General features: G+C 47.3%; 6 protein-coding genes and 1 non-coding gene across 10 annotated transcripts in view; 3 read left to right on the forward strand and 4 right to left on the reverse strand.

The window, feature by feature from the left end:
• Positions 1–33,508, forward strand: part of RBM10 (RNA binding motif protein 10) — a 212,854-nt gene extending 179,346 nt beyond the window's left edge. The window contains exons 25-26 of the mRNA XM_078664667.1: positions 6,060–6,189; positions 32,181–33,508. Of these exons, the coding sequence (XP_078520793.1) occupies positions 6,060–6,189; positions 32,181–32,306 (256 nt within the window). The 3' untranslated portion in view covers positions 32,307–33,508. The remainder of the gene's footprint in view (positions 1–6,059; positions 6,190–32,180) is intronic.
• A 146,215-nt stretch (positions 33,509–179,723) lies between these two features.
• On the reverse strand, positions 179,724–506,172 carry LOC144785825 (rho guanine nucleotide exchange factor 3-like). 4 transcript variants are annotated; one of them, XM_078664669.1, is made up of 12 exons: positions 506,051–506,172; positions 303,942–303,999; positions 295,017–295,079; positions 240,236–240,343; positions 239,590–239,748; positions 234,615–234,677; positions 232,066–232,162; positions 230,930–231,006; positions 227,710–227,967; positions 225,560–225,730; positions 208,164–208,353; positions 179,724–182,317 (listed from the first exon to the last, which is right to left on the reverse strand). In XM_078664669.1, the coding sequence occupies exons 1-12, from the start codon at positions 506,098–506,100 to the stop codon at positions 182,088–182,090; spliced, it is 1,524 nt and encodes a 507-aa protein (XP_078520795.1). In that variant the 5' UTR covers positions 506,101–506,172; the 3' UTR covers positions 179,724–182,087. The 4 variants fall into 4 exon arrangements, with proteins under 4 accessions (XP_078520795.1, XP_078520794.1, XP_078520797.1 ...); XM_078664668.1 differs by lacking the exon at positions 506,051–506,172 and adding an exon at positions 357,054–357,339; XM_078664671.1 differs by lacking the exons at positions 225,560–225,730; positions 506,051–506,172 and adding an exon at positions 357,054–357,294.
• Positions 485,502–853,891, reverse strand: LOC144785826 (adiponectin receptor protein 2-like). Its single transcript, XM_078664672.1, has 7 exons — positions 852,556–853,891; positions 753,670–753,841; positions 680,801–680,972; positions 619,470–619,656; positions 552,894–553,081; positions 506,051–506,247; positions 485,502–485,771 (listed from the first exon to the last, which is right to left on the reverse strand). Exons 2-7 carry the CDS (start codon positions 753,766–753,768, stop codon positions 485,622–485,624), a joined length of 993 nt encoding a protein of 330 aa, XP_078520798.1. The 5' UTR covers positions 753,769–753,841; positions 852,556–853,891; the 3' UTR covers positions 485,502–485,621.
• A 72,796-nt stretch (positions 853,892–926,687) lies between these two features.
• Positions 926,688–926,759, forward strand: TRNAE-UUC (transfer RNA glutamic acid (anticodon UUC)). Its single transcript has one exon. It is a non-coding gene; the product is annotated as a tRNA-Glu (tRNA).
• Positions 926,760–932,109: 5,350 nt separating this feature from the next.
• Positions 932,110–946,962, reverse strand: VMA22 (vacuolar ATPase assembly factor VMA22). The gene is made up of 6 exons (XM_078664673.1): positions 946,844–946,962; positions 942,871–943,077; positions 941,601–941,704; positions 940,653–940,768; positions 936,761–936,967; positions 932,110–935,921 (listed from the first exon to the last, which is right to left on the reverse strand). Exons 2-6 carry the CDS (start codon positions 942,994–942,996, stop codon positions 935,809–935,811), a joined length of 666 nt encoding a protein of 221 aa, XP_078520799.1. The 5' UTR covers positions 942,997–943,077; positions 946,844–946,962; the 3' UTR covers positions 932,110–935,808.
• Positions 946,963–947,254: 292 nt separating this feature from the next.
• On the forward strand, positions 947,255–997,309 carry IMP4 (IMP U3 small nucleolar ribonucleoprotein 4). Its single transcript, XM_078664674.1, has 9 exons — positions 947,255–947,383; positions 953,744–953,852; positions 953,948–954,031; positions 964,192–964,301; positions 973,961–974,093; positions 976,475–976,629; positions 977,274–977,368; positions 989,526–989,599; positions 996,782–997,309. Exons 1-9 carry the CDS (start codon positions 947,381–947,383, stop codon positions 996,892–996,894), a joined length of 876 nt encoding a protein of 291 aa, XP_078520800.1. The 5' UTR covers positions 947,255–947,380; the 3' UTR covers positions 996,895–997,309.
• Positions 997,310–1,013,281: 15,972 nt separating this feature from the next.
• On the reverse strand, positions 1,013,282–1,020,230 carry TUBA3E (tubulin alpha 3e). The gene is made up of 5 exons (XM_078664675.1): positions 1,020,070–1,020,230; positions 1,018,984–1,019,206; positions 1,018,457–1,018,605; positions 1,016,043–1,016,723; positions 1,013,282–1,013,751 (listed from the first exon to the last, which is right to left on the reverse strand). The coding sequence occupies exons 1-5, from the start codon at positions 1,020,070–1,020,072 to the stop codon at positions 1,013,455–1,013,457; spliced, it is 1,353 nt and encodes a 450-aa protein (XP_078520801.1). The 5' UTR covers positions 1,020,073–1,020,230; the 3' UTR covers positions 1,013,282–1,013,454.
• Between the last annotated feature and the right edge of the window lie 126,849 nt (positions 1,020,231–1,147,079).

Raw genomic sequence — 1,147,079 nt, forward strand, 5'->3', positions numbered from 1 at the left:
CCCGCGTCCGGTTGCGCCTCCACCCCCGATCCCACCGAGGGAGGTGTCGATGCCTAAGTTCCCGACGCCTCCGAAGAAGACTCCTAAGAAGCCTGGAGCTCCTGACCCTGGGAGGCCGAAGGAGCGTCCGAGGCCCAAGAGGTCGAGGTCTCGCTCGGGGAGACGGGACAAATCGAGGAGTGGCCGCGGATCTTCATCACGATCCAGGCATCATCACAAGAGACGTCGGTCCAGGTCACGTTCTCCATCTGGGACCCGTTCCTACTCGCCCACGCTGTCCGATTCACCGGAGACTAGGGTGTCTCCGATAGACGATATTAGCACATTTCAGGAGGTTCTCCTGCGTGGTGCGGCGAAGTTGGGCATTGAGGTTGAAGCGCCTACGGCTTCTACCTCGGTAATCTTTGAGACTTTACACAAAAGGCACTTGTCTCGCCCCCTGTTACCTCTGGTGCCGGGGCTCCTTGAGCCCGCCGAACAGCTATTCCTGACGCCGGCAACGGTGAAATCTGTACCTTCCAGGATACTGAAAAAGTACAGGGCTCCGGACTCAGACCCAGCCTTCTTGAGGAAGGACCCGGTACCGGATTCAGTCATCGTGACTGCTGCTCGGAAGCTTCATGCCACCTCCCCTGCGTCCACGGTGCCTCCGGACAAGGAGAGCCGGTGGATCGATTCTGCTGGTCGCAAGGCGTGTGGGACATCCGCCTCGTCCATGAAGGCAGCCAGTGACTCGGCTTTGCTGGGACGTTACGACCGGTCCCTTTGGGACTCGATGGAGCAGTTCGCAGACCTCGTCCCTCGAGACCGCAAGGAGGACTTCGTGGAGATCGTCAAGGAGGGGATGTTGGTCTCTAATCAGGCCATCGGCGCCGCAGCAGACATATCGTTGCTGTCCGCGCACGGATATTGCCACGGGATTCACCAGAGACGCCATGCTTGGCTCAGGTTGACATCGTTGAAACCGGAGGCACAGCAACGCGTGGCGAATCTCCCGTTTTCCGGAGATACCCTCTTCGGGAAGCACGCGGATGATGAAATGGCCAGGATGAAGGCCGAAGCGGAGACCCTGACGGCAGTGGGCTTGGAAAAGCCCAAGGAAAAGAAACCCTTCCGACAGTACCAACGTCGGTTTGGGGCGCAGGGTCGTGGAAGGGGGCAGTCTGCTGGTCAACATCAACAGCGGCAGCAGCAGCAGCAGTACAGGCAGCCCTTCCAGAAGCGACAGGGTGGTAGAGGTCGTCAACAGTCCTCTACCGCGACCAAGGGCCCGGCCGGGTCCCGTCCCTGAGCTGTTACTTCCCCCTCGTCCGTTACCCGCTCCGGTGGGGGGAAGCGTTCAATTTTTTCTGGCAGAGTGGAGAAAAATTACTCAGGACAAGTGGGTGCTGAATATTGTTTGCAATGGATACAGTCTACGTTTCACCAGCCCTCCTCCATCGATTCCTCCCGTCAGCTCGCAGTATCAACTGCGCGAGCTTCAGACGGAGGCGGACGTTCTGCTAAGGAAAAGGGCGATCGAAGACGTACCTCTGTCTCAAAGAGGAAGAGGTCTGTACTCTCGGTTCTTTCTTGTCCGCAAGAAGGACAAAAACGAGTTCAGGCCCATTCTGGATTTGCGGCAGGCAAACCAGTGGATTCGCAGAGAAAAGTTTCGCATGCTGTCGTTGCATCAGATCTACCCTCAGCTGCAACGGGGAGACTGGATGTGTGCCATAGATCTACAGGACGCATACTTCCACGTGCCCATTGCATGCAAACACAGAAAATTTCTGCGCTTTCAAGTCGGCACCAATCACTATCAGTACACGGTGCTACCCTTCGGACTGAAGTCTGCACCCAGGACATTCTCAAAATGTGTGGTAGCGGCACACCTGAGGAAGAACAAGGTGTTTGTCTACCCGTACCTGGACGATTGGTTGATCAAAGCCTCCTCCTTCTCGGAAGCTCGAGCACACTTCCAGAAGACGTGCGTTCTCTTGAACAAGCTGGGGTTGCACATCAACATGTCCAAGTCGGTCCCGATTCCGGTGCAGTGCATCCAGTACTTGGGGGCCTCCATCAATACGCTGTCAGCAAGCGTGTCTCCTTCGGAAGAGCGACGTTTATCACTCGTTCGGAAGGCTCAGGCTCTCATGAAAACTCCGTCTACGACTGTGAGGACCGTGTCTTCTCTACTGGGATCGATGGCCTCTTGCATCTTTCTCACTCCTCACACACGGCTACAGATGAGACCTCTGCAGGAGTGCTTGGAGGATCAGTGGGACCAGAGGAGAGGTTCTTGGGACGACAGGATACGACTGTCTCTACATGCTCTTCAGTCTCTGAAGTGGTGGTGCTCGAAGGAGAATCTCCTCAGAGGCGTTCCCTTCCACAAGGACATTCCCGCACAGACCATCGTGACGGATGCGTCTCTCCAAGGTTGGGGGGCGCATTCCGGAGACCTGCAAATTCAAGGGACGTGGTCCCCGACGGAGTCCACGTACCACATCAATTTCCTGGAACTGAGAGCTGTTCACTTGGCACTGAAGGCCTTTCATCCGTCCTTTCAGACCAACTCTCTGCTTGTTCAGACGGACAACACGACAACGATGTATTACCTCAACAAGCAGGGGGGCTCGAGATCGCGCACTCTGTCGCAGGAGGCGCAGGCGATCTGGCACTGGCTTCTGGCTCGAGGACTGTCGATAACGGCCACCCATCTGCCAGGTGTGCAGAATGTTCAGGCAGACGAACTGAGCAGAATCGTGCAGGAAAACCACGAATGGGTCATAAACGACGAAGTACTAGGAGAAGTCTTCGCAAGGTGGGGAACTCCAGACGTAGATCTGTTTGCCACCGCCGAAAACAGCAAATGCCGAGGCTTCGCCTCCAGGTACTACCAACCAGGGACGCTGGGGAACGCGTTATGGATCAACTGGTCGAACAGCTTTCTGTACGCTTTTCCACCAATTCCCCTGATTCCGGCGGTTCTCATCAAGCTGTCTCAATCCAGGGCGAGAATGATTCTGATTGCCCCGGAATGGCCCAGACAGTGGTGGTTCACGGACCTGCTTCACCGTTCTCTCCTTCCTCACATGAAGCTGCCGTGCAGGCCGGACCTTCTCACGAAGTTCGGGGGGCGGATGGTGCACCCCAACCTCTCGTCTTTGAGTTTGGCGGCATGGCTCCTGAAATAGTGCAATATGGCCATCTGAATCTCCCAGAGGATTGTATGGGCATACTGAAGGAGGCTAAGCGACCTTCCACTAGGACTTCCTATGCTTACAAGTGGAAGAGGTTTTGCATCTGGTGCAAGTCTAAGAACTATGACCCTACGTCATGCAAGGAAGATGTCATCCTTCCATATCTGCTTCATCTGGCGCAGTCGGGCCTTAATGTCCATTCCATTAAGGTTCATCTGGCTGCTTTGACTGCCTACAGGAAAGGCCCTTCACAGACTTCCTTTTTCCAGATCCCTGTGATCAAAGATTTTTTGGAAGGCTTGAAGAAAGTGTTCCCTCCTGTCAGGCTTCCTTCGCCTTCATGGGACTTGAATGTGGTGCTGTCCAGATTGATGAAGGAGCCTTTTGAACCCATTCATAAGGCTTCGTTGCAGCACCTGTCCTGGAAGGCGGCGTTCCTCGTGGCCATTACATCGGCCCGCAGGGTGAGTGAGATTCAGGCATTGTGTTGCCAGGAACCTTATACTGTATTTCATAATGCTAAAGTTGTTATGCGTACTCACCCTAAGTTTCTTCCCAAGGTTGTTTCTGATTTTCATATCAATCAGACTATCACTTTGCCTACGTTCTTTCAGAATCCTTCATCTCCGGCGGAAAGGTCTTTACATTCCCTGGATGTGCGGAGGGTGCTGAAGTTTTATCTTGATAAGACTAAAGATGTTCGTAGGTCAGACCAATTGTTCATCAATTATGGTTCAGTCAGGACGGGTCTTGCTACCTCTAAACAGTCCATCTCTAGGTGGATTGTGTCCTGCATTCAGTTGTGTTACTGCAAAGCTAATAAGACCTTAGGGGGCAAACCTAAGGCTCATTCCACCAGGGGCAAGGCTGCTACGACAGCTATGCTCCGTAATGTTCCCATTGCAGAGATCTGCAAGGCGGCCACTTGGAAGTCGGTCCATACCTTTGCTAAGCATTACTGCCTGGATTCTGATGCCAGGACAGACGCTCAGGTTGGGCAGGCTTCGCTGCGGAATCTGTTCGCACAGTAGTGGCGTTATTTTACTCTCCACCGCCGCTTGGTGTGGGGATGGGCTTGCCATTCTATTCACTAGATTATGACTATACACAGAGATCCCCTACTACAGAAGGAGTAGTTTCTGTCCTGTAACTCCAGTTCTGTAGTAGGGGTATCTCTGTTATAGTCATAAGCGCCCTCCCGCCTCCCCGGTGGAGTGTTGTTCATGATCATAATGCTACAGGTCTGGCGTTTTCTACGCCTTCGAAAAGAACTGAGGCTAAGTTGGACCTGCTATGCATTCTGGGATACTGAGAGAAGGTTCTGGAAGGTTCCTTAAAGGCACAGTATCCTAATTAAGCCACATAATGGCAGCCTATGGGGCTTGTCTGTCCAGGTTCTTCTCTCTATCATTCCTGAGGGATTTTGCTGTTAAGCAAGGGAAATCTGTACAGGCTTTGCTGTTTTGTGGATTTTATGGTGGAATTTCTAGTTGAAGTACTGGACAGTGTAGCCTTTTTGGCTGCATTATCTGTCTTTAAATTCTCTCTTAAGTGTCTATGCATTTTCTGCATTTTTTGACACTGTAAGAGATTATTTTTGATTGCTCCGGGGTCCACGCACATGGGCGGGACTATTCACTAGATTATGACTATAACAGAGATACCCCTACTACAGAACTGGAGTTACAGGACAGAAACTACTCCTTATTAGTCATCCTGCTTGGAGGAGGTGACAACACCTCCTGCCAGAGCAGGCTTTGTTTCCAACCTCAGAGAACATGGGCTGTCAGCTGCAGGGGGCCCGAAACATGCCTGTGGTGGTTGGCTGGACAGGAACAGTAGAGGTTGGTAGGTTTTCAGGCTACCTTCAAGGTTACCTCTGGGTGCATGCATTAATAAATCTAACATTGGAATCGTGTGGGTTTAATATTAGAAGTTGTTTGATACAAATCACCATAGGTTTTAGTGAAGCCAGTTTATAGCTCAAACTCGTTTTGACCAGTGCCCAGTACATACCTTAAGATAGCATCCCTGTTTACTTGTACTGTCAGTAATTGAACTGGCCAGGGCAGGAGCAGATCTGCTCATGGATAACATAATGCACTCTGCCTTAGGGCTGTGAGGCCTGCTGTCTGGGTGACTTATAGATATTGCATGCAGTGTTAGGGGACAAGGCACACAAGGTGCGTGACATGTTGTGTTTATGCTTTTTAGGGCCTCGTCACACAGCCTGCAGTGGCAGTCTGCATGTGTTTGGTGCTGGGTCCGTTAGAGTGGCATTATAGATGCTGCATCTCATAGGGACTCTTTTTGATACTTATGCCCTAGCTACCAGGGGTACCACTTACTAGGGACTTAAAGAGGTGCTAATGGCCTGGTGAATTGGGGATAAAATGACCAGTTAACTTGTTTTGGGGAAAGAACAGAGGCACTGGGGACCAGGGTAGCAGAAACCCAGTGCACTTCAGTCAAAGTTGCATCAAATACCAGTTAAACGTGGGATGACTTCTGCAACAAAAACCCAGTTTCCTACAGTTAAATTGCCTAATCGAATAATTCAAGTCTGTACATCTATGAAAGATATCAGTCCTAAAGAACTGTAGTTACAGGTAAGTAACTTTTTTGCTCCTGGTGATGCCACTCTAAATAGGCACCAAACCACGCAACAAAGCGGCTTTGTTTCTTGGGTAATATTCCACAAAATAAAATTAAATCGTAAGATATTTTAATCACACAGACTTGAGAAAAACTGAGCAACAGTGATAACCTGGTATATGTCTATGAAAAGTCATCACAGTGAGATGTACAGATGAATAAAGGTCTAAACTATCACATCCTTGGTCCTATTTTCTACCTTCTTGCTTCCTCATGCAGGGACTTTGAGCAGCCAACGCGAGACGGGCTCGGTGGTGATAACATTGGCAACCGCATGTTACAGGCCATGGGTTGGAAGGAAGGCAGTGGCCTAGGCAAAAAGAAGCAGGGCATTGTGAACCCCATTGAGGTGAGATTCAAGGCGTCCGCTAAGGAAGGCCTTTAGCATCCAAGTGAGTTTGCGAATTGTCAGTTGTCTTCCTGTGGGGTCTAAGCTGCTGTGCTTTCAAGTGTTCCTTGTAGATTTCTCCACCACAAGGGATGCATCCGGTTTGGCTGCACACAGTTGGTGTGGCAAATAGCTGAATACTCTTACAAAAAGTTACACCCCCCTCCCCCCCCAATAAAAAAAAATTATGACATGACTTGGTACCTACTCACACTGCACAATTGTGTTTATAGACCCCCGAATAGTAGTTGTTGTTGCCCAGTGGAACTTCTAATTGTATTGCCTTTGGAGGGGGAAAGGCCATTAGGTGATCTAGGATTCCAACCTGCAATCTGTTTGATCTCTGAATGACAGCTTCCTGCTTCTTACACTTGTTTTTAAATTTAGATTGTGCTAGGCAAACAATGTAAGAAACTGTTAGGCCTCTGGTGAGGCTTTGATTTGCCGTAATGGATTTCTCCACTGTGATCCTGGGTAGAACACTTAGTGTGCAGTGGAAGTATGTCCTCTGACCAGGGATATCAGGAACATCAAACAAACACTACCATCACAGTTCAAAGAAGTTCTTTCATGCACCAAACTTTGATGGACACTGGGCATATCCTTTTTTTTCAGTTTCTACTTTTTCTGATTATCTACAAATAATCCGATATTGAAAACTGAGCACTTAAAAACACATTGCTGCCTTTTAATTTTGAATTATAAGTCATAAGATGACACATCAATTGTTTTCTTGCAGTGCAATCCATATGTCTCTTTAAATGTAATATCTTGTCACTGCAAAACACGTTTGAGGAAATTCTATAACCCCAGTGTGTTTCAGGCCGGGATTGGCCCTTCATCAGTGGGATAGTTCAATCATTTAGGGTCTGTCAAATCAAAAACATATTTGACTTCAATAGAAAGGTTGATAGCATGCTGTGCACATAACCGGAGTCACAGTGCGCATATTGAGTTGCAAGTAGAACAGGCTCGTGATTAAGGGGGGCGTGAATTGAGTGAAAGAAGACTGGGTTAAATAACTTCTAAAAAGCAAGAAATCGGGTGGCTTCAGAGCATAGCCCTGCCTCCTGTTAGCTCCACTTACTGCCCCTTTCCACATCTAATTATTTAACTTGACAGTTTTCATTAAAACACAACTTTCTTGTTTTCTGCCCTGTCTTCCTCGTCTCCAGGCTCCCGATGACAAGAGGAGGCCTGAGGCACGATCTGGCTGCAGAGTGCTCTTTAAAAGCATAGCACTCTGTGGGGTAGAGTCTAGATTGGCAGTGAGTGATTGGAGATTGAGTGGAAGTGAGTCGGGTGAAGCAATCAGTGGTGCAGCATGTGCAGTTGTAGGGTTAGTGTAAATGAGTGTTCGAGGCATGTGGGCTGCTGAATTCATATCTGTGCATAGATCGCCGCCTAGTTTTGGTTTTGCAGCGTGAATCTTTCTGGATTCACTATGCTGTGCATTATTCCGCGGTCTTGTGGTTGGGTCCGGACTCGTAGTCTTTTCTTTGTTTTTTTTTTTTTTTTTTTCTCTTTGCCCAGGTGGGCGTCGGCGTCACACCCCCTTTGGGTGTATTTCCGGTGACGTCGGCATGCTTCCTGCGGAAGCTCCCACTCTTGGGCGCCATCTTCAGATTCTTTTTTTCCGCGGTCGGGTCTGGATCGTTCCCGTTTGGGCTCCAGACATTTTTGGAGAAAGAAGAAAGAAAATACAGAAAAGACGAGGAGAAGTCATCTGAAGACTCCAGGGGACTTCACCGACGAAAGACAAGCAAAGATAAGGCGTTTTCCATCCAGATCTTCGACGACCGTCGACGAACACGCGACCAGAGAGGCCCTGGACGCTCGAGGATGGACAACACGCCGTTCAAGTTCTGCCGTAACTGCCACCACAAGTACGCGCAGAAGGACCAGCACCCGGTATGCAACCTTTGCCTACCGGTGGACCACGAAAGCGGAGACTGCAACGCCTGTTCCGCCTTCACCCCGAAGACCCTTCGTGTGAGAGAGAGGCAGAGGGTAGCACACGCCGCCCTGCAGGGGAAGGCCCCGACCCCGTCGCTCTACGAGCTGGGGATGTCCTCCGAGGAAGAAGACAACGCTGCCGCCGAAGACGACAGCTACACGGTCGTAGAGACCGATTACACGAAGACTTCTGACAAGGTAGGAGACTCTTCGGCCCCCAAGAACCCGAGAGACTCTGAGTCTCGAAAAATCGAGGGCAAGACCCCGAAAGCGCCGACGCCAAAAAAGGCGGCGTCCGCGACTACTCCCAGGCCCAGCGGATCCTCAGAGAAGGAGTCCCCGGCGCCGAGAGCTGCTGATCAGCAGAAGACGTCGAAAATCGTCCCCGAAAAGGATCGATCGACGAGGGAGAAAGACCCGAAACTGTCGACGACGACCAGAGACCCGATATCCGGTTCGACGTCGAAAACTTCGACTCCGAGAGGCACGGCGACGAGCCATCCGTCGAAGAGAGCGGCGGAACCATCCGACGCGGAACACGCGGCCGAGATGGAAAAGAAAAGAAGGCGCCTCGAGGCAGAAATGGAGAACTTCATGCAGCGGAAAAAAGATTTCGACGCAAGGATGAAGGCCTTCACGATCCCTCACAAGACCAAGCCACCAGTGCTGGAGGCGGTCGAGGAGGAAGAAGAAGAGGTCGCCGAAGTCACCGAGCAAGACCAGGACGTCGAGGTGTTCGACGACCAGGAGGAGTACGAGAATCCCCACGAGAGCTACAGCTATGGGGAGGAAGATGAGGGCAGGACAGACACAGAGTCGGCGCCCTATGACCTTCAGGAGGTAGATTACATCGATGTCGACACCGACAGCCCGGAGGAGGTGGTCGACACCTACCCCTCGAGGCCCTCGCCGCCGGACGACATCGGGGCCTACAACGCGGTGATACAATCTGCCGCAGCAGCTTTCAAGCTCAAGCTCGACGAAGAGAAGCAGAAAGCAGACTTCCTTCTGGAAACATTGCTCCCAACACAAACGAGGAGCCAGTTCCTCCCGATGCTCGAGAGCGTCTTGGCTCAGGGGAAGGAAGCTTTCAGGGAGCCCGCAACATGCAAGGCAGTAACTCCCAGAACTGAGAAGAAGTACAAGCATGCCGCAAAGGACCCGGCCTACATTCAGGGCACGGTCTCCGCAGACTCCATTATCACGGCCACAGCAAGGAGGAGGGCTAACGTACCCACTACCTCGGGCCCGCCACCGGATAAAGAGAGCAAAAGGATGGATCTGGTGGGCAGAAGGATCGAACGGAATGCCGCGACCCACTGGCGCATGGCTAATTCCAACGCCCTGGTAAACAGACACATGTACCAAATCATGGAGGGACTGGGGCAGTTGGTGAAGGACTTGCCCCAGGATGCCAAGCAGAAAGCCGAAAAGCTAATTGAAGAGGGGAAGAATGCTGCAAATTCTTGCCTTAAGACGGCCCTGGATGGGGCAGACACCGCCAGCAGGCTCATGATGATGGGCGTCACGGAAAGGAGACACGCCTGGCTCAGGATATCCGGTTTCAAACCGGAGGTGCAACACAGCATCCTGAACACACCATTCAACGGCAGTACGCTTTTCGGACAAACAGTTGATGAGCAACTCAGCCAACTTAAGAAGGATAACGAAACAGCAAGATCCATGGGAGCATTGCAGTTCAGAGGGAACAAGAGGGGCACCCCGTCACGGAGGCCCGGCGGGAGAGGCGGAAACCAGCCAGGTACATCACACCAGGCTTTCCAGCAAACGCACCAGGCAGACTCGCAGGGTCAGCAGGGCCATCAGAAACAGCCCTGGCAGTACCAACAAAGAGGCCAGTCCTTTCGAGGGAGAAATGGACGGGGACAAAATAGAAGAGGGGGCCAGCAGCCCACCTCCAAGTGACTTCAAAAAAATCCGTGTGCCCACCCACAAAAAAGATCCCAGGGGGCAGCACGTACAGATGGGTCAAGACAAACTAGACACCTACGACCACAGGACACCAGTGGGAGGAAGATTAAGATTCCACCTCCAGGAGTGGAGAGGAATCACATCAGACAAATGGATCCTCAACATTATCCAATTCGGATACTGCATAGAGTTGGAGGCGAGGCCAACAAACAGAAAACCAAGAAGAAAGCCGCTAGCAAGCAAGCAGCTGCAGTGCCTTCAGGAAGAAGCAAAAGAACTCCTGCAGAAGCAGGCCATAGAAAGGGTACCCTTCAAGGAAAGAAACACAGGAGTATACTCAACATACTTCCTGGTACCAAAAGTAGACGAGACAATGAGGCCCATTCTCGATTTACGGTTCGTGAACAAATTCATAAGAACGCAAAAATTCAAAATGACCTCCCTGCAAGAGGTGCTCCCACAGTTGCAGACCGGGGACTTCATGGTCACTATAGACCTCAAAGACGCATACCTGCACATCCCAATGAACAGGAAGCACAAGCACATGCTCAGGTTCACCGTCGGAGAAAGCCACTACCAGTTCACGACACTGGCCTTCGGTCTAAAATCGGCACCAAGAGTTTTCACAAAGTGCCTCGCAGCAGTCGCAGCGCACCTAAGAAGGCAGGGAATACATGTATACCCTTACCTGGACGACTGGCTGGTGAAAGCAAACTCATACCAGAAATGCAAGCTGCACGCACATACAGTGACCAGCACGCTCATAAACCTGGGGTTCTCCATCCATTGGAAGAAATCATCAATGGAGCCGGAACAAGTGAAGATCTTCCTGGGAGCACAGATCAACACCTTACAGGGCAAGGTGTTCCCCAGCGAGAAGAGGGCGAGGGCGCTGGTGAAGGAAACTCGCCTCTACCGGAAGGGACAAGCTCGGACAGTGAGGACGGCGAGCAAGATCATGGGGATGATGGCATCATGCATCCACCTGGTACCGAATGTACGACTCCACATGAGACCCATTCAAGAATGGCTACAGGAGCAATGGTCACAAGCTACAGGCAGTTGGGAGGATCTAGTGGTTGTAACGCACGCAGTGCAGAAGGAGATGACATGGTGGACCATGGAGAACATAGCAAGGGGAAAGCCTCTAACGCCCCCAACGCCAACAGTGACCATCACCACAGACGCATCCCTGAAGGGATGGGGCGCTCACATGGAGGAGCTCAAGGTGAGGGGACTGTGGACACCGACGGATGCCACAAAGCACATCAATTACTTAGAATTGAAGACAATCTTCCTTGCACTGAAGGCCTTTCAAACAAGACTGTACAAGCACAGGGTATTGATACAAACAGACAACACCACTGCGATGTTCTACATCAACAAGCAGGGGGGCACACAGTCCGCACCGCTTTCAACGCTGGCGCAGGAGATATGGAGATGGGCCATCCCTCTCAAGATAGACCTGCTAGCCATACACCTACCAGGGAAGGACAACATACAAGCCGATTGGCTCAGCAGGCAGACATCGGCATCCCACGAGTGGGAGCTCAATGCTCAGGAGACAAGATACCTGTTCGACAGGTGGGGGACACCATCGGTGGACCTGTTTGCCACACGCCAGAATGCAAAATGCCAAAACTTCGCATCCAGGCAGCCCGAGGAGGGGACACTGGGGAATGCCCTATGGATAGATTGGTCAAGGACATTTGCCTACGCCTTTCCCCCGATACCACTGATGCACAGAGTACTGAGCAAGTGCAGAGCGAGCAACATGACACTGATACTGGTCGCACCGCAGTGGGCGAGGCAGACCTGGTACTCGCAGATCATGGAGATGACACAGTGTGCACCCCACAGATTCAGCAGGAGGAAAGATCTACTGTCCATGCAGAACGGAGAGGTACTGCATCCAGAGCCAGAGAGCATGAGCCTAGTAGCGTGGCTCCTGAGGACATAGAGTTCGCACATTTGAGACTACCAGAAAGCACCCTGAGGGTACTTCGGGAGGCACGAAGGCCCAGCACTCGAAAGTGCTACGTTGCGAAATGGAAAAGATTCACAATATGGTGCAGACAGGAAAGACTCCACAATAAGATGAAGAGGGACTCCACAGTGCTAAGGTACCTGACGCACTTACTGGAGAAGAACCTTAGCTCATCCTCGTTAAGAGTTCACTTGGCAGCGATAGTAGCCTACACAAGGGGAGAAACGTGCAGGAGCTTCTTCACATCACAGGTGGTGAAGAGATTCCTAGAAGGAGCGAAAAGGATCGCACCACCCAAGCGGGTGCCGCCACCTGCATGGAACTTGAACACAGTCCTAACGGAACTCATGAAAGAGCCCTTTGAACCACTTCACAAGGCCTCCCTAAAGATGCTAACTATGAAAACAGCCTTCCTGGTTGCGATAACGTCCTTACGCAGAGTAAGCGAGCTTCAAGCGCTGACGCTACAAGAACCATACATACAAATACACAACGATAGAGTTGTGATGAGGACTGACCCACACTTCATGCCGAAGGTGGTATCCAATTTTCACATGAACCAGTCTATACAGATACCGAGTTTTTTCCAAAAACCCACAACCAGCGCAGAGAGAGCTCTGCACACCCTGGACGCCAGAAGGGCAGTCATGCACTACATTGAAAGGACAAAGGGGCACAGGAAAACGAAACAGTTTTTTGTGTCCTTCGCAAACAGCTTCATGGGCAAAGCAGTAACCAAAAGGACCATTGCACGATGGATCGCACAAACAATCCAACTCTGCCACAAACGGGCAGGACAGGAACTGGCTGAGGGGACACGTGCCCACTCCACCAGGAAGAAGGGCGCTACAATAGCCTTCCTGGCTAACACACCCATAGAGGACATATGCCTGGCGGCAACATGGGCTTCGGTGCACACGTTCACGAAGCACTACTGTGTGGACATACAAATGAACAAGGAAGCTCAAGTGGGACAGAAGGTGCTACAGCACATATTCAACACCCAACGCTCATCTTCCACCCAGCCGCCACAGAGATGAGAAACCGCTACAAAATCTATGCACAGCATAGTGAATCCAGAAAGATTCACGCTGCAAAACGAATAGTTTTCTTACCTGTCGGTGTAGTTTTGCAGCTTGAAGATCTTTCTGGATTCACTAGCGAACCCACCCACCTCCGCCAGAAAGATGAGGCTGGAGAGAGAAGAGGTGGTTAACTAAAGAATAGACTTTGAAAATACAAAGCGGTAAATACAAACTAAGAAGAACATTGCCATTACTTCGGAAACGAAAGAAACACGGAAAAAAAGAACCCGAAGATGGCGCCCAAGAGTGGGAGCTTCCGCAGGAAGCATGCCGACGTCACCGGAAATACACCCAAAGGGGGTGTGACGCCGACGCCCACCTGGGCAAAGAGAAAAAAAAAAAAAAAAAAACAAAGAAAAGACTACGAGTCCGGACCCAACCACAAGACCGCGGAATAATGCACAGCATAGTGAATCCAGAAAGATCTTCAAGCTGCAAAACTACACCGACAGGTAAGAAAACTATTCGGTCCGGATGATTGCACTTTGTTGTCCTGGAAGAGACCAAACTTTCCATCTCGATCCGGTCGTCGACGCGGGCCATTGGGCCTTTTCGACGCCACATGGGATTGCTTTCAATGGAAAGGAGTCCGTTCAAAAGGTGCCCACAATCCCACGCCAAATTCCCACATTCTGACAAACATACAGTATGCAACAGGTGTTTATCACCAGACCATAACGAACAAACTTGCTCAGCGTGTGCCCAATTCCGTTCGAAGAAAACCATCCGGAATCGACGGGCCGCTAGGCAAGAGATGCAGCGGCAAGCACTGGAACCGGAGAACATCTTCGATGATGAACAAGACCTCTGAAGCGGTAGACTCGGATCTAGAAATCGTCACCGTTGAGGATCAGTCTGACTCCGATGACCAGATTACGCCTGGGCAAAAAATGAGTTTTCAGCCCCCAACCCCGCTCATTCCAAAAGAAAAGGCTCTGGTCGACGCATCGCCTAAAGGCCTTAGCCGAGATCGACAAACTCCTTCAGAGACCCCGCCTTCCGGCTCGGCTCCGAAGCCCAAGACTAAGCCTTTCGATACACCCGGCCCGAGTAACACTCTCCCCAAAAAGGTCACCGACCCGAGGAAGGTTGTCGAACCGAAGGGCATCGAACTAAAGAAGGGTGTCGATCCTAAAATCGTCGAACCGAAAAAGGTTCTCGAACGAAAGAAGGTCGGCCAACTCAAAAAAGCGATTGAACCGAAACCTTTAGAACCGAAGAAGAGTTTTAAGCCACAGAAGGTCGTTGATCCAAAGAAGATACTCGACCGGAAGAAAACACCCGTCGACATGGGAAAAGCCGTCGACTCGAACAAAAACATCGAGTCGAAAAAGGGCGTCAAGCACAAAAAACAAGACAAACGTATCGAACCAAAGACTCCGGTCGATCCGAAACAGGTTGTCGATCCAAAAAAGGTCGCTGAACCAAAAAAGACTGTTAAGAACGTAGACAGTCGTCAAACCGAAAAAAGCCTACGACCCTAAGGCAACAGTCGAACCAAACACAGCTCCTTGACCTAAGGCTCTCGAGCCAAAAAGTCACGGACTAGTTACCAAGCCAAAAACATCGGCACCAAGGACAGTTGATTGAGGAAGAACTCTTCCATCCTGATCCAGTGAGTGAGGAACAATCTAAACTGTACATAGACCCTGAAACAGGAAAGATTACAGTTTATCATCGGAAAAAGAGACCATTGGACACGGACACTCCTTCCCCTGTTCCTCCAAAGAAAAAAGACTTTGGGACATCTCCCTCTAGACCTTTCACTCCTCCTCCTCTCTATCCTAATATGCCTTTTGTGCCTTACTCTCCAACACATTCACAGTATAATGAGGAAGAGAACATGGGGGTAGATCCTCATAATGATTTTGATGAGCCACTGGAACCAGATGCACAAGATCCTGATACACAAAATAACCCATGGGATGACCAAAACGATCCATATGATCCACAGCCCATCCCAGACACCTCCACATACCCTACAAAACTTTCGCCTACTGACGAGACCATTCTTTTCAACCAATTGCTGGATAGGGCAGAAAAATATCACAAGGTGGACATGCACACTGACCCCATAGAGGACTTTTTATTTGACACCTTTCCTACTTCTGAGAAAAATGTCAGGACACTACCTATGCTAAAAGGGGTACTCCAACATGCGCCAGACATATTCAAAGATCCAGCCAGAGCGCGTGTACTCAATCCCAGAATAGAGAAGAAATATAAGGCGGCTCTATCCGACCCAGTCTATATCAAATCCCAGTTGCCTTTAGACTCACTAGTAGTGGCAAACGCCCGAAAGAGAGCCAACTCACAAACAACAGGAGATGCTCCCCCTCCTGACAAGGAGTCTAAGATCCTAGAAGCTTCAGGCAAAAGGGTGGCCTCACAAGCTGCAAATTCATGAAGGATTGCAAACACACAGGCTTTATTAGCACGCTATTATAGAGCGCACTACGACGAACTTGAAGGTCTGCTGCAACACTTACCAGAGCCTTTTAAAGCTAAAGCTAACGACCTCATTCAGGAAGGCAAATTTATAACTAATGCTTCCATTAAATGTGCGCTTGACGCAGCTGATACAGCATCAAGATCCATTAATACTAGTGTATTACTACGCCGGCATGCGTGGTTACGCATCTCTCGTTTTAAGAACGAGGTGCAATCCACAATCCTCAACCAACCAGTTAACCCAGATTTCCTGTTTGGTCCAGCAGTAGACTCAATCTTGGACAGAATTAAAAAAGATTCTGAAACTGCTAAGTCTATGGGCGCACTTCAGTTTCAACTACACAGAGGTTCCTTTCGTCGCTCCTCCTACAGAGGCTCCGCAAGAGGCAACACATCACAGGCTTCCTCTTCATTCAAAAGTAACACCCAGAGTACCTTTATTAAAGGCTCCAACAGAGGGGGTTATAGGGGAAACAATAACAAGGGCAGGGGACGTGGAGGCAATAACACCAGAGCCTCCACTGCCACCAAACAGTGACTTTATCACACTCCCTCCGGACCACCCAACACCGGTTGGAGGCAGAATAAAACAATTCCTAACAGTCTGGAATGCCATTACCACAGACAGGTGAGTGAGACAAATTATCCAGTATGGTTATTGCCTGGAACTCACTTCTACTCCACCCAACATACCACCCAAACATCGTCCTATGTCCAAAGAACACATCACACTGTTACAACAAGAGGTCGCGTCCATGCTAGAAAAGGGAGCCATAGAGCCAGTCCCTTTTCAACATCAAGGGACGGGAGTATACTCTCTATACTTCCTAATTCCCAAAAAGGATGGGTCCCTCAGACCCATTCTAGACCTCAAACTGCTAAATTAATACATACTCTCAGAGCATTTCCATATGATCACTCTACAGCAAGTACTCCCGTTACTCCAGCGAAATGACTTCCTTGCTACGTTAGACCTCAAAGACGCATACTTTCACATATTTATACATCCAGCTCACAGAAAATACCTCAGGTTCACAATAGAAGGGCAACATTATCAATTCAAAGTTCTCCCCTTCGGGGTAACTACGGCCCCAAGAGTTTTCACAAAATGCCTAGCAGTTGTAGCAGCACACCTCAGAAGGCAACACATCCAAGTGTTCCCATACCTCGATGACTGGCTAATAAAGGCGAAGTCGTAAGCACAGTGTGCAAGCTATACGTCTCAAACACTCCAGCTGCTGCACAGTCTGGGATTTTCCATAAATTACCCAAAATCACATCTACAACCCTCCCACATACAGCAATATCTGGGAGCCACAATAGATACCTCAGTAGCAAAAGCATATCCAAATCTAACCAGGATAGCCAATATGCAGACTCTCATTCAAAAGTTTCAGCCACAACACTCCTTACCAGCTCGAGTGTTCATGCAGCTCATAGGCATGATGGCCTCCTGTATATTCATTGTCCCTCATTCCCGCCTTCAAATGCGTCCACTGCAAGAATGCCTGGCAAGGCAGTGGAACCAAGCTCAAGGACAATTAAAAGACCTAGTGTTGGTGGACAGTCGCGCTTACAACTCTCTGCAGTGGTGGAACCCACAAAACCTTTCCAAGGGGCGACTGTTCCAAGAGCCGGTTCCACAAGTAGTACTAACAGCGGACGCATCACTGACAGGTTGGGGAGCCCACCTACTTCAATTCACAGTTCAAGGGCTCTGGACAGTCAAGCAAAAAACACTGCACATCAACCACTTAGAGTTGGTCGCAGTATTTCTAGCACTGAAAGCTTTTCAGAAGTACTTGTAGAACAAGACTGTGTTGATCCGGATGGACAACATGGCTGCCATGTATTACATATAAAAGCAGAGAGGGACACACTCTCCACAGATATCTTACCTAGCACAGAGCATATGGAGATGGGCAACTCCAAAAAACATCTTTCTCCTAGTAAAACACCTACCAGGGAAAGACAATCAAGTAGCAGATCTGCTAAGCAGGCATAGCTAACAGCTACACGAATGGGAGATTCACCCTCAGGTTCTCAAACCATTCTTTCAGCAATGGGGGCATTCAGAGATAGACCTGTTTGCCACAAACGAAAACTCAAAATGCCAGTACTTTGCCGCCAGGTTCCCACATCCGTTGTCACAGGGCAATGCGATATGGATGAACTGGTCAGGCAGATTTGCGTACGCTTTTCCATCAGCCCCACTGATTCCGCTGGTGGCACGCAAACTACGACAGTAGTCACTCACAATGATCCTGGTTGCTCCCACATGGGCAAGACAACCATGGTACACAACGTTCCTAGAACTTTCAGTAGTTCCCCACCAAAGACTGCGCCTCTCGCCACATCTTTTAACTCAGAACCATGGAGAAATCAGGCACCCAGATCCCAATCAGATGAACCTAGCGATCTGGCTCCTGAAGTCTTAGAGTTTGGGTACCTTAATTTGCCTCCTGATTGCATGAACATTATCAAGGAAGCAAGACGTCCTACTACTACTAGAGCATGCTATGCAGCTAAATGGAAGAGATTTGTAATTTATTGCAAAAATAACCAAATCAACCCATTAGATGCTCCCATCCAAAACATTATCTGTTACTGTGAGAAGTTGGCCTGATGTGCAGTGTTCACTATTCTAGTGATCACTATATATCAGTCCAAACAACCCTTATTGATGATTGGTTGTAAGTCAACCTTATAGACCAGCTATCCTAGTAGCATGGATACGAGCAGTCTAAGGCTAAGACTCTAGAGGGCGTGTTAAGCCAGCTGTTTTACCATCACATTACCCCTTGAACACCCAGTGAAAGGACACCACACAAGTGTTATGAAAATAAACAATGTATTTATTAGAATCACAACAACCCTGTACTCTTTATGAGGACAGGGTGCTAAGCACACAACAAAACTCTTATGAAAATACTTAAGTTAGCACGTTATACACAAATGCCCGAGGGGCACGAAAAACCATATACTCTAAAAGTGGAATGCGAAATTACTAGCAGGTAAGTACAGTACTAATAGGCTTTGGAATCGCTAGGACTTGACTATAGAATCGTTAGATTACTTCTAGGAGGCCTAGGGGACTCGGGTGCAGAGTGTGCACTCTCACGCGGGATGCGGGACAAAGTCTATGGAAGCTAGTAAAGGCAAAGTTAGTGTTCACGGGCAAACCCGACCTGGTAGGGAGAAAACGACAGTGGATCCTGACCCTTGGATAGTGAGGCTATGCTGGGACACCGAAGTGCCGAAGTTACCTAGCCCAGGGGCTGCAGCTGCATAGGTCTGAAAAGACGTCGGGGATCTCGTTGCCGGACCAGGAGCCTGGAAGAAGGAAGTTGCTGGCAGGCGACCAGTGAAGAAAAGTTCGATGGATCCAAGCCTGGATCAAGGAAGAAGAAAACCTGAAAGCAGAGGGGACCAAGTTCTTGAATCACTAGCCAGTGATTAAGTGGGCACCAGGATGGCACCGGGCGAAGTCACCGCAGTCAGGTGAGTGGGCGCTGCTGGGCTCTGCAGTCTCTCGGACCAGGAGGCGTTGTCGGCGACCAGGATGGAGGTGCGAGCTGTCCCACGAAGGTTCTTGCTGTCGACGTCGCTGGACCCAGGATTGGGCAACAAGTCTTGGCAAATGCAAGGCCCACGCGGTGGACCTAAAATGGCGTCTTAGCCGGACCAGGAGGGTCCAGGGTACTTCTCCGATGGAGGGAAGCAAGGGCCAGTCTGGAGCAACCAGACTAGCAGCAGTGATGTCGTCGGGCGTCGTTCAGAAGGCCACAAGCCAGCGGGCTAGTAGCCAAACAACGCGGTGAGCAGCAAAAAGCAGAAGGGCCCCACGCAGATCGTGGAGATGCTGGGAGGCTGCACTTCGGTGTTGGAGCTGCTCAGAGTCGGGGCTTCTCGGACCCCAAAGCACTCACCAGGAAATTACTCGGCGGGCTTGCTGTGCAGAAGTCGTGCAGTCTTGAAGATGGCCGGTCCCTCGAGGTCTCGTCACACCCACGAATCTCAGCGTGACTGATGATGTAGGTAGAGGTCAGAGGTGCCAGGGAAGTCGGTTCTCGTCGAGCTGGGCAGTCTTGATCCGGAGGAGAGACTTGCAGCAGACCGCAGTGTTCTTAAGATGGTGCCTGCGGATGCAGGGTGACTACTCCTTAGTCACAAGGGAGAAATCTTAGGAAGAAGTCTTGAGTTCCTTTCGTGGAAAGTAGTTTCAGGATTCAAAGATGATCTGATTTGGAAGGGGGCCAGTCTCTACCTTTATCTGGGAAAAGGGGGCTGGCACGCGACTAAGTCCTGCCCTAGGGGTGGGACCAGGAGGGGGGTGGTTAGACCCACTTCCTTGGCGGGCTTTTCCCCAGCACAGGGTCTGGAGTGTCCCTGGAACTGGTTCCAGCCAGCCTATGCACAGTGAGCACCGGGGTGCCACGTGCAGTCACCTTCCTCTAAAGCCCTGCCTACCTACAATACACAAAACCCTGTCTGGGACGGTGCTGGCACCGCCCCTGGCAGGAAACCCTTTGTCCTTATCTCCTGCTCTGGGAGGACTCCCAGCAGCAGGAGGGCAGACTTGTGTCTCGGTGGCAGCATCCATTTTGTGGATGCTAAGGCTCTGTCTGACTTTTAACCGGGTTATAGGTTACATGCATGTCGTGTCCCTCTAGAAGGGTGGAATGCTAACCCCGTCGCCAGAATTGGCGAGGGGTTAGTATTCCAATTCGTATGACACCTTACTCGACATGTTTTGATAAAGCGATACCAGAGTTGGCATATAACCGCGAGGATTATAATGCACTTAAGAGTATATGGTATGCGATATCATGGAAACGGCTAAGGGATGGATCCCGAAAGCCGCAGACAGGCTCAGCTCATGCCAGAGCACCATCTCACACGATTCCAAGCACTCTGCCTTCAGGATTGTTAAGGCCTGCCATAGGAGTGACTGATAGGAGATCTGTGTGTCCATTTTAGGGTTAGATATAGGTATACTATATCTAAAGCAAGGGGTGAGTACACCACCTTGCCCCAGCTGTCGTGCAGCCAGTTGTGTCAGTTTAGTTAGTCAGCCCAGGGGTGGCATAATACATGCTTCAGCCCCTGGGAGACTTCTGGGTACACCTCAGCCCTGGGTACAGGGACTTGGAGAGGGCCCAGTGCCAATTCAGTACCGGAGTACAATTTGGATAGAGAGAACAGCTAGGCTGTGGGTCTGATTAGCAGGCCCACAGCCAGGGAAAGTCGTAAACCAGTGCAGCAAAAAGCAACAAGCATTGGAAATGCAATAGGTCTCGCAGCATTAGAGTTTGTGCTTTTAGAATTGTTTATGGGTTTTTTTTTTTATCTTTAGCATTTTTGTTTCCTGTAGGCAATGCTAAAGAATTACAAAGAAAAAAAGCCATAAACAAATCTAAAAGCTCTAACTCAAATGCTCCGAGACCTATTGCATGCACCCATTCAGTTGTTGGCCTCTCAGCTGAGTCTGCCAACTAGACAACAAAGTGGAGGTGGGGCGGTTAACTAATGAGGCAGTAAAAAAAAAATGCGTTCTGAATTAGTGAGACCGTGGCAGAAGTGCAGGCTACCTGACTCTGAACTATCCCACAAAGTGGGTCATCACACTGCCCTCCAAAAACTAACAAAGGGAGCTAAGCGGCCCTCCTGTCCTTTACAAGTGACCCCTGGGTAACAGCAGCATTGGGCTGATGTGTCTCAACTCAACACCAAGAGATATGTTAAATAAGGGGGCATATAAATAAACTGTACTTGCATGTGTTCTGTCAGGCCCCTAGCCAGAAGTAAGTGTTTTGGGGGGATCATCAACAAACAACAGTGGTTGCGTGTGTGTGTGTGGGAGGGGGTCTCACATCAGAATAGTTTTTTGAAAAACCTTTCAAAATGGTGTGGCTTTGAAGAATGAAGTGCGGATGTGCTGCTGCAACCGCAGATTGGAATCCGGCCCAACTTGCCATCCAGCGGTGGCCCACGAAGCACCAACGTGCTTTAATGTTAACTTCCGCTCTCGGCGCCTTAAGATACCATTCTGTAGGTACTCTATAAATTGTTTTAACGTAGGTGGTCGCCTGCTACAAGATTCAATTCTAACCTGGAAGTTGTGGAAAGTGCCGCAGGGCAGTGGTTTCTCTGCTCTTTCTAGCTAAGATGATGGATGGTGCCGGTGGGGGAGGGTGGCACTGAAGATCTCTCCGGCCCCTGGAGTCATCAGGTAGCTTGCTGCAGGAGAGATAAGAAAAGGGGCGGCGTCCGCCCAGCGCACAAAGGCGGTGGATGAAGGCTCTCCACCAATAACCCCGGCAGGAGGCGGGTGAGGAGAGGGAGGGTTAGTCGATGGTGAGGGGGTGCAGTGGCTGCTCTGGGAGGTCCGGGCACAGCAGCACCCCTCCCGGCCAAGCTCCGGAGACAGTAGCTTCTCTTGGACCGGCTGCTGGTAATGGATTAATGGGCAGAGGGGAGGCGGTGTGGGAGGGGAAGATGAAAGAGGCTGGGCATGGGCGGGGAAGGCAGTCGAGACACAGAGCACACAGTGAAATAGAGGAGAGGCAGGGGCGAGAGAGCTGAGAAGAGGAGGAGGAATGCAGGAAGAAGTGTGTGTGTGGGGGGTTGTTAAAATAGAGGTGGCGTTGAGAGAGGAGGAAAACCCAAAGAAATCTCAAATTAAAAAAAAAGAGGCTGGGCATGGGCGGGGAAGGCAGTCGAGACACAGAGCACACAGTGAAATAGAGGAGAGGCAGGGGCGAGAGAGCTGAGAAGAGGAGGAGGAATGCAGGAAGAAGTGTGTGTGTGGGGGGTTGTTAAAATAGAGGTGGCGTTGAGAGAGGAGGAAAACCCAAAGAAATCTCAAATTAAAAAAGAGAAATAGGCTTCTTCCGGCTGGATATGAAATTACAAGTCTGATGTTGAGGGTTTCTGCTGGTAGAAATCTGTTTTCAGATAGTCGGACAAATCTGACGGATGCTAAAAGTGACTAACTCGAACCAGGAGGCAGAGCCTATTTAGCTGCATCTCCGCGTATGTCCGCCCCGCTTAAGCAGCACTACAAAGAAAGACTGAATATTTATTTTAATATATTTAAAAATATATATGTACAAAACATGGCTGTGTAAGTAACAAGCTCTCGGCATTGCGTGGCGGGAGGGGGCGGGGGGAACGTCGAGGGCAGGCAGGATGACTCAGGGGAGGGGGCGGAGCGGGGCAGAGCGGCATGAGGGTGTGAACAAGCCGGGCCTTTGAAGTGAAGCTAAGCTTCACTTCAAAGGTGTCGGAGGAATGCGGGCGGCTGTGCACGCGCTTTTAAGCTCAATGCACATGCGCATTGAGCTTAAAAGTCACGGGCACTGCAAGGAATCGCCACGATTCCTTGCAAGTTGGATAAAGAGTGGATGAGCCCCTATAGTCTCGCTTGCTCGATGCGCATGCGCATCGACAGGCGAGACCTAAAAATCTGGGTGATCATAGGATTGCAGACCCTACTCTCCTACAGTTACTTATTGCATCTTCAAAGATGCAATTTGGCATACTCTTCTATAAGATTACATCTTGCTGCTATTGCAGCGTACCTCCAACATAGACAACACATGTCTTTGTTTAAAGTACCCCCAATCAAAGCTTTTATGGAAGGACTTAAAATAATAATCCCTCCAAAGTACCCACCTTCACCAGTCTGGAACTTAAATATAGTACTTCTGTAGTAGGGGATCTCTGTGTATAGTCATAATCTAGTGAATAGTCCCGCCCATGTGCGAGGACCCCGGCAATCAAAAATAATCTCTTAAATTGTCAAAAAATTGCAGAACTGCAAAGACACTTAAGAGAAAATTTAAAGACAAATAATGCAGCCTATATTCACAGGCTACACTGTCCAGTACTTCAACTAGAAATTCCACCAAAAATCCACAAACAGCAAAGCCTGTCCAGATTTCCCTTGCTTTTACTGCAAAACCCCTCAGAATGATAGAGAGGAAGGCCTGGACAGACAAGCCCCATAGGCTGCCATTATGTGGTTTAAATAGGATACTGTGCCTTTAAGAGAATCTTCCAGAACTTTCTCCCAGTATCCCAGAATGCACAGCAGGTCCAACTTACTTCAGTTCTTTTTTCCGGCTCCTGCAAGCAGGACCCTATGCATTGAGCTCCCCCTTTGTCAAGGGTTTATTGGATTTTTTTGACACTTTTTGGTTTTTAAAGTGTTCTCATTTGATTCTTGGTGTTGCCTTTCACTTCTGTGTGTGTTTGTTCAGGCTTTTAGGGATCTAAAATGCCTGCTTTGTTCAACAAGTGCCCAGCATGTGGAAGAATGAAGGCCAAGACTGATCCACACGACGTCTGCATTATTTGCCTCCCTGCTGAACATGTCCCTGAGGATTGTGACATCTGCCAGGCCTTTTCTACAAGGACCCTGAGGGAAAGACAGAAGATTAGGCTCCAAGGCCTAGAAGAGAGGCGTCTGCAGGCTGCAGGTGGGTCTGGGCAGGCTGGGAAGGCTCCCTCTGCTCCTGCTGAGGCCTCTGGGGGGCTCCCCAGAGGCAGGAAGACCAGCAAAAGGTCCCGGTCTCCGTCGACGTCAATAGCATCGACGACGACGTCGAGAGGGATGACGACGGTGTGTTCCCCTTCTCCCCGGGGCTCCGGGTCGAGACAGCGTGGAAGATCGACGTCGAGAGGCCTGGCCAGGCCGCCGTCGAAGTCACCGGCGACGTCGAGGCATCGCCGTCGACGCAGACACCGGCGCTCGCCGTCGAGGCGACACCGCCGGTCGCCGTCGACCAGTTCGACGTCGAGGGGCTCCTCGGCGTCGAGGACCGCGAGAAAGCGGTCATCAAGGAAGAAGGGTCGACGCTCGCCGTCGAGATCTGACCGCTCGTCGTCGAGTGGGGCGACGATCGACATCGAGAAAGAGACACTCGACGTCGAGGAGACGGCGTTCGACGCCGGAGTCAAGGGATCGCCGTTCCACGCCTGAAAAACGACGCTCGACGTCGAGCAGGAAGAGATCGGCGTCGCCTAGGATCTCAACTTCCTCTAAGAGGCGCAGGAGGGATTCTGGCGCCAAAAGTCACGCTGGATCTGATGGAGGACGTAAGAGGCGTCGTTCACGCTCTGGAGGGTCTGGATCAAAGGCCCCTTCCTCCAAGAAGTCATCGGGCACGAGGTACTTGGTGGTATATACGCCTACCAGGCCTGTGACCCCTCCTCCTCTACCGAAGGAGGCTCCTCCGGCTAAGCCGCCGCTCCCCTCCATGCCTCCGCCTTCTCCGGCGGGGCAGCCTCTGCCGCCTATCCCTCCTCATAGACCACCGAGGTCGGTGTCCCTGCCTCTGCTTCCGACACCTCCTAAGGGTACGCCTACCCCGAAACCCCAGGAGAGGCCGCGGAAGACTCCTCCGCGGAAACCCGTGGAGCGCCCACGCGATGGGAGATCGCGCTCCCGCTCCGGGAGAAGGGACCGTTCGCGTCACAGGTCTTCGACCCGATCTAGACGGCGCCACAGGAGACACAGGTCTCGGTCACGGACCAGGTCATCTGGGACCAGGGACTACTCCCCGACCTTGTCGGATTCACCGGACACGAGGGTTTCACCGATCGACGATCTGGTGTCCTTCCAGGACGTGCTGCTACGGGGTGCGGCGAAATTGGGCATTACTCTGACGGTGCCCACTCCGAAGACTTCGGTCATCTTCGAGACGCTCCACCAGAAGCATTTGTCTCGGCCGTTACTACCACTGGTGCCGGGTCTGGAAGAACCGGCCCTGGACCTCTTCCTCACGCCAGCAGTGACTAAGGCAGCACCTTCCAGGCTACAGAAGAAATACCGGGCTCCTGACTCGGACCCGGCCTTTCTGAGGCTGGAGCCTCCTCCAGACTCGGTGATTGTGACAGCGGCGCGCAAACAACATGCCACCACGCCTTCCTCCACAGTTCCGCCAGACAAGGAATCAAGGTGGTTGGATTCCTCTGGTAGAAGAGTTTGTGGGACCTCAGCGACCTCAATGAAGGCAGCTAGTGCCACTGCCTTGTTGGGTCGGTATGACAGAGCCCTCTGGGAATCGCTTCAACAATTTGTGGAACTTCTTCCGCGGGACAAGCGGGAAGACTTCCAGGAGGTGCTTAACGAAGGGTTGTTGGTGTCGAACCAAATCATCAGCGCTGCAGCTGACTCTTCTCTTCTGGCTGCGCATGGTTTCTGCCACGGAATAAACCAGCGACAACATGCATGGCTCCGCCTTACGTCTTTGAAACCGGACGCTCAGCAGAGGGTTGCTAATCTGCCATTCTCTGGCGAAACCCTGTTCGGGAAGCACGCGGACGATGAGATGGCCCGCATGAAGGCGGAAGCTGAAACGCTCACGGCGGTGGGTTTGGAGAAGCCCAAGGAGACCAAGAAGACGTACCGCCCGTTCCAACGGCGGTTCGGTGTTCAAGGCAGAGGGCGTGGCCAATCTTCCGGACAACAGCAGCAGCAACATCAGCAGCAGTTCAGAAGACCATTCCAGAAACGCCACAAGGGCAGAGGAGGCCATCAGTCGGCACCAGCGACTAAGGGCCAGGCCGGGTCTAGGCCCTGAGCACTTACTTCCCCGTCAACTGTTACCCGCTCCGGTGGGGGGAAGCATTCAATCTTTTCTGGCAGAGTGGAGAAAAATTACTCAGGACAAGTGGGTGCTGAATATTGTTTGCAATGGATACAGTCTTCGGTTCATCAGCCCTCCCCCATCGATCCCTCCGGCCGGCTCACAGTATCAGCTGCGAGTGCTCCAGGCGGAGGCCGATATCCTGTTAAGGAAAAGGGCGATCGAAGTCGTACCTCTGTCTCAAAGAGGAAGAGGTCTGTACTCCCGGTTCTTTCTGGTTCGAAAAAAGGACAAGAACGAGTTCAGGCCCATTCTGGATTTGCGACAAGCAAACAAGTGGATTCGCAGAGAAAAGTTTCGCATGCTGTCGTTGCATCAAATTTATCCTCAGCTGCAACGGGGAGACTGGCTGTGTGCCATCGACCTCCAGGATGCTTACTTCCATGCTCCCATTGCACACAAACACAGGAAGTTCCTGCGGTTCCACGTCGGCGCCAATCACTATCAATACACAGTACTGCCATTCGGACTGAAGTCTGCGCCGAGAACATTCTCAAAGTGCATGGCTGTGGTAGCAGCACACCTAAGGAAGAACAAGCTGTTTGTCTACCCGTACCTGGACGACTGGTTGATCAAGGCCTCCTCCTTCACGGAAGCGCAAGCACACTTCCAGAAGACGTGCGTTCTATTGAACAGGCTGGGGTTGCACATCAACATGACCAAGTCGGTTCCGACTCCAGTCCAGTGCATTCAGTACTTGGGAGCCTCCATCGATACGCTGTCAGCAAGCGTGTCTCCTTCGGAGGAGCGACGATTATCACTGCTTCGGAAGGCTCAGGCTCTCATGGCCGCTCCATCCACGACAGTGAGGACGGTGTCTTCTCTACTGGGATCGATGGCCTCTTGCATCTTCCTGACGCCACATGCGCGGCTGCACATGAGACCGTTGCAAGAGTGCTTGGAAGATCAGTGGGACCAGAGGAGAGGATCTTGGGACGACAAGATACGACTGTCTCTACATGCTCTTCAGTCTCTGAAGTGGTGGTGCTCAGCGGAGAATCTCCTCAGAGGGGTTCCCTTCCACAAGGACATTCCCATTCAGGTTGTCGTGACGGATACTTCTCTCCAGGGCTGGGGAGCGCATTCCGGAGACCTACAGATTCAAGGGACGTGGTCACCGATGGAGTCCACGTACCACATCAATTTCCTGGAACTCAGAGCTGTTCACTTGGCACTGAAGGCTTTTCATCCGTCCTTCCGGACCGACTCTCTCCTTGTGCAAACGGACAATACGACCACAATGTATTACCTCAACAAGCAGGGAGGATCGAGGTCACGCACCCTGTCGCAGGAGGCACAGGCGATCTGGCGCTGGCTTCTGGCTCGAGGACTGACGATAACGGCTACCCATCTGCCAGGTGTGCAGAATGTTCAGGCGGACGCACCGAGCAGACTGATTCAGGAAAACCACGAATGGGTCATAAACGACGAAGTACTAGGAGAAGTCTTCGCAAGGTGGGGAACTCCAGACGTAGATCTGTTCGCCACCGCCGAAAACAGCAAATGCTGAGACTTCGCCTCCAGGTACTACCAGCCAGGGACGCTGGGGAACGCGTTATGGATCGACTGGTCGAACAGCTTTCTGTACGCTTTTCCACCCATTCCCCTGATTCCAGCGGTTCTCATCAAGTTGTCCCAGTCCAGGGCTCGGTTGATACTGATTGCCCCGGAATGGCCCAGACAGTGGTGGTTCACGGACCTGCTTCACCGGTCTCTACTTCCTCATATTCGGCTGCCGTGCAGGCCGGACCTTCTCACGAAGTTCGGGGGGCTGATGTTGCACCCCAACCTCTCGTCGTTGAGTTTGGCAGCATGGCTCCTGAGTTAGTACAGTATGGTCATCTGAATCTTCCTGCAGATTGTATGGACATACTGAAGGAGTCTAAGAGACCTTCCACTAGGACTTCCTATGCTTACAAGTGGAAGAGATTTTGTATCTGGTGTCAGTCTAAGAACTATGATCCGACGACTTGTAAGGAAGATGTCATCCTTCCTTATCTTCTACAGTTGGCGCAGTCTGGCCTTAATGTCCACTCTATTAAGGTTCATCTTGCTGCTTTGACTGCCTACAGGAAATGCCCTTCACAGACTTCCTTCTTCCAGATCCCTGTGATCAAAGATTTTTTGGAAGGCTTGAAGAAAGTGTTCCCTCCTGTCAGGCTTCCTTCGCCTTCCTGGGAATTGAACGTGGTGCTGTCCAGATTGATGAAGGAGCCTTTTGAACCTATTCATAAGGCTTCGTTGCAGCACCTGTCCTGGAAGGCGGCGTTCCTCGTGGCCATTACATCGGCCCGTAGGGTGAGTGAAATTCAGGCGCTGTGTTGCCAAGAACCTTATACTGTATTTCATGCTGCTAAGGTTGTTATGCGTACTCACCCTAAATTTCTTCCCAAGGTTATTTCTGATTTTCATGTTAACCAGACCATAACTTTGACTACGTTTTTTCAGAATCCTTCATCTCCAGCGGAGAGGTCCTTACATTCCCTGGATGTTAGGAGGGTGTTGAAATTTTATCTTGATAAGACCAAAGATATTCGTAGGTCTGACCAATTGTTTGTCAATTATGGATCAGTCAGGACGGGTCTTGCGACCTCTAAGCAGTCTATCTCTAGGTGGATTGTGTCCTGCATACAGCTATGTTACCAAAAAGCTAATAAGACCTTAGGGGGTAAGCCTAAGGCTCATTCCACCAGGGGCAAAGCTGCCACGACAGCCTTGCTCCGTAATGTTCCGATTGCAGAAATATGCAAGGCGGCCACTTGGAAGTCGGTTCATACCTTTGCTAAGCATTACTGCCTGGACACTGATGCCAGGGCAGATGCTCAAGTTGGACAGGCTTCGCTGCGAAATCTGTTCGCACAATAGTGGTGTTAATTCTCTCTTATCCACCGCCGCTTTGGTGTGGGGATGGGCTTGCCATTCTATTCACTAGATTATGACTATACACAGAGATCCCCTACTACAGAAGGAGTAGTTTCTGTCCTGTAACTCCAGTTCTTTAGTAGGGGTATCTCTGTTATAGTCATAAGAGCCCTCCCGCCTCCCCGGTGGAGAGAGAGAGAGAAAATGTTCCTTTACGGAATGCGACAGGTCTGGGCGTGTTACGCCTTCAAAAAGAACTGAAGTAAGTTGGACCTGCTGTGCATTCTGGGATACTGGGAGAAAGTTCTGGAAGATTCTCTTAAAGGCACAGTATCCTATTTAAACCACATAATGGCAGCCTATGGGGCTTGTCTGTCCAGGCCTTCCTCTCTATCATTCTGAGGGGTTTTGCAGTAAAAGCAAGGGAAATCTGGACAGGCTTTGCTGTTTGTGGATTTTTGGTGGAATTTCTAGTTGAAGTACTGGACAGTGTAGCCTGTGAATATAGGCTGCATTATTTGTCTTTAAATTTTCTCTTAAGTGTCTTTGCAGTTCTGCAATTTTTTGACAATTTAAGAGATTATTTTTGATTGCCGGGGTCCTCGCACATGGGCGGGACTATTCACTAGATTATGACTATAACAGAGATACCCCTACTACAGAACTGGAGTTACAGGACAGAAACTACTCCTTACCAGACTTATGGGACATCCGTTTGAATCTCTACATTCATGTAACTTGGAAGGTGGCATTTTTGATTGCCATTACCTCCCTTAGAAGAGTAAGTGAGCTACAAGCATTAACCATTCAAGAACCTTTCATGCAAACACATAACAATAAGGTAGTGCTTCGTACTAACTCTAAATTTATGCCAAAGGTAATATCCACTTTCCATATCAATCAGTCCATAGAATTGCCAATTTTCGTCCAAAACCCGCAGTCAGTGGCTGAGAGAGCACTACACACACTAGATGTAAAAAGGGCTCTGCTATATTACGTCGACAGAACCAAATCATTCAGAAAAACAAAGCAACTATTCGTTGCTTTTGCACCACAACATAAAGGTAATCCCATCTCAAAATCAGGAATAGCCAGATGGATAGTTAAATGCATTCAGATATGCTACCAAAAAGCTAAACGCACTCTAACAGTTCCCCCAAAAGCACATTCAACGCGCAAAATAGGGGCATCCATAGCATTCCTGGGAAACATTCCCCTAGAAGAGATATGTAAAGCAGCTACATGGTCCACCATACACACTTTCACTAAACACTACTGTGTAGATGTGCAATCAAAGCAGCAAGCTGCTGTAGGCCAGGCTGTCCTTAAAACTCTTTTCCAAACTGCTGCAGCTGGTACAGGTGACCACCGCTATAGGAGATACTGCTATACAGTCTATGCACAGATATGAATTCAGCAGCCCACATGCCTCGAGCGGAATATGCTACTTACCAGTATGCATCTTTTCTAGAGAACCAACCATTGTCAGAGACGATAAGGACCTAAGTTTTGGTTTAAAATTTTCACGACCATACGTGTTCTCCCGTTTTCCTGCTAAAAATTCTCTTCACAGGTCCTGGTGATTTCTTCATGCGACATGGCCTAGGTTATATGGTGTTTATTTTATGACGTCATGTTCACAGCATACCTGGCTTATAATGTGTATTTTTTTTCCTACAAAAAGATAGAGAATGATTCTTTCACAGGTACTCACCTCACATCACTCACTATTGTTGCCTGCATACTTTTTATTCTCCTATATTCCTCCACAGGTACGATACGACTCAACTGTGAGAAATGTGTAACTTTCATTTCTATGTTGTTTCCTTCCTCCCAGCCTTGTACACTTCATTCTTCCTTTTCAAGTTTCTTCTATGCTCAACCTACTCCTAAGGCTTACGCTCTCAAACCTGTCTACTAGGCTTGTAACATTATTGGAGTAGTTAATGTTTTTAATCCACACACACTTTGGTCTTTCACTCTGTGTATTAGAATATAAGTCATTTTTACATGTTCCTTTTCACCAATCCCAATGGTTTCCACTAGCACTAGGTGTCCTTTTCACCCACCTATGCGAACATTTGGAAATGTGTTCTTTCGCATCATTACTGTACTATTCCCTTTTATATCACCCCCCAGCCCTGAAGAGTCACGGGTTAACACCCGATCTGACGAAACACGTGTCGGCTGGTTTCATGCTCCTTGTGTCTCCCTTGATAGGAAGACCATTTTTTCACCTATAAAAAGCAACAGAAGGAACCCTTTGTGTGCGATCTTATCTTTATCAACATACTGTGATTACCCTTACAAAAAGATTTCTTGTGTGCTCTGGACTTTGTTCGCTTAAATTAAAAGGGCGGGCTCCCCCCACTCTTTTTTCAGAGGTTTTGGGTTTCCTATGACCAAGAAGCACCAACCACGATTGTCATTTCTTTTACCCTACGCCGTAACATTTCTGAACACTCAAAACCCCTCGCTGAACTTTCATGTATGCTGTTTTCTAGGGTTATATGTTCTTACAACGAATTCCGTTGCAACGCATGCCCTTACCACGCATGCGTTACAACGGAATGGTTTATCAACGCATAACTATTTCCTCTAATTCATGCGTGGTGACGTCGTACGTCCTTAAGAAGAAACGGAAGTTTCTTTCCGTTTCCTCTTAAACGACGACGATTTCAGGTGAGGTTTTTATTTGGGGGGAGAGCCCCCCATGTTTATTTTGAACCTTTACCACATATGCCTTTACTACACACCTCGTAGTAAAGGTATGCGTGGTAAAGGCTTTCGTGTTAACCACGCATGCGTTGTAATGCATGTGTGGTTAATGTATTCGTGGAAACGGCCGCGTTGTAATGGCCGTTTCCCGTTTTCTAGCCTTTAGTGATCCCGTTTTGTTTCATTTCTGCATTTTCTGTTTGAAAGTTCTTGCTTTTCATGTCTGATTCACTGTTCATGTTCTCTTCTATGTTCTTCTTGCCCCCTTTGCCTGTGACCTGATTTTCTAATTTATTTTCCTCTCAGGCTCAATCAAGAGTGCGGGGGTCAGGTCTTGGGGCCCGTGGAAGTACATACGGTGGAACACCAGCAGAGTCATTCAAGGAAGCCTTGCACAAAACGATGGTGACGAGATTCAATGAAACTGACTAACATGATACTACGATGCATGCAATCACTTCGAAGCAACGTTTGGGTGAAGGATTGAGATGGGGAGTAAACACCTTGAGTTATACTACATTTTAGGATTTGGCTTCATGTAGTAGGTAGTGGAGTGAACATGAGCCTCTGATCGACTACTCCCCATCAGCTTTCAGCTTTCCTCCCAATAGTATTAATTCTGTTTCAAGTGTAGAGTCTCAAAGGCGTTTGGGATTGAGATTTCAAGGGCTGCGGGTACAGATTGCTGAATGAATTGTAGGACAGCAAAACTGCCTCCAGGCCAGTGATTTATTGGGGGGCACTTTCTGCAGCTTTGAGTCCTGACTCTGTGTCTTCTGAAAATCATTTATGACTACCATCTTGGGACCTTGAACCGCTCAGTTTTGGATCCTCTATAGTGATTTTGTGTGGCTTTGAAACAAGGAAATTGAATTATTATCTTCAATTTCAAGTCCCAGTTGTCAAAAAGGCAGCTTCACGCCTTCCAGAGCATGGCGTTTTTGAAGATGAACAACAAACTATTTCTTCCCTCAGTTTGCAGCACTTTCATTTGTTGATTTTGTATTTAGAGTCCTCTTGTTTTCGTTTTTGCAAAAAATCTTTTTTGCATCTGGATTTCTGAAGCATTTGCTCTACCTGGTTGTTTTCCATACTTTCACAGACACTTATTATATGAAAGCCTTATTTTACAGCGCCTTTGCAAGGGAGATATTGTGCTACACTGGAGGACTCTGAACATTCTGTACTTTGTTAGTTATGTATGAACTTGGAGCCACACGCTGATCGATGGACAAGTAAAAGCCATTGAGAAAGGCTGATGTTTTGGATTTCTCTCATGTCTTTAATCTTCTTGAGTTTTCTAAACCTGCAACTGCCAAAGTCGCAGCAAACATCTGAGATACCACAATGCATACAATCATCATTGTTTTTGCACTGTCTAGAAATAGATAGGCTTCATCAAAGAATACAAATGACTTGTAGTGTTCACAATAGGACACTTATTAGCCATTCTCCAATTGATAGACGATGCTTACTAGTTGTTGTAGTATCAATTTTGGTGATCACAAGAGTGTCATGGGATCTTCATCATATTTCCTACCCTTATAAACACATCTGCGTTTAAGCAGATCATGGAACAACGTCAATATGTAAATATATATATATATATTTTTAAATAAAGCTACATTCTTAAATCATTGTTTTACTGTCTTTGATTGTTTGAGTGGAACCCTAAACTGAGTAATGACTTATTCTTACATCCTGACTCCTTAATTTCTACTGGTCCTCTGATGTTGGTACACAAGCAGGTGCCCTGTCACAATAAGCACTTTGAAGCTAAACACTGGAAGGTAAATAGTTGCCCCATCTCCCTCTGAGCCTGTGTTCTGTCCTTCGTTTCTCTTCTGTAGTGTGTAGTTGCTACTCTCTTCAGGAGCCCTGGACATTTTGTTTTAAGCTGTTGAGAAATCGTTTTGAATGATTTCTTGCTCGTGTGGTACCAAAACGATGTACACTGTGTAGAAAGTCCATATGACCCTTATTGCCTTACAGGGCTTAAATTATTAATCCCAAATGCTCTCTTTTGTGGTAGTGTGGGCAAGCATTTTAGGCTTATCAGAGGGTAGTGTTAAGCACACCGATACATTTAAGGAAGGAGCAAGATGCTCATCAGGGTATTAGGAAACGGGCACGGTGATACCTTGGGAAATCCCTAATCTACCAGCACACACAGCTGGAATAAGGATATTGAGTTCTTTGTTGAGATTGTACTTACTAACGCAAATGATTAAGCCCTGGTGAAGTTCCTACTGTTTGGAACAAAATGCGTTGGCTGAGCAGTATGTGTAAATAAGGAATTACAATCCATGAAATAAGTATGAATAAAGGTTTTGAAAAACAAAATTGACTGGACTTCCTTACCTGGTGCACCTCAGTTTGCTTTATTGACTAAAGATCTGGAACACAGGGCACCACGCAGCGGCAGAAGCTGGAGCTATTGAGCTCAGGACTCTCGGATAGACGAAACTAGCGTGAGGTTCAGATTGGAAGGTCCGCCGTTGTGTTCTTTTAATTTTACATTGAGTGTTAAGCATTTGTTGAACACACACTCAATAAGTGAGACACACACTCAAGAATAAACGTTAGATCAATTCAGAAAAATAACAGATATATATATATATATATATATATATATATAAAACACCAAGAACTATTCGGGATTTCAATTTTGACTGGTGAGTAATGTAGCACAAAGCGTTTTTATGCAGTAACGCTTTCCTATGGACAAAAATATTTACTGCATACAGGTGCTTGCGATCGGATTCCGGGGGTTTCCTGTAGGAATTTAGGTGCTAGGGGCCCGAGGTCCATAGTATTACCAGCAGTTCGAGTTTACCTGCCCTGGACTGTTTGGTGGCTGGAAGGGTTGGTAGCCTTGCATGCTACAATGTGGGCAAAGAGGGGGGGCACCTGGAAATAGGCTGTAGTGGGGGACTTGGGGGGAAAAACCAAGAGGCTCAGTTAATGAGGTTCCTGGGAGCAGGTGAGCATTTAGTTGTCATAGACCCAGGAGCTCAGGTGCAGAGGGTTTTGGGTGGCTGGACCTGTGCATCGAAGGCATGTGCGGTTTGAGAGATGAGGGTTCGAGGCATGTGGGCTGCTGAATTCATATCTATAGCATAGATAGCCGCCTAGTGTTGGGTCCGGATGATTGCACATTGTTGTCCTGGAAGAGTCTTCGAAGTATCAGGAGATAGGTGGCTCCTCCCCTGGACTACAGTGCGCATGGGCATCGACTCCATCCCCAGATTGTTTTTTTCCGCCATTGGGTTCGGATGCATGTTTGATCACTCAAGATCGGAATCGAAAGAAACTTTTCTTTAGGCCCGAAGGCCTTTTCCTATATCGTCGGTATTGTTTGCGTTCGGTGCCCAGCTCTGTTCCGGCTCAGTCCCGAGTCGGACATCCGGAGGAGCCGCGTGGCTCTTCGGTGCTCGAGGCCCTGTCAACGCAGCCAGACATCGACGACGCATCATGGAACGGAGCCCGTTCAAGAGATGCCCCGTGTGCAACTCGAAGTATCCCCACATCGATGTCCACCCGGTGTGCAACAAGTGCCTGTCGCCGGATCACGATGAAGCAAACTGTATGGCTTGTTCCCGTTTTCGCTCCAAGAAGACGATTCGACTTCGGCGCGCCAGGAGGCCCAGCAGACGGCCCCTGACCCGGTGAACATTTTCGAGGGGGAAGTAGCAGACGAGCAGGAGGATCAAGAGCCGATTTCAACTCCAGCGGCGGAGATAGACTACGACGCAGACGTCGAAATGCTCAATACAGAAGAAGTCGTCGACGAGGTAGGAGACGACAATGAGGCCTATGGGGCCACGGAAGATAGCTCAGGGGAAGAGCTATGCCCCGTTCGAACAATCACTAAGGCTCAGGTCGAGGGATCGCCACATGGCCTTACCCAAGATCTTACACCTGGATCCACGGTCTCGCCTACGGGCCCGACTACGGACCCTTCTACGGAGCCGCCATTGGTGAAATCGAAACCGAAAGTGGAAGCTTCGGTCTCCTCAAAACCGAAAGTAATACAGACCCCGTCGACACAGAAGACGCCTGTCGCTTTGGTCGCCTCCACGTCTTCAGACATGTCGGGCCAACCGAAGCCGAAGAAGGTGGTCGATACGGTGAAGTCGCTCAAAAGCGTAGAACCGAAGTCGCTCAAGGGCGTCGAGCCGAGGTCGCTCAAGGGCGTCGAGCCGAAGACTGGGGCACCGAAGAAGGTTGTCCAGGCCGCCGACCCGAAACCGTCGGCGCCGACGGCCGTCGACGCCGACAAAGGACTTGAAGCTCCAAAAGCTGTCGATCCTGCACGTCGGCCGGAAAAGGCCAAAAGTACTGTCACCCTCGAGTCTGCACAGGCTGGTGGATCGAGAACGCCTGTAAGGTCGACGAAACCGTCCGCATCCTTCACAAAGCAGGTGTTGGACTCATTGCAACGCATCAGTGTGAGAAGTTGGCCTGATATATGATGCTCACTAGTTCTAGTGATCACCTTGTATCAGTCCAAACAACCCTTATGGTGATTGGTTGTAAGTCAACCTTATAGACCAGCTATCCTAATGGTAGCATGGACAAAGCAGTCTTAGGCTAAACTCTTTTGGCATGTGAAGCCAGCTGTTTTACCACAATATAACCCCTTGAATACCAGATGAAAGGACACCACACAGATTGTTATGAAAATAAACAGTATATTTATTAATAACAAACACCTCTGAACTCTTTGAGGTCAGAGGGCTAAGCACATGACAATCTCTTAGGAAAAATACTACAAGTTGCACAAAATTACAATAGTGCCCTAGGGGCACGACAAACCATATACTAAGTGGAATGTGAGAGTCGATAAAAGGAATGGAGCTGTCCAGAAGGCTGTAGGATCGATGGGACCACGCTATACTAACTTCAGGTAAGTAATAGGAGGCCCACGGAACGCGTGTGTAGGAGAGTAGGGTCTGCAATCCTATGATCACCCAGATTTTTTGCTTTTTGCTGCACTGGTTTACGACTTTCCCTGGCTGTGGGCCTGCTAATCAGACCCACAGCCTAGCTGTTCTCTCTATCCAAATTGTACTCAGGTACTGAATTGGCACTGGGCCCTCTCCAAGTCCCTGTACCCAGGGCTGAGGTGCACCCAGAAGTCTCCCAGGGGCTGAAGCATGTATTGTGCCACCCCTGGATTGACTAACTAAAACTGACACAACTGGCTGCACGACAGCTGGGGCAAGGTGGTGTACTCACCCTTTGCTTTAGATATAGTATACCTATATCTAACCCTAAAATGGACACACAGATCTCCTGTCAGTCACTCCTATGGCAGGCCTTAACAATCCTGAAGGCAGAGTGCTTGGAATCGTGTGAGATGGTGCTCTGGCATGAGCTGAGCCTGTCTGCGACTTTCGGGATCTATCCCTTAGCCGTTTCCATGATATCGCATACCATATACTCTTAAGTGCATTATAATCCTCGCGGTTATGTGCCAACTCTGGTATCGCTTTATCAAAACATGTCGAGTAAGGTGTCATACGAATTGGAATACTAACCCCTCGCCAATTCTGGCGACGGGGTTAGCATTCCACCCTTCTAGAGGGACACGACATGTATGTAACCCCTAACCCCGGTTAAAGTCAGACAGAGCCTTAGCATCCACAAAATGGATGCTGCCACCGAGACACAAGTCTGCCCTCCTGCTGCTGGGAGTCCTCCCAGAGCAGGAGATAAGGACAAAGGGTTTCCTGCCAGGGGCGGTGCCAGCACCGTCCCAGACAGGGTTTTGTGTATTGTAGGTAGGCAGGGCTTTAGAGGAAGGTGACTGCACGTGGCACCCCGGTGCTCACTGTGCATAGGCTGGCTGGAACCAGTTCCAGGGGCACTCCAGCCCCTGGCCTGGGGAAAGCCCGCCAAGGAAGTGGGTGTAACCACCCCCCTCCTGGTCCCACCCATAGGGCAGGACCTAGTCGCGTGCCAGCCCCCTTTTCCAGGATAAAGGTAGGAACTGGCCCCCTTCCAAATCAGATCATCTTTGAATCCTGAAACTACTTTCCACGAAAGGAACTCAAGACTTCTTCCTAAGATTTCTCCCTTGTGACTAAGGAGTAGTCACCCTGCATCCGCAGGCACCATCTTAAGAACACTGCGGTCTGCTGCAAGTCTCTCCTCCGGATCAAGACTGCCCAGCTCGACGAGAACCGGCTTCCCTGGCACCTCTGACCTCTACCTGCATCATCAGTCACGCTGAGATTCGTGGGTGTGACGAGACCTCGAGGGACCGGCCATCTCCAAGACTGCACGACTTCTTTCCAGCAAGCCCGCCGAGTGAATTCCTGGTGAGTGCTTTGGGGTCCGAGAAGCCCCGACCCTGAGCAGCTCCAGCACCGAAGTGCAGCCCCCCAGCATCTCCACGATCTGCGTGGGACCCTTCTGCTTTTGGCTGCTCACCGCGTTGTTTGGCTACTAGCCCGCTGGCTTGTGGCCTTCCCGACGACGCCCGACGACATTTCTGCTGCTGGTCTGGTTGCTCCAGACTGGCCCTTGCTTCCCTCCATCGGAGAAGTACCCTGGACCCTCCTGGTCCACCCAAGACGCCATTTTAGGTCCACCGCGTGGGCCTTGCATTTGCCAAGACTTGTTGCCCAATCCTGGGTCCAGCGACGTCGACAGCAAGAACCTTCGTGGGACAGCTCGCACCTCCATCCTGGTCGCCGACAACGCCTCCTGGTCCGAGAGACTGCAGAGCCCAGCAGCGCCCACTCACCTGACTGCGGTGACTTCGCCCGGTGCCATCCTGGTGCCCACTTAATCACTGGCTAGTGATTCAAGAACTTGGTCCCCTCTGCTTTCAGGTTTTCTTCTTCCTTGATCCAGGCTTGGATCCATCGAACTTTTCTTCACTGGTCGCCTGCCAGCAACTTCCTTCTTCCAGGCTCCTGGTCCGGCAACGAGATCCCCGACGTATTTTCAGACCTATGCAGCTGCAGCCCCTGGGCTAGGTAACTTCGGCACTTCGGTGTCCCAGCATAGCCTCACTATCCTAGGGTCAGGATCCACTGTCGTTTTCTTCCTACCAGGTCGGGTTCGCCCGTGAACACTAACTTTGCCTTTACTAGCCTCCATAGACTTTGTCCCGCATCCCGCGTGAGAGTGCACACTCTGCACCCGAGTCCCCTAGGTCTCCTAGAAGTAATCTAACGATTCCCTAGTCAAGTCCTAGCGATTCCAAAGCCTATTAGAACTGTTACTTACCTGCTAGTAATTCGCATTCCACTTTTAAAGTATATGGTTTTTCGTGCCCCTCGGGCATTTGTGTATAACGTGCTAACTTAAGTATTTTCGTAAGAGTTTTGTCGTGTGCCTAGCACCCTGTCCTCATAAAGAGTACAGGGTTGTTGTGATTCTAATAAATACACTGTTTATTTTCATAACACTTGTGTGGTGTCCTTTCACTGGGTGTTCAAGGGGTAATGTGATGGTAAAACAGCTGGCTTAACACGCCCTCTAGAGTCTTAGCCTTAGACTGCTCGTATCCATGCTACTAGGATAGCTGGTCTATAAGGTTGACTTACAACCAATCATCAATAAGGGTTGTTTGGACTGATATATAGTGATCACTAGAATAGTGAACACTGCACATCAGGCCAACTTCTCACAGCGTGTGTAGAGTGAACTCACACGCGAGATGCGTAACAACGTCTATGGACAGTACAGTTCAAGAAAAAGGTAAGTACGGACAATCCTGACTAGTTAGGACAACAACGACTGGAATTGGACACTAGGACAGTTAGACTACCCTTGAGCACCGAAATGTTCTCGTTACCTCACCCACGGGCTGCGGGTGCATAGGTGCCAAAGTGGGTCGGGTTCTCGCGTTGAAGTCAATGGAGCCTGAAAGAAAAGATGCTGCAGGCGACCAGGAGGAAGATGTCCGGTGCGATCCAAGGGTGGATCGGTGAAGAAGAGGACCTGAAAGCAGAGGGGACAGTGTTCAAAGTCACTAGCCAGTGACCGGTGTGGAACCAGGAAGGAACCAGGTGCTGTCGTCGCGATCAGGTGAAGAGTGGACCAGGAGGCGTCTTCGACGACCAGGATGGAGGCACAAGCTGTCCCACGCAGGCTCTCGCTGTCGGTGGTGTCGTATCCGGGATTGGAGTCAACAGGCCTTGGCAAAGGCAACCCACGCGGTGAAGGGAAAAGACGTCTGGTGCGAACTAGGAGAGTCCGGGGTGCCCCTCTTTTGGAAGGGAGCAAGGGCCAGTCTGGAGCAACCAGACCAGCAGCAAAGATGCAAAGGTTCGTCGTCTAGGAGGTCACTAGCCAGCCGGCAAGTGACCAGACAACGCGTCGAGCAGCAAACAAGCAGAAGGGCCCCACGCAGATCTCGTGGATGCTGGAGGGCTGATCTTCGGTGCAGGGGCTGCTCGGGGCTGGGGCTTCTCAATCCCCAAAGCACTTGGTCGAGTTTACCTCGGTAGTCGTGCTGGAAGCGAAGTGCAGGTTCGTTCAAGATGGCCGGTCCCACGTGTCTCATCGCACCCACGGGTCTCAGCTTTGCTGCAGATGTGAGTTGAGGTCGGAGAGGTCTGAGAATCCGGGTCTCGTCGGGCTCTGAAGTCTGGATCCTCGAGGGAAGACGACAAAGTGAAGCTGCTGGACGCTTGATGGTGCTTGCAGTTGCAGGGTGGACACTCCTTGTCCACAAGGGAGATTCTTCAGTCTTCTGTGGAGCAGAACGTCGAAGGCCAGAGTTTCTTCTTGTTGAATAGTTCAGGATAATCTAATTTGGAATGGGACCAGCTCCTACCTTTATTCTCCTAAAGGGCGCTGCACTACTGACTAGGGTCCCTCCCCTGGGTGGGACCAGGAAGGGGGGTGGTTACTTGTCTGGTTTCCCGCCAGAGCTGGGGCTGGGATGCCCCAGCAACTGGTTGGAACCGGTGTATGCACAGGGCACCTTGTGTGCCCCAGGCATGTCTCATTCCTTTCAGGCCTATCCTCCCCAATACACAAAATCCTGTCTGGGGTGGTGCTAGCACCTCCCAAGGCAGGAAACCCTTTGTCCAAGCCATCCTCGCTGGAAGGACTCCCAGCAGCAGGAGGTCAGACTTGTGTCTGTGGTGGCAGCATCCATTTTGTGATGCTGAGGCTCGAGTTAACTTTAACCGGGGTTCACAGTTACATACATGTCGTGTCCCTTTAGAAGGGTGGAATGCTACCCCCGTCGCCAGAATTGGCGAGGGGGTAGTATTCCAAATCCTATGACACCTTACTCGACATGTTTTGATAATGTTATACCAGAGTTAGCATTTAACCGCGAGGTTGATAATGCACTTAAGAGTATATGGTATAGCGTTATCATGGAACAGCTATTAGGACTTGGTTCCGCAAGCTGCAAACGGGCTCAGCTCATGCCAGAGCACCATCTCACATAATTCCAGGCACTCTGCCTTCAGGATTGATAAGGCCTTCCATAGGAGTGACTGATAGGAGTATATGTGTCCATTTTAGGGTTAGATATAGGTATACTATATCTACAGCAAAGGGTGTTTACACCACCTTGCCCCAACTGTCATACAGCCAGTTGTCAGATTTAGATGGCCAGCCAGGGGTGGCATAATACATGCTTCAGCCCCTGGTAGGCCCTGGGTACAGGGACTGATAAGGTGGCCCAGTACCAATTGGTAAATGCACCTAAAGTACATTGTTGTCAATTTAGAGAGAGAGCAGCTAAGCTGTGGGTCTGATTAGCAGGCCCACAGCCAGGGAAAGTCGTAAACCAGTGAAGCAAAAATCTGGGGTGACCATAGGATTGCAGACCCCACTCTCCTACAATCAGGAACAAGGCTTCCGCGGTCGATCCGAAGGACACTTCCGCCCCGAAGCCCTCTGCCAAACCGCCAAAGTCTACGGTGCCGATCCAGTTCACGCTGCCGCCGAAAGTGGCGCCGAAGGCGTTCGCAACCAAGACGGTCGACGTCGCGCCCAAGGTGTCCACGGGGCCGAAGCCAACCCCTGCAGTTGTAGGCCCTAAACATCGACAACCTCTGATGGAGGAGCAGTCGGAGCAATTTATCGACGCCGACACCGGTAAACTTTCCATCTACAAGCGTAAGATCACGCCGGCACAGCCTATGGAGTCATACACAATTCCTTTGAAGAGGAAAAAAGGCTTCTACGGATTCCCCAGTTCTAATTGAACCTGTTTATCCACGGCCTCAGGACACTGCTCCAACCTCACCCACTTACTCTGATGTGGAGGCAGGAGAAGGGGAGGATGAAGAGTACAACTTCCCTGCGGACACTGACCCTGAAGTTCACCATGACTCCTGGGCAGATGCTGGAGACCCAGGGGATCCTTAAGCTGCCCGAGACACTCAAGTTTATACTGTAAAAACCTCGCCTACTGAGGATTCTGTGGCATTTAATGCTCTAATTGAGAGGGCAGCTAACAATCACGACGTCCAGCTGCATGCTGACCCTGTTGAAGTGGACTTTCTGTTTGATACCTTTTCCACCTCTGAAAAGACTGTCAAAACTCTGCCAATGTTGAAGGGTGTTCTAAAACATGCTGCAGACATTTTTAAAGAACCCACACGTGCCAGGGTTATAAACCCCAGAATTGAAAAAAAGTATAGGCCGTGCCCTGACGACCCTACCTACATCAGGGGCCAGTTGCCGTTGGACTCTCTAGTTGTTTCTAATGCCCGGAAGAGGGCTAATTCACAAACTACTGGTGATGCTCCTCCCCCTGACAAGGAATCTAAAGTGCTAGAAGCATCAGGGAAGAGGGTGGCGTCTCAGGCGGCCAATATCTGGCGTATTTCAAATACTCAGGCGCTCTTGGCCAGATATGACAGGGCACACTATGATACACTTGAGTTGAGTCCCTGTTACAACACTTGCCAGATGAGTATAAAGAGGCAGCGGAGATGCTCATTCAAGAAGGGAAGCTCATCTCAAATGCTTCTATTAAATGTGCACTGGACGCAGCGGACACCGCGGCCAGGGCCATTAACACGAGTGTAATGTTGAGACGTCAGGCCTGGCTCAGAATCTCCGGATTCAAACCAGAGATACAAACCACCATCCTCAATCAGCCTGTAAACCCTGATCACTTATTTGGACCTGAGGTGGATACCACCCTGGAAAAAATAAAGAAGGACACCGAGACTGCAAAGTCCATGGGGGCTCTCCAGTCCCAGCAGTTCAGGGGTAGTACTTTTTGTCGCTCAAGCAATAGAGGTGTTTCCAGAGGCCAGATGTCCCAGCAAACGCAATACACGAAAGGTGGTCACAAACCTCTTACAACAAGCAGAGTAGAGGCGGATATCGCGGAAACAGCACCAAGGGCAGAGGTCGTGGAAACAACAACTCCCGGTCCTCCGCCACCAACAAACAGTGACGCCTTGTCACTGCCCCCCGACCATACCACACCTGTCGAGGGGAGACCCCAACAGTTCCTGCCAGTCTGGAAATCCATCACCACAGACAGGTGGGTCAGAAAACGTATCCAGTACGGTTATTGTCTGGAGTGAACATCCACTCCACCCAACATACCCCCAAAACGCCGTCCTATGTCCACAGAGCATTTGCACTTATTGCAGCAAGAGGTACTCGTCATGCTGCAAAAAGGGGCAATCGAGCTCGTGCCAGTGGAACAAAGAGGCTCGGGAGTGTACTCCCTGTACTTCTTGATCCCAAATAAAGACTGGTCCCTGCGACCCATACTGGACCTCAGGCCCCTAAACCAGTACATTCTTTCAGAACACTTTCATATGCTCACGCTGCAGCAGGTTCTTCTGTTGCTCAATCAAGGGGATTTCCTCGCAACATTAGATCTAAAAGATGCATATTTTCACATTCCACTACATCCGTCACACAGAAAATACCTCAGATTCACCATTCAGAATCAGCATTACCAATTCAAGATCCTCCCCTTCGGAGAGACCACAGCGCCCAGGGTGTTCACAAAATGCCTGGCGACAGTGGCTGCGCACCTCCGGAGACACAACGTTCACGTCTACCCTTATCTGGACAACTGGCTTGTCCAAGCAAAGTCAGCCCAGCAGTGCGCTGCCAACATGTCCCATACCATTCACCTTCTTCACGATCTGGGTTTCTCGCTAAATTATCCAAAGTCGCACCTTCAGCCGGCCCATGTGCGGCAGTATCTGAGCGCGACAATACATACTCTGGCAGTCACAGCTCAGCCAAGTTCTGTGAGGATCAACAGCATTCAGTCGCTGATCCAGAAATTCAGACCGCAACACTCGCTTCCGGCACGAGTGTTCCTGCAGTTGATAGGCATGATGGCCTCCTGCATCTTCATAGTCCCGCACGCGAGACTACATATGTGTCCGCTTCAAGAGTGCTTGGCGCGTCAGTGGACTCAGGCTCACGGACAGTTGAACGACCTAGTGTTGGTGACCGGTCGGGCATACAACTCTCTGCATTGGTGAAATCCACACAACCTTTGCAAGGGCCGACCGTTCCAGGAGCCTGTTCCACAGATCATCCTCACGACTGACGCTTCTCTACAGGGTTGGGGAGCTCATGTGCTCGACTACACTGTGCAGGGACTATGGACAACACAGCAAAGGAAGATGCACATCAACCACCTAGCGCTGATGGCAATCTTCATGGCGATGAAGGCATTCAAGGTACATCTGTGCAACAAAGTCGTGTTGATCCGGACGGACAACATGACGGCCATGTACTACAAAGGAACATCTTCCTCATGGCGGAACACCTCCCAGGCAAGGACAATCAGATGGCGGATCTGCTCAGCAGGTACAGCCACCAAATGCACGAGTGGGAGATACATCCATCAGTACTCCACCCGTACTTCCAGCAGTGGGGTCATCCAGAGATAGACCTGTTCGCCACAAGGGAAAACGCCAAATGCCAAAGCTTTGCCGCCAGGTTCCCGCACCCACAGTCGCAGGGAAATGCGATATGGATGAACTGGTCAGGCAAATTTGCGTACGCTTTTCCCCCAGCACCTCTAATACCGCTGGTGGCACGAAAGCTAAAGCAACACTCGATGACGCTCATCCTGGTTGCTCCAACGTGGGCCCGCCAACCATGGTACACCACGTTTCTAGAACTTTCCGTGGTACCGCATCAAAGGCTGCACCTCACACCCAGACTTTTGACGCAGAGCCATGGCGACATTCAGCACCCAGATCCGCAACAGCTCAACCTGGCGATCTGGCTCCTGAGGTCTTAGAGTTTGGCTACCTCAACTTACCTCCTGACTGCATGGATATCATACGGGAGGCAAGAAAGCCCACCACCAGAGCATGCTACGCAGCAAAATGGAAGCGGTTTGTCATTTATTGCGTGGACAACAACATTGACACGCTTGACGCGTCCACGCACAACATCATTTGTTATCTGTTGCATCTTTACAAAAGCAATCTGGCATATGCTTCCATTCGGATACATTTATCCGCCATAGTGGCTTATCTCCAAAACAGGCAGCATCTCTCCCTTTTCCGAGTGCCTGCCATTAAAGCTTTTCTAGAGGGGCTCAAACGAGTCATTCCTCCCAGGACCCCACCTGCTCCTGAATGGAATCTTAATGTGGTCCTCACCCGACTGATGGGTCCACCTTTTGAGCCTCTACATTCATGAGAGATTCAGTTCTTAACATGGAAAGTGGCTTTCCTTATAGCCATTACGTCACTGCGACGTGTTAGTGAGCTCCAGGCGCTCACTGTACAAGAACCATTCATACAGATTCACTCCAACCGGGTGGTGCTGCGCACTAACCCTAAATTTCTTCCTAAGGTGGTTTCACAGTTCCATGTCAATCAAACTATTGAACTGCCCGTGTTCTTCCAAAATCCAGAGACAGTGGCTGAAAGAATGCTCCACACTCTGGACGTCAAACGAGCTTTGATGTACTACATTGATAGGACCAAAGATTTTAGGAAGACAAAACAACTCTTTGTCGCCTTTTCTGCCCAACACAAAGGCAACCCCATTTCCAAAGCAGAAATAGCCAGATGGATCGTTAAGTGTATTCAAATATGTTATCACAAGGCTAAGCGCACTTTAACGGTCCCCCCCTAGAGCCCACTCCACCCGCAAGTTGGGGGCCTCCATGGCTTTCCTCGGAAATATCCCTTTGGAAGACATTTGTAGAGCAGCCACATGGTCTACCCCACACACATTTACTAAACACTACTGTGTAGATGTGCACTCCAAGCAGCTGTAGGGCAGGCTGTTCTAAAAACACTTTTTCAGACATCTGCAGCTGGCACAGGCGGCCGCCGCTAATGGAGGGACAAAATGATTCAGAAAAGGGGGTGGTGATGAACAGAGTGCCTGAATTAAGCATACCACTCTTACCCAGTCCAAAGATCAGGGCTTGATCCATCACCGTTTTTTAGCTCACTGCACCATCCCAGCTCAGAACTTGGCTATATGCAAAATAGTCTGTTCCTGTCCCAGTGCATGATGGGAACAGGGCAAACCAAACTACCAAGCCAATTCTTATACTGGGAAGGAAACAAGCTTCCGGGGACCGGTTTCTGCCATTTCAGGCGTCGCCGGCCCGGCTTGCTTGAATCCTGATGGTGCAATGAGCAAGGGACTCACATCTGAGTATACCCTTCCACGCTTATGGTGGACAAAATGATTCAGAAAAGGGGGTGGTGATGAACAGAGTGCCTGAATTAAGCATACCACTCTTAACCAGTCCAAAGATCAGGGCTTGATCCATCACCGTTTTTTAGCTCACTGCACCGTCCCAGCTCAGAACTTGGCTATATGCAAAATAGTCTGTTCCTGTCCCAGTGCATGATGGGAACAGGGCAAACCAAACTACCAAGCCAATTCTTATACTGGGAAGGAAACAAGCTTCCGGGGACCGGTTTCTGCCATTTCAGGCGTCGTCGGCCCGGCTTGCTTGAATCCTGATGGTGCAATGAGCAAGGGACTCACATCTGAGTATACCCTTCCACGCTTATGGTGGACAAAATGATTCAGAAAAGGGGGTGGTGATGAACAGAGTGCCTGAATTAAGCATACCACTCTTACCCAGTCCAAAGATCAGGGCTTGATCCATCACCGTTTTTTAGCTCACTGCACCATCCCAGCTCAGAACTTGGCTATATGCAAAATAGTCTGTTCCTGTCCCAGTGCATGATGGGAACAGGGCAAACCAAACTACCAAGCCAATTCTTATACTGGGAAGGAAACAAGCTTCCGGGGACCGGTTTCTGCCATTTCAGGCGTCGTCGGCCCGGCTTGCTTGAATCCTGATGGTGCAATGAGCAAGGGACTCACATCTGAGTATACCCTTCCACGCTTATGGTGGACAAAATGATTCAGAAAAGGGGGTGGTGATGAACAGAGTGCCTGAATTAAGCATACCACTCTTACCCAGTCCAAAGATCAGGGCTTGATCCATCACCGTTTTTTAGCTCACTGCACCATCCCAGCTCAGAACTTGGCTATATGCAAAATAGTCTGTTCCTGTCCCAGTGCATGATGGGAACAGGGCAAACCAAACTACCAAGCCAATTCTTATACTGGGAAGGAAACAAGCTTCCGGGGACCGGTTTCTGCCATTTCAGGCGTCGTCGGCCCGGCTTGCTTGAATCCTGATGGTGCAATGAGCAAGTAGTTTGGTCTGCCCTGTTCCCATGATGCACTGGGCCAGGGACAGACTAATTTGCATACAGCCAGGTTCTGAGCTGGGATGGGGCAGTGAGATAAATAACGGTGATGGATCAAGCCCTGATCTTTGGACTGGGTAAGAGTGGTCTGCTTAATTCAGACACTCTGTTCATCACCACCCCCTTTTCTGTATCGTTTTTGGCCACTATAGGTGTGGCAGGGTATACTCAGACATGAGTCCCTTTCTCACTGCTCCATCAGGATTCAAGCAAGCCGGGCCGAAGAGGCTGAAATGCCAGAAACCGGTCCCCGGTAGCTTGTCTCCTTTCTGGTGAAGAATTGGCTTTGTAGTTTGGTCTGCCCTGTTCCCATGATGCACTGGGCCAGGGACAGACTAATTTGCATACAGCCAGGTTCTGAGCTGGGATGGGGCAGTGAGATAAATAACGGTGATGGATCAAGCCCTGATCTTTGGACTGGGTAAGAGTGGTCTGCTTAATTCAGACACTCTGTTCATCACCACCCCCTTTTCTGTATCGTTTTTGGCCACTATAGGTGTGGCAGGGTATACTCAGACATGAGTCCCTTTCTCACTGCTCCATCAGGATTCAAGCAAGCCGGGCCGAAGAGGCTGAAATGCCAGAAACCGGTCCCCGGTAGCTTGTCTCCTTTCTGGTGAAGAATTGGCTTTGTAGTTTGGTCTGCCCTGTTCCCATGATGCACTGGGCCAGGGACAGACTAATTTGCATACAGCCAGGTTCTGAGCTGGGATGGGGCAGTGAGATAAATAACGGTGATGGATCAAGCCCTGATCTTTGGACTGGGTAAGAGTGGTCTGCTTAATTCAGACACTCTGTTCATCACCACCCCCTTTTCTGTATCGTTTTTGGCCACTATAGGTGTGGCAGGGTATACTCAGACATGAGTCCCTTTCTCACTGCTCCATCAGGATTCAAGCAAGCCGGGCCGAAGAGGCTGAAATGCCAGAAACCGGTCCCCGGTAGCTTGTCTCCTTTCTGGTGAAGAATTGGCTTTGTAGTTTGGTCTGCCTTGTTCCCATGATGCACTGGGCCAGGGACAGACTAATTTGCATACAGCCAGTGTAGGAGAGTAGGGTCTGCAATCCTATGATCACCCAGATTTTTGCTTTTTGCTGCACTGGTTTACGACTTTCCCTGGCTGTGGGCCTGCTAATCAGACCCACAGCCTAGCTGTTCTCTCTATCCAAATTGTACTCAGGTACTGAATTGGCACTGGGCCCTCTCCAAGTCCCTGTACCCAGGGCTGAGGTGCACCCAGAAGTCTCCCAGGGGCTGAAGCATGTATTGTGCCACCCCTGGATTGACTAACTAAAACTGACACAACTGGCTGCACGACAGCCGGGGCAAGGTGGTGTACTCACCCTTTGCTTTAGATATAGTATACCTATATCTAACCCTAAAATGGACACACAGATCTCCTATCAGTCACTCCTATGGCAGGCCTTAACAATCCTGAAGGCAGAGTGCTTGGAATCGTGTGAGATGGTGCTCTGGCATGAGCTGAGCCTGTCTGCGGCTTTCGGGATCTATCCCTTAGCCGTTTCCATGATATCGCATACCATATACTCTTAAGTGCATTATAATCCTCGCGGTTATGTGCCAACTCTGGTATCGCTTTATCAAAACATGTCGAGTAAGGTGTCATACGAATTGGAATACTAACCCCTCGCCAATTCTGGCGACGGGGTTAGCATTCCACCCTTCTAGAGGGACACGACATGTATGTAACCCCTAACCCCGGTTAAAGTCGAACAGAGCCTCAGCTCCACAAAATGGATGCTGCCACCGAGACACAAGTCTGCCCTCCTGCTGCTGGGAGTCCTCCCAGAGCAGGAGATAAGGACAAAGGGTTTCCTGCCAGGGGCGGTGCCAGCACCGTCCCAGACAGGGTTTTGTGTATTGTAGGTAGGCAGGGCTTTAGAGGAAGGTGACTGCACGTGGCACCCCGGTGCTCACTGTGCATAGGCTGGCTGGAACCAGTTCCAGGGTCACTCCAGACCCTGTGCTGGGGAAAAGCCCGCCAAGGAAGTGGGTGTAACCACCCCCCTCCTAGTCCCACCCATAGGGCAGGACTTAGTCGCGTGCCAGCCCCTTTTTACAGGATAAAGGTAGAGACTGGCCCCCTTCCAAATCAGATCATCTTTGAATCCTGAAACTACTTTCTGCGAAAGGAACTCAAGACTTCTTCCTAAGATTTCTCCCTTGTGACTAAGGAGTAGTCACCCTGCATCCGCAGGCACCATCTAAGAACACTGCGGTCTGCTGCAAGTCCTTCCTCCGGAATCCGACTGCCCAGCTCGACGAGAACCGACTTCCCTGGCACCTCTGACCTCTACCTGCATCATCAGTCACGCTGAGATTCGTGGGTGTGACGAGACCTCGAGGGACCGGCCATCTTCAAGACTGCACGACTTCTTTCCAGCAAGCCCGCCGAGTGAATTCCTGGTGAGTGCTTTGGGGTCCGAGAAGCCCCCACCCTGAGCAGCTCCAGCACCGAAGTGCAGCCCCCCAGCATCTCCACGATCTGCGTGGGGCCCTTCTGCTTTTTGCTGCTCACCGCGTTGTTTGGCTACTAGCCCGCTGGCTTGTGGCCTTCCTGACGACGCCCGACGACATTTCTGTTGCTGGTCTGGTTGCTCCAGACTGGCCCTTGCTTCCCTCCATCGGAGAAGTACCCTGGACCCTCCTGGTCCACTCAAGACGCCATTTTAGGTCCACCGCGTGGGCCTTGCATTTGCCAAGACTTGTTGCCCAATCCTGGGTCCAGCGACGTCGACAGCAAGAACCTTCGTGGGACAGCTCGCACCTCCATCCTGGTCGCCGACAACGCCTCCTGGTCCGAGAGACTGCAGAGCCCAGCAGCGCCCACTCACCTGACTGCGGTGACTTCACCCGGTGCCATCCTGGTGCCCACTTAATCACTGGCTAGTGATTCAAGAACTTGGTCCCCTCTGCTTTCAGGTTTTCTTCTTCCTTGATCCAGGCTTGGATCCATCGAACTTTCCTTCACTGGTCGCCTGCCAGCAACTTCTTCCTTCCAGGCTCCTGGTCCGGCAACGAGATCCCCGACGTCTTTTCAGACCTATGCAGCTGCAGCCCCTGGGCTAGGTAACTTCGGCACTTCGGTGTCCCAGCATAGCCTCACTATCCTAGGGTCAGGATCCACTGTCGTTTTCTTCCTACCAGGTCGGGTTCGCCCGTGAACACTAACTTTGCCTTTACTAGCCTCCATAGACTTTGTCCCGCATCCCGCGTGAGAGTGCACACTCTGCACCCGAGTCCCCTAGGTCTCCTAGAAGTAATCTAACGATTCCCTAGTCAAGTCCTAGCGATTCCAAAGCCTATTAGTACTGTACTTACCTGCTAGTAATTTCGCATTCCACTTTTAGAATATATGGTTTTTCGTGCCCCTCGGGCATTTGTGTATAACGTGCTAACTTAAGTATTTTCGTAAGAGTTTTTGTTGTGTGCTTAGCTCCCTGTCTCATAAATAGCCAGGGTAGTCTTGTTATAAATAAATACACTGTTTATTTTCATAACAACTTGTGTGGTGTCCTTTCACTGGGTGTTCAAGGGGTAATGTGATGGTGAAACAGCTGGCTTAACACGCCCTCTAGAGTCTTAGCCTTAGACTGCTCGTATCCATGCTACTAGGATAGCTGGTCTATAAGGTTGACTTACAACCAATCATCAATAAGGGTTGTTTGGACTGATATATAGTGATCACTAGAATAGTGAGCACTGCACATCAGGCCAACTTCTCACATTGGTGAGCAGCGGTTGGGATTTGAGCTTGCTGTTGTTTTACCACACATGCCCTAAGAATATCTTGTGAAAGATCACATAAGTACTAAAGGTACATATAACTTAGCTTAGAATACTCTGAGTTCTACTGAACCAGCTGTTGTAGCTCCTAGGGCCTAGCACACCCTAAACTACAACTCTAGCAAGGGATCAGTAGGCAAACATATAGTGTAGGTAAGTGCACCACTTACACCTCACTAGAAAAGCATGTCTACCCAGGGAGATTCTACTGAGACTCCCCTGGTCAGTGTTGACCCTCCACAGGTCACTTCAAGATATGCAGCTCTCAGTTTCCAGGAGATGAGACAGATCTGTGTCTCCAGAAAACTGAAGCAGGGGTCTAACCCCACCACTCCCTTTCTGATAGGTCTCTTAGAGACATATGATGCCAGAAAGCTTTCTCAGTTACATGAGAACATGCCAGCCTTAGAGGGAACCTCTGGGGATCCAGATCTCCCCAACACTGATTCAGCAGTTGAGGAGGAGGATCAGGAGGTACTCTCTGGGGATGAGGTAGACAAAGGTCTTGAGGTAGTCAGAAGGCTAACTAGGACCAACTTATACTTACTTGGGCTAGGATCTGGGGGCCCCCCAGTACTAACCCGAAGTGGGCCTAACCTTGGAGTTAGGAGAGATAGATCTCTTTCTAGGGACTCCAATAGATCTCTGCACTCTAATGCCTCTTCTCAGGGGAGAAGGAATCCTGGACAGAGGAGATTTACTTCCCCTCAGAGAAGGGAGCATGAAGCTAGGATGAGACAAGCTGAACTGAGGATTGAAAGGGAAGAAATTGCCCTGGCCAAAGAGAAGCTTGCCCTGGCAAGAGAGCAGCAGATGAGTGGGCTAGCTCCCACTGGTGGCAGCAATCTCCCAAGAGATAGAGAGAAGGGTTTAGATACTAAACACCTGACTAAAATAGTGCCCCCCTTTAAGCAAGGGGATGATATCCAGAAATGGATGGCTGCTCTGGAGAGGGCCTGCACTGTGCAGGGCATTCCCCAGAGTCAGTGGGCAGCTATACTGTGGCTCTCCTTTGATGGTAAAGGTAGAGATAAGCTCCTCACTACAAGAGTGGAGGATGCTAACAATTACCAGGTCCTGAAGAATACACTGGTTGATGGGTTTGGTTTAACCACTGAGCAGTACAGGTTGCTGTTCAGAGACACCCAGAAAACTCAGTCTCAGGACTGGTCTGATTTTGTGGATTGTGCCACTAAGGCTTTGGAGGGCTGGTTAGCAAGGTTACAGATTACACAGGATTGTATAATCTAATGATGAGAGAACAAATTTTGAACAATTGTCAGAACCAGTTGCTGCACCAGCACCTTGTTGATTCAGATCTGACCTCTCCCCAAGAATTGGGAAAGAAGGCAGACAAATGGGTCAGGACAAGGATCAAGCAGAACCAGAACCAGAACCAGGGAGGTCAGAAGAAAGCAGACCAGAAGGGTAATGTTAAGAATGAGCAAAATGACCAGAAGTCTTCACCAGGTCCCCAACAAACCAAAGAGGGTGGGGGTCAGGCTTCCCAGAAGAAGAAGACTCAAGAAGGCCAGTCAAAAAGGTGGTGCCAGTACTGCAAAAGTAAATCTCACTGGTTTAGTGAGTGCACCAAAAGAGGAGGACAAACTCCTGCCACTACAGCGCCTAAAGCAACTGCACCCCCTAGTACAGTCAGTAGTGGTAGTGTCACTCCCAAGGCATTAGTTGGGTTAACCTTGGGTACTGAGGGGTCTGACAACTTAGTTGGCACACTCACTCAGGCTGTCCTTGTCTGTACAGGGGATATGGATATGTCCCCTGAAATAAGTCCCAATACTTTGGGCAAATACAGGCAGACACCTTTGATTAATGGCAAGATGGCTCAGGCCTATAGGGACACTTGTGCCAGTGTCACCATGGTGACACCTAACTTTGTGGACCCTGGACAGATCATGCCAGGTACTGATTTCCTGGTGACCAATGCCAGCAATGTCACTACTAGTCATAGTGTGGCAATTGTGGCTTTCTCCTGGGGTGGAGTGAAGGGACAAAAGAAAGTTGTAGTCAGTTCAGACCTCCCAGTTGATTGTTTGTTGGGCAATGATTTGGAGTCATCACAATGGTCAGAAGTGGAGCAGAGGACTCACATGGAGATGTTAGGCTTGCCAGCACATGTGCTTGCTGTGACTAGGTCACAGGCCAGAAGATGCCCCACTGAACAGGTGCTGGATCCTGAAAGTATGGACCAGACACCTTCCAAGAAGAAGAGCAGTAAGGGTAAGGCTTTGCCTTCCCCCTTGCCCCAGGTTGAGGATCAAGTCTCTGAGGAGGCTGATCTAGAAGAGCTGAAGGAAACTGAGCCTAAAGAGCTTGAACTTGATCAAGTTGAGTTTCTGGGCTCAGGGGGACCCTCCAGAGCAGACCTGGGGAAGGAACAGTTGAGCTGCCCTTCCCTTGAACCCCTCAGACAGCAGGCTGCTGCTGAGGCTGCAGGGAATGCCACAGGTGCCCACAGGGTATACTGGGAAGATGGACTCCTGTACTCTGAGTCAAGAGACCCCAAGCCTGGTGCAACCAGGAGGCTGGTCATCCCCTTGTCTCTGAGAGGTTTCCTTCTCACCTTGGCCCATGAGATTCCCCTTGCAGGTCATTTAGGTCAGACAAAGACTTGGGACAGGCTTGTCTCACACTTTCACTGGCCCCATATGAATGAGAATACCAAGGAGTTTTGTCGCTCATGTGTCACTTGCCAAGCCAGTGGTAAGTCAGGGGGCACAACAAAGGCCCCCCTCATACCACTACCTGTGGTGGGGGTTCCCTTTGAAAGAGTGGGGATTGACATTGTTGGTCCAATGGAACCCCAGACAGCATCAGGACACAAGTTTATACTGGTGGTGGTGGACCATGCCACCAGGTATCCTGAGGCTATTCCCCTTAGGACCACTACAGCCCCTGTAGTGGCAAGAGCCCTAGTTGGAGTGTTCTCCAGAGTGGGTTTCCCTAAGGAGGTCGTTTCTGACAGAGGTACAAACTTCATGTCAGGATATCTGACTGCCATGTGGAAAGAGTGTGGTGTGAACTACAAGTTCACCACACCCTATCATCCACAATGCAATGGGCTTGTTGAGAGATTCAACAGGACCCTGAAAGGGATGATTCATGGACTACCTGAACCTCTTAGGAGAAGATGGGATGTCCTGATCCCCTGCCTCTTGTTTGCTTACAGAGAGGTCCCACAGAAGGGGGTTGGCTACAGCCCTTTAAGCTTCTGTATGGGCATCCTGTAAGAGGACCCCTGTGTTTGGTGAAGGAAGGATGGGAGAGACCTCTCAAAAAGCCTGCAACCAACATAGTGGACTATGTACTTGGTCTCCGCTCCAGGATGGCTGAGTATATGGAAAAGGCATCCAAAAACCTTGAGGCCAGCCAGGAACTTCAAAAAGCTTGGCATGACCAAAAGGCTGTACTGACTGTGTACCAGCCAGGACAGAAGGTGTGGGTGCTGGAGCCAGTGGCCCCAGCAGCTCTGAAAGACAAATGGTCTGGGCCCCACACCATCATTGAGCAAAAGGGAGAGGTTACCTACTTGGTGGACCTTGGAACTCCCAGGAGCCCTCTCAGAGTGCTCCATGTTAACAGGCTCAAGGCATATGTTGACAGGAAGGACATGAGCTTGCTCATGGCCACAGATGAGGGACAGGAGGAAGAGAGTGACCCTCTCCCAGACCTGCTCACTCAGAATCCTGATGATGGGTCAGTTGATGGTGTTGTCTTTTGTGGCAGCCTCACTGAACATCAGCAACAGGATTGCAGGCAAGTTCTGCAATCCTTTCGACATATGTTCTCTCTGACACCCAGCCAAACTGATTGGTGTACCCATGATGTTGACACTGGAGACAGTCTGCCTGTCAAGAGTAAAATCTACAGACAGCCTGATCATGTTAGAGACTGCATCAAAACTGAAGTGCAGAAAATGTTGGAACTGGGAGTCATTGAGCCCTCAGATAGCCCTTGGGCTAGCCCAGTAGTTCTAGTGCCAAAGCCTCACACCCAAGGTGGTAAGAGAGAGATGAGGTTTTGCGTAGACTACAGAGGCCTCAATGCAGTCACTAAGACTGATGCCCACTGTAGGAGAGTAGGGTCTGCAATCCTATGATCACCCAGATTTTTGCTTTTTGCTGCACTGGTTTACGACTTTCCCTGGCTGTGGGCCTGCTAATCAGACCCACAGCCTAGCTGTTCTCTCTATCCAAATTGTACTTAGGTACTGAATTGGCACTGGGCCCTCTCCAAGTCCCTGTACCCAGGGCTGAGGTGCACCCAGAAGTCTCCCAGGGGCTGAAGCATGTATTGTGCCACCCCTGGATTGACTAACTAAAACTGACACAACTGGCTGCACGACCGCTGGGGCAAGGTGGTGTACTCACCCTTTGCTGTAGATATAGTATACCTATATCTAACCCTAAAATGGACACACAGATCTCCTATCAGTCACTCCTATAGCAGGCCTTAACAATCCTGAAGGCAGAGTGCTTGGAATCGTGTGAGACGGTGCTCTAGCATGAGCTGAGCCTGTCTGCGGCTTTCGGGATCCATCCCTTAGCCGTTTCCATGATATCGCATACCATATACTCTTAAGTGCATTATAATCCTCGCGGTTATGTGCCAACTTTGGTATCGCTTTATCAAAACATGTCGAGTAAGGTGTCATACGAATTGGAATACTAACCCCTCGCCAATTCTGGCGACGGGGTTAGCATTCCACCCTTCTAGAGGGACACGACATGCCTGTAACCTATAACCCGGTTAAAAGTCAGACAGAGCCTTAGCATCCACAAAATGGATGCTGCCACCGAGACACAAGTCTGCCCTCCTGCTGCTGGGAGTCCTCCCAGAGCAGGAGATAAGGACAAAGGGTTTCCTGCCAGGGGCGGTGCCAGCACCGTCCCAGACAGGGTTTTGTGTATTGTAGGTAGGCAGGGCTTTAGAGGAAGGTGACTGCACGTGGCACCCCGGTGCTCACTGTGCATAGGCTGGCTGGAACCAGTTCCAGGGTCACTCCAGACCCTGTGCTGGGGAAAAGCCCGCCAAGGAAGTGGGTGTAACCACCCCCCTCCTAGTCCCACCCATAGGGCAGGACTTAGTCGCGTGCCAGCCCCTTTTTACAGGATAAAGGTAGAGACTGGCCCCCTTCCAAATCAGATCATCTTTGAATCCTGAAACTACTTTCTGCGAAAGGAACTCAAGACTTCTTCCTAAGATTTCTCCCTTGTGACTAAGGAGTAGTCACCCTGCATCCGCAGGCACCATCTAAAGAACACTGCGGTCTGCTGTAAGTCCTTCCTCCGGAATCCGACTGCCCAGCTCGACGAGAACCGGCTTCCCTGGCACCTCTGACCTCTACCCACCTCTACAGCCCAGCTGAGAACCGTGGGTGCGACGAGACCTCAAGGGACCGGCCATCTGCAAGACTGCACGACTTCTTTCCAGCAAGCCCGCCGAGTAACCTACTGGTGAGTGCTTTGGGGTCCGAGAAGCCCCGACTCTGAGCAGCTCCAGCTCCGAAGTTCAGCCCCCCAGCATCTCCACGATCTGCGTGGGGCCCTTCTGCTTTCCGCTGCTCACCGCGTTGTTTGGCTACTAGCCCGTTGGCTTGTGGCCTTCCCGACGACGCCCGACGACATTTCTGCTGCTGGTCTGGTTGCTCCAGACTGGCCCTTGCTCCCTTCCAGAAGAGGAGCACCCCGGACCCTCCTGGTCCACTCAAGACGCCATTTTGAGTCCACCGCGTGGGCTTGAATTAGCCAAGGCTTGTTGCCCAATCCTGGGTAACTTCGACGCCAACGACTTCATCCTTCGTGGGACAGCTCGCACCTCCATCCTGGTCGCCGACAACGCCTCCTGGTCCGAGAGACTGCAGAGCCCAGCAGCGCCCACTCACCTGACTGCGGTGACTTCGCCCGGTGCCATCCTGGTGCCCACTTAATCACTGGCTAGTGATTCAAGAACTTGGTCCCCTCTGCTTTCAGGTTTTCTTCTTCCTTGATCCAGGCTTGGATCCATCGAACTTTCCTTCACTGGTCGCCTGCCAGCAACTTCTTCCTTCCAGGCTCCTGGTCCGGCAACGAGATCCCCGACGTCTTTTCAGACCTATGCAGCTGCAGCCCCTGGGCTAGGTAACTTCGGCACTCCGGTGTCCCAGCATAGCCTCACTATCCAAGGGTCAGGATCCACTGTCGTTTTCTTCCTACCAGGTCGGGTTCGCCCGTGAACACTAACTTTGTGAATTCTAGCTTCCATAGACTTTGTCCCGCATCCCGCGTGAGAGTGCACACTCTGCACCCGAGTCCCCTGGGCCTCCTAGTAGTAATCTAACGATTCCCTAGTCCAGTCCTAGCGATTCCAAAGCCTATTAGAACTGTTACTTACCTGCTAGTAATTCGCATTCCACTTTTAGCGTATATGGTTTTTCGTGCCCCTCGGGCATTTGTGTAACGTGCTAACTTAACAGTATTTTCGTAAGAGTTTTGTTGTGTGCCTAGCACCCTGTCCTCATAAAGAGTACAGGGTTGTTGTGATTCTAATAAATACACTGTTTATTTTCATAACACTTGTGTGGTGTCCTTTCACTGGGTGTTCAAGGGGTAATGTGATGGTAAAACAGCTGGCTTAACACGCCCTCTAGAGTCTTAGCCTTAGACTGCTCGTATCCATGCTACTAGGATAGCTGGTCTATAAGGTTGACTTACAACCAATCATCAATAAGGGTTGTTTGGACTGATATATAGTGATCACTAGAATAGTGAGCACTGCACATCAGGCCAACTTCTCACATTGGTGAGCAGCGGTTGGGATTTGAGCTTGCTGTTGTTTTACCACACATGCCCTAAGAATATCTTGTGAAAGATCACATAAGTACTAAAGGTACATATAACTTAGCTTAGAATACTCTGAGTTCTACTGAACCAGCTGTTGTAGCTCCTAGGGCCTAGCACACCCTAAACTACAACTCTAGCAAGGGATCAGTAGGCAAACATATAGTGTAGGTAAGTGCACCACTTACACCTCACTAGAAAAGCATGTCGACTCAGGGGGACTCTACTGAGACTCCCCTGGTCAGTGTTGACCCTCCACAGGTCACTTCAAGATATGCAGCTCTCAATTTTCAGGAGATGAGGCAACTCTGTGTCTCCAGGAAACTGAAGCAGGGGTCTAACCCCACCATTCCCTTTCTGATAGGTCTCTTAGAGACATATGATGCCAGAAAGCTCTCTCAGTTACATGAGAGCATGCCAGCCTTAGAGGGAACCTCTGGGGATCCAGACCTCCCCAACACTGATTCAGCAGTTGAGGAGGAGGATCAGGAGGTACTCTCTGGGGATGAGGTAGACAAAGGTCTTGAGGTAGTCAGAAGGCTAACTAGGACCAACTTAGACTTACTTGGGCTAGGATCTGGGGGCCCCCCAGTACTAACCCGAAGTGGGCCTAACCTTGGAGTTAGGAGAGATAGATCTCTTTCTAGGGACTCCAATAGATCTCTGCACTCTAATGCCTCTTCTCAGGGGAGAAGGAATCCTCCACAGAGGAGATTTACTTCCCCTCAGAGAAAGGAGCATGAAGCTAGGATGAGACAAGCTGAACTGAGGATTGAAAGGGAAGAAATTGCCCTGGCCAAAGAGAAGCTTGCCCTGGCAAGAGAGCAGCAGATGAGTGGGCTAGCTCCCACTGGTGGCAGCAATCTCCCAAGAGATAGAGAGAAGGGTTTAGATACTAAACACCTGACTAAAATAGTGCCCCCCTTTAAGCAAGGGGATGACATCCAGAAATGGATGGCTGCTCTGGAGAGGGCCTGCACTGTGCAGAACATTCCCCAGAGTCAGTGGGCAGCTATACTGTGGCTCTCCTTTGATGGTAAAGGTAGAGATAAGCTCCTCACTACAAGAGTGGAGGATGCTAACAATTACCAGGTCCTGAAGAATACACTGGTTGATGGGTTTGGTTTAACCACTGAGCAGTACAGGTTGCTGTTCAGAGACACCCAGAAAACTCAGTCTCAGGACTGGTCTGATTTTGTGGATTGTGCCACTAAGGCTTTGGAGGGCTGGTTGCTGGGTAGCAAGGTTACAGATTACACAGGATTGTATAATCTAATGATGAGAGAACAAATTTTGAACAATTGTCAGAACCAGTTGCTGCACCAGCACCTTGTTGATTCAGATCTGACCTCTCCCCAAGAATTGGGAAAGAAGGCAGACAAATGGGTCAGGACAAGGATCAAGCAGAACCAGAACCAGAACCAGGGTGGTCAGAAGAAAGCAGACCAGAAGGGTAATGTTAAGAATGAGCAAAATGACCAGAAGTCTTCACCAGGTCCCCAACAAACCAAAGAGGGTGGGGGTCAGGCTTCCCAGAAGAAGAAGACTCAAGAAGGCCAGTCAAAAAGGTGGTGCCAGTACTGCAAAAGTAAATCTCACTGGTTTAGTGAGTGCACCAAAAGAGGAGGAGGACAAACTCCTGCCACTACAGCTCCTAAAGCAACTGCACCCCCTAGTACAGTCAGTAGTGGTAGTGTCACTCCCAAGGCATTAGTTGGGTTAACCTTGGGTACTGAGGGGTCTGACAACTTAGTTGGCACACTCACTCAGGCTGTCCTTGTCTGTACAGGGGATATGGATATGTCCCCTGAAATAAGTCCCAATACCTTGGGCAAATACAGGCAGACACCTTTGATTAATGGCAAAATGGCTCAGGCCTATAGGGACACTTGTGCCAGTGTCACCATGGTGACACCTAACTTTGTGGACCCTGGACAGATCATGCCAGGTACTGATTTCCTGGTGACCAATGCCAGCAATGTCACTACTAGTCATAGTGTGGCAATTGTAGCTTTCTCCTGGGGTGGAGTGAAGGGACAAAAGAAAGTTGTAGTCAGTTCAGACCTCCCAGTTGATTGTTTGTTGGGCAATGATTTGGAGTCATCACAATGGTCAGAAGTGGAGCAGAGGACTCACATGGAGATGTTAGGCTTGCCAGCACATGTGCTTGCTGTGACTAGGTCACAGGCCAGAAGATGCCCCACTGAACAGGTGCTGGATCCTGAAATTAGGGACCAGACACCTCCCAAGAAGAAGAGCAGTAAGGGTAAGGCTTTGCCTTCCCCCTTGCCCCAGGTTGAGGATCAAGTCTCTGAGGAGGCTGATCTAGAGGAGCTGAGGGAAACTGAGCCTAAAGAGCTTGAACTTGATCAAGTTGAGTTTCTGGGCTCAGGGGGACCCTCCAGAGCAGACCTGGGGAAGGAACAGTTGAGCTGCCCTTCCCTTGAACCCCTCAGACAGCAGGCTGCTGCTGAGGCTGCAGGGAATGCCACAGGTGCCCACAGGGTATACTGGGAAGATGGACTCCTGTACTCTGAGTCAAGAGACCCCAAGCCTGGTGCAACCAGGAGGCTGGTCATCCCCTTGTCTCTGAGAGGTTTCCTTCTCACCTTGGCCCATGAGATTCCCCTTGCAGGTCATTTAGGTCAGACAAAGACTTGGGACAGGCTTGTCTCACACTTTCACTGGCCCCATATGAATGAGAATACCAAGGAGTTTTGTCGCTCATGTGTCACTTGCCAAGCCAGTGGTAAGTCAGGTGGCACAACAAAGGCCCCCCTCATACCACTACCTGTGGTGGGGGTTCCCTTTGAAAGAGTGGGGATTGACATTGTTGGTCCAATGGAACCCCAGACAGCATCAGGACACAAGTTTATACTGGTGGTGGTGGACCATGCCACCAGGTATCCTGAGGCTATTCCCCTTAGGACCACTACAGCCCCTGTAGTGGCAAGAGCCCTAGTTGGAGTGTTCTCCAGAGTGGGTTTCCCTAAGGAGGTCGTTTCTGACAGAGGTACAAACTTCATGTCAGGATATCTGACTGCCATGTGGAAAGAGTGTGGTGTGAACTACAAGTTCACCACACCCTATCATCCACAATGCAATGGGCTTGTTGAGAGATTCAACAGGACCCTGAAAGGGATGATTCATGGACTACCTGAACCTCTTAGGAGAAGATGGGATGTCCTGATCCCCTGCCTCTTGTTTGCTTACAGAGAGGTCCCACAGAAGGGGGTTGGCTACAGCCCTTTTGAGCTTCTGTATGGGCATCCTGTAAGGGGACCCCTGTGTTTGGTGAAGGAAGGATGGGAGAGACCTCTCAAAAAGCCTGCAACCAACATAGTGGACTATGTACTTGGTCTCCGCTCCAGGATGGCTGAGTATATGGAAAAGGCATCTAAAAACCTTGAGGCCAGCCAGGAACTTCAAAAAGCTTGGCATGACCAAAAGGCTGTACTGACTGTGTATCAGCCAGGACAGAAGGTGTGGGTGCTGGAGCCAGTGGCCCCAGCAGCTCTGAAAGACAAATGGTCTGGGCCCCACACCATCATTGAGCAAAAGGGAGAGGTTACCTACTTGGTGGACCTTGGAACTCCCAGGAGCCCTCTCAGAGTGCTCCATGTTAACAGGCTCAAGGCATATGTTGACAGGAAGGACATGAGCTTGCTCATGGCCACAGATGAGGGACAGGAGGAAGAGAGTGACCCTCTCCCAGACCTGCTCACTCAGAATCCTGATGATGGGTCAGTTGATGGTGTTGTCTTTTGTGGCAGCCTTACTGAACATCAGCAACAGGATTGCAGGCAAGTTCTGCAATCCTTTCGACATATGTTCTCTCTGACACCCAGCCAAACTGATTGGTGTACCCATGATGTTGACACTGGAGACAGTCTGCCTGTCAAGAGTAAAATCTACAGGCAGCCTGATCATGTTAGAGACTGCATCAAAACTGAAGTGCAGAAAATGTTGGAACTGGGAGTCATTGAGCCCTCAGATAGCCCTTGGGCTAGCCCAGTAGTTCTAGTGCCAAAGCCTCACACCCAGGGTGGTAAGAGAGAGATGAGGTTTTGCGTAGACTACAGAGGCCTCAATGCAGTCACTAAGACTGATGCCCACCCAATACCAAGAGCAGATGAGCTTATAGATAGATTGGCTTCTGCCAACTTCTTAAGCACATTTGATTTGACAGCTGGGTATTGGCAAATCAGGTTAGCTGAGGAAGCCAAACCCAAGACAGCATTTTCTACCCCTGGAGGGCATTATCAATTTGTGGTAATGCCCTTTGGACTGAAAAATGCACCTGCCACCTTCCAAAGGTTGGTGAATCAAGTCCTCACTGGGCTGGATGACTTCTGTGCAGCTTATCTTGACGATATTGCTGTCTTTAGCTCCACCTGGGAGGATCACCTGGTCCACCTGAGGAAAGTGTTAGAGGCCCTGCAAAAGGCAGGCCTCACTATCAAGGCCACAAAGTGCCAGATAGGGCAGTCACAGGTTGTATACCTGGGCCACCTTGTAGGTGGAGGCCAGGTTCAGCCACTGGAGAGTAAGATACAGGCCATCAAGGACTGGACTCCTCCAATCACCCAGACTCAGGTTCGAGCTTTCTTGGGCCTGACTGGGTACTATAGGAAGTTTGTCAGAAATTATGGGTCCATAGTGACCCCCCTTAATGACCTGACAAGCAAGAAGATGCCAAAGAAAGTTCAGTGGACAGCAAGCTGTCAGAAAGCATTCAATGACCTAAAGCAGGCCATGTGCACAGCACCTATCCTCAAGAGTCCAGATTACTCCAAGCCATTCATTGTCCAAACAGATGCTTCTGAGTTGGGTGTGGGAGCTGTTCTGTCTCAACTGAATTTTGATGGTAATGATCAGCCTATTGCTTTCATTAGTAGGAGGTTGACACCCAGAGAGAAAAATTGGTCAGCTATTGAGAGGGAGGCCTTTGCTGTGGTCTGGGCCCTGAAGAAGCTGAGGGCCTACTTGTTTGGCACTCACTTCACCATTCAGACAGACCATAAGCCCCTCTTGTGGCTAAATCAGATGAAGGGTGAAAACCCCAAACTGCTTAGGTGGTCCATTTCCCTACAGGGGATGGATTTTACAGTGGAGCATAGACCTGGGACTGATCACAGCAATGCTGATGGGCTCTCCAGGTATTTCCACTTAGAGCAAGAAGACTCACCTGGTCAAGGTTAGCTTATTGTCCCAAAGTTTGGGGGGGGGGTCATGTAGGAGAGTAGGGTCTGCAATCCTATGATCACCCAGATTTTTGCTTTTTGCTGCACTGGTTTACGACTTTCCCTGGCTGTGGGCCTGCTAATCAGACCCACAGCCTAGCTGTTCTCTCTATCCAAATTGTACTTAGGTACTGAATTGGCACTGGGCCCTCTCCAAGTCCCTGTACCCAGGGCTGAGGTGCACCCAGAAGTCTCCCAGGGGCTGAAGCATGTATTGTGCCACCCCTGGATTGACTAACTAAAACTGACACAACTGGCTGCACGACCGCTGGGGCAAGGTGGTGTACTCACCCTTTGCTGTAGATATAGTATACCTATATCTAACCCTAAAATGGACACACAGATCTCCTATCAGTCACTCCTATAGCAGGCCTTAACAATCCTGAAGGCAGAGTGCTTGGAATCGTGTGAGACGGTGCTCTAGCATGAGCTGAGCCTGTCTGCGGCTTTCGGGATCCATCCCTTAGCCGTTTCCATGATATCGCATACCATATACTCTTAAGTGCATTATAATCCTCGCGGTTATGTGCCAACTCTGGTATCGCTTTATCAAAACATGTCGAGTAAGGTGTCATACGAATTGGAATACTAACCCCTCGCCAATTCTGGCGACGGGGTTAGCATTCCACCCTTCTAGAGGGACACGACATGCCTGTAACCTATAACCCGGTTAAAAGTCAGACAGAGCCTTAGCATCCACAAAATGGATGCTGCCACCGAGACACAAGTCTGCCCTCCTGCTGCTGGGAGTCCTCCCAGAGCAGGAGATAAGGACAAAGGGTTTCCTGCCAGGGGCGGTGCCAGCACCGTCCCAGACAGGGTTTTGTGTATTGTAGGTAGGCAGGGCTTTAGAGGAAGGTGACTGCACGTGGCACCCCGGTGCTCACTGTGCATAGGCTGGCTGGAACCAGTTCCAGGGTCACTCCAGACCCTGTGCTGGGGAAAAGCCCGCCAAGGAAGTGGGTGTAACCACCCCCCTCCTAGTCCCACCCATAGGGCAGGACTTAGTCGCGTGCCAGCCCCTTTTTACAGGATAAAGGTAGAGACTGGCCCCCTTCCAAATCAGATCATCTTTGAATCCTGAAACTACTTTCTGCGAAAGGAACTCAAGACTTCTTCCTAAGATTTCTCCCTTGTGACTAAGGAGTAGTCACCCTGCATCCGCAGGCACCATCTAAAGAACACTGCGGTCTGCTGTAAGTCCTTCCTCCGGAATCCGACTGCCCAGCTCGACGAGAACCGGCTTCCCTGGCACCTCTGACCTCTACCCACCTCTACAGCCCAGCTGAGAACCGTGGGTGCGACGAGACCTCAAGGGACCGGCCATCTGCAAGACTGCACGACTTCTTTCCAGCAAGCCCGCCGAGTAACCTACTGGTGAGTGCTTTGGGGTCCGAGAAGCCCCGACTCTGAGCAGCTCCAGCTCCGAAGTTCAGCCCCCCAGCATCTCCACGATCTGCGTGGGGCCCTTCTGCTTTCCGCTGCTCACCGCGTTGTTTGGCTACTAGCCCGTTGGCTTGTGGCCTTCCCGACGACGCCCGACGACATTTCTGCTGCTGGTCTGGTTGCTCCAGACTGGCCCTTGCTCCCTTCCAGAAGAGGAGCACCCCGGACCCTCCTGGTCCACTCAAGACGCCATTTTGAGTCCACCGCGTGGGCTTGAATTAGCCAAGGCTTGTTGCCCAATCCTGGGTAACTTCGACGCCAACGACTTCATCCTTCGTGGGACAGCTCGCACCTCCATCCTGGTCGCCGACAACGCCTCCTGGTCCGAGAGACTGCAGAGCCCAGCAGCGCCCACTCACCTGACTGCGGTGACTTCGCCCGGTGCCATCCTGGTGCCCACTTAATCACTGGCTAGTGATTCAAGAACTTGGTCCCCTCTGCTTTCAGGTTTTCTTCTTCCTTGATCCAGGCTTGGATCCATCGAACTTTCCTTCACTGGTCGCCTGCCAGCAACTTCTTCCTTCCAGGCTCCTGGTCCGGCAACGAGATCCCCGACGTCTTTTCAGACCTATGCAGCTGCAGCCCCTGGGCTAGGTAACTTCGGCACTCCGGTGTCCCAGCATAGCCTCACTATCCAAGGGTCAGGATCCACTGTCGTTTTCTTCCTACCAGGTCGGGTTCGCCCGTGAACACTAACTTTGTGAATTCTAGCTTCCATAGACTTTGTCCCGCATCCCGCGTGAGAGTGCACACTCTGCACCCGAGTCCCCTGGGCCTCCTAGTAGTAATCTAACGATTCCCTAGTCCAGTCCTAGCGATTCCAAAGCCTATTAGAACTGTTACTTACCTGCTAGTAATTCGCATTCCACTTTTAGCGTATATGGTTTTTCGTGCCCCTCGGGCATTTGTGTAACGTGCTAACTTAACAGTATTTTCGTAAGAGTTTTGTTGTGTGCCTAGCACCCTGTCCTCATAAAGAGTACAGGGTTGTTGTGATTCTAATAAATACACTGTTTATTTTCATAACACTTGTGTGGTGTCCTTTCACTGGGTGTTCAAGGGGTAATGTGATGGTAAAACAGCTGGCTTAACACGCCCTCTAGAGTCTTAGCCTTAGACTGCTCGTATCCATGCTACTAGGATAGCTGGTCTATAAGGTTGACTTACAACCAATCATCAATAAGGGTTGTTTGGACTGATATATAGTGATCACTAGAATAGTGAGCACTGCACATCAGGCCAACTTCTCACACCCACCCAATACCAAGAGCAGATGAGCTTATAGATAGATTGGCTTCTGCCAACTTCTTAAGCACATTTGATTTGACAGCTGGGTATTGGCAAATCAGGTTAGCTGAGGAAGCCAAACCTAAAACAGCATTTTCTACCCCTGGAGGGCATTATCAATTTGTGGTAATGCCCTTTGGACTGAAAAATGCACCTGCCACCTTCCAAAGGTTGGTGAATCAAGTCCTCACTGGGCTGGATGACTTATGTGCAGCTTATCTTGACGATATTGCTGTCTTTAGCTCCACCTGGGAGGATCACCTGGTCCACCTGAGGAAAGTGTTAGAGGCCCTGCAAAAGGCAGGCCTCACTATCAAGGCCACAAAGTGCCAGATAGGGCAGTCACAGGTTGTATACCTGGGCCACCTTGTAGGTGGAGGCCAGGTTCAGCCACTGGAGAGTAAGATACAGGCCATCAAGGACTGGACTCCTCCAATCACCCAGACTCAGGTTCGAGCTTTCTTGGGCCTGACTGGGTACTATAGGAAGTTTGTCAGAAATTATGGGTCCATAGTGACCCCCCTTAATGACCTGACAAGCAAGAAGATGCCAAAGAAAGTTCAGTGGACAGCAAGCTGTCAGAAAGCATTCAATGACCTAAAGCAGGCCATGTGCACAGCACCTATCCTCAAGAGTCCAGATTACTCCAAGCCATTCATTGTCCAAACAGATGCTTCTGAGTTGGGTGTGGGAGCTGTTCTGTCTCAACTGAATTTTGATGGTAATGATCAGCCTATTGCTTTCATTAGTAGAAGGTTGACACCCAGAGAGAAAAATTGGTCAGCTATTGAGAGGGAGGCCTTTGCTGTGGTCTGGGCCCTGAAGAAGCTGAGGGCCTACTTGTTTGGCACTCACTTCACCATTCAGACAGACCATAAGCCCCTCTTGTGGCTAAATCAGATGAAGGGTGAAAACCCCAAACTGCTTAGGTGGTCCATTTCCCTACAGGGGATGGATTTTACAGTGGAGCATAGACCTGGGACTGATCACAGCAATGCTGATGGGCTCTCCAGGTATTTCCACTTAGAGCAAGAAGACTCACCTGGTCAAGGTTAGTTTATTGTCCCAAAGTTTGGGGGGGGGGGGGTCATGTAGGAGAGTAGGGTCTGCAATCCTATGATCACCCAGATTTTTGCTTTTTGCTGCACTGGTTTACGACTTTCCCTGGCTGTGGGCCTGCTAATCAGACCCACAGCCTAGCTGTTCTCTCTATCCAAATTGTACTCAGGTACTGAATTGGCACTGGGCCCTCTCCAAGTCCCTGTACCCAGGGCTGAGGTGCACCCAGAAGTCTCCCAGGGGCTGAAGCATGTATTGTGCCACCCCTGGATTGACTAACTAAAACTGACACAACTGGCTGCACGACAGCTGGGGCAAGGTGGTGTACTCACCCTTTGCTTTAGATATAGTATACCTATATCTAACCCTAAAATGGACACACAGATCTCCTATCAGTCACTCCTATGGCAGGCCTTAACAATCCTGAAGGCAGAGTGCTTGGAATCGTGTGAGATGGTGCTCTGGCATGAGCTGAGCCTGTCTGCGGCTTTCGGGATCTATCCCTTAGCCGTTTCCATGATATCGCATACCATATACTCTTAAGTGCATTATAATCCTCGCGGTTATGTGCCAACTCTGGTATCGCTTTATCAAAACATGTCGAGTAAGGTGTCATACGAATTGGAATACTAACCCATCGCCAATTCTGGCGACGGGGTTAGCATTCCACCCTTCTAGAGGGACACGACATGTATGTAACCCCTAACCCCGGTTAAAGTCGAACAGAGCCTCAGCTCCACAAAATGGATGCTGCCACCGAGACACAAGTCTGCCCTCCTGCTGGGAGTCCTCCCAGAGCAGGAGATAAGGACAAAGGGTTTCCTGCCAGGGGCGGTGCCAGCACCGTCCCAGACAGGGTTTTGTGTATTGTAGGTAGGCAGGGCTTTAGAGGAAGGTGACTGCACGTGGCACCCCGGTGCTCACTGTGCATAGGCTGGCTGGAACCAGTTCCAGGGTCACTCCAGACCCTGTGCTGGGGAAAAGCCCGCCAAGGAAGTGGGTGTAACCACCCCCCTCCTAGTCCCACCCATAGGGCAGGACTTAGTCGCGTGCCAGCCCCTTTTTACAGGATAAAGGTAGAGACTGGCCTCCTTCCAAATCAGATCATCTTTGAATCCTGAAACTACTTTCTGCGAAAGGAACTCAAGACTTCTTCCTAAGATTTCTCCCTTGTGACTAAGGAGTAGTCACCCTGCATCCGCAGGCACCATCTAAGAACACTGCGGTCTGCTGCAAGTCCTTCCTCCGGAATCCGACTGCCCAGCTCGACGAGAACCGACTTCCCTGGCACCTCTGACCTCTACCTGCATCATCAGTCACGCTGAGATTCGTGGGTGTGACGAGACCTCGAGGGACCGGCCATCTTCAAGACTGCACGACTTCTTTCCAGCAAGCCCGCCGAGTGAACTCCTGGTGAGTGCTTTGGGGTCCGAGAAGCCCCCACCCTGAGCAGCTCCAGCACCGAAGTGCAGCCCCCCAGCATCTCCACGATCTGCGTGGGGCCCTTCTGCTTTTTGCTGCTCACCGCATTGTTTGGCTACTAGCCCGCTGGCTTGTGGCCTTCCTGACGACGCCCGACGACATTTCTGTTGCTGGTCTGGTTGCTCCAGACTGGCCCTTGCTTCCCTCCATCGGAGAAGTACCCTGGACCCTCCTGGTCCACTCAAGACGCCATTTTAGGTCCACCGCGTGGGCCTTGCATTTGCCAAGACTTGTTGCCCAATCCTGGGTCCAGCGACGTCGACAGCAAGAACCTTCGTGGGACAGCTCGCACCTCCATCCTGGTCGCCGACAACGCCTCCTGGTCCGAGAGACTGCAGAGCCCAGCAGCGCCCACTCACCTGACTGCGGTGACTTCGCCCGGTGCCATCCTGGTGCCCACTTAATCACTGGCTAGTGATTCAAGAACTTGGTCCCCTCTGCTTTCAGGTTTTCTTCTTCCTTGATCCAGGCTTGGATCCATCGAACTTTCCTTCACTGGTCGCCTGCCAGCAACTTCTTCCTTCCAGGCTCCTGGTCCGGCAACGAGATCCCCGACGTCTTTTCAGACCTATGCAGCTGCAGCCCCTGGGCTAGGTAACTTCGGCACTTCGGTGTCCCAGCATAGCCTCACTATCCTAGGGTCAGGATCCACTGTCGTTTTCTTCCTACCAGGTCGGGTTCGCCCGTGAACACTAACTTTGCCTTTACTAGCCTCCATAGACTTTGTCCCGCATCCCGCGTGAGAGTGCACACTCTGCACCCGAGTCCCCTAGGTCTCCTAGAAGTAATCTAACGATTCCCTAGTCAAGTCCTAGCGATTCCAAAGCCTATTAGTACTGTACTTACCTGCTAGTAATTTCGCATTCCACTTTTAGAATATATGGTTTTTCGTGCCCCTCGGGCATTTGTGTATAACGTGCTAACTTAAGTATTTTCGTAAGAGTTTTTGTTGTGTGCTTAGCTCCCTGTCTCATAAAGAGCCAGGGTAGTCTTGTTATAAATAAATACACTGTTTATTTTCATAACAACTTGTGTGGTGTCCTTTCACTGGGTGTTCAAGGGGTAATGTGATGGTGAAACAGCTGGCTTAACACGCCCTCTAGAGTCTTAGCCTTAGACTGCTCGTATCCATGCTACTAGGATAGCTGGTCTATAAGGTTGACTTACAACCAATCATCAATAAGGGTTGTTTGGACTGATATATAGTGATCACTAGAATAGTGAGCACTGCACATCAGGCCAACTTCTCACAGCCAGGTTCTGAGCTGGGATGGGGCAGTGAGATAAATAACGGTGATGGATCAAGCCCTGATCTTTGGACTGGGTAAGAGTGGTCTGCTTAATTCAGACACTCTGTTCATCACCACCCCCTTTTCTGTATCGTTTTTGGCCACTATAGGTGTGGCAGGGTATACTCAGACATGAGTCCCTTTCTCACTGCTCCATCAGGATTCAAGCAAGCCGGGCCGAAGAGGCTGAAATGCCAGAAACCGGTCCCCGGTAGCTTGTCTCCTTTCTGGTGAAGAATTGGCTTTGTAGTTTGGTCTGCCCTGTTCCCATGATGCACTGGGCCAGGGACAGACTAATTTGCATACAGCCAGGTTCTGAGCTGGGATGGGGCAGTGAGATAAATAACGGTGATGGATCAAGCCCTGATCTTTGGACTGGGTAAGAGTGGTCTGCTTAATTCAGACACTCTGTTCATCACCACCCCCTTTTCTGTATCGTTTTTGGCCACTATAGGTGTGGCAGGGTATACTCAGACATGAGTCCCTTTCTCACTGCTCCATCAGGATTCAAGCAAGCCGGGCCGAAGAGGCTGAAATGCCAGAAACCGGTCCCCGGTAGCTTGTCTCCTTTCTGGTGAAGAATTGGCTTTGTAGTTTGGTCTGCCCTGTTCCCATGATGCACTGGGCCAGGGACAGACTAATTTGCATACAGCCAGGTTCTGAGCTGGGATGGGGCAGTGAGATAAATAACGGTGATGGATCAAGCCCTGATCTTTGGACTGGGTAAGAGTGGTCTGCTTAATTCAGACACTCTGTTCATCACCACCCCCTTTTCTGTATCGTTTTTGGCCACTATAGGTGTGGCAGGGTATACTCAGACATGAGTCCCTTTCTCACTGCTCCATCAGGATTCAAGCAAGCCGGGCCGAAGAGGCTGAAATGCCAGAAACCGGTCCCCGGTAGCTTGTCTCCTTTCTGGTGAAGAATTGGCTTTGTAGTTTGGTCTGCCCTGTTCCCATGATGCACTGGGCCAGGGACAGACTAATTTGCATACAGCCAGGTTCTGAGCTGGGATGGGGCAGTGAGATAAATAACGGTGATGGATCAAGCCCTGATCTTTGGACTGGGTAAGAGTGGTCTGCTTAATTCAGACACTCTGTTCATCACCACCCCCTTTTCTGTATCGTTTTTGGCCACTATAGGTGTGGCAGGGTATACTCAGACTTGAGTCCCTTTCTCACTGCTCCATCAGGATTCAAGCAAGCCGGGCCGAAGAGGCTGAAATGCCAGAAACCGGTCCCCGGTAGCTTGTCTCCTTTCTGGTGAAGAATTGGCTTTGTAGTTTGGTCTGCCCTGTTCCCATGATGCACTGGGCCAGGGACAGACTAATTTGCATACAGCCAGGTTCTGAGCTGGGATGGGGCAGTGAGATAAATAACGGTGATGGATCAAGCCCTGATCTTTGGACTGGGTAAGAGTGGTCTGCTTAATTCAGACACTCTGTTCATCACCACCCCCTTTTCTGTATCGTTTTGGCCACTATAGGTGTGGCAGGGTATACTCAGACATGAGTCCCTTTCTCACTGCTCCATCAGGATTCAAGCAAGCCGGGCCGAAGAGGCTGAAATGCCAGAAACCGGTCCCCGGTAGCTTGTCTCCTTTCTGGTGAAGAATTGGCTTTGTAGTTTGGTCTGCCCTGTTCCCATGATGCACTGGGCCAGGGACAGACTAATTTGCATACAGCCAGGTTCTGAGCTGGGATGGGGCAGTGAGATAAATAACGGTGATGGATCAAGCCCTGATCTTTGGACTGGGTAAGAGTGGTCTGCTTAATTCAGACACTCTGTTCATCACCACCCCCTTTTCTGTATTGTTTTTGGCCACTATAGGTGTGGCAGGGTATACTCAGACATGAGTCCCTTTCTCACTGCTCCATCAGGATTCAAGCAAGCCGGGCCGAAGAGGCTGAAATGCCAGAAACCGGTCCCCGGTAGCTTGTCTCCTTTCTGGTGAAGAATTGGCTTTGTAGTTTGGTCTGCCCTGTTCCCATGATGCACTGGGCCAGGGACAGACTAATTTGCATACAGCCAGGTTCTGAGCTGGGATGGGGCAGTGAGATAAATAACGGTGATGGATCAAGCCCTGATCTTTGGACTGGGTAAGAGTGGTCTGCTTAATTCAGACACTCTGTTCATCACCACCCCCTTTTCTGTATCGTTTTTGGCCACTATAGGTGTGGCAGGGTATACTCAGACATGAGTCCCTTTCTCACTGCTCCATCAGGATTCAAGCAAGCCGGGCCGAAGAGGCTGAAATGCCAGAAACCGGTCCCCGGTAGCTTGTCTCCTTTCTGGTGAAGAATTGGCTTTGTAGTTTGGTCTGCCCTGTTCCCATGATGCACTGGGCCAGGGACAGACTAATTTGCATACAGCCAGGTTCTGAGCTGGGATGGGGCAGTGAGATAAATAACGGTGATGGATCAAGCCCTGATCTTTGGACTGGGTAAGAGTGGTCTGCTTAATTCAGACACTCTGTTCATCACCACCCCCTTTTCTGTATCGTTTTTGGCCACTATAGGTGTGGCAGGGTATACTCAGACATGAGTCCCTTTCTCACTGCTCCATCAGGATTCAAGCAAGCCGGGCCGAAGAGGCTGAAATGCCAGAAACCGGTCCCCGGTAGCTTGTCTCCTTTCTGGTGAAGAATTGGCTTTGTAGTTTGGTCTGCCCTGTTCCCATGATGCACTGGGCCAGGGACAGACTAATTTGCATACAGCCAGGTTCTGAGCTGGGATGGGGCAGTGAGATAAATAACGGTGATGGATCAAGCCCTGATCTTTGGACTGGGTAAGAGTGGTCTGCTTAATTCAGACACTCTGTTCATCACCACCCCCTTTTCTGTATCGCTAATGGAGGGACTGCTGTATATTCTATGCTATAGATATGAATTCAGCAGCCCACATGCCTCGAACTGAATATGCTACTTACCAGTATGCATCTGTTCTTGGCATGTAGGGCTGCTGACATTCATATCGCCCACCTTCCTCCCCAGCGCCTGTAGCGGCTGCAGAATTTACACTTACTCTTAGCATGGCCATCGCTCACACTGTTACACTCCATCTTTGCCACAATGGCTAAAAACAATCTGGGGATGGAGTCGATGCCCATGCGCACTGTAGTCCAGGGGAGGAGCAACCTATCTCGTGATACTTCGAAGACTCTTCCAGGACAACAATGTGCAATCATCCGGACCCAACACTAGGCGGCGATCTATGCTATAGATATGAATGTCAGCAGCCCTACATGCCAAGAACAGATGCATACTGGTAAGTAGCATATTCACTATTATTGGGACTACAGAAACCTAAATCTGTCACTTCTGATGTGGACAGTGAGGATCCCTATTCAACCCTGACACTACCTCAGGGAAATCCTCATAACCTGACAATGAGGTGTCTATAACAAAACTCCATTCCAACTATTACTGCCTCACCAATAATGGCCTCGTCTATGATGGCATCGTGTACGACGGTTGTAAGATTGCCTCATCTATGCCGGTCTCGTCTACGACAGCCTCATCTACGATGGTCGTCTATGGCGGTCGTCCATGACTGTCATCTAGGAGGGCCTCATCTACGATGGTAGTCTACGACGGCCTCCTCTACGGGGGTCGTCCACGACATCCTCATCTACGACGGTCGTTGACAACGGACAGCCTCATCTATGGCAGTCGTCTAGGACTGCCTCTTCTACGCCAGTCGTCTAGAACAGCCTCTACTACGCCGGTCGTCTATGACAGCCTCTTCTACCCCGGTCTACGACAGCCTCTTCTACGATGGTCTGTGACAGCCTAGTCGACGATGGTCATCTATGACAGTTACATCTATGATGGATGTCTATGACTGTCGTCGACGACGGTCTCATCTATGACGGTTGTCTATGACTGCCTCATCTATGACGGTTGTCTATGACTGCCTCATCTATGACGGTTGTCTGTGACTGCCTCATCTATGACGGTTGTCTGTGACTGCCTCATCTATGACGGTTGTCTGTGACTGCCTCATCTATGACGGTTGTCTATGACGGCCTCATCTACGATGGTGGTCTATGACAGCCTCATCTACCATGGTTGTCTATGACAGCCTCATCTACCATGGTTGTCTATGACAGCCTCATCTACCATGGTTGTCTATGACAGCCTCATCTACCATGGTTGTCTATGACAGCCTCATCTACCATGGTTGTCTATGACAGCCTCATCTATGATGGTTGTCTACAACCGCCTCATCTGCAATGGTCCTCTACGACAAGCTCATCTACGGATGGCCTCATCTACGATAGCCTCACCTATAATGGCATTGTCTATGACGGCCTCATCTACGATGGTCTCGCCTGCGATGGCCTCATCTACAATGGCATAGTCTGACAGCCTCATCTCAACAACAGCCTCATCTACAATGGTGATCTACAACGGTTTTCTATGACAGCATTATCAATGATGGCCTCATCTACGATTGCATTGTCTATGGCAGTTGTCAACGACCGCCTAATTTATGACTGTTGTCTATGACGACAGCTTTGTCTGCGATAACCTCGCCTACGATAACCATGTCTACGATGGCTTAGTCTACGATGACATCGTCTACGATAACCATTTCTACGATGGCTTAGTTTATGATGACATCATCTACGATGGCCTTCTCTACAGTGGCCTCGTCTATGACTACACCCTGTACAACGGCCTCACTGATGACAAAAAATGATCAACGTCAGCCTATTTGTCTACGTCCACCTAGTAGACTACGATCTCGATAACCATACAAGCGACGAAAGCACTATAGTCCTCAACAAGAACAAAAAAACACATAGACCAGAATAACTTAGTGTCATAAATTAAGGGGACTAATATGAGTAAGTCAACAACCCTCACCAATATATGGAGAGGCAATATGTGGGGTAAATTCACCACTTCCCTCCGCCTCCAACTTCAGAGCCTAGGTCAGATCTATGTAGCTCTAATACTGTTACATGATTACTACCATCACTTTCCCGAGACTGGAAGGTCACATTTTGCCCGATATGTCCGCATCCTCCGATGATCCCAGTGTCAAAAATGACCTTTCTTCCCGGGAACGACCCATTCATATCTGGTGATAAAAGAAAGAAAGCCCACAACTGCTGGGTTCTCCAAGAGATGATTTTTTATGGTTTCCAGATCCTTCAGAAGCCTATTACAATTGTTGATTTATCCGGGAGGAATTGCAATCATTGAAAACCCTGTCACTAATAACCCCGCCTAACCAGCAAGGAGACGTTCTCAACTATGCCCGGTGTTACTGTATGGGCTGCCAATTCACTGGCAATATGGACTGGTATAACCACAAGATGTAGTCAGACATTGCCACATACATAGAATTTCTGCCGGAAGACAGATAGGGCAGAAATGAATTTGTTTTTAAATAATTATGTAGGGGTTGAAACTTCCTCATCAGTAAACATAGATTGCGCTATAGATATAGCTTCAATAGGTATCTCACAACTGGCAGGGCCAGTGGTCCTTAGACGCCAATGTTGGTCAAGGTCACTGCATATAGAACCTGAGGTGCAAATATATCTAATATTTTTCTCATACCATGGCGATGCTCTGTTTGGCAAGCACATTGATGACGCCTTGCAAGCAGTCGAGGCTGATTCTGACACCACAAGATCTTTTGGCACATTCAATTTCAAAAGAAGCACCCTTTAGAGGCACTTGTGATAGAGATACTCATCAGTATCGAGGAGGAGGCCAAAGGTATCAGACTTAACGCTATCAGTAGCACTTAGGCTAGCTTACCAACAATGATAACGTTATAGTGCTGCTTACTCAATCCTGTGCGAGAAACAGTTCGAAAATGTTGTCATCTATGTCGGAAAATAGTTTCAGACAAATAAGTACTGGCTCTCAAAACATATGGTCAGACGTCAGAGTTCACCAAAGATTCCGCCCACTACTCCCCCAAAATGAGGGCCCCCCTTATCTGCTTCGAAAGGGACCGATAGCTACGCTAACCAAAGGTTCCATAAAGAAAGGAGTACATTTTCCGCAAAGTACTTTCACTTGGCTTCAGATCAACTTCCTGCATTTTACCTACTGCATAACCCTGTGGCAGTTTTTTTCAAGACAGAGGGTCATCCGGTTTTCCCCTACTTCAGCAAGTGGTTGATAAAAGTACCAAAGGCATTTTAATAGTCCACGGCCACAGAAGCTTGCCTAAAGTTGTTTCAGAAACCAGGTCTCCTTGTGAATTATCAAAGATCATCAACTCCTCCATCTAAGAAGATTCTGTTCCTAGGACGCAACACTCGATACTGTCCAAGACAAAGACTTTCTATCCCTAAGCCGAACAGCTAACACTGTAGGAATAGGCTCTCATACTTAATAAATAATGTTGATATATATATATATATATATATATATATATATATATATATATATACATACATACATACATACATACATACATACATACATACATACATACATACATACATACATACATATATATATATATATATATATATATATATATATATATATATATATATATATATATATATATATATATATATATATATATATATATATATATATATATATATATATATATATATATATATATATATATATATATATATATATATATATATATATATATATATATATATATATATATATATATATATATATATATATATATATATATATATATATATATATATATATATATATATATATATATTGGAGTGGTGTGGCTCACTGGTTAGAGGCGGCAGACCCGGAAGCAGGAGTCGGCCCGGGACCAGGGTTCAATTCCCGACGCGGCAGGGTCGTGGACCAGGGTCAGCGGACTTGATCATTCTCGCCTCGGTGCCTACTCTAACCAGGGGTCCCACTCGGCAACTCTGGGCATTAGCTTGCCTAATCTCCACAACGGACCCACCAACGCTGGGGATGCCTGGTTTCACCTTGGGAACTCCCAGTAGGGACCATCCCACAGGGAAAGCCAGGACGGGTTCCCCAGCGGTATACCGCGCCAGGATACTCCGGTAGTAATTGAGCGCGTTACAAAACAGTTTATAACATAACCATAACATATATATAGATAGATAGATAGATATATAATATCAGTGCGTCGGTTCAATTAGCTTCTGGACATCATGTCCTCAGTGATCAATATGAGTCCGCTTGTGCACCTGAAAATCAGACTCTTACAGGAACAGCTACAAAACGTTAGGAATTTTTTCAAGGGCCTGGTGACCTTTGCATATGTATGATAAACTCTAGGCTGTTAGTCCCAGATCTCCCACTTATCCGAGGACCTCACGCTCTTACCCTAAACACCTCACTTCGTAAGGGCTATGGATGCCTCCCTGGAGAGCTGGGGTGGTCATCAACAGACCCTAAAAATTAAAGGAAAGTGGTCTTCGCTCCAAAAGAGCATGCATATCAGTCGCCTGGCGCTCAAACCAATCTAACTCAGTCTCCTAGCTTTCCTGCCACTGATAGCAGAGTCTTCGGTGCTAGTTCGCTCGGGCAATTCCACCAGCATGCAATGAAGCAGCCTCCACGAATAGAAGTTTGATTGTTCGGCGACAAATATGATCTTTTCATTCTGGGGCAAACTGGCTCTAGATTTCTTTGCAACAAAAGAAAGCCGCAAATGCCAATTCTATGGAACTTGTCATCCATATCCAGGATCGTGGAGGAATACCTTTCGACACATGGGCCAGGATCTATGCTTAACTTTTCCCCTGATACCTTGAGGATTTAACTATTACATAGGAGTATAAAGACATTATCGCCAGGTCTCGTGCGGATAGCGCTAACAAGACTTAGACTGAAATGGAAGCGATTCGGTCTCTGGTGTCGTCAAAACAACGTGCATCTGTGTCTCTCTGCTCCAGAGGAAATCCTAGCGTACCTTCTGTCCTTGGCAAAATCAGGACAGGTATATTCTTCAATTGGAGTTCATCTAGCAGCTATATCTCGATATAGACGCTCCCCAAAACGTCTGTCTCCCTGTTCTACCTGAATTGTACTGCAATTCACGAAAGTCTTATTTCGCACCTATCCACCTGTTGAGGCTCCACCTCCAAAGTGGCACTTAAATAAAGTCCTGTTGCAATTGATGAAGCAACCCTTTGAACCCCTCCGTAGGGCTGACCTCATACACCTGACATGGAAAGTGGCTCTTCTACTCACCCTAACATCAACCAGAAGGGTTAGTGAAATACAAGCACTTGTTGTTGTCACTGAGGGAGAAGACCACGGTACAGGAAAATTGGGATGGGTGATTTTTGCCTAGTCAGGAAAAACCTACGCTTGGGCAATGTTAATAGGTAGATCTTCAGGCACCAGGTCCAGAGATTTCGAGGCGGGTAACTGGGAGAAGGTACATACAGGTTCGGGTGGACATTTCCAGTTTAACAAAAAGAGCACACCATCGTGTGCAGCGCACATAAGTATGTTCTATATGGGACCCACATTTATTAGTCTACCCAGAAATTGCACATCGATCTTACTTAATTTATAGATATGTCACCTCAAAATGACTGAATTTCCCCGTGTACCAGGCTGGGCCTGGAAATCTTTTGAGAGCAATTTCATAGTGCGTCAGATCCGCCCCGCCCCGGATATGTGGAGTCTACAATATGTGCTACACCTCCATGCACGCATCACGCTCCAGGCACCTAGGCCATAGAGTCATTCCTAGATGTCAGAACTGGTTCCTACCCAGGTCTCTGCTCCCGTAGGAAGCTGGCTCTTTGTACGATATACCTCTTTTTTTCATATAATATATAAACAGTCCAGGTATTCCTTTACTAGTGGACAGGGGCTTTGCTCTAGCAATCCTAAGGTGCTCTTCTAGGGGGTATTGTGGTGTTGCAGCCTTAGGCTTATCAGAGGGGACTGTTGGACATCTGCAAATACACACAACAATCATAAAATGATTCACACGACTCAATAAAAAGATCCACACCAACACACTTATCTTTATATATATATATATATATATTTAGGTACCAGAATCCATACGATCAGTCAAGAACTTTACCAGTAGAAATTCTTATGCATTCAAAAAGTCAACACTTTCAGTAAATTTTTCAGAAGCTGCAATGTTATCCTTTTGTAGGAAGTACAAGTACGGCATTCAGGATACAGGACAGTGACTTACAGGACCCATCTCCTGGACTTAAGGCAAGTGGTGGGCAATATCCAAGGCCGCACTAGCAATACACCACCATCGGCACTAGGGAGGCCAGGTGCAGGGTGGCAAAACAGTGTTAGGTGCCTAATGTTAGACTATAGGGATCGGTCTTCATGTAAAGAGGCTGCAGGCTTGGACTGGGAGGCCAGTCGGACTGAACCAACAGGGGATGCTCGGGACGTGGGGGGACACCTCTTCTCCACAGGCCAGGGGTGACGAGTGTAGAGGTATCCTTTGGTGTCAGGTTCTTCTTACCAGGAGCAGTAGCGGTGGAGGGGGCCTACGAATAGAGACTGCAGGTGATGACGGAGAGTTCATGAGGGGTGAAACTACAGTGGACTCTGTCTCTGGAGGACTGGGGGGGGCACATTTGTATCATTGGCCCACTTCAACTCTGGCTTTGAGTGATTTTGAGTGATGTCCTTAGGCTTCTGGTTACGATTCCTCACAGGTCTCTTTGGATACCTGCAGGATGCAGGGCAGCAGCTTCACAGGAGTTCTCGGTTCCTCGGTGAAGTGCTGCTTGGTCTCCCAGGCTTTGGAGACACAGCAGCTATAGGAAAAGTTGGCTTTTGATGCAATTGTCGAAGTTAGCAGACATGGTTGGTGTCAAGTCAGTTGCTGGATCTCCTGTTCTTGCTCTTTGCAACTCTTCATGTCTATCTTCTTTTATGTCTGCAGGATCTGATGTTCTGGTGCCAGGGGGTTTCCCAAAATACTGAATTTAGGGGAGAGTATGGTAGTAGCCAATGAGCTACCTACCCCTGGGGTCACTATGCCCCTATGACCATTTCTTGTGGGAAGTGGGCTTAACCCTGTCTCAGAGTTCCTAAGTTTGCCATTACCAAGATGGCCAACTCTGAAAAGTGGTGTTGACTTCAGATTAGGCCATCTTTGGGGTGGTACTAGCTTGGGGGTGGCGCACCTACCCGACTAATTTTCCCACCTGTTCAATTGCCATGGGGCTCTGGACGAAGGGGGTCGGCTTCCTCTTCTGTTAGGGGTGCCAGACTTGGTTTTCAAAGGCGGTGGCTACTTTGAGGCTCCCCTGCCTTGGAATGCTAATCAGCAGGTCATCCTGTGGGCGGTCGTGTGAACACCCTCTTCCCAAACAGGCTTTGTTTCTGACCTGAGAGCAAAGGCCCTCACCCTTTGGGGTCGGTAACTCTTCTCTTGCGGCCGGCTGGCAAGAACCAGTCAGTCTACACACCAGAGGCTAGTAGGTTTTCAGGACTTCACCTCTAAGGTGCCCTCTGTGTGCCTGTATTAATAAATCCAATACTGGCTTCAGTGTGGGTTCATTAATACGAGATATTTGATACCAAACTTCTGTAGTAGGGTGTAGGAAGGTAGATCCCTGACTATGGTTGCCCCCAACTTTTTGCCTGGTGTTTTGCTGGTTTTCTGACTTAGTTGACCTGGGGCCCTGCTATTCAGGACCCCAGGCCTACTGCTCTCTCTGTAAAATGGATTCCATGTACCTTAGGTACATATCTAAATTGGATACTGAGTCACCTTACCAGTCCCTGTACAGTGTACCTTAGGTACCCAGGGCATAGGTGTACCCAGGGCCTACCAGGGGCTGCAGCATGTATTATGCCACCCCTGGCTGGCCATCCAAATCTGACACAACTGGCTGCTTGACAGCTGGGGCAAGGTGGTGTAATCACCCTTTGCTTTAGATATAGTATACCTATATCTAACCCTAAAATGGACACACAGATCTCCTATCAGTCACTCCTATGGCAGGCCTTAACAATCCTGAAGGCAGAGTGCTTGGAATCGTGTGAGATGGTGCTCTGGCATGAGCTGAGCCTGTCTGCGGCTTTCGGGATCCATCCCTTAGCCGTTTCCATGATATCGCATACCATATACTCTTAAGTGCATTATAATCCTCGCGGTTATATGCCAACTCTGGTATCGCTTTATCAAAACATGTCGAGTAAGGTGTCATACGAATTGGAATACTAACCCCTCGCCAATTCTGGCGACGGGGTTAGCATTCCACCCTTCTAGAGGGACACAACATGTATGTAACCCCTAACCCCGGTTAAAGTCAAACAGAGCCTCAGCTCCACAAAATGGATGCTGCCACCGAGACACAAGTCTGCCCTCCTGCTGCTGGGAGTCCCCCCAGAGCAGGAGATAAGGACAAAGGGTTTCCTGCCAGGGGCGGTGCCAGCACCGTCCCAGACAGGGTTTTGTGTATTGTAGGTAGGCAGGGCTTTAGAGGAAGGTGACTGCACGTGGCACCCCGGTGCTCACTGTGCATAGGCTGGCTGGAACCAGTTCCAGGGTCACTCCAGACCCTGTGCTGGGGAAAAGCCCGCCAAGGAAGTGGGTGTAACCACCCCCCTCCTAGTCCCACCCATAGGGCAGGACTTAGTCGCGTGCCAGCCCCTTTTTACAGGATAAAGGTAGAGACTGGCCCCCTTCCAAATCAGATCATCTTTGAATCCTGAAACTACTTTCTGCGAAAGGAACTCAAGACTTCTTCCTAAGATTTCTCCCTTGTGACTAAGGAGTAGTCACCCTGCATCCGCAGGCACCATCTAAGAACACTGCGGTCTGCTGCAAGTCCTTCCTCCGGAATCCGACTGCCCAGCTCGACGAGAACCGGCTTCCCTGGCACCTCTGACCTCTACCCACCTCTACAGCCCAGCTGAGAACCGTGGGTGCGACGAGACCTCAAGGGACCGGCCATCTGCAAGACTGCACGACTTCTTTCCAGCAAGCCCGCCGAGTGAATTCCTGGTGAGTGCTTTGGGGTCCGAGAAGCCCCCACCCTGAGCAGCTCCAGCACCGAAGAGCAGCCCCCCAGCATCTCCACGATCTGCGTGGGGCCCTTCTGCTTTTTACTGCTCACCGCGTTGTTTGGCTACTAGCCCGCTGGCTTGTGGCCTTCCTGACGACGCCCGACGACATTTCTGCTGCTGGTCTGGTTGCTCCAGACTGGCCCTTGCTTCCCTCCATCGGAGAAGTACCCTGGACCCTCCTGGTCCACTCAAGACGCCATTTTAGGTCCACCGCGTGGGCCTTGCATTTGCCAAGACTTGTTGCCCAATCCTGGGTCCAGCGACGTCGACAGCAAGAACCTTCGTGGGACAGCTCGCACCTCCATCCTGGTCGCCGACAACGCCTCCTGGTCCGAGAGACTGCAGAGCCCAGCAGCGCCCACTCACCTGACTGCGGTGACTTCGCGCGGTGCCATCCTGGTGCCCACTTAATCACTGGCTAGTGATTCAAGAACTTGGTCCCCTCTGCTTTCAGGTTTTCTTCTTCCTTGATCCAGGCTTGGATCCACCGAACTTTTCTTCACTGGTCGCCTGCCAGCAACTTCTTCCTTCCAGGCTCCTGGTCCGGCAACGAGATCCCCGACGTCTTTTCAGACCTATGCAGCTGCAGCCCCTGGGCTAGGTAACTTCGGCACTTCGGTGTCCCAGCATAGCCTCACTATCCTAGGGTCAGGATCCACTGTCGTTTTCTTCCTACCAGGTCGGGTTCGCCCGTGAACACTAACTTTGCATTTACTAGCTCCCATAGACTTTGTCCAGCATCCCGCGTGAGAGTGCACACTCTGCACCCGAGTCCCCTGGGCCTCCTAGCAGTAATCTAACGATTCCCTAGTCAAGTCCTAGCGATTCCAAAGCCTATTAGAACTGTTACTTACCTGCTAGTAATTCGCATTCCACTTTTTAAGTATATGGTTTTTCGTGCCCCTCGGGCATTTGTGTATAACGTGCTAACTTAAGTATTTTCGTAAGAGTTTTGTTGTGTGCCTAGCACCCTGTCCTCATAAAGAGTACAGGGTTGTTGTGATTCTAATAAATACATTGTTTATTTTCATAACACTTGTGTGGTGTCCTTTCACTGGGTGTTCAAGGGGTAATGTGATGGTAAAACAGCTGGCTTAACACGCCCTCTAGAGTCTTAGCCTTAGACTGCTCGTATCCATGCTACTAGGATAGCTGGTCTATAAGGTTGACTTACAACCAATCATCAATAAGGGTTGTTTGGACTGATATATAGTGATCACTAGAATAGTGAACACTGCACATCAGGCCAACTTCTCACATAGGGGATCTCTGTGTATAGTCATAATCTAGTGAATAGTCCCGCCCATGTGCGTGGACCCCGGAGCAATCAAAAATAATCTCTTACAGTGTCAAAAAATGCAGAAATGCATAGACACTTAAGAGAGAATTTAAAGACAGATAATGCAGCCTAAAAGGCTACACTGTCCAGTACTTCAACTAGAAATTCCACCATAAAATCCACAAACAGCAAAAGCCTGTACAGATTTCCATTGCTTTAACAGCAAACTCCCTCAGGAATGATAGAGAGAAAAACCTGGACAGACAAGCCCCATAGGCTGCCATTATGTGGCTCAGAACAGGATACTGTGCCTTTAAGAGAATCTTCCAGAACCTTCTCCCAGTATCCCAGAATGCATAGGAGGTCCAACTTTCTTTCAGTTCTTTTTTCCGGCTCCTGCAAGCAGGACCCTGGAGCATTGAGCTCTCCCTTTTTTAGGGTTTAATTAGTGTTTTTTCACTGTTTATTCAATTTGAAGTACTTTCAAAGTACTTTGTGACTTTTCTTCTTGGTGTTGCACTCTTTTAAGTCGAATATGCCTTCTTTATTCGACAAATGCCCTGAGTGCTCCAGGAAGATGGCTAAGTCAGACCCTCATGAGGTGTGTATCCTCTGCCTACCCTCTTCTCATGTTCCAGAGGAGTGTGAAATCTGTAAAGGCTTCTCTGGAAGGACCCTGAAGGACAGGATGAAAATCAGACTTCAGGGCCTCGAGAAAAGGAGGCTGAAGGCTCAAGGTGGGTCTGGTGGGGCTTCTGCCCATGCTGAGGCCTCTGGGGGGCTCCCCAGGGGCAGGAAATCCAGCAAACATCCTAAATCTCCGTCTGGGTCGGTGGCTCCGACCACGACGTCAAGAGGAAGGTCCACGGCCAGTTCCCGGTCTCCCCAGGGCTCTGGGTCGAGAAAACGTCGCCCGTCGACGTCGAGGAGCTTGCACAGGCCGCCGTCGAACCCAGTGACGATTTCATCGTCGTCGGCGTCGAGTGGACGGCATCGAAGGACCCGGCGTCGGCGCTCGCCGTCGAGGCGACACCGCCGTTCGCCGTCAAGGGCGAGGACATCGTCGTCGTCGAGGGGATCCTCGTCGTCGAGGCCGCCGTCGAAGCGGAAAAGTTTGCCGTTGAGGCAGAAGAGGTCTCCGGCGAAGAAGAAGTCGACGTCGAGGCGATCGAGGTCGCTGTCGAGGCAGTCGAAGAGGAGGCGGTCGAGGTCGCCGTCGAGGTGTAAGCGCTCGCCGTCGAGGTATAGAGGATCGTCCATCTGGTCAGGATCGACGTCGAGGCATAGAAGCCGGTCGACGCCGAGGCGTGTGAAAGGGTCGACGCCGAAGGGCCGCCCGACGTCGAGGGGACCACGTTCGACGTCTGGACACCGGTCTTCGACATCGGGGGGTCGTAAGGACAGGCCGAGGACTGTGGGGGGCTCCCCTCAGTCCGGAAAGGATGGTGGGTCGCCGGGATCGGTGTACTCAGAGGTGTATACCCCGAAGAAGTCTATTACACCTCCTCCTCCTCCTCCTTTGCCTAGAGGTCCTCCTCCGAGGGCTCCAACCCCTCCTCCATTGCCTCCTCTACCTGCTCTTCCGTCGGGACCACAGGCCCCTGTGCCTGGTGCTCCTCCTCCGGTTCCACCGAGATCGGTGTCATTGCCCAGACTTCTGACACCTCCGAAGAAGACTCCTAAGTCGAAGGTTCCTCCTAAGCCCAAGACGTCCGTCCCGGGGAAGCCGGCAGAACGTCCCAGACCCAGGAGATCGAGGTCGCGCTCAGGGAAGAGAGATAGATCTAGGAGTAGACACAGATCCTCCACTAGATCCAGACATCGCCATAGGAGGCATAGGTCCAGGTCCCGTTCGACCTCTAGGACCCGTTCATATTCACCTACATTGTCGGATTCACCGGAGACGAGGGTGTCTCCGATAGATGACATTGGCACGTTCCAGGAGGTTCTCCTGAGGGGGGCGGCGAAGTTGGGGATCAAGGTGACGGCCCCTACACCGACGACTTCCGTGATCTTCGAGACTTTGCACAAGAAGCACCTGTCTCGCCCCCTACTGCCTTTGGTGCTAGGACTGGTTGAGCCTGCTGAACAGCTCTTCCTTACGCCGGCGGTGGTGAAAGCCGCTCCCTCAAGGCTTATCAAGAAGTACAGGGCGCCAGAGTCGGACCCGGCCTTCTTACGGATGGATCCAGTGCCTGATTCGGTGATTGTGACGGCAGCTAGGAAACTACATGCTACCTCCCCGTCCTCCACTGTGCCTCCGGATAAGGAGAGCCGCTGGATTGACTCAGCTGGAAGGAAGGCGTGTGGGACGTCTTCCACGACGATGAAGGCCTCCAGCGACTCGGCGTTGCTGGGGCGGTACGACCGTGCGCTGTGGGATTCCATGGAACAGTTTGCGGACCTTGTCCCGCGTGACAGGAAAGAGGACTTCATGGAGATCGTCCAGGAAGGGATGCTGGTTTCGAACCAAGCCATCAGCGCCGCGGCGGATATCTCCCTGTTGGCCGCACATGGATACTGCCACGGTATCAATCAGAGACGCCATGCTTGGCTCCGGCTGACGTCGCTCAAGCCTGAAGCGCAACAGCGAGTGGCGAATCTGCCGTTTTCCGGCGACACCCTCTTCGGGAAACATGCAGATGACGAAATGGCCAGGATGAAGGCCGAGGCTGAAACCCTGACGGCTGTGGGCTTGGAGAAGCCCAAAGACAAGAAACCCTACCGCCAGTTCCAACGACGGTTCGGGTCGCAGGGTAGAGGAAGGGGACAGTCTTCTGGGCAACAACAGCAGCAGCAACAACAGCAGCAATACAGAAGACCCTTCCAGAAACGTCAGAGGGGTAGAGGTGGCCAGCAGTCCTCTACCGCGAACAAGGGCCCGGCTGGGTCTCGACCCTGAGCGGTTACTTCCCCTTCGTCCGTTACCCGCTCCGGTGGGGGGAAGCGTTCAATTTTTTCTGGCAGAGTGGAGAAAAATTACTCAGGACAAGTGGGTGCTGAATATTGTTTGCAATGGATACAGTCTGCGGTTCACCAGCCCTCCTCCATCGATTCCTCTGGTCAGCTCGCAGTATCAACTGCGCGAGCTCCAGGCGGAGGCCGACATCCTTTTAAGGAAAAGGGCTATAGAAGATGTACTTCTGTCTCAAAGAGGAAGAGGTCTGTACTCTTGGTTCTTTCTGGTCCGCAAGAAGGACAAGAACGAGTTCAGGCCCATTCTGGACTTGCGACAGGCAAACAAGTGGATTCGCAGAGAAAAGTTTCGCATGCTGTCGTTGCATCCGATTTATCCTCAGCTGCAACAGGGGGACTGGCTTTGCGCCATCGACCTACAGGATGCATACTTCCATGTGCCCATTGCACACAAACACAGGAAGTTCCTGCGATTTCAAGTCTGCACCAATCACTATCAGTACACGGTACTTCCGTTCGGGCTGAAGTCTGCGCCCAGGACGTTCTCGAAGTGCATGGCAGTGGTAGCGGCACACCTGAGGAAGAACAAGGTGTTTGTCTACCCATACCTGGACGATTGGTTGATCAAGGCCTCCTCCTTCTCGGAAGCTCAAGCACACTTCCAGAAGATGTGCGTTCTCTTGAACAAGCTGGGGTTGCACATCAACATGTCCAAGTCTGTCCCGACTCCGGTCCAGTGCATCCAGTACTTGGGAGCCTCCATCGATACGCTGTCGGCAAGCGTGTCTCCTTCGGAAGAGCGACGTTTATCACTCCTTCGGAAGGCTCAGGCTCTCATGTCCACTCCATCCACGACAGTGAGGACGGTGTCTTCTCTGCTGGGATCGATGGCCTCTTGCATCTTCCTGACACCACATGCGCGGCTGTACATGAGACCGCTGCAGGAGTGCTTGGAAGACCAGTGGGACCAGAGGAGAGGCTCTTGGGACGACAAGATACGACTGTCTCTACATGCTCTTCAGTCTCTGAAGTGGTGGTGTTCCGCGGAGAATCTCCTCAGAGGGGTTCCCTTCCACAAGGACATTACCACTCAGACTATCGTGACGGATGCTTCTCTCCTGGGATGGGGAGCGCACTCCGGAGACCTGCAGATTCAAGGGACGTGATCCCCGACGGAGTCCACGTACCACATCAATTTCCTGGAACTCAGGGCTGTTCACTTGGCGCTGAAGGCCTTTCAACCGTCCTTCCGGACCAACTCTCTGCTTGTACAGACGGACAATACGACCACGATGTATTACCTCAACAAGCAGGGGGGCTCGAGATCACGCACTCTGTCTCAGGAGGCGCAGGCGATCTGGCATTGGCTTCTGGCTCGAGGACTCTCGATAACGGCCACTCATCTGCCAGGTGTGCAGAATGTTCAGGCAGACGAGCTGAGCAGACTGATTCAGGAAAACCACGAATGGGTCATAAACGACGGAGTACTAGGAGAATTCTTCGCAAGGTGGGGAACTCCAGACGTAGATCTGTTCGCCACCGCCGAAAACAGCAAATGCCGAGACTTCGCCTCCAGGTACTACCAGCCGGGGACGCTGGGGAACGCGTTATGGATCAACTGGTCGAACAGCTTTCTGTACGCTTTTCCACCCATTCCCCTGATTCCAGCGGTTCTCATCAAGCTCTCCCAATCCAGGGCGAAGATGATTCTGATTGCCCCGGAATGGCCCAGACAGTGGTGGTTCACGGACCTGCTTCACCGGTCTCTCCTTCCTCACATGAAGCTGCCGTGCAGGCCGGACCTTCTCACGAAGTTCGGGGGGCGGATGGTGCACCCCAACCTCTCGTCTTTGAGTTTGGCGGCATGGCTCCTGAAATAATGCAATATGGCCATTTGAATCTCCCAGAGGATTGTATGGACATACCGAAGGAGGCTAAGCGACCTTCCACTAGGACTTCTTATGCTTACAAGTGGAAGAGGTTTTGCATCTGGTGCAAGTCTAAGAACTATGACCCGACGACATGTAAGGAAGATGTCATCCTTCCATATTTGCTACATCTGGCACAGTCTGGCCTTAATGTCCATTCCATTAAGGTTCATCTGGCTGCTTTGACTGCCTACAGGAAATGCCCTTCACAGACTTCCTTCTTCCAGATCCCTGTGATCAAGGATTTTCTAGAAGGCTTGAAGAAAGTATTCCCTCCTGTCAGGCTTCCTTCGCCTTCATGGGACTTGAATGTGGTGCTGTCCAGGTTGATGAAGTAGCCTTTTGAACCTATTCATAAGGCTTCGTTGCAGCACCTGTCCTGGAAGGCGGCGTTCCTCGTGGCCATTACATCGGCCCGCAAGGTGAGTGAAATTCAGGCGTTGTGTTGCCAAGAACCTTATACTGTATTTCATGCTGCTAAGGTTGTTATGCGTACTCACCCTAAGTTTCTTCCCAAGGTTGTTTCTGATTTTCATATCAACCAGACTATAACTTTGCCTACGTTCTTTCAGAATCCTTCATCTCCAGCGGAAAGGTCTTTGCATTCCCTGGATGTTAGGAGGGTGCTGAAATTTTATCTGGATAAAACCAGTGATATTCGTAGGTCAGACCAATTGTTCATCAATTATGGATCAGTCAGGACGGGTCTTGCGACCTCTAAGCAGTCTATCTCTAGGTGGATTGTGTCCTGCATACAGCTGTGTTACCAAAAAGCTAATAAGACCTTAGGAGGTAAGCCTAAGGCTCATTCCACCAGGGGCAAGGCTGCCACGACAGCATTGCTCCGTAATGTTCCGATTGCAGAAATCTGCAAGGCGGCCACTTGGAAGTCGGTTCATACCTTTGCTAAGCATTACTGCCTGGACACTGATGCTAGGGCAGATGCTCAGGTTGGACAGGCTTCACTGCGAAATCTGTTCGCACAATAGTGGTGTTGATTCTCTTTTCTCCACCGCCGCTTTGGTGTGGGGATGGGCTTGCCATTCTATTCACTAGATTATGACTATACACAGAGATCCCCTACTACAGAAGGAGTAGTGTCTGTCCTGTAACTCCAGTTCTGTAGTAGGGGTATCTCTGTTATAGTCATAAGCGCCCTCCCTCCTCCCCGGTGGAGAGAGACATATTCCTTTAAGGAATGCTACAGGTCTGGCGTGTTACGCCTTCAAAAAGAACTGAAAGTAAGTTGGACCTGCTATGCATTCTGGGATGCTGGGAGAAGGTTCTGGAAGATTCTCTTAAAGGCACAGTATCCTGTTCTGAGCCACATAATGGCAGCCTATGGGGCTTGTCTGTCCAGGTTTTTCTCTCTATCATTCCTGAGGGAGTTTGCTGTTAAAGCAATGGAAATCTGTACATGCTTTTGCTGTTTGTGGATTTTATGGTGGAATTTCTAGTTGAAGTACTGGACAGTGTAGCCTTTTAGGCTGCATTATCTGTCTTTAAATTCTCTCTTAAGTGTCTATGCATTTCTGCATTTTTTGACACTGTAAGAGATTATTTTTGATTGCTCCGGGGTCCACGCACATGGGCGGGGCTATTCACTAGATTATGACTATAACAGAGATACCCCTACTACAGAACTGGAGTTACAGGACAGAAACTACTCCTTCCCTATTTTCAGTGAAGCCATCATATAGCGGGTGAACTTGTTTTCATCAGTGTCCAGCACCTGTACTTAAAATGGCTTCCATGTTCACTTGTACTGGCAGTAATTAGGCTGACCAGCACATGGACTTATCTGCTCATATAGTTATGCCCTCACATAATGTATATTGCACCATGCCTTAGGGCAGTAGGGGGTGACTTACCTATACTCCATGCAGTGTCCGTGGACATGGCACACAGTACTATGTGCATACAAACATTAACAAAAGAGGGTCCCAGGGAAACAATATTTAAAGACCAGGCAGTATCCTATCCCCAATCCACAACTGAAACTTCCGGGACTCTTCTGCCAAACTACGGTTGTTGCAGATTACCAGTCCGGCCCCCGGACGGGGTGAACAGGTGACGCTTTAACCTCTATTCACTATCAATTAGTGGGCGTAGTTAATGGGACCACACCTGCCTGTCGGGTTACCGCCCCTTCGGCTCCGTTCCTGCCAGGGGTACCGACAGACAGGTGAGGCGGCAGGGGTTGTCATCTGTGCTTTCGGGGATCTGTGAAGTTATTTTGCTAGCACTGGTGGTGTGGTTTGCTAGCTTTTATAGTCTGGTGGCATGCCTTGGTAGGGTGTTCGCTTCTTGAATCAAACTTTGTAACACTGACAACACCAGTAATAAGAATGTAGGACAGTCATGTAGTTTCTCTTTGTGAGCATAATAAGAGGAATTTATTTGAGAAACCACTGTTTCCTCTTTTACCTTTTCATCTGTGTGGGCTCTTGAGGTATGACCTTGGTCAGGGGGTTACTTGAGCCACAAGGTTCATTTTCATTTTTGTATGTATTTAAGATGGGAGACGGGCACACAAGGATTTTACTCTTGTGGGATTGTTGTGTTTACCCACGTTACAGAGCGGGGCCTCATCCACTGAGCAGTTGCCAGGTGAGGTGAGGAGTACTCCCACATAAAGCTGGGTAAGTTCTAACAAATATTTTAAAATAGTTGTTATAAATGCACTATTTCATTTTGCCACCAATTGGGCATGATATTGTCTACTTTTTTCAACAGTATTATTGTTGAGACAATGATTGACAGGATTATCGTGTGTCAGGGATTGATGCTAATCACCTTTACATTTATTTTGTAGGAAAGAAATTGCACGTCCTCTCAGAATCACAGGCACTGGTAGGGTGTATTGTACCAATTATTCAGTGTTTATCATTTTTTGCACAGTTCTTTATAATATTTGCAGTAGCGTAATCACCAATTGGTCCTGACGAAAGCCTGGTTAGTGACACCTGTATGGCTGAAACATGTAGACCTATTGCTCTAGATAGATATTTTTTCAAACTATCAGCACCTGGTTTTAATCTTGACACTAAGATAGCGCCTATTAAAGTTATTTGTGTCTTAGTAGTCAATTTTAACTTTTTTGCACATTTCTTTACACTTTTTTGCACTGCAAATCATCAGCACCACTGATTGAAATATAACTGTGGCCGGATCGATTACTGGTTATGATTGAAGTGTAGCTTTCCCCCTGGATAGGTGTGGGCTGCACCAGTCATACAATGTACAACTATTCCCAGATGACGATGCTCTGCCACTGTGGTGGGCTGATGGGATTCATTTCGACTCAGTGACTGTGGGTTTGCATTGATACTAATGTCACGAATTCCTAGCCTTTTTGTCTCACCGTCTGCAGCCCGGTAGTTCCCTTTTTGTTGTATCAACACAGGACTATGTGCCATGTTGTGTTTTCACTTTTGTCTGCACCAAAACATGCATCCTGAGGTGGCAGTCTTGCATGTGCTGGGATGGGGGCTCAGGGTGGCACAATTTGTGCTGCCGCCCTTAGGGATCCTCTTTTGTGCCTCAGGCCCTAAGTGCCATTTACTATAGAGTGCTAAAGGTATTGCCAATCAGGGGAAACAATTGTGCAGTTTTGGGAAAGAGATCTGGCACTGGTGACCTGGTTAGCAGGAACCCAGTGTACTTCCAGTCGAAATCACATAAAATACTAGGCAAAAGGGGCTTTTTCCTCCCACCTCACCCCGTCCCTCCCCAAGCTATCGACGACACCACTGTGGTCAATATCTTTGGTGCTCTACTTATACCCTCTGTAGCCCTTTGGGGCTCTAGGGAAGAGGTGGCCTTCAGTCAGGCTACTGTTGGCAGATCCCTTCCCGTCACTGACATCCACATTCAACCTTGTCCCGAGGCCAACACCCTCCATGAACTCTGCTTCACCAACTTCAACTACGGCGCAATGTCAGATAGTCTTTGGTGCTGCTACTCTGAGCCTCGATTCCAGCACCGACATCGGTCACCGAAAGAGGAGTAGATTGCTTGGTTGGACTTCGAGACCCATCTACCACTCCAATAGGGCACAGTTACCACACCCCTGAGCCCATTCGGACCAAGCCTGATGATCATTGTGATGACGCCCCTTAATATGATGACAATATTTTTGGAGACTTAAAAGATGTTCTGATAGGGACTTATAAGAAAATAAGTTACTTACTGTAACTGCGGTTATCCAGTATTGGTATCTTTGATATATTCACATGCTTGAATCATTCCCTGTCGTCATAATCAAGCAATAATAGAAGAAACTTATAATAGGTGGGAGAAAGTGCCTCTTTTGCATGGTTAGCCCCCCACTTTTTGCCTGGTTTTGATGTGGTTTCAAATGTAGTGCATAGGGTCCCTGCCAACCAGGTCACCGGTGCCAGTGCTCCTTCCCTAAAGCAAACCCCCAATTGGTACTTCTGCCTCCTGTAAGTCCCTAGTAAATGGTACCCTGGGCACCTAGGGCCTGGAAGATGAAGAGTGTATTTTGGGACCCCCCATCTCTGGGACAATGCCATGGCCCTTGCAGCTTGAATGCCCCTGTGAGGGAGAAAACGACAAAGTCGGCATGGCACCTGGGTGCCATGCTAGCTAACACTGCCTGATAGCATAGATAAGGCACCATCTAGCAGGCTTCACAGCCCCAAGACCGGGTGCACTGTGCTACAGGTGAGGGCATATCTGCATGAGCAGATATGCCCCTGCAATATTGGACACATTTCCCAGCTATTGTAAAAGCCAGTGAAGCCATAGAGAGCACATGGGCTGGGAACTCGACATCTTTAGTTCCACAGCACCGTGATGGCTTTACTGAATATAGGAGTGTTTGGTACCAAACTACTTTCAATAAATCTACATTGATGTCAGTGTATTGTAGCAGGGTTTCTGTTCTCCCACAGAACTGTGCACAGAGGATTGGAACCTCAGCGAATTAGGGTGACCCAAAACTCACCTTAGTACCCAACAAACCCCTTACCGAGCTAGCTACAGTGTCTCATTGGTCATAACCAACTCCCAATGTTTAGACAAACCAGAACATGAACTCACCAACCTCAGGTTACGTGGAACACATGAGCACTCTTTCGTTATACAATCATTACAAACCAGAACATGGAGTAAAGAAGAACACGTGAGCATTTGAAATGTTTATTTACTAATGCCGTCTTCTCAGGCGCAGTATCTTAGATAATACAAGTAAACATATTATCAGCAACAAAGCTACAAGCATGGTTACTAGTCCATAGAAAGCGAATGGTGACAGCATGTTACCATGCTGTAAATTAATAAGGGTTAACAACACTTATTTCTCACCCACCCTAACTCGCATATTATATTAATAGCTAAGAAGGTCTTTTTGGGTTGAATTAGGGCGGGCCCATACCTCAGTGTCCTAGAATGAAGGGATCACATCAGCATACACCAGCTCTCTCTGCATGCGAACAGCATCAAGTGTGTTTGTGTGCCTAAAGCAAAGCAATATAAAAACCCGCCTCAAGCCCAAAGTTGGCAGAAGTGGCACTTATGTTATGTCTATGAAGTCGCGAAGATCAGTCCTCATAACAAATCTGTATCGTGTTGTTCCTGAAGCTTCAGCACTCTCTGTACAGACATAGTTTATTAAGCAAAGCTGATATCAGAGTAATAACATATTATTCTCATGTAAACCACAACGGACTACTGGGTTGAAAGCTAAATCAACAATTAAGTGTCGTGTGCAGAAGCAGCAAAAGGAAAAATGGCGTTTAAACATTTAATGAGCCTATGCTAACTTAACACAATATAAATATATATAGTAGCTATATGACACCCCCCTTGATCCGAGGACGGATAAGATAAGATAAGGGCAACTTCATGAAAGCAGAGTTCAAGAACCACGAGACTTGAAATATCCTTTCAAAAATTTAAAATATTGCTCAAGGCAATAGGTCTGGGAAATCAATCAATGGTACTGAAACTCGCAAAAAAGGTGTGAGTTGAAAGTCAAATGGTTTGACTGAAACCATGGAAAAGTTTTTAGGACAAGACCGTATAAGCAAAATATGCAGCAACAGCCTCCAGCCTGAAATCACCGTCTTCATCCGAAAACAGTTCAGCCATCCAATTCAAAAGTGGAAAAGAACATACGTGTTCCCCAAGTATGGGAGCCTCTATTACCATCAGAGGACAACTCGGTGGGTTCTCCAGAAAGCTCAGTTCCAAGAAATCCTGCGCTGCCGTGAATAAATCCCAGGGACCCATTAGTCCATGCACCGCTGCTATGGCCATAATCCTTTCGTCAGAACAAACCAACTTGTGAGTATTGATAGGACTTATCAGCTGATTAAAATCGACGTCAGGAGAAACCGGTCCGCAGAGACACAAATCAATGGCCCAATCAAAATCACAGCTCAGGCAGTGAAACACAGGTTGGACACAGGTGAAGTAGGAAAATCGAAACGATAATCCATATGCCGTGCTCAAAATTGCAAGCGGCAGTGTGCCAAAATATTCAAGCATTCGGTTGCGAAACAGCGGCAGCAGGGGCTGGGCCGCTTCTTCCACATGTGGGGCATCCATATTTAAGGAAGCAAAGCACAACTAGGACGCCTGCCGCTAGTGCCAGTAAAACCGGGAATCCACCAAACAGACTCGAGAAAATGGAATGAAAGAAACTAGGGATTACTCCAAATATTTTTTCAAATGAAGTCACAAGGCCGCTGCTAACTGTTTTAAAAAAATGCGCTAGCCCAGATGTCGAGGACGCGTTAAAGATAGAATGTATCATTTCGCCAAAATGCAACGGTAAATCAGTATTTAAAAGGGCCTGAACCTCAGTGCTATGTGAAGCACGAAAGTTTCCCGAGCCAAACTCAAGGCCACTTCTTTCTGGGACAATAGAGCCCTCAGTCTAGTCATGCCGTTGAACTCTGCCTTCAAGGTTGGTATGTGTGGCCAAATGGAAACCTCCCTATTCTCATGTGTGGGTGGGTACAGGACATTTCACTTACTGTTACCACATAAGCTACACCTTTAATTAACCCGCAACAATCTTCATTATTCAAAAGTAAATAACTCCCATTCCCCAACAAGGTAAAAGTCGGGGTAATTGCTGGTACAGGAGTGCCTTTTAAAACACAGGCCAAGTTTGGTCGGTCCTGGTTGCAAGAACCATGTAATTGTATGTGTCTACACATTAACGAACGATCTGGAGTTTCTGTACATTCCTCCCCATTTAGATAAACTTCCTGGCCGTCCTTCAAACATCTATAAGTGAAAGGAAGGGACCATACTTCATGGAGAAAACCACTACCTAAAGGCTCATAGCGACCTATGGCAACATATTTCACACAGTTAGTAAATTTATACAAAGCAAAAGGTAATGTTATCAGACCGTGGATAAGCCACGTTGCAGCTGAAGCTTCTGCCACAGAAAAAGGCAAGGACTCCAATTTCTCAATATGTAACATAGAAAAAGAAGCATCTCGCATAGAAAGCAAGCGTTGTTTGTCAGTCAAATTAAAGGGTGCAAAGAGAGAGGAAACGTTCATGTATCCCCATGGCACCTTGCCAGATTTAAGTGTTTGCAGGGTCCATGCAAATTGCATGATAGAACGTAATTGATTCTGACCATGGTACAAAACAGATACCTCATCATGCACAATATCCACTACAGAAGACACAATGTTATCTAAAGTGTAAATGCGTGAAGAAAGCTTGTTAATACTATTGTCTACCACTGCAAGGACTTTCTCTAGATTTGCTTGATCTATAGCCCTAAGTCGTGTTGCTGCCTCAATCTGTGATGTTTTCCAGATTTCATTGTAGACAGCATATATCCATCTTTTTGACCTACCACTAGCCGGGCCTTTTATGAAATCATTTAAATCTACATCATCATTTAGTTTTGCCAGATGTAATTTAACTGCAGATAATTTAGAATGTTTCAGCCAAGTTTGACATAATTTACCCACAGAGTAAGTTGTGACAGAATGCTCAGTTTCAAAACGTGAATCTGGTTTAACCTGAGCAAAACCGCCAGACAACCCCAGAAAACGGCGCTGGCAAGAATCAGCACTCTTGTGCCACACTAGCCAACCTTTAGGGTCTATACTGGATATGTTAAAGGAAGAATCCAGCAATAGGGTCTGTAAGTCCCTAATCGAAAATTGAGTATGATTACTCCAGCCTGAATACTCCTCTAACTCTGGGATAGAAGGAAAATTTAGTTTTTTAGCAGTAGCCAATCCAAAGCATGTCGTTTGTGAAATAGTAGAATTCAAAAACAAAATCTGATTCGGGATGAGACATGCACGGTGCAAAGCCTCAGCGCCTTGTACCTGCCACAGTTTAGAACCCCAAACTGATTTCAGGTCAATTGTTTCCTTCCATAATTCATAACCGCCAATAGTCAGCTGATCAAGAAAGGACTTCGAATACAATAATTTGGTATCGGTAAGTCTAACCTTGGACATTGGCTTCTGTGTCATTTTGAAATAAAAGGACTCGGGATTAGACTGATTGAAGTCAGTAAAATATGTGTACTTTTTCAAAAAAGTACTTGAACTGCCCTGTATAGGAGCCGGACAATGCTCCCATTGTGTATAATTCACAGCATTCCTTCTGGATGTTGTTTTATGTAAGAAGTGATTGCCAAAATGTTGAAAGCAAAACAAATCACCATAATTAGCAGATTCCAAATATAAATCTTCAGCATCAAAGGCAGCATAGTATTTCAAATCAGAAAATAAAGCCTCTACGGCCTGAACATCCCAATCATCAGAACGTATGTTTTGTTTCACCACATCCCCCATATTAACTCTAAGCACGTTAGGGACATTAACAACTTCCGTAGGGCCATGAATTTGAAATCGAACGGCATCCCACACGATCCCATCAAGGACAGGCCAAGCAGTGATGTTAACCAATGTTAAGTCTCTTCTCAGTCTATGTGCAGAATGCGATGAGGAAAGGGTGGCCAAAGTTCCATTGAGATGGCGAATGCATGTTCTTTCCTCGACATAGTGTCCATTTACCAACCGGAAAAAATAAAATACAAAACCAATTGACATAAAAAGATATATCGAAAAAAGCACCAGCCAAATATATGTCCAAGGGGGAATCAAAAAATTATTTTTAAACAAGGTAGCATAAACGGCAAAACGTGAAGGTTTCTTCGAGGCATTGGAAACAGAGTCAAAGGAAAATCTGGATTCTGTGGCCAAACGTGCTTGCAGGTCAGGCATGGATAAATCAGTGGGATATGTATAGTCTATTTCATTTTGAGCAGCACCGGGTAAAGTACTTAATAAAGGACTGGAAATCGCAGGCAACTCGATGGCCACTTCTGATTCATGATTAAAAGCAGTGGGTACAACTGAATTTCTCACAATGGAAGGACAGGAAACTGCTGGTGTCATACTAAGAAGAATCGGCCACTCTGTGTATCTTGACATTGTCAATTGAAATAAACCTGTTTTCCTTACGACCAGGAAGTGGTGGTAAAATGACTGTTCTTGTGCCCTTCACTCCAAGGACTGGAACCGGAGCCCGATAGGAAGGACCAAATTCTTTCTTGTTTTCGATCTTCTCTCGAACCAGTTCTCCAACTTGGGGTAGCCAGCCGACTACCGGGATCTGCAACGCAACATCCGACGTGGAGGGCAAATGTTCCTTTGCAAGACTGTCTCTGGTCTTTTGTAGATTCTGTAAAACATTGCAATGTTCATCTGTGTCAAAGGAAGTGGCGCGAACCACACAGTCTAGACCGTCAAGGTCAGGGACGTACATCTTGATGCCAAAGAGCATTTCGTATGGGGTCCGCCCACCCAGAGACCTTCTAGGGAGATTATTAAGCGCACGCTGCTCGCCATTGAGATGGGTCAGCCAGTTTCTGCCAGTGCCTATAACTCGAGCTGTCAAAGACTGCTTTAAATCACGGTTCATTCGCTCCACTACACTGTTACCCTCAGGTCTGTAGGGAGACGAAAACTTGACTTGGACCCCCAACGAAGTCATGGCATCCTTATACGCCTTAGAGGCGAAAGCCGGACCCTGATCCGAATGGAAGGTACCACAGGCAAAAATCCCTACAAAGATGCGCAAATCTCTAATGACAGTCCGTGAATCAGCGCTGCGATGGGGCCAGACCCACACAAAGCGTGTGCATGAATCAACTGCAACTAAGATGTACTTATACGCAGTATCAGAGGAAAAAGGACCGCAGTGATCTAAATAAACACAACCTAGTGGTTTATTAGAAATATACAACTGAGTCTGTGAGGAAAATGAAATTTTGCCTGACCAAGATGCCCCCTACGTGTACCCTATGTTACATGTGTGTTACATATATGTACATGTCACCCATGCTTCCCTTAAGTGGCCTGAACAAAGAGGCCTCTGCATTTACGTCCTGTTTTAGGATGCCAGTAATTAAGTCTCCCATGCAAGAAATATTAAGCTAACATGAAGGCCCATGTATTTACATTGTACACTTTTAAATAAATCACGATGAAACCTTTTTTGTGGTTCAGCTGAGCCACTTTCTGAAATAAGGGTTTTTCTTAACTCCTGACACACTGAAAGCTGCAATTACGTATCTCTGACCTCACATGCTTCTAGCTCAGCCGAAAGAAACCCAGCGAGGTCTGCCAAGACAGTATATTTTGCTTAACAGTTATCTGCATGCCCGGTGAAAAGGGTAAACAGAACCCGTCTGCTGAGATAGGGCCCAGCTTTTCTCTGTTTAAATGTCTCTGTTTAAATGAAATTACAGTACTTGCATCTGTAAAAAGCTCACAGCCCCATGTAATGAACGAAGAAATATATGCTTTTTCTGATTCCTTGCGATGAATAACCTTTTCTTCAGATAATACATCCCCGACTCAAGATATCAAGGTATCAGATAGTACCAGATGTGCTGGTCGCCCTGACACTGAAGGCTTCTCTACTAGACTTAAAGTCAGCTCTCCTCCCAGTTACACGTCAATTGCACGTCATTCTCAAATTGCGTGCACAAGTAGGGCAAAGTTCCAGCCTGCCATGTAACTCCTCCTCTATTTAGCCAGCCACCTATCACCCACCTGTGACTCATCAAGTGTACACCCTCATGCACGCCCACATGCTCTTATCTCTTTTTGTCATGCTCTGCCTCGAGCCTTCCTTCCTGCGCCCTATGTACAAGACAAAATGTATATATGTTGTTCATTGTTATGAAATGTTAGAAGACCCTTCCTGAACCTCAGTGGTGATGGAACAGATTCTCCCTTAAACTCGAGTTATTGGAATAAAGCCCTTTTAACTTGGACACCACGGACTCTCTGCCTCTCATTTGATACATGCTAATTGTTAATGCCTAGAAATTATGCCAGGGTAATTATTTTATTTACCACATTAATTTGGCGCCCGATCAGGACTATCCCTTTCCCCACGCGCTGGCGACGTAGGTCCAGCCTTTTGCCCCCCTTCCACAGCCGTGACGGACTTTAAAGTGTACACGCCATCGGGATTTCCCGCTACTCCCTCAGGCCCAGGAGGAGGACGGACTGCGACCAGGCGTCCACGCGAGGCGGTGAGGATCGCGGATCATCCCATCCAGAGCCCAACCCGTGAGAGAGCAAGGTCCGAGGTCTCCAGAGGTCCACCTGTTCCGAGGCGCATGCGTAGAAGTCCGAGGCCTTCAAGTTTCAAGTCCTGCTTCCCGGTGAGTACCACTATGGGGAATGCATAAAGTTTCAAGACGGGTTCATTTTATATGAAAACGGTCAAGACGGATCCACGGTTAAACGTGGAAACGGTAAAGACGGGTTCACGTTATTCGTGAAAACGGTCAAGACGTGTCTCATTTTTGAGACCGGTATGGTTGTACTGTATTCCAGTGCATAAAGTTTTTCAAGTACATGTTTAGCTCTCTGTATCAGTTTAGGTTGTAACTGTTTTAGTGTTTAATATTTGTTTGTGTGTGAATGATTGTTGATTGTTTCAGTCTATTTTGTGAATATTGGTTTCAAACATGCCACTGTTTTCAAAATTGCGTCAGATAGGGACCAGAAAAGGCATACTAGAAGAGCCAGTTAACATCCCGCCTAGAGACACACCTGGTCATTATATGTATAATAAGCATGGATTAGACGCCATTTTGTTTTTAGATTTATGGGTAAACTATACAAAGGACCTGGAGGAAAAGTATAGATGGCCTGTCTCGGGAACATGGGATCCTGAATGCATTATGAGGGTGGAAGAAGCCCTATGGAAAAAGAAGTCAAGACCCTCTCAGAAAGATGCCATTGAATTATGGCGCAAAGAGTCACATAGAAGAACAGAGAAAGAATTGAATAAAGCAGATAGAACTAGACAAGCAGGGGAAAAAGCCAAAGAAAAAGAACTACAGGAGGAGGGGGAACTGGTCAAAACAGAACAGACTGATAGGGAAAGAAATGCCGTCGTTAATGGTATTTATCCCGTCCTGGCTGAAGAACTAGCTAGAGTGACCACCTCAGAGAGACCCAGTAGGTCGCGAACGCCACCACCTGTACCATTTAGAGTATGTAGAAAGATGCCGACAGCATCAGAGGCTTTTATTTCCTCCTATCTAGAAGAGCCCGCACCGGACTACGTTAATGCAGGTTTCCCTCCGCCCCCATCAGCAGATCAGCTCCAGCAACTTCAGCAGCAGCTAGTAAAAGATGACGTAGGTCCCGGGGCAGTGGGAGGGGTGCCTACTGTAGATGTAGCAATTCCACAGTGTATATATGATCCAGAACCAGGAAAGGGTTCAATGCTTGTGATTTCAATGAGACTAAGACAAGCCGTTGCATATCTAGAGACATTACCAGACATGAAAGAACACCTAGATAAAATGTACCGTTTTATTAGAACGGGGGAGGGATCAGATAGTATAGCACAAGCCATGGCACAAAGAAAGGTAGGGGTTAGGAACCATATCCTACGTTTTATTATTAACTGCCTGATCAGGGAACAAGACGAAGGAGACGGAGATGTAAAACAAGGCTTGATAGAATGGAGCGAGCACATAGATGCCGGTAGACATGATAAACAGGGACAGATAGATGCCATGTGCAAGAAAATACGTAAGGAAATAATAGAGAGAAACAGAAAAGAGTCTGATGAGAATGGTGAGTTAACAACAGAAGAAGTAGATGAGCCAAAAGACAAAATGAATTATGTAGGAAAAGCGCGACGATTTTACAGACCCAAATGTCTTGACTACCATAAACAAGGGCCAGCTATAAAAGAAAGATATTCCCTTGAAAATCTGTTCCAAGCTACTGAACAAGCCCTGAGAAAACGGATAGGGAGTGAGAGACCTCCCACGAAATTGAATTGGCCCGGTCAGCCACCCAGTGGGTGTCTAATTCTTATATATATAACAGTGATATAGTGGCTCAGACTTTCTTAAGCCTTCCACCGAACGAACAACGTTTGGCTGGTATTTACATGGTCCAACACTTGATAACGTTGTATGAAAGTCAATATTCTGATCCTGGTCAATTGCATAAATTACTAGACGACATTTTACTAGACAGATGGTCAGGTTTAGGTACCGAATTAATTAATGTTATTCTGGATCAACGACATAAGTACATAGATTCTCTGACTACATGCATGCCTCCAGTCTCACACCACGGCAGAAATAACTTACACATAGACAGACAGAACCCCCTACGAGAGGTACATCCCGTCAAAGACGCGGACAATGTGTTGCAACGGGTGTATGTTTACACCCCCTTAACAAAAATAGAAATCTTAGAAATGAAAAAGATGCTGCCTTGTCATGATAAAGACCCAGGGGGGTTTCACCGAGAATTAAAAGACATCCTCCGCATAGGAGATTATACGTACGATGACATTCTGAAGTTATTGAAAGTACTGTTACCTGCAGGGATTTATGAAAAGCTAAAGGAAAAAGACTGGGAAGTAGGCGAGAAAAAGTTAAGCTGGGATGCACTGGAAACGGAAGAAAAAGGTAGGCTCCCAGGGGTTGGTCTTGGGGAAAAAGCTAGAGAACTGCCTGAACTCCTGATACAAGTTTTACCGAGATTATTGATTACGAAAAAGGAAGACTGGGATGCTATTTCAGCATGTAAACAAAAGCAAGAAGAGGACACAAGTGATTTCTATTCTAGATTTGAGAAATGCTTTACTATTAATAGTGGCCTTAAGCCAGGTAGTGAATCATATCCACACCTTTTTGTGAGCAAATTAGTAGAGAATTCCTTACCCCAGATCAAGAATAGAGTACTGAAGGTTGAGAGTACTTGGCAAGCAAACAGCCCTTCACAAATGTTACAGATGTTACAATATCATCAGAACAGAATTAGAGAAGAGCAGGATCAGGAAAAGAAACGCATGAAAGAGACAAAAATGAAGGTGCTGGTTGCCCAGACGGTACCAGCAAATAAGAACAGAAATAACACAACACCTGTCAAAGGGAACTGTAATTATTGCAAACAACCAGGTCACTATGTAAATGAATGTACTGTCCTGAAACACAATATAGCTACAGGCAAGACAAAAGAACGACAATACACTCCTAGACAGAATAGCACGCCACAGAACACGCAACAGACAGTAGCGAATTATCCTCCACCACCGCCTGTTAATGCCACACCACAAATGTATCAGTACACACAGTCTGACTATCCAGAATATCAACAGTTCTCATGAAACAGCCTTGAGAGGGAAGTAGGCTTGCCCCTTATTGAGGTTCCTGTAGATCAAGAGGGTCCTTATGTACATAGTCGTGTATTAGGACAAGACCGAATATTTCTGATTGACACAGGGGCGAGCAGAACTACCATCAGTCATGACGAGGTTCCAGGGGCACCTCTCTCAGGCTCACAGAATGTTTCCCTGGGATTTTCAGGAAAGCCTATTGTTAATGAGGTATCAAAACCAGTTTCCCTAGGGGTTGGTCCACTGTCACGTACCACTGACTTGCTACTTACTAAGTCATGTCCAGAAAACATACTTGGTATGAAGACATTAAAAGACCTAGGAGCAGTTATCTGCAGCTCTCCAGAAGGAGTACGCCTGTTCTTACGTGATTTTAAAGGACATTATGTACTGACTGATTTTGACCACAGACTCAAGAATGTACCACAGACTCTATGGGCACAAGGACCGACTGACGTGGGTTACATGGACATTACGCCACACCATGTCACACTCAAAGCAGGAGTAGTACTTCCACGTATTAGACAATACAAGTTACCACCTGACGCCGAAACAACCTTATTGAAACTAGTTGACGAACTTATTGCACGAGGAGTAGTGGTAGAGACTGACTCGAATGTATGTAACTCGCCTGTCATCCCTATCCTTAAACGATCTGACCCTAGTGTACTGCCAGTGTACCGACTAATTATTGACCTACGAGAATTGAATAAATGTGTAGTACCACAATATCCAGTGGTTCCAGACATTTCTTCATTACTGACTGCCATTGATTCTGAGGCCACGTTCTTCACTGTCATAGACTTAAAGAACGCTTTCTTTAGTGTTCCCATTCATCCAGATAGCCAATATCTGTTTGCATTTAGTTTAAAAGGGCGTAGCTTTGTGTTTACAAGAGCTCCTCAAGGTTTTACAGAAAGCCCTAGCATTTACAGTCAAGCATTAAAAAGACAGCTAGACAGTGTTCACATGCCTCCCAACACTGCCCTACTCCAGTACGTACACGACATCCTGATTACTGCACGTTCAGAAAAAGAATGTGAAAATGCATCACAGACAGTCTTACATTTTCTGGCTGACAAGGGGCACAAGGTGTCCCCTTCCAAGCTGCAATTCTTTGAAAAGCAAGTGGTGTACCTTGGACACTTACTTTCCAATGAGGGTAGACAACTAACACGAGAACGCATACAGTTAATTTCTAACCTTTCACAGCCCAAGACACAGAAAGAAGTACGTGCATTTATTGGCCTCACTTCATACTGTAGGCAATGGATTCCCCAGTATGCATATCTAGCCAAACCACTCATACAGTTAACTACACAGGAGGCAGCCACTTCGACTATCCTCCCTTGGACACAAGAACACACCTTGGCATTTGAGGAATTAAAAAGAGCATTATGTCAAGCGCCAGTTTTAGCGACTCCAAGCTACAGTAAACCTTTTATGCTTTTCGTAACTGAACGAGATGGAACAGCGTTATCTGTCCTCACACAAGATCAAGCAGGAAAACACAAGCCTTGCGCTTATTTTTCTAGTACCCTAGATCCAGTGGCACAGGCTCTGCCTGCGTGCCTGAAATCAGTTGCAGCAACAGCCCTAGCCATAAGACAAAGTGACTCTATAGTGCTGGGACACCCTCTGACAGTACAGGTTCCACATGCAGTGGAGGTTCTCTTAAACAGGACACAGACACAACATTTGACTGTAGCAAGACTGACAGGATATGAACTGACATTATTTCAACCACACATAGAGATCAGACGTTGTAATATTCTGAATCCTGCAACACTTTTGCCCTCAAGTACAGTAAATGCACCACCACATGACTGTGTGGAAGTAATGAATATAGTGACGAAACCAAGACAAGACCTGACAGATATTGCACTCCCAGACCCAGACTTAACGCTCTATGTAGATGGATCATGCATGAGAACAAGTGCAGGAGAATTAGTAGCAGCCTATGCTGTGACCACTGCTACTAAAGTCATAGAGACACAGAAAATAGACACACTATCAGCACAAGCACCAGAGCTCATCGCTCTGACACAAGCCTGCATAAGAGCTAAGCACTTGAAAGTAAACATTTATACTGACTCACAATATGCCTTTGGCGCGTAGTTCATGATTTCGGGGTACTTTGGAGGGAAAGAGGTTTCTTGACCTCCCATGGGTCCAAGATCCAGCACGGCCAGCTCATCCAAGCCCTGTTGGAAGCAATACATTTACCAACAGCCATTTCTATCCTGAAGTGCAAAGCTCACACCAAAGTTACAGACACCATTTCCCAGGGTAATGACCTGGCAGACCGAACAGCTAAACTTACAGCCCAGACACCAACAGAAACGACAAGGACAGAGGTACCATTACTGACAACATGTATGACAGCCAGGGATCCCACTCAAGATGTACTCGACATACAGACACATGCCACTGCAGATGAGATAAAGAAATGGACTGAACAAGGAGGGGTCCAGACTGACCAAGGTTGGATGACTAAGGGAAAAGGCACATGGTTTCTCCCAGATTCTATGGTACAAGTAATCATAAATACAGCCCATAGTCCAGCACACTTAGGAGAAAAAGCAATGTTAGACAGCTTACAGAACATCTGGTTTAACAAGCACATGCGTGCAGCAGCGAAGCAGAAAGTACGAACATGTATGATCTGTTGTCAGTTCACTCCAGGTAAAGGCATTCCAGTGGAACAAGGCGGATTTCATCCTCCTGACCACCCTTTTGAGGTCCTCCGGATGGATTATATCCAAATGACCAGATGTAGAGGTTACAAATATGTCTTGGTAATTGTGTGTGCACTATCTAGATGGACAGAAGCATATCCAGTTCCAGATTATACTGCTGTGATAACAGCCAGACAATTAGTGCGCGAGTACTTCCCCAGGTATGGATTACCTCGGGTCGTATATTCTGATAACGGTCAGCCATTCTCCTCTGAATTAATGAAACAAGTGTCTCTTCTGTTAGGATATACTTGGAAATTCCATTGTGTAAGACATCCTGAAGCAGCAGGCCTTGTAGAAAGACATAATCAGACAATTAAGACAAAACTCGCAAAGATTTGTGCAGAAAAAGGCGTGGATTGGATGGTAGCTTTACCGGTTGCCCTCTTTTACATGCGTATGGTAGCCCATTCCAGAACAGGCCTATCCCCGTATGAAGTAGTCTTCGGTAGACCGCCAAATATGTGGGGTACGCCTATACCAAAAAAGATAACTGATGTTGACAGTAACATGCTGACAGATTACCTGGCTTCCTTGATGTCTGCACTACTCTCTTGACGTTCACAGGTTGCTGCCGCCTTCCCTGACAACACCCAGGTCAAGGAACACGCCATTGTCCCTGGGGATTTTATATGTGTCCGGAACTTTGATCGATCAAGCCCCCTTGAGCCACGTTGGAAGACGCCGAAGTTGGTGCTACTAACCACGAGGACCGCAGTGAAGGTGGAGGGACGCAAGGGGTGGATACACGCCCAGCATTGCAGGAAGTTCTTTGGACAATCTGGAACTTTGATAAACGATAAGGACAATACAAACTTTGCGCCGCCTTTGCTAGAAAAGACTCCACAGCAGGAGTATAAATCTAAGTTAAGATCTAGTAAGTCAGACGTAGTTTAATTGTCTAAGTCCACTCGGTGGTGAATCGGTTAGACTAAGATTTCTGACATGTATAAGATCACATACGAGAATAGTAAGAAAAGAAACATGAGAGAAAAATACTGCAAGTTATTACGCAGTAGATGTATAGTTAATTTGATCATTCTTTTTATTCTGTGCATTGATATAATCTGTGTCAGTTTATTACTACATGTTTTCTTTCCTATTTCCCCACATATACACTCTTCCAGTAACAGCACCATAGAGCATACATTTAGCCAACTGCCACCTTATCAAAAGGTAAAGGGAGTGCTGCCCTTCTATCCTCTACCGTTCTCACACAATGGTTCATGTGGAGCATGGTTTGCCTTAATGACCTCAATAGATAGAAAGTACATAGCTTATCCAGGTGGCTGGATATATGGAAACCTGAATAAAGTAATGAATGAAGCATGTTTTACAGACAAAGACGGATTCCCCCAAAGGAAGGGAACCGATCTAGAGAATGAAGAGTACGAGCAGGGAAATGCATCCGTTAATTTTATAATGTCAAATGTGCAGCCCAAGCAAAATACAGGTCCACCGTTTATTTCAGTTCTACCAGCAAAAGGTGATTTATGTGTTAATAAGAAAGGCTCAGTACATATGGGACACAGCGAGTGTAAAGTTGTAGTAGTGTTTAATGATGAAGGACTTTCTTCTTTCAAAACATCACGCCATACCTATTTAATTTGCGGTCAGACAGCCTATGTACATCTGCCCTTAGACTGGGGTGGGACTTGTTATATAGCATTCTTATTGCCACCTGTATTCTTGGCCCCATCCCATTATCATAGAGATTCACGACTGGAACATGTTAGAGTGAAGAGAGAGACAGATGCCTCAGGGATTGATCAGACTGAAACGGCTTGGGAGCAATATACAGATTTTAACAAAGGATTCCTTTTTTTCATAGGTCCCGTTCAAAACAGTAAACTGATACGCAAATTAACAAGAACTCTTGAAGCAGTAGTGAATGTGACTGCGTCTGCCCTGGCGAACTTGACCCAGGAGCAGTCTGCCATTAGACCTACTCATGATATTTGGTTGCTGTCTCTGTCTGCAGTGTGGCCCGGCCATTTGCGGCCTTTGTGCAACTGCATGTGTTCCACATCCAAGTATACAAAGGGTGAAGGACGAACAAATGATGCTGTATGATCAACTATACGGTCTCATGAATATAGATGTATCCTGAAGGGTTACGTAGGGGACAAGGAGGGAATGAGGAAAATGAAATTTTGCCTGACCAAGATGCCCCCTACGTGTACCCTATGTTACATGTGTGTTACATATATGTGCATGTCACCCATGCTTCCCTTAAGTGGCCTGAACAAAGAGGCCTCTGCATTTACGTCCTGTTTTAGGATGCCAGTAATTAAGTCTCCCATGCAAGAAATATTAAGCTAACATGAAGGCCCATGTATTTACATTGTACACTTTTAAATAAATCACGATGAAACCTTTTTTGTGGTTCAGCTGAGCCACTTTCTGAAATAAGGGTTTTTCTTAACTCCTGACACACTGAAAGCTGCAATTACGTATCTCTGACCTCGCATGCTTCTAGCTCAGCCGAAAGAAACCCAGCGAGGTCTGCCAAGACAGTATATTTTGCTTAACAGTTATCTGCATGCCCGGTGAAAAGGGTAAACAGAACCCGTCTGCTGAGATAGGGCCCAGCTTTTCTCTGTTTAAATGTCTGTTTAAATGAAATTACAGTACTTGCATCTGTAAAAAGCTCACAGCCCCATGTAATGAACGAATAAATATATGCTTTTTCTGATTCCTTGCGATGAATAACCTTTTCTTCAGATAATACATCCCCGACTCAAGATATCAAGATATCAGATAGTACCAGATGTGCTGGTCGCCCTGACACTGAAGGCTTCTCTACTAGACTTAAAGTCAGCTCTCCTCCCAGTTACACGTCAATTGCACGTCATTCTCAAATTGCGTGCACAAGTAGGGCAAAGTTCCAGCCTGCCATGTAACTCCTCCTCTATTTAGCCAGCCACCTATCACCCACCTGTGGCTCATCAAGTGTACACCCTCATGCACGCCCACATGCTCTTATCTCTTTTTGTCATGCTCTGCCTCGAGCCTTCCTTCCTGCGCCCTATGTACAAGACAAAATGTATATATGTTGTTCATTGTTATGAAATGTTAGAAGACCCTTCCTGAACCTCAATGGTGATGGAACAGATTCTCCCTTAAACTCGAGTTATTGGAATAAAGCCCTTTTAACTTGGACACCACGGACTCTCTGCCTCTCATTTGATACATGCTAATTGTTAATGCCTAGAAATTATGCCAGGGTAATTATTTTATCTGCTGACATATGTCACAAAGAAGGACATAATCACGCGTCTGTTTGTACAGTCCCCGCCACCAGAAGCGTTGTTGTAATTGACTTACAGTGGCCGAGACGCCCGCATGCGCAGACGCCACACCTTCATGTGCCGCTGTAATCAAGTCAGTCCTGCGGTCCGAGTTGGGAATCAAACGTTCTCCAACATCAGGAATTTTCACAAAAGGAACCTTTTCGGGACTTAAGTGGTATGTATACTTCGAAGGGAACCCCGCAGGATGTTTACCTCCCTTCTCAGTGGCAGCAACAGCCGCCAAGATGTCACTATCAATCTTATTTCTGGACCTAGTAACTGCTGCAACCAAGTATGTAGATACTGCTGATTTCGCCGCTTCATCAGCAAGCGAGTTACCGACAGCGTGAACCCCAACACGCTGGTGGCCGAGAGTATGAATCACATAAACGAGCGGCAACTTAGCCTTAAGTTCTGCCACTCGAACCCAGATCAACTTGTGTTTTATTGTGCTACCCTTGGAATCACGAAATTCATTCTGAATCCAAAAGAACAAGTTTTCATTGTAAGACTGGACACAGTAATAAGAATCACTTACAATAAGAGTAGTAACACTAGGATCAGCGTACTCCAACGCTAGTAAGAGAGCACGAAGCTCTGCCAATTGTGTGGTGCAATCGCCCAGTGGTATCGTGTGCACTTCCCTGGAAATGAACTCATCGTCCAACATAGCACCGACCACAATGGCGCAAGCGGAAACGTAGGCATGTTTAGAGCCATGCGCAACCTGCGCCGAGCCATCAGTGTAAATGATGCAATGGAAGTCCTCCAAAGGTCGCATAGCCAGAGGAGCAGGATGAACGAACTCATACTGCAAGTACTCCTGCGACCGTAATGAGGCGTCAAAAATAAACGTGACATCCGTGGACGTCAAGGACGCAGCCCATTGAATCCACCGAGGGTGCAAAGCTTTTGAATTTGGTACACTGGCTTTCGTGACTGCCTCCAAATGAGGACAGGGTGTTACAACCAACATGCGTTTCCCCTGTGACAGAGCGCGTTCCTTAAGAATCGCCATCTGCACAGCTGTTAAAACCTTTTCCACAGTGGGAAACCGCATTTCAGCCGAAGTGTACAAGTGTGACTTGTAAGCAATAGGTATTGTGTCTCCTTCATTAAAAGTGAGGTACGTGAAACCCACTGTCCCCGGGACAATTCTTATCACGAGGTTTGTGTGGTTATCACGAGTCAGTAAGAATTTAGAAGCGAGCAGATCAGCCTGCATGGTCTGCAAGATGGCTGAATGCTCAGGCAGCCAGCATGATTTTGAAAAAGTAGGTTGTATCAGAGCATACAAAGGCTTGATACGCTGGGCATATTCCGGAATGTAAGTCCTTCCGAAATTTAAAAAGCCCAGTAAAGACTGTAATTTTTTCAGTGTTGTAGGAGCGCGCAACTGAGCGCATTTCTCCAAGAAGTGAGGAGCTAATCCTCTACCTTCATTGTTGAGCTCATAGCCCAGGAACAACACTGTGTACTCAGCAATGTGCGATTTTGCAAAGTTAAATTTGTAACCCATATCTGCAAAGTTACAAATTATTGAATTTACTCGACACAGATGCATCCAAATTTCGTCGTCTGTGAGATAGATGTCATCCACATACGAACAAGCATCTGTGTCGATACTCTCCAAAAGGGAGACTATGCGTGCGGTAAAAATACCTGGACTATTCTTATAGCCCATTGGGAGACGCCGGAATTGTTTTTGGACTCCAGCGCATGTAAAACTGGTCCATTGGGAGCTTAAGCTATCCAATCTGTGGGCATAGAAACCGTTGGAAATGTCAAGCGTTGTTTTAAAACGCTTACGCACTAGACTATCCACTAGGGCAGTGCCGTGAGTATTCTGTACTGCACAGTTACGGCAATGCGAGTTTAAATGCCGGTAATCCAATACCAAACGATATGATCCGTCAGGCTTGGTCACAGTAAAAAGAGGGTTATTCATCGGTGACACACATGTTTCAATAACTCCCTGATATTCCAATTGTTCAAGGATTTCCGCGACGGAAGATTTTGCTTCACGCCGAAGGGGATATTGAGGTTGAGGCTGCGGCTGAGACCGCAACGGAATTTCGTGGCAAGGAGATAATTTATCCCAACCACATTGGTTACGATACAGAGCCGGTGCGAGAGCCCGAGCCCACTCTTCTGCAAAATGCTGCGCATGCTCTTTCGAGACAGTGTTCGCGAAACTGGGGAGGATTACCTCCTCCCCTCGCGGCGCCGCGAGCACAAAAGGTGGGGGCCAGTCAGCCTCCGAAAGCAAAATATCATATGTAGACGAAAGATTTTCCCAAAACACCCCTTTCACAGTACGCTGTATGTCACCTTCAATTAACAGGACAATTTCATAAAGTCGCTCAGGGGGAGCAAGTCTCGTGTCTGCTGTTTCAATTACAACGTAGACATCAGTCGCTGTCACCCTCAGTAGTGGACGCAGCGCCTCTCTGACTATGGTAATCTCCGCCGCGCTGTCCAGCAAGGTCAGAGCCCACGTCAGATTCCGAAGCCGCGTTCTCACTATCTGTGGCATATCGATGCGCTGTTAAGGCCGCGACTTTCTTTTTCGCAAACTGCGGTCTCTTTGGCGTAGAATCCTCCTGCTTCGCTGCGCCGTCAGTCTGGCGGGGCTGGCCACGTCCCTGTTGGCCACCACGTTCCCGTCCGCCTCCTCCTCCACCGGTCTTCGGGGCCGATGAGTCCTGAAAAGAACGAGGAGAGCGTTGATCAGAAACCTGAAATCGATCAGGTGATTTAATCATCGCGCGATCGCGCAAATCATAAACTTTTTCTGTCGGCGCAGAAACTTGTGGTGCAGGATAAGAATCCTGAGTCTGCTTTTGTTGCTTCCCCTGTGTCTGTTTTTTAGGCCAATTTTGTTTTTTGGACTTGGGTTGGACATCCGCCGCAGCAGTCTGTCCTTGTGGTTGTTTTTTCTCCTTGACTGGAAAATATTTCAGACCTCTACTTGTGCGGCCAATAGTTTTATATGCAGCCACAACTATCTTCGCTAACTGTCGGGGTTTATCGGCATCGGGCAGAGCAGCCAAAGCATTCGACACCTGAAAGTTCACTGCATCTCCTTTAATATTGGAGAGTATGAGATCACTTACTATCTCAAAAGAACCACACAGGCGCATACCCAATTCAACCGCTGCCTCCGGTCCGTGATCATCCTGAACACGCTTAACGATCTCAGGCAGTGCGGACATGGACGGGGTGCCGAAACACCTCGTATAAACGGCCGCAAAAGTTTATCCCCAGCTTTCACAGTCAACGAGCTCAGGAGTTAAATCCTTTGGCAAAGTGATCGTCAACATTCTATGTTTATCAGCAGGAGTAGAATTCGGAAACACAGCCTCCAGTTGGTCAAACTTCTCTGCAAGCCAGAAAGGGAAGTTATCGTTATCAACGGGACGCTGACCAAAAACCGAATTTACCATAACCGGATTGAGGCGTAAACCGCCACGGTCCGTTTGAACGGCCGCACCCCCCTGGGGACCTCCCGGGAGATGACGACCTATGTATTGCACTAATGCACGAATCACAGCAATCGAGACAACGTGTAGCCTGCGAATATCCGCAAGGGGACAAGCGCCGTGATTCGGGTGCGGGGTAAAGCCACACAAAGCAGGCCAATTCGTTCCTGGAATGGAAAGGGGACCTAACCTCGCAGCTGACAAAGAGTGGGGGAGGGCGCCATCAAACAAAACGCAATGCTGCCAATGATCAATAGGTATCTCCAGTGCCCTGTACGGAGTATATTCAGCCGGTACAGGGGAGGGTGTGTAGACGTGGAACAAACCAGAAGTGGCGTCCACTGCCGGAAACGTTACCCATGTGTAAAACAGTTCGAATGGGTACGCCGGATCTGCACACACCACTAAAATCACAGCCATGCCCTCCAACGGGACCTGGTATGTCTGTAGATGGGTGCGCACCGCAATGCGACTATGCTGCGCAATGGCCACAGCCACAGCCATGATTTCACCGGAACTACTGAAAAACAAAGCTAACTTTGTTGCAAAACTGGGTAGTAATTCAAGGAAACCGTTTTAGAAAGATTCAAGCTTGAAAAGACCTATTTCAAAAAATAGGTAGGTATCACCGACACCACCGTTTTCCTGAAACGACAGTGAAGGGGTTAAGGTTTGAATGATAAACTACACGAGTGCCATGATATAAGACCACCAACGTACGGGCGCCATGTAGCAGGGTTTCTGTTCTCCCACAGAACTGTGCACAGAGGATTGGAACCTCAGCGAATTAGGGTGACCCAAAACTCACCTTAGTACCCAACAAACCCCTTACCGAGCTAGCTACAGTGTCTCATTGGTCATAACCAACTCCCAATGTTTAGACAAACCAGAACATGAACTCACCAACCTCAGGTTACGTGGAACACATGAGCACTCTTTCGTTATACAATCATTACAAACCAGAACATGGAGTAAAGAAGAACACGTGAGCATTTGAAATGTTTATTTACTAATGCCGTCTTCTCAGGCGCAGTATCTTAGATAATACAAGTAAACATATTATCAGCAACAAAGCTACAAGCATAGTTGCTAGTCCATAGAAAGCGAATGGTGACAGCATGTTACCATGCTGTAAATTAATAAGGGTTAACAACACTTATTTCTCACCCTCCCTAACTCGCATATTATATTAATAGCTAAGAAGGTCTCTTTGGGTTGAATTAGGGCGGGCCCATACCTCAGTGTCCTAGAATGAAGGGATCACATCAGCATACACCAGCTCTCTCTGCATGCGAACAGCGTCAAGTGTGTTTGTGTGCCTAAAGCAAAGCAATATAAAAACCCGCCTCAAGCCCAAAGTTGGCAGAAGTGGCACTTATGTTATGTCTATGAAGTCGCGAAGATCAGTCCTCATAACAAATCTGTATCGTGTTGTTCCTGAAGCTTCAGCACTCTCTGTACAGACATAGTTTATTAAGCAAAGCTGATATCAGAGTAATAACATATTATTCTCATGTAAACCACAACGGACTACTGGGTTGAAAGCTAAATCAACAATTAAGTGTCGTGTGCAGAAGCAGCAAAAGGAAAAATGGCATTTAAACATTTAATGAGCCTATGCTAACTTAACACAATATAAAGATATATAGTAGCTATATGACAGTATGATTTATTGTACCATGTACCCAGAGGGCACCTCAGAGGTGCCCTGTGAATCCCTACTAACCTTTGTGTTGTCTCTGACCAGCTGTAGGCAGCCAGCCACCACCAGACATGTTTCTGGAGCCCTTGGTAGATAACCCTTGCTCTCTGGGACCAGAAACAATGCATATCCTGGGAAGAGTGGGCATGCTTCCCCCCCATTATGGGCCAGGGCTCGAAGAGGGAAGTTTCAAAGGCCTGCTGCCTTTGTAACGCGACCCCCAGCCTCCACCCCTAATGTGGGAGGAAGCGAGGTGAAGCACAACTTTCAGTCCTGCCATTTTGAAGTTCGGGGGGACTCCAATCAGAGCTAGGTCTATGCCCACTCTCACAGGAGGTTGTCAAAAAAGTGTTGTCACCCCAGGTAAGGTGCCAATTGGACCTACCTGCTACTCCCCTAAAACTCCTCCTAAATTTAGTATTTAGGTGACTCCCCCAGACCTGACTGTCAGATATGCGACAACCTTCTTGTGCCTCGGTCTACCGAGCACAAGATGGCTGCCAACACTTCCTGGTTTGAAGTGTTGAAAGCCAATGAGCATGCAGCTTGTGCTCGAGAAGTTTTAGAACTCAAAAAGGGGGCAGGGTAGAAGCACCCTGACCCCCTAGGCCTGCTCAGGAATTCCCACAAGGACCCGCAAGGCAAAAAAAAAAAAAAATTCTTTTTGGGGAACATCATGGGGTGCGCGCACCGTGCGATTTTTATTTAATTTATTTTTTTCGCCTTGGGGGTCCTTGTGGGACCCCCTGAGCAGGCCTAGGGGGTCAGGGTGCTTCTTACCCTGCCCCCTTTTTAAGTTCTACACTTTTTTTTCTGCTTTCTTGTGCCTCAGTCTACTGAGGCACAAGATGGCTGCCATCCATTTCTGTTTTAGAGTGTTGACAGACAGTGGCAGCCAATCAGCATGAAGCTCGTGCACGGCAAGGTGCGCGCTTATAGATATATAATTGATTTCAACTTTAATTTTCTCCGGCACTACTGGAGGGATTTAAACTATTTAACCAAAAGCGTGATCTGCGTACCAGACTCTACCATTTTGCCAAGTTTGGTGTAATTCCGTTCAGCGGTTCGGGCTGTAGCCATGTCTAAAGGTCCTATGGAAATTAACATGGGGAAAACACGTTTTGGGACCCCCCTTTTTTCTCGGCCCCCGCTTGACGAATCTACCCGAGACTTTCAGGGAAGGAGCGGAGCGGAGGTGGCCAAAATTTTGGAAAATTACACACAAATTCCTCAACAGGCGCCAGAGTTATTCCCAATAGAATGTTGCGGATTTCCTATGGAAACTAGGTCCTAACTATAACTACCTACTGGCGACCGCCAGTAGGTTATATATATATATATATATGTATTTATTTGCACACACAGTGTAAAAATATTTAACCTTAGAATAGAAAGACACCTGTACTTAAACAGACTCACATTATTGGAATAAATGACGTAATAATGCCTGTCCCACAGCTGCATCGGTACGCTGCGCTGATTCCAGGCAGTGGTGCTGCATGAACGTGTGAGTGCTTTTCCACGTGGCAGTGGGTAAAACTTGAATCTGCTTGTGTAAAAAGTCCAAACAGCCCTGTGTCATGCTATCACGGGTTTCTCATGATGTGATGATCTGACTGTCGTCCGTCCGGTTTCACGAATGGGTCCCAATCTGTACGAAAGCTTCCTCAAAGGAGAAATAAAACACTCTGGATATAACTCTTTAGATATATAAAACAAGAAATAGATAACAACAAAGTTGTTGGAACAAGAGAAGGAAAATAAACCGCTTATGGCCCTTACCTTCTCTATCCCTTATGAAGAGTCCCACCCTCCCAGTAGGAAAGTCCAGGACCTACAAGATACTCCATTTGTTGATCTACCAGCTCGGAGTCATCATCTTAGGTGGTCCTGAAGAAGGTTGATTTTTAATATATTTGCCACCGAAACATTCGTAGACTGGAGTGTAAAAGATCTCAGCCTACAACACAACGACGGCTGGAAAAAGTAGTAGTTTTCCCATTGTCCACGGACAGCGATTGTGACTCGTGGTGGGGATGGGTATGAATGCAAAAAGTGAGTGAATGAATGCATATGTTTGAAGGAGATAGTGGAGTTGAATGCATGAGGGTATGAAACTGGTATGCGGTATCTTTTTTTTGAAGAGTTATCTTTCTATTATTTCCTTGTGTTTTCAAGTCTAAAGATTCTAGCGATTATTTTTTAACTTGAAATTAAAATAATTGATCAAAGAACCAGCGTCATATACTGGATCTCAGTGTGCAATATTGTGTATATATTGTATGTATTCACATCATGTCTTATGTACACTTTTGTGATGTATTCCTATAGGTTCTGTATCGATTCCCCTATTCCTGACCCGGTTCTGGTTAATACTTAACTAGCAGCCGACCCACGGTGCAAAAAAACGTTATCTGATTAAGCCACACCACGGCACAGAAACGTGTTATCTGATTAGGTAATAACGCATGCCATCTAATTAGACAAGCACTATTCCTCCAGCCCCTGATAAGGCATACGGAGTTCTCAAAACAAATCAAACCTATGACAACCTGGGAAAATCCCTGCGGCCATTGTTTTGATTTCACCGAGAACTTCAGCAAAAGAATGTGCGAACAAGCCCGTTCGTATGACATCCTTATTGACGTATCCATGTCCATCCTTACGTCAATCTCGACACCTTACAGGTATAAATATTACCGACATTGCCTTAAGCAAACACACGAGGTGGTGACGAGATCGGAGCAGCGAGACGTGCTGAGGAGCCCAGCAGAGAGCGAAGCCCACACGCGCTGCCCCGCCTTCCTGACGCGCTGAGAACGAGACGCTGTTTTCTCCTGCCGAGAAATCCAGCTCCGGCGCTTCCAAGCAGCCCTCGCAGGCAGCTGGAATATCAAGACCAGAGACGAGAGATACCAGCCCTCAACCATTCTAGATCTCAGGTACAGAACTGAACAACCCCTTGCAGAGAATTCTTGAGTCAGTCACTTGGCAAAACAAACTTAACTTAAACTGCTACTTATCTACTCCCGCCCAAGTATTAGGCTTAGGTCAGGTACACTGGGGTAGGCGTGGTTAGAAGCACCAGTTGAGTACGATTAGTCAATGTATATATGTATATATCTATTTTATCGATTTTAAATATCATATGGCTTAGAAACCATATCAATGCTTCTGCAGTATTATTTTATACTTCTGCTTTTATTGTATGCACTTTACTTAACCATAAGTATCACAATAATATCGATTCATTTCTCTTGTACGAGAAAAGAGACTGATCAATAAATACCATCTTTTATTGAACACGCCCGTCTCTTCCTTTTCTCTACAAACTGGTGAAACTAAGAATGCACGTACTGACTGAGCAAAATAAGTTGTCTTTTGTTTTCACACGACTCTAGAGATACACTCTTGATTGGGGGAGAGCAAAGTTGTCATGTTCTATGGTTGTCAGAAACTAAATCCCTTCTTGTCTATCCAGGGAAGTTAAACTCCTCCTTGTCTATTCGAGAAAGTTTCTAGTGAACTCTGAGCTAGCTGGCAAAACCAAAAACTTTAAGTCTAATATCGTCAGTAGAAGACCTAGTTAACCTCTGCCCTAGGTCTATACTATTGAAGATATTATTCCAATGCGCAGAGCCTATTGGGATAATAGGAACTACACTACATGGCGCCCAAACGTTTGGATAGGCGATAAAACTAACGCAAGACATTAGAGTAACTCAGTCGTGCTTTTTCACACAGAACCCCTTTTTTTCCCATAATACTCCAAAGACGTCTGGAGTGGGTGAAAGGTCATATCCGCCAAACCTCGCAGGAGGAGACTCCTATGTATGGTTCTTGGTTTAGTCAACGTTGAAGGATACACTGTTCCAAAATATTGTGCATCTAATCTTTGTTTCCCTAGAAACCTGATCTGCAAACAAACAGAATAACCTTCCTGTCGGTAAAATGGTAGACAGTGATGATGAAAGGGAGACAGCTAGACTAGCAGCTGAACTCCTAGCAGCTGATAATACTCTGCTACAAAATGACCCGGATATAAAACTCATCCCGGTCAACATAAGAAAATCTATAACTTTAAAGCTTATAGAAAATGGACTGACATCGAGAGGTGGTACAGTCATATTCGTAATTGAGGCACACGAATATCGGCAGACAGAGGTATTCTATTCATGGATGAACTTTCCAGCAGCGAACGCTGTAACAAAAGAGTTCCACTATTATAAAATAGAGGAACCACCGGATACCTACACTCCTTTCGAGGAGGTAGAAGTACCACTCAAATTCCAAGAGCACCTGCTCTTGTTTGATGGCGCCCTAAAACATAATAATCACATCACCAGGCTCGGTCCACTAGCTAGACCAGGAGCAACGTGGCCGGTCCTAGCCGGATATACACCACATCCAGACATTGAAGAAATGTCTGCAGCAGAGCTTCTAATACAGCTAAAACAACTAATCAAAATACATAGACAATTAGTCCAATATGTAATGCGGACTTCAACAATCCAACCAGCAAGTAAAATTCCACAGCTGACCCCTCATCAGGGTAACACAAATAAAATTACACCACAGAACATACAGTCCTGTCTAGGTAAAGTACCCGCAAAACGGGAACAAATACCTTTCTGGCTAGCACAAAAAATCACTCAAATAGAGGCGGTGTTTCCAGACACCACCCCTGTAGATAAACACAGGATTCTGACCATCTGTCTTCCAATGGGAATCGCACCACACGTGGAGGACTGTGACACTTGGGGTACAGTCTTTGCTTCCATATACACGAAAACACATGGTGTACCATCCATGTCAGTAATACCAGATGTGCTAAAACAAATTCAAGATGAATATGGTCCAGAACCCTCTTTAACTCTTGGTATGAAATTACTGAAAGACTTCAAGCAGGTCTCGGCTATATTATTAGCCAACATAAAGGGAGAAGCAGCAAACGTGGCGATCCGCCAAAGGTTAAAAGAGACAGACATAGCGGACCAACCAACAGAAATTGCCAGAATCATAGAGAAATCCTATGAAGAACTAGGAAGGGATAGTCTGGGTGGAATACCGGTAAAACCTCAACTGATTGAAAGTCCTGAAAAGATAATTATTAAAAATAATTTAAACACTCAAAAAAAGAGCTGGGATGGAAACAAACAAACCAATCCTAAAGAAAAAAGATTCCAGTCCAGAGGAAGGTCTCCTCGGCGGAGAGAAAGATCTCCGAACCAAGGACGCAGGTCTCCCCAAAGTGAGCCCTCTGGGAAAAAATACAACCTTAGAAATAGGGATAATATAAAGAAACCTGATAGATATCAAGATATTGATACACGTCCCTCTCAATCTTTTCAGACTTCCTCGCAGAAATCGGAAAGAAGAGGACGATCAGAACACAGGGAAGAGCACGTCAAGTCCAAAGACAAGGAACCTGCTCATCCAAATAAAAAGTTACAATTTCCAAAAAAGAAGGTAGCCAGTATTAAAGTAGTCAAAGATGCCGAGAATACTGAGGACACAGCTGAAAAACGGAGAATGGGCTCAGACAATGCTAGACAGCGCAGCAGAAGTGAGCATAGCTCGCAAAGTCCTTATGAATCATCTGGAGACAGTGGACACGAATGAATATATTCAAGTGGAAACTGCAGACACCAGAGTTAGCAAACCTCACAAAATATATGAAATAACATTACGTATAGAGGGGGATAAGACTAGAAAAATAAGGGGTCTCTTTTGGGATAATCTCTCCCAGGGCTATGACATCCTTCTAGCTGAACGAGACTGGCCACCCGAGTTTGTCAGAGAGTGCCCTCATGGCGAAGAAATAATTATGCCTGCCTTCTCAAATCATATTCCAATTCATAAAAAATATACACTTGCTAGAAAGTGGGCAGTAGCTCAAGCTCCTGCGTTATATAAAAATCATGTAGGATGGGATGAGGACTCTCCTCCTCACAAAATCCAGTTAAAATCACAACCTACTGCACAGAGGCAGTACCCAATTAAGCAAGAAGCTAAAAAACAGGTAAAAGAGATCCTAGATCAACTTGAATACCAGGGGGTGATTGAAACTTGCACCTCACAAATGAACAATCCTTTGTTTCCTGTCTCCAAACCAGATAACTCATATCGTCTAGTTTTGGATTACAGACACCTTAACTCATGTTGCAAAACCTTTGCAGTGCAAAACTCACACAGTGCTGCACTAATGAATAACATAGTACGCAAAAAATACAAAACAACATTAGACATCTCTAATGGCTTCTTTTGTCAAAATATAGCACAAGAGAGCAGATATTTGACTGCATTCTCGGTAAATGGCTCGCAAAAAAGTTTCTGCCGTTTACCCCAGGGGCACAAGAATAGCCCAGGATTATTCTCAAAGAGAGTAACAGAATTACTACAAACATACGATGACGAGGCATTATCATATGTCGACGACATTTACCTAACAGATGATGACTTGGATACTCACTTGAAGAGAGTGAACACCATAATACTTGGGTTCGCAGCAGAGGGTTACAAATTCAACTTTAAAAAATCAAGAATTGCCCATCTAACAGTCCTGTTTTTAGGATATGAATTATCAAGTGAAGGCAAAAGCCTGGCTGACAATCTCCTAGAGAAATGTGCTGTACTCCAAGCTCCTAGAACACTAAAAAACTTACAATCAATTCTAGGCTTCCTAAATTTCGGAAGAACATACATTGCAAATTATGCAGAAAGGGTAAAACCCCTTTATGATCTAATAAAACCAGATTTTAAAAGAATCAATTGGACTCAAAAACACACAGAAATTTTGAGATCTTTACAAACAGACATGCTAATTAAAACAAAATTAGAAACACGTGATAACACACGTAATCTTGTGATTCGAGTCATCCCAGGAAGATGCAGATTCACATACCTGACCTCTAATGAGGGAGAAAAGGTACCAATTGCATACAAATCACACTTGTACACAAAGGCTGAAATGAAATTTAGTCCAACGGAAAAAATTCTGACCGCGGTACAGACTGCTGTAGCAAAGGAAAGGGCCCTAGCACAAGGTAAACGAATAATCATCGTGACACCGATACCAGCCCTGGAGGCGGTAACAAAGGCAAGCATTCCGAATGCTAAAGCACTCCATCCAAGGTGGATACAGTGGGCTAATTCTCTTGCTGCAACAGACGTGGTATACGAATTTGATCCCAACTTAAAAACACAAGAATTTCTCCAATACGAATTTGAATGTCCTCCGCCAATCGAAATTCTGCCTCTAGAACACTACGGCTGTATAATATATACAGACGGGTCAGCACAACCCGCAGTAGGGGGTAAACAAGCTTACAGTGCTGCGTGCGCGATTGTTAAAGGTCGCTGGCACGAAGGGAAATTTAAACCAGCGGTCACTAAAACACAATCTCTAGGAGATTGTACAGCTCAGCGAGCTGAACTACTAGCATTCAAGATGGTGCTTGAAAATACCGATCGAGAATTCCCCACACTCATAGTGTGCGATTCGTATTATTGTGTTTAGTCTTACAATGAATACTTGCAGATCTGGCTTCAGAATGGTTTTAAGGATGCAAAAGGAGGCACAATCAAGCATAAAATGCTTTGGGAACAAGTAGTTCATTTGCAAAAAGAACTACCAAAGACTCACGTGATACATACACTGAGTCATCAGCGTGATGGCGTTCACGTTGCAGGGAATTCATTGGCTGAGAAAGCCACAACGGCAGCAACTAAATCGGCTTCCGTAGTCAAGAAAAAGCGTACAGTAAAACACATTGATGGTGAAACTATGCTGGCGGTGAAAACGTCATCAAAAGGCGACTGCTCAGCACTACCGATCAATTATCCACTCAATTATACATACATAATCGATGCAAACTCCGTTCCTTTTGCTCGAATCCCTGGAGTGGGGGATAGAGTGATTCCAAACACAGACAGGAGAGGCTTGTTAATAGCTGACGCACATATGGGTGAGGGTCTCAGACACCTTAAACAAAAAGATTCTCTGGAAGAATTACAATCAGTGTACTGGTGGCCAGGCATGAGCCTGCATCATCAGATTTATTTAAAAAACTGCCCAGACTGCAATAGAGATCGCAGTGGCGAGCGAGGAGGACTATTACCATGGCACTTCGCTCCAGAAACACAACAAGAATAAAAATACCCATCACAAAAAAAGCGTTATATTAACACATAAAGACTAATTTACACTCATGATGTAGGACCCCAGCGCTCGGCTGACGTCTGGACTGTTATAAAAAGATTTGCGAGTCTATAATGGCATATACGCTAGGAGCATGCTACGTTTTGACTAATGTATTCCCTTTAGCCTTCAAGCTTATGGGAAAGCAAGGCCAGATGAGCATAGCATAGCGGGACTCTTCTCACTTCCTTCCTGAGGGATACGGGATGGTGTAAAGAAAAAACCAAGGGCATAAAGCAATCTATAACAGCGAAGGTATTAGGTTCGGGTGCTGGGTGGTCAAACATCTAATAAGTGTCCAACGTAGTGTAAATAAACTGCCAAGAAATTCTCTGAGGGGATTCAGTCCGTACGAACTATTGTTTGGAACTAGAATGATGGTCTTAGATCTTGACAGACTTCAGTGGTTAAAGAAAAAAGCTTTGATATCAAAGATCGTTTGGCTATTTTACAGGACTTAAACGAAACAAGGAAAGACCTGAGCAACATAAAGTTGAAACAACAGCCAACGACCACTGAAGAAAAACCACCTGTCCCAGCAAGACCTGTCTGGATTCCAAAAGTCAGGGATCTAGTCAGAGAAAAGATCGCGGTAAAGAAGGAATTTGGGCCTTCTTGCAGAAAAGCAGTTCCTGTCTTGTCTGTCAACGGGACAAGATCAGTAGTACTACCGCCCCTTGCTGGTAAAAAGGAGAACCGAGTTGTATCCATCGACCTGGTTAAACCACAATCATGTGGCCGATAACAAACAGTAGGCCAAGTGGACTCCCGATAAGTAGCAGAACACCAAGGTTTGCTACAAACACAGAGGTTCAATCAAAGAGGCTACTCACATTTGAAATGCCAAAAGAACAACAACAAGGACTATGCAACAATGCTATGGAACTTAAACCTCTAAAAACCCAAATAAAAACATTTAGCAGAGACACACCAATCTACAATGAAGTAATAAATGACTATGCTGCTGCAACAAAACACACGGATAAAGCAAATATCAATCCTGAAGCTATTGGAACAATAGACAGAACGGCATCCGGTTACTTCATCAACTTCAGCGATTCATCTGAAAACCTGAGTGAATCAAAGGAACAAAAATCAACAAAAACCTTTAAAAATAAAGCTAAGGAACTTTTTCAACATCTGAAAGAAACCTATCTGATTTCTCCATGGATTGAATTCTGGGTGGCCTTAGGTGCACTTATCCTCATACTTTGGCTCATCATGGTACTATGTTTGGGACACTTCATTGAGGGAAAATATGCTAAAATGGACACAGCAAGCCAGAAAATCAACTTGGTCCTCAAACCACACACGTCTTCACACATCGAGAAAAGGGAACTTTCTTCAGTCAACTTCACAGCCAATCCTATACCCGGTGGGGTAGCATGGGACAATACTGATTATGAAATCTATGGTCCGGTTGAAATCCTGAAGTATCCACATCAAATCAAGATCTCATTGAGTGACTTTGTAAAACCAAGCTCAGTTGCTGATGATTGGGACGTTGAAAGCATTAATAATATGATGTCTGACCTAGTGATGTCTGCTAAATTTACAAAACATGATTATTTGCAGGGTTCGTCTAATTATGATAAAATGTTCTGCTATAATCACTATAGTAATCATTATCTGCATAAATCTGCACAACCTAGAAATGTTTTAAATTATAATCAATGGGAACACTGTGCAACCCCTCCAAAAGGTAGCTCAAGAACTTTTTATGACAAATATTCATATTTTTCAGGGTTCAACACTAGTAATGCAGAAACATTTTATTTCAAATTATCAAATAAGACAGGTACAAAGACCATGCTTACAAACACTAAATTGATATATTCAGACTCGTTTTTTGAACAAATGAGTGCATTTGGTTTTGATTACTGGGACAAAAATGTTGAAGTAAAAAGTGTTTGGGGTACAAAGGAATGGCAAGTACAAGGTATAGAATCATTGTTTAGAGCCTGCATGATCCCAGAACAAATGATATTTTTGAATGACACTATTCAACAAACTACCTGTCTTGGCCTAGCCAAAATCAAAGAGTTAAACAAACCGTCTATTCCAAAGCCAACAATGAACAGTAATAGCTCTACAGATGAGGAGATAGACGTAAACCATATATTAAGCCAAAACAGAACACATCCAGATTGGAAAAAGTGGTTGATCTGGCCCACAGATACTAATAACTGTCAAGACAGATTCCTGAACAAAATCCAGGGGTTCAAATTGACCAGGCCAGACCCTAGATATTCCCAAAGACAACACCCAGGGATAATTACCACGTACAGTGTGGGCAAGCTCTGCCTTCAATGGCTACAAACATCCACACTGGCAGAAATTAAGCAACACCTAACTTTACTTACTGATGGTGCTGACTTGCGTGATTTCATTATGGGACCACGCAAACAGCGTCAAAAACGCTTCATAGCAGCCTCTGTATATGCAGCTTAAAACGAAGCCTGGAAAATAACTCAAATTGAAACATCAGAGAGAATACGGGAAATTGACCGTATTAATTTGGAAAAATCACTTTCTGTGGTGGACAATGGGTTAATGACTCTGTCCTCCAGAATATACTCTTTGGACAGCATTGTGTCTTCAGCAATCGACATAATATCGCAAGACTTACTGTTATTACAACACGGTCAGTCCCAATTGCGTTCTATTGTACAACTTGGCTGGACGTTACAAAATCTGCGTTCAGGCTATGTGCCTTGGCGTTTAATCAAGACAACGTCACTGTTCAATATCTTTAACCTTACTGATAAACAAATCAGTATGGCACAGAAGGGTGCTGATTATACAATCCTGAGCATTGAGAAACTCGAGAGATTACCATTGACAATGTCAGAACGACCTGTCAGTGAGTGGATAATACATGGAATAATTAATATTCCAATATCTACTTTCAGGTTTCAATACTGCCAAAAATATATACAGGCTGGCATGTACGAAAAATTGGGTAAAGGGTACATTAAGTCAACATGGAACTTGCCCTATTCACATGCATGTGTCAGTAATAAAGGCCGGAAAGTGTTTCTTAGTGGCGATAATTGTGCCATGTCACTAAGCGGTACACTTCTGTGTAATGGTATTAGTTTACACGGAGCCTTTGAAGGGTCCTCAAATAACCTTTCATGTCACCAGCTAGGCACACCTGCGACACAAATAGAACCATTCTTTAGGAGACTATCGAACGGGAGTTACATTATAATTGTAGACCGCAGATGTTGTAGCTTGGTGCCCGGAATAGCTTATCTCATAACTACGACTGCGAAGGTCATGTGCTGTGAACGAGTATTGTTCCCCAGCGCAATGCCAGACAGGGAGGCAAGGTTATGGCCGAATTTGAAAATTTCTTCCATTAGAGTTGATACTTTAAGCAGAATGAAAACTGTGCTCCTTCAGACGCCGACCAGGCTAACGTCATCAAAAGAAACGTATGATCTCCAAGTTGCAAGGACAACGGCAGAGATTCATTCATTGTTATCGACTAATTCCCCCATACATTTCGCAGAAATCCTGAACGAAATCTTAAATATTTCTGATACCAGTGGAGTCTCAAATGTATTTAAGAAAGTGTTTTCAGGGGCTCTAACACCATTTAAAGCCATTCTGGGTATTTTTCCAGACTTTGTCCATTCCGTCTTTGGTGGACTTCCTCTCCTTTTGGGACTAGTGGCAGGAATCCTATTTTTGATCCTGTTATTTCGCTATGGCAAACCGTGTCACAGACAAAACACCTGCGACAAGGGAAGAAACAATCCTAGCCATTGGATACCGGGACCGGATATCTAAAATCCTTGGACTGTCCCGGCTTAGAGACCTAAACATGACTTGGTTTCTTTCATTTAGACCTATGTGGCAAAGCTGTGTTTTACCTGTATTAAGGTGCTTGCTATGCGGAGAAGAATGCGTGTTAGACACCTGTCTGACGCTACAATCGGACGCGCCAATGGATGCAGAAACTTTGTTGGGTCCGGTTACAGCTCATGCATTGTGCTGTCCCCAGCGGCTACCAATCCTGATGACGGCATTCGTGGAGACTTCACCACTACGATTAAGGGGTAGTGAGGTTCAAGATGAAAGCAGCATCGATCAGGTACGACCTTCTGTCAGCTATGCTGATCCAAACATCAATGAAGGCAATCATGCTCACGAATGCATGGTAACATCTTTTTCCGAGTTAATGGAACTTTCACAGGAAGCTGTTGACAGCTTTTTCGAGAGTCTAAATGATATGATGTTCTCACCAGAGCAGAAATAATGACTTTTGAACAAGCTAGCACAAGGCGTTCCCAACACCCTGAATTTGGCCTTCAACTTTGATAATAAAGTATCATGAACAATTTTCTCCAGTTTACGGACAGCGGAACATTATTTTTCAGCGGCCCCAAAAATATTTTACAATTTTTCGGGACACTTATCTTCTGCTTAAAGTAGAAACTATTCTTAGAGAACTATATTTCTATTTTAGGAACTTTAGAGTCATTAGCTGCCCTCTGGCCTGTTCATAAATATTTTATTTTGTGATGAAATGGTCTCGCATTTTTTTTTCTGTATTAAGAGCCATTTCATGTGTAATTTTCTTATTTTATTAATAATGATGTGTGAATATGCGTGATTTATTTAGCATTAATATACTGCTTGAGTGCATATAATGTATATATATATCTTTTCGTATATTTCATGTTTCAAAATGCATATGGATGTATTTTGGGGTGGTACGGTATACACATGCTCTACTAGTATATTTACTATGCCTAGATCTTGTAAATATGGACATAGTCAGCGTGGAGTGGGTGTGATGTATTCCTATAGGTTCTGTATCGATTCCCCTATTCCTGACCCGGTTCTGGTTAATACTTAACTAGCAGCCGACCCACGGTGCAAAAAAAACGTTATCTGATTAAGCCACACCACGGCACAGAAACGTGTTATCTGATTAGGTAATAACGCATGCCATCTAATTAGACGAGCACTATTCCTCCAGCCCCTGATAAGGCATACGGAGTTCTCAAAACAAATCAAACCTATGACAACCTGGGAAAATCCCTGCGGCCATTGTTTTGATTTCACCGAGAACTTCAGCAAAAGAATGTGCGAACAAGCCCGTTCGTATGACATCCTTATTGACGTATCCATGTCCATCCTTACGTCAATCTCGACACCTTACAGGTATAAATATTACCGACATTGCCTTAAGCAAACACACGAGGTGGTGACGAGATCGGAGCAGCGAGACGTGCTGAGGAGCCCAGCAGAGAGCGAAGCCCACACGCGCTGCCCCGCCTTCCTGACGCGCTGAGAACGAGACGCTGTTTTCTCCTGCCGAGAAATCCAGCTCCGGCGCTTCCAAGCAGCCCTCGCAGGCAGCTGGAATATCAAGACCAGAGACGAGAGATACCAGCCCTCAACCATTCTAGATCTCAGGTACAGAACTGAACAACCCCTTGCAGAGAATTCTTGAGTCAGTCACTTGGCAAAACAAACTTAACTTAAACTGCTACTTATCTACTTCCGCCCAAGTATTAGGCTTAGGTCAGGTACACTGGGGTAGGCGTGGTTAGAAGCACCAGTTGAGTACGATTAGTCAATGTATATATGTATATATCTATTTTATCGATTTTAAATATCATATGGCTTAGAAACCATATCAATGCTTCTGCAGTATTATTTTATACTTCTGCTTTTATTGTATGCACTTTACTTAACCATAAGTATCACAATAATATCGATTCATTTCTCTTGTACGAGAAAAGAGACTGATCAATAAATACCATCTTTTATTGAACACGCCCGTCTCTTCCTTTTCTCTACAAACTGGTGAAACTAAGAATGCACGTACTGACTGAGCAAAATAAGTTGTCTTTTGTTTTCACACGACTCTAGAGATACACTCTTGATTGGGGGAGAGCAAAGTTGTCATGTTCTATGGTTGTCAGAAACTAAATCCCTTCTTGTCTATCCAGGGAAGTTAAACTCCTCCTTGTCTATTCGAGAAAGTTTCTAGTGAACTCTGAGCTAGCTGGCAAAACCAAAAACTTTAAGTCTAATATCGTCAGTAGAAGACCTAGTTAACCTCTGCCCTACGTCTATACTATTGAAGATATTATTCCAATGCGCAGAGCCTATTGGGATAATAGGAACTACACTACACTTTAGCTGAGATATGTAAAATGTATAAAGAAACAAAAAGTCAAGGAATGAGAATTATAATAGAGAAATGAGTTTGACACAAGAACTAAATGGTTTAATTCAATAGTATTTTAATTATGGCCAGCTTGGTGAGCTACTTGTAGCCCCTTGGGAAGCAATACAGGTCTAGTGGGACTTTGTATTGCAATTCATTGTTGGTACACTACATACTGGTTGTGTTGTCAGCACAAACCTGTACAAAGGAGTTCATGAATCTTGGGAGGAAAGCTTGCAAGGTGAGAAAGATGGCTTTGGGTTCTAAGCTGTTAATGGGACCTCTGATTTGTGGACCATGTTTCCTAGATCTGGTGGCCCTTCATGTGGCCTACCCTGCCCTCCATGGAGACGTCTGTCGTGATTATAAAATCCAGGAGTAGAAACGTGAGGCCTAGAGAGAGGTGTGGTAGATGAGATCCCCATGCCAGTGTGGACAACATTCGAGGAGAGAGATCAAGTCCTCAAAGGACCCTTTTGACTGGATCCACTGGAGTTGTAACTCCTCATGCAACAGCCTCATGTTGAGGCGTGCCAAGGGAACCAAGCTTATTGTTAGTGAGATAATGCCCAGGAGCGACTTGAACAGTCTCACAGAAACACACTGTCTTCTTGCAATGCTTTGAGCTAAACAAGCCAACCTCATTTGCCTTTCTTAGGAGAGGAAGGCTTTGTTTTGAACAGTGTCGAGACAGGCTCCCAGGAGTGAAATGGTCTGACTGGGTGTGGTGTAAGTCTTTTTCCACTTGACAGATGCTTAGCTTGCAAAAAAGAAGCAAGTTTCTGTTACTTTGGCTGTTTGTCCTGGTGTTAGGGCTTGTAGCAGCCAGTCCTCTAGGTAAGGGAATACTTGACGAACTTGCTTCCTGAGAGTTGCTGGTACAGGTGCCATGCACTTGGTGAAAAGGTGCGTTGCACTTTAGGCCCAAGGGTATGACTTTGAATTGGTAATGGGTACCAGCCACTGTGAAGATAAGATATTTGCAGAATAGGAGGCTGGCTTAGTGTTTGGTGCACACTTAAAGTGAAGCACCTTGCACTAATTCAGACAACCCTTATGGTAATTTTTGTGGTCTTAGACAACCTTAGAAAGCCCTCTAAGTGGTAGCTGTGGAGAGCAGCCTCCGGCTTAGTGCAGGAGTGTTAAGCAGCTTGTTTTACCAGAACTAATCATATAGTGTAGGTTAAACGAAAAAGTACCACACTTTACCTATAAAAAATAGATATATTTATTATAAACACTAACACATTGGTAAATCTTCTACTCTGAGATATCAATACAATACACACTATACTTCAAATGCAAAATGGTAAGTAAGCGCAAATAAACAGTGATCCAGGGGAGACCAAACCATATACTAAAGATGTGGAGTGCGAACTGCGACCGAAGTCGGGACTTTGACCAGAAGACTCAGAAGAGCTCGGGACACAAGGAACCACCTGAGATAAGTACCCAGGAACCCCACAGAGGCTGTGTGCAGAGTGGAAACATAGCTGCGTACTCAATGCAAGTCAATAGGAAAGTCGTGGTTGCAATTTTCAAGTAGGACCCCTCACAGGGGACCCTGAAGAAACCCAGTGGAAGACAGAAGGTTGGAGAGTAACCCCACCCGTGGATACCCCAGGAACCAGGATACCTATATTAGAGAAGCTGAGTGCATAGGTGCCAAGTGACGTCGAAAACCGCTGTAGACCACAATGGAGGACCTCAGGAAAGATGCTGCTGGCGAGGAAGGTGGAAGAGTCCGATGGAATTCAAGGATGGATTCTGGAAGAGAAGAACCTGCAAGCAGAGGGGACAGAATCTATGCCACTCGGAGGTGACCAGGAGGCACAGAAGAACAATGACTACCAATGATGGAAGATGCAGGAGTGATGACATGTGACCTTGTCGCTGCAGTTGTGAGGACCAGGCGAGGCTGTGAAAGACGAGGAGCTGTTCACGAGCTGTCCCACGTCGGGAGTCGAAAACCAGGGGGGGTCAGTGTCCAGCGGTAGCACCAACAAGCCTTGGCTGCAGCAACAGACATGGTGTGAGAAGTTGGCCTGATGTGCAGTGCTCACTATTCTAGTGATCACTATATATCAGTCCAAACAACCCTTATTGATGATTGGTTGTAAGTCAACCTTATAGACCAGCTATCCTAGTAGCATGGATACGAGCAGTCTAAGGCTAAGACTCTAGAGGGCGTGTTAAGCCAGCTGTTTTACCATCACATTACCCCTTGAACACCCAGTGAAAGGACACCACACAAGTGTTATGAAAATAAACAGTGTATTTATTAGAATCACAACAACCCTGTACTCTTTATGAGGACAGGGTGCTAGGCACACAACAAAACTCTTACGAAAATACTTAAGTTAGCATGTTATACACAAATGCCCGAGGGGCACGAAAAACCATATACTTTAAAAGTGGAATGCGAAATTACTAGCAGGTAAGTACAGTACTAATAGGCTTTGGAATCGCTAGGACTTGACTAGGGAATCGTTAGATTACTACTAGGAGACCCAGGGGACTCGGGTGCAGAGTGTGCACTCTCACGCGGGATGCGGGACAAAGTCTATGGAGGCTAGTAAAGGCAAAGTTAGTGTTCACGGGCGAACCCGACCTGGTAGGAAGAAAACGACAGTGGACCCTGACCCTAGGATAGTGAGGCTATGCTGGGACACCGAAGTGCCGAAGTTACCTAGCCCAGGGGCTGCAGCTGCATAGGTCTGAAAAGACGTCGGGGATCTCGTTGCCGGACCAGGAGCCTGGAAGGAAGAAGTTGCTGGCAGGCGACCAGTGAAGAAAAGTTCGATGGATCCAAGCCTGGATCAAGGAAGAAGAAAACCTGAAAGCAGAGGGGACCAAGTTCTTGAATCACTAGCCAGTGATTAAGTGGGCACCAGGATGGCACCGGGCGAAGTCACCGCAGTCAGGTGAGTGGGCGCTGCTGGGCTCTGCAGTCTCTCGGACCAGGAGGCGTTGTCGGCGACCAGGATGGAGGTGCGAGCTGTCCCACGAAGGTTCTTGCTGTCGACGTCGCTGGACCCAGGATTGGGCAACAAGTCTTGGCAAATGCAAGGCCCACGCGGTGGACCTAAAATGGCGTCTTGAGTGGACCAGGAGGGTCCAGGGTACTTCTCCGATGGAGGGAAGCAAGGGCCAGTCTGGAGCAACCAGACCAGCAGCAGAAATGTCGTCGGGCGTCGTCAGGAAGGCCACAAGCCAGCGGGCTAGTAGCCAAACAACGCGGTGAGCAGTTAAAAGCAGAAGGGCCCCACGCAGATCGTGGAGATTCTGGGGGGCTGCTCTTCGGTGCTGGAGCTGCTCAGGGTGGGGGCTTCTCGGACCCCAAAGCACTCACCAGGAATTCACTCGGCGGGCTTGCTGGAAAGAAGTCGTGCAGTCTTGCAGATGGCCGGTCCCTTGAGGTCTCGTCGCACCCACGGTTCTCAGCTGGGCTGTAGAGGTGGGTAGAGGTCAGAGGTGCCAGGGAAGCCGGTTCTCGTCGAGCTGGGCAGTCGGATTCCGGAGGAAGGACTTGCAGCAGACCGCAGTGTTCTTAGATGGTGCCTGCGGATGCAGGGTGACTACTCCTTAGTCACAAGGGAGAAATCTTAGGAAGAAGTCTTGAGTTCCTTTCGCAGAAAGTAGTTTCAGGATTCAAAGATGATCTGATTTGGAAGGGGGCCAGTCTCTACCTTTATCCTGTAAAAAGGGGCTGGCACGCGACTAAGTCCTGCCCTATGGGTGGGACTAGGAGGGGGGTGGTTACACCCACTTCCTTGGCGGGCTTTTCCCCAGCACAGGGTCTGGAGTGACCCTGGAACTGGTTCCAGCCAGCCTATGCACAGTGAGCACCGGGGTGCCACGTGCAGTCACCTTCCTCTAAAGCCCTGCCTACCTACAATACACAAAACCCTGTCTGGGACGGTGCTGGCACCGCCCCTGGCAGGAAACCCTTTGTCCTTATCTCCTGCTCTGGGAGGACTCCCAGCAGCAGGAGGGCAGACTTGTGTCTCGGTGGCAGCATCCATTTTGTGGATGCTAAGGCTCTGTCTGACTTTAACCGGAGTTAGGGGTTACATACATGTCGTGTCCCTCTAGAAGGGTGGAATGCTAACCCCGTCGCCAGAATTGGCGAGGGGTTAGTATTCCAATTCGTATGACACCTTACTCGACATGTTTTGATAAAGCGATACCAGAGTTGGCACAGAACCGCGAGGATTATAATGCACTTAAGAGTATATGGTATGCGATATCATGGAAACGGCTAAGGGATAGATCCCGAAAGCCGCAGACAGGCTCAGCTCATGCCAGAGCACCATCTCACACGATTCCAAGCACTCTGCCTTCAGGATTGTTAAGGCCTGCCATAGGAGTGACTGATAGGAGATCTGTGTGTCCATTTTAGGGTTAGATATAGGTATACTATATCTAAAGCAAAGGGTGAGTACACCACCTTGCCCCAGCTGTCGTGCAGCCAGTTGTGTCAGTTTTAGTTAGTCAATCCAGGGGTGGCACAATACATGCTTCAGCCCCTGGGAGACTTCTGGGTGCACCTCAGCCCTGGGTACAGGGACTTGGAGAGGGCCCAGGGCCAATTCAGTACCTGAGTACAATTTGGATAGAGAGAACAGCTAGGCTGTGGGTCTGATTAGCAGGCCCACAGCCAGGGAAAGTCGTAAACCAGTGCAGCAAAAAGCAAAAATCTGGGTGATCATAGGATTGCAGACCCTACTCTCCTACATGACCCCCCCCCAAACTTTGGGACAATAAACTAACCTTGACCAGGTGAGTCTTCTTGCTCTAAGTGGAAATACCTGGAGAGCCCATCAGCATTGCTGTGATCAGTCCCAGGTCTATGCTCCACTGTAAAATCCATCCCCTGTAGGGAAATGGACCACCTAAGCAGTTTGGGGTTTTCACCCTTCATCTGATTTAGCCACAAGAGGGGCTTATGGTCTGTCTGAATGGTGAAGTGAGTGCCAAACAAGTAGGCCCTCAGCTTCTTCAGGGCCCAGACCACAGCAAAGGCCTCCCTCTCAATAGCTGACCAATTTTTCTCTCTGGGTGTCAACCTTCTACTAATGAAAGCAATAGGCTGATCATTACCATCAAAATTCAGTTGAGACAGAACAGCTCCCACACCCAACTCAGAAGCATCTGTTTGGACAATGAATGGCTTGGAGTAATCTGGACTCTTGAGGATAGGTGCTGTGCACATGGCCTGTTTTAGGTCATTGAATGCTTTCTGACAGCTTGCTGTCCACTGAACTTTCTTTGGCATCTTTTTGCTTGTCAGGTCATTAAGGGGGGTCACTATGGACCCATAATTTCTGACAAACTTCCTATAGTACCCAGTCAGGCCCAAGAAAGCTCGAACCTGAGTCTGGGTGATTGGAGGAGTCCAGTCCTTGATGGCCTGTATCTTACTCTCCAGTGGCTGAACCTGGCCTCCACCTACAAGGTGGCCCAGGTATACAACCTGTGACTGCCCTATCTGGCACTTTGTGGCCTTGATAGTGAGGCCTGCCTTTTGCAGGGCCTCTAACACTTTCCTCAGGTGGACCAGGTGATCCTCCCAGGTGGAGCTAAAGACAGCAATATCGTCAAGATAAGCTGCACAGAAGTCATCCAGCCCAGTGAGGACTTGATTCACCAACCTTTGGAAGGTGGCAGGTGCATTTTTCAGTCCAAAGGGCATTACCACAAATTGATAATGCCCTCCAGGGGTAGAAAATGCTGTCTTGGGTTTGGCTTCCTCAGCTAACCTGATTTGCCAATACCCAGCTGTCAAATCAAATGTGCTTAAGAAGTTGGCAGAAGCCAATCTATCTATAAGCTCATCTGCTCTTGGTATTGGGTGGGCATCAGTCTTAGTGACTGCATTGAGGCCTCTGTAGTCTACGCAAACCTCATCTCTCTCTTACCACCCTGGGTGTGAGGCTTTGGCACTAGAACTACTGGGCTAGCCCAAGGGCTATCTGAGGGCTCAATGACTCCCAGCTCCAACATTTTCTGCACTTCAGTTTTGATGCAGTCTCTAACATGATCAGGCTGTCTGTAGATTTTACTCTTGACAGGCAGACTGTCTCCAGTGTCAACATCATGGGTACACCAATCAGTTTGGCTGGGTGTCAGAGAGAACATATGTCGAAAGGATTGCAGAACTTGCCTGCAATCCTGTTGCTGATGTTCAGTGAGGCTGCCACAAAAGACAACACCATCAACTGACCCATCATCAGGATTCTGAGTGAGCAGGTCTGGGAGAGGGTCACTCTCTTCCTCCTGTCCCTCATCTGTGGCCATGAGCAAGCTCATGTCCTTCCTGTCAACATATGCCTTGAGCCTGTTAACATGGAGCACTCTGAGAGGGCTCCTGGGAGTCCCAAGGTCCACCAAGTAGGTAACCTCTCCCTTTTGCTCAATGATGGTGTGGGGCCCAGACCATTTGTCTTTCAGAGCTGCTGGGGCCACTGGCTCCAGCACCCACACCTTCTGTCCTGGCTGGTACACAGTCAGTACAGCCTTTTGGTCATGCCAAGCTTTTTGAAGTTCCTGGCTGGCCTCAAGGTTTTTAGATGCCTTCTCCATATACTCAGCCATCCTGGAGCGGAGACCAAGTACATAGTCCACTATGTTGGTTGCAGGCTTTTTGAGAGGTCTCTCCCATCCTTCCTTCACCAAACACAGGGGTCCTCTTACAGGATGCCCATACAGAAGCTCAAAAGGGCTGTAGCCAACCCCCTTCTGTGGGACCTCTCTGTAAGCAAACAAGAGGCAGGGGATCAGGACATCCCATCTTCTCCTAAGAGTTTCAGGTAGTCCATGAATCATCCCTTTCAGGGTCCTGTTGAATCTCTCAACAAGCCCATTGCATTGTGGATGATAGGGTGTGGTGAACTTGTAGTTCACACCACACTCTTTCCACATGGCAGTCAGATATCCTGACATGAAGTTTGTACCTCTGTCAGAAACGACCTCCTTAGGGAAACCCACTCTGGAGAACACTCCAACTAGGGCTCTTGCCACTACAGGGGCTGTAGTGGTCCTAAGGGGAATAGCCTCAGGATACCTGGTGGCATGGTCCACCACCACCAGTATAAACTTGTGTCCTGATGCTGTCTGGGGTTCCATTGGACCAACAATGTCAATCCCCACTCTTTCAAAGGGAACCCCCACCACAGGTAGTGGTATGAGGGGGGCCTTTGTTGTGCCACCTGACTTACCACTGGCTTGGCAAGTGACACATGAGCGACAAAACTCCTTGGTATTCTCATTCATATGTGGCCAGTGAAAGTGTGAGACAAGCCTGTCCCAAGTCTTTGTCTGACCTAAATGACCTGCAAGGGGAATCTCATGGGCCAAGGTGAGAAGGAAACCTCTCAGAGACAAGGGGATGACCAGCCTCCTGGTTGCACCAGGCTTGGGGTCTCTTGACTCAGAGTACAGGAGTCCATCTTCCCAGTATACCCTGTGGGCACCTGTGGCATTCCCTGCAGCCTCAGCAGCAGCCTGCTGTCTGAGGGGTTCAAGGGAAGGGCAGCTCAACTGTTCCTTCCCCAGGTCTGCTCTGGAGGGTCCCCCTGAGCCCAGAAACTCAACTTGATCAAGTTCAAGCTCTTTAGGCTCAGTTTCCCTCAGCTCTTCTAGATCAGCCTCCTCAGAGACTTGATCCTCAACCTGGGGCAAGGGGGAAGGCAAAGCCTTACCCTTACTGCTCTTCTTCTTGGGAGGTGTCTGGTCCATAATTTCAGGATCCAGCACCTGTTCAGTGGGGCATCTTCTGGCCTGTGACCTAGTCACAGCAAGCACATGTGCTGGCAAGCCTAACATCTCCATGTGAGTCCTCTGCTCCACTTCTGACCATTGTGATGACTCCAAATCATTGCCCAACAAACAATCAACTGGGAGGTCTGAACTGACTACAACTTTCTTTTGTCCCTTCACTCCACCCCAGGAGAAAGCCACAATTGCCACACTATGACTAGTAGTGACATTGCTGGCATTGGTCACCAGGAAATCAGTACCTGGCATGATCTGTCCAGGGTCCACAAAGTTAGGTGTCACCATGGTGACACTGGCACAAGTGTCCCTATAGGCCTGAGCCATTTTGCCATTTATCAAAGGTGTCTGCCTGTATTTGCCCAAAGTATTGGGACTTATTTCAGGGGACATATCCATATCCCCTGTACAGACAAGGACAGCCTGAGTGAGTGTGCCAACTAAGTTGTCAGACCCCTCAGTACCCAAGGTTAACCCAACTAATGCCTTGGGAGTGACACTACCACTACTGACTGTACTGGGGGTGCAGTTGCTTTAGGAGCTGTAGTGGCAGGAGTTTGTCCTCCTCTTTTGGTGCACTCACTAAACCAGTGAGATTTACTTTTGCAGTACTGGCACCACCTTTTTGACTGGCCTTCTTGAGTCTTCTTCTTCTGGGAAGCCTGACCCCCACCCTCTTTGGTTTGTTGGGGACCTGGTGAAGACTTCTGGTCATTTTGCTCATTCTTAACATTACCCTTCTGGTCTGCTTTCTTCTGACCACCCTGGTTCTGGTTCTGGTTCTGCTTGATCCTTGTCCTGACCCATTTGTCTGCCTTCTTTCCCAATTCTTGGGGAGAGGTCAGATCTGAATCAACAAGGTGCTGGTGCAGCAACTGGTTCTGACAATTGTTCAAAATTTGTTCTCTCATCATTAGATTATACAATCCTGTGTAATCTGTAACCTCGCTACCCAGCAACCAGCCCTCCAAAGCCTTAGTGGCACAATCCACAAAATCAGACCAGTCCTGAGACTGAGTTTTCTGGGTGTCTCTGAACAGCAACCTGTACTGCTCAGTGGTTAAACCAAACCCATCAACCAGTGTGTTCTTCAGGACCTGGTAATCGTTAGCATCCTCCACTCTTGTAGTGAGGAGCTTATCTCTACCTTTACCATCAAAGGAGAGCCACAGTATAGCTGCCCACTGACTCTGGGGAATGCCCTGCACAGTGCAGGCCCTCTCCAGAGCACCCATCCATTTCTGGATATCATACCCTTGCTTAAAGGGGGGCACTATTTTAGTCAGGTGTTTAGTATCTAAACCCTTCTCTCTATCTCTTGGGAGATTGCTGCCACCAGTGGGAGCTAGCCCACTCATCTGCTGCTCTCTTGCCAGGGCAAGCTTCTCTTTGGCCAGGGCAATTTCTTCCCTTTCAATCCTCAGTTCAGCTTGTCTCATCCTAGCCTCATGCTCCCTTCTCTGAGGGGAAGTAAATCTCCTCTGTGGAGGATTCCTTCTCCCCTGAGAAGAGGCATTAGAGTGCAGAGATCTATTGGAGTCCCTAGAAAGAGATCTATCTCTCCTAACTCCAAGGTTAGGCCCACTTCGGGTTAGTACTGGGGGTCCCCCAGATCCTAGCCCAAGTAAGTCTAAGTTGGTCCTAGTTAGCCTTCTGACTACCTCAAGACCCTTGTCTACCTCATCCCCAGAGAGTACCTCCTGATCCTCCTCCTCAACTGCTGAATCAGTGTTGTGGAGATCTGGATCCCCAGAGGTTCCCTCTAAGGCTGGCATGTTCTCATGTAACTGAGAAAGCTTTCTGGCATCATATGTCTCTAAGAGACCTATCAGAAAGGGAGTGGTGGGGTTAGACCCCTGCTTCAGTTTCCTGGAGACACAGATTTGTCTCATCTCCTGGAAACTGAGAGCTGCATATCTTGAAGTGACCTGTGGAGGGTCAACACTGACCAGGGGAGTCTCAGTAGAGTCCCCCTGAGTCGACATGCTTTTCTAGTGAGGTGTAAGTGGTGCACTTACCTACACTATATGTTTGCCTACTGATCCCTTGCTAGAGTTGTAGTTTAGGGTGTACTAGGCCCTAGGAGCTACAACAGCTGGTTCAGTAGAACTCAGAGTATTCTAAGCTAAGTTATATGTACCTTTAGTACTTATGTGATCTTTCACAAGATATTCTTAGGGCATGTGTGGTAAAACAACAGCAAGCTCAAATCCCAACCGCTGCTCACCAATGTGAGAAGTTGGCCTGATGTGCAGTGCTCACTATTCTAGTGATCACTATATATCAGTCCAAACAACCCTTATTGATGATTGGTTGTAAGTCAACCTTATAGACCAGCTATCCTAGTAGCATGGATACGAGCAGTCTAAGGCTAAGACTCTAGAGGGCGTGTTAAGCCAGCTGTTTTACCATCACATTACCCCTTGAACACCCAGTGAAAGGACACCACACAAGTGTTATGAAAATAAACAGTGTATTTATTAGAATCACAACAACCCTGTACTCTTTATGAGGACAGGGTGCTAGGCACACAACAAAACTCTTACGAAAATACTTAAGTTAGCACGTTATACACAAATGCCCGAGGGGCACGAAAAACCATATACTTTAAAAGTGGAATGCGAAATTACTAGCAGGTAAGTACAGTACTAATAGGCTTTGGAATCGCTAGGACTTGACTAGGGAATCGTTAGATTACTACTAGGAGACCCAGGGGACTCGGGTGCAGAGTGTGCACTCTCATGCGGGACAAAGTCTATGGAGGCTAGTAAAGGCAAAGTTAGTGTTCACGGGCGAACCCGACCTGGTAGGAAGAAAACGACAGTGGACCCTGACCCTAGGATAGTGAGGCTATGCTGGGACACCGAAGTGCCGAAATTACCTAGCCCAGGGGCTGCAGCTGCATAGGTCTGAAAAGACGTCGGGGATCTCGTTGCCGGACCAGGAGCCTGGAAGGAAGAAGTTGCTGGCAGGCGACCAGTGAAGAAAAGTTCGATGGATCCAAGCCTGGATCAAGGAAGAAGAAAACCTGAAAGCAGAGGGGACCAAGTTCTTGAATCACTAGCCAGTGATTAAGTGGGCACCAGGATGGCACCGGGCGAAGTCACCGCAGTCAGGTGAGTGGGCGCTGCTGGGCTCTGCAGTCTCTCGGACCAGGAGGCGTTGTCGGCGACCAGGATGGAGGTGCGAGCTGTCCCACGAAGGTTCTTGCTGTCGACGTCGCTGGACCCAGGATTGGGCAACAAGTCTTGGCAAATGCAAGGCCCACGCGGTGGACCTAAAATGGCGTCTTGAGTGGACCAGGAGGGTCCAGGGTACTTCTCCGACGGAGGGAAGCAAGGGCCAGTCTGGAGCAACCAGACCAGCAGCAGAAATGTCGTCGGGCGTCGTCAGGAAGGCCACAAGCCAGCGGGCTAGTAGCCAAACAACGCGGTGAGCAGTTAAAAGCAGAAGGGCCCCACGCAGATCGTGGAGATGCTGGGGGGCTGCTCTTCGGTGCTGGAGCTGCTCAGGGTGGGGGCTTCTCGGACCCCAAAGCACTCACCAGGAATTCACTCGGCGGGCTTGCTGGAAAGAAGTCGTGCAGTCTTGCAGATGGCCGGTCCCTTGAGGTCTCGTCGCACCCACGGTTCTCAGCTGGGCTGTAGAGGTGGGTAGAGGTCAGAGGTGCCAGGGAAGCCGGTTCTCGTCGAGCTGGGCAGTCGGATTCCGGAGGAAGGACTTGCAGCAGACCGCAGTGTTCTTAGATGGTGCCTGCGGATGCAGGGTGACTACTCCTTAGTCACAAGGGAGAAATCTTAGGAAGAAGTCTTGAGTTCCTTTCGCAGAAAGTAGTTTCAGGATTCAAAGATGATCTGATTTGGAAGGGGGCCAGTCTCTACCTTTATCCTGTAAAAAGGGGCTGGCACGCGACTAAGTCCTGCCCTATGGGTGGGACTAGGAGGGGGGTGGTTACACCCACTTCCTTGGCGGGCTTTTCCCCAGCACAGGGTCTGGAGTGACCCTGGAACTGGTTCCAGCCAGCCTATGCACAGTGAGCACCGGGGTGCCACGTGCAGTCACCTTCCTCTAAAGCCCTGCCTACCTACAATACACAAAACCCTGTCTGGGACGGTGCTGGCACCGCCCCTGGCAGGAAACCCTTTGTCCTTATCTCCTGCTCTGGGAGGACTCCCAGCAGCAGGAGGGCAGACTTGTGTCTCGGTGGCAGCATCCATTTTGTGGATGCTAAGGCTCTGTCTGACTTTAACCGGGGTTAGGGGTTACATACATGTCGTGTCCCTCTAGAAGGGTGGAATGCTAACCCCGTCGCCAGAATTGGCGAGGGGTTAGTATTCCAATTCGTATGACACCTTACTCGACATGTTTTGATAAAGCGATACCAGAGTTGGCACATAACCGCGAGGATTATAATGCACTTAAGAGTATATGGTATGCGATATCATGGGAACGGCTAAGGGATAGATCCCGAAAGCCGCAGACAGGCTCAGCTCATGCCAGAGCACCATCTCACACGATTCCAAGCACTCTGCCTTCAGGATTGTTAAGGCCTGCCATAGGAGTGACTGATAGGAGATCTGTGTGTCCATTTTAGGGTTAGATATAGGTATACTATATCTAAAGCAAAGGGTGAGTAACACCACCTTGCCCCAGCTGTCGTGCAGCCAGTTGTGTCAGTTTAGTTAGTCAATCCAGGGGTGGCACAATACATGCTTCAGCCCCTGGGAGATTTCTGGGTGCACCTCAGCCCTGGGTACAGGGACTTGGAGAGGGCCCAGGGCCAATTCAGTACCTGAGTACAATTTGGATAGAGAGAACAGCTAGGCTGTGGGTCTGATTAGCAGGCCCACAGCCAGGGAAAGTCGTAAACCAGTGCAGCAAAAAGCAAAAATCTGGGTGATCATAGGATTGCAGACCCTACTCTCCTACACATGGTAAACAAAAAAGGTGCAACATTGAGACCAGCAAGGTCCAAGGGACTTACCAAATGCAGGAGAGTCAGAGCAGGCCCGAGCAAGCAGGGGAGCCCACTGAAGCCAAAGAACACCCTCAAGAGGACCCGCTAGCTGAAGGCACAGGAGTCACAAGAGGACCTCGAGCAGCACACCAAAGATGCAGGCCCACGGTACAGAGGATGCCGTGAGGACGAAGACCTTGGCAGGAAGACATACTGGAGCTTCTTGTAGCCTGAAGAGCTCTGGAGGACAGAGCCAGCAAGCCTTGGCAACGGCAAGCAGACACTGTGCACAGGGGTTGTTCCTGCCGTTCTGATGAGGGATACTGACCTCAAACTTGCTGAGAGGCTAGGCCAGGCCTCGAGGGAATTGTAGAAACACCACCTGTGTTGCTGAACCTTTCGGAGTCTGTGGGACATCAGGAGCAGCAGAACAGTCCGCTTCACTGCGGTGCCTGCAGATGCAGGGGAGTGACTCCTTCACTCCAAGGGAGATTCCTTTGGGAGACTTTGTTGCCCACAGGTTTGGAGAGGCCCCTGGATGAAGCACAGACTATGAAAGAGACTTGCAGAACAGCGAGACCAGGAGCAGCAGGAGTCTTCCTTGGTGCAGTCTCAGTTCCAGGCGAAGTCCAAGGTACCCAGACGGTTGAAGTTGAAGTGGTTTCGAGTTTGACTCTTGTCCCATGATGAATCTGAAGAGCCACCCACAGGTAAGCCTTTAAGTACCCTAGGGAAAGGTTCAAGGACCCCTCCTAGAGGAGGGGCTTGACAGAGGGGAGGATACTCCCATGTCCTTTGTGGAGTTTCTCATCAGAGCGGGAGCCAAGGGCTCACTGAACTGGCTCAAACTGGCAAGCACCCCAGCCCAGCCCAATACACTAAGTCCTGTCTGGGAGGTGGTCACCCCTCCCTGTGGCAGGAAGCCTGTTGTTCTGCCTTCCCCTGTTCGAGCTCAGCAGCAGAAGGGCAGAAACATGTCTGTGGTCAGCAGCAGCTTGCTGTTAGACCCTGAAAGGCTGATACCAGGAATACAGGGGTCACACTAGGGGAGCCCCCCCAGTACATGGGATCCTACTTCCAGCACTGGAATCTGTATTGGGGTAGTATTCCAACATATTTCATACTAAACATGACTGGTTTCGGTGCATCCGGTATATAGTTAGACATCTCGTAATTTACTTGATGTCCACCATATGTATTAAATGGCTGACTGCACTTACAAAGCCTGGAGAATCGACTCGGAGGTTTGTAGGAGTGCCCTGCTCATGCAGGGGCACCCTCACACTTGTAACTAAGCACCCTACCCTCAGGAGTGAAGAGCCTGCCATAGGACTGACTTAAAGGTTTTAAGCGCAGTGACCACAGATATAAGGAAACGTATATCTGTTGTGAGGGGGGCAAGTACCAACTCACACAGGCAGCAATTGTGGGACTGCAGTCACAGTTTAATAGGGCTCCCATGGGTGGCACAATACATGCTGCAGCCCAGGGGATACCCCCCTGGTATATCTATACCCTGGGTATCTCAGTACCATATACAAAGGACTTATAAGGGTTCACCAGTGGCCAAAAGACTTACCAGAGCCAATATAGGGGAGAGAGTAAAGAAGCTGGGGTCCTGATTAGCAGGAACCAAGCAAACGCATACTGACACCAAGCAAAAAGTGGGGGTAACCATGAATGCATATCCTACAGGAAGTAAGCATCTTCCAGATCTAGAGATGTCGTGAAATCTCCACTGTTGAGGCGATGAAGGATGTCGCAGAGAGGTATCATGTGAAAGGTTTGCTTGTGGAGTAATGTGTTGCGTTTCCTGAGATCTAAGATGTGACCCCACTCCCCTGATTTCTTGCTTATGAGGAAAAACAGGAGTAGAATCCTTCTTCTTTCTGTGCTGTTGGGATCTTCTCTATTGACCCTCTATTGACCCTTTTGTGAGCATTAAGAAAGCTTCTTTTCACAGTAAGTGAAGACAAGGAGGAGGGGGCTCCCTTTGGCAGAATGGGTGGTGGCCTTTGTATAAACTCCAGGGTATGGCCATAGGTGACAAGGTCCAATACCCACTTGTCTGAGGTGATGGTTTGCCATTGAAGGAGGTTATGGGATATCTTCATGCCAATGTGATGAGGGGGGATGTCGCAGCTGGTACCTGGAGAAGGTCATGGTCTGCAATGGGCGTCATTTAGAAGGTCATTTACGAAGCCCCTGTTTGGAGAAAACAGCTGTAGAAGATTGTTTATACGATTTTTGCTGCTATCCTGTTCTGTATTGTGGCTGGTACTGTTTTGAGCGTTGGTATCCACCCTTGTATGATGAGAACCCATGGCCACACGCTCCCCTGAAAGGCACTGTGCGTTACTGCAGCATTCCGAAGTACTTTGCAGTGTCGGCATCTGTCTTAATGGCAAGGAGAGCGTCGTCTATGTGCTTGCCAAATAGTGTGTCACCATCGAAAGCCGTATCTAGTATCTTCGACAGGCCCTCCGGTCGAAATCAGGTTGCCTTTACCCACCCATGGCAACTTGGGACAGCTGCGTCAGCTAGCTGACGAAAGCCTGTAGATGCAATGTCCTTAGCACAGTCTATGATTAGGATGATTTCTGCTCACCTTCTGATAAAATCTTGTATGCTTCCTTTTGATTATCCTTCAGAAGGAGGTTGATGATATCTCCAGTATCAGACCACATTTGGCTGTCATAGCAGCCTTGGATGGCTAGGGAGTTGGCTGCGTGCACTGTGATTGAGGCAAGACCGAAAACCTTTTCCATATAGTATCCAGGCAACGTCCCTCGTTATCAGGTGGTGTGGAAATAGGATCAACAGGATTGTCGGGGCAAGATTCGTTTGAGTCCTTATTGGAAAAAATTCCAATCACACACTGTTTGTTTTGTAATTTTGTTTATGATAGTACTGTCACTCTATCCGTAAGAGTGAGTGAAGATACAGCCAACACTTGTTTCACCCCTTTACACGGCCATCCGTTCTTTGGCTTCCTCAGGTCGGTTGTGAACTAAAAGTATCGGTCCAGTCATCTAGGTCCAAAGGTCTTAGGATTCTCTAAATCAGGGCATAATGCTGGTCCGGTTCGTTGCAGTATGTCGTAGTCGTGTGGAAATGAGTCGCTGGATTTTTTGATCTCCGCTGCGCTGCCTGCAAGATCACTGAGTCAGGCTTGGGGTGTCCTGTCAAGCAGGCCGGGGAGTCCTCCGGTGCCCTGTACTTCTTGTCAATACGCAGAAGGGCACCAAGGACAGTGGCTGGGTTTTTCATCCTCTTGCCAAAGGTAGTCAACTATTGGTATAGAGTGAATCAATCATCTGGCCTGCTCTTTGAAATCATAGAGGAAGCAGTCAGACTGGTTCACTGACATGGGAAGGTGAAACCTTGTTGTAGCTATCTCCATTAGGTTATGAAAACCTCCAATATCTTCGGGCGGCAAGTTGGTCTGCCGAGGTGGGGATGAAGTTGGGACTGCATAGTTATTCCATTCATCAGAAGGTCCGAGGAAGGGTGCTACATTGGTGGTAATGCGACATGGGATGCTGGCATCATCTTAGGTGTAGCTGGCAGAGGAAGGTGTGGCGGAACCAGAGGGGTATCAAGTGGTGGCGGAATATGTTGCTCTTCAGGAGGCTATAGGAAACGCTTACTATAGTCCGGCCTCAACAGATAATATTCATAGACAATTATGTAAATCATGTGCAATAATCGCAAAAAGGGCGACATCTATGATTATTTGAAATTGTAAATTGCAGTCTGTATTTAAGGGGAATGAGCACAAAAAACATCAGCACTATTTACATTGAATGTGGGTGTAACCCATAGAATCTTGTGCACAACAGTGCTTATGCCAATGTGTGAACAGCACAAGTGAGATAAGAAAAAACAGGAAAATCAGCGAAAGGAAAGAAATATATAATATACAATCACTTAGATGGTTGCTAATTTACAAAAGTTCTGATGCAATTGTTATGGACATTCAGAGTCGTCAACCAGTAAAAGAACTAAAAATGTGCCAAAGGTTGTGCTGAGTGGTCAACAGCATTTCAACCCGTGATCAATACAGGTCATCTTCAGGACCGAGTTACAACAAAATTTGTTGTTGCTGTACAAGGGGGAAACAAAGGGGATAGAATAAGAGTAGTATTGGTTGCTGACAAAGCTCAATTAGAAGGTGCAAAGAGTGGGCCTAATGCCTGTTTAGAGGCGGGACAAGGTGCCAAGAGATGGTAGTTCCAGGTATGCACTCAATGTATGGTAAGTGAATTGTCCAGGAAGACACAACCAGAATAGTGTGTCAAGGGAATCCTGAAATGGGATAAGGAGAACGGGGTGGGGGTTTATTAAAAAGGTATCCGTCTATTCAAGGCCTCTCACAACCCGTAACCCATTCTAATCCCATTTCAGGATTCCCTTGACACACCATTCTGGTTGTGTCTTCCTAGACAATTCACTTACCATACCTTTGGTGCACACCTGGAATTACAACCATCGCCTGGCACCTTGTTCCTTTGACGAGTTCTGCAGAGGAACCCCTTACTGGCAAACACTACAGCATCAGCAAGGTGTTCAGCCATTTAACGGTTGTCGCAACCATTGAACCTACAGTCAGGGTCACAGAGCCAGTCTAACCACCACCCCCCCAAATCCCACGGCCACACCTGCCAAACTCCTTTAGCGTGAGCCTTTAGTCTGGCAGGCCATAACATCGGGCGGAGGGTCCTGCAGATCATCCAGAAGGGGTATGTCCTACCCTTCCTGGCCTCTCCACTGCACGTTCTACTGTCCCCAGAATGACGGATGGATGGCCATCTGCCCATCTTACAGCAGGAGGTTGTTGGATTTGACCCTCTATGCGGGGTCATCCCCAAACCTTATTCCTCCTGTTTTTTTAAAACTTTTTTTGGCGTGTAGGACTGCGGAATTTGGCAGTGCTAAAGTGTTTGTGCTCTCTCCTTTAAACATGGTCAAACTGGCTTACACCCAATGGGTAAGTTTAATTAACTTACAAGTCTCTAATAAAGTGATACTACAGGTACCGAGGACTGTAAATAAACTACTACTAGTGGGCCTGCAGCACTTATTGCACCACCCACTTAATTAGCCCTTGTAAGCATGCCCCACGCCTGCCATTGCAGCCTGTGTGCAGTTTTATGTTGGCATTTCGACCTAGCAAAATAACCCTTTTGCAAGGACTAAACGTTCCTTTTTAATACATACAAGTCACCACTGGGGTAGGCCCTCAACAACACGAGGTAGGGTGCATCGTATTTAAAAAGTTTAACATGTCCTAGTAGTGGACACTCCTAAATTAGTTTTTACTATTGCAAGGCCTACCTCTCCCATAGGAGAACATTGGGTAACCTTATTACTTTTAATAAGTGATAACCTTTGATTGGGAGCAGGTAAGAAAGTCCTGTTTGGTCCATATCATAATTTGGGGTGAGAACACATTTTTTGCCCAGCACCGCCACCTACAGGACCAAAACCCCTCTGGTGTAATTCATTATTTTATATATACTTCAAAGGTCGATTTTTTTTTTACAAATTTCTTATCAAAGTTCATTTATATAAATACACTCAGTTAAAAAAAAAATCAATTGCAGTTCTCTATTCTTAATCTTCATCATTGTAGGAAGCTGGCTCTGTATATACTATACCAAAATGAGTTATAGTATGCACAGAGTCCAGCGCAACCCCTAAGGTAGGCAGAGGTAAAAGTGGATAGCACCTTACTCTCTATTTGTGATAGTGTGGGAGAGCAGTAAGGCTTTATCAGAAGATAGTTTTAAGCATTTATTGTACACACTCAGGCAAGAAATGATGTCACACCCTCAAAGACTGAACTAAGACCAATTTGTATCAAAAATATTATTTAGTTATTTTATTTCTAGAACCACGCCAAGCCTGGTGCAGGTAAGTGAAATAATACTTGCAAAATCTTATGCATTGATTTACAGTTGAAAGCAGGTTCAAAAGCAGTTGGTTGAGTTACAGGTAAGTCAACAGTTCAAATTACTTTTTAGTTACTTTGTAAGTTACACTACACATTACTTATTGGATTACTTTTGCTAATCAGCGTGATATGCCTAAATATCACACCAAAACATTCCCTAGACAAAAGGTAAGTAATTCAGTTTTTACAGATATGCAGTTTTTCAATGTTTCATGCAAACCAACTCTACACGTAGAAGAATTTTCAAGGAAAAGCAGTCAATGCAATCCTATGGGAGGAAATGAAGTTAATGGTTTGCAGGTCACTACTTATTTGTGGGAGTTGGTATTCTGGGGTTAGAATCAGGGTTCCCCCAGGGTCAAGAATGCACTCTCAGAACACCATCAGTGGCACTAGTGTGGCTGTGTGCAGGTTTCTGAGGCCCACTGTTATCCAATGGTGGATAGGGGGCATCACGAGCAGGCCACAAGGTTGTGGGAGCAAAGCTCCTGGACTTAAGTTCAGGGCAAAGGGGGATACAGTTTAGCACACAAGGTGCACCCACAGTGGCAGCTCGGTTCAGAGTGCTGACTTGGCATCAGTTTTCAATCAGATTTCCCTTTTTAATATTTTTGCTGCAGGCTCGGTCCAGGAAAATGTCCGGGAGGAACTAACAGCTGGGCAGGTAAGTTGGAGGGCTCGGGGACATAGGTGCACCTCGGGTTCTTTTCTCCAAGGCGGCTGGATGCAGGGGTGTTTTTGGAGGTTGGATTTCACCTTACCAGGCCATTCGTGGTCGAGGGGGAGGGTCTCTGTGCCAATGCCATGTCGGGAAGTCCTGGAGGGGTCAACCCCACGGTGGACTCAGACTCTGGAGCGCTGGGGGACCTCAATGGGACCAGTGGGCCACCGAGATTTGGGGCCGTGGGCATAGGGTGCAGTGGTGGTTCCAGGCGTCAGGGTTCTTTGTCCTCAGCAAACTCTGAGTCTTTCTTTGCTGTTTCTTTTGAACAGAGCTGCTGTTCACAAGAGATCCGGTCTTTGTTGAAGGTAGTCAGTCCTCCCAGGGGTTCTGGAAGTCGCTGACTTCAGGACCAGGCGACTTTTGGCGCAGGATCTCTGGAAACTGCAGAAGGGCCAGTAGGGCTGGGGCCAAGTCAGTTGTTCTCTGTAGTCTACTTTGCTGGGCGTCTTCTTTTGTCCTTCTTCATAGGTTGCGGGAATCTGTCTTCTTCGTTCAGGGCTTCCCACTAAATACTGTATTTAGGGGGCATTTTAGGGGTCTTGGGGTCAGTAGCCAATGGGCTACTTACCTTAGGGTGACTACACTCTTGGTGTGTTCACCCGATGTGGGGGAGTGGTCACAATCCCTAATCCTGATTGGAGTGTGCCTGCCATCTGCAAGATGGTGGGCACTAAAGAGTGGGCTTCACCTCACCTCATCCATCTGAGGTGGGCACACCTTTGGGCTGTGCTCATTTTTCCCACCTGTCTTCCCGACGAAAAGAAGGGGAGACAGGAAGGGGGCCTGCTTGTGATAGCAGGAGAGGCTGGGGGTCGAGTTACAAAGGCAGCAAGGACTTTGAAGCTCCCCTGCCACAGATGGCTCTTCCTGGCCTGGGGGAGGTGGGACCACCTCCGCCCAGGAAAGGCTTTGTTTCTGGGCTCAGAGAGCGAAGACTCCCACCCCAGGGGTCCAGAAACATGTCTCGTGGTGGCAGGCTGGTGTGTACCAGCCAGGGAACTCACCAGAGGCAGGTCGTTTTTCAGGAGGCATCTCTAAGATGACTTCTGAGTGCCTTTTTCGTTACATCGCACACTGGCATCAGTGTGGGTTTAATGTGCTGAGAAGTTTGATACCAAACTTTTCTGTTTTCAGTAAAGCCATCATGTTGCTGTGGAGTTTGTAATGACAAACTCCCAGCACCATATACTCTTAATGGCATTACTGCACTTACAATGTCTATGAATTGGTCCACCCCTCCCTAAAGGCTACAGACAAATATAAGCATACATGTTGTGAAAGTCAATGCCAAAACCTATTTACAATACATTACATACAATTTCATACAAAGGATACTCCTTCGAAAGAATTAAGAATTCACAAAAAATTATTGATAATCTACTTCGAATCAAAATAATGTATCAACATTTCAACACAATTATATAATCCAATATCTATTCAAATGTCTCTTATCACGCCAACAAGTTCATATAAATAATACATCAATATTCCATTGGCCTTCAAAATCTCACCAACTGGAATTGAAATCATCATGTTTAGATTTCCTAATTTCACTTATTTTCCCTCAAATGTAATTCTTCATTTTTTTACCATATAGGATCCAATGACCGAATCCCAACTCCTTTTTCTATTACCCTTGCATATCGCCACACATGCGATCACATAGCTCCAAATTTTATTATTGGTTGCCTTCGCTAGTTGTCACGTGTATTATTTTTTTTATATATCTTTTCTACACTGATAAGCTAGTTCAAAATGAATCAAAACTCACCCTGTCCTTCAATTGCATCCCAGTTTTGAAGTCAACTTCAAAATCATATTTGTTTCAGTAGTCCTAAATTTGGTAAAGTCCACATTCTAATACCTAAAAGACACATTACATACAAAACAAGACCACTTATAACTGTTCCTCGATCAAAATGTATTCACAAAAATAATAACGGTTCGAGGCTTCTCCGAAGTTACGCTGCCGGACCCATGGTTGTCTGGTGAAGGGCTGTGTATTTGTTTCCAATCCTTGATTGTTTTATTTTGTCGCAGCCGGCCTCAGGGTTGTAGGCTCACTGCTGTGTATTGCTACAAACGGTCAATAAAGATCTTACGACAAAAAAAAAGAAAAAAATAAGAATAACGGCACATATGACAAAATCACGTACCTCCACATTGCATCATCTGTCATTAATCCCCAGAAAAAAGTATTCATTATTGGGAAATCATTACCCTGGTAAATGGGATCTCCGAACAAATATATGAAATAATCCACTCAGGGCAAAGTCGAAGCAAATTGAAGCAGCAATAACAAGTAAAGACAAATCGATCCATACATGAAAGCTTACCAGGTCCAGTGTGTAGGAGAGTGGGGTCTGCAATCCTATGGTCACCCCAGATTTTTGCTTTTTGCTTCACTGGTTTACGACTTTCCCTGGCTGTGGGCATGCTAATCAGACCCACAGCCTAGCTGTTCTCTCATCTAAAACCGACACAACTGGCTGCATGACAGCTGGGGCAAGGTGGTGTAATCACCCTTTGCTATAGATATAGTATGCCTATATCTAACCCTAAAATGGACACATATATTCCTATCAGTCACTCCTATGGCAGGCCTTATCAATCCTGAAGGCAGAGTGCTTGGAATTATGTGAGATGGTGCTCTGGCATGAGCTGAGCCTGTTTGCAGCTTGCGGAACCAAGTCCTAATAGCTGTTCCATGATAACGCTATACCATATACTCTTAAGTGCATTATGAACCTCGCGGTTAAATGATAACTCTGGTATAACATTATCAAAACATGTCGAGTAAGGTGTCATACGAATTGGAATACTACCCCCTCGCCAATTCTGGCGACGGGGGTAGCATTCCACCCTTCTAGAGGGACACGACACGTATATAACTGTGAACCCCGGTTAAAGTAAACTCGAGCCTTGGCATCACAAAATGGATGCTGCCACCACAGACACAAGTCTGACCTCCTGCTGCTGGGAGTCCTTCCAGCGAGGGAGGCTTGGACAAAGGGTTTCCTGCCTTGGGAGGTGCTAGCACCACCCCAGACAGGATTTTGTGTATTGGGTAGGATAGGCCTGAAAGGAATGAGACATGCCTGGGGCACACAAGGTGCCCTGTGCACTCCAGCCCCAGCTCTGGCGGGAAACCGGACAAAGGATAGGGGGTGTAACCACCCCCCTTCCTGGTCCCACCCAGGGGAGGGACCTAGTCAGTAGTGCAGCCCCCTTTAGCAGGATAAAGGTAGGAGCTGGTCCCATTCCAAGTTAGATTAATCCTGAACTACTCTACAAGAAGAAACTCTGGACTTCGACGTTCTGCTCCACAGAAGACTAAAGAAATCTCCCTTGAGGGCAAGGAGTGTCCACCCTGCAACTGCAGGCACCATCAAGCATCCAGCGGCTTCACTTTGTCGTCTTCCCTCGAGGATCCAGACTTCAGAGCCCGACGAGACCCGGATTCCCAGACCTCTCCGACCTCAACTCACCTCTGCAGCAAAGCTGAGATCCGTGGGTGCGACGAGACACGTGGGACCGGCCATCTTGAAAGAACCTGCACTTTGCTTCCAGCACGACTCCCGAGGTAAACTCGACCAAGTGCTTTGGGGACTGAGAAGCCCCCGCCCAAGCCCCGAGCAGCCCCTGCACCGAAGATCAGCCCTCCAGCATCCAACGAAACGCTTACTATAGTCCGGCCTCAACAGAAAATATTCATAGACAATTATGTAAATCATGTGCAATAATCGCAAAAAGGGCGACATCTATGATTATTTGAAATTGTAAATTGCAGTCTGTATTTAAGGGGAATGAGCACAAAAAACATCAGCACTATTTACATTGAATGTGGGTGTAACCCATAGAATCTTGTGCACAACAGTGCTTATGCCAATGTGTGAACAGCACAAGTGAGATAAGAAAAAACAGGAAAATCAGCGAAAGGAAAGAAATATATAATATACAATCACTTAGATGGTTGCTAATTTACAAAAGTTCTGATGCAATTGTTATGGACATTCAGAGTAGTCAACAAGTAAAAGAAATAAAAATGTGCCAAAGGTTGTGCTGAGTGGTCAACAGCATTTCAACCCGTGATCAATACAGGTCATCTTCAGGACCGAGTTACAACAAAATTTGTTGTTGCTGTACAAGGGGGAAACAAAGGGGATAGAATAAGAGTAGTATTGGTTGCTGACAAAGCTCAATTAGAAGGTGCAAAGAGTGGGCCTAATGCCTGTTTAGAGGCGGGACAAGGTGCCAAGAGATGGTAGTTCCAGGTATCCACCCAATGTATGGTAAGTGAATTGTCCAGGAAGACACAACCAGAATAGTGTGTCAAGGGAATCCTGAAATGGGATAAGGAGAACGGGGTGGGGGTTTATTAAAAAGGTATCCGTCTATTCAAGGCCTCTCACAACCCGTAACCCATTCTAATCCCATTTCAGGATTCCCTTGACACACCATTCTGGTTGTGTCTTCCTAGACAATTCACTTACCATACCTTTGGTGCACACCTGGAATTACAACCATCGCCTGGCACCTTGTTCCTTTGACGAGTTCTGCAGAGGAACCCCTTACTGGCAAACACTACAGCATCAGCAAGGTGTTCAGCCATTTAACGGTTGTCGCAACCATTGAACCTACAGTCAGGGTCACAGAGCCAGTCTAACCACCACCCCCCCCAATCCCACGGCCACACCTGCCAAACTCCTTTAGCGTGAGCCTTTAGTCTGGCAGGCCATAACATCGGGCGGAGGGTCCTGCAGATCATCCAGAAGGGATATGTCCTACCCTTCCTAGCCTCTCCACTGCACGTTCTACTGTCCCCAGAATGACGGATTGATAGCCATCTGCCCATCTTACAGCAGGAGGTTGTTGGATTTGACCCTCTATGCGGGGTCATCCCCAAACCTTATTCCTCCTGTTTTTTAAAAACTTTTTTTGGCGTGTAGGACTGCGGAATTTGGCAGTGCTAAAGTGTTTGTGCTCTCTCCTTTAAACATGGTAAAACTGGCTTACACCCAATGGGTAAGTTTAATTAACCTCCAAGTCTCTAATAAAGTGATACTACAGGTACCGAGGACTGTAAATAAACTACTACTAGTGGGCCTGCAGCACTTATTGCACCACCCACTTAAATAGCCCTTGTAAGCATGCCCCACGCCTGCCATTGCAGCCTGTGTGCAGTTTTATGTTGGCATTTCGACCTAGCAAAATAACCTTTTGCAAGGACTAAACGTTCCTTTTTAATACATACAAGTCACCACTGGGGTAGGCCCTCAACAACACGAGGTAGGGTGCATCGTATTTAAAAAGTTTAACATGTCCTAGTAGTGGACACTCCTAAATTAGTTTTTACTATTGCAAGGCCTACCTCTCCCATAGGAGAACATTGGGTAACCTTATTACTTTTAATAAGTGATAACCTTTGATTGGGAGCAGGTAAGAAAGTCCTGTTTGGTCCATATCATAATTTGGGGTGAGAACACATTTTTTGCCCAGCACCGCCACCTACAGGACCAAAACCCCTCTGGTGTAATTCATTATTTTATATATACTTCAAAGGTCGATTTTATTTTACAAATTTCTTATCAAAGTTCATTTATATAAATACATTCAGTTTAAAAAAAAATCAATTGCAGTTCTCTATTCTTAATCTTCATCATTGTAGGAAGCTGGCTCTGTATATACTATACCAAAATGAGTTATAGTATGCACAGAGTCCAGCGCAACCCCTAAGGTAGGCAGAGGTAAAAGTGGATAGCACCTTACTCTCTATTTGTGATAGTGTGGGAGAGCAGTAAGGCTTTATCAGAAGATAGTTTTAAGCATTTATTGTACACACTCAGGCAAGAAATGTCACACCCTCAAAGACTGAACTAAGACCAATTTGTATCAAAAATATTATTTAGTTATTTTATTTCTAGAACCACGCCAAGCCTGGTGCAGGTAAGTGAAATAATACTTGCAAAATCTTATGCATTGATTTACAGTTGAAAGCAGGTTCAAAAGCAGTTGGTTGAGTTACAGGTAAGTCAACAGTTCAAATTACTTTTTAGTTACTTTGTAAGTTACACTACACATTACTTATTGGATTACTTTTGCTAATCAGCGTGATATGCCTAAATATCACACCGAAACATTCCCTAGACAAAAGGTAAGTAATTCAGTTTTTACAGATATGCAGTTTTTCAATGTTTCATGCAAACCAACTCTACACGTAGAAGAATTTTCAAGGAAAAGCAGTCAATGCAATCCTATGGGAGGAAATGAAGTTAATGGTTTGCAGGTCACTACTTATTTGTGGGAGTTGGTATTCTGGGGTTAGAATCAGGGTTCCCCCAGGGTCAAGAATGCACTCTCAGAACACCATCAGTGGCACTAGTGTGGCTGTGTGCAGGTTTCTGAGGCCCATTGTTATCCAATGGTGGATAGGGGGCATCACGAGCAGGCCACAAGGTTGTGGGAGCAAAGCTCCTGGACTTAAGTTCAGGGCAAAGGGGGATACAGTTTAGCACACAAGGTGCACCCACAGTGGCAGCTCGGTTCAGAGTGCTGACTTGGCATCAGTTTTCAATCAGATTTCCCTTTTTAATATTTTTGCTGCAGGCTCGGTCCAGGAAAATGTCCGGGAGGAACTAACAGCTGGGCAGGTAAGTTGGAGGGCTCGGGGACATAGGTGCACCTCGGGTTCTTTTCTCCAAGGCGGCTGGATGCAGGGGTGTTTTTGGAGGTTGGATTTCACCTTACCAGGCCATTCATGGTCGAGGGGGAGGGTCTCTGTGCCAATGCCATGTCGGGAAGTCCTGGAGGGGTCAACCCCACGGTGGACTCAGACTCTGGAGCGCTGGGGGACCTCAATGGGACCAGTGGGTCACCGAGATTTGGGGCCGTGGGCATAGGGTGCAGTGGTGGTTCCAGGCGTCAGGGTTCTTTGTCCTCAGCAAACTCTGAGTCTTTCTTTGCTGTTTCTTTTGAACAGAGCTGCTGTTCACAAGAGATCCGGTCTTTGTTGAAGGTAGTCAGTCCTCCCAGGGGTTCTGGAAGTCGCTGACTTCAGGACCAGGCGACTTTTGGCGCAGGATCTCTGGAGTAGGGCTGGGGCCAAGTCAGTTGTTCTCTGTAGTCTACTTTGCTGGGCGTCTTCTTTTGTCCTTCTTCATAGGTTGCGGGAATCTGTCTTCTTCGTTCAGGGCTTCCCACTAAATACTGTATTTAGGGGGCATTTTAGGGGTCTTGGGGTCAGTAGCCAATGGGCTACTTACCTTAGGGTGACTACACTCTTGGTGTGTTCACCCGATGTGGGGGAGTGGTCACAATCCCTAATCCTGATTGGAGTGTGCCTGCCATCTGCAAGATGGTGGGCACTAAAGAGTGGGCTCCACCTCACCTCATCCATCTGAGGTGGGCACACCTTTGGGCTGTGCTCATTTTTCCCACCTGTCTTCCCGACGAAAAGAAGGGGAGACAGGAAGGGGGCCTGCATGTGATAGCAGAAGAGGCTGGGGGTCGAGTTACAAAGGCAGCAAGGACTTTGAAGCTCCCCTGCCACAGATGGCTTTTCCTGGCCTGGGGGAGGTGGGACCACCTCCGCCCAGGAAAGGCTTTGTTTCTGGGCTCAGAGAGCGAAGACTCCCACCCCAGGGGTCCAGAAACATGTCTCGTGGTGGCAGGCTGGTGTGCACCAGCCAGGGAACTCACCAGAGGCAGGTCGTTTTTCAGGGGGCATCTCTAAGATGACTTCTGAGTGCCTTTTTCATTACATCGCACACTGGCATCAGTGTGGGTTTAATGTGCTGAGAAGTTTGATACCAAACTTTTCTGTTTTCAGTAAAGCCATCATGTTGCTGTGGAGTTTGTAATGACAAACTCCCAGCACCATATACTCTTAATGGCATTACTGCACTTACAATGTCTATGAATTGGTCCACCCCTCCCTAAAGGCTACAGACAAATATAAGCATACATGTTGTGAAAGTCAATGCCAAAACCTATTTACAATACATTACATACAATTTCATACAAAGGATACTCCTTCGAAAGAATTAAGAATTCACAAAAAATTATTGATAATCTACTTCGAATCAAAATAATGTATCAACATTTCAACACAATTATATAATCCAATATCTATTCAAATGTCTCTTATCACGCCAACAAGTTCATATAAATAATACATCAATATTCCATTGGCCTTCAAAATCTCACCAACTGGAATTGAAATCATCATGTTTAGATTTCCTAATTTCACTTATTTTCCCTCAAATGTAATTCTTCATTTTTTTACCATATAGGATCCAATGACCGAATCCCAACTCCTTTTTCTATTACCCTTGCATATCGCCACACATGCGATCACATAGCTCCAAATTTTATTATTGGTTGCCTTCGCTAGTTGTCACGTGTATTTTTTTATTTTTATATATCTTTTCTACACTGATAAGCTAGTTCAAAATGAATCAAAACTCACCCTGTCCTTCAATTGCATCCCAGTTTTGAAGTCAACTTCAAAATCATATTTGTTTCAGTAGTCCTAAATTTGGTAAAGTCCACATTCTAATACCTAAAAGACACATTACATACAAAACAAGACCACTTATAACTGTTCCTCGATCAAAATGTATTCACAAAAATAATAACGGTTCGAGGCTTCTCCGAAGTTACGCTGCCGGACCCATGGTTGTCTGGTGAAGGGCTGTGTATTTGTTTCCAATCCTTGATTGTTTTATTTTGTCGCAGCCGGCCTCAGGGTTGTAGGCTCACTGCTGTGTATTGCTACAAACGGTCAATAAAGATCTTACGACAATAAAAAATAAGAATAACGGCACATATGACAAAATCACGTACCTCCACATTGCATCATCTGTCATTAATCCCCAGAAAAAAGTATTCATTATTGGGAAATCATTACCCTGGTAAATGGGATCTCCGAACAAATATATGAAATAATCCACTCAGGGCAAAGTCGAAGCAAATTGAAGCAGCAATAACAAGTAAAGACAAATCGATCCATACATGAAAGCTTACCAGGTCCAGTGTGTAGGAGAGTGGGGTCTGCAATCCTATGGTCACCCCAGATTTTTGCTTTTTGCTTCACTGGTTTACGACTTTCCCTGGCTGTGGGCCTGCTAATCAGACCCACAGCCTAGCTGTTCTCTCATCTAAAACCGACACAACTGGCTGCATGACAGCTGGGGCAAGGTGGTGTAATCACCCTTTGCTATAGATATAGTATGCCTATATCTAACCCTAAAATGGACACATATATTCCTATCAGTCACTCCTATGGCAGGCCTTATCAATCCTGAAGGCAGAGTGCTTGGAATTATGTGAGATGGTGCTCTGGCATGAGCTGAGCCTGTTTGCAGCTTGCGGAACCAAGTCCTAATAGCTGTTCCATGATAACGCTATACCATATACTCTTAAGTGCATTATGAACCTCGCGGTTAAATGATAACTCTGGTATAACATTATCAAAACATGTCGAGTAAGGTGTCATACGAATTGGAATACTACCCCCTCGCCAATTCTGGCGACGGGGGTAGCATTCCACCCTTCTAGAGGGACACGACACGTATATAACTGTGAACCCCGGTTAAAGTAAACTCGAGCCTTGGCATCACAAAATGGATGCTGCCACCACAGACACAAGTCTGACCTCCTGCTGCTGGGAGTCCTTCCAGCGAGGGAGTCTTGGACAAAGGGTTTCCTGCCTTGGGAGGTGCTAGCACCACCCCAGACAGGATTTTGTGTATTGGGTAGGATAGGCCTGAAAGGAATGAGACATGCCTGGGGCACACAAGGTGCCCTGTGCACTCCAGCCCCAGCTCTGGCGGGAAACCGGACAAAGGATAGGGGGTGTAACCACCCCCCTTCCTGGTCCCACCCAGGGGAGGGACCTAGTCAGTAGTGCAGCCCCCTTTAGCAGGATAAAGGTAGGAGCTGGTCCAATTCCAAGTTAGATTAATCCTGAACTACTCTACAAGAAGAAACTCTGGACTTCGACGTTCTGCTCCACAGAAGACTGAAGAAATCTCCCTTGTGGGCAAGGAGTGTCCACCCTGCAACTGCAGGCACCATCAAGCATCCAGCGGCTTCACTTTGTCGTCTTCCCTCGAGGATCCAGACTTCAGAGCCCGACGAGACCCGGATTCCCAGACCTCTCCGACCTCAACTCACCTCTGCAGCAAAGCTGAGATCCGTGGGTGTGACGAGACACGTGGGACCGGCCATCTTGAAAGAACCTGCACTTTGCTTCCAGCACGACTCCCGAGGTAAACTCGACCAAGTGCTTTGGGGACTGAGAAGCCCCCACCCCAGCCCCGAGCAGCCCCTGCACCGAAGATCAGCCCTCCAGCATCCACGAGATCTGTGTGGGGCCCTTCTGCTTGTCTGCTGCTCGACGCGTTGTCTGGTCACTTGCCGGCTGGCTCTTGGCTTCCTAGACGACGAACTTTGAAATCTTTGCTGCTGGTCTGGTTGCTCCAGACTGGCCCTTGCTCCCTTCCAAAAGAGGGGCACCCCGACTCTCCTAGTCCGCACCAGACGTCTTTTCCACTCACCGCGTGGGTTGCCTTTGCTGGTGATCCTCCCAGGTGGAGCTAAAGACAGCAATATCATCTAGATATGCTGCACAAAAGTCATCCAACCCAGTGAGAACTTGGTTCACCAACCTTTGAAAAGTGGCAGGTGCATTTTTCAAACCAAAGGGCATCAGCACAAATTGGTAATGACCTCCTGGGGTAGAAAATGCTGTTTTGGCCTTGGCATCCTCAGCTAACCTGATCTGCCAATAACCAGCTGTTAGGTCAAATGTACTTAAGAAAGTTGCAGAAGCCAACTTGTCTATCAGTTCATCTGCCCTAGGTATTGGATGGGCATCTGTCTTAGTGACAGCATTGAGACCCCTGTAGTCTACACAAAACCTCATCTCTCTCTTACCATCCTGGGTGTGAGGTTTAGGCACTAGAACTACAGGACTAGCCCAAGGGCTCTCTGAGGGTTCAATGACTCCCAATTCCAACATCTTTTGAACTTCTTTCTTAATGCAGTCCCTGACGTGGTCAGGTTGCCTGTAGTTTTTACTCTTGGCAGGCAGACTGTCACCAGTGTCCACCTCATGGGTGCACCAGCTTGTCTGACTTGGGGTCAGGGAAAACAGATGTCTGAAGGACTGAAGAACTTGCCTGCAGTCCTGTTGCTGATGTTCAGAGAGGCTGTCAGAAAAGACTACACCATCTACTGACCCATCATCAGGGTTCTGAGTGAGCAGGTCTGGGAGAGGGTCACTCTCTTCCTCCTGCCCCTCATCTGTGGCCATGAGCAAGCCCATGTCCTCCCTGTTGACAAATGCCTTGAGCCTGTTTACATGTACCACCCTGTGGGGGCTCCTGGGAGTTCCCATGTCCACCAAGTAGGTGACTGCTCCCTTTTGCTCAATGATGGTATGGGGTCCAGACCATTTGTCTTGGAGAGCTGCTGGGGCCACTGGCTCCAACACTCACACCTTCTGTCCTGCATGGTAAACAGTTAGGACAGCCTTTTGGTCATGCCAAGCTTTTTGAAGTTCTTGGCTGGCCTCAAGGTTTTTAGATGCCTTCTCCATGTACTCTGCCATCCTGGGGCGGAGACCAAGTACATAGTCCACTATGTCAAGCTTAGGCTTTTTGAGAGGTAACTCCCATCCTTCCTTCACAAGACATAGGGGTCCTCTAACAGGATGCCCAAACAGACGCTCAAAAGGGCTGGAACCAACCCCCTTCTGTGGGACCTCTCTGTAAGCAAACAGGAGGCAGGGTAAAAGGATGTCGCATCTTCGCCTAAGCTTTTCAGGTAACCCTTTTATCATCCCTTTGAGGGTCTTGTGGAATCTCTCAACAAGCCCATTGCATTGTGGGTGATAGGGTGTGGTGAATTTATAATTGACACCACACTCCTTCCACATTGCAGTCAAGTATCCTGACATGAAGTTTGCACCTCTGTCAGAGACAACCTCCTTAGGAAACCCCACTCTGGAGAAAACTCCAAGCAGGGCCCTGGCCACAACAGTAGCTGTAGTGGTCCTAAGGGGAATAGCTTCTGGATACCTGGTGGCATGATCCACTACCACCAGTATAAATCTGTGCCCAGATGCTGTTGGGGGGTCCTCTGGTCGAACAATGTCTATCCCCACTCTTTCAAAGGGTACCCCCACCACAGGTAGTGGTATAAGGGGGGCCTTTGTTGTGCCACCTGATTTGCCACTGGCTTGGCAGGTGACACATGAGCGACAAAACTCTTTGGTGTCTTCAGACATATGAGGCCAGTGAAAGTGTGGGGCAAGCCTGTCCCAAGTCTTGTTCTGGCCTAAGTGACCTGCAAGGGGAATCTCATGGGCTAAGGTGAGAAGGAAACCTCTAAGAGACATGGGGATGACCAGCCTCCTGGTACCACCAGGCTTGGGGTCTCTTGCCTCAGAGTATAGGAGTCCATCTTCCCAATATACCTTATGGGCACCTGTAGCATTCCCTGCAGCCTGCTGTCTGAGGGGTTCAAGAGAGGAACAGTCTAATTGGGCCTGTCAAGTCTGCCCTGGAAGGTCCCCCTGTCCCAAGAAACTCAACCTGATCAGGTTCAAGCTCTTCTAGGACAGTTCCTTCTGGGGTCTCTGGGTAAGCCTCCTGAGAGGGCTGATCCTCAACCTGAGGCAGGGGGGAAGGCTCTGCCTTAACCCTACCATTCCTTCTCTTGGGTAGTATGGGTAGTATCTGGGCCATTCTTCCAAGATCCAGCACTTGTTCAGCTGGGCATTTCTTGGTCTGTGACCTAGTCACAGCAAGGACATGTGAGGAGAGACCTAGCATTTCTACATGGGTCCTGTACTCCACATCTGACCACAGTGAGGATTCCAAATCATTGCCCAAAATACAATCTACTGGGAGGTCTGAACTAACTACAACCCTTTTGAGGCCAGTTACCCCTCCCCAGGAGAAATTAACAACTGCCATACTGTGATTGGTAGTGACATTGCTAGCATTGGTCACTAGGTAGTCTGAACCTAGCATGATCTGGTCAGGGTCCACAAATGTTGGTGTCACCATAGTGACACTGGCACATGTGTCCCTGTAGGCCTGAGACATTTTTCCATTAATTAAAGGTGTTTGCCTGTATTTGCCCAGAGTACTAGGACTTACAGTAGGGGTCATATCCATGTCCCCAGTACAAACAAGAACTGCCTGAGTAGGAATTCTGACTAAGTCAGAACCCACCTCAGTTCCCAGGGTTAACCCAACTATAGCCTTGGAAGGTGCACTACCACTACTAACTGTACTAGGGGGTGCAGGTGTCTTAGGGACAGTAGTGGTAGGAGTTTGGCCTTTCTTGGTGCACTCACTAAACCAGTGAGTCTTACTTTTACAGTATTGGCACCATGGTTTCTTAGGACCATCATTCTTCTTCTTTTGGGAATTTTGGGACCCACCCTCCTTAGGTTGTTGGGGCCCTGTTGAAGACTTCTGGTCATTTTGTTTATTTTCATTACCCTTCTGGTCTGCTTTCTTCTGGCCACCACCCTGGTTCTGCTGCTTGACCCTTGTCCTGACCCATCTGTCTGCTTTCCCAATTCTTGGGGAGAGGTCAGATCTGAGTCAATCAAGTGCTGATGCAACAACTGGTTCTGACAATTATTTAAGATTTGCTCTCTCATAATTAGATTATACAATCCTGTGTAATCAGTAACTTTACTTCCCAGTAACCAGCCCTCCAGAGCCTTAGTGGCACAATCAACAAAGTCAGTCCAATCTTGAGCCTGAGTTTTCTGGGTGTCTCTGAACATTAACCTGTACTGTTCAGTGGTTAAGCCAAACCCATCAATCAGTGCATTTTTCAAGACTTGGTAATCATTAGCATCCTCATCTCTAACAGTGAGGAGCTTATGTCTACCTTTACCTTCAAAGGAGAGCCACAATATAGCTGCCCACTGAATCTGGGGTACCTGCTGTACTTTGCAGGCTCTCTCCAAAGCAGTTATCCACTTGTGGATATCATCTCCTGTCTTATAGGAGGGCACTATTTTACTCAGGTTTCTAGTATCAAAACCCCTTTCTCTATCCCTAGGGATATTGCTGCCACCAGTGGGGACTACCCCACTCAACTGTTGCTCTCTAGCAAAGGCAAGCTTCTCTTTGGCAAGGGCAAGTTCTTCCCTTTGGATCCTCAGATTAGCTTCCTTCATTTTTGCATCATGCTCTCTCCTCTGAGGGGAAGTCATTCTCCTCTGAGCAGATGCATGAGAGTGCATAGATCTATTGGAGTCCCTAGAAGGAGATCTATCTCTCCTAACCCCAAAATTAGGCCTGCTAAGGGTCAGTACTGGGGGTCCCCCAGTTCCTTCCCTATGCATGTCTAAGTTGGCCCTGGTTAGTCTGCTGACTACTACAGGACCTTTGTCTGCCTCATCCCCAGAGGTTTCCTCATCTTCCTCCTCCTCCTCTACATCTTCTGTTTCAGGGAGATCTGGATCACCACGAGTACCTTCTAAGGGGGGCATGCTCCTATCTGGATTATAGGGGTCTGTGTCAGCAGCCCTTCTGGCATCATATGTCTCTAAGAGACCTAACAGAAAAGGAGTGGTAGGGTTAGAAACCTGTTTCAATTTCCTGGAAAGTTCACCGATCCACCCTTGGATCGCACCGGACATCTTCCTCCTGGTCGCCTGCAGCATCTTTTCTTTCAGGCGCCATTGACTTCAACGCGAGAACCCGACACACTTTGGCACCTATGCACCCGCAGCCCGTGGGTGAGGTAACGAGAGCATTTCGGTGCTCAAGGGTAGTTTAACTGTCCTAGTGTCCAGTTTCACAGTCGTTTTTGTCCTAACTAGTCAGGATTGTCCGTACTCAACTTGAACTGTACTGTCCATAGACGTTGTTACGCATCTCGCGTGTGAGTTCACACTCTGCACACGCGTTCCGTGGGCCTCCTATTACTTACCTAGAGTTAGTGTAGCGTGGTCCCATCGATCCTACAGCCTCTGGACAGCTCCATTCCTTTTATCGACTTTCACATTCCACTTACTTAGTATATGGTTTGTCGTGCCCCTAGGGCACCATTGTAATTCTGTGCAACTTGTCGTATTTTTCTTAAGAGATTGTCATGTGCTTAGCCCTCTGACCTCATAAAGAGTTCAGAGGTGTTATTAATAAATATACTGTTTATTTTCATAACAACCTGTGTGGTGTCCCTTCTTCTGGTATTTAAGGATATTGTGGTAAAACAGCTGGCTTCACATGCCAAAAGAGTATAGCCTAAGACTACTTTGTCCATGCTACCATTAGGATAGCTGGTCTATAAGGTTGACTTACAACCAATCACCATAAGGGTTGTTTGGACTGATACAAGGTGATCACTAGAACTAGTGAGCATCATATATCAGGCCAACTTCTCACACAGTGAGTGTCCTAATTTTGTGCGAAGTGGATACTCTGCAAGCAAAAGAGACTGCCACAGACGAGGCTCCAATTTATACCTAACTGTAAAAAAGAACACCTAAACTTTACCCTGGTGGCCCGACACAGAAGCTATACATATCGAACTTAAAAAAAAGACTTCGAGAGAACTCCACAGTGGATATCAAAATGGGTCAAATTTCAGACCCTAAAGCAGATCTATAATGAAAGACGTATACCAGAGGTAAAACACTGCTCGTTAAATTGTTTGGGACCAGCTACATTAATCCAGAAATGAGACACTAAGCATCTAAAAAAAAAAAAAGTGATTATTAACTAACCTACATATACTACAATCAGTGGTCTATATACTACTGGATTAATTGGGAGTAATCAAACTCTCCTTGTAGAGTCTGGAACCCTACTTCAACAAATTAAAGGTACGAGTGGACTCCATTATACCACAGTAAATTTCACAGCAGGTCTGACTGTTAGACCCTAAATTAGATCCACACAAAGAGACAGGAGATTTAATCAGCAGCTAAAACATAAAAAAAAAATACTTATAATATCCTAGAAATTACTCTGTTCATGTTCAGATTCCATACATTTCTTAGTCGCAATCAATATAAATTTGCAACCTCCCCATTTGTAACATCCATTTGGTAGAGAGGGCAGCCATTGTAGGCCCTGCTTCCTTTCTTTGCAATGTAGGTAGCTGGCTCTTTATATAGTATGCCAAAAAAGGGGTACACTGTGCAAAGAGTCTGGGTATTCCATTACTAGTGAACACAGGCTTGCTCTGGCGATCCCAAAGTGCTCTTCTAGGGGGTACAATGGTTGAGTAGGCTTATCAGAGAGGTGTGTTAGACATCTGCAATATACACAGTCAATAAATGGTACACACAACTCAATAAAGAGATCAACACCAATTTATAAAAAATAAAAAAAACATTTTTATACATGTTTAGGCACCAGAATCAATAAGAGCAGGTAAGTATGTTTTGAGATACAAATACTTTTAGGTTTAAAATAAAAAAAAAAGGGGGGGGGGCCACGCGCGTGACCAAGCGTGACGCGCGCTCCGCCGATCTCCGATCCCTGCCTAACCATCCTGCGTTGATCCTGTCCCTTAAACCCACTCCCTGTGCAGACCTGGAGAAGCGACGACTCCCGAGGTTCTCCCGGACCGCCTACGGCGTCGGGGAGTGAAGACACACCGTGTCACGTCCTGCAGCCTGCGAGTGATCCGGCCGCCTCCGAGTTTCAAAACATTGGGCCGTAAACCGGAAGTTGCCGGTCCGGCCCCATGAGATACCCCCGATCGAGACACAGCGCTGTGGTGGACTGGCTGTGACTGGGGGACAGCATGGCGGCCTCTGTGGAGCACTTGTGCAGTGTTTTTCTCTCCGAATTGGTCCCGTGTGGTGCAGAGGGAGAAATGCCGGCTGCAACGTGCGGGTAAACACTTTGAGGCAGCGAGACGGTGTTGGAGGCGCCCCGAGGTGCTGGAGCCCACTGCTGGGAATGTCGGGGGTCTGAATGGCCCGACGCTCGTGACAGGGCTCACACTGACTGCACAGAGGTGCCTATAGATCCGCTTCGGGGGCTGCGGTGGTGATCTGCAGGCTGCCGCACACTGCTTCTCAGCACCTAACCTGGGTGAAAACAAGCCACAGACAGAGGTCCCGGAGGACGGCGGTCCCGTCGGACGGTGAGAGGGGACCCAGTGCTATCTCCCTGAGGCCGCAGAGGTGGCCAAACGCTCGCAGGGGGGCCCCGGATGTGATATCCTACTCCCTCCAAGATCGGCACAGCTGCTCCAGTGGAGGAGACGAGGAGGTGTCGGTCCCAGCAGTGGTGGTCGGGGACGTCCTGTCCCACGAGACGTAGGGTGCAGGGAACCTCCTATATTGCTTAGTATCCATGTGGGCGCACGCAGAGAATCAGTTGGGGCAGGATCTGGTCAGTATTCCCCCTTGGCCATTTGCGGGCTGGATTGTGGCGCCCGGGGGCCCCAGCCCGGCTGCCCGATGTTGCATTGACTCCTGTTGGGGCCCTCCATGATGCACGTGGACAGGTGGTGAGGTTGCTGACGACAATTACCGGGGACCCACGAAGCATATAGGAGGAGCAGGGGTCACGGCCGCCGGGTGGGCCGCCTATTCTGGAGCTATGTGCGCAGCCCCGTGGTGCCTGTGTGTTGTGACTTGAGCAGCTTGGTCAAGGGTGTTGCTCACAGACTTGGCAGTGTGGTAGGCTTTGATGGCTAGGGTGGTGCACGGCTGAATAACATTGCGGACTGTGAAAGGCGGTGACGCCGGGGGCCTCCGTGCTGGTGACGCCCTGTCTCGCTGTGGTTGATCTGCCTGCCTGGAATTGTTGTACGGTGGGCTGAGCCGCCAATCGGAGAGGCGGGTGGCACTCTGAGCCCAGTGGGCCCCCCTCCGCTATTACACCACATGCTAGCGATTGCAGGGGACGCGCAACCAGTGAAAAGATGGCTACCAAGCCGGAGACTGACAAATCCTCCTCTAGGTCCTCCAAGGGATCTAAGGCCGTCCAAGCCAATAAACTTGACCGCTATACCTTGCCCAGGGGGTCCCCTACAGAACTGAGGAAGACTCAGCCAGCGGGAGGCAATGCTGCATGCCATCCTACCGAGCCCACCCTGACGGATGTCATGGCTGCCATAAACGGGGTTCAGGCGTCCCTGGGGCAGAAAATGGAGACCCTTGACGACAAGCTGGACGCGGTCACAATTGAGGTGAATCTGATACGGGTGGACTTGTCCAAGGCAAGTGAGAAAGTCAAATCGCTCGAGCTCAAGACTAACAGCCTGATTGATGATGTGTCATTGCAACAAGAAGTGATAGATCTGAAGACCTCGAGAACCCTGATGGATCGTAAGCTTGACGAATTTGAGGGGAAAGCCAGGCGTAACAACATTCGCCTTCTTGGCGGCCCGAGTGTGTGGCTCCTGACCTGTTTGTCGAAGATCTTATCCTCAATCACCTTAAGCCCAAGGGACTGAGTAATTTGTTCACATTTGAACGCGCGCACAGAGTGCCGAGGGGCAGACCCAGAGCCCCTCCCCGCCCGATGATTGCGAGGGTCCTGAACTTCTGAGACAGGGATGTGATTCTCCAAGCAGCTCGAACTGGACCCCCCTCCGATATGAAAACGTGACAATTTCCCTTTTTCCAGACTTTACACAAATGGCTCAGGAACGACAGAATTTCCTGCCGGTAAAGAAGAAACTCGGGGACAAGGGATTGAAATATGCGATGATATTCCCGGCCCGCTTGCGGGTGGAACTCAACGGAAAGGTCTGGTTCTTCGATAGCCCGAAGGTGGCATCGGACTGGTTGGATTGCATTCACCCGGGCGAATCGGAGGATCAAGATCATGGAGGAGATTACGAGCTACGGGAACGCGAATAGATAAGACTTGGCTGTTAACGTGTAGTATGTTAACCAGGGGGAGGGGGCGATTCCACTGCTATTTTTCTGGCGTTGCTTTGTTTATTGGGATTTAGTGTGGAACGATGGGGAGTTGAAAGATTGTCTTTAGAGGCTGGGGAGTGGGGGGGCTCTTTTGGCCCTTTTCCAACTTCTACCTTTAGTTAATTGTAGGTTAGTGTTTGGGCGACGGGCACACTGCTAGTTGGGGATGGGCGACAGCCTAATGCAGGGGTGGGGGAGGGAGGCTGAATGTGAAGGGGTTCATTGCCACAGTGATGGAATTGTTTGCAGTCGTATTTGTTTTAAAAAAAATCCCTTTTCACGCATCAGGTGAAAATTACATTGTTGGAAGTTTACTGTGTGGGCTAGATTAGTCGTGGATCGGGGATGAAAGTGCTGAGCTGGAATCAAGACAAGATCAAGAGAGGGATGGTTAGCCTGCTCATTAGAAGACATTCCCCAGATGTGGTCTTGCTGCAGGAGACGCACCTGGTGGCAATAGATGCATGGCCCTCCACAAAGGGGGATACAAGTTGGTGGCACACGCTGGGTTTACCACCGGTTCCAGGGAGGTTGGGATCTTGGTTAAGAACTCCTTTCCCCTGTCGGTCCAGGCTACGTGGCTGGATCAGAGGGGCAGGTATGTGGGAGTGTCAGGGTTGGTGGAGGGTAAGACGGTCACCGTCCTATCTATATATGTGCCACCGGGCCTTCAGGCTGATACCTTTCGAGATTTGAGCTCTATCTTTCTTGCGTTGCCCCTTGGTGGCTTGGATTTGGGGGGCGACTTTAATGCCGTACTAGATGGAGAGATTGGCTGTAGCCCACCTCGGGTGCTTTGGCAATCGCAGCGATGGATTTCGTAGTTCTTGGAGACGCTAGGGTTGATTGATAGCTGGCGGGTCCGCAACCCAACGCTGACACATTTCACTCACATAGCAGCACACAGTAGCTTGTCCAGGTTGGACTACGTATTGCTGCCGGCGGCGATGACTCCAATGATCCAAGATGTGAGGTACCTTGGCAGAGGTATATCTGACCATTCTCCAATGTGGTTACAGCTTACTCTCGGTCGACCGGCGGTTGGTAGGGTAGCTCCTATCAGCGCCAGGCAGTTAAAGGACCCGACCATTAAAAAAGAGGTACTCCGGATGTCGGACCATTACTTCCTAGAAAATGTGGGGACGGTTTCTTCAGCGCAGTCCCTCTGGGAAGCGTATAAAACGGTGGCGATAGGTGAGGTCCTATCTCTTGTAGCAGGGAAAAAGAAGAAAAGTCAGGCTGAGGTAGCTCAGAAGGAGGCAGAGGTCATACGTTTGGAGGAGAGAGTTGCTAGGTCATGTGCACCTGCGGAACTCCATTTACTGAGACTCCGACAGGAGGAATACAAAGGCCTTGTGAGAGATAGAGCGATTATACAAAATAATGCTGTACAAAGCCGCATATACGAGCATGGCGATAGAGCCGGTAAATTGATCGCGTGGCTCGAGCATGGGGAGCGGGAATCAAGGCTGGTGCCTGAATTGGAAGGATCTGACTCACAGAATTACGGATCCGCAGGCGGTGGCTGATGCATTTTCGGAGTACTATAAGAAGGTTTATACTGCTGGTAGTGAGTTTACCGAGGCTGAAAATAGCGAACTGATCAGGGACATTGTCATGCCGGGATTATCGGATGAAGTGGCGCAGGCTATAAAACAGATAAAATCTGGTAAGGCGACTGGTCCTAACGGGATACCGATTGAGCTGTACAAATTGAACGCCAACAGACTCGCCCCTCATGTCCGAGCCATGTTTCTGGAAAGTAAAGAGGAGGGTCGGCTTCCGTATGACCAGCGGGTGGCCAACATAGTAGTCATACATAAAGTGGGTCAGCCCAAGACGCAATGCTCCTCCTATAGACCTATTTTGCTCCTTAATGCGGAGCCCAAAATCCTAACGAAATTACTCGCCATTCGGCTGGTCAAGGTGATCACGACTCTGATCCATCCAAACTAGTCCGGCTTCATGCCGCGTCGCAATACGGCGCTGAATTTGCAGAGGTTGCATGGAGTCCTTGGTGGCTCTTCGAGGATACATGAACCGACTGTCTTGGTGTCCTTCGACGCCATGATGGTGTTTGATAGGATGGAATGGAAATATCTGTTTGCTCCGTTGGCAAAGCTGGGCTTCGGAGGGGACTTCTTTGGGTGGGTGGGATTGCTGTATGCGAAACCCCTGGCTAGGGTAGTTGTCAATAATTGCAAATCTAATGATTTTCCGTTGGAGAGGGGCACGAGGCAGGGATGCCCGTTGTCCCCATTGCTCTTTACGCTTGCAGTGGAGCCACTGGCGGCTTGGGTTAGATCGATACCGGGCTTAAGATGGCTGCCTGACTGGGAAGATAAAGTGAACATAAAATCTCGCTATACGCGGATGACATTCTGCTTTACCTCACCAATCCCAGGGAGTCCCAGAGTAATTTTCTTGATGTGCTTGCCATTTTCGGTAGGTACTCGGGATTGGCGATAAATTGGTCAAAGTCAGTGCTCTTTACTCTCGTGGGTGACCCGCCGGTGATCCCGCAATTGTGCCCAATTCAGATTGAGACTGTAGGATTTAAGTATTTGGGCATCTATATCACGCTTGATTCACAGTTGCGGTATGCTAATAATCTGGCTTCCCAGTTGAATAGATGTAGTAAAGATGTGGAGCGTTGGAAAGCTCTTCCGCTATCTTTGCTTGGAAGAGCCGCTCTCTTCAAGTTGATAGCTTTGCCCCGGTTTTTGTATGCCTTACAGAATGCGATGGACCCGGTACCTGCCTCCTATTTCCGGGAGGTTGAGACTCCAGAGACTCTCTCACACCCCGTATAGCGTTTGTCAAATTAACGCTTCCATGGTACGGCGGTGGAATCGGACTCCCGGATTTAAGGAAGTTCTATTGGGCTTCGCAACTGGCTGCTGTGAACCATACTGTCTACGGACCCCCGGGTGATCCGGGGTATGCCATGGACCGGGGGCTGGCTCCGGGTGGAATGATAGAGCTCTAGACTCTAAGCCGGGGAAGTTTGCATTGTTTGGCCCAACCGCACACGCGGTACATGTGTGGCACACGGCTAATAGGTATCTAGGCTGGGAAGGCAGATTGACATTTTCCACTCCCCTGTTCAATTCAGAGAAATTAGGTAGCTTATGGAAAACTAAAGGGTTTGATAAATGGAACATTATCGGAATCACCCAGATAAAGGATGTTTGGGAAAAGGATACAGTACAAACATTTGAGTCTCTCCAAAAACTATATAGTCTACACGACAATGAACACTATAGATATCGGCAGGTGAGGCATGCCCTCATTGCAAACATGCCTAGAGGCATGGTGCTCCCGGAGCGTCACCTCTGGAGGACCGGGTGCTAGATGGACACATTCCTGAGAAAACTATCTCCCTGATATATATGAAACTGGTTAATAACATGGAGAGCCTGCTAGGGCGTATTAGAGCCCAGTGGAGTGCTGAGGGTTTGGAATTGGATGACGAAGAGTGGGTGGAGACGGCTTCCTCCCCGAAGGTAGTGACGATTCAGATGAGGCTCCGACTTGTGCTATTGAAGATATTGCATAGATCCTATATCACCGGCCCTCGGTTGGTGCGGATGGGACAAGGGGGGAGTGGAGAGTGTAGAAGAGAGTGTGGAGAACCTGGCACCTTAATGCATATACTTTGGCACTGTGCTGTGATACAGATATTCTGGGCGAAGATCCATGATGAACTAAAGGAAGTTCTGGGTGAAGAGATACTACCAGAAGCCCGAAGGTGTCTGTTAAACATGTGGGAGCCCACAGATCTAAATGTGTACCAGAAGCAATGGGTGACGCTGGCGTATATGGTGGCTAAGCGGAATGTTGCTCAGCTCTGGGGAGCCAGTCAGCCGCCCCGAGTTTCCAAATGGGCGGAAGACCTTGACTGCTGTATGTTTAGAGAGAAATCTGTGTACGTGGCCAGAGGTTGCCCGATGAAATGGGGGAAGGTATGGGGGGGCGTGGAATAGCCACCGAGGTGAGATCTGTGAACCACCGATGCCACAGCTGGAATTGGAAACGCAAGAATCCACATGATCCTAGTATTAAACATTGCTGTATGTGATCCTCTATCTGTCCATGAGAACCCATGTGATGCAGAATGTATGACTTCACCTGATGCCCTGGTTGTTTATTTGATGCAATTTTCTTTTGTAAGTATTTCCTTGGTTATCCATACTAATATTATAAAGAGAGAGCCCAAACGTTTGAGGCGGGTAATGAATATGCTACTTACCAGTATGCATCTGTTCTTGGCATGTAGGGCTGCTAACATTCATATCTATAGCATAGATCGCCGCCTAGTGTTGGGTCCGGATGATTGCACATTGTTGTCCTGGAAGAGTCTTCGAAGTATCACAAGATAGGTGGCTCCTCCCCTGGACTACAGTGCGCATGGGCATCGACTCCATCCCCAGATTGTTTTTAGCCATTGTGGCAAAGATGGAGTGCAATAGTGTAAGTGATGGCCATGCTAGAGATTGAATGCAAGAAAAGTCTGCAGCCGCTACGGGCGCCGGGGAGGAGGGCGGGCGATATGAATGTTAGCAGCCCTACATGCCGAGAACAGATGCATACTGGCAAGTAGCATATTCAGTTCGAGGCATGTGGGCTGCTAAATTCATATCTATAGCATAGAATACATAGCAGTCCCTCCATTAACGGCGGCCGCCTGTGCCAGCTGCAGCAGTTTGAAAAAGTGTTTTTAGAACAGCCTGCCCTACAGCTGCCTGCTGTTTGGAGTGCACATCTACACAGTAGTGGGAGGGATGACCAGCTTTAGCCCTTCTAGAAATGCTTTAATGGCAGGCACCCGGAAAACAGAGAGATGATGCCTGTTTTGGAGATAAGCCGCTATGGCGGATAAGTGTATCCGAATGGAAGCGTATGCTAGATTGCATTTGTAAAGATGTAACAAATAGCAGATGATATTAGGAATGGATGCATCTAGCGGGTTGATATTGTGCTCTGTACAGTAAATAACAAACCGCTTCCATTTTGCTGCATAGCAAGCTCTGGTAGTGGGTTTTCTTGCCTCCCTGATGATGTCCATGCATTCAGGCGGCAAATTAAGGTAGCCAAACTCTAAGACCTCAGGAGCCAGATCCCCAGATTGAGCTGTTGCGGATCTGGATGCTGAATGTCGCCATGGTTCTGCGTCAAGAGCCTGGGTGTGAGGTGCAGCCTTTGATGCGGTACCACGGAGAGTTCTAGAAACGTGGTGTACCATGGTTGGGGAGCCCACGTTGGAGCAACTAGGATGAGTGCCATCGAGTGTTGCTTTAGCTTTCTTGCCACCAGCGGAATGAGAGGCGCTGGGGGAAAAGCGTACGCAAATTTTCCTGACCAGTTCATCCATATCGCATTGCCCTGCGATTGTGGGTGAGGGAACCTGGCGGCAAAGCTTTGGCATTTTGCGTTTTCCCTTGTGGCAAACAGGTCTATCTGTGGATGACCCCACTGCTGGAAGTACGGGTGGAGTACTGATGGATGTAACTCCCACTCGTGCATCTGGTGGCTGTACCTGCTGAGCAGGTCCGCCATTTGGTTGTCCTTGCCCGGGAGGTGTTCCGCCATGAGGAAGATGTTCCTCTGAATGGCCCACTTCCACATGCTCTGAGCCAGATGAGACAACTGTGGAGAGTGCGTTCCTCCCTGCTTTTGAATGTAGTACATGGCGGTCATGTTGTCCGTCCGGATCAACACGACTTTGTTGCACAAATGTACTTTGAAGGACTTGAGAGCCATGAAGATTGCCATCAGTTCCAAGTAGTTGATGTGCATCTTCTTCTGCTGCGTGGACCATAGTCCCTGCACTGTGTAGTGGAGCACATGAGCCCCCCATCCATGGAGAGATGCGTCCGTCGTTAGGACAATCTGTGGTACAGGCTCCTGGAACGGTCGGCCCTTGCAAAGGTTGTGTGGATTCCACCAATGCAGAGAGCTGTATGCCCGACCCGTCACCAACACTAGGTCGTTCAACTGTCCTTGAGCCTGATTCCACTGATACGCCAAGCATTCTTGGAGCGGACGCATATGCAACCTGGCGTGCGGGACTATGAAGACGCAGGAAGCCATCATGCCTATCAACTGCATGAACACTCTCGCTGGGAGTGAGTGTTGTGGTCTGAACCTTTGGATTAGCGACTGGATGTTGTCGATCCTCGCTGGGTTCGCCTGAGCTGTGGCAGCTAGCGTATTGATTGTCGCGCCCAAATACTGCCGCACATGGGCTGGCTGAAGGTGCGACTTTGGGTAGTTTAGTGAAAACCCCAGACTGTGAAGGAGGTGAATGGTGTGGGATATATCTGCGGCGCACTGCTGGGCTGACTTTGCTTGAACAAGCCAGTCATCTAGATAAGGGTAGACATGTATGCCTTGTCTCCGGAGGTGCGCCGCCACTGTCGCCAGACATTTCGTGAACACTCTGGGAGCAGTGGTCACTCCGAAGGGGAGGACCTTGAACTGGTAATGCCGGTTTTGGATGGTGAACCTGAGGTATTTTCTGTGGGATGGGTGGAGTGGTATGTGGAAGTAAGCATCCTTGAGGTCCAAGGTTGCGAGGAAGTCTCCCTGTTGTAACAAGGGAAGAACCTGCTGCAGTGTTAACATGTGGAAGTGTTTTGAAAGAATGTATTGGTTCAAGGGGCGTAGGTCTAGAATTGGTCTGAGCGAGCCGTCCTTTTTCGGGATTAATAAGTACAGGGAGTAAACCCCTGTGCCTTCTTCCTCCACTGGTACGAGCTCTATAGCGCCTTTTTGCAGCATCACCAGAACTTCCTGCTGCAATAAGTGCAAGTGCTCTGCCGACATAGGACGTTGCTTTGGGGGTATGTTTGGTGGTGTGGATGTCAGTTCCAAACAATAGCCGAACTGGATAAGTTTCCTGACCCACCTGTCCGTGGTGATGGACGTCCAGACTGGCAGGAACTGTTGGAGTCTCCCCCCGACAGGTGTTGGATGGTCGGGGGGCAGTGACATGGAGTCACTGTTTGTTGGTGGCAGAGGAACGTGAACTGTTGTTGCCTCTGCCTCTACCTTTGGCACTGTTGCCTCTGTAACCACCTCTGCCCTGCTTGCTGTACGAGGACGGCGCACCACCTTTATTGAATGGCGTCTGCTGCGACATGTGCCCCCTGTTAACACCTAGAGTGCCTGAGCAACGAAAAATGGACCCTCGAAACTGTTGTGACTGGAGAGCCCCCATGGACTTGGCAGTCTCAGTATCTTTTTTGATCTTTTCCAGGGTGGTGTCTACCTCTGGGCCAAATAATCTGTCTGGATTAACGGGCTGGTTGAGGATAGTAGTCTGTATCTCTGGCTTGAATCCCGAGATGCGGAGCCATGCCTGATGCCTCAACATCACACTAGTGTTGATTGCTCTAGCTGCTGTGTCTGCAGCGTCGAGCGCACACTTTATAGCCGCATTGGAGATGAGCTTCCCCTCCTGGATAAGCATTTCAGCTCCCTCTTTAAACTTGTCTGGAAGGTGTTGCAATAGCTGCTCTAGGGTGTCATAGTGCGCCCTATCGTATCTGGCCAACAGAGCTTGTGTGTTTGCTATGCGCCAGATGTTGGCCGCCTGCGTTGCAACCCTCTTCCCAGATGCCTCCAGCACTTTTGACTCTTTGTCCGGGGGAGGAGCTTCACCCGTTGTTTGGGAGTTTGCCCTCTTGCGGGCATTAGAGACCACCAAAGAGTCCAAAGGCAACTGGCCCCTTATGTAAGTTGGGTCGCCAGGTGCAGGTCTGTATTTCTTTTCTATTCTTGGGTTGACCACCCTTGATCTTGTAGGTTCCTTGAAAATGTCTGCTGCATGCTTAAGGACCCCTTTTAACATTGGGAGAGTTTTGACAGTCTTTTCAGCAGCAGAGAAAGTGTCAAAAAGGAAGTCCACTTCCACAGGGTCAGCATGCATCTCCACCTTATGGTTTGTAGCTGCCCTTTCAATTAATGCATTAAAAGCCGTGGAGTCTTCAGTGGGAGAAGGTTTAACGTTATAAACCTGAGGATCTTGGGCCGTTTGGTGGTCCCCCTGATCACCAGTGTCCATCCATGAGTCCTGTTGCTCATCAGGCTCTGTATTTGTTGGGAAATTGTATTCCTCATCCTGCTCTCCTTCATCCCCCTCAGAGTATGTGGGTGAAGGTGTTGCACTTCTCCTAGGCTGTGGGAGAAGCTGTTCAACCAGTACTGGAGTGTCTGTTGCTGGTCTTTTGCGTTTTAGAGGAATTGTATACGATTCCAAAGGTTGTGACGTGATTTTCCTCTTGTAGAGCGTGAGCTTCCCGGTGTCGGCATCGATAAAATGCTCCGACCGTTCTTCCAGCAAAGGATGTCGATGACTTGCCGTCCCAGTCTGTGGAGTCGACTTCGATACAGTGTCTCTGTGCACCGTTCGCGGTGCGGAGGCCTTCGGCGCCATCTTAGGCGGTACGTATAGAGGATCGGCGTCGAGGCGGTTTTCGGCGGCTCAGCCTGCTTTGGAGTGGAAGGAGTCTTCGGTTCCGACGCCAAAGCCTTGTCCTTAATCCGCTTGAGGGAGTCTGAGACCTGCTTTGTAAAGGACACGGATGGTTTCGTCAACGCGACCAGTGGCCTCGGCCCGCCTCCGGGGGAAGCTCCGAGCGTCGATGACTTCGCTTTATCTGTTCGAGGCGCAGGAGTCCCCTTGACCGGTGCGCTTCGATCGCTGTCCACGGCCGCAGACGTTGAAGCCGCCGGCTTTGGATCGGCTGGTTTACTTTTTGGCGTGACAGCCTCCGACCTCGGCTCTGCGCCCTTGACCGACGACGCCCCGACGGGCTTTGTGGTCTTCGGGTCGACAGTCTTGCTAGCTGCAGGCCCGACTGCCGTCCTGGACTTCGACTCGCCCGCCTTGGACACTGGCTCGCTGCCTTTCTTCGAGCTCGGCTCCTTGACCACCTTCGGCACCTTTGCCTGGTCGACAGCTTTCATGGGCTTGGAGGCCTCCGAAGACGACGGCGTCGCAGAAGTCTTCGGTTTCGATGGCGCTTCGGCCATCTTTGGTTGCGTCGATACCGATGGTTTCAGTTTCGGTTTCTTTTTAGGTAATGGCAGCTCCGCGGAGGTGTCCGTAGCCGGGCCGGAAGGCGGGGCCGTGGATCGAGGTGAAAGGTCGTGGGTAAGGCCGCGTGGCGATCCCGTGACCTGAGCCATTGTAATAGTACGAACGGGGCATAGCTCATCCTCCGAGCTATCTTCCATGGCCCCATATGCTTCTTCGTCGTCCCCTACCTTCGACGATTTCCTCTATTTCTCGGGTCTGGACGTCGGCTCCGTCGCCGGACTCGACCTCCACCGTTGCAGGGGAAATCTGCAGGTGACGCACTTGCTCATCTGCTTCGGGGTCGTCGAAGATGTCCACCGGTGCTGGAGCCGATCGCCGGGCCTCGAGGTGCGCCGAAGCTTGATCGTCTTCTTTGATCGAAATTTTGATCAGGCCATACAGCTGGCCTCGTCGTGGTCCGGCGACAGGCACTTGTTGCATACGGGATGGACGTCGATGTGCGGGTACTTCGATCCGCACACGGGACACTTCTTGAACGGGCTCCGTTCCATGTCGTCGTCGATGGTCTTGCTGCGTTGACTAGGCCTCGATCCCCGAAGAGTCAACCGACCCCCCGGATATCCAAGTCAATGATTTGGAAGAAATTCGGGACCGAACGCAAACGATACAGACGGTGAAAAGAAGGCCTTTTGGCCTTGAAAGAGTTCCTTAACGATTCCGAACAGGAGAAAACTAAAGGGTTTGATAAATGGAACATTATCGGAATCACCCAGATAAAGGATGTTTGGGAAATGGATACAGTACAAACATTTGAGTCTCTCCAAAAACTATATAGTCTACACGACAATGAACACTATAGATATCGGCAGGTGAGGCATGCCCTCATTGCAAACGTGCCTAGAGGCATGGTGCTCCCGGAGCGTCACCTCTGGAGGACCGGGTGCTAGATGGACACATTCCTGAGAAAACTATCTCCCTGATATATATGAAACTGGTTAATAACATGGAGAGCCTGCTAGGGCGTATTAGAGCCCAGTGGAGTGCTGAGGGTTTGGAATTGGATGACGAAGAGTGGGTGGAGACGGCTTCCTCCCCGAAGGTAGTGACGATTCAGATGAGGCTCCGACTTGTGCTATTGAAGATATTGCATAGATCCTATATCACCGGCCCTCGGTTGGTGCGGATGGGACAAGGGGGGAGTGGAGAGTGTAGAAGAGACAATTCCGAACAGGAGACGTCGAAATCACATCCGAACCCAATGGCGGAAAAAAAGCAATCTGGGGATGGAGTCGATGCCCATGCGCACTGTAGTCCAGGGGAGGAGCCACCTATCTCGTGATACTTCGAAGACTCTTCCAGGACAACAATGTGCAATCATCCGGACCCAACACTAGGCGGCGATCTATGCTATAGATATGAATTTAGCAGCCCACATGCCTCGAACTCTCAGTAACCACAGCACCAATCACAACACCCAATACAGGGTTGGAAAGGACAGTTCCAGCAGAAGGACATAGGCTATGCAGACGGCCACCATATATATATATATTTTTTTTTTTGCAGAGTTTTATATAGCGCAAACTTGACCCAAACTAAATCAGGTATCAGAGCGCTTTACATAGCACCAGGTACGTTACATGAGGACACGCATTCATTTTTGTTAGGCACGGGGAGATTAAGTGATTTGCCCAGAATCACAGGATGTTTGGTGTCGTTACCAAGACTCGAACCCAAATCCGAGTTCGAGCGCCTTAACCATTAGGCCAACTCCTCCATACATTTAAAAGGTAAAAGAACCGTGCCAGCAAAGTAGTCCCTTGTGGGCGTGTCTGCGTTGTACTGTGGGCGTGACTAACGCTGGGGGCGTGTGGTACGCCCATCACATCGTGGGCTGTGGGCGTGACAAACGCTGGGGGCGTGACAAACGCTGGGTGAGTGTGTCCGCCTTTCATGCCATGTGAGTCGTACATACAAGCGCCAATTACGTTGCTGTGCAGCATCAAGGGGCACGCTGCGGGCGTGACACGCTGAGGGCATGAGAAACGCTGGGGGCGTGTGTCCGGCCTTCATGCCATGTGAACGCAATTGCGCCGCATCAAGGGGCACGCTGGGGGCGTGTACTACGTTCCGCCCTTCATGCCATGTGGGTCGTACATTAATCAGAAGATCGTCTGCTGTGGCTTTGTGCTGGGGGCGTGACAAACGCGTTCACCTGGAGGCCTGGTAAGTAACTTTACTGCAGCCTCTCCTGCGCGCTGTTACTGAACTCTCTCATTCAACGAAATTACACGCGCCTGCTACCATCAACTAGGGCTCTAGCTGGGTTCAGGAGGCGGAACAGTACACTAATTACACGCGCCTGATAACATCAACAAGGGCTGCAGCTGGGCCTCGAGCGGGGGAACACGCGCCTGCTAACATCAAACAGGCCTGCATCTGGGCCTCAAGCGGGGGAACACGCAAATGAGCGTGTCTGCGGGGACAATTACTGCAGCCTCTCCTACTCGCTGTCACTCAACTCTCTCATTAAACGGATTTACCCGCGGCTGATAACTCTCATTCAACGACATTACACGTGCCTGCTAACATCAACCAGGGCTGTAGCCGGGCTCAGGCGGCGGATCACTACACCAATTACACTCGCCTGCTAACATCGACCAGGGCTGCAGCTAGGCCTTCTCCGTCCCTATTCTAATGAAACAAAAAATGTTGTCTACCGCGAGATTTTAAAATAAATTGCCCTTGCCAAATACACACATTCTATTTCATACCCGGACAACGTCGGGAAGGGCTGCTAGTTCTTTAATAAAAAGAGTTAAAAAAATAATTTAAAAAATGGACAGTGCAATGTTCATAGGTGTCAATGTTATCCTATGGGAGGAAAAACAAACACTGTATACGAGTTCTTCACAGCGACTTCTGAGACCAATCCTTAGGTATTAAGGTGACTACAGGGCAAGGTCTAAAGCAGGACCGCAAGGTCACCTCCTGCGGCACTCGTGAAAAGAGGCTGCAGGCTTGAACTGGGAGGCCAGGAGGCTCAGGCATCACAATACTTGGGGAAATCCTTGGCTCTCTTCTCCACAGGCAGGGGTGCAGAGGTGTCGGGTTTTCATCACCAGGAGCTGTTGTGGTAAAGGGTGCCTGCAAACAGAGACTGCAGGTGGAATTGAGAAGTCCACAGAGGGCAAGTCCAAGGTGGCCCTAGTCTCTGGAGGATCGAGGGACCACAGTGGCACCGTTGGTCCAATTCACCTCAGGCTAGGTGCCTCGGGTGCGGAGGTGCTTTCAGGTGTTGAGTTTTGGCAATCCGGAGTCCTCACAGGACGCTTGGAGGTGCCTGCAGGTTGCAGGGAAGCAGCTCTGCTCAATGAATAAACTGAGCCAACAACTGGGAGAACTATAAGGAAAACAATGAAACATAGTGGAGCTGTGAAAAGACATCAGGTTAGGCCTGTCTCCTGTCACCAAAAATGCAGTTGTCATCAAAAACAGCCCAATGGACCCTTCCCAGAAAGTGGAAAAACAAACTGAAAGACAGACCCAGCAATGCATGCTGGGAAGGCAGCCACCCTTCGGGACTTCTCAACAGGTTCCTTTTTTGAAGTGGTAAAACAGCCAAATGGGTTCAAATAATATTATTTTTTTAACCATAAAATGCAAGAAATTAATAGTGTTCTGGGGATCCTACACATATACAGAGATTGCTTTTTGTGGATATCAGACAGAATTTCAGAGAATGGTTTCTGTAATACACATCTGAGAAGAACCGGTTTCCAAGTTTGTTATATATGTATATATATATATATATATATATATATATATATATATATATATATATATATATATATATATATATATATATATTGACATTTTTCAATAAAAAGAAAAGTTACAAAAACTAAATTCAACATATTTATTTTTCACAATGTGCAAAACTTTAAGGAAATGTCTAAGTCACAGTGTAAAAAAAACAATATCCAAACGGCGCAATGATCTGTCTGCCATTGCGGCAGCCATGATAATCAGAAGAAATTAACTACCCTTTGTTTTTGGTTGTGAAACAACTTTCTAATAAATTGTAAAAGATTCCAGGTCAGCTCACCAGATTTTTGCATTCATCTTATCAGGCATAACAATACAGGAAGCATACTATGCCAAACACAAGTATACAAGACTCTTTGGCACAAAACACCGGTCACACCAACTTCTGGGATTAATGGGTGCTTTAATAAGCAATTGTGGCAAGATTCCTCAGGGTGAAAACTAAATGTGGTCTCTCATTTTAAAGTTTCTTCCCTCCACCCCAAACAATCTTTACTTCCGCCCATTCCAGAACAGATGAAAGTTGAAGCTCTTGACAAAGGACACTGAGGCGGCCATCTTAGCGTCATCATGTGCAACACATCACGGTGACTTGCAAGAGTGGTAAGTTATCACAAATCATGGACATGTGGCCTCTTCAATTCTGTGGGAATCCTTGTAGCATCTATGTGAGGTTTCACCTTCTTAGGCAATTGCAACATTGTAGGGGTTTAAAAGTCACCCTGCTGTATGGAACAAGACACCACTTAGAAGCTGGCAAGTAAATAATCTGGAAAAAATGTCAGCATTGAAAAAGTGGAGACACTTACATGGAACAGAGGAGGGAACACCAGACAGTGTGTATGTGGAGGTAGACTAAATGTGAACTGTAGAAGGCCCATACTGATGTACATACGTCAGATGGCAGAATGCTGCGGCCGTTTCACAAAAAAGTCCCAATTTTTCGGTTGAGGGGTGGGCAGAAGGAAGAAGTCAGATGGGAGGGGGGGTTCTACCAAAATGGTCATCAATGCACAAAAAGAGATCAGACCCATTCTGCAGTTTGTTTTTTTACCCAGGTACACAGGGAAAAGCATGCCTGAGTGAGAGAAGGCTGAGCAGGCACCTACAGGGTATTCCTCAAAATCTATGTATCAGGACCATATAGGGTAGCCTAGACAGACCCTCACTTCTGTAAATTACATCCCATCTATAAGTGCTCATTTATGGACACCATGTGAGAGAAAGGAGCTAAAATATGTCCATTTCAACAATCTCTCACTAGGCATCAAAACTGCAATGTCCAATCTTTCGGTCCCGGTATCTCGCAAAATGGCCTTTCACTCAGACCAATATTACGCTGCTGTGGTACCAGGTTTATACCAGGACACTAGGGTTCTATTGTAGAGCAGCCACACTTTAGGAACAGGAAAGGCCATACGATTGACTAGAATTGCCTGATGGTTCGCTCTTTCGCTCTACAAAGAGAACACAAAAATTTGGAGCATGCTAGACCACTCGAGTTCATAAAGCTCAACATTAATAGGGAAACAGATCTAGCAAACATACAAATAAAAGCAATGTAGCTGACAGAAGAAACAGTCTATAAAATCAATGGAACGTAACCCAATGAGAACCTCTATATAACAGTAATGCGCAGGATCCCCAAGAACTAATCTCCAGGCGCTGCTGTCCAACTTAAGTATGCAAGCAATGGAAGCTATACTGCCTTCATCTTCAAACACTTTCCATTCGTACTCCTCCAAAACTTTCCTCGTTACCACAAATTAGGCTTCTGCCAGCAAAAACTTCACTTTGAGAGGAACAAAAAGTGCTGTGAACTCAAACATGTGAAAAGAGAACAATTGAACTGGTCAGTGGCAATTGTGAGGTCACAGACCTTGGCAATCCCAGGGCTGACAATTACATCTACATATGGGCAGGAGTAGGCAACAGAGTGATTGCTACACACTTTTGGCATGCTCACTGTTAGTCTGACTAACCAGAATGCATGGAACCAAACCAATATCTTTAACCAGAAAGATAAAGTTGGTTCTTGAGACAGTAACCAGCACACCACTAAATATTCACATGTGTAATCCGTTTGGTTGACTAGCACATTGTATTATGAACTTCCACTTTACCCCTAAAATGGCCCCATCTTCCTAAAGTTCAAAGGCCTGCCCAGAACCAAGAGGTGGCAGAACACATACAGATGGGAAGCTAGTAAAGCAGTTTAGGAAAAAAAGACATCAATATTTAAGAAGATTCCTTGTAATGCAGGCAACTGAGAGAAAATAAATAAAGGTGTTTCAAAAAGTTCTTTATCAGTCAGTAGCCAGAGGAATAATGCCTTTGTTTAACTCGGCATTTCAACAAAGGCTGGTCTTTGAACGTGGCTATCTAGCCCCACCAGAAGCCATCAGTGCAAGAGAATGTTTGATTTCCACTCCAGTAGAATGCTAGTCGTCATCCATTTCAATGTCCGAGGCTTTATCACTGGTCTGCAGGCTCAGATCCGTCATATCCAACAGTGGCCCTTCCGACTCGCTAAAGCTTCGATCTCGGTAACCAATGATGGCATGGCGGAGGCAGGTCATCCACTGCTGTTTGTTGAAGGAGTCATTGGCCTGCAGCGTGTGTGATTGGCCCCGCGTTCGATCTCTGAAGCAGACTCGGAAGAAGTTCTTAGCTAGAGAAGAAAAAGGGCAAAAAGCTGTTGAACCCAATAGGTCTTATTTCTACATTAACATCAATTCAATATTCCCAAGTATGTACAAAAAACTTTATGAATAAACCAATTCATATTATATTTGGAATTTCCAGAAGGGTAGCATGCTTCTTGCTCCACCTTGAGGTATGGGGGAGGGGTAAAGTTTACGTGGTGGCTCAAACAGACTTTTTTTTAGCAGGACTGCAAATCAGTGTCATATTATGGCAGATTTCAAGTACCCACCAACAAAATATGAGAAGACTGCAAGATTTGCTCGTGAAAACGCAAAACTTTTCTTTTTATATTTGTACGGTTCCAGGTATCCATGTAGGTGAGTGCTATCTACCCATATAAAAGTACTGTCTAGATCACGCATCTTCATTTTTGTCATTCGACGACTGGATATTCCGAGGTACACTTTCGCGGGATCATGAAAGTCTGGAAGTGGTGGGGTTCTTCTTTCTGCTCTACTTTCATCAGGTCTTCCTTACACCACACTTCATCCGCAGGCCTCTTTACAACCCTTCTGGGTAGCCAACTCTTCCTGTCTGCCCTTTGGCTTCCTTTGCCCTCAAACTATTAAAGTATCATCTATTACTTGTATTGCAAAGATATTCTGCTGCTCTCAGCTAATTTACTTCTTCACCACCGATCTTACCATCCTTCTTTTAGTCTCCTGGTTTTAAAGATTACAGCTGACTCGCCACTATTGTGCTCCATTTCATTACTTCCTTTTGTCTCAAAAATAGTTGATTGTCTAGCTAAATGAGACTTACAACCAGTTTTGAACCCCAGCGCCCTCCTATATCTCTGTTGACTCCACTGCCTGGACCCTCCTTCAGCACGGTTGCTCCCCCACGCTCCAGCCTGGTATCGTTTCATCTCCTAGCGCTGCATTGTCTCAGATAACCTTTCATTGTACAGCGCTACACGATCGCTTCATAGCGCTGCACTGCTGAGATTAACTTAACTATTTAATTAATTGTGCTGCTCTGTGTATCTGACTCATTTAATCAGCGCCGCACTGTCGCTCTTATTTAATTTGTAACGCGACGTCGCTGAGGCAGTTACTTTGCATTTAAACTTTATTCAGCTGCTACTGCGTGTAAGGCTCTCGCCTTTGACCCTCCATTTTGCGTTGTTGTTGTTGTTGCCGCCGCCCCTCCTCCCGCCACCGCCTCCCAGCTGCTGACCCTCCCACCCACGATTAGAACCCTTCCTCGCTCCCGAGACCACTGTGACCGCCTGGACCCTCCTTCAGCACGGTTGCTCCCCCACGCTCCAGCCTGGTATCGTTTCATCTCCTAGCGCTGCATTGTCTCAGATAACCTTTCATTGTACAGCGCTACACGATCGCTTCATAGCGCTGCACTGCTGAGATTAACTTAACTATTTAATTAATTGTGCTGCTCTGTGTATCTGACTCATTTAATCAGCGCCGCACTGTCGCTCTTATTTAATTTGTAACGCGACGTCGCTGAGGCAGTTACTTTGCATTTAAACTTTATTCAGCTGCTACTGCGTGTAAGGCTCTCGCCTTTGACCCTCCATTTTGCGTTGTTGTTGTTGTTGCCGCCGCCCCTCCTCCCGCCACCGCCTCCCAGCTGCTGACCCTCCCACCCACGATTAGAACCCTTCCTCGCTCCCGAGACCACTGTGACCGCCTGGACCCTCCTTCAGCACGGTTGCTCCCCCACGCTCCAGCCTGGTATCGTTTCATCTCCTAGCGCTGCATTGTCTCAGATAACCTTTCATTGTACAGCGCTACACGATCGCTTCATAGCGCTGCACTGCTGAGATTAACTTAACTATTTAATTAATTGTGCTGCTCTGTGTATCTGACTCATTTAATCAGCGCCGCACTGTCGCTCTTATTTAATTTGTAACGCGACGTCGCTGAGGCAGTTACTTTGCATTTAAACTTTATTCAGCTGCTACTGCGTGTAAGGCTCTCGCCTTTGACCCTCCATTTTGCGTTGTTGTTGTTGTTGCCGCCGCCCCTCCTCCCGCCACCGCCTCCCAGCTGCTGACCCTCCCACCCACGATTAGAACCCTTCCTCGCTCCCGAGACCACTGTGACCGCCTGGACCCTCCTTCAGCACGGTTGCTCCCCCACGCTCCAGCCTGGTATCGTTTCATCTCCTAGCGCTGCATTGTCTCAGATAACCTTTCATTGTACAGCGCTACACGATCGCTTCATAGCGCTGCACTGCTGAGATTAACTTAACTATTTAATTAATTGTGCTGCTCTGTGTATCTGACTCATTTAATCAGCGCCGCACTGTCGCTCTTATTTAATTTGTAACGCGACGTCGCTGAGGCAGTTACTTTGCATTTAAACTTTATTCAGCTGCTACTGCGTGTAAGGCTCTCGCCTTTGACCCTCCATTTTGCGTTGTTGTTGTTGTTGCCGCCGCCCCTCCTCCCGCCACCGCCTCCCAGCTGCTGACCCTCCCACGCTCCGCCCCCTCCACCATCCATTTATGGCCAATGGTCCCACGCGCAGCGTCCACGCGCTTCGGCCACGCCGAAGGTGCGCCAAAGGTAAGCCCGTCTACGCCCGTCCGCGCCTGGACCGCGCCTAGCGCCAGACCCCCTGCCCCTCGCGCTGCCCAGCCCTCCCGCACTACCTACGATGCCGCCACCCTCCTAGCCCTTAACCCCGGTCGCGCCCCCAACTGCGTCCAAGCCGCTCCTGGACGCACCCATGGACCGTTCTCCTGCCTCTCCTGCAAATATAACGGCACCGACAACATCTCCGCTACGACCAAAACACAGATTCCCCACCCCAACCACCTAGAATGCATCCTTCTCAACACCCGCTCGGTCCACAGGCACGCCATTGACCTTTGGAACCTACTAGACACCATCTCTCCTGACGTCGCCTTCCTAACGGAAACATGGATGAACGCTTCCTCCGCCCCTGACATCGCCATCGCTATCCCTGACGACTATAAGATCACACGCAAGGACCGCACCGACCATACAGGAGGTGGAATCGCTATCGTCCATAAGAAATCAATCCGCATCTCAACCAGCTCTGACGCCAACCTCGCTAACTCCGAACACCTTCACTTCCAGATCCACATCGACCCCAAGACCACACTCAGAGGCACCCTCCTCTACAGACCACCAGGACCCCGCGCAAAATTCAGTGAAGACATCACGGACTTCATCACCCCACACGCGCTCCCCTCCAAAGACTACATCCTTCTGGGAGACCTCAACTTCCACCTTGAAAAGATCAACGACCGCAACACCGCCGCCCTCTTGGACAACCTAGCCAACCTCGGACTTAAACAACTGGTCACTTCCCCCACCCACATCGCAGGTCACACACTCGACCCCATCTTCACCTCCAGCAATCATGTCTCCTTCAGCCACACTACAGATCTCCTCTGGACTGACCACAGCTGCGTTCACTTCACCTACAACAAGCCGAAACCCATCATCCACCTCCAACCAACTCTACAAAGAAACTGGAACAAAATCACCACGGAGCAGATCTCCACATCGCTCCTTCATACCTCCCCAGCCCCCTCTTCTAACGCCAACGAAGCCGCCTCCAACCTCACCCTTTGGTTATCCAACACCGCCGACACCTTAGCACCACTGAAAAAACGTCAACACAAACTTGGCATCAAGAAGGCCTCATGGTTCAACGATGACCTCAAGAAGTCCAAGAAACTGTGCCGCTCCCTTGAAAAGGCCTGGAAAAAAGACCCATCCACCAGCAACAAGGACGCCTTCAAAAGCGCCATCCGTACTCACCACCAACTGATCCGAAAAGCCAAGAAAACAGCATTCAAGGATCGACTTGACAACAACGCCCACAACAGCAAGGAACTTTTCAACATCGTCAAGGAATTTTCCAACCCCTCGGCCAACTCCAACGACGTCACCCCCTCTCAAACCCTCTGCGACTCCCTAGCCTCTTTTTTCCACAACAAGATTGCTGACATCCACAACAGCTTTGACATCCAACCCGGAAGCCAACCCACCCTACCATCAGCTGACCATCTTCCCCCCGTTAACACCCTTAACGCCTGGAACCCAATCTCCACTGAGGACACCATCCGCCTGATGAATTCCATCCACTCTGGGTCCCCCACAGACCCATGCCCTCACCACATCTTCAACAAAGCAGACTCCGTCATAGCTCCGCACCTCCGAGACGTCATCAACTGCTCCTTCAACTCCGCTACCTTCCCAGAAGACTGGAAACACGCTGAACTCACCGCCCTTCTGAAAAAACCAACAGCGGACCCCACCGAACTCAAAAACTACCGCCCCATCTCGCTTCTTCCATTCCCGGCCAAAGTCATCGAGAAAGCTGTCAACAACCAGCTCGCCGCATTCCTCGAAACCAACAAATCCCTCGACTCCTCACAGTCCGGCTTCCGAGCAAAACACAGCACTGAGACCGCCCTCATCGCAGCAACAGACGACATTCGAAGTCTACTGGACAATGGAGACACAGTCGCCCTCATCCTCCTCGACCTCTCTGCAGCATTCGACACAGTCTGTCATAACACCCTCTTACAACGCCTCAGAAACATCGGAATCCAAGGAAAGGCAATGGAATGGATCACCTCGTTCCTCACCGGAAGAACCCAGAGAGTCCGCCTCCCACCATTCAAATCCGAGGCCTCTGAAATCATCTGCGGCGTACCACAAGGATCCTCACTCAGTCCCACCCTCTTCAACATATACATGAGCCCCCTCGCGGCCATCGCACGCCAACACAACCTCAACATCATCTCTTATGCGGATGACACTCAACTGATCCTTTCTCTCACCAATGACCCCAGCACCGCCAAGACTAACCTACACGAAGGAATGAAAGAAGTCGCCGAATGGATGAAACAAAGCCGTCTGAAACTGAACTCAGACAAAACAGAAGTCCTCATCTTAGGTAAATCCCCCTCTGCATGGGACGACTCCTGGTGGCCGGAAGCCCTCGGAAAGGCACCCATCCCGACAGACCACGCACGGAACCTTGGCGTCATCCTAGATTCTTCACTCTCAATGAACAGACAAGTCAGCGCCGTATCCTCTTCCTGCTTTAACATTCTTCGCATGCTCAGAAAAACATTTCGCTGGATCCCCACCGAAACAAGGAAAACAGTCACCCACGCTCTAGTCACGAGCCGACTGGACTACGGAAACACCCTCTACGCAGGTACCACCACTAAACTCCAGAAGAAACTACAACGAATCCAAAACGCCTCAGCCAGGCTCATATTAGACATCCCACGCTACGAACACATCTCTGGTCACCTTAAAGACCTCCACTGGCTACCCGTCAATAAGAGGATTACTTTCCGACTGCTTACCCACGCACACAAATCACTCTACGACATAGGACCAGACTGCCTCAACTCTCGACTGTCCTTCTACACCCCCTCCCGCCAACTTCGCTCTTCCAACCAAGCCTTCGCCACTGTACCTCGCATCAACAAGACCACCATGGGAGGCAGATCCTTCTCATACCTGGCTGCCAAAACATGGAACTCACTCCCCGCTTACCTTCGCCTCACCCAGAATCACCTAGCGTTCAGAAAGCAGCTTAAAACGTGGATTTTTGACAAATAATCCCCCTCCCCTTCCTAAGCGCCTTGAAACCCTCTGGGTATGTAGTGCGCTATATAAATTTTATGACTTGACTTGACTTGACTGAGAGTTTTAATTCACGTCTCCAACTTTGTCACTTCCATGTCTCCCACCCACTACCCTTCTTCCATCTTCATTCTTCTCTATCCCTCAACAGCCTTGGATTTGGCACTATGGAATATTCCCCCAACCTTGCTAGCTGCCCCTTTCACTGATCTCAGCAGTATGAAGCTACAATTAACTGGATCACCCTCTACCATAAAGAGTGCTCGTATGGGTCCTAGTATTCACCCAATTTCAATTCAAGACTCTGTACTTTCTCAAACCCTAAACAGTAATTCACTTCCCAGCATACACAGCCTGAGTATCACTGCCTGATGGACTAACTCCTGCATTCCATGCAAGCGGAAGCCTGTGATATAACATTCAGAGCAAAATGCACCTTCACGTCTTACCTCCACCACCACAACATTGGGCAGGTTTCCAGAACTTAACATTCACAAAATCCTCCTTTTCACACTGCTGCTAAATCACTCCATAACACCCTAGTGATGACTAACAGCATCTTTATTGGTCCCAAACGCTACTACTTGGTCATCCCCACGGAGTTCCACCCTGAAACTTTCCTTTCAATTTTACTCTTGCGGGCCACTTCCAAGTATCTCCATGTCCAGGTCAGCAGGCTCACTGCCAAACAGCAGCCACTAAACAACTTGCTCATAAAAAGCAATCTACGATGGGTCCCCTACCCATCCCAGTTGTTCTAAGTAGCTAACCACTGAAATGAAATTCGGGGCCTTTCGCTCTACTTCTGAGCACTTAGTGACCATTTCTAAAGTGCTGTGTGCTTCTTCAAGGCTCTAGTTATTCTATCAGATGAGCCACCTTTCTTAAAATGTGGTCTCCTTTGAAACAGATGCTAGATGTTCTGCCAGCTTTTAAATCTGGCTTTAATACCCCTCCTTACTGAATCTATATCTACATTTAACAGGTATATAAGAAAGGATACATGGGTAAATGCTTGGGGCAGTCAATGCTAAGGCTTGCTTAGAAATGTGTACGTTCATTAATCTTCCTTGCATTTTTTGCCTCATGTCCTTCAGTCGTACGTCACCATGTCCGATTTCCTCCTGGCCCTACCCCTCCCAAACAATTTCGATTTTCCTGCACTTTTTTTAGTTGCTATGTAAAGTGTTTCTAGCCAAAATGCTATATTGGCATCAATAAATGAATAAACAAGTATGTCCAACATCTACTTTACACAAATTCTCAAACTTTTGTACTTTTGTCTCTGTTGCTTAATGACGCATAGATTTTAAAGTTGGTGAATTGAAGCATTTTGGAAAACATGGATTTTCAGCCTTCTACTGCAAGGTACCAGAGTGGGTCCATTTAAAGTGACTGGGTGCGGTTTGCGGAATGAAACGCATAAAAGTCATGGTTTCTAAACAGAGCACAGGACTGAGCGGATTATCCAAAAAGATGTTGGTTGGGGGGGGGGGGGGGATTTTAAATGCAGTTATAGACAGCTTTAGCTATATGTCAAATTCACACCCGAACAAAAAGAAAACGGAGAGCAGGATTCAGGGTGGGCCCGACTGCGGATGAGTCTATTAATGGCAGCTCACCCTCTGAATGGCTAGCCGTAGGGTCAGTTTGGTGCCTTCATTGCAATGTGCACTGTGTGTAACACATAGCTCAGCTGCTAATGGATGGCCTTTTGCTGGTAACTGGAATTGTGAAGGACAACAACTGTTCGCACAATCAGAGCTATTTTTATGGTTATGCATGAAAGCCGCATGACGTCAAGGCGTGTGGCACCTGGACATCCTTGTACCACATGTCAAGTTGCTTTCTTATCCTAAACACCCAAGCAGGAGTGCCAGAGTTACATTGTGGAAAAACAACAGTTGATGGACAGAATGCAGAACAATGTCATACATTCACCCCAGTACAGAGATCTGGGCCTAAATCCATAGTTTTTCTGCTCACCACACCACCCCAATTCAGACATGGCCATATGCAAATATGGCCATCTGCTGTACGGCAGACATGTTTTGTCTAAAGGCTTGGCATCCCATATTCGGTCAACCTGTAAACTTGGGGGCATCCTGGGCCTGCTCAGTTTTCACTTCAAATCAGCAGAAGAGTAAAGCCGTAAAGAATACCAAACACCTCTCTTACAGTGTTGTGTATTTCTATAGGTTCTGAATCAGTCCCCCTATTCCTGACCCTATTCTGGTTAAACTAACTATCAAGTTAACTAACAGTCAGCCCATGAGGCAAGAAAACCCCCATGATGCAGATACCGTTATCTGACGCAGTCACACTCCGGCACAGGAACGTGTTATCTGATTAGGTCATAACGCTTGAGATCTAATTAGACAAGCGACATTCCTCCAGCCCCTGATAAGGCATACGACGTTCTCATAACAAATCAAACCTATGACAACCTGGAAAATCCGTGCGGCCATTGTTTTGATTTCACAGAGAACTTTAGTAAAGAATGTGCTAACGAGCAAGTCGTATGACATCTTTATTGACGTATCTATGTCCATCCTTACGTCAATCTCGGCACCTTTAAGGTATAAATATTGCCGACCTTGCCCTATGCAAACACACGCGTGGTGACAAGACGGAGCAGCCATACTTGCCGAAGCTGAGAGCAGAAGCAGACCCCGCTGGCAGCAGCCCCGCCTTCCTGACGCGCTGAGAGAAGCGCTGCTATCTCAAGCCGAGAGACCCAGCACCGGCGCTTCTGGGCAGCCCTCGCAGGCAGCCTGGAATATCGAGAGCAGAGAAAGAGATACCATTCCTCATTCATCCTAACTTCCAGGTACAGAACTGAATAACCCCTCACAGAGAATTCTTTAGTTATTCACTTGGCAAAAACAAACTTAACTTAAACTGTAACTTTCTATTCCCGCCCACGCATTAGACTTAGGTCAGGTACACGGGGTAGGCGTATTTAGAAACACCAGTTGAGTACGTTTAGTCAAATGTATATGTGTATGTAAATATATTTTAATCATTTTAAACATCATATGGCTCAGAAACCATATCAATGTTTTTACAGTATTATTTTATACTATTGCTTTTAATGTATGCACTTTACTTAACTATAAGTATTGCAATAATATCGATCCATTTCTCTTGTACGAGAAAAGAGACTGATCAATAAATAACACCTTTTTATTGAACACGCCCGTCTCTTCCTTTTCTCTACATTCTGATGAGACTAAGAGTGCACGTACTGACTGAGTAAAATAATTGCCTTGTGCTCACACGACTCTCGAGATTGACTCTTGATTAGGGGAGAGCAAAGTTGTCATGTTCTATGGTTGTCAGAAACTAAATCCCTTCTTGTCTAATCAGGGAAGTTAATCCTTCCTTGAACATTCGAGAAAGTTTCTAGCGAACTCTGAGCTTAGCTGGCAAACCCAAAAATTAAGTCTAGTATCGACAGTAGTAGACCTAGTTAACGTCTGGCCTAGGCCTTTACTGCTGTAGGTACTATTCCAATGCGCAGAGCCTATTGGGAAAATAGGAGCTACACTACAACAGTCACATATCAAACTATTTTTAAGTTTAAAAATGCAATATTAATTATGGTATACTTTGGGACCTTAATTATGAATCTAAACCCATGAAAAATATAATTGTTTCAAACGTGCCGTATCATTTTAAGAGACAACACACTTCTACTGCTTCAACTAAGGTTGGTCATAGATATTCTATTAGCAAAGTAAATTCAGGAGAAAATAGTTACTTTTCAGTCTTGGAGTAACATGCTTGAAGATGTCCCGTTCATCAAGCTGAAAACCCTGAGTAATAAATGTTCGATAGCAGTGCACCTGTACACAAAAACAGTGGATAATCCATAGACAACATATAACCTATACATCTCATTATATGACGTTACAGCTGGCCATATCACAGGGATAGACGCTCGTCTATTCCCATAAGGGGCTTGAACTGCTCGATATTGCTAACTTGTCAGCTTGTGGACATGAAGACTGATCTTTTTTTCAAAACATTCAGTGAAAAAACAAACGTTGAAGTGGAAGTATAGGAATATCTTGTAATTAAAAACATGCGGTTTTAAAACCCCCCCCCAAAAATGTAAATTCATCAGTTATACGTAATTGACAGAAGTATAATGTGCACTGCCATAGATTTGAGATGCCGTCAGTGTTGTATTATGTGAGGTCATAAGTGGTGCCAGTTATACTTATGCCTGAATAAAGCTTACAATTCAGTAGACGGAAAGTGGGAATGGAGGCTCACCTTGTGCAAATAAACTGCGCAACACTGTTTGTGCCACTGCTGTTTCCACCTTAGACTTTATCTCAATGCAGTAATGTTTAGCAAATATGTGTGCTTACTTGCTTGCCCCAGCATCACATATGTACTTAACTTGACACCATATTAGAGCTAATGTAGCTGCATTTCCTCTTGTAGAATGGACTAGGATGTTGCCATTTACACAGTGGCAATACATGAGATGCACTCAAATAAATCCGAGACCAATTTATAAAAATAATATTTTGGTTTATTTATTTACCAAGACCACAAAACTATCATAGGAGCAAATAAGTTTTAAAATAAAAATATTTTTCAGTTTCAAAAGTGGACACTGCAATTTTCAGTCATTGCAATGTTACCCTATGGGAGGAAAACAATAATGAGGTTTTGTAGGTAAGTACACAACTTCCAGTTCCTGTCTTCGGGGTGTAGGGTCAGCAGAGGGCAGGGTTCAGGTAAGCACCACCAGCGGCACAGGGGCGGCCGGGTGCAGAGGACAAATCTGGAGTTAGGGCCCAATGTTAACCAATGGAGACTGGGGTGCTCGAAGACATGCTGCTCGCAGGTAGGTAAAGTGGCTGCTGGGTTCAAGCTTCTGAGGTTTAGGAAAGCCAGGGGTGTTCTGGGGCATGAGACAGCACCAAACGTACACCAGCAGCGGCACAGGGTGCACCCAATTTCCTCATGTTGGCACATAGCGGTGCGATCCAGAACTTGTGTTTAGCAATACCATGAAGTTGTTGAAATTGGGACATTGAGAATCTGCATAGGTAGACACCAAGAAAAGAGGTTCTTGTGTTTCCAAGTAGTTGCCGAGTTCCAAAGCCTCTTCGTGAAATTAATTTGAAAACATAATTTCTGTGAGGCAGACACCGGCAAACTAAATGTGTATGAAGCTCTTAATAATGTATAAAATTGCCCATGTCACGAGGAAGGCATATTTTAGTTCCAGTACAGGACTTATTTCAGGAGACACTAAATCATTCCACTGGATCCTTTGGCGGCAGAGGACAGCCATCATTTTGAGAAATCTGGATACTGATATTAATATCTATATTGACATCTTCACCTCTTATCTAGTCTACTGAACTAATGACATCATCAGAGTCTTCTAGCTTTGGCTACTTGAAGCATAGGGGATACCAGCAGAGGCAGAGACGGAGTCACAGGGAGAGACACGGTAGGTAGCACACGAGACAGAGGTGGAGAACAATCGGTATGTGGAAGGTTCATAACAACAACTGTAAGCATCTAAGTTGGAAACAGCGTTGAACCTGGTCCCGAGCGCTCTAATAAAAAGTCTGAAAGTCCAAGGTTCAGAAATCTGTTATAAATTTAAATGATCATGCTTTGCAATCCTGTGAAAATTCCCAGTGGCATATTCACCATAGGTTCATGCAGTGTATCAAACTGCCTATCGACTCGATTATGAAGCGGATTAGCTAATGTGTGACAGTTGTATTACTCATCATTGTGAGTCAAAAGCAACATTTTTAATGTTGAAGTCTCTGGGAGTTGATGCCGCTTTGCTCCCTATAACTGGTTTATGTTCATATTCTTATTCTGTGAAGAACTTCTCCATGTTAGAACAAGGCTGCATCTCTTGGAGGCTTCTCAAATCTTCATTCTCCACCCCAGAGGATGAATATTGTAAAATCCTCTCTAGGGGATACGAGGATACTGGATATACTAGTAACAAATGTAGAAGAACAGTTGATGTAATTGGAGAAATGTAGCGAACAGGCATGATTGTTATAACTAATGGGGAAAGTCGTTAATGGTGCCAAGGTAGATGAGGGCGTTGTCGAAGCAACTGACTATGGAGTAGATGGAATTGTTAACTTTGAAACTGGCATACTCATTGATGAGGCAACACACCAGGCCATTGCTGGATGTGCTGGTAGTGCTGGTATAGGGAGCACTGGAACAGGGAGATGACTTAACTTGGATGACTTGACTTTCGCCTACGGAAACCATACTGACACCAAGCCTCTGGCCTCCAGAACTAGAGTGGACAGAACCCGTGGATTTCACGGACTGTCCTGGAAGTAACAAAGCTGTTGTCAGTTTGGAACGAATATGCTACTTACCAGTATGCATCTGTTCTTGGCATGTAGGGCTGCTGACATTCATATCTATTGCATAGATTGCCGCCTAGTGTTGGGTACGGATGATTGCACATTGTTGTCCTGGAAGAGTCTTCGAAGTATCACGAGATAGGTGGCTCCTCCCCTGGACTACAGAGCGCATGGGCATCGACTCTATCCCCAGATTGTTTTTAGCTATTGTGGCAAAGATGGAGTGTAACACCGTGAGTGATGACCATGTTAAGAGTAAGTGTAAGCGCTGCAGCCGCTACAGTCGCCGGGGAGGAGGGCGGGCGATATGAATGTCAGCAGCCCTACATGCCAAGAACAGATGCATACTGGTAAGTAGCATATTCGGTTCGAGGCATGTGGGCTGCTGAATTCATATCTATTGCATAGAATATATAGCAGTCCCTCCATTAGCGGTGGCCGCCTGTGCCAGCTGCAGCAGTTTGAAAAAGTGTTTTTAGAACAGCCTGCCCTACAGCTGCCTGCTGTTTGGAGTGCACATCTACACAGTAGTGTTTTGTAAATGTGTGTGGTGTAGACCATGTGGCTGCTCTACAAATGTCCTCTAAAGGAATATTTCCAAGGAAAGCCATGGAGGCCCCCAACTTGCGGGTGGAGTGCGCCCTTGGGGGGATTGTTAAAGTGCGCTTTGCTTTTTGATAGCAAATTTGAATACACTTAACGATCCACCTGGCTATACCTGCTTTGGAAATGGGGTTGCCTTTGTGTTGTGCGGAAAAGGCAACAATGAGTTGTGTCGTCTTTCTAAAATCTTTGGTCCTATCAATGTAATACAGTAAAGCCCTTTTGACGTCAAGAGTGTGAAGCATTCTCTCCGCCACCGTCTCAGGATTTTGGAAGAACACAGGCAGTTCAATAGTCTGATTGATATGGAACTGTGAAACCACCTTTGGAAGAAATTTAGGGTTAGTGCGCAGCACCACCCGGTTGGAGTGAATTTGTATGAATGGCTCCTGGATTGTTAGTGCCTGGAGTTCACTAACACGTCGCAGTGACGTGATCGCTATCAGGGAAGCCACTTTCCACGTTAAGAACTGAATCTCGCATGAATGTAGAGGCTCAAAAGGTGGACCCATCAGTCGGGTGAGGACCACATTAAGGTTCCGGTCTGGAGCTGGTGGGGTCCTGGGAGGAATGACTCGTTTGAGTCCTTCCAGAAAGGCTTTAATGGCAGGCACTCTGAAAAGTGAGAGATGCTGCCTGTTTTGGAGGTAAGCCGTTATGGCGGATAAATGTATCCGAATGGAAGCATATGCTAGATTGCATTTGTAAAGATGGAACAGATAACAAATGATGTTGTTCGTAGACGCGTTAAGCGGGTCTATGTTGTGGCTTACGCAATAAATGACAAACCGCTTCCATTTTGCTGCATAGCATGCTCTGGTGGTGGGCTTTCTTGCCTCTCGTATGATATCCATGCAGTCTGGAGGCAAGTTGAGGTAGCCAAACTCTAAGACCTCAGGAGCCAGATTGCCAGGTTGAGCTGTTGCGGATCTGGGTGCTGAATGTCGCTATGGCTCTGCGTCAAAAGTCTGGGTGTGAGGTGCAGCCTTTGATGCGGTACCACGGAAAGTTCTAGAAACGTGGTGTACCATGGTTGGCGTGCCCACGTTGGAGCAACCAGGATGAGCGTCATCGAGTGTTGCCTCAGCTTGCGTGCCACCAGCGGTATTAGAGGTGCTGGGGGAAAAGCGTACGCAAATTTGCCTGACCAGTTCATCCATATCGCATTGCCTTGCGACTGTGGGTGCGGGAACCTGTCGGCAAAGCTTTGGCATTTGTCGTTTTCCCTGGTGGCGAACAGGTCTATCTCTGGATGACCCCACTGCTGGAAGTACGGGTGGAGTACTGATGGATGTAGCTCCCACTCGTGCATTTGGTGGCTGTACCTGCTGAGCAGATCCGCCATCCGATTGTCCTTGCCTGGGAGGTGTTCCGCCATGAGGAAGATGTTCCTTTGGATGGCCCACTTCCACATGCTCTGAGCCAGATGAGACAACTGTGGAGAGTGTGTACCTCCCTGCTTCTGAATGTAGTACATTGCCGTCATGTTGTCTGTCTGGATCAACACGACCTTGTTGCACAGATGTACCTTTGAATGCCTTCATTGCCATGAAGATTGCCATCAGCTCTAGGAGGTTGATGTGCATCTTCTGTTGCTGCGTTGTCCATAGTCCCTGCACTGTGTAGTGGAGTACATGAGCTCCCCATCCCTGGAGAGATGCGTCCGTTGTTAGGATGATTTGTGGCACAGGCTCCTGGAACGGTCGTCCCTTGCAAAGGTTGTGTGGATTCCACCAATGCAGAGAGTTGTATGCACGACCGGTTACCAACACTAGGTCTCCCAACTGTCCGTGAGCCTGAGTCCACTGACGTGCTAAGCACTCCTGGAGTGGACACATATGTAGTCTCGCATGCGGGACTATGAAGATGCAGGAGGCCATCATGCCTATCAACTGCATGAACACTCTTGCTGGAAGCGAGTGTTGTGGTCTGAATTTCTGTATCATCAATTGAATGCTGTTGATCCTCACTGAATTTGGCTGTGCTGTGGCTGCCAGAGTGTTTATTGTTGCGCCCAGATACTGCCGTACATGGGCGGGCTGAAGGTGTGATTTTGGGTAATTTAGTGAGAATCCCAGATTGTGAAGAAGGTGAATGGTGTGGGACATGCTGGCGGCGCACTGCCGGGCCGACTTTGCTTGGACAAGCCAGTCGTCCAGATAAGGGTAGACGTGAACGTTTTGTCTCCGGAGGTGTGCAGCCACTGTCGCCAGGCACTTTGTGAACACCCTGGGCGCTGTAGTCACTTCGAAAGGGAGGACTTTGAATTGGTAATGCTGATTTTAAATGGTGAATCTGAGGTATTTTCTGTGTGACGGATGTAGCGGAATGTGAAAATATGCATCCTTTAGATCTAATGTTGCGAGGAAATCCCCCTGATTGAGCAACGGAAGAACCTGCTGCAGTGTTAGCATGTGAAAGTGTTCTGAAAGAATGTACTGGTTTAGTGGTCTGAGGTCCAGTATGGGTCTGAGGGAACCGTCCTTTTTTGGGATCAAGAAGTACAGGGAGTACACTCCTGTGCCTCTTTCTTCCACCGGCACGAGCTCTATTGCCCCTTTTTGCAGCATGACGAGTACTTCCTGCTGCAACAAGTGCAAATGCTCTGCGGACATAGGTCGGTGTTTTGGGGGTATGTTGGGTGGAGTGGATGTTAACTCCAGACAATAACCGTACTGATAAGCTTTCTGACCCACCTGTCTGTGGTGATGGATTTCCAGACTGGCAGGAACTGCTGGAGTCTCCCCCCGACCGGTGTTGTATGGTCGGGGGGCAGTGACAAGGCGTCACTGTTTGTTGGCGGCGGAGGATCGGGAACTGTTGTTTCCACGAACTCTGCCTTTGGCGCTGTTTCCGCGATAGCCACCTCTACTTTGTTTGTTGTACGTGGTTTGCACGCCACTCTTATTGTACTGTGTTTGCTGGGACAGCTGGCCTCTGGAAACACCTCTATTGCCTGAGCGACGAAAAGAACTACCCCTGAACTGCTGCGACTGGAGAGCCCCCATAGACTTTGCCGTTTCAGTGTCCTTTTTGATTTTTCCCAAGGTGGTGTCCACCTCAGGTCCAAATAAGTGATCGGGGTTTACCGGCTGATTTAGGAATGTGGTTTGTATCTCTGGCTTGAACCCGGAGATTCTGAGCCACAACATCACACTGGTGTTAATGGCCCTGGCCGCGGTGTCTGCAGCGTCCAGTGCACACTTAATAGAAGCATTTGAGAGGAGTTTCCCTTCTTGTATGAGCATCTCTGCTGCCTCTTTATATTCATCTGGCAAGTGTTGTAACAGGGTCGCAAGTGTATCGTAATGTGCCCTGTCATATCTGGCTAAGAGTGCCTGAGTGTTTGAAATGCGCCAGATATTGGCCGCTTGAGCCGCCACCCTTTTCCCTGATGCTTCTAGCACTTTAGATTCCTTGTCAGGGTGAGGAGCATCACCAGTAGTTTGTGAGTTTGCCCTCTTCCGGGCATTGGAAACAACTAAAGAGTCCAACGGCAACTGACCCTTGATGTATGTAGGGTCCCCAGGCTTGTACTTTTTCTCAATTCTGGGGTTTACAACCCTGGCCCGTGTGGGTTCTTTAAAAATGTCTGCAGCATGTTTTAAGACACCCTTTAGCATTGGCAGAGTCTTTACGGTCTTCTCAGAGGAGGAAAAGGTGTCAAACAAAAAATCCACCTCAACAGGGTCAGCATGGAGCTGGACATCATGATTTTTGGCTGCCCTTTCAATAAGCGCATTAAATGCCGCTGAGTCCTCAGTAGGCGATGTTTTCACAGTATACACTTGAGTGTCTGGGGCAGTTTGTGGATCCCCTGGGTCAGCAGCATCTGCCCATGTGTCATGTTGATCCTCAGGATCAGTGTCGGCAGGGTAGTTGTACTCATCATAGTCACCTTCCCCAGCCTCCACCTCTGAGTAAGTTGGCGAGATTGGAGCAGTGTCCTGTCCACGTGGAGCTATGTGTTCCACAAGAACGGGTGAATCCGTGGAATCCTTCTTTTTCTTCAAAGGAATTGTGTAGGACTTCATAGGCTGTGCTGGAGTAATCTTTCGTTTGTAAATAGAAAGTTTACCGGTGTCGGCGTCGATGAATCGTTCCGACTGCTCCTCAAGCAGGGGTTGTCGATGCTTTGTGTCCACAACCGCAGGTGCAGACTTCGGCCCCGTGGACGCCTTCACGGACGCCTCGACGACCGCCTTCGGCGCGAATGCCTTCGGCGCGACTTTTGGCGGCAGCGTAAACTGAATGGGCGCTGTTGACTTTTGAGGTTTGGCGGCAGGCTTCGGCGTTGAAGAATCCTTCGGATCGACAGCGGAAGCTTTGTCCTTAATGCGTTTTAACGATTCCGACACCTGCTTCGAGAAGGAGGCGGACGGCTGCGTCGACTTGATAGTTTCCTTCGAGCCACCACCAGGTGCGGACTCGAGGGTTGCAGTACTTTTGGCCTTATCCGGCCGACGCGCAGGATCGACAACTTGTGTAGCTCCGAGTCCTTTGTTTGTGTCGACGGCCATCAGCGCCGAAGGCTTCGGGTCGACGACCTTGACAAGTGCTTTTGGCGTCCCAGTCTTTGGCTCGACACCCTTGAGCGACTTCACGGGGTCGATAACCTTTTTTGTCTTTGTCTGTACCGATAGGTCTGAAGACTTGGAGCCGACCAAGGCAACATGCACTTTCGGTTTCGACGGCGCCTCTAGTTCTTTTGGTTTTGTAGACACCGAAGCTTTCACTTTCGGTTTCGATTTCACCAGTTGTGGCTGTTTAGAAGTGTCCGTAGCCGGGCCCGGAGGCGAGACTGTGGAACTCAGTGGAAGATCTTGGGTAAGGCCGTGTGGCGATCCCTCGACCTGAGCCGTACATATTGTGTTAACGGGGCATAGCTCTTCGCTTGAGCCATCTTCCATGGCCCCATAGGCCTCGTCGTCGTCTCCTACCTCGTCGACGATTTCTTCTGCATCGAGCATTTCTACGTCAGCGTCGTAGTTGGAGTCGATCTCTCCGCTGGATTGGAAATCGGCTCTTGATCTTCCTGCTCGTCCGCCTCTTCTCCCTCGTTATCGAAAATGTTCACTGGGTCAGGTGCCGTCTGCTGGGCCTCCTGGCGCGCAGAAGTCGAATTGTCTTTTTGGAGCGGAAACGAGAACAAGCCATACAGTTGGCTTCATCGTGATCCGGCGACAGGCACTTGTTGCACACCGGGTGGACGTCGATGTGAGGATACTTCGAGTTGCACACGGGGCACCTCTTGAACGGGCTCCGCTCCATGATGGTTCGTCGAATAAGGCCTGTAGCGTCGACCGGGCCTTGAGCACTGAAGAGCCACGCGACTCCTCTGGATGTCGAACTCGGGAACCGAGCAGGAACAGAACTGGGCACCGATGGCAAGACAATACCAACGATATAGGAAAGGCCTTCGGGCCCAAAAGAGTTTGTAGTGATTCCGAACTTGAGTGATCAAATATGCATCCGAACCCAATGGCGGAAAAAAACAATCTGGGGATATAGTCGATGCCCATGCGCACTGTAGTCGAGGGGAGGAGCCACCTATCTCGTGATACTTCGAAGACTCTTCCAGGACAACAATGTGCTATCATCTGGACCCAACACTAGGCGGCAATCTATGCAATAGATATGAATACAGCAGCCCACATGCCTCGAACGAATGTGGTTTCCTCACTGATAAAACAGTTGACAGTGCTCATCATCTCCCCTTGCAGTAACACCTCTGCCGTTTTGACAGGAAATTCACATTCCAACAAGGAATGCTTGGTTTTAAAGCGCTGCATTCATGGGCTTGCTGATTTCTAAGAACATTTGATGAGAAAGAAGGCTCTTCACGGTCCCTTTCTCACATTTTCTGCTTCTCTCGCTCCTTTGCAGAAAACCAGCAAGTCTATACCTTTAAACCAGATTCAGAGGATCAATGATCTGCAGAAGAAGCTCTCTCACAAATCTTTTTTGGTAACGGCTGATATTCCAATAGCCTCTTCAAATCTTTCAACTGTGTAGTACTGGAAGGCACTGATCTGCCATGCTCCTCTACCAAGGCCCATGCCAATTGCCTGCCTCTATCTTCTAGATTATTTTTCGATAGACTTAAAGCAAACCTCATGATATCTTGCATCATGATCCGGATTCAGGTAGGTTATACAGTGGGCATGCCTCTATATCTTCTGCTTTTCACACGTCACATCACTTAAAAGAGAATCTATCAATGTTCTTTCATTAACTGCTGGCGCATAGTGAGGGTTTTGGCATATAAAATTATATTTTAGAAGAAGTCTTTCAAAAACAAGTATTTTTTAAGAAACTGGAGCAACTCTCATGAGAGTTACCTCCACACAGATGTGCAGTGCAAAATCCAGTACTTGGAGCCTCTCAGAGGTGAATATGGGTCCCTAGCCCTCTTATTGGCCAGAGTTCTGGTAAAGTGATTTGGATAGGTTAGAAGTGGTCAATGGCTTTTCTAATGATGCAGGTACACTGCAAGTGAAATTGATTATCGAGGGTTCGCAGCCTAGTGGTTTCTTCACGTGGTTAGAAAATCTGTTCTCTCTCTGTGTTTGTCACCACTGGAATGATGCTTTGAGTAATCACCGCAGCCTCCAACAATGGATTTAATACGATTTTAGTATTGAAAGCTCACTGTGTAGTGTCACGAGGAGACAGTGTATTCTGTATGGTGGGCACAAGTTAAGGGGGGGGGGCATTTGGCAAAAATGGTGTACAATCACTAGAAGGAGACTCAAGGACAAGAAGGCAAGAGAGTGGTGAGAGAGAAAAGTTCAGAAGTAGAAATCAGCTGGTCAATCTCCAGGTCATGTGGGACACTTTATCATTAGTGGTTTTTAGCCAGAAGCACTTTGTATTCAGGGACCTGTAATCCTGAATGGGACATCCTAATGATGGACAGTCAGGTCAAACATGCAAAGTGTTATTTGATAAAAAGCCATGAGGACCACCAATGATCACACATGACACAAGGCTGATCACACCTATACCTGAAGTTGATCTGTCCTGGCTAAAAACGACCGAAAATTTGCATAAAACAAGAGTAACTGAAACACATTTTTGAGGCATATTACAAATCGGGGTATTCTATCACTTGCAATGGCCAAAATCTAGCCCAATGATCTACTTAAATATACTTGTTCTTTTGGGTGAGTTTTTGTGGACCATGTGCTAGAGGCTTAATAACTTAGATGTTGTAGGAAAGTGCCCCTTTTTGACATGGTCGCCCCCACTTTTTGCCTGGCATTTGATGCAATTTTGACAGATGTACACTGGGGTTCTGCTATCCATTTCCCCAGTCCTAGCTCTCTTTACCTAAAACTGTACAATTATTCTCCCAATTGGCACACCTTTAGCACCCCCTGTAAGTTCCCACTAAATGGTACCCCCAGTACCTGGGGCACGGAGGATAAAGAGGGTCCCTAAAAGCTGCAGCATGTACTACACCACCTTAAGAGATCCCTGAGCACACTCATGCAAACTACCTTTGCAGACTACATGACATCGTGCAGAGAAAAGTGAAGACACACTGCGTGTAATATCAATAAGTCACCCCTACAGCAGGCATTATAGCCATAAGGCAGGGTGCGTGAGGGCATAGCTGCATGAGCACATATGCCCCCGTGATGTTCATGTCGATTCTTAGGAATTCCAGTGAACACGCACGCCATCTTGGGTACTGGGCACTAATGATTAGGAGTTCCTCGGCTACATGATGTCTTTACTGATGCTAAAGATCACGGACCGGTTTCTGCCTCCCACCGTACCCCACACCCTACAGGTGAGAGCCCACGCTCTACGAGGACAGAAACAATGTCTGCTCTGGCCAGAGGTTTTATCACCTCCTTCAAACAGGATGGCTAAGTAATCAGGATATCAAGCCAGTAGGCTTCAAAGGCCTCTGCTTCCTTTGATGTGCAGCCCGGCTCCCCCCAGATTTGGAAGATGCCACCCCCTGCCCTGAGGACCATTTGGCACTAGGACAGGTGGCAAACTGAGCTAATAAGGAGGCGTATTCCTTATCAGGGAATACCACCCTTAAGATGAGCTACCTGATGTGAACACAATAACGAGAATTCAACCATTTTGTTTTTGTGTGGCATTAGGCTTACTGGGTCAGGGTTATGCCCACTTCCCGCAGGAAGTGGTCATACAGAGGGTGTAGTCACACTAAAGGGAAGTAGCCCATTGGCTACTACCCGTCACTCCCCTTAACGACCGTAAATTGAATATTTAGGGGTACCCCTGATGGCAGGAACTTAGATTCGACAGATCCAGACATAGAGGACAAAGAAAAGATGCGAGATACCAAGAACTGAAATCCGATGTGGACTTTTGGCACCAAACCGAGAGTGCCTACACCCGTATTGACAATCGTGACAGAGTGACTGGTCCTACAGCTGAGTGACTACCAAGAACCCGGGTAGACTGCCAGGCCTTTGCAAATTGCCAGCAATTACTCTTGGAGTAGAATACCTACTCTCCCCTGCAGTCCGCAGGCACCGAAGAAGCAGAGTCCGCTTTACCATGTTGCCGCTCCCTGGCAAGCCCAACGCAGCAGTTCCCCCCAGGAAGAGGTAGCTCTGCTCCTGAAGGTCAGATCTGTTCCCCCATAGAGGGACAGGACACCAGGACAGAGCGGAGCCGCACAGCACCAATACCCAGGGTACTGGACTCCTTGCAACAACCAAGGCCTGTTTAAGTGCAGTTATGTTATGTTACTGTGGATTTATAGAGCGGGTTATCACCTAGAGGTCTCTAAGCGCTGTAGGCGGACGTCAGACTAGTTGAGAACGAAGCGAGCTGTTCAAAGCGATTCCCATGCCTCTAAGAACAGTACAGTTTTCAAACTCTTCCTAAAGCGGAGGAGATTAGTTTCCTTATGAAGTTCAGTGGGGAGACTGTTCCATGCCTGAGGAGCAATGGTCGAAAAGGCTCGCTCACCCAAGGACGAGCGATTGTACCGGGGGCAGCCCAGATAGCAGGCATCAGCCGACCGGAGGACCCTACTCGGGCAGTAATTAGTCAAATGGCCCTTGATGTAAAAAGGGGCTAAGCCATGAACAGCCTTATGCACAATACAGAGACTTTTGAATTTGGTTCTCTGTAGGATCGGGAGCCAGTTTAAGTTCTGCAATAAGGGCGTGACCTGTGTATGTCTGGGATTTTTAAAGATTAATCTCGCCGCGTCATTCAGTACCACCTGAAGACTGGCCAAAAGATTTTTGGGCAGACCAAGATATAGGGCATTCCCATAATCGAGACGTGATAAGATCAAAGCGGAAACTGCCAATCTAAGGGTGCTGAAAGACAGAAGTGGAGACAGTTTCCGGAGCTGACGCATTAAGCCCACAGTGGTTCCAACCACTGCCGATACTTGCTGTGTCATGGATAGCAAGGCATCAATCTTAATACCAAGGCTTTTTACAGCCATGGCCAATTGGGGGAAGGCCCCCCCGTTCTGAGGGCCAGAACAGGTCATTCCAAGGGTTTGAGGTTGTAGTGACCGCTAAAACCTCCGTTTTTTCAGGGTTGATTTTTAGCGAGTTTGCCGACATCCAGTTGATGATAAACTTGAGAATGTCTTGCATTCTCAGGTAAGCCCTAGGTGAATGGTCGATCTGGATCAAGATTTGGGTGTCGTCGGCATAATTATAAACCCTGCAATCCAACTGATTGAATGCAGCAATTAAATGCTGCAGATAGGCATTGAAAAGCAGGGGGGATAAGGCTGAACCCTGGGGTACTCCACATACCAACGTAGCTGGCTGGGACACCAGATCTGCTAATTGTACTCGCTGGGACCGATCCCTGAGAAATGAGGTCAACCAGGCCAGAGCCATGCCCTGGATCCCTAGATCACTAATCCGCGTTAGTAGTTGGCGATGATCAACAGTGTCAAACGCCACGGATAGGTCTAGAAGTACCAGAGCAGTTGGGACTCTAACAGCACCGAGACCGAGCAGCCATCAAGAGACGTCAGCACCACAGAGACCCTCTTCCACAGTGGCCCAGTTGTCCTGATTTTGCCCACTCAACCGGCGAGACGAGCCTTTGATGCACAGCCGACCTATCTACTCTGCACCCGAGTGCCCCAGTCTGGGTACCAATGAACCGGCTGTGCCCCCTTGCTCCCAGGACTCGTGTGACCGGAGAGCCCCCCAACCCCCAATTCAGAGCTCTCCGACTTTTTCTTTGTTTCTTTACAGATGAACACGTTCATTTTTGTTAGGCACGTGGAGATTAAGCGGTTTGCCTAGAATCACAGGATGTTGAGCATCATTGCCGAGACTCTAACCTGGTTTACCAGCTTAGAGGTCGATCACTCTAGCCGTAAGGCTACATCCTCTCCCCAACGTGTTCCAAAGTCACCCTCTGCAGCCTGTTTTAAGGTAGCCCCCCCCTTCTTTCCATCGGCATAGGGTGCAAAGCTACCAACCCGACCTGCACCTCTGAACCTGGACCCCCACAGGGTAGGTAACGAGTAACTGCTGGTGGTACTTTGGTCCTTGTACCCCCTATGACTATGTCCAGAAAGAGAACCCCAGAAACAGACAGTAATTAACTGTATGCAACATATGCTTTTTTCCCTCATAGGAAAGCATTGCTGCGTATAAAGACACATTTAAGTGAACATTTTACTTACCTGTAAAAATCAATATTTAAAAAAGTACTTGCTTGATAAAGAAGTTCTTTGTATCAAAATTGACATAAAAATACAACTTATTTTTCTAAATTGGTCTCGGATTAATTTTTGAGTGTGTGTCTCATTTATTGCCTGGGTGAGTACAACAAATATTCAACACTACCCTCGGATAAGCCTAAAGTGCTCGTCCACACTACCACAAAAGAGAGCAGTTAGCTTCATCATTTTTGCCTCTGTAAACTAATAAGGACTGCATGGCCTATTTAGACTGTGTACCTCGTTTTGTTCAACTCTATAAAGAGCCAGCTTCCTCTAGATGTGTAAAAAGGGGCTACCGACGACTACAGAGTGCATTAGCTAGGTCCAACAGGTAACTCTGGGTAAGGGGACTGGTGGTGATTCTGCTCTTTGGAAGTGTTCTGGAGCAACAGTAAGCAGTAGTGTAGCTTCCCCCATGCTTTGTCCTGCATTCCAAAACCTCTACTTAAAATTAGAGTCATAGTTGGTTAAATATTACTGTACTTACCCATGTTCATATTTATATGTCAAACGTCCTAAAGTACAAGTGTTTTCTACAGTCATGTAACAATATATCAATTAATCACTACAAACTCTACCAGCTCTTCTCCTGGGCTTACAGAGAGTCTTCCTTTTACTTTCATGAAATTCTTTTCTTCTACGTTCATACTGTATGCTGTCAAAGGAGGTGCTCTTTTTCACACTACCTATATTTAATGATCAGATCTCATTATTTCTATTTTAAGACATCAGTGATCTGGTCAGGATAGGATATGCACATAGTCCTCTTGAGAACGCACGTATAACCACGTTTAGCACAGTCCAGCTGAATAGGGGTAGGAGAGGTAGAGAGCCTGGAAGAATGCTGAAAGGGCAAGTCAGTTTGAGGAAGACAGAGCCTGTAATATGGTCGCAAGGCATATCAGGCACACTTAGCTAGACCTGGCTTTATAGCAAACAGCCCAGTGAAATATGGGAAGTGTCATTTTGCTTTTAACTTTGAAAGCATGTAACCCAAAAATCCAGAATTGCTATAAACTGTGAATCAGTATCCCATCACAGTTTTCAGACCATTCATCCATCAAGCTATGGAACAGCATCTATGCACCTGCACTTACCCATCCATGCATCCTCTTAACTTAGTAACCTGTGTGTTCATCTGTTTGCCCTCCCATCCTTCCAACCCCAAACCTGTGCATTCACCACCTCTCCATTCATTAATTCGCCTGATCTACCTTCTCCTTGGCATTTATCATCCACCCCAGTATTTATTTATTTTAAAAGTTTTGTATAGCGCTAGCGAGTCCATCTTGCCATGCTCCTATGTCCATTCCTTTAGAACCATCTATCCATTCATGTAAACACTCACTCAGCCATTATAACAACAATCCACCATCCACCTGCCTGCAAATACCTGCATGCCTGCAAGCATGTTTGTCCATGGCTTTGCTTTCTAGGTCTACAACTGTGCCTTTTTACACAGTGCGGGTGTGAGGTATATGTTTGTGTCCCCAAACAAATCACACAACATTCTCCATCCATAACAATAAAATGCAACATACATATAAAAAATCCAGAATTAAAGACCTAGTTTGCCATCAGGCTTAAAAAAACATCAAAGATAGCTGAGTGGGTGAACGTGAAGAGTCAACAGGCACATCAACGAATGGATGAGCAAGTGCATGGCCGGATGTATTGTTAAACTAAGCGAGTGCATGATAGGCCGCAGGAATGTTGGTAGCATGACACTATTCTGCATCCCAAATGAAGCTCCTCACTCATTCATCAAACTATGTACAGCCACTCATCCACCCACAGTGATCCACATTCACCACTGTAATAATCCCGGTAAGCAAGCGTTTGTCTATCCATATCTTACACATACTCGTCCATCAATTACCAGTACTTTTGCTAATAAACAACCAGTCCTACTGCCTTTGCTAAAGGTTGATGGTCTTGGCCTCACTGAATTCCTTTTGCGTTCCTTCTGAATTCGCTTCCATACATAAAATGCACCATAAATATATATTATAGGGATTCACTTGGGTTGCATTTACAAAGCTTGCGCTGCGTGGCATGCATTTCCCCTTTCCATGTTGATTGTGGATGGAGGTATGATGTGTGTGCCAAGAATTAAAGTAATAGAAAAAATGTAGTTTATTTATTATTTCAGTTACAAAAACATATCTGGCTGTGAGAGCTTTAAGCAGATCTTTTCCTTTCAGAATTCAAACCCCTGCAGGTCAGACATTTGTAAGCCATTCAGTGAGCTTTATTTTGCTTTGTGAAGTCCATGGTCTACCTGTTAATTGTAATGTTTTACGGTAAGATACTACCTGTTGCTTGGTTATGGGCTGGTTAAAGGGAAACCCCACAAATCTGTATCATGCAATCCTCTAACAGAGACTTAATATGCTTGTGCCAAATGACATCCTTTCCCAATTCAGTAAATGAGGACTTCTGTAAGGATAAACAAGCTGATCCCAGGAACCCTTCTAGGTGACAGGCAGGGAGGGAAAGGAGAGCCATCAAGATATGCCCTTACCACGCTCATTGTTGTTGGTGAAGGCGCCACGGATGGAGCCGCCCAGCCGCACCTCTCCATCAGGCAGGTCCTCCAGGAGGAGGTCTCTCATTGGGATGGGTTGGCGGTAGACCTGGTAGTACAGCTGTTCACTTTGCGTCACTGGCCTTGTGATTACAAGGACGGCTTCAAACAGGAAGACATGGAGTCGCTGAGAGGGAAGAAGAAATGAGGCCATTAAGATCATAACTTTATATCTTAGACTGCGGAGACCACATGACTGGACGGCCATCCTGGGTATTTAAGATGTTCCAGAAATTAACAAAGAGGACAACTTCAGTCAATGAAATACATAAAACAAGAAACAATATCACTGAACATGAAGGATAAGCATTATTTCCAATTTTTAGGGTCACTTCATGGATGATTCCACTTCAGCATTGTTTGCAGAAAATGTGACTCATAGCCTGAAATAGCTCCCCAAATTCTCTGCAGAAAAGCGTGAACTCCAGGGAAAGACATAGGGCAACAGTTCACAAAATAGTTATCAATCTGTTATCAAACCGCGATCATTCCTACGAGTGGGAGCAGACAAACAGCCTTTGCCAATTCACAAAGCTGTCCTGGAGAACTTATGGACCAGTCAAGGGTTTTCAGGAAGACTTCAAGACTTCACGGCGACACCGTTTGTTTCATAGCAGCACCACGTCTATCACATTTGCCAGGTCAGGTTATGGGGAAATTGGGAGACAATTTGATGCAGCGGTTGGATCGAATTAACCTTTGTATTCACTGCCTTTCACTGGCTTCCATTGGCTTCCATTGGCTTCCATTGGGTGTGGGCCATTCTACCTTTCTTCAGGCATCTATTACTAAATACTTTCATGAAGGGGTAAACCGGTTATAGTTCATATCATAGGTGGGTATTAAGGTGATGGAGACAGAATTAGGTTCATACTCTGACCAGTTTGTAAATTGAAACTTATGTAGCTCAAAACCAAGATAGAGTATATGGATTGAGCTGGTGCAATGTATTATTGGGAGATGTGGCATGTGGTTCAGCATCCATTTGAATGTGTTCTTTAGTATCTGTTTTCCAATATATATATATATTTTTTTTTTTTGTTGCCCCATTTGTGAAAGATTTCAGCTCGTATCTTAAAGATACGAAAGACTTTTTAAGGATCATACAGGATGTCAAATGGGAAGAGGACATGGTCTTGATAACATTGGACATTGCCAGCCTGTATACTTCCATTAAGCACGAAGATGGCCTGCTGGCAATGAGGAGTTTTCTGGATAATAGACCGATTAAATTTCGAAGCCATAACACCATGCTGTTAGAATTTACAGACTTCTGTTAACGAAACAAAATTTTTTTGTTTGCAGGCAAATTGTATTTGCAACTCCAGGGGACCGCGATGGGCACGTGCTTCGCCCCCAGCTACGCGAAACTATTCGTGGGGTGGTGGGAGAAGCACGTGGCCTGGGCGGGGGAAAATGAAAAATGGATGAATAGCATCATTTTGTGGACCCGCTACATCGATGATCTTTTCTTGGTTGGCGTGGTCCACAGTCTGAAGCTGAGGAATATATTGCGGAATTGAACAACAATAGTTTGAATTTAAAATTCAACAGCAATATTAGTAAGAGTGAGGTTTTCTACTTGGACCTTCGGGTCTATGTGGAGAATGGTTCTATTGAGACAGCGGTTTACAGGAAACCCACCGCGGGGAATACCATACTACACTCACGTAGCTATCATCCACGCAGCGTCATCAATAATATTCCCCTTGGGGAGTTCTTGCGTCTAAAACGCAATTGCTCAACTGCACAGGAGTTCCATACAGCAAAGGAGCAGTCGAGGGAGAGATTCTCACAGAGAGGCTATGGGAAAGGGATCTTGGATAGAGCCGCAATGAGAAGTGAGTTAGTGGGGAGGAAGGACCTATTAAGTGATAAGGTCAAATCCACAGATTCTAAGATCCGACTAATCACGGACTACTCAGACAAATCTCCAGAAATCTTTAATATATTGCGGAAGAATTGGAGGATTTTGAAATCAGACCCTGTAATCGGGAAATCTATATCAGATTATCCCCTTGTTACTTATAGGAAGGGAAATTCCTTTAAAGACTTTCTGGTGAATAGCCACTATGACAAGAAGAAAAAGAGGAAAATCACTGCTTCTGGCTTCTATCCTTGCATGAAGTGCAAGGCCTGTAGGAATTCACAAAAAGTCAAGGAATACTCAATTCCAGGCAAGAAAACAAAAAATAAGATCACGAAACTGCTTAACTGCAATTCTGACTATACAGTGTACTGCTTGATGTGTCCTTGCGGACACAAATATATAGGGAGCACAATTAAAGCTACTAAATTGAGGGTCCTTGAGCACATGAGGGCGATCACTACAAAAGACCCTAATTACCCTGTAGCACGCCACTTCGAGCAAAAACACAACAGTAACAGCAATTTACTGACATACTTCATACTGGATCAGTTAGTCAGAACTGAGAGAGGGGGCAACTGGGTGAAAAAGTTGAGAACTCTGGAATCGAGATTCATCATCCAGCTACAGACTAAGAACCCGGGTGGGATGAATAATGAGGAAGAGATGTGGACACATATATGATTATCCCACCTCACTGTGTGTTGTTTTCTTAGGAACCTGGATCAAGAAATATGCATATATATTCAGAAATGTTTGCCCTTTTTCCCTTTACTTTGAATATATCGTGTGAATGAATTATTGGAATAACGTCTAGCCCATTCAGGGCGTGATAGCAGTATAGGTTGCACATATAGAATTTCAATTGTGAACCTTTCTTGAGAGAACTCATGTATGGAGTATTATGAGTTACTAGTTTTGAGGGCACTCGAGGCGCAATAAGACAAGAGTGTATGAGAATGTACATTATAAAGTACTGGGTAATTCTTTTGATTAAATTTGTAAATAGTGTGAATATAACTTTCACTTAACCCAAGCATTAACACTATATACCTGTATGTAATGCATTGTGAATATTGATTTACATTTCGTTTTTACCATTATAAGATGGCCGCCGTGTAATCACATTGAAAATAATATGTGCCTTCTTTTATGTTGTTGATTGGCAACACGTGACAGATGGTCACTATGTTGGTGTTTAAATAATGTTGAAAAGCCAACGCCTGCTTACACTGACGAAGGCGGTAACGCCGAAACGCGTTTGTAAGCTAACCTTATTTGCAGAGAATTAACTTTAATAAATCACTTGGCTAACCCACGATATACTGGCTCTGAGTGCTCTCAATTGTGGTTAATCCCGAGGATTGGGTGATTCCGGTGTTCGCAATATATATATATAATTTTTGTTTTGTTTGATTAACAAGTATGCAGAAATAGCAGTATATAAGAAAATGTACTTGTGAGAGGATAATGATAAATTTACATCTCACACTTTAGCATACTTGTATAATCGAGTGGTTTTTACAGTGTTATTTTACAGCATAACAGGTTAATAAAGAGTGATCACACTAAAAATGTTTGAACACCACTCTAAGATGGCGCTGATTATTCTCAGTCGACCAGTAGTCCTTCCTTTAATGAAGTGAATATGTTTAAAACCATGTCGATGTCCGGTGGCTACCGACATCGAAAAAGGCTGTGTGCCGAAACGCGAGGGCGTCTGCCTTTGTCTGTTTGAAGAAATAAAAGCAACCCTGGAAAATTGTAATTTCCGTGAGTGCGGGTAATTCTTTGGTACGTGGAGAATTGAGCAGAATATATATATATATATATATATATATATATATATATATATATATATATATATATATATATATATATATATATATATGCACAAAAGGGTTCTACCGGGATCGTCGCTCCAGAGTCAGGTGGCGTCCAAGTTCGGCGAACCACAAGCCGAAAATCCAATTAGATCCACAGGTTGCTTACAAAGCATAAAGGACGCACTCAGGAAATTGCAGAAAAGCGGATTTATTTATCCAGCAACACGCTACGCGTTTCGACAACTGATTTGTCTTGATCACACGTGAAAACCCCCTGGTGGTGACAATGAGTTATACATTTCGATCATGTAAACACAGACAACGGACATACAAACAGTTCCACTAAAGTAATGTAGTAAAACGACCGCCATATTGAACTGGTGAAAAGTGACCATAGTATCTCATACTCGGACAGTGCCTGAGAACAAGGAATTAATGCAGCGCAAGTTACTGCAACAAAATAAACATTTGAGGACAAGTGCCCTCATTAGACTTTAAAAATGTTCAAATGAAAAATACACCCCCCCCCCCCTTTTCCTAGGATCCCTTAGTTCTATGAACAATATTAATGTTAGCTTCAGAACAAGCTGTGTAAAATGAATAAGTTAAAAAGATATAATCATTCATGTTTTCCTTTGCAGGTTTACATTGATTTTATTTGATTTTAACTGTATGTTTTATGTGTATTTTTCAGGATATGATGGAGAATTCCTGTGTTCAATCCTGTCACATTTATTGTCACGGTCCTCTATCATATGGAACTTTGGATGAATGACACTACCACAAGAATGAAAGTAGAATTTTCACTTTTTTGATTTCTTTGCACTCTCCCTGCTGTCCGATGTATACATATTCGTTTTGTTTGCAAGACTTTTCTGGTACATGGCTAGACATGTCAATTGACGAGTCCATGTTTTGATTATTGTTCCAGACCGCCGTAACCAATGTACCTAGTGAATCTGGCTTATATTCACATCCACGACTGAATAGCTGTTTCAGTTGGAAGGGCACTAGTCCTCATTCTTCTTTAAAATCTTTAAAATGTTGCATGACAATAGTTTGCATGGTAATATGAATTTGTTTTGTAGGTACTGTCCTACTACGAGATACATTAGTAATACTTACTTGTATTTTTCATTTGAACATTTTTAAAGTCTAATGAGGGCACTTGTCCTCAAATGTTTATTTTGTTGCAGTAACTTGCGCTGCATTAATTCCTTGTTCTCAGGCACTGTCCGAGTATGAGATACTATGGTCACTTTTCACCAGTTCAATATGGCGGTCGTTTTACTACATTACTTTAGTGGAACTGTAAGCAACCTGTGGATCATATATATATATATATATATATATATATATATATATATATATATATATATATATATATATATATATATATACATACACACACACACACTTCTAGCCACAGATATATTACCTTTTGAGTTCCCCGTTACCAGGCTGCATATTGATTTTTATTTTATCAACTGCTCCAGAGTGCCAATATGTGGGATCATCGGACTCTGTCTCCCTCACACTGCCTCCAGCAGTGATGGCAGAGACCTATATAGGCAATACTCTGTGCACCGAGGTCAGTCCCTTTATTATCCGTACCCTTCAAAGCAGATCTTGAGCTTTTCTCCCAAAATGTTTGTCGGCGTTTCTCCGAATCGGTTTTATTCAGAAAGTAAGCTGATGAAATGTCTACTCCAAAGATGACCGACTTCAAAATGTGCCAGGACTACAGGAAGCTTACGTCAGTTACCGACCATCAGGACGTCTGCCTTTGATGTCTAAGATCTAAGCACATCTCAAAGTCCTGCAACAAATGCACCTGAAGATCATCGGGGATCGAGATGGGAAACTGTAGTCAGCGAGCACAAGAAACAGGACAGGATGTGCCCTGAACAACTCATTTTAGCACCAGGCACATGTCCTGCTACAGAATAACCAAGACAAAACCCAATGTTCCACATGATAAGGACGATGAGGAGGAGGGATGAGGAGGAGGGGGGAGGGAGGGGGTGGGGGGACAGATGGCAATTTCTTGCCTGTTTATTACAATGATGCTGGCCTATTTTTAGATTTACAGAATGCATGTGGCCTGGAAAGTTCTCCCGAGACAAAATTGGACCACCACCATCTCCTCCACAAAGGAGAATGCCTCTTTTACAGTGTTAGTCTTCAGGACAGGAAACGTGCTGGATCGTCAGCTGCCCATTATAGAGAATAAAGCAAGTCAACTGACTGAAAACTTGCAGACTGAGCCTGCTACCAATGATGAGACTATTGACAGGAATATTTACTATAATGTTAAGTATAATGTTGCAATGATTGACCTTGAAGAAAATTCAATTAAAGGGATTGAAAGAAAAAAGAAAAGGAAAAATCTGATGGATCACGAATGGAATCTGCATCCATAAAGGGTCCAGACATCGCATGGTGGGGCAGGCCAAAGGTAGATCATTTCTTGTCACCAAGAACACAGTGTTGTGATTACTGGGCACTGAAGTTTTACTCCTAGTGGTTCCGAGAGAGGCATTCCACCTTCAGTGGAACTCCAGCCTCATGTATGCCTTCCCACCTCTGCCACTTCCACCCAGAATTCTGAAGAAAGTCAGGAGGGACCGAGCTCAAGTCATCCTAATAGCCCCAGACTGGGACAGCAAAGTGTGGTACTCGTACTTGCTGAGCCTGAGCATCTGCCCTCCAGTCTTTCTATCTCATGGGATGGGCCTCCTGTCTCAGAAACAGGACAGGGTCCTGCACCAGAATCTCAACATACACCTACATGCATGATGATTGAGCAGCACCAACTGAACGGGCCTGATCTGCCTGCAGAAGCTCTGGATGTTATCCTTGAGGCTCGGAGCTTGTCCACCTAATTCATTTTATTCGGGTCGTTGGGTAAATTTGTGAGTTGGTGCAGGGATCATTAGGTTGACCCTCTTCAGGCCAAGCTGTCTGATGTTTGTTTTGTTGCTGGCTCTGCAAGGCGATGCTGCGGGCACGGTTATAGATTAGTTGCAGTCTCTTTGGGTTTTTCAACATTTGCCCGGTCAACGTTTGTCATTCAAGACACCACTTGTGAGGAGTTTCGTAAAAGGGCTCACATAAATATTCCCTTCCGTGCCCTTTATGAGGCTCCAATGGGAACTTAACTTGGTCTTTATGTTCTTGATGTGCATGCCCCTTGATCCTATGCAAAGTTCCTCACTGAGATTGCTAACCATTAAAACTGTGTATCTTCTTGCAACTACTTCTATGGGGCTCAGAGCAGGGGTAGGACGACCGCTAGTTGCAACGAAGTGCTCGGTCATTTTGATCCCATCGACACTATTCCTTTGATATCTGGGTTTCAAAATGACTCCAGACAGCACCGCTAGTTATACAATGTTGCACTGCACCAGCGCTGCAGTAGTGTAAGAGTCAAGAGTACCCCCTCTCTCTCACTTTTTAGTACACGGGTCCTGACGAATTGCCGTTAGACCCGCCAGGGGCTGTAAGGCAAAAAACATGTTGACCACCCTCACTAGACAGACCCTGTAGGATCATTACTCCCAGACAGGGATCACTCAATTTTAGTCAGGCAGGTACACCCTCAGAAAAAAACTCATTATGTAGGACAGTGCCAGACCTATTTCATTCTGCACCACTCATTCACTTCCTTGCCCACATAACCCCACACACCCAACGGCTTCATAAAAAGATCTCAGGCAAACAGCCCCTTCGCGGGTGTCCGTCAGGCATTGCAGCGCCGGCCCGACGAGGAGCAAAACGCCCTATGATGAAGCATGACATCCCTCGGGGTGCGTGAGGGCAATCCATAAAAGACCCGATCACTCCCTCATTCACCTACACTTTAGGAACTGCACATTCCTTCATTTTTTGCAGATCCCAATTGGGAGCACATGTGCAGGACCTGAGGAAAAAGCTCCTGGTTCCTCTTTTTGAGAAACTACTTCTGCAGGTCAGTGAGCTACAGGTACTGTACATTGAACACTTGTATACTACCTTCTTCCCTGACAAATTGGTACGTCAAATGTGTTCTTCCTTTCAGCCGAAGGTGGTTACACAGAGGAGACATTCTATCCCTCTCCCAGCCTTTTTTCGTCCACTAAACCCCTCTTAAGAGGAGAGGCTGTATCTATTGGACATCAAAACAGCTTTTAGCTCTTACATCATGTTGTCACTTCCCGTATTGACTATGCCAACTCCCTGTATGCTGGGATTCCTGCCTACCATCTTCATCGGCTCCAGCTGGTACAAAATCAGGCTGCAAGACTGATCTTTCAACAGCCTAAGCACCACCATGTTTCGCCCTTGCTGAGGAGACTGCACTGGCTCCCAGTAGCCTCTCGATGCATTTTTAAACTGGGTTGCACGGTATTCAAGGCACTCCTCGCTCTTGCCCCAGCTTTCACTTCCCTTAGTCTCAAGCGCCACATTCCCTCAAGAAATCTCCGGTCTTCTACACACAACCTCCTCACTGTCCCCAGGTTTAAACGCAAAAAGCACGGAGGTTCCTGCTTCTCTTTTCTTGCCCCCACACTTTGGAACTCTCTCCCGACCACTATCCGACTGTGTCCTAATTACACCTGCTTCCGTAAATTACTCAAAACACATCTCTTCCAGTTAGCTTACGAGTAACCTCGCTGCCTGCCCCTTTCTGCGTTTGCCCATGAGCGCCATGAAACCGACCCGGTGACCGTGCGCGGTAGAAGTGATTTTAACATAACATAACATCATGCATACCTAGGATCACTGGGTGGCTAACCATCTATGTATCGCCTTTGCTAAGAAGTGAAAGGCGGTTCAGAAGAGAGCCTCGTCTAGGTGGATTGTCTAGTGCATAAAAGCATGCTATGCTCATCACCGGTGTTGGACATCTGCAAGGCTGCAACATGGGTGGCTGTGAACCTTCAACAGGCATCTCTGACTCAACAATCCAGTACTCGGAGAGGGCTATTTCGTCCACTGGGGCTTACTGGTGTAAGTCCACATTGTTCATACCCTCCAACTTTTGGAAAGTATTGTATTGGTATCTATTCAAAAGGCAAGAACTCTGTGCTTAGAAGTATCCATCAGAAGAACAAGTTACTTACTTTTGATACAGCTCTTTCTGGTGGATGTTCCATGCAACTGCATACTCTGACTGCCCTCCCTCACACCGATTCCATGGAGTAGACATCTTGTGTTCTTATAAGGTCCCAAGTTAGATTTTGTATACTGTCATTTCTTATGCAATCTGTTACAGTCAATCCTCATCTGAGGGCACTGAAGAGTTTCAAAAGAAAACTGGAGTTAGTGTGCAGGGGTAGCCCCAATGAATGACTCCCTGCCATCCAATCTAGAGTAGGTTTGAGGCTGCTGAGGAGCAAAATGGTGCTACCTATTAGCGCACAGAAGCAATTGCTAGTTAACGTTCCTGATCAAGTCTAGCACCTCAGAAAATTCAAAAGTTGTGGAATCCGTTAGGTAGAGTATCCACCCTTACCAAAGGTAAGTAACTTGTTAGTCTTGGTCGATGAGTTTATTTAATTCGAGTTGGGAGAAAAGTGGATATGTAGCTGCAGAGACTTGGCCTTCAAAGCTCAACCAATCTGAAAAAGCGTGAGATGAAAACATTTTAAGTGAGTATTTTAAAAGTTAAACTGCTTTTATGGCGGTAGCTGGGATACCTAAAAAAAAAAAAAAGCTACGGCTGGGTCTGGTATTTCCACAAGCCTTGTGATCTGCTTCAAAAGTAAAATGGAGATGTGTCTGCATCTGGACTACACAGAAGCACAGTTTGCTTCAATAAATAAACGTGGTGCCAAGGCTTTAGGTTCCACTTTCACCAAACATGGCAGTTCCACTTTCACCAAACATGGCAGTACTACACCTCCATTAAAATGATGCCCTACGTGTTTTACTGAGAATTATGTAAGTGACAGATATAGGCCAACACAATTACCATTACCAAAAAGAAACGCATGTCAGGCCACAAAGTTTGAATAGTAAAGCAAACGAAGGAACTGAAAACAAGAACCACTCTAATTGCTTGATGGGTGCCCCTCAAACTATCTACGATGCCAAAACATAAAATGTGGATGTGATGATTTCACCAAAATTCACAGCGGTTGGTAAGGTCGTCTTATTGTAGAGCCACTGATAGAAAACATCTGCCCATTCTTTTCACCGAAGATATTTTGTGATCAATTCATTTTAGTCAATAGCACCCAGTAGTAACTATTTTTTTCCTGAAAAGCAAGGTTTACTAGGTTTTCCTTCCAGAAAATACCTTCATTAGTTAGTCAACCTTCAATGTGGCCACAAAAAGTTTCGTCTCTGCCCCGACACTAGTCACAGTGGTTAGGAACCTCTGCTTTGCGATGGATAGACCGCTTTCTCCTAATGACCAAATGAAACCTCTACAAGTCTAGATCCTAGTACCTCTGGCTTTTACATAGAATTTCCCATACTTTGTGCTTCCATGATGCACCTGCTGTAATGGTCCCGGGGAGGTTACATTTTGCGTAAACGAATGCTACATAATGAGATTCTCCACAGCATCTGCTCCACTGGCTTTCGAAGGTGCAGAAAGGTTAACGGCATATTGCACTCCTCTTTTTACTTTAGCTACCACTTCACCAGAGCATTTGTTTCAAGAATCCTTTTAATATTCAAAAAGCATTGAACTTCAGCACCCCTTTTTTTCGTACACCACACACGAGATGCACCCTGTTTTTAATATTTTTTCCTTAAAGCACCTCACATTCAGAAGGTATGATCTAGAGTTCGTCCTGATCTTCAACTACCCCCCCACATGCACTTTCATTGTAAACAACTCTTCATTTTTAATCATTATTTTGGGAGTAAAATAATTTAAAAAACAATTGCTCCTTTGAGTAATTCAGGTTATTTTGTTGTAGTTACCAACAAGGTTGAAGAGATCTTTAGTGGTGTCTATGCTTTACAAGCTCCAAAATGGTACTTATTTAAAAACAATGCCTACAATAAAGATTGCGAGTCGGATATCCGCTGCAGACTCTATACATCAGGCGCACCACTGAACGAATGAATAGAAGACAGACCGGGATTTATTTTCCATAACAATAGATGGACGGTGCAAATTCTCTACTTGCCCCACAAGGTCACAGATATTAGCTTGTATCCAGGTCCACAGCAACATAAGGTAATCAGTTCCGAAGACAAGGCCCATAGGTTTGGAGTCTAGACCACTATTGTTCTTGCTGTCACTCTCAAGAGAAGAGTCCTCCTGGTAGCATAACGTGCACAGGCCATTAGGAATTCCAGAACAGTCTTTACAACAGTATCACATTTGATGAAACCTCTGGAGCAAAGATAGGTGTCCCATAATATGCAGTAACAATATCAGTCGGATTTAGTTTCAAAAGCTGAAAACCAGGATCTTCTTTGAGGGGTTTGTACTTTCTCACCAAGTGGGTCATGGCCAGTGTTCAAAATATTTCTTCCATGATCTACGTTAGTCCTGGTACAAGAAGGAGCAAATGTCTGGGAAAACTCTTTCGTAGAGTCTCCATAATAATAGAAATGGAGGGTTGACGCGTTTCTAAAATTAACAGATCATAGAATACGGGGATATTGTCTAATTGTGAGTTCTACAAAGTAGAACTTGTTAAAGATGTAGGTACACCTGAAGAGAGTGTGTCATCATTAGAATGGGAAGATACTCTGGAAGATCATGATGGAGAACTCCTGCATCTACAATTAGCAGAAGGTTGATCGAAATCCAGATCACCAGGTAGAATAGACGCCCCTTATGGTGCTAGGAAGAGTAGCTGGGTGTGACTGATCTCTTCCTTATAGGAGTGATAGGATGGAAATGTCCCCAGCATGGTAAACGGGCATGTAAAATTGGTACCTTGACTTTTATTTGGCCTCAATATCATGGTAACGTAGTGTGCGCACGTAGGTCTAGAGCAGTCCATGATACTACATGGTACAGAACCAGCTCTGGGAACTGGATAGGGATACCAAGTGGGCCCTCTTAGTCGGGCACTGCCCTGGGTATATGAAGCAGGGGGCAGCGTACCATATTTTGTGAATTAGTAGTGCGACCAAACCTTTCTCTCTGTGTCAAGAAGAAACATGCCTAATAGCTCCTCTTCTGTAAAATTCCTTTATGTGAAACTCAGAACCCTGCACTGACATTCTATGTGCATGTTGAGTGTGTGTATGTGCGATGTGTGTATAGCACATTTATGGTAGTCAGACTCTGTAAGGTGAAAGGTTCAAGATTACAGGGGGCATTTTGGATGCACCTGGTTTACTAAGGCACAGGACAGCTTCCTCAGACAGTGAAAGTATATTGCCTGCATTCCTGTGGCTGGAGAGTGAAAATCCAGACGCTGAGATTGGGGAGGACAGAGACAGGGCTTCCCTTACCAATTCAATGGGGGCCTTGTTAGGGCTGATAATTAGTTCTTCTTTGTAGGTGGCAGGGGTGAGGACTGCAGGCTCTACGAATCATGGTTCATAATGAGGACTTTTTCAGTCAGGGTCTGTCCTTTTGTCCGTTTCTCTTTACTGCTTCAAGAAGGTGATGGCTGCTGTGAGCTAAGATCTTTCAATTTATTGTGTCCATGTTTTGGATCCTCCAGTTTGGAGCTGTCCCCATTGCCACTGGCTGTGAGAATCGTCACTTTCCAGAAAGATTCGAAAGCAGCTTGGAAATGACATGTGAAAAAGAACCAACTCAAAACAGTCTGAAGCGTTGGACAGAAGATCCACACCCCCCATAGGGAAATAGAGTATAAACTTGGGATCCAAACTACCCACTTTGTACCAGTCCCAAATTATTCTTCACTAGGGAAAGTAGAGCTCCAGAGAGTACTTAAATACCTGCTGTTTAACCAGGGTTGGTATCTGCCCAATAGTCAGTATCCTTGAGGTGAAGGCACGTTGCCTGAAACCTGAACTTTCTGCTGGAGGACTTTTGACTCCTTCGGGAGTGTCTTCTGAGAGAGAGAAGATGCATGCCTGGCCCTGCAGTAGTTTTATTTTGGATAAACAAGGGGACCCAATGGATACCTTCGGACCATGGGTGATCAATTATTACATGAAACAAAAGGTCCTAAGGATAAATGGATGAAACGTACATTAAAGATATAGACTGGAATCAGTGCTATACTCTTAGTTCCTATACCCAGCAGGGTAAGGAATATTTATTCAAATCAATAGAAAGCCTTGGGAAGGACATTTGTAAGCATTAGATAGGGCACAATCCTGTACCTATCCAAGAGTCAAACAACATATAGTGGAAAAAAAGGTAGAAAAAGTAAGGGAAAGAAATAGCAGGCAAGGACGTTGGAGCCAAATGCCACTTGCAATTGGTTATACAATACAGCAAGTATTGACAAACAGACTCTGCAAACTAGTAAGCACAATGGATATATTGCAGAACTGTTTAAAGCGTCGACGTTTCGATCCCTTGGCTCCCATTAAACCGGGATCATCATCAGGACTATATGATCAGTTGCCTGTTTTTGTATTTATGAACGCCTGTTGGAGGTAAGGGACAAAAGAAAGGGGAAAACAATATAAGGCACATGTCACAGTTTAGCATCAACATTTTTTTTTAAAAACGTTACCCATATGTCTTGCCAAAGTTGGAACCGTAATTAATAATTACTTTACTTTCTACCGCATGATCGTTCAGAATATATCTATCAATCAGCAGCATGCAAATTTTGCCCCGTGAGTGACGTGAAACAGAGCAGTGCGTTGTGTTGGTCCATTATGTAACCACCAGGAGGTACGCCAAGTGATTGATTGTGTTTCACATTGTGGCCGGCGCAGTGATGTGCACATGAATAAGTGAGGCATGTGTCCAACCATTGCTTGCTTAAGCATCAAGGTGGCCCATAAGTGAATTCCTAGTTAAGCAAGACTGGTTGTTGGCGAGTGGCCCTGCAGTGATGTGAGGCAACCGTCAAGACTGTCATGCTGCTACTTAAGTTGGAAACGAATGCACTTAAGAGTTTAGAATTTGAGTGCCAATCGCACTTGTGGGGTGTGAGTGCGGGAGCCGTGGGTGTCGGGATCTAGGGGCAGGCAGGTGCTAGGGCCTTGACCATATTGTAGACAGACTAACCCGTCAATGTCCACGGTTTTGCATGGGTCAGACGTCGGTGAGAATAGTGGGGGCTTCGCTCAAATCCGCACAGCCCAGGCCGTGTGAACCTGTAACCAACAGGGATAATTAATGGTAATAGTGACAACTCGGGTTCGGGGGTGGTGGCCCCCCGAGGGTGGACTGTCGGTTACCTTTTGTAGCAATGTACAGGCTATAATGGGAGTCCAAAAAGCCAGGTGAGAGTCGTCGAAAATAAAACAGTTAGTGCTCGAGTAGCGTGGTGCTACTATGGTCTTTAGATTGCCAGCGTTGGGAGGTTTCCTCGATGGGAGAACTACAAGAAAAGGGGAATTTTTAAGTTAGGGATGTAGCAGGAAGTCTTGGGAGGTATCACAATAGGCTGCCAGGGTGAGGGATCAAGGAGGGCAGGGAATCACGAGGGGCAAGGTTGGCTTACCTTCGGTTGAATAAGGCGAACGGGACTCAATGGTCAGTACCCAATTAGGGAGGTGGGAAGACACAGTTCTCTTTCTCCAGCGTAGCGCGGCAATCCACGAGTGCTGCCTAATACTCCGGATATCCGGGTGGATATAGGAAGTTCGGAGTGTAGACATAAAAAGGGGAACATGGAAGCCGAAATTGTCGGCGGCCATATTGTAATGACTAAGAGGAGTAATGAATTTGGCGGGGCCGTGGCAGACATCTTGTAGCGGTAAAGGGCCATCATGCCTTCTCAGATTAGTCTGTACGGGGGGTGAGTGAGCTAATAATGAGGTGTTGTGTTCCTACGTTGCCCTAGTGCAACCGCGCTAGTGACTATCGTGATTCATCCATTATTGTGTATCATGCATACATGAAAGTTTGGAATTAACTGTTATTTCTGACAATTAAATGTGCAAATCTTACATTTCCATCTTAAATCGGGTGCAGCAGCGACAGTGACATCTAATTACATTCAGCTTGTCAGCTGGTCAACCACTGCTGTAACTATAAGTCCAAAAAGGTTTCTTTGTCATTTACACCAATTTTCACAGCAATTCAAATGACGGGTAGATAATGTTCCAACGAAGGGCCACATTAGTTTTGCATGATGAAATAGTTCATCTGGGCTGTATGTTGTGAACCTGCCACGGAGGGGTCATTGCAGGTGTCAGAGAAGGGTAGTCCAGTCCTCTGTGCGGTTCAAGCCATTTTGAATCGAGTCCAACGTGATTATACATTTCAGTTCTTCCTTGTTCAATAGGTTTGTCATGTTGCCTCCTCTTGGTGGTAATCTCAGTGCTTTTAGTATCGTCCAGCGGATGTCATCTTCGCTGTGATTAGCATTTACAAAATGTTCTACTAGAGGGGCATTAGGGGTTTGGCACCTAATGCGGCTTCTATGTTGGCAAATGCGTGTCTTCACTTTCTGTGTTGTCTGGCCAACATAGACTTTGCTGCAGGGGCATTGGATCAGGTATACAACATTACTTGTATTACAGTTGGAACGAGTGTTAGATTTAAAGGTGATGTTGTTAAATACCATAGATTTACCTTCAATGGTCAGTTCACATACATTGCATCCCCCACATTTGACATGTCCAACAATGGGGGACAGACCCCATACAGATTCAAGAGTAGATCGGTGACCAGGACTAGGTAGGGCTGCGCGGACCAAGTGATCTTTTAGATTTTTACTTTTTTTGAAAGCGAACAACGGTCGGTCAATCTCCAGGATACCTGCATTAATGACTGGCCAATGGTGCAGTATCATTTTTCGCAGTTTGTTGTTTGGTCAGGGGAAGCTCACCATGTTGCCAGCATGTGGAAACCCACAGAAGCCGGACTGTTCCAGAGAGAGAAGACAGGGGTGATCTTAACACCGAAGGGATCCCCTGGTCTCTTTGCATGGTTCCTGTGTTAGCAGCGCTAAGACTGTTAAAGATAAAGCATTACCGAGATGCCCGCTTCACCAAGAATGCTGGAAAACCTAATCGGACCAGAGCCCACAACTGCTCACTGTTAACCTGCTGGGAAGGCAGCCTTTGGGGGCCCCAGCGAAAGCAAAGCTGTCGCTGGGGCCCCCAAAGGAGAGGAACTACTCCCTCCCCCCACATGAGAAGCCACAGTGAGGACAGCAGCAAGAAATACATCTGCCACACTGCCACAGACGCTTTGATAACCAGGAGGTGACTGCAGGGCTTAGGCTGCACCTAGATCCAGAGAAGAGCACATGCAGATGAGCCTGCTGTGCATGCTTGAAATGAAATGAAAAATTACATTTGTATAGCGCTCAAACTACCCGGAGGCCTCGCAGCGCTTTAGACTGATTACTGTGGCGAGCTACCGGGAGGATTAACACGCTTTTGCATACAAATGAGTTTTCAACGCTTTCCTGAATGCCATCCGGTTGGTGTTCTCTCTAAGAGCCAAGGGAAGAGAGTTCCAAAGCCTCACGGCCGTGTGAGAGAGGGAACGGCCGCCCCACCGTGCTTTGTTGATTTTAGTTGTGGTCGCTAGATGCAGTGACCCAGAACGAAGGGCTCTGGAGGGGGCGTAAGGCTCAACTAAAGGAAACAGGATGGCAGGGCCTGTTCGATGGAAGGATTTGTGCACAATGCACATGGCCTTAAACTGTCCTCTCGCAGCCACTCGAAGTCAATGAAGGTCTTTTAGGGCTTTCTTGGCTGACTGCCAACGGGGGCTTGAGACTTTTGATGAAGCGGAAGAAAGAAATTGATTTGCATATTCAACCAATAAGAGCAGCATTTGAGATTATCTGCACCTGAACTGATCGATGCCCAAGTCAATTTGTTGGGGACTGTAGACATAGAATCCTGACCTAGCAGGGAGAGAGGAAGTTGGAAGCAGTGGTGTGACTCCAATTCTTAAATGCAGTAGATTACAACCTGGGGTTAAGTTCCTACTGAATAGAGTAGAATTTAGTTCTGCTGCGACCTTAAAGTGCTTTCTTTTTCTATAAAAGAAGCACTTGGCTGGACATTAAGTTAGTGTGTCTGTAGGTTGACTGTTGAGTAGTGAGCTCATGCCCTCCACATTAACTCCATGAGAAACCTGTGATGGCTTGCACTTGCTACCCTATGAGTTAAGTCCAGGATGGGTTGTGCTTGACCCACTTTGCAGAGCTATAGTAGGACAGACCCCTAAGATTTTAGGAAGAATTCCCTCAACCACCACGGTTGGTTACCAGTAGCCACGGTATCCTGTGGCCCCTCAAATGGAGTCTGACAGACACAGACGTAAGCCTTGAAAACTGCAGAGGATTCCCTGCAGGAGGAAATGGTGAAGTATGAAGCTGTAAAGGGTCTTGCAACTGATCTTCTAAAGAACGTGTTTGTAACAGGAAATTTCCTCAGCAATCTAGCACAAAATATTCCCTGAAAGTCGAACCCTTGCCCAAACAAGATTCAGAATGCCAACTCTTTACACATGAGCTGTATTCTAGATATGAATTCAAAATATTTAGACACCAAAGAAAAAGTAACCGCCTACTGGCCTCTAGCAGTAAGATATTAGATGCAGTACTATGAATACAAACCTGGCCCTTGTTGTTCTTCAGCTCTCCGTGGCAGTGAAGGAGCTTGGAGCGAGCCAGTAAGCAGTCCTGCCGAGACTCAAACAAAAAGGTGAGGCGCTTCTTGTAGTACTGGCACTCTGCTTCCCCCGTTTTACTGTTTATCAGGCCCACAATTTCTTGGATCACGGCGATCTAAAAGGCGAAGGACAAGTTAGAAAATGATGCTGGGGTTACAAATTCATGCCCTCATAGAAGCCTGCCCAGCTGCTGACGTTTCAGATACTAAGTGATGGCACAGGATTGTAAGCAAAAGGAAAACTGCAGCCCGTAATGCATGAGCAAGGTTACATCTGCTCAAGTGTTTCTAAGAAACACTACAGGTCTGATAAAAGGTGCAGCAGTGGCACAGGCATACATTTATCCACAGACATTTGCTGCAGCAGAACAAGCTTCTCTCACGCAGAACAGATGCCACAGAGGTTAAAGTAGCAAAAGCCTCCCTTACTCACTAAACTGTTAACATATTGTCAGTATCACTATAAGCTTCCCTAACTCATTCAATAGTCAACACAGAACAAGACTGTACTTCACAGGATCTTGATGGAGTGGAGTGTCAATCTTGTAAGTCTTTGTCAGGCTGGGCTGGAACCTTCCTGTGACTGCGGGAAGTGTAATGGGAAGTGATGGGAGTGGGACACATGGTCTGTTATCAGGAGGGGGCAGTTATATATTGATAGGTGTTGGTGAAGGGTTTGTGGCTTCCCCAGATGTTTTGTTTAAGAAAACCCCACTATTTTAGAGCTGGCTGCCTCGTTGTTTCACTCATATCCTGAACTGACAGCTGTGATGGGCAAGGCATGATACATGTTGGTGAATGCCATGTCACAGTGCTAAAACGTGTGCGCGAGCTGCTGCAGCAGGTGTAAACAGGTTATTGGAGCGTTGACAGCTGGGTGGCCCTTTTCCTTTTTCTGATTTTGTTTTTCCCTGGTGGGCGGAACGGTAAAGAGCAGAACTGACAAGGCTTGTAAAATGCAGAGTGGAGACACACACTTATTCACTCCCAACAAGGTACACAGAACTGGTTTGGGGTGGTTTCCTCTTTCAGGTGCAGCTCCAGGCTGATCTTCACACACAGACTTTGTGAAGAGTGAATCTTGTCACATCAGGAGTCTCCAGCCTGGAGTACCCACAACAGAGGTGTAACCATAACAGAGGTACAAAGAAGTCGGAACTTTCCACACCCTAATATCAACAGCCACACAGACAGTGATCAGGATAACAAATGAGACTCCTCCATGCTAACTAGTTACGCGACCCCCAGCCATCTTTTTAAGAGACCTCTCGCTGTTATTCAATAACGAATGTATAGAAAATCACAGAACCTGGCTTTTTTCTGCAATAAACCACATCATTGAAATATCTACACACATCCATTCTGTATGGACTGTTCATACTTTTTGGATTTCTAATTGAGATATTCTTTAATGTAATGTACACAATGGATTTTGTGGTCTAGTGTGTATTGGCACTCTAGGTAGTAGGGTGTTGGATATCAAAATAGCACAAACTCAGGATTATTTGGAGTATTTATTAAGATACTATAGCTCCCCAACTACTTGTGCAGAGGTGGGATTGCGTACTACTACTACCATCCTTATTACACCTAAAGTCCTCTAGATTATTATCTATCTCACCAACCATTTTCCTGAAACCACATAGCCCCCACTAAGGATCATACCCAACTGGAATGTGTTTATCTTGAGAGCACATGACTAATCGCAATAACCAACAATACCAATGGATTACCCACTAGCCCTGGGCTCCAGAATAGCTACACACCAGGCAACTTACCAGGCTTAAAATTAAAATATGCCTTAAAAGTAACTACTTGAAATACTCCAACAAGCTTAACTTGGCATGTTACTTTGCAGCATCTCCAATGTACCAAACTACAATACAATACAAGTCTTGTACTACAACAGTTGATGTTTCAGAAGCTGAGTTAGGGAGGATTGATGGCCTACACAGACAGGTAACCTGCAGATCTTAGTAGTGTTTGGTTAGTATAGCCAGACAGGACAATGCCTGGGACTGTGGTTAACTGTACGAATGCATGGCTGTCCAATGGGCATGTGCGGGGAGAACTCCAGTGATTGCAAGGTACTCACAGCCTCTTGCAGGGATGCTTGGTCCGGATGGTCTGCCGCAGTGTGCTTCAGGATCTCTTTGAGCAGTAGCGGGTACTTGACCAGTCGGCTACGGGGCAGGTCCAGGAAGTTCCAAAGGTCCAGCTTGCGGCTGAATGAGGACTCCTGGCAAAGGCGCAGGAAGTTCTCCACCTGCCGGTCCTGCTTCTTGTAGTCAAGCAAAGCCTTGGCTGCCACTTGATTACAGCAATAGTTCCTGTAGGCGTGGAGGCACGGTAACTGTAGGTGAAAAAGAAACTACAGTAAGGTGTGTACATTACATAACTGTATTATACCACTGAAAACATACGAGGATTCTTGAGCCATTACGTGTCCTTAACTTGTCATTACCATAACTTGGCTCTAGTACACCAAACTGGCTAGGACTTTAAAATAAGTCTTGACTGGTTCAAGTAACGTCAAATCATGGCAGTGCCTGTTATGAGAGAGTTTGCTTACAAAAATAAAGCATGCATTGGCAAAGCCAATACGTCAGCCATGGAAAGCTAGTGTTATTTTCTTTACATTTTTATTTTTTAACTCTTTTTGGCAAGTATATGCCACAAAATTAAAAGAAAAAACCTAGCAGCATAAACGTGGCCACCATATGCTTCCAATAAAAATTATAATATAACAATATACCCGCTGCATATCATTTTAATATAACAGCATGGGTGCTTCCTCGTAGGCAAGTGTACATGTAACAGATACAAAAACCCCAATAGGATTTAACATAAAACACAGGAAATTACGATTTTTATTGGAGCGAAAGAAAAAAAATTATTGGCTTTGAATTACTTTAACTTGATGGCATAGTTTAAACACAAGGAATACTTAAAAAAGGATAAAGAATGGAAAGAAAAGAAAACAATAGCAAAGTAAAAGGTTTCCCATCATGTGATCAGAAAAATGCCACGATTATAGTTTTAGAGAGCCAATTGCTGACCTGTTGCGGAGAACCTGGACTGGAAGAATCCCCCAGCGGAAAACCTCCACTGGATGAACCCCCAGCGGAGAACCTCCACTGGATGAACCCCCGCGAGCGGAGAACGAACCTTCACTGGATCAACCCCCTTCCCCACCCCAGCGGAGAACGAACCTGCACTGGATCAACCCCTCCAGCACAGAACATCCACTAGATGAACCCCCCAGCGGAGAACGAACCTCCACTGGATGAACCCCCCCCAGCGGGGAACGAACCTCCACTGGATGAATCCCCCAGCGGAGAACGAACCTCCACTGGATGAATCCCCCAGCGGTGAACGAACCGCCACTGATGAATCTCCTAGCGAAAAACAGACCTCCACTGGATGAATCCCCCAGCAGAGAACAAACCTCCACATATGAATCCCCCAGCAGAGAACAAACCTCCACTGGATGAATCCCCCCAGCACAGAACCTCCACTGGATGAACGCCCCACCTCCCTACCCCCTCCAGCAGAGTACGAACCCCCACTGGATGAATCCCCCAGCAGAGAACCTCCACTGGATGAATCCCCCAGCAGAGAACGAACTCCACTGGATGAATCCCCCAGCAGAGAACCTCCACTGGATGAATCCCCCAGCGGAGAACGAACCTCCACTGGATGAATTCCCCAGCGGAGAACGAACCTCCACTGGATGAATCCCCCGGCGGAGAACGAACCTCCACTGGATAAATCCCCCAGCGGAGAACGAACCTCCACTGGATGAATCCCCCAGCAGAGAACGAACCTCCACTGGATGAATCCCCCAGCAGAGAACGAACCTCCACTGGATGAATCCCCCAGCAGAGAACGAACCTCCACTGGATGAATCCCCCAGGGGAGATCCTCCACTGGGTGAATCCCCCAGCGGAGAGCCTCCACTGGGTGAATTATTCAGCAGAGAACGAACCTCCACTGGAGATCCTCCACTGGGTGAATCCCCCAGCTGGGAGCCTCCACTGGGTGAATTCCCCAGCTGAGAGCCTCTACTGGGTGAATTCCTTAGCTGAGAGCCTCCACTGGGTGAATTCCCCAGCTGAGAGCCTCCACTGGGTGAATCCCCCAGCGGAGAGCCTCCACTGGGTGAATCCCCCAGCGGAGAGCCTCCACTGGGTGAATCCCCCAGCGGAGAGCCTCCACTGGATGAATTCCCCAAGCGGAGAGCCTCCACCGGATTAATCCCCCAGTGGAGAGCCTCCACTGGATGAATTCCCCTGTGGAGAACCCCCACTGGATGAATTCGGCAGCGATGAACACCCACTGGATGAATCACGACGATCGGCCAAGGTCTTCATAAAGTGCCAGGAATCCAAACAATTGATGAAAACCTTGAAATACAAGTACCCAGTTACATAAGATAAAGGTAAAATCATATTTCTAAAGCAGCAAAGCTGTGTTGTGCAGGACACCATCTGCAATATAGGTCCTCCCTCTTAAGTCATCCTGTAAACCGACATTGGCCCCTCACAGGCACCGCATCACTGCTAATGTTACCAATGTTCAGGGGCTGCAAGAGGGACATGCCACTGGGCTTCAAGACAAAGACTGAGAGGGTTTGTTGTCTGCCGTGCACCTGCTTCAGGAAAGTAGGGTTCAAGTTAAGAGGAAGAGGCAGCAAGGACTGGGAGATGTGGAGATGTGACAGAAGCATCTTACCAGTACTGAGTTGCCATTTCATTTATCACATTATTACTTTCATATAATTACCATTTTGTTTTCTTACACGGTGCTAAGACTTTGATCCTGAAGATGTCGGTATGGTGAACAGATTCACACAAGGAACATTTCTCCCCTAATGGCACTCTTTTGGAGGTGATTTTAACCCCAAGCCTGGGATTTATAATGTTGGTAGGTACCATGGTTGTCTTCCATGCACCGGATCTATGTTTGGGCTTACAAATTGAGGAACAGATGGGGCTGGTGGCAGGAAACCTTAAAGGCAATGCCTGCTCAGTGTATCAAGGTGATTTGCACTCCTTTGAGGATGGAGGTGATGAATAAACTGGGTTAGGTGATCAGACTCCTACCTTACCTAACATTTGTTCACCTGAACGAAACAAGGACAACAACTCCCAGAATACACTATGTCTTAAATGAAAGCAAAGGGCGGGACAAAGGGTGTTCCAGTGACATGGACATCCAGTAACTCTACTTGCCAGTATATTATGTAGGTTATATTTCCCTAAGGACATAAGCGCTAGCTGAGATTTTTGGCTGCTCGTATGTATAGCACTTACCCAGTCTAACATGGTCGGCCCAACCTCATCAATGGTCCCATCTTCCTGTCTTATCCTTCCAAGGTGGAGGAGCAGGTCTGAAAAGATAAACAGAGATGGCTGGATTAGGATCTGGAACATGAGCAGTGAAGTAGGGATGAAGATATGGAGGGTCAATGGAGAAGGGCGGGATAAGGGTCTAGAAGGTGAGCAAAAGAGATGAATGAATGGGAGTCTGGGGAATGAAGAGAGAAAAGGAATGAGGGTCAGGAGGAGAAAGAATTGAGAAAAGGGTCTGAAGGATGAACAGATAAAGGTGGATGTGGGTCAAAAGGGTGTGTGTAGAGGATGAGAAGAGTCAGGAAGTGACCAGAGTTGGGGGATAATCGTCTGGAGAAGGACCTGAGAAGGTGGATAAGGGTATGGTGAAGAAACGGAGGAAGGGGATGGAGGTCTGAAGAAGGAACAGAGAAGGTGGATAAGGGTATGGTGAAGGAACAGAAGAAGGGGATGGAGTTCTGAAGAAGGTGGATCAGGTGTCTGGAAAATCGAATGGGAGTGAGGAACAAAATACATTGGGAAAGACAGAAGCAGAGAAAGCAGAGGGCAGCTCCGACTTCTCACATCCTTCCAAACCTGAAACAATTTGTGAACCCCTGAAATGCACCAAAGGGCTCCCTAATCTGGTGATACTTGTATCTGAAGTACAGCAGATTGCTAACCACATCCTGGGGTACTTGCCAAACTAACAGCATCATCCAGCACACATGCCATAGAATGAATGAATGAATGAGAGCGTGTGTATGAGCACCAGTGTTGCCATCTCCAGTGGTACTTCGCCACTGGTGTTCACTTTGTCTCGTGCTTGAACAGAAGTCTTCAAAGCCTCGTCACCCTGGGGGCAAAAGTCCATCTATGGTAATGTACCTTAGCGCCTGTGCATATGGGATACCCTCTAGCTCGTTCTACCAGGTAAAGAGTTCTTGAAGTGCTGGAAGTCTGAACGCTGCGTGAAGAGGTCATGCAGATCCTACACCTTAGGGCACAACTCACACCCCAGCACAAGAATACCAGATCTGTGGCCACAGCTCCACCACACACTGTGCTGGGACCCCGTGACAGGCAGTCGCCTGCGAAGGGTCACCGTGCCACTTTACCTTCGTGCAGAGGAATGAGCGAATCCAGAGTGCTGAAGATCTCCGTCAGCTCCTCCTCCGACATGATGGCCAGCTTCAGCATCGGCTCATAGTAATTCTGAGGGGCAAGAAGGAAGCCGGTAAAGTATCATGAAAAAGTATCTACAGCAGAGGCGGCAGCAGTAAAAGCTCCCTCACAGAGGTCAGATGTTGCACAAATTGAAGCTGTGCCATCATCCCTCATGGAGATTAGATGCAGCACAGGTAGGAGCAATGCAAGGGCTCCTTGAAAAGGGCAGGTGCAGCACAGGCAGGAGCAGCGCAACCCATCTATCTCTCGCAGGAGTCAAGTGCAGCACAGGCAGAAGCAGGGCAAGCCATCCCTCCCTTGCAACGGTCAAGCGCGGAACAGGCAGAAGCAGGGCAAGCCATCCCTCCCTTGCAACGGTCAAGCACGGAACAGGCAGAAGCAGGGCAAGCCATCCCTCCCTTGCAACGGTCAAGCGCGGAACAGGCAGAAGCAGGGCAAGCCATCCCCCCCTTGCAACGGTCAAGCACGGAACAGGCAGAAGCAGGGCAAGCCATCCCTCCCTTGCAACGGTCAAGCACGGAACAGGCAGAAGCAGGGCAAGCCATCCCCCCCTTGCAACGGTCAAGCACGGAACAGGCAGAAGCAGGGCAAGCCATCCCCCCCTTGCAACGGTCAAGCGCGGAACAGGCAGAAGCAGGGCAAGCCATCCCCCCCTTGCAACGGTCAAGCGCGGAACAGGCAGAAGCAGGGCAAGCCATCCCTCCCTTGCAACGGTCAAGCGCGGAACAGGCAGAAGCAGGGCAAGCCATCCCTCCCTTGCAACGGTCAAGCGCGGAACAGGCAGAAGCAGGGCAAGCCATCCCCCCCTTGCAACGGTCAAGCACGGAACAGGCAGAAGCAGGGCAAGCCTTCCCCCCCTTGCAACGGTCAAGCGCGGAACAGGCAGAAGCAGGGCAAGCCATCCCCCCCTTGCAACGGTCAAGCGCGGAACAGGCAGAAGCAGGGCAAGCCATCCCCCCCTTGCAACGGTCAAGCGCGGAACAGGCAGAAGCAGGGCAAGCCATCCCCCCCTTGCAACGGTCAAGCGCGGAACAGGCAGAAGCAGGGCAAGCCATCCCCCCCTTGCAACGGTCAAGCGCGGAACAGGCAGAAGCAGGGCAAGCCATCCCCCCCTTGCAACGGCCAAGCGCGGAACAGGCAGAAGCAGGGCAAGCCATCCCCCCCTTGCAACGGTCAAGCGCGGAACAGGCAGAAGCAGGGCAAGCCATGCCCCCCTTGCAACGGTCAAGCGCGGAACAGGCAGAAGCAGGGCAAGCCATCCCTCCCTTGCAACGGTCAAGCGCGGAACAGGCAGAAGCAGGGCAAGCCATCCCCCCCTTGCAACGGTCAAGCGCGGAACAGGCAGAAGCAGGGCAAGCCATCCCCCCCTTGCAACGGCCAAGCGCGGAACAGGCAGAAGCAGGGCAAGCCATCCCCCCCTTGCAACGGTCAAGCGCGGAACAGGCAGAAGCAGGGCAAGCCATGCCCCCCTTGCAACGGTCAAGCGCGGAACAGGCAGAAGCAGGGCAAGCCATCCCTCCCTTGCAACGGTCAAGCACGGAACAGGCAGAAGCAGGGCAAGCCATCCCCCCCTTGCAACGGTCAAGCGCGGAACAGGCAGAAGCAGGGCAAGCCATCCCCCCCTTGCAACGGTCAAGCGCGGAACAGGCAGAAGCAGGGCAAGCCATCCCTCCCTTGCAACGGTCAAGCGCGGAACAGGCAGAAGCAGGGCAAGCCATCCCTCCCTTGCAACGGTCAAGCGCGGAACAGGCAGAAGCAGGGCAAGCCATCCCCCCCTTGCAACGGTCAAGCACGGAACAGGCAGAAGCAGGGCAAGCCTTCCCCCCCTTGCAACGGTCAAGCGCGGAACAGGCAGAAGCAGGGCAAGCCATCCCCCCCTTGCAACGGTCAAGCGCGGAACAGGCAGAAGCAGGGCAAGCCATCCCCCCCTTGCAACGGTCAAGCGCGGAACAGGCAGAATCAGGGCAAGCCATCCCCCCCTTGCAACGGTCAAGCGCGGAACAGGCAGAAGCAGGGCAAGCCATCCCCCCCTTGCAACGGTCAAGCGCGGAACAGGCAGAAGCAGGGCAAGCCATCCCCCCCTTGCAACGGTCAAGCGCGGAACAGGCAGAAGCAGGGCAAGCCATCCCCCCCTTGCAACGGTCAAGCGCGGAACAGGCAGAAGCAGGGCAAGCCATCCCCCCCTTGCAACGGCCAAGCGCGGAACAGGCAGAAGCAGGGCAAGCCATCCCCCCCTTGCAACGGTCAAGCGCGGAACAGGCAGAAGCAGGGCAAGCCATCCCCCCCTTGCAACGGTCAAGCGCGGAACAGGCAGAAGCAGGGCAAGCCATCCCTCCCTTGTAGATGGTGCAAGACCGGCAGGAACACCACATCCTAGCAGATGAGTTGCACAATCTGCCTTTTGTAATCTCTTTTACACAGAGATCAAGTACAGCTCAGGTGATTATGGTGCAAGCTTCTTGGCCACCAGCATGTTTACCTTCTTGACCAGATTCAGGTCGTCCACCAGCTGTTGTTCTCCCTGCATAAGCTCAAAGATAACCTGTCAAAAAATGAAAAAAGCTTCATGTTTTGTTTCCATTAAACCAAGTAAACCAGTTGCATTTTTCCAGCAAGAGATAATCATGATGATGGGGACACAGCAATCAGTTTGTTGTTGAGCCCTTACACAGGTAGGTGGCCCGATACTGCCAGTCAACAAACTTAGCTCGGAAGATGCTATGGGTTTCTCTTGTAGGTTTTAGACATTAAGAAAGATCATCTGGAGCCCCTTCTATGGACTATGGAACAGAGAACGTCAGGAAATGCACCAATAACAAACATTGCGTCTTTAAACATCACTTACCCTGCAAAACATGATCGTTTTGAAACACACCTACGTTTTTTTTAAACCTCAGTGCATGCCATTCACCAAACATCAGAAGAAGCAACCAGACCCCAGGAGTAAAAGCCTCTTTCTAAATCTCAGGGTAGGAAAACCACTCCTCAACAGTATACTCCTCCTTCTAAATCTCGGAGGAAGAAAACCACCCCTCATCAGTGCACATCTGCAGCAAAATCTCACAACAGGGCAACCACGCCAAATCATATATTCCTGTATCCAAATGTCACTAGAGGCAACCACCTCCCTTGAGTACACCCCTCCTTTTAACTCTCACAATATCAGAAAAGGGCAACTCCCCCCCCATCAGAGGAAGACAATGACTATTGGTAGAGCCCCCTGCCAAATATCACACAATGGCAGCCTCTTCACAGCAATACATGCCTCTGTCCTTCTCTCAGAAAGACAACTACTCTCCATGGGCACTGTCCTCCTGATCCCAGAAGAGGGCAACTGCTCTCTATGGGTACACACCTGCCTCCTTCCAACAGCGTTGTAATGGCACGCGTGGTAATAGCCCGCGTTGTAGTCATGCAACCCGTTGGATGACCTGTGCAATGTCGTACTTGATCTTATGGTAGCCAGTGGCGCGATTCTCTTCCCCACTTATCAAGTGCTAGGGTTTGTGCTTTGATTAGAGTTTTAGCCCCGTTGCACAGTCTTTCAATAAACACTCCTAGAGGCTGGAAAATTGTAAATCAACTGAAAAATGTCCCAAATACCTCAACAGCTTAAGAGTTCACAGACTAAGAGGGTACAAAAAACACATCCATTGTACAGTGTGTAAATTACATAGATCCTGTCTGCATTCCAGACAACAAACACCCTTAGTTAGAGAGAGTAGTGAAAACAACAATAATAACCAGTCATCCATAGGAATGTTAGACAAAAAGGAAAACAAGAATATGAAAGAAATACTGCCCAAAACACCTATACAAAAAATAAAGATACACAAATAACAGGCAACCAGCGTGTCACCTCACAAGCCAAAAAATTACTGTATGGAATAATGAAACCTGGCGTTCAGTCAGACAAGGTTAAGCAACTCCTGTTAGAGTCGAGAATCTCATGCATACAGAAATGGTGCTCAACATGCATCCAAGTGCCTGACGCTGCGCGAAAAACCCCCAAAAAACCTTGTGAAAAATAAGTTAGAGAAAAGATGGTCATAACTAGTAAAGTCGACCAGTGTGAGAAACTCAAGGCTCTCTTACAGTAAGAATTATCCCACAACGCAAGTCAGAATGCTACTAATCGTCCAAGTACTGATAATCCCCTGATGAAAATTCAGGTGCTCAGGGCTGTATCAGTCTCTTTTTATTTTTGTAAACTGAGAACCGGAAGTTTAATTAACACTGAACACTCCTGGAAGGAGGAGAGATCCTTTCTACCCTAGAAAATGAGAGGGGGGATACGCCCTACCAACCTAAATGTACAACACTCAAAGGTATCCCACCTAGCCTCATGACACCATATGTGATGAGAGGAAGTGTTTGCCCAAACTAGACTCCACGCTACTAGGCCTGGGAAAAGAAAAATTCCTTTCTTTAAATAACTCTCACACACCAGTAGGGTCATGCTTCATCATCGGGTTCACTCGGACTCCTAAAGGTCAGATTACAGAGAGGCATGCCTGAAGCTCCTGCGAGATGAAAGACACATGTACCTTTACAAACAGAACCTACTTACCGCTTACAACAAACTATAAAAGGGCTGGTGAATGAAGCGGTAGAAAACAAGTGGATTTCCAGAGAAGAACAGGAGTTTCTGACCACCCTGGAATCTTGAACCCCTCAATTTTACACGATCCCCAAGATGCATAAAGGGAGACCTCCCCCGCCCTCTGGTTACTAACAGGTCATATATCAAGGATACCACACATCTGCTAAACCTTCTGAAAGAAATGGAATATGATCCTTCCACAGAAGAGAACCTTGTATGCCTCGATCAAGAAACATTATACTCCAAGAAGAGAGTTTATGTATAATCACCAACATACTGCAGAACCAAGATTGGCCATGGGCCGCTCTGTTCAAATGGATAATAGCACTAGCAAGACTGGCTCTCACTGAAAATGTCTTCAAGTTTGAGAACCAGACCTACTTACAATGTCACAAATTTTGGTGGGGACCACATTTGCTCCAAGTATAGCCTGCCTCTACAGGAGCTAGTTTGAGGATCAGAACATCTGGAACAATCCTTTCCAAGACCAGATAGGATTATGGAGACAGCACATAAATGACGTCCTGGTAATCTTACATGACAATGAGGACACTACAGAAGCCTTCAGGATAGGACGAAAGGAACCAATTTTTGTGTTTGACCAGGACTACAAACAGGACAAAGTTTCTTTCCTCGACATCATCATCATCATCACAGCAAAAGAGGGGAAGCTCATGAGCAGCTTTTATACAAAACCCACAGACCTCAACAGTCTGCTCCACTTCAACAGTGCTCCCCCTTGAGCACTCAGAGCAAACCTTCCAGCAAGACAATTTCTGAGAATCAGAAGAAACTGCTCAGACCTTCGTGATTTTAAAGAAGAATCAGCGAAACTCACAAGAAAACTTAAAGAAAAGAAATATCCAACTAAGATCACTGAGAAAGCCCAGAAAAGGGCACGCCAGAAGATTAGGACACCCAATCATCTGTGTAGGAGTCTTGTGGGGACCTGGTCATTGAGGTACAGTTTGAGTCCAATGGCAGAGTGAGCCAAGGAACCCACATCTGGATGGGACCTTCCCAATTAGTCTCCTTCCATCCTGTACAAGAGCGCCCCGAGTACAAATAAGATTTGTGCACACTTTAGGGTGGCGTTATTAGTTCTGTGGGGTTTTATGGGGAATAGTGTGCAAAAACGTTTTTGTACCCTATTTTGCTCACAGTACAACTGGTATTGCACTGATCGGCCTGTACAATTTCCTCCCAGTAGGACTTGGAGGTAACGGCACAGACAAAAATCAGGAGTGCGCAATATTTTCACTCATCCTCTAACCTGTGCAAAGTGCATATTTGCTGCAGAAACGGTTTGAGCAAGTGGTTCACTTTGCACTGAAAAATTGATGGATGGAATCTCAACCACTGAAAATGAGTTTGGACCGCATTCCAGTACATTCATCTTTTTCCTCGCTGTGCCAAGACAGACCAATCAGATGTGCATCAATCTCGGTCTCCTGTGCATAACACTGGCAATTCCAGAGGTGCATCTGGAGTCTTATGTCATCAAGCTACAGGGTGGGGTCGGTAGGAGCCATGGGTAGCAGAAAAGGATCCTGGAGTCATGCGAGGAAGAAAACACAAGAATTTAGGGGGCCCAGCAGAATTAGGCAGTCATAACAGAGTTGTAGCAAGTGTGAATCGAGAGGGAATTGGGAAGCTGAGCAATACATGGAAGTCACGGGGAAGGGTATTAAGATGGAGCTGGGAGAGGGGTCTAAGCAGGGAACCAAAGTATTTGGCGAAGAATGGAACCACTATGAGGATTTCTGGAAGAATATGGAGCTGAGCAAGACACAAGGGCGGAGACTGAAGGAGAGGGGCCCGTGGTAAAAGGGACACCCCATAGCGCATGGAGAGCAAATAGGGTTCTGATGGCACAGGAGAAGAGTATTAATTGGGTGGCTTAGGGGATTTGGGAAGGTAGGCAAAGGTCTGTGGTTCTGGTGAAAAAAGGAATAATGTGGGATCTCCTGATGGATGGGGAGTGGAGCATGACACTGGGAACTGGGTGAAGAAAAGGGGGTAAGGAGGCGAAGACCTTGGGACCCGATGGAGAGCAGACTAGTGGGGCTTCATGGGTGGAGGTGAGGGGCTACAAGCAGCAATCTGAATGGAAGAGCAGAGGTGAAAGGTGGGGTTTGTGTGTGAAGGAGAGGAATGACTAGCAAGACTCCTGCAGACAGATGACCAACGAGGGAGATACTGGCACACGTGCAAGTACAGCACGAGAAGGGAGGCAGAAGGAATGGGTATCAGATGTATGACTATGAAAGATAGGAAAGTGAAGGGCAAGGGAGCAGCAGTACTATGGGCTCGGAAATAAATGTGCTTGCCCCACTTCAGAGCCCACTAAAGGGACTTAAGTAGCTGCTGTGGTAGTAGGATGCAGTAATCTGCTCACAGTCTGCTACTGCACAAACTATGGGAAATTGCCATCAGGCGTGGACTCGCAACTCCTCGCCTCACTCTCAACTAAAGGTGAAAGAGCTAAGTAACCAAGTAGGAGTTAGGGTTAGTCCTACTTGAAGTCACTGTACACCGTGCAGGAAATGCAGCTCCTTTCACAGATGGCTAGCATATAAGGGCCAGCATATAGCATATTAGGCATGCCTCGAAAAGCTCCATCTATGCACAGCAAAGACACAAAGGCCAAGTGGATGGACACTACTTGAGAAGAAGACTGGAGAAGCCCTACATTAAACATGAAACTTCTTGGATGTACTGCTTTAGGAACAAATGATAGAGAGGGGGAGTTTCCGGCAGAGAATTTAGTCTGAATGTAAACAATACCAAAATGACACTACACTGTTGAAGTTCATTTAGAGACCTAGCAGTCGCGCGCCTCCTTGCTCACCTCCTGACGTTTGATCTCCTTGGCCGAGAGCTCCTCGCTGACATGGTCAAAGGTCTCACTCCAGAGTTTGCTGTTTCTGCGCTTCGAGTTCCCGGAGGAGTTCCTGGACCGTGGTGCAAAGCTGAACAAGCGACTGTCAGTCTTGAAGCTGATGGACCGCTGGGAAAATGGAAGATTGTAGACCAGTTTAGGCATCATCGGCTTTGCGCACATCAATTAAGTTGCACTCATTTCTCCCCACTGGTTACATACACCAATCACTAACCTCATCCAGTTTAATAACGTTACCCTCTGCGGATTACTGCCCTCACACTTTACTAGATTACTACTCATTCACCATCACTGTTTTGTAGTCTGTAATGGAGCCCCACTCAGTCCCACATCACTAGCCTCATACACTTTATTGGTACCACACGACTGCCCGATCACTCTCACATGCACACCTCTATGTCATGTCTGTAATTCCAGCTTACTTGGCACCTCGGGCAGATCACTTCCTTCATACATTCCAGTGGCGCCTCTAGTTCCCGACCACTGCCCTCATACACTCCAAAAGGTGCCTCTAGCTCCCAACCACTGCCCCAAGACTCCTCAAAGTTAGTTATTGGTTAAGTCTGGCACACTTGACCTCGGGTAGGATACATACCTGGATGGACTGGCTCAGCCGCTTCAGAGGAGTTACTTTGGCTGGAGAGTCTTTGCAGGATGGGACCTTAGTCTTGGAAACTGGCTTGACCCGCTTGTTGCATGGCTCCTTAAAGAGCAGAGACAAACAGAAGGCAAATCATACAAGGACACCAGGATGTAAGCCACAACTTAGGAAAAGAGGAGGGTAAAGGAAAGCACTAGAGCTGCATACCATCAGAGGAGGCTGTGACAACAAAAACACAGGACACACAGATGTGTTTATGGCAGCCATCTTCCACTGAAGCAGTGTGCACGTTGATTAGGTCCCACCAAAAATAAGATGGCAGACAAAAATAATAATATCCCAAGTACATGAAGTGCCCATTAAGAAATAAAGAGCTCATCCACCTACACTGTCCTCCAAGGCAAGTCACTGTTTTTTTCTACTTCATAGTGAAAGTACCATTTGAGCATCGATAAAAAGATCTTAGCTCGGTTTGACTATCACAGAGGGACCTTACTTGGCTTCCAGGCACAATTCCTGGCCGGCTCATAGGAGAGAAGCAGCAGCCAGGAAGGTATCCTGCTGAGAGGCTGCAACTCACTCATTATGAACCTTGTCCAGGAGCCCTTAATTCACCAAAGCTGCATAGGATTACCGCTGTTCTTGGGATACCTCGCAGCTTCAAAGAAATCACCGTCCCCTTACCAGTTAGAAAATGAAACATTTGAAATGAAATAAATCTAATGAAATATGCTACAAGGTAATAATTCCTAAAAACATATTTCAAGTAAATTTGTTCAGTATGGATCCAAACCTTCAAGTCTTTTCAACCTCTAAAAGCGTTTGACCACGCAGCAAAGATGTTCGACACAGAATTTGTAACATGACCTATAAAACACAAAATGCTCTTGCCCACAGGATTAGAAAGCAGTGCCCGATTGAAGCACTGTACCAAACCAGTGTAATATAATGCAAGAAGTAGCACCCTTCATCAGTACTGCAGCACCATCAATACCTGCCATCTGAGATTCTGCATCGTCAGCAACAGTTATTGGAATTGCGTGTTGTACATCAGGGCAATCATAATAAATCTAAAAGAAGCTTCATAACGTCACATGCAAAGCATGCAATTGCCCTCTCCTACTAAAGTCATCGTTGAGTCTGGAAATTCACACCAGCAACTACTGCATCTCTACCCTGCTCTATGTTAATGAAGTGGCTAAACACACCCAATCCTAATCCGAAGACGCCCACTTGCACTCAATGCCGTCCCCTGCAACAGGGAGCACCTCAAAGGTTAGGAAACCACGGAACCATCGCTCTGCTCCCCTCCCCTAACACCCAAACTAACTTGCTGCTGTTCCACTCCTCTCGATGATTGGACAAAATTCGGACGTAATCTGAGTTTTGTATTATCAAGATATCTCTTCAAATCATCTAAAGACCTTATGAAAGCATGTCACCATCCATGAACTCTTACTGGAAACTTTACTCCACTTCCCCCTTTCGAATTCTGAGCCAGTGGTCCGGACTTAGACCATCCAAAAACCACCCATGTTGGTCACAAATCTTCTCTCACCCGAAAGCTTGGATGCATTTGAAATAAAGCTGCCCAATGATCTTCAATCTTAAGCCATTCAAAGACACCAAGCCTGCCTTACACGTGTCTACTGAATACCTGTCAAATTTTTGTCAAGTTAAAAAACCTCCCCCTGCCTCATCTACACAGTCATCTGCAACCCTGGGCTCTCTTTGCGAGCAGGATCAAAAGGTACACACTGCCCAGTCAACGAAGATTAGAGACAGGGGATTCTGGGATTCCTTGGCAAAATCCACATAAACATCTGATGAATAACCTATACAAGTGAACCAAAAGCTTTTTCTAGCATAATCAACAGTTACCAAAAGCACTACGCGTGGAATGTAAGGCAGGCGTAGAAAACGTGCAAAAGGTTACTAGAGTGAATGATCCTATGGTACCTCATCGCCTGATGGGGGAGGGTTATTTGTATTTAGTATGCAGAAGAAACCAAAAGTCTGCATATATAGATCTATTTCAAGCCGGCTGGAAGGAATGATTCATTCGGTCACTTCTCACTGCTCTTGCCAATTCATGATTACATCGCTATGTTCTCAAGGCAGCAGTTATTTTCAGGAAGTTTCAATTTAGATGGCCCTGTAATATTCTGCGTCCATTTAAGGCCGGTCGTCAAATTTTGTGATTCCTACTGAGACACAGCCACTACAAATGTTTGATGCTTATATTGTTCTATAGGGCTTCTAGGTGCTTCCAGGCGCCACATGTTGTAAATGTAGAACACACCCAACATGGGCACTAGTAGATTGGTTTTACACCATAGATTGGTTTTGTTACAGGAAATGTGCTTTGTGTAAGGCGTATATGACGCTGCAATTAGCAAACCAGTTTATACTGGAAGAAAATATAGAACTGAGTTGCTGTGCAAGTCAGAATCGTTAATCGCTGGCGAATCTCTTTTTCTGTTATATATGCCAAATGTGTATAACTTTGTTTCTCAAGAAAACTTCGTATTGTCCCAGGTTTGGCAGCCATTTTGTGTTAATATCGGTTTATCAAAATGTTACAAAAAGCAGCATGATCTGCCTTTGATTACCTGACATGATGTATACATGGTCTCAGAGCTGGGGCACATTTTGGTCCTGCAGTGTAGCAGAGTTTCAGTGGTGGACCATGATCCAAGAACTTAACACAACTTGTTGTCATGGCATGAAGCAAAGCCTCAGAAGTTTTCATTTCTCTGATCATTGCCCTGCTCCTTTGGAACCCGCTTGCACCAATAAGCAAGATCACCTTCAGCTTCCATATAACCTGGAACCCAACCTCTCCCAAGGAGGCCATCACAACTCAGGACTGTCCATTCCATTCCTTCAGCTTCCTTTACCCTCCTCAAGCTCCACCACAACTTCCCACATTCCTCCAGTTTCCTTCTCCCTCCTCAAGCTCCACCACAACTTCCCCCATTCTTTGTTACTTCCCTCCCCCAACTCTCCTATATATTTCACATTTTGAAGCCCATTAACACCGGACCTAAACACACATTAAAGAAACAAGAATTGTTACCAAGCAGGCATGCTGCGCTCTGATGCATACTACTCGAAGAGAATACTGTGCCAGGTGGAATGTTGCTGTAAGGATACGACTTCTCGGGAAATACACAACTATAAAAAGCACAACCGGGAGAAATAATATAGTGCTATGGAGTAATGTACCTCGAAATGCTGTGCTTTGGAATCAGATCCATCAGACCGCTGACAAGTAAAAATGTCCCTCATAATGCTAAGGAGTAAAGTTTCTCTGACTAATTTGACACAGATCGAATCCTTCGGCACACTGTGGCAAGGAATAATGGTCCTCTAAATACCGTGCCATTGAATAATGATCCAGTGAATACTGTGCCATTGAATAATGATCCTGTGAATACTGTGCCATTGACTAATGATCCTGTGAATACTGTGCCATTGAATAATGATCCTGTGAATACTGTGCCATTGAATAATGATCCTGTGAATACTGTGCCATTGAATAATGATCCTGTGAATACTGTGCCATTGAATAATGATCCTGTGAATACTGTGCCATTGAATAATGATCCTGTGAATACTGTGCCATTGAATAATGATCCTGTGAATACTGTGCCATTGAATAAAGATCCTTTGAATACTGTGCCATTGAATAAAGAACCCGTGAATACTGTAGCATTGAATAAAGATCCTGTGAATACTGTGCCATTGAATAAAGAACCTGTGAATACTGTGCCATTGAATAAAGATCCTGTGAATACTGTGCCATTGAATAAAGATCTTGTGAATACTGTGCCATTGAATAATGATCCAGTGAATAATGATCCTGTGAATACTGTGCCATTGAATAAAGATCCTGTGAATACTATGCCATTGAATAAATATCTTGTGAATACTGTGCCATTGAATAATAATACTCTGAATACTGTGTCGTGGATTAATTACCTCCAATAGTGTACCAGCTAAGAAAGGCTGGCAATGTCGTGCCTCCAAATTATATTTGCAAGTGATCCATTTTCCAGACTGCAACAATTGATAATGCTGTAAACGTGTGATACCAGTGAGTAGGAGCATCAAGGAGTACATAGACGGTAATCTACCTCTTTCCTAGTTGGTCGTCCAAAGGACTCTCTACAAACAAACGTTTGTCGCTCTTATTCCCCAGGGTTTTTGTACAAGCCTCCAGGACTTTTTGACACTGTAGCTGAACTTGACAATGCTATACGTAAACGCGGCCTACTGCACACTAAAACGAATCTCTGCTGTAGTGGTATGAAGCCTTTGCCACATGCTAGTCGGCTTCACTTCTGTCCTGTTGGACAAACATTTCTTTTCCCAGGGTCTTTTTCCACACATCTCAAAACGGGGCACACCACCACTCCTGAAAGCCCCCTTGCCCCCTGCAGGGTTGAGCCACTTTAGACAGATTGCCATATCGGATCATCATCATGGAGGAAGGGACTAGCAGAAAGAGGTTGAGGTTGTACAATGCCAGCTGGTAGCACAGAAACACAACACTCCGGGTGACAGATGAGATCTACAGGCTTGATTGGAGAGCCGGAATGAGGAATTCCAGGCCTATGTTGATCAATTCGGTGTGCTACCAGGTCTGATCCGGCTCCCATGATTCAGTTTGTAGATAAAGTAGCTGGGAGTCTTGGTGAATGGCGCTGTATTACAGTTTAACTAGATCAGATGGCCCTCTTTGCATCCAGAGGATTTCTCTATTCAAGGTACCAACTTCATTATAATGAGAGGTATTTGTCATCAAATTGCTTAAAAGTGAATCTACAAAACATCAGGCTGTTTCCCTTCATGGCAGACACTGTAAACTACCCATTCAACAATGAAAGGTTTAAGTCGCGAAAAGGGCTCAGATGTGAAGTTCTTGAGGAAGACCGATTGAACCCGAACCGCAAGAAAGGAATGCATCCATAATAAAGCTGCACCTTCAATCCCTAGGCTCTGTAACTGATCAATCAAAAGATCATCATTGACCGTGTCAAATGCTGCGGACAAGTCAAGTAAGATAAGGGCTGCATTGCCGCTCTTATCTAATGGGGCCCTAACTTCCTCAGTGACCATGATTAGCACCGATGCGTTGCTTTGGCCACTTCAGATGCCAAACTGTGTCATCTAAAAGGTGGTTGTTTTATATAAACGAGGGTGATTGCATATTCATGGTATTCTCCACCAGCTTGGCAGGAAAAAGAAGCATGGAAATAGGCCGATAGCCGTTAGGATTCAGTACATTAAGGGTAGATTTCTTTAAAAATGAGAGGACTGAAGAGGATTTCTTCTGTCTGGTAAAGTGTCCTGAGCTAAACATGGCATTACAAATCTTAGTCAGGTGCGTGGCCAAAGTTGAGCACTAGATGGACAATCTTAGGTGGACACGGGTCCGATGGAGATCCTGATTTTGTGTTCAGAATAGCCAGTTTGAGTTGTTCCTCTGAGATGATCAAATTTGCTAAAGGTAATCCTTCCAGAATTCACCAGTGGCAAAGCATTAGTCTTCTGACATCTGGGATTGCTAGAAAAGAATCTGTTAAAGATTGTCTCAAACTTTCTCTTGAAAAACGTTTGCAAATACTTCCTGCTGATTTATTTATTGATGGCGTAATGAGTTTGGTGACTGTTTGGAACAGCACTTTATTGGAATTACTAGCTGATTTTATTTGTTTAATGAAAAAGGCTGATTTTTCAATCAGCAAGAGTTTTTTGTACTCTGCAATACATTGTTTATATTTTTCTTTTTCTGTCAGATCTTATGCTTGACTCCGGCAACCTTGCTTTGTAACCCTAAGTTTAGCTTTATACCAGGGTGCTGAAGGCTCACTTCTCCTGTGTATTTTGATCTTCGCGGTGTTAGCTTATTAATAACAAATTCCAACCAGACTGAATAGTTCAGAGACATGAGATCGATATCATTGGTCTCATCTGGCTGGAATCCAGCAAGAAGAGAGTTCAGTTCGGAAGCTTGAACCCTCTGCCAGGCGTGAGAGAGAAGTGGCTTCCCAAAGATCTCAGAGGAAAAAGTATTACAGGGAAGCTTAATCTCCCAGAGTAATGAACTATGCTCCAACCAGGTCAGGAGAAGTATTCCCAGGCTTGTGATGGAAGAGTTATTTCTGAATATTCCATCAAGAGTATGCCCAGCCAGGTGTGTAGGACCAGCGATTAACCGAGTGAATCCAACGCAGGACAGACTAGCTACTAATTACTCATCAGGATCCAGATTTTTCTCTAAATGGTAATTGAAGTTCCCAAATATAGTGAACTCTGATTCAAGAAAAGAGGATTCCAAAAGGATCAAATTGCATGAGTGAAGGAGGCTCTAGGCCCGGGAGAAAGGCATACAAGAAGGCCATTGGAGGACCTCAGAACTGCTGGTGGAATCCACTCATTTCACTGTACTCCAGAAGACTGGTCTACCAGATAGATCGGTACAGAGAGGATCACTCGGATCAGCTGTTGGAATCTGCTCAGTCTCCACTAAGGCTCAATATAGAGAGGACCTATAAGGAAATGACACTTTTTGTATTGTCACCCGCAAGTTTTTGGACGGAGATGCTGTTGGTTTTGGACTCAGGTGCATGTACATTTTACTACAAATGAGGGCCAGACAGAGCAGGGGTACTAGTACCTTCTATATATTATACGGCAACAGAGGGCCTGACAGGGCTGGGGACTGGTACCTTCTGTCCATTATACTATAACGGAGAGGCATGACAGTGCCGGGGACTGGTACATTATGTGACAACGGAGGGACTGATGCTGCATGTACTGGTACCTTTTCTACATTATACTACAACGGAGGGCACAACAGTGCTGGGGACTTGTACCGTCTGTACATTATACGACAACAGAGGGCCTGACAGGGCTGGGGACTGGTACCTTCTGTCCATTATACTATAACGGAGAGGCATGACAGTGCCGGGGACTGGTACATTATGTGACAACGGAGGGTCTGATGCTGCATGTACTGGTACCTTTTCTACATTATACTACAACGGAGGGCACAACAGTGCTGGGGACTTGTACCGTCTGTACATTATACGACAACAGAGGGCCTGACAGGGCTGGGGACTGGTACCTTCTGTCCATTATACTATAACGGAGAGGCATGACAGTGCCGGGGACTGGTACCTTCTGTACATTATACTATGATGGAGAGGCATGACCGTACCGAAGACTGGTACCTTCTGTACATTATGTGACAACGGAGGGTCTGATACTGCATGTACTGGTACCTTTTCTACATTATACTACAACGGAGGGCACAACAGTGCTGGGGACTTGTACCGTCTGTACATTATACGACAACAGAGGGCCGGACAGTGCTGGGGACTGGTAGCATCTGTAGATTATACGACAACGGAGGGCCCGACAGTGCTGGGGACTGGTACCTGCTGTACATTATACGACAACGGAGGGCCAGACAGTGCTGCAGACTGGTACCTTCTGTACATTATACGACAACAGAGGGCCCGACCGTGCTGGGGACTGGTACCTTCTGTACATTATACTATAACGGAGGGCCCAAGAGTGCTGGGGACTGGTGCCTTCTGTACATTATACTACAACGGAGGGCCAGATAGTGCAGAGACTAGTGCCTTCTGTACATTATACTATGACGGAGAGGCATGACAGTGCCGGGGACTGGTACCTTCTGTCCATTATACTATAACGGAGAGGCATGACAGTGCCGGGGACTGGTACCTTCTGTACATTATACTATGATGGAGAGGCATGACCGTGCCGAAGACTGGTACCTTCTGTACATTATGTGACAACGGAGGGTCTGATACTGCATGTACTGGTACCTTTTCTACATTATACTACAACGGAGGGCACAACAGTGCTGGGGACTTGTACCGTCTGTACATTATACGACAACAGAGGGCCGGACAGTGCTGGGGACTGGTAGCATCTGTAGATTATACGACAACGGAGGGCCCGACAGTGCTGGGGACTGGTACCTGCTGTACATTATACGACAACGGAGGGCCAGACAGTGCTGCAGACTGGTCCCTTCTGTACATTATACGACAACAGAGGGCCCGACCGTGCTGGGGACTGGTACCTTCTGTACATTATACTATAACGGAGGGCCCAAGAGTGCTGGGGACTGGTGCCTTCTGTACATTATACTACAACGGAGGGCCAGATAGTGCAGAGACTAGTGCCTTCTGTACATTATACTATAACGGAGAGGCATGACAGTGCCGGGGACTTGTACCTCCTGTACATTATACGACAACGGAGGGCAAGATAGTGCCGGGGACTTGTACCTTCTGTACATTATACAACAAGGGAGGGCCAGACAGTGCTGGGGACTGATGGCCTCTGTCCATTATACTACAACGAAGGGCCTGATAGTGCCGGGGACTGATGCCCTCTGTCCATTATAATACAGCAGTATGACTGACGGCATCGAGGGCTGGTGCCTTCTGTACATTATACGACAACAGAGGGCCTGACCATGCCGGGGACTGATGGCCTCTGTCCATTATACTACATCGATGGGCCTGATAGACTGAGGGCACCAGTCCCCGCCACTATTATAAATAATACAGCAGTGTAACTGACGTCACCGAGGACTGGTGCCTTCTGTACATTATACAACAAATGAGGGCCTGACAGTGCAGAGACTAGTGCCTTCTGTACATTATACTATGACGGAGAGGCATGACAGTGCCGGGGACTGGTACCTTCTGTCCATTATACTATAACGGAGAGGCATGACAGTGCCGGGGACTGGTACCTTCTGTACATTATACTATGATGGAGAGGCATGACCGTGCCGAAGACTGGTACCTTCTGTACATTATGTGACAACGGAGGGTCTGATACTGCATGTACTGGTACCTTTTCTACATTATACTACAACGGAGGGCACAACAGTGCCGGGGACTTGTACCTTCTGTACATTATACGACAACAGAGGGCCTGACAGTGCTAGGGACTGGTACCTTCTGTACATTATACGACAACAGAGGGCCTGACCATGCCGGGGGGGCTGATGGCCTCTGTCCATTATACTACAACGAAGGGCCTGATAGTGCCGGGGACTGATGCCCTCTGTCCATTATAATACAGCAGTATGACTGACGGCATCGAGGGCTGGTGCCTTCTGTACATTATACGACAACAGAGGGCCTGACCATGCCGGGGACTTATGGCCTCTGTCCATTATACTATATCGATGGGCCTGATAGACTGAGGGCACCAGTCCCCGCCACTATTATAAATAATACAGCAGTGTGACTGACGTCACCGAGGACTGGTGCCTTCTGTACATTATACAACAAAGGAGGGCCTGACAGTGCAGAGACTGGTACCTTCTGTACATTATAATGCAGCAGTGTGACTGACGGCACCGAGGACTGGTGCCTTCTGTACATTATACAACAAAGGAGGGCCTGACAGTGCAGAGACTGGTACCTTCTGTACATTATAATGCAGCAGTGTGACTGACGGCACCGAGGACTGGTGCCTTCTGTACATTACAAGGGATTGGACTGACAGTACCAGGGACTGGTGCCCTCTATATATTATACTACAACGAAGGATCTAAAAGTGCTCGGTACTGGTGCTTTCTATACATTAAATTTCAATGGAGAGACAGACAGTGCTGGGGACTGGTACCTTCTGTACGTTATACGACAACGGAGGGCCTGATCGTGCCGAGACTGGTGCCTTCTGTACATTATACAACAACAGAAGGCCAGACAGCGCTGGGGACTGATATCTTCTGTACATTATACGACAACGGAGGGCCTGATCGTGCCGAGACTGGTGCCTTCTGTACATTATACAACAACAGAGGGCCAGACAGCGCTGGGGACTGATATCTTCTGTACATTATACGACAACGGAGGGCCTGATACTGCAGGTACTGGTACCTTTTCTACATAATACTACAATGGAGGGCCCAACAGTGCTGGGGACTGGTACCTTCTGTACATTATACGACAACGGAGGGCCTGACTGTGCCGGGGAGAGGTGCCCTCTACCCATTACACTAAAGTGGAGTGGTCGACCCTGCCCTAGACTGGTGCCCTTTGTGGATCTCACTACAACAGAAGGACTGACTGTGCGGAGGGCTCGTGTCCTCTGTCCATTTACACTACAATGCAGGGGCTGCGTGTGCGGAGGACTGGTGCCCCGTGACCATTACACTACAAAACAGGGGCTTCGTCTGCCTAGGACTGGTGCCCAATCACCATTACACTACAAAGCAGGGGCTGCGTGCGCTGAGGACTGGTGCCCAATGACCATTACACTACAAAGCAGGGGCTTCGTGTGCCGAGGACTGGTGCCCAATCACCATTACACTACAAAGCAGGGGCTGCGTGCGCTGAGGACTGGTGCCCAATCACCATTACACTACAAAGCAGGGGCTGCGTGCGCTGAGGACTGGCACCCAATGACCATTACACTACAAACGAGGAGCCGACAGTACCGGGGACTGGTACAGTTGGTGCATTACCCTACAACGGAGGGAATGACGGCGCCGAGGCTTGAAAACTCCTGTGTCATAGGACAGGGGAGGGACAGGCAGTCCTGTGGATCGAAGAACTCTTTGTACCCCAGAGGAGGGTCTGAGAGTAGGGAGCGTGAAGGACCCTGTACATTATCCACAAAAGAGGGGGCAGCGCTGGGGGATCGAAGCCCTCTGTATAACCCTGCATAGGTAAGTAAGACTCCCATCCCTGCCAACTCAAGTGCTCTGCTGGATGCAGGGTTTAGGAGGGACAGAGAGTGATGTAGCCGGGGGGAGGGGTGGGGAGGAGAGGGGGTGCACTAAGATCTACTGACGACTGTCCATGAAGTCACTTTTTGAAACATAACATATCTGGACGGTTGGAAACACGAGTGCGTATGGGGCAAAGTTTGGAAATTTCCAGTGCATAGTGGGGTTTCCGGCTGGATAACACCGCTGCGAGTTTCTGGCCTTACCAGGTCATTATTTTAAGGATCCCTTCCCCTTCCTGAAAGGGGGGTTGAAGTTCCTTGTTCAGAGAAACAATATGTCCCTTCCCCTTAGGAAATGCCTGTTTCTGTCGAATTTCCAGCCAGGCCTGTGTTGTCCTGTTTCTGTGGCAACCAGCGGCATCCCGGGAAACAGGAAGCTGGCACGGAGCAAACGTCCGTGCTGCTGGACATGTGTAAGTGCCTGTTTAGAGATTTCTAAATTCAGGCTCTACAGAGCCAGAAAAACATATGGGCTAAATAAAGAAAGTTCATCCAAATATCTCCGAGAACTTTTAAAAAAATCACTATTATATTTACTCATGTTGTTTGTGTTGAGACAGTTATCTCGTCTGTAATCCCTGGGACCACAAACAGCTCAGTAATGCCGGTCCCCCAAATATGCACCAGCGATTAGAACTTCACACAGTTCTGCCAAAGCGCCTATGTACAGACAGGCTGCACACCTTACAATTCAAGTGCAACCCCACACACAGCTCTCTAATGCAGGTCCACCCTAACACTAGCCTCAGTCCAGACAGGCCGCACACCGAACTATTCACGTAAAACCCCACACACAGCTCTCTAATGCAGGTCCACCCTAACACTAGCCTCAGTCCAGACAGGCCGCACACCGAACTATTCAGGTAAAACCCCACACACAGCTCCCTAATGCAGGTCCACCCTAACCCTAGACTCCGTCCAGACAGGCCGCACACCTTACTATTAAGGTAAAACCCCACACACAGCGCTCTAATGCAGGTCCACCCTAGCCTCAGTCCAGACATGCCGCACACCATACAATTCAAGTAAAACCCCACACACAGCGCTCTAATGCAGGTCCACCCTAGCCTCAGTCCAGACATGCCGCACACCATACAATTCAAGTAAAACCCCACACACAGCTCTCTAATGCAGGTCCACCCTAGCCTCAGTCCAGACAGGCCACATACCTTACTATTCAGATAAAACCCCCACACACAGCTCTCTAATGTCGGTCCCTCTAACACGCACCAGCATTTAGAACTTCACGCAGCCCTACCAAAGCGCCTGCGTCCAGATATGCCGCACCTCTTACAATCTGCTTGATATTCAAAAGATTTTATTGTCATCTGGCCTGCCGGAAATGATGAGGATTGGGCCTGACCAGTATGGACATCAGCTTTTACTTTCAAATAACCCTCCATATGCTCTGTATGACTGTTTGGAACTATAATGTAAATCTAGCCCTTGTAGGCTATCTTTAGTATTGGATAAAATTGGCGCACCCCAATGCACCCATGGCCCATCCAGATATAAATTCCAGGAACCAGGCCTGCCCGCAGTGCAGCTGGTGTATCGATTACTTCCCTCCTCTTCCTCACAGAATCAAACAGGAAAGCCCTTCATCCGAACTGCCCCTTTCCTGTGTAAGCTCAAGACAAGGGTGTCCAGAGCACTTCCAGGCACCCCCAACAAAGAGGGCTTAAACAGAAGCAAACCATCTATCCTGGGAACGAGGCACCACTCAGGAGGTAGGGTCTGAAACACGCCTCTACGGTGCAGCCCACAGCTTTGGTAGCAACTTGTGAATAGACAATCATGCTTAGAATGCCCTGCTGAGGCACAAAGATTTCACCGCCCTCTATCTGTGGACAAACAAACTACAACAATTAAAAAGAGATCCACCAAGAACAAAACAAAAGTTAAACCCCAAGGCTGCTCTTCAAATCTTCGACCACTCACCAAAACTCATACTGCTCAACACTTTTGTTTAGTTTAATTAAAATTGCTATAAAAAAACACATGCTATATGCTCATTAACCTTAATAGCACCACTGACCACGCAAGACAACAGCTCTTACCCAAACCTATTTTTTCCCAGGGCGGACGTCCTTAAGTCAAAAAACACTGAGTGATGTCATAGCCCTAACAGACCCCGGACTTCAAATGAAAGTCATCACTAAAAAGGGAACCTCCTTGACACCAATCCTGAGCTGAGCAAACATCCTCTCACTGGGTAATTTATGAAAACATGTACTTAAAACACCCAAGAAGAGGGAAAGTCCTTGAAGAAAGCAAGAGTGGTGGGTGGATTTTCAAAAGTCGAGCTGACTTGAGGACCGGGGGCGGTGCCCTGCCCGAGGGGCAAGCTGTTGGCACATGCCTTCCTCTGATGCCGCCGCATACACTTCTGGTGCCATGGGGAAGGCGACACTTAATGTACAAGTCCCAAGGGCTGATGCTGGACCTGGAGACACGAGTAAAGATGTATCCGTCCAGCCGCACTCCCGTCTCAGCTGAAGGATGCGGGATGCCTCTGTCTCTGCTCTGCCTCCCCATCCGGCCCATCACAAGCCCGTGGTCGGACATCCGAGATCAGTGTCAGCATTTTTAGTTTGGGTTTTCTTTTTCTTCATTAATTCTCGGGTTTCAGGGCGCTTTATTTACCAACATATCATTATCTACTGCGATGAGGCACTGCCAGGCGGACTCCCTCCCAGAAAACCCCAAACAGCAAATAAAAGCTCGGGAGAGGGCGTCTTCGAGCCTGCCACATATGGTCAGGAAGACGTGATGCCAAGTCCACCACCGGTTCAGGTGGCGCATGCTAGTGCCAGCTTGGCACGCGCATGGGATGCTGCGGAGCAGGGCCTTGTCTGGTGGAAGTCCAGGAAACGTGAGACACTGAATCCACTGCCACAACCACTAACACGGTGTGACCTGCAGCACCTAAGTGGCCCCTGGCACCTAAGCAGGTGCATCGAGTGCCCCAAGCATTGCAACATTTAAGTGAAAGCAGTCAACTGTGGCACAACACCACCCTACCTGGCAAGTAAGATAGAGCGCTCCTGGCGGGGTCACGCAAGATGCGTAGCAGGAGCAGAGTAAGGCTGTAACCCAAGAGGTGCAAGAGGAACACGAGGCATCACGTCTCCTGCTGTTATGCCCCAGATGCTGGTAATGCCAGCCCTGCCCAGGTCCGCCAAGCTCCATTCCGCCTCTGCTTCAGGAAGAGCTCAGGTCTCTCCTACTCGCCTAACATCTGGTCATAACCTCTTGGACACCCTCCTCGGTAGTAACTTTGGCACCGCCTCCTCTCCACTTAACACATTAGCATCGCCCTACCTTCCTTCTGTCCGTTCAGTAACCTCGTCTGCAGCCAGAGGGCCAGCGCCCGCCCTCTGTGGTGCTCTGACCCTGCCTTTAACCACTCCCTACCCGAGCGGGATGCCCGTTCCTTGAAGAATCCTCCTTCCTGCACAGCATTGCATTAGATCTAGGTTCGAACTTTATAAATCCCATTCATTTAGAAGTGAGTACAACGAGTGCCCGTCAACACCTAAGCGAGTACTATTCGTGACTATCAGCACCTAAACAAGTGTAATGAGTCACTTCCAGCACATATGAGGACGAAAAGCGCACCCCAAACGGTACCCAAGCAGGAGTAATGAACGATCTCACTAGTGCCTAAGGTAATGCAATGCGTGACGCCCAGTACCTAAGCAGTTTTCATGAGTGACCTCCAGCACCGAAGCAAGTGTAATGAGCGGCCCTACCTGCACTTAACTCGGTGTGTGACACCAGCAAGCAAAGTAGTAACCGCCAGCACCTAAATGAGTAACACCCCAAGGATCTAAGCAAGTGCAACGAGGGACCCCTCCCCCCCCCCCCCGTCCCCCAAGCACCTAAGTGGGTGATTGGGTATCCTCCAGCACACAAGCAGGCTTAATAAGCGACCCAACCAACATCTAAGAGCTTATTAGCAACTCCACCAACACGTAAGTACTGTAATGAGTGATCTCCACCAGCACCTTAGCCCTGTAATGAATGCCATCCAATGAATGCCCTCCCACCAACACCCAAGTGCTGTAATAAGTGACCCCCAGCACCTAAGTGTGTGCAATGAGTGACCCCCAGCACCTAAGTGTGTGCAATGAGTGACCCCCCAGCACCTAAGTGTGTGCAATGAGTGACCCCCCAGCACCTAAGTGTGTGCAATGAGTGACCCCCCAGCACCTAAGTGTGTGCAATGAGTGACCCCCCAGCACCTAAGTGTGTGCAATGAGTGACCCCCAGCACCGAAGTGTGTGCAATGAGTGACCCCCAGCACCGAAGTGTGTGCAATGAGTGACCCCCAGCACCGAAGTGTGTGCAATGAGTGACCCCGAATCACCCACGTGTGTGCAATGAGTGACCCCCAGCACCTAAGTGTGTGCAATGAGTGACCCCCAGCACCTAAGTGTGTGCAATGAGTGACCCCCAGCACCTAAGTGTGTGCAATGAGTGACCCCCAGCACCTAAGTGTGTGCAATGAGTGACCCCCAGCACCTAAGTGTGTGCAATGAGTGACCCCCAGCACCTAAGTGTGTGCAATGAGTGACCCCCAGCACCTAAGTGTGTGCAATGAGGGAACCCCAGCACCTAAGTGTGTGCAATGAATGACCCCAGCACCTAAGCACCTAAGTGTGTGCAATGAGTGACCCCCAGCACGGAAGTGTGTGCAATGAGCGACCCCCCAGCACCGAAGTGTGTGCAATGAGTGAACCCCAGCACCGAAGTGTGTGCAATGAGTGAACCCCAGCACCGAAGTGTGTGCAATGAGTGACCCCGAATCACCCACGTGTGTGCAATGAGTGACCCCGAATCACCCACGTGTGTGCAATGAGTGACCCCGAATCACCCACGTGTGTGCAATGAGTGACCCCGAATCACCCACGTGTGTGCAATGAGTGACCCCGAATCACCCACGTGTGTGCAATGAGTGACCCCGAATCACCCACGTGTGTGCAATGAGTGACCCCGAATCACCCACGTGTGTGCAATGAGTGACCCCGAATCACCCACGTGTGTGCAATGAGTGACCCCCAGCACCGAAGTGTGTGCAATGAGTGACCCCCAGCACCGAAGTGTGTGCAATGAGTGACCCCGAATCACCCACGTGTGTGCAATGAGTGACCCCCAGCACCTAAGTGTGTGCAATGAGTGACCCCCAGCACCTAAGTGTGTGCAATGAGTGACCCCCAGCACCTAAGTGTGTGCAATGAGTGACCCCCAGCACCTAAGTGTGTGCAATGAGGGAACCCCAGCACCTAAGTGTGTGCAATGAATGACCCCAGCACCTAAGTGTGTGCAATGAGTGACCCCCAGCACGGAAGTGTGTGCAATGAGCGACCCCCCAGCACCGAAGTGTGTGCAATGAGTGAACCCCAGCACCGAAGTGTGTGCAATGAGTGACCCCGAGTCACCCACGTGTGTGCAATGAGTGACCCCGAATCACCCACGTGTGTGCAATGAGTGACCCCCAGCACCTAAGTGTGTGCAATGAGTGACCCCCAGCACCTAAGTGTGTGCAATGAGTGACCCCCAGCACCTAAGTGTGTGCAATGAGTGACCCCCAGCACCTAAGTGTGTGCAATGAGTAACCCCCAGCACCTAAGTGTGTGCAATGAGTGACCCCCCCAGCACCTAAGTGTGTGCAATGAGTGACCCCCAGCACCTAAGTGTGTGCAATGAGTGACCCCCAACACCTAAGTGTGTGCAATGAGTTACTCCAGCACTTAATTGTGCAGTCAATGCCCACCTTACTGAACCATAGCCTCAGACTAATCGGTGGGGTGCGCCCACTGCTCCTTCTAGCGCAATGAAGTACACTGACAAACTCCTGGCTGTATAACAAATGACCCCTACTATACTCTATACTGAACTCATGCCTTCCCTCAAGCACTGGAGTGCATTGAGAGCCCGCCTATATCCAGGACCAGCCTTTATTTAGCATGTGCGAGCTGGGCCAACACCCATGGTGCCTCCCTCCAGAGGGGCACAGAAGCTGCCTGCAGCAGTCTCTCTCAGACCTGGGACTAAAGAAAAGTGCATTTAAATACTGTTATAGAAGACTGCTGGCACCCATATCAGAACATTTCTGGGGGTTTTCTACCAACGTAGCTCCTTCTTTGTTTTTACCCCCTCACATTCCTCCTATTTCTCCCACATTTTTGACATATTGACAATTAAAGAGGACGAGTAAGAGGGGGCACTACATTTGGTTTTGCCCATGGCTCTGATCAAAGGTTGGCTCTGCCTATTGCTAACTTGGTCGTGTTACGGCTGCCGAATGCCAGTATCTGAGGGAAAACATGCCCTGCTTCCAGCATCCAGGGGATGGGTCGAGCAAGCACCCCTCACACATTGCACCTTCACGATGTGCACCACAGGTCTGGTTTATAGACTGCTGGGGCAGTTTATACTGCTGATTTCCAGTTTATAATCTTTATTTCGGCTATAAAAAAACATAAAAGATGTACATACAATAACACAATAAAATAGTCAATGAAGTATTCACGGCCCGGTCCCATTTTTCCTAACCTATCCATGTGTCCTCCATTTGATGCCCAACAACGGTAGTGCAGGTTTTTATATAAAAAAAATAAATACGAGCTAACTTCTAAAAGCATTAGAGCATTAAAAAGGGCAGGTGTTAAAATCATAGTTAACAACATTTTAAATTCATTCAATTCAATTATTAAGAAAAATGTTTAAAATGAATGTTTTATCATCCTTGAATCATTACATAACTTTTAGAACTGGTTTGGACTTGTTAGCAGAATATACTACTGGTCCCTATCGTTTCAGGCCCTTTCTTCTCCTCACTAGGTACACAGAAAAAAGATATCTACTTATACTAAAAACAATTGTTTGAGTTGTTTCAGTTTTGAATATTCTTTCTGCCTCGGAAAAACGTCTAAAGCCCAATAAACGACAAATAGGGTTTATCCATTTTTTTCTTGGACTTATACAAGTTGGGCAGAAGAATAATACATGCGCCTCGTTCTCCTTAGTGCCAATATTACAGAGCTCACAGCTGGTCACATAATCATTCCCCGCTATGGGCGCCCAATTTACAGTATTTTCTTTAATCTGCAATATTCCATAGCGAAATTTTAAGTACAGAGATTTTGCGAGGCTGGGTAAAATTTCATCCATAAAAGACTCAAATCTAGTCAGTTTTCTTCGCAAGAAACCTCAGTGAAAGAGAGCCTAGCTTGGGGTTTGTTAAGTGGGAACCAGAAACAAACTCCCAGTAGCTTGATTTCAACTCCTTTTTGAAAAACAAACATTGACTGCAACAAGCTCCAATCCATGCAGTCTACCACACCATGCTAAATACTTGTACAGCGCGCCTTTACAGTTAACAACTGCCACAATTTGCAAACACGGGCCACTTTTTAAGCTATTTCACAGTTTTGGGGCCCGGGTCTATTTTCTGTCCCAGTCCGACGACCCTGCAGGAGGTCAAGGGACAACAGACGGCTGCAGGCCGCTCACCCTATTCAGCCCTAAGGACAGGCGAGTGCACACACATTTCCTGCAGTCAAATGCATAATGTGATGTAGCATAGTACTTATGCTCCCATGTACTGTGCGCACACTAAACTGTGAAATATTTCACGAGTTTATCTTCAGAACTGTCTGTGAAACCTCTGGCTTTTTAGTTACTAATTATTTAGAAATTGTGCACCAATAGACGCTTGTTTGCCCCTTTTTCCAGAAATCTTGCTAGAATTACCTGTGTATCCATCACCCCCATGCAGACATACAGATAAGTTTAGGCTAACTCTGCTCGCTCCCCACAGAACAGTGATGATAGAGTATAGAAGGGATCCCTTAGGATGCCAGCTCAGATGGATATAGTGCCCATCTCCAGCAGTGCCCCCCGCAGCCTGCTGTGATTAAAATGCCGTTTTAAGGCATGAAGGTGCATTTTGTGGCGCGCCTTAGGTTGTCAAAAGGTTCCATGCAACTGCCACAAGTTCCATGCAACTGGCCCAGGTTCCATGCAACTGGCCCAGGTTCCATGCAACTGGCCCAGGTTCCATGCAACTGGCCCAGGTTCCATGCAACTGGCCCAGGTTCCATGCAACTGGCCCAGGTTCCATGCAACTTGCCCAGGTTCCATGCACCTTGCCCAGGTTCCATGCACCTTGCCCAGGTTCCATCCAACTTGCCCAGGTTCCATGCAACTGGCACAGGTTCCAAGCAACTGGCACAGGTTCCATGCAACTGGCACAGGTCCCATGCAACTGGCACAGGTCCCATGCAACTTGCCCAGGTTCCATGCAACTGGCCCAGGTTCCATGCAACTGGCCCAGGTTCCATGCAACTGGCACAGGTCCCATGCAACTTGCCCAGGTTCCATGCAACTTGCCCAGGTTCCATCCAACTTGCCCAGGTTCCATGCAACTGGCACAGGTTCCAAGCAACTTGCACAGGTTCCATGCAACTGGCACAGGACTGGCACAGGTTCCATGCAACTGGCACACGTTCCATGCAACTGGCACAGCACATTCCTAACAAGACTTTGATTTAAAAGTGAAAAAATTGCATTTTAGGATTTGTAGTTCTCACGTGTAACTCCTGGCCCCTGGGATGGTCAAATGGTGTATTTGTATCATGGGGTCCAATGGATAGCAAGCGTGGCCGGTGGCCCTTTACCCCTTCTCGTTCACGCAGACTGCCCTCTGCAGGGCATGGGCCCCCACCACCCTCCGTGCCCCCCTCACCCCTCCCTTTTACCTGTGTCTGAAGAGCTTCAATCTCCTCGGGGCTGATCTTCTTGGGCAGCAGAAAGCGGGGGATCTGGGGAACTCCCATGGCTCCTGCACCAGGGAGGGGGCAGAGGCGGTCACAGACAATTAATGCCTCCTGGATGGGGCTCTGTCAGGGCACGGTCTTCTGCACCGTAAGGCAAAGAATAGGTCTAAACCACTGCAGGGCCTTTACAGTCCGATAATGCCTTACACAGCAGGCGGGAAGCTCACAGGATAGGCCAATGGCGCCCCCTCTTGGGAAAGGGGGGTGTTCCTGCCAGGAAACGCCGGGCTTCAGGAAGGAAATCCCGGCGAGGGACATGAGTTTCTGTCCGGACTAATGAGACCTCCTCTATGGGCCGCACCTGCCCTCCTCGGGGGTCAACGGCAGACTGAACTCCAGGCGCGAGACTGCTGTCAGGGCCACGCCCTCTCCGCCGGGGCCACGCCCCTTCCACGTCGGCCCCGCCCGCGCGCCAATGGAACCCGCCCTTCTAGAGAAACCTGGCACGAGGCGCGCTGCGCTCCAACAGAGGAAGCCACGCCTACCTGCACGAGGACGCGCCTCTTTCCTTGACGTGTGATATTATTTCCCTCAACGGCTCCGGGTGGCCGTTACTGATATTATAGGACGCGCGTGCTCAAGGTTTTAAAATAATGGCCGCATGGCCGCTGCATCGTATTCATGGCTGCCAAGTTTGGGGGTTACCTATGTGTTGACATTTCCGTGGCTTCTGTACACTTTTAAGTGACTTACTTTATTTATTTATTTATTTATTTATTTAATGCATTTTTATAAAGCGCGGACTTTACCCGAAGGTGTCAGAGCGCTGTACAATAGAACCAGTTATGTTACATGAGAGAACTGTTGCAGGAATAGAACAAACAAAAATAGCAGGCCATAGAATCGGAGCGTCGCAGGCAAAAGGTACACAATCTCAAGCACAGCATGAACAGACTGTACAAGCAAAAGTAAGAATAAATATGACAAATTTTACAATGACTAAAGAACTTCCTGGCGAACAATAGCAGGCCATAGAATCAAAACAACGCACGCAAAAGGAACACAATTTCAAACGCAGCAAGCACAGGATGTACAAGCACAAATATAAACATATGTGACAAAATTACAATGACTAAAGAACTTCCTGGCGGGGTCTGAGAAGGAGGGAATTCGTTCTGAAAGTGTCTTTGGAATAAAAGAGATTTGAGGTCCGCATTGAAGATCTGGATGGAGGTGATGGCAAGGAACGAAGGAGGAAGCGAGTTCCAGGTTCTCACTGCATTACCTGAGAATGATTGTGCCAACAATTTTTCTGTTTTGAAGGAGGGGGGTTCAAGAAGGAACTTTTCCGCATTCCGAGAATGTCTTGAGCTTCCAAACAGTTTGTCCACCAATGGGTGACACTTCCAGGTGTGAGGTACGGCGCAGGACTCGGCAAGGCCGCAGTAAATCGGGGGCTAGACAATAACGGGAGATGCTCACACACTGGATCGCAGAGAAACCACGAGCGATCAATCTGCCTTTTATCTATGCTTCGGGCTGCGCCTGGCCTTGGTGTTGTGAGGCCAAGTTTCGGGCATGAGGCCTTGCTGCGGGAGCTTAATTAACACACAGCCACACTCAGTGATAGTATGGGCCGGAAGTCGCAAGCGACCTCCGCCCGTTTATTTAAGCTCACCTGCCACACCTGGCCTGAGAGTGATACAATGTGTGGAGGCCCTAACGGACTAAAGGTCTGTGGTCAAGACTCTCGCTGTATCTAAACCGCTACATCCCATCCCAAGTTGGTGTTCAAAACAAATCAAATAAATCAACACATAGAGTCTGTGAGTCTTTGACTTGGTCTTGAGTTGGGTCTCAGGTTGTTCCTCCGCTGGCGGCCTCCTCGACTCTCTGCCGGGCTGCTCAGTGGCGAGGTACAGGTGGTAATGGTTGCTCCTGTCTCTGTGAGTATGGTTGGGGGCGAGTTCGCCACAGCTCGTTCTTCATCCAGGCATAGTGGGAGTCCCTCGGTCATTGCTTCTCCGCTCTCCGCAGGTCCAGGAGACATCTTCTCTGTGTCTAAGCCTTGTATCTTTTGAAACAGGATATGTTTCTGGTGATTGTTCCTTCTCCTTGCTGAGCTATAAGGGCGGTACAGTTGATTTTCTGCGCGGCCCAGGTTCATATGCTGTGCGGATTTTCCCTCCGCTGCAACAGTTTCGTACCAAGACAATGCACCCTGGTGCGATGACACAGGTCTTCGCCTTTCTTCTTCCGCTGGCCCGCTTGTTGTTTGCTGCTCGTCGTGCTTAGGTGCTGGCAGGGTCGTATGGCTCAGGGACCCAGCCATTGGCTATGGGAATGGTGTCTCGGGGTCCGGCTATCATCAAGGACCAGGGTGATCTCCGTGTCGTGCAGTGTGGGGTGCTGCGATACTCCCGTAGAAACCTGTGCAGCCCCGTCTCAGGATCAGACTGCTCAGATACTGCAATCCAGAGGATCTTGTTAAGTGTCCGCATAAAGCGTTCAGCTTTGCCATTTGCCTGCAGCCATTGTTGGGTGATGCGATGGTGGTGAACCCCAAGTAGCGCTAACAGATTTTTGAACTCTGCTCCTTAAAAATGAGAGCCAGTTATCTGTCTTGATTTCGTGGGGCAACCCAAAAAGCGCAAAGGTCCTTTCTAGGGCTTGTTGTAAATGGACGAAGGATGTGGATGCGATCACTTTGACTATTGGGAACTTCGTGTAGCTGTGGAGTTTCTGTGGTTCTTTAGCGCCGGGACGGCCCTTTGCTGGGGCAGCTGTTTGCGCTCTATCAAATTTTAACATAACATAACATAACATAGCTGTCAATCAGCACAGCCGTCATTCATCCATCCGTAAAACTGCCAAAGTCCACACTTACCCGTGACCACGGGGATGTCGCAAGATCTTCCGTTATTACTGGGGCGGGTGGTTCTTGGCTACTTGTGAGCTGACAGGGTCTCCAGTGTCTTACTAGTGCATCCACCGCGGCTTCAGGCCAGGGAACCATACCTTCTCCCTTATACATGACTTCATCCGCATGGTCCCTTGGTGTCCTCCGTGAGCTAGAGCTTGGCCCGTTCTTGGAGACTTGCAGGAATGAGGAGCCAGGATCCTTTGAGTATCACCCCATCTGCAGCCACGCTTAGTTCGTCCCACACCCTCCAGAACTTTTCTAGCTAGTCTCTGTCTGACCAGTTCCATCCGTTAGCTCCATGAAGGAAGTCTTCCCAGGAGCCTCTTTGTCGGGAGTTAATCACTTTCGCGAGCACAGCGTCTTTGCTGGTCACCTCCTTGATCTTGTTCATGGTGAGGGCTCGCGGACATGCCCACTGAGATACCATGTTGAAGTATTCTTCTGTCCTTAGGTTGTGATTGTTTCCTTCTTCTACCATATCTGGGGGTGTCGTGACAGGAAGTCTGCCGGATTCTTCGCCGCAGGTCAGTAGACCAGTTCCATTTGATAGTGATGTAGTTGCATCGCCCAGCATTCAATGCTTGAGGGAGGATATGGTGGGGTGCCTCTGACTGGCTATCGTGGCCAGGTTTGGTATGAACCGCCTGCAATAGGTGGCCATCCCTAGGAAGATTCGGGTCTCTGACGCCGTCGTCTGGGCAGAGGCTCGCTGTATGGCCTGTGACTTCCGTGGGTCTACCTTAACGCCGTCTTGGCTGAATAGGTAGCCTAAGAATTCAATAGACGTTTTAAAGAATGAGAATTTATCGCAGTGGAGGGTCACCCCCTGCTCGGCAAGCCGTTGTAAAGTGACCCGGAGGTGGCGGTGCTGCTACTCTATGTTCGCACATGTGTATTAGAATGTCGTCACTGACATTAATTACTCCTGGAAGCCCTGACAGCATTTCTTAGACGGTGTTCTGGAATATCTCCGCCGTTGATGAGATTCCAAAGTTCAGCCTCTTGTAGCGACGTAATCCTATATGGGTCGAGAAGGTTGTGATATATCGGCTCTCTTTGGCTAACCTCAACTGATGCTATCCTGCATTGAGGTCCAGCTTGCAGAACCAGCGAGACCTGTTCAGATCAGCCAAAAAGTTGTCAACGGTGAGTGTCAAATGCCTTTCGCGTTTGATCGCCTGGTTGGCCAGGCGCATATCTATGCATAATCTGATTTTCCCGGCTGTTTTGTTTTTTCCGCTATCACCATGGGTGAGACCCATGGTGACGGTCCGGTGACTTTCTCTATGACTCCTTGTTGTTCAAGGTCGTGGAGTTCTTGTTCAACTAGTGGCCTGAGGTGGAAGGGTATGCGTCTGTGTCGCAAGGCAACTGGTTTCACTGCCATGTCTATATGTAGCTTAATCGGTGGCCTCTTCATGCTCCCATGTCTTTTGAATAGTTGTGGGAAGAGATCCAAGACATCCTCTGTCTGCAGAGTTTTGACTTCGCAGGCAAACGTGACAAGGCTGAGATCCTCTGCTATGTGGCTCCCCACTAGGATGTCGGCTTCCCTCTCTGCCAAGTGAAAGGTTGTCTTTGTCGCACCAGTGTTCTGGGCGTTTTCGGATTCGGATTTTCCGGGTCTTCGAGCGACAGGTGCTTGCCTGTTTTTGACGATGGTCTTCTTCCACGAGCTCCTCAATTCCGTGGCCCCCCTCTGCACGCAACCGCAAAGTGGGCCCTGACCGTCGCGTAGTAATCCTTGGGTGCTCTCTCGCGAAGTGCAACAGTAGGGACTTCTTGACTGCACCATCCGTTTCTCGCGTTGCTGTGAAGTAGTTGTCTAACCTGCTGATACAGATTGTCCATCTGGGGGACGCAATGGCTGGATCTATCAATTTGCTAAACAGAGGCAGTGCATTGATTTGGGAGTGCTGCAACGTGGGTTGCACGACCTGGTGCCCTGCTTGTTGCGCAGGCGGGAGGTTCTGTGGCGCCGCTTGTGCTGCTTGATCCGTCATGGTTATGCATGCACTGTGTGCCTGGTGCTGCGTCTTCTTTGATGTGTTAATTTCAGGATGGTGGTGCTTTGAGCTTGTATGCTTTTCCTTTTTTTAAATATCCCTGGCTGGCTATGCCCTCCTCCTACCTCCCAGCAGGTTGTGCCGCAAGCAAAGTGGGCGAGGCTGCTAGCTGGTGTGTGGAGGCAGGGGAATGAAGTGCTTCCCCACGTGTGCGCCTTCCTCGGCGTTGCTGCAGCAGTCGTGGCCCAGGAGACCCGCAAGGGGGGGGGCAGGGGGTCACTGCACATGCGTGCATCTCGGGCTGTCGTGGTGGTATGCAGGCTCCGAATGGGCCTTTGCCAGGAGTTTCCAGGCTTGCCAGACGCAGCAGCAAATATGCAGGGTTAGGGGAAGCAGGCGACGCTTGGTACCTTGGCCTATTCAGATGCGGGGACAGTATGCTCCAGCAGAGATGCAGGGCCCAGGTAGAGGAAGCAGGCGACAATTGGTACCTTGGCTTCCACAGTTAAGGCGGCAGCACACTCCACTAACACTCAATACCTTGTCGCTGCGGAGAAGGACCGTTGATACCGGCGTGCGGTCTGAGCACTCGCCAGCGATGACGTTGCTCTTCACCCTGCAGTGCCTCCGGTTCAGGGTGTCAGTGAGGGAAAGGCGAGGGAAATGTGATGGGAATGCAGCATGTGGGCTGGGCTGCAGTAGACGCCCACCCTGGCACCAATGTTATGAGGTCAAGTATTGAGTATGCGGCCTGGTTACGGGGAGCTCAATTAACACATGGACACACTCAGTGATAGTATGGGCTGGAAGTCGCGAGCGACCTCTGCCCATTTATTTAAGCTCACTGGCCACACCTGACCTGAGAGTGATACAATGTGTGGAGTCCCTTCTGGCCTAAAGTCCGGGGTCAAGACTCTTGCGTTATCTAGACCGCTACACTTGGGTTGTGAAGTACCCTACATCTTATCATAGAGGCCAGGTTGCACTCTACATCCCTCCCAACTTTTACTAAAACAGATCAAACCGGTACTCATTACTTTGGACCACAACAAATGTAGTCCTTTAGTGTGAGAAGTTGGCCTGATATATAATGTTTCCAATTCTGGAACCACTCTGTATCAGTCCAAACAACCCTTATGGTGTCTGGTTGTAAGTCAACCTTATTAGACAAGCTATCCTAGGGGTAGCATGGACTAAGCAGCCTTAAAGGCTTAACTTAAGAGGTCGTGTTAAGCGAGCTGTTTTACCACATACAATCCTGTAATATCAAATGAAAGGACACCAGACAAGTATATATTATAAAAATATATGTATTTATTACTAAAAACAATCCCCAGTATTCTTTATGAATAAAGGGGCACAAGCGTTAAATCAAAAGCACAGTATAACATACAAAGTTGCACAATTTTGGATGAGGCCAAGGGGCCACTCAAACCATATACTAAAAAAATGGTATAAGAGAGACCATTCGATCAGTGGTTAGGCCTAGGGCCTAGGGAATCGCTGGGAGCAGTCGGGACAAGCAATGCTGAAGTCGGGAAAAGCCCGCGGGATTCGGGTGCAGTGCAGAAAGTGCACGCATGCATCAATGTTAACCAATGGTGCGTAAAAGTTACAAAGTTAGAGTTTAAGGACACTTCCGCTGAACCTAGAGGAACAAAACTTAAGACACAGACCCTAGAGGTGTGTACCAGTGTGGGAACACCGGCTTTGCAATGTTACCTCACCCACAGGAAGTGGGTGCACAGGGTCGAAGTTGAGTCGGGTTTCGTCACGCAGGTTCTTGGTGCTTGGAGCTGAAAGGGCTGCAGGCGAGGTGAAGGAGAAGTGTCCGGTGGAGTCCAAGGGTGGACTCAAGTCGAAAAGTACCTGAAAGCAGAGGGGACAGAGTCTGGGTCACTCAGCAGTGACCAGGGTGGAACCAGGACGGAACCAGGCAATGTCGGGCGCAATCAGGTGGTCGTCGAGGAGCTTCTCTCCGCTGTCACGTGGGCTCTGGGGCATCTACAAAGTCCAGGAGCAGGTCACAATCTGTCCCACGCAGGCTCTCGCCGTCGGCGCTGCCGGCTTCAAGATTGGAGCAAACAACCCTTGGCAAAAGCAATCCACGCGGAACTGGAAGATTGCTTCTCACTCGGACCAGGAGGGTCAGAGTGGGGGCTCCTTTTCAGGGGAGCTGGTGCAAATCTGGAGCAACCAGAATCACAAGTCGTATTTCAAGTTTCGTCGGCACAGGGGCCACAAGCCAGCTGGCAAGTGACCGGACCAACGCGTTGAGCCAAAAGAAGCAGAAGGGCCCCACGCAGCACTCGTCGAGTGTGGAGGGCTGAACTTCGATGCAAGAGTGGCTCAGGGTTGGGGCTTCTCAAACCCTGTTGTACAGCTTCGAGGGTCACTCGTGGGCTGCACGGTCAGCGTCTCGTGGTCTTTCCAAGATGGCGTGCCCCACGCTTCCGGTCGCCTCCACGGGTCTCAGCTCTGCAGGGACTGTGGATCGGGCTGTTAGAAGGCAGGCAAGCTTGATCTCGTCGATCTCTGTCGCTCGAGTTCCGGCGGGAACTGCAACAAAGCAGACGTCAAGGGCTGGATGGTGCCTGTTTGCACAGGGTGGTCACTCCTTGACCACAAGGGAGATTCTTCAGTCTTCTACGTTGAGTAGGATGTCGAAGGGTCCAGAGTTTCATTTCTTATGTTTCATCAGGATAATCTAAAGTGCATTGGCACTGCTCCCAGTCTTATACCAATCTAGGGGGCTGGATTACCTGCTAGGTCCCCTCCTATGGGTGGGACCCAGGAAGTGGGTGGATACACCCCCTTCCTTTGATCCTGGCCGCGCTGGGACGGGGGCTGGAGTGCCCCAGAACCGGTTTGGCCGGATTATGCAAGGGGCAGCCTTGTGCTCCCCAGGCACTGTCTGGTTTCTTTCAAACCTCCCTGCTACAATCCACTATCTCCTGTCTGGGGGGTTGTAACACCGCCCTGCGACAGGAAACCCTTTGTCCAGGCCCCTTGGGCTGAGTTTCAGTCAGCTTCAGGGGGTCAGACTTGTGTCTGCGGCAGAGGCATCCATTTTGTGGATCTGAGGCCCTTTTAGAAATTAACGGCATTGAAGTAAAGTAACATGTCTTACCCCTCTAAAGGGGTGGAATGCTATCCCCGTCGCCAGAACTGGCGAGGGGATAGTATTCCAAATCGTATGACACCTTACACGACATGTTTTGATAAAGCCAAACCAGAGTTGCTATATAACCGCGAGGATTATAATGCACTTAAAAGTATATGGTATGGCATTATCCTGAAACAGCTTAGGGATTTGTTCCCGACGGCTGCAGACAGGCTCAGCTCATGCTAGAGCTCCATCTCACATCAAACCACGCACTCTGCCTCCAGGATTGCTAAGGCCTGCCATAGGAGTGGCTCACAGGTTTATATGTGTCCAGATATAGGTTTAGATATAGGTTTACTATATCTAAGCAAGGGGTGATTACACCACCTTGCCCCAGCCAGTTGTGTCAATTTAAGAACCAGCCAGGGGAGGCAAAAGATATGCTGCAGCCCCTGGTAGGCCTTCGTGGCACCTATGCCCTGGGCACCTATAGTGCATAGTACAGGGGCTGACAAGGAGTCCATTTCCAATTGTGGTATGTACCTATAGCACATGTATCAATAATTTAGAGAGAGAACAGCAGGCTGGGGGTCTGATTAGCAGGCCCACAGCCTCAGTTGTCTAAAACCAGTGAAGCAAAAAGCAAAAATTTGGGGTGACCATAGGATAGCAGACCCTACTCTCCTACATTTAGCCTCTGGCTCGGTGCAGGATTGGGCTGGAGTTCACACAGCTGTCTTCGGACACTTGAGTTCTGGCTAGTGAACCTATCATCACTCAGGCCCCTAGGACTCGTGGACATCCAGGGGACAGTCTTTCTAGGGGCTTGTGCTGTCCAACCTGCCTCCGCTTGTGTTGTATTTTGTCAATGGCTAGGTGCTGCCATCTCTACCACCACAGTTGTGAAGTGACAAGATGGAAAACTGCTAAAGTCGATGCTGACGCAGTCCCACAGTGTCAGGCAGGATTCTTTGGTGATTACTGGGGCAGACGAGGGATCCCAGCTCGTTAGGACACAGCAGTGGCAGCCTCTGACTGTCATCTACCCAGTTCTCCATGCCAGGGAACCATACCTTATCCCTGAGGCGTGCTTTGGTCTTCACGATACCCTTGTGACCTCAGTGATCTAGATCTTGCACACAGGCCTCTGGGCATTACAATCTGCCGTCCATTGAGGAGCAGGCCTTCTTCGCTCATGCTGAGTTCATCCCGGATTCTCCAGGTTTGTCTCATTGCTGCTTTTTCATTACCTGTCAGTGCTTTGGTACCACCAAAGAAGTTGCGCCGCTGTCTCCTTTGGAGTCTCTTTTTTGCCTTTGAGAGGCTTGCATGACTTCTTGGATCTCCTGAATGGAAAGCGCTCTTGGGCAGGCATTATGGACCACCATCCTCATGAAATCTTCTGCCTCTTCGTCTTCCTCAGCGATGCCGGCACCAGCCTGTGCCACTGGGTGTCTTGATTCTCTGCTCAATTTTAAACGCAACAAGATGATGGACGGAGTGCTGAAACTTTTCAACCACTCAGGATTTAATTCATCGTTCTTTTGCTCACTATGCCACCCCAGTTTGGAGCCAGCCCTATGCAACTCAGTCTTGACCCTATTCCTCATAGAACCAGTCCAGCCCAAACCAACTGCTTCCCTTATCTCAGCTTTCCAGCGAATACACCGGAAATCTCAAAGCCCGACCTTTCAGCCACTACTAACTGCAATACAAGCCAAGCTCATTCCAATTCTCTGCTATAGCACTGAAGCTTTCCCGGGCAAATTTGGGCCTTTCCTCAATCTAGCACAAAATACGGTCTTTAGTCTTTTATTTCAGCTTCCTCAGAGTGCAATGCCCTCTCAGATCCTACTAGAATTCGGGCTAATAAATCAAAAACTAGCACAAACAGGTGCACTGATCAGATACATATCATGAGTATGATTCTCCAATGGAAACACATTACGAGCTCTGATATGGAATGAAATTCAAAACAACATGCACCAAAATTCGAACAATGGGGCCCGAATACTTCACACAGCATTAACAACGCTGAATGCAAAAGAGCTATGGGACATGGTACTTCAGCACGACTTTTTAACCTCTTGGATGCTATGGGAATTCCCCTGCTGTGCTGGGATTTCGTGATCCTCATTGGTTCATGACGAGCTGGGCTCGTCATGAGCGTGCGAGGAGGCTACTGCATGACGAGCCCAGCTCGTCATGAGCGTGGAAGGGGTTATAAAAGTCATTAACAAGCAAACGAGGAGGCTGTCATGGTTTGAAGATAAAGAAGAGTTCTGAAAAAGAAGGCACGCATGGATAACGATTAACACCTACAGGGAGCCACACCCCCAGAAATACCTTACGACCAGGGCCGGACTGGGAACTGTAAACGCCCCTGGAAAACTGCTTGCCTGCTCCCCTGGGGGAGGGGGGAGCAAGCAGTTTACTAGGGCCGGTTGCGGCCGATTTTGTTGTAGTGGGCCGATATTGTCGGCTCCTGGTAACAAAAATGGGATGTAGGACATTACAACGCATGCTTTTACCACGCATGCCTTTACAATGCGGTTTTTACAACGCAAACCTTTACAACGCATAGCGCTTTGGGGTGCTGGATAGTGAATAGTTTAATTTACTATTCCAACTCCAGTCTCCGTGGACACCAGGGAAGGTGTTGGATAGTAAATTAAACTTATTCCCTATCCTAGAGCGCCCCCCAGCGCAATGCGTTGTAATGGTTTGCGTTGTAAAAGTTGCGTCGTAAAGGCACTGCGTGATAAAAGTTGCGTCGTAAAGGCACTGCGTGATAAAAGTTGCGTTGTAAAGGATGTTTCCCACAAAAAAGGCCCCACATGGGGCCCAAAACTGGCTCACCGGGGGAAACGCCCGGTGCCCGCTACGGCCAGTCCGGCACTGCTTACGACATTATTCAGATCATTTTATAAAAACAAGCTACTACAGTTACATTTTGGTCAATGCCAAACACTAAAATATATATCCCCAAATGGCAACCGCAAACTTTGTACATAAAGTGCACACTTTGCATACTGCATGAAGAAAGCTTGACTCACATTTTATCAATCTGCTCGATCTTAACGGAAATAACTATTTTACTGAGAAGATGTTTTAATATGTATGGTATTAGATCTTGTTGTCACGCTTTACTATTCCACATGAAAGGGAAATCCCCACAAATAATAGCTGCTTTCATAAAATTTTATCTTAAAGCAGAACGGCTATTGACCGTAAAAAGTCTGATGAATGCAAGGTAAGGATGGCTCGACATTGAATTTATTCAAACCGAGCACAATATGAACTCCTGTTTTGCTTAACCCCTTGCATGCTGATGATGGCCCCCATCCGTCATGCACTACGGCGCTCGTGTGCTGATGACGGCTGGGGGCCGTCATGAACCCGCCCACTCGCGATTTTGCCGCACAGGCGCAGAATCGCGGCAGCATGCAAGGGGTTAAAGGAAATTTTTTAAATCTGATTCATGATATAGTAGTATATTTTTTATGTTCTTAACTGTGCAATATTTTATGTTTTTTTATTAACTGAAATAAAATTACCTTTAACCTTGAGCAGTCCAGCCCGAACATGCAAGGCCGGGTCCTCCATGGACCAGAATCAAGCATCCTGGGACCGGTTTCGAGGTATTACCCCTAATCAGACAAGGCTAGCTTGAATCCATTGGCACAGTGAGTAAGGGACCCACGTCTGGGCATACCCTGGTCCACTTAGGGCAAACACAACATGATGATGGACGCAGTTCTGAAATCTTCCTACCACTCACCCCCAGTCACTAATCTGGGTTTAATCCATCCTTCTTTTGTTCACTATGCCACCCCAGATTGGACCCAGCCATAAGAAAATCCGTCTTGACCCTGTTCCTCATGCGAACAGTCCAGCCCGAACTGCCGGGTCAGGTCCTCCCTGGACCAGAAACAAGTATCCTGGGACTGGTTTTGGGTTATTACCCTCATCAGATAGACTAGCTTGAATCCATTAGCACAGTGAGCAAGGGACCCACGTCGGGCATACACTTGGCCACATAAGGCGAACATACTAAACACAACAAGACAATGTACAGAGTGCTGAAACTTTACAACCACTCACCCCCAGACACAGATCTGGGCTGCTCGATTGTTCACACCCTGCGATACACAACCTCAAATGTATACGGATGGAGCTGCATGGCTCACTGCTCTAAGCAAGGTGGTCCATTTCTGGCTGTGCTGGCAAAGAGTGGAACAAGTGGCTTGTAGTCAGTCACAACCTGGAACCTCTGCCCACAGAGGTGCAAGTGGAAGTGGCAGCATGCCCACCGGATTGTCAAAGCCTCATGCTCTATCTGGTCGTACCTGGTCTCTGTGTCTGTGAGTGCCCTGCTTGCGTGGGTGCATGGGACCCACAGCCCCTCATGTTTCTCTTGCAGGAGTACAGCACCAAGGCAGATGGGGTTCCCATCCACCAGCAGCTCTGTGTGGTGCTTGGGGTTGAAGTATGTGGATGCAAAGACTAATGCTGGCTCCTGAGAATGATTCTGAACCTTCTGGTAAGATGGAAATATAAGCACGGGTGCCATTACTTGAATCTCCCGCACTGACCGCGGCACTTGTGTATTGAAGCCACCTCCTTGTACTTTAACTCTCTGCGCCCTCTGGTTTGATTGAAGTATAAGTGCTGCTAATGCCGACAGCTCCTGCCCTGACCAAGGCACCTGTGTATTGAAGCCACCATACGAGCTTGATATCCTGCCCTCACGACTGACGGATCAGGGCCGGCTCTAGGCTCATGGTGGCCCTGGGCAGGGAGCGTAGGTAGGGGGCCCGGAAGAGGGGGTCCGGGCGGGGCAGAGCGCGCAGGCCAGTAAAGAGGGGAGGGGGTCAGGGTGTTTAGAAGTGGAACAGAGCCGGAGGCCGCCAAATCCCTGCCAGGGGCCACCACGCAAATATGTATCCATCCTCAGAGGATTAATATATTAAGGATATATATTGGCGTGGTGGCCCCTGGGGTTTGGTGGCCCTGTACAGGTGCACAGCTTGCACATGCCTAAAGCCGGCCCTGGGCGGATGCGGGTTCCACCACGGGACTTCATACTCTCATCGTAACTATGCTACCCACGCTACAGACCTTCCCCCAGGACGGCAGGCCTTGAGTTTTGTATTTAATTCCCCACTCTTGTCATATTATTGCCATCCACTCTGGGAAGCTCAGGACGGCTGGATTCCTGTCCAAGAGGGCATTAACTGATGCCCTAACAGCGCTTGCACCTCTTTGAAGGATCGCCCCCACACTTTCAAAACGTCATCGACAACCTATAAAGACTCTGCCTACACTGTTTTTATAATTGTAAAAAAGGAGCATATGTCTTTGTAATAGTGATGCACTTTGTTTTTTGCTTCTTCTATCACCCCTCACTTCACCTCTCCTTCACTAAAAGCATGAGCACCACAATCCTTCTGTGCAAATTAATATGTATTTGATTTGAAACATGCAATGAATAAATCAATTGCATAAGTATATATTTTTCTCAGCCTACCTTCATTGCATGCCTGGGTATTCTAAATTGTACACATTCTCGGTCTTCGGCTACAAGAAACAAGTTTTATTTAATGATAGAGATTTGTTTACAAGTGAACCATAGTTTATTTAACAGATAGGGTTGAAGTATGCCATTGTTGCATCAGCCAACAGTGCTTCCTTTACCTCTCAAAATGCCAGGTTAGCTTGGGTGTCCCAATCGCACGGAATGTAATGTTGTGTTACGTCCATAGCAGCTCTGACAGAGTGGCTAAACCTGGGATGAAGCGCCAACCGTACTTTGCCATGCCAAGGAAGTATCTAACCTTTTACATGTTTCGTGGGATGGCTGCTGCATTTCTGATGGCTTCAACTTTCTTCTGGTCCACCTGTAGCTCTTCACTTGAAAAGTTGTATCCAAAGAGCTCGATTAAGTTGGTGTAGAACGAGCACTTTTGCTTGTGGAGGTTTACCCTGCAGTCCGCTAACCATTTGGGGGTCACCCTCAGCCGCACATGGTCGTCTTCCAGCATGTCAGAATATATCAAAATGTAATTAGCTAATATTTAGCACTTAGACTGGTCCAGAGGGTTTCCCAAATTATATTTTGAAGCCCTAATGGCCGCTACAGTGACGGTAGTTCGTCGTACTCTGCCACAATCCAAGCCATGGTGGATATTCCCTATTAGAATTGCGCCTTTGACTGTTTGGTGGTTATCACACCATGTGTTACTGGATACATTCCTCAAAAAGCTTTGGATATTGGACATTCGTATAGATTCACTTTAGCCTTACTAGGGCTACCTGTGAAATTTCGAGAGCAGTTGTCTCCTCAGAAACCATATGGTTATTTCCTATACTGGACACATTCTTTGAAAAGCTTTGAATATTGGATATTCGTATAGATCCTCTTTAGCCTTACTAGGGCTACCTGTGAAATTTCGAGAGCAGTTGTCTCCTCAGAAACCATATGGTTATTTCCTATACTGGACACATTCTTTGAAAAGCTTTGGATATTGGACATTCGTATAGATTCACTTTAGCCTTACTAGGGCTACCTGTGAAATTTCGAGAGCAGTTGTCTCCTCAGAAACCATATGGTTATTTCCTATACTGGACACATTCTTTGAAAAGCTTTGGATATTGGATATTCGTATAGATCCACTTTAGCCTTACTAGGGCTACCTGTGAAATTTTGAGAACAGTTGTCTCCTCAGAAACCATAGGGTTATTTCCTATACAGCTGTTGTTGGCATTGGGCAACAATACTTTATGATGAACGTAGCTGTAGACTTATCTCGCCCTGAAAAAGCCCTATGTCAAGAGGACGAAACACGTTGGCTGACGATTTTGTATAAACAGAACAATAACGAAGATTGAGATCATACACTTTTGAATTAGCAATGACTTTTTGCATGGAATCAGATTCTTTAATTACTCATACATATATGTTCTTTCATGGACTTCTATTTTGACAATTTGTGGTGCAGTTCTGATCGAGTGGCTTTATATTTTGAAAAACCTCTGCTGCTGATAATATTCCAACGTTTAGGCGTTTGTATCTTCGAAGACCCACATATGTTGAGAAGGTGGTTATATGCCGGCTAGCCTCGTCAAGCTGGTAGTATCCAGCATTGAGGTCTAGCTTCAAAAACCACCTGGCTCCATTGAGGTCTGCCACTATGTATTCAACTGTGGGGGTGATATTCCACTCTCTACGTATGGCTTTGTTCAGGAGCTGCATGTCAATGTATAGTCTTATGGCTCCAGATTGTTTGGGCTTGGGGGCTATCACAAGAGGTGAGACCTATGGGGTGGGCCCGGTGACTTCCTCAATCATTTACTGCTGTTTGAGTTGATCTAACTCATTCTTGACTAGTGGGTGCTCTTGGACTGGCACTCTCCTGCTACGGGTCTCACAGTCTCGTCAATGTGAAGCTTTACCTTCAGGTCTTTCAGACGCCCCATCCCTATGAATAGCTGGGGGAATTATTGTAGGATGTTTGTGGCATGCGAGTCTTGCACCTGCCGAGCAAAGAAGACCAGCCCCGTGGTCTTCCACAGTGTGGCACCCAAGAAGAGTGCCAGTGCCACTTCTGGTCACATGGAATTAGGCCCATGGCATTTTCCCTTCAATCTTCACTGTCAAATCTACGACTCCTCTCTGTTGTAGTTTGGTGCCTCCATATGTGTATATTCAGGCCTTGGTAGGGGGTAGTTTCCATTGTGGCTTGATTTTGTAGCATTGGGTTGAGTCCATGACATTTATGGAGGCGCATGTGTCTCTGAGTACTGTGATACGGATGACTTCAACGTCTACTGTGCACCGCGGTGGGGGTTGCTTGAGATGTCTCAATATTCCCCAAGAACTAGATGGAGAATAACACATCATCGTCGGGGCACATTGTGGGCTCTGGTCGATGCCCAGAGTGCCCTGTGCCATACTCTTGGAAGGATAGCATGCGTAGGGTTAGATACCCTTGCCCTCTCTATCCTTCACCTGTGCTTTGCCCACTGCTCCGTCATACCTTGGTGAAATGGTTCATATGCCCACACTTCGAGCAGGCTTTCCCTTGTGCTGGACACACATTGGGAATCCGGTGTATCAGACGACAGATGCTGCATCCTTTTTCAGGTAGCTTGGCTATTGTGGTACTGCAGGCCGAACTCGCTGGATGGGGTCAACTTGCTCCTATTCAACTTTTATCGCCCGGGTTGCGCCTGCTGGGGCCACTTCTCTCGCCAACTCCACTTCCATGACCTTGGCCCTTTTGTCTGCCAACTTGTGGGATCTCACTGGTATCAGGATGTTGTCTAGGGAGATGCCTGGCTGTTGCAGTATTAGCTTCCTGAGGACTGACAATGGCAGCCTTTGATCAGTTGGACACTGATTTTGTCTGGTTGGTAGATGTTGGGGCATGTGCTTGCTAATTAGCACAGCCATGCGTATAGGACATCTAGGATTCGTCGTCGGCTTGCCGGGCCTGCCTCTGTTTGTATCTCTTGTAGCCGGAATGAGTTGGGGATCAACATGGCAGTTCAATGCTGCCACTGCATCATCAAAGTCATCGTCTCCTCGCACCCCTGAAATGAAAATGTAGACTGATGTTGCGCACACACATGTCCAAAGGACATGTGTGTGTGTAACATACAACTTAGAAAAATACACTAAAGTGCATTTTTCTAAGTTTTCGCTATTTACCACGAAGTCAGACTTCGCGGTAAATAGCGGCCAAAAATTGCTAATTCGCAAATTAAAAATGGGTAATGAATTGCATTTAAGGAATCTCAAATAGAGATTCCTTAAATGCAATTCCTCGCAATTTAGCGATTTTGCTATTAGCGATTTTTACATTTGGGATGATGAATCCCAAATGCAAAAATTGCGCTCGCAAAGGGCCAGATTCTCAGAATCTGGCCCTTTGCGAGCACACTTTTCAATGATGAATCTGGCTGATAGTTCTGCACCGCCAACGTGGAGCACCATGGATCTCTTCACCGCCCCATCCATTTCACAAATGGCACAAAAGTAGTGTTTCAGGCGCCCAATCCATTGGTGCCAGCACGGGGCGGTTGTGGCAGGATCTACTAATTGGCTGAATGGCAGCATCACCGTGACAGAGCAATGCGCGCAACCTGCAGTGGCACTGCTGCACAAGTCTCACACTGCTGGACTCTCACACCAGTGACATTGCACTGTGAAGGAAGTAGTACACAGCTGGAGACCTGTAGCACTGTCAGGGCACTGCTGCACAAAGTTCACACTGCTGGACTCTCACACCAGTGACATTGCACTGTGAAAGAAGTACACAGCTGGAGACCTGTAACACTGTCAGGGCACTGCTGCACAAAGCTCACACTGCTGGACTCTCACAGCAGTGGTATCGCACTAGTGAAGGAAGTGCACAGCTGCAGACCTGTAGCACTGTCAGGGCACCACTGCGCAAGTCTCATATTGCTGGACTCTCACAGCAGTGACATCACACTGGGGAAGGGAGTGCACAGTTGGAGACATGCAGCACTGTCATGGCACTGTTGCATAAAGCTCACACTGCTGGATTCCCACAGCAGTGACATCACACTGGAGAAGGAAGTACACAGCTGGAGACCTGTAGCACTGTCAGGGCACCACTGCGCAAGTCTCACATTGCTGGACTCTCACAGCAGTGACATCACACTGGTGAAGGAAGTACACAGCTGGAGACCTGTAGCACTGTCAGGGCACCACTGCGCAAGTCTCACATTGCTGGACTCTCACAGCAGTGACATCACACTGGTGAAGGAAGTACACAGCTGGAGACCTGTAGCACTGTCAGGGCACTGCTGCACAAAGCTCACACTGCTGGACTCTCACAGCAGTGGCATCGCACTGGTGAAGGAAGTGCACAGCTGGAGACCTGTAGCACTGTCAGGGCACCACTGCGCAAGTCTCACATTGCTGGACTCTCACAGCAGTGACATCGCACTGGGGAAGGGAGTGCACAGCTGGAGACCTGTAGCACTGTCAGGGCACCACTGCGCAAGTCTCACATTGCTGGACTCTCACAGCAGTGACATCACACTGGTGAAGGAAGTACACAGCTGGAGACCTGTAGCACTGTCAGGGCACTGCTGCACAAAGCTCACACTGCTGGACTCTCACAGCAGTGGCATCGCACTGGTGAAGGAAGTGCACAGCTGGAGACCTGTAGCACTGTCAGGGCACCACTGCGCAAGTCTCACATTGCTGGACTCTCACAGCAGTGACATCGCACTGGTGAAGGGAGTGCACAGCTGGAGACCTGTAGCACTGTCAGGGCACCACTGCGCAAGTCTCACATTGCTGGACTCTCACAGCAGTGACATCACACTGGTGAAGGAAGTACACAGCTGGAGACCTGTAGCACTGTCAGGGCACTGCTGCACAAAGCTCACACTGCTGGACTCTCACAGCAGTGGCATCGCACTGGTGAAGGACGTGCACAGCTGGAGACCTGTAGCACTGTCAGGGCACCACTGCGCAAGTCTCACATTGCTAGACTCTCACAGCAGTGACATCGCACTGGTGAAGGGAGTGCACAGCTGGAGACCTGTAGCACTGTCAGGGCACCACTGCGCAAGTCTCACATTGCTGGACTCTCACAGCAGTGACATCACACTGGTGAAGGAAGTACACAGCTGGAGACCTGTAGCACTGTCAGGGCACCACTGCGCAAGTCTCACATTGCTGGACTCTCACAGCAGTGACATCACACTGGTGAAGGAAGTACACAGCTGGAGACCTGTAGCACTGTCAGGGCACCACTGCGCAAGTCTCACATTGCTGGACTCTCACAGCAGTGACATCACACTGGTGAAGGAAGTGCACAACTGGAGACCCGTAGCACTGTCAGGGCACTGCTGCACAAAGCTCACACTGCTGGACTCTCACAGCAGTGGCATCGCACTGGTGAAGGAAGTGCACAGCTGGAGACCTGTAGAACTGTCAGGGCATCACTGCGTAAGTCTCACATTGCTAGACTCTCACAGCAGGGACATCGCACTGGGGAAGGGAGTGCACAGTTGGAGACCTGTAGCACTGTCAGGGCACTGCTGCACAAGTCTCACACTGCAGATGTCTCATAGCATTCATAGGGCACCAGTGAAGGAACTACACAGCTGGAGACCTGTAGCACTGTCAGGGCACTGCTGCACAAGTCTCACACTGCAGATGTCTCATAGCATTCATAGGGCACCAGTGAAGGAACTACACAGCTGGAGACCTGTAGCACTGTCAGGGCACTGCTGCACAAGTCTCACACTGCAGATGTCTCATAGCATTCACAGGTAACCAGTGAAGGAACTACACAGCTGGATACCTGTAGCACTGCCAGGGCACTGTTGCATAAAGCTCACACTGCTGGATTCCCACAGCAGTGACATCACACTGGTGAAGGACGTACACAGCTAGAGACCTGTAGCACTGTCAGGGCACCACTGCACAAGTCTCACATTGCTGGGCTCTCACAGCAGTGTAATCGCACTGGTGAAGGAAGTACACAGCTGGAGACCCGTAGCACTGTCAGGGCACTGCTGCACAAGTCTCACACTGCTGGACTCTCACAACAGTGACATCGCACTGTGAAGGAACTACACAGCTGGAGACCTGTAGCACTGTCAGGGCACTGCTGCACACATACAATGAAAGAATGGTGAAAGAATGTCACATTGTTGGAGACCTGTAGCACTGTCAGGGCACTGCTGCACAAGTCTCACACTGCTGGACTCTCACAGCAGTGACATCACACTGGTGAAGGAAGTGCACAACTGGAGACCTGTAGCACTGTCAGGGCACTGCTGCACAAGTCTCACACTGCTGGACTCTCACAGCAGTGGCATCGCACTGTGAAGGAACTACACAGCTGGAGATCTGTAGCACTGTCAGGGCACTGCTGCACAAGTCTCACACTGCTGGACTCTCACAGCAGTGACATCACACTGGTGAAGGAACTACACTGCTGGAGACCTGTAGCACTGTCAGGGCACTGCTGCACACATACAATGAAAGAATGGTGAAAGAATGTCACATTGTTGGAGACCTGTAGCACTGTCGGGGCACTGCTGCACAAGTCTCACACTGCAGATGTCTCATAGCAGTGACATCACACTGGTGAAGGAAGTGCACAACTGGAGACCTGTAGCACTGTCAGGGCACTGCTGCACACATACAATGAAAGAATGGTGAAAGAATGTCACATTGTTGGAGACCTGTAGCACTGTCAGGGCACTGCTGCACAAGTCTCACACTGCTGGGCTCTCACAGCAGTGACATCACACTGGTGAAGGAAGTGCACAACTGGAGACCTGTAGCACTGTCAGGGCACTGCTGCACAAATCTCACACTGCAGATGTCTCATAGCATTCATAGGGCACCAGTGGAGGAACTACACAGCTGGAGACCTGTAGCACTGTCAGGGCACTGCTGCACAAGTCTCACACTGCTGGACTCCCACACCAGTGAGATTGCACTGTGAAGGAAGTACACAACTGGAGACCAGTAGCACTATCAGGGCACTGCTGCACAAGTCTCACACTGCTGGACTCTCACAGCAGTGACATCACACTGGGGAAGCAAGTGCACAGTTGGAGACATGTAGCACTGTCAGGGCACTGCTGCACAAATCTCACACTGCAGATGTCTCATAGCATTCATAGGGCACCAGTGGAGGAACTACACAGCTGGAGACCTGTAGCACTGTCAGGGCACTGCTGCACAAGTCTCACACTGCTGGACTCCCACACCAGTGAGATTGCACTGTGAAGGAAGTACACAACTGGAGACCAGTAGCACTATCAGGGCACTGCTGCACAAGTCTCACACTGCTGGACTCTCACAGCAGTGACATCACACTGGGGAAGCAAGTGCACAGTTGGAGACATGTAGCACTGTCAGGGCACTGGTGCACAAATCTAGTGACATCACAATGGTGAAGGTAGTACACAGCTGGAGACCAGTAGCAGGACACTGCTGCACAAATGTCACCCTGCTGAAGTCTCATAGCAGTGATAGTACACTGGTGAAGGAAGCTTACACTACCAGAGACCTGTAGCACTAATAGGGTACTGATACACAAATCTCAAGTAGTGATAGGGCACTGGTGAAGGAAACTCCCACTACTGGAGACCTGTAGCTCTGGCAGGGCGCTGATACAGAACTGGAGTCTCAGAGCAGTGACAGGGCACTGGTGAGCGAAGTACATAACTGGCGATCTGTAGCACAAAGCTTGCACTGCTTGTGTCTCATGTGATAAAAAGTGCTTGGTGTGTAGCTGATACTGTCTGGGAACCACATCATTAGCAGGCCCTTTGGGAGTCCAGTGGACTAGCAGGGCACGGCTGCAGAAAGCTCACAGATACAGTTCTACAGCAGGGATAAAACACTGCTAGTTGTAGGTGATACTGCTTGGGTGCCATTGCAGCTGCAGCACACTCTGTATGGAGCTCACCTTTTGGCAGTCCTATGGCTCTGACAAGACAAGACACATTTGATTGAAGATCTGAAGTAGAGCGTTGACAGGGTACTGACAGTGGGAGGCCAGTCTGGTCCAGGGCGACAACAGCGATGGGACACTGCTGGGTGATTCTAAATCCAATGAAACTCACCACTGAAAGAGGCGTGCAGCACTGGAGCCCTAATGCAGTGATAGGGCAATCCTGCCGGCAGCGCACGCTTCTGGGGTTGTATCATGTATAGAGCGCATTATACCAACTTTTGCACGGCACCCCCAAATCTGGCGGTGCCAGAGGTTGACGGAGACAGTGCACCCTACCACACTTAACAGGCAGTTCACAGGGCAGCCAAGGGCACAGCTGACTGTAACAGACCTGACATCTCACACAGTGCCCACGCGTGTCACACAATATCTGTTCCCTTCACACAGTCACGCAGAGAAGAGCATATATCACATGGTGAAACATATGATGAACTGGAACCCCCTGAACAGAGTGGGTTTCTAGCTTGTAATTAGAAGCTCTGCCCAGTCAATGTCCATTATGGGGTTTGAAACCTCCCCAGAACATCAGCAGCCTCAGAAACCTTTTTTTTTTTTTCTTGGAGGAAATGGGGGATGAGGTGGGCAGTGCCTAGGACAAAGCCCTGCACCTTCCAAGCCCCCTGCCCTCCTCACGCATGGTGACATTTTTTAGAACTTGACAGGTCTGCTGTAAATAGCACAGTAGTGAAATAGTGAAAGGAAAGGGGGACTGAAGATTTGAAGCTGTTGGTCTGCTTTTCACGGCAGGTGGCATCGCGGCCAGCATTTCAAAGGGGGTCGGAGATCCCTCTGCGGGCATGTGGAGAGATTTATTGCACAGACCTACAAGAGGATGCCAAAGGGATCCACTGGAGCCCTGTGATCCCAGTATACCCCTCCCAAGGGGCACCCATAGGGCATGCAGTGACTGCACCACAACTTTGTGTTGTCCTGTAAGTCCGCTCCTGCTAGCATTGTTGCCTCTGCACCGGCATGGTTAATATTGTATTGTAATTGCATTTATATAGCGCTTACTACCCCTGACAAGGCGTCAAATCGCTTTTCCGGTGGGTAGCACGCTACTCCGGGACCCATAGAGGATTAGTGTTGAATTAGTATAGTGAAACATGCAAGTACATTTTAAGTGGTGGATAGGTTAGTCAGTTATTTGGATGAAGGAAGTGAATGAAGGAGTATCCCACAGTCACATGGCTATGGAGGGAGCTCACACTGATGCAGGGCACAGTTTGGAGAATGGTCCCTGCTTGAGAGGGAACTCTCCTTAGCACAGCTCTGCCAGGGGAGAGATCTATCTGCCAGGGCACTGCTGGTAGAAGCTTGCAATGTCCGGCACCGCTTAGAGATAGACCGCTCTGCCTGGTGGTGCAGGAGGAGAGTTCACCTTGAAACACACGTGCTGGAAGAGAGCATACATCAACACTACCCCTGTGGGAGGATGCTCACCATGGGGACCCTCCTTGGAGGAGCCCACCCTGACAGGGCCCTGCTGGGAAGGAACTCACTTTGAAAGAGCCCCCAAGCTGTTAAAGGATCCTGGTTATAATCCAGGCAAGAAAATATTTGAAGAGTTTTTAATGGGATAGAAACGTTTTCGATCTAGGGGGATATAAAATCAATCATTCCAAATCATAGATAATATTGTTCAATCGCACAGATCAAATTCTTCCCTTTGATATGCGGAATCAAGTCTGTAGACCAGGCTCAATTAGATACCTGTACATGTTTGTGTCACAAGATATTTTGCAATTATATCAGCTTAACTATGAAGCAACAATATCTAAGGCCAAGAAACCTTTGAAGCAGTGGCAAACCCTACCTCTCTCTATAATAGGGATAATCGTGATAAAAATGATGATTCTCCCTCTTTTTATTTTAATTTTTTCAAACATAGTAATTAAGGTTTTGCAAAGATTTTTTTACGAGATACATCAGATGCTGCAAAATTATGTCTGGTCAGGCAAGAAGCCTCACACAAAACTGGAAACTTTGCAGTTATCGATCCAAGAAGGTTGCCTTGCACTGTCCCGCTTTAAAAAATATTACCAGGCAGCATTCATGGACTGGTGTGGGCGAGCAGTTGCTAGACAAGCTTTGGGAGGTAACTTCTATCTTAAACAAATGCTTCTAAAATTGACACCCAGCTTGTTCCATTTATTAAAATCTCCACACTTTCAAAACATAGCAGATACAAGACTCCTCGTTATCCTTCTTAGATTCTCTCAGTTGAAGGAAGAATACTCGTTTATGTCCTTTCACCCCGAAATCTTGATTTCACATAGCAGTAGACTAGGTCTCCATTTTAATGATAAAAGTATAAAAACTTGGGAAGAGGCTGGTTTTCATCACTTCTCAACCAGATTTGCGATTCTGAAATAGGGATTTTTTAGAAATCGCTATTTCAGAATCGCAAATTGGGATGTATGTACAAATTCGCAATTTTTTTGCGAATTCTTAGTATTCCGTAATTGCGATTCGCAAATTGTGAATCGCAATTAAGGAATACTTTCCCATTCATTTCTATGGGCCAGGAGGCCCTTAGGAATGAATGGGAAGTTATTCTCAATTTGCGATTCGCAATTTGAGAATCGCAAATTGAGAATAATTTCAAGGGTGCAGGGGAGTCCAAAGGACACCCTGTTGCACCCCTGAAATAAGCATGGGTGCACATGTGGCGCACATACATGCCCTAAGGGCATGTATGTGCGTCACATGGCACTTTGAAAAATGCTAAAATGTGAATTTTTCAAGGAATTCGCAAATTACCACCAACTTGAAGTTGGTGGTAATTTGCGATTCCTTAAGGACAATTGGCATATTTTTTTTGCTTCATACATTGCATTTAAGGAATCGCAAAATTTGCGATTCCTTAAATGCAATTGCAAAATAAGGAATCGCAAATTTTGCGATTCCTTGTTTTGCACCAGAGTTACCTTTATACATACCATTTGGCAAATTCACATTCTCAAACGCCGAAATTCTGCGAATTTCGGCGAATGCGAATTTGCTTGATACATATGGCCCAAAGTGAAGTAACACTGGACTCCCATCTTTGTCGCTTTTTTCTTTTTTTCAACTTTGTAATTTTATACGGAATTTACAATCCCCCAAAATGTTCATGCTAATTTGATTAGTCATGCTTAATACGTGAGGGAAACCAGAGGGGTAGGTAATTGGTACCAGATCTTCTAGAAACAACTGCATGTAAAAGTAATTCCACAAGCTTTACAAAAGATTCAGATTCCACAGGTTGTGGATTAGACATACAATCATGGGGAGCGTACAACATCTTTGTACAAAAAGCCATTAGGGGCGGTAATTTCAAACGCCTGGCGTTTTATTGTAAGTGCCAACTTTATTATACACCGTCTTGTTTACAAAATATGTATACTTCTATCTAAGGGGTATGTTTCAGGTGCAATTATTACAATGGTGATTGGTTTCACGTTTGTTTTTCATGTCCAGTGGAGAAGCGTGGCTCAGTGGTTAGAGGCGGCAGACCTGGAAGCTGAGATCGGCCGTGGACCAGGGTTCGATTCCCCGCCTCGGCGGGTCTCGGGCTCAAAATTCCACGGACTCGACAATTCTCGCTCTGGTGCCTACTCAACTCACGGGGTCACACTCTGCGACTCTGGGCAATAGCTTGCTTAATCTCCACTATGGCCCCTCGCGGCGGGATGCCTGGCTTTCACCTTGTGGACACCCTGCTGGGGTTTCTCACAGGGTAATACCAGGACGGGTTCCCTAAGCAAGCGCCGGGACGCTCACGGGCAGCTGTGCGCTTTACAAATCCAACACATTTACATGTCCAGCTTTCATTGAATTCTGGAAGCAGATGTTCCAGCGGCTTAGTGGAAAGCTATGGATAATCTAAGTCCCTGAGTCATAAACTGTCCATTTTGGATTTGTTGACATGCTCAATCTAGCTATTCGACAACAAGAGTATGTTTTTATGGCATCCCTAGTGGCTAACAGCTAGATTCATCATTATCCCGTTTTGCGAGTCCTTAATAGCGATTCATAAGGAATCGCTATTAAGGACTTGCAAAACAGGATTCATGTAGGAATTGCAAGAAATATTGCGATTCCTACATCTTCCTTATTTGCGATTAGCAAATTGCTAATCGCAAATAAGGATGCGATTTCAAGGGTGCCAGGGGTGTCCAAAGGACACCCTGTAGCACTCCTGAAATGCAAATTTACACAGGTGTTGCGCACACACATGTCCAAAGGACGTGTGTGTGTGTAACATGCAACTGAGAAAAATGCACTAAAGTGCTTTTTTCTATTTTTTCGCTATTTACCACGAAGTCAGACTTCGTGGTAAATAGCGGCCAAAAATTGCAAATTCGCAATTTAAAAATGGTTCATGAATTGCATTTAAGGAATCTCAAATAGAGATTCCTTAAATGCAATTCCTCGCAAATATGCGATTTCGCAAATAGCGATTTTTGCATTTGGGATGATGAATCCCAAATGCAAAAATTGCGCTCGTAAAGGGCCAGATTTGCGAGCCGAATTTTCTTTCATGAATCTACCTGTAAGTCTTTGATCTTGCAAAAATGGAAAATGGTCGAGGTTCCAGTTTTTTCCCAGTGGAAACATAAGATGATTTGAACTTGAAGCTAACGAAAAATTATACTCTCAAAGAGTAGGGGCTACAGTAACATTTCTTGAAATTTGGGGTGAGAGGTAGGATCACCCTCCGGGTACGAATGTTACAGAGTCTGTTTTTTTTAGTGAGAGATTATTTTAAGATCAAGAACGGGTTCTAAGTTTGAGAAGTTCAGGGGATGAATATGTATATTTGTGTCTGGTTTGCATTTCTTATTTATAATAATGATGTAGCTGTCTTGATGAATTGTAATATTTATACTTCATACCCAGTGCAGAACTTTGCCCGGTATGCCTGCCGCGAATATATCTAGGAAGTCCACCGGCATTAGGGCTACCACTGTTCGTGAACAGGGACAGGACCTTCTTAACCCCTTCGACGCTGATGACGAGCTCAGCTCGTCATGAGGTATGCCTGTCGTACACTGATGACGAGCTGAGCTCGTCATGTAACGCGGTTTTCCGCAAAAGTCAGCGCACAGCGGGAAAACCGCTAGCGCGCATGCGGTTAAACAGATTTCAATTCTAGACAGTCTTGTATAGAGTTCTGGGGAAGCAGGATTACCTGCAGAGTGTTTTCAGGACCCACTTCTTTACAATAGGTGCAGCCACCACAGCGGGACAGCGTGGCCTAGCTGAAAAAGCCATGAAGAGGCTAGCTAGATGACAGTCCCGGCCATTCAAGGTTTGTGTCCAGTCTGAAATGTGCTAATCCTGCCTCACATTACTCTCAACAGGAGAGCGAGAACCCAGGCGGATGGTCAGGCTGATGGTGCAGTCGGGCATCACCAGCTTCCAGCAGTGGGCAAGAACAAGGAAGAGATTTGTGGGTTTGTGGCTACACAACACAAACCGGGTCTGGCTGGGTACACCTGGGATGAAAAGGGACAATGCTACAGAGCCTGTGTAGGGCACTTGGCTGCGAGCGAGAGAGAGGGCCTAAGTGCTACTGGTACATCTGTGGGGTAGCAACTTAACAACACTAGGCAGAAAGCTGTTACTCGAGGCCATGAAGGGAGATTTGACTGAAGCGGCAAGGATGTTGGATCCTGCAGACTTGTTGTGGTACAAAATAATACTGCGCTTCCACTGGAGAGGGGATGAAAACCACAGGGCGATTGATAAATCAAGACGAAAGCTTAACATCTCAATGAGCAAATTCTGTAGGAGCATGGGCTGGGACTTCATTAGGCACACATGTATTAACTTGCTGGTGCCAGGGTACCATGTGGAGGATGGGGTCCATACATCAGAGGTGGGCGTGGTCATGTTCTAATTGAATATCTCAGGGGAACTAGAAATCGCAGTCTACTCTAAGTCAGAAGGCAAGAGCTGCAGGGGGAGCCGTCAAAGCTCAGGAAACGATTAGGAGTGTGGCGGAAGATACACCAGTAATCTACAGCACCAACGCCTAAGAGTGGCCGGTAGACTGGAAGGAAGGACTGTGCTGCCATATCGGCTAGCCTTGGGATACCTAATGGGAAGGTCTCTGGGGCAGGGGGTGGTAGCATGGAGAAGCAAAAGGGGGGTCACAAAGCACTTGCTTCTCGGGCATGGCCGGAAGGGCCTCGCATGTCACATATTGCTAGCAAGGGAAGTCTAAAAATTGATTCGCTCAACCCAATGCCTAGGGCAACGAGTGATATATAGTGTCGCTGCCTTTAAATATGGCCCACAATAGTGATTTATGTTGAAATGATTTATGGGTTATCTTGTGATTTATAACTAATAAATTGCGGCCAATCATTCACAAACCATTTCACAATGGTTTTGTTGCAGTGATGGGCGTGAGGATGGTCTTATCGCATGGACCAAGTAGCCCAATTGGGTGGGTTAAAGAGAGACTTGGAAGGCAAAGTTGGACTCGAAGGTTGCGGCTAACGCACCTGAGCGATGAGACCAGCAATAGAACATGGGTGGGGGGGCTGCTGCGACACATCCACCCTCCTCCCTTTATTATCACAAAGAAAGGAGCGGAAAGAGGAAGGGTGAAAGGGACGACCGTCCTTTTCCAGATGCCAATAAAGATGGTGAAAGAAAGGCGCAAATCCCTGGACGCGGATTGGAGCATGACCATTAAACTACCCAATGGCTAGGCTTGGGGGTGGGGATTGGACCTAGTCCACGAGAACAAAAGGATAGGGCATAGGGCAAAGAACAAAGACAAAGCATGTAAGACCAGCCACTGCGGATCCCCTACTTACCTCTTTTAGATCTTCAGGAACTTATGCCAGTGGGTGCCATGGTTTACGCAATTCCTGAAGTGCTTTGAACATAACTATAATGTGACCCACACCGCTCTGCCTTAAATTTAGATATAACACTTGTCTACAGACAAAATCTAAGATTTTATTAACCCCTCCCATGCTCATGATGAGCTCAGCTCGTCATGAGCCACGGTTGCCGTGTGCTCATGACGAGCTGAGCTCGTCATAACGGCTCCAACACTCGGACGCGGGGCTAATTCCCCCGCTGTGCTGAGCGTTCCAAAGAAACGGGTGTGGCCGTGACGAGCTCAGCTCGTCATGTGCACAAGACCACGTGGCTCATGACGAGCTGAGCTCGTCACGAGCACCGGGGCGCTGTGTGTGCCCCCAAGACACTAAACGGTGGATATTATAACCCCCCCCCGCTCTTCTCTGTCGATATGATGTTGTGTCTGTTAAGGTGGTATCTATCTTTAGCTTTTTGCCCATTAAAGCGTCCCCCATGTCCTTTGCCTTCTGTCTCCTTGTCCTTCAGTTCAAAATGTGTTGGAAAATGGAACCTGTTGCCTCTCCTTTATCCTGGTTCCCCCATTTCAGAAGTTCCACCTGGTTTGTGGTTGCTACTCTTTGAGGACTAATTGGAATTTGGTGGATGTGGGACATTGACCATAAAGCAGCAGATGTCCCGCAGGCCATTTTAGTGTACACAGCCAGAAATATACTCCAAATAGAGTGAACAGGCCATCCCCTAATCCTTGGTAGTTGTCCCACATCCACCACACTTTAAACAACCCCCTTTGAGTATAGTAAAAGAGAATGTGTATATGGTGGAAAGTTCCAAACAAACCTCAGAGGGGAAGCGATGGGGCTTTCCAGGCAGAACTGCTACCAAGTAGCACTGAAAGGTGGGAAGTGAAACTGAATGCCTCCAGCAGAGCTCAGCTTACAATACTTTTAAGCAACATTTGTTCGTCTTTGCGTTGTTAGCACCAGGCCGGGAAAATGGTAAGTTTTATTCTTCAACAAACTCTGGCTACATATCTGAGTCTGGGGTCAATAGAAAAAAAATAACCACACCCCTTATTGGGATGCCCATGAATCTTCCACAAAAGTCAAATTCTAGACTGGAAGCTGTCCAGAACCAGGTATTCGGGTCATTTCTAACCATCATGACAATGTTAATGTCAACTCCTTACTGTATGTATTTGTGTACACCTTGCTCTACCTTCCTACATAATGAAGCAATTTACATACTTTCTGCATGTGTATTTACCTGCAGCCACCATTTTGCTCTTGTGTGTACTGGGTGTTAAAACCTTTGGGCCTGGATTGCATGAAATAATACAAGTAAATTAATGATCATATTTTGAATTACTGTGATGTAAATGTAAATGTGTTGTATTTATATAGTGCACTTCTACCCGGAGGCCTCGTAGCGCTGTATTCATACCGCTGTGGAACCCATCCTGGTTTTCCTGTGAAATGTCCACTCCTGGGCACCCCCAAGGTGAAGCCAGGCATCCACAGCGCTGCGGGGGCCGTTGTGGAGATTAAGCAAGCTATTGCCCAGAGTCACAGAGTGGGACCCATGATTAGACTAGGCACCGAGGCGAGAATTATCAGGTCCGGGGAAATTGAGTCCAAGAGCCGCCGAGACGGGAATTGAACCCTGGTCCCGGGCCAGACCTCTGCATCAGGGTCTGCCGCTCTAACCATTGAGCCACGCTTCTCCACTGTGATGAAATAGGTTAGGCAACTCTGAGTTGAAAAAAAGCCAGAAGCTCTGGGCCGGTTTATTTACACCCTGGAGGTTGGTTTGATGGTCCTCTAGGGGTGGAGGCCAAGGCGGAAGACCATCACCCCGCCTTGTAGAAATCTCTGTGAAGGAAGCTCTGGCAGCTCCCTTCACAGCATTGATGGCATTGATATGGTCAAACGATAATATGATTGTGTTTAAAATAACATAGTAATGGGGATCCCCAGAGCTGCCCACGGTGGCACAGTGGTGCAGGAACATGGACTTGCTAATGTTTATGGAGCGGACAGTATATGTAAACAGGGCATGCCCACGTAAATGGAACAAGGTTTGGTCCTTATGGAATTCATACAGGGGCGAACTATGTGATCCACTACCGGAAGACGATGGTACCAGCTCTGATGAGGAGGTGGAGGGGGAGTGGGAATGATAAGACTATCTTTGGACCAAGTTAAAGTGCGTGGTGAGACATCACACTCAATGCAATACGGGTAAACTCTGATCCCAAGCGTGGATCTACTCATACGCCTGATGGAACTAGTGTCATGCTGAATGTTGACGAGTTTGTTTGTTAAGAGTTTTATATAATTATACAATGAGAAAAGACAGACTGAAATGAGAAAAATATAGGCCTTTGGATGGTCCGATATGCACATTGAGTAAATTATGTACACCTTTCCTTGAAACGCCGCCGGACCCCAGGTATGTCGGCTAATGGGCTGTGTTAACAATATAACGTTGAGAAGCAACTGTAAACGATGCGGCCGGCCTCAGAGGTTGTAGGCCAAAAGCTGTGTTATTCCGGAAGTGTACAATAAAGGTCTAAAAAAATAAAATAAATAAATAACATAGTATATATATCCTCAAGAACGAATAAACGACCCCATGATAAGAGAATCAAACGTCAGTTGGAACACAAATGAAAGCCTGATCTTACAGCATACCTCCAAAAGGCTTTTTAGGTTATTTTGATTTAATGGTATATCATTTAGGACCATGGTTTTTCTTTGTTATGGTTTGTCATAATTAATGATGGATGTTTTTTATGTATTTCGCTGATATGGATCTCAAATAAAAAAATAAAAAAAAATAAATACATTTTAAACACAATCATATTGATTGAGGTTGCTGAATTCGCTTGTCAGTGTTCCTTGATTACTGAAGAGTACCATTGTTCGCAATCATTTGAATGGCTCTCCTAACTGGGTTAGAATTATGAGGGGATAGTTTGCTTAAGCATTTCAGCTGTATTTCAGTAGCCCTGAAGAAGCAACTGTGTCAAGAAACACGTGTTTGCTGTAATCGTACGTCTTATTAAATTTCACACTTGGATTCTGTGATTATATTTGCACATAGAGACAGAAGGCTTTATAATTTAGTTGTAAGTTTGAATTTGAATTTGAATTTGAATTTATATTTGTGCAACAGCTACCCAAAAAGGGTTTCCAGGCGCAGACCGCAGATCCAAGAGGGGCTGGAGACAAGGTAGCCGGGTAATTGTTAAAAAGCCATGTCTTCAAGGATTTGCGAAACTGAATGTAGTCAGTCTCATTGCGTAGTGCTGTAGGCAATGTATTCCATAGGGAGGGACCTAGATACGAGAAAGACCTTCCACCCACCGGGAAAGTTTGATTTTGGGAACGATGAATTTCCCTTGCTAGGAAGAACGGAGATTTTGAGAGGGGAAATAGGGGCAGACCAGGGATTGAAGGTATTTTGGGGCATTTCCTGCTTTAACCCCTTCACTGCGGCGGCTATTCCGCCGCAGTGCTAAGGGGGCGGGGCGGCCGCGCGGCGGCCGCATGCTGGTGACGGAACCGCTCCGTCACCAGCGTCGGTTGAGCTATGCTGGTAACGGAGTGGTTCCGTCATGGCCCGCCCCGCTCAATAGAACCCTCAGCGCAGGCGCGGAATTCGCGCCGCGCATGAGCGTTCTATCGAGCGGGGCGGGCTATGACGGAACCGCTCCGTCATCAGCACAGCGCGACCGCGGCTGATGACGGAGCGGTTCCGTCATCAGCGCCGAAGGGGTTAATTTTGTGCATGAAACTCAGGGCTTTGAATTTGGCAAGGTTTTCAATCCTGAGCCAGTGCAGGTTCCGTAGCTATTGAGAGGTGGGAGTGGCTCTTGGGACCTTACGTAACAGCCTGGCTGCACAATTCTGAACCGTCTGCAGTCTGCGTGTTATGGCTTTGTTTGAGCCCAGGTAAAGCACGTTACCATAGTCAAGCCTTGCTGTAATCAGGGCATTAACCACGGTTTTCAGTTGGAATAACTCTCCGCATCTGATGACCTACGGATCAACCGTGATGGACATACAATTATTTTCCCAGATCAATAGGTTTATTAAACTTTATGGATACTCAGGACGCTCCCGAAAGGTGATTCTGCTAATATTGTATGCAATAAATATGTAATATGTCAAATAATCTCTTTTTTTCAAAGTTCCTCAATGCCCCATCTCACCTACACCCCCAGAGACAGCCAGTCCCATAGCCTGAAGACTACGAGGGTTTGATTCATATACTAATGGCACCCTGTTGTTCTGCCAGGGCGACAGAGTAAATCACTTTGTCCCCCTGGTGGAGGGACAGCATGCCAGGAGTTAAAAATTACTGCCTAGCTGACAGCCATTTATAAAGCATTAGCAGGAACTGCTGTCACAGTGATGGTCACAGTGATATCTCTCAAAGCATTTCAATGTTTGGTGCAGGGCTGCGTCAACTTGACCGAGACCTGCACCAAATAGTTTCTTATTTTAAAGAGAAAATCCTGAAACCGGATTTTCTTTTTGAATATAAAAAAGGCAACGCTCCCCTTGCCATGGGAGTCCTCTCCCACATGAGGAGGGCATTTAGCAGTTTTCTCTACTCTTTATTCCCAAGGTTTTCCTGAGCTCTAATTCAGCCATGTAAATTAGATGGGTGGAATTACAGGTCTGCCTCTGAAGGCCCTTCCCCAGTAGAGAAATCAAAGGGGTATAATTGCAAAGGAGTAGTCTCCGCTGTTATTAAACCCGCATTTAAATCGGACGGGCCCACAAATGGCCAAGATATACATTAGGCCCATCTAGTGTACCTGACAAACAAGGCCATCCCAATATTAGCTAACTAACATACCAATGTACAAATTGCACAATGTTGAATTCCAGTAGTTCAATAAATAACAATGCTTAAAGTGCCTTCCAGGGTGATGAACTTATAACTTTCCATGCCAGGACTTTTGGAAGTCAGGTCACTTATTTAGGAGTTTAAACAACTTCAGTGGAGGGAAGGTTTAACCCCTTCGACGCTCATGACGAGCTCAGCTCCTCATGAGGTACACCTCTCGTACGCTCATGACGAGCTGAGCTCGTGATGAACCGCGGTTTTTTAAAAACTTCAGCGCACAGCGGGAAAATGCGCCGCACGCATGGTGTTAAACACCTTCAGTCAATAATTATTGAAGGTTTAAACACCTTTAGTCAGTAGTCAGAGGAGATTTAAACACTGAGTCGATAGTTGGGGAGGTTTAACATCTTCAGTCAATACTCAGAGGGGGTTTGAACACCTTCAATCGATGGTTAGAGGAGTTTCAGACACTTCCTGTCATTAGTTAGGGGAGAATAAACAACTTGAGGCAATGGTTAGAGGAGGTTTAAACAACTTCAATAAATAGTTAGAGGAGGCTCACACAGCTTCATTCACTAGTTGGAGGAGGTTTAATCAACGTCAGTCAATAGTTATCAGAGGTTGAAACAAATGTCAATAGCTAGAGGTGGTTTTAGCACCCTCCGTCAATAGTTATGGGTGCTTTAAAGACCTTCACTCAATAGTTAGAGGAGGATTAACCACTGAGTACATAGGGGAGGATTAAACTTCTTTGGTCCATAATCAGAAGGGGTTTAAACAACTTTGGTCCATAGTTAGAGAAGGTTTAAGTACCTTCAGTCAATAGTTTGATGAAGTTTAATCACATTGAGTTAATAGTTAGAGGAGGTTTAAACACCTTCAGTCAATAGAAAAAGAATGTTCAAACTCCCCTGACCAAAAGTCAGGTGTGATCTAAACACCTTTAGTTAAAAGTCAGGTGAGGTTTTAGCACTTTCAGTCAATAGTAAAAGGAGGTTTAAATACCTTGAGTCCGTAGAGTGAGGAGGTTTAAACAGCATCAGACAATAGTTATACAGGGTTTAAACACCTACACTCAATAGAAAGTTTAAACCCCTTCAGTCAATGCTTAAAGGTGGTTTAAAAACCTTCAATCAATAGTCAAGGGGGGTTTAAACACCATCGCTCATTAGTTAGAGGAGGTTTAAACACCCTCAGTCAATAGTTAGAGGAGGTTTAAACACCCTCAGTCAATAGTTAGAGGAGGTTTAAACACCTTCAGTCAAAAGTAAGTTTAAACCCCTTCAGTCAATGCTTAAAGGTGGTTTAAAAACCTTAAATCAAAAGTCAGGGGAGGTTTATACACCGTCACTCAATAGTTAGAGGAGGTTTAAACACCTTCAGTCAATAGTTAGAGGAGTTTAAAACACCTTCAATCAATAGAGGAAGTTGAAACACCTCGAGTCCGTAAATTGAGGAGGTGCCAGCTGACCCTTTAAGTTTAGGTTTTTCAGCTCAAAGAGTAATTAGGAGGTAGAGTAGCTGATGAGACGTGTAGGACCACCGGTGTGGCCAGTGGTAGTAGAGAGATGGACTTAATGAGCCTCCAAACAGCGGTGCAACTGGAAGTCAACTACTTAAGAACTCTTCCAAAGTGGGGGTCATATTTTAAACACTCTTCAGTGTGTGGAAGTCCTTGATTTACAGGTTCATATTTTAGAAGGCTTTTTGGTTTTTTAATGGACTTGAAGACATTCAAAAAGTGCTTGACTGAAGCACTGCATGAGTTAACGTTCACACACACTGCTCTAGAAGTCCTGCTTCATCTAAGTGAAACCATGTAACTTTACATTATACATTTGAGTCATCTTGAATAGCATCTGGTGCAATAGGAGACAGACTGTAAAGCTCTTAAACACATGTTTAGTACAGGAAGTGGCATCTCTGCAACAATTTGAGACAGTTACCTTATCTTCTGGGGTCTGGACTTCCCGCCTCTCCTCCACCGGAGCCCCCTGCTTCCGCTTCTTCTGCAGAGATGATAGAGGGAAGAAAACAAAGCTGTTAGTGGTGGATTGAACCACAGCCCTAGTCTTTGCGTGCATATATATGCATTATGGGATAACTTCATGAAATACACTTTGCACTTTAAAACTCAGTGTCTTGACCACAGTGACCTGCTCCATATTGAAGAAAGGGTCCCACAGGCATGTATGACCTCCCGACACCATGCCTTCTGTCTCATGCAGTGAACTTTCTGATTATTCAACCACCATGCAGTCTAAGATGTCCGCCTTACTGCTGTTGGACCCATGCGATGAACGCCTACGTTAACCTCCAACGGTAGGAGATCCTGACCACTGGATGGGCTTTGTTGGTGCAGCTCTATCCCTGACTGGCGGTTGCTGGCTAGCAATTTCTGTAGAAGACCACATAGGTGTATGTTTACCGCAGCACAAGGAAACAGTATCAATGTAACAGGAACTAGTAATGCCGCAAAGAAAATTCATATTATGGCTGATATGTGAATCTATTTATTGTTTATCTTAAATCCAGCTAATCCAGGTCTGGGACTGAATTAATAAGAGCTTGAATATTTGGCACTTAGTAAGTTTGCGCTCAAGATATCTTTTAACCTCACCTCTTACAGAGGTAGGATAACAAGAATAACTTTTTTATATATCTCTTCACACCGTACTTTTCTAAGCTCTGCAAGTACCCGGTGTTACTATGAGCCAGTTTGGTGCACGATTGAAAGACCTCAGCTGAGTTGTTGTCTATGGGATTAGAAGATGTCACTGCTCCAGAGCTTACCTCACTGAGCCATTTATGTGTCAACATTAATTACCATATTTTAATGACTATAGACAGAAGGCTGCTTCCCCAAAGAAGGCTCGGACGCATGGTGTGGTCCAATTGTAATTCAGAGGGGAAACTCTGTCGAAACCCCATAATAAGCGTTTTCGTCATCTTAGAAATGATGAAAATGTACTCAGTCTGAAATTACTGAGACATATAATTGTACATAGAATTGTACATCTAGGAGGCTGGCAGAAGGATTATTATATATATTACCTAGCTTCTATTCGGCCATTATCTATAAACCTTGAAAAAGAGCCTAAGTCTTGCGAAGCATGTGTCGGCTGAAGTCACATGTTTTATTGGACTATGAAAGTCTCTTAAAGGAAGCTTGTAGAAGAAGCTCTCCCGCCTAGGGAGAGAACAACCCAACGCACTACTTTCAGCAGACCAGAGGTCTGATTCACTACTCCAATTGTAAGACAACTTGTAGTCCAAATGAAAGCATATTCAAATGTATGGTTTATTCATATCCATATCCGGATTTTGATGTAGATAATACACATCAGTTTTATGTACTCCACAAGTATGTTCAGGTGTGTTATCACATCACACTACCCAATGCATTTCGGGCATGGCCCGTCGTCAGGGGAATTACTCTACAAATAAAAACACACAAGGACCAAATGTAATATACATGTAAAATATCAGCAAAGACCAAACTTGTGTACAATCACAGAGACTGTATATTTAAAAACGAAAAGTGCTCGACATAGTGAACGGGAAAAGGAAACGAGTGTGTGTGACACTGTAAAGAAAGATACAGCCGGTAACCCAAAAGTCGCAACTCCTAGTGCCATAGAAACCAAACAATAAACGGTAGTCGGACCCGATAGTTCGTGACTAGTTCAATCAAACAGGTGCAATAGGTCGGGTAAATCCTCAGTAACCCAGTATCCGCCACCAATCATGCAGTAATAAAACGAGTCCCCAGTCGTGGGTACTTACTAGTGTGGATGTAACAGCGGGACTCCGGAGAGTTCCATGAGGTGAACGCGCAGTGAAAATACAGGAAGTCAGGATATACAAAAAGGTAAAGATAGTGATAGGACTGAAACACCAAGTGGTGAATGACATGTGAGCGCCATCTTGGAAAGTGCAAACCAGTAAAACAAAAATGAAAAAAAGGTAAAGTGAACAAATATATGGTTAATCAACATGCAGGATTACAGATAAATCACAAATAGCACAAAAATTCAATGCGATCATTAAGACCCAACGGGGCCATCGTGGAAAGGTAACGGATCCAAAAATTCTCTCTCTTCAGTAAATGGTTCTTATTATTGGTTGTAATGGGAACTTGTTCCAATATTTGGAATTTAAGCTGAGCCACTGTATGTCTGTTCTCCAAAAAGTGGGTAGCCACACTAGATTTCTGATTTTCAGTGCGAATGTTACTCTTGTGTTCCAAGATTCTCGTGCGAATCATTCTCTCAGTGTGGCCCACATAGCATTTGCCACATGGGCATTTTAAAACGTAGATCACATTCTTGCTGTTGCATGTTGCGTTTACATTCAATTTGATAGGAAAACCTTTCATAGGGTGGTTCATTGTATTGCCTTGAATACTGTTATGGCAATTGCTGCAATTGTAGCATGGTTTGAAGCCACTGTACATTAGTGCGGATTTGGCACTACTGGTGTTGCTCAGAATCTCTTTCAAATTTTTGCCCCTGGTGAAGGCAAAGATGGGGGGTTCTGAAAATAAGCCATTAAAATCAGACTCCTGTTTCAAGATAGACCAGTGTTTACGAATGATCCTTTGAAATTGTGAAGAAGCTCTCGAAAACTTGGAGACTACCACCAAACGGTCAGTGGGGGTCTTGCGTTTCAGTTGTAGCAAGGAAGCTCTACTATATTTCTCGCTTCTCTGGATCGCCAAATCCAAAATAGGAGTGGGGTATACTCGTGCTCGTAAACGATCAAGAACAGTTTTGATCTGTGTTCTGCTCTCGTCAGGTCTAGAAACGATTCTTTTCACCCTCAATATCTGAGCGTATGGTAAGTTGTTTTTAAGGCCCATCCGGTGGAAGCTGTGATAATGTAGGGTAGAGTTTCTGTCAGTGGGCTTACGGAAGACAGTGGTGGACCAGTCTCCCAATTCTCTCAGTATTTTCACGTCCAAAAAATGGACGCAGGATGTGCTGTGTTCCCAAGTGAATTGAATACGCTGTGTGACTTGATTCCAGGTGTTAAGGAAGGTAGTAAGAGTCTCATTGGAACCTGCCCAGAGTAAGAATATGTCGTCGATATACCTCAGGTATAATCGACCATTTTCTTGCCAGAGATCTTGAGAGAGAATGTGATTTTCTTCAAAGTTTCGCATGAAGATATTGGCGTAGCAAGGAGCAGCCGAATTTCCCATGGCCGTACCGTTAAGCTGTAAGAACCATTTGTCAGAGACGGTGAAGTAGCTATGATATAGCGTAAACAAGGTCAGTTCCATGAGAAATATTTTCAAGTCATGGTCAATGTCAGATTGGGCCAAAGTACTTTCAATGGCATCAATTCCCCCGTCGTGAGGGATTGAAGTATAAAGGGAACTGACGTCCACGGTGCACATGATTAGATGGTCATCTTTAAGGGTATTCATGACTGGTTCCAGTTTCAAGATAAAATCCGTCGTGTCTTTAACAAAAGAGTCAGCTGAGGTGACAAATGGTTGAAGGTATTTATCCAAAAATTTTCCTACGTTTTCGTGGATGCTGTTTCTTGTCGACACAATAGGTCTGCATGGAGGATTTGTCGGGTGTTTATGTAGTTTTGGTAGCAAGTACAAGACAGGAGGTCTAGGATTGGTGGGTGTGAGATATCTTTTAGTTTTATCGTTAATCGTGCCATTGTCAAAAGCCTTGTTGATTATGGTCATTAAATCATTGGTGTATTCCTTGGTAGGATCTCCAGGGAGAGTGTCATATGTGTCAGTATCTCCAACATGAGCTGTGATTTTGTCCATATAAAAGTTGGTGTCCATAACTACCAGAGCCCCTCCTTTATCTGCATTTTGACAGATGATGTTAGGGTTGTCCGCGATTTTCTGCAATATGTTTTTCTCTTTGCGGGTGAGATTCCCCCGCTTAGCAGGCTGTATAAATGGAAGTTTGAGAATGTCTTGTCTGACTAAGTTCTCGAAAGCATCGATGATTTTGTGGCTTGATGGTGCCAAAAATGTGCTGTGTGGTCGTAGACCTCTGAGCATGTCTTCCTCCTGTATGGTAATGGGGCAGATATTGAGAAAGTAGTGTTTCAAGCGCATATTGCGTATCAATTTGAACGCACTCACTTCGAGTTCCAATGTATTCGTGCCCGTGGTAGGAACAAATGATTGTCCTTTCTGCAGGATGCGTGTTTCTTCGTCAGACAAGATCGTCGAGGAAATGTTGATCACTAGATTCTCTTCCGTGTTCAGCGTCTTCCTTTTACTTTTTTGTTTTTCGCAGGAGGTGTTTTTTCCGGTTCCTCGGCGGGTTTTTCCCCCCCGGGTTCTTTTTGTCGGTTGGAGCCTGGCTCTAAAAAAGGAACCGCAGTGTTGCTTGAGGTGCTGGGAGTTTGAACATCAGTATCTGTTCGGGTCTGTGCAGGTATTGTTCTTTGATCCTCCTCTGAGGATGAGGTTTCATTAGCCGAGAACCGGAAAAAACACCTCCTGCGAAAAACAAAAAAGTAAAAGGAAGACGCTGAACACGGAAGAGAATCTAGTGATCAACATTTCCTCGACGATCTTGTCTGACGAAGAAACACGCATCCTGCAGAAAGGACAATCATTTGTTCCTACCACGGGCACGAATACATTAGAACTCGAAGTGAGTGCGTTCAAATTGATACGCAATATGCGCTTGAAACACTACTTTCTCAATATCTGCCCCATTACCATACAGGAGGAAGACATGCTCAGAGGTCTACGACCACACAGCACATTTTTGGCACCATCAAGCCACAAAATCATCGATGCTTTCGAGAACTTAGTCAGACAAGACATTCTCAAACTTCCATTTATACAGCCTGCTAAGCGGGGGAATCTCACCCGCAAAGAGAAAAACATATTGCAGAAAATCGCGGACAACCCTAACATCATCTGTCAAAATGCAGATAAAGGAGGGGCTCTGGTAGTTATGGACACCAACTTTTATATGGACAAAATCACAGCTCATGTTGGAGATACTGACACATATGACACTCTCCCTGGAGATCCTACCAAGGAATACACCAATGATTTAATGACCATAATCAACAAGGCTTTTGACAATGGCACGATTAACGATAAAACTAAAAGATATCTCACACCCACCAATCCTAGACCTCCTGTCTTGTACTTGCTACCAAAACTACATAAACACCCGACAAATCCTCCATGCAGACCTATTGTGTCGACAAGAAACAGCATCCACGAAAACGTAGGAAAATTCTTGGATAAATACCTTCAACCATTTGTCACCTCAGCTGACTCTTTTGTTAAAGACACGACGGATTTTATCTTGAAACTGGAACCAGTCATGAATACCCTTAAAGATGACCATCTAATCATGTGCACCGTGGACGTCAGTTCCCTTTATACTTCAATCCCTCACGACGGGGGAATTGATGCCATTGAAAGTACTTTGGCCCAATCTGACATTGACCATGACTTGAAAATATTTCTCATGGAACTGACCTTGTTTACGCTATATCATAGCTACTTCACCGTCTCTGACAAATGGTTCTTACAGCTTAACGGTACGGCCATGGGAAATTCGGCTGCTCCTTGCTACGCCAATATCTTCATGCGAAACTTTGAAGAAAATCACATTCTCTCTCAAGATCTCTGGCAAGAAAATGGTCGATTATACCTGAGGTATATCGACGACATATTCTTACTCTGGGCAGGTTCCAATGAGACTCTTACTACCTTCCTTAACACCTGGAATCAAGTCACACAGCGTATTCAATTCACTTGGGAACACAGCACATCCTGCGTCCATTTTTTGGACGTGAAAATACTGAGAGAATTGGGAGACTGGTCCACCACTGTCTTCCGTAAGCCCACTGACAGAAACTCTACCCTACATTACCACAGCTTCCACCGGATGGGCCTTAAAAACAACTTACCATACGCTCAGATATTGAGGGTGAAAAGAATCGTTTCTAGACCTGACGAGAGCAGAACACAGATCAAAACTGTTCTTGATCGTTTACGAGCACGAGGATACCCCACTCCTATTTTGGATTTGGCGATCCAGAGAAGCGAGAAATATAGTAGAGCTTCCTTGCTACAACCGAAACGCAAGACCCCCACTGACCGTTTGGTGGTAGTCTCCAAGTTTTCGAGAGCTTCTTCACAATTTCAAAGGATCATTCGTAAACACTGGTCTATCTTGAAACAGGAGTCTGATTTTAATGGCTTATTTTCAGAACCCCCCATCTTTGCCTTCACCAGGGGCAAAAATTTGAAAGAGATTCTGAGCAACACCAGTAGTGCCAAATCCGCACTAATGTACAGTGGCTTCAAACCATGCTACAATTGCAGCAATTGCCATAACAGTATTCAAGGCAATACAATGAACCACCCTATGAAAGGTTTTCCTATCAAATTGAATGTAAACGCAACATGCAACAGCAAGAATGTGATCTACGTTTTAAAATGCCCATGTGGCAAATGCTATGTGGGCCACACTGAGAGAATGATTCGCACGAGAATCTTGGAACACAAGAGTAACATTCGCACTGAAAATCAGAAATCTAGTGTGGCTACCCACTTTTTGGAGAACAGACATACAGTGGCTCAGCTTAAATTCCAAATATTGGAACAAGTTCCCATTACAACCAATAATAAGAACCATTTACTGAAGAGAGAGAATTTTTGGATCCGTTACCTTTCCACGATGGCCCCGTTGGGTCTTAATGATCGCATTGAATTTTTGTGCTATTTGTGATTTATCTGTAATCCTGCATGTTGATTAACCATATATTTGTTCACTTTACCTTTTTTTCATTTTTGTTTTACTGGTTTGCACTTTCCAAGATGGCGCTCACATGTCATTCACCACTTGGTGTTTCAGTCCTATCACTATCTTTACCTTTTTGTATATCCTGACTTCCTGTATTTTCACTGCGCGTTCACCTCATGGAACTCTCCGGAGTCCCGCTGTTACATCCACACTAGTAAGTACCCACGACTGGGGACTCGTTTTATTACTGCATGATTGGTGGCGGATACTGGGTTACTGAGGATTTACCCGACCTATTGCACCTGTTTGATTGAACTAGTCACGAACTATCGGGTCCGACTACCGTTTATTGTTTGGTTTCTATGGCACTAGGAGTTGCGACTTTTGGGTTACCGGCTGTATCTTTCTTTACAGTGTCACACACACTCGTTTCCTTTTCCCGTTCACTATGTCGAGCACTTTTCGTTTTTAAATATACAGTCTCTGTGATTGTACACAAGTTTGGTCTTTGCTGATATTTTACATGTATATTACATTTGGTCCTTGTGTGTTTTTATTTGTAGAGTAATTCCCCTGACGACGGGCCATGCCCGAAATGCATTGGGTAGTGTGATGTGATAACACACCTGAACATACTTGTGGAGTACATAAAACTGATGTGTATTATCTACATCAAAATCCGGATATGGATATGAATAAACCATACATTTGAATATGCTTTCATTTGGACTACAAGTTGTCTTACAATTGGAGTAGTGAATCAGACCTCTGGTCTGCTGAAAGTAGTGCGTTGGGTTGTTCTCTCCCTAGGCGGGAGAGCTTCTTCTACAATGCTCATTGATACACTGCAAGGCTAGACAGTGTTTTCCACCCTTCTGCACACGAAAACCCGTTACAATTCTTTACTATTAGGACTACCCCAGCTGTGCGAGATCCACCCTCTTCTACATTTCTTAAAGGAAGCTCACAAAACAAATCTGGGAAACAAACACTGAAGTTTGAACTTTGAGGAACTTTGTTTGCATATAGGCTTGAAGCCTATTCGCTTAATGAATCTAGATTGTTAATTAAATAAATATTAGGTGTACTACATTTTTTTGTATAGGGTGTTTAGACGGCAAGAGATTTTACTTCAGAGTGCTGGTGCCTCACTCCATGTTTCTTTGTTTTTGGATATAAAAGGTACTGGACATTTCAAATAACTCTGTTAGCTCGAGTCTATCAATCTGATGAAGTAGAGATGAATTTACAGCAACAAAACAGCCAAGCACAATTAAGCTACAACCTCACTTCCAACATCAACTTCCTTAGGTGCACAAAATCTCTTCCTAACTCCACAACCATAATCCTCTAAGAAGTTCACCAAATACACCTTCCAAATCAGCGGGGAGGTCCAATGTCACCGCCTTCTTTAAAAATAAATATACAAACAGAAAGAAAACGCGATAGAACTTTGACAAATGTCCAACTCAAACTCTTTTTTTACAATTCTTACTACATACAAGATCGCCTTTCAACAACCATACCACACCACAAACCTTAAGATTTTGACATCATCAATTACACCCCCCACTGCTTTCCTCCAAGATTAAACCACAATCCTCACTGAACTTTGTATACCAATAATCACCCCTTCCATTCCACAACACAAACCCTCTGTGTTACTACCAATCAGACTAGCACAGGAAGCCAGAGCACCAAATGCCAACATTCTCACAGTTTCTTAACACAGTGAGGGCAGATCACTGTCGCCCACGCCACTCCCCATCACTATCTTAACCACCCTCAACGCATTTGAGACACTGACTTTTGTAAAGTTCAGTGAAGAGTTTGAAAGACGAAGCCCTAAGGATCCAGTCGTAGAATTTTAAAAATCATGGAACTTTTTTTCAGAAGTCGAAATACATCCTGGCTTACAATTTTAGAAGGAAACAAATTAGATCTGAAAATCCTGGACGTCAATATCTGGGTGAGGTGCAAATCAGAATCCCCATGCCTTATAGTAATTCCGGGAGTAAAAGTGTTGTGTGCTAAGCAGTCATATAAGAGGGCAAAAGGTGCTACATAAATGCAGTTATCCAGTGAGTGACAGATGCATATGGTACTCACCCCTGAAGAGTCGGATAAGGAGCCTGATGTATAGGATCTTTCTCGCTGCACCGGGGACCTACAAACAAAAGACAAAATGTTTCAGACGCTGGCTTGGAAATTTGTTCAAGGACCTGGTTGAGAAAGTCCTGCTGATGAGGGAACATCAAAGAAAGAGGTGGTAACATCCTGGGGAGTAGTACATGACACTTGATGGGTGGGTTCAAAGAGAGACCATTAGTTTGATCGGTTTTGCTCTTAAGCACGTAAGTCACTAGAAATTCTCTTTTTTTCTAGTGATAGACGTGCTGCTAGCTCAGAGTAGTCTATTTATGAAACATCTGTCCAGACACATGATGGCTATTGACGTCTTGTCCTGTCTTGAGTTACATAATCGCTAATACCTAAGCGGGAGTATGGGCTGTAGCGCCTGGACACAGTTGTGCTATATCACACCTGACCCCTGATGCCCGCTAAGGTGAATTCGTGCAGACAGGCACTGAGATCTATCTCAGGGGATCTGGCGGACCCTGGACTATAGTTATGTTATGTGATAGCCGACCCTTGAAGTCCTCTTGGGTGAATGAGCGCAAGCACTGAGGTCTGTCTCAGGGGATCTTGTGCACTCTGGATTACAGTTGTGTTATGTGGTAGCTGACCCTGGGTGTCACCTCGTGTTGCTGATCTCGGGGTCCTGCATCAATATGGCCAATAATCTCCTGTTAGATGTTAGGGTGCAGAAGCAGGCCCCGAGAGCGAGCTATGTAATATTATATCGGGCCCATGTAATGCTGTACTTCCAACACCTGGACATGTGAAGTTGAAACGCTGATGCTTTCTCTGGTGGCACGGTGCCTTCAGAAAGATTGGGGTCCCTTCTTCATTCATTGCCCCGTCCGTGTTTCCTTCATGGATCACAGGCAGTCTCCACGTATGGTGTGGAACGGCCACTAACTTGGTGGCTATTGGCTACATCCTTTTTCCACTGACTGATGATTTTACCGCTAGCGATTGCCTGGTTTCCTTCTCTTCTTCTCATCCTCCATGCTGGAGAGCATGAAGTGTAGCTTTGCAAGGCATCTGTTATAGAAGCGGGTAGAATTTGCGTAGTCGCGCTACGTAAAGCTCAGCGAAACGGTAAAAAATCTCTGCGAGCACACCAAAATTACGCGAACACGCGGAATTGTATGTTCCGCCCGTTCACGATGCTTTTTTCATGTTCGCGAATGCTATTTGCGTGCTCGGGGAGAAATATCTCACGAACATGCATTTTGAAAATGCAAACAAGCATAAAATTCCGCGTTCTCCGCGAAACGCAGAATTACCCAGATTCCGCAAATTCCATGAGCGGAACGGAATTTACCGCCCAGGCCTAATCTGTTACTTGTTGTTTGCACACTAGACACCTGTACGCTACTTGTCTGACATTGTTTTCAGTCTCTTCGGAATGGGATGCGATCAGGATCTAGACTGCTGATGACTATATCAAAATAAAATAAATAATGACCTTTCGAAGTGTTGGTGCCTCATTGATGCCTAGTCTTGCACAAAGTAGGGATCACCTCAGGCCAGGCTTATGGGAAGGGTGGGGCTTCCATTTCTGTAGGAGACCAAAAGCAAGTTCTAAAATGTTCTTATATCGGGCAGTCCTCTAGATTAAAGGTGGTTGGATTCTGGCTCTTCCCACCAGGGAATCGTCAATCTGCTGAAAAGAAAGCATTAAGGGGCAGATTTATGAAGGCCTTGCGCCGCCGGTGCGTCACTTTTTCCCATGTTAAAAGTGACGCACCGGCGGCGCAAGGCCTTCATAAATCTGCCCCTAAGTGTGGTCTGCGTAGGACTCTATATTTAAATCCCAATGTTCTACTACCTTGGGCAAAGGTACCACGTAAATACTAAATAAGGTGGAACTGAGTGCTGAGCCTTGAGAATCCCCATGTTTCAGCTCTTTATAGCCTGAGGTAAAGGGGGAGATGGACAGCCTGCACCCTATACGCCAGAAAGTATTGGAGCTTTTGCTTGGCTCTGCTGACCACACCTATTAGTGCCAGGCATTCCAACAGAATACTGTACAAACTGTATCAAAAGTTGTCGATTATTCTACAAGTACCACTAAAGTTTTCTTCCCTGGGTCAAGATTGTATTTTATCAATTCTGGGCCAGATGTATCAAAATTGGATTTTGGGAGTCTATAATAGCAAATTTTACCGATTCACTATTATAGACTCGCAAAATGCAATGAAAGTAGGTTTCAGCAAAAATGTTTGCGATTCCTACACATCGCAAATAAGGAATGGCTTCCCATTCACTTCTAAGGGCCTAAAGGCCCATAGGAATCAATGGGTATTGCATGTGCAATTTGCGAATACCCAATAGGTACTCACAAATTGCGCATGCAATTTCAAGGGTGCAAGGGGGCCAAAAGGCCTAAGGGCATGTATGTGCGCCACATGGTGCTTAGAAAAATGCAAAATTGTGCGTTTTTCTAAGGATTTGCAATTTACCACTAACTTGAAGTTGGTGATAAATTAAATTGCGATTCCCTAAAGCTGGGCCGCAATTGAAAATGCGCTTCCTGCATTGCATTTAGAGAATCACAAATTGTGATTCTCTAAATGCATTCGCAAAATAGGTAATCGCAAAAATTGCGATTCCCTATTTTGCAATTGCCTTTTGGGATGATACATCCCAAAAGGCTTTTTCCCGTTCGTAAACGGTTGCGAATGGGAAAACGCTTGATACATCTGGCTCTCTGAGACCTCCAAAAGTGCTATTTCAGTACTAAACCTGGGGCTCAAAGGTGTTCAGTCTCAAGCCATCCCTCATGGACTGACCACTAGGGTCATAGTCAGAAATACCAACCTTCATCTGACTATGAAAGTGGGAGAGGTTGTCACTGAAAGATTGCCAGGCCAGAATGTTTGGTTGGTTGGAGGCTGTGGATAGGAAAGATTGGACAACCTAAATATATCCCTTGCCCTATGTTTAATTTTATCAATGTGACTTGCCAGAGCCTCTGCCCATGCTCGTCTGATATGCTTTCGGGAAGACTTTTAAGTCTGTTTTACAGCTGCTCTGGCTTCCTCCTCCTGCTGTTTCCTCCATTTTCTTTCCAGTTGTTTGCAATGACATTTTTCATAGGACCGTCTCAGGGATTTGGCCTCCAGCGAGGCCTAGTCTTAGTATATATTACCACCTGCACAGGCCTATTGCAGAGGCCTGAATTCAGGCGAGGCTTTGCCTCGGTGTACGCTGCCATAGGTCTATATCCTAGGAGCCTGGACTCTGGTGAAGCATTTCCTCTGTCTATGTTACCTCTTCGTTAAGCCATTCCCAGGAGTGTGGAGTCATGTGATGCCTAGTCTCTTGTATGCTACTTTAGAATCCTTCTCAGGAGTCTGAAATCAGGCGAGGCGTCGCCTCGGTGTATGTTACCTCTTCATTAGGCCCTTCTCAGGGGTCTGGGTTCAGGCGAGGCCTCGCCTCGGTGTATGTTACCTCTTCATTAGGCTCTTCTCAGGGTTCTGGACTCAGGCGAGGCCTAGCCTCGGTGTATGTTACCTCTTCATTGGGCCCTTCTCAGGGTTCTGGACTCAGGTGAGGCCTCACCTCGGTGTATGTTACCTCTTCATTAGGCCCTTCTCAGGGTTCTGGACTCAGGCGAGGCCTAGCCTCAGTGTATGTTACCTCTTCATTAGGCCCTTCTCAGGGGTCTGGGTTCAGGCGAGGCCTAGCCTCGGTGTATGTTACCTCTTCATTAGGCTCTTCTCAGGGTTCTGGACTCAGGCGAGGCCTAGCCTCGGTGTATGTTACCTCTTCATTGGGCCCTTCTCAGGGTTCTGGACTCAGGTGAGGCCTCGCCTCGGTGTATGTTACCTCTTCATTGGGCCCTTCTCAGGGTTCTGGACTCAGGTGAGGCCTCGCCTCGGTGTATGTTACCTCTTCATTAGGCCCTTCTCAGGGTTCTGGACTCAGGCGAGGCCTAGCCTCGGTGTATGTTACCTCTTCATTAGGCCCTTCTCAGGGTTCTGGACTCAGGCGAGGCCTAGCCCCGGTGTATGTTACCTCTTCATTAGGCCCTTCTCAGGGTTCTGGACTAAGGTGAGGTCCAGCCTCTGTGTGTGTTACCTCTTCATTAGGCCCTTCCCAGGAGTGTGGACTCAGGCGAGGCCTCGCCTCGGTGTATGTTACCTCTTCGTTAGGCCATTCTCAGGAGTGTGGAGTCAGGCGAGACCTCGCCTCGGTGTATGTTACCTCTTCATTAGGCTCTTCTCAGGGTTCTGGACTCAGGTGAGGCCTAGCCTCGGCGTATGTTACCTCTTCATTAGGCTCTTCTCAGGGTTCTGGACTCAGGTGAGGCCTAGCCTCGGTGTATGTTACCTCTTCATTAGACCCTTCCCACGAGTCTGGACTCAGGCGAGGCCTAGCCTCGGTGCATGTTACCTCTTCATTAGGCTCTTCTCAGGGTTCTGGACTCAGGTGAGGCCTAGCCTCGGTGTATGTTACCTCTTAATTAGGCCCTTCCCACGAGTCTGGACTCAGGTGAGGCCTAGCCTCGGTGTATGTTACCTCTTCATTAGGCCCTTCCCACGAGTCTGGACTCAGGTGAGGCCTAGCCTCGGTGCATGTTACCTCTTCATTAGGCCCTTCTAAGGGTTCTGGACTCAGGCGAGGCCTAGCCTCAGTGTATGTTACCTCTGCATTAGGCCCTTCTCAGGAGAGTAGAGTCAGGCGAGGCCTAGCCTCAGTGTATGTTACCTCTTCATTAGGCCCTTCTCAGGGTTCTGGACTCAGGTGAGGCCTAGCCTCGGTGTATGTTACCTCTTCATTAGGCCCTTCCCACGAGTCTGGACTCAGGTGAGGCCTAGCCTCGGTGTATGTTACCTCTTCATTAGGCCCTTCCCACGAGTCTGGACTCAGGCGAGGCCTAGCCTCGGTGCATGTTACCTCTTCATTAGGCCCTTCCCAGGAGTGTGGACTCAGGCGAGGCCTAGCCTCGGTGTATGTTACCTCTTCATTAGGCGCTTCCCAGGAGTGTGGACTCAGGCGAGGCCTAGCCTCGGTGTATGTTTCCTTTTCATTAGGGCCTTCCCAGGAGTGTGGACTCAGGCGAGGCCTAGCCTCGCTGTATGTTACCTCTTCATTAGGGCCTTCCCAGGAGTGTGGACTCAGACGAGGCCTCGCCTCGGTGTAGGTTACCTCTTCCTTGGGCCCTTCTCAGGGTTCTGGACTCAGGCGAGGCCTCGCCTCGGTGTATGTTACCTCTTCGTTAGGCCATTCTCAAGAGTGTGGAGTCAGGCGAGACCTCGCCTCGGTGTATGTTACCTCTTCATTAGGCTCTTCTCAGGGTTCTGGACTCAGGTGAGGCCTAGCCTCGGTGTATGTTACCTCTTCATTAGGCCCTTCCCAGGAGTGTGGACTCAGGCGAAGCTTAGCCTCGGTGTATGAAACCTCTTCATTGGGCTCTTCTCAGGGTTCTTGGCTCAGGAGAGGCCTAGCCTCGGTGAATGTTACCTCTTCATTAGGCCCTTCTCAGGGTTCTGACTCAGGCGAGGCCTAGCCTCAATGTATGTTACCTCTTCATTAGGCCCTTCTCAGGGTTCTGGACTCAGGCGAGGCCTAGCCTCAATGTATATTACCTCTTCATTAGGCCCTTCTCAGGGTTATGGACTCAGGCGAGGCCTAGCCTCAATGTATATTAGCTCTTCATTAGGCCTTTCTCAGGGTTCTGGACTCAGGCGAGGTCTAGCCTCGGTGTATGTTACCTCTTCATTAGGCCCTTCCCAGGAGTGTGGACTCAGGCGAGGCCTAGCCCCGGTGTATGTTACCTCTTCATTAGGCCCATCCCAGGAGTGTGGAGTCAGGCGAGGCCTAGCCTCGGTGTCTGTTACCTCTGCATTAGGCCCTTCTCAGGTTCTGGACTCAGGCAAGGCCTAGCCTCGGTGCATGTTACCTCTTCATTGGGCTCTTCTCAGGGGTCTGAGCTCAGGCGGGGCCTAGCCTCGGTGCATGTTACCTCTTCATTAGGCCCTTCCCAGGAGTTTGGACTCAGGCGAGGCCTAGCCCCGGTGTATGTTACCTCTTCATTAGGCCCTTCCCAAGAGTGTGGACTCAGGCGAGGCCTAGCCCCGGTGTATGTTACCTCTTTATTAGGCCCTTCCCAGGAGTGCGGACTCAGGCGAGGCCTAGCCCCGGTGTATGTTACCTCTTCATTAGGCCCTTCCCAGGAGTTTGGACTCAGGCGAGGCCTAGCCTCTGTGTATGTTACCTCTTCATTAGGCCCTTCCCAGGAGTTTGGACTCAGGCGAGGCCTAGCCCCGGTGTATGTTACCTCTTCATTAGGCCCTTCCCAGGAGTTTGGACTCAGGCGAGGCCTAGCCCCGGTGTATGTTACCTCTTCATTAGGCCCTTCCCAGAAGTGCGGACTCAGGCGAAGCCTAGCCCCGGTGTATGTTACCTCTTCATTAGGCCCTTCCCAGGAGTCTGAAATCAGGCGAGGCGTCGCCTCAGTGTATGTTACCTCTTCATTAGGCCCTTCTCAGGGGTCTGGGTTCAGGCGAGGCCTCGCCTCGGTGTATGTTACCTCTTCATTAGGCTCTTCTCAGGGTTCTGGACTCAGGCGAGGCCTAGCCTCGGTGTATGTTACCTCTTCATTGGGCCCTTCTCAGGGTTCTGGACTCAGGTGAGGCCTCACCTCGGTGTATGTTACCTCTTCATTAGGCCCTTCTCAGGGTTCTGGACTCAGGCGAGGCCTAGCCTCAGTGTATGTTACCTCTTCATTAGGCCCTTCTCAGGGGTCTGGGTTCAGGCGAGGCCTAGCCTCGGTGTATGTTACCTCTTCATTAGGCTCTTCTCAGGGTTCTGGACTCAGGCGAGGCCTAGCCTCGGTGTATGTTACCTCTTCATTGGGCCCTTCTCAGGGTTCTGGACTCAGGTGAGGCCTCGCCTCGGTGTATGTTACCTCTTCATTGGGCCCTTCTCAGGGTTCTGGACTCAGGTGAGGCCTCGCCTCGGTGTATGTTACCTCTTCATTAGGCCCTTCTCAGGGTTCTGGACTCAGGCGAGGCCTAGCCTCGGTGTATGTTACCTCTTCATTAGGCCCTTCTCAGGGTTCTGGACTCAGGCGAGGCCTAGCCCCGGTGTATGTTACCTCTTCATTAGGCCCTTCTCAGGGTTCTGGACTAAGGTGAGGTCCAGCCTCTGTGTGTGTTACCTCTTCATTAGGCCCTTCCCAGGAGTGTGGACTCAGGCGAGGCCTCGCCTCGGTGTATGTTACCTCTTCGTTAGGCCATTCTCAGGAGTGTGGAGTCAGGCGAGACCTCGCCTCGGTGTATGTTACCTCTTCATTAGGCTCTTCTCAGGGTTCTGGACTCAGGTGAGGCCTAGCCTCGGCGTATGTTACCTCTTCATTAGGCTCTTCTCAGGGTTCTGGACTCAGGTGAGGCCTAGCCTCGGTGTATGTTACCTCTTCATTAGACCCTTCCCACGAGTCTGGACTCAGGCGAGGCCTAGCCTCGGTGCATGTTACCTCTTCATTAGGCTCTTCTCAGGGTTCTGGACTCAGGTGAGGCCTAGCCTCGGTGTATGTTACCTCTTAATTAGGCCCTTCCCACGAGTCTGGACTCAGGTGAGGCCTAGCCTCGGTGTATGTTACCTCTTCATTAGGCCCTTCCCACGAGTCTGGACTCAGGTGAGGCCTAGCCTCGGTGCATGTTACCTCTTCATTAGGCCCTTCTAAGGGTTCTGGACTCAGGCGAGGCCTAGCCTCAGTGTATGTTACCTCTGCATTAGGCCCTTCTCAGGAGAGTAGAGTCAGGCGAGGCCTAGCCTCAGTGTATGTTACCTCTTCATTAGGCCCTTCTCAGGGTTCTGGACTCAGGTGAGGCCTAGCCTCGGTGTATGTTACCTCTTCATTAGGCCCTTCCCACGAGTCTGGACTCAGGTGAGGCCTAGCCTCGGTGTATGTTACCTCTTCATTAGGCCCTTCCCACGAGTCTGGACTCAGGCGAGGCCTAGCCTCGGTGCATGTTACCTCTTCATTAGGCCCTTCCCAGGAGTGTGGACTCAGGCGAGGCCTAGCCTCGGTGTATGTTACCTCTTCATTAGGCGCTTCCCAGGAGTGTGGACTCAGGCGAGGCCTAGCCTCGGTGTATGTTTCCTTTTCATTAGGGCCTTCCCAGGAGTGTGGACTCAGGCGAGGCCTAGCCTCGCTGTATGTTACCTCTTCATTAGGGCCTTTCCAGGAGTGTGGACTCAGACGAGGCCTCGCCTCGGTGTAGGTTACCTCTTCCTTGGGCCCTTCTCAGGGTTCTGGACTCAGGCGAGGCCTCGCCTCGGTGTATGTTACCTCTTCGTTAGGCCATTCTCAAGAGTGTGGAGTCAGGCGAGACCTCGCCTCGGTGTATGTTACCTCTTCATTAGGCTCTTCTCAGGGTTCTGGACTCAGGTGAGGCCTAGCCTCGGTGTATGTTACCTCTTCATTAGGCCCTTCCCAGGAGTGTGGACTCAGGCGAAGCTTAGCCTCGGTGTATGAAACCTCTTCATTGGGCTCTTCTCAGGGTTCTTGGCTCAGGAGAGGCCTAGCCTCGGTGAATGTTACCTCTTCATTAGGCCCTTCTCAGGGTTCTGACTCAGGCGAGGCCTAGCCTCAATGTATGTTACCTCTTCATTAGGCCCTTCTCAGGGTTCTGGACTCAGGCGAGGCCTAGCCTCAATGTATATTACCTCTTCATTAGGCCCTTCTCAGGGTTATGGACTCAGGCGAGGCCTAGCCTCAATGTATATTAGCTCTTCATTAGGCCTTTCTCAGGGTTCTGGACTCAGGCGAGGTCTAGCCTCGGTGTATGTTACCTCTTCATTAGGCCCTTCCCAGGAGTGTGGACTCAGGCGAGGCCTAGCCCCGGTGTATGTTACCTCTTCATTAGGCCCATCCCAGGAGTGTGGAGTCAGGCGAGGCCTAGCCTCGGTGTCTGTTACCTCTGCATTAGGCCCTTCTCAGGTTCTGGACTCAGGCAAGGCCTAGCCTCGGTGCATGTTACCTCTTCATTGGGCTCTTCTCAGGGGTCTGAGCTCAGGCGGGGCCTAGCCTCGGTGCATGTTACCTCTTCATTAGGCCCTTCCCAGGAGTTTGGACTCAGGCGAGGCCTAGCCCCGGTGTATGTTACCTCTTCATTAGGCCCTTCCCAAGAGTGTGGACTCAGGCGAGGCCTAGCCCCGGTGTATGTTACCTCTTCATTAGGCCCTTCCCAGGAGTGCGGACTCAGGCGAGGCCTAGCCCCGGTGTATGTTACCTCTTCATTAGGCCCTTCCCAGGAGTTTGGACTCAGGCGAGGCCTAGCCTCTGTGTATGTTACCTCTTCATTAGGCCCTTCCCAGGAGTTTGGACTCAGGCGAGGCCTAGCCCCGGTGTATGTTACCTCTTCATTAGGCCCTTCCCAGGAGTTTGGACTCAGGCGAGGCCTAGCCCCGGTGTATGTTACCTCTTCATTAGGCCCTTCCCAGAAGTGCGGACTCAGGCGAAGCCTAGCCCCGGTGTATGTTACCTCTTCATTAGGCCCTTCCCAGGAGTGTGGACTTAGGCGAGGCCTAGCCCCGGTGTATGTTACCTCTTCATTGGGCCCTTCTCAGGGTTCTGGACTCAGGCGAGGCCTAGCCTCGGTGTATTTTACCTCTTCATTGGGCCCTTCCCAGGAGTGTGGACTCAGGCGAGGCCTAGGCTCGGTGTATGTTACCTCTTCAATTGGGCCCTTCTCAGGGTTCTGGACTCAGGCGAGGCCTAGCCTCGGTGTATTTTACCTCTTCATTAGGCCCTTCTCAGGGTTCTGGACTCAGGCGAGCTCTAGCCACGGTGTATGTTACCTCTTCATTAGGCCCTTCTTAGGGTTCTGGACTAAGGTGAGGTCCAGCCTCTGTGTGTGTTACCTCTTCATTAGGCCCTTCCCAGGAGTGTGGACTCAGGCGAGGCCTCGCCTCGGTGTATGTTACCTCTTCGTTAGGCCATTCTCAGGAGTGTGGAGTCAGGCGAGACCTCGCCTCGGTGTATGTTACCTCTTCATTAGGCTCTTCTCAGGGTTCTGGACTCAGGTGAGGCCTAGCCTCGGCGTATGTTACCTCTTCATTAGGCTCTTCTCAGGGTTCTGGACTCAGGTGAGGCCTAGCCTCGGTGTATGTTACCTCTTCATTAGACCCTTCCCACGAGTCTGGACTCAGGCAAGGCCTAGCCTCGGTGCATGTTACCTCTTCATTAGGCTCTTCTCAGGGTTCTGGACTCAGGTGAGGCCTAGCCTCGGTGTATGTTACCTCTTAATTAGGCCCTTCCCACGAGTCTGGACTCAGGTGAGGCCTAGCCTCGGTGCATGTTACCTCTTCATTAGGCCCTTCTCAGGGTTCTGGACTCAGGCGAGGCCTAGCCTCAGTGTATGTTACCTCTGCATTAGGCCCTTCTCAGGAGAGTAGAGTCAGGCGAGGCCTAGCCTCAGTGTATGTTACCTCTTCATTAGGCCCTTCTCAGGGTTCTGGACTCAGGTGAGGCCTAGCCTCGGTGTATGTTACCTCTTCATTAGGCCCTTCCCACGAGTCTAGACTCAGGTGAGGCCTAGCCTCGGTGTATGTTACCTCTTCATTAGGCCCTTCCCACGAGTCTGGACTCAGGCGAGGCCTAGCCTCGGTGCATGTTACCTCTTCATTAGGCCCTTCCCAGGAGTGTGGACTCAGGCGAGGCCTAGCCTCGGTGTATGTTACCTCTTCATTAGGCGCTTCCCAGGAGTGTGGACTCAGGCGAGGCCTAGCCTCGGTGTATGTTTCCTTTTCATTAGGGCCTTCCCAGGAGTGTGGACTCAGGCGAGGCCTAGCCTCGCTGTATGTTACCTCTTCATTAGGGCCTTCCCAGGAGTGTGGACTCAGACGAGGCCTCACCTCGGTGTAGGTTACCTCTTCCTTGGGCCCTTCTCAGGGTTCTGGACTCAGGCGAGGCCTCGCCTCGGTGTATGTTACCTCTTCGTTAGGCCATTCTCAAGAGTGTGGAGTCAGGCGAGACCTCGCCTCGGTGTATGTTACCTCTTCATTAGGCTCTTCTCAGGGTTCTGGACTCAGGTGAGGCCTAGCCTCGGTGTATGTTACCTCTTCATTAGGCCCTTCCCAGGAGTGTGGACTCAGGCGAAGCTTAGCCTCGGTGTATGATACCTCTTCATTGGGCTCTTCTCAGGGTTCTTGGCTCAGGAGAGGCCTAGCCTCGGTGAATGTTACCTCTTCATTAGGCCCTTCTCAGGGTTCTGACTCAGGCGAGGCCTAGCCTCAATGTATGTTACCTTTTCATTAGGCCCTTCTCAGGGTTCTGGACTCAGGCGAGGCCTAGCCTCAATGTATATTACCTCTTCATTAGGCCCTTCTCAGGGTTATGGACTCAGGCGAGGCCTAGCCTCAATGTATATTAGCTCTTCATTAGGCCTTTCTCAGGGTTCTGGACTCAGGCGAGGTCTAGCCTCGGTGTATGTTACCTCTCCATTAGGCCCTTCCCAGGAGTGTGGACTCAGGCGAGGCCTAGCCCCGGTGTATGTTACCTCTTCATTAGGCCCATCCCAGGAGTGTGGAGTCAGGCGAGGCCTAGCCTCGGTGTCTGTTACCTCTGCATTAGGCCCTTCTCAGGTTCTGGACTCAGGCAAGGCCTAGCCTCGGTGCATGTTACCTCTTCATTGGGCTCTTCTCAGGGGTCTGAGCTCAGGCGGGGCCTAGCCTCGGTGCATGTTACCTCTTCATTAGGCCCTTCCCAGGAGTTTGGACTCAGGCGAGGCCTAGCCCCGGTGTATGTTACCTCTTCATTAGGCCCTTCCCAAGAGTGTGGACTCAGGCGAGGCCTAGCCCCGGTGTATGTTACCTCTTCATTAGGCCCTTCCCAGGAGTGCGGACTCATGCGAGGCCTAGCCCCGGTGTATGTTACCTCTTCATTAGGCCCTTCCCAGCAGTTTGGACTCAGGCGAGGCCTAGCCTCTGTGTATGTTACCTCTTCATTAGGCCCTTCCCAGGAGTTTGGACTCAGGCGAGGCCTAGCCCCGGTGTATGTTACCTCTTCATTAGGCCCTTCCCAGGAGTTTGGACTCAGGCGAGGCCTAGCCCCGGTGTATGTTACCTCTTCATTAGGCCCTTCCCAGAAGTGCGGACTCAGGCGAAGCCTAGCCCTGGTGTATGTTACCTCTTCATTAGGCCCTTCCCAGGAGTGTGGACTTAGGCGAGGCCTAGCCCCGGTGTATGTTACCTCTTCATTGGGTCCTTCTCAGGGTTCTGGACTCAGGCGAGGCCTAGCCTCGGTGTATTTTACCTCTTCATTGGGCCCTTCCCAGGAGTGTGGACTCAGGCGAGGCCTAGGCTCGGTGTATGTTACCTCTTCAATTGGGCCCTTCTCAGGGTTCTGGACTCAGGCGAGGCCTAGCCTCGGTGTATTTTACCTCTTCATTAGGCCCTTCTCAGGGTTCTGGACTCAGGCGAGCTCTAGCCACGGTGTATGTTACCTCTTCATTAGGCCCTTCTTAGGGTTCTGGACTCAGGCGAGGCCTAGCCTCGGTGTATGTTACCTCTTCATTAGGCCGTTCCCAGGAGTGTGGACTCAGGCGAGGCCTAGCCTCGGTGCATGTTACCTCTTCATTGGGCCCTTCTCAGGGGTCTGGACTCAGGCGAAGCCTAGCCTCGGTGTATGTTACCTCTTCATTAGGCCCTTCTCAGGGGTCTGTACTCAGGTGAGACCTAGCCTCGGTGTATGTTACCTCTTCATTGGCCCCTTCTCAGGGTTCTGGACTCAGGCGAGGCCTAGCCTCGGGGTATGTTACCTCTTCATTAGGCCCTTCTCAGGGTTCTGGACTCAGGCGAGGCCTCGCCTCGGTGTATGTTACCTCTTCATTAGGCCCTTCTCAGGGCTCTTGACTCAGGCGAGGCCTAGCCTCGGTGTATGTTACCTCTTCATTGGGCCCTTCTCAGGGTTCTGGACTCAGGGGAGGCCTCGCCTCGGTGTATGTTACCTCTTCATTGGGCCCTTCTCAGGGTTCTGGACTCAGGCGAGGCTTAGCCTCGGTGTATGTTACCTCTTCATTGGGCCCTTCTCAGGGGTCTGGACTCAGGAGAGTCCTACTCTTGGTGTATTTTATCTCGTCCATAGGCCCTTCTCAGGGCCCTGAGCCAAAACTCAGACCGCTTTGTAGTGGCACTTGATAAATATATCGCCTCAACCCTTCAAACCCTGGGGCCAGCCTCTGGGGCCAGCCTCTGGGGCCCAGCCCTGTGTCTCTCCTCTTCTACACAATGCTCTTGCAGACACCTTGAACCCAGGATGTGGCTGCGGGCGTGAGGAGGACACGCCCCACTTCTGTCTCTCTCTCACACACGCCTGTGCAGCTGGGATGTGGTTTATAAATAGGGCCGGTTCCTGGTACTGACACTTTCCTGCTCACTTCCTTTCTACCTCCTTGGCAGAGGCAGTGAAACACCAAAAACACGCTGATGACAGCGAAAGGGGCAGATGCATCAGCTTAGGCGGCCAGGAACACAAAGCCATTTAAACTGGGTGACTTTAGAAAGTGTGCAGGCTGCAGGGGGGCAGATCTGAACCATTTACAATGATGGAGATTCAAGTGCATTGACAAAGCGATGTATGGCCCCAGGATGTATGACGTTACAACGCATGCTTTTACCACGCATGCCTTCCCAACGCAGGTTTTACAACGCAAGTCGTTACAACGACTTGCGTTGGGGGCGCTGGATAGTGAATAGTTTAATTTACTATTCCAACTCCAGTCCCCGTGGATAGTAGGGAAGGTGTTGGATAGTAAATTAAACTATTCCCTATCCTAGAGCGCCCCCCAGCGCAATGCGTTGTAATAACTTGCGTTGTAAAAGTTGCGTCGTAGTGGTAGTGCGTTGTAAAAGTTGCGTTGTAAAGGATGTTCCCCATGGCCTCACTGTGGGTGCTATGGTGTAGACTAATCTCTAGTATACTCAAAAGGAGGGACGGGGCCTGGTAGGTCCAGAATACAGGCACCTCGTGATATTGGTGAAAACAGAGGTATGCAGTTCGTAGGGAGGGGGAAGGGGAAGAGGGAAAGAAGCTGGGTGTTCCAGCTGTAGAAAGTGGACTGGGAGCTGGATAGCTCCAATAAGGAGCAAAGGCCCTCACACACCCCGAGGGGTGTCATGCTTCATCATAGTGTGGAAAAGTAAATTTTGCCATGTTATATGTGCCTACGTGTTCCCCATACTATGCTATATGTGCATGATCGATATGCATGTATCCCCCTATGATCGATTAAAGACGCAATTATAGTTGTGTCCAACTCTAGTACGCCAGTTTCCAGTTCTCGTGAAAGCAACGAGTATTAGGCCTATGTTGCCACATTTTACAGTGTGCACGTTAATTCATTGAATTGTCCCCGTTTCTAGGCCTCAAAAGGGCCCGGACATCAGATTCAAGCTCCAGTCTCCTGAACCCACTCCGAGGAGCGATACAGCCCCCACCTGCATCCCTGACCCTTCACTTACTTCCTGCCTCACAGTGCCCGGCCCGGCCTGGCTCTGCCTGCCTGTCTGCCAAGAGTATGTTATGCTTCTAGTTATCAGTCCAGCCCTCCTTCTCTGCATTCCTAAGCTACTGAATCGCATCAACAGTTTCAGCCATGGTCTAGCCTTTCTGTCTCCATGTAAGAGAAATACTGTATTAATATTCATAGTAGATATACTATAGGTACAAGTCGTTCTGACACTGCAGACTTTAGTCTCCTCTTCTAGCGCAGAAGTCATAGCCCCCAGTTCTCCCTGGTAACACGTCATTGCCCGTTTGTGCGCACCACTAGGTTAAAGGTCCCAGCTGCTCAGGTAGCCCCCTCCATGTTTCCGCCCCATTTATGACACTTCTGTGACGTCTACATCACATGTCTATGTATACGCCCTGTACACGCCTTCTTGTTACACCATTTTGTCCTTATCTTTCGCGACTGCTACGAGTTACGCCTACTGCTACGCCTACTGTATTGAATGTAATGTAATTGTTTTAGTATATATATACTGTGTACTGTTACTGAAAGCTGCCCATGCCATTCGATTCCATTCCCATTCCCTGGCAGCTGCCATCCTTTCTACTTCCGTGCAGGCTATCCCGTTCCAGTCCCTTCCCTTATGCCTGATTAAAGCCTGTAAGACTCCAATACCTCGAATCCTGTCTCTTATTTATTGAGCTATCTGTTTTATTCACTGTATTCAAAAATAGTACCGGTAATTAATTATTTATTTACCACATAATGGCGCCCGAATAGGGACTTGCCCTTTCCCCACGCGCCGGCGAAGCCACGCAGGCCCCCTGACCCTCTGCAGCCGTGACGGAACCATACCGTGCACTTGCAGATATTTCTGCTTCAAGTATCCCTCAGGCCCACGGAGGAGACGGAGGTTGCGGTCCAGCATCCAGACGAGGCGGTGAGGAACGCGGCGAGTCCCGACCAGAGCCCAAGCCGAGAGTACAAGGTCCGAGGTATCCGGAGGCCCACCTGTAACTGAAGTCCGAAGTTCGTAGTCCGACGTCGTAGCAGTCCAGTCCAGTCCGAGGCTTTCCGTTCTTGCTGCCCGGTGAGTACCGTTGCTGGGGTAGTATCTAGACAGGGTCAATTAATTTGTCTCTGGTCCAGTGGGTTTGGGTACGCAGATCCAGTCCGAAGTGTTCACCTAGGTGGACACGGGTCCTGACGTGTCCCTTTATGGGACCGGTATGTTTCGTACTGTTTTAGCAGTGCATCTAGTAATCCTAGTAAGTTTCGTTCTCGAGAAATTCATGTGTTCTGTTCTCAGTATACCAGGTAATATTCTGTCCGAACTGTTATTCTAAATGTTATTTAATGTGTTTTCAATGTCGTGGTATGAGTGATTTATTTTTCTAGTCATTACTGTGTTTATCGTGTATTGTATTGTGTTCAGGTTCAAGTTTAGAATGCCTCTGTTCTCCAAGTTACGACAGTTAAAGACCAGAAAAGGGTTACTCGAGGAAGCAGTTCCTGTCCCGCCTAGGGACAGTCCCGGACATTTTATGTATCATAAGCATGGCTTAGGTGCCATATTATATCTAGACTTATGGGTGGACTATACCAAGGAGTTAGAAGAGAAATATAGATGGCCCATATCAGGTACATGGGATGCTGAGTGCATCATGCGAGTAGAAGAAGCATTATGGAAAAAGAAAGCCAGACAGTCCCAGAAAGATGCCATCGAGTTATGGCGCAAAGAATCTCATAAAAGAACTGAAAAAGAAATCAGAAAAACAGAATTAAGTAGGGAATCCTCAGAAAGAGCCCAAGAAAGGGAACTAATCGAAGTAGGTGAACGAGTTAGAGCAGAACAGTCAGACAGACAGAGAAATGCCCTTAAGGGTATGTATCCTCTTCTTGCCGAGGGCTTGCCAAAAGCAACCCCGGAAGCACCATGTAATTTTCCGCCGCCATTGGTCCCGATTAAGCTACGTCACAAACCGACCGCAGCTGATATTTTTCTCTCGTCCTATTTGGATGATACAGTCCCAGAATATGCAAATCCTGTTCCGCCTGCTCCCGTAAATAATGTAATTCCTGTTCCTCCAGCCACGGGGGCCGTGGGTACAGTTCACGTTACTGCACCCGTTACAGCACCTGTTACAGCACCCCCGGCCCAGCCAACAGTACATGTACCCGCTACATCAGTCACCCTACCAGCACGTACAGTACCCACCGACGATTCCAGTTTAGGAGCCGCGGGGGGAGATTCTCCTAGTACCCCGCCTCAACACAGACGTATGACGCTACATGAACTAGCGTTACAGCGTACGCCAAAAGTGAATACATTCACAGATATCAAGCGAGCCCTTACCGAATGTCGTTATGATCCAGTTCCAGGCGATGGTGCTATGGTCATATATTCATTACGTTTAAGACGGGTGACCGACTATTTGGACACCCTGCCAGACATGAGAGAACATCTAGACAGAATATATCGTTTTATCCGTACAGGAGTGAATCCAGAAAGTATTCGCGACGCCATGGCTCAAAGAAAAGTCGAGACTCAGCTCATGCTTTTAAAGTTTTTAATTAACTGTTTAATTAGAGAACAAGATTATCCGGAAAAAGATCAAGAAGAAATGAAAGTCCTGACCAGGTGGAGTGACCATATAGCCGAGGGAAGACACAAGACACAGAACTGTATAGAGAGTATGTACAAGAAAATTCGTAGGGAAATAATAAAGTTACACGAGAAACGAGAAGCAACACAAGCAACCGAGAAAGAAGACAACTCTTCTAATGAAGAGGTAGACGACGAGAATCCCTCCAGAATAGCGTATGTAGGTAGAACTAAACTTTCCGACCGACATTCACGTCCAGATCACAAGAAAGTTTTCCCTCCTCCAGCACCAGAACAGTGTTCTCTTGAGCAAGTATTCCAAGCTACCGATCACATTCTGAAATCACGAATAGGTTATAGTGAGCTCAGTACAATACATGAACAAGAACTAGCCCGATCAGCAGTCCGGTGGACTACTGATTCTACCACTTTTCCAGACGAAATAGTGGCACAAATGTTTCTGAAACTACCTCCAGCCGAGCAGCGACTGGTGGGTATGTATATGATCCAGTACCTCATTACACTGTATGAGGGACAGCATTCTGATCCAGGTCCACTACATGATGTCTTGAACGAGTTACTCCAGTATAGATGGAGAGGTCTAGGTACTGATTTAATTAGTGTCATTCTAGAACAGCGCCACAAATATCGAACGTTTCTGAATCCACATTTTGTTCACGTCTCACCCCCAGAAAGTAAATCATTTTACATAGATAGACAGAATCCGTTACGAGAAGTACACCCAGTTAGGACAACGGGTGGTGATCTAGAACGAGTATTTGTTTACACCCCCATCACAAAAATGGAACTCTTAGAGATGAAGAAGTTAATTCCCTGTCACGACAAAGATCCAGCAGGGTTCCACCGTGAATTAAAAGACATGCTCCGTATGGGAGAATACACGTATCCTGATATCGTTAAAATGTTAAAGGTCCTGTTGCCTGCGGGCGTATATGAAAAACTCAAGGAAAAAGAATGGGAGGTGGGAGAGAAAAAGATAGATTGGACAGCTCTAGAAGCTGAAGATAATACACGAGTACCAGGTACCGGTCTTGGGGGGAAAGCTAAAGAATTGCCCGAGTTATTGATACAAGTTTTGCCAAGATTACTAGCCACGAAAAAGGAAGATTGGGATGCCATTTCAGCTTGTAAACAGAAACAAGATGAAGACACTAGTGATTTTTATTCTAGATTTGAAAAATGTTTTATTATTAATAGTGGTCTGAAAACAAGTAGTGAATCGTACCCTCATCTTTTTGTTACCAAACTAGTCGAGAATTCAAGTCCACAAGTTAAGAATCGAGTATTGAAAGTCGAAAGCACCTGGCAAGCTAATACTCCGTCACAGATGCTTCAAATGCTCCAGTACCACCAGAACAGAATCAGGGAAGAGCAGGAACACGAAAGGAGACGTATGAAAGACACGAAAATGAAAGTATTAGTTGCACAATCTGTTCCACAAGACAGTCAGAAGAGGGGTCCGAATCAAGCCAGTCATCCTGCAGCTCCCGTTAAAGGGACCTGCAATTACTGTAAACAGCCAGGTCATTTCATAAACGAGTGTGCAGTTCTGAAACACAACATAGCTACTGGTAAAACTAAAGAAAGACCACGTCCGCCTAGACAAGAACAAGTTTCACAGACTTCTCAGCCACCACAGAATGCACAACAGACAGTTACAGCACCGCAGCCTATCGCTGCAACACAGCATGTTACACAGCAGATGTACCAGTATGCCCAGACAGAGTATCCAGATTATCAGCCGTATTCATGAAACAGCCTAGAGAGGGAGGTAGGCTTGCCTCTCATCGAGATACCTGTAGATCAAGAGGGTCCCTATGTACACAGTCAAGTATTAGGGAAAGACAGAAAGTTTCTGATTGATACAGGGGCAAGTAGGACTACCATCAGTCATGACGAGGTTCCAGGGGCTCCGCTCTCAGGCTCTAGAAATGTTTCCCTTGGATTTTCAGGAAAGCCTATTGTTAATGAAATATCGAAACCAGTTACTCTAGAAGTCGGTCCATTGTCCCGAACTACTGATTTGTTACTCACGAAATCTTGTCCAGAAAATTTGTTAGGCATTAAGACATTGAAAGAATTAGGAGCAGTAATTTGTTGTTCCCCAGAGGGGGTCCGCCTGTTCTTGAGAGACTTCAAAGGTCATTATGTATTACGAGATTTTGATGCAAGATTATTGAATGTACCACAGCATTTATGGGCGCAAGGTCCAACTGATGTAGGTTGTATGCATATCACACCCCATCGTGTGACTCTAAAGCAAGGTGTGGTTTTACCCCGAATCAGACAGTACAAATTGCCACCTGAGGCTGTAGCAGCCTTATCCAAAATTATTGACGAGCTTATTGCCCAAGGAGTGGTTGTAGAAACTGACTCCAATGTATGTAATTCTCCTATCATTCCAGTCCTGAAACGTACAGATCCCAATGCACCTCCAGTATATCGATTAGTGATTGACCTTCGAGAACTTAATAAATGTATCATACCCCAGTATCCAGTAGTCCCAGATATTTCATCCCTATTGACAGCCATTGATTCTGAAGCTACGTTCTTCACAGTTATCGATCTCAAGAACGCATTCTTCAGTGTCCCCATTCATCCAGACAGCCAGTTCCTTTTCGGTTTCTGTTTAAATGGAAGAAGCTATAAATTCACACGAGCTCCTCAAGGTTTTACAGAAAGTCCTAGTATTTATAGTCAAGCACTTAAGAGACAACTAGACAATATTCACATGCCAACTGACACTGCCCTGCTCCAGTATGTCGATGATCTACTGATCACAGCCCGTTCTGAACGTGACTGCGAGCGTGCGTCACTTACAGTTCTGTATTTTCTGGCCGAGATGGGGCACAAGGTGTCCCCTTCCAAATTACAATTCTGTGTCCAGCAAGTGGTATACTTGGGACACTTACTGTCCAAGTGGGGTAGGCAGTTGACACCTGACCGTATCCAGTTAATAGCACGTCTTCCACAGCCCAAGACACAGAAGGAGGTGCGAGCTTTTATCGGCCTCACTTCTTACTGCAGACAATGGATTCCTCAGTATGCGTTTCTAGCCAAGCCACTGATCCAGTTAACGACACAGGAGGCAGCCGTATCGACTGTCCTCCCTTGGACCCAGGAACATACACTTGTTTTTAATGAGTTAAAGAAAGCCTTATGCCAAGCACCTGTTCTAGCAACACCGAACTATAGTAAGCCTTTTACACTTTTTGTCACAGAACGTGATGGTACTGCATTATCTGTTCTCACACAAGATGAAGCAGGACAATACAAGCCTTGTGCTTATTTTTCGAGCACATTAGATCCAGTGGCCCAGGCTCTGCCTGCGTGCCTCAAGTCAGTTGCAGCCACAGCTCTTGCTATCAGACAAAGTGATTCCATAGTGTTAGGACACTCCCTGACAGTACAAGTTCCACACTCCGTGGAAGTTCTTTTAAATCGAACACAGACTCAGCACTTGACAATTGCACGTTTAACAGGTTATGAACTGACACTGTTCCAGCCACACATAGAAATCAGACGCTGCAACATTTTAAATCCAGCTACACTGTTACCGTCAGTTACTTCAAATCCTGCCACACATGACTGTGTGGAAGTTGTTAACACTATGACAAAGCCAAGACAAGACTTGACAGATATTGCATTACCTGATCCCGACCTGACACTTTATGTGGATGGTTCATGTATGAGAACAAGTACAGGAGAACTAGTAGCCGCGTATGCAGTGACTACTGACACCGAAGTTATAGACACACATCGTATTGACACCCTGTCTGCTCAAGCAGCAGAGCTAGTCGCTCTGACCCAAGCCTGCATACGTGCCAAGAACCTGAAAGTAAACATATACACAGATTCACGTTATGCATTCGGAGTCGTACACGACTTTGGAGTGCTCTGGCAAGAACGAGATTTCATGACTTCTCATGGAACCAAGATCCAGCATGGTCTCCTCATTCAAGCTCTGTTAGATGCAATACATTTACCGACAGCTATCGCTATCATGAAGTGCAAGGCACATACGAAAGTCACTGACATTATTTCCCAAGGTAACGATCTAGCAGATCGAACAGCCAAGCTCACAGCTCAGACTCCAGACATTCCAGTTAACACGACACAGACACCCACTCCAGATCAGACTACTTGTATGACAGTTAAGGACCCTACACAAGATGTAATAGACATACAGTCACATGCTACTCCTGAAGAAATGAAGAAATGGTCCGAACAAGGAGGGGTCCAGACAGATCAAGGATGGTTGACGAAGGGAAAAGCCACATGGTTTCTCCCCGACTCTATGGTTCAAGTCGTTATTAATACCGCACATAGTCCAGCACATCTAGGAGAAAAAGCTATGTTAGACAGTATACAGAACCTTTGGTTCAACAAGCATTTACGAGCTGCAGCCAAGCAGAAAGTACGTACCTGTATGATATGTTGTCAGTTCAATCCAGGTAAAAGTGTCCCGGTGGAACAAGGTGGATTCCAACCTCCTGACCACCCTTTTGAAGTCCTCCAGATGGATTATATTCAGATGGAGCGATGTCGAGGTTTCAAGTATGTCCTAGTAGTTGTATGCGCTTTGTCCAGGTGGACAGAAGCATATCCAGTTCCAGATTACACAGCTGCGACCACTGCCAGGCAGTTGGTTTGTGAGTATTTTCCCCGCTTTGGATTGCCTAGGGTCGTGTATTCAGATAACGGCCAGCCATTCTCATCCGAGCTCATGAAACATGTTTCCCTTCTGTTAGGGTACCAGTGGAAGTTCCATTGTGTACGCCATCCTGAAGCAGCCGGTCTCGTAGAGAGACATAACCAGACTTTGAAAATCCGCATTGCTAAAGTGTGTACAGAGAAAGGTGTAGATTGGTTAGTATCTCTGCCAGTAGCTCTTTTTTACATGAGAATGGTTGCACATTCCAGATCAGGTCTGTCCCCGTACGAGGTCGTATTCGGCCGCCCTCCAAACATGTGGGGTACACCTATGCCCCGAAAGATTACAGACGTTTCCAGTAATATGCTGACAGATTACCTAGCTTCCTTGATGTCTGCCCTACACTCTTGTCGTTCACAGGTTGCCGCTGCATTTCCAGACAACACTGAGGTGAAACCGCATGAAGTCGTTCCGGGAGAATTTGTCCTGGTGCGCAATTTTGATCGTTCAAGTCCGTTGGAGCCCCGTTGGAAGGAGCCTCAGCTGGTGTTGTTGACAACAAGGACGGCCGTCAAGCTTGAGGGTCGCAAGGGCTGGGTGCATACCAGTCATATAAAGAAATTCCATGGATTGCGACAAAAGACATTTATCAAAGACTGCCCTATTCTTAAAGACTGCCCAAAGACAGACTCTGAATTCAAACTTCCCCTGTTAGAGAAAACTCCGCAGCAGGAGTATAAAGCTAAACTCCGGTCTAGTAAAATAAGTCAGCCAGTTTAATTGTCTAAGTCCCTCTCGGGTGAAACGGTTAGACAGGTTCCTGACATGTATGAGATAGACCCACACAGTGAGAGAGTTAGCCAAAACTCTAAAAGATGTATTATCGTTCTATTCTTTTTATTATTTTTGAGTCTTATGGTTACATGCATAAGTTATGCTTTACATTTATGTTTTCCAATTTCACATGTACATATGTTTTCTAATGTTACAGTAGAGCACACATTTAGTGATCTGCCTCCTCACGAGCTATCCTATCGTCTTGCTATGCGTAACAACACATTCATCCGAATGTTGCACTATTCACACCAGACCAGCAATGCCACTAATTGTTGGGTGTGTGGTCGACTTCCCCCTTTCCAGACACCGAAGGGAGTTCTGCCACTTTTTCCCTATCCGTTCTCACATAATGGTTCGTGTGGAGCATGGTCCACGTTAACGTCATCCTCCACTGATATGTCCCTTCTGAATCAAACATGTTTCCCAGACAAGCAAGGTCTTTCCCATAGAACAGGGTTAGATCTAGAAAATGAAGTATATGATTTAGGTAATTATTCCTCGAATTTCATGGTCCTGAATGTTCAGTCCGATACTACTCCAGATTTGCCTGCTATTTCAGTACTACCAGTCAAAGGCAAATTATGTGTCAGAAAGAATGGTTCCGCACATGTAGGACATAGTGATTGTACTACTATTGTCGAGTATAGTGACAGTGGGAAATCTATTTTCAAAGCCTCACGTCATTCTTATTTTGTTTGTGGTCAGACCGCATATGTTCGTCTGCCCCTCGATTGGGATGGAACATGTTACATTGCCTTCCTACTGCCACCAGTTTTTCTAGCCCCATCTAATTATCACAGAAACACACATCTAGTACACGTCAGACATAGAAGGGAGACCGAGTCCCCAATGGTCGATCAAACTGAAACTACTCTAGAACAATATCAAGACTTCAATAAAGGTTTCTTTTTCTTTATAGGCCCTATCCAGAATAGTAAGTTAATACGTAGGTTAACCAGAACCCTTGAAGCAGTAGTGAATGAGACTACTTCCGCTCTAGGTAACTTAACAGAAGAACAATCTGCTATGCGTTTTGTTGTGCTCCAAAATCGTCTCGTTCTTGACGTCATACTGGCCGATAGAGGAGGAGCTTGTAGAGTCATCGGATCTAGTTGCTGCATTTTCATTCCTAATAACGCGCCGTCTGTTTATTCAGCTATAACCAGACTTCATAAAATTGCCCATCAGTTACACCAGAATCCAGGCACCTGGACATGGTCCGGTTGGCTCTGGAGTATCATATCTGCCTGGGGATGGAAAGTATTGTCGTTCCTAGGTATAGCAGTAATGATCATATTCAGTTGCTGCCTCTGTTTACAATGTGGCCCTGCGATTTGCGGCATGTGTGCTACCTCTTGTATTCCTAGTCCTAAGTTCCGTTCCAAGACAATTTGAGACGAGCAAATGATGCTATATGAACAGATAGATGGTATCATGAATATTGATGTTTCCTGATGGAAACGTAGGGCACAAGGAGGGAATGTGGAAAAGTAAATTTTGCCATGTTATATGTGCCTACTTGTTCCCCATACTATGCTATATGTGCATGATCGATATGCATGTATCCCCCTATGATCGATTAAAGACGCAATTATAGTTGTGTCCATCTCTAGTACGCCAGTTTCCAGTTCACGTGAAAGCAACGAGTATTAGGCCTATGTTGCCACATTTTACAGTGTGCACGTTAATTCATTGAATTGTCCCCGTTTCTAGGCCTCAAAAGGGCCCGGACATCAGATTCAAGCTCCAGTCTCCTGAACCCACTCCGAGGAGCGATACAGCCCCCACCTGCATCCCTGACCCTTCACTTACTTCCTGCCTCACAGTGCCCGGCCCGGCCTGGCTCTGCCTGCCTGTCTGCCAAGAGTATGTTATGCTTCTAGTTATCAGTCCAGCCCTCCTTCTCTGCATTCCTAAGCTACTGAATCGCATCAACAGTTTCAGCCATGGTCTAGCCTTTCTGTCTCCATGTAAGAGAAATACTGTATTAATATTCATAGTAGATATACTATAGGTACAAGTCGTTCTGACACTGCAGACTTTAGTCTCCTCTTCTAGCGCAGAAGTCATAGCCCCCAGTTCTCCCTGGTAACACGTCATTGCCCGTTTGCGCGCACCACTAGGTTAAAGGTCCCAGCTGCTCAGGTAGCCCCCTCCATGTTTCCGCCCCATTTATGACACTTCTGTGACGTCTACATCACATGTCTATGTATACGCCCTGTACACGCCTTCTTGTTACACCATTTTGTCCTTATCTTTCGCGACTGCTACGAGTTACGCCTACTGCTACGCCTACTGTATTGAATGTAATGTAATTGTTTTAGTATATATATACTGTGTACTGTTACTGAAAGCTGCCCATGCCATTCGATTCCATTCCCATTCCCTGGCAGCTGCCATCCTTTCTACTTCCGTGCAGGCTATCCCGTTCCAGTCCCTTCCCTTATGCCTGATTAAAGCCTGTAAGACTCCAATACCTCGAATCCTGTCTCTTATTTATTGAGCTATCTGTTTTATTCACTGTATTCAAAAATAGTACCGGTAATTAATTATTTATTTACCACAATAGGACAGCTCCTCGTTGGGCTGGCGCTGCAACGCCCACCGGGCCCCGCAGGGGGGCTCTTTGCTGGAGGTCTTGTTGCAGATGTGAAGCCAAAAAGAGGTGTGGGGGCGTGTGTATGGTGAGCATAAGTGGGAGTGCAAAGGTGCGTCTAAAAATTGCTAGGGGATTCCAAAAACAATTGTATTAGCTGGATACTGATGCTATGGTTAAAAACAACCAACTGTGAAAGTCGTGGCTGGCGAGGAAAATGATACCTGCTGCAGCTCGAAGTGATGTGTGAAAGGTGGAGAAGGTCGACATGTTTCATGCCCGAGACATCCAGTAGGATCTATGGCTTTTCATCAGGACCGGGTGGATCCTCATTTATTCTAATAGGGACGGTCAAAAGGTTGGACTAAGAGATTCCGACTCCTATAATCTGGACTTGTGTCCTAATCCAAAGTGAAAGTGGAAGTGTGTGTAAAAAAAAGTCTACCTGAATGGAAAAATACAGGTAAAAATACAGAGGTAAATAATCACAATCACATCAGGTTGAAGGAGGTGTTAATCCCAAGAAATGGAATGGTAGCAAGACTTAAGCTTAAAAACTTGGATGAAGCTCCAAACCGATGGTGAATAATCAAAGACATGCAGACATATTCAATAATAGATCATGTGTTGAATACTCTCTGCCAGCCGAATGGTCCCTCAAGTGATGTTAGTGCTCCAGAAAATACATTCCAAATAGGAGATCTACCAAGTCAGGACTGAGGTGCATCAACAGAGCTGTGTGTGGGTCTCGGTGCTGGAGTAAAAAGAGATGCTGCGGGTCAGGGCTGAGGTGGATCGACAGAGCTGTGTGTGAGTCCCGGTGCTGGAGTAGAAAGGGATGCTGCGGGTCAGGACTGAGGTACCTTGACAGAGCTGCGTGTGGGTATCAGTGACGGAGTAGAAAGGGATGCTGCGGGTCAGGACTGAGGTGCATCGACAGAGCTGTGTGTGGCTCTCAATGCTTTAGTATAAAGGGATGCTGCGGGTCAGGACTGAGGTGGATCAACCGAGTTGCGTGTAGGTTTCGGTGCTGGAGTAGAAAGAGATGCTGGGCGTCAGGACTGAGGTGCATTGGCAGAGCTGTGTGTGGGTCTCAGTGCTGGAGTAGAAACAAATGCTTGCTTGATAACTTTATTTCGGTCAACGACCATAAAAGCACAGATAAAATATGTACATACAATAAAATACATAAATAATTGAAAACCAGCAGCTAAAACATTATTAAACAATCAGTTATCAGCAAAGAATGGCCAACATAAAAAATTAGACACAATTAATCAGAGTGGACCTTCTACGCCACATGCCGTACAAAAAGCGGGAGACCGAGAACACGATAGGGGGGGATGTATCATATTTTAAAATTCTGGCGGCTTGAGCACAATGTTTTAGTCCCAAATTTCTACATAATGGTACCAGCCAAGCTCTCCGGATTGCGCTATAAGCAGGGCAAAAGAACAAAACATGGGCAATGTCTTCTTTGCTATTGTTGCAGACAGGGCAAATTCCCTCCTCTTGACCTGTCCATTTGCAGGTCAGTGTCCCAAGTGGCAGGCAACCGTGCCTTAGTTGTGTATATAGTTTTCTTGCCGCCGGAGGTTCTATTAGATCCAGATATTCCTCCCTTCTGGGCACGAGTTTTACCTGCAAAAATTCCGAAGACAACCTGCCCATACTTGGCATGCGGTGCAGCAAACTTAGGTTGTGGTGCCTCAAAGAGGCCAGCAGCTCAGTTCTCCGCACCACTGGACAACTCTCCGCCGGGGTCTCCCATATTTGGGGCATTTCTATTATATAGGCAGTAGTTTTAATGTGGAGCAACCAGGGTATTTTCTTACTCTTCAACGACCCCCAGACAGCAGCGAACTCCACTCTGTAGTCCTCCAACTCAGGTACTGTCCAGAGCCTTCTCCAGTACAAGAGGGGTCGGGCCGCTAATAGTTCAGAGATGGGCTCCACACCTAAATCAAATCTCAAGGGTATGAGCGGGGTGCTTTGGGGTAGACCAATCAGATTCCTCATAAAGGCCCGTTCAACCCTGAGAATATTTGCTATGCTCGAATGACCCCAAAGTTCTGCACCGTAGGTTACAGCAGGTCTAGCTTGAACACTATAGATTTCAAGCGCTGGGGAGACTGGCTTAAATTGCGTTGTCCGCTGGAACTTACCAATGCCCCCTAGTATCTGTGAGAGCTTTAGGGTAGATTTGGCTACCTGGGGGCCCCAACCAAAGTCCTCAGTCAAAGTCACCCCCAGGTATACAAAGGTTCTCACCCTTTCAAGCGGGGTGCCGTTTAATGTAGGGCTAGGGCGGGTGCGTTTCGGGGGACCAAAGATCATAAATTTCGTTTTCTCTAAATTAATCTCGAGTCCCCGCGAGGCGCAGAATGAAACAAAGCCGTTCAGGACCCGCTGGATGCCTGTTGATGTTCGCGACAACAGTAAGGTGTCGTCTGCGAACATCAGAGCAGGCACCCGACCTGACGCCAACCAAGGGGCATCGCTATCCCTGACTCTATCTAGTTCCCCCACCAGGCCATTTATATAGAGACCAAAGAGCGTAGGAGCCAGGGCGCAGCCCTGGCGTACGCCTCTGGTTACAGGGAAGCGTGCAGATAGTTCCCCGTTCTTCCCGCACCTCACCCGGGCATAGTTCCCTTCATGAAACCGCTTCAAGACCTCCAATAGGTAGGGAGGAAGGCCAAGGTCTTTTAGGACCCTCCATAAACTCTCCCTCGGCACAAGGTCGAAAGCGGCCCGCAGGTCAACGAAGACCAGGTAGAGGCTGCCACCCTCGACACTTACGGTCTTCCAGAAAAGGACCTGCAGCCTAAAGAGTTGGTCCGTGGTCGAGATCCCTAATCTAAAGCCGGCCTGGAGGGTAGTCATTACTTCCTGCTCCTCCGCCCATCCCAATATTCTATCCAAGAGTATCCGGCCCATCAGTTTCTGGGTAGTATCCAGGAGACTGATTGGTCTATAATTTGCCGGATCCAAAGGGCTCCCCTTCTTGAAAATGGGGACGATCTCGGCCCCCGCCCAGGTATCAGGTATTTTTGCCCCCAGTAGGACTGCATTAAACAATACTGTTAGGTACGGGGCCCAGATCTTTGGCTGAGAACAGAAAAGGTCACCCGGTACCCTATCAAGGCCTGGCGCTTTGTTAGGGAGTTGTCTAATAATTGCAGTCTCCACCTCCTTAGCTGAGATACTCTCACCACTTCTCGGGGCCATCCTCGCCTCGGTGTCCCTATGGTCTATCCGGTGTCCCATACCGGAGGCCCCCCGCAGTCGACACTCGTGGGGGGGGTCTTGAGCAGGAGAGATCCAGGAGGGACCATCTAACTCTAGTATCCCAGGCCTATCTAAATAGTCACTGTAGCCGGTCACAGGGCTAGTGTAGAGTGCAGAGAAATGCGCCTCCCACACTGAGGGGGGGATATTTGGTAGAGGAATCCCCCCACCATCATTAGCATCGGAATTTACTAATGCCCAGAATAGTTTGGCATCTTTTGTCACAAGGGCACCTCTGAGTTCTTCCCACCTGTCTTCTTCCCACTCTCTTTTGCCCCTGATCAGCTCCTTTTTATAAATCAATCTAGCTGCCCTAATATTCGCTCTGTCCTTTGCCTTAATTGCCGCAAGGAGCTCCTTTTTTGAGTTCCTGCATACATCATTAAACCAGGGGTGTGTTTTTGGGACATGCTTCTTAATTCTGCTTATGAGGTAAAACACATCCCCTAGTACCTCAACTAGCTGTTTATGCGTATCTAGTGCCTGATGCCAACCAGGCGAGTCACCCATCTGCTCTATAAAAGGGATAGCGAGTTGGTAGATTTTGGCAAGCTTCGAGGTTGAATCTACAAGGTGGGGCCACTTAACCCTCCTTCTGTTATTGGTCAGCGTAAAAGGAAGTGTCATCGTGGCAGGTATGCGATCAGAGGTGGTCAATCCAAATGACCCTGGTTTAAAAGTTACTACCAGGGCATTATGATCGCTGTCCTGTCTTTCAATGACCCTAAATTCTTTCAGCTTGTCCCAATTTTTAGCATCCACCATTAAATAGTCAATGATGGTTGTTTTGTTTGCCCGATTAAAAGTTGCCATTGCTGGACGGTCAGGGTCCAATCTCCCATTGCACGCCCGCAGGGATGTTGCAAGGGAGAAACATTTTATTTGGAGCACAAGTGGTGTCCATGCCCTGACAGGGGCAATATTCGGGTCCGGGATATGCCATAGTGCATCTACCTCGTCTTGGTCACCCAGTTCTAGACTACCCAGAGGTTCAAATTGGCAATTAAAATCCCCTCCGAGGATTATTGAGATAGAGGGGTCTAGCCCTTGGATGAAAGAATTCAGTGCTGTAAATGTAGCTGATTCCTGGCCATTCCTAGATGGCCTCGAGTAGGTGTTTATTATTGCTACTAGGGGTTGGCTTGGGGGTTCTATTAAAATACACTGGATGTCCGGGGAGTTTGTTTGGATTTTGGTTGCTTGGATTCCTAGGTGAGTTCCTATCCAAATTGATAGCCCGCCCGACGGGCGACCTCTGCCGGTAGATACTGCCAAGGTGTCAAACGTTGCAAAGGTCGCACTCGAGCTCTCTTCTAATGCCCAGGTCTCTTGCATCAGGCAGATGTCATATGCTGCCATAAAGGTGGCCCACTCGGGAGTAAGCAGTTTGTTTTTCAGCCCGGCTATATTCCAGGAGACCAACTTTAGGCATCCTTCTTCTGAGCTATCTGATCCTTCGACTTCCCTAATCCCCCTATTGCTAATCCTTTCCCTTACTGTATAGACAGCTTTTGGAGCCTCCCTCAGCATTTGTGGCAGAATATTTTCCTCTGTTGCCCCTGAGCCTCTGTGTATTATATTTGTGGCTTCTAAGGGTGACATTCCTCCTTGACTAAGTCAGTCTACATCTTCCAGAAACAAATGCTGCGGGTCTGGACTGAGGTGCATCGACAGAGCTGAGTGTGGGTTTCGGTGCTGGAGTAGAAACAAATGCTGCGGGTCTGGACTGAGGTGCATTGGCAGAGCTGTGTGTGGGTCTCAGTGCTGGAGTAGAAAGGGATGCTGCGGGTCAGGACTGAGGTGCATCGACAGAGCTGTGTGTGGGTTTCGGTGCTGGAATAGAAACAAATGCTGCGGGTCTGGACTGAGGTGCATCGACAGAGCTGAGTGTGGGTTTCAGTGCTGGAGTAGAAACAAATGCTGCGGGTCTGGAGTGAGGTGCATTGGCAGAGCTGTGTGTGGGTCTCAGTGCTGGAGTAGAAAGGGATGCTGCGGGTCAGGACTGACGTGCATCGACAGAGCTGTGTGTGGGTTTCGGTGCTGGAATAGAAACAAATGCTGCGGGTCTGGAGTGAGGTGCATTGGCAGAGCTGTGTGTGGGTCTCAGTGCTGGAGTAGAAACAAATGCTGCGGGTCTGGACTGAGGTGCATTGGCAGAGCTGAGTGTGGGTCTCGGTGCTGGAGTAAAAACAGATGCTGCGGGTCTGGACTGAGGTGCATCGACAGAGCTGTGTGTGGGTTTCGGTGCTGGAGTAGAAACAGATGCTGCAGGTCAGAAATGAGGTGCATCGACAGAGCTGTGTGTGCGTCTCAGTACTGGAGTACTAGGGGATGCCCCAAGCCAGGTAAGAAATAACACAGAGTGGTTGTTGGCTTCAGAGCTCACATTTTTTATTTATTTATTTAGTGAGCTTATATAGCGCAACAGCTACCCATAGGTTTCCCAGCGCTCTGGAGCAACGCTATTTTTAGGAGGGATCAAGAGGAAATTATTGATTGAACAACCATGACTTAATGCCTTTACGGAATTTAACATAGTTCTGTTCCAACCATAGCTGAAGAGGTAGTGAATTCCACTGAGCAAAAGAGCGGCCACCCATCTTCACACGTTTAAACTGGGGACTGCGAATTTAGCCTGATTGGATGAACGAAGATGACGAGAAGGGATGTATTTTTGGACCAGCTTCCAGAGATAGCTGGGAGCCATTCCTGTGTTAATTCTAAACATAAAGCAAAGAGCTTTAAATTTGGAGCGGTTGCCAATCTTAAGCCAGTGTAGGTCGCGTAAGTAGTCCGAAATATGGGTCCTTTTAGGAAGGCAAAATAGAAGTCTGGCTGCGGCATTCTGGATCACTCGCAGCCGACGAGTGACCTCTTTATTAATTCCTAAATATAAGATGTTCCCGTAGTCCAGTCTGGAGACAATAAGTGCCTGGACTACCGTCTTTTCGGCCCCTTCTGGTAACTGCCAAAGGATTTTCCTCCGCCATTTTAGAATGGCAAAGCATATCGAGGCTGCCTTTACTGCTTGTTGTTGCATAGACAGTTTGTCATCAATCATGATGCCCAAGTTTCGCACAGCCTGCACTGGTTGAGGGGTTGAACCCATTTCCATTGGCCAATGCATAGGGCCCCAAAGCTCTTTTTGTTTGCCCAGGATCAGAAGCTCTGTTTTGCCGCCGTTGAGCTTCAATTTGTTGGTGTGCATCCAATTTGCAACCCTCTGCAGTCCATTAAGAAGGGGCGACACCTCAGCCTTGTCAACTGCCGATAAAGAGAAGACAAGCTGGGTGTCATCTGCGTAGGAAAATATAGTACGTCCGGCTTCTTCTGCTATTGTTGCCAAAGGACTTATATATATATATTAAAAAGCAGCTGACTTAAAATAGACCCCTGAGGTACTCCATAAGGGGAGACCAAAGTGCTAGAGTTATTCTTAGATAAAACCTGAAAGGAACGGTACGACAAAAAGGTCACTAACCATTTCAGGGCGGAACCACCCACACCCTTAGATTTTAGATTCTAGAGTCTGGACAAGGGTTGCATGAGAGATAGTGTCAAAGGCAGCGCTCAAATCCAGTGATATGAGTGCCACCGTGCCGCCCCATCCAGTCTCTGACAAATCGTTTCTGTCACTGCCAGGAGTGTAGATTCTGTAGAGTAACCTACTCTGAACCCGGATTGCGACAGGTGCAAAAGATTGTTGGCATTGACAAATTCCGACAATTGGTTATTCACGTGCTTTTCCAAGATTTGGGAAAAAGCCGGTAATAGTGAGACAGGGCGAAAGTTAGAGAAAACTTCTGGGTCCCATTAGCTTTCTTCAGTAATGGTAGGATCATGGCGTGCTTCCATATATCCGGTATCACTGCTTCCTCCAGTGAGGCATTAAGTAATTCCCTTATTTTGTCTTATATGCGTGAATCCAGTTGTTTTAGGATGCGTACCGGAATAGGATCCATCGGGGCTCCCGACTTAATGCTCTTTAAAATCTCCAAAAAGGATGTCGGGTCAGCTGGTGAGTAGATTCCTGGAAGATTCTGCCAGCTCATTGACGTCAATGGAAGTTGTAAGCGTGGGTACAGGGCTCTGTCCTTCAATCGTCCTAAGGTCAGTGTAATTTTTTTCAATTTTATCATTAAAATATTTTGCCAAATGGTTGCATTGAATTACCGATAATTTGGGGGGTTCAGGTTGAAGTGCTGCACCCACCAGATCCTGTACGACCTTAAAGAGGAGTTTAGGGTTATTTTGCGAAGCCAAGATGCTATTTTTCGTAAATTCTGCTTTAGCCTTCTTACAAGCTAGTTGGTAGGCCTTAATAGCTTGTTTATATGCCACTTTTTCTACCGGATCATAATGTTTCCTCCATTGCCTCTCCAGCACCTTGCATCTACTTTTTTTGGTTTTAAGTGAGTCAAAAAACCAAGGAGCTGGAGGACGGCAATACCGTAGTTTATTCTTGGTTAGTGGGATGATTGTATCTGTTGCATTAGTTAGCCACTTATTAATTATGCTCGTATCTGCAACTTTAACCACATCTGAGTCAGGCAATGAGTTCAATAATCGAGTATTTAAACTGTCCAGGTTAAGCCTACTCCAATTTCTGGACCAGGTGGCATTGGCATCAGCTAGAACAGCATTCTGCGGCATTGACAGTTTGATTTTAAAACTAACTAAATAATGGTCTGACCAGAGAAGAGGCATATTAGGTTCACATGTTAAGTTGTTAACATTGGAAAAAACGGGGTCTAGCAAATGTCCTGCTTTATGCGTGGGGCCAAGATTACATAAGGGTAGGTTAAGAGCTTCAAGGTCTGAAATAAAAGTCGAACTGGTGGAGCAATTATGGTCCTCCAGATAAAGGTTAATGTCACCTAAAATCGAGAAGTTAGTGGCTTTTAATAAATATGGGGCAATAAAGTCCGGGAATGCAGCCACCCAAGCTCCTGCTGCTCCCGGGGGAGGTAAATAAGCATCCCTGAGAGCGTGAACTGAGGTGTGAGAGTGAGTTAAATAATCCGGCTTCACAAGTATTTAGCGGTAATTCCTCCCATTTGCAGGTAAACTCCTTTCTGAAAATAATGCCTATATCTTCCCCAATTCTATTCTTACGGTCCATTCTGACGATCGTATAGTTTAACGGAATTACAGTGGCTATATCAGGTCCAGAGCTCTCATTAAGCCAAGTTTCCGTCAGGAAAATGGCATCAGGTTGGAGATCATTTATTAGATCATGAATATCCTCTTTATGTTTGGACAGCGATCTGCCATTTATATTAAAAAAATCGATATTCTCTGGACGTAGTGTTTCCTTTATGCTTGCCATGAAAGTTGTTATTGTTCTGCATCAGAGTACTCCCATTCAACCTTTGCGAACACAGGGAGAAGGAGAAGCTGCAGCCTGTACAGGAGAACGAAAAATTCTCTAGGTTCAGCAACTTGCAGTCCTGATGGCTAATAGGTCTCCATTTAGTAAGATCTCCCTGCGAGCAGCTGAGAGGAGGCATATTTCGAGCAGGTAGGGTGGCCCCTGGTCCCGATCGGGCGCGGACGGGCGCAGGCGGGCTTGCCTTTGGTGCACCGTCGGCACGCCCGCTGCGCGTCACGCTCATGAGCCCTCTAAGTACTGAGGCATTGCATGGATGTTTCTATCAGGATTGAGGGTCTCTAGCATAGCTGCTTGAGGGGCTCAGCACTGGGCAGGATTTGGCTGCAGTGGCTGATGTTCCTTGGCAGAGCGTCGTGTGTGCCTCGGTTCTCGAGATGTAGGGGTGCTACCGGTCAAGGATGAGAGACACTGGTAGAGCTATATACGAGGGTCGCTACTGCAAGTCAGAGATTAAACCCTGGCTATCCCAGAGACCTACTCAATGTTCCTAAAACCGTGCATACAAATGTTGACCTTGACTGAAAACTTCTGATTGTTGCCTCTACTATTTTAGTATCCTCTGCCTACCTCCTTGCTTCAAGCACTGGATTAACCACTAACCGTGCGTTCTGGAGAAGTGTGCTACTCACCATATGTAACTTCAGCGCCTAGTCAGGGGCAGTAAGCGCTACATAAAGCAGCTTTCAGTGGGAAACAGCCACTACAACGAGGCCGTTTCAACGAAAACCTTAACCACGCATGCACTACAACGCATGCGCGGTTACAACGACAGCCTTTACCACGCATACGTTTACTACGAGGTACGTAGTAAAGGCATGTGTGGTAAAGGGTACAAATAAAACAAGCATTTACAATGCAATAGGTCTCGCATTTACACGAGTTTGAGCTATTGACATTGTAAATGACAATACCTTTTATTTTTGTTTTTGTTTTTAAAACATAAATAAAAGGCATTGTAATTTACAATGCTAATAGTGTAAACTCACGTAAATGCGAGACCTATTGCATTGCAAATGCTTGTTTTCAAAGTTGATGCCGGAGCAATTGCATAATCACAATGAAAACATGAACAATCATCCACCAAAGCACATACTCAAGTCAGCTGTCAGATACTTCAGTCAGAGGGGTACAAAAAAAATGTTGGCAGGGTTTGCTAGTAGCAAGAGAGTAGAAATGATTCGCTCACGTATCACTAAATGGCTCACTCACTAAACATTTCTTGATTTGTGAACAATCTTCTCAGCAGACCTCGTTAAAACCTCAATCAACCAATCAGGGGTGAGTTCCCACACTTATTGTTTTTACCCTCGTGCTTCACACAAAGGTCAGGCGATGCCAGGGCTCTCTATTACAAGTTGGAATCTGGCACAGGGGAGAAACGCACACAGTACTCAGGTGCCTGGCCTGTCGTCGTCTCTACTGAGGGGCAAAACCAGCTTCTAGCTTTCCTTTTCAAAAACAAACATGAACCGAATGAGCAACGGGCCAGTCTTTTATATAGCGCGGACTTTACCTGGGCTCCGACGTGCTGGTATCCGGGACGCTGTCTCCCCACTGCACTTAGCAATGCCTCTGCGGCCGCCGACGCTTGTTTTTTTTTGCGATACATCATAATAGCAACACAGACAAGAAAAGCTCTACTCTAAAGATTAACTGGTGGAAGGGTGTAGAGACAAAGACATAAAAGAAGGACTAGACAAAGGTAAACATGACGCAGTTAAAAATGACAACGGACCAGAGAGGGAGCATGTCTGCAAGGAGTTCTGCCTCCTGATTGGCTGTTTAAATAGAAACCTGTGGTGAGGAGCCGACGCGGGAATCGAAACTAGTGGTGCGCGCGCACACCAGAGGAGCGGGGCAAGGGAGCGCGAAGACGCCGAGACGAGGTAGGGGATGTGTGTGTAAGTGCCGGGGGTTCTCTGCTATGTGTGTGCGTGCGTGTGTGTATGCGGGCGTGTGTGTATGCGGGAGGGGAGGGGGTTCTGTATGTATGTATGTGTGTGTGTATGGGGGGGGCTGTATGTGTGTTGTGAAGAGCCTGCCGGAATCGGAGCGCGTGACCTGATCCTGGCAGGCTGCTGCTGCGTGCTTGCTGCTGCGTGCGCGTGACAGTCTGTTGTCCTCTCCGGCTCCCCTTGAGTCCTTGAAAGCCGGAATGATGACAATAGTCTCGCTCTGCGACTGCAGGCCTTTGGCCTGCAATCGCAGGGCGAGACCTAAAAAGGGTGGTTCGGGGGGGCTCCCCCCCCCCAAAAAAACACTAACCTTTAGAGGAGATGTGCAGGCAATCGGCGTCGCAGAGGAAGAAAACGGACGTTTCTTTTTTCCTACGTATGACGTCACCACGGAGAAATACGTGGAGAAGGATAAGCGTGAAAATAGCATTCTGTAGTAACGCATGCGTGGTAAAGGCATGCGTTACAACGGAGTTCGTTGTAAGAACATACAACCCTTTCAGTACCACAATTATAGGGGTTCCACTTGTCGGGTTCAGCTGCATAAGTAGACGTGTGTGTGGTTGAGTTTGTGAATAACAGCTGAGTCGGGCCAAGGTGTACAGCGGTCAGTGCATAAATTGTGAAAATGTAACACGGCCCCAAAGTTCGTCTGTACTGATAAATGTCAGGGTAGAAAATACCAACATTTCCTGCTGCCTCTTTCTTCCACCACCCACGACTTCCTGTCTCTTTATTTCACTCTTGCAGGTTCTTTTGCATTTGTGCTGTCTCACTTAAGGCCTCATTCACAAAGGTAAACTCACACTCTTGTGTAGTTTTACGATTGTGAGTAGCATCTTTCCGGGGGGGGGGGGGGGAAGAGTGCTGCAGTCATAAAGATACTACTCGTAAATCCCTTTGTGAACAGCAAACAATTGAAAACTTACACAAAAGTGCAAGTTTACCTTTCTGAATCAGACCCAAAGTCTTTTGTCACTAAATTTCTATCTTTCTGTCCTTGCTTGTTATGTTATGTCAATAATTGTATAAAGTGCAGCGATTATCTCAGTGGTGTCCTGGAGCTGGGTGTGTGTGTGTGAACACTCAGCTGAAGGGTAAGGCTGCCCATTGGCTGAAAAGAGAGAGCTGCAAGGCTTTCCTGAAGGAAAGATGACCAGAAAGAGATCTTGAAGCTAAAGGAAAAAGATTCCCTCGTTTATCAGCCCGTAGAAACAGGCGTTGGCAAGCAGTCTAGATGTAATGTGCTAACATGCGGAGCACTGGCACATTAGCTCAGGACACATAGGAGGGAACCAACCGCAGCGGAGAGAAGGATGAAGTAGCAAAGTAGTCCCTCATGCGCGGCGCAAGGTGCACCCAAACAGCCAATAGCATTAGGTGAGAGATGAATACTCCACTCCGCTCAGGCAACAAATGATTGACAAGGGCTGAAGCCAATAACCGAGAGAGAATGCTTGGAGAAAGCCAATGACTGAAAGGGGGACCCCAAAGCCCACTTTAAGTATATTGTTAGCAATAGCTCTGTTTGACAGCTGCATTGTCAAAATCCAGCCCTGTTGTGTCGTTTGCAAAAAGGAGCATTCACCTAATCTTGATCTTTTACAGTATGGAGTGCAAAGTAAAGCTCCTCTGGAAGCCTTACTCCATATGGCATGTAGGGCTTTAACGTTGTCCTGTATATAAACTGGTCCTTGCATTTAAAAGGCCCAGCGAATTATGCCTTGAACCAGGTAAGTTTCTTAACTGGAAGCCAATGTAGTTCAAGCAAAAATGGGAACATTCTTCTCCATCTATGGAGTACTAAAATACATTTTGAAGGAATTCTTTCTTTCTCCCTTTTCCACTTCTTTCTCTGATGCTCAAATCCGAATATGGAAAAATAAGTCGTGGTCCCAAAAAAGGAGAGCAGGTGCCCATGGCCACCACCTGCAACCACCAGCAAAAATGAGTTACTGCCATGGAGCTGTGTGCAGGTCCCGGTACTGAACCCCCAGTCATACCGCAGGCCAGGCTGAGGTGCACTGGTGGAGCTGCTTACGGGTCCCAGTACTGAACCACCAGTCATACCGCAGGCCAGGCTGAGGTGCACTGGTGGAGCTGCTTACGGGTCCCAGTACTGAACCCCCAGTCATACTGCAGGCCAGGCTGAGGTGCACTGGTGGAGCTGCTTACGGCTCTCAGTACTGAATCCCCAGTCATACCGCAGGCCAGGCTGAGGTGCACTGGTGGAGCTGGTTACGGCTCTCAGTACTGAACCCCCAGTCATACCGCAGGCCAGGCTGAGGTGCACTGGTGGAGCTGGTTACGGGGCCCAGTACTGAACCCCCAGTCATACTGCAGGCCAGGCTGAGGTGCACTGGTGGAGCTGGTTACGGCTCTCAGTACTGAACCCCCAGTCATACCGCAGGCCAGGCTGAGGTACACTGGTGGAGCTGGTTACGGGGCCCAGTACTGAACCCCCAGTCATACTGCAGGCCAGGCTGAGGTGCACTGGTGGAGCTGCTTACGGCTCTCAGTACTGAACCCCCAGTCATACCGCAGGCCAGGCTGAGGTGCACTGGTGGAGCTGGTTACGGGGCCCAGTACTGAACCCCCAGTTATACTGCAGGCCAGGCTGAGGTGCACTGGTGGAGCTGCTTACGGGTCCCAGTACTGAACCTCCAGTCATACTGCAGGCCAGGCTGAGGTGCACTGGTGGAGCTGCTTACGGCTACCAGTACTGAACCCCCAGTCATACCGCAGACCCCAGGCTGAGGTGCACTGGTGGAGCTGCTTACGGGGCCCAGTACTGAACCCACAGTCTTACCGCAGGCCCCCGGCAGAGGTGCACTGGTGGAGCTGCCTACGGGGCCCAGTACTGAACCCCCAGCCATACCGTAGGCCAGGCTGAGGTGCATTGGTGAAGCTGCTTACGGGCCCCAGTACTGAACCCCCAGTCATACTGCAGGCCAGGCTGAGGTGCACTGGTGGAGCTGCTTACAGCTCCCAGTACTGGACCCCCAGTCATACCGCAGGCCCCAGGCTGAGGTGCACTGACAGAGCTTCTTACGGGGCCCAGTACTGAACCCCCAGCCATACTGCAGGCCAGGCTGAGGTACACTGACCGAGCTGCTTACGGGGCCCAGTACTGAACCCCCAGTCATACCGCAGGGCAGGCTGAGGTGCACTGGTGGAGCTGCTTACGGCTCCCAGTACTGAACCCCCAGTCATACCGCAGGCCAGGCTGAGGTGCACTGACAGAGCTGCTTACGGGGCCCAGTACTGGACCCCAGTCATACCGTAGGCCAGGCTGAGGTCCACTGGTGGAGCTGCTATGGGGCCCAGTACTGAACCCCCAGCCATACCGCAGGCCAGGTTGAGGTGCACTGACAGAGCTGCTTACGGGGCCCAGTACTGAACCACCAGTCATACTGCAGGCCAGGCTGAGGTGCACTGACAGAGCTGCTTACGGGTCCCAGTACTGAACCCCCAGTCATACCGCAGGCCAGGCTGAGATGCACTGGTAGAGCTGCTTACGGGTCCCAGTACTGAACCCCCAGTCATACCGCAGGCCAGGCTGAGATGCACTGGTGGAGCTGCTTACGGGTCCCAGTACTGAACCCCCAGTCATACCGCAGGCCAGGCTGAGGTGCACTGACAGAGCTGCTTACGGGGCCCAGTACTGGACCCCAGTCATACCGTAGGCCAGGCTGAGGTCCACTGGTGGAGCTGCTATGGGGCCCAGTACTGAACCCCCAGCCATACCGCAGGCCAGGTTGAGGTGCACTGACAGAGCTGCTTACGGGGCCCAGTACTGAACCACCAGTCATACTGCAGGCCAGGCTGAGGTGCACTGACAGAGCTGCTTACGGGTCCCAGTACTGAAACCCCAGTCATACCGCAGGCCAGGCTGAGATGCACTGGTAGAGCTGCTTACGGGTCCCAGTACTGAACCCCCAGTCATACCGCAGGCCAGGCTGAGATGCACTGGTGGAGCTGCTTACGGGTCCCAGTACTGAACCACCAGTCATACCGCAGGCCAGGCTGAGGTGCACTGGTGGAGCTGCTTACGGGTCCCAGTACTGAACCCCCAGCCATACCGCAGGCCAGGCTGAGGTGCACTGGTGGAGCTGGTTACGGGTCTCAGTACTGAGTGCACAGGTACAAATATGTTGACTTGCCAACAGGAGTGCTGGACTTCTCAAATGTTCTTTCTCTCTTGGGTTATGTGCTCACAGTGCACCATTGTGTCGCCTTAAAGGTGCTCAAACGGGTTGTACTAAAAGAGACCCTGGTGTGCCTGACTCTTACATGGCACCCATAACGCCAAGATGATTGATCGCAGGCTAGTATATCCGTAGACAGTTAGTTGGCACATCTAAGGACCTCAAGTCCTTTCTTCTCGGTTATTTCGTGGAAATGACTGATTATTCCTCTGCTTACCACCAGCAAAGGAAGAGGAAGATACGCCCATGAAATGTACTGCTCCTCCAAAAAGTCAGCCTGGACGTCTTTGGAATGGGGACATTCACTAGAGAATGAAAGGGAGTGATGTACCCTGAGTCCTGGTGCAAGGGCAGAAGGAGAGGGGGGCTGAACAGGGTAAAGGGTTCCACTTGAGTTAATCACCCCTCCCCTAGGAGGAGCCAGAAAATAAAAACACTCCTGCTTTGAAGAATGCCTCTAATGATGTTGTATTAAGCAAAGCACGACCCTCCCTAGAAGAGGTCCTCCCTCCTTTCCATACATCAATTCCTTCACCCATCCATCCACTCTTTAGCCCCTCCATCCATCCTCCACCCTTTATCCGTTCACACACCCTTCTTTACTTAACCCTTGCTTACCCCTTTCCTCATTGCTTTCACCAATTTTTCATCCTTTCTTCCTTTAATCTTTCCTTGGTTCCTTAAGCTCTACTTTCATCCTTCCACCCCTTCACCTTTCCTTCCACCTCTCTCCCTATGTAAATGTACAGGAATTTATATAGCGCAAATCACCGAGCGGTTTCTAAGCGCTTGCTTAGGGAACCCGTCCTGGTATTCCCCTGTGAGATAACCCCGGCAGGGTATCCGCAAGGCGAAAGCCAGGCATCCCACCGCGAGGGGCCGTTGTGGAGATTAAGCAAGCTATTGCCCAGAGTCACAGAGTGTGAACCCGTGAATCGAGTAGGCAACGGAGCGAGAATTGTCGAGTCCATGGACATTTTAGGACTCAAGACCCCGCCGAGCCGGGAATTGAACCCTGGTCCCGGGCTGATCTCTGCTTCCAGGTCTGCCTCCTCTAACCAGTGAGCCACACTTCTCCTATCACCCTTAATCGTTCCATTCTTCCTCATTTAGTTCTCCCCATCTTTCTTTCTCGAACCCATTACTTTGTGTTTCTTCCCTTTCTCGCCTGCTCTATTTCCACATGCCGCTTTCCATTTTTTCTCCATTTGCACCATTGCTCTGTCGCTGTCCTTGGCAGCCCTCCGCTCCCTCATGCTCTTCCCTTGCCATGTGATTTTTGAACTTTTTGTCAGAAACCTGCTGGCAACAGAGGCCCATAAAGACCTCATGTAATAATTTGATCCCGAAGCACACTCCAAACCACAGTCCATATAGTTACGTTGACCAGTCGTTCACAGCTGGTTCTAAAATTGATGAGATTTATTGAAAATGTGCCTCAAGCAGTCCCATCAATCTTTTATTTTTTGTAAATCTTTTTATTAGTTTCAAAACAAAGAAGGAAATAGACATATCAGGTGCCATATATCCAGACGTAATAATAAGGCGAACAGAGTAGATACAGGATAGATACTAAGCAATGAAGAAATGGTTGAGATGCCTACGCTAATGTACGAGAAACAGGATATGCCACAATACAATATGCAATTCACATTAAGCGCAATCCCCCAAAGTCTGCCCACCCATAAAATCCGGGTAGTAAATGAAGCATGAGCACCAGATATTAGAATACCAACAAAGTCAGGATGTTCCACCAACTATACTTATAAGGAAGTGAAAGAGAGTGTGAAGAAAAAGAAACCGTAAAAACAAAAATAAGGACAAAACAATAAACCCATCCCCCCACCCTGCACCCCTGCATATGGCTATCGCCTAACCCCAACTAGCAGTGTACCTGTCGCCCCAACTAACTCTGTACTAAAAGTAGAAAAATGGAGGAGGGCATCTTCATACATGCCCCCGGCCTCCCCTCCCCCCTGCCAGAACCAAGAATCCCCGGATTAAGGCCTCGAAATCTATTAAGCTGCAAATACGTAGCGCAACAGGGGAAACTGCAAACACCGCCCAACCTCCCGAAAGCATCATGATTGCAAATCCCGTGTCCAGCAATGTCAAACTCAATCAAACAGTCTCATCCTTGACCCTTCCGATCAGACATGTGAGCCCCTTCCGGATGAACTGCCGCTTCCGCAGGATAGTCAATGCACAAAAAAGCTGTAGCAAAGTTCAAACCGAGACGTAGCAGAGAGATGAAAAGGCTGAGAACTCCGCCAGGCCTAAAGACTCCCCACATCGTCATGGACTCCCAAGATTGATTAGTCCGCCATCTTAGTGGTGCCGATGTATAGGGTAGTGACGCAGTTTCAAACCAACAACAGTTCCCATCAAAAGTCTCCGGAAAGGAAGCATCAAATAGTCCTTCCATAGTCAGTAACGATCGTAGGCCCGACAATCCATTTGCTGCATCAAGCTTGCTCACATCACCGAAAACACTGGTCCGAGGCTCCAACGCCTCCCATAGTTCGGGGTCTGCTTCCTCCATCAAAGTGGCCATTTTGGGTATCTCAAGTAGTTCCGTTTCTTGCAGTGGACCAGGGTCCGGTCCCATCCCCCCAATTCCAGACAAACACGCAGTCAATTTGTAAATGTGGGCTTCAACGCAAACATGAAGTGACCCTATGGCAGCCAACACAGTTCGTAGTGACAGGTCACTCTCGGTCCGCTCCACAACTCCTCGCTCGGTTTCGGTCATATTCGCGTCCCCAGAGAGCCCGGTCTCCCCGGGGGGTACAGGTGGGTGTGGAACGGACGACTTCAGAGGGGGACTGATCGTTGGGGACAATAACAATCCGAACTCAGCCACGGCAGGCGGAGATCCCAACCCCGCGAACACCGGCGGGCCCTAACCGGGCTGCCGGGCCAGGGACCCCCGTCCACCGCTCCAATTGTACGTCGTCACCCCTCCTTCGATGTTCACCCATTCAGCCAACCATTGTCAGATTCGATTCAAGAAAATGTATCCACCTCGGTAGACCAGACCCTGTCACCAACCGCAGCCGATGTTGTTCAACTGAAACCCGGCTGGGCCAGTACTTGAGACCCCGGCTTCCAAGCTGGTCTAGGCCGCAAACTGCCACACGACGTATCTTTGTCTACCAAACTGGTAGAAATCTCGGGATTGCACCATTAAGCTCCAGTCAGGTTCATACACACGGAGGCAGGGTGCAAAATCAGGATAAATAACAGGATCTTCTGGCAGGAGTCGGAGGTCAGAGGAGCCGGGACCTCACGCAGCCATCTTGTTTGCTAGCGTAGCTCCTCCTCAGTCCCATCAATCTTAATTGACATTTTATATGCTGCTACCTGGCAGCCGACACGTGTTTAGTCTATTTACAACTTTTTCAAGACTTAGCAATATCTGTTAAGAAGAATATAGTGTCACCAAGCATCTGGAGGACTTTCCGCCTGGAGTATCGAAGAGTATGAATTGTGTTATGTGCCTAATGAAGCAGGCTGGAATTTCCCAGAGTTCGAAAGGTTTAGTTCCCATTTATGACAAAAGCACAAATGAAGTAATAGCCGCAGAGTACAAAACAGTGCTGTGGTAGTGACCACTGTGAGGATCACTACAAACCATATGGGATGGTCTTTACATCAATCTGATGGCGGGAGGAGGTCCATGAGAAGCCCTTGACTGAAGTACCCGTGATACAGCCTAGGTATCGGCAAAAGGGCGTAAAGACCTTGTCAGCATTTTACTGTGACCCATCTTGACAGGTGATTGGACCAGTGGCACCCCCATCTTAGCTGCCTGGGAGGGAGAGGGCGGGACGTTGATCCTAGGGAGGGATGCTAGGGAGGGAGGGCGGGGGCAGATGATGCTACCGAGCCTCCCACAATGCTCGCGTTTGGTGGGTATATTGTTCGTTGACACTTTCTCTCTGCAACATGGACATGAGCATGACAGCAAAGGTCAAGTGTGCCACCACAGTTGGAGGGACCCAGGGCCCAGCTTGGCCATGCATTTGCAGGCGAAACGGCAACAAGGGCAGGCGGAGTATTTCGAAAGAGGCAGAAAAGAGTTTTGAGAGCAAGCAGCGCTCTATCAAGACCATGGCTTAGAAAGTCAATGAACCAGTGAAGCCAGGAAGCGCTGGAGGAGCACAGGCTGTAAAGCTTGTATTGTGGTCAAGGGGACGTGGTGCCTTTACTCTCAGGGCTCAAAAGTCACTTTGAGGTGTTAGGGATGGTCCCTCCAGATCTACGCTCAGGGCCAGAATAAATGCAGTGATGCCCCTGGTCTTCAGAAGGGTTCTGTTCCCCTGATTCAGACGAATGCCGCGTCTGGGACTGATGTCAAGAGCCGAAGAACCAGGAAGCCCAATCATCTTCTTGTGTTTCCCATTCTTCTCTCTTCGAAGTCCACCCTGCATCTCCAGGGTCCTTCAAACCCACAATCTCTCTTCATCTACACAGTCCTCCTTCTCTGGTCAGGTGAGCGCTGGTTCCGTCAAGCAACCTGAGACTTCAAGGAACCCTTGGAGCCCGTACTGTTCGGGCGGCAAGGAGCGGGTTGAAGTCCCCTGGATATCTAACATGGCAATGACAATTTGTGTTTGACTTTGGACACTCATTGTTTGGCCGGTTGAATCACAAGTTTTCGCTCTGTGCACATTTCTCCCTCAGGCAGCTCCCACCTCACTGGTGATACCAGAAGCCATACTTTGTATCCATGGTTGAGGGGAGCTAAGGAACAAAACGAGGGCTATTTTATCAAAGAGAACGGATAGAGTTCGGATAAAACCCAGTAAATCATGGTAAACTGAAGGGCAGCCGCGAGTTGGACTCCACCTTGGTGCCATATAAAATCCCCTAATGAATGCAATTCATTTTATTTTGAAATTGTATACAGAGTAGCTGGGGATCGAAAACTTTCTGTCATAAAGGTCACTCAAATCCAAGAAATATGTGACTAAGTAAAATATTACCCTAAAATAACAATGAGATGTCAGGAATAACAATTCTGAAACTGAAAATGTTCAAATAAGTGTACGGGGTTCCCTTTTTATAACTGTTTTTAGGTCTCGGCCTATTCCCATTCCGCAGGAATGGAATAGGACGAGTCTATAGCAGTGAAGCCAAGACTTAAACTAAGGTCTACCAAAAAGAGGTTTTCCACGAGTGCATGTGCACATGCACGAGCCCGAGCCTTCTGCCTGCCTCCTAGGCAATCTGCTTCTCCGCCCCCCTGGTGTTTCTGGCTTGCTCTTCAAAGGCTCCCCATACCATTTGCTCCTGCCTCCCCGCCCACTGTTTCACACTTCACGGCCGCCAGGCCGTGAGCTCGCATTTCTGCCCAGCTGGCGGCCGTGACTCGCATTTCTCCTCCCCCCTCCCCACAGCAATGCCAAGAGCTTGTTTTACAGGTTCCTAGAGGCCTTTCAGATTCCCTATCATTCAGCAGCTTGACTTCAAAGGGATTTCATTTCGCGGCCGCGTTTTTTCTGCCCCTGTTAGGCTCGTTTTCTTTGTGCCTTCGCCATCTTCTTTCATCACATATTCACCATCCTGACAAAATGCGTCCACAGGCAGAGACATTAATAGGTCACCCTCTTTTCGAACCTTTTATCTCCCTCTTAAAACTGTCCATTTGCTTTCAGCTTAAAGGGATCTCTCTCTCTTATACTCATGACTAACCCCCCTCCTCCCCCCCCTCATCGGAAAGTCAACGGATTGTCAACTATGCTGATTGGTGGAGGGAGAGCTTATATTATACTGGCGTGTTTCTATTGCAGGCTTTTCACTGTATTTCTTTCAACAAGTGTCCTGCCCATCCGCCCATCCGCAAGCAGCAGACATCCACAAGCGTCAGACATCACCAAGCGTCAGACATCACCAAGCGTCAGACATCACCAAGCGTCAGACATCACCAAGCGTCAGACATCCACAAGCGCCAGACATCCACAAGCGTCAGACATCCACAAGCGTCAGACATCCACAAGCGTCAGACATCCGCAAGCGTCAGACATCCGCAAGCGTCAGACATCCGCAATCATCAGACATCCGCAAGCGTCAGACATCCGCAAGCGTCAGACATCCGCAAGCGTCAGACATCCACAAACATCAGGCATCCACAAACATCAGACATCCACAAGCATCAGACATCCACAAGCATCAGACATCCACAAGCATCAGACATCCACAAGCAACAGACATCCACAAGCATCAGACATCCACAAGCGTCAGACATCCACAAGCGTCAGGCATGCACAAGCGTCAGGCATGCACAAGCGTCAGGCATGCACAAGCGTCAGGCATCCAAAAGCATCAAGCATCCACAAGCAACAGACATCCACAAGCATCAGACATCCACAAGCATCAGACATCCACAAGCGTCAGGCATCCAAAAGCATCAAGCATCCACATGCATCAAACATCCACAAGCATCAGACATCCAAAGGCATCAGGCATGCACAAGCGTCAGGCATGCACAAACGTCAGACATCCACAAGCGTCAGAAATCCACAAGCGTCAGACATCCACAAGCGTCAGACATCCACAAGTGTCACACATCCACAAGCAACAGACATCCACAAGCGTCCGGCATCCACAAGCGTCAGGCATCCACAAGCATCAGGCATCCACAAGCGTCAGGCATCCACAAGCGTCAGGCATCCACAAGCGTCAGACATCCACAAGCGTCACACATCCACAAGCGTCACACATCCACAAGCATCAGACATCCGCAAGCGTCAGACATCCGCAAGCGTCAGACATCCGCAAGCGTCAGACATCACCAAGCGTCAGACATCACCAAGCGTCAGACATCACCAAGCGTCAAACATCCACAAGCGTCAGACATCCGCAAGCATCAGACATCACCAAGCGTCAAACATCCACAAGCGTCAGACATCCGCAAGCATCAGACATCCGCAAGCGTCAGACATCACCAAGCGTCAGACATCACCAAGCGTCAGACATCACCAAGCGTCAGACATCCGCAAGCGTCAGACATCCGCAGGTGTCAGACATCCGCAAGCGTCAGACATCCGCAAGGGTCAGACATCCGCAAGCGTCAGACATCAGCAACCGTCAGACATCCGCAAGCATCAGGCGTCAGACATCCACAAGCGTCAGGCATCCACAAGCGTCAGGCATCCACAAGTGTCAGACATCCACAAACATCAGGCATCAGACTTTTATTTAAGTATTAATTATTTAAAAAAATTAAAAACCATTGTTATTTGTAATATCAATACATGTAAGTCACGTAAATACAACACATATTGCATTACAAATGCTATAGGTGTCACATTTGCGAAAGTTATAACTATTGGCATGGTAAATGACAAAGCTATTAATTTTGCTATTTTCAAAAACAAAACCTAAATAAAAAAGTTGTCATTTACAATACCAATAGCTCAAACTTTCCTAATACGAGACCTATTGCATTGCAAATGCTTGTTTTTTTTGTCATGGGTGGGTTAGTGAAGAGGCCTATGACCAGCATGGTTGATAAAAATAAACTCCCTTCATGTGGAATTAGAAAAGTATTCTAGCCCCAAGCAGACTATCTGATCACAAACCAATTAATTTTAGACAGCTGTTTTTCAACCAAGTGGTGTTAAGTTTACATTTTGAGAATATTATTTCGAATTGTATGTTTAAAAACAACATTTGAAATCTATTTCATTGCAACTAAAGGACTAGAAACAGAGCCATTGTTTTGCGGCCCTTGACGAAGCTTTATTAGAGCAGCAGTGAACTTGAAATGCAAACAAGCATTGGCAAATCTGTGGTCCACAGCGCCTGGCCTGGTGTAGAACTGGTATCTTATCCCTCTCCTAGGTGTAAGGTGTGCTTTGGGATGGATATAGGCTGTTGTACAAAGGTGGTGCGTAACTCCAGATCTGGAGTGCAGATGTGAATTCTCCCCATCCGCTAGTCTTAGAGATGGTTTACGCTTAGGGAAGAGAGCGTTGAATTGGATCTGAGCCGGCAATGGACCCAAAGAAGGTTTTGCATGTACTTATGGGATGTTCCCATATTTTCGTTTTGGCAGCTTGTCTCGTCCTATAATTTCGTAGACTGTGTGGGCATGCTTTCGAGTGAAGGAGAGAATTGGAATAATATTTAGAACCGTGTTGTGCTACAACTAGTGTTGTCCATTGAGAAGATGACTTTACAATAAAGCACATTTTTAGTCAAGGATACATTTTAATCAATGATGACGTCTGCAGTAAATGATCTAGGTTTGGGGCTGAGTGGAAGAATCAAAAGGACAGCTACGTCCAAGAGTGCGTGTTTTAGCCCCATCATACTCCATGATGAAGTTGCTGAATTTCAGAAAAATCTTTCCAGCCTCGCCTGTCACTACTTTTTTGCCGTTTTATATAGCGTGAACACAACTTGTATTGGAGTGCTTTGCGTGATCTCCAGTTGCATTAAACAAGGTCATATTAATTTTTAGGTCGAGCGACCTATCTCAATGCGCATGCGCATTGAGCGGGAGTGAGATATATAGGGCTTTAAACAGACTTTAACTAACTGGCGATTTGATGCTGTGCGCGTGCGCTTTTAGGTCAATGCGCAAGCGCATTGACCTAAAATGCGCGTGCATAGCATCAAATCGCCAGCCATCTGTTCCCCAGCTTGGCGCCTCCGCTCCTGCTCTCTCCTGGCTGCTCCTCCCCTAATTATTCACGGCCGGCCGGCCGTACTTTCACTTTCACGGCCGGCAGGACGTGAAACGTTTTTTTTTTGCTTGTTTTTCCCTATGTTTAGTTTTCAGTTAACCCGTGTTTCACTCGTACTCCCTTGCACGTGGTGTTTCCCATCCACTCCACTGGCCGGACTTTCACTTTCACGGCCGGCAGGACGTGAAACGTATTTTTTTTTTTTGCTTGTTTTGTTGGCCATCGCAACGCTTTTACGCTTCCTCCTGGCACAGCATGTGATGGCCCCTCCTCCCACTTGTGCATCGCAGCCTCAGGGTTCTTTCTGGTTTGTAATTGTCCTTCCTTTTCCCTACTTTGGGTGCTTGATTCACTCCCAGGCAATTTTATTGAATGAATCTTATCGATGACCATCGCACCGCGTTCACCCTTCCTCCAGTTACAGCTGTACAGCAGTTACAGATGGCTACTCCTCCCATCTGAGCATCGCACCTACTGTCAAAACACAGTGTTTAGAAAGGCACCAGCGGTTTTGTTTGTTCTTGTGCCTCTGCTCGGGTAATTACTGAGCCACATTTCACTCCACGGATCGTGCTACACCACTGCTGTTGTTCGATACGGTTGTGCAAACAATTAATAACACACCACTGCTTTTATTATTAGTTACGTCTTTTAAAAAAAAAAACCCCACTACTTTTATTAGTTAACGATTAAAAAAAAAACGTATTAGTGTGAATTACAACTAGAACGTGCTTGTCTTGCAGGTAATGTTCGGTAGAAAAAAAGTATATATTTTAAATGTTAAGGTTGTACAGAACTGGCATATTACATAAGAAAGGGGACTTCACGCTTTTATATTAGCAAATAAAAAATAGGAAAACATACTTTATTGACTTGTATTTAGTTTTATGGATTGTGGTCTAACCTTTAATAATTGACGTATTAGCAACATGACACTTCGCTTGTGAGCTTTAAGGGTTACAAACACATGCCTCAAAGTACACATTGTTTAGAAAGGCACAGAATGATTTGTTGCTTTTTGTCTATGCTCCGGCATACTTAATTTATCTTTCACATGCCACCTTTGACTATACGGATTGGGTTTCCCCACTACTGGCATTAGCTATGGCTTTAAATAAACAACACACTTATTTCTGTGATTTACATCTAGAATGTCTTCTCTCTCTCTGTGTGTTCACTATGCGGCTCAGATAACACTCCATGTATGTTTTTTTAAAACACAAAGGGCTAATCTGGTTTACTGGCTTATACCTGCTCATTTCAGTCAACATCGTTACACTGCATATTTTTCTATAAATGCCTTTTGTGTCACTGAGCATGATCACTCACAGTTGTAACTCTTGTGCAATTTTGCTTTGATAAACACACAGAATACTTCCAGCAATTAGGGAATCTGGACAGTTTCTCCAAGTACCTTTCCCTATCTTTTTATCCATCACTTTCCTTATCTTTTTCTTGCATGTTATGTCACTTTTTTCTCTCAATGTCTCACTGATTTTCCTCCTTTTTCTTTCTCATTCATTATGCCTTTCAGTTCTCTCCTCAAATATCTCTTGACTTGCTTACTCTACTCTCTCTCACTCTTTTTCTTCATTATTATACGTTGTCTCTTTCTCTTCAGTTTACCTTTCCAATAGCAATTATATTTCCAAATGTTTTTTGCACTCTTTACACCATCTCGCTCTGTTTATTCTATATACTGCACATCCCTGCGTTTACTTTATATCCCTGTTCACTTGTCTTTGTTGGTCCTTAGCCTGTTTCTCAATTACCTCCATGCATTTTCTTCGGTATCCATTACTTTAAACTATACTTTTCTATGCCTGCTGTCCCTCAGCCCTCTGTGTGTCTTTCTACGTTCTAGGTATGCTTTATTTACTTCGTGTTTACTGACTTTTTAAACGTTGGGCCAATTGTCATTGAATTTTGAAACGCAATCGTGCAATTGGTGGTGCTCTCTCAGGAAGGCTGACCTGCAGCATACACAGAGATGCTATCGTGTTGAGGTTGTAAAAAACAGTTTCGCAAGCAAAACAAAAAGCATTTGCAATTCAATAGGTCTCGCATTTTAGAAACTTTGACCTATTAGTATTGTAAATGACAATGCCTTTAATTATTTCTGTTTTTTTTAAAACAGGCATTGTAATTTACAATGCCAATAGCTCAAAATCTCAAAAATGGCGAGACCTATTGCATTGTAAATGCTTGTTTATTTTCTTTAGGCACAGGGAGATTAAGTGATTTGTCCAGAATCACAAAATGCTGAGACTAGAACCTGGCTCCCAAGTTCCAAAGCTGGCAGCTCAGGCCGTAACGCCACATCCTCATCTTGAAAGTACCACTGCTTTACCTCTACCTAGAGAGAAAGAGTGCAAGAATAGCCCGTATATCATTTAATGCTAATGAAGGGGTGGTATATGGAATATGGTGCCCTCTGTCATTAGCTACATGAATACTGCAAGTCACTGAGGATTGTAGCGGCTAAAAGGCCATGGATTAAGCTGTTTAATAGCGCTACGGAAAGTGATGTGGCTCACAATTTCCTTATAATGTATGCTAGGTATAGTGACATAGGATCATGGACTACATATCATCTGACAACAATAATGTGTCCTAAATGTTGCTTAAAAAACAGATCACCCATTAAATTCTATAGACAAAATCGAAACCAAATGATACAATATTTTGGTAAGCAATATTTAGAACACACTATTTATGTGAGATAATAATTTTGTCAGCCATATCCCGACATACAACAATCGACTAGATGTTTTTTAATTCTTATAAACATGTTTACATCACTGCCGTTCACCGAACCCTCTCTAAGGGCCTGATTCACAGAACTAACTTAAGATAAAATCCTAAACTTACTACTTTTGGTATTCACAGAAGTTAGGATTTTGTCTTAAGTTCGTCTTAAAACAGACTTAAGACACACTTAAGACAGACTTAAGTTAGGATTTTGTCTTAAATCTGTCTTAAGACAAACTTAAGACAAAATCTTAACTTCTGTGAATACCAAAAGTAGTAAGTTTAGGATTTTGTCTTAAGTTAGTTCTGTGAATCGGGCCCTAAATTCCTTGGTTTCATGTTCCTTATTATGAAATATATCTTGAAGTTCCAGGGGAGTAAAACACGTGGAATCTGTACTGTGAAAATACTCTCACCAATGTACACATTCAAATGTATTGCAACCATATATTGTCAGTAGTTTAATGAGTCACTTTCAAAACTGATAGTTAAAAATGCTGTACAACACATTCCTCATTGATTGTATGAAACTAACTGTGCAATAAATAAACACTGTCCCAAAAATGTCTCCGTGTTCCCTAATTCCTGTGATTTTTCAGGGGAAAAGTTAAGAAGGGAGGACGCTGGTCTGGATAACTATTTCTCCTTTTAATTGTTTAAGCAACAGTTGTAATAGCGTTTAGTGACCCGCCTTTCACACTCTGTTGCGTCAGACCTCTGTTGTAACAACTTGTTTCAGTACAACCGTGATGTAATTTCCCTGTTTGAGGAGAGCAGTGACGCCTGAACGAGAGTGAACCAAAACAAGTCAACACACCTTTACGAGGTTATTTTATACTTGCATGCGTGTTTTAATACATTTTTTGTTTCATACAACGAATATATACATTGCACATGAATTCCTTGGTAAGTAAAATAAAACCCTCATAACATGAAAAAATATAAGTTGACCGTGCTATTATTACAAGCCAATTTCTTAGAAAAAGACAACACAAGTTGAAATATGTTCACTGTGCTGTGTGTGGACGAGATGGCGAGACCAGGAGACCTATGAAGGGATCCCAGACTGTGTGTCGAATGATCATTCCATCATTCCCATCTGAATTCGGGATAAACAACCCCCCTTGCCCCCCCCCCCCAATAATAACAGATTCAGTTTATTCGGAAAAAGCCCCACCAGCAGTGGGCAGAGTTCATTTGGTGCAATCTCCGTGCAAATCACATTTGAAAAGAGCCAGGACAATACAAAGATTACATTTTGGATGGAGTCAGTGGTCCTCAAACAGGGCCATCAATCACCCTATGAGTCTTGGTTCAAATACATTCTTTTTCAAGGATTACTCTTAATTTATTTCGAACCTTACCCAAGCTCTACGAATGCAAGCAGGGGAGCAACACACACTGCCAGACACTTCGCCACGCCGAGTACATGAATTAATTTATCCATTCTTTAAAAAATGTTGCAGTGGCGTAAAACAACTAACAAATAATCTTGTGTGTCAGCAATTTACAAGCCTGCTGGTTTCTCCTGAATGATCAGATCTGAGATGTCTCCTGTAAGACCCATCCTAGCAGGCCCTGCTCTAGACTGCTGTACAGTGGGATGGGTGATCTTACCAGGCTAGCTCGCAGAAGTCCCCGTCCGAGTCCTCGGCCGCAGTCAGCTCTGGGCTGAGTTCCATCCTGGGTCAGCGCCTCCCGGGTGCACCCGAGGCCTGGTCAGGGGAGCACCAGAGACCCCCCGCAGCGCCTGGCCATGGACTGCTCCATGGGACCCCTCCCCTCCTCAGTTCTTCTGCTGGCCGCCCCTCGCCTGCACAGCGGCTGCCTGCTTCAGGAGGGTGCAGAGTGGCGAGGAGGCCGTGAACACATCTAGGCTGGAGGGAAGTTTCCGCCTGTGGCCGCGGCTTCCTGTCAGCGCGTGCACCGGCCCCCTCCTGCGCTGGGTGCAGGGAGGAGAGGCTTCCTGCTTGCAAAACCGAGCTGCGGCCTCCGGTAAAGCGACGATCGGGAACCCCCGCTGGGGCCGGTGGGCCCCTGTGTGCACGGCTGGGTGGGTGGGTGGGTATTAGAAGCGCAGAAGCCATGAAGGCTGCAGGACAAGCTTGAGATACATTGCAGGAGCCCCCGCCGAGCCTTGAGGCGTCGGGGCCTGCAGGTGTAGACCGGGGTGCATTGGAAGCTCACAGAGGGGTGCGCGCGGGGCTGGCTGCGGGGCGGGAGGGGGCTGGCAGAGCTTCCTGGGGGTCTAAATGCTGGAAAGACAGGAGGACTGTGCTCTTCAAACACACCAACATGTGGTGGCCCCCAAGGAACTGAATGCCCAGCAGCAGGAGTTGGTAACTTGGATGTATTGCAAGGAGTCGTGCTTGAAGGTATGCAGAGCAGTGTGGGGGAGGGGCTCTCTGTACTTTAATGGGGGGCGGGGAGGGGGTGCATGTCAGCATAGAGGTGTGATTGCAGAGCAGTGTGGGGGAGGGGCTCTCTGCACTTTACTGGGGGGCGGGGAGGGGGTGCATGTCAGCATAGAGGTGCCATTGCAGAGCAGTGTGGGGGAGGGGCTCTCTGTACTTTACTGGGGGGTGCATGTCAGCATAGAGGTGCGATTGCAGAGCAGTGTGGGGGAGGGGCTCTCTGTACTTTACTGGGGGGGTGCATGTCAGCATAGAGGTGTGATTGCAGAGCAGTGTGGGGGAGGGGCTCTCTGTACTTTACTGGGGGGGAGGTGCATGACAGCATAGAGGTGCGATTGCAGAGCAGTGTGGGGGAGGGGCTCTCTGTACTTTACTGGGGGGGAGGTGCATGACAGCATAGAGGTGCGATTGCAGAGCAGTGTGGGGGAGGGGCTCTCTGTACTTTACTGGGGATGGGGGGTGCATGTCAGCATAGAGGTGCGATTGCAGAGCAGTGTGGGGGAGGGGCTCTCTGTACTTTACTGGGGGGGTGCATGTCAGCATAGAGGTGCGATTGCAGAGCAGTGTGGGGGAGGGGCTCTCTGTACTTTACTGGGGGGGGTGCATGTCAGCATAGAGGTGCGATTGCAGAGCAGTGTGGGGGAGGGGCTCTCTGTACTTTACTGGGGGGGTGCATGACAGCATAGAGGTGCGATTGCAGAGCAGTGTGGGGGAGGGGCTCTCTGTACTTTACTGGGGGGGTGCATGTCAGCATAGAGGTGCGATTGCAGAGCAGTGTGGGGGAGGGGTTTGTTGTGTGGGGGTGTGTGGGCCTTGCCAGGCACAGGTGGCCGCTTGCGCAGGGGTTGGGACGCGCAGCGCCAGCCAGTGAACCACACACTCGTCCCAGTCGGAAGTGACGTGTCCGAGCACACGCCTTCCTTTTATTGATCCCCGCAGGCCACGCCTGGCCTGCGGATGCATGGATGCGTGCGTGCGTCCACTAGAGTGCTAACCGCACTACATCTCTATCCAACTATACAAAAATTCGAAAATGCTCAAACCAAACTGTTCACAATGTCACACTGAATGAAATCAGGCACTCTGTACTTGCGTGTCCCTCTTGATGACGGCTTCAGGGTCTCAGCTGGCAGGCGTAGTCGTTGAGTCTTTGACTTGGGCGGGGATTGGGCCTCAGACTGTATCGAGGGGTGCGGCCTTGCCCTCGTTCTCCCCCCCGTGATGGATTCCGGGTGGGGGTGCCCAAGATTGATGCTCCCGCCACCGGCTCTGGCTCTGGCTCTCGGGTGACTCGTACTGAGCTGCCCTCTTCTTCTTGTGCCACTGCCCGTGGTGGCTCGTTGGTTCCATCTGTGTCTTCGGTGTCCATGCTTGAGCTAAGAGGGACCGTCTTAAACCATGAGGTGTTCCTCGAGACTTCTTCTCCCTCCCTGCTGGCAGTCACCATAGTCCCCTTCGTGTTGGTTACAGTCCACGGGCCTGGTTCATAGTATGTTTGAAATTTCCCTCCTGGGCGTCTGTTTCTGATGACAACTTGATCTCCTCGGTGTAGTTGTTTTGGTGTCGCTCTGCGCCGGCGGCTCGCTCGCATGTTGTTCCTGCGCCGGCGTTCTTGAACCTCCCTCATGTCGTCCCTCACCAGTATCGGTACTGGGGAAGTGGGGAGGAGGTCTCTGCGTTGACCTTGAAACATTAAGGACCATGGGCTTTTCCGAGTAGTGCAGTGGGGCGTTCCTCGATATTCTCTCAAGAACTCATGCAGTCTTTGCTCCGGGTCGGCTTCCTCTACCACTGCAATCCTGAACATTTTGTTGAGAGTCCGCATGAATCTTTCTGCCTCTCCATTAGCTTGTGGCCACTGGGGAGTGATGCGCCGGTGAGCGATGCCTCTGGTTTTCAAGAACGTGGCAAACTCCGTTCCCTGGAATGGTGGCCCATTGTCACTTTTGATCTCGCCAGGCAGTCCAAACAGGGAGAATATTTTTTCTAACGCTGGCCCCACATGTGTAAATGCCGTGGATGGCACTCTTTCCACAATGGGGTATTTGGAGTACGAGTCAATGACTACCAGGGTGTGGCCCTCTCCAGGGAAACTTCCAAAGTCGACGCTGACCTTTGACCACGGGGTCGTGCATGCTTCTTCAGTGATTATGGGGACCGGCCTTTCAGGATCGCTGGTCAGCTGGCAGGACATGCAATTCTTGACATACTCTTCCACCGTGTTTTCCAGTTCGGGGAACCACACCTTCTCCCGCATGCGCGCCTTCATTTTCGTAGCACCCTGGTGGCCCCCATGTGCGAGCTGGGTAGCTCGGTGTCTGAGGCGTTTTGGTATCACTAGGCGTGTCCCTCTCAACAGTACACCCTCTTCCGTGGCGCTGAGCTCGTGACGGATGTGCCAAAACTTCGTGAGGGCTTCTTTATCCGATGCTGTCCAAGTGTTGGGGGGGTGTAAGTAGTCGGTCCAGGATCCTTCTTGTACTGCCTGCAGTGACCTCATGTATGGATTATCGTCCACTGTCGCCTCCTTGATCTCATCGATGGTCATGCATTGGGGGCAGGAAGTGAGTGCTACCCACTGGACATATTCTTCGCACTCTCCATCAGCAGCTGCTGGCTCTTGGGGTATTGGGTGGCGCGATAGGTAGTCGGCTGGGTTTTTGGCTCCCGGTCTGTATACTACTTCCATGTCGTATGTTTGCAGCTGGATCACCCACCTCTCAATGCGTGGCGGCGGATGGGGAGCAGTGCCCTTGAAGAGCGGCACTAAGGGTTGATGATCTGTGACCATCACAAACGATTGTCCCTGTAGATAGAGGTGAAAATGGCTGCAGGCCCACTTGATGGCTAGGGCCTCTCGCTCTATCTGTGCGTATCTGGTCTCGGTCGGGGTTAGCGCCTTGCTGGCAAACGCCAGAGCCGTCCATTTCCCTGGTTCATGTTCTTGTGTCAGGACGGCTCCTAGGCCCACTGGGCTTGCGTCCACGATGACCTCGGTCCGCTTGGCCGGGTCAAAGTACGAGAGTGTTGCGTTTTCAAGGAGTGCGTCTTTTATGCTCTGAAAGGCATCGTGCTCTTTTGGGCCCCACGTCCAGGTAGCATCCGTCTTCGTTAGAGCTCGGAGGGGCTCGCTGCGGGTTGCCAGTCCCGGTATGAAGCGACCACAGTACGTGGCCATCCCGAGGAAGCTCCTCACCTCCGTTGGAGATTTCGGTGCTGAGGCGTCTTTGATAGATTTTGACTTCCTTGGATCAATTTGGACCCCTTCCTGGTTGAACACGTAACCAAAGAATTCGATCGATGATTGGAAAAATTGACATTTTTCTTTATGGAGAGTTGCTCCATGCGCACTTAGTCTTTTTAACACATCTCGCAGCTGTTTATAGTGTTCGGATGCAGTGGCGGAATGGATGAGGATGTCGTCGCTTACATTGATCACCCCCGGCAGTCCTGACAGTAGCTCCCTGATGGTGTTCTGGAACACCTCCGCTGCCGAAGATATACCGAAGTTGAGACGTTTGTACCGCCGGAGGCCAAGGTGGGTGCTGAATGTTGTGATGAAGCGACTTTCTTCAGCGAGGGGCAGTTGGTGGTAGCCCGCATTGAGGTCGATTTTCGAGAACCATCTCGATCCATTCACATCAGCTATGATGTCATCCATCGTGGGTGTTAAGTGCCTCTCCCTTCTGATTGCGGTATTCTGTAGCCTCATATCGATGCATAGTCGGATCTCGCCCGGTTGCTTGGGTTTTTCGACTATGACCATGGGGGAGACCCAGGGGGTGGGTCCCGTTACCTTCTCGATGACCCCCATATTTTCTAGTTTTTCGAGTTCTTTTTCCACTAGCGGCCGCAGGTGGAATGGTATTCGCCGATGGCGTAGGGCTGTAGGGATGACGGACTTGTCGATGTGGAGCTTTATCGGATCACATTTGATGCACCCCAGGCCCTTGAACAGTTCAGGGAAGCGCTCCAGTAGTTCCTCCACCTGGTGGTTCCGGATGCGGTTAGCGAAGGCGATCAACTTCAAGCCCTCCGCCGTGTGGCTGCTCAGCAATGTGTCGGCCTCCCGGTCGATGATGTGTATCGTTGCGGTCACTTCATTCTCGTCAGCTCGTATGGGTGTTACGATTTTTCCCTTCAGAGGGAGGGGAGTGTCTGCTCCGTAGGCGAATATTCTGGTCTTGGAGCGCAGGACCTCCGGACGAGGGCGTAGCTTGTTAAATTCTTGCAGTCCCATGACATTGACGGTGGCGCCCGTGTCAATGACTGCTTTTACCTCGGTCTCTCCCACCTGTACAATACACGTTGGCTGTGGTCGACGTCTGAGTTTGAGTTCTCTGGCAAAAGAGATTACATACACCTCTTCGTCTTCCGAATCCGACTCATCATAGGTCGTTGGCAGGAACTTGTCCGTTCTCTCTGGGGGTGGATCGGTGAGTGATAGTTGGCGGACAGCTTTGGTAGGTGTCCATGACTTCTTGGCATTCCGGGGTTGGCTCTTCCGGCGGCAGACTGACGCAAAGTGGTTGGGAATTCCGCAGTTCCCGCAGGTTTGCCCTTGGGCTGGGCAATCTTTAGCTGCATGTGGTTCATGTCCGCAGTATCCGCAGCGGCTTTGCGGTGCGTCTCTTCGGAATCCCTTTTTCCCTTGGCCACGTGGTCGTGGGCGTACTGCGTCAGCACGCTCAGCCTTGACGGTTTCTGTTTTGGCGGGAGTTTTGTGTAGAGCCTGCTCCATGGCTGTTGCCCTGGCATCAGAGAGTTTGTGTGATCTAGCCAGAATGAGGATGTTTTCCAGCGATATTCCTGGTTTTCTCAAGATGTGGCCCCTCAAAGTCTTATCTCGGCACCCTTGTATTAGCTGGCGTCGTATGGCCTTTGGCTGGTCTTCGTCCGTGGAGCTAGCCAGCTCCCGGACTCGGGTGTAGAATTGGTCCATGGACTCACCCTCACGCTGGCGGGCTTGCCCTAGCTTGAAGACCTCGAAGTCTACATTTAGTTGAGGGTCAAAGTGGTTGTTCAGGGCGGTGACAGCGTCAGCATACGTGGTCGCCCCCGTCGGGATAGGTAGGTGTTTGAAGAGCCTGAAGACCTCGTCCCCAGCGTAGTGGAGAAGCAGCGATCGTTTCACCGCGTCATCCGTCTCCCTTGTGACTACAAAGTAGTTCTCGAGCCTTTCTAGCCAGATTTTCCAGCGGGGCGAGGCAGTAGGCGGATCGCTCGCCTCACTGAATGGCGGCAGCACCCCGGCAGCAGCATGCTGGAATGGGATGTTGATGATGGGGACCACAGCGTCTCCATCCCCCATGGTGGCGGTGCACAGGGGTTATTACAGTAGAGTTCCAAATCACCCCAGCTCTCCCACAGTTTGCAGCAAGAAAGTACCTTGGCAGGGTGTCTCTCCACTTGTCGTCCAGAGTCGTGTGCCACGTGGTCCGTGGGTGAGGGGTGGTTACTGTGGCACTAGGGACTTCCAATCAGGCAGGCACCGACAGCAGGGGCAGCACCAGGCAGCAGTAGGCCCACTTGTGCAGTAGGAGCAAGGCAGGGTAGTGGATAGCCCTTCTTCTGGCGATTCCCGTCGTTTTCTCACCCCAAATGCGTGGGAAAAGGCCCAGGGCGGCGTCCTCGCGTACCACGCGAGATGCGTGGTAGTCGGCACCACGTGTGCCTCGTCGGACCGCTCCGCTTAGCTTCAGCGGCGGTCGCCGGTGCAGGCTGCAGGCACACTCGCAGGGCACTTCCCCCAGGGCAGGGCAGCGAGGGCGGATGATCGGCGCCCCGTAGCAGGCAAAGGGCATGCAGGAAAGAGCACGCCGGCTCCCGGGACACAGGACAGTGCGCCAGGATACACGCGGTATGCACCGCGGGGGTGAGCAGACTGCTCCGCTCAGGGCACGGCGTACGGGCGAGGGTTGGGCCCCCTCCCTTCGTCGCCAATGTTGTGTGGGGGTGTGTGGGCCTTGCCAGGCACAGGTGGCCGCTTGCGCAGGGGTTGGGACGCGCAGCGCCAGCCAGTGAACCACACACTCGTCCCAGTCGGAAGTGACGTGTCCGAGCACACGCCTTCCTTTTATTGATCCCCGCAGGCCACGCCTGGCCTGCGGATGCATGGATGGATGCGTGCGTGCGTCCACTAGAGTGCTAACCGCACTACATCGCTCTCTGTACTTTACTGGGGGGGGGTGCATGTCAGCATAGAGGTGCGATTGCAGAGCAGTGTGGGGGAGGGGCTCTCTGTACTTTACTGGGGGGGGGTGCATGTCAGCATAGAGGTGTGATTGCAGAGCAGTGTGGGGGAGGGGCTCTCTGTGCTTTACTGGGGGGGTGCATGTCAGCATAGAGGTGCGATTGCAGAGCAGTGTGGGGGAGGGGCTCTCTGTACTTTACTGGGGGGGGGTGCATGTCAGCATAGAGGTGCGATTGCAGAGCAGTGTGGGGGAGGGGCTCTCTGTACTTTACTGGGGGGGTGCATGTCAGCATAGAGGTGCGATTGCAGAGCAGTGTGGGGGAGGGGCTCTCTGTACTTTACTGGGGGGGTGTGCATGTCAGCATAGAGGTGCGATTGCAGAGCAGTGTGGGGGAGGGGCTCTCTGTACTTTACTGGGGGGGAGGTGCATGACAGCATAGAGGTGCGATTGCAGAGCAGTGTGGGGGAGGGGCTCTCTGTACTTTACTGGGGGGGGTGCATGTCAGCATAGAGGTGCGATTGCAGAGCAGTGTGGGGGAGGGGCTCTCTGTACTTTACTGGGGGTTGCATGTCAGCATAGAGGTGCGATTGCAGAGCAGTGTGGGGGAGGGGCTCTCTGTACTTTACTGGGGGGGGTGCATGTCAGCATAGAGGTGCGATTGCAGAGCAGTGTGGGGGAGGGGCTCTCTGTACTTTACTGGGGGGGTGCATGTCAGCATAGAGGTGCCATTGCAGAGCAGTGTGGGGGAGGGGCTCTCTGTACTTTACTGGGGGGGAGGTGCATGACAGCATAGAGGTGTGATTGCAGAGCAGTGTGGGGGAGGGGCTCTCTGTACTTTACTGGGGGGGTGCATGTCAGCATAGAGGTGCGATTGCAGAGCAGTGTGGGGGAGGGGCTCTCTGTACTTTACTGGGGGGGGGTGCATGGCAGCATAGAGGTGTGATTGCAGAGCAGTGTGGGGGAGGGGCTCTCTGTACTTTACTGGGGGGGTGCATGTCAGCATAGAGGTGCGATTGCAGAGCAGTGTGGGGGAGGGGCTCTCTGTACTTTACTGGGGGGGTGCATGTCAGCATAGAGGTGCGATTGCAGAGCAGTGTGGGGGAGGGGCTCTCTGTACTTTACTGGGGGGGGGTGCATGTCAGCATAGAGGTGTGATTGCAGAGCAGTGTGGGGGAGGGGCTCTCTGTACTTTACTGGGGGGGGTGCATGTCAGCATAGAGGTGTGATTGCAGAGCAGTGTGGGGGAGGGGCTCTCTGTACTTTACTGGGGGGTGCATGTCAGCATAGAGGTGCGATTGCAGAGCAGTGTGGGGGAGGGGCTCTCTGTACTTTACTGGGGGGGAGGTGCATGACAGCATAGAGGTGCGATTGCAGAGCAGTGTGGGGGAGGGGCTCTCTGTACTTTACTGGGGGGGGTGCATGTCAGCATAGAGGTGCGATTGCAGAGCAGTGTGGGGGAGGGGCTCTCTGAACTTTACTGGGGGGGGTGCATGTCAGCATAGAGGTGCGATTGCAGAGCAGTGTGGGGGAGGGGCTCTCTGAACTTTACTGGGGGGGTGCATGTCAGCATAGAGGTGCGATTGCAGAGCAGTGTGGGGGAGGGGCTCTCTGTACTTTACTGGGGGGGGTGCATGTCAGCATAGAGGTGCGATTGCAGAGCAGTGTGGGGGAGGGGCTCTCTGTACTTTACTGGGGGTTGCATGTCAGCATAGAGGTGCGATTGCAGAGCAGTGTGGGGGAGGGGCTCTCTGTACTTTACTGGGGGGCGGGGAGGGGGTGCATGTCAGCATAGAGGTGCGATTGCAGAGCAGTGTGGGGGAGGGGCTCTCTGTACTTTACTGGGGGGTGCATGTCAGCATAGAGGTGCCATTGCAGAGCAGTGTGGGGGAGGGGCTCTCTGTACTTTACTGGGGGGTGCATGTCAGCATAGAGGTGCCATTGCAGAGCCGTGTGGGGGAGGGGCTCTCTGTACTTTACTGGGGGGGGGTGCATGTGCACAGAGGTGCATTTGCTGAGCTGTGCCAGGGTCGGTATCAGAATCGTGTTGGGTGTTAAAGCTCAGGACAGAGATGGGACAGCCCTGGAGCACATGAGCCCAGCTGATAAGGAAGACTCCCTGGAAGTGCACGAAGCCAGTGAGGCATAAGGAAAGAGGGAGACTCCAATAAAGCGTAAAAAGTCAGTGACAGGAAGAGGGAGAATTCACTGAAGTGTACCAGCTCAGCGATAAGGAAAAAGTGAGACTCCACTGAATCGTGCGAGGTCAATGATCTGAAAAAAGTGAGACTCCACTGAATCGTGCAAGGTCAGTGATCTGAAAAAAGTGAGACTCCACTGAAGCGTGCAAGGCCAGTGATCAGAAAAAAGTGAGACTCCACTGAAGCGAGCAAGGTCAGTGATCAGAAAAAAGTGAGACTCCACTGAAGCGTGCGAGGTCAATGATCAGAAAAAATTGAGACTCCACTGAAGCGTGTGAGGTCAGTGATCAGAAAAAAGTGAGACTCCACTGAAGCGTGTGAGGTCAGTGATCAGAAAAAAGTGAGACTCCACTGAATCGTGCGAGGTCAGTGATCAGAAAAAAGTGAGATTCCACTGAAGCGAGCAAGGTTAATGATCACAAAAAAGTGAGACTCCACTGAATCGTGCGAGGTCAGTGATCTGAAATAAGTGTGACTCTACTGAATCGTGCGAGGTCAGTGATCAGAAAAAAGTGAGATTCCACTGAAGCGTGTGAGGTCAGTGAGAAAAAATTGAGACTCCACTGAATCGTGCGAGGTCAATGATCAGAAAAAAGTGAGTCTCCACTGAAGCGTGCAAGGTTAATGATCACAAAAAAGTGAGACTCCATTGAAGCGTGCAAGGTCAATAATCAGAAAAAAGTGAGACTCCACTGAAGCGAGCAAGGTCAGTGATCAGAAAAAAAGAGACTCCACTGAATCGTGCGAGGTCAGTGATCTGAAAAAAGTGAGACTCCACTGAAGCGAGCAAGGTCAGTGATCAGAAAATAGTGAGACTCCACTGAAGCGTGTGAGGTCAGTGATCTGAAAAAAGTGAGACTCTACTGAATTGTGCGAGGTCAGTGATCTGAAAAAAGGGAGACTCCACTGGAGCATGCAAGGCCAGTGATCAGAAAAAAGTGAGACTCCATTGAAGCGTGCAAGGTCAGTGATCTGAAAAAAGGGAGACTCCACTGGAGCATGCAAGGCCAGTGATCAGAAAAAAGGGAGACTCCATTGAAGCGTGCGAGGTCAATGATCTGAAAAAAGTGAGACTCTACTGAAGCGTGCGAGGCCAGTGATCTGAAAAAAGTGAGACTCCACTGAAGTGAGCAAGATCAGTAATCAGAAAAAAGTGAGACTCCACTGAAGTGTGCGAGGCCAGTGATCTGAAAAAAGTGAGACTCCACTGAAGCGCGCGAGGCCAGTGATCAGAAAAAAGTGAGACTCCACTAAAGCGTGCAAGGTCAATGATCAGAAAAAGTGAGACTCCACTGAAGCGAGCGAGGCCAGTGATCGGAAAAAAGTGAGACTCCACTGAAGCGTGTGAGGTCAGTGATCAGAAATAAGTGAGACTCCACTGAATTGTGCGAGGTCAGTGATCAGAAAAAAAGTGAGATTCTACTGAAGCGTGTGAGGTCAGTGATCAGAAAAAGTGAGACTCCACTGAAGCGTGCGAGGTCAATGATCTGAAAAAAGTGAGACTCCACTGAAACGTGCGAGGCCAGTGATCAGAAAAAAAGAGACTCCACTAAATCGTGCGAGGTCAATGATCAGAAAAAAGTGAGACTCCACTGAAGCGTGGGAGGTCAATGATCTGAAAAAAGTGAGACTCCACTGAAGCGTGCAAGGCCAGTGATCAGAAAAAAGTGAGACTCCATTGAAGCGTGCAAGGTCAATGATCAGAAAAAAGTGAGACTCCACTAAAGCGTGTGAGGTCAGTGATCAGAAAAAAGTGAGACTCCACTGAAGCGTGTGAGGTCAGTGATCAGAAAAAAGTGAGACTCCACTGAATCGTGCGAGGTCAGTGATCTGAAAAAAGTGAGACTCCACTGAAGCGTGCGAGGCCAGTGATCAGAAAAAAGTGAGACTCCACTGAAGCGTGCGAGGCCAGTGATCAGAAAAAAGTGAGACTCCACTGAAGCGTGCAAGGTTAATGATCACAAAAAAGTGAGACTCCATTGAAGCGTGCAAGGTCAGTGATCTGAAAAAAGGGAGACTCCACTGGAGCATGCAAGGCCAGTGATCAGAAAAAAGGGAGACTCCATTGAAGCGTGCGAGGTCAATGATCTGAAAAAAGTGAGACTCTACTGAAGCGTCCGAGGCCAGTGATCTGAAAAAAGTGAGACTCCACTGAAGTGAGCAAGATCAGTAATCAGAAAAAAGTGAGACTCCACTGAAGTGTGCGAGGCCAGTGATCTGAAAAAAGTGAGACTCCACTGAAGCGCGCGAGGTCAATGATCAGAAAAAGTGAGACTCCACTGAAGCGAGCGAGGCCAGTGATCAGAAAAAAGTGAGACTCCACTGAAGCGTGTGAGGTCAGTGATCAGAAATAAGTGAGACTCCACTGAATCGTGCGAGGTCAGTGATCAGAAAAAAAGTGAGATTCTACTGAAGCGTGTGAGGTCAGTGATCAGAAAAAGTGAGACTCCACTGAAGCGTGCGAGGTCAATGATCTGAAAAAAGTGAGACTCCACTGAAACGTGCGAGGCCAGTGATCAGAAAAAAAGAGACTCCACTAAATCGTGCGAGGTCAATGATCAGAAAAAAGTGAGACTCCACTGAAGCGTGGGAGGTCAATGATCTGAAAAAAGTGAGACTCCACTGAAGCGTGCAAGGCCAGTGATCAGAAAAAAGTGAGACTCCATTGAAGCGTGCAAGGTCAATGATCAGAAAAAAGTGAGACTCCACTAAAGCGTGTGAGGTCAGTGATCAGAAAAAAGTGAGACTCCACTGAAGCGTGTGAGGTCAGTGATCAGAAAAAAGTGAGACTCCACTGAATCGTGCGAGGTCAGTGATCTGAAAAAAGTGAGACTCCACTGAAGCGTGCGAGGCCAGTGATCAGAAAAAAGTGAGACTCCACTGAAGCGTGCAAGGTTAATGATCACAAAAAAGTGAGACTCCATTGAAGCGTGCAAGGTCAATGATCAGAAAAAAGTGAGACTCCACTGAAGCGAGCAAGGTCAGTGATCAGAAAAAAAGAGACTCCACTGAATCGTGCGAGGTCAGTGATCTGAAAAAAAGTGAGACTCCAATGAAGCATGCGAGGCCAGTGATCAGAAAAAAGTGAGACTCCACTGAAGCGTGTGAGGTCAATGATCAGAAAAAAGTGAGACTCCACTGAAGCGTGCGAGGTCAATGATCAGAAAAAAGTGAGACTCCACTGAAGCGTGTGAGGTCAATGATTAGAAAAAAGTGAGACTCCACTGAAGCGTGCGAGTTCAATGATCTGAATAAAGTGAGACTCCACTGAAGCGTGTGAGGTCAATGATCTGAAAAAAGTGAGACTCCATTGAAGCTGGCGAGGTCAATGATCTGAAAAAAGTGATACTCCATTGAAGCGTGCAAGGTCAATGATCAGAAAAAAGTGAGACCACTGAAGCGAGCGAGGTCAGTGATCAGAAAAAAGTGAGACTCCACTGAATCGTGCGAGGTCAGTGATCTGAAAAAAGTGAGACTCCACTGAAGCGTGCGAGGCCAGTGATCAGAAAAAAGTGAGACTCCACTGAAGTGTGCAAGGTTAATGATCACAAAAAAGTGAGACTCCATTGAAGCGTGCAAGGTCAGTGATCAGAAAAAAGTGAGACTCCACTGAAGCGAGCAAGGTCAGTGATCAGAAAAAAAAGAGACTCCACTGAATCGTGCGAGGGCAGTGATCTGAAAAAAGTGAGACTCCACTGAAGCATGCGAGGCCAGTGATCAGAAAAAAGTGAGACTCCACTGAAGCGTGCGAGGTCTATGATCAGAAAAAAGTGAGACTCCACTGAAGCGTGCGAGGTCAATGATCAGAAAAAAGTAAGACTCCACTGAAGCGTGTGAGGTCAATGATCTGAAAAAAGTGAGACTCCACTGAATCGTGCGAGGTCAGTGATCTGAAAAAAGTGAGACTCCACTGAATCGTGCGAGGTCAATGATCAGAAAAAAGTGAGACTCCATTGAAGCGTGCAAGGTCAGTGATAAGCAAAGAGGGAGGCTCCACTGAGGTGTACATGGCCAGTAATAAAGAAAGAGGGAGAGTACAGTGAAGTGTACATCATCAATGATAAGGAAAGACTGAGACTCCACTGAAGTGTACGAGGTCAGTGATAAGGAAAGAGAAAGGCTCCACTAAAGTGTACAAGCTAAGCGATACGGAAATAGTGAGACTCCACTGAAGCGTGCAAGGTCAGTGATAAGGAAAGGGTGAGACTCCACTGAAGTGTACGGGCCATTATTAAGGAAAGAGTGAATTAGCACAAAACTTGCCAGTATCCTCAACACCTCCATCAACACAGCAATCTTCCCGGGCAAATGGAAATACAGTGAAGTCAGACCGAACCCAGTGATCTAAAAAATCACTGGGTTCGGTCTGACTTCAGACCGAACCCAGTGATTCGGTCACTCCACCGAGTGGAGTGACCACTCGGTGACTCCGAACCCAGTGATCTAAAAAATTAGCGACCGATCTCCAGAAAGCCATCAACCAATAACTCACTGAATTCCTGGAAGAAAACCACCTACTGGATGCTTTACGATTAGGATTCCATGCCGACCACAGCAAGGAGATTGTGTTGATTGCTGCCACAGATGACATCAGAACTGTCATCGACCACAGAGAAGCTGTGGCCCTGATTCTCCTTGACTTCTCTGCGGCATTCAACACCGTCTCCCACAACACCCTCATCAACAAGCTCTACAAAATCGGAATACAGTAAGGGGCCCTTAAGTTGGTGGCCGCTGAACTCGGGCAAACTCCAACGCAAACAGACAATGCATGCAACCTAGGGATCATCCTCGACAGCCAGCTGACCATGAGACGACAAGTCAGCACAGTCTCCTCCTCCTGCTTCCACTCTTCCCATGCTCTGCAGGAGCTTCAGACGGATCCCAATCAACCCCAGAAAGACCGTCACCCAGGCCCTTGTCACCAGCCGCCTCAGCTATGGCAGCGCGCTCTATGCCGGCATTCCAACCAGCACCTCATAAGACTCCAGATCATACAGAACATGGCAGTCAGACTCATCTCGGATCTTTCAAAACTGTCACAAATTACCCCCACCTCAGAAACCTGCACCGACTCCCTATCCAGAAGAGGTGCCAGTTCAGGATCTTTAGGCACGCCTACAAAGCCCTCCACAAACAAGGAGCATCTTACACCAACCATCAACTGAAATTACATCAACCCTCCAGACACCTGCGGTTCTCCTCACTCGTCCATGCCCACACTCCCCGCATGTTTGTTGCAGACATAGTGAGGGACACTCCTTCTCCTACATCGCCTCCAAGACCTGGAATGACCTTCCCCTCCATCTCTGAACAGCACCCACCCCGGTGAACTTCAGAAAGAGACTCAAAACATGGATTTTCCAACTCAGTGCCCAGATGCCCCAAGAGGTGACAGTGCCGCGCTATACAAATAATGACTGATTGATTGATTGAGTGAGGCTCCACTGAAGTGTATGAGCTCAATGATAAGGAAGGAACGAGACTTCATTGAAGTGTACAAACTCAGCGATAAGGTAAGAGCGAGACTCCTCTGACGTGTTCAAGGCTGGTGATGAGGATAGAGAGAGCCTCCACTGAAGTGGACGAAGCAGTAATAAGAAAGAGTGAGACTCCACTGAAGTGTGCGAGGCCGGTGACAAGACAAGAGTCATGACGTATCGATGAGCATGAGCCCACTTTTGATGTTGGAGTGAGACCTCATCAACGTGTTTGAAGCTTGCGATACGAGACTAAGGCACTGATTAGGAATGTCCTGGAAATGTATCTGAATTTTTACCATCCTCTGAGTTACCAACACCAGGGGTATAAGAAAATCTTGGGGTGGGGAAATTCCAGGCATTACAAGTTAGATCCAGAGGGTTCCCATAAATACAAGCATTAACAGGTCGAAATCAGTAATTTTAGGTCAGTCTCCTTATAATGCCTAATGTCCCCTACAGTTAGACACAAAGGGCCCGATTCACAGAACTAACTTAAGACAAAATCCTAAACTTACTACTTTTGGTATTCACAGAAGTTAGGATTTTGTCTTAAGTTTGTCTTAAGACAGACTTAAGTTAGGATTTTGTCTTAACCACTTGGATGCTAAGCCTTTTTGTTCTTCTTCATGTAATTTCCATTGAAACCAATGGAAACTCCATGACGAGCTGGGCTCGTCATGAGCGTCGAAGGGGTTAAGTCTGTCTTAAGACAAACTTAAGACAAAATCCTAACTTCTGTGAATACCAAAAGTAGTAAGTTTAGGATTTTGTCTTAAGTTAGTTCTGTGAATCGGGCCCAGAGATTTCGGCAGCTGAAATCTCTGTGTGAAAAACAGACCCATGGAAACACCACGGATCCCATAATCCCGATGAGGCTGGTAACTGCGAATACAGCCTGTCGAAAATAAGTGGCAAAGAAGTGGGTCTGGTTGGTTTGGATTTGTTGGAATGTAACTGAGGACATGTTTGGCCATTGAAGGTGTGGATTATTGTGATATTGTTGTATGAAGAAAACCTTCAATAAAATATGTTTAAAAAAAAAAAGAAGTGGGTCTGGTTGGTGAAACAATGCCCTTCAGAGGCTCTGCTTCTCGGTAACAGTAATAGGAAGTGCAGCGGTTTGTGCTGCCTGCCTGTTCACAGATGAGTCACTGCAAGAGACAGAAGCACACACAGGCCCTGCCTAGCCCAACAGGAAACCTGCATCTACTCGAGAGGGGCAGACATTGGGGTTCGAGTACACAAGGGAGGGCAGTCCAGCAATTTGGGAAACACAAATGGTAGAAAACAAATCTGCAGTTTCAGCCATTGGATCCCATCCAAGCTACTGGCTACATGATGGTAAACCCAAATCACAAGAGGTTGCAGGTGGGCTGTGCCCAGTTAGGGAGGGTGAATGGAGGTCTCGCTTTCCATTCATTCAGGATTAGTAGTCCTACGTCGGCAGATGCACCCTGACTAGGTTTAGCCACTGGAGAGCTGGAAGTTCAGCTGTCCAGTGGTATGTCTGCCTCCATAGCGAGTGTCAGCGAAGACGGGGGAGAAAGTTAGGAGCAACAACATGTCTCCATAATAATGGTCTCCCTGATGAGATGCATCGTCATAGTGCCTTTATAGGCATCCCTGCCCACCTTTGAAGAACATAACATGCACTTGGACTAAATAATCACACAACACAATTTTGTTGGGAAAAGTTTGCTGCCGGTTTATTCCATACAAAAGTATGCTAAAGTGGTGGGTTAATTTACGGGCGATCCAAGGGCACTGACCTACGCTGCCCTGCCCACCTGAAGAAACAAATTGCACCATGGACAACCCAATCAGTGTTACCAATTATGAGGGGATTATCCCCCTTGAATACAGTGAACCACGGGTCCACCACTTTACTCACACCCTTTTAGGGGCGGAGCGTTGCAAGGCAAGCCCCCGGTTGCTCAGGCTTACAACCACCCAAAGGACTGGCGGGGCGCCAACACTTTTTTTCTCCAGGGCCTGCCCTAAAGACTCCTGGGGTTTGGCACAGCACCCCTATTGTGCTCCTGAAGAGGTACCCCTCCGTACCCTTCCACCTTCAGATCGCCCTGTAACACCGCCTGCAACGCAAATCAAAACATTAAACAGTCCTACCTAGCCGTGCTCACAAGACGACACGCCGGGTATGCGGTAGGGCGGGAGACGGTGTGTTTTGAGCCAAAGAGGGCGCCAGACTGACGGGGGCAGATATAAATACCTCACTCCTACCTACTGCGCACTGTAAGTGACACGGCAGCGCGCCGGGCTGGGGGACTCCTCCCCGGGGTCCCCTTAACTAGAGGGGTGGTGGTGTTCCTAATGTGGCACTAAGGTGGCCGCCCTTTTGAGGTGGCCCACTTCGTGAGCCATGGGCCGCCTCAGAGCCCTCGTTAAGGCAGAGGGGAGGGTCTGGTGTGGACATTGCTTGATCCAAAGGGCAGAAGAGATTTCAGGTGGACTCAGGCAGAGGACATAGAGCACAAATTGCAGATTGGTCGGAAATTCGGGGTGATTCACACAGAGTGGCTTCACAAAGAAGATGGGGAATTTGGAGATATTAATAGGAATCCCGAGTTGGCGGCAGTGAAAGATGCCGGATTAATTACTGTTGCCCGAGAAGATCCCGTGTGCTAACTGGGGCTACCTGGTGTGTCCGGAAGAAACTTCTCTGTTATGAAATTGAGCAAACCTTTGGATAAACGATACAACCACCAAAACCCTTCATGGTTAGCCTTAGGATGCCATCTACCAGTCTCTGGACTGCAAGGCCCAAGCCCCCCTTGGAGTCAGGCTCATCTATGACATTGTGGAGGGAGGACCAAAAGCACTGAAAAGGAAGCGCGCATCCCCACAGCTTGGGACGCCAACTACCAGCTAGCAGTCTGTGGACCCCATGGTCCTGATGACCCTTGAAACTCATCTACGACGTGGTGGAGGAGCGGCCACAAAGTGCTCAAAAGAAAGCGCACATCCCAGCTGCGGGGGACGCGCCCGGGCTATGCCCAGGTGAAGGCGACCCATCTGAGCGCGTCATAGCCCATAGAAGGTCGGCCCCCTCTCTTGGTCCCTCGATCTGAGAATTGGACAATACAAGTTTATTTTATCCTGGTGAGGTTTTTTTTCTCCATTTTATCTACTTAAATGAATTGAATTGCAATTGTAAGCACGCGCAGTGCGGAGCACCCTACTGACAACATGTGTTTGTCTCCCGTCACGAATCACAGGGGCAAATAAATCTATAGGCATCAAGTCATTTAGGCTCTAAAAACGACACTATGGGGAAATGAAAGGCAGCGGATGCCCCCAAAGGAGCAGTAAATCCTCAAAAAGAAGCAAAAATTGGCCTGAATCCATCGAAGAAGTGTACCCTGAGCGTAAGGGAGGATTTTATGAGATGAGGTGAAGACTATTTTAAATCCAGAGAATGTAGCAACTTCAACTATTTGGGACAAACAAATAGCAATGCTGTGCACTAAAAATCAAAAGTAAGTAGGTAAAGCAGGAGGCAGGCAGCTGCCAGCCCAGGATATTGTGACCACATTGAGGTGCAAGACCACCATCCTCAACAAAACTCAGAATCAGCCCTACCACATACACATGCCCCACAAGCACCAACAGGGATATGTACAAACATAGTCGAACTGCTGGCAGATGTACAGTCCAGCAATGAGTCTATGGCTAATGGAAGTCATCAGTGTCACAACCCTAGAGCCCCATGTCACTAAGCCCGATAAGCTAGTTCTTATTATTAATGACTTAAAGGAAGACATTGAAGAACTGAAGGTAATGGCGAAAGACATGTCCACAAAAATTGCCACGCAATCCCTCGATCTTCATTGAGAACTCACAATAAAATCTGTGCAGAGGTGCCATGCAAAGTGAAGTACAAACAGCAGCTAGCCCTCAAATGGCCCAAATGTTTCTTAGCCAGGGAAGCCAAGGTTCTGCTCTTGGGGAAGGTGGCCAGCAGACTTTAAACCTCAATGGCAAATGAGAACCATGACCTACGTGAGGCAGGAGACAACGGCTATAAACTGGCAGATTGTGCCAGAAGCAAGTATGGAACCGGTGTGAGTATGGCCCTGTACCATTGGCGACTGCCACAGGTGCTAATTACGCCTCCAATGGGCATTTGGGCTGCACGGCCGGTAACACAGCCAACATGGAGGAAACAATCCTCTCACACACAGTGTATTGCATAACTTGACTAAGCCACTTCTTGGAGCAGGACCGGATGGAGCATCCTTAACAAGAGAAACAAACCACTGCATACGGAAAGTCAAGCAGTGATTCGCTCTGGCATAAACCATACGACATCCCTTGCATGAGGATGACTATGATTACATTGAGGCTTTACTCAAACTACATGATCTGATTGACGCCTAGTGGCTATGGACGTCCGCTCATCCTCTCTTTCTAGAACCATGATTTGTTTGACATATAATGCCCCAGCTTGGAGATCAGAGAATCAAGCCAACAAATGTTCGTAATTGGATGCCAACAAGGAGGACTCCCACAAACTTAGGAAGAGTGGATTGGCTCAACAATGGCGGTCCCCCTCAAAATGCCTTATCACCTGATAGTAAATTAATTGGCCTATGGAATTTACTATCATCGGAATTTTGCAGGGCTTCAAGCCAAACTTATGGATCCTGAATGGGGAACTTTTGTAGACTGTTTCGATATAGGCTTGCTTCAAGAAACTTGGGGCCAGATGTAGGTAATTTCTATTTACCGATTCCTAAATACCGAATTTTACCGATTCGGTATTTAAGAATCAGTAAATAGAATGTAGGTAAACAATCGGTAAATTTTACAGAATCGGTAATATTCGTTATGCCGATTCGGTAAATACCGAATCGGTAATAGGGAGAGCATATTCAAGGGTGGCAGGGTGTCACATTGACACCCTGTTGCACCCCTGATTCGTGCATGTGTGCACATTTTGTAGTGTAGTTCCTATATTCCCAATAGGCTCTGCGCATTGGAATAACAAAGACGATAGTTTAGACGTAGGACTGAGGTCGACTAGGTCTCTATTGAATATGTTAGACCTAATTATGAATGCCAGCTAGCTCAGAGGTCACTAGAAACTTTCTCGAGTAAACAAGAAGGTGTTAACTTTCCTGAATAGACAAGAAGGGATTAGTTTCTGACAACCGCATAAACATGACAACTTTGCTCCCTCCAGAATAAGGAGTATATCTCGAGAGTCGCGGAAACAATAGATAACTATTTTACTCAGTCAATCGTGCATGCTTAGTTTCACCAGAAGCGCAGAGAAACAGAGAGACGGGCGTTTTCAATAAAAGTGGTTATTTATTGAACAGTCTTCTTTCTCATGCAAGAGAAGTGAGTTGCCACAATTGCAATACTTGTCATAAAGTAAAGTGCGTACAGTAAAAGGAGTATTATGAAATAATACTGTAAAAGCATGGTATGGTTTCTAAGCCATACAGTGTTTAAAATAGATAAAATATATACATATATAAAATCATGACTAAACGTACTCAACTGGTGCTTCTAAGATACGCCTACCCCGGTGTACCTAACCTAAGCCTAGTACGTGTGAAGGAGTAAGTGAGCTGCAGTTTAAGTTAAGATAGTTTTTGCCAAGAATCTTAATCAAGAATTCTCTAATGATCTAATCAGCTCCGTACCTTGGTTATAGAATGAAGGAGGTCTTGTATCTCTTTCTCAGGACTCGATCTCCCAGCAACCCGCAAGGGTGACTGGAAACACTGGAGCTGGATTTCTCGGCAGGAGAAAAGACAGCGTCTCTCTCAGTGCGTCAATGGGAGAGTCGGCTTCCTTCGGCACTTGCCACAGCAGGGCATCGGGCAAGTAGATAGCTGATCTGCTCCAAACCACCGTGTGTTTTGCTAGGGCAGCTGTTGGTATATTTATACCTGGAAGGTGCCGAGTTTGACGTAAGGTTGGACATAAGTCGTCACTAAGAACTCGCAGTTCTTTTCAGGACTCCAGGAGTTTTAGGACAAATCAATACAGAAGCAGGGGAAATTTCCAGGCTGCTGGAGGCTTGGTTTGTTTAAGAACGCGTTGTGCTTTCTAGGAGTCTATGGGAGTAGTCTTGCCGTATTTGGACTGCATTGGCTATGACTAAATATGGATATGATTCTTATGCCTTTATAAGGATATGATTTGTTATAACCACAAAAGGGCATAAATCAGGAATATTTCAATAGGGTCCTAGATACGTTTACAACACCCACTCCACGTATAATGTCCATCATTACTAAATACTAAGCAATATTAAACATATAATGATGCATGCGTTTTTCAGCCCACCCCAAAATACATAAAATGCATTTGAAATGGTGTATACACGAAAAATGAGTAATATACTGTACGTTTTCAAGCAGTGGTATCATTCAGATAATGCATATATAGTATATTGAAATATTGGCTGAATGAATCATGAAAATTACATTTATGAAATGGCTCTTAATACAGAAGGAAAGGTCGAGACCATTTCATCACATATTTATACAAGACTGTACATGTGCTAGAGGCTAAGTCAAAATATTGTCTCTAGAGTTTCAAAAATAGAAATCTTGTTCTCTAAGAATAGTTCTACTACTTTAAGCAGAGTATCATGTGCCAAAAAATGTAAATGTTTTGGGAACGCGGAAAAATAATTTCGCTTTCAGGCCAAAAAATAGTTCCATAGTTTTTCATAAGTTTCTGTTTTTCAAAATTGAAGGTTGAATTCAGAGTTCAGGGAACGCTATGTGCTCAAAAGTTATTCTCGTTGTTAGGAGAGAACATTAACTCAGATAGGGTGGCAAAGAATTCATCTACAACAGTAGGTGAAGGTTGGACCAGGTCCGAAAAAGTAGAAATAGTGCATATATGAGAAGCATTGCCATCATCGGTGTCTAGATCAGCAATGGTCACAGACGGTTGTACCTGTGTGCCGCTTTCATCTCGCACCTCACCGTCACCTAATCGTAATGGTGAGGTCTCCACGAATGCCGTCATCAGAATAGGTAGCCGCTTGGGACAACACGTTGCATGAGCCGTTACCGAACCAAGCAAAGTATCGATATCCAAAGGTACTGCTGATGGTAGTGTGAGACAGACGTCCAACACGCATTCTTCTCCACATAGCAGGCATCGTAGAACAGGTAGGATGCAATCTTGCCAGATTGGTCTGAATGAAAGAAACCAAGTAGTATTCAGATCTCTTAGCCGAGCTGTAGGAACTGGGGTCACCAGTTCCCTGGGGGTAGCCTGGCACGAGCAGGTAGGCACCTGAAAGCTTAGGTGTTAAGTGACTACACAGCACACGCATCCACTGAGACAATAAAACGCACGCAATGACTGAGTCCACACCAGTGATTTTGATTTAAAACAATACACTTTTATGTAAGATCGAGGTTCAGGGTAATCAAAAATTGCAGTATCAATTACTCATCAAAGCATTTCATCAGAGGGGAGTAAAGGGAGCAGTTCAATATGCAATTTAACATGTCGCAATAAACATTTCATTGAAGGATTATCATTTCATTACTTCACAATAAACCAGGGTACATTTCATTAGGCATTAAATACCAAGGCACCCCGCGAAGGTGAGCCTTCTCATTACACATGGACGACCAGCTCATCAAGCAAGGATGAGCATATCATGTAGCAAGAGTCCACATGTCATCAGGTAAGTAACCTGTTCAGTAGGTGAATCAATTAACTTCTCACCAAGCAAGGGTGAATATTTCATTAAACTCCTTAGCAGGAATAAACTGGACCTTAGGCAGGGATAAACAGTTAATTTCTCAGCAATAAGCCTTTCATTGGGCAACCACACATTGCATCAACTAACAAGGTGTATCATTCATCAGGGCCTACCTTTACCTGATGTTCCACTCTACTAAACTCAGGCCCCTGAGGTGTCTCTCGGGGCTCTGGCCCAGTCTCAGGGAAATGAATAAAAAAGATAGCAATGCCTCAGTAACACAGTTCCCTAGGGTAAAACCAACACATTACCTGTGGCAGAACTAAACATTGAACTATGCCCATTCCAAGAATAGACATTTCATCAGATCATGGCCTCAAAAATAAGTATTCCATTGGATCATTTCATCCAGAGAGCGACTCAGTACTCAATATAACCTGTCGCAGTAACCATTGCATTAATCAAAGGCAGAACATTTCATTGAACATAGGTAGGGTCTCTCATTAAGCATAGGTAAAGCCTCTCATTACAGAGAGTTGGCCCGTGCATCAGGAAACAGTAAATATTTCATTAGCCAGGTTAGACATGTGTAGGCCTAAATGAGCCTGGAACCTTACCCCAGAGAGGGGTTAACTTATCTAGCCCCAGGTCCAGGGCCCTAAACACTTTAGGGAAAATCAGGCAACCTCTCATGAGGTAAAGGTAAAATACTGCGTCAGGCACTAATAAACCATGCATCCAGATAAACTGAGCATTTCCTTAGACAGGGCAACCAGTTGTTATGCCAGATTAATCAGTGTATTAGGCAGAGATAAACACTTCCCTAGATATCTCTATGCACCTCTACTCCCCTAGTATTCGTTCAACATTTCCTTAGGCATAGCTGGAACACTGGTGCAAAGGGCCGGACAACATCTCCCCACGAACAGCGGGGGTAAATAATTAATCTCAGCAGCACTCCTTTATCAGCTCTTGGGCAGGCAGTCTGAAAAGAACAACTCCCTAGCTACTGCCGAGTTCAGGAAGCCTCGTGGGCCCAACAGGGGCCAACGGGGCCCAATCACCAGTTTTCCCCAGGGAGGGGCAGGCTCAGGGCCTCCTGGAGCCTCCCGCCCTCCTCCCAAGAGGTTTGTTGATCTTCTGGCAAGGGATTTGGGCCAATGGGGCCCAGCAACAGTTTCCCCAGAGAGAGGGGCGGTTTCGGGTTCTCCGCCCTCCCCCAGTGCTTTACCTGCGGCTTCGGGCTTTCTCAGGCCCCTTTCGGTGGTCACCGCAGGATGAGAGGGGCTCTCGCTCTTCTCCGAGGGCCCCCCGATGTCTCACCCTATCCCGGGCCTTCCTTTGTGCCTAGCAGCACCCGGGGACCAAAGGGGAGTGAGGGCGCTCCCGCAGCCGCCTATGGCAGCGCGGCCTGCGGGGGCACGCCGCTATCGGACAATCGGAGCGCGGCGGGGGCGGAGTCACTTCCGACGCCCCCGTCACGTGAGACCGGCTGGATGGCTTCGGGCCTGGCGGGGCCTAGCGCGGCCTCCAGAAGTGCAGCGGCGGCCCTCTCCTGGTACCTTGGCCGCCGAGGGGGGTGATGAAAGCGGCACCGGTGCCACCGAGAGAGTGCCGGACCGCAACGGCAGCCACAAGGCCCTGAGAGCCCCCGGGCTGCGGTGGTGATCTCGTCCCTCAGCGATGCGGCGGCGGGGGCAGATGTCCGCAGAATCGGCGCGATCAATTAAGGTCACAGCAGGCAGCCCGGGGCGCGGCGGTAACTCTATGAGGACAGCGCAGGAAAGGGGCAGCGCTTCAGAGGACCCAGCAGGTGAGCGCTTGAGGGCAAAATGCAGCGCTTCTCAGGGGTCATAAAGCGCCTAAGGCCCATCGGCGCTACGAACCAAGAAGGCAGTACAGGCAACAGCGCTGGTAACACAGCGCCTCGGGGGCAACAGCAGTTTATGCAGGTTAGCAGTCCACATCGCTTCTCAGGGGCACCACAGGAGAGCGCTGATTAGGCAGGACAGGCAGATTTGCAGACCAGATAAGGCAGGACAGGCCACACGACAGTGGCAGGATTGCGCAGGGACCCAGGTCATGACAAAGGGGCAGAAGGAGCACAGCCCAATACCTGGTGGATCCCCAGTGGTCCCAGTTAGACTTCTTCTTGGCGCTTGATGGTTTTGACGCCCTGTGGATAGTTCCTTGTTTCTTGAAGGGGGGTTGAGTTGAGGGCTGCTGACAGGATTCCTCAGCAGGTCACTGTAGATGGTCCCTGGGTTCCCCTCCCACCGGGCCAGATCAGTGGGCTAGTTCAGGGTTCCTCACTCTACTTGGAAGGCAGCACCTAAGCCCTGTCACTCCCAATGGCATAGGCCCCTGACTAGGCCCTACCGCCTAAATTTCCTGCGTGGGTCCCCCAGGTCAGTGATGCCCCAACTGACTGGAAAGTTTCCCTCCCTTTCTTTTTATAGGCCCAGGTCAGGTGACCACCCTCTAAGGCGGCAAAAATAGGCTCCACCCCTATTTTAGAAGGTGCCAGGAGCTTCCCTACTCTAACTGTGGGCAGGCAAGGCAGGCTGGAATGGCAAAATGTATGGGGTCTCAGCCAGCTCCTGGCAGCTAGAATGCGCCTTAACAAGGCCACGCTGCAGTAGCAGGGGCGTATGGCAGCCATGTTGGGGGAAGAGGGCACCTGCACCTTAGCATTGATTTTAATACAGAGCCTATACAACTTTATTACGAGGGGGGGGGACATCCAGAATTAGGGGAGCGAAAAGTGAAAAAATTCCGGGCAAAGGGCCAAGTCCAACACGAGCTAAGCCGAGTACTTTAGTTATTCTTTCTTGGTATCTCATCGCTAGGATCGTTTCTTCCATGGTTGCCTGAGTTTTGTTTGTGGCTGGATTTGCCATATCGGAGCAGAAGGAACAAAAATAAAATTCCTGCTACGAGTCCCAAGATGAGATGCAGGCCGCCAAACACAGAGTGAACGAAATTCGGGAAGATGCTCAGGACTGCTTCAAAGGTTGCTAATAGTCCCAAAAAAATTGTCTTAAATACATGTGCGATGCCACTGGTATCAGACATGTTTAAAATTTGACCTAACATTTCTACGAAATGCACGGGGTAATTTGTTGATAATAATGCATGTATCTCTGCCGCTGTCCTTGCAACTTGCAGATCATACGTTTCTTTAGACGAGGTTAAAGGCACAGTTGTTTGTAAAAGAATAGACTTCATTCTGCCTAAAGTATCAATTCGAATAGAAGAGATATTGAGAGAAGGCCATATTGCTGCCTCCTTGTCTGGTTTGCTGTTAGGATACAATACTTGCATACAGCAAATGACCCTGGAAGTAAATGTAAATGTATGTGTCTTGTAAAGCGCACTGCTGCCCTAAGGCGTCGTGGCGCTGTAGACCGCTGGGGAACCCGTCCTGGCTATCCCTGTGAGATGGTCCCTACTGGGTATCTCCAAGGTGAAACCAGGCATCCCCGGCAAATGTGGGGGGCCGTTGTAGAGATGACGCAAGCTAATGACCAGAGTTGCCGTGTGTGATCCCTGGTTAGAGTAGGCACCGAGGCAAGAATTATCGAGTCCGCTGACCCTGGTTCACGACCCTGCCGCGTCGGGAATTGAACCCTGGTCCCGGGCCGTTCTCTGCTTCTGGGTCTGCCGCCTCTAATCAGTGAGCCACACCAGTCCACTTACGAGATAGGCCATTCCTGGCACCATGCCACACAGCTGTGGTCACTTATTATAACGTAACTGCCGTTGGAAAGTTGTCTGAAAAAAGGCTCTATCTGTGTAGCCGGGGTGCCGTGCAGGTGGCATGAAAGGTTATTTGATGAACCTTTGCAGGCTCCATGCAAGTTAATTCCTTGGCACAGAAGTGTACCGCTTAGGGAATTTTTAAAGTTATTACCACTAAGAAATACCTCTTTTTTTCCCCCACTGTAAAATTTATGTGTATAAGGTAGATTCCAGTCGACTTGATGTAACCTTTACCCAACCTTTCATACAGGCCTGCTGGTATATGCTTTTGGCAATATTGAAACTGAAAAGTCGTTATCGGAATTGTAATTGTACCATGTATTATCCATTCAATGACAGGTCGTTCGTTCTGACATTGTTAATGGTAATTTTTCTAGTCTTTCAATCCTCAGCACAGTATAGTCTGCTCCTTTTTGTGCCAAAGAGATTTGTTTATCTGTAATGTTAAAGATAGAAAATAATGACGTTGTATTGATTAGACGCCATGGCACGTAGCCTGAATGCAGATTTTGTAACGTCCAGCCTAACTGTACAATAGAACGTAATTGGGACTGGCCATGTTGTAACATTAGCATATCCTGTTCTATTATATCAATAGCAGATAATACAATGCTGTCCAGTGAATATATTCTGGAGGACAGAGTTGTTAACCCATTGTCCACTACAGACAGTGATTTTTCCAAATTGATACGATCAATTTCTCGTATTTTTTCAGCAGTTTCAATTTGCATTACTTTCCAAGCTTCGTTGTAGCAGCGTATATACCGGCTTATATGAAATGTTTTTGACGCTGTTTGCGAGGTCCCAATATGAAATCTCGCAAGTCAGCACCTTCTTTAAGTAAAGTCAAGTGTTGCTTAATTTCAGGCAGTGTGGATTTCTGTAGCCATTCGAGGCATAGCTTTCCTACACTGTATGTTGTAACTATCCCTGGATGTTGTCTCTGGGAATATCTTGGGTCTGGCCTGTTCTGTTTGAACCCCTGTGTTTTATTCAGGAATCTATCTTGACAGTTATTAGTGTCTGTGGGCCAGATAAACCAGTTTTTCCAATCAGGATTCGTTCTGTTTTGGTGTCAAATATGGGATACGTCTATTTCCGCATCTGTAGAGCTATTACTATCAGGTATGGGGTTTGGAATAGACGGTTTGTTTAAGTTTTTTATCTTGGCTAGGCCAAGACAGGTTGTTTGTTGAATGGTGTCTTTCTGTGTTATTATTTTTTCATATGTGACCGACAGGATGGGAGGTACGGGACATCTGTTAACCTATCTCTTTAAACGAGCCGTCGTAGTGTTTTGCCTAAACCGCCATGTGCGACTCTAGTCTAAGGGGCAAAACTGCACTAGTACTCTACCCGGAGAGAAACTTAATATTTAATGAAAGTATAACCACGAACAATTTTAGTAAGGAGACTTTAATATCATGGAGCACCTGCAATACCGGACCTGTAACATTAGAAGCTTAACCCCTTCGATGCTGATGACGGAGCGGTTCCGTCATCAGCATCGGTTGGGCTGTGCTGATGACGGAACCGTTCCGTCATCAGTACAGCCCTGGGGGGGAGCGCTGGCGCTCCCCCCCTGTGCAGCGATCTTGTGTTTTTTTGCAGGGGTGGCAGCGGAAGACTTTCCGCTGCCACCCCCTGGCCCCCCCACGCTTCCTGGTGATGTCAGCGCGCACAGCGCGCGCGGACGTCATCAGGAAGCGCTGGACGCGCTGGAAGCCATTTCTTTCCAGCGCGTCCAGCAAAGAGGTTCGTGTTTTGTGCTCCGGTGGGGCGGGGGGGGGCGGTTTTCGGTGCCTTGAGGCATCGGGGGGAGGAAACTGTGTTTCCTCTCCCCTGATGTCCCAATGCAGGGCATTCCTGGTGCACGATCGCGCACAGCGTCGCGATCGTGCACCAGGAATGCCCCACTAGACACCAGGGATTGTATTTGGCCATAAATATTTGTGCAGGAAGCGACCCCTTGGGCAAGGGTCGCTTCCTTTGCGGGCTATAATGGTTCTCAGACTTTTCTGCCCCCCCTGGGGCAGATCGGCCTTTTTTTTGGCCGATCTCCACCCAGGGGGGGCAGAAAAGCCCACTAGACACCAGGGATTGATATTTGGCCATATTTATTTGTCGAGGAAGCGACCCCTTGGGCAAGGATCGCTTCCTTTTGAGACATGAATATTTTCAGACTTTTCTGCCCCCCCTGGGGCAGATCGGCCGTTTTGTTTGGCCGATCTGCACCCAGGGGGGGCAGAAAAGCCCACTAGACACCAGGGATTGATTTTTATTTATAAAGGAAGCGACCCCTTGGGCAAGGGTCGCTTCCTTAGGGGGATGTAATATTTTTCAGACTTTTCTGCCCCCCCTGGGGCAGACCAGCGTTTTTTTTGGCTGATCTGCCCCCAGGGGGGGGCAGAAAAGCCCACTAGTCACCAGGGACTTGTTTGGATTTGAAAAGGAAGCGGCCCCTTGGGGAAGGGTCGCTTCCTAGTGGCCCTAATTTTTTTATAGACTTTTCTGCCCCCCCTGGGTTATTTTTTTTTATAGGGAGCGACCCCTTGGCCAAGGGTTGCTTCCTTGGGCCCATTTTTTTTCAGTATGTTCTGCCGTGTCTTTATTTGGCCTCTCTGCCCTCCGTAGGGTTGCTTCCAGGGGGCCCACGTTTATAATGATTTATAATCTTCCCCCCTTGGGGACAGACACCCCATTTGTGACATACCCTGTGACATAGCCTGTTGTAATGTGTGTTGTTTTTGTTTCTTCTAAAGTGTATTGTTTTTTTTTCTCTTTAGATTGTTGCAGTGTGCGGTTCTGTTACTGGTGGTTCTGTTGTTCTGCTGTTTCTGTAGTTGCATGTGTTTGGTAAGAGACCTTTTTTTGTTCAATTGTAATGTATTGTTTATTTTGCAAAGTGTGTAGTAATACGAGTATGTTTTGTTTCTGTTTGTTGTGATTGTAAAACATGTTTTGCATTTGTTTTTGATGTGTCCTTCTGTAGATGTAAGTTTTTTTTTCTTCTTTCTAGTGGGATATCGTTGCCTATTTGCTGTGTCTTTGCAGAGTAGGTGCTGGTGAGTGTAGTTGTGTCTTGTAAGTGAATTGTATATTTTTTCTAAATATAGTTTTTTTGTGAAAAAGTCTTACATTTTTTATCTTACTTTGCGCAGTGTTGGGGTTGTTGAGTTGTTTGTGCAGACTCCTTTATTTGTAAGGATAATGGCTAGCCGCCGGATTACTGCTCAGCAAGTTGTTGGAATGCTTTTTGATTCTTCCTCTGACCATGGTCCAGAGTCTGACTCTGATTCTGAGCCAGAGGTGGGAGGTGAAGATTCAGGTAGTGAGTTTTCTCTACACATGGCTTCATCTGATGATGAAGACACTTTGAGTGCTGATGAAGCTACTTTTCGTGTGGATGATTTGCCTGTGGTTGGGGAGGACATTGCTGTGGTTGTGGTTGGGGAGGACATTGTTGTGCTTGTGGTTGCGGAGGACATTGCTGTGCCAATAGTGCGGCAAGAGACATCTGGGCTGCAGCCTGGGGCTGCTAGACTTCCAGTTGGTGTAGTGAGACAAGAGGCAGCTGGGCGGCGGCCTGCGGCTGCAAGACTTGACGATGAAAGTTCTGACCTCTGGGTTGCACCAGGCATGGTGCAGCCGGCATTGCCTGAATTTACTGGTGTTCCAGGGTGTAGGGTGAACACTGAAAACTTTTTGCCTATTGATTTTTTCAAGTTGTTTATGGATGATGTGTTTTTGGCAGAGATTGTAGAGCAGACTAATTTGTATGCTGAAAATTTTTTGAGGGTGAACAGTGCCAGCCTTAAGCCCCACGCTAGAGCTACCCGGTGGACTCCCACAAATTTGGAGAAGATGAAAAAGTTTTTGGGTTTAACTTTTTTGATGGGCTTGCTTAGGAAACCATCAATGGCTTCATATTGGTCTACTAGTCCCTTGATGGCAACAGCTATATTTCCGGCAGTCATGAGTCGTGATAGGTATTTGCTTCTGCTGCGGATGATGCATTTTGTTGACAATAGTCTTGCTTTGCCACGAGATCACCCTGATTGTGACCGTCTTTTCAAGATTCGGCCTGTCATTGATCATTTGGTTGATCGATTTTCTGAGATCTTTTATCCTGGGAAAGAAATTGCAGTGGATGAGTCTTTGCTGTTGTTCAAGGGCCGCTTGGTATTTCGGCAATACATTCCTAGTAAGAGGGCACGCTATGGAATCAAACTGTATATGCTGTGTGACAGTGAGACTGGATATGTCTCTAATTTCAGGGTGTACACTGGTAAGGAATCCAGGATTAACCCCCCTGGTTGTCCGTCGACTTTTGGAGTGACTGAGAAAATTGTGTGGGAACTTGGTCGTGGATTGTTTAACAAAGGCCATCATTTGTATGTCGATAACTTCTACACTGGTGTGCGGTTGTTCAGGGAATTGGCCAAAGTGGACACTGTTGCTTGTGGCACAATCCGCTCAAACCGTAAAGGTTTCCCAAAAGAACTTGTTTGTTGAAAGCTTGCTCGGGGACAGTGCAGTGCATTGCGTTGTGAGGAGCTTCTAGCTGTGAAGTTTTCGGACAGGAGAGATGTCTACATGTTGACTACAATACATGATGAAAGCACTGAACCGGTGACTGTTTGGGGTCAGGTTGCAGAAGTGCGCACACCTGTGTGCATACTGCACTACAATAAGTACATGGGTGGTGTTGACAGAGTAGATCAGAGGTTGGAACCGTATGCTGCTCTTCGTAAGGCTTACATTTGGTACAAGAAGTTGGCTATCCATCTTTTCCACTTGGCAACCTTTAATGCTTTTGTTGTGTTCCAGAAATCTTGTCCCCAGTCAAAGATGACTTTTGTAAAGTTTCAGGAGTCTCTAATAGGCAGCCTTGTTTTAGTGGAACAGGCAAGTGTTCCTAGAGTTGGAGTGGTGGAGGATGTTGCCAGATTGAAAGATCGCCACTTTCCTGATACAATTCCTCCTAAAACCTCAAAAGACTTTCCCAGTCGGAGATGTAGAGTCTGTTGGCGAAGAGGTTTGCAGAAGGAGGTTCGCATGTACTGCCCCGACTGCCCTTCAAACCCCGGGCTGTGTGTACCTGCTTGTTTTAGATTGTACCACACGCAAAATAATTTTTGGGAGTATCAATGAGTGGTAAAGTGAACTGGTTGGTCTTTATTCTGTAAAACTTATTGTTCATTTTCAAAGTTTGTATTTGTGTAGTCTTTTTAGATTTAGTTGTCGAGTTAGTAGATTTGTATCAATTTGCAATTTGTTTTTGTTTCTCTTTTATTAAAAAAAAAACTAAAGTATGATGTTGGTTTGCGTGTAGTGTCCATTGTCTGACTGTGTGCATGGTTTGGAGCTTGGCTGCCGGTGTCTGTGGACTGGTGCTTGTCTGGCGGTGTCTGCGGACTGGTGCTTGACTGGCGGTGTGCGTGGTCTGGTGTTTGGTTGGCGGTGTGCGTGCTCTTGCGCTTGCCTGGTGTTGTGTTTGGATTTGTCTTTGGCTGGTGGTGTTCGTGGAGTGGTGCTTGGCTGGCGGTGTGTGTGGAGTTGTGCTTGGCTGGTGGTGTGTGTGGAGGGGCGCTTGGCTGGTGGTGTGCATGGAGTGGTACTTGGCTGTCTGTGCACGGAGTGGTGCTTGGCTGGTGGTGTGTGTGGAGTGGCGCTTGGCTGGCGGTGTGTGTGGAGTGGCGTTTGGCTGGACGGTGTGCGTGGAGTGGTACTTGGCTGTCTGTGCATGGAGTGGTGCTTGGCTGGTGTTGTGTTTGTGGAGTGGCGCTTGGCTGGTGGTGTGCGTGGAGTGATGCTTGGCTGGTGGTGTGTGTGGAGTGGTACTTGGCTGTCGGTGTGCGCTGAGTGGTGTTTGGCTGGCGGTGTGCATGGTCTGGTGCTTGGATGGTGGTGTGGGTGGACTGGTGCTCGGCAGGCGGTGTGTGAGTAGTTACTTTCTGTTGGTCACTACACACACTGCTAGTTGAGTGACACTCCACACAGTCCATCATTTTGTGTAGTTGCAGTGTCAGAAATGTGGGCGTGTGAAAGTGATGGGCCCTTGAATGGCGCTGTTTGCTGGTGTGAGTGTTTAAATGTGATGGGTCCGCGGCTGGCGGTGTGAATGTTTTGTATGTGTCACGCATACGAAAGGTGTATGAATGGCCTGTAAAGAGGTTGGTGCCTTGACGTGGCTTTACAGCTCACGAGCTGTGAGTCAGTGGTTCAGTTTATCATACTTTCAATTATACGCAGTGTATTTCATTTTTGATGAAATTACTTGCGTATCCAATTGTATGTACTGAATCATCACTCACCCTCGTGCCAAATCCAACCAGTATGTGTGTGTGCTTGCGGATTAGATGGGTGTGCAGTAATAATTGTTTTTTTCTCTTTCTGCAGTAGGGTGTACCTTGTCCCTTATTGTGATTGTTGTTATGTGTTGCTTTTCCATTCGGATGGTGTCAATGGACTGGTTTGTATCAGGTATGAAAGGTGCGTGAATGGCCTGTAAAACGGTTGGTGCCTTGTCATGGCTTTACAGCTCACGAGTTGCGAGTCACTGGTTCGGTTTTTATGCATTTATTTATTGACAGAGCATTTCATTTTTTTGAAATATCTTGTTAATAAAATTTTATGTACTGAACCATCACTCGCCCTCGTGCCAAATCCAACCTGTATGTGTGTATCTTTGAGGAATAGATAGCCGTGCTTGAATGTTTGACTTTTGAGTAACTCTGTTAAGGTGTGGTATCATTTTACTCGGGAGAACAAGGGGAACGCAGGGTGGTAGGACATTTTTGCCGGCACGGCGATCCCACGCCAAAAAGTTTGGAAAAGTGCTATTTTTACCTAATTTTAAGGTTTGCAAGGAGTTCTGGGTAGGAAAACATTGGGGGACCCACGCATGCCATACCTCCCTGGACTCTCCCGGGTGTCTAGTTTTCAGAACTGTTTGGGTTTGCTACTTTCCAAAGAATACCACCCAGCCCCGGGCCAAAAACTCAGGTGCCCCCCCCCCCCCAAAATCAAAGTTATATTGCTTCAGGGTATTTTAAATTCACCACCGTACGTTTTGGACCTTTTCCTGTTGCAGCCACTATGGCTACCCACGCAAGTGAAGTACCGTTTTTTTCGGGAGACCTGGGGGAACGCTGGGTGGGAGGGAATTTGTGTGAGCCCAGTGATGCCACGCTTTCCCACACTACAACGTGTGAAAAAATTGATTTTTTTTCTGCTAAAATTGAGGTTTGCAAGGGATTCTGGGTAAAGGAACGTTGGAGGATCCACGCAAGCCATACCTCCTTGGAAGCCCCCGGGTGTCTACTTTTCAGAAATGTGTGGGTTTGGTAGGTTTCCATAGATGGCTGTCTCGCACGGGGCCAGAAACCCAGGTAACCCCTCTTGCAAAAGCTGGTGAATTTGACAATGGTGACAATGTCAAGTCCACCAGCTTTTGCAAGAGGGGTTACCTGGGTTTTTGGCCCCGTGCGAGACAGCCATCTAGGGAAACCTACCAAACCCACACATTTCTGAAAAGTAGACACCCGGGGGCTTCCAAGGAGGTATGGCTTGCGTGGATCCTCCAACGTTCCTTTACCCAGAATCCCTTGCAAACCTCATTTTTAGCTGGAAAAAAATCCGTTTTTTCACACGTTTTAGTGTGGGAAAGCGTGGCATCACTGGGCTCACACAAATTACCTCCCACCCAGCGTTCCCCAAGCTCTCCCGATAAAAATGGTACCTCACTTGCATGGGTAGGCATAGTGGCTGCTTTAGGAAAAGGCCCAATTCTTACTGTGGAGACCAAAAAATTACCTTTAGCCAAATAATCTTATTTTTTGAGGGGGTCACCTGAGCTTTTGGCCCGGGGCTTGGCGGGCATCTTTGGAAACTACCAAACCCAAACAGTTCTGAGAACTAGACACCCGGGGGAGTCCAGGGAGGTATGGCATGCGTGGGTCCCCCAATGTTTTCCTACCCAGAAACCCCTGCAAACCTTAAATGTTTGTCAAAAAACCCACTTTTCCGTACTTTTTTGGCTGGGATCTCGCTGCCGGCACAAATGTCCTACCACCCAGCGTTTCCCTTGTTCTCCCGAGTAAAATGATACCTCACTTGTGTGGGTGGGCCCAAGGCATGTGACTCAGGCTGGGGGTCTTTTTTTTTTTTTTTTTTGATTTTTCAAAAACCTTTATTTGTATTCTTAAGCTGTACACCGCTATTTAGCCAACAACCCGGAAGCAGGCAGCATATGTTCATCTTTCATATAGCAAATTAGCAATATGTGTACATTTTGCACTTAGATAATATAGTATGTATATACAACTTCTAACATAAACACACGTGAGAGATTGTCACAGGTCAACCCAATCAGTGTCCATTAATTGATCTCAAGTCTCGCCACCAGCAATCCCTGGCAGTCTGCATGGAACCTTTTCCCTCACCCCCCCCCACTCCCTCTCAGTAGGTTTCCACAGTACTGCCCTCAGTCGCTCTCATCTCCTCCCGAGTGTGCCAGCCAGTCCACCATTGGCTGCCAAATATCGGCAGGCCTAGAGCGGAGTGGCATCATTTCCCAATACGCCGACAACTGGTCTTTGCAGTACAAAGCAGATTTTAGCCAACCAGATATCGTTGGCGGGGACTTTTGATCCATTTAAGCGCTATCTGTCGCTTGGCAAGCAGGAGTAACATCGCCACCAGCTTTCTGGACGCGCTCGGCACCGGCAGCACAAATCCCAGAAGACCTAACAATGGGTCAGGACCCAAGGGTATATGCAACATCAGCCCTATAGCGCGAAACACGTTCTCCCAGTATGCACCTACCGGACCGCACGCCCAAGACAAATGATAAAAGTGGCCTCCCTCTCACCACATCTCCAGCAGGAGGCGTCTGCCGTCAGTCCCATTCTCACCAGTTGCAAGGGCGTACGGTACGTTCTGTGGAGATAATTGAAGTGTATGAGCCTGAGCCTGTAATTTGGGGATAGGTGTTCTAGTTGCGTGCAACAAAACGTCCATTGTTTTTCCGATATTTGTATATCCGCCTCCCTTACCCAGGCCATCCTCGAGTCAGTGTGTGGGACTGGTGTCGTGTTCTGTGTGGCTCTGTAGATCCTCGTTATCAATTTGTGGGAGGAGGCATTCGAGAGAACATCCTCCAATGCCGCTAGTGTCGGCGGTGCCTCCGGGAAGCCCGGGTATCTACGCTTGCACGCAGCTCGCAGTTGGTAATACAATAAGAGCTCCGTGGCCGTCGGGGTCGTAGAATCAGTCATGTCCTGTATCTCTATAAAATTGTCATCCGGGTACAGGTCCCCGGCCACCTTCAGGCCTCTCTCGCCTGCTCTGCGGACCACTGCAGCATCCGTGAGTGGCTCCAGCAGGGGGTTGCCGTCCAGTGGCATGCTTGGGGCGTACAAGTCGCTCACGCCCGCCCGTTTGGCTATGCCCGCCCATGCCCAACGCACCATCTCCACTGTGTCTACGTCCTCATGCGGTCTCTTATATTTTTTGTACACCGCCGTCCTGATGGGGCATGGGGACGCCACGTCTATCTCTATAGCTACGTGAGGTTGGTACGGGATCGGGTGGTGCCAGTAGTAAAGGTACTGAGCTTGTGCACTGTACGCATACAGCTCAAAATCCAGCGCTGCTAATCCACCCTGCCGGAACGGGAGAGTTAGGAGGTTCCAGGCCACTCTAGGTTGCCGACCTGCCCAGACTAATTCAATGACCGCTGATCGGAGCCTGCTGAAAAACGCCATTGTTAACGGCAGAGGTATGTTTATGAATAAATACAGGAATTTGGGGACCACCACCATTTTGGCAAGAGCTATGCGACCCATCAGTGAAAGCGGAAGCGTCTTCCACTTCTTTACTTTGCCCTCCAGCCATTCCATTGCCACACCAAAGTTTGAGAGCCAGATGTCATGAACGGTGCGACTCACTCTAATGCCCAAGTACTTGACTTCCTCCCCGGCCCAGTCAATCTGAAATTCAGTGTGGCACTTCACCGTGCTATCCGTCAGTGGCAGCATGGTCGACTTCGACCAGTTAATATTAATTCCAGTGAGGCCGCTATATCTGAGCATCTCCCTCATCAGCGGATCGAAATTTGACTCGGGGTCCATCATGTAGATTGTGATGTCGTCCGCGTATAGGGAGATAAGCAGACCGCGCGACGTGAAGCCGATGCTCCTCTGGGTGTGGTGTTGCCGCATTCGTGCTGCAAGCGGCTCCGTAGCTATGGCAAACAGCAAGGGAGAGAGCGGACATCCCTGTCTCGTCCCTCTCGTGATCTGTATAGAGTCCGAGATCTGCCCATTCACACGTACCCTTGCAGTCGGGCGATTGTATAGCACGCCGATGCGTTTGGCAAACAGCGGGCTGAAGCCCATTCTAGTAAAGAGTGCGTAAAGGAACTTCCACTCCAGGGAGTCGAATGCCTTAGTCGCATCGAGTAGCGCGGCAGCAGCCTTCGACTTGGGGTCCAGGTAGTGGAGCAACCCGAACAGAACTCTCAGGTTGTGTGATGTGGATCTCTCCAAGACGAAACCCGACTGGTCTGATAGTGCAATTTGCGGTAGCATGTATTTAAGCCGATCTGCCAGCAGTTTCGCATAGATTTTGGCGTCCACATTAATGAGTGAGAGGGGTCGGTATGAGTCTGGCTCAAGAGGGTCCTTGCCGGGCTTGAGTAGGGTGATGATCAGTGCCTCGCGCATTGATTGCGGAAGTATCCCTGATTCAACCGCTTCCTCGAAGACACTGTATAGTTTGGGCACCAGAATATCTGCATATTCCTTGTAAAATTCTGACATTAGACCGTCTGGTCCTGGCGCTTTACCAGGCGGCATGCTCATTATTATTGCCCGTATGTCCTCCTGCGAGAACGGTAAGTCCATGTACTGTCTGGCCCCATTGTTAAACCAGGCCAGGGCGATTGTGTCCAGATAGTCTGTAATAGTTCGGTCGTCAGGAGTAATCTTGGACGTGTAAAGTGTGCGGTAGTATTCCGTCTTGACCCCGAGGATGGCCTTGGGCTCCCTCACTACGTCTCCTCCCTCGTCTCTGATCTCTAGTACATAGGCCGCACCCCTGGGAGCACGAAGCATGCTGGCCAGCGTCCTGCCTGCCCTGTCCCCCTCCCCGTATCGTCGGGCCTGCCCATCTTTTGCTAGAAAGGACACCTCTCTGTCTGCCTCTTCCTGGTATTGCGTGAGCTTCGTACGAAACTCAGCCCTCGCTCTGTCCGTAGGTGTCTCACGAAGTTGTGCCTCAAGCGCTGCTAGTTCAGTTTCCAGTGTTTGCAAGGTGCCCCTGATGGAGCGGAGTACCCCTGTCTTCAGTGACATGCAGCATCCCCTTATTACCACCTTACATGCCTCCCACAGCGTGCCCGGGGATTCCACCGACCCCTCGTTCAGCTCGAAGTAGTCCTCCAGTTTTCCCCTCAATTCTTGGCTAAATACCTGGTCTCTAAGCGCCCTTGAAGGGAACCTCCAGCTGAAAGGCTGGATGTATTGTGCTGGGGTGGCTAGTGTAAGACAGACTGGCGCATGATCTGATAGTGAACGTGGTAGGTGTGTTACATCTGTCGCGAGTGTATGGACATCCCCGGATAGCAGCCAGTAGTCGAGTCTAGACCATGCGGCTCTATGCATTGTTAGACATGTGCCTTCTCGGGCTCCCGGGTGCAGTACCCTCCAGGAGTCTATCAGTCGAGCTTCCGAGATTATATCCCAGAGTGTAGCCGCCGTCTTGGGGTGGTGTTCTCTAGCTGTACCCTGTCTGTCCATCGTGTCTGAGAGCACCACATTGTAATCACCTCCCCACACAAGCGCTGCCTGCCCATGAGCTTGCACTTTGTACCAAAGGTCGTTATAGAACTCAGGGTTGTCATCATTAGGACCATACACATTCACCAAAATCATCCTCATCCCACATAGATTTCCCACCACTATTATGTACCTCCCCTCTGTATCCATTTTCACCTCTGTCGTTATCCAGTGAAGACCCCTCCTAATGAGTATCGCCACCCCCCGGGAGTAGTTGGAGTAGTGTGCATGCCCCCCATCTATTACTACGGAGCATTGCAGCGGCATTGGCAGTCAGGTGGGTCTCTTGCAGAAAGCATATGTCTATATTTCTCCGCAGCAAGTAGGCTTGTACCAGCCGGGCCTTACGCCTATCATTCAAGCCGCGCACATTCCAGGTTAACAGTTTAATGTGAGCCATAGCCGAAATTATGAGTATGTAACGTTACTCCCTTCCGCAACGTGTGCACTGGGATACAACACGATCTATCATGATCAGTCACCATGCAATACTGGATGTCAGATGATCTCTGGGGCCAATCTCGTTCAGCTGTGTAGGTATTCGCTGCCTGCGTCACTAGTCTCTCAACAAAACAATAAGCAACAGTGCTTTTCAACCCCAAACCCCCCCAGCCCCCTCCCGCTCCAACCCCCCAATCAGGTCGTGCAAGTCTGTCCCTCCCCTCCCACCCAAACATCAAACACCCCGTAAAGCATCCCAACAGTTCAATGCCAATGGGAGTTATCCCTCGGGGAACGCGGGTCGTACGCTCTCTAACCCTGTACTTTTGCCAGGGCAACCGAGCGCCAGCCTGACAGTGCTCCCGTGTGGACCTCCCCCCACACTCTACATGTAACTGTATAGACCAACTTATCTTAACATGGAGGATCTGTGGTGTCCGAAGCCATCGGTAGGCCCCTCCGGCCTTTGCATCGTGTAGTGACAGCAATGGTGGTTCAAAGTTCGCTTCTCCGTCACTCTATGTCACTTAGGGCAGCTCTCGCTTCAGGTTCTTCTGGAGACGGCTGATTCTTTTGGTCTCGTGACAGTTGCTTCGCGTATTTCAACGCTGCCTTGGCGTCCACAAAAAAGGAGGGTTTGCCCGGGCCTTGTACTCTCAGCTTGGCGGGGTAAATTAGCGAATATTTGGTTCCAATTTGTTGGAATATCTTCTTGGCCGGGACGAATTCCCTCCTAGCTGCCTGAACTTGCATGGTGAAGTCCGGGAAGATCGAGATGTGGTTACCCTGGTATTGGAGGTCCTTGATATCTCTCGCCATGCGCAGAATGGTGTCACGGTCTCTGTAGTTCAGAATGCGCGCTATTATTGCTCTCGGCGGTGCACCCGGTTGAGGCTGGGGTCCCAGTGTCCTGTGCGCCCTTTCGACCAGGAACATTTGGGAGAGGCCTGACCCGAACAGTTCCGACATCATGGTCTCCACATACACTTCCATTTTTGCCATGTTGGTCGTTTCGGCCACACCCGTTATGCGGACGTTGTTGCGTCTTGAGCGGGCTTCCAAGTCCTCGTTCTTCTGTTGGATCAGCGTCAGGACTTTATCCATGCCACAAATTTTCCTGTCCATGGCAGTATGGCTCTCTTCCGTTTCAGTCACTCTCGTTTCCAACACGTCTACACGGCCATCCTGCTTGTCCATGCGCCTGGTCAGACTGTCCATACGAGCCGCCAAGTCGTCCATCTTGTGATCTATCCCCTGGGGACTCGTTTTGAGTTCCTGAAACATGGACTTAATTTCAGATGTTTGCGCGCCCCCATTATCATTCTTGGCTGCCTCGTCTTCCGACTGCTCCTGGCCTGCCGTCCTCTGTTTGGTCCTGTCGAAGGTGATCTTCGGCTGCCTCGTATCCGGTTTCCCCATCGTGCCTGGCGATCGCGACAGAGGGAGCTCAGGGATCCTAGTCGTGCATTTGGTCCGTCTAGTAAGGGCTGCAGCCCGAGGTTTCACGTCCTGCCAAGGCTTCTCTAGCGCCAGTGCAGATTGTAGTGACTGTGCTCGTTTGTGTATCATGCGGTTCGGGGCCAGAATGTCCTCTGTAAACCAGTCGCGGCTGTGGAGCAACCCTCACAGGGTCCGGCAGCACAAAATGGCGTCTCGCGCCAAAACACCAAGGTCCGCTCCGCTATTATGTCCACACCAGCCGAGCCCAGGGCCTAGGTTTCAAGCGCGTTCCGCCTCCACAAGTGTTCGGCGGCCCTACGGGGCAGCGGGCGAGTCAGTGCACTTGCGGGGGGGGTGCCGCGGGAGGAACGCTCGCACCAGGCGCGTCCGCCCGCCCCACCACGCAGTTTTGGCTTTGCGGAGGGTCTGCAGCCCAGGTACGATACCCCCGTACTCAACAGGGTCTTGATCCGCCGTCCGCCACCCCCGCTGTGCTCCTTACCGGGTCGGCCTCCAAGCGGGTCGTTAGCGCGGCTTTCCGACCGCTCCGCCTCACAGTGCTCCGCTGCTCCGGGCCAGTCCAGCACGTTACTTCCACTCCAGAGTCATGGAGGGACCAGTCTCACTCCTCGAGTACCGCCTCGGCTTGGTGTGCAGTTGTGTAGCACCCTCTCCGGCCCCTGTTGTGTAGGCCGTGCAGCTCCGTACTCCTCACCGCCCTCTTCCGGATCTCGGCTCACGCGAGGTCCCGGCTTCCGTCTCGCCACGGGCCGTCTCTTCGCTCGCAGGCAGCCCGCTACAGTCCGGGGCAGTCAGACTTCCCGCTTCGATTCTGTACCGCCAGCAAGTGACCTCCGCCCCTCCGCAGGTCTTCTGTGTGGGTAAGGTCCGGGACCCTCGTCAGTTTGATGTATAAATGTCGGATTTATTCGCTCGGTCGGCGGAGCTGCGGGTTTAAGCAGCCATTCCGCCTCGCGTCAAAGCCACGCCCCCCCAGGCTGGGGGTCTTAATTTGTAAAACTTAAATACGACTAAATACTACTTTTTTCAAAATTCATTTTTGGCGTGTTCTGCTTTGGGGCACCCACACAAGTGAGGTATCCTTTTACTCGGGAGAACAAGGGGAACGCAGGGTGGTAGGACATTTTTGCCGGCACGGCGATCCCACGCCAAAAAGTTTGGAAAAGTGCTATTTTTACCTAATTTTAAGGTTTGCAAGGAGTTCTGGGTAGGAAAACATTGGGGGACCCACGCATGCCATACCTCCCTGGACTCCCCCGGGTGTCTAGTTTTCAGAACTGTTTGGGTTTGCTACTTTGCAAAGAATACCACCGAGCCCCGGACCACAAACTCAGATGCCCCCCCCCAAAATCAAGGTAGTTTTGCAATAGGGTATTGTAAATTCACCACCGTACGATTTGAACCGTTTCCTGTTGCAGCCACTATGTCTATCCACGCAAGTGAGGTACCATTTTTTTCAGGAGACCTAGGGGAACGCTGGGTGGGTGGAAATTTGTGGATCCACGCAGATTCCAGAACTTTCCACCACAGAAATGTGACGAAAATGTGTTTTTTTGGTCAAATTTTTCGGTTTGCAAGGGATTCTGGGTAACAGAACCTGGTGGGAGGCAGTCGAGTCACCCCATCCTGAATTCCCCTGGCTGTCTAGTTTTCAAAAATGTATAGGTTTGCTAGGTGGTTTGCCTAGGTGCTGGCAGAGCTACGGCGCAAAAACAAAAGGTAGTCTTTTTGTCCAAAACGTGCTAGATTTCACTGGGAAATTGAGGTGCGACCATGTTGCGTTTTGCGCTGTTTCATGTCGCAGCCACTATGCCTACCCACGCAAGTGAGGTACCATTTTTTTGGGGAGACCTGGGGGAACGCTGGGTGGGTGGAAATTTGTTGATCCACGCAGATTCCAGAACTTTCCACCACAGAAATGTGAGGAAAATGTGTTTTTTTGGTCAAATTTTTAGGTTTGCAAGGGATTCTGGGAAACAAAACCTGGGGGTAGGCAGACGAGTCACCCCATCCTTATTTCCCCTGGGTGTCTAGTTTTCAAAAATGTATAGGTTTGCTAGGTTTCCCTAGGTGCTGGCAGAGCTACGGCGCAAAAACAAAAGGTAGTCTTTTTGTCCAAAACGTGCTAGATTTCAATGGGAAATTGAGGTGCGACCATGTTGCGTTTTGCGCTGTTTCATGTCGCAGCCACTATGCCTACCCACGCAAGTGAGGTACAATTTTTTTCGGGAGAGCTAGGGGAACGCTGGGTGGGTGGAAATTTGCTGATCCACATAGATTCCAGAACTTTCCACCACAGAAATGTGACGAAAATGCGTTTATTTTGTCAAATATTTAGGTTTGCAAGGGATTCTGGGAAACAAAACCTGGGGGTAGGCAGACGAGTCACCTCATCCTGAATTTCCCTGGGTGTCTAGTTTTCAAAAATGTATAGGTTTGCTAGGTTTCCCTAGGTGCTGGCAGAGCTACGGCGCAAAAACAAAAGGTAGTCTTTTTGTCCAAAACGTGCTAGATTTCACTGGGAAATTGAGGTGCGACCATGTTGCGTAGAGCTGTTTCATGTTGCAGCCACTATGCCTACCCATGCAAGTGAGGTACCATTTTTTTCGGGAGACCTGGGGGAACGCTGGGTAGGTGGAAATTTGTTGATCCACGCAGATTCCAGAACTTTCCACCACAGAAATGTGAGGAAAATGTGTTTTTTTTGTCAAATTTTTAGGTTTGCAAGGGATTCTGGGAAACAAAACCTGGGGGTAGGCAGACGAGTCACCCCATCCTGAATTTCCCTGGGTGTCTAGTTTTAAAAAATGTATAGGTTTGCTAGGTTTCCCTAGGTGCTGGCAGAGCTACGGTGCAAAAACAAAAGGTAGTCTTTTTGGCCAAAACGTGCTAGATTTCACTGGGAAATTGAGGTGCAGCCATGTTGCGTATTGCGCTGTTTCATGTCGCAGCCACTATGCCTACACACGCAAGTGAGGTACCATTTTTTTCGGGAGACCTGGGGGAACGCTAGGTGGGTGACAATTTGTTGATCCACGCAGATTCCAGAACTTTCCACCACAGAAATGTGAAGAAAATGTGTTTTTTTTGTCAAATTTTTAGGTTTGCAAGGAATTCTGGGTAACAAAACCTGGGGGTAGGCAGACGAGTCACCCCATCCTAAATTCCCCTGGGTGTCTAGTTTTCAAAAATGTATAGGTGTGCTAGGTTTCCCTAGGTGCTGGCAGAGCTACGGTGCAAAAACAAAAGGTAGTCTTTTTGTCCGAAAAGTGCAAGATTTTACTGGGAAATTGAGGTGCAACCATATTGCGTTTTGCGCTGTTTCATGTCGCAGTCACTATGCCTACCCACGCAAGTGAGGTACCATTTTTAAAGGGAGACCTAGGGGCACGCTGGGTGGGTGTAAATTTGTTGATCCACGCAGATTTCAGAACTTTCCACCACAGAAATGTGAGGAAAAATTGTTTTTTTGGTCAAATTTTTAGGTTTGCAAGGGATTCTGGGTAACAAAACCTGGGGGTAGGCAGACGAGTCACCCCATCCTGAATTCCCCTGGGTGTCTAGTTTTCAAAAATGTATAGGTTTGCTAGGTTTCCCCAGGTGCTGGCAGAGCTACGGCGCAAAAACAAAAGGTAGTCTTTTTGTCCAAAACGTGCTAGATTTCACTGTGAAATTGAGGTGCGACCATGTTGCGTTTTGCGCTGTTTCATGTCGCAGCCACTATGCCTAACCACGCAAGTGAGGTACCATTGTTTTCAGGAGACCTGGGGGCACTCTGGGTGGGTGGAAATTTGTTGATCCACGCAGATTCCAGAACTTTCCACCACATAAATGTGAGGAAAATGTGTTTTTTTGTCAAATTTTTAGGTTTGCAAGAGATTCTGGGTATTAAAACCTGGGGTAGGCAGACGAGTCACCCCATCCTGAATTCCCCTGGGTGTCTAGTTTTCAAAAATGTATAGGTTTGCTAGGTTTCCCTAGGTGCTGGCAGAGCAACGGCGCAAAAACAAAAGGTAGTCTTTTTGTCCAAAACGTCCTAGATTTCACTGGGAAATTGAGGTGCGACCATGCTGCGTTTTGCGCTGTTTCATGTCGCAGCCACTATGCCTACCCACGCAAGTGAGGTACCATTTTTTTCGGGAGACCTGGGGGCACGCTGGGTGGGTGGAAATTTGTTGATCCACACAGATTCCAGAACTTTCCACCACAGAAATGTGAGGAAAATGTGTTTTTTTTGTCAAATGTTTAGGTTTGCATGGGATTCTGGGTAACAAGACCTGGGGGTAGGCAGACGGGTCACCCCATCCAGAATTCCCCTGGGTGTCTAGTTTTCAAAAATGTATAGGTGTGCTAGGTTTCCCTAGGTGCTGGCAGAGCTACGACGCAAAAACAAAAGGTAGTCTTTTTGTCCAAAACGTGCTAGATTTCACTGCGAAATTGTGGTGCGACCATGTTGCGTTTTGCGCTGTTTCGTGTCGCAGCCACTATGCCTACCCACGCAAGTGAGGTACCGTTTTTATCCGGAGACCTGGGGGAACGATGGGTGGGTGGAAATTTGTTGATCCACGCAGATTCCAGAACTTTCCACCACAGAAATGTGAGTAAAATGTGTTTTTTTTTGTCAAATTCTTAGCTTTGCAAGGGATTCTGGGTAACAAAACCTGGTGGTAGGCAGTCGAGGTACCCCATCCTGAATTCCCCTGGGTATCTACTTTTCAAAAATATATAGCTTTGCTAGGTTTCCCTAGGTGCCGGCAGAGCTAGGGCTCAAAAACAAAGGTAGTCTCTTTGTCCAAAGAGCGCAAGATTTCACTGGGAAATTGAGGTGGGACCACGTTGCATTTTGCGCCGTTTCCTGTCGTAGGCACAAGGCCGACCCACACAAGTGAGGTACCGATTTTTATTGGGAGACCTGGGGGAACGCTGGGTGCGTGGAAATTTGTTGATCCACGCAGATTCCAGAACTTTCCACCACAGAAATGTGAGGAAAATGTTTTTATTTTGTCAAAATCTTAGCTTTGCAAGGGATTCTGGGTAACAAAACCTGGTGGTAGGCAGTCGAGTCACCCCATCCTGAATTTCCCTGGGTGTCTACTTTTCAAAAATGTATAGGTTTGCTAGGTTTCCCTAGGTGCCGGCAGAGCTAGGGTGCAAAAACTACAGGTAGGCACTTTGCCAAAAAAGGGTCAATTTGTAACTGCAAAATTTAGGTGTGACCACGTTGCATTTTGCGCCGTTTCAACTGTTATTACCAATTGAGCTTTCATGCATTTCTCCCTTTCAATGAAAGACATTGTGTAAAAAAAAAAATCTTTTTGAAAAATGACCAATAAATCTCATGCTAGTATGAGTATTCCCAATTTTGAAAATGTGCAATTATATACTGTTTCTGAACTCTATAATTTGTACCCAATTCAGAAATACATAGGTGTCTTTCATACAGATTATTCCATGTATACATTTTCCAAGACAAAGTGCTCTATACCCAGTAAATGAAAAAATACCATTGCAAGTTGCTGCTCAGTTTTTGGATCTGGGTTTGTCGGGTTCTTGGTGAAACTACAAGTCCTATATATCCCCACAACCAGGAACGTCTAACGGATGTAACAGTATATTGCTTTCCAAGAGCTGTCAAAATTAGAAAAAGTTATAGGTGAAAACGTTGAGACAAAAGGCTGTTTGTTTCAACAAATTCGCAATTATTCCAATATCTAACTGTTAGTTTCTATAACGAAACCTTCATGGATTTAGACAAATGACCCCTTTCTGAATTCAGAATTTTGTCTAATTTTCGAAAATGTAACGTTTTCCAGGATCCATTATTGCTTTCAAACTCATTTCTACCATTAACTGGAAGGAGGTGGAAAGCTCTAAAAATAGCAAAAATAGGCTATGTCCCAGAAAAATGCCAAAACTGAGTGAAAAATTTCGGTTCTCTGACAAAAGACTGTCATTCCCTAAAAGCTGAGAAAATGGAGATTTCAGCCACACAAACCCTTTTTTGATACCATTTTCAGGGAAAACCCCAGAGGCTTTCATTTGCAGCCCGTTTTTCCCATTTTTCTGAAAAAAACAAAAAAATCACTATATTTTGGTTCATTTCTGGGACCCCTCCAAGGGAATCCACAAACCCTGGGCGCCTTTAGAATCCACATGATGTTGGAAGAAAAGGACGCAAATTTGGCGTGGATACCTTATGTGGTCAAAAAGTTACAAGGGCCTAAGCGCGCACTACTCCAAAACGCCATAAAAAAACTTAGCACAGGAGGGGAAAAGGCCTAGCAGCGAAGGGGTTAAAGAGACACTCTCGTTTTTACTTCTCACTTGTAGGGTATCAATGCTGGAGTAAGGAGTGGAACAACACTACTGAGGGCCATTGAGTAAAAACCCCCCAGGATAAAACAGAAGCTCAACTACGCTGCTAAAAAAAATTTCCAAACAAAAAGGGACAGCACCTATAACTCCATTGGTATGTACTCACTGAATATTAGAAAAATAGGAGGACAGCTGTCTCATTAGTCTTAGATAGAGATGGGTACAAATAAACATCCCCATTCTTTTTAGGTAACATCACAGCCAATATAAGTGAACTTGCGCAGATTGAAAGTCGCAGTCAGCATTTCAGACACGAGGAACACCAATCCTCCCGGTTTAAAGTGAGTGTGAAGGATAACATTAACCATTCCTCCCTCAAAATTCTGATCTAAAATTTTGATCTAGTATAACAAGTAAAGTTATTTTTCCTACTATAGAATTCGATTTACACATGAAGAAAGAGTGACTATGAAGTGGACCCAGTAATAAATGGTCTCAGCTTGGTCCAGAACCCCATACAACACGGTTCAAGGCAAAATAATTTGAGTAAGAGTGCCTCTTGTATAAACAATTTTAACTCAATAGTGACAATCTTTGCAACCAGTAGTTAAATGAATTCAAATGAGATTTACTCTCAAACCAAAACAACAAGACTAATTGTATGTATTTATTTTTAAATTAATTGAAGATACACTGTTTTTAACTTTAAGATATGTCCTGAAGAAGGTGTGATAACAGAACAAAGCACCGAAACGCGTCGACTGAGGATTTTTATTATGGTTTTATTTATGATATGATGTATTTTGTGTTTAATATGTAAAAATTAATTATCATGTGTGAGATGTCCACTTGACAATCTGTTTTGTATAGGATTGGTTTTTATTTTTAGTGTAACATCATGTATTCAAATATACAACTGTCTTGAAATGGTACATGAACATGTGTTGTGTATATAAAAAATGTTTTTTTTTTTTTTTTTTTTTTTTAAAAACCTTTATTGTGCATTTAAAAGAAAAACAAATACGGGCCTACAACCAGCAGGCCGGCCACGATACTGTAGGCACAAAATGTAAGCAATGCAATTCCTCAGCGGCATCAAACAATATAGCATCAATCAATAGCAGTCACAATACACAAGAACACGTCGCCAAGGGTAGGAGCAATGAGGTTTAAGTTTTAAATTTAATCTAAAGAAAATCAATGAAGAATAGATGCAAGAAGAGCTGAGTCCATACAATAACTTCACAACCTGGGTAGGTAGCATAATGAAGATCAACAGTAGAGATAAACATTCCACGGTATTGCAATATAATGCCGAACAGCAGGAGTATCAGTACACCTTTACGCACCACCTACAGTGCCACCCACTCCCCACTAATCCCTTGTCAGACCCAGAGCAGAAAAAGGAACAAGAAAGCGCAGAAACGATAGAAAAAACAAGGCCCATAGAAACCAAAAAGAAAAACTAAATCCACCCCCCCACCCTACAACAATCCGGAGGCTACGGCCTACCCCCCCCCGGTAAAGTGCCTGTCGCCCTTTAAAGAACCCGAAATATAGAGAAGAAAAGAAAAGAAAAGAAAAGAAATAAGATTCTCACTCATGAAGAGGAGAAAAGGTAAAGAAAAAACTTTCACAAGAGATAAAGGGAGCAAGGAAAGACATTCCCGGATCCCCATTAAAGAAGAAGGTGGGGAGGAGCCAATAAAATAACAGATCTCCCGGACATCCAGCCAAAAAGGATACAGACGTCATTAGAGTCTAGAAGGACACAGGCCGAAAAACAAGGGGGTCACAAATACGGTACAAAAGAGCGCAAACCGGACCCATAAAACACCCCCCCATGTGTAAAATAGACAACCGGATATGAGCAGTCCCAAATCATAATCGAAGGTGTCAGGAGAAACAAGAAGGAAAACAGATGTGAAGAACCGAAGCGTTGATACGCGCCAAAAAGGCGCCATAGGTATAAATCACAGAAAATAGGCCAATGCAAGTGAAAACCCGGGACCCCCTAGTGTCATATAAGTTGCAAGCGATCACTACATCATGGTACCTGCCCGAAACCCGCCCCAACCAGAGCAAAGACTAAGATGGCCGCCCCAGGCAGTGCAGAGACAAAGAGAAATAAAATGGACGCCACCCTTCACAGGCAAACCCCCGTCCCATTAGACAGTACATAACCCTCCATAAGTGTCGATCCCCTCCACAACATAGGAATAATATGGAAACAAATATAGGCTCAATAGCCATCAACCGCATCTTCCGTCCCCGAGCAACCCGCCCGCAAAACAACAGTCGCCCCACAGAGAGGAACCAAAAATGATAGAACACAATACTTGCGACTTGAAATGAAGGGAGAGGCCAGCGCACAGAACAGGAGAGACAGTACGGAATAGGTAGAAGTCTCACAGAATGCATAATCAACACATCGAACAATGTATCAGTCCGGGGTCACAACCAAGCGGGCAGTCAGTGTCAATAGGGAAAAAGTCATCAACCCTGTCCCGAGCGTCGGAATCCCACCAGGCAGAGCCACAGCGAAGCAGAGAAACAATATGGCAACAGAGAGAGTGTGAGTGTCGCAGGAACACAAAATGGCCGTCGAGATCCAACAGTAACTCCATCAGCTGTAGTAGTGAGTTCCCTAGGAACCTGCAGAGCATACGAGTTCTTTGAATGCAAAGTTGGAGGGCACAATCCAGGGGCCCGTGATGAGGTCGACAGCGGTGTAGAAATGCCCCAAGGCACTCGCGACGAGCAGTCCAACAATGTTACACTCTCCGGTGAAAGGAGAAACAAAGTATCTCTGGTAAAGGCAGCAGACAGACAATCTCGGGCACCGGTCAATTCGGGAGCGAGCACCTCTATCCCGCAGGCTGAAGGAAGCACTGTATCGCAATGAAGCGCAAGCGGAGACGAGGGTAGACGTGGCGGGGTCAGTATATTGCAGTCCCATCGCAGCGACGACGCCATGTCGTCCAGTTTCTTCCACAGCACTCGGCAGCCTAGGCGCATATCAGCGCGGAGGACATGCAGGGCAGTCAGGAGGGTTGTGAGAGAAATTGCAGGCTGAAGCCCCGGGCTCTCACTTCCCAAGGGGGGTATTTGAGAATCTGACCCCGTCGCAGGCGGGGTAACACAGGCCAGTGACAGGGACGGGCGCCCTCCCCCATACCTCGGTGCCTCCAACAAAGCCATCACGGCAAAAGTCCGGGGAAATCACAGGATAGTCGTGGCCCAGGCGAGCGGCATTGCGGGGCTAAAGCATTTATAAAGTACAGCACCAGTAAGGCACACAGCGCGGAGAGGCGCCCCGTATCATAGGGGGTAGCGAGGCGCGGGGCCTGGCAAGCACAGGCTATCAAACATGGCCGTGCAACACTCTCCGTCCGTATCTGCCCCAAACAAAGGATGTGCTGCGATAGGGTGCCTCAGCTCCATGAGTGCTCGTTCCCGGCCTCCTTCTGCAATCGCCGCACGCGTCGCAGCACAGACAGTGCGCCGTGAGGTCCCCACCAGAGCCCAGGTCTTCAGTGCCGATAATGTATCCTGGCCGCCATCAGGTCTCCGGGGAACGGCAAAGAGCCCCTGTGCAGACGGGCTCCCGGGCTGCGGGCATCACCGCGGCTATCTCCGGCCGCCGGGCAGGTCGAGAGACCAGGATCACACCTCTGGAATCAGCGCCGCGCCGCTCTCCATCCGGTAGTGAAATGCATCAGGATATATGCCAGGATCACGGAGCGACGGTAACAGGCTGAAGGAGCCGGGAGCCTACAGGTCTGCTCCGGACGCCATCTTGGCTCCTCCCCCAAAAAAAAATAAAAAAAAATGGTTTTAATCAACATTTAATGTACGAATAAATATTTGAAAGTTTTTAAATAAGCCCATTGGTGTACAGATACAATCATTAGTGTCACTATTACATGTTATTAAGTCATATTAACGTGTAGGCCTGTCGGCCACATATGAAAAAATAATAACACAGAAAGGAACCGCCTTTTTTACTACATATACCCAGTCCTTTCTGGTTTTTTGGGATACTCTCGTTTTTTGAAGGATGTTTGTTGAATGGTGTCATTCAGGAATATTATCTGTTCTGGGATCATGCAGGCTCTAAATAATGATTCTAGACCTTGTACCTGCCAATCTTTTGTACCCCAAATGGTTTTTGTTTCAATGTTGTTTTTCCAAAATTCAAAACCAAATGTAGACATTTTTTCATAAAATGTTGTGGAATATATCAATTTAGTGTTTGTCAACATGTTTTTCATTCCTGTCTTATTTAACATTTTAAAATAAAACGTTTCTGGATCAGTGATGTTAAACCCTGAGAAGTATGGGAATTTCTCATAAAATGTTTTCAAGCTGCCTTTTGGCGGTATTGGACAATGTTCCCATTGATTATAGGTAAAAACATTTCTAGGATTAGCAGATTTATTCAAATAGTGATGCCCATAATGATTAAAGCAATACATTTCTTCATAGTTTGATGAGCCTTCTAAATAATCATGTTCTGTAAATGTTGCTGACATTTCTAAATCTGACATCCTATTATTAATATTTTCAAAGTCCCAATCATCAGAGAAAGTACTAGGTGATAAAAAGTCACTTAATGAAACCTTGAACTGATGTGGATATCTCAAAAGTTCAACCGGGCCATAGATGGCGTAATCAGTAGCGTCCCATGCTACACCACCAGGTATAGGAATGGCTGTGATGTTTACTGATGAAAGTTCTCTTTTTTCAATGTGAGAAGATCTGTGAGGCTTTAGGACCAAGTTGAAGTTCTGACTTGCTGTGTCCATTGTACTATATTTTCCATCAATGTATTGTCTCAAGCTTAAAACCAAAATGAGCCAGAGTAGGAGGAAAAGTACACCTAACACAATCCATAATTCAATCCATGGTGAAATCAGATATGTTTCTTTGAGTTGATGAAATAGTTCAGTCAATTTTTCTTTGAAAGTTTTAGTTGCTGGCGTTTCTTCATGTTCACTTAGATCTTCAGAAAAGTCATCGAAATTGATGAAGTAGCCAGATGCAGTTCTGTCAATTGTTGGAATAGCTTCCGGATTTTCATTAATCTTTGCATTTGTATAGTCAGAGGCTACATCATTGTAGATTGGTGTTTCTTGACGAACTGTTTCAATTTGGGTTTCAGGAGGCACAAGTTCCATGGCTTTGTTGCATAGTTCTTTTTTATTTTTCACTGCAGGTTTATCAAATGTGATTAGTCTCTCAGTTTGAACCTCTTGAATCGTAGCAAAGGTTTGGTCTTCTGCTACTTCTTGGGTGTCCACTGGGCCTACTACTTATTATTGGCCACATGATTGTGGTTTTACTAGGTCGATTGATACAACTTTGTTCTCCTTTTTACCAGCAAGGGGCGGTAGTACTACTGATCTTGTTCCGCTGACAGTTAAGACAGGTACTGCTTTTCTGTAAGAAGGCCCAAATTCCTTCTTCACCGCGATCTTTTCTCTGACCAGATCCCCAATCTTTGGAATCCAGACAGGTCTTGCTGGGACAGGTGGTTTTTCTTCAGTGGCCGTTGGCTTTAGTTTTGTGTTACTTAGACTTCTTCTTGTTTCATTTAAGTCCTGTAAAACAGCCAAACGATCTTTGATATCAAAGGTTTTTTGTTCTACCACTGAAGTCTGACAATCGAGGTCTTCGATTATCATTCTAGTACCAAACAAAAGTTCATACGGAGTGATTCCCCCCAGAGAATTTCTTGGCAGATTATTAAGACTACGTTGGACACTTGTTAGATGTTTGACCCACCCGTCACCCGAACCTAATACCCTCGCTGTTATAGATTGCTTTATGTCACGTTTTTTTCTCTCCACTACCGCATTTCCCTCGGGATGGAATGGACTAGAGTACCGCAATGCAATGCCCAAGCTGGCCATAGCCTCTTTGTAAGCTTGAGAGCTAAACGCAGGACCCTGGTCAGAATGTAGCATGCCGATTGCGTATGTGCCGATAAAGACTCGCAAATCTTTTATAACAGTTCTGGCGTCAGCCGAGCACTGGGGCCACATCCAAATGAATCTCGTCTTAATAATTATGGGATTGCATTTTTCCGTCTGGATGTCTGCGTGTAGATAGCCTAATGCTGTCTAATAGAGGTGTCTGGGCTGGTGTCTGGTCCGGTTCACAACTGCGATCTCTGTTGCAGTCCTGACAATCCATTGCAAAGTTATAAATTTGCACGCTCATCCCCGGCCACCAGTATTGTGATTGCAATTCTATTAGAGATTTCAAGATCTCTTGGTGCCTCAGACCCATTCCCATGTGTGCTTCTTGAATCAAGTAAGCCCTCCGGTTCGTGTTTGGAATTACTCTGTCCCCACTCCAGGGATTCGAGCAAAAGGAACGGAGTTCGCATCAATTATGTATGTATTGTCGAGTGGATAGTTGAGAGGTAAAGCTGCATAGTCGCCTTTTAATGAGGCTTTTACTGCCAGCATGGTTTCTCCATCTATTTGTTTTTTCAAACGCTTTTTTGTAGCTACGGAAGCCGGTTGAACCGCAGCCGTTCTGGCTCTGTTAGCCAATGAATTCCCTGCAACGTGAACGCCATCACGTCGAAGACTCTGCGTATGTATCACGTGAGTCTTTCGTAGTTCTTTCTGTAAAAGAACTACTTGTTCCCATAGTTTTTTATGCTTTATTGTGACACCTGTCTCATCTTTGTAACCGTTTTTAATCCAGGTCTGCATGAAATTATTGTAAGAGTGGACGCAATAATACGAATCGGACACTATTAGTGTGGGGTATTCGCGATCGGCATTCTCAAGCGCCATCTTTAAAGATCTTATTTGAGCTCGCTGAGCTGTACAGTTTCTGAGTGATTCAGTTTTAGTGACCATTGGTCTGAATTTATGTAACACCCTGATGTTCCCGGGATCGGGGACAGTCCGCCAATACTTAGGACAACAGACAAAGAGTAAGCGCTTTACCGATTTAATGATTAAAGGTAAAGAACAATGCTTAACGTATGCAACACATACTATACAAGTAAATACAAAGTAGAACACCGATACCCAATCACAGCGCCAGGATGGTCTCACCGTCCTTCGCACGAACACCGGTCCCGGTGTTCACCAACGAAGGACACCATGCTAAGTAGCGGCCGACAATGCCGCTCGAATGCTGTGATGGGTGCGTTAACCAGGACACTGTTCCTGATCCTCTGTGGGGCTCTTGGGTAAGTACAGAACGAGGGAATGCCCAGCCGGACACTCTACCTTCCGTTCGAACTTGGGCAGGGAACAGCCGCTCAACCTGCACTACTCCGTGAGCCTCTCCGAGCTGTTTATCAGGAACGGTACAGTAAGACGTTCTGGGAAAGCGTTCAGGCAGAGAGCAGCCGCTCTTCGTGCCCAGTCCCTACTACGGTCAAAAACCACCAATACGCTGAGACGCGGAAAACACCTCCGTGGTGTGCGTCTCAGCGAATGCGGTTGTAAGGGTCTACGGTGGGGGCAGTGAATAACCGTTCCTGCACCCAAGTACTTTGGAGGCTCAAAAACACTGCCGTGCTTCCTTGGGCTACTGTAGCGAAGACGCGGCAAACACCTCCGTGGTGTGCATCTCAGCTACCGTTTGAAGCCGGTTCAACGATGGGGTCAGAGAGCGTCCGCTCTATCTGTCCTCGGCGTCCTATGGTCAATTCCTAGTACGGGAATCTTGGGGAGCGGGTACAATGGCTGTGGTACGACGCCGGCAGGAATACGAATATCCGACGCTGCGTCCTCGAGGCTGCCTGCTTAAGTAGGTGTGTTTGTTCCGCGCTGTCTCCCCTCTAGGCATGCTGGTAGTTGTAGTTCCAGCGGCGCATATCGGTGCATCAGGACCACGCACTCAGCGTCTAACTTCCGTGGGTCAGGGCGACCATGACAATTTACCTAAGCGCCAGGGACCTTTAACAATCGTGCATGCTGCATTGTAAACTTGTTTTTCCACAACGTAGTGTTGTGCAAATCTGTCCGTGTATATTACACAGGTGTATTGTTCGAGAGGCAGAATTTCGATTGACAGAGGACATTCATGTTCGTATTCCAGATCTTCTAGTTTTTTCATTTACGGATCAAATGCGTGTTACACGTCTGTTGCAGCAAGAGAATTTTCCTATTGTATCCATTTTGGATCTAATGCCATAGCATTCGGAATGCTTGGTCTTGTTACTGCCTCAAGGGCTGATACTGCTGTTAAAACAGATATGCTCTTCCCTTGGGCTAGGGCTCTTTCTTTTGCTACAGCAGTTTGAACCGCAGTTAGAATTTTTTCAGTAGAACTGAATTTCATTTCAGCTTGTGTGTACAAGTGTGATTTATAAGGTATTGGTACCGTTTCTCCCTCATTAGAGGTCAGGTACGTAAATCCGCATCTTCCTGGGATGACTCAGATTAGAAGGTTGCGTTCATTTGCGCGTGTTTGCAGTTTTGTTTTAGTTAACATGTCTGTTTGTGTTGATCTTAAAATTTTTGTGTGTTTCTGAGTCCAATTGATTGATTTGAAATCAGGTTTTATTAATTCGTAGAGAGGTTTAACCCTCTCTGCAAAGTTTAGAATGTAAGTTCTTCCGAAATTCAGGAAACCTAGAATTGATTGTAACTTTTTCAGCGTCTTTGGAGCTTGGAGTACTGCACACTTCTCTAAGAAGTTGTCTGCTAGGCTTTTGCCTTCACTTGATAATTCATATCCTAAAAATAGGACAGTTAGGTGGGCAATTCGTGATTTTTTAAAGTTGAATTTGTACCCTTCAGATGCGAACCCAAGTATTATGATGTTCACTCTTTTCAAGTTTGTCTCCAGGTCATCGCCTGTAAGAGAGATGTCATCGATTTGTAGTAATTCTGTTACTGTCGCGATTACCAGCAGACCGAGAGAGAAACAGGGTAAAGTAGGGACTTCACACACTACACCCTTCTCTGTTTCGAATGTGCACACAAAATTCCGCAGATATGCCCCTAGGACTACAGCTCCCAGAAGGCTTAGGGGCGCTTCAACAGGAAACAGATGGCTGACTCCTCCTGGCTATGTCGATAAAGCACCGCCTCTGAATCAAAATGGTAATTGACAAACTTTTCCAAAGCTGAAAAGCGGATGGTGCTTCCCCGCTGGAGGTTTCAGCCGATTCCTGAAATTCCGAAGCAAGCCTGCTTTCATCAAAGATCATCAGAGCCAGAGAGACTTCCTCGTCAAGGCCAGGTAATCTCCGTCGTTCCGAGAGTGGTAGACTGCTCTAAGAAGAGCTCTCCTCTCGGGAACGGCGCAACGTGTATTTCTTTTGCGTTTCGAAACTGAGGAGCAGCCCGCAGCCAGGGGCTTTCGGCATTTCTTTAGTTTCTGATTTATGTGCCGAGACTTTGAAAGACCGGCATTACTTTCTTAATTTATTCTCCAGCAAAGGAGCTGCTCGCAGCTAAGGGCTTTCGGTATTTTGCATGTCCTGAGAAAGGCTGACAGTATTTTTTCACAATACCTGGCAGCCTGCAGTAACAGGACTTGCATGGGTAGAGAGCCCCGTCTTGTGTAATCTTTTATTGTTTGTTATCTTTGCGCACAAGACGAAACAAAGGAACAAGGTGGATCGAGGGGCAGCTACTGCGTTCTCTTTTTCTAATACTTTCCCTGGAGCTGCCTGTTTGCCAGCGCCTTATCAGCAAACGCATCTGATGCTTACATGTACTTTAATCACTCACGTTATATGGCACAGTGTATTTTGTTACCGGATTATGTGTCCTATGCCTAAATAGGATATCACACACTTTGCTTTCTTATGAGTTACTAGTATGCCTATTGACTACTTAGTATGATGTATGGAAATATGGTGTACTCCTGACGTTTCCACAAGCTACCTTGAGCCAAAGCTTGAACGTAAGTGACATGGTCATAGATCATTGAAGTACTACTGTGTATGCTTGTGCTTATTGGATCTTATTGTTTCTTCTGCCTTTTTCTTATACACGCAGACTCCCTGATAGAAGCAAGGGCTCATGACCAGACCTGTGAGAAAACAGGACCGTTTATTATTTTATCCACTTCCCTTTTCCCCTGGGAACTCCCTGTTCTCGCGATGTCTTCATTCCATTGTGGGAGAGGAAGTGTCTAGGGCAAGAGGGGGGACTCTCTTCACAACATCGTTCCCGCTGGCTGTTACTGACAGGTTAGTGGCGTACCTCTTACCTGGAGCTGCTGACAACCGTGACAGTTTGTCAAGCCCAAGAAAGACGTCCGGCCTGAACGATGGACACTTACATGGTATTGACTTCCTTGTTGGAAAGCTTAGCCACTCTGCAGCAGGAGGTCCATACCTCAAGATTAGAGAATCAGGAACTGAGAAAGGAAATGGGCACACTAAGAAGAGAAGTAGTGGGTATATCCAGACAGAGCAAGGGATCTTATATTAGAGAAGCGACCCTGCCCCCTCCTACACCTACCACGCAACCCCCTCCTTTTACACCGACAGGGGGGTTCTTTGCTACCGCTTCTAATCCTCCTGTGATGACCGACTCTGTTCCCACTGTGCATGTCATTCAAAATGCGGGGATTCTTCTAGCCCCTCCTGAACGATTCTATGGGGATCCAAAGAAATTCGAGACTTTCCTCAACCAATGTCGTTTACATTTCCTCTGCAAACCCGCGGTGTTCCAGGACAACGCAGCCAAAACTGTGTTCATGATGTCTTATATGGGGGTAATGCTGCTAGCTGGACTATCCCCTTGATGGAACGCAACGACCCGGTGTTACACAATTTCACGGATTTTTGTCTGGAAATGAGGAAGCTGTTTGACCGTAAATCTCACATGCTGACTTTGGATCGGGAACTAATGACTCTCCGACAGGGTACGCAAGACCTGCTCACCTACATTACCACCTTCAACCGTCTGGTTGTGGAAACCGACTGGCCACAAGAAAAGAGGGCCTCTCTTTTTTATCAGGGTTTAAGGGGGGAAATGAAAGACATCCTTTCACAAGTTGTCCAGCTACCCCAGACATGTGAAGAACTCATTGACTTAACCGTCCAACTCGATCACAGGATCCAGGAAAGGAAGGGAGACCGCTCCAAGGGAGAAACCCGGTATTTCCTTCCTAGACCTAAGCCTCCAACAGAGGACATCTCCCGTCAACCTAAACCCATGCAAATAGGAGGCATCAGAGGGCCTCTTACCTCGGAAGAAAGAGAAAAAAGGAGGAAAATGAAGTTGTTCCTTTATTGCGGAAAAGGAGGTCATTTCATCCGAGAATGCCGTGCCCGTGCTCAGGTACCCGACAAAGGCACCATACCACGAGGACAAGCCTCCATAGGAACCAGAGAACCGTTGAAAAACTGACAGGCCTGAGTCAGAAAGGGATCACTAACTCATTAGGCCCCAAAGCTACGATCTCATCAATGATTGCCAATACGTTACAACCAGCAGTGGCACATATAACAGTGGGTGTCTTCTTACAGACGAGCAATGACACAACCATTGCAGTGGCAGCGTTACTGGACTCTGGGGCCACAGAGAATTTCATCGATATACACTATTCCCAGACCACAGGAATTGAACGGGAAAAGAAAAAGGCCCCAACAAACGTGCGTGCTGTGGACGGAACTGCGTTAACCTCTGGGCCGGTCCTGTACCATACCGTCCCAATTGTGATGCGATTCGGAAAACATCATTACGAACGGATACAATTCGATGTCATAGACGCCCCCCAGTTTCGCCTCATATTAGGAATGGCCTGGCTTACCTTGCATGATCCTGTGGTGGGATGGGCGGCTCGTACCGTAGTATTAGATTCTGAATACTGCAAGAAGCACTGCACTCAACAGGACCTAGTGTCTGAAGATAACCAAGAAGACTCGCAGGCTTCCCTTTTAGCGACTGAGTGTAATACTTATGAATCGTGTTGCACTTCCTCATTGCCTAGAGACTATGAAGAATACCAGAGTATCTTCAATAAACAGGAAGCTACGCAACTACCACCTCATCGGGTATACGACTGCCGTATCGACCTCATTCCAGGAGCAGAAATCCCATGCAGTCGGGTTTATGCCTTAACGGAACCAGAAACACTCTACCTACGGAACTATCTCGACGAGAACCTGGCTTCCGGTTTTTCGGACATTCCTCATCGCCAGCTTCCTCGCCCCTCTTCTTCATTTCTAAAATGGATTGCCACAAATTACACACCTGCATTGATTACAGAGCGATTAACCGGATCACAATAAAAAATCGCTACCCCTTACCACTGATACCCGTATTATTGGACCAGCTAAAAGGGGCTCGTTACTTTTCCAAATTAGATCTGCGAGGAGCCTACCATTTGGTATGTGTCAAACATGGCGACGAGTGGAAGACCGCTTTCAGGACAAAGTTTGGACTATTCGAGTACCGGGTAATGCCCTTCGGGCTCTGCAATGCCCCGGCCGCGTTTCAATACTTCATGGATGAAGTACTCCGGGGTTTGCTTGAAACGATCTGCATCGTTTACATAGACGATATCCTAGTCTACTCATCCAGTCTTCAGGAGCATGTACTTCATGTGAAAACCATCTTAGATAGGCTCCGACTACATCCCCTCTATGCCAAACTTGAGAAATGTCTATTCCATGTACAAGAGGTAGCCTTCTTGGGATGCGTCATAAACGCACAGGGATTCCAGATGGAAACAGGCAAGGTGGAGGCGATCACCCAATGGAAAACACCACAAAACGTGAAATCCATCCAAAGTTTCTTGGGGTTTGCCAATTATTATAGGCGTTTTATCAAGGACTTCTCAAAAATCATTCATCCCATCTCCAGCCTGCTACGAAAGAATACACCTTTCCTGTGGGGGAACGCTGTGGAGGAGTCCTTTCGAGTCCTGAAAGAAAGATTCACACAAGCTCCAATACTTCGACACCCAAACCCACATTTTCCGTTCATAATGGAAACCGATGCCTCGCAACATGCCCTTGGAGGAGTGTTGTCCCAACGTCACCCTACTACGGGACAGATTCACCCAGTGGCTTATTATTCGAAGAAGCTCACTCCAAGCGAAGTTAATTATTCTATAACCGACAAGGAGCTTCTAGCCATAAAAAGAGGGTGCGAAGAGTGGAGGCATTATCTTCTCGGCGCAAGACATGTCATTAAAATCTACACGGATCATCGAAACCTACTGTTTCTTAAAACTGCAAAGGCACTCACACCTCGTCAGCTTAGATGGACTCTCTTCTTCTCTGACTACGATTTCCTCATAAAATACAAACCAGGACCACAGAATGGCAAGGCTGATGCCTTGTCCCGCCTTCAGGATCCCGAACCCCAGTTTCTACAGGAAAATCTTGAACCTCCGTCTATCATTCCTGAAACCTGTTTTTCTCCTGAGACATGTGTTCCTATCGCATCAATGGCCTTGATCACTTCGCAAGATTTCATTGAGGATTTAAAAGTGTCTTTGGCAGAGATAGATCACGAGGCGTGGATACAGGAACTACCGGACAATCGCACAAAAAGAGAGGATTTACTCTACCATTACCAGGCACTATATCTTCCTAAAAGCACTTTACAAACCCGAGCGTTAGAATGGGCTCATGACTCCACATTAGGTGGACACCTGGGGAGATACAAAATCATCACGAATGTCGAACGTTCCTTTTGGTGGCCTACATTGAGAAAAGACACCTCAACATACATACTCAACTGTGCGGTATTTGCTCAAGGAAAAGCCAACCATAACAAACCATCAGGCCTTCTACAACCTTTACCACTACCCCCTAAACCATGGCATTCAGTGTCATTGGACTTCATCGTAGAGATGCCACCTTGTATTTTTTTATTTTTGATTTTATTATTAAACTGTGCGATTACTTAAAATCTTTACAGTATAAAACACAAAGAACATCACCCGCCCCCCCATGTGCCCGTCGCCCAGTAAAACCATATGTACAACTTTAAAATAGAATATTGGCTAATTTTGCCCCTTTTTTGTCCAATCAAAGTTCTATTAGAAGAAGGAAAGTTTTTGTCTGTTCCTTAGCTTCACGCCAATTAGAGTCTTGGGAAAGTGTGGAGGTTTGACATGAATGTTTTCACTGCGCATCACCAAGGATGGGTTCTTCATTGGACCCTTGTCCGACCCTGGTATAGTTTCTGGGTCCAGTTGTTCCAGTTACTTAGCGGGAGCTCCCTAAGTTAGCTGTAGACTGACACTCGTTTGTGCTCCAGATGGTGCTCCTTACACAGTGTCGAGACTCTTAGGATCTATGGCCTTTTGATGGAGGTCGAGTGCCATTTTGACTTGGTGGGTGAACTTACCGACCCTGGCTAATAGGCAGGTCGTAGTTTCTGAGAAGCACCAGTCCGAGGCCTCTCTGCAGGTTCTATGGCCTAGATTCCGTAAGGCCGGGCGCAGCAAACGAAGACGATCGCTGGCCAACTTTGTACAGCATAGGAAAATAATGGAGCAACCGCTGCACTCCCTGGTGTTATAGAGAGTCTAATAGGTGCAACCGAGTTAGTAATATTGTAGGTGCTCAGGGAGATCACCTTCTGGTTCCAAAAGGTGCGAAATACAAACGAGAATTGGAAGTGTTACAGGAGGTAAGAGCTGTCCCGGAGCACTCTTGATGCACAAACAGTGCGTAGCTAGGTAATAGTTCTAAAAACGTAACGAAAATCCTCCAAATGATCTTTGTGGATTTATTGATAAAGTACTTCAGGTAGATCCAAAACAGGTATCATTGTGACATATTGGTTTCATATGTTCATTGAGCTTCAAAAGTGAAACATATCTTTATAGTCCATACAATATCCTTCTCAAAGTAAATAGCAACCCCAATGCATTTCGTGCTGGAATAGCACTTCTTTAGGGGGAATATGTATCTATGGAGGAAACAAACAACAATACTCGATGTAGATCGCCGATATACAGGAGCAAGAAAATCTAGATTAAAAGATATCCAGAGGGTGAATACTAAATGGAGCCGGAAGCCGAAAACCAGTGTCGGGAAAAGGAAAAACTAGGGAAGTGTACCCGTGTATGGAAGGTATTCGGTGATCAAGATAGATAAAACCGAAGTAAAAGAACCTACGAGTCCCCAGGTTGAAGAAACATGTAGAGAATACTACGGGTCAAAATGAAAATGTGACGGGGTAAAAAATATATCGTAACGGATGGTAAATGAAAAAATAAAGAAAGAGGAAAAGAGTGCTCATGCAGACAAGAAATCATAAGGTGTGTGATGAGAATCAGTGGCTTACCCGTTATCGAGAAGAATACGAGTGTATAGGGTGAGATCAGTCCGGAGTGACCGAGCCGAAACCCGGAAGACGCCGGGCATGCGCAGAAGCGCCCAATAAAGAAAGGAAAACGTAGTGATGGAAACAGGACTAGCGAAGTCCGGTGGAAAGAAAAAGAAACAGTAGAAAACCGCAAGGATCCAGAAGGGTAAAAGGATGTGGAGAAAAGGAAAAATAAAAAGGTGTAATAAAGGATAGATCAAAGTGAAATGCAGGAAACAACCGTGAATCACAGAAAATGAAGGGATTTATGACAGTTAGAGAAACAATATCGATAAAACGTCATAATGAATAACACATAACATGAAAGACAATGTGAATAAATCTAGCATGAATCACAGGCAAGAAAAAGATCAAGTGTAAACATCAGTAATATACAGTGTTCATAGATGACAACTAAGTTCAATTCTGTCATTAAGCCCCTTCGGTTGGAGGGCCTGTAAAAAGTATATCCAATGGAGTTCACGCTGTAGTAACAATTTGCCATTATCTTTGTGGGGTAACTTGTTGACAACTTCCAGAATTAGAAACCGAATTTGACTGGGGTTGTGGGATTGTGCCACAAAATGAGCTGCAATGCATGACTTGAGATTCTTAGTGCGAATGTTACTCCGATGCTCAGTGAGTCGAGTTTTAATCTTTCGTTCCGTTTTTCCCACATATGGGAGGCCACACGGGCATTTTAGCATGTATATGACGTTGGTAGAATCACAAGTTGCATTCACCTGAAGATGAATAGGTGTACCTTTCGTGGGGTGACATAAAATATTTCCAGGTATAATGCTGCTGCAGTGTCCACAATTATGACATGGAATAGTTCCTTTGAAAACAGTCAGGGTTGACAATGATGGTTGTTTTAAAAGAGTTTGTAGGTTTTTAGAACGTTGATATGCAAAGATAGGCGGTTTGTCAAAAATGTTGTTGAAGTCTTTCTCCAATTGGAGCATTGGCCAGTGTTTGCGAATTACTTCCTTGATTTTTTTGGATTGAGTAGAAAATTTCGATACAAAAACAGAACGGTTTTCATCTTCCTGATGGATGTTTTTTGGTTTAAGTAAATCTTCTCTGTTTAGACACATAGCTAGCTGTTCTGCAGTTTTCGTGAGTTGAGTAGGGTAACCCCTATGGTGGAATTTGGAGATTATTTTCTGGCTGTCCTGGGTGTATAGTTCAGATGTTGATGGAATTCTTTTGGCACGTAACAGTTGTGAGTATGGTAAATGACGTTTTAAACTGGGTTGATGGAAGCTTTGGTAATGCAGGTAATTGTTGCGATCAGTTTCTTTGGTGTATATCGATGTGATAAATTGGTTGTTGATTAATTTAATTTGAACATCTAGAAAAGATATTTCAGTTCTACTGTGGGTATGGGTGAATTGAATACGATCGTTGATGGAGTTAAGAGTTTCAATGGCACTGTTCAACTGTGTTTCATTGCCCTTCCAAACTAGAAAAATTTCATCAATGTACCAATAGTACGAACACAGGAATGGTTCCCAATTTTTGTGTTTCAGAATATGTTGATTTTCAAAGTGGTACATGAACAAATTGGCGTAGGCTGGAGCAGCACAATTGCCCATGGCTACTCCAGACAGTTGCAAATAATGTTGGTTGTTGGTAGATTGGATGTAGCTGTGGTGAAGAGTGAACTGCATAAGTTCCAAGATGAAGATTTGTAAGTCGATTGGTTTGTTGGTTTGTAACAGAGCAGATTCTAAAGCTTCAAGGCCCAGATTGTGAGGAATCGAAGTATATAGAGAACTGACGTCTATGGTAGTTAGAATGATAGATTGGTCCGGTGTAATATGAATTTCATGAAGTTTTCTCAGAAAGTCAGTGGTGTCTTGGATGTGTGTAGACATAGCTTTGACACTGGCTTGGAGATGTTTATCTATATATCGTCCAGTGGGTTCATGGATGGAATCACAGGTACTGACGATAGGCCTGAAAGGAGGTTTTGTGGGATGTTTGTGAATTTTGGGTAATAGGTATATGTGTGGCGTCTGTGGATATTCTTTGATGAGAAATCTTTTGTCCCTTTCTGTGATGGTATTGGCTAGAACTGCATTGTTAACTATGGTAACCAAAACTGCTTTGAAATCGTTGGTCGGATCCAGGTTCAGTGTCATGTAGAGGTCTTGGTTATTGAGATGGGCATCCAAATTTTCCATGTAGTAGCTGGTGTCTAAAGCTACTATAGCTCCACCTTTGTCCGCTTTGGTGATTTTCAAATCCGTGTTGTTGGCAAGCTGTCTCAGAGCTTGACGTTCGTTGTTAGACAAGTTTGATCTGTGGGGTGTGGAAGATGAAAAAATTCCATGTAATTCTTGTTGAACAACTGTTTCAAAGTTGTCCAATACTTTGTGGCTTGTAGGCGAGGTAAAAGTACTCTTTGGACGTAAACCCATGAGTGTGCTATTTACTTCTCTGTCAATGGGTACACATACGTTGGTGAAAAAATGTCTTAGACGTAAAGTTCTCATGAATTTAAAGAACGATATAGTAGTGTTCAATTTGTTAGTTTGGTGTGTGGGTACAAAGTTCATCCCCTTTTGGAGAACTTTTTGTTGAGACATAGTTAAAGGAGTTTGGGAAATGTTTATGATCAAATTCTGTGACTCCTGGTCGATTTGGCTGGGGGTAGTGAGGTGGTGTTTCCTTCGGGACCTCCTGGATCTACGGAGGGTGTATGGCCTACCCTAAAAAAGAATCCGTGTCTGTAGTAGGTTGACTAGTGTTTCTCGAATCACTGCTAATTCTTGATGTGGATGGTTGATCCGATGTTTTGGTACCTTGTTGGGGACCTTGTTGTCTTGGTTTACCTCGAAATGGACCTGTTCGTGATGGTTCTTCCGATGATGTCGAGTCTCCGTCTGTTGACCTGTTTGTCTGGGTGCGATTTTGTCTCCTTGCTGCATATATCTCGGCCCAATTATAAACTTCGCCGAGTTTATAGTCGACAGTGTCACGTTTAAACTTTCTTAACTTACGTTCATTAATTTCTTTAACGTATTTGTCTAGTTGAATGTTTACTTCCTCCAGAGATTTAGACAGTTCATCAGGTGTAAGTTTGGTGCTTAATTCGTGTTTAAGTTGTTTGACTTAATTTTCCAATTCCTCTAGTAATTTAGATAGCTCTTCCAGTAAAACGTGGATTGTTTTTGCATAAGGTAGATTTCAAGGGGATTCGCAATCCACGGGGAATGCGTTGGACTCGATGGTATCTAATTAATGTTGAGGCATGTAGCCTTTGGTTATTCTCTCTCTTGGCTGTGAATAACAGTTGGCGAATGTTGGATTGAACAGAACCAGAACTAGATTCAATATATTCAGGTTCCTGTATTAGCGAATATATACGATCAGTATCATCTGTATTGAATTCAAAAGTGTCTGCTTTATTGTTGGTAAGACTGGCGATATCAGCATAGGACATGGTGAGTGGGTGCAAGCGGTGTTGAACCAGAGAGCAATATTGGAAAATAATGGAGCAACCGCTGCACTCCCTGGTGTTATAGAGAGTCTAATAGGTGTAACCGAGTTAGTAATATTGTAGGTGCTCAGGGAGATCACCTTCTGGTTCCAAAAGGTGCGAAATACAAACGAGAATAGGAAGTCTTACAGGCGGTAAGAGCTGTCCCGTCACATTTTCATTTTGACCCGTAGTATTCTCTACATGTTTCTTCAACCTGGGGACTCGTAGGTTCTTTTACTTCGGTTTTATCTATCTTGATCACCGAATACCTTCCATACACGGGTACACTTCCCTAGTTTTTCCTTTTCCCGACACTGGTTTTCGGCTTCCGGCTCCATTTAGTATTCACCCTCTGGATATCTTTTAATCTAGATTTTCTTGCTCCTGTATATCGGCGATCAACATCGAGTATTGTTGTTTGTTTCCTCCATAGATACATATTCCCCCTGAAGAAGTGCTATTCCAGCACGAAATGCATTGGGGTTGCTATTTACTTTGAGAAGGATATTGTATGGACTATAAAGTTATGTTTCACTTTTGAAGCTCAATGAACATATGAAACCAATATGTCACAATGATACCTGTTTGGGATCTACCTGAAGTACCTTATCAATAAATCCACAAAGATCATTTGGAGGATTTTCGTTACGTTTTTAGAACTATTACCTAGCTACGCACTGTTTGTGCATCAAGGGTGCTCCGGGACAGCTCTTACCTCCTGTAAGACTTCCTATTCAACTTTGTACAGCAACATAGCAGGTGTAACCATGACTCTCTGCGGTAGTTGCATAATCGACAGGCGGTGGCACCGTCCGTTCGTGCCCATTTTGGATTAAAGTCCGTGATCATGAGAGCCAGGAGGCGCAGATACAGGATTTTCTTTCTCGCATGAGTTGTTAGTGAGTGTCGCAGGTATGGTTGGGGTTTCCCGAGAGTATAAGACTTATCCAGGGCCAACGTTAATGGGTTGTGCCGTAGCGATAGAAGATCAAGCTCGAACGAGATGGACTGGACTTGACGCTTTACGGCTTGTGCCCAGGCTGAGTATGGTATTTCATTGAGGTGCAAGCTCTTACCCTCAATTTTCAATAGATCAATGCCTTGTGCCAGCTTAGAGTGCCATGGAGAGCCCACTTCACCAAATGTAGATTTTAAGAAATGCTTTAGTGTGTTTTCGGGCGCTTTCAGTACTCTGATGTAGTATTTTATCAGGTCCCCCAGTAATGCCAACTCCGGTCGATTCAGGCCTATTACTAGCCTTAGCCTGTTATTCCTAGCCTGTCTAGGGGCCTGTAGCACCAACTTGTACGCTTTCGCCTGGGCCGCATTGACCACTTTCTAGAATGCACCTGGGTAGGCAATGTGGCCATACGTAATGGAGGGAATCAGTTTTGCCCTGAGTACTGTCAACATCGGTTCTGCTGAGGGGCTGACCAAGCGATAGCTTAGGCGTCTTAAAAACAGAATTGTTTTATCTATTCTTGGTTTTAGCTCCTTTAGATGTTTAGCTGCAGTGGCCCTCTCTGACACCCAAACTCCCAGATAGTTATAGGATGGGGCAGTAGCGATTAAGTTCTCCCCCAGGATCCATGTTGCTTCTTTTTTTCGCCGATATTTGCCAAAGATTACTATCTTGGTCTTACTAACGTTTATCTGTAGGCCATTTTCTTTGTTGTACGTCGCCAGGCTATTTAAAGCTCTTTGAAGTCCCACCCTGGTGTGGTCCATGACCACCGTGTCATCAGCGTACTGGAGCGTTCCCAGAACCAGCTTCCCCAATCTTGGCGGTACTAAGTTGGCGTCTTTCAGGGCTTGCCCCATGTCAGCTGTATACAGGTTAAAAAGTAGGGGGGCCAGAACGCACCACTGCTTAAGTCCAGAGTTGGTCTCGATTCTTGCTGTTGTAATTGTTGGACTTAATTTCACCTGGACCCATGTCCCCTCATAGAGTGCTTTTATAGCTTTTAGCAGGACTTGTGGAAGCCCCCAGGTCTCAAGTTTTGCCCATAGTCGGCTTCTGATCACTCGATCGAAGGCCGTAGATAGTCTATAAAACAACAAAACAGTGGCAGCTTATCCCTCGTATTGGCCTTCTTCGCCAGGTAGGAGAGCGCTATGATGTTGTCTAGAGTGGAACTGTTGGCCCTGAAGCCAGTCTGTGTGGGCGGGAGAATGCCATTTTTGTCCACCCAGGCCTCCAGGTCCCTTAAAAGGCCACCTTGTGAAGGTTACACCACCATTCTGGTTGTCATAGACCATCTGTCCAAGATGGGCCACTTTATACCCCTGAAAGGGCTACCCACGTCTTCTGAGCTGGCCTTGGTGTTTATACAGAACGTGATACGGTTACACGGAATCCCTAATGTATTAATCACGGATAGGGGATCCCAGTTCATATCCCGATTCTGGAAAGCCTTATGTAAAACAATGCACATTGACGCAAGACTATCTAGTAGTTACCATCCCCAAACCGAAATGGAAAAACAGAGCGCCTGAACCAAACACTAGAACAATACCTCCGTTGTTTCACTCTCCAAAATTCCTCTGATTGGCATCCCTTGTTGTGGACAGCTGAATTCACATACAATAACTCGGAACACTCAACCCTGGGATGCTCGCCTTTCTTCTATTTAAATGGGTTTCACCCTAACATGCTCCCCTTTGAATGGCCTGTTCACACAACACTCCCAAGTATACAAGAACACCACACCCATCTTAAGGCTACCCTACTCGATGCCAAAAAACATCTTCTAACAGCCCAGCAAACACAGAAAAACTATACAGACAAAAAAAGGACCCCCGAACCCGTCTACCAAGTAGGAGATAAGGTCTGGCTAGCTACCAAAAACATACGTTTAAAGGGAGTCAATAAACCTAAACCTAGATATATAGGTCCATATGGAATAGCAGAGGTCATTAACCCCATGGCTATGAAGTTGTCTTTACCTAAGACTTGGCATATCCACCCTGTCTTTCATGACTCTCTGTTGCAGCCCTGCCCCCCTAGTGTGAGAGTTCCGGCACGCCCCCTTCCTGTGGAAATAGATGGACAGGTAGAATACGAGGTACAAAGGCTCCTCGATTCCAGAATCATACGTGGGACGGTTCAGTACCTAGTTGAGTGGAAAGGGTATGGGGTTGAGGACAGGTCATGGGAGCCCATACAGAACCTTAACTGTCCCGATCTGGTGGAACAGTTTCACACTCTGTATCCTGGTAAGCCTGGACGACCGCCGAGTCGACGGTCCTTGCGAGGGGGTACTGTCGCGATTACCAGCAGACCGAGAGAGAAACAGGGTAAAGTAGGGACTTCACACACTACGCCCTTCTCTGTTTCGAATGTGCACACAAAATTCCGCAGATATGCCCCTAGGACTACAGCTCCCAGAAGGCTTAGGGGCGCTTCAACAGGAAACAGATGACTGACCACTCCTGGCTGTCTCGATAAAGCAACGCCTCTGAATCAAAATGGTGCTTGACAAACTTTTCCAAAGCTGAAAAGCGGATGTTGCTTCCCCGCTGGAGTTTTCAGCCGAATCCTGCAATTCCGAAGCAAGCCTGCTTTCATCAAAGATCATCAGAGCCCGAGAGACTTCCTCGTCAAGGCCAGGTAATCTCCGTCGTTCCGAGAGTGGTAGACTGCTCCAAGAAGAGCTCTCCTCTCGGGAACGGCGCAACGTGTATTTCTTTTGCGTTTCGAAACCGAGGAGCAGCCCGCAGCCAGGGGCTTTCGGCATTTCTTTAGTTTCTGATTTATGTGCCGAGACTTTGAAAGAACGGCATTACTTTCTTAATTTATTCTCCAGCAAAGGAGCTGCTCGCAGCTAAGGGCTTCCGGTATTTTGCACGTCCTGGGAAAGGCTGACAGTATTTTTTCACAATACCTGGCAGCCTGCAGTAACAGGACTTGCATGGGTAATGAGCCCCGTCTTGTGTAATCTTTTATTGTTTGTTATCTTTGCGCACAAGACGAAACAAAGGAACAAGGTGGATCGAGGGGCAGCTACTGAGTTAAATTTTTCAAATACTTTCCCTGGAGCTGCCTGTTTGCCAACGCCTTATCAGCAAACGCATCTGATGCTTACATATACTTTAATCACTCACGTTATATTTTGTTACCGGATTACGTGGCCTATGCCTAAATAGGATACCACGCACTTTTCTTTCTTATGAGTTACTAGTATGCCTATTGACTACTTAGTATGATGTATGGAAATATGGTGTACTCCTGACGTTTCCACAAGCTACCTTGAGCCAAAGTTTGAACGTAAGTGACAAGGTCATAGATCATTGAAGTACTACTGTGTATGCTTGTGCTTATTGGATCTTATTGTTTCTTCTGCCTTTTTCTTATACACGAAGACTCCCTGATAGAAGCAAGGGCTCTTGACCAGACTTGTGAGAAAACAGGACCGTTTATTATTTTATCCACTTCCCTTTTCCCCTGGGAACTCCCTGTTCTCGCAATGTCTTCATTCCATTGTGGGAGAGGAAGTGTCTAGGGCAAGAGGGGGGCCTCTCTTCACGGCATCGTTCCCGCTGGCTGTTACTGACAGGTTAGTGGCGTACATCTTACCTGGAGCTGCTGACAACCGCGACACTTACCCTGGCTGAAAATAATCCTGGGCTATTCTTGAATCCCTGGGGGAGACGACAAAATTGCCTTAGGGCCCCCATACTTGAGAAAGCGGTCAAATGCCTGCTTTCTGGTGCTATGTTTTGACAGAAGAAACCATTTGATATATCTAATGTCGTTTTATATTTTTTGCGCACAATGTTATTCATTAGTGCTGCACTGTGTGAGTTTTGTACTGCAAATGTTTTGCAGCAGGAGTTTAGGTGTCTGTAGTCCAAAACTAGACAATATGAATCGTCTGGCTTGGAGACAGGAAACAAAGGATTGTTCATTTGTGAGGTGCATGTTTCAATTACCCCCTGATATTCAAGTTGATCTAAGATCTCCCTGACTTGTTTTTTAGCTTCTTGCTTAACAGGATACTGCTTCTGTGCAGGAGGTTGATTTTTTAACTGAATTTTATGGTGAGGAGAATCCTCATCCCATCCTACATGATTTTTATATAATGCAGGTGCTTGGGCCACTGCCCATTTTCTAGCATATGTGTATTTTTTATGAATTGGAATGTGATTTGAGAAGGCAGGCATAATCATTTCTTCGCCATGTGGGCACTCCCTGACAAACTCTGGTGGCCAGTCTTTCTCTGCTAGCAGAATATCATAGCCTTTAGATAGGTTCTCCCAAAAGAGACCTCTTATTTTCCTAGTTTTGTCCCCGTCTATACGTAATGTTATTTCATATAATTTATGGGGTACACTAATTCTGGTGTCTGCAGTTTCCACCTGAATGTATTCATTCGTGTCCACTGTCTCCAGAACATTCATCAGGATCTTGCGAGCTATGGTCACTTCTGCTGCGCTGTCTAGCATTGTCTGGGCCCATTCTCCGTTCTTCAGTTGTGTCCTCAGAATCCTTGGCATGTTTTATTTTAATACTGGCTACCTTCTTCTTTGGAAATTGTAATTTTTTACTTTGATGAGCAGGTTCCTTGTCTTTGGACTTGACGTGCTCTTCTTTGTGTTCTGACCGTCCTCTTCTTTCCGATTTCTGTGAGGAAGTTTGAAAAGATCGAGAGGGACGTGTATCATTATCTTGATATCTGTCAGGTTTTCTTAATTTATCCCTATCTCTAAGGTTGTATAGTTTTTCAGAGGGCTCCAGTTGTGGAGACCTGCCCCCCGTTCTGGAGATCTATTTCTACGTTGGGGAGACCTTCCTCTGGACTGTAACTGTTTTTCTCTGGGAGTGGTTTGTTTTTTACCCTCCCACCTCTTTTTTGGTGTAATGAGATTATTCTTAATAAAGCTCTTTACAGGATTTTCAGTTAGTTGTGGTTTTAGTGGTTTCCCACCCAAACTATCTCTACCTAATTCTTCATAGGATTTTTCAATTATTCTGGCAAGTTCAAAAGGTTGTTCTGCTATATCTGTCTCTTTCAATTTTTGGCGGCAGGTAGTACCGTCAAGTGTTAATTGAACTAATTGTCTATATCCTTTTGTTAATTCTTTTAGTTTAACTAAAAGTTCTCCGCTTGACATTTTTTCAGTGTCAGGACGTGGTGTGTAGCCGGCTAGAACTGGCCATGTGGCTCCTGGTCTACTTAGTGGACCGAGCCTGGTGAAGTGATTTTGATGTTTTAGGGCGCCATTAAACCAGAGCTGGTGCTCTTGGTATGTTAGTGGAATTTCAATGTCCTCAAAAGGAACGTATTCCGTTGGAGATTCATCTATTTTGTAGTAGTGAAAATCGCGTGTCACAGCATGTGCTCCTGGAAAATGTATCCAAGAATAGAATACCTCTGTCTGCCGATATTCATGGGCCTCTACCACAAATATGACTGTACCACCTCTTGGTGATTCTCCATTTTTTATAAGTTTGTAAGTTACACTCTTCCTTACATTTGACTGGTATTATTATGGCCTCCGGGTCATTTTGCGGGAGACTTGTGTCTTCCGCTAAAAGTTGAGCTGCTAAAGCATCTCTTTCTTTATCCTCTTCACCTTCCGACATTTTGCTGACAGAAAGTTTTGCAGAGCAAGTTTCAAGGAAACAAAGATTAGGTGCACCATATTTTGGAACACTGTATCCTTCAACGTTGACTAAACCAAAACCTAATACATAGGATTCTCATCCCACTAAGTTCTGGCGGATATTAACCTTTTATCCACTTCAGACGTCCATTGGAGTTTTTACGGGAAAAAGGGGTCTGTGTGAAAAGCACGACTGAGTTACTCTAGTATCTAGCGGTAAATTATCGCCTTACCAAACATTGGGCGCCATGTAGTGTAGTTCCTATATTCCCAATAGGCTCTGCGCATTGGAATAACATAAACGATAGTTTAGACGTAGGACTGAGGTCGACTAGGTCTCTATTGAATATGTTAGACTTAATTATGAATGCCAGCTACCTCAGAGGTCACTAGAAACTTTCTCGAGTAAACAAGAAGGTGTTAACTTTCCTGAATAGACAAGAAGGGATTAGTTTCTGACAACCGCATAAACATGACAACTTTGCTCCCTCCAGAATAAGGAGTATATCTCCAGAGTCGCGGAAACAATAGATAACTATTTTACTCAGTCAATCGTGCATGCTTAGTTTCACCAGAAGCGCAGAGAAATAGAGAGACGGGCGTTTTCAATAAAAGTGGTTATTTATTGAACAGTCTTCTTTCTCATGCAAGAAAAGTGAGTTGCCACAATTGTAATACTTGTCATAAAGTAAAGTGCGTACAGTAAAAGGAGTATTATGAAATAATATTGTAAAAGCATGGTATGGTTTCTAAGCCATACAGTGTTTAAAATAGATAAAATATATACATATATAAAATCATGACTAAACGTACTCAACTGGTGCTTCTAAGATACGCCTACCCTGGTGTACCTAACCTAAGCCTAGTACGTGTGAAGGAGTAAGTGAGCTGCAGTTTAAGTTAAGATAGTTTTTGCCAAGAATCTGAATCAAGAATTCTCTAAGGATCTAATCAGCTCCGTACCTTGGTTATAGAATGAAGGAGGTGTTGTATCTCTTTCTCAGGACTCGATCTCCCAGCAACCCGCACGGGTGACTGGAACACTTCGGCACTTGCCACAAAAGGGCGTCGGGCAAGTAGATAGCTGATCTGCTCCAAACCACCGTGTGTTTTGCTAGGGCAGCTGTTGGTATATTTATACCTGGAAGGTGCCGAGTTTGACGTAAGGTTGGACATCAATATAGAAGCAGGGTGAATTCCCGGGCTGCTGGAGGCTTGGTTTGTTTAAGAACGTGTTGTGCTTTCTAGGAGTCTATGGGAGTAGTCTTGCCATATTTGGACTGCATTGGCTATGACTAAATATGGACATGATTCTTATGCCTTTTTTTAAAACGTTTTTATTAGTTTTCTTTGCAGTTAAACCAATTGAGGTAGTCATCCCAGGGCCGCCATGTCGCAGATGGCTCATGCTGTCATAGAACAATAAACTAGTATCAAATGATTGGCCCTCCCTCCCTTCAGCCCAACATTCCCTCCCCTTACCCCCCACCCCCTGCCAGCGTGTCCCACTTCAATCGATCACAATAAGGGCCGTCGACCATCCAGTCGCACAACCCGCTACCAAAGAAGATGCAGACGAAGAACCAAATCGGAGTGTCTCCGTGAAGACAGATGGGTCCACATATTCACAGCTCAATCCACAAACCGAACCAACCCTGGTTCGCAACAGAATGCTCTATCCACTCATCCGTGCGTCACTGCCTCGCAACATACATTCTCTGTCTGGTGCTGGTGCTTGGTTACCCCGACTAGGTCCCGAGTGCTCTCCCCTTTCCTCATCCTCAGACTCCGCAGAAGGAGCGTGGAGCTCGACCACCAGAGCCTCCCATGCCCTAGCTGTTGCCAGCGCCTTTTCATTAGCGGAGCGCCTAGCGAGTTGCAGTCGGAGCGTCCCTTCGCTGCTCGCCCAAGCCAAAAAACTGCCCCGCCACCTCCGATAGCTAGGCCCCGTCTTGGATTTCCAATGCATAGTAAGTTCCCTTTTTGCCATGATCAGCCCCAGGTCATAGAACTTACTAGTGACCTTAGTAGCAGGAGTGTGCGGGAACCAGAGCAACAAGCAAGTTGCCATCTTCACCTCTAATGTCCGCTCTGTCGCTTGATTCAGGCACGTCACCACCTCCTCCCAGTAGGATCCCAACCCAGGACACGACCAGTACATGTGCATAAAATCAGCGCCGTCCATGGCACACCGCGGGCACGTCGAGTGGGAAACACCAAAATACTGCGAGATCTTGGCTGGGGTCAAGTACGCCCTTTGTAGCGTAAAAAACTGTACCAACTGGATCCGGGCGTTGCGCGTACCTTTCCAGGTACGGCGCAACAGTTGAGGCCACGTCGTCTCCGGTATGGGTCTGCTGATGTCCGCCTCCCATTTGCCTTTCAGGGTATCCAGGGGTGGAAGCTGTACGCTCGTCAGGCGTCGATAGAGGCACGTAACAGCCTTAAAGGTACCCGCCGCCATAGTGACATATTGACAACCCGGCGAGGTCGGCGGTTCCTGCAACCCCATCTTCCAGTGGCGCTGCAGTCCCCCCACCAACGCGGCATGCAATAAATTATCTCCCAGCGGGAGCTCAAATAGCTCCTAAAAATCCCGAAAGGACAACAATGAACCATCTCTGTACAAATCCCCCACCATATGTAGTCCGAGGTCCTCCCAAACCATTAGCGCGGACCAATCTCCCCCATGAGGAAGGGCCGTGCACATGCCTAGCGGTATCTCCGGGGCGTACGGATGAGAGCAACCCACCCGCTTCTGACTCCGATTCCAGCACAAGCGAAGAGTACGCTCTTCAAGGGTAAGTTGGTTAAGATCGAGCTTCTGCTGAAGGACTATAAATTACAAGACATGTCGAGGAATCGCCCTGCCGCATGGTCCTTCGGGACCTCGGAACTCCCGTGCTATTGCCTGCGTGAGCCATTGCAGCTGTGCCGCCAAATAATACCATTCGAAGTCAGGTACTGCCAACCTCCCTTCCGCCCGCGATCGCATCAGGGTGTTCAGTGCCACTCGCCGCCTGCCCGAGCCCCAGATAAAACCTGTGATCAAGGCCCTGAGCGTCCGAAAGACCAAGGTTGGAATCCACACAGGTAAAGTACGGAGAAGTAGAGCATCCGCGGCAGCGCCACCATTTTTAAGAGCGCTACCCGTCCCGCAACCGACAGGGGTGGGCACTCCAAAAGTCTATGTTCCCCTGGAGGCCTCTTATCGCCTTGCCCACGTTACCCTCCAATAGATCAGACTGTGCATGCTAAATACGCGTGCCCAAGTAAGGGAGACAATGGGGTTCCCATCTGAGACCTTCTTCCACCGGAGGTTCCCTTCCATCTGGGGCCAATGGGAATAGGCAAGTTTTACTCCAATTGACACGCAGCCCCAATAGGTCCCCAAACCTCTGAAGCAGCACTCTGGCAACTCGCAGTGACTCGCCCACTCCCGATAAGAACATCAGGAGATCATCAGCATACATGGAAATATAATGGGTCTCTCCCCGCAGCGACAGCCCCTCGTACGACCTCCTCAGTCGAGCATGTGCGGCCAGCGGCTCAATCGCAAGAGCAAACAACAACGGGGATAAAGAACAGCCCTGTCGGGTGCCCCTCCCCACCGGATACGCCGTCGATATGGTCGGTCCCGTCCTGACCCTGGCGGTAGCAGAGCTATACAACAGCGTGGTCCATTGTATAAACCGGTCTCCCAGGCCGAACTCCCTCAGGACCCGAAACAGATAGGGCCACTCCACACTCCACGCTATCAAAGGCCTTTTCTTTGTCAACCGAAAGCACAGCCGCGCTCGGGGCATTATCGCAGCCTCCCTCCATAACCCTGAGCAGCCGATGTATGCACATCGCCGTGTTACTAGTGGGAATGAAGCCCACCTGGTCCGGATTTACCAGGGTCGTCATATGTTCTAAGAGCCGGGTTGCGAGGATCTTACTAAGAATCTTGTAGTCTACCGTAAGCATCGAGAGCGGCCGGTATGCGGAGCGTAAGCAGGCATCTCCACCCCTCTTCAACAGCGGTATAATAATCGCCTCTCTGGTAGTTGTAGGTAGCCTGCCCAATTCCCATACTTCCTGGTATATCAATTGCAGCCGCGGTGCTAGGAGATCGACGTATTTCGCATAAAACTCTACTGGGAGACCATCGGCTCCTGGCGTCTTACGCCGTGCCATGATTTTAATCGCGGCCCTAATTTCACTCAGGGAGACAGCCTCGCCTAACTTGTCTCCCTGTGTCGGGTCCAAGTGGGGAAGCTGGGCTGCCGAAAGGAAATCATGCAGCCCCTCCGGCAGGTCCGGCATCGTGCTCCGGTACAGTGAAGTATAGTAGTTAAGGAATTGCTCATTAATCTCCTTCTGGGAATACACTAGGCCCCCGGTCGCCGTGTTCAGAGACAAGATCGGGGTACCCCGGGCCGCCGGGTTCGCCAGCCACGTTAGTAAAGACCCCACCTTGTCCCTCTCCGCGTGAGCCCGCACTAAATACTCCTTATAATCAAGACAGCGTAGCCACTCAACCTGAGTAGCCACCGCCTCACTCAGCTCCGCGACCGCTCCGTGGTCCGCTGCATCAGCATGGCTCGCCTTCTCAGCTTGACGTAACTGATCCTCCTCCCGGTCTATATCCCGCAGTAAAGTCTTGCGGACCCCCGTCATAGAGGAGATACACACGCCTCTCACCATGGCTTTGAACGCGTCCCATTCATGGGCCCTACTGGACGCCGTGCCCGCATTTTCAGTGAAGTAGTGTTCTATACTATCTTGGACCTCGGTCCTAAAAACGGGGTCCTCCAGTCAGAGGGCTCAAACGCCATGTGGGGATCACCTGACGCTGCGCCGTCCACCGCACCGCTATCAGACAAGGGTTGTGATCCGAGATCGTCCTTGCTAGATATTCACTATGGTAAGACATCCCCAGGGCTTCCGGGGAACAGAGGATACTATCAATACGCACATGCAGATCATGTGGTACGGAATAAAACGAGTAGTCCCTATCAGTCGGATGGTGCGACCGCCAAGTATCAACCAGGCCCAGGAGGCCTGCCAATCTTTCCTCACCTTCGCTAGACGACATGCCGCTGATTGGGCCAACGGAGGGTGCGAACGATCTAAATCCACATCGTTGACAGAGTTGAAATCACCCCCCAAGAACACTGTGCCAGTCAGGAGGGACGCCAGCTTCCCAGACAAACGCGAGAAAAAGGCCGGTTGTTCCACATTCGGGGCGTACACACTGCACAGGGCCATGTCCCTTCCATCCAATCTCCCTTGCACCGCCACAAACCGTCCCTCTGGATCAATCACTGTAGTCAAAGGCTGGAAAGGAACACCCGCCCGTTTCCAGATTAAAGCACCCCGCGCGTATGCAGAATAAGTAGTATAAAACAATTGGCCTCTCCATCTACGCTGCAATGCCCGTCCCTCAGCCTGAACAATATGGGTCTCTTGCAAAAAGGCCACCTGAACCCCTCTACCCACCAAATACGCATGGACCTTGTATCGCTTCCTCATGGAGTTCAGCCCCCGCACGTTCCAGGTGATGCATTTCAGTTCAAGGCGGGTCCCCATACTTGAATCCACAAAGACACAATCGTCCCCTCTCCCGAGTAGGCACGCTGGCAGTGCTCCCAGATCCCAAACATCCCCAATCAAAAAGTGCAAAACATCCCCAACTGACCCTCAACCCACCCTTCCCCAGAACAGGCGCCAAACCTTTGTTACCCATCCAAATCCCAATCCTCACTAACGGGGAACACCCTGGTAGCAACCAGAGTCTACAGTTATTGTGAGGTAGAGGAGGTGGATCTACACCAACCGAGCTGAACAACAATCTCAGCGTCTCTGCGTGACGGTTAAGCCTCTCACACAGTTCCCCCCCCAGCAGTGTCCCGCCCCACCTGAGCCCCACCTGCTGGCCCCCCTCCCCCCCCACCATCCCCCCCCCTGGTCGGAGAGCAAGCCACCCGTTATCCTCAACAAAACCATCGCCACAGCCCTTACCAGTCCAACACAATGCTACAGACATGCCCCCGTACTGTGTACAGCCCGGAGTCCATATGATTCTTATGCCTTTATAAGGATATGATTTGTTATAACCACATAAGGGTATAAATCGGGAATATTTAAATAGGATCCTAGATACGTTTACAACAATTTGGCGCACATACTGGCATGTATGTCTGCCATTTGGCACTTTTAAAAGAGCAAAAAATTGCTTTTTAAAAGGTATTCAGTATTTACCACCTACTTGTATTTGGTGGTAAATAACGAACCCTTCCCCTTGAACTTAAACTTCTCACCAATCACTTATCCTTTCGTAAGGCTCTCAAGACCCATCTTTTCAGCACTAATTAATTTAGTTTTGATTTCTCATCTCTGTAATGATCAGATGCAGGTCCAATCCCCCCCCCAATATGAGCGCGGAGATATCCCTTCGGGGATTTATTCAGGCGCTATAAAAGCACATAAATAAATAAACCATAGGATTTAAGGATTCCGTAGTTTACTGATTCCTTAAATTAAGGAATCGGTATTTTACCGATTCCTTAAAATAACGAATTGGTAAATAACGAATTGGTAAATTACTGATCCTTAAATCCAGCCTCCTACATCGCCAAGGGCTAAATACGGGTCGATAACGGGAAATTTACCGATTTTCGGCCGTTACCGACCGGTATTAGCCCACCTACATATGGCCCTTGGTGTACTAACGCTGTTCATAAACCAGTTTTACTAGTAATTGCATTAACGCTTTAACACATGGCCGGGGCAGACCATCGGGGGCCTAGCAATATGGGTTTGTGGGAGCGCAGGTTTAACAAACAGGCGAGAAGGCTGTATACATGATCCAAAAGCAAAGGGTTTATTCGAAGTAGGGGGTAACTTTAGCGATACAGATGGTTTAATGTCCTGATCTTCTTCTTCTGAGCTGCTTGAGGAAACGAGGCCAGTCCTAGGTGTTCCCACTTCGTCTTCTTCGGACAGGATGGGGTCTCCCCGGAGGCTCATAGAAGAGAGAAATAAAGGGAGCCGTCAGTCACTCTGTAACGCTTTTGGGTTACATCAAAACCGGTCACCACACCGTAGGTGAAGGAAGGCTGAGGTAAGGGAAAACGTGCTCGGGTGAGGGAGGGTAGGAATAAAGTAAACAATAAAAGTGGGGATGCTAGATTTGTGAGTGGACAAACAAAAGAAGATGACGTATTGCTAAGAATGTGGATTATTTTATGGTCTTCTATAGTATCGGGCATATAAGTTTCAGGCACCGGTAGTTCTGGGCAAACGGGCGGCCAAACGGGCATGTGGCGTTCAGATACTGGACTCTGCTACCCGCCTCCCGACTCAACTCTACCCACAACCCTCCTCCACTCCTCCCGAGTCCCCGGAGCACTCCCCACTCACCGACTCCGCCGCAACTCTCTCCGCGAGTTGCGGCCGCTCTCCAGCGTCCTCCGGTGGGGACCACCACTCCTCGGTCCTCCGGTCTCCCGACTCGTCGTCGTCCTGGTCCGCAGCAGACTCCGTGTCCTTCTCAATCTCCACGGCGTCTTTCCCAGGTGTTCTCCGGCGTCCCGCGTCTCTCCCACCTTGTCCGTCCTCGTTCTCGTTGCTCCACGAAGAGACCGCCTCCTGGTCAATGTCCTTTTTCATTGGCTCGTGTTGTTTCTTTTCCGGGTCTCCTGCACCGACTTCCGGGTCACGACTCTGGGAAGACAGAGTAAACGGACGTGTCATTCGGCCATTCTTCATGTCCTTAAAGTCCCAAGATGCATTAGGCGGTAACGTTGGCGACACCAGTCCATTCTGACCACGGATATCGCAAGTATGGTTGCCGTCTCTCTCACATCCCCTTTCCCTTGCTGTCTTTCTACTGGGGTTCTGCCCATAAGGGAATCTTGACAAAAAGTCCACATTGCCTTGATCGCTGCCCTTCCTGTGCTTGGTTTGGAATTTATACGGTTGAAGGGACAAAAACCATCGGAGGACCCTTTCGTTGTTTCCTTTATTCCGGGCCAACCATTCTAGGGGTGCATGATCAGTATATAGGGTGAATTCACGTCCTTCAAGGTAATATCTTAGGGTGTCTATGGCCCACTTAATGGCCAAGGCCTCTTTTTCTATAGTGGCATAATTCTTTTCTCTGGGAAATAGCTTCCTACTTATGTACAGTATTGGTCTTTCTCCCTGAGGTGTTTCTTGTGATAAGACTGCTCCTATACCCTGGTCTGATGCATCAGTCTGTAAGATAAAGGGGAGGCTGTAATCCGGACTTATTAGAACCGTGTCATTGGTGAGGGATGATTTCAAGGTTTCAAATGCTTGTACTACGTCTTCTGATGGACATTTTAATCTTTTCTCCGTTTTGGCCGCCTTCTGTAAAAGGTCGGTCAGAGGTGCTGCAATTTGGGAAAATTGAGGTATGAACCTTCGGTAGTACCCAAGTAATCCCAAAAAGGCCCTGAGATCTTTTTTTGTTTGAGGCAATGGTATGTCAGTAATGGCTCTCAATTTCGAATTTTGTGGTCTTATTACTCCCTCGCCTAAGAGATAACCCAAGTATTGCACTGTAGTAGCTGCAAGGTGACTTTTGGCAGGATTGATTTTTAAACCATATTGACTCAGGGTTTGAATGACCTTGTACAGATGTGACATGTGTTCTTCCCAAGTGTCACTGTAAATAATGATGTCATCGATATATGCGCCTGCATATTGTACATGACTTTGAAGTATGACATTCATGGCCCTTTGAAAAGTAGCCGGGGCTCCATGTAACCCAAAGGGTAACACTTTAAACTGATATAACCCATCTGGGGTAGAGAATGCAGTTTTCTTTCTATCTTGTACTCGTAAGGGTATTTGCCAGTACCCTTTGCATAAATCCAGAGTACTGATATATTTTGCTCTTCCTATTCTTTCAATCATCTCATCGACCCTAGGAAGGGGATAAGTATCGAACTCCGAGATTTTATTGACTTCTCTAAAGTCAATACAGAAACGGACCGAGCCGTCTGGTTTTGGTACGAGAACAATAGGCGAGTTCCACTCACTCACTGAGGGTTCGATGATGTCCATCTGCATCATTTTTTGGATCTCTTCTCTGATCACCTGATGTCGTGCTTCAGGGATGCGGTAGGGTCGAAGTCTTACTCGCTTCCCCGGAGGTGTTTCAATGGAATGTTCAAAGAAACTGGTCCGACCCGGAAAGGTCGAGAATGTGTCTTTGACTGACTCAAGTGTATGAACTAGTGTGTTCTTTAACTCAGAGGGCAAACCTTCGTCTATGCATTGCCAAAACAATGGAGTCTCTTTCTCTGTAACGTTTACCTGAACCGGAACTGGACCCTCCCATTTTTTTAGTAAATTGACATGGTATACCTGGGAGATGTGTCTAGCCGAGTCTATTTCTATTCGGTAGGTGACTGGGGTTACTTTATCCAGAACAATATAGGGACCCTGCCACTGGCCTAACAGTTTCTGATCAGAGGAAGCCATCATTAATAGCACTGGATCCCCTATATTAAATGACCTCAATTTTGCCTTTCTGTCATATTGTATCTTTTGTGCTGCCTGTGCTTCTTCCAAATTATTCCTTACAATCGTTCTGATTTGACCTAAGTGTGTGCGTAAGTTGGAAACATAGTCTAATAATGGTTTGGTACCATCTGGTTCATTTTCCCATGTCTCCTGGGCCATGTCCAGGAAGTTGCGGGGTTGGTGTCCATACAGTAACTCAAAAGGTGAGTAACCTGTACTCTTTTGTTCCTTACATCTAATAGCAAACAATGCAAGAGGTAACATGTCCTCCCATTTTCTGGATTCTAGGGCTAACAGTTTTTTTAGAGTGGCTTTGATGGTGGCATTATATCTTTCGACTAAGCCATCCGTCTGGGGATGATAAGCCGCTGTCCTGATCTGTTTTACCCCTAGTATTTCACAAACTTGTTTCATCAACCGGGACATGAAAGGAGTGCCTTGGTCCGTTAGAATTTCTTTCGGAAATCCCACCCTAGAAAAAACGGATATCATGGCTTTGGCTATATTAGATGCATCAGGTCTCCAGAGTGGAACCGCTTCCGGGTATCTCGTGGCATAATCAACAATGACTAATACATAGCGACACCCGCTGCGAGATGGTAACAAAGGACCTATTATATCCATTCCCACCCTACAAAAAGGTTCACTTATGATAGGGAGGGGTTGAAGTGGGGCTCTAGGGGGATGATACCTACTATTTCGTTGGCACACTGGACATTCTTTACAGTATTTTTTTACATGTTGGTAAATACCGGGCCAGTAAAACCTCTCCAAGATCTGTTTTTCGGTTTTGTCTATTCCGAAATGACCTCCTAAGAGATGGCTATGAGCTAAGTATAGAACCTTCTCTCGAAAAGGGCTAGGGATTAGTAACTGTGGATTCTGTGTGGGGCCTCCTTTCCTATACAACAAACCCTTTCTTTTGAAAAAATAAGGACCTACATTGTGAGGATTCAGAAAAGGGGGTGGTGATGAACAGAGTGTCTGAATTAAGCAGACCACTCTTACCCAGTCCAAAGATCAGGGCTTGATGCATCACCGTTATTTATCTCACTGCCCCATCCCAGCTCAGAACCTGGCTATATGCAAATTAGTCTGTCCCTGGCCCAGTGCATCATGGGAACAGGGCAGACCAAACTACCAAGCCAATTCTTCACCAGAAAGGAGACAAGCTACCGGGGACCGGTTTCTGGCATTTCAGCCTCTTCGGCCCGGCTTGCTTGAATCCTGATGGAGCAGTGAGAAAGGGACCACCTAAGCGTGGAAGGGTATACTCAGATGTGAGTCCCTTGCTCATTGCACCATCAGGATTCAAGCAAGCCGGGCCGAAGACGCCTGAAATGGCAGAAACCGGTCCCCGGAAGCTTGTTTCCTTCCCAGTGTAAGAATTGGCTTTTGTAGTCTGGTCTGCCCTGTTCCCATGATGCACTGGGCCAGGGACAGACTAATTTGCATACAGCCAGGTTCTGAAACTGGGATGGTGCAATGAGCTAAAAAACGGTGTTGGATCTAGCCCTGATCTCTTGACTGGGTGAGAGTACTCTGCTTAATTCAGAGACTCTGTCCATCACCACCCCTTGTTGTAAATAATTTTGTCCACCCTAAGCGTGGAAGGGTATACTCAGATGTGAGTCCCTTGCTCATTGCACCATCAGGATTCAAGCAAGCCGGGCCGAAGACGCCTGAAATGGCAGAAACCGGTCCCCGTAAGCTTGTTTCCTTCCCAGTGTAAGAATTGGCTTTTGTAGTCTGGTCTGCCCTGTTCCCATGATGCACTGGGCCAGGGACAGACTAATTTGCATACAGCCAGGTTCTGGAACTGGGATGGTGCAATGAGCTAAAAAACGGTGTTGGATCTAGCCCTGATCTCTTGACTCGGTGAGAGTACTCTGCTTAATTCAGAGACTCTGTCCATCACCACCCCTTGTTGTAAATAATTTTGTCCACCCTAAGCGTGGAAGGGTATACTCAGATGTGAGTCCCTTGCTCATTGCACCATCAGGATTCAAGCAAGCCGGGCCGAAGACGCCTGAAATGGCAGAAACCGGTCCCCGGAAGCTTGTTTCCTTCCCAGTGTAAGAATTGGCTTTTGTAGTCTGGTCTGCCCTGTTCCCATGATGCACTGGGCCAGGGACAGACTAATTTGCATACAGCCAGGTTCTGAAACTGGGATGGTGCAATGAGCTAAAAAACGGTGTTGGATCTAGCCCTGATCTCTTGACTGGGTGAGAGTACTCTGCTTAATTCAGAGACTCTGTCCATCACCACCCCTTGTTGTAAATAATTTTGTCCACCCTAAGCGTGGAAGGGTATACTCAGATGTGAGTCCCTTGCTCATTGCACCATCAGGATTCAAGCAAGCCGGGCCGAAGACGCCTGAAATGGCAGAAACCGGTCCCCGGAAGCTTGTTTCCTTCCCAGTGTAAGAATTGGCTTTTGTAGTCTGGTCTGCCCTGTTCCCATGATGCACTGGGCCAGGGACAGACTAATTTGCATACAGCCAGGTTCTGAAACTGGGATGGTGCAATGAGCTAAAAAACGGTGTTGGATCTAGCCCTGATCTCTTGACTGGGTGAGAGTACTCTGCTTAATTCAGAGACTCTGTCCATCACCACCCCTTGTTGTAAATAATTTTGTCCACCCTAAGCGTGGAAGGGTATACTCAGATGTGAGTCCCTTGCTCATTGCACCATCAGGATTCAAGCAAGCCGGGCCGAAGACGCCTGAAATGGCAGAAACCGGTCCCCTTAAGCTTGTTTCCTTCCCAGTGTAAGAATTGGCTTTTGTAGTCTGGTCTGCCCTGTTCCCATGATGCACTTGGCCAGGGACAGACTAATTTGCATACAGCCAGGTTCTGAAACTGGGATGGTGCAATGAGCTAAAAAACGGTGTTGGATCTAGCCCTGATCTCTTGACTGGGTGAGAGTACTCTGCTTAATTCAGAGACTCTGTCCATCACCACCCCTTGTTGTAAATAATTTTGTCCACCCTAAGCGTGGAAGGGTATACTCAGATGTGAGTCCCTTGCTCATTGCACCATCAGGATTCAAGCAAGCCGGGCCGAAGACGCCTGAAATGGCAGAAACCGGTCCCCGGAAGCTTGTTTCCTTCCCAGTGTAAGAATTGGCTTTTGTAGTCTGGTCTGCCCTGTTCCCATGATGCACTGGGCCAGGGACAGACTAATTTGCATACAGCCAGGTTCTGAAACTGGGATGGTGCAATGAGCTAAAAAACGGTGTTGGATCTAGCCCTGATCTCTTGACTGGGTGAGAGTACTCTGCTTAATTCAGAGACTCTGTCCATCACCACCCCTTGTTGTAAATAATTTTGTCCACCCTAAGCGTGGAAGGGTATACTCAGATGTGAGTCCCTTGCTCATTGCACCATCAGGATTCAAGCAAGCCGGGCCGAAGACGCCTGAAATGGCAGAAACCGGTCCCCGGAAGCTTGTTTCCTTCCCAGTGTAAGAATTGGCTTTTGTAGTCTGGTCTGCCCTGTTCCCATGATGCACTGGGCCAGGGACAGACTAATTTGCATACAGCCAGGTTCTGAAACTGGGATGGTGCAATGAGCTAAAAAACGGTGTCGGATCTAGCCCTGATCTCTTGACTGGGTGAGAGTACTCTGCTTAATTCAGAGACTCTGTCCATCACCACCCCTTGTTGTAAATAATTTTGTCCACCCTAAGCGTGGAAGGGTATACTCAGATGTGAGTCCCTTGCTCATTGCACCATCAGGATTCAAGCAAGCCGGGCCGAAGACGCCTGAAATGGCAGAAACCGGTCCCCGTAAGCTTGTTTCCTTCCCAGTGTAAGAATTGGCTTTTGTAGTCTGGTCTGCCCTGTTCCCATGATGCACTTGGCCAGGGACAGACTAATTTGCATACAGCCAGGTTCTGAAACTGGGATGGTGCAATGAGCTAAAAAACGGTGTTGGATCTAGCCCTGATCTCTTGACTGGGTGAGAGTACTCTGCTTAATTCAGAGACTCTGTCCATCACCACCCCTTGTTGTAAATAATTTTGTCCACCCTAAGCGTGGAAGGGTATACTCAGATGTGAGTCCCTTGCTCATTGCACCATCAGGATTCAAGCAAGCCGGGCCGAAGACGCCTGAAATGGCAGAAACCGGTCCCCGGAAGCTTGTTTCCTTCCCAGTGTAAGAATTGGCTTTTGTAGTCTGGTCTGCCCTGTTCCCATGATGCACTGGGCCAGGGACAGACTAATTTGCATACAGCCAGGTTCTGAAACTGGGATGGTGCAATGAGCTAAAAAACGGTGTTGGATCTAGCCCTGATCTCTTGACTGGGTGAGAGTACTCTGCTTAATTCAGAGACTCTGTCCATCACCACCCCTTGTTGTAAATAATTTTGTCCACCCTAAGCGTGGAAGGGTATACTCAGATGTGAGTCCCTTGCTCATTGCACCATCAGGATTCAAGCAAGCCGGGCCGAAGACGCCTGAAATGGCAGAAACCGGTCCCCGGAAGCTTGTTTCCTTCCCAGTGTAAGAATTGGCTTTTGTAGTCTGGTCTGCCCTGTTCCCATGATGCACTGGGCCAGGGACAGACTAATTTGCATACAGCCAGGTTCTGAAACTGGGATGGTGCAATGAGCTAAAAAACGGTGTTGGATCTAGCCCTGATCTCTTGACTGGGTGAGAGTACTCTGCTTAATTCAGAGACTCTGTCCATCACCACCCCTTGTTGTAAATAATTTTGTCCACCCTAAGCGTGGAAGGGTATACTCAGATGTGAGTCCCTTGCTCATTGCACCATCAGGATTCAAGCAAGCCGGGCCGAAGACGCCTGAAATGGCAGAAACCGGTCCCCGGAAGCTTGTTTCCTTCCCAGTGTAAGAATTGGCTTTTGTAGTCTGGTCTGCCCTGTTCCCATGATGCACTGGGCCAGGGACAGACTAATTTGCATACAGCCAGGTTCTGAAACTGGGATGGTGCAATGAGCTAAAAAACGGTGTTGGATCTAGCCCTGATCTCTTGACTGGGTGAGAGTACTCTGCTTAATTCAGAGACTCTGTCCATCACCACCCCTTGTTCTACATTGTGAGGGTCCTCATCTTCGAGAGCTTGGTTCCATGCTTCTTGTAGCACTGGATCTTCCCGTTGAGCTGCATGAAAGTTTCTGTCAGTCTCCCATGGGTTTTCGCTTACTATTACTGGCATAACTGTTCTTCCTTTGCCTTTCTCAATTCTTCTTTGTTTTCTGCTTTTTCTGTCTTTTGCTGGAGGCCATTCTTTATGAGGGTCTTTCGAAAAGGGAGCAGTATCCCACCAGTTTTCTATTTCTTCCGGTTTGGTCTGTAACAGCTGTGGTAATTTCGGATAATCATTCCCTAGGATTGCTTGTTCTGGTAAGCGAGGGATAAGTCCCACAGTTAAAGTAGTTCCTGGGTCGGTGGCATGTTGAATCTGAACTCGTGTTGTGGGATAAGGTTTTACATCTCCATGCACACATTTGATGGCTACTGTCCCTTCTATTGGGCCTAGTCGAGTTCCCAGATCTTGAGGTCTGACTACACTTTGCAGACAACCTGTGTCGGCCAGGGTGGTTAAGGGCCGACCATTCACAGCTACAGTACAACGATAAGGGGGCAGTTTTTTCTCTTGTTGGGAGCAAAAATAGTTACGAGCTACTCCAATTTCCATAGGCTCTTCTTTTTGAGTGCAAAACCTGGCTATATGCCCCATTCCACCACATTGGAAGCATTGAGGACCAACAGGAGGAGGTCTGACCATTGGGGTTCCGGGAATGATAGTAAATGGTTCAAGTTTCTTTATAACAGGTGGTGGACGAACATGTCTAGGCCCTCCTGTACTCCCTGGTTTTCCCACAGGCTCCTCCCGTCCTTTCTGAACCTCCTGTGCTCTATTATAGGCACTGGCAATTTCAACTGCCGTTTCTAGAGTCAAGTTTGCCTGTTGTCTCACCCATCTCTGAATGGGTGGATGCAAGGAGGTCAAATATTGTTCTAGATAGATTTTTGCCATGATTCCATCTTTATCGGTGGTAGCGGGCTTTAGCCATCTATCAGCCATGTCCTTGACCCTGAAATACAAGGCTCTAGGGGTTTCTTGCGGACCCTCTTTCATTTGTCGTAATTTCAGTCTATATGTTTCATCATCTACCCCTAGTCTCTCCATTATGCATTTCTTTATGTCTGTATAAGGCACCACTCCCTGTAAGGTTGCAGCTTGGTATGCTGCCTGTAAGTCTCCTGAAAGGAGGGGTCCTAAATATTGTCCCCATTTGTCAGGTGGCCAGGATGCGGCGGTTGCCATTCTTTCAAAGTTGTTGAAGAAATAGTCCGGATCTTCTCCACTAACATATCGTTGTAGGACTACTGAGGGAAGGGAAGTCGGTCCTCTTTGTTGTCCCAAAGCTTCGGTTATCTTATCCATGGCTGCCCCATGTGTTTGACTCTGACCAGTAAGAACTTGTTGTAATTTGGTTCTGTCTTCCTCGACAACCGTCAAAAAGCGCTCCATGACCTTTCCCAAATGTTCTTGATTCTCCGCCATTTTCGCCATTGCTGCCTCCATCTTGCCTTTGTATCCCACTTCTGACACCACTTGTGGGAGCGCAGGTTTAACAAACAGGCGAGAAGGCTGTATATATGATCCAAAAGCAAAGGGTTTATTCGAAGTAGGGGGTAACTTTAGCGATACAGATGGTTTAATGTCCTGATCTTCTTCTTCTGAGCTGCTTGAGGAAACGAGGCCAGTCCTAGGTGTTCCCACTTCGTCTTCTTCGGACAGGATGGGGTCTCCCCGGAGGCTCATAGAAGAGAGAAATAAAGGGAGCCGTCAGTCACTCTGTAACGCTTTTGGGTTACATCAAAACCGGTCACCACACCGTAGGTGAAGGAAGGCTGAGGTAAGGGAAAACGTGCTTGGGTGAGGGAGGGTAGGAATGAAGTAAACAATAAAAGTGGGGATGCTAGATTTGTGAGTGGACAAACAAAAGAAGATGACGTATTGCTAAGAATGTGGATTATTTTATGGTCTTCTATAGTATCGGGCATATAAGTTTCAGGCACCGGTAGTTCTGGGCAAACGGGCGGCCAAACGGGCATGTGGCATTCAGATACTGGACTCTGCTACCCGCCTCCCGACTCAACTCTACCCACAACCCTCCTCCACTCCTCCCGAGTCCCCGGAGCACTCCCCACTCACCGACTCCGCCGCAACTCTCTCCGCGAGTTGCGGCCGCTCTCCAGCGTCCTCCGGTGGGGACCACCACTCCTCGGTCCACCGGTCTCCCGACTCGTCGTCGTCCTGGTCCGCAGCAGACTCCGTGTCCTTCTCGATCTCCACGGCGTCTTCCCCAGGTGTTCTCCGGCGTCCCGCGTCTCTCCCACCTTGTCCGTCCTCGTTCTCGTTGCTCCACGAAGAGACCGCCTCCTGGTCAATGTCCTTTTTCATTGGCTCGTGTTGTTTCTTTTCCGGGTCTCCTGCACCGACTTCCGGGTCACGACTCTGGGAAGACAGAGTAAACGGACGTGTCATTCGGCCATTCTTCTTGTCCTTCAAGTCCCAAGATGCATTAGGCGGTAACGTTGGCGACACCAGTCCATTCTGACCACGGATATCGCAAGTATGGTTGCCGTCTCTCTCACAGGGTTAAAACAGACATTAGTTATATAGTCAAAACGATGACCACAACTTCCTCGACATCTTAGCGCTGGAATGCTTAATCCAGAGGGGGATAGAGTGTGTCATCAATATTTATAATATAAATACAGGCAGAAACATAGAATCTGTAACATTATTTCAACTTGAGAATTTTATAGAAAAAAACCCAGACAAGGGACCTCTGATTGCCGCAGGAGATTTTAATATTACATATGAGCTCCTGGACAGCTCTGCACAAGTCATTACTGAGGGCGAGGATGGAAGATGGAACATTCCCAAAGTTAGATTTACCACCAGGGACAAAGTTATCCACCTAACCATTGGGGAGGCCCATCAATTTAGGTCTCATCATATGTGACGGTCGGTCCTCCTTGGACCTACCTGGCGCATCCACCTTTAAAGGAGCCAAAAGCACTAATAGAGTAGACCATATAATGTCAGATCCTAGGCCCTGGCCCTCTATGAAAGATATAATCACCCTAAAGAGAAAAGATAGCGACCACAATGCTTTACATCATAATGCAGGGCACCAGAGTACTGTGGAAGGGCTTCTATACCATCTGGAGAGCTGTCTTTCCAACAGCAAGCACATGCTGCAGTGGTCCCCACTCCCCGCAAACAGTCATCCAAATCTGTGACAAAGTAGCAGAGGCACTAGATATTCTGTTAAAAAAGAAAACAAGTTACTTACCTGTAACTACGGTTATCCAGTATTGGTATCTTTCATAGATTCACATGCCTGAATCATTCCCCGTCGCCGAGGCGGGAGTCCCACTGTAAATAAAAAAGCAGTGCCAAAGGTAAATAAATGTAGTAGGCCCAAAAGAAAAGGCCTGAGGCCTAGATCTTAGTAGCCTATCTACATCATTATGCTAAAAGAACCAAAAATTTGGTACAACCATTCAGCTGTCAGCACCCTCTAGAACCCTCTCTGCAGAGCCAGTTCTCCTCAGATTTTCGTTAGCACAAGTGGGAAATAAGTATCCCAAAACAGAGAACTGACCCTCCGGGGAGGAGGGTGGGTGCATGTGAATCTATGAAAGATACCAATACTGGATAACCGTAGTTACAGGTAAGTAACTTGTTTTCTTATCCAGTATTGGGGTATCTTTCATAGATTCACATGCCTGAATCAGAATAGCAAGCAGTATACCAAGTATACAGTCGTTTGTGGATGGTGGGAGACTCGTGCTGATAAACTCCCAGTTGCATCCATTATTTGTTAACAGAGGCATGAAAATGCAAACCTTCCAAGTTAAAACATGAGTTATAAGAACTAAAGAGACATGCATAGTAACGTCCATACATGGATATGTAAGCCTTACAGACATATTATATATATACACAAAAGTACATATAAATATAAAGAACCTGTGATAATCGCATAACCTTATGTATATCATGAACAATGACAATCATTGATAATAAGTTAAAAGCCAAAGGGCACCTGAAACTGGTGTCAAAGAAAAAAGGTGGCGTAGGACAGCCTGTCCAACATGCCGAATCCTCTTGACATGTAGACTGAAGGCCGTAATGTCTCATTAAAGTGTGGACCTTTTCCATGTCGCAGCACACCTTATATTTTCCGGAGCAACTCCAACAAACAAAGCTGTCGATGTTGATACTGTTCCTGTCAAATGAGCTTTTACTTTCCTCTGCAAAGGTTTGTTAGCCTTGTAATGGCAGAAATGAATAGCAGATGCCAGCCATCTGACTATTGTTGACTTTGTTACAGCATTTCCAAGAGTTGCTTGACCATAAGCCACAAACAGCTGGTTGGATCGTAGGATATCCGTAGTTGTCTGTAGGTAGAATTTTAAACAGCGTTCAACATCCAGCGAGTATAATGCTCTTTCTGCTGGAGTAGATGGATCCGGAAAGAATGTTTTTAATCTTACCGGTTCGTTCAAGTGAAATTGTGATGGTACCCTAGGAATGAACATGGGATCTGTTCAAAGGGCTACGTAGTTCCGAGCAAAATGTAAAAAGGGTTCCTTTATAGTGAAAGCTTAGATTTCAGAAACCCCTTTTTTTCGAGGTAAGAGCCAGTAAATGGGCAACCTTCCAAGTGAGGAATTTGAGATCAGCTTTATGGATCTGCTCAAATGGATGCTTCAAAAATTGTCTGGCAAGTGAAAAAGAGCAGGGAAAAGGAAATTTTGAGCATTTCCTAAATCTGGAAAGAGCAGCAAGATGTACTTTGACCGATGAAAAAGTGAGCCCAGACTTGGCTAGAGAAAGCAGATAATGTATAACTTGTTCTGCAGGAGCTTTAATTGAGGGAATGTTATTCGCCTCACACCAACAGCAAAATCGCTTCCATTTCAGGCGATAAATCTTGATTGTGCTTTAAGCACGAGATTTGGTCAATATTTCACGACAGCCCATTGAAATGTTGAGGTCCTTCAACTCTAAGAAATTAGGAACCATGCGTGCAAGTGCAGTGACTGTGGGTCCGGATGAACCACCTGGCCTCCGTCCCTTGACAACATCTTCGGCATCGGCAGTAGGCGACTGGGCTTGTCTGGAGACAACAGTAGAAGTTCCTGGAACCAGTATTGTCTTGGCCAACAGGGTGCTATCAGAATTAGGAGGCAACTTTCCAGGTTTATCTGGCGGAGTACCATCAGAACCAATGGTATTGGGGGAAAAGCGTATGCACAAATCCCTGACCATTGCATGGACAGGGCATTCCCTCTTGATCCCTGTTGAGGGAATCTGCTGGCATAATATCGGCATTCCTTGTTCTCTCTAATTGCAAATAGATGTAGTGCTGCTTTGACCCAAGCTTGGAACACTGGGTTCACCTGTTCCTTTAACAGCTTCCACTCGTGACAATCCGACTGCAACATGCTTAGCGTGTCCGCCAGAGTATTGTGGAGACCCCTGACGCGTTCGGCTCTCAGGGAATCTTGTGGAATGTGACCCCTTCTCACAATTCCTGAGCCTCTTGGCAGAGCGTAGCTGATTTAGTTCCTCCTTGTTTGTTGATATAATACATGCTAATGGTATTGTCGGTCCGGACTAGCACAGAGGAACCCGAAATCCTCGGGAGGAATGCTTGAAGAGACAGAAAACAGCGTGGAGCTTCAGCCTGTTGATCTGCTGTTGTTTTTGTCTTTGAGACCATCTTCCTTGAATCTGCAAATCCTGCAGATGACCTCCCCATCCTTCCATGGAGGCATAAGTTGTTAAAACGAAATCTGGAATGGTCTATAGGAACCTTGAGACCCTGGGTTAGATTCTCTGTCTGTGACCACCAATGGAGAGAATTTATCATGCAAGGCGTGACCTTGATGGCATCGTCGAACAAACCCATGGTTTGTTGCCATTGAAGGCGCAGTTCCTTCTGAAGAGGTCTCATTTTGTGAGCCGTGCCAAAGGTATGAGATGTATCGCTGAAGAGCACATCCTCAGGAGAGAAGCAAGCATTCGAACTGAAACTAACCTTTTTAAAATTAACCTTGCCAATTTTTGAAGATGCAGCTGGCGGTCGTGAGACAAGAATGCGTTGCTCTGGACCGTGTCTAACCTTGCTCCGAGAAAAAACATTACTTGGAGAGGAAGTAACTGATTTGCTGTCGTTGAGAATCAGCCCCAGAGAAGAGAAGAAATGGGTGCATTCTGCCGTGGCAATCTTGGATTCGTGTTCTGAAGGAACTTTGAGCAGCCAATCGTCCAGATAAGGGAATACTTGTATTCCTCAAGATCTCAATGCTGCTGCCACTGGTGCCAAGCACTTCGTGAAGGTTCTTGGTGCCGATTTCAGCCCAAACTGGAGCACTTTGACATTTTAATGAGCGCCAGCCACTTGAAAGAGAAGATATCTGTGCTGTTTGGGGTGGATAAGTATGTGGAAATATGTATCTTACCTATCCAGAGAAGCCATAAAATCTCCTTTGTTTAAACAATTCACTCCACTCAGGTGACCCCTGGGTGGAGTAGTAGGTGGCTGTTTGATGACTTCCAGGGTGTGGCCATTGGTTACTAGGTCTAGAACCCATTGGTCTGAGGTAATTTCCTGTCACTTGTGAACAAAAGCTGAAATCTTCGGCCCATGGGTAAGGAGGGTAAAATGGTTGGCGCCCTGTGAAGATCACAGTTTCCTGTTAATGTCTCGGCCTTGATACTGTGCCATCTTTCGACCACACTGACGGGAGAAACTAGTCGTAGATTATTGATGGTATGATGTCTGGCTGCAAGGCTGTACTGGGATTGATACTGCATATTCTGTTGGTTTTGGTATCCTCCCCGATGAAAAACCATGTCCTCTCGCTCCTCTGAAAAATCTGTACCCGTAATGAAGGGTGCCTAGTGATCATGCAGTATCCAAGTCAATGTTTATAGCTAAGAGGGCTTCATCAATATGTTTACCACACCAAAAACTCTCCATCACATGCTATGTTTGAAAGTAGTGGCTTTAAGCCATCAAGCACTGCAGCCCCTGCTAGCTGATGGAGGTTGATGTTCACAATGTCCAAGGCGCAATCTATAGTTTCTGATGAGGCCCTTTCTCCTTCCAATAGAATCTTTCTTGCTTCCTGCCCTCAGGAATGAGGTCAATGAGACTCACCATGTCTGACCACATTTGACAGTCATAACAGCCTATTATGCTAGGATTGGCAGCTCTAATAGAGGCTGCTGCCAACGTAAATAATTTTTTGCCTATAAGGTCCAGACGACGCTCTTCCTTGTCAGGCGGTGTGGTGATAGGCGTTGCTGGATTTTTAAATCCTTGTTGGGCGGCCTGTGAAATTACTGAATTCTGGCCGAGGGTGGCCTATCAGACAGGATGGGCTGTTAGCAGGTGCACAGTATTTCTTTTCTATGCGCGGAAGCACCGCTGGAATAGATGTAGTCTATCATAGGTAATCATGAAGGAAATATTCTGTCTGTTCAACTGTAACTGGCAGTTGAATTCTAGCTGCTGCCTGCTGCATTAAATGATGTACATGATGTTGTCATAGATGATCTCATCGTAGACTGTGCTGTCGTAGACATGGGTATGTAGGCTAAGATATTGCAGACGAGACCGTCGTCATAGATAACCATCATCAACAACCATCATAGATGAGGCTGTCGAAAACGACAGTCATAGACAATGCCATCATAGGTGAGGCCATCCGTAGATGAGGCAATCATAGATGAGGCAGTCCTATGATGGCCATCCGTGGATGAGGCCATTTGTGGATGAGCCCATTCGCAGATAGGGCCAGTTGTAGATGGGGCCATTCGTAGATGAGGCCATTCGTAGATGAGGCCATTCGTAGATGAGGCCATTCGAAGATGAGGCCATTCGTAGATGAGGCCATTCGTAGATGAGTATATGTCTGAAGTTGACACTCTGCACTCCAAATCTCTTTCTGTAAACTATCTACTCTTATTCCTTTTTTTTTTTTTTCTTTCTAGGTGCAATCGCTTATCCTGACTGGCTCACGTCAGTAACAAAGTAAATAACACAAACAGATACTGTTTGAAAGCGACGCACTTTTCACACGCCCCCGCGGGGTGCCCTATAAACCACAGTGGTACATAATTTCAAATATTTCAAAAACAATGTGAATATAAGTTCATTCAACCAAAGCAATGTCCATGTTTGTCTGCATAAAAAATGCAAACAAATCACATATAGAACATCATATTTTGATGGTAGTTTTCCTTTTCTTGTGCTTTATTCTTCTGTCTTGTAGTACATTACTTCATGTACATCCATTCATCTTTTTCAGTTTATCCCATCCCAATGCATTTCGGTATAACAATACCTTCATCAGGGGATACTGCAATCAAAATCAACAGAGTAACAGCAATAAAAATTGAGTATTAGGGAGCCCCAGCCTCCACCTCATGTGCATGGCAATTCGAGTGCAAGTTTGTCATAACGAGTACCAGCTTAGTTTAGCCTTCACCAGAGTGTCTGGAAGCAAAATGTAAAAACCACCACGTCACACACTGTGTCCATATACTAATGGATATCGTAATAAATATGTACCTGACTCGGTGCAGTTCTCGACTGTGTAGAAAAATGTGGTGTGCCTGAGTGAATGAAACAAGATGATAAATACCTGTACTGGCCATTTGAGAAAATGAAAAGAACAAAAACCAACTGCCGCCTACCTATATCACTGTGCGTTCTCTCGTGTGGATGAGATGAGCGCCACTGTAGTTAAGCCTCTCGGTTTCTTGAACTGAAAAGACACACACGTTGCCATTAAAACCCGCTACCGATTCCTATCATGCCCCCACTCTCAACCCGCACCCATGCCTCTCGTTACCTTGCTATAAGAAACTATTCTCTTCTCTCGTCGTCTTGCGTGCATGAACGCTGTCTCTCCTCCGTCCATATGAACTGACTGTCGCTTCTACATAAACACTGAAAACGGACTCTGTAATCTAATAATTTCGTGGATCGTTGTCTAGGAGGTCACTAGCCAGCCGGCAAGTGACCAGACAACGCGTCAAGCAGCAACCAAGCAAAAGGGCCCCACACAGATCTCGTGGATGCTGGAGGGCTGGCCTTCGGTGCAGGAGCTGCTCGGGGTTGCGGCTTCTCAATCCCCAAAGCACTTTCTCGAGGATACTTCTGAAGTCGTGCTGGAAGCGAAGTGCAGTTTCTTCAAGATGGCCGGTCCCACGTGTCTCGTCGCACCCACGGATCTCAGCTGTGCTGCAGATGTAGGTTGAGATCGGAGAGGTCTGGAAGTCCGGATCTCGTCGGGCTCTGAAGTCTGGTTCCGGCAGGAAGGAGGACAAAGTGAACCGCTAGGACGCTTGATGGTGCCTGCAGTTGCAGGGTGGACACTCCTTGCCCACAAGGGAGATTCTTCAGTCTTCTGGGGAGCAGAAAGTCGAAGTCCAGAGTTTCTTCTTTGTAGAGTTGTTCAGGATAATCCAATTTGGAATGGGACCAGCTCCTACCTTTATTCTCCTAAAGGGGGCTGCACTAGTGACTAGGTCCCTCCCATGGGTGGGACCAGGAAGGGGGGTGGTTACACCCCCTATCCTTTGTCCGGTTTTGCGCCAGAGCTGGGGCTGGAGTGTCCCAGCAACTGGTTTGAACCGGGGTATGCACAGGGACACCTTGTGTGCCCCAGGCATGTCTCATTCCTTTCAGGCCTGTCCTACCCAATACACAAAATCCTGTCTGGGGTGGTGCTAGCACCTCCCAAGGCAGGAAACCCTTTATCCAGGCCTCCCTCGCTGGAAGGACTCCCAGCAGCATGAGGTCAGACTTGTGTCTGTGGTGGCAGCATCCATTTTGTGATGCTGAGGCTTCGTTTAACTTTAACCGGGGTTCACAGTTACATACATGTCGTGTCCCTCTAAAGGGTGGAATGCTACCCTCGCCGCCAGAACTGGCGAGGGGGTAGTATTCCAATTCGTATGACACCTTACTCGACATGTTTTGATAATGCTATACCAAAGTTAGCAATAACCGCAAGGATTATAATGCACTTAAGAGTATATGGTATAGCGTTATCATGGAACAGCTATAAGGACTTGGTTCCGCAAGCTGCAGACAGGCTCAGCTCATGCTAGAGCACCATCTCACATAATTCCAAGCACTCTGCCTTCAGGATTGATAGGGCCTGCCATAGGAGTGACTGATAGGAGTATATGTGTCCATTTTGGGGTAAGATATAGGTATACTATATCTACAGCAAAGGGTGATTACACCACCTTGCCCCAGCTGTCTTACCAGCCAGTTGTGTCTGTTTAGAGGGCCAGCCAGGGGTGGCATAATACATGCTTCAGCCCCTGGTAGGCCTTGGGTTCACCTATGCCCTGGGTACCTAAGGTACACTGTACAGGGGCTGATAAGGTGCCTCAATACCAATTGGTAAATGCACCTAAAGTACATGGATGTCAATTTAGAGAGAGAACAGCTAGGCTGTGGGTCTGATTAGCAGGCCCACAGCCAGGGAAAGTCGTAAACCAGTGAAGCAAAAAGCAAAAATCTGGGGTGACCATAGGATTGCAGACCCTACTCTCCTACATAACCCCCCCCAAACTTAGGGACATTAAACTAACCTTGACCAGGTGAGTCTTCCTGTTCTAAGTGGAAATACCTGGAGAGACCATCTGCATTGCCATGGTCAGTCCATGGTCTGTGCTCCACTGTAAAGTCCATCCCCTGTAGGGAAATGGACCACCTAAGAAGTTTGGGGTTTTCACCCGTCATTTGATTTAGCCATAAGAGGGGTTTATGGTCGGTCTGAATCTTGAAGTGAGTTCCAAACAAGTATGGCCTCAACTTCTTCAGGGCCCAAACCACAGTAAAGGCCTCCCTCTCTATAGCTGACCAACGTTTCTCTCTAGGGGTCAGCCTTCTACTTATAAAAGCAATGAGCTGGTCATGACCATCAATATTCAGTTGAGATACAACAGCTCCCACAACCAACTCAGATGCATCTGTTTGGACAATGAAGGTTTTGGAGTAGTCAGGACTCTTGAGAATAGGTGCAGTACACATGGCCTGCTTCAGGTCATCGAATGCCTTCTGACAGCTAACTGTCCACTGAACTTACTTTGGCATTTTCTTGCTTGTCAAGTCATTGAGTGGTGTCACAATGGACCCATACTTTTTGAAAAACTTCCTATAGTAACCAGACAGACTAAAGAAAGATCTGACCTGTGTCTGGGTGGTTGGAGGAGCCCAGGTCCTTTATGGCCTGTATCTTGCTCTCCAAGGGTTGAACCTGGCCTCCACCTACAAGGTGGCCCAGGTACACAACCTGACTCTGCCCTATCTGGCACTTGGTGGCCTTGATAATGAGGCCAGCCTTCTGCAAGGCGTCCAAAACTTTCCTCAGGTGGATCAGGTGATCCTCCCAGGTGGAGCTGAAGACAGCAATATCATCTAGATATGCTGCATAAAAGTCATCCAACCCAGTGAGAACTTGATTCACCAACCTTTAAAAAGTGGCAGGTGCATTCTTCAAACCAAAGGGCATCACCACAAATTGGTAATGACCTCCTGGGGTAGAAAATGCTGTTTTGGCCTTGGCATCCTCAGCTAACCTGATCTGCCAATAACCAGATGTTAGGTCAAATGTACTCAAGAAGGTGGCAGAAGCTAACTTATCTATGAGTTCATCTGCCCTAGGTATTGGATGGGCATATGTCTTAGTGACAGCATTGAGACCCCTGTAGTCTACACAAAACCTCATCTCTTTCTTACCATCCTGGGTGTGAGGTTTTGGCACTAGAACTACAGGACTAGCCCAAGGGCTCTCTGAGGGTTCAATGACTCCCAATTCCAACATCTTTTGTACTTCTTTCTTTATGCAGTCCCTGACGTGGTCAGGCTGCCTGTAGATTTTACTCTTGACAGGCAGACTGTCACCAGTGTCCACCTCATGGGTGTACCAGTTTGTCTGACTGGGTGTCAGTGAGAATTGCAAAAAACACAGTTGATGGACAGAATGTAGAACAATGTCATACATTCACCCCAGTACAAGGATCTGGGCCTAAATCCATCGTTTTTTTGCACTCCACACCACCCTGGGTTAGACACTGGCTATATGCAAATCAGCTCTGACCCTGTGCCTCATGGGAACAGTCCAGTCCGAACTACCAAGCCATGTCTTTCCCAGACCGGAATCAAGCATCCAAGGACCGGTTTCTGGCTATCAGCCTTCTTCAGCCTGGATAGCTTGACTCCAATGGTGTGGAGAGCCTGGGACTCACGTCTGAGCATACCCAGCACACTCGGGGTGAAAATTGCAAAAAACACAGTTGATGGACAGAATGTAGAACAATGTCATACATTCACCCCAGTACAAGGATCTGGGCCTAAATCCATCGTGTGGGTGTCAGTGAGAACATTTGTCTAAAGGATTGAAGAACCTGTTTGCAATCCTTTTGTTGATGCTCAGAGAGGCTGTCAGAAAAGACCACACCATCTACTGACCCATCATCAGGGTTCTGAGTGAGCAGGTCTGGGAAAGGGTCACTCTCTTCCTCCTGTCCCTCATCTGTGGCCATGAGCAAGCCCATGTCCTCCATGTCGACAAATGCCTTGAGCCTGTTTACATGAAGCACCCTGTGGGGGCTCCTGGGAGTTCCAAGGTCCACCAGGTAGGTGACCTCTCCCTTTTGCTCAATGATGGTATGGGGTCCAGACCATTTGTCTTGGAGAGCTGCTGGGGCCACTGGCTCCAACACCCACACCTTCTGTCCTGGGTGATACACAGTCAGGACAGCCTTTTGGTCATGCCAAGCTTTTTGAAGTTCTTGGCTGGCCTCAAGTTTTTTGGATGCCTTCTCCATGTACTCTGCCATCCTGGAGCGGAGACCAAGTACATAGTCCACTATGTCAAGCTTAGGCTTTTTGAGAGGTAACTCCCATCCTTCCTTCACAAGACATAGGGGTCCTCTTACAGGATGCCCAAACAGAAGCTCAAAGGGGCTGTAGCCAACCCCCTTCTGTGGGACCTCTCTGTAAGCAAACAGGAGGCAGGGTAAAAGGATATCCCATCTTCGCCTAAGCTTTTCAGGTAACCCTTTTATCATCCCTTTTAGGGTCTTGTTGAATCTCTCCACAAGCCCATTGCACTGTGGGTGATAGGGTGAGGTGAATTTGTAATTTACACCACACTCCTTCCACATTGCAGTCAAGTATCCTGACATGAAGTTTGCACCTCTGTCAGAGACAACCTCCTTAGGAAACCCCACTCTGGAGAAAGCTCCAAGTAGGGCCCTGGCCACAACAGGAGCTGTAGTGGTCCTAAGGGGAATAGCTCCTGGATACCTGGTGGCATGATCCACTACCACCAGTATAAACCTGTGCCCAGATGCTGTTGGGAGGTCCATTGGTCCAACAATGTCTATCCCCACCCTTTCAAAGGGCACCCCCACCACAGGTAGTGGTATAAGGGGGGCCTTTGTTGTGCCACCTGATTTGCCACTGGCTTGACAGGTGACACATGAGCGACAAAACTCTTTGGTGTCTTCAGACATGTGAGGCCAGTGAAAGTGTGGGGCGAGCCTGTCCCAAGTCTTGTTCTGGCCTAAGTGACCTGCAAGGGGAATTTCGTGGGCTAAGGTGAGAAGGAAACCTCTGAGAGACAAGGGGATGACCAGCCTCCTGGTAGCACCAGGCTTGGGGTCTCTTGCCTCAGAGTATAGGAGTCCTTTATCCCAGTATACTTTGTGGGCACCTGTAGCATTCCCTGCAGCCTCAGCAGCAGCTTGCTGTCTGAGGGGTTCAAGGGAGGAACAGTCTAACTGTGCCTGCCTCAAGTCTGCCCTGGAAGGTCCCCCTATCCCAAGAAACTCAACCTGTTCAGGCTCTTTTAGAACAGTTCCTTCTGGGGTCTTTGGGTCAGCCCCCTGAGAGGGCTGATCCTCAACCTGAGGCAGGGGGGAAGGCTCTGCCTTAACCCTACTGCTCTTTCTCTTGGGTAGTGTCTGGTCCATTCTTCTAGGATCCAGCACTTGTTCAGCTGGGCATTTCTTGGCCTGTGACCTGGTCACAGCAAGGACATGTGAGGAGAGACCTAACATTTCTACATGAGTCCTGTACTCCACATCTGACCACATGGAGGATTCCAAATCATTGCCCAAGAGACAATCTAGTGGGAGGTCTGAACTAACTACAACCCTTTTGAGGCCAGTTACCCCTCCACAGGAGAAGTTAACAACTGCCATACTGTGATTGGTAGTGATGTTGCTAGCATTGGTCACTAGGTAGTCTGAACCTAGCATGATCTGATCAGGGTCCACAAAGGTTGGTGGCACATGTGTCCCTGTAGGCCTGAGCCATTTTTCCATTGATTAAAGGCGTTTGCCTGTATTTGCCCAGAGTACTGGAACTTACAGTAGGGGTCATATCCATGTCCCCAGTACAAACAAGAACAGCCTGAGTAGGTATTCTGACTAAGTCAGAACCCACCTCAGTTCCCAGGGTTAACCCAACTATAGCCTTGGGGGGTACACTACCACTACTAACTGTACTAGGGGGTGCAGGTGTCTTAGGGACAGTAGTGGTAGGAGCTTGGCCTTTCTTGGTGCACTCACTAAACCAGTGAGTTTTACTTTTTCAGTATTGGCACCATGGTTTCTTTGGAACATCAGTCTTCTTCTTTTGGGAATTCTGGAACCCCCCCTCCTTGGATTGTTGGGGCCCTGTTGAAGACTTCTATTCATTTTGTTGATTCTGATTACTACCCTTTTGGTCTGCTTTCTTTTGGCCACCACCTTGGTTCTGGTTCTGCTGCTTGACCCTGGTTTTGACCCATCTGTCTGCCTTCTTTCCCAATTCTTGGGGAGAGGTCAGATCTGAGTCCATCAGGTGCTGATGCAACAACTGGTTCTGACAATCATTTAAGATTTGTTCTCTCATAATAAGATTGTACAATCCTGTGTAATCAGTAACTTTACTACCCAGTAACCAGCCTTCCAAAGCCTTAGTGGCACAATCAACAAAGTCAGTCCAATCCTGAGCCTGAGTTTTGTGGGTGTCTCTGAACATCAACCTGTACTGTTCAGTTGTTAAGCCAAACCCATCAATCAGTGCAGTTTTCAGGACTTGGTAATCATTAGCATCCTCATCTCTAACAATGAGGAGCTTATCTCTACCTTTACCTTCAAAGGAGAGCCACAATATAGCTGCCCACTGACTCTGGTGTACCTGCTGTACTTTGCAGGCCCTCTCCAGAGCAGTTATCCATTTGTGGATATCATCTCCTGACTTATAGGAGGGCACTATTTTACTCAGGTGTCTATTATCAAAACTCCTGTCTTTATCCCTAGCGATATTGCTGCCACCAGTGGGTGCTACCCCACTCAACTATTGCTCTCTAGCAAAAGCAAGTTTCTCCTTGGCAAGGGCAAGTTCTTCCCTTTGAATCCTCAGATGAACTTTCTTCATCTTTGCCTCATGCTCTCTCCTCTGAGGGGACGTCATCCTCCTCTGAGCAGATGCATGAGAGGCATGGGAGTGAACAGATCTGTTGGAGTCCCTAGAATGAGACCTATCTCTTCTGATCCCAAGGTTAGGCCTGCTTGTGGATGGTACTGGGGCTCCCCCAGCTCCTTCCCTATGTAGGTCTAAGTTGGCCATTGTAAGTCTGCTGACTAAAGGTTGGCCATTGTCTGCCTCATCCTCAGACAAGTCTCCCTCCTCCCTACCATCTACATTCTCAGTTTCAGGGGGGGTAAGAGTCTGGACCACTTTCTAAGGGGGGCATGTCCTCATCTGTAGGATCAGAGGGGCCTGTGTTAGGAGCCCTTCTAGCATCATATGTCTCTAAGAGACCTAGCAGAAAAGGAGTGGTAGGGTTAGAACCCTGTTTCAGTTTCCTGGAGGTACACAATTGTCTCATCTCCTGGAAGCTGAGGGCTGCATATCTGGAAAGGACCTGTGGAGGGTCTCTAACCACAAGGGGAGCCATTGAGGCCTCTCCTGTGGTAGACATGCTTTCTAGTGAGGTGTAAGTGGTGCACTTACCTACACTATGGGTTTTCCTACTGATCCCTTGCTAAGAGTTGTAGTCAGGGTGTGCTAGGCCCTTTCTACTACAACAGCTGGTTCAGTAGAACTCAGAGTATTTCTAAGCTTGTTATAGGTACCTATGGTACCTTATGTGATCTTTCAAATGATATCTCAAGATTATATTTGGTAAAAACAACAGCAAGCTCAAATCCCAACCGCTGCACACCAATGTGAGAAGTTGGCCTGATATATGATGCTCACTAGTTCTAGTGATCACCTTATATCAGTCCAAACAACCCTTATGGTGATTGGTTGTAAGTCAACCTTATAGACCAGCTATCCTAATGGTAGCATGGACAAAGCAGTCTTAGGCTAAACTCTTTTGGCATGTGAAGCCAGCTGTTTTACCACATATAACCCCTTGAATACCACATGAAAGGACACCACACAGGTTGTTATGAAAATACACAATATATTTATTAATAACAAACACCTCTGAACTCTTTATGAGATCAGAGGGCTAAGCACATACCAATACCTTTAAGAAAAACACAATAAGTTGCACAAATTACAATGGTGCCCTAGGGGCACGACAAACCATATACTAAGTAGATGGGTTAAGGAAATCGATAGAGGAAATGGAGCTGCCCAGAGGCTGTAGGATCGCTGGGACTACACTACCCTAACCTTAGGTAAGTAGCAGGAGGCCCAAGGGACGCGTGTGCAGAGTGTGAACTCACACGCGAGATGCGGAACAAAGTCAATGGGCAGAACAAATTACGAAAAGGTAAGTAAAAGAAAGTTCCGACTAGTTAAGACTAAAACGACTGGATATCTGGACACTAGGAGAGTCAATCTACCTATGAGCACCGAAATGCTCTCGCTACCTCACCCACGGGCTGCGGGTGCATAGGTGTGAAAGTGTGTCGGGTTTCCGCGTCGAAGTCAATGGAGCCTTGAAGAAGCCAGGAGGAAGATGTCCGGTGCGATCCACGGGTGGATCGAGGAAGAAGAGGACCTGAAAGCAGAGGGGACAGTGTTTAAAGTCACTAGCCAGTGACCGGTGTGGAACCAGGAGGGAACCAGATGCTGTCGTCGCGATCAGGTGAAGAGTGGACGCTGGTCTCTGCAGCCACGTGGACCAGGAGGTGTCTTCGACGACCAGGATGGAGGCACGAGCTGTCCCACGCAGGCTCTCGCTGTCGGCGGTGTCGGATCCGGAGTTGGAGTCAACAGGCCTTGGCAAAGGCAACCCACGCGGTGAGTGGAAACGGCGTCTGGAGTGGACCAGGGGGGTCCAGGGTGCTCCTCTTTTGGAAGGGAGTAAGGGCCAGTCTGGAGCAACCAGACCGGCAGTGTAAATTTCGTGGTTCGTCGTCTAGGAGGTCACTAGCCAGCCGGCAAGTGACCAGACAACGGGTAGAGCAGCAACCAAGAAAAAGGGCCCCACGCAGATCTCGTGGATGCTGGAGGGCTGGTCTTCGGTACAGGAGCTGCTCGGGGTTGGGGCTTCTCAATCCCCAAAGCACTTTCTCGAGGATACCTCTGAAGTCGTGCTGGAAGCGAAGTGCAGTTTCTTCATGATGGCCGGTCCCACGTGTCTTGTCGCACCCACGGATCTCAGCTGTGCTGCAGATGTAGGTTGAGGTCGGAGAGGTCTGGAAGTCCGGATCTTGTTGGGCTCTGAAGTCTGGTTCCGGCAGGAAGGACGACAAAGTGAACCGCTAGGACGCTTGATGGTGCCTGCAGTTGCAGGGTGGACACTCCTTGCCCACAAGGGAGATTCTTCAGTCTTCTGGGGAGCAGAACGTCGAATTCCAGAGTTTCTTCTTTGTAGAGTTGTTCAGGATAATCTTATTTGGAATGGGACCAGCTCCTACCTTTATTCTCCTAAAGGGGGCTGCACTAGTGACTAGGTCCCTCCCATGGGTGGGACCAGAAAGGGGGGTGGTTACACCCCCTATCCTTTGTCAGGTTTCGTGCCAGAGCTGGGGCTGGAGTGCCCCAGCAACTGGTTGGAACCGGGGTATGCACAGGGACACCTTGTGTGCCGCAGGCATGTCTCATTCCTTTCAGGCCTGTCCTACCCAATACACAAAATCCTGTCTGGGGTGGTGCTAGCCCCTCCCAAGGCAGGAAACCCTTTGTCAAGGCCTCCCTCGCTGGAAGGACTCCCAGCAGCAGGAGGTCAGACTTGTGTCTGTGGTGGCAGCATCCATTTTGTGATGCTGAGGTTTCGTTTAACTTTAACCGGGGTTCACAGTTACATACATGTCGTGTCCTTCTAAAGGGTGGAATGCTACCCCCGTCGCCAGAACTCGCGAGGGGGTAGTATTCCAATTCGTATGACACCTTACTCAACATGTTTTGATAATGCTATACCAAAGTTAGCAATAACCGCGAGGATTATAATGCACTTAAGAGTATATGGTATAGCGTTATCATGGAACAGCTATAAGGACTTGGTTCCGCAAGCTGCAGACAGGCTCAGCTCATGCTAGAGCACCATCTCACATAATTCCAAGCACTCTGCCTTCAGGATTGATAAGGCCTGCCATAGGAGTGACTGATAGGAGTATATGTGTCCATTTTGGGGTTAGATATAGGTATAATATATCTACAGCAAAGGGTGATTACACCACCTTGCCCCAGCTGTCTTACCAGCCAGTTGTGTCTGTTTAGAGGGCCAGCCAGGGGTGGCATAATACATGCTTCAGCCCCTGGTAGGCCTTTGGTTCACCTGTGCCCTGGGTACCTAAGGTACACTGTACAGGGGCTGATAAGGTGTCCCAATACCAATTGGTAAATGCACCTAAAGTACATGGATGTCAATTTAGAGAGAGAACAGCTAGGCTGTGGGTCTGATTAGCAGGGCCACGCCAGGGAAAGTCGTAAACCAGTGAAGCAAAAAGCAAAAATCTGGGGTGACCATAGGATTGCAGACCCTACTCTCCTACAAGGCAATCATACGATGGCCATCCGTGGATGAGGCCATTCATAGGTGGGGTCATTTGTGGTTGAGGTCATTCGTACATGAGGCCATACATAGATGAGGCCATGCGTAGATGAGGCCTCATTGATAAGGCTGTCATAGACGACCGTCGTAGATGACCATAGTAGATGAGGTTGTCTTCGAGCTGAGGCTGCCCTAGGCAATGCCATTGTAGATGAGACCATCATAGACGAGGCCGTCGTCGACGACCGTCGTAGATGAGGCCGTCGTCGACGACCGTCGTAGATGAGGCCGTCGTCGACGACCGTCGTAGATGAGGCCGTCGTCGACGACCGTCGCAGATGAGGCCGTCGTCGACGACCGTCGTAGATGAGGCCGTCATCGACGACTGTCGTCGTAGATGAGGCCGTCGTCGACGACTGTCGTCGTAGATGAGGCCGTCGTCGATGACCGCCGTAACAACGTCTATGGACAGTACAGTTTGAGAAAAAGGTGAGTACGGACAATCCTGACTAGTTAGGACTAAAACGACTGTGAATCTGGACACTAGGAGAGTCAAGCTACCCTTGAGCACCGAAATGCTCTCGTTACCTCACCCACGGGCTGCGGGTGCATAGGTGCGAAGTCGTGTCGGGTTTCTGCGTTGAAGTCAATGGAGTCTGAAAGAAAAGATGCTGCAGGCGACCAGGAGGAAGATGTCCGGTGTGATCCAAGGGTGGATCAGAGATGCTGAAGACCTGAAAGCAGAGGGGACAATGTCCAAAGTCACTAGCCCGTGACTCCAGTGGAACCAGGAAGGAACCAGATGTCGTCGTCGCGATCAGGTGAAGAGTGGACGCTTGACTCTGCAGCCACGTGGACCAGGAGGTGTCTTGGATGACCAGGATGGAGGCGCGAGCTGTCCCACGCAGGCTCTCGCTGTCGGCGGTGTTGGTTCCGGATTCGGCGTCAACAGGCCTTGGCAAAGGCAACCCACGCGGTGAGTGGAAAAGGCGTCTGGTGCGGACTAGGAGAGTCCGGGGTGCCCCTCTTTTGGAAGGGAGCAAGGGCCAGTCTGGAGCAACCAGACCAGCAGTGAAGATTTCAAGGTTCGTCGTCTAGGAGGCCACTAGCCTAGTCTGTGGTGGCAGCATCCATTTTGTGATGCTGAGGCTCTAGCTTAACTTTAACCGGGGTTACAGTTACATACATGTCGTGTCCCTCTAGAAGGGTGGAATGCTACCCCCGTCGCCAGAATTGGCGAGGGGGTAGTATTCCAATTCGTATGACACCTTACTCGACATGTTTTGATAATGTTATACCAGAGTTAGCATTTAACCGTGAGGTTGATAATGCACTTAAGAGTATATGGTATAGCGTTATCATGGAACAGCTATTAGGACTTGGTTCCACAAGCTGCAGACGGGCTCAGCTCATGCCAGAGCACCATCTCACATAATTCCAAGCACTCTGCCTTCAGGATTGATAAGGCCTGCCATAGGAGTGACTGATAGGAATATATGTGTCCATTTTAGGGTTAGATATAGGTATACTATATCTATAGCAAAGGGTGATTATACCACCTTGCCCCAGCTGTCTTGCAGCCAGTTGTGTCAGTTTTAGGTGGCCAGCCCGGGGTGGCACAATAAATGCTTCTGCCCCTGGTAGGCCCTGGGTACACCTATGCCCTGGATACCTAAGGTACACTGTACAGGGACTGATAAGGTGGCCCAGTACCAATTGGTAAATGCACCTAAAGTACATCGTTGTTAATTTAGGGAGAGAACAGCTAGGCTGGGGGTCTGATTAGCAGGCCCACAGCCAGGGAAAGTCGTAAACCAGTGAAGCAAAAAAGCAAAAATCTGGGGTGACCATAGGATTGCAGACCCCACTCTCCTACAAAGAGAAGATCAGGACAAAGAAGAACTGCTGCTCGAGAACTGAAGCCCTGCTGCAGAAGAAAAAGGCGCCAAACCCTGCCTGCTTCTCCCAGGGCTCGACATTTGCTGCTGCTGTGTCGTCCTGAAACCTGAAAGGACTCCATGAACCCTGGAGCACCTCCAGCCTCCAAGAAATCTCTAGGAAGTTCCCTTGGAGTGACGGTATCACTACCCTGCACACCACAGGCACCAATCCTATGAAGTTTGGTTTGTACTGCTCCCTGACAACCTCGATGCAGCACAGAAGCAAGAAAAGGTACAACAGCTACGGAAGGTCAGATCTGTCTCCCCATCAAGTTTGGAGACACCAGGACCTACTGGAGCTGTGGAGTACCAATACCCAGGGTACCGGACCCCCAACGGCAAACACCAAGAAGAAGAGTCCACTCTGGACTCCCTAAGCACCAGGAGCAAGCATCCATCGAGGGACATCGAGACACCCGAGAGCCAGTGCTTAATTTGAGACTGTGGTTTCTGGTGCTCGGCACTGGCACTTAATTGTCAGCACCGGCGCTTGTGACAGCCTGCCACAAGGTGGCGCTGTCTAGCTAATTTAAAGATGACCACATCAATAGTTAATTATTAATGCTAAGTTCTTTAAAAATGACTATCAACTGGCGCAAAAACCATTCTTATAGCTTTGGGGGCTGAAATTGTCTGAATTGTACACCTGTGTGAGTCTCATGGTTAATAGTTGTGTTATTACTATCACTAGCAGCCCGTCCCGACGCTGTCTGGGCATGCTGTAGCCGACGCCACTGTACCTTAACACGCTCCAGCCGCGAACGTGATTTTCCGGTGTTCGCTCCATCCCCGAACGTGTTTGGCTGCTCCAGCGTGTTTGGGAGCTCCAACCCACGCCCCTGCAATATGCAAACGTGTGTGTTCCGTCCATCCCCGAACGTGTTTGGCCGCTCCAGCCTATGCCACTTAGACGCACAACATCGCGTCAACGTCCAACGCCCACAACAATGCTAAAGGACACGCCCACTCGTATTGGAACGCTAGTCCCACAAAGAACGCTTCTCTTTTGCCGTATCCCACAACGCACACACCCACAACGAACTACTTTTCACAAAACGTTCTTTTCCCCCTTCTAATGTATATGTTGGGCCTCTGTATAGCCTATGACCTTCTGCTGATACTGTAGTTTGCAATGCTGTATTGGGTGTTCCGATTGGTGCTGTAGTTCTTGAGCTTACCCGCCTCAAAGGTTTGGGCTCTCTCTTTATTATATTAGTATACATTGGCAGCACTGGCGGGGCAATGTGTGGTAGAAACTGCAGTGGCCTCCTGACGAGAGCCCCAGCACTTATTTTATTACAAATTAAGCACTGCCAAGACCAACTTCCTGAGTGGCCCAGCTGTCCTGAGATCACCTCTCCAAGTTACCTGCTCCTGACAGCGAGGATCTCAAGACGCACAACGCCCGCCTGACCTGTTCGCTCTGCACTTGGCCTCACTGACCCCGGGACCGACCAACCAGCTCTTCTCCCATGGTCCCCAGGCCCTTGCGACGTCCTCCCTCTTAGGAGACCCACCGGGCTTACCTGTAAGTCCCTCTGTGAAGTATTTTCAAGGTGCCCCCCTTCGTCTTTACGCATCCGGCTACCAAGACCTCAGCACCTGGTCAATCTGGGACACTCTCGAACTTCTCCTGCTGGAACCTGGTCCCAACATCGACCTAAAAGGAGATTGTGAACTCCGTGAAAGCATTGCCTGAATTTCTATGCATTTTTCTGCTTTTTCCCTATTGCTTGCTATGGTGCATAATTGCACATAGAAGTGATATATTTATCGAACTTTGCAAAAATGATTTCTCCGAAAGTAATTACCTTAGAACTGTGTTTTTGGTTTTAAAAATATATAAAAGTCTATACTATTTATATAAATTCGTCTTGGATTTATTCTTGAGTGTGCGTCTCATTTATTGGGTCTGTGAGCGCAACAAATGCTTAACATTTCCCTCTAATAAGCCTGCTCGCCCATACTACCACAAAAAGAGAGTTAGGACTTTCTACTTATATCTCGGCCTACCCATTGGGAATTTCTTGGATTCTCAACATAGTGTACTTCATTTCAATACACTGTACAGAGATACGGTTTCCTACAGACCCCCTTTATTTCTATTGCTTGCTCTTTACCTCTCTTTCTCTCTCCCTCCTTGTATCTTGTCTCCCTATCTCTCCCACTCTTCCTCACTCTTTCCCTATCTCCCTTACTCTCCAGCTCATGCTCTTCCTTTTTATTACATTCACTCATTTCCTGTTCTGTTTCACCCAATCTTTTTTTCTCCCTTAACTCTACTTTCCTTCCTCCCTTCTATCCCTCTTTTTTCTGTAGTTTCCTCTCTCCTTGCTTGCTTTTTTCTTTCCTTCAATCTCCCTTCCTTCACTTTGTCTCCTTCACATCTCTCCTCCCCAACTTTCTTGCTCTCCCCTTCCCTTTTCACTACCCTCTGTCCTTTTCGCCCCATTTTCTCTTCCTTTCACCTTCTCATACTGCTGCCTTTCCTCTTTACTTCTCTCGCTCTCCTTCTGTCCATCACCTTCCCTTCCCTTTCCCTATATCCCTTTCTCTTGTTTCACTCATCCTCTGCCTCCAATTCTCCCTCATCCTCCCTCTCTTCTTCAGTCCTTACCTGCCTCCATTTTTAGTTCTGGCCTAGGCAGCGCATGCGCTGTCTCTTCGAGACATGCTGTATCCGCTCTGTGAGCTTACGGCCTGCACATCGCTTTTGATTAGCTACTTTGCGGGTCCTTCAAAAAGTCTTGCTTCCATGTGGTTAATTTGTCTTCTTTGCCCCTCCTTTTTGTGCGTTGCTCCCTCCCATGGAGCATGCCCCATTACTTGTGGCCTTTCACTTCTGTGCATTTAGGTTAGTTTTGGCGCACAATTCTTTCAGTTTGTTTCTGCCCGTGTTTTACGAATGTAGCCATATCTTCCTCTGTTGTGTTGTTGTTTGTTTTATGTTTTAAACGCGCTCACCAGACGGGAGTTAAGGGAACATCAAGTATCAGCATATTGTTAATTAAAATTATTGTAAACAGCTGAATGATGATTTTATTGCTGAATTGTGGGGTATGTGGGGGTGGTCGGGGACCAACTGTGGATGTTGTTGTGTTTCCACTGTTTCTGAGAATTTGCTGTATGATTTCTTATTTCTGTATGTAGGCCGATTCGGCCTGAATATTTTGCTGAAATCCAATAAAATCTGTTGTGAAAAAAAAGAACTTGTGACTCTAACTCATTAGGACCAAACTGTCTTACTAGTGCCTGACTCTCTACCAGCCCTACTGCCTCTTCAGAAACACACTGTCTCTCAAAGTACTGACTGTGCCCAAATATTATCGCCTCTTCAGAACCAATTGACTGTCTTCCACGTAACCAACTCTGCCCAAGACTTAGCGGCCATTTAAAAACGTTGATCTACTTTGTAAGATACCGGACGCAATATTACCAGAATCTTACATCTAAAGGTGCTTACCTGATGGGAGTTCTTTGTTAAATTAGGTTATCTAACATCAAGCACTGCCGTATTGCTTTTAAAATAATATTATAAAAGCTTAGTAAAAATGCATCAAATGGGTTGTTTCACTAATACGCACTCACCCAACAGGAGCCTTTTGTTATATTAGGTATAATAATAGCTAGGATTGCCCTATAGCTGGCTCCCTCAGAAGCACCAAATTGTCTCATGATTGACCGACTGTCCCAACCCTACTGCCTAATCAAAAACACACTGTCTCCCACATCACTGACTGTGCCCTAATATTATCAGCTCTTTAGATGCAATAGACTGTCTGCTACGTAACTGACTCTACCTCAGGCTTACCGGCAATTTAGAAACATTGAACTATTTTATAAGGTCCCTTACTCTGCCCCAATATTATCAGCATGTTACATCAAGACGCGTACATCTGATGAGAGCTCTTTGTTAAATTAGGTTATCTAACATTAAGCATTGCCATGTTGCTTTTATAGTAATATTGTAAAAGCTTGGTAAAAATGCATCAAACAGGTGACACTAACTCAGAAGCACCAAACTGACTTACGAGTGATCAACACTGTCTCACCACTACTGGCTCTTCAGAAACACACTGTCTCACAAATCACTCACTGTGCCCTAATATTATTGGCTCTTCAGAAGTATTAGACTGCCTGCCATGTAATCAACTCTGCCCCAGTCTTACAGGCTGTTAGACCTAGGTTTTTCTAGACTACATAGGGTAGCCTGGCACAGAGCAGCATCAGCTAAACCCCCTCGAGGCTTTGTGTAGTGCTTACAATCTCACCCACAGTAACCCAGTGAATGACCAACCAAAATAATGACACCACACCAGTTTAGAAAAATACCGGTTCCTTTTATAAAATTCTTTGATGTATCTTTCTTTTCTTTAGAGCCGGGTTTCAGTTTCAGATCATTTAACCTTATCACATTCAATTATTGGTTCATCGCAAAATTCATTTGGCAATTTCAGTATTTCTCTACCCCCCAAGTATGAAGGTCACGTTGAGAAATCCCTACAACTTAGAGTTGCAATCTCTTACATTCCCCATCTATTCGGGTTGATAATTAAACAGGCTTCTTTACAAGAAATCATATCTGGTACATTACATTTCGCCAGGTGCAGCTCCCCCCGCACAGCTTCATACAATCACGATTAGGCTCTGGTGCGAGTAGTTGAATTACTGGAGAAGACAAGCAAGATATTACATCCCTGAAGAACAGCTCTCAACACCCTACGAACTTATTAAACCACTGAGCCCATCAGAGTAAACACAGGTGCTGCCAGCCTTTCGGATATCGTGTCCTCCACCCTCCAGGATGTTCACCACCAATCACCTTTTGTTCCCCCAGAACTCTCTGGTGATCCCCACATGGTTCGCTACCTCCCGTTTCCCTGAAGCCCCTCGGCTTCCAGCTTACTCTCCCTCACAAGTTCCGTTATGGGCAGGTAGTTTCTCACATGGATCACCCCCTCACTGAGAGGATTGTCTCGGGTTTGCTATATCTCCTAAATGAGTGTCACACAGGTAATTTGCTGTCTCCTTACGTGTCCCCGGTTGTTCAGCTACTTGGGGTAAGTTCCGGCAGGGACTGTTTTGCTCCTCCCCGCCCGACCACTCTCCCACGCTTACTTGTGGTGTCTTGGCTTCTCTGCCCACTTGTGCTGCGTTATACGAGTGTCGGCAGCCACTGTCTCTCCCTTGAACCGCTGCTCCGTTACCGCTGCCTCAGTCCGCCGCTTCGAGCCGCTTCCTGATCCTCGCAGACGCTCTCCTCAGGCACGAAGGCTCCGCCCACGTCCGGCCTCCTCCTGCAGTCTCCCCGCCTCTTCCGACGCTACCTCAGGTTCCTCCGGATGGCAACACGGTTCAGCTGGGCTCTTCCTCCTCTTCCGATCCCACGACAGGGATCCCACACGGCAGTGGCGCTTCCTTCGGGTAAGGTCAACAGCCGGTTCCGCCGCTTCTCTTCACAATGTGGACTCCGGGCTCATGTGCTGCAGTCGCGGCAGTTTTAACTCCTTGACCCCTGATTCCTTTACCATTCAGAGTGTCACTGTGTCCAGGTTCGCTTCCACTGCACACGTGCCTTCAGGGCAGGACTTCACAGGTCACTTGAGAGCCACGCTGCGAGAGTCATTGATGGTTATAAAACTTGCCACGGAGTCTTCTGTTTCTTAATATGGTTGCTGTGGCAGTGGGGTTTGGTCAGCCTATGAGGGGTCACTTCCCAGTAGAGCAACAGCCGGCCCCAAAGGTCGACCTTGTCACTACTAGTGTGATATCCTCCTCCTCAAGTCGCCTCTCTCCGCACTGGTCAATTCCAATACTGTCCCAAAATGGCTCCCTGGTCACTGGCCTTTTATAGGCTGGCCTCAGACCCCTGGAAGCTACTAGTTGGTTCTGGAACCTTCCTCATGCTAGCCTATGGGTCTGCCACCCTTAGGTGACCGTTATGGCAGTTAGTAGCCACCATTTTAGGAATCATGTTCTAACAGTTGCTTTCTGTGAGGAAAACTAGGCCTTGGTAAAACAATAGGCCCAAGAAACACCTAGCCCCCACGAGAACACTGGAAAAATTCTGGTGGACATTAAAAAAAAAGAAAATACATAACTAGATTCACTGGAATGCCAAAGGGGACAAAATAAATAATAATTGTGAGGGAACTCACAGGGGCAGACAGGTCTAACACAGGCCATTTAGAAACTTTGATCTATTTTGTAAGGTGTCTGACCCTGCCCCAATATTACTACGGGTGAGTGGTAAACTCCACTCCTTTGGTGGAGTTCACTAAGTTTTTGTAACTCCGCATTCCGGTTGGAGGGCGGAGTTTGACAAAAACTCCACCTATGCCGCGTAGCAGATTTACCTGGCACCCACCACTAGAAATTAAGGTAGGGCTATATTGAAACCTCCCTTGCAGTCATTGTAGTCTTTGTTTGTTTCTATGTAATACGCAGGTCGGATGGTATTCAAGCCTTTGTTATCGTTTGTTTGTTTCTATGGCGTAGAGGGAAAATGCATTTAGAAACAAACAAACAAAATTAATAAGAGTTTCTTCGCCATCCTCTTAAAGAATATAAGAAAAAATACCTGGTCCTGAGACAGTGCTGACACCTCAACTCTCACCCAATCAGCAGCTGGCGTACTCCAGCGCCAACTCCTCCCTCGCAAAGACACGCAGAGGAAAGGAGTCTGAGTCAACCCCTCAGATGGTGAGGCTGCATGCTAGCAGCAGTGGCGGCGGCGTTCACCAGCTCCTGTGTGTGCCCACGGCCCTGTTTGAGGGGCCGTGAGCTGCCTTGCTGGGAGCTCCTGTGGGGGCTCTAGAGTGGTATTGCCTGTAGTGATGGTGTGACTGGAGGCAGCCGGCAGCCTAACAGTGTGCTGGGGCTTGTCTGTTGCCTACCTGACACACGCTGACTGTGGGCCGAGGAGCGCACAGGGGAGAGTCACATGGGCCGCAGGCTGCCGGGAAGGACTCTGCCTGTCCTGGGGACACTGTGGTGCTGGTCTGAGGGCAAGATGGTAAGTCTCTTCCTTGCCTTAAAACTATATTAGCTGAGTTGTGTTTGAGTCAATTGTGTCATAATTAGTTTTGCTGCCCATCATTGTCACACCTCATAATTATAGATGTCCTTTCTTACTAAAGACACTAGTCACGTTGTCTTTGGAGTTATATAAATATGTCTTAGATGACCCTTGTACTTTATTTGTGTGTGTCAGCACATTGTTAAAAACTGTTTATTAGCTCTCCCTGATGGAAATTCTAGAGATTGGTGTCGAGTCTACACCCATAACATGTTGAAAAAAGGCTTGTGGTGGCATGGATATATGTGGTGCCATCCTAAAATGTTACATCTTCATATATATTCTTTTAGAAGGGTGGGAATGAAGCCCGATAGGATGATTTGTTCAGCTTTGGAAAATAACGATGTCTTTATTCAGTAAACGGATATAATTAATTTCTTTTTCACCTGATGTCACGTTTAGTATGCTTAATATTTTAACGGCATGAAAAGAAGCAGTCCATTTGTCGTAGATGTTGTATCTCAGACACCATTGCCAATAGCAAGAGTTTCTTTTCCTCAGGGAGATGCTTATAGCTATTTAAATGCCCATGTCGGATGTATGTCGGATCCTAGCCTTGTTAATGTACTTGTCACATGCGCCGTGGCCGTAATGCGGAGCATCTAGACCCATTTCAAGAGCGTTGAAATCTATAAATATGACAATTCAGAAAGATGTACAACTGTTAGTCAGCGGTGGGCGAGTTGAGCAACTCCGCCCACTCATGAAACCCAGCGGGATTCCACTAAATATATTCCCCTAAATATTACCAGCATTTTACATCGAGACACTCACCTGTCTGGAGCTCTTTGTTAAATTAGGTAATCTAACATCAAGCATTGTCGTATTGCTTTTAAAATAATATTGTGAAAGCTTAGTACAAAGGCATCAAACATGTTTTTGACTGAACCACACTCATCTTTTTGTTATACTAGGAATGATAACAGCTAGGATTGCCGTATGACCGGCTCCCTCAGAAGCACCAAACTTGTCTCATGATTGACCTACTCTCTTCCAGCTCTACTGGCCCTTCAGAAACACAGTGTCTCCCAAATCAGTGACTTTGCCATAATATTATTGGCTCATCAGAAGCAATAGACTGTCACGTACCACTCCTCTTACAGACCACTGAACTACAATCAACCCCAAACCAATATAACAATCATGATGATTGAGGCATAATGCTAGACATGAAGAGTTTAGTACCTTCTTTAACTGTTGCCACCAGTGGAAGTGATCACCAATAGCAAAGTCAAGCCTTTAGACAAGAAAGTACTGGAAGACATTGTTACTTACTTGTAGTCCTGGTTCTGTGTCTTATGGGCCTGATTTAGAGTCTGGCGGTCTTCCGACTGCCAGACCTGTGGTGGCGCAGCAGTGGCGGTCCACCGTATTACGAGTCCTAAAGTCGCTGCAGCAGAGGATCGTCCGCTGAGCCAGGGTACAGTTGCTTTCCAGGCACAGCCATGGAAATAGTAAAGGCCCGCCGACCGTATCACCAGTTGCACATTTTGACTCGTAATACGGTCAGTGGTGCTTGAGTGGCTTTGGTGCAGCAGAGGCGACGTTGCGCCATCCCCGCTGTGCCAAAGTCGTAATCAGACCCTTAGTTATCATCACTGAAGTCATAAATGTTAGAAAAATTAGCAGATACCTGCGGGGAACCCGGAACACTTCTTCCGCGAATAATTTGAAAATGGGTGCAAATTTACCATGCCCAGAGTATACAAGGCATCCTCTAAATGGCCTATTCCATCTGAATATTCCCATATTTATAGTTGTACAAACAGTGAAAGCCAATTTACAAGTACAATGCAGCATCCTGCTCCTAGCCTGTTGCATTATGAAAGAACATCTAAAGGTCACCTGTGCCATTAAGAGGTCAAGATACTTCCAAACTTAGCATGCACTGCATTTGCCTCTCAGATTCAATTCCTTTTAAAGGATGTTTAGAGATATAATCATAATAATGCATATAAATATTTGGTCATATGTCTGAGAAAAGGTGGGTGCATTCTTTATGACTTTTACAAAGATCACTACGATGTAGAACCAGGGTTACAAATAAAACGTCTTCTAAATTGCAGGATCTTTATTGATAGTCTCTCGAGTCAGAATCAAGGCAATAGTGCTACGCAAACATATGAGTTGACTTCCATGTGGCCTTTTTCCCCCCTTTTTTTGTGGTCCTCATTTGTGCAATAAAAACGGGAAGAAAGAGAGCAGGGGGATGTCACTCTCACCTCCGACCGGTGAGTTTAGTCAGGAGCGAGTTCCCATTCTTCCTATTCCCTAGGGTCCAATCGGGAGAAAAGGACTAGGGGTACCAGTCCTGATCCCTGAAACCCGGCAGTTATTGCAAGTTGCTTAATCATCAGACTTCTGAACCAGTTTTAAGAAATTTAAAACAAAAAATATAAAAAACAAAAACCTCTGTTCCCAGATATCCCAAAAATCAATCTTCGTAATCCCCTCCCTACTCCCATCCAACATTCTTACCCTTCATCTTGAATCCAACCACTCCCTCCTTAAAGGAGAGTTTTGCGATACCCACTTAATACAGATCTCACACCTAGCGAGCAGTATCAGCACAAACAGCAAGTTCCTCTACTTTCTACTCGGAATAGCCCTTAACTCCTCCTTTTTCACAACCCCAAACATAATTAGGCTTATGCTTACCTCCAGGTTCAAGCCCAATACTTTTAGGAGGACTTCACTTACATCTGTCCAGTACACCTGGAGGTGCGGGCAATGACAGAATACATGCAGGTCATCAGATTCTTCTTCCCCACACTTAGGACAACTCTTGACCAACTGCTTATTCATTCTTGTTAACCTTTTCGGTGACCAATATGCCCCGTGTAGCGTGAATAAATGGTTTCTCCTGAGTGAGGCAGCACAAAGAACATACCACAAAGTAGACGTTGATACTTGCCAGAGATTTTGTATATCCGCTGACGGAAGGTCCTTTCTCCAAATCTCAATAGGAAGAGTAAACTACTCTTCTCCCACAAGAACAAATGCCCAATACCAGTCCGATACCTCTTTTTTTCTGTGGAGAGCTTCTTAAAAATGTATCTTCCAGTTCGCTGCTACCTGCTGCTTCCTTCTCCAGCGATTTTACCCAGCTGGCCAACTGATTGTATTTAAATCTAGAGATGCTCCTATTCGTCATTGATGACAATTGTTCCAAGTCTATTAAGGTCTTCCCGTCGAGTAGCTGGCCCCATCTTGTTATTCCTGCTTCCACTAATGAACCTGAAAGACTGTCCTTCAAACATTCAGGGGTTCCTAGGGATGCCCATATTGGGGCATGACTGCTGTAGTACGGAATTCCTACAGCTCTCCTGATTTGACACCAGAGTTTACATGCTGCTAGAAGTATCTTCAATTATACTTTTTTGAAGAATTTCGGATGCCTGAATTTATACAGAAAACAGTCACCTTCTTGCTGGGTCAGAGCTTGTAGGTACGGTGGGTACTTTTGGTGTTCTCTGAGTAGGATTCTTATTGCTTTACACTGAAATGCTCTGCAAGATTGTATGACATAATATCGACCACAAAAATATCGAGGTACAAAAATATCGCAACAAAAATATCGAGGACAATAATATCGGGATCCTATCTCTAAAAAGGTAAGTACAAAAATATCGAAACAAATAAATCAATGTCAAAAAATATCGTTTTTTAGAAAATATCGTTTTTTTAATGTAAATAAAATGTAATATTAACAAAATAATACTTATACATATAATAAACATAGTTAAAAATATATTATAATATTTAAAATTAATAAATGATGTAATAAAAACTAATAATAATAAAAATATAATACATAGTATATACTCAATTAATTTTAACTCTAAAATATTTATTTTAATAACTTATAAATAAATTAAAATATAATAAATTACAAATACATTTATATACATAAATTAATAATATAAATAACAATTATTAATAATGTAAAACTAATTAAAAAAATTAAGTAAATTTTGGATAGCGTACGGGTAAAAATTACTATTCCCACTCCAAAGAGTGCAACAGTAGAGAAAGTGTTGGATAGCGTAGGGGTAAAAATTATTATTCTAACTCCAAAGAGCGCAACAGTAGGGAAAGTGTTGGATAGCGTAGGGGTAAAAATTACTATTCCCACTCCAGACAGTGCAAAAGTAGGGAAAGCGTTGGATAGCGTAGGGGTTAAAATGACTATTCCCACTCCAGTGAGTGCAACAGTAGGGAAAGTGTTGGATAGCGTAGGGGTAAAAATTACTATTCCCACTCCAGTGAGTGCAACAGTAGGGAAAGCGTTGGATAGCGTAGAGGTAAAAATTACTATTCCCACTCCAGTGGGTGCAACAGTAGGGAAAAAGTTGGCTAGCGTAGGGGTAAAATTTACTATTCCCACTCCAGAGAGTGCAACAGTAGGGAAAGTGTTGGATAGCGTAGAGGTAAAAATTACTATTCCCACTCCAGAGATCGCAACAGTAGGGAAAGTGTTGGATAGTGGGAGGGTTAAAATTACTATTTCCACTCCAGAGAGTGCAACAGTAGGGAAAGTGTTGGATAGCGTAGGGGTAAAAATTACTATTCCAACTCCAGAGAACGCAACAGTAGGGAAACCGTTGGATAGCGTAGAGGTAAAAATTACTATTCCCACTCCAGAGAGTGCAACAGTAGGGAAAGTGTTGGATAGCGTAGTTGTAAAAATTACTATTCCCACTCCAGAGAGTGCAACAGTAGGGAAAGTGTTGGATAGCGTAGGGGTAAAAATTACTATTCCAACTCCAGAGAACGCAACAGTAGGGAAAGTGTTGGATAGCGTAGAGGTAAAAATTACTATTCCCACTCCAGAGAGTGCAACAGTAGGGAAAGCGTTGGATAGAGTAGGGGTAAAAATTACTATTCCCACTCCAGATAGTGTAACAGTAGGGAAAGTGTTGGATAGCGTAGGGGTAAAAATTACTATTCCAACTCCAGAGAACGCAACAGTAGGGAAAGTGTTGGATAGCGTAGAGGTAAAAATTACTATTCCCACTCCAGAGAGTGCAACAGTAAGGAAAGTGTTGGATAGCGTAGTTGTAAAAATTACTATTCCCACTCCAGAGAGTGCAACTGTAGGGAAAAAGTTGGATAGCGTAGGGGTAAAAATTACTATTCCCACTCCAGAGAGTGCAAAAGTAGGGAAAGAGTTGGATAGCGTAGGGGTAACAATTACTATTCCCACTCCAGAGAGTGCAACAGTAGGGAAAGAGTTGGATAGCGTAGGGGTAACAATTACTATTCCAACTCCAGAGAGCGCAATAGTAGGGAAAGTGTTGGATAGCGTAGAGGTAAAAATTACTATTCCCACTCCAGAGAGTGCAACAGTAGGGAAAGTGTTGGATAGCGTAGGGGTAAAAGTTACTATTCCCACTCCAGAGAGTGCAACATTAGGGAAAATGTTGGATAGCGTAGGGGTAAAAATAACATACTTATAAATAAATGTTTTATTTTAAATTATAAGAATATTAACTATTAAATAAATATAAACCATTTACAAATACCAATACATAATTATTAAAAACATGTGAACAAAATATATGTAATTTAAAACATTATTAAAAATACCATTTCATAATATTTAATTAACAATTAATAATTAATTAACAATTAGATAATTAACCAAACAATTAATTAAAGAACATTATTACTTAATTACATTTAAATTACTTCCCACCCTATTCCCCTATGAACACACAACCCACTACAAAACATAATTATCAATTAATCAATTAATTAAAAATATTTAGCAATTAATTAAAAATATTTAACAATTAATAAATATTAATTTATAATTCCTAATAATTAATAATTAATGTAACATAATTAAATTACTTCCCACCCTATTCCCCTATAAACCCACAACCCACTACAGAACATATCTATCAATTAATCAATTAATTACCAATTAATTAAAAATAATTACCAATTAATAAATATTAATTTATAATTCCTACTAATTAATAATTAATGTAACATAATTAAATTACTTCCCACCCTATTCCCCTATAAACCCACAACCCGCTACAGAACATATTTATCAATGAATCAATTAATTAAAAATAATTACCAATTAATTAAAAATAATTACCAATTAATAAATATTAATTTATAATTCCTACTAATTAATAAATAATGTAACATAATTAAATTACTTCCCACCCTATTCCCCTATAAACCCACAACCCGCTACAGAACATATTTATCAATTAATTAATTAAAAATAATTACCAATTACTTAAAAATAATTACCAATTAATAAATATTAATTTATAATTCCTACTAATTAATAATTAATTTAACATAATTAAAATACTTCCCACCCTATTCCCCTATAAACCCACAACCCGCTACAGTACTAAAATACAAAATTTAATTACATTACATAAAAATAAATTAAATACATAATAAATACATAATAATATACACAAAAATAATTTAAAAATCGATATTAGTAACATCGAAATTATTAACATCGATATTACTAACATCGATATTTAAAACTTCGATATTACTGATATCGATATTTAAATTTATCAATATTACTTACCTTCTATATTTTGTCCCATCGATATAATTGTATATCGATATTTAAATATCGATATTTTGTCTGCATACCGCTCTGCAATATTGGGACACGTCTGGGCTAGCGGTTCCTTCCTGTTGTTTCTCCCTGCGGAGTTTCCTCCACGCAATTCGGGTTGCATTAGAAGCCCAAATAAAGCTGCTAAAAAATTCCTGCAATTTGTCAAACAAACCTTTTTTAAATTCTAAGGGTATTGAGATGAACAAAAAAGTACATTTTGGGAATATCAACACCTTCAAAATAGTCGATCTTCCCAAAAAGGAGAGTGGGAGCACTGCCCAAGATTTTAATAATTTCTTAGACTCATTTGCTACCCTCTCAAAGTTCACCCGTGCAGAGTCTTCTAAAGTCTTTGTCACCGTAATACCCAAGTACCTTATCAATTCCTTTACCAGGGGATTGTTACTTTGGAAGTTCCACTCCATCACATTGTTTTTTTGCCAATTTATCTGGTAGCCTGAAACTCCACGAACTTGTCTGAAAGGCCTGAGATTTTTGGAAGTGAGAGTGACAGATTTTTTGTGAATATCATCAAATCATCTGCATACAAAGCTACCCTTTTCTTCCAACCCCGAAACTCAAGTGGCAAGATCTGTTTACTAGCAATGATTTTAATGATTTAATGACTAGAGGTTCAATGTAGAGATCGAAATGAAGAGGGGAGGGAGGGCAGCCCTGCCTTTTACCTCTTGAGATGGCTATCCTTTGAGTGAGGTTTCCATTTACCAATATCTTGGTGGATGGACTATTATAGATCACTTTTAAAACCCTACCAGCCCATATATCTCTATAACTGTCTAGAAAGGGCCAGCTCACTCGGTCAAAAGCCTTCGCTGCATCGAAGGTAATTATTGACAAAGGGAGCCCTCCTGAGTTGCTATGTCTATTGCCCCCAGTAACTCTTGTGTTACCTCGTGAATCTGCCTACCATTAATAAATCCTTCCTGGTCCTGGTGTATCAATTAATCCACTACCCCTCCTAATCTCCCAGCCAAAATCTGAGGGAAGATCTTATAATCACTGTTCAACAATTAAATGGGTCTGTAAGATTCACAGCACTTCGGGTCCTTCCCTGCTTTTTGCAAGAGGCAAATAGTTGTTTCCTCCCAAGACTCCGGGATAACAGACCCTTCAAGAAAGGCCAAATTAAATTGGTTTGTTAAAAAAGGGGCAATCTCCTCTATAAGGGACAGGTAGATCTTGTCTGGAAGGGCATCCGGACCTGCCGCCTTCCCCCTCTTTAATCTCTCTATTGCTCCTGCTACCTTTGCCCTTCTGACAAGGATGGCATTTGCAGATCTTCAAGATATCCCCCAACCTGCTCCTGCACAGCTCCAACATCTTCTGTATAGTGGGTTTGGAATGACTTTACAAAAGCTCCCTCTATCTCACTATCCTCACAACTAAGTAAGGTCTTCCCTACTATCCTGATAGCGGGTATCCTATTCTGGTTCTGTACTGTTTTTAATTTACAGGCCAGGAGTTTGCCACATCCCTCCCCAGATTCATGGTGCACAAACTTACCAGCCTCCCACTTTCTCCTGACTATTCCATCCAGCATACAGGACAACTCTTCGTTCTTCTCTCTTATTTCAACCTCCACCATACTAACGTCCTTAGTGCCCTGACCTTGATCTCACATCCTCACCATCTCCTCCAGCTGCTCCAATCTACTTTCTAGGAGCTTATTTTACCCGTAACAGCCTTATTTTTAAATGCAGCAACTTCTTTATGACCTCCTCCCATTCAGACTTCAACAGATGAGTCTCCTGTAGAATAATGATCTCTCTCTCTGCCACTTTCAGATATTCCAGTATCTTCTGCCTCCTTCTCCTGACCCTCAATCCATTTACATTCCATGACATAATGCTAATTGACATTGTGTCTATGGTTGTAGATACAACAGTTATTCGACCTCCGCCCCTTACCAGAAATGTCTCATAATTCACAAAGTCTGACATATTTTTTCTTTTTTTATCTATATGCTCCCATCAAACATGTACAAATTTGTGTGTCAACAAAGGAGTGCATCCTACCCTCCAAGCCCTCACCCCACCCCAGGAGAACCCTCTTTTCCTTCTCTGGGCAAAACATATTCGCCCATCGAGGTCCTGCCCGCTCTGGCCACTATCTTACACTGTTTGTTTTGCTTTTATCTGTTTTATGAATGACTCCACGTCTTTGAGATCCCTAAAATTGTGCATCTGATTTTGTCACATTATCCTTAAGGGCGCAGGGAAACACATTTGTGCCTTGCCCCCAGTGATTTTAACTCTTGGATATGAATGACTAGTTCCCATTGGTGATCTTGGATGGCCAAGGAGATATCGGAAAAAATTCCTGAAGGACCAATCCCCCCTTTTTGTGTATAGCAGCCTTAAGCGCCTCATTTAAGATCTTTTCTTTCAGGGAGTAGGATTGGAAATGAATTAGAATATTTCATAGATTTTTTCTTATGCCGGTTTTCCTGAAAGGGTCCCTATGAACCCTCTGAATGTCGTGTTCCAAAGATAATGTTTCCAGGCCAGGTATGAACTTAGTAAGTAGTTTCCCTATGAAGCTCTTGACATCTTCGCCTTCTTTCCCCTCCGGGATATTTAATAACCTCAGGTTGTTCCTCCGAGCATTGTTTTCTATAGATTCCATCTTGTCCCTAAGGTCATACTCTCTCGCCTCTCTCCGGTTCTCCTCAACTTCACTACCCAAATCTGCCAACGAGGCCGCCACAACTGCCACTCGGTTCATCAAATAATTAATTTTTTCCTCTAGGGCCTCGCATGAGAGAGCTTGTAATTTGCTACCTCTTGCACTTACAGTAATGGCACATAAAACCATCTTTCAAGATAGATGCTGCTGCAATTAAACACTGTGTTTAGGCTTGAATGGAGGGCCCATTAATCTAGGAATTACAAGATTTAAATCCCATGGAGGTGAAAGTTTCTTCTGAAATGGGAAACTTTCTTCAAACAAGTGTGTACAGGAATTCTGAAAAAGGAAACGTGTGCTGCAGTCTTTCTGTATGCCATTATTGCGGCAAGATGTACTTTTATAGATGTGAACTGCAAACTGGATTTGGTGATATGCAGAAGATATGGCAACATTATTTCTTCTTGGCAGGAAGCAATCAGGCCCGCAATGTTGGCACCACCTACCTGAAGAATTCATTCAATTTAAAGAATACAATCTCCTTGTTGATGGTCTTTTGCTTCCCTTGAAACATCTATACATTCTTGAGGCAACTTTAAGGGTTCATATTGTCTGAACTTCAGAGCCACACTACTAAATTCAATGAGGTCAAATTCAGATGACATAGTTGAACTTGTTGCCTTGTCAACAGGTTTGGCAGCATGGCATGCTTTTATGTGGCCACAGGGACATTTGTAGATGGTCTGTGGATCATCATTGTATGAGCCACTCAGGAGCATTTAGAATTTGGGTTGCTTTGCATCGCCATAATTTTGGAATTAGTGGTAATGGGAGGAAAAGCATAAAGTTCCAGACTTGTTTATCAAAGAGCATTGCTCAAAGATACTGGTTCCCTTAAAGACAAAACATTTTGCATTTAGAACTTTGGAGAACAGGTCTATCTCTGGGAGCTCATCAGGCAGAAAAGACATCTTGCAAAACTCTGCCACTGATGACCCATGTGTGATTTTCTTTGAAATATTTCTGTAAAGATCTGTCCATTGTCCTGGAAGGTTCACTGCATTTATCAAACGACTCCTGTCTTGTAACCATGATGAGATATTCTGGGTCTCCAGCAACAGAGGTCGCAATATAGTGCCACAATATTTGTTTAGATAGAATATGTGTGGTATTGTCTGTCTGCACCAAAACCTGATCTACTGTCAGAGATGCCAGGAATTACTTAATAGCTAGGTGTACTGCTCCCAGCTACACGAAACTGATGTGGCATGGTGTTTTATTTGGAGCCTATAGGCCCTGAACACACAGTTGCCCTAAATGAACACCCCCTCCCAGCATAGAGGCATCTGTCACAATTGTCTGGGAGGGTAGGTTTTAATGAAAAAGTTACTTACCTTCTGTAACGCTTTATCTGGTAGAGTCTCTATCTAACAGCAGATTCCTTACCTTAGAATCATCCCCAGGCATCAGACAGGACCCAGAATTTATTCAGGAGCAGTACCCCTACGCACCAGTTGGTGGCGTCATTCAGCTACACATGGAGTCATCTGTGCCAGAAGTGCTGTGCGAGGTGACAAAATGGGTACAACTCCAGCACACTGACGTCAGCTTCTTTTCAAAACGTTCCACGCCAGAAGACTGGAGCCACGAAGAATACTGTCCACTGATGTGGAAAACTAGGGCTGTGAAAGAGGAAAACCCATGTCATTAGAAATCTGATCGGAGAGTGGAGAGGCTGGGCGGGTTGATAATGAATCTGCGGCTAGATAGAGTCTCTACCAGATAAGGCATTACCAAAGATAAGTAACTCTTCCATCTGATAGATACTTCTAGCTTCAGATTCCTTATCTCAGAATACAAACCCAAGCAAAACCTCCTTGGAGGTGGGTCTGCAAAACCATTTCACACTATGAAGTCCTGCAGTAGCGAACAAGCAAAGAGCCCGCCCGACGGACTTGACTGTCCAGGCAGTATGCTTGGTGAACGTGTGCAGAGGCCCATGTTGCTGCATAGCAGATGTCCATGACGGGTACGCAGTGGTTGCAGCCTTAGCTCTGGTGGAATGAGCAAGCGAACCGTCAGGGCGTTGCTTCAAGGCCAGTGCGTTGCAGATTTAACCTCTTCGATGCTCATGACGGCTCCTGGCCATCATGAGTCACGGTGGGCGTGTGCTGATGACGGCCGGGAGCCGCCATGACCACACCCGTGATCGGAATGTTCAGCACTGCGGCGGAATTCGCGCCGCAGTGATGAGGTTAAATATAGAGCACGATCCATATGGGAGATGGCCTGTTTCTGCACAGATGTCCCCTTCTTCACTCCAACATATCCCACGAAGATGTGGTCATCTACCCTTAACTCTTTTGTGTGGTCCAGGTAGAACAACAACACTCTTTTTTGGCCCAGTCGGAGTCACTCCTCTTCCTTAGATGTATATGGCAGAGCATAAAAGGAAGGTAGGGTAATGGAATGGCCTATATGAAAGGGAATGAAAATGTTTGACAGGAAGGAAGCTCTACTGTAAAGAATCAGCTTCTCTGGGAAGTTGTTTAGGTACAGAGGTTTAGATGACAAAGCCTGCAGCTTACTGACCATCCAGGCAAATGTTATTGCCGCTAGCAAGGCAGTCTTAGCTGTAAGGAGCCTGAGAGGACAGTTATGCAGTGGCTCAAAAGTGAGCACACATCAGAAAGGTGAGTACTAGATTGAGGGCCCACTGAGGCATGATGAAGGTGGAAACATATGTTGAAGACCTATCATAAACCTATTTACAACAGGGGATTTGAAAAGAGATGGCTGATCTGGCAAGAGCGGAAAGGCTGAGATAGCAGAAAGATAACCATTTAAGGTGCCCAAAGCAGAACCCTGCTGGGTAAGAGAATTAATAAATAGAAGGACCTGAGAAAGGGGAGCAGGAAGGGGCTCAACTTGCCTGGGAGCCATCTTGATAATCTATAAATCCCTTTCGAGAAAAACACCCTGTACTCCTTGGGGCCTCTCTGGGAGCGGTGGTAAGGACACATGGGACCTTTGGTGGGACGCGAAAATTGCCATGAGAGAGAGTTGGTCATTTTCATGCACCTTCTTATAGCACTAAAATACCTACACATGGCTTACACTACCCCCAGCACTTTGCAGTAATGGAAATGAGCACAATGCCTCTTGTCCCAAATATGCAGATGGAGATTGTGGTTTCTTCCAATTGGTCTAAGAATACCTCATCATTGCACGGTACTGTGCAAAATATTTTTCTACACTGTCTAAAATAATTTGACACGGATTGACTGCTTCCCACGAATTCCCTATTAGGGATCCTGGATGGTGTCGACAGTTTCAGGGGGGAACGCACATTGGTAGTGACTGGGGTAACAATGGAGGCCTTGTCTGCTTTCTAATTGGCCATCACCACTTGTAATTTGCCATGGAGTTAGATCTCCTCACAATCCTTTATTGTCCTTCTGAAAACATTTAGCCAAAACTCAAATTCAGTGGTAGAATGACAGGTTGGGAGGCAGACTACACAGACCTGATGGGGGTCTGACACAGTTTTTTTCTGCCACATGAATGGCACTTGACATAGTGTAGATATTGTGACAAAAGAACGTCACTGGGAAAGCCTAACATGCTTTTAAATCCTTCACAATGATGGTATGTTTTCAATGAAGTTGTAAAAACATGTGTTCTTTGAGAAAAAGCTGTTTAAATTGGGCAACAACAACAACCACAGTTTTCCTAGGTCCCACTTTCACAAACAGGAAAAAGAACTGACTCTGGGTCATTAGGATGACGGGCGGACTTTGTCCGCCCGCCATCCTGATGGTATTCGGGACCGCCCGCCCGCTCTCTGCACCGCCCGCCACAATGTTAAAAATGCATTTCAGCATTTGCATTTACAAAGCGGCAGGCATTGCGCGGTGCTTGCCGCTTTGTAAATGCAAATGAAGGAGGGTACCACAGGTACCCCCCGTGTGCACCCCCCACCTCTCCTTCACTCTGGGGGCCCACAGGGGGCCCCCAGAGTGAAGACCGCATGCCTTTCTGCCGCCACGGAAAGGCACCTAAATACAACCATCATAATATGGCTGGCGGTGTCTGATAGACACCGCCACCATATTATTCCTTTTCCGCCCCGGCCGCAAGGGGACCGGGGCGGAAAAGCGCCGGACGGTCTTTCCATCCGCCGAGGTCCCCCCCGCCATACTAATATGGCGGTGGGGAAAACGAGTGTGGATGTCGGGTGGATTGCCCCCGCCAGGCTGGCGGTGGCTACCGCCAGCCTGGCGGGGGCAATGCGCCCGACATCCTAATGGGCCCCAGAGTGACAACTACCAGTCCTGTGCATTTGATTGGAACCATGTAGACCTTTCTTTTCCCTTACTAACAATGATGTATTTGACAAAGTGGTCGACAAGACTGTCAAAGATGAAGTAGTCGAAAAGGTTGTGAACAAGGTTTTTGTGGATCAATGACTGAATGAGGGACATTTGTCGACAATGGTGTGGGCGATGAGCAAGGCTGAGATGATGAGCAAGCAGCACTGGTAGAGGGCTAGCAAGTCTCTTTTGTCTTGTACTTTAATGTCTTTTTGAGAATTCTCTCTCAAAAAAGGGTACTTTTTAACTCTGTGGGACTCAGGGAGACAGAGTATATCTGGGGTGTTTGTCACTTTCAGCATTCTTCTTTCCACATGTGACACTTCACAACTACTGAAGGAATTTAACAAAAAAGATTGAAAAAGAAGAAGAAAAAAAAAATCAGCCCAGAAAAGGCTCTGAAATCATTCCTGTTTGTAAAGATGTCACACGAAGCTAAAAAGTTGGTAAACATCTTTTCAGAAAAGCAAACAATTATTAATAGACATATTTTGAAGTGCTTCAGAATGCTGTACAGGGTGGGGCTATTTTATGGTCATTCATTCCTTATCCATTTGTAGAAGCTTGTTCAAAGTTGAGATTAAAACTTTACAGAAATCCTTAATATGCAGACCAGACAAACCCACGTCTTTCAAGAGACTTTCAATGCAGGCTATGGAGGGAAGCATAAAGACATTTTATTGAAGTACTGTTTGCCACGAGCTACCCCAATGGTGCCCATAACCCTTCACAGTAAGGACCGTCTTCTAGGTGCAGTAGATCTGTTATCCTTTTTCCATCATTAGCTCAGCATTTTAGAGGCCAGTCGTTGCCCATCAGGTCCGCAGGCTCCGCCAGTGGAAGAGTGGAACTCCTGTATTCGTGAAATGTAATACAGGTGAATCATCGCCCCCGCCACGACCAGCACGTGGAAGATCTGGTGGGAATGGAACTTGAAAGGGAAACAATAAGAGGCCAAGAGTCAGTGAGGGAGAGAGAGAGAGAGAGCATCAAACAGCACAAGGGAATACATCTCAACCAGACATGACACCGCAAGTTTGGATTCAATAGTTTAAGGGCAGTATTGTTAAAAATGGGGGCTCCAGGTCAGGAAAGGTGTATTGGTACTAAAATACTGAGAGATGCAGCTTGCAGCATTGAGGCGAACTGGAAGAGCTGTGTGGAACCTTTACCTAAAGTTTGAAAACTATGGATTATAATTAAGGCTCCCAGTTTTCTGTTTTTATTGATTTTTACAGATAAATACAGACAAAAACAACACATTTTCTGTCTGTATTTGTTTTTAAAGTGGATAAATACAAAAAAGTGTGCTCCTTGTGAGACTCTCCATTCTGTCCTTCATAAATTCTAGGTCAACAACTGAGCAGATAGAACGCATAGGGAGTTAAAAAAAATCAGGATGAGATTCCCTTAAATACAGGCATTAGTTAACAAATATGTTGTATATAATACAATATTTACATGTGGTGGAGTACAGGCAGCTGGTCCTAAGCCCCACAATGATGGTGGTCGGAGGAAAGTATGACCGCCATTGTAATCACCCCCAAAGATCATACGTCTTTGAAACGTATACAGTGCGATCAATTGGGTGCCATGATAATATGTTGCGCTATAATCCATACTGTTCTGGTAGAATCAATTCATCTGATATATAAAAGTGCAAGTGCAGAGAACATAAACAATGCTATTAGTTGAGTGATTTAGTAGCATTTGACATTATATTCAGTTCCAGTACAAATAATCAGCACATTCGTCAATATATATATATATATATAAGTGCAAATGCAAAGGAATTTTTTTAAAACGTATGCAGTTCAGTTAGAAATTCACTTCCTATAGAACGGTTCACTGACAGAATATCGACATAAAAAATAGCAAGGTAAATATCGAGGGAGAAATATAGGATACAGAAATATCCACTTGCGACACTTAAAAAGGTAAGTACAAGAATATGGGGAAAAATATTGTTAAAAATAACATGGTTGTATTAAATATTGATTTTTAGATAAATATAATTTAAAATATTAAAATAAACGTATATTAAATACTAACATTAATTTATTAAAAAATGTAAAGTATATTTAAACAAATATAACAAAAAATGTACTTTTAAAAATGTGAACACACATATACAAACATTCATATATATATAAAACAAATACATAAACTAATATTTTAAATTATATTATAATTGAAAAAATACTAAACAATATATTATAAAAAATATATGTATACATATTTAAATGTACCAAAACCATAAGATATTACAAAAAGGAAACCAAATTAAATTTAAATAAAAATTAAACAACATACATTTCTTACAATGTTATCAGAAATAATTACAAAAATAAAAAAGATTGCAAATTATAAATATTATTATAATAAATCAACAGAATTATAAAAATGATACTATAAAAAATTATAAACAAATAAAATAAATACATAGGGGCCGATTCACAGGACTAACTTAAGACAAAATCCTAAACGTACTACTTTTAGTATTCACAGAAGTTAGGATTTTGTCTTAAGTATGTCTTAAGTCTGTCTTAAGACAAACTTAAGACAAAATCCTAACTTCTGTGAATACCAAAAGTAGTAAGTTTAGGATTTTGTCTTAAGTTAGTTCTGTGAATCGGGCCCGTATACATTTCCCACTACAGTAAAAAAGAAACAATTTTATACTATATAAATATAAAAATAAGTAGTCCCACCTAACACAACCCACAGAAACAAAACTTTTACATAACACAAAATAATATTTACTACTCTAACTACAATAAAAATAAGTTACATAAAATATAACAGCGCAAAATACTACAATTTACTATTCCCACTACAATTAACACAACAATAAAATTAATAATTAAAAAAATAAAAACCCCACTACACTCAACGCAACAATAGGGAAGGTCTTGAATTTCAGAGGGGTAAGATTTACTATTCCCACTCCAGCCAGTGCAAAAGTAGGGAAAGTGCTGGATTGTGGAGGGGTAAAATGTACTATTCCCACTCCAATCAATAAAAAAGTAGGGAAAGTGTTGGATTGCGAAGGGGTAAAATTTACTATTCCCACTCCAATCAGTGCAAAAGTAGGGAAAGTGTTGCATTGCGGAGGGGTAAAATTTACTATTTCCACTCCAGTGAGTGCAAAAGTAGGGAAAGTGTTGGGTTGCAGAGGGGTAACATTTACTATTCACACTCCAGTCAGTTCAACAGTATGGAAAGTGTTGGATTTTAAAATTAAAATAAATATATTATTCCCACTACAGTCAGTACTACATTACAAACAAACAAAATGTCTACAAAAATTAATTTTAAAAACAAAATAATATTAAAATTAAATATTTAAAACGTAATATATAAAATGTAAACAAAGAATGAAAATTAAAACATTTGTAAAAATTAAAAACATAATAATATTACAAACATTATTAAAAAAGTAATTGGAATATTATTTCACATATAAAAAAATTATTTAAAAAAGTCTGTATTAATAAAGTCATAAAATACATTTAGGTATAATTTTCTCCCACCATCTACAGAACTTACAACGAAATTTGGGGGGTGGAGCTTGTCTGGCTCCAAGATGCTCACAAGTTAGCAGAGCTCCGTAAGCCCGGAAACAATCCTACATAATCCTGCTTCCCCATTCCCCATTGGGAATAACTCACCCTGAGATAGCTAAACAGACTTTGCTGTCACCCCTGCAGTGCCCGACGAGCTGTTTACTGTCCGCCTTGCCTAAGGGAGGCCGGTGATTGAGGCGATGGTGGGGCAAGCGTGGAGCCCTGCCCGTCGAGGGAGGGCCGACTGTGGGCATCCCGAGCGGCAATGTGGCTAGTCTGATCAGCGCACGGCTTGCCGGGGCTCTAGAGAGCATCAGGAAAGAGGTTGGCTCTGTGTCGCCGGAGCGGGCACCGAAGATTGCTAGCCCCGACTGGAGAGAGTGGGCCAAGTGCACTGGATAGGGTGTGGCCTCCTGTGTCTGCTGGCGCTTCCGGGGCCTCTCCTATGCCCACTCGGGGACCGGAGCTGCTGTACCCTTGAGGAGATGCATGGCCTCGGAGTGGCGGAATGGGCCAGGCGGGTGTTGAGGCCGGAGAGCTCCCGCGTTATATATATTGGACACAACATTTAGACCATGACCCAGGAAGCTGGTGGGTGGCAACAGATGTGCCCCTTAAAGACATGTGGGCCTGAGTAAGAAGCCCCAGACCAGTTCTCTACCCCTCCCCCAGTGGTGTGTGGTACCTCTCCATATCGAAACAGCAAGCAACAGAAATAAGCTTGAGGAATACATTTGTACTAGACCGAGCTGCCCTACATCCAAACTCGCAGCCCAACAGCCTGGCGCCGTAAATATGCAGAAGCACGAAGGAGCGATAATTGGCAGAACCAAAAAAATCACAGTCTAAACTGCAATTTGAACCAAGGAAAATACCAAGACACTGAAAAAAAAGTCTGAATCTGGATCAGAATCCAACAACTCGCCAGTTGACACGGACTTGAAGCAAATCCTAGCAGCAATGCAACACAGCCTGAATAAAATTGACGGGAAAATCGATGCACTCTCATACCGCCTGGACAGGATGTCTGAGGGACTTGACAAACATACAGAGCGACTGGACGCTGTCAAACAAAGAGTGTCTGAGGCCAAGGATTCTCTCAGAGTGGGCTCACAGGCACAGACAAAAATGGAGAAACTTCTACGGAGTGTCCAAGCTAAGGCAGAGGACCTGGAGGCACACTTCAGGTGAAATAATATCCGCATTGTTGGGGTACCTGAGTCCACAAGCATCACAAACATGGAGAACTACGTGGAGAAGCTCCGGGCCACTCTATTGCTTAGAGAAAACCTTTCAAACATGTTTGTGGTGGAGCACGCAATAGATCGCTCGCTCCAAGACCAGCCCCGTGAGCTCTTCCATGTCCCATCATTGAGACGCTCCTTAATCATAGGGACCATGACATGGCCCTTCGTAGAGCCAGAGAGCTACAAGAATTACGACATGAGGGTATGAATATATCCATTTATCCCGACTTTACTCAGCCAGTGCTTGAGGCCCGGTGTCTGTGTGCCCCGGCAAAGAGAAGACTAGCAAATTGCACTTAGACTATAATATGCTGTACCCTGCAAAGCTCCGAGTAATAGCAGAGGGGACATCACATGTCTTCTCAGACCCTAAACAGGTATTGCACTTTAAAAGCTTCATGGTGTGGCACATAAGAAGAGCACCCCTAATTGACAACACGATAAGGAGGGGGAAGCGTCAGAACAGGAAGATTACCACGGTGACTGGCACTATTTGTGGGCACAGGTAATAACAGAACTCAATAGGAATTGGTGCAGGAATTTGACTCACACATGCCATATAAGGCTGGCTCGACGGTGGGCACATGTAGAGCTCTTGAGCAAGGACAGGATTATGGTTCGCATTGAATGAGTGGTACAAAAGGGGGTGGTGATGGACGGAGCATCTGAACCAATCAAACACTCACACCCAGTCAACAGATCTGGGTTTAATCCATCACCGTTCTTTAGCCCACTCTGCCACCCCAGTTCAGACATGGCCATATGCAAATCAGTCTGACCCTGTGCCTCATGGGAACAGTCCAGCCCGAACTGCCAAGCCATGCCTTCCCTGGACCGGAAACAAGCTTCCGAGGACCGGTTTCTGGCATTTCAGCCGTCTTCAGCCTGGCTTGCTTGAATCCAGTGGCAAAGTGAGCAAGGGACTCACGTCTGAGCATACCCTGCCAACTTATGGCGAACAAAGTGGTACAAAAGGGGGTGGCGATGGACGGAGCATCTGAACCAATCAAACACTCACACCCAGTCAACAGATCTGGGTTTAATCCATCACCGTTCTTTAGCCCACTCTGCCACCCCAGACCAGACATGGCCATATTCAAATCAGTCTGACCCTGTGCCTCATGGGATCAGTCCAGCCCGAACTGCCAAGCCATGCCTTCCCTGGACCGGAAACAAGCTTCCGAGGACCGGTTTCTGGCATTTCAGCCGTCTCCAGCCCGGCTTGCTTGAATCCAGTGGCAAAGTGAGCAAGGGACTCACGTCCGAGCATACCCTGCCAACGTATGGCGAACAAAGCGGTACAAAAGGGGGTGGTGATGGACGGAGCATCTGAACTAATCAAACACTCACACCCAGTCAACAGATCTGGGTTTAATCCATCACCGTTCTTTAGCCCACTCTGCCACCCCAGTTCAGACATGGCCATATGCAAATCAGTCTGACCCTCTGCCTCATGGGAACAGTTCAGCCCGAACTGCCAAGCCATGCCTTCCCTGGACCGGAAAAAAGCTTCAGAGGACCGGTTTCTGGCATTTCAGCCGTCTTCAGCCCAGCTTGCTTGAATCCAGTGGCAAAGTGAGCAAGGGACTCACGTCTGAGCATACCCTGCCAACTTATGGCGAACAAAGTGGTACAAAAGGGGGTGGTGATGGACGGAGCATCTGCACCAATCAAACACTCACACCCAGTCAACAGATCTGGGTTTAATCCATCACGGTTCTTTAGCCCACTCTGCCACCCCAGTTCAGACATGGCCATATGCAAATCAGTCTCACCCTGTGCCTCATGGGAACAGTGCAGCCCGAACTGCCTCTGTATGAGGAGATGGTTCAGAATGGATAGCTGTCGCATTGAATGAGGCAAATATACTGGATGGTTAACTAATTTCCTGCCTAAAATATAAAATTGAATGAAAAAGTGAAGTAGCTAAGGTGTCAGCAGAGGGGGTACCTTTGGTGGAGTCTTTCCTCTTAAGCTGGTGCCAAATTCTACCCTAGACAGAAACAGCTGGGTACAGAATAGGCCTACGGCGGATGCGTCATCATCCTAACGTAGGGTGGGAAGCATTTTACACCATACAGTAAAAGGTAGGACCGGGTTGTAGCTTCTCAGACACCAGCAACATCTGCCCTAGAGTGTGATCCACCCTGTGATCCACACTGGGTCAGTTATGTACTCCTTGCTGAATATGTTGAGAGATGGGTATCTTTGGGGTGAATAGTCGATTATGCAAAGTTTGGGGCTGCATATCGTGGGGTGGGGAGGTGGGCATTAAGTCTTGTTAAAAGTTTATGTTTTCCCTGTTGTGGAAAAAAAAAATTTATGTTTTGGCACGACAGGCCTTTACTTAGTGGCTCGCTAAGAGGCGCATATGGACACAAAGCAAGAGACAATTGAGCGATGGCAAACATAGAGGCAAAAGTAAGAAGAGTAATAGAGTACGATTCATGACCTGGAATGTTAGAGGACTAAATAAGCATAGAAAAACTCAGAAAGTGATAGCACACCTTAAACACCATAAGGTCGATCTTGCCATGCTTCAAGAGACCCACCTTGTCTCTAATATTAAAATGCTGTCACATAGAAACTTTCAAGGTATTGTACACTCGGCAGGCCTTACATCGCATTCTAGGGGAGTTCTAATATGGTTTAATCCGCAATCAGGCATTACGTTGCAATGTTTACAGCTAGACCCTAACAGAAGGTACATTATAGCTAAATGCCATAAAGGGGGACAAGAAGTCATATTAGACAATGTATACAGCCCAAATTATGATGACCCATAATTTTACCAATCAAAAGACACACAGTTGATGGACGGAATACAGGACAAATCAAAACATTCACTCTCAGTCAAGAGATCTGGGTTAAATCCATCATCCAATTTTACAATAATATGTTACAATATTATATAAATATGTATTAGCAAAGCAAATTATATATTTAATAAAAAATTATTAAATATGTAATTACATTTATTTAACTTTCCACAACATACCCCCACAATATATACACCATACTCCTAAAATGTAATAATCAATTAAATGCACAATTAACACAATTACATATTTAAAAAGATAATTTTGTGACCTGAAAATGTTTTGTTTTGTAATGGCGAAACCTGTTTCAATAGGCGCATAATTCACAAACTAATGATCTAACTATCTGAAATTTCTATTTTTATCTGTAAAGATTTTTTTTACACTCTCTCTAAATCTAGCGTATAAAGGGCTCTTTCCATTGGAGAGGATATATTTGGAAAGGCCTAGCAGTTCGGGCTTCACTGTTCCCATTGGGTGCAGGGTCAAAACTGATGTGCATATGTCTGGCTTCAAACTAGAATGGCATAGGGAGCAAAGAAACAATGGATTTAGGCCCAGATCTCTTTACTGGGGTGAATGTATGACATTGTTCTGCATTCTGTCCATCAATTTTTCTTTTTGCAATTGTCACACCGAGTGAGATGGGTATGCCCAGACGTGGGTCCCGTGCTCTCCATGCCTCTGGAGTCAAGCTATCGTGGCTGATGAGGGGTGAAACCCCGAAACCGGTCCTAGGATGCTTGTTTCCAGTCCGGGGAGGACCTAGCCTGGCAGTTTGGGCTGGACTGTTCCCATTGGGCGCAGGGTCAAGACTGATTTGCATATGTCTGGTTCAAACTGGAATGGCATGGGAAGCACAAAACGATGCATTTAGGCCCAGACCTCGGTACTGTGGTGAATGTATGACATTGTTCTGCATTCTGTCCATCAATTGTTCTTTTTGCATCCAGAATTTTACCAGACACTGGGATCACTATTAATGCGAGTAGAAGGTTTGTCTCTAATATGGGGGGTGATTTTAATTGCATATTAAACACTGGGAAAGACAGATCGAAAAGGTCCCCTTACCGCCCTGTGGCAGCAGCTGGAGTGATATCAGAGATAATGGAGCAACTAGAACTCGTAGATGTTTGGAGGCAGCGTTTCCCAAATACTGCAGGATACACTCATTACTCAGCCGATTACGACACGCATAGATTTCTGGTTGATCTTCAGAAGCCTATTCCCTCTGGCTGACGTATGCAACACACTGCCCAGAACATACTCTGATCACTCACCAGTTATACTAGGGAAATACTTTTGTGTGGGGGCAGCCGCACCCTTCCTATGGAGATTTCCCTAATACTCACTGATGGACCTAGTTTTTAAAACAGAAGTCACAGTTGATTGAATTTTAAAAATAAATAAATATAGGCTCTGTAGATAGCTTCACCACGGTATGGGAAATGTTCAAGGTATACATCAGGGGTCTGACAATTTCCAAACATGCGGGGGTTCTCCGGGCATGAAGAGATAGGCTAACAAGACTCAAGAGGGAAACAGTTAGTTTAGAACAAGCCCACCAGCAAAATGGGGAGACCAAACTCCTGGAAGATATTAAAAAGGTTTTAAAGGAATTTCACGACACAGCGGGTGGAGAGGTGAAACACTTGGGTAAATATGCGTCGGCCTGGGTCTTCGGGGAGGGAGAGCGCCCAGGGGCTACGCTAGCGCGCCTCACATGACCTAAAAAAGAGGCAGCAGTGATCCTGGAAGTCATAGATGAAGGCAGGACAAAAACTCACCACTCCCAGGGACGTAGCCTACAGGTTCCATAGATATTACTCCGAATTATATTCCACTAAGGCGATTGTCGATGACGAGGCAATCCAACATTATCTAGAACACATACAAATGACATGGCTCACCAGTGCCCGTAGGGAACACCTTATGGCACCTCTTCACCCGAGTGGAATTCGATCCACACTTAAAACGATGCGCAAAGACAGAGCCCTTGGTACCGACAGCCTCACAATAACTTATATACTAGATCTTTCAGGAATTGCTCATTCCACACTTAATAACTCTGTATGAGGAGATGGTTCAGAATGGATAGCTGCCCCCCACCATGAGGGAGTCAGGTATCATTACACTCTTGAAGCCTGGGAAGCCCCCGGATGCCTGCTCTCCATACAGACCATTGTCACTTTTAAATGTAGACACAAAGATTTTTGCCAAAATTCTGGTGAACCGACTGTCTCTTCTAATCCCACTAGTAGTTAAACTGGAGCAGGCTGGCTTTGTCCCAGGACGAAACATTACTTACAATCTTTGCACTATTTTTGGGACCATTCAAAGGATAGACTCCGAAGTCAAGGTCGCAGCGTTCTTCCTTGATGCCGGAAAGGCGTTTGACTCAGTGGAGTGGCCATTGATGAAGGGAGTCCTGAATAGAGTGGGGTTGGGGGATGTGTTTCTATGATTGGTCATGGTGCTTTACACATTACCGCGAGCCAGAGTGCGGGTGGGCAGCACCGTTTCCACCCTCATAGATATAATGAGTGGCACCCGCAAGGGGTGTCCTCTATCCCCATTCCTATGTGCACTAGTAGCGGAACCACTCCTAAGTGCATTAAGAGAATACTACGGACAAAGGGCAGTATGATTTCCTGGCTATCAACTAAAAGCTTTGGCATATGCAGATGATATCTTGATATATGTCCGGGAGCCGGAAAGGACTCTCAGCCCTGTGCTGTCGGAAGTCACACAATTTGGTCAAGTCTTGGGACTTCACATTACTTGGTCTAAATCCATTATCTTCCCCTTAACCCCTTGCACCACCCCAATACAGCTCGATCTACCCATGCAATGGTCCACTGACCCACTACGCTACCTGGGAGTCCAAATTCACACATACTCTGATACAGTCCTTATGGAGAACTATAGGAAGGCCATTTCCAGTCTTGAGGACGACATTGAAAGATGGATTAAACTGCCCCTCCCGCTGCTGGGACGCGTCTCTATCATGAAAATGGTCGTTCAGCCTAGATTTCTCTTTCTTTTAAAAAATATACCTATGACCTTACCGGGCCATATACTAACAACACTAAGACCCCTAATGATTCGGTTAGCATAGGTGGGAAAACAACTGAGGGTTAAGAGGGAGATGCTGACGTTACCCTACTCCATGGGGGGCCTAAACGCACCAGATTTAGAACTATACTATATGGTAGCTCAAGCCTCACATGCATACATTTGGATGCATGGGCCGGTGGATGTTCCTCATAGGTACATCGAAAGAGATGCAGCTGACCCTGATACCCTACCACAAATGATTTTTCACACGACAAAGGGAGGCTTGGCGTTTTTAGACTCTTATATACCACAATTCACGCGTGGAAATACCTACTGGAAAAACAAGTGGGGCGCTACTATATTCTGCATCTGTCCCACTGGAGTGGTGCATGTGGTTCCCAACCGGCAAAGAAAAGGAAGTAGCCAGCGCTCTGTGAAAAATGGGAATAGTGCAATTGGGGGATTTCCTTTGTAGTGGTGTGGTCTGTTAGTGGGACGATTTACCTAAAGAAGGGATAGTAGCATCATCACTTGAACAAAATCCAACATCTCAGGACTAGACATGCGTGGCATGAGCTACTAGATGACCTGCAGGAGCCTGTAGACATGCCAATACTTACATACATTATACAGGCAATGACCCCCCCATAAGATAGTAACCATAATGTATGGTAGAGCACAGGACCGTAAATGAACGCTATTCCTGAAAACTCGGCATGACTGACAAAAAGACCTAGAATTAGTGATTGACAACAAGAACTGGCAATATTGCTGCACAGTCACCAAGTGTATATCCGTAAATAGTAGGCACATACTTTAAATACAACAATAGGGTGATTTACACACCTGAAAAACTTTGCAAATGCTGTCTGCGGGACACTGCAGCTTGCCACAGATGCCCAGAACAGACAGTGGGATTTACACACGTCGCATGTTACTGTCCAAGAGTCCTGAGCATTTGGGAGGGAACTGTTTTAGAAACTTAGCAAGATTACAGGACATACCCTCATGCCCAGCCCTACACTGCCCCTGCTAGGGTTAGAATATGATATAGATAAAGCCATTAGGAAATTGGTAGCGATTGGGCTGCGATTGGTCAAACAGAGAGTTGCAATGAGATGGGCGAAAGGTCCAGTACCAACGATAGATGAATGGGTCTCCGTTATGTATTATTGCAATACGCAATCAAACTTATATAGTGAGCTATAAACCCCACAGTCGTCCCAAAAGCTTCCGGGATTGTACCAGCATTACCTGGTGAGCAAGGAAACGGGGTAAACAGAGGGCAAACAAGAAGCGGAATGATGGAACATTTTTGTGACTGAATATCATATATATATATATATATATATATATATATATATATATATATGGGCTGAGTAAATGCAATGGATAATCTACATCAACAAAATACCTCAATGCATGATATGATGATATGATATTGCCTTCGTCGACGGGGCAATCTTCGTCGACGATGTCTTCGACAACAAGGCAATCTTCGTAGACAATGTCTTTGACGACGAGGCACTCTTCGTCGATGATGAGGCCATCGACGATGAGGCAGTCTTCGTCGACAGTGTGGCTGTCAATGACGAGTCAGTCTCCGTCGACGAGGTAGCCGTCGACGAGGTAGTTTTCATTGACGACGAGGCAGCTGACGAGGCAGTCTTCGTCGACGATGCCACCGTCGTCAGGATCTTCTTAACCTTCGTCGTCGACGATAGATGGCATTTCCTTCATCGACGAGATGGGTCTAACTGCTACAGAGACCAACGTCGACGGAGATGAAGCTGACGGCACTATCATCTTAGGCTTCGGTGACAAGAAGGTAACTGTCGACGTTGAAGTAGCGTCAACGATGAGAATCGTCGACGGAGGATCCATCGACGACGCCGTCGACCGGGTTTTCTTCTGAGGAAAATCTTTCTCAGGAAGCCTTTTTGACGCCAGAGACTTTCCAGTCTTTCTTGGGGGCGACACAGGAGTAGATTCTGAAGGTTGAGAAGCCTTTTTTGAAGAAGGCAAGCTAGAACCCTTAGAGGGTTTAACTTTTCTCGATACCTATGCCCCACGAGAAGTTAAATCTTCCTCAGCCATCTTCTTCCTGGAGGACACAGCTGAACCTGAGGCCACACTTCCCACCTAAGATAAAGAGTTATCCTGATCTTTAATCTTTTGTAGCCACAGAAGTAGGCGTCCTTTTCTATCTCTGAGGGTCTTCTGAAGGAAGGTCCTGCAAATCTTACAATCTCTCACCTCCTGATCTGGATATAGGCAGTAGATGCACTTTTTGTGGGGATTTCTGAAAATAGCCGGAGCTTCCCACAAGATTCAGAAGGTCTAAGGAGAGACGTCTTAGCAGATGACATCCTGAAAAGGGAGTGAAATCCAGAAAAAATAGTGAAGTACTGAGCAGAGCTCAGGGAGACTCCCTTCACACGACATGTGGTAGAAAGTCTGAGAGCCTGAGCCTCTGGGGAGAACATTCTGGTGGGTGCTGTCGCCTGATTGGCTGCAGTTTGGACTAATACATAATGACTATGATAGTCATGATTGTGGAAGTTTTTCTCTTGTAGCTAAGGGCTACTTTACTTCCTGGTTGTTCATTACCAAGGTTTTTTGTTTTTTATGTACATGGGGACTCAGGCATGTGAATCTATGAAAGACACCCCAATATTGGAGAATTATGTTTTAAAGTACAATTAAGTGAATAGTGCAGTAGTTTTTCTATTTTGGTCTACAATTAAATAAAATATACAAGAATAATTTATATTTATATGAAATACAAAAATATTGTTACTAATTTTAACTAATATTTTACTCTTCCCTATTTTTCTGTAGGGGGATCACTGCCACTTGGATTGAATTTTATTATGACTGACCAAATCAAGGGTAGCAGAAGAAATAAAAACGTCCCTGACCAATTTATCAAAAGGGTATTCCCCTTTTGTCCCCGGATGATAGCATCTGGAGGTGAAGTCTGGGCATTTTTTGGTTTATGTGTCTCAAAGAGGTCTAGTTGATCAAACCCTACTCGGGAAGGATGTAGTGCATAGATTTCTCATCCAGAACCCATAGTAATTTTCTTGAATGTTGTGCTAACTGAATCTGCATATGCATTTTACGTACCTGAAAGATATATTGTTAATCTGTAAATTTATTGATGCAGGCTGCTCCCAGAAGGATTGAGCTTTCAGAGACAGAGGTCTAGAATACATTCATTCCTCTTTGTTTAAATAATACATTGCTGTTGTATTATCTGTTTGAATTGGGAAAGAGTTAGCTGTAAGGAACGATTTGAGAGCTGGATGGAATGCCCTCATTTCCAAAAGATGTAGTACAAAATTTCTTTCTTTGACCAAATCTCTTGAACCTGGCTTTGAACCATGTAAGTGCCCCATCCTATTAGAGAGGCATCTATCACAAATGTCTGTGTTGGGATGACTTGATGAAATGGAAGCCCTTTCAATAGGTTATGCAATCTGCACCAGCAGCGGAATGATTAGATTGCAGACTGAGATAGAGTGAGTCTGACACCACTGATTGTATAGACATTGCTGAAGAGGTCTAGTGTAGTCTGGCATTAAGGACTAGGAATATAAAGGAAGCCACTGATTTAGGATCAAGGTACTTTGTCATGTAGTAGGATTTGGCAGCTTAGGTGATTCTCACACCGTAGTCCGAAAGATGACACTCTCTCCTCTGGAAGATACACTTTTACGGCCTGAGTGTTTAACACAGCATGAGGTGGTGAATGGACTGAAAGAGAACAGCGATCTATTTTGTGCAGCTTATTTGTTGGCTCAAAGAATAGCAGAATTCACGTGGTAGTGGCATAGAGCTTCCTATAAAGCTGAACCTGTATTCAATCCATCATCTCAGTAGTGGTAAACAAAATATTTTGCCTCCTTAGAGATGGCGCTGCAACCACCATACATTTGGAGAAAGTTCTTAGAACTGATTTTAGACCAAACGGAAGGACTTTGTACGTATGGTGTTTGATGCCTACTTGAATTTTTAATGTTTGACTTGGTTTGTGAAAATAGGCAACTTGAAGGTCTATGGTGCACATCAGCTAACCTTGAGTAAGAGGGAAATTTTGATATAGAACCAGTATTATGATTTTTAGGTCTCGCGACCTATCAATGCGCGCAAGCGCATTGAGCGGAGCGAGAATTCAAGTGCTCAAAAAGCTCGTCAAACCAAGGGCTTTTTGCTGCGGTTTTCTTTGAGTTCACGTGAATCACGTGACCAAACAAGCACGCGCATCAGCCTCCCTCCCTCCCTCTTAATTGCATTTTTTCACGGCCGCACAGCACATCAAAGGGCTTCGCCTAGCGTGCGCTCTGCGGCTTCTCCTCCCCTAATTAATCATGGCTGGCCGGCCGTACTTTCAGTTTCCCGGCCGCTCTTGTTTTATCTCTCCCCCACTGTATCTGATTACCTTGCGCTGTGCCTCCGCTGCAACACACAATATCGAACTGCGTCAATGTGACAGTGGTCTTTATATCAAAAATGTACTTTTAGAGATGGGATGTCTTGCGCTCGCCTCAACTAATCGCTTTCACAAGTTTGCTTTTTTCAGCTATTAAAAAACAATCCTCCTGCTACACTTAAACATGGTGTCTCTTTCACTTTACAGCATATCACGCTAGTTCCTCTTTCTTTCAGCGACGCTCCACATTCATTTTCTGTTGCACTTGCGCATTGACACCAAATCCACAGACTGTCTTTTACAATCCTCATGGGGGTGTCAAGTGCTCCTCTCAACCTTCCTTCATGGGTTTGTTTTCCTGACTGCTTTCACAGGATCTTGAAGTTCACGCTGCGACTTTGTCATTGAGCCGGCAAGTCGTCGCCAAAATGATGTTGTTATATGAAGCTCTGGGACTAATAAGCTTGTAATTAAAAGGCTTTATTAAGCTTCATGGTCAGGCGTGACTTCTCCCCACGCCAGCTCAGGGAAAACTGCAGACGAGTAGAACGTCAGGCTCATTTCAGTAACCACTGGAACAAACAAGCATTGGCATAGCCGATAGGTCTCGCCTTTGGGACCTTATAAGTGTTTAGCCATGCAACAGTTGATTTTGTTGCACCAAGGTTATTCGGCTGCATAACTAAATACTTATAAGGTCTCAAAAGCGAGACCTATTGGCTATGCCAATGCTTGTTTATTTCCTTGTCCATTTGTTGGCTTCCATGAGATCGAGAATGGTTGTTAAGTCCTGGCTACGACCCCTTTTTCAAACCAGAAAGTAAGTAAAATAAAGTTCCTTCCCTTTCTGATGACAAGGAACTTCTCACTTGCTTCTTTAATATGGTGTTCACTTCATTTTGGAGTTGCTCACAATTTAATTGATAGGATGTTCTTGGTAGATTTTCTGGAGAAGGAGATTTGAACGTCAGTGAGTAGCAAATTTTCAGCACCCATCTGTCTCTTGTCTGAGGGGGTAAAGTGCTCACCATCCCCAAGAGACCCAATCTATCAGTAATTCTGAATCTATACACAGAGGTTGCAGATACTGAATGTTATTCAGTTTTTCTCAGCTCTGGAGACATTAAGTACTCCAAATCAGAAGTCTCAGGGAGACTCTTCCTCTTCAGCTATTTAATGCATTCAGTCAAAACGTGTATTCTACCCAACTCCGAGGTCTTCGACTTCAATGATTCTTGACGACAATGGAGAGTGATATTTGTATGTTAATGTTGCTTTTGATGATGTGTTTTGATACTTTTTCATGAACAGTGATTGTGCTTTGAAATCACGATGGGGCAGAGACAGGTCCATCAACGCCATATATCTTGATGGCATACATGCTGTGATGAGCATGTTGCCACTATATCAGCCCCCAACGTCAAACAGGACAACTTGTCTTCTCCATGAAGTGTCTCTTTTTAAATCTCCACCTACAGACCATTGATTTATACCTCAAGTGTCCTTTCCTACATTTTTAGAAGTGCTGGCTAACTTACGGGTGATGAATCTCTGGGAGACACAAGATGCAAGCATAATGAGGGTTAGATTGTGCCTTTCACCTCCAACTGGAAGAGTATTTGACGAGAAATATTTGCATTTTGTGAAGAAATAAAAAGAATTACAGTCAGGAATTTCTCTCAAAGCACTCTAACGATTAATGAATGACAAATGTATATGATTTTGGAAAGTTTTGGAAAGTTTTCACACAGAAACATTTGCAAATTTTCTCAAACTTTCAAATCTGTGCTCATGAATATTCAGATATTCATGAGCTTGACGTTTTATATGTTCAATTAATGATTGTTTAATGCCTTTCTCTGTTTTAAACTGGCTTACAGGGGTGCCTGTTGTGTGTAGTAATGTTTTGCATCGCTCTCATAGAATTCACTGTTTTCTGGAATTCATAAGTGTGACTATATGGCATCTTTTTTCTGAATACAAAAGATTACCCATGTGCTCACAACTTTCAGCAAAATAGTGAATTTACAGTCTCTCTATACCCTCTGGTGCTTAGAACCATCCTTCATTTCTATCCTTGTTTCTGTGAATTGTTGCCGAATGAACAAGTTACTTACCTTGGGTAACGATATATCTGTAAGAGACATATATTAGTTATGTATTCCTCACCTTAGAATTACCCCCAGGCGTCCGACTAGATCCGGAGAATATTTCTTCAGCAGTACCCCTGCGCGTCGGTAGGTGGCGTCGGTTGACTCCGCGTTCATTGTTGGCATTGTGGTCGCAGGAATGACGACGCTGTATCTACTTAGACGTCGCCCCTGTACGCTGGCGTCAGTTCTTTACCCGACATTCCACGCCAGAAGCGCAGAGCCATAAAAGACACTGACGACTGATGCACAAAACTAGGGCTATATAAGGGAGTCCCTTACCCTAGAAGTCCGTTCGCAGAACAGGGAGGATAGGTGGGGCGGTGAGAAATCCATAACTAATATATGTCTCTTACAGATATATCATTACCGAAGGTAAGTAACTTGTTCATTTGAAAAGACTATTAGTTATGGATTCCTCACCTTAGAATAGATACCCCAGCAATACCAACGCCGGAGGTGGGTCTGCGAACTAAGTTCATACCAGAAAGTCCTGGAGAACTGAACGGCCAAAGAAGCCATCCCCGGACTTGGCTGTCCACGAAGTAGTAAAGGTGTGCAATGAAGCCCACATAGCTGCCTGGCAGATGTCATGAAGAGGGACCCCACGTCCCAAAGCAGTAGTAGCTGAGGTTGCCCTTGTGGAATGGGCGCACAACCCCACTGGAGGTTTACTTTTTCGCTAAGGAATAGCAGATTTTGATGCAAAGAACGACCCAACCTTTCTTGGCGCCTACATAGCCAACAAAGAGCTGATCATCTACCCGGAATTGCTTTGTATTGTATTGTATTGTATTCCGCATTTATAGATCTACAGGTATCCTGGTGCTTGAACACGTGAGATCAATTAACCTTGAGTGTAGTTGAGCGCGTTGTCTTCCTTGTCACCAAATAATCAATGCCCAACAAAGGGCATGTCCAAAAGTGGAGCTTAGACATCAACCGAAAAGCCAGTGGACCTCAGCCAGACGTAGCGTCTTAGGGCTACTGACGTTGAAATCGTCCTGCTTAGCGAGTCAGCGGTGTCCAGCCCACACCGTATGGCGAACTTTGCTGAGTCTCTCCCTTCAGCCACTGCACGGCACGGGCCTCCTCTGTGCACTGTGGCAGCATCTGCATGACCGTGTTCCACACAGAATGGGAGTAACGGCCCAAGAGACATGCGGTGTTCACCGACCGCAGTACTAAGCTGGAGGAAGAAAATGTTTTCATCCCAAGATGGTTCAGCTTCTTGGATTCCCTATCCGGTGGTGCAGTAGGGAATGCGCCCTTGGAAGTCAGTTGGACCACCATGCTCTTAGGGGTGGGGTGTTGGGAGAGGAAATTGGGGTCACCCAGGGCCGAGCGGTGGCGTCGGGCAATCGTTCTATCCACAGGAGCCACTATGTTGGGCTTGGACCAAGTGCCCAAAAGGATGTCCGTAAGGGCCTCATTGAACGGCAGCAGGGGCTCCGAAGAGGCCGCTGCTGGTTGAAGCACCTCGGTCAGGAGGTTGATCCTAACCGCCACCATAGGAAGCTCAAGGTTTAAAGCCTCAGCTGGCCAACGTAACACCACTGTGGATGATACACCCTCCTCCATAGCCACGGTAGGGGGAGAAAGCATGCCAAGGTCTGGAGAAGTGTCCAGACCACTGGCCTCACCCAACTCCTCTCTCCAGTGCGGTTCTTCCAACTGGTCTGTCAGAGGGTCCACAGACCCCTCCCAGTCCTCCTCACCCTCCTCTGCTAGTCACCCAGGTGTGATAGGGAACACCAGGGGAGAACAGGGGTACAAAAGTACCGGTCTGCGCCGGTCCCGATGTCAGGCGACGTCGGTCCGGCTCCGTGTCCACATCGAGGGGGAGGCCGGGCCGACGTCGGTTGAGGACACAACTGGCGTCGGAGGGGGTGGAGGTGTCGCCAATGGATTTGGCGCCAGAGTTGGTATCATGAGGTCGACCGGCGCCAATTCAGATCATGGCCTGGATCCCTGGAGACCCTGTGGCACCAGGGCCGAAGCCCCTAGTATCGAAGGCCTAGACCTCCAGCCGAGTCCAAGGGGCCTGAAAGCACACCGGCAGAGTCGCCGCTGCCCAAAAATAGAGTGGAGGGCTTCGTGAAAACTACGAAGTTGGGCAGGGGTCACTCCGGCTCCCGGAAAGGGAGGGAGGCTCGGAGTCGACCCAACAGTCTCCACGGGCGGAGCTGGACAACTACCATTCACATCCCGTGTTGCAACAGCCGATGGACGGGGAGAACGCGAACAGTGATGGTGAATCTTCGCCTTCTTTTTGTGCTTCGACTTACCCGAAGACTTCGACAAGGTGGTGGTGGTGATGGCTCCGCGACTGGTCCCGCGACCTCCCTCTTGACTGGGACCTCGAGCGGCGTGAAGCAGACTGCCGGGCCTCCAGAAACGTTTGGGACTGCTCCTGCAAAGACTTCGGGCCATGGCCCGGCAGTTGGAGCACAACTTTGGGACATGGTCGTGCTCCAGGCACCAAAGGCACACAACATGGGGGTCTGTCACCGACATCAGCTTGAGGCAGGAGCCACAAGGCTTGAAGCCGGTCTGCTGAGATGACATCCCTGTGCACCAGGCGATGTGATGTCCAAAAAAAGTCACAAAAAGAGAGTCAAGAAGCGACTCGAGGCACCGCTCTCTCCGAATCTTTGCTGGCTAACGCGGAAACAGAAAGAAGTGACGTCAGAGTGCAGGGGCGGAGTCTAAGTAGATACTGTGACGTCATTCCGGCGACCACGACGCCAACGACGAACACAGAGTCGACCGACACCAACTACAGACGCGCAGGGGTACTGCTGAAGAAAAATTCTCCGAATCCAGTCTGACGCCTGGGGGTAATTCTAAGGTGAGGAATCCATAACTAATAGTCTCTTTCAGATTTGCACATTACAAGAAAAGAGCAAAATTACTTTAAGCCCTTACCAGCCAGTCACACCTCAAGAAACACTAAAGTAACTGAAAAAAAGTCACATATCTTATTGACAAATTCAACCACCAAAATATAGGAATGTGTTAACCCTTTCAATCCTGACAAACACATTTTTCAAATAAAAATTTCTCCAAAACAGATTTTCACCAAACCACAATAAAGCATGTTAGTCGAATGAAGTTCTGCGTTCATGCCAGCTGTGTGTGTGTAAGGCTGCATTTGCTTTCTTATTATATATATATAGATATATGTATCTATATATATGGAGATACATATATGTGGGGCACATATATGATTGTGTTCCGGGGTTCCGCGCATGGGCGGGAATATTCTAGTGCTTATGACTATTGATGAGGATCCCCTGGAAGAGAAGCTGCTTTACGCTCCTCCGCGATAGGCCTGAAGGCTACTCTTTACAGCTACCACTTTGAGAGCCTATGGTTATCAAAGACCACTCAAATCACCATAGGGTTTGCCTGAATTATTGCAAGGTGCATCATTCCTTTAAGTGTGCACCAAATATTAAGCCAGCCTCCTACATGAATTGAGACTTGAGGTGCACTAGCGGTGCTATGTGTAGGTCTTTGTATTCGAATAGCAGGGACGTTACAGGTTAGATCCAAGGTACAATGGTAGAGCTGTGATGAGGTACTGGAATAGTATGGAAGCTGCCGATCTGTATGCGGTGCGCCAGTAAAGCTGAGTATAGGTCTCACTGTTGGAATAACAATTGATAGCTGTGGGTGGTAACTGAGATGTTTTGACATAAGTCTTAGTGCTGCAATAGCAGGGATGCTGGCGTTTAGAAATGAGAATCTTTCAAATTGATTTACATTGGTAAAATTGTGTACTTCTCTGTACTAGATTAGCAGTGCAGGTTATGATTAGGTGTGTTGGTGTAGATGTATAAAGATCTTAGTACATGAACAACAGTGGACCCTGTTAGCTCTAGGATTGCTGTGTAATGGGGAACTGCAAGACTATGAATTTGTTAAACTCACCCATATGTCAAATTTTCCGGGAAAGAAGCGCTCAGGAATGCGGGCGGCATACAGGCCCACAGCTATGAGGTACAGCATGGCCACGATTATCATCCCTCCCAGCTGGGTTGGTTTAGCCGCTTCCATGATGCCCCCAGAAATCACCAGGAAGTGTATGAATGGTATTAACCCACTGAAGGACAGACCCACGAACACTCCTTGAAAGGAAACAAGAGGGAAAGGTCAGTCAAAAGGTTAAAAGAGCATAGTCTATACCAGCCAAGAATAACATGTGCCAATTAAGTATGGAGGATTCAGGTCCAGCATACCCACAACCACACACCTGTATTGAAATGTATAAACCTGCTCAAACACTGGAGTTCAATAGGGGACCGAAGACTAGTGGCTTCCCATGACCTTTCCACAACAAGAGGAGAAGTGGATGGATGGCAGAAGAACCAAAATCATTTTCTCTCGAACAGTGGTCGAAGTGGGGGGAAAAAAGTAGAGGAAATGTGGGTAGAGAATCACAGGGCAGGAATAACCTGAGGAATGGGTCAGTGGGCGGAGTCAAAGGTGAGGCATGAAGAGCAAAACATCTCAATTTTTAGTGTTTGTTTGGCATTTCATTGACCAGTTGCAGCCTATACGTTATTTAATTCAACCAATTGATGCATATGTTTATTTAAGGTTTAATATGATTTATTGATATTAAAATACATTCACAAAGTGGGATAAGTTTCCAAGCACAGAATGTCGCAAATACACTTAAAAGTAGAATCACAAGCCATTTGTCTCCAAGCCATGCAGTTTTTGTCATCAGCACTTCTCCTCCCTTTTTCCTCAAGAGCAGTTCAAACATGAGTTAAAATATTCTAGTCTACAAATGGTTTCCATATAATTGTGACCCTGCCATATTTGCCACGTAATACATCATCTGCTGCAAAATCTGATGATTTAAGCAAAAAAATCTTTTTGTAGCTCAAACGGATCAAAAGTTACTAAAAAATGTGACTTGTGTTGATGCAAATTGGAGGGCGCTCTTTGCCAAGGTTGACTACTCACCTTTCTCACTGCTGCATTTGTATGTTACACTGGTGCTAATGAGGCAAAATATTTACAGAAACTATTAGTATGTGTAAAAATGTCAACATAATAATGTACCCTGATACAGCCATTTTTTTGTTGCATAATTTAGTCAACACTGCATCAATAATGTTGTCCTCCATTGCTGCATAATTCCAGTGGACCCAAAACAGGCAGACCATGTTAAAAGTGCTAGTGCATTAAGCAGAGAGACAGTGAAGTTTGCAAACTTAGATAGGTGTGTGTGCAAATCCTGCATTGCCAATCCCTGGTGCGTTGCACTATTACTGCTGAAACATGTCCAATGGAGGTACCAATGGGTGAGGCACACTGGCCTCAAGGGTCCTGTGACCTCAGTGACTGTCGCTCTAGGGTGTGCTGCTTTGAAGGCTTGCCAGCAAGCCTGGAGGTAAACGTCAGTATGGAATGTGGTGGACAGGCCTTCAAGGTTATAACCCACACTTGCCACCAATAGGGTCCGCCTGCTGGTGCTAAGACACCACGGCTTCTATGGTCTAGCTGGGCCTTCTAAGGTCTAGCATGGCAATGTGCTCCTTCAGGACACTGGTCTGGTGGACTGATAATGAAAGCTAAACCTGGTCCCCAGTCCTAAATTCTGCAACTCTGGCCGTAGTGTCACATCCTCTCCACCACTGAGCACCATACTGCCCCACTGAGAGAAACTCGCACTGCCTTCAGCTACAACCCAATTGTGCCCCACTATAAACACCTAGATGCGAATCAATTCAAATTATGCACTAGACAAGACCATGCTGCCTGAAAACAAAAAGTAACAACATCCCTGAAAAAGCAAACACTCCTAGGGAATGCAAGATTAAGTAAAGCAAGTGAAATATTAGCAGGAACAACATGGTTACCTTAACACTTTTACGCTCGTTATTCAGAAATCAATGAGTGTTTTTGCCTGAAAAGTTAAGGACATGACTACAGGTTTCAATGTCCATTGCTTATAACCTTACAAAATGTAATCAGTATGGTTTAAAAAGACCACATTCCTGAACACAGAACAGCAGTACACATTTTATAAACTAAAATAAGGAACTCCACACATCAACCAGGTATTGCAGTATCTCCAGAAATGGTGCACTTGCCCACCCGGGGAAAAAAATACTCTACAAAGAAAGAATGAGAAAATGAAAGTTGCACTTCACTAGCAAACTCTGTAAAGGGGAGCTAATGTGCTTGGGTGTGAATAAAACCAATCTGGCCACTTTGCGGTCACTCTGTCTTGCTTTATTTAGTTATTTATTTTTCGTATTTTTAACCTTTTTTCTCTTCGTCCCGAGGCTGCACTTTGGAATAGAAAAAAGTCAGAAAAGGACGACATTTCCAGCAAAAGTGTTTCTTTCTATTGTGCATCCATTTCACAGAGGAACGAATAAAGGAAAGGAGAGGAAAGAGAGGGTAAGAGCCACTTCCTGAAGTCATGGTTTTATTCAGCAAGTGAGGAGGAGCAAGACAGACAGAAAGAGAGGGAATAGGAGCAAAAGGAAGAAAGAGGGGGAAGCTGCCAGCAGCAGAGCAGGAGAAGTGGACACTGTCCTTGTCTTCTCTAGGCAAAGGAGAAACGGGACCGTACTCTATGGCCAAACCTTATCTACAGGCCTTGGCTATTCATGCCATCCTGGGTCACCTTTTTAAAATAAAAGAGTAGAGGAACGGATTCTGTTAAATTTAAAAAGTAGGGGCACGTCGCGCCCTGCTGGTCCCACCCACTTTGACACCTGCTCTCCGAACTGAAAATAAATCATCCTAAAGTTGGTATGCCAATTAACTTCAGACATAGGCTAAGCTGCATTCACACACTTTTTTCTCTATCCATACACATTCACTTATATGCCTAAGCATCCTTGATCTCATGCTATTTGGTTCAATAAATGCCAAGGAGCGGCAAAAAATCCAAAATATGGCTCTCATGGAAGACATCAAAATACGACTCACACAGGACAAACAAACACCTTTCCATCAAAGCACACCAATGGAGTAGTGTGCAAGTTGTCCACAAACATGCTTCAGGGTCTTGTTAAGCATATAACACCATATATAAGTGCAACTACAGAATGCAAGAAAAATCTAATAGAAAAAGACTGTGTCCTTCAGAAGCAGTTACAACAGGTCTACTCAAAAACAACAGGGGTCAAATCTGGTACGACTCGAGTATTATTATGGGCTCCTTCATTGAACCTATAAGGCAAATAGAAAGACGGGAAACTAACCCACAATGGAGGGGGGCACTGCCATGTTCTAAAGGGCAGTAGTAGAGTCCTCTAGTTGCAAAAGGTGACCCATTTTACATTCTAGTTCTGCACTAGTGGGTGCACCTGTGAGGTACGAATGGGGCCTACACACAAATCTCCATTTTATTACGTGTTTTCAATTTGACATCTTTTTCTAATAGTGACTTTTTACATGCTTTGCGATTCTATGATAACATGCTTAGAAATAATTCAGCATGCATTGCATTTCTTAGTAAGCATTTTATCATGTTGCCGTACACTTTGTCCAAGGCTAGGAACATTGAACGTGATGTCTTTGTATTTGGTTATCCAGTTGGAGATAGCTCTGAGGCTCACGACAAACAATCACATCACCGCTGCACCTTGGACACAGTGCGATTGGAACAGTGCTTTTATTATATAAACCACCTTTGAGTCAAATTCTGCAGAGGAGCACTTTGGATGCGATTATCCTGGATGCTGTGCAATGTGACTGAGATGCAGCCCTGTTGAATCTAATCTTCATCCTGCTAAGGACGATAGCCTGCTCGACACTACATCAGCTTCTTGATGAATCATGCACAGGCATGAGGGCTTGGGCTGTCCCAACAGATCTGTCCGAGGGTACCTGCACTATGCTCTTGCAAGTGTAGATAGTATTAGATAGGAGTATAAATATAATCATAAACACATTATAATGTTATATGGATGAACTGTCTATCTTCTTCACCATTTTTGTAATGCTGGTTTCAATGCTTTGTTTCATCCTACTAATAATTGCAGTTCACGCTTTTTACACAAGAATACAATTGTTTCAATAAATGTTTAAAAAGCCAATTTGCATCTTTCTTGTGTCTCCCGTGGACATGCCTGAGTAACATCGAAAGGGCAGATCTGTTTCCAAGATTTCCTTAGGGAATTAGAGAGGTCAAGTTCACAGGTTGCAGATACCCTCTGGTACCCAGGTAAGGTTAGGGGTCCAGATGGGGCACTGTGAGCTATCTAGGAATCAGGCCAACATACTCTGATGATATGTGTTGATTTAGTCCCCATATTCTGACGGTTATGTTGTCCGGATACACAGTCCTACTCAATTCATAGACACCATATGGCAATTTGGTTGAGTGTTATTCTGTTGTTTTGCTCAGCATATCCTACAAAAGATCATTTAGGTAATTTGCAGTGGTGTGCCACCTTCATACAAATAATCCTGCCTGTTGTAACCAACAGCCTAGTTGTGACTTCATCAGTACTCCAACACAGTAACTATATAGATGCACAGTGACAAGGAAGCGGATTTGGTATGTGACTTAAAATGGTACTCTGGGAAAGGGGGAGTGGCTACCTAGTCTTGAGGTTGGCAGAGTCTTCTCAGCCGCTGTGAGCATCTTCTGTATTCTACCTTTCTGACTTCTTGACCACCTCAGGGATGAAATCTGGGTCCTGTAGTGTCCATCAGGACATGTCACTGTGTGGTCACTCAACAAGAGGGTTGCCTTTATACCAATTCCTGTGAAGGCATTCTCTTGTAAGGTGACCCTGCAAATAAAAGGGTGGCTAGGTGCACATACCCTCACTCTAGTTACTAACTGAACTCCACCACCATTCATGTTGCACAACAGGACATATTCAGTGCACAGGGCAATAAACAGAAAGGAAATGCACCTTAAATGTTATGGGCAAATGCAGAGGAGCTTTGTCACCAGATGTCTGTCCTTCCTCTGGTGATATATGCAGGACTTTAGTTCCCCACAGAATCAGACACTTCCTGTTATGGGATATACAAAGGGCTTCTGTCTGCAAACTGTTGGTTGCTCTAATATCCAGGGAACCTTGAGATGGCTTAAGAGCACAGCACTGTCTGACCTTACCCTGTATTCAGATGTCTTGATTTACCATCAGTACACTATAAATGCACCTTGTGATATACTCTTTGATACTGATATAATGCTAACCTACAGACAAGCAGGCACATATCAGAATCCTCGTGTAAGATGGACTACGTTCTATTCCACATATGTAATCCTCATAGTAGCTTCATACTAATTCGGGGTCTGAGGAACTCTTTAAGATTCCCTCATTCAAAGTTGACTTGGTGCTTGGTACTCGGAGATGTTTATTTATGGTGCTTGATTCAGTATAGTAACAGCAAACAAAAACGAACCACAAGACCTCCTGGCCCTCATTCAGAGTGCACGCAGATATTCACTCTGCACCTCATTCTCTCAACCCTAGTGGCTCACACACTCGCAAATTAACATCTTTTTGCACTTCATCATAAGTAGGGATATTTGTTCCACACCATCTCTGGGATAGTGGTCCAATAAGTGGTGAGGTGGTAAAACTGTCATCCGAGGAGATGTGAGGTAAATTTCTCTTGTACTTATCTTGGGCCCATCAATATATTGAGCAAGGCCTGTGAATTGTGATTCTTCTAATAACATGGCAAGAGAATCTGGATTTCATGAAAGACACGGAGGCTATCATGCATATTTCTTTTAATGCTCACTCCAAGCAGCCACTTAGAAGCAATACAACGCAAATGGAAACATATCTAGAATAGAATCTTCCAGATGTATAATAGCCATGCTCATAGAATAGTCTGCCTCTTTAAAATGCAAGGTATTAAGGTACTTTTTTTCTGTATAACTTTTTTCTTTATTTTCTTTTTTTTATGCATTCCGAACCGGTAGAACAACAAAGATTGATGGATAGATCAACAAAGATTGGATGAAGGGAAAAACAAGTTAATTCTTTCAGAACATCTTCCTTGCAGATACAGCAGTATAGGAGAATCTGCTATGTTGAGTTATCTGAAATAAGTGAGAGTATTAGTGTTCTATTGTTATGCAACTAGAAAAGGTGTAATGTCAAACGCAGCCTGTTATATTAAAAATCTGTTAACAATCCATTGAAAAAAGGTGGCACAACACTTTCAATAGTACATTCAATAAAGGTTGTATGAAACTTCCAACAATACTCTGAATAAAGCTTGTATCATAAATTATGCATCTATTAATCAGTATTTCATATATCCACTCGTGGGAGGGAATGGGCTGGATAATGTTAGCCTCCCTGTCTTTAATGTGTCATGTTATTAGGAGAATCACAATTTCATGACAAGACTGGAGGCTACCATTGTGAATGTTGGTAGTTTTGTAACACTACATCTGACATATGTTTAAAAGTTTACAACAGTGTTTCGCAAAGGTGTTAGAATTTGACCAATCAGCTGCTTTAAGGAAATCGTCTAGTTTACCTCCTTTCCAAAAGGATTGGCTAGCCATAGTGCCCCTTACTGAGTGTGTCCGAAACCTTTTTAGGTCAATAACAGCTGATTACATTGCATATTTAACCTATCTTGCTATAAAAGCTGAGTAATGGGTTTGAACGGTTTTACAAACGAGATAAGTAATTGGTACGCACGATGTTCGTTCATTCATGCATCAAATTCTTTCACACAATCTACCACACAAAGTTTTTTGCATGTGTTAAACCTTGGATAAAAAGTTGTATCGGACAGTCTGAGTTCTTTTAATAATCTTGAAATTGACACCAAAGGCGTCATAGGCTTTAGTTATTTCCAGTGCTTTAACGTCTGATACCATATGGCAGGAGATTAGACAGAGTAGAGAGGCTAGTTTTAGGGAGAGTCTCTTTTTATCAAGGTATAAGTTTTCAGGCCAGTTAGTGAAAAGGTCAAGTACTAACTTAACATCCTAGAGGGTTTCGTATTTAGGTTTAGGTGGTCTCCTTAGTCTGATACTTTTCATAATTCTGAAAATGATGGCATTTTGTCCTTTGGTCTTGCCATCTATTAGCATTCCTATGGGCTAGGAGGCCCATAGGAATGAATGGGAAGACATTCTCAATTTGCGATTACCAATTAGAGAATCGCTAATTGAGAATGCAATTTCAAGGTTGCAAGGGTGCCAAAAGGCCACCCTGTTGCACCCCTGAAATATGCCTGTGTGCACATTTTGCGCACATACATGCCTTAAGGGCATGTATGTGTGACATATGGCACTTTCAAACAAGCATTGAAAATACAATAGGTCTCAGATTTATTTGAGTTAGAGCTAATGTCATTGTAAATGGCAATTTCTTTTAGCCATGTGTTATGGATTGTATGCATGTGGTGTGTAGTGGAATTATGTGGGTTGGATTGGAATTGTTTGTGTGTGATTGTGTGTGTGGTTGTGTGTGTGTGATTGTGTGTGTGGGGTAGTGTGTGTGGTTGTGTGTGTGTGTGTTTGTATATGTGGTTCTATGTGTGGTGGTATGCGTGTGTGTGGTTGTGTGTGTATGTGGTTGTGAATGTGTGGTTGTTTGTGTGGTTGTGTGTGTGGTCGTGTGTGTGTTGTGTTTGTGGTTGAGTGTTTGTGGGTGTGTGTGGTTGTGTGTGTGTGTGTGTGTGTGTGGTTGTGTGTGTGCTGGTGGTTGTGCGTGTGGTTGTGTGTGTGTGTGCGCGGTTGTGGGTGTGGGTGTGTGGCTGTGTGTGGCTGTGTGTGGTTGTGGCTGTGGTTGTGGGTGTGGTTGTGTGCGTATGCTATGTTTTGTTATGCTATGCTAAGCTTTGTTGTGTTTTGTTATGCACACTCACACACTGCTCACCCTGCACACTCACACACTGCTCACCCTACACACTCACACACTGCTGGCCCTGGACACCCACACACTGCTCACCCTGCATACTCACACACTGCTCACCCAGCACACTAACATACTGCTCACCCTGCATACTCACACACTGCTCACCCAGCACACTAACATACTGCTCACCCTGCACACTCACACACTGCTCACCCTGCACATTCACACACTGCTCACCCTACACACCCACACACTGCTCACCCTGCACCCTCACACACTGCGTACCCTGCACCCTCACACGCTGCTCACCCTGCACACTCACACACTGCACACCCTGCACACTCACACACTGCTCACCCTACACACTCACACACTGCTGGCCCTGGACACCCACACACTGCTCACCCTGCATACTCACACACTGCTCACCCTGTAGCAGGGTTTCTGTTCTCCCACAGAATTGTGCACAGAGGATTGGAACCTCAGCGAATTAGAGTGACCCAAAACTCACCTTAGTACCCAACAAACCCCTTACCGAGTTAGCTACAGTGTCTCATTGGTCATAACAAACTCCCAATGTTTAGACAAACCAGAACATGAGCTTACAATACCTCAGGTTACGTGGAACACATGAGCACTCTTTCGTTATATAATCATTTCAAACCAGAACATGGAGTAAATGAGGACACGTGCACATTTGAAATATTTATTTACTAATGCCGTCTTCTCAGGCGCAGTATCTTAGATAATACAAGGAAACATATTATCAGAAGCAAAGTTATCAGCATAGTTACTAGTCCATAGAAAGTAAATGGTGACAGCATGTTAACATGCTGAAATGAATAAGAGTTAACAACACTTATTTCTCACCCTCCCTAACACACATATTATATTAATAGCTAAGAAGGTCTCTTTGGGTTGAATTAGGGCGGGCCCATACCTCAGGATCCTAGAATGAAGGAATCACATCAGCATACACCAGCTCTCTCTGCATGCGAACAGCATCAAGTGTGTTTGTGTGCCTCGAGCAAAGCAATATAAAACCCGCCTTAAGCCCAAAGTTGGCAGAAGCTGCACTTATGTTATGTCTATGAAGGCGCGAAGATCAGACCTCATATCGTGTTGTTCCTGAAGCTTCAGCACTCTCTGTACAGACATAGTTTATTAAGCAAAGCTGATATCAGAGTAATAACATATTGTTCTCATGTAAACCACAACGAACTACTAGGTTGAAAGCTAAATCAACAATTAAGTGTCGTGTGCAGAAGCAGCAAAAGGAAAAATGGCATTTAAACATTTAATGAGCCTATGCTAACTTAACACATTATAAAGATATATAGTATCTATATGACACCCCCCCATGATCCGAGGACGGATAAGCTAAGATAAGATAAGGGCAACTTCATGAAAGCAGAGTTCAAGAACTATGAACAACCTTATAATTATAAAAACTACGGTAATCAAATCAAAATATAAAAAATGTCAATTTCACAATTCAACAGCACTCAAGCCAATAGGACTGGGAGGTGAAAAAATGCAAAAAAAGTGAGGCATCATCATAAACCAACAAGGTTCATCAAGGTAAGACCGAATAAGCAAAATATGCAGCAACAGCCTCCAACAGGAAATAACCGTCTTCATCAGAAAACAGTTCAGCCATCCAATTCAAAAGAGGAAAAGAACAAACGTGTTCTCCCAGTACAGGAGCCTCTATTACCATCAGAGGACAACTCGGTGGGTTTTCAAGAAAGCTCAGTGCCAAGAAATCTTGCGCTGCTGTAAGAATGTTCCAAGGACCCATTAGTCCATGCATCGCTGCTAAGGCCATAATCCTGTCGCCAGTACAAACCAACTCGTGAGTAACGATGGGACTCATCAGCTGATTAAAGTCGACTTCAGGAGAAACCGGTCCGCAGAGACACAAATCAATGGCCCAGTCAAAATCACAGCTTAGGCAATGAAACACAGGCTGGGCACAGGTGAAGTAGGAAAATCGAAACGATAATCCATAAGCCGTGCTTAAAATCGCAAGCGGCAGCGAGCCATAATATTCAAACATCCGGTCGCGAAACAACGCCAGGAGGGGCTGGGCGGCTCCTTCCACATGTGGGGCATCCATATTTAAGGAAGCAAACAACCACTAAAACGGCTGCCGCTAGTGCCAGTATAACCGGGAATCCACCAAACAAACTCGAAAAAATGGAATGGAAGAAAGCAGGGATGACTCCAAAGATTTTTTCAAATGAAGTTACAAGACCACTGCTAACAGATTTAAAAAAATGCGCCAGCCCAGTTGTGGAGGACGCGTTAAAGATAGAATGTATCATCTCGCTGAAATGCAACGGTAAATCAGTATTTAAAAGGGCCTGAACCTCAGTCCGGGTATTAGCTATGTGAAGAACGAAAGTCTCCCTAGCCGAACTCAAGGCCACTTCTTTCTGGGACAATAAAGCCCTTATTCTGTTCATGCCTCTGAATTCTGCTTTCAAGGTTGGGATGCGTGGCCAAATGGAAACCTCCCTATTTTCATGTGTGGGTGGGTACAGGACATTTCTGCAGCAAACGACACGCTCAGTTACAGTTACCACATAAGCTACACCTTTAATTAACCCGCAACAATCTTCATTATTTAAAAGCAAATAACTTCCGTTCCCGAGTAAGGTAAAAGTCGGGGTGATTGCGGTACAGGAGTCCCTTTCAAAACACAGGCTAAGTTAGGTCGGTCCTGGTTGCAAGAGCAGTGTAATTGTATGTGCCTACACATTAACGAGTGATCTGGAGTTTCTGTACATTCCTCCCCATTCAGATAAACTTCCTGACCGTCTTTCAAACATCTATAAGTGAAAGGAAGGGACCATACTTCATGGAGAAAGGCACTACCTAAAGGCTCATACCGACCTATGGCAACATATTTCATACAATTTGTAAATTTGTACAAAGCAAAAGGTAAAGTTATCAAACCGTGGATAAGCCACGTTGCAGCGGAGGCTTCTGCCACAGAAAAAGGTAAGGACTCTAATCTTTCAATATGTAACATAGAAAAAGAAGCATCTCGCATAGAAAGCAAGCACTGCTTGTCAGTTAAATTAAAGGGTGCAAAGAGAGAAGAAACATTCATGTAAGTCCATGGCACCTTGCCAGATTTAAGCGTTTGAAGGGTCCATGCAAATTGCATGATAGAACGTAATTGATTCTGACCATGGTACAACACAGAAACTTCATCATGCACAATATCCCCTACAGAAGACACAATGTTATCTAAAGTGTAAATGCGGGAAGAAAGCGTGTTAATACTATTGTCAACTACAGCAAGCACTTTCTCTAGATTTGCTTGATCTATAGCTCTAAGTCGTGTCGCTGCCTCAATCTGTGAGTTCTTCCAGATTTCATTGTAAATAGCATATATCCATCTTTTTGATCTACCACTAGCCAGGCCTTTTATGAAATCATTTAAATCAACATCATCATTCAGCTTCGTAAGATGTAATTTAACTGCAGACAATTTAGAATGTTTCAACCAACTCTGACACAATTTACCCACAGAGTAAGTTGTGACAGAATGTTCAGTTTCAAAACGTGGATCAGGTCTGACCTGTGTAAAGCCATCAGACAAACCCAGAAAACGGTGCTGACATGAATCAGCACTTCTGTGCCACATCAGCCAACCTTTAGGGTCTATACTGGAAATGTTAAAGGATGAATTCAGCAACAGGGTCTGTAAGTCCCTAATCGAAAACTGAGTATAATTACTCCAGCCAGAATATTCTTCTAACTCCGGGATAATAGGAACATTTAGTTTTTTAGAAGTAGCCAATCCAAAGCACGTTGTCTGTGAAATAGTGGAATTCAAAAACAACATTTGATTCGGGATGAGACATGCACGGTGCAAAGCCTCAGTGCCTTGTACCTGCCAGATTTTCGAACCCCAAACAGATTTTAGGTCAATAGTCTCCATCCATAATTCATAGCCACCAACAGCCAGTTGATCAAGAAAGGACTTCGAGTACAATAATTTAGTATCGGTAAGTCTAACCTTGGACATAGGCTTCTGTGTCATTTTGAAATAAAAGGACTCGGGATTAGACTGATTGAAGTCAGTAAAATAAGTGTACTTTTTCAAAAAAGTACTAGAACTGCCTTGTATAGGGGCTGGGCAATGTTCCCATTGCGTATAATTTACAGTATTCCTTCTGGATGTTGTTTTATGCAAGAAGTGATTGCCAAAATGTTGAAAGCAAAACAAATCACCATAATTAGCAGATTCTAAGTATAAATCCTCAGCATCAAAGGCAGCATAGTATTTCAAATCAGAAAACAAAGACTCTACGGCCTGAACATCCCAATCATCAGAACGTATGTTTTGTTTCACCACATCCCCCATATTAACTCTAAGTACATTAGGGACATTAACAACCTCAGTAGGCCCATGAATTTGAAATCTAACGGCATCCCACACTATCCCATCAAGGACAGGCCAAGCAGTGATGTTAACAAAAGTCAAGTCTCTTCTCAGTCGGTGTGCAGAATGTGATGAGGACAGGGGGGCCAAAGTTCCATTGAGATGTCGAATGCATGTTCTTTCCTCGACATAGTGTCCATTTACCAAGCGGAAGAAATAAAACACAAACCCAATTGACATAAAAAGGTAAATCGAAAAAAGCACCAGCCAAATGTATGTCCAAGGGGGAATTAAAAAATGTTTTTTAAATAAGCTGGCATAAACTGCAAAACGAGAGGGTTTCTTTGAGCCATTGGAAACAGTGTCAAATGAAAATCTGGATTCTGTGGCCAAACGTGCTTGCAGGTCAGGCATGGACAAGTCAGTGGGGTAAGTATAGTCTAATTCATCATGGTCTGTACCGGGCAAAGTACTTAATAAAGGACTGGAAATTGCAGGTAATTCGATGGCCACTTCACTTTCATTATTAGAAGCAGTGGGCAAAACTGAATTTCTCACAATGGAAGGACAGGAAACAGCCGGTGTCATGCTAAGAAGAATCGGCCACTCTGTGTATCTTGACATTGTCAATTGAGATAAACCTGTTTTCCTTACGACCTGGAAGTGGTGGTAAAATAACTGTTCTTGTGCCCTTCACTCCAAGCACTGGAACCGGAGCTCGATAGGAAGGACCAAATTCTTTCTTGTTATCGATCTTCTCGCGAACCAGTTCACCAACTTGGGGTAGCCAGCCGACTACCGGGATCTGCAACGCAACATCCGATGTGGAGGGCAAATGTTCCTTTGCAAGACTGTCTCTGGTCTTTTGTAGATCCTGTAAAACATTACAATGTTCATCTACGTCAAAGGTCGTAGCGCGAGCCACGCAGTCTAGACCGTCAAGGTCAGGGACGAACATCTTGATGCCAAAGAGCATTTCGTATGGGGTCCGCCCACCCAGAGACCTTCTAGGGAGATTATTAAGAGCACGCTGCACGCCATAGAGGTGGGCTAGCCAGTTTCTGCCAGTGCCTATAACTCGAGCTGTCAAAGATTGCTTTAAATCACGGTTCATTCGCTCCACTACACTGTTACCCTCAGGTCTGTAGGGAGACGAAAACTTGACTTGGACCCCCATCGAATTCATGGCATCCTTATACGCCTTAGAGGCGAAAGCCGGACCCTGATCCGAATGGAAGGTACCACAGGCAAAAATCCCTACAAAGACACGCAAATCTCTAATGACAGTCCGCGAATCAGCGCTGCGATGGGGCCATACCCACACAAAGCGTGTGCATGAATCAACTGCTACTAAGATGTACTTATACGCAGTATCAGAGGAAAAAGGACCGCAGTGATCTAAATAAACACAACCTAGTGGTTTATTAGAAATGTACAACTGTGTCTGTGGCGGACGCGCAGCAGTCGAAGGTTTAATCTGCTGGCAAATGTCACAACGAAGGACATAATCACGCGTCTGTTTGTACAGTCCCCGCCACCAGAAACGTTGTTGTAATTGAGTTACAGTGGCTGAGACGCCCGCATGCGCAGACGCCACACCTTCATGAGCTGCTGTAATCAAGTCTGCCCTGCGATCCGAGTTGGGAATCAAACGTTCACCAACTTCAGGAATTTTCACAAAAGGAAACTTTTCGGGACTTAAGTGGTATGTGTACTTCGAAGGGAACCCCGAAGGATGTTTACCTCCCTTCTCAGTGGCAGCAATTGCCGCCAAGATATCACTATCAATCTTACTTTTGGACCGTGTAACTGCTGCAACTAAGTATGTAGACACCGCTAATTTCGCTGCTTCATCAGCAAGCGAGTTACCGACAGCGTGAACTCCTAGACGCTGGTGGCCGAGAGTATGAATTACAAAAACAAGCGGCAATCGAGCTTTAAGCTCTGCCACCCGAACCCAGATCATCTTGTGTTTTATTGAGCTACCCTTGGAATCACGAAAATCATTCTGAATCCAAAAGAACAAATTTTCATTGTAAGACTGGACACAGTAGAAAGAATCACTCACAATCAGAGTAGTAACACTAGGATCTGCGTACTCCAACGCTAGTAAGAGAGCACGAAGCTCTGCTAATTGTGCGGTACAATCACCCAGTGGCAACGTGTGCACTTCCCTGGAGATGAACTCATCGTTCAACATAGCACCGACCACAATGGCGCATGCGGAAACGTAGGCATGTTTAGAGCCATGCGCAACCTGCGCCGAACCATCAGTGTAAATGATACAATGGAAGTCCTCCAAAGGTCGCATAGCCAGAGGAGCAGGATGAACAAACTCATACTGCAAGTACTCTTGCGACCGCAACGAGGCGTCAAAAATAAACGTGACATCTGTGGACGTCAAGGACGCAGCCCACTGAATCCACCGAGGGTGCAAAGCTTTTGAATTAGGTACACTGGCTTTTGTGACTGCCTCCAAATGAGGACAGGGTGTAACAACCAACATGCGTTTCCCTTGTGACAGAGCTCGTTCTTTAAGAATAGCCATCTGCACAGCTGTTAAAAACCTTTTCCACAGTGGGAAACCGCATTTCAGCCGAAGTGTACAAGTGTGACTTGTAAGCAATAGGTACTGTGTCTCCTTCATTAAAAGTGAGGTACATGAAACCCACCGTCCCCGGAATAATTCTTATCACCAGGTTGGTGTGGTTATCACGAGTCAGTAAGAATTTAGAAGCGAGCAGATCAGCCTGCAAGATGGCTGAGTGCTCAGGCAGCCAGCATGATTTAGAAAAAGTAGGTTGTATCAAAGCATACAATGGCTTGATACGCTGGGCATATTCCGGAATGTATGTCCTCCCGAAATTCAAAAAACCCAGTAATGACTGTAATTTTTTCAGAGTTGTTGGAGCGCTCAACTGGGCGCATTTCTCCAAGAAGTGAGGAGCCAAACCTCTACCTTCATTGTTGAGCTCATAGCCCAGGAACAACACTGTGTACTCAGCAATGTGCGATTTTGCAAAGTTAAATTTGTAACCCATATCTGCAAAGGTACAAATAATCGAATTTACACGACACAGATGCTCCCAAATTTCGTCGTCTGTGAGATATATGTCATCCACGTACGAGCAAGCATCTGGGTCGATTCTCTCCAAAAGAGAGACAATGCGTGCGGTAAAAATACCAGGACTATTCTTATAGCCCATTGGGAGACGCCGGAATTGTTTTTGGACCCCAGCGCACGTAAAACTGGTCCATTGGGAGCTTAAGCCATCCAAACTATGGGCATAGAAACCGTTGGAAATGTCAAGCGTAGTTTTAAAACGCTTACGCACTAGACTATCCACTAGGGCAGAGCCGTGAGTATTCTGTACTGCACAGTTATGGCAATGCGAGTTTAAATGCCGGTAATCCAATACCAAACGATATGATCCGTCAGGCTTGGTCACAGTAAAAAGAGGATTATTCATCGGTGACACACACGTTTCAATAACTCCCTGATATTCCAATTGTTCAAGGATTTCCGCGACTGAAGATTTTGCTTCACGCCGAAGGGGATATTGAGGTTGAGGCTGCGGCTGAGACCGCAAAGGAATTTCGTGGCAAGGAGACAATTTATCCCAACCACATTGGTTACGGTACAGAGCCGGTGCGAGAGCCCGAGCCCACTCTTCTGCAAAATGCTGCGCATGCTCTTTCGAGACAGTGTTCGCAAAACTGGGGAGGATTACCTCCTCCCCTCGCGGCGCCGCGAGCACAAAAGGTGGGGGCCAGTCAGCCTCCGAAAGCAAAATATCATACGTAGAAGACAGATTTTCCCAAAATACCCCTTTTACGGTACGCTGTATGTCACCTTCAATTAACAGGACAATTTCATAAAGTCTTTCAGCGGGAGCAAGTCTCGTATCGGCTGTTTCTATCACAACGTAGACATCAGTCGCTGTCACCCTCAGTAGTGGACGCAGCGCCTCTCTCACTATGGTAATCTCCGCCGCGCTGTCCAGCAAGGTCAGAGCCCACGTCAGATTCCGAAGCCGCGTTCTCACTATCTGTGGCATATCGATGCGCTGTTAAGGCTGCGCCTTTATTTTTCGCAAACTGCGGTCTCTTTGGCGTAGAATCCTCCTGCTTCCCTGCGCCTTCTGTCTGGCGGGGCTGGCCACGTCCTTGCTGGCCACCTCGTCCCCGTCCGCCACCTCCTCCACCGGTCTTCGGGGCCGATGAGTCCTGAAAGGAACGAGGAGAGCGTTGATCAGAAACCTGAAAACAATCAGGTGATTTAATCATCGCGCGGTCGTGCAAATCATAAACTTTCTCAGCCGGCGCAGGAACTTGTGGCGCAGGACAAGAATCCTGAGTCTGCTGTTGTTGCTTCCCCTGTTTCTGTTTCTGAGGCCAATTCTGTTTTTTGGACTTGGGTTGTACATCTGCCGCAGCAGATTGCACTTGTGGTTGTTTCTTCTCCTTAACAGCGAAGTACTTTAAACCCTTACTTGTGCGACCGATTGTTTTATAAGCGGCCACCACAATCTTCGCCAACTGTCGGGGTCTGTCGGCCTCTGGTATAACTGCCAAAGCGTTAAACACCTGAAAGTTCACTGCGTCTCCTTTAACATTGGAGAGAATGAGATTGCTTACAATCTCAAAAGAACCACACAGGTGCATACCCAATTCAACAGCCGCCTCCGGTCCGTGATCATCCTGAACACGTTTTATGATCGCAGGCAACTGTGTCATTGTAGGGGTGCCGAAGCACCTTGTATAAACTGCCGCAAAAGTTTTTCCCCAGCTCTCACAGTCGACGAGTTCGGGAGCTAAATCCTTAGGTAAAGTAATCGTTAACATTCTATGTTTATCTGCAGGAGTAGAATTCGGAAACACAGCTTCCAGTTGGTCAAATTTCTCGGCAAGCCAAAAAGGAAAATCATCTTTATCATCGGGCGTTTACCAAAAACTGAATTGACCATAACTGGATTAAGCCTCAAACCGCCATGTTCCGTTTGAACGGCCGCACCCCCCGGGGGACCTCCCGGGAGATGACGACCAATGTATTGCACTAATGCTCGAATCACAGCAATTGAGACAACGTAGAGTCTACGAATATCCACTAGCGGACAAGCGCCGTGATTCGGGTGCGGGGTGAATCCACCCAAAGCAGGCCAATTTGTACCTGGAATGGAAAGTGGACCTAACCTCGCAGCTGACAAAGAGTGGGGTAGGGCGCCATCAAACCAAACGCGATGCTGCCAATGATCAATAGGTATTTCCAGTGCCCTGTATGGTGTGTACTCAGCCGGTACAGGGGATGGAGTGTAGTGGAGGAACACTTGAGAATTCGCGTCCACCTCCGGAAATGTGACCCACGAGTAAAACAGCTCAAATGGGTACGCCGGATCTGCACACACCACCAAAATCACAGCCATGCCTTCCAAAGGGACTTGGTAAGTTTGTAAATGGTTGCGCACCGCAATGCGACTATGCTGCGCAATGGCCACAGCCATGATATCACCGGAACCACGGAAAAACAAAAGAAACTTTGTAGCACAACTGGGTAGTAATTCAAAGAAACCGTTTTAGAAAGATTCAAGCTTGAAAAGACCTATTTCAAAAAATAGGTAGGTTTCACCGACACCACCGTTTCCCGGAAACGACAGTGAAGGGGTTAAGATTTGAATGATATACTACTCGAGTGTCATAATATAAGACCACCAACGTATGGGCGCCATGTAGCAGGGTTTCTGTTCTCCCACAGAACTGTGCACAGAGGATTGGGACCTCAGCGAATTAGGGTGACCCAAAACTCACCTTAGTACCCAACAAACCCCTTACCGAGCTAGCTACAGTGTCTCATTGGTCATAACAAACTCCCAATGTTTAGACAAACCAGAACATGAGCTTAAAAATACCTCAGGTTACGTGGAACACATGAGCACTCTTTCGTTATATAATCATTTCAAACCAGAACATGGAGTAAATGAGGACACGTGCACATTTGAAATATTTATTTACTAATGCCGTCTTCTCAGGCGCAGTATCTTAGATAATACAAGGAAACATATTATCAGAAGCAAAGTTATCAGCATAGTTACTAGTCCATAGAAAGTAAATGGTGACAGCATGTTAACATGCTGAAATGAATAAGAGTTAACAACACTTATTTCTCACCCTCCCTAACACACATATTATATTATATTAATAGCTAAGAAGGTCTCTTTGGGTTGAATTAGGGCGGGCCCATACCTCAGGATCCTAGAATGAAGGAATCACATCAGCATACACCAGCTCTCTCTGCATGCGAACAGCATCAAGTGTGTTTGTGTGCCTCGAGCAAAGCAATATAAAACCCGCCTCAAGCCCAAAGTTGGCAGAAGCTGCACTTATGTTATGTCTATGAAGGCGCGAAGATCAGACCTCATATCGTGTTGTTCCTGAAGCTTCAGCACTCTCTGTACAGACATAGTTTATTAAGCAAAGCTGATATCAGAGTAATAACATATTATTCTCATGTAAACCACAACGAACTACTAGGTTGAAAGCTAAATCAACAATTAAGTGTCGTGTGCAGAAGCAGCAAAAGGAAAAATGGCGTTTAAACATTTAATGAGCCTATGCTAACTTAACACATTATAAAGATATATAGTATCTATATGACAACCCAGCACACTAACATTCTGCTCACCCTGCATACTCACACACTGCTCACTCAGCACCCTAACATACTGCTCACCCTGCACACTCACACACTGCTCACCCTGCACATTCACACACTGCTCACCCTACACACCCACACTGCTCACCCTGCACACTCACACACTGCTCACCCTGCACCCTCACACACTGCGCACCCGGCACCCTCACACACTGCTCACACTCACACCCTGCATACTCACACACTGCTCACCCAGCACACTAACATACTGCTCACCCTGCACACTCACACGCTGCTTTCCCTGCACACTCACACAATGCTCACCCTACACACCCACATACTGCACACCCTGCACACTCACACACTGCTCACCCTGAACACTCACACACTGCTCATCCTACACACTGCTCACCCGGCCCACTCTCACACTGCTCACCCTACACACTGCTCACCCTGCATACTCACACACTGCACACTCACACTGCTCACCCTGCACACTCTCACACTGCTCACCCTCCTCACTCACACACTGCTCACCCTACACACTGCTCACCCTGCATACTCACACACTGCTCACCCTGCACACTCTCACACTGCTCACCCTGCACACTCTCACACTGCTCACCCTACACACTGCTCACCCTACATACTCACACACTGCTCACCCTGCACACTCTCACACTGCTCACCCTGCACACTCTCACACTGCTCACCCTGCACACTCTCAAACTGCTCACCCTGCACACTCACACACTGCTCACCCTGCACACTCTCACACTGCTCACCCTGCACACTCACACATTGCTCACTCTGCACACTAACACACTGGTCACCCTGCACACTCTCACACTGCTCAACCTGCACACTCACACACTACTCACCCTGCATACTCACACACTGCTCACCCTGCACACTCTCATGCTGCTCACACTGTACACTCACACACTGCTCACCCTGCACACTCACACACTGCTCACCCTACACACTGCTCACCCTGCATACTCTCACCCTGCACACTCTCACACTGCTCACCCTGCACACTCTCAAACTGCTCACCCTGCACACTCACACACTGCTCACCCTGCACACTCTCACACTGCTCACCCTGCACACTCACACATTGCTCACTCTGCACACTAACACACTGCTCACCCTGCACACTCTCATGCTGCTCACACTGTACACTCACACACTGCTCACCCTGCACACTAACACACTGGTCACCCTGCACACTCTCACACTGCTCAACCTGCACACTCACTCACTACTCACCCTGCATACTCACACACTGCTCACCCTGCACACTCTCATGCTGCTCACACTGTCCACTCAGACACTGCTCACCCTGCACTCTCACACTGCTCACCCTGCATACTCTCACACTGCTCACCCTGCACACTCTCACACCGCTCACCCTGCACACTCTCAAACTGCTCACCCTGCACACTCACACACTGCTCACCCTGCACACTCTCACACTGCTCACCCTGCACACTCACACATTGCTCACTCTGCACACTAACACACTGGTCACCCTGCACACTCTCACACTGCTCAACCTGCACACTCACACACTACTCACCCTGCATACTCACACACTGCTCGCCCTGCACACTCTCATGCTGCTCACACTGTACACTCACACACTGCTCACCCTGCACACTCACACACTGCTCACCCTACACACTGCTCACCCTGCACACTCACACACTGCTCACCCTGCACACTCACACACTGCTCACCCTACACACTGCTCACCCTGCATACTCACAGACTAAGCACTCAGCACACTAACATACTGCTCACCCTGCACACCCACACACTGCTCACCCTGCACACTCACACACTGCTCACCTTACTCACCCACACACTGCTCACCCTGCACACGCACACACTGCTCACCCTGCACACTCACACACTGCTCACCTTACACACTGCTCACCCTGCACACTCTCACACTGCTCACCCTGCATACTCACACACTGCTCACCCTGCACACTCACACTGCTCACCCTGCACTCTCACACTGCTCACCCTACACACTGCTCACCCTGCATACTCACACACTGCTCACCCTGCACACTCACACACTGCTCACCCTGCACACTCACACTGCTCACCCTGCACACTCTCACACTGCTCACCCTGCACACTCACACACTGCTCATCCTGCACACTAACACACTGCTCACCCTGCACACTCACACACTGCTCACCCTGCACACTAACACACTGCTCACCCTGCACACTCTCACACTGCTCACCTTACTCACCCACACACTGCTCACCCTGCACACGCACACACTGCTCACCCTGCACACTCACACACTGCTCACCTTACACACTGCTCACCCTGCACACTCTCACACTGCTCACCCTGCATACTCACACACTGCTCACCCTGCACACTCACACTGCTCACCCTGCACTCTCACACTGTTCACCCTACACACTGCTCACCCTGCATACTCACACACTGCTCACCCTGCACACTCACACACTGCTCACCCTGCACACTCACACTGCTCACCCTGCACACTCTCACACTGCTCACCCTGCACACTCACACACTGCTCATCCTGCACACTAACACACTGCTCACCCTGCACACTCACACACTGCTCACCCTGCACACTAACACACTGCTCACCCTGCACACTCTCACACTGCTCACCCTACATACTGCTCACCCTGCATACTCACACACTGCTCACCCTGCACACTCTCACACTGCTCACCCTGCACACTCACACACTGCTCACCCTGCACACTAACACGCTGCTCACCCTGCACACTCCCACACTGCTCCCCTTGCACCCTCACACACAGCTCACTCTGTACACTCACACACTGCTCACCCTGCACACTAACACACTGCTCACCCTGCACACTCTCATACTGCTCACCCTACACACTGCTCACCCTGCATACTCACACACTGCTCACCCTGCACACTCTCACACTGCACTCACACACTGCTCACCCTGCATATTCACACACTGCTCACCCTGCACACTCACACACTGCTCACCCTGCATACTCACACACTGCTCACCCTGCCCTCTCACACAATGTTCACGTGAAAGTGTGCTGTCTATGGGCTCATACATAATTGAGGCTCAAGTATTAAAATCATTTCACAGCGCCTCGCCCCTTGGTTACAGTTCTGTCTCTAGCGCCATGAGGCAACCGAAGCATCTTGCTCCGCTAGATATGACTGAACCAATCCAATAACCTTGACGAGTGCGTCTCACATGCGGCGATCGTTTTAATGTAGAGCTAAAGAACATTGCAAATCATGCGCTTTGATGTGTCCTCGAGGGAATGAAGCGCTTTATAAATGAAAGAACAATGCAACGCTTCCAGTATTTCACGTGATGAGTGTTGCAGCCACTAAACAACAGATTCAAAGTCGACCTATGAAAATGACGGCGAGACTATGACAACTGACAGAAAAAAAAATGGTACTAACTGACGAGGACACAGAGGAGCTGCGGGCTCGGCTCCTAGTTTGAGTATCCCTTCTGTCGGAGACCATGGACTGACTCTACTGACGTCGGCAGAACAAGGCCCCCTCCCCCAAAACACACACCTCTTCCCTGAACAGGTGTTGGTGATTCCCGGAGGGAACAGCACAGCTCGTTACTTTTATTCCATGAAGACACAGGGGCGAGGGGTGTGCACATGCCTGGCCCGGGGCCCATATATCAGACCCCAGTGGAGGTTCCTAACTAAACAAACCTTCAACATAAGTCCCCGCTTCCCCGGAAACAGTGACTACGGCCAGCCACGAGCAGGCAGAGTTCACACTTTAGTGCCACAGAAAAGTGAATAAAGTGTGACGACTTATCAGGGCCACTTTTTTTTCAATGCACCTCAGGCATGGACAACCCGCTGCCTGCCCCCTGCCCAGCAGAAGGCACTTCTACCAGCAGATGCGAACATAAAAAAAAAACGAAAATAAAAAACGCCCGCGAGTGGTGCGCGTGCGCCACTGCGAGCATATGTCTTCACACGGCCGCGATAATTGAAGATATATGGCCTTTGGTGCACGTAACAGACACCAATAGGCCATGGGTGGAGCTACGCGACCGCCCATAGCCTATTGCGTGTTCTGTTTTAAAAATACACGCACTCAAAGGCCAATGAAAATGGACCTAGGAAATAACACGCACGAGCTGGGTGGAATTTCCAGGTCCATTTTCAAAACCCAGAGAAAAAGACTCTCGCTGCGCGACACTGCTGCACAGTGTACGCTAGGCCCGAGACCTAAAAATTAAAAAAAGTGCTTTTTTAAAGAAAATCGCAAATTACCACCAACTTGAAGTTGTTGGTAATTTGCAATTCCTTAAGGCCAAATAGAACATTTCTGGTGCTTCCAGAATTGCATTTTAGGAATCGCAATTTGCAATTCCTTAATTTGCATTTGCAAAATAGAGAATCGCAAATTTTGCGATTTTCTATTTTGCGATGGCCTTTTGGGATGATACATCCCAAAAGGCTTTTTCCCATTCGCAAATGGGCCGATTATATGAATCGTCCCGTTTGCAAACGGGAAAATGGCTTGATACATACGGCCCATTGTCTTCTAGAACATATTGTAGTTTTCTTCTTAAAAGCAGGTGTGAAGTCTGCCTGTTGATTTAACATGTGCAAAGCCTACAACTTGCGGTCTCTGGCTACCGCTCACAGGCAGATCATCAGTAGTCCCAGTGATAGGGGCCTCGAACTTGAGCCTCCGTGTTTGTTCAGGTACTGCACTGTCTTTGTATTTTCCTGAATAAGGGCGGTTTACTTCATCAGAGACAAAAGGAAGGGTTTTAGAGCAGGATGCGCTGTTCTAAACTCCAGGCAAATGATATGGTGGGAGCGCTCCCTGGCTGACCAATGATCTTCAATAGACAATTGTTCTAGGTGAGCTCCCTACTGCATAAGAGGTGTATCTAACAAATATCTGTGGTGGTGATTTTTGTTGAAATGGAATTTCTCAAAGATGTTCTCTTTGAACCTGCCATAAGATGGGTTGCTTCACTGGAAGCCTAAGATGGAGTCTCTCATCTCAACTGCCATGTCTCTACGACCACTGATAGTACATGCAATGCTGCAGGAGTCTCATATGGCATCTCACATTCGGGGCAATGAAAATGCAGGAAGCCATGAAACCGAAAGGGGAGAAGATCTGCCGAGTTGCTGGTTTGGGTTATTCAACAGTTGGTGACACTCGTCTCGGACTGATTACACGCTCTCTCTGAGGATACACTTTTCCTTCTGCTGTGCTATTGTTGTTCTTAGATAGGACAGACTTTGAGGAGGTGTTGGCACTGATTTATGAAGAATGATTTTAAGGCCTGAGCTGTGGACAAAAAGTGTGGATTTCAGCTTAGATAATGATAAACAAATTTCCCTTGGTGTTGCGATGCGCAGCCAATCTAGCCATGCATTTGGACTAAGTGCATGGAGCCAATATGAGTCCGACTGGCAGAACTGTGTATTGAAAATGTGAATTTCGAACTACAAATTTCAGATACTTCTTGTGGTCTTTTCCGAACGGTATGTGGAAGTTAGCGTCCCATAAATCCATGGCAATCATCCAGTTTCCCTGTTTCAACTGATAGGCGATTTAATGGAGAGCAAGCATACAATATATTTCTTTCCTCATCCATTTTTATGGTGAAGCTTCGATCCACAATCGGTCTGAAATCTGATTTCAGACATTTCTTTTGAATTAGGAAACATCTGGGGTTAACTACCTGCCCCTTTTGTGAGGAAGGAACTGACTCAAATGCACATTTTTATAACAGTACAGGCATTTCCTTCCTCAAGATGACAATATGGTGCTTCAATGTTATTTTTGGAGAATAAGTGTGGCTTTTCTTTGAAACGTAGTCACTATACCCAATTCACTGTACTCAGAACCCACTTGTCCACTGTTCTTATCTTCTACTCGTCTAGATGATGAGATATTGCTCCCCCACTGGAGTAGCAAAAGCAGAGGGGTATTAGGTTGCCGCTCTCTACCAGAGGCGTGCCTTCCCAATGTACTAGAAATTCTTGGTGGTGTTGATTTGACATTTGATGGCTTCCATCAGTAGTGTTACATCTGACCTTGCTCCTGATAAGGCCAGGGAGGAGCTCGAACCTTCCATGGCAAATAATGACTCTCCTTAGATTTGTATGGAGTCTTGTTAAACCTCTTTTTTTCCTCAAACTACTGCTTTTTAATTGAAGTAAACAAAAAAGTGATGGGTAGCATGCTTGAACTAATCTCAGCCGCCACTGGTAATTACTCAGGGCCACATCTCATTCCATCATTTTTTGCCCATAATACCACCTCAGATTAGACCCAGCCATATGCAAATCAGCTTTGACCGTGTGCCAATTGGAACAGTCCAGCCGGAATAGCAAAGCCAGGTACTCTATGAACTAGAACACAAGCAACCCAAGACCGGCTTTGTCCTAATGCACAAGTTACTTACCTTCGATAACGATATATCTGTAAGAAACAGTAGTTAGTATTAGATTCCTTACTTTAGAATATCCCCAGGCGTCAGTCTGGATCCGGAAACTTTTGTGTAGCAGTAACCTTGCGCGTCGGTAGGCGTCGTCTGCGGCTCCACGTCCGTCATCGGCGTCGATGGCGCCGGGATGGCGTCGCCGGAGTACATAGACGTCACCCTCGTGCGCTGACGTCAGTCCTTATACACAACTTTTTTGTGCCAGAAACGCAAAGCCATGATATAAACCAACACTGGTGCCATGAAACTAGGGCCCTGAAAAGGGATGACCTTAACCCTAGTGTTAGAAGGGGCGATCTCCGAGGGCCAGGTTGTGCTCACCCGGACACCCCAAGACCCACCTCTCCCCCAGAACTTGCCGAGTCTTGATTGTGAGGTCCTCACCGGGGAGGACTTCGGGTCTAGGATCGTACACACGGAGCTCACACCACACTACGAACAGACACTACACCGTTGGATTCTGGTAACAAGTTCTTTATATAAGCAAATAACGAAGGAAGCACTCCTACATACACCGTGGTCAAGGAACCACAAAGTCTTGGAGGATTCGAGAAGGGGGAAGCGGGACAGTCTGTTAGTCTCTGGGTCAGTACGAGTCGTTCCCTACGCACAGCTCTCAATCCTCGAGCCGGGGGGGTACGAGATGATGGTCGTACTGGCTGCCTCACCTCCGTCGAGTCGGCTCGGTCGTGATGGTGGTCTCGATGGTCCAGCCGGACCAGAGTACTGCTCGAGCCGCGACGAGGTCAGCAGGGCTCGATCTGAAGAGGTTCGTGAGAGCCGCGACAGCGTCAGCAGGGCTCGGATGGTCTTAGAGGTCGAGCGGGACAGCGTCAGCAGGGCTCCGATGGTTGCAAGTTCAGCTTGAGCCGCGACAGCGTCAGCAGGGCTCCGATGGTCTTAGAGGTCGAGCCGCGACAGCGTCAGCAGGGCTCCGATGGTTGCAAGTTCAGCTTGAGCCGCGACAGCGTCAGCAGGGCTCCGATGGTCTTAGAGGTCGAGCCGCGACAGCGTCAGCAGGGCTCCGATGGTTGCAAGTTCAGCTTGAGCCGCGACAGCGTCAGCAGGGCTCCGATGGTTCAGTTCAACTGGAGCCGCGACAGCGTCAGCAGGGCTCAGAGGGTCGGGATGAGTTCTTCTTAGGGTCAGCCGCGATCAGATCAGCAGGGCTTCAGGTCCAAGATACAACTGCCTGCTAGCTGTCGGGCGGGCCCAGTTATAGTCCTTCTGCTCTTTGATCTCCGGACCCTCGCAGGCGGAGGTCTCAGGCCCTGGGGGCTGGTCGTAGGCGAGGTCCGGCAGTTGGCTCTTTGATCCCTTGGAAAAGATGGGTCCGGGAATTCCCAGACGCCCAGCGGGTCTGGAGCCAGCCCTCGGGGAGGCCAGAGGGGTGATCGAAACTGGCCCACAGGGGAGGGCCAAAGGTGTGACAGAAACCAGCCCCTCCGGGGAGGCCGGAGGTGCCATCGAAACTCCCTGGCTTATCTCACTCGGGAGCCCTTTACCCCCCAGCCGGGACTGGCGAGCCTTTGGAGTCTGGGTTTCGCCGGGGTCACGCTAGGCCCAGGGAGACAGGGATGTCGGGAAGGGAAGATGGCGTCCGGGCCTTGTGGGGCATGCAGGGTTAGGCGCTCGGAGCCGGGAGTGGAGCGGGGAAGGCAGGCCTGGTCGAGGTTCCAGGGGGGTCTAGGCTTAACTGGGGTAGGACGACCAGGCTCGGGTTACAGGCTACACTAACGGGGAGGCTGCGCAGGGGACTCGGGGTATAGACCTATGCTCACAGGGTGTGGAGGGACAGAGGCGAACCACGCCACGAGGCCGGGTCCAACACGCGTCCCCCCCAGCTGAAGGCGAGGAGAACTACCCATCCTCTTGGGGGTTCTCTTCGCTGAGGCGGAAGAATCGGGACAGGCCGTCTGCGTTGGCGTGGTCAGACCCAGGCCGGTGCTCAACAGTGAAGTCCATCCCCTGGAGGGAGATGGACCAGCGCAGCAATTTGGGGTTCTCCCCTCTCATCTGCATTAGCCACCGGAGAGGTCGGTGGTCGGTCTGCACCCGGAAGTGAGTACCAAACAGGTAGGGCCTCAGCTTCTTCAGGGCCCAAACCACCGCGAAGGCCTCCCGCTCGATGGTGCTCCACCTTTGTTCTCGAGGGAGTAGCCTCCGGCTAATGAATGCCACTGGTTGGTCTAGACCGTTTTCGTTCACCTGGGACAGGACTGCTCCGATGCCATGCTCGGACGCGTCCGTCTGGACTACAAACTCTCGTGAGTAGTCGGGGGCCTGTAGGATGGGGGCGGTGCACATGGCTTCTTTCAACATTTCAAACGCCTCTTGGCAGGCGGAGGTCCAGCTGACTTTCTTCGGCTGGTTTTTGGAGGTTAACTCCGTGAGGGGGGCTACGATGCTGCCGTAACTCTTGATGAACCGGCGGTAGTACCCCGTGAGCCCTAGAAACGCCCGCACTTCCGTCTGGGTCGTGGGGGCCTCCCAGGCCACGATGGCATCGATCTTGGGCTGGAGGGGGGCTACGAGGCCGCTTCCGACCTGGTGCCCGAGGTAGATTACGGACCCTTGTCCGATCTGGCACTTGCTTGCCTTAATGGTGAGACCAGCCCTCCTCAGGGCGGTCAGCACCGCACCGAGGTGCTGGAGGTGCTCGGGCCAGTGGGAACTGTACACTGCGATATCGTCCAGATACGCAGCGCTGAACTCTTCCAACCTGGTTCACCAGTCGCTGGAAGGTGGCGGGGGCGTTCTTCATTCCGAAGGGCATCACCCGGAATTGGTAGTGACCATCCGGGGTGGAGAAAGCGGATCTCTCCCTGGCTCCCTCGGTGAGGGCGATCTGCCAGTATCCACTGGTCAGGTCGAATGTGCTAAGGAAACGAGCAGCCCCTAGGCGATCGATAAGCTCGTCGGCTCGGGGGATGGGATGAGCATCGGTTCTGGTGACTGCGTTGAGCCCGCGGTAGTCAACGCAGAACCTCAGCTCGGGAACAGCACCGGGGGCGGCTGCCTTGGGAACCAGGACCACGGGGCTAGCCCATGGGCTGTCGGAGGCTTCGACCACCCCGAGAGCTAACATCTTCGATACCTCGGCCTTGATGCAGGCCCGGACTCGGTCAGGGACGCGGTAGGCTCTGTGCCGTACCGGTGGGCTGTTCCCGGTGTCCACGTCGTGGACGCACCAGCTGGTGACGCCGGGGGTGAGGGAGAAAAGGTCCGAGAACTGTCTCAGTAACTGGCGACAGTCCCCGCGCTGCTCGGGAGAGAGGGAGGAGGAGAGACTCACCCCCTCTACGGAGCCGTCTTTTTCTTTTGTGGAAAGGAGATCGGGGAGAGGCTCCGTTTCTTCTTCTTCCCCATCGTCCATGGCGAGGAGTAAGCTCAACTCGGACCGGGCGAAGTGGGGTTTGAGGCGGTTCACGTGGAGGACCCGCAATGGGTTCCGGGGGGACTCCACATCGATGAGGTAGGTCACCTGACTCTTGCGCTCCACCACCTTGAAGGGCCCTGTCCACTTGTCTTGCAGGGCACAGGGCTCCACAGGGGCCATCACCCAGACCCGCTGTCCGGGCTGAAACTCGACCAGAGTGGCATTCTGGTCGTACCACCGTTTCATTTCTTCTTGACTGGCCTCGAGGTTTGCCTCGGCCAGTTCTCGGAACTTCCTCGTCTGGTTCCGGAGGGCCAGGATGTATCGAAACACATCGGGAGGGGGCTCTGGGGCCGCCGTCTCCCACCCTTCTTTGACCAGGGTGAGGGGTCCCCAGACGGGGTGCCCGTAGAGCAGCTCGAAGGGGCTGAACCCCAGGGACTTCTGGGGGACTTTGCGGTACGCGAAGAGGAGACAGGGAAGGAGGACGTCCCACTTACGCCTCAGGGGCTCTTCGAGACCCAGGATCATTCCCTTGAGGGTCCGGTTGAATCGTTCCACCAGACCGTTACCCTGGGGGTGATATGGGGTGGTGAATTTGTACGTCACCCCACATTGTTGCCAAAGGGACTTCATGTATTTCGAGATGAAGTTGGTCCCTCGGTCGCTGACGACTTCTCGGGGGAATCCCACCCGGGAGAAGATGGCCATGAGGGCCCGCCCCACTACGGGGGCGGTCACCGTTCGGAGGGGAACGGCTTCGGGGTATCGGGTGGCATGGTCTACCAGGACCAGGATAAAGCGGTGCCCCAAGGAGGTCCGGGGGTCGAGGGGGCCCACAATGTCGATTCCCACCCTCTCAAAGGGGGTACTGACCACGGGGAAGGGTTGGAGAGGAGCCTTGCGCTTCCCTCCGCTCTTTCCGCTGGACTGACATGTGGGGCAGGACTTACAGTGGGCTTCCACCTCGGAGCGCATGCCCGGCCAGTAGAAGTGGGTGACCAGGCGATGGTACGTTTTGTCTTGTCCCAAGTGTCCCGCCAGGGGCACGTTGTGGGCCAGATTCAGGAGAAAGCCGCGGAAGCGTAGGGGGACCACCAGCACTCGGCCGGACCCTAGCTCGGCGGACTTTTGCTCGCTGTATAAGAGGCCGTTTTCCCAATAGACAAAGTGGGAGCCGGACTGGTCACCGGCGGCCTGGGCGGCGGCCTGCTGCCGCGGCCCAACCAAGGATGGACAGGATGTCTGCTCTAGGCAGAACTCTTCTCGGGACGGACCCCCTTCCTGGCGCCATAGGGCCAGCTCAGGAAGGTCGTCCAAGCTCGGGGTCGGTTCGACACTAGGGCCGAGGGGACCTGCGTCGGGGGGGAAGCTCTCCCCGGGGAACAGCTCAGGGGTCTCAAAGGATTCAGGGACCTCTGGGTCCTCGGGGTCGCCGGTGCAGCCTCTAAGGTCGCCCCTTCGGGCGGTCATCGACCGGGTACTCGCACAGGCCCACTCTGGTAGGCCCACCATCTCTAAGTGGGTCCTTTTCTCAACCCGCTGCCATGGGGAGCTCTCCAGATCGTTGCCGAGCAGGCAGTCCACATGTCAGATCCACAACTGCCTCCTTGTTTTGGTATGATGCATAAAAGGGGTCCACCTCCCGACGTCCCCAACTCTGGATGTAACACAGAGTAATGAGGCAATCAGGTGAGGGAAAAAAGGTGTAGGGAGGGGTCCGCAGGGAGAGGGAGACCTGTAACAGAAAAAGAACACAGGGTAAATACAACACACTAATCCTTCTACTCTCGTAAGGTCTCACTAGAGCGGATCTAATACCTGGAATCTAGCTGTTGGACAATGGACTCCCCAGGAATTCAACTGTGGTCATCTACAGAGATACTTCTCTCCAATACACGATGTCTCTATAACCAAAGAACATGAAAGATTAACCACTCTTCCCTACACATCAATGACAACAATCTCATGAAAGTCATTCATACATACCCACAACCGGGTACACTCTGGCAACCCGCAATTCCACACAACTCAGGAAGCCACACCACCCAGCAGGATATGACAGCCGTCAAATCAGATCCATGGAAGTAAGGTACTAAGCCTCCTATTGTCCAAGCAGGAAAGAATTAAAGGAAGTCAAATGTGAGCACAAAGAAAATAATAAACCCAAAGTCAATAGGAAGGCAGCTTCCTTGGAATACCTATAAGTCAACCAACTTCCACAATGCCAGCGCTTACCTCAGCGCAGAATCCAAACAGAAGCAGGATCTCCCGAGCGCTTACGTCAGCGCTAACAGCGAAAATGTTCCCTTGCGCTTCCCAGCGCGATCAATATACAAAATGTACTGGGGCTCTCCAGCGCTTACGTCAGCGCTAATTAGCCCTAAAGTTCCTTTAGCGCTATACAGCGCGAACGACAAACCAAGATTGGGAGCTCCCAGCGCTTACGTCAGCGCGGGAGGAAATTGTGTTCCAAGCGCTCTACCAAGCGCGGCTCTTTCCAAAGGGCTTCCCCGCGCTTACGTCAGCGCGGGAAGAACAGACCAAATCCGATCAAAAGGCGCTGCAGCACAGACTGCCCAGCCGGGCAGCTACTAGGAAGGGCGGCGCCTCGCCCCACCAGACACCGAATCCAAAACGGAGAAACCCAGGACCACAAAAAATCACGGACAGTTCAGGCTTGAAACCGCCAAACAGCTAGTCCGCCAGAAGAGACAGGATTACGCGCACTTCCTGTGCACACTCACAGCCCTAAGTAAGTTCAGCTCCTCCCCTGGTTTTCCAAGCCTGCTGGGAGATGTAGTCCTCAAGAAAGTTAGTTGAGTAGGCGCATCAGTTCACCACCTGACAGTACGCCCACCTCCCAAGCGCCTCCTAGAACCAGGCTTCTCCGGGTGACGTGCGTGGAATTCCCGAACAGCCTTGGGAGCATGAACGTTCGCCGGTGGCTCCCAGGAATCGTCCTCCGCCGAATAACCCTTCCAGGCGATGAGATACCACAACCTCCCACGACGAATCCTGGAGTCCAACACCTTCCGCACCTCATACTCCAGCTGACCGTCACGATTCACCGGAGGCACCGCCACCCTCCTGGCCCGGCCCGCCGGCTTCAACAGACTGCAGTGAAACACCGGATGAATACGCAGAGATGCCGGCAACTTCAATTTGTATGCCACAGTTCCGACCGGACGAATCACCTCAAATGGACCAATGAACCTAGGATGAAAGACACTACGGTAGCGAAAGCGGATGTTCTTGGTGGATAACCACACCCGATCCCCTGCTGCATAAACGGGACCTTCTTGACGATGACGATCCGCCCAAGACTTGTACTGTGCCTTCGCCTTCCGTAGATTGCTCTGAACCTTCCGGTGCATCTCCTGAAGAGCCGTCATCTGAGATGCCACAGTAGGCTGGTCCACAACATCCTCAGGTATCGACAACGGCAAAACCTTTGCATGAAATCCATGGTTGGCCCTAAAAGGTGACTCCTTGATGGAACTATGCCAGGCGTTGTTATATGACAGCTCCGCCAACCATAACATGGAAACCCAAGAATCGTTTGCTTCCTTTGCGTAGCATCGCAAATAGGTCTTCAGGGTTTGGTTCAGGCGTTCCGTCTGACCATCGGTCTGCGGATGGAAACTGGTCGATGTAGCAGCCTCGATCTGAAGAGTTTTACACCACATCTTCCAGAACCGCGCAATGAACTGCGGTCCTCGATCCGAGATGATGACTCTCGGGAGTCCATGCAACCTGATCACATGTGTCAACAGCAGTTGTGCAGTTTGCCCTGCAGTAGGAAGGTTCTTACAGGGTATAAAATGGCCCATCTTAGTGAGACTGTCCACCACCACCATGATGGCATCACAGCCATGGTCCAAAGGCAGACCCAAAACAAAATCCATGCTTATAGTGTGCCACGGCTGAGAGGGAGACGGCATGGTGACCAGCTTGCCTTTTGCTTTGGAATGTTCATTTTTTGCCCTTGCACAGACGGCACATTGTTGCACCCATTGACAGACGTCTTTCTTCATGTGTTCCCACCAGAACTGTCTTTGCATCAAATGGAGCGTTTTGTTACCTCCAGCATGACCGGCTAATACAGAGTCATGGCACCAATTGAACGCCTTTAGACGAAGCTCCAAGGATGGTAGATACACACGATTTTGACAAAAAGGGATTCCATGTTTGAGAGTTCTGTGAGAGCCCTGATTTGCCCATGTACTCCACTGTTCTGGTTTCTTATGCGTTTGCACCTCTCCCAGGAAGTTCTCTATAGTAACTGCACACAACACCTTTCTTTCCGACATACTCAATCCTGCGGGACTCAGAATCACTCCCAAGAATTCCACCTCATGCACGTGAAACACACACTTAGTCAATTTGCAAAACAGTCCATGTTCCAATAATCGCTGCAATATGAGAGACACATGATGGACATGCAATTCTTCATTATTCGAGTAAATCAAGATGTCGTCAATGTAGACAACCACAAAATTGTCTACATATTCTTTCAGGGCATCATTTAAGAAGAATTGAAATGCCGCGGGGGCATTACACAGCCCAAACGGCATCACGAGGTACTCGAACAACCCATAGCGTGTCTTAAAAGCCGTCTTCCACTCATCCCCCTCTCTCATCCTTACCAGGTGATATGCTCCTCGCAAATCAAGGCGGGTGTAAATAACTGCCTCTCTAACCTGATCCAGCAAGACAGGGATGAGTGGAAGAGGGTAGCGATTCCGGACTGTGTTCCTGTTCAATACCCTAAAGTCAATGCACGTCCTCAATTCTCCGTTGGCCTTCTTGATAAAAAACAAAGGCGAGGCCGCAGGAGATCGGGATGGTCGAATGAACCCTATTTCTACATAATGATCTAAGTACTCTCGAAGATGTTGTGTTTCGGGTTCTGACAGTGCATAAACCCGACAGGAGGGCAATACCGCCCCTAGTATCAGGTCTATTTGACAATCATAGCTTCGGTGAGGCGGCAGGATCTCCGCCTTACTCTCACTGAATACCTCACTGAACTGAGCGTACTCAGGTGGGACTTCCACTTCTTTTTCTGCAGCAGTAGCTACCTGATAATGATGTGCCAAAGCCAGTACATGAGTGCCAAAGGAATGGTTGCAAGAATTGCGACATTGCTCAGACTCAAAAACCACTTCCTTAGCAGTCCAGTTTATCGTGGGGTTGTGATACCACAACCAAGGCATACCAAGGATTATCTCATATTGTGGTGCCTCTATGATGTTTAAAGAAATCCTTTCCACATGATTCATGGATTCCCCTGGTTTCACCAACTCCAATTCCTCTGTCATTTCCGTGATAGGGCCAGATTTCAGGGGTTTTCCATCTACTGCCAACACCATTTCGGGTGTCTCTCGGAGTATACGTTTTAATGCTAAACGCTGCACCAAGCCACTATCTATAAAATTCCCTGTGGCACCGGAATCCACCATAACCCCTACCTGATGTGTCTGTTGATGGTTCGTTAGAAACATGGTAAGCACAATATGCGACACTGAGGTCACCTCGTTGACTCCTGCCAAAGAAGGCAACTGCAACCCCTGAGAAAGGGCTCGACCTTCTCTTGCTACAGGCTCTGCAGTACAAGGACTAGACACAGGAATGGCGGAAACAGCCACCTTTTTCGGAAAGCCAAACTTTCCTGTTCTCTTGGGCTTAATGGGACATTCCTTAACAAAATGGCCTTTTTTACCGCAATACATACAAAGACCCAGCATCCTACGATTTTCCCTCTCTGTCCGAGATAAGGGAGCCCGTATGGCCCCCACCTCCATAGGTTCTGACTGATGTTCCGAGGAGGCTGATGTATTTCGGTTCCCTTTCTCTGTCTTTTCCGTAGGGGCATAAGACCTTTCACCCCTCCTTTCGGCTAATCTATGATCCAAACGGAGAGTCAGATTCATTAGAGCAGTATAAGTAGTGGGCTGCGGGTCTATCTGGGCAAGCACGTCTTTCATGTCATCCCGCAATCCCTGATAATACAAAGACATCCTCTTGTCTTCAGGCCATGCCGTTTCAGCTATCAAACGGTTGAACTGAGTCAAATACGAGATCAAATCCTGTTTCCCTTGTCTAAGCGTCAACAGTTCACGATCAGCTGATAGAGTCGTAGCTCTCCTATCGAATACCCTCTCGAATTCTCTTCTAAAAGAATCCCAGTCGGTAAGGAGGGAGTCATCATATTTGACCAGAGGAACAGCCCAATTGGCTGCATCTCCCGTCATATATGAGATAGCAAACGCCACCCGGGAATGATTGGTGGGGAAAGAGGCGGGTTTACAGGAGAAGTGAAGCATTATTTGTGTTAAAAAGGTCTGAACCTTTAAAGGATCCCCTGAAAACCTCTCCGGACTTGCCAGTGGAATTGGAGGTGGCACATTCACTTGTATTTGAGACGTTGCTTGTGAAGCGTCAAACGGGTTCCTAGCCTGTCGATCTACCCTTTCCCTGAGTGCGGCCGTTTCTGCTTTGGATGCTGCTAATTCCTGTTGCACCAACACTAAGGCTTGTAGGACATCGTCTAAGGACGCCATTTCTATGCCTCATACAGAACGAAGGAAGCGGTATATCGTGGGCGCGTAATTCTGTCAGATCCACAATTGCCTCCTTGTTTCGGTATGATGCATAAAAGGGGTCCACCTCCCAACGTCCCCAACTCTGGATGTAACACAGAGTAATGAGGCAATCAGGTGAGGGAAAAAAGGTGTAGGGAGGGGTCCGCAGGGAGAGGGAGACCTGTAACAGAAAAAGAACACAGGGTAAATACAACACACTAATCCTTCTACTCTCGTAAGGTCTCACTAGAGCGGATCTAATACCTGGAATCTAGCTGTTGGACAATGGACTCCCCAGGAATTCAACTGTGGTCATCTACAGAGATACTTCTCTCCAATACACGATGTCTCTATAACCAAAGAACATGAAAGATTAACCACTCTTCCCTACACATCAATGACAACAATCTCATGAAAGTCATTCATACATACCCACAACCGGGTACACTCTGGCAACCCGCAATTCCACACAACTCAGGAAGCCACACCACCCAGCAGGATATGACAGTCGTCAAATCAGATCCATGGAAGTAAGGTACTAACAGCCTGATTCATGTACGGGCCGTTTTGCGTGTCCCTAATAGCGATTAATAGCGACTCGCTATTGAGGAAACGCAAAACGGCATTCATGTACTTTTCGGGGAAAAAATAGCGACTCGCACGCGGGCGCTAAAGCCGTTAGCGACCGACAAAAAACGCAGAAAAATCGCTATTTCCGGCTACCTGCGATCGGGATAGCGACTCGCAATCCCGATCGCACGGGATAGCGACTCGCAATCCCGTGGGATCGGGAATGCGAGTCGCTATTTCGCGGGATCTGGAAAACGGGAAGGCGCATTACGAGCACCGTGATGACATCACAACCAGGAAGCAGCCAAATCCCACCCCCAAACAACACAGTGACGCTATCAGTCGAGTGTTGAAGACCGAAAGCTGCCGCTAAACTGCCGTTAGCGACTCACAACCCCGCCGAAATAGCGACCGCCATGTCGGAGGAACCCCAGCCAGGCCCCAGCAACAGCGCTGCCCGCAAGCGCAAACTGAAATTCTCCGAACAGGAGCTGGAGAACCTCATCGAAGGGGTGGTGGCCAACCACGACCAGCTGTTTGGTGCCAACTCCCGGAGGGTCCCAGAGCAGGAGAAGAGGAGGATCTGGGTTGGGATTGCCTCCAGTGTGAACTCTGTGGGCGTTGCGGACAGGTCTCTGGAGGAACTCAAAAAGCGGTGGTACGACCTCCGAGGCCGTGCCAAGGAGAGGGTTGCGGAGCGCCTTGGTGAGGCATCAGGCACCGGAGGTGGTGGACCGACTGTCCCACCCAACACCCCCCTGGAGGACCAGGTAGAGGACACGTTGGAGAGGGAGGCGTGTGTTGGCGTGACCCCTCTGGACTCCTCCCGCCCCACCCAAGACACCCAAGGTAAGTGGCATGCGACTGCGACCCTGTCCCCTATGACCGCCCCAGACCAAATAGGCTCACTCATTGGCCCTTAGTCATGCCTATGTTGTGCATCAGGAAATGCCCTGAAGCATTGTGGGAGACGTAGTATGTCCACAATGTAGTAGTACCACAATGCGGCCAGAAAGGTTCCAAAGTGCGCAAATACACAGCCACCCAGGGAATGACACCCAGCATGCATGTAACATCTGCACGTCTGACAGTCACATGCACCTAATGAGTATCCACTTACCCTCACAGGTGCGGGAGACAGCAGTGACAGTGAGAGGCTGCTGATCGATGAGGAGGCCCAGGAGGAGGAATCCCTACCTGAGACACAGCCACCAGCCCCTGCAGCAGCGCCAACAACAGCAGCCAGGCCCCCCGCCTCTGCTGCATCAACACCTACAGGCCCACCGGCTGCCAAGGCCAGGCCCCCCGCCTCTGCTGCATCAACACCTACAGGCCCACCGGCTGCCAAGGCCAGGCCCCCCGCCTCTGCTGCATCAACACCTACAGGCCCACCGGCTGCCAAGGCCAGGCCCCCCGCCTCTGCTGCATCAACACCTACAGGCCCACCGGCTGCCAAGGCCAGGCCCCCCGCCTCTGCTGCATCAACACCTACAGGCCCACCGGCTGCCAAGGCCAGGCCCCCCGCCTCTGCTGCTTCAACACCTGCAGGCCCACCGTCTGCCAGAGCCAGGCACCCCACCAATGTGCCTCCAGTGGCTGCGGCACCTGCAACACCAGCTGCAACAACACCTGCAGCACGGCCAATAAGATCTGGCCCAGCCACATCCGCTACACAGCGGCCCAACAGCAGGCGGGGCAATGGGCATCTCCATGCCTGCCTGAGCGTGGAGCGGCGCATGCTCCGCATACACCAGCGGCAGTCCCAGCAGCAGGGAGCAATCCAGCTCCAGCTCCATAAGATAGGCCGCAATGTGGCTGGAGTCGGGGAGAGGATGGACCGCATGACGGCGGCCATGGACCGCATGACGGCGGCTATGGAAGACAACACTGCAGCGCTGGTGAAGCACCGCAGTGTTGCAAGCAGGCGCCACCACCAGTTGCTGAGCCGGCTGTCCACCTACAGCCGCTCCAATTATGTCTCGGCAAATGCCACCACCCTGCTTGCGCGGCGCTCCCTGACCCAGCAGCACCAACTGGTCCAGTGCTGCGAAGATATTACCCGGGTGCTGGAGCATTTGACCACCGCCGTCACCGCACTGCACGCACCTGTGCTACCGGCAATTGTGGGGGGTGATGATGCTAGTGAGGGTGCCTCCAGTGTCAGCAGCCACTCTGCCACGCAGGCCCCCCCACCTAGGCGCAGCACAAGGGCTACGCCTGCTCCAGCTGCCCAGGAGGAGGAGGAGCCTCCCAGGCGCATGCAAATTGTGCGCCGGAGGCGCCAATGACATTGTGTCAGGGACACAGGCGCAGGCTGAACTTAAGCCTGCCATGGACCGTGTCATGCAGTATGCATGAATACTGCATTTTGTAAATAGTTGTTTCCAAGACCCATTATTTTTTGTGATAATAACAAATACATTTATTTTGGTGCACACATACGCCTTGTGTAATCATTACAGTTTGCATGCAATTGTGATATGTGGGGTGGGGGAAGGGGGTGGGCTAGAAATTGTTAGCTGTGATGTGGTTGCGACGTCTGTGGCCTTCAGCTGGGTTCTCCCCGCGTGCATGGTGCGCATGTGCTGGTGGCCGGTCGTCCCCCTCAGATTCACTGCCTGAGATGTCAACTGGTATCCGGCGCTTGGTTGCAATGTTATGAAGCATTGCACAGACAGCCACAATGCGGCAGCACGCTGCAGGACTGTAATACATGGCCCCACCTGTCTTGTGCAGTATACGGAACCTGCTCTTGAGCAGGCCAAATGTCCTTTCAATACAGTTCCTTGTCTGGATGTGCGCAACATTGTAGCGGCGTTGCTGAGGTGTAGCAGGGTTGAGGTAAGGGGTCAGGAGGTATTCCCGTAGGGCGTAGCCACTGTCACCTGTATGAGAGGAGCAGATGTTGATTGCCTGTGCAGCGCAGTTACTTCATAGCAATGTGACATTGTCGACAAAGTGTACTTACCGAGTAGGTGTCCTTCCCCAAACTCTCCCCTGATCAGTCGTGTGTGGAGTCCGCTGTGCCTGAAGATGAAGGAGTCATGGGTACTCCCTGGGTACTGGGCCACAATGTCAGTGATGATGGTCTTGGCATTGCAGACCATCTGTATGTTGAGGGAGTGGTACGACTTCCTGTTGCGGTACATATACTCCGTGCCAGCTGGTGGGCAGATGGCTACGTGGGTACAGTCTATGCAGCCAAGGACATGGGGAAAATGGGCAACATTATAAAATTGTAGTTTTGTGAGGTCCAAATCCTGTTGGCTCGTGGGAAATGTGATGTGCCGGTGGAGCTGGGTGAGCATGGCGTCAACAAAAGTGTGGAGGCAGCGTGACATGGTGGGCTGGGATATCCCCCCAGCAGCGGCTACTATGCCCTGGAAACTGCCGGATGCCAGGAGGTGCAGGCTGCACAATACCTGCACATGTGTGGGCACAGAATGGTTTCGCCTTGTTGGGTGCTGCATGATGGGGTCGAGTTCTTGTATCAGCCAGGTGATCATTTCCCCATTCAGCCTGTATTTAGCATAAATCTGTTCTCTGGTTTGCCCCAGCAAGGTGACCCGCTGCCGGTAAATCCTTGCCTGCCTCATGCGTCTCCTCCGTGCTGCTCGCTGTAGCCTTCGCCGCCTCACCACCATGTACATCCCAGGCATTGTGGAACGCCTATTGCTGCTGCTGAATGTCCTTATGTGTGATTGGTCAGGCCTGGACCTGTTGGTGATTGGCTAACAGTTTTTCAAAATTTGGTTAATCATGGCTTTCATGGTTACCACCTGCTTTGAGTTGTCCTTAAATTGCGCCGCGCAAATGTGCGATTTAGCGCTTTTTCGCTAATGTATTTCTTTCATGAATGCCGATTGAGACAATATTGCGTTTCGCTATTCAATTCGCAGATTCCGTGGTTGGTCGCTATTTCATTATCGCTAATGCTCGGCTTCCCGGAGTCTGCGACTTTTACAGCGTAATCGCTATTCCGGTCGCTATTATTTTTTAGCGATTTCGCTATTTCGTACTTGAATGCCGATTCCGTGTTTTGCACCCGCAATTGCGCCTCCTATTGTCCAAGCAGGAAAGAATTAAAGGAAGTCAAATGTGAGCACAAAGAAAATAATAAACCCAAAGTCAATAGGAAGGCAGCTTCCTTGGAATACCTATAAGTCAACCAACTTCCACAATGCCAGCGCTTACCTCAGCGCAGAATCCAAACAGAAGCAGGATCTCCCGAGCGCTTACGTCAGCGCTAACAGCGAAAATGTTCCCTTGAGCTTCCCAGCGCGATCAATATACAAAATGTACTGGGGCTCTCCAGCGCTTACGTCAGCGCTAATTAGCCCTAAAGTTCCTTTAGCGCTATACAGCGCGAACGACAAACCAAGAGTGGGAGCTCCCAGTGCTTACGTCAGCGCGGGAGGAAATTGTGTTCCAAGCGCTCTACCAAGCGCGGCTCTTTCCAAAGGGCTTCCCCGCGCTTACGTCAGAGCGGGAAGAACAGACCAAATCCGATCAAAAGGCGCTGCAGCACAGACTGCCCAGCCGAGCAGCTACTAGGAAGGGCGGCGCCTCGCCCCACCAGACACCGAATCCAAAACGGAGAAACCCAGGACCACGAAGAATCACGGACAGTTCAGGCTTGAAACCGCCAAACAGCTAGTCCGCCAGAAGAGACAGGATTACTTCCTGTGCACACTCACAGCCCTAAGTAAGTTCAGCTCCTCCCCTGGTTTCCAAGCCTGCTGGGAGATGTAGTCCTCAAGAAAGTTAGTTGAGTAGGCGCATCAGTTCACCACCTGACACCACAGGCATGTCGGAGCGGACCGCCACTCGTAACTCTCCAGAGACGCCCCCCCATTCGAACGGGACTTGAGCTATCCGGCAGGTGCGGACGGAGTTATCAGCTGCGATCACCCTGCAGGAGATGTGGGGAACAATCTGGGCCTCGGTGACGAGGTGCCGTTTGACGGCGGTGATACTGGCCCCAGTGTCTCGGAGCGCCCCTATGGGATGGCCATTGACAGTCACCTGCTGCCGGTACTTCTCTGTGTTGTCGGGTAGGGGAGCTCCGGGGACCATCTCCCTATCACCCAGGGAGACTAACATCATAGCTGCGGGGTCTGCTCCCTCGAACTCTTCCTCCCCCTCCTCTTCTAGGGCTACTGAGGTGATGTGGCGCACTGGGGGCCCTGCAGCGGCAGGCTTCTGGAACAAGGGGCAGCGGGGGTCATTGGGATAGTGCCCGGGTTTCTGGCAATGGTAGCAGGCTTGGCTGACTCGGGGCCCTGGCTTAGCTGGGGGAAACCCTGCGCGCGCTGTGGGAGGCGAGGTGCCGGGCTGGTTTCTGGGGGGACTACGCGGGGACCCTACCTGGGAACCCCTCTGTCTATTCTGATTCCCCCCTCCCCTCTGGCGGGACGATCCCTGTTCATTTCGGCCAGAATCTCCCCCGGGCCCCTGGGGGACTCTGGTGCTCACCCATCGATCGGCCTCGACGGGCAGCTTCCGGGGGTCAGCCAACTTGCTGTCCAGGAGGTGCTGTCGGAGTTCCACAAAGCAATTCAGGGACAAGTGTTCATACGCAATGAGGTCGATGAGCCCCTCGAAGGTGGATACTTTGCTGCCCTTGATCCACCCTTCCAGGGCCCGGCTGTAGAAATTGACATATTCTACCCACGTGGTGCCGGGGATCTTCTTGCATTCTCGGAAGCGTTGGCGGTACATTTCTGGGGTGAGCCCGTACCTTGTGAGGAGGGCCTCTTTCATGTGGCTGTTGGAGGTCTGTTCGGCAGACGGTAGGTCGAGTAGGGTGTCCCTCCCCTCACTCAGGAATCGACCCCACAGCCCGGCTCCCCAATCTTTCTGCGGAACTCGGTGGGAGGTCATAGCGACCTCGTAGGCCTTGAACCATTGCTGGATGTCATCGTTTTTATAATATTCTTTGACGACATCCTTGGGGATGTGGACCTTGGGTTCCACCGGGGGAACAGACTCTCGGGTCGCTGCTGTTTTGTTGCCTTCGTTCCGGGCCTTTAGTTCTATTTCCAATACGCTGCGCTCGTGCTCCAGCTAGAGCTTCTTTCCGTCATGTTCTCGTTGGAGTTTCTTCTCCTCCAGTTCTCCTTGCAGCCGCAGCTGTTCGATGGCTAGCTTTTTCTCGGCCAGCTTGAGTTCTACCTCCATCTTTAAACGGGCTAGTTCTAGCTTGTGGCTTCGGTTGCGTTCTCGATCGGTCATCTCTTCTCGAGATAGACCTCTCTCTGCGCTGCGAGTCCGCGTCGGGGACTCTGCTCTTTCTCGCTCTGGGGCGTGGGTTTCGATCAGGGGTGCTCCCCCTCCATCGGCTTCTGTCGGTGCTGGAGGTTGGGCTCCGGTCTCCACCCAGGCTTTTAGAGCTTGTTGGAAGTCCTCTTTGGTGTTTAATCCCGTTGACGGGATACGGAGATCTTTGCAGAATTGTTTGAGCTCACGGTGCGAATAGTCTCCCAGAAGCTCCATCTGGAAGGTGGTCTTGTCGCCCGTGAAGCTCATGGTTGTTCTTTGTTCGGGTAGCGTGTCAGTACTGTACGATCCCTAGACGTAGGTTCTTATCGCGACGCTGCCACCAATGTTAGAAGGGGCGATCTCCGAGGGCCAGGTTGTGCTCACCCGGACACCCCAAGACCCACCTCTCCCCCAGAACTTGCCGAGTCTTGATTGTGAGGTCCTCACCGGGGAGGACTTCGGGTCTAGGATCGTACACACGGAGCTCACACCACACTACGAACAGACACTACACCGTTGGATTCTGGTAACAAGTTCTTTATATAAGCAAATAACGAAGGAAGCACTCTTATATACACCGTGGTCAAGGAACCACAAAGTCTTGGAGGATTCGGGAAGGGGGAAGCGGGACAGTCTGTTAGTCTCTGGGTCAGTACGAGTCGTTCCCTACGCACAGCTCTCAATCCTCGAGCCGGGGGGTACGAGATGATGGTCGTACTGGCTGCCTCACCTCCGTCGAGTCAGCTCGGTCGTGATGGTGGTCTCGATGGTCCAGCCGGACCAGAGTACTCCTCGAGCCGCGACGAGGTCAGCAGGGCTCGATCTGAAGAGGTTCGTGAGAGCCGCGACAGAGTCAGCAGGGCTCGGATGGTCTTAGAGGTCGAGCCGCGACAGCGTCAGCAGGGCTCCGATGGTTGCAAGTTCAGCTTGAGCCGCGACAGCGTCAGCAGGGCTCCGATGGTCTTAGAGGTCGAGCCGCGACAGCGTCAGCAGGGCTCCGATGGTTGCAAGTTCAGCTTGAGCCGCGACAGCGTCAGCAGGGCTCCGATGGTCTTAGAGGTCGTGCCGCGACAGCGTCAGCAGGGCTCCGATGGTTGCAAGTTCAGCTTGACCCGCGACAGCGTCAGCAGGGCTCAGATGGTCTTAGAGGTCGAGCCGCGACAGCTTCAGCAGGGCTCCGATGGTTGCAAGTTCAGCTTGAGCCGCGACAGCGTCAGCAGGGCTCCGATGGTTCAGTTCAACTGGAGCCGCGACAGCGTCAGCAGGGCTCAGAGGGTCGGGGTGAGTTCTTCTTAGGGTCAGCCGCGATCAGATCAGCAGGGCTTCAGGTCCAAGATACAACTGCCCGCTAGCTGTCGGGCGGGCCCAGTTATAGTCCTTCTGCTCTTTGATCTCCGGACCCTCGCACTGGAGGGCTTTGAGAATTTGGAGTCCCCTGAGAGGAGGCGGAACGTGTGGGAATCTTGCTCCTGATGGCATTGAAGGTCGTGCTGGCGCCTTCCTGATAGGAGGCATGAATGTTGTGTGCGAGACCACTTATGGGGTGAAGGCAGGTTAAGAGATCGCAATGGAACTTGATATTCACATCTTACCTGTGAATTTATAGACAAATATACTAATATGAAGTGTCCAGGGAGCCAGAAGCGGAGCGCCTAATTGTTTTAATGTTTATAACTATCAATGAAGTTCCTATGGTGAAAAAACACTGCTATGTTAATATTGACAACCGAGAATTCCCAGCCGGAGGCCAAGGAATAATTCAAGTAAGTGAGTCTATGAGGGATCCAATACTGTAAAAAGTAGAAGTTTAGAAAAAAGCCCTATTTGATTTGTTAAAACACACATTCTGTCAATACAAGTGAGATTGTTAAAGCTCTATTTTTTGGGGGGGAGGGGGGGGGGGGGAGAGTTTTTTATAGCATGAACTCAACCCGAAGGTATCAGAGCGCTTTACATGAGCACCAGTTGTTACAGACGGACATATTCAGTTTTGCTAGGCATGGGGAGATTAAGTAATTGACCCAGAATCACAGGATGCTGAGCGTCCCTGCTGAGACTCAAACCCGTTTCCCCAGCTTTTAGTTCAACTGTTCTAGCCATTAGGCCACATCCGTGTTTGGGAAATGCAGCAACAACAGCATTGAACAGAATAGAATGTTTAGGTTGTGTGTATAGTTCATAAATGCAACACTGATTAAACAATGGACAAAAGTAAACCCATGTAGAGTAGTTGAGGGCTGTCATTATGATGAGGATATCCCTATTTTATAAAGACCCCTCAAACGTTTCCCCTATTTAAAAGATCTCTGTGAAATAAGTGTTTTAACCACTGAATTCTGTGCAACAAAAGCACCCATACTACTGATATATGTTGCCTCATGAACAGATGCAGGGGCTTCCATGCAGCCACTTGAACAATGTCATCAGCAATGTGGACCTTTCGTAACACAGCAGCAGGGGCTGCTTTACCTCTCATGCAAAGTGGCTTTGGTGTACATGACAATCATATGTTTGCTAACTGATAATATACATTTGTGCAAAAGCCAAACCATTTTTAAATGGATTGTTTCGAAGTACTCATGTAGTTCTAACTGGATTATAATTAACGCAAAGTGGTCATATTTTATGTCTTTTGTCCTGTCAAGGTAGAACTTAAGAATGGTACTGACCTCTAGTGTATTCAATGATCAGTTCGGTGAAGATGTGTTTCTTAAAGAACACCAGTAATGAAACTGGCTGGTTGACATAAAACTCAGACACGGCCTTGGGTAGAAAAGACAAATGAATTTTCATGACTATTAGAAAAGAACGTTGTCAAATGTTCCTAGAAAGAAAAAGCCAAGATTTCGCTAAATGTTCTAGCTGATGTTATAGCGAACAAAAATGCTGCCTATCAAGACATAAGCTGTAGCCATGCCTTGTGAACAGGCTCAAAAGAATGAACTAATAACTATATAAAGATCCCAAGAGAGAGGTCTCTTAGTCAATGCAAAAAGTGCTTTTGATTGCCTCGAAGACGCCCTCTATCACACCTATTTTGAAAAAAAGGAACATTTATGATGGTCTCTTCTTAATAGAAAAGACCAACAGGCCTAACATTGGCAAACGTAGAAAGAAAGATAGCATTGCCTATTTGTAGTAAATGATCAGTTTGAAATCCTTCTGATGACATAAAAAAGGAGAATCTTTTCTGCTTACTAGCATAGACTGACCTAGGCAAAGGTCTTGTCACTTCTTTTAAAATGTTCCTACATTCCTTAGGGAGATTGAAATGGCCTTGCTGCGTTGTATTCCTCAGCCATGCTGCCAAATTCTCTCTGCACCTCAGTTTCTTCTGAGTATTCCCTGACGTGCTGAAGTCCTCTGTATTACCAGCGTTTCTGCCAATCTGGAGCAATTAGAACCATTCTAGTTCCTCAGTGTCTTGGTTTAATGAAAGACAACCTAATCAGGAGAACTGGCCCAAAAACATAGAGAAAGTTCTGTGACCAATTGATCAGTGGTCCCTGGTTTGTGAAGAGTGGGCAGTTTGTACTTTCTGCTGTAGCAAAGGATCTACTTTAGGTAAATCCTATTCTAGGATGACATAATGAAGAAGGTTGTCATTTATGACTCATTTGTCGATTTGTCGTTCTTGTCAAACATCTTGCTCATAGCATGTGCTGCCTAGAATATGAACTGTTTCTTTACATGTTAATTGCCACAAGTCTATCGGACAAGCCTCATGAGTTCCGGGTAGGGGGCCCGACCTTTTGTCATTTGTCAAGGTCTAAGACCTACTTCTCAAACCTGTTGCGGGCTGCATCGGAACTCCGTCAATGGGGCTTGTCTCTGTAATTAACAGAGAACTAAGCAGCTAGAGGAAACCATCCTCTTACATATACCGCACCTTAGCGAGTGCACCACATAGCTGGTCTTCACATTATTTAGGCCACCACTTTAATTTTTCACTCACCTAATTCCTCACTAATATATGGTCCTGATCAAAACCAGTTTAACCTGAGGCCGGGCTGAAACATGTTGCCCGCACAGTATATGCGAGTCCCTAAGTACCTCCACTCATATCCACCGGCTTGTTTTTAATACTGCCAAGGGCCCATTATTATAATAGTCCTGTGGATATCTGGGACCCTTAGGACAGTTTTTTAATTCACACTCTCTTCACCATCACAGCACACTCACAAAACAAAAAGCCCGCTCTGCTGTAGTCTCGGTGCCTTGGCTGGGACCCGATGATGAAGCATGCCACCAACTAGGTTGATGGGTGAGGGTCTTCTTATAAAAACAAATGTTTTTCCTGCTCTTAAACAAACACTAGGAGCTTCTACCTACTTGCTAGTTCCCATTGATTCATACATAATAACCAGGGGAAATGAACTAGCCCCTTTTTCCTCTCTCTCCCTTTTGTTGCTGATAATAATTATACATCATCTAGCTCCCTTTTCCTCCTCTATCCTCACCCATGTCTTATTTTTATCCTCCTAAGCTGCCCTAGCTTTTCTGCTTTGCGTTCTTGTCTGTCATACCCCCTGCCCCAGATTCCCAGTCCCCTCTTCACTCCTACCTTTATCCCTGTTTGTTCTCTCACCTGCGCGTAGAACTCTGTAGGGCGTTCTGGAGAAGTACTCCCATTGTGACACAAGAATAGAGGTGGCTCCCAGCAAGAGCATGGTTGTCAGGTGTGTGAATTGGGCTTTTGGGGAGCAGTAAAACCAATAGTAGATCCAGGGCACAACGCTTCCCACGATCAGCATTGTAATTCCACAGTAGTCCAACCTAGAGGAAGAATGGTACAAGACAGCTATCAATGTGGGAATTGTACGCCAAGACCATACTGATGTAATCACATCACTGCAATGATTTCCATTAATAATATAACAATGAAAACGGGCATATTTAATTATGTTCATATATTGTGACCAATGGCATTTACATTGGTACTGAGTTGTTCACTAGAAGTGGACTAAAAGGGGCATAATTGGGCAGGATGGAGCCCTGTGTCTCCATACGTCACTGTGAGACCTCTTGCCTGCAGTCCCCACTAGCGAACTGGAGGATGGCTACACAGACAGTTATACTCACAGGCTTCAAATGAGCTGCTGGTAAAGCCATTCCTATACTCTGGGTGCTAGCCTGCAGCTGCCCAGACTTCTATTCCAGATTGACAGGCTGATTTCCAAATATGGTCTTCAATTCCACAGCATTTGTGGCAGACAAAGGAGGAACAGATGTGTTTTAAAAACAACCCTCTTGTGGTGGAACATAACGAAGGAGCTCTACTGCCGCCAGAGCCTGAAGCACACTTACCCTGCAGGCCAATGTATTGGCTACTAGAAACGTCTCTTCCAGGTCAAATGCTGCATTTACACTGTTCGTATAGGCTCAAAAGAAGGACCATCATTGAATGCATAATAAAAATGTAAAAAAAAAAAAAAAGAAGGACCATTAATTTAGACAGGAAAAGATTGAATTCTCATGAAGGTAAAGGCAGCCACCTTCTTTAATCCCTTCAAAAAATCTTTTATGACGTTTGTGATGGGGCTAAATATACTTTTATGTAAGCAAATTGCTATTTCGAATATACCATATGAAGACAATAAGGGATGATCACATCTTCCTGGTAGGACATCATATTATGCCTACAAATATCTTCCACTAGAAAGCATAGGGTGTTCTTGTAGCTGGACCATTTGCCTCCTTAAGGATGTTTTGATACTTTTGTGATACATTCAACTAGCTATATTATATGATGTCAGAAGCCATGCTGCCAAATTCAAGTTTGTCACTGTCACGAGGACAGGCTCCCTGACGGACGGGGCGTACCTGCTAATGTATGTCCGTTTCCGCCCCGTCCGCAGGATTCCTTCGACGTCTCTTGGACTACTCCGACGCTGCCTACGGTGTCTCCGCTGCCGGCCCTTCCTCTCGTGACATCAGGGGGAAGTCCCCTGACATTCCGCCTATCAGGAGAGCCCTCGTCATGTGATGATGGCCTATCAGAAGAGCCGGGGGCAGTTAAGGAAGCGCCGAACGCCGAAGAAGACGGAAAAGCAGAAGCAATACCGCTGGGATTGCCGGAGGAGAGGAGCGACAAGCCTGGAGGCCCACGGACCCACGAGCCGCCCTGCCACACTTCCAGGGGAGAAGTGTGGCTAAACAAGGTACGAGGGCGCTTCCAATCGTTATTCAATACACGGGGTGGGACAAGGTAGAAGAGGGTGGTCACAGGAAGCATCACGGTCTCCCCAGCGACACTTTAAGATAGAGGAGCACTAAATAGGTGGTGGAACCTGGTGAACCCTCACTCCCCCTTCCCCCTCTCATGCCTTGGCCCCAGGTCAGCCACTAACGCGGCTGTTTCTCTTTTTCTTTCCTCCCTGAGCACCACTGGACCGAAGAAGACGGGGACTCTAGAAAACAAAGCCCAAGCCCAGAAGAAGCAACAACGGGAGCCTTAATTTCGAATTGTATCTGACTCTGTTTAGTGGCTGAGATCCCTTACCTGTCAATAAAGAGGATAAACAGACCTTCAGGCCCTAGAGTCCTTACTTCCTAGCCCCAACCCTCACAATTGGCAAGCCAGATAGGAGTTCAGGAACCGCACCATCCGAAACAGAATGGAAAACATACTGACCCAAATGGAAGCGGATAGGTCTGCTTTCACCCAAGCCATCCAAAGCCAGTCAGAGAACATCCTGAAACTTGCTGAAGGACAAACACAGTTAATGACTATTTTGGACCAAGGAAGGACTGCAGCCCCACCCCCAGGGACGGTGGTACCGTTGCAAAAATTCACCCCTGGAGAAGACCCCCTTGCTTTCTTTTTGAACTTCGAAAGGGCAGCAAGAGCTAGTTCATGGCCTGGGGATAGGTGGCCGTTTTACCTGGCACCCCTGTTGATAGGGGAAGCTCAGGCAGCCTATCAAACAGTTAACCGGGATGGTACCACGGCCTACGCCGTAGTCAAACAATACATCCTAGACCGGTTGGGGGTGGACGAGGAAACCCATCGCTTACGATTTCGTCAAGAAAAAAAGGGACACCCGGGGATTTACCCAAGACTCTATTCTTTAAATTGAAAGAAGCCGCTGATCTATGGCTCAAACCCCAGGAAGGCAACATTGACGCCATAATGAACAAAATCTATCTGGAACAGTTCATCGAAGCACTCCCCTACAGTACCCAGCGTTGGCTCAAACAACATGCGGGACTGACATTAGATCACGCCATAGAAATGGCCACTTGCTATGCCAGGGCTCAAGGCAAACCTTATGTAAGGGAGCCCGATAGACCAATCAAGACCACTTCCCCCATCAAACCGGAAAAGAAACCACCACAAAAGCCCTTGCCTGAGCCGCCTAGGGTGCGATTCCAACGACCCGACCTACCCAACGCTGGACCCCAATGTTATGATTGCGGGGAGTGGGGACACATAGCACGGTATTGTCGGAAGAAAAAGAGAGAAGACAAAGAAGACGCACCCATGGATGTGAGATATGCCCCCAGAACCATACTCTATGCTCAAGAAACCGGAACCACTTTCTATGTAAGAGTTTCTCTTAATGGGACCGTTGTAAGAGCACTGTTGGACTCCGGTTGCAAACATTCTGTGATTCGGGAAGAGCTAGTAGAACAGACCGCACTCATCCTGGGGAAATCCGTTCATATGCGTTGTGTTCATGGGGACGTAAAAGAATACCCTGTAGCGACTGTCACATTGCACACCCCCTCAGGGAAAGAAACGGAGGTTATCGTAGGGGTTATGTCCAGATTACCAGAACCCATTATCATAGGGACAGACAATCCCTCATTCACCGCCCTGTTGCTAGAGACCCTCCAGAATCTGTCTCTTCCCCATAATACCTTATTGGCCTCAGAACCTTGGGCAAGAGACACGCATTTCCGTATAGCCCAGTTAAATGACGCTAGTTTAACAAACGCATGGCAGGTAGCACGAGACGGAAAGGACCCTTCCACAAAACCTTATCCTACCTTCATAGAGAAAAAGGGGCTGCTATATAGGCTCGCGAAAGCAGATGCAGAGCCACAACTACTGGTCCCGAATGACTTTAGAGATCAGATCTTGTTTTTTGGCCATGCCCATCTATTAGCTGGTCACTCGGGCGCAGAAAAAACAAGTCAAGCCATATTACGTCATTTTTTTTGGCCAGGTATCTACGCTCAAGTCCAAAAATACTGCCAGGAGTGCAGAAACTGTCAAAAACGAAACCCCTACACACCACCTCCGGTACCGCTAGTTCCCATGCCCATCATAGGGGTCCCCTTTGATCGCATAGGGATGGACCTGATTGGCCCGTTACCTAAGTCATCGAGAGGCCATCAGTATGCCCTTGTACTGGTTGACTACGCTACGCGTTATCCAGAGGCCTTTCCCCTGAAAGCAGCCACTTCAGCAGCCATAGCCCAGAGGTTAGTGGAAGTGTTTTCTCGTATGGGGTTTCCTAGAGAAATCATTACCGACCAGGGTACCCCTTTTGTTTCCCGTCTGATGCAACAAGTCTGTGGGCAGTTAAACATCAAACACATTAAAACATCTGTGTATCACCCCCAGACAGACGGTTTGGTCGAACGATACAACGGCTCCCTGAAACTAACCCTGAAAAAACTTTTGTCTGGGGATGGGAAAAACTGGGACCAGCTACTGCCTCTTGCCCTCTTTGTGCTCCGTAGTCAGAAACAGGCCAGCCTAGGTACCTCCCCATTCGAATTGTTGTTCGGGAGAGCGCCACGTACGCTTCTTGAAATAACCAAAGAGAGCTGGGAAACTGAGGGAGCACAAGAAGCCGAGGCTCTCTTGGATTATACTCGTCAGCTACAGACCAGGCTACATAAGCTTAGAACGCTCGCCCACGATCACTTGGCCTTAGCTCAAGCCAAACAGAAGGCCTTCTATGATCGAGGCAAGAAATGGAGGGTACTTGATGTCGGAGACTGGGTTTTGATTTTGTTACCCTCCTCGACACATAAAATGAGAAAAGAGTGGCAAGGGCCCTTCAAAATCATTCGGAAAATAGGGCATACTACATACCTTGTACAACTGGGAAGAGGCAAGTCTCAGATGTACCATATCAACATTCTCAAGAAGTGGTTAGGGAAACCTCCACAGTCTGTCCATCTAGCGTCTCCAGTATCCATCTCTTCCCATACAGTCGGGGATCTCCCTATAAACAAGGATCTGTCCCCTAAACAACAAGAAGAAGTTATGTCTCTTCTGTTGTCGTATTCAGGAGTTTTCTCTGACCAACCAGGGCGCACTCATGTGGCGGAACACCATATACCCACTCTCCCTAACACTATCGTAAAACAAAAACCATATCGGATCCCGGAAGCAAGACGTCTTGCCTTCCAAACAGAGGTACAAAACATGCTGGACTCTGGGATCATAGTTCCCTCCCACAATAACTGGTGCTCACCGGTGGTATTAGTTCCTAAACCAGACGGTAGCATCCGTTTTTGTATAGATTTCAGGGCCGTTAACAGGGTTTCTAAACAGGATGCATACCCTTTGCCCCGGGTTGATGAACTTCTGGAAGGCCTTGGTGAGGCCCGCTTTATCACCACCATTGACCTCACCAAGGGATATTGGCAGATACCACTGGCGCACGAGGACAGGGAAAAAACAGCCTTCTCTACCCCTTCCGGACATTATCATTTCACGGTGCTGCCTTTTGGGTTGCATGGGGCACCAGCAACATTTCAAAGAGTTATGGATACCCTTCTGGCTCCTCACTTGTCCTATGCCTCGGCCTATCTAGATGACATTGTTGTATTTAGCAAGACCTGGGATGACCACCTGGTGCATCTAGGGAAGATCCTGTCTAGCCTCCAAGAGGCCAATTTGCATATCAATGCGAAAAAGTCTAGAGTGGCTTTTCAACAGGTCAAGTACCTGGGTTATTGTGGAAGACCAGTGGTCCCTACCTCGTCGGAAGGGCGGTGTAGTCGGGGGGGCCACACCCCCACACCGGGAGGAACAGCGTCCCTTGGTCACCGGACATCCTCTCTTCGCCCACAGGATCCGCTAACCCACGAAGACCCGGAAACAGACCAACAGGATACCGGAAGCGGAACTCCTGCCGGTGACCCAGAACCCGACCCATCCGGAACCGGAAGCACGTCCACTGCAGTCCGCCGGGAACATAGAAAAGACGGCAGGAACGGGGAAACATCGTTCAGCCCAGCGGACTCGTGGCAGGAGACAGCGAACGGCGCGGAACCCCCGACGGAGAGCAGAAGGAAGGAGGAGAGCGGAGAGGAGGCGGAGATTGGAGAAGAGAACGAGGAAGAAGACCTGTGGACGGAGGATTGGTGGTGACCTCCGGAGGTGGCTGGAGAGCGGCCGTAACTCGGATGAGAGTTACGGCGGGGCACGTGAGTACACTCTATCCTTCTCCGTGTCCCTTAGTGTAAATATTGTAATTGACTGTAAAATCTTGTATATAGAGCCTCACGAGCACCCTGCACTCGCCTTAGTCCTTAAGAGAAGTATCACGAGCACTGTAAGTACAAACCTCGCACTTATCCCGGACACCTCCCATCACACTACCCTCCTGCTTGCTGATTGGTCTTATCCCTACCTACCCTTCCCACCTTCCCCACATTCGTAACCTGGCCCTTCACTTCCCGGTGACGGTGGAAGTACTCAGTAGGCCTTACTGGACGGGACTAACCCCTGTACTCTCTCTCTTACATATCTCCGAGGAGACCCATCAACCGGCCGTACCCTGACGACAACAGCCCCGCAGAGGACCACAACCCGGATATCCACTCAACATCCACACCCTCCCGGCTGGGAGCTTCTCGGCGGCATTTCTTCCCTGACAACTCTTTTGATCCAGACTTTGTGTGCACTGGCAACAAATAAATCCTTGATCATAGCTCACTACATTCGGCCTCCCCGCCTGTTATTCCGGTCCGTCCAGCCCACAGTTTCACAGTTATCTTCTAGGGGATGGACGGATCATGCCTCAGACAGAGAAACTAGAAGCTATTAAAGCATTGCCATATCCGTCCACCAAAAAAGAGCTCAGGGCTTTCCTAGGGTTGGTGGGGTATTACCGCCGGTTTATTTCACAATTTGCACACTTGGCCGGTCCCCTCACTGACCTCCTCGGAAAAGCTGTTAAAACCTCCTCTCTACCGACACCTTCTCCCGCACACTCCGCGGCTTTCCAGGCCTTGAAAGATGCTCTAACTTCCTCTCCTGTTCTCATTTCCCCTGATTTCAGTAAACAGTTTGTTCTACAAACTGATGCTTCTGGAGTTGGCATAGGGGCAGTTCTCTCCCAGGAGGATGAACGTGGTGAAGAGAGGCCTGTCCTCTTTATCAGTCTCAAATTGTTTCCTAGGGAGCAAGCCTATTCTACAATCGAGAAGGAGTGCCTAGCTGTCCGGTGGGGGGTTGAAAAGCTGAAGTACTATCTTGAGGGGAGACCCTTTGTTTTGTATACCGATCATGCCCCCTTGACCTGGCTCCATCGTAACAAGGGGAACAACGATAGGATCTTGCGGTGGTTCTTGGCTTTACAGCCGTTCCAGTTCGAAGTTAGACATCGGAAGGGTTCTCTGCAGGGGAATGTTGACTATTTGTCCCGCTTTCCGATTTCCCCCGATCGGGTCAATCCTGGGGGTGGGATGTGTCACGAGGACAGGCTCCCTGACGGACGGGGCGTACCTGCTAATGTATGTCCGTTTCCGCCCCGTCCGCAGGATTCCTTCGACGATTCTTGGACTACTCCGACGCTGCCTACGGTGTCTACGCTGCCGGCCCTTCCTCTCGTGACGTCAGGGGGAAGTCCCCTGACATTCCGCCTATCAGGAGAGCCCTCGTCATGTGATGATGGCCTATCAGAAGAGCCGGGGGCGGTTAAGGAAGCGCCGTGTGAAGCTGTGGGCGCGTAACCTGCTGGGAAGACGCCGAACGCCGAAGAAGACGGAAAAGCAGAAGCAATACCGCTGGGATTGCCGGAGGAGAGGAGCGACAAGCCTGGAGGCCCACGGACCCACGAGCCGCCCTGCCACACTTCCAGGGGAGAAGTGTGGCTAAACAAGGTACGAGGGCGCTTCCAATCGTTATTCAATACACGGGGTGGGACAGGGTAGAAGAGGGTGGTCACAGGAAGCATCACGGTCTCCCCAGCGACACTTTAAGATAGAGGAGCACTAAATAGGTGGTGGAACCTGGTGAACCCTCACTCCCCCTTCCCCCTCTCATGCCTTGGCCCCAGGTCAGCCACTAACGCGGCTGTTTCTCTTTTTCTTTCCTCCCTGAGCACCACTGGACCGAAGAAGACGGGGACTCTAGAAAACAAAGCCCAAGCCCAGAAGAAGCAACAACGGGAGCCTTAATTTCGAATTGTATCTGACTCTGTTTAGTGGCTGAGATCCCTTACCTGTCAATAAAGAGGATAAACAGACCTTCAGGCCCTAGAGTCCTTACTTCCTAGCCCCAACCCTCACAGTCACGTTGGGGTGATGTCATGTCTTTGTATCCTGAATAACATATTCTGTTTGCATGGAAGCTACTACTGTCTTGGCCACTTAAGGTAATTGAGAATCATCTTCGCATTGGAGCATTTCATTTTCATTAGGACTGATGGAGTCATTGGTACTGGTGGAAAAGCATAAAGAAATCCCCCTGAGCATTCTATCAAAATGACATTGCCCAGTGATTCCCAGTTTGTAACCTCTGCAGGTGAAGTCTAACCAATGTAGTGAACAGTTCAACCTGAGGAAAATCCCAATCCTTGTAAATTTCCTGTACCACGCTGTTATCAAAAACCCATTCACGATTCTCTATGAAGTATTAGCTGAGGAAGTCTGCTTTGGAATTTTGAATGTCTGACTGATACAATGACTGTGTGGATCAATTTCCATTAAGAACCATGTCCACTGCTTGTGCTTCCAGCAAAAGAGTTTAGCATTTCGTGCTGCCTCTCACATTGAGTTAGGGCATAGTATTATTGTGGTATACGTGGATCAGAATATTGTACATTGTTAGAGAAGACAGAAAAATACTGAAAGCCAGCTGGACAGCTCCTAACTGCATGACATTGATGAGATAATCAGTTGCTTTGCACTGTCAAAATCTGAGGGTAGGCTTCCCTACCCATAAGGCACATGTGCCACAAGGATAAGTTACTTACCTGTAATCCTAGTATACTCATCAAAGTCATAAGCACTGAATAGTCCCGCCCACGTGCGGGACCCCGGAGCAATAGCCAATAATATGCATATATCTACATATATATATATAAATACATATAAATTCGCATAAAATACCCATATATATATATATATATATATATATATATATATATATATATATAATATATATGCATATACATATACATATGCAGCCAAAAATACATCATACTAGGCTCCAAAACTGCCATCATTGCATGTAAAGCTTTTACATTTGTAAAATAAGGACATATAAATTACATTATATGATAATGTAAATAAGAAAACACTGCAACACCCATTGATTTTGACACTGGCCCCTATTTACAAGGGCAGCGTAAATGGGAGGCAGTGCCAAAATTAAGACCAGGGAAAACCTGGTCTTAACTTGGCAAAACAAGGAGAAGTACTTTAATTCTCCTAATTTTTGCAAAACGCCTTGGATTGTTTATGTTCAGGAAGGTGACCCTTCCTGCACATCAAAAATCTTTTTAAAAAACCAGCATTTCAAGATTGTTTATGTGCAGGAAGGGGGACCTGTGTCAGGGACCCCTGGGGTTCCGCAGGACCACAGTTTGGGAAACACTGCTCTAGTGTAATGCGCTCTCGGCTTGCCCGGGAGCTGTTTCCGTGCCAACTGATAAGATAACATAATGCATGAAACACTCCATCTAGAAATGGACCTCTTAGAAGCAGGCAAGCCCGTATTCAGAGGACCATAGTTTACAAACAAATGATCAGACTTTCGAACACTCTTGGTTTTATCAATATAACATTTCAAAACTCTTTTTAAGTCCAAAGAGTGAAGAGCTTTTTCAGCTGCAGTGTTCGGATTAGCAAAAAACGTAGGCAGTGTAACTGACTGGTTAATGTGAAAGTCCGAGACTACCTTAGGAAGGAATCTCGGATGAGTCCGAAGCACCACTCTATTCGCATGGAAAACGAGATACGGTTCTGAAGCACAAAAGGCCTGAATCTCGCTCACCCTGCGCGCAGAAGTGATAGCTACTAGGAAGGACACCTTCCACGACAGATGTTGAAGGGAGGCCTTATGAATAGGTTCGAATGGAGGACCCATCAATTTGGACAAAACAACATTAAGCTCTCAAGGAGGCGAGGGAGCCCTCACGGGAGGATACACTCTCTTGAGACCCTCCAGAAAATCCTTCACAACTGGCATTTGAAAGAAAGAAACCTGAGATGGGGACTTTCGATATGCTGTTATTGCTGCCAGATGGACCTTTATAGAAGAATACTGTAAGCCTGCTTTGGCCAAAGAAAGTAAGTATGGTAACAGTACCTGTTACTGACCTCGAATAGGGTCATGACCTTCAGCAGCACACCACATGAAAAACCGCTTCCACTTGAAAGCCTACGACTTTCTTGTAGAAGCTCTTCTCGCCTCTCTTAAAATGGGCATACAGTTCTGCGAGAGGCCTAGATGTCCATACTGGACGAACTCAGGAACCAATGTGTAGGTATCAACCCAGGCGGTCAAGAACAAAACTTGCCCACATAATAGTGATGGGACGCAACAACCTACTTCCGTAAACAAGACAGTTTATTTTAATAAAGCAAAATACATGGAAAGCCACAAAGGCATTCGTGTTTAATTTAAAAATTGGTTTGAACAGAATTATAATATACACAAAAATAATTAGGAATTACAATAAAGACAAATAAAACACAATAATCACAATTTCGGCAGATGGACAGCTGATATTTTCATACCCCGAGCCAGAAGCCACTTCCAGATTGCTTGCGCTTCGAGCGACAGAGGTCTGCATCTTGTTCCGCCCTGCTTGTTCAGATAGTACATCGTTGTTGTGTTGTCCGTTTGAACAAGCAGGGAGGATGCCTTGATTGCAGGAAAGAAATCCTTGAGAGCTAGGCGGACAGCTCTGAGTTCCAACATGTTTATATGATACAGTCTTTCTTTCTCTGACCACACTCCTTGAACTTGAAGCGACCCCAGATGGGCGCCCCATCCCTGAAGGGACTCCTCTGACACCAGCGATTGTATGGGCATGTCCTCTTAGAAAGGCACTCCCACTACCAGATGACTCCGCTGCATCCACCATCGAATGGAGATCCGCACTGACAGGGGTAGTGACAGCTTGTCCTCCCAACGATTTGAAAACTGGGAGCATTGGTCCTCCAGAGACTGCTGCAGAGGTCTCATGTGCAGCCTGGCGTTCGGAACGAGGAAAATACAAGACGCCATGGACTCTAGAAGAGACGAGATCTGCCTGGCCGTTGGTCGAGGAGTCTTTAGTAAAGTTTGACACTTGAGGAGAATGGAGGATAGTCTCTCCTCCGAAGGATACGCTTTTGCATCCTTTGAATCCAGAAGTGCGCCCAGATAGTGTATCCTCTGCGTGGGATTGAGGATAGACTTTTTGAAGTTTACGTGTAGGCCAAGTCTCCGAAGCTGATGTATGCAGAACGTGAGATGTTGCTGAAGCAGAATCGGAGACGCACTCTTTAGCAGCCAATCGTCTAGATAGGGATAGACGAAAATGTGCCTCTTCCTTAGGAAAGCCGCTAGGACTGCCATGCACTTTGAAAAGGTGCGAGGAGCTGACTTTAGCCCGAAGGGCAAGACTGTGATTTGGAAATGGCTGGTTTGTATGCAAAACCTTAGAAACTTCCGATGCTTTGGGGCGATGGGGATGTGGAAATAAGCATCTTGAAGATCTATGGAGCACATCCAGTCCCTTTGATGCAACAGTGGAATTGTTTGATGTAACGTTTCTAAGAGAGAGAAGACCCCACTGAGAAACAGTCTCATACATAAACTCTCAAGTTTGTCATATTATTAACGATACGAACGTTAATGTATTGCAAACAAAGCCCTACTAATGCTGGTCAAATAGAGCTTTGTCAATAAATGGCGAACGTCTTTAGCAAAAGCAAAGCTGCTTATCTGTAAACATAGGCTGTTCGACAGCTACAACTCACCTCTCCGTCGTTGCCTCGAGCAGTACCCGAGAAAGGGGGAGGCACCGACCGGAGAGAGTGAGGAATATTAGTACTACAAACTCAGACACGCCTAGCAAGCGTCACATCAATCAACTCGAATAGGCGTGTCTCGCTGAGGATTGAAGTATTACTCTAACGAAAATCTCCTGTGAAAAGACAGTGTTAATGACTACTTTCTAGATGGTAATCAAAATTGATATGCATCTAGACTTACCACTCCACGATCTCCTATATCTCCGGAAGCGTAACTAGTGCATTGTAGCCACAGCGTGGTAGTCGCGCGCAATGTCTCGCGATAACTACAAGAACTACAAAGTGACGTCAATCTCGTCACAATTGTAGTTCACAATGGATATGAGTGCCCACGTCATACGTGTAGTTAACGGCAGCCTCTCATTGTAGAAGGGTCTGTGAATGCTGGTAAATGTAAGTAAAGTCAACAAATCCCTAATGTCTAAAGGGAAAATGACAGAACTAAAAGGAAGCACACGGAACTTAGAAAAACAGTAGTGTGTTCAAAGTTCTAATAGTACTACAGACCTAAAAAGGGATATTATTTGCTCCAAGGTGGTAGGAAATACAAATAATAGTACCAATTCGAGCTACAATTTATAACACCACCTGAGGCAAAAAGGCAAAGACTACCACGCTATCGCTGCCCTATGTGTGTTCGTTCTCAATCAAACGAAGTGGTTATTTAAACATGTTTGGAAAGATGAAAGTATTGAATACATAACACATAAGTAACACTGAAGTAACACCAACAACATCTCACAGGGTGGTCCAGGGTATTTCATCATTGAGCCCGTGGCTATCCAAACGTAAACGGTAAATCCATTTTTGTTCTTTAAGGAAAAGGAACTTTGTCAGATCCCCAACAAAATCCGGAATATATGGTTTTTCCAACACGGACCAACTGAACTCAGTCTCCTTGTGATTGTGTTCAAGGAAGTGTTTCGTCAATTTGGACACACTTTTTTTACACTTAAAAGAGCTCTTGAATTTGAATTTGAATTTGAATTTAAAATTATTTATAAGAGCGCACATACACCAGCGGCTTCTTGGCGCTACCACTAACAGACTACTGAGAAAGGAAAGAAACAGGGGGCCGGGGGGGGTTATTCAAATGATTGCTTAAATAGGTGGGCCTTAAGTTGTTTCCGAAAATGTTGGTAGACAGTGAGGGATCGAATTCCCAGAGGCAGAGAGTTCCACAGGGACGGGGCCAGGATGGCGAATTTAGATCCTCCCCACTTCTTCCTCCGGAACCGTGGAACCGTAAGAAGGGCCTGGGAGGACGAGCGGAGCTCTCTACCCGGAACATACTGGGTAATCTCTGAGGAAATGAAGGCTGGGGCTAAGCCTAGACGGGCAAGAAAGGTAATGGAGGCGATCTTAAATTGAACTCGGGCCTGCACGGGCAGCCAGTGTAGGGACTTCAGGAGGGGGGTGGAATGATGAAATTTCGGGAGATTAAAGACCAGGCGGGCCGCCTGGTTCTGGATGAGTTGGAGACGCCGTAAACTATATGCAGGGATACCCGCATATAGGGCGTTCCCGTAGTCCAGGCGGGATACCACCATGGCCAAAATGATAAGCTTGAGGGCAGAAAATGAAAAAAAACGGGACACCCTGTGTATAGTACGCAGTGCAAGAAAAGAGGCAGAAACCACAGAGCTGACCTGGGAGTGAAGGGACATGCGTGTACGGACCTTTCGGGTTGTCATCCCGACGTACCTCTCATTGCAAGGGCAGGTAATTATGTATATGACATTCGAACTATTACAGTTCGAGAAATGTTTAAGTGACCACGGGCGACCTGTCCCTATGTCAATTTGTGTAGTTTTGCAGGTTAAAGCACACATGGAGCATCCACCACATGGGTGATGTCCCTGTACTTGTGGTAAGTCCCATAAGGTCTCCTTGGGCTCTTTGGATTTCTCTTTGGGACGAGTGTGCACCAAACAGTCCTTCAAATTCCTTGAGCGCTTGAAAGCGAACAATGGTTGCTCTATTTTATCATTAGTGCAATTAAGAATGCGCCAATGGCGCCTTACAATCTTCTGAACTGAATTCAATTTCGTACTGAAAGTACTTACAAAAGTTAATCTTGTAAGAGGTGGCTTCTCCACAGCAGCCTCCAAGAGGGCCTCCCGGTTATTATTACTAGCTTGTTTCAGGGAGTGTTTGATCAAAGGTTTAGGGTAATGTCTGGCTTGCAGTTGATTAGTAAGATTCGCAGCATGTTCAGTATAGGTTTCTTGAGTTGAACAATTCCTGCGAACCAGAAGAAATTGACCATAGGGTAAATTCTCCTGAAGTGACTTAGGATGTTGGCTCTCGTATAACAAGAGAGAGTTCCTAGCCATAGGCTTGCGGAACAGTTCACTTTGAAGTCCATCGGGAGTAACAAAAATGGAGAGATCCAAGAAGGTTATTCTCTCCTTATTCATTTCAATCGTAAACCGCAAGAACCTGTTACGGCTATTTAGCCATTCATGGAAAAGCGTTAACGACTCCTCATCTCCACGCCATACCATTAAAATGTCATCGATATAACGTTTAAAACAAATTATCGATGGCAAAAACGGATTACTGGCTGCTAGTATTTGATTCTGTTCGAACGAATGGACATATAAGTTCGCCAGATTTGGCGCAAAAATACTGCCCATACTCGTGCCCGAGATTTGTAAGTACAGACTATCCTCATATCTGAAAAAGTTCTCCTTCATAGCAATTCTTGCTAGTGCCATTATGGAGGGAACGGGAGTCATAGTGCCCAAATCAATCCCACCCAGGATGGAACCTATGGCATCTAGGGTCTCATCCTGGGGGATGGATGTGTATAGGGATTCCACATCCAAGGAGACAAGCAAATCTGTCTCCTGGTTGAAAGCAATCTCAGGGATAAGTCGCAGGACATCTTTGGTATCTTTGAGATAAGTGGGCATAGTATGCACTATTGGTCTCAAAAAATAGTCAACCAACTCAGACAGAGGCTCAAGGACGGAACCCTGGCCCGAGATGATTGGCCTGCCCGGAGGGGGTCTCTGTGCTTTGTGCACCTTAGGTAAGGTGTAAAAATAAGGTACAACTGGATTTTTTGCCTGTAGAAATTGTGATTCTGCTGGGGAAATCCAGCCTTCTGCCACAGCTTCTTCTGTTAATGAACGAATTTCACTCATCAGTCTTTTAGTGGGATCAATAGTCAGGGGTTGGTAAGACGTCCTATCACTTAGTTGACGAAGACATTCAGTTCTATAAACATCTAAGTCCTGTATCACTATGGAACCCCCTTCATAAGCAGATTTTATTACTATAGAGGGATCCCTAGTCAACATTTGTAAAGCCTGATTCTCTTTTCTAGATAGATTACAATATTCATTCTTTTTAGTATGCCAAACGGTTTCTATCTCATCTTTTACTGCTCTCTCAAAGGTGGCTACATGTGAGGGGACAGAATGAACAGGAGGTAAAAAGGTAGATTTAGGTCTAAGACCTGTGTTGTTATTGCTCTCTCCAAGTGGCTTGTCCTTAAAAAAGTAGTGTAATCTTAACTTGCGAAAAAACTGCCAGTTCAATTTGCATCTTGAATGGATCCCCATTATCAGAAGTAACGAAACCCAAACCTTTATTCAAAACTTGTTCTTCCACTGATGATAGCGTCCTCTTGCTCAAATTGATCACTAAGCTGGGTTCAGGTTCCTCTAAGATTGTGGGGCGTTCCTCGTTGTTTGGCTGCTAGTCCCTGTATGTGGGCCGGTGGAATCTTCCCAATGTACTTGTGCTGGTTGGCCTTTTTTCCTGCCTCGCGACCTCCGGGGACCAAAACCTAAAAAAGGCTGATTATTAAAATTCTGATAACCAGAGAAAGGTCCCATAGGTTGTTGGAAGGGGTAAGGAAAAGGCGGTGGGGGACCCCAAGGTGAAGGTTGCCACCAAGATGGCCCTGTTCCCGATTGTTTCCCCTGAAACTTTGATAGCCGCGGGATCTCCCTCGACCTCTGTTGGTGTATGGTTGAGGGTTAGAAGTATCTTGGTCACTATCCGTGTCAGTCCCGGATCCCGTATAATTAGAACCATATCTTTTCCCGTTGTTCCTGAACTCAGGGGCTTTATAGGAGTCACTCGTGTAAGGATACACAACATCCAATTTGAACTTCGCAAGATCCTTTTTGAACTTATCAATTTTAGTTTGCAATATATGATCATAGAAGTCCTTATTGCTCTTATCTGACTCCTCTTTTTGTTTTTTAAAAATGGTGGTAGTGGACACAGTTGTTTTAATTTGTGCCTCCAGTACCTGAATTTCTATCAGTAAGGTGTCACAAGTACGCTTAGCGGTGCTGATGATGAGAATCAGCCAATCACGAGTGCACCGCCAAGCGATCAAGGACCAATCCTTTAGGAAGTCCTTATCTGTTAGAAAAAGGCGTGGGGCGTTGGTTACTATGAGGCCCGGTGGTGCACAACTTGCCCTCAAAGACCCTTCTTTTACCTTATTGTTATAATTGTTTGAGCAGCTGCCGGCTGCGGGTCTTTTGTGAATTACACTATTTGGTAGTTCTACATTTAACATTAAATGTTAAAGTGTATTCTCTCCTATTATCCGTATTTTGTCTATTCCTTTCAATTCCCTTGAGATAAATCTCTTATAAGTACAATCACATAATGGCAGAACGCAGTGGTTTGGCATATGACGACTCTGTCTACCAATCAATAATGGACAATATGCCTAGCATTTTAGATACCCTTCCTACACCATCAGTGGGCATTGCAGATGACTGGACAAAAGCCTTGACGCTTAAGAAATCACATTCCCGCACACAGGCACACAGGAGAGTGATGGCAGAATATTTGAGGGCAAGTTGTGCACCACCGGGCCTCATAGTAACCAACGCCCCACGCCTTTTTCTAACAGATAAGGACTTCCTAAAGGATTGGTCCTTGATCGCTTGGCGGTGCACTCGTGATTGGCTGATTCTCATCATCAGCACCGCTAAGCGTACTTGTGACACCTTACTGATAGAAATTCAGGTACTGGAGGCACAAATTAAAACAACTGTGTCCACTACCACCATTTTTAAAAAACAAAAAGAGGAGTCAGATAAGAGCAATAAGGACTTCTATGATCATATATTGCAAACTAAAATTGATAAGTTCAAAAAGGATCTTGCGAAGTTCAAATTGGATGTTGTGTATCCTTACACGAGTGACTCTTATCAAGGCCCTGAGATCAGGAACAACGGGAAAAGATATGGTTCTAATTATTCGGGATCCGGGACTGACAAGGATAGTGACCAAGATACTTCTAACCCTCAACCATACACCAACAGAGGTCGAGGGAGATCCCGCGGCTATCAAAGTTTCAGGGGACAACAATCGGGAACAGGGCCATCTTGGTGGCAACCTTCACCTTGGGGTCCCCCACCGCCTTTTCCTTACCCCTTCCAACAACCTATGGGACCTTTCTCTGGTTATCAGAATTTTAATAATCAGCCTTTTTTAGGTTTTGGTCCCCGGAGGTCGCGAGGCAGGAAAAAAGGCCAACCAGCACAAGTACATTGGGAAGATTCCACCGGCCCACATACAGGGACTAGCAGCCAAACAACGAGGAACGCCCCACAATCTTAGAGGAACCTGAACCCAGCTTAGTGATCAATTTGAGCAAGAGGACGCTATCATCAGTGGAAGAACAAGTTTTGAATAAAGGTTTGGGTTTCGTTACTTCTGATAATGGGGATCCATTCAAGATGCAAATTGAACTGGCACAGTTTTTTCGCAAGTTAAGATTACACTACTTTTTTAAGGACAAGCCACTTGGAGAGAGCAATAACAACACAGGTCTTAGACCTAAATCTACCTTTTTACCTCCTGTTCATACTGTCCCCTCACATGTAGCCACCTTTGAGAGAGCAGTAAAAGATGAGATAGAAACCGTTTGGCATACTAAAAAGAATGAATATTGTAATCTATCTAGAAAAGAGAATCAGGCTTTACAAATGTTGACTAGGGATCCCTCTATAGTAATAAAATCTGCTGATAAAGGGGGTTCCATAGTGATACAGGACTTAGATGTTTATAGAACTGAATGTCTTCGTCAACTAAGTGATAGGACGTCTTACAAACCCCGGACTATTGATCCAACTAAAAGACTGATGAGTGTTCAATAGTTCAACAAGCTTTATTCGAATTTAGTAAAAATTCATAAAAGCATACAGGGTAAAAAAAGCACAATAAAAACAGACATCAATTATATTCAATACAAAGTCACTATATGTACAAAGTTTAAGAACAAATCATTATACTAATAAAATCATTTATACAGTTCATCGTAAACAAACTCTAGCAGCTTTGTTACAGGGCATGGTCTTAGCAATTTCAGTTCGCTCAGTTGCTAAAAAGAATGAATATTGTAATCTATCTAGAAAAGGGAATCAGGCTTTACAAATGTTGACTAGGGATCCCTCTATAGTAATAAAATCTGCTGATAAAGGGGGTTCCATAGTGATACAGGACTTAGATGTTTATAGAACTGAATGTCTTCGTCAACTAAGTGATAGGACGTCTTACCAACCCCTGACTATTGATCCCACTAAAAGACTGATGAGTGAAATTCGTTCATTAACAGAAGAAGCTGTGGCAGAAGGCTGGATTTCCCCAGCAGAATCACAATTTCTACAGGCAAAAAATCCAGTTGTACCTTATTTTTACTCCTTACCTAAGGTGCACAAAGCACAGAGACCCCCTCCGGGCAGGCCAATCATCTCGGGCCAGGGTTCCGTCCTTGAGCCTCTGTCTGAGTTTGTTGACTATTTTTTTAGACCAATAGTGCATACTATGCCCACTTATCTCAAAGATACCAAAGATGTCCTGCGACTTATCCCTGAGATTGCTTTCAACCAGGAGACAGATTTGCTTGTCTCCTTGGATGTGGAATCCCTATACACATCCACCCCCCAGGATGAGACCCTAGATGCCATAGGTTCCATCCTGGGTGGGATTGATTTGGGCACTATGACTCCCGTTCCCTTCATAATGGCACTAGCAAGAACTGCTATGAAGGAGAACTTTTTCAGATATGAGGATAGTCTGTACTTACAAATGTCGGGCACGAGTATGGCAGTATTTTTGCGCCAAGTCTGGCGAACTTATATGTCCATTCGTTCGAACAGAATCAAATACTAGCAGCCAGTAATCCGTTTTTGCCATCGATAATTTGTTTTAAACGTTATATCGATGACATTTTAATGGTATGGCGTGGAGATGAGGAGTCGTTAACGCTTTTCCATGAATGGCTAAATAGCCGTAGCAGGTTCTTGCGGTTTACGATTGAAATGAATAAGGAGAGAATAACCTTCTTGGATCTCTCCATTTTTGTTACTCCCGATGGACTTCAAAGTGAACTGTTCCGCAAGCCTATGGCTAGGAACTCTCTCTTGTTATACGAGAGCCAACATCCTAAGTCACTTCGGGAGAATTTACCATATGGTCAATTTCTTCGGGTTCGCAGGAATTGTTCAACTCAAGAAACCTATACTAAACATGCTACGAATCTTACTAATCAACTGCAAGCCAGACATTACCCTAAACCTCTGATCAAACGCTCCCTGAAACGAGCTAGTAATAATAACCGGGAGGCCCTCTTGGAGGCTGCTGTGGAGAAGCCACCTCTTACAAGATTAACTTTTGTAAGTACTTTCAGTACGAAATCGAATTCAGTTCAGAAGATTGTAAGACGCCATTGGCGCATTCTTAATTGCACTAATGATAAAATAGAGCAACCATTGTTCGCTTTCAAGCGCTCAAAGAATTTGAAGGACTGTTTGGTGCACACTCGTCCCAAAGAGAAATCCAAAGAGCCCAAGGAGACCTTATGGAACTTACCAAAAGTACAGGGACATCACCCATGTGGTGGATGCTCCATGTGTGCTTTAACTTGCAAAACTACACAAATTGACATAGGGACAGGTCGCCCGTGGTCACTTAAACATTTCTCGAACTGTAATAGTTCGAATGTCATATACATAATTACCTGCCCTTGCAATGAGAGGTACGTCGGGATGACAACCCGAAAGGTCCGTACACGCATGTTAGAACATAAGAGCTCTTTTAAGTGTAAAAAAAGTGTGTCCAAATTGACTAAACACTTCCTTGAACACAATCACAAGGAGACTGAGTTCAGTTGGTCCATGTTGGAAAAACCATATATTCCGGATTTTGTTGGGGATCTGACAAAGTTCCTTTTCCTTAAAGAACAAAAATGGATTTACCGTTTACGTTTGGATAGCCACGGGCTCAATGATGAAATACCCTGGACCACCCTGTGAGATGTTGTTGGTGTTACCTCAGTGTTACTTATGTGTTATGTATTCAATACTTTCATCTTTCCAAACATGTTTAAATAACCACTTCGTTTGATTGAGAACGAACACACATAGGGCAGCGATAGCGTTGTAGTCTTTGCCTTTTTGCCTCAGGTGGTGTTATAAATTGTAGCTCAAATTGGTACTATTATTTGTATTTCCTACCACCTGGGAGCAAATAATATCCCTTTTTAGGTCTGTAGTACTATTAGAACTTTGAACAAACTACTGTTTTTCTAAGTTCCGTGTGCTTCCTTTTAGTTCTGTCATTTTCCCTTTAGACATTAGGGATTTGTTGACTTTACTTACATTCACCAGCGTTCACAGACCCTTCTACAATGAGAGGCTGCCGTTAACTACACGTATGACGTGGGCACTCATATCCATTGTGAACTACAATTGTGACGAGATTGACGTCACTTTGTAGTTCTTGTAGTTATCGCGAGACATTGCGCGAGACTACCACGCTGTGGCTACAATGCACTAGTTACGCTTCCGGAGATATAGGAGATCGTGGAGTGGTAAGTGTAGATGCATATCAATTTTGATTACCATCTAGAAAGTAGTCATTAACACTGTCTTTTAACAGGAGATTTTCGTTAGAGTAATACTTCAATCCTCAGCGAGACACGCCTATTCGAGTTGATTGATGTGACGCTTGCTAGGCGTGTCTGAGTTTGTAGTACTAATATTCCTCACTCTCTCCGGTCGGTGCCTCCCCCTTTCTCGGGTACTGCTCGAGGCAACGACGGAGAGGTGAGTTGTAGCTATCGAACAGCCTATGTTTACAGATAAGCAGCTTTGCTTTTGCTAAAGACGTTCGCCATTTATTGACAAAGCTCTATTTGACCAGCATTAGTAGGGCTTTGTTTGCAATACATTAACGTTCGTATCGTTAATAATATGACAAACTTGAGAGTTTATGTATGAGACTGTTTCTTAAGGTAGAGTTGGATGGGTTTGGAGTTTGCACGTTTAAGTAGTACAATCGAATTAAGGATCACATGCCAACCAATTTATAGAATGTTAGTGTTAAGTGAAAAGGGTGTTCAATCAGCTGGTGTTCTAGCATGTGTTTCCTTATTTCCCCCCAGAGCGTGGCCTCATTTTTTCCCTGAGTTTGAGTCCAGGGGAGGTGATGTATTTTCCCCGGTAGAGCTGGGTGAGTGATTTATTCGCCTTTATATTTTGAAAACATGAAGTGATAGATCAATTTTCCCTCTTTTCTGAACAATGGTGGTTTGTGTTTGTGTCTCTATAGATCACTTAAAGGATCTACCTACACGGAGGAGCTGTAAATAAAATATTGTATCCTTTCATTTACATCACATTTTTCAATTATTTTTGTATTTACACTTGGCAGTAGCAATGTTGTGAACAGAGGTCCTGAAGAAAGCCTTGGGTCTTCCCCATAGAGGCTGAAACATGTTAGCCATATATGCAGTGATTTGTTCCATACTGCATTCTTGCACTGTTCGATCTGTTTTTAATTAGGAAGAGGGCATGTTTCTAATAAAATTACTTACTGTTTTGTCCTCTATCTTATTTTAAACTCACCACCCTTTTTTGCACTGCACTTTTACCCATTTATTGATATTCACTGGTCACTAAGTGCTTGTGGGCAGTATTCCCGCTCTCAAACAGGGTAAGATTTGGTCTCAATTATCTAGAGACGCATTACCGCTGTAGGATGACCAGATGATAAAATTGATCATGCAATAGTTTGATGGGTATCCTAAGAACTGAGCGGGTTCTATTCACAATCATGACACTTCCTCCTGTTCAGTTATTGTTTATCTCACTCTTAATGTTTGTTGCATCCATTCAGTTTGATATGGACTGAGGTTTTAGTATATTCCTCTGCTTAAGACCCCTAGGTTTCTTTGTGATTATAGTTATTGAATAGGGGGTATAACCTAGGCTAGGTCTTTAAACTCCCCTTAGACCCTTCTTTTACCTTATTGTTATAATTCTTTGGAGATAACGTCCAGGACCCATTGGTCGGAGGTGATTTCGGACCATTTGCAAAAGTACTTTGAGATGCAACCTCCAAGATTTACAGTCGGCAGAAGAAAGGAACTGAGACTGTCACTGCTTTTTGTTGTTTGAGCCACCTCTATATGTTGTTTTCCGTTGGTATGGTCTGGTGGTGAACTGACGATTCTGGGATTGGTAGGAACCCCTCTGTTGGTTATCGTTATAGGTGTTGTATGAACGATATTGACTTGATCCTCGAAAAGAAGAGGAACCTCCGCCTCTACCTCGTGCCCCCCGAAAGGGCCGCTTGTTGTACTGGAGGGTAGCTAAGGACTTTGCAGTGTCGGTATCCTTTTTGATCGCCTCAAGGGCATCATCAACATGTTTGCCAAATAACAATTCTCCGTTGTACGGCAAGTCCAGGACTCTTGCCTGTACCTCTGGGCGGAATGTGGTAGACTTCAACCAGCCTTGACGCCTCAAGACTGCAGCCCCAGCCAATTGACGAAAACCCGTTGAGGAAATGTCGAGTGCGCAATCAATGATTTCGGATGAAATCAACTCCCCCTCTTGTATAATGGTCTGCGCTTCTGCACGATGGCATCAGGTAGTTGAGGAATCAGTGCGGCAACCTCGGACCACATCTGGCGGTCGTAACGGCCCAGAGTAGCCAAAGTATTAGCCGCCCTCACCGTAGTAGCCGCCATGGTTGTGAATTTCTTTCCTATAGAATCCAACTTGCCGCCTTCCTGATCAGGAGGAGACGTGAGTGGTGTAGCAGGATTGCGTGATCTTTTCTGTGCTGCCTGAGTTATAACCGAATCTGCTTTTGGTTGAGACACCAAACAGGCCGGGGAAGACGCCGGAGCCTTGTATTTCCTGTCCAATCTGGGCAAAACTGCAGGTACAGAATTTGGACGTTCCATTAATTTAAGGCCCTCCTGCCAAATATAATCAACGATTGGTATAGTGTGGGATTGCCGTTGTGATAGGTCCTTAAAATCATACAAGAAGCATTCACTTTCATGTTGTTGTTTTTCGACCGTGAGATGAAAACGTTTTGCAGCACGGATCATCAAATTGTGGAAATTTGCAATGTCCACTGGAGGCGATGCTAGAGGTGAGGTGGGCGGAGTGGAAGGTGTTTGAGCCCTGTAATTGTCCCACTCATTCATATCGACGTCATTGCCGTCGTCATCAGTATTGTGAGGATCAGGATCCTCGTCGCCAGTGTCAGGACGAGTACCACCCGGTGACGCGGGGGAAACTGGTGCAGGTGCCTGAGGAAGTTGAGGTTGAGGCCGTGGAGGAGGTGGTGGTGCTGGAGAGGCAGGTGTAGAAGGAGGAAACCTGCGGTTATAGTCATCTAGCATGTGCTGTAGGTTCATGACCAGAGATAGAGGTATCTGTGTAATTGGTTCTGAAGGCACTGGTTCCGATGCATCAACAGGAAATAATTCGTTCCCATCTTCGACGTTATCCACCACATCACCCTCGTCACTATACTCCTGGCACTTAATGTATAAATCAGAGGGGCTGGATGCCTGTTTAAATAGTTCTTCCCCCTCTGAATCGTTTCCGGATTCTTCCTCACCAGACTGGAACAATTGATCTGGGAGATGAGTTCCACTTCTCACTGGACTCAGTTGGATGAGAGGTACTCTCCGCAAAGAAGAAGCAGTAACCACTGTATAGATGGCAGCTGTTTTCGGCAAAGGTTGATGAGACGTCAACGAGCCCGTTGACGTAAATGTGGCAGTGTTAGAATCAACCTGAGGCGTCTGCGTCGTCGCCATAGAGGTAATCGGCGCTGAAATTGAAGGTTTTTTCTTCGTCGACAAGGATTTCTTGTCCGTCGACGGGGCCGTCGACGAGACTGGAGTCTTGGTCGTTGACGATGATGTAGATGTCGACGGGATGACAGCCGTCGACGAAGCCGTCGACGATGTCATGAAGGTTGACGGAGGCGCCGTCGACGAGACAACCGTCGACGAGCTGCTTTTTGAAGGCTTGATCTTCGTCGACGGTGTCCGCGTCAACGACGGAAGCGTCGACGATGACTTCGTCGTCGACGGTTTCTCTTTGACGGTCGTCGACGAGATCTTTACAATAGAAGTGATGGGTCTCACCTTCTGGGCCAACGTCGACGAGGTGATCGTCGTCGACGTAGCGCTGGTCGACATAGTACATGTCGTCGTCGACGTAGAGGTGACAGACACTGACTTCGTCGTCGCTGAAGACGTCGACGGACGCGTCGACGAGCCCGTCGACGAGCCAATGCTAGATTTTTTAATGGAAGGCAAGGCTTTGGGCGCAGACGTCAGAGAACCAGGTCCCGTAGACGTGCCCTGAAGCAAATCCTGTGGGGAGACAATCCTGGAGGACTCCAACAGTCTACTCTTCTTCAGAAAAGGAGATGGAACCTCAGTCTCAGACCCCCGCTTCTGAGAGGATTTAGAAACAACAGATGACAAACTTTCTACGTCAGAAACCACAGACTCTGAAGTCTTCAACTTCTGAAGCCACAGAAGGAGACGGGCCTCTCTATCCCTCAGAGTCTTGGGAGGGAAAGTGCAGCAGTACTTACAGTTTTTCACCTCGTGGTCTGGGTAGAGACAGTAAATGCATTTACTGTGTGGATCCTCGTGGAAAAGGCACAGTTTACCACAAGAAGGGCAGGCTTTAAACAAAGATTTCTTATTTGAAGACATTTTCTGATGAAAAAACAGTTAAAGTTGAAGAAAACTGAGCAGAGCTCAGGGAGACTCCCTTCACACGACGTGCGGTAGAAAATCTGAGGACTTGGGCTTCTGAGGAGAAGGTTCTAGAGGAGGCTACAGCCTGATTGGCTGGAATGTGGACCAACACATAATGACACTGATATGCTACTAAAGTGAGTTCTCCCTTAGGCTTTTCAATGGGCCTATTATGTTCTATGGTACTTTTAGAATTTACAATTTTTATTACATTATATGTATGTATATTTTTATTTATGATGTTTTTCATGTATACATGCATTTGCTACTGCTATTTTATGTACCGTGGGACTCCCACTTCGACGACGGGGAATATTCAAGCATGTGAATCTATGAAAGACACCCCTAATACTGGAGAAACAATATATCACATTAAAATAAAATATCTTTAAACACAAAAAAGCAAGAAACTTTTATATAAAAACAATATATATGTGTAAACAGTTAATTACAATGCATTCAATAATCACAATGTATTATAAAATCCCTACATTCTCCCTTCTTTCAGTAGGTACAAATGCTCTAGCTACACAATATTCAACGTGTGAATTCCAGGTTGGTATTCCTGTCTCACTTTTCTTTCTTTCTTTTCTTTCTTTCGCAGAAGCACGGACCCCCGATATATCAGGGCATATCCAGCTCAAGCCAATTGGGGCCGCGAAATTGGTACCAGCGTTTGATCACACTATCCCTATTTTGGTAGCGGATACAAAGAAATCTACAGCTTCTACCTAAAGGAAAGAAAAATAGACGAGCAAAACAAAACATCTAATCTGATGTATGTGCCTTATTAAAAGGTTTACCCTTGAATAATAATAAAAAAACAACTGATTGAAAGAAAAGTGAGACAGGAATACCAACCTGGAATTCACACGTTGAATCCAAAGGTTAATCCTTTAATCAGAAAGTGAATATCTGAGATAAAGCCCCAGAGGAGAAGAGTTCACTCCCGGGTTGGGGTAGTATTCCCCTCATTCAAGAAGAACACGAAAAGGATACCTAAATTGGAAACGGTGACCCCTTTGAATTGTCTTGTCCTGAAGAAGGTGTTACTATATCACATACACCTTTTCATACACTAGTAAAATCTTTCATCACTCTTTGTAAAATACAGAGTATCATATTTGAATCCATTGTTACAGCAATACAAGTATCTAAAACCCCACTCAGTGATTCATAGATGTATACACACATCTAATCACTTACCCGTAGATTCACTCATACATGCTGTCAATGAACAATAGAACACTATCAAAAATACTTATACACCTAAATCGACATTACACACCAGCACACATCCTATTCACATATGAAGTCATCCTACTCACTTATGCAAACAATGGATCATACTTATATATTTACTTAGCTACACACTTAAACAAACACAACTTCATCTATTCATTTAGATAGTAAGTCATACTTAGTGAATTATAAAATCATTATTACAAGTATAAAGTTATCCTTACAGTCACTCACACAATCATTGAGTCTTAGGTATATACAACAACTGACACATACACTGCCTTTTATTTTTCTAGTTTGTTGGACATGTACCATTGAGAAATATATTTGCTCATCACCACACCCATAAAGATATTCACTCACCCAAACAACTGTTAGAACATGTAGTTTTAACTTCGTATATCTAGTGAATCAACTATTCACACATCTTTGGGCAGTCACACACCCCCCACCGAACCACACACACACATTCACTCTCCCATACAAATACTCAGTTAACTAATCAATAATATAGACTTTCACATAGCTAGTAACCAACTGGAGAATCAGTTTACACAACAACTGACAAAGTGATACAGATATTCAAACAGTTTAGTCACTATCCACTATATTTAGTGAGACACTATAAATTGGTCAAGTAAACAGTCAATTACACTGCTACTAAATCCTCCATCCAAATATTTATTTTAATATATCCACTCATTCTTCAATACAAATTGCTATATATATAATGCATATTTAAATAACGAAGCAAATCACATTCACTGGATGATGTCATCAGTGATGTCATCATTGATGTCATTTGAGATGTCATCAGTGATGTCACTGACCATGTCATGAATGATGTAATATGTGACATCATCAGCAGTGGATTGCGGGTGAGCGAAATATAGTTAGTACAACTAACTATATAGGAGCAATTTCAATGGTTTTGTATGAGTAAAATGTCCAGCTAAGAAATGCGTTACTTACCTGTAACTGCAGTTATCCAGTATTGGTGTCTTTCATAGATTCACATGCCTGAATCATTCCCCGCCGTCGAGACGGGAGTCTCCGGTACATAGAAAAGTAATGTCTTATAGACATACATAGAGAATAGTAGGCCTAAAGGCCTCACCTTAGTAACATATCCATGTCCTTTTGTAAAAAGAACCAAACTCTAGAGAAGAGCCAATCAGCTATCACCTCCCTCTAGAACCTTCCTGGCAGGAGCCTCAGTCCCTCAGATTTTCGTACGCACTAAGCTAAGTAGGCGTGACACTGAGAGAGTTAGGTGAGTCCTTCCAGGGGAGGCGGGAGGGTTGCATGTGAATCTATGAAAGACACCAATACTGGATAAATGCAGTTACAGGTAAGTAACGCATTTCTTATCCAGTATTATGGGTGTCTTTCATAGATTCACATGCCTGAATCAGAGTAGCAAGCAATGCAGAGTGCACATTTCTGATGGAACAGCATATACAAGTCCTTAGATAAGACACATCATGCGAGCATGAACCATCATTAGACCTCCACAATAAGTATTACTAAAGAAATGTGCACACCAGAGTAGGATGGAGGGACGGAGGAAGGCTCACCTACTGAAAAGATGGCGTAACACTGATTGTCTCACTGCTGCATCATTCATCAGCTCCGTATCCAGGCAGTAGTGCCTAGTGAAGGTATGCGGCGACTTCCATGTTGCCGCCCTGCAAATGTCAATGACTGGCACCCCTGCAAAGAGTGCCATAGAAGTGGACATAGCTCTCGTGGAGTGCGCTCTCACTTTGGAATGCAATGGCTGTCCAGCTTGGTCATGACAGAAAGCAATGGCTGCAGAAATCCATCTGGAGATGCTCTGCTTAGCAAGCGGTAGACCTTTCCTAGGTCTGCTGTATGCTACGAATAGCTGGTTAGATTTCCTGAATGTTTTCGTTTTGTCAGTGTAAACTTCAAGCATCGCTTGAGATCCAAAGAAAGCAGCGATCTCTCAGCTGCTGTGCTTGGGTTAGGAAAGAAGGAACGCAGAACCACAGGTTCATTTAGGTGGAAGTCCGACGGGACTTTTGAGATAATCCTAGGATTGGTTCTCAGGATTACTCTGTCGTTATTAAACTGTAGAAAAAGATCCTGGATTGAAAACCCCTGTAGCTCACTGACCCCCCTTGCAGATGTGAGCGTCAGGAGGAGTGCTGATTTCCACGAGGCATACTTTAGGTCAGCTCTGTGTACTGGTTTGAACGGATGTTTCATGAGCTGGTTAAGAACCACATTGAGATGCCAGGTAGGTGGCAACATCCTTACTGGCGGGAAAGATCTGTATAATAGTTTTAGAAATTGCTTAATCAACCCGCTTGACCAGAGCGATGGACTCGTTGACGTTCTTTATAACGAGATATTGCTGCTAAGTGTACTTTAATGGAGGAGTGGGCTAGGCCCTACTGTGCCAGATGTAATAGATAAGGTAATATTTGCTCAGGTGATGTGGAGAAAGGCCGAATTCCGTGATCTGCACACCAAACACAAAAGTGCTTCCATTTCAGGGAATACGTCTTGGTCGTGCTATCCGCCCTTGCTCTGGCAAGAATGTCTGCAGTCTTGTGGAATATTCAGATTGTGGAACTCTCTGAACTCAGGAGCCAGGCGACTAACCTGAGAGACTTCAGATCCGGATGTTGCACTTTATTGTTGTTCATTGTAAGCAGAGATAGATACTGCCACAGGTGGACCGGCGGCTCCAGGGATAGACGGTGGAGCTCTGTGAACCAATGTTGCCTCGGCCAAGTTGGGGCTATTAAAATTAGAGTACAAGGCTCCACCTAAATTTTCCGGAGGACTCTGGGAAGCATCGGGAATGGCGGAAAGGCGTACGCAACGACGTTGCGCCATGCGTTGGAAGATGCATTCCCTAGAGACCCTGACTGGGGATGCCAACTTGCTAAGTGTGGGCATTTGGCGTTCATTGTCGTCGCAAATAGAACGATTTGCGGCGTGCCCCATCTGGAGAAGATCTGGTCGATAATTTGTTGATCTAACTCCCACTCGTGTGACGATGTTTTCTGCCTGCTCAACACGTCGGTGAGCACATTGTCCGTGCCTGGGACATATTCCGCTCTTAGGGTTATATTGTGGAGTATGAGCCAATTCCAGATTATTTTTTGCAACTCGCAAGAGTGTGTCAGCGAGCGTGTCCCTCCCTCTGTGTTGAGGTAGTGCTTAGTCGTGGTGTTGTCTGTCCGGATGAGCACCAGGGAATGTTTTATTCTTGGCAGGAAAGCTTGAAGGGCCAGGAAGACCGCCCGCAGTTCAAGCGGATTGATATGTATTTTCTTCTCCATAGGAGACCACTACCCGCTTATCTGTAGCTCTTGCAGAAAAACTCCCCAGCCTTCCAAGGAGCCGCCTGTTGTGACAACATGAGGAGCAGCCGGAAGCAGGAATGATAAGCCTTGAGACAGGTTTTGAGATGACATCCACCATTGCAGGTCTCCGACCATTTGAGGATTCACTTTTATGTGGTCATCGAATGACCCTGTGCATTGGATGCACTGCTTCGACAGCGCCTCCTGTAGATTCCTCATTCGTAGTCGACAGTGAGGAATCAGGAGGATACACGCTGACATCATCCCCAGGAGGGGTTTGAAGAGACGGACTGTCAAGACTTTCTTCGAGGCTACTATAGCAGCTAGTGCATGGGGCTTGTTCATCCTCTCTCTGGATGGGAAAGCTTTTGCTGACCATGTGTACAGGGTTGCACCTAGGAAACTGATGCACTGAGAAGGTTGTAGAACCGATTTTTCCTGATTGAGGGTGAGACCCAAGCAATCGAAAAGCTTTAAAAAGGCGTTGGAAGACCTGGACGCGTCTTCTAAGGATGGAGCCCTGACCAGCCAGTCATTCAGATACGGAAAGACTTGGTGAGGGCACTTTCAGAGATATGCCGCCACCGGGGTACGACATTTCGTGAATATGCGCGGTGCAGACTTGCGCCCGAAGGGCAGAACGCGAAACTGCAAGTGTCTGCCCGCTACTGCAAATCGCAAGTACCTTTTTGTGATTCCTGTGAATTGGGATATGGAAGTAAGCGTCCTGTATGTCTAGGGACGCCCTAAAATCCTGCTGTTACAGCAGTTGCAAGACCACCTGGATGGTTACCATGCGAAACGACTGCTTCTTAGGAATTTATTGAGGGCCCTAAGGTCCAAGATTGGTCTCCACTTCTTGTCTTTTTTCTGGATCAAAAGAAGCAGGAATAAAACCCTTTTCCCTTCTGAGATGGAGGTACTCTCTCTATTGCTCCTTTCTGCAGAATAATCGAGATTTCTCATAGAAGCAGCTGTAGATTTTTGTTATGTCCGCTGTCCTTTACCTTGAAAGGACGACCTCCCAAAAGAGGATTGCTTGTTTTGATGTCGTTGGCGCCGTTGGTATTGCGGTCTACTCTGGCCTGAAGGGCAGGAAGACTTGTATTAATAATTTCCTCTGTAGGAAGACTGTCCTCTTCCTCTATTGCTACTAAAGGACTGATTCTTATACTGAAGAGTGCCCAAAGCTCTCGCAGTGTCTGCTTCGTCAATTTTTTGTGCCAAATAGTAACTGGCTAACAAATGGCATGTCCAAAATCTTTGTTTGCACCTCAGGATGGAAAGAGGTTGCCTTTAGCCATCCTTGGAGTCGCAAGACTGCTGCTCCAGCCAACTGGCGGAACCCTGTCATAGCGATATCCATCGCGCAGTCTATAGTTTCCGATGCCGATGCTTCACCATCTAGCAGAATCCTCTTTACTTCCTCTGTGGATGAATCTGGCAATTCCGTCAGCTATGGGTCTATGTGTGCCCACAATTGCCTATTATAGCATCCCAAGAGCGCTAGGGCGTTCGCGGCCTTTACCGTCATTGCCGATATTGAGGAAAACCTGTTCCCAATGTTGTCCACTCTTCTTACCTCCTTATCAGGAGGAAGCGACAAAGGGGCCGAAGGACTCCTGGAGGTCTTCTGGGCCGCCTGTGTCACCACGGAGTCCGGCTTAGGATGTCCTGTGAAACACGCCGGTGCTGTATCTGGCGCCCTATACTTCTTATCCAACTGAGGGATCACTGGTGATACAGAGGAGGGGTTCTGCATGACCTTTACCCCTCTGACTATAGGTAATCGATAATCGGTATTGACCTTACTGCCTTCTTGAGAGGTTCTGTGAAGTCATACAAGAAGCAGACCTGTTCTTGAGATACCATTGAGATCTTAAAACGTTGAGTAGTCCTCTCTACCACATTATAAGAGATTCCAGAATTGTCGGAATTTGCCTCGTCGGTGTCATAGACTATGCCGTCGTAGACGAGCAGTCAGACGAGGCCGTCGTAGGCGATGCCATAGACGATCCGTCGTAGACGAGGCCGTCGACAACGAGCCATCGTAGAGGAGCAATCGTAGATGAGGCCATCATAGATGAGGCCATTGTAGACGAGGCCATCGAAGACGAGGCCATTGTAGACTAGGCCATCGTCGACGCCGTAGACAGGCCGTCTTAGACGAGCAGTCATAGACAAGGCCGTCGATGACGATGCCGTCGTAGATGTACTGTACAACCTGAGACCAATGCATCAAAATGCAGACGTGGACAAAATGCTTCTAAAAAAAGAAGCATATTTAATTCTTAAATTCAACAGCGCACAGACAGGGTTAAACAGTTTATCTGAGATTGCAAGGCTGTAATTCCCTGAGTGCTTTGTGCGTTCCGCAGCAGCCACGACTGTCTGTCCGTTTCAATGTTGTTCCTCTTTGATTTAATTTTTTGCAATATTGATTTTTCTGTTTTTCTGGACGGGACGCCACCCTCATATCCACAACTAAGTAAATTTTCGTACTTCTCATAAGGAGCGCCCCATTTTGATTCCTTTTGAACTCCTGCGCACTGAACGAGTGCAGTCACACACTAATAGCCACAGACGGATAATATGAGAACAGAACTACATCTCCCATAATACACAGGCCTGGTCCCCCCGGGTTATAACCAGCCATACACCCGGCATCCATGTTGGATTGACCGCAGAACGTTCAGGCGAGGATGAGGAAGGACAGAGGTAGGTGCTGTCAGCGCTACTAGTAATATTCGGGGCATAACCCAGGTTTATGAACCATGAAGTAATTTCAATTACTACCACTGTTTCCACAGCGGATCCCACCACGCTGTTTGAGAAACTGTAAAAGCAACGTGAGAAACAACTAACTCCACGTGCTATCAAAAGGTATGTTGACAGATTAACAAATTCAATTTGGTAAACTTGCGCGCGTTTATGAAGCAGCACTTACACAGCCCCCTTGTCTCCCCAGCGCACACGCCTCTGCGCCCATACTTCGGCGGACGAAATTCACTTTGTCTACAATATAAAGCCGGTGGCAGCAGGGCCGGCTCTAGGCTCATGGTGGCCCTGTGCAGGGAGCGTAGGTGGGGGCCCCGGAAGAGGGGGTCCGGACGGGGCGGAGCTCAGGAAGCTGTTTTAATGATCTAGGTGTCTACAGTCTAATCCCCTGCAATAAACTATTTTAAAGTGAAGCCTGCTCGAGAGAAAACAAAGTATAATTAGAGGAGGTATAATACAGCAATATATGGTAGACACTTGAGCACAAGAACAAACGTTACGTTCGTAGGCAAAGGCAATGGTGGCACTTGTGCAAGTATCAAAGCAAACAAAATGCCATTACCACGCAGTCCCCGGCAACACTCACTCGAAAGATCTGCCAAGGTGCCCTTTTTGTCAACTGGAGAGCATCATCATATTCCCACCCAGCCAGGTAGATTTGTCCACACACGCCCACTGCATTAATCTGAAGAGGATCAAGTGCACAAAATCTGATAGTCTTCAGAGCATCACCCCGATTGGGCACACCATGCCATGCAAGGCGTAGATGGCAAGGGGTCATCTCTGAGGGGGGACTCTATGCAGGCAGTAGAAGGCAAGGCGTCTTCTTTTCTGGGAAGTGCTGTGCCGAGAGTAGAAGGCAGAGGTCATCTCTGGGGGGCATGCTACGCAGGGAATAAATAGAAGGCAGGGGGGGTGGTCTTCTCTAGGGGCTAGGTGAAGTGGTTAGAGAAAAGGGAAAGGGAAGTGCTTTAAATGGGAAGATACTGCCCGGTACTGCGTGCCTGCACTTCCTGAATGTGAAGGGTAGAGTATCTGCACCTCTCAGCACTGCTGTAACATATTTAATGGGAGAGCACCGGCACTTCTCAGGAGCAAGCAGGTACTCTAATTAGTGAGTGCCTGCAATTCAATATTTCCATTTCATGCACTGAGGCCTGAACAAGGGGTATTTTGGTCGTCTGTCACCTTGCTCCTTTGTTCTCGACTCAGTACAGGGGTTGGGCTCAGGACGCACAGGGATTCGTGTTTTTGAGATGGAGCCTGAGACCAGGGATGAGCCTTTTAAATAATGCCTAATATAGAATTATGGCGTGGGGCATAGGATTTAGGAAGAATTAAGCCAGCTTGACTCGAGCCTGGCTGGTGGTGCACCCGCCCGAGGAGGGACCTCAGGGCCGTGTTTTCATTTGTGTGCCCCAGTGCCGCCACTGCACTGCCACATTTTTAACTTAAACTTACTACTTAGTCAGTAATACAAAGGCAATGCGGAGATCTATCAGTTCCTCTTCACACGGCCTGACCTCCTCTCCAAATAATCTATTAAAAAGAGAGATGGCACTGACACGGAACAATCATGTGACAGGCAGTCTGTTATATTTCATTTTGTGCACGCTACGTGACAGAATTAACCCAAACGGCTGAACATCAAGGCACGCCGCTTATCGAAAAGGGGCCCGTGCGATCAATATGTGCGATAAAATGACACGTAAAATCTAAGACACTTTAATCTTCCGGTCCGGATAAACAACATTGTTAATATAAATCAGATTTATGTTCATATTGTATGCTCGAGGGAACTTTGCCATTAACCAAGGCGTATCTCGCTGCTCGTATGTCACCCTTCAAATCAACAAGCACGGTAGTGCATATAGAAGGCAGCCAGAAACAAACACTCACGCAAACAACCACACATTCGCGTGCTCACGAATGCACAAATGTGCATGCACGCACACTCGCACTCACGCACAACAGGAACACACACACACACACGTTGAGGAGCACACAGACGCATGCATTCGTGAGTTCTCAGTTATGCACAGGCACACACTCAAATGTGCATACACACGCGTGTCGTGAACATGCATAATGCAGACAAACCATTCAGTATTGACTATGCTGCGCATCTGAGACATGTTGTTAACACTCACATAACTAGGCAGCTCAACTGGAAAGACAGGCGATTACATTATAAATATTTTGTGAGCAGTCTCGTCTCAGAGACAGAGTCAGACTCTCACCGTTCCAAATTTGAAGGGTCGGACTCGGGGAAGAGTCGAGATAGTGCCGGAGTCGGACAGGTGTTCTCTGTCTGATGATCGGGTGGCGACGTTAATTGTTCTTTATTTTCAATCTCACACGATGACGACGCATCACTCACTCACGTCACGCACTCTCCCTGGCGGGAGCGTGACCACCGTGACGCGTCACTGAGCGGCTAAGAGCAGCAGGTGCACAGTTGCGCACTGCGCACAGCGTGCGGGGGCTGTCCCAGGGCCGTCACGTCATAGTAGGGCTAAGATTGACGGCCCTGGGACCCAAACTGCTGGCTGGCTGGGCAAGTGAAACCAAACTGAAAACAACAACGCTCATGCTGCCATTGCCCGGAGGCCGCCGAATCCTGCCAGGGGGCCGCCAGTGATCCTTCCGATCCGATCCTCGTCGTGGCGGGCCCCTGGGGTTTGGCGGCCCTGTGCAGGTGCACAGTTTGCACATGCCTAGGGCCGGCCCTGATGCTGACCTGCCCAGTCACGAGGCTCCATGTCCGATAGGCTGTGCGAGGCGCACGGAAGTGAGTAACAGAAGCGACATTCGATCCAGGAAGAGGAACGTTGCCTGGCAACAGTATCAAAGTTTACTTTGAGAAACTTGATTTGGTCAGAAATGTCTGATTTTCACAGTTAGTATATTTTTTTTACAACACAGGGGAGGCTTAGGTGGTAGCTGAAATGTTATGTTATGTTATGTTATGTTATGTCATGTTATAAAGATTTATAAAGCGCATAACTGCCCCAGCAATAGGAAGTCCCAGCGCTAGCAGAGCGAAAAGTAGAAAGGCAGGAGACTAGACGGATGCCTAACGATGAAGTCTAGTTATGTTATACCTCTCTTGCCCGGTGTATAGACTCATGTGCCCGTTAAATGTGATGGTGACCCCAGGAAGAACTAATATATTAACACACATACACTGTGGCAAGGCACAATAGAGGAGGGGAGTTATTTATTTTAAAGAAACATACATTTTTGGCAGAAGGTTCAGCATAAAAAAAGCATTTCTACTCGGTAACCTTGAAATGAGGATCATTCTTTGAAGAACAGTCTTTCCCTATTAACTTGTCACTTGCTAGGAATGATGCAACTCTCCAGGCGAAATACAATTTTGCCAGGTGTAGGCCTTGAAATACGGAGAAAATTGAATTTTTTTGACTGTTCCTTAGACGTGGATGGCAAAAATTGTTAAAATGTGAAACTGCTAAGTCTGCTCTGCAGGCAATCCAAAGAAATGCACACCCCGTGCAAATGAGGATATGCCCACAAAAGAAGCCACCCAACTGCCTGTATCCCCAAAGTGCCCATGTGGCACAAAAAGGACACACACACACGTTAAACATCCAGTCTTGATATGTAATATGGCCACTGGGGCAATAGCATCCTACCCCATACCCCTTATTAGTACCATCTCCATCCCTAACTATAAAAAATATACTTGTTGCCTTGCCACTCTCCTATACCACCTTCGATAACTCTCCCCCCACACGTGCTAATATCTAAAAAAACATAATGAGATAATACCTGTCATCCTGACACTGTCCCAGACCTTAATGAGTAAATTCGAGCCCCACTCATCATAATAGTTAAAAAATATAAATATAAAAAATATAATACCTGACGTCATGCCACCGTTTCCCACTACCCTCTGTACATATACCTCTCCTCTCAAAAGCTCAGCTGATCAAGTGACAGTGGCTCTTTGAACTTTTCCTGTCAGCCCACCATTCTCAAACTTATTTTTCACCACTCCGAGGATTGAATAACAAGTAAATATGCAAAAACCAAATCTGAACAGATAGATCTTATTTTTTTACCGTCAGTGAGGCATGTCACCTCTGCCTAGCCTTTCTAAGCGCCAAGATTGTTCCTCAGAATGCACCATGGTGGCATATTTTCCAAAATATTTCATGGCAGGGTGGAGTTGCCCACCAAATGCCCTTTGGTAGGGCGATGCTCACTTTCGATGTTCACCCATTGTATGTGATGGGTGCCAGGGATTACTTTTTGCCCATGGTTTTCTTTTGACTAACAGACCAGCCCTGCTTAAATCAATGTCTAGGCCACAAGAAATACTATACAAAGGTATCTTGTAGTATAAATAAATCAATGTTTCCAGTCACTAGCAATTAAGGAACCATTAAGACTGTAAAGGGAGAGGTCTGCCAGCATAAATAAGCATTTGTAAATCCAAACAGATCTGGCATTGCCCACCCCCGCCCCCAATCCTTTTTGTTTTTTTCAGTGCTTGTTTTGTTTTATCATGTTTTTTTTTCAAATGTTTAAAGCTGGGGAAGCTGCCGGGCCCTCGTTATCTAAAACAAAAACATTGACTAAAAGCAAAGATATTATTTTGGTATCAAAAAGCACATATTGCTATAGCAGTACCTGGCACTTAAGGGAACCACTTTGTGTGTAGATGTGTTCCTTGTGAAAGGGCAGAATGCTGTCACTCACACTAAAGATTGCCAATGGCTGAAGTGGCCTGACCCACTGGCCTATGCTGTATGCTTTAGTTGGCAGAAGATGTGAATGGCATAATACTAGGCCAATTGATGAATGGAGCTGGCTAAGAGCAACTCGAAATAAATGTAGTCTATTTATAGTTTTAGAGAAATCAATAGGTCTTCGCTAGTGCTAGATCTAAAAAGAAGTGTTTTTGGTGGCGTAGAATAGGCGTGCAAGTTATGCGCTGTCTTGATGAGCTGTAACAAAAAAAAGTCTATCAAGTTTTGCTGGAGAAATATAGCCTGAGGCTTGCTTTTGTCTGCAGGTTTACTCTGCGAGAACAGATAGTTGCACACAAGGTGAATTGTCAGGACGAAAAATCGAGGGAAACACAGAGAAGATGAGCCTTGTACATAATTGATCTGACAGAGTGCTGCCCACTCCATCACTGTGGCTGAAATATGGACGGTCTCCAGTGCAATAATGCATGGGAGTTCAGCGGCATAGGACTCGGCCTGTTGGAGAATTTATTTACCCAGCAAAGCAATTGGCTGTGTCAGCACAAAACACCATCATTTGCAAATCAAGTAACATAAATGCAGCATTTCTTTTTCATTACAAGTGTTCCAAACAGCACAAAGCGCTACGTTTCCTTTACTAATTAAGGAAATGACAAACACATTTTACTGCCCACATTTTTTTAAGCTGAGGAGGAGCACACTTTTAAATGTATCTAGTTACATGCAACTCAACAAAAGAAGTTAGCTTTTTCTATTGCCCGGAGGCCGCCAAATCCTGCCAGGGGGCCGCCAGTGATCCTTCCGATCCGATCCTCGTCGTGGCGGCCCCTGGGGTTTGGCGGCCCTGTGCAGGTGCACACTTTGCACATGCCTAGGGCCGGCCCTGCAGTGGCAGTCGTGAGCCTCCTTTAAACAAAATAATTGAAGGTACGTTCCTTTTCTAATGTTATATACAAAATCCTCTGAAATAATGGTCCAATTAAGGAATTTACCCTACTACTTCATTCGTTTTTTCAGGTGGCCGTCCTCTCCCTCCCTTTATTTGCGCCGCAACAGGACGCAATTACAAGAATTCAGAAGGCTACTGCACGTGAAGTTTTCCGTGCCAGACCCTTGCTCCACGAATTCATTTTCTTCTAGAAATATTGGTAGGTCCTGATTTACATTTTTCTGAGTGTCGCTAGAAGTGAGGCGAGTCCTGAGTCTCGAGATTGAAATTTCATTTCACTCTCTTTACATCCCCCACAGATACACTGACAGCGCCCTGATGAGATTCCAGGAACTTTCGCCCTGGTTTCGAAACGCGTCGGCTTGTTAAAAAGGAGTAACTGTGAGTCCTTTATACCAGCAACTGCTGGTTTTATTAGCGGTCATAGATTGACTTTGCTCCTCTCATTCCATTCATTTTCATTTGTGCTTCACTTGTTATTTTCACTGGTACAGAGTTAATGTCTTTAATGCACATGTCTATATTTTGTTCTGTTCAAACGAATGTATTGTTTTCATGTGGGATGTATTTGATGTAGACACTTGATTTATTCTTTGGTCTATTTTCATTTGATTCTTCACTGCTAAGTCGGAAATACACTTGTGTAGATAGATTTGTAAAAATGTGTTGTAAATATGTTATGTAGATATTTGTCTTTCTCTGCCCAAAATTACCATTTTTTGAAAAATTATTGAATAAATATGAAATAAACGGTATAAATAAAAGTACTTTGTCGATCTTGACAGATAGCGGTTTCAACACTTCTTAGGTGTGGACGTAAATGTAGGTGGCCAGGCACTTTCATGTGTTTTCTCATTTAAATAGGGTCCAGCCTGCCCACCTGTCCTCGAGGGCCTGACTCCTTAGGTTTCCCAAAATCACTTCTTTCTGGGCCTTTTATAGATCCCTTTATTAAAGTAATATCATCAGCCCAGTAAACGCTGCCAACGCTACTTAGCGAGGGATTACTTAGTATGGGCTGCAGACCGGGCCAGCGCTGCCCTGGGGGTCCCTGCAGGGGATCTGTCACAGGGACAATGTCACAGGATGAGCAGGAGAGCACACACACTGGGACTCCTCCGAGTGTGAACCCTGCAGGCCCTGTATCCTATAATACATGCAGGTTACAGGTCAGGGCTATGGACCCTGCATAGAAACAAGTGAGTCCTGCCCACAGGGACCTGCCAGTCCTGGCCGCCTAACTGATGCAGAAAACTGGGAATGAAAGACAATCTGGCAACAATGCTGTGTTCTGCATGAATACAATGAAATGTCCAGGAGTGTTTCTGGGACCCTCACACACTTGAGTGCACCGGCAGGGTATAGAGTGACATGGTCATGGCATGGTATCCACTGTGTGGGTCGTTTACTGCGTGTCCAGCAAGCGATTGCTCAAAATCTACGCATGAAACATCTCTGCAGAGTCTTGGGTAGGACAAGGGGTCACTGATGCCACATTTCAATGAAGGACCATCAGGATCTCTCGGCTTTGAACACGTGGTCACAGATGAGAAGGTGCGGATCGATTCCTGAGACCGCGGTGAGCTGACAGGAGGTAGCCCCGTGTGGGGCCGCGAGGAACGCGCCTTGAAGAGGCTGCTTTCAGATAGCTCCTGGACTTGTGGATGGATTGGGACCTGAGCTTCGGGCCCTCACTGGTCCTCACTTTTGGGCCGTGAGTCATAAGGGAGCAAGACCAACCTCAATACAGAAAGGCACCGTGCCTACATATCGGCCTCCAAGAGCCAGAGGTGGAGCGCTGTTTTCTTTTGATAGTTGGGGTCCTGTGAACGGTCTGCAAAATGTTGAAGTAGGTCCCAAAATCTACTGGTAGCCATGATATTTCTTACATACAGGCACACCTTGGCTGCCAGGTTCAAAAGTCCTCTGGAAATTTGTCCCCCCGGTTCGGGTGGATAAGATATTGCAGCATTCCGGTTGAGGCGATATCACAGGTCTGTTCTGTGACATTTCTCATACCCTTCTTGCATGAAGGGTACCACCCTTTGAGGTCATGGGGGGGGAAGTGATCGTATTCACTGAATTTGTTGAGAGGCCAAAGGCCGCTTGGCTCGAAAAAGGAACGAGTAGGCCACAGCATTGAGTACCAAGCTGCCCAAATAACAGGGCCAAAGAGGTGCATTTCTGGATTTTCTCACCTTGGAAAGGTTCCACGGTTGCCAATAGAGTGTTTTTTGCTAACTCTGGATTCAACAACAGTGCCATCCAATGGAGCCTCAAACACAAGCAAGCGGTTCTCAGAGATGTCATAGCCCACATAGACATGTTAAGATGGAAACAAGGTTAAAACCTTGGGTGTTTGACACAGTCATGGTGGGACTGTGCCAACTCCAGTGCCTCAGGAATCACAACTCCTATGGAAAAATGCAAATAGATTTTAGCCCCCACAGCCAATCTATCTAGCTGGACCAAAGGCTCCCCTAGAGATGAGTAGGCTCAGTCATTAGTAACTGCCAGATGGACCTCCTCAGGTATGAGGTTGGTCAAAAGAACATAATCCATACTAATATTATAAAGAGAGAGCCCAAACCTTTGAGGCGGGTAATCTCAGTAACCACAGCACCAATCATAACACCCAATACAGTGTTGGAAAGGGCAGTTGCAGCAGAAGGACATAGGCTATGCAGACGGCCACCATATTTAAAAAAAAAACTTTTGCAGAGTTTTATATAGCGCAAACTTGACTCGAACTGAATCAGGTATAACAGCACTTTACATAGCACCAGTTACGTTACATGAGGACACACATTCATTTTTGTTAGGCACTGGGAGATTAAGTGATTTGCCCAGAATCACAGGATGTTTGGCGTCGTTACCAAGATTCGAACCCAGATCCCCAGGTCCGAGGTAGGCCAACTCCTCTAGACATTTAAAAGGTAAAAGAACCGTGCCAGCAAAGTAGTCCCTTGTGGGCATGTCTGCGTTGTGCTGTGGGCATGGGCTGGAGGCGTGACTAACGCTGGGGGCGTGTGGTACGGCCATCACATCGTGGGCTGTGGGCGTGTGCTGGGGGCGTGTGATGGGGTGGCCCGGGAAGTAAGGACTCTACGACATGAGTTTCTCATATATGCCGTTTATTGACAGATAAGGTAGCTTGCCCAGTGAGCTGAGATATATAAAGTTCGAATAACGGTTCTCCCAGTGTTGTTTTCTTCTGTTCTCGGCCTTTTCTCTCTAGGATCCCTCGTCTTGGCTCTCTCTCTGGGGCTTTTCGGCTCCGGTGAATGCAGGGAGGAAAAGAAAATACAAACAGCCGCGTTAGTGGCTGACCTGGGGTCAAGGTATGAGAGGAGGAAGGGGGAGTGAGGGTTCACCAGGATTCCACCACCTCTTAGTGTCGATTCTGCTTTTAGAGTGACGCCGGGGAACGTGATATGTCCTGTGACCACCCTCGTACTACCCCGTCCCACCCCGGGTGCTAAATAACCCTTGGAAACGCCCTCGTACCTTGTTTAGCCACACTTCTCCCCTGGAAGCGTGGCAGGGCGGCTACCTGTCATGCGTTTGTAAGACTTGCGTCATTCAACTGGGCTATATGGAAATGTGTGTCCCTGGCCCAAGGTTCTGAGGCTAGTAGGGTATCATGGGGAAGAGACAGATTTCGGAGGGTCTCTAACAACAGTGTATTGAAGGAGGGATTGTCTGTCCCTATAATAATGGGTTCAGGTAATCTGGACATAACCCCTACGGTGACTTCCATTCCTTTCCCTGAGGGGGCGTGCAAGGTGACTTTGGCTACAGGGTATTCTTTTACGTCACCATGGACGCAACGTATATTGACAGATTTTCCCGGGATGAGGGCAGATTGTCCCACTAGCTCCTCTCGAATCACTGAGTGTTTACAACCGGAGTCCAACAGTGCCCTTACAACGGTCCCATTAAGAGTAACTCTTACATAGAAAGTGGTTCCGGTTTCTTGCGCATAGAGAATGGACCTGGGGGCGTAGCTCACGTCCATAGGTTTGTCTTCTTTGTCTTTTTTTTTCCGACAATACCGAGCTATGTGTCCCCACTCTCCACAATCGTAACATTGAGGTCCAGTATTTGGCAGTTCTGGTCGCTGGAACCGCAAGCGAGGCGGCTCAGGCAAGGGTTTTTGTGGTTTCTTTTCCGGTTTGAGGGGAGACAAGGTCTTGAGTGGTCTCTCGGGTTCCCTCACATACGGTTTGCCTTGAGCCCAAGCATAACAAGTGGCCATTTCTATGGCGTGCTCTAAGGTTAGACCCGCATGTTGTTTGAGCCAACGCTGAGTACTGTATGGGAGTGCTTCGATGAATTGTTCCAGGTATACTTTGTTCATGATGGCATCAATATTACCTTCCTGGGGTTTGAGCCATAGATCAGCGGCTTCCTTTAACTTAAAGAACAAAGTCTTAGGTAAATCCCCTGGAGTCCCTTTTTCTTGACGAAACCGTAGACGATGGGTTTCTTCATCCACCCCCAACCTGTCTAGAATATATTGTTTGACTACAGCGTAAGCCGTGGTGCCATCCCGGTTCACCGTTTGATATGCTGCCTGAGCTTCCCCTATCAACAGGGGCGCCAGGTAAAACGGACATCTATCCCCAGGCCATGAACTTGCTCTCAAAGTTCAAAAAGAAAGCAAGGGGGTCTTCCCCAGGGGTGAACTTTTGCAACGGAACCGCCGTGCCTGGGGGTGGGGATGTAGTCCTTCCTTGGCCCAGAACAGTCAGTAATTGAGTTTGTCCTTCAGCCAGTTTCATTATGTTGTCCGACTGGCTTTGGATGGCTTGTGTGAATGCAGACCTGTCCGCGTCCATTTGGGACAGTATGTTTTCCATTCTGTATCGGATGGCGTGGCTCCTCCTAGACTCCTATCTGGCTTGCCAATTGTGATGGGGTGGCCGGGGAAGTAAGGACTCTACGACGTGAGTTTCTCATATATGCCGTTTATTGACAGATAAGGTAGCTTGCCCAGTGAGCTGAGATATATAAAGTTCGAATAACGGTTCTCCCAGTGTTGTTTTCTTCTGTTCTCGGCCTTTTCTCTCTAGGATCCCTCGTCTTGGCTCTCTCTCTGGGGCTTTTCGGCTCCGGTGAATGCAGGGAGGAAAAGAAAATACAAACAGCCGCGTTAGTGGCTGACCTGGGGTCAAGGTATGAGAGGAGGAAGGGGGAGTGAGGGTTCACCAGGATTCCACCACCTCTTAGTGTCGATTCTGCTTTTAGAGTGACGCCGGGGAACGTGATATGTCCTGTGACCACCCTCGTACTACCCCGTCTCACCCCGGGTGCTAAATAACCCTTGGAAACGCCCTCGTACCTTGTTTAGCCACACTTCTCCCCTGGAAGTGTGGCAGGGCGGCTCGTGGGACTGTGGGCCTCCTGGCTTGTCGAGACTCTCCTCCGGCAACCCTGGTAGTAGCGCGTCTCTCCTTCCGTCTTCTTCGGTCTTGGCGTTCTCCTCGTGGTTCGGCGTCTTCCCTGGAGGTTCCGTGATCGTAGAAACACACGGGGCTTCCTTAAACGCCCCCAGCACCACTGATAGGTCAGCGTCAGATGACGAGGTCTCTCCTGATTGGTGGGACATCTGGAATGCCAGGGGACTCCCCCCTGATGTCACCGAAGGAAGGGCCAGCAGCGGAGTCAGCGAAGGAAGCGCTGAAGCACCCCAGGAAACGTCGTAGGAATCCTGCGGACGGGGCGGAAAGGGACACACGTTAGCAGGTACGTCCCGTCCGTCCGCGACAGGGACCATGTCCTCGTGACACATCCCACCCCCAGGATTGACCCGATCGGGGGAAATTGGAAAGCGGGACAGAAAGTCAACATTCCCCTGCAGAGAACCCTTTCGATGCCTAACGTCGATCTGGAACGGCTGTAAAGCCAAGAACCAACGTAGGATCCGTTCGTTGTTTCCATTGTTACGTTGGAGCTAGGTCAAGGGGGCATGATCGGTATACAAAACAAAGGGCCTCCCCTCGAGATAGTACTTCAGTTTATCTACACCCCACCAAATGGCCAGGCACTCTTTCTCGATTGTGGAATACGCTTGCTCCCTAGGAAACAGTTTTCGACTGATAAAGAGCACAGGCCTCTCAGCACCACTGTCATCATCCTGGGAGAGAACCGCCCCTATGCCCACCCCAGAGGCATCTGTCTGTAGAATAAACGGTTTACTGAAGTCAGGGGAAGTGAGAACAGGGGAGGAAGTAAGAGCGTCTTTCAAAGCTTGAAACGCCGCGGTGTGTGCGGCAGAAGGAGTCGGTAGAGAAGAGGACTTAACAGCTCTACCGAGGAGGTCAGTGAGAGGACCGGCCATGTGTGCAAATTGAGAAATAAACCGGCGGTAATAACCCACCAACCCCAGGAAAGCCCTCAGCTCTTTTTTTGTGGAGGGGTATGGCAACGCCTTAATAGCCTCGAGTTTCTCGGTCTGAGGCATGATCTGGCCATCCCCTAGAAGATAACCCAGGTATTTGACCTGCCGAAAAGCCACTCTAGACTTTTTCGCATTGATATGCAAATTGGCCTCTTGTAGGCTAGACAAGATCTTCCCTAGATGTACCAGGTGGTCGTCCCACGTTTTACTGAACACGACAATATCGTCGAGATAGGCTGATGCATAGGATAAGTGAGGAGCCAGTAGGGTATCCATAACCCTCTGAAACGTCGCTGGTGCCCCATGCAACCCAAAAGGTAGGACTGTGAAGTGGTAATGCCCAGAAGGGGTGGAAAAGGCTGTTTTTTCCCTGTCCTTATGCGCAAGGGGTATCTGCCAATATCCCTTGGTGAGGTCAATGGTGGTGATATAACGGGCCTCACCAAGGCGTTCCAGGAGTTCATCAACCCGGGGTAAAGGGTAAGCATCTTGTTTAGACACCCTGTTAACGGCCCTGAAATCTATACAAAAGCGGATGCTACCGTACTAACACCACCGGTGAGCACCAGTTACTGTGGGAGGGAACTATGATCCCGGAGTCCAGCATGTTTTGCACCTCCGTCTGGAAGGCAAGACGTCTTGCTTCTGGGATCCGGTATGGTTTTTGTTTTACGACTGTGTTAGGGAGAGTTGGTATGAAATGTTCTGCCAAATGCGTGCGCCCTGGTTGGTCAGAGAACACTCCCGAAAACGACAACAGAAGAGACTTGACTTCTTCTTGTTGTTCAGGGGAAAGGTCCTTGTTTATAGGGGTATCCCCGACTGTATGGGAAGTCACAGGCACCGGAGACACTATATTGACAGTTTGTGGAGGTTTACCTAACCACTTCTTGAGAATATTGATATGGTACATTTGAGACTTGCCTCTACCCAACTGTACAAGGTAGGTGGTACGCCCTATTTTCCGTATGATTTTGAAGGGCCCTTGCCACTCTTTTCTCATTTTATGTGTCGAGGAGGGCAACAAAATTAGAACCCAGTCTCCGACATCAAGTAACCTCCACTTCTTGCCTCGATCGTAGAAGGCCTTCTGTTTGGCTTGGGCTAAGGCTAAATGATCGTGGGCAAGCGTTCTGAGCTTATGTAGCCTGGTCTGTAGCTGGCGGGTATAATCCAGTAGAGCCTCAGCTTCCTGTGCGCCCTCGGCTTCCCAACTCCCTTTTGTTATTTCAAGAAGCGTTCTTGGTGCTCTTCCGAACAACAACTCAAATGGGGAGGTCCCTAGGCTGGACTGTTTTTGACTACGGAGTACAAAGAGGGTAAGAGGTAGCAACTGGTCCCAGTTCTTCCCGTCCCCAGACAGAAGTTTTTTTAGGGTTAGTTTCAGGGAGCCGTTGTATCGCTCAACCAAACCGTCTGTCTGGGAGTGATACACAGATGTTTTAATGTGTTTGATGTTTAACTGCCCACACACGTGTTGCATCAGACGGGAAACAAAAGGGGTACCCTGGTCGGTAACAATTTCCCTGGGAAAACCCATACGTGAAAACACCTCCACTAACCTCTGGGCTATGGCTGCTGAAGTGGCTGCTTTCAGGGGAAAGGCCTATGGATACCGTGTAGCGTAGTCAACTAGTACAAGGGCATACTGATGGCCTCTAGATGACTTGGGTAACGGGCCGATCAAGTCCATTCCTATGCGATCGAAGGGGACCCCTATGATGGGCATAGGAACCAGAGGCACCGGAGGAGGAGTGTAGGGATTCCGTTTTTGGCAGATCCTACACTCCTGACAGTATTTTTGGACTTGAGCGTAGATACCCGGCCCAAAAAAATGACGCAATATGGCTTGACCCGTTTTTTCGGCGCCTGAGTGACCAGCCAAAAGATGGGCATGCCCAAAAAACTAAATCTGATCTTGAAAGTCGTTCGGGACCAACAGTTGAGGCTCTGCATCTGCTTTCGCGAGCCTATAGAGCAGACCGTTTTTCTCAACAAACGTAGGATACCTTCTAGTGGAAGGATCCTTTCCGTCTCGTGCTACCTGCCATGCGTTTGTAAGACTTGCGTCATTCAACTGGGCTATATGGAAATGTGTGTCCCTGGCCCAAGGTTCTGAGGCTAGTAGGGTATCATGGGGAAGAGACAGATTTCGGAGGGTCTCTAACAACAGTGTACTGAAGGAGGGATTGTCTGTCCCTATAATAATGGGTTCAGGTAATCTGGACATAACCCCTACGGTGACTTCCATTCCTTTCCCTGAGGGGGCGTGCAAGGTGACTTTGGCTACAGGGTATTCTTTTACGTCACCATGGACGCAACGTATATTGACAGATTTTCCCGGGATGAGGGCAGATTGTCCCACTAGCTCCTCTCGAATCACTGAGTGTTTACAACCGGAGTCCAACAGTGCCCTTACAACGGTCCCATTAAGAGTAACTCTTACATAGAAAGTGGTTCCGGTTTCTTGCGCATAGAGAATGGACCTGGGGGCGTAGCTCACGTCCATAGGTTTGTCTTCTTTGTCTTTTTTTTCCGACAATACCGAGCTATGTGTCCCCACTCTCCACAATCGTAACATTGAGGTCCAGTATTTGGTAGTTCTGGTCGCTGGAACCGCAAGCGAGGCGGCTCAGGCAAGGGTTTTTGTGGTTTATTTTCCGGTTTGAGGGGAGACAAGGTCTTGAGTGGTCTCTCGGGTTCCCTCACATACGGTTTGCCTTGAGCCCAAGCATAACAAGTGGCCATTTCTATGGCGTGCTCTAACGTTAGACCCGCATGTTGTTTGAGCCAACGCTGAGTACTGTATGGGAGTGCTTCGATGAATTGTTCCAGGTATACTTTGTTCATGATGGCATCAATATTACCTTCCTGGGGTTTGAGCCATAGATCAGCGGCTTCCTTTAACTTAAAGAACAAAGTCTTAGGTAAATCCCCTGGAGTCCCTTTTTCTTGACGAAACCGTAGACGATGGGTTTCTTCATCCACCCCCAACCTGTCTAGAATATATTGTTTGACTACAGCGTAAGCCGTGGTGCCATCCCGGTTCACGGTTTGATATGCTGCCTGAGCTTCCCCTATCAACAGGGGCGCCAGGTAAAACGGCCATCTATCCCCAGGCCATGAACTTGCTCTCAAAGTTCAAAAAGAAAGCAAGGGGGTCTTCCCCAGGGGTGAACTTTTGCAACGGAACCGCCGTGCCTGGGGGTGGGGATGTAGTCCTTCCTTGGCCCAGAACAGTCAGTAATTGAGTTTGTCCTTCAGCCAGTTTCAGTATGTTGTCCGACTGGCTTTGGATGGCTTGTGTGAACGCAGACCTGTCCGCGTCCATTTGGGACAGTATGTTTTCCATTCTGTATCGGATGGCGTGGCTCCTCCTAGACTCCTATCTGGCTTGCCAATTGTGATGGGGTGGCCGGGGAAGTAAGGACTCTACGACCTGAGTTTCTCATATATGCCGTTTATTGACAGATAAGGTAGCTTGCCCAGTGAGCTGAGATATATAAAGTTCGAATAACGGTTCTCCCAGTGTTGTTTTCTTCTGTTCTCGGCCTTTTCTCTCTAGGATCCCTCGTCTTGGCTCTCTCTCTGGGGCTTTTCGGCTCCGGTGAATGCAGGGAGGAAAAGAAAATACAAACAGCCGCGTTAGTGGCTGACCTGGGGTCAAGGTATGAGAGGAGGAAGGGGGAGTGAGGGTTCACCAGGATTCCACCACCTCTTAGTGTCGATTCTGCTTTTAGAGTGACGCCGGGGAACGTGATATGTCCTGTGACCACCCTCGTACTACCCCGTCCCACCCCGGGTGCTAAATAACCCTTGGAAACGCCCTCGTACCTTGTTTAGCCACACTTCTCCCCTGGAAGCGTGGCAGGGCGGCTCGTGGGACCGTGGGCCTCCTGGCTTGTCGAGACTCTCCTCCGGCAACCCTGGTAGTAGCGCGTCTCTCCTTCCGTCTTCTTCGGTCTTGGCGTTCTCCTCGTGGTTCGGCGTCTTCCCTGGAGGTTCCGCGATCGTAGAAACACACGGGGCTTCCTTGAACGCCCCCGGCACCACTGATAGGTCAGCGTCAGATGACGAGGTCTCTCCTGATTGGTGGGACGTCTGGAATGCCAGGGGACTCCCCCCTGACGTCACCGAAGGAAGGGCCAGCAGCGGAGTCAGCGAAGGAAGCGCTGAAGCACCCCAGGAAACGTCGTAGGAATCCTGCGGACGGGGCGGAAAGGGACACACGTTAGCAGGTACGCCCCGTCCGTCCGCGACAGGGACCATGTCCTCGTGACAGGGCGTGACAAATGCTGGGAGCGTGACAACCACTGGGGGTGTGACAAACACTGGGGGCGTGTGTCCGCCCTTCATGCCATGTGAGTCATACATACAAACGCCAATTACATTGCTGCGCAGCATCAAGGGGCACGCTGGGGGCGTGACACGCTGGGGCATGAGAAACGCTGGGGGCGTGTGTCCGGCCTTCATGCCATGTGAACGCAATCGCGCCGCATCAAGGGGCACGCTGGGGGCGTGTGCTACATTCCGCCCTTCATGCCATGTTGGTCGTACATTAATCAGAAGATCGTCTGCTGTGGCCGTGTGCTGGGGTCGTGACAAACGCGTTCACCTGGAGGCTTGGTAAGTAACGTTACTGCAGCCTCTCCTGCGCGCTGTTACTGAACTCTCTCATTCAACAAAATTACACGCGCCTGCTACCATCAACCAGGGCTCTAGCCGGGCTCAGGCGGCGGATCAGTACACTAATTACACGCGCCTGATAACATCAACCAGGGCTGCAGCTGGGCCTCAAGCGGGGGAACACGCGCCTGCTAACATCAAACAGGCCTGCATCTGGGCCTCAAGTGGGGGAACAAGCAAATGAGCGTGTCTGCTTGGATAATTACTGCAGCCTCTCCTACTCGCTGTCACTCACCTCTCTCATTAAATGGATTTACCCGCGACTGATAACTCTCTCATTCAACGATATTACACGCGCCTGCTAACATCAACCAGGGCTGTAACCGTGCTCAGGCGGCGGATCACTACACCAATTACACGTGCCTGCTAACATCAACCAGGGCTGCAGCTGGGCCTTCTCCGTCCCAATTCTAATAAAACAAAAAATGTTGTCTGCCGCGAGATTTTAAAATAAATTGCCCTTGCCAAATACACACATTCTATTTCATACCCGGACAACGTCGGGACGGGCTGCTAGTATGCATATATATGCATATGCATTTATATATTTGTATGTGTATATATATATATATATATACACATACATATATAAACATATAATCTGCATATCTATATAAATACAAATATAAATGCATGCATACATATACATATATGCATACATAGGCATATTATTTACATGAAAGTTTTAAAAACACTAATAAAAGCAAAGCTAAAAAGCCACCTCATTACAAACAGAATGGCTTTAACTTAAACGAGGGCGAGATCTATTGCATTTTCAATGCTTGTTTACTTTGGTTCCATCAAGAAGGCATTCAGATGTCTCACACATTTGCCATAAATTCTGAATGTTAGCACTCTAGTTGCTTATTAGATCACTGTAGTAAAGCTACTGCTCACCAGGGAAGTCTGCTGCTGGTATTCAAAGTGCATGTTTCAGTCTGCATTTCAGAATTTTTTTAATGAAATAGAAGAGGATTTGAGAAGTCACTCAAAATGTGCCCTAATTTTTCTTTCTGCAGCACTAATCATACTTTCTATGGCAAAATATACCCCCTCATGTTGTTCCTTTTTAAATTAAATGTTTTAAGAGTTACCACTTTATTCCAATCAAGATGGCTTCAGGTGTGCCATACCTTTGTAATAAGTAGGACTGTTAGCGCTCTAGTTGTTCTTTAGAACACTCTAGGAGGCTGCAGTAGAACACAAAGGAATCAACTGACAGTCTCTGTCCTTGTTGGATGTACATGTTTTACTGAGAATGTCAGACTTCATTCTCACATGACTGAGAAAGATAATGTGAATTTACAGAAAATATGCTTTCAGTTTAGCTTATAGATCCCCTTCCAAACCACTGTGGGAAAAGCATGAGATAATAGTTTTCTTTCAAACATGATTCATGATATCCCAGCAGAAGGTTTTTTCACATGGTAAAATCACCTTAGAACACACCACAATTCCTAAAATGAGTATGGTACCATCAACAAATGGTTTATAATGTAACTAAAGTCCTAAAACCCTCTATTAACTACAATGCTTTTTAATGAGGTGCTATCATGTATATTGGTCCCAAGATGGCTGCCAACACTTCTTGGATGAAATGCTGACAGCCAATCAGATCTCACGCGTACCCCGCGATGTTTAAAAAAAAAAAAATGGTGGGGCCTGGGGGCTCCTTGTGGGACCCCCTGAGCAGGCCTAGGGGGTCAGGGTGCTTCTACCCTGCCCCCTTTTTGAGTTCTACACGTTTGTTTTTCTGCTTTCCTGTGCCTCAGTCTACCGAGGTACAAGAATCAGAATGCAGCTCGTACTCGGGAAGGTACAGAGTACAGTAAGCTTATATAGATATATATGTGGTTTTGAAGTTAATTTTCATAAAAACCACTGGAGCAATTGTCACCAAATGTAGAAAAGGCACTTCTGCGTACCAGTCCCTACAATTTTGCAAAGTTTGGTGTAATTTCATTCAGCGGTTCGGGCTGTAGCCGTGTCTGAACGACCTATGGAAATTAACATGGAGAAAACACGTTTTGGGACCCCCCTTTTTTCTCGGCCCCCGCTTGACGAATCCCCCCAAAACTTTCAGGGAAGGAGCAGAACTGAGCTGGCCAAAATTTTGGAAACTTTCATGCAATTTCCTCAACGCCAAAGTTATTCCCAATAAAATGTTGTGGATTTCCTACGGAAATTAGGTCCTAACTATATATACCTACTGGCTATCGCCAGTAGGTAATATATATATATGTGTGTGTGTTTGGGTTACTTTGAACTTTTTAAAGGTTTCAAACGTGCATATTTATTGTATTTAATATGTGCTCTTGGGTCCCAGTACATGCAGTGGTGTAACGACATTTGAGGAGGCTCCCCTGCAAGGTGCAGGGAGGGGCCCCCACTCCACATTTTATCAGGAGCTCTCAGGCGAGCGTACTGTGCTGAGGGGACCCCCTGCAGCTGGGGGTCCCTCGCACCGCGGGGGCTGCGGGGACCTGAGTTACGCCACTGCATGCATGGGCGGGACTACTCAGTGCTCATGACTATTGATGAGTCACCCCTGGAAGACAACTTGTTCTTCTGATGGATACATCTACCGGTGGATTCCTCACTTTTTGAATAGAATCCCCAAGCAGTCCAGCACTCCGAGGTGGGTTCCTGTCTGCCTATTCCAAAAAATCCTGCAACACTGATCGGGCAAAGTGACCGTCCATCCTCACTTCAGAGGCTAAACAATAGTGCTTCGCAAAAGTGTGGAGGGTGTCCCAAGTTGCTGCTTTGCAAATGTCAACCACAGGGACAATGCTAGCCAAAGCAGAAGTAGAAGACTGAGCTCTAGTAGAATGAGCTTCAATTCCTTCAGGTGGTCCCGTGTTAGCTATGGCACAGCAGATCTTGATGCACAGGATAATCCATCTGGACAATTCCCTCTTAATGCACTGCTTTCCCTCTCATCTTGCCCACATAGCCAACAAACAGCTGATCATTCAGCTTGAGATCACGAGTTCTGTCCACATAAAAGCTCACAGCTCTTTTTAGGATCCAAAAAACAATTATGGCTTTCTTTCTCTTTAGAAGGATGTGGAGGCGAATAGACAGTAGGAAGGGTGATAGACTGGCCCAAGTGGAAGGGAGTAACCACCTTTAGCAGGAAAGCAGCACTGGTTTTCAATACCATCTTGTCTGCATAGAACAGCGCATCCAATAGAAATCCTAGTCGACATCTTGTTGACTAGAAAAATCATTTTGAAAGTAAGCAACCTCAAAGGACAACTATGTAAGGGCTCAAATGGAGCACCCATAAGAAAGGTTAACACCAAATTAAGCTCCCACTGAGGCATAATGAACAGTGTGAAGGAGCTTGTTAGTAAGTCCCTCTATAAACCTTAACACTATAGGCAGTTTAAAAAGGTAAGGTTTGTTCGGTAAGCAGAGGAATGTCGAAGGGGCAACAAATACCCCTTAACTGTTGCAAGTGCACAGCCTTGCTGTGCTAGGGATAGCACAAATCGTAAAATGTCAGATAAATGGGCGTTCAAAGGGTCATTGGAATTTTCTGCACACCACTTTACAGACTTCCCCATCTGCGAGCAGAAACCGATTTGGTGGCGTGTTTTCTGGCTCATAGTATAACACCCACCACATCAGGAGGAAGAGAAAAAGAACTCAGGTTGCCCCGGTCCTTCTCCAGGCATGTAGATGCAGGCTCTAGAGGTGGGGGTCTGCGACTGCGAGAGGAGGTTTGCCCCGTGAGTGAGATGGAGCGGTGGGCACAGAGAGAGGTGAGAAAGTCTGTACACCATACCCTTTGCCACCAATCCGGGGCTATTAAAATGACTTGGGCATGGTCTTGGAGAATCTTCCTCAGAACCTGCGAAATCAAGGGTATGGTAGGAAATGCGTTAAACAGCTGAGCGCCCCAGTTCAATTGAAACGCGTCCCCAGAGCCACCTGCAACGGATACTGAAGGCTGCAGAAACGACAGGCAGTGGGCGGTCTCTTGAGTGGCAAATAGGTCTATCTGAGTGGGTGCCCTATATCCCGAAAATGTGTTATACCAACTCCGGATGGAGACACCACTCGTGATTGGTAGAAAAGTGTTGACTCAGACTGTATGCACGCCCATTCGGAACTCTAGCCAAGTGGTTTTCCAAGAGGCAAATCTGATGGTCCTAAGCCCAGGCCCAGTGTCGCAGAGCCTCTCTGCAGAGAGGCTACAACCCGACTCCTCCCTGTTTGTTTAGGTCTACATCGCAGTAGTATTGTCTATTAAGACTTGAATTGACTGACCACGAAGGGAAGGGAGCCAGTTGTATCACCCGCAATTCCAGAAGATTGATATGCAACAATCTCTTCTCTGGATATAAAAGACCTTTGATCTCCAGATTCCCCAGATGAGCTCCCCACCCTAGAGTGGAGGCATCTGTTATTACTGTGGCCACTGGGGGAATTTTCAAGCGCCCCACCCTCACAGCAGCCACTGAGAAGTACTGCTTTGACCCAAACTGATAGCATCCGTCATCTAAGTATAGGGTCATACCTTTCAGAATATCAATGCCAATAATGTACTCGGGAATAGGAACAATCAAAACAGTGTATGCGCTCTTGGGAAGTCTGCCTATTTTCATCTGAATTACCATTTTCACTTCTGGTGTTTCCTGTCCTCCCAAACCTGTGATAGTAAAATACTGTCCTTTAAATTTTCGTGGATTGCCATGTATCAATGTGGCCTCCGCTCCGGTGTCTACCAAAGCCCGCACCTCCTGAACATTTCTATTTTTCCAATAGATCTCAACCCTCACATGTGGTCTATTATCTTTGCGAGCCCATCCCTGCACCGGAGCTTGGCCCATTTCCTAATCTAATTTTTGCCTGCGCAGCTCTGCAGGTCCCGGCGCAGATCTGAATACAATGTTGGGTAACCCTCAGGACTGCTCTCCTTCTGAGGAGAATTCTGACGATTCCCAGATGTTGGAGTCCCAAGTTGATGGATCGAAATCTAAGCCTGCTTTGGCAATCGCTAAATGGACCTTCCTCTTACTAACTCGCCCTCTCCTTCTCTCATATCTATATTCAGCAACACGGACTGCTGCCCTTTCTGCTATTGTTTGATATGTTTCTAACTTATCTTATAATAACTTATTCTGACAGGAAAGCATCATAGAAATATTCTTAGCTTCAATAAGTTGTTTTTCTTAGCTCAACTGTCCCCGCTGCAGAGATAAACATTTGTTAAATACTTGACGGTAGGCATGCAAGAGAGCCCAACCCCTGCCACCCACCGTGCATAATTCTTTGCCTTTCTCCACAGGAACCTTCTGTAAACAATTTAAAACATCTTCTGGCGTTGCTTCGCCCAGACAGTCAAACCAGCTCTCACTTAATCCTGAGCTTTTAGAATACTCACGAGCCAGCGCGGAGTACGGGGTCGCCACCCATCCAGGAATTTGCATGGGGGCTAAAGGGATTTCACTCGGTGCCAAAGAGCCAAAACCACCTTTCGTCTTTTTAAACATGTTTCTCCCTGCGTAATTTTCGAATCCTGCTGACTACGCCAAAATGTATTGCTTTGCCCACTTGCGTAATCTGAACTTACGCACACCATTTACTCACATAGAAACTCCAACACTCCACTGGAGGTAAAAATGAGCTTTATTAATATTGTAGGCAAAGGCAATAAGTCACTGAAACTAATAAATTCTTAGGCACCTAGTGAAAGGCAATAGACAATGAATACACCACGCTATATATCTATAAATATGAAACTGTGAATACAGGTATATAAACAGTTAATGTACAAAGCACCTCACCAGATGCGTCCGCACCGGAGAATTCAACATCCCTGGCCAAGCACTGAACACCAAGTCGGGAACCCTGCAGAGACCGGGGACTCAGGAAGTAATCTCTCCGGGCACCAAAGTTGTCCCGCGAATGCGTCCACTCCAAGACTGAGTTCCTGAGCTCCACCCCACAGACACCGCTTTTTATAGTTTAAATCAACATGTTCGAGAAGCCTCTAGCAGGAGCTCTCGCCCATCTATTTACAGGTGCTGGCCCCATCTCTGCATCAGACCCACCCAGACAGACCTGGCCAGATTCTGTTTTGGCTGTGCCGAGGCAAAAGACATTCCTTTCTCTATCTCCGGCCTTGGAGCTTTGCACGGCCATCATCCCTCTGTCCTAGAGATAAGCATAGAATGCACGAAAACACGCTGAAGGTACAACATAACCTCCTCACGAGATGCCTCGCACCAGCTTGTACTGGTTTACGTGAAAAACATGTTTATGTTACTGCTGAAGTGTAACTACAGGGCAAGGCAGCACGAAAATGAAGTGCGATGCAACAAAATGGAAGATCAGAGCATTGCATGGAATAGAGGTCAACATGTAATTTAGCACGTGTAAAATGGCAAATGCAGTACACAGGCGTGGAAAGCGAAGAAGGAGCAATGTTGGGACCAGCAAGGTCCATGGAACGCACCACAAACGGGAGAGTCAGAGCAGGCCCTGAGCAAGCAGGTGAGCACACTGAAGCAGAAGAAGACCCTCATGAGGACCCACAGGCCGAAGGCACAGGAGGCGCAAGGGGACCTCGACCTGGGCGAAGTACTACGGTATGCTCGCGTAGTTTGTGCTACTTCGCACTACGCAAATTGCACATAGCACAGTGCAAACACGTGTAGCGTAGGGGTAATTTTTTGCTTGCTCGAGGTACTCAAAGTCAAGTTGGCGACCCGGCGAGATTTTTTCCTCGTTCACGATCAGCAACATCAAGTTGCCGATCGCGAGCGTGGAAAATAAACCTCCCGGAGAGATTCTCAACGCAAGGAGGTCAGGTTTCTCATTGCGAGTGGGCATGCATGCTCGCGACCGCTTGCAATGAGAAACTACAAGTCCGCGATGAGAAAGCTGCCGCTCGAGTAGAAATCTACTTGAGCGGCAGAAAACTACCGCTTGCACTGTGCAAGATGCGGTTTGCACTGATTGCACAGTGCGGACAAGCATCCGGCACTGTGCAACCAGTGCGAACAGTATTTTGCACAGTGCACTACCCAGTTTGCATAGCTACACGTAGCTCACGTAGTGCACTTCACGTAGCTACACTTAGAAAGGGTTGGAACAACTCAGGGGTTCCTCCCAGAGGAGGGGCTGTAAAGATGGGAGGATATTCCGATGTCATCTGTCCAGTTTTACACCAGAGCGGGAGCCAAGGGCTCCTAGAACGGGTTCCAACTGGAGTATGCAAGTAGGGCACCAAATGCGCCCTTCAAAGCAGTCTGGTGGTGCTGGCAAGCCCCCCCAACCCCAGCCCAATACACTAAATCCTGTCTGGGAGGTGGTCACACCTCCCTGCAACAGGAAACCTGTTGTTATTTTTTCCTCTGCTCTAGCTTGGCTCAGCAGCAGGAGGGCAGAATCTTGTCTGTGGTCAGCAGCAGCACTAGCTTGCTGTCAGACCCTGAAAGGCTGTAACCAGGAGTAGAGAGGGGTACCCCAAGGGAGCCCCTCAGTAACTGGGATCATACTTCCAGCATAAGTATCCGTGTTGGGGTAAGATTCCAACATGTTTGATACCAAACATGACCAGGATCATTGAGGCCACTATATAGTTAGACATCACGTAATGACTGATGTCCACTATATGTATTAAAATAGTTGACCGCACTTACAAAGCCTGATGAATTGACTCCGGGGTTTGTAGGGGTGCCCTGCGCATGCAGGGACACCCTCACACTTATAACCAAGCACTCTGCCTTCAGGACTGAAAGGCCTGCTAGAGGGGAGATTTATAAGTTTTAAGTGCAGTGACTTCAGATATAAGAAAACGTATATCTGTTGTGAGGGGTGCCAGCACCAACTCACACAGGCTGCAATGACAGGCCTGTAGTCACAGCTTGAGTGGTCTCTCCTGGGTGGGACAATGCATGCTGCAGCCCATGGGAGACCCCTGGTGTACCTAAGCCCTAGATACTTTAGTACCATACACTAAGGACTTACAAGGTTACACCAAAAGCCAACTGTGGATGTACAACAGTACTTAACATGGTCAATCTAGGGAGGAAGCACAGTGACTGGGGTCCTGGTTAGCAGAATCCCAGTTAGGCTAGTCAAAAGCACATCAACACCTGGCAAAAAGTGGAGGAAACCATGCTAGAAGTATTCTACCTTCTTACAACTACTTCCATAAAAAACTCTTGCTTGTCTTTGGGCAGATGTTTGGCAAACTTCTGGACCGATTTCCACAATGCCCTATCGTAGTGTCAGAGGAGAGCAGCTGCACTTGCTGCTTTGAAGGAAGAGGTCGCAATACCACATATTGCGGACCACTAAATCCAACTTCTTGCTCTTTTCATCTGCTGGAACTGAGGAGGCAGGGGTAGTAGCATGGTGTTTCTTTGCTGCTAATATTTATACAGAGTCTGGAAGACTCTAGGTGGTGGACATCCTGTTAAGGTAGGCGAGTAGCATCCAACAGAGGTGGAGGACAAATACCTGGAATGATGATGAGATTGCGACAGTGACTGTGATCTGGGTCTGTGTGACAGATGAATAGGTCTTCTTGATGACGAATGTCATGACCTATGGTGGCTGTGAGAACGATGGGGAGCCCTGGAACGCAATCCTTGCCTTGGACGAGATGGCGAAAGAGGTGTTGGCGCACACGGAATCAGTACTGAAGGCTCCAGAGCAGACGGAGGTGGAGGAGGTAGTGAAGGAGAGACTGGCAAAATTCCAGGTGAAGATGGAGTGCGCACCCTGGAATAGTCAGACCCTGGTGAGGAATAAATGTGTCTCCTCTTCCTCTCACATGTTGAAGAAATTAACCTGCTCCTTGACGCTGACCTCCTGTGATGATGCGTCAGAGATCTGCTGTTCGACGTCGAATGTCAGCGCCTCCTCGATGTTGATCATTGGGATCTCATAGACGGCAAACCACTTCTCGATGTCAAAAGAAGTGTGTGCCTCAACATGGACCTACTCCTCGTCGGCGATCTGCGGCTCTATGCTAATGATGGTGAGACTTTGGAGTTGACCAACCCCGTCTCGACGTAGATCTTCTCCTCTTTTTCGATGTCGAACCAGCTCTTGAGAGCGAACAAGTTGGTGCTGTACTATGTCTCGATGCCGATGTTCTCGACATCGATGGGGAATAACGCCGTTTTGTACCTGAAGACTTCTTGTGGATGTTCTTTGTTCACCAGAGGTTAATAATAGAGCCCTGGTAGAGGACTGACCTTCTCCTCACCCTTTAGAATCAGCCTGCATCTGCTTCCTCTGCTGTTCTTCCGTGTCCTGGAGGCGAATCTTCTCCCTATAATGTAGGTTTCGCCTGAAAAAGGTCTTGCATTGTTGACAGTCTTCAGGTAGATGAGTTACTGGAAGACAAGGAAGAACAACAGTTACTTACCTGTAATCTGTGGTTCTCCAGTATTGGTGTCTTTCATAGATTCACATGCCTGAATCATTCCCCGTAGTCGGAGTGGGAGTCTCACGGTATATAAAAAAAGCAATATTATGCAATAATATCCTTAGAAAAACTTGGTAATAACCAACCAGGAAGTAAAGTAGCCCAAGATACAAGAGTAAAAACGTCCACACTCATGACTATCCTAGTCATTTTGTATAGTTTAAACTGCAGCCAATCAGGCGACAGCACCCACCACAATGTTCTCCCCGGAGGCTCAGGCTCTCAGATTTTCTCGCACAGGAGTGAAGCTAAAAACATCCTAGCCTAAGAGCCTCTGAGGGGAGGTGGGCGGGTTGCATGTGAATCTATGAAAGACACCAATACTGGAGAACCACAGAATTACAGGTAAGTAACCATTGTTCTTCTCCAGTATTAGGGTGTCTTTCATAGATTCACATGCCTGAATCAGAGTAGATAGCAGTACCCAAATAATGCTTGGAAGACGCTATTTGTAACATCAGTTTGTGCATAGCAAGTATATACATTCACATAATACAAGGCCAACATCCATATATGCATGAAAAAACTTGCAATCACATGAGAATGCACTCAATATTAGCCATGGAATAAGCGTCTGGAAAGCAGTACAGAGGAGGAGGGAAACAGAGGCTCACCTTATCTGAAAAGATTGCGTAGAACCGCTTGACCCACTGAAGTATCAGTCTCGCAGGCAGCATCCAAACAATAATGCTTCGTGAAAGTATGTCTGCTGGACCAAGTCGCTGCTCTGCAGATTTGCTGAAGGGGAACTCCAGCGAAAAGAGCAGTCGAGGAAGAAACAGCTCTTGTAGAGTGAGCTCTTGGAGTTGTCTGTAAAGGTCTTCCCGCTTGTATATGGCAAAAGTCAATAGCTGCAGAAATCCATCCATCTAGGTTTGTTTAGACACTGCTTGTCCTTGCCGTATCTTTCCATAGGCAACAAACAGTTGATCGGATTTGCGGATGGTAGAGGTGCTTTGCAAATAGAATTTTAAACATCTTCTGATGTCAAGGGTATGCAATGCCCTCTCCACAGGGGATTGCGGATTAGGAAAAAACATTTTTAAGATGACTGGTTCGTTCAGGTGAAAATCCGAAGGCACTTTAGGCATAAACCTTGGGTTTGTACGTAGCACCACAGAATTGGACGTGAATTGTAAGAAAGGTGAATTGACGGTGAAAGCTTGAACATCACTGACACTTCTAGATGAAGTCAATGCCAGCAAGAGAGAAACCTTCCATGTTAGGAATTTGAAATCCACCCAGTGAATTGGCTCAAATGCGCTAACACTACATTAAGATGCCATGATGGAGGCGGACGACGTACAGGAGGAAACATTCTGAATAGTCCCTTAAAGAACTGCTGTATTATTCTTGAAGAATAAAGAGAGGTGGACCCATCCTGACGGTACCTTGAAATGGCTGCCAGAAAGACCTTCAAAGTTGCATGAGATAAACCTGATCTTGCTAGGTGTAAGAAAAAAGGCAATATCCGATCCGGCGTTGCCTGACATGGGTGAATCCCATCAGATTGACACCAAATGCAGAATCTTTTCCATTTAAGTCTGTATCTCTTTATTGTTGCAGGAGCTCGTGCATTAGCTAGTACCTCCTTACAATCCGCAGAGATATTCAGATGCGCGAATTCAAGGTGTTCAGGCGCCAAGCTGCTAATTTTAGAGAGGCCGGATCCGGATGGCAAATCTGACCATTCTGAATCGAGAGGAGATTCGGTATTGATTGAAACTGTATTGGATCGCACTCTGAAAGGAGAAGAAGTTTGGTGAACCAGTATTTGCGAAGCCACCTGGGGGCGATGAGAATCAGGTGACACAGCTCTCTCTTCATCTTCCAGAGAACTCTGGGAACCAACGGTATCGGAGGAAAAGCGTAAGCGTATATTTGAGACCAGTTGATCGAAAAAGCATTCCCCTGAGAGCCTCTGTGAGGATGCCAGCTTGCAAAGAACATGCATTTGCTGTTCTTCTTGGTCGCAAAGAGGTCCAGATCGGGATGACCCCACTGCTGGAAGATTCGATCCGCCGTTGCTTGATGCAGCTCCCATTCGTGGGTGGACACCGTTGATCTGCTGAGGGTGTCCGCCAGCACATTTGCAATTCCCGGCACATGAACAGCCAAGAGATTGATCCTGTGTCGTATCGCCCACACCCATATTTCTTGGGCTTTCTGAGATAGAAGAACCGACCTCGTTCCTCCCTGTTTGTTTGAGTATTGCATACTTGTGGTATTGTCTTTGCGCACCAATACTGTGGCCCCTTGAATGATTGCCCGAAAAGGACTTGAGGGCTAAGAAGATGGCTCTTAGCTCTAGCAGATTGATGTTCCAGGCCTTTTGTTGAGGACTCCATCTCTCGCTGACCTTCAGCCCTTGAAGATGTGCTCCCCAACCTTCGAGAGATGCGTCTGTGGTGATTGTGTAATTTGGCGCCTCTTGAAGGAACGCGCACCCCTTATGTAGATTTCTGTCTTGGATCCACCAGAGAAAAGCCTCTCGCATCCGAGGAGTGATGTGAATGAGCCATTGTAGGTTGAGTTCTTCCTGCAGAGGCCTCATTCTGAGATGGCAATTTAGTATCAAAGGGAAGCAAGAAGAAACCATTCCCAGAAAAGACTTGAACTGTCGGACTGAAACTGATCTTCTTGATAAGAACATCTGAGCCATGTTTTGAATCCTTTCTTGCCCCTCGTCCGATATGAAAGCTCGGACCTGTTGTGTGTCCAAGTTTGCTCCCAAGAACCTTTGTCTTTGGGAAGGAACAAGGTGTGACTTGCCGAGATTGATAGAGAGTCCCAACGACTGGAAGAAAGACAGACATCGTTGTACGTGGATGTTGGTGTTTGGGGAAGGAACTCACCTTGATAAGGCAATTGTCCAAGTAGGGAAATATTTGAATTCCCTCCAGCCGGAGGTATGCTGCTACCGGAGCTAGGACCGTAAACACTCTGGGTGCCGATCGTAGTCCAAAGGGGAGGACCTTGAACTGAAAATCCCTGCCAGCCACTCTGAAACGTAGGAACTTCCTGTGACGGGGTAAAATGGGAACGTGGAAATACGCATCTTGAAGGTCCAGGGTGGCCATGTAATCCCCTGCCGAGAGAAGATGAAGTATTTCCCGAAGCGATAGCATCCAAAACGATAGCTTCTTCAAATACTAGTTGAGGGAACGAAGGTCTAAAATTGGACGCCATTCTCCGGATTTTTTCCTTATGAGAAAGAACCTTGAATAGAATCCTGTTCCTCTCTGCCCTTGAGGGACTTTTTCGATCGCTCCTTTTTGTAACATCAGATTAATTTGGGAAAACAACTCCTTGAGATGAGCTGGAGGTGGACCTTTTGGAGGGATGTTTGGAGGAAATTTTTCGAATTCGAGAGCATGGCCCCTGGCCACAATGTCTAGGACCCACCTGTCCGACGTTATTGAGGACCAATTTGAGTAAAACTTTGAGATTCTTCCTCCAACTTTTACATGGGACTGCGGCAGTAGCGGTGGTGACACTCATTGCCTTTTATTGGAATCGTTTCTGCAGCAGGCAGGCTTTTTCTTATTCTGGGAATAGGTGGTGTTGCGCTGGCCATAAGATTGGTAACGTTGGGACTGGTAGCGCTGATTCCCTTGATAAGATCTGTAGGAAGATTGTTGGCTATGACTTCCTCTATTTGAGGACGATTCACGTCCTCTCGCACCCCGAAAGTGCGGCTTTTGAAACTGCAAGGTGCCAAGGGACCTAGTTGTTTCAGTGTCCTTCTTAATTGTTTGTATGACTTCTTCTACCTGTGGGCCAAACAAAAACTCCCCATCGAAGGGCATGTCCAGAACTTTAGCTTGCACCTCTTGACGAAACAAAGTCGCCTTAACCCAGCCCTGTCATCGTAGGACAGCACCCCCCGCTAGCTGTCTGAACCCAGTAGAAGTCACATCCACTGCACAGTCTATAATCTCGGCTGAAATACTCTCTCCCTCCTGCAGTATCTTCAGAGCTTCAGATTTCGCAGGTTCTGGAAGCATGTCGACGTACGGTGAGATGTCCGACCACATCTGCCGGTCTTACCGACCCAGAATGGCCAAAGAATTGGCCGCACGAACAGGTGTCGCTGCCATCGTCGATACTCGTTTTCCAATAGAATCTAGACGCCTGCCGTCTCTATCAGGTGGGGGTGTAATCGGTGATGAAGGATTTCTGGACCGTTTTTGTGCAGCCTGTACGATCACCAAATCTGTCTTTGGGTGACCTATAAGGCAAGCTGGGGGGTTTTCAGGCGTCTTATACTTTTGATCTATACGTGGCAATACTGGCGGGAAAGATGCAGGAATAGACATCAGCTTAAGACCCTCTTTCCATATGAAATCAATAATTGGAATTGTTCTTATCTGTTTCCTTGGCTGGTCTTTGAAGTCATAGAGGAAACATTCCTCCTTCGTAGTTTCCATAGGAATAAGGAAACATTGTGTTGCTCTCTCCATAAGAAGGTGAAAACCCCCAATGTTCACTGGAGGTGAATCGGCAGGAATCGGAGGTGAAGGAGAAGGCGTCTGGATTTGATAGTCATCCCACTCAGACAACAAGGATCTGTCATCAACTTCACCTTCCTCTCTCTCTTCATCCTCTGATGATTGTTGTTCCTCAGGTTGATGAGAAGTTACTGTCGAAAGAGGCCTTGGAGACCTGAATTCAGACATGGAAGCCTGTACCACAGGTGTAGGAGGTACGCTGACTCAGTTGGTGGGAAACGCCAGTAATGATCGTTTTGCATGTGTTGGGGATTAGATAACCCCTTCGCAGCTGGGAAAATTCCCCTGCTGTGCTGAGGGGCGGGGGCGCGCACAGCGCCCCCATTCTCATGACGAGCTCAGCTCGTCATGAGCCACGGTGGTCGTGTGCTCATGACGAGCTGAGCTCATGACCACACCCGTTCCTTTAGAACGCTCGCACAACAGGGAAATTTGCCCAGCATGCGAGCGTTCTAACGGTCATGACAAGCTCAGCTCGTCATGAGCACACGAGCACCGTGGCTCATGACGAGCTGAGCTCGTCATGAGACTCGAAGGTGTTAACAATGTCACAGGCATCTGGGCTGTTGGTACACTAGTGATGGGTGATGTCACATGTTCATGCGAAGGTTGATCATCCTGATCCTCTTCTTGGTATTTGATGAGCAGTTCTGAAGGACTTGTAGCTGCTCCAAACATACCATCCAATTCAGAGTCTTCATCACTGTCCTCTGAGTCCAGCAATTTGTCAGGAACCTGTAAAGGTACTGTACGAGGCGACAGGTGTAATGGAGATAAAGGTTCTAGCCCAGAACCACGCTCTGTAACAAGGAAGGCTTTGCCGTAGACGGCGTAGATGTAAAATCCGTAGATGGTGCCCAAACTTGAATTGATGTACGTGTAGACAGTTGTGGCGTCGACGGAGGAACCAGGCTCGTCGACGGAGGAATAGGTCCTGAAGATGATAACGCCGATAAAGTAGTCTTCGTCGACGACGAGGGTTTCGTCGACGATAAAGACGATGAAGTCTTCGTCGACGTTAAAGTGTTCGTCGATGATAAATTCTTCGTCGACGATTTGGCCGTCGACTATGCAGGTTTCGTCGACGAGCTCGTCGGCGACGAGGAGGTCATTGACGACGATAAAGTGACCGTCAGCGGTGGCGTCGACGATGAAGCCGTCGTCGACGGAACTTTCTTAGACTTTGACGTCAATGGGGCGCCGACGATGGCAGATTCCTTCGTCGATGAGATAGGCTTCACTGAGACATAGACCAACGTCGACGGAGGAGACACCGACGACATGATCATCTCAGGTTTAGGTGAAGAAAAGGTTACCATAGATGTAGATGTTGCATCGACGGAAAACTTAGTCGAAGAAGGGGTCGTCGACGGCGTCGTCAACAACAGGGATTTTGAGGTAAAATCTTGGTCGATCTTCTCGGGGGTGTGGATGGCAAAGGTTTGCTCTTACCAGGGGGAGTAGCCTTAGAAGTGGAAGGACTCTCTGACCCCTTAGAAGGTTGCTGTCTCCTCACAACCTTGGCCCCAGGAGAAGATAATACCTCCTCAGCAGCTCTCTTCCTAGAAGCCACAGTAGACCCAGAGGCAATACTGCCTACCTCAGACAGTGGATTATCTTGATCCTTGAGCTTCTGTGGCCACAGAAGTAAGCGGCCCTTTCTGTCCCTGAGGGTTTTTTGAGGGAAGGTCCTACATATCTTGCAGTCCTTCACTTGATGGTCTGGACACAGGCAGTAAATGCATTTCTTGTGGGGATCTTCTGAGAAAAGCCAGAGCTTACCACAAGACTCACAAGGCCTGAATAAAGATTTCTTTGAGGAAGACATCATCAAATCAATAAATCCTGAAGAAACTTGAGAAGAACTGAGCAGAGTTCAGGGAGACTCCCTTCACACGACGTGCGGTAGAAAATCTGAGAGCCTGAGCCTCTGGGGAGAACATTCTGGTGGGTGCTGTTGCCTGATTGGCTGCAGTTTGGTCTATACAAAATGACTAGGATAGTCATGAGTGTGGAAGTTTTTACTCTTGTAGCTTGGGCTACTTTACTTCCTGGTTGGTTATTACCAAGTTTTTCTAAAGATATTATTGCATATTATTGCTTTTTTATATACCGTGAGACTCCCACTCCGACGACGGGGAATGATTCAGGTATGTGAATCTATGAAAGACACCCTAATACTGGAGAATACAGACATCATGGGTGTCTGTTTTGGATTTCTTTCTCCCACAAGAAGGGCAATCATCAAATAAAGATGGCATTTTAAAGACAAAACAGCCCAAATTCCTACCAGAAAACTGTATAAAATGCAAGAGAGAGTTGAAGGATGATTTTGAAGAGAAAAGCTTTAGAAAGGCTGCATTCAGTGCTCCTTCATTTTTATACTCTACTAAAAAGGGGTTTGTGAAAGACATTTGGATTGTTTTAAAAAGGCATTATGCATTTATATGCATAGACAGATCTCCCGACACCTTTTTGTATCTACAAAATGAGGAATTTGGTCATTGTAGCCTTCTCCTACAGGGTGCATAATATTTTCTTTCTTAAGTGACTCTGCAGGCCTTACCAAAGGAAGGTGCACATCTACACTTAAGCCAATATATCGGACAAAGCGCTCTGAGGTCCCCGCACGTGGGTCGGACTATTTAGTGCTTATGACTATACATGGAAATCCCCTACGAGAGAACTACCATTTCTTGTTCTGTTGCATGGCAAAGAGGCCCAGCTGAGATCATCTCCATTGCCTCAAGTTGATCTTGATGGAGCTTCTATTTGTGACAGTCCAGTATGGAGAGGCTTAGGGTCAGGGCCGGACTGGGAACCAAAACCGGCCCCGGCAAAGTGCTCGGCCGCCCCCCCGGGGGAGGAGGTTGGGGGTGCTACCGAGCTCTTTGCCGGGGCCGGTTTTCAGCCGATGTGCTGCAAAAACGGCCCCCAGCGGCCCAAAACCGGCCCCCACCCTTGCGACGCACCGGGGGATTGCCCGGTGCCCGCAACGACCAGTCCGGCCCTACTTAGGGTATCCACTTGATCATTATCAAGACCTAGAGTAGAGGCTTCATTGAGATGCTCCTATTAAATGATATTGGTAATTCCCTGTGCTTTCTTCAACAGTGTGTCCCTCTTTATTTGATGATATAATACACAGAGTTTGTGTTGTCTATTCCTCAGACCTCCATCTGATTATTTAACGTGCCTAACCGTATTACTTGCAACTACAGTACACTGACATTATTTATTTTGGTCTCTTATATATTTGTGGGCAACTTCTACATGTGAGGTACCAGATGTACAATTAAGCATCTGTTGTTATGACATAGTGGGATAAGGCAGCCTCTCTGAGACAAAGCAGACTCGGTCAGATAATGTACAGATTTAATAGACAGTCATTTAGGGGGCCAAGACAGAACTGGCAGAGGAATCTTTCGCTTAGAGAATGATGTTGTAGTCTCCTTGGAGGCGCATGAGAAAAACAGATGGAGAGGCAAAGATAATACTAACTTGGAAAATATCTGGACTGCTCCTCAGCTATACTGGAAAGACAGTTACACTTGAATTTTAAGGCCATACCTCAGGAAGGTAAAGGACAGACAACTGTAGCTTTTACTTCTAGAAATTAAGAATGAACCCCTCACCACTTTGCCCACTTGTCTTGGGAGGGTTATGACAGCCTAGGAGAGGTTTAAAAAACTTTAACTTCGGAATTATCAATGGCGCTAACTCATGGAGAATATAAACAGTCAGGCAGCTATACAGATATACAGATAAAGCTCTTACTTGGAGAAAATAAGGGCCACCTTCTGGGAGCGACAGGACACAGTATGGAAAATCCAAGAGAAGAAAAGGCACAGGGTTGCACCTAAAAAGAAAAGGCCCAATGCAATCTTCTCATTCAGTGGGTCTACAAAGTGAACATTGGGCATGAACATGTAAGCAATGCCGGTGAAAAGGAAGAACAGGAACCCTGGGAAATGGGGAAGGTAACAGGAGGGGAAATTAAAGAAAGAAGAACAAAAACATGAAGTTAGATGTGCCTTTTCCAATCAACAATCTTTATAAACAGCCTAAACATATAGATGATCCAAAAGAGTACATTCACTATGAGGAGAAGAGTGACATAGTTAAATGCATAATAAAAATCTTAAAAACTGTTATTGAAACAATATATTTTTTCTCATAGTTTTCGGATCCCACAAGGCCAAACAGGCCAAACAGAGCTATTCCTCTGAATTCAAAAAGCTTACTTGTTCAATAACTGGACACTGAAGCTACTGATTAGGACACACAGACCTAACATGATGTATCAAACAGCAGGGCTGTTACTTTTGAGGATGCGCGGGTTGTACCACTCAAGCCCCAAATGTTCAGCATTCTCTCATTTACAAATCTAAGAAACTTTAGATAGGAGATCTGTTCATTGGATTACATGACTAGTATAGCTTTCAAAAGCAGGGCTATGCTTCAGGTTATACAGATCTCAAGGACATGAGCAGCAAACCTATATCTCAGATTACACCAATCATCTGTGTTAAGGCAAGTCTTCCTCTAGTTACAAAAAAGTTCCTTACCTGTAACTGCAGCCCTTCAGCATTGGTATCTTTCATACAGTCACATGGTTGAATAGTCTACTGTGGTCTGGCTGTGAACCCTCAATAAAAAACAAGTTACTTACCTGTACACTTAGGTTCTCCAGCATTGACATCTTTCCTAGAGTCACATACTTAAATATTCGACATCGTCTAGGTGGGAGTCCCACTGTAACTATAACTAGCCGTGTAAAGCAAAGCCTCATACAGTAAAACCAAAACCAGATTCCAGAGCACGAGAGTACAAAATATATATATAATACCAGCCTCTCAGTTAATCAATGTGGTGGGCAGATGAAAGGGGAGATGGGAGGGTTGCATGTGAATCTATGAAAAATATCAATACTGGAGAAGCACAGTGTACAGGTAAGTAAATGTGTTTTTTCCAGTATTGAATCTTTGTGGGAAAGTAGGATCTCCTTCTTATGGTTACCCCACTTTTTGCTAAATGTTACACTATTTTTGACTAGTCCGACTGGGATCCTGCTAATCAGTACCCCAGTCTATATGCTTTCTCCCTAAACTGTTATGTCATGTACTCAGGTACACTTCAGATGGGATACTGGGGTACCCTTGTCAGCACATAGTATATGGTACCCACGTACCCAGGGCATAGGTACCCCAGAGGCCTACCATGGGCTGAAGCATGTATTATGCCACCCATGAACGGCCATGCAAAATGGAACTACAGGCCTGCCATTAAACCACTTACTTAAGATATATGTTTACTATATCTAAGGGTCAGTCACCCCTATAGCAGGTCTTAACAACCCTGAAGGCAGGGTGCTAGGTTCTAAGTGGGATGGTCCCACTCCATGAGCTGGGCACCCCTGCAGGCTATAGAGTCCATTCTCTCGGGTTGGTAGTGCTACAGCCATTTACGACATAGAATGGCATTACGCGACCGTGTGATGACCAACTCTAAAACGGCTGAAAGTAACCCTATCGTGTTTGGTGTCAAACATTGTGGAATCATACCCTCACACCGGTAACCAATGTGGGAGGTATGATTCCACCCCTCAGAAACTAACTTTGTGAGGTACCTGGTCCCAGCATTCTAGTTCAGGGCAGCCCAAAATGGTTGCTGCTGACGAAAGACACATTTCTGCCCTCCTGCTGCTGAGCCAAGCTCGAGCAGGGGAAGGCAGAACAATAGGCATCCTGTCACAGAGAGGTGTGACCACCTCCCAGACAGGATTAAGTGTATTAGGCCTGGGTGGGTGCGCTTGCCAGCGCCCGAAAGTCTGCATGACGGGCACATTTGGTGTACCTGTGCATAGTCCAGTTCAAACCAGTCCTGGGAGCCTTTGGCTCCTGCTCTGGCGTGAAACTGGACAAAGGACATAAGAGTAACCTGCCCACTGTCCTGACGCTCCCCTGGGAGGGTCCCCAGAATCTGTCCAACCCTCTCCTGTGGGTACAAAAGAGCTTACCTGACTGAAGGAACCTAGATTTCACGTGGACAAGATTCTGAACCAGAAACCACTGAACTTTGACCGTTTGGACACTCTGGACTTCGTTTGTGCCTGACTCCGTCTCCAACTCCGTCCAAAGCATTGTATGTGTCTGTACACCATACATGCTCCGTGCAGGACCTGTGGAGCATCAAGGACAACCAAAGACATCTCCTTTGGGGTGAACAAGTCACTCCCCTGCAACCGCAGGCACTACATCATGACGGACCGTTCTGCTGCTCCTGAGCTCCTCCGGACTCCAAAGCAAAAAGTATCACCTGCGGTGACCCAGTTGAGTTACAGGAATCTCTTTTAGTAAAGCACTCACCCTCTGTTGCATGATGCGTTGTCCAGACCACCAGTCTCAAGAAACCTGTGTGTGTGCTGGTCACAATGTTTCCTTTCTTATATAACTAAACATACAAACTAGTTCTATTTTAACTACATGTAAATATAGCTGTTTCTTAACAACAACACTGAGTATTCTTTGCAAAAATGTAACTATTGATTGAAGCTTGTCTAGCATCTAACTTTATTTGCATGTTGCTATGCTTTGGCTCTCATACAAAGAAGAAGCAGTATGTGTATTATTGAATGTTTTATCATTTTACGTTTTTTTATATATTTATTGTAAAATTGATTTTATGGCACACATTGTTGAAATAAAGCTTATTGATTGCTCAGGATATAGACAATAAAGGCATTCCTTATTGTGAGGCGTTATAATATTGTGATGCTTAATTAAACTGCTGTTCAAGGTAACTCATCATTGTCAGGATATAAAGTTATACAATAGAAATGTCCAATGTACAATCTAATAAGATGTTGCATGAAATATGCACAAAATCTTAATAAACTATGTAAAACATTTTTTTTTAAAAAGGCACTCCTTATGAGGATCCTCAGAAAATAGCTTCAGTATCAGCACAAGACTAGCATGGCCTAAATAAGCCTTTCTTGGATTCCTTTGAAATAATGTATTTCTGACAATGTAATGCTTAGGCAGAGCTGAAACTTCTTTTATCATGTATTTCCCATTAATCCGTAGGATCTGCACGTTTTTTGGACAACACAAACTTTGGGTGAGTGTTTATTTGTGCTCAGAGAAACATATAGACAATACACAGTGGAACGTTTTCAACATATTTGTGGAACCAACGTTATTCTTGTATAAAATACATGTGCTGCAAAAATCAGTAGACAGTCAATCAATCAATCAATGACATTTATAGAGCGCACTACATACCCGTAGGGTCTCAAGGCGCTGAGTAGAAGATGAAAGTGATTACAAGCACTAAAAGAGTAAATAAAAGGAGTTGTTCTACAATGGTGCTAAAACAGTGTATATATGCAAGCATATAAAACAAGGTAGTAATCAGGCGTCCTGATAGTATGCAAACCCTACTCTGAGTTTACCTAGAACGTGTGTAGGTGTGAAGCCAAGAATCGCCCGAAGGAACGATTCAACCCCATTACCTGGCAGGAGAGAAAGTAGAACCCCGTCTTGGTCCCGAACTGGACACCACTCAAGGAGCTATCAGGCCACTGTGTGGTGAAGTCTCAGCATGCAGGGACCTTCGGTGTCTGCTGAAGCGACTCCTCTGCCAAATCTATGAGATGCTGATTATTTATGATAAAAAAAGCATCCTTGCGATGTACGTATAGATTACCAATGTTAGGGATATGTAGATAGCCATGTTGCCCCATACATGAGACGGGTACACAACATTTCTCCTGTATTGGGGTGTCTTTCATAGATTCACATGCCTGAATCATTCCCCGTAGTCGGAGTGGGAGTGCCACGGTACATAAAATAGCAATAATATGCACATAATAACCAAAAAACCTTGCTAATAACAACCAGGAAGTAAAGTAGCCCTAAGCTACAGGAGCCAAAACTTCCACACTCATGACTATCATAGTCATTTTGTATAGTCCAAACTGCAGCCAATCAGGCGACAGCACCTACTAGAATATTCTCCCCAGAGACTCAGGCTCTCAGATTTTCTACCACATGTCGTGTGAAGGGAGTCTCCCTGAGCTCTGCTCAGTACTTCACATCTTTGGCTGGTTTTTACCTACCCTTAGAATGTCATCTTCTAAATCTCTTTTCAGGCCTTGTGAGTCTTGTGGGAAGCGCAGGCTTTTTAAGGAAGATCCCAGAAGAAATGTATTTACTGCCTGTATCCAGACCATGAGGTAAATGATCTGCAGGACCTTCCCTCAGAAGACCCTCAGAGACAGGGAAGGTTGTCTTTTGCTTTGGCTGCAAAAAATCAAGGATCAGGACAACCCCCTATCTGAGGTAGGAGGTGTGGCCTCGGGGTCAACTGTTTCCTCTAGGAAGACGAGAGCTGAGGAAGATATATCTTCTCCTGAGGCTAAGGTGTTGAGAAAAGCTCAATCCACCAAGGATTCTAGCTTGCCTTCAACTTCTTCCTCAAAAAAGGCTTCTCCACCTTCAAAATCTAGACCTAAAACGCCCCCGAGAAAGTCTGGAAAGTCTTTGTCATCAAAAGGACTGCCTCAGAAAGTTTTACCTCAGAAAACGACTTTGTCGACGACGCTGTCGTCGACGGTTCCTCCGTCGACGATCATCATCATCGACGCTTCTTCAACGTCGACGGTCACCATTTCGTCGCCGAGGGTTAAAATGATAATGTCTTCGGCCTCTTCTCCGTCGACGCTGGTCTCTGTGTCAGTTCGACCCATCTCGTCGGCGAAGGTAATACCATCAGTCGTCGACGCTTCATCGTCAACGAAGGGTAAGAAGATCCCGTTGTCGACCACATTGTCGACGAAGAACACCTCGTCGACGCCTACCCCGTTGATGAAAGCCACCCCGTCGACGGATTCCTCGTCGACGAAGACAACCTTGCTGTCAACGACCTCACCATCGACAAAAGTTACATCTTCGTGGACAGCCACATCGTCGACGAAGATTGCCTCGTCGTCGAGAGCATCGTCGACGAAGATTGCCCCGTCGACGAAATTGACTGCCTCGTCGGCGGGCCCTATCCTTATACCATCTCCGTCGACGGCACCGTCGACGACGCCTCTTCTTTCATCTTGTAAATAATTACAAGTGTGGTCTACTACGCCGTCTACAGTCTCCTTTTCCTCGCCGTCTAAGACAGCTTCTTTATTGGAAAGACGGGCCTCTTTTTTAGCGGCTCTCTACCCTCTGATGTTGCCTGAACAGCTACTGGATTCTGAAGAAGATGAAGAACAATCTGATGTGGGTGACAGATTCCGCGCGGCTTTGAAACCATCTGAGCTGCTTGTAAAGTATCAGGAAGAGGATCAGGAAGAAAAGCAGTTTCTAGAGCCTACAGGTCAGGCTCCTGCCACGGTGCCTACGGCACAGATGCCATTAACTCTCCTCAACAATTTGCAGTATATGTTGGAGGACTACTATCGCCGATTTCCACCATCTGAATCGGCAGAGTTGCTTCCTTCGAAGCCCATGCCGCAAGTCTCTGTATCGGCCCTCAGATCTCCAAGACAATCTTCTCCAACACCAGCATCCGAAATGCGATGTATAATTCCACCTTCTCTGGCGCCATCCCACTATTCCCAGGAGGCTGTCACCACTGATGAGGACAGGGAAGAAGGAGAAGTTGATGATGAGTCTCTACTGTCGGAGTGGGATGAATATCAAATGCAGACCCCATCACCATCTGCTCCACCTGCGGCGGACTCTCCGTCTGTAGATATTGGAGGTTTCCATCTCATAATGGAAAGAGCTACGAAACGGTTTCTAATTCCCATGGAAACAAAAAAGGACGACTGTTTCCTTTACGATTTTAAGGATCAACAGCAGAGACAAGTGAGAACAATTCCCATAATAGACTTCATCTGGAAGGAGGGACTAAAGGTCATGTCAACACCTAATTCCCTTCCTGCGATCTTACCTCGCATAGACAAAAAATATAGGGCAATCTAAGACGGATTCAATTGTTACCCAAGTGGCTCAGAGACGGGCCAGAAACCCCTCTTCACCAGTAACTGCCCCACCAGACAGGGATGGCAGACGTCTTGACTCCATTGGCAAGAAGGTCTCAACTATTGCAGCAACTACAGTTCGTGCTGCAAACTCCCGAGCAATATTAGGGAGATACGAAAGGCAAATGTGGTCAGATATCTCACCATATATTGAGAGGCTTCCAGGGCTTGAAAGATCAGAAGCCAGGAAGATCTTGCATGAAGGAGAGTGCACTTCTGCAGAAATGATTGATGCAGTTGTAGATGTAGCATCTACGGGTTTCAGGCGGGGGCAGCGATGCTGAGGAGGCAGGGTTGGCTAAAGTCAACATCCTTTCGCCAGGAGGTCAAGGCTAAGATCATCGACATGCCATATGATGGAGAGTTTCTCTTTGGCCAGCATATTGACGAGGCACTGCAGGCAATAAAGAAAGACACAGAAACGGCAAGGTCACTGGGTAGCCTGCAGTTTCGGAGGTCGTCCTTTCGCGGTGCCAAAGGACGTGGATCCTTCTCCAATAGAGGAGGTAACACTCAGCAACGATCATACCAAACATCCCAGGGTAACCAAAGGTATCAACCATACAAACAACAAACATACGGGCAGCGAGGTAACAACTACTCGAAATCAAAAAGAAGGACTTCTTATCGGGGAAGGGATTACTCCAAGAAGCAATGAGAAATACCACCTGCCACCATCTCTGCCTATTCCCAAGTCAAAAGTTGGAGGAAAAATATCCAGTTTCTACTCAAACTGGTCAAAGATTACTACAGACAAGTGGGTCCTGGATGTGGTGGCCAAGGGCCATGCTTTAGAATTCGTCAAAACCCCTCCAAATTCTCCTCCCTAAAGGCCACCTCCAACTCATCTCAAGGAGCTGTTCTCCCAAATAAATTTAATGATTCGGAAAGGAGCGATCGAAAAAGTTCCTCAATTGCAGAAGGGAACAGGGTTCTACTCGAGGTTCTTTCTCATACGCAAGAAATCAGGGGAATGGCGCCCCATCCTCGACCTGCGGGCCCTCAACAAATACCTCAAAAAAATTGTCCTTACGGATGTTAGCGCTTCAAGAAATCCTCCAGCTTCTATCGGAAGGGGATCACATGGCCACCCTTGACCTTCGGGATGCTTACTTTCATGTACCGATCCTTCCCAGGCACAGAAAGTGGCTGGCAGGGATTTTCAGTCCAAGGTTCTCCCATTTGGTCTTCTTTCAGCGCCCTGTGTCTTCACAAAGGTGCTAGCTCCAGTGGCAGCACATCTTCGCTTACAGGGCATTCAAATCTTCCCATACTTGGATAATTGCCTTATCAAGGCCAGTTCTTTAGTAGCAGCAAGAGCACATGTTCAAAGATGCCTGTCACTGTTCCGATCTCTGGGTCTCTCAATCAACTTCGAAAAATCCCATCTCACTCCGTCTCAAAGGAAGTTGTTCTTGGGGGCCACACTAGACACTCAACTCACTCAGGCTTTTGTCTCAGAAGAAAGACAGCTCAAGATCTACAAGATGGCTCACCTATTGCAAGGAAAAGAGTACGTTTCAGTTCGGATGTTCAAATCTTTCCTAGGAATGATCTCATCCTGCATCCCTCTGATACTCAACTGTCGCCTCAGAATGAGACCTTTGCAGGAAGAACTCAACCTACAATGGTTACAGGTTTCGGGATTGTTCGACGACAATATTCAAGTAACTCCTCGGATGCGGGAAGCCTTCCGCTGGTGGACTCAAATAAAGAATTTACAGGAAGGATGTGCGTTCCTAGCGGAAGTACCAAGCTTTACCATCACAACGGATGCTTCCCTCGAGGGATGGGGAGCACATCTTCAGGGAATGAAGGTAAACGGAAAGTGGAATGTACAACAAAAGAAATGGCACATCAATCTCCGGCAACTACGTGCCATATTCTTGGCCTTGAAGTCCTTCCGGACAGTCATCCAAGGGTCCTCTGTACTAATTCGGACAGACAAAACAACAAGTATGTATTACCTAAACAAACAGGGCGGAACAAAGTCGGTCCCGCTTTCTGAGCAAGCCCAAGAGATCTGGGACTGGGCCCTAAGTCACAGGATCAATCTCTCAGCGATCCATGTTCCAGGGGTTTCCAATGTGCTAGTGGATTCTCTCAGCAGATCTGCGATATCCAATCACGAATGGGAGATACATCAACCAACGTTGGACAGAGTCTTTCGGGATTGGGGTTACCCCGATCTGGACCTGTTTGCAACTAGTCAGAACCGTAAATGCCCACACTTGGCAAGCTGGCTTCCCCACAGACACTCATGCGGGGATGCGCTTTCGATGAATTGGTCTCAGATATATGCATACGCCTTTCCTCCGATTCCGTTGGTTCCCAGAGTCATCCGCTAAATGAGACAGCATTGTTGCCTCATTCTCATTGCTCCCAGATGGGCTCTCCAATACTGGTTCACCGAGCTTCTCCTTCTTTCGGAGTGCGATCCCATTCAATTCTCACCAATACCGAACCTTCTGACCATGCAAGAGGGTCAAATCTGTCACCTGGACCCAGCCTCCTTGAAATTAGCAGCCTGGCTCCTCAACAGCTTGAGTTCGCACACTTAGATATCCCTGCGGATTGCCAGGAAGTGTTAGCCAATGCTAGAGCGCCTGCCACAATTAAAACTTACAAGCTTAAATGGAAGAGGTTCTGCAGCTGGTGTTACTCTGCCAATTTTCATCCAATTCTGGCCAGGTCAGATCAGATCTTGCCATTCTTTCTTCATTTAGCTAAAGCAGGTTTATCTCATTCCACATTGAAGGTGTTCTTGGCAGCTATTTCAAGGTTTCGTCAAGATGGGTCTAACTCTCTCTACTCTTCTAGAATTATTCGACAATTTTTTAAAGGACTATTTCGGATGTTCCCTCCTATTCAAAATCCACCTCCATCTTGGCATCTGAATGTGGTGCTCGTGCAGCTCATGCGTCACCCATTCGAACCAATTCATAAAGTGGACCTTAAGTTCTTAACGTGGAAGGTATCTCTTCTGTTGGCACTGCCTTCAGCGAGATGAGTCAGCGATATACAAGCATTCACGATTAAGTCACCTTTTCTGCAATTCACATCAAATTCAGTGGTGCTTCGGACTAATCCAAGTTTCATGCCTAAGGTACCGACGGATTTTCACCTTAATGAACCGGTAATTCTGAAAACATTTTTTCCAAATCCTCAAACACTGGCAGAGAAAGCTTTCCATTCCCTTGACATCAGAATATGTCTCAAGTTCTATCTGCAGCGAACTGCAACAATTAGAAAGTCAGATCAACTTTTTGTAGCGTATGGAACACTGCGCCAAGGTCACTCTGTATCCAAACAGACAATAGCTCGATGGATGTCTTCAACAATTAGTCTGTGTCATCAACAGGCGGGAAGGCCTCTCCGCACCACGCCAAGAGCACATTCTACAAGAATGATTTCTTCATCTACCGCACCTTTTGCTCGTGTACCTCTCCATCAGATATACAGAGTGGCAACCTGGTTCAACAGGCACACTTTTACCAAACACTACTGTTTGGACACTGCAAGTGATGCAGATATGTCAGTGGGATGAGTAGTTCTCCGCAATCTTTTTAAATAAGGTGAGCCTCTGTTCTCCCTCCTCCTCTATGCTCTTACTCTGTTGTTTATGTCTTACCCAGTATGCATATGTAAACACTTTGGATTGATATATGTTTAAGAATTAGCTCATACTGCATTGAGTTGCATGTTTACCTATGTACTGTGATACAAAGGGCGTCTAACGAGCATTATCCTTTGGACTGCTATCTACTCTGATTCAGGCATGTGAATCTATGAAAGACACCCCAATACTGGAGAAGAACAATAGTTACTTACCTGGAAATCTGTGGTTCTCCAGTATTGGGTCTTTCATAGATTCACATGCACTCGACCACCTCCCCGCAGAGGCTCTTAGGCTATGGTGTTTAGCTTCACTCCTGTGCGAGAAAATCTGAGAGCTGAGACTCTGGGGAGAATATTCTAGTGGGTGCTGTCGCCTTATTGGCTGCAGTTTGGACTATACAAAATGACTATGATAGTCAAAAGTGTGGAAGTTTTGGCTCCTGTAGCTTAGGGCTACTTTACTTCTTGGTTGTTATTACCAAGGTTTTTGGGTTATTATGTGCATATTATTGCTATTTTATATACCGTGGGACTCCCACTCCGGCGACGGGGAATGATTCAGGCCTGTGAATCTATGAAAGACACCAATACTGGAGAACTGCGGATAATAGGTAAGTAACTATTGTTCTTATACACTGTGCGTAAAAGGGCCTTGTTCCTGTTGTTCCAGGCATCGTGATAATGTTATGTGAAGCTAGACGTTTAAACAGAAGCAGTTTAAGAGAAACTAATCCAACATTGTCACGCACACGAATATGCGCAAAAGGTCACAGCAGAAATTTTATTGTGAAAAAGAGGCTAATGTAAGAAATGAGCAGCTTCGCTACATGGGCCTAACCTGGGCACATAACACTTTTTGAAGCAGTAGAATTCAAATGTAGGACAACTGAAATCAAAGTAACAGTTTCTCTAAAAGTATTTTAAAGAGTTCTGGAAGATTCCCTTACACACAACATGCGGTTAGAAAGTTGAGGTGTGGCGGCTCTGAGAGAGAGGAATGATGCAGGAGCTGCCATCAGATTGGCTGAAGTTTGGTTCTACTGATGTGGATTGGTATACATTCTCACTAGTTTTGGTTTTACTGCATGAGGCTTTGCTTTAAGTTCTCACCTCGCCAGCAGGGAATATTCAAGCATGTTATAAAAGATTCAATACAGGAGGAGAAAACAAGTTACTTACCTGTAACTGTAGTTCTCCAGTATTGGAAGCTTTCATAGATTCAGATGCCTGAATCATTCCCTGTTGTCGAGACAGGAGTCTCCGGTACATAAAAAAACAGTGCTCAGTAGTACAGCAAACAGAAAAGAGGCCTAGGCCCATTACCCTTTTGCAACCCATAACCTTCATTATGTAAAAGAGACCAAACATCTCCCTGAACCAATCAGAGCTCCTCACCCTCTAGAACCCTCCTGAGAGAACCTTTTGCCCCTCAGATTTTCACGTGCTTGAGCCATAAACACCTTTGTGCTAAATCCGAGGTGAGCCTTTCATGGGAGGAGGGTGGGTCGCATGTGAATCTATGAAAGCTTCCAATACTGGAGAACTACAGTTACAGATAAGTAATTTGTTTTCTTACTCCAGTATTGGAGCTTTCATAGATTCACATGCCTGAATTAGAATAGCGGGCAGTAGTATAAAGCACTTTTTCTTTTTTTTTAAACTAGTATAGTTACTTAAGCCATCATCTTTCTATACATATTCAATTTAGAATCCTGCATATTAGTATAGCAAAACTCTTACCAAACAATGCAATAGAAAAAATGTGCATTTGTAACCCAGAAAAAAGGACGGAGGGATGTAAAAGAGGGCTCACCGTTACTGGATAATGTTTCTCAGCACCGCTTCTCCCACTGCCGCATCTCCCTCTCCGCGGCTGCTTCCAAGCAGTAATGCCTGGTGAAGGTGTGCGTAGTTCTCGAGGTTGCTGCCCTGCAGATATCCTGGATCGGCACTCTCGCAAACAAAGCAGTGGAGGTGGACACTGTTCTCGTTCAATGGGCACAAACTTGTGCATTCAGAGGCTTTCCAGCAGCCTGATGACAATATTCTATCGCACTGGAAATCCATCTGGCAATTCCACATTTTGATAAAGGGAAGCCCTTCCTGGGTGCGCTGAAGGCAACAAAAAGTTGTGAAGACTTGCGGAAGGGTCTAGTCTTTTGTAAATAAAATTTGAGACAGCGCTGGACGTGGCTCATTCAAATGAAAGTCAGTTGGTACCTTTGGAATAAACTTTGGATTAGTTCTGAGATCATTCTGTCCTCCTTAAATTGCAAGAAAGGGTCTTGATTCATGAGAGCCTGCAATTCCCCTTCTCTCCTGTGGCCGAAGTGAGTGTGATGAGAAGCGCCACTTTCCACGATAGGAATTTGAGATCCGCCATGTGTACTGGCTCGAAGGACTGCTTCATTAATTGAGAAAGAACTATGTTCAAGTGCCAGAGAGGTGGCGGCGGCTTTATTGGAGGAAAAACTCTGAACAATCCTTTCATGAATTGTTTAATGATTCTTGCAGACCGTAGGGACGGTTCTGAGGAAGTCCTTCTGTAGCGTGATATTGCAGCTAAATGTACCCTTATAGATGCATGAGCCAAACCTGACTTAGCTAAAAGCAAAATATATGGAATAATCTCATGCGGTGCCGAATTCAGAGGATGAATGTTACATCTTTGGCACCACAGACAGAATCTTTTCCATTTCATTCTGTAGGTTTTGTTCGTACTATCCGCTCTGGCTTATGAGAAGATGTCTTTGCATTCCTCTGAGATCTTTAGATGTTGAAACTAACAGTGCTCAGGAGCCAGGCAGCTAAATGCAATGACTTCGGGTCCGGATGGAGCACTTGTCCCTGGGACATCGTCAGAAGCGACGATATTGGCTGGAGGCGAATCGGATGGACCTCCGACAGTAACAGAAGCTCCGTGAACTAGTGTTGTCTGTGCCACCATAGGGCTATCAGGATCATCCTGCACGGCTCCTTCTTGATCTTTATAAGAACTCGTGGCAGGAGGGGAATTGGGGGAAAGGCGTAGGCAAAGATGCCTGACCATACCATCAAAAACGCATTCCCCCAAGATCCCCGTTGGGGAAGACAGCTTGCGAAGAACCTGCATTTCCTGTTCTCCATTGTTGTGAAGAGGTCTACTGTCGGTTCTCCCCATCTCTGGAAGATGTTGTCCAGAATCCCTTGATCGATTTCCCACTCATGGCAGGTGGATTTGAGCCTGCTGAGAGTATCTGCTTTGACCTTCTGGTCCCCTGGGAGATGTTCTGCTGTTATGGATATCTCTTGTTGCAGTGCCCATTCCCATATCTTCTGGGCCTCTTGAGACAGGGAGAGTGATCGTGTTCCTCCCTGTTAGTTTAAGTAGTGCAGTGCCATTGTGTTGTCCATTTTTATTAACACCACTGACCTTCTTATCCTTGGTAGGAACTCCAGCAATGCCAAGCGGACGGCTCTGAGTTCCAATAAGTTGATGTGCAGTTTTTGCTTGTTACTTGGAGATCTTGAAGGCATGCTCCCCATCCTTCTAGGGATGCATCTATAGTAATTATCAGTGGGGCTGGTCCTGTAAGGAATGAAAGACCCTGTGAGACGTTCCGCTTTTGAGCGCACCATCTTGCCGCTTGAACTCCGACCGTCATCCCTTTGACTTTGTCCTCGAAGGATCCCTCCGCTTGACGCCATTGTCGATCTAGTTGCCCTTGCAATGGACGCATCCTTAACCTGCAGCAAGGTACGAGGGGAACGCAAGATGACATTGTTCCCAGCAATGACTTGTACTTGCGTACTGAAAGACACTTTCTTTTTGTAAAGTCTTGGAAAATAGATGTAATTCTCAGTTGCCTTTCTTTGGAGGGGAACACCTTGTTTATCTCTGTGTCCAGTATTGCTCCACAGAAAATGATGTTTCTTGTCGGTTGAAGGGATGATTTTTCCTCGTTTAAAGTAAGACCTAACCTGGCAAACAACTCCACGCAAGCAATGTTGACGATCGGGCCGATGCTGCTGATGGTGCCTTGACCAACCAGTCGTCGAGGTAAGGAAACACTTGGTGTTTTTGTTTCCTTAGAACAGCCGCCACTGGAGCCAGGCATTTCATAAAAATTCTTGGGGCTAATTTCAGGCCGAACAGCAGTACCTTGAATTGGTAATGTTCCCTCGCTACCACGAACCGAAGGTACTGCCTGTGGGAAGGATGGACGGGGATGTGAAAGTACACATTCTGTAGGTCTAATGTGGTCATATGATCTCCTGAGTCTAAAAGCAGAAGGATATCTTGAAAAGAGACCATTCTGAAAGATTGTTTCTTGAGATAGGTGTTTAGGGATCTGAGGTCTAAAATTGGACGCCATTGGAGAACGTTTTTCTTGACTAGAAAAAATCGGGAGTAAAATCCCCTTCCCCTCTGGGAGTTCGGCATCGGTTCTATTGCTCCCTTTTGGAGCATTGTCCAAATCTCCCGACACATCTGATGTAAGTGGTTGACTTCTTGATGTTTCGGCAGGGTACAAGGGGGCATTTGCAGAACTTCTAGAGTGTGTCCGAATTGAATTATGTTGGGGACCCATTGGTCCGTAGTTATTTTCTGTCAATTTTGGAAATAATAAGCATTCTTTCCACCCAGGGGAACATGTGATGTCAGAGGGATTGGTGTTGCCGGATCCTGAAGGTTGTCATTGTCGTTGGGTGTTGTCTTTTCCCTGACGACCTCCTCAACCTTTAGGAGTAGATTTTGTGTAGCCTCCTGACTGGCGCTGCGTATACTGCTGACGGTAGGGTGAGATGAGGTGGAGTAAGAAGATCTGAAACCTGTGGTTGCGATGTCCATAGCGCAATCTATGACTTCAGCTGAAGTCCTCTCCCCCTCTTGCAGAACCTTCCTGGCCTCCTATCTATCAGGCTCTGGTATGCGGTCTATGTTATGCGTGAGGTCGCACCACATCTGCCTATCGTACCTGCCCAGAATGGCTAGGGCATTTGCAGCTCTCACTAGAAGGGCAGAGATAGAGGAACATCTCTTCCCCGCATTGTCCAATCTTCTACCCTCCCTGTCCGAAGGCGTCGTAATAGGAGCTGATGGATTCCTTGATTTCTGCTTAGCGGCCTGGGTAATGACTGAGTCTGGCTTGGGGTGGCCTACAAGACAAGCTGGAGCATCTGAGGCGCTTTATATTTTTTGTCCAGTCTGGGGGGTACTGGAGTTACCGCTGCTGGTGTCTCCATGACTTTCAGGCCTTCTTCCCATAGACGACTGACAATCGGTAAGGACCGAACTGTCTTACGATAAGGTTCCTTGAAGTCACACAAGAAACATTCTGCTTTGTCAGTTGACATGGTGAGTGAGAATCTGTTTGTGGCTCTCTCCATCAGATTATGAAAACCACTGATGTCTTCCGGTGGAGAATCGACAGGCTTCGGCGAAGAAGAAGGCGACGGAATGAGATAATCGTCCCACTCTCTGCTAGGATCCGTTATCTCTCCCTCCTCCTGATCATCATCAGGGGTCACTGGTTCCTGTTGAGATCTTGCTGGTGGAGATCTAGGCAAGGGCTCCGGTAAAATCTCTCGCCTACGCACTGGCGTACTGGGTATAGAGCATGGTTGAGGCGTAGCCACTGGTAATTCTTTAGAGGTATGAGGTACAGGATATCTCTTTTTATAATCCTCTAGCATGAACTGCAGAAACTTTAACAATGAAGATGGAACACTCATCATCTCCTCCTGATACTCCTGACGGTATTGTTGCTGGGGACGATCTTGAAATTCCTCATATTCGTCCTCCTTGGTACTTCACATGTAACTGCGACGAGCTACTAGCGTAGCCAAAAGGACCACCATCATCCTCCCCTTCTTCTGACTCCTCCTCCTCCAACAGGTGAGATGGTACCAGAGGTGTCACTTTACTTGAAGAGGTAAGTTCCAGTGTAATTGTCCTCTTCCTGGCCAAAAGTCGTTTTTCTGGGGGTTTTTCCCTCCACCACGAGCCTGTCGACGAGATCGCCGTTGAAATTATCGTCGTCGACACTACCGTCGAAGTTCCTGTTACCATCGTCATCGTTGCCGTCGACGATCCTGTGGTCGCTGTCATGGTCAACGATCCCGTCGATGACGAGATTGTAGCCGTAGTCATTGTCATAGTCATTGTCGTCGTCAATGCCGTCGTCACCACAGATCTCGGCGTCGACACTGGTACTGTCGACGGTGATAAAGCCTTTGAAGCAACTTTTACCTCAGACTTCATCAACGACTATGCTATTTTCGTCAACAATGTAGATTTTCCCAATCTTTCCTCAGGAGGTGTGGAGTCTGGCTTCTTGACTGAATGTTTGACCTTAGGGGGTGATTTAGAGGGCTCTGAGCGTGTCCTCTTGGTATGTTTTCCCCCCGAAGCATTACCCTTGCTCTCCCTTTCCTTGCTTGGAGGAGATTTAGAGGGACTGCGCCCAGAAGACCCTAGGGTGGTCTTTTTGAGGGCCTTCTCAGGTCTTTCTCCTGAGGTATGAGCCTGAGGAGATCTGCTTCTTTTTTGAGATCTCCTAAAAGATGAAGACTCTTCCTCACTGTCACTAGACATGCCTTCCTTCCTGGCTTTGAGCTTTTGAAGCCATAGTAAAAGCCTTCCTTCACGATCCCTCAAAGTTTTATTGGAAAAGGTACGACATACCTTAGAATCCTTTGCCTGATAGTCTGGATAAAGGCAGTAGATGCAATCCTTATGAGGGTCATCTGTATAGAGCCTTTTCTTCGAGCAGGTGGCACAGGCTCTAAATAAACCTTTTTTCTCCTTGTCAGCCATTGTAAAAAATGGAGAAATAGTAGGTAATCCAAATAAGAGAAATAGTAGTAATCCAAATAACTAAATCTGAAGAAGAAGAAACTCTCAAATCCAATCCAGATTGAGCATAAGCTGAAGAGTTTGAGTAGAGCTCAAAGGAGACTCCCTAGCACAACGTGCGGTAGAAAATCTGAGGGGGAAAATGTTCTCTCAGGAGGGTTCTAGAGGGTGAGAAGCTCTGATTGGTTCAGGGAGAAGTTTGGTCTCTTTTACATAACGAAGGTTATGGGTTGCAAAAGGGAAATGGGCCTAGGCCTGTTTTCAATTTGCTATACTACTAAACATTGCTTTTTTATGTACCGGAGACTCCCGTCTCGACGACAGGGAATGATTCAGGCATGTGAATCTATGAAAGCTCCAATACTGGTTTAACCAATGTTAAACAGCATTGTACATAGACCACAAGAACACTGGAAACAGTCAAATATCACGTATAGTTTATCCTCCTCATTACACATTACAAATATTGTCCAGAGCGACAGGCACCTATCTCTATTCCCTTCAGTGACTCCAGGTTCCATTTTTTCTGAGCTTATAAGTATTGATATCAATATATAACAGAGCATCATCGAAAAGGGGGTTGAGAGGTGCATGACAATCTATGAAACATACCAAAGCTGTAGAACTACAGTAACAGGTATGTAAACTTTTTCTTCCTCAGCATTGGCTCTCCAATAGATTCACATGCTTGAATACAGATTTTCAATGCAGTAACACACATAAACATATAATCTGGATGGCAGGAATGAGGCTTATTTTATGCACAGAGATTCCAAATCCCTACCTGTCCAAGCACTGTTTCTGTCTTGGATCTTCATAACAATGCAGTGGTGCTTGACGAACACATGTGTGGGTCTCCATGTTACTGCTTTACATGTCTCCTTTAAGAAGATGCCAGCAAAAACGATTAATATGGCCACCATTCCTCTAGGAAAATGTGTTTGTCATAAATATGTCTGCTACTTTTTTCTTGCGGAAACACAATATGTGAAACAATCCTCTCGGTGAAACTTTGTTTAGAAAAGAATCCACCTTATTAACATGTCCATAAAAAACAAAGAGTTGATCTGCCTGATGAAAACGTTCAGCTCACTCAAAATAAAATTTTGCATATTTCGATATTTAGAAAGTGTAAGGATCTCTCAGCCATTGACGTAGGTTGCAGAGAAACCAGAGGCAAGACAATCTGATGATTCAATGTAATGACAATGACACTTTTAGGATTAATTTAGAATTCTATGGCAGGACTGGAGGCGAGGATTATGCTTTACTCCTTCACTTTATTACATAATTTCACAAACAGCAGCCATTATGATAAACCAACTAAAACTAATATTCCCAGAAACACTTGGGAAACAACAATAATATCAACATCCAATCAAATAGAAACAGTTCATATAATGTCCTTTGTTTCTGTTGAAGCTCCCTTTTTCTTCGCTGCTGGGCTGCCACAGATAAGTTGCATGCTCCCTGCTCTTGTTCCTTGTGTATTGCCTGTTTTTGTCCTGAAATCGTTGTAGGAAGCTGGCTCTGTATATACCATACCAAAGTGAGGTATAATGTGCACAGACTCCAGTGGAACCCCAAAGGTAGGCAGAGGTAAACATAGATAATACCTTACACTGTATTTGTGGTAGTGTGGTCGAGCAGTAAGGCTTGGACAGTGTTAATCATTTGTTGTACTCACTCAGTCAGCAAATGAATTCACACACTCAAAGACTGAACATCAGACCCATTGTTTTTTTTATTAAAAATATTCTTTTAGTTATTTTATTTCCTAGAACCAAGCAGGCCTGGCACAGGTAAGTGATAAATAATTAGCAGTAAATATACAATTGTAACACAATTTGGATTGTAATTGTATATGCACTTTGTACTGTTACTGAGAAATGAAATGCTTTGGAAGTACAGTACATATACTTTGAATGGACTTTTTAGTAAAATGACCAGTACATTACTTTCAGATTACATTTCTTACACAGTGTAAGAAAATAAGTTACTTACCTGTAACTTTGGTTCCCCAGTATTGGTAACTTTCATAGATTCCCATGCTTTGTATTATTCCCCCGTCGCCAGCCTGGGAGCCTCGGTAAATAAAAAAAATACCATAGCAGTATGTACAAAAGAGAAAGTAAGGCCTAGGCCTCATCTCATTTTGTAGCCTATTTACCTCATTGTGTAAAAGAGACCAAAAGATTGCAACACCAATCATATTAGCCCCACCCCATAGAACCCTTAGGAGAGAGCCTCAGAGCCTCAGATTTTTGCAGCCGTTGTGTAACAGTAACCACTCTTGCTTAAGGCTGAGCTTTCCCCAGGGAGGAGGGTGGGCGCATTGGAATCTATGAAAGTTACCAATACTGGGGAACCAAAGTTACAGGTAAGTAACTTGTTTTCTTGCCCCAGTATTGGAACTTTCATAGATTCCCACGCTTTGTATCAGAGTAGCTAGCAGTAAAATACCCATGCACATTTTGTTACCAGCGTATCACAACATTTCAGCATAAATATACTCATGTAAGCATATATACTTTGTAACAGTACATGTCGAAAACGTATGCGATACAAAATGTGCTATCATAGGAAGGAGGGATAGAAGGGAAAGCTCACCTCTCATTGGAACAGATTCCTCAGTACAGCTTGTCCTACTGCCGCTTCGCTCTTCATGAAAGAGTCTAGGCAGTAATGTTTTGTTAAGGTATGGGCGCTGCTCCATGTGGCCGCTCTACAAAAGTCCTTTATAGGGACACCAGCAAAGAGAGCTGCTGAAGACGAGACAGATCTTGTGGCAGTAATCAATTGCGCTTGTAATCCAGCGTGAAATGCCTTGCTTCGAGAGAGGAAGTCCTTTCCGGGGTGCACTAAAAGCCACAAATAGTTGAAATGATTTCCTAAAATCCTTTGTTTGTTCAAGATAAAATTTGAGACATCTTTGGGCATCCAAGGAATGAAGAGAACGTTCTGCTGGCATTGTAGGAAGAGGAAAAAATGATCTGAGAACTACTGGTTCATTCAAATGGAAATCCAAAGGGATCTTCGGTATAAATTTTGGATTGGTCCTTAAAAACATAGAGTCCTTCCTAAACTGTAGAAAAGGTTCTAGGATGGAGAGAGCTTGCAATTCTCCTACTCTCCTAGCTGAGGTAAGAGCCAGGAGGAGAGCTAATTTCCATGATAAGAATTTCAGATCCGCCCTGTGAATTGGCTCGAATGGAGGTCTCATTAGATGAGGCAGCACCAGATTAAGATTCCAGGTCGGAGGTGGCGGCCGCACTGGCGAAAAGACCTTTCAGGAATTGTTTGATAACTCTAGCTGACCAAAGCGATGGACTTGCCAATGACCTTCTGAGCCTTGAAATAGCCGCCAGATGAACTTTGATGGAAGAATGAGAAAGGCCTGATTTAGCCAGCGATAGAATGTAAGGCAGTATCTGGTGAATGGATGGATGTGCTCTCGTTCACACCACAGGCAGAAGCACTTCCATTTAGCACAGTAAGTTTTATTCGTACTTGGTGCACGAGCTTGAGATAAAATGTCTGTACACTCTTGAGGAATATCTAGAGAGTGAAATTCTCTGTACTCAGGAGCCAGGCTTTCAATTGGAGAGAGCTCAGATCTGGATGAACCACCTGTCCCCGGGACATTGTCAACAGAGATGGGATGGGACAAAGGTGATAAGGATGATCTTGGGACAGTAGGGGGAGTTCCATGTACCAGAACTGGCGAGGCCACGCCGGTGCTATTAAGATCATCCTGCAAGGTTCCATCTTTATCTTCCTGAGAAGCCATGGAATTAGGGGAATTGGAGGAAAGGCGTAACAAAATGCGCCCAACCAAGACATCGAAAGCGCATTAACCAGCGATCCCCGATGGTGATGTCTGCTTGCATAGAATTGGCATTTCCTGTTTTCTGGAGTTGCAAACACGTCTATTGTTGGAGTACCCCAACGCCTGATCTAATTCCCACTCGGGACAGGTAGATTTTAGACTACTTAGGGTGTCTGCTGTTGTGTTGAGAGTGCCTGGTAGGTGCTCTGCTGAAAGTACTACATTGTGGAGAATCGCCCATTCCCATATTTCCTGGGCCTCTTTTGAGAGGAGAAGGGATTTTGTTCCTCCCTGTTTGTTTATGTAATGCATGGCCGTTGTGTTGTCTGTCCTGACCAGCACAGTTGCATTTTGAATCCTCGGTTTGAAAGCCTGCAAGGCCAGGCGAATCGCTCTGAGTTCCAAGAGATTTATATGAAGATGACGCTCTTCTGCATTCCAGTGATTGCTCACTTGGAGATCTTGTAAGACTGCGCCCCAGCCTTCCATTGAGGCATCTGTGGTTAGAACCAGAGGGGATGGAAGCATCCTGAAAGAAAGACCTCTTCAGATATTTTTCTTGACAGCCCACCAACCTGCTGCTTTTCTTATGAGAGGAGTGACCTTTATCTTGTCCTCGAAAGAGCCTTCTACCTGGCGCCATTGCATGTCTAGTTGCTCCTGCAAGGGACGCATCCTTAGCCTGCAATGCGGAACTAATGGTATGCAGGATGATATCAATCCTAGAAAAGATTTGTAGAGACAAACTGATAGGGATCTTCTCCTCTGTATATTGACAGCAGAGGAGAGTAGTTTTTTCTGCCTTTCTTCTGAGGGGAAGGCTTTGCAATTCTTTGTGTCCAGAATGGAGCCCAGGAACTTGACCCTCCTGGATGGAACAGTGACTGACTTGCCCTTGTTGAGACATAGACCCAGGCTTTTGAAAAGATGGATGCAAGTTTTGACTGCTCTTGACGCTGTCTGAGAAGAAGGAGCCTTGATTAACCAATCATCTACGTAAGGGAAAACCTCCAGCGATTGTTTCCTTAAGAACGCCGCTATCGAGGCCAATATCTTTGTGAAGATCCGCAGAGCGGATCTGAGCCCGAAGGGCAGCACTTTGAACTGAAAGTGGCTCCTGGCTACTGTGAAGCGTAGAAACTTTCTGTAAGCTGGGTGGTTCGGAATGTGGAAATATGCGTCCTGGAGATCCAGAGTCTCCATGTAATCCCCAGGATTTAGAAGACGCAAGACGTCCTGAAGAGAGACCATTCGAAAGGAGAGTTTATGAGATAGGTTTTGAGCTCCCTCAGGTCTAAGATTGGGCGCCACTTGTCTTCCGTCTTCTGAATGGGGAAAAATCTGGAATAGAACCCTTTTCCTTTTTGAGTGGGTGGCACAGGTTCTATCGCTCCCTCGATGAGCAGATGAGAGACTTCGAGACGGAGTAGATGTAGATGGCGCGAGGGGCTCTTGGAGGTGGTAAATTTTGGAATTCTAATGTATGGGCCAAATTGAATGATCTGTAGGATCCCCTGATGTGTTGTTATGATCCTCCAGCAATCGAGAAAATTTGTAATCCTTCCCACTATCTTTGAAACAAGAGGTGAAGGAACAGTCGGCAGAGGTAGGAAGCCGCTATTGGCGTTTAGAGGTGCCCCTCCCTTGACGCCCTTGTCTACCTCTAGAAGATTGGCAAGAGAAAGTCGCCGATTGATTTTGCCGCTGAGAATGCTGAGGCTTATAAGATTGCGCACTGGATGAGTATCGCTGCTGATAGCCTCCCCTGTATGAAGAGAATCCCTTGCCTCTTGCTCCCCGGAAAGGTACTTTTCGGTATTGGAGCATGCCTAAGGACTTCGCCGTCTCATTGTATTTTTTAATTTCCTGTAGGGCATCATCCACATGCTTACCAAACAGCATGTCTCCGTCAAATGGCAAATCCAGAATTTTGGTCTGCACTTCCGGCCGAAACCAGGTACATCTCAGCCAACCCTGACGCCTCAGGACTGCTGATCCTGCTAAGGCCCGGAAAGCCGTTGTAGCAATGTCCATTGCACAATCTATAATTTCCAATGATGACCTTTCACCCTCTTCTACAATTTTTCTTGGTTCTATCTTGGCACTCTCTGGAAGTTGATCGATAAAAGGAGAGAGATCGCACCACATTTGGCGGTTGTAGCGTCCCAAAATTGCAAGTGCGTTCGAAACCCGAAACCAGGAGGCTAGACATTGAAGAGAATCTCTTCCCAACATTATCTAATCGCCTGCCTTCTTTATCTGGCGGTGCTGTTAGAGGTGCTGCAGGGTTCCTTGACTTCCTTTGTGCTGCTTGGGAAATGACAGAGTCCGGTTTAGGTTGACCAATTAGACATGCAGGACTGTCTTCCGGGGCCTTATATTTCTTTTCCAGCCGCGGTAGAACCGGAATCAGAGTAGCTGGAGACAGCATCACCTTCTTGCCCTCATACCAAACATGTCCCACAATTGGTATGGAACGGATCGACTTTTTATTGGGCTCTTTGAAGTCGTAGAGGAAACAGTCTGACTGCATGACAGGAACTGGAAGGCCAAATCTTTTGGATGCCCTTTCCATAAGATTATGGAAACCCTCTATGTCCGCTGGAGGCGAATCTACATGGTCCAGAGAAGGAGATGCCGGGTCAGGGATAACATAGTCGTCCGATTCAGTGTCAGGGTTTTGAACCTGCTCTCTATCTTGGTCATCGTCAGAAGAGTCATCATTATTATCAGGCACTGTGATCACATCATGTCCTTCAGTCCCAGGCTGTTCACCTTGTCTCTGAGAGGTTGATGCCACAGGAATAGGTAAAGACTGTTGAGGCGGAGGAGGCGGAACGACTTCTGAGGTCTGAGATGGGAACCTCTTTTTATAATCTAGTAACATCAACTGTAAATCAGTTATCTATGAAGATGGCATGGCCACCATATCCTGGCCAGATGCTTGTTAATGCGTGTCTTGAGGAGTGAATTGAGACTCTGGATGATGTTGATCCAGAAAATAATCATCAGAATTTGAGTCCTGGTACTTTACTTGAAGCTGTGAAGGACTATATGCATCCCCATATGGCCTTTCATCTTCATCCGAATATTCCTCCTCCAACAGAAGAGGTGGAGGCAAAGGTGTTACCCTACGGGGTGATGTCATTTCCGGCGTAATCAGTCTTTTCTTTATAGAAATCGTCACTCTTTGGATCGTTGACGGTGTCGTAGACGAGGGGATCGTCGTTGTCGCTGGAGAAAGTACTGTCGTCGACGGTGGAACAGCCGTCGACGGAGGGCTGATCGCCGACCAGATCGTCAACGAGGTGGATGTCAAAATCATCGTCGTCGCCGACGTAGTCGTCCTCGTCGTCTACGCCATCGTCGACGACATTACTGTCGACGGCAAGATTGAAGGTCTCGACGACGAAGTCAAAGCAGAAACTGTCGACGTTGAAGTCATCGTCGACGATGTCGTCGGCGAAACTCTCGTCGATGGTCCCTTTGACGGAGTTGCAATTGAAGAAAATGGAGATTTTGTCATCGTCGTCGACGTACCTGAGGAGACTGTCATCGACGGATGGATTTTCTTCTCTCCTTTCGCTTCCTGAGGAGTATTTGAAGGTTTTTTGAACACCTTTTCCTTCTCTGATGGTGAAGAAGACACAGAAAGGCTTTGACTTGCCTTCTTTACAGATGGCACCTCAGGAAGAAGTCCCCCTTTCTCCTTTGAATGGTGAGGAGATTTTTTGGGACTAAGCCTTTTAGACCTTTCAGAGGTCTTTTGAGAGGCTTTAGCAGGAGGTTCCACAGATGTAGAGGGGGAAGACCTACCCCTTTTTATCGACCTCCTTGAAGAAGTAGCTGAGGAGGAGTCCTCACTGTCACTGGACAAAACCTCTTTCCGAGACTTCATCTTCTGTAGCCAAGTCAGAAGTCTTCCTTCCCGGTCTCTCAGAGTCTTGGTTGAGAAGGTTCTGCAGATCTTACACTCAGTGGCTTTGTGGTCTAGGTATAAGCAATAAATACAATCTTTATACTAATCTTCCATATAAAGTCTTTTCTTTGAACAAGTCGCACAGGCTTTAAATAAAGCTTTCTTTTCAGACATCCTGAAGAGAAAAAAGGGTTGTAGAAAACCAACAGAAGAGAAAACTGAGCAGAGCTCAGAGGAGACTCCCTTAGCACAACGTGAGGTAGAAAATCTGATGCTCTCTCCTGAGGGTTCTATGGGGTGAGGCTAATCTGATTGGTTGTTGCAAACTTTTGGTCTCTTTTACACAAAGAGGTAGATAGGCTACACAATGAGATGAGGCCTAGGCCTTACTTTCTCTTTTGTACACACTGCTATGGTATTTTTTTTATTTACCGAGGCTCCCAGGCTGGCGACAGGGGAATGATACAAAGCATGGGAATCTATGAAAGTTCCAATACTGGGGCAAAGTGTTTTTGTTATTTAGTACAGTTGTAAAAGGATTTCTTAGATTTTCCAACTCCACACTTAGAAAGGTTTCATAGAAAAACAGTCCTATGGAGGAAAATAGTGTTATTGGTTCAAAGGTAAGTACTTTGTTGTGGGTGTTGGTATTCTGGGGTTAGACTCAGGGGTCCCCCAGGGTCAAGGGTGCACTCTTGTTACACTCTCAGCGGCACTAGGGTGGCCAGGTGCGGAGTGCTGAAGCCCAATGTTATCCAAAGGGGGATAGGGGCCCTCCGGTTGGTGGCTGCTGACGGGCAGGCCACTGGGTTGTTGGTCAGGCCCAAGTTCCTTCACAGGGACTGAGATCATCCCCATCAGGAGTCTGATCCTCACTGAGAATTTGGGAGGAAGATAATTCCTTACCCTCCTGCTCCTTCTCTTAGGAGCAATCTGGTCCATTGTTCCAGGATCCAGTGTTCCTTCAGTGCTGGGCTGTTTGGCCTGAGCCCTGGCTACAGCAAAGACATTGGCAGAAAAGCCCATCCTATCTGCGTGAGTCCTGAACTCTACTTCAGACTAGGCTGAAGTTTCTAAATCATTGCCCAACAAACAATCTAAGTCTTTTTTGGGGTATTTGGGGTAGTTCTCAATTAGGCCATTAGGCAATTAGGCCCCTGTACCTTTTTGTCCCCATAAAGTATCCACGCCAAATTTGCATCCTTGTCTTCCAACACCATGGAGATTTTAGAGGAACCCAGGGTTTGTGGATTCCCCTGGAGGGGACCCTGAGATTAGCCAAAATACAGCTACATTTTTAAAATTTATTTTTTAAATGGGGAAAAAGTGCTGCAGAAGAAAGCGTCAGTTTTTTTCCCTGCAAATGGTATCAAAAAGGGTTTGTGGTGCTGAAATCACCATCTTCCCAGCTTTCAGGGAAAGGCAGACTTTTGTCAGAACACATATTTTTTTCCCACAGTTTTGGCATTTTACTGAGACATAGCCTATTTTTGCTACTTTTTGTGCTTTCAACCTCCTTCCAGTTAGTGGGAGAAAATTGTATGAAAGCAATAATGGATACCATAAAGCTATACCTTTCTGAAAAGTAAACAACATTCTGAATTCAGCAAGGGGTCATTTGTGTAGATCCTTCAAGTTCTTGTTTATAGACGCTAACAGTTAAAAATAAGAACAATTGAAAATGAGTTGAAATAAACAGCCATTTGTGCCAACGTTTTCACCTGTAACTTCTTACAAGTGTGACAGATTTCTGAAAGCAATATACTGTTCCATCCTCTGGACCCTTCTGGTTGTGGGGATATTTAGGACTTGCAGTTTCACCAAAAACCCGAGGAACCCAGGACCAATACCTGAGCGGCGTCTTGCAATGGTTTTTCATTGTGTACAGGGTAGACAGCAAATCATTTGGTAAAATATAAAGAGTGGAAAATAGGGATCAAGGACACCTATATATTTCCGAAATAGGAACAAAATCTTGGGCCCGATTCACAGAATGAACTTAAGACTAAATCCTAAACTTACTACTATTTGGTATTCACAGAATGCACTTACTACTTTCGGGATTTACAGAGTGAACTTACTACTTTCGGGATTCACAGAATAAACGTACTACTTTCGGTATTCACAGAATTGATTTAAGACTACTAACTCTAAGTCCGAACTCGGGCCGGAAATTCCGGCCCGGAGGCGGAGCTTCCAGCTTGGGGGCGGAGCTTCCAGGCCGGAGGCGGAGCTTGCGGCTTGGAGACGGAGCTTCCGGCTCGGAGGTAGGGATTTTAGCCATGGCTGAAATCTCCACCTCTGGGCCGCGAGCTCCGACTCCGGACCGGAAGCTCCGGAAAATTGACCCTTTTATGCAATGTGCCTAGCTGTGGATTTTGGACCCTAGCTCAGCCGGCCACGGGGAAAACGTAGCAAACCTGTACATTTTTTAAAACTAGATAGTCGGACGAATCCAGGATAGGGTGACTTGTGTGGTTCTCACTAGGTTCTGTTACCCAGAATCCCTTGCAAACCTCAAACTTTGTAAAATAAAAAAACACATTTTCCTGACATTTCTGTGATGGAAAGTTCTGGGATCTGTGTGGATCCACAAACCTCCACCCGCCCGCATTCCCCAAAATTTTGCAATAAAAATGGTACCTTAGTTGTATGGTTAGGCCTAGTGCACGTGACAGGAAACGGGCCAAAACACAACGTGGACACACCACATTTTTACAGTGAAAACTGACCCTTTTTTTTACAAAGTGCCTAGCTGTGGATTTTGAACCCTAGCACTGCCGGCACCTAGGGAAACCTAGCAACCCTATAGAATTTTGAAAAAAGACACCCAGGGGAATTCAGGATGGGGTGACTTGTGTGGCTCTCACCATGTTCTGTTACCCAGAATCCCTTGCAAACCTCAAACTGTGTAAAACAAAACACATTTCCTCACATTTCTGTGATGGACAGTTCTGGAATATGCGTAGATCCACATATTCCCCCCCCCCCGCTTCCCCAAATTCTCCCGACACAAATGGTATCTCACTTATGTGTGTAAGTCTAGGGCCCGCGTCAGAAAAAGGGCCAAAACGCAACCTGGACACACCATATTTTTACAGTGAAAACTGACCCTATTTTGCAAAGTGCCTAGCTGTGGATTTTGAACCCTAGCTCTGCCGGTACCTATAGAAACCTAGCAAACCTATACATTTTGTAAAACTAGACACCCAGGGGAATCCAGGATGGGGTGACTTGTGAGGCTCTCACTAGATTCTGTTACCCAAAATTCCTTGCAAACCTCAAACTGTGTAAAAAAACACATTTTCCTCATATTTCTGTGATGGAAAGTTCTGCAATCTGTGTGGATCCACAAAATTCCACCCACCCCGCATTCCGCAAAGTCTTCAGATACAAATGGTACCAAACTTGTGTGGGTAGACCTAGTGCCCACAGCAGGAAACGGACCAAAATGCAACTTGGATACACCACATTTTTACAATGAAAACAGACCCTTTTTTTGCAAACTGCCTAGCTGTGGATTTCGAACCCTAGCTCTGCAGGCACCTAGGGAAAGCTAGCAAACCTCTACATTTTTGAAAGCCAAACACAAAGGGGAATCCAGGATGGGGTGACTTGTGTGGCTCTCACCAGGTTCTGTTACCCTTAATCCCTTGAAAATCTCAAACGTTTTCTTCACATTTCTTTGATGTGAAGTTCTGGAATCTGTGTGGATCCACAAACGTCCACCCACCCTGCATTCTCCAGGGTCTCCCGATAAAAATGGTACCTCACTCGAGTGTGTGGGCCAACTGCCAGCAGCAGACAAGGGCTCAAAACGTTTTGTGGGGACATGAAAATTACCTATCCCAAAACAACCTGGTTTTGCACGAGGGGAACTTGGGTTGTTGGCCGCGGGTTCAGCAGCAATCTAGAGAAACCTATCAAACCCACACATTTCTGAAAACTAGACACCTGGGGGAGTCCAGGGAGGTATGGCTTCTGTGGACCCCCCACATTTTTTTACCCAGAATCCCTTGCAAACCTCAAATTTAGCTGAACAAATCACATGTTTCTCAAATTTCTGTGTGGGAAAGTTGTGGGATCACTGGGCTGACACAAATTTCCTACCATCCAGCATTCCCCCAGGTCTCCTGATAAAGTAGTACCTCACTCGTGAGTGGGCCAAGTACCTGGGACAGGCAAGGGCCCAAAACTTATTGTGAAGACATCAAAATTACCCTTGTTTTGCAATGGGGGCACCTGGGTTTTTGGCCTTGGCTCAGCAGCCATCAAGGGAAACCTACCAAACCCACACATGTATGATAACTAGACACCCTGGGAGTCCAGGGAGGTATGTCTTGTGTGGATCCCCTATCGTTTTCCTACCCAGAAGCCCCAGCAAACCTCAAATTTAGCTGAATAAATTACTTTTTCAACACATTTTTGTGGCCGCTTAGGCCGGGACCAAAAACACGGGTGACCCCCTTGAAAACCCAGGTTGTTTTGTGATAGATAGGTGGGCACCTGTATTTTTGGTCCCGGATTTGAAGACATCTAGGGGGACCTAAAAACCCAGACATTTCTGAAAACTAGACACGCGTGGGAGTCCAGGGAGGTGTGGCTTGCATTTATCCCTCAACGGTTTCCTTCCAAAAATTTGCTGCAAACCTCAAATTTAGCTAAAAAGTCACATTTTACTCTAATATCTGTATGGAAGTGTGGGATCACCGCACGGCACACATTTCCTACCACTCAGCGTTCCCCTCAGCCTCCTGATATAAATGATACCTTACGGGACTTTTTTCAGCAGTGGGGGGCTTTAGCATGGCCATTCTCGGCAGCCCCACCCCTATGTTTAAAAAAACAACAAAATCCCTGGTGCCTAGTGGGCTTCCTGCCCCTCCGGGGCTGCAGATAGCCTGCAAGGAGGGGGGGGGCAGAAAGACCGGAATTGTGCTGGGGGGGCAATGGCATTCCCATCCCCTGACTTTCTACGTGCTCAGGGGGCTGAGATAGCCCCCTGAGCACGTAGAAAGTGAAAATGAAATTAGCCTATCGGTTCATTTTAGTTTCGGGTTCTATGAAATGATGTCAGCGCGACATGTAAGCTGATCATAATTTCACAGAAACGAAAGCTACATTCTTGGGAGCTGGGAAAGCTCTTCCCCAGCTCCCGAGGCTGTTGGGTTGAAAGGGGAATCCCACTGGTGCCCGCACCAGAGTGTTTCCCTGTGCCATGGCGTCAAATGCGCGAGAGCCGTCCGATGCACAGACTAATTTGCATACAGCCAGGTTCTGAAACTGGGATGGTGCAATGAGCTAAAAAACGGTGTTGGATCTAGCCCTGATCTCTTGACTGGGTGAGAGTACTCTGCTTAATTCAGAGACTCTGTCCATCACCACCCCTTGTTGTAAATAATTTTGTCCACCCTAAGCGTGGAAGGGTATACTCAGATGTGAGTCCCTTGCTCATTGCACCATCAGGATTCAAGCAAGCCGGGCCGAAGACGGCTGTAATGCCAGAAACCGGTCCCCGGAAGCTTGTTTCCTTCCCAGTGTAAGAATTGGCTTTTGTAGTCTGGTCTGCCCTGTTCCCATGATGCACTGGGCCAGGGACAGACTAATTTGCATACAGCCAGGTTCTGAAACTGGGATGGTGCAATGAGCTAAAAAACGGTGTTGGATCTAGCCCTGATCTCTTGACTGGGTGAGAGTACTCTGCTTAATTCAGAGACTCTGTCCATCACCACCCCTTGTTGTAAATAATTTTGTCCACCCTAAGCGTGGAAGGGTATACTCAGATGTGAGTCCCTTGCTCATTGCACCATCAGGATTCAAGCAAGCCGGGCCGAAGACGGCTGTAATGCCAGAAACCGGTCCCCGGAAGCTTGTTTCCTTCCCAGTGTAAGAATTGGCTTTTGTAGTCTGGTCTGCCCTGTTCCCATGATGCACTGGGCCAGGGACAGACTAATTTGCATACAGCCAGGTTCTGAAACTGGGATGGTGCAATGAGCTAAAAAACGGTGTTGGATCTAGCCCTGATCTCTTGACTGGGTGAGAGTACTCTGCTTAATTCAGAGACTCTGTCCATCACCACCCCTTGTTGTAAATAAGTGAGATGCACATGAGCACTTATGCGTCAGAGGGGTTAAAGAAGAAGGACCCTTCCCAGTGGATCCGAAGCAACGCAGTGGAAGACGGAAGGGTGGAGAGCCACTACAATCATGGATACCCCAGGAACCAGGATACCTACACCACTGAAGCCGCCGTAGACCACAAAGGAGGACTTCAGGAAAGATGCCGCTGGAGAAGAGGATGAAGGTGTCCTGTGGAACCCAAAGGTGGATCCAAGATGAGAGGTAACTGCAAGCAGAGGGGATAGAATCTATGCCACTCAGTATATTGACAATCTGTTAGTGGTATCAGATACCCAGGAAGCTTTTAAACAAGACACCATGGCATTGCTAAATCACTTGTCTGAGAATAGACATAAAGTGTCCCCCAAGTAAGCTGCAGTATTGCTAAAGAGAAGTTTTGTATCTAGGATAGGGTGTCGAAAGAAAGAATCTTGCTGATTCTGAAAATGAATCCACAACTACCCAGAGAGAATTCAGGATGTTTTGGGGAATGGCGGGCTACTGTTGACAGTGGACACCCAACATTTCCTTAGTGGCCAAGCCTTTACAGAGGCTGACACAAAAGGATGTGTCGGATCCAGTACTGTGGCATAACGATTGTTTGACTGCCTTCCCCGAAGTGAGAGAAAGTTTCTGTTGAGCTCCGCCATTGGGAATGCCTGATTATAATAAAACTTTAATGCTCTTCTGGAGTGAGAGAGAGGGTATCGCTCTCTCTGTGCTCACACAGATGCATAGAAATCCATGGAGACCTGTGGCTTATTTTTCTGCTACTCTTGACCTTGTAGATGCCGGACTGCATGGATGCCTTAATTGTGTAAAGGCTGTAGGTGTCAGCATTGAAAGATGTGAAAGTATTGTCATGAGACATACTTGGTCAGTGCCCCATTTTGTGGAGGTATTTTTGACATATACACGCACTAAACACTTTACCAACAGTTGATTGACTAAATATGAACAGATTATACTCACTGCGGAGAACATTTCTCTTAAGAGGTGTGCTTCTCTGAATCCTCTGAATCCTGCTACACTATTACCATTGCCTTAAAATGAAAGTGATGATGGGGAAGTATAGCACGACTATCTCGATGTCACAAAACTCTGCACCAAGCCAGAATCAGATATACAAGATGAGCTACTGACCGAGTCTGATCTCTTATTGTTTGTTGATGGGTCCTGCCTGAGAAACAATGGTTAAACCCTGCGAGCTGCCTACGCAGTCTGTACAGTAACTGGGGTAGTGGGAGCCCCCATGCTTGGTGGGGTGTCTTCTGTACAAGTGGCTGAGCTGATCGCTCTTACTAGAGCTTGCTGTGTTTCTGAACAACTTAAAGTGACGATCTTTATTGACAATCAGTATTTCTTTGGTGTCATTCATCTGTTCGGACAGTTATGGTTACAGAGAGGTTTCATGTCATCATCAGTATCCCCTATCCGCAATGCAGAACATGTCATGAGATTGTTGGAGGCATTACAGGTGACTACTAAAATTGCTGTTGTAAAATGTTCAGCCCAGAGGAGTGGAGATGACTATGTGACAGTTGGTAACCGATATGATGATGAAGTTGCACAATATTATGCTCATGGGTCCTGAACATTTAATGGAGAATATGTAAATGAATCTGAAGACAAGACCAATTATAACCTTTTGTTAACAACAGCTGATGCTTGAGAGGAAGTGAAAAGGTGGCAAGAGGAAGTGATAGAGGCAGAACAGCAGCGTTGGGTCATGGCAGGTTGTGTTAAAAGAGAGGATGCATTTGGGTTTCAGCAGGTAGAAGACCTGTATTGCCAGATAGCTTGTTGTCCCCAATGGTTAGACATTTTCATGGTCGTACACATGTTGGGAGGGATCCCATGGTCAGATTGTTTTGGCAGAAGGTATAGTTTCTTCCCCTTAATTCTATTTCTCTAGTAGGGGTATTTCCATGATAGTTATAAGTGTTGAATAGTCCCGCCCATCCCCGAGGGACCCCGGAGCACTTTATCTAATATACTTCTTAAGTAGTGAGTTCGCCTTTCTTCGGGAAGGCCTTGAGAAGTCACTTAAGAAAGTCATAATGCAGCCTAGGGGTAGGCTACAGTGGTCAGAGTTCTTCATCTTGGAAAGGCAAAATAAGAGATTGTAATTACATATGCTCTCAGTACCTATATTTTCTGTAATTTCACATTCATATTTAGGCAAACCCTTTTGTTATGAGAAAACAGAGATGAAGAAGTGCAGGGCAATGACGCCCCTAGTCTGCCATTATAAGTGAAGAAAAAGAAGGCTGTACCTTTAAGAGCAGAGGGACCACCAATATCCCATCATGCTCAGTCAGAGGCAGTTACCTCAGTTCTTTTTGAAGGCTACACTTAACCGATAATAACGGAGCATGGAAATATTTGTCCACTCCACTGGGGAGGAGGGAGGGTTGCTTGTGACCATCATGGAAATACCCCTACGAGAGAAGGATTAGTTACTTACCTGTAATCCTAGTTCTCTTTCAGGGGTATACTCATTAAAGTCATAAGCACTGAATTATCTCCGCCCGTGAGCAGGAACCCGGAACATATAACAATATACATATATATGTGTAAACATACAATAATTAGTACATAGTACTAAACCAAAATATATTACACATATTCATGTATAACCCCATAATATGCAGCCCAACATAATGTATAGGCTAATAAGACCTTATTACACACTTTCTGCAGTATGAAAATACTCCATACACAAATGCAATAAACAGGCTAGAGCCTAGTGCGAAATAACTGGAAAGCGTTAAGCGAACAGCGACTCTGTATTGTACGATGCTAAACATGGCACAGCATATTGTACATAACCCTGCAATAAAAACTGTTTAACAAAAAAAAAAACAGGCTAGAGCCTAGAAATGCATTTCATAACATAAATACCCTTTATTTTCATCAAAGAATCTGTTGTAAAAGGCAATTAGCCTAACAAGGCTGCATATAAAAAATGTCTGTGTACAGAAAATCAGACTGGCACCTCGCCTTTAAGGCCCCAGAGAATCTGAGCACTCTGCCTTTAAGGCCTCCAGGAGAAACACTGCTCCCATCACGCCCCACAGGTGACAGTTAGGTCAGTTCTTTTGTACGGTACAGTAAACTTTAGCCGGAATCTGCACTTAAAAAACTTCATAATACATATTGAAAAACTTCAATGCTACTGCTCGCCCAGGGAGGCGGGAGGGTGCTTATGACTTTAATGAGTATACCCCTGAAAGAGAACTAGGATTACAGGTAAGTAACTAATCCTTCTCTTCCAGGGGATACTCATTAATAGTCATAAGCACTGAATAGAGTAGCAAGCTCATACCCACAATACGCGGGCGAACAGATAAGAGCATAGCAACCATTTTAACACAGTGTTCAGCTAGAACTAGCAAATGAATTTCTATGCGAAGCTTGACCAACTTGCGGATCAGCCTGTGTGTCTGAATCAAGACAATAATGGCGTGTAAACGTGTGTACTGAACGCCACGTCGCTGCTTTACATATCACTGTCAGAGACACATTCCTAAGAGCTGTGGTAGAAGCTTTTCCTCTCGTAGAATGGGCTTTAGGTCTACCTGATAAAGACCTATGTGCTAGCTGATAAGCCAGAAGAATACATGACACAATCCACCTAGAGATGGATCTCTTGGATACTGCCAAACCAGTGTTAGTAGGACCATGATTGATAAATAAACGGTCTGTCTTTCTTAAAGCTTTTGTCCTGTCTAAGTAAAACTTTAAGACTCTCTTCAGATCCAAAGAATGCAGAGCCCTTTCTTTTTTTTTTTTTTTAAGTTTTCAAAAACCTTTCTTCGTATCCTTTAAGTGTACACCGCTATTCAGCCAACAACCCGGAGGCAGGCAGCATAGATCAATCTGAACACATCCAGTTATTAATTTGTGTACACTTACGCAGATAATTTACTTTATACTCTTATTCAACAAATAACATAAACATTCGTGAGAGATTGTCACATGTCAGCATAATCAGTTACTATTGATTATCCCCAGATTCCATAGTCCCCAGTGTCAGCCAATTATTCTTGCAGCCTGTTCCTCCGCCCCCCCTTTCGCATCCTTAGGATTCCCTGTTCCTACCCTCAGTCACTCTCCTCTCCTCCCGAACGAGCCAGCCAGTCCACCATTGGCTCCCAGATATCGGAGGGCCTAGAGCGAAGCGGCATCAGCTCCCAATACGCCGACAGCTGGTCTTTGCAGTACATTGCTGACTTTATCCAACCAGCCATCGTAGGTGGGGATTTCTGTTTCCATTTAAGTGCTATTTGTCGCTTGGCGAGTAGGAGCAATAATGCCACCAGCTTTCTGGACTTGCCTGGCACCGGCAACACAAATCCCAGTAGACCCACTAGCGGGTCAAGATCCATGGGTATATTTACCATCAGACCAATCGTACGAAACACGTTCTCCCAGTATGTGCCTATTTGGCCGCAGCCCCAAGACAAGTGAAAAAAAGTAGCCTCTCTCTCACCACATCTCCAACAAGAGGCATCGGTTGTCAGTCCCATCCTAACCAATTGCAAGGGTGTGCGGTACATCCTGTGTAAATAATTAAAATGTATGAGCCTCAGCCTGTAATTGGGCGATAGGTGTTCTAGTTGCGCGCAACAAAACGTCCATTGCTTTTCTGATATGGTTATACCCGCTTCCCTCTCCCAGGCCATCCTTGAGTCAGTGTGTAGGACAGGTGTCGCGTTTTGTGTAGTCCTGTAGATCCGCGTTATCAATTTATGCGAGGAGGCATTTGAAAGGACATCTTCCAATGCCGCTAGTGTCGGCGGAGCCTCCGGGAAGACCGGGTATCTACGCTTGCATGCAGCCCGCAGTTGGTAATACAGTAAGAGTTCCGAAGCCGTCGGGTTCGTGGATTCAGTCATGTCTTGTAGTGCTATGAAGTTGTCATCCGGGTACAGATCTCCCGCCACCCTCAGACCTCTCTCGCTCGCCCTTCGGACCACTGCCGCGTCAGTAAGCGGTTCCAGTAGGGGGTTGCCGTCTAGTGGCATGCTCGGTGCATATAGTTCGCTTACGCCCGCGCGTTTAGCTATACCCGCCCATGCCCAGCGCACCATCTCCACAGTGTCAACGTCCTCAGGGGGACGTTTATACTTTTTGTACACTGCCGCCCTGAGGGGGCAGGGGGATGCCACGTCCATCTCTATGGCCACGTGCGGTTGGTACGGGATCGGATGGTGCCAGTAATATAGATACTGGGCCTGTGCACTATATGCATATAGCTCAAAGTCTGGCGCAGCCAGACCACCCTGGCGGAAAGGGAGTGTAAGCAGGTTCCAGGCTACTCTAGGTTGTCTACCCGCCCAGACTAATTCTATGACAGCAGATCGAAGCCTGCTAAAGAATGCCATCGTCAGCGGCAGAGGTATATTTATGAATAGATATAGGAATTTGGGGACTACCACCATTTTTGCAATGGCAATGCGACCCGTCAGTGAAAGCGGAAGCGTCTTCCATTTCTTGACTTTGCCCTCCAGCCAGTCCATCGCCACTCCAAAATTTAAGAGCCAGATGTCGTGTATGGTGCGGCTCACTCTGATACCCAAGTATTTTACTTCCTCCTCGACCCAGTCAATCGGAAATTCAGTATGGCATTTGACCGTGCTATCTGTAAGTGGTAGCATGGTCGACTTCGACCAGTTAATATTGATCCCCGTGAGGCCGCTATATCTAAGAACCTCCCTCATCAGCGGGTCAAAATTCTCCTCCGGGTCCATCATATAAATCGTAACGTCATCCGCGTATAGAGAGATAAGCAAACCGCGCGACGTGAAGCCAATGCTCCTCTGGGTATGGTGCTGCCGCATACGTGCCGCAAGCGGTTCCGTGGCTATCGCAAATAGTAAGGGGGAGAGCGGGCACCCCTGCCTCGTCCCTCTCGTTATCTTGATGGAGTCCGAGGTTTGACCGTTCACCCGCACCCTTGCGGTCGGGCTATTATATAGAATGCCGATGCGCTTGGCAAACAGTGGGCTAAATCCCATTCGGGTAAATGGGGCATATAGGAACTTCCATTCGAGTGAGTCGAATGCCTTAGTCGCATCAAGTAGTGCGGCAGCTGCCTTCGTCTTGGGGTCTAGATAGTGGAGTAACCCGAACAGTACTCTCAGGTTGTGCGATGTGGATCTCTCCAGTACGAAACCTGACTGGTCCGAGAGTGCTATTTGAGGCAGCATATATTTGAGCCGGTCTGCCAGTAGTTTCGCATAGATCTTAGCATCTACGTTGATGAGCGAAAGGGGATGGTAGGAGTCCGGCTCAACGGGGTCTTTACCAGGCTTGAGTAAGGTGATGATCAATGCCTCTCGCATTGACATCGGAAGTACCTCCGATTCGACCGCCTCCTCGAAGACCTTGTATAGTCGAGGCACCAAAATATCGGCATATTCTTTATAGAACTCCGACGTCAATCCGTCTGGACCCGGTGCTTTACCAGGCGGCATACTCGCAATTATTGCCCGTATGTCCTCCTGCGAGAACGGTAAATCCATATATTGTCGGGCCCCATTGTTGAACCAAGCCAGAGCAATTGTGTCTAGGTAGTCTGTAAGTGTTTGATCATCAGGTGTGATCTTGGACGTGTAGAGTGTGCGGTAGTAATCAGTCATGACCTTGAGGACGGCCTGGGGTTCCCTCACTATGCCCCCCCTCTCATCCCTGAGCTCCAACACATATGTCGCTCCCTTAGGAGTCCTAAGCATATTTGCCAGCGTCCGGCCTGCCCTGTCTCCCTCCCCGTATCTACGGGCCTGACCATCTTTCGCTAGAAAGGAAACCTCTCTGTCCGCTTCTTCCTGGTATTGCGTGAGTTTCGCACGAAACTCAGCCCTGTGCTTGTCTGTAGGCTCCTCCCTAAGTAGTGTCTCTAGCGCTGCCAATTCAGTTTCTAGTGTTTGTAAAGTGCCCCTAATGGAGCGGAGTACCCCTGTTTTCAGTGACATGCAGCATCCCCTGGTCACCACTTTACATGCCTCCCATAGCGTGCCTGGGGAGTCTACCGAGCCCTCATTCAGTGCAAAGTATTCCTCCAGTTTTTCCCTCAGTTCCTGCCTGAACACCTGGTCTCGGAGCGCCCAGGAGGGGAATCTCCAGCTAAAAGGTTGAATGTACTGTGCTGGGGTGGATAGAGTGAGACAGACTGGCGCGTGGTCAGAGAGTGATCTCGGCAGGTGTCTCACGTCGGTCGTTAGTGTGTGGACATCCCCGGACAGTAGCCAGTAGTCAAGTCTAGACCACGCGGCCCTATGTGCTGTTAGACATGTGCCTTCACGCGCTCCCAGGTGTAATACCCTCCATGTGTCGACCAGCTGCGCTTCCGAGATTACGTCCCAGAGCGCTGCCGCCGCTCTAGTGTGGTGTTCCCTTGTCGTTCCCTGTCTATCCAATGTATCTGAAAGTACCACATTATAATCTCCTCCCCATACAACCGCAGCTTGCCCTCGAGCTTGCATTTTGTACCACAGGTCATTATAAAACTCAGGGTTGTCATCGTTAGGTCCATACACATTCACCAATATCATCCGCATGCCACAGAGGTGACCTACCAGTATTATGTACCTCCCCCCAGAATCCAGTATCACCTCAGATGTGGTCCATTGGAGGCCTCTCCTGACCAGAATCGCCACCCCACGTGAGTAGTTGGAGTAGTGCGCGTGCATGACTTCCCCCCATCTACTGTGTCGGAGCAGCGCATTCGCATTAGCAGTCAGGTGGGTCTCTTGCAGGAAACAAATATCTATATTCTTCCGCAGCAGGAAAGCCTGGACCAACCTGATCTTTCGTCTGTCATTCAATCCGCGCACATTCCAGGTTAACATTTTAATTTGAGCCATACCTGTAAGGACGAGTTTGCGTTTTTACACCCCATGGCTTTGCATACATCAGGATATAGTACAGTCTATTGCGATCAGTCATCTTATATCTCCGGACAGCATTTGCCCTCTGGGGCCAAGTGAGTTTTAAAGTATTTACATTTTCTGCATGTGTCTCCACTCTCTCAACATAACAAGAAGCAACCGTGCTCTTCAAACCCAGATCCTCCCAACTCCCTCCCGCTCCAACCCCCCAATCAGGTCGTGCAATTCCATCCCCCCCCTCCCACCCAACCATCAAGCACCCTGTAGGGCATCTCAATTGAACCAGTCCAGTGGGAATCATCCCTCGGGTAACGCGGGTCGTACGCACACTAACCCTGTACTTTTGCCAGGGCGACCGAGCGCCAGCCTGACATTGACCCCCCAAGGACCTCCCCCCGTTCATCATATGCAACCACTTAGGTCAACTTATCTGTGTAGGGAAGAGCAGCAGTGTCTCGACTCAGCAGCTGGGCCCTCTTGCTTCCATGCCGTTGTTGACTCCGCACTGTATTCAAAGTTCGTCTCTCCGTCACTCAATGTCACTCAGTCCAGCTTGCGCTTCAGAGTCTGCCGGTGATGTCTGATTTTTCTGGTCTCGTGACAGTTGCTTCGCATATTTCAACGCTGCCTTAGCGTCCACAAAGAACGAAGGTTTGCCTGGGCCCTGTACTCTCAGTTTGGCGGGGTAGATTAGGGAATACTTGGTTCCAATTTGCTGGAAAATCTTCTTGGCCGGGACAAATTCTCTCCTTGCAGCCTGAACTTGCATGGTGAAGTCCGGGAAAATAGAAATGTAATTCCCCTGATATTGAAGATCTTTCACTTCCCTCGCCATGTGCAGAATGGTATCTCGGTCCCTGTAGTTCAGGATACGCGCTATTATTGCTCTCGGTGGTGCGCCCGGCTTGGGCTGGGGGCCCAGTGTCCTGTGCGCCCTTTCTACCAGGAACATTTGAGAGAGTCCCGTCCCGAAAAGTTCCGACATCATGGCCTCTACATACACCTCCATTTTCGCAATGTTGGTCGATTCCGCCACACCCGTGATGCGGACATTGTTGCGTCTTGAGCGGGCCTCCAAGTCCTCGTTCTTCTGCTGAATCAGCGACAGCACCTTGTCCATGCCGCGTATTTTCCTTTCCATGGCGGTGTGACCCTCTTCAGTTTCAGTCACGCGTGTTTCTAGCACATCCACTCGACCATCCTGTTTGTCCATTCGCCTGGTCAGACTGTCCATGCGAACTGCCAAGTCATCCATCTTGTTGTCTATCCCTTGTAGACTCGTTTTAAGTTCCTGAAACATGGACTTTATTTCGCACGCTTGCGCGCCTCCAGGATCGTTCTTCGCGGCCTCCTCTTCCGATTGCTCCTGGCCCGCCGTCCTCTGTTTGTTCCTGTCGAACGTGATCTTCGGCTGCCTCGTGTCTGGCTTCCCCATCTTGTCAGGCAACCTCGATAGTGAGAGCGCAAGATTCACTTCAGGCCGCTAGCAGGGGCAGGTGCGGTTTACCAGCCCTCCTCACCTCGTTCGGGGGGAGCAGTAGCCAGGGATTTCACGTCAGATCAGCCCTTCGCCAACGCCTCTGTAGGGTTGCACCGTGGGAGATGTCCGTCGTTTCCGCTGTGCGGGGTCTGTTCCACCCCCTGCTTTATCGCTCGCAGACAGGCTGTGACCGTAGGATAACGAGCTTGCGTTCCAGCAGCACAAAATGGCGCCTTGCGCCCCAACGCAATTTCCCGGCCCACTCGTCTTATCACAATGTCCAGGGCCAAGGCGTAGTTACTGATCTCTTCCCGCCTCCACGGGCGATCTGTGACCCCAGGGGGGCGGTGAACGGGTTAATATCCCTTTGGGAGCCAGGTATGATGCAATCTCCACCGGTACTGAGTGCGGCCGCCCGTTTCGCCACTAAGTCGGGCTCCGCACCCAGTCTGCACCGCTGGCTCAGTCACTCTGGGCCCATCAGAATCCTGACTCGCTCCCAGTATTTCCCGCTGTGGGACTCACCGAGCCGATCGCCGAGCGGGCCGTCAGGGCTTCTTAGCGGCCGCTTGTCCTCACTGCGCGCCGCCTCCTCGGTATAGTCCCGCCCGGTGTCTCCTCACCGCATCTGCAAAGTGTTCAGCTCCTCGCCACGATATCTCACACAGCTTGGTCCGCGATTGCAGAGCTCCCGCTCCGACCCCTTGTGTCCGGCTCACGTTTCTCTTTGTACATCGCCGCCCTCTTCCGGTCCCGGACTCACGCGAGGTCCCGGCGTCCGTCTTGCCACCAGGCCGTCACTCCGTGCTGAGCCAGTCCGCTGCAAATTAGTGTCAGTCTCTCCGTCCGCGCTGATTTTTTCCGCCGGCAATCTTCCCTGTCTGCTTGCCGTTCTCCTGAGGGGAAAGAAGATCGGGTCAGCACGCCAGCTTGACGGATAATTAACGGATTTATGGGCTCGGTCAGCGGAGCTGCGGTATCAAGCAGCCATTCCGCCTCGCGTCCAAGCCATGCCCCCCTGCAGAGCCCTTTCAGCAGAACTAGAAGGCTTTGGGAAAAAAGTAGGCAATGTTATGGTTTGGTTAATATGAAAATCCGACACTATCTTGGGCAGGAAAGCATGATGCGTCCTGAGTACCACTCTATTTGCATGGAAGATAGTGAACGGTTCTTTACAACACAGAGCCTAAATCTCGCTAACTCTACGAGCAGACGTAATGGCAACAAGGAACGCTACCTTCCAAGTTAAGTGTTGTAAAGAAGCTTTATGTATAGGTTCAAAAGGGGCACCCATTAACTTGGTTAATACCACATTAAGCTCCCAAGGTGGAGAAGGAGACCTGACTGGTGGATACACCTTTCGTAAACCTTCCAGAAAATCCTTCACCACAGGCATCCTAAAAAAGGATGTCTGAGTGGGCGATTTTCTGTAGGCTGTAATTGCAGCAAGATGGACTTTAATGGAGTTAAACTGCAGGCAGGATCTTGCGAGGTATAACAGGTAAGGTAAAATCACCTGTTCCTGACCATGAATCGGGTCAAGATCATTATTATGACACCACAGGAAAAAACGTTTCCACTTGAATCCATAGGATTTCCTTGTAGAAGGTCTTTTTGCCTCCTTTAGAATGTGCATACAATCCGGATTTAGCTGCAAGTGTCCATATTGGACGACTTCAGGAGCCATGCTGCCAGGCGTAAAGATGACAGATTGGGATGGAACACTCGCCCCTTCTGTTTGGACATGGCAACCTCCTGTGTGGCACTTCCGACAACTGAAGGAGATCTGGGAACCACCACTGGCAAGGCGATTCGGGAGCAATCAGAATCATCCTGGAGTTGGTCTTGTACATCCGGTTGATTACTGTCGGTATCAACGTGTTGGAGGAAAAGCGTACAGTAAGTTCTGATACCAGTCTATCAAAAGGGCATTCCCTTGCGACCCTTTCTGGGGAAACCTGGACCCGAAAACGGGGCATTTTGTGTTTGCGGCGTCTGCGAACAGATCGATATCTGGTGTTCCCCATGACTGGAAAATACTGTGCACGACTTCTTCGTTGAGCACCCAATCGTGAGCTTCGACGAAGTCTCTGCTGAGATCGTCCGCCTGCGAATTGAGAGACCCTGGCAGGTGAACAGCTGTTATTGACAAGTCTCTTGCTAGTAACCAATTCCAGATGGTCTGGGCTTCTAAGGACAGAGTCCTGGATCTGGTAGCACCCTGCTTGTTTAGATAATACATTGTCGTTGTATTGTCTGTCTGCACTAGGATGGACCGAGTTTGTAGAGATGGAGCCAGAGACTTTAGATCAAGATGGACAGCCCTGAGTTCGAGCAGGTTGATGTGATATCCTTTCTCGAAATCTGACCATAGCCCTTGTACCTGCAGAGGGCCCATATGAGCACCCCAGCCTTGGAGTGAGGCGTCCGTGATCAGAGTCTGCGTCGGAGGGTCCTGATGAAAAGGCACTCCTCTCATCAAGTGTGTTCTCTTCATCCACCACCTGATGGAATCTTTTGTAGACTGGTGGAGACAAATCCGATCCTCCCAGCATCCCTTTCTCTGCTTCCACTGATCCTCTAGGCACTGCTGCAGAGGACGCATGTGCAATCTTGCGTTTGGAACAATGAAGATGCAAGAGGCCATGGACCCCAGGAGAGAGGACACTTGCCAAACTGTCGGGTAATTGGACTGAAGAAGAAGATGACCTTTGGACTTGATCGATAACCACCTCTCCTCCGAAGGACACACGTTTTCTCTTTCTGTGTCCAGCAGGGCCCCCAGATAATGGATCCGCTGTGTCGGATTCATGATAGATTTCTGGAAGTTGACTTGAAGACCCAGCCTGCGCATGGGGTGGAGGCATATCGACAGATGCTCCTCCAAGAGAGATGGGGACGAACTCTTCAGAAGCCAGTCGTCTAAGTACGGATATATGAAAATCCTTTTCCTTCGAAGAATGGCCGCAACTACCGCCATACATTTGGAAAATGTTCTGGGCGCTGACTTCAGGCCGAATGGAAGCACTGCATACTGGTAGTGATGAGCAGATACTTGAAACCTGAGAAATTTGCGATGTTTTCTGGAAATGGGAACATGAAAATAGGCATCTTTCATGTCGATGGAGCACATCCAGTCCCCCTGATGTAACTGGGGGAAGATCTGATGAAGCGCTAGCATCCGAAATTTCTCTTTCCGAATGTACTTGTTCAAAAGCCTTAGGTCCAGAATAGGCCTGAATTCTGCGTTTGGCCCCTTCTTCCTCACTAGGAAAAACCGTGAATACAAGCCTTGATTTCTCTGCTGAGGAGGAACCTTCTCTATGGCTTTCTTTCCTAGGAGTATACTTGCTTCTTTTTGTAAAAGCTTCACATTCCAATGTAATATTTTCTTTGGAGGAATGAGAGGCGGTGGCTTTTTAAAAAGGAGATGGTAACCGTTCTGAATGATACCAATCACCCACTTGTCCTTTGTCAGTTGCTTCCACTCGTTTAAGAATGACACAATGCTTCCTCCTACCGGAGTGGTCCACGGCTGAGGAGGAAGACTCCCTTCATTGTTTTTGAGGTTGTTTGGCAGCAGCGAACTGCTGTCTATTTCCTCCTCTACCTCGTCCAGGGCGACGCTGTTGGAACTGCGATCTCTGTTGGTTCTGGCCCTGGTTCTGCGAGGACCAATTTGTTTGTTGATTCTTTTGTTGAAAAGGCCTCTTGTCGTAGGGACGAAAAGTTCCTCAACGTTTAAATTCTCTTTTCTTCTCTAGGCCTACAGCCTTTAGAGTATCCAACTCAACCTTCATTTTTGCCATCTCATCGTCTGCGTGAGACCCAAACAATGTAGATCAATTGAACGGCAAGTTGACCATTTTCCTCTGGGCTTCAGGTTTTAGTCCAGTAAGACGCAGCCAAGCTGAACGCCTAGAACAAATCCCATGCGCATAGCCATGCGCTGCAAGATCCGCAGAGTCGGCAGCTGCACTAATACTTTGATTAGCAACCAAACCTCCTTCGCCTACAATCTCCAGGAAGTCTTTTTGATCTTCTTTTGGAAGCTTGTCTGCAAATCGAGCCACAGAGTCCCACAAAAGGCGATCATAACGGCCCAGTAAGCACTGGCCACTCTCATCACCGACCCAGCAGTGTTACACATCCTCCGACCTAAGGAATCCATGCTCTTACTGTCCTTCTCAGGTGGAGCAGAGGAAACAGAAGTTGCAGAATGCGCCTTCCTGGCTGCCGCCACTATAAGGGAGTCTGGAGGCGGATCAGAATGTAAGAATAAAGGATCTTGGTCAGGAGCCTTATATTTCTTAGCAATTCTAGAAGGGCCTGAACCCACCGTGGCTGGAGTCAAGAAAGTTTTCATAGTAGGCTCCAACAAACCAGGAACCAAAGGCAGAAGAGGTCTAGCAGAAGTCTTGTGATGCAAAGTCTCAAAAATGACCGAAGATGTCACTTGGGGAACTGCCATCACAATGTTGAACTTATTCGCTCCACGACATAACTCCTCGTTAAAAGTTCCTAAGTCATCCACTGGGGATACCCTCGAAGGGGGACTTGACGATATAGTAGGAGAATAGTCTCTATATGAACTTCTATTCGGAGATGACGATGAAGAAGATGATGTAGGCGACCTATTTCGCCTTTCAGGAGTAACAGACTTCTGCCGTCTGCGTTCTCTAGAGCGAGATCTTCCTCTTACCGGAGAACTAGAACGTGATCTCCTAGGAACCACAACCTTCTGAGTATCCGCAACTCTCATACTAGTTAGATTAGCGGTCGGTTGCATCTTCCAGTGTCGCAGGCTTTCCAACCACCTCGGTGACATGTTAATCGGCTGTGCTGCACGCTCAGGAGAGCCCTCCAGCGAAATTTGCACAATCTGAATTCCCGGTGAAGATTTGGAAGACTTTGAAGAGCTACTCCGCTCAGATCGAGGTGAGCCAGATGGAGTTTTTTCTCTGGGAACTAGTTGCATTTCCTCTGACACCGACTGCCTTGAAGTCGAACCAGAGTGAGCCACCACCGAAGAATCCTGGTGCACCACTTTTTCCTGCTGGTCTTGAGGTGTAGAGGCCACCACAGGTAGTGGAATCACTTCAGACCTCGCCAAAGACCTATGGGAGGTCCGAGAGGCTGATCTCGAATGTCTCGATGCCGACCTTTCAGCAGGTGGGGGAGACTTAGCCACTGATACTCTCTCTTCATGCCTCAAGCCTAAAGCATGTCTAGACTTCGAACTACGTCTCGATGGAGACTCCAATCTCCTCTTCTTTTCATGTCTGGACGTCGCAACATCCCTCGACGTCGATCTCACTTTCTTTATCGACGTCACTTTTCTATTTAACATCTTTTGTCTTTCCTTCGACGTCGACCGTCGTTTCTCCTTCGACGTCGACCGTCGTCTCTCCTTCGACCTCAACCGCCGTTTTTCCTTCGACGTCGACCTTCCTTCGACGTCGAGTGCTGCTTCTCCTTCGACGTCGAGTGCTGCTTCTCCTTCGACATCGAATGCTGTCTCTCCTTCGACGTCGAGTGATGTTTCTCCTTCGACGTCGAACTCCGTACCCCCGACGTCGTTCTTACCGCAACAGACACCAGATGTCTTGACGTCGAGAGACTCTTCAACGGCGACTGCATCGGCATCGACTTCTGCCGCATCGGCGATGTCCTCGACGCCGATGGAGCTTTGTCTTGCCTCAGCGTCGATAAGCCTGAAGGAGATCTCGACGCTGAACGAACCTTTTTCGACGTCGACGCTTCCTGAAGACGCTTCTTCTTGGCTGAAGCTTCAGGAGACGCAGATCTTCGACGTTTTTCACGAGAAGAGGGCCTTCCAAGCGAAATCAAGCTTTTAGGCCCCTTTCCTTCTCTCTCCAAACGACCTAGAAGCCGCACCTTCTCACTTTCCCTCAACGTCCTGCTGGAAAGGTTCAGGCAGTGATAGCAATCTTCAACCTTATGAGAAGAAGGAAGACAAACCACACAAACAGCGTGTGGATCAGTCTTTGACATTTTCTTCCCACAGGAAGGACATTTATAAAACAAAGGTGGCATAACTGACTAAAAAACTCCAACAGTTTAGTCAGACAATGAAAGCAAACCACCACTAGAACTAAATCTTGTCAAAACAGACAGGAAAAAAACAAATTTTGACTGAAAAAAGTGAAATTCAGCCCAGCTCAAGTTCCAGGTTCCTCACAGAACAAGCCGGAAAAAAGAACTGACCTAACTGTCACCTGTGGGGCATGATGGGAGCAGTGTTTCTCCTGGAGGCCTTAAAGGCAAAGTGCTCAGATTCTCTGGGGCCTTAAAGGCGAGGTGCCAGTCTGATTTTCTGTACACAGACATTTTTTCTTATGCAGCCTTGTTAGGCTAATTGTCTTCTACAACAGATTCGTTGATGAAAATAAAGGGTATTTATGTTATGAAATGCATTTCTAGGCTCTAGCCTGTTTATTGCATTTGTGTATGGAGTATTTTCATACTGCAGAAAGTGTGTAATAAGGTCTTATTAGCCTATACATTATGTTGGCCTGCATATTATGGGGTTATACATGTATATGTGTATATTTTGGTTTAGTACTATGTACTAATTATTGTATGTTTACACATATATATGTATATTGTTATATGTTCCGGGTTCCCGCTCACGGGCGGAGATAATTCAGTGCTTATGACTATTAATGAGTATCCCCTGAAAAGAGAACTAGAATTACAGGTAAGAAACTATACCTTCTCTCGTAGGGGATTTCCATGTATAGTCATAAGCGTTGAATAGAATAGCAAGCTCATCCCCCCTAAGGCGATGGAGGAGACAGAAAACACCAAGAAAGAACCCCGTTAAGTAAACAGATTTCTGAGGGATGCATGTCCTACTTGTGCATCTACCCTAGCATCTGTGTCCAGGCAGTAGTGCCCCTAGTGAATGTATGGACTGACCTCAAAGAAGCTGACTTGCAAATGTCTGCTACAAGAATATACCACGTTAGGGCAGCAGTCGCTGCCTTGCCCCTAGTAGAGTGAGCTTTGGGACTACCAGAAAGAGATTTGATCTGATCTGATCTGATAGCAGCAGACAATCTACCTAGAGATTGACTGTTTAGAGGTAGCTAAACCTGTGCGGACTGGACCGTGATTGATAAACAACTGCTGTCAATTACAAATGGCCTTGGTCTTGTCCAAATAGAATTTTAACACCCTTTTAATATCCAGTGAATGGAGAGCTCTCTACGCTGCAGACGAATGGTTTGGAAAGAATGTGGGTAAAGCGATAGTCTGGTATACATGGAAATCTGAGACCACTTTAGGGAGAAACTTAGGGTGAATGGCAGCACTAGTTTGGAGAAATGGATTGCTGTGTAAGACTCATGGGTGCACAAGGCCTGGATCTCACTAACTTTCCAGACTTACTTAATGGCCACCAGGAAAGCAGTTTTCCAAGAGAGATGCTGTAATGATACTTTGTGAATGGGTTCAAAGGGAGGAAGCATGAGGCGAGACAGTACTACATTGAGCTCCCATGGAGGAGAAGGCCGTCTAATGGGAGGGAAGACCGTCTTTAACCCCTCTAGGAAATCTATAATAACTGGGATCCTAAAGAAAGAGATTTGGGAAGGACTTTTCCTATACACCGTGAGAGCAGAGAGGTGGACTCTCATTGAGGAGTATTGCAGGCCAGATTTGGCAAGGTGTAATAAATATGGGAGAATGACTTCTTCCTGGCAAGAAGTGGGATCAATTTGTTTGGAGGAACACCAACTACAAAATAGTTTCCATTTAAAAGCATAAGCTGTTCGTGTAGATGGTTGCTTCGCTTCTTTCAGAATGTCCAAACAGTCCTGGGCAGATTTAGATGACCATGCTGCACTATCTCAGGAGCCATGCTGCCAAACTCAAGGAGGAAAGGATGGGGTGTAGCAGTTGACCTCCAAAGTCCGTGAGAAGATCCGGTCTGCAAGGCAGCCTGAGATGTGGACGGATAGACCGGTGAAGGAGGTCCGGAAACCACAGTTGTCTTCGCCACTCTGGGGCAATGAGTATCATTAGGGTTGTCATGGACATCAGTTTATGCAGGACTGCCGGTATTAGTGGTATTGTATAAAAGTGTCATTCCCCACCTTGAGCGCCTAAATATATTGCATGGAAATCCCCACAATCTTGATAACGACGCTAAACTTCTAATCACACATAAAGAACTAATGCTGGCCCTAGCGGTTAGTTTTTCTAAACCGGTAAAACAGACTAACCGACAGGCATGTGTCACAAATCCCTGGTATAACCAGTCCTGTAGGAAGGCGAAGACTATTCTAATTCCTGCCATCAAATTAGGCCATAGGGCAACCATTGTGTCCGCAAGGAATGTCTACAAGAATCTCCTTTCCCATGCAAAATCTGAATGGGAAACAGAGAAATGGCAGGCCATCAAACAGGCATTAATAGCGAAGGATGCCCGAACCTTTTGGAACTTGGTCCATACTGGGAAGCCAGAAGGCAAGGTAAAGATCGATCCTAACATCGCCGAGGAAGCCTGGTGTGCATACTTTGGTGATCTTTATTCTAGCCCTGCTTCCCCTCATAAAGCGTCACTAACAACGTCTGTGAGATTGGGCCCTGGATGCCCTCCTCCCCCCTTCACCATGTCGGAAGTTACACTTGCAGTCCAAGGGCTAAAATGTAACAAGGCCCCAGGGTTGGACAAGATCCCTGGTGATCTTTTCAGAGATGAGCCGAAGATCTGGGTCCCCTACTTGACCGTCATATTTAATGCTATTCTTGACGGCCAAGAGGTTCCAAGCACTTGGCTGGGGGCCGAAATCATTCCGATTTATAAAAAGGGATCTCCGCTGGCCCCGTCAAATTATAGGCCAATCAGTCTTATTGACGTTACTCAAAAAATCTATGCCAAACTGCTTTTGCAACGCTTGCAAGATTGGATTAGTGAGAATAACATCCTCTCCCACCTGCAAGCAGGGTTCCGTGCTAAAACATCCACCATTGACCAATTACTACGGCTCCAGGTTCTTTACTGGAAGCATGTGGTCATGGATGGGGGTAGCCTCTACCTGACATTTGTGGACCTCAAATCCGCATTTGACATGGTGGACAGAAACCAACTCTGGAGTATATTAACAACAATGGGGATCCCACCCTATTTATGTCACCAATTTAAAAGACTCCATGAAGGAACCTATGCAAAGGTTCGTTATGGCAAATATGGCCAGCTGACAAGAGATTTTCCTATTGAGAAGGGAGTTAGGCAGGGATGTGTACTGGCCCCTACGCTATTTTCCCTTTTTTTAAATGGCCTTGTCGATGACCTAATTAGTGTCCATAACAGTGACGCCCCTAACCTAGCTGGTGGTAAATTTCCTGCACTTATGTTTGCGGACGACACCCTGCTGCTCTCAGAAACATCTATGGGGATGCAGCGGGTGTTAGACCAATTCACCAAATTCTGTAGGAACAGGAATCTGGTGATTAACATAGATAAAACAAAGTACATGGTGTTTAATGCCAGTGCAACCAATTGCCCACGCCCGTCAATGGATGGACGAGCCCTGGAAAGGGTAAATAATTTTACTTATTTAGGCCTGACCTTGAATGATAAAATGAGTTGGGAAACTCAAATTACTAAGGCTAATTTAACCCTTTCTCAGTCTACGGGGGGATCCTTAAAGTGCAGAAAACTTGTGTCCATAAAGTAGTCAGTGTACCGCTGGAAATATATAAAGTCCAAACCAGATCATCCACCCTCTACGGGGCGGAACTCTTGGGCTACTGTCCAGCGAATGAGATTAGCATATCAGAGAATAAATTTATTAGACAGCTGCTCTCCTTACCAACCAACACCCCTCTAGTCCCACTAAGGCTGGATATAAATCTGAGGCCCATTGCAGAAGTAATTGCCTCACGACCGCTCCTCTATTGGCGTAGACTGTGGAGTGTCCCGGAGCTTGAGTGCTATAGAGAAGAACTAAAGATTGTGTTGGCACGCCCGGGTGCAGGGAGGATAAAGTGGCTATCCTTTATAAGGGGGCAGGCGTCTAGGATCAGCATGGAGAATCTCTGGTCTAACCCGGAGGACACATGCAAATCCATCTCCAAGAGAACCCTGGCAGAGTCTATAAAACATTGCAACTTAGAAGAGGTTCTTCGATCAGCCAGGCCTTCTAGCCTCACTGACAGCTTTCTGGATTCCAAGAATGTCTACAGTTTTGAGAAGGAATTAGACACTATAGAACCTGTCCTAGCAAAAAAACAGTATTTACAGTTCAGATATGGTACACTACCCCTCCACTCTTATACCGATAAATGGAAAATGGGTTTAGTTCGTCCTTGTCCAGGTTGCAAAGATCCAAATGAATCCTTAATCCATGTGATCTTGTTCTGTCCTGCTTATTCTGTTAGCAGAAAAAAATGGATCATACAGCTATGTGTGAACCTAGGAGTCAGGAACTATATAGAGTATTTTAGGATTTTAAAAACTGATACTAATGCACTGATAGTTACTGCTATTGCCAAATTTCTGTTTTCGATGTGGTTAATTAGGCGGAGACTGATTCGGTAGTAGTAACCTACCTTAATGTAGGTAGACTGTTGTCTCAGTAATAATTAGCCTTTCACTGTGTTTTAAACTTTTATTCTATGTATTTTACTGTCTTAGTGCTTTTATCGCCACATTATAAACCGCACGCTAACTGATTTACTGCAAATATCTAAAATGAGATGTAACTGTGTATTAGTGTATTCTTGTAAATGTATTTTTCTATTTTCGATGTACTTTTATGGTTCATGAACAAACCGAAATAAAGTTAAAATTAATGAATGAATTAGTGGTATTGGAGGAAAAGTGTAAAGAAATTTGTTCGACAAGTCGATCCACAGGGCATTCCCAAGTGCCCTTGCATGGTAAAATCTGGAGGCAAAGTCGCTGCATTTTTTTATTTCCTCTTTGGCGAGCAGATCTGTAGAGGGTATGCCCCACAAGCTGAAGATACCTTGCACAACTTCTTTGTTCAGCACCCACTCATGATTTTCGATGAGAACCATGCTGAGGGCTTCCGCGTGGATATTCTGCTCCACTAGCAGATGCGCAGCTACCAGCATTATATTCCTGGTGATGAGCCAGTGCCAGATCAATTGGGATTCTTACGACAGGGCTCTGGACCGTGTAACCCCCTGCTTGTTCAGGTAGTACATGGTGGTTGTATTTTCCATCTGAACAAGCAGGTTGTTGGTCGCGAATGCAGGATGAAAAGCATTGAGTGTCAGGTGCACTGCTTGGAGTTCCAGAAGGTTGATATGATATGTCTGTTCTCTCGAGGACCATAGGCCATGTATCTGTAGGTGATCCACGTGGGCTCCCCACCCGACCAGTGAGGCAGCTGTGACCAAGGTCTGTGTTGGTGGAAGATGGTGAAAAGGCATTCTCCTCAGGAGATTCTTCTGGGAACACCACCCATTGAAGAGATTTCTTTGCATGAGTTGAGAGGGTGATCTTGTCCTCCCAGCTCCCTGAGAACTGGTTCCACTGGTCGTCCAGGCACTCCTGGAGAGTACACATGAGGAGGCGAGCATTGGGAGTCAGAAATATGCAGGAGACCATCGAGCCGAGGAGCGAGGAGACTATGCGAGCTGATAGATGGGTTATCCGCTGAAGATTGAGACATTTTCGGAGAATGGATAACCGTCATTCCTCCGAAGGAAACACCTTTTCCTGCAACATAGCGATGGTAGCTCCTAAGTAACGTAGAATCTGAACTGGAAAAGAGGTGGACTATTGAACATTGACGTGCAGACCCAAGAGATGCAGCAGATCGCACGTCCACAGGAAATGTTTTTGGGCTTTTGTGAATGATTCGATCAGCCAATCGTCCAGGTAGGGATATACAAAGATTTTGTGTTTCCGCAGGTGCACTGCCACCTCCGCCATGCATTTGAAGAAGGTTCCGGGCGCTGACTTGAGGCCGAATGGGAGAACCGCATATTGGTAATGGTTCTGAACTCTTGCCTGCCTTTCTTTTGCACTAGTAAGTATCTGGAGAAGATACCTTGACCTCGTTGGTTTCGAGGGACTGGCCTCACCGCTTTCTTGTGGCACAGTGTTGACTTCCTCTTGTAAAAGCTTGAGGCGAGACGTGGATGACCTCAGAGGAATGGATGGTGGTGGGGCAGTGAATCTGAGATGATAGCCATGTTTGACAATATTTAAGACCCAATCTGCCACTTTGCCAAATGATTTACAATGCTTCCCCCTACCAGAGTGGGTTACAGAAGAGGGGGAAGAGATGATGCAGGGTTTTGCCGCAGCGGGTTGACGTCCTCCCTGGTTAGATTTTTGGGAGTGCCGACCTCTCTGTGTTTTGCATTGCAACTGGTACGGTTGCTGATATTGTTGCGATCTGCTTGACTGCCATTGAGGGGTTTGAACCCTCTGTGCAGAGAACCGTTAGTGGTAAGGGTGGAACGAACGTCGTTCTTTAGATTTTTCTAATCCCACCGCTTTTAAGGTATCCATTTCCGTTTTCATTCTTGCCATTTCATCATCGCTGTGTGAGCTGAAGAGGGTGGAGCCAGAAAAGGGTAAATTTTGCAGACGTAACTGGGCCTCTGGCTTCAGAGAAGTTAATCGCAGCAATGCGTGCTAAAGTAAAGCAATTCCGTGGCAGTAGCTGTGAGCAGCTAGAATGGAAGAGTCCACTGCCACCCTGATGACTTGATTTGACTCCATGGCCCCTTCCTGGACAATTTCTAGGATATCTGCCCGGTGTTCTTTTGGGAGGTGGTCCGCAAAGTGGAGGATGGAATCCCACTTTTATGGGCATAGCAGCTGTGCTGCAAATCTTGCGTCCTGACGAATCCACCTTTTTGCCCTCCTTATCGGGGGAGAGGTAGCAGATGGTTAGAGAGGGGTCTTGTTTATGTTAATGTTACTGTGATTTATAAAGCACACGTATACCCGGGGGTGTCTTGGCGCTAAGGACAACAGTAGGCCTGCTAGGGCGTCTAGTTCTGGAACAGCCAGGTTTTCAGTCCCTTTCTGAAGGAGGAAAGGGAACTCGCACTTCTGAGCTCACTCGGAAGAGAGTTCCAGAGTTTAGAGGTGCCGAAGCAAAAGCTGCGCCCCCCCAAAAGCAATGTCCTGATTCTGGCCACTGTCAGGAGTTTAGCTCCTGAAGAGCAGAGATGTCTGGTTGGTTCATACCAGATAAGAAGGTCCTGCAGAAAGACCGGACCTGGGTGGTGCAGTGCTTTATATGTCAGGCACAGCACCTTGAATTTTATCTGTTGTGAAACAGGTAGCCAATGCAGGCTGCGAATCTCTTTGGAAACAGATTTGTACCTGGGGTATTAGACAGTAACCGGGCCGCTGAGTTATTTACGCTCAGAAGCAGAGAAGGCAAGAGGGAAGAGACTAAGGGCCTGATTACGAGTTTGATGGACACGGTTACTCCATCACAAACGTGATGGATATCCCCTCCGCCAAATTACAATTCCTTTATATCCTATAGAATTTGGCGGATGGGATATCTGTCATGTTTGTGACAGAGAATCCCTTCTGCCAAACTTGGACTCAGGTCCTAAGTCTGCCTGCAGAACGTGTACCAAGCACTATCCCAGAGGATACTGAGGATTCTGGTCTCAGTGACAGTGAGGACGAACGATCTGCACTCAGGAGATCGAAAAGAGCTTGGGTACCTTGTCAGAGGTATTTATTCCCTGAATGGACATACTTTTCAGCAAATGACCCAAAAAGGAAATTCTGTGATTAGGAAGTTAACCGTGAGATCCCAGTTGAACCTTTGTGAATTTGTGCTCATTGCTGAACTATGCTTTGAATTTGCTTTGCCACTGAATAGACTGGCCTGAGTTGTCACTGGCATGAACTTTGAACTGAACTTTGATCTGTGTTTTCATTTCAGAATTAAGAAAATTCCATATACCTGAAACAGCAGAAAGAGCGTAAGAGTATCATTTACAAGAAGACGGAGTAGGGTTAGGGAAGACTCACAAAAAGTTTCTAAACAATTTCATCATTCGATGCATGGACTTTGTTTTGCCATTTGCACAAGTAGAAACATACTTAAGTTAGATTTCTCTCAGTGGTCTGATTTTAGGGAAGTCATGGAAATCAGTATTACTAATAGATCTAGGCTTATATCAGCTGGTTTATTCATAGCTATTATTGTAGGACTCATTTTTGCTTTTAGGGTTATATTCACTTACACTTTGAACTTAGATCTAAGACTACCCATAGAACCCCGATTCCTAATGATGATAGTGTGCATACATTTGACTTTAAGTCATTACGTGTAGATTCATCAAGAGGAGACCTTTCCTCAAATGCTTATTTTAAGTTGCTTTATGAATATATTGACACTATGGATGCTAATACTGCTACGCAGTTACCTGCCTCAGCTGCAGAAGGGATTACCTATCATCATATTCCTCTTTCATATGGTATTACATGTCGTCTTTTAATGAGTCTATTTTATAGAAAAGAGTAATTTTCACTATTATTTTTAGAATTTGGATTTACTGCTTTGTGAAGTTACCATGTTTAAGCATTCGAATCGTCACCCCAATGCCAAAGAGATCGATACAGCTGATTGTTTATTTAAACCCATTGCAACGCTAGATACTGCTTATGCTCATAGTCATAATTTGACTTGTTCCTTAACTGATGTTGAAAAGAAATTGCAAGATTCTGGAGAAGGGTGATGGATGCTAAATGGGAAACAGGGAAGGATCTTAAGAATAGAAATCAGTGGGCTAAAGAGGACTTAGAACATCCAGAGTCAGGAGTTATGCCTGCACTAATCAAACATTGTAAAAACAAGAGAAAATAATGTGTGCTTAGGGGTAAATCTGCAGTTCATACAAAATTTAAGTGAAATAGAGATGACATTTTTGAATTTGGGAGAATTGGGCCATTGTTCATGGGAGATAGAGATTTTGTAATTCCTGGAGTCTATTATATTTGTGGGGATCACGCATAGTTTACATTTCTCCGAGGGTGGTATGGCACATGTTAAGTGGCAATAGTTGCCTGAAGATTTATCATGTAGAACATTTAGACGATCCAGTGCGGGGATCATAAGTTAGAACAAAAAGAAATAGCAGTGGTTCTTAAATGATTGGAGTTATATTTGATGCATTGATTCCTTCTGCAGGAGTAGTTCTGATTGATCTCAAAATTATAAAGTTGTCCACCATAGTTGATAAGGTAGCTATTAGAACTGCAAATTCATTGTTGTCCATGAACACTGAAATTACAGCTATAAGGCCAATGGTGATGCAGAATGGCCTCACGTTAGGCATCCTTCTCACAATGGAAGACAGAGTCTGCCAGATGCAATGCTACACTTATATTCCTGACAAGAGCAAGCAGGTGAAACAATACATCAAGAATATTACAGGCTTAAAGGGAGATTTAATGGAGTTGGAAGCTACAGGTGATTCGGAAGCGACTGGAAATAGGTTTGTAGAAGTAGGCAAGTGGTTTGGAAACCTTGGAAGTGTAATATTTAGCTCCATTTTGAGACCCCTTGTCATAACTGTCCTTTGTGCAATCTGTCTGTTTGTAGTGTTTAAGGGGTACAAGTGTATAGAAGTGAAAAGAAACACGTAGGAAAAGAGGAGAATCAGTGTACATTTTATGATGAGATGAAATACAAGGAAAACTCCAGAGGAAAAATGTTGAAAACATCAGGGTTTTGAGCTGGTCTCATCTGATAATATTTATGTGTTGATTGTGATGCTAACATCGCCATTAAAGGGGAGATTGGAGCAGTGCAATTTAGGCTCCACCCTTATACGTCACAAATATGCAATTATGTACTCATATTTGACCTTATATTCGCGGAGTGCCTTAACTTCATTAACAGGTGTGAAGCATTTAAATGCATTCAGGGACTAAAACCATGTTAGGGGCTAGAGATTTACACATGTATACATAAATGTTCAGTTGGAACGTATAAACGTACTTTCTTATTCACGTTTATATTTATTCTTGACATTATATATGGGTATGTATAATCATGTATTTATCAGTGCATATTAACTGTTAACTTAACTTAGCCTAACTACAGGCCTCAATTGAAATACATGTTGCCTTGCCGGCATATTTTCTGTTTCTTTGCAGGTGTATTATAATGATTCACGTTAGTTAGAGAAAGGCCTATAGTTTGTATTAGATTGCTCATAGTGAGGCCAGAAGGGAAGAATTTGGCAGTGAATGTGGATAATTAATGGTTAAAAGAGGCCTGTTCATCACGTACCAGAACAGAGAGATTTTCAAGGTTGAGAATTACAGTCCAAGTTTCAATGTGATGGGAAACTGAAGCATACATGCCAACATTTTAGAAGAGAAAAGTGGGAGATTTTAACAAAATTATCGGAAGAATGTACTTCTCCCATTGCCTTCTATTGAGGCCTGAATCGGATCTATTGTCATGTATGGGACTTGTAAATGTGCTGCTGCAGGATTGGATATCAGAAATACAAGCATAACTAATATACAGAGAAAGTGATATGGCAGGCATAGAGCGAAAAAAAAATGTTGAGCACAGGCCTGCAGGAGCAGGTTATTTGCAGTGCATACTCTTGGTCACACAAGTCTAGTCCCTGACAACAGAAGCTCCCTGAGGAATCGGGCTTTTGCATTCAGGAATCAGGAGACAGGAGACTAGCCTTGAAATCGATAGTCTCCAGCCTGAATCGGAAGGGTTGGCATGTATGCTGAAGGAATGTTGCAGATGCACTCAACTAACAATTTAGTTTGTTCCTGGTGGTGTGAAAGGAGATAAGGACGCTTCTGAATATCCTGATACATTTAATTGGTGTTCACACAGAGGAGGCAGAGGTTCCCTTTAGACTTCGAGAGGTACAGACCTCTCCGCCTCTCTTATTTTTGCAAATGTGAAACATTATGCTAAACAATCATTTCCTTTTTCCAAGACTTCTCCTAAAGTCTAATCACTTGACACCTTCTAGGCTCCCTAATTAGAGACCCTGTGTAGATGAATCTGTGTGGCTATCACAATTCTGTGTCTCATTTACTGCGGCCTAATCTACTGAGATATTTCAGCTTATCTGCTGTGCTGCTGTATTTTTAAACTTACTCTTGGTCTGCTTATATACTGGATAGATTGTTACTCCAAAATAAAATCCCTTTAACCATATGTGGTGATTCATGGTCTCTATTGGTCCTTATTGTGAAGTCACATTGGCTTCACAAGTTAAAAATGTATTGTTGATGTCTTCTCCCTTTCAATGCTTCATGTCAACCAACACAGGTTCATACAACCAACAGGGAAAAGTCTTTGATGACTTCACTAGGAGATTTTTTTTTTTTAATAACAGCACTCTTTCAGCAAGTACAGTCATGTATTTGAACCCCTCCTTCCATCCATGATCCAGGATATAGATGTACTTCGTCGTCTTTCTGGGGTGCTCTTTGAATTCCTATCAAAAGGCACTGCTGTCCCATCAAACACATGGGAAGATTGCGAGAAACCTTTTAGTCAAACTTTTCCAGCAAAGAATGGAACTGGATGATGTTGTCTGATGGAGAGTCTGATTGTGAGTGTGTCCTTTATTGTAAGTATGGATAACGTTTCTTTATTCTTTCTCATCCTGGTAAATGCCAGTCTCAAACTATCACGAAAACTGGAAAGCGTCATTGAGGTGGTGGCACCTGCACGAAGGGTTAAAATTGGAGATAAGGAGAAAAGTGCACCATGGTTCAATGAGGCACTAAGGCTATTGAAACGCTCCCTGTGTCGGTCAGAGAGAGCCTGGCGCAAGGGGTATGATTCTGACAGTCAAACCTTATATGCCAAAGAGTTAATTACATATAAACAAGCTATTAGGGCTAGGAAAGCTGAGTTTTATGAAGACAGAATTGCAACCTCTCCTAATCCCCAGAAAGAAATCTTTAAGGTTCTGTCTGAATTGAGGAAAAGGAAGGAACAGCCCCCCTCCTTCTCACAAGAAGACTGCCAAAAATTTCAGTCTTTCTTTACCACTAAGATTGTTGATCTTCTGTCCGAAATTAAGATGACCCCCAGACTGGACTGTCCCGATACTCCGACCAAACCGACCCCTACTGTCACCCAGCCCCTTACCTCAATACCCTTACTCACTAAGGAAACTATTAGAACAGTGATGGGCCGAGTTAAATCAGGTTCACCGGCGGACCCGTGTCCCCCAAGGGTCTCTAAACAAGCATGGTTAGGGCTAGAGGACGACAAACTATCACTCCTGAATAGCTCGCTCATAACTGGACAGGTTCCATCCAACTTCAAGGAGGCTCGCCTGATTCCCCTCCTGAAAAAGGCAGGGGCTGATACCAAGATCCTGAAAAATTACAGGCCCATTTCACAGCTACCGTTCCTAGCAAAAATCCTGGAACAACACGTATTGCCCACTCTCTCTCAACATCTAGAAAATAACTCTCTACTAGAGCCCAACCAGGCTGGTTTCAGGGCCCACCATAGCACGGAATTGGTCATGCTTTCCGTGCTGGACGACCTGAGACTTAAAGCGGACAGGAAAAACCCATGTGCCCTGGTGCTGTTAGACCTCTCCGCGGCATTCGATACGGTCAAGCATGACATATTGTTGTCGCGGATGTGGGACCTCGGTATTCAGGGCACCGCCCATGCCTGGCTGACATCCTTCCTGGAGTCACGGGTCCAGAGAGTGCAATTGGCTAACCTGGTATCGGAGGCAGTAGGTATCACATGCGGAGTCCCTCAGGGCTCGGCATTATCACCTTTATTGTTCAATGCCTACCTGCAACCTCTCATCTCAACATTAAATCAGATAGACTGCAGTATATACAACTATGCCGACGATACGCAGATTATTATTCAAATTGACAACTGTCCAATGGCATACCAGAGAATGCAGAACATTCTAAAATTCACTGTGAACTGGATGACGACCAACTCATTAAAAATAAATCCCGATAAGACCGAGGTGTTGGCGATCACAACGGCATCTAGCCCCTGGAACGATCTCCTCTGGCCTACCGAATTAGGGCCATCCCCAATACCAGCTGAAGCAGTAAAAAGCTTGGGCCTGATCATCGATGCAAACCTCACCATGTCTGCCCAAGTCTCAGCCGTAGTGGGTACTTGTGTGGGGCTAATGAGGCAATTGCGCAAACTATCCCCTATCCTGACGGTAGACACGCTTAGAAGAGCAGTATCAGCACTGATCCTGGCACGCCTGGATTACGGCAACGTTCTGTATGACAATATCCCTCAAAAATTGTCGAGCAGACTTCAGATAGTCATGAACGACGCCGCCAGACTGATCTTCAACAAACCTAGAAGGACTCAGGCTACTCCCCTCCTCCATAAACTCCATTGGCTGCCGGTGAAACAACGGGCCAAATTCAAGGGCCTATGCATTACGCACAAAGCACTGTACGGACAAGCCCCAAAATATACCAAGAAACGTTTAGTTCCATACGCCCCAAGCAGGAATTTACGATCAGCAGACGCTGCTCTACTGATTTGTCCGCGTTTTAAGCTATCCTCCTTTGGAGGGCGCACGTTTTCCCATACAATTCCCAGTGCATGGAACAAACTGCCAGAGAGCCTGCGCAAAGAAACAAACCTTTTATCTTTCAGAAAAAAGCTAAAAACGGTGCTGTTTCAGGAGGCCTGGGGTAATGCCTAACTCTCTCCCCTCTAGCATGGTGCTCACTCTCTGCAAAGCGCTTAGAGACCTCTGGGTGATAAGGCGCTATAGAAATCTAATATACAATACAATACAATAAAATACAATACAATGCCTTAATTCTTTGGTTTGTCATCAAATACCTCATTTTCCTTCTCGTCTGGGTCTGTATCCTGAACACCATCTTGTGAGCCTTCATCTTCCACATCTCTTGCTGTTGGGGGTACTGGTTGCTGCACCAATAGGTCTGGATAACGTGGCATATGAAGTACAGAGAGCTGTGGCTGAAGTGAAACTGGAATATATTGCTGAGGTGGCTGTGGTAGTGGCCACTTGGGAGAATAATGATGCTGCGACTGAAGGCTTTCATCATGTACTAGAGGTGGCAAAGAAAGTGACTAGAACTTCCCCACCGAAGGTTCTCTGTAATGACACCTAGGTTAACAGTGACTAACATAATCCGTATTGCGACACTGAAATGGGAGACCCTAAGGAGAATTCTCTTTGAATTCTTGTGGTTGACCTCTATGTCTCTTTCTTCTTGTGACTCCCCATATTTGTCTTCCTCTTCTAAGGCATGTAGTGAGCATCTTGGTGTATTGGGCTGTACGCTATGTCGTAGGCTTGCCCCTGTTTCCTTAAATCCCATTCCAACTACAAATCCAGGTTCTTTCAATTGAGCCTACATGGTCAATACAAATACAAATAAGCTGGAGGAACCTCCTTAGAAGGCAGAAGGTAAATTTCTGAAGTTGACTATAACCACATGGGCGTCTCTATTTCTTGCTCCTCTTCCGCTTTTCCATTCTGGCTCTCTGCTTGATCTGCAAAACTCCATACTGATTGACAGAGACGGAGCATGAGGAGTGGGATTCCCATCTTAACAACAGCAAACCAAAATCCAATAAAAGTAAGGTTTGTGACAGTAAAAAACAGAGCTTTTCCAGGGACACAACTATTACATGCAGTAGAAATGTACGCAATGATGGCTTCTATGGGGTGCAGAGAGCTTAGACAGCCACATCATTGACTGAAGTTTCAGTTGTTTTAAATGGAGGTGGATATGTTGCTAAACAGAACCTGTTGTTGGTCCCGTGGCCATTTTAACACTGTTTGTTGATATTTAACGTTATGTGGGATTCCCAACTTGACTAGTCGAAATGATGCAAGCATGTGAATGTATGACAGACCCACTGGTTACTTAGTGAAATTCAAGCAAGTGAATCTATGATAGATTCAGTGCTGAGGAAATACAAGTTACAGGACTTAGACAGAAGAGATAGCCATCAGCTAAACATTTTGGATCATTTACACCACAGAATTCCAATGCACAAAGACGGCGAAGTACCCAGTCAATGGGTCAGACATGGGCCAAAAGGACTGTAATATGACCTTTACAGTATCAGTCACTGGTGCCTCTGAAATTAGACACAGCTCAAATGGACTATAATATAACCTATACAGTAACAGCCTTTGGTATCAATGGAATCTGATACATTTTTGCTTGATGCTCGCAACTTAATACCCTGACAAATAACATCCTACCTGATTCTTCATTTGGGAGAATGGTAAATGTCGGTTATGAATCAACAATCCATTAATGAAGGAACAGCTTTGCGAAAAGGTTAGGCTCCTTGCACCCTGAGCTACCGTCTTAGGTTTACACTTACCAAGAAGATGTGACCAGATGTTGCCTGTCTCTGTGTGTAGCCGAAAAATGCTTAAAAAGCAGGCACGGAATGAGGGCAAGGGAGGGCGGTGCCCATTACAAAGGAAGTCATTTTCTTTCAGCCAGTCAGGCAGCCGGTCATATGGCAAAACAGACCATTGCCCCTCCCAGACCTGAAGGGAGAAAGAAAACGGGATTTTGTTATCGATTAGTTAGAGAGGGCACCATCAACAGCGTGCATCATTTGCTTTACAATAGCTTGAGATTGGCAGTAGTATTACCAAGCTTAGCGTAATGACCTGGGCCTTTGCAATTATTACTCACATTATGACAAAAAGCAAGGCTTGCGTATTGACCTCAAGCCTTTTTGTTGCATGTCAAGGTGCAAACTCAGGAGCCAAGACCTGGGGTTTATATACAGACCTCATAAGTTCAGAGGTCATCGCTTGAGCCTTGGCCTCCAATCCTTACATTACATGCCAGAGGCCATAATAAAAATCCTTGCATTGTAACCACTAATTATGTGCCAGAGGGCTCTGTCCGCTAGTCCTTCCTATATGACAGGGATGGGGCATTGCATGGGTCTTTTTGAACAGTCCTTGTTATATGCAAAAAGGCATGAACTGTGTCTTTTTTAGTTTTCCTCCACAATTTAGCTATGTAACTTGCTGTCTGGACTCTTTTCCTGTCCATTAAGTCCAAGGGAAATAAACTGTCATGCAGCATTGGTTCACATAATTGACTTGCAGTGGTCAAGCCCAGGCTCTTAATGCGGGACCGCTATCAATTGACCAGGTTTCGACCTATGACCATTTGAGTGAATTCAAAAGTTGATGGCCTAGTCCTTGACTGGTGAAACTGGCCCTAAACACCTCCTATGTTTATTCCTTAGTTCCAGGCCTGAGACACAGTCATGAATTCTTGCGGATAGCCTTTGGCCTAAGATCCTGTCACTGATTCCAAGGGAGCATGGCCCTATGACCATGCCAATAAAATCCAAACAACATTACCTTGATCCTGAGTGACGGCATATCAAAGAATCACCTGGAACAGGACCCAATTCTGACCTGTGGCCTATGCAACTGAATTCCCTACAATGCTGCCTTGTACTTGAGTGGTGAACATCTTAATAAATTCCCATGATTATGACCTATATTTTACCATATGTACTTTGCAACTAAATTCCATGGCACTATGCAATGTCCTTGAGTGGGGGACCTCTCACTGTATTCACAGGGATAATACCTTGTTCTTAAATAGTGTCTTCTCAACGAATCCCAAAAGGTATAATCTACTTTGTAACCTGCGATTATGCCACTATATTTACAGTGATACTAACCTGACAATGAGTGATAGACCTCTCAGTGAATCCCCATGAATCTGACATATGCCTTAACATTTGACTAGGCCAGTGGTTTTTCAGTGGTACTATCTTGTTCATGAATGGTTGTCATTCAATGAATGCCCAAGAATATGCTACTATGTTTGAATTACATGTATGTACAACACACCCCCTGCTCTTCCAGCAGTTAATATTCACCTTCAAGACAAACTGCCTGAATCTCTCTTTAGAGGTGGTAGTCTTGAGCGGAATTGTCTTGACTTTGAAGTCATCGATCAACCCTTCCTCATCCTCTTCCTCCTCATCCTGCAGGGCTATACTGGACTAACAGCTCACGGTCGCTGCACTGCCCTGCAAAACACATAAGAGGGGGTTTCGTTCTCCTTGTAAGCTAGGGCAAATATTACACAATGCCCACATAAGAAGTAAAGACCATATTTATCCGAATTTGTCCTATTACAAAATTGAGTTTTAAATATCATCAAAATATAATTTCCAGGGTATTGACTTCCACAATATTGTGAAGGTAGGTATACATAGGTACATAGGGCCCCATTTGCCCGCCACCCTTGCGGAAAACGGGACCGCCCGCCTTAAGGGCAGGGGTCCCGATGTCTGCATTAGGATGCGCCCGCCACAGTGGCGGACGCATCCCCCATTTTTAACATTGTGGCGGGCGGTGCTCAATGCACCGCCGCCACAATGTTAAAAATGAATGCGCGCATTTGCATAAACAAAGCGGCAGGCACCGCGCGGTGCCTGCCGATTTGTTTATGCAAATGCTGGGGGGTACCACAGGTACCCCCTGTGTGCACACCCCACCCCTCCTTCACTCTGGGGGCCCACAGGGGGCCCCCAGAGTGAAGACCGCATGCTGATGCCGCCACGGAAAGGCATCCGATTTGGCCCATACTAATATGGCTGGCGGTGTCTATGAGACACCACCACCATATTAATCCTTTTCTGCCCCGGCCGCAAGGTGACTGTGGCGGAAAAGCGGCGGACGGTCTTTCCGTCCGCCGCGGTCCCCCCCGCCATACTAATATGGCGGGGGCATTCGGGAGTGGATGTCGGGCGGAGTGCCCCGCCAGGCCGGCGGGGGCAATCCGCCCGACATCGTAATGGGCCCCTAAGTCTCAACTCCAATCTATGTACCTTGACAATATGAATATCACAAAGGTATGAATATGTACACTATTCGTAACTCCACATCTATGTACCTTGAAAACATGTGCATCATCATGTTACGCAGATGTGGAGTTAAGAACAGTAAATCTATGCTTACCTATAGATACTTGCTTTCACAATATTGAGGCAGTTGATAATGTGGATATGATAATATGGCAGGGTACTATTTTGTCACTTGAAATTGTGACATACATCCTCACACTGGATGTAGTTTGGTCCTAGCCCTATTTAGTGTAAATATTGGACTTCACTTTAAATTAGATCACTTTATTAAAGTCCAATTATGTAGAAAGAAAATAGCTAGTGTGTGGCCTACTTTCGTCTACATTTAAGGAGGTAACTTTGCTGAAATGAACACTTTTAGTAGAAGAGTAAACACCACCTTTACTTAGGGAATGTATGTATATCTGTAAGTTGTTCGTATGTATGTATGTGTGTATGTATATATGTAATTGTATCGTTATAGTGCAACAGAGCACTGAACAAAGGCAAGAGCCAAAGTAACGAAACACTCGTTTCCAAAGGCATGTCTGACTGCAGTGAATGATCCCTTACCACTATCTAAGTGCCTTGTTTGAATATCTGGCATGCTCTATCATCGTACAGCAGCAGAATAATGAAGACATTCATATCTGCAAAATCTGAGGAAACCAAAAACATTCTTCAATTAATTCTCTGGCCAAAGGGTGTAAAGTCACTGGGGAGTATTGCTTAAATGCAATCACTGCACTAACCTCACAAAGATAGTGGTTGGAGTTACAATGCATATAATGGAAGGGTATGTATGCTGTTTATATTTTGAAAGCTTGGTCTAATGTGCTTGAGCAAAAGACCCAAGAGGGAGCAAACTATTTAGAGTGCATACCAAAGGAATTGGGATGTCAACAATGTATATACTCCTCACATGCCTAATCTGCGATCTATGCATTGAAATATATGGAGACCCTTTTTTTAATTGGGCCATTAGAGAAAAAAATGCATCATGAGGCGTGTAAGGTAAGTCGTAAACAGTGAAGCTAGTGGAAGAGTACTGAGGTATCTCAGTTAGCACTTAATATATGATCAGCACTCCCAATATTGTGGCTATGAACCCTTTGAACATTGAGGTGCATTTGTATAGAGCTCTGTGGCATTTATATTCACAACAGCAGGATATTAGAAAAAGCCATTTGAATACAACTGAGGTTCACAAACAAGTTCTGTGATTATAGGGCACCTCAAGAATGACTCACTCAAGGACATGGCTTGGAACATGTTTACACGGTTAGCAACTTTTTTATATTCCCGGTAAACTACAAGTTGTCTTTTTCTGTATTAAATTTAGACACACTCTATAACGAAAAAGGCAATTTTCTGCAACAGGTATGCAGTCACTTGAAAAACCTATCAGAGATAAACAAGTAGGCTTTTTGGCAAAAGAATGAACATAATATATGACTCAAAGCAGAGTCATAAGACTCATCTAGTCTGAAGAAACATGACCACATTTCAGTCTATCAATCTAAATTAAATGAACTTTTTATTAAACAACAACCTATACTATACACACTGTGGGCCATGTGGAAGTGTACACGTCACACAACCTCATTACTACACAGGTATATTTGTATGAACCAAGACCAAAAGAAACATCTGATCCTACAAAGGCACTAAGCCCTTCAACTCCAATTGGCAAACAAAGACTTGATGGTAAATGCCTCACCTCATCGGCAAAAAGCAATGGAATGATCCTGCCCCCTGTTGGGAAAATGCCCAGTCAATAAAAAGCTTCAAACCCATTTTCAATCAAATACTTATTAAAATAACTCTCTACTGATGCCTAATGGCCACCTAAACTATTCTTTTGTTTCTGTAATTTGATTTATCTGTGCCTTGTCCTGTTCCCTTCCCCCAGCCCCCCACCTGTGCCTTGAGACTAGAATTGTTTTGCGGTACATGCTGCATATAAAAAATAAATATTTATAAATGACCCTGAAAATCTGCCAAGAAGCCGTCTCTATTGGACATAAACTAAAAATGCCTGTTTTTTGTGTGATTTGCCACTTCTAATTATGGAGAAAATTACTACTGGTCCACTATTTGGGACTTCGTAGTTGATGATACGCCCTCACACCAGCCAGGAACATAATAACCTCTTCTCTTTTTCCCTTGACAGGTTGTACCTTGAACCATACACACAGTAGGTAGCACTTTAGGGACACCATATATATGTGGGGTAGTTAAACGTTATATTTTCTCGGTCCTGACGAAGCACCATGGATCCTTCAGACCACTAGATAGGCGCGAAACATGTTGACCAATTACTGAGAAAGAGACCTACACGACTACAGGGTACTTTTCTTTGCCCAGTTGTTGCACACTGACTACCAAGGTTCCTTTTAAACCTTAATGGTAGCATTTGCATGCAATAGGCTTTTATTCCTGACAGGGCGGTCCATTGATTAAAGGATTGCTTGAGACCTCTCCAATCAGTTTTAACCCACAGCCACGCATTCTCTACTCCACTGCACTTACCACCTCGCTTGCATTCATCATACGGCAATTTCTAAAAAAGATCTCTGCCAAAGTGACCTGTAGGGCATTGCAGAACCGGCCCGATGAGGAGCCGATGATGAAGCATGACATCCCCTTGGGGATGTGTAAGGGCAACATGAAACAGTCATGATGACTGTCTCCATGGCCTTGCTCTGGTCACACACAACCTGTTCAGATTCTTTTTCTTCTTCTCACAGGAACAGAAGTCACATCTTTGAGATTGTGATCTATTCTTAGGAGTAAGGGCTCTGGACCTTTTAATTCAGCTTCCACCCCCACCCCCCTTCTCTGTAAAGGAAACAAGTTGAGACGAAAAAAAATGACTTACCTGTAATTACTGTTTTACCAGCATTGGTACCGATCATAGATTCAAAAGCGACCTTCCTCGTCCCTTTTACTAATAAAGGTTTTTTAGGGCCATATGTATCAAGCCAAATTGCATTCGCAAACGCCGAAATTCGCAGAATTTCGGCGTTTGCGAATGCAATTTGGCCAAATGGTATGTATTAAGCAAATCTACGTGCAAAATAAGGAATCGCAAAATTTGCGATTTCTTATTTTGCGATTGCATTTAAGGAATCGCAAATTTTGCGATTCCTTAAATGCAATGTAAGAAGCATTTTAAAAATGCAAATTGGCCTTAAGGAATCGCAAATAACACCAACTTCAAGTTGGTGGTAATTTGCGAATTCATTGAAAAATGCACTTTTTGCATTTTTCAAAGTGCACTGTGAAGCACATACATGCCCTTAGGGCATGTATGTGCACCCATGCAAATGTCAGAGGTGCAACAGGGTGTCCTTTGGACACCCCTGCACCCTTGAAATTATTCTCAATTTGCGATTCTCAAATTGCGAATCGCAAATTGAGAATAACTTCCCATTCATTCCTATGGGCCTCCCTAAGAATCAATGAATGATACCAATGCTAGAGAACATAGTTACAGGTAAGTTGCTTTATCTTTCACTCTATTTCACGATGGCTTGCCAGTTGGTCTTGTATCTTTTTTTACATGTGTCAAGACACTAGGAGGCACACCCTCCCAAAGTAAAGAGACGGATAACATGGAGAGCTTAGCAGTATTGGCTCTTCCTTTACAAAGATTGAATACTTTATCTAGAGTAGCATAGAAGCAGTACCCATCTAAGGGAAGGTGCACAACTCAGAAAGTATGTATTGGTTCAGACAGAGAACCCGAGTTATATGATTTTGTTTTAGGTCATTTATGCTATAATATTTTGTTGCAATGTCACATTGTTACTTTCCTGGGAATTTATTGATAGGTCACTGGAAAAACAAAAGGAAGGGTTTGCATACTGCAGGAATCTAGGGCAGTAATTACGCAATAACCATGTGGGAAACTAATACCATATTTATCCGACTTTTATGTATTTTTAGTAGAACCTTAACTTCTTTTAAAATTACCCAAATATAAGGCAGTAAAATTAAAGTGGTAAACACTATACTCTGCCTAGGCACCACGATAGCTCAGATGACATAACAAAAGTGCATAAGAATGGAGTTCAGAGGGCAGCACCACCAAAGGAGAGGGCGGCAAGCAGCATGTTAATCTATAAAATATATTGATGCAGGATACCTGTAGTTACACATAAGAAACTTGTTTATTTTCCAGCATTGTTATTTTGCATATTCACATAATTGAATCAGAATAGAAGCAATTTATAATACATACATACTTTGTCAGAAGATATAAGTGGATTATTAGTCTCACCTTAATAAAAAAGGTTGTGAAGAACTTCTTGCCCAATTGCCACTCTCTGGTTATATTCCTGTCTAGGCAATAGTATGTGGCAAATGTCTTATGACGTGTAATGTACAAGATCTGAATATTTTGAAAAAAGGGCTACTATCTAACAGAACTACTTCTTGAAAAACCTGTTTAGAAAACAGAGGTTGAGGATGGGTGGCAAACCTACTGTCTTCGTTTTCACTAAGAAAAATCTTGAGTAAGGAAGCCTTTTTTCCATTGGCATTTAGGCACCAGTTCTGTTACTTCCCTCAGCAGCAAAGTGAACATTTCTAGTTAGAGCTCTTTAAGGTGCTCGTACTTCTCCACTGTTGGCGGTTGTTTCAGAGGCTTTTCCATAACTTTTAGGTCATGGCCAATTTTGATGAAATCTAGACTCTCTGGTTATGGTTCACCGTGAAGGTAATCCCACCAGATGAAGATGTTAACAGTCTATGTGGAAAGTCATGCTTTCTTGGGGGACTTGCAAGCCTCTGCTTGGGTGCCACACTTGTACCAGGATGTTGCTTGCAAGTAAAAGAGTTAATGCAGTGACCTGTGTGTTGAATAATGTGGCAGGCTGTAGTGCTGGCTATACAAGAAACTGTTCAAGAATTATAATAAAAATTTCAGGTTCGCTAAGGCTGTGTTCACCAAGCACCAAACTCCAGGATCAAAAAAATCATACCAGAGAAGTCTTTAAACTGTCCAAACAGAAGATGTCTCCAGAAGCTAAGGGTATTGACACAATTTATCCAACTTTTTTGTCAAAAAAATAAATAAGCGGGTTACCTCCTTTCCCCATCTCTCCGTCAAACTGGATCAATCAGTATCTACATCCTTGGACTTCTTTCAGTCACTTCAATGTATCTCAAATGGCATATCTTTTGACCCTGATGTCCACTTCCTTTCCACTGGATGTATGTCCAGTCCACCAATTAAAAAAATGCCAGTACTGCTATTATTCCCTACTTGACTATCCTTTGTAAGTCATCTCTTTTGACTGGCAGTGTACCTAAGGAATGGAAGATGGCCTTGATTACCCTACTTCTAAAGAACGTATTCCTTGATCTCAAGATCACGGCCAACTATCATCCTATCTCACTGCTTGCTTTCTTTGGCCAAGCTCACTGAAACTATGGTAACCTCATATCTTGAAACTAACTATCACCTACATGCAGTTCAATACACGCTTCTCAATTGAGAGCATGCCATCTAAGGCCACCGCAATGTCAGAGACATTAGATGGGCGCTCTGATCTCATTAGAACAGTAAGCAGCATTTGACACTGTTTCCCACTCCCTCCTTCTGCAGGGGTGAGAATCAACTGGTATTGGCGGTGAGGTACTGGCGTGTTTCTCCCCTTTTCTATCAGAGTGGATGCAAGCAGTACCACTTGGAAAGTTTTGATCTACTCCACAACCAATAACCACTGGGGTGCCATAGGGATCGGTTTTAAGCACTACCATTTTTAACCTTTATGTCTTCTCAGTAACCAAATTCATAGAATCTTTTAGCACTATTTTCTACTCTTATGCCAATGACACTCACTTGATCATCAGGTTTTAGAGAGAATGCCAGGAATGTTAGGACTTCTTTTGGCTGTCTGCAACTGGATGGCGGTTAATAATTGAATCTTGAATAAAGACAAAACAGTGATTGTAGTCTTTGGTTCCGTCTCCTCCTGGTTACAAAATGGTAACAAGGCTTGTTTGAGTCTCTACCTACGGCATCTTATCAGGCTTAGAATCTGGGGATCTGGATAGACTCTGGTCTATCCATCAGAGAACACATCAGCACTACAAGTAAAACGGGATTTAGGCTCCTAAGAATTATTAGGAAAATCCTGCTTTTCATTCCTGTCTCAGTGAGATATAATATGGTTCACGCTTTGATTCTATTTATTGAGAATTTATTATTGCAATTCTCTCTTTGTAAGTTTATAGAAGTACCTTCTGCACTGACTTCAGCAGTTTCAAAATGCAGCAGCCAGGTTGGTGCTTGGTATGAAGAGAGCTTCTTCCATCTCAAAGGCATTGGTGAGTTTCCACTGGCTCCCAGTTCTGAAGAGATGCCATTTTAAAGCACTTTGATTAAGTCATAAAATTCTCCACAAACAACATCAGCACTCTTTTCTGGCTCCCTGGTTTACATGGTACCTAACAACACACAACCTAAGACCCCACCAGGCTCATCAAGTTGTCATCCCTACGTTCTGGAAGGCCAAAATGGGCAGCTGCTCTCCAACAGTGGTGAAAGTGAAGCCTGGAACTCCTTTCCCCTGGCCCATCTCTCCCAACAAAATCCTATGGCCTTTAGAAAAGAAAAGAGCTTAATACCTTCTTGTTTACCAACAACATCTGAGTCTTGTTGTCCTCCCTCTACTTTTTCAGGGGCAGGAGCCACTTAGTTATCTCCTCTTTGAGCTCCTGTCTACCCTCTCTGTCCACTCTAGCCGTAGAACACTTTGTTCCTAAAGTAGCTGTTTAGCACTAAATAAATTTCACAATCATTGCCATCAACAGCAGCAGCAGTAGGCAACCTATTGTTGGGCATTGTTATAAAGATACTATCATCAAGATTTTTGTTAACTCCTTCTGATTGTGCCTCTGTTAGACCTGCCAGCCTTAGGGTGATGTTCCCCCAAACATTTTGCCTTCACCCCTCCTATTTTTTCTGACCTTGTTTTTGTTGGCCTTACGACTCTGTGGTGCTTGTGCTCTCTTCTTTACACATGGCAGAATTGGCGTACACCCATATGGGTACATTTAATTTACTTTTAAGTCCCTAGTAAAGTGGTACTCAGACCTCAACTCTTCAGTACACATCTGTACCTGTGGAAGACTTAGAAGGATTGCTGTGCTGCTCTGCTTCCCTGATGTGTCCTGCCTGAGTGAAGGACTGAACTTGCCTCTTGAACCCAGGACCATCTGAGTGTCTCCAAAGGCTAGTTGTCTGGCCTCCTGACTCTAACCCTAATGGACAGACATGCTTTTTCGATCTATCCAGCATCGGGACTCTGCCAGCTGTGAGTTCTACCTTCCCAAGTAGTTCCACCCCAGTCCTGGACACTTGGAAGTTGACCTGAAGATGCTCTACCAGCCCTACATGCAGCACAATGCTTCGCCGACTAGAAACGTTAAATTGGAGCTGATTAGCAACACATCACCTCATCAAACTCCACATTAAGACCGCTGTGCATTTTGTCTCCTGTGCAGGACTTTGCATTACAGCCCGCAGCCTTCTAGAAACTGTTGATTCGCAATGCATCCTTGATGCTGGCCTTCGCATTGCAAGCACCTCGTCAACGGCATACTCGACGACGACGCAGGACTCTGCATTTCAAGTCCTGCAGCCTCTTCGGAACCAGTTGGGGTGCAACGCATCACGATGCAGGAATTCCTATCTAGTCAACAGCATCTTCTATGACTACGCAGGACCTCACATAGCAGCTTTGCAGCTCTCAGGAATTGCTGTTGAGCGATGCATCCTGCACCTGGGACTCTGCAATACTCCATGGTACCCGAGGACTGGGCTGTCTCTGAGTTTGAAGTGATCTTTCAACATTAGGAATGGGCGGAACTCGCATAGTTTTGCTCCAGGAATTCCGCAGAGTTACATAAAAGCTCTGCGAGATTCTGCAGAGTTCCGTGAGTGGGTGGAATTCGGCACGTTGTGCTGCTCGCACTGATTTTTAACACCAGAAGCTTGTTCCACACTGTAAAATCAGCAAGTATGGCACCATGTAGTGTGCCAAGGGCGCTTCTTTGGTCTGTCTGTAGAGTTTCTACTCAAGCTGCAGCTTTCTCAACGGGAATGGGTGCGACCTGTCGCGACCGTCTGCAGTGAGAAATCTCGACAGGAGACGTTCTACAGCCCAAAAATCATGCTTGCGGACACAAATTCTCACCCACACTTGCCAACTTAATGTTGGCGAGCCGTGTGCAAAAAAACCCTCTGCCATGTAGTGGTTGGCACAGTAATGCTGGAACTCTGTCGTGAAGCAGGCAAAACTCTGCAAATTCAAAAAAAGAGAGGAGTTTATCACCCACCCTAGTCAACATATTGCTTTATCGGCAAAAGGCAAATCCAAGTTTTAACTATGGACCTTGAGATGCAAAGAAGAGCTTTCTCTCATGTTTAATGCATCAAGACTTCTGCCACTGCAAACTGTCTAAAAACAGTATTTGAGAACTCCATGGCAAACTCTGTTACTGCAGTGGAAGTGAGCATGCATTCTCGTAGGATGGACTTTGGCCCAGCTCTTTGTCCTTTAGTCTAAGGAAAAGGTAGAGCTAGAGAACTCAATCCATCAATCAATATTTTTTAAGTGTGCAGCTGCTTTTAAAAAAGAAGCACCCTGGTGCTCAAAACAGACAACAGAAAGCTTGCTGTGTTATCTTAAAAACGAGGCAGAATGAATCAACCAGACTTTGAGTTTCCTTTTAGAAGGGGCCAGTGACTCAGACCAGCATAAATTAGGGGACAAGCTGTTCCACAGCTTACTGTAAGTACTGTAAAAGTGTCTCCTCCGTGGCGTGTCTTCAAATATTTTGGAATCCTCAGCAAGTGGAGGTTGTTAGACCTGAGTACTCTCTCTTGAGTATAGGGATTCAATCAATTCATCAGATAGCACAGGGTACCTCTGCTGAAAGCTTTAAAAGCCTGCGTCAGAGTTTTAAATGTAATGCGCTGAGCCACTGGAAGCCAGTTCAGCTGCCTTAAATGGGGAGAGATATATTGGTGGCGAGGAACTCTCCTGTCTGGCCACTGCATTCTGGATTATCTGTAGCCTGCATATAAAGCTTGCAAGTAGGCCAGACAATGTTTGAGTAGTCCAATTGACAAGTTACCAACGAGTGGACTACCATTTTGTGGGTCTCTTCTGGGACTAGACGAAAGAGCCTCCTTAAGGTTTTTATTTTCAGGAAGCAGACCGACAAAGTCAAAATGTTTACTTAAAATGTCAAAATAACCTTTGTGTGTGTGTGTGCGTGTGTGTGTGTGAGAGAGAGACACACACACACAAAGTTATTCCAACATAACCTGTGTGTGTGTGTGTGTGACAGGCACACACATAAAGGTTATGTCGACATTTTAAGTAATGTTGACTTGTATTTGCTGAAACAATTGTTTCTTTAAATTTAAGGGAGGTTGGGTAAAATAATGTGTGTGGCAGTGTGCAATGCCTTTTTTCCGTGACAGGCAACAGCTTTCGTGGTGACGCACAAGGCCGGTCAGAACAAATGGAGCCAGAGCCAGGGCCCGACCTAGCCCTCCTTTAGAGATGCCACTGAAAAAAACAAAGGTTACAGGAACGTTATATTTAGGCTCAGGTTTGACTCATACAAATCCAGTGAAATTCCGCAGTTATAGTTAGCTGAGCTAACTATAACTCGCTAACCCCCAATGCACTGCTTATGACCTCACCTATTACATCACTCATGACATGGCCAGATAAGGTTATTCATATATGTATGTATATATATATATATATATATATATATATATATATATATATATATATATATATATATATATATATATATATATATATATATATATATATATATATATATATATATATATATATATATATATATATATATATATGTGTGTGTGTGTGTGTGTGTATGTGTGTGTGTGTATGTATATATATATATATATATATATTTATATTTATAGATAGATAGATACATAGAGAGAGATAATCACACAAATATATACAAAGCTGTATGGAAACACTGTAAGCAAATGTGTGTGTGTTTCTGTGTGTGTGTGTGCATATACACACGTGTGCACACATACACACACACACATGCACAAACACATGCATGCATGTGCACAGTTTCTTCCCAATTACCCTTTGCAGGTTGCCATGCTAGTATTATCTTCGACACGCTGTATGGCCCCATAAAATCACTCCTAGAGACCACAGTGCACTCATATTTCTCTCCTATTCTGTTACATCCCCTTCTTCCTCCTTTTCCTCAATGTTGTCCACTTCAACATGTTGAGGACAAAAGCTTTCAAGCCAGAGTCAATTTAGGGAGTTGAAGTAGAGGTGTTGGGGAGAGGGGGTTATTGCAGTAACATAGATTGTTGCAATCCTGAAAACCTTTTTAAAAATCATATTATGCTGTACCGGGGATGGAATGAAGCCAGGTGCCATTAACACCATTACTGGACCTAGATAAAGAGGTTGTTCATCAGATCAGTGATAAAACTCTCCACTGTACCATGGGCTGTGCTAATGTAAATACTAACATATGTCATCTTCCGCTTGAAATAAGGATGCTGACTTATTTCTTCCCCTGCTCCTTCTCCTTCGTAGTGCCCACGGTTCTCTGGATTCTTTTCTTCTTCAGTTTGAACATGTACAGTAAGATGTACTAGGCTGCAGGTGGTGGCAACAATCTCTGCACATCCACTGTCACCCTCTTTCTCTGTTTCTCTAGGAGCTATATAAATGGTTTGGATGCCACCTTTTTCAGTGGTGTGCATTTGGAGGATTGCCAATATGGATTAGTTACTTACCTGTAATCCTAGTTCTCTTCCAGGGGTATCCTCATCAAAGTCATAAGCATTAGAATATTCCCGCCCATGCGCGGGACCCCGGAAACAATATATTATATGTGCCCCACATATATATAGACATATATATATAAATATATATATATATATAAAAATAAGCAATTGCAGCCAAATAAAACAACAGAGCTGTAATATGCTGTGAAGAATTTCCACCATACAGTGTATTTTGCATTAGAAACATGAGAAACAACACCAATGCTTGTTTAGAAACTGTTTTAATGCTTAAAAAACAGTAGAAATTCTCATAACACACTGTAAACATATACAGCTCCCAGGCTGCATTGCAAATCCCCAGTCTAAAAAGACTGGAAAGCTAACCTGTAGCTGAATGCACTAGAACTGACGCTGTGCCTTTAAGGCACCTCTGCCCCTAGCTTCCCATCATGCCTCAGGGGTTACAGTTAGGTCAGTTGTTCTTTTCGGAGACTGAAAACCAAACCATGGTAATAACAGGTTAAAAAACATCTCCTATGTAATAAACAAAGTCCTTTGCCCGGGGAGGCGGGAGGGTTGCTTATGACTTTGATGAGGATACCCCTGGAAGAGAACTAGGATTACAGGTAAGTAACTAATCCTTCTCTTCCAGGGGATCCTCATCAATAGTCATAAGCATTAGAATAGAGTAGCGAGCCTCACCTCATCCCTGCGGGCAAAGGAATCAACAGATAACATTCATATCCGTAGGCCCAAGAATAGGCCTTACTCTACCCAAAAAGGTTTCTCAAGGAGGCTTGTCCTACTTGAGAATCCGCTCTGGAATCAGACTCTAGGCAATAATGCCTTGTAAAGGTATGGACTGATTTCCATGTCGCAGCCTTGCATATTTCTGACATAGGAATGTCATGCAAAAAAGCTATTGTGGCTGCTTTCCCTCTAGTGGAATGAGCTTTGGGTGATTGCAACAAAGGTTTGCCAGCCAGCTGGTATGCTAGTTTGATACAAGAGACAATCCATCTGGAGATGGATCTTTTGGCTGCTGCAAACCCGGTCCTCATTGCACCATAATTGACAAAGAGTTGGTCTGTCTTTCTGGTGTCCTTCGTTCTTTCTAGGTAAAGCTTTAGCACCCGTTTAAGATCTAACGAGTGCAACGACCTCTCAGCTGGGGTCGCTGGGTTAGGAAAGAACAAAGGAAGGGTAATCGTTTGATTTATATGAAAATCCGATACCACCTTTGGAAGGAAAGATGGGTGAGCCCTCATTACCACTCTGTTGTGGTGAAACACAGTGTAAGGTTCCTTGGTGCAGAGTGCTTGTATCTCGCTAACCCTGCGCGCAGAGGTTATTGCCACCAAGAAGGCCGCCTTCCAAGTGAGATGCTGCAAGGAGGCCTTGTGTATAGGCTCAAACGGTGTAGACATCAGTCTGGAGAGAACCAGGTTCAACTCCCAGGGAGGAGAAGGATTTCTCACAGGGGGATAGACCTTCTTTAATCCCTGAAGGAAATCCTTCACCACTGGGACCTGAAAAAACGATGTTTGTGCAGGTGATTTTCTGTACGCTACTATGGCGGATAAATGAACCCTAATAGAAGCGTATTTCAACCCTGATGTCGCTAAGTATAGGAGGTATGGCAGGACTACCTCTTCTTGCCCTTTGGTGGGATCAAAGCCATGGTCCTTACACCAAATGAAAAATCTTTTCCACTTGAACGCATAAGACGTCCTTGTGGAAGGTCTCTTTGCCTCTCTTAAAATATTCATACATTCCGGAGGCAGATTTAAGTGTCCATATTGCAAGACCTCAGGAGCCATGCAGTCAGGTTCAGCGACGGGAGGTTGGGATGCAGGATCCTCCCGTCCATCTTGCTCAGCAGGTCTGGCCTGCACGGCAGACGTCTGTGTGGACACAGCAACAGATGTAACAGATCTGGATACCACCATTGTCGCGGCCAATCCGGAGCAATTAGGATCATGTCCATGCTCGATCTGATGAGCTTGGCCACCACCTTCGGAATCAGTGCCAGAGGGGGAAAAGCATAAGCGAACATTCCTGTCCACTCCAGCAGGAGAGCGTTCCCTTGCGTCCCTGGCCGGTGGAACCTGGACGCGAAGGCGTGGCATTTGGCGTTTTCGTCGTCCGCAAATAAGTCTATGTCTGGACGACCCCAGCAACGGAAGAGTTCTTCAACCACTTTGTCGTTTAGCACCCAGTCTGGCTGATCTTCGAAGTGCCTGCTGAGTGCGTCTGCTTTTGTGTTTAGTTCGCCTGGAAGGTGTACTGCCACCACCGACAGTCCCCGAGCCAGAAGCCAGTGCCAGATTGTCTGGGCCTCCAGAGACAGAGGGCGAGATCGAGTTCCTCCCTGCTTGTTCAGATAGAACATAGTTGTAGTGTTGTCCGTCTGAACCAGGACTTTGTCCGTTGTTATTGCTGGAAAGAACGCTTTGAGCTCCAGATGAACTGCTCGAAGCTCCAGCATGTTGATGTGGTATGCCTGAAGGTTGGTCGACCAGCGACCCTGAATCTGAAGATGACCCATGTGAGCACCCCAGCCTTCTAGAGATGCGTCCGTTACCACAGACAGCGAAGGAAGAGGTTGCTGAAAAGGGACTCCCTGCAGGACATTCCGAGGGCGAGTCCACCACTGTATTGAGGTCAGTGCTGCTTGAGACAGGATGATTCGATCCTCCCAATCTCCAGTCGCTTGGTCCCACTGATCCTCCACACACTCTTGTAGAGGCCGCATCCTCAACCTGGTGTTCGGTATTAGGAAGATGCAGGACGCCATGGAGCCCAACAGAGACGCTACGTCTCGCACCTTTGGACGAGGAACCTGAAGTAACTTTTTGCATTTTTGTCCCATGGAAGATAGTCTCTCTTGCGAAGGAAACGCTCTTCCTAACTTTGTGTCTAGAACTGCTCCCAGATAGTGGATAGTTTGCGTGGGCTGCAGGATCGATTTTTCTGAGTTCACATGGAGGCCAAGCCTGTGTAGCTGTTGGAGACACAGGTGACAGTCTTTGGTGGCTTGACGAGGCGACGGACTCTTCAGGAGCCAGTCGTCTAGATATGGGTACACAAAGAGACCTTTTTTGTGTAGACACGCCGCTACCACTGCCATGCACTTGGTGAAGACCCTTGGTGCGGATTTGAGTCCGAAAGGAAGCACTTTGAACTGGTAATGCTTGGACCCTACCAGGAACCTCAAGTACTTTCGATGACCTGGTGTAATAGGAATGTGGAAGTACGCGTCTTGTAAATCCACCGAACACATCCAATCTCCGATTTGTAGATGAGGACATATTTGGTGGAGTGCCAACATGCGAAACTTCTCTTTGACCACCACTTTGTTGAGGAGTCGAAGATCCAAAATCGGTCTGAATTTGCCTTCTTGGTCTTTTTTGGGGACAAGGAAATATCTTGAGTACACTCCTTTCCCCCTTTGGGATAGGGGTACCTCTTCGATTGCGTTTTTCTTTAAGAGGACGCTCACTTCCCTTTTGAGGAGCTCTAGTTGGTACGAGCGAGACTTTTTTGGAGGAGCCGGTTGTGGTTTCTTCCTGAAACGTAGCGCATATCCATTGCGCAATATATTCAGCACCCACCGATCTTTCGTGATGCTGACCCACTCTGCCAGATGTTGTGCAGCACTTCCTCCCACTGGAGTGGGTAACGGTGTCAGAGGAAGCCACTGCTCAGGCCTTGCCTCCTCTAGGTGTGGTAGAGGACTGATGATGTCCGCCTCTACCTCTGCTCGACCTTCCTCCTCTGTATTGTGGCTTTCCTTGTGGCTTGTTTTGAGACCATTGAGGGGTTTGAACCCTCTGTTGGCCTCCCCGGTTCTTGTTGGTCTTGAAGCGTCGTTTGAACGGTGCTTTCTGTTTTTCCAGACCTACTGCCTTTACTGTGTCTAACTCAGTCTTCATACGGGCCATTTCCTGATCGGCATGCTCCCCGAAGAGTGAAGATCCGGAAAAAGGCAGATTGAGGATGCGCTGCTGGGCATCTGGTTTGAGCCCAGTTAAACGCAGCCAAGAGGATCTCCTCGCACATATCCCATGTGAGTAGTTATGTCCAGCTAGAAGGGCGTTATCTGCTGATGAACTAATCATTTGGTTTGCCACCAAACAGCCCTCCGTCACTGTCTCCTCAAAGTCCTTCTGGTCCTCCTTGGGCAATTTCCCTTTGAATCGTTCCATGGAGTCCCATAGGGCTCTATCGTACCTTCCCAGAAGGGCTGATGCACTAGAGACTTTCAGGGATGAAGCTGCTGTGCTGCATACCTTGCGTCCCCAAGAATCTTGCGTCTTGCTGTCTTTGTCAGGAGGAACTGACGAAGAAGGAGCGACTGTGTGATTCTTCTTAGCTGAGGCTACAATAACTGAGTCCGCCGCAGGCTCACCTTTAACAAAGATAGGATCTGAGTCGGCCGGCCTATATTTTTTCTGGATACGTGCCGGTACTGCCCTGATCGTTGCTGGCGTGAGGAAAACCTCTTTGATTGGGTCCATTATTCCTGGAACTAATGGGAGCAACGTCCGTGTATATGATTTGTGATGAAGGGTCTCAAAAATCACAGTAGTGGACACCTCTGGAGTGGTCATCTCTATATTCAGCTTGTGAGCACCCCTTTGCAAGACGTCCAGATACGTGTTGACGTCGTCAAGAGGGGAAGCTCTTGAGCGAGGGCTGTCTGCCAGCGTTGGAGAGTAATCCCCTTTAGAAGATCCAGGTGAAGATGGAGGGGAGGATGATGGAGTTCTTCTTCTCCTGTGGTGAAAATGCTCCTTCCTCACCGGTGATCTCCTAGGTCGTTCCTCCCTTCGAGGAGAACGTGATACCCTCTGATGTACTGGAGATCTCGATCTCTCAGTCCGTACCTCCTTTCTCGGTGTTCGAGATTTGGGTTGCTCCCTCCTTGGCGATCGGGAGACCCTAGGGCCATGCGACCTGTCCGCTCCTCTCTCTCGTGAGCGTGATCGGTGAATGGCAGGACTCTGTCCATCTGCCTCTTCTGCTTGCTGAAGAGGGGACCTGTAGACTGGACTCAAGTACCTTTGAAGTCTCTCTGGTGCCTTAGAATCCTTCCAATTACTCAAAGGAGCATACCATCTTGGCGAGAGTCTTATATGTGAAGTGTACCCCCGCTGGGGACTCTTTTGTACCGGACTCCTACTCCTAGAAGATGACCCCGTTGAACCCGAGGCACTTGAGGAGGAATGGAGCGAAGCAGATTGTGTCACTAGGACTGTCGAAGGCACCGAAGGAGATCTCCGTCTCACCGGTGTTGGAGGACGTCTCAAAAGCCTTTCCCTCGACGTCGAACGCCTCTGCGGCGTCGACGGAGTGATAACCTTCGGCATTGAATGCTTCGATGTTGACCTGTGGTCCCTCGACGTCGATCGGCGATGATGAGCCGACAGCGGAGTCTTCTCTCTCGACGTCGAACGGCGCTGCCCTGCCGTCGACGAAGGTCTCGACGTCGAACGGCGTTGCCCTGCCGTCGACGAAGGTCTCGACGTCGAACGGCGTTGCCCTGCCGTCGACGGAGCTCTCGACGTCGACCGACGTTGGTCTGTCGGCGACGGAGATGGCAATCGACAATGTCCTGTCGTCGACGATGCCCTTGATGTCGACCTGGCATGTGGCGGCGGCGGAGGATCGGACATCCTCGACGTCGAGTGCCGACGTGCCTTCGATGATCCCTTCCTCGACGACGATCGTCCGAGGGGGCTCTTGCTCCTCGACGCCGAGCGCCTCCGTGGAGACGTCGGCGGAGGTGTCACACTCTTCGAAGCCTGTCGACGTCGAGACGACGGCGAGTGTGATCTGTCTCTCGACGCCGACCGTCGCCTGGTTGACGGCGGCGGAGTTGACTTATGTCTTGACGTCGATCTTCTCGTCGACGGCGATCTCGTGGCTTCTCTCGACGCCGATCGTCGCCTAGTTGACGACGGCGGAGCTTTCTTCGACGTCGGCGAACTTCTTTTCGACGACGATTTCCTCATCGACGCCGATCTCGACGTCGACGGAGCTTTTTCTCTCGAACTGTCCATCAGATGTCATTTTTTCAGCGCCGAGCCCGGTGCTGAGGTTGATGGACGCTCTGACTTGCCTTTGGAGGGAGTTCTGGGTCTCTTTGAACTCTTCCTCTCTGTAGATCTTCCTCTCATGGATCTCTGGGCCAGACCATAGAGCCTGTTCCTCTCTCTGTCTTTAAGAGTTCTGTCAGACAGATTTTTACAATGGGAACAGTCTTTAGGATCATGATCCTCTGGCAAGCATAAAATACAGACCTCATGAGAGTCCGTTTTTGCCTTCTTGTGGCCACAAGAAGGGCAATCATCAAATAATGAGGGCATCCTGACAGGAAAACCTCACAAAAAATTGACTGCTAAGCAGTTATTTACTTGACTCTGATGTGAAAAGTCAAAGTAAATCAAAAAATTGTTCTTTTGAAGATTTTCTGACTGAAAAAGGCAGAAAAATGTGGAGCTGAGTATCCAGGGTCCTTCCTGAAGGAGCCGGAAAGAACAACTGACCTAACTGTAACCCCTGAGGCATGATGGGAAGCTAGGGGCAGAGGTGCCTTAAAGGCACAGCGTCAGTTCTAGTGCATTCAGCTACAGGTTAGCTTTCCAGTCTTTTTAGACTGGGGATTTGCAATGCAGCCTGGGAGCTGTATATGTTTACAGTGTGTTATGAGAATTTCTACTGTTTTTTAAGCATTAAAACAGTTTCTAAACAAGCATTGGTGTTGTTTCTCATGTTTCTAATGCAAAATACACTGTATGGTGGAAATTCTTCACAGCATATTACAGCTCTGTTGTTTTATTTGGCTGCAATTGCTTATTTTTATATATATATATATTTATATATATATGTCTATATATATGTGGGGCACATATAATATATTGTTTCCGGGGTCCCGCGCATGGGCGGGAATATTCTAATGCTTATAACTATTGATGAGGATCCCCTGGAAGAGAACATCCTATAACAGGTTGTCAAAGTCAATGGTGCCTGGCTAGGCAAAGCCTCTAGTTTGGGATCCTGCTTTGCAGTTTGGAATCACTGGTTTGAAACATTAAGAGGCAATTGAAGGCGAGATCTCACAGGTGGATGAAGTAGGCTATTTAGTATGTCACTGCCACTATACCAGTGGAAAGGAAAGCAATTGCAGGGAAAGAAGTTGATGACGAGGGCTTAGTGGTTTTAGCTTTAGCAGCTTACAAGCATGAATTCTTTAAAGATGCTTTCGGGGGAAATCAGAAACTTTCTCAGAGGCTCCTGCAGCTGGGGTAGCAGGTGGTTGGTGCTTTTTTTGACAATTTAGATGATAGTTCTTTGGAGAACCACATTTGTGAGGTTGAAACCTACCAGACAGTGCAGATGTCTGCTTTGCGAAAGACATCTTGGGGACATTCAGAAAGCTTCCCTGGGAATGTACTCCATCCGTTGTTTACCATTGGCTTTGTGGTTTGTAACTCACATTTGCTTGCTTTCTATTTGATGGCTTTATTTGATTTAGGCTGTCCTGCTTGAATTCGTCCCTTCCCTTGCCCAAATCGTATTTACTGTATCCTTCCACCAGTACTGGATTTCTTTAAACAGGCCTTTAAATCTTGTTCTTATCTCATCACATTTGCTGTGAAGTGAAAGACAGAGGTCTAATTTCAGGCTTTGTCTTCCAGGGAGCTGAATGTTTACTTTTCTTTCTCAGACTTCAAAGTGGGAGGATTTATGTGAAAATTATGCTGGCTAGTAATGGTGTGCTGGTCAGAAGGCTGTAGGATGTTTTTTTTTATTCTATCGCACAACAAAAATTAAAGGTCTGCAAATTAACTGTACAGATATTTCACGATATATCACAATTAGGACATCACAAATTAAGCAAATTTTGGGGGAATTTTGAAGTGTGGTGGAAACACATATTTTAATATGATCAGAACCCTCAGCTACAGACCTCCGATTCCCCTCCCTGCCTTCTGCAATGCAATCCGACTACATTGCCCCTTTCGCCATCAACTTAAATCTGTACATATTCCTAGGAACACCAATGACGTCAACACGGCCGACCTACTAGATAGCATGCCTAACCTCGGACTCAAGCAGCTTGTCACCAACCCCACCCACACCACAGGACACCCCATCTTCTCAGCTAGCAACAGAGTAACATACAACCACACCAGGGAACTCTTCTGGACCGATCACCACTGCGTCCATTTCATCATCTCGGACCCCCCCAACATCACTGCATCCACTGCAAGCAAAACACAGTGCATTGGTCAAATGTATCAGAGCAGCGATGCACCAACGCCCTCAACTCCCACCTACCCACCACCACCGAAGACCCAGAACAAGCAGTGGAAAACCTAGCAAACTGGATCACAGGAAGCGCTGGTGAAGTCTCACCAAGGAAACCCACCAACCCCAAACAATGAACATGACACACCAACTAAATCACGGCAGAACTAAAAAACCCAGAAAAACAACTCAGATAGAAGGAAAGGGTATGCGACGAAAGTAAGACCCTCGAGGACCAGAAACAATTCAAAGACGCCCTCAGCCATTACCATCACCTCCTGAAACACACCATGAAGACTGCCCTAGCTACCCGCATCAATGACAGCTCCAACACCAGCAAGGAGCTGTTAAACATAGTCAAGGAGTTCACCAACACATCGGCATCCGAAAACACCATCACATCTTTGCAAGCTCTCTGCTACACCTTCTTGGATTTTTTCCACAACAAAATCAGCACCATCTACCAAGACTTCGCAGCTCACCCCCAACCAAGGACAACATCAGCCTCCTCACGCCAACTGACACCAGTTCACCTTGTGGAACACCCTCACTGAAAAGGAAACGCTGTCCATCATGAGATCCATCCACTTCGGAGCTCCAGCAGACTCCTACCCCCACCACATTTTCAACCTCTTCAATCAACCCATCAGCAAAGAACTCACCCAGGGCCTCGACTCCTAGATCAACACGGCCCACTTCCCGCAGAAATGGAAACATGCTGACGTGAAGCTGTTGCTGAAGAAACCATCCGCGGACCCACAAGAACTCAAGAACTACCGAACCACTTCCCTGCTCCCCTTCCCAACCAAGGTCATCAAGAAAGCTATCAACATCCATCTAACCAGACATCTGGAGAAACACAACCTTCTGGACCCCTCACAAGCTGGCTTCAGGGCAAACCACAGATCAGAGGCAGCTCAAATTGCAGCCACGTACGACATCAGAATGCTGCTAGACCATGGAGAAAATAGCACCCTCATCCTCCTCGACCTCCAGCAGCCTTTGACACGAATCCAACCACACACTGCTAAACAGTCCTACTCCTCGCTCCTTAAGAACATCACCAGCGATGCACCTCAAGGCTCATCCCTGAGCCCAAGCCTCTTCAACGTATACATGACACCCCTGGTCAAAATCGTCAGGAGCGATGAATTCAATATTATTTCCTACGCTGACGACACCCAACTCATCCTCTCCCTAACAAATGACCCAACAATCATCAAAGACAGGTTCCAGAAATGCCTGAAGGATGTGGCCATTTCGATTAACAACAACTGTCTCAAACTCAAATTAGATAAGACAGAAGGATTTGTTTCTTACCTGTAAAAAGTATTGCAGAAGGAGCATTGTCTAGATTATATAATTCATCAAGAAAACATTATAGTTGAGATCACCTTATTCTCAATATGAGTAAATCCACCTAAGTGTCTTTATATCCAAGAAAGAAACTCAAATGAAACATCAAACTGTTTTATATGTTTCTTCCACGCTTTCTTTTAATATTCGTTTCATATCTAAAACAGACGAGCACACAGCCAATGCGTTTCGTCCCACCACATGGGGACTTCTTCAGGGCAAATATTATTTTGTCCAATCAGACACTAGTCTTGATATTATTGGATGGCTCAATTTGTGTTTCTATCAAAGTTGTATTGACAAATCTGACAGTCCGAAAAGGAGACTTCAAGTTTGTCCCCAAACTGTGTGTATCTTGCATGGACTTTGGCAGTCCGACCTGAACAAAATGTCAGATATTACCACATATAAGGTGTGAATTCTTCAGGTTCTGTGTTTCAGACCTTTACCTCAACCCACAAGATCTTGTTGGAACACCAAGAGAAAAATCTCTTCCACTTGAAGGCATGCAGTCTAGTGGCAGGTTTAAGTGTCCATACTGCACTAGCTCAGGAGCCATGCAGCCAAATTCAAGGAGGAGAGACTGGGGTGTACCATATGGCTAGGCTGTGGGGTTTTAGGTTTAAAGCTATAATAACTGATAAAACCCCACTGAAAGAGAAATAGCCCTCACCAGTGAAAACATATACACACTGAAAAAACACCTGCACAACCACAAACTAAATGCCATTCAAAGAAAGGAAAAAGAGAGTAAAAGAGCCATTTATTTTCTTCCTGACGGGGCCAATACATAGGAGAGCTTACTCAGCAGGATAAATATAGTACAATGAACAAGAAAGGTGATGTACAAGGACGCAGGATAGAACCACAGTCTCTCAGGTCACTAAGGGGCCACTTGTGGGACACCCCCGCGCCGCACGGCCACCAGCTGCTGCGTGTGCCCCTTGCCTCCCTGTGCCTCGCTGCTGCCTCGTTTACCGATTGCCGCCGCTGCGGTTGTTTTGCCCTTTGTTTTTACGTGAATTTGTGCCTGCTTGTCTTAACCTGATTTTTCCCTTGTTTTTTACGATTCTTTGTGCCTGTTTTGTTGAATCTCCTTTTCCCCGTGTTTTGCCTTCCTTCCTTTGTTGCCCGCCGCCCTCCGCCCTCCCTTCCCGCCAACGCCGCTTTTCCCCGCCCTTTTTGTATTCTGTACCCTCCCCGCTCCCGCCTCCCAGCTGCTCCGCCCACCCGCGCACTTGGCCTTAAATGGCGACCGTGCGACGCAGGTGAGTGTGACCCACTTGTGGGACACCCCCGCGCCGCACGGCCACCAGCTGCTGCGTGTGCCCCTTGCCTCCCTGTGCCTCGCTGCTGCCTCGTTTACCGATTGCCGCCGCTGCGGTTGTTTTGCCCTTTGTTTTTACGTGAATTTGTGCCTGCTTGTCTTAACCTGATTTTTCCCTTGTTTTTTACGATTCTTTGTGCCTGTTTTGTTGAATCTCCTTTTCCCCGTGTTTTGCCTTCCTTCCTTTGTTGCCCGCCGCCCTCCGCCCTCCCTTCCCGCCAACGCCGCTTTTCCCCGCCCTTTTTGTATTCTGTACCCTCCCCGCTCCCGCCTCCCAGCTGCTCCGCCCACCCGCGCACTTGGCCTTAAATGGCGACCGTGCGACGCAGGTGAGTGTGACCCACTTGTGGGACACCCCCGCGCCGCACGGCCACCAGCTGCTGCGTGTGCCCCTTGCCTCCCTGTGCCTCGCTGCTGCCTCGTTTACCGATTGCCGCCGCTGCGGTTGTTTTGCCCTTTGTTTTTACGTGAATTTGTGCCTGCTTGTCTTAACCTGATTTTTCCCTTGTTTTTTACGATTCTTTGTGCCTGTTTCGTTGAATCTCCTTTTCCCCGTGTTTTGCCTTCCTTCCTTTGTTGCCCGCCGCCCTCCGCCCTCCCTTCCCGCCAACGCCGCTTTTCCCCGCTGTAGGAGAGTAGGGTCTGCAATCCTATGATCACCCAGATTTTTGCTTTTTGCTGCACTGGTTTACGACTTTCCCTGGCTGTGGGCCTGCTAATCAGACCCACAGCCTAGCTGTTCTCTCTATCCAAATTGTACTCAGGTACTGAATTGGCACTGGGCCCTCTCCAAGTCCCTGTACCCAGGGCTGAGGTGCACCCAGAAGTCTCCCAGGGGCTGAAGCATGTATTATGCCACCCCTGGATTGACTAACTAAAACTGACACAACTGGCTGCACGACAGCTGGGGCAAGGTGGTGTACTCACCCTTTGCTTTAGATATAGTATACCTATATCTAACCCTAAAATGGACACACAGATCTCCTATCAGTCACTCCTATGGCAGGCCTTAACAATCCTGAAGGCAGAGTGCTTGGAATCGTGTGAGATGGTGCTCTGGCATGAGCTGAGCCTGTCTGCGGCTTTCGGGATCTATCCCGTAGCCGTTTCCATGATATCGCATACCATATACTCTTAAGTGCATTATAATCCTCGCGGTTAAATGCCAACTCTGGTATCGCTTTATCAAAACATGTCGAGTAAGGTGTCATACGAATTGGAATACTAACCCCTCGCCAATTCTGGCGACGGGGTTAGCATTCCACCCTTCTAGAGGGACACGACATGCATGTAACCTATAACCCGGTTAAAAGTCAGACAGAGCCTTAGCATCCACAAAATGGATGCTGCCACCGAGACACAAGTCTGCCCTCCTGCTGCTGGGAGTCCTCCCAGAGCAGGAGATAAGGACAAAGGGTTTCCTGCCAGGGGCGGTGCCAGCACCGTCCCAGACAGGGTTTTGTGTATTGTAGGTAGGCAGGGCTTTAGAGGAAGGTGACTGCAAGTGGCACCCCGGTGCTCACTGTGCATAGGCCGGCTGGAACCAGTTCCAGGGGCACTCCAGCCCCTGGCCTGGGGAAAAGCCCGCCAAGGAAGTGGGTGTAACCACCCCCCTCCTGGTCCCACCCCTAGGGCAGGACCTAGTCGCGTGCCAGCCCCCTTTTACAGGATAAAGGTAGAGACTGGCCCCCTTCCAAATCAGATCATCTTTGAATCCTGAAACTACTTTCTGCGAAAGGAACTCAAGACTTCTTCCTAAGATTTCTCCCTTGTGACTAAGGAGTAGTCACCCTGCATCCGCAGGCACCATCTAAGAACACTGCGGTCTGCTGCAAGTCCTTCCTCCGGAATCCGACTGCCCAGCTCGACGAGAACCGGCTTCCCTGGCACCTCTGACCTCTACCCACCTCTACAGCCCAGCTGAGAACCGTGGGTGCGACGAGACCTCAAGGGACCGGCCATCTGCAAGACTGCACGACTTCTTTCCAGCAAGCCCGCCGAGTGAATTCCTGGTGAGTGCTTTGGGGTCCGAGAAGCCCCGACTCTGAGCAGCTCCAGCTCCGAAGTGCAGCCCCCCAGCATCTCCACGATCTGCGTGGGGCCCTTCTGCTTTCCGCTGCTCACCGCGTTGTTTGGCTACTAGCCCGTTGGCTTGTGGCCTTCCTGACGACGCCCGACGACATTTCTGCTGCTGGTCTGGTTGCTCCAGACTGGCCCTTGCTCCCTTCCAGAAGAGGAGCACCCCGGACCCTCCTGGTCCACTCAAGACGCCATTTTGAGTCCACCGCGTGGGCTTGAATTAGCCAAGGCTTGTTGCCCACTCCTGGGTAACTTCGACGCCGACGACTTCATCCTTCGTGGGACAGCTCGCACCTCCATCCTGGTCGCCGACAACGCCTCCTGGTCCGAGAGACTGCAGAGCCCCGCAGCGCCCACTCACCTGACTGCGGTGACTTCGCCCGGTGCCATCCTGGTGCCCACTTAATCACTGGCTAGTGATTCAAGAACTTGGTCCCCTCTGCTTTCAGGTTTCTTCTTCCTTGATCCAGGCTTGGATCCATCGAACTTTTCGTCACTGGTCGCCTGCCAGCAACTTCTTCCTTCCAGGCTCCTGGTCCGGCAACGAGATCCCCGACGTCTTTTCAGACCTATGCAGCTGCAGCCCCTGGGCTAGGTAACTTCGGCACTCCGGTGTCCCAGCATAGCCTCACTATCCAAGGGTCAGGATCCACTGTCGTTTTCTCCCTACCAGGTCGGGTTCGCCCGTGAACACTAACTTTGTGAATTCTAGCTTCCATAGACTTTGTCCCGCATCCCGCGTGAGAGTGCACACTCTGCACCCGAGTCCCCTGGGCCTCCTAGTAGTAATCTAACGATTCCCTAGTCCAGTCCTAGCGATTCCAAAGCCTATTAGAACTGTTACTTACCTGCTAGTAATTCGCATTCCACTTTTAGCGTATATGGTTTTTCGTGCCCCTCGGGCATTTGTGTAACGTGCTAACTTAAAAGTATTTTCGTAAGAGTTTTGTTGTGTGCTTAGCTCCCTGTCTCATAAAGAGCCAGGGTAGTCTTGTTATAAATAAATACACTGTTTATTTTCATAACAACTTGTGTGGTGTCCTTTCACTGGGTGTTCAAGGGGTAATGTGATGGTAAAACAGCTGGCTTAACACGCCCTCTAGAGTCTTAGCCTTAGACTGCTCGTATCCATGCTACTAGGATAGCTGGTCTATAAGGTTGACTTACAACCAATCATCAATAAGGGTTGTTTGGACTGATATATAGTGATCACTAGAACAGTGAGCACTGCACATCAGGCCAACTTCTCACATTGGTGAGCAGCGGTTGGGATTTGAGCTTGCTGTTGTTTTACCACACATATCCTAAGAATATCTTGTGAAAGATCACATAAGTACTAAAGGTACATATAACTTAGCTTAGAATACTCTGAGTTCTACTGAACCAGCTGTTGTAGCTCCTAGGGCCTAGCACACCCTAAACTACAACTCTAGCAAGGGATCAGTAGGCAAACATATAGTGTAGGTAAGTGCACCACTTACACCTCACTAGAAAAGCATGTCGACTCAGGGGGACTCTACTGAGACTCCCCTGGTCAGTGTTGACCCTCCACAGGTCACTTCAAGATATGCAGCTCTCAGTTTCCATGAGATGAGACAGATCTGTGTCTCCAGAAAACTGAAGCAGGGGTCTAACCCCACCACTTCCTTTCTGATAGGTCTCTTAGAGACATATGATGCCAGAAAGCTTTCTCAGTTACATGAGAACATGCCAGCCTTAGAGGGAACCTCTGGGGATCCAGATCTCCACCACACTGATTCAGCAGTTGAGGAGGAGGATCAGGAGGTACTCTCTGGGGATGAGGTAGACAAGGGTCTTGAGGTAGTCAGAAGGCTAACTAGGACCAACTTAGACTTACTTGGGCTAGGATCTTGGGCCCCCCAGTACTGACCCGAAGTGGGCCTAACCTTGGAGTTAGGAGAGATAGATCTCTTTCTAGGGACTCCAATAGATCTCTGCACTCTAATGCCTCTTCTCAGGGGAGAAGGAATCCTCCACAGAGGAGATTTACTTCCCCTCAGAGAAAGGAGCATGAAGCTAGGATGAGACAAGCTGAACTGAGGATTGAAAGGGAAGAAATTGCCCTGGCCAAAGAGAAGCTTGCCCTGGCAAGAGAGCAGCAGATGAGTGGGCTAGCTCCCACTGGTGGCAGCAATCTCCCAAGAGATAGAGAGAAGGGTTTAGATACTAAACACCTGACTAAAATAGTGCCCCCCTTTAAGCAAGGGGATGACATCCAGAAATGGATGGCTGCTCTGGAGAGGGCCTGCACTGTGCAGGGCATTCCCCAGAGTCAGTGGGCAGCTATACTGTGGCTCTCCTTTGATGGTAAAGGTAGAGATAAGCTCCTCACTACAAGAGTGGAGGATGCTAACAATTACCAGGTCCTGAAGAATACACTGGTTGATGGGTTTGGTTTAACCACTGAGCAGTACAGGTTGCTGTTCAGAGACACCCAGAAAACTCAGTCTCAGGACTGGTCTGATTTTGTGGATTGTGCCACTAAGGCTTTGGAGGGCTGGTTGCTGGGTAGCAAGGTTACAGATTACACAGGATTGTATAATCTAATGATGAGAGAACAAATTTTGAACAATTGTCAGAACCAGTTGCTGCACCAGCACCTTGTTGATTCAGATCTGACCTCTCCCCAAGAATTGGGAAAGAAGGCAGACAAATGGGTCAGGACAAGGATCAAGCAGAACCAGAACCAGAACCAGGGTGGTCAGAAGAAAGCAGACCAGAAGGGTAATGTTAAGAATGAGCAAAATGACCAGAAGTCTTCACCAGGTCCCCAACAAACCAAAGAGGGTGGGGGTCAGGCTTCCCAGAAGAAGAAGACTCAAGAAGGCCAGTCAAAAAGGTGGTGCCAGTACTGCAAAAGTAAATCTCACTGGTTTAGTGAGTGCACCAAAAGAGGAGGACAAACTCCTGCCACTACAGCTCCTAAAGCAACTGCACCCCCTAGTACAGTCAGTAGTGGTAGTGTCACTCCCAAGGCATTAGTTGGGTTAACCTTGGGTACTGAGGGGTCTGACAACTTAGTTGGCACACTCACTCAGGCTGTCCTTGTCTGTACAGGGGATATGGATATGTCCCCTGAAATAAGTCCCAATACCTTGGGCAAATACAGGCAGACACCTTTGATTAATGGCAAAATGGCTCAGGCCTATAGGGACACTTGTGCCAGTGTCACCATGGTGACACCTAACTTTGTGGACCCTGGACAGATCATGCCAGGTACTGATTTCCTGGTGACCAATGCCAGCAATGTCACTACTAGTCATAGTGTGGCAATTGTAGCTTTCTCCTGGGGTGGAGTGAAGGGACAAAAGAAAGTTGTAGTCAGTTCAGACCTCCCAGTTGATTGTTTGTTGGGCAATGATTTGGAGTCATCACAATGGTCAGAAGTGGAGCAGAGGACTCACATGGAGATGTTAGGCTTGCCAGCACATGTGCTTGCTGTGACTAGGTCACAGGCCAGAAGATGCCCCACTGAACAGGTGCTGGATCCTGAAATTATGGACCAGACACCTTCCAAGAAGAAGAGCAGTAAGGGTAAGGCTTTGCCTTCCCCCTTGCCCCAGGTTGAGGATCAAGTCTCTGAGGAGGCTGATCTAGAAGAGCTGAGGGAAACTGAGCCTAAAGAGCTTGAACTTGATCAAGTTGAGTTTCTGGGCTCAGGGGGACCCTCCAGAGCAGACCTGGGGAAGGAACAGTTGAGCTGCCCTTCCCTTGAACCCCTCAGACAGCAGGCTGCTGCTGAGGCTGCAGGGAATGCCACAGGTGCCCACAGGGTATACTGGGAAGATGGACTCCTGTACTCTGAGTCAAGAGACCCCAAGCCTGGTGCAACCAGGAGGCTGGTCATCCCCTTGTCTCTGAGAGGTTTCCTTCTCACCTTGGCCCATGAGATTCCCCTTGCAGGTCATTTAGGTCAGACAAAGACTTGGGACAGGCTTGTCTCACACTTTCACTGGCCCCATATGAATGAGAATACCAAGGAGTTTTGTCGCTCATGTGTCACTTGCCAAGCCAGTGGTAAGTCAGGTGGCACAACAAAGGCCCCCCTCATACCACTACCTGTGGTGGGGGTTCCCTTTGAAAGAGTGGGGATTGACATTGTTGGTCCAATGGAACCCCAGACAGCATCAGGACACAAGTTTATACTGGTGGTGGTGGACCATGCCACCAGGTATCCTGAGGCTATTCCCCTTAGGACCACTACAGCCCCTGTAGTGGCAAGAGCCCTAGTTGGAGTGTTCTCCAGAGTGGGTTTCCCTAAGGAGGTCGTTTCTGACAGAGGTACAAACTTCATGTCAGGATATCTGACTGCCATGTGGAAAGAGTGTGGTGTGAACTACAAGTTCACCACACCCTATCATCCACAATGCAATGGGCTTGTTGAGAGATTCAACAGGACCCTGAAAGGGATGATTCATGGACTACCTGAAACTCTTAGGAGAAGATGGGATGTCCTGATCCCCTGCCTCTTGTTTGCTTACAGAGAGGTCCCACAGAAGGGGGTTGGCTACAGCCCTTTTGAGCTTCTGTATGGGCATCCTGTAAGAGGACCCCTGTGTTTGGTGAAGGAAGGATGGGAGAGACCTCTCAAAAAGCCTGCAACCAACATAGTGGACTATGTACTTGGTCTCCGCTCCAGGATGGCTGAGTATATGGAGAAGGCATCTAAAAACCTTGAGGCCAGCCAGGAACTTCAAAAAGCTTGGCATGGCCAAAAGGCTGTACTGACTGTGTACCAGCCAGGACAGAAGGTGTGGGTGCTGGAGCCAGTGGCCCCAGCAGCTCTGAAAGACAAATGGTCTGGGCCCCACACCATCATTGAGCAAAAGGGAGAGGTTACCTACTTGGTGGACCTTGGAACTCCCAGGAGCCCTCTCAGAGTGCTCCATGTTAACAGGCTCAAGGCATATGTTGACAGGAAGGACATGAGCTTGCTCATGGCCACAGATGAGGGACAGGAGGAAGAGAGTGACCCTCTCCCAGACCTGCTCACTCAGAATCCTGATGATGGGTCAGTTGATGGTGTTGTCTTTTGTGGCAGCCTCACTGAACATCAGCAACAGGATTGCAGGCAAGTTCTGCAATCCTTTCGACATATGTTCTCTCTGACACCCAGCCAAACTGATTGGTGTACCCATGATGTTGACACTGGAGACAGTCTGCCTGTCAAGAGTAAAATCTACAGACAGCCTGATCATGTTAGAGACTGCATCAAAACTGAAGTGCAGAAAATGTTGGAACTGGGAGTCATTGAGCCCTCAGATAGCCCTTGGGCTAGCCCAGTAGTTCTAGTGCCAAAACCTCACACCCAGGGTGGTAAGAGAGAGATGAGGTTTTGCGTAGACTACAGAGGCCTCAATGCAGTCACTAAGACTGATGCCCACCCAATACCAAGAGCAGATGAGCTTATAGATAGATTGGCTTCTGCCAACTTCTTAAGCACATTTGATTTGACAGCTGGGTATTGGCAAATCAGGTTAGCCGAGGAAGCCAAACCCAAGACAGCATTTTCTACCCCTGGAGGGCATTATCAATTTGTGGTAATGCCCTTTGGACTGAAAAATGCACCTGCCACCTTCCAAAGGTTGGTGAATCAAGTCCTCACTGGGCTGGATGACTTCTGTGCAGCTTATCTTGACGATATTGCTGTCTTTAGCTCCACCTGGGAGGATCACCTGGTCCACCTGAGGAAAGTGTTAGAGGCCCTGCAAAAGGCAGGCCTCACTATCAGGGCCACAAAGTGCCAGATAGGGCAGTCACAGGTTGTATACCTGGGCCACCTTGTAGGTGGAGGCCAGGTTCAGCCACTGGAGAGTAAGATACAGGCCATCAAGGACTGGACTCCTCCAATCACCCAGACTCAGGTTCGAGCTTTCTTGGGCCTGACTGGGTACTATAGGAAGTTTGTCAGAAATTATGGGTCCATAGTGACCCCCCTTAATGACCTGACAAGCAAGAAGATGCCAAAGAAAGTTCAGTGGACAGCAAGCTGTCAGAAAGCATTCAATGACCTAAAGCAGGCCATGTGCACAGCACCTATCCTCAAGAGTCCAGATTACTCCAAGCCATTCATTGTCCAAACAGATGCTTCTGAGTTGGGTGTGGGAGCTGTTCTGTCTCAACTGAATTTTGATGGTAATGATCAGCCTATTGCTTTCATTAGTAGAAGGTTGACACCCAGAGAGAAAAATTGGTCAGCTATTGAGAGGGAGGCCTTTGCTGTGGTCTGGGCCCTGAAGAAGCTGAGGGCCTACTTGTTTGGCACTCACTTCACCATTCAGACAGACCATAAGCCCCTCTTGTGGCTAAATCAGATGAAGGGTGAAAACCCCAAACTGCTTAGGTGGTCCATTTCCCTACAGGGGATGGATTTTACAGTGGAGCATAGACCTGGGACTGATCACAGCAATGCTGATGGGCTCTCCAGGTATTTCCACTTAGAGCAAGAAGACTCACCTGGTCAAGGTTAGTTTATTGTCCCAAAGTTTGGGGGGGGGTCATGTAGGAGAGTAGGGTCTGCAATCCTATGATCACCCAGATTTTTGCTTTTTGCTGCACTGGTTTACGACTTTCCCTGGCTGTGGGCCTGCTAATCAGACCCACAGCCTAGCTGTTCTCTCTATCCAAATTGTACTCAGGTACTGAATTGGCACTGGGCCCTCTCCAAGTCCCTGTACCCAGGGCTGAGGTGCACCCAGAAGTCTCCCAGGGGCTGAAGCATGTATTATGCCACCCCTGGATTGACTAACTAAAACTGACACAACTGGCTGCACGACAGCTGGGGCAAGGTGGTGTACTCACCCTTTGCTTTAGATATAGTATACCTATATCTAACCCTAAAATGGACACACAGATCTCCTATCAGTCACTCCTATGGCAGGCCTTAACAATCCTGAAGGCAGAGTGCTTGGAATCGTGTGAGATGGTGCTCTGGCATGAGCTGAGCCTGTTTGCGGCTTTCGGGATCTATCCCGTAGCCGTTTCCATGATATCGCATACCATATACTCTTAAGTGCATTATAATCCTCGCGGTTAAATGCCAACTCTGGTATCGCTTTATCAAAACATGTCGAGTAAGGTGTCATACGAATTGGAATACTAACCCCTCGCCAATTCTGGCGACGGGGTTAGCATTCCACCCTTCTAGAGGGACACGACATGCATGTAACCTATAACCCGGTTAAAAGTCAGACAGAGCCTTAGCATCCACAAAATGGATGCTGCCACCGAGACACAAGTCTGCCCTCCTGCTGCTGGGAGTCCTCCCAGAGCAGGAGATAAGGACAAAGGGTTTCCTGCCAGGGGCGGTGCCAGCACCGTCCCAGACAGGGTTTTGTGTATTGTAGGTAGGCAGGGCTTTAGAGGAAGGTGACTGCAAGTGGCACCCCGGTGCTCACTGTGCATAGGCCGGCTGGAACCAGTTCCAGGGGCACTCCAGCCCCTGGCCTGGGGAAAAGCCCGCCAAGGAAGTGGGTGTAACCACCCCCCTCCTGGTCCCACCCCTAGGGCAGGACCTAGTCGCGTGCCAGCCCCCTTTTACAGGATAAAGGTAGAGACTGGCCCCCTTCCAAATCAGATCATCTTTGAATCCTGAAACTACTTTCTGCGAAAGGAACTCAAGACTTCTTCCTAAGATTTCTCCCTTGTGACTAAGGAGTAGTCACCCTGCATCCGCAGGCACCATCTAAGAACACTGCGGTCTGCTGCAAGTCCTTCCTCCGGAATCCGACTGCCCAGCTCGACGAGAACCGGCTTCCCTGGCACCTCTGACCTCTACCCACCTCTACAGCCCAGCTGAGAACCGTGGGTGCGACGAGACCTCAAGGGACCGGCCATCTGCAAGACTGCACGACTTCTTTCCAGCAAGCCCGCCGAGTGAATTCCTGGTGAGTGCTTTGGGGTCCGAGAAGCCCCGACTCTGAGCAGCTCCAGCTCCGAAGTGCAGCCCCCCAGCATCTCCACGATCTGCGTGGGGCCCTTCTGCTTTCCGCTGCTCACCGCGTTGTTTGGCTACTAGCCCGTTGGCTTGTGGCCTTCCTGACGACGCCCGACGACATTTCTGCTGCTGGTCTGGTTGCTCCAGACTGGCCCTTGCTCCCTTCCAGAAGAGGAGCACCCCGGACCCTCCTGGTCCACTCAAGACGCCATTTTGAGTCCACCGCGTGGGCTTGAATTAGCCAAGGCTTGTTGCCCACTCCTGGGTAACTTCGACGCCGACGACTTCATCCTTCGTGGGACAGCTCGCACCTCCATCCTGGTCGCCGACAACGCCTCCTGGTCCGAGAGACTGCAGAGCCCCGCAGCGCCCACTCACCTGACTGCGGTGACTTCGCCCGGTGCCATCCTGGTGCCCACTTAATCACTGGCTAGTGATTCAAGAACTTGGTCCCCTCTGCTTTCAGGTTTCTTCTTCCTTGATCCAGGCTTGGATCCATCGAACTTTTCGTCACTGGTCGCCTGCCAGCAACTTCTTCCTTCCAGGCTCCTGGTCCGGCAACGAGATCCCCGACGTCTTTTCAGACCTATGCAGCTGCAGCCCCTGGGCTAGGTAACTTCGGCACTCCGGTGTCCCAGCATAGCCTCACTATCCAAGGGTCAGGATCCACTGTCGTTTTCTCCCTACCAGGTCGGGTTCGCCCGTGAACACTAACTTTGTGAATTCTAGCTTCCATAGACTTTGTCCCGCATCCCGCGTGAGAGTGCACACTCTGCACCCGAGTCCCCTGGGCCTCCTAGTAGTAATCTAACGATTCCCTAGTCCAGTCCTAGCGATTCCAAAGCCTATTAGAACTGTTACTTACCTGCTAGTAATTCGCATTCCACTTTTAGCGTATATGGTTTTTCGTGCCCCTCGGGCATTTGTGTAACGTGCTAACTTAAAAGTATTTTCGTAAGAGTTTTGTTGTGTGCTTAGCTCCCTGTCTCATAAAGAGCCAGGGTAGTCTTGTTATAAATAAATACACTGTTTATTTTCATAACAACTTGTGTGGTGTCCTTTCACTGGGTGTTCAAGGGGTAATGTGATGGTAAAACAGCTGGCTTAACACGCCCTCTAGAGTCTTAGCCTTAGACTGCTCGTATCCATGCTACTAGGATAGCTGGTCTATAAGGTTGACTTACAACCAATCATCAATAAGGGTTGTTTGGACTGATATATAGTGATCACTAGAACAGTGAGCACTGCACATCAGGCCAACTTCTCACACCCGCCCTTTTTGTATTCTGTACCCTCCCCGCTCCCGCCTCCCAGCTGCTCCGCCCACCCGCGCACTTCGCCTTAAATGGCGACCGTGCGAACGCGCAGCGTTGACGCGCAGCGGGCGCGCCGATTGTGCGCCGAAGGCGCGCCAAAGGTAAGCCCGTCTGCGCCCGTCCGCGCCTGGACCGCGCCCAGGGCCAGGACCCCTGGCCCACGAAGACCCCGACCGACCCGCCTGACATACGCCGCCGCCTCCCTCACCGCTCTCAACACCGGCCGACTTCCAGACTGCCACCAAGCCACCCCACGACGTACCCACGGACCTTTCAGCTGCCACGCCTGCAAATTCACCTGCATCCGGACCTGCCTCGCACCAGCGCCCGCCAAGACGAACACCAGCAGCACCCACCTCAAGTGCATCCTGATCAACACCCGCTCCGTCCACAGACACGCCATCGAACTCTGGAACCTCCTAGACGCCACAGCCCCTGACGTTGCCTTCCTCACGGAGACCTGGATGAACGCATCCTCAGCTCCCGACATCGCCATCGCCATCCCAGAGGGCTACAAGATCGTCCGGAGGGACCGAAACGCCAACCAGATGGGAGGAGGCATCGCCATCATCCACAGGAACACCATCCGTCTCACGACCAGCACCGACAACACCCTGACCAGCGCCGAACACCTGCATTTCCAGATCCACACCAACCCGAACACCACCCTCAGAGGCACACTGATCTACCGACCCCCCGGACCTCGCACACAATTCAGCGAGGACATCGCCGACTTCGTCAGCCCGCATGCCCTCCCCTCCGCTGACTACATCCTCCTGGGAGACCTCAACTTCCATCTGGAAAACAACAACGACCGCAACACCACCACCCTGCTCGACAACCTCGCCAACCTCGGACTCAAGCAACTGGTGTCCACCCCCACCCACCTCGCCGGACACACACTCGACGCAGTCTTCTCTTCCAGCACAGACATCGAGTTCAGCCACGCCACAGAGCTTCAATGGACGGACCACAGCTGCGTCCACTTCAGCTTCAAGAGAACGACGACCCACCAACACCAGCAACAGGCCGCCCGCAGAAGCTGGAACAAGATCACAGCAGACCAGCTCGCCACCTCCCTGAGCCAGCACCCTCCTGCCAGCTCAGCGAACCCCAGCCAGGCCGCCGACAACCTCACGAAGTGGATCAGCAACTGCGCGGACGAACTCGCCCCTCTGAGGACCCCGCCTAGCAGACCCGGCAGCAAGAAGGCCCCATGGTTCACCAACGAACTCAAGAGCTCCAAGAAGAACTGCCGAGCCCTCGAGAAAGTCTGGAAAAGGGAACCGACACCGGACAACAGGACCTCCTACAAACTGGCCACCCGGAAACACCACCAGCTGATCCGCGCCGCCAAGAAAACAGCATTTAAGGACCAGCTGGACAACAACGCACACAACAGCAAGGAACTCTTTAACATCGTGAAAGAGCTTTCCAACCCCAGCGCAGGAAACAACGACGTCACCCCATCGCAAGACCTCTGCAACTCCCTCGCTTCATACTTTCACAACAAGATCAAGGACATACACAGCAGCTTCAACAACCAACCAACGCACACCGTGACCGAACAACCACCCCCCACCACCATCCTCCACGCCTGGACCCCGATCAACACCGAAGACACCATCCGCACAATGAACTCCATCCACTCCGGATCACCGACCGACCCCTGCCCTCACCACGTCTTCAACAAGGCCGACGCCGTCATCGCACCCCACCTGCGAGACATCATCAACACATCCTTCGACACCACCATCTTCCCGGAGAGCTGGAAACACGCCGAACTCAGCGCTCTACTCAAGAAACCAACAGCGGACCCCACCGACCTCAAGAATTACCGCCCCATCTCGCTTCTCCCGTTTCCAGCCAAAGTCATCGAGAAGACCGTCAACAAGCAGATGGCCGCCTTCCTCGAGACGAACGGATCCCTCGACCCCTCACAGTCCGGCTTCCGAGCCAACCACAGCACCGAGACCGCCCTCATCGCCGCCACCGATGACATCCGAGCCCTGATGGACAATGGAGAAACAGCGGCCCTCATCCTCCTGGACCTCTCCGCGGCATTCGACACTGTCTGCCACCGCACCCTAGTGCAGCGCCTCAGCAACGTCGGAATTCAGGAGAAGGCTCTGGAATGGATCGTCTCCTTCCTCGACGGAAGAACACAGAGAGTCCGCCTACCACCGTACAAGTCAGAGGCCTCCGAAGTCATCTGCGGCGTCCCCCAAGGATCATCTCTGAGCCCCACCCTCTTCAACGTCTACATGAGCCCCCTCGCGGCCATCGTACGCAAACACAACCTCAGCATAATCTCCTACGCCGACGACACCCAGCTGATCCTCTCCCTGACCAACGACCCCGCCGCCGCCAGAGCCAACCTGCACGAAGGGATGAAAGAGGTAGCCGAGTGGATGACGATCAGCCGCCTGAAACTGAACTCGGACAAGACGGAGATCCTCATCCTGGGCTCCTCACCCTCCGCCTGGGACGACTCCTGGTGGCCTCCCGCCCTGGGCACCGCACCCAAACCGACAGACCACGCACGCAACCTGGGCTTCATCCTGGACTCCTCCCTCTCCATGACCAGGCAAGTTAACAAAGTCTCCTCGACGTGCTTCAACATCCTACGCATGCTACGGAAGATCTTCTGGTGGATCCCCACCGAGACCAGGAAGACCGTCACCCAGGCCCTCGTCACCAGCCGTCTGGACTACGGCAACGCCCTCTACGCCGGTACCACCGCCAAGCTCCAGAAGAGACTCCAGCGGATCCAGAACGCCTCAGCCAGACTCATCCTCGACATCCCACGAACCAGCCACATCTCCGGACATCTGAGAGACCTTCACTGGCTCCCCGTCAACAAAAGAATCACCTTCCGCCTCCTCACCCACGCACACAAAGCCCTACACGACCGAGGCCCGAGTTACCTCAACAGCCGAGTCAACTTCTACGCTCCCAAACGCCACCTCCGTTCAGCCAACCACGCCCTCGCCGCCGTCCCCCGCATCCGAAGAGCGACCACAGGAGGAAGGTCCTTCTCCTACCTGGCCGCCAAGACCTGGAACTCCCTCCCTCCCGACCTGCGCCTGACCCAAGACCACCTCTCCTTCAGGAAGAAGCTGAAGACCTGGCTGTTCGAGCAGTAGCGGCACCCCCCCCCCCCCCCCCCCAGCGCCTTGAGACCCTACGGGTATGTAGCGCGCTCTACAAGTGTCAGTGATTGATTAAGGGAACGAGATTATCCAAGGAATTTAACCATGAGAAAGGCCTTGGCCTCTTTTTTGAAGCGAGCAAAGGAAGTGATTTTTCTAATGTCGGGGGGGGGGGAGGGAGTTCCATATTCTTGGTGCAGCTCCAGTGAAAGCCCGATTGTAGGTTGTTCTTTTCCTGAAGCGTGCAGGCCGGAGTAGGAGGGCCTTGGTTGATCTGGAGTTTCTGTTTCCTCCAGATAACACAAGCTTCTGAGCAAGATAGGCAGGGGAGTTGGAGTGAAGGGCCTTGTGCGTGATGCATGACAGCTTGAAGTGAATCCTCGCCTCGAGGGGGAGCCAGTTTAACGCTTTCAAGTGAGGAGTGATGTGATCGAATTATTTTGAGCCTGTAAGTAGTCTGGCGGCTGCGTTGAGGCAGGCTTTTAAGGGTGCCAGCGAGATCTTAGGTAAGCCGGAGAGGGTGGAGCAGCCGTATTCCAGTCGTGAGATGACTAATGATTGGACAGCGAGTTTGAGGTCCGAAGCGTCTAGAAAGGGTTTCAGTTTCCATAGGTAGCTCAGGTGGAATCTGGCCGCTTTCGCCATTGTGTTGATGTGGTCTTGCATATTTAGGTTATAGTCCAAGGTGATTCCCAGAGATTTGGCTGAGTTCACAACGGTCGGGGAACAGTTTAAGGCTGTGATGGCTTTAATCCATATCTGGATGTCGGGGTTGTTCTTGGGTGGGGAGATTAGAAGGAACTCAGTTTTCTTGGCATTAAGTTTTAGTTGATTGGCGGAGAGCCATCTGGCGGTCAGCTTTAGGGCTTCATTCAGGGTGAGGATCTCTGCCAGAGATGAGATTTTTATGTAGATCTGAGTATCATCAGCGTACATATGAAAGGAGATATTTGCATTACGTAGGACTTCGGCAAGGGGTTCCAGATAGGGATTGAAGAGGGTAGGGGACAGTGTTGATCCCTGGGGGACTCCCACCGTGACCGCGGAGGGAGCGGACAGTTCGCCATTGACTAGAAATCTCTGAGATCGGTTCTGGAGGTAGGATCTGAACCAGTCGAGGACTGTGCCTTCTAATCCCATCCTGAGTTTAAGGCGTTCGAGTAGCATCGCATGGTTGACCGTGTCGAAGGCCGATGATAGATCAAGGAGGATCAGGAGACAGGTTTTGTCTTGGTCGAGGGCTTGAAGAGCGTCATCAACAATGTGGAGCATGGTGGTTTCGGTGCTGTGCCCGGGTCGGAAACCAGATTAACAGTCGTCGAGTAGATGGTAGTTGTTGATGTGGTGACTTAACTGTAATTGTACACACTTTTCTAGCACTTTCGCCAGGAGCGGAATGTTGGAAATTGGTCTGAAGTTGTCTGGGGAGGCTGGGTCCAGCGATGGTTTTTTCAGAATGGATAGGACTTGGCCTGTTTTCAGCGAGATCGGTATATTGTTTCTTCTTTCTTTTGCTTTTTTCAGTTTTGTGGTCTTTGGTCTAAAGATGCAGGGGTTAGAAGCATGTTTTAGGTCTCGTTTAATTAGTTTATAAACTGTAGAGAATCAGGAAATATCAAAATCATATTTGATATTTTGGCTGCATTTGATTCTTTTACTGTTAGGTAAAATGGCTTGTTTCATAAGAAGCTTTCCTGATATGTGTAATTACATTTACCCACCGAGAATGGGTAAAAACCCTTAATACATCAGCCCACAGTTTCTAGTGGGTCTGTATTGACAGTAGGTGAATTGCCAACACCTCATGATTTAAACATTTTATGCAAGGTATAATGACAAGTATATGTATAAAGAGTGCAATCACCAAGCATCAAGGATATTGATGAAAACCTGACAACAGATTTTTGGAAAACATGGAACGCAGTGTCACTTGGAATGCTCTGCAAAAAATGTTCCTTACAAAATCAACAAAGATTGGAGTGATATTGTTTGTATTTGCAGTGATTCAGCTACATATATGAAAAAGTTGTGTGATGACCTGTCAAAATTGATACCTGAGCTGAAGTGATTCCCTGTAGGAGATCCATGCCACTTGTTAGATGGTATGCTGAAAACATCTTTGCAATCTTCAGAGTTAATGAGGGATGCTATTGACTTTTTAGTCCATTCTGGTGCACTGTTTCCTCATGCACAGGAACAAAGATTTATAATTGTGTGCTTTGGGTGGCATCAAAAAAGAGACATCTCAATTGGGTCCCTTAGCTGATGGTTCTCACTCCAAGGGGCTATGAATGCTAAATTATCCATGTGGCAACTGTTTACAGAATGTTTGCTGAGTGATGGTGCCAAAGGCAAGAAATGTGAGGCTCTTTGGTCGCATAAACATAGTGATGTGAAAAAAGTGCTCTTTACTGCAATATTGGATTTTTACAGGAAAACATAACTTCTGTAGTGGACATAATAAAAAAAACTAGAGCTTGAAAAAAGCCTTGTCTATCTGTGGTAAATAAATAATTAATTACCGGTACTATTTTTCTATACATTAACCAAAACAGATAGCTCAATAAATAAGAGGCAGGATCCGTGGAATCTGAGTCAGAAATGGCTTTAATCGGATGGCTCGAGCCTAAAGACCATAAAGTGGCATTCAATGGAACAGAATGGCAGCTGCAACGTCTCATCAACAGTACATAGTATATATAGGAAAACATTACAATTGCATTGAATACAGTAGGCGTAACAAGTGACAAACGTAAGATAAGAACAAATGGGCGTGAAAAGAAGGCGTGCACAGGGCGTACACGTAGACATGTGATGAAAACGTCACAGAAGTGTCATAAATGGGTGGATACATGGAGGGGGCTACCTGGGCAGCTGGAACCTTTAACCTACTGGTGCGCGCAAACGGGCCATGACGTGTAACTAGGGAGAACTGGGGGCTCTGACTTCTGCGCTAGAAGAGGAGACTAAAGTCTAGGATGTCAGGACGACATGTGCCTATAGCATATCTGGTATCTGGTGTTTGGAGTGCATGTTGATAGAGTCTAAATGTCATCAGGGCAGAGGCTACTTGACACTAAGGCTGGTACATGCATATATTCTACATGTATTGCGTGTGCTATGAATCTTCTATGGATATTAATTCAGTAATTCTCTTGCATGGAGACAGGAAGACTAGACTATAGCTGAAGATGTTTATGCAGTTCGTTAGCTTAGGAATGTGAAGCCGGGGAGCTGAACTGATAACTAGAGGCATAACATATTCTTGGCAGACAGGCAGGCAGGCCAGGCCGGGCACCTCGCTGCTTGGCAGAAAGTAAGCGAAGGGTCAGGGATGCGGGAGGGGCTGCATCGCTCCTCGGAGTGGTTTCAGGAGACTGGAGCTTGAATCTGGTGTCCGGGCCCTTATGAGGCCTAGAAACGGGGACTACTCGATGAATTAACGTGCACACTGTAAAACGTGGCAACATAGGCCTAATACTCGTTGCTTTCACGAGGACTGGAAACTGGCATACTAACGTTGGACACAACTATAATTGCGTCTTTATTCGGTCAAGGGGGAACATATGCATATCGATCATGCACATATAACATATAATGGGGAACACGTAGGGACACATGACAAGGCAAAATTCAATTTTCCTCATTCCCTCCTTGTGCCCTACGTTTCCATCAGGAAACATCAATATTCATGATACCATCTATCTGTTCATAGAGCATCATTTGCTCGTCTCGAATCTTCTTGGAATGGGACTTAGGACTGGGAATACAAGAAGTAGCGCACAAGCCGCAAATCGCAGGGCCACATTGTAAACATAAACAACAACTGAATATAATCATGACTACTATTCCTAGGAATGACAATACTTTCCATCCCCAGGCAGATATTATACTCCAGAGCCAACCGGACCATGTCCAGGTGCCTGGATTCTGGTGTAACTGATGGGCAATTTTATGAAGTCTGGTTATAGCTGAATAAACAGACGGTGCGTTATTAGGAATGAAAATGCAGCAACTAGATCCGATGACTCTACAAGCTCCGCCCCTATCGGCCAGTATGACGTCAAGGACGAGACGATTTTGAAGCACGACAAATCTCATAGCAGATTGTTCTTCAGTTAAGTTACCTAGGGCGGAAGTAGTCTCATTCACTACTGCTTCAAGGGTTCTGGTTAGCCTACTTATTAGCTTACTATTCTGGACAGGACCTATGAAGAAAAAGAAACCTTTATTGAAGTCTTGATACTGTTCTAAGGCAGTTTCAGTTTGATCGACAATTGGGGACTCAGTCTCCCTTCTATGTCTAACGTGTACTAGATGTGTATTTCTGTGATAATCGGATGGGGCTAGGAAAACTGGTGGCAGTAGGAAGGCAATGTAACATGTTCCATCCCAATCGAGGGGCAGACGAACATATGCGGTCTGACCACACACAAAATATGAATGACGTGAGGCTTTGAAATTAGATTTCCCACTGTCACTATACTTGACCACAGTAGTACAATCACTATGTCCTAGATGTACTGAACCATTCTTTCTGACACATAATTCGCCTTTCATTGGTAGAACTGTAATAGCAGGCAAATCTGGAGTAGTCTCAGACTGAACATTCAAAACCATGAAATTCGAGGAATAATTAACTAAATCATATACTTCATTTTCTAGATCTAACCCTGTTCTATGGGAGAATCCTTCCTTATCTGGGAAACATGTTCTATTCAAAAGGGACTTATCGTCTGTGGATGACGTTAACGTAAACCATGCTCCACACGAACCATTGTGTGAAAACGGATAGGGAAAGAGTGGCAGAACTCCCTTCGGTGTCTGGAAAGGGGGGAGTCGACCACACACCCAACAATTAGTGGCATTGCTAGTCTGGTGTGAATAGTGTAACATTCGGATAAAAGTATTGTTGCGCATGGCAAGTCTATAGGATAACTCGTGAGGAGGTAGTTCACTAAAGGTGTGTTCTACTGTATCATTAGAAGACAAATGTACATGTGAATCAATAGGAGGAAAATATACATGTAAAACATAACTTATGCATGTAACCGTAAGACTCAGAAATAACATAAACAATAACGTAATTACGCATCGACTGCGCAAATTCTTACAATAACGTATTTTCTTGGAGTTTCGACTAACTCTCTCACTATGGGGGTCTATCTCATACATGTCAGGAACCTGTCTAACCGCTTCACCCGAGAGGGACTTAAACAATTAAACTGTCTGACTTGCTAGACCTGAGCTTTAATTTATACTCCTGCTGCGGAGTTTTCTCTAACAGGGGGAGTTTAGAGTCAGTATCTGGGCAGTCCTTGAGAACGGGGCAGTCTTTGAAAAAGTTTTTGGACGGAGTCCATGAAATCGTTTCACGTGACTGGAATGAATCCAGCCTTTGCGGCCCTCCACCTTGATTGCTGTCCTTGTGGTCATCAAAACAAGCTTCGGTTCTTTCCAGCGGGGCTCCAGCGGACTTGAACGATCGAAATTTCGGATCAACACTAAATCGCCTGGAACGACCTCGTGCGATTTCACCTGGGTGTTGTCTGGAAAGGCAGCAGCGACCTGTGAACGACAAGAGAGTAGTGCAGACATCAAGGAAGCCAGGTAATCTGTCAGCATATTACTGTCAACATCTGTAATTTTACGGGGCATTGGTGTACCCCACATGTTCGGGGGACGACCAAAAATAACCTCGAAAGGGGACAGACCTGAACGGGAGTGAGCGACCATTCTCATATAAAAAAGGGCGACTGGCAGAGCTACCATCCAATCTACGCCTTTTTCTGCGCAAACCTTGGCAATGCGGATTTTCAGAGTCTGATTATGTCTCTCGACGAGGCCAGCTGCCTCGGGATGTCGTACACAAGGGAACTTCCACTGGTACCCTAACAGAAGAGATACTTGTTTCATGAGTTCGGATGAGAATGGCTGGCCGTTATCTGAATACACGACCCTGGGCAAACCATAGCGGGGAAAAAACTCACGAACCAACTGCCTGGCAGTGGTCGCGGCAGTGTAATCTGGGACTGGATATGCTTCCGTCCATCTGGACAAAGCGCAAACTACCACGAGGACATACTTGAAACCTCGACATCGATCCATCTGAATATAATCCATCTGGAGGACTTCAAAAGGGTGGTCAGGAGGATGGAATCCACCTTGTTCCACCGGAACACCTTTACCTGGATTGAACTGACAACATATCATGCAGGTACGCACTTTCTGCTTGGCTGCTGCTCGTAAATGCTTGTTAAACCAAATATTCTGGATGCTGTCTATCATAGCTTTCTCTCCTAAGTGTGCTGGACTATGTGCGGTGTTAATAATGACTTGAACCATAGAGTCGGGGAGAAACCATGTGGCTTTTCCCTTCGTCAACCATCCCTGATCTGTCTGGACCCCTCCTTGTTCAGACCATTTCTTGATTTCATCGGGAGTAGCATGTGTCTGTATGTCTAGTACATCTCGTGTAGGGTCTTTAACTGTCATACAAGTAGTCTGTTCTGGAACATCTGTCTTTGTCGTGTTAACTGGAATGTCTGGAGTCTGGGCTGTAAGCTTGGCTGTTCGATCTGCTAGTTCGTTACCTTGGGAAATGGTGTCAGTGGCTTTCGTATGTGCTTTGCACTTCATAATGGCAATGGCTTTCGGTAAATGTATTGCTTCTAACAGAGCTTGAATGAGGGGGCCATGCTGAATCTTGGCTCCATGAGAGGTCATGAAACCTCTTTCTTGCCAGAGTACTCCAAAGTCGTGAACGACTCCGAATGCATAACGTGAATCTGTATATATATTTACTTTCAGGTTCTTGGCTCGTATGCAGGCTTGGGTCAGAGCGATGAGCTCTGCTGCTTGAGCAGACAGGGTGTCAATACGATGTGTTTCTATAACTTCAGTTTCAGTAGTCACTGCATACGCGGCGACTAGTTCTCCTGTACTTGTTCTCATACATGAACCATCCACATAAAGTGTCAGGTCGGGATCAGGTAATGCAATGTCTGTCAAGTCTTGTCTTGGCTTCGTCATGATGTTAATAACTTCCACACAGTCATGTGTGGCAGGATTCGATGTAATCAAAGGTAACAGTGTAGCAGGATTTAAAACGTTGCAGCGTCTGATTTCTATGTGTGGCTGAAACAGTGTCAGTTCATAACCTGTTAAACGTGCAATTGTCAAGTGCTGAGTCTGTGTTCGGTTTAAAAGAACTTCCACGGAGTGTGGAACTTGTACTGTCAGGGAGTGTCCTAACACTATGGAATCACTTTGTCTGATAGCTAAAGCTGTGGCTGCAACTGACTTGAGGCACGCAGGCAGAGCCTGGGCTACTGGGTCTAATGTGCTAGAAAAATAAGCACAAGGCTTGTGTTGTCCTGCTTGATCTTGCGTGAGGACAGATAATGCTGTACCATCACGATCAGTAACAAAAAGTGTAAAAGGCTTACTGTAGTTTGGTGTCGCTAGTACAGGTGCATTACATAAAGCTTTCTTTAATTCCTTAAAAACAAGTGTATGTTCCTGGGTCCAAGGGAGGACAGTCGATGTGGCTGCCTCCTGTGTCGTTAACTGTATCAGTGGTTTAGCTAGATATGCATACTGAGGAATCCATTGTCTGCAGTAAGAAGTGAGGCCGATAAAAGCTCGTACCTCCTTCTGTGTCTTGGGCTGTGGAAGATGTGCTATTAACTGGATACGGTCAGGTGTCAACTGTCTACCCCTCTTGGACAGTAAGTGTCCAAGGTATACCACTTGCTGGACACAGAATTGTAGCTTCGAAGGGGACACCTTGTGCCCCATCTCGGCCAGAAAATACAGGACTGTAAGTGACGCACGTTCGCAGTCACGTTCTGTACGGGCTGTGATTAATAGATCATCGACATACTGGAGCAGGGCAGTGTCAGTTGGCATGTGAATACTGTCTAGTTGTCTCTTAAGTGCTTGACTGTAAATACTAGGACTTTCTGTGAAACCTTGAGGAGCTCGTGTGAATTTATAGCTCCTTCCATTTAAACAGAATCCGAAAAGGAACTGGCTGTCTGGGTGAATGGGAACACTAAAGAATGCGTTCTTGAGATCAATAACAGTGAAGAACGTAGCTTCAGAATCAATGGCTGTCAATAGGGAAGAGATATCTGGAACTACAGGGTACTGGGGTATGATACATTTATTAAGTTCTCGAAGGTCAATCACTAATCGATAAACTGGAGGTGCATTTGGATCAGTACGTTTAAGAATCGGAATGATAGGAGAATTACATACATTGGAGTCAGTTTCTACAACCACTCCTTGAGTAATGAGCTCGTCAATAATTTTCGATAAGGCTGCTACAGCCTCGGGTGGCAATTTGTACTGTCGAATTCGTGGTAATACAACACCTTGTTTCAGAGTGACACGATAGGGTGTAATGTGCATACAACCTACATCAGTTGGACCTTGCGCCCATAAATGCTGTGGTACATTCAATAATCTTGGATCAAAATCTCGTAACACATAATGACCTTTAAAATCACGTAAAAACAATCTCACACCTTCTGGGGAACAGCATATTACCGCTCCTAATTCTTTCAATGTTTTAATGCCTAGTAAATTTTCAGGACAGGATTTCGTAAGTAACAAGTCTGTAGTTCGGGACAATGGACCAACTTCTAGGGAAACTGGTTTCGATATTTCATTAACAATAGGCTTTCCTGAAAATCCCAGGGAAACGTTTCTTGAGCCTGAGAGTGGAGCCCCTGGAACCTCGTCATGACTGATGGTAGTCCTACTTGCCCCTGTATCAATCAGAAACTTTCTGTCTTTCCCTAATACTTGACTATGTACATAGGGACCCTCTTGATCTACAGGAACCTCGATGAGAGGCAAGCCAACCTCCCTCTCTAGGCTGTTTCATGAATACTGCTGATATTCTGGATAATCTGACTGTGCGTACTGGTACATCTGTTGTGTAACGTGTTGCGTGGCAGCTATAGGCTGCGGTACTGTAACTGTCTGTTGTGCGTTCTGCGGTGGCTGAGAATTCTGCGGAACCTGTTCTTGTCTAGGAGGACGTGGTCTCTCTTTTGTCTTACCTGTAGCTATGTTGTGTTTCAGAACTGCACATTCGTTTATATAATGACCTGGCTGTTTACAGTAATTGCAGGTCCCTTTAACAGGAGTTGCAGAATGACTAGTCTGATTCGGACCCCTCTTCTGACTATCTTGTGGAACGGACTGTGCAACTAGTACTTTCATTTTCGTGTCTTTCATACGTCTCCTTTCGTGTTCTTGCTCTTCCCTGATTCTGTTCTGGTGGTATTGTAGCATCTGGAGCATTTGAGATGGGGTATTAGCTTGCCAAGTACTTTCGACTTTCAATACTCTATTTTTAACTTGTGGTAAAGAATTCTCAACTAGTTTGGTAACAAAAAGATGTGGATACGACTCACTACTTGTTTTCAGACCGCTATTAATAATGAAACATTTCTCAAATCTGGAATAAAAATCACTAGTGTCTTCGTCTTGTTTCTGTTTACAGGCTGAGATGGCATCCCAATCTTCCTTTTTCGTGGCTAGTAATCTTGGCAAGACCTGTATTAACAGTTCGGGCAACTCTTTGGCTTTATCCCCAAGACCAGTACCTGGGACTCGTGCATTATCTTTGGTCTCTAACGCGGACCAATCTATCTTTTTCTCTCCCACCTCCCATTCTTTTTCTTTAAGTTTTTCATATATGCCCGCAGGCAACAGGACCTTTAACATTTTGATAATATCAGGATACGTGTATTCTCCCATACGGAGCATGTCCTTTAATTCTCGATGGAACCCTGCTGGATCTTTATCGTGACAGGGTATTAACTTTTTCATTTCTAGAAGTTCTATTTTGGTGATAGGGGTGTAAACAAATACTCGTTCGAGATTACCTCCCTCTCCCTTAACTGGATGCACTTCTCGTAACGGATTCTGTCTGTCTATGTAGAACGGAGGTGAAACTGGAACAAAATGCGGAGTCAAGAACGTTCTGTATTTGTGGCGCTGTTCTAAAATGACACTAATTAAATCGGTACCTAGACCTTTCCATCTGTTTAGGAGTAACTCGTTCAATACATTATATAAGGGACCTGGATCAGAATGCTGACTCTCGTACAGTGTGATGAGGTGCTGAATCATGTACATACCCACCAGTCGTTGCTCGGCTGGGGGCAGTTTCAGAAACATTTGGGCCACTACTTCGTCTGGAAACGTGGCAGAATCACTAACCCATCGGACTGCTGATCGGGCTAGTTCTTGTTCATGCATGGTATTAAGTTCATGGTAACCTATTCGTAGTTTCAGAACTTTATCTGTAGCCTGGAATACTTGTTCAAGAGAACACTGTTCTGATACGGGAGGAGGAAAAGCTTTTTTGTAATCTAGGCGTGTGTGTCTATCGGAAAGTCTCGTTCTACCTACATACGCTATTCTACTGGGATTCTCGGTGTCTACATCTTCGTCTGAAGAATCATTCTCTTTGTCTGCTACTATTCTTGCTTTCTCCTTTTGGTGTATACTTATAATTTCTTTACGGATCTTTCTGTACATGGTTTCTATACAATTTTGTGTCTTGTGTTTTCCGTCTGCTATATTGTCACTCCATTTTGTCAGGACTTTCATCTCTTCTGGACTTTTATCAGGACGATCCTGTTCTCTTATTAAACAATTTATCAGAAATTGCAAAATCATGCCTTGAATCTCGACTTTCCTGTGTGCCATAGCTTCGTGAACACTTTCTGGGTTCTCCCCTGTTCGGATAAAATGATATATTCTGTCTAAATGTTCTTTCATATCTGATATGGTGATCAAGAAGTTTGCAACTCGTCGTAAACGTACGGAGTATAATATCATGTGATCTTCGCCTGGCACTGGATCATATCTACAATCAGTAAGGAACTTCTTGAGGGCGTCAAACGTAGCCACTTTTGGCGTACGCTGTAATGCTGCATCTCTCAGCGTCAGGCGCTTTGTTTGAGGTGGGGTGGTAGGAGCACCTCCCCCTGCCCCTCCTGAACTGGAATCGTCAATTAATACTGGGTGTGCGGCTGCTGGTAACGTGACTGGTACAGTAGAGATACGTAATGTGGGTTGGTCCGGGGGTGCCGGCACATGAACAGGATTCCCGGGGCCAACGACTGGAGGCACAGGAACTACATTATTAACAGGGGGCTGGACTTGAACTTGGACTGGCGGGGTACGATCTGTATTAGCATATTCTGGGACAGTGTCGTCTAAATAGGAAGAAAGAAAAATTTCGGCTGCAGTCGGTTTATGACGCAGCTTAGTCGGGACCAATGGTGGCGGTAAATTATGGAGCGCTTCCGGGGTCGCCTTCGGCAAACCCTCGGCGAGAAGAGGATACATACCTTTAATAAGGGCATTTCTCTGTCTGTCTGACTGTTCTGCTCTAACTTGTTCACCTTCTTCGATTAATTCCCTTTCTTGGGCTTTTTCTGAGGATTCCCTACCTAATTCTGCTTTTCTGAATTCTTTCTCGGTTCTTTTATGAGATTCTTTACGCCATAACTCTATGGCATCTTTCTGGGACTGTCTGGCCTTCTTTTTCCATAATGCTTCTTCTACTCGCATGATGCACTCGGCATCCCATGTACCTGAAACAGGCCATCTATATTTCTCTTCAAGATGTTTGGTGTAATCAACCCATAAATCTAGATACAGTATGGCATCTAAGCCATGCTTGTGATACATGAAATGTCCAGGACTGTCCCTGGGAGGGACAGGAACTGATTCTTCGAGTAACCCTTTTCTGGGTTTTATCTGACGTAATTTCGAAAACAGCGGCATATTTGAACCGTACTTGAACTTAAACACAATACATAGTGAACACAGTAATGAATAGCAAAACAATCATTCATACCACGACATCAAGAACACATTAATAACAGTTCGAACAGAATACTACCTGATACATTGAAAAACACAATACTTGAATTTCTCGAGAACGGACTTACTAGAATTTCTGGATGCACTGCTAAAACAGTACAGAACATACCGGTCTCCTAAAGAGACACGTCATACCGTATCCACCTAGATGAACACGTCGGACCGGATCTGTGTACCCAAACCCGTCGGACCGGGCACAAATTAATGAACACCCGTCTAGATACCCCCAGTAACGGTACTCACCGGGAAGCAAGCTGAAGGCCTCGGACTGGACTGGACTGCTACGACGTCTGGTTACTGCTACGCACTACGCATGCGCTTCGGGCTTCGGTTACAGGTGGGCTTCCGGATACCTCGGACCTTGCTCTCTCGGCTTGGGCTCTGGTCGGAACGACCCGCCTTCCTCACCGCCTCGTCTGGATGCCGGACCGCAGTCTCCGTCTCCTCCGGGGGCCTGAGGGAGACTTGAGCAGAAATATCTGCAGGTGCGCAGTAGAGGTCCGTCACGGCTGTAGAAGGGTCAGGGGGCCTGCGTTACATCGCCGGCGCGTGGGAAGGGGCTCGTTCCTATTCGGGCGCCATTTATGTGGTAAATAAATAATTAATTACCGGTACTATTTTTCTATACATTAACCAAAACAGATAGCTCAATAAATAAGAGGCAGGATCCGTGGAATCTGAGTCAGAAATGGCTTTAATCGGATGGCTCGAGCCTAAAGACCATAAAGTGGCATTCAATGGAACAGAATGGCAGCTGCAACGTCTCATCAACAGTACATAGTATATATAGGAAAACATTACAATTGCATTGAATACAGTAGGCGTAACAAGTGACAAACGTAAGATAAGAACAAATGGGCGTGAAAAGAAGGCGTGCACAGGGCGTACACGTAGACATGTGATGAAAACGTCACAGAAGTGTCATAAATGGGTGGATACATGGAGGGGGCTACCTGGGCAGCTGGAACCTTTAACCTACTGGTGCGCGCAAACGGGCCATGACGTGTAACTAGGGAGAACTGGGGGCTCTGACTTCTGCGCTAGAAGAGGAGACTAAAGTCTAGGATGTCAGGACGACATGTGCCTATAGCATATCTGGTATCTGGTGTTTGGAGTACATGTTGATAGAGTCTAAATGTCATCAGGGCAGAGGCTACTTGACACTAAGGCTGGTACATGCATATATTCTACATGTATTGCGTGTGCTATGAATCTTCTATGGATATTAATTCAGTAATTCTCTTGCATGGAGACAGGAAGACTAGACTATAGCTGAAGATGTTTATGCAGTTCGTTAGCTTAGGAATGTGAAGCCGGGGAGCTGAACTGATAACTAGAGGCATAACATATTCTTGGCAGACAGGCAGGCAGGCCAGGCCGGGCACCTCGCTGCTTGGCAGAAAGTAAGCGAAGGGTCAGGGATGCGGGAGGGGCTGCATCGCTCCTCGGAGTGGTTTCAGGAGACTGGAGCTTGAATCTGGTGTCCGGGCCCTTATGAGGCCTAGAAACGGGGACTACTCGATGAATTAACGTGCACACTGTAAAACGTGGCAACATAGGCCTAATACTCGTTGCTTTCACGAGGACTGGAAACTGGCATACTAACGTTGGACACAACTATAATTGCGTCTTTATTCGGTCAAGGGGGAACATATGCATATCGATCATGCACATATAACATATAATGGGGAACACGTAGGGACACATGACAAGGCAAAATTCAATTTTCCTCATATCAAGTGTTCAGCATAATTGGTGAAGATGTGAAACCTCTCCTTGAGAGTAGGCTGGGCGACACCTTTAGTGACTTTGGCACAGCAACCAGTATTGGAAGTGAAAGCTATGTCAGTGGCCAGAGTTAACAAATTGTGTACTGGCTGTTTTGGAGTTGCCCGTCTCCAGTGCCAATGTTGGGAGGGTCTTTTCACAGAAGTTTACATGGGAAGGAAAGGGCGGGCGCACATGACCAAAGACTCACTGAAGAAGTATTGTATGGTGTATTACAATAAGTTTAATTTGCAAACCTCTATTTGGACCTCATATACACTATACGTACATTATCTATATATCATGTTCTATAAGTGCAGAAAGCAAGCAATAATAAAAGCAAAATGTTCCATAAACACCGGAAAAACACTTTTTCTGTTGTTTTTAGTGGCGCAAAAATGTGTAATCACTGATAACAACTGTTTGTTAAGGTATTGAAAACAATGAAAAAACCTCACCAGAATTTACCAAAAATAGAAACTGAAAACATGAAAGCCTACATATGGCCTCCGAATTTCAATAGCAGGTCTGGTCTGAATGGGAGCTTGAGAAGTGGACGCTGAGATCAGTGAAGAAGGTCTGAGAAACACCATTGATATGGCCACTCTGGAGCTATGAAGATCATCTTGACTTTGGAGTGGGACTGTTTGATCATGACAGCTGAGATCAGGGGAATTGGTGGAAAAAAATCAGACAGACGATCCATAAGGTATTCCCCAGTTTCCCTAGATAGTAGTATCTAGAGGCAAAGCCGCAGCATTTTCTGTTTTCCGCTGTGGCGAACAGGTCAATAGAAGGGATGCCCCACATTTGGAAGACATTTTGAACAACCTTGTTGTTCAAAACCCATTTGTGGTTTTCGTCAAGAATTCTGCTGAGAGCGCCTGCCTGAACATTTTGGACACCTAGGAGGTGAGTTGCCGTTATCTTCAGGTTCCTGCAAAAAGCCATTTCCAAATCGTCTGGGCCTCTAGTGACAGAGCTCTGCACCTGGTGTCCCCCTGCTTGTTGCGGTAATACATGGAGTTGTATTGACAGTCTGAACAAGCAGGGAATTAGTCGTGAATGATGGGTGAAAAGCCTTGAGTGCTAGATGGATTGCACAGAGCTCGAGGAGATGATATGGTATGTCATCTCTCTCTGACACCATGAGCCCTAAGTCTGGAGGTGAGCCATGTGAGCTCCCCACCCAAGTAATGACACATCTGTCACTATGGTCTGATAGGGGCTCTGTTGGTGAAACAGCATGTCTTGTAGTAGATTGGTTGAAGAACACCACTAATTCAGGAACTGTATTGCATGTATAGGCAGCATGATCCTGGCCTCCCAGTTGCCGGTCAGTTGATCCCATAGGGGCGAGCACTGGGAGTGAGAAAGATGCAGAAGGCCATCCAGCCTGTTGGTAGAGAGTCTGACATTTCCGAAGGATTGATAAGAGTCTCTCCTCCAAAGGAAACACATTTGCTTGAATGGTGTCAATGGCGGCTCCAAAGTGATGTAAAGTCTGGACTGGTGTGTATGTGGACTTGTTGAGAGTGACATGAAGACCGAGCTGATGAAGGAGTTCACAAACCCAATTGAAATGCAGTTGTGCATCTTGAGACGAGGACGCCTTTATGAGACAGTCATCTACATAGGGGTAGATGAAGATCTGTTGGTTTCACAGATGGGTTGCCACCACAGCCATGCACTTGGAGAATGTTCTGGGTGCTGACTTCAGGTCAAAAGGGGGTACAGTTTACTGGTAATGGTCGAGCCCCATGACGAACCATAGAAACTTTCTATGATTCTTGGCGATGGGAATGTGAAAGCACCGTGAAGCTCGATGAAGCAGAGCCAATCTCTCTTGTGGAATTGAGGGTAGTTTTGATGTAAAGCCCACATCTAAACTTCTCCAGCCAAATCCATTGGTTGGGGATTTTGAGATCAAGAATGGGAGATGGAAAGTGGATGGCTTTGGTGAAATGATGGAGGTGAGGTGGTATTTTGCTCAATATTCAGAACCAGGACGTCTTTGGTGATGCATTGCCACTCTGCTAGGTAATGCAAAATACTTCCCCCCACCGAAGTGGATAACGGAAGAGGGGGAAGGGAGGATTCATGGTTTGGTTCCTCTTGCCTGTTTACCTCCTTGGGCAGGCTGTTGGGCAGAGCATCCTCTTGTCTGTTTTCGCTGTGGTTGGTAAGAACTTTGATGTTGCTACTGAGATCTACCTGTGATCCAGTGAAGGGTTTGAACCCTCTACGGACAGAACCGACGTTGGCAGGTTCGGTATGATTTCCATTTATCGTTTGGTTTTACAAGATCCACAGCTTTTAGAGTGGCCGTTTTATTTTGCATTGTTGCCATCTCATCGTCCGCATGGCTTCCAAAGATCATAGCGCCTGAGAATGGCACTTTCTGAATGCAATGTTGCGCTTTCGGTTTGTGAGATGTCAACTGAAGCAAAGCAGTCTTAAAATCACCCCGTGACACGAGGCATGAGCAGCTAGTAATGAAGAATCCGTTGCAGCGCTAATGATTTGATTTGAGACCATTGCACCCTCAATGATATTTTCCATGAAATCCTCTCTCAACAAATGAAAATGTTGTGAAGAGGTGGAAGAGCACCAAGATCTATGGCAGCCATTATGACGAGAGTGTTAGCTGGAAGCAGCAGCGTGCAAGTTGACCTTTCTGCTGTCTATTTTTAGACATGTTTCCTGGAAGGCTCGCTGACGGGAAACAAACTTTACATCACGGTGATTACACTGCAATGCCATTATAACGTTGTTGTTACAATGAGGATGTATGACGTTACAACGCATACTTTTACCACGACTACATTTACCACGCAATTTTTACAACGCAGGATCCATTACAACGAAGTACCATTACAACGCATGTATTTACAACGCAGTACCTTTACCACGCATACCATTACAACGTAAGTATTAGTAAGTATATAATATTTTTTTAAATGTAAATTAATTAAAATTAATTTAATTTAATTTAATTAATTTAATTTAATTTATTTTAATTAATTTAATTTAATATATTTAATGTAATTTAATGTAATTTAATTAAATTAATTTAATTTAATTTAAGTAATTTAATTTAAGTAAAATTTTATTTAATTAATTTAATTTAATTTAATTTAATTAATTTAATTTTATGTAATTTAATTTAATTTATTGTAATTTAATTTAATTAATGTAATTTAATTTATTTTAATTTAAATAATGTAATTTAATTTATTTTTATTTAATTTAATTTAATTATTTAATTTAATTAATTTAATTAATGTATTTTTATTTAATTTAATTATTTAATTTAATTTAATTTATCCTGTACCCCTTTACCCCAAAAACCGACCCTGAACCCTAAAAATACCCCTTTACCCAAAAACTGAAAACTGACCCTGAACCCTAAAAATACCCCTTTACCCAAAAACTGAAAACTGACCCTGAACCCTAAAAATATCCCTTTACCCAAAAACCCAAAACTAACCCTGAACCCTAAAAATACCCCTTTACCCAAAAACTGAAAACTGACCCTGAACCCTAAAAACCCTAAAAATACCCCTTTACCCAAAAACTGAAAACTGACCCTGAACCCTAAAAATACCACTTTACCCAAAAACTGAAAACTGACCCTGAACCCTAAAAATACCCCTTTACCCAAAAACTGAAAACTGACCCTGAACCCTAAAAATACCCCTTTACCCAAAAACTGAAAACTGACCCTGAACCCTAAAAATACCCCTTTACACAAAAACCCAAAACTGACCCTGAACCCTAAAAATACCCCTTTACCCAAAAACACAAAACTGACCCTAAACCCTAAAAATACCCCTTTACCCAAAAACCCAAACTTATAATATTTTTGATAAAATTATATACTTACCAATACTTACGTTGTAATGGTATGCGTGGTAAAGGTACTGCGTTGTAAATACATGCGTTGTAATGGTACTTCGTTGTAATGGATCCTGCGTTGTAAAAATTGCGTGGTAAAGGTAGGTCGTGGTAAAAGTTGCGTGGTAAAGGTTGTATACCTTACAATGAGCACGTTGTTAGCACGCAATGCTATTACTACGCAAGTCATTACATTGATTTGCAGTAGACGGTGCGCTAACATTAGGAAGAGTATTACTATTCCTACATCTTCCCTACTGTTGCGTAGGCTTGAGTTGGAATAGTAAATTATATATTTCAAGTGTCAGTTCGCCATCGACTGCGAGTCGATGTAATGACTTGCATAGTTAAGGCATTGCGTGCTAACAACGTGGTCGTTGTAACAACTGCGTTGTAATGCCACGCGATGTAATGACTCGCATAGTAACGAGTCATATTCCTTGCTGACACGCGAGTTGTTTCAGCGGTTTCCCGAAAACAGAGGTAACTCTCTCTACTGCTGCCCGGCTTAGTCCTTGTACCTTAGCTATTAATACTTTATTCTCTATTTAGAGCTGTATCTTAATAGCTACGGAGTAAGACGCACCTGCGTTTTTGTTTTGTCCCGTCTTTTAGATTTGGATCAGATTCAATATGACTATATGTGCATTGCAACATATGATGTTGTGTGGAAAGTTTCAAGAAACTTATGTTCTTGCACTTGACAGCTCTATTTCCTTGCGGCCCCTTAATGTAAGTAGCAGATTCAATCTGCGGCTTTCAGATCTGCTAAACATAGTTCCTAGTGTTAATGTGCATTCATTCACTTTCAGCTCAACAACTGGTTCTGTATCGGATATTTTTAATTTGTCGTTTATCTGGCATTGGAGCCTATGGGCCTAACTTTCATTTGCCCAATGTGTTCTTCACAATGGAAGTAAGGTGAGCCGATGTGCCACGAATTTAACGTATCATGTATAAGTGCATCTAACAGTCACCCATATATTAATTTGTGCCTTTTCCTTTAAAACAACTCACACCACCACCCTTCCTACCACTATAGGCTGGTTACACAGGTTATGGCACGTTCTGGGTATGGAGAAGCTGTCCCTCACGGTGGCAGGGGAGGTGGATAGATTTGAGGACCTATGGCAGCCTTTCCATACTTTACTACAGTCGGAATTCAAAGAAATTACTTGTCCCCGATATCTCAGGCTACTGCGACTGACATCCCCGACTAGCCCGATTACCTAGTTGACATGAAGGGAGAACATGATGGGAGGTGTGGATCCTTCGCAGAGGTGATGGAGGTGTAGGACATTCGCTCAGCACAGGGGGAGGGGGGAGGGGGGTTTTGGGGGAGGGCAGGGAGGGGGGGAGTTGAGAGGGGGTTGTTGGTTCTGGGATTTGTCGTCACGGCACTCAAACCTAGACTGAGGCTCTACGAATGTTCTGATTGTAATGTATGGAATTCTGAAGGCGCTCCTGGAGCAGAGACTTTGCATCACGTTCTTACGACGACTGTATTCATTGTATGTATTGTTTTCCTTGTTCATTAAAATGCAATAAAATGCTTTAAACCTAAAACAACTCACAGGTGGCTCCCCTTGTCTCGATGAAGATCCCATTTTAAGGAATCATTGTTCCTACCTTCCTCATTGGGGTCGAAACGTCGAATATCCCTTACACCAATCTGTACTACAATTCTATCCACATGTAGATAACAGCAAATTCATTTACTGTATCTTTTTACTGTGGTTTTCTTTATTTATTTATAAATAATTAATTGTCGGACAGGTTCTTTCAACTACTGAATGTAAATATTGTAATACTTTTTACCCTCATCCCTAACCTCGCACGAGCACTTTCATGAGCACTGGCTTTTTCTCACTTATTCTTGGAGCACCTATTATCAATATGTTGATTTTGTTGTGACGAACATGATATCAATTTGTGAAATTGGTTTTCAAAAAACTGCTTTGGACAATGTGTTTATTTTGGGTGTTGTAGATTTTATGAGTCTTCTCTTTCCGTTTGGACCAATTCTTTTGTACCGCAGCTGAAAGAACATCTCCGAGGAGGACTGGATGTGTACTCTCTTTGCGCACTTACCTGAGCACACCAGCAGCCTGCCAGAATCTACACTTAAACAGCTAGATCACCACACCCTAGCCCCCATCAAGTACAGTAAAACAGCAAGACCACAACCCCAAGCCATCAGGTACACAGAGTTACTCTGGCTGACGAAGCGCACTGCAAGCAACTTAAGTGCAAGTAGAGAATGAGCTAAGATACAACAAAGTCATCTTCAAATCAGCCATGAGACGCTGCCACTAACACATCTGGTACACCAGGCACACAGTATTCGCAGACCGCAATGACACTGGTACAAAAAGCAGCAAGGAAATCTTCTCCATTGTCACAGAATTGACTACACCTGAAGCCGCCTCCAACAACAAGATCTCTGCTACAAGCTCTCGCAATTCTTCTGCAACAAGCTCACATCCATACACTGCAACTTCAAACCTAAAGTAAACCGTGTCACTGTTGCTAACTTCTACACATCGTGGCCAAAAAAAACCCTGATCACATAGCCTACCATCACCAAGAATGAGATTGCCCCCGCCATGAAGTCCATCTAAGCTGGGGCCCTGTCCGATCCCTACAACCACAACACATTCACCAAAGGTCTCACATCCATTAGCGAAGCCCTTATTCCCATCCTGAATGCATCCACCTTCCTGGTTGCCTGAATATGCACCAAATTCACCCCTCTGCTCAAGAAACCCTCTGTGGACTCTGCCTCACTCTATAAACCAATCTCCCTCCTACCCTATCCTGCTAAGGTCGTAGAGAAACTCATCAACAGAGGCCTCACCAACCACCCTACCCAACACCAGCTCCTCGACGCCATGCAGTCTGGCTTCAGGCCCAACCACAGCACAGAAACAGTGCTCATCACCACCATAGAGACAGTCACAAGGAGGAGATATGGCGGCCTTTATCCTGATGAACCTCTGTGCAGCTTTCGACATGGTCTGACATCCCATCCTCATTAGACACCTGTGCGAAATTGGAATCCAAGGACCCACTCTCCGATGGATCTGCGCCTTCTTGATGGACACAACTTAAACTCCAAACACTGTTTTAATAGCTCACTAAATGAGGAACTTCACCAACTAAAGCTTACAAACAGACTGTGGAGAACCTCATCCTCCATTACAAACGTCAAATAGTTAAGGATGACTAGAAGTTCATATAACAAGCATATCTGTAGTGCTGTCAAAACTGATCACCTCAGGGCACAGCTTGATAAAGCCAAAAACAGACCCAAAAAACTATTTGAAATCATCAAACAACAAGCTAACCACTCAACCAACCAACTCTGCACCCAAGATCTCCTACCACAGTGGGGAGGTCTTCTTAGCACACTTCACTGAAAAGGCAAGAAAAATTGAACTTGAACTGCAACGCACTTCACCAAATCTGCTGCTTCAGACCTCCCTCTCACCATCATCTTGGCCAACGGTAGTGAGAGCACCTACTTCCTACTCCATAGATTAACGTCCAAAAAACAATGCATTATGGAACTCCTTTTTACTTCCAGATGAGGCGGAGCTGCTCAAATCTATGGCTTCTTTAAAACCTTCCAACCACTTCAACGATCTGCTACCCGCCAAGTTTATTAATGAACTCAAACTAGCCATTTTTCCACTCTGGTCCTTGATTATTCATGAATCTCTCGTGTAGGGTAGGATTCCTGATTGCCTCAAGATGGTTCAAGTCACCTTCACTTCAAAAAAGCCAGATGCAAACTTAGCTGATCCTAACAATTTCTGTCCAATTACTAACATCATGACTTTGGCCAAACTGCTCGAGAAATGCGTTCACACACAGCTCTGCAGCCACATTGAGATGTTTCAGCTCCTTGACCTATACCATTAGGTTTAAAAGAGGATCACAGTACTGAAACGGCCCTAACACACATTGTTGATGACGCCTTGAGATTTCTTGACCAGAATGTACCCTGTCTACTGATCCTTTTTTATCTGGCCTCAGCATTTGACAAAGTCAAACATGAAAACCTAATGGTTATTCTTCAAAAAAGGATGGGGCTGTCAGGCCCTGTCTTAAATTGGTTTGCCTCGTTCCTATGAAACATAATGCAAAGAATTAAAGTTAACCACTCCCTTACAACCAGTACCCTGGCTTCGACTGGAGTGCCTCAAGGTTCCACACTCTTTTAAAACTTTTCATGGAACCACTCTCCGAAATTCTGAACCGCTCTAACATTCAATACCATATGTATGGCGATTACACTTAATTGTATTTGAAAATCTCATCTCCAGATGACATAAAAACTCTACACTGTGCGCGGCTAAAAACTCAACAATGGTTAACTCATAATCATCTTTTGCTAAATACTCTCAAGACAGAATTCCTCCTGATTCCCCCTCACAATCATTCTGCATCCACTCAAGACTGGCTCAAACAACACACAGCTCTCAACTGCACCCCTCATGTTGTTGACTCTGCAAGCTCTTAAGGCATAACTCTGGATAAATACCTGAATATGCATGATCACATCAGTGCAACTACAAGGGGAGCCGATCATTAGCTCAACACATTAAGAAAAATCAAGCCATTCTTGCCTTCTCAGGACATTCGGTCTGCAGTCCAATCCCTAGTTATATCACGCTAAAGAGTATGGAATGGCGACCATAGCTGGGTTCCCCAAAGCTAGAATGGCACCTCTAAGAGCCACTCTGAACTTGGCAGCCAAACTGATCACTAGTTTCAGAAAACATGACCACATCACACCAGACCTAGGTTGTTGCTCTTGTTTTCTGTATTTGTGCTTGTTAAGGTCCTTTATGTTGTTGTATTCATGCCATTACCTCCTTTTGCTTCAGCTCCTTTGTTCAGTGCTCTGATACCCGTGTGGGTCATATTTGTACTTTATAAAACTTTTCAAATAAATAAATAACTAAGCTGTCAGCACTGCACCATACTCTTCAGAATCTCACAAATTCATCTCTGGTGTATGTCAAGGTTTGTTTGTCAGCCCAACTCTCTTCCACGCCTACATGACCCCTCTGGCCAATATAATACGCACACATGACATCAACATACTCTCCAAATCTGATATTTGGCTTGCATTTAGTTTTCATTCTTGTTCTCATGTTAACTTTGCCTCATTTTCTAATGGTGCTTTGTACATGTTTTTCTATCGCAAGAATTTCCTTTGCATGCACTTACTCTTGATAGGCTTTGACTTCTTGTAGCCTGCACAATTAGCTCGAGGGTCACACAAATTCAGAACATGAAGCATTGTTTTATTTTTTGTGCCCGCAAAGAGAAATGCTGTTCCGCACCTATAACACAGTGTGATTAGCTCGCTGTTTTATTATTTAAGCCGCATCCATGCTAAAATCAGTGAGAGGTGCACGTCTGCCAAATTAATCAAGGAAGACTGCTGAAAGATGCAGTCAAACATCCCCGACCTTCATCCTGAGATGGAAGATAGTTCTACACTCAGAGGTGCATCCATGGATGTACTAAGCCTGGCTTCCTGACATATACCATCAAGGTATGGGGTTAGGTCATTCCAACAAACCGTGCAGATCCGTTCTCCCAATATGCTCTCTTTAGCATGGAATGTCTAAAGACAGTTGTCCCTAAACAGTTACGAGATTGGAGTAAGCAATAAACATATGCTAAATAGACTATATGTTCTTTGTCCAGCCAGACAGAATTTTAATGATTAAATAAGTGCATAGAAGGAGATTCATGAACAATTTCAAGTGGGACACAACCTGCATCCAACTTACAAACATAGACAGACAACACAAATAGGGGAGGGGTTTTTCAGGCAAGGGGAAAGAGTCTGCATATCATACAATCTAACAGACTTGAATCGCATGAGAGTACCATTGCACAATGTAATCCACAGTGTTTAAATGCATATGGTACACAGAGTGTTGATGACGTTTCAATCCCTAGGGAAAAATCATGGGATCATCTTCAGGACATTAATTATATAAATGCCTGTGTAAGAGCAATTCTAGACATTTGAATTATTCATGTCTGGGTACATTTAAGCAATTTGTTTCACACATGTCCACAGGTAAAGGGGAAATAAGGAGGGAAAATTAGGGAAAAATTAGGAAAGGGCATTAAATACTGTGGACAGCGACAGACCATGGAAGTGATTGATATTAGTGTAGTGACATGAGCTAATTAGTCGGGTGTTTAACCCGTTTCATGCTGCTGCGATTTTGCGGCAGTGCGGCACTTCCGCAAAACGGGCGGGGCCGCGTCGGCCATTGGCCGATGGCAGCCCTGGGGAGGTAGTGCTGCCGTCGGCCAATGGCCGACGGCAGCATGGAAGGGGTTAAGGCTGTGTGCGGGTTGCTGGTTTATAGAAGGCTAATTAATAGATAAAGAAAAGAGGAAAAATAAACAAGTAAAAACCAAGTGATGATCAATTCATGAAATCGGAGGAAAGAAAGAGTTATTTCTGTTGGTAAAGGCTGTGAGGTATAACGCCTGTGAGACTAGAGATTGCGAGCCAGTTGGTGTCGCAAGCTAAGGATCTTTACCAGAATTATAGCAAGTGGTTTACGGAACACGTCGTGGTAGCTGTCCATGTTTAAGAATCATGCGCCAGCAATGAAGAAGTTACGTATGAAACTACTGGGAAAGAGAATGCTAAAATGGGCGGAGGTAGAGGGAGCAATCCTTACCAAGGAATTAGGGTGTGCTCCGATCGGCCGGAAACCGCTGGATATTTAAGGGCGAATCTAAGAGGAAGGGACAGGAGTCAGTTAAATCCTTAGATAGCGCTTATGGCAGGGTGACAGCGGGTACATATATTAAGCTCACCGGGGTTGCCAATGCAAAGCGTGGCAGGTATCGGTGACCGTCACAATTGAGGAGGAGAAGAAAACACAGGACCGGCTGGTCTGTGTTACCACTTTTTCACCTGCGTCCAATGCCTCACGAAAAAGTGTAATGAAACATTGGAAGGTCTTAAATGCAGGCGTACTAAACCCTAAACGCCCAATTGTTGCCTTTAAAAAGGCGAAAAACATTACTGATCACTTGGTACGAGCGGCTCTTCCATCTAATGAACCCAAGGGCATGCTGAATGACCTCTGGGGACTTCCACGTCTTGCTGGCCATGCCAAATGCGGTGAATGTATTGCATGTGACACTACTATTGAAGGCAAAGATTTTGTTTATGATCAAATAAAGTTTGAAAGGAGAAACTTCACAAATTGCAATACTGCCAATGTTGTTTACGCAATTTTTTGCCCTTGCATGAAAATATATGTTGGCCAGACCTCACAGATGGCCAACACCGCAGCAGGATCCGTTGCAAGACCCTGAGCACACCACTGGTGGATCACTTCGTGACATCTGGACACACTGAAATGGATTTTATTTATATATTTTTTTTTTTTTAAACCTTTATTGACATCAAAAGAAAAGACAAGTCGAGGCCTACAACCGAACCGGCCGGCCGCAGTGTGCAAAGCAATCAGAGGTCTCAATGCAAACGATACAGAATCAATCAGCACAAAGCAGAGGCAATATAGTCGTAAAAGGGGAAAAGAAACGTAGGAACCAAAGGACCAAGACGCAGGAGCAAAAAGGGGTTAATTTTATAATATGGGGAAAAGGTGTATGACGGGCATTCTTTCAATATATAGACATCCGACAACCCATAACTAACCTCAGCGTCAATAAGGGGGTAAGGGGCCGCATTGTAGGGGAGACAACAAAATGCACACAAGAAAATCAGGATATCCGAGACATAGTCGGCCCCTGAGCATCATCATCGTCACATGCCCACCACCCAAAACATCACCAAGACAGAACAGAGGGATCGGAAAAACAGCACATAAAAACCAGCCCGTCACAGTAACCTCTAGGGAAAGGGAAGGAAGAGGGAACGGGACGAGGAAAAGAGGGGGAGAAAGGGGGGGGAGGGCGGGGGAAGTGAGGACAAGGTGAAACAATGAAAAAGGGAAAAAGATATAAACACGAAAGGAAGAAGACACATCTACATAGGCCTCCCGTGGCGGGAGAACAGGAGACAACAGGAGCATCAGCACTAAGTGAGGGTACGGCAGTCGAGAAGAAAAGCAGCTTTCTCACAGAAGGAGGATGAACGACGCCACACACACCACTCCAAACAATCCACAGGAGGCCGGGACAGATGCGGCCCCACGAAAAAGGGATACAAAAGGGCCATAGAACCAGAAAACAAACAACAAATAGAACCCAGCCCACCCATCCCACCCTGCACCCCTGCAGAAGGCTATGGCCTACCCTTCCAACAGCGTGCCTGTCGCCCTAAACCAGAACCCGAAATATAGCGAGAAGGAAGAAAGAAAAACGAGACAAAAAAGGAACAGAAGCGGAAAAAGGAAAACAAGAAAACATGAGGGAGGAGCACAAGAACAGTAATCAAAATGGTCGGCTGCTGCCCTCCGCCCAATCAAACAATCACAGCCAGAAGCAGACCAGAACGACACCCCGTTCAGAGCCACAAAACATAGAGAGAAGGGGACCTCCCACCCCTCCACCAGCAGAAACAAGTGCGCCACCAAGTCGTACACCAGGAATCAACCAGGAGACATGCATATCACCCCCAACCCTTTCGAGCCACAAATCCCACCCACCATATGGCAATGTAAAACGAAATACTAAATACAAAACCAATACGCAATCGAGAAAGATGGTGACCAGCATAGCGACTTGGGGGGTAGATCGATCCACAAGGGAGCAGAAGTCCAAAAGGAGAGTCGAGATGTATCAGCAATCGCAGCACGGTTATCAAAAAACAGGAGTTCAGTTTCGCCGCCGGGGCGGACAAGGGGGTCTCAGTAATAGAGAAAGGCAAAATCCTCGGAGCGAGCACAGGAGGTAGTCCACAAATAGTTCCAGGCATCCATGTCGGACGGGGCCGCGGCAGAATGTCCGAGTCCTCGGGGTCAGAACCCCGAAAAACCGAGAGTTCCAAAGTCACCGGGACACAACAAGATCGTCGTTCAGTGGTGGTAACACTCACAGCAAGCGAGGGGGGCGAGGCAATGGAGTCATCGAAACAAGAAGGCGATGAAAAGAAACGGCTGCCCAAAATGGCGGCAGATCGTGGCGGACCCACAGAAACATCCGGGTCCAGGGATATGTGCAGGGATCTCAGGGCTTCCAGGATATCTCTGACCGTAAGCTCACGCTCGCCAGATCCGATCCCTGCACGATTCGGCAACATGCGCCCGCCACCACAGGATGAGTTCCGTTCCAGAAGGTCGGCCGCCATTTCGTGAGATCAGCCCAGTCGCCGCCTACCAAGACCCCCGGAAAGAACAGTTCAGAAATGTAGGACTTTACAAGCTCCGGGGGTCCCAGCAACAGCGGCCCCACTTGCAAACAGGATGTCCGCACAAGACGAGCCTCGGCCAACACCAGCACCGGCGCCCTCAGCAAGCAGAGTCCGGGCGCCGAGGACCAGGGCCGCCGGACAGAGTAACGGCGGGGGGAAGACCCCTTCACCGAGTCAATTCCCGGGGCTTCTCACCCACGCTGGCCGCGCGGCCACCAGGGCAGGCCCGGACCAGGTTCGCCGGGATTATCGCACCACGGTTCCCATCCTTGGTTCACGCTCTCGGCCGGGGTCGAGAGCCGTCGGATCACACCGTCCAGGTTCCGGTCCAGGCTCCACGGCGGCCCCGATCTCGCGGAGGGCACAACTCCGGAACCGCTGCACCCCGAGACCCCGGGGCAAGCTGGTGAGTACAAACAAGTCGTTCTGTTTACAATTCCCCGAAGAGGGGTCGTCCCCGAACAGGATAAGAGACAGGATAGGCAAGCAGGCCGGAGGGCTACAGGAGCCGAGCTAAAAGCCTGAAATGGATTTTAAGTGGACTATCATTACTGCAATCAGACCTCCCCCGAGAGGAGCTGATATTCACCAATTGCTGAATAAGGAAGAACTAAAGTGGATACTAAAAACAAATAGTATCCGCAATGGTTTAAACCGTCTTGAGGACTGGACATCTCTTCTGTAAAAATTTATTTGTCACTGCTTCTGCCCTCCATTCATATACAGAATCTTGTAAATAATTGTCCTTGAAAACGCTGGTTTTTAAACTCTATTATTCTATTGTTTTAACTCTACAAGTCTGTACTTCTCCTAATTCCATGCTTTTATGTGTATTACCACACCGGCCTAAGATGGCCGCCATGTTTCCCTCTTTACTCAATTGGCTTTTCCGGCCGACCACATGACCTTGCTCACGCGACCGCCGCCCCTTCTAATGCAATCCGTATCTCTTCACTTCACTGCGCGTCAAGCCTATTCATTCACCGGAGCCACGCCGTATGGACCCTATCCGAGAACTTACTCGGTAAATGTGTAGTTGTGCTTAACGCGGACGGCAATTTCTGTTAGCTCCTGTAAGGTCCCCTACGCTAATGGCTAATTTTCCTTACAGATCTTCCTCCGTCGTTACGGTCACCGATACCTGCCACGCTTTGCATTGTCAACCCCGGTGAGCTTAATATATGTACCCACTGTCACCCTGCCATAAGCGATATCTAAGGGCCCGATTCACAGAACTAACTTAAGACAAAATCCTAAACTTACTACTTTTGGTATTCACAGAAGTTAAGATTTTGTCTTAAGTTTGTCTTAAGACAGAGTTAAGACAGACTTAAGACAAAATCCTAACTTAAGTCTGTCTTAAGTCTGTCTTAAGACAAACTTAAGACAAAATCCTAACTTCTGTGAATACCAAAAGTGGTAAGTTTAGGATTTTGTCTTAAGTTAGTTCTGTGAATCAGCCCCATTGAATTTAAGTGACTCCTGTCCCTTGTTCTTAGATTCGCCCTTAAATATCCCGCAGTTTCCGACCGATAGGAGCACACCCTAATTCATTGGTAAGGATTGCTCCCTCTACCTCCGCCCATTTTAGCATTCTCCTTCCCAGTAGTTTCATACGTAACTTCTTGATTACAGGACACCCATTGCTGGCGCCTGATTCTTAATCACAGACAGCTACAGCGACGTGTTCTGCAAACCACTTGCTATAATTCTGGTAAAGATCCTTAGCTTGCGACACCAACTGGCTTGCAATCTCTAGTCTCACAGGCGTTATACCTCACGGCCTTTACCAACTGGAATAACTCTGTCTTTCCTCCGATTTCACAAATTGATCGTCACTTGGTTTTTACTTGTTTATTTTCCTCCTTTCTTTATCTATTAATTACCCTTCTATAAGCCAGCAACCCGCACACGGCCTTAAACACCCGACTAATTAGCTCATGTCACTACACTAATATCAATCACTTGCATGGTCTGTCGCTGCCCACAGTACTTAATGCCCTTTCCTCATTTTTCCCCTCATTTTCCCTCCTTATTTCTCCTTTACCTGTAGACATGTGTCAAACAAATTGCTTAAATGTACCAAGACATGAATAAATCAAATGTCTAGAATTGCTCGTACACAGGCATGTAAATAATTAATGTACTGAAGATGATCCCATGATTTTGCCCTAGGGATCAAAACGTCGCCGACACTCTGTATACCATATGCATTTAAACACTGTGGATTACATTGTGCAATGGTACTCTCATGCGATTCAAGTTTGTTAAATTGTATGATATGCAGACTCTTTTCCCTTGCCTGAACCCCGCACCCGTATTCGTGTTGTCAGTCTATGTTTGTAAGTTGGACGCAGGTTGTGTCCCACTTGAAATTGTACATGAATCTCCTTCTATGCACTTATTTAATCATTAAAAATCTGTCCGGCTGGACAAAGAACATATAGTCTATTTAGCATATGTTTATTGCTTGCTTCAATCTCGTAGCTGTCTAGGGACCACTGTCTTTAGAAATTGCTTACACGCCCAAGGTCCCTGACGTACTGCCTTTTGGGTTCCCTTGTTGCTTAAAACACTCTTTAGCATGGAGGCTAACAATAAATAGGAGTAACATTAGCAACGTTATGAACAATTACCATGATTGAATTGTTTGTATTTTTCACTATTCTGATAACGCTCATAACAATTATGTGTCTCATCTTTCTTACAATCACAGTTCATGTTTTATTTGCAAAATTTAGAGCTTTGGAATAAATGTTTGACAATGCAATACTGTATCTTTTCTTTGTGACATTTTGGGCATGGATGAGTAACAAACAATAGGGTTAGATCTGTTTCCACGATTTCCTTGGAAACCTGAGAGTCATGGTCTAGGTCAGTGGTACCCAAACTTTTGACTCCTGAGGACCCCCACTGAATCACAACTGGAAGCCGGGGACCCCCAAGCAATTTGTACAATTTAAATTTCTTTTTAAACACGCTGTTTGAAGCAGAGGCAATTTCAAGAAGGAGACCGCCTGAATTGGGTCTATTGGCATGGACATGTATCCATACAGCAGTGTATTATTTAGTGGTACCCAAGGGCTTGTGGAAAGTGACCAATCAGACAGCAGCACGAAAATCCTGATGCTGGTCGTGGCTGCATCTATTTTTATCTGCCTGCCAAGTAATGGTAACCTATACACAAGTGCCTTTCAACGTTTTATTGCTTTTATTGTATTGCCTGTATTTTCATTGTTGTGTCTGTGACTGCTGTTGTCTGCCTTCCCCCGCTGCCTGTACGTGGTCCGTGCCCCTTTTTCTTCCCTCTGTTCCGCTCGCTGTCCCCGTGCTCTCTCTGCCCGGTCTTTCCTTTTGTATCCCTCGCTGCCCCGTGTCTCTGCCCGGTTTTCCCTTCTGTTCCCCTCGCTGCCCCCGTGCCTCTCTGCCCGTTCTGCCTTCTGTTCTTAGCTGCCCCTATATTTCTGTTTTTTGCCTCTGTGCCATTCGTTTTTTGTGCCCGTCTGCCCTCTGTGCCACTCGTTTTTCCCTTGTTTTTGTGCCCCTTTTGCCTTCTGTGCCACTCGATTTTCCCTCGTTTTTTGTGCCTTCCTGCCCTCTGTTCCACTCGTTTTTTGTGCCTTTCTGCCCTCTGTTCCACTCGTTTTCCCTTCGTTTTGTGTGCCCTTCTGCCCTCTGTTCCACTCGTTTTTTGTGCCTTTCTGCCCTCTGTTCCACTTCGTTTTCCCCTCGTTTTTTGTGCCCTTCTTCCCTCTGTTCCACTCTTTTTTTGTGCCCTTTTGCCTTCTGTTCCGCTTGTTTCCCCAGCCGCTGTGCCCCCTGCGGCCCCGCCCCCTGACTGCCCATTCGCTGCCCCCGCCTCCCGATTGTATTGTTGTGGTCTTGCCGCCCCTGCGCCAACATTCACAGCTCTTGTGTGCTGTGAGGACGCATGGGCGTTTCATTTTTCACTACGACAGGTACTCGAGTCCTGCGGACCCCCTGGGAATGTCTCACGGACCCCTAGGGGTCCGCGGACCACAGTTTGGGAAATGCTGGTCTAGGTTATTGGCATCTATAACTCTGGACGTGTAAATGTGGTACTGTGAGCAAGCCAAACCGACCAACATTTACTGATTATATAAGAAGGCTCAGTCTCTGTATTATGAAGTTGTGTTGTTTTAAATACACAGACCTGCTAGATTATTAGGACCCATATAACATGAAAAGAAACAGCTCAGACTCTCCCTCTCAGACAAGACTCTCAACACAAGGAGCAAGTTCATCGCCTGCATGAAGGAAGTTGCCTGCTGGATGAAGACCAACTCTTTCAAGCTCAACACCGACAAGACAGATGTAGTGAGTTTCAGAAAAAACAGCATGCTGTGGATGTCCACCAACCCCAACCACCACACCAGGACCCTCTGGATTACCATTTACAGCAAGCTGAACATGACTGATCAAGTCAATGCCATCACTGCATCCTGCGTCCACACTCTGAAGACAGTGAGGAAGATCTTCAAATGGCTTTCAAGCAACACCAGAAAACCCGTCACCCATACCCTCATCATAACCAAGCTGGACTATGGGAACACTGTCTATGCCAGAAACACCAAGCAACTCACCAGACAAATATGAACCATTATGAACAAGGCAGTCAGACTCCCATCAGAATACACATCACACCACAGCTTAGGGAACTCCACTGTCTCCCAATACAAAAAATGCGCCCAGTTCCAACTCCTCAATCCTAACATCCAAGGCACTACACAACATAGGACCCGCCTACCTGAACAGTTGTATCTACTTCCATCAACGACTCAGACACCTCCGCTCCACCGTGCTCCTACTCATATAGAGTCCGCGTGTTGCGATTTTGCATGATCGCCACCAAAGCTTTGGGCTGATGCTGATGGTTTTACGACTTTCAGCATGCACTGAGGCCTACTAACCAGACTTCAGTGCTAGTACTTTGACCATTAAAAGTTTAATGTTACATTGACAATGCCCAAACCCAAATTACATAACTTTACTTACTTATAAGTCCATAGTATATGGTACCAGAGGTAGCCAGGGCATGAAATGAAATGAAAAGAGAATTTATAAAGCGCGGTAGCTGCCCTGAGGCGTTCTAGCGCTAAAATGAGTGATGCTTTCAGGTAAAACTGCTAACAAGAGATTTTATTCAGGTTTCTAAAAAAGGACGTTTTTTAGGTGTTTGCGGAACAGGAACATGTAAGTTAAAGTGTCCCACCAGGGCTGCAGCACTGATTGTGCCACCTTGGATGTTACAACATCAAAACAGGTCTCCCTGCCTTGTACTGCAGACTGGCAGAGCAGTTTTAAACTGCTAACCCAACTTTGCCATTTAAACCAATGACAAACCCCAAACCTCCCTTTTTAATATAAATAGGTCACCCCTACAGCAAGCCTATTGAGTCCTAAGGCAGTATATCAAAAAGCAGGACATTCTCTATGTCCTAACAGTAAAGACCCCAAATTGTGGTTTTTACTGTGGAAAAGCTAGAAGCCCTATTGAAACGTACAGGGTTACACGCTAACCAATCCACTGTTCTAACTGCTGAATTGGACTACTAATGTTGGGACTTCAAGGTATCACGTTGACTGTCATTGTAAGACATTGGGTTGCTGGTTGAGGGGGGATGAAGCCCTACTCAAGCAGCAACCACAATCCTTGTCAGGATGAACTCACAAGCAACCCCTAAATTTACCTGTGCTCAACCCTTGGTAGCTTGGCACAGAGCAGTCAGGCTTAACTTAGAAGCAATGTGTAAAGTATTTGTGCAACGTCTCAAGCAGTAACACAGTGAAAACACACCATAAAATGTTCCCACAACAGAGGCAGAAAAATAGATTATTCTCTAATAAATAAAATAAGACCTTAACTATAAAAATCCAATCAGTAAAACTGGAGATTTTCAAGTTTAAAGATTTCAGTGAAAATAGCGTCAAAAGCACAAAGCGCCACTGTGGATATCTAGGTCAGGCCGGACCAAGTCACAAGTTCAGTTCGACCACAATGGAGCACGGGCCGGCTACACAGACCAAACTAGGTCCACTGAAAAAGAGGAGCATTGTGAGGTCTGGCACTGAGGATGTGTCGCGAAGCCAAGGAGATGCGTCAGTTCTGAGGTGATCCAGTGTTGCGACGAGAGGGACTGCGTCATCGTCAAGGATCCCCATGATGAGGGCTTGCCTCTTACCTTACTGAGTTCCGCAAGGGGCTGAAGACATTGCTATTTGAGTAACCCCCGTACTAGGAGAGGCTAAGCAAAACACCTGCTCAGCGCCAAGATACCTTCACAGGTGATAGTGTTCTGTACAGATACTCGTAACATAACGTAATACATCTTCCCTCTTAATCTGGATGACATTCTGATTGAGCAACGGCTAATACTCCTAAGGCTCTCACTGTGATTCCGAAGCTGCCTCTTCTTTCCTCAGTGACCATACTCTCTACTTATGGTGAGGGAGTCTCCTAGGCTCTTTAAATCTCTCAACGGAGCATGAGACAAACCAGCAAGCCCTCTTCCAATAGGAGTAAATGCTAGAAACCTCACACCCCCACAAACGTTCGACTTTTCATTGCCCCTTCCTATGGTTGCCTACCCCTCCTCTCATTTTCTTCAGATTGTTTTTTCTAGGGTTCCCTATAAAGTCCAGAACCGCCTAAGACCCCATTGTCATTCCTGGTGAGCTGTTTATATGCTCAGAATTCAGTGGTGATGCGCACATCTACACGTTATTGAATGCAAGCAACTTGTGGGAGCAGCGTGCCCAGCTTCCCTTGGCATCACTTTCTTTAAACTTCTTTCATGTAAATTCCAATGCTACCAAAATGACAGACAGAACTCAGAGTTGGCAACAGCTGAAAGTCTATAGGAACATGAGAACAATAGTCACTAGAGAGGAATCCTTATTTAAAGTATTAAGTTGGTACCAAAGAGAAGAAATGTAAAACAGAAGGACACACCCTGTGTAGCAAAGCCCATTACTGAGGTCTAAAGACAGTGCTGCCATAAAAGACCTGCACCCAACGATATGCAAGTTGCTTCTAGGCCTCACAAAGCTTACCTCAGAGTGAGGATACCCGTTGCCAGTGGCCCCTAAATTCTGTGATAGTTGGATCTCTCTTGCATGGAAGATGTTGGCTTCTTGCTCGTGCGCAGCCATTCCCTTGGCCGGTAGGAGGAGCAATGATGAAGCAGAGATCAGCCTAGGTCTCTTCTTACTGCCATGTCATCACCTGAAATCGACAAGAATAGCACGTTGAAGTTGCCATTGTTTCAGCTTGTGGTTTAAGGCTGAATCTGCCCTCGTTTGTTCATCCCACCCATCAACCATCTGGCTGCAAGGCTTGTAGATTATTTGAACACACCATTGGCCAGCAACTCTCAGATGTATATGGAGATGTAAGCACTGTGAAACTACTGAAAAGGGTGCAGATACCTTGGTATTAAAGATGAAGCATTTGGTCCCTCTGGACCAAAAGTTAGGGTGAGATTGATTGATAATTGGGAAAATAATGCAATTCCTCAGAGATGAGTACTTGGCATGGGAAAGGATCTGAATTCCCCAGAGCCTTCCCTACCCGCAAATTATGTTCTTATTGCCTTTATCAAGTTCAATCACAACACAAGCTACTCCTAATGTCTATTGGTACCTTTAAGCTAAGTAAGTGTATAATAAGAAATAGAGATGGATATAGCGTCAACGTTTTGAGTTTATGCCGATTGTCAAAATTAAGGTAAATGAATGAGGTAACTATGGCTCGGTTCAGGTTAAGAGTTAAGGGGGGAAGTAAGGTCACAGGAAGGGTTAATCTAATGTTAATGTTTAGGGTGAGGGTTATGTTTATGATGCTCTATGGAAATAATTGTTGGGATCAAGGTTAGGTTAAGGGTTAGGGCAAGGGTTAGGTTTAGGTATTGATACACAATTATATGTAAGGTAATGAAGGTTGGTGTTCAGGTTAGGGTAAAGGTATAGGTTAAGGTTTGTTTTGGTGAAAGCAAAGGCTGCAAAATAAGAATTAAAAAGTAGGACATTCACTGAAGGGGCCTGCTGTAAGGAACGTTCTGTAATAGGCATTTCACTGCCACTTCTTTGTTATGACACAGTTCCAGAGTACAGCAGTAAAACCTGACATTCTGGTCTGTCAGTCCATTAAAACACCTCAGTCCAGCTGCTCAACCACGTGTGATTAGACACCCAAAGGTATTACTAAAAGCCCATTTCAAAATATTTTTTTTAATTATGTCAAAGCTTATGAAGTAGTGTTGTATTTATGCTACAGGGCTACAACATGATAGTGATGCAGGTTGGAAAATATACTTTCTATTAGACTATCAAAAAACTGGCAGAGCCAGGTGCTCAGAGATACAAACACAGGAAGCAAAAAAAAAGGCAATCACCGAGCAGGATATAATGGGATAGAGGTGCTGCTAGCTACTTTATGAATTCAGTGTCAGTTTTAAACCTTGTCAGGCTGCTATCTTTATCTACCACCCGGTTCTTTTAATTTTTTCTTGAAAAGGTGTCCAGGAAAGATTAATATAGTTTCTCTTATGGCTTTTATATTTTAATTTGCTTTTTAATGAGAAAAAAATCCAGAATTTTTCAAACAAAACCAAACAAACATTTTATACCAACCATTTGCTTACTTTTTAAAATGTTATGGGTCTGATTTAACTGCCCTCTGCCAGGGCGGAGGGGAACATTATTTGTCATCCTGATAGATGTGCCACCTGCCCAATTATTACATGTCTGCTGGCCCAGTGGGCATTTCAAGCATTGACAGGAACCGCACCACGGCGGTTTCTGGCAATGCTTTGTAAATTTGCGGGACAGCTGAGTCAAACATGACACAGCCATACTACAGAGTAAAAAAAAAATCTTTTTAAAAAGAAAATCTAAAAGCGGGATTTTCTTTTTGAAAATAAAGAAAACAATCCCACCTCACTATGGGCGAAACTTCCCACGGTGAGGGTGGCATTGAGATCTTTTAAATTCCTCTTACAGCCAGGTTTTTTCTGGCGGTGACGGGCTTTTAAATTTTAATTTGCTTTTTAATGAGAAAAAAACAGAATTTTTCAAATAAAACCAAACAAACATTTTATACCAACCATTTGCTTACATTTTAAAATGTTATGGGTCTGATTTAACTGCCCTCTGCCAGGGCGGAGGAAAAAATTATTTGTCATCCTCATAGATGTGCCACCTGCCCAATTATTACATGTCTGCTGGCCCAGTGGGCATTTCAAGCATTGACGGAAACCGCCATCACGGCGGTTACTGCCAATGCTTTGTAACTTTGCGGGACAGCTGAGTCAAACATGACACAGCCATACTTAAGAGTAAAAAAATAAATCTTTTTAAAAAGAAAATCTAAAAGCGGGATTTTCTTTTTGAAAATAAAGAGAAACAATCCCACCTCACTATGGGCGAAACTTCCCACGGTGTGGGTGGCATTGACATCTTTTAAATTACTCTTACAGCCAGGTTTTTCGTGGCGGTGACGGGTATTGAAAAACGGCTATATGTCCGCCCTTTTAAATTAGACAGGCAAACAGATAGCCAAACTTCCGACAGCCCTTACTCCTTCGGGCGGTTGAAAGAAACTGACCACGGCAAAGAAGGAGTAACCTCTGCCTTTTCAAACTATGGTCCACCTGAAATTACATTTGTCAGGAGGACCATAATCTTGGCAGGGAGAGAACAATTTCACCCTTGTGGAGGAGTTCCCTCTCTGTCAAGATATAAATCAGGCCCTATATCTGTTGTAAAATGCTCTATGAAATGGGACATATGCAGTGCTATTCAGAGTTTAGGACTATCAATAAAGGTCCTGTGATACTTCAAGAGAAGTACAATATGCTACAGCACGGGGCAGAAAATAGGGTGGGAGCCATTAGTGGTGCAAGCAATATTCTCGTGGCAGAGCTGTGGAAATGAAACTTGTAAACATAGAACTTAAATTGCATCCCCAGACAACGAAGCAGCTTTCGTCTAATCAATGGGTTCTGGTTTTGGGCGTTCTGTCAATTCCAGACATTCTATCTGTCTACCAGCTACTCTCAAATCCACTTAATATTGTGAATTAAGTCCCCCTTAGGTGTTCATAGAATATGTTCACATTTCATCTAGTTCTCTTTAGTTTCTAATTCAACTTAGAAGCATTATTACATCTAAAACATCTGCATCACAAACTGATTCAGGACTTTCAACATGATGGAGCTCAACATTCCTCAAGATGTAGCTGCGTACACCAGTTGCCGACCATTAGAGTATGTTGCATAGATCATTTCAGGTGTGTTGAGGGTCATTCTTTACAACTAGGCATGTATGGTTAGCCAACGGTGCAACATTCTTTAAACAGAACCGCCTATCTCAACTGACCATACATCTGAGATATATTAATTATGCAATCTCTGTCACTGATGTCAATCAATCAATCTGGATTTGTATAGTGCAGCTAATAATCTGTAAGGATATCCATGTCCTGAGAGCACTGCTGCTGGGAGACTCTATTGAAAAGCCAGTTCTAGAGCCCTTTTCTGAACTCCAGCAGAGAAGATGAGGTTCAGAGTTGAAGTGGGAGGTCGTTCAAGAACTTTGCAGCGCGTTAGGAGAAGGAGCATCCTCCACTGTTACTATGGCAAATGTGGGGGGGATGTTCAAGGAAGAGGGAAGGTGGAAGTTCAGGCGGTGGTTGATGTATGCTGCTCGCTGGTTGTGGAGGGCTTTTGAGGTGTTGATCAACAAATTGAACTGGCATCATTTCTGAATGGGAAGCCAGTGGAGCTTCTTGATGTGGGGGGTGATGTGGATCCGTCCATTTAGGAAAGTCAAGGATGAGTCTGGCCACTGAGTTCTGTATGATTTGAAGTCTCTTGAAAAGATGCGAGGAGATTCCTACATAGAATGCGTTACCGTAGTCCAGTCGGCTGGTTACAAGGGCTTGTGTGCCGGTCCGCCTGGTGTCGATGGGGAGCCACTTGAAGATTTTGCAGAGTATGCGAAGGGTGAGGAAGCAGGTGGAAGATACTGCGTTGATCGGTCTTTTCAATTTGAGCTTACTGTCCAGGATAGTGCCAAGGTTGTGGGCGTAGTGGTTCAGAGTGGGTGAGAATCAAAGTTCGGGAGGCCACCAGGTGACGTTCTATGGGGAGGAGTTGTTCCAGAAGATCACCACTTCTGCCTTGTCTGTGCTGAGTTTAAGGCAGTTATCGCTTATCCAGTCAGCAATGCTCATCTTGCACCTGCAGAAGTTGGTCAGGGTGGCGGAGGGGTCTTCTGATAGTGAGAGGATAAGCACAGTATCGTCAGCGTAGGATATGATGTTCATTCAATGCGATCTGACGATGTATGCCAAGGGAGTCATGTAGTTGTTTAACAGGTGTCAGGAAGTCCCTAATCAAAACGAGGATGACAGAAGACAAAACGAAGACGAGTGAATGCCACCTTACCTCTTTCCCCTCCTTTATTTACAGCCTGTATGGAGTGAGCCACGAAACACCTCCACTGAAAACACTATAATCTACGGCCCCTTTAAGACAGACGTCTCTGCTGCCCACGGGGGAGATCACATGAGGGGGGAGAGGCCTTTTGAGGATGAAGCGGAAGGACCGGAAAAAGAAGGAGGACAGAGGCAGGAAACGCTAGACAGTTCGAGTCGGGATGTCAAGACGCTAACGCTAGCTGGCGGTGTCCTGAAGCAGAGCAGAGAGGCCCACGACGAACCGACGACAGCAGACGGAGTCCGGTCGTCGCAGGGACAAGGCGCAGAGACCCGCCACGGCCCCGGAGGGTCGTGGCTTACTCAGGTGCATGGGCGCTTGAAAGAGTATTGGAGGCGAGGGGGAGGGAATGGGAGAGACGGGGAGGGCCTTCGAGGAGTGTGCTGACAGCGTTATATCGCATACGCGAGTGTAGAGTGTGCACCATTTTTCTTTCTTTTGAAGCCCTCATCACCCCTCCCTTCCTCCTCACCCTTGGGTGCCGGGACCTTCCTCCTTTGAAAACACCAGTTGATTTTATTTTGGTGTTGCTGCTCCCACACGCCCTGCTCCATATAAAAGAGGTCAATTTAATAGGAGACTTATCTCCGCCCCTTTTTTTCTTCCGAGGGAAACGGTTGAACAAGGAAACGCCGAGTGTGAAGAAACACCAAAGGGATCCTACGAGAAAGAGACGATAAAAGACACGATAATTACCATTCTTTTTCTTTCCATATTCAATTTATGTGCATCATTTTCGTCGAATAAAGAACCATAAAGATAAAAAAAACACGGAGTGAAGAAGTTTTACTGGCCCTATTGTTATACCTTTTCACAACAGGGTAGTGCTAATGGATGAACCTTGAGGGGCAGTACAGATAGTGTTCTTGGGTTCCAAGGTGAAGAGAGGAAGGCAGATTCTCTGGGTTCTTTAGGGGAGGAAGGAGGTGATCCAATTGAGGGCGTCTCCTTGGATTCCAATGTTGTGAAGCCTTGTGATCAGGGTGTGGTGTAATACTGTGTCAAATGCTACTGAGAGGTCAAGCAGGATTACGGCCACTGCTTTTCCTTGGTCAAGGAGTGATATGATATCGTCAGTGGCGGCAATCAGGGTGGTTTTGGTGCTGTGGTTGGTGCGGAATCTGGATTGAGAAGTGTCCAGAAGATTGTTGTTCTCCAGGGGATCTGTGAGTTGGCATTTGGTGGGCTTCTCGAGGACTTTGGCAGGAAAGTGCAGGAGAGACATGGGGCGGTAGTTCTTGAATTTGTTGGGGTCAGTGGATAGGTTCTTGACTAGGGGCTTGACTTATGCATGTGATGGTGAGCTCTCTGCTGATCGTCTTACTCTTAAGGTTGAAGATGTGGTGGGGGCAGGGGTCCGTGGGTGCTCCTGACTGGACCGAGTTTATGATCGGCTGTGGTGTCTTGCGTGGGGAGCTGGTCCCAGGTGGTGAGCAGGTGGTCGTGCTCCTCATTTGTGGGAGTGAAAAGGCTGAGGATGTGGGTGGGATGGGGTTCAACGTTTCTGCAGATGCTGGAGATATTGTGGTGGAAAAAGCCTGCCAGGGTGTCGCAGAGTTCTTGGGAAGTGGAGATGATGTTTTCAGTGACTGAAGGGCTAGAGAAGTCTCTGACGATGTTGAAGAGTTCTTTGCTGTGGTTGGAGCTTGCATTTATGTGATCGTCCAGGGTGCTTCTTTTCTAGGAATTGGTGGCATTGGTTGAGGGCTGTTTTAGATATGGCTCGGTCCGTGGGCTCCATGCTAGTGCACCATTTCCTTTCAAGCCGTGTACAGGTGCGTTTCATGGTTTTTAGCTCCGTAGTGTACCACCTGGCCGGCTTTGAGGACCTTTTGAGCTTGGTGGGTTTGCTGGCGGCGACTCTGTCAGCGCAGTCTGTGATCCAGGAGGAGAAGTTCTTGACTGCCTGTTCTAGGTTGGTTGCACGGAGTGGGCAGGATGTGTTGAGGGCCTTGGTCCACTGGCTTTCTGGGACTTTGTTTCAGCTGCAGTATGGTGTGCTGGGTGGCTTGGGGGCGGTGCTGGGGAATCACACAAGATGTTGAAGTGGACGATGGTATGGTCTGTCCAGGTAAGTTGGGTGACATGGCTGTACTTGACTCTGTCGCTGGCCGTGAAGATGTGGTCAAGTGCGTGTCCTGCGATGTCTGTGGGGTTGGTGACAAGTTGTTTGAGGCCAATGCTGCTTATCCTTTCGTGGAGGTTGGCAGTGTTGGTACCATTGGGGTCGAGGTGAAAATGTAGGCCATCAAATAAGATGTTGTATTTGGAGCTGATGGTGAGTCGAGTGATGCATTCAGGAATACCATTGCTGAAACTGGGGCATGGGTGTCTCTGATGGTGGATCTGCTGTTGGTTCGGAGTTGGAAGATGAGGTGTTCCATGATAGGGGTGACATCATCTTTGGTGGTGATGCAGTGGATGGTTTCCTTGAGGATGAAAGTAATTCTTCCTCCATACTTGTTGATGCCATCTTGTGTGCTATCTTGTGGCCGCTGGAGTAGCTGAGGCGATGTTAGGTGCAGATGCAGGTTTGAGCCAGGTCTTGGTGAGGAAGATGACATTGGGGGTGAAGGAGGTGATGGTGCCCCAAATCTCAGTGGCATGCTTGCAGAGGGATTGTGAATTGAGCAGGAGGCATTGGAGATGGTCTGGGTGGTCGTGGTAGGTGTGGTAGTGGTTGCAGAGCATGCTGGTGCTTTGGTGTTGCAGGAGAAGAGGTAGTGCCGGCAGATAAAAGGTCTTGGAGCTACGTAGCTTTGGGTTGCAGTAGAGCCAGGGTTCCTGGTGCTGGGCCTGGACTGGCGGGGTGCCCACTGCAAGCGTCAGCTGCACTATCTCCTCCATAAGTAGTCCTGGCAGATGGGAGGGGCGCTGGGGGGGGGCAGGCAAGCAGGAGGAGGGAAGCAGGGCAGTATAAGAGGAAAAAAATCATCGGAAGCAGTGCAAAAGAACAATTAAGCAAATACAGATACATCTATTAAGAGTCCTCAATACAATGGTACAAAATTAGAAACACAATGACAACAATGTTAAGAAAAGGACTATAAGGCTAAGTCACAAAATTTCACAAGTAATGCCGCAGCAGCGGGGAGCTGGCACCTAGACCACGAGGTGTACTTGTTTGGAAGACCACGGGGCACTATTTAGTATGAACATGAAGCGAGACAGGAAGAGGAATCGGGGCAAAGGAGCTGAAAAGACAATAGCAGTCAGCAATGTGGAAAGATTCACATTGTGTGCACATCAAGCAGAAAAAGAAGTAATATTTGGCAATTTTGTGGACTTCAAGAGTAATGGCACAGTTCAACAACACAGCACTCAAGACTAAGCTACGGTGATAAGTTGACGAACGTTTTGAGACATCTCTCACCCTCCTCCCGGGTGGAAAGACGAGAATTTTTGTTGTGATCTCATTAAGATCCCAATTTTCCTTTCACAAAGAACTGGGGTAACTGTCACTGACAAAGCATGATGAGATTATATACCAGTTTCCAGATACCAGAGCAGTGTCATTTTTCAGTCTCTAGAGGCAGCAATTTTCTTTTAATTTAATTTTCCTTTAAAAAAATATTTGTGAGGTGTGAGTGGATGAGTTTGTTGTAGTCAGCTTCCAGCACTAGCTGAGCAGGTCAGCTCTGCTGCTCTTTGCTTCTCTCAAAATGACTACTAGGGCCTCATTATGGGTATGCGCACTGTTCCACTAGGACAGTGTGCCATATCATCTGTTCCCAAATCCCACGTCTATTCTCGGAACAGCACATTAGTGACGAATGGACCAGTTGCTTGAAGGCACCAGTCTGTCTTTCACTGTGCAGGGTGCAACCAGTCTGGCTTTCAAACGGGGGTAGAGATGCCTTACAGGCAGGTGGAGTGAGTCACTGCACACACCATCAGGGAATACCTTCCAAGGGGCACAGTTGTCAGTGCAAGTAATGATGTCGTTTTTTCCTCTGTCCCGTGTCTATCATATGGCACAGGCAAAAAAGAAAAGGATTTATTTCATCACACACCAAAGAAATAAGGAAACGCCCCCTTGAGATCAGTTACAGAAGAGGCTGAGAAAGAATCTACAGCTCCTTCAGCGAAACCAAAGTGCCAGGGTAGTGCAAAAAGCAGGTGCAAACATCTGCTGCGCCCCTGGGGAATCTTTGCACCTACATCAGACTACCACTGCCAGTTAACATAACCATCATTATTAATATGTCCTTTTTTCTACTCCAAGTGCTCCTTCCCGATTTTAGGAAAAGGGGATCCCTTTTCAAGTGAGATATCTGAATATTCATTGTGAGTATTAGATATCCGTATCAGTGGTAGAGAAAGCAGTGGGTTCCACTCAGCAATTTATACATACTCCAAGGCCCCTGTCTTTTCCTCTCGTTCAACTTTTGCTGGGCAAACAGTATAGACCCACAGATACCAACATGCTGGTCCACACCCTGTCCATCAAGATGCTGTTCCCTTTACCTAGTCAAGGAAAATGACAAAAAGCCAAGATTGCAGGGCTGGTCGCTAGAGTCATGGAAACCAGTATTGGTCTTATTACATATCTACGTTGATGTATCTGTGTCTGGAGAATGGGCTGGTGCCAAGTCTACTGAAGAAAGTACACGCCAATGAGTGCTGTATACCGTTAAGCTGTTGGTCTCAATGTTATGGTATTTTGTACATTATTTATATAACTATGCAGCCCTTAAGCAGTTTTAAAGCGTTGGAATGGAATAGAAGCAGGAAAAAGATGAAAGTGTTCAGCACAGTGGCACTTTCTTATAGGGTGCTTCAAGGAGGCCACAGAGAAATGGGGGCATGGGGAATCGATCCAACCTGTGTCTCTGTACATACTAGTCAATTCTCTCTAAACTTCATAAAATAACTTTGTGCGTGGTTCTTTCTTCTTTGCTGCCACTGACCTCTCTCCCATTATCACCTCCAAACCACTGGGCCCCATCCTTCTCAGACATTCATCAAGTCTGCTATTTATTAGGTCTGTAGTCTCCAAATGTCAGGTCAAACAGATATAACAATCTAATAGCCAGTAATGGCATAGTGTGCATAGCAATCGTTAGGAAGTTCAAAAATAATTTTTTACAACTCAAGGAATTAGTCAGTCAAAACATCCAAATTAACCCCTCTTTCAAAGGAAAAACAACCGGGATGTTTTAAAAAGATGATGTATAGAACTGGGAGCATTTAGTAAGAGAATATCTCTGAAACGTAATCTCAGTGGGGCAGTCATATTCCCCACCACTATCATGGACCAAATTTCCACAAGAGCCAGAGCCACTGCAGATTTTTAGTATACCTAAATTATAAATTTACATACAATTAACAAAAAATTTAAAACATGTCGAACGTCAGTGGGTATCCTGAAATTCATCTTTTATGTAGCAACATTAGACACCACTGCTACATGGCTTATGGGATGGAGGTTGGTAGGCAGCAGGGATACGTTTTTTCTGCTTGAGAGATCCATCAGAGAGATTCCTGCCCCCGCTTCCCTGTGGCACAGCGGGCTGTCAATCATTTTATTTGGAGTACAATTACATCCCAGGAGCATTGTTCTTTTATAAAGTGACTTCATGCAGGGTGGATTTACACTTTTCATCTTCCAAATAAAACATTCTTCATCATCTGTTCTTCCAGCCACCCAGCACCATTTGTATTCTGATTAGATTATGATGAGAACTTGCTTACAATACCCTTTGTACCTGCCAACCAGTTGCATTACTTTCCGGTAGCCCATCCCCCTGGTGGTTATGCTTACCCGCTAAGAGCCAGATGCCCTGGGCGAGGTGAGACACTGGCATGGCCTGGTGAACGAGGAATTCTCCTTCCCTTTTACAGATACCTTGCTAAGGCAACATGACTTCAGGTTGTGTCACCCAGCTGGCAGTGTGATGTCATAAAGTCAGGGAAATGAATGCAGGCCAACTATAACTCAGCCCCACCTAGTATTCTAACTAACTTGTCCCTAAGATACAAGCACTCATTTCTATATAAATTAAGAAGAATTGTAATTACAAATCCCCTGCCCTCAATCTTGTAGCCCCTCAAACAGCTGTAAGAGCGGTCATGGTAAGTAAATCTGTCTTAGCACCGTATATTTATACAGACAGTTTTAGAGAGGTTTTAACCAGTATAGGATCATAAATGCCACTAAGCATTAGTCTAAGTTCTGTAAACATATTTTATATGGGCTATTTTTTTCAGATAATTAGCTTTTGTTTATCAATTTTTAGCAATATAGTTTCATGATCAAAGTAGGAGTGGTGCTGCGAGAGAAGGGAAAGAACTAGCATGGTTCTGAATTGCATAGATTACACCAAATTTTTAAATGTGGACATTTAAGATTTTCATTTTACCTGCACAATTTACAAACTTCTGGGCCTGATGTCCAAGTTGCCAACCATTCGCAAAATGATTTGTGGTTGCAACATTTGTCATGTGGGATGCATTAAGGGTCGCAAAACAAGGGTTTCCAAAAACAAAACAGTTCTGCAAAGATTTACGAAATACTTAATCTGTGACTGTGAGAAGTTGGCCTGATGTGCAGTGCTCACTATTCTAGTGATCACTATATATCAGTCCAAACAACCCTTATTGATGATTGGTTGTAAGTCAACCTTATAGACCAGCTATCCTAGTAGCATGGATACGAGCAGTCTAAGGCTAAGACTCTAGAGGGCGTGTTAAGCCAGCTGTTTTACCATCACATTACCCCTTGAACACCCAGTGAAAGGACACCACACAAGTGTTATGAAAATAAACAGTGTATTTATTAGAATCACAACAGCCCTGTACTCTTTATGAGGACAGGGTGCTAGGCACACAACAAAACTCTTACGAAAATACTTAAGTTAGCACAGTATATACAAATGCCCGAGGGGCACGAAAAACCATATATTCTAAAAGTGGAATGCGAAATTACTAGCAGGTAAGTACAATACTAATAGGCTTTGGAATCGCTAGGACTTGACTAAAGAATCGTTAGATTACTTCTAGGAGGCCCAGGGGACTCGGGTGCAGAGTGTGCACTCTCACGCGGGATGCGGGACAAAGTCTATGATAGCTAGTAAAGGTAAAGTTAGTGTTCACGGGCGAACCCGACCTGGTAGGGAGAAAACGAAAGTGGATCCTGACCCTTGGATAGTGAGGCTATGCTGGGGCACCGAAATGCCGAAGTTACCTAGCCCAGGGGCTGCAGCTGCATAGGTCTCAAAAGACGTCGGGAATCCTCGTTGACGAACCAGGAGCCTGGAAGAAAGATGCTGGCAGGCGACCAGTGAAGAGAGTTCGAAGTGATCCAAGCCTGGATCTTGAAGATGGACGATACCTGAAAGCAGAGGGGACCAAGTTCGTGACTACTAGCCAGTAGTCAGGGGGCACCAGGAGGGCACCGGATGTTAGTCACCTCGACTAGGTGAGTGGGCGACGCTGTGCTCTGCAGATCTCACGGTCCAGGAGGCGTTGTCGGCGACCAGGATGGAGGGGCGAGCTGTCCCACGATGGATGAAGCTGTCGGCGTCGAAGAACCCAGGATTGGGCAACAAAGCCTTGGCTAATTCAAGCCCACGCGGTGGACTCAAAATGGCGTCTTGAGTGGACCAGGAGGGTCCGGGGTGCTCCTCTTCTGGAAGGGAGCAAGAGCCAGTCTGGAGCAACCAGACCAGCAGCAGTGATGTCGTCGGGCGTCGTTCAGAAGGCCACAAGCCAGCGGGCTAGTAGCCAAACAACGCGGTGAGCAGCAAAAAGCAGAAGGGCCCCACGCCGATCGTGGAGATGCTGGGGGGCTGCTCTTCGGTGCTGGAGCTGCTCAGGGTCGGGGCTTCTCGGACCCCAAAGCACTCGCCAGTAGATTACTCGGCGGGCTTGCTGTGAAGAAGTCGTGCAGTCTTGGCAATAGCCGGTCCCTTGAGGTCTCGTCGCACTCACTGTTCTCAGCTTGGCTGTAGAGGTGAGTAGAGGTCGGAGGTGCCAGGGAAGCCGGGTCTTGTCGAGCTGGGCAGTCAGATTCCGGAGGAAGGACTTGCAGCAGGCCGCAGATGGTGCCTGCGGATGCAGGGTGACTACTCCTTAGTCACAAGGGAGAATCTTGAAGAAGAAATCTTGATGTCCTTTCGCAGAAAGTCGTGTCTTGATTCCAAAGATGATCTAATTTGGAAGGGGGCCTGCTCCTACCTTTATCTGGGAAAAGGGGGCTGGCACGCGACTAAGTCCTGCCCTATGGGTGGGACCAGGAGGGGGGTGGTTACACCCCTCTCCTTTGGCGGGCTTTCCCCAGCTCAGGGTCTGGTGTGCCCCTGGAACTGGTTCAAGCCGGCCTATGCACAGTGAGCACCCGGGTGCCACTTGCAGTCACCTTCCTCTGAAGCCCTGCCTACCTAGAATACACAAAACCCTGTCTGGGACGGTGCTGGCACCGCCCCTGGCAGGAAACCCTTTGTCCTTATCTCCTGCTCTGGGAGGACTCCCAGCAGCAGGAGGGCAGACTTGTGTCTCGGTGGCAGCATCCATTTTGTGGAGCTGAGGCTCTGTTTGACTTTACCCGGGTTTACAGGTTACATGCATGTCGTGTCCCTCTAGAAGGGTGGAATGCTAACCCCGTCGCCAGAATTGGCGAGGGGTTAGTATTCCAATTCGTATGACACCTTACTCGACATGTTTTGATAAAGCGATACCAGAGTTGGCATATAACCGCGAGGATTATAATGCACTTAAGAGTATATGGTATGCGATATCATGGAAACGGCTAAGGGAGGGATCCTGAAAGCCGCAGACAGGCTCAGCTCATGCCAGAGCACTATCTCACACGATTCCAAGCACTCTGCCTTCAGGATTGTTAAGGCCTGCCATAGGAGTGACTGATAGGAGATCTGTGTGTCCATTTTAGGGTTAGATATAGGTATACTATATCTACAGCAAAGGGGGATTACACCACCTTGCCCCAGCTGTCGTGCAGCCAGTTGTGTCAGTTTAGTTAGTCAGCCCAGGGGTGGCACAATACGTGCTTCAGCCCCTGGGAGACTTCTGGGTACACCTCAGCCCTGGGTACAGGGACTTAGAGAGGGCCCAGTGCCAATTCAGTACCTGAGTACAATTTGGATAGAGAGAACAGCTAGGCTGTGGGTCTGATTAGCAGGCCCACAGCCAGGGAAAGTCGCAAACCAGTGCAGCAAAAAGCAAAAATCTGGGTGATCGTAGGATTGCAGACCCTACTCTCCTACATGACCCCCCCCCCAAACCTTGGGACAATAAACTAACCTTGACCAGGTGAGTCTTCTTGTTCTAAGTGGAAATACCTGGAGAGCCCATCAGCATTGCTGTGATCAGTACCAGGTCTATGCTCCACTGTAAAATCCATCCCCTGTAGGGAAATGGACCACCTAAGCAGTTTGGGGTTTTCACCCTTCATCTGATTTAGCCACAAGAGGGGCTTATGGTCGGTCTGAATGGTGAAGTGAGTGCCAAACAAGTAGGCCCTCAGCTTCTTCAGGGCCCAAACCACAGCAAAGGCCTCCCTCTCAATAGCTGACCAATTTTTCTCTCTGGGGGTCAGCCTCCTACTAATGAAAGCAATAGGCTGATCATTACCATCAAAATTCAGTTGAGACAGAACAGCTCCCACACCCAACTCAGAAGCATCTGTTTGGACAATGAATGGCTTGGAGTAATCTGGACTCTTAAGGATAGGTGCTGTGCACATGGCCTGCTTTAGGTCATTGAATGCTTTCTGACAGCTTGCTGTCCACTGAACTTTCTTTGGCATCTTTTTGCTTGTCAGGTCATTAAGAGGGGTCACTATGGACCCATAATTTCTGACAAACTTCCTGTAATAACCAGTCAGGCCCAAGAAAGCTCGAACCTGAGTCTGGGTGATTGGAGGAGCCCAGTCCTTGATGGCCTGTATTTTACTCTCCAATGGCTGAACCTGGCCTCCACCTACAAGGTGGCCCAGGTATACAACCTGTGTCTGCCCTATCTGGCACTTAGTGGCCTTGATAGTGAGGCCTGCCTTTTGCAGGGCCTCTAACACTTTCCTCAGGTGGACCAGGTGATCCTCCCAGGTGGAGCTAAAGACAGCAATATCGTCAAGATATGCTGCACAGAAGTCATCCAGCCCAGTGAGGACTTGATTCACCAACCTTTGGAAGGTGGCAGGTGCATTTTTCAAACCAAAGGGCATTACCACAAATTGATAATGCCCACCAGGGGTAGAAAATGCTGTCTTGGGTTTGGCCTCCTCAGCTAACCTGATTTGCCAATACCCAGCTGTCAAATCAAATGTACTTAAGAAGTTGGCAGAGGCCAATTTATCTATAAGTTCATCTGCTCTTGGTATTGGGTGGGCATCAGTCTTAGTGACTGCATTGAGGCCTCTGTAGTCTACGCAAAACCTCATCTCTTTCTTACCACCCTGGGTGTGAGGTTTTGGCACTAGAACTACTGGGCTAGCCCAAGGGCTATCTGAGGGCTCAATGACTCCCAGCTCCAACATTTTCTGCACTTCTGTTTTTTTTTTTTTTTTTTTTAATTTGTTTTTATTGTTGCATAAACAAGTATAATAAGCATCGTTATACATTTACATCGCGGCATCAACATTCTGCCGTTGGTATCCCGTTATGCAACTTTTCAAATTAACCTTTTTCACTTTTCAACTTAACCATAAACCGGGTCTCGACATTTTCTAGTTTACATAATAGTACGTAGTGTTTTGCGAGAGTATAGGTTTCCCTAGGCAGTGAACAGGTTACATCTCCAGACTGAAATCAACGTTATTACAATTCGCCAGGCTCAGTCACCCCGCCTCATCTTATGTCCCTACCCCATTCCTCCCTCTCACGCCGACTCCTCCTCTTCCCCTTCACTATCAGTGTCTTCACCCTCGGGTAATGGCTCACAGATCTCCCCCCTATATACATTCCACGGTGACCATATTCTATTCCATTTCCGTGGGTTGTGTCTCTGTTGGTAGACTGCCCTTTCAGTGATCATTAACAGGTCCATGTTTCTACTCCATTGAGTCAGGGTCGGGATAGTGCTCGCCCCCCAGTTCAGTGCTATGTCACGTTTTGCCAACATCATCCCAATAATTACCCATCCCTTCCCGTGCTGTGTAAGGTCTGTCGGGTTCCATACATTCAGTAGGCAGACCCTGGGATCAGGGAGCAATGAGGTGTGTAAGGTCTGACCCATTGTGCGTGTAACCCTCCTCCAGTAATCCTGGATATTTGGGCATTCCCACAGCGTATGGAACAGCGTACCCTCCTCCCCACAATTTCTCAGACAGTATGGATGATCCGCCCTCTGGATTCTGCGTAGTGTCGTGCGGGTGTAGTAGACCCTATGTAGGACTTTAAATTGAACTAGTCGAAAGCGTGTAGATATACCCGCCTCCTTGGGCGATGCCAATGCTGCATTCCAGTCCGCCTCCTCCAATTCCCCAACCTCGTCCTCCCAACGTTCCTTCAGTTTTACCAGTGGGTCTGGCAAGTTATTGAGCAGCTTGCGGTAGGTGAGTGAGGTAGCACTTGCTTCCATGTAGTCTGTTAGTAGCCGGTCCTCTAACGGAGCCGATTCTGGGACCGCGGTGCCTGGCTCCAACACAGACAGGAGAGCATGTCTGATCTGTATATATCTATATGTTTCAGTTATCGCCATCTCGTATTGTTCCCTCAGGACCGCGAAGGAGATCACTCCAACCCTTGTCCACATGTCCCCCACTGTGGAGATCCCAATGTCGTCCCACTGGTCAAACCCCTTACTACGTCGTAGGTTCCCCAGGCTCTTGGCATCCCACAACGGCGTTAGCTTGGTGATCACTCCCTCCCATCCTAGTCGCCTCTGAGCTTTATGCCACAGAGCCACCGTGTGTTTGGTCGGGCCTATCAATTTTGTTAACAGACTTTTATTATATAGCGGGGCCAGTAGGGTGTTCAGGCCTAGTTGTCTCCTGTCAGCCATGTATGCAGGATCAGTCTGAGCTGCATGTATCCACTGATTAATCACCTTAAGGTGCGCTGCCCAGTAGTACAATTCAAGGTGTGGGAGCGCTATCCCCCCGCTGTACCAGTCCCGTACCATTTTCACATGCGCGACCCTGGCCGGTTTATCTCCCCATAGGAGGCCTGATACTTGTGCTGATATCTGTCTGAAAAACGATGGTGGAACGATTGCCGGCGTGTTTTCTAGGACATACAAGAAGCGCGGCAGTGCCATCATTTTGAAAAGCGCCGCCCTACCTAGCAGCGTCAATGGGAGGGACTTCCAGTGTCGCACGTCCGCCTTGAACCTATCCATCAGTGGCTTTAGGTTCAGGTCTAGGAAGGTCGCATGTTCCCGGGTGATGTGGATCCCCAGGTATTTGAAGGAGAGGGATTCTATCAGCAACGGGCAGTCTTCAGTCAGAGGCGGTGGGTTGCCATTTAGCATGTAGAGCACTGACTTCGACCAATTAATTTTATACCCCGACGCCGTGCCAAGTCTCTCGCATAAGGCCAACAGGACCGGCACCCCATGCTCGAGGTCCGTGAGGTACACTAACATGTCGTCGGCGTACAGGGAGACCCTGTCCTCCCAGTCGCCTCCCCACTGAATGCCCTTCAACAGCCGTGTGGTCCTTATGACTGTCGCCAAGGGTTCCAAAACTAGGGCGAATAGCAACGGAGAGAGCGGGCACCCTTGCCTCGTGCCTCTCGCTAGCGGGAACTCCCTCGAGATGTGGCCATTGGCCGTCACTCTTGCCACGGGTTCAGTGTACAGTAGCCTGACCCACGATATGAATTTCGTGCCAATGCCCATGTGAGCCAGGACCGCAAGGAGATAGTTCCACTCCACCATGTCGAACGCCATCCTGGCATCCAAGGAGAGCACCGCCGCTTGTTCCGTCAGTAGTGGAGCGCGTGCCATTACGCCGTGAAGCCGGCGAAGGTTCATCGCTGTACTCCGGTGCGGCATAAACCCCGACTGGCCCGACTGGTCCAGGTGCGCCAGCTGTGGCAGCAATCTAGTGGCCAACAGTTTCGCCAGAATTTTACTCTCTGCGTTAAGGAGGGAAATCGGGCGGTAAGATCCGCAGTCTTCCGGGGGTTTACCAGGTTTTGGTATTGCTATTATTGTGGCCGTACGCTGATCGGGTGGCAGTCGCCCTTCCCCCAGACACTCTTTGTACATGTGGAGTAGTGGCGTAGACAGCGTCTCCGCCATGGTCTTGTACCACTCAATCGGCACCCCATTGGGGCCGAGCGCCTTCCCTGGGTGCAATGCCGCTATAGCTGCCTGTATCTCCTCGGTTGTCAGGTCCGAGTCCAGCTCGTCTCGTTTATCCTGTGGCAGAGTGTTGGTAGGTACACCTTCCAAAGACCCCACTGCCATTTCCCGGGTTACTACGAAGTCAGGGGAGTACACTGATTGGAAATAATCCGCCAGTACCTCCACTATTCTTGACGGGCTGGTCTGCACCACCCCGTCTGGGTCCCTCAGCTGCAGAATGGCCCTCTGCCCTCCCCTTTTCTTTTCTAGCCAGGCCAGCAATTTTCCCGCCTTGTCGCCCACGTCGTACACCCTGTTCGTTGTTGCTGCCATTGCGTCTACTGCCCTGCGGCGCTCATGTTCTGCGTGATGCTGTTGACACAGCCGGAGCACGTGTTTCGTGTGCCCGGTCGGGTCTTTCTCATGATCTTGTGTGGCCTTGTCCAGCCGGTCCTCCAAGTCTAGCAGTGTCTGACGCCTCGTGCGCTTATGGTGTGTTATAGCGGAAACGGCCTGCCCTCGCAGAACTGTCTTGTAAGCTTCCCACAAGGTTGTATGGGAGCGCACTGACCCTGTATTCTCGGCAAAGTAAGACTTAGTGCCCCTTTTTAGTGTTTTGGCCACTGATGGTTCATGAAGGTAGCATGGGTAGATAGGGTAGATGCGTTTACGTGCATGTTCATGACTGGAAAGAGACAGTGTCAGTGGGGAGTGATCAGAGATCCCTCGTGGACGGATTTGGACTTCGGCTACAGTGAGGAGCCCCCCCCCCAGTGTGAGGAGGTTGTCAATTCTGGACAAGCTGTCATGAACCGCAGAATAGTATGTGTACTGACGGTCACCTGGGTGGGACTGCCTCCATACATCCACCAACCCCTGTGCTTCCATGAATTCGTGCAGTCGGGAGGGCCCCGGTGTTTGTGTGCGCACCGGGAAGCGGTCCATCGTGTTATGTGCCACGGCATTGAAGTCGCCCCCTACAATGAGGTCCCCTTCCGGCAGCTCCAATAAAAAGTTCCCTAGCTCTGGGAGAGCAGTGGTATGCAGTGCCGGCGGGACATATACGGACACCACGTTGAGCGGTCTCCCCTCCCACCTCCCATGTATCGCAGCAAAGCGACCCTGTGTATCGATTTTAGTGGATTGGACTATGAATTTTGACGTTCGGTGCATTAAGATCCCTGTGCCACGGGAACCTTTAGTAAATTCAGAGTGCACAACCATGCTGTACCCCTTTCTATCCAGGGCCCGAGTTGCTGTGCCCGTTAAATGTGTTTCCTGCAATAATACCAGAGCAGGAGTCAGCCTCTTTATGCCCTGTACCACTAGCCCTCTCTTTATTTTGTCTCCCAGGCCCCTCACATTCCAGGACATAATGTTCAGCGGGATTGCCTGCCCCATAACATCACCTCCCCCCACCATGTTTGGACAGGTAGTGAGTCTTCATGCCGTGCCATGGTACCTGTACTCTACGCGCTGGCGCCCTGCCTGTTGTGTTCTGACCCTGAAAACAAACCAAAACCCCAACTTCTGCCCGTACCCCAACTCCCCCCCTCCCTGCCCTCATGCTCAACGGACTACGAACTGCCCGCCCCCCCAACTTAGCAGAGTGCCTGATCCCCCCCCAAAACATAGTACTTGCTCGCTGGGGCGAAGGACTCTCCGCAGTCGGCGGCCTCCTCCTTGTTCGCGGAGGTCCTCAGCTCAGTGTCCACGGCAGCATTCTCGGTCTGCGGTGATCGCAGTTCAAATGGTCAGGTTCCGGGGCTTACTGCTCTCCCTCGTCGCCCCCCTCTTGAATACCGCTCAGAGGCGATCGTGGCTCGTCTTCTTCCCCGGTCGACTGCGGGCCCCGCTGTGTCCCGCCAGTGCGATGTTTGGAATGTCTGCTGGAGCGACAAGGAGGGAGACCCGCCGTCCGCCAGCCCTCCAGCCAGTCCTGTGCCGCCTCCGGGGTGTCGAAAAACCAAGTCTTATTGTCGTCCACCACCCGAAGTTTGGCTGGGAAGAGCATTGAATAAGGGATCTCCCTGGCACGTAGTTCTTTTTTGACCTCGAAGAATGTTCTCCTCCTCCGCGCGACCTCCGCCGTGTAGTCCGGAAAAAAGGCGATCGTTGCGTTTTGAATCTTGATAGGGGGTGAGGTCCTGGCCGCCTGTAGAATGACATCACGATCCCTAAAATTAAAGAGCCGTGCTATAATCGGCCTGGGGTTGGCTCCCGTTTGACGACGTCCACCAGGGACCCTATGGGCTCTCTCCACAGTGAAGAAGTTCGAGAGTCCCTTAGGTTGTAGGTGCTGCTTGATTAAGTTCTCCACATACAAATCCATTGTTCTTGTGTCCTCCGATTCTGGCACACCTATTATACGGACGTTGTTCCGCCTCGAGCGCCCTTCCTGGTCATCGAGCTTATCTCTCAGTTCCTTATTTTCCTTCGAGACACGATCCATATTAATCTGTAGCTCTGATACATCTTCCACCAGGGCTTTCGTTACAACTTCCATATTATTCACCTTCTCCGTCATCTTGTGGAAATCCGCCCGAATCAGTGTGATTTCGGCTGAAATGGACCCCACCGTCGCTTGCACCTGGGTGAGAGCTCGCATGACATCATCCAGGGTAGCCTTTTTGCCTCCCGTCGCCTCCACCGACTTGCCCACCTGTGATCTGACGTCCGGTGGGGGGGTGCCTGGTTTCTCATATGCGAAGCGGTCAAGGAGGGACTGCGCCGCGTTGTTTTTCTGCCCCTTGCCGGCCATCTTTGTCGTGGAGCCGATCACTTCGGATCCGGTTTGCTGACGCCCGGTCCTGTACTCTCCTCTGGGGCAACCAGCCTTCCGGATATACCCGGGTCACAGTCCACCCCCCGCCGTGGCTCTTGGCGACCCTGCCTGTTATCCCCGGGCTCGCCGTAGGCTCTATGACGTGTCGGTGCGTAGTCTCCCCGGTCCGCTATACGTGAGGCCGATGTATGGTGAGTCACCCCACCGGGTGGCGGGGGGACGAGAATCTGGCTGCGGGTGCGCTCCTGCTGCGCCCCACCCACATCCGTCGCTTTAAGTCTCTGCCGCACCCTGCGAGTGTCCGGGGATTAGAGTCCACGTGTGCTACTCGGCATGGCACTGAGGCCTTTGTGCCCACCTGCGCCCGCCACACTCACAGTGCGCCCTCACTCTGCTAGTGTCCGCTCCAGCCCGGCTAGTCACTGGGTCCCCGTCGGGTCCACAAGATGGCGGGCCCTGGTTCGGATTCCGCCGCTCCGGGCGCCTCCGCCCGTCTCCTCCGGTCGTCTGTACCGCTCCCCGCCTCTCAGCGCTGGGGCGCCTGGGGTCGCGCTCGGGGCTCCCGATGCCTGTGAAGTGCAGCAGGACGTCGGAAGGTCCCTCTTCCGATGTCGTCGCGGGCGGTCGTTTCCGGCTGCTCTCTGCCCAGGTCGGCTTACTTCCTGTCGGCTCACCCGTCCAGGCCAGTCCCCGGCTCAGGATCTCTTCATGGGCCCATTCCGGGTCTACACGAACTCGTCTCCCCGGTCCCGGATTGTCTTCCCGCTTTGCCGTACCTCTGCCGCCCGGTCCTGGGCATCAGTACCGTCCCGCACAGGACATAAATATTGCGGATCAGTGGTCGGATTTCCTCGGAGGCCGCTTCAGCTGCGGAGCTCTCCCTCTAAGCTGCCGCCATCATCGGCTGCTAGCCACGCCTTCCTGCACTTCTGTTTTGATGCAGTCTCTAACATGATCAGGCTGCCTGTAGATTTTACTCTTGACAGGCAGACTGTCTCCAGTGTCAACATCATGGGTACACCAATCAGTTTGGCTGGGTGTCAGAGAGAACATATGTCTGAAGGATTGCAGAACTTGCCTGCAATCCTGTTGCTGATGTTCAGTGAGGCTGCCACAAAAGACAACACCATCTACTGATCCATCATCAGGATTCTGAGTGAGCAGGTCTGGGAGAGGGTCACTCTCTTCCTCCTGTCCCTCATCTGTGGCCATGAGCAATCTCATGTCCTTCCTGTCGACATATGCCTTGAGTCTGTTCACATGGAGCACTCTGAGAGGGCTCCTGGGAGTTCCAAGGTCCACCAAGTAGGTAACCTCTCCCTTTTGCTCAATGATGGTGTGGGGCCCAGACCATTTGTCTTTCAGAGCTGCTGGGGCCACTGGCTCCAGCACCCACACCTTCTGTCCAGGCTGGTACACAGTCAGGACAGCCTTTTGGTCATGCCAAGCTTTTTGGAGTTCTTGGCTGGCCTCCAGGTTTTTAGATGCCTTCTCCATATACTCAGCCATCCTGGAGCGGAGACCAAGTACATAGTCCACTATGTTGGTTGCAGGCTTTCTGAGAGGTCTCTCCCATCCTTCCTTCACCAAACACAGGGGTCCTCTTACAGGATGCCCATACAGAAGCTCAAAGGGGCTGTAGCCAACCCCCTTCTGTGGGACCTCTCTGTAAGCAAACAAGAGGCAGGGGATCAGGACATCCCATTTTCTCCTAAGAGTTTCAGGTAGTCCATGAATCATCCCTTTGAGGGTCCTGTTGAATTTCTCAACAAGCCCATTGCATTGTGGGTGGTAGGGTGTGGTGAACTTGTAGTTCACACCACACTCCTTCCACATTGCAGTCAGATATCCTGACATGAAGTTTGTACCTCTGTCAGAAACGACCTCCTTTGGAAAACCCACTCTGGAGAACACTCCAACTAGGGCTCTTGCCACCACAGGAGCTGTGGTGGTCCTCAGGGGAATAGCTTCAGGATACCTGGTGGCATGGTCCACCACCACCAGTATAAACTTGTGCCCTGATGCTGTCTGGGGTTCCATTGGACCAACAATGTCAATCCCCACTCTTTCAAAGGGGACCCCCACCACAGGTAGTGGTATGAGGGGGGCCTTTGTGGTGCCACCTGACTTACCACTGGCTTGGCAAGTGACACAGGAGCGACAAAACTCCTTGGTATTCTCATTCATATGGGGCCAGTGAAAGTGTGAGACAAGCCTGTCCCAAGTCTTTGTCTGACCTAAATGACCTGCAAGGGGAATCTCATGGGCCAAGGTGAGAAGGAAACCTCTCAGAGACAAGGGGATGACCAGCCTCCTGGTTGCACCAGGCTTGGGGTCTCTTGACTCAGAGTACAGGAGTCCATCTTCCCAGTATACCCTGTGGGCACCTGTGGCATTCCCTGCAGCCTCAGCAGCAGCCTGCTGTCTGAGGGGTTCAAGGGAAGGGCAGTCTAACTGTGCCTTCCCCAGGTCTTCTCTGGAGGGTCCCCCTGAGCCCAGAAACTCAACTTGATCAAGTTCAAGCTCTTTAGGCTCAGTTTCCCTCAGCTCTCTCAGATCAGCCTCCTCAGAGACTTGATCTTCAACCTGGGGCAAGGGGGAAGGCAAAGCCTTAACCCTACTGCTCTTCTTCTTGGAAGGTGTCTGGTCCACTCTTTCAGGATCCAGCACCTGTTCAGTGGGGCATCTTCTGGCCTGTGACCTAGTCACAGCAAGCACATGTGCTGGCAAGCCTAACATTTCCATGTGAGTCCTCTGCTCCACTTCTGACCATAGTGATGACTCCAAATCATTGCCCAACAAACAATCAACTGGGAGGTCTGAACTGACTACAACTTTCTTTTGACCCTTCACTCCACCCCAGGAGAAAGCCACAATCGCCATACTATGACTGGTAGTGACGTTGCTGGCATTGGTCACCAGGAAATCTGTACCTGGCATGATCTGTCCAGGGTCCACAAAGTTAGGTGTCACCATGGTGACACTGGCACAAGTGTCCCTATAGGCCTGAGCCATCTTGCCATTAATCAAAGGTGTCTGCCTGTATTTGCCCAAAGTATTGGGACTTATATCAGGGGACATATCCATATCCCCTGTACAGACAAGGACAGCCTGAGTGAGTGTGCCAACTAAGTTGTCAGACCCTTCGGTTCCCAAGGTTAACCCAACTAATGCCTTGGGAGGTACACTACCACTACTGACTGTACTAGGGGGTGCAGTTGCCTTAGGGGCTGTAGTGGCAGGAGTTTGTCCTCCTCTTTTGGCGCACTCACTAAACCAGTGAGACTTACTTTTACAGTACTGGCACCACCTCTTTGACTGGCCTTCTTGAGTCTTCTTCTTCTGGGAAGCCTGACCCCCACCCTCTTTGGTTTGTTGGGGACCTGGTGAAGACTTCTGGTCATTTTGTTCACTCTTAACATTACCCTTCTGGTCTGCTTTCTTCTGACCACCCTGGTTCTGGTTCTGGTTCTGCTTGATCCTTGTCCTGACCCATTTGTCTGCCTTCTTTCCCAATTCTTGGGGAGAGGTCAGATCTGAATCAACAAGGTGCTGGTGCAACAACTGGTTCTGACAATTGTTTAAAATGTGTTCTCTCATCATAAGATTATACAATCCTGTGTAATCTGTAACCTTGCTACCCAGCAACCAGCCCTCCAAAGCCTTAGTGGCACAATCCACAAAGTCAGACCAGTCCTGAGACTGAGTTTTCTGGGTGTCTCTGAACAGCAACCTGTACTGCTCAGTGGTTAAACCAAACCCATCAACCAGTGCATTTTTCAGGACCTGGTAATCATTAGCATCCTCCACTCTTGTAGTGAGGAGCTTATCTCTACCTTTACCATCAAAGGAGAGCCACAGTATAGCTGCCCACTGACTCCGGGGAATGCACTGCACAGTGCAGGCCCTCTCCAGAGCAGCCATCCATTTCTGGATGTCATCCCCTTGCTTAAAGGGGGGCACTATCTTAGTCAGGTGTTTAGTATCTAAACCCTTCTCTCTATCTCTTGGGAGATTGCTGCCACCAGTGGGAGCTAGCCCACTCATCTGCTGCTCTCTAGCAAAGGCAAGCTTTTCTTTGGCCAGGGCAAGTTCTTCCCTTTCAATCCTCAGAGCAGCCTGCCTCATTCTAGCTTCATGCTCTATTCTCTGAGGGGAAGTCACTCTCCTCTGTGGAGAGTTCCTCCTCCTCTGGGAAGAGGCATTAGAGTGCAGAGATCTATTGGAGTCCCTAGAAAGAGATCTATCTCTCCTAACTCCAAGGTTAGGCCCACTTCGGGTTAGTACTGGGGGTCCCCCAGATCCTAGCCCAAGTAAGTCTAAGTTGGCCCTAGTTAGCCTTCTGACTACCTCAAGACCTTTGTCTACCTCATCCCCAGAGAGTTCCTCTTGATCCTCCTCCTCAACTGCATTGGCAGTGTTGGGGAGATCTGGATCCCCAGAGGTTCCCTCTAAGGCTGGCATATTCTCATGTAACTGAGAAATCTTTCTGGCATCATATGTCTCTAAGAGACCTATCAGAAAGGGAATTGTGGGGTTAGACCCCTGCTTCAGTTTCCTGGAGGTACAGACTTGTCTCATCTCCTGGAAACTGAGAGCTGCATATCTTGAAGTGACCTGTGGAGGGTCAACGCTCACCAGGGGAGTCTCAGTGGACTCTCCATGGTTAGACATGCTTTTCTAGTGAGGTGTAAGTGGTGCACTTACCTACACTATATGTTTGCCTACTGATCCCTTGCTAGAGTTGTAGTTTAGGGTGTGCTAGGCCCTAGGAGCTACAGCAGCTGGTTCAGTAGAACTCAGAGTATTCTAAGCTAAGTTATATGTACCTTTAGTACTTATGTGATCTTTCACAAGATATTCTTAGGATATGTGTGGTAAAACAACAGCAAGCTCAAATCCCAACCGCTGCTCACCAATGTGAGAAGTTGGCCTGATGTGCAGTGCTCACTATTCTAGTGATCACTATATATCAGTCCAAACAACCCTTATTGATCATTGGTTGTAAGTCAACCTTATAGACCAGCTATCCTAGTAGCATGGATACGAGCAGTCTAAGGCTAAGACTCTAGAGGGCGTGTTAAGCCAGCTGTTTTACCATCACATTACCCCTTGAACACCCAGTGAAAGGACACCACACAAGTGTTATGAAAATAAACAGTGTATTTATTAGAATCACAACAGCCCTGTACTCTTTATGAGGACAGGGTGCTAGGCACACAACAAAACTCTTACGAAAATACTTAAGTTAGCACAGTATATACAAATGCCCGAGGGGCACGAAAAACCATATACTCTAAAAGTGGAATGCGAAATTACTAGCAGGTAAGTACAATACTAATAGGCTTTGGAATCGCTACGGCTTGACTATAGAATCGTTAGAATACTTCTAGGAGGCCCAGGGGACTCGGGTGCAGAGTGTGCACTCTCACGCGGGATGCGGGACAAAGTCTATGATAGCTAGTAAAGGTAAAGTTAGTGTTCACGGGCGAACCCGACCTGGTAGGGAGAAAACGAAAGTGGATCCTGACCCTTGGATAGTGAGGCTATGCTGGGGCACCGAAATGCCGAAGTTACCTAGCCCAGTGGCTGCAGCTGCATAGGTCTCAAAAGACGTCGGGAATCCTCGTTGACGAACCAGGAGCCTGGAAGAAAGATGCTGGCAGGGGACCAGTGAAGAGAGTTCGAAGTGATCCAAGCCTGGATCTTGAAGATGGACGATACCTGAAAGCAGAGGGGACCAAGTTCGTGACTACTAGCCAGTAGTCAGGGGGCACCAGGAGGGCACCGGATGGTAGTCACCTCGACTAGGTGAGTGGGCGACGCTGTGCTCTGCAGATCTCACGGTCCAGGAGGCGTTGTCGGCGACCAGGATGGAGGGGCGAGCTGTCCCACGATGGATGAAGCTGTCGGCGTCGAAGAACCCAGGATTGGGCAACAAAGCCTTGGCTAATTCAAGCCCACGCGGTGGACTAAAAAATGGCGTCTTGAGTGGACCAGGAGGGTCCGGGGTGCTCCTCTTCTGGAAGGGAGCAAGAGCCAGTCTGGAGCAACCAGACCAGCAGCAGTGATGTCGTCGGGCGTCGTTCAGAAGGCCACAAGCCAGCGGGCTAGTAGCCAAACAACGCGGTGAGCAGCAAAAAGCAGAAGGGCCCCACGCCGATCGTGGAGATGCTGGGGGGGCTGCTCTTCGGTGCTGGAGCTGCTCAGGGTCGGGGCTTCTCGGACCCCAAAGCACTCGCCAGTAGATTACTCGGCGGGCTTGCTGTGAAGAAGTCGTGCAGTCTTGGCAATAGCCGGTCCCTTGAGGTCTCGTCGCACTCACTGTTCTCAGCTTGGCTGTAGAGGTGAGTAGAGGTCGGAGGTGCCAGGGAAGCTGGGTCTTGTCGAGCTGGGCAGTCAGATTCCGGAGGAAGGACTTGCAGCAGGCCGCAGTGTTCTTGAGATGGTGCCTGCGGATGCAGGGTGACTACTCCTTAGTCACAAGGGAGAATCTTGAAGAAGAAATCTTGATGTCCTTTCGCAGAAAGTCGTGTCTTGATTCCAAAGATGATCTAATTTGGAAGGGGGCCTGCTCCTACCTTTATCTGGGAAAAGGGGGCTGGCACGCGACTAAGTCCTGCCCTATGGGTGGGACCAGGAGGGGGGTGGTTACACCCCTCTCCTTTGGCGGGCTTTCCACAGCTCAGGGTCTGGTGTGCCCCTGGAACTGGTTCAAGCCGGCCTATGCACAGTGAGCACCGGGGTGCCACTTGCAGTCACCTTCCTCTGAAGCCCTGCCTACCTAGAATACACAAAACCCTGTCTGGGACGGTGCTGGCACCGCCCCTGGCAGGAAACCCTTTGTCCTTATCTCCTGCTCTGGGAGGACTCCCAACAGCAGGTGGGCAGACTTGTGTCTCGGTGGCAGCATCCATTTTGTGGAGCTGAGGCTCTGTTTGACTTTACCCGGGTTTACAGGTTACATGCATGTCGTGTCCCTCTAGAAGGGTGGAATGCTAACCCCGTCGCCAGAATTGGCGAGGGGTTAGTATTCCAATTCATATGACACCTTACTCGACATGTTTTGATAAAGCGATACCAGAGTTGGCATATAACCGCGAGGATTATAATGCACTTAAGAGTATATGGTATGCGATATCATGGAAACGGCTAAGGGAGGGATCCCGAAAGCCGCAGACAGGCTCAGCTCATGCCAGAGCACTATCTCACACGATTCCAAGCACTCTGCCTTCAGGATTGTTAAGGCCTGCCATAGGAGTGACTGATAGGAGATCTGTGTGTCCATTTTAGGGTTAGATATAGGTATACTATATCTACAGCAAAGGGTGATTACACCACCTTGCCCCAGCTGTCGTGCAGCCAGTTGTGTCAGTTTAGTTAGTCAGCCCAGGGGTGGCACAATACGTGCTTCAGCCCCTGGGAGACTTCTGGGTACACCTCAGCCCTGGGTACAGGGACTTAGAGAGGGCCCAGTGCCAATTCAGTACCTGAGTACAATTTGGATAGAGAGAACAGCTAGGCTGTGGGTCTGATTAGCAGGCCCACAGCCAGGGAAAGTCGTAAACCAGTGCAGCAAAAAGCAAAAATCTGGGTGATCATAGGATTGCAGACCCTACTCTCCTACAGTGACTGAAATGAATGATTCTAAGATTGCATTTTCCAATTACCGATTTGCAATTCATATGTGGTAAACACTCGCAAATTGTCATAAAAACAGAAAATTACACGTGCAATTTACCATCAAGTTGAAGAAGGTGGTAAACAGGTGCAAAGTATAATGGCTCAACAAAAACGCAATGCAAATGTTCACAATGACAGCATGCGATGGGAAGGAAGATGAGTATCGAAGCAATGTAACACAGGAGAGAGTTTTCAGACATAGGGTGACACTTATTGAAAAAAAAAAACTGAAAAGGAAGTTTCAGCTAGATACATATTTTTAAGGATTGCCTGCTAGCCTGTTTTCAGCAGTAACACCTAATATATAATATATTTGCACATCACACGAAGCTGAACTTGCACTAGCGCTGATCGTTTTCATATAGAAACCTTTTATTTACCTTGTAGGCTGCTAGAAACGAATTTAGGAAGCTGCTGAATGAATTTTAGAAAATTTCATTTTTTTAAAAAAGTGTATTTTTAATTGCTGAATTACGAAGATACTAATATTGCACTGATCCTAGCATAATTTTGCACACTGTTTGGCACCTACCCGATGCGCTAGAGCGAAGGGAATAGGGCACTCGACCACGAGCACCAGCCGCCATCTTGGGGCTGGGTCGGGACGCGGTCTAGCTCTTCTCCACTTCCGGGAGAGAGCTATTTAGTCCTAGGATGCGCAGCGGACGAGCGCAGCGGGCGCGCGCCGAAGACGCGCCTAAGACAAGCCCGTCTGCGCCCGTCCGAGCCAGATCCGGGCCCAGGGCCACCCCCCCTGGTCCTGCTGACATCCTGTATACCGCATCTACTCTACGCTACACCTCCACTCAGCTGAATGAATGGAACACGGGATTGGGTACGTCTTGTCAAGAATTGCCATCTCTAAAACATTCAATATCTACATCCATACCTTGTGTAGGCTGTTCTTTCACGCTACCACCTCCCCTGCCTGCGATAAATACCACATCCTACTCATCCATAACTGCCAGTGCCTCTTCACTAGCGGCACAGTATACTAGAGCCGCACTTATTAATTCACGTTCCCTCCCCAAACATAGTCTGGACATCAGGGAGAGCATTATTAACCACGAACTGGACATCTTGTTCATCACAGAATCATGGGGAGATGAAGCATCAGGCCCAGATTTTGTGCAAGCTACCCCTGAAGGTTATAGCGTAGCTAGACAAGATAGAGCCTCGGGGCGAGGCGGAGGCCTAGCCATTATTTATATGGACATTTATCGTGCCAAATATGAGCCTATTCAAAGTACCAGTTGCGAAGCCTTCGCATTTACTATTAATCTTACTCATAAACAGGCCTTCAAAGGAACCCTGGTGTACAGGCCACCTGGGCCGCGCACTAAATTCCTAGCTGCACTTACGGAAATTATGGAATCAGTAATAGAATCCCCGACTTATACAATTCTTGGGGATTTCAATTTTCCTTTGGAAAATATGGAAAATAAAGATACATCCCAGCTTATTACTGATATGCAGGCAATTGGACTGCAGCAGCTGGTGAAGGGCCCCACGCATGAAGCCGGACACACGCTGGATGGCCTGTTCACTAATGATCAAAGCATTGAGCTGGGAGCAATGCTACCTCTGATATGGTCTGACCACCAAGCCATTACTTTTAGGATTCGGATGCTACCACTCAAACCCCCTCAGACTAGCGTTAGAGCATCAGTGGGGGGCGCGGATGTGGAAAAATGTAGATATACCACATCTTTCAAATCTTCTGTTGTCATCATCCCCGGAAAACGGAGGCGATACTGAAACCATGTCCATTAAATTTCAGGAATGGATCTCAAAAGCAGCGAACGAAGTTGCACCTGAAAAAATCTATCACCCCAACAGAGCGACTCCTTCTGCTCAATGGTACACAGAGGAGCTACGGCTCCAGCGCCAGTTCTGTAGAAATTTAGAAAGACGCTGGAGAAAGCACTATAGTCCTTCGGCTAAACAAGAATATAAAAGTGCTCTAGCAATATATAAAAAAGCCATCAGTATACAAAAGAATCTGTTCTTCACTGGTCGAATTGAGCACGCACAGAACTCAGCTAGGATGCTATTTCAAGTGGTGAACTCTCTGTCCAATCGTCCAGCTGGATCTACAATAGAGAATTCGCAGGAATTTTGCACCGCACTAGCCACATTTTTTACCACTAAGGTAATGGATATTTATTCCACCTTCTCCAAAGAGCTGGCAGGAAGAACCGCTGATTTAACCATTCAACCAGCACTGAAGTATCCTTCCCTTACTCAGTTTCAGTCAGCTACCGAAGATCAGGTCAACGTACTTATTGGCAGGATTAAATCAGGCTCTCCATTGGACCCATGCCCTCCGACCATAATGAACCAACTACACAATGTGGTTACTCAGCCGCTGACCAACATATGCAATTCCATCTTTAAAACCGGTGTCTATCCACAGATCTGGAAGAAGGCTATTGTTAAACCTTTGATTAAGAAGCCTTCCTTAGACCCTACCATCACCTCCAACTACAGACCTATTGCCTGCCTTCCCTTCCCTGCCAAAATAATAGAGGCAATAATGAATAAACAGCTCTCTGAGTTCATTGAACAACATAAGCTCTTAGATGATACTCAGTTCGGGTTCCGGAAGGAACACGGAACTGAGACAGCATTGGTAAAAGCCTCGGATGAAATTCGAGAGATCATGGATTCGGGAGGCGCGGCAGTGCTTATCTTGTTGGACCTGTCTGCTGCCTTTGACACGGTCGACCATGTCATCTTGGTCGACCGTGTCGCAGCCCTTGGAATCAGTCATCTGGCTAAAGATCTTATAGCCTCTTTCCTAGTCAATCGTAAACAGGCAGTCAAATTGGGCAACTACTACTCGCCCACTTCTGAATTGCTCTGTGGGGTCCCTCAAGGATCCTCGCTAAGTCCCACGCTTTTTAATATCTACGTTGCGGACTTGGCGAGGGTCATTAAATCTCATGGGATGCGATTGACTACCTACGCGGATGACACCCAACTTGTGTTGGCAGTACACAAGAATGGTCCAGTGGTGGCAGCTAAGTTTCAGGAGGGGCTACTGGATGTACAATCATGGATGCACAGTAACTGCCTGAAACTTAATGCAGAGAAGACCGAAGTGATGACCTTCGGTAAGATCTCCCCCGAATGGTCCTCAACATGGTGACCCAGTCAGATGGGCTCCCCCCCGGTTCCTGCTGTTAAGGTTAGGAATTTGGGAGTTATCTTCGATAACAAGTTATCATTTGGTTACCATGTAAATAAGGTGGTCTCTGCTGCATTCTTCGTGTTGAAGAAAATAAAAAAACTCATGCCATACCTGCCTGCCTCGGCAGGGAAAACACTCATTACCACCTTAGTGTTTTCGAAGCTGGATTATGGAAACACCCTCTTCCTTGGTACACACAAATACATTCTGAATAAACTACAGTCTGTGCAAAATATGGCAGCACGGATCCTACTTAATATCCCCTGGCGACACCCCACTTCAGTAGCCATACGCCATCTACACTGGCTAAGGGTGGAGAGCAGAATCAAATTTAAGGCGCTCTGTATCGCCTATAAGGCCATCCATCAGACTGGACCGAAATTCCTAAAGGAAGCTTTTCAGGTGTACATACCTGGAAAGGATCTAAGATCAGCGGCAAGCTGTTTATTGCATGTCCCCCGCACAAGAACGGCCACATGGGGAGATAGACGTTTCCTGGTAGCAACTCCCAAACTGTGGAACACACTCCCTTGCATATTAAAACAGCACCAACACTCATTGCCTTTCGCAAGGCCTTGAAGACATGGCTATTCAACCAATAAGTTCACCCTCTGAATTTTGTGCATCCCAGAGTATCTCACTGCGCCTAGACACCCAAGGGTATTAGTTGCGCATTAAAAATTCCAAAAATAAAATAAATAAATAAAATAAATATAGTGAGAAAATAACCACATACATTCAGGTCTTGTGGAGCCTATCCTCATATCATGTATGTATTGTTGTGTGTATGTACGTATGTATGTATTTTTTCATATGTATATGGTATTTCTATAGCGAGAACCTAGCCAAAGGACAGAAAAGCTCCATATATGGTCAAAGACAAGCATACAGTTAATGAGTAAGAAGAGATGAAACTGGATTGGGAATAGTTAATGAAATGTAATGAGGTGGGTCTTCAAATCTTTCCTAAATTAGAGCAACATTGTGGAAGTTCTGATGGATTCAGGGATGCCTTCCAAGTTCCTGGGTGCAAAGGTGGAAAGCCCTCCTGTATTGTTGTTTCCTTTTTACAATTTTTAGTCTGCAGTCGGGTGGTGTCTTTGGCAGTGGGTGTGCCGACATCCACCAGCAATTGTGAGCTTGTCTACAAGATGCTGGTCATTAAAGCTACCAGCATCTGGTAGTTACTAGTGCACAGTAGCAGTCGATGGTGGCATATCACAGAGTGCCTTGGCAAGGATTTTCAGGAGCTCTCTAGATGCTATGGTAGAAATAAAACCCAAATAGGCAATTTACAAACACCTCTGCAGGAATACAGGTTACAAAGGTGCAAGTTTATGCTACTGCACCATACCCACATGTCACTGAATGTGTTGATGGTACCCCGTCCTTGCACGTCTATCCTTTAAAAGTGAGTTCATTGGTAGAGGAGCTACGACACTGACCAAGATGGCCGCATAGTCTCCCGGCTCCGCTGACCTCCGTCCTACGCTCGCTTATCCTGTCGAATATCCTGATCTCCTGCCCCGGATTCGTGTGGGTGAACTAGTCGGCACCCCGATGGTGTGACCACGGAATTTTTCTGATGTTCTGGGGTGAAGTAACATCGAAAATGTTTTGAGGCCTAGCCCAGACTGGAAGCCGGGGACTCGATTGCTGGTCTACCTGGGTCCAAAGTGAACAACAACGGACTGAGGAGAGTGGTTGGGTCCGGTCCTTGGAACTTTTGAAAATTTCTCTGGACTACTTTGTAACCATCTGCTGCCTGGTGCTGTACCTGAGGTGAGGTGACGGGTGGCGCGCGGTGCTGCGTCGCGGGGGGCCCCGGCCCAGGGGCCCGGCACTAGCACCGCTGGTGCCCCGGGGTGGGGGGCCCGCCGCGCGTTGCTGCGTGCTGCTGGCACGTCCCTCACGGCTTGTTTCTGCTCCGGCGTATCCTGCCCCGGAGAAGGCGCCTCTCAGTGGGGTTCGTTATGCCTGCGGAGGTATGGAACTTGGCGGAACGGACCCAATGTGGCCCTTCCTTGCGGATGGTAATGGCGGAACTTGCGGCGCTTCACGCGACGGTGAGGGCCCAGGTCAATCATTTACTGTCGGCAGCAGATGGCATCATAGGACCGGGAGCAAGCCCTGACTTGATTTTTGAGACCTGGCAGCCGACTTGCCTCCTGTTGGGCGCCCTAGTGGCGCGTTTGGACCCGGTGCTGGAAGCTGTGCCTGCCCCCGAAGAAATGGATCTCATCGTGTGTGCTGAGATTGGTGACTCTCTTACGTTCTCGGAAACATCGGTCCTACAGTTATCGGAACATTTCACTGCTTCCCCCATCCCGGACACTGTTGGCCCACACTATAATCTGTATCGGAACGAGTCGCACCCCCTCCCCAATCGGTCTCCCAACATGGCGGATGTAACGATGCTTGGCTTCGGAGACGGGGAGGGACATCGTTTGTGCAAGCCGTGTGCGTTGGGATCTGCTCTTCCTCTCCCATTTACTGGCCCACGCTCCGGCTGCTTCTGTGTGACTTTTTTTGACTTCCCGGGGATGGGGCTTTACTTATCCGAGGGACTCGGCAACTTTGATAGACGGGGCCAAGGCTGAGATTGTGGGTTGAATTATTTACGATGGATCTATTGGTAATGGGACTGCTTCATTAACAGACGGATTCTGGGGCGGGGGGTTTGTGGTCCCCCCCGGGGCATTTTTGTATGGTGGACAACTTTATTTGTGCTGGCTTAGGGGGGCCCCCTTTGTTAGGGCGGGGGGGAGAGACCGGGAGCGCATAGACTATTGCCCTCCTCCACTTCCCCGTTGGGTGGGGTTTCCTTTCTTTCTCCTTTTTCTCTGTTTCTTCTATATTTCGGGTTTGGTTCTCGGGCGACAGGCACACTGCTGGGGAGGGGGCCGTAGTCATCCGCAGGGGTGCAGGGTGAGGGGTCGGGGGAGGGGATTTTTCGTTTTTATTTTGTTTCTATGGCCTTTTTTCTCTTCTCTTCTTTTTCTTTGGCTTTTTCCTTTTTCTGGGTCAGTGCAGTGGGTTTCCTTTGGTATCAATCACTGCTTTTTCATCTGTGCCTCAATTTTCGTGATGTTCTCTGGGTCTTAGGGCGGGTGACTAGCAGGCGCGAATTGACTGTAATATTCCCTCACATCCTGAACTGTCTGTTCCAGCGCCATTGATTTGACTGATTACTGTTTACTGTTGACACGTTTACTATTCTGCCTGCCATTTTTCGTTGCTGGGAAATTGTTCGGCACCTGATCCTTCCATCCTATACTATAAAATGAAAACCTTTTACATCCTGTTTTTCTAATTGTGCTGTTCAGTGACCAAGAGTACGCTAGCATGGTGATTCTGCTCCCCGAGGTGCTGCATGTGATTAAAAATTGCTCTCTGTTAATCTAACTGCTTAGCGGCCAGCCCCGGGGGTTGTAGGCCCATACCTGTATTTGGTTGAAATGTCAATAAAGGTTTTAAAAAAAAAAAGAAAAAAAGTGAGTTCATTTATAGAAATCATAAGAGCAACGACTACCAGAATATAAAGGAGGTGAACTGATAGATGCCCCGTCACTGCCCCAACGGCATGGTTTCCAAGAAGCACACACAACTCGACTTACTAGAGCACAGCTTGGAGACAGGTGGGTGCTTGGTAAAGCTACATGAAGATGCAATACTTAACAAAGACTATTAATTCGAAGAAGATCTCGCCTTGGGTTCCTTTATCATAAATCTCACAGATGCTTCACGCTCTTACATCTCTAACAAACCAATCTTGCACATCACTTCACATTAACACCCGGTTACACTAAGGTTCGATACCACACCTATATATCATTACACATTTTTCAATACTCTAATCTAGAGAACAGTTATCAAATTTCATATAGGTCAAAAAATACATTGCATACATGTATTCCTGCTTCATTACTAAACAACAAAGTGCCTATATTTAACAAATTCACAATTTTCTATATTTAACTCAAGTCCCACCAATGATACCTAACTGGCACCTCCACCTCACTGAACAGGGGTTCTCAGTACATTTCATGCTAATATCATCCAATCAATTCACATCCTTCTCTTCAGTCATTCACTTTTATGCCTTCCTACTTTCATATCAATATTCACTCCACTCATCACACATCCCTTCAAGGGACGTTTTTTTTTAAAGCATAGCTATGTCAATCATTAATTATCAATGCTGCATGCCTATATACATCTCCATGCATTCAATCACATCACGGTCCTCGACGTAGAGAGTCATGTGTCCTGTGTACGATCTTAAACCATAATATATGTGGGTAGGGTACACTCAAGTTCCCAAAGCAATTGGGATTATAAATGTAGGCCTGTAAGCTAATAAGCAATAAGAGTTGCCTGAACTTTCTACATAGTATACCTTGTTTGGGTATACAACGTAAAAAGTCAGCTTCCTACATGTCCTAAGTGGGACGGGTATGCACAGACGTGGGTCCCTTACATACTGTGTCACTGGAACCAAGCTGCACCCGGCTGATGAGCCCACATCTAGGGAGAAACTGGTCCTGGGTTGCTTGTGTTTTGTTTCAGGGAGGATCTGGCTTGGCAGTTCGGGCTAGACTTCTCCTATTGGAGCAGGGTCAAGACTGATTTGCATATAGCTGGGTCCAAACTGAGGTGACATGGTGTGCAAAATAACAATGAATTGGGCTGCGGACCCAAGTGATTACCAATGGCTGAGATCAATTCAAGCATTTCATCGATCACTGCTTTGTATACTCAGAAACATTATAGACGGCAAAACCCTTTTCTTTACTGAGCCTAGAGCAGCCTGGGATTGGGCTGACAAAGATTCACAACAAAACACCTGGAGGCGCTGCAGAGGGAGACCCTTGCTCCTCCCGGAAAGAGGGGGGGGGGGGGACAATGAACTTGACCCTGACAGTGCCCTTCCCCGACGGTCCCACCAACTAAATATTGAGGGCCGACGCCCGGCTCTCCAGGCGGTGGCCCAAGGAAATGGAACTGGGTACTCGGACGGTGATGGGGTCCACACATCTTCTCCTCGGACGAAGATTCTGTCATGAAGGATAACTCCAATCAGGGTTCCCAGCCCTCACCACTAGTGACTCCACAGACTGCAGACAATATAATAAAGTTTTTGTCATCGGAGACTGGGCATGGTAGGTGAATGCGCTCAACCACATGTAGTGAGGGCAAGGCTCTGCTTGCACACATTGCTAAGTTAGCATAAGCGTTTTAAAAGTTAAACGCCATTTTGTCACTTTGCCGCTTTTTGCACACAACACTGTAGGTAGCTGTTGTTGCACTTTGGAATGCTTCATTTTAATCACATGAGAACGGTCTGTTTTTCACATCCCTAGACTTACACTGCGACCTTAGTCTGTACACTGCGGGCAGAAGTCTTCAAGGTCAGAAAAACAGTGTATGCTGTGATTCAGGTTGATCGGCCCACGCTCTAGACATAACACGCACACAGCTGCACCCAACCGAAATTCTAGTGCTTTAATATTGCATTGCATGCATGATTCGGGCACTTGGAAGAATATCCTTTCCAGAGACAGACAGCTTTGCCGATCCTGAGATGTGATTCACCTCTGCTTATCTTGGAGGTATGGGGATCCCCATTTAAGCCTAAGAGACCTTCTATTATTATAATACCTAGTTACTAGTAAGGGGAGGGTGGTACACAAGGCGCTATAAGGACCTGTTTCCACTATCAGTGTAACATTATTTCTCCCTTTGTGTTTTATGGAATTCTAACAACGTTGATTGTTTTATTTCTAATAATATACCTGCTTATGTTAGCCAAAATACTGCATCTTAGAGCACGTAGTTAAAAATGAACATTTTAAACTTTTCTGTGTCTCTGATTACTCACGTTGTGGACTGATACGAGAATAAAACGAAAGAGTGTTCTTGATTCCCACCATTCCTGAGAGTACCCTAAGTTGCATGTTCTGGGTTGTCTAATCATTGGTAGCTTTGCTCTAGGACGGAGAGCTAATGAGACACTGATGCTAGTCGGATAGGGGTTCTGGGGTGAGCATCTTCGGTGGGTTAGCGTTACTTCTCGCCTTGGCTGCTGGTGTGCTGCTGTTGATTTGCTTGCTCAGAAATGGCTGCACAACCTGTGTCACAAGACAGCCTGCCCCGGCTGCTCCAGCTTCGCAACCGGATGCTTGAATTCTATGTAACGCTACCTCTGGCCACCTTGAGTGTAGCATATGGATTATCCTTCCGCTTCTCGTACTTTACTTGCGTGCAACCTGTTTTCCATTGCCTGGATTGTTGCTTTGAATGGGATTTGGATTTGTGTCTCAAAAATACGGCGTCTCCTGCCCCGGATTATGATCGATTGATGAGTCCCTTAGTGGCCCATGAGTTGGACTGTTCTGGTATCGGGATTATGGCCTTTGCAGCTGCGCACAGAGTTCTAGGTAATTGGGACATATCTGCAGCGGCCGTGACTTCCTGGCACAAAGTTACCTTGAAGAACACGCAATTTGTCCTCTGATGGTGCTAGAGGCTCCGACTATCGAAGAACATGTATGTTCATTCCCTCTATAAAATTGGATGGCTGAATAGTTTGCTGATGATAACAATGACTTCCTCTTGGAGGCTGTTGCAACATACTGTGCCTATACGCTGATGGACTGAATTGGTGCTTGTCCATCTTCAATGCGTACTGCACTCTAAATCTTTTTTATGTTTTTTTCCATCCTATTGAAGGGCAGTATGCCGCCCTTTGTTGTTTTTTGATTTTTACTTAACTATTTCAAACTTGTGACTTCAATCATTTCAGTTTGGCAAATTATGAACTTGGTTCTGTCTCACTCGAGCTTGAACTCTGTGTTCCTAAATTGCTTCCCTTTTGGTGTGTGTTCCGATCAGGGGAGGGTGTAGTAAGGGCAGGGCTCTGTTTGCATACATTGCTATGTTAGCATAAGCGTTTTAGAAGCTAAACGCCATTTTGTCACTTTGCCGCTTTTTGCACACAACACTGTAGGTAGCTGTTGTTGCACGTTAGAATGCTTAATTTTAATCACATGAGAACGGTCTGTTTTTCACATCCCTAGACTTACACTGCGACCTTAGTCTGTACACTGCGGGCAGAAGTCTTCAAGGTCAGAATAACAATGAATGATGTGATTCAGGTTGATCGGCCCACACTCTAGACATAACACACACACAGCTGCACCCAATCGAAATCCTACTGCTTTAATATTGCATTGCATGCATGATTCGGGCACTTGGAAGAATATCCTTTCCTGAGACAGAGAGCTTTGCTGATCCTGAGATGTGATTCACCTCTGCTGATCTTGGAGTTATGGGGTTCCTCATTTAAGCCTAAGAGACCTTCAATTATTATAAAACCTAGTTACTAGCAAGGGGAGGGTGGTACACAAGGCTCTATAATGACCTGTTTCCACTATCATTGTAACATGATTTCTCCCTTGGTGTTTTATGGAATTGCAACAGTGCTGATTGTTTTATTTCTAATCATATGCCTGCTTATGTTAGCCAAAATACTGCATCTTAGAGCACGTAGTTAAAAATAAAAATGTTAAACTTTTTCGTATCTCTGATTACTCACGTTGTGGACTGGTATGAGAATAAAACGAAAGAGTGTTCTTGATTCCCACCATTCCTGAGAGTACCCTAAGTCGCATGTTCTGGGTTGTCTAATTATTGGTAGCTTCGCTCTAGGACGGAGAACTAATGAGACACTGATGCTAGTCGGATTGGGGTTCTGAGGTGATGTTTTTGGTACACCACAATTCACTGAGGTCCTGGTTTCCTGCGCATAGTTCTGTGCATGAGCGGAATCCCCGCAACACACACACCTCAACTACAGTTCAGCGTCACCGTACTGCTCACCATTGAAAGACTGTTAGACCAAAGACCCACACTCAAAGGAGTGGGGTTGCTGCCACTAATCTCCTCATTTCCTTAAAGCAGGCCCAGTACAACTCAGATGTCGACAGTCAGGGCGATCACATCCTTGGACTTTGTTTCCAATTGCTTAGCCGCCACCCCACAATACATTATGGTTGGCCGCTATAATCAGTTTTGGCGTACCGCCGGTTGTGTTGGATTCCATGAGTTGTTGTTTATGCTTGTTCTCCCCCAACGATTCAGCCAGATAGGCATGCATTACTTGTCCTGTAAACAAAGGCAATAAAACTGCAGCATTTGCGGGGATCCCCTGAGGGCACGCAGGCTCAGTACAAAGGCAGACAACCTCACACATTATGGTTCCATCCAGTAACACTAGATTCCTCATCCTGAATGTACGTAGCATGCACACAGCGAGGAAACGCTATTCTGCATAGGGAAGAGGTGTGGCTCTGCGGCCTGGGCGACTGAGACTGCCCGCTGGGGATCACGTTTCGAAACCTGGCACCAAGTCAGCCCAGCACCATGTGACTCTGGGCAATAGCTCGCTTAATCTTCCCGATGGCCCCCAGCGCCGGGATGCCTCCAAGTAGCTGTGCTCTTTACAAGTACTGGATTTACATTTATTTACATTTACTCCTATATTAAGCAGCAGCAAGCACACATAATATTGCTCCAGAAAACCCACACCATGGCTGTGGAATTGCAGCTTATAAATAGGGCTCCCGGTTTTATGGTATTTATTTTTTTGACATTTCCGTCTGTATTTATCCATATTTTTTGGGGGATAATTTTATCTGTGTTTATCCATATTTATTTTGGTCCTTGTGAAAAAATGAAGCTAAAATTAGTATATTTCCCCATTTATTTTACCGATAAATATGCACACATGCTTGAATGCCTGACAGGTTTCAGTGCTAGGAACACCCGCTGAAATTAAATCAATGCACTAATATGAAAACATGCAAATTACAGTATCAACCTTGTGTATATTTACTGCTGTTAAAGCCTCTTTACTAAAATCATTTTCTTTTTTAACCCCCTTATCTCTCAATCTACACATCTATTGCCCTGGCAGTCATGGGAGACAAAATTTAGAATTACTCAAAAAAACAACCCAATTTCCGTTTTTATCCACATTTTAAAATAAAATAAATTTTTTCTGTCTGCATTTATCTGTAATAATCAGTAAAAACGGAAAACAGGGAGCCCTACTTTTAGAAAAGCAGTGGAGGAGACAGTACACGCCACCACCTACTCAGCATATGCCCATGGGGCAATGGTCTGGAAAATCCCAGGGACCACCTTCCAAGTGGTGTTACCGTTGCTGATAGAGAAGGGCTGTACGTATTAGTCGAAGGCTGGCTCAACAGCTCCCACATTCTTTGCGGAAGTTTTTATGACCCAAACACTGACCAAGGGTCTTTTGGGATGCATGCTCGGGTGTGCTAACACATTTTACTCAAGTACCGTGGGTACTAGGCGGGGACTACAACTGTGTGCTCAATACACAACTTGACCACTTCCATCCAATGCTCCCTCGCTCTACCCCACACATAAACAATCAGAGAGCTTCGCGAGGTGCGTCCACCAGTGGGCGCTTGCAGATGATTGGCGGGCCAAGCACCCGAACACCTGAATCTACTCCTTCGACTCTGCACCGCTTACCTGTGTGTGCGCTTAGATTGCATTATCTGCTCTCTCTCCATGCTAGACACGGTACAGAATCCTGACAACCAAGGATGCATTATTTCAGATCATGACACATATGTGGTGGATTTACAATGGAATGCCACAACCCCCAGACACCTACATGGTGTCTTCCCCAGGACTATTTGGAGGACCCAGTGTTTCATGAGATTCCAGAGCTAAATATTCAACTCTACTTTACCGAGAATCATAATTCGGCATTCAATAGAGAAGCTGAGTATGAACCCTTCAAAAGGGTCACACGGGCAGTCTATCTGCAGGAAGTGGTTGGGGTCCACAGGACGCTGGAAAAGGAGATCAAGGAGACTGAACAACTCCTGCCATCATTGGAGCGGGCAACGGATTGCGTTGCCTCTAGAAATCTTGCGCTTGCCGAGGCCAAAACACACCACAGGGCCCTTCTTGAGCCCTGCGGGGCTTCAACTTCAGCGCCTATGGGGTCAAGACACATTGAGAAGGTGACAAATCGGGTCACCTCCTTGCCTGACTAGTCCAACAGGACGCCCGCTCAGGCCTCATCCTAGAAATAACCACGCCCAACGGTGATACTCTCTACATGCAAGGAGACATCCTACAAGCGTTTCTCAGGTACTACTCCTCTATTTATGAGGCATCCCACTTCCTACTGTGGATGAGGTAAGTGCCTTCCTGTCAGGACTCACTGTTAGAATTGGGGGTCTCTAGATGGCGCAGGTAGGTACTTGTGACAAATAGGGACCCTCTCCTCTAGTCAGGGTAAGGGGGTACACTCCTAAAATAACCCATGCTCACCCCATTGGTAGCTTGGCACGAGAAGACAGGCTTATCTCAGAGGCAGTGTGTAAAGCATTTGTGAACACATACGGTAATCAAGTGACAACACTACAAATGGACACCACACAGGTTGTATATTTATAAAATTAAGTATCTTTTATATAGAGTTACCACAAGACCAAAAAAGATAAGAATAATCCACAGTACTATTAAAAATCAAGAGTTCTTGTTAAAAATGCTTAAATCAGAGTTCTATGCGAGTCGGTAGCCCTGTCGGGCTACAGCGTTGATAAAATAACACAGAGTCTAACAATTCCAGCCGACAGCGTTGGTCCAGGCCCACTGAAATGTCGACAGACTAAGTCACAGTACCTTTACTTGAGGCGTTCGTTGCGGTGCAGAAAAGAAAGCATTGCAGGACGCGTTGTCCCTCGATGCGGTGCAGGCAGCGGCCCGTTGACGGAGTCGGTGGGCCCCTTGGCGTACGTTGCAGGGCGAGACGGTGCTTCGTTGCGGTGCTTGCAGCTTGCGGTGCGGTGACATTGCCGGAGTTCGGGACCTGGCGTCGATCAGTCCGGACAGCAGTACGAGTCGGGCGGTGCGCAACTCCGATGCGTTCACAGGACTCGAAGTCAGCAACAGTGACCGCGTCAGTCAGACCAGTACGAGTCGGTGTAGCAAGGTGTTGCACTTCGCGGTGTCCACAGGTTACGGTGCAGGCAACGGCTCGGTGACAGCGTCAGGACGGAGTCGTGAGCTCAGAGCTTACGTTGCAAGATGCGGGCGTTGTTCGATGCGGTGCCTACAGGACACCGGGCCGGTCGTGAGAGTCAGTTACAGCTCCCAGCCTCTGTAGCCACTGAAACAGCGTTTCCAGCAGCAATCCACAAAGGCTGATGAAGTCTACTGGTCCTGAGACTTCGGTCAGGGGGCAAGCTTTCTTCCAAGCCCTTGGAGATCCTTCACAAGTTGAAAATAAAGTACACAAAGTTTTTTCTCCTTTCTTTGGCAGTCAGGCAACCACTACAGGCCAATCCCCAAGCAGCACTTCAGCTTAGGGATAGTCTCTCCTTAGTTTCTTCCGGTTCCTCTCCTCAGCAAAGGTTTCTTCTTGTAGTCCAAAAGTGATCTAATTTCTTGGGATCAGGGTCCCAATATTTATACCCCAAAATCCTTTGTCCTCTTAGGGGAGAGAGGCCTTTGCCCAGTCCAAACCAGTTCTGGAGCACTCTGTTTACATGACTCCTTCTTTCCTTTCACAGTGCAGGGCAGAAACATCAGACGCCCCACAGGAGGTGGCGCCAGCATTGTGGAGGGAAAGCACAGCCCTGGAGCCCTTTGTTGACATGATTCCTTCGCTTCTTTCACAGTGAAGGGCAGAGAAATAAGACGCACCACAGGGGGTGGAGCCAGCAGTGTGGGGGGCAGGCCCAGTCCTTTTCAGGTCACAGGTGCAACTGCTCCCTCCCATCTAGATGCAGCTCTCTCTATTCACCACTGGGCTGACTCTTTCTGTCTCTTGGAATCCCCCAGCCCTGTCACTCAAACTCCAGACAAGGACTACACAACCTAGCAGAGGCAGGCCTGGATAGTTAAACAAGAAAATACCCACTTTCTAAAAATGGTATTTTCAAACACAGAATGTTAAAACCAACTACACTAAAAGATGTATTTTATCATTCTGAGCTCAGGCATACTAAAGTCCAATTTCTACCGTGTTCTCTGAGTCAGTTAGGATTATAAAATGTAATAATCTAACTGCCCTCTCTGGCCTATAGAGAACAGGTAGCCTTGCAATAGTGAAAAACGAAAATGGCTGTAATTCACTATTAGGACATGCCACACACACCAGGACGTGTCCTACATTATACTTACAATGCACCCTGCCCTTGTGCCTACCATAGGGGTGTCTGATGTGAAGAAAAGGGAAGGTGTAGGGACTGACAAGTGGGTGCACGTGCTCAGTCAACATGGCAGTACCAGGCTGCACACAGGCTTCTGTGGGGGCACAACCAGTGCTGCAAGCCCACCAGCAGTATTTGGATTTACAAGCCCTGGGCACTCCTCGTGCACTGTACTAGGGTCTGACAGGTAAACCAAACCAGCCAATCATGGAATCACCAATTCATACATTAATTTACAATAGGGAGAGCATATGCACTTTAGCACTGATCAGCAGTGGTAACGTGCCCAGAGTCATAGAACCAACAAAATCAGGTCAGACAAAATACAGGAGGAAGGCAAAAAGTTCAGGGATGACCCTGCAAAAAGGGCAAGTCCAACACTCACCCTTCCCCAAATTCCTGATGCTGCTAGGGAAGGTGAGATGCGATCATTTCAGCCACAGATGTCAAACAGGCCGTTCGGGACCTGCCAAACAATAAAAAAACAGGCCTAGACGGGCTGCCAATAAGGTACTATAGCACTTTCATCACAAGTCTCACCCCTCGCTTGGCAGAGATGTTTAATGAAGCCTTGAAATCCGAGGAATTACCCTCGATTCTATAAGAGTCCGTCTTGGTATCCTTCTTAAAACCTGACAGGGATCCTGCTAGCCAATCCTTGTACAAGCCTACTGCCATTCTCGGTGCAGATGATAAGATTCTGGAAAAGATAGAGGCAAACAGATATGCTCAGATCCTCACCGACTGTATTCACCCGGAACAAAATGGTTACGATCAGGGTCGTAGTACATCCCAATATACCGGGTGCCTATTTAGTGAGCAAGATCAAGCCCTGAAGCGATTCCCACATACAACCTCCCTAATATTAGACCTTGAAAAGGCATTTGATTTGCTTACATGGGAATTCCTTTTACGGGTGTTCAAACAAGAAGAGGTAGGCAAGCACCTTCTGATGTGCACAAATCTATTTAACACAAAATCCACCTCCCAGATCTGGTTGGGTCGGCTCATCTTGCTACTCTTTTCAGTGGACAGGAGAACCAGGCAAGGTTGCACCCTAGCCCCTTGCTATTTGTGATAGCAATGGAGCCCCTCGCTATTCGAGTGCGCATGGAGGGACAATACTGGGGGATCCCCCTAAACAATAGGTCACATGTAGTGTCCCTATATGCGGACAACTTACTCCTATACCTTCGGGGTGTCTGTTCCAACCTCACTTTCATACACCCCACACTTATGTACTCGCATGAGCAGCGCGTCTCTGAGTCAACTGGGCTAAATCATCCATATAGCCGCTGCGTCCTCTATGACGGTAACCTTAGGAAAACCCCGTCCACACTTAAATCACAAGTGCAGTTCTGGAAAAATCTTGCCTTAGCCACTACTGGAAAAATAGAACTGTTGAAAATGGTAATCCTCTATTACTTTGCAAATCTCCCCATCATTAACCCCCCCCCACCCCCACCCCCTGGTGCTTCTTCCAAGAACTGGACACTCTACTGTGAGAACTCCCCTGGGGAAGGAAATGTCACCGGTTGGCAGGGATTGAATATGAGCCCAGTCTTTTGAAGCCTACTACTTAGCAGCACAGGTGCAATGGGTGTCAAACTGGCTGGTGGCGGGGCGCAACCTGAGTGAGTGAAGGATGCCATGAGTTTGGTCCTCTTACACTGGCCGCAATAAGAGGCTATCTGCTCCCTAATATGACACTCCTGTCCCCTTGCTCCCTGCAGGCATTAGTGGCTCTCAGAAGCATGGCTAGGGTCATTTTCCTACGCGCCAAACACCTCCATACACCCCAGCGCTTCCCATGCTGGGCCTCCCGCAATTCCCCGGCTCCTAATCTGTCACAGACCTGAGGAGCTGGCAGAAGCAGTCACTAATCACGATCAGCGACTTTTTTTCTGATGGTCACCTACTTACCTACGACCAAATTATTTCTGTCCATGCCTCCGGGACAGTTTTTTACCCATAGAAAAATGCACAGCACATGCCAGATCCTCTGGTCCACACATGACAAGGAAACCAAGATCCATGCTGTCATTCAGACTGCTTCACATGGGTGCAGAAAGACACTTGATCACATGGATATATAAAGCGTTGAGAGAACATAACGGGTTTCGACTGATTGCTCTGCGGGGGCAAGTGGAAGGACAACATAGAGAGGACATTACACAACATTGAATGGGAACAATTCAAACATGTTTTTATTTAAAAATTATTTAACAAAAAATGAATTTATTAAATAATTTTTATTTTAGTTACCACCTACCACATACCCCTACTAAACTTACAAGCAACACCTAAAACAACTTTAAAAAGCTAAATATTTACACTATTAACATAAATATTTATTAAACTAATTAGCAATAAAAAATATATATATTATTTAATTAAGTTTAATTTACTTTCCACAATATACCCCTACCAAATATACAACACACTCCTACAATGTAATACAAAATTAATTACACAATTAACATAATACATTTTAATTTCTATAATTATTAGCAATTAAAAAAATAATTCAACCTAATTAAAATTTTATTTACTTCCTACCATATAACCCAACAACACCCACAGCTAAAAGTTTAGTTAAAAAATGTAATTACACAATTAACATAGTAAATTATAAATGAAATAATCATTATTAAATCAAATATTAATATTAATTACTTAGAATTAATTTACTTTCCACCCTGTAACCTTATAAGGGCAATAACCCACACCTAAAATAAAACTAAAAAAAACACAATTAACATAATTAATTAACAATTAAATAATTAATATTAATAAACAAGGAATTCTTAATGAATTCAAATTAAATTACTTCCCACCCTATACCCCTATAATCCCCACAACCCGCACATAAAACTTATACTTAAAAAAACTATTAACATAATTAATTAGCAATTAAATAATATTAATTAACAAATAATTATGAAATAATTAAAATTAAATTACTTCACACCCTGTACCACTATAAACCCCACAACCTAAACATAAACTTATTTTTTTTAAAGTATTACACTATTAAAATAATTATTGATTATGAAAACATTAATTGAAAATGTATCATTAATTTATTATAATTAAATTACTTCCCACCCTATGCCCCTAAACACCCACAACCAGCTACAGTACAAAAAATTCTTAAATTAAAACATTAACAATAATTATACAAATACCAATGCATCTAATCTGTTGTGCGACGAAAACCACTGCAGAACCAATGCATCACCGCACTGCGTGGATTGGAGCTGCTGCAATCGGATAACAGCCTGATGCCGCATCGGAACCGCCGATGTGCGATGCATCCAACATGCAGACCCTCGTATCCCTCGTCGACGGCAGCCCCGTCAATGACGATGGTTTCTGCATCGCCAGCCCTGCTGTTTCTCGCAACGGATGCATCGCCCTGAATATTCAATGCATCCCTGACTCCGGACTTTGCATCGCAAGCCCTCATCAATGGGATCCTCAACGACGACGCAAAAGGACCTTGCACTGCAGCCTTGCTGCATTTCAGAACCAAAGCATCGCCTTGGCTGCGTGATACATCTTTGAAGCAGATCCACACAACCATCCACAAACCAGAGTTTAAGGTACTCTGTACAGCAGGCCTAACTAGGTCCCTGTAGCTAGCCCATGCTCCATTGCTATCGGCCTGAACTTGCGACTTTGTCCCGGTTCCGGCGTGACCAGATATCCGCAGTTGGCGCTTTATACCTTTTGGCCCACTTTTTTATTTAAAAAATGTTCAATTCAAAATCTTCAGTTCTACTAATTGGATTTTTGTAGTTTTGGTTTTGTTTGATTTATTAAATGAAGCTCTATTTTCTAACTGGTGTGGGACCTTTTTCACTGTTTTACTGTTTGAAGTGTTGCACAAATACTTTACATATTGCCTCTAAGCTAAGCCTAACTGCTCTGTGCCAAGCCACCAGCGGGTTGAGCACAGGCTTATTTGGGGCTTGCTTGTACCTTACCCAGACTAGGATTGTGGTTGCAGATTGACCAGGGCGCACATCCAGTCAACCAGTAACCAGATTTTTAACAACACCCAGCTCACACTCTCCCTGACAGGCAAAACAATAACCTCCAGAACCAACTTCACCAACTGCATGACAACTGCCTGTAACTCAACTCCGACAAGACGGAAGTACCAGTCTTCAGCCACAAGACCTCCCCATGGGACTCTACCTGGTGGCAGTCGGAACTAGGACCAACACCCACACACACAGACCATGCAAGATATCTAGGGATCATCCTAGACAACAAGGTCAACAGGACGGCTCAAGTCAATGTAGTGTGCACTTCCTGCTTCCACATCCTACGCATGTTGTGAAAATTACTTCAAATGGTTGCCTCAGAGCACCAGACGGACTGTCACGCAAGCACACATCACCAGCAGGATGGACTACGGCAACGCTCTCTAACCCGGAATATCCAAACATCTCCTACACAGACTCTAGACCATCCAGAACCCCACTGCAAAACTCATACTTGAACTCCCACATCACACCGCACCTGAGGAAGCTTCACTGGCACCCAATTCACATGAGCAGCCAATTCAAACTTCTCATGCACACATACAAAGCCCTCCTCAACACAGGACTGGGATACCTGAACAGCTGCATACACTTTCACTAACCCACCAGAAACCTACACTCTGACTCACTCTCACTTGCACACATTACTTGCATCCACAAAAGCAAACCTAGAGGTCGCTCATTCGGCTACATCACACCCAAGACATGGAACAACCTCCCTCAACCATCAGAGCCTCCTCCTCCCTTCTTAAGTTCTGCAAAAAGCTAAAGACCTGGTTCTTCGTATAAGCACCTTGAGGATCACAAACCTACACACCTACCCAAGCACCTGGATATCCTCTTGGTTGATCAGTGCGCTATGCAAATCAATATAACATAACATAACATCCACCTCCAGGACAGAAAAAAAGTAGGAGAATTCTGAAGTTTACCGTGCCGACTCAATATATCAACAGAGGAAGAGAGGAGTTCTGGTCCAGCACACGCCCTCCTAGTTCTACAAAATCATATGCAGGGCTCGACAAATCCACTCGACCGCTCGCATTTGTGAGGTAAATTTTATGAAATGTCTTTCCTCAAGGTTGTTTTCTTAGGGGCAACAGCTTTTCTCTGTCATCCACCTTTTTAGGCCTCACACCTGGCGACGCAGAACGAAACGCTGTCGCCAGCGAGACCTATTGTTGCTGACTTGGCTCTCAAGGGAGACAGGGGATGGGCACGCGAAGGCTGCAGGCCGGACTGGAAATGTGCGCGCGCGCTAGCATCCACTGTGAGCGTTGCTGTTAATTAAGTTTCAGTTTCATTGTTACAGCTTGCACGTGTACGCTGGTGCTTGTGAACGCGCACACACACACATGTAGCAGCCGCCCCCAGCCAGTGCACGCCTACTCAATCACAAAAAAACAAACACAAGCACCAGCCCCCACGGTACAAGTAAGCTCCACTCACCGGGCTCTTTTATCGCTGCTACAGGATTCCCCTGGTCTCATCTCCTCTGCATGACCTGTCACCCGCGAGGCTTCCCTCACGCACGGGAGCCCCGCACTTGCATCGGCGGCCTCAGCCGCCACTTCTGACCCTCCTTACTTCTACAGCCACCGTGGGGCTCTCCCTCTCGGCCAGCCACTCTGTGGGTGCGGGCTTCCCGCAGAAGGCGGAAGTCCCACCCCACGACAAGCGTAACGCTCCCAAACATCCGTTTTTCGCGCCGAATCGGGCAAACGCTGAAAGAGACACAACCTGCCTGCCTAGTCGGAGGACAAAACACACATTCGTCGTAGTCGTCATAGCGCTCAAAATACCTTGAAAGAAAGATGCGCCGTCCACGGAACTCAGCCTTTCGCGACTGGAGCGATTTACAAAGAGATGGCAAAAAAGTGTAACTTGCGCAAAGATGTATTTGTTATGCTAGGCATGTTTTTAGTGTATGTCTTCTTCAAAAATCAGGTACATTTCTGCACAACTCCTGCACAAAGTGCTGAAAGCATTAATGGATGCTTTTTTTTTTTTTTATATCCTCATCTTGCGAATGTATAGATAAGGAGGCTTCGGGAGTCTGATGGTTCTTCGTTCTAAGCCTTCACTGCCCCGTTGTTGTCGGTTGTCCTTGGGGAGTATACCCTTATCTGTTATGACCAATCAGTTTACTCCTATCACCCTTTATCGTAATCAATAATTCCGGTGTTTGGGGGAGGAGCTAGCCTGGTAGGCTACTCGGCAGTAATCATTCCTGCCTGGAATTATTGTCTCCGCTTTAATCATTGGATTTTGTTTTCTGGTGACATAAAGGAGTTAATGGTTTGTCTGGAAGTGTTGTTCCCAAATTTCCCAGAAGCTTATTCTCTTGGAACTTTTCCCTTTCCTATCAAGTTTGTTAGTTTTTATTATAGAATTTAGCCAGTTATCATGTGTAGGCGGTGCCGGTTTAACCCAGTTGATACAGATCTCTCTTCGCGCTAACAAGATCAATATGAACATCAGACTTTACTTAGCTTACCCATACCAGTTTCAATATTGTTATATATCCCAAAGATAATAAGAGGGGTACTTACAGTTATGTGAGTTCCCATTACCATGGTTAGCGTCTTACCAATCTCGAGCCAGTAGGGGGAGAGTGCAGGGCAGTTCCGGAACATGTGGACGTCATCTGCTTTTGCCTCTCCACACTTGGGGCATGACTTTATATTTTGGATGGCCAAACTTGAACAGGAAGTGGTCTGCTCCATCCGTCATATTCTGTAGGAAGTTTGGGTATGATTGATGTTTCCTTAGGAGGGGTCTAAAGTTCTTAAATTGGAATGATCTGTAATACTCGTGTATATCAGGGCTTGCTATTCCGCCTTGCTCTTTCCTTCTCCTGAGTTTATTCCAGGCTATTCTTGTGCTTTTTGATGCCCAGATGAAACTGGATATTTCTCCTTGGATCTTCTTCAAGGATTCTTTTCTAAATTCCAATGGAATAGTGTTAAAAAGGTAAGTACATTTAGGAATGATGGTCATTTTTATTGCATTGGATCTACCCAGAAAACTTAGTGGTAATCCTGACCAGACTTTAAGAAGTCTTCTCATTTCTTTGGCTACTATATTCAGGTTCAATTGTGGGATGTTTTCGAGTTCTTTTACCAGCGTGATTCCCAGATATTTTATTTTATCCCTAGTGAATGGCGTGTTGGGGCTCGTGTTCCAGCTCATCGCCTCTGTTTTGTCTTTATTTGTTAGATATCCTGAGACTTTACCAAAGTTGTTCATCGTGTCTTCTATTGCCTGATTGGCGTCTTCATAGTTGTCTGTGAATACCATCAGGTCATCCGCGTATAGTGCCACTTTTTTTGACCAGTTTTGATGTTTGAAAGGTGTTATTGAAGGATGGTTTTTGATCGAGCAGGCCAGTGGCTCAATATATAGATTGAAGAGTAACGGCGACAGTGGGCAGCCTTGCCTTGTGCCTCTTTGTATCTCGATGTTGCTAGTCAGATTCCCGTTGACTATTATTTTTGCTCTTGGGTTCTGTATACTTCCCTTACCATATGGCCAAAGCTTTCCCCTAGTTTGTTTTTCTCAATGATTTCATTTAGAAAGGCCCAGTTGACTCGATCAAACGCCTTGGCCGCGTCGTAGGTAATTATGGTTAAGGGTAATTTTTCACAAGTGGCAATATCAACTGCTGCAAATAGTTCATGGGTGATCTCATGAATTTTTCGTCCTTTTATGAAGCCCTTCTGGTCTAGGTTGATCAATCTTGGCATTACCTTGGCTAATCTTTTAGCTATGACGTGCATGAATAGCTTGTAGTCACAGTTAAGTAACAATATAGGTCTATAAGACTCACATAGTTTTGTTTTTTTTCCAGGTTTTAGGATAATGCTAATCGTCGCATCGTTCCAAGAGTCGGGTATTTTTTCGTGGTCCAGGCATACGTTGTTCATAATTTCTGCTAACTGGTTAACTAGGGATTCTTTTAATGCTATGTAAAATATATTTGGGAGCGCGTCAGGGCCCGCAGCTTTTCCTTTTTTCAGGCCGCTTATAGCGCTCTAACTTCCTCGGGTTTAATTTCACTGTTTAGTTCTGACACTTCTTCTTCTGTTAAGGTTGGAAGTGGTACGGCATCAAGATATTTCCTGATCTCTTCTTTTGTTGGGTTTATCCCTTCTTTGTATATACTGGAGAAGAAATTTGTGAACTCCTGTCTTATTATGGCATCGTCCGAGCTTTGTGATATTTGGTCTTGAGTCTGGATACATGGTATGTTATTCCTTGACTGGTCAGTTTTAATTCTCCATGCCAGCATTTTCCCGCATCCTTCCCCGTATTCATATTTTGATAATTTACTATTTTCCCATTTTTCTTGTACTATGTTCTCCAAATAGTCGGCCAGAGTCTCTTTAAGTTTACGGCTCTTTTCTACTAAATCTCCCTTTGGTTCTAAATGATTTCCTCTGTCTAGTTGTATCGCTGCCGCTTTAATCTCCGCTTCCATCTTCTTGATCTCCTGTTTTTTGATCTTTGTTTTATGTGCGCCTAGGCTAAGTAATTTCCCTCTGACCACGGCTTTGTAAGCATCCCAAGTAATTCGTTTCGACGTGCCGATTGCATTATCCTCAAAATAGTGTGTAGAGACAGTTTCAAGCTGGTTCACACTTTTCTTTTTTTTTTTTACCTTTTTTTAGCCTCCTAGCCACCCATATACCAAAATGAAACTCAACACGATACCGTCCATGGGCTTTTATCTCATACGCCGACTTTAACATCAAAGGCTTGTGCTGCAGCCCAGTAGATATTAGGCCTCTAACTTCATACTAGCCGAAAAGCCCAGAGGCTTCACACTTTGTGCGTCTTTGAATATAGACCGTTCTACTGTCCATCTGGGGTGAGTTTTGTTTTTCGGTAGCGAGAGAGTTAATTGTACTGCAGAGTGATCCGATAGGTGAGCTGGGAGGTGTTCAATACCTTTAACACTATCTTGGAGACTCCTGTTTACTAAAAAGAAGTCTATTCTTGACCTGTGACCTAATTTTTTATTGTGGAATGTGTAAGGGTGCGTTTTCTCTCCTTTTTGTTTCCACATATCCTCCAAGTCTAGATCTTTTTTATAGATTCCTAACCACTCTCTCATTTTAGGTAAGTTCATCTGTTTGTTTGGCGGTGATCTATCCAATTTGGGGTCGGGTACAATGTTATAATCTCCCCCTACTATTATGGGGGCAGTGGCTGTTAGGAGTTCTGTGTAAAGTTTTTGAAGGGGGGCAGAATCGTCCAGGTTCGGACCATAGTATCCAGCTATGGTTAAGGTATTGTCATCTATCCTGATTTTGGCCACTACCCATCTTCCTTTGTTATCTACAACTTTGGCTTCTATCTTGGCTTTTAAAGATTTTTTATGATAATTGCAACCCCCTTTATGTTACAGTCTTGCGTAGTGTATATGCAAGCATCCACACAGTTTAGCTTTTTTACTATTTGATCCCACTCAGTACTTACAAGGTGAGTCTCTTGGAGGATAATAATCTTGCTTTCAACTTCCTTTAAATATTCCAGAATTCTTCTTCTTCTATTAGGGGTTCTGAGCCCGTTAACATTCCATTAGAGGACTTTAACTAGTTTTTCTTTTATCATTTTATGTCTGGTTTTGTGTCTTCCTGTTCTGGGGTGGATATTGTATGGTCTAATTGACTCCCATTTTACTCCTTTTTTTTGTTTTATGAGGAAATTTTTTCTGATTTTTTTCCCTAGTTTGCTCCCCACCCGTGTCTTGTCATAACTTGCGTTATTAAGTAAATGTGAGGTTTGATATTCCCACCCTGAGGAAGCCTCCCTTCTTCTTCTTTTGGGTAGTATCTCCACCCAATTCGTGCTCCGATTTCACCATTTTATTTAGTTTTGTATAATTATGTGATCACTTTCCTTCCTTGGTTCTATATTGCAAATCCCCTTTAGGGCCTCTTAGCGCTCTATTGTATCATATAATTTTACTTTGTTCTGAATGTCTTACAAAGGCTTGTCATGACGTTTGTACGTATTACAAGTGATTTTAGTACTATCGTCTATTTTATTTTAGCGTCCTTTCTTTAGTTGGATTTCTCAGTTTGGATCTGGTCCTTTATCAGATGTATGAGGTTCTCTACCTCCTGTGGTTCCCTAATGTTGTGCATTTTATTACGCCACATGATTCTCAGTGCTGCCGGGAATTTCATTTGCACAGTCGCTCCTAGGTTTTTTAGCTCTTAATGGATGCTTGTGTGTTTGCACGACAGGCTTGCGTATCATTCTAAAATGAAGATGCTGACGTCATTGGTACGGAGTGCTTCTTGCGAATGCCTGCACTCAATGCATAAAACACATATGGAAAGTGAAGGCTTTTGTGCAATTTGCAAAACGTTTACCATTACTAATGTATCGACTCAACACACTTTTTGTTCACATACAGGCTGTTGCCATATTGTTGGCAACAAAGAGCGGAACCAATGGCCCTGTTACCAACTATAAACGGCGTCACCCAGCAGAAGGTGGTAAGCCCCACAGAGCCCCCTAGTATCCATTGGCTTTAGACTGGGTGATCCCTAAAGGTTCTTCCCCCCTGCACAGCAGGGTCCTGCGTCGACGCCCTTGGATACAACATGCACTCCAAAAACACACAAATAAAACTAGGATAAAGATAACATGCCCTCACGAACGAAATCACATCGTAAAGCACATATCCAGGTTTTGATAAATAGCTTTATATATTCGAGCATAGGACACGACCATCTCAAACTCACTTCACTTTTACACTAACTTACACAAACCATTTTAATAGCATAGCACCAACATACTCTCTGCTGACCGCCAGGGGTGTTTAGGGTGTTAACACCACTCTAATAAATGTATTTCCTGATGAATAGTTGGTTACAGATGTTTTCAGTCGGGTATTGAGAGATGTCAGTCGAGGTTCACCAGGGATGTTTACATACAAGCAGACAAAAATGCACACACTCTCTCTTCCTCTCTGTTCTGAAAGCTCTCAAAATATTTCTTTCACATAACATAGTACATTCTCTCCTAGTACACCTACCGATCTGCATTTCTCTCCCTTTCCATTGCCCTTGGGCCCCTCTTAAGGGCTCTGCTTGTCCTATAATGTATTGAAATCTTATATGCCAGTGAAGTGTCAGAAAATCGGAATACACCCCCCCCAACCCCCAATCTTACTGATCAAGCTATGCCCCTGCTTACCGCACACAACCAACCCCAACAAACAACACTAGGTTAGAGGATGTAGCCTAACTGCCATGGCAGAGGATTTCAAATCTGGGGAACTGGATTCAAGTCTCGGCAATGACGCTCAACATTTAGTGATACTGGGCAAATCACTTAATCTCCTGGGGCCTTATTTATGAAGGCCTTGCGCCGCCGGTGCGTCACTTTTAAAATGGGAAAAAGTGACGCACCGGTAGCGCAAGTCATTCATAAATAAGGCCCCTGGTGCCTAACAAAAATGAGAGAGGTATATTCACAAGAACGTGTTTGATAGCGCATCAAATAGTGTAGCTTTTTATTGCACAAAGGCGGGAGTACTCTGGGAGACCACACTTTGAAAACGATAATCAGTTGCACACTGTATTTTTAAGAACTTATGTCTAGCTGCAGATTTTCGCTTCAGTTTTCAGAGTAAGACCGGGCATGTTTTTCTCGGAGACGTAACGTGCAGTGTTGCCAGCTGCGCACGAGGGTCAGAACTCATTCCCAGGGATCAGTAACTCCACTATTTGAAGCTCTATATAAACCTGTTTGATTTCTAGAAAGTAGTGGTTGAGTCCGTAAATGAACGATTCATGGGTACTTTTAAACACCAACAGTTCTGGAAAGGGAATGCACACCTTTTTTCACTGTGTTTAATTCTACTTTAACGTAACATCATCTGGTATGCATGAAGCTTGGTAAAGATGCCTTGCCTAGTTGGCGCCTGAAGATTAACAACACTGGAGAACGGGGCGTGTCTGCGCCCCGAAACCAAACGCACTGCGAAATGTGCCGCATTGGCGAAAACTTCATTCCATGTAAACCACTGTAAACTTATTCTTTGATCCTTGTACTCTTCTTTAAATTAGTCTTGGTTAGGTGTCCCAACTCGACATCGTATGCCTTTTTCTGCGGAAATCACCAGGCTCCGGGGCCGCAGCGAGGCTGACTGGGCCGCTGTTGTGTTCTAGCTTATGCACGCCTGTGACGTAACAGGCGTGCAGCGTTAGGTCATGTGACCTAGTTCAATAAAGAGGGGCCACGCACGCACGTACGCCACTTTGCGCGAGAGAGTGCGGAGAGCCATGAACATCCATTAGTGCCCGTCTCAATTATTCCATAAGGCCACGTGTCAGGCCTAGTCTGCTCCAGGTGCCCTCACAGTGTAGGACCATAGCTTGTACCCCAGGGCTCACATGACCCCCACAACACAACAACTGGCGACGAGGGTGGTCGTGCCCTCGCCGTGTGTGCGGTGCGCCTGCCTTGTCTCGAGGCGGCCGCGAGCTTCTGCCCCTGCTCGCGGTGCGCGTGCCCCCGCACACCGTGCAAGAAGACGTACTGCACGAGGAGCCCTGCCGGGCCTGCAGGTGAGCCGCTCCTTGCCCCTGCGCCTCGCTAGCTGGACTGCCGTCGGCCCTCCCCCGCCCTCATCGGGCACGCCGCCGCATCTGTCCCGTGGCCCGCTGGCTCCCCAGCTGTGCATCGACGCCCCTGGACAGCGCCGCACCCGGGCTTGCTGCCGGTGCGTGAAGCGCGCTACTGAAGGCACTCGCGTGTCTGGATTCCGACGCCTGGGCCAGGCCCCTGCCATATCTCATGCATCGCGCGGACGCAGTGCGTCGCGCTCCTGCAGCCGGCCGCATTCGCGCAAGGAGGTCGAGCGCGCTGGGTGCTACGAACACGGCGGAAGGAGGGGGAAGACTGAGACCTGCCTACACACACGTACTGCTCCCCACACGAAGCCTGGGTCTACCCTGCGAAGGAGGTGCGACATAAGCAGTGGCAACAACCGCCCCTATCTTGCCAACGTCATCACCCTGGTGAGCAGAAAACAGCTCACCCACTACACGGTGCCCTGTCCCCCAGTAGTCAAGCCATGGCCACAATACCACCCATTGAGCCCTTTGTGGTGGAAGGCTCACCATCATCACTAGCCCCCAAATGGAAGGACTGGGTGGACAGGCTCCTGGTCATCTTCGAGGCCACCAAAGTCCACAAGGAACAGACGAGAGCCATGGTGCTCCACCTAGGAGGCAAAGATGTACACACCATCGCTAAAACACTAACAGAGGCGACCCCAAAGGCTCATCACTCACTCATCAACGCCCTGAATACATACTTCGAACCCATGGCCAATCAGGACTATGAAAGGTTCATCTTCAGGCAAGCCCGGCAGCTGCCGGAGGAGTCACTGGACACGTATCACGCCAGGCTAAAGCGACTGGCGTTGTCCTGTGGATTCGCAGACACCACTGAAGAAATAAGGGGTCAAATAATTCAGGGCTGCGCCTCAGCGAAACTAAGAGAGCGTATCCTGGAAGAATCAGGGAAACCGTTAGCCGACATCTTGACCCTTGGCCGCACGAAAGAACTGTCCAAAGCTCGAGCTGCTCACATGGAAGCGGCCCTCCAAGCGCCGGTTAAAGCAGAACCAGTCAACAAAATCCAGGTCAAATCTCCGACCAAGTGGAACAAGAAACCCTCTGGAACACCGGCAGGGGCTACAGGGAGATCATTTGGATACTGTGGAGGTCCAAACCACCCTGCACCCGAATGCCCGGCTAGAGGGAAGCGATGCTCCGGGTGCGGCAGATTCAACCACTTTGAAAAAGTATGCCACTCAAAGAAAGTGGTGAACGCAGTGCCAGAAGGTGACCCGAGCCAGAGCGACATGGATGATGATGAAGAAGAAGAAAGAACCGTGCACAAAGTGCACATGATTGGCACAGCCACCCGAAGAGCCAGGAAACTTCCACAGTGCTGCATCAGAGTGGCAGAGCAAGAAATTATGGCCGTTGTGGATACTGGAGCGACCATCAATCTCATGAGTGCAGCCCTATACAGGACAATGAATCGGGCCCCTGCCCTAAGTCCATCGCCCATCACTGTATTTGCATACGGTCAGGACACTCCTCTCAGAATCAGAGGAAAGTTCAGGACGGTAATCAACCACGGCAACAGGACGCGTTTGGAGTTCACCAAGAGTCGGTGCAGCAGCTCGTAACGGACTTCCCAGACATCTTCAAGGGTATCGGAAAATTCACAGGTCGCGAAATACACCTACACATTGACCAGGCCGTTCAGCCGGTGGCGTTGAGACATCGCCGCATTGCCTTTCACCTCAGACCCCTGGTAGAAGTACTCAAAAAGCTAGAGGCAGCGGGCATCATTGAAAAAGTGACGGGCCCTACCCCATGGGTATCGCCCATTGTGGTAACACGGAAACCAAAACAACCATCCGGATCTGTGTGGACATGCGCCTTCCCAATGCTGCCATCAAAAGGGAACGCCACATCACGCCCACCATTGATGACCTAATTGGAGAAATGGCGGGGGCATGCTGGTTTTCGAACCTGGACCTCCGGTCCGGGTACCATCAACTGGTGCTTGATGAAGAGTCACGGAACATAACGACGTTCTCGACCCATGTAGGACTCAGGAGGTACACTCGACTCAGCTTTGGCATATCCAGTGCGGCGGAAGTATTCCAAAACGTGATTCAAGAACTGATTGCTGACATACCGGGTGTAATCAATGTCAGCGACGACATCATGATACACGCCCGCACCATAACAGAGCACAATCAACGACTAGTGCAGGTGTTCCGAAGGCTGAGAGAAGCTGGCCTCACCCTACACCGGGAAAAATGTGAATTCCTGAGGCAGAAGATAGGGTTCTTCGGATACACATTTTCCGCTGACGGAGTCAATCCTGACCCCGAGAAAGTAAAAGACATCAAAGAAGCGATGCCCCCCACCACAGTCACCGAAGTCCGCAGCTTCCTAGGAATGGTCAACTACTGTGGGAGGTTTATCCGAGATCTTGCCAACCTCACACTCCCTTTGAGAGAACTCACAAAGGATTCCACACCTTGGACATGGGGACCGGAGCAAGAGAAAGCCTTCGAGAGCATCAAAGCAGCACTCTCAGAGACCACCACCGTAGCATTCTTTGACCCCAGGAAGCTCACCCTGGTGGCTGTAGATGCCGGTCCAGCAGGGCTAGGTGCGGTGCTCATGCAAAAACAGCGGGATGAGATGGATTGGGCCCCGGTAGCGTTTGCTAGTCGTTCACTCACAGACACTGAACAACGCTACTCGCAGATTGAAAAAGAGGCTATAGCCATACACTGGGGGTGTAGACGCTTTCATCTTTATCTATATGGAAAGCCCTTCACAGTAATAGCGGATCATAAACCACTGGTCGCACTAGTTTCGGGGACCTCGACGAAACCACCACCCCGCATAGAAAAATGGATGCTGCAGCTCCAGGACTACAATTGCCAGGTAGAATACCAACCAGGGTCACGTAATCCAGCAGACTACCTCTCACGGCATTGAAACAGGAGCAATGCTCTCGCAACCACAAAGCAGTGTAAAAACACACAAAACAGTAATAACAATAAGGTAGAAAACAACAGCAGATCTTATATTCTCAAACTTTTCAAAGACGTTTATTGGATCCACATTCAGCCGACACGTGTTTCGTCGTGTTCAAAAAGTGGAGTCGACACGACTCTTCAGGGCTGATAAAAATAAAAACAACATATGTATAGTATATTTTGCTTATGGCACATCTTGTACAGAATTCAGTGTTACAGGTGTGCATGGTAGTGAAAGTGAGTTTCCATCCACGGGTATTACGTGTCTAGCGTCCGTATTCGTGAATAAAAAACCGTGCACATCTGCATGCCTTTATGGTGATGATGGTGCAAGACATGCGTGAGGCAAAACAAAAAACATAAATATATGTTTATTTGTTTTTAATGCAGGGAATCGCGTCACCTGTTTTTTCATGCTCACGAAGATCCGCATTTGAAGAGGGATCAGGGTGCAAAAGTGTTTATTTTGCTCCAAAATAAAAGAGAAGTGTGTCGTGCTCAGTGTTAAATGAAGGGTCTAAATAAAAAAAGGCAAAACCTCATGCAAATCGGATACATCACTACTATCAACTCTCGCATACCTGGTAAATAGACCCAGGCATCTATGGGTCGATGCGAAACGTAGGTGTGGTTGAGCGAAAAATCTATTTGGCACAAGAGTGAGAGAATTTTGTTTAAAAAGGGAGGAAAAGCTAAGAGCGGGCACGTGGTTGTAGTTACAGGGTGCCTTTAAAAGTATAGTTCACTCTCGCTTACCCTGTATATAAATTGACAGGTAATCAATATCTTTAAGATCCAAAGAACCCTGGTTCCGGGTTAAGAGTTATGAGTACGACTAATTTTCTGACGTGGGCGCTCACTGAGGCGCATTAGTACAAAAAAGAGACTGTAGGGACAAAGGGGAAAATGAAATAAAACCGTAAGCACACGAATGTTATAAGGGATTGGTAATGCAAGATTCAGTTAGAATGGAGACAATAGTATGATCCAACTCATATTACAAAGTTCACATACCTAGACACGTGTGAGTGTCTGACTCTACCGGGAGGGGATCCAATAAGAATTAAGGGCTGGATTTCTGTTCCGTTATCCTTATGCAAGTGGTGTACTGAAATAAACAAAAACAAAAAAGAACAACCGGAAAGGGGAGTCAAAGGGCCGCAAGAGTAACGGGCTGCGCATCGGAAATGGCAAGTACACAGAGTGCTGTGGTCTCACCTATGGTTTGGAATCCCTCCTCTGTGTGTTCCCGGTCGCCGTGTTCCAAAGACGGACACGTGACCGGAAACCGGAACGAATCATATAGTTTACGTCCACCCACAACTAGAATGTGCCGTATGAGTTACGAGGAACCAGCGTAAGCCACCATTTTAGGTGAGGGAAAAAGTACAAGGTCGTTAAAACACTATTGAGGCACTAACGGGTGAAGGCGGATTACCTCCATTATTAAATAAACTGGCTAAGAAAATTGAGAGATGAGTAACAAGTAAGCCAGTATGACTCCGTATACCAACGAACGGTTGTATACGTGTGTTCCCATACTATAGACGAGTCCTGTTCAGGATAACACATGAAAAATTAAGATATGAAAAATAAGACCAACAAGGCAAATGGTTGGTTACGCATGTCGGTATGATTCTACAGGTTCGCGGGTCGTTTAGAATGAGAGAGCGGACTCTCTTAATGGTAGAAGTATTAGGGTAATATATTGTCTAGATAAGCAGTATAGGCTAAGGCTGCAACGTAGGTTAGTGTCTCCTATGCGTGCATGCTGCTACATTCGATTGAAAACCCCGATTGGTGCACCCATAAGTGAAACCGAGAAATTCACGCAGTGACTGGTGACAAGACATCCTACATGTATACATTACGATACGTATTCATGTCTAGTTAGTGCGACTTCATGTCACCGTAGGCAGACTTAAGGATACAGTTACAACCTTTGTATCCTTATGCATAACCAATTACGACAACTGACATTAGTATTCAAGCACAATAAAATCACATGGTAAAGTAACAATAAGGCAAAATGAACTGGAATTTTTGATTACTACTACAGTACAGTGGTAAAAACATTACTTAAAATGAAAACATCTATACAGTTCTCCTTCTCAAACAAACGATTTCATGTATGCCAACAGAGTAAGTAAGGTAAGTTACACAAGGTTCATGTAAACACAGAATAATTGAGCAGTAAGTGTTCAGTTCCCCAAAAAGAATTGAAGCTCTGGGTCATAGTTTAGCCCGTGTTCCACGCATTGCAAACGCATGATCCACGTAGCCTCCCTACGTCTCAATGTAAGTTCCCTGTTACCCCCCCTAATGTTTGGAGGGATTAAGTCAATTCCGAAGAACCGTACCTTCACTTCATCCTCAAGTGGTTGACAAGCTGCAACGTGCAGGGCAACCGGGTATTTAGGATCCCTTTTTTGAATAGCCCTCATGTGTTTTGCTAATCTCTCTTTGAGGGGTCTGATGGTGCTGCCCACATATATCTTGCCACATTGGCATTCAATGATATAGACCACATATCTGGTTAGACATGTGATGTTATGTCTGATTTTATACATGACACCATCATGTCCTGTGAAAGTCGTAGTTCCATGTTTACCCCAAACACATAGAGAACAGAAACCGCATTTATAGAAGCCTAAGCTCCGCGTAGTAAGCCAGTCTAAGGCTGAAGTGTTGTGAGGGACTGTGGGACTGAGTTTGTTTTTCAGAGTACAACCCTTTTTGTATGTAATGGCCGGTCTTTCTGGTAGCCATTCTTTCAGGGTTGCATCCTCAGTTAGCAGTTTCCAATGTTTGTTGAAACTTCTGGAGATTGTGTGGTGCAGTGCATTGAACTCAGTAATGAGTCTGATTTTATGGGTAGAGGATTCCATTTCGGTACGTTTCTTTAAACAATCAGGCCTTGAGGCGCGACGAACCCTTTTCTCTGCAGATTTTAGAGTATTAAGGGGGTAGCCCCTATTAAGAAATCTGTTTTCCATGTTGGTTAAACAGTTGTCAAATTCTCTTGGATCGCTACAGTTACGTCTGGCTCTCAAGTATTCACCATAAGGTATAGCCTTTATTTGGTGTGTGGGGTGAGAGCTGCAAGCATGGAGGATAGAGTTACATGAGGTTGGTTTTCTGTAAAGTCTACTGTGGAGTTCATTCTCTTTTACGTAAAATTCCAAGTCAAGGAATTCCATCTTGTCTTTGCTGAATTGCATGGTGAATTGTATACCCCATGTGTTGTCGTTAAGATGTTTGAAAAAAGTAGACAAAGAGTCTAATGTACCAGACCAAAGTAGAAAGCAATCGTCGATATACCGACCCCAAAACAGAATTGAGTCGATATATACTGCACCTTTGGGGCCCCAGATAAGGTCGGATTCGAGGGCCCCCATGAACAAGTTAGCAAAGGAGGGGGAAAATTTCGAACCCATCGCCACCCCCTTTGTCTGACGAAACCATTTACGGTCAAAGATAAAATAGTTATTGTCCAAAATTATTTCCATCATATGTAATAACATCTTCGTGTGAGCCCACAACGAAGCTGGTCGATTGGAGAGTATTTTCTCCATAGTTTGCATCCCCAGTTTAGGATTGATGGTGGTGTACAGCGACACCACATCCAACGTAACTATTATGGTGTCTGTTTGCCAATCAATATCCGACATTACCCCTAGGATGTGTTTGGAGTCTTGGATATAAGAGGGTAAATTTTTAACCAAGGGGCCTATAAATAAGTCCACATACTCCGCTAGTCTCTCCGTCGGGCCCCCAATTCCCGAGACTATTGGTCTGCCTGGCGGGAATGGTAAATTCTTGTGTACTTTAGGAAGTGTGTACAACCATGGAAATGTAGGTCTGAAAACCTTTAGATATAGGTATTCGTCATCGTCCAAAAGGCCAGATTGTTTCCATTCAAGTAGCAACTTGTTAATTAGGATAGTCAGAGGACCCATAGGGTTATGGGAAATTTGTTCATAACAAGAATTATCACTCAGTTGTGTAAGTATCTTAATGTTGTAATCCACGAGATTCATCACAACCACATTGCCTCCCTTGTCTGCCTCCCTAATGATGATATTAGGGTTATCACTGAGAGTCGAGAGTGCAAGACGTTCGCCTTTAGTCAGATTGTCCTTATATTTAAATTTGTCATTAAGGTTCTTAATGTTCACTTTGTTTATATCTTCCAGGACATACCTATGAAAATTATCTATAGCATTCCCCCCAGATAGAGTAGGGGTCCACCTAGATTTGTTTTTTAGACCACTGGCCATTCCATAATCTGTTTCAATATCTAGTTCTTCTAGAAGCCTCTCCATTTCATAGGGGCTATCCTCTCTATCTGTTAAAGAAAGAAGCAGATGAGTTGCTTGAACATCTTTAATGGTCAAAATCTCTTTATCAAAAACAGTACGAGAGGGTCCAGAAACACTGGTTACATTAGATTTACAAGCAAAATGTTTTTTCAACTTTAAATTCCGTACAAATTTGAAAATATCAATTTTACTCTGACAGATATCACCAGTAGTGTATGGGTTAAAATTCAAACCTTTGCTAAGTAATGAAACCATCTCAGTAGTTAAGGGAAAGGAAGAAAGGTTGATTACTTGGACCGTATCACCAGAATCGGTCAATTCCTTTGTGTGCCTGACCTGAGTTTCCTCCGGTATTCCTCGTTTGAGACTACGTTTCCCCCTGTGGGTTTTGGGTCTGTAGCGCCCCTGTTTAGTACTGTTCTGTTGCCCTTTCTGATGCGTTCCATTTCTAAAAAAAAAGGGCATTTTAGTCAGATCAGTATTATCCATTCTTTCGTTCTCAGATTCACTGAGTCCAGTAGAATTCAGTGAGGAGGTACTAGAAGCGACTGAGCTCGCCATGGTCGATCTGCCCGTCTGGGAGCCTTGTTTGGACTTGGGAATTAATGAGTCATATTTTTGTTCATAAGTGTAGACCCTCCCATTTCTATAATCAGCCTCATCCCTTCTGATTTGACGGGCCTTCCTGGTTTTGATATCTGCCTGGTGTTTAAGGAGAATTTCATCCATGATGGTATAATTCTTAACAGTAGATTCAGGTTTGTTGAGATCTTTGATCTCTTGTTCTAAGGTGGATATTTCTAATAGAAGCTTAGCAGACTTACGTTCGGCACTCTCTATTAATATGTCCATTAGTGTCATTGAGTTCTGGTTAAGAGACTCCTCCCACTTGACCATTAAGTCAATGTCAAGATTGTCATACGTGGGAAAGGTCTGAGATCGTAAACCTCTGGGAATCTGTTTAATTTTTCTATAGTAGTTCAGGGTGGTTCCATCCCACCACGAGAATTTTCTTGTTTTTTAAGCTTTTCTAGTTTGAAAAACTTATCCCTGAGTCCCTCCACAGGTGCAGGACCTGTGGTGGCAGAAGCCTGGTGTGTAGGCATTCCTTTCGCTAGGTTATCAAAAAGGTCTGATGCTGCCTTGTCCCTGTCCATAATAGGGAGCAAACGAATAAGTGACCAAGTAAAGTAACGTGGAGGCGCCCAATCTGAGAAACAGTCAGAAGAGACGAGAGTTGATAGTAGTGATGTATCCGATTTGCATGAGGTTTTGCCTTTTTTTTATTTAGACCCTTCATTTAACACTGAGCACGACACACTTCTCTTTTATTTTGGAGCAAAATAAACACTTTTGCACCCTGATCCCTCTTCAAATGCGGATCTTCGTGAGCATGAAAAAACAGGTGACGCGATTCCCTGCATTAAAAACAAATAAACATATATTTATGTTTTTTGTTTTGCCTCACGCATGTCTTGCACCATCATCACCATAAAGGCATGCAGATGTGCACAGTTTTTTATTCACGAATACGGACGCTAGACACGTAATACCCGTGGATGGAAACTCACTTTCACTACCATGCACACCTGTAACACTGAATTCTGTACAAGATGTGCCATAAGCAAAATATACTATAAATATGTTGTTTTTATTTTTTATCAGCCCTGAAGAGTCGTGTCGACTCCACTTTTTGAACACGACGAAACACGTGTCGGCTGAATGTGGATCCAATAAACGTCTTTGAAAAGTTTGAGAATATAAGATCTGCTGTTGTTTTCTACCTTATTGTTATTACTGTTTTGTGTGTTTTTACACTGCTTTGTGGTTGCGAGAGCATTGCTCCTGTTTCAATAACGAAGGTCGTTCAGATTTTCTTGGAACGGTTTAGGGTTACTCCGTTCGCTCTTTACGCACCACGCCACAGACATTATTTCCCTACGAAGTGTAACGTTTACTCTAGGTAGAGCGCCTTCTATCTGTAATCATTACAAACCCTATCAGCTATCTCTTCTGACTGTTTCTCATATTGGGCGCCTCCACGTTACTTTACTTGGTCACTTATTCGTTTGCTCCCTATTATGGACAGGGACAAGGCAGCATCAGACCTTTTTGATAACCTAGCGAAAGGAATGCCTACACACCAGGCTTCTGCAACCACAGGTCCTGCACCTGTGGAGGGACTCAGGGATAAGTTTTTCAAACTAGAAAAGCTTAAAAAACAAGAAAATTCTCGTGGTGGGATGGAACCACCCTGAACTACTATAGAAAAATTAAACAGATTCCCAGAGGTTTACGATCTCAGACCTTTCCCACGTATGACAATCTTGACATTGACTTAATGGTCAAGTGGGAGGAGTCTCTTAACCAGAACTCAATGACACTAATGGACATATTAATAGAGAGTGCCGAACGTAAGTCTGCTAAGCTTCTATTAGAAATATCCACCTTAGAACAAGAGATCAAAGATCTCAACAAACCTGAATCTACTGTTAAGAATTATACCATCATGGATGAAATTCTCCTTAAACACCAGGCAGATATCAAAACCAGGAAGGCCCGTCAAATCAGAAGGGATGAGGCTGATTATAGAAATGGGAGGGTCTACACTTATGAACAAAAATATGACTCATTAATTCCCAAGTCCAAACAAGGCTCCCAGACGGGCAGACCGACCATGGCGAGCTCAGTTGCTTCTAGTACCTCCTCACTGAATTCTACTGGACTCAGTGAATCTGAGAACGAAAGAATGGATAATACTGATCTGACTAACATGCCCTTTTTTTAAGAAATGGAACGCATCAGAAAGGGCAACAGAACAGTACTAAACAGGGGCGCTACAGACCCAAAACCCCTAGGGGGAAACGTAGTCTCAAACGAGGAATACCGGAGGAAACTCAGGTCAGGCACACAAAGGAATTGACCGATTCTGGTGATACGGTCCAAGTAATCAACCTTTCTTCCTTTCCCTTAACTACTGAGATGGTTTCATTACTTAGCAAAGGTTTGAATTTTAACCCATACACTACTGGTGAGATCTGTCAGAGTAAAATTGATATTTTCAAATTTGTACGGAATTTAAAGTTGAAAAAACATTTTGCTTGTAAATCTAATGTAACCAGTGTTTCTGGACCCTCTCGTACTGTTTTTGATAAAGAGATTTTGACCATTAAAGATGTTCAAGCAACTCATCTGCTTCTTTCTTTAACAGATAGAGAGGATAGCCCCTATGACATGGAGAGGCTTCTAGAAGAACTAGATATTGAAACAGATTATGGAATGGCCAGTGGTCTAAAAAACAAATCTAGGTGGACCCCTACTCTATCTGGGGGGAATGCTATAGATAATTTTCATAGGCATGTCCTGGAAGATATAAACAAAGTGAACATTAAGAACCTTAATGACAAATTTAAATATAAGGACAATCTGACTAAAGGCGAACGTCTTGCACTCTCGACTCTCAGTGATAACCCTAATATCATCATTAGGGAGGCAGACAAGGGAGGCAATGTGGTTGTGATGAATCTCGTGGATTACAACAACGAGATACTTACACAACTGAGTGATAATTCTTGTTATGAACAAATTTCCCATAACCCTATGGGTCCTCTGACTATCCTAATTAACAAGTTGCTACTTGAATGGAAACAATCTGGCCTTTTGGACGATGACGAATACCTATATCTAAAGGTTTTCAGACCTACATTTCCATGGTTGTACACACTTCCTAAAGTACACAAGAATTTACCATTCCCGCCAGGCAGACCAATAGTCTCGGGAATTGGGGGCCCGACGGAGAGACTAGCGGAGTATATGGACTTATTTATAGGCCCCTTGGTTAAAAATTTACCCTCTTATATCCAAGACTCCAAACACATCCTAGGGTTAATGTCGGATATTGATTGGCAAACAGACACCATAATAGTTACGTTGGATGTGGTGTCGCTGTACACCAGCATCAATCCTAAACTGGGGATGCAAGCTATGGAGAAAATACTCTCCAATCGACCAGCTTCGTTGTGGGCTCACACGAAGATGTTATTACATATGATGGAAATAATTTTGGACAATAACTATTTTATCTTTGACCGTAAATGGTTTCGTCAGACAAAGGGGGTGGCGATGGGTTCGAAATTTTCCCCCTCCTTTGCTAACTTGTTCATGGGGGCCCTCGAATCCGACCTTATCTGGGGCCCCAAAGGTGCAGTATATATCGACTCAATTCTGTTTTGGGGTCGGTATATCGACGATTGCTTTCTACTTTGGTCTGGTACATTAGACTCTTTGTCTACTTTTTTCAAACATCTTAACGACAACACATGGGGTATACAATTCACCATGCAATTCAGCAAAGACAAGATGGAATTCCTTGACTTGGAATTTTACGTAAAAGAGAATGAACTCCACAGTAGACTTTACAGAAAACCAACCTCATGTAACTCTATCCTCCATGCTTGCAGCTCTCACCCCACACACCAAATAAAGGCTATACCTTATGGTGAATACTTGAGAGCCAGACGTAACTGTAGCGATCCAAGAGAATTTGACAACTGTTTAACCAACATGGAAAACAGATTTCTTAATAGGGGCTACCCCCTTAAAACTCTAAAATCTGCAGAGAAAAGGGTTCGTCGCGCCTCAAGGCCTGATTGTTTAAAGAAACGTACCGAAATGGAATCCTCTACCCATAAAATCAGACTCATTACTGAGTTCAATGCACTGCACCACACAATCTCCAGAAGTTTCAACAAACATTGGAAACTGCTAACCGAGGATGCAACCCTGAAAGAATGGCTACCAGAAAGACCGGCCATTACATACAAAAAGGGTTGTACTCTGAAAAACAAACTCAGTCCCACAGTCCCTCACAACACTTCAGCCTTAGACTGGCTTACTACGCGGAGCTTAGGCTTCTATAAATGCGGTTTCTGCTCTCTATGTGTTTGGGGTAAACATGGAACTACGACTTTCACAGGACATGATGGTGTCATGTATAAAATCAGACATAACATCACATGTCTAACCAGATATGTGGTCTATATCATTGAATGCCAATGTGGCAAGATATATGTGGGCAGCACCATCAGACCCCTCAAAGAGAGATTAGCAGAACACATGAGGGCTATTCAAAAAAGGGATCCTAAATACCCGGTTGCCCTGCACGTTGCAGCTTGTCAACCACTTGAGGATGAAGTGAAGGTACGTTTCTTCGGAATTGACTTAATCCCTCCAAACATTAGGGGGGGTAACAGGGAACTTACATTGAGACGTAGGGAGGCTACGTGGATCATGCGTTTGCAATGCGTGGAACACGGGCTAAACTATGACCCAGAGCTTCAATTCTTCTTGGGGAACTGAACACTTACTGCTCAATTATTCTGTGTTTACATGAACCTTGTGTAACTTACCTTACTTACTCTGTTGGCATACATGAAATCGTTTGTTTGAGAAGGAGAACTGTATAGATGTTTTCATTTTAAGTAATGTTTTTACCACTGTACTGTAGTAGTAATCAAAAATTCCAGTTCATTTTGCCTTATTGTTACTTTACCATGTGATTTTATTGTGCTTGAATACTAATGTCAGTTGTCGTAATTGGTTATGCATAAGGATACAAAGGTTGTAACTGTATCCTTAAGTCTGCCTACGGTGACATGAAGTCGCACTAACTAGACATGAATACGTATCGTAATGTATACATGTAGGATGTCTTGTCACCAGTCACTGCGTGAATTTCTCGGTTTCACTTATGGGTGCACCAATCGGGGTTTTCAATCGAATGTAGCAGCATGCACGCATAGGAGACACTAACCTACGTTGCAGCCTTAGCCTATACTGCTTATCTAGACAATATATTACCCTAATACTTCTACCATTAAGAGAGTCCTCTCTCTCATTCTAAACGACCCGCGAACCTGTAGAATCATACCGACATGCGTAACCAACCATTTGCCTTGTTGGTCTTATTTTTCATATCTTAATTTTTCATGTGTTATCCTGAACAGGACTCGTCTATAGTATGGGAACACACGTATACAACCGTTCGTTGGTATACGGAGTCATACTGGCTTACTTGTTACTCATCTCTCAATTTTCTTAGCCAGTTTATTTAATAATGGAGGTAATCCGCCTTCACCCGTTAGTGCCTCAATAGTGTTTTAACGACCTTGTACTTTTTCCCTCACCTAAAATGGTGGCTTACGCTGGTTCCTCGTAACTCATACGGCACATTCTAGTTGTGGGTGGACGTAAACTATATGATTCGTTCCGGTTTCCGGTCACGTGTCCGTCTTTGGAACACGGCGACCGGGAACACACAGAGGAGGGATTCCAAACCATAGGTGAGACCACGGCACTCTGTGTACTTGCCATTTCCGATGCGCAGCCCGTTACTCTTGCGGCCCTTTGACTCCCCTTTCCGGTTGTTCTTTTTTGTTTTTGTTTATTTCAGTGCACCACTTGCATAAGGATAACGGAACAGAAATCCAGCCCTTAATTCTTATTGGATCCCCTCCCGGTAGAGTCAGACACTCACACGTGTCTAGGTATGTGAACTTTGTAATATGAGTTGGATCATACTATTGTCTCCATTCTAACTGAATCTTGCATTACCAATCCCTTATAACATTCTTGTGCTTACGGTTTTATTTCATTTTCCCCTTTGTCCCTACAGTCTCTTTTTTGTACTAATGCGCCTCAGTGAGCGCCCACGTCAGAAAATTAGTCGTACTCATAACTCTTAACCCGGAACCAGGGTTCTTTGGATCTTAAAGATATTGATTACCTGTCAATTTATATACAGGGTAAGCGAGAGTGAACTATACTTTTAAAGGCACCCTGTAACTACAACCACGTGCCCGCTCTTAGCTTTTCCTCCCTTTTTAAACAAAATTCTCTCACTCTTGTGCCAAATAGATTCTTCGCTCAACCACACCTACGTTTCGCATCGACCCATAGATGCCTGGGTCTTTTTTACCAGGTATGCGAGAGTTGATAGTAGTGATGTATCCGATTTGCATGAGGTTTTGCCTTTTTTTATTTAGACCCTTCATTTAACACTGAGCACGACACACTTCTCTTTTATTTTGGAGCAAAATAAACACTTTTGCACCCTGATCCCTCTTCAAATGCGGATCTTCGTGAGCATGAAAAAACAGGTGACGCGATTCCCTGCATTAAAAACAAATAAACATATATTTATGTTTTTTGTTTTGCCTCACGCATGTCTTGCACCATCATCACCATAAAGGCATGCGGATGTGCACGTTTTTTTATTCACGAATACGGACGCTAGACACGTAATACCCGTGGATGGAAACTCACTTTCACTACCATGCACACCTGTAACACTGAATTCTGTACAAGATGTGCCATAAGCAAAATATACTATACATATGTTGTTTTTATTTTTATCAGCCCTGAAGAGTCGTGTCGACTCCACTTTTTGAACACGACGAAACACGTGTCGGCTGAATGTGGATCCAATAAACGTCTTTGAAAAGTTTGAGAATATAAGATCTGCTGTTGTTTTCTACCTTATTGTTATTACTGTTTTGTGTGTTTTTACACTGCTTTGTGGTTGCGAGAGCATTGCTCCTGTTTCAATAACGAAGGTCGTCCAGATTTTCTTGGAACGGTTTAGGGTTACTCCGTTCGCTCTTTACGCACCACGCCACAGACATTATTTCCCTACGAAGTGTAACGTTTACTCTAGGTAGAGCGCCTTCTATCTGTAATCATTACAAACCCTATCAGCTGTCTCTTCTACCTCTCACGGCATCCAAGGGCGGCCACACCTGAGGAAATGGAAGACGCCGAAGACACGGAAGCCTATGTCAAGTGTGTCACGGCACGATCATGTCCACGACCCATATCCATAAGCGACATCGCTGAGGCTACCGTGAAGGACGATTGTCTACAAAGGGCACGGGAAGCTTTTCGGAGCGGAAATTGGCACCGCGCTAAGGAGGACTGGAAAATACTCACACCGGAAGCCCAACGCATCATGGAAAGCCTGCATCATGTGAAAGGAGAACTGAACGAAGACAACACAGGCTGCCTGCTACAGGGCCACCGGCTGGTGATACCCTCTGCCCTGACAGACCAAGTAGTGCAACTGGCCCATGTCGGCCACCAAGGAATGGTCAAAACCAAGGCAAGATTGAGGACCAAAGTGTGGTTCCCACTCATGGATGATCTAGTTGAAATGACTGTACGATCCTGCGCAGCCTGCCAAGTCACGGGGGACGTTCCGCGAGAAGCGCCAGTCCTAGTCGAACCTTGGCCTCGACAACCGTGGGAGTGTGTCAGCATGAAATTCGGAAGCCTACCGGACGGACGACATACCATGGTTGTAATAGATGATCACTCTAAATATCCAGAAGTGGAAATCATAGCCACCACCAGTGCCACTGAAGTACTACCCAAACTAGAAAAAATCATAGCTGCCCACGGGGTGATACGTGAGCTGCGGACAGACAATGGGCCCCCATTCCAAGGTCAGGAACTAGCAAATTACTTGAATGCCCTGGGAACCCGGCACCGCCGCATCACCCCTCGCTGGCCGCAAGCCAATGGCGAAGCTGAACGCTTCATGCGAACCCTCAATAAAGTAATCCGGATCGCGCACGACAAAGGACAGTCAGTGGAAATGGCTATATTTACATTCCTGCGGAGCTACCGACAAACAACCCACACCACCACAGGGGTGGCTGCGGCACATGTTCTCATGGGACGTGTGGTGGCAGACTCCATCCCTCATCATCCCCGATGGACACCGGAGGTGGCTGACGAAAGCAGAATCGCAAGGAAGAGACGGAAAGCCTATGCCCAGGTCAGCCAGAGAAGGAGGGCTGTGGCAGCCAGGATCAACCGAGGAGACCTGGTACTGTTAAAGAACAGAGTAACCAGTGGAAAGTTCAGGCTAACCTATGAACAAGAACCATGGCGAGTTGTCAGTGTGAAAGGCACCCGCATAATAGCCTCCCGAGGGAGAGAAGTAGTGACCCGGAATGTGTCACATTTCAAACAGTTTCATCCTGAACCGGAGCAAAGACTGACTCCAGAACCACCAGCAAACACTGTGGCCGCCAGTCCAGTCGTCTTGGATACCACTGAAGCCCAAGATGGCCCACTGAGAAACATACATACTGAAGAGAACAGTGACAGTCCTGATGGTGCTGACGCTGAGAATAACAGTGTGGGCCAAGATGATCCTGATTCCGTGACCACTAGCCCACGACTCCCAATCCTGACCAGCGGGGACGTCACCCAGAACCGAGGGAGGTCCCAATACAGGCTGAGGAATAATCCAGAACCATCCCGTCGCCTTCGTGATCATTTCATGTAAGACTGTTCTGATGCAAGGTATATTTGTTTTGCTAATGGTCATGAATCTCAATTGTGCCTTTGATCTGAGGTGCCTCGAGCTCAGAGACTGCCTTTAAGAGACTCCATGTTGAACATTTATATTTGCATTTTCTTCTTTCATGTTTTAGGAGGAATGTTGTGTTCTAGCTTATGCACGTCATGTGACCTAGTTCAATAAAGAGGGGCCACGCACGCACGTACGCCACTTTGGGCGAGAGTGCGGAGAGCCATGAACATCCATTAGTGCCCGTCTCAATTATTCCATAAGGCCACGTGTCAGGCCTAGTCTGCTCCAGGTGCCCTCACAGTGTAGGACCATAGCTTGTACCCCAGGGCTCACACGACCCCCACAACACAACAGCCGGGTCGGCCGGGCTTCTGAGTCACGAGCGCGGGACCCGCAACCTCCTGCCTACAACTCGGATACTGCTGACCGCTGCGCAGGGGTTGTGCTCTGTGCGTGGTCTGCCCCTCCCAGCGAGGCGGACACATATGTGTGGGACAGCTCTAACGGACGGACCGACACACTTCGCAGGGCAGATTGCCACTCAGAGATTACGTGAAAGGAATGGTGCCCTCCGCCTCTGATAGTGTGCTGGAGTAACGTGGCAGAGGAGTCGCGGTTGCCTGACGTGAAGGTTGTGAGGCGGCTGGAAGACTCGTGGAAGCGGCGCTGCTGGGGAGCGTCCTATGGACACCGGACCCTACAGCCTGGGAAGCAGAGATTGCGGACTGCTGCACGGCTCAATGTGCTGGGAGCGGGTCCGTCTGGAGAAGGTAGAGTTGCTACGCACTTGAACTTGGCGCTGGCTCCAGACCTGCCGTGATTTTTGCGGTGTGTCTGACCTTTGAGATGGCACTCTAAGGCCTTCCAGTGACGTGTGGGATCCCCCGGCCTCCAAGCCTGAATAGAGCTAAACACACCCGCGATCTGCGGCCTGCTATTGCACCTGTAGCGCTGTGACGCTACGCTGCCAGCGTAAACTATCTGACACCATCTTGGACCCCAGAGAGAACCAGGGCTGATTACCTTGACACTGCTTACTGTGCCGGTGGAGATTTCGCTCCCCAGACGATTTAACACACGCAGGCCTAACGAACTTCACTGGAGGGGAGAGTGAAAGTGCGGAGGCGTCCTGATTGTACTTTTGCAGCGAGGCCCTGTGGTGAGAGATTTTACTGTATCGACGTAGCCTTGACCACTCTATACCCTGCTGTTAAAATCAAGATTGCGGTATCAACATTATCGGCGCCACCTTGTCCCTTTTTCAACTTATGTGTGCACGTAAGCAGCAGCCATTTTGTGTGCCATGGCCTCTCTGCCCACTGCCGATAGCCAGCGCGTCTCTCCCCCTCACTCCCCGGCCTCGCAAGCATCCCCTGCGCCCTGACAGCCCCCGGTCTCTCCTGCTTGGGCCATAAACGCACCTCCAGCGCAACCCTGCCTCCGAGCCACATCCCGTGATGAACCCCCACACTCTTTCATCTCATTCATAAAACAGGCCCTTTGATAACCTCTTCCTCCTTGCCCGATTGTCCGGCCTGATCCCAGGCCATCACCTAGCCCAACAGATGCAGTTTATTGCCCCCTACAGTAGGACCTCGCCTCACATCAAAGGAGCGGGGATTAAACAATGCCTTCACACCCCTAGATCCGACCGATCGCCCGCATTTCTGTTCCCAGCGGAATGTCCAGCTGCGCGATAGCCATCATGCTGAGTTTGGGGTGGGGACTCCTACTGTAGATATGTGTGGGAACGGGCCTGAACCGGGGATTCCAAAGATGCCTTTTCCGTACTTCAAAGCAATACCACGGATGTCACAAATGTAATAAAGCCATAAACCTGTGTATAAGAGGCCAGGCCTCAGAGATGCGGTTAGAGCACCTCGAGAAGATACCCTGTTGTCTGATTTGACGTGTTCTGCTCCGTCGGAATAAACTCCTGTTTAATGCCTTCCAGTCTCCAGCGCCTGCCTCTTTATTTGGTAACCGTGAGTTGGGTGAGAGGCGGCTAACGCCGGGCAAACCTTGAAAAGGGGTAATCGACCTGATCTGCCTGACCCTTTTTCCACAATTGGCGTCCCAAACGTGGGGCCCATCAGCGACACGTGGATCCAGTGGGAGAGGTCCCGACGACAGTGTGAACGACTGCAACGATTGGGAAGAGCTCCTGCCCGATAGACCCTCGTCTGGCAGCCGATCATCCGAACTTCACCGGTTCTGAGCAGACCTCTCTCGAGTGATCTACGGTCCTGACTGGGAACCATCAGGAGTGCCACAGCAATTACGGAGAACGGAGGACGATCAGGCGCTGGAAGCGGAAGACGAGAAACTGTCCATGCGGTCCGGGTAAGGTCGTGTAAACACGACGAATTGCGAATTGATTGTTTGATTGTTTGAAAATACTAGTATTACTCATTTGATTGCTTCTGAGAGATTCCCTATTTGCAAACAAGCACGGAGTCGCCATACTCTGTTTAGTCTTTGCAGATAGTGAAGGGTAGGTAACGCAGGCCTTTGCCCCCGTTGTAACCCGTCGTGCCTACTTCCCTCTCCATTTGATTGATTGTTATCCAAGCATTTACTGTTTTGGAATTGGTTCTCTTTGGATCATTCTCTATTTACAAAAAAGCACAGAGTCGCAATACTCTGTTTAGTCCTTGTGAATAGTGAACGATAGGTAACGCAGGCTTTTGCCCCCGTTGTAATCCGTCGTGCCTATTTTTATCCCTCATTTGATTGATTGTTTGACCGAACATTGATTGTTCGGAATTGGTTCTCTTTGGGTTATTCTCTATTCACAAATAAGCACAGAGTCGCAATACTCTGTTTAGTCTTTGCGGATAGTGAAGGATAGGTAGTGCAGACTTTTGTCCCCTTTGTAACCCGTCATGCCTATTTTTGCCCCGTTTGTTGGTAGTTGGTTCAGCCCGGACCGCTTATTAGAGGTGAACCATCCGGCTCCACTGGAAGGCACCCCTAATAAGGACATGTTTACTAAATATGGACTAGTCGCCGTGGCTTACAGTAAGCTGTGGCATAAATACACGAGAAAGGATCGGGAAAGTCAGTGGCCACTGATAGGATCCTTTGATAACGATAAAATAAACGCGCTGGAAACAGCCCTTTATAGCAATAAGACAACACCCACTATGCTCGATAGCTTCGGCATGTGGCGCAAAGAAACAGAACAGCGGAAAAAGAGAAATGAGGTCAGGTTAGAAAAGGAATTACGCAAAGCAGCTCACCTGGCCGCTAACAAATTGAAGGAAGAAATAAAAGAAAGAGAGGAAACCAAGCTAAAACAAGATTCCGAATCATCAGGCCAGTGTCCCGTCAGGACACCCTCTACACTTTACCCCGAGCTACCTTCGAAACAGCGAATGAACGATGATTTACTATTAGGTCCCCCGATCATCTACATGCCCCCTCCATACGCCCCTTCCCAACCCTTAGCGCAGCACCCGCAACCCCCAACGACAGGCGAGAGTAGTGGCGGAGCCTCGGTCCTCATGGCCTCTGCGCCGACCGAACCCCTCGTACTCAGCGCAACACGAGCAGCGACTTCAGATGATCCCGAAGCTGGGAGGAAAGACCCTGCTAGATCGAATAGATTAAGTAAGGATGAACGAGCTGGGATCGATAAGATTGTAAAGACACTGGTGGTGCGAAAGGAAAGTGAAGATTATATAACGGATATGTACAATACATATGCCAATAGCCACAGACGACACTTTGTCGTACGCCTTTGTTACCATACCCTTAATACCTATGAAGACCGATACCAAGGAAAAGGCCCTGAAAACCTAACGACTCTGTATAGGAAAGTTGATGTTGGAGATGGAGACGAGTGTGATGTGACGAACCTCTTCACGCGTACGCTTGAGGTTTTTCGCCACCTCACGGAACAGAAACCAGAGACTAACACCACGACTCCTGCAGCGACTGAAGCCAGAGTAGAAAAAATTGACACGATGATGCCCATAAAGGAGGCTGCTCCCTATTGGGTTCCCCCACGAGGGCAGGGAACACACGACGATATTAACCACCAAGATGCGAGAGGGAGGGTAGTTTACAACTGGGTTTACCAACCATGGGATCGGCAAGACATCCTGACTTTCCGAAAGTCCTTGCCTGATCTGCGAAAGAACCCCACCGCCTTCTATACAGAATTAGCCACCACTCTGGGTTCAACGATTATGACCCTAGCGGATATCGATTTGTTTTTCGGGTTATGTCTGCCAGCTGATGTGTGGAAGCAAATCCGGAAAGTCGACCACCTTGAGCTGTTCGGACATACCTGGGTACAACTCGGTGATGTAGATAAACAGCGAGAACCGGGACAGAAACCTATGAAAGCCATTCTAGACCTACCAGATAAAATTGTGCAGAAATTAAAAACCTTAGTCCCAGAAAGGAAGGTGGACTGGTCAGTAGTAACGGCCTGTCGCCAGAAACCCCAGGAAGACGTAACGGAATACTTCTCCCGGTTTGAAACGGTGTTCTCCGATTACAGCGGCCAGGACATGACCACTGCAACCGGACATCACTTGTTTGTCCAGAACTATGTAAAAGGCCTGACACCAGAAGTCTCGCAGAAACTACAGACTAGCGAGAGTAGTTGGGCGGCCTCCAAGCCCGCAGCTATCCTTCAGATGGCTCAATACTATGAGCGACAAAAGAACGAGAACGATCAAGCGACTGAGAAAAAGAAAAAGGACTTGAAAGAAAGGGTAATGATTGCTCAGTTGCAAGGGGTGACCATAGGAAGGGAACAGTATAGAGGGAACTACCAGTCGAATGCTCCTAGAAATCCACCCCCTAGAGACCGCACACCCGCACCCGGCGCTCCGCGAACAGACCTCGATGAGAATCAGTGTGCGTTTTGCAAAGGATTTGGCCACTGGAAGTCTCAATGTCCAGCTCTGCAAGAAGCACTCAGAAATAAAGACACGAGAGACGTAGCGGGCGGGCCGAGAAATAGAGGACAGGGACGAGGGCACACAAACGACACCAACAATGACAGACCTGGCAGACCGAACACGTTTGACCGTCCCCGACAGAATCAGTGCCAACAGTCTGACTGTGACAATGCCCACGACTTTGCATAGGACTGCCAAGGGCAAGGAAGGGATCCAGTCGAGCTCCATGTTGACCAGCAAGGTCCTTATGTCACCGCTAAGGTCATAGGTACGAAGTCTCCATTTCTGGTAGATACTGGTGCAACACGTAGTGCGTTGTCTAAACGATTGATTCCCAGGGCACCTTTGTCTGGCTCACATGTGACATCAATAGGTTTTGATGGAACGCCCTCCACTAATCCCTTGTCCACACCGATCTCTTTTAACTTGGACGATAACACCACTGACACGACGTTTTTGCTCTCCTCCAACACCCCCGACGCCATTATGGGACTTGACTTATTGAAACATTTTCGAGCTACTATTAGGTGTTCACAAGACGGAGTTCGAGTCATTCTGTACGACAACCCAACACTGCTCAGATCTTATCGCACACAACGCATGTATTCCATCACTGACGCTGACTTGTCCCTACTTGACACTCTACCTCTGTACCTATGGGCAAAGACTGACTCGGACATAGGACGCATGATGATAGACCCTGTACACATAACTGTTCGACAGGACGCAGTACTCCCCAAACTCCCGCAGTATCGGATATCGCCCGAAGGCGAGAAGGCGTTGGTAAAAATCATCCAGTCCCTGGTAGATGCAGGAGTGGTAGAAGAAGTAATTAGCAATGTTTGTAACAGCCCTATCCTACCCATTGTGAAGAAGCAGGGTGAGGGAGATGAAAAAGCGTACCGCTTCATCATCGACCTACGAGAAGTCAACAAAGTGGTTGTACCCCAGTACCCTGTAGTCTCAGACATCACCACCATTCTGACCCTGATTCCTTCCACTGCCACCACCTTCACGGTAATCGATCTCAAGAACGCATTCTTCTCCATCCCCATTCACTCAGACAGCCGCTACCTTTTCGGCTTCACTTTAAAATCCCGCTCATATAGATTTTGCAGAGCACCCCAGGGCTACACTGAAAGTCCAAGCATCTACAGCCAGGCCCTCAAGAGACAGTGGATGCAGTCCAGTTGCCGAGTGGAGTGGTGTTGATACAGTACGTCGATGATATCCTTTTGGCGGCCGACACCACTCCACTTGCAGTCACAGCCACCATCCAACTCCTGCACTTCCTCGCGGAAAATGGCCACAAGGTCTCCAAGAAGAAGTTGCAATTCTGCCAACCTCAAGTCACTTACCTAGGCCACCTCTTGTCCAAAGACGGGAGAAAGCTCACACCCGACCGAATTCAGGCTATTCTGGAGACCCCTATCCCTAACACCCCGAAGCAAGTCCGCTCTTTGGTAGGCCTCACCTCCTTCTGTCGACAATGGTTGCCAAATTTCAGCCTCATTGTGAAACCACTACTTTCCCTACTGGCTAAAGATGTCCCCTTCCCGCTCCCTTGGACCCCTGAATGTCAATCCTCCTTCAAGGAACTACGAGACGCCCTTTGTTCAGCACCCGTCCTAGGAACCCCTGATTATACAAAGCCCTTCTCTCTCTACACTCACGAAAGGGAGGGATGCGCTTTGTCTGTCCTGACTCAGACCATTGGCCCCAAACAACGACCATGTGCCTATTTTTCTGCCACTCTTGATCCTGTAGCAAGAGCTTTGCCTGCCTGTCTTCAAGCAGTAGCCGCTGCTGCTGTCTCTATCCGCCAAAGTGAGGGAATCGTACTCTTGAATTCCCTCACGGTACTAGTGCCTCACGCTGTTGACACCCTCCTAAACCAGACCAAGACACAACACCTGACCAGCGCACGACTGACTGGGTACGAACTGACACTGCTCGCACCTCACATCACGTTGAAACGATGCACCACGCTGAACCCAGTCACCTTGCTGCCTCTGCCTGAAAACGATCCCGATGTGCCCCCAATACATGACTGTGTGACCCTCACGGACGAACAGACTAGGAGTAGAGTTGACCTCCGAGACACTGCCTTCCCAAACCCTGACGGAGAGCTATGGGTAGACGGCTCTTCCATTAAACTCCCCGACGGCACCACCTCAGCTGCCTATGCAGTTACCACAGCCCGAACTGTAGTTGAAACCTCCCGCATCACGCAACGATCCGCCCAGGTGGCAGAACTGATTGCCCTCACACGAGCATGTATCTTAGCACAGGGGACGACAGCAAACATTTACACGGACAGCCAGTATGCCTTCGGGGTGGTTCATCATTTTGGGCTCTTATGGAAAGAGAGGGGATTTCTGACATCTCATGGTACACCCATCCTGCACGGAGATCTAGTCTCCGCTCTGACTGAAGCGGTTCTCCTCCCCAAACAACTTGCCGTAATCAAATGCCAAGCACACAAAAAGGTGACAGACATCATTGGACAGGGAAATGCACTGGCCGACATCACTGCCCGAACCACAGCTGAGAATAGGACGACGACTCGCATGTACGTGACTAGGTCACAAGCGGAAAAATGGACGGACGCTAGGGAAACTATTAGGGACATCCAAATGGCCAGCTCACCACAAGAATTGACTGAATGGGCACGGGTGGGATTAAAGGACGATGAAGGCTGCTGGCGGACAAAAGACACGAACAAATGGTTGCTACCCAACTCCTACCTGATCCCCATACTGACGATGGCCCATTCCCCTGCACACATAGGATCTGCCCCTATAGCCGAACTTGTCTCCCGAGTTTGGCATAACGATAGAATTGCAGATTCAGCCAAACGATTAGTCCAGCAATGTCTAGTCTGCCTGCAACACAACCCTGGGAAAGGAACTGTCGTACCCCGGGGAGGGTTTGGGGTCCCCAACCATCCATTTGAAGTCCTACAGATGGACTATATCCAGTTAGAAAGATGTCAAGGACTGAAGTATGTACTTGTTGTTGTATGCGCTTTTAGCAAATGGGTGGAAGCCTACCCGACGTGTGACAACACTGCTATTGCCACTGCAAAAGTGCTACTGAAAGAGTTCTTCCCTCGCTACGGCCTTTGCCGTATTTTATGGAGTGACAATGGCCCCCATTTTGTAGCCGAGGTTATCCAGCTCATCCTGAAAGGACTGGGGGTACGACAGAAATTCCACGCAGTTTTCCACCCCCAATCTGCTGGACTGGTCGAGCGGCACAATGCCACATTGAAACTAAAGCTGGCGAAAATAGTGGCTACCCCAGGACTAAAATGGCCAGACGCTCTTCCCCTAGCATTGCTATCAATGCGTTCCACCCCCACCAAACACCACTTGACCCCTTACGAGGTCGTTTTTGGCCGACCCATGAGCATCTGGTCTGCGCCCAAACCGACATCTATTCACGACGTCCCGGACGTCCTAATGTCCGACTATCTGTATAACTTGACTAAAACACTGTCTGTTATTCATCATCAGGTGCTGCAGGCCATCCCCGATGCTTCCAGGGGCCCCGGACACTCCATCCAGCCTGGCAACTTCATTCTAGTGAGGAATTTCCAGCGTGCGAAGAGTCTGGAACCCCGCTGGACGGGCCCCTGGCAAGTCTTGATCACCACCCGAACAGCTCTTCGAGTGGAGGGGAAGCGCAACTGGCTGCATGCACACCATTGCAAGAAGATCTCGCCGAATCTGACAACGACCGAAAACGTGACCACGCAAGAAGAGCTCCTGAACCAAGTTCGACCATCTCTGAACTGCTACCCGGAAACAGACACGCTTGAACTGACAACATTTCCCGATCCCACTGTGCCATCCAGAGAAGGGTACAACCTACGACGAAAGGAGGGAGCTTCGGCTAAGTAGACCACTGACTAAGTTTATATTCTCAGAGTGGTGACCTAACACTACTAAGGTTGCCAGGAGAGAAGCCAAACGAAGTCTGTGGTTCTGCCCGCTACCGAGCCCCTTGAAGATGATGGAAGCGCCCGATACGAAGATGATGGAAGCACCTGACTTGAAGATGATGGAAGCAACCGGATACCCAAAGACCCACTACCGCAACCCAAAGACTGACAAAATGCACAGCTCAAAGACTATTGCCTTCTTCATTACCCTTCTCTTCTGTTTCCTCCTCATGACCACCCTCTGGATCTTGGAAGAAGGTTCGCCAGCACATAAGACACTTCTAGCCACTGTACTACCTGTCACTGTGAAAGAACACCACTTGATCTCTCTTTCACCTCAACTCCGAGAAAGACGTAAGGAGTTCTGGAACAACTCCTTCGTACAACTGTTACACCAACACAACCTTGCCGCCAATGCCACCAATTGCTGGATCTGTGGGTTGCTGCCACACGCCACCGGACACTCCATCCCATTCATTCCTTCGCCATTCTCTGTTCACGGCTCCTGCCTCGCCTGGCTGATTCTCCTGCAGGAGAGCTACCGAGATAGAGCAATCTCCAGCGAAACCATGTCTCACTTTTATCAAGGGGTCTGGCTGAACGAAACAAAAAGAGCGGCCGCACCCTTTTGCCCACTGACGTCCAACACCTCTGTTCACTTGGACATCCCAGCCAAAGAGCGTGTCGAAATGCAGGTGTTCAACAACCCGGCCAGACCTACCTTCTCCTACCTCCGGAAACGAACAGCAGCCACCCTGACTGTGGCCCTATTTGTTGTCAATGTCTCGGGCCTTATATGCATCGAAGGCCTTGGGACGCAATTTGTAGGTCACAGTGCCTGCAACATCACCAGAACTTTGGACACAACTGACCCACCCTCTTTTGTCACTTCTCCAAACATGTACTTTGTCTGCGGTACGAAAGCCTACACCTGGCTCCCAAAAGGCTGGGGAGGTACCTGCTACATTGCCTTCATCCTTCCTCCGACCTATGTGGCATCTGCAAACCACCATGGACAAAAACGAGAGAGAGACATTGATCAAGCCGACTCTACCGGAGCCCAGTTCCTGGACGCAATGAAGGGACTTGTTCCACTCTGGGGGCCAATGGCAAACAGCCGTGCCATCCGACATTTGACCCAGGCAGTTGAAACAACCATGAACATTACAGCTGGCATCCTCACAAATAACACAGCCGAGCTTCAAGCGGTCCGCTTGGTGGCTCTTCAGAACCGCCTTGTTCTAGATGTGGTTCTAGCAGATCGTGGAGGAGCATGCCGCATCATTGGGTCCAGCTGCTGCACCTACGTACCGGACAATTCACCCTCAGTGTACAAAGCCATCGAACATCTCCACAGACTTTCCTCCGAGGTTCATCAGGAACAAGAAGAATGGTCGCTTGGGAGTTGGTTCTGGAGTGCAATAAAAAACTGGGGGTGGAGGTTGTTTATGATTATCCTGATACCGATCATTGTAATTTGTGGTTTTTGCCTAGGCGTCCAATGTCTGCCACCTTTGTGTTCGCTTATTGCAAATTGCATCTGCCGCAAGACTCTGGACTTTGAAGCCGAACGCATGAAAGCCTTGTATGATGTAGAAATCCGCAATATCATGGGGATTGACGTGAATTAAACAAACTGGCTAGATATGTTGAAAAGGGAGGACTGTTAAAATCTAGATTGCGGCATCAACATTATCGGCGCCACCTTGTCCCTTTTTCAACTTATGTGTGCACGTAAGCAGCAGCCATTTTGTGTGCCATGGCCTCTCTGCCCACTGCCGATAGCCAGCGCGTCTCTCCCCCTCGCTCCCCGGCCTCGCAAGCATCCCCCGCGCCCTGACAGCCCCCGGTCTCTCCTGCTTGGGCCATAAACGCACCTCCAGCGCAACCCTGCCTCCGAGCCACATCCCGTGCTGAACCCCCACACTCTTTCATCTCATTAATAAAACAGGCCCTTTGATAACCTCTTCCTCCTTGCCCGATTGTCCTGCCTGATCCCAGGCCATCACCTAGCCCAACAGATGCAGTTTATTGCCCCCTACAGTAGGACCTCGCCTCACATCAAAGGAGCGGGGATTAAACAATGCCTTCACACCCCTAGATCCGACCGATCGCCCGCATTTCTGTTCCCAGCGGAATGTCCAGCTGCGCGATAGCCATCATGCTGAGGTTGGGGTAGGGACTCCTACTGTAGATATGTGTGGGAACGGCCTGAACCGGGGATTCCAAAGATGCCTTTTCCGTACTTCAAAGCAATACCACGGATGTCACAAATGTAATAAAGCCATAAACCTGTGTATAAGAGGCTAGGCCTCAGAGATGCGGTTAGAGCACCTCGAGAAGATACCCTGTTGTCTGATTTGACGTGTTCTGCTCCGTCGGAATAAACTCCTGTTTCCTGCCTTCCAGTCTCCAGCGCCTGCCTCTTTATTTGGTAACCGTGAGTTGGGTGAGAGGCGGCTAACGCCGGGCAAACCTTGAAAAGGGGTAATCGACCTGATCTGCCTGACCCTTTTTCCACACTGCCATTCCCATTGCCTCCACATCTATTGACAGGATCGACAGAGTGTACGTGTGTGAGAATTGTGTGGTCTTGAGGCGGAAGCCGGGACCTGTGAGTAGAACGCTTCCGATTGATTTTTAGAATTGCATTTATTTGTTTTAAATTAACTTTGGCTATTCCCTCGACATCCTGTCCAGATATTGGGCTACCTCCCTTACCTGCGGTGTCTGACCAACACGAATCGGCATTATTGCCCAACGGCCGCCATCTTGAGTGAGGAGCACGGCAAGCAGACCAGTGCTCGGCCACTCCCGCCCTCGTCACTATAAAACTACCCAGAAATCCCACGTACTTCGATTGACAGAGTGTACGTGTGTGAGAATTGTGTGGTCTTGAGGGGGAAGCCGGGACCTGTGAGTAGAACGCTTGCGATTGATTTTAAGAATTGCATTTATTTGTTTTAAATTAACTTTGGCTATTCCCTCGACATCCTGTCCAGATATTGGGCTACCTCCCTTACCTGCGGTGTCTGACCAACACGAATCGGCATTATTGCCCAACTGCCGCCATCTTGAGTGAGGAGCACGGCGAGCAGACCAGTGCTCGGCCACTCCCGCCCTCGTCACTATAAAATGGTACCCTCATTCAGGAGGCGCAGCGGACGGGCGCAGCGGGCGCGCCAAAGGCGAGCCCGTCTGCGCCCGTCCGCGTCCGGCCGGGGCCAGGGGCCACAACCCCTGTATCTTTTACAGGAATCATTAAGAGCTACACCTCTACTGATCTGAGAGAGTTAAGAACACAAGCCAAAGCGACCTGTTTACATCTTTACTATCCCTCAGACATGCCTATGCAGTGTCTGCACTGTAGCACTCAGCTTAAACCCATGCCCCCCTCAGACAAACAACAAGTATTTAAAATGTACCTTTTAAATTGTAGGTCCCTACCTAAGCACTGTATAGAAATATCTTTGCTACTCGAGGAGCTTAAACCGGACGCAATCTTTCTTACCGAAACGTGGCTAACCCCGTATTCGGAACCTGAGTTAGTACAAACTCTGGGGCAGGGCTATCAAATAGCAAGACATGATCGGCCTAACGAGAAGGGAGGCGGCTTGGCAATCATATTTAGGGATCACTATTACTGTCGATGCCTCCCCAACCCCTTCACGGATTGTGAAAGCATGTCTTTCTGTCTTGAGTTCTCTCCCAATATGAGTTTTACTGGTGCACTCATCTATCGTCCACCAGGCCCTGCCAAACAGTTTCATGAATCACTGCCTCCGACGGTCGCAGATCTTGCCTCCTCTCCATCCAATTACACGCTACTAGGCGATCTGAATATTCACTTTGATGATATGACTGACAACATCGCTAGAGAGTTAATTGGAGATTTCTCTGCTCTACAGATGACCCAGCTCGTTTTATTTCCTACACATACTAAAGGACACCTGTTAGACCCGGTGTTCAGCAATTGCCCTAATCTGAAGGCATATCCACCAATAGCTCTTCCCTGGACAGATCACTCGTTAATTCCCCTAGTATGGGAGACCCGTAAAATTCCGGCTCTAACACCTGTAGTGCGGGAAGCACGCAACTCGTCAAAACTCCCGCTGGACCAATGGACACATGAGCTTGAAATCTCAATACCATCAATTGATCAGGATCCGTTGTTAGCTAATGATATATTCAATAAATGGATAAAGAATTCTCTTAATGCCATTCTTCCTATTAGGAAAACTGCCTTAAAACGATCTAGGATCTCCGCCCCCTGGTACTCGGCTGAGCTCCGGGAGAAAAAATGCCAATGTAAAAGACTTGAAAGGAAATGGCGTTTGGGGTATGCTGAGTTGGACAAAACTATTTATAGAGAGGCTATCAGAGCTTATAAAAATGACATATAGATTGCCCAATCCTTATATTACACACATAAAATCTCTGAAGCCGGCTCCAACTCCAAAGAGATCTACCAGATCGTGAAAAGCCTCACTAAGCTTCCACCACCCCCATTAACTGACCACAATCCCCAGTCCCGGTGTGAGGATCTGGCAGAATTTTTCTTCCGGAAAATCGATCACATATATTCCTCATTTCCGGCCACAGACCTGATCACTTTGGGGGATCTACCTCTCTCTCCTTTACAGGAAGTTAGGCACAATCGTTCGCCTTCACTAGACGAATTTCCCTTGCTGAGTCCTGAACTACTCACCTCTCTAATGACGCAGGTGAAATCAGGTTCACCCAGTGATCCTGCCCCTTCCCGTATCCTGGTCGCCGCTACCCATACCATCCTCCCCACTCTGCTAAACGTACTTAACACCTCAATTTCCGCAAGTACCGTTCCGCTGGCGTGGAAACAGGCCATGGTGCGGGCTCTTGTTAAAAAAACTAATCTGGACACCAATAATTTTAATAATTTTCGCCCGATCTCCTTGCTTCCCTGGGCTGGTAAAATCTTAGAGAAGTATATAAATGGCCTACTAACATCCTTTCTTGAGAGCAACCAGCTGCTTGACCCTTCACAGACGGGTTTCCGACCCAAACATGGGACGGAGACTGCTCTGTTGGCGGTCACGGAGGAATCCAGAAAAATCTTAGATCGAGGAGGATCGGTGGCAGTCATCCTCCTCGATCTGAGCGCTGAATTTGATACTGTAAATCATGGGACCCTCCTGCAGCGTCTCTTGGACCTTGGAATATCTGGCAGAGCCCTGGAATGGTTCAAATCTTATTTGAGCAACAGAGCCTTCCAGGTATATGAAGACAATGCCATCTCCTCCAGCAAACCTCTGGGCTGTGGAGTCCCTCAGGGCTCATCGTTGAGCCCAACGTTATTTAACGTTTACATGAGACCGCTGGCTGAGATCGTCCGCCCATATGGGATTAAGATCATTACCTATGCGGACGACACTCAGCTGGAGGTCTCTCTGGCTCAAAAGTGTGGCTCCTCAGCCGGGGTGGATCTAGCAGGCTGTTTGGAGAGGGTCAAAAGCTGGATGACCAAGTCTTGTCTCAAACTCAATGGAGACAAGACTGAGCTCATGTTACTGGGCCGGCTTGCTCCAGCCTCCATTGATTCGATCTGGCCACCCTGTCTGGGCCCACCACCGGCACCTAAGGATACCATCAAGAGCCTTGGAATCTGGTTAGATAGGTCTTTGACATTTGACCATCAAGCAACCAGACTTTCTGCCATCTGCTTTGGTCTTATTAGAATTATTAGAAAGATCCTTCCATTGCTACCTTTTGAAGCAAAACAAACTGTGATACAGGGCCTAATCCAATCCCGTCTGGACTTCGGGAATGCCCTGTATTTAGGAGCACCTGATTTTACCCTGCGTAAATTGCAAATAATTCAAAACTGTGCTGCCCGGACATTATTGCAAATCCCTCGCAGGACATCTGTTAAGTCTGGGCTAAAAAGCCTACACTGGCTCCCCGTTAGGGAGAGAATTAGTTTTAAGTCCCTCTGTCTCGCTCATCAGGCATTCTGGGCTACTGGTCCAGTAATCAACCTCTCCCTAATCACCCTGTACCATCCTGGCAGACAGCTGCGCTCAACCCATGCCACTTTGGCCACAGTACCCAAAATAAAGAGAACTAGAGCGGGAGGCCGCTCTTTCTCCTTTAATGTGGCCAAGATGTGGAATGCTCTCCCCCAATATTTAAGGTCCAATCCAGAACTCACCTCCTTTCGCAAGCAATTAAAAACGTTTTTTGTTTAATAAATAGGACTCCCACTGGCCTACACGATTTTCATCTAAACTGTTTTCTTTGTTTCAGTCTCAGCGCTTGGACGCCTCAGGGCAGCTACGTGCGCTTTACAAAAATCATTTTCATTTCATTTCATCTATCATTGTTGGAATTAAACGCGACGCTGGTGAAGGGGCGGGGACCCCTTTCACGCCAGATCGACGCAATGTGCAAAATAGACATGCGGCAGCCCAAGATTACGTTCGACATAACCAAAAAGGCGCCCCGACCTAGCCAGGGAGATCGAGAGCAGCCTGGCCGCGATGGGGATGGAGCGGCGGCACCTGCCCCTGCTGCTAATGTCCAAGAGATCCTCAGGGAGGTTTGGCAGGGATTTGCTACCATTGTAGATAAGGTGGATAGGCTCTCCTCTCGGATTGATGCCATTGCCCACAAGCTTGATGGGCATGACGAAAGGATCAAGGCGGTTGAAAGACGTGTCTCTGACTCTGAAGATATTTCCGCCACTCACACATCCCAGCTGTCTCGCATGGATAATCTTTTACGCTCCATTGCAGCGAAGAATAAGGACTTGGAAGCGCGCAGTCGGCGCAACAACATTCGCCTTATAGGAATTCCGGAGTCCACCAACACTGGACGCATGGAGGACTATGTAGAGAAGTTGCTCCTGGAAGCTGTGGGAGCTGACGCTTTCTCTACCCAATTTATCGTCGAAAGGGCACATCGCTCACTAGCGCCCCGGCCCAAGCCCGGAGATACTCCTAGACCTATAATAGAGCGTCTCCTGAACTATAGAGCCGAGATGTGGCACTGCAGGCGGCGCGCAGCAAACAAGAGCTGATTTACAATGGAGTCACCTTTTCTATATATCCTGATTTTACTCCTATGGTGCAGGAGGAGCGCCGTAAGTTTTTAGATGTTAAGGCCAAACTGCGCAAAGCACAGGTTGACTATGCACTTCTATACCGGGCAAGGCTGAGGATCACTCATCAAGGGAAGCAGCTGTTCTTTACGAAACCACAGCAAGTAGAAGACTTTTTGAAACATCTGAAAAGATCGGCTAGACTAGAAGCGGATGCAGATGATTCCCGGGACCCCAGATCGTTGAAGAGGACATGTAACACTAGTAAGACCCACGAACTTTGCAGATTGGGGCTCAAAGTGATGGATAAAATTTAACTGTTATATGAGACATTATGTGTGCTGTCCTGCTTCTATGGGTCTGGTTTGAGGTATACTTCCCCCTGGTTGGGGGAGGAGGGGAGGACAGTTTCATGCTCTCCTTGGCATGAACACCTAGCTTAATAGACTAATAGCTCATTGTACTGGCTGTGGCTCCCTCCTTTTTTTTTCTTTTTTGAAATGCTTTGTTGGGGTTAGTCCTTTTGAGATTATATGAGGGGGTGTTCTGGTTCTCCCGATACGTGCCACATTGATTAACGCCAGGCACCTCTGTCTTCTTGCTCGGGGCCTTGGCCTCTGGCGAGTATGACGGGGGCAAGGTTGTGTTGCCACCCGAGACGGCCCCCTAAGGGCATTACCCCGAACTGGTCCACTACAAGAGTTTAGTGAGACCCCAATTGTCGTTGTTTTCTTTGTTGGGGGGGGGGGGTTATGGGTGGGTGGGTGCGGGATACTGGCATGATTGGGATGCTTCAGTGGGTGGTGGGGGGGGGGGGAATGGGACTGAATACATTTTGTCACGACCAGTTTGATGCGTACCTTAGTGCACTTTTAGTTTCTAAGACTGCATTTGTGGAGTGGCTAACTACACCTTACGCTACACTTGGTGATCTTACTTTTGCTATTCAATGCTGTACTTTCGTCTGGCTCTGCAAGTCCAAATTACTCTTACACACACACAATGGCTTATAGGGGGTCACCACTAAATGTCCTCACGTGGAATGTCAGGGGGTTAGGGGACCCTAGAAAGAGAAGGCAGATCATAGCCTACTTAGACCGCCACCACATTCACATAGCGATGCTACAGGAAACTCATCTTAGCCCCTTACGGACTCCAATGTTTGTCTCTCGGTGGTCAACATACCGAATCTTCTCATCTTACTCTACTTATGCCAGAGGCACCGCTATATTAATTAAGAATAATGTGCCTTTCTCTGCTGTAGGCTCCTTCAGTGATGAACAAGGGAGGTTCTGCCTCACATGGGGGCGACTTGGACAGGAACCAGTGACGCTTGCGTGTTGTTATGGCCCCAATACAGATTCCCCTGACTTTTCCTCTGCCCTATGGGACAAGATAAGGGAGATTGACTCGACCAATGTTATCTGGGGAGGGGATTTTAATGTCACCTATGCTCCTTCTATCGACAGATCTCACCCCGCGCCACACCACCGCACCAGGGCAGCCGCACTGCTCCAGAATATCATCCTTGTTAATTGTTTGCTGGATGCTTGGCGTCATGTCTATCCGCTTCGACGTGAGGGAACACACTTCACTGCTCACGCCGCTTCTTGGGCGAGACTGGACTATTGGGTTGTGTCTCGAGGCTTGGGTCCCCTGATTAGTGCGACACAACACTTAGCCAGGACATATTCTGATCACGCACCTGTTTTACTCACTTTCTCCCCCTTGGTCTTTGAATGCCCGCGCAGTGCATGGCGACTAAACGCGCGTATGTTGCTTGATGAGGTCTTCCGAACAGAATTGAGAGACGAGATCATGGAATTTTTTTAGATCAATAAGGGTTCGGTACAAAGTGTGGAGACGATCTGGGAGGCATTTAAGGTCACCATTAGAGGGGTGTGCATGTCCAAGGGAGCGGGAGTGTTAAAAAGCATCACTTCCTCTCTACATAGATTGGAGCTGGAGCTTCGCAGGCTTGAAGCTCTTCTGGCTGATGGAGACACTCAGGGCACATTCAGAACAACGCTAACGGAATACATGGCGGAAGCTGAAAGAGAGGTGCGCTTTCGTGGCAAACACTGGGTAGCGCGCAGATATGGAGAGGGGGAACGCTCTGGCAAAGCTCTTGTGGATGTGATTAGACACCCATGGCACTTTAACTATATAGAAGCCTTAGATAAATCAGATGCTGGGATACTGCTTCCATCCTAGAGGAATTCACTGACCACTATGCTATCTTATATACAAGTGTTGGCCAACGTGATCTAGATTTGGACTCCTACTTGGGTGATGTGGCCCTGGGATGGCTCAGTGATGTGCATCGGGAATTTCTAAGTGCGCCATTCGAGCTAGACGAGATACGAGATGCCATTATGGGCATGCAATCGGGTAAGGCCACTGGCCTAGACGGCATCCCTATCGAATTTTATAAAACTTATATAGATCTGATGGCACCTATTTTATGTGAGGTCTTCGAAGAATCCCTTGAAGTGGGAATCCTTCCACCGTCCATGAGAGAGGCGCTTATTATTTCCCTCCTGAAGCCTGAGAAACTACCTCACCACTGTGGCTCCTATCGCCCCCTTTCCTTGCTCAATTGTGATGCGAAGATATTGGCAAAATTGATAGCCAACAGACTGACTTTGCTCTTAGACCGCCTAATATTACCGGATCAATCTGGATTTGTCCCGGGGAGATCCACCTCCCATAACTTGCACACGCTCTTTACTGTCCTAGATACTGTTTTCCCTGACCTTCCTCTTGCGGCTGTTTTCTCTTGACGCCACCAAAGCTTTCGACTCTGTCGAATGGGACTATCTATTTGGGGTCATGCTACGGATGGGCTTCCCCCCTCTATTCATTTAATGGATTAAGCTCCTATATTGTCGACCAGGCGCTAGAGTAATGATCAATGGCCGCATGTCAGCACCCTTCTCCATTGCCAGGGGCACCCGACAGGGATGCCCCCTGTCGCCTCTTTTATTCGCATTGGTCACAGAACCGCTTGCGGCTCGACTAAGGCAGTGACATAACGATATGGCTCTGCAGTGTCACCTACGGCAAATTTTGGTCTCAATGTATGCCGACGACATCGCGCTTTACGTCCGAGATCCCAGTTCCAACCTCAACGTGCTCCTTCGGGAGTTTGTTATCCTTGGCGGTATATCTGGAGTCCAGATTAACTGGGGAAAATCATGTCTATTCACCCTCACGGCCTCGACGTTGCGCTTCCCCTTAGATTACCCATTAGATTGGTGTGAAGATGAGCTCCGCTATCTGGGGATTGGCATCACACGAGATAAAGAAGAACTTATGAGACTTAACTATGGGGTCGCGCTAACCCGTATCGCCGAAAAGGTAATTAGCTGGATAAAACTCCCACTATCGATGGCCGGACGGGCTTCTTTGACCAAAATGGTCATACTTTCACAACTACTTTACCTCTTCCTTAACATTCCGTATCATCCAGGGCGCCACTTCTTCGCATTGTTAAAACTGAAATGATTAGATTGGTGTGGGGAGGGAAACAAGCTCGCCTGCAATGGTCGATTCTCACCATACCTTATGCCTCTGGTGGCTTTGCTATCCCGGATCTAGAATTGTATTACTTATGTGCACAGGCCCATTATTTATATTATTGGGTGCGACCCCATCGATACATGCCGCACATAGCAGCTGAACACTGGCTTGCACACCCAATCCCCATAGAAGGGGTATTATTTGCTGTAATACCAGCTCGTGATCGGACCCAGAATACTGTCAATGCCACAGTTACGGCGTGGCGTCGCATTGCGACCCTATTGGAAGTTGATTCTTTAAACTCCCCGCTTTTACCATTGGCCTATCATCCTACTATGCCACTGCTGCAAGAGACGCTCTTTCACAAACTTAAGGAGAGAGCTGCTCTCACCATTTGGGGTGCTCTGTTTGAGGATGGCCTGTTCCGTGCGTCGGACAGTCTATTTCGAAATTTGACTCACACGCCACTGGACAGCTTCCTATACTTGCGACTCCGAAATGGGATCCGAGCTTTACATGCTGATTTCCCGGCGGAGCCCCCCACACTGGTACCTCTCCACCTGCTCCTGCAACGTGAAACGTCTACCAAACTGGTATCCTTGTTATACCGTAATATTCAGGAGCAACGGTGGTAACAACTCCACAAGCTCGAATGCGATGGAGTGAAGAATTAGGAGATGAACTTAATGATGACCAATGGGAGTTTTGTTGCCTTCAGACCGAGCGAGTGTCGGACAGTAGCCGATTGCGCATTATACATTACAAATACCTCCACAGGTTGTATTACACACCAGCCAAAAAGCACCGGTTTCGGCTGCGAGACTCGGATGTCTGCGAAAGGTGCCATGCGACCAACGCTGATATGCTACACCTCGCTTGGAGCTGTCCCACGGTCCGCGTCTATTGGGAGCAGGTCTTTCAGGCTCTGCATCAGATGACTCAGATACAACTTGACGCTACTCCGCTGATGGCAGTACTTGGCTATGTTCTACCCGTTCCGTCACCATATCGTAAATATGTAGCGTTAGCATTATTGATTCATATGCTTTATATGCTCTGATTTTTGCATCGGAAGCCGGCCACGTGATGGATGTAGGCTTACACTCCTGTGTTTGATGAGTTGCCAATAAAAAAAAATAAAAAAAACATTGCTGCCACAGGGAAGGCATGGCTTGGCAGTTCGGGCTGGACTGTTCCCATGAGGTACAGGGTCAGACTGATTTGCATATAGCCATGTCTGAACTGGGGTGGCAGAGTGGGCTAAAGAACGGTGATGGATTAAACCCAGATCTTTTGACTGGGTGTGAGTGTTTGATTGATTCAGATGCTCCGTCCATCACCACCCCCTTTTGTACCGCTTTTGGCCGCCATAAGTGTGGCAGGGTATGCTCAGACGTGAGTCCCTAGCTCACTTTGCCACTGGATTCAAGCAAGCCGGGCTGAAGACGGCTGGAATGCCAGAAACCGGTCCTCGGAAGCTTATTTCCGGTCCAGGGAAGGCATGGCTTGGCAGTTCGGGCTGGACTGTTCCCATGAGGCACAGGGTCGGACTGATTTGCATATAGCCATGTCTGAACTGGGGTGGCAGAGTGGGCTAAAGAACGGTGATGGATTAAACCCAGATCTTTTGACTGGGTGTGAGTGTTTGATTGATTCAGATGCTCCGTCCATCACCACCCCCTTTTGTACCACTTTTGGCCGCCATAAGTGTGGCAGGGTATGCTCAGACGTGAGTCCCTTGCTCACTTTGCCACTGGATTCAAGCAAGCCGGGCTGAAGACGGCTGGAATGCCAGAAACCGGTCCTCGGAAGCTTGTTTCCGGTCCAGGGAAGGCATGGCTTGGCAGTTCGGGCTGGACTGTTCCCATGAGGCACAGGGTCAGACTGATTTGCATATAGCCATGTCTGAACTGGGGTGGCAGAGTGGGCTAAAGAACGGTGATGGATTAAACCCAGATCTTTTGACTGGGTGTGAGTGTTTGATTGATTCAGATGCTCCGTCCATCACCACCCCCTTTTGTACCGCCACATTTTTACAAACACCAAGGTTACCAGAATTGACCTGAACTTGGATACCATTTACCCAAAGCTGACCTTTGACCTTGACTTACCTGATTGGATTTTGAGTCTCTTCTCAATGGGTCTCAGGCACTGTTCCCTCTAGGCCGCGCGCGCGCGCGCACCTTCCCTGACGTCAGCACGGACCACCTAGCGTGGAGCGCGCACACAGGACGTCGCGGGAGAGAGTCGCGCCGCGCCGCCCGCCGCTTTTAAAAGGCGAGCGGCGTGAACATGAGGCACTTTTCTATGTGGTGGCGGCGGGCGTGAGGAGTGCGGAGTGCAGGTAAGGAGGCGGGGGGAGTGGTGGCGATTATGGTGTTTGCAGACTGTGGCCTTTTGTTTAAATATTGCTGACAATCAGAGCCCCTTCACGGGCTCCGATTAACAGCAACACTTAAACAAAATGCCACAGTCTGCCAAGCGCTTTACTAACAAAAGCGTAGACACTTTCCAAACACAGCTTGTACTTTAGCAAATCCCACAAATTGACTAGAATGTTCACTCAGGGATGTCTCAACCAATCTCAATGATATGCCCTCAGTACACATATTCTCTATCCAAAATTTTATAAAGGGTGCTAATACCACAAAAAGGGATGTCCTGGCACTAAAATTAAGGGACTACCCTAGAAAAAGGCCAATTCTAAAACGTAGTGAACAGATATATTTTTAGCAGTTTCTAAAATTGAAGTTATGACGTTTACAGTGCAGGGACCCCTCGTGCCTCTTATCAGCTCTCGAAATAACATAGCAGATGTATTTGTAGACCACATATTCAACTTTTTGGAAACTTAGAAGGAAGAAGGTAATGCGGACTGAGCTCCAACTTTGGAACCTAGATTTTAATCCCAACCTCAGCACTTGATTCGAATTGTGAGATTCTGGGCAAATCATTTAATCTCCCTGTGCCCAAAACGGTGAAATATGTGAAATGAAATGCGGCTGCACATTTGTGAAATCTGACCAAGTAATTTAAATATGTAAAATCCACTGATGTTTAACATCTTCAATCATCTCCTTCTCCTCCTTTAATACACAGCAGTCCTTTGCACCCCAGCAATTTTTAAGCTATAAAAATATCAATCCATGTTTAGATAAAATGGTGTTTCTGGCAGGTAATGAATGTTTAACTTTACTTGACTCGGACGACCATTCGACCAACATGGAGCACCTCCACTTCCAGGTCCAGACCAACCCGCACACCACCCTCTGCAGCACCCTCATCTACAGACCCCAGACCCTGTCCACCCTGCAGCGACTCAATTATCGACTTCATCGCACCCCACGCTCTCGCCTCCTCAGTCTACATCCTCCTCTGCAACATCACCTTCAGCCACAACCACAAGCTGCTTTGGACTGATCACCAATGCGTCCACTTCTCCTTCACCAAACCCACCGCACACAACCACACTCACAGCTACCCTCCCAAAATTTGGAACAAGGTCACCGAAGAACAGCTCACCACCTCCCTCAGCAAAACCCCACCTTCGAATTCCGCGGACACTAATACCTCCGCATGCAACCTCCAGCAATGGATCTCCAACTGAACCAACACACTAGCTCCCCTCAAGAAAGCACCAGGCCAGCGACACTCCAAAACAGCCAGCTGGTTCTCTCCCACCCTTCATGAGTCCAGACGCACCTGTAGATGGCTCAAGAAGAGATGGAGGAGCAGCAAGACCCCGGAAGACTGCCCAGCCATCAAAACCATTGTCACCGCACACCATCATCTTAAAAGAACAACAAAACCGGCTACTGACTGACCATATGCAAAAGCGCGCCACGTCCTTCACATATAGGAAGCTGATTAACAACTTGCCAGACCCGACAGTCTCACTAAGGGGCAAATGGGTGACAGATGTGGGCGACGTAGAAGACTTGGAATGGCAAGAAGCCCTGGCATCACCCAAAGAGGTGGGAATCCCTGCAAGGCTGCGGTTAGTGCAGCTTAAGATCCTGCATAGGGTATATTACACTAGAACCATGTTATTTAAAATATCACGTGCACAACACCCATACTGCATATGGGGGTGCGGAGAGGAGGGATCTTTCATACACACAATATGGGAATGTTCAGCGGTAGCGGACTATTGGCGACAAGTACTAAGAACAATATCACAGGTGGTGGAGGTGTCGTTACTGCCAGAGCCCCGCAGATGTTTACTCAGCATATGGGAACCCAATGATCTCACGCGCCATGGTCAAACGTGGGTCATGCTGGGGCTCATGGTGGCAAAAAGGAATATTGCACAGAAATGGGGTGCAGTGGACTTACCATCGCTAGAGACTTGGTGCAGAGATATGGATCTCACTATGGTAACGGAAAGAACAGTGTATACAACTCGGAAAGGCCCCCACAAATGGACTAAAATCTGGGCGGCTTGGAACACCTACAGGGGGATATTTGTGACCCGATAACAGAATTAGAATCGGATAGCTCAGATGAAGATTAGAGGGTAGAAGGATATATGAGGGACTGAACTGCCGAATAACGATCCTTTGGTAAATACTGATTATTCTTGTTTGATAATAGTAATATTCTCAGGAATGTGTCACCTTACTATATTGCTCGTACTTTACATATGTATCATCATTGCCAATGTGTTAACTGAATAAAAACTTTATTAAAAAAAAAAAAGAACAAAGAAAGTGGCCCTAGAAGAAAGGATCAACCCCAACGCACTCAATAGCAAAGAACTTTGCCCTCCACCCCACCTCCCCCCAACGCCTTGAGCCCCTTATGGGTAAGTAATCGCGCTTTACAAGGCGCTTGATTGATTGATTGACTTGGCTCATTTTATTGACCTTGAAAAGATGAAAGGATGCCTTTATCTGCCGGACAGCCGGACAGCAAACTTGTGACTAATAGGTCAAACAGAGAAAACTATAGCGGAAGCATTAGCACACTGAGCCACCAGGCAAAATATGAACAACAAAACAAACATAAATGCTCCTTAGAACAACAATGAAATTAACAACAATAAAAGATGACAGAGGCTTTCCACCAGGTGATATGTACAAAGGAAATCCAACAAGATCCTCATTTCCGCAACAAACACTAATTACTACTTATCTACTCTCTCTCTCCCTCTCTCTATCTATATCTCGCCTGCAACCCTCTCTATGTGCTGTGCTTCTGGTGAGATCGCAAGTAAAAAGGGTGGCTGAACACTATTCTTAAATTGCAGCTCTCTTGTTGCTAGTAGAAACCGGTGAGTCATGTGGGTGCACCAAATCTTGTTGGTGTTGTGCCACCAAAAACGTTCGACTGGGGCAAACTGTTCAGGAAAATCGAATCCCTACAATTTGGCAGTACAAGGGGCAACTACTGTGAGCGCTACATCCATCCTGTTCTAATACCATAATTATTGTGAGTTGGGAATCCGAGTTCACTTTTGGGAAGTGGGGTTTTGGGATTTATCACTCTAGCTGGTTTCCATCCACCTGGGTTCAAATACACTGAGTTGTCTTACCTTAAAGCAATGACGTTGGACTTGACTGATAGCAAAGTACATAGCAAAAAAACACTAAAACCCCGACAGTCAGAAGTTGTCAATGACCCACAAATGATGGCCAACAGACTCGCACTGGCAACAGACACTAATATTAACTGAATTGTATGACCCTTTTGTGTAAGCATTGCAAGTATTTTTGGGGTCATAGGTTGGGGTCCTGTAATCGTCTGTTTCTTGTGGTTATTTTTGCGTTATTGTTCTATATTGTGTGGCGTAAATAAAAATCTATACTCTCAGACGTATACATTTTATCAGATATTTAACCTTTTTATTATTCATTACCCAAGTGCCAGACCGTGCTCTCCAAAATCTTTTGGATGAAGCCTTGCCTGCTCGGCCACACCACCTTCTGCAGAGTTGAGAAACAAACTAGAAAGAATGGCATAAAATAATCAGTGAAGAAGCAGTCAAAATCATGGGAGACCAGTAGTAAATGAGTCACGAACCAGAGAACTTTGTGGTAATCACATAATGCCCAAAGACCTGGAAAGAGGGCCCAACACATCCTGACCGAGATTAATCCTTTCCATTTTAAAATATGGCAAACCATACATCATTTTAACTCTCTTTGGTAGATCACTGGTTTCGTCTGTGTTCTTCTTTGTTAACAGGAATTTATTATTGATTAAGCCTGAACAATCAAAGCTAATTTCCTCTGTGTCTCCTTTCCATACCAACTCTTTTACTTCTATATCCAGATACATCCTGCGCACCTCTGAAGTCTGCAAGTGACTATGGTAGGTTTTTCTGAACTGGTTTCTCGCCTGCCTTTAAAATGTACATATCTGTTGCTACAGCAGATCAGTACTGCATGAACTCTGCCAATCTTTCACTCAACAGTAGAAAGTTATATAAAGAAAAAGCCTGGTCCTTTCCTTACCTTAGCTGCTTTCGCCACGTTCCGTTCTTGGTTGTGTTATAGGTGTTGCACCATGAAAAGAGCTGTGGGATAAATCCTCTATGGTGAAGCCGAATAAATATGAATTGCATTCTCTGAGACTAAACCTTTGCTAGGGATCCAACAATATGATCAACATGTTCTACTGAAAACTCACCAACTACCAAGGAGGCTAGCAGACCACTGCATGAAACTCAAGGGCACAGCCAAATCAAGAGAATCAACAGTGAAAAACATTCTAACATGGCATAGGTTTTGTTCCGAGGTCCAACATATTAAGCAAATAATCTTGGTAGAACCTCCAACCTTGTTCAGCCCTTTAGTCATACTGTTGCCTTTTCTGGTTGCTATGAGTACTATTAAACTGAGTAATACTATGACTTTGGAATTTAAGTGCAATAAGAAGTAATTATTATTAAATGTCAAAGCATTGTCTAGTTCAAGTATATTTAGAACTTCTGACCTAATGCTAGTTTGAAGCATTCACAAGGAATGTAGTTGCATTTCAATCTCTTAAAAAAAATTCTATGCATCCATCAGCATGTCAACGTAATCTGCAACACGCTGCAGATGTATCACATCGTCCATAAGATTCATAACCTTGCCAACTGTAACTTCTTCCTTCATTTTCATACTTCTGTTTTCCTACTTAATCACCTTCTTCCTATCTGTGATGTCACATTCCAAATTAAGCTTATGTGAGCAGAAAAATATATCCTTCCCGTTTGTTTCTTGCCTTCGTAGCGCAAAGTCAAACACAGGACCTTGTCCCGGCCTTTTACTTACACCACCCTTATACATTTTTCCTTTGAAGTCACAGTCACAGGATTGCATGCAAGTCTTAAGCATCCTGGCCAGTTCATTCAGGGTATTTTCATTTTTTTTGAGATGTAGACGTTCTCTTCTTTTTGCATACTACCTGAAATGACCTTTACCCCAATACGCCCAACCAGTGCCTCCATTCATTGCATCAGTCCTGCACTATAAAAAGAACAGCCTTCTCTGTTCAGAGAACTCGACATTTCCACTGATGGTCTCCTGAAACGAATCTGATTTTTCGGATGCCATTTTATTCTGACTAATATCTCAGCCTATGCACAACAAAAAACACTGCTAGGCATCCAGTGACCTAAAAAACACAAATTACACCAAATTACATCAACATCTAGATAGTTTTCACCAAAAATAGTGAGTAAAAGACTGTGGTGGTCCCCGAAACCTATCCCCTACGCAAAAAATGGCAAAACGTCGACGTTTTCTCCTCAGCGCGATGGCGTCGACGTGGGCAGCGTGGTTACATAACGTCCGCCTGCCTCGCGCCACCACGAGCCTCCTGTTCCTGCTGCGCGCACTCAGCGCCTGCGCAACGGGAAGCAAGCTGTGCCTCGCGGCGGGAAGCACGCTTCATGCAGCGCGGCTCGGTCGTTGCCGTGCATCCTAGCTTGGCGGACGCCGCGCGCCGTATTCTTAAGTAGTTACTAGGCAACCACCGAGCATTAGACAAACGGCCCGTGAATGAGCACCGCTCAAGAGGTCAGTTGTTTTTATATCACAATTCTTCATTAAACATGTTCAACTTTTTTTTTCAACTAAGATGTGAATTTAAGACTCTCTAGGAAGAGCACTTGTCCCCCTGACTTGAGTAATTACCGAAATAGCTAAAAATAAAAAAAGCATTTGCAATGCAATAGGTCTTGCATTTGCGAGATTTTGAGCTTGGCATTGTAAATGACAATGCCTTTCATTTCTATGTTTAAAAAAACCTGCAAAAAAAAGGCATTGTCATTTACAACACCAATAGGTCAAAGTTTCGAAAATGCAATGAAAAGGTATTTTGCAATGTGGTAAAACCGATCCTGCATGTTATCCCTAATTACCGCATGCCACACTTAAAATTGGGAGGTAAAACAGCAGGAGGCGGTATGGTTTTTCGGGAGGGAAGTATTATTTTTTTTAACTTGCACCCCTAATTACAGAATGCTACACTTAAAATTGGGAGGTAAAACAGCAGAAGGTTGTATGGTTTATTTAGTGGCAAAAGTGCAAACTCATATGAGCTTCAAAGAAGAGAGGAGTTGGCCTAACGGCTAGGGCGCTCGACCTCAGACCTGGGGATCTGGGTTCGAGTCTCGGTAACGACGCCAAAAACCTCCTGTGATTCTGGGCAAATCACTTAATCTCCCCGTGCCTAAAATGAATGCGTGTCCCCATGTAACGTAACTGGTGCTATGTAGAGCGCTCTGATACCTGATTCAGTTCGGGTCTAGTTCGCGCTATATAAAACTCTGCAAAAAAAAAAAAAAAGTGAACATTCCTGAAAGTGGTACTCCAGTCACACTAATATTTGAAGCGCTTGTAGTAAATCAATACAAAATCAATCCCAAATACATGCAGCGCAACGGATGGCAACCATGGACAGGACATATTCCATGTGGACTGAAAATGAAATGCGAGGCATTACAATGAAAGTCATAAAAAAAACACTCGGTTTTGAACCGCTACCATGGTGACACTCACCACAAAGCAGATTCACTTTCCTCTTTCACTTGGGATTAACCTCAAAGGTACTGCGTTGGTTGTACTTCCACAGCCTCTGCAGTAGAGGGAATGTTTTCGCCCGGCCGCTATTTTCGTTTGTGTTCCTTCTGTAGAGCGCGTGCATTTCTGAAAACACCGACGAGTGCTTCTATCTCGTGCTTAGTATAGTGAATACTTCAGAAAACATGCAAGCATTTAAGCGGAAATATGTCGAATCAAAACTTGAGGCGCATGGCTCTTGAAAGACGTCGGCACTAAATAGACTGTCATTGCAGTAGTGCAAGAATCCATAAATACTTAAAGCCGTACAGCTTTGCAATGCGTTTAAATGTAGAGTAGTTTGAAAGAAGAAATAACAAGGGAGGTGGCTAGAAGGTCGAAGCTGTATAAAAGTGAACGCTGAGCCGACGGGGGAAGGAAAGTGAAAGCACGCGATGCGCGCGCTGTGCCGCGGGTTTCTCTGCTGAAGGGAGACTGGAGTTGGCACACGTGGACAGGAGATGTGCATGTGTACGGAGTGCACATCTCCTGTCCTCGCTAGCCACCTCCTGTCGTCCTACGGCAGATAAAGCGGCGACTATAAGTCTCGCCAAGGCGAGCAACGTATGCGCTGCGTCGCTAAGGCGAGACCTAAAAAATTATCACAGGAAGGAGGCCCAAGCACCATTTCTTAAGTTTATGAGTCTGGGAGACGTTTTATCTTAAACCACACAAAAACGTGTTAAAAAAAGGCCATACAGTGCTGACAAAAAAAATATTTCCCAGTCTTGCAACTCTAACCATTACAAACAATAGGTATGCTAGAATGTTCCTTTGATGATACTCCTTTGAGTTTTGAGACCAATTGTGGCGTCATTCTGCTAATATTCCCTTTTTTTTAAAATGTATTTATTTATTTTATTTTTAATTACAATTGTTCATGGAACCCCTTACCAAAATTCCGAATCGTTGAAACATACAATACCAAATGTACCCCTCACCAAAATTCCGAATCGTTCAAACATACAATACCAAATGTACGCCGATGACACCCAACTGTATATGAAAATGGAGTCACTTGAAGACATCAAAACTCTGAGCCGCATACTTCTGAAAATTCAACAATGGTTAGCTCACAATCACCTTATGCTAAATACTCTCAAGACGGAATTCCTCTTGATTGCTCCCCACAACCATTCTGCACCCATTCAAAGCTGGCTCAAACAACGTACGACTCTCAAATGCTAACCACATGTTGTTAACTCAACAAGATCTTTAGACATAACTCTGTACAAATACCTGAATATTCAAGACCACATCAGTGCAACAACTAGTGGAGCAAACCTCCATCGCAACACGAAAATCAAGCCGTTCCTGCCCCTGAGGACATGCAGCTAGCGCTCTAATCCCTAGTTATCTCCTGCTTGGGATATGGAATTGTGACTCTGGCAGGGTTACCCAAAGCTAGACTGTACCACCCCATGGCCACTCTGAACGTTGCTGCCAGACTCATAACGGTATAACAAAAATATGATCACATCACACCTGACCTAATTCAGTTCAATTGGCTATTGCTCGAAGTTGGATTTGGTTCAATATTGCCTGCTTGACGCACAAAGCTCTTCATTAGAACACCCCCGTTTTCCTGGCAAAAAAACTTGACCTTTCTGGTCTGAATTGGGCCCTAAGAAGCTCCAACACTCTCCTGCTGAAACTTTGCCAATTCAAAAAGAAAAGAACCTACAACCGCTTCTTCTCTGGTCTTGCTCCTAGAATATGGAACGCTCTACCTCCCGAAATCTGATCTAACTCTTCTACCTCATTCAAAAAACAAGTGAAAAGGTTACTCCTGAATAACCAGGTGCAACACTCTATATGAAGACACCATAACTAACTTTTATTTCTTATAGACAATATGGGTCTCCCATGCAATGATACCATTTTTGTCACTTTACATGTACCACATTTGGTTTGCTCTTTTTGTAACCGTGCTTGTTAACTTACTATATGTTTATTATGTACGCTTTTACCTTCCAATCTTATCAGCTTCTTTATACAGCGCTCTGATACCCTTACGTGTCATGTTCACGCTATATACAACCTTTCATATAAATAAATACATTTAAAACTGGTCATCCTGAGAGTCTGCAGCCTTTTTAGTGTCCATCCTCCATGAAGCACCCAAACTACTTCCGTTGCTGGCAAATTTTTACTTTGCTCATGTGTGACAGTTCCTTATTTTCAGTTTGCCTATGAGTGAAATTTAAATTCCATGTGTGTGATACTTTGTGGGTATTTTATTGTGGGTAAACCTAAGTGATCATTGCCATGCAAAAAGGGAAAATGCTATACAAGGGAAAAATGGCTTACTACAGTACCATGCATCTATATCTACATAAATGACATCGTTTTTCTGTCATTTCTTTGATACCACATAAAAGTAAAGTAAAATAGAACAGAGTGAATAAACTGCTGCTGAGATTTCATGCAATCTTCTTATTTACCATTTGCTGGAGTCTCCCAGTAAACTTTTTAAATGACAACACAAGATGTGGTATTGGTTCAGTAGAACATAGGGTCCAAAAAAAAGCAAGAAGACAGATTACTGGATTCTGAGGTTTCTCTAACATACTGGTAGCTGGCACAAAGTTTAACTCGGTGACCTCTTAATGTCCTCAGAGCATAGATGCTATTAGATTAGATGGATCTCACCCTGAAGATGAGTGGAGGTTAGTGTCCCTCTGATAAAATGGAAGTATGCCTGCTGACAACGCATATAGAAGTTTCTGAGTTTTAAATATAATGTGGTGTTATTTTGGGTTTTTTGTGTGTTTTTTACTGAATAGCATGAGATGACATCTCCAGAATAAAGTAAGAATTCAGAAATAAAACAATGGGCACATCCCAAGGAATTACTCAAAAACTCCTACAACTTCATTCCACCATCTGTAAATTGAACCTTAATTCCATGGATTGGTAATGACAAAAGCTCATCCTTTTTTTCTCCCTGGTTGTGCAGTTACTTTTAACAGTCTCCGGCTCTTAACTTCAGTGCTTAATTTGATCCGGTGGTTGCCGGCGGGGGAGGGGGGGGAGGGAGGGGAGGGAGGGGCATCACTTGTTTTTGTGGACCAGCACTTATTTTTTAGCATCATTTTTATTTACCAAGTGCAGGCGGGGTAAATTACACCGACCGGAATGATGGAAGAAGACAGCAAAACTGTCACATAAGGAGAAAGCAGGAACCTGCAGGAGTGAGATAATTGTAATGGTAGTGGATGCAAGAGGTAGAAGTTTTTTTTTTTAAATGACCAGCTTTGGTATTCCCCGTGCCCGTATATAATTACACTGGCAGCGGGTTTCTGAGCAGAGTTTTGGACACCAGCAATATTTCACAAAATAAGCACTGCTTACATTGTGTGTACTAGTAACAGCCTGTGAGTGACTGCATCTGTTGAACCACCTACGTTTTTTAGGAGAGGACAGAGTGGATGGCGGGGACTCCAGCCACATGTGTAGAGCACTTATCTCCTGACAACCACCTCTCCTTGACCACATGCAAGCTAGGGCGGTGGCAGCAGCGAAATACGGCCTTAGCACTCAGACTCAAGGTATTGTGGGAATAAGTACCAATATGCATTACTCCAACCTCTGACAAGTGACACTTGGCAAGGTTGTTTCCTCATCCTTCTCTTGTCTCTCAGACTAAAGTGCTTATTTACACTATGGCTGGCTCTACTCCATTCTGCCAGGGCAGCGGAAAGATGCGGAACTATAGCCTCCCTGGAGGGGAGGCTATATTTAGAGTTCTCTGCCAGGCCAGCAAGATTTCTGTGCATTCAAAGGAGTTGCTACCAGGGCAGCTTCTATAAAGGCACTGAAGCTTTGCTCTGTAGGCAGCATGTTCAATAGACCCACTTTCCAAGTTTTTCATTTTTCATAAAGAAACTCCCAAAATAGTAGTGTAGGAAGATGGCTCTGTATATGGTATGCCACTAGGTGGTAATACCACGCACAGAGTCCAGAGATTCCCCAAAAGTGTACAGGGCTCAATGTAAACCCAAAGTGCTCTATTAGTGGTAGTGTGGGCGAGCAGCCTTAGGCCTAACACAAAGGAGTGTAAGACATTTATTGCACAACATTGACTAATAGGGACACACAACTCAAAAAAGAGATCCACGCCAATTTTATAAAAATAAGCTTTGTTTGAGTTTTATTTTGAGACCAAGATCTTCACAATAAGGTAAGTACGTTTTGCAGTAAAATAATTAACTCTTTCAAAAGTCAACACTTCGGAGCTGATTACGATGGTGGACGGACTTCAGTCCGTCCGCCATCGTATCGGGGATTGGGCGTGCCCGACATACTGTTTGCGGTCCCATGGTAGGCATTACAATGCGACCACCACCACAGCCGTCGCAATGCCTATATTTTACATTGCCTTGAAGGAAGACAAGGGAAACCCTACTCACATAGGAACCAGGGCAGACAGTTATATCAAAGAACAACGGTTCCTGTGGTATAATATTTTTTAATATAAACTTCATATGTAGCTTAATAGCAATTGGCATTAACACAGAGGGTTGACAGGGATGGCGGAAAGGAATACACAACCAATTATATACATTTCAAGAATGTTTACTTCATTATACCAGTCGTATTCAATCGTATTTAAATTGTCACACAGTCATGTGAATATATAAAAACCCAAGTGAGGTGCACAGTGTCCCAAGTGTACATATAAAACCAAAATAACACTACATACAACATAAACTATATAAGGGCACAGTGGTTTCTTATTGGATACATGAAAAAAGAAAGGAAAATGACCAAACAAGACATCAATAATTATTGTAGTTGTTCTACACAATCGTAGACACTATTATAATGGTTCAATTCCTTATGGCGTCGACGGCGTTTCGACCCTCAGGGATACGGGTCTCGTCAGGACAGGGCAATGTGGGACATCTACAATTAAAAGGACGAAGTGGGAGTGAATATAGTGTATGACAACTGTTATCCATTATATATATGGACAAAGGACCAAAAAATACCTGGATAATATCTTGTATTCACCCATGCATGGTGAAGAATAAAAACTCACTTACAGGTAACCCAGCCGGGTACTGTTATAGAAAAAGAGAAAAAGTAGCGGGATAGAAGTCAATTAAGGAGGACTGAAGATTATATTCTTATCACACAGCCCTATTTCTTATGTGTGACTTTCCACCTTACTATGTGCAGGTATAGTACTTACCACATGTAGTGGTCAAGTAACAGGGATGAAGTGTGTATATACAATGGCGCTTTCAATATTCTCACAGGACAATGCCTGTCAAGAGTAATATTAGCAAAACATGATGTTAATAATTGCCTTCATTTACGTATATTGTCAGGTCAACATATTATTACAATGTTGAATTCTAACTTTAGAATTTTACCTGAACACATGGAAATTGCGCCAGATAACAAAGATTACATCCGCGTCTTGGATAGAGATGAATTCAAATATATTCAACAGGACGATGCCTGTTTAGAAAAAATATAATAAAGACCAGAAAGGAACGTGCCATTAATAATTTCAAAAGCGCGTTTCTCGCCGTATTCCAAGTCGATAAAACCCTTTAATTATCCGTACTACAAACATTTACCTGTGTAATGTGGCGCCCGATAGCGTATCACAGTTGTCTCAATCGATGTGTTAGAAAGCGTTGCCCCGCCCTTCCGGTTACCATCTCTTGTCAGACATGACGGTGAGAGTCAAGAAAACTCGATCACCGTCAGGTCTTGTAGTCGAATGCGGAGGCCGGTAGTACTGCCTAATCACTTAACCCCGTTGCATGTACAGACTATCACGAGTGTGGCATTTGTTGTAACAAAAACGGGCTTAGTGGAAATTATTTATATGAAAAATTGACTATTCCGGTAGTTTGTGGAAATTGCAGCTTATTATAGTGGCAATCAAAATATACAAAATAGCATCTTTCCTATGGAAATACATATCCACAATGTAGTTATATTGATGGTCATCACACTACTTTGTCAACTCATTTGAAAAAATGTGTAAGTATTCAACAAATGAAGGTCAATTGTACGAGTTACTCAATACGGAAGGCGTGAACACCTAGGACACATATACACTTATCACAGTGTTTAGTATGGTACACATAAAATAACACTCGTAATGTACAATATACATTGTTGCAACCAATACACAATAAAGTATACATTACTTGTTGTGGAAAGTACAATTCACATAGTAAAGACACAATCAGTACCATTGTCAGCGTCTACAGGCAAATTGTAAAAACATGTCTATATGGTATTATTTCTCAGGAGAACAAGCTAGTTACTCATGTTTGACACATATCCTCTCCATTCATCAGCAGAGTTTAGACCATGATTGACAGAATCAAGTCTATCGATCCAGTGACATTCTCTACGTTGTAAAATCTGTGAGATGTCACCTCCTCTGTCTGGCATCGTTATGCTGTCAACAACCTGCCATTTGATTTGATCTGCAGTATGATTATGGTCTCTGTAATGTGTTACAAGCGGTGCTGTCAGGACTGATTTCCTGATCCGACTCCGATGTTGGCCTATCCTTGCTTTAATGGGCTGTTGTGTCTGCCCAATATAGGGTAGCCCGCAAGGACACCATATGCAATATACAACACAGCGTGTATTGCAGTTTGAAAAAGCTCCCAATGTATGAGTGACTTCACCGTGTTGGAACATAATAGTCTTGAAAGTGAAAGGACAGGCCACACAGTTCCCACATGGATAGTGACCCACCACTGGTGGCAGGCCCCATACTGATTCCAATGTACCTATGCCATCTCTTGTCTTCTCATTTGAGGAATGCACGAGATGATCTTTCAGATTCTTGGCTCTTTTATAAGCAAACAATGGAACCTCAAGTGATGAATCGATGTTCTTAATAATATGCCAGTTTTTTGTTATTAGACTGCGAATTTTGTTTGTACGCGTGCCAAAAGTGGTTACGCATACAATCTTCTGCATGTCTTTTTTAGGGCGTGTCACCAAAAGCTCCTCCCGTGGACAATACCACGCGCGCTTTAGTGATCTCTTCACCAATTTGTTGGGGTAGCCTCCTGAGCAATTTCAATTTTAAACCACTGTGCCCTTATATAGTTTATGTTGTATGTAGTGTTATTTTGATTTTATATGTACACTTGGGACACTGTGCACCTCACTTGTGTTTTTATATATTCACATGACTCTGTGGCAATTTAAATACGATTGAATACGACTGGTATAATGAAGTAAACATTCTTGAAATGTATATAATTGGTTGTGTATTCCTTTCCGACATCCCTGTCAACCCTCTGTGTTAATGCCAATTGCTATTAAGCTACATATAAAGTTTATATTAAAAAATATTATACCACAGGAACCGTTGTTCTTTGATATATTTTACATTGCGGCAGGCGCTGCTGGCTGCAGCACCTGCGCCATGAAAAAACGGGACATGTTACATATCCCTGCACTACGTGGCAGGCCCCATGCTGTGCCTGCCACATGGTACAGTGCTATGTAGGGGGCACCATAGGTGTCCCCCAACACCCACAACCAAGGGCAAGGGGGGAAGGGCGGCCCGCTATGGGACCCCACTGTCCCTTTCCGCCAGCCTTTTCATGGTGGGTTACCCACCATGAAAAAGCTGGCATAAAGAGAGATAGTAATTCCTACGGCAGTGCCTGGTAGGCACCGCCAGCATTGTAGGGTCTATGATCCCCTCTGCCGCACTGGCAGGCTCAAGGAGCCCATCGGATGCGCGGCGGTCCATGACCACCACACGTCTGCCCTCCATCATAATATAAACAAAACAACAGAAGTGTTGCCAGTGCTGATAACTTATTTGCTATCTCATTCACAACCAATCACCCGTGACACTCAAAGTGACTGAAAAAATTAATTAATAAATATTTTATTTCTCTTTTTCTGTATATATATCATTGATTATTTACAAAAATGACTCTTTAGTTCATGTTATTATTTTCATGAGCATTGTCCATGTTATTTTTTAGCGAACCACAAACATTAATACAACCAAAAACAAATACTTTACATTCATAACAAAAACATAACAATACATATACTCATTTAAAGACTTAGGGGCCGATTATGATGGCGGACGGACCTGAGTCCGTCCGCCACCATAGAGTAGGAGGGAACCTCCGCATTGCCTGCGGAGTTCCCTCCTGTGCAATTAGGATGTGACCGGCACCCTGGCGGTCACATCCTCTATTTTTACCATTGCGGCTGGTGCGGCATCAAGCTGCATCCGCCGCAATGGTAAAAATGCATACATTGCATTTGTATGCAGAAAGCGGCAGGCACCGTGCGGTGCCTGCCGATTTCTGTATACAAATGCAGGGGGGTACCATAGGTAACCCCCATGTGCACCCCCCATCACCCAGGGGGCCCGCAACGGGCCCCCGCAGTGAAGTTACACATGCTTTTCCACGGCAGAAAACCCGCCGCGGAAAAGCTTTTTTTACAGCCCTTACTAATATGGCGGACGGTGTCTGAGAGACACCGCCACCATATTAGAGCTTTTCCGCTGCGGTTGTAAGCCAACCGTGCCGGAAAAGCTGCGGACGGAAACCAGGACCCACCAGCCATCCTAATGTGGCGGTGGGTCTTTGGTGGGTCCGCTGCGGTTTTTCCGCATCCTCCGGGCCGGCGGTGACTTCCGCCGGCCCGGAGGATGCGGAAAAACCGCAATCGTAATAGGCCCCTTAATATGAATGTATGTAGTAGCCAGGAGGATGCAGATTCAAGCAGCAGTACAGAGAAGGAGGTGACAGGAACGGGTCTTCAGAGTGCACATCACTCTGATCACTCTGTTCCAGCAGACAGAGGAAGAGATACACGAGAAGTATAGGCTGGACTCAGCTACTATACTGGACTTGATTGCTGAGCTAAAACCTATGCTTGAACACCCACTGCACTTACTGGCATCAGGGAGCTTCGAGGAGGTGATAGCGAAAGCAGGAGAGGTCTCCCAGAGTTGCCTGTTGTGCTTCTTCCATGCATTCTTGGATGCAATGGTACAGTGGCTACATCATCACATTCCCCGCCACACAACAGGCATTGCAGCAAACCAAACTGGACTTCTACCAGATTGCCCACTTTCCCCATGTCATTGGTTGCATAGATGGTACCCATGTAGCCCTCTCACCCCCCTCAAACAATGAGTACGTATTCAGAAACCGCAAATCATTCCATTTACTCAACATTTAGGTCATCTGCAACGCAATATATATCATAACGGATATAGTGGCAAAATACCCTGGCAGTACACATAATTCCTTCATTTTTATACATAGTGGGATATACACATGTCTCACTGGGGGCAAATTTGGCGAGTACTAGCTGCTAGGTAAATGTATGTCAAGCACTCTTACATACAGTTAAGGGCTGAAGTGAGAGGACAGTGATTAACCGTATGTCTTTCATCCTGTAGGTGACAGTGCATATAGTGGAGTGGTGTGGCTCACTGGTTAGAGGCGGCAGACCCGTAAGCAGAGGACGGCCCGGGACCAGGGTTCGATTCCCGACGCGGCAGGGTCGTGGACCAGGGTCAGCAGGCTCGATAATTCTCGCCTCGGTGCCTACTCTAGTCAGGGACCACACTCGGCAACTCTGGGCATTAGCTTGCCTCATCTTCACAACGGCCCCCCAGACCGCCGGGGATGCTTGGTCGCACCTTAGAGATACCCATTAGGGACCATCTCTCAGGGTGAGCCAGGACGGGTTCCCCAGCGGTCGAAGCGCGGAGATACTCCTCCGGGAGTTGATTCTAGCGCTATATAAACCCACAATTAATATACAGTGCGCAAATTCATCCTCACACCGTACCTCAATCCGGCTAATCAAAGACAGCAAAGATACAATCGCACACACAAGTCAACGTGCTGTGTAATTGAACGGACATTTGGTATACTGAAGAGCAGGTTCCGCTGCCTGCATAAAAGTGGAGGAGCACTACAATATGGCCCAGAGACCTGCTGCAAGATTGTGGCTACCTGTGCCATGCTTCACAACATTGAGACAAGAAAGTGCATACAAGTGGAACTCACAGATACAGATCAGATGAGGATGAGCTACCAGGTCCACGTTGCAGACCAGCAGGTGGTGTTGGGGCAGCTGAGGGCCGACAGAAACGTGATGAAATAACACAGAACTATTTCTAGGTGAGTAGTGATGACACAATGCATATAATGATTTGAGAATGACTGTTTTAATGTACCTTGGCGTCAGGTAAATTGCTTTCACACGGCCTACAAACACACTTTATATGTGGCACTTATTGTTGTACATGCCATGTACACAGTGCATGAGTGATATGCTTACAAATGTCCTCATGCCATGGGTTACTTCATCCATTAGCATTCAGCTGTGGTAACTCAGTTCATTTCTTATGTGCACGTCCTGCACTTGCAAGCTCAGGGTGCTGACTGCTCTCCTTTGAGGCATCTGATGGTGTTCCCTGCCTCACACTCCGCCGTCTGGGTTCTGAAATGGGTGGGTTGACGCTGCTTTGGCTGGAGAGCTCCTCACTGTCCCCTGTCCCCAGGAGACCTGTGCCACCTATGTTAGCTGTCTGCAGCTGGTCAATTGCATTGGTGGCCTGCACCAAACCTTTGGCAACATCCTGGCTTCAGTGTGCCATTTCTACCTGCATGGTCACTGTGCGTCGTGACAGTACCGATGTGGCATTTGACAAATGGTGGACCGCCTTGCTATGTATATCCAGACGGGTGAACAGACGTTGTTTTCCCCTGCGTCTGGATGCATGGTCCCTTTTCATTATGGCACAGGGTTCTTGGATTGCTCCAGTCATTTCTCTGATGCTGTTTGCACAGGCCTTTTGTCCCTCATCGCTTTTGTGACTGAGCTCTCTGATGCTCTCCTTCATGGCTGTCAGGTTATGATTAACAGACACCAGCTGCCTGTCTATTGACCTAATGCTTTTGGTTTGTAGGTGCTGGACCTTCACCATTGTGCTTTCCAGGCCGGAGAAAACGGAAGGATCCTCTCCTGCGTCTGGACTGCGTCTCCGTGCAACTCTCGTCCCCACTGTGCATAGGGGGATTATCATGTTCCTGCAGTGCACGCTGTTCTTGGTCTGTAATTGCTTCATCCTCTGTGGCTTCGGGTACTCCCTCTAACACCGGGAGTGGAGGCACAATGTGACCGTGTCTTCGTAGCACAGGTGTTGGCAGTGTTGTCTGCTCTGTGTCCTCTCCCCCTGCCTGGTCCTGTGTAAGTGCTGCCTCCTCCTCTTCGGTGTTGTCACCCTGTGTTTCAGGTTCAAAAGTAAATACAAAAGCACTACTTATTGTGTGTTCTGCTTTCCATTGTTCACTGAATAATTTTTTTGCATTTTGGTTACCTAAGTGCTGCTCAACTGTGTTATGTGTGTGACTACATCTCCCATGATGCATTGCTGGGTGGGCTGGACAATGTGGAATGGAGTTGCATTGTTACTTCGTGAGTGGGGCATACCTGTGTGTGTTATTACGTTGGTATTGGGTCAGGGCTGATTTAACATGCATCTTACCTTGTCTGGTGTTGGGCGTGTCGGAGCTGTCGATGTCTGTAACCCTGCTGATGCTTTCAGGCTGTAGGGTGGACTCCACCAGCTCCTCAAGGGGTGTGGATTCAGGCTGTGTGGCTTGTCCTTAGACCGTGAGCGCATGTCATACCAGCGCTTGCGTAGGTCACCAATGGAGCGCTGTGTGACACCTATGGCATTCACCTTAGCCTGTATGTCCAGCCATATTTTCCTCTTTTGAGGCTCAGGGGCATGTAGGGACTTCTTGCTAAAGAGAACGTCATGACTTTAACCATCTCCTCAATTAGTATCTCCTGCTCACTGAATTTGTGTTTCCTTTTCGTGCCAGCTGCCTCCTTATACTTCTCCTGAGGCTCCATGTGTATTGGTGTTGTAGCAGTTCAGAGTGGTGTGCTTCTCCTCCCAGCCTCTGACACACCCTCAGGCAATCAGGACCAGCATGGGCAGTCACAATTAAGAAATCGCAATTTTAGAAATCGCTATTTAAATTTGTGATTTTTAAGAAATCACTATTTTTTGTGATTAATTATTTAAATCGCGTTTTGCGATTCTCAAACAGCGATTTGCTCAAAATCGCTATTTGAGAACTCCATATTTATTTCTTGACATATATGCCCCTTTGTACGCTAGTAGGGCAGTATTTTATGATCCGAGATTTCACAAATACGGGGTAATTCAAGTAAAGGGCCTTAAAGACCCATGAGGCCATGTTTGGGCAGATTGTATATCTACCTGTCAGCCTGATTTTGGATTAGCTGGAGCCTGCTCCAAGGACTTTGGGAAGACCCAGGTAGAGCGTGTTGGCGTAGTCAATTCTGGACATGACTAAAGCTATAATTACTTAATTTTTTTGTTTTTTTTTTTGTTTGTTTTTGAAGACGTTTATTAATGCTCAAGGGTGCATTACACATAGCAAAGCCTACAACCCTGCGGGCCGGCTGCAATGGAACTGTAAATCGTGAGGGTGCAATTCTGCATATGAGGGCGTATCATTGCGCCCCATTTGTCCCCGGTACAGTAGGTCATAAATAGTATAGTCACATTGCCAGAAATCAAGAAAAGAATAGGTACATAAATGACGTCTTATTTTTCAGTTTTTCTAGAACTAAGCCATGAATACAGCAAACTAAACAAAACAGTTCGTATCGGCATGTTCCAACTTTCCTATCGTGACTTCCCCACATCAGGTCCGTCCCAGTCGCACGGTGTAGATAGGAGACACCTCTGAACAGTGTGGTATGTGCCGATGATGTTACAGTACGGCAGGGGGTCAGTGGTGTGCATGTGCAAGTGTCCTCGGACCTAAAGTGGGACAGCTCCTTTGGGGCCATGGTATTTCGCCGGTCGCCGGCCTGATTAACGGAGCATGTAGCAGTCAGGTGTAGTGGCCTCGCTGTCGGTGTATCAAGCGGCGTCTACGCCTGTAGTCGCCACCTGGGGCGCCGTTGACGGTTTCCACCCACCGTAACATGGGGGGTTGGAAAGGCCACCACCGGTGAGCAGGGGTCCGATACTACAAACATGTGAACAAATATGAGGAAGGGGGTGGGGGGGGGGGGGTGGAGTGCGCTTGCGGGGGCAATGTCGGCAGCTCTGTGCTGTGGGCGTATTGCTGGGCGATGACCGCCAGTGGGCGCCTGCGTGGGCGTCGAACCGTGTCTGAGGCCTGCGCGCTGGGTGAGCCATGTCTGTGTCGGGGGGTGGGGGGGCGCTGCCGCGGGTGGTGGTCCCTGCAATAGAGTTGGAGCCTCCGTGGCTCACCTCCGGTGTCGCCCATCCTACGTGAGCCCCCTGACAGCGCCCTCCCCCCGCAGGGACCCCAGGAAGCCATCCCAGAGCTGTGCGATCGGGAACTGCCGCAGACCCGCTATTTCTTCCCTGCGAAGCGCCGTGCCCTCCGCCCCGGCCCAGTTAGTAAAGGATGTGAACCAGTGTTTCGGGGTAGGCGGTTCTCGCCGTTTCCAATGCCTTGTAAGCAGGCGCTTGGCCGTGATGAGGCCCAGATCCCAGAACCGTGCCTGTGGTTTGTTCAGTTTGGTTCTTTTATAGAGTCCGAGAACGCACGCCTCCCACGTGTCCGGCAGACCCGGGCCTGTGCTGTGATTCAGGAGTGAAGTCACCTCCCCCCAGTACGCGGTCAGGGTTGGGCAGTGCCAAAGCATGTGTAGGATATCCGCACCCAGCAGGTCACATCTGGGACAAACGGCAGTGTCAATCGCGAAGTATCTGTTTATTCTATCCGGCGTTAGGTATGCCTGGTGCAATATGTACAGTTGAATGACACGAAAGCGGGAATTGCGGGGGACGTTCACGGGACTGGCTAGGACCAGGTTCCACTCCTTATCTGTCCATTCCCTCCCTCGGTGCGCCGCCCATTTAGCCCTAATCTGTATTGTGGGTTGTTGCGTGTGGATGAGAAGCGCCTGTGCTAACCAATGCGTGATGTGCGCGCCCCTGCCCATTACATGTAGATATTGGAGCAGGTGGTGTACCGGCGGCTCATCCCGGATGTCTCCCCAGGAGTCAGTGTATGCCCGCAGTACCGACGCATGGAGTAGGAATTGCCCAGCCGGCAGTCCCGTGGTTTCCGATAGTTCCGCAAATGGGAGAAGGGCCCCGTCAGCATACAGGTCGCCCATGGTCTCTACTCCGGCCGTGACCCAGCGGTCTAGATTGTGCTGCGTGACCATCCCACTCCTCCTGGGGGTGCCCAGCAGGGGGAGGGCAGGAGCATATGGTTTGGCAGTTCGTGTCAGTTTCAGGCTCCGGAGAAAGCATTTGCGGGCCACGGCCAAATGCAATGGTAGAGGACGGGGTCCTTTGGTTAACGGGTGAAACAAGGCGCAAACCCGAGGGTGGGTCCATTGGTGGTCTGCAATGGCCGTGTCGTCTAGATGCGTATCGCTGAGCCAGTACGTCACCCATTGGAGCTGTGCAGCCAGGTAGTACAGCTCCATGTTGGGGACAGCCAATCCTCCCTCCGCAGTCGGGGAGTACAGTTTAGCCAGCGCCACTCGTGGTCGTCCCGCGTTCCAGATCAAGCCGCGAAGCATCGATTCCAGGTCGCGGAATATCCGTGCGGGGACATACGTAGGGATATTCGCGAAGTGATAGAGTAACCTGGGGAGCGCTATCATTTTGGAAAGAGCTATTCGGCTGGGCACGTTCAGCGGCAGAGTTTTCCAGAAGGACATCTGGGCTCGCAGGGAGGAAATGGCGCGCACCAGGTTGCCCTCCAGTATGTCCTGTGGGTCTCTGTAGATGTGCAGCCCCAGGTATTTAAACGTGGTCGGGTACCAAGCGAGCCGGGCCCCTCCAAGGTGCACATCACATTCCTCCTGGTCTCGGCTGAACGAGTATACTCCGGACTTGGCCCAGTTGACCCTGAGGCCCGAGACCTCCGCGAAGGTTCGGAAGATATCCGATAGCTCGGTCGGTACCGCGGTGAGGTCCCGCACATAAAGCAGCAGGTCGTCTGCATAGAGTGAGACTGTGTGCGTTTCGTCAGCCAATGGGATCCCCCATTCCGCAGCAGAGCCGCCAGTGGTTCAATGGCCAATGAGAAAAGGAGGGGCGACAGGGGGCAACCTTGCCTGGTGCCTCTGCGCACTCTGATCTGCTCCGACAACAGCCCGCCCGTCCTCACTCGGACACTGGGCCTCTGGTAGAGCAGTCCGACCATGTCAGCAAAGGCATCTCCCACCTCGAATCTGTCCAAGACTGCTCCCAGGTATGGCCATTCAACTGAATCGAAGGCCTTCTCCAGGTCCAGGACCAGACACCCCGATCTAGGCCAATGTGTCAAGGCTGCTTCCTGAATCCGGAAGAGGCGGCGTAGGTTACGAGACGTGCTCCGCGCCGGCATGAAGCCGTTTTGATCCTCATGTACCAGGGTTGGTACCTCCAGGGCCAAGCGGCGGGCCAGGAGGGAGGTGAATATTTTATAATCGGTATTCAGCATGGCCAACGGCCTATAGGATCCCATGAGCGCGCCATCCCTGCCCGGTTTCAACAGCGAGACGAGGTTTGCCTCGTTGAGCGAGTCCGGGAGTGCTGATTCCTCCATCGCAGTATGGTACAATTTGAGCAGCTCCGGAACCAGCACGTCCGAACACGCCTTAAAGAATTCGGCGGGTAGTCCATCCGGGCCAGGCGATTTGCCGTTGGACAGTGCGAAGATGGCCTCGCGCATTTCTTCCGGGGAGAAGGGCGCCCCCAGGGCGTCCTGCTGCGAGCCGATAAGGGAGGGCAGCGGGATATCCGCCAGGTATTCTGCTATGTAGGCCGCGGAGACTCTCAGGTGCGACTGGTATAGGGCCTGATAGTGCCCCACAAATGCTCGATGGATCCTGCTTTGGGTGTACACTAGCTCTCCCTCAGCCGTGCGGATGACGGATACTGGCTCCGTGCGTTCCTCCTGCCTGACTAACCAGGCCAATAGCCTACCGGGCTTGTCACCGTGTTGATGTACCCGCGCCGAATGAGCCGCAAAGTTGACGTGCCGCAGCCGTTCCAGTAGTGTTTCGTGCTCCGCCCGGGCCGCCCGCAGCCGGTCTCCCGCGCCCCCCACCGCCTCCCGTTCCCCACCGAGTAGGTCCGCTTCCACCCTGCGCAAGTCCTCCTCCAACTTCCACCGTATGCTCCCCTGGGTGCTCAAGCAGTGTCCCCTTACCACCACCTTGAATGCGTCCCACTCTACTCTCGGGGAGGATGCTGTATCTGAGTTGTCAGTGAAGTATTGTGCTACGCAGGCCTGCAGGGAGTCTCTAAAGGGGGCATCTAGCAGTAATGCAGGTTGCAGTCGCCATGTGGGGATAGGTGGGCGCGGGCGTTCCCAGGCCAAGTGTAGTGTATGGGGGTTGTGGTCCGAGTGCGTCCGACCCAGGTATTGGGAGTCAGTAATGTGCGGCAACAGTTCCGTGGATACCATGTACCTATCAAGGCGTACGTGTAACTTATGTGCTCCCGAGAAATAAGAGTACACCTGAGCGTCAGGATTGTGCGCGCGCCATGCATCCCTCAGGTCCCACTGTGCCGCCCACTGTGTGAGTGCTCTCGTGGCCCCCTGGGACGTTGCCTCCGGCCTCGGCGGGACCGAGCGGTCCAACACTGGGTCTAGCACCGTGTTATAGTCGCCTCCCAGTATCCATGGGACGCCGTGCCAGGGCGCCAATCTCTCCGAGATGCGCGCTAGGAAGGTGCCCTGATCCGTGTTTGGAGCGTAAATGGACGCCAGGACCACTGGTTGCCCGTCTATGCGACCCTTCACTAGGACATACCTCCCCTCCGTATCCAAGTGTACTTCTGACATTACGAAGGGAGTTCCCGGCTTCACCCACAGCAGTGCTCCGCGGGCATACGAGGAGTACTCGGTGGCGTACAGTTGTCCCCTCCATCTTCGCCTCAGCGCTGTCACCTCCGCCCCACTCAGGTGTGTTTCCTGCAATAGCGCGACCTGCAAATTCTGCCTTTTCAAGTAGGAGTAGATCTGATACCTGCGCGCGGGAGTGTGCATACCTCTAATGTTCCATGTACATATTTTTATGGTAGACATTTTGGCAATATACATCCCTCCCTGACATTCCCAACAGGAGCGGCTCCACCAATTGTCCCAGCAGCGGCCCTTCCAGCTTTCCCGTTCCCACCCCTCGCAGCACACTCAGCAAAGTTCAGGAAGACATTAGGACAGGGAAAAAAAACAATGAAGAACAACAACCAACAGCGGGCTATCCCCACTAAAATACCAAAAGGGCAGTGGCGGAACGGGCCACCGTCCATGCTCTCAAGGGAGAGGAACAGTCTTACTTATCTAAGGGGCAGTGCGTGCTAAGCACAAGTTCGGCAAAAAAGGATATATAGTCAGTTAGGGAAGCAGGTCTCTTCCCTGAGCCACTCGATACAGGGTGTTAGTGGCCGCCCACTACGGTCCAACACTCCGAGTAACCCATCCTTCGTGTAGCCAGGTGCGGTTGTGTGCGGAATGACCACCCCTGTATATCCCGCCCTGCTTACCATCAGTGCCACAAGGGCATTACTCACTGTTCCAGGTGTCCACTGTTCGGTCAGCTGGCAGGGGGGGGGAGGGAGACGGCCCCAGCGGCGGCGGGCGCTAGTCGCGCATCATCGTCCAGCCGACCTCCGCCAGCCCCCCCTTCGTTTCGGCAAGGTCAAAACAAACGGTACCTCCAGAATCAGTGGACCAAGTCAGAGGTTTGCGGCGTAACTATAGGTAGTTCCACCGAGATCTGTGAGTTCGGGATCCCATATATGGCATCGTCGTCGTCGCTTGGTATCGGCGGTTGGCCGTCCTCCTGGGCTGTCTCTTGGGAGGGTGGGTTGCTCATTTGAGAAACCGCCTGTAATGCATCGCGTTGTTCTCGGAGCATCTGGTCCAGTGGGGGAGAGTGTCTCGCCCCCTCCTCCTCGCGTTGGGACTGTTGGGTCCTGTGTCTGCGGCGGCGTCGCGGTCCTCGTAGCCTGGTCCTCGTCTCGCCCCCGCGAGAGTGTTTGGGTGCCGTGTCCGTGCCCCCGTCCAGCCACTCACTGGCCTCCACAGGCGTGCTAAAGAAGTAAGTGTTGTCCCCCGCCACTACTCTCAGCTTGGCAGGGAATAGGAGGGAGTACTTGAGGCCTGCGGTGCGCAACCTCCTCTTCACTTCCATGAAGTCGTGCCTCTGGCGCTGTACCTGGAGGGTGTAATCGGGGAAGAACATGATCGACGCATTGTCTATGCGTACCTCACCCAATCGCCGGGCCTCTCGCAGCACCGTGTCTCTGTCTCTGTAATTCAGTATCCTGAAGAGTAGCGGCCTCGGGTTGGCGCCGGTGGTGTAGGGCCGCGTTGGCACCCGATGTGCGCGTTCCACAACAAAGTGAGGCAACAGCGAACCCTCGGGCAATAGTGTCCGCAGCCAGTCTTCCACATGTTGGGCCGGGCGGGCCCCCTCCCATTTTTCAGGAACCCCCACAAGGCGGATGTTATTGCGCCTCGCCCTCCCTTCTGCGTCCTCAGCCCTGTCCTCCAGGAACTCCACTCTGTTCAGGAGGTCCTGCAGTTGCCTGTCTGCCTGAGTGACTTTGGGCTCGATCTCCTTCACTGCGCCTTCCAGGGTCTTGGTTCGGTTGGACAATTTCCTGTGGTCATCGCGCAGGAGGGTCAGGTCCACCGCGACCCCATCTATTTTGGACTCCAGGGAGGTTCTAGTTTGCTGGAGGGACTGTTCCATTCGTTCCACCGCTGCCAGCACGCTGTCAAGCCTCGAAGCCAGTTGCTCGGCGGCCATTTTGTGTATCGGTCTGCCCATTTTCCCTTTCGGCAGGGCCCCACCAGTCCCGGTGCGGGTCCGCACTCCCCCGGACATGTGTGGGTGGCGCCTGTCCGGCAGGGTAGTCCCCGGTGCCGCTCCAGTGATGGCGTCCCCGGATGCGCTGCACTCCTGGGTGGGGAACTCTGCGGGTGTCAGCTATTCCCTCAGATTAGGCCGTCGTTGTTGCCCCCGTGGGGGGGGGGGTCCACCAGGGGGTGTTTCGCCTTGTCGCCCCACCACACCGACCCGAATGCTGCAATGGCCGAGGGGGCGTATGTGACACGCACGCCCGTGCGATCTGGGCAGGTTGGTCTGGGCCCTGGCCTCACTTCACTCATGCCCCACTGCCACTCTGGTAGCCTTCGCCTCCATGGGGGGGGGTCCGCAAGTGCTCCCCTCCGTGTGTCCACAGTGTGAGGGGTGGAGGGACGGCCGCTCTGCTCTTGGTGGTAACGCAGCCCCCCGGACAGGGTCCCAGGCCCTCAGCGTCTAGTGCGGGGGCTGCCGCCTCTTGCCGGCCCCTCGATATCCGCTGCAGCGTGGTGGGCTCCCCGGGTGGCGCCGATTGCTGTGTGGTCCCTCCGGGGGGGGGGGCCGTCCGCTGTTTGGGGCAGCCGCCCTCCCCTGCGTCCCCCCCGGGTCGACCACTGCCCCGCCACTCCTCACCTCGGTCCAGGGCAGGCCGCGCTTGGGGTCCTCGGCGCGAACGGGGGACGCCTGGTCTCCCCGCCGTCTGGGCTCGTCCCTGGCGGGCCGCAGTAGTTCAGGGTGTCTTCCGGACCACCGGCGGGTCCACCCGGCAAGGCAGCGGGCAGCTCGTGAGGTCCGGGCAGCTCGGAGAGGGTGGGCTGGCGGGCCTGTTCCCTGGGCCCAAGCCTCGGTCTCCCTTGATTGTGTCGCCGGCCCGGGAGCGCCTCGCCCCGCAAGAGGGCTGTGGGAGAGGTCGGGGTCGGGCCCTTCGGAGCTCGGACACAAAAGTTCGCCAGATGCGCCGTGGCGGGTTCCGGGGGGGTCCGCTCAAGGTTTCGGGCGGCCTCGCTCAGTATTGCCGGATAATTGGCTCAGGGAAGGGGAGCCGGTAGCGGAGCTCTACCCAAGAGCGTCCGTCGCCATTGCGTGCTTAGCCACGCCCCAAGCTATAATTACTTAATAAGGCAAGATATAAACATACAAACATGATAAGGCAAGAAGCTGAGAAAGTGGAGGTTAATGGATAGAAGTGTGAAGGGGAGGAAAAATGAGGGAGAATCAAAGTAAATGTGGGAACCAAGAATGGGCAGAACGGTTTGGGGAGGATTAGAAAAAATGAAGGTAGAAGTAAAGAATAAGAAGCTAATTCAATGTTATTGGAGGTAAAAGAAAAACGGAGAGGAAGAAAGGTGAAAGTGGAGGCAACTCGGAGGGAAAACGGTTTTATTTGGTTATAAAAAGTTCTTTGCTGATAAGCAGTAAAAAAGATGTCCTAAGTTCTTTTATCCATGCTAGTATGGTGACTTGCATCTGAGAGAACCATTTGTATGTTAACCTCCACACATGGGTTGAACTTATCCTGTTTTCATGGGGCAGCTCTTTAATTGTTTTATTTTTCATGTGTCATCCTTCTTTTGTGCCACATGGCCAGTATTTCACTAACACAACCAATATTTGTCTGACAAGGTCTATAAAACACCGAATATCATAACAATACAGTATGTCTTCCACTCATATGTAAACTCTTAAAACAGCAAGTATATGAAGGAACCGCTTGCAAAGTATTGTGAAACTGTTTAACCTATTCCCAAGTTAGTATTAAAGCAAACAAAGGCAGAACATTAAAACATATTGTATAGGATGCTGTCCCTTGTCATCTCCAACCTCTACAAGGTGCTGCTTGATGTTCTACTCACATATGACAACATCAAGATTCACCAACATGCTAGTGATACTCAACTCTTCCTGAAATTCTCATCTGCTTACGACATCCAACGCCTCAAACACTGCCTGCACATCATCCAGGTCTGGATGTTCAGCACCTACCTGAAGCTCAACACAGCCAAACACAAAATTATTGTTATTTGCCAAGAACAGTGCAAACTTGTCTCAATGATTTGAATCTTGATGGCTTTGAACCCCATCATTCAATGAATGTTAAGTCACTTGACTTCTCAATGGACACCAACCTCAAACACAGTCAAAAAAACACAAAGACAGCTTGGCACCAGCTCTCTCTTCTTAAGAATGTGTAACCGTTTCTTTTAGTAAGTGACTTCAGAACTGCTGTTCAAACCCTCATACTCTTGCATCTGGATGGTGGTAATGCACTGCTCCATGGTCTCCCAGACTCAACTCTGTCACCCCTCAAAATAGAAATGTATCTGTTACAGACAAGATAATGGGGCCTTTTTTAACTAACATGACCTTCACATAGACCCCGGTGTTCTGGGCCTTCTGCCAGGCACTAGAGATAACGTCTCGGTTTCTTTCCATCCAGAGTACAGGTTGCTTATCTGAGGGCACCGCACATATTCAAAGAAGGGGCTCATTTTTCAGATGCCACAGACCATAAGGACTGTATCTGGTTTTTGTGAGTTACATTAGGCATTTATTGGCCTTGAGGGACGCTTAACAGTACTGAGACTGTTTCAAACTCTAATCCTATGAGTTTCACATTATTGCTGGGGCACAGCAATACTTTCAGTTTAAATTGGCTCATGAGTGACATTAATCCTGGGCTCTGTTACCTGATAGGGATTTCCAACCTTTGCACGCTGTATTATGGTGGGTTGCTAACCTTTAAAAATGATCAATTAAAAATTAAAAAAGTGACAAAAAGTTAAACAAAGTGATCCTGATATGATTACCAGACACTAGAAATAAATGTGTATCCCCAACTAATAGCATATCGTTATATGGACAACCTAGTCTTACCACACAATATAGTGGGCTTTTTCAGTGGATTTAGCACCCAATTTGAAGTTACTTCATCTGCTATAGCTTGGAATTCGATTGGGCTGTGTTACCCCCACCATACTTTTTCGGTATGCAATACAAGCCACACCATTCTTTTAATCCAAACGCTAAATGCATTGAAATTGATACAAGCTTTTTATTTATAGGTGCTTCCTGTACATTTTACGTCCTGATGATCACTCTAACCATTTAAACTCAGATGTCGAAACGTCACCAAAACAACATATGTGAACAGTGTCTTTTAATTTGATGGTGGATATCAATGCGCTCTTGCCGAACATTGATTCCATACACTCTACTATCCCTATCAGCCACACATATAGCTCTGTACATAGCATGTATGCACTTCTTTCACCAATAATCACTCTCACTGCACCGTCACTTTCTAGGAGCACCTTATCTATAAGATATGAGTAATGCATAATAATTGTTATGTATCAATATATATATTCATGATGAGGTTATACGAAAATTATATCGTAAACCTACTCCTTTGAGGGGTTTCTTTATCTCAATTCTGCCTCTATTGCTGTGGAAGTCAAGGGCCACGCTTTCCCCGTGGTAACCAACTTTTATACCATTACTATCCAGCCCTGGTTACTGGATTGCCCCATTTGCTCTAAAAACTTTTCTTTGTGCTAGCAAGCCTGCAGTTAATACATTTTCTGTGTTTGGGGTCTAGTGATAGAACTACTTTACCTATTCAAAAATACCTACACAAATTATGGCAACTTTGTCTCAGTGCAAATATTACATTTGTGAAAGCATCTTTTCCCTCTGGCTTTCCACTACACTGGACCAAATTAGCCTCCGTTTAGAGTGGCCTCTTCCTCTTTTCAATTTTTCAGATACGTTATCTGTGCAGTCCAGTTATGTGTTTGGTAGCTCCTGTAGCAAAATCCACTTGGAACAATATAGCCATGCCACAGAACTCACATGGACCGACCGCTCCATCATCGATTTCACCATCGCAGGATCACCAGCCATTGCCACCAGCCTCCTCAATGCCCCATTCTGAGGCTGAAACAAAGTGTCACAGACCCAATTAATGGATACCCTCAACACCACTCTGCCCGACCCCTCAACCAATCTAAAGCAAGCAGTCCTGAACTTCACCACCTGGATCATCAACGCCGCTGACCTAGTCACCCCCCATCAAACAAGCCAAGACACGTAGATCCACCAAGCTAGCCAGCTGGTACACACCAGACCTCAGGACAATGAAACGCAGCTGCAGACAACTGGAGAGAAGAGGGTGCACCAGCATAGACAGCACAGGCACACCCAGCTACAAGTACAAGAAACAATGGTCACAGTGTCAGTGAGTCAGTGTCTGAAGGCGCTCGGAAAGCACGGCCAGGTTGGATGTAGTCTATCACCGTGATGATGTAACAAGACTAATACAATACATATTACGGTGTGGGGAACTCCGCCGCGCTCCCGGGTGGTATGAAGGTAAGAGCAAGTCGTAGGGTAAGGTTTGAATGCTTTATTCACTCTTTTTTGGGGTAAATGCTCGGGTTTCTCCATACACTGGGTAGTCTCCCAGTTACCGACTGGAGGGTCTGAGTCTTAGATTGTCCGGATACCAATTGAAAGCAATCTCATAAACAACCAAACTGGGTAGAGGTCGGAGAATAATGTCTCTCGTAGGGATCAGAGCAGACGGTAGTGATAGTCCGGGAGCCCCCGCGCCGGTATTTCTCAGGAGTCTCTCGTCCCGCGTTGCTTCACGTCGGGGTGGTCCTTAATCGGCCTCCAGGAGAGCAAAGGGAAAAGGAAAACAAACACGTGTCAGGGTTTCTGTACAATGATTGAAGAATAGAAGAGACATGCCCTTCCCACACCAGTCCCTATCCGTGAGGTGCCTAAGTGAGGGAGGGGGTACAAGTGCTTTCAGCGTGGTGCAGTGCTCAGACGATTCGCCCACCACCTCTTAATGGAAAACCCAGTCTCCCCCGTCACTTGCCTGTTGCCACGGTCCCAGGTGACTGTGGTTCGGTGAGATCCCGCCTCCTCTGGTTCCCTCAGGGGGCCGGTCTCGCTCGCGTTGTCGGGATTCTCTTGGCCTCTGTCTGCCTCCTCCGGGGTCTTCTCAAGGTCCTCCTCTTCCTCTGGGTGATTCGCCGCCTTCTCGACGTCCTCTGCTCAGTTCTCGTTCTCGGCTTCCGGGTCCTGGTCCTGGGATGTCGGCTTCCCTGCGTAGCCGGCCATTTGAATCCCCGAGCCGGATGGAGCCATGGTTGTTGGTGCTCGCGCACCTAGGATGCCGACCTTGCTTCCGGTGTCGACCTGTCTTGGGTTGGGTCAGGTCGCCGTATTCCTCACATACGGATACCTGGATTCCATGTGAACACCAGTTAGTTTCTGGTTAACATTGTACACGATTTGACTGGTAATTTGATATTGATTTATAATGAATCTACTTTCGATGTATGTCCTATTAAGCAATGTTTGTAATTGTCCGCAGGCAACAAATTCGTTATCCAAATTGTGGTAAACTGTAGATGAAAGAAAAATATTAACTAAAGTGAAAAAAAACACATTGTACACGATTCCTAACGGTCTCCCAGATGTATCGGGCATCTACTGTTGCAACCCATGAAGCTCTGCTATTTCCATAATGGTGAGACTTGGGAGATGCTAACTTTGTTTGCCACATTAACTAATTCCTTGGCTCACTTCTTGCCTCTTTGACGTTGCAGCCTACGGACCCTATCAATTCGAAATTGACTACCTGAATTTGCAAGACGGTTGTTAATGGTGTCTCCCTTTCCCCCTCCTGTCCTGAGGAAGACCCCAATGTAAGGATTAATCTACCTACAAGAGTTAGGGGTTCGAAACGTCAAAGTTTTTTTCTGAGCAGACGATTACAGACAAGAGATATTAATTATCTATGTCATAATGTTACATAGATGTCCATATGTAAATTTTGCCTTTGTGCGACTGGATAGGTTTCTATCAGTCCTCTGATGTGTATCACTTGCACATGACCTTTCCTACCCTCACAAGTGCACACCTTCCTTTTTGAGCACCTTCTTTTCACCTCCACTGTATATAGAAATGTACAGACTAATCATGCTGTTTCACTGAATAAATGAGTATCCTTTGAATGTAACCAATTGTAAGATTTGATTACATGGTGATGTTGGGTTCTATATTTTAATTGTATACCACTGTGACCATTGTTTCTTGTACTGTAATTTACCCTGGTCCAGAGGTCTGTTGGGGTACCCCATTATTGTATAACTAAGAGCCAACTTCAAGTCAGCCCTCAACAAATAGCACCAACAACTCAAAGACACGAAAAAAGCCGTCCTAGCAAACCGCTTCGAAGCAAGCACCAACCACACCATATAACTCTTCAGCATCGGCAGAGTTCTCCTACCCTACAGCCACAAAGAACATGATCCCAACTTCACAGGAACTCTGCAACACTCTTGCTGACCATTTCGCCAACAAGATAGCCACCATCTTCAAGAACCTAGAGCCCCAACCCACCGGCCTCATCGCTCCAACGGAAGCCTCCCACGATCAGCCGATCACCGCATTGGAACAGCTCACCACGCAGAAAACCACTGCCATCATGAACTCCTTCCACTCGGGAGCCCCCATGGACTCCAGCCCCCACCACCTCTTCAACCTCAGGAGTGAGAACATCATCCACCATCTCACCACCACACTAAACGCATCCATCACCACAGCCACCTTTCCAAACTCATGGAAACACACTGAAGTCAGACCTCTCCTCAAGAAACCCTCTGATGACATCATCGAGTTCCAGAACTACCTTCCCATCTCGCTAATCTCTTTCACCCTCCAAAGTCATTGAGTAGGTCATCAACCAGAACACCTGGAGAAAAACAACTTGTACGATGCTCCCAATTCAGTTTCTGCGCCAACCACAGCAGCAACACCACCCTGATCGCCGCCAGTGACGACATCCACACCCTCCTTGACAGAGGAGAATTGGTAATCCTGATCCTCCTTGACCTCTCTGCAGCGTTCAACACCATATCCCACCACACTCTCATCAAGAGACTGCACCACATCGGAACTCAAGGAGACACCCTCAGAAGAATCGCACTCAGATAATCAATCTACCTACCTCCCTTTGCCTCAGAATCCAAGGGTACCATCTGCAGCTTCCCTCAAGGTTCATCCCTCAGCCCCACCCTTTTCAATATTGACATGACACCTCTAGCCGACATCGTCAGAACCCACGACCTCAAGATTATATCCTATGCCGACGACACCCAGTTCATCCTCTTGCTCTCCGCAGACCCCACACCACGAAGACCAACTTCTACAACTGCATGAAGAATTTCACTGACTGGATGGAGACCAACTGTCTGAAGTTGAACACTGACAGGACCAAAGTACTGATCTTTGGCAACAACACCTCTCCTTGGTGGCCTGCAGAACTCTGACCCACTCCCACACCAACAGATCACACCTGCAAATCTCAGCATCATCCTGGACAGCAAGCTCATCATGATGCAATAGATAAATGCTGTCTTCTCCGCCTGCTTCCACACTCTCCACATACTCTGAAGAATCTTCAAATGACTCCCCATCAACACAAGGAACACTGTTATCAAAGCTCTAGTCACCAGCCAGCTGGACTACGGCAAAGCACCCTATGCAGTAACCACCACCAAACGCATGAGGAGATTACAGAGGATAATTAACTCAGCGCTAGACCCATTCTAAACCTACCTGCCTAAACTAACCCACACCTTAGGTAGGAACTTCCTCTGGCTACCCTTCCAGAAACTATACCAATTCAAGATACTGACACTTGCCTACAAAGCCCTCCACGACCTTGGACCAGCATACATTGGCCACCAGCTTACCTGGATTTTTGACTGAGCCCTGCAAACCAGCACCTGGATACCCTCACGGGTGATTGTAGCACTATACAAATAATGATTGATTGATTGCAAGCCATAGATTTTCCCTCAAATAATTTCCACTCACAAAAAGTAGTTGTCCAAACAGATTTCAAAGCTGGTAGAATATGTGGTCTACTGATTAATTTGATACCTGTGGAACTAGGAGACTCGAGTTCTCATCCTTCTTTACCTACTTGACCAAAATGTGTGGTCTAGGGCAAATCACTTGATCATCTGGTGCACCATTACTGTCACTTACAAATAGTGGGGCTGTTTAGCAACCATGGCACAGCTAACTGCTACAGGTCTGCATAACTTACTTTATATTTAAGTGTTTACAGTTTTGTAAGTACAATGCTATCATTCTCATGCATATGCAATGTCTATTCTGTTGGGTGAATTAAATGGTAGCTTGCCTTTTGCCATTAGTAAAGTTTAACCCATCAGAGATGGTTGCCCCATATAGGTGTGAGGTGTTCATTAAATGCTGCATCAATTTTATAATCTGGGACTTATATGCCTGTGTTTATTGTGGGATAAACATAATGCAAAGACTAATGCAAAAACATGGATAAGCTACTCACTCGCTTTGAATACTTCAGCTTTCAGGGGTTCTGTCCATCAAATATCTGAAGAAAACTAGCATTGACAAAGTCCATAGGCCTACCCTCTTTCAGGGAAGCTGCCTGGTCTTTTACATTATGACAAAAAACCATGGCTAAAAGCAAACATTTGTTTTGGCCTCAAAAAGCACACATTGCTATAGCACTACCAGGCACTTATGAGAACTACTTTGTGTACAGATGTGGTCCTTGTGAAGGAGTGTGTAATCACAAGAAAGTATGGTTACTGAAGGCTAATAACACAATTAGTGTTTATGCCCAACATCTTAGAGCATCGTCTTTGGACATGCATGGAAAATATAAGCGAGTACTGAAGGTGGAAGCTAAGGGAACAACTATGGGAGGTCCTCCTTATTATTAAATTAAATTGTGATATGCTTCATCATCAGCAACCTTTGCCCACCCTGGAAAGATAGTACTTCCAGGGCGGATTCAACCTCCTGCTGTATTTGGCATAGGAGGGAGTTCTTAGATGAAGGCTACTAGACAGTGGGGATCCAGGTCAGTGAAATAAAAATACCTTGATGTATCCCAGCTATTTACCTTAATTCATGGGTGCATATAGGTACGGTTAAAAATTATGAGGAGGTCTTGTGAGAGCAATGACTCACCCTGCCGTATAACTTAGCCCAACATGCAGCAATCAATATCTTCGTAGTGACTAAAAAGAGCAGGGGCTCCCAGCTAATCATAAATCTGAAAGAGTTCAATGGGTGGAAACTCCACTGCCAATTCAACATGGAGGGGTTCACCTTCTCAGAGATTTCCTCTGAGGCAAAGACTGATGGTGCGCCTTGACCTAAAATGCAAAGTACCTCTCCATTCCCATTTTCCCTCCTCACCGAAGTTCCTCCAATTCACCTGGGACAGCTGTTGGTACGAATTCAAGGTGCTACCCATTGGTCTGTCCTCCGCCCCATTTTGTTTCACCAAGGTTAGATGCCTAGTGGTTGAGAATCTACACACCAGAGGAGTGCGGCTGATTATATTTCTCAACGACATCCCATGGACCAGGATAAATACCTATTGTAGAAGCATCTGAGCTGGATAATTCAGCTGCATCAAGAACGAGGCTTCCTAGTGAACGAGAAGAAATCCATTCTGATTCCCTCACAAACGCATAGAATTTCTGGGGCTCCAGGTCGACTCTTAGACAGCACTCCTGTCACTTCTTCAACAAAAACTGAAAGCGGTCCAGAAAGAAATTTGCTTCAGTTCTTCACAGGGACAAAGTGTCCTTGAGAGTTCTTGCCAGTATAGTAGGCCTTCTGGCATCCTCTATAAATGCGATCATTACTGCTCCATTACATTATAGAGAACTCAATTGATTGAAAATGAAACATCTTCTGAGGGGTATTACCTCTTCAGAGACAGTGAGTCTGACTCCAGAAACCAAAGCGGAATTTTAATGGTGGTTAGACCACATGGCTGCCTGGTATAGCAGATCTATTTTTGGCTCCCACCGAGACATCATTATAGAATCATACAGCAGCCTACGGGGTCGAGGAGCCAGATGCAGCAGTATCTCCATTCGAGGTCGGTGGTCTTTGGAAAAAGCAAGTCTCCACATAAACTGCTTGGCGCTTCTAGCAGGATCCTTTGCGATAAGAACTTTAGCTCCCAGCAAGTCCAGTTGCTGTATCCTGCTGAGAATGGAAAACTTCTCAGCAGTACAAAACATAAAAAGACTGGGGGCAGGAACGAGGTCCTAAGTGTTAGCTGACATTGCAAAAGCTGTCTGGCAATATTGCCTCCACCATCGCATCTCGGCGACACCAGAATATCTCCCAGCCAGAACAATGTAGTGGCCCATTGGAACTTGAGGTATCTCTGAAACCCGAGAGTCTTCAGCTTGCTACAGGATTGTTGGTGTCCATGTAATATGGACCTCTTTCCTTCCTGTCTTGTCTACTCAATTAGAGAGAGTCTTCTCTTGGAGACCATTTCCTTGGCGCATTTCAGGAACTGCTGGTTCTTGCAGGGCCTTTCGGAACAATCTGAATCTTTCATATCCAATTCCTGGTCAGAAGCTATTAACAAATGTTATTCCTCAGGATGGCTGAGATGGTTGGGTTGGTGCGACCAGCGGAGTCTGGATCCCTTTGTGGCACCCATTTCTTTTGTTATCAACATCCTGGCTGAATTAACTTCTTCGGATTTAACTTATTTCTACATATTTCTCTGTGAACAACTAGCATGCTGCAATCTCAGCAGGCCACTATGTAGTTGGGGGACCCATAGGCGAACACCTGCAAAGTAAGGAAAGTCATTAGGGGTATTCGTTTAGCTAACCCTCCTTGTCTGAAGTAATCTTTTCTCTGGGATTTCAATATAGTTCTCAAGTTCTTGCAGAGATGGCCAACCAACTCAGACTAATCCAAGAAACAACTTTCAGCAAAACGGACAATGCTCTTATGCTTAGTTTCCTGTAGGAGGGTGTCAGATGTAAAAGCCCCAGACCTAACAGTGTTGTGTAGTTCTTTTTTTTATTTTTATTTTTTTTAAATATTTTATTAAATGTTTTGGGTGTTACAGCACAGCAAGAACCAAGTCTCAATGCATTACAATACAGTGAAAAAACGTATGACGGTACGACGCGTACCGTCACAACGCGTGCTTTAACGCGTCCCTTACAACGCTAGTCGTTACCACGACTTGCGCTGGGGGCGCGGATTGAGAATAGTATAATTTACTATTCTAACACCAGTCCCCGTGGACACTAGGGAAGGTGTTGGAATAGTAAATATACTATTCTTAATCATCTAGCGCCCTCCAGCGCAAGTCGTGGTTACGACTTGCGTTGTAATGGACGCGTTGTTAAAGCCTTGCGGAGTAAAATCCGCGTGGTAAAGGATGTTTCCCCTTTTAGCTAATACAGCGACCCCCCTAGTCTTAGTGCCTTGTTTAGTATATGCAGAGAGGGAAAACCCTAGCTGCTCCAGGAGGTAAGCCCTCGCCCCCTCAATGCGGGTCTCTTGCAAGCATACCAGGGTCAGCCGCATTGCCTTCAGCATAGAGGCGACTTGCTGCCTTTTAGCTTGGTTGTTGAGGCCACAGACATTAATGGACGCAATCCGAAAACTCATTAAAATACCTCAAATGGGAATCCCACCTTTTCCGCCGGCAGATTAAATAGTATTAAACAACGTGTTAGTCTGTGCTGTGCTGTGTATGCTGTGTGTGCCCCTCTCTCTCCCAATCCTGTCCCACCCCTCCCCCCTTCACGGGCAAATAGGTCAACCATGACCTATGTGTGGCCACAAAGCTTGCAGCCGTTGTAGCCTCCCCCCCGATGCCCTACTGAGTCCAACCGGTGCACCCCTTACTTAACCCGCTATAAACTAATCCTTGTTTTAACCTTTGCCAATTTATCACTTATTGGGTCATGAGGTAGGCATCTGGAATATCTGCTCTTCAGCAGTCATGCCCTATCCCTCATACCCTCTCCGGCCCTTTCAATTCCTCCATGTACTGTTGTGCTTTCACCTCAGAAACAAAGATTTTAACCTGCCCCTTCGTAATCACCTTAAGCCTTGCAGGGAACAACAAATATGCCTCAGACCCAAGGCCCTGAAATGGAGCTATCAACTGCCTGAGCCTCCACCTCCTTTCCACGGTGGCATGGCAGAAGTCTGGTCGGGCGAAGAATGTAACATGATTAAATGTTCGCTTTGACTCAGGCTTTGCCTTATCCATGATCTCCTGCCTCAACAGATAGTTGCTCACATACACCAAGATTGCTCTTGGTCTGCCCGACTGGGATGCCCCGTGCCCTTTCCTTAGGGTCAGAGGATATCGATGCACTCTCTGCACCTTGGTCTCCCAGTTCCAATAGGTCATTTCAGGAAATGCGCCCTTAAACAGATTAATCACAAACATCCTGACATCCTGCCCCTCCACCCCTTCAGCCACACCCAGCAATCTTATATTGTTCCGTCTCTGCCGATTCTCAAAGTCCTCCAGCTTCCACTGGACATCCTCAGTCACCTTCTCTTCAGCTTGTTTAAAAGACTGCCACCTGCTGACATCGTCCTCGAGCCTTCCTGTCCTTTCCTCCACATGGGCCACCCTATCTGCCATACCCTCATACATCTTGTTCAATTTCCTGAGGGAAGTTTGAATTTTTTTGTTGCTTGTTTGGCCCTGTGACTCTCAATCCTTGCCTCCCCTTGCATCTGTTTTAGAGTGGCAAACAGTAGGTCCAGTGAGGCAGCCTGTGGCTGAGTCTGAGGAGGGGACGTAGCTTGGTCTCGGTGCTGCCATCTTGGTACATCTGAGATGTGGCAGAGTAGTCCCAGACTAGCTTCCTGGCAGTACTGGCAGGGTTTACTTTGACCTTGGCCTTAGATCTCCTTCTTTGTTGTGCGTTTCCCTGAGCAGATGACGTGCTTAATGAGTCTGAGTCTGTATCTTCCAGCGAGCCTTCTTCACTTGACATCAGTGACTCTGAGTCCTCATTGAGGGAGATAAAGCAGTCCCCTTCTGGTGAGCCTGCCCCCCCCTTTCATGTGAAGCCCCAGTTGAATTGGCCTGATATAAATTGGGATGAAAAGTACTCACAATACCCCTTTGCTGCGGCCGGTTCGCTACCCCAGAGGGTCGATCTTGTTCACCCTCCTCGGGTACTGCAGGACCTCCATTGTGGCTGGGCTGCTTTCTGTGCCTCTAGCACCGCTGCTCCGTAACTGTACTCGTGCAGCTCTGGTCAGCGCTCCTAGGTGCTTCCCCAGACAGAGGCTGCGACGTGGTTTCACGGCGTTGCTCAGAAACCGAAGCCTCAGCGTCCTCGCGGTGGCCTCCAGCGTCGTTCTCCTCCACGTCCGCCGCGTTCTCAATCCTCGCCGGTGTCAGTTCCTGCACTTTGTTGGAAAAAGCCTCGTCCAAGGTGGGTTGACGAAGAGTGGAATCTCTGGTTTTGGCAGCTTCTTTGCTTTCTCTTTGCATTTGGGTCTTCTGGGCACGATCGCCTGTTCCTTCACTCTGCGTGCTTTTACCGCCTGGATTTCCGAAGTTACCGTTGAGCCGCTGCTCGTTTGTTGCACAGCTGACTTTTTCGTCAGTGTCACGAGGGGCCTTCTCGCCCCCCGCCCCCCGTGGACCGGAGCACTGTGCTTGCTGGTTGCGGGGGTGGGATCTGCTTATTACTGTCTTTAGCGCCATCGATAGGTCCCACAGAGTCCTTAGAGTCCTTAGCTGATTTAGGCCCCCGAGGTGCCATCGTTGCTTGACTCGGTACCGATCTTATCAGCGGCGCCGCTATTCTTTCTCCTGATGAGATAAAACAGCAACTCTGCCGGGTGTAGTAACCACCACACCGTACCACAGACCTGCTGCCTCCCAAACACACTGAAATCCTGACGTAACAGGGTCCACCGCATCCTTCTTAGCACATCTTGCTACATCGGGCTGGGAGAAGGAAGGTCTGCGACTAGGTGCTACGGACCGTCAGCGGCCATCTTGCCTCCCCCTCAGTGTTGTGTAGTTCTTACAAATCTATATAGTATCTGCATGTTTAGACAACATAAACTATGTGAATGGTGTCCAGACTGATTCCAGACACCCCCAAAGGATATGTTAGTCTGTAGACCAGCTACCTCACAGTGTCACTATAATCCCCTCAACCTTACCAAGGAGTGAATAGTTTCTGGCATCCACCGAACATGAAAAGCCCTGGCCCCTCAGGGATCGTGGAAACAGTGCAGTACTTTTCGCTCAGTCACTCGTGCTCACTTTGTCTCAGAGAGATACACAGAATAAACTGTGGGTCCATTTTCAGGAAGTATTTATTGAACCAACGTCGTTCTAGTGTAAAATACGTGTGCTGCAACAACTATTAGACAGAAACAGAAATATACGATTTTAAGCACCAACAGAGTGAATAGAAGATAGAATTCTATGATGATGCTAAAACAGTTAATATATGCAGGCATATAGATACAGCGCAGTAATCATGAGTACTCCTAAGATGTGAACTCTAACTAAATGTACCTAGCATATATGTAGGTGTAAATCCAAGAATCCCCCTAGGAAATAGCCAACCCCATTACCTGATGGGAGAGAATGAAGGACCCCGTCTATGTCTCAAGTTGGAGACCCTGCGAGAGATGTCAGACCACTGCATGCTGGTGTATCTGCGTGCAGGGAATTCAGCATCCCGTGTCAGCGTGAAAGCTTTCTCCTATGGTTTGCCCAGCGAAGATGTGGTACTTATATACCCAAAAGGTACCCTCAGGGGTTCTACCTAGATGTGTCATGGTACTGTGGGCCTGTCGCCCAAGGATGATGATAGTGGTGACCCTTATACAGAGTTATTATGCAGAAGATGGTAATCCTGCTGTGATACTAAGAATCCTCATGCATAATAAATCAGGCTAGTTTTCGAAGAAAACCACACATCTACTTGGCACCTAACTATGTAAGAGGTCAGCACCAGAGCCATTATGTAGAGCAAAGTAGAAAAAATGTAGGTTAAAGGTCATGCAACTACCTACGCCTTATTAGGGTACCTTTTGGCTCATAACAACAGGTATGGTATTTTCACCTAATGGGGTATCCTTTACTTTGATTAGGAGAACAAAGACATTTTCAAAACAGATCACATATCCTATTTTCCCAGTTAATCAAAAACTTTGCATTGTTTTATTTATTTATTTATTTGTTTATTTTAAGGTTTGATAGAGCGCGAACTTGACCCGTGAGGGTATCAGAGCGCTTTACATATTCAACGGGTAATATAGAGCGCAGTACATCACAGGAGACCTGTACATCATAGAGCTTACAGAATTGTGGGGTCATAAGGTAGGCAGGAGATCACAAAAAATACTGTACCTTTGGGGAAAGGAGAAACTATACATCGGGGCATTTTACAGAGACAAGAGTCATACAGTAGGCAGGAAATCACACGAGTCCTGTACAAGGTCGCAGGATGAGGCAATAGTCTCTTAGGTAGCTGAGGAGCGGGTTTAGCCAAGGAATTTACCCATGAGGAAGGATTTAGCCTCTTTTTTGAAGCATGCAAGGGAGGGGATTGTTCTGATGTCAGGAGGGAGTGAGTTCCATATTCTTGGTGCAGATACGGCGAAGGCTCGATTGTAGGTTTTTGTTTTCCTAAAGCGTGCAGGCCGGAGGAGCCGATCGTGGGTATCTGCTTCCTCCAGGTTTCACAAGCTTCTGTGCAAGATACGCAGGGGAGTTAGAGTGTAAGGCCTTGTGCGTGATGCATGCCAGTTTGAGGTGGATCCTAGCCTCGACGGGAAGTCAGTTCAATGCTTTCAAGTGAGGAGTGATGTGATAGAGCCTGTAAGTAGTCTGGCGGCTGCATTGAGGCAGTCTTTTAAGGGAGCCAGCGAGATCTTAGGTAAGCCGGAGAGGGTGGAGCAACCATTTTCCAGTCGAGAAATAACTAATGATTGGACTGCTAGTTTTAGGTCAGGAGCGTTAAGAAAGGGTTTCAATTTCCATAGGTAGCTCAAGTGGAATCTGGCAGATTTGGCCACTGCGTTGACGTGGTCTCGCATGTTCAGATTGTGGTCCAAGGTAATTCCCAGAGATTTGGCCGAATCCACATTGGTTGGAGAACAGTTTAAGGCTGTGATTTAAGGCTGTGATGGCTTTAATTCATGTCTAGATCTCAGGGTTGCTCTTGGCCGAATCCACATTGGTTGGAGAACAGTTAAAGGCTGTGATTTAAGGCTGTGATGGCTTTAATCCATGTCTAGATCTCAGGGTTGCTCTTGGGCGGGGAGATTAAAAGGAACTGAGTTTTCTTAGCATTGAGTTTAAGTTGGTTTGAGGAGAGCCATCTGACGGTCAGCTCCAGGGTCTCATTCAAGGTGAGGATCTCCGCAAGAGAAGAGATTTTTATGTAGATCTGAGTGTCATCAGCATACATATGGAAGGAGATATTTGCAGTGCGAAGGACTTCGGCAAGGGGTTCTAGATAGAGATTGAAGAGGGTGAGGGACAACGTTGATCCTTGCGGGACTCCCAACGTGACCATGGAGGGGGCTGACAGTTCGCCGTTGATTAAGAATCTCTGAGATCGGCTTTGGAGGTAGGAACTAAACCAGTCGAGGACTGTGCCATCTAATCCCATTCTCAGTTTAAAGCGTTCGAGTAGCTTCTCGTGGTTGACCGTGTCGAAGGCGGAGGATAGATCAAGGAGGATCAGGAGACAGGTTTTGTCTTGATCAAGGGCTAGAAGAGCATCATCGACAATGTGGAGCATGGTGGTTTCAGTGCTGTGTCCCGGTCTGAATCCGGATTGGCAGTCGTCGAGTAGATGGAAGTTGTTGATGTGGTATTTGGACACACTTTTCCAGCACTTTGGCCAAGAGAGGAATGTTGGAAATTGGTCTAAAGTTGTCTGGGGAGGCTGGGTCCAATAACGGCTTTTTCAGAATGGGGAGGACTTGGCCAGCTTTCAGTGAGGCCGGAATTGATCCCTGTCGGAGAGAGGCGTTGATTATCGCAGTCCAGCTGGGAATAATAGATTTGTCAACAGTCGCGAGACAGTTCGAGGGAAGTGGGTCGTTGAAATGGTTGTTAGGGTTCAGGGTGGAGAGGATTTTAGCTACTGCGTCTTCATCATAGGGTGTGAAATCGGACCAGTGTGCTAGATTCTTCGGTGAGGACCATGGCGGCAAGGGGAGAGGTGTTGGAAGGTCAAGGTTCGGAATGGGGAGTGAGGCAGCCTTGAGTTCGATATCTAGGGCTTTAATTTTGTTTGCACAAAACGAGGAGAAATCCTCGGAGTAGATGAGACTTGGGGGTTTCTTTCGTTGTTTTGGACAGTTTGTTCGATTGGAGTTTGACCATCTCAAAGAGTTTGCGAGGTCTGTTCTGGGCATTTCCTAATTCCGCTTTGAAAAACTCCTTTTTTGAGTTGACGATATTCTTGTTGTAAGTATTTCTGGCCTGGCGAAGAAGTTTTAGGTGATCTGCCGATGGGTGCTGTCTCCAGATTCTTACGGTTTGTCGGAGGGATCTCCTCTCGTCGTTGAGGGAACCAGTGAACCATGGGTTTCTATCTTTGACTTGAGTTCTTTTTAGTTTAAGAGGGGCTACGTCATCCAAGATGTTCGACATTGTAACGGAGTAGTGATCATTTAGGTCACTGACCGAGGTGATGTGGGGGGGGGGGATCGGATTTGCAGCGAATCTCAAGTTCATTGAGGTCTAGGTTTTTGGTGTCTCTGGCCCACCGTTTAGGGAGCACCGGTTGTGGTGTTAATGTCCTGCGGGTGCCAGGTAGCAGGAAGGTGTTGGCATGGTGGTCTGACCAGTCGCAAGGGTCGATCGATATGAGTTTGACGGTTGTCTCCTTGGAGATGATCCAGTCTAGAGTGGCCCCTTTCGAGTGGGTTGGGAGGGGGCAAGCTTGGGTCAGGGCTCAGTCATGAGGTCATTCCAGTGCAGGTTGAAGTCGCCGAGGAAAATGTCTTTGGTGTTGGGGGAGTACTTGGTCGTGATGACTTCCATGAGGTAGTCAGTGAAGGATTCGTTGGTGCCTGGAGAGTGGTAAAAAATGTGTAGGTTACATAGGTGGATGGTGTTACTACAGACTGAGAGGGCTAGGTATTCGCAGGAATCAGTGGAATCTGTTAGAAGCTCTGTGACAAGCAGGTTAGAGCGATGGATGCAGGCGATTCCACCACCTTTTTTGTTATGTGGTATGTCTAGCCTGGTAATGTTAAAGTTGGGGGGGATTAAGAGATTGAGGCATGGGGATGATGCGTCATTAAGCCATGATTCTGTTAGAATGGCTACGTCGGTGTTGTTGTTCAGAATGAGAGCAGCGACATCGGCTGCATGCTTTACTGCGGAGCGACAGTCGATTAAAAGCCCAGACAGATCAGGGAGGGGGGTGGTAGCAGAGGTCGGGGTGGACAGGAGTACGGGTGCAAGGTTGCTTGAGATCGCCCTTCTATTGCAGAGGGAGGCTGATCTGTATGGGTCAATAGCGACCGTGCAGATGGGGTAAGCGGCACTCACGTCAGGTAGACAAGGAGAGGTAGGGGCTGCGTTATGGTCATTGAGAAAATCCTGGATTTCCTTTTCAGTGAGGTCTTGTGGATTAGTTGAGAAGAGGGAAAAGTTGTAGGAGAGGGCGAGGTCAAGGGTTTCCTCCTCTGATAGGCAGTTAGTGTGCTTGAAGGGGCGAAGATGTCTCAAGGCTGTCGGTAGAGGGCGTTTGGGAAGCTCTGAGATAGGAAGGGAGGACAGCTGAGGCATGAGGTTTGAGAGAGAGTTCGGCGAGGTGGAGGAGGTTTGTTAGATCGAGGATGGAGGAGTGGAAGCTCTGAATTATTTTGGAGGCTCTGGAATGCAGAGAATGGATATCTGCGGGGGGGTTGGAGGGTGAGGGTGAGTGTGCAATGGGTCGTGGGGGGGTGGCTTGAGTGTTAGCGGGGCTGGCATGACCTGCAGCAGCGGGAGTCGCTGGGGAAGGAGGGGTTGGGGGGCAAGGGTGGGCTGTGTTAGGAGCCGTGGAAAGGGGGGCTATGGTGTTAGCGGGGCTGGCATGACCTGCTACTGGAAGAATCACTGAGGAGGGGGTGGTTGTTGGGCAAGGGAGGGCTGTGTTAGGGGTCGTAGAGAGGGTGACTTGAGTGTTAGCGGGCTGGCTTGAATTGCCACAGCAAAAGATGGAGATGACGTAATGGTCTTAGCGTCCGAGCGGGAGCATGGCGGGAGGAGACCAAGGGTCCAGGGTTTATTTCGCTCGGGGTGGTTGAAGGAGGCCTGATGTGGATGAGCTGTGCTGTGATGGAAGTCGTGGATTCCGATTGGGGATCAAGGACGAGTGGGATCACGGGTCTCAGGTCCGAAGTGTTAAGGAGGCTGGTAGGAGTAGTGAGGGGGTTGCGGTGTTCCATGTTGGGTTGGGGATCATGGACGGGTGGAATCACGGGTCTCAGGTCCGAAGTGTTAAGGAGGTTGGTAGGAGTAGTGAGGGGGTTGCGGTGTTCCATGTTGGGCAGGGGTGTTGGAGTACGGTTAGGCCGGGAGTTGTTCGCGTCCCGGTGACATGGTTTCGGAGAGTGGTAAAAAGATCTGAGAATTTGTCAAGATTTTTTGTTGAGGCTTGGATCAGTACAATGCCGCTTTTGTAGAGGGTGATTGTGAGGGCAGCTTGAAGGGTTGCTGATGGGACTATTGTGAGCTTGGTGCCATATGGAATGATCCTAGAAGAGCGTACATTAAGGAGTATTGAAAAGGTATTGCGCCAAGCGGGGGTTCTACTGGAGTAGAAAACGAGGTCATTAGTGATGATGCCAATGTCCGCACAGAAGCGAAGGTCCGAGATCAGGGTTTCGGGGTGGTTTTTCAGGGTGAGGTGTTTGAAGGCTTTTGTGGCGGCTTTTGAGACATTGGGCAATGTTTGAAGGAATAGGAGGATCACACAAGGAAATCGCTAACAGTCTATTGGTGGTCAACTTTTAATTGCCCTCCAGAAACCCTTTTATCCAGTGTCATCGGCCCCTTTGGCAAGGTGGTTGAAATGGATTCTGTCAGAATGTTATTGACACCGGTAAATTCGTAATGTTTAGCCTCGCATTTACGAAACATCATGAGAGCGGCAGACTGATCCACAGATTCAACTTTCAAACCTTTCTATTACAAACCAATATCAGATGTGGCTTCGGTGGTGTTGGAACAGCTTTGAACAAGCACAATCCGATGTCTTCGGTCCTGACATAGATTAAAACATTTTCTAGCTAATGTGTCTAGAATTTTCAATTCTATTAAGGAGTCGGAGGCAAGGATTATCCCACCCTGAAAACTTTTATTAAAATGTTATTCAAAATTCTACTTCTGTTTGCATGACTTATAACACATCCAGAAACCGTATTGCATTAATACGCATATTTTTCCTGTTCAGTCTCATGAGTACTACACGTATTTCCTTCATCTCCCTTCTAGGTGCTAAGAAGAAGCAGGAATAGCCTACAGCAGAGAGGCTTCCGTGTACACAGTTTGTTATCCTCCAGTTGGGCCAGCGGATGACTCCAGTTCCTGAGTACTGGTTTGAAAGGACCCACTGTCATTCTTTTGGTGATGCTTTTTCCTTCATTTTGATTAACTTAAATTTCAGTTGTTATGTTCAGTTGATAAACCAAAGAAAGAGGATTAAAGATGGCACGGGGGGTGCTAGAAGGCCCTCGCAAGATGGCCGCACTGTAGTGCAGCTCTGCCAGTCGGGAGCCCAAATCCGGTAATTATCGGCGGATCGGACATTGACCAACAGGAAACAAAGTCAGAATAATGTAGTGGCAAGGATGAGATATCACAGGAGCTGTTTTTTATAAGCGTAATGCGATCTGTGGAGGCAGGATACATTGGCGATCAGGCCTATACACACTGCGGACTGCAAGCGAGGAAGATGGCATCGCAGGAAGTGCCTCTCGGCTGTTACTGAGTTAAGTGTACTGGCTGGTGCACCATAGGGCCCGCGTGTGCGATTGACATTAATTATAGCATTCCAGGCGGCTCCGGTGGAACGGCGCTGCAGAGTTAGTGAGAGGCGGGAGAGTCCTCATCCGCTGTGCCACGTCGGAGACAGCAGCAGGCCTAATGTGTGGAGCGCGGCCCGGTAGGAGACTGTGTAGCTGACCGCGCCCGAGTGCCAGCCCAAGAAGCGAAGGTCGCCCGGACCGGCATTGTACGCCTGGAGGTAAGGTGGAAGGCCGCGTGTGTTGTAGCGGTGCGCGGCTGAGTGAAGGAGCCATGACCACACAGGCCCATGCCCGAAAGTAGCTGATCAGTGAAGAGACACGCTTACATAGGGCAACATGGTGTACAACGGAGAATAGCTTGCATGAAAGCCAGTAGGTGGAGATATCGGAAGGGCCCCCCCCCCCGGGAGAGAAATGTAGCTAGGGTGCACAGGGTCTTTGATACCCACACAGTAGCCTGTGTTAGTTGTCCTGAGCACAGCAGAGGTTGGGTACAGGAGCATTTGCACAGCTACCCGCTACACGTGAGTTGTGAGGTGGACCACCTAGCGGAGTGGCACGCCTGGGAAGGCCCAGAGGAACATCTGTAACATCCGCATGGGAAAAGCAGATAAGCAGCAGTCGAAGCTGTCTTTTGAATCAAGCCGATCCATGCAGCAAGCTGGGACGCATTCTGACACCGAGATGGAGACTGGGCAGTCAGATATGTCCACGCTGGAGGCTACACTGAAGGCAATGCAACAGAGCCTCCATGCCATAGATGGCAAAATAGACACCCTCACGTTACGAATGGACAATATGTCTGCTAAGATGGACAAACCTGGTGAGCGCCTAACAGCCACGGAGCAGCGCATTTCGTCTGTCGAAGAGGAGGCACACGTGATTACGGGCAAATGCCAGGAAATGGAGAAATTGTTGGAAGTCATAAGGGCCAAAAACGAGGATTTAGAGGTGTGCTCACGCCACAATAACCTGCGTATTATGGGGGTCCCCGAGAGCACCAATACTGGGCGCCTTGAGAATTACGTTGAGGACATGCTCAAGACCATATTCGGCACCGAAAACCTCTCAAGTGCTGATGATCGAGAGAGCTCACAGATCATTGACTCCTAAGCCTCCGCAGGGTGCTCTGCCAAGACCCATTGTGGCCAGACTCTTGCATTATCGAGATCATGACGCAGTATGGCAAGAGAGAAGCAGCATACCAGCTACCAGGGGAATGAGGTGTCTTTTTCTCTGGATTTCATGATGGCAGTGCAGGCGGTTCACTTCGGTTAAAAAGAAGCTGCGTGAAATGGAGGTACCTTATGCGATGCTGTATCCAGCGAGATTGAGGATCACCTTCGAGGGGAAATCGAAGATTTTTCAGTCACCAAGGAAGCACAAGAGTATGTGAAACGGCTGCAACTCAAGCTCAAGAGTCCGCAGCGTTCCCCGTCCCCTACAATGTCGGAGTCCTGAATGTGGATGTGACAAGGTGAAACTGTGAGTAGGTGATGGTGGGACACTGTATGGACCTGTTAACAGGTATGCTCTGTGCCACTACTGGAATGGTAGATACATATAAGGAAGTGTGATAGGGGTGGACTGCCGAAATACCCCGCACAGTATTATGTGAACTGGTGGGTGTTCTCACCCCCATGGAACTACTATGGGACAATAATGGACTTAACTGTGCAACTAGCGGTACCTTGACAATATTGTAATGCATGTAGAACGCTGTGTTAGGTCACACTTTCGTTATGCGTAATCAAACAGCTTTGGGGAAGGAGGGGGAGTGGATTCCATAGAATAGCAACATAATAACAGGTATAATTATCCTTAGTCTTAAGGTTAAGATGGAAATGAAGAAGACAAGGGGTGCGATAGCAAGACACAACGCATGTAGGCGAAGTAAATTGCACATGTAATTTGAATGTTACAAAAGCGAGCTCTCCCGGCCACACCTGCGCTGCAGGTGGGAGTTCGGGTCACTGGTCGCCCCATGTGGGTATTCCCCAACTTGGTTGTTTTGTTGCTTACAAGTTATTTGGGGACATGTCTTTGGCATGATTGGGATGCTGAATTGGGAGGTGGGTTCAAACAGTTAGTTGTGTGGTTAAGCATGGTGTTTTTAGGGCAGAAAAATGAGCTAGATGAGTGGGGAGATTTGATAGCATGGTCAACCGCTTTTAATGTATTGGACATAGTCTGGACATACGAATGGCGGGCGAACCTAGATTTTTGACATGGAATGTCAGGGGATTGATGTGAGATAGTGGCTCTATATATACTGGACTAGTATGAAATACAGTGTGTATAGATTCCACCAACCCCAGAGGTATAACAGAGGTTAAAGTCAGAACTGACCTTACTCGCCAAAGTGGTAGCTTGGTCGAGCAGTAAGGCAGTGCCAGAGGACCGTGTAAAGCAATTGTTGTTCACACTCAGTCAGCAAAAGGTTTCACACATTCAAGGACTGAACTGCAGGCCAATTGTTTTTATATCCACAGATATAGTTGTTTTATTTTTAGAACCAACAGTTAGAAAAATATACTTTTCTCGTTATGAGTACTCTCATGTAATTACCTTTGCAAAGTAGCAATAAAGTTTGTGCACACAATTAATACAGTATTGGCAGTAGGCAACACAATCCTAAAACACACTATAGCATTGAGCACAATGGGTTCTCCACATGTAAGTACAGTTGATTACTCTATAGATTACTTTAGTAGTCCCAGGACCAGATCCTAGATTCAGTCCTGGGGTCTATGCTGAAACCAGATTAGCAAAAACGTTTTAGTTACTGTAGTGAATTTTTATGAATATAAAGCTGTTTTAAAAGTTCACACTTGGAAACTTTTCAATGGAAATCTGACAATGTTATTCAATGGGAGAAAATTCGGTTTGCAGGTAAAGTACGATCGTGTTACTTTTGTAATCCAGCACTGGTCTCCTAGGGCCAGCAAAATGCAGATTACTAGTAAACCCGGTAGGAAATACTTGTGCGGTTCAGTACTAGGCTGAAAGGTACAGTACTGGCTTCTCCCCTGATCACAGGTGAGTACTTCGGAATTCGGACCTTGGCTGATTTTATGTGAATATTTTCAGTTTTCAAAACTTCACACTCGAGTCAAAATTTGTCAATGTTATCCAATGGCAGGTAAGTGAGTTACCGGTTTCCAGGTGAGTACTTGGTTGGTGAAGTTAAGGTTCTGGGCATAGACTCAGGGGTCCCCCAGGGTCAGGTAAGTACAGTTAGTTCAATCCCAGCAGCACAGGGGCGGCTGGGTGCAGAGGTAGGTAGGCCCAATGAGGGAAAGGGGGAAAGGGGGCCTTCGGTTGGTGGCTGCTGGCTAGCAGGCCACACGGCTGTGGGAGCTGGGCTCCTGGTCACTTGCTCAGGGCAAGGCGGGAAGTAGGAGAGGACAAAGGTGGCGCAGCCAGCGGCACGCGGGCGGCTGGGTGCAGGGTGCACTTGAGTCATCGGGCGCTCAATGTTAGCCAATAGGAAAGGTCAAAAGGGAACAAAGGTTGCAGGCTCGGGGACGGAGACTCTCCAGGGGCAACCAGCACTTTGAGAGGTAAGTTGGGGTCTTGGAGCACAGGTAGGTACCCCAAAGGGAGGCACAGGGAGCCGCAGGGCGCCGGGTGCAGGGGTGTTTTTGGTTGTCGGAAAGCTTACCCTCAGCTGGTCGCTGTTGGGGTGGCCCCTGGTTCTGAGTCTGCAGGCATTGTCTGGTTCGTCGAGGAGGGTCTTTGGGCACTGGACTTCGGGTCCCAGTCGCTGGGGTGATGTCCTTGTGGTCTCAGTTCAGTTGGGCACGGCCCGGGCTCGACGGGTGCAGAGTGGGCTGGTCCAGAGCTTCCTGGCTGGCACCAGGGTGGTTGTTGCAGCAGAGCCTCTGCTGGAGTGAGTCCCAATCTTCAAGAGGGTCAAGGCAGGCAGGTCCTCTGGGTGTCCCAAGGTTGTTGTCCGCAGGAGTCGCCGAGGTTAGGTAGGAGCAGGTTCCAGGATCAACAGGCCGGTAGGGCTGGGGCCAAGTCAGTTGTTGTTGTCCTGTTGTTAGCAGCTGCACGGCGGGTCTTCTTCTTCTTGATCTTCTTTCTTCTTTGTTTATCGGAATCTGAGGAAGGAAGGTTCAGGGAGCCCCTAAATACTAAATTTAGGGGCGTTACAGGTAGGGCAAGGACAGGGACCAATGGGTCCCTGTCCTGGGGTGAGTACACCCCCTAGCCTGCTCCTCTCCTGTGGGAGGGGGGCAGGAGCCTAGCTTTGATTGGGCAGGGCTCCCAATCTTCAAGATGGCCGGAGCCCGGGGTCGTGCTTCACTTCGTCTCCCCCACCTGAGGGGTGGGGTTGGCACAGGCTGGCACACCCCCTTCCTGACGTACTTTTTCCGGCCAGTCTTCCCGCCAGAGTGGGGGGCAGGACTGGTGGGGGCTGGTTGCTGGGTACAGCAAATGGTCTGGAGAAGCTCACAGAGGCGGCATGCCTTTAAAGCTTCCCCCTGCCCATCCTGGGAGAAGAGACCTAGCACCTTGCCCAGGATGTGCATTGTTGCAGGCCCAGGAGAGCGGGGGCTCTCCTACCCAGGAGTCCAGCAACATGTCTGCTGTGTGGCTGCCTCTGCAGCCACTCAGCCAGACGTGGATTGTAGGTTAGGTTTTCAGGGTGCATCTCTAAGATGCCCTCTGGTGCATTTTACATTAAATCTCACACTGGCATCAGTGTGGGTTTGATGTGCTGAGAAGTTTGGTACCAAACTTTTCAGTCTTCAGTGTAGCCATTAAAGTACTGTGGAGTTCGTAATGACAACCTCCCAGCACCATATACTCTTAACCTCATCACTGCGGCGCGAATTCCGCTGCAGTGCTGAACATTCCGATCGCGGGCGTGGTCTTGACGGCTCCCGCCCGTCATCAGCACACGCCCACCGTGACTCATGACGGCCAGGAGCCGTCATGAGCATGGAAGAGGTAAATGGCATCACTGCACTTACAGTGCCTAGGAATGGCCCTGGGTACTGTAGGGGCACAGGGCTCATGCACCTGGGCCCACACCACTGGCATAGGGCACCCAGCAAGAGGGGTGACTGATGTATGCCAGGGCAGTGGGTTTGTGGGCATGGCACACAGGGGTGTGTGCCAGGTCGACTCTTTGTTTAGTTCTGTACCTAGGCACTCACCCTGCAAAAGGCAGTGTGTGGGTATCAAGGTACAGGGCCCCTATGGGTGGCACAATAAGTGCTGCAGCCCTTAGGGGTCTTCTCTGGTCACCATGCCCTGGGTACCTAGGGTACCATTTACTAGGGGCTGATAGGTGGCCAGAGATGCCATTTGGTTTTGTTTCAACACAGTTTTTAGGGAAGGAACACAGGCCCTGGGTACCTGGTTGGCAGGAGCACAGGGCACACTCAGTCAAAGCACATCAGCAGTCAGAAAAAAGTGGGGGCATACCAATGCAAAAAAGATGGCACTTTCTCACAATTGAATAATCCCAAAAAGATTAAGCAGGGTTTGGCATACCTTGATAGGCAGAAAATACAACTGGCTTTACTACAGGAAACCCATCTTACGAAATTGAGTGAGTACAGGGTGGGCAGGAGATGGGCTATGGTAAAGCAATCTTCCTCATACTCCAGTTACGCCAGGGGAGTCATGATTTTAGTTAAAAGAGGAACACATTTTACACTTACACATGCTGAATCCGACAATATGGGGCGACTTACTCTTACACAAGGGAATTTATGTGGAACCTCGATAACGATTATCAATACAAATGGCCCTAATATTGACAATCCGGACTTCTTTAAGAGGCTGGAGAACAGATTATTTGTATTACACACGGAGGTGATATTTTGGGGTGGAGACCTGAATACTTACCTTGATTCTAATATGGATCTCTGTGCAAACACACCCTGGCAGGGAAAGCGGGCGACACAGATAGTGCGTGACATTATGACTGCTCATGGGTTAATTGACATCTGGAGGGATCGTAACCCTAAGGTATGAGGGCACACACATGTCATCGGTACATAAATAGTGGTCCGGTAGGACTATTGGCTGATCTCCGGATCGGCAGCCTCATAGTTGAGGCAGGTGCAACATATGCCGCGGACATTGTTGGATCACTCACCGGTGACATTGGAGGTGAGCTTTCCCACGCAACATGCGCAACCATTACAGTGGGGACTGCAGTCCGCATCATTGATGGACCCAGTTTTTAAAGAGGGGGTGCAACAAGCCATAGTAGTCTTCTTTGTTGAAAATGAAGGGACAGTGGAAGAGGCGGGAACTCTATGGGAGGCATTGAAGGCCACCATTAGAGGGTCGTGCATTGGATTACAGGCAGGGGTACTAAAAGACAAACATGCTAGGATGGGTAATCTAGAGACAGCCATTAAATCATTAGAAATAGAATATACAGACACAAATAATCCCGAATCCCTGGCAAAGATGAGAGAGTTAGTGACAGAATACAATGAGACTGCTGACCAGGAAATAAAGCATCTGTCCAGACGCTGGAAGGCCCGGTCCTACGGGGAAGGGGGGGCAACCTATCCGGACATTGGCAGTAAAAATTTGGCCTGTTCTGTTGCAGGCATATGTTACAGAAATAGCCACACAGGATAGCACTACATGCTACACAATACACCTGAGATTCTTTTTTTTTTTTTATTTCTTTTTATTGTTGCATCAGAAGTATCACAACTGTAATAAACGAGCAGATGGTAGGGCGTCAACATCCCTCCCTGGCCGTCAGGCACGCAACTTTTTCTTTTAATTACTGTATGTCATACCCCTCAGTAGAAGACTTTGCTTTTAAAACTAGCAATAGAGAGAAAATAGAAGAAACCAACAAAATCCCCGAAACAGCAGCCCGCCAACCCCCCTCTCCCTTCACCCCCCTCCTGGTCCCCTCCCTCCTCCGGTGTGTCACACCCATCAATCTCGCACACAAGAACGGGCATTAAAGTACTCGTATATCACTTATGGGTCCCCAACGTGAATACCATCCCACCCAGGGTCTCCTCGACCTCATGTTACTAGTCCGCACAGTCTCATTCTAGTCCATGGTATTGTCTCCACTTAGCCCAGACTCTCCTGAATTTTTTGGGGCAGCCCCTTGCTCGATAAGTAACTCTCTCTGCCGCCATGTACAAATCTAATCCTCTCCTCCATTCCTCCATATCCGGTTTTTCGGGCGCCCCCCAGCGTCGTGCGATATCCCTTTTCGCCACTACTAAGGCTAATACTAGAAAGATAATCAAGGGGCGGGTTAGGTCCACTTCTGTGATCATACCCAGCAATGCCAATCTAGGGTCTCGTGGTAAGTCTACCCCCAGTACGTTCTCCAGTTCCAGGAACACACCCTCCCAGTATTCTTGAATTATTTCACATCCCCAGATTGTGTGGAAAAAATCGCCAATTTGCCGACGACATCTAAGGCATGTTGTGTCCGTTATCTTACCCATTTTAAAGAGTCTTACCCTGTCAAAGTAGGATCTGTGAAGTATTTTGAATTGTATGAGACGGAGTCCTGACTTAATCGCCACCTCACGGGGGTGCATGAGGGCGAGTTCCCAGTCCAGATCCTCCATGTCTCCCACGTCTGCCTCCCACCTGTCTCGTAGGGCCTGTAGGTCACCTAACATATTGTTGGTCAGAGTTTTGTACGTTAGGGATATTGCCCCTCCCTGTACCTGTTCCTGTAGCAATCTACCCTCCAGTGGTGCATATTCTGGGATATCTGTAAGTGTAGTGTTTTGTGCTCTCCATGCGTGCTTCAGCTGAAAGTATTTGTAGTACTGGGTGGTGTGTAGGCCGAATTCATCCCTGAGCGCCTGAAAGGTTTTTAATTCCCTCCTTGCTATTACGTCTCCCACAGTGGAGATGCCTATGTCATCCCATCTTCTAAAGCCTTTCAGCTTATTAAGCTCTCCTAGCCACTTGCAGCACCACAGTGGTGTCTGTCGGGTGATCCTCTTGTCCCAACCCATTCTTTTTGTCGCTCTATGCCACGCCGTTAACGTAATCCTGGTGGCGGGAAGGAACTGCTGACCCACCGTCTCCCCATAGAGGTAGTGTATTATAGACTTGCGTGACCATTTAGATCTCTCTAGTGCATAAGTGGGGTGATCGGCTGCCGTATGTAGCCACTCGTTAATCGGGGCGAGGTGTTCCGCCCAGTAGTACGCCTCCAGATTGGGAAGCGAGATTCCCCCACTATATTGATGTCGCTGCAATGTGGAAAGGGCTACTCTTGGCTGTTTCCCCAGCCACAGGAAGGTGCGCAGGTCCGCATGTATTTTATTCAAAGTCGCAGTCGGCAGGGGATAATACTCGTTCTGGAGTGCATAGAGAAGCTTAGGCAATAGGACCATTTTATATAGTGCAGCGCGACCTAACAGGGTGAGTGGGAGCTGTCTCCACCTGTCCATCTCTGTCGTTGCTTCTACCATTATTCGGGCTATGTTCGCAGTGAAGGAGTGTTCCTTGTCTAGTGTTATAAATATGCCGAGATATTGGAAGCCGTCCTTAGTGTGGATAAGCAGCTCTGGTAGGCACTCCCTCCGCTCCTTTCCTTGCGGGTCATAAAGGACCGATTTGTGCCAATTGATCGTGTGTCCCGCCCTCGCCCCGAATTCACCTAGCTCTCCGAACAGTGCTGGGATTGTCCTGTCCGGATCTGTCACGAACAATAGTACGTCATCGGCATACAAAGATATCTTTTCCTGCGTTGCACCCCACCTGAAGCCTCTGATATCCTGATTCTGCCTAATCCGCACCGCTAAGATTTCAATCGTAAGGGTAAACAGGAGGGGGGACAATGGGCAACCCTGGCGCGTACCCCTACCAATTGGGAATTCACGGGACAACCTTCCATTGACCCGCACTCGCGCTCTCGGGTCGGAGTACAGGAGTCGAACCCATTGCAAGTACTTGGGCCCAAACCCAAATCGTCGGAGGGTCTCCATCAGGAAAGGCCAGTGGACTGCGTCGAACGCCTTTTCCGCATCCAGGGAGGAACCAGTGGGGTTCACTTCTCTCGCGGACGTCCTGTAGCCAATTGTGGGTACAACGGAGATTTAATTTGGTCGCCCTATCCGGAAGAAAGCCGGATTGGTCCATATGTACTAACTCCGTAATGACCTGCCTTAGCCGCCGAGCCAGGACAGTGGCCAGAATTTTCGTCTCCGTATTTAGGAGGGAGATTGGGCGGTAGGAGGAACAGTCGTCTCTGGGTTTTCCCTCTTTGTAGATTGGGACAATAGTGGCCAAGGCTAAATCTGGCGGGAGACTCCCCACCCGGTACGAGTCTGTGAATAAGGTCTTCATGTGTTGCTGCGCATTTTTTAACTTGTATTGTTGGGATTCGATTCCTGTTACACCCCCATAGTGAGATCCTCTTCCTACCTTTTTGATCCCTCTTTTGTTTCTCCTCCCTGGCACTTTGCACTTTGGAAGCTTTTACATATGCCTCCGCCCTTAGCGTTCGGCCCCAGCGGTCCCCGGAAGTGAGGCGGGGCCGCATTGCACCGGGGTTGACGCTCTAGCCTTTTGCTCGCCCGCCCGTATTAAACGTCACGATGAGGCGTGCGCGCAGCGGACGCGCGCAGCGGGCGCGCCGAAGGAGCGCCAAAGGAGGGCCCGTCTGTGCCCGTCCGTGCTCTGGCCGGGCACAGGGCCATGACCCTTGGCAGTTTCCCTTCAAATTCTGCCCCTCCTGGTGTACTCCGGTACTCATCTGCAGATCTTAGGACTCTAAATGTCCCCGCTTGTGAGGCTGCGCATACCTGGGTGGTTTTGGATAGTCGGTTCAGAGTTTGCTCTTGTTGTAACTACCAACTCAACAGTCCTGAACCCCTGCCCACCCAATCCGGCCATGAAATCAAGAGCATTCAGGCGGGCTTAATCAATGCCAGATCATTGGTGTGCCACACGGCGGAGGTCTTTGACCTATTGGCAGAAAATGATTTTGACCTGCTTTTTGTTACCGAGACCTGGATGACCGACTCTTGCGCGCCAGTAGTCGAGTTGGCTATTCCCCGTGGTTTTAGGATCTGCCGTGCAGACCGCCAACAGGGAAGAGGTGGAGGGGTTGCTGTGATCTATCGGGATCATTGGACCTTCACCTGTGAACACCTGGATGAGCTGGTGGAGGCAGAACTTCTCCACTTTTGCTTGGAGCTCAGTCCGCATTTTACCCTAGGTGGCACGCTAATTTACCGTCCCCCAGGTTATGTTGGAAACTTTATTGGATCCCTGGAGGAGGTCATCGTGCCATAAGCTCTACGGTTTCCCCGCTTCCTACTGCTGGGCGACTTTAACATTCATGAGGATTCCGGGAATACCACTGCAGCTACTCGTCTCAGCGAGACTTTGAGTATGGCTCACCTCACTCAATGGGTGGACGCTCCTACACATGTGGGAGGCCATGTCCTTGATTTGGTTTGCACCAACTTTGACATCAGTATGTCCCCCCCCATGCCTATGCTGTGGTCCGACCATTGTTTGATTAAGTTCGCTTGGCAGTTAGATAAGGATCTGAGAAAAACTCCTTCTTTGGTACATAGGCCACGAATTAATCTGGTGTCATTATCTGAGTCCCTTTCTCGCACCCGTCCGGATCCGACGACGGAAACGGAAGCGGCGGTTGATGCATTCAATCTTTGGATTGCGAATGGCTCCGCTGCCTCCACTAATGTGGGGGGTATCCGTCGGATGCGATCAAGACCCTCTCAACCGTGGTTCACGCATGCTTTGCGGGAACAGAAGTTGGTCTGTAAGAAACTAGAGAGAGCCTGGAGACATGCCTATCTGCCAGCCGATAAGAAGACTTTACGGGTAGCTCAAAAGGAATATTATGCTGCGATTAAGGCAGCTAAAAGCAGATATTATTCGGACAGAATCGAGAAGGCGGATAACAACAGTAAAGAGATCTTCTCGATTGTCCAAAATTTCTTATCTCCATGTGCCGCCCAATCCCTGCTTCCTTCTTCCGCACAATGGTGTGAAGAACTGTCTTGTTACTTTACGGACAAAATTAAAAAAATCCAACTGGACCTGGTAGTGGCTCAAAAGACCTTTGCGACCTCATCTGTCCTTTCATTATCTGATAGACGATGTCTAGAGGCTCAGTTTGCTGCTTTCCGGCCGGCTTCGGAATCTGACATACGGCAAATCCTGATGGCTTTAAAGTCCGGATCTCCCTCGGACCCTTGTCCTGCCAGGGTTTTGGGAGGGATAGTGGATACCATTACTCAAGAGGTGACTCAGATCGTCAACCTCTCCCTTTCCACTGCCTCGATTCCGAGAAGCTGGAAGGAGGCAAAACTGCTCCCGCTGCTAAAAAAGGCTGGTCTAGATCCATCAATACCATCGAGCTATCGGCCTATCTCACTGCTGCCAGCTTTGGCGAAGGTGTGTGAGAAGGTGGCTTTCAAACAGCTGGATAGTTTCATCGAGTCCTCTCACGCCCTACATCCTGCTCAGTCTGGGTTCAGGGCGGCCTACAGTACCGAGACGGCACTGGTTGAGGTCTCAGAGGCAGTTCGGGAGTGCTTGGACGGGGGCGGCAGAGCGGTCCTGATTTTATTGGACCTCTCTGCTGCCTTCGATACGGTGCCCCATGCCTTGCTTATTGCAAGACTGGGAGCCGTTGGCATTTCAGGGCTGGTCCTCGATTGGCTTTCATCGTTTTTGAGCGATAGAACTCAGCAGGTGTGGATGCCCCCCCCACTCTTCGGCCCCAAAGAGACTGACAACTGGAGTTCCGCAGGGGTCTACGTTGATCCCTTTATTGTTTAACGTTTACATGACCCCCTACTCTACCTGGCGGAACAGCTGGGAGCCAAAATAATGGCCTACGCTGACGACACACAGCCGCTTTTCACCTGGCCTAAGGGTGTGTTGGATCCATCAGCAATCCAGCACTGTTTGTCGGAAGTCTTTCGGTGGCTTGCACAAGTCCAACTTAAGTGCAACGAAGACAAGTCTGAGGTTCTGTTTTTAAGCACCTTCCCTGTCAACTTCAAGGACCAGATTTGGCCCTCAGACCTGCCCTGCCCTAGTGTGATGGGAGGCCCAGCTAAGAACTTGGGGGTATGGTTCGGCCAGGACCTGAAGTTTTCGGATCATGTAAAAAAATTGACTGGCATCTGCTTTGGTACCTTGCGAACCCTGAGAAGATTTTTCCCTCTCCTCCCCAGGGCTGCTAAGGAAACTGTTCTTCGAGCCCTGATTTTGTCTCGGCTCGATTATGCTAACGCCTTATTTAGCGGCCTGCCTGGGTACATGATTCATCGCCTTCAGGTGATACAAAATGCTGCAGTACGTCTGCTTTTCTCGCTCCCCAGGAGGACGAGCGTGCGGAGCCACCTACGTAGCCTGCATTGGCTCCCAGTACCACACCGAATTTTGTTCAAAATTCTTGTGTTGGCATTTAGAGCAGCTCATGGCCAGGGACCGATGTATTTGCAGAAACGATTCTCATTCTATATTCCCAATCGTGCCCTGCGTTCGGCCAACCAATGCCAATTGATCGTTCCCAAATATAGATATGCTCGACTGGGAGGCCAATCTATTTCAGTTAAGGCAGCTTACGCTTGGAATGCCCTCCCCCTATACCTTAGAGCCTCTTCAACCATTACTGTTTTCAAGAAAGATCTTAAGACCCACCTTTTTAACGCCCCACTATAACAGACTTGCTCCAGATCTATCACTCATGATGTTAAACTACTCACCGCGCCAGGATACCCCGTGGTAATAGAGCGCGCTATAAAAGTTTTAAAATAAATAAATAAAATAAATAAATAAATAAATACGCCGTTCGTTTAAAGAATTCCGCCGGGAAACCATTGGGCCCCGGAGTTCTCCCCGGTTTCAGCGCTTTTACCGCTTCAGAGATTTCCTCTAACGTCAAAGCCGCCTCCAGGGCTGCATTAGCCTCTGCGGACAATGTCGGCACCTCCATATCACACAGGTAGCGGTGGGCGTCCTCTCTGTCACCCAGGTCCCTGGCCCTATAGAAGTCCTCATAGTAGGCCGCGAAGGCTTCCGCTATGGCTCCATCCGTGTTCACCCGTCTGTTCCCTGCTAACGCGATCTGATCCACCCATCGGGCCGCTCTCTCCCTCCTGCTCAACCAAGCTAAAAGTTTGCCCGACTTGTCACCTACATCGTATAACCGGTGTAATGTTACCAGTGCCTGAGTGCGCGCCTCGCCCGTGACTAGTTCCCTGAATTGTCTCTGTGTGTCTAGCAATTTCCTGAGGCGTGCCTCTCCCTTCTGCTGGTGATACTCCGCTTCTAAATTTAAGATGGATACCTCTTCACTCGCTATCTGGCCCTGTCGAATCCGCCTAGCGTCCCCCAGCCTACTCTGAATGCGGTCTCTCAGGACTGGTTTCATTGCCTCCCAGAGGGTAACTCCAGAGTCCACCGATCCCTCGTTTTCGGCCATGTAGACCCGTATGTCCGCTCGCATCCCCTTAAGTATTTCTGGTGTTTGGATGTCCCATGCCGCTAGTCGCCATTGCTTCTGCCTCTCCCCCTTCCCTCGCCCCAGCTGTACAAATAGCGGGGAGTGATCGGAGATCCCTCGTGCCTTGTATTCTGCTAGATCTCCCGCCGCGATCTCCTGTCTGGACACAAAAATATAATCTAACCTGGAGAAGACTTTGTGCGCCCCTGAGTAAAATGAATACGCTTCGTGCGTTGGATGGAGCCATCTCCATACATCCGTGAGGCCGATGGTATGCATTTGCCGGGCTAGGGCTGTTGTGGACCCTACTGCGTGGGGTGTCCCCGATCTATCCTGTGAGGTGCACATGACATCGTTAAAGTCCCCCCCCACTACTTGAGTCGTGTCGGCCGTGTCTAGGAGGATAGTAGCGACTGCCTTCAGTGTGCGAGACTGTAACTTGGGTGGGGCGTATACTGATAGGATCGTGAACCTACGTCCCCTCCACAGCCCCTGGACTCCCGCATATGTGCCCTGTGGGTCTAGCCAAGTGCGTGTAATTGTGAACGGCGTCGATTTTTTTATAAGGATCGCAACCCCCCTGGAGTCCGTCGTGTATCCTGCGTGTGCTAGGAAAGCATATAGTCCTCGCGCAATAAATGCGCACTGATTCCCTCTAAGGTGTGTTTCCTGGAGGAGGACGATGTCAGGTGCCAGTCGTTTGAGGTACTCACTAACTAAACCTCTCTTAATTTTCGACCCCAGGCCGTTTACATTCCATGTTAGCACTGTGACCCCTGTGCCACCCATGTGTGGGGTGTCTAATGTACTTGCCATTGTGTTGCTCCGTGTCTTCCCCGGGGGGGACCTCGAAGTAGGGATGTCACCAACTGTGGGATGGCATGTCTCTGCTGTTCCTCAACGGATTCCCTTCCCCCCCCCAACCCTCGTAAACCCCAGCAGGAGGCAATACAAGAACCAACTCCCCCCCGCACGCCCCTCCCCACATCCCTCCCCTTCCAGTTGCATCCCAACCTGGGCCGAAACTATCCTAGGGAGAAGGCCTGTCGCCCTCCCACACATCCCTCCCCACGCTAAACAAGAACCAGTACTAAAAACTCAAAGAACGGTAGGGGGTGTGTCAACTTGCGTGCTCCGTTGCGCCGAGCCGCTATCTTCCCCAATCCCTATACAGCAATGATCACGAATGTGAGTCTTGAGTGTCCATATTCATCCCTTGGCCTGAGGAGTCTTGTTCCAATTGCTGGATTTCAGTGACCAGCGGGTGTACTGAGTCTTCCATTGTTTCCTCGTCCTCTCCCCCGGACATGCGGTCCTCCGAGTCCTCTACTTCATCACCTTCTGAACGGATTCCATTCCTCAGGCAGCTGAATCTCGAGCCCGCCACAGAGTCATTGCCCGGGGACGCCGATCTGCTTCCTCTCTCGCCCTCCTTGTCTCGTGGCCTGTACGGTGTCGCCGGTGCTTTCTTCTGCGCCCTCCGTGCTCCCCGCCGCTGTGGTTTCAGCACCTCCCAGAGCGGCCTTTCTCGTACCGACTTGTCCAGCGCAGCTCGACCTGCCGCCTCTCTACTATTCAGAATGGGTCGCTCTTCGAGCCACTGCCACACATCCTCCGGGTGAGCAAAAAAGATGGATTTGTCTTTATAGATTACCCTGAGTTTGGCGGGGAAAAGGAGCATGTAAGTAATGTTCAAAGACCTCAGCTTTGCCTTCACCAAGTCAAACGAGCGGCGTTTCTTCGAGACCTCCTGACTGTAGTCCGGAAAGATCATTATGGTGGTATTCTCTAGGCGGATCTCCCCCATTTTCCTGGCTTCCCGTAGGATCAGGTCTCTGTCCGCATAGTTCAAGAAGCGCGCTATAACTGGTCTCGGTCGTGCTCCCTCCGGAGGTTTGGCTAGAAGCGCCCTGTGTGCCCTTTGGATGATGAAGCACTTTGAGAATTGCGCTGTTGGGAAGGTATTTTTCAGCCATGCGAGGAGGAAGGCGGACATGTTCCTTCCCTCAATCCCTTCTCTAAAGCCTACAAAGCGAAGGTTGTTGCGCCTTGACCTATTTTCGGCATCGTCCACCTTCCACATCAGTTGACGGTGAGAGGCCTGTAGTTCCGCCATGTCCTTCTTGAGCGTAGTGATCGATTCCTCATTGTCAGTCAATCTAGATTCGGTTGCCGTTACCCTTTCCGTCAGGTTTCGGAAGTCCTGCCGCAGTAGCGTCACCTCGGACCCTACCTATCCGATTTTCGTCTCCAGGGCCGTTCGGGATGCCTGTATGTCAGTCCTGGACGCTTGGATGGCCTCCATTAACATGGCCGTGTCATTGCGCGTGTCGGGCTGCAGAGACTGTTGTGCCGCCCCAGACCGCGTTGCCGTAAAGTCGTCCATGGGGCCCCGCCTCGTGGATCTGTGCGTCGGGTCACCCTTCCCCATGTTGATTCAGTCTGTAGGCCGGGGGGCTCCCTATGCAGGTCTCCTTCCTCTGCGGTGTTGATGGGCCCAGCCACGTGCAGCGAATGGCGATAAAATCTCCGGGTGCCCCTATCCGCTGTGCCGCGCCAGTGGTCTCCCTGGCACTCCTCCCGCCTCAGCCCTGAGCTCCCCCCGGGCGTCCCACTGTGTTCTGATGGCCGTGGTCCTTTTGCTGCAGGCAGGGGTTCGTGTGTCCGGCTCGCACCCACGTCGCCCAGCAGACTATGTCTCAATGGGGGAGCCCGTACCCTTACTCTCCTCGCGGGTTTCGGCCCTCAGCCACGTCTCCCTCGCCAGTGCCCGTCAGTCCGGGCGTCCCTGCAGCTCGGCCGCCATGTTGGTAAAGGCGGGCGCCGAGCGTGAGCCGGTCTCTGCTCCCCGTGGTTTGTGAGGTCGGCCCCCGGCTCTTCTGCCCCAGGCTCACCTCCGCTCTGCCTCGTCGGTGTCTCTCGGTCTCACCGCGACCCGGGGAGGGCAGCAGGGGGGGCTCCGTCTTCACTGTCCACCCCACATACCGCCGGCCGCCATCTTGGTGTAGGCAGCCGGTCGTCCGCGTGTGCCTCGGTTCACCTCCTTCCCACCAGCGGCGATATTCCGGTCACTCTTGGCGGCCAGGCGGGTCGCGGAGCCCCTGTCGGCTGGGCACTGTGTGGCAGGACCAGAGGTGGGGCACTAGAAGCGCCGCGCTCCGCCGAGCGCCGCGGTCATCATCATGGCCGCCGGGGAGCCGCTGGGGTCGTCGTACCGTCCGGTTCTCGGCAAAAGCAGCTCCACACTGCTACTGAGGCACTCCTCCCAGGTACCAGGATGTCATTTCTTCCATTTGGTGACGTTTTGGGATCGTGGGGGATATGTAGTGTCGGATGAATGTGCAGCTCGGCCGGAGCTCCGGCAAGGCACGTCTAGTCGGCCATGCTGCTGGCCACGCCCCCCAATACACCTGAGATTCTTGAACAATTCAGATGCTACTATTCTGGATTATATGGTGAGAGGGGGTGCGGAAAGTGCAGAGGAGGAGGTGCAATCCTTTTTTGAAGAGATAGCATTAACGCGGCTCTCTAATGGGCAGAGAGAATACCTCATGCGACCATTCACAATCGATGATGTCAAGGAAGCGATACAGGCATTACCCTCTGGAAAAGCAGCTGGGGTGGATGGGCAGCCAAGTGAATTTTATAAAACATATGTAGATTTGCTTGCCATCTACACAATATGTACAATGAAGCATTTGAGAAGGGGTCTCTCCCTCTTACATTACGATAAGCATTGATAATTATCCTTTTGAAGCCGGGTAAACACCCGGGAGGTTGTGACTCATACCATCCACTTTCATTGCTGAATATTGACACTAAAATTATTGCAAAAATGGTAGCCACCAGACTGCAGCTATTGCTGCCGGCACTGGTCCTCCCGGACCAATCTGGGTTTGTACCAACTCGATCTACCACACATAACCTGAGAACCCTCTCCGCAGTCTTGCACCAGGTACACCAGGAGTCTAAGGCGGCGGCGGTAATGCTGGATGCTGCCAAAGCATTTGATTCTATAAAATGGGGGTACATGTTTGCAGTTTTGAGGCGCATGGGGCTTCCATTTGCGTTTGTCAAATGGATTGAACTATTGTACACAGCTCCGGTGGCTAGAGTGCAGATAACTAACTGTCACTCGAACTTAATCATGATTCGTAAAGGAACTTGGCAGGGGTGTCCGGTATCTCCTCTGCTTTTTGCAATTGTCATGGAGCCTCTGGCTTGTGCAATTAGACAGAAACATGCAAGAGCTGCTTTGGGGTTTAGACGGCGTCCACTAATTATATCCTTGTACGCGGATGACATGGTGCACTATGTCCGAAATCCCAAGGAGGAGCTACATGGACTGATACGAGAATATATAAGTATGGAACCTTCTCCGGTCTTAAAATAAACTGGGATAAGTCCTTGGTTTTCCCGTTGACCCCTAGTACACTCCTGTTTATATTGGATTTCCTGTTAAAAAGGACAACTGACCCCGTAAAGTATTTGGATATATGGATACATAGTGAACCCGAGATTGTGATGAGAGAAAACTATGGGAGGGCAATGGTGCAGAGGAGCAAGTGGAAAGGTGGGGCAGACTACCACTTTCCTTGACAGCTCGACTAGCTGTCATAAAAATGACGATACTCCCAAGATTTCTATATCTGTTTTTTAATGTCCCTATTCGATTACCGATTTTTTTTTTAATTATTAGGCTTCGTTCCATTTTAAACCGTTTGGTATGGGCAGGTAAAAAGCTGCGATGTGGATGGAAGGTCCTCGCAAGGCCATATTCTCAAGGGGGATTTGCAGCTCCAGATATGCATATGTATTATCAACAAAAAGAAATACAGAGTTCCCCGGTTGCAGTCAGCTAAAGGACTGTCATTGGTCTCTCTCTTGTCGGGTCAAACAGTAAAAAGGTGAGTGTAGTGAACCCTCTCTTGGAATTTTTGGGGTACCTCACACAAGTCGCCGGTTGGACTACACTTGTAATCCCACCCGGTGATCGTTCAGCGTCATCATCGGTACCCTGCCCCTGCGCCAGGCTGGCAGTGCAATGCCTGTCGGGCAACAATACTTGTTGCTCTTTGGCGGGGATCTTCTATTCCTTCGCCAAAGGGTGTGTGGATGTAAGGGGACCATGCAAGGAGGTAATATGTGAGTGTGCAAAAGTGAGCGTGGGTGAAATAAAAGGAGTCAGTGGAGTCCAAAAATTGGGATTTTAATGATATGGCTCACTGCTCTATTAAAAATACAAGGGGTATAGAGGCAGAACTATCAAGGTAGTAAGCCTCATTCAACCCTTGGTGAGTGGATGGTCAACATGTTTCTTGCTTATAGAGCAATTCGTCAGGACCAAGGGGTGCTCATATGATTTGCAAGGGCTCCCCCGTGATCAGGGGGCCCAGTATACGACCTGGTAGGTGTCGTATGGCAGTCCTTTCCTCAGGACCCTTCCCAGGACTAAATGGGAGAGAGAAGAGAGAAGTGTACTGTTAAGGAGAGACCAGAGAGACATCATGGACAAACGTGGAAACATTCGCGTTTTGTGACTGTCATAATATACAGTGGGTGAGCATGCCTTTGGTTTGCTCAAGGAAGATCGCATGCTTAGTGGTATCCAACAAAGTTGGTTGGAAGTTTGTCATGCAGTAAAAAACCTGTGAAAATCAAGGGCTATTACTGTGCTATCAGCATGCGCGATAGCTAGTGGAAATTGAGACAACATTTGTGGGGAGAAAAACAGACTTCAAACATGTCTTTGTGAAGTTTCAGAAAAGAACACTAGATGGAGTCAGTGTATGGGTAACTAACCCTTGGATTAAACCGTAACACCAGCCGCAATAATACAGTGATGGTAAAATTTAGAACAACCTTACCCGTTTGTTACACTACGGAGGCTTCCTCGAGCTGACCGGGTGGGGCCAGGACTTGGTGGAGACCACCTGTTAGGAGGAAGTATCCCCGCCATGTTATCGATTGGCGGTCAATGCGTCTCCCCATTCAACTGCTTAAAGCTTGGTCCCGCCGTGGCGCTCAGAAAGAGGCGCACGCGGGGGCGCAGAATGGAGCATATGTGCCTTACCTCGGAGTTCCTGGCGTAGGGCGTCTAGTCACCTACCCTTCCCACTGCGGACGGTGCCGCAGATCAGCCGGTAAAGTTTGGCGTCCCGGGCGCACTACTTATGACCCGTGTGTGTGGCCAGTTTAGTGGGCGTGGCCCCGGCGTGTTACCAGGCAACGAGTGGTAAATAATGGACACAGAAGATTCACTCGCTCCGTGTGTTGCCGGTGGTTAACAACGAAGACGGCTTCGCGTGCTAACGAGGAGGGAGGGAAACGTGAGTGCCATCTTGAGAGGGAGGTGGAAATAGGCAGCTTCATGGTTATGGGCTGGGTTCGGCATAGTAAGGACAAAACAGTCCATTGGTCAGCTATCTAGTGAGCATTGTCCAGGGCACCGCATCGTTGAGCCCGTTTTCATCTGTGTGTAGACGGTGTACCCATCTCTGCTCCAGTCTGAAGAGGGATTGCTGATTCATACCAGGTTGGCATTCTAGAACTGTCCACTTTATGTCCTCAGTGGTATGTTTGTGTTCCTTGCAATGTTCATACAGCCCGGTGTGTGTTTTGGAGCATCGAATATTACTGTTGTGCTCCATTATCCGTTGTTTCACCGGGCGCATTGTCATCCCGATATAGAGCAATCTGCAGGGGCACACCAAGATGTATATACATCTCGAGCTGTTACAATTGGTGTGTTTGTGAAAGGTCCAGGTGAAATCTCCTGGGAGTTCGATTGTTCTGCCTTGGATGGTTTGGGGGCATACCACACAGGAACCACATTTGTAGTGTCCAGTGACAGGGGGAAGATCCCAAAGGGTCCTGACTGGTCGAGTTTGTAATTTCTTAGGGCGAGTGTGGATCAATGTGTCCTTGAGGTTGGCAGTCCTTTTGAAAGCGAACCGTGGTCGTGCCAATTCCATCCCAGTGGAGTTCAAGATACCCCAATGTGTCATCACGGCTTTCTTGATAAATGATGAATGCCTGGTGTAGGAGGTGACACAGGTGATGATGTCATCTGGTTCTTTAGGGTGGACCTCTAGAAGGGCATCTCTATTGTTGTTCAATGCTCGTTTGTACGAATTCTTTAACAACCGGGTGGGATACCCTCTGTCCTGGAGTTTATGCTGTAGGGTCCGGGCCTCTTGTCTGAAGTCTTGGACAGAGCTACAATTCCTCCGAATTCTAAGGAATTGCCCAAAGGGTAAATTATCTCGCAGGGCTTTAGTATGGTGGCTTTGGTAGAGAAGCAAGCTATTTCTGTCAGTATCTTTCTTGTATAGCGTGGTGGTTATTGCTTCGGGTCCCAGATTGATGGTAAGATCGAGGAATGGTATGGACGTCTCCGAGATGGTTCCAGTAAATTTAAGGAAGGGGTCTTGTAAGTTAATCCAGTCACAAAAGGCTTCACAGCTGGGACGGTCCCCTTTCCAAAGAATCAAGATGTCGTCGATAAAGCGACGCCAGAGAGTTAAGTTCTCTCGGTAGGGGTTTTGCTCCGGAGGGTAGATGTACCTCTTCTCGAACGAAGCCATATAAATGCAGGCCAAGCTCGGCGCGAAGGTAGAACCCATCGAAGTCCCCCGCACTTGATGGTATAACTGGGATTCATACCTGAAGAAGTTCTCGGTCAGGGCGATGTGGGCCAGTTCCATAATGAATGTTATTGGTGTTGGGGATAACCATTCCTCTTCTCGCATCAGCGAATCCACTGCTTCCAGGGTTGCTTGTTGCGGGATATTAGTATAAAGTGCCTCCACATCGAGGGTAAGAAGCAAGTCAGTGTCCTCTCTGCCATCTATGTCTGCAATTAGACGGAGTACATCCCTGGTGTCTTGCAGGTAGGATGGTATCTGTTTGACGTAAGGTTGGAAGAACGCATCACAAAATTGTGACAGTGGTTCTAGTAGAGATCCAATTCCAGAGACAATGGGTCTCCCAGGGACAGGAGACGTGCCCTTGTGTATTTTCGGGAGAGTATAAAAGTAGGGGATAACAGGATCCGGAGTGATCAAGAAATCTGCTTCCTTCCTACTAATCCACTCGTTAGTCTCCCCCTCAATCACAAGGCCCATGATGGTAGTTGTCAATCTTTTAGTTGGGTCCTCAAGGAGAGGTCTGTAATGGTTGGTATTTGTCAATTGTCTTCTGCACTCACGATCATAGTCTTCGTAGTTCTGAATGACCGTGGCGCCCCCCTTGTCTGCTTGTTTAATGACGATCGACTCGTCTTGGCCTAGTGTTTTGACTGCTAGTCGTTCTATATTGGACAGATTGTGGAAGGTTTTCTTCGAAGGTATCTCACGCATGCTCCTCAGGACCGCCCGCTCAAAAGTCAGGACTTCGGGTGGTACCATCCCGTCAGTGGGAGTAAAGGTGGAGGGTTTTCTTAGACCTGTATCAAGATCCGGGAGCTCAGGTTGGTTTTCAAAGAATGCCCGAAGACGGATTTTCCTAAAAAATTGTTTCAGTTCGATCATCTCTTGGAATGGGTCTGGGGTCGGTGTGGGAACAAAGCCAAGACCTTTCTCTAGTACTCGTGTTTCGGTTGGTGTCAGGGTTCTCTTTGATAGATTGACAACTAAGGTCGTCTCCCCCTGGATGACATGCTCCTGGTCTCCATTGCTGCTGGTGCTGGTATCTGGTCCTGCCACTGTACACCCTTTTGCCCTCCTCGCTTTCGCCCTCTTCCTCTGCCCCAGCCTCTGCCGTGAAAAGGTGGCAGATTGGGGGGGTAGAATTGCGGGGGGCCCTGTGGGTAGAAGGGGTACTGCCAGGGGGGTGCCATCTGTGGTGGCCCATGGAAGGCTGGGCCTTGGTAATAGCCTTGTTGCCATGTCCGAGGTGGTCGGGGATTTCTTGGTGGGACTCCCCCACTGGAATCACTACTATCCGATCCACGTCTGGTATCGCTCCCTGAGTTTTCATCAGAGGAGTAGGTTTTCTTTTTCCCGTTGTAATCATCCTTCAAGTAGGGGTAGACTTTTTCTTTTACAAATTTGGCAATATCTTTCTCGATATTGCCAAATTTGTAAAAGAAAAAGTCTACCCCTACTTGAAGGATGATTACAACGGGAAAAAGAAAACCTACTCCTCTGATGAAAACTCAGGGAGCGATACCAGACGTGGATCGGATAGTAGTGATTCCAGTGGGGGAGTCCCACCAAGAAATCCCCGACCACCTCGGACATGGCAACAAGGCTATTACCAAGGCCCAGCCTTCCATGGGCCACCACAGATGGCACCCCCCTGGCAGTACCCCTTCTACCCACAGGGCCCCCCGCAATTCTACCCCCCCAATCTGCCACCTTTTCACGGCAGAGGCTGGGGCAGAGGAAGAGGGCGAAAGCGAGGAGGGCAAAAGGGTGTACAGTGGCAGGACCAGATACCAGCACCAGCAGCAATGGAGACCAGGAGCATGTCATCCAGGGGGAGACGACCTTAGTTGTCAATCTATCAAAGAGAACCCTGACACCAACCGAAACACGAGTACTAGAGAAAGGTCTTGGCTTTGTTCCCACACCGACCCCAGACCCATTCCAAGAGATGATCGAACTGAAACAATTTTTTAGGAAAATCCGTCTTCGGGCATTCTTTGAAAACCAACCTGAGCTCCCGGATCTTGATACAGGTCTAAGAAAACCCTCCACCTTTACTCCCACTGACGGGATGGTACCACCCGAAGTCCTGACTTTTGAGCGGGCGGTCCTGAGGAGCATGCGTGAGATACCTTCGAAGAAAACCTTCCACAATCTGTCCAATATAGAACGACTAGCAGTCAAAACACTAGGCCAAGACGAGTCGATCGTCATTAAACAAGCAGACAAGGGGGGCGCCACGGTCATTCAGAACTACGAAGACTATGATCGTGAGTGCAGAAGACAATTGACAAATACCAACCATTACAGACCTCTCCTTGAGGACCCAACTAAAAGATTGACAACTACCATCATGGGCCTTGTGATTGAGGGGGAGACTAACGAGTGGATTAGTAGGAAGGAAGCAGATTTCTTGATCACTCCGGATCCTGTTATCCCCTACTTTTATACTCTCCCGAAAATACACAAGGGCACGTCTCCTGTCCCTGGGAGACCCATTGTCTCTGGAATTGGATCTCTACTAGAACCACTGTCACAATTTTGTGATGCGTTCTTCCAACCTTACGTCAAACAGATACCATCCTACCTGCAAGACACCAGGGATGTACTCCGTCTAATTGCAGACATAGATGGCAGAGAGGACACTGACTTGCTTCTTACCCTCGATGTGGAGGCACTTTATACTAATATCCCGCAACAAGCAACCCTGGAAGCAGTGGATTCGCTGATGCGAGAAGAGGAATGGTTATCCCCAACACCAATAACATTCATTATGGAACTGGCCCACATCGCCCTGACCGAGAACTTCTTCAGGTATGAATCCCAGTTATACCATCAAGTGCGGGGGACTTCGATGGGTTCTACCTTCGCGCCGAGCTTGGCCTGCATTTATATGGCTTCGTTCGAGAAGAGGTACATCTACCCTCCGGAGCAAAACCCCTACCGAGAGAACTTAACTCTCTGGCGTCGCTTTATCGACGACATCTTGATTCTTTGGAAAGGGGACCGTCCCAGCTGTGAAGCCTTTTGTGACTGGATTAACTTACAAGACCCCTTCCTTAAATTTACTGGAACCATCTCGGAGACGTCCATACCATTCCTCGATCTTACCATCAATCTGGGACCCGAAGCAATAACCACCACGCTATACAAGAAAGATACTGACAGAAATAGCTTGCTTCTCTACCAAAGCCACCATACTAAAGCCCTGCGAGATAATTTACCCTTTGGGCAATTCCTTAGAATTCGGAGGAATTGTAGCTCTGTCCAAGACTTCAGACAAGAGGCCCGGACCCTACAGCATAAACTCCAGGACAGAGGGTATCCCACCCGGTTGTTAAAGAATTCGTACAAACGAGCATTGAACAACAATAGAGATGCCCTTCTAGAGGTCCACCCTAAAGAACCAGATGACATCATCACCTGTGTCACCTCCTACACCAGGCATTCATCATTTATCAAGAAAGCCGTGATGACACATTGGGGTATCTTGAACTCCACTGGGATGGAATTGGCACGACCACGGTTCGCTTTCAAAAGGACTGCCAACCTCAAGGACACATTGATCCACACTCGCCCTAAGAAATTACAAACTCGACCAGTCAGGACCCTTTGGGATCTTCCCCCTGTCACTGGACACTACAAATGTGGTTCCTGTGTGGTATGCCCCCAAACCATCCAAGGCAGAACAATCGAACTCCCAGGAGATTTCACCTGGACCTTTCACAAACACACCAATTGTAACAGCTCGAGATGTATATACATCTTGGTGTGCCCCTGCAGATTGCTCTATATCGGGATGACAATGCGCCCGGTGAAACAACGGATAATGGAGCACAACAGTAATATTCGATGCTCCAAAACACACACCGGGCTGTATGAACATTGCAAGGAACACAAACATACCACTGAGGACATAAAGTGGACAGTTCTAGAATGCCAACCTGGTATGAATCAGCAATCCCTCTTCAGACTGGAGCAGAGATGGGTACACCGTCTACACACAGATGAAAACGGGCTCAACGATGCGGTGCCCTGGACAATGCTCACTAGATAGCTGACCAATGGACTGTTTTGTCCTTACTATGCCGAACCCAGCCCATAACCATGAAGCTGCCTATTTCCACCTCCCTCTCAAGATGGCACTCACGTTTCCCTCCCTCCTCGTTAGCACGCGAAGCCGTCTTCGTTGTTAACCACCGGCAACACACGGAGCGAGTGAATCTTCTGTGTCCATTATTTACCACTCGTTGCCTGGTAACACGCCGGGGCCACGCCCACTAAACTGGCCACACACACGGGTCATAAGTAGTGCGCCCGGGACGCCAAACTTTACCGGCTGATCTGCGGCACCGTCCGCAGTGGGAAGGGTAGGTGACTAGACGCCCTACGCCAGGAACTCCGAGGTAAGGCACATATGCTCCATTCTGCGCCCCCGCGTGCGCCTCTTTCTGAGCGCCACGGCGGGACCAAGCTTTAAGCAGTTGAATGGGGAGACGCATTGACCGCCAATCGATAACATGGCGGGGATACTTCCTCCTAACAGGTGGTCTCCACCAAGTCCTGGCCCCACCCGGTCAGCTCGAGGAAGCCTCCGTAGTGTAACAAACGGGTAAGGTTGTTCTAAATTTTACCATCACTGTATTATTGCGGCTGGTGTTACGGTTTAATCCAAGGGTTAGTTACCCATACACTGACTCCATCTAGTGTTCTTTTCTGAAACTTCACAAAGACATGTTTGAAGTCTGTTTTTCTCCCCACAAATGTTGTCTCAATTTCCACTAGCTATCGCGCATGCTGATAGCACAGTAATAGCCCTTGATTTTCACAGGTTTTTTACTGCATGACAAACTTCCAACCAACTTTGTTGGATACCACTAAGCATGCGATCTTCCTTGAGCAAACCAAAGGCATGCTCACCCACTGTATATTATGACAGTCACAAAACGCGAATGTTTCCACGTTTGTCCATGATGTCTCTCTGGTCTCTCCTTAACAGTACACTTCTCTCTTCTCTCTCCCATTTAGTCCTGGGAAGGGTCCTGAGGAAAGGACTGCCATACGACACCTACCAGGTCGTATACTGGGCCCCCTGATCACGGGGGAGCCCTTGCAAATCATATGAGCACCCCTTGGTCCTGACGAATTGCTCTATAAGCAAGAAACATGTTGACCATCCACTCACCAAGGGTTGAATGAGGCTTACTACCTTGATAGTTCTGCCTCTATACCCCTTGTATTTTTAATAGAGCAGTGAGCCATATCATTAAAATCCCAATTTTTGGACTCCACTGACTCCTTTTATTTCACCCACGCTCACTTTTGCACACTCACATATTACCTCCTTGCATGGTCCCCTTACATCCACACACCCTTTGGCGAAGGAATAGAAGATCCCCGCCAAAGAGCAACAAGTATTGTTGCCCGACAGGCATTGCACTGCCAGCCTGGCGCAGGGGCAGGGTACCGATGATGACGCTGAACGATCACCGGGTGGGATTACAAGTGTAGTCCAACCGGCGACTTGTGTGAGGTACCCCAAAAATTCCAAGAGAGGGTTCACTACACTCACCTTTTTACTGTTTGACCCGACAAGAGAGAGACCAATGACAGTCCTTTAGCTGACTGCAACCGGGGAACTCTGTATTTCTTTTTGTTGATAGTCTTTCTAGGACACATACATTGGACCCCTTTAAATAATTGTCCTAACCCTGTGTTCCTCCCTGTTGATACAATGCATATGTATTACCCATGTGCACAGGCGCATTTTGCGCATTATTGGTATTATCCGCCACCCTTCCTACCAAATGTTATGGTAGTGGCAGATGATGTGTTCCAAGAAACCCTAACCATCTTAATTCTCAAGGCGCGCACCACATTTCCCCGTAGGGAAATGCGTACAACCAGGGCACAAGTCCTAAAAAAAGAAGTGGGGGGACGCTGACGTCACAACAGGAAGTGACGTTAGGAAAGGTGGCTTGCTCTCATTTGCAGTTTATAGTTATCAAGCACCCGGTAAAATAAGTGGGGGGACGCCGTCCACCCGCGTGGTACCCCGACTCGAGCCCTGCGTACAACAGACTGCACTGTGCAGGAATGGCGGGGGATGGCAGAGCGGGCGGAGAAGCTTACGTTTGCAACTCTGGAGGAGATCCAGGCTCGCAAGCCATGTAAACCATTGGCTGTATTCACATTTCTTAGGCTGAGAGAGGCACGTAAGGCCTTCAATGGTGGCATCCTGCCGAACCATTAATTTTGAAATCGCTTCAAACAATGCTGTTGGGGCCATCAAGGGTAAAGTTGGTTACTAGGGGCCAGATGAAGGTGGCTAAATACCGGTCAGTAACGCCGACATTCGGTAAATTTCAGCGTTACCGACCGGTATTTAGCCATGTGCCATGTAGGTAAGGAATCGGTAAATAAGAAATCTGTAAATACCGATTCCTTAATACCGATTCCTTATTGCTCTTGCATTCAAGGAATCTGTAATACCGATTCCTTAAATGCAATGTAGGTAGCACTAAAAACAGTGCACCTCAGCCTTAAGGAATCGCTATTTACCACCAACTCCAAGTTGGTGATAAATAGCGATTTCCTTACAAAAAGCACTTTTTTGCTTTTTTTAATGTGCCATTGGCACACATCCATGCCCTTAGGGTATGTATGTGCGCCACATGTGCACACATGCACATTTCGGGGGTGCAACAGGGTGTCCTTTGGACACCCTTGCACCCTTGAAATACTTCCTGCTATTAACGATTCGGTAATACCGAATCGTTAATAGTGAATGTCTTCTCAGTCATTCCTATGGGCCTCCTGGCCCATAGGAATGAATGGCTAGGTATTCCGAACAACGAATCGGTGTTACTTATTCGTTATTAAGGAATGTTAAGGAATCGCTAATATTTTAGCGATTCCTACCTACATTGCATTTACCGATTCCTTGATAGCGATTCGGTAATAATCGTTATTAAGGAATCGGTAAATGGAAGTTACCTACATGTTGTATATCTCTATGCAGGAAGACACTATACCACAACATAGCAAAGCTAAAGACCGATGGTATGTGGCATTGGATGAGCCACTTACAGACACGAATTGACTAGGCTGCTAATTGTAATTTGCGTATCATTCACTTCAGATTCATACAGCACCTATATTATATTCCAGTGCAATTCAGAAAGTATGGGCTGCAGGAGGTAGCAAATTGCATGAGATGTAAAATGCCTGATGCTGATTTTATACACCTTGCATGGGCGTGCTGCTGCTCTGTAACTCGATGATGTATTTGGAAATATGTAAAATAAAATACATTAAAAAACAAGCATTGGAAATGCAATAGGTCTCGCAATAACGCGAGTCTGAACTATTAGCATTGTAAATGATAATGCCCTTTATTTTTGCGTTCTGGTTTTTGGAACATAAATAAAAGGCTTTGTCATTTACAAGGCCTATAGCTTAAATTTGCGTTAAAACTAGACCTATTGCATTGCAATGGTGGTGGTGCTGCTGAGTTTTCTCTGAATCTGCACTCTGAATCTGCACCCACAATCTGCACTCTGAATCTGCACCCACAATCTGCACTCTGAATCTGCACCCACAATCTGCACCCACAATCTGCACCCTGAATCTGCACCCTGAATCTGCACCCTGAATCTGCACCCTGAATCTGCACCCTGAATCTGCACTCTGAATCTGCACCCTGAATCTGCACCCTGAATCTGCACCCTGAATCTGCACCCACAATTTGCACCCACAATCTGCACCCACAATCTGCACCCACAATCTGCACCCTGAATCTGCACCCTGAATCTGCACCCTGAATCTGCACCCTGAATCTGCACTCTGAATCTGCACTCTGAATCTGCACTCTGAATCTGCACTCTGAATCTGCACCCTGAATCTGCACTCTGAATCTGCACTCTGAATCTGCACTCTGAATCTGCACTCACAATCTGCACTCACAATCTGCACCCACAATCTGCACCCACAATCTGCACCCACAATCTGCACCCTGAATCTCCACTCTGAATCTGCACTCTGAATCTGCACCCACAATCTGCACTCTGAATCTGCACCCACAATCTGCACCCACAATCTGCACCCACAATCTGCACCCACAATGTGTGAGTGGCGTTGCGTGTGTGAGTGGCGTTGCGTGGATGAGTGGGGTTGCGTGGATGAGTGGGGTTGCGTGTGTGAGTGGCGTTGCATGTGTGAGTGGCGTTGCGTGTGTGAGTGGCGTTGCGTGTGTGAGTGGCGTTGCGTGTGTGAGTGGCGTTGCGTGTGTGAGTGGCGTTGCGTGCGTGAGTGGCGTTGCGTGTGTGAGTGGCGTTGCGTGTGTGAGTGGCGTTGCGTGTGTGAGTGGCGTTGCGTGTGTGAGTGGCGTTGCGTGTGTGAGTTGCGTTGCGTGGATGAGTGGCGTTGCGTGGATGAGTGGCGTTGCGTGGATGAGTGGGGTTGCGTGGATGAGTGGGGTTGCGTGGATGAGTGGGGTTGCGTGGATGAGTTGCGTTGCGTGTGTGAGTGGTGTTGCTTGGGTGAGTGGCGTTGCGTGGGTGAGTGTGGTGTTGCGTGGATGATAGTGGGCTTGCGTTGGTGTGAGTGGCGTTGCGTGTCTGTAAGTGTTGCTGTGTGGGTGAAAGTGGCACAGAGCCTTTGATGTGGCCTGGCGCAGGAGAAATGCTGCTGCTGCTAATTAAATACAAGAGTGGCCGGGAAGCGGCCGGGAAACACAAGTACGGCCGGCCACATAATTAGGGGAGGAGAAGCCGCACAGCACTCGCTGGGAGAAGCCCTTTGATGTGCTGTGCGGCCGCGATGTGCGCTCTGTGCTGGGGGAGGGCCATTAGCCTGAACTCGCGGCAAGATTAAACGAAGGGTGGGAGGGACATTGAGGAACAGATGGCCATGAAAGTGTATGGGCCAAAAGCGCGTGCCTGTGGCCACGTGCACTCGAAGAAAACGCCACGAAAAAAAGCGGTGGTTTCACAATCAGTTCGAGCACTTGAATTCTCGCCATTTCCCATTCCTTCGGAATGGTAAAGGCGAGACCTAAAAAGATGCCACTGAGGCATTTTATAATGGCAAAGACACGATGATTGGTACAGAATGTGTGTTGTCATTACAGGAATTATGGGAAATATATTGAAGTTTTATTTTGATTGGCTGCTCGGTGTTATATCAATAAACAGCTAAGAAAGAGAAGCATAATCCTCGCCTCCCAGTCCTCAATAGAACTTGACGTTCTAGACGAGTTAGCTAGAACAGATGTTAGTTATTGGTAAGAAGCTTTCTCCTGCAGACATCTTAGAGTTATGTGGCTGACAAGACTTAAACAGAACAGAACATTACCTCAAAGACATCTTGCACTCTGTAGGCGTCAGTCGTGACTACCACAGAATAATTGCATGATAGCTGACAGTATCATGACAAACTGTGTACAACTGTCTGACCACATACACACACAGCAAGCAGGCTCTGTGCCTGTAAATATTGTGAGAGGGAATGCATGGGCATTGTGCTATCAATAACGCCTTTGGCCCTATTGAAAAGTGATTGAAGCAGCGGCAATGACAGACAGAGGCCCAGTGACACCCCCAGTGTGTCTGGCACCCTGACCGGCAACACTCTCACACTTCAGTTGTTTGTACAGTGAGCTGGGCAGGGATGTTGTTCCCGCACTGCTGCAGTCTCAAGAACTGAGGTGAAAGGCACCCAGAAAAAAAACCGAATTATTAACAAACGTTCGAGTTTATGTCACAAAATGTGCCATTTCTGGGCCCCAAGCTGCCGAGCAAAACAACTAAAACATATTGGTGGTGGGGGTGGGTGAGGCGGGGCGGGCTTGAGGCGGTTTCTGTATCCCTGCACAGCTTTGGCATAAACATTTAAGCGGTTTTTTTAGTCCACTATTGTTTTTTTTGTAAACAGTGGAAAGTTCTTTGATGTTGTCATCGTGTCTTAAATTAACTGCCTCATTAACGTTCATATGTGCGCTAGTGCTCTTCAAAAAATATGTAGTGGTTTCAAGAAATAAAAAAATTAAACAAATTGTATTTTAAATAAAGACTAAAAGCACACTTGTCTTCCCATTTTGGAATAGCGAGAAGTAACTATGCAGTATAAGAGACTGCGCCATTAAACACATATTTTGCAGCCTGCGAGTGGTATGAAGTTTTTATGAACAGTTCAGGAGGCAAGACATAGTACAGGAAGCAAATGAGGTATTTTTCTGCAGCCCAGACTGGAGTCTCTGTTCTGTGTTTATCAGCGTCTTTACAACAAGCTTAAGGGTGAGGCACATAAACTTGCCTATGTTTATCAGGCGTTGTTTATCAGGGACTCAGTGATGCACGTGAACTGGCCTATGTTTATCAGGGGCTCAAGCCTATGGGCTGATGATGCAGGTGAACTGGCCTATGTTTATCAGGGGTTCAAGCCTATGGGCTGATGATGCAGGTGAGCTGGCCTATGTTTATCAGGGGCTGATCATGATGCACATGAACTGGACCAGGCTTGACTGTCTCTGCAGGCTACATGCACTCTTCATTCTGTGTGTGCACATAGACGGCCACTAGGTGGCGTGTACATCTCTGTTGTAAGTACTTGAAGGCACCAGACTCACTCGTAGTCAGCGCTCCCATATGGTCTAGCGGTTAGGATTCCTGGTTTTCACCCAGGCGGCCCGGGTTCGACTCCCGGTATGGGAACAGCAGAATTTTTTTGTCTTAAACATTTCACAAATTAAAGGAATACAATAAGTCTGCCAATTATAATTATATCAAATACATTTTGGATAGAGTCGTGACAATGGGGCGGGTATATTACTCTTATCTGGACGCACATGTGCTGTATTTCCTATTTCGAGTTGTAAAGCGCTAGCACGTCACTAAACACACGCGCCGGTGTTATGTGATCAGATTAAGGTTGAAAAACGGAAGAGGAAGTTTGTTTGCACAATTAGCAGCTCATTACTGCTGCATATCGGAGTCACGGTTAGTTCTATTTTAGTTTTAGCACTGCTCACGTTCAACATACAACAGTACATCCTGTGAGAACAATGCATGACCCTAATAAATCACTGTGCTACTTGTTGTTTCTAGAAAACCATAGACAGCAGTTTTTTTACATAACATTATAGATTAAGGCCAGTAAGAATCCAGAGTGTTGCTTTTCAATAATATAAATACACAAAGTAGCGTCAAAAACGCAAAATTAAATTCTTGTCAACCTTTGCACCTTGTCTTGACATTTTTGTAAATAGTGATGTCTATCTGTTTGTATCCAAAGCAGTCACCAACATGCCAACTGTTGTCTTCTAGCTGTACCTTTTCCCTACTGAGTGGTGGGGCTTTGATCTTGTGACCGTCTACTAACCTATGACACCTGACTCTTGCACTTCTGTTATGGAGGGCACGAATCTTACTGTTACAGATTTGTTAACTGTAATCGGCTGTATTGTCACCTGTTCAGCTGATGGTTACATAGGAAGTAGAACAAACAAGTCATGCAGATTACGCAGCACCGTCCGGTGCGCAACCTCCGTTCGGCTCATCTTCACCTGCTGGTCGCCCCCACAGTAAAACGTAAAAAGTTTGGCGCCCATAGGTGTGCTTACCTGGCCCCTAAACTATGGAACCCTTTTCCCTTATCAGTTAAGTCAAGTTGCTCCTTACTGAATTTTAGGAAACTTCTGAAAACTCGGCTTTTTACCCTAACTGGTTAGTCCGCCTCCCGCAATCTCTGCACTCTCTCATTCAGCGCCAGGAAACTTATGGTGTCAGTGCGTTCTATAAATTCCACTTAAGACAAGATAAGATGCAGGGGCGGCTCTAGGCTCATGGCGGCCCTGGGCAGGGAGCGTAGGTAGGGGGCCCCGGAAGAGGGGGTCCGGGCGGGGCAGACCACGGAGGCCAGTGAAGAGGGGGGGGTCAGGGTGTTTGGAAGTGGAACAGAGCTGGAGGCCGCCAAATCCCTGCCAGGGGCCACCACGCAAATATGTATCCATCCTCAGAGGATTATTAATTAAGATATATATTGGTTTGGTAGCCCTGTGCAGGAGCACAGCTTGCACATGCCTAAGGCCGCCCCTGAGTCATGTTTTCTGATTGGTGACCAGGTTCCTCAGCAGAATGGAAACAAACGCTACCAAGTTCCAGATCGTCTACACACTCTGGTCTTAGTAAGATCCATCACTAAGCTTATTCTTGAAAAACTGTCCTTCACCTCAAATCACATCTTCCTCTGTGCTTTTAACATGCACTGGGGAGCAGAAAGTGATTCCTTTGTCTGTCAGTAGAACACATCCTCCTCATCAAGAACCTCTCCCAAATCTCTACCGCTTCTACCCCTGAGAAAGTTTCCATCTCTGGAGAACAGTATTACCATCACAGCATCAACACCCTCTAACTAGAATTGCTTTCCTGCCAGAAGAAAGGGTCCCTTAAAATATTTTGAGGAAATGTCCCCTGGTCAAAACAAACCCCTCCCTCAAGGTCTTCGAGGCAGAGGTAAAAAAAGACTACATTCCTCATTTACAAGCGGGCTGCGCCACAGTTGCGTCAAACTTAATGACGCGGCGCAGGCCATATGCCACGTTTACAAGGTGATGCATGCGTGTACATGCATCACTTATAGTAGCCCTGCACCAGAATTTAGCTGCGCCACAACCGTCTGCACTACGCCCAAATTAAAATATGCAAGGTATCCGTTCCCGCGCTAAAACTAGTATGATACTGATGCAGTCATATTTATGGGTTTTCGGGAAAATTACGCATCGTCTGCAAGTGGTATGCTGAGGCTGAAATGTGTCAGAATTCCTGCACATCAGTAACCCAGGCGTAGGGAATGACGTATTGCTTGTGGTATATGAAGGAAAGCTAGACAGAACAGTGTCAAGCTCAACCACACTATGAAGGTGCTCATTTTGCATCTGGGAGTTGCTTGGAGACGACCAACTATCCCCACCACGAAGGCAGCACTGGAGAAGGAAGCACATTTATCTCAGCGGACTACCCTAATTGATGTCAGGGAGGATGAGATCATCACCTACTTTCGGCTCAGGATGGAGTCCATTGTCCAGCTGCTACGACAGCGCCAAGGCTGTAGCAACCACCCCTGATGGGATGGCGGCTGCCACCCGCTCCTCGAAGGTATCCAGCTCCTTCTGGGGCGCGGGTCCTCCTCCTCTGGTCTGCATGGCTTCCTTCAGGTTTTTGGCCAGTTTCTCCTTCGTCCTGCGCTTTAAGTCATGCCAGCGTTTCTTGCAGGCCCTTAGGACATCATTTCCAAAAACAGACGCATCGCTCCTGACCGGAGGATGAGGACCTACTCCCCAGGATGAACTGGATGTCTTTGAGGAGCGGGTGGCAGCAGTCATCCCAGCAGGGGTGGTGGCTGGAGCCTTGGCGCTATCTGGTTTAGCAATTTGGCAATGGACTCTCTCCTGAGCCGGTAGTAGGTGATCCTTGAGATCAATTAGGGTAGTGTTCAGATTAGATAGCTCCAGGTCTTGCATTCCCCTATTGTTCATCATTTCTCTTTAGAAAATACTTTAATTCAAGTTCAGCACATTAGGGTATAAAGTTGAAGAACGTTCTTCCATGATGGGCCTTAGCAGAAAGAACCTTTAAACAGTCTCCCATATGCAATAATGCTACAAATGTATTTGAGGATCTCTACTATCTTGTCCCAAACTGCAGACAAATCAACAGGTATTGAACTGAAACTTTGTTCTTCTGCACGTTACTTATTTCCCCTTGCTTAGCAACAAAGTCTATACCTTCCTCAACACCTGTCTGAGGAAAATCCTCCAAACCCTCTGGCCAAACATTATCAGCAGCAACAACATATGGCTACAGACTTTCCAACTCCCTGTTCATGAAAAAATCAAGAAAAAGATGCTGGGGCTAGATCGGTCACACCCTTCGCTAGCCCACGTCAAACTCCACCATGACAGCCTTGACCTGGAACCCTCAATGGAAAAGGAAAAGCGGAAGGCCAAGAAACACCTGGCCTCGAAGCGGACTGCAAGGAGATGGGCTACAGCTGGAGTCAGATTGAAAGACAATCTCAGAACAGAGATGTCTGGAGAGTCCTGATTGATGACCAATACCCCCAGAAGGGGTAGAAGGCATTAGTAAGTACAAATAGCCAACCAGTTGGCAATTAATCAACACAAACTCCTTAGCGCAGGAACAAGTACAGTGCCACAGGTAGTCTATCCCACTCTATAAATTAAGCTGCAATTTTTAAATACTAGCTGTACATTTTCATTATGAGAAAATACATCCTTAAGGTATTGCAGCCTACTCACTTGTGCGATTGGCTACATGGTACCAGCCAGCTAGACACATCAGTTACACCGCTTGCACCAGATAATGTTTTAAAGCTCACCTTTGAAGTCAGTGAAATTGGAGGAATTTAATAATGTACATTGTTGCTAAGAAACTAGAAAGAGTGCTCATCAGATTGGCACAGCAGCAGCAGGATTTATGTATTTTCACTTTCCCTTCCTTGCTCCCTTCCTCCCTATGCTTTTTCCATAGCAGAAGTTATCTTTCAACTAAGTATGTTTTAATACGTTTGATTATATATACAGTAATGTAAAACAGACTAATGTTTAGTATATTACATCACAACACCGATACGTTGTCCACTAACTATTTTCCTCGATTGCAGTTAATTCATCACGTCTCCCAACATAGCAACCAGCGTTAGATGTAGCCCCATAGTGTGTTACGACATTTTTAATGGAACCTATTTAAACCAAGATTCTTGAACTAATTTATACTCCATATATTTATAGTGCATCTTCCCCACATCTGTTTCTGTATGATAAGTGAATAGTGCACTCAAAATTTTTTTAAGAGGCCTTAATCAGAATGTTCCGAGTGCTGTGATGAGGTGTGTGTTGTTCAGGTAAGTATGTTTGTATCTCTCCATCCAACTGCAAAGAAATAGATATTTCTGAGTTTTCTGTGCTATATATTAGGTCTTTAATTGATCTATCAGATGTTGGAGGAGGACTTTCCCCCATCTAATTGCCCCTTGTCTTTTTGCTAATAGTAGCACTAAAGCGACCAGTTTATGAACAACACGAAGGACATCTCTTACATAGCCCTGTAGATTTATCAGAATAGATATTCGTATTGGAGTGTTAATTATTCTGGATAATTCTTGAAACATCCTTGTCCAGAATTTTTGGATTATCGGATATACTCAGGCAAAGTGTAGAAAAACGGAATCATCTGTTACATCTAGGATTGCGCCTTCACCCAATTGGGTATAAGCGTAGTGGTGTATAGTATATTCTATGTATAAACTTAAGATGGAACAGGAGAGGTCTGCCTTTGATGGAGTCTTCTCTGCTGTGTGACCAACTGAATGACCATTCCTGGTCTGTCATGGGTCTGCCAGGTCCTTCTCCCATGCAGTCATTGGCCGCATTTCCACCCTCTTGCTGCTCACTGTGTAAGGTTGTATATTTGAGTACTCAGTTTCGGTTCTATTGAGAACAAATGTTGCTGGTGGTGCTTCTTCAGGAACACTGATTGTGCCATTGCTCCTAGTCTAAAGTATAGAAAGGCACACGGTGGACTTGCTTCAGTCTTTCCTTTCCTATATTGGAATGAATGTGTGATCTTCAAATAGGTCTTTCAGTTTTTGAATAGCTACTTAGTGGGGGAGGTGGGTTATCACGGATTGGGACAGCAGAAATATAAAAAGGCCATTTGCAGTACGTTGACCTAGTTTCCTCAAGATCCATTTGGTGGATTAGGTCCCTAGGAGAACATTACAATCCAGCCATATTATAGTTTATTTTTAAGCAAGTATTTAATATAAAACATCAGTCGGCAGACATTTAATCCATTTCAGACACCTCTGCTTGGCCCGACACTGCCATGCAATCCCACAACACTGTGCGCTTCCAGTATCTTGTTGTAGGAGGCTGGCTTAGTATATGGTGTACACTTCAGGCTGATCTTGAAGGCGTGTTAAGCAGCTTGTTTTACTAGTTAAATCAATAGTGTAAGCTAAATGAAAAAGAACACCACAAAGTTTATAAACAAATGCTTCTATTTATTACACAACACTCACTAACACATTGGTATATCCCATACCGCGAGATATTAACACAATACACAAGAATACTTCAAAAGCAATCAGGTAAGTAGCACAAAATACAGCGGTCTCCAGGGGAGACAAACCATATACTAAGAATGTGGAATGCGAACTGCAACAGAGGATTGGACTTGGCCCAGAAGACCCAGTGGAGCCAGGGACACAAGGAATCACCCATGTTAAGTAATGAGGAACCCCAGGGAGACTGTGTTCAGAGTGGAAATACAGCCGCGTATGCAATAGACGTCAATGGGGAAGTCACAGTTGCAGTTTTGAAGAACCACCCTTCCTCGAGGACCCCAAAGAAGCCCTTTGGAAGAAAGAAGGTTGGAGAGTCACCCCAACCGTGGATGCCCCAGGAACCAGGTTACCTATACCAGGGAAGCCAGGTGCAATGGGGTGAAGTGATGTCAGAACCTGCCTTTCCCAACAATAGGAGACTTTGAAGAAGATGCCTCTGGAGAAGATGTCCGGTGGAATCCAAGGGTGGATTCCGGAAGTGAAGAACCTGCAAGCAGAGGGGACAGAGTCTATGCCACTCAGAAGTGACCAAGAGGCACGGAAGAGCAATGCCCACCGATGTCGGGAGGTTCTGAAGTGTCGACCGTGACCTTGTTGCCGCAGCTGTGAAGAACAGGCGGCGCCGAGGAAAACCAGGAGCTGTGCTTGAGCTGTCTCACATCGGATGGCAGGGGACTAGGTGGTCAGTGTCCGGCGGGAGCACCAACAAGCCTTGGTAGCCGAAACTGGCGTGGAAGACTAAAAAGGAGCAATGCTAGGAACAGCAAGGTCCAAGGTACTCACCAACAGCAGGGGTCAGAGCAGGCCCAGAGCCAGCAGGGGAACCCACTGAATTAGTAGAAGACTCTCAGGAGGACCCACAGACTCAAGGCACAGAAGTCGCAAGAGGACCTTGAGCAGCTCACCAAAGATGAAGGCCTACGGTGCTGAGTATGCAGGGAGGACGCTGCTCTTGAAGAGAAGAGATACTGCAGGCTTGAGCTTCGTGTAGCCCAAAGATCTCTGGAGTGCACTACCAACAAGCCCTGGCAACAGCAAGTTGACACGGTTCCGACGAGGAATTACACTTTCCCCAAAATTGCAGAGAGGACAGTTCAGGCCTTGGAATAACTGTTGTCCACTTGAAGTAAAAAAAATGGCTGACCAAACTTACAAAGAAGCCTGGATAATCAACTCTGGGGTTTGTAGGGTATCCTGCTCATGCAGGGGCACCCTTACACTTATAACCAAGCACCTGGCCCTCAGTACTGAAGAACCTGCCATACGAGTGACTTATATGTTTTAAGTGTATTGACCTCAAATATAAGGAAACGTATATCTGTCGGGGAGGTGCAAGTATAAACTCACATAGGCAATGGCAGGCCTTTAGTCACTGTTTAAGTGGACTCAAATGGGTTACACAATACATGTTACAGCCCATGGGAGACCCCTGGTGTACCTATGCCCCGGGTACCTTAGTACCATATACTAGGGGCTGACAAGGGTACACCAGTAGCCAATTGTGGAGGTACAAAAACTACTTACCAGGTCAATTGGAGGAGAAAGCACATCTGCAGGAGTCCTGATTAGCAGGATCCCAGCAGACTAAGTAAAAAGAAAAAAAACATCCCAACAACAATAAGGGTGGGGGGGGACCATGAAAGCAGATCTTACTTCCCTACACAACCCCCCCTCCCCCAAACAAAAGGAGATGAGACTAACCTTGCCCAGTTGAGTCTTCATTTTCTAAGTACAAGTATCTGGAGAGTCCATCTGCATTGGCATGGTTACTCCCAGGTCTGTGTTCCACAGAAAAGTCCATCCCCTGTAGGGAGATGGACCACCTCAAAAGTATGGGATTTTTACCCTTCATTTGCTTAAGCTATAACAGGGGCTTATGGTCTGTCTGAACAATGAAGTGAGAACCAAACAGGCATGGCCCCAACTTCTTCAAGGCACAGACCACAGCAAAGGCCTCCCTCTCAATAGTAGACCAACGCTTCTCCCTGGGGGTAGTCAAACTTCTGCTAACAAACGTTACTGGTTGACCCTGGCCTTCTGCATTAAGTTGTGATAATACTGCACCTAACCCCATATCAGAAGCATCTGTCTGGACAATAAAGGTTTTGGAGTAATCAGGACTTTGCAGAATTTGAGCTCAGCACATGGCTTGCTTCAGGTCATCAAATGCCTTCTGACAGCTAACTGTCCACTGAACTTCCTTAGGCATTCTTTTGAAGGTGAGATCATTAAGGGGTGTCACTATGGATCAAATGAGAAACAAATAAAGCTGAAGGACACAGATCACATCACTTAGGACCCTTGAAAGGATGGATGGATATGCCAGAATTGTTGACATAAGAGTCTCACCAAACTAATCCACTTACCCTAAAAAATAAGAGAGCAGTATCAGGAAGGTATTAATGCTTCGCTCTCCTGCTTGGATTCCTTAATGCACTGAACAGCTGACATATTTGCATTAGCTTATGTCTCAAGTCCCCCACAAGAAGAACCAATGTCACTTTTTCTTTGCTTATTTGAACATAGACTCAACTGCTAGCCTGCCCCTCCTTTCCACCCCGAGATAGACTCTACCAACTCTATTCAACAGAGATCACATCGTTTTTATTTATTTATTTTTTGCCCATGATGTGCAACTACAAAGTAGTAACAAAAACTCAACTGAAGCCAAACATGATAGCCCCGCCAGGAGTTGGACTGACATCACACAAAATATTCTCCTAGAGGCTTACAGGAAAGATTCCCAAACAATTCATAGGTTATGGCAAATGAACTGGTACCAGAAGTGGAATGAGCTATGGAGAGTCTGGGGCTACCTTGAAATATCAATGCCTTTGAAAGTCTGGATTGCCCAGAAGCTAGTTCGCCACAGACTGGCAAAACCGATGTGTCCAATAAGGAGCCTGGAAAAGATCTGAAATGGCCACTTAAAAAAAAAAATAATAATAATTGGTCCTATTTTGCCAAAAGTGCCTGGAAGTGAAGTGATTGGTGTTTGGGAGTGCACACAGAAAAAACGTTATGCCGTTTTTGTTGTAGACCAGGCCATGCAAGAGAAATGTGCTGAAAGGCCAACCGCAGCTAGACAATAGCAGATTAACAAGGAACCTTACATCTTTAATTAAAATCAAGGCAGAAAACCTGGCCTGACTCACATTTCAAGAAAACAGTGCCCAATGGTGAGTATTTCATTCTAAGAAGTGATTGCTCGAAGAATTTAAGATACTGTTCATCAAATCAGTGGTGTCAGCAGCTCGGCAATACATCCCCATCTGTTACTTGAGCACAATCTTCATTTACTACTGTCAACAAGGATAGTCACTATGGTTTTTCTCTCAATAACGCACACCCAGCCCATCTACTTGCCAGGCAACACTCCTGGGTCATCTCAATTTAAGTGAGGGTGGCCCCTAGCACGTGACACATTGCCACCCACAAAACAAACTGCACAAAGCAGATGTTTTGAACCACCTTCTGAATAACTCTCCACTGTGAAGGATAGTCTTAAAGAACAAAGTCCTCATTCTACGTTGACCATCAGTAGACTGGTCGTTGGACGAAGAAGATCAAGATTGTCTTAGGATCCTTTTAAGGCGTATACAGATTCTCCTTGTTCTAATTGCTTTGGGTGAGGAGTTGTTGTTTCTTCGCTAAGAGAGTCCTGTACTGTATCCTTGTGCTTTCAATGCTGCTCTGTAACCCTGCCACCTCTCCAGCCAGATCCAGCCCTGCAGAGGAAACAAAAGAGAGAAATTAAACACCATGAAAGTCTGGGCATCACTGACTGGAAGCATTAGAATGGTCCTCTACCTCACATAATTGTACATTCTTCAACAGGAATTCAACTCCAGGGAGCCGCTTCCTCTGTGCATGCCATTAGAGAAGTCTACAAGGCTTGCCGGCTGTACTTAACAATGCTACGAAATGGAGCATAATCCGAGGGATAACTGCGCTATCAAACAGAGGTCCCGTAAATAGCTAAAGAACCTGATGAAAATCTTTGCCGTCTAAAGCCTAAAAATATATGTGTACCGCCTGAAGAAGTGCTCTGTCTGAACCAAGAGCCTGTATGATCTGTGTAACATGGGTGATAGCTAATGTACAAGTGTGTATGATGATATATTTGTACTGAATCAATGAGGCCTATGCTAAGATTTGAGTCTGTACAAATGTGCAACTGTACAGACTGCTTTGTAGTCTCCCAAAACCTTAAGAGCGGTCTTTCATGAGGCATCGCTCTCCTGCCTGAGGCCTAAGAAGCCTAAAATTATAACTTCTGTGGACACAGTGACTTTCACTGCAGACAGAAGCCTGGATGTACACACACTACCTGGAGAAAGAGCTGGCTAAAGTCAGGGTGTTCGACTTGTGTAACCTGCTGGCATTGGCCGGTATGTTCTTGGAAAACTACAGTGATGGTCCTGTTTTATGTAAATGGAGAAATAGCTCATTGAGCGGAACATTAGCGCAGCACTTAGGCATATGCTTTCTGTGGGTAGCCATGTGCCAGGCTCAGGAACAGTGTAATGCTTTTAACTGTCCTAGCCCCCACTGTTCTTGTCTTCACCTTGTTTAAAGCTGCTCTGTGCCTGCCTCAAGCTCTGTGGAACGAGGATCCCAAACCACTTGAGAGGATCTTGCACAGCCACCCGTTCAGCTCCCACTTTGATCCCTTGTGCCTTTTCCGGTCTGGAGGGTTCGGCTTCATCGCTGGACAGCTTTTCAGGGGATGTTGGCTCCTCTGTCTTTACAGGGCCCTTGCGTTTCCTGAGAACTGCAGCAAAAGAAAAGAGATGGCAGGGGATAAGTGAACTTCAAAAGGTATAAGAACTGTGATATATCACATCTGTGAGTTTTAGGCCCTCAACATGCTGCTGTTTGTTTATGCGATTACACAGACCTCTTTGCGATTGCACATTGCTATCACAGGAGCTTCAACTACTGCCTCTGAGAACATCAGTTTTACATTAGCTTGAATGAAGTACTTGGGTCCACTCCAAGTCCAAGGTGACAAAGTCCCATTCAGTGTCTTTGTAGAGGAAGAATCTAAACCAAAGAGGCTTGCGTCCTCTCCTCCCAACCCACCAAGAACACAGGCTTATATTTACAACAGACATCAAGGAATCTTATTTTTTTAAATGCTATTTGAACATTAGACGATTGCAAATTTTATTACTGAAAAAAATATTTTCTATTACAATTTTAATATATTTCACACATTAATCAAAACCTAAGGTTATATGACATTTAATTTCAAGCAAACACTGCAAGACAATTTAACCAATAACACTTACATGTCTTATTGTGATATAATTATAAAGCAAACAAATTCCAAGAAAAACCTACATTTGAAAATGAGCTAAGTTTGACTAACATGGTAAGACTGACTTTGCCATAAAAATTGAAAAGTAAAAAAAGAAAAGTGCTGCTTGCACTATGCTATAAAAAGTCAATATTAATTTGATCCCCAGCATACACCAGCCATCATGCACCATCAATGTATACAATAGAACAACTAACATACAGATGTTCAGACATAATACATACCCAAGCTAATTTGTTGGAACGACCACCAGTATACATGCATACATGTCCCCTATTGAAACAACCAGACAGTCACGTTAACCTGCTCACACAACTGCACTAACATATGATCATTCACCCACCAGGAAATGCCCACACACCCGTCAATTGTCACCTACAGAACAACCATCATACACTAACACACTTACACAACCACCATTTACCAGTGTTCCACATTTAAAGTCCAACTACTTAATAACACTATCATACACTTGCAAACATAGTAAATTATTCTATATAACAGATTTCACTTTAAACTTACGGAAATACTATTAGGGTTTGGAGTTAAGGTTGATTCAGATGTACAGCGGAGTTAAAGCAGCACATTCATTTGGCTTTTTAGTTTTTATTGCAAAACCACTGGAAAACATATTCATCACCTCTGTCTATCTATATCTATATATCCAAAACCCAGTTGCAAGTGATTAAGTTCATATGGGACATAAATCACACTGAAGCGGTCACATGGCTGTTAGTACAATTGTGTCCCTGTGAAAAATCAGAGTAACAAGAAATGGGCAAGGCAGTACGTAATGTTTTGGTGCATGTCACTTTCACAGCACTGTAGTCATAGCATGGAGTTTGTCCTTTGTGCTGCAGGATTTAAATGTGTTAATAAGCATTCAATAGTATGTTTCCTACCAATAACGTGTTATTGCGACTCATTTATTTTCACTGCCACGGCAATTCATGCTATTGAACTGCAAATAAGAGTGCCCCATTTCACTGACATGATTATACAAGATACTGAACGCCAAATTCCCCAACAGACCCGGAGGTTTGTTTGGATAGACACGTGAAAGAATTCCATGTTACATGACCCTGAATGATCCGGGCACCTGAATTAGCCCAAGATGGCTGTAAATCGCTTTTTCCACATGCCGTCCTATATGACTCGAGGTGGTGCTTATTCCATTGTGTAAATAAAAGCAATAGCTGGTGATCCCACAATATAGCTAAATTGACACTGCTAAACATGAGTGTTTAAGAAGTCCCTACCCAGGAGGTTAATTATCTTGTGCTTGTTGGAGGACCTGAGGGGAGAAATTGGCTTCAAATAAGAAACTCATCTTCTAAATGAAGGCCACATAGGCAGAAAACATGGAAATATCAACAACACATCATGGTATCAGCCCACTTGAGACAAAGAGGGAGTGGATGTTTTACTGTTCAAATGGTAAACCAACATTGTAATGGACATACAGATTGACATTGAATGGAAGTCACAGACATCCCCATTAATCCTTGGTCACCATATACAAACCAAATGCAGAACTAGAAGGCTGCCTGATAACCACTCAGCCAAACGGTTCTGTAATTTTCATTGTGAGAACTACCAAGAGGGGGTGGTGAATGTCAGATGACACAGGACATACAATATGGGCATGTGAGGCTTGCATGGTGTTTAGTCCAGAGCTTTAGGATTCCTGGAGGATGTGCAAAATGGGCGATACGGAATTTTTACCCAACCCATCAGGAACTAAAATCTATACATTGGCTACTTACTCCTCTAAACTCTAAGGGCACTACAGACACAAATGTAACCTGTCACTCTGGCCTATGCTACAACCTAGGGAGAAAATAAATTATATACATCTCCAAGGTCAAAGCGGTCTTGATGGCGGGGCGCTCTGCTGCTAGCGCTAGGGTTTAGACCACATTCCTCAAAATTTCTCGACAAGGCTTGGAAATACAGTTTGCACAAAAATGTAAATAGAGTGGGTTTGGAGATCAGGTTTATGAATGAGGAGTCGTCTGTGTACTGCTTTGTGATGCTACTGCAAGGTAGAAATTTGAGTGGTCAGTGACAGAATATACGAACTGTGCTATGCAACGATGTGTAAAGATTGGAAAATGTGTAAACGGTACTGTGGTTGTCATTAGTTGTGAGGGCCAATGTACCTAAATTGCATATCCCTGTAAAAAGCAATATGTCACCCGCTGTATAAAAAAACTTTGTTGGGAAGAACAATGCCACAACTATCTGCAGAGCTGTGCCTTTATGACTTACCTAAAGATCTCCCCTGCTGATGTTCCCCCGGTAAACTCGACACTTGCTACACGATGTACACAAACCATGAACCCCAACTATAAATGTATCTCAATACAGCCTCCACCACCAGGCAACAGGGAGACAGACAGCTGGTGGCAGAGACAAGGCCTCCCAACCACCTCATGGAAATTTTGTTGAGTCCCCAAAAACTACGCTGGTTTACAACCCCTTGCATCTATTTGGAGATTTTAAGGAATGTACGTAGTATGTGGTAGTATGTTCCATTCTGTGGGAGTGGTGTCCTTTGTGAGGGTCTGGTTATTGCAGCACACAATGGAGTTGCTTCTCCTAGTCTCCTTTTAGATAGGACACCTTTCGAGAACATACACCATTGCAGTGTGGTGCAGGCCGCCTGGAAGGACTTCGGAAATGTAGTTACCTCGAGCCAGAAGACAGAGTTCTACTAAAAAACAAAAACAGACCATAACCAGTTTATAAGCCTACCCCAGCTTAGGTACATAGTGCCTCCATGTCATACACATCCCTCAGGACATCATTGGCCTTCTCGTTTGCCTTGCACAGCCGGGTAACAAGTGAATGCCCTCTTGCAAGACTGGTCTGTCTCTCATGGAACATAGATTACTCAGACCATTTGGTACCTGCCCCAGTGCCCTCCAGGAGTGGAAATACCTGCAAAGATTGGCCAAACACTGGGCTCCTAAAAGTTATAGTTTCATCTGTGATCCTGGGGCACCAATGGTAAATGACAAACACATGCTGTCGCTGGGCCAAAAGAGAGAGGGCCTCTGAGGCTAACCATCCTCTTTTGCGTCTTTTCAATTTGTTACAGACAGAAGAGTAGAAATACTTGCTACTAACTCACCTTGATCTCTTGGGCCGATGTCTTCCACTAGGGGTGGCTCTGAAGCATCTGAGGCCTCTGGTTTGATGGATGTAATACGCTCCAGTTGAAACTGGCAGCTCCCGTCTTCACTGGCACTGCCCAGCAGGGAGAAAAGATAAAAGTTGAATGCTTTCATTGCGGAGCGCCAGCCACTACTGAGTTAAATGTTCAATAGAAAATTAAAAACACACCACTATGAAAGCATGTCAGGTGCCTATCAGCGTCATGAAGGAGGCTGAGCTGGGCAGAGTGGTGGTGATGTACTTTTTTAGAAACTGCCAGGATATGAAAATCTTTCTATGCTTTTTATCTACAAAAGTAAACTAGAAGCACTCTTAACTTTTCTCACATTCCTTTAACCTCTTAACTCTCCTCTACTTGCCCCCTGCCAATCCCCAAGTCTCTCCTTATGGGAAGCACACCCTGACAGCTAGGTGCTGCTGCAGTGATGGCCTTGCAGTGCTTCAGACTCGGTCCAAGGGAAACCCAGAGAAATTCTGTAGTTGAAGACAAAGAATAAAGTTGGGGTTTATGTAGGGAATAGGAGGTCATAGCACCTAAAATGGAGTGAAAAATGCCTTAAAATTAGGCTAGATACCAATTGCATACATAGTACAGCACAATCTCCCACCTAAAGTAGAAGTAGACATCATCATCAAACAAAGATCATTACTGGCTACAGACCCCCAATCCGTACACTGAGAAGATTCCTGTGAACTGGCAATAAGAGCCAAGATCTCAGCAAATAAAGTACTGAATTTTAAGGTACCTTAAACTGAAGTTTTAGTAACTTCCTTAACATCTTCCACACTGTTTCATTGCAGTGCCACCAATTTAGAGATGGCTGCTTTGCCACACAGATTCACCACTTCGAGCAAGGAGACTGTGGTGCAATTATTGGGGGAATAAACCTCTTCTTTGTCTTACCTGGTAGAGACACGGACCAATGGCTCCATTTGGCTACCATACTGTAGTGATGAAACACCCTTGTTCCCCATGGCGTAGCGGGACTGGGAAAGCGAAAACCAGCCCTGCAGTTGAAAGACAAATTTGGTCTGTAAGATATCTGCACATATCCAAGAAGGAGGCAGATAAGCTGGGTAAGAAGGATTGTGGAATTACAACTAATTTAAGTAAAATACATTTCAAATATTTACAGGAAATTTTAAGACTAAGGGCCTCATTATGATGCGGTTCAGAGCGCAACAGATGGCTTGTCTGTTGCGGTCTGAACCGCATCTACTAACGCATTACAATGCGTGCGGTCGGGGGCAGCAGTCAAAGGGACCAATCGACAGGCTCATGGAGCCCGTCAATCGGGAAGAAACTCCTCATAATCCCTTAATGAGGGCGCTTCGCTGTCGGTATTGGGATGTCGGTTTCTGACAGCCTTTCCATGTCAGCCTTGGACATGGAAAGGCTGCCGTAAAGCCACATTGGGAGCCCCTAGCAGGGCCCCGTCATTTCTGCCCTCCACATCTGGAAGCCACCTATGGTGCCCCCCTGGACATCCCTGCACCGTGAGGTGCCTGCGACATGGTGCAGGGATGTTCACAAACTCCCATTGAGAAATGGGAGTTTCTGACTGCCCTATGTGCAGTCTTATCGTAATTTGGTGTGAGGAACTGCCAAACTATGGTCGGACGGTTCCTCCACTGAAACGTTGTCGGTAGGAGGCAACTCCAATTGACATTGTAATAATGGCCTAAATGTTAATTGTCCTAGAAACTCGGAACAGTTATTGACTCTCATGAACCCTGTGTACACCTATAAAATGCCCTTAGAACTCTGAAAAAAGCACTGCTACTTCTTCGTGTAATGGATACCAGACTGTTTTATCCATTGGAGGCCAATGGAAATACTGAGCTCATAAACTCTTGGGTGGCAAAGTCTCGTCTCCCACAATTTTGCCATTGGGCAGTACTGTCAATAACAAGTTACTTCAAAATGTCAGGGTAGAGAATTTAACTCACTGAGCTATATTACCAGCTCAAACTACATCACACTAATATTTACCGCTGACTTTCTTTAAGAATAACATTAAAACCACTATTTGAAAAAGGAGAAGAGAGAATTCTGTTGCAACTTACAAAACCTCTTATAAGCTGGGATAGGGATCATCATTAAGGGAGAGGAGAAGACCAAGGCCCAGAAGCCCTGAACTTGGCCATCTCAAGCATCACATGCTGTTACCAACCTGCTCAATAAGTTCGTTCAAGGCCACCCTCTTACTCTGCAGCATCTCCAGCTCAGACATCATGTGCAGCAGGAGCCTGTCCAGCTCCTCGCACACCTCGGTGAGCTCTGGGTCATCACCAGCCATTGCCGCTTCTGATGAGCTCGCGTCCGGGCGGGCAGCAGAGGAGCTACTGGTGTCTGAGACGAGCCCTTGTCAAAGGTCAATCTGAAAATGAAAAGCAAGTAAGAGAAGTAGTGAACACACCCCAAGATACAGTGAACTGATCAGCTGCAAATAGTGAATGCACTGAAGCTAAGAATAGTAAACTCACCCATCACAAGCATCTGGTGCTACTTACAGCACTTGGCCATTTACTCCTTTCCACTATTGCCATTCAAACACTGTCCACAGTCTTGTAAGTGTAAGGGGGAGTGGATTGAGGGAACTAAGAAATCCTTCCATTTACACAACAGTATCTCTTTTGAGGGGTCCACTGCCACATGATAAGTTGAAGGGGTCGTCAGCGTTTGTATGCATCATTCACTTCCCAATATGGAGGCATATTCCCTACTCAAGAACAACCAATCAGGTTTCTGCAGATGTCATAGTACCTACGCTGCAAACATTGTGGATGACACCTAACAGATGCTTCACAAAGCTGAACCCACCAGCTGCCATCTCTTAAGCTTCTGTTACAGTTTGCCATGACATCCTGATCCAACCCTTCAATCAAAACTAAGTTTCAATGTTTGGTACTGTACCACTTTAAATGCTATCTATATTACTGCCAGGGGTCTTAAATCAATAAGGTCTCCCTCCCTCACTGCCTGTCTCTATGACTAAAGGCATCCCACAAGGATCAGTTCTAGCATATTGCTGAAACCTCTTGTGGAACCATCTGTTCATCCAAATCTATTTTGTCTGTTCTGATTTTAAGGGATGGAGAGCTACCTGGTTCTCCATATTCTTTGCCAACCTCTGCGTTGTAGTGGAGAGTTCCTACTCTATTATAACTTGCTGTTATTACACTTCATCCTTTCTTTCTCTTCTCTCATTACTGCACCCCCCATCATTCTGTCTTCCTCGACTGACATGGATTTGCACTTTATTTCTCAAAAATATAGAATACTCAAAAACAAAGGTTTCGCTAACCCCCTCAAACATTTCAGCGCTACTATGATGAAAATGATGTGCCTCATATTAGTTTTGGATACAGCATCCTTCCATACCGTTTATGTGTAATAACTCAATACTCTTGTATTCTGAACCCTCTATTTTATTCCTGCTGTAGTTAACGTCATTGTGCCTTATAAAGTTACATTCACGAGTAAGGTACTCTGGTGCGCATTCAGAATACAAGTCTGATTTAGATCTTGGTGGACGGGTTATTTTGTCACAACGGTGACGGATATCCCGTCCACCAAAATATAAACTACATTATATCCTAAGGGATTTATATTTTGGAGGACAGGATATCCATCACCGTTTTTACGGAGTAACCCGTCCGCCCTGATCTAAATCAGGCCCTAAGTCTTTACCATAGAAAAAAAAACTGATATAAATAAATACCTAAGACTTACTAAACAATATTGCTTCATCCGTTGTAATATTGAGCACGATCCCTCGACCAACAAATCTATTGTTTATTTCTTATATACTGCTGTCTCCTTTTATACTCTATGGAATATTCCTTTTCACTCTCTTTTGGCAACTATCAGTATTATGTGGCTGTCTTGTGGTGACACAGTTCTATACAAATAACCTACACAATATAACGGACAAATGATTTGGATGGATATAATGTGTGCACAAATTATGCATGTTGCCGTTACTACTGTATGCATTTAAAGAACACAAGATATTATATGGAGACAGTGTGCATCTATAGATCATTTTATCATGGATCGCTGGGATATGTCAAATGTGGGCCATACAGTCCATAGAAGTGAATGGCATACCTCTAAACTCACACACCTTTGGAGGGTGACACATGCCCAGAGGGGGTCTTAGTCATGCCTGCCCACCAACCTCCCTTCTCCACCAGCCTGGGCTGCCGTGCTGCTGCTGTCTGCTGCAGACTCCTGCGGCTGATCTAAGGCCCTGACATCACTCTGGACAGAATGTCTGCTCACAGCTTTAAAAAGTCATGAGTTAAGTGAAGCAGTCAGAGGCCAGTGTTCAAAACAGTGTTACTTCGAAAAAGACAACCTCACAAAGACAAGTAACCTACCAGTGGCAGTAAAACAAATCTTTGGCAAATTATTAAAATAGGCCGAGAAAGTTTAAATAATGTCACTGGCTAAAAAAATATAATATGGGACTCTTCTGCCCAAAATTAGGATTGCCATGGATCAGATCACATCGTGAAATCTCACTTGCATAAAGGTCGAGGGCTATGCACCTAGCCATAGTTCACAAGGGAGACTTCGGTCAGTCCTGGTTTTTTAACCACATACTGCAACTTTCATGGCAATTCTTATACTCGGAAACGTGAGACTTCTAGTTCCAGCAGGCACAGTGCTGATAGTTGTGAAAAAACACTTATGTCCGGCTTAAAGTCTCTGATATGAGAGACTGATAATAGGCACCTATGCTCTACAATTGTAATTTGACTCTACTCTGTGAAAGGAGAAATGATATATGTAGAGCCTGTGTGCCCACTTGTGCTTTATGTTTACCATTGCACACTCGCTGTAACAGATCCACGAAAAAACTGTTCTGTAAAGTAAGCCAAGCAAGGAATGAGGGCAGCTGAAAAGGAGAGTGTTAAAGGGTTAAGAGTCACACCTACAAGGGAGTAAGTGTGGCTGGACAGTGCAAATAAGAAGAAGGAGGTGCAACCTAGGGGAATGAGCATTAATGTCAAGCTTAGTCGTTCAGAATAGAAGAAGGACATGTGAAGAAGGGTGTTAAGAAACCTGGATGGGGTGCTACAAATCACGGACGAAGTTGACCAACATAGGGGTATCACTTTATGTATGATACCAGCGTGCGGAAGGGGGGACAAAGCATAATCAAAGAATGTAGTAATACTATTATAGTAGCAAAGAAGAACATGGGAGTGGGAAGAATGTTTGAAGATGGGCCCGAGCTTGTGACATAGGCTGGGAGAGTGACTACCAGCATGGTAACAAAGAGATGAGCCATTACGAAGGGGACTACTGTACTAGGATAGAAAAGCGGGGCTACGGAATGGAATAGTGTAGCTGACTGGATACAGCACAAATAATCGGCATTACAGGGACATCAACAAGCTTTTAATTGTTCCATCTCCTTTCTTTCTTTCTAGTGACCCTCTCTTTTACCTTTCATCCTCTTACATGCCTTCTTTCTCTTATTAAACCCTACTTTAAGCGGTATGCCTGTCCGCCTTTATTGTAATTGCCACCATCTCATAGCTTCTCCTTCTTTTCAACTACCATACATGCCAACATTGTAGAACAGGAGAGTGGGAGATTTTGTTTTTTAGGAAGGGGGGGGGTATATTTTTCGCATTTACTTAAATTGAATCAAAGCAATTTCAGGCGGTTAACAGCTAGAATAAAGACATTTTTGGCTTCAAACATCAGGAGTGTTCCCCCTAAATTAAGCCTGCTGGCAAGTATGAACCACATCCTTGCAACCTAACAATACCTAAAGTCCTCTAATCCATCTATTCATCCCACCAACCATTTGCATGAACTCACCCACACTATGACCACACCTGACTCCTATTCATTTAATGTACATCAAATAAACAATTAAATGCGTGCAATGGTTATTGATAGAACAAGATTAATCCCAATAATCAACAATCACTTTATTCACAACTAGCCTTGGATTCAGAAGTAGACTTGACCTTAACGTAAAGCGCTTCAATGCCTCCTCGCGGGTGTTATAGATTATTTAATTGCAATACAATATTGCAAGTTCGCCTTAGCATTGTTATATTCTAATAGGACCCTAAGACGTGTAAAGTTGCTGTAAGAAGCCTCAGTGCTTTGTGCCTCACCTGGTGTTCTTTTCCTCTTCCTCTTCTGCCTTAATCTCAACTCTCTCTATTTCATTCCTGGCTTCAGCTGCTATTGAGCTAGTGCTCTCTGAAAAGATCATGTGACCTTGGAGACCCGGAAGCATCTTGAGCGTGCGCAGTGCCGCTTTGACGTCACTGTAGCGGCCATTTTAGAACGGGGACATTTTCGTGTACTTCACATTACAATTTGAGATTTACTGCCGTACTGATAACACAAAAGACAGACTAAAATATATGCTAGCGCACAGTATAACCTCTATACTTAACAGAGCTTTGTCTGATTTGGTTCGGCAATAGACAATCAGAAATTAAGAGAACTTCAATTAAACAAAGCGCCTTATTTAAAGGCAAAGGGGTGTCTTCTTCTCTAGCGATAACCGTTATAATTAGGTACAATCCCCGTTCCAACATGGCGGCCGTCGAGTGCGTTTTTCATTTCTCTGATAACGGTAGCGAATGGCGGCTGGGGTTGTTGGTGGGTACCTTTGCCCCACGTTAGCTGAGTGATCTGCTGCCATGGTGAGTTTAGGGGTGCTGCCAGTCTCTGGGGTGGTGGTTGGCGTATTGTGAAGGGCTGGGTTACGTTTTGTCTGATACCCGGGGGTTCCAGTGAAATCTGTGTTCTTTGTGAGGGGCGGGGTTGTGTGTGCTGTGAACACGTGGATCAGGCGCCTCTTTCAGTTCTTAGTGGGATGGGGCTCAGTGAATTGTGCAGATGTATATGGAGTGGTTGTATCTTGGAAGCGGGGTTTGAGTCGTTTCGGATATTGTATAATTTCTGAGGTACAGGATTAAGAGAGTCCATACTGGAATGGGATCTGGAGGAAGCACTGAAAGTATTTTGTTGTTGAATTATTTTAATTAATGGATACAGGCTCTTCCCTTCACTAATCTCTCCTTTAACCATTCCAGACCTCAACTACTACTAAGATCTCCCAATTAACACTTCAGGGCAGATTTACAAGAAAGTGATGCAACTGTAGAGATGCCTCACTTTCCCTGCGCCGCCCTGAGACCCTTGCTCCATCATGAAATATGGCGCACCATGGTGCAAGGATTGACAGATGCATCAGAAATTCTGACGCATCCGTTGGGGCAAAAGTCACGCATTGCTTGAATTGTGTCGCAAGCACAACGCAACTCCAGCAATGCATTTTGAGGTCTATTCCGACAACGCTGCGTCACTCCTTACACCTGCTTAAACCAGGCGTAAAATTGTAACGCAGTGACGCCCTAGAAGTGATGCAGTGAAATCTTGTAGATTTCTTGCGTCACTTTTAGGAGGCTTTCCTACTTCGGAACACCCATCCTGCATACACTTTACCTGACGCAGGGCTTTAGGGCATAAGGTTTTGACGCAGTGGCGTCCTAGAAGTGACGCAGTGAAATCTCCTAGATTTCACTGCATCACTTTTAGGAGGCTTTCCTGCGTGGCAACGGCCACCCTGCATACATTATACCTGACGCAGGTATAATGTGACGCAGGGCTTTACAAGCATCTTCCTAGATGCGTCGCGTTGTAAATTGGCCATATTTTTTTACACCGCTTTTGTGACGCAACAGCGGTTCAAAAGTGTTGCAAGGGACTTGTCAATCTGCCCCTTCAGTTTTCTTCCCTCTTCTATCTTTACTCTATTCAATATAAATGACACACACATCCTCTGCTCAAATTAACTCGTACCTCCCTATTCTAATACCATACTCATATTTCCCCATATTAATATTAAGTGGTGGGGGTGGGGGGGAATAAACGCATTAAAAAAAATCTATATATAATAAATAAATTGAGACTTGCATGATGCTGAGTCTACCTCCTCTCCCGATTCCTGACTGGCGCACAGTGCGCAGGCTACTAGATGTCAATCCCAATGCTGCTCGCTCTCTCAGCATGAGAGCAGCGCTGGGATTGGTCTGAGCGGCCTGCTTTGCCGCTCAGACTGTGCCTGGGAGCCTGTGACTTTTCTCTACCCGGCTGCACAACACAGCCTGTTGGAGAAATGCTAAGTGTGCATGATGGTTTGGCTGGCTTAAAACTGCCGGCCAAACAGGTATGCGCACTTAGTAGTGCTCACAACTCCTTCTCCTGATGCTCAGGAGAATGGGCCAGCCCTGTACCGCAACTCTGATACCCAGCAGAGGCAATGGTGAAAAAGAAAATTACAAAATCACTTTTATTATCAATTTCTTTTTCACTGTTGCCTTTGCTGGGTAGCAGCAGTTGGGTGACGCTCCTCTGCCATAACGGAGGAGCTGCCCTTGCCAATCCACCACTAATCCTTTTGGGTTCTGGAGTAGTGTGCTACTTGCTGAAAAGTGCTTCAACGCCTCGTCAGGGGTAGAAAGAGCTATATAAATACAATTACATGGTGCCAACCCCTTAAAGTAACACTGACTTAAGTTAGTTACTGTTGGAACAAAAATTCAGTGCATGTTTTGAAAATCTCTACACACAGTCTCTGTTTTAGAACTAGTATAGAGATTCCTTGAATTTTTTTTTCCCGACAGCTTCGTGATCCACCCCTCCCCGTCTTAGTGTTTCTACAAGGCATCAGGGCAACAGCATGTGCTATGCACTGTGGACTGTTCAAACTAATCTGAAATGTTGCTCTTTTCACCAGAAGTACAGGGAAAACCTGGACACAAAGGGAGAGTGCATTTCTTCTTGATTAGAGGAACAATTCAACACATTGGCCACCAAAGTAGACAAAATACTTGTCCTTGAGCCTGTGAGCTGTATTTAGTTTTTTCTTCCTGAGGATTCTGTGCACGCATGCATAGCAGACATGCACACATAAGAAGAAACTGCTAGGTTGATGCTCTCTATCCAAACTGTGTCCGATTGTGGATTCCTATAGTACGTTTTTCTGCTGTGACTTGAGAGAACTTACCAGTTTGTAAGAGGGCCTGGACTGCGCTGTCAGGAGAACAGATGACCTAATCCCTGAAACTGTTTGCACAAGGACTCACTGACTGCAGAAGCTGCTTGAAGCAGGCCTCTACAGATCAGTAGTATATCAGACCCTTGACATTTCTGTTTTGCAGCTGACCAAGAGAAGAAATGATCAACCTTGCAACAGTCACAGGGTTGCAGTTTTGCTTGTTTTTCACAGATTTGGTTAGTCTTCATCCTCGTTGACCCGCTCTATACTCTTTGGGTGCCTTTTTCACCCCTTCTGTAGTCAAAGAGGGACCAGGAGGTCGTCCTCATTAATACCAATGACCCGGGTCCCAAATCTGTTGGCTGGAATAGTTCGCCCTGATCCTGAAACCATTTGAACCATCTCTAGCTCACAAGTGAATATATCTTTATTTAAAGTCACGCTTGAGCTCTAACCATAAAGCCCAGTTCTTGGTGGAATTGATGAAGGTTTTGAGTCCTGCCAGGGCATTGATATGGGCCCTAAGGTGTAGACATCGAGGTGAAAACATACTGAGTGCTGGCTCACAAATACATCTGACCCATTAAAAAATACTTCGCCGTTAGTTGGGAATGTAACCGATTTCTGAATCCTAGTGACCTGCGTTTTAGCCAGGCACTGCCAACTGGATCCCCAGACACCACTGACTTGAATTTTGGCTTTCTGAACAAACCCTGAACTGCATCACTGCACTCATTGGATGGGTTCCTGTGAGGCCTGGGTTTTTTGATGGGGGATTTTTGGAATCCATTTTTGGATGCTAGAAACTCGTATGATGAAACTTTAACCCAAACATATCCAGCTTGAGCACATCAAGGACTTGATTTGAAAACACTGTTTCTGTATACCTTCTCCCAAATCTGTGGGGAAAGTCTTCACACACTGTAGATGAGTTTGAAAGTTTTCCAGAGTAAATCGGAAGATAATTTTGACTGGCTGCTTTATGTTACAGAAAATCTAGTATCTAGCGCTTAGGAGCTATACATATAATAGTTGTAATATCTGAGACTTAGAATTTGCTAGCGCCTCGTAGTTTTTTGTATTCATAGAATTTATAGCTGCCTTTTATCGATGGATCGGAGTAGTATTCATCTTTGAAGCGATGGCACTGACTGGACGTTGCTGTCATTCAGTGGTTCTCGCCATATTCTATCTCACCATATTCTACCAAGAGTAAGCCTTGGCGGCTTGCCCTCCCTACCTGTAAAGAATCAAGTAGCGCCCAGATAGTAATTTGGTTATCCGATTAGATGCAAAGTAGGTTGTTGGGTCATCAGTATTAAATAGGAATATCCACACAGGATCATGCCCAGTACCTGCTGACTGCCTTAAGACCCTGAGAAGAGGCCTCACACTCATCTCCTCTCATAGAATTAGAGCATCCTTGTTAATCTCTTTATCTCTGTAGTGCCATGGGGTGTGTGTAGGTGCATCGTATGAGCCGCTGACAAGCCATGAATGAAAGAAGGTTCAGCAGTGACTGTAGGATTAGAAAGTATGAGGCACCATGTCTCATTACTATGGGTAATGGGGACTCACCTGGCCATAATGGAAGTCTGTATATGGGGTTGATGTGCCTGGCTAAGGCTTCTGACTTCCAGGTGGATGGTCTGCACCAGGAGGGCTGTCATATGCTGCGTTGGGGTTCCAGACTAGCTGGCAGATGGTTTGTACTCCGATAGACTTTAGTGACATGGTGAGGATTTCTGACAAGGTAGCAGGTAGGTGGGTTTCTACCAGCCGAATGTGGTTGCATGGCTGGGGCTCCTAATCTGCAGCAGAAGATCTGCGTCGCCATGGTTCTGACTTCTGGAAGTGCACCACGCACTGACAGTTTTACAAATATCGGTTTCACTAGTTTTTCCAGTGTCTGCCATTATACTCTTTTAGGGATTTATCCAGCTTAAAGCAGAGCTGGACATATGCTTCTTAATTAAATGCACTAATTTCAAATGATCATGGTGTGTTGAATATCTGTATCAGGCTTTTGGACAATCTAGTAATGCGCGGACAGAAAGCCCACAACCCTTTGATAATCACCGTAAAAATATTGCTATGCTTCGCGTTTGCCAAAAGAGGCACAAACGTACATTGGAATCCATTTCAGCATGAAAAAAGTGTAGGTTGAAGCAGCGTTTTTTCAGCTCAAGCACAATCCCAAATATGATTCAATAGGAACTTGTTAGAACAATATCTAGCTAACCTCTAGATGCAAAGCTGATTTGGGGGTGAATTGGAAATAGGAGATTCCTAAAGCCAGATGTATTATCCATAGGAAAATCAATGGAATAAAAGGAACATTTTTTAAAAATGCCCGATTTTCATAGCGCTTAGGCAAGATGTAAGTTGCCAGTCGAAAAGTACTTGACTGTTGGAAAGATGTTGCGTTAATGGGTGTAGTAAAATATTGTGAATAATTCCATTGTGTGGTGGTACAGCTAGTTACAGTAATCCCAGTTTAAAGTTGCTCTGAGACATAGTTTTTGTTTACAGAGATTTACCTTGTGTAGGAAGCTGGCTCTTTATGTGATCTATCAATAAGTTGATATACCATGTAAAGAGTCCAGGGGAACCCTTATGAGTGGACAATGGCTTGCTATGTAATCCCAAAGTGCTCTATTAGGGGGTAGTGTGGTCGAGCAGCCTTAAAGTTAACACAGAGGAGAGCAAGGCATTTGCAAAATACACACAATGGTTAACAACTGACAACACAACTCAAGAATGGAGATCCCGCTATAGGACCACTTTCTGTGGAAAGTGGGCATAACCCTGTCCCAGAATTCCTAAGTACGCCATCACAAATATGGCTACTTCTGAAAAATGGTGTCCACCCCACAGTAGCCCACCTTAGGGGTGGTGCTAGCCTGGAGGTGGCATGCCTACCTGACCAGCTAATTTCCTCACCTATCTAGGTGCCTATGGACAGGAAGGGATGTTTCTCTCATTTTAGGGGAGGCAGATTCACTTTCCAAAGGTGGCAGATTCATTGGAGATTGGGGGCCCAAATAGTCTTATAAGCATGCCGTCCTGTGGCAGGGGGTGTTACAACCTCTTCCTGGGCAGACTTTTATTCTTGGTCTCCTGAAATCTCACTCTTGGATGTCAGAACAGTGTCTCAGGTGGCAGGCTGGCAGAAAACAGTCGGCAAGCACACCAGAGACTAGCCGGTTTTCAGGGGGCACCTCTAGGGTACCCTCTTGGTGCATGCATTGGTAAATCCAACACAGTCATCAGTGTGGGTATACCAATACGAGATCTTTTATGTCAAACATCCCTATTTTCAGTGAAGCCATCATGTAGCTGGGGAACTCATTTACACCAGTGTCCAGCACAAATTTTAACATGGCTTCCTTGGTCACTTGTACTGGCAGTAATAAAACTGTCCAGCACAGGGTCTTATCTGCTCATGCAGGTATACCCTCACATGTAATATTCAGCACCATTCTTTGGGGCTGTTAGACCTTCTTTACTGGTGACTTACAAATATGACATGCAGTGGTAGGGGACATGGCACACAGATGTGCGACATGTCATGTTTTCACTTTTGTTTGTACCGAGACAAGCGACCTGCAATTGCAGTCTTGCATGTGCTTGGTGAGGGGTCTCTTAGGGTGGCACAATTTGTGCTGCAGCCCTAAGGGGCCCTCTCCAGTACCTCAAGCCCAGAGTAACATTTACTAGGGACTTACAGAGGGTTGCTAAAGGTTTGCCAATTGGGGGAACAATTGTACAGTTTTGGGAAAGAGCTCTGGTACTTGTTAGCAGGAACCCAGTGCACTTTCAGTCAAAATCACGTTATTTACTAGGCAGAAAGTGGGGATGACCATGTCATAAAGGGGCACTTTCCTACACCTTGACTGCAGGACATGCTGAGAGGGTGGGGCATTGTAACAGACTGTACACTGAATTGGATGAACATTTTTTTGTAGCCTTTGTCACTGTTACTTTCTTTATCCTGTAGTTGAGGCGGGAGGCACGTTTGCGGCGGGAGTACCTCTACAAGAAGGCACTTGAAGAGAAACAGCACAGCATCGAGGATAAGAAGCAGAGGTTAAAAAGAGCTTTAGATGGTATGGATGGGAACAACCATATCGAGGATTTAGAAATGCACATTTATGCATCCGATAATGTAGCGTTTAACCCTGGTCATGTCTTTATTTACTAGAAAATCGTCTCATTCCAACTGAAATCCGCCGAGATGCCCTCTCTCTCCAGAAGCTGATAGAATATGACGATGAAGGTGGTGAAGGTAGGACTCGTTTTATTGTTTTGGATTTTGTTTTAGGTGAGATGCTTACACCCTTTTCTATTTTTTAACTTTCTGTGAGAATAGAAGGCTTGGTGTACAGGTTGAAGACATTCCTGATTGTATGTAGATCCCTATTGAGCAGGATCATGGATTGGCCCTGTGATACCTGTCGTGCAACACGATTCAGACAGGTTGGTCTTGTGTTTAAGGCACATGCTTCAGTAGTAAATCTGTGAACTTGAGCTGTTCCCTTTGGAAACGATTTGCACTGCATCTTTGGTAGTGTGGGCAATTGAGTCTATAAGCCTATTCCTATGCTTAAAGGCTTAGCTTCAATTGAGGCTGCTGTTTTTGCTAAGCAGGTGAGTTGAGGAATAAATAAAGCTGCATCTGAGTGGGTTTACGTTTTATCTTCCTGTTTTATTTGGTAGCTTTAGGGTGAATATATTTCCTTCCCTCAGACTTAGATGCAGACATTTGCATGAAGCTGTTGTATGCTTGCTCTAGTATATTCACTACTCCTGATCTCTGAGCAAGAGAATTGTATAAAACATGTTCTCTCAAATGAACAATTTACACGAGCACACAAGTCAGAGAGAGCAATTAGATGTGGCATTATTTTTCTGGAATGCTGAGACAGACTCCGAGCGAGTTTCCAAGAACAACCGTTCCCAGCTGCATTGAGTGCCTGTAACTAGAGAAACCTACAGGCTGTTTCTGTGTCACCTGCTTTCTTTTGACCACCAGGTCAAGGGGATATTGGGCATCTGGAACAAGGGACAGAACCCAAGGGCCCCTTTTCATCGCTCAGAGGTAGGGTTTCAAAATAGAAGTAGCTTAGTTTACCCTTGTCTAAACCATGTGCTACCCTGTTAACCTTTTGTTTGTACTTTGTAAGTATTTTCCTGTTCAATGGTAGTTAGTATTTTAACAACAAAAATGGAAAAGATGGAAATCATTCTCATTCTCACACTATCACCAAAAAACCTTTACAGCTGTCCATGTTTTCAATACAAACCAATTACTGTAACAAATCCCTTAATAATTCAAAACCACTGGTTAGTAGTCTGGGCACATTCCATCATTTTACTCAGTCTGTGATATTAAAGACTGAGGCTATCCATTTGAGAATCCGCCTTACCCCGACCCAATTGACCGTTTGTTTCCTCAGCACAGCAGTACAGAGCTTAGCTGGTAAACTGAGGAAACAAGTCACTGTGGTTGTTAAATATGTGCATACTTCTGTGTTTGGTATCACAGTGGTGCACAGAAAATAAAGCTTATGACCACAACATTAATTTAAGAGTCTAAAAAAGTGTAAAGTTACTTGCCTGTACTTGTGGTTCTCCATCATGGATATTTTTGTTGTATTTATAAATGCTAAAACCATTATGTAATGAAGAAATGTTAACCGTGATGACCTGGAAATCATGTTAATTCTTTTATAACACTCAAGCAAAGACTGCTTCAGAAGTAGGACAACCGCCTTCTAGCACACCTAATACTTTGACCTTCTCAGTCCCATTAATCTATTTGAAACTCAGCATTACAGTGGAGGCTGAGGAAGGTTTGGTGGTTGTGAATCTGAGTAAACTACGCAAGAGGGGGCACTGTGCGTACAGGTGAGTAAGATTTATTTTTCCTTCATGGAGATCTTCATTAGAATTACTTTGGCAGCGTGTCCGACCTTATGAGGAAAGAGTTCTCAAACATTCAAATAAAGGACATCTTTTGGTTGGCCTTAGCTTCTCATCAGTCCATCTCCCCCCCCCCCCACCCAGTAGAATAAGGACTTGCATTTTGGAGCAATTAACTTGTGTTTTGTCTGACGGCCTAGGAGACTCTTTATAATCCTAGCCCTGATTCTAGGTTATCAGGGACAGGATATTGCTTATAGCTGTTTCCACTTAATGAGACTACAGATGTCATGCAGCTGTACCATTTTTTCGAAGGAGACGCGGAACTGCCCATTTATTTGCAAACAAACTGTAGTAAATCTGGTTACTTAGGTTGCTGAGAACATCCAATCTATCCACCCCCATTGGGAACAATTGGCATAGAACCCCACGTCTTAAAAAGTACGCCTGCATGTGAACAATACAAAAGTGCTTTGAGGCGTAATTTGGAACTAGCATCTTTTGTTTATTTATTTCTTGGTTTAGCCTAATTTTACCTCCTCTACCTATCTAAAGACATATCCCTTTTATAAGTGGTAGCTCTGACTTGCAGCTGAGTTTGAATGTCATTTACTGTGTAAGGTTGTACCTGATTTTTGATTGACTACCATTTGCTAGGTAAGCCTTTACTCCCCAACATCTCTAATTCTGAAGAATCTGGTGTTAAAAGGGATTTGCTTGTTTATCCTATTTGAGTTTGAGTGCATTGAGTGTGCACCGTGCCCGAAACACACATACCACGAATGCAGCCTTCCCTGCAGACTTGTGTACTTGGGCCGGTCACTCTTGTGGTCTTGGGATGCCATTGGTGAATGCCAGTACCCACTGCATAAGTTGCCCAAAATCAATGATTACACTATGATTTAAAGAAGAGGACACTTCGAATGCCCTTTGCTCTAGGTAACATGGCAAACGTTTTCTTCAGTGGCAATGTTCCGAGTAAAACTGCAAAAGCTGCCTTCCCATCAGTACAGTGAACCCCTTACTTTCCTGGATTGGGTAGTGGGGTAGTAGAATTTTGCCACTGTAAACTCTGAACGAAATGTTTTGTATGTGTAGTCTATTTAGGCGTTCAAGCCCTTATGTCAGCAGTTGCATACAAAAACAAAACGATATCTAGCTTTACCAACATAAACTAAGCACTGGTTTTGCATCGGGGGACAAAGAGTTTATAAATAAACATTCACAATGCCAGCACATCTGGCTCCCAATTTAATGCACAGGGTGGCGCCATTATTCTAGGATCCGCCAGTTGGTTAACAGGGTGCTCTGCAAAATATGTGATCGGTAATTCATGCATGTGAAATAGAAAGTGACTGTAGGAACAAATTGCACAGTGTGTAACTATCCTCTATTGATGACATTAGCACTCACAGCGGATAGGTAAATCTGTCTGTAGGCAGATGCTAAAAATATAGTGAAAACACTTCCTGATTTAACTGAAGGTCCGAATCCCATTTGAAAGAAAAGTAAGATGAGTGCAAAGGATATACTTGTCTTTATGAAAAACTCATGTATGGCTCATTCTTACAAAACAACTAAATCTCACTTACCTGGCCAGTTGATGTTTTAGACCAACCTTTAGGTAGGATATCCAAGATCTGACTTAAACGCGGATATCGATGTGCTTTCAAAAGGAGGAAACATTATTTTTTTGGAACAGTTCATCCAGACTGTTCCCCTGAAGGCCTTTTGAGGGTGTTCCAAAATTAATTGACAGTAATAACACAAATAGACCTGACAATAATTCTTGTTATATGTCCTGATGACAAGTTATTGGCCTATTAATGGAAACATTTAAGGACAACCTTGTTAGATGCAGCAGATAAAACATATCATGTCTTTGCCTCAAAGAGGATCAACGCCTTTCTGCATGGACCAGATGAAGATTCTCTTCCCTTTGGAAGCATAGCGTTTCCTTATTGGTTTTTTTTTTTTTTTTAAAGATTTGCTTTGTACGCCATTCTAGATGGCCAGACTCCCAGGTGCAACATCGTCATGTTGTGTTGACCTATTTTGCATTGCAGTATGGAAAGCTGGTGCTTTCTGCTTGGCAGCCTCCAATGTATTGGTCTGAAAGCAATACATGATCTGTGTCCTGCTACTGGTGTGTTCATCTTGATTTTTAGGATTGTGGGTTTCGGAAGGTTTCGAGTAAAAGATCTCAAGATAGTCACTTGGAACCTCTGTTTTGGAAGCTTGAAGGCAACAGTGCAGCAATTTGTCTTGTCTGCTTCAGCAAACCAGTTGCCCTCTTGCAATCTGTCTAAAATGGCACATTTACCATGCGAGTTGAAAAGCATCATATGGCCGCCCCAGAGCACTGAGTTTACATTGTTTGCTGCAGTGCTGTGATTTTTCTGGCAGTTGTGCCACTGTCTGTAAAAGTCCCAGTTTCAGAGTCCCGTGTCTGGCCGTCTTTTGCGAGGAGTTGTAATATCAGTCTTAATCGCTTACTCAAGAAATATGATTATTTGTGTTTGTTTAAATTAAGCTTTATGTTTTAACAATTGTTGGTAAGAAGGCTTTTATAGCAATACTAGCAGCCCGTCCCGACGTTGTCTGGGTATGACATAGAATGTGTGTAATGTGTGTATTTGGCAAGGGCAATTTATTTTAAGATCTCGCGGTAGACAACATTTTTTGTTTCATTAGAATTGGGACGAAGAAGGGCCAGCTGCAGCCCTGGTTGATGTTAGCAGGCGCGTGTAATTGGTGTAGTGATCCGCCGCCTGAGCCCGGCTGCAGCCCTGGTTGATGTTAGCAGGCGCGTGTAATGTCGTTGAATGAGAGAGTTATCAGCCGCGGGTAAATCTGTTTAATGAGAGAGTTCAGTGACAGCGAGTAGGAGAGGCTGCAGTAATTGTCCCCGCAGACACACTCATTTGCATGTTCCCCCGCTTGAGGCCCAGATGCAGGCCTGTTTGATATTAGTAGGCGCATGTTCCCCCGCTTGAGGCCCAGCTGCACCCCTGGTTGATGTTATCAGGCGCGTGTAATTAGTGTACTTATCCGCCGCCTGAGCCCGGCTAGAGCCCTGGTTGATAGTAGCAGGCGCGTCTAATTTCGTTGAATGAGAGAGTTCAGTAACAGCGCGCAGGAGAGGCTGCAGTAATGTTACTTACCAGGCCTCCAGGTGAACGCGTTTGTCATGCCCCAGCACACGGCCACAGCAGACGATCTTCTGATTTAATGTACGACCCACATGGCATGAAGGGCGGAACGTAGCACACGCCCCCAGCGTGCCCCTTGATGCGGCGCAATTACGTTCACATGGCATGAAGGCTGGACACACGCCCCCAGCGTTTCTCACCCCCCAGCGTGCCCCTTGATGCTGCGCAGCAACGTAATTGACGCTTGTATGTACGACTCACATGGCATGAAGGGCCGACACACGCCCCCAGCATTTGTCACGTCCCCAGCGTTTGTCACGCCCCCATCACATGCCCACAGCCCACAATGTGATGGCCGTACCATACGCTCCCAGCGTTAGTCACGCCCCCAGCCCACGCCCACAGCACAACGCAGACACGCCCACAAGGGACTACTTTGCTGGCACGGTTCTTTTACCTTTTAAATGTATATGGTGTCCTACGGTACAATTGTATGTCTTGCACTGTATGATTGTGATGAACACCACTGTTTCTTGAAACGTTAATAAAAATAATTAAAATAAAAAATGTATATGGTGGCCGTCTGCATAGCCTATGTCCTTCTGCTGCAACTGCCCTTTCCAACGCTGTATTAGGTGTTGTGATTGGTGCTGTGGTTACTGAGATTACCCGCCTCAAAGGTTTAAGCTCTCTCTTTATAATATTAGTATGGATATGGATGGACTGTTCTGCTACCCCAGCATGTTTAGTTTTAATGTCTGTTCGCTGGAGACGAGGTGCATTGAACTGTTTGTTTCAGATGGGCTACTCATCCTTGTTGGAATGCTTAGAAACTGTGATTACTTGTTACTTGCTCGAGGAAGGAGCATCCCTTTCATGATTCTTTCTGCACTGAGTCTTGCATGCTCTTGGATGATGACTTTGTTGACAGTTTTGTCTTTGTATTTATTAATTGGAAGAAGTTCTACTTTATGTGCTTAAAACTTACGTTTCAAAATTAAGAATTTGGTTTCGAGAGCACAGTTGAACTTTGAAAGGATGGGTTGGCTTGTATCTAACTAGTGAGATGATTCAATAGAAAGATTCCAAGCAAAGCAAACCACAGAAACCTAGAAGTTGCGCCAGGTGGCTTGTGTAGTTTAAAGTAGGGTTTGCATGGCTGAGCATAGTGTTTCAGAGTCAGAACTTGGGCTAGTAGTGATTGAGTGCCATAGGAGGTTCTCTGCCATGCAGTAATGTTTTTAAACAGTAGGGAGAGAAGTCTGTGCTGATCTCTGTGCTTAGCAGGTTTGGTACCTGTATAGTAAAGTTAGTGTATTCCTTCCAGTGTAAATGTGTCCTTTTTGTAAAAATATAATAATACATTGCTTGAGCAGTGACAGAGTACGCTGAAAATCCTTCTAGTGAGCCACAACACTAATTCAGCTGGCTCCACATTAGGCTGTTAATTAGTGCTTTGCAATCTGGAAGACTTGGCGAGCACAGAGCCTTTTAATAACTATTTGGTGTCAGACTGCTGAGTCAGTAGTTGAGATAAAGGTCCCCATTCTTGCGGTGGAGTTAAAGTGAACGCTAAGGTTTCTGCTGGCAGAGGGAGTTGTGATGTTTTGGACTGTGGAGCAAAGACCGTCACGGCGGACATGTTTGTAAGCAGATGAAGAGGGACCGAAATTAAATTATCTGAGTTTTTTGATAAGTTGAGCAAACAAAGCCAAGGACCGTATAGTGCTTGTTGGTTAAAATCTGAGATGGTATCTGAAAGTTGAATGTGAATCGGAGAAAGGAGATTTGTCACCGTAGAGATGATAGGAGAAAACAGATGATGGTGCCATAGATTGAGATCATCTAAAGGACGATTAGTAGGCGGCCAAAGACTGATCCCTGTATTGCCAATTTATTTATTTATTTATTTATTTTAAGTTTTGTATAGCGCTAGCTGGACCCGGGGGTATCAGAGCGCTTCACATCAGGTAAAACAAAGTGCCTTGATGGCGAAGAAAGTTTGATAGCTGTACAGTTCAAGAGGATAACAAAACAACAAGAACATACAGATCATAATGACTACAAGAGTTCGTGGAACTATGAGCATCCCCTTACAGTTCAGGTGTCCTCCAGGAAGAGGGCTTTGAGTAAAGTCTTGAATGTAGGGAAGTGGGATGTCATTCTGATGTGGGAAGGGATGGCGTTCCATATCCTGGGAGCATTACCTGCAAAGCATTTGCTTAGAGTTTTGCGTTTTCGCGCTTTCAACGGGATGAGAAGAAGCGTGTTGGAGCTTCTGAGGGTCCTAGATTGGCCAGCCCTTTTGAGTTTCGCAGCCAGGTATTCTGGTTTGCCTGTGTGGAGGGCTTTGTGTGTAAGGCATGCTGTTCGAAAGTTTGCTCGTTGTTCAATAGGGAGCCATTTCAGATCCTTGAGCGCCGGGGAGATGTGGTCGAATTTCTTGGTTCCTGTGACCATTCTAGCTGCGGCATTGAGGGTGGTTTTCAGGGGGCCAAGGTGTGATTTGGCTGAGCCGGTCAGGGTTGCGATTCCATAGTCAATTCTGGAGAGCACCAGAGCTTGAGTGGCATGTTGGAGGTCCTTGGGAGGCAGGAAAGGTTTTATTTTGTAGAGAAGTTTCAGATTGAGGAAAGCGCTTTTGGCGGAGTTAGCAATGTGTTTTTTCAAGTTTAGTTTGGGGTCTAAGGTGATTCCTAGGGATTTGACCGAGTCTTTTGGCTTGAGGGTGACATTGATGGCGTCGATGGCTTTGAGCCATTCTTCAATTTGTGGGTTTTCGTCTCTGTTGGAGATGAGAAGAACTTCCGTTTTTTCTTGATTGAGCTTTAAGTGATTTTGTGTGAGCCATTGTTGAACGACTTTGAGCGTGTCGTTAAGTTTGAGAATGTCATCCATACATGTGGTTTCCAGATAGAGTTGTGTGTCCTCAGCGTAGAGGTGGAAGGGAATGTTTGAGTTCCTGAGTATTGTGGTTAGCGGTTCCATGTAGATATTGAAGAGTTGGGGGGAGAGTACTGACCCTTGAGGGACACCTCTGCTGACGGGTAGGGGGTCGGATTCAAAGTTTTTGATTTTTACTCTTTGGTAGCGATTGTTTAGAAAGGAGGAGAACCAATTCAATACCGTCAGTTCCAGGCCTGCTTTGTCTTGAAGGGCTTTTAGGAGCAGTGTGTGATCAACAGTATCAAAGGCGGCCGAAAGGTCAAGGAGAATGAGAAGGCAGCATTGGTCAGAGTAGAGAGATTTGTGAAGATCGTCTGACATTGAGGATGGCAGTTTCGGTGCTGCATCCTTTCCTGAAACCCGATTGGTGGGGGTCAAGGAGCTTGATGTTCTCTAAGTGTTGGGTTAGCTGTGGGAGCACACATTTTTCTAGTGTTTTGGATAACAGAGGGAGATTTGACACGGGTCTAAAGTTATTCATATCTTCTGTTTCTAACCCTGGTTTTTTTAGTAGCGGCGTGACTTGGCCGACCTTGAGGCAATCTGGGATGGTTCCTGAGCTCAGCGAGCTGTTGATGATTTTGCACCAGATTGGAGCTAGGGTGTGTTTCAGGGCTTTGGTCAAGTTTATAGGAAGCTGGTCCAGGGAGTGAGATGATGGTTTGGCGTTGGAGATCAGGTTGATGATCTCTGTTTCTTGAATCGGCGTGAAGACGGACCATTGAGTGGGTGGGATCGATAAGGTGGAGTCAGTCATTATTGGGGTGATGTTCTCCTTGGGAAGAGAAGGGGCAGTGCTGAGAGAAAGGTCGATCTTGATGATTTTGCACCAGATTGGAGCTAGGGTGTGTTTCAGGGCTTTGGTCAAGTTTATAGGAAGCTGGTCCAGGGAGTGAGATGATGGTTTGGCGTTGGACATCAGGTTGATGATCTCTGTTTCTTGAATCGGCGTGAAGACGGACCATTGAGTGGGTGGGATCGATAAGGTGGAGTCAGTCATTATTGGGGTGATGTTCTCCTTGGGAAGAGAAGGGGCAGTGCTGAGAGAAAGGTCGATCTTGATGATTTTTTTCGTTAAAAAAGTTGGCGAAGTTGTCGCATTGTTTTTTGGAGGCCACTGAGACGGATTTGCTAGGTTCGGATGTTTGACTTCTGATGATGTTGAAGAGCTCTTTAGGGCGTTTTTTTGCGTTGTCTAGAGCGGAGCAGAAGAAGGAAGATTTTTTTTCCTTGATGAGTTTGTTGTATGTTCTGCTTGCCGTCTTGAGTTGTTCGCGGTGCAGGGAGGATGGATTGGACCTCCATATTCTTTCAAGGGATCTGAGAAGTCTTCTTTCCTCGTTGATGTCCGTGGTGAACCACGATCTCGATGGAATGTTTCTGGGTTTTTTTAATTTCAAGGGGGCCAGGCGGTCAAGGGTGGTCGTCATGTTGGAGTGGTAGAGAGAGGTGAGGTCAGTGGTTGAGAGGTGCTCCGATGAGTTTGGGAGGAGAGTGTTTAGTTGGTCTTCTAGGATGGCCTGAGGGACTTTGGCAATATTCCTTGACCATTTAGGGGGAGCTTGTGTTATGAGTCGAGTTGGCGCTGGTTGATTAATGTGAAAAAGAATTAAATGGTGGTCTGACCAGTCTACTGGAATGGTGTAGTCGATGGTGATTGTGTGGTTCTCCGCAATGATTGCATCAAGTGTCGCTCCTCTGTAGTGTGTTTCTTCAGCGCAGTGTTGTGTCAGATCATTTTCGAGCAGAAGGTTGTTGAGGGATTGTATGAGTGAGTTGTTAGTATCGTTCCATCTGATGTTGAAATCACCCAGGATTATGTTATTAGCGTTGTTGAGCGCACATTGGGTGATTAGATCTGATAGATGCGTTTCGAATTCCTTTGAATTGCCTGGTGGGTGATAGAGGAGATGGCAGAGTGTAGCACTCTTTGCACAGGATTTGATATTGATAGAGAGGGGGAGGTGACAGGAGTGGGAGTGTAGAGCAAGGAGGTAACCCACTCTACTGCTAAAACCATGCCTGCAACCCTGTCCCCCTTCAAGCCCCACACTAAGCACTGTTGTGTCAACTCCTTGGAATGCTGAGAGGGAATGATCGAGGGGAGGTGTTGGCGCAGAGGCCAGGGAACTGGACAGCAGTGAGGGCCATCTCCTTGGGTCTTACGGAAGCCAGGTTATAATGGATTATGCCTGTAAGGGAGGATTGGTAATTCATGAGCTTTTAAACATCCATTGCACAAGGGTTTTGGAGAAAGAAGATGATGCCACAAATATGCCCATTCCCTTAACGGGGAAAAACTAAGTTCTTCACAGTGGCCATAAAATGGATGGTTTGGGCTTGTGCATAGGGGTGCATGTTTTTTTCTTTCTTTTTAACTGCCTATCTTGGCAAACGTTTCTCAGACCGTGTCTTTGTTCTTAAGGTGTAAGCAGTCATGTGGATGATGAATACCGTTGGGCCGGCGTGGAAGACCCCAAAATCATGATCACTACTTCGAGGGACCCCAGCTCACGCCTCAAAATGTTTGCCAAGGTGAGCAAAAACCTTCTTCGGTACAGTTAAGTGATGTGAAGTTGGAGACAGAGGTGTAAGGTGGCAAAAATAAAAAGATGTTCCATATCCTTCTTCTGGTTAGGACACCAGTTCATGGCTGCTGCCTTAACTCTGATGGGGTACTAGTTGTTGTCTCATGGCAGCGGCCTGAACTCAGATGGGGTGTCGGTTGTCTCATGGCAGCTACCTCTGGCTCTGGGTATTAGTTGTTGTCTAATGGCAGCTGCCTTTGACTCAGATGAGGTACTAGTTGTCATCTCATGGCAGCTGCCTGAACTCAGATGGGGTGCTAGTTGTTGTCTCAAGGCAGTAGTGTGTTTGTGTTTTGACAAAGCATCTAATTGTATGACAGGCGAGGCCATCTTAACAAACGACTGCCGTAGAGTCCGCTGGTGTAGGGTTTTGGAAGATCCAAAGTCCCTTAATAAAATATCCCATGAAGTCGCAACCTGGGTTAACAGAGCCAATTTAGTGATTGCGGTTGCAGGCCCACTAGAACAGATGGAGTAGTTTCTGTCCTGTAACTCCAGTTCTGTAGTAGGGGTATCTCTGTTATAGTCATAATCTAGTGAATAGTCCCGCCCATGTGCGTGGACCCCGGAGCAATCAAAAATAATCTCTTACAGTGTCAAGAAATGCATAGACACTTAAGAGAGAATTTAAAGACAGATAATGCAGCCAAAAAGGCTACACTGTCCAGTACTTCAACTAGAAATTCCACCACAAAATCCACAAAACAGCAAAGCCTGTACAGATTTCCCTTGCTTAACAGCAAAATCCCTCCGGAATGATAGAGAGAAGAACCTGGACAGACAAGCCCCATAGGCTGCCATTATGTGGCTTAAATAGGATACTGTGCCTTTAAGGAACCTTCCAGAACCTTCTCCCAGTATCCCAGAATGCATAGCAGGTCCAACTTAGTTTCAGTTCTTTTTGAAGGCGTAAAAAACGCCAGACCTGTAGCATTATGTACCTGAACAAATCTCCACCGGGGAGGCGGGAGGGCGCTTATGACTATAACAGAGATACCCCTACTACAGAACTGGAGTTACAGGACAGAAACTACTCCTTCTGTAGTAGGGGATCTCTGTGTATAGTCATAATCTAGTGAATAGAATGGCAAGCCCATCCCCACATAAAGCGGCGGTGGAGAGTATGAAATGACGCCACTATTGTGCGAACAAATTCCGCAGCGAAGCCTGCCCAACCTGAGCGTCTGCCCTGGCATCAGTGTCCAGGCAGTAATGCTTAGCAAAGGTATGGACCGACTTCCAAGTGGCCGCCTTGCAGATCTCTGCAAAGGGAACATTACGAAGCATAGCTGTCGTGGCAGCTTTGCCTCTGGTGGAATGAGCCTTAGGTTTACCCCCTAAGGTCTTATTAGCTTTGCAGTAACACAATTGTATGCAGGACACAATCCACCTCGAGATGGACAGTTTAGAGGTAGCGAGACCTGTCCTGACTGAGCCATAATTTATGAACAATTGGTCTGACCTACGAATATCTTTAGTCTTATCAAGATAAAACTTCAGCACCCTCCTCACATCCAGGGAATGTAAAGACCTTTCCGCTGGAGATGACGGATTCTGAAAGAACGTAGGCAAAGTGATAGTCTGATTGATATGAAAATCAGAAACAACCTTGGGAAGAAACTTAGGGTGAGTACGCATAACAACCTTAGCAGCATGAAACACAGTATAAGGTTCTCGACAACACAACGCCTGAATCTCACTCACCCTGCGGGCCGATGTAATGGCCACGAGGAACGCCGCCTTCCAGGACAGGTGCTGCAACGAAGCCTTATGAATAGGTTCAAAAGGCTCCTTCATCAATCTGGACAGCACCACATTCAAGTCCCACGAAGGCGAAGGAAGCCTGACAGGAGGGAACACTTTCTTCAAGCCTTCCAAAAAATCTTTGATCACAGGGATCTGGAAGAAGGAAGTCTGTGAAGGGCCTTTCCTGTAGGCAGTCAAAGCAGCCAGATGAACCTTAATGGAATGGACATTAAGGCCCGACTGCGCCAGATGTAGTAGATATGGAAGGATGACATCTTCCTTGCATGTCATAGGGTTAAAGTTCTTAGACTTGCACTAGATGCAAAACCTCTTCCACTTGTAAGCATAAGAAGTCCTAGTGGAAGGTCGTTTAGCCTCCTTCAGTATGGGCATACAATCCTCTGGGAGATTCAGATGGCCATATTGCACTATTTCAGGAGCCATGCCGCCAAACTCAAAGACGAGAGGTTGGGGTGCACCATCCGCCCCCCGAACTTCGTGAGAAGGTCCGGCCTGCACGGCAGCTTCATGTGAGGAAGGAGAGACCGGTGAAGCAGGTCTGTGAACCACCACTGTCTGGGCCATTCTGGGGCAATCAGAATCATTCTCGCCCTGGATTGGGACAGATTGATGAGAACCGCCGGAATCCGGGGAATTGGTGGAAAAGCGTACAGAAAGCTGTTCGACCAGTTGATCCATAACACGTTCCCCAGCGTCCCCGGCTGGTAGTACCTGGAGGCGAAGCCTCGGCATTTTCTGTTTTCGGCGGTGGCGAACAGATCTACGTCTGGAGTCCCCCACCTTGCGAAGACTTCTCCCAGAACTTCGTCGCTTATGACCCATTCGTGGTTTTCCTGAATGAGTCTGCTCAGTTCGTCTGCCTGAACATTCTGCACACCTGGCAGATGGGTGGCCGTTATCGACAGTCCTCGAGCCAGAAGCCAGTGCCAGATCGCCTGCGCCTCCTGCGACAGAGTGCGCGATCTCGAGCCCCCCTGCTTGTTGAGGTAATACATCGTTGTCGTGTTGTCTGTCTGAACAAGCAGAGAGTTGGTCTGAAAGGACGGGTGAAAAGCCTTTAGTGCCAAGTGCACAGCCCTGAGTTCCAGGAAATTGATGTGGTACGTGGCCTCCGTCTGGGACCACGTCCCTTGAATCTGCAGGTCTCCGGAGTGCGCTCCCCAGCCCTGGAGAGAAGCATCCGTCACGATAGTCTGTGTGGGAATGTCCTTGTGGAAGGGAACCCCTCTGAGGAGATTCTCCTTCGAGCACCACCACTTCAGAGACTGAAGAGCATGTAGAGACAGTCGTATCTTGTCGTCCCAAGATCCTCTCCTCTGGTCCCATTGATCCTCCAAGCACTCCTGCAGCGGTCTCATGTGCAGCCGCGCATGTGGCGTCAGGAAGATACACGAGGCCATCGATCCCAGCAGAGAAGACACCGTCCTCACTGTCGTGGATGGAGTAGACATGAGAGTCTTCCGAAGGAGTGATAAACGTCGCTCCTCCGAAGGAGACACACTTGCTGACAGCGTGTTGATGGAGGCTCCCAAGTACTGGATGCACTGGACCGGAGTCGGGACAGACTTGGACATGTTGATGTGCAACCCCAGCTTGTTCAAGAGAACGCACGTCTTCTGGAAGTGTGCTTGAGCTTCCGAGAAGGAGGAGGCCTTGATCAACCAATCGTCCAGGTACGGGTAGACAAACACCTTGTTCTTCCGCAGGTGTGCCGCTACCACTGCCATGCATTTCGAGAATGTCCTGGGTGCAGACTTCAGCCCGAAGGGCAGCACCGTGTACTGATAGTGATTGGTGCCGACTTGAAAGCGCAGAAACTTCCTGTGTTTGCATGCAATGGGCACGTGGAAGTATGCGTCCTGTAGATCTATGGCACACATCCAATCTCCTCGTTGCAGCTGAGGGTAGATCTGATGCAACGACAGCATGCGAAACTTTTCTCTGCGAATCCATTTGTTTGCCTGTCGCAAATCCAGAATGGGCCTGAACTCGTTCTTGTCCTTCTTGCGGACAAGAAAGAACCGAGAGTAAAGACCTCTTCCCCGTTGAGACAGAGGTACGTCTTCTATCGCCCTTTTCCTTAGCAGAATGTCTGCCTCTGCCTGAAGCTCGCGCAGTTGATACTGCGAGCTGACGGGAGGAATCGATGGAGGAGGGCTGGTGAAACGCAGACTGTATCCATTGCAAACAATATTCAGCACCCACTTGTCCTGAGTAATTTTTCTCCACTCTGCCAGAAAAAATCGAACGCTTCCCCCCACCGGAGCGGGTAACGGACGAGGGGGAAGTAACCGCTCCGGGTCGAGACCCGGCCGGGCCCTTAGACGTGGTAGAGGACTGCTGTCCACCTCTACCCCTCTGACGCTTCTGGAAGGGGCGTCTGTATTGCTGCTGCTGCTGTTGCTGCTGCTGATGTTGTCCGGTGGACTGCCCCCTTCCACGACCCTGCGACCCAAACCGCCGTTGGAACTGGCGGTAGGGTTTCTTTTCCTTGGGCTTCTCCAAGCCCACCGCCGTCAGTGTCTCCGCCTCGGCCTTCATCCTGGCCATCTCGTCATCCGCGTGCTTTCCGAAGAGGGTATCTCCGGAAAACGGGAGATTCGCCACACGTTGTTGTGCTTCTGGCTTAAGAGACGTCAACCGGAGCCAAGCATGGCGCCTCTGGTTAATCCCGTGGCAGTATCCGTGCGCAGACAGCAAGGAGATATCCGCCGCGGCGCTAATGGCCTGGTTAGAGACCAGCATCCCCTCCTGGACGATCTCCATGAAGTCCTCTTTGCGGTCTCGAGGAACGAGGTCCGCAAACTGCTCCATTGAGTCCCACAGTGCACGGTCGTATCGTCCCAACAACGCCGAGTCACTGGCAGCCTTCATTGACGAGGAGGATGTACCACACGCTTTTCGCCCAGCAGAGTCGATCCAGCGGCTCTCCTTGTCCGGAGGCACCGTGGATGCAGGGGAGGTGGCATGAAGCTTCCGAGCCGCCGTCACAATGACCGAATCCGGCGCCGGGTCCTTTCTCAAGAAGGCTGGGTCCGAGTCCGGAGCTCTGTATTTCTTGAGGAGCCTGGAAGGCGCAGACTTCACAACCGCCGGCGTCAGGAAAAGCTGTTCAGCCGGCTCGAGGAGCCCCGGCACCAAAGGCAGTAGGGGGAGAGACGTGTTTCTTGTGTAACGTCTCAAAGATGACAGAAGTCGAAGGCGTAGGCGCTTCCACTTTGATCCCCAACTTCGCCGCTCCGCGCAGGAGAACCTCTTGGAATGTGCCGATATCGTCTATTTGGGACACCCTAGTCTCCGGCGAATCAGACAGCGTGGGCGAGTAAGAACGGGTCCCAGATGAGCGTGACCTGGACCGACGCCTCCTATGGCGATGCCTGGATCTCGATGAAGATCCGCGTCCACTCCTAGACTTGTCCCGTCTCCCCGAGCGAGACCTCGATCTCTTGGGCCTGGGACGGTCCGCCGGCCTCCCCGGTTCCGGAGTCCGAGGCTTCGGCTTCGATTTAGGAGTCTTCTTCGGCGGCGTCGGAAACTTGGGCATCGACAACGCCCGCGGTGGAACCGGGGGTGGGGGAGTCACTGGAAGCGGGGCCTGCGGAGCCGGTCGAGCAGGCAATGGAGGGGGGGTCGGAGCCTTCGGAGGCGGACCCCTTGGTAAAGGAGGCAGTGAAGGAGGCGCTGAAGGCTTCTTCGGGGTATATACCTCGGAATACGCCGTTCCCGGCGAGCCATCATCCTGTCCGGAACGTGGGGAGCCCCCCACAGTCCTGGGCCTGTCTTTTCGACCTCCTGACGCCGAAGATCGGTGCCCAGACGGCGAGCCTGGGTCCCTAGACGTCGAACGGCCCTTCGGCGTCGACCGTCTCTCACTCCTCGACGTCGAACGGTGTCGACGTCTCGACGTCGACCCCGACCAGATGGACGAGCCACGGAATCTCGACGACGGGCGATGGTGCCTCGACGGCGACCTCGACCTCTTCGTACGTCTCGACGTCGACCTCTTGGATCGTCTCGACGTCGACCTCTTTGAATGTGTCGACGTCTTCAGCGCCGGAGACTTCTTCCGTCTCGACAGCGGCCTCGACGACGAGGATCCCCTCGACGACGATGTCCTCGACGGCGAACGGCGGTGTCGCCTCGACGGCGAGCGCCGACGCCGGGTCCTCTGATGTCGACCACTCGACGGGGACGACGAGGAGATCGACACCGGCTTCGACGGCGGCCGGAACACGTCCCTCGACGGGCGACGTTTTCTCAACCCAGAGCCCTGGTGAGACCGGGAACTGGCCGTGGACCTTCCCCTCGACGTCGTGGTCATCGCAACTGACCCAGACGGAGATCTTGGGCGCGGGCTGGACTTCCTGCCCCGTGGGAGCCCCCCAGAGGCCTCAGCATGGGCAGAAGGAGCCCCTCCTGACCCACCTCGTGCCTTCAATCTTCAAGTCCCTGAAGTCTGATTTTTCTCCTGTCCTTCAGGGTCCTTCCAGAGAAGCCTCTACAGATCATACAGTCCTCAGGGATGTGGGAAGAGGGAAGGCAGAGGATACAGACCTCATGGGGGTCTGACTTGGCCTTCTTCCTGGAGCACTCCGGGTATTTGTCAAATAATGCTGGCATTATGGACAATAAAAGAGTGCAGGAACCCAAGAAGAAAGTCACTAAAGTACTTTAAAAGCACCAAAAATCGAATTTAGTGTAAAAACACCAACAAACCCCTTGAAAAGGGAGAGCTCAATGCTCCAGGGTCCTGCTTGCAGGAGCCGGAAAAAAGAACTGAAACTAAGTTGGACCTGCTATGCATTCTGGGATACTGGGAGAAGGTCTGGAAGGTTCCTTAAAGGCACAGTATCCTATTTAAGCCACATAATGGCAGCCTATGGGGCTTGTCTGTCCAGGTTCTTCTCTCTATCATTCCTGAGGGATTTTGCTGTTAAGCAAGGGAAATCTGTACAGGCTTTGCTGTTTTGTGGATTTTGTGGTGGAATTTCTAGTTGAAGTACTGGACAGTGTAGCCTTTTTGGCTGCATTATCTGTCTTTAAATTCTCTCTTAAGTGTCTATGCATTTCCGCATTTTTTGACACTGTAAGAGATTATTTTTGATTGCTCCGGGGTCCAAGCACATGGGCGGGACTATTCACTAGATTATGACTATACACAGAGATCCCCTACTACAGAAAAGCTTTTTACATGAGCAACTGTTTGATAATTTAAAAACCCATTTCACAAAGACTGGTACATTTGGGAGAATGGAGGGATTCGGTCAGGAGCGAAATGGTATGACAAATCTTGCCGACAGGCCCACCACTCATTGATTAAGGCTATAAAATCTAGGGTGTCATCTGATATCAAAGCGGAAAGGACAAATTATAAAATGGTCCAGAAGAGGGCCAAGCGATCATGGGATGACTGTCGTTGGCAGGACATGTATGAGGCCTGCCTGACATCAAATCAGCTAAAATTTTGGGAGGTTGTAAAATGGGGTGAGACACAGGACTCACCAATACCATCTAACCATGTCTCGGCAGAGGATTGGGTGGCCCACTATGCATCACAGTTTTGTGGTCCAAGTGAGGTATTAAGAGATGCTCAGACGGACCGGTCCACATTGCTTTTAGTGCAACGTCCATTAGTGTGTTCGATCCTAAAGAGGCTGAGAAGGCTTTAAGTTTAGTGCAAACTGGAAAAGCCCCTGGAATGGACTGCGTCCCGGCAGATCTATTCAAATACGATCAGCATAATTGGGTGCAATATATCACGTTATTAGCCAACGCCATTGCCAATGGGGCTAGGGTCCCAGATTCTTGGAGAGGTGCAGAGATCCTACCGGTCTTCAAAAAAGGTTATCGCTCGTCTCCAGGGAACTATCGTCCCATTAGCCTTATAGACGCTGTACAGAAGGTTATCGCAAGAATGGTTTTGGCAAGAATACAGACTTGGATGAGCACAGATAACATCTTATCCCCGATGCAAGCGGGTTTTAGGTCTTGTACAAGTACAATAGATCAAGTGCTAAGATTCATCATGATTTATTGGAAGGTCGTGTTTTTAGGAGGGGGGACTATTTACGCAGCGTTTGTGGACCGTAAATCCGCATTTGATCTCGTACCGAGAGAGAAGATGTGGGTTGCGCTGGGGAAAATGGGAATGCCACCTGAACTTCTGGAATTAACTATAAGACTGCACGAGAACAACTTTGCAAGAGTAAGATGGGGTAGGCAGGGCCAGGTGACAGAGCCCTTCCCGGTCACTCGTGGCGTAAGGCAGGGCTGTGTGCTCGCTCCCACCTTATTTCTTTTATTTATCAATCAAGTAGTGCAGTTCCTGGAAGACACCCCCACAGATGCTCCAGTTCTAGGAGGCAGGAAATTCCCCCTACTAATCTTTGCAGACGACACATTGATCCTGGCCAAAACTCAATCGGGGTTACAGTCTGCGATTAATAAGTTCATGGACTTCTGTAAAAATAATGATTTAGAGATAAATGTCTCAAAAACGAAGTTCATGGTCTTAACAAAAAATAAACCACACCTTAGCCATGTCTGCATGAATGGCATTGACCTTGAACAGGTGAATGTCATGACATATTTGGGTATAGTCTTAGACTATAGGTTGCGGTGGAAGCCACAGATAGAAGCCTTATGCCTTAAATCCGCCCGCCTAACGGGGTGCTTGGTTAAGGAGCAACAATGCTCACATTCAAAAAGGATAACACCACCAATAAAAATATATAACGCAAAAATTAGATCTGCAATCCTCTATGGTGCAGATCTTTGGGGTTATGCGGACCTGGCAGCTCTGGACAAAATACAAAACAAGTTTCTGCGGAGCTTGGTCAGTCTCCCCCAATCTACCCCGATATTACCCCTTCTCTCTGATATGGGATGTCATTCTTTTAAGGATCTTGCACGTTATAGGATGGTAGCATTGTGGCACCGCATATGGTCTACACCAGAACTGATGTTATTTGCTAACGAAATCTTGGACCTAAGATCGATTTTAGGGTTTGGAAACCTCCCATGGTTCCGGGTAGTGAAGTCCACTTTACTAGACATGGGCTTAAGTTTGCAGTGGTCTGACCCGGGAAACAATGGTTTTCCAACAAAACAAGAATTTAAATCACTATACTGGGCGACTGTAAAAGCCCAACATGTCAAGTTATCTCAGTCTGCCAATTTGACAGGAGTGTTTTTGAGTCACAAGATAGACTTCCGCCTAGAGCCATACTGGGCCAACATCACTAAAAGTTTGGATAGGAAAATCTATCATCAGTTTAGGATAGGCTCATTACCAGTTAGGTCGTACACACATAAATGGCCTGGCCAACTAACAGAGTTTTGCCCCTGGTGTAACGACCAAAAGGAATCTCTAGGTCACATTTTCTTTGCCTGCCCAGCTTACATTGCCCCCCTGCCGTAAATGGCTTATACCCATCTGCAAAAGGTTAAAGACAAGGGGGTGCGGTGAACCTCTTTGGATTTTAAGATCCAATACCACTGAATGCTTAACCATAGGAGTGGCTGAATTTTTAGGTTGGGTATGGGCTATTAGAGCTAAGCACCCATCGGTTATATAACCGGATGTTAATCTTTTATTCTTCATATGTATGACTTCTGTACATCTTTAAAGTATATTTAATCTACTTTTAATGTTTAAAGTATTGATGATGTATTTATGAATATTGTGGTAATTTTATGTTGTTTTATGTATAATGTTGGTATTGATTATGTTGTCTTTTATGATTTTAACAAATCGAAATAAAGACGTTGAACTGAACTGTTTTGACAATTGATGACTGACTGGTAGTTCAGCTGTATAGCTTCTGTCTCTTTCCTCAGGAGGTGAAACTAATCTTCCCCAACGCTCAGCGCATGAACAGGGGTAAGCATGAGGTGGGGTCACTCGTCCAAGCCTGCAAAGCCAACAGCGTCACAGACCTTCTTATTGTGCACGAGCACAGAGGGACACCAGGTAAGTGGTCAACAGGATTCCCTCGCCAGAGATACTCCTGGTATATGAGGGCAACAGCACTGTGATAAATGCAATATAAGTGCAAGCAACCAGTGGTTTAAAGCCCCCAGTGTAAGGCATGTAAGAATGAACTGATGCCAGATTCTGGGGTAAAAAAAGTCTTTCATAAAACGTGCCACCAAATCTCTTCATTTTGTATCTGTACTGCCTCGAGTTTTGCCCCTGGATGAGCTCGAGATGTTAGTTTGTGTAGATCTTATGATTTTTCGATTTCTGTTCTTTGAGGAGTTATTTTGTTGAAAAATACCACACCCGAAAATTGCTATTTGTTATGTGTACATGTTTACTTGTGTTTTTTGCGTTTCATGTCTCTTAGCACATCAGAGACACTTTTCGTTGTTCCTTTTTAAACATGCCTCTTTACAAGTATCATAATTATTAATGGCCAGTTTGTTATGGCTAGCCTGTACGTCATGGCCAGTTACCAGCGGTCATATTCATCACAAAATAAAAAAAAATCAAGGTAGGTTTTTTAAACAAAACTGGAACATTATAATCAGTTTCCATTTTGCTTAGGTTGCACATGATGCCACATTCCTTCGTGCCCTAGCATTCTTCAAGTTTCTAGTTCCACTTCTGTGCTGTTACTTTGGAAGTTATTCCATCTCCTAAGAAGCGACAGGCCACCACTATGGCGATTGCTTGCGCACTTCTAAAACATGTCACATTAAGTTAGGTTGGTACTTTAGAGCCATTTGCCAATATGCCCAGTGAGCACAATTGTGACAGCTTGCATTCCACTCGATTCAGCACATTGTGGCCGGTTAGCATTAAGTTCAATATGCTTGATTTGGCAGTGTTCACTATGACATTGGAACACATTATGTCTGGTTTGCTTTATACACATTTATGTCACATCTGGGGCCCGTTGTATCAAAGTACCACACCATACCCACAATTTTTATAACCAAGTAAAATATAATGACCAATTCTGCCAAGTTAATGCTCTTGCATTGCTACAACGTACATTGTTTGTTTCAATAATGTTCAATAAACCTATCATGACCCTGTTCAATTGTGCTGAGTTAACACAAGATTAACAACATCTGTTAGCATATTCGGTCCAGTTACCTTTATGTCCAGTTGGCACATTACAGCAGTTTCTGTACCGCCCACATAATGTCTCATAGAACCATTTCCATTGCGTCCAATTGGATATCTGGTTCCATTATTCATTCAATATGCCAAGACCAGTTCCCACCACAACCCTTAAGCTTGTCATTCTCATTCTCCCTATGCCCAGTTATCACATCACTGCCAACTTCCATTGTGAACATTAGAACAAAGTTTCTGAGTTCCATAATTGCCATGTGGCACATCACTGGCACCTTCCATGATGCTCTTAGTACATGATTACCAGTCTCTGTCATGCACAGATAACCTATCAAGACCCTTTTCTATTAACGGCCAGTTCCTACAGTATGCCTACTTCACATTATTCCTAGTTGCAGCTCCCTGCCAACTTCTGTTATGCCTAGGTGGAGCGTCGCAGCCTATTGCCGTTGCAGCCAAATGCCATTAAGCCCATCTAACACGTCGTTGCCAGTTTACAGTTTGCAGAGTTAGGAAATTGTGGCCATTTCGTGATATATTTATACCACAAAAAACAGGCAAGCTCCCATTATGTTTAATAACAGCCCCATGACCAATTTCCAGCACAACCAGATGCCCTTGACCGAACACTTGTGTACACGTCAGTGGGAGTCTGGGCACATACAAACTATATGTCTTTGTACATGCTAATCCAGTGACCGTCCAGTGATCTGCATCTGTATCTCACTTGGACCTGGCAATTCTTAGATTGAAGGCCTGAGCATGCAGATGGGGAGAGGTCTGCAAAATATCCAATTGACCACACAAATAAGGCTATCAATGCCTCATAGATCTGCTTTCCCACGCAACCATTCTCTGCTGCAATGTGCCTGGTGACTAATAAAGAAATAGTAGGCCAGTAGCAACAGAATTAAAGTTGTTCATGAAACTATATCAACTACCAAATACAAACGTATCACATACTGATGATTTAAGAGACCGCTTACCGTGGTCTTGTTCAGGAAGACCTCCGCATCATTGTTACTTCAACCTTTTGTGGAGTACTTTGAAATAAACTGGTCTCTTTCACAACTTTGATACATTTTTGTGTAGGGGGGCCAAGCCTCGGGGAGCCATACAAAGCACCAAGCTGGTCTAAAATGAACACTGAGAAACAGTAACTTGCGATTCCGTTCCCCTCACCAAATGAATGCCCCTGCATAGCACTAGTGGGTGATGTGCTGTCTATTCCTCGGATGCCTGCTGAAATCCCTGTTGTGTCTTCACAGATGGTCTGATCGTGTGTCACCTCCCGTTTGGGCCCACTGCGTACTTCACGCTGTGCAACGTGGTGATGCGCCATGACATCCCTGACTTGGGCACCATGTCTGAGGCATATCCACATCTCATATTCAATAACTTCACCTCGCGTTTGGGGCAGAGGGTAAGTACTCTGGGATGTATAGGGAGGTGGTCTGTAAATAAATGATATAAGACTAGACAGATTTTAAAGACTCTATATTATAGTTCTTTCACTTTACTTCTGAATCCAAAACCCTAAAATTATTGTCAAGGGTATTTATCAGAGTCTCTTTCCCATAGTAGATTTGCAAAGCTTGTGCTAGATTATCTTTTGACAATAGCATCACCTAGGAATCTAGATCCAGTGTGGATAGCTCTAGAGACAATTACTGGCACATTGCGCTTCCGATGTGATGCTGTTCTAGAGCGATAAAAGGGGGGGCCTGTTTAGCCAGTAGAGGTACTCCCAGGAAGAGTGAATGTAGCTTCCAGACAAATATGCATGACCTCTCTAGGTATGAACATGTCTTATCCACCTGTGGAGTTATGCTTGATATTTTATGTGCTCTTTCAACTGCTTTTGGTCTAGGAGACATAATAATTGTACTGGAGCTAGCAATTAGTAAACTTGAAGCGGCCAAAGTGTGAAGAATTTGCAATAACAGATCAAATCTACTACACCTTCGACTACCCTGTCCGCCAGCAAAAGTCAGAGGTTTTATAACTATGGTCATTAACTTTACACATCACTAAGTTATCTATTTTGTCACACTGTTTCTTACGCAGGTCTCCAGTATCTTGAAGTTTTTGTTCCCTGTGCCCAAGGACGAAAGTAAGAGGGTGATAACATTTGCCAACCAGGAGGACTACATATCTTTCCGGTAAGTAGATATAAACCTCAAATATAGACTAAGATATTGTTGAAAAGTTAGTACATTGTCCTAGTGAATACAGTACAGCCTGGAACAAAGGCAGGTTCGTGATAGTGTTGTGAAACCACAGAGAGAACTAGGATGGATTAGTGTCTTCAGTGCCACAGCGAACACGACAACGGGCAGAGTACATGGGCCTTCGGAGCCTCCTCAGCTGTTCGATTCAGTATATTCTTTTTCCACCCCACCCTGTGCCTGCTGCAGTGCGGTTGTGTGAGTTCTTTTTTGGGGGTCCTACGACAGTCCCATTAGTAGGCTGTGTCTCTTAAGGATGCAGCCATTTACCACTGGTGTCCCACTGCAGTATTGTCCTTGAATTGCATACCCAAAGTTACTCCCTTTGTACAGTCCACTTTTCAAGGGTGAGCAGTTGAGCATTCAAGGTTTACTCCTGTGGGGGGTAAGGAGTTTGGAACTCCGATATTGTATGACATGAGATATTACACTCCATAAACTGACTCTCCAGTTAAAAAGTTTGACTTAAGTATTTATTTGCACTGATGTACACACACAAAAACAGTAGGCACTACCGAGAGGCGCACAGTGAAGCCACCAGGGGCTAAATACTCAAGGTCAACCTTTTAGCTCACTGAAGGCTTAATGGTGGGTGTAATCTGGTGCACTTTAGTAAGGGGACCTTCCGCCTGTAAGGAATATGCTACTTACCAGTATGCATCTGTTCTTGGCATAGAGGGCTGCAGAGTGGTACATTTATGAATAGATCGCCATCTGGTGTTGGGCTCGGATGATTGCACTTTGTTTTTCTTCTGGAGAAGTCTTTGTCGTCATAGGTGACTCCTCCTCTCGGTGTTAGTGCGCATGGGCATCGGCTCCATCCTTAGATTGTTTTGCCATAGTAGGGTTAGATGGAGTAGTGTAGTGTAGTACATAAAGATATGCCCATGTAAATGTATCTAAATAAGATAATGTTGGGACAGACACAGGTTTCCGGGGAGGCAGGGAGGGCATGTACCACTCTGCAGCCCTCTATGCCAAGAACAGATGCATACTGGTAAGTAGCATATTCCGTTCGAGGCATATGGGCTGCAGATGGTACATTTATGAATAGATTGTACAGCAGTTACCTCCCTAGCGGTGGTCACCAGTGTCTGTCGCAACTGTCTGAAATAGAGTTTTTAATACAGCTTGGCCCACTCTGGCTTGTTGTGCAGCCTGTACATCAACACAGTAGTGCTTTGTGAATGTATGTGGTGTAGACCAAGTTGCTGCTCTACATATGTCATCTAGGGGAATGTTCCCTAAGAATGCCATAGATGCTCCTAGTTTTCTTGTGGAATGAGCTCTAGGAGGAACAGTTAATGTTCTCTTTGCTTTAATGTAACATATTTGTATACATCTTACAATCCATCTTGCGATGCCTGCTTTAGAGATAGGATTGCCCTTATGTGTTGGGGAAAATGCTACAAATAGTTGTTTAGTTTTCCTGAAGTCTTGTGTTCTTTCTATGTAGTACGAAATGGCTCTTTTAACATCTAGTGTATGTAGAGCCCTTTCTGCCACCGTCTGTGGCTTTGGAAAGAAGACTGGTAATTCCACTGGCTGATTGATGTGGAATGCTGAAATTACTTTAGGCAAGAACTTTGGGTTTGTTCTAAGAACCACTTTATTCTGGTGTATCTGTAGGAATGGTTCTTGTATTGTTAATGCCTGTAACTCGCTTACTCTTCTGAGTGAGGTAATGGCTATAAGGAATGCCACCTTCCATGTAAGGAATTGTATTTCGCACCTATGCATAGGTTCGAAGGGTGGCCCCATTAGTCTGGTGAGTACTACGTTGAGGTTCCAGACTGGGGAAGGTGGTAATCTTGGTGGAATGACTCTTTTAAGACCTTCCATGAATGCTTTTATCGCTGGTACTCTGAACAGTGATATGCGCTGCCTGTTTTGTAGGTATGCTGCTATAGCTGCTAGATGTACTCTGATAGATGTGTACGCTAGATTACATTGCTGTAAGTGTAACAAGTAGCAAATAATCTCCCTTGTTGATACGTCTAGAGGGTTGATATTGTTATTAGTACAGTGTATAGCAAACCTCTTCCACTTAGCTGCATAGCATGCTCTGGTGGTTGGACGTCTCGCTTGTTTAATTATTTCCATGCAATTTGGGGGGAGATCTAAGTACCCAAATTCTAGGATTTCAGGAGCCAGATCGCTAAGTTCAATTGAGTTGGATCTGGGTGCATTATTTCTCCATGGTTCTGTGTAAGGTGCATGGGTAGAATTCGTAGCTTTTGATGTGGCACTTGTGAGAGTTGCAGGAGCGTGGTGAACCACGGCTGTCTTGCCCACGTGGGTGCTACTAGTATCATGGTCATTGAATGTTGTTGCAGTTTCCTGACCACTAATGGGATTAGTGGGAGAGGGGGAAAAGCGTATGCAAATTTGTTGGACCAATTTATCCATAACGCATTGCCCTGCGACAGGTGATGTGGGTACCTGGACGCGAAGCTTTGGCATTTTGCGTTCTGATGAGTGGCAAATAGGTCTATCTCTGGTTGTCCCCATCTTTGGAAGAATGGCTGCAGTATTTGTTGGTGCAGTTCCCATTCGTGTATTTGTTCCGACTGTCTGCTTAAGATGTCTGCTATCTGGTTTTGAACTCCTGGTAGGTGTTCGGCTAACAGATAGATGTTTTGAGGAATGGCCCATCTCCAAATTTCCTGTGCTAGTCTGGATAATTGGAGAGAGTGCGTCCCCCCCTGTTTTTGAATATAATACATTGCTGTCATGTTGTCTGTTCTGATCAGGACTGCTTTGTGGATAACATGTATCTGAAAGGCTTTCAATGCTAGAAACACTGCCAGTAGTTCTAGATAGTTGATGTGCAGTGTTTTTTCCTGCACACTCCACCTTCCTTGTACTGTGTATTTGTCCATATGTGCTCCCCATCCGGTGAGCGATGCGTCTGCTGTTATTGTCACCTGTGGAATTGGCTCTAGGAACGACCGCCCCTTGGTAATGTTTGTTCTGTTCCACCACTTCAGAGAGCGGTGTGTGCGGTCGTCTACCAACACCAGATCCGTAATCTGTCCTTGAGCCTGATTCCACTGTGTCGCTAAGCATTCTTGTAGCGGACGCATTTGTAGTTTTGCATATGGTATTAGCAGTATGCAGGATGACATCATGCCTAATAGCTGCATGAACACTCTTGCTGTTAGTGAGTGTTGTGGCTGAAATCTCTGAATGATTGTAAGCATTGCTTGGACTCTGATTGGGTTGGGGTACACTTTGGCTTTCTCTGTGTCTATGGTAGCCCCCAGATATTGTTGAACTTTGTTTGGTTGTAGGTGTGACTTTGTGTAGTTCACCGTGAACCCTAGCTGGTGTAGTAGCTGAATTGTCTTTTGTGTGTGTTGCAGACACTCCTCTTGCGACCTGGCTTTTATTAGCCAGTCGTCCAAGTATGGGAAGACATGAATTTGTTGTCTTCTTAGGTGAGCTGCTACCACTGCCAGGCATTTTGTGAACACCCTTGGTGCCGTCGTGACACCAAATGGGAGGACTTTGAACTGATAATGTTGTCCTTCTACCACAAACCTGAGGTATTTCCTGTGGGCTTTGTGAATAGGGATATGAAAGTAAGCGTCTTTTAGATCCAGTGTAGAAAGAAAGTCCCCTTTCTTCAGTAAAGGAAGTACTTGTTGGAGCGTGACCATGTGGAAATGTTCCGAATTTATGTATGCGTTGAGAGGTCTTAGGTCCAGTATTGGCCTTAGAGACCCGTCCTTTTTGGGGATTAGGAAGTATAGGGAGTATACTCCTGTTCCCTGTTGGTGCTGTGGAACCTTCTCTATGGCATGCTTTTCTAGCAGTGATATTACTTCCTGTTTTAACAGTGTCAGGTGATCTTGTTTCATTGGACGCTGTTTGGGGGGGATGTTTGGTGGGGTAGCTGTGAGTTCTAGGCAATAACCATGTTGGATAATTTGTCTTACCCACTTGTCTGATGTGATGTTTTCCCAGACAGGTAGGAACTGTGATAGGCGTCCCCCTACCGGTGTTATATGGTCTGGGGGAAGCTCTATGAAGTCACTGTTTTGGGGTTGGAGAGTTGCGGTTGTTGTTGTTTCCGCGACCTCTACCCTTGTTGTTGTTACCCCTGTATCCACCTCTAGAATTACCTCTGGGTGATGTAGGTGTAAAAGAGGTTTGCTGTTGGTTTGTACCTGTACTTTTGGATCCTCCTCTATAGGTGGATCTACGAAAGGAACCTCTTTGTGTCGGCTGCTGCAATGCTCCCATTGATTTAGCCGTTTCTGTATCCTTTTTCATTTTTTCTAGGGCCTCATCTGTCCCTGTGCCAAAAAGTGTTTTCCCATCAAAAGGTTGATTAAGTAACGAGGTTTGTACCTCTTGTTTGAATCCTGACACTCTGAGCCATGCATGTCTCCTTAGCATGATGCTTGTATTTGTCGACCTTGCCGCAGTTTCTGCCGCGTCTAGGGCGCACTTTATTGAAGTGTTAGTAATTAACTTCCCTTCTTGTATAAGTTGATCAGCTCTCTTTTGATGTTCTTTAGGGAGATGTTTGATGAGTGTTTCTAACTCATCATAATGCGCTCTGTCATACCTTGCAAGTAGTGCTTGCGTATTAGCTATGCGCCAACTGTTTGCCGCTTGAGATGCTACTCTCTTGCCAGAGGCATCTATTAGTTTAGACTCTTTGTCAGGAGGTGGCGCTTCTCCTGTAGATAAAGAGTTTGCTCTCTTGCGAGCGTTTGTGACCACTAGTGAGTCTAGAGGAATTTGTCCCTTAATGTATATTGGGTCTTTTGGAGCTGCCCTATATTTTTTATCAATTCTTGGGTTCAATACCCTAGCCCTCACTGGGTCTTTGAATATCTCTGATGTATGACTGAGAAGGCCTTTTAGCATTGGTAGTGTTCCTGATGTTTTTTGTGCAGTAGGTAGTGTCTCTAATAAGAAGTCCTGTACTAGAGGTTCTGTATGTAGGTCTACCTTATGAAATGTTGCTGCTCTAGTAATGAGTTGTGCAAACCCAGTATTGTCATCAGGAGGTGAAGGTTTTGAGGGATATGACTCAAGGTCGGTATCATTACCTGATCCCACATTATACTCCTCCCATGGGTCTGCCTCCTCTGGGATTGTGTCCTCATCATCCCCAGGGTGTCCCCCCTCCCCTGTGTCACTCTCTCCATCTGTTGTAGGTGTAGATGGACGTGTGGGAGGAATATCTGGCCTATTGTGAGGAATAGGCGAAGATGGTGTGTGAGGTTTGGGAGAAGGGGGAGGAGTTGTATTCGTCCCCATTGTTCTCTTCTTTGGATGAGCCTTGTCGTCCAAATGTTCATGTTTCCTCTTTTTAGGTAGTTCTGTGACTACCTTGCCAGTCTTTGGGTCAATAAACAAAGTCTTTTGTTTAGGATCCGTTCCGTGTTCCTGTGTCGGTACCGCAGTTTTCGGTTCCGAAAGGTGTTTTTTCTTTGAAATGTCCATTTGTATTTTCGGTGCCGAAGTTTTGTTCGGATCCGACTTCTTCGGTATCGAAGATGTCCCCGGTGTCGAGGGTGTTTTCGGCGCCGAAGCGTGCTTCGGTGTCGACATGGACTGCTTCGACTTCGAGCTTTCCTTGACCTGGTGCTTCGGTGTCGATGTGGTTGGTTTATCGGAACCGGAACCACTATGATGGGGGACCGAGTGTTTCGGTTTCTGTTTCGTTGCCGGGCTCGAAGGCGGGGCGTTGGAAACTTTTTTCGGTTGTCTGACCGGGCTCGAGGGCGGGGTCGACACCGTGCGGGGTCTGTTTTTCGGTAAAGGGACGTCGTCACTCACGGTTTGTTGGACGTCGATTTCCTCGACGTCGGACTCGTCCGCTTCTGACCCCGCCTCGTCGGCCTCTTCTTCCTCCTCTTCTGGGTGCTGGTCCTCGAACAGCTCCGGGATTGCTTGTGACTGCATTCTCGATACCTCGTGTCTTCGGGCTCGACGGTTTCTAATCGTCGACTTTGACGAGAACGCTGCACAGGCCTCACAGTCCCTGGATTCGTGTTCAGGGGACAAGCAGAGGTTGCACACTTCGTGTAGGTCCTTGTGTGGGAACTTAGCACCACACGTTGGACATTTTTTGAATGGAGTCCTTTCCATGGACCCCGGGCTGGACTACGTCGAGTTTCTCGTAGTCGTCGTCCTTCGAATCGCGTCGGTATGGAGTGAAGTCGCGTTCGATAACGATACCGTCGATTTGGAAAGGAATACGCGCCGGTTATAACCTTCTTTGTTGAAGTCGGTCCGGAGCGCTTCGATCCTCATCCGAACCCGATGGCGGAAAAAAACAATCTAAGGATGGAGCCGATGCCCATGCGCACTAACACCGAGAGGAGGAGTCACCTATGACGACAAAGACTTCTCCAGAAGAAAAACAAAGTGCAATCATCCGAGCCCAACACCAGATGGCGATCTATTCATAAATGTACCATCTGCAGCCCATATGCCTCGAACATGTTATTCTCTCAGAACTTGATTAACGTAGTTTCTAACCAGCTTTAAAACCAAGCCAAACATGTGGCATCTTTAATGTCTGTGCAAGATGCTGGAATGGCCTTCACGATGGGCTATGGTCCTAACAGCTGCCTGGTATCCTTGCAGAACAATACACATGTTGGTTTGCTTGGGTGTACCTCCTCAGATTCTGCTTTTGTTGTTCACATTTAGATTTAGTCTCTGCAGTTCAGGATTAACTGATTCTTTTATTGTGGCCTATGAAAGGCTGGTAGAGAGGTGCGTCACTTACCAAGGCACCCTAATTTGGACGGTCTGACAATCATCCAAGGATCCCTGGCCAAGATAGTCTCAGCTCACGAGCCTAATTGCGAGGGGCCCTTGTTTTTGAGTGTCCTGACCGGAACTCTGAGATCAAAGGGTCTCTGTCCAAAGGTCTCACCAAATGTTTAAAGAAGTCTAACACGTACAACTAGAGTATGCACTATATCAGTTCTTTTCAAGCATGCAGCCTTGAAGATCATGAAGATCAGTGGACTGGGGATAGGTAAATGGTAACATAAATCTTTTTTTACTGAACATCATTTTCAAAGATTAATTGTAGTGCTGAACACTCAGTAACTTGGGTATCACTTGCTCTACTTAAATGGAGTTTAAGTGCATCTCTTGCTAATGCAAGTCTTTGACACTGGGTCCTGTGACCAGGGCAACACAATTGATGCACACATTTTATACTAGTGTAAGACACCAGTAAATGTACAATAACTGCATGGTTTAAGTGTAAGGCTGTGGAAGAAACATTCACTCCAGCCACCTCAGACAGCTGTCATTCAGAATATTAGCTGGTATCTCCGCCCAGAGCCTGTATTGAATAAGACCTACATCACTGAGTAGAATTTGAGTACAGGTTTAGCATTTTCAGCTGTCACCAGAGCTCACTAAACTTTTTTATTTTCCACACGTGAACTATGGAATGAGGCTTGCTTGACAAAGACATGAATGGTTTATGACATGCTTATGACCTCTGCTATCTGGTGGAGTACGGCACCCTCTTCCCACACCTAAATCACCATGCCTACAGACTGCCATACTCTAAACTCAAAGTAATCACCTCGCTAGCAAAGTCAATAAACAAGAAGCTGCAAATTTGCCATTTGAGAAAACCTGCATCATGAAGATTTAGCTGGCGTAGAGGGAACCTCTGTGTGCTTCTTCAAGAGGACTCAAATCCATGAGATCAATCTGGATCCCATGATCTCATCCAGCCACGTTTGAGGGTATGAATTGGTGTATGCTGAACATTTTGACAGGTAACAAAGATTTTTGATGTCTGGCTTTCAGACAGGATTTTAAGTACTCTGCCTGACACTCTGTTTCCAACTTTTCATAAGGAATTTGTGGCTGTGTGAACACAAAAATAGATTTTGTTCCTCGCTGACTCGTGTTTCAAGCCAGACAACGCAAACTATTGATGCAATTTCAACATTGGGCGTTAGTTCTACAGTTTGAACCGTTTTAATGTGACTTTGAAGTACTCTGATGTCAGGACTTCAGTGGTTCATCCCCATCAGCTTGATAACCATTCTATTGTCATCAATCGCCTGATTTGCATGGACTATAGTTAAAAAAGCAATGTCAAAGTCATGTCGGGTCGAAATAAAGGCGAAAATGTGATATGAATTCTCTTGGACATGCTTCACTGTATATCAAGGTGAAATAAAAGCTGTTCCAAAAATCCTTGTTCAATTAAGGAATATTTTTTATATACTCCGGTTTTGCCATTCTAATGGGCCCTGCAGATTCCTCACTGTAATCCCTTCTCAAAGGCAAGAACCGGTCCAGAACCTTTTCGTAGACCATCACCTTCACCACTGTCAGTTTGCATAGAATGTGGTTGCTAGTGGCATGCTTTAACTCTACTGTAAGCGGCAGATGAATCGCCATTTATTTCATGCAATAGTGACCTCTTTTTTCTGCAAGTCCAATGGATGCGGATCTGAAGCTGTTGAATTTGCCTCAGCATGTTTTGAAGTTCAAGAAAATAAGGAGTTCTTGACATACTGTCACCTCCCAAGTTGTTGGACTTCAAGCCTTTGTAGAAGAAATCGGTCTGTGATGGATCCTCATTCTTCCTGCCGTTGGTCATCTGTAGGGTCGATGCCCTGTGTCATGCCGCTTATGCAACCTAAGGCTTGGATGGAGTGGCAGTCAAAATTTGTTATGGAAAGAAAGATCCAAGATCATCTATATGTAAGACCAGGTTGATCTCACATCTATTTGTTTGTTTCTTATTCTGATGTTGTAAAACTCGCAAACCCCACTGTACAGGACACGGATGATTTTATTGATGGAAGTTTTTGCCTCCCTTTGAATCATAGCAGCTTTTTTGACGGATCTGTGTAAAAGGACTAGCTTAGATACATTCCCTGAAAAGGAACAACCTGACCTGAAAGAGCCTGCTTCAGCTGAACACGCGTGTTCTGTTCCTTTAAGACTGAGTTGTGTAGACAACAAAACAAGGCTTTATTTTTCACAGAGATTTTGACTGGTTAAGTAATTACTAGATTCAAAAAGGCACTAAATTATCAGGCGAAGGAGTCTTGGTCTAAACTGCACTCTATTCCATCGATCAGCTTTGGTTAAGTATAGATGTCCACCATCTTACCTGCCTTAGTGGTCCTTGAGATACTAAGGCATGTAGAGACCCAGTCGGTCCACTTCTCCTTGGGCTGTGGGGCTCTGTGCAGTGGTGCTTCTAGGCGTCCGGTCCGTGCTGCAGGAGACACTCCCGGTCGAGGGGGCCTGCACAAAGAGGCTGTAGGTAGTGACTGGGAGTCCAGTCTGGGCAAACCCAAGGCGGGGTCAGCCAACAACTCTAAAACAGTATCCAGGAATACCTTTCAAATAGGACAGCTTTGTGAATTCATTGGGATATGAAGTGCTATAAAATGGGACTATTCAACAGAGTTCACTGGTATATCTTGCCAACATGTAGGAGCCTGGCTCTGATAAAGATAGTTTTTGTTTTAGTTTTGTGCGACATGCTCAGTTAATCCTGTTTTGGTGCTTTAACTTTATTTACATTAATTATCGATGCCAATCCACTGCATGGTTTAAACAATCTCCTAGTTTCAATGTGTTTGTCTAGCATATAAAGTAAATTAGTTTGTGTTTTTAGCTCTCGCCTAGGCAGCGCGCATGCGCTGCTCTAGGAGGACCTTTAGCCATCGAGCTTCACTTTTCAAGCACTGCACTCGTGCTTGTGGCGGCATCCACCTTGCGGGAGCGAGCAGCGGCGTGCCACAAGCATGAGTGCAGAGCTTGAAAAGTGAAGACTGCGCGGACTCACCTCCTGCTTCATGGTCTCTCTCACAACATCTCCGCTTCACAGCACTGGGCTTCATGTTTCATGAAGTGCAGCCACTCGCTCGCTCCACCCTCTCCGTCTCCTTTTGCTTGCGCACTCAATGCCAATGGTTATTCTTCTTATTATTAATTAAGGAAAAGGAGTGGGGGAAAGGAAGTGGTATCACCCAAACCTTCACCAGTGACGCAGCGCAACGATAAGCTTTTACCAAAATTGAAATGGCTGTGTATAACCCAGTTACCCCTACCAACCCCCCCCCCCACCAATCCCCCCTGCAGCCATCCGACTTCTCTGTGGTCTGAGTTTTTTTTTACCCAGGAAGCCCCTAAGGCATCTACATGGCAGGTCAGTTCACAGTGTTGCTCTCTTCCCTGGTCTTCTCTCCCTTTCACAATCTGCTCTGCGACATAGACTGCTGTCTGCACAAGGTCTGAGTCTCACGGTTTGTGTTCCTCGACCAGGCTCCTCTCTTCAGAAAAACTCCTCTGCCAGGCCTTTGGTCTCAAATCTTCTCTGTTGTTCGGGCAGTGACAACGTTCTCTCCAATGACTCGGGTTTTGAAAGGTCCGCGGTCTCTGAATACTGTAATTCGTGCTCCTGATGCGATGACGTGAGCGTGCTTGGCCAAATAGTTTTTCATGCCACCCGAACGCAAGTGAATATTGTTTTGATGTCTGTAATTTCAGACAGCTGGTGGAAGGTGCAATTAGACTATGATGAGGACGAACAGAGGCCTCTTTTAAACAAGCATTGGCATAGCCAATAGGTCTCGCCTTTGGGACCTGCTGCATAACTAAATACTTATGAGGTCCCAAAGGCAAAACCTATTGGCTATGCCAATGCTTGTTTAATACATGTGTTGGTGATGCGCCACGTATGCCATAGTCTCACATGCAGCACCTATTCCCATTTGACCTTAAAATGTCTTTTAGCCTTTTCTGTATATTACTTAACTACGTGTTAATATGTCCCACTCATACAAGGAAGATTTGCCCCTGTACCCTTTGTATCATCTGTCTGGACTCTTAGCCCTCCCTCCCCTAGGCCCCCTCTTTGCTCTCCCTTCCTTGGCACTTCATCCAGCTCGGGTGGAGGAAGTTTGCTTGCATATCACACCGTATCTGAGCCCTATGCTTGGTTGGGGATTGTCATCCAACAAAGAAATTGTAGAAGAGGGTGAATCTCAGTGTTGCCCATAGTAGAGTGGTTGCTGAGCTCCATATCCATAAAGTAGAGCGTTTCCCTTGCATGGAAAAGTGTACAGTTGCCTACAATGGATAGATGTAAGCAACAGGCCTCCAAGTTGGCTGGTCATTACCTTTTAAAAAAAGGATAAATGTGATTGAGAAAGAAGGTACACTGAAGTTGTTTCTCCAAAATAAACTCCTATCATCTTTAGTTCTGTAAAATCTTGACAAAATGAAGGTATTTTAATGCTTGTAGTTGGTGAGAGATGCGGCTTGAGGAAAAAAACAGGGTCACAAACCTTTAACCATGTCTTTCTAAAAAGAAATGTTACAACCAATCTTAAAAACGTCAGCAGCAAATTAAGTATTTTGAATGGACTGTTGCTGCCCAAGTTGAATATGTGATCACACTGGCTTTCTTGAGGTGCTTCAAGCCTGCCTCTATTACTGATCTATTACTCTAAGCCATGTTTATATAGCAGAGAGCACCAAAGCCTAGTCTTTAAGATGAGTGACTAGGAGCAATAGTTTGCCTATTCCTGACGCAAAACGGGTCCTACACTGGTTGTAGGTAGACTATCGTGTGCTTAGCCAGTGACCTGATCAGTGCACAAAGTTTGACTTTGGACATCAGGTAATCCTATTTTCTCGTGGGCTGATGCGCCTGAAGTAATAGCTATCTGCTATAATGGCTGGAAATAGAGTAAAAGTATTTAGTTTCAACACCCCATATTGGAAACATATCTTAGATTTGCCGACTCCTCACTACGCACCACCATATAGGACAAACTCTATCCGACACCCACCATACACTGTAAGAATGCACCAGAAACCTTACTCTGAATAGCATGCCTTGTGGCCTCCGCAAAGGTATGAAGCACTACATAAATGTGAAATTTAATACTGTATGTGCCTCCAACATATATTTTGTTTTGCCGGAATCTACCCAAGGAAACTTGCTCATGCTAAAGATCCAGTATCACTACCCAAGGTCTCGCACTAGTACAACTGAAGTGGCCTGAATCTATGGATCTGAGCTGAAGCAATGCTTTCTTTTTTTATTCTTATACAGGCACCATGTGTACAAAAAAACAGATCACCGGAACATCGAACTCTCAGAAGTTGGTCCCAGATTCGAGATGAAATGTAAGTTTATATTGAAGACGGGCCATGTCATAATTGGAATTGTCCAAACATCCCATTGTGGGCAGGAGAGATGTTGAAGGCAAAGTTATTGGTTTTCATTGAATAATATGTCTGCATGATAATTTGTGCCATTGCAAACGTTCATTTAAACCTGGGGCTGAAGGAAAGATAGGCTTCTTGCCATATGCACAGATTAATGTTACTCCTGTAAATTAACTTAATTTGCAGATGCTCCAGACTGTTCTGAAAGTTGCCAGTTAGCAGTCTTTCATCACTTTTTATTGGTTGAGTCTAAAAGGTATATAGTCTATTTTGCAGAGCCAAAGTCGGTGTTTCAGAAATCCAGTGGCCCAGATTTGATCCCTATTTGAGGGTTGTTTAAGTTCGATCAAGAGTATTTCTGCCGCTGGACCAACAACTGTGTGTAATATTCTTGACCCAGTGCCTAACATTTGGTAAGGTTGTGTATGAGGAGTCACACATATAATAGGCTGTGATATCAAGACCACGAATACCCAGAAAAGGCTTTTAGGACAGCTCCACTTACTATAAGCTACAATATATCTCATAGATTCACCGTACTACTTCCAGGAGTAGGGAAAAAGTTGGTTCATTTTAAATAATGTACATTGACCGCTTGTGTTGAGTACTACTGGCTTAAGGGTAGCAGTTCGTAAGGGATGCAGTTGTCAGTTATACGTAGAACTTTAAGTTGGACTGTTGTATTGGATTAAGCAAACTGAAGAATGACTGTCAAAAGTTTATGCAGCACATGGGTGAGTGTATAAAACTTAAAGTCTCCACTCAGTACTGCTTACTTAAAAGGCATTGCAATATGTTAAATATGCAAAGTACTGATTACATGCAAAACAATCTAATTCAATAATAATGTGACGGAACACTAAGAGAAAAAAAGAAACCTAAGATGAGCATCAAAGGGACCGAAGCATAAACCAAGAGTGCACACAAAATAAATATAAAAATGAATTGGGCACCTTACCTGTAGAGGCTAGGCTCAAATCATGGCACAAAGTGTAATGAGCTTAAATAAAACTAAACTACTGGATAAAACATAAGGGAAGAAGGAAACTAATAACGGCGCCAATAAGATGTAGAACACAGTATCATGAAAGTCATTATTTTAGAAGACCATCGACACATCAACATTTGAATCTGCTCACAGACAACTCTAAAGTGCAACAGGCCTTCCAAGGCCACATGCAGGATTCAAAAGTTTGTAAAATCTAAAAGACAGGCTATGCAGATAAGAGACTGAAGAGCACCAGACCACAAACATATTCTGAAAGACCACCAGGTTTCCACAGCTGCCACAAGTGTCCAGTGTACAAACTGGCAATAGAAAACAAAATTCACGAACCATAAAGAATACAATTATTTGATTAAACACTGGCTGGACTACACTAGTACATACATTATCTACCTGATTAACTGTACTTGTAACCAATATTGGAAGCACACTCGGTCCCCGCAAACAAAAGATACAAGAACAATACTGCGATGTACACAAACCCAACCAAGGAAAACCAGTGTCTGAACACTTCAGTGAATTCCACAAACATGACTGTATTTTTAAATCCTTCATGATTTATCACATACATAAACGAGCAAAGACTTCCAAGAAAGAAAGAGAGCAATGCACTTAATCCTATATCATGAACTAAACATTTCAATCAAAGAGAAAGAGGGAAAGGGAATATGAAAAAAGCACCTTGTTATAAAAGACTTAAACTTGCATACCTTATGAAAACAGGTGTCATAATGCAGCTTGTCCAACAGCCACATCACGTTTTTGCCACAAGTCCAGGCAGTAGTGGTTCACAAACGTATGGGCATTAACCCATGTGGCTGCCCTGCAGATGTCAGGGACTGAAACCCCCGCAAACAGGGCTGAAGAAGCTGCCACTTTTCTTGTGAAATGTGCCTTCACCTTCACTGACAGTGGCCTTCCTGCTTTTTTTTTATGGCAGAATCCGATGACTGCAGAAACCCAACATCCAATACTGGCCTTTGATGGGGCTTGCTCTTTCTGGGTGAGGCATAGGAGACTAAGAGTTGATCAGATTTCATGAGCGATTTAGTTCGGTCCAGGGAGAACTTGAGACATCTTTTAATGTCCAAAGAATGAAGAGCTTTTTCCATAGGCAAAGATGGACTAGGGAGGCTGGCAAGAAAATATGCTCATTGAGATACAAATTGGTTGGCACCTTTGGAATAAACTTTGGGTTAGTTCTCAGAATGAGTCTGTTTTCCTGAAACTAAAGATATGGTTCTCAGATTGTCAGAGCCTGAATTTAGCCTATTCTCCTTGTGGAGGTAATAGCCAAGAGAAAGGCAAGCTTCCAGGATAAAAGTTTTAAGTCAGCCTTGTGAATCTGCTCAAAAGGAGGCTTCATTAATTGTGATAACTGTATTGAATTGCCAGGTCACTGGTGGAAACTTAACTTGCGGAAAGGCCTGGAAAAGTCCTTTCATAAATTCTTTAGTGAATCTGTTCGACCACAAAGAGAGCTTTCCGTTCTGTTGTCTGAATCTGGCTAGGGACACCAGTTGAACTTTCACATAAGTATGAGACAAATCTGACTGCTAGATGCAGCAAGTCAAGAAAAACTTGTTCTGGTGTTGAAGAGATGGGATGCACCAAGTGAGAAGTACACCAAAGACTGAACCCTTTTCACCTTTGCGATATACTTTTTTTTGGATTCTGCTAGAGCTTGTTGTAGAATCACCCTGCTATCGTAAGGATGGGCAGCTGGCCATGTTTGCGATGGCAAAGCCACCTGAGATGCTGCCGGTGAACCCCCACACCCCTCATGTAAAAGAGGCAAAGGAAGCACAGGTTTGATGAGAAGGAAAAAAATTGGAATAGAAGCCTTTGTTGCGCTGATTTGGCGGATCGACTTCTAGTGCATTTTTGGAGAGAAGCTCGCAGATCTCTTCCATCTGTGAAACGAGATGTCGGTGAGACGTTTTGTATGGTGGATGATTTGGAGGCTTTTGAACAAATTCCAGGGTGTGACCGTGCTGGGTTACGTCTAACATCTATTTGTCGGAAGAGATGCTTTTACAACGACTGAAGAATCTGGAAAGAAAATTACTGAATTTCTGAGATGGGGCCGAGATGGCCAGTGCCAGGACATATCATTGTCTCCTAGAGGTATCTTGAGATTTACCTACAGCTGGAGGGCGTCTTCGAGCTGGTTGTCAAGGATAGGTGGAGGCTGCAGCTGCCCAGTGGGTTGTCTGTGAGGGACAGGTTGGACAAAATCCCTGCTGAGCTCTGACATCTGGCCTTTATAGTGGTGGTGTGAACTGACCCCTGCCCCAGTCCTCCTTGAAAGGAAGAAAAACGTCTTTGTTGAACTGAACCCAAAGAGTGAGCTGTCTCCGTATCGGGTTTTATGGACTGGAGAGCATCGTCCACGTGTTTGCCGAAAAGATTCTCAGCGTCACATGGCATGTCCAAGATCTTCGATTGCACCTTGGGGCGGAAAGATGTATGTAGCCTTCAGCCAGCCCTGGCCCCTTAGTACTGCTGCCCCTGCCATTTGACAGAATGCAGTGGAGGAGATATCCATTGCTGTGTCTATCATCTACAAAGAGGCTTTCTCAACTTCTGTGAGTATCTCTCTTGCCTTTTTCTGTTTGTCATCAGAGAGATACTCTATAAATGCTGACCGATCGGACCACATTTGCTGGTCATATCGCCCTTGAATCGCTAGTGCATTAGAAACTCTTTTCACAGTCACTGCAATGGCGGAAAACTGTCTCCCAATGTTGTCAAGTCTACTGCTTTCCTTATCAGGTGGAGCCGAACGAGAAGATGGATTCTTAGCCCTTCACAGTGCCACCTGCATTATGACAGAATCAGGCATGGGATGACCAATAAGACAAGTTGGTGCATTCTCTGGTGCTCTATATTTTTTAAATCAAATTTTGGCACCACTGCTCCCACAGATGCTGGAGTATGCTTAGTTGGAAGCGGTAGGTCGAAACACTTAGATGTGCGCTCTAGCAGGTCGTAAAAATGACCTATATCTGTGGGTGACGAGCTGTCTGGAGGTGGAGTCTGTGAAGCAGAATTTTCAACTGCTGCATCAAACGGAATTTCACCCTCTTCTGGTTGATGTTTGTTCTCACTTTCAGCTAGACGATCCCTTATTGTGATAGGTGGGGGAATAGGTCTCTTTTTAAGAAGGGATACTGCAGGACTTCTCTGAAGAGAGTAATTTATCATTAATCGTAGGTCTGTAACCATAGACACAGGGACTGTAATAGAGAATTCTTATAGATGTTCCCCCTCTTGTTCTTCGTAGTGATAATGATCCTCAGAGGTATCATACCTGCAGGCAATCTCTCTGATCCTATCCTAGAAAGAATGTTCGCCTTGAAGGTAAGAGGCCGGACACTGGTCAACCGCTTCTTGTTCTGTTTCCTGGCACTTCACATTCAGTTGTGAGCAATTATACGCAGGGCCAGACCTTCATCTCCAGAGTCCTGAAACTTTAAGAGCTTTGCAAAGGTGATGGTGACATTTTGGTGATAGCTGCCTGGAGAAAAACTGAAATGCCTTTCGTAGAGATGTGGATGGTCGCTTTTGTTGTCGACTGGGTTGATGAATTCATCATCGACAGGCTGTTGGATGGCTACGATGAAGATATGAATGGCGCTATGTGATTTGCCATTCTCGTCGTCAATGCCACTGTGGTCAGCTACGTTGAGTGTTTGTATCGTCCACGCTCTCAACGACAAAGCTGCAGTCAACAGTGTTGTCGTCAAGGGATCCTTAGACTGGCGAATTTTCAGTCACTGGCTCAGTGGAGGGTTTGACAGGAACTGAAAGAGAAGCAGATGGAGACCTTCTGAGAGAAGGAGATGGTTTAGTATGATCCTGGTCACTTGAGCTCCCAGCACCTGCTTCCCTGAAATTGGATTTCGCCCTCTTCGGATCTTTGGCAGATGAGGCAGAGTCCTCATTTTTAGCCTTTTAAAGGATGTATGTCCTCTTTCATTGCTGTCAGAGTCTGGCTGAGCCGCCTTCTTTCTCTGGAGCCAGGGAAGTAGTCCTCCTGTCTTTGAGAGTCTTCGCAGAAAAATTACGGCAGTATTTATATTCCTTTGAGTTGTGTTGGGGGTACAGGCCGCATAAACACTCCTTGTGGGGATCTTCTGAATATATCCTGGATTTCCCAAAGGATTTGCAAGGCCTGTAAGTTCTGGGCCCCTCAGAAATTATCCAAAAGTTTGATAAGTAATCTCTCACACTGTACCTCGGAAGTAGATGGACGTTCACAAAGTCACCAGATAGCTGAGAGGTCAAAGCTGACTGAGCAGAGCTCAGGGAGACTCCCTATTGCACGGCGTACTGTAAGAAATATGAGGTGTGGTAACTCTGCAGGGGATGAGTGCTTCTGGGTCTCTGCTCGGCTGAAATCGATTCCTTTAAAACATGTTAATAGGTTAACAATTTCTATTGTTTTCAGTGAGGTTTTCTACGGCCTATCAACTAGCATTGCTTTTCTATTGTTTTTACTGTGTGCCTCCCACCATGACGATGGGAAAGATTCAAGCATGTGAATCTATGAAAGATATAATACTGGAGAACCTAAAGGTATCTAGAACATGCATCCATGCATGCACATCTCACACTTGTTTTGGACTCTGTTTCTCAACCATCTAATTCTTATTTCCCCTTTTCTGCCCAACACAGATTACCTTTAACGGTAAGGTGTCTGCTAGGTTTTCCTTTTTCAAATAGCCACATGATTGTCTACAGAACAATTATTTGCAACTCGCCATTCAGTAACGCTTCTGTATTAAAAAAATTAAATTACAAGCTTTGATAAGGCCCTTGGCTGCCGATCCATACAGGGTCGGGTTTGCGGTGTTCCAAATGCAATATCCACAAATTACTACATCCTTATCACATGAATGAACCATCAAACCACAGAAGAATCCTAAGAATAATAAAAATCTACCTAGCATATTTCTTTTTTACCTCCTTTCCTGTTAAAAAGACAACACCAGATACTAGGTCATGCCTGGACATTGGGCATCAAGGAAAAAGTGAAAACTGAGGGCCCTCCTAGTTTGTGACCTGGGTTAGTTTGACGACATTCTAGAAATTAGAGTAATAAACCCGAAATCAATTTTGGCAACTAGTGGTTCATTTGGAGGTTGGCAGAGCAGGGAGATTCACCATAAATTGGCAGGTCTACTGTTTCATCAAACCTGTGCTTCCATTGCCTCTTTTACATGAGGGGGGTGGGGGTTCACCGGCAGCATCTCAGGTGGCTTTGCCATTGCAAACATGGCCAGCTGCCCATCCACCACTGGGGACATCCGCAACAATATGTTGGTATTAAGGGAAGACTTTCCTGTGCATATTTTCCTTCTTGGGGCCACCATGAAAGACGTGGCAAATCTTGCCCAAAAAAAAATCAGTGGCCACCAAATGAAGGTAGTAAACGAACGACACAGCTTTTTAATGTTTCTGAATAAAAGCAACTGCTTCCTGGGTTTTTTTCTAAAAAGACATGGCTGTCATTTCATAGTGGCTATCTCTCAGTACATTTTGGACGAACCAAGAAGGAGCAATCCCTTTTGGAAAATGGCCCCGGCCAGCTTAAATATAGCGGACAGATCTCTGGCAGCTACTTTCCTAACACTAAATGATGCCCCTTGGAACAAAGATGATGATCTGATGAAGCAAGTTGTTCACTATAGAGGTTCCATAAAATAGGTTGTATGACAGTACACTGCAAGCAAATACATTGTATGCCTTTGCCTCAAATTTTTGAACTCTCATGTTTTTACCCCGAATATGCATTTACAACGCATGCCATTACCATGCATTGTTTTATTTCTAAAAACAATGTGTTTGTTGAGGGAACCACCCCCAACTTACCTTAAATGCGTGGTAAAGGCACGCATTGTAAAGGCATGCATGTGGTAAAAATATGCATGCTAAAAAAATGCGTGGTAAAGTGACAATGAGGTAAAAACCTTGTTGTAAAGGCTGTTTCCCCATATAATATAGGTCAAGGTGGACCAGTCACATTGTTGTAACTTGCCTACAGGTTGGTATAGCATCTCATGTCTTGACGGAGACTGTAAACCAGCAGGAAATGCCGTGCTTTAATACCCACCCTTTTGTATTCACAGTGTACATGATTAAACTTGGAACTCTCGAAAATGAGAAAACTGCAGATGTGGAGTGGCGCTGGCACCCGTATACCCACACGGCCAAGAAAAGGAAATTCCTCAGTGTGGAATAGGTGAAGAGACTGAATCGGATGCAACCCTGTGAGCAATTCGATGGAATGGCTGTGAAAACTACATGGGGAGCAGTTACTCACTCTGAGGCTCTGCTGCTCCTGTACGTGTTGGGAAACAACCAGTTTTGTATTTGTAAACCGGAGAAGCCACGCTATATTTCAGGAAATATTCCTCCTGCCATGTTTGTGGGAGGATCCACTCATTCTTGTACTAAAGACCTGCAGCCATGGCAACCTAAAAAAAGCCCTCCTGGCATCCAATCACCACTGCCTTTGGCGAAGAAATTTGTGAATTAAAAAAAACTCGGTACATGAAGAGGTGATTGGCCATACTTTTAGAAACATGTGCGTTTGATACTTTTCCTTTTATTATTTTCAGTTCCATGTACAGTTAATAAAGTAATCGTTTAATAAATGATGTATAATTTCTTTATAGCACTATCAATCTGTGCGCTTCTAGGTTACCTAACTCGCAAAAGAAGTGAATATATACTCCTCTCCCCCCCCTACCCGACACCACAGCTGTGAATCCACCGTTGTTCATCCCCTACCACCTCACACCTGTAATTTATTTTCTTTTGCATAATAAGCATGAAAGTTATCTCCAGTATGTTAATTTTTAGGAAGGGGATGATTTGCCTATCATTCTTATTTTCAGCACCTTCTAGACCTGTGTACAAAACTGGGCTTGTGTTGCAGCTAAGCTATTCCTCCCCCCTCCCCTTTTTAGGTCGAGCCTAGTGCAGCGCTCATGCGCTGCTCTGGAATTGGCCTCTTGGAATCACTTCAGCTGTTGTAGAAGCTCGTGCGTGTGGTGCTCACACGTTATTGGCCTTTGCATCTGGCTTCAGCAAGCAATTGGCCAAAGAGTTGTGGATGTCCCAGCTTCTCAAGAAATGTTTACTCTCAGAGCGTTTTGCTCACTGGAGCCAGGAGAGGCGCGCAGGAGCCATCTGTTTTGTGTCAGCAGTGGTGCGCAGGGGCCATCTGTTTTGTGTCAGGTTTCCTTGGTTGGGAAATGTTTACTCCTAGCGGGTCGCTTTCAGTTTCCCCATGACCCAGCTTGCTTTCTCAGCCTTCCTCTTCCCTTGGTCCTGCTTGGTGTCCCCTCTCTCTCTCCCCCCCCCCCCCCTTGCTTCATCACCCCCACCTCTCCGCGCTCCCCTTTCCTCTGACCTGGCGCCGGGCTTCCGAAAATGGGTTAAAGAGCCGCCGAGGTGGTGGTGTAGTGAATACTCACTTGTACATTATGTAATATTTATCTTAAATGAAATGTTGTTGTGTGATGACATATTTTATAATCCAACCGGCAATTTTGATTAGAAAAACTCAACAATGTGTGCAACTGTGGACACTTTAATTAACGACATTCATTATAATACGACTCACTGTATAGACGCAATTACGATGCTAAGAGGCGATCAGAGATGCGTTGAGGCTCATTTGCGTGAAACTGGGGGCGGGGGGATATGAAATAAAAAGGACATTAAGTCCAGTGCCAGTTGAATGCGTGCAAACATGCGCACGGAGGCACTTAATGTGCGTTTGGCATAGCAGTGACACAATTGGCAAAATCTGTCCACACTAAAAGCAAACCGCTTTCTTTTCTATTATGTGTTTCTTTCCCCTGCTGGAATTGTTCTCTGCGACGCACCCCTTGACAAGTGCCTCACGTTCCACAGTTAAAGAGGATGACATTACTCTGCTGTCGTAGACTGCATCCCCTCAGCGGTGCTAGGTGTTGGAGATGTCGCACAAGCTTGACCTTTTTACACTCCACTTGACCCAGGTGTGTAGGAACAGATGACGCGCGGGAGATCCTGCCGGGTTTGCCCCAGAGGCAGGAAGTGTCCGTCTCGTGGCTGGATTCAGTGCCGTCGGATCCAGGGTGGAGGTGAGTGAAGTTTGCTCGGTGTAAGGGGATTAGCAGGCCCTTCACTCATGGCCCATCAATCAAGCTTCGGTTCCTTGCTCCACTGCGCACCAGCATTCATCGGCACCGGCCCCTCTCTGTTAGGTTTATACAAGGGCACGTTAACTTTGCTTTAGGCACTGGGAGATTAAGTGACTTGCCCAGAATCACACGGTGTTAAACCATTGTTAAGAGATTCCAACCCAGTTCCAAAAGCGGCAGCTGTAGCCGTTAAGCCATATCTCACCCCCAACCTTTTCCTGTTGAGCTCACAATTTGCACACTATTCTCCCCATTTCACCTGCACGCCTCACCCATCCCAAAGTACTTAATCGCCACTAACTAAACACTTATAAGGTCCCAAAGGCGAAACCTATTGGCTATGCCAGTGCTTGTTTTTTTTGCTACTAGATGCTGATTTTTGACTCAACAGTGCATGAAGGCCAGCTAACCAGACCTCGGTGCCAGTGCCCCTTCCCCAAAACAAGATTTTATCTTAAGTCTGCTACAACTTGCTAAAGACTTTAACACACCTGCAAGTATCCAGTAAATGGTACCCCAGTTACGTAGGGCAGTGGTTCCCAAACATTTGACGCCTGAGGACCCCCATTGAGTCACCACTGGAAGCCGGGGACCCCCAAGCAATTTGTATGAGTTAAATTTCAAACATTAAAACAGTAATTTGAAAAAAATACACACGTGTGCACACAAAACAAATACTCAAAGTACTAAGGATTTTGGGGCCAGATGTACGTCCATTTCATTTAGCGCCTCGCAATTGGAGACACATTGAGAGTGGCAAATTGCGAGTCGCTAAATGAAATGTACAACAGTGTGTTTAACGCTGTTTGGGATTCCCAGTGGGGTTGCAAATTGCGAGGTTCATTAATATTAATGAGCCTCTCGCAATTTGCGAGCCCATTGGGAATGCCAGCCCTCCCAGCGATGGTGGCTTGCTGGGCTCTGCAGGCCACCATGTCTCGGACTGCTTTTAAATAAAGCAGTTTTAAAAAAAAAAATACAGCCTGTTTACCATGAATTTAAAAAAAAAGAAAATGAAACATTTTCGTTTCATTTTCTAAGGGCAGGCAGAGGTCCCTGGCACCACTGCCTGACCTTAAAAAATAATTGTGCATGCATTTGCAACCCCTTCCCATTTGTGAATGCATTACCATCTACTTGAAGTAGGTGGTAGTTGTGACTGTTTTGCGACCGCAAAACATTTGTACATGGTTTTGAGACTCGCTATTTGGAAGGGAATGCCCATTCCAAATAGCAAGTTGCAAAACCTATTTAAAGAGTCGCAAACAAATTGTGACTCGCGAAATAGGCTATGTACATGGCCCAATAGGTTTTTGCATGCGCAAAGGGGTTCGATAAACCGTTCGCGCATATAAAAACAGATCGTACATCTGGCCCTTAGTATTTTATATTGAAGTAATAGCCCCTCTGTCACATGTATTTCATTTGTTTTGTAGCATCTCTCATACCATTGTAGGATGTCAGAGCACTTTACATCACACACATATAGAGACATTGAATCATACATGTAAATCAGTGTGTATATAAAATGTTTAAAGAGTGCTTGGTCTGGAAAAGCACAAACTCAGGATTCAGAGCATAACACAGTGGCTAGCATTGACTTTAACGTTTAAAATGTATTTCCATCCAAATATATCTTTTTAGCAGCACAGGATAATGAATAACTGGGACAAAATATAAGTTAGTAACTGGTACCATGCAGTTTGCAAGCAGCTCTTTGATGACAGTTTATAGGTCCCTCTGCTAGATTACGATTGTCACTTATGAAGTGCACAATAACAAAAGAATCTCTGTAACAAAAGCAGTAACCACGAACCTAGGCACATAAAATGCTGCTTTTTAAGATGCATGTTACACGTTCTTTGCAGTAGGCACATTAACCCTCTGTGCTACATTAGTTAAATCAAAGCTGCCACTGAACAAAACTCTCATCGCTCTCCAGCAGGTACATTAATCACTGGCATTCTCGTGACACTTTTATTGTTGCTATAAAGCTGCTAATTATACAAGAAATGTTTTTGTGCTTTTCAAACTGTTGCCTACGGACCCCCTGGGAATGTGTCACGGACCCCTGGGGGTCCGCGGACCACAGTTTGGGAAACACTGACGTAGGGCATTGGTGCTAAAGAGGGTCCCAAATGACTGCAGCATTTCTTATGCTACCCCAAGGGACTCGCACACAAACTCCTCACAGACTGCCATTGCAGGCTGCGTGACATGGTGCAAACCATGAGTGAAAACAGGACGTGGTACACTCCTGTGTGTCATGCCGAAGTCACTGCCCTAAGGCAGGGTGCATTATATTTTATGTGAGGACATATCTGCATGAGCAGATACACCCCTTTGATGTCTAGTTCTATTACTGGATATTGTAAGTGAGCAGGGAAGCCATATTAAGGTATATACTGGGCACTGGTCAAAACGAGTTCCCCAGCTTCATAATGGGTTCACTGAAACACATGGTATTTGGTATCAAACACCTCATATTAATAAACCCACACTGATTCCAGTAATGGGTTTATTAATGAATGGACCCAGAGAGGGTGCCTTAGAGGTACCCCCCTGAAACCTGACAGCGCTCCAGTGTGCTGACTGGTCCAGTCCAGCCTGCCACCACAGATGAGTTTCTGAACCCCAGGGGTGACAGTGCACGCTTTCAGGAATAATGCCTGCTCTGCAGAAAGGTGTTTTACAACTCCTCCAGAAAGGCTGTTAAATTAGCATTCCAAGGCAGAGAGCTTTAAAGAGACCACTGTCTTTGGTATGCAAATCTGGCTTACCTCGGGTGAGGGGATGCCAAAACCCCCTTACCAGGGCCCCTTTGGCACCTGGACAGATGGATACGAAATGTAATTGTCTGCCATCTTGGTGATGGCAGAATTAGGAACTCCGGGACCGGGTTATGCCCACACGTACGCAAATGCGGATGTTTGGGTTCGATTGCGAACACTGCATATTGGTTTAAAAATATATTAATAATATGGGACAAGGAACTTTGTGAAGACACTGAGATTTTTGTACACTTATTATTTTGTGACCTCAGTGGTTTACGAATAGCATGGAACACATTTCCCAAACTTCAGTGTGACGCAACCGTTCTTCAAATGCACAACTGCAGCCAGTGGAATCACATTGTCCTGAAGAAGCCCATGTCACAGATGAAACGGGTTGGCTGCGTGTGTTGTGTGTTGAGAAGAAAGAAATCTAGGAAATTGCAAGAAAGAACCAAAAAAAGTGTTGTGGATACAACTATTTTACAATTGCCTCGCCTCTTTTGTGTTTTAAAATGTGGGAGATCTTTGGTAGCATTGAAAGAAAGACTTGAAGTGCCCATTGTGGTTTCCTTTTTGATGCAGGAAAAGGGTACCATAAATTCATTACAGGGGTGGAAATGAAGGGTCACCTATGAATCTACAGAAGGTGCTGAAAGTTATAGTTAGACATTTTATTTAGTTTGGTGCCCAACTGAGTGACACAGCAAAAACCTCTAGGATAGAGTAAGTTTCCAACCGAGAATGTTTCTAAGCAGGCTGGTCAAGCTTTTGATCTGGATCAAGTTTCCAAAGGATTCTTTATGGTGAGTCTTTTAGTCTCAGTCAACGGGTCTGCCCTAAAACCTACAAATGGATACCCTAGGATCATGGGGCAGCACTATTCTTGCTCCAATCCGTGTGGATAGCATGCAAGCACACCTCCTTCACGTGTGTGGCTGCACATCCGTACCAGTTCCCAAAGTTAGAAGCCAATATTGTACTTGATGGTAGTGGGGTTGGCGGAAGGGAGCTGGTGGCAGTAGTGTTACAGAAAACCTTGGAATGTAAGTAAAAGTCACTGTTACGGTAACTTTACTCCTACATCTTGGTCTCTTGGGTACATTTACCAAGAAGAGTGCTGGCCAAATTAGTAATTCCTGCTAGAGATGGCATTGAGCAGGACCATAGTGCTGTAAATGTGTGCTAAAGACAAAAGACACAGAGTTGATGGATGGAACGCAGAACAAATCAAAGCATTCACCCCCAGTCAAGAGATCTGGGTTAAATCCATCATTTGTTTGCTCACCATGCTACCCCAGTTTAGACCTTGCCATATGTAAATCAGTCTTGGCCCTGTGCATCATGGGAACAGTCAGGCCCGAATTGCCAAGTCTGGTCCTCCTAGACCGGAAACAAGCATCCTAGTGCTGGTTTCGGGGTTTCACCCCTCATCAGCCAGGACAGCTTGAATCCAGTGAGCCCAGACATGGGACCTGTGCTCTCCATGCCACTGAAGTCAAGCTATCCTGGCTGCTGAGGGGTGAAACCCCAAAACCGGTCCTAGGATGCTTTTTTCCAGTCCAGGGAGGACCTGGCTTGGCAGTTCGGGCTGGACTGTACCCAGTGGGCACAGGGTCAAGACTGATTTGCATATGGCTGGGTTCAAACTGGAACGGCATGCAGAACAAAAAACTATGGATTTAGGCCCAGACTGCTGTACTGGGGTGAATGTAGGACAATATTTCTGCATTCTATCCATCAATTGTTCTTTTTAGGTCTCGGACCGGAAATGCTGTCTTGCCAGCTTCCGGGCGGAGATTTAATGTTTTTGAGTACGGGGCTTTGAACCCGCCTCTGTACTCCACCTCTCCTCCATTGGCTGGCTTCCTAAACGGAGGCCAGCCATTGGAGGAGAGAGGCGTCCCTCGAAAGAAGCCCCGTCTCTTTCGGATTCGGGGGCGTACATTTTGCTGTTCTTTCGCCAGTGACGTCATCCGTCACTCAAAACAACAAATACACGCCCCCGAATCCGAAAATGGTCGGAAGCTTGCGGCCGCCATTTTGCTGGTCGAGCAGCGTCTACCAGGACATGAGGTAAGCCTCTGCTCCCTTGTTTGTGCCGTTCTTCGTGCCCCTGCCCCCGTTTGTGCAGTTTTTCCTGCCCCCCCGTTTGTGCCGTTGTTTGTTAGTTAGGTGTTATTAGTGTCGGACCTGAGCCTGCAGTGCTGGCACAGCGCTTCAGTGAGCTAGACTGTCTTGTGCGCCTTTCACCCATGCCCTGCAGAGCGCCTTCTGACCGTCACGTTGAACGCTCGAGGCAGCGTCATCTCTTCAAGTCCGCGCTCTCTGGGGATCCAGGCCACGGTTTACCGCCCCCTCAAGTGGGACGAGCACTTTCGGAGTGGACAGTGACTGTCCACAGCCCGGGTGCTGCTTGCGAGTCCACAACGAGTGCAGCGCCTCGGGCCCCTTTTCTTCCCACGTCTAAGCAACTTTCTGAAAAGTGGGCCACAGACACCGGATTTTTCCGCACACGGACTCTGAATCTTCTTGGAAACCTCAAGGACTGTTTGACCCCAACTGCTCCATGGATCGACCGGGAGTTTCTACCCGCAGACACCGGACCGTTCTCTTCGTCGCACTTTCACTGCTTGTTTGGGGTAAGTTTCGGCTCTGCTGGGACGTTTATAAGGCATGACCAATTGCCCAGGGCCCCCCACCTTCCAAGGGCCCCCTGTGAAAGTGAACTTTCTCTGTTTGACATCCGCCTTTTTTTCTCTCTCTTACCCCCTCCCCCCCCCCCCCCCCCCCTCAGTCTCTCTACTCAGTGTAATCTTGGTAATCTCTGGGGTCCGGGTCATAACATATTTCAACTGTTGTGTTACCCTGTTAAAGTGTACTATAATTTAGTATTATTTGGCATTACAGAGGGTATAAATTATTGTGACTGCATTTATATAGCGCTTACTACCCCTGGTGAGGCGTCGATGCCACCCCGGTCTACTGCCGTCCTGCTCGGGGAGAGGGTCAGTCCACGGCAGCCGCGCGCTGCAGTATATCGCCTAGGCGACCCTCATCTCATTTAGGATGTACGACCTTCTTTACAGTATAAAAACGACCATCTTCCTTCTGTGTCCCTCCGAGGCATGCATGCAGCCCAGAGCGCTTGAATGGGAGGTTCAAGTTGGGCCAGCACGTGCACTTCGGAGCACCTTGAGGCTTCAGTGCAGTCTGATTCGTGTATGGTTCACTGTGTTCCATCCCCCTCTTTTTCACGACAGTTGTCACATGAACTTTCTAGCAGTATCACTTTTTTACAAGATGGCCAGCGCTACTGCTCTTGGTACCTGGGAACCGGTGTCGGTTCAACATGCTGGGAAAATCAGTGCCTACATACCTGCCTTTCCTCTGTTGCCCTCCTACCTGCCTTTCCTGTTTCCCTCCTACCTGCCTCCCCTTTGTTTCTCAATGTCTCCCTTCTGTCGTGCTCCTAAAAATGCTTCTCTTTGGATGTGCCCCCATACCCCACTTTTGTTTCCCTGATTATTTGCATCACTGGTGCACTGATATACGCTTTTTCGTCCACTCCATATTTGCTTATTCCTGGATATACCTGCCTGCTTCTCCGCTGCCTGACCACTCTACTCCTTGTTCTGTTGTGCATACTAGCTCTTCCCACGTGCCATGAAGTGTATTATTCTGGGGAATTGACGTTTCTGACATCCATATCCCTCTTTCATTGTATAGAGCTATGTATTTGGCATTAGTTTTCTGCATTGTATGTTAGGTGTATGGGCTTTTGGTTGTTGGTGTGAGTCAGGAGACTATTCTGGAGTATCCATGACAGACGGCGTTTAATTAGTTAACAGTATCCTCATTTAATGAGCAGTGGCAAAAATCTGCTGCGGGATTTTTAGGTGTAGTTTGTAGCTGTCTGTTGTCGAAGACTTATTTTGTACATTCAGTACCCAGAGTGTGCTTTGGGTCAGCTCAGTTGTTTAGCATGGATTGACTTTGTCAATCTCACTTCCTTGATTTTTATTCAGTGGCTTTCGTTCCTCTGCTTGTCCCTATCCAGAGCATCGCTTTTTTACAATGTTTGTTTGGATGACTTGTTTTTTTTCCCGCCGCTGCAATTGGGGATTTATTTTTCTTGGAGCACTCTGTTGGTGTGTATGTTTTCTTGCTCTCGAGTGCTGTTTCTCTTCTCACATTCCCCCACCCTGTGCATTCCATATTGCTCCCTTCCCCTCACTGCTTGTCCGTAATAGCAGAGCAACTGGTATATATTTCTGCTGGTGTTTGACTAATGAGCAGACTTTTTCGGATTGGTTTTCTATCATCTTCTTTGGTCCACTAGTTGTATTCAATTTCAAGCTTAGGCATACAAAGTATAGTTAACAGTAGTTCCCTCTAAGCCATTCCCTATATACATGAATGTATATTTTGTGAAATTAATCATCCATAGACAAAACAGAACAAACTTGCAGTCATAAAGCAATATATAAACATATTTGAGCTTCAACAGTTAACATTAAAGTATGAAAAGGAACTCCAAATACATTATGCAGTGCTTGCGAGTTGTGAAGGTAATAGCAAAAATACATTGACAAGAACTTGTGCTGAACATAGGGTTGGGGCTAATCATGGACCCGTTTGTTGTTGGGCTTAGTGTCCATTAAGCAAATAAACCCTAAAGGTTTGTCCACCTCAGAGTTAGTAACACGCTGACGTTTTACTAAAAAACCTATACTTTACCTCTCATCATGTGGAATTCATAACTATGTGACTGGAAAAAGGAGCAACCCAAACTTAAAACAAGGGTACCTGACGAGGGTACGTGACTGGTGCTACACGTTTTACCCAATTGCATAGAGTGCGAGTTGTCTTACAAGAAGGTGTAAACATGTCATATACTTTCTAAAAAAAAAAAAAAGATAGACCTGGTAACCAATCCGTAGAAGTCTTGTGTATGTGGCTCTGTGTGTGTAGCTCTGTCTATGTGTGTGGCTCTGTCTGTCTGTGAGAATGTGTGCCTCTGTGTAGGTATGTAGCTCTGTGTAAGTAGCTTTTTCTGTAGGTGACTCTGTGTAAGTGCCAATGTCTGTGTGAGGGTGGCTCTGTGTAAGTGCCTCTGTGTGTGTAGGTGACTGTGAACAACTCTAGGTGGCTCTGTATGTGTGTGGCTATGTATGTGTAAATTCAATAGATCATGCATATGCAAAAGCTTAAGCTATTAGCATTGTAAATGACAATGCCATTTATTTAACGATTAAGCTATTGCAAATTAAAAAGACAATGCTATTTATTTATAATTTAGAAAAAAAACAAAAAATAATAAACAATACCAATAGCTCTACCTTTAATAATGCAGAGACCGTTGCATTGTAAATGCTAGTTTCATTTGTCACCCTGAGTGGGACGGGTATGCCCAGACGTGGGTCCCATGCTCTCCATGCCACTGGAGTCAAGCTATCCTGGCTGAGGGGTGAAACCCCGACACCGGTCCTAGGATGCTTGTTTCCAGTCCAGGGAGGACCTGGCTTGGCAGTTCGGGCTGGACTGTTCCCATTGGGCACAGGGACAAGACTGATTTGCATATGGCTGGGTTCAAACTGGAATGGCATGGTGAGCAAAAACGCGATGGCTTTAAGGCCCAGAACGCTGTACTGGGGTGAATGTATGACATTGTTCTGCATTCTGTCCATCAATTGTTCTTTTTGCGTTAAAGTGTGCTAAGCAGCCCCATAAATGCTTTACTTGTTTCTTTGATGCATGGGAGGAAATTGCCCCTTGGCAGAATGTGTACGAGAGAAACAAGACTTAATGAGAGGTGTCTTGAGTTGCCTCATCCAGAGGAAAACAGATTTCACATAGGGCGCATTTAGGTAGTTGGCCCACAGTACCAATGCAATTCCCAAGAACAATGCATGTGGGGTGGAGACTTCAGGCCCAATACAATAATGTATTCTATTGTAACATTTTTATCGCTCTTAACCTTGGCAGGGCCCAATGCGCAATCTCGCCAGTCAGGTGAGTTTCTGTTCTTTGCGTGGGTGTGATACGGGTGTAGGTTGAAGTGACATTTATTAGTGTGAAGTTTTTGTGTCGTGAGGCCACAAGACTTTACACTGCAGCATGTATGTGCCAATGGGCGTTTGCAGGAAAGGCCTCTTATAGGTTATGTAACTTTAACAGGTCATTCATATGACCCTTGGAGTTCACTTCATTGTTATGGATATAAGGGAGCAGGCCCTGTCCTTTTGGGGCTCTTCCCAGGTCACATACAGCAGCTTCAGTTCTCTTATCTCCCTCAGGAGTATTCTGAAGTGGGTGCTTTGAAGCGCCACAATTATGCCTGGCAAGAGCTAGAGGGTGGGAAGGACTCCAGGGCACTCCTAACCAATGGGGTGGAAGTTAGTTCCCAGGGACAACTCTACCCACTTTGGGCATTTTCAAGATGGCATGTCTTTGCCCTCAGTTAACTAAGGCATGGAGGGGTGTGAGGGGAGTGTACTATGTTAATCCTGGTTATCTCCTACATCTAACACCAAAATCCAGTTTGAAGCAGCCAAGTAAACTTAGAGACAGACATCTGGTAGGACAAAGGCCAGGTACTGCAACCAGTCAGTGGATACACAAGATGTCTTGGCATCCTTATGCCTTCTTTTCTAGTGCATCTGAGAGTTATATGTAAAAGGCAGCAGAATTAAACACTATGTTGTCAAAAAGGATGCTCACATCCCCAATCCTACATTTTGTCATTAAGCTTGTTTGCTCCTGGGGGGGCGTTTCATACCTATTCATATTCTAATTATTGGCTGGCCGAAGTGGGAGAGCAGATGCAAAAGGGACTCCATAGAAAATAGGTGTGAAAAAGATAACTTTCTAAAAACACTATTAAAAATAGTTGTTTAATTATTTTTCTGTCTTCTAAACAAAATTAGCTTTATTAAATGCAATAATATAACCCAGTTTTCCTAATGGAGCAGTCGGTCTTGCTAATGTGAAAATAGCTTTTGGGGCCTTTTCACTATAATGGCATCTGCAACATTAAATTACTACATGATCTACCTTTAAATACCATATGCCCTGCATTACGAGTAAGAGACAACATAGGGTTGGGCCCATGTTGAAACCAATTCCAAAGGCGGGCTGAATGAATCCCACGACTGGAGAGGTAAGTTGGATAGTGGGGGGTGCTGGGACACAGTTGGTTGGGCACACTAAGTTGAAGGCTGTAAGTGCAGGGGTGTCTTTAGGGGTCTGGTTTCTTCACCAGATCCGGTCGCAGTCAGGGGGACCCTTCAGGTTGAAGCTACAGGTGTCGAGGGGAAAGTCCGAAGAGGCCAGCCAATGCTGGATCCCAGGTCAGGATCATTGAGGGGAATTCACTGGGTCGGGTAGGCCACTTTGACTCTAGCTGCGAGCGTCAGATGCAGAGCGTGTCATGGAATTGCCATCCTTGTGTTGGTTTCTTACTGGACAAATCCGGTATCCACTGGAGACTTGAGTCTGTGTTGAAGTTAGCATAGGTCTCCGGAATTCTTGGTGGTTCCTGGCTGTGGGCCATGCCAGTTTCTTGGAGCAGGGTTGCTGGGGGAGACCGGCTAGTAGGGTTGGGGCCAAATCAGTTGTGGTCATCGCCACTGCTGCATGGCACTTCGGTCGTTGTCGTATCTGAGGAACAAGGTTCCAGGGAGTTCTAAAATACTAGTTACTGAGGTCGGAGGACAATAACTTATGTCTTCTAAAGTGACTACACCCTTTGGGAAGAAGGGTGCATCCCTGTTACTGTTGGGCCTTATTCTCCAATTCAAAATAGAGAATTTCTGAGAGGGAGAAGCGCAGGCACTTCATCACTGGTTACAGTGCACACTGTTAAACAGGCAAGAAAGGGCACATTTCCAACATGTTACAAGTAAATAACTTTCATTTACTTCTTCAGCACTGAATCTTTCATAGATTCACATGCTTGAATCCAAATTACAAAAGCAGAAAATTACATAATTTCCAAGGCATAAGCAGAAGTGAGGCTCACCTTAGTGAAACATGTTGCGCAGGGCTGCACTCCTGTCTCGTTCTCTACTAGATACCCAAGCAAGTATGCTTGACTAAGGCATAAGTTGAGCCCAGGTTTGTGCCTTGCAAACATCTGCTAAGGGCACTCCTGCAGACTGGAGCTATGGCTGCATACCCTAGTGGAGTGCACTTCAATTATTCTCCTTTAGTTTGATTTTTAGTTTAAATTAGGCTATTGGAGCCTGTGGATTGGTAGCAAGGGTCACCTTTTTAATCTAACTTGAAGAAAGGAGGTTTTGGATCTTACTAACATGCTGAGGCAAACTCAAACACGGTCTTCCGTGACCGAATTTGAAGGGATACCTTTGTAATGGTTTAAACAGGTCTTTAGTGAGCAGTCCTAGCACAGCGTTATGCTTCCAAGATGGTGAGTTTTCTGCTTTGGGAGAAAATGTGCAGAAAACCTTTTCATGAATTTCTTTACCATTCCGGTCGAAAAAAAGTGATGAGTTAGGTGTCCTGAGATATCTGGCTTTAGCCGCCAAATGTATTTAATTGCGGAGGCAGTACAGAAAAATATACTTTATATTCAGGATCACACTTACTAAAATACAGTGAGAGACCATTGCAATCCTATGGGAGGAAATACAGGTAAGTAAATGGTTATGTGATTCAGTCTCCAAGGGTTTTGGTCAACATGGAGTAAGGGTCTCACGAAGGTAGGTACTGCACCACCTGCAGCAGCCTGGTGCAGAGGTCACTGGGCCCAATGTTATCCATGGAGGCACCTTGAAGAGGCACTGGTTACAGGTAAGTACCTGCAGTTCAGGGACACAGGCCCTGGGAGTTAAGATCTGCACTGGAGGGGCAACCAAGGAGCACCAAGACCCTACCACCAGCACTATGGGGGCGGCCTAGTGCAGAGGCGGTGTTGGGCCCATGTTGAAACCAATGGAGATCCTCAGTTGGGAAAAATTACTGCTGGCTCTGTTCCAAAGGCGGGCTGAAGGAATCTCACGACTGGAGAGGTAAGTTGGATAGTGGGGGGTGCTGGGACACAGTCGGTTGGGCACACTAAGGCTTGAAGGCTGTGGGTGCAGGGGACAAGGTCTACATGTTTCAACCTCCTAGATTATATGTAATCTTGGCCTTCCTCAGGACCTAGGTGGAAATATGGTACTGCGTAAATAATTGAACAAACATACCGAATGCCAACTGGGCAGGTTGGACCAATTACAACCTACCAACTTGACGTAAGTTCTCTTGTGGAGTATGGTGTAATGGTGACACCTATAATGCACAAGGAACGGCCTTCCCCTCCCCTGGTTACAACTCAGGAAATGAGGCCCACTCTGTCCGTCGGTACCCCGATCCTCATCTGAGTCGTGTACAACACCGAATACACAACTCAGACTATTGCTGACTAATTTTAGCTACACATTCACATACATATTATTTGCACTGCGCCATCACTCTTAGTCTTTAGTTTTCACATCTATCGGATCTGCGAGCTACCCCCCCACCCGTGGAGGGGGTTGCAGCCCTTGTTTGCACTCCGGAGGAGATCCCAGATGATGAAGCATGCCACCACAGTGAGTGATGCGACTCCGTCATTTTAAAAAGGATTTCCCTAGACAATATTTGGGTTATCTAAATTTCCCGGCCTTTCCCTTTTCGGTTTAATTTGTTGTGCCAGTTCGCCGTGCCTAAATAGACCCATGGACATTTTGTTTGATGTTGCAGTGTTTGGGGAATATGTCTATGTAGTGGTCTTAAAACGTTCGCTTAGACCCTCTACTGTTAATGGTTATTCTTTGCCTGTCACTCTGGTATATACATTATTATTCCCATCTTGGAGTGGTTAACAAAAGAGGGAGAAGACTCATTGTTTGCCACCGGTTGGCTTGGGCAGATGATTGCTAACAACCTCTGCCCTTGATTGACTGTTGCCCTTTAAGCCAATGAGCGGTTTGAGTCCTCTGGTGGAAGTACTGGCAGTCATAGGGACCATAAGAATGTCATTTTCCTCAATTCAACAGCTTTCAGTGTCCAGCTCCGATTTCATTCAAGATATCTCATTGTCCGCATGAGAGCTAAATGTGCTACCCAAGAAGGCGGATTCAGAATTTGGGCTTCTGGTTTTAAGCCAGACTCAGCCACGAAGGGCGCTGAAGTGCTAGTCCATGACAGCACTCATGCGCTGCTAGAGTGGAGGAATCTGCTGTATCACTGATTACCTGGTTCAATACCATCATGCCTTTGACAATTTCTTGGAAGTCCTGACATTTATCTCGAACTCCATTCAATAATTCTTAATCTCTTCCCAGAGATCCAAACCACCCTATGGAGGTAGGTTCTGCTAGCATCTTTCATAGAAACCCCCGATGTCCTGCAGACTTCTATCCACCAAATCCAATGTGTTGCTTTACTTGTCAAGAGACACTATATACTGTAGCATGTACCTTTTGAGCAACCAAGAATGACACTCTGGAAAGGGAACGAAGAAAATTATGGCTCAGGAGGTCTTTCTTTTGCAGGCCCGATGGTACAGCCTTTATAGCATGTGGAGTGAAGAAAAAAAAAGTTCCCTAGCTGGTTCCAAGCAACCTAGAACTAAAAGGTAGTAATGGTCAAGCTGCAGCTCTTTGAAGTGTCTCAAAAATTACTGATGTGAATGCTATAGTAGTCGATATCAATATCGAATTTGTTAGCACCCATAAGTACCTGCTGGAAAATATTGTCACGCAGGAGAATCTGTTAAGGTTGCAAAATATGGTGTCGTGGTAGGGCGAGATCATGAGGAGATCAGTCTGGATGTTTATTTTCTTGTGCATTAAATCTGACATCTTGGATGCTGATAGTGGGAACTTTAACCTAGACCTACAGCTTCGAGGTCTAGTATGGGATTTACCAAGAGGAGACTGGTAGAATTGGCAGCAGAGGTACTGCTGGTTGAGAAGTGAATTCCGATGGAGCCTGTGGTGATGTTGAACCCAGAATGGTCACTGGAGTAGTCAGGCAGGGTGGAGAAGTGGCCTGTAAGAACCCTGAATAAATGCGAGGTGGAGTGGTACCATAGGCAAAAGAAAACTTCTATAAAGGGTATGGTGTTCCACGGTCCTTGCTCTTTAAGCATGAAAATTACCTGCCCGACTACTGGCACAAGACGAACAAGTTACTTACCTTCGGTAACGCTTTTTCTGGTAGATACAGTATCTGCCTGTGGATTCCTCACCTTGTGAATATCCCCCTTGCGTCAGCAACGTTCGGAAAAACGTTGCTGACGCAAGGGGGATATTCACAAGGTGAGGAATCCACAGGCAGATACTGTATCTACCAGAAAAAGCGTTACCGAAGGTAAGTAACTTGTTTTTTTTTTTTAACCTTCCCAGACACTTTTCAACCATGTGTTTGGGGAAAATGCATATGCAGAGATATTCTAGAGTTTAGCCAGAGCAACCCAGGACAGAGGAAACGTATAGGATACGAGTCCAAAGAGGAAATCAAAACCGGTTTTTAATGATGCATAGAAGAGCTATACATGGTGTTTAGATGTGCACTCACCCTCTGCGCTACTTACACTACTGGTCATACGTACACATACACAGAATAATCACACTATTGGTGTTACTCTGACACAAAGAAAGCAATGATCATGTTAAAGGAACTTTGTATAACTTTATTCAGTCATAAAGTTCTTTACGCAACAAAAATACACAAGTTACAATTTTAAAATGTAAAACATTTGTCAAAACAAGCTTATTTCAAGAAACCATGCCCAATTTCAAGTATAGCTTTAAATGCGCTGATAAAACTATGGAACCAAGACTCCTAATATTCTTCTCCTTCTTCGGCCTCACCTTCCACAGAATCAACGCCTACTTCTTCATAATCTTTTTCCAGAGCAGCCAAGTCTTCACGAGCCTCTGAAAACTCTCCTTCCTCCATTCCCTCACCTACATACCAATGCACAAAGGCACGCTTTGCGTACATGAGATCAAACTTATGGTCCAGTCGAGCCCAAGCTTCAGCAATGGCAGTGGTGTTACTCAGCATGCAGACTGCACGTTGCACCTTGGCCAAGTCACCTCCTGGGACCACAGTAGGAGGCTGATAGTTAATCCCAACCTGAAGACAGAAAGACAAGTAAAGATGAGTTCACCATGTCAACCCACTTGTCCCAGGCAAGAGATTCACTGCAAAGGAGACAACCCCCCAAAATAGTACTCAAATTGCAAAAATAAATAAATAAAAAATAAACTGTTCCACTGATCTTTGGTCCTGTTCCACATGGAGCACAATTTAGGAATTAAGAGTACGCCTTCAAACAGATCCCACAGCTACATACAGGGGATAAGCAACTAATGGAGGACATGGGTATGAATGATCTGCGCATGGTAGATCTGTCCAGTCTAAGATACTAACTTTGCGTAAAGAAACAGTAAAGTAGCTGCTTTCTTGCCCAGGAGGGCTGACTAGCCTTTTGGTAATGGGCAATACTACAGGGGAGAGTTAACCTGGCTATGTTGGTTCAAGCAAACACAAGGAGATGATGGACGGAGCGCTGAAACTTTGCAGACACTCGCCCCAGTCACAGATTTGGGTCGAATCCATCATCCTTGTTTGTTGGTTCAAGGACTGCTGCACAGACCGACCCATAATTAGAGTTAATTGGCACTGACTATTTGGTTCTCTAAGTAGCATCACAGTCTTGAACACTTACATATTAACAAGGGTGATTTGGGAAGAAAGTCAGAATATTCAACAGATGAGCTTTGAAATAGGCAGACTCCTGGTATAACAAAAACAAGCTTGTATATTTATCAAAAAAATGTCCTTTGCTACTCTGAGCGCTGAGAGACATCCTTCACTTTACTACTGCTGCCACAAGTAAACTGGGGTAGAACAAAGTAATTTAAGGATCTTAATCACAAAAATATTTTCCGCTTTCCTCTGCAGACGTACGGGCTTCTTAAGACACAACACGCTTTAGAGGTTTCGTTCAAATGCCTCAAAATAACCAATAGTCTCTATGACTGGTGTGAAAGTGGATGATCAGTTTACCACCTAGTGGCGAGTCCATGAGAAATTAAAACAATAATCTGAGAGGTGGTGGGGGTGGAGCGCCCAAAACCACCTCTGGATCGGTCCTTTGGCCACTGAGCTGACAGTTGGTGACCAGGTTGAGATTCCTCGGGGTTCCTTTAGGACAAACCTCCCTCTGGTAAACTTTCCCAGGGCAGTTATTTAGGCTAGAAACCCGAGCAATTTCGGATTGTCAGAAGGGGGCGGGGGCGTACCTAGGACACTGACCACGAGCAAAGGAAGAACTCTGAAGGATTAGACATTGACTTTTCCGGGACCAGAGGGGAGGAGAAAGTTACATTTATCCTGCCCTATTCCCACACTCTTTGGCTTGATTGTACAGAACAGCTGACAAGAGAAGGCAGCAACATGTACTCAAATTTAGGACCTAGTGCTCAAGAGCTGTACTGCCCTAAAGCACTCCCAGTCCTACTCATAGAACCCTTTCTTCCCGCTTACTTGGTCTCTTCAAGCGCCCCAAACTTTCTCGGCAACCCAAGGTGAATTCCAACAGGACTGGAAAAGATGCACTGAATCAAAACTAGGAGGCCTTGCATTGGTCACTTCAAGAACTCCTTCAAGCTAATCACGAACTTTAGAGCATTCTCTAGCAAATTGAACCAAACAGTAACCTAGCGATTCATGGAATCTCATTTGTTTCTTGCCCAGAACTGTACCCTCCGGGCAGCAGTGGGCGCGGCAGACACTGGAAGGTCAAATTTACTATTTTAACTCTAGTTCTGGAATATTTGGGAGAAGTTAAAAATGCCCCAATGATGTTTAGGAATAGTTGGAAAGTAGTAGTTTTGTATGCCAGATAGTTCTGGCCTGAGGGCGCATGTAGATCAGGGCAAATAATGAATAAATAGGAATATGGTAGGGGAGACTATAGGATGATGCCAACCGTAGTTTGCAAGGAGTAATAGCTCTCTGCGGAACTTACAACCACTAGTACAACTCAAGTCACTTTCATGGCAATGTGGCACACCCACTTCATTAATAGTGGTTTCCAGCCTTGCTCCGGCACCATCCAACCACTGCTCATCGCCCATTTTCAGATCACCGATTATTGTCATGGCACAGCCATCACAAAATTATACCTAAATTCAAGAGACATTTAGGACTTGTTAAAATTTCTTTTAGAGGGCTGGGACAGTCCGAACAAAAATACTGTTCAACGATTCCTTCAGCAGAGTCAAGGTGGTTCACTACAGCCCAGCTACCCCTATTCTCCATCTTCTATACATCTAGCGTATTTTTTTCAAAAAATGCAATCAAAGCAAGACAATCTTCCCTGGGTAAACAATGGTACAAAGTGATTAACAGTAGCTCACCTTAAATCCAGTTGGACACCAATCCACAAACTGAATGGTGCGCTTGGTCTTTATGGTAGCGATGGCTGCATTGACATCTTTCGGGACTACGTCACCCCTGTACAGCATGCAGCAGGCCATGTACTTGCCATGACGAGGGTCACACTTCACCATCTGGTTGGCAGGCTCAAAGCAGGCGTTGGTTATTTCAGCCACAGACAACTGCTCGTGGTAGGCCTTCTCTGCCGAGATGACTGGCGCGTAGGTCACTAGAGGGAAATGGATACGCGGGTAGGGGACAAGGTTGGTCTGGAACTCAGTCAGATCGACGTTGAGGGCACCGTCAAACCTCAGGGAGGCGGTGATGGAAGACACGATCTGACCAATGAGACGGTTCAAGTTGGTGTACGTGGGGCGCTCAATGTCCAGGTTACGGCGGCAGATGTCATAGATGGCTTCATTGTCCACCATGAAAGCACAGTCCGAGTGCTCCAGTGTGGTATGTGTTGTCAGGATGGAGTTGTATGGTTCCACAACAGCAGTGGACACCTGGGGAGCAGGGTAAATTGCAAACTCTAGCTTGGATTTCTTGCCATAATCGACAGACAGCCTCTCCATGAGCAAGGATGCAAAGCCAGAGCCAGTACCTCCTCCAAAGCTGTGGAAAATCAGGAAGCCTTGCAGCCCCGTGCACTGGTCGGCCTAAAAGAAAAAGCGCCCATCATTAATGGAGACATGCAGCCTCTCTACCAGAAGCGTTTCCTCAGTTTGCCCCAACTTAAGTTCAAAACGCTAAAGTGCATCAAGTCTCGGGGACAACAGGACTTAGCCCTCAAGTCAGCAATCAAATCTCTAATGTGTGTGCGCGATATGAACATGGAATGTATGCAATGCTTTTCTTGCACAAAGCAATGCCAAACATGTACACGGTTTACGTGCAGCATTCCAGGTAGTCGCGTTTGGGGCTATGACCTTAAAAACACACCTTGCCCCTACAGCTATAAACAGATCTATATACTAAACTATAAGAAGGCTCACAATGCTAATTGCGAGGCTATTGTCTTGTTGCGCAGATGGTTCTGCATCAAAATACACTTTAGTTTCCTCCCAAAAGTCTATGCCCCCTCCCTTGAGGGTATTTTTTCAATTTCTCATTCATTCATTATATCTTTATTTCGGCTACCAAAGCCATAAAAGATTTACAGATTAAAACATACAATAATAGAAAAAACATTTCAAAACATAATTGCAATCAGTAAATGTTGAAAAGATTTTACACCATTGCTTACCATCTATCAATTTTGTTTTATACAATATCAAATAAGGTATGAGTCCTTTATACACAATTTACGCTCCCTTCCTTATTACAGCTTTAATCCTTTCTTCTTCGAATGAAATAAATGGAATGTAAAAATCTACTAGCACTGAATACTATTGTTTGCGTTGTATCTGTTTTGATTATTCTAAGTGCATTAGTACAAGACCTTATTCCTAGGAAATTACACAATGGTTTAATCCACCTCATTCTCGCCAGCCTATAGGCAGGGCAGAAGAAGAGGATATGCATATCATCTTCCTTCAGGTTTCCATCACACATAGTACAAATATCATTGACAATAACGTTATCACAATTGTTTTTCCTGGACCAACGTGCCACAGTTGAATTGGTCATAAGATTGCCATATCTTAACTTCATAAATAAAGTTTTGGCAAGTGGTGGCTCTATCTCATCAAGAAAAACCTCGAATAAGGGTAGGTCCTTGAAGCTTAAGAAATTACGAACTAAGGACCCACCACTCTTTCCGCTAGTCAATGAATCCCATATGAAGCCCCCAAATGCCTCTTTTGCCAGGGTTTTTTAGTTTGGAGGCAACCTTTCTGGGTTCTACCATAAATGGACCAAACCTAGATTAGTGAGCCATACTTTGATGTGTCTAAGCCATAGATTGGATTTCTACACATCCAAGCACTGAATTTCTTTCAGTCCATCCCTGTAGTCGCACAGTTCTGGTGTCTGCCAAAGTCTTACCCAGAACATTAAAGGCCGGACAATGGTGTAAAGATCTGGCCTTTTAAAATTCATGTCCAACTGAATTTCTTATTTAGGAATCAAGAAAGTGTATAGAAACATAAAAAAAAATACTCGAGCTGAAGAGATAGTTTCAACTGAGACTAGCAACACAGCGTGCATTGAGGTAGACTGATTTATTTATCAGTGGTGCAGGCCGCTTCGAGCCTGTGTAGTCTTCCGCCCAGCCAAATTCAGTCACCCTCATCCACTCTTTAACTACATTAATGGAGAACTACGATTCCCCATAGCTGAAACCAAAAAAATTACAGCTGCATTCCTAGGATGTCATGAGTGTTTGGGGACAGGTGGGGGCTGCAGTTTACAGTGACATTCCATGCTCCGACAGCAGTTGCGCATCTCTTACCAGTTTACGAATACGATCCAAGACCAGGTCGACAATCTCCTTGCCGATGGTGTAATGGCCTCTTGCATAGTTGTTGGCAGCATCTTCTTTCCCTGTGATCAGTTGCTCGGGGTGGAAAAGCTGTCGATACGTCCCTGTACGTACTTCATCTAAAATGCAGATCAATTAGGTTTTACATGTTATATCAGGAGAGTGGCCATAAGCAATTTAGTCATAAGCATGTTTAACATTTAAATACCAGGGGCACACATTAGACATCAAAGAGGGTTCTAGAGTGAGATTTACACATTACAATCCACTAATAGAGGGGGGTGGCTAACTGTTATACACCCCTGCTTTGAGCAGTGGGCCAAGCCTGATAAAAGCTAGTGTCTTTGTTAGTTGAACTCTGCTCACTCTTGTAAATTCATGTCTAGAGGCTGCATGGCCGTCCAGCTATTGGACATGATTATCTTGCACTCGAGGGGAGTACTGGTCTATACTCGTGACCCAGGAGAGCACATTCCCTCACACGGATTAATACCCACCGACCACCGTTGGCTCCAGGTCCACGAAGACGGCCCGGGGCACGTGCTTGCCGGCCCCGGTCTCGCTGAAGAAGGTGTTGAAGGAGTCGTCGCCGCCGCCGATGGTCTTGTCGCTGGGCATCTGCCCGTCGGGCTGGATGCCATGCTCCAGGCAGTACAGCTCCCAGCAGGCGTTGCCGATCTGGACCCCGGCCTGGCCGACGTGGATCGAGATGCACTCGCGCTGCAAGAGAAAGCAACCCACGGCTGTTGAACCGCTCCGGGGTGGATCGCAGCGCGGCGAGCGAGCTCCTAAAGGCACGCCTGCCTGCGACAGTCTACTTTAGCGCCCGCCACTTCTGCCTTTTGTAACCCAGTTTTGAGCACAAGTAAGGATGGGAACAAATCAATCAATGTCACCAGATCCACCTACGGCGAACACACCTCTCCATCGGGTTCAAAACCACAGGATTCATCATACCAACGGTGCTGGTTCTAAACTATATGTTCCCATCGACTACGACTCAGAAAGCTACAACTAGACACAAACGCCAGGTCATTGGTGAACGTAAACACATGCACTCGTCAAGGACATCATGCTAAACTGGCGAAGGCCTAGGCCCTATCAGCCGATAATAACCTTGTAATCCGCAAAAATTCATTCAAAATCGATGTTCCACTGGATGACAGTTGTACGTATATATTTTTTAAAACGTAGACTTCACTTCAATCTGACCACCAACAGGAAAATATTCACAGATATATGTTAACAAGTTGAGGCGCGGACACAGAAATCGCAGCCTCAAGTAACCAACCCCCTATGGAAATTTCTGACTGAACATGTCGGGCTCTTATAGGAAGCCCAGTGAGGCGGACAGCCGGCCCCACCCCCGCTCAGCGCGCCTAGGCGCTATTAGACCGTCACGCGCGGGGAGCTACTGGTCATTCACACCCCTCTCGAGGAACCCATATCCTGTGATATAAACCCTACACGTACCCTAAATATTCTGGGGCATTAACCCTATACGTCCCTGGCTATGCGCGAATTTTTATGGTGCCAGCGCAGCGCCCGCCTTTAATTACGCCCATGACAGTAAAGCGACTCACCATTGTGATCTGTGGATGGACTGCGGGGGTCTTCGACGCTGCTCCTGGCTTCACTCGGTCAAGACGCGCGACGGGTCTTCGCCAAACTGCCGTGGAGCGAGAGGCGAAGCTTCGGAATATATCTCCTCACGGTCCCGCGTGCGCGACCAAGCGTTTCTTGACGCCGATTGGACCTGCGGAGAAAAAGAACGGTCCCTTATTAGCTGTCACAGTTGTCAGTCACCTCCCCTCACACTTTCATTCGTCGTTAACTGGCGCGGGCAAGCTGGCGGAACGGTTCTTGGCAGCCCGCCCCTGCTTTACAGTTTTAATTGGCTGTGGTTGGGAGCGACGGGCCGTGATTGGCCACGCTTCCGCTGGCTCGCGGTGCGCGCGTGAAGGCAGGTAAGGTTCACAGTTTTAACGGTTCGTTGGGCAAATTAACGGTTTATTTAGGAAAAATGGACGGGGGCGCGTTGGGGGTTTTAAGTTAATGCCGCCCAGAACAAAAATATAGCACGAATTAAATGCTTGGGTGTGATATATAATATTTATACCAGTATTGACTGATCTCGTCAAACAACTATTATGTCGCAGTTCTGTTGTGACCACAATTATTTACCGTTCAAGCGTTCCCCAAGTGAACAACGGAAAGTCAAGCCAGGCGTTTATTATTTTAAATGTTTGTGGTACGCCCCAGTGACGTGCAAATTACCAGAGTAAATACTAGCTGGAATACCACGCAGTGAATGCATTGCTAATGTAACACAGCTAATCTTTTCATCGAAGCTAACTGACTAGAAAATGCATATCCCGTTTCCAAAGCGAAAATAATTACCCACGGCAGTTAAATATCTTCTTTTCTGCCAACAAGCTGCGTTGACCCTCGAAATGAAGGTCGTCTGGACTGATAAATAAGCATGAAAGACATATGATACCTTTATCGACAGTTTGGCATCTATAACTGGAAGTCGATATTAAAAAAACAAAAAGCTTCTAAGCTAATCCTAAAATGTCCCCAAGGCTGCACATTAGCAGGAGTAGGATGGTGGATAGTTATAGTAATGACTTAAAAACATTCATATTTAACTTCAAATGTTATGCAAAATTAGTTAAGAAACAAGGCATCATTTTTCTGCAGAGGTAACTTTTTTTTTTGTTTAGACGCACATTTTTTTGGGACACTTTGATGTACAAGATCACTCCCTGAAATCGCACCATCATCGCCCCAACTCAAGAAATATGACTTCTCTTAAGAACCATGCTTACAAACTGGACTTTTTGTTTGCATAAGAGTCTTAAGCTATTGTTTTCAATGCAATAGTTTAAGTGTAAACACAGCACGTTACACAAAGCTGTAATTTCATGGATAATCAAAGTTTTGGAATGTAGCTTGTCACTAAGTCCAGGATTTTTTCACAGATACTTGGGCAAAATAGAGCATCAGGGAGGATTAATTTTGGTTTCCACTTTTGGAAAGGTATTTAAATATAAGTAATCTACGAAGCACAAGTAAGGGGGTAAGGATCTAAAACTAAACTGCAGAAGACTGAACGACTTAGCTGAGACAAGATTCATTGATTGTGCCGTAAATAAACTAAAATCGATTAAAGTTCTAACAACAGCCTGTAGCATGTTTAGCTTGGGTGATTATGTGCAGAGACGTCCGGTAGCCTGCATGGCAAATGTATAACATTCTCTGCATTGAGTACTTTTTCAAGACAGCATCTCAGAAAAAGACTTCTGGTTTTTATAACTGCAGGATGAATGTCAAAGCTGTAAATAATTATTTTCTGTCAGTAGACATCCAAATTAGATGACATTTCTATTGCAAATGGAGGTCAACCCAAAAAATTGTGTCGGTCGTTGACAAGAACTTTCATGGATCACTGTACTTCCCTACCTGCTGGGAGTGCTGCTCCTGTGATTCTTGTACTTCTCCGGCCACTACGCCACGCCTCGCGGCCCCCGCTCCGCGGGTGCCGCTCGCAGGCAAAGACTTTGGCTTCTGCGGACTCTGCCTCCAGATTTTCGACGTGCTTTGTGCACCACCGTGCCTGTAGGATCCTTCAGCTGACCACTAAGGGCAGAGGCGGGACTGCGAGGACCAGCGTGCCTAGCGGCGTGGATTGGCCGCAGCTGGTCCTCTTCCCGCCACCTCCACCCGACCTCTCCTTAGATAAACAGTGGCAACAACGCGCGCGCGGGACCAAGGCCGGGGCTAAGACCGGGCAAAGAGCGGGCCCTCTGTGGCCCTCCGGGGACCGAGGGAGCCGGGCCGGGGCCACTCTCTTTAGTCCATCTCTGCTCTATTCATTTATATATGTGAGTGTGAATCTTCTGCTTTACGTTATATTAGTAACTACCATTATAGGAACTTACTATGCCTCCCAAACCTGTTACTATGGACAACTTTTTAAATAAAAAGGTTGCACAAATTAATAGCAACAGAAGAGCGTCCCTGGGATTGGAGCTCCCTCCGACAAACTCTCTTGAGCTTCCAGTCACCGTTGCTGATACTCCTTTGGAGGAGCCCCCTGCCCCTATACGCAAAGCTACGACGGTAGTTGCTCTAATTCATGCGGGTGTGAATGATGAGGTTTTTAACACCCAAGGGGTAGTTAAAGGCTCCTTCGAAATACAGCAAAGGTTCCTCCACGAATATTTAGGAAAGCCCGAGTGAGGCGCAGGGGAAAGCAAAGGAAAAGTAACAACACAGCTAAACAAGGAGGGGGGGCAATGTTTGGTTCTATATCAGCATGTTTTGAACCTAGATCAGGTAAAACAGGAGAAAAAGGGGATGTTATTGCGCCTGAATGCCCTAGAGATTCTCTGCTACTTATTGATTTGTCACCCTCAGGGGACCCAACCATGATTAATAAGCTCCCTTTGTCCAGCACACCTACCAGTTCTCCTATATTGGATCTACTTACTGGGAATGATACTGTTAGGCTATCGGGCTCCCCTAGACTCCCTATTGACCCATCTCTTATGTCCCCAACATCCTCCCCTACTATAACTAATAGTCTAAAAAGGGGAGGTGAGCCACTGGGAAATCGTGCAAATAAAATAAGAAAAGGGGCTGTTTGTGTGCCCTTGACACAAGGTGGTCAAACTCCAGAAGGGGAGGTGGCCATGATGGCCAAAATTGCAGAACTTATTAAGGGAGCGATGCAACCACTCCTAGATAAGATAACTACATTGTGTGCTCAATTAGATCAAACAGAGAAGAAGGTTGAACACAATTCCCTTCTCCTACTTGACCTGGCAAAGGGGCTAGGAAAACCTAAATTAAATCCATCTGTAAAATCCAAGGCCAACCCTCCTGTAAAATCTATTCTAACAGGGCCCCCTTTGTCACTAGCACCCATAACACCAACAGTAAAAACGCCAGTATTGCCGCAAAAACAGAGCTCCGTACAAAAGGGTGTAAGAGCAGGTAGCCCTGCAATTACGTTAATCACTCCAGCCCCAAAGATGGCTATACCCCAACAGGTGGTGCCGGTAATTAATGAACAACCAACTAAACAAGGGGACACCCAAAATCGAGTTGGTAGTAAGGATCCGCCAATGACCAAGTTAAGTAAAGGTAATCCTTCGACAATCGCCCTCATTAAAACTAAAATTAATCGTGTCGTGGACTTAACCCCTGAATCTGCCCCTTTTGTCATTGTTATGGCAGGGGTCCCAGAACTCCTCGAAGGTAAACGGGAAGATCACGGAGCGCTACGGAATAAGGTTGTTTTCTGGCTCCGTGATAATAGACCGTTGCCTGCTTCAATAAATGGCGAAATTTTAAGCCTAAGGCGTGCCAATTGGGTCGGGGTTAGGCCCAAGGACAAAAGTGGTGATGTTATAATCATCAATTTTAAGGATCATAGGGCTGTGAGGCATATTGGGGATTGGTTCGATGCTAGTAGCAGCGGCTCTATCTCCACGCATCTTCTTTCCTATTTTTATCCCTATGCACCCCCAAAAAGTCTTACTAATTGGGGGAGGGACAGGCAGCTTCTTAAGAAGCCTGTCCGTCAATGCTGGGGGTTTGAAAATGCAAGATCATGGGATAGGCCTGGGGGCAAACTGCCCATGCAGGCTACTCCTGGTTACGTAAGTGGTCAAGGCCCTTCTTTTTACACTGAGAGCCCGGAGGACTTTTATTGTAGGAATGATTATCAGGTTTATCAAAATCCACCTACAATCAATCACTATCCACCCTACTTCGGACCTAATGTTACCCAAGGGAGACCATGGAATAATGGAGGACCGCTGCCACCTATGTATAATCTACCGATCCAAAACCGTTATCATATCTTGTCGGGCTTGGATGGTGTAGATTGACAGCGAGCTCAGACCCTTACGGAATCTGTGGCTGAGGAACGGCTTCCACCTCCAGTTCTTCAAGTCTCTACTAGGGGAAGGGTACTTTCTAGCATTACTGAGGTCCCCATTAACTCATTCCATGAATCTCCTATATTAAATAAGACCAGCATCTCAGACGGGTTAACAACTTGTGACAATGTTTTCCCGGAACAGATGCAGCTTCCTGGAGAAGACACTAATGGGCCCATAGAGCAGATAGGGAATGGTCCGATACAGGCGAAGAGTGATCTGTGCCAACTGCTTTTTTGGAACGTAGCCGGGTTGAGACAAAAAATCAGCAACCCAGCATGGGATTTCATAATAAGCGGTCAGGATATAGTGGCCCTCCAAGAAACATGGACTCAGGACCCAATCCATGTAAACGGCTACAGGACTTTTTTCACCCCAGCAATTGGAGGACATTTTGGAAGGGCTAAAGGAGGTTTGATCACGTTTATTTCAAACAACCTCAAAATTAAACAGGTCCATCATTATTCACATTCCAATTACTTCCAGCTTATAGTTTTAAGAGACCTAAAAGGAGCAAAGATTATTATTATTAATTTCTATAATAATATTCCGAGGGAAGAAATCGTGGTTGCAATGAAGCAACTCAAGGAGGAAGTTCAGGTAGAGGTAGATAAAAACAATAGAGAATTTGTAATTTTATGGGGGGGAGATTTTAACTGTCCACTCTGTCCCAAAGGTAGTCAGGGACTATGTGGTCTAATGACAGATAGAGACACGAATCTGACCCACTTTGACCATAATCTAATGGGGGATTTGAGGAACGAAATATTATTTACGTTCGACTTAGGGTTTGCTAATGAAACAGCACTAAAACCCGCGCCCTTTATTCCCACTTTTGTTGGTAGAGGCTTGACGTCAACTATTGATTTTATTATCACTTCCAGCAACCTTAATCATAGAGCGGTGGAGGCTACAAACATTCCATTGCCCATAAGTGACCATTTCCCGCAATGCCTCAAGGTAGTTGATTTGTTCCCAGACCCATCTACGGCCGCGCCTCCTGTTGAGGCAGCGGTTGATGTGGTTCTTGGGAGACAAAATGGGTATTCACTTAAGTGGAGCAAAATAGTCCCCGCAATGTTCTTTAAGAAACTCTGGGAGGCGTGCTCTACTAGCTTTTTGATTTGTCTGGGAAATGATGCGAGTAGTGATCAAATTATTGAACATTTTGGTATCATTGCCGCAAATATAAAAAGCAGTTTAAGGGTGGAGTCAAAGCGTAGTGGTAAGGGATGTAAGAGCTGGTTTAATAATGAATGTACTAGGGCGCTGAAGAATTTAAAGCATGCAGTTCACAGAAGCCCCAGAGACTTAGGCGAAATAAGAACATGTAGGTCACTATATAACCAGGCTCTTAAAGAAAGGAAAATTGTGCTAAATAAGGAGGCATTAGATTCACTCTGTGAGGCCTCACAATCCAAAAATTCTGCTGCTTTTTGGAAAGCAATCAACACACCTTTTCCTTATGAAACCCACACTGCGCGAATTGAGATTGCAATAAATGAGGATAATTGGGTGGATCATTTCTCAAATCTTTATATGGCGCAGGATGACATTCAAGGAGGTGGCCCCCAGACTAGTTTGGATTTACAAACAGGGCCAAATTTGATTGTTACACTTGATGAGGTATTGCTTGCCTTAAAAGCAACTAAGGGAGGAAAGGCAGCTGGGCCCGATGGGATCCCGGCTGACCTTTTTAAAGCCAACTCTGAAATCTGGGCCCCTATATTGGTACAACTTTTTAATGCAGCTTTGTCAAGGGGCTTAAAAGATTCCTGGTTCACCTCTGTCATTGTCCCCATCTACAAGAAGGGGGATAGAAATAGCTGTGCCTGTTATAGGCCTATCTCCCTTCTTGATTCCTCAATAAAAATCTTGGGTCGAATAGTGTTGGCAAGACTCCAAAGCTGGGCGGAAGAAAATGATGTTGTGAGCGACTTGCAATTTGGTTTTCAAAAAGGGATCGGCACAATTGAGCAAGGCCTAAATTTAATGTTGCTACAGCACAAGTATATAAGGATTAAGTCGGAACGCTTGTATTTTATTTTTGTGGATCTTTCATCTGCGTTCGACTGTGTGTCGCATGCCAAATTATGGGCAGTAATGAAAGGTATGGGAGTGGATAATACCATCATTTGTTTTTTGAGGGAACTGTATAGTGGAGCCACAGCGTCTGTTCGCTACGGTAGAGGGGGGGAATGCTCCAGAAAATTTAGTGTGGGTCGTGGAGTACGTCAAGGTTGTGTGCTGGCACCTTTTCTTTTCCTCCTCTACATTAACGGGCTTGAGCATCACCTGCTGCATGAGTGCGGGGATATGCCCAGGGTCGGGAGGAGGGCAATCCCTGCGCTCATGTATGCGGATGATGCCGTGCTTATGGCACGCACACCGCAGGCTCTGCAAAAGCTAGTAGCAAGCTTTGAGAAGTTTATGCTGAATCTAGACTTGCTAGTTAATTGTAGCAAAACATTTACAATGAACTGTGGCCCCAAATCAAGTAAACCAATGAAAAGAATGTTTTTAAATAATCTTCCACTAGATAATACCCCAACCTTTTCTTATTTGGGCATTTTATTTCATGAGTCAGGTTCATGGACATGTGCAATTAAGGCCAGAACTCTTTTATTTATGAAAACGATCATGGCTTTAAAGAACTTTGTTAGAAAATTGGGCAGGAAACCAATAAAAGAACTTTTGATTATATATAAAGCAACATGCTTATCTGTGGCTATGTACGGCTCAGGTTTGTGGGGGTACGCAAATGTTGATCCTATCCAGGTTGTGGAAAATAAGTTTTTGAGGGAAGTCCTTGTTGTCCCACAGTCTGTTGCCACATTCAATTGTCACGCCGAACTGGGTTTATCTCATATATCAGATATTATTAAAATTCAACCCATCCTGCTGTGGCACAGGGTTTGGACTACAAATGAATGTACTATGAACCGGGCTCTGTTACAGGACACCCTTCGCCTGGAGCACGTGGAGAGATCACAGTGGTTGGGATATGTTAAGTGCTTCCTAACTGACTTGGGGTGCTTCTCTTATTTTTCGGATCCATCTACAATGGACAGCATCTCAAGGAGCACATTGAAAGCCCTCTGCCTGGACCATCTTGAGGACAAGAGGAGGAGAGTTGAAACTTTGAAATACTCTGTACAATCCCACCACCTTACTCTATGTGAGACTAAGACTGTACAGCCATATCTTTCCCTGCCCATCTCAAACTATGATCGTTTTCTTTTAACTCGATTTAGATTTTGTATATATTTTAGACTGGTGTCCTTTCCTAGTATGAACCTATGGACCCGCATTTTGCCCACTTGCCCATGTGATGGCTTCTCACAACAATCGGATATTCATATCCTTTTCTTTTGCAGATTTTATAGAGCCTCTCGTATTGAAATCATTGTCCCTTTTCTAAAAGAAATGAATTTAACCAATTGCCGCCCAGCTTTTTTAGAGGTCCAGAGAATGGACACGGTTTTAACTGTAACTGTGGTTTTAAAATTTTTAAAAACTGTGTTTCATTTACGGAAACAAATGGATAGAGAAATGGTTTAAATTCTATTGATCTCCCTCACTGAACACTTATTTTTAGAGTTGCAATCATTGTAGCCTGTTGTATTTGTTTGCTACTTTTATGGTTATTTGTATTTTAACCGAATAAAGTTTTGAAACTGAAACTGTACTTGGCCGCTGTAACCGTAGACCATAGCACTATTCTGTGGTCAAAGTCAGGACCATAGGCGCTGTGATGTGTTCTAGATTCAAGCATTCTTTCCACTTACAGTGTTTTGGTGGTCATTTTCCAAGGGCGAATTTGCGGGGTGTGAGCTCTTCTCTAGCTGAAGCACAAATTAAACAAACATCTGTTCTAAGTGAAAGGGCTGTGTAATAGTCAAACCTGTTGTTTGTAAAAAGGTGGTTGTGTTTTGTTTCTGCTGTCCTTGAAGAATAAATAACATGCATTACTCCCCTTATTGAGTGTCTTAAGGCAGAATGCTGCCTTTAGTATTTAATATACACTGCAAACCGTCCTTCTAAATTTTGTATCTGTAACACAGCTACAGTGGACAAGGCGGCGAGACTACAACACCAGTTTCAAAGGCCATGTGCCCACAATTTCATCTTCTGGGAGTCTGGAGGTTGTTGTGCAGCTTGTGGAAGGCAGGCCGGTAATAATTGTTACTTTAGTCATAGTCATAGTCATAGTCTCTTGTATAGTGCACAGGTCACCAAAGGTCTCAAGGTGCTTGGCAACAGAGGAACAGACGACAACCACGTGTAGAGGAGGGGTGACTTTCTTGTCAAGTAGACGATTGTTGGTCAGTTGTTAGTGCCACTGTATCTGCTTTCACTCTGTGATGTCTGAAGCCTCTCTATAAAGTGATCTAAGGTTTGATCTGCCTGAAGGTGGCTCAGCAGTTGTTACAGACCTGTTCTTGTAAGACAATTAAAACTGTAAATTATGTTCCAAGCCAGTATTAGCTTGCCTTATCTAACAGGTTAAAGATACCTCTTACTTGGATATAACATGCCATTGTATTCTTTACACGTTCAGAATGCTTGGTGTAAAATGGAGGATGGCATTCAAAATGGAGGTGAGACAGATCTGTCACTTAGCAGCGCTACTTCCAGACCAACCACTTGGTGGTTGATTTGGGTTAGACAAGCTCACTTCGCGTGTTTCACATCGCTAAACGTATCATCTTGGCTCCAACTAGATGAAGTGAGTCAACTAGCAGGAGGTCTTGATCTCTGCTGACCTCAGCAAACAGTCAACAGCGGCAAGTCCTATAACGTCCTGGTACCCAACCAGAACAGCTCAGCTTCGGAGGTGCTGTTCTGCATAGTTATTTTAGTCTCTTTCCAGCAGAGAGGGTGCAACACTGGCTCTACCAGCCCCAAGCAATCCAAGGTCACTCAACTAACACTCTTCGGGTTGATAGTTTTGCGGATGGCGATGTGGGCAGCGCTTGGGGACAGATCAACTCTTGTCAATTAATGGACAGAGGTTCCTTCCTAAACACCTAGCAATATTATCAGACATAGCAGTGAAAAACTGGTTGGAGGGCTGGTGGAATCCTTCTATATGACCACTGCTTGAAGTGGGCTGGTATTGAGTACCTACACTACTGCAATTTGAAAGAGAAAGTACCAGAACTTCCATGAAGCAAACAAGTACTCTGGGATAATAAGTACTTACACTTCTATATTTCTATTTCAAGCAATATATGCATGCAGCTGAGTGCCATAACACATTTATTCTACGCTGGAAAGATACCATATTGTGCTGCAAATTGCTGGCTTAGAGGCCAAAGTCTGGTAAAGTTCTCATTACGTACTGGATATCTAGAGAAGCCTTTCCAAAGCAGCTTTGTGATACTTATCCAGCTAAGTCCAAGTTTGTACTGGTAAAAATGTAAAGAATCTTTAAGTTTAAAGTATTGATGCCCTTCTAAAAGTAAATCATGGAAGTTGTGCACAGGCAAGCCCGGATAGGCTGCACTATAGCCGCAGAAACTCAGTTTTGAATTTTTCTTAGAACCTAATACCAGGAAAAACATAAGCAAAGCCGGGCATGTAAATGGAGAAACGTAAAGGAGGAGGGAATCTGCCCTGGAGAAGGAAGCCATGCTCTGTGCATTGCAGTGCTTTGAATGCATTGGCCATAGAATGTCATTACATGATATGTGGCTCCAGGTTGCAAAAAAGATGTTCACCCATTTATTAATAGATGGACTGATCCACTCTTTAGATATAATCTGCTGAAAAGGAGCACACAATGTCCCTGGGAAGGATTAACTGAGAGCGATGTTACGGAATAATCTATAAAGTGATGGTAAGTATTACATTTGAAAGTTAGATTGTCAGAAAGGTTGGCTTTGTATTCTCGCTCAAAATATGGGATTTAATTACAGACAAATTACAAAGTGACTTAATAAACCTGTATCCAGAAATGCAGGCACTGGCTGCGTTAATGCTAACGGTGAACACTTTCTACCTGTGAGTAATTAGACTGTTATGAACCACTGTAACCAGAATGCATTTGTTAGAGCTGGTGCTGATATGCCAGCACTGTGCTCCCTTCCCAAGTAAAAATAAGCTGCTCCCTAAATCCCTTTTGTGCATATTAACAAAGCTTGAAGTTTGAGATGTCCCACATGTACTGGTTTTGGGCTCCCACAGTTTTGCTTTTTGGTACTTGCAGTTTTAAGTTTCTTTAATAAATTCAGGAATGAGAGTACCTGAGTGTAAAATCATGACGTTAGAAAGCCAGATCCTGCTGCACACATTCACACGTTGCAGAGGTCCAAGTGCCTTCGTACCTGCACTCTTTACGTGTACATGAGTTGTTAAAAGACTTTGGCTGAATAGCTGCTTAATGAAACTCAAAAACGGTGGAAGCAGCTAACAACTATTTTAAAGTGTACTAAGGTCCATTTACATTTGGACTCTGCTGGACAGCCCACGGTGCAAAACCTTTTCTGAGGTCCAGTCATTTTATGAACTTTAAGGCAAACTTTTCACAACGCTCTCACGTTTTAGCCACAATTTTGTATCCGGCTTTAAACGCCGGGCTTTAGTTTACAATTTCAGTGCGAGAATATGACACCTTGTTGTTCCCTCATCCTGGCCCTCTTAGCTTTCAGATGAACTGTGATGTGTTTTTGAGGCCTAGCCTGGGCAGCGCATGCGCTGCTCTGTGGCATGTTGCATTGGAGTATGGAATAGAAGCCCCGCCCACTCTCCGTTAATATTTGTCATTGGCCTTGCACATGCTGGCTTCTGATTCGCTAATAGGATTGTTAGTCCCTCCTTAGTACCGCCTTGTCTTCATTTGTAATCTCCCATGAGGACTGGCCCTTTTACTTCGGTTGCTACACGGTATGTCTTTTTTAGTCTGTGAACACATGCTGTCACGCAACATCGTTTTCACTTTCCGAGCAGCCTGGGACAATGGTGGCCGCTTCTTTGAAAAGGTCTAGCATTTACAAGAGTTTGAGCTATTGGCATTGTAACTGACAATGCATTTTATTTATGTGTTAATTAGCAAAACAGATATATCAAATGCATTGTCATTTACAATGCCAAAAGCTTAAACTCTCGCAAATGCGAGACCTGTTGCATTGCAAATGCTTGTTTTTTAATGAACACTCTGCAGCAGACATTTAGAAAGAGGAGACTTTCTGTTACAGTGACTGGTCCGCTGAAGGGCATGATCGGACAAGTCTGTTCACAGGAGACTCTCCTCCTCGGATCACTGAGCCCAGGACTACAAAACACAGGTCCAATGGATAACTGAGGGCCTGTGGAGGCAGGCCTAAGCAGATGGCACAGCCTGCAGAGGGCAGCATCGGGTCACTGGGCAGATCACCAGGGCAACTAGCCTTCGCTTCCCGCCCATAAAAGAAGGCAAGTAGCGTAGGCATGGTTACCTGAGTACAGGAGAGGGATACTTTTGTTATTCATACAAGTGCGTCGGAATTTAGATCGCGCCAACCAGAGTAGAGGAGGCAGAAAAGTGACTGGCACATTTAAAGACCAGAAAATGGTTGGAAAATCTAGAGTTGGTCAGAATGGGTAAAGCTGAATATAGTGAAAGAACCCAGTGGCAAGGACTTGCTCGATGCCCTGGCACATCCTGTATTGTTATTGTTACTTTGCACCTGCGTAGCGCACTGACTGCCATTCGTATGCTATTGCTGCACTGTTTGATTGTCCGGGCTACGACTTTACAAATGTTCAAGATTTTCTTTTTAGTGTGACCAGAGGGCTGAACCAGATTGTTTACCTAGTTCATCCTTTGGTATGGGTGCCGATTACATGGAAAATGTATGTGTGTGGTAACTGCCTGAAGGTAGCAGTGACACTTGATGCCCCCATGGCCGGTTAATTGGATATCCGTGGCCCTTGTAGTTGCCAGATGTTTCCATGTTGGCAGGATAGCTTCTTCCAGTCCAGGGCTTTCATTTAACTAATCACTTCATCCTGAGAATCTGAATTTATTTGTTTGAATTTAGACTATGGATCTTTCGTTCCTTGTGACAAAGATTTGTGAAAGGACAGTGCAGGAGTGGAAATATGATGTTTAGCTGACATTGAATGATCTATCTGGCAAATCTGGTGCCACTGTGTCATGTTCCCGAACCGTGATCACTCATCGCCCCATAGGTCGCGTGCCTCACCTTCAGAAACTCCAGAAGGTATGCTCCATCCTCACTATAAAGGCAACAAATTCTATACTCCAAGCATAATCAGACCCTGGATCATCACATTATCTGGAAATGTCCAAACCTTTGTGATTAGAAGAAAGGAACGAGTGTAAACCTAAATATATCACTGCTTGAGGGAACTGAGACAAGAGTTTTGACTTTGAGAAAAATGAAAAAAGACGCCCAGCAGAGATCTGTAGGTGTGGTTTTCCTGTTTTCTCATCACAGTCAACATATATTTAGGTGTGCAGCTGATGAAGCTAAGAGAACTCAAATGGAAGAGGCGATGTACAAGACTAGTCACTCAAAAAAAAAACGAAGTCAGGACCAAGTATCGAACATCTTCGAGTGAATAACAGCACAGTCACATGGGGACACGCAGGCAGAAAGGAGGACAGAACAGTTTGTCAAGGCTGTGGAAGAGAGGGGCAGTACATATTGCTTGCCAAATGCCTCATGAACCCTGTCTTTGGTGACCCAGAAGTAGATGTCAGGCCACAGAAGCAGGTCTTTTGACTGGGTGTGAGTGTTTGATTGATTCAGATGCTCCGTCTATCACCACCCCCTTTTGTACCGCTTTTGGCCGCCATAAGTGTGGCAGGGTATGCTCAGACGTGAGTCCCTTGCTCACTTTGCCACTGGATTCAAGCAAGCCGGGCTGAAGACGGCTGGAATGCCAGAAACCGGTCCTCGGAAGCTTGTTTCCGGTCCAGGGAAGACATGGCTTGGCAGTTCGGGCTGGACTGTTCCCATGAGGCACAGGGTCAGACTGATTGGCATATAGCCATGTCTGAACTGGGGTGGCAGAGTGGGCTAAAGAACGGTGATGGATTAAACCCAGATCTTTGACTGGGTGTGAGTGTTTGATTGATTCAGATGCTCCGTCCATCACCACCCCCTTTTGTACCGCTTTTGGCCGCCATAAGTGTGGCAGGGTATGCTCAGACGTGAGTCCCTTTCTCACTTTGCCACTGGATTCAAGCAAGCTGGGCTGAAGACGGCTGGAATGCCAGAAACCGATCCTCGGAAGCTTGTTTCCGGTCCCGGGAAGACATGGCTTGGCAGTTCGGGCTGGACTGTTCCCATGAGGCACAGGGTCAGACTGATTTGTATATAGCCATGTCTGAACTGGGGTGGCAGAGTGGGCTAAAGAACGGTGATGAATTAAACCCAGATCTTTTGACTGGGTGTGAGTGTTTGATTGATTCAGATGCTCCGTCCATCACCACCCCCTTTTGTACCGCTTTTGGCCGCCATAAGTGTGGCAGGGTATGCTCAGACGCGAGTCCCTTGCTCACTTTGCCACTGGATTCAAGCAAGCCGGGCTGAAGACGGCTGGAATGCCAGAAACCGGTCCCCGGAAGCTTGTTTCCGGTCCAGGGAAGACATGGCTTGGCAGTTCGGGCTGGGCTGTTCCTATGAGGCACAGGGTCAGACTGATTTGCATATAGCCATGTCTGAACTGGGGTGGCAGAGTGGGCTAAAGAACGGTGATGGATTAAACCCAGATCTTTTGACTGGGTGTGAGTGTTTGGTTGATTCAGATGCTCCGTCCATCACCACCCCCTTTTGTACCGCTTTTGCCCCCATAAGTGTGGCAGGGTATGCTCAGACGTGAGTCCCTTGCTCACTTTGCCACTGGATTCAAGCAAGCCGGGCTGAAGACGGCTGGAATGCCAGAAACCGGTCCTCGGAAGCTTGTTTCCGGTTCAGGGAAGACATGGCTTGGCAGTTCGCGCTGGACTGTTCCCATGAGGCACAGGGTCAGACTGATTTGCATATAGCCATGTCTGAACTGGGGTGGCAGAGTGGGCTAAAGAACGGGGATGGATTTAACCCAGATCTTTTGACTGGGTGTGAGTGTTTGATTGATTCAGATGCTCCGTCCATCACCACCCCCTTTTGTACCACAGAAGCAGGAACGGCAGATATGGAAGTGCATTGTAGGGAGAGGGAACTGGATGGGGGCAAGTAGGAATAATGCGTGGTGCATGAAGCAATCCCATAAAACACATAAGGGAACCTACTAGCAGAAGATTATGGAGCGGAGGAAGTTATGTGAAGGGGTAAAGTGGTAATGTGATGAGATGAATTCTTGAATGCATGCACAGACAGAACTTCTTGATCGAGAAGCTTTGTCTGACATCACAAGATTCAGCCTTCACACTGGTACCCAATCCATCGCTAGGTCCTGTAGCCTCTGTCCTGTGACGGAGTCATTAGTCTGTTGCAGTATCAAACCTATTCTTTAGCAATGGCTGCAGCTAGTGTCTCAGAACCTACTTCTGACCTAGGTAAAGTTTGCAAGAGTGGTAACACAGGCCCTATTTGGAACAGGCACAACAACCAGAGTCCAGTTCGTGGGCTGATAAAGCCCTTTGTAAACAACATGCTGCAGACTAAGGCAAAGGGCAGGATCAAAACGTCCCCCTCCTGGAAGGAAAGACGGCAAATGGAAAGACCCCTTCAGAAAAATCTAAGTTGATCGCTGTGATATGGCAGCCGGTGGGAAAAAGAGGACCTGGTTGGGAAAGGCTAGTGACGCATGCATGGTGGCATGTCTGAGTCCCCTGGGGAACACTCACGCAGTGGCACCCCTTGCAGTTCTCCAGTGTGGCATATTTTCGAGAACCTTTTTTCTGCACTGTCTGCAGTGACAGGCCTTTCCGGCAGGCTTAGAAAGCTGGAGAAGAAAGAGGTCTAAAAACATTCTTTTTCAAGAAAAAGCTCCAGTTTTCCTTTAAGTATATGAACGTATTTTAACAATAGGGCTGTCTGGGCTCTAAATCATTTCATTCTCTTTCTGAAGGGTTACCCTAAAGGTTGGTAGGCGAGATTAGGGCCAGTGCATCTCTCAATCAATCAGGATTTAGGAAGCGCAGCTAATCACCCGATAAGGTATCCAGGCACTTGCAGGCCCAAAGGCTTATTCAGACATCCAGGTCCTTAGGGACATTTGGAATTCCAGAAGTGAGGTGATGGTCTGGAGGTGCGTGGGGCGGCTGTTCCAGGTCTTTGCTGCGATGTGGGAGAAGGTGTGTCCTCCACTTCTGCTTTGGTAGATGGGGGAGTATGAGCAAGCAAAAAGGAGGCGGAGCATAGCCTTCTCAATGGTTGGTGGAAGTTCAGACGATGGTTAATGTAGGCAGGTCCTTGGTTGTGTGGAGCCTTGTGAAGGTGGGTTAGCAGTTTGAATAGGTGTCTCTTCTGTATGGGGAGCCAGTGGAGTTTCCTGAGGTGGGGTGTGATGTGGGTTTGTGGAGGAAGGCTGAGGATGAGTCTGGCTGCGGCGTTCTGCGTGGTCTGAAGTCTCCATAGAAGGTGTGCGGCGATTCCTACATAGAGGGCATTTCTCGGTGTTTGGCATCTCCTATGCATGGTAGAACCAGCACCAGGGGATTTAGAAGGTGTAAAATCCTGTTCACCAAGAACAGCCACCACATTTCTGCAATATCGGTCATTGACCGTGTATCTGAGTACCTCATCAGCCTGTGCCACTGAAGCTTAGCTTGAATGGCCTGGGTACCACACATCCTAGGAGCACCATGCTGCATCCTGCAGCACAGGATTTCAGAATGCCTTAAAGTTGCCATCTGAAACAAACAAGGGCCCTGGGAGGCTCATTATCTACACTGTTGCTTCTCTTACCTCCACCCTTCCTCAGGGATTGCTGCCGTTTCCTGGCAGCCGCCTCACTGTATTTCTGGTATTTATAGGAGGGTATATGTACCTTAGGGGCAGCAATGGCATTGCTTCGGCTTCTGCCACAGTGCAATCTAGGTCTCGCAAAGCAGTTGTAACTTCAGTCCTCTATTGACTCTGTTAGCTCAGGCCTAACTAACTGAACAGAACTACACAGAATTTGTCAAGCCGTCTGCAGGGGATTCACATTTTCTATGCAGTGTATTTTGAAATACATTTCTTCTTTATCAACCATTGCTACAAGAGTTAAGGCTTATAGGTTACAGCTTTCCCAAATAAAATAAATAAATGTTTAGTCCACTCAAAATTTGCTATTCAAACTTTTGTGTAAAATTAAAAGAGTACCAATGTTGTATATGCATGTAACTGCTGATGGGCCACTACAGTGCTGATCTTAACAAAAAAGACGGTTACTAGATATATTGACATTTTGCAACTCAAAAGTTGTAAAGTTTTGAGCACCTTGGTAATGGCAAATAGTTATAGGCGATGCCAGGATTTGCTGTCTCGGCTGAGGTCTCCACCATTACAAAGCCTGCCGTGCAACTTTCCAGTGTTCGACTAAGCTGTCTACCATGTGCTAAAGCTGTATATTGACTTCCAGCCCCTTCTTAGGCTATATTAACTTCCGTTTCACTTTGGATCCATGTCGGACTGTGTGATAGTCAGAATAATATTCCCGCCAAAGGCTATATTTCCTGGAAGCTTTGATCTTGTAGCATATTCCTTATACGAACAGAGTAAACCCTGCCCAGTAATCAAATATAAACAAAGTATAGAATAAAGTATCAAAATAAGCAACAAGTCACAGTACAAACCACAGAATACAAATCCCCATGGATCTCATAATACAATTGTTCTCATAAGAGTAAATGTTTTGCATGTATTCATTGTTGTCAGTCACATGAAAAAATATTTCCTTTTTAAACAATAAAAAAATCCAGAATATATACATATCTGAATAGCAAGATCTCTAGAAACCACCAAGAACATCTACAACCTACACTCGCTCAAAAGTCAGACAGAACAGTCATACTGAGTCAATCCCACACTTCAGTCATTCAAATATCAAAAGCACAATTCGATAAACGCAACCAGAAGGACTCATTTTAAGACCAGCAATAGAATATTTGACAACAGGCTGCAATGGCCGGCCTGTAGTTTCAAATTGAGTGGTCTCCAATGGGTGACGTAATACCTATTTCAGCTTATAGGGCACTCCTGGTGTACCTATTCCCTGAGTACCTTAGTACCATATACTAGGGACTGATAAGGGTACACCAAGTACTTACCATACCAATTTAGGGGAGAAAGCACAGAGACGGGGTCCTGATTAGCAGGATCCCAGTCAGACTAGTCAGAAACAGCATTACATCAAGCAAAAAGTGGGGATAACCATAAAAGCAGATCTACATTCCTACATTAATTCTATGACAGAATAATTGACACAACCTAAAAAGTCTGTTTTTAATAAATATAGGCGTTATCACTGTGGAAGCAGTCAACACTCAGCCAACAATCCTATCTATTTTGCAGTTTGCAGGAAATGTGGGAAAAGGTGGGCATTCTGCCCAGGTGAGTAAGAATATTTAAAAAACAAAGAGCGTGAACACTATTCATCAGATAGAAGAATTGGATGAAGGTGTGAGGAATAAGGCATTCACTGTTACGGAAGCAAGGAGTGATGACGTGGTTGACTGTGATTTAAATGTGTTGGTGATGCCGAAATGCAAGATTTTGATTAGAGGGAAGGAATCGACTGTACTGGCTGATCCCGGATCACCGTACACAGTAGTGATCACATTTGGAATGGTATTTGGTAAAGATGGAATACAATTGTCAAGGATGGATATTATACTGTTTTCGTATGGTGTGGCCATGAATGATGTGATTGGTGTTGTGCCCATGCGAATCAATTTCAAGGTTAGAGAAGTGTGGGGAAAGATATATGTTGCAAAGAAGGGTGGTTGTATGTTGGTTTGGGGACACCAAATGTATTTTGGTATTACTCCTAAACCCAATGCTATAGAGCAGCTTTTGTAGTGGGGGACTCAGAGAATGTATCTGACATCACTGACAGATTTCCAGGAGCATTTTAACCCCTTGCATGCTCATGTCCGCCCCCGGCCGTCATGCATCCCAGTGTGGGTATGTGCTCACGACACCCGGGGGCCGTCCGAATCCCGCCCACTATGTTAATCACCCGCACAGCGTGAAAATTCGCCGCGCATGCAAGGGGTTAAGATTTGTTGGGACATTTAGAGGGGTTTGAGGATCGCATAGTTCTAAAAATAAAAGGTAAAAAATGCCAGACCTGTGGTGCACAAAATCAGAAAGGTGCCACATTGTATGCTGAAACCTTTAAGGAAGGAATTGAAGAAATTATTAGATGCAAAAGTTGTCTCCAATGGTGTTGGTACTTAGGACAACTGGAAGAGTCTGAGAATTTGCATTGTGGAGAAGCGTGGCTCAGTGGTTAGAGGCGGCAGACCCGGAAGCTGAGATCGACCGGGGACCAGGGTTCGATTCCCCACCTCGGCGGGTCTCGGGCTCAAAATTCCACGGACTCGACAATTCTCGCTCCGGTGCCTACTCGAATCATGGGGTCACACTCTGCAACTCTGGGCAATAGCTTGCTTAATCTCCACTACGGCCCCTCGCGGCGGGATGCCTGGCTTTCACCTTGTGGACACCCTGCCGGAGTTTCTCACAGGGGAATACCAGGACGGGTTCCCTAAGCAAGCGCCAGGATGCCCTTTGGGTGACAGGTTTGCGCTATATAAGTACACCTACATTTACATTTACATTTATTTCAGGGGTGGTTTCTTTGTTAGGGCGGTGGGGCGTTGACCCTCATTTTTATTGCCCAGCTGGCCCCTTCGTATTACATTTTTAAAAAATACTGTTCAATTAGTAAAAGGAGGGTTTTTCCCCGATCGCGGTGCTTTATTTCAGCCACGAGGTGGTTCTTAATTATTGGCAACTGGCTTGCTGGATCTACACTTAACTGAAATGTGCATGTTGGGTTGGATGGGTGTCTTTCTGTGAACAACCCGACATGCGCACTTCTTGAGGCCTCACTTACTCCTGTAATGCTAGTGAGCCGAGGCTTACAGTCAAAGTTTCCACAGTCTCTTAAGGAGCACTGGTTTTGGCTACTCCTGCCAACCCTGACGCTGCTATCATGCAGTTTGCTAAAATAAACAGCAAGGGAGCAGCGTCTGGACTGGCTCTAGAGATGCTACTAGTAGGCCTATTCTAGTAGTGAGATAGCACATGGTTGTTGAAAGAACATGGCCAATGACTGTATGGCCTTATTATGAAGCCATGTTGATTGGGATAAAGTTTTATTCAAAGTGTTGGGTAGATTGCCAGATTGTGGTTTGACATTGAAGACAAAAGATTTAGGTTTAGAGTGACTTCCGTGACGTTGTCAGGTCTTACTATATAAAGTGACGGGATTAGTCTGAAACCGGATATAGCTAGAGCTATTGTGGAAGCGCCTGATCATCCAATAAAGATGAGGAGCGTTCGTTTTTTGAGCCAAGCCGAGTTTTACAGTAAATGTACCAGAACTCTTCCAGCCTTGTGCAGCCTATTAGGTCGTTGCTGAGGAAAGGTGGAGGCTTTGAGTGGGCAGGAGAGTGCAGACGTGATTTGGAGTCTGTTAAAAAGTGTATTGGTAAATTGCCTAATTTAGGACTCTTTGATGTGTTTAAGAAAAGTATTCTAACAACGGATGCCAGTTGGAGAGGGCTGGGATCTGTGTTATCACAGATGGTTGATGGAGAGGAGAATGTTGTGGCATTTGTTTCAAGAGCACTGAAAGATGCAGAGGACAATTACAATGCAATTGAAAGGGTGGCAGTCACCTGCCCCTTGGGGGATCTGACATTTTTTGTATATTTGGGAGGAGTCTACATTTGCTGTTAGGATGGTTCGAACACAGACCTCTTGTAACAATATTTTTATGCAAAACTAGTGAGAGGGCCACTTCACGAATTAGTAAGTCGATTGAAGGTGTCAGAGATTTCCCTTTTCAGGTAGAATACTTGACGGGATCCTTTAACCAGAGAGCTGATTGGTTATCCCGGTTATTGCTTAGTGAATTAGAAGAGACAAGTGTTTTGGAAGCAGGAGCATGTGCTTGCCAAGGATGAATGAAAGGAAGTGGCAGAGTCTTATTGTCTTATATCCTTCGCGCAAGGTATGTAGTCAAGGGTTGACCTGAAGGAAGATCTTTACCTAATAATGTGAAAAGGTTCTGGATTGTGAGGAATGAATTATCGGTAGATTCAAAGTTTCTTAAATGAGAATTATTGGTGGCCAGCCAAGGATCTCGTGATCGAGCAAATTGTAAAAGATTGTTTACTGTGTGTGAAGTGTGACAAAAAAGCAAAGTGACAAGAGAAGCCCCTTGTCATCAACAAGTGTGCCATGTAGACCCTGGAGTTAATTGGGTCTAGAAATTGTTGGGCCATTCAATTTGTAACGTACTACTAAGAAATGTATTAATGTTTTGGTGCATTACACCTTGAATTCGATTGATTTCCTTAAAGATGAATTTGCCAAGGAAAAAGGCTACCTGAAACTGTCATAACTAATAATGGTGTGTAGATAGTGTCTACTGAGATGCGTGAATTCCTTAAAGACATGGGTGTGTAGTTCATGAGAACAGCAGTTTATTCTCCACAAGCAAATGGTTTAGTGAAGAGTATGAACAGCAGTCAAAGTAGTGTCTCTTTTAAAGAGCTGCTCGGAGACAAGTTGTGGGCACACTGAGCACTCTGAATTCAGTCACTGATCTTACTGCCTTCCAAATACATAAGGGAAGAACTCCAGGTACCAAAAAGCTTCTGAGAGGCTTAAATAGTGGTAAGAAAAATTAAGCATATCTGAGTGAGTAGACACAAAATAAGATTTCAAATTATCAAAAAGAATACAGGAACAGGTTTGACCATAAACACAAAGTGGAAAACGTGGTGTGGCGTGTTGGTGAGAGAAATAGTGTGGATCAACAAAATCAAGGGTTTGTGTGAAAGGTAGAAGTACATGTTTTTTTGGGTTGTTTTAAAATCAAGGAGGTGAAATCCAATTTAGTAAAGGTATATATAGGTGAAAGGTGAAGTATGTCTCATTTGGTGAGATGTGACAAAGGATGTACTTTAGGTGAGCGTGTGTCAGTGCATCATCTGAAGTGACCTTGATAAGACGTTCTCGTTGCCAGTGTGGATGAAAGATTGTGTGTGAATAGTTTGACTTTTTAATCATAATATTGTTTTCGTAATCCTTATAGAGATTGTCCGCATGCAGTTGGCAGTAGTTGGTTTATCAGGCGTATTGATGTTTAATAGTCATTATCTGCATTTGATTGCCTTAGGAATATGTTGATGTACTATAATGTTAGATTGTTATAGCTATACCTCTCTTTTTTTTATATTGGGAGAGGGATGTGTTTGGGTTACGCCTACAGATATTTTGGTTTTCCCGAAGGTCCAGGATAGATGTATTGCTGTCAACTGGAATCTCCATGCAGGACTTTAGGAAAATGTGTCATTTTGAAGAACCTGCTTTGTTTAAAGGTCTGTGGACTTAATAATCTTCCACTTTTGCACACTGAAAGAGTTTAAGGGGATATTTCTACTCAACGGAACACAACTAGCCCAGGATTGTGCAGTTTTACCAAGCGTGGAAGTTGTGACTCAAAACCAGCTTTTAGCTCACCACTCTACACCTTGGCCGCCATGCCACACCTTTCGTCAAAGAAATATGTAATGCTCACCTATGGTTTTGGCATTAATCCATCAGTTCAGAAACCTTTGGCAATTCACTGAAAAGGCTGAGTCACCTACTTTCTGTTAGCCTGCCTGTTAATAGTGGAACTCTGTAAAGAAGTGCTCAGTTCGGGAATAGTAGATTATCAGGATGCCCCAAAGGTCTCCTTACATCGGCTAATAGTTTTCCTTGCTACTACAGTAAGCCTGTTTTATAGCACTGTTGTATATCTCCGCAACAAATTGTCACTGACAGGAGTCCAGTTTATGTAGTAAGTGCTTCTTTGTTAGGCGAACAATTCATGTATTTGATTTTTACAGCTCAGCCTTGTGCTGTTTCACCTTCTAATAATTAAGCAGAGTCCTTCTTGGGCGGCTATTGTTTCCAGCCACAATTTGTCTTATGTAGCACTGTCACCAGATAACTTCTTCCTTGCCAAAAAACACCCACCATTCATCAAAGTGAAATTCTCTAGCAAAAATCTGATGAATTACTCCATTGTTTTATAGTGTGAATTAGTCCAAGTGAATAAAGAGCAATCTAGAGTTTCTTTAAAGTGAAAGCGGTACCCCGTTAAGTGCAGATGTTTACTCCTTGGTAGATACCAGAGCAGTCATCTCTGACCAACATTGACAGCCATTTCCAGAGCCCTTATTGATCTTCAGTTAGTCGGACAGGGCGGGTTCAGGTTTAATAAGGTGTAAGAGCGCTGTCTTTGTTCACCCTAACCTGCCTCTCGAACCTGCAACCATGCCATGATGCTTGGGCCGCTCCAATGGGCACTACTAGCTGGCACCCATGCCTGCTCAAAAGAGTGGGCTTGAACTGCAGGCTGTGAAGTCACAAGCCCCCCCCCCCTTCATTGATGCGGCCTACCTGCCCATTGAACACCAATGCCTAATGTATGTTTTCATTTGTTTATTAAACGTATGATTACCAAAAAGGTGCCTTGGTGCTAAAATAATACATTGCAGGTGTGTGAAGTATACAGAAAGTAGGGTTTCAGCAGTTTTCCTAAACAGTGAGGGCCCTATTCACAGGCAACATTTTGTAGTATGTTTAGTAGCACTAGAATAAGACTGCTAGAGGACTACAGTATGCTTGCTATTCATACATCCACACGTGTGAATCCCCACCTCTCCTATCTTTTCTATGGGGAGATCGTCACACATGTAAGTATACTACTTAGTAGTAAATGTGAGAGAGACCAGCAGGAGTGGCTGGAAAAAGCCATACTTACTACTAAATGGGAGGGGCTTAGGGAGAAGTAAGGAGGGGTTAAAGGAGGGTTGGAAAGGGTTTAGGGAGGGACAGACACCCACAAAAGAGTAAGCCCATTGCTATTCACAAACCACATTTCTAAAGTTACTACATCCAATAAAGGTCCACAACAGTAGTAAATTACTGCACCTCAGAGCTGGAGGTATTGGTATGGCTGATGGTACTGTAACACCCTCCCATAGAAAATAAAACAGATAGGGATTTTAAATAAAACCCAGTAGGAAAATGGTAAAAGAAATTTCAATTACTCAAAATACTTACAAATATAAATGAAATATATTTTAATGTAAACAATTGTCTAAAAATACATGTTTATTTTATTGTAACATTTTAAGCTTTTTTAATTAGGGAATTATTGTAAAAAATGTTTATTAAAATATAATTTAATTAATTTTATACATCCTTTTAGTACATAATATATATATTTTTTACTTTAGGTTGTAATTATTTTTTTAATGTTAACTGTGAAAAAATAGTTTTGATTTAATGTAATATATATTCCAAATAATGCCAATGTAAGTTTAAACTGTTATTAATGCTTTCAGTGGCAAACAGCTACGCATGCAATGCAATAAAAATTGTTTTATTGGCAGGAAAAGCCAAAAAAGTGTTGCTTACGTAAACAATAGGATTACTAAATTTAGACACACTTGGCAGTTTGATTGCTTAGATCCATTGAGTGATATAACACACGTTGAAGAGGTCAGAAGCAGGTGACGGACAGCTGGCTCTCAAGGGGTGCACACCTTCATGGTCTCTGCAGGTTCCGAGGGACAGTGACTGACAAATTCACTTGTTGCCCTTGGGTCAGGTAAAGAACAAGAGTTCAGTGGCTCTTTCTTCCCATTGAGTGACGGGGAGATGCTGCAAGGCCTGCTGACATCTGGTGTGAGCTGCTGCTCACACATCTCAATATCAGCAGGGTCCATTCTTTTGAGGATGGTAGTTTTAATACCCCTGACATTTAATAATTCAACGCCTAATATGTACACCACTTACAACTGGCAAAACTGTGGTATCAAGGTGTCTAGAGGTCTCAATCGGTGCCATAGTGAACAGAGCTGGCTGTGATGGCAGAAAGGAGATTATCCCAGCCTCAGTGAGATGCTAAGTAGCTGGAATGGAAAATACTTTTCTGCTCAATAGTCCTTAATTGTTTTAATCAATGTAATCCTGTCTGCTCACACTCTTCCTCCAAGTGAATTGCCTTTTTATATCTGTCAACTTAAAGGAGGACTGTTTTAAAAAAAGCATTTTGGTTTCAAAGGATAAAAAGAATCAGAGCTGGCGCGTCCTATTGGTGCCACCAGCAGCGGACGCCATATTGCACATACTGAGCTGCTGCTAGGGGGTACCGGAGGAGGGGTGCAAAGTCTGCGAAATCGCCATTCGCTAAGGGCACCATTCTTGGCGTATGCAAGGCACAGCTCTTGATCTGCCTCTTAATGAGTGAAAAAGACGACAATTTACTCTTGTGGGTTGCTGAATATTTGGCTTCCCACCGCATTTCCATGAATCCTTCAGGCTGGCTAGTTTTCAAAAGTATTTTTCAACACTAAAAACACGAATAGATATTGGAGAAGAAGTAGAAATATTTGAGGGAGGCGTTTTTTCATGAGGATCAGCAGTAAGGGGCAGGGTTTGGGGCAGACAGACAGCCCATTGCTATCTAGAGTTGTAACCAGCGAGAGTGAGGACAGACAGACAAAAACAGCGTCTCACCAGGTGATAGTCAGAGTGACATTTTATGAGAGGTAAGATCTATTGCAGGAATAGATCTGTGATCCTACAGCATCCAAACTAACTTAAAGCATAGTAAAGGTTGCTGTGATTATCTATTCCAGGTAAATCCTAACTCTAATCCTAAACCCTAAGCACTGTCATAACCTAAATGTAATTCTAGGCCTACAGCTGATCCCTGAGCCCTAACCCTGTCCATACACTGAACTCTAATCGTTTTGCAGTTTTTTGCTGTGTGTGCATTTCAGTGGAACTTATAGCTGTGGCTTCAGTTTGGTTCTTTGCGAGAGACCCGCGTGTTCACGTCAGAGTCTTGCCATCTCTGAAGGGGGTGGGGTCAGGTGGAAGTTAAGTACAGTGCATCTTATTGATTTACAGAACATTAACTCGGCATCAAAGTGCTTAACGTGCTGTGCGCCTCCAGCAGGAAGGCTGCAGAGGTTAGATCAAAAAGTACTTAGGAAAGTAACAAAAATCAATATTTGTTATGGAGGGCAGCAGGGTGATCTCAGAATGCTTGCATGTAGAGCCCCAGGGGTGTTTATGCTGGACTCGGTGCAAGAGACATGGTGGGGTGCACAGACAAGGGGGCTTTTCAAGCACAGTTAGGTGCTGCAGCTGGAGGGGGTTGAGGGGCTAGCATGTAAAAAGTCCCGAATTTAAAGGCCATATCAGGGTGTCTGCGAGAGGTGGAACCCATGTTGCGTTTGTGATCGAATGATCTGCTCGCGGTGTAGAGTGAGGCGAACAGTAAGCGGGTCAGGCCGTGGATGGCTCTGAAGACTAGAATGAGGGCCAGTGGTTTGTGTTGAGGTCGCCGGCAGCAGTGAGGAGGGGGTGTGAACCTTCACCGGCCACACATGCCATGGTGGTGACATGTAGGACTTTGTTAGAGGTTGAAAAGACCAGTGGGGCGGATTAGGAGGAAGGGGCCGTCGGCCGTCTTGCTGAGCTCCAGAGCATTAATCAGGGTCTTGGCTAAGCCCCACTTGTGGGTGACATTTCAGCCCTCATGGTGAGTGGCCCGGTTAATTGGCAGAGGTGCTGTAACTCATGTTACTGCACATATCTCAGTGAGGAGTTTGGTGGCTGATACTACACTCCTGCAGTTTTCCATTGACACATTTTGGCAGGTCCAACCCACCAAAATTTATCAGGTGAAAAATGCCCTCTAATTATTGGGACATGCGGATTTTGTTTCATTAAGCACTAAAATCTTAATGTGTTTTGCTTTTGCATGTGTCAGCGCCTTAGTGGGAGTTATTTATTGAACCTGATAAATTCTGGCCCAATAGGGATAAATGTTATGAGTTCTGACAAATACCGGCCCGGACAACGGGCCACTTGTATTGAGGGCCTTAGGGCCTTTGTCTAGCTGCACGGGTTCAACCTGAGTTGCAGACGTTTTACCATTCACTGAAAGTTCAAGGGCACTGCCTGTGGCACCAACTTGCAGTTAGATTTTTATCTTAAGACCTGGCTGGTTGGAAGGTAAGTAAGATTGCATGGCTGAGATGGTAATGTCTGGTGCCCCATTCATGATCAAAAAGGAGGCAGAGGAGGAGGGAGAATGGCGGCCAGTGGGAAGATGGGAAATGGAAAGGATCAGGACCCCCTAGAAGAGGTGGCACTGATGATATGAACCTTGGGCGGCTTAAGCATAAAGCAGTTTTGAGAACAACAGCTTTAGCCTCAGATAATGAGGTATACGGATGTCAATCTAGGCCAGTCTTGGAAGGCTTGAGTAATTAGAAGTGTTGGGATTCTTGGATGAGGCGGCGTAGATGGTGTCAGTCTTGGAAGGCTTGAGTATTTAGCAGCCTTGGATGAGGAGATGTAAATGATGTCAGTCTTGGAAGGCATCAATCAATCAATCAGTACATTTGTAGAGTGCACTACTTACCCGTGAGGGTCTCAAGGCGCTAGGGGGGGGGCGGGGTGATGCTACTGCTAGAACAGCCAGGTCTTGAGGAGTCTCCTGAAGGCCAGCAGGTCCTGGGTTAGTCATAGGTGGATGGGGAGGGTGTTCCAGGTTGTAGCGGAGAGGTGGGAGAATGATCTTCCGCCGGTGGTCGCTCGTCGGATGCGGGGGACGGTGGCGAGGCCGAGGTCGGCGGAGCGAAGCTGGCGGTTCGGGGTGTAGAAGGTGAGTCGTCTGTTGAGGTATGCTGGTCCGGTGTTGTGGAGTGCTTTGTGAGCGTGGGTGAGGAGCTTGAAGGTGATCCTCTTGTTGACTGGGAGTCAGTGCAGGTTTTTCAGGTAGGCTGTGATGTGGCTGTGGTGGGAGATGTCGATACGAGGCATGCAGAGGCATTCTGTATGCGTTGGAGTCTTTTCTGGAGTTTGGCCGTGGTTCCAGCATAGAGGGCGTTGCCATAGTCCAGCCTGCTGCTGACGAGGGCTTTGGTGACTGTCCTTCTGGTTCCGGTGGGGATCCATCTGTAGATCTTGCGGAGCATTCGGAGGGTGTTGAAGCATTCAGAGGAGACCGCGTTTACTTGCTGGGTCATTGAAAGCACTGAGTCCAGGATGACCCCCAGGTTGCGTGTGTGGTCAGTGGGCGTTGGTGCAGCTTCCAGTCCGGCAGGCCACCATGAGTCGTCCCAGGCGGAGACATAATTATTTAGCAGCATTCTTGGAAGGCATGAGTCATGGGGGATGCAGCTAGAACCAGCTTCCCCTGGGTGATGCCACTACAGGCATTTCTGCATCGACCTCCTAAGCACACACAAGTATCCGCTTAGACACACAGGCATGTCTGCACCGACCTCTAAGCACACCCAAGTTGCCGTTAGACACCCAAGCGTGTCTGCACCTACCTTCTAAGCACACCCAAGTGGCCGCCTAGACACACAGGTGTGTCTGCAGCCACCTCCTGAGTACACACAGGTGTCTGCTTAGACACACAGGCATGTCTGCACTGACCTCTAAGCATACTCAAGTTGCTGTTTAGACACACAGCCGTGTCTGCACCAAAACACCCTAGTGGCCGCCTAGACATACAGGTGTGTTTGCACCGACCTCTAAGCACACCCAATGGATCGCCTAGACACACAGGCATCTTCACCGACCTCCTAAGCACACACAATTGGCCACTTAGGACACACAAGCGTGTCTACACCGACCACCTAAGCACACAAAGGTATCCGCTTAGACACACAGGCAAAGGGACTGGGAAGGTTTGGGTCCTGTCACCGTCCGGCCTAGACCACTCTCAATTAAGTAAACAAACAAAATGGCCGGACAGCTTTTGTTGAAATGCTAATGCAATACCTAGTACCATGAATTACTAGGTTGAACAGACGTGTGTCTGAAGTTACTTTTTTATTTTATAAAAAAAAAATTTGAAACAAGTTTTCTTTAAAGCGTCAAAAGACACAACAAGACATTTAACGAGTTTTACAGACAATACATTCCATAAATAAACACAACAATACAAATCAATGAAAGTTTCAACCAATGAAATCCAATATACATTACATGGACAACTGTATTATGCCTCGAATTGAATAATCTATGAGGCACCAATCCTGGATATAGAACAAACAAGTGGTCTAACAGAATGGAACACTGGCCTACTTGTTTATCATCTGCAAGAAGATACACAGTGTATTTATCACCCAGTGCTACAACGAATAGGAATTACATGGAGGCAATTCTGCGGTTCACACATGCATTAATTTCATTCCTATCGAGCCTTAGAACATTGGTATCTTGCAGGGAAGGACGTCGACGCGTTTCGAACCCGCGTGTATTTACTGGGTTCTCCTCAGGACATGGATTGGGGGGTCGTTGTCACTTATTGGCTGGGGGTTGGATCACTCCCTCAATGATGCGCCAAAGACGATCACTGGGAGGGGTGCCGGCACACGTCGATTATGCAGTATGCAGATCAGCAAGGCTTCGTTAAACGGGCAAAAGTCCCTTCATGGACGCTTGTTCAAGCGGCGGCCGCCGCCTGGACTTGTGCGTTCTCTGTGACGATTCAGAAGAGTTGAATTTCGGCCACACACAGGCAGGCAGGGCCGGCGCTAGGCATGGGCAGCGTGGGCGGCTGCACAGGGCCTCGCACTCAGCCCACCAGCATGGGGCCACGCACCAGTGATGTGTCCTGTTGTTTCCCTGGCGATCTATTACAAAGAAAGGTGTCGCCTGCAATTAAGGTCCATTGGAGGGGGCCCCCTCCCTGGGCCTCTCATGGATGGTGTCCGGAGGCCTAGGGGAGGGAGACGGAGACGCTCCCTCAATTGCAAGACCATTCACAGACACTGTTGGGGGCCCATTGTCCAGCATTTTGGTGCCCCCACAGTTTTAACTTTTAGACCACAATCAATTCTCACACCTATCGGACTGAAGGTGTGAGAAATGCTTGTGGAGTAAAAGTTAAAACTGTGGGGGCGCCAAAATGCTGGACAATGGGCCCCCCCACAGTGTGTGTGAATGGTCTCCTTGCAGGGGGCCATTTATCTAAATTAGAGGTGGCCTCACAGGTTCCCTTTTAGCCCAGGGCCTCGCAGATCCTAGAACCGGCCCTGCAGGCAGGTCTACACCGACCTCTAAGCACACACAATTGGCTTGTGACACACAGGCATGTATGTCTGACCCGACCTCTAAGCACACACAAGTAGCCGCCTAGACAGGCTTGCAGAGTTCTATATATAGATATTATATTTTTTACGAGGTCTCAGAGCTACATGCAGATGTCTCTATGCCACCGGTAAAAGATAACCAGGGGAGGCACGAAGCAGTCATCTGGGACATGATTTGTTGACATTTATAAAATGCATGCTTTCCTGCTTGGATCTTAAAATGGAAGCATCACAGATTCATTTTCAAACAACAGATCTATTGCTGCAGAATGTGAGGTGCCCCCTGCATGGCTCTGGAGAGCTCGTGCCCCTGCCCCCAATTCACCATAGAGCGTTCTGTAGGTTGTGACTTCTGCTTCAGCACATAATTATGCACGTGCGCCCGGGGCTTCCTGCGCCATACATCGTAGTCCAGAGTGGCGCTCTATGACGCGGAGGGATACACATAGGCAGTCCACAGTGATCCCTGCAGTGCGGACGGATACAACACATGCAGTCAGTCCACAGTGGAGCGCTCTAACGCGGAGGGATACAACATATGAAGTCCACAGTAGAGCTCTCTGAGGACGCGCAGGGATACCACATATACAGTCTAGATTGGAGCTCAGTGACGCGATCGGATACAAAATATGCAATGTAGAGCGGTACGCTGTGGCGCGGAAGAATACATCATATGCACAGGAAATCTGTGGCGCGGTTCCGGGGGGCGGATAACAACATATACATGGAGCGCTGTGGCGCGGAGGGATACATTTGAAGTCCAGAGTAGAGCGGGGGGCTACAAGCAACATAGGCAGTGTAGAGTGGCGCGTGGGGGATACAACGTGCGGAGCTCACTGGGCAGCTGATGACGCAGCAACAAGATTATACCGGAAAGACAGGACTTTCTCTTCTGCCGAGGAAATTTGCCTACTGGCTCCTCGTTTATTTTGAAATATGTCCGTTTTTTCCCATACAACCTGGTGCTTCGCATCACCCTGGGACTTGGAGGACACCTGTATGTGTTGCTTCTGTTTGTAGACCTCTGTGGAGTGTGTCTGTTATATGAGACTGTTGTCACACAGGAATCCATTTTGATATTCTGAATCCAGAGGTGCCCAAGGCTCCTCCGGGGCATTCCTGAGGTCCTTAGTATTGGGCCAGGCTCTAGGGTGCGGAGGAGACTAGAGGGGGCCACTTCAAAGCGTAGGGACGTTCTCCTGGACTTTCCTGCCTCACTCGTCCCTTCAAGGGTACCCATGCAGGTCAACAGGCCGATAAGTGGGACTGGCAATCCCTCGTTGGGGCCCTGGTCTTGGCTGTCTCTTGACAGAAAACTGCCAACTCCACCCGGCGTCCTGCTGGCACCTGTAGACTAAGGCTATGGCTGGAACACCCTAGGAGGAGGAAGCAAAAGGCAAGACGTACCCAAAACCGACTCTTGGATACACAAACGCTGCCTGAAACATGAGTACCAAGAATAGACGGAAGCTTTCAGCCATTGTACCAGAAGGTCTCTACCAGGATTCGGTGTTCCACACACCACATGTGACGAAGACACTCTTGTGCTGTAGGGCTGTGTCGTTAATCACTAACTCCTCTTCAGCACGTTCAAGAGTAGAAATGGGAATTTTACAGCCTTCCAGAAAAAGCTATCTTGGACCCTGCCTTGAAAAAAGGAGCAGGTTGACTGCTTAGGTGGGGCACTGGAGGTGCCCTTGCAAGAGGAAGACGCTGCCTAGAAGAGGTAGTGAAGGAGCTGAAGTCCTGCATCGTTCAAGCCTCTGGGTGCGACCTTAGATTGCCCGACATTCCCGCAACGCATGGTGAGAAGCTGGAGAACCTGAGACTTTGAGGCACTACTGATGACCGACTGTGAGCTTCAAGGGCTGTGCCACAGAAGGCTACCCCGACAGTGCAAGACGCTGACTGCATCATGACTGTCTTCAGCAGTTTCATGCAGCTGGCCTCTGGCAGAGGAAGGCCTTCCCAGCCAACAGAGAGGACCACAATTGATGCCTGACCATCACCACTCTGATGCATAGGCACATCGCAGACGGCAATCGTGGCCGTGCCAGGGCATAGACCTGACCATCTCAACACAGAAGCTCACCACCTTCAGTGGCACCGCCCCAGTTGAAACTGAACGTATCGAGCTCCTAGCTGATGGGTCAGTCAGACAGCTGGGGCTCCACTGCAACATTTCCCCTTGTATTTTACTTGCACATTAAGTTTACCAATCTAAACCTGTCCTAGTGGAACAACAGGGGCTACTAGCCCAGCCTCATTAACACCATGACTTGTAGTTGACATACTGGTGTAATATTTCAAGCGCCATCTGAATTTTGTGTTCAGTATAGTGTGCAAATGGAAAGTACTTTTTTTTAACAAGGACCAGTACTGGCTGGACATTGATTTGTTTTTAAATTTATGTTGAACTGTCGGTTGATGTCTGAGTCTCTAACCCAGCACCACTTCCCTGAGTAAGCATTTGGACTACTCCACTTCGCTACCTGTAGGTCAAGTGCTAAAGGAGTGTACTTGGTGGTCAGCGCAGTGTGGGCTCAGTAGTAAGGTTGCGTCCCAGGACAACAGTGGTCAAAGGTTCTGATATTTGCTATCCGACCCCAGTAACCCCTGTCTGCCTTGGGATTAAGGGGAGGGTCTGTTACTGCATGATTAAAAAGAGAGACAGTATGACAGGGTGCCATCTGACCCAAGAGGTGCCCCAACATCGCCAGGGGAAGGGTTTATCACTGCATTATGTGATGGCAAGGGGAGCTACGATTATGGTACCTACTGGGCCCTAAGGCCGTACCAGCCGAGCCTGATGAAGGGCTATTGAACGCAAGATGTGAATGGGAGACTATATGGCGAGAGTACTGCCCCGGCCTGGAGGGGCACCATGGAGTTGGATTAAGGGAGGGCGCTATCAATCCTGCAGGATGTGAGTATGTGCCAAGAGGGGTCATTACCCATGTCAGACGAGGAGATTATCACTGACATTGAGGATGTGAATGAAATGATAGGTATGGCCCTGGTGCCATCTGAGCCAAGAGACCCCATTAAGGGTCTATAACTTCATGAAGGAAGTGGGCAAAGGCATGGCTTGGGTAAATAAGTAAAAATTTATAAAGGTGCATGAATGCCAAATGGCGTCTTGGCGCTAGAGTCCTAGAAGAAGCCATAAGAAAGAATCCTACTTATAAAAAGCTGAGAACGGCAAGGGTTTTTAACATTTTCCTGAATGCGTCGGATCTTAAGTAGAGGGGCATGGTGTTCCATAGCTTGCAGGCAGAATAGGAAAAACTTCTACCGCCCCATCTTTATTGATTCTTGGACTGTCCACTGGTTTAGCTAAACTTGACCTTAGATCACGACTGGGCACACGCTAAAAGATTAGAGGGCCGGTCTTATGAAGCACCTTGTGAACCTGACAGAGGGCCTTAACTTTGACCCTCTCGCAGACAGTGGGCTCTTATTCCCAGATAGGCCTCCCATGGGATGATAATGATGTGTCCGTGTTGGGATCTGAAGTGGACAGGGTCATGCCAGGTACCACCTCCACGGATCGGATGGGTTAGTCCCTCAGAAATACCAGTAGGGCAGGGTCGTGGCCAGTGTATCACCTCCACGGGGTCGGATGAAGGGTCTACCTCTCCGAGATGCCAGTCGGGCTGAGTCCTGGCCAGGATGCCGCCTCCACAGGGTCAGATGAAGTGCCTGTCCCTGCTCGTTTGGAGATGGGCATTGTCACGGCCAGGAAACATCCTGAACAGGATCAAATGAATGATCTGTCCCTCTAGGTTGGGAAGGGGCAGGGTAATGACCTCCACAGGGTCAGATGAGAGGCCAGTCCCAGCTGGAGGGGAGGGGGCAGAGTCATGTCCAGGGTACCACCTCCACTGGGGCAGATGAGATGCCATTCCCTCTTGGATGGGAGAGGCGGGGTTATGTCCAGGGTACCACCTCCACTGAGGCAGATGAGAGGCCAGTCCCTGCTGGATGGGAGGGGGCAGTGTCATGTCAGGGTACCACCTCCACAAGGTCAGATGAGAGGCCAGTCCCTGCTGGATGGGAACGGGCGGGGTCATGGGCAGGTACCATCCTCAACAGGATCAAATGAATGGTCTGTCCCTCTAGGATGGTTTGGGACAGCATCATATCCAGGGTACCATCTCTACAGAGTCATATGAGAGGCCAGTCCCTGCTGGCTGGGAGGGGGCAGGGTCATGTCCAGGTTGCCACCTCCACAGGGTCAGATGAGAGGCCAGTCCCTGCTGGCTGGGAGGGGGCAGGGTCATGTCCAGGTTGCCACCTCCACAGGGTCAGATGAGAGGCCAGTCCCTGCTGGATGGGAAGGGGCGGGGTCATAGACAGGTACCATCCTCAACAGGTTCAGATGAAGGACCTGTCCCTCTAAGATGCCAGTGGGGGCGCGTCATGGCCAAGGTACCGCCCTTTAAGGATCAGACGTAGGGTGTGTTTCATTATGATGCCAGGGGAGTGGGAGGGGGCAGGGTAATGGCCTGGATACTGCTTCCAGAGGGTCCAATGAAGGGTCTGTCCCTCTGAGTGGGGTAGGGTGAGCCATGACCTGGGTACCGCCTCCAGAGAATAAACAGAAGTGCCTGTCCCTCCTGGATGTCAGTGTGGCACGTTCACGGCCAGGGTCATTCCTGCAGAGGGTCAGGTGGGGGGTGTGTCGCTGCTGGATGGGAGGAGACAGCTTTATGGCCAAGGTACCGCCTCCACGGGGTTTAATGCACTAGGATGTGCCTGGGACAGGGTCAGATGAGGGGTCTGTCCCTCTAAGATGTAAGTGGGGCATAGTGAAGGGTGGGCACCGCCTCCACCGGGTCTAAGCCTCAAGGATGTAGGTGGACAGTTTCAGATGGGGGGTCTTAAGATGTAAGAGTTCATGGTCAGGGTACCGCCTCCGCACGGTCCATGCCCCTGGGATGTGTGTGGGGCAGGGTGGATGTGAGAGGGGCAGGTGATGGTCAGGGTGCCGCCTCTGCAGGGTCCGCCTCTGGGATGTGTGCGGGGCAGGGTGGATGTGAGAGGGGCAGGTGATGGTCAGGGTGCCGCCTCTGCAGGGTCGATGCCCCTGGGATGTGCGAGGCAGGTGCATCCATAGGGCCAGGTGAAGGGTGTGTCCCACCTGGATGGAGCGGGGGATGCCGCATCCGCTTCTCCCCTCCCCTCCCCGTGCAGCCCCCGGGCGCGGCGCCTACCTGCAGGCCGTGTCGGGGGTCTCTGGAGCCGGCCGCACCGCTCTCCGCCGCCGCTGAGATGAGTGTCTGTGATGGCGCAGCTCTGCCCGGCTCTCCTTCCCTCCCTCTCTCTCTCCCTCCCTCTCTCCTCTCCCTGGCTCTCCCTCCCTCCCTGTCCTCAGCTCTCCCTCCCTCTCTCCTCAGGGGGCGGCGGGGGGAGGCTTGTTTTGCTGCTCTGCGCCTCCTGCAGCATCAGTCTCACTCACCCGGCGGGGAGGAGGGCGGTGCTGGACCAGAGTCACACGGGGAGGAGGGCGGTGCTGGACCAGAGTCACACGGGGAGGCAGGGGCTGCGCCGCCGCCGCCGCTCATCTGTGTCTGATTTTAATCCGCACTAACGAGCCAGGGAGGGCGCTTTAATCTGCGCCAGAGCGGGCGCGCAGCGAGGAGATAGGGCCATAAAGGGGAGAAATACAGAATTATCGTGAGATGCATAAATAAATATAGTGAGATGCATACATAAATACCGTGAGATAAGTAAATGCCGACGAGGAGGGCACAGTCAGGCCCACTGTCCTCGGGAGGACGCTCTCCTTGCTTTCCCGGCTTCTCTACTCTCACAGGAGCACCTCCTGCGCCCCACTTGTGCCGTTCTCTATCTCCTCACCACCCCTGCTCCCCACTTTACGTCATTCTCTGACCTGATCACCCCCTGCTCCCCACTTTGTAGCATTTTATCTTCTCAAGGGTTCCTGCTCTTCGTCCCCGCCTCTGTCCTTCTTCAGCAACTGGTACTCCTGACCGACTCACTGTTTACTCTTCTTCGCCTCAGCTATTCTGCTCTCCATACTTTCCACTGTCTGCCCTTCTATGCCTCAGCAATTCTGCTCTCCATGCTTTCCACTGTCTGCCCTTCTATGCCTCAGCAATTCTGCTCTCCATGCTTTCCACTGTCTGCCCTTCTATGCCTCAGCAATTCTGCTCTCCATGCTTCCCACTGTCTGCCCTTCTATGCCTCAGCAATTCTGCTCTCCATGCTTTCCACTGTCTGCCCTTCTATGCCTCAGCAATTCTGCTCTCTATGCTTCCCACTGTCTGCCCTTCTTCGCTTCAGCAGTTCTGCTCTCCATGCTTCCCACTGTCTGCCCTTCTTCGCTTCAGCAGTTCTGGTCTCCATGCTTCCCACTGTCTGCCCGTCTTTGCCTCAGCAGTTCTGCTCTCCATGCTTCCCACTGTCTGCCCTACTATGCCTCAGTAATTCTGCTCTCTATGCTTCCCACTGTCTGCCTTTCTTTGCCTCGCCAATTCTGCTCCCTATGCTTCCCACTGTCTGGCCTTCTTTGCCTCAGCAGTTCTGCTCTCCATGCTTCCCACTGTCTGCCCTTCTTCGCTTCAGCAGTTCTGCTCTCTATGCTTCCCACTGTCTGGCCTTGTTTGCCTCAGCAGTTCTGCTCTCCATGCTTCCCACTGTCTGCCCGTCTTTGCCTCAGCTGTTCTGCTCTCCATGCTTCCCACTGTCTGCCCTTCTATGCCTCAGCAGTTCTGCTCTCTATGCTTCCCACTGTCTGCCCTTCTTTGCCTTAGCAGTTCTGCTCTCCATGCTTCCCACTGTCTGCCCTTCTATGCCTCAGCAGTTCTGCTCTCTATGCTTCTTACTGTCTGGCCTTCTTTGCCTTAGCAGTTCTGCTCTCCATGCTTCCCACTGTCTGCCCTTCTTCGCTTCAGCAGTTCTGCTCTCCATGCTTCCCACTGTCTGCCCTTCTTCGCTTCAGCAGTTCTGCTCTCTATGCTTCCCACTGTCTGCCTGTCTTTGCCTCAGCAGTTCTGCTCTCTATGCTTCCCACTGTCTGGCCTTCTTTGCCTCAGCAGTTCTGGTCTCCATGCTTCCCACTGTCTGCCCGTCTTTGCCTCAGCAGTTCTGCTCTCCATGCTTCCCACTGTCTGCCCTTCTATGCCTCAGCAATTCTGCTCTCTATGCTTCCCACTGTCTGCCCTTCTATGCCTCAGCAATTCTGCACTCTATGCTTCCCACTGTCTGGCCTTCTTTGCCTCAGCTGTTCTGCTCTCCATGCTTCCCACTGTCTGCCTTTCTTTGCCTCGGCAATTCTGCTCTCTATGCTTCCCACTGTCTGGCCTTCTATGCCTCAGCAGTTCTGGTCTCCATGCTTCCCACTGTCTGCCCGTCTTTGCCTCAGCAGTTCTGCTCTCTATGCTTCCCACTGTCTGCCCTTCTTTGCCTCAGCAGTTCTGCTCTCTATGCTTCCCACTGCCTGCCCTACTTTGCCTCAGCAGTTCTGCTCTTCCACTTTCCACCTTTTGCCCTACTTTGCCTCAGCAGTTCTGCTCTTCCACTTCCCACTGTCTGCCATTCTTTGCCTCAGCAGTTCTGCTCTGCCACTTTCCACTGTCTGCCCTTCTTTGCCTCAGCAGTTCCCGCTTCTACTGATCTACCTTTCTCTCTCTCTCCTTCTCTCAGCTTTTCTTGTGCTCCCTGCTCTCTCCTGCTGTGCTCTCTTTCCCCAGCAGTTGCTGCTCTCGCCACAACTGCGTCCCTCTGTGCCTTTCCTTCCTCAGCCCAAGGCTTGCATGCAGAGTGGGGGGTGCACTGATTCTGCGGGAGGGATTAGATTCCACTATAAGGAAGAGGAGGCAGGGGGTTGAGTGTGACTGCTGGTCCATGGGTGTGGTACCCAGAACCATTTCTACTGTAAGGCTCTCTACCAAAATACCTTTCCACCTTGCTGTCAGCCTATCGGGCCCTTGGTTAGTGGTGTCAGTAACCCGGGGAAAAGTAGAGGTTTTGACCCACCATCAGTGTCCCCAGAAGTGCAGAAGGTGCAAGAAAACCAAGAAGCTCTGGCAATTGTCGAGCTTGCCTCACAGGATACCCAGTTAACCAACATGGAGCACCTCCACTTCCAGTTCCAGACCAACCCAAACACCACCCTTCACAGCACCCTCATTCAAGACCTATTCAACAACCTCGCACCTTCTTCCACCGCAAGATTAAAGAGATCTATGACAACTTCAAAGGCCTCGATTCCCAAGACTGTCTCACTTCACCCGCAACTACTGCACCCAGCGACACCGTACCCCAGCAGACCATGCTCAGTTGGACTCCCCTCACCGCTGACAACACCCTCAAGATCATGAAGAGCATCCACTCCGAAGCACCCTCGGACCCCTGCCCTCACCACATCTTCAACAGAGCCGGCACCTCCATCGCCCCCGAACTCTGCAGCAACATTAACTGCTCCATCAACTCCACCACCTTCCCAGAAGACTGGTAACATGCAGGTATCAAACCCTTGCTGAAGAAACCCCTATGCCGACCCAAAGGACACAACGAACTTCAGACCCATCTCTCTGCTCCCCTTCCCAACCAAGGTCATCGAGAAGGCCATTAACGCCCAACTTTCTGAATTCATTGAAGCGAACCACATCCTGTACCTCTTCCAATCTGGCATCTGAAGCAACCACAGCACAGAGACCACCCTCCTTGCCGCCACAGACAACATCCGCACCCTCCTTGATAGAGGAAAAACTGCAGCCCTCATCCTCCTGGACCTCTGCCACCTTTGACACGTCACCCAACAACACCGTATGTACAAGACTCCAAGACACGGACGTCCACGTCAAAGCCCTGAAATGCATCCGCTCCTTTCTCACCGGCCGAACACAGAGAATCAGACTACCACTGTTCCTCTCTGAACCCACAGAGATTAGCTGCGGAGTGCCTCAGGGCTCCTCCCTGATCCCCACTATCTTCAACTTCTACATGGCCCCACTTGCAGCCATCATCAGGAACCACATGCTCAATATCGTCTCCTACGCCGACGACACACAGCTGATCTGCTCCCTAAGCAACAAACCCACAGTCTCCAAGAACAACTTCCATAACGGGACGAAGGCTGTCACCACCTGAATGATGGACAGCAGCCTCAAGCTCAACTCAGAGAAGACCGAAGTACTCTGTAGGAGAGTAGGGTCTGCAATCCTATGATCACCGAGATTTTTGCTTTTTGCTTCACTGGTTTACGACTTTCCCTGGCTGTGGGCCTGCTAATCAGACCCACAGCCTAGCTGTTCTCTCTACTCCAAATTGTACCCAGGTACTGAATTGGCACTGGGCCCTCTCCAAGTCCCTGTACCCAGGGCTGAGGTGCACCCAGAAGTCTCCCAGGGGCTGCAGCATGTATTATGCCACCCCTGAGTTGACTAACTAAATCAGACACAACTGGCTGCTTGACAGCTGGGGCAAGGTGGTGTAATCACCCTTTGCTTTAGATATAGTATTCCTATATCTAAACCTAAAATGGGCACATATATTCCTATCAGTCACTCCTATGGCAGGCCTTAACAATCCTGAAGGCAGAGTGCGTGGAATAATGTGAAATGGTGCTCTGGCATGAGCTGAGCCTGTTTGCAGCTTGCGGAACCAAGTCCTGATAGCTGTTCCATGATAACGCTATACCATATACTCTTAAGTGCATTATGTACCTCGCGGTCATATGCTAACTTTGGTATAACATTATCAAAACATGTCGAGTAAGGTGTCATACGAATTGGAATACTAACCCCTCGCCAATTCTGGCGACGGGGTTAGCATTCCACCCTTCTAGAGGGACACGACATGTTGGTAACCTGTAACCCCGGTTAAAGTCAGACATAGCCTCAGCTCCACAAGATGGATGCTGCCACCGAGACACAAGTCTGCCCTCCTGCTGCTGGGAGTCCTCCCAGCACAGGAGGCAAGGACAAAGGGATTCCTGCCAGGGGCGGTGCCAGCACCGTCCCAGACAGGATTTTGTGTATCCTAGGTAGGCAGGGCTTTAGAGGAAGGTGACTGCAAGTGGCACCCCGGTGCTCACTATGCATAGGCCGGCTTGAACCAGTTCCAGGGGCACTCCAGCCCCTGATCTGGGGAAAAGCCCGGCAAAGGAGAGGGGTGTAACCACCCCCCTCCTAGTCCCACCCATAGGGCAGGACTTAGTCGCGTGCCAGCCCCCTTTTGCAGGATAAAGGTAGGAGCAGGCCCCCTTCCAAATTAGATCATCTTTGAATCCTGAACCAACTTTCCACGAAAGGAACTCAAGACTCTTCTCAAGATTTCTCCCTTGTGACTAAGGAGTAGTCACCCTGCAGCAGCAGGCACCATCCAAGCATCGCGGTCTGCTGTAAGTCTCTCCTCCGGATCAAGACTGCCCAGCTCGACGAGAACCGGCTTCCCTGGCACCTCTGACCTCTACCTGCATCTTCAGCCCAGCTGAGACCCGTGGGTGTGACGAGACCTCGAGGGACCGGCCATCTTCAGGACTGCACGACGCTTGCCCAGCACGACTCCCGAGTGACCCTCGACCGAGTGCTTTGGGGTAAGAGAAGCCCCAACCCTGAGCAGCTCCAGCCCTGAAGTTCAGCCCCCTTGCATCCACGAGATCTGCGTGGGGCCCTTCTGCTCTTTGCTGCTCACCGCGTTGTCCAGGTCGCTTGCCCGTTGGCTAGTGGCCCTCTGACGACGAACTTCGACGACAAACACCGCTGGTCTGGTTGCTCCAGACTGGCCCTTGCTCCCCTCCAACAGAGGAGCACCCTGGACCCTCCTGGTCCACTCCAGACGCCATTTTGAGTCCACCGCGTGGGCTTGCATTTGCCAAGACTTGTTGCCCCAATCCTGGGTCCAGCGACGTCGACAGCAGATATCTTCGTGGGACAGCTCGCACCTCCATCCTGGTCGCCGACAACGCCTCCTGGTCCGAGAGACTGCAGAGCCCAGCAGCGCCCACTCACCTGGTTGAGGTGACTTCGCCCGGTGCCACTCTGGTGTCCACCTAAATCACTGGCTAGTGATTCAGAACTTGGTCCCCTCTGCTTACAGGTCTTCCTCTTCTCCGATCCAGGCTTGGATCCCCAAGAACTTCTTCACTGGTCGCCTGCCAACAACTTCTTTCTTCAGTCTCCTGGTTCATCAACGAAGAAACCCGACGACATTTGAACCCTATGCAGCCGCAGCCCCTGGGCTAGGTAAACCGAGTACTCCGGTGCTCCAGCGTAGTCCAACTCTCTAAGTGTCTAGAACCACTTTCGTTTTTGACCTACCTAGTCGGGTTCGCCCGAAAACACTAAATTTGCTTTTACTAGCCTCCATAGACTTTTTCCCGCCTTACGCGTGAGAGTTCCCACTCTGCACACGACGTCCCTAGGCCTCCTGCTTGTAATCTAAAGGTTCAGTAGTCCAGTCCTAGCGATTCTAAAGCCTATGAGAATAGTTACTTACCTGCTAGTAATTCGCATTCCACTTGTGTAGTATATGGTTTTTCGTGCCCCTCGGGCATTTGTGTAAATTGTGCGACTTTAAGTATTTCTTCAAGAGTTTTGTTGTGTGCTTAGCTCCCTGTCTCATAAAGAGCCAGGGTAGTCTTGTTATAAATAAATATACTTTATTTTTCATAACAACTTGTGTGGTGTCCTTTCACTTGGTGTTCAAGGGGTATATGTGATGGTAAAACAGCTGGCTTAACACGCCCTCTAGAGTTTAGCCTAAAGACTGCACGTGTCCATGCTACTAGGATAGCTGGTCTATCAGGTTGACTTACAACCAAACATCAATAAGGGTTGTCTGGACTGATACATAGTGTTCACTAGAATAGTGAGCACTGCATATCAGGCCAACTTCTCACATCCTCATCCTGGGCTCCACTCCCTCCGCCTGGGACACCTTCTGGTGGCCCGCAGATCTTGGATCCCCGCATACCCACAGAACAAGCACGAAACCTCTGCATCATACTAGACTCCTCGCTCACCATGAACCACCAGATCAATGCCGTCACACCATCCTGCTTCCACACGCTACACCTGCTCCGAAAGATCATCAACTGATTCCCCACTGAGTCCAAAAAGTTGGTCATCCACACACTCATCAGCAGCAGACTTGACTATGGTGACACACACTATGCCGACATCACTCAGAAACTCCTCAAGAAACTGCAGAACATTTGGAACGCATCTGCCAGACTCATCCTCAATATCTCCAGCCCCAGCCACATCACCGGCCACCTGAGAGGCCTTCACTGGCTCCCAGTCAACAAAAGATTCACCTTCAAGCTTCTCACACATGCCTACAAAGTCCTACATGACACGGGACCTGCGTACCTCAACCACCCCCTCTCATTCCACTCACCCATCGGAGATCTTCGCTCCGCCCAGGTGGCCCAGGCCACCATCCCACTTATCCGACAGACCACTGCTGGAGGAAGATCCTTCTCCTACCTCGCAGCAAAGATCTCGCTCCACCTCAGGAAATCACAGTCACTGCCTCAATTCAGAAAGGACCTCAAGACATGGCTCTTCGACTGAACCACAGTGCCTTTGACGGATCAGCAGTCCGTCCCCACCACCGTGAGACCCTTACAGGTGAGTAATCGTGCTTTACAAGTCACGTGATTAATTGATTGAGTTGCTGCAGTCTTGATGGAAAGTGGCCTTGACACAGGAGACTTCACGGACCTACAGTGCACGACTCCTGGGCCCTCCCTGCCCATCAGGAGCCAGAGTAGACCGTGGCCTCCCAGGGTATTGGCAGGCCTCTTAGGAGTCAGTACTGCTGCTTTGTCCCTCAGAACTGAATCCCACAGGTTTCTTTTATGTATGTACATGTGTGTATGGTATGTCTATTGCGCAAGCCTGGGCAAAAGGCAGCAGAACATGTCCCTTCTCAAACTGTCCTGGAAAAGTGCACTCAGACCCTGTCCGATAGAGTGGACCATGAGCAGTTGCCAAACCTTCTCAGTTTGGCTTGAATCTGTTTGCAGGTTTTGCCTCAAAGCTGTCCTCAGCTTTGCCCCTTTTTTGTACGGTCTCAGCATAAATCAGTCTATTTTATAATTGTGCTAAAGTAGATTTTGTATAGCAATGGTTTTAAGTAACTGTTCTAAACTAATAAAATACTTCAAATACTTAAAAAAAAAATCAGAGTCTAGGTAGTTCACCCCCATCCTTCATCCTCTGGAAGAGGGGGATCTACCATCAAACTTGTACTTCTTGGAACCTGGGCTTCTCGTACCTCTCCTGGTGGAATCAGTGGCTCCTCAAGGGAAGCTGACAGTGGTCATCAAGCGCCAGGACCTAAGTTGTGCGCAGGGGATCTAGGGCAGCTGTTCTCTGAGGCTGTCATCTGAAATACCTTGGACAGAGAGCATTGTGCTCCCAAAGGCAGCCCAGACTTTGTTTCCTGCAAACCCCGGTGCTCAGGCTATTGTGGTGATGATGGTTTCCCTGAAGGGGCCTTAGTCCTCTAGCATGGTCGAGGATGTGAACAAATCAATCTTCCTTCTCAGGGGTCTCACTAATACAAAGAAGAAGTTGACACAGAAGCTGAAATATAAAATAGCATCTTTATTAAACTCAAATGAGTGAGACTACGTCACACAGAAGCCTTAGCAACTGAATGAGGCAGTCTAAAGAGTACAGAACACTGGGGTCTTTTATATGTGAGGGTTACAAACTAAGCATAAAAGTAAGGGGCAGTCCTAGCTCATGCAAGCATGCAAAATGCCTAATATGGACATGCAAGATCTGCCAAATATTAGCCAATAGGAAAACATTCAAAACAAGGCATCATGTAACCAGAACGTCCCCCTTGAGTCGTGTTTTTGCCCAACCCCATAAGTCAATCAATGACAGCACCTATAGGTCAATCAGTAATGGCAGGACATGTTTGTGTGCTTCAAAGGACAACCTGCAAAATAGGATAATGCGGGGAAGGAATACCGAAGGCCAACAGATAAGATAGGGCAGGGAAAGAATACTGAAGCCATCAAATAGTTGGGACAAGGATTAGTCAGTCTAGACAAGGTTTAGTCAGTTTGGCTAGTTCCTGGAATTGGCTTCATAACAAGGAAGGGGAGGTTATTTGACATGTGGCAGTACAAAGGGCAAAAACACTCGGTTTACCAAGCTGCCTGAGTGAGGGCAACACAAAATGGTGATGGAATACAAAATGGAGTTGAAACTGAATTACCTCAGACCCTCCTTTTGCCATTACGCAGGCAAATCCTAATTCATTGCTAGGTGAAATGGGAATATCCTTTATCAGAGTACAGACAGAACACTACTTCAGGACCAATTTGGATGAACATATCCAACACCCACTTCATACAGTGGCACTGGAAACACTTGTGCAACCACAACTATACCCAAAGTCCGTTCTAAGCCTCTCTGGTAGGCTTCTATCGTCCATCAAATCTGCTTCAATTGTCGCATTGGGCCTCTTGATTCAAGCCTTCCATGAAAATAGTGCTTCTCGGTGTCCGTTGGAGTGCCCTTCTGGCAAACACTCACAGCTCACTCGAAAGTCTCAATGTCTCAATGCAGTGCACCAGTGTCTCTCCTCTGCGGCAGACACTACAGATATTGTGCTTTTCATTGGTCGTAGGCACAGATCATCTCGTGCAGACCCAAGTACTATTAATCGGGAAAGAGCAACAGACTTTCACACTCAGCAACACTTTCAGGCTCCAACACTCGTTATTTAGTGTCAGAGGGCGCTTGGGCTGCTCTTTCATTTAATTTTTCCTTTCATCATGGGTACCACAATGTAGTGCCTTTTGCCAATCTTGGATCCTCCAGTGCACTGCCCTTCCGTTGGAGCAAAGAAAAGGGGGTGTGTGGCCAAAACTCAGGCCAAGGGGCTCAAGGGACTGCACACTGTCAGAGGTTACCAGCACATGACAGGTAGAAAACTGAAGCCTCAAACCAGCCCTGCCATCAACACCAGGGATCCTTCTCTTTCGCTCTTTTGCACTGAAACTCTGGTTCTATGATGTCCAATGCCGTCTGATGGAGCAAGTACGATGCTTTGGAGATACCATTGATGGCGCGCTGGCGATCGCTGTCCAGCCTTGCTACTTTCTGGGTGCTGGGACTGTAGGGCCAAGACGTCTGCCTTTCATCTGTAGCTGTCACTGATGGGAATTAGGCTTAAATCAATGTTCTGCAGGTTATTATGACTTGATACCGCAGAACCAAGTGACGTAGGAAATGTGACACAGTTGTTAGTTTCCTTCAATTTAGTACAAAAACAGTTCATTGTATTTAATAATAGGACTGCAAGCAGGTGGCCTGCAATCTGCGAGGGAGTGGCCATACGCCATGGGACAATTCTGGTCTAGAATACACTGTCATTCTCAAAGACAATACTTCTAATCTCTTCAATTGGGTACCCTTCATTAGCCTCTGCCATCTAAGGGTAGATAGTTACATGGGAATTCTATCTGAATGGATGTCCTTACATATGGTGGCATTGCCTAATGGGTTAAACATTTTTTTTCTTTTTCAATGATTACGTCTAGGTGTTCCTAAATTCTTTATCTAGAACACCTCAAAAGAGAAATCACGTGATACAGATTATCAGGGACATGTAGATACCTCCCTTTAATAATTGTGCATCAGGTGCACTATGCAATACAAAGGCTAATGATCAAAATGTGGAAACAAAAGACAAGAACTAGAGAGTCCTGGTATTTCCATGATTTAGAACACATCTGATCCCACCGAAAATTAAAGAAGCAGGAACAAAAGGGTAAAAAAACAAATTAAAATAGTCATTGAAAATTTGTCATGTTCATAAAAATAAATGTAAGGTATCTCCTATTGAGGTGGAAAACTTGTCTTATTATAGTATGGAGTCCATCCCTACCCTGACAGTCAGACTGGAAAACATCGAAGTAGGCCTAAAGAAAATTCTTGAAAACCAGTCTGGCCATACAAAAGGGAATTATACATAATATGGGGGTCCCTGGTACATTACTGCAGTCTGGAAGTGTAAACCTGAACAATACACCAACAATAATAAAAGGGTTGACTGGTGAAAGGAATACGGAAAAGAGAAATGGGACTAGGACACAGCTAAAATCCCCAATAACTAGGCACAATGCCACATCAATCAAGGGAGAAGCGGCAAAAGAAAAATCTATAGGAAGAACAAGAAATTACTCGGGTGATAGTCAAGTTTGTGACACAATACCAAGAGTATGGGTGATACACAAAAGTCAAAATAGTACACAAATGTTAACTCTACCGCTGGCCGCTACATAATATATGATAATCTCAGCTAATGTTCCAGTTCCTTCTTCAGGGAAAAATGAAACCTGGTTTCCTTTAAGGAACAAAGCCATACACTACTTAGGAAGCAGAACAAAACTGACTAATGTAATATAGAAATTAGGTCACCATGTACAAGAGTCACAAATCTATAATTTATCCTTGCGTCCAATCAGGATACATAAATCTAGGGCTGCCTGTTCCTTAAGGGAAGGGGCAGTAACGTGACTACCTGCAGGTGACACACTTTGATCCTGTATATCTCTTTTTATTTTCCTTCAATACCATTATAGCCAAATAGACATGCACTGGTGAAGTGTTGTCTCTCATGTTCACAGCATGAAATATCATTATCTGTGGAATTTAGTATCAGACTAAGTCCAACCAACTGTTGCGCAGCGATATGCATCGTCATGACCATCCCTTAACAACACAGGAGAACTTGTAATAGCATCATAAGCAACAACATAAAACAAAAACATGCATAAAATAAAAAAACGCACATGTCAAGCCATCAGATATACTTCCTGTATACCAACCACAAAAAGCATAGACAAAACAATAGCATATGTAAATGAGCGGTGACGCACAACACCATGTCATGTACTTTATGCACTGTGAACCTGCAGCCCAAAACCCAATATTCGGGCCTGCTTCATTTGTCAGGCTTAAAATCAAAATTACACTTTCTTTTACTTTCCTCACCCTCCTTTTGACAGCTGGTCACCAGTTAGTGGTGATCGGCTGTCAAATACAACTTACTGTGTTGCTTCTGACACACAGGACCAGCAGGAACAATTCATAGAAGGACAAAATGCAAAAACATGAAAAACACATGAACATTTTTTTTCACTCTCAAAGGAGTCATACAAAAAACTCATCTTGTTTCAACATACTGCTGATACTTCACATAACGCTCAAAATATCAACTGTAACTAACCATCTTAAATTAAGGCAACTACATGGACATTATTTTTCAAAAGCAGAAATACGAATGTATCACCCCCTTTGAGGCCCTGCTTTTCCAAGCAATGATTTCTCCATCTGTTTACACTTACTCCTAACTCCCACCTTACTGACCTCAAGGTCAAAATCTGCCTTGCGTCCTCAGCCCTCTCTCTCTCCTCACCCTGAAGCTGTCAAAGGCAAAAAGCCTTCCTAACTCTTTCTAACATGCAATAATTAACCCTATTTAAAAACACATGTTATATATATTACTTCTGGCTACAATTTATTTCTATTCTTAGATTATTATAACAGTTACTGTGAATAATTCGCAGAACATAATAACATAACATACCAGCTTTAGAACAAATGTTTGTTACTACCCTATGCAACGGTACTCAGTTCATCAACCTCAAATGGATGAACGTCTCAGTAGGTCCAGCTAGAGTTAGAACCTTCAACCCTGATATTAAACTCAAACCTCTGCACCGGGCACATTGGCTCACTGAGCCATTAAAAGCAACCCCAAATGGGAACAACCTGCAAATTTGTATTATACCTAAATGTATGCATTTACTGAAGCCTAAGGCACTTTAAAGCTATTGTAAATGGCAAGAATGCTGTTTGAATAGTCTATTTTACCCAATGTCAACTTTGATATTTGGGGCACTTAAAAATAAATATCCTATAATTGTGTTACATATTAATCATCCTCAGAATGTACTTTACAGATTGCAGAGATTGGACATTAGACATATCTCATGTAAATCCTTTAAAAAAAAAGTTTTTTATGCCTGCGCCAAGTAAAATTCCATATGCAAATGTCCTCATTATGCAGTACAACACAACTTAAATTAAATTATAATGCTAGGAGGTCACAGTATGAGTATTAAGCTTTATAAATAGTAAAACACGAATTTTAAAAGCACTTATTTTTAATAATTCTTTTTCATAATTAATACATATTTTTAATAAACCCAATCATGTTTGATAATTCCACATATAAAAGCAAGCTGCATCCCTTGCCTATCATTTTTAGACGCATTCATTTATAAGCCTAAGCACAGAAGCATAACTTGAAACATGACAAATGTTTGCGCCACTTTTTTTTAAAAAGGACAATAATTATTTAGCAACAGAACCAAGAATATGCTTACAAAAATGCTTAAAGAGAGGAAAACCCTTAATTGAAATGTCTTCCTGTAATACAAAATAATGAACCTTATGTTTGTAACCTTTTTTAAAACACTATTCTGAAATGCAAAGTTTTCACCCGTGTTTAACTGAGGGCGAAGTCCTGGCTGAGTAAATATTCCTGTTTATTTAGCTTGTCTCTCAGTGTTGTAACATGAGCACGGTGGTAGTCTTTTTCAAACTAAGACATATCAATGCGTGTTCTATAATATGCGTTTGAGTTCAGCAAACATTTACTTCAGCTGAAGTGTTTGCCTGTTAATATCTAATACAATATTTGTAAGTAATACATGCTATAAGTTTGTTTTTCTACAAAACACACCATTTCGTTTTTGAGGCCTTTTTTATTCCTAGTGAATGTGAATTTTTTTTTTAAAAAACCTTTATTGAGAGACACGTATCAATACAAGCGCAGGCCTACAACCACAAGGGCCGGCCGCAAAATCAGGAGAGCCAAAAAAGAGCAACAGCAATGTGTACGGTAAAATGAATACAGTATAGACGCGGAATAAAGTCGCTACACAGCAAGCGCCAGGATAAGAAAGGTTTCATTTTATGATTTATAGAGGAGGCAGCAGCCATATCTACCAGGGTGTCATGCAACATATACAGAAAAGGAGGGGGGGGACGGGAGGGATACAGCCCCCCACGCAGTCAGATAATCACAGTAGGGCGAGGCCCAAAGACATCCTAAGCCCATCAAAGGGTTCAAAAAGAAAGGACAAATCATAGTAAACAATTGAATGGGACGCCACATAGACAGCCCACCCGCCCCGAAAAGGAGAAAGTGCAGACACTTGCGAAACGAAGGAGAAGAAAAAACAAAGGGACATAGCCCACCCCCTGGAAAGGTAGCAAAAAGGGACCATAGAATAAAACAAACTAAAATAACAAACACCCCCCCCACCCTACATCACCGTAATGGCTATGGCCTACCCCACTAAACAGCGTGTCTGTCGCCCAGAGTCACCCGAAATATAGAAGAAAGAGAAAGAGAATAATAACGAAGAAAGAAAAAGGAGAAAGAGAGTGAAAGAGAGGAAAAGGAAGAGAGAGAGAGGAGAGGAGCCGGCGATCGAAATACAGAACACCTCCCCACCCGCAACAACGGATCAATAATCGAGGTCAAAAGAGGATACTGAGAAAAGCCTACACAGAGGATGGAGACAGGAACTGTCCAAATAATGAGGCCCGGAGATGCCATTAACAAAACGAAAGTCCCGCAGGCACCCAGGCACGATCACCCCTGTCCACTTCTACGAAGAGCAGAGCTGCCAGACCCCGGCACGGCCAAGAAACAGTATGATACAGTGGGCCCATACCAGTCAGGGAGAGCGAGTGGGATCTTCGCGGAACATCGTCCCGGCCAACAAGAAGCAACCAGGAAAACTCGGCAGCAGTCAGAATGCAAAAGTACACCAAATATCCACGTGGCCAAGCACAAAATCTGGGCTGTCCAGCACGAAGCAAAGAAATCAGGATGTAGGAAACACTGCAGCATCAGCACCGGGTCCACTTGATCCCATAGAATCGAACACCCAGCCGGAGATCCCAGCACAGCAGCTAAAGGAGTCCCAACAACACCAACTCGGGAAGACGACACCGCGTCACAAAATGGCGGAGCAACCATGGCGGCGATCCGCAACTCCAAGTCCCGGCATTTCAAGGACAGGTCGATCCGCAGAGTAGCCAGGGCAAGCAAGACAGTACTCCGTGTAGGGGCCGCCCAAAACAAGCGAAATCCGGGGAGAGCAAATGCAGCAACGTCCCCGTCTCCAGGAGGAAGACACTCCGAGGGGCCATCCGCCATCTTGAGCACATCGCCCGCCGCCATCGTCCCATCCGCCTCCAAATCTACCCGAATGCCGGAGGCCCCAGGACACACAGCCAATCCGCGGCGGATGGCGCTCGGCGGAGAAAGGAGAGTCACCAGAAGAACGGGCGTGCTCCCCACAACACTCGGGGGAGCCCTGCAGCGGATCCCAGACGGGACAATCAACAGGAGTGGGCGTCTCACCCGAGGGGCGCCGGACAGCGCGGCTTCTCGTCTTCGGTCCGGCAGGCAATCGGGCATGCAGGGCGGCCCACCATCGGGGGTGGGCCCGCTCCGGCGCTACCGGCTCGCGGCTCTCAGGCTCCCACCATCGGGTCTCTCCACCGGTTCCGGACCGCCGGCACTCCGAACACCTCCGGGCAGACACTGCACTCGAGGCCCCGGCGTCAGGGCCGGGAAGGCCAGCAAGATAACAAGGGCAGAACGCAGAAACCACTGCACGCCAGAGCCCCGGAAACAGACGGTAAGTGAAGGCTCTTCCTTAAAGTCCACATTTGTAAAGCGCACAATCACCCGTAAGGGTCTCTAGGCGCTGGGGGGCCGTCGGGAAGATTAAGCGAGCTATTGCCCAGAGTCACATGGTGCTGGGCTAACCTGCCTCCGGAGCCGGGGATCGAACCGTGGTCCCCAGATTCCAGCGTCAGTCGCCCTGGCCGCGGCGCCACACCTCTCCCATTCTGGTAACCGAATGCGGAACGCCTCGAACAGGATTAAAGACAGGATAGGTGGCGGGGAGGAAGGGATCTCGGAGCGAGGCGTTTATGCGACTGTTCCGATCGCCATCTTGGCTCCTCCCACCGTGAATGTGAATTTTAATTTAATTTTTAAGCATTTAACAGTTTGTACATGTGCATAATTATTTTAGCATATCACATGGTTCATTTCTGGATTTTTATTTAATTTCTACTTAATAGTTATTAACTGATATTTTGCTTAACAGACTGAAAACATAAGAAAAACCATAAACACACATTGAGCTTATTTCAGACATAAACAGAAAGGGGTCAAACACTCAGGACACACAATACAGCGCGCTTTAGCCATATATTTTGTAAATAGCGCCATCGCTATTTACTCACAGAAGTTGCATTAATGGGAAAACCACATAGACATTTAAACACACATTTAACGTACAGATCAATACTCAGGACAGAAACAAAGGTCAGCCCACAGACTGTACTTAAACCAAACCATTTGTAAATACTAGTTGTAAGTCATATTTACAAGAAGGGCTTCTCAATAGTGTTCCAAAAGACTGCAAAAACAGCCCAACAGACTGCTGTATATCCAAGAAGCCAAAATACACTCAATTCACTAGCTTTGGCTGGCAGAACACCAAAAACCGCTCTGCATATGTCCATTCATAAGATTGCGCAGAACAAAGGATCCTTGTATGTATTATGTCCATATTTTAATTCCCTGGGGATACAGAATTGCCAAGGAAGAAATATGTTTTTAAACCTAAACCTATTTAGGTATTCCCGCTAGGGGAGCCGGCTAATTTACTTCACATCACACTATGGTACCACCAAAAAAGCAACACATTCTTCGATGTGAGCTTGAAACAGGCATGCCAAAAATATTGCAGAATATGCAAATATTATAATCAAAGTAGTGCTTAAGGTACTCTTCGTACGTGCACCGTTCAACAAAATCAGATAGAGAAAAATCTCATTACCTGCCTACACAAATTGCAATTTGCATATCGAATCCATACATATCCAAAGTTGGCCAACACAAATTCCAAAATTCCAAAGCTACAGTAAGCGTTACTAAACTACCTTACTCTTACCAATCAAAAGGTTGTCCAAATTCTAACTGCCAAGTTCTAAATAACCTAACGGTCTTTTTTAAAATACTCACGCCAAAAAGGTTCTCAGTCAGGAGTGACATCATGTGGAGGATCAAAATCAGGAAGATCAGAAATATACTGGGCTGCAGAGACAAAGAATCCCCAGAATCTCCGTGCACAGAGTACCTCCTTAGTAGAGTCCTGTCCTGTCCTCCTCGGTAGATTACGGTCTCCTGACCAGATCACTCCCTCAGATAGTCACTTCTCTGATGAGGCCCACGTTGACGCGCCAATTGAAGAAATCAATCTTCCTTCTCAGGGGTCTCACTAATACAAAGAAGAAGTTGACACAGAAGCTGAAATATAAAATAATATCTTTATTAAACTCAAATGAGTGAGACTACATCACACAGAAGCCTTAGCAACTGAATGAGGCAGAGTACAGAACACTGGGCTCTTATATATGTGAGGGTTACAAACTAAGCATAAAAGTAAGGGACAGTCCTAGCTCATGGAAGCATGCAAAATGCCTAATATGGACATGCGAGATCTGCCAAATATTAGCCAATAGGAAAACATTCAAAACAAGGCATCATATAACCAGAACGTCCCCCTTGAGTCGTGTTTTTGCCCAACCCCATAAGTCAATCAATGACAGCACCTATAGGTCAATCAGTAATGGCAGGACATGTTTGTGTGCTTCAAAGGACAACTTGCAAAATAGGATAATGCGGGGAAGGAATACCGAAGGCCAACAGATAAGATAAGTCAGGGAAAGAATACTGAAGGCCAACAAATAGTTGGGACAAGGATTAGTCAGTCTAGACAAGGTTTAGTCAGTTTGGCTAGTTCCTGGAATTGTCTTCATAACAAGGAAGGGGAGGTTATTTGACACGTGGCAGTACAAAGGGCAAAAACACTCGGTTTACCAAGCTGCCTGAGTGAGGGCAACACAAAATGGTGATGGAATACAATATGGAGTTGAAACTGAATTACCTCAGATGCGAAGTGTCTTGAGCCAGAAGGTGATAAAAGTACCATTCAGTTGGCTTCTCCTTCAGATACGCCAGACCATCAGGGCCAACTGCAGGTTGAATCTGTGGCACGAGTTTGACCAAGAACCATGTTTGCTCGTAGGTGGTGACTCGGAGTAAAGGTCCATTCTTAACCCGTGGACCTCTTTGATTCTGCTGCACAGACCATGAGCTCCAGCCTTTCCATGCACCGGCAACTGTGCCTAGGTCAGAGGCCTAGGGAAAAGTCCTAGCGAGAAGTCATTGGCCTTTTATTGCCATCTGGACCACTCTTGGATGTCCAGTGACGGCTGTACCAAAGCTGGGAATTCACTTGAGCATCCTTTGTCATATTTCGTGAAACACCTGATAGTTGGGGGTCCAGCACAGTTTATGTTGAAGTCATGATTTAGTACTTCCTTGGAAGTTTTGCATTTCTTCTCACTGTGTGAATCCGTCTTCTTTTCTTCTCTCCTGGTTGTTCATTCATATCCATAAATAAAGACTGGAAGCAGCGAGGAACAGTCTGGGTTGCTATGGAAGCCATACCCGAGGGGAGCTTAACGGAAGACTTGCAGCTTGTCCCCTTTTCTTAATATTTCTACTTTAGATTCTCCTGAAGGTCTGGCGAACAGAGACAAGAATGGCCTGCGACATTGTCCTTTCCTGGGTACTTCTGGCCTTCACGCCCTCATCGGCATGAGCCCTGTGGTCTGCACTGCTGTATGACATGTATGTGGACATGGAAAAGGCAGGCCTGCGACAGCTTCCACTCTTGACTCTGTCGTCCTGCTCTTGCTTTTTGGTTCATTTTGTGTAGCCCTCTGGCCCAGCTTCTGTAATCTAGATCAGTTCTTTCTATTGGACCTGCAGTAAACACTTTCCTTTGCAATGTAACTTTTGACAGGTCCAATGTTTCGAAATTTAATGGAGGAAAAATGCCCAGTAAATGCTGAGACAAGCAGAATTCAATGTGGTAAGCGCCGGTTTTGCATGTAATGCATACATGTCAACATTTTTAACCTGGTAAGAGGGAGATTAAATAAAAAATACATTTGGGTGGAGGGGGTTGATTTTACCCATTGACTTACATTGAAGAGGAGGGGATTTTAGCTGGAGACACTTATATAAAGCTCTTTTGGCATGAAAAAGATCAGGAGTCTCCCGCCTGAATCGGGTCCATGTCCGCACCTAGAAACGCTCCACAAAAGACAAGATTGGACACACTTAATCTTTAGGTTGAGCCTCGTGGCAGGGCGCATGCGTTAATTGCTCTGCAAGGCATGCAGTAGTCTAGTATGCTGAGTAAGCCTCGCCCTCTCTCCACTCATACTTTTCATAGGCTGGTGTAATTGTCCGTGGTAATCACTGGCTTCTGATTCATTATGAGGCTTGTTAGTCCCGCCTTGTTACCGCCTTGTTGCTATTTGTTACCGCCCATGACGACTGGACCTTTTACTTGGCTCGTTACACGCTCGGCTTTATCTAGGGGGTCAGCACTATTTTGTTTATGGGCATTTATGAGGACAGTGGCGGATGCTATTTTATTGTATTTGGATCCGGAGCGCAGGCCCACTTTAGGGACACCGCGCTCAGTTTGTTTATATTTAACTTTTATGTTGAGTGTGGCGTCTACTTCTGGGACATTGAGCTCTGTTTATTTTTTTAAACTTTCATAATGAGCGCTGTGCCCGCTTCAGGGAAATCGCGCTCTGTTTGTTTTTGTTTTGTTTAATTACTTTAAAACTAAGGGCAGCTCCGCTTCAAGGACACCGCGGTCGGATTTCTTTATTTTGTTTTTAACTTTAATACTGAGCGCAGTGCTCGCTTCAAGGACACCACGCTCAGTGTTAAAGTTAAAAAAAACGAATGCGGTGTCCTTGAAGTGGTGCCACGCTCAGTTTTAAACTTAACCAAGCCTTTGCAATGCAATAGGTCTCACATTTACTCGAGTTTAAGCTAGTGGCATTGTTAATGACGATGCCTTTTATTTATGTTTTAAAAACCAAAATATAAAAGGCATTGTCATTTACTATGCCAATTGCTGAAACTCGCGTAAATGCGAGCCCTATTGCATTTCAATGCTTGTGTGTAATAGTATTCCAGCCAGAGGCAGCATTTTTCGCCCACTTCCGGACCGTGCCGGACCTTTCTTCGCACCAATGCGGGGGCAGGAAAATGCTGCAAAAATCTGACCAGAATTGTTTCCACCGTGGGCGCTTGTATGTAGCCCGAGAGGTTCCGTTTGTCAGGAGCTGTGGAAACGGCAGATAGCTCGGTGTGTTAGGTGCATGCTACAGGGATCTGTGTGTAACACTGTCACATAGGTCTCAAATTCCAACGCGGGCACGGATAATGCATTAATTTAGCTCATTTTAATTTGTAAAGAGATTAATTCTGCCATTGTTGATGCCTTAGAGTAGTTTAGAAGAAGGGATGTCACAGTGGTTCATGAAAGAACAGGGGGGGTGGCCACACAGGGCTGACTTTGGTATGAGCTGATTTAAGTCACCTTGCGGGAAGCGATGGAGGGACTGGAAAGTCTTGTCGGGAATAGTTGTCCAGTACTGTAGGGCTTATGAGTACGCTGGGTGGTACCACTTCACGAAACGCAAAATAAGCACAATCTAACTGTAAAAGAAAACGCCAGAGCAGAGAAAATTATATACGAGAACGCTATAATTATTTCCGCAGGCAAACATAGAAACTAGCAGGTTATTTGGCGTTTCACATTGTGTGGCTCCCCCTGCCAACGTGTGGCTTTCACTGGACCTCGTTGTGGCTGTGTTCGGACCCCCTTTTTTGTCAGCGGAAGATAGAAGCGAATGTCAGAGGAATTATTTTCTGCATACCATGAAATAAAAAACAAAGGACCATATGTATCAAAAAGTTGTTTTGCGATTCTCAAATAGCGATTTTCAGCGAATTGCAGTTTGAGAATTGCAAAATGCTATGTATGTGGGATTTGCTAATAATTTTGCAAATCCCACATATTCCTTATTTGTGAATCTCAAATTGAGATTCGCAAATAAGGAATACCTTCCCATTCATTCCTATGGGCTAGGAGGCCCATAGGAATGAATGGGAAGGAATTCTCAAATTGCGATTAGAGAATCGCAAATTAAGAATGCAATTTCAAGGGTGCCAGGGTGACAAAAGGACACACTGTTGCACCCCTGAAATATGTATGTGTGCACGTGTGGCGCACATACATGCCCTAAGGGCCACACTGCCTTTAGTCTTTCTGGGCTGAATAAAATGAGCATCACTAAGGGCATGTATGTGCGCCACATGGCACTTTGAAAAATTCAAAAAAGTGCATTTTTTCAAAGAATTCGCAAATTACCACCAACTTGAAGTTGGTGGTAATTTGCAATTCCTTACGGTTAAATCGCACTTATTCTGTGATTCCCACATTGCATTTACAGAATTGCAATTTGTGATGCCTTAAATGCAATCGCAAAATAGAGAATCACAAATTTGGCGATTCCTTATTTTGCGAGTGGTTTTCTTTCTCATACATTACACACAGCTAAATTGCAAAATTCTGCCCCAAAAACATTTGCCTTGCGCTTCTAATGATCTTGGCAAATGATTATATGGTGAAGGCCTGTGCTAGGATACTAAGCAGCGAGACCACACAGCCTTTAGTCTTCTGGGCTGAATAAAATGAGCATCACTGAGTGGGGTAATCACAAAACACCATTATTGAACTATGACAAAATCCAACATTTTCCCAGACCTAATTGTGAAGACCGCTGAGGTAGCTCTCTTCACCTGCACTCCTGAGCCTGGTCCCCCAGCATCCATCACTAGGCGGCCTTCACACTTAGGTCTGGGAAACAGCAGAGGGCAGGAGGTCGAGCTCTCCCAAAACTTTGACTTTGGAGGTCAAATTTACACTTTGGAAGATATCGGCCAACAAGCACTGGCAAAAGCCATTCGGACTGGCATTGGCGAACATCCTTATAGTTTTGTCAATGTGTGGTTGCTTTGTTCTGGTTTTTCTAAGCAACAGCACTGCTAAGTTCTCACCAATATAAAAAGTAAACATTGTCTAAAAGCAAAAATATATGTTTTTGTCTCACAAAGCCCACTTTTACATAGTAGTCACTGGTACTGATGGGAAGCACTTTGTGTGGATTTGCACCTTGTGAAAGAACAGAATGCAGTCACTCAGTTAAGTTAGCCAATGGCTGCACCGGGCTGACCCTGCTTCATGCTGTACGCTGTAATGGGCAGAAGAAAAATATAAATAACATAACTACAGACCAATGAATGAAGAGGGCTGGCTGAAAGTCCTTAAAAGTAGGAATATTTATATATAATTTTAGTACAGTTAAAAAATCGTGGCTAATGCCAGAACTAAAAGAGGCGGCCTCTCGAAAAAGACTCTTAATAAGGCTGGTCTAGCTTTCTTTTACTCACTCCACTGAATCAGCCCTGTTCTCGGTAGCAAACTCCCTCAGTTGAGACCCAAAACTGCCTCCTCGTCTCATCCTTTTCGACCTCACGGCTGACTTCGACATGGTAATTTGCAGTACCTTCTTGTTTGCTCTCTCACATCTTGTCTTCTCAACATCAGCTCACTTCCTACCACACTAATCACACCTAATCTCTTATGTGCAGGCCCCTCACCTTCATGAGGTGCCCCCATTGAACTGCTTTCCATGCCTCTAGTAGTACACTTCTTGCTTACATTACACTTTGATAAACTACTTCGAAACTCTAGTACCTGTGTCACTGTCGATGACTTACCACTCCTGTCACCTTCTCTCCAACAAGGGCAATTCCTTTTCTTTCCACTTATGGTCATTTCCCCAACATTTTCCTCTTTCTCCACAATTTTCAGGATGTTTTAGCCCCATCCTCAGGTTCTCCAGAGCTATCCCTACAGGTAGCAGTTACCCATTTTTGTAAAGTCTGCGTGGGCCTCATCTTTCAGAGCGCACTTGGCCTTATTTCGAAGGTCTCTTTATTTTTGCAGTTACACCATCTTGGGTCATAACACTACCGCAAGGTGTAGTGTTCCTCCAGGTCTGTGTTAACGGCGTTGGGAATAAAGGAAACGAGCAGTATCAGAATGTGTGCCCTGACTACTGCATGCTGGCCTCTTTCCCACCTCTTGTCCTGTGCAAATTTCACCAGTATTTCCAGTGTAACTGGCACAGGGAACGCAAAAGACACACAGATGATGGACGGAATGCAGAGCAAATCAAATATTCACCCCAGTTTACACCCAGCCATATGCAAATCAGTCTTGACCCTGTGCCTCATGGGAACAGTCCAGTCCGAAATGACAAAGCTAACATAAGGAGATGATGGACGGAGCGCTGAAACTTTTCGATACTCACCCCCAATCACAGATCTGGGTTGAATCCATCATCGTTCACTTCGCCATCCCATACTCACCCCCAATCACAGATCTGGGTTGAATCCATCATCGTTCACTTCGCCATCCCAGTTCAGACACCGCTAAATGCAAATCAGTCTTAACCATGTGCCTCATGGGAACAGTCCATCCCGAACTGCCAAGCCATGCCTTCCCTGGACCGGAAACAAGCATCCTGGGACCGGTTTCTGGCATTACAGCCGTCTTCAGCCAGACTAGCTTGAAACCAGTGGCAAAGTGAGCAAGGGATCCATGTCTGGGCAAACCCTGCCAACTTAGGGCGAACAAAGCAAACACAAGAAGATGATAGATGGAGTGCTGAAACTTTTCAGACACTCACCCCAGTCACAGATCTGGGTTGAATCCATCATCATTCTTTAGCTCACTTCACCAACCCAGTTCAGACCCAGCCGTATGCAAATCAGTCTTGACCCTGTGCCTCATGGGAACAGTCCAGCCCGAACTGCCAAGCCAGGTCTTCCCTGAACCTGAAACAAGCATCCTGGGATCGGTTTCGTGGCATGTGGCTGCGTTTAAACTGGAATGGCATGGTGAGCAAAGAAATAGATGGATTTAGGCCCAGATCTCTGTACTTGGGTGAATGTATGACATTGTTCTGCATTCTGTCCATCAATTGTTCTTTTTGCATTTGTCACCCCAAGTGGGACGGGTATGCCCAGATGTGGGTTCAGTGCTCGCGGTGCCACTGGAGTCAAGTTAGCCTGGTTGATGAGGGGTGACGCCAGTGGCATAACAAAATGTGAGGGGGGCCTCTCTGCAAGATGCATGGAGAAGCCCCCACTCCAAGCTTTATCAGGAACTCTCGGGTGAAAGTACTGTGCTGAGGGAGCCCCCTGCAGCTCGGGGCCCCCGCGCCCCGAAACCGGACTCAGGATGCTTGTTCAAGGTGATGTTGAAACAGAAAATCCAGCCCTCCCAGTACTTGGCCTTACGTAAGTGTCCCCGTTATCGTTCTTGGAAGTTGTACCCTTGGTACCCTGGAGCTCAAGAGTATGGAGCTTCAGATGAGACAGGAGGCCAAGAGTTTGGGTAGAAATAGTTTAGGATACAAGAACAGGGGGAGAAAAAAACAAGGAACAGAGATAAAAGACAGCTGAGAAGGACAGGCAAAGAGTACTAGAGGAGAGGAATCTTTGCAATACTCTGAAGTCCAAGGAGTTCCAGGTAGATAAGCCGAGGTGACCTCTATCCACACTGCCACTACCCTGCTGGTACACCTCCACCACCCTGGAGCAGTATCGCCAGAGAGAGAAGGAAACCTAAACTACAGATTGCAATGTGAGGATGTGGCAGGCCGTTTTGGAGCTGGCATGTCCTATGCAGAAGGAGAATCTGGAGGAGACAGTAATGGCTCTAGTGACCCTGTTTTATACTCCGCACGAATGACATCATTGGTGAATTCTGAAAGAATGACTACGGTGAGTCTGAAGGTATGAAATATGCACTGGTGAGCACATTGGGCTCACTCTACGTAAACCCCACAGTCAGGGCTCGAGTCGGGGTACCACGTGGGTGGATGGTGTCCCCCCACTTATTTTACAGGGAGCTCGATAACTGGAGCAAATGGAGCCACACATTCACTCTTTGGCCTCTCTGGGGCGAGATCTCGCCCCAGAGAGGCCAAAGAGTGAATGTGTGGCTCCATTTGCTAAGGGGTGAGCGAGGGGAGGCAATGAGCCTGATGGTGCAAGCCACCTTTCGTGAAGTCACTTCCTATCGTGACGTCAGCTTCCCCCCACTTCTTTTTTTAGAACTTGCGCCCTGCCCACCGTAACTTGAAACCAGCATTTGCAATGCAATATGTCCCGCAATTGCGAGATTTTGAGCTATTGGCATTGTAAATGAGAATGCCTTTCATTTATGTGTTTAAAAAACCTGCAATAATAACAGGCATTGTCATTTACCATACCAATAGGTCAAGTTTCGAAAATGCGAGACCTATTGCATTGCAAATGCTTGTTTCATTTCTGTAACGTACACAGTGCACAGACCACCTTGGCATTGGGTCCACGTGCACAGCAGAGGTCTGCACGCGCTGTCCTCGAGGACGCAGGGTCTTTCCAAAGCCCCAGCAGAGGGGGTTAAACAGTAACAGCCGGGCGCGTCCCCGCGGCGCCCCCTGACCCTGTCTCCAGCAGAGCATACGAAGGGGGCAGTGGTCTGCATCCGCCCAGGGCGGCACTGGGCCTGCATCAGCGCGGTTACCACAACGGGGTGCATGGCTGTGATGGAAACGGGCAATGTAGCGCCTTGTTTAATGGGGTGTGCACTGATTCATGGCGCTTACCCTGCAAACCCTTGGGCGGGAGAGGCCTGCCCTGCTGGGGGCACTGCCCTGGAGACACCCCCGGATGCGCAAGGGCTGCCAGAGCAATTTCGTAAACTGGATACCGAAGGGTGGGATCTTAAAACCCAGGGGGGCTGTTACACCCTTCATCATTCCAGTTCCTAACACCCTAGTTCATACCTTCTCTCCGGCTCTACCTTTTCTGCCCCTTGTGATTTTCCTACTGTGGATTTGCATTCATCTGCTGTTTCTCTTTTTGTATTTACTGCTCTCCCAGCAAGAGACGCTTTCTGGTTCTCCTTTTATGCTGTGTTCAGTCTCTACAGGAATCTTTAAGGTCATATTTTGCAAATCGTACTCCTGACAGTGAATGGCCAGTCCCCTGGGTGGTAACACCGCTGGTAACTGAAGGGTCTGGAAAAGTGGCAGAGCAATCTATTGCCATCGCGTCAGTTTGGGTAGGTGCAGAATTAAAAAAAATTCCCGCTTAGAAGGCCTCCCATTGGTATCTTAAATTAAAAATAAATCTGGTTGTATTTTCTTCCACTTCATTGTTTTGTCACTTCGACCTCCCATTTTGCATTTTTTCAATTTTCAGCACCGTTTGCACATTTCTTTAATTTAAAAACTTTGCATTTTTGTTTTATTTCATGGTAATTTTTTTATTGCAGCTTTTCACGCCTCACAATAATGGTTTTGGATTTTTTCTGTTCCCACTTTAAGACTGGAGACTTGATGATGAGGCGGTCCCACCCCACACCCCATTTTCCTAGTAAAATGTACAAGCTGTTCAACATAGGGAACGCTCTTCTGTAGTATCTAGTTCTCTTTGTGCGTACCTGCTGCCTGTTCGCTGGTGGAACAGCTTCCTTCTTGTGGATCCAGGCTACTTCTCGCCGGACCCGCTCCGCGGGTCCCGCTTCGTGTCTGGGAGCAGAGGAGCTTCGGGAGTGCGTGCAGACGCCAAGGGTGCCGGTAAGCCTTGCAGGGCTGCGAGCAGCGTGGTCAGGGACTCCATATCCCAGGAGTCCCTGATAGCCCGCCTGCAATCACCTGGGCCGCTCTCCCTGCAAGCCCCGCCCCTTCACCTACGGAGCTAAAAGCCACCGCTCCCACTACCTCTTTGGGACTCTCTTTGTGCGTACCTGCTGCCTGTTCGCTGGTGGAACAGCTTCCTTCTTGTGGATCCAGGCTACTTCTCGCCGGACCCGCTCCGCGGGTCCCGCTTCGTGTCTGGGAGCAGAGGAGCTTCGGGAGTGTGTGCAGACGCCAAGGGTGCCGGTAAGCCTTGCAGGGCTGCGAGCAGCGTGGTCAGGGACTCCATATCCCAGGAGTCCCTGATAGCCCGCCTGCAATCACCTGGGCCGCTCTCCCTGCAAGCCCCGCCCCTTCACCAATCATACCATCTATATACAAACGCTTGCTCCACCGCTACGCGGGAGCGCGCCGGGAGAAGCCCGGGACAAGGGCGGGACCGTCTGTGGCCGTCCGGGGCCGGAGGAGGCCGGGCTGGGCCACATCCCTTGGCCCCTTAAAGCCGACATCCAGCCACCAGGACTATGGCTTCAGGAACCCGTTCTTGTAAGACAAAGAAATCTGCTGGAGACGTTGTTTTAGGCACTATGGACCAGTTCATAACCCGTGCTGTCTCCATAGTTGAGAAGGAGATAATCTTGGCTGAGCGAAGGTTGTCCCGGGACTCCTTTAGCACGTCTAATAAGCGCTCTTCTTTGGGCGCCATTGCCCTAGCTGATAGCCCTGGTTATATCCCACCAACTCCTTTAGTAATAGTTGATTCCCCCACCATTGACGAGAGAGTGAGTCGGATAAGGGCTAGCCTTGAAAGGGTAACCACCACAGCTCCAAGTATTGTGCTCGACCCGACACACTCCACTTCCTCTCTTTTCAGTATTCCATCACCAGAGAGGCAGATTCCAGATGGTACTCCCAATATCCCTGATGATTTGAGCCCCCATGTGCTTGTAAATATAGCTGTGAATTCCCCATCCATTGCAGGTCACTCTGATATTAACACTCCTAGAGTGGTAGTCCCTGAAACTGTACCTGTAGGGAATCTAATCCTAGGCTCCGTCCCTCAAAAGAAGAGAAAGCGTCCCATTAGTCCCCGTAGGGGAGGCTCTCTAAAACCTCACAGTAAGGTTAGTAGGAACATCATACCAAAAGGGGGTATTACCCCAAATCAGGTTCCCCACTCAAAACCCCAAGCGTCCCACATTGGAGACGCTGCTGTCGAGGGCACTCCAGGGCAATTGGCCCCTATAGATGCTAGCATTTTCCCCCAAGTCGAGAGCATTATTAAGTCTGTGGTGATGCCACTTGTAGATAAGATCGATGGCCTCACACGCAAACTAGCCTCGCTTGAGCAGTCAATGCTGGACAACTTTTATGCTGTGAAATCGTTAGTTAAATTTCACGCTAAAACCCAGGCTGAAGAGAATGGTGGGCTAAGGAGTGGTCCTGCCCCAACAGTTCCGTTTATCCCGACAGCCCTCCCTGATCCCTCACCTAGTTTAAAAACGCCTGCCTTGGCTAAGGCTCCCAAACCTATCACTGGAACCATACCCCTCTCATCGACCCCAACCCCTGAGTCTAGTTTGGCACGCCCAATGAATAAATCTAGCACCCATGTACCAAAGGCACCCAAGGTCAAATTTGCTGCAAATCCCAAGCCTGCCACTTCCAAAACTAAGGCAACTGGAGATACAGTGACTGTAAGCAATGGCGCGGCAATCATAATCGCATCCCCTCCTACTTCTGCTTCGCATGTAGCGCCCAAACCCCCAGTAAAAACCACAACAAAATTCCTAGCCAAAGACAGGATAAAACGGCGTATGCCAAATGCTAGTCTTCCGCCTGGCTGTAAGCCCTATGTGGTTATCTTAACAGGGGTACCCGAGCTTGAAGAGGGCTCTCGTGAGTCCTATTCTGAACTCAAACACAAGACGCTCTCTTGGCTAAAAGCTAATAGACCCCTTCCAGGGCACATTGATGGCAGAGTAGCCTTTGTCCGACGGGTGGGTTGGATCGGTAACAGACGCAAGGCTATTACCGGGGATTGTGTGTTGATTAATTTTAATGATCCCAGAGCTGCTGGCATGATTTGTAGCCAACAGTCGCAGCACAACTTTTGCGACATACAAACTAGGGATTTGGGGTACTTTTATCACCCCCCCCCTTAATGGGGCTCAATAATAATAACAATAATTATAATAATAATTTTTTCCAAGATGGGGGTAGAGGTGTATGGTTCCCTCATTACCCAACCTTGGATCCTAGAGCAAGTGTATGGACCCCTTCCCAACCAACCACTCCACAGGGTTGGGGCTGGTGACTTAACACCTTAGAGGTAATAAATGTCTCCCCCCAAAGGGCTAACACAACTTCTCTGGTAGGGGAGGTTGCGCTGACCAATATTGTTGTGCCCCATCCCTCGCCTATCCCAATCTTACCCATTCCTTCAGGTGATGGGACAGATAATCTTGAACTAGTGGCTGGACCTCAAATTTTGGGTCCTCAGGGTGGGAATAGCGGTTATAATGAGCCCCAGCATCATGCCCCTTTGAAAATCATTAGTTGGAATGTGGCAGGCTTAAGCAGTAAGCTAGATGTCCCAGACTGGGTGGCGCTCATTGAACCCCACTCAGTTTGCGCATTTCAAGAGACATGGTGCGTAGAACCAAGGCACCGAGTAGGAAATGCCACCTTTTTTGTCCCGGCGGAAATTCCAGCTTCGGGAAGAGGTCGCCCCTTCGGAGGTCTCTTGGTTTGGATAGACATTACTTTGGGATGGAGGGTACACCATCACCCCCAAAAAACTCCAGATTTGATGCACCTCACTGTAACTTGCCCGAGGAGAGCAGAAAAACTGGAGATTATCAATATTTATACACGAGGGGCCTCCGGGAGAGCTTTGTCACCAACGCTCTTGGACCTGGAGGCAGCCCTGGGTGAGTGCTGTAGCGATTCCCTAATTTTGGTCATGGGGGATTTTAATTGTACATTTGAGCCTTTGTTACCCGATGAATCCTTGGATCTAAATGATGAAGATTCTAGGAGAGGTGTCCCGTCACTTGACTTGCCCATCATAAATAGTTGGACTCCCAGAATCATCCAACTAAATTCCCTCACTTTAGAGCATGGCCTAAGGGCAGCCAATGGGAGGACACCATCAGACCTAGTGGGGGCTCATACATATAACAGGGTCGGTCATTCTTCCCGGATCGATTATATCCTTCTAAATTTTTCTTTGTGGGCTCATATGAAGGATATGGTAGTTCTTCCCTCCCTGGACAGCGATCATAATGCCCTTTCTTTGACCTTATCAATCTGGTGGAAAGAGAACTTCCCTGGAAGTGGAAACCATGATGCTTTTGCAACAGGGCCACTGGGAGGAGTGGTCCCAACAAACTGCTTAAGACGCTTGAAATGGGACAAAGTGGCAATAGATGAGGAGAAAATGGCATGTATCAGAAATGTTACTTCCACAGCCAGTGCCATTTTAAAAAGTCAGCCTATTTGCCCTAATCAGATTACAGCATTGTTCTGTGAGGTCGCACTCTCAATTGGGGACCTTTTTAAGGCCAAAGTAAAAAATGGGAACCCTAATCGTAATAACCAGAAAGGCAAGTCAGGATGGTACACGAAAGAGTGTCGTGCCAAGAAGAGAGCCCTGATATTGGCGGTGAAAAGTGGAAATGCTATCCTAATATCCACTGAACGGAAGGGCTATAAATCGGAGCTTAAAACAGCAAAGAGAGACTGGGAAGACAAGTTTTGGCAGGATCTCCGAACTGCCAGTGGCGGAAAAAACGCAAAAGCTTTCTGGGACTTAGTTCACAAGAAGAACAGACCCCTTGATACAGTTATCACCTGTAATATAACCGAGGACTTATGGTTTACACATTTTTCGAAATTGTATACGGCAACCGCAGTTGAAGCGTTGGATTTCGTTTTACCTCAGCCCCTCAGAGTGATGGAAAGATTCGAGGAAAGTCTGTTCACTAAGATAGAAGCGGAAAGTGCAATAAAATCTCTGGTTCCACGCAAGGCGGCTGGCCCCGATGGTCTTCCGGGTGACTTGCTCCGAGCGGATATAGATGATTGGAGCACACTGATCTCCTCGGTTTTGAATGCTGCTTTGGAAAGCGCACCCCTGCCTGCCTCTTGGATGGCCGCTGAAGTGGTTCCCCTTCACAAAAAAGGTTCGAGAGATGACCCAGGGAACTACAGGCCAATCAGCCTGATCGACTGCTCACAAAAAGTCGCAGGCAAGGTTCTTTTAACAAGAATACAACAATGGGCAGATGAGAACAGGATCCTCTCGGATTTTCAGGCAGGGTTCCGTGCTGGCACTGGAACAATTGAACAATCACTAAGGCTTCTTATGATCCACTGGAAGGTCGTCACAATTGGGAAGGGTACTTTATACTTGGCCTTCATCGACCTCCGGACGGCCTTCGATTTGGTCCCCAGAAATAATCTATGGAAGGTTCTTAATGATCTTGGCCTGCCACCTTACCTGCTCCACCTGGTCATGAAGTTTCATGAAAACAACTATGCCCAAATTCGCTGGGGTCCCAATGGCCAAAAAACCCGAAGAATAGATGTGAACAGAGGAGTGCGGCAAGGGTGTGTCCTTGCCCCAACACTCTTTTCGCTCTATGTTAATGGGGTGGTGGACCACTTGTTAAGGATTCCAGCAGATGCCCCTCGTCTGGCAGGTCGCTTTATTCCCACCCTGCTTTTTGCGGACGATACTTTGCTCCTGTCAAAATCGCCAATGGGCCTACAACAGCTTCTCTCAGGCTTTGACGATTTTTGTAAACAAAGAGGACTCTGTATAAATACAGACAAAACAAAGTACCTTATTTTGAACCCTCCGCAAAAACTGGGCCCCCCGCCAACATTGGGCTCTGTGGCATTGGACAGGACAAAAACCTTCGATTATCTGGGCATCAGGTTGGTGGATTCCATGAAATGGGACCAGCATCTGCTTAAAATGTTGTTAAACCTAAAAAGAATAACCGGGACCCTGCTAAAAGAGCAGAGAGCAGCCTCAACTAAACCCATAGCTGCAGTATTGGACATCTACGCGGCCAGAGGAGTAAGTGCTGCCTTGTATGGGGCGGAATTATGGGGAATGTCGAACTTGAAAGACCTTACTCGAGCTGAGAATTCCTTCTTGAGAAGCCTGATGTCCCTCGGCCCGTCTGTCCCCATCTTGCCTCTGCAATTGGATATGGGCTGTCGGGCCATAGAAGACCTAGCGAAGTTACGCCCTTTGCTTCTGTGGGCTCGCATCTGGAGAGTTCCTGAACTCTCAAGTTATGCGGATGGTCTACGGGAGATACTAAGATCGACAGGGTGGGCGAAAATAAAGTGGCTAACGGACATTAAAGCCTTACTTACCAATTTGGGGCTGGAAGAAGCATGGCATCAACAGTCAGCCCCTCCCAAATCCACAATTAAACAACTTTATTGGAATTGGGTAACAAACAGAAGGAATTCCTCCACCTCGATATGCAAGTCGACTAGAAACTTCATGGAGTCCAAAGATACCCCCTATAGAGAACTGTATCTGGACACCATCTCAGCCCCTTGGGAAAGGTCCTTGTATTTTAAATTTAGAACTGGTCTTCTCCCTGTAATGGAATTTACTTGTCATTGGAAAATCCCATACCAGACTGCTCCGTGGTGTCCCTTCTGCCCACAGCGCAGAGAATCTGTCCCCCACTTTTTATTTGAGTGTCCTGCATACATAGTTCCACGGTCAAAATGGCTTAAGCCTATGTGTCGTACTCTGGGCACTAGGCATTGCAACGTGGCCTTAAGGATTCTCTATTCGGACACCCGCACTTTTTACGCATGTGCCACCTCGAAGTACCTTGGGTGGGCATGGCGAATCCGGTCAAAAAGACTTAGGCAAATTGTTTAATTATACTTTTTACCATGGTCTGTTTTAAACTAAATGCTTATTTTAAAACCTACAGAACCATTTTCTGATAGCAGAAAGTTACGGTTTATTTTAAATGTACTGAAAAGTATTTTTTCTTACTGTATGTATGCTTTTTAAGATATTGTTATATGTCGAAATAAAGCCTTTTTGACTTTGACTTTAGTTCTGTATGTTTGTGTTGTGGAGGAGATAGTTGCTGTTTTAGGTTCTGGAGTAAAGTTCATCTCGGCGAAAAGTGCTCTGACGCCTCATCAGGGCTCCCAAGCGCTATATAAATGCAAACCCTTCCCTCTTCTATCCTTCCACTCAATACAAATAACACACTCGCATGTCCACAGCTCAAATTTCATATTTCCCTATTCCAATTCACCACTAATCCTTTTTGGGTTCCGGAGTAGTGTGCTAATTGCTGAATACCGCGTTGATGCCTCGTCAGGAGTAGTAAGCGCTATATAAATGCAATTACAATGCAACCGGTGGTACCGTGTATGAGCACCAGGGGTGATGTGATTACTGTTGCTGTTATAGATACCACTGGGGAAAATCGTGTTTTCTGCCTTTTTAGGAGCTAAGATGTCACTGTTTGTACCACTGCTGATATATTTTGAATGCTGAAGACAAAAAAGGCTGGAAATAAAAAGTATTAGTCGGAGGGACAATGTCATGATCCCTGTAAAAAAAAAAAAATCCTTTATTATTAACTGAGGATGTAGTGACTGTGCCTGTGTATCTATTGTATGCACTCCTAGCGCCTGATTACCTATGGGTCCAGCCAATCAAAGGTGATAATAAATATAAGACATTGAAGGACTGGGAACCTTGCATGAGAACAACTGCAACGCATTATGGGCGTTGTAGTCCTGATGATAGGGAGGCGTGCATAAAATGAATACAGTGTAGGAAATTGAGAATGCAAAGCGTGTATTTCCAAAGTATTAAACTGTGCAAGAAATGGCAGAAGTAGTCACTGTCTTCACGCAGTATATCTGCTAAGAACGTCACAATAACTGACCCATTGCCCCTTTAAACATCATTGGTTATGCATGGACATCATGGTATTTCTTCACTGTCTGCAGCTACATTTAAAAAGAGCGAATGAGTGTCCGCCCTCATTGATTGCAAATGATCAGGACTCGCAGGTATTGAAACGATTTATGCGACAAATCTTGCCTTTTGAACAAAGAATTTTCATTGAAGCACTTCTGGTTGGGCCTGTTTGCACAGCACATGAAGTTGTATGCGTCTTTGGAATATTTGGTGTTTGACACACCCTGACAGGCCCTGACCCGAGAGGCTGGGCGTCCCTACTGTCACAAGCTTTTGAAAAGAGAAATATATATATATCAACACATGCACAGGTCACCCCATTGAAGATCAGCCACATGAGGTTTGAAATAAGCACTTCAAGTCTTCCTGAGTGGAACAGCAGAAAAAAAGAACAAGCATTTGCAATGCAATAGGTCTCGCATCAGGAAAGTTTGAGCTATTGGTATTGTATAAAGGATTAATATTTTATTTATGTGTTGGTTTTGAAAATAGCTAAATTAATAGCTTTGTCATTCACAATGCCAATAGTTTTAACTTTCGCAAATGTGACACCTATAGCATTTGTAATGCAATATGTGTTGTATTTACGTGACTTAAATATATTGATATTACAAATAACAATGTCTTAATTTTTTTAATAATTAATACTTAAATGAAAGTTATTGTGATTTATAATGGCAATAGGTTAAACTTTTGTAAATAACTTTTGTGAAGATTATGTTCAGTGTATGTTATTGTGATGAAAATCCAAGAACAGAAGTGAAATATTAACATCTTTTTGTGACATTTGTAATAAAGCTTGAAACATTGAGAGAACATATTTGAACCAGTTGTTGTTGAATGGTTGCACAGATTGATGTTGTGGTGGCGACGAGTGAGGCATCTCCGGATCCCATCTGACCACATGCTCATAATTGTATATCCACTGAATATTGAATAAATTAAGGCTATAAAAAACATTTAAGAAATAAAAAACATTTTGCTGCTGGCCTAGAAGGTACCAGAGACCTTTCTAGACCCTCTCCCCCTCAAACAATGATGTTCCTTAAAGGGACACTTACTAGCAATGGCGGCTTGTACAGAAGACTTAGCCCAGTAATGAAGGTGCCCACAACCCATGGGAGGGGCAGAGACCACAAATCCAGAGTTAATTAAATGTAGAGGTTTGCGGTCACTGCAACTGAATCTCCACACAGCGTGGCAATTAGGTTGCAACGGGTCAGTAGACATTCCCCTAAAAACCCCACGCTAGGTCCAGTAAACTCCCATTAATATTCCAAAGCTGTGAAGGAGCTACTTCTACATGCCGAGGGTTTAACTCTACACGCATCACAAGCCTGGTTGATGCAGATTAATGCCTTCGAGAGCCATCACCTGTCACCTGATCCAGCAATCAGCGGCCCACAAAAGCACATCAAAGAGACCAGCCCAACAAGCGTTAAATGTTATTAAAAGTATTTGTGAATGTAACACATGTAAACTGCTTTAGTGAACGCGATGTTTACATGTGTTGGCACGTTAAAGCCAGACCTATTGGCTTTACCAATGCTTGTCGATTCTTGTAGTGGGACCATGGTTCATGAACAGATACAAAATGGAAAACTCCAGTTGTTTTCGATAAAAATGCATTCTCTTTGTTGCAGCCTGCTGAATGGGCCCCCGAAATACATTCCGCGCCATCGGGTGTATTTTCTGCTTTTGAAGACCTGTAATAAAGTAATATAAAACGTGCAGAGATTGTATATTCTGTGAGTTGTGTGAGCGGCACAGATCCCGCCTCAGGTGGGAGGGAGTCAGCAATCGGAGGTGTTCGAGGGAAGCGCAGAGGAAATGGAAGCTGATTTGCAAGTGAAGGGATTGGAAATGAGGCCCGGGTGCCGTCTGCAGCTGCGAGGAGTCTGGGCTTGGAAATCACAGAGAGGTGATGGGATCAGTCTGTGATGTGTATTGGGGCTGCTTGTTGCTACGCGTGACGCATTCCGCTCGCAACTGGCATTCTAAGCCTCCCTCATCATGGAGGTGAGGGGCTCACTGAAAGAGGGAAACAGAATCTATTCTGTTTAACATTTAGAGTGCGCAGTTTTTATTCCGATCGACAGTGCGACGCTGTACAGGCTTCAGAAAAATAATAAGAAAGCAGACTAAAATATAATAATCCATAAAATAAGCAAACAGAAAGCAAATGATAAAAACACGGCGCTGGAGCACAGGAAGTCCAGCGAGGGCCGGCAGTCCAGGAGCAGCGGCCGCCGTCCGGTCCCACGCGCAGCAGCCGCCGGAGACGGCGAGCGTCCACTGAGGTCACCATCACATATACACTTGCCCTGCTGCTGCGGTTGTCCTCGTGGTAGGCGCCCACGTGGGACGTGCTCGTGATGCCTTGGCGGGGCTTGCTGGCCTTGCTTGTGTGCTTCCCAGAGAGACAGGAGATTGGGAACGCGCGCGCGCGGCCGGCTCCGATCGCTTTTCTGAGCGTGCGCGTGACAGTCTCCTGGGAAGCAGACCAGGCAACAATAGTATCGCGCCTGCGCTATGCATATGGCTTCGCCATATGCATCGCAGGCGCGAGACCTAAAAAACACAAGCATTTACAATGCAATAGGTCTAGCAGCATAAAAGTTTGAGCTATTGGCATTGTATATTACAATGTGTTACATTAATTTGTTATCAAACTCTGAATTGTTGTATAAAGATGATTTGCAAACTGTCAAATGTTGCTGAATAGTAAGCAACGTTGTGAATAATATTGTTTTCTAGTCATCCTTGGGTACCAGAGTACTTCACTTGAGACAGCTCACTACTCTGCACTCACTACTCTGCACTCACTACTCTGCACTCACTACTTTGCACTCACTACTCTGCACTCACTACTCACTACTCTGCACCCACTACTCTGCACTCACTACTCACTACTCTGCACTCACTACTCTGCACTCACTACTCACTACTCTGCACTCACTACTCTGCACTCACTACTCTGCACTCACTACTCTGCACTCACTACTCACTACTCTGCACCCACTACTCTGCACTAACTACTCACTACTCTGCACACTCACTCTGCACTCACTACTCTGCACTCACTACTCTGCACTCACTACTCTGCACTCACTACTCTGTACTCACTACTCACTACTCTGCACTCACTACTCTGAACTCACTACTCTGCACTCACTACTCTGCACTCACTACTCTGCACCCACTACTCTGCACTAACTACTCACTACTCTGCACACTCACTCTGCACTCACTACTCACTACTCTGCACTCACTACTCTGCACTCACTACTCTGCACTCACTACTCTGCACTCACTACTCGGCACTCACTACTCGGCACTCACTACTCACCACTCACTACTCACTACTCTGCACTCACTTCTCACTACTCTGCACTCACTACTCACTACTCTGCACACTCACTCTGCACTCACTACTCACTACTCTGCACTCACTACTCTGCACTCACTACTCGGCACTCACTACTCTGCACTCACTACTCACTACTCTGCACTCACTACTCACTACTCTGCACTCACTACTCTGCACTCACTACTCTGCACTCACTACTCTGTACTCACTACTCACTACTCTGCACTCACTACTCTGTACTCACTACTCTGCACTCACTACTCTGCACTCACTACTCACTTCTCTGCACTCACTACTCGGCACTCACTACTCGGCACTCACTACTCGGCACTCACTACTCACTACTCACTACTCTGCACTCACTACTCTGCACGCACTACTCTGCACTCACTACTCACTACTCTGTACTCACTACTCTGTACTCACTACTCACTACTCTGCACTCACTACTCTGTACTCACTACTCTGCACTCACTACTCTGCACTCACTACTCACTACTCTGCACTCACTACTCTGCACTAACTACTCACTACTCTGCATACTCACTCTGCACTCACTACTCACTACTCTGCACTCACTACTCACTACTCTGCACTCACTACTCTGCACTCACTACTCTGCACTCACTACTCTGCACTCACTACTCCGCACTCACTACTCCGCACTCACTACTCCGCACTCACTACTCCGCACTCACTACTCCGCACTCACTACTCTGCACTCACTACTCTGCACTCACTACTCGGCACTCACTACTCACTACTCTGCACTCACTTCTCACTACTCTGCACTCACTACTCACTACTCTGCACACTCACTGCACTCACTACTCACTACTCTGCACTCACTACTCTGCACTCACTACTCGGCACTCACTACTCACTACTCTGCACTCACTACTCACTACTCTGCACTCACTACTCTGCACTCACTACTCACTACTCTGCACTCACTACTCTGTACTCACTACTCTGCACTCACTACTCTGCACTCACTACTCACTACTCTGCACTCACTACTCTGCACTAACTACTCACTACTCTGCACACTCACTCTGCACTCACTACTCTGCACTCACTACTCACTACTCTGCACTCACTACTCTGCACTCACTACTCTGTACTCACTACTCTGCACTCACTACTCTGCACTCACCACTCACTACTCTGCACTCACTACTCTGCACTCACTACTCTGCACTCACTACTCGGCACTCACTACTCTGCACTCACTACTCACTACTCTGCACTCACTACTCTGCACTCACTTCTCTGCACTCACTTCTCTGCACTCACTACTCACTACTCTGCACTCACTACTCACTACTCTGCACACTCACTCTGCACTCACTACTCTGCACTCACTTTTCTGCACTCACTTCTCTGCACTCACTACTCACTACTCTGCACTCACTACTCACTACTCTGCACACTCACTCTGCACTCACTACTCACTACTCTGCACACTCACTCTGCACTCACTACTCTGCACTCACTTCTCTGCACTCACTACTCACTACTCTGCACTCACTACTCACTACTCTGCACACTCACTCTGCACTCACTACTCACTACTCTGCACACTCACTCTGCACTCACTACTCTGCACACTCACTCTGCACTCACTAATCTGCACTCACTTCTCTGCACTCACTTCTCTGCACTCACTACTCACTACTCTGCACTCACTACTCACTACTCTGCACACTCACTCTGCACTCACTACTCACTACTCTGCACACTCACTCTGCACTCACTACTCTGCACTCACTTCTCTGCACTCACTTCTCTGCACTCACTACTCACTACTCTGCACTCACTACTCACTACTCTGCACACTCACTCTGCACTCACTACTCACTACTCTGCACTCTGCCCTCTGCACTCACTACTCTGCACACTCACTCTGCACTCACTAATCTGCACTCACTTCTCTGCACTCACTTCTCTGCACCCACCCCATCGGTATTACAATGAAAGATGTATTTCCACCCTGTTATATATGTTATGAGGACACCGTTCATGTGCCAACTCCTATAAGATACCTTTTAATATGCGAGAATGTGCTGCATTGCTATATACTTATAAGGTCCCAAAGACGAGACCGATTGCCTTGCAAATGCTTGTTTAACAGTGTCACTGTAAGGTCCACTCACACAATTGTCCACAGAGTTAAAAACTGTCAAGTTTCCACAACAATACTTCTCTAAAAAACGTTTCAATAATGCACTCCGGACTGCCCCGGGTACCAACGCCAACTGGAGGAGCTTAGAAGTCTCAAGAGAGAGACGAAGAGCTATAATACAAGGCCCCTTCCTGCTCATGAAGGTTGCCCATGAGGGCAACCAGCGCTTCTTACGGGCTGCTTTACACTGTAGCCAACCGAGGGGTGACCCAAATGATAGAGACGTGACCAACTGCAACACTGCACACTCGCTACTCCTACTGAACGCACTCACTCACACCCACCCCTCTCACTGAGGGATAACTTGGACTCAAAAACTAGTCCACATTCCTTCAAATGGGGCGGGGGCGCGTAGGTGAATGGAAAGTAGTCTGATCTGAACTCCTCACATGCCCAGTGTCCCGGCTAGGTGGAGGGACATTAGTGACCTACAACCTCACAGGACCAGCCGCCTCGGCCAATCGCGGTTCTCACTGAGAAGGGCGAAGAACCTACAACAAAACCCGACATGGTCTCTGCTTCGCTTCAAATTAACCGCTTCACAAACTAGCTCACCCACTAAAAGCTCCGGTTGTTAGCTGAAGTTAGCACGCAACCCCGTGTGACATCGCTCGCGCACCCTGCAGCAGTCCCGTCAGCGGCATAACAGGTGCAAATTAAATTTAAAAAAATTTAAAAAACAAGCTCGCGGCTCTTTCCTAAAAGCATATGGGCATACAGCTAACTTAAGCGCTGCCGCTGGCTTCCACTGACGCAGGAGTCCTCAACAGGAAGGTGGCTGAAACAAGCCGCCCAACACAAGAGTGTCTCTGTCTGTAAAAGGCCCGGCTCAAATCAATTCATTAAGCACGGAATGCGCGCACACAGACATCCTCGCTGACCACCAGCCTACGAGGGAGAAAGTTCAACCCTCAGCATTCAAGAAAGTGGTGAGCAGGGAAACGCCAAGAGGCGGGGAACGCAGAAAAGAGGTGGAGAGCCGTATGCACATATCAAAAATAAACTAGGAGATACAAAACATCAGCAATGAGAGCATGTCAAGCCATTTAACAGCAAGCACGATAAGAAGCCACGGGCAGTGAGAAGGGAGACGCTAATGCATCAGACTGCCTTTTCGATGCAACCACTTCTTGATCGGGATTGGAAGGGGAAAGAATGTTGGAGTAAATGATGAACCTGGAGTACAAGCAGTTCTTAGGTGTGGCGTACGGACTGCACATCTGGAACTTAGTGCTCCACTAAAAGACACGTATCAGGGCAGTGGGAGTGCACACACCGATTATCGCTAACATATAGAATTACAAAGGATTAACAGTGAAGGACGTAGATGTTTTCCACAGAGGTTCAGACTTACATCAAACAGCCAATGAGAACGCAAAGCTCAAATGGTGTATATTGGCACTCTAGATCCTGCAGTGAAAAACATTTGCTTTTTTCACTTTTGCCCACTTACAATTTTATGTTCTATATAAAATCGCCCATACATAATATGACCTAACCTGCCACAGCGGCGGAAGCCTGCAAACCCCTTTAGCCGCGTTGTCCCCTCGGAATGTACAGTATTGACTTATAAGGCTGCTGCTGTTGACTCTGCGGGGCAGCACGCTCTCTGGCGGGGCTGCCCTGCTGCTGCGGTTGTCCTCGTGGTAGGCGCCCACGTGGGACGTGCGCGTGATGCCTTGGCGGGGCTTGCTGGCCTTGCTTGTGTGCTTCCCAGAGAGACAGGAGATTGGGAAAGCGCGTGCGCGCGGCCGGCTCCGATCGCTTTCCTGAGCGTGCGCGTGCTAGTCTCCTGTCTCCTGGGAAACAGACCCGGCAACTATAGTATCGCGCCTGCGCGATGCGCATATGGCTTCGCCATATGCATCGCAGGCGCGAGACCTAAAAATAAACTGAACATTTTCATCTCAGAGGCCCACTGGAGGGCTCTTTAATGATATTGAACACTTTGACACAGCACAGAAGCCTACTAAATTTATTTATTTATTTGTGACATTTATAAAGCACACTGTTATCAGCCGGTGTCCTGGCGCTGAAATGACCGCTCCCAAGACTAGCCCGGGCTTATTGCCTGAAAAGCCATGTCTTCAAGACTTTCCGAAAGGAAATCAGATCCGGAGCCTGTCTGAGATCCATTGGTAGAGCATTCCAAGCCTTCGCTGCTTCCAGAGAAAAGCTTCTGCCTCCCCATCGAACTTTCTTAGTTCTTGGGATGACAATCAGCACCTGATCAGCTGACCTGAGTGGTCTGCCTGGTTTGTACCATTGAAAGTGCTGGGTCATACACTGAGGACCCAACCCTTTAAGTGCCTTAAATACTGTACATAGTGCTTTGAAAGCAATCCGTTTGCGCACAGGTAACCAGTGCAATTTCACCAACTCTTGGGTGACAGAAGTGAATTTGGGTGTGCCCGTAATCCGGCGGGCCGCTGCATTTTGCACGACTTGTAATTTATTGAGCAGCCCCGGTTGGGCATTGAGCAGTAAGCCATTACAATAATCCAGACGGGACAGGATCAGTGCCGTCACCACTGTTTTCCTGTGCTCGTCCGGTAAAAAGGTCAGGATCTTGCGTATCATCTTCAGTACAAAATGGGTGGCTGAGGACAGTGCATTGACTTGAGGCCTAAAGGTCAGTTTATCGTCCATCAGAATCCCCAGGTTTTTAATCTTACCGACTGGGGAGGGAGGGACGCCTAACTTCTCCGGCCACCATCTTGGGGACCAGAAATTCTCTCTGGCCCCGAAGAGGAGCACTTCGGTCTTAGCCGAATTCAGTTTTAGACCGTTCCCTGCCATCCATTTACTGACTGCCAGCATGCAATCCCTAAACCTGCTGGCCGTACCTTCCTCTCCCCCCAGTAGAAGCGACACCACAATCTGCGTGTTGTCTGCATACGATGTTAAATTGAAACCATAAGATCGAATAACTGGCGCCAAGGTGGAAACATACACATACACATTAAACAGGGTAGGGCTCAGGGATGAGCCCTGGGGAACCCCACATGGGAGCACGAACGGTTTAGACTCGATTTCACCCAGGGCCACCACCTGACTCCTGTTGGAGAGGAAGGCTTTCAAGATTTTAAGTGCTTTGCCCCGAATCCCGCCGGCCCTCAAACGGTCCACCAGTATCGTATGGTGGACCGTATCAAAGGCCGCAGACAAATCCAACAGGATCAGGGCGGCCTTGCCTCCAGCGTCCATCACTTTCCTAATGTCTTCTACTAAATTAATGAGGCAGATTCCGTGCTGTGTCCTGCCCTAAATCCATATTGCGATGGATCCAGGGCTTGCCCAGCCCCCAGAAATAGGCTCAGCTGAGCATTCATAATACCCTCTATGAGCTTGGCCGGAAGTGGGAGTCTGGCAATGGGACGGTAGTTATTCAGATCGGAAATGTCCAGATTGGGCTTTTTTAGGAGGGGCAAAATTGATGCCTGTTTCCAGCCGGACGGAAATTCCCCGCTTTCCAGCATGTTGTTAAATAATGATGTAAGCATGAAGGCTATCGGGGCTGCTGCTAGTTTTGCTATGGCAGCCCGGCAGGGGTCACGAGGAGAGCCTGATTTTGTCTTCAGGAGCCGTTTCCTTACCTCCTCCTCGCTAACCGGGGAGAAGCTCCGGAACAAGCTTTCCTGTATATTAGCCTCCCCTGCCATTGGGCTAAACTCTGGCAGGTCAGTCCTTGCTTGCCCATCCAGAAAATTAAAAATCGTCTCCACTTTATTTTGGAAAATTTTTGCAAGATCTTCACATAATTCCTGACTGGGTGACACCGCAGCAGGTTTTGGGGCTGCCAATGTCGAGACTGTTTGGAAGAGCTCCTTGGGTGAGTTCTTCGCCTCCTTAATGCGGTTAGTGAAAAAGGTGTGTTTTGCTTTCCCTATCAAATCTTTGTACACTGCCAATTCTGATTTAAGTCTCCTTTTGTCGGCCTCAAGATAGTTTTTCCGCCACACCCACTCTAGTTTCTTGCAGGTGATTTTATGTTCCCTGATCTCCTCTAAGAACCACGGGGCCGATGGAAACATATGAGTGGAGTGGCAGAGTTTGGGCGGTGCTAATCGTATACAAGCCTTGTCCACCCAGTTGGTGTAGGTAGCAGCAGCCTCGTCGACATCAACTGGAAGGGGCCCCGCCGAGGACATCAATAGGTCTTCGAGTCAATCAATCAATCAATCAGTGACACTTATAGAGCGCGCTACATACCCATAGGGTCTCAAGGCGCTTGGGGGAGGGGGGGGGGTGCCGCTACTGCTCGAACAGCCAGGTCTTCAGCTTCTTCCTGAAGGAGAGGTGGTCTTGGGTCAGGCGCAGGTCGGTCGGGAGGGAGTTCCAGGTCTTGGCGGCCAGGTAGGAGAAGGACCTTCCTCCTGTAGTTGCTCTTCGGATGCGGGGGACGGTGGCGAGGGCGTGGTTGGCTGAACGGAGGTGGCGTTTGGGAGCGTAGAAGTTGATCCGGCTGTTGAGGTAGCTCGGGCCTTGGTCGTGTAGGGCTTTGTGTGCGTGGGTGAGGAGGCGGAAGGTGATTCTTTTGTTGACGGGGAGCCAGTGAAGGTCTCTCAGATGTCCGGAGATGTGGCTGTGTCGTGGGATGTCGAGGATGAGTCTGGCTGAGGCGTTCTGGATCCGCTGGAGTCTCTTCTGGAGCTTGGCGGTGGTACCGGCGTAGAGGGCGTTGCCGTAGTCCAGTCGGCTAGTGACGAGGGCCTGGGTGACGGTCTTCCTGGTCTCGGTGGGGATCCACCAGAAGATCTTCCGTAGCATGCGTAGGATGTTGAAGCACGCCGAGGAGACGTTGTTGACTTGCCTGGTCATGGAGAGGGAGGAGTCCAGGATGAAGCCCAGGTTGCGAGCATGGTCTGTCGGTTTGGGTGCGGTGCCCAGGGCGGGAGGCCACCAGGAGTCGTCCCAGGCGGAGGGTGAGGAGCCCAGGATGAGGACCTCCGTCTTGTCCGAGTTCAGTTTCAGGCGGCTGGTCGTCATCCACTCGGCTACCTCTTTCATCCCTTCGTGTAGGCTGGCTCTGGCGGTGGCGGGGTCGTTGGTCAGGGAGAGGATCAGCTGGGTGTCGTCGGCGTAGGAGATTATGCTGAGGTTGTGTTGGCGTGCGATGGCCGCGAGGGGGCTCATGTAGACGTTGAAGAGGGTGGGGCTCAGAGAGGATCCTTGAGGGACGCCGCAGATGACTTCGGAGGCCTCTGACTTGTACGGTGGTAGGCGGACTCTCTGTGTTCTTCCGTCGAGGAAGGAGATGATCCATTCCAGCGCCTTGTCCTGGATTCCGACGTTGCTGAGGCGCTGTACTAGGGTGCGGTGGCAGACAGTGTCGAATGCCGCGGAGAGGTCTAGGAGGATGAGGGCCGCTGTTTCTCCGTTGTCCATCAGGGCTCGGATGTCATCGGTGGCGGCGATGAGGGCGGTCTCGGTGCTGTGATTGGCTCGGAAGCCGGACTGTGAGGGGTCGAGGGATCCATTCGTCTCGAGGAAGGCGGCCATCTGCTTGTTGACGGTCTTCTCGATGACTTTGGCTGGAAACGGGAGGAGCGAGATGGGGCGGTAGTTCTTGAGTTCGGTGGGGTCCGCTGTTGGTTTCTTGAGTAGAGCGCTGAGTTCGGCGTGCTTCCAGCTCTCAGGGAAGGTGGCGGTGTCGAAGGATGTGTTGATGATGTCTCGCAGGTGGGGTGCGATGACCGCGTCGGCCTTGTTGAAGACGTGGTGAGGGCAGGGGTCGGTCGGTGATCTGGAGTGGATGGAGTTCATCGTGCGGATGGTGTCTTCGGTGCTGATCGGGGTCCAGGCGAGGAGGGTGGTGGTGGGGGGTGGTTGTTCGGTCATGGTGTGCGTTGGTTGTTTGTTGAAGCTGTTGTGTATGTCCGCGATCTTGTTGTGGAAGTAAGAAGCGAGGGAGTCGCAGAGGTCTTGCGATGGGGTGATGTCGTTGTTTCCTGCGCTGGGGTTGGAAAGCTCTTTCACGATGTTGAAGAGTTCCTTGCTGTTGTGTGCGTTGTTGTCCAGCCTGTCCTTGAATGCAGTTTTCTTGGCGGCGCGGATCAGCTGGTGGTGCTTCCGAGTGGCCAGTTTGAGGGTGGTCCTGTTGTCCGGTGTAGGTTCCCTTCTCCAGACTTTCTCGAGGGCTCGGCAGTTCTTCTTGGAGCTCTTGAGTTCGTCGGAGAACCATGGGGCTTTCTTGCTGCCGGGTCTGCTGGGCGGGGTCCTCAGCGGGGCGAGCTCGTCCGCGCAGATGCTGATCCACTTCGTGAGGTTGTCGGCGGCCTGGCTGGGGTTCGCTGAGCTGGCAGGAGGGTGCTGGCTCAGGGAGGTGTCGAGCTGGTCTGCTGTGATCTTGTTCCAGCTTCTGCGGGCGGCCTGTTGCTGGTGGTGGTGGGTCGTCGTTCTCTTGAAGGCGAAGTGGACGCAGCTGTGGTCCGTCCAGTGGAGTTCTGTGGCGTGGCTGAAGGCGACGTCTTTGCTGGATGAGAAGACGGCGTCGAGTGTGTGTCCGGCGAGGTGGGTGGGGGTGGACACCAGCTGCTTGAGTCCAAGATTGGCGAGGTTGTCGAGCAGGGTGCTGGTGTTGCGGTCGTTGTTGTTCTCCAGGTGGAAGTTGAGGTCCCCCAGGAGGATGTAGTCAGCGGAGGGGAGGGCGTGCGGGCTGACGAAGTCGGCGATGTCCTCGCTGAATTGTGTGCGTGGTCCCGGAGGTCGGTAGATCAGGGTGCCTCTAAGGGTGGTGTTAGGGTTGGTGTGGATCTGGAAATGCAGGTGTTCGGCGCTGGTCAGGGTGTTGTCGGTGCTGGTCGTGAGACGGATGGTGTTCCTGTGGATGATGGCGATGCCTCCTCCCATCTGGTTGGCGTTGCGGTCCCTCCGGACGATCTTGTAGCCCTCTGGGATGGCGATGGCGATGTCGGGGGCTGAAGAGGCGTTCATCCAGGTCTCCGTGAGGAAGGCAACGTCAGGGGCTGTGGCGTCTAGGAGGTTCCAGAGTTCGATGGCGTGTCTGTGGACGGAGCGGGTGTTGAGCAGGATGCACTTGAGGTGGGTGCTGCTGGTGTTCGACTTGGCGGGAGCTGGTGCGAGGCAGGTCCGGATGCAGGTGAACTTGCAGGCGTGGCAGCTGAACGGTCCGTGGGTGCGTCGTGGGGTGGCTTGGTGGCATTCTGGCAGTCGGCCGGTGTTGAGTGCGATGAGGGTGGCGGCGGAGTACGTCAGGCGGGTCGGTCGCGGTCGGGGTCCTCGTGGGCCAGGGGTCCTGGCGCTGGGCGCGGTCCGGTCGCGGACGGGCGCAGACGGGCTTACCTTTGGCGCGCCTTCGGCGCACAATCGGCGCGCCCGCTGCGCGTCAACGCTGCACGTTCGCACGGTCGCCATATAAGGCGAAGTGCGCGGGTGGGCGGAGCAGCTGGGAGGCGGGAGCGGGGAGGGAACAGAAGGAAAAAAGGGGCGGGGTCAGCGGTGGTGGCGGGAGCGGGGAGCGGGGAGGGAAGACGGCGGGCGGCGAGATAGGCGGGAAACCAGGAAGGAAAACGCTAACACGGGCAACAAATACCAAAACAATACAAGGCACAAATGAGGTCAGAACGCTAACACGGGCACAAGTAAGAAAAAAATACAGGCACAAATGAAGGTCAAAACAAAGAAAAAACAAACAGCAGCGGAGTCAGCCGGCAGCCGGCAGCGAGGCAGGCAGCGAGGCAGAGGGCAGGCAATGGGGCACACGCAGCAGCTGGTGGCCGTGCGGCGCGGGGGTGTCCCACAAGTGGGTCACACTCACCTGCGTCGCACGGTCGCCATATAAGGCCAAGTGCGCGGGTGGGCGGAGCAGCTAGGAGACGGGAGCGGGGAGGGAACAGAAGGAAAAAAGGGGCGGGGTCAGCGGTGGTGGCGGGAGCGGGGAGCGGGGAGGGAAGACGGCGGGCGGCGAGATAGGCGGGAAACCAGGAAGGAAAACGCTAACACGGGCAACAAATACCAAAACAATACAAGGCACAAATGAGGTCAGAACGCTAACACGGGCACAAGTAAGAAAAAAATACAGGCACAAATGAAGGTCAAAACAAAGAAAAAACAAACAGCAGCGGAGTCAGCCGGCAGCCGGCAGCGAGGCAGGCAGCGAGGCAGAGGGCAGGCAATGGGGCACACGCAGCAGCTGGTGGCCGTGCGGCGCGGGGGTGTCCCACAAGTGGGTCACACTCACCTGCGTCGCACGGTCGCCATATAAGGCCAAGTGCGCGGGTGGGCGGAGCAGCTGGGAGGCGGGAGCGGGGAGGGAACAGAAGGAAAAAAGGGGCGGGGTCAGCGGTGGTGGCGGGAGCGGGGAGCGGGGAGGGAAGACGGCGGGCGGCGAGATAGGCGGGAAACCAGGAAGGAAAACGCTAACACGGGCAACAAATACCAAAACAATACAAGGCACAAATGAGGTCAGAACGCTAACACGGGCACAAGTAAGAAAAAAATACAGGCACAAATGAAGGTCAAAACAAAGAAAAAACAAACAGCAGCGGAGGCAGCCGGCAGCGAGGCAGGCAGCGAGGCAGAGGGCAGGCAATGGGGCACACGCAGCAGCTGGTGGCCGTGCGGCGCGGGGGTGTCCCACAAGTGACGTTCCTTCAATATTGTTCCACTTCCTGGAGGTCCTAGCAGGTTTCCTCACCTGTCTTAATCTAGGGGGTATCGCCATGGAGATTTTAAAACAGACTGCGGCATGGTCTGACCAGGGGACCGGGCAAATTATAGTAAATCCTACGTTCGGATGGTTGGAGAAAACACCATCAAGGGTGTGGCCTGCCTTATGTGTCGCGCCCACCACCAACTGGTTCAGCTCCACCCCCTCTATCAACTCCAAGAGCTCACAAGTCTCATGGTCAGAGCCGCAGTCCAGATGAAAATTAAAATCCCCTAAGACTGTGAACGTCTTAGCACATACGGCCTCCTCTAGCCTAATGCCACTAAAAATGGGGTCTTACTCCCAGGGGGCCTATAAAGTAAACAGCCCCTCAGGGCTTGATGGTTGGACAAAATGAGGTTAAATGCCAGTGCTTCGCCCAGATCTGCCACTACTGGCTGAAAATTCCCTCTCACGGAGTTATGGTAGATAATCGCCAGACCGCCACCTCTCTTCCCACATCTATTCTGGACATAGCACTCGTAGTTGGGAGGGGTGGCCTTGACAATATCTGGGCCAGAGGCTGCATCTGTCCACGATTCAGTTCTAAAAGCTATTTTTACATCCTTATCCTATATCAGGTCCGCTAGTTTGATACTATGTTTAACTAGGGATCTAGCGTTCAGCAACAGACATCTAACATCAGCGGGGATACCCTCGGCCTTTCCTCTATCTATGTTGGGAATGGTGCTAATGGCCAGCCAGTAGACCGTTGGAAGGGCCCTGTTTGTTGTGTACTGTTACAGCTGGGACATAGGTGAGCTGCTGCCCTCATGTCTTTAATAGGTTCATAACATACGCATCCAGGCGTTCCGCCTTCTCCCCCTAGGGCCCACAATGCCTCCCGATCATACCTAAGGCGGCCTGCTGTCCCGAGGGGGCCCCGACCAGGGGTCCTGCCGCTAGGCCTGGGGCAGGCGCGGACGGGCGCAGACGGGCTCGCCTTTGGTGCGCCCGCTGCGCGCGTCCGCTGCGTGGTCGCGCCAGCCCGACTTTTGTGGAGCAGGGGAGGAGAAAGACTAGACCGCTCACCTTGTCCCGCTTCAAAATGGTGGCCGTCCGGGCGAGCGTCTAGTCGCAGTTCCCTCGTCCCGGCCACCGAAGTGCCGTGCCCCTGGGCGTTCGAAAAGGGCGCAGAGTGTCTGAATCTGCCTGCCCCTCACCCAGCACTAATTAGTTTTCTTTAAAACAAATAAAAATTCAATAGCAGCAGTGGGAGAATAAAAAGCAGCAACGCTACGGGAATGGTATTGTGCAATAACAGAGCAAATCAGGAGTAAAAGGTTCTACCTAGCTCCCAGGCTCACGCCTCAGGAGCGATCAGGCCGCGCAGCCGCGCCAGCCCGACTTTTGTGGAGCAGGAGAGGAGAAAGACTAGACCGCTCCCATTGGCCAGCTTCAAAATGGCGGCCGTCCGGGCGAGCGTCTAGTCGCAGTTCCCTCGTCCCTGCCACCGAAGTGCCGTGCCCCTGGGCGTTCGAAAAGGGTGCAGAGTCTCTGAATCCGCCTGCCCTTCACCCAGCACTAATTCGTTTTCTTTAAAACAAATACAAATTCAATAGCAGGAGTGCGAGATTAAAAAGCAGCAACGCTATGGGAATGGTATTGTGCAATAACAGAGCAAATCGGCAATAAAAGGTTCTACCTAGCTCCCTGCTCACGCCTCAGGAGCGATCAGCCTAGGATTTGTAAAAGTGAAAGGAAAAGGAATTGTAACATTGCACTACTGATCCCAGCATGCAACACTTAGTTGATTTCACATGTGAGGCCCACTGAGGGGTAATTAAATGGACATGCAGAGGGGAGTGCCCTTTCCCTATTTCTGTGCAGTATCATCATGCCTGTGATCAAGAAGCTGAGTGCTTTGAAAGGCGTAAGGCAAATAAATGCATCTGAATGAAAATGCCAGTTTCCTTTAAATTCATCTGCTCTTCGAGTGCGTCTTCAAACTGGGGAAACTTTGTTTTTTTGATATTGAGATATATATATATATATATATTCTCCACAAGATTCGAAAATCACAATAAAAACGCACTCACAGTTTAAAGTTTTCTCCTTTCTTCCATTTAATCCATTTACGCACACGAGGATTAACAGGGACAGCCAACGCGTTTTGCTATCTCAATAGCTTGATCACGGTTGGTTGTTGCTTTCAAAATTAACTAATAAAAACATTTTCACCACATCATGTGATAACAGAAGTGTAACAAATACTTGAGAGATGCATCATGGTATATGTAGTATTTACATCCACGTATAAACATTTTGCGAAGATTCGACAATCGGCGCCAAACATATTGGCAAAACAAAAACAGCTTTTCTATGCAAACTAGTGCCTAACTGTAACCGCCAGTAGGTACTAAATAACAGATTCACAAATGTAGTACTACAGTGCAAGGGTCAAATTCGTGCTTATTAACAGTACAGCATCCCTAGCAGAGGTGCTGGGTAGGACCCTTGCATCCACAGCCACGGTCTGCAGCTTGGAAACAGGCCTCACCCACAGCATCCCTAGCAGAGGTGCTGGGTTGGACCCTTGCATCCACAGCCATGGTCTGCAGCTTGGAAACAGGCCTCACCCACAGCATCCCTAGCAGAGGTGCTGGGTTGGACCCTTGCATCCACAGCCATGGTCTGCAGCTTGGAAACAGGCCTCACCCACAGCATCCCTAGCAGAGGTGCTGGGTTGGACCCTTGCATCCACAGCCATGGTCTGCAGCTTGGAAACAGGCCTCACCCACAGCATCCCTAGCACAGGGGCTGAGTCGGACCCTTGCATCCACAGTCAAGGTCTGCAGCTTTGAAACAGGCCTCACCCACAGCATCCCTAGCAGAGGTACTGGGTAGGACCCTTGCATCCACAGCCACGGTCCGCAGCATGGAAACAGGCCTCACCCACAGCATCCCTAGCAGGAGGGCTGGCTAGAACCCTTGCATCCACAGCCACGGTCTGCAGCTTGGAAACAGGCCTCACCCACAGCATCCCTGGCAGAGGGGCTGGGTCGGACCCTTGCATCCACAGCCACGATCTGCAGCTTGGAAACAGGCCTCACCCACAGCATCCCTGGCAGAGGGGCTGGGTCGGACCCTTGCATCCACAGCCACGGTCTGCAGCTTGGAAACAGGCCTCACCCACAGCATCCCTGGCAGAGGGGCTGGGTCGGACCCTTGCATCCACAGCCACGATCTGCAGCTTGGAAACAGGCCTCACCCACAGCATCCCTGGCAGAGGTGCTGGGTCGGACCCTTGCATCCACAGCCACGGTCTGCAGCTTGGAAACAGGCCTCACCCACAGCATCCCTAGCAGAGGGGCTGGGTCGGACCCTTGCATCCACAGCCACGATCTGCAGCTTGGAAACAGGCCTCACCCACAGCATCCCTAGCAGAGGTGCTGGGTCGGACCCATGCATCCACAGCCATGGTCTGCAGCTTGGAAACAGGCCTCACCCACAGCATCCCTGGCAGAGGGGCTGGGTCGGACCCTTGCATCCACAGCCACGGTCTGCAGCTTTGAAACAGGCCTCACCCACAGCATCCCTAGCAGAGGGGCTGGGTAGGACCCTTGCATCCACAGCCACGGTCTGCAGCTTGGAAACAGGCCTCACCCACAGCATCCCTAGCAGAGGTGCTGGGTTGGACCCTTGCATCCACAGCCACGGTCTGCAGCCTGGAAACAGGCCTCACCCACAGCATCCCTAGCAGAGGTGCTGGGTCGGACCCTTGCATCCACAGCCGCGGTCTGCAGCCTGGAAACAGGCCTCACCCACAGCATCCCTAGCAGAGGGGCTGGGCTATGCCCTTGCATCCACAGCCACGGTCTGCAGCCTGGAAACAGGCCTCACCCACAGCATCCCTAGCAGAGGGGCTGGGTCGGACCCTTGCATCCACAGCCACGGTCTGCAGCTTGGAAACAGGCCCTCACCCACAGCATCCCTAGCAGAGGGGCTGGGTAGGACCCTTGCATCCACAGCCACGGTCTGCAGCCTGGAAACAGGCCTCACCCACAGCATCCCTAGCAGAGGTGCTGGGTCGGACCCTTGCATCCACAGCCAGCAGCCTGGAAACAGGCCTCACCCACAGCATCCCTGGCAGAGGTGCTGGGTTGGACCCTTGCATCCACAGCCACGGTCTGCAGCTTGGAAACAGGCCTCACCCACAGCATCCCTAGCAGAGGGGCTGGGTCGGACCCTTGCATCCACAGCCACGATCTGCAGCTTGGAAACAGGCCTCACCCACAGCATCCCTAGCAGAGGTGCTGGGTCGGACCCTTGCATCCACAGCCACGGTCTGCAGCTTGGAAACAGGCCTCACCCACAGCATCCCTGGCAGAGGTGCTGGGTCGGACCCTTGCATCCACAGCCATGATCTGCAGCTTGGAAACAGGCCTCACCCACAGCATCCCTGGCAGAGGTGCTGGGTTGGACCCTTGCATCCACAGCCACGGTCTGCAGCTTGGAAACAGGCCTCACCCACAGCATCCCTAGCAGAGGGGCTGGGTCGGACCCTTGCATCCACAGCCAGGGTCTGCAGCTTGGAAACAGGCCCTCACCCACAGCATCCCTGGCAGAGGTGCTGGGTTGGACCCTTGCATCCACAGCCACGGTCTGCAGCGTGGAAACAGGCCTCACCCACAGCATCCCTGGCAGAGGGGCTGGGTTGGACCCTTGCATCCACAGCCACGATCTGCAGCTTGGAAACAGGCCTCACCCACAGCATCCCTAGCACAGGGGCTGAGTCGGACCCTTGCATCCACAGTCAAGGTCTGCAGCTTTGAAACAGGCCTCACCCACAGCATCCCTAGCAGAGGTACTGGGTAGGACCCTTGCATCCACAGCCACGGTCCGCAGCATGGAAACAGGCCTCACCCACAGCATCCCTAGCAGGGGGGCTGGCTAGAACCCTTGCATCCAAAGCCACGGTCTGCAGCTTGGAAACAGGCCTCACCCACAGCATCCCTAGCAGAGGGGCTGGGTCGGACCCTTGCATCCACAGCCACGGTCTGCAGCCTGGAAACAGGCCTCAACCACAGCATCCCTAGCAGAGGGGCTGGGTCGGACCCTTGCATCCACAGCCAGGGTCTGCAGCCTGGAAACAGGCCCTCACCACAACATCCCTAGCAGAGGGGCTGGGTCGGACCCTTGCATCCACAGCCAGGGTCTGCAGCCTGGAAACAGGCCCTCACCCACAGCATCCCTAGCAGAGGGGCTGGGTCGGACCCTTGCATCCACAGCCACGGTCTGCAGCCTGGAAACAGGCCTCACCCACAGCATCCCTAGCAGAGGGGCTGGGCTGGGCCCTTGCATCCACAGCCACTGTCTGCAGCTTGGAAACAGGCCCTCACCCACAGCATCCCTGGCAGAGGGGCTGGGCTGGGCCCTTGCATCCACAGCCACGGTCTGCAGCCTGGAAACAGGCCTCACCCACAGCATCCCTAGCAGAGGGGCTGGGTCGGACCCTTGCATCCACAGCCACTGTCTGCAGCTTGGAAACAGGCCCTCACCCACAGCATCCCTGGCAGAGGGGCTGGGCTATGCCCTTGCATCCACAGCCACGGTCTGCAGCCTGGAAACAGGCCTCACCCACAGCATCCCTAGCAGAGGGGCTGGGTCGGACCCTTGCATCCACAGCCACGGTCTGCAGCTTGGAAACAGGCCCTCACCCACAGCATCCCTAGCAGAGGGGCTGGGTAGGACCCTTGCATCCACAGCCACGGTCTGCAGCCTGGAAACAGGCCTCACCCACAGCATCCCTAGCAGAGGTGCTGGGTCGGACCCTTGCATCCACAGCCAGCAGCCTGGAAACAGGCCTCACCCACAGCATCCCTGGCAGAGGTGCTGGGTTGGACCCTTGCATCCACAGCCACGGTCTGCAGCTTGGAAACAGGCCTCACCCACAGCATCCCTAGCAGAGGGGCTGGGTCGGACCCTTGCATCCACAGCCACGATCTGCAGCTTGGAAACAGGCCTCACCCACAGCATCCCTAGCAGAGGTGCTGGGTCGGACCCTTGCATCCACAGCCACGGTCTGCAGCTTGGAAACAGGCCTCACCCACAGCATCCCTGGCAGAGGTGCTGGGTCGGACCCTTGCATCCACAGCCACGATCTGCAGCTTGGAAACAGGCCTCACCCACAGCATCCCTGGCAGAGGTGCTGGGTTGGACCCTTGCATCCACAGCCACGGTCTGCAGCTTGGAAACAGGCCTCACCCACAGCATCCCTAGCAGAGGGGCTGGGTCGGACCCTTGCATCCACAGCCAGGGTCTGCAGCTTGGAAACAGGCCCTCACCCACAGCATCCCTGGCAGAGGTGCTGGGTTGGACCCTTGCATCCACAGCCACGGTCTGCAGCGTGGAAACAGGCCTCACCCACAGCATCCCTGGCAGAGGGGCTGGGTTGGACCCTTGCATCCACAGCCACGATCTGCAGCTTGGAAACAGGCCTCACCCACAGCATCCCTAGCACAGGGGCTGAGTCGGACCCTTGCATCCACAGTCAAGGTCTGCAGCTTTGAAACAGGCCTCACCCACAGCATCCCTAGCAGAGGTACTGGGTAGGACCCTTGCATCCACAGCCACGGTCCGCAGCATGGAAACAGGCCTCACCCACAGCATCCCTAGCAGGGGGGCTGGCTAGAACCCTTGCATCCAAAGCCACGGTCTGCAGCTTGGAAACAGGCCTCACCCACAGCATCCCTAGCAGAGGGGCTGGGTCGGACCCTTGCATCCACAGCCACGGTCTGCAGCCTGGAAACAGGCCTCAACCACAGCATCCCTAGCAGAGGGGCTGGGTCGGACCCTTGCATCCACAGCCAGGGTCTGCAGCCTGGAAACAGGCCCTCACCACAACATCCCTAGCAGAGGGGCTGGGTCGGACCCTTGCATCCACAGCCAGGGTCTGCAGCCTGGAAACAGGCCCTCACCCACAGCATCCCTAGCAGAGGGGCTGGGTCGGACCCTTGCATCCACAGCCACGGTCTGCAGCCTGGAAACAGGCCTCACCCACAGCATCCCTAGCAGAGGGGCTGGGCTGGGCCCTTGCATCCACAGCCACTGTCTGCAGCTTGGAAACAGGCCCTCACCCACAGCATCCCTGGCAGAGAGGCTGGGCTGGGCCCTTGCATCCACATCCAGGGTCTGCAGCTTGGAAACAGGCCCTCACCCACAGCATCCCTAGCAGAGGGGCTGGGTAGGACCCTTGCATCCACAGCCAGGGTCTGCAGCTTGGAAACAGGCCTCACCCACAGCATCCCTAGCAGAGGGGCTGGGTAGGACCCTTGCATCCACAGCCAGGGTCTGCAGCTTGGAAACAGGCCTCACCCACAGCATCCCTAGCAGAGGGGCTGGGTCGGACCCTTGCATCCACAGCCACGGTCTGCAGCTTGGAAAAAGGCCTCACACACAGCATCCCTAGCAGAGGGGCTGGGTCGGACCCTTGCATCCACAGCCACGGTCTGCAGCTTGGAAACAGGCCTCACCCACAGCATCCCTAGCAGAGGGGCTGGGTCGGACCCTTGCATCCACAGCCACGGTCTGCAGCTTGGAAACAGGCCTCACCCACAGCATCCCTAGCAGAGGGGCTGGGTCGGACCCTTGCATCCACAGCCACGGTCTGCAGCCTGGAAACAGGCCTCACCCACAGCATCCCTAGCAGAGGGGCTGGGTAGGACCATTGCATCCACAGCCAGGGTCTGCAGCTTGGAAACAGGCCTCACCCACAGCATCCCTAGCAGAGGTGCTGGGTTGGACCCTTGTATCCACAGCCACGGTCTGCAGCCTGGAAACAGGCCTCACCCACAGCATCCCTAGCAGAGGGGCTGGGTAGGACCCTTGCATCCACAGCCACGGTCTGCAGCTTGGAAACAGGCCCTCACCCACAGCATCCCTAGCAGAGGGGCTGGGTAGGACCCTTGCATCCACAGCCACGGTCTGCAGCCTGGAAACAGGCCTCAGCCACAGCATCCCTAGCAGAGGGGCTGGGTCGGACCCTTGCGTCCACAGCCAGGGTCTGCAGCCTGGAAACAGGCCCTCACCCACAGCATCCCTGGCAGAGGGGCTGGGCTGGGCCCTTGCATCCACATCCAGGGTCTGCAGCTTGGAAACAGGCCCTCACCCACAGCATCCCTAGCAGAGGGGCTGGGTAGGACCCTTGCATCCACAGCCAGGGTCTGCAGCTTGGAAACAGGCCTCACCCACAGCATCCCTAGCAGAGGGGCTGGGTAGGACCCTTGCATCCACAGCCAGGGTCTGCAGCTTGGAAACAGGCCTCACCCACAGCATCCCTAGCAGAGGGGCTGGGTCGGACCCTTGCATCCACAGCCACGGTCTGCAGCTTGGAAACAGGCCTCACCCACAGCATCCCTAGCAGAGGGGCTGGGTAGGACCCTTGCATCCACAGCCACGGTCTGCAGCCTGGAAACAGGCCTCAGCCACAGCATCCCTAGCAGAGGGGCTGGGTCGGACCCTTGCATCCACAGCCAGGGTCTGCAGCTTGGAAACAGGCCCTCACCCACAGCATCCCTGGCAGAGGTGCTGGGTTGGACCCTTGCATCCACAGCCACGGTCTGCAGCGTGGAAACAGGCCTCACCCACAGCATCCCTGGCAGAGGGGCTGGGTTGGACCCATGCATCCACAGCCGCGGTCTGCAGCCTGGAAACAGGCCTCACCCACAGCATCCCTAGCAGAGGGGCTGGGCTATGCCCTTGCATCCACAGCCACGGTCTGCAGCCTGGAAACAGGCCTCAGCCACAGCATCCCTAGCAGAGGGGCTGGGTCGGACCCTTGCGTCCACAGCCAGGGTCTGCAGCCTGGGTTGGTGCTCTCACCCACAGCATCCAAGGCAGCGTCTCCTGGGAAACCAGCCTCCCTCCGAGGCTTTCACTGCACAAGGTTTCCAGGCAACAGAGAGCTCCCGCTTCACCGAGCGGGGGGGGCGGGGGTGGTGGTGGGGGGAGGTCTGAACACATTAGCGCAGGGTGGTCTGTCAACAAGTAGTTCAGCTGTCACCCTGGCCTGTGCTGAGGCCGCTGGAAGCGAGATCACTGAACAACAGGGGTGTGTGGGAAACCAGGCGGTGCCTGCAGTGTGAGCAGGGGGGGGGGTGAGCAGGCGGTGCCTGTACTGTGAGCAGCAGTCATGGAGGGGGCTGTACTTTTAGAGAGACGTGGCTGGGCTTCAAGGGAACCCTCGAAGGTAGACATGTTTCTCTTGCGTCACAGATGTCACTGGGCCTCCTGACCGATTGAATTCAGGCCGAGTTAAACTAGACAGACTGACCTGGCCGGATGACCTACCTGTTCACCTAGCACCTGCTTTATTTCCCTCTTCTTTTGGGTGGGGGGTGGGGGAGGGGGAGTTTTATATAGCGTGGATTAGACCCTAAGGTATCAGAGCGCTTTGGGCTGGACTGTTCCCATGAGGCACAGGGTCAAGACAGATTTGTATATGAACTCGGGTGGCAGAGTGAGCCAAAGAACGTGATGGATTCAACCCAGATCTGTGACTGGGGGTGAGTGTTTGAAAAGTTTCAGCACTCCGTCCATCATCTCCTTGTGTTTGCTTTGTTTGCCCTAAGTTGTCAGGGTATGCCCAGGCGTGGGTTCCTTGCTCACTTTGCCACTGGATTCAAGCTAGCCTGGCTGATGTTGGGTGTAACCAGAAACCGGTCCCAGGATGCTTGTTTCTGGTTCAGGGAAGACCTGGCTTGACTGTTCCCATGAGGCACAGGGTCAGACTGATTTGCATATGGCTGGGTCTGAACTGAGGGGGTGAAGTGAGCTAAAGAATGATGATGGATTCAATCCAGATCTGTGACTGGGGGTGTGTCTGAAAAGGTTCAGTGGTGGGTCCCTTGCTCACTTTGCCACTGTATTCCAGCTAGCCTGGCTGATGAGGGCTGTTAGCCTGAATCCAGTCCCAGGATTCTTGGTGGTGAAGTGAGCTAAAGAACAATGATGGATGCAAGTTTATTGCTTACACAGGTTGGGTTGGCTTATGAGGTATCCAGGTGTTGACAGTGAGTTTATTAAACAGCTGACACCCATCCAGAGGCATCTAGAGCTGTCCTACAAGTTGTCTCAGCACCAATGCACTTGGATTCTTTACAGCTCATTCACCCAAAGTAGCTGCCACCCTACTCTTTACTTTATGCCTCACTCTCCTGACAAGCCAGAGCGAGCCCGGCCAGTCTCCACAGTTGTTTAGGATTTCAACAGTCCCTTGAGGGATTGGGGAGCACAGTCAAGTCATCCCAGACACTGTTATAGTGACTCCCAGTGACCTAAGGAATTGCCTTTTGGCTTCAAGGTTCACTGGTGATACCGGGAGGTCCTTGTTTAAAGCTTTAGAGCCGCCTTATAACTCTGCCTTTTGATGAAATAAACATTTGCAAAAAATCCTCTTCTTTCTTGCGTGTATGTGGGGAACGCCGGTCAACAGAGAGGCCCAACCCTGCCAGACAAACTCTTATAGGACCCTCTTTGGCCTTATTCCTCCCCTCCTGATGCAGAGGTCGAAACATTGTCTGGGGATCTCTTAAGAGGCATGGCCTATGTAATTAAGGACGTGGCTTATAAACTTAAACTATTTTTCGGTGAGCCCTATAGGCTATAATGTGCCACTCGACTGGTATTTTGGTTCATCTGAGCTTTCTGTTATTCCATCCAGATATATAACACACCAATGGACATTCAGCGAGAACCAGACAGGGCTAATGACTTTGTCAATAGATATTTAAATGAGTAACAACAATTATTTTGTTGTAAATAATATTACAAACTTCTCCATTCTGACATTGTGAGACTGGGAATTTACGATACTGGGGTCTATGGACGGGGTAGGGATCTTCAAAGTGTCTCAGTCACTCCAATTATGTTCATTCTGTGTTAGACTTGTACACCCTTTTTCTCTCCACATCTCGTCCATCTGCATATCTTACGCCTCTTTCCTCTTCTGCCCCCTCTTTTCACTCTCTTCTGAATGCACTTCCTCGCATCTCCTTCACTTCACCACCCCCTAAACACACAACATGCTTGTCACCTGTAAGCACTGTATTTTCTTTTACTTTCGCTTTGTCAATATTTTAACAGCTGTGTGCTTCTTTCAAACACATTTGCAAAGAATCACAAATGCAACTAGAATACATGACCATTGCTCTGTGCACTCAGCAGAGATGCCAGCGATTGAATGACCGTGTATTGTGAACACCTTTTTGAACCACTGACAGACACTGGGAGAAGCTCCCACTGCCTTTGGCCTCAAATCCAGCGCTCTCTCTCACTTATGGCCCATTATATAAACACCTAGAGGCAACTTAGTTCAAAGTATGCTCTGTACAAGAGTAATCGGCTGTGCGAAGATAATGCAGAAACACAACATCCTGGAAATAACTAACACTCTCGGAGAAGGCAAAATTAATAAAACGAGAAATACAAACAAGGGCTAAATCCACTTAATCGCTGACATAGACTAACCTTAACCAGTGCTTAATTTGTACAAGAAGGAAAAGCGCAGGGTGCGTGAAGCGCTGCTCAAAAGCCCCCGGCTGGAGCAATTAAATGTCGGTGCTCCGAATACCATGGCTGGTAGTTCTAAATCCTCTTCATGACTCCAGTCCCAGACACTCCTTGTCCCTTTATTGCACTCTTGCTGGTTACTGCTTTGTCCCTGGGTGACGGTTTTGCTGTCTTTCTCTTGCTTCGTCTTTCTGATCGGTGTGTTTTCCCTCTCTTGCACTTAGAAAACATCTGATGCAGAAAAATAAGTGCTGGTCCCCAAACATAAGTGCGGGTGGTCCCCACCGGTAACAACCGGCTCACTTTAAGCACTGATTAACTCTTGTCACATTCATTGTTCAGAAATTGATCAGTGTTTTTGCCAGTGAAGTTAAGGACATGAATATAGGGCGATAGGGACCCGTTTCAATGTTTGGTTTTAGATTGCTGCAGGGTCTGAGACGTGGAAGGCCCCGGACAACTTAAAGCACTGACGAGCAGCCCTCTCCAACTAGGGTGGCCCTGTTTCCACTGCTGCGGTACAAAACGGGGTGGTAACAAAAGGGGGTGGTGATGGACGGAGCATCTGAACCAATCAAACACTCACACCCAGTCAAAAGATCTGGGTTTAATCCATCACCGTTCTTTAGCCCACTCTGCCACCCCAGTTCAGACATGGCTATATGCAAATCAGTCTGACCCTGTGCCTCATGGGAACAGTCCAGCACGAACTGCCAAGCCATGCCTTCCCTGGACCGGAAACAAGCTTCCGAGGACCGGTTTCTGGCATTACAGCCGTCTTCAGCCCGGCTTGCTTGAATCCAGTGGCAAAGTGAGCAAGGGACTCACGTTTGAGCATACCCTGCCACACTTATGGCGAACAAAGCGGTACAAAAGGGGGAGGTGATGGACGGAGAATCTGAACCAATCAAACACTCACACCCAGTCAAAAGATCTGGGTTTAATCCATCACCGTTCTTTAGCCCACTCTGCCATATAGGGCGATAGGGACCCATTTCAATGTTTGTTTTTAGATTGCTGCAGGGTCTGAGACCTGGAGGACCCCAGCCCACTTAAAGCCCTGGCGAGCAGCCCTCTCCACCTACGGTGGCCCTGTTTCCACTGCTGCCATCCTATGTAGCAGGGGAGCAATACTGGGGTGCTGTCACCTCTATTTCGCCCTGTGTGCAACGTGGCCAGCTGCATTTCCTGCCTGTTCCCCTTTCAGCCAGTCTCCCCTCCATGTTTCTCCATTGTTCTCCCCTCATCCTGTTTTACGCCTGGCTTCTCTCTGCTGTTCACCGCCCGATTGAGGTGGATTAAGGCCACGTGCCTCTGCTTCCCTAGATATCACCAGGGCTTTATTTAGCTCATCCTGAAATGCACAACCGGGTCAGAGAAACCTCTTCAGCTCCGGAAGCAAACAGCTGTTTGAAGCCCCATCTGTGTCTCTCACAGAAGCTTTAACTACAAGCATTGGCATAGCCAATAGGTTTCGCCTTTGGGACCTTATAAGTGTTTAACCAGAGCTTTTGGCTTTGCCAATGTCTTTAAGCTATGCTGTAGAGCATTGTGGCTGCTGCGCAGCATGTTAGAAAGTTATAATAAAAAAGTGTTCTAAGCATTTTTGTTACCCTATATATAACCAAGAAGACGTACAACTGAACAATTGCGCTATATAAGTACACCTACATTTACATTTACATTTACAATCCTATTAAAAAAAAGAATTAACATAAAAAATATCTTCTAGATTTTTTTTGTCCTTGCAATGCTGGCAACTTCTTCCTGCCTGTTCTAATGCTGGTTTGTTTTAGTTTTTGCTGTTGTTAATGGGGGTGGGGGGCTCACATAAACAACAAGAGGGTGGAGGTTGGGAAATAGTACCTGAATTACAACACTAGCAGCGGATAGACACTAAGGGAGAATCAACAAATGCCAGATTCCGAGGGCAGACTGAGGTGGTGCTGAGTGATGCTGAGGTGGTGGTGTGCTGGTGCAGAGGTGATGCGCAGGTGCTGTTCAATAGTACTCAGGTGGTGCTGAATGATGCTGAGGGGGTGTTGGTGGTGTGCTGGTGCAGAGATGAAGCTGAGTTATGCAGTGGTGCTTTATCAAGCTGAGGTAGTGCTGAGCTGGTGCTCAGGAGTTGCTGAGTGATGCTAGGGTGGTGCTGCGCTGATGCTGAGGTGGGGCTGTGTTTATGATGGTGCACTAATGTAGAGGGGGTGCTGTGCTTATGCTGAGATGGTGTTGTGCTGTTGTTGTGCTGATGGTGAGGTGTGCTGAGTGATGCTTTGCTAAGTTCTCACCTGCTCTGGCATCCCTGCACCATTGTTTTGTTTTCCCTGGTAGTGGTTTTCACGTTTAGGTTTATGTGCTTCGTACCTTGCTTGACTGGAATGGAATGGAAGGAGTTCTTATATAGCGCAGACTGTCACCCTAGGGGTATCCTGGCGCTTCGACCGAAAAAGAAAGACCATTCAGCAACTGGCTTCAGGCACTCTTAAAAGAAGAAGGATCAGACCCGGGGGAAAAGCCATGTTTTAATGCTCTTCCTGAACTCAGACAAGGAGTCTATCTGTCTAATATTCAGAGGAAGTTTGTTCCAGAGGAGGGAAGCGGTCACACTGAAGGCCCTTCCTCCCATCCTAGATCGTTTGAATCTGGGAGTTACCAACTAGCTGGCATTTGAGGAGCAAAGCTGTCTTTTGGGATGGTACCAGGAAAATGTTTCTTTCAGGGGGATGGGGCCCAAGTCATGTACCGTTCTGTGAACCAGGCACAATGCCTTAAATTGGACCCTTTCCTTGATAGGGAGCCAGTGAAGTTCCCTCAAAGCTTGTGTAGATGAGGCGCTGCGCTGCCTGTTTAATGCTATTTTTGCTGCTGCAGACTGGACTCTCTGCAACCCCTGGAAAATATATTGTGGAGCTCCCAGATATAGGCAGTTGCAGTAGTCCAGCCTGCTAAGCACCGTGCTTCTCACCACCATTGGACGCAATTCTTCCGGTATTAGTGGCAGCAGCTGACGCAGCACACGCAGCACCGAAAAGCACACCCTAGCAGTGTGGTTGGCCTGAGATTCCATTTGGAGATTCTCATCAATCAGGACCCCCAGATTGGGTACTGTGCTAACTGGTGTCAATGGTTCCTCCTCCGGGGTTAGTCTCAACTCAAAAGGAATATAGTTGGACGGCGTAGCAGAGGAGCAGTATACTACCTCAGTTTTGCTACTGTTAAACTGTAGAGGATTTTCTTGGAGCCAGCTGGCGGTGCTACGCATACACTGTTGGAAAGTTTCCATAGATACTACATGTTTACCTTCCAAGGAGAAGGCCAACTGTCGGCATAATTAATTAAATCGACTCCAAATGATTTAATAATAGGAAACAGCGGCTGAAGGTAGACATTAAAAAGTATGGGGCTAATCGCTGAGCCTTGTGGTACTCTGTAGGCTACTGGGGTTTTACTAGAAGTAAACGGAGCCATGGACACCATCTGATGTCTCCTGGTTAAATAAGACCGCAGCCACTGCAGGGCCTGCCCTGTCACCCCTATCCTTTCCAGTCTCTTCAATAGGATAGGGTGGCTTACCGTATTGAAAGCTGCCGACATATCGAGAAGCACTAGGACAGAGGCATTCCCGTTGTCGGCCCGCATGCGCAGATTGTCCAGCATAGTTACCAAGGCCGTTTCAGTCCCATGCCCTGGGCGGAACCCGAATTGGTCCGTGTCCAGGATTTGATTATCCTCCAAAAAGTTGGATAGTATCTTACTTACTGCTTTCTCCATGATTTTGATCGGGCAGGGCAGAAGAGAGATGGGTCTGAAACTGGCCGGTTTCATTGGGTCCAGGGAGGGTTTCTTAATCAGGGGAGTCACCACCGCCTGTTTCCACTTCTCCGGGACTGTCCCAGTCTCCAGAGATTGGTTGCAGATTTGTCGCAGCCAGGGAAAAGATCGTTGTCCAAATGTTTTCCAAATATAATGGGGCAAGGGGTCTGTAGGGGATCCTGAAGACACGCTGTGAGCCAAATTAGTAAAAGAGATGTCAGTAAAAGTTTGGAAGTTGTCCAGGGTCACTGTTTTCCCCTGATTCTTAACCTCCATCTCATGGGGGCTATTGGCTACGTCATTGTTACTCGTGGGGTGAAGGGTGGCAACGAGTTTGACGATTTTTTCGTCAAAATAGGAGGCAATCTCGTCACACAATCTTTTTGAGACCACCACGTTATTACTGAGGCAGGTTGGTGAAGAAAGCTCCTTAACTATCTTGAACAGGGCTTTTGTCCCGTTTGACGCCTGGACAATAGAGGTGGCGTAGAAATCTGCTTTGGACCTGGAAATGAGTTCCTTATATTTCAGTTGTATTATTTTCAGCTCATTTTTATCTGATGACAAATATTTCTTCCTCCATTTCCTCTCCGCCTGCTTGCAGGAGAGGCGTAGCTGTTTTAAGCCTTCGTTATACCATGGGGCTGAAAATCTCTTCCTGTTCTTTAATTTCTTTATTGGTACTGCCTGGTCCAGGATGTTAGTTATATAAGTACAGTAGGTATTGTAATTTTCCCCAACTGTATCAGTGGAGTTAAAATAGGTTACACCCGGGGGGACCTCAGGAGTCTTAACTCTATCAATTTTGGACCATTCTCTCCCTCTCCGATAGATAGCTGGAGGGTTAATTTTGTCCTCAAGACAGAATTGTTTAATCTTAAAAAGGATTAAATAGTGATCAGTCCAGTTTTGTGGGGCTATATTGAGTACTTCAGTCTCATCTTGATTGGCAAATATAAGATCAAGCATATGGCCTCCCTGATGGGTGGGATGATTTATCAGCTGCTGTAGGTTGAGGTTTGCACAGGTGTGTTTCAAATCCCTAAGATGGTTACCCAGTCTCCCATCATCTCTCAGATTGAAATCGCCCAAGATTATCATTTTAGAATGAGAGAGCGTTAAGTTCGTGATCATGTCAAATAAGGTTTGGAAGTGCGTGTTATCTCCTGGGGGCCTGTAGCATATCAGTCCTGTCAATATGCTACCGCTGGTTTCTTGCAATGTGAACCCCATGAGCTCTATCCCTTCAATTACATCTGTCTTCAGGGCCACAAAGTTCATTTCTTCCCGAAATATCATCCCTACCCCCTCCCCCTCTGCCCACTGGTCTTGGTTTGTGCAGAGTTTTATAACCGGCTGGACAAGCCAGGGCCAGTTCCACCACGGACTCGGCCTTCATCCATGTTTCCATTAAGAATAAGGCATCCATTTTCCAATCTTCAATCATCATTGATACCTCTATGTGATGTTTGACTAGGGAGCGGCTATTGAGTAGTCCACATATAAGTTGCTTCCCCTCAATGGCCACAGAGGTTGACAGTGGCTTGCATCCCCCACTGTCTCTCTTACCTAGGCTTAGCAGCGTTTCTCTGGAGTATGTCTTGCTCCCCTGTTTACTGTTTAGACAGGCAGCATAGCTGGCGCTGTGCGTGACCAGTGCGCAGACAGCCTTCCCTCTGGCGTGCATTGGCGCGCCCGCTGCACGCTTGCATTGCTCAGTTTAAGTAGGCAAGCACGTGCAGGACAGCCCAACACTAGAACACCTCCCAATATGGCGCTCTCAATTGGCCAGAGATCACCCTCACTCAAGATGGCGTCCGCAATTGAAGAAAAGAATATCTGAGCCTCGCTCAAATAGCGAGTTAAATGAAGTATTTTTTGATGTGCGGGTAAGCGGGTTTAAAAAAATCACTTTGTCAGTGCAGATAAGCAAGCAGCAACAGTATATCACAGTGTGTCACAACTAATTAAAATCTTGGTCAAGAAGCGGCGCGTTAAAAAGAGCGATCTAAAATAATACAAGTTACAAAAATAGCAGCGAGAAAAGCGAGTATGGCATTTGGTCTCTCAATCCAGTCTAAATCCAGTCTCTTGACAGGCCTCAAGACTCCTGGTCAGCTTGCTGTTGAAGTTCCCAGATGTATCTCTTTTCCATGCGCAAGCTCAGCATTATTCAGTATTTGAGTTCTGATTTTGCAGCTACAGCCCGCCTTCAACCTATTTGGTTCTCCGGCTGAATCCAGGTAGCTGGGGGACTAGTTATAATGGCACTCACTGCCTGATTAGGTAAGCGTAGTCATTCTTATTTACTCACTGTGCTGGCAGTGTATTTCCTTTACCGCTCCTCTTCTTTTAGACTGCATCTGAAAGCTACTCTTCAGAACTGCTCTGTCCATTCCTCTACTCGGAAAACTCCTTAGGAGTCACCTGATGAACCATGTGTTGTCTCTCTCTTCCCATACCTCTGCCCCTTTCCTCTCCCCCCAAGGGTACCACAATGCCTAGTTTTACCACACGTAGGGCATTACCATCATGGAGAGAGACTGATATTAACATCCACAACCATGGCTACTCTTGCGTCCTGTCTTAAGCGATCATGATGTGGTGTTCTTTAAGGAAGTGTGTCTTAATCTTTTTGCTACATTTTTGCAGGGTTTGGCTGTCCTGGTGCATAAAGGGACGTTGTGCCGGGTCCTGGCTGCATAGACTCAAAAAGCTGGTTGCCTTGTTGTTTTTTTCATACTTCTTTGTCTCCGGTCTGATGGTGTCCTGGCTGTGGGTGTACCAAGACCAACCAGAGATGATGAGCTTGTCCAGCAGGTAGGATGCGGTGCTAGTCGTGATGACTTTGTGAATGATGCATCTGGTTTTGAAGATGGAGTCGACTGGCAAAGGAGTTTCATCAGGACGTTGGGCATGTGATCCTGTTTCTTCAGGCCCCGGATGAGACCTGCTGTGCCATGTAGGATACCCTTGAAGGCAGCCAGTATGGGTGCTTCAAGTTCACAGCAGTTCTGAAGTTGCTTTCTGGAAGCATGTAGGAGAAGGCTCTCCCCCGGTTCTGTTTCTGTGGATGCGGGGTACCTCTGCCAGGGTGAGGTCGTCGGAGCGGACGTTCCTCTTGGGTACGTGGAAGGATACTCTCTCGTTGAGGTATTTGGGTCCGATGTTGTTGAGGGATTTGTAGGTGTGGGTGAAGAGTCTGAGGGTGACCCTCTTCTCGACGGGGAGCCAGTGGAGGCCTCTTAGGTGTTGGGTCATGTGTTCGTGCCGTGGTGTCCCGAGGACGAGTCTGGCTGCGGCGTTCTGGATGGTTTGGAGTTTGTGTAGGAGGTTTCTGTTGATTCCGGCGTATAGGGCGTTGCTGTCGTCCAGTCTGCTGGTTATGAGGGCGTGGGTGACGGTCCTTCTGCATTCGGGGGGGTGATCCATTTGAAGGTCTTACAGAGGATGCACAGGCAGTTGAAACTAGTTGAGGCGACGGCGTTGATCTGGCGGTTCATGGAGGGGGAGGAGTCAAGGATGATGCTGAGGTTCCAAGCGTGGTCTGTAGGGGTGGATGGGCTCCCGAGGGCGGAGGTCCACCAGTTGTTGTCCCAGGCGGAGGTGCAGGGTCCGAGGATGAGGAGCTTGGTCTTCTCTGAGTTCAGCTTCAAGCAGCTGTCCTACATCCAGGCTGCCACATTCTTCATTCCTTCCTGGAAGCAGAGTCTGGTGTCTACGGGGTTCTTTCGTGAGTGAGAGGATGAGCTGCGTGTCGTCGGCGTAGGATACCATACTGAGCCCATGCTGTTTGACGATGGCGGCGAGGGCGGCTGTGTAGATGTTGAAGAGCGTGGGGCTGAGAGAAGATCCCTGGGGTACTCCGCAGTTGATTTCCGTGGGTTCGGAGAGGAAGGAAGGGAGTCGGATACTCTGGGTTCTGCAGGAGAGGAAGGATTGGATCCAGTCGAAGGCGGCTCCTTGTACCCCTGCATCGTGAAGTCTGGCAGCGAGCGTGCAATGTGAAACGGTGTCAAAGGATGCGGAAAGGTCTAGAAGGATGAGGGCTGCAGTGTGTCCCTGGTCTAGTAGCATGCGGATGTCGTCAGTGGCGGCGAGGAGGGCGGTCTCCGTACTGTGATTGCTGCGGAATCCAGACTGGGAGGCGTCTAGGATGGAGTTCTCTTCGATGAAGGCAGTCATCTGGGCATTTACGAGTCTCTCTGTGACTTTGGCTGCAAAGGGGAGGAGAGAGATGGGCCGGTAGTTTTTCAGGTCGGTTGGGTCAGCTATTGGTTTCTTGAGGAGGGGTTTCACCTCCGCTTGTTTCCAGTCGTCTGGGCAGATGCCGGCTCTGAGGGAGGTGTTGATGGTGTGTCCTAGTTCGGGTGCGATGGCAGTGGCGGCCCTGTGGAAAATGTGCGGTGGGCAGGGGTCCGTTGGTGCTCCTGAGTGTGTTTTCTTCATGGTCACAGTGATGAGTTTGACGGTAGCGGGATCCCAGGACGGGATGGTAGGCTTATTGGTGGCGGCGGGTGGGGGGCTGGTGTCCGGTGCTGGTTCGCTGAAGTTGTCGTAGAGGTCCTAGATCTTCTGATGGAAGTAGGAGCTGAGCTTGTCGCAGAGTTCCTGGGAAGGCCTGACGTCCGTGGCTTCGCAGGTGGGTTTTGCAAACTGCTGTATGACGTTGAACAGTTCCTTGGGGTTGGACGTGTTGGTCTGGACTTTGTCTTTTATGAAGGTCCGTTTGGTGTCTATTATGTGCTGGTGGTATTCATTCAGGGCGCTCTTGTGTTTGTTCAGTGGTTCCGTGGTTTTCTGGTTTTAGCAGGTTTTCTCTAGGCGTCTGGCTTCTTGAAGTTTTGTGGTGAACCAGGCTACCTTCAGAGGCTGTTGTTTGGTGGGGAGGCGGAGGGGTGCGAGCTTATTGGCACAGCAGGAGACCCAGCGGTGAAGTTCCTTGGCAGCAGAGTTGGTTTCGGTCGTGACGCTGGGGGGGGGGTTCAAAGGAGGGTGGTAATGAGGAGTTCCTCTGTGACCTTGCTCCAGTTCCGCCGTGGCGGGCGCAGAGGGGGCTTAGGTGTAGTGGTGGTGTTGAAGGTGAAGTGGTACGCAGTGGTGGTCCGTTCAGAGGGGCTGGGTGGTGTGGCTGAAGCGGATGTTAGTTCCTCCCGCGAAGATGAGGTCGAGGTTGTGACCCGCTCTGTGGGTGGGCGTGCCGACGAGCTGCTTCAGTCCTAGGTTGGCGAGGTTGTCGAGGAGAGTGGTGGAGTCGGGGTCGTTGCTGTTGTCGAGGTGGAAGTTCGTTTTCTAGGTGTAGGTTTCTTTAGGAGAGGTTGGACCGGGCCTGATAGCGTCCGGGAAGAGCCTTGAGGAGGAAATCACTGCTAATTCTGAATAAGGGTGAGAGAACGTCTCCGGAGAGAGCCTTGATGAAGTATGAGGGTAAGATCTCTTCATTGTAGGTAGCTTTGTGGGGTCTGAGTATTTTTTTTTATGACATACTTTTATTAGTGGGTTGCAATATATTACATCGCTGGGCATAGAATCCCATCCAAACGCGTCATAATGATACAAGTCACATACAACACAATAGTAATTACAATATTCTAGGTCAAGGATTACAGCAATGTCACATCTTAGCACGTTTACACCTGAAATTTACCCAGTATCATTCCTACTGTGGAAAATGACTAAATTCGGTATACATAAGCGGCGTTCATTTATGTTCACCACAGCCACTGTTAAAAGTAGAGCGACAACCATGAAAACAGTAGCCACGCCATCTTGTCCCTTTTAGGCCCCATCGCGAAAGTAGGTGGCAGCCATTTTTGTGTCACGACCTCTCTGCCCACTGCCAATAGCCTGCGCGGCTCTCCCCCTCACACCCCAGCCTCGCAAGCATTCCCCCGCGCCCGACAGCCCCCGGTTTCTCCTGCTTGCGCCATAAGCGAACCTCTAGCGCGACCCTGTCTCCAAGCCACATCCCGTGCTGAACCCCCTCGCTCTTTTATCTCATTCAAAGAACAGGCCCCTTTTTGATAACCTCTCCTCCCTGCCCGATTGTCCAGCCCGATCCCAGGCCATCACCTAGCCCGACAGATGCAGTTTATTGCCCCCTACAGTAGGACCTCACCTCACATCAAAGGAGCGGTGGTTAATCAATACCCTCACACCTCCAGATCCGACCGATCGCCCACTTTCCCGTTCCCAGCAGAATGTCCAGCTACGCGACAACCACCACATGCTGAGGTTGAGGTGGGAACTCTACTGTAAATATGTGTGGGAACGGGGGTGAAGCGGGGATTCCGAGGATGTCTTTCCGTACATCAAGTATTGACAAGAATGTGTTTCATGTAATAAAGCAATAAACCTGTGTATAAGAGGCCAGGCCTCAAGGATGCGTTTAGAGCACCTCGAGAAGATACCCTGTTGTCTGATTTGACGTGTTCTGCTCCGTCGGAATAAACTCCTGTTTCCTGCCTTCTGTCTCCAGCGCCTGCCTCTTTGTTTGGTAATCTCGAATGGTATGAGAGGCGGCTAACGCCGGGCAAATACTGAAGGGTTCTTGGTCGAATTCGGCCCTACCTTTCGACACTACTTTCATTTTATCTTGAAGAATACATATCCCCTCTTGTCCCTATCCATTGTGGCACAGCTCTGATAGGTTACAAATTGTCATAATGGACCTTACCCAGTCTATACTGCAACACCATGTGACAGAGCGTAAAAATGAATGTGAACAAAACATATCAACTTCCCCACCCACTCCCCCCCGTATGCTCAGCAATATGAAATTGTGCACCCGTAGATATCGCTCAGATCAGCACACTGTCCATTTGTGACATCCATACATGTCCCTAGCAGCCTCCCCTTAGTGTCTCAGAGCCCCAGCACCTCTTCCGCTCCGCACATCTCAGGTTACAACAGGTCACCCTCTAGGGGCAGTACTCTAGTATGTCCACTGCGTCAAGCTCTTCTAGCAGCACATTCCATTCCATGGATATAGGTGTCTTGAGCAGTCCCCTCTGTTCCTCCCTTTTCAACTCCGCCCCTTCAGCTCTGCCCCACTTCAGCAGTTCTTCATACCAATCTTTCAATGCCGGTGGCTTGGCCGCTTTCCATTTCATTGTGATGTTACGTTTGGCTAAAATGAGCGCCAGGTTATTAAATTTAGTGACCGGACTACTCTTCTTCCCTTTGGGTCCCAGCCCCCACAACATACAGTATTCCATGCTGTCATTGTTCGTTACTGGAGCTATACTTGTTAAAATCTCACATACCAACACCCAATAGTGACGTAATCGTGGACAGTTCCACAGCATATGTGTCAAATCTGCCGGATGACGTTGGCAACGCGGGCACTCATCCGATGCATCTGGGTACATTACCTTTAACTTGCATGGTGTCAGATAGGCCCGGTGTAGGAGCATGAGTTGTATGAATTTCATTTTCGGGTTTCTTGACACGTTTCTGGGATATTCCACTAATACACCCCATTCTTTGTCGCTAAGTGCCCGGTCCACATCTATTTCCCACTTGTCACTAAGCCTCTGTGGAGAAACCGCTTCCACTGTGCAGATACCGCTGTATAACCACCTCGTAAGGTGTCGGCCATTACCCATCAGATGTTGCATTGTGATCAATGTATCTGTGGCTTGTTCCACACCCCCATGTGCCCATGCAGTGTGGATGTAGTGGGATAGACATGCGTTCAAAAGGAACAGTGTGTCCATGTTCTCTAACGAACACGTCATGTGGCATCAGGTTACCCTCCCTAAAAAGATCACCCACTGACATTAGACCCGCATCCTCCCATGTCCATATTCTCCGCTTAGTGATCCTGCCCATTTGAGTGGGGATTCCCGGTAAGGGTATAGTGAGAGCGTACGGGGTCACCGCCCCAGTGTACCTAAGGGAATGTCTCTAATATAGTATTGCAACTTTCAGAAGGTGTGGCGCCATCGCTGGAATTTGGCTATTAGGCAACAGAAGCGTATGTACATCACCTCTGTGCCATTCTACTTGTGTCATGTCTATTTCTTGCAAATTCCGCCCCGCCAGCCAGTATGCCAACCATTGTAATTGACTCGCGTAGCAGTAGGCCGTCAGATCAGGGACCCCCAGTCTCCCTTGTTTAGTATCTAGGTACAGTTTTGTAAGCCCTATACGCCGCCTACCCCTACCCCAGATCAGCTCAATCAGTAGGGAGGAGAGCAATTTGAACGTCTTGGATGGAACCAGTAAGGCCAAATTAGTGAAAAAATATAGCAGTCTAGGGAGTACCACCATTTTGGCAATTGCCACTTTGCCAGCCACAGATATGGGCAAGGTAACCCAGAATTTTATTTGGGACCTGAGTGACGTGATGGCACGATTCAGGTTGCCCTCCAGAAGGTCCACGGTATCCCTATATATGTTGATTCCTAAGTACCTGAAGGTGTGGGGCGCGATCTGAAACGACCAGTCCCCAAATGTCAATGTCCCAATACGCGTCGCGTCTGTAAAATAATAAACATAGGATTTATTTTCGTTAATAGCCAGCCCAGACAGTGTTTGAAATGCAGCAAAGATCGAAGGTACAGGCTCATAATCGTTATCCAGGTCTCTAAAATACAGTAGTGGGGTCTGAGTATGTTGTTGAGATCTGTAAGAGATGGGGCTTTGAAGGATGACCATTGCGGGATGCTACAAGAAGGGGTGGATCTAAGAGGAGAAGCAGGCTTGGTGTTGTAGTATCTTCTGTTTTTGTTACTTGAAGAAGATGTTGATGGCATTGCACTTTTCCGTGTGGGACAGAAGGATGAGGCAGGGGGTTAAGGTAGTGCTTGATTGCCTTGAAGAGTGTTCTGTTTCTATTGGCAGCTTTATTGATGGTATTGATCTATTAGTTTGAATTGGCTGATGTCATAAGTGTTTGTGTGTTGCGCAGAGGTGCTTCAGTAGTGTGAGCACTCTTTTTATTCAATTGTCTTTCTTGTCTGTGAGTGGTGAATTTAAAGTCTGCAAGGTCTTTGGAGTACCTGGGTGCTGAATGTGTCAGTTTTCACGTGTGTGTTTTAATTGGATGGTTGATTTTCCAGGTGTTTTCACAGAAACGTGTTTGAAGGAATTTAGAAGAGTGTTGATGTTTGGCGTGGAGTAGGTAGGTGAAGAGATGAGTTTAAGCCTTAGATTGTCGATAGAGAAGTCTTTGAAGTACCTGGGAGGTTTGGTGTTCGCTTTAAGATTAACCAAGGTTTCCAAGCCAATATTCGACCACATTTCTCCCCATAAGAAAAGTTCTGCAGTCTACTTGCATCCCACTTTTCTTTGATGATTTTATCTAGGTTAGCCTGATATTTAGTTTTTAAACTCTCCAGCTCCTTCTGTATGGGAATCAAGTTAATCTGCTGTTCTAGGGAGGCTTTCTGTAGCTCTTGTTCTTTTTGTTTTATTTTAGATAAAGAATCATCCTCTGCCTTCTTCCTAATTTTATTTCTCCGTATCATTATAGCTGTAAGTGTCCCCCTTAGGAAAGACTTAAATGCTTCCCATATTATTTGATCTGATGCAGTGGCTTTATTAAACTCAAAATATTCCGCCATACATTTCAGTAGATCATTCTTTAGCTCTTCCAGTAATAGTAGGGATCTATCCAAGGTCCACCGCCTAACTTGAAGGCCTTGTGAAAATGTGACTGTTAGTTCTACCAAGGAATGGTCAGATAATATTGCCGGGATATAAGAGGTAGACACAATCTAAGGAAGCAGACTTTGATCAATGAGGAAGAAGTCAATACATGAATGATGTTTGTGTCTGTGGCTATAAAATGAGTAGTCTCTGTTGTTCTGATTCTTGACCCTCCAGACATCTAATAGATTGAAATCCCTCATCATATTTCTAAGCTCTCTTTTAGATCTACATAAGGAGGGCGAAGCAACTTTAGAAGTGCGGTCCAACCTCGGGTCGAGTACAAGGTTAAGATCACCACCTAGGATGATGGGGGCATTTAGTTCAAGAAAACTCGTTTTTAAGCTAGTCAGAGCCTCTGGAGAGTCCTGATTTGGTCCATAGTATATTGCGCATGTCAGCTTTGCATTTCTTATGGCTAAAGATGCAGTCAGCCATCTACCTGTATGATCAGTTTCGTACTTCTCCACTCTTATCCCACTATTAATTCTAATGATTATCGCCACCCATCTGGTGTTACCACTCTGCTGAGAGCAGAGGAGGTCCTGTATCCACTTTTAATTTTTAAAAGCTACTTTACATTCCTGCTGTTCAAGGTGGGTTTCTTCTAAGAGAAGAATATGGGCCCCAGACTTATTTAAAAATTCGCAGATTCTGCCAAGTTTCCTACTCTTTCTCAATCCATTAACATTCCAATTTATTATTATCCGATCGTACTAGGAACCAGATAAGTAAATTAAGGATACAGAGCTCTGGAGACATTTCATTTTATAATGACGAGATTTTGGGAGATTTTGGGAGAAATTAAAACATATATGCAGGACCTATACATGGGGAATAACGACAAAAACTCAACTGAAGTTGCAGTTCATTGGTTAGAGGGGGTATGCCTTCCACATCTAACTGAGGCAGATAGCCTGTTTTTGAGTTCTCTGTCAAAGAGGGGGAAGTTCACAATCAATTAAAAAGAATGGCCAGGGGAAAAGCAGCTGGCCCAGATGGGCTTCCGGTGGAAGTATACCAAATAGGATCTGATATGTTAGTTCCCATCCTTACGTCTTTATTAAATAAAATACATCGAGCAGGAGAGCCCTTTCCCCGTCCTGGTTAGAGGCTACGGTTACGTTAGTTCTGAAATCGAATAAGGACCCTACTAATGCCGAGTCTTACAGGCCGATCTCGTTGCTAAATACAGACTATAAAATCTTTGCGGGCGTGTTGGCAGCAAGATTGGCCAAAGTAATTAAGTCTGTGGTCCATGAGGATCAGAGGGGTTTCATGCCTGGCAGACAGCTGAATGAGCTGACCTTCCAGGCAATTGCTGCTATTGATTTCACTACAGAGGGAAAATCTCCATTAATTATCGTAGCAATCGATGCCGCCAAGGCCTTTGACCAGGTTAGCTGGTTGTACTTGTGAGAAGCTTTGTCAAAGTTTGGTATTCCAGCTAATTTTATAACATCTGTGAAATCACTATATCTACACCCTAGGGCCAAGTTTCTTGTAAACAACTCACTTACAGACTGGGTTCAAATAACACGCGGCATCAGACAGGGATGTCCCCTCTCTCCCTTATTGTTCAATCTATATTTAGAGCCCCTAGCTATCCAGTTAAGATCGGATACGCTAATCAAGCCTTTTCGCATGAATGAACTAGATCTAAAATTTGCTTTATATGCGGATGATCTTTTAATGTTTACATCCAATCCCGAAATATCAATCCCTCGATTATTTCATCATGCAGAAGCCTTTGGAGAGGCCTCAGGATATAGAATCAACAAAGAGAAAACCGAGGTCATGCAATGGAATCAGGAGGACCAATTCCTCGAAACAAAGCCTCGGATGAGATATCTAGGTGTACATCTGCTACAGAACATCTCTGAGATATCCAAAGTCAATTTGGATAGAGTGTACAAGGGTATCAGTGTACTTCTACATCGCTGGTCGGGTCTGCCATTGAACATTTTTGGGAGGGTAAACCTAATAAAAATGGTTATTCTGCCAAAGATTACATTCCTTTTTAACTCGAAACCTTTGTCATTTTGTCCCAAGGATATTGCCAAATTGCTGGGACGAATAGGATCTTTCATCTGGAACTCTAAATCACCCAGAATTTCCCTGAAAAAACTGAGAAGAAAATTGAAGACAGGTGGACTCGCTATGCCTGACATCCTTGATTACTGCCATGCTTTTCATTTTTAAAACTTTAGGTTAACGGCCGACAAAGCTGATACATCTTGCTTGGGTCGGCTATTTCAGGCGTTATTACATGGTATCCCCCTAGGACATGAATCCTTTTTATTTAAGTTTGGGGACCCAAAATTCTACAAGAAGGTTAGACTAAAGGCCTTGGGCACGGCTCTGAGAAATTGGGTGTTTGTTAGAAAAAAAAACTAGGCATCCCTTATTATACACCCCTGGCCCCTATGTGGGATTCCCCGGGAACACCCGAATGTCTCAGAGATCAATTATCGCTCCCCCTCAAAACAGCTGGTATTATGCAGTGGCAGGATCTCCTTGATGACTCAGAATTATTGGGGTGGGATCCACTTTCTCGCCTGACGAACGGAACTCTCACCAGGTTCAAATTGTATCAGTTATCTAGCTGGTGGAGTACCATATCTTGGGGTTTAACAGCTAATCCTAAGTTTGATCTGGTAAAGAAAAAAGGGAGCTGGAAAAAAGAGATTTCCTTTTGGTATGAGGCTCTAAATGAGAAAGATGAAGTCACAGAACTTGAACTTAATAAACTATGAGGAGAAGCGGTAGCTTTGCAAGGTGATAATTTACCAGCTCTATGGGGAGATTCCTTTAAATTACTATATCCAGTGGTGAAATCAGCCCCCTTAAAACGAAATCATCTGTTCACCCTGTACAGAGTGTACATATCCCCCAAAAAATTGGTTAAGTTTACAAACCTTGAACATTGTTGCCCACGTTGTAAGGCTTCCGCTGTGGACGATTTGCACATGTTTGTTGAGTGCCCAAGACTATCGCTTTTTTGGTCTAAAATCGAAGAATTTATACAGAAGTTTTGGGTATACATATAGTCATTACTCCTATGATTATTCTTTTTGGCCTAGGGGTAGAGTACCAGCTTAATGAGATGAGGACCACATTTATATTTTACGTAATGATCTTAGCTAGACGGGAAATATGTAAGTCTTGGAAGTCAGAGAATGCTCCCACCTTTGCTGACTGCCTAAGATATATTATATATATCAGTGAGTCTGATATTGCATGCGATGGCTTAAGCCTTGTTAAGACCTGGGCGGCCCTAGTGGCTTGGCGGAACAGATGAGAGTATTCCTATGATTTTACCTAAATACTGTTGGCGCTTTGTCTCCAACCCAACCAAGGGTCTTCCAGATTAAAGGGTATGGAGTGGACATAGCAAACAGCTTAGTCTGGAGGGGGATTCTCTTTTCTCTCCTATTCTGGATTGAATTCCTCGGATTTAATCCTTGAGGCCGGTACGTCGTAATGTGGAGAGGAGGAGATACCCTATCTAGAATACCCATCATTGGTATATGAGGAATAAAAAAAAAAAAAAATAAAAAAAAGAAGAAAAAAAACCCAGAAAAAAAAAGATTAACCAAGGTTTGTTGTTTGACTCTGTGCATGAGATGGGGATGGCAAAACTGTTGGTCCAGATGAGGGATATGGGTGATTCACATTGGATGGTTGGTGCTATTGAGGAGACGGGTTTCAGGATGTGGCCTTTGGAGTGTGTTAGTTGCAGACATTCTGTAGCACATTGAGTGCATAGACGAAAATGAGAAGGGTGTCTCTCTTCCTTGTTTCAAGCTTGCGTTCCTGGGAGGTTGAAGTCACCTAGGAGGGTGGTGTGGGTGTGTCGGATGCATGAGGTGATGAGGACATTCAAGAATAGAGTCCAGTTGTGGTGAACACAAAGGCTTGACTTAAACATGTGGGACTTTTCAATGCTAGCAAAGGCCCCTGAAGTTATGTCCAGGGTTTGATGGCATCCTGAGCATCGCCACTAAAAGTGAACACTCTCCATCAAGCCCCAGTTCTGCAAGTGGGCTGGAAGTCTAAAAAAAGCATGTAAAAGTCTCTGGATAATCAATAATAGTCACTCAAAGACAGATTAGTCTTTGTACCTGACCCTCCCAACTCAGTTTGGCCTTTCACGCGGACAAGAAGGCAAATTTCTTCGATTCGTGCAGCAAAAAAGTGTTGAACTTTGGGGGTACGTCACTTAGACAGGCTAATGACAATGCATTGTGGCAAGCTGTGGATTACAGTGAGGCATGAGTTTGCCCACTACAGTGTCTCACTGCCAGAATATTTCAAGGAGGAATATAAGTTTATGCTGAATCTTGGCAAAGAAGCAACTGAACCAAAACTGCTGACGTCCCAGGACTTTACGGATCCTACTCAGAGGATCATGAACACATACCTCTCCATGCACAGATGGTCTGGTTGAGATATTCAGATTTAAAGCCTGAGATCCATTGAAAAGCATTGAAAGAATGTGGACGGTGCACCAGGATGAAGTCAAAGGATTCCGTATATATTCCAATATGAATTCTTTATTGTCAATTAAAAACATGGACATCAGCCATCGCGTTTCGTTCCAGACGGAACTTCGTCAGGGCTATTGTGTCTTTCAATTAGTCCAATAATCAAATAGATCCACGTTTGAAAAATATTCCTTCCAATAAATTCGACGTCTATAATGCATGTAGTTAAGATATGTAAAGATGAAATCCAAGGGCCAAAATCACAGCCAATGTTAAAGCAGGGAGTCCGAATCAGGGACTGCCGTGGAGAACGCGCGGTTTGAGATTTATAAGGAACATTGGCTGTGATTTTGGCCCTTGGATTTCATCTTCACATATCTTAACTACATGCATTATAGACGTCGAATTTATTGGAAGGACACTTTTGAGTCCTGTACAGACTAACCTTTTATCTGGAAAACTGGGATTACAAATCTGCTGATTATCTTTGTTTCTTACTTTGGCGTTCACGGAATATTTTTCAAACGTAGATCTATTTGATTATTGGACTCTTTTTTTTCTTTCCTTTTTCTATAAAAGTTAATTATTTTTCCACCATGATACAATGTCCAATCAAATGAAGATTACTTAATTAAGACTACCCCCCTCCCACCCCTCACCACCTGTAAAACCATTATCATCGAGATACATTACAAGTTACTTATTAAGCATACTAGAAGTTGCACTAGAAGTTGCACAAAATACAGTTCTGCCCTAGGGGCCTCACAAACCATATACTAAGTAAGTGGTATAAGAACCACTTCAGGAATAGTGAATAGGCCTAGGTACTAGGGAAACGCTAGGGCTATACTGGACAACCAAGGGATTGGAAGTAGGAGGCCCACGGGAGACGCGTGCAGTGTCTAAACACAGTCGCGAGTTACCATAGAGTTATAATGGGAACGTAAAAGTTACAGAGTAGTTTATTAAGGACACTTCCGGATGGACTACGGTAAAACCCTTTTAAACTAGGACACTTGGATAGTCAACACCCATGGGAGCACCGGAGTACTCGAGTTACCTCAACCAGGGAAGCCGGGTGCATAGGTGTCTTTTCGTGTCGGGTTTCGTCGCTGTTTCCTATGGAGAGATGCAAAGAAGTGCTACAGGCGACCAGAAGAAAAGTGTCCGGGTGGATCCAAGGGTGGATCGGAGATGTGAAGAACCTGAAAGCAGAGGGGACAGAGTCTGGGTCACTAGCCAGTGACCAGGATGGAACCAGGCGATGTCGAGTGATTTCAGGTAAAGAAGGTGAAGCTTGTCTCTGCAGCCACGAGGACCAGGAGGCGTCGACGACGACCAGGAGCTGGATTCGAGCTGTCCCACAAAGGATCTGGCTGGCTGCGGTGTCGGTATCTGGATGGGACCCAACAAGCCTTGGCAAACGCAATCCACGCAGGAGATGAAGATTGGCTTCGGGTCAGACCAGCAAGGTCTGTGGAGCTTCTCCTTTGCAGGGAAGCTGGGGCAAACCTGGAGCAACCAGGCCACCGGTGTAAATTTAAAGAAAGGTCTTCAGAGGGCTAACTAGCCAACGGGCTAGCAACCGGGAAGACGTGTCGAGCTGAAATGCAAGAGCAGGCCCCACCCGGCACTCGTGGAGTGTGGAGGGCTTAGCTTCGGTACAAATGGCGCTCGGGTCTGGGGCTTCTCAAACCCCAATGCACAACTTCGAGGGTGCCTCGGGAGTTGCACTGTTAGCAAAGTGCAGGATGTCCAGAGAGTCCGGTCCCACATCTCTCGTGTCCGCCACGGGTCTCAGCTTTGCTGTGGATGTTTATCGGAGTCAGAGAAGTCTGGAAGTCCAGTTCCTGAGTAGCTGAATCTTCGGGTTCCAGCAGGAGTGTCGACAAAGCAAACCAGCAAGTGACTGGTGGTGCCTGTTTGCACAGGGTGGTCACTCCTTGAGCACAAGGGAGATTTGTTCAGTCTTCTAGTCGATATAGAACGTCGAAGGTCCAAGAGTTTCGTTTCAGAGTTTCGGTCCAGGATAATCTAAAGTCTCTAGACACAGCTCCTATCTTTATACTGATTTTAGGGCCTGGATTACCTGCTAGGTCCCTCCTATGGGTGAACCTGAGAAGGGGGTGGTTACACCCCTTTCCCTTTGTCCAGTTTCGCGCCAGAGCGGGGTTGGAGTGCCTCAGCAACTGGTTTGAACCGGGCTATGCTTGGAGCACCTTGTGTGCCCCAGGCAGTGTCTGGAAAAGCATCTTTCCATTCAACCCACCCTGCCCCAATACACTACAGGCTGTCTGGGGAGGTGCTAGTACCTCCCTCAACAGGAAACCTATTGTCCAGGCCTTCCTCGCTGGAGTTTCCCCCAGCTGCATGAGGTCAGACTTGTGTCTGTGGCAGCAGCATCCATTTTGTGAGGCTGAGGCTCTGTTTAACTTTAACCGGGTAAAGCAGTAACTACATGTCTTCTCCCTCTAGAAGGGTGGAATGCTACCCCTGTCGCCAGAACTGGCGAGGGGGTAGTATTCCAAAGTGTTGACACCTTACACGACATGTTTCAATAAAGCCAATCCAAAGTTAGCATTAACCGCGAGGATTATAATGCACTTAAGAGTATATGGTATGGCTATATCATAGAACAGCTATAAGGACATGGTTCTGAAAGCTGCAGAAGGGCTCAGCTCATGCTAGAGCACCATCTCACACATAAAACCAAGCACTCTGCTTCCAGGATTGTCGAGGCCTACCATAGGAGTGACTTATAGGTGCAGATGTGTTTATATATAAGGTAGATATAGATATACTATATCTAAGTAAGGGGTGATAACACCACCTTATCCCAGCTGAGTGATCAGCCAGTGGTGTCAGTTTGGATGGCCAGCCAGGGGTGGCATAATACATGCTGCAGCCCCTGGTAGGCCTTGGATGCACCTATGCCCTGGGTACCTAGGGTACACTATACAGGGGCTCACAAAGGTGACCCAATTCCCAAATAGGTATGTACCTAAAGTACATGGTATCAATTTAGAGAGAGAACAGCTGGGCTGTGGGTCTGATTAGCAGACCCACAGCCACACTAAAGTCGAAAAACCAGTAAATCACAGCAAAAAGTGGGGGTGACCATAGGAAGCAGACCCTACTCTCCTACAGCGGTTATCTAGTCTGCCTGGCTTGTAGAGTCAACTTTGGTCGCTGCTTTTCAGTGCAATGGGTGCAGGGCAGGCCTTAGGCATGTGCAAGCTGTGCACCTGCACAGGGCCACCAAACCCCAGGGGCCGCCACGCCAATATATATCCTTAATATAGTAATCCTCTGAGGATGGATACATATTTGCGTGGCGGCCCCAGTGGCAGGGATTTGGCGGCCTCCGGCTCTGTTCCACTTCCAAACACCCTGACCCCCTTCCTGAGCGCCAGGGGGCTCTGCCCCACCCGGACCCCCTCTTCCGGGGCCCCCTACCTTCGCTCCCTGCCCAGGGCCGCCATGAGCCTAGAGCCGCCCCTGCTGGGTATTTTTTTCAACTTTGAAACAATGAATATGGTTTTATACGCAGTACACCTGCGAGGTAGACAGGCGGATATTCTATCACGGGAATCATAGCTAAGAGAGTTAAATGCTCGTCTTCGGACGCCCGCTGTCATCTCAAGGCCCCTTGTTCGACTCCTGGAGGCCCTAACTCAGCGTGGCACCGTTACCTGGTAGGCAATCTAGCGCCATTAAATTGGATAATAATAACACTTTCCAATTACAGTACTTAAAATGGCAGAAATGCAGTAAGAAAGGTTATATTATAAACCAGCTATCACAGATTGAGTAGTTTTTCCTTTTACTTTTTATGTGCCAGGTGATAAGTTGCACAAATATTTCCGAGCTTTGACTTGCTGCTCATACTAGTCCTAACGTGGCCTGGGGGGACTGTGGCCAAGATGTATTTGTCAAAGTTGTCACTGAAAGAGTTTTCTCCATCATACTCAATGATTTGTTACTATTCCACTTTGCCACTCTCTATTGTACATTCGCCATCTTGGGTTATGGCTCAGCCCTTATTAACTTTGATGACTTTCACACAGCAAGTAAAATTGGACCATCCTTTGATAATGTGACCAGATATTTTTTAGTCTGGCTAAGTTACCTACTTCTGGAGAAGTGTGGCTCAATGGTTAGAGCGGCAGACCCTGATGCAGAGGTCTAGCTAGCCCGGGACCAGGGTTCAATTCCCGCCTCGGCGGGGTCTCGGGCTCAATTTCCACGGACCTGATAATTCTCGCCTCGGTGCCTATTCTAATCATGGGTCCCACTCTGTGACTCTGGGCAATAGCTTGCTTAATCTCCACAACGGCCCCAGCAGCGCTTGGATGCCTGGCTTCACCCTGGGGGTGCCCAGGAGTGGACACTTCACAGGGAAAGCCAGGAAGGGTTCCACAGCGGTATGAGTGCAGCGCCAGGACGCCCCGTCGCGTGGGCAGCCGTGCGCTTTACAAAATACATTTACATTTACATTTACTTCTGCTTTGGAAAGCCAATAGGTCTGCATTGGCAACCAGCATTTTGGCTACGACAGTGCTTGTTTTGTCATTGATTTTGCAAAACTTAATTGTTGGGGAGGCTTCTACACCCTCCGCAATATAAACAAGCATTGGCAGAGCCAATAGGTCTAGCCTTTGGGATCGTATAAGTATTTAATTATGCAGCACAATATCCTTGGTGCAACCACATGAAGTGCAGCATGGCTAAACACTTATAATGTCTCAAAGGCGAGACCTATTGGCTATGCCAATGCTTGTTATACAAGGCTGTGTGGTGCTTCCTCCTCTTTGCGCATCACAGTGCAGCATATGTGGGCACTGCGCGGACCTATAAAAGAATAAAACTCCTCCCCTGAATCCTGTGTTGGGTGCAAACAGGAGTTTGTTCCCAGAACATATTGAGCAGCCGAGTTGTAACCAGGACCCCAGGTTGCATGGATTGAAGGATGCAAGCAGCGCTTTAAATGGGCGGGTACTCTCTGATGCCAGTACCTGCACGTATTTACTGTTAAAGGCAAGTGTACCTGCACTTTTCTGCAGGGGCGCAGCACTTTTAAAGGTGCTGTAGCAAACAGGTACTCAGCAGCAGGGAGTGCCGGCACTTATCTGCAGGGGTGCAGCACTTTTAAAGGTGCTGTAGCAAACAGGCACTCATGAGTTGGGAGGGCCTGCACTTATCTGCAGGGGTCCAGCACTTTTAAAGGTCCTGTAGCAAACAGGCACTCATGAGTTGGGAGTGCCGGCACTTATCTGCAGGGGTGCAGCACTTTTAAAGGTGCTGTAGCAAACAGGCACTCATGAGTTGGGAGTACCTGCACTTTTCTGCCGGGGTGCAGCACTTTTAAAGGTGCTGTAGCAAACAGGCACTCATGAGTTGGGAGTGCCTGCACTTTTCTATTTCCATTTCAAGCACTAAGTTTACAGCGTGACCTCTGTGGGGAGTTTGGGGTGTTTTGGCATCCCCAGCCCGCAACTCTGAAGCAGTTTGTGAGCCAGGCCAGTGCGCTTCAGAACTGTTCAGAAGTGACACATTCATCCATCCATCCATCCATTCTACGGGGACTGGGCCTCGTCCTCGCCTCGCTTGCCTCCAGCGGGCTCCTTGTTGATGGCCCCCAGGGGTGCCCCTGTACCACTGGGTGGGTCCGTGTCTGAGAGGGAGGTGCACCGTGAGCTGCGCCTCGTGTCCCCCGGGCACCCCCAGGCGCTCGGATGTTACTATTTATACCGGTCCCAGGGAGGCCCTGGGGGCAGCTTTTCATCATTCAGCTCCGCATGTTAGCAAACATGCCGCGAGGTGAACTCGGGCCGCGGATGCACGTGACGTCGAGCGGTTTCTAGGCGGTGGCTGTGGCAGAGGAGGCGGCGTCTCTTCCCGCCCTTTCTTTCTCGTTCTAGTCACTTCTCTCTTCCCTGCTCTCTCCCCCCCTCCCCTTCATTACATTTCGTCCTTATCGTTTCCACTTCCTTTCTGTTTTCCTCCTCTCTGCTTACTTCCTCCTTGACCCGATATTTCCTCCTTCTCTCGAAGCTGAATTGTTCTTTTTCTCTTTCCTCATCTATCTTGTCCCTGTGGCTTTCAGTGGGCCGGCTGCCCCCGGGTCTTAAACCCGGAAGTAATTACAAATGGACACGAAACGAGTCTCTATGGGCCCTATATTCGTGTTCTTAACGGTAATGCCCAAAACATTGATTGCTTCCGAGCAATTAACGTAAAAAACGTTAAGATAATCCATGTCGGCTATGTCATTCCTATTTATGTTTCACTTGTTTTACTTAATCTTTCCAGGTGTTTACAGCGGGCCTCGATTGAGAGCCCTGGAGTTCAGACTGAAGGCAGCGGGAGTGTCTCACAGTGAGTGAAAGACGTTGAGAATGAATGGTCATCCAATCCTTGGCCTCTCTGCACAGCCCACAGAGAAATGGGCAGTATGTCAGTTGCGATTCTGTGAAAATGTGTGGGAAGAAAGTACACAGCTGTCAAACTATTGACATGAAGAAAGTGCAGGGCTTAAAGGTGCGTGGGATGCACAGACAGTTTGCATATTTGTGCCACGACCCTTAATTACCTAGGCAATGCTACTTTTAGAGAACCTCTTTTCATCACACTTAAAGCCCTGTTAATATTTGTTTTCCTAGCTTCATTTCTTTAATTTCTTGTTCCAGGATCACCCTTCTCCGCCATACCCCTTTCCTTCTGTTTCTCGCTTTTCTTACTTTTACCGTTTTACTTTCCTTTTTTATTTTCTCTTGCAGTGAACTGTACAGTCCCACTTTTTAGGTCTCGCGACCTATCGATGCGCGCATGCGCATCGAGCGGAGCGAGAATTCAAGCGGCGAAAACATCATGAAACCACCAGCTTTTTGCTGGCGTTTTCATGGCGTTTTCTTGCCGTTCATGTGAACCACGTGAGCAACATGCACGCGCATTCACGGCCAGGGCTTCTCCTCCCCTAATTATTCATGGCCGGCCGCAGGCCGGCCGTACTTTCACTTTCCCGCTTCTCCGCCCCTAATCATTCATTCCCGGCCGCTCACAGCACATCAAAGGGCTTCGCCCAGCGTGCGCTCTGCATTCTCTCCCCAGCCAGCTTCCCCATCCCTCGCACCCCCTCCTCCTTCAGGCCCCCACCATTTGCTGTTTGCAAACATCGCATGTCTGTTTTCTGCCGGCACGACAAACTAACTAACATGACATTTAGTTTTTTGCATGTGTGAATAGTGAGTGTCTCCGAGTGTATGCACTGCTTCTCCAGAAGCTAATTCTCATGTTTGTCATTGTTTATTCCGGGTACTTTGTACTTCGATTTGATGGCTGCGCCTTGGTTTACATTCACAAATAACGCCAAATCTTAAACGAAATTAAGCAATCTTTGTGCCACGCTCTACGTATGCATATAATTCCAAGGAACGTGACAGCACGCATGTTAACGACAATACCTGCCAGTTGTACTCGCTGTGACCTTCATGTCCTCTCAGTCCCTCCAAGCAACTATACCACAACCAATGCCTGGGCAGAATCCTGAAAGATCACCGCTCTCATCATACCTCACAAACAATGGCAAAGCCAAATGGCCTCACCTATGTGAGATCTACTGTCTTTGTCAATGTTTTTTGCCTCGTAGCGCAACAACGCGGCTGCTATGCACCATGGCTGAAAGTAAAACAAGCATTGGCATTGCCAATAGGTCTCGCTTGTGGGACCTTATAAGTATTTAGTTTTGCAGCACAATATCCGATTATGCAACAAGGATATTGTGCTGCAAAACTAAATACTTATAAGGTCCCACAAATGCGAGAACTATTGGCAATGCCAATGCTTGTTCCAATAGCGGCTGCTACCGGACTCGCGTGGTGGGGCAGAAACAGGGGAGAGGGGGGCATAAAAATCTTTTTCTCAAAAACCACTTACCGGTTACGGCAGGCTGGCCGCCGCCTCTCCTCCGTCCTTTTCTTCCTGCTTCGGTCCTGCAGCAGGATACAGGAAGCAGCCGGAAGCACCCGGCTCCCAGGCTCGTGATAGCCAATCACAACGCTGCAATGCAGCGTTGTGATTGGTCTGAGCGCCATGGATCGACGCTCAACCAGGGAATGGGGGGTCTGGGCATGTTCACCAGGCAGGCTGTAACGCGGCCTGCATGCAGAATATGGGAAGTGCGCATGACTGTTTTGGGTGGCCCAAGAGCGCCGGCCAAACAGTCATGGGCACTTAGGAGTGGGCAAATCACTCCTCCCCTGCTCCTCGGTCTTCGGAGCAGCCCCGCCCAGAGAGCTGCTGCAGCGGAAGGAAACGTAAAATGATAATGCAAATGATCATTGTATGTTTCCTGCAGTGGAGCGACGCTCCGCCGCCTTAGCGGAAGAGATGCCATTGCTCTTTCCAATTGTTTGTATCCCACCTTCTTCTGGCTTTCTCTCGTCTACAACTCCTTGTTACCCTCTGCGCCCCCTGCATAGACTGAGTGCCACGAGGCAGGGCGAACTGAGAGGTGAATGTGTGCAGTGCTTAGTGCAGCACAAGTAATAATAAAGTGCTTCCACCTGCTGGTCCGCAGCCACCTCACCCCTACAGAGGACCGACGCAGTCCCACTGTCCCAGTCAGGGCTCGATTGGGATCAAAAATAGGCTCGGGCACCCTAAAATAAAACGTGGCCTTCATTTGTGGATTGCGCCTTTTCGCAAAACACTGCTCCAGTGTCATTATAAAAAGGAGGGGGATTCTCTAAAACATGGCATGATTTCCTAACTTCAATGAGCTAAAAGAAAAATGCATATGTTGCCAGGTCTCTTTGTGCACAGATTAGTTCAGAATGGTGAACCACACCTGAATATAAGTGAGGCCACTTCTGCTCAAGCCACCAACCTCTGCTCAATCTGCATACCTTAATGGTCCGGCGCAGTGAGAGACTGGGAATGACACCTCCGGCCCGTTGGTAAAAGGCCCATCTGCCTCCGGAAAGGCTGCTCTGGCCCCCACTGGGCCGCTGGCGGCATCTGAACAACACAGACACAGTCCAAATTGGCCACAACGCCAGCCAACAGCTGCAAACCAGGTACAGACCCTTTGCCCGAGTGCCCATTTTACCAATCTGATCCTGTGCCTCTTTAAAGTGACTTACAGGCATGTAGCTGCCAGCGAAATCCAATCTGGGGCTCATGATAGGTGGGGTCGCTTTTATGCGGGCAAAGCCCACCCACACCTAAAGGACTCAAAAAGAAATCAGCCATTGCTTAATTTGTAAATAAACACGTGCCAGGGCCCGAGATTTTGCTCAGAACGCCACTACAGGTTCCACTACCGACTGGAACTGCAATCTCTGCCACACGCCAGCATAAACGTCTCTATTCAACATCACACACCTATAAATGTGACAGTTTGGACAATTCTAGGCCCCCAAAGCAGTGAGAATGGCCAGGGTGCTCTATATTTATTTTTGAATGTGCATTTAATTGTTAAATTGATGTCCTGCATATGAAATAGACAGACAGCGCTGCCATTTGGTGGACTGTCGTTAGTGCCGGTGTTAACAATTTAGTGCCAGAGCCGAGCACCGGCAAACACAGGCACAATTTAAGCACAGGAATCAACATGGACCAAAAAATTAAACACACTCACCCCTCCCAATAAATCAGGACAGCACAAATTCACAACAGAAAGACATCAAGGACAGATTGCGGTCAAAGTGGCCATAGTGTACCTGAAGCACACATGTGCAAACAGGTTCAGGCCATAGAGAGGCTCGGCTCAGGCATAGAGTGTCTCACTCATGTGGTGTCATCACCCCAGCAGGTGAAACATCCTTTACAACGCAACTTTTACCACGCAGTGCTTTTACATCGCAACTTTTACAACGCAAACCATTACAACGCATTGCGCTCGGGGGCGCTCTAGGATAGGGAATAGATTTCATTTACTATCCAACACCTTCCCTACTATCCACGGGGACTGGAGTTGGAATAGTAAATTAAACTATTCACTATCCAGCACCCCAAAGCGCTATGCGTTGTAATGGCATGCGTTGTAAAAACTGCGTTGTAAAGGCATGCGTGGTAAAAGCATGCGTTGTAATGTCATACATCCCCCCCAGCAGGGTCTACTCTCAAACATTTAGAGAGACCAGGGGGACCTGATTTATGAGATGTCCAACCTTCTTATTTTTTACCATGAAGATCAGCCTTGAACAGGCAATAATTCAGTCAGATGGGGTTTGTCCATTTGATTGTGTCTGCATGGAGCTGTCTTTTATTAAAGGCCTGTAGGGAAAGCGAATATGGCCCCCAAGACCAAATGTGGTCTAGCTGATCTTTCCTGATCGCCAGCCATGCCCCAGCTGCCCTCCATGCTCGCCGCGCTCCTCTCCCAACATGGCCCCCAAAATACTTTACAGCATCAAGAGAAAAGACCTGCCTGGAACGCACACAAACCCATTACACTCTCTCTCTCTCTCTCTCTCTTTTGTCCCCATTCTTCACCCCTGCGCCGGCCGGTCACCTATTTACCAGTGCGTTCTTGCGGCTGATGCACCGATGCCTTAGCTCTGGGCGGACTCCATCAAAACACAACCATGTTTCATGGGTGGAGTCAGAACACATAGGGGCAGATTTACAAGCCCCTTGCGCCACTTTTCCCATGTTAAAAGTGACGCAAAAGTGGCGCAAGGGGCTTGTAAATAAGCCCCATCGTGCATACACCCATGCAGTGACATGGGCCCACACCTTCAGCCCCTTATTATGAGAGACACACTTGACAAGGTTGTGGTATTCAACTATGGGATGTAGCTTCATTCTACAAAGTCATACTTTCCTTGTCAAAGTCCTTGCTTTCTCCTCATCCTCTCCGGGCCGCTTTGATTTTGAGCCCAAGGAGGTCAACTTGGGTAGACATTACAGAGTGAAAACTATTGCGATGGCAGCAGTGGACTAACAGCCTGATTCATCAAGCCGAATTGCGCTCGCAAAGGGCCAGAATCTGAGAATCTGGCCCTTTGCAAGCGCAATTTTTGCATTTGGGATTCATCATCCCAAATGCAAAAATTGGTAATTGCTAATTCGCTAAATTGCGAGGAATTACATTTAAGGAATCTCTATTTGAGATTCCTTAAATGCAATTCATCAACCATTTTTAAATTGCTAATTCGCAATTTCGGGCCGCTATTTACCGAGAGGTCAGACCTCTCGGTAAATAGCAAAAACTTAGAAAAATGCTTTTAAAAGCATTTTTCTAAGTTGCATGTTGCACACACACATGTCCTTTGAACATGTGTGTGCGCAACACCTGTTTCAATTTGCATTTAAGGGGTGCTACAGGGTGTCCTTTGGACACCCCTGGCACCCTATAAATCGCTATCTTATTTGCGAGTAGCAAATTGCTAATCGCAAATAAGGAATACTCCCCATTCATTCCTATGGGCCTTTTGGCCCATAGGAATGAATGGGGAGTTATTCCTTATTTGCGATTAGCAATTTGCTACTCGCAAATAAGGAATGTGTAGGAATCGCTATTTATTTAGCAATTCCTACATGAATACCGTTTTGCGAGTCCTTAATAGCGAATCGCTATGATTCGCTATTAGGGGCTCGCAAAACGGCCCGTTGATGAATCAGGCTGTAAGTATAGAGTTGATTATCCACACTTATTGGTAATTGTCGAATTGAAAACTCAAAGGTTTCTCAAGAAGAAAATCTTTTTCTATTTATTTGTGTCTGATAGAGACTTCTAACTGCAGATTCCTCACCTTAGAATGTTCCACGGGTATCAGGGTGCAGCTGGAAAATCTTGAGCAGTACCTCTGGGCGCTGGTAGGTGGCGTTGATCAACTCTGCATCAAAAGTGCTGTGTGTGGTACCTTTAAAAGGTGCTACCCCCCTGCTCTGACATCAGTTACTTTCTTTCCACGCCAACAGTGTGGATCTAGAGAGCTACATCCGTAATTTGTTTCAAATCATATTTTTCAACTATTTGTCGAGTCTTTTAAAGCAATTTTGCTCCAAGTGTGCTAGGTAATATCCCCCCTAACAAACCTAAGTGTTTTAAGCCTTGTGGGTAATGCCACAGGCAGTTGTCAGTTTCTGATCCTCACTTGGTTTGTCTGTGGTGTCTGGGGTCAGACCACAACTCCAGGGCCTGCGCCGACTGTCACTGGTGCACCCAAAGGCAATCTGGTAGCAAGCCATGATGCTCCTAGTGGTGTGGCAAAAGAAAGCACTGCGTCGCTCCCGGTCCCAAGGAAGATTTAAAGTCTAGTCACAGAGTTGGTCTTTTGATCGTTCGTCTTCGAAATCCATGTCGTTGTTATCGAAGTCGGGTAAGTCAAAGACGCAGAAGAAGAAGTCCAAGCGTACTATGCCTTTTCCCCCTCGATCTCGTACTTCTAGACCCCACTATCGCACTCCTCTTGCGGACCCACAGGTCGGGTTCGCGTCACGCCTCCCCAACTTCCCCAGAGCCTGAATGACCCTTCCCCAACTTAAGAGGTTTATGTGGCCATGACCTCAATTTCAGGGCCCTTGGTTCCCTGTGGCGCGCCCTCGGGCCCCAAGAAGCCGAGAGGTGCCCTAGCTGGGCTACCTCAGCAAGACTGCTCTCAACACCAACTGGGCCCCCTGGATATGCCTCCGGATCCGGACCCACTTTGGCACGGAGGATGAAGCATATGCCAGAGCGTGCCCACCCGATGCCACAACAGACATCGCTGCCAACAACGCTGACCTCACTGTCCTGTCCAACTCCGAGAGAGCACCGCCTCGGCGGCACTCGCTGTTGACCCCAGTTCCATCCAGACCTTATCAACCATTCGGTTCAAACACCCTTCCCCTGGCCTGTGATAGGCCTAGTGCACAATAGGGCTTTGGAGGTGGGGTTACCAGTCCTTTGACCCCTTGACGAGATTGTCTGTCCTTACCAAGATGACAACTGATACTAAGAGCAGGGAGATGCCAGTGGACTGGACACGTCCTCAGATGCTGGTCTGGTCTCTCTCTGGGACTTGTCATGAAGGAAAGTACATCCTTCACTATGGCGGTGAGGAGGGCGGAGGAGATCCTGAACCTGCAGCTTCCCTCCATCCAGGCTAAGACCAACGTCTTAACAGAGGTGCTTCAGCCAGGGCTTTCCCTTTCGGAGCCCATCTTTTCCTTCAATGAAGCCCTCATGGACACTCTCGTGGGGACTTGGGCCAAGCCCCGCACAGGTGTTCCAGAGCATGGGATAATTGCTTGTCGCTATCTCCCACTCCTGGTAGCCCAGCTTTCCTCACCCAGCACTCAACATCAGAGATCATGGTGATGCAGGCCTTGACCACTATCCCAGTGTGTTCCCCACCACTCCTCCGGACATGGAATTAAAGAGGCTGGATACCTTCGGAAACTGAATCTTTAAGTTTTAAGGAGAGTTGGGCTACTGCCAGATTGTTGGGCTCTTCCCTGGTGATGCACCAGCTGCATTCCTCCTTTCGCCCTTTCCATGGCCGCGATAGGGGTTCCTAGCTGCTTCCCCAGTACCAGCCATACCCTCAAGGTCACCTGGCATCCCAGTATTTTTGTGGCCATGGACGCAGCGCCAAAAGAGTAAGTGGGAACCAAAGCCAGTGTGGTGTCCAAGTGGGTGCTTCAAATTGTCCAGAGGGGTTACACCCTTCCCTTCATAGAAATCCCTCCACCATCCCCAGAATGGCTGACTGATGGCCATCTCTTCTTGCTCCATCAAGAAGTGCAGGCTCTTTTGGCCAAAGGAGCCATCAAGAGCGTGCCAGCACCAGGAATAGGACGTTGGTGTTATAGACCTGCACCCCCCAATGCCTTCCTGGAAAAAGAGAAATTCAAGATGTTTACCTTGGCTCAGGTCTTTTCTACCCTGGAGACTGCATGGTAGAGTAGGACTTGCAGGACTCCTATTTTCACATCCCCATCCTCCAAACATACCAGCGTTACCTGCAGCTCACGGTAGGCCACACGCATTTCCAGTTCAATCTGCTCCCCTTTGACTTCACCATTGTCCCCTAGGTGTTCATGAAAGTGATGGCAGTGTTTGCAGCTCACCTTTGGGGTCCCTGTCTTTTCCTACCTTGACGACCGGCTGATGAAGGAGGGCTCGCTCCAGGCATTTGTCAACCATCTCCAGACCTCGACAAACCTCCTGCAGTCGTTGGAGTATACTATCAACTTGTCAAAGTCACACCTGACAACTTCTCAGACACTCCCTTACATCAGAGCAGTTCTGTGTCTTCTCTTCGGAGTGGAGTGTCCAGGACATTTGGGCTATGATCCTGATGTTTCAACCTCTGTCCCGGATTTTGGTGAGACTGACTCTGCGGCACCCTCTTGCATCCTGCTGGTGACGCACGCCCAATGGCACATGTTGGCTCTGCAGTAAGACCTGAAGTTCCAGTAGGGTGCCGTATCAAGGGAATCTCTCTGACCTGGTCCAGATCTTGAAGGAGACTGCAAAGAATCTGCAGTGGTGGCTAACAAACCACGATTGACCTAGTGATGACCCCTATCCCTTCCCCACCTGGAATTGACAGTGGTGACCTATGCATCACTTCTTGCGTGGATCGGCCACCTGGTAGACGTTCGAGATCAGAGGACTCCGATCCCCGGCGGTGTCCCAGCTCCATATCAATCTTCTGGAGTGGAGGGCAATTCACTTGCCATTTAAAGCCTTCTTCCAAGCCATTAAAATAAGGCTGGTTCAGGTGTTCACAGACAACACTACTGCTATGTGGTATTGCAACAACATATAAGTGGTGTTGTGGACTCTGTGCCAGGAGGCCCTGCACCTCTGGACCTGGCTGAAGCGACAGGGCATCTTCCTGGCCATGCAGCATCTG

This window comes from Lissotriton helveticus, chromosome 10 (assembly GCF_964261635.1).
Source record: "Lissotriton helveticus chromosome 10, aLisHel1.1, whole genome shotgun sequence".
NCBI lineage: Eukaryota > Metazoa > Chordata > Amphibia > Caudata > Salamandridae > Lissotriton > Lissotriton helveticus.

Excerpts from the sequence above, each read along its gene's own strand:
- IMP4 (XM_078664674.1), top strand. Across the intron at positions 954,032-964,191 it reads TGACGATGAAGGTGGTGAAG|GTGTAAGCAGTCATGTGGAT; the intron begins GTAGGACTCGTT and ends TTTGTTCTTAAG. Across the intron at positions 974,094-976,474 it reads CGAGCACAGAGGGACACCAG|ATGGTCTGATCGTGTGTCAC; the intron begins GTAAGTGGTCAA and ends GTGTCTTCACAG.
- TUBA3E (XM_078664675.1), bottom strand. Across the intron at positions 1,018,606-1,018,983 it reads CCTGGAGCCAACGGTGGTCG|ATGAAGTACGTACAGGGACG; the intron begins GTGGGTATTAAT and ends TCTGCATTTTAG. Across the intron at positions 1,016,724-1,018,456 it reads TGGATCGTATTCGTAAACTG|GCCGACCAGTGCACGGGGCT; the intron begins GTAAGAGATGCG and ends TTTTTCTTTTAG.
- VMA22 (XM_078664673.1), bottom strand. The coding sequence starts at position 942,996 with ATGGCTGGTGATGACCCAGAGCTCACCGAGGTGTGCGAGGAGCTGGAC. Across the intron at positions 941,705-942,870 it reads TGAACGAACTTATTGAGCAG|GGCTGGTTTTCGCTTTCCCA; the intron begins GTTGGTAACAGC and ends TTTCAACTGCAG. Across the intron at positions 935,922-936,760 it reads ACAGAGCAGCTTTAAACAAG|GGCTGGATCTGGCTGGAGAG; the intron begins GTGAAGACAAGA and ends TTTCCTCTGCAG.
- LOC144785825 (XM_078664668.1), bottom strand. The coding sequence starts at position 357,118 with ATGGAACTCAGCCCAGAGCTGACTGCGGCCGAGGACTCGGACGGGGAC. Across the intron at positions 240,344-295,016 it reads TCCAGACCCCAGAAGATAAG|GAGCCATGCAACAAGCGGGT; the intron begins GTAACTGTCTCA and ends CTGCTCTTTAAG. Across the intron at positions 182,318-208,163 it reads CACCAACAACAATGAGCGTG|CTAAGAACTTCTTCCGAGTC; the intron begins GTAAGGGCATAT and ends TTTCTTCTCTAG.
- LOC144785826 (XM_078664672.1), bottom strand. The coding sequence starts at position 753,768 with ATGGCTGCGCACGAGCAAGAAGCCAACATCTTCCATGCAAGAGAGATC. Across the intron at positions 680,973-753,669 it reads ACGGGTATCCTCACTCTGAG|GTCTGGGAGGGGCAATGGTC; the intron begins GTAAGCTTTGTG and ends TTCTCCCTTCAG. Across the intron at positions 506,248-552,893 it reads CTACAGAGTTCTACGCGCAG|GAGTGTTCGTGGGTCTGTCC; the intron begins GTGAGAGAACAA and ends TTTCCTTTCAAG.